This window comes from Lasioglossum baleicum, chromosome 20, assembly GCF_051020765.1.
Source record: "Lasioglossum baleicum chromosome 20, iyLasBale1, whole genome shotgun sequence".
NCBI lineage: Eukaryota > Metazoa > Arthropoda > Insecta > Hymenoptera > Halictidae > Lasioglossum > Lasioglossum baleicum.
In genome coordinates this window covers 2,337,823-3,366,588 of record NC_134948.1, presented here as the reverse complement: position 1 = coordinate 3,366,588, position 1,028,766 = coordinate 2,337,823, and the positions used below count along the sequence as shown (strand labels likewise).

At 42.9% G+C, this 1,028,766-nt stretch overlaps 50 protein-coding genes, 4 long non-coding RNA genes and 1 pseudogene across 131 annotated transcripts; 25 read left to right on the top strand and 30 right to left on the bottom strand.

Moving 5' to 3' along the window:
- The first annotated feature begins 927 nt into the window (after window positions 1-927).
- Window positions 928-10,010, top strand: LOC143218807 (GTP-binding protein Di-Ras2). Its single transcript, XM_076444266.1, has 3 exons — window positions 928-1,065; window positions 2,944-3,162; window positions 3,631-10,010. The coding sequence occupies exons 1-3, from the start codon at window positions 928-930 to the stop codon at window positions 3,862-3,864; spliced, it is 591 nt and encodes a 196-aa protein (XP_076300381.1). The 3' UTR covers window positions 3,865-10,010.
- Window positions 10,011-10,807: 797 nt separating this feature from the next.
- On the top strand, window positions 10,808-16,497 carry LOC143218799 (doublesex- and mab-3-related transcription factor A2). The gene is made up of 3 exons (XM_076444251.1): window positions 10,808-11,367; window positions 12,741-12,980; window positions 13,596-16,497. Exons 1-3 carry the CDS (start codon window positions 11,161-11,163, stop codon window positions 14,229-14,231), a joined length of 1,083 nt encoding a protein of 360 aa, XP_076300366.1. The 5' UTR covers window positions 10,808-11,160; the 3' UTR covers window positions 14,232-16,497.
- Window positions 16,480-20,426, bottom strand: Hyx (cell division cycle 73 hyrax). Its single transcript, XM_076444247.1, has 4 exons — window positions 19,688-20,426; window positions 17,983-19,247; window positions 17,755-17,896; window positions 16,480-16,906 (listed from the first exon to the last, which is right to left on the bottom strand). Exons 1-4 carry the CDS (start codon window positions 19,816-19,818, stop codon window positions 16,870-16,872), a joined length of 1,575 nt encoding a protein of 524 aa, XP_076300362.1. The 5' UTR covers window positions 19,819-20,426; the 3' UTR covers window positions 16,480-16,869.
- A 517-nt stretch (window positions 20,427-20,943) lies between these two features.
- Plap (phospholipase A2 activator protein) lies at window positions 20,944-24,425 on the top strand. Its single transcript, XM_076444062.1, has 6 exons — window positions 20,944-21,374; window positions 21,479-22,339; window positions 22,424-22,754; window positions 22,879-23,089; window positions 23,408-23,826; window positions 23,899-24,425. The coding sequence occupies exons 1-6, from the start codon at window positions 21,238-21,240 to the stop codon at window positions 24,214-24,216; spliced, it is 2,277 nt and encodes a 758-aa protein (XP_076300177.1). The 5' UTR covers window positions 20,944-21,237; the 3' UTR covers window positions 24,217-24,425.
- A 269-nt stretch (window positions 24,426-24,694) lies between these two features.
- Mkp3 (Mitogen-activated protein kinase phosphatase 3) lies at window positions 24,695-31,402 on the bottom strand. The gene is made up of 4 exons (XM_076444077.1): window positions 29,689-31,402; window positions 29,198-29,383; window positions 28,870-29,112; window positions 24,695-28,719 (listed from the first exon to the last, which is right to left on the bottom strand). Exons 1-4 carry the CDS (start codon window positions 30,080-30,082, stop codon window positions 28,343-28,345), a joined length of 1,200 nt encoding a protein of 399 aa, XP_076300192.1. The 5' UTR covers window positions 30,083-31,402; the 3' UTR covers window positions 24,695-28,342.
- Window positions 31,403-31,656: 254 nt separating this feature from the next.
- On the bottom strand, window positions 31,657-35,445 carry LOC143218712 (uncharacterized). Its single transcript, XM_076444083.1, has 3 exons — window positions 35,185-35,445; window positions 34,948-35,064; window positions 31,657-34,872 (listed from the first exon to the last, which is right to left on the bottom strand). Exons 1-3 carry the CDS (start codon window positions 35,397-35,399, stop codon window positions 34,773-34,775), a joined length of 432 nt encoding a protein of 143 aa, XP_076300198.1. The 5' UTR covers window positions 35,400-35,445; the 3' UTR covers window positions 31,657-34,772.
- Window positions 35,446-42,575: 7,130 nt separating this feature from the next.
- LOC143218699 (ATP-binding cassette sub-family G member 8) lies at window positions 42,576-52,400 on the bottom strand. The gene is made up of 7 exons (XM_076444061.1): window positions 51,289-52,400; window positions 46,578-46,703; window positions 45,938-46,434; window positions 45,573-45,855; window positions 44,997-45,502; window positions 44,463-44,929; window positions 42,576-44,238 (listed from the first exon to the last, which is right to left on the bottom strand). Exons 2-7 carry the CDS (start codon window positions 46,688-46,690, stop codon window positions 43,642-43,644), a joined length of 2,463 nt encoding a protein of 820 aa, XP_076300176.1. The 5' UTR covers window positions 46,691-46,703; window positions 51,289-52,400; the 3' UTR covers window positions 42,576-43,641.
- LOC143218701 (ATP-binding cassette sub-family G member 5) lies at window positions 51,526-55,055 on the top strand. Its single transcript, XM_076444064.1, has 5 exons — window positions 51,526-52,519; window positions 52,841-53,416; window positions 53,481-53,703; window positions 53,764-53,978; window positions 54,053-55,055. Exons 1-5 carry the CDS (start codon window positions 52,324-52,326, stop codon window positions 54,718-54,720), a joined length of 1,878 nt encoding a protein of 625 aa, XP_076300179.1. The 5' UTR covers window positions 51,526-52,323; the 3' UTR covers window positions 54,721-55,055.
- On the bottom strand, window positions 53,764-57,812 carry Scot (Succinyl-CoA:3-ketoacid CoA transferase). The gene is made up of 7 exons (XM_076444074.1): window positions 57,577-57,812; window positions 56,819-57,196; window positions 56,322-56,747; window positions 55,963-56,071; window positions 55,594-55,810; window positions 55,322-55,533; window positions 53,764-55,260 (listed from the first exon to the last, which is right to left on the bottom strand). Exons 1-7 carry the CDS (start codon window positions 57,652-57,654, stop codon window positions 55,070-55,072), a joined length of 1,611 nt encoding a protein of 536 aa, XP_076300189.1. The 5' UTR covers window positions 57,655-57,812; the 3' UTR covers window positions 53,764-55,069.
- A 98-nt stretch (window positions 57,813-57,910) lies between these two features.
- On the bottom strand, window positions 57,911-62,123 carry Kermit (PDZ domain-containing protein GIPC-like protein kermit). The gene is made up of 6 exons (XM_076444078.1): window positions 61,649-62,123; window positions 60,461-60,788; window positions 59,340-59,436; window positions 58,872-59,254; window positions 58,582-58,663; window positions 57,911-58,484 (listed from the first exon to the last, which is right to left on the bottom strand). Exons 2-6 carry the CDS (start codon window positions 60,782-60,784, stop codon window positions 58,327-58,329), a joined length of 1,044 nt encoding a protein of 347 aa, XP_076300193.1. The 5' UTR covers window positions 60,785-60,788; window positions 61,649-62,123; the 3' UTR covers window positions 57,911-58,326.
- Arp8 (Actin-related protein 8) lies at window positions 62,053-65,593 on the top strand. 2 transcript variants are annotated; one of them, XM_076444068.1, is made up of 6 exons: window positions 62,053-63,214; window positions 63,292-63,459; window positions 63,519-64,010; window positions 64,327-65,038; window positions 65,109-65,237; window positions 65,421-65,593. In XM_076444068.1, exons 1-6 carry the CDS (start codon window positions 63,185-63,187, stop codon window positions 65,591-65,593), a joined length of 1,704 nt encoding a protein of 567 aa, XP_076300183.1. In that variant the 5' UTR covers window positions 62,053-63,184. The 2 variants fall into 2 exon arrangements, with proteins under 2 accessions (XP_076300183.1, XP_076300184.1); XM_076444069.1 differs by lacking the exon at window positions 62,053-63,214 and having other exon boundaries at window positions 63,318-63,459; window positions 63,516-64,010.
- A 56-nt stretch (window positions 65,594-65,649) lies between these two features.
- On the bottom strand, window positions 65,650-67,439 carry LOC143218711 (uncharacterized). 2 transcript variants are annotated; one of them, XM_076444082.1, is made up of 4 exons: window positions 66,982-67,439; window positions 66,026-66,119; window positions 65,862-65,918; window positions 65,650-65,802 (listed from the first exon to the last, which is right to left on the bottom strand). In XM_076444082.1, the coding sequence occupies exons 1-4, from the start codon at window positions 67,317-67,319 to the stop codon at window positions 65,650-65,652; spliced, it is 642 nt and encodes a 213-aa protein (XP_076300197.1). In that variant the 5' UTR covers window positions 67,320-67,439. The 2 variants fall into 2 exon arrangements, with proteins under 2 accessions (XP_076300197.1, XP_076300196.1); XM_076444081.1 differs by having other exon boundaries at window positions 65,984-66,119; window positions 66,982-67,437.
- Window positions 67,440-69,355: 1,916 nt separating this feature from the next.
- Jumu (Forkhead box protein N4 jumeau) lies at window positions 69,356-102,748 on the bottom strand. Of its 3 annotated transcripts, none has more exons than XM_076444072.1 (4): window positions 102,620-102,748; window positions 77,332-77,635; window positions 76,120-76,812; window positions 69,356-74,782 (listed from the first exon to the last, which is right to left on the bottom strand). In XM_076444072.1, exons 2-4 carry the CDS (start codon window positions 77,625-77,627, stop codon window positions 74,113-74,115), a joined length of 1,659 nt encoding a protein of 552 aa, XP_076300187.1. In that variant the 5' UTR covers window positions 77,628-77,635; window positions 102,620-102,748; the 3' UTR covers window positions 69,356-74,112. The 3 variants fall into 3 exon arrangements, with proteins under 3 accessions (XP_076300187.1, XP_076300185.1, XP_076300186.1); XM_076444070.1 differs by lacking the exon at window positions 102,620-102,748 and adding an exon at window positions 101,812-102,566; XM_076444071.1 differs by lacking the exon at window positions 102,620-102,748 and adding an exon at window positions 77,738-78,665.
- Window positions 102,749-102,756: 8 nt separating this feature from the next.
- On the bottom strand, window positions 102,757-107,448 carry LOC143218707 (aminoacylase-1). The gene is made up of 5 exons (XM_076444076.1): window positions 107,287-107,448; window positions 105,913-106,082; window positions 104,339-104,842; window positions 103,632-103,922; window positions 102,757-103,490 (listed from the first exon to the last, which is right to left on the bottom strand). Exons 1-5 carry the CDS (start codon window positions 107,381-107,383, stop codon window positions 103,347-103,349), a joined length of 1,206 nt encoding a protein of 401 aa, XP_076300191.1. The 5' UTR covers window positions 107,384-107,448; the 3' UTR covers window positions 102,757-103,346.
- A 683-nt stretch (window positions 107,449-108,131) lies between these two features.
- Window positions 108,132-140,099, bottom strand: Upset (SET domain-containing protein upSET). 5 transcript variants are annotated; one of them, XM_076444053.1, is made up of 13 exons: window positions 139,839-140,099; window positions 121,952-124,494; window positions 121,773-121,872; window positions 121,544-121,697; window positions 121,038-121,182; window positions 120,915-120,962; window positions 119,390-120,056; window positions 118,819-119,297; window positions 117,189-118,668; window positions 115,623-117,122; window positions 115,281-115,536; window positions 115,071-115,208; window positions 108,132-114,698 (listed from the first exon to the last, which is right to left on the bottom strand). In XM_076444053.1, exons 2-13 carry the CDS (start codon window positions 124,174-124,176, stop codon window positions 114,241-114,243), a joined length of 7,650 nt encoding a protein of 2,549 aa, XP_076300168.1. In that variant the 5' UTR covers window positions 124,177-124,494; window positions 139,839-140,099; the 3' UTR covers window positions 108,132-114,240. The 5 variants fall into 5 exon arrangements, with proteins under 5 accessions (XP_076300168.1, XP_076300170.1, XP_076300171.1 ...); XM_076444055.1 differs by having other exon boundaries at window positions 115,287-115,536; XM_076444056.1 differs by having other exon boundaries at window positions 121,782-121,872.
- Window positions 140,100-140,488: 389 nt separating this feature from the next.
- Window positions 140,489-141,670, top strand: LOC143218713 (protein anon-73B1). The gene is made up of 2 exons (XM_076444084.1): window positions 140,489-141,260; window positions 141,328-141,670. The coding sequence occupies exons 1-2, from the start codon at window positions 141,090-141,092 to the stop codon at window positions 141,424-141,426; spliced, it is 270 nt and encodes an 89-aa protein (XP_076300199.1). The 5' UTR covers window positions 140,489-141,089; the 3' UTR covers window positions 141,427-141,670.
- A 109-nt stretch (window positions 141,671-141,779) lies between these two features.
- Omd (integrator complex subunit 5 omd) lies at window positions 141,780-146,390 on the top strand. Of its 2 annotated transcripts, XM_076444059.1 has the most exons (9): window positions 141,789-142,491; window positions 142,626-142,755; window positions 142,824-144,039; window positions 144,164-144,411; window positions 144,503-144,708; window positions 144,774-144,920; window positions 145,161-145,301; window positions 145,378-145,638; window positions 145,928-146,390. In XM_076444059.1, exons 1-9 carry the CDS (start codon window positions 142,270-142,272, stop codon window positions 146,147-146,149), a joined length of 2,793 nt encoding a protein of 930 aa, XP_076300174.1. In that variant the 5' UTR covers window positions 141,789-142,269; the 3' UTR covers window positions 146,150-146,390. The 2 variants fall into 2 exon arrangements, with proteins under 2 accessions (XP_076300175.1, XP_076300174.1); XM_076444060.1 differs by lacking the exon at window positions 145,928-146,390 and having other exon boundaries at window positions 141,780-142,491; window positions 145,172-145,301; window positions 145,378-145,519.
- Window positions 146,391-146,514: 124 nt separating this feature from the next.
- Window positions 146,515-150,795, bottom strand: Sec61alpha (SEC61 translocon subunit alpha). The gene is made up of 8 exons (XM_076444075.1): window positions 150,464-150,795; window positions 150,176-150,243; window positions 150,035-150,100; window positions 149,743-149,953; window positions 149,042-149,299; window positions 148,802-148,968; window positions 148,290-148,679; window positions 146,515-148,107 (listed from the first exon to the last, which is right to left on the bottom strand). The coding sequence occupies exons 1-8, from the start codon at window positions 150,468-150,470 to the stop codon at window positions 147,844-147,846; spliced, it is 1,431 nt and encodes a 476-aa protein (XP_076300190.1). The 5' UTR covers window positions 150,471-150,795; the 3' UTR covers window positions 146,515-147,843.
- Window positions 150,796-150,835: 40 nt separating this feature from the next.
- LOC143218710 (protein obstructor-E) lies at window positions 150,836-162,168 on the top strand. Its single transcript, XM_076444079.1, has 6 exons — window positions 150,836-150,950; window positions 156,526-156,886; window positions 159,973-160,233; window positions 161,124-161,318; window positions 161,564-161,759; window positions 161,830-162,168. The coding sequence occupies exons 2-6, from the start codon at window positions 156,826-156,828 to the stop codon at window positions 161,885-161,887; spliced, it is 771 nt and encodes a 256-aa protein (XP_076300194.1). The 5' UTR covers window positions 150,836-150,950; window positions 156,526-156,825; the 3' UTR covers window positions 161,888-162,168.
- Window positions 162,169-162,217: 49 nt separating this feature from the next.
- Window positions 162,218-206,171, bottom strand: LOC143218702 (parathyroid hormone/parathyroid hormone-related peptide receptor). Of its 3 annotated transcripts, XM_076444065.1 has the most exons (14): window positions 205,459-206,167; window positions 203,983-204,485; window positions 183,255-183,313; window positions 177,320-177,419; window positions 169,715-169,821; window positions 168,256-168,414; window positions 166,806-166,900; window positions 165,998-166,329; window positions 165,721-165,851; window positions 165,562-165,647; window positions 165,316-165,460; window positions 164,980-165,244; window positions 164,373-164,536; window positions 162,218-164,035 (listed from the first exon to the last, which is right to left on the bottom strand). In XM_076444065.1, the coding sequence occupies exons 3-14, from the start codon at window positions 183,264-183,266 to the stop codon at window positions 163,910-163,912; spliced, it is 1,722 nt and encodes a 573-aa protein (XP_076300180.1). In that variant the 5' UTR covers window positions 183,267-183,313; window positions 203,983-204,485; window positions 205,459-206,167; the 3' UTR covers window positions 162,218-163,909. The 3 variants fall into 3 exon arrangements, with proteins under 3 accessions (XP_076300180.1, XP_076300181.1, XP_076300182.1); XM_076444067.1 differs by lacking the exon at window positions 162,218-164,035 and having other exon boundaries at window positions 164,369-164,536; window positions 164,993-165,244; window positions 203,983-206,171; XM_076444066.1 differs by lacking the exons at window positions 177,320-177,419; window positions 183,255-183,313; window positions 203,983-204,485; window positions 205,459-206,167 and adding an exon at window positions 173,898-177,309.
- LOC143218714 (uncharacterized) lies at window positions 168,245-176,539 on the top strand. The gene is made up of 3 exons (XR_013011148.1): window positions 168,245-169,440; window positions 171,921-172,477; window positions 172,546-176,539. It is a non-coding gene; the product is annotated as an uncharacterized LOC143218714 (long non-coding RNA).
- Window positions 206,172-211,300: 5,129 nt separating the features above from the next.
- Window positions 211,301-223,652, bottom strand: LOC143218860 (uncharacterized). Of its 2 annotated transcripts, XM_076444387.1 has the most exons (6): window positions 223,516-223,652; window positions 220,200-220,265; window positions 216,460-216,525; window positions 216,206-216,368; window positions 215,071-215,422; window positions 211,301-214,155 (listed from the first exon to the last, which is right to left on the bottom strand). In XM_076444387.1, exons 1-6 carry the CDS (start codon window positions 223,649-223,651, stop codon window positions 213,973-213,975), a joined length of 966 nt encoding a protein of 321 aa, XP_076300502.1. In that variant the 5' UTR covers window position 223,652; the 3' UTR covers window positions 211,301-213,972. The 2 variants fall into 2 exon arrangements, with proteins under 2 accessions (XP_076300502.1, XP_076300504.1); XM_076444389.1 differs by lacking the exon at window positions 220,200-220,265 and having other exon boundaries at window positions 223,516-223,651.
- A 2,729-nt stretch (window positions 223,653-226,381) lies between these two features.
- LOC143218856 (adenylate cyclase type 6) lies at window positions 226,382-304,903 on the bottom strand. 2 transcript variants are annotated; one of them, XM_076444380.1, is made up of 27 exons: window positions 304,279-304,902; window positions 293,857-294,027; window positions 283,603-283,863; window positions 281,171-281,329; window positions 276,399-276,612; window positions 272,843-273,153; window positions 254,128-254,277; window positions 244,279-244,400; window positions 243,286-243,378; window positions 242,854-243,000; window positions 241,473-241,631; window positions 240,419-240,667; window positions 239,794-239,953; window positions 239,378-239,475; window positions 239,172-239,256; window positions 238,591-238,707; window positions 238,076-238,204; window positions 237,486-237,724; window positions 237,062-237,200; window positions 236,459-236,678; window positions 236,025-236,173; window positions 235,289-235,394; window positions 227,660-227,938; window positions 227,329-227,466; window positions 227,155-227,238; window positions 226,888-227,044; window positions 226,382-226,676 (listed from the first exon to the last, which is right to left on the bottom strand). In XM_076444380.1, exons 2-27 carry the CDS (start codon window positions 293,935-293,937, stop codon window positions 226,562-226,564), a joined length of 4,161 nt encoding a protein of 1,386 aa, XP_076300495.1. In that variant the 5' UTR covers window positions 293,938-294,027; window positions 304,279-304,902; the 3' UTR covers window positions 226,382-226,561. The 2 variants fall into 2 exon arrangements, with proteins under 2 accessions (XP_076300495.1, XP_076300494.1); XM_076444379.1 differs by lacking the exons at window positions 226,382-226,676; window positions 226,888-227,044; window positions 227,155-227,238; ... (1 more) ...; window positions 227,660-227,938; window positions 272,843-273,153 and having other exon boundaries at window positions 231,033-235,394; window positions 243,286-243,392; window positions 304,279-304,903.
- Window positions 235,215-253,513, top strand: LOC143218864 (uncharacterized). 3 transcript variants are annotated; one of them, XM_076444398.1, is made up of 8 exons: window positions 235,215-235,521; window positions 235,590-235,804; window positions 241,755-246,966; window positions 247,054-247,126; window positions 247,208-247,275; window positions 247,353-247,437; window positions 247,508-247,578; window positions 249,040-253,513. In XM_076444398.1, the coding sequence occupies exons 3-8, from the start codon at window positions 246,954-246,956 to the stop codon at window positions 249,072-249,074; spliced, it is 345 nt and encodes a 114-aa protein (XP_076300513.1). In that variant the 5' UTR covers window positions 235,215-235,521; window positions 235,590-235,804; window positions 241,755-246,953; the 3' UTR covers window positions 249,075-253,513. The 3 variants fall into 3 exon arrangements, 1 of the variants encoding a protein (XP_076300513.1); XR_013011183.1 differs by having other exon boundaries at window positions 247,041-247,275; window positions 247,353-247,578; window positions 249,040-249,054; XR_013011182.1 differs by lacking the exons at window positions 247,353-247,437; window positions 247,508-247,578; window positions 249,040-253,513 and having other exon boundaries at window positions 247,041-247,126; window positions 247,208-247,258.
- Window positions 260,799-322,753, top strand: LOC143218859 (uncharacterized). Of its 2 annotated transcripts, none has more exons than XM_076444386.1 (7): window positions 260,799-260,940; window positions 318,457-318,768; window positions 319,549-319,824; window positions 320,095-320,327; window positions 320,602-320,865; window positions 321,087-321,342; window positions 321,703-322,753. In XM_076444386.1, the coding sequence occupies exons 2-7, from the start codon at window positions 318,483-318,485 to the stop codon at window positions 321,873-321,875; spliced, it is 1,488 nt and encodes a 495-aa protein (XP_076300501.1). In that variant the 5' UTR covers window positions 260,799-260,940; window positions 318,457-318,482; the 3' UTR covers window positions 321,876-322,753. The 2 variants fall into 2 exon arrangements, with proteins under 2 accessions (XP_076300501.1, XP_076300500.1); XM_076444385.1 differs by lacking the exon at window positions 260,799-260,940 and adding an exon at window positions 310,392-310,661.
- LOC143218861 (uncharacterized) lies at window positions 321,187-330,051 on the bottom strand. Of its 4 annotated transcripts, XM_076444391.1 has the most exons (5): window positions 328,505-328,966; window positions 328,329-328,427; window positions 327,572-327,752; window positions 326,184-326,295; window positions 321,187-323,695 (listed from the first exon to the last, which is right to left on the bottom strand). In XM_076444391.1, the coding sequence occupies exons 1-5, from the start codon at window positions 328,964-328,966 to the stop codon at window positions 323,650-323,652; spliced, it is 900 nt and encodes a 299-aa protein (XP_076300506.1). In that variant the 3' UTR covers window positions 321,187-323,649. The 4 variants fall into 4 exon arrangements, with proteins under 4 accessions (XP_076300506.1, XP_076300507.1, XP_076300508.1 ...); XM_076444392.1 differs by lacking the exon at window positions 326,184-326,295; XM_076444393.1 differs by lacking the exons at window positions 321,187-323,695; window positions 326,184-326,295 and adding an exon at window positions 329,910-330,051 and having other exon boundaries at window positions 326,662-327,752; window positions 328,505-328,776.
- Window positions 330,052-331,037: 986 nt separating this feature from the next.
- LOC143218862 (arylalkylamine N-acetyltransferase 1) lies at window positions 331,038-334,564 on the bottom strand. 2 transcript variants are annotated; one of them, XM_076444395.1, is made up of 3 exons: window positions 334,152-334,564; window positions 331,615-331,900; window positions 331,038-331,536 (listed from the first exon to the last, which is right to left on the bottom strand). In XM_076444395.1, the coding sequence occupies exons 2-3, from the start codon at window positions 331,885-331,887 to the stop codon at window positions 331,048-331,050; spliced, it is 762 nt and encodes a 253-aa protein (XP_076300510.1). In that variant the 5' UTR covers window positions 331,888-331,900; window positions 334,152-334,564; the 3' UTR covers window positions 331,038-331,047. The 2 variants fall into 2 exon arrangements, with proteins under 2 accessions (XP_076300510.1, XP_076300509.1); XM_076444394.1 differs by lacking the exon at window positions 334,152-334,564 and adding an exon at window positions 332,655-332,839.
- Window positions 334,565-334,718: 154 nt separating this feature from the next.
- LOC143218863 (arylalkylamine N-acetyltransferase 1) lies at window positions 334,719-336,321 on the bottom strand. Its single transcript, XM_076444396.1, has 2 exons — window positions 336,058-336,321; window positions 334,719-335,794 (listed from the first exon to the last, which is right to left on the bottom strand). The coding sequence occupies exon 2, from the start codon at window positions 335,450-335,452 to the stop codon at window positions 334,760-334,762; it is 693 nt and encodes a 230-aa protein (XP_076300511.1). The 5' UTR covers window positions 335,453-335,794; window positions 336,058-336,321; the 3' UTR covers window positions 334,719-334,759.
- Window positions 336,322-337,043: 722 nt separating this feature from the next.
- Alh (coiled coil domain containing protein Alhambra) lies at window positions 337,044-349,067 on the top strand. 4 transcript variants are annotated; one of them, XM_076444384.1, is made up of 14 exons: window positions 337,044-337,676; window positions 338,183-338,262; window positions 338,426-338,590; window positions 338,661-338,858; window positions 338,942-339,059; window positions 339,231-339,598; window positions 339,725-340,056; window positions 341,108-341,590; window positions 341,663-341,846; window positions 342,050-342,257; window positions 342,410-342,562; window positions 342,790-343,054; window positions 343,132-343,260; window positions 343,869-349,067. In XM_076444384.1, the coding sequence occupies exons 1-14, from the start codon at window positions 337,568-337,570 to the stop codon at window positions 344,020-344,022; spliced, it is 2,946 nt and encodes a 981-aa protein (XP_076300499.1). In that variant the 5' UTR covers window positions 337,044-337,567; the 3' UTR covers window positions 344,023-349,067. The 4 variants fall into 4 exon arrangements, with proteins under 4 accessions (XP_076300499.1, XP_076300497.1, XP_076300498.1 ...); XM_076444382.1 differs by having other exon boundaries at window positions 338,942-339,598; window positions 342,053-342,257; XM_076444383.1 differs by having other exon boundaries at window positions 338,942-339,598; window positions 343,995-349,067.
- Window positions 349,068-354,401: 5,334 nt separating this feature from the next.
- Window positions 354,402-357,410, bottom strand: Fer1 (48 related 1). Of its 2 annotated transcripts, none has more exons than XM_076444200.1 (3): window positions 356,294-357,410; window positions 355,330-355,646; window positions 354,402-355,154 (listed from the first exon to the last, which is right to left on the bottom strand). In XM_076444200.1, the coding sequence occupies exons 1-3, from the start codon at window positions 356,563-356,565 to the stop codon at window positions 355,015-355,017; spliced, it is 729 nt and encodes a 242-aa protein (XP_076300315.1). In that variant the 5' UTR covers window positions 356,566-357,410; the 3' UTR covers window positions 354,402-355,014. The 2 variants fall into 2 exon arrangements, with proteins under 2 accessions (XP_076300315.1, XP_076300314.1); XM_076444199.1 differs by having other exon boundaries at window positions 354,406-355,154; window positions 355,327-355,646.
- A 4,075-nt stretch (window positions 357,411-361,485) lies between these two features.
- On the top strand, window positions 361,486-366,107 carry Rngo (DNA damage inducible 1 homolog rngo). The gene is made up of 6 exons (XM_076444187.1): window positions 361,486-362,012; window positions 363,011-363,184; window positions 363,253-363,507; window positions 364,127-364,432; window positions 364,578-364,685; window positions 364,960-366,107. Exons 1-6 carry the CDS (start codon window positions 361,751-361,753, stop codon window positions 365,184-365,186), a joined length of 1,332 nt encoding a protein of 443 aa, XP_076300302.1. The 5' UTR covers window positions 361,486-361,750; the 3' UTR covers window positions 365,187-366,107.
- A 106-nt stretch (window positions 366,108-366,213) lies between these two features.
- LOC143218759 (inositol 2-dehydrogenase) lies at window positions 366,214-367,989 on the bottom strand. Its single transcript, XM_076444189.1, has 4 exons — window positions 367,751-367,989; window positions 367,401-367,643; window positions 366,796-367,177; window positions 366,214-366,713 (listed from the first exon to the last, which is right to left on the bottom strand). Exons 1-4 carry the CDS (start codon window positions 367,831-367,833, stop codon window positions 366,258-366,260), a joined length of 1,164 nt encoding a protein of 387 aa, XP_076300304.1. The 5' UTR covers window positions 367,834-367,989; the 3' UTR covers window positions 366,214-366,257.
- A 315-nt stretch (window positions 367,990-368,304) lies between these two features.
- On the bottom strand, window positions 368,305-370,065 carry LOC143218769 (uncharacterized). Of its 2 annotated transcripts, none has more exons than XM_076444210.1 (4): window positions 369,924-370,065; window positions 369,072-369,319; window positions 368,846-368,991; window positions 368,305-368,778 (listed from the first exon to the last, which is right to left on the bottom strand). In XM_076444210.1, exons 1-4 carry the CDS (start codon window positions 369,985-369,987, stop codon window positions 368,640-368,642), a joined length of 597 nt encoding a protein of 198 aa, XP_076300325.1. In that variant the 5' UTR covers window positions 369,988-370,065; the 3' UTR covers window positions 368,305-368,639. The 2 variants fall into 2 exon arrangements, with proteins under 2 accessions (XP_076300325.1, XP_076300326.1); XM_076444211.1 differs by lacking the exon at window positions 369,924-370,065 and adding an exon at window positions 369,471-369,621.
- Window positions 370,066-370,489: 424 nt separating this feature from the next.
- On the top strand, window positions 370,490-377,571 carry Echs1 (Enoyl-CoA hydratase, short chain 1). Of its 2 annotated transcripts, none has more exons than XM_076444198.1 (7): window positions 370,490-370,629; window positions 375,752-375,958; window positions 376,535-376,659; window positions 376,744-376,948; window positions 377,022-377,141; window positions 377,211-377,278; window positions 377,352-377,571. In XM_076444198.1, exons 1-7 carry the CDS (start codon window positions 370,614-370,616, stop codon window positions 377,415-377,417), a joined length of 807 nt encoding a protein of 268 aa, XP_076300313.1. In that variant the 5' UTR covers window positions 370,490-370,613; the 3' UTR covers window positions 377,418-377,571. The 2 variants fall into 2 exon arrangements, with proteins under 2 accessions (XP_076300313.1, XP_076300312.1); XM_076444197.1 differs by lacking the exon at window positions 370,490-370,629 and adding an exon at window positions 370,670-371,127.
- A 3-nt stretch (window positions 377,572-377,574) lies between these two features.
- Window positions 377,575-413,517, bottom strand: LOC143218767 (uncharacterized). 2 transcript variants are annotated; one of them, XM_076444205.1, is made up of 3 exons: window positions 413,344-413,517; window positions 379,686-380,171; window positions 377,575-378,897 (listed from the first exon to the last, which is right to left on the bottom strand). In XM_076444205.1, exons 2-3 carry the CDS (start codon window positions 380,146-380,148, stop codon window positions 378,707-378,709), a joined length of 654 nt encoding a protein of 217 aa, XP_076300320.1. In that variant the 5' UTR covers window positions 380,149-380,171; window positions 413,344-413,517; the 3' UTR covers window positions 377,575-378,706. The 2 variants fall into 2 exon arrangements, with proteins under 2 accessions (XP_076300320.1, XP_076300321.1); XM_076444206.1 differs by lacking the exon at window positions 413,344-413,517 and adding an exon at window positions 389,267-393,346.
- Window positions 413,518-413,683: 166 nt separating this feature from the next.
- Window positions 413,684-419,760, bottom strand: LOC143218751 (uncharacterized). The gene is made up of 7 exons (XM_076444172.1): window positions 418,107-419,760; window positions 416,232-416,986; window positions 415,762-416,073; window positions 415,386-415,704; window positions 415,018-415,324; window positions 414,557-414,729; window positions 413,684-414,355 (listed from the first exon to the last, which is right to left on the bottom strand). Exons 1-7 carry the CDS (start codon window positions 418,332-418,334, stop codon window positions 414,314-414,316), a joined length of 2,136 nt encoding a protein of 711 aa, XP_076300287.1. The 5' UTR covers window positions 418,335-419,760; the 3' UTR covers window positions 413,684-414,313.
- On the top strand, window positions 419,754-425,023 carry Calr (calreticulin). The gene is made up of 8 exons (XM_076444188.1): window positions 419,754-419,916; window positions 421,108-421,212; window positions 421,287-421,490; window positions 421,890-422,041; window positions 422,657-422,923; window positions 423,089-423,325; window positions 423,824-423,964; window positions 424,103-425,023. Exons 1-8 carry the CDS (start codon window positions 419,832-419,834, stop codon window positions 424,118-424,120), a joined length of 1,209 nt encoding a protein of 402 aa, XP_076300303.1. The 5' UTR covers window positions 419,754-419,831; the 3' UTR covers window positions 424,121-425,023.
- Window positions 424,761-427,927, bottom strand: LOC143218768 (AN1-type zinc finger protein 2A). Of its 2 annotated transcripts, none has more exons than XM_076444209.1 (3): window positions 427,626-427,927; window positions 427,225-427,530; window positions 424,761-426,715 (listed from the first exon to the last, which is right to left on the bottom strand). In XM_076444209.1, the coding sequence occupies exons 2-3, from the start codon at window positions 427,512-427,514 to the stop codon at window positions 426,382-426,384; spliced, it is 624 nt and encodes a 207-aa protein (XP_076300324.1). In that variant the 5' UTR covers window positions 427,515-427,530; window positions 427,626-427,927; the 3' UTR covers window positions 424,761-426,381. The 2 variants fall into 2 exon arrangements, with proteins under 2 accessions (XP_076300324.1, XP_076300323.1); XM_076444208.1 differs by having other exon boundaries at window positions 427,622-427,924.
- A 3,330-nt stretch (window positions 427,928-431,257) lies between these two features.
- Window positions 431,258-435,843, top strand: LOC143218756 (protein RCC2 homolog). 2 transcript variants are annotated; one of them, XM_076444185.1, is made up of 5 exons: window positions 431,258-431,743; window positions 432,151-432,168; window positions 432,359-432,599; window positions 432,763-433,610; window positions 434,026-435,843. In XM_076444185.1, exons 1-5 carry the CDS (start codon window positions 431,543-431,545, stop codon window positions 434,194-434,196), a joined length of 1,479 nt encoding a protein of 492 aa, XP_076300300.1. In that variant the 5' UTR covers window positions 431,258-431,542; the 3' UTR covers window positions 434,197-435,843. The 2 variants fall into 2 exon arrangements, with proteins under 2 accessions (XP_076300300.1, XP_076300301.1); XM_076444186.1 differs by lacking the exon at window positions 432,151-432,168 and having other exon boundaries at window positions 431,259-431,743.
- On the bottom strand, window positions 434,361-438,138 carry LOC143218762 (uncharacterized). 4 transcript variants are annotated; one of them, XM_076444196.1, is made up of 4 exons: window positions 437,179-437,320; window positions 436,899-437,067; window positions 436,654-436,834; window positions 434,361-436,573 (listed from the first exon to the last, which is right to left on the bottom strand). In XM_076444196.1, the coding sequence occupies exons 2-4, from the start codon at window positions 436,979-436,981 to the stop codon at window positions 436,031-436,033; spliced, it is 807 nt and encodes a 268-aa protein (XP_076300311.1). In that variant the 5' UTR covers window positions 436,982-437,067; window positions 437,179-437,320; the 3' UTR covers window positions 434,361-436,030. The 4 variants fall into 4 exon arrangements, with proteins under 4 accessions (XP_076300311.1, XP_076300309.1, XP_076300310.1 ...); XM_076444194.1 differs by lacking the exons at window positions 434,361-436,573; window positions 436,654-436,834 and adding exons at window positions 437,687-437,949; window positions 438,017-438,138 and having other exon boundaries at window positions 436,899-437,630; XM_076444195.1 differs by lacking the exons at window positions 434,361-436,573; window positions 436,654-436,834 and adding an exon at window positions 437,687-438,081 and having other exon boundaries at window positions 437,179-437,630.
- A 19-nt stretch (window positions 438,139-438,157) lies between these two features.
- LOC143218765 (ras-related protein Rab-18-B) lies at window positions 438,158-441,708 on the bottom strand. 4 transcript variants are annotated; one of them, XM_076444202.1, is made up of 5 exons: window positions 441,570-441,708; window positions 440,316-440,491; window positions 440,129-440,246; window positions 439,616-439,933; window positions 438,158-439,559 (listed from the first exon to the last, which is right to left on the bottom strand). In XM_076444202.1, the coding sequence occupies exons 2-5, from the start codon at window positions 440,402-440,404 to the stop codon at window positions 439,389-439,391; spliced, it is 696 nt and encodes a 231-aa protein (XP_076300317.1). In that variant the 5' UTR covers window positions 440,405-440,491; window positions 441,570-441,708; the 3' UTR covers window positions 438,158-439,388. The 4 variants fall into 4 exon arrangements, with proteins under 4 accessions (XP_076300317.1, XP_076300319.1, XP_076300316.1 ...); XM_076444204.1 differs by lacking the exon at window positions 441,570-441,708 and adding an exon at window positions 441,053-441,202; XM_076444201.1 differs by lacking the exon at window positions 441,570-441,708 and adding an exon at window positions 440,843-441,036.
- A 70-nt stretch (window positions 441,709-441,778) lies between these two features.
- Rhogap93b (MyTH4 and RhoGAP_KIAA1688 domain-containing protein RhoGAP93B) lies at window positions 441,779-454,376 on the top strand. 12 transcript variants are annotated; one of them, XM_076444161.1, is made up of 13 exons: window positions 441,779-441,921; window positions 443,144-443,248; window positions 443,495-443,651; window positions 444,725-444,889; window positions 444,996-445,530; window positions 445,750-446,304; window positions 446,514-446,903; window positions 446,983-447,171; window positions 447,251-448,107; window positions 448,183-448,626; window positions 448,894-449,167; window positions 451,661-451,887; window positions 452,020-454,376. In XM_076444161.1, exons 1-11 carry the CDS (start codon window positions 441,908-441,910, stop codon window positions 449,086-449,088), a joined length of 3,606 nt encoding a protein of 1,201 aa, XP_076300276.1. In that variant the 5' UTR covers window positions 441,779-441,907; the 3' UTR covers window positions 449,089-449,167; window positions 451,661-451,887; window positions 452,020-454,376. The 12 variants fall into 12 exon arrangements, with proteins under 12 accessions (XP_076300276.1, XP_076300280.1, XP_076300277.1 ...); XM_076444165.1 differs by having other exon boundaries at window positions 443,147-443,248; window positions 443,513-443,651; window positions 448,894-451,887; XM_076444162.1 differs by having other exon boundaries at window positions 443,147-443,248; window positions 448,894-451,887.
- Window positions 448,895-489,561, bottom strand: LOC143218754 (pancreatic triacylglycerol lipase). Of its 3 annotated transcripts, none has more exons than XM_076444179.1 (10): window positions 486,638-489,561; window positions 457,602-457,756; window positions 456,833-456,987; window positions 456,516-456,635; window positions 456,000-456,146; window positions 455,615-455,843; window positions 453,952-454,383; window positions 453,152-453,278; window positions 452,709-452,924; window positions 448,895-451,828 (listed from the first exon to the last, which is right to left on the bottom strand). In XM_076444179.1, coding segments are annotated over exons 1-10 (1,686 nt in total). In that variant the 5' UTR covers window positions 486,640-489,561; the 3' UTR covers window positions 448,895-451,725. The 3 variants fall into 3 exon arrangements, with proteins under 3 accessions (XP_076300294.1, XP_076300297.1, XP_076300295.1); XM_076444182.1 differs by having other exon boundaries at window positions 453,952-454,374; XM_076444180.1 differs by lacking the exon at window positions 486,638-489,561 and adding an exon at window positions 457,997-466,741.
- On the top strand, window positions 469,582-475,880 carry LOC143218752 (uncharacterized). Of its 7 annotated transcripts, XM_076444174.1 has the most exons (13): window positions 469,849-470,053; window positions 470,139-470,264; window positions 470,349-470,492; window positions 470,578-470,721; window positions 470,807-470,950; window positions 471,036-471,179; window positions 471,265-471,408; window positions 471,494-471,637; window positions 471,723-471,866; window positions 474,256-474,399; window positions 474,485-474,628; window positions 474,714-474,875; window positions 475,667-475,880. In XM_076444174.1, exons 1-13 carry the CDS (start codon window positions 469,864-469,866, stop codon window positions 475,684-475,686), a joined length of 1,794 nt encoding a protein of 597 aa, XP_076300289.1. In that variant the 5' UTR covers window positions 469,849-469,863; the 3' UTR covers window positions 475,687-475,880. The 7 variants fall into 7 exon arrangements, 6 of the variants coding, with proteins under 6 accessions (XP_076300292.1, XP_076300291.1, XP_076300293.1 ...); XM_076444173.1 differs by having other exon boundaries at window positions 470,139-470,492; XM_076444175.1 differs by lacking the exon at window positions 470,807-470,950 and having other exon boundaries at window positions 470,139-470,492.
- LOC143218761 (uncharacterized) lies at window positions 476,266-478,810 on the top strand. Of its 2 annotated transcripts, XM_076444190.1 has the most exons (7): window positions 476,270-476,748; window positions 476,834-476,980; window positions 477,066-477,209; window positions 477,295-477,438; window positions 477,529-477,672; window positions 477,758-477,880; window positions 478,670-478,810. In XM_076444190.1, the coding sequence occupies exons 1-7, from the start codon at window positions 476,559-476,561 to the stop codon at window positions 478,687-478,689; spliced, it is 912 nt and encodes a 303-aa protein (XP_076300305.1). In that variant the 5' UTR covers window positions 476,270-476,558; the 3' UTR covers window positions 478,690-478,810. The 2 variants fall into 2 exon arrangements, with proteins under 2 accessions (XP_076300306.1, XP_076300305.1); XM_076444191.1 differs by lacking the exon at window positions 477,295-477,438 and having other exon boundaries at window positions 476,266-476,748.
- A 136-nt stretch (window positions 489,562-489,697) lies between the features above and the next one.
- Window positions 489,698-499,416, bottom strand: LOC143218755 (pancreatic lipase-related protein 2). 2 transcript variants are annotated; one of them, XM_076444183.1, is made up of 7 exons: window positions 499,000-499,416; window positions 497,138-497,403; window positions 496,380-496,650; window positions 492,309-492,548; window positions 491,854-492,087; window positions 491,128-491,455; window positions 489,698-490,847 (listed from the first exon to the last, which is right to left on the bottom strand). In XM_076444183.1, exons 1-7 carry the CDS (start codon window positions 499,166-499,168, stop codon window positions 490,688-490,690), a joined length of 1,668 nt encoding a protein of 555 aa, XP_076300298.1. In that variant the 5' UTR covers window positions 499,169-499,416; the 3' UTR covers window positions 489,698-490,687. The 2 variants fall into 2 exon arrangements, with proteins under 2 accessions (XP_076300298.1, XP_076300299.1); XM_076444184.1 differs by having other exon boundaries at window positions 497,144-497,403.
- A 26,235-nt stretch (window positions 499,417-525,651) lies between these two features.
- Heph (polypyrimidine tract-binding protein 1 heph) lies at window positions 525,652-1,004,097 on the top strand. 21 transcript variants are annotated; one of them, XM_076444546.1, is made up of 17 exons: window positions 525,652-526,538; window positions 722,652-722,806; window positions 746,424-746,477; window positions 829,874-829,927; window positions 863,992-864,096; window positions 897,369-897,518; window positions 922,646-922,795; window positions 946,190-946,330; window positions 960,246-960,297; window positions 964,805-964,863; window positions 973,341-973,569; window positions 977,703-977,920; window positions 981,142-981,175; window positions 982,391-982,483; window positions 982,602-982,818; window positions 982,894-983,035; window positions 985,083-1,004,097. In XM_076444546.1, the coding sequence occupies exons 2-17, from the start codon at window positions 722,726-722,728 to the stop codon at window positions 985,149-985,151; spliced, it is 1,848 nt and encodes a 615-aa protein (XP_076300661.1). In that variant the 5' UTR covers window positions 525,652-526,538; window positions 722,652-722,725; the 3' UTR covers window positions 985,152-1,004,097. The 21 variants fall into 21 exon arrangements, with proteins under 21 accessions (XP_076300661.1, XP_076300665.1, XP_076300672.1 ...); XM_076444550.1 differs by lacking the exon at window positions 722,652-722,806 and adding an exon at window positions 551,530-551,554; XM_076444547.1 differs by lacking the exon at window positions 525,652-526,538 and adding an exon at window positions 551,530-551,554.
- Window positions 592,917-602,399, bottom strand: LOC143218917 (esterase E4). The gene is made up of 9 exons (XM_076444538.1): window positions 602,022-602,399; window positions 598,913-599,050; window positions 597,507-597,669; window positions 595,217-595,695; window positions 594,332-594,500; window positions 594,106-594,272; window positions 593,895-594,042; window positions 593,421-593,553; window positions 592,917-593,239 (listed from the first exon to the last, which is right to left on the bottom strand). The coding sequence occupies exons 1-9, from the start codon at window positions 602,382-602,384 to the stop codon at window positions 592,954-592,956; spliced, it is 2,046 nt and encodes a 681-aa protein (XP_076300653.1). The 5' UTR covers window positions 602,385-602,399; the 3' UTR covers window positions 592,917-592,953.
- On the top strand, window positions 722,813-741,882 carry LOC143218939 (uncharacterized). Its single transcript, XR_013011189.1, has 2 exons — window positions 722,813-724,600; window positions 724,631-741,882. It is a non-coding gene; the product is annotated as an uncharacterized LOC143218939 (long non-coding RNA).
- On the top strand, window positions 864,104-894,922 carry LOC143218940 (uncharacterized). The gene is made up of 2 exons (XR_013011190.1): window positions 864,104-869,281; window positions 869,322-894,922. It is a non-coding gene; the product is annotated as an uncharacterized LOC143218940 (long non-coding RNA).
- A 3,986-nt stretch (window positions 1,004,098-1,008,083) lies between the features above and the next one.
- Window positions 1,008,084-1,010,582, bottom strand: LOC143218927 (uncharacterized). Its single transcript, XM_076444579.1, has 2 exons — window positions 1,009,775-1,010,582; window positions 1,008,084-1,009,037 (listed from the first exon to the last, which is right to left on the bottom strand). The coding sequence occupies exons 1-2, from the start codon at window positions 1,010,209-1,010,211 to the stop codon at window positions 1,008,698-1,008,700; spliced, it is 777 nt and encodes a 258-aa protein (XP_076300694.1). The 5' UTR covers window positions 1,010,212-1,010,582; the 3' UTR covers window positions 1,008,084-1,008,697.
- Window positions 1,010,583-1,012,593: 2,011 nt separating this feature from the next.
- LOC143218932 (uncharacterized) lies at window positions 1,012,594-1,013,802 on the top strand (annotated as a pseudogene). The gene is made up of 2 exons (XR_013011187.1): window positions 1,012,594-1,012,693; window positions 1,013,220-1,013,802. The product of XR_013011187.1 is annotated as an uncharacterized LOC143218932 (transcript).
- Window positions 1,013,803-1,015,772: 1,970 nt separating this feature from the next.
- LOC143218936 (uncharacterized) lies at window positions 1,015,773-1,017,585 on the bottom strand. Its single transcript, XR_013011188.1, has 4 exons — window positions 1,017,260-1,017,585; window positions 1,016,666-1,016,792; window positions 1,016,415-1,016,588; window positions 1,015,773-1,016,297 (listed from the first exon to the last, which is right to left on the bottom strand). It is a non-coding gene; the product is annotated as an uncharacterized LOC143218936 (long non-coding RNA).
- Window positions 1,017,586-1,017,730: 145 nt separating this feature from the next.
- Window positions 1,017,731-1,020,934, top strand: LOC143218926 (uncharacterized). Its single transcript, XM_076444578.1, has 4 exons — window positions 1,017,731-1,017,903; window positions 1,018,295-1,018,658; window positions 1,019,375-1,019,638; window positions 1,020,696-1,020,934. The coding sequence occupies exons 1-4, from the start codon at window positions 1,017,892-1,017,894 to the stop codon at window positions 1,020,857-1,020,859; spliced, it is 804 nt and encodes a 267-aa protein (XP_076300693.1). The 5' UTR covers window positions 1,017,731-1,017,891; the 3' UTR covers window positions 1,020,860-1,020,934.
- A 4,645-nt stretch (window positions 1,020,935-1,025,579) lies between these two features.
- Window positions 1,025,580-1,027,336, top strand: LOC143218930 (uncharacterized). Its single transcript, XM_076444583.1, has 3 exons — window positions 1,025,580-1,025,936; window positions 1,026,176-1,026,514; window positions 1,026,806-1,027,336. Exons 1-2 carry the CDS (start codon window positions 1,025,580-1,025,582, stop codon window positions 1,026,464-1,026,466), a joined length of 648 nt encoding a protein of 215 aa, XP_076300698.1. The 3' UTR covers window positions 1,026,467-1,026,514; window positions 1,026,806-1,027,336.
- Window positions 1,027,337-1,028,766: the final 1,430 nt, after the last annotated feature.

The window sequence follows — 1,028,766 nt, the reverse complement described above, 5'->3', positions numbered from 1 at the left end:
TTTGCACACTTCTACTACCTGGCACCCCTCTATATCCCACCCCCGGTCGCTTTTTCAGTCGAGTTTCCGATTATTTTCGCCTTTGCAGCGGCATAGGCTCGCGAGCGAGCGTGGGCGATCCGTTGTTCGACTATAACAAGGGCCACTCTTTCGAACATCACTTGTTGAATGCCAGAGTACCGGCTGTTTCACAATATTTACGCCGCTTGCAAATCTCTGCCAGAATTCTCGAGCCACCCTCTATAATCGTTCATTTTTTCAACTGGAATATATATCGTCGGAAAATAATCCGGGCAATATTTTTGTTTCGCACAAAATTGCAATTCTCCAGGCGACTTTAATCTTTTCTATTTATTGGGAGAAATGTATGCGTTCGTCGGGTCAGTTGCGAGCCTTCCCCATTTTTATCTCTTCGATTAAAAAGTCGAAGTCCAGTTAAGGGATGTTCTCCATTTCAGGATAAATAATGCAAGTTACGCCTCGTAAACGTAAAAGTAGAATTTTTGAGAGAGACAGCGGTCTAAATTGATCTTTCATTTAGCGCTTTTTACTTCTGAAAAAGCCCGTCTTTGCATTATCGATAAACGAGAAGGCGCATCCCGCACCCTTGCAATCCTGAAAAGGAGAATACCCCCTTAAGGGGTTGAAAATGATTTGATATTTTGGAGAGCTTGTGGTCGGGGTTAAGAAAATGTTGTCTTGCATAAACAAAATTCAATGAAGAAGGAAGAGCCACCTTTGGCACCTTTTAGTGGCAACCTTTCGCCTCGTGGCCGCCCACGAGCGATGCGTGTTATTTGCCCGCGTGGTCATTGTGAGATCGTGTGTGTATGTGCCGCAGGGGTGGTCCGGAGGATCGTCGCAGAGGGTGGCCTGAACGACGGGGGTGCGTTAGGGCTGTCGTTGGCGACGACGGCAGATGTCAGGATGCCGGAGCAGAGCAACGATTACCGCGTGGTGGTTTTCGGCGCGGGTGGCGTCGGCAAGAGCTCCCTCGTCCTCCGTTTCGTGAGAGGAACCTTTCGCGAGTCCTACATACCCACCATCGAGGACACTTACAGACAGGTGAGTCTCCCCTACCGGCAAACTCAAACGAGAAATAAAAAACAAGACCAGAAAACCGCTATCGAACTACCCTAAATCAGTGTCTCAACTTCGCGACTTTTTTCACCAAAGAACTGCGAAATCTCTCGCCTCAATACCACCTAAAATTCATTCTCCCGTGTTTCAAGATCATTCACAAATTTTTACATCATTGGGAAATTAAAATTGTGATATTTGGACTATTATGCTCCCGGAAGGCGTGAGTACAGTCTTCTGGATTTTATTACAGCACATTGGACGGATAGAAAAATGTCATATTTTTACTATGTTTCGAGCACAGTGTGGAGTACTTGTATAAAAAATTTCAGCACGATCGGACTTCTCTTTCAAAAGTTATCGACGATTTGGTGGGACCTATACTACCAGAACAGGTTCGGATAAGTTTCGCTCCACAGTACCTCCTCGAATCTGTAAACAACTTTCGAACGAAAGGTCCGTTCGAGCTGAAATTTTGTATACAACTACCCTACAGTATCCTACTAACATAGTAAAAATATGAAACTTTTCGGTGAACCTATTGCGGAGTAAAAAAATCCAGAAAAATGCGAAACCAAAGGCTTGAAACTGCACGGCAACGTAGAATCCGTTTCTATCCGATTATTCTTCGGTGCGTGATGGTGTCATATAAGCGTTGCCTTCTGAAGAAACGCAAAAACGATCTCGTCGAGACGAAACTGCAGCGTACCAATTTCCGCGTGGTGAGTTCGAGAAAATAAAATGTTCACATGTGTTCTGTAGCCGTTCGACGATTCCGCGAGGCCTGTGGAGGGGAGAGGGGATCGTGTTGGGCCGATAATTAACGGAACAAGTAGCTGGGAATTGGATCGGACAGGCGGTGCAAGTAGCACACGATACGTATACAACACCGGTAATAGATTCCGTGGATCAGATAAGCGAGGCCAGCGTGACGCAAACCGTTCTGACATTTCATCGATGATTCACGCATGATGCAAAATGATCGGAGAGACCCCCTCCCCCGTCCCTCCCGATCGTCCGCGTCGATTATATCTCGCGGAGTGGGGATGTACGGATCTCGACGAAACGATATTTCAGTTTCTTCGAATCACCCCGTCCCCCTGTTTGCGGTCGAGATGGTGTGTGCCGGTCCTCGATAAGGAGGGGTCGAACAGTCGATATCGGAGTCATTTAAATACATTTCGCTTGCAAATTGCCCCTCCCCCGCGGGTCTGCATCGATTAAGTCGAGAGCCGAGCGGAGATTCGAGTTCGTTGACGGAGAAGAATGTCGATACGTTTTGCAGCGGCTCGCTGAAATATTCTGACCTCGTCGTTTCATCCCTTACGGTCGCGAACTTGCAATTTGTTACGAAAGAAAATTCTGTTCAACGATGCTGGCCATTACAGCGTAACTGTACCGATTACTGCGGTATCGTGCTTCGATCGTACTTTATTTTAATGCTATTCCTAATTTATCATGAAATAAAAATGTGTGAGCATATATTTTAGAGTGGCTCACTGAAATATTCTGACCTGGTCGTTCCATCCCCTACGGTCGCGAACTTGCAATTTGTTGCGAAAGAAAATGTTGTGCAACGATGTTGGCCATTATAGGGTAACTGTACCGATTACTGCTTCGATCGTGCTTCATTGTAATATTATTCCTAATTTATCATTAAATAAATATATGTGTAAGCATATATTTTACAGTGGCTCGCTGAAATATTCTGACCTGCGGTCGTTTCATCCCCTACGGTGGCGAAATTGCAACTTGTTACGAAAGAAAATTCGGTGCAACGACGTCGGCCATTATTGTATTTCAGTATTTTAAGAGAAAATCGAGGAGGTACCGGCTAGGTTGACTTGGCTGCTGGTTTTTCAGGTGATCAGCTGCAACAAGAACATTTGCACTCTTCAAATTACGGATACGACCGGGTCGCACCAGTTCCCAGCGATGCAACGGCTCTCCATAAGCAAGGGTGACGCGTTCATCCTGGTGTATTCGGTCTGCTCGCGGCAAAGCCTCGAAGAGCTACGGCCGATCTGGGCCATCATCAGGGAGCTCAAGGGGCAGGATATATCGCAGATACCTATAATGCTGGTAAGACCACCAATATTTTTCCCCGATAGCCACCGCACTGGTTCAGAATCACCAAAACGTGGTCGAAAATCGAAGACGTACTTCAATGTTGTCGGTGGTCCGTGGATTTTCAGGTCGCTGATAAATAGACTGCGGATCTTTTTATGGAAAATAAAAAATGTTTGCAGGACACACAGGTGTCAAATAAACATTGTATTCTTCTTTAAATTATCCTACTAAGCTGAAACTAATGCATTGACGTCTTTAAATATTTTTAACACGTCCACTGTTTTAAATACGTACCCATTTTTGTCATAAATCCATAAAATCCGCAGTCCGCTGATAAAGAATCTGACCCGAAAATAAAGATTTTGATCCTCGACGATCGACGATGCGAAGACACAACGGTTCTAAAATCCACAATATTTTTTTAGACGTCAGATGATTTTTTCTGATGAATTGATCTTTTTTGCCTGGTTCTGTCGTCAGGTGGGGAACAAATGCGACGAGAGCCCGACGGTGCGTGAGGTGTCGATGAGCGAGGGTGCAGCGGAGGCCGCGAACTGGGGTTGCGGGTTCTTAGAGACCTCGGCGAAGACGAACCACAACGTGAACGCCCTGTTCCGGGACCTGCTGCTGCTCGAGAAGAACCGTGCGGTCTCGCTGCAACCGGTGCAGAGCAACAACGCGATCAGCCTCAAGGAGAAATGCACCGTGATGTAATCGAGCTCGAGGAGCATCCTCCTACCCCCCTTTCACCCTCTTCTGCTCGCCCGCGTCGCTCGTAATTCTCCTCGGGACGTGAACAAGCTTCCCCACTCGATCCGATCAGCTTTCAGTACGTTTCGAACAAACATTTTTAACGAAAGTGCATGGAGACATCGACCATTTACAAATGTTAACGCAATTTCCAACAATGTCGCAATAACCAGGAATTTTTTCGCATTTTCTACGCAGCACTATGTGCTCTTCCATCGTGAAATCCGGCTGGCGAACTTCTTTAAGCTATTATAAAATGAAGAAAAAAATTGCAAATATATTTTTGAGCCGCCATTGTAAAGGGGAGAGTTCATTTTGTAAGGTCACATCGGAACAAACTCGGGGAAGAAGTTTTTGAAATGCTAATGCATTTTTCTACGAAGCATTTATTTGTCGAACAACTAGAATTCGCGGACCACCAGGTACATTAGCTCAGCGTTTGAGACTTTTCCTTATTTCCCAGCCGGACTTCCCAAATTTTCTCTGCGCGACGGAAGTTCGACGCGGGAGAGCAGAAGAATCGATGACACACATACACACACACGCACCGACACACGTACACACCGAGAGACTTGCGCGCGTGCAAACGAGAAACGAGGAAAACTAGATAAAAGTTGTTACGAGATTGGTTTTTGTTGAATAGTTGTAAGGTTTTTGTAACGACGCTAATTAGAGTTTATTAATCGTGGGTTATACTGGCGCACACACGTACACACCGAAGGAGACGCATACAAGCATACACGCACACGCGAATACATACGTACATCCACGCACACGATTAATTCGCTATGCGCACGAGTTCATTAGGCACTCGCGTTGACCCAGATTTGTTAGTGCTTTCCTCTTTTTTTTCCTCCTGTTTCTTTTTTTCACCCCACTCTTGTACTACTCCGTGTGGTGTACACGTAGACCGCAAACGTGTTTCAGTGTTCACATGGAGACGCTAATTAGAGGGACTCTCTCGCAGGCTACTCCACGAGTTTTCCCAGCGCGCGGGAAAGATTTTCCATTCGCGTCTCGAGCGCGTCGAGATCGGCCCCGAACAAAGTACAAAAGATTCTGCGCGAACGATCACGATCCGAGCTGAGATTGACCCGCTCCGCACGCGCTCGAGACCGAGAAGAGTCCCCGCGGGTGGGAAATCCGTCGGAGCCGAGGGCAACGAAGCCACGCCCACCGCGGGCGCCCGCCCACAAAGCGCTGCCCATTAGACCGGATCGAAAAACATTTCTTTCGAAATCGGGAAAAGGTGTGATTGAACGCCCCAGTAACAAGATCAAAATCCCAATGTTGTGCGATCCTGTTTTTCGAAAAAAATGTTCTTTCGATCCGGTGCCCATGGCACTTGCGGACCACGTGTTCAAAGCAACGTTGGGTTTCGTTTCTCCAGAAATAAAATACGTAGAGTATCATTTCACAGTTTCGACGAATTAGTGAAATCGTGACCGAGATCTTGGAACTGCAGTAACTTCCGGGAAAAAAATGTCGTACGAACTTCTTTTTTTGACGGAGTTACACCGTTAGGAAGATGAATGATATTTTTCTCTGATTTTGTGGACTAGTATGGCGATGTATGAAATTCTATTTAGCACGATGATCGCAAGTGCACCCGCACGTGCCATTTGTTATGGTCGACCGTCAGCTTGAAGCTTTTCCCGCCGCGCCAGCAGAAGCACGTCGCGAGACAGGTTTCGCAATAGTAGTGGGAAGGTCGAGGCCGCAATTGGCCAGAAGTTGTGACGCTGATAGCGACCTCTGCGCAGCGGTTCTCAGCTGACTTTTAATCGGGAACCTGACCCCTTCCGGGTATTTTAGACGATTGATCGGTAGCGAGAGAAAGAGAGCTGATTTTAATCCGCGGTCAGGAGCGACTTTGACCCCTCGCGTTCCAATGGCTCCGTTGGTGCTCCACGGAGCTCCGAGTTGAGAACCCCTGTGCCCCGGCGGGCATTTTAACGGACACACGCCTCTATACACCCTCTCGATCCGCGACGATAGCATTTAAGGGACGAATTTCAATGTCGAACGCGCGTTCACCGATCAGCGAACACGCAAAAACTCGTGCCGTCGATATTACCGATTTCGCATTATAGGGATCGCCAGAACCGTGAACAAAATAAATACGCCACTGTTACTACGATTGTTAACCGTTGTTAACGAACCATCGGAATGCGCTGCGCAGCGCTGGTTCGGACAGAGAACACGGGACACACACGTGTGCTTGTTCCGCGCGACGTTGTTGATAACACGAGGGCAGATCGTTCATTATAGCGAATAGATTACGTGCGTGCGTGCGTCGCCGCCAAACTCGAGGGCCGGTTTCATTCTTTGGATCCCCACCAACTGTATTTCACTGGAAAGACGGAGAACCTTGATACATGTCCGTGATTGGGCCCGTGAGAGGACATGTAACGAGGCAATACTGTATTCGATGAAACACCAAAATATTGCTGAACTTGTACAGTAGTCCTTCGTTTCATGTATCAGTCCGGAAATGAAGGAAGTTAAGATGAAAGTATATTTTACTGGAAAGATCTCGATACATGTTCTCCGTCGCGCACGTGCGTGGACATGTAACGAGGGAACACTGTGCTCGTACGAACAGACGCGAAAATGCAGTGAGGTCGAAGAAGGCTTCACAGGGAATTGTATAGGACAGTGCAATGAATTAATTATGTAATTAATCGTTCGAACCGTTGGCCCAATTGTTGATCAACGATTCTGGAGAAGTTGTATACAGCGTTTTGTATGCTGGAAGAGAACAGAGATTAATCGAGACTTTAATTCGTTAATATAATATTCACTTTTTCTAAATTGCTTGTTTGTCTTTATTTTTTCGTAATTGAAATTGGTAGAAGAGCTCTCCCCTCGAACAATTCAATTCCCCGACAACCTGATGCATGCACACACACATATGTACACACACGCACACCTAGCACACGTGTATACCCGCTTATCTGTGTATGATTGTATGTACATATATGCATATACGGTACTCACTGTTACACGTATATTTAGACGCAAGGTTAAAAGGAGAGTCTAGTCAAAGGGACGCCGGAGATCCGACCTTATGAAATCGACCCTCGACAAGCGTGAAAAGATAGGCCGGCTGAGAGAGTACGAGACAAAGCGATGCGAAGCCACACACATACATACACAGAGAGACGCGCATAGCATCGATGGAACAAATAGAGACAACGTGACGCGACTAGAAACGCGATAAACAAATTGGACAAATTTCAATATCTCCAGTCGCGTCTCGACGGTAGCCAATCCGGTATATGTATTTGTTCCATCGATGACCGACACGCAGTGACACACGCACAGAGTGTGAGTGAGAGTGAGAGCGAGAGAGAGTAAGAGAAAAAGTATGAGAATGCGAGATTTACCGGTACACGCGTGAGTGAGAAAATTTACCAAAAGAAAAAACGACAAAAAAAAAGAAATGTATCCTCTGATTTTTTCGGGGCCAATCAGTGTGTGACCAAACACATAAATCGCGAGCTTCTTCTTCCGCGCGACGTTAGGTCGACTTCCGTTCCTTTCGCGTGTATCATGCGGGCCTCCGCAAATTGTTTCTTTTTAACCGACTCGATCCTCGACCAATCGCACGACACTCGACGCCCGCCTCCGCCCCCCCGTATTTTCGACGATTTTCTCTGTATTCGAGGGTACAATCCGACTTTCTAGCCCGACTTTGGTACGCACACCACTGACAGAAAGTTTGGATGCCAACGGTAGCCGCCAAAAATCATGTACCGCTATAAGTCGTTCATCCAACAGCCATTGACTCGCGCACAAAAACGATCCATTTCTTTTTTACTCTGACCAAAAATTTCAGCGAAATACGGATTCCCCTCTGTATGGGCGCGCTGTCCGGGACCAGTCGCGCGCTTCCAGAGCAGCGGAGGCGATTCCGAGACCGTTCCATTGGTCCTCCGCTTGCCCCACTCCCCGCCATTCGCTCGAGAACACGCCCACTTCGCCGTGGGTCGGGGATGGGCCCCTCAAACGCTATGGTGGCCCATCCCTGCCGTGGGTCTGGGACAACGTGTGTCTCGGGCTCGACCAGTAACCTAAATCCGGACTTTCTGTCGATAGCGTGTTTTTAGATGCGATTTTCGAGCGTCTCTCTCTCTCCGAAAGAGTGAAAATTAAGAGAGAGACCGCTTCGTTTCCCCTGTTCCGGGTGTTGCGATCCTCGAGTGGTCGATTCGTTCGCGCGAGAACACCGCCGATAACGAAGATTTCTGTTCCACAGCCGATCGAATGCGCGTGCGCGGTAGATCGGCGACCGGCAAGCGTAATTTACATCGAGAGCACAATTTTTTATCGCGTTGTGGATACAGCCACGGCACGCACGACCACCGCGATGGATCTTGATCGACATTAACGAACCACCCCTCTAAATCTCCGCGACCCTAATCTCTCATCCCCACCGCGGCGAACGAGGACACCGGACACGGTGTCCGCGTACTTTGATATTTCGGCGATCGATCGGAGCGAAACCGGTGCTCGAGGACGAAAACCGATTATCGGGAAAAAAAGAGGAAACGCTAAAATAGTCGACGCGGACAGGTCGAGAAATAATGATCGTAGTCATAGTCCTTCTAAAAGGACATTCATGTATCCGCTAATCTTCGAGTCGAGTGACTCTAGTGTCTTAAATAGCTGAGAGGTAATACACCAGATGTTACAGGTTCGGTGGCGTCGTTGCTAGATATATCCCGACTGCCACCATAATCGATCCAGGATCGAATCTCTTTCACCAAGTGCTATAGGATTTTTTCTCGAAATTGTACTTATCTGGCAAGTAGCATAGATCGAGTTCTAAGAGGCCCTCTCACTATATTAAATAATTAATTAACATGAAGCCCCCCCGTATATCGATTGAAATTTATTAGGGGAAAAAAAACTAGATTTGTCTCTCTGTATAGTTACACTCTCGAGGAAATGAGCGCTGTGTCTCTCTCCCGAGAGTGAAAAAAAACTGGAAAAAAGGTTTTACAATTGTGTGTATAATCCATCGAATTATTATAATGGTGCTCTCTCGTCCTCGAGCAAAACGCCGGGTGTTTCCGGTCGAAAAGTTTCGAAGAAGAGGTCGTCCGTGCCAAAAATTCCGTTGTCCGTTATATTTATGGAGTTTACTTAGGCTTAAGCTTGTTGTTAAATGATGATCGATTTTCGAAAACACCACCCACCACATTGACACGACTTAAAGTAATTCCTCTGGGTAATTATTCTCGAGAGGGAGAAAAGAAAAATGGGTTTGCAAAAAAAAAAGAACAATATGACGAGATAGAGAGAAAAAAAAACAGAAAGAAGAGAGAAAGAGAGCATGCTTTGTTGCCGCACCTCGCGCTTTCCGCGGAAAATCGATGTGTAAAGGGATCTTTTAAGGAACTTATAGGAAACTTTGAAATGCGATCGCGCCCAGAACCGGGAGAGAAGAGAAGCACAAGGAAAGAAGAAAGCCGAGAGAGAAGTCTTTCGAGGAAAATCGAGTTCGTGAAACGTAAACGTAGGGTCGGTAGGAAATTTGTAACGTATCTCGAACGTATCAACGAAAAGTACCATATCAATAATAATATCATATAACCACGCGCACACCACCATCCATTGACTCTCAGGTGTCTCTCGAAAAACTTAATCGACTACGAACTCGATCGAAGAAAGAGAACGTAATACAGTTGTTGTTTCTCTCTTGGTCTTCCTCTCTTGTTTCTGATCGCGATCGTCCACGTAGAGAAAAACGAGGGAGAGAAAGAGAGAGAGAGAGAGAGAGAGAGAGAGAGAGAGAGAGAGAGAGAGAGAGAGAGAGAAGGAATCACATATCATGGCTACTGGTTGGCGCGCGTTCCCGACGCGTGCGTGTATACAAGAAGACGGCACCGGAGGAGAACGCGCGCGCGTTGCTCGAGAATTCGAGAAATCGTGAGCGAAAGAAACACTAGCGGAATGGGAATGAGTACGAGAATCGAACGACGACCGGATTTATTGTTACGACGGCTCGTTCATTATTATCCACTCAGAACAAATCGTTAACCGGCTGCGAATCTGTACTCGTGAAAGATAAAACTGCGAAATTATACAATCTTGATTCTTGACCATGCGGGCTCGATTTACCACCTTCCACCTCCGCCCGACCTCCCACCGAGAATTCTTCAACGTAGGAAACTCAAAACTTTGTCAAACTTCGCGAACGTTTGGAAGAAATATTGGTAAATGTCCCACCTCACCGATTTTGATAAAATTGATCAAATTCAAACATGTTGTGGGACTCAACATTCTGAACAACTTTCTCTCTTTGCCAGCATGATGCGAATTGTTTCTACGGATATACAATAATTTTAAAACAAATGGTGATGAAGAATCAGTCGAATCAATTCTTCGGCCGAATAGCAGGAATTGAAGATGCAGTAAAATATTGTGAAATACATCGTAGCGAAGCATAGCCGCCCTAAGAACAAATTTGATAATTGCAAAACAACCTGACAACATATTAAAAAATCATCGGAACCGGTGAGGTGGCAGCTTTTATGCACGATTACCGAAATACTGGAGGGCAGCATGAATTTCGGATTCCGTTCGCAACAATATCGATCGGGTGCGGGGGAAGTGTCGACGCCGTGCGAGACCAGAATCCCTCAGCAGAAGAGGAGGCCTAGCCGGCGTCCTCCAGGAGGAGTGGCGGGAACCAAAGGCAAACATCGGCGAACCAATCGACGGGAAAGGGTGGTCCGGTGGATGTTTGTCTTGTTGCCAGTCCGGGGGGATGCTGGAGGCACGTAGCCCGATGCACGGAGCCAATCGTCGCGAAGAATGTCCGAATCACTGCCGGATGAAGTCCGCGGAGATTTCTTTCGGCGAGGAAAGACTGGTTGCCGCTCAGTCGGGCATCAAGAATCGCGAAAACGATAATCCCCCTTCTGAATCCTAACATCAGTAGCTGAACTTCTAAATCTTGTCGGTGAAGCCTGTGGAATAAATCTTGTCATTTTCGGCTACCTAGATCTTGCTACCTCTATAAGTACCTAACTTTTGTTATCTGTGGCTAGTGAGACTGGAAATTACCTAAAATTTAGTATCGGTGGTCACCGAGGTCTGAAATTGATTTCTGGTAGCGTAAATCTTGTCACCTGTGGTTGCTAACTCCGCTTAAAATTGCTAAAACAATTTCCATACCTGGAGAACCGAGGTGATGGCACCGGAAGTAGCATAAATCATACTCATTCGTCCTGGAGTGATTGGAAGAGGATGCTGCGAGGGAAAAGTAGAAGCAAGCCGGAGAACGAGGACGAAGAAGATGGCCAGACTAAGCAGAGGAGGCCGAAGTGTGCACGTTGCCGGAACCACGGGCTGATCTCGTGGCTTAGGGGTCACAAGAGGGAATGCCGGTACCGGGACTGTCTTTGCCCTAAGTGCTCTTTGATTGCGGAGAGGCAGAGAGTAATGGCGGCGCAGGTAAGTCGTCCTGTTCAACCCTTTCGTTCATTCTTCCAATTTGATCTTCTATCTCAATGATGTATTGACAATTATATTATTCAATGAAAATTTTGAGTACCATTTGCGAGTAAAAAGTGCCCTTCGATCATTCACAACGTCAGTGGGTTGTCAACAATGAATTGATACGCAGATATCAAATAACAAACAGTAAATTGACATCAGAAAAAAATCTCTGAGAGGATCGCCATGTAATGTCACAGGATTCAAGTATCAAGAAAAAGGTTAATCGACCAGGGTTCAGTTGATTTCTGCATCGAGTAACATTTGAAAAGGAGACAAAGCCGATTAAGTAGAAAGGTCAATCGATAAACTTACGATATTTAATCAGCCCGCGGTGTTATTCATTAGCCTGGTGGATATCGTCAATGATTTTTCCAACCCTCTACAGAGACATGGAGGAAGGGGGATGATCCGGTTTCATTCGACGCACTTGTGCCACTCGATCTTGTTCTCTTCCGTTTGCCGGCGCTCTTTGCCGTGACGGGGACAGGGGAATTAAATCCATTAACGCGCGGTATTGCGTTTCATTTCTGTTTGCGCGGGCATTATGACACCCGATACCCTGCCCGCAGCTTCCGACACGGTCGATGCAAACGCGGACGCTTGCTTGCGATGAGGAAACCCGTCGGGTGCAGTGGATCCTCGGCCGAAATATTTTTGAACGTGCATCGAGGGTCCTGGAAGAGTATTTAGCACACCTGCTTCAGTAGTTGATCATTATTTTCCACCTAGTCGAGCCAAACTCCAATGTTGTCTGTTGAGGAAATGTCTAGATTAGTAGATTCTCTTTTGAGATAGTCAAAGGATCTTAATTTTATAATTAGTGCAAGTTGAGATCCTTTAGCTAGGATCTGGAAGAGTATATTTAGCTATAGTTGCTGACGCTAGTATTGTCCCTTCATAAAGGAATCCTAAATAGCAGTTTCTCGAGCAACAGTATCAAGGTCCTCGCAAACGCCTATCAATGACAAACTTCATCTGACAGCATCATCGCAACAGGAGCTATTCTCTGAAACGTCTTTTGTGAGCGGTCGAAGCTCGATCGATCGTTCCTCCATCATTCGGTCGTAAAGTCTAAAAGTATCCGGACACACAGAGTCACGATCGATGATCACCCGAACAAAGTGAAACAATTCCGTGGGTGGTCCGGAGGGGGCCGGGAATAACGGTGCCAAATGGTCCCATATGTATCTCTCTATTGACGTTTCCCGCTGAGCGAACATATGCACGTCCACGGTGTCTAAATCGGAACCGAAACCACGACCGAGATCGATCCGTTCGTGAATCAAACGCTGAATGATGATCTCGTTATTTGTGTGGCGGGTGGCAAGGTGGCACTGAAGAGGCAACAGGCAGCCGAGGACGCGATCGCCCTGAAGATGGCCAAGGTAGCGACTGGACAGAAGATGAACCGGCTACCGCCAGGCAAGATCTTCGGCATGGCGATCACCGAGCCTAAGTCATCCACAGACAGCGAGAAACAGGGACAACCATTGCCTGAAGAGCGTCAGCCAGCGTCCGAGGACCAGAAGAAGGATGACTCCAAGGTCCAAGGTCAAGAACTCCCTACGGTAGGTGTTAGTACTAGATAAATCATCGTCATCAAGGTCATCATCAAGCTCCACAGGGTGGAGCAGCTAAATACCTCCCATTTTGCATGAAGACCCGTAATCTAATCATTATCATTTGAAGAGACATCGACGCTGGGTATGCAAAGTGTTCGTACACTTTTTAAAATTATTTACGCATTAATTCGTAAACTAATTATTGGATATACCGACCATTTCAAAATTGCCTCGACTTCCTAAATATCCTTCAAATAAATGAGAATAGTAGAAGGATCGCGGAAGGGTCTTGCCTGAAAAAACCGTCGACGTTCCAAGGCAATAAAATTAGAAAACGGCCCGTAGGTTTGCATAATTGGGTCCCGCTTTCCTTTTTCGAGTGTTCAGGTCAGTTTTACCTCGAGGAAAGTCATTTTAAAAGAAATAAAAATAAATAAAGTCATTTTAAAAGAATATAAACTGCTATATATCAACTTTCCGTTGATTTAAACTTCCCCATAAAAACTCGAGCGATCGGGTGCAATTTAGAAAAGGTTATTCTTTCTTAAAAGGTGTACGAATACTTTGTACACCCCCTGTGGGTGTTCTTTAGCTGAGACACTCTGTCCACTTTGTCGACAGGCCGGCGAGAATCTGGCGAAGCTGAAGAGCCTGGTGTTCAACGGCGGCAAGCAAGAGGAGTCGAAAGAGAGCAGCGTGTCTCAGACCTCGGTGGACACTCTGGCTCGTTTGTTTCCCAACACGAAGCTGTCGGTGCTGCAACTGGTGTTGCAGAGGTGCGGCCAGGACCTGTTGAAGGCGATCGAGTACTTCGCCAGCGACAGCCTTGGCATCGGTTCAACCGCCTACACGTCGGCCTTCCGGCCTCCCAGTCAAAGTATCAATGAAACCCGACCGAGCGACCAACTGACCGGCTCCATGTTAGCCCCCATCTATTCCAATCTCTCCAGAAGCCTCTACAGCGATAGTTATTGCGTGCTGAACATCATCCCCGACCAGTTCCCGAAAAGCATCGTGGCGGACGCTGCCACCTGTACAGCGTTGCCCAAACATGATCAAGACAGCGTCGCCTTGAACGTTCAGTACAACAGCTACTTCAACGCTGGCCTGCAACAACAGATAAGGGATCACGTGTACGCCCAGGTCACAGAACACCTTCCGTCCAGACCGGGATTCCTTCATCTACCACCTATCATGCCTGGGATGCCCGCTTGCGTACAGCCTAACTGCACTCAGTGCGCCTACAAGTTCCCTTAAAGCAAACAATTAAAATTAACAACATTATAGGGAGTTCAGTGTAGGTTATGTTAGCGCCATCTGCGGATCTTTGGAAATTCTGTTCGCGCCAATTTACAATGCGAAAGTAATTAGAACAGGGGTGGCCAACCTTTTATATTTTGCATACCATGAGTCAATTTTGTTCGCGTACGAGTTCAGATGCGCCATACAACTTACTCTACCTTCTTGCGTTCATTGTTGGGCTTGGAAAATCTACGATAGTGATCAACGATCTCTTGTACGACAGGGCGTTCGCGGTCGTGAACCCCGCAATTCACATCCTGCAATTGTAAACCATCAAAAAATTGAATTCAAGCGAGAGCACTCAGGTGTTGAAAATATAAAAATGGATTCACTTTTTGGCGTCTAATTCAAAAGAATAAGTAAGCGCACAAAAATACAATGCGCGTTTGGCGCATGCGTCTCGGGTTGGCCACCCCGATTGAATTAGAATGATCTCTTCCGCCCGGAACAGGACGAACTCTTTTTGTATTCAGTACTCATGGATAGTTAAGATTCGATATATTTTCTCTGCACAGCTGTCAAGAGGAACTTAAATGCCCGGTAGCGAAACCGGTCGGTAAAATTAGATTCGAACGTAAACAATGAGCTTACAAGAGGCAAGAAGTCAGCGTGCGGCTGAGTTCCCGGTTCACGACGGTGAAACGGCGCGGCAGCGCGGCGGATCGATTTGTTGTTATCGTGTGTGAAATTTTTCCACGTGTGCTTAACGAGCTTTCCCCGGTGATCGGAGCTGATATCAGCAAGGGGATTTCCGTGATCGGCAGACCTTAATCTTCAAAGTTCAGCGCGGCCGAGCGCTGGGACAAGCGGAGCGTGGCCCCTGACGCGCATCACTTGCTCCACTTGCGGCCTTCTACACTCTATCGATTGACCTTTGATCGTCGAGCGTGAAATAAAACCTGTTAGAATATCATTCCCAGTGACCGTCAAACTGCTGCTCGTTTTTATTCCTGCCGGCCGGTGCTCGAAGTTGCAGAGACCACCCACGGGATTTATCGATCGTTAAGACATATAGAAAAATCCATCGGTGTTAGGCTGCCAAAAGTATTCCAAGATAATTGTAAACGAAATCTTTCGTCAACACTTTTTCATTGCACAAAAGATTCAGTCGAATCGGAGAGCAATTATAGGGGTACCAATATGGCGGATCGAAGATGTAAATCGGTAATCGTTCGATATAATCGAATTGTCGATCTTTGAACTCCCGTTCCCTTATGTAAAATGTTCGCCGGCGTCTTACAGGGTTCTACGAAAGGAATTGTTTCTTGCTAATTGGTCACCCGGTGTATTAAAGCACAGTGGGTTGGTCTTGAACTTACAGCCCGAGGCCTCAGGCATAAATAGTATGGCTATATTTGTCCGTAGACAATTGTGCACCTCATATTTTTGCAGCCCAATTACCAAAAACGAAACGCGGTCACAAAGTTGTGCGAATATCACGCTCTATGGGCTAGAATTATATAAATAACGACTGGACTGCGAATTACACGCATTTATGGCAAAAATGAGCAGCTGTAATTTGATACAGTAAAAATATTAAAAGAATTTAAAAATACAGGAAGAATTCAGGAAGAAAATTTTTATTTCGCGTAAAGTCCAACAATGCCACGCACAAAATTAATATAACCTCTCGATTCTCCGTTGCAAAAAATAACGTGTAAACAACCGCAGTCTATTTATACGTTATTTACCGATAAATAACGCCCGGGCTCAAGGATGCAGTGCCCCTTTAACCCGTTGTTTTATTTCATTTCGGAATCGTGCACTTGTATACTCGACATAAATGACGAAATTGATTTTTTCGATGTTTTCATTAGCAAAAATAAAATGTCCACATTTCCAGGGTATGCTCGACACGATATCTCGGTTGTGCTTCGAAGAACAAAAAGTGCAAAGTTCCGCTATCGCAGTCGCTGAGCTAATAGGGCGAGAGTAATCGAGTTAGGAAGATTCAATTGTCTGTGTAAACAGCGAGAGATATCGCCGGGCAACTGTCGATGCCCGGAAGCGTTTTACCCTGGCCAGGGAAAACACGGTTTCCCATTGTTGCCCCGTGGGGCCGGCCTCCAATCTGTCGTGCCCCGAATCGCGAGGAACAGCGACGCCGTGACGGGAAATCTAATTCGCTCGAAACCGAAGAAATATTTATCTTCTCATCCTTTCGAAAGGGAGGGGGCTATAAAAGAACGAAACACCTCGGGGATTACATGAATTAGTCGTTTCACTTTATTTCTTCTTCCTCGAATAAAAATCATTGCAGGTCTCTCTTTCTCTCTCTACACGTTACGTTTGTCAACAACACAACTGATTCGCTGAACGATAGGCACGTGTCAGTTCCGCGCTAAATAACTATAACAATCAAGAGCTTCGCATCGATATGGTCGGGTAAGAACGATAATCTTCGCATAATCCAAAAAGTATTGCGCGTGGAAAAAAACAAAAGATTAATCCTTTCTTCCTGATGGAAAGCGCTCCGACAGACTTATGTACACAGGCGTTAGACTCTGATTGGTCGTATGTACAAACTTCGATTGATACGAAACGAAAATATTGCGCCCGGAAGTCCTCGTCATGCTCCACGACGTTGCTCCATTCAGAATCGAAGGTGCGGCTTGTTCTTGATCATATGCCTGTAACGATATCAATTAAAACAGTTAGAAGATGCTCAATGTGTAATAATTATTATGTCATTCGTAAAATCATTTCGTTCTCTCAAGGGAAAATGAAAGCCAATCTTTTACCATTTAGAATAAGTTCTAGAACATGTCTAGAACATGATTTCTTCACACAACTTATAGATCTCATGCTCGTAGAATTTAATTTAATTTTGCGATGCCATCAGATGCCATCTCTACATGAAGAACGAAGTTACTTTCCGAACGACCTAATAGCAGGGACTTAATATCGGTAAAATTTTCATGCCGGTATTATGCCAAGAAACTGTACCGAGACCGAAATAATACCAGTATTTTTTCGGTTTTTCCAATGCAAAGGATGCTCCAAATAAAAAGAAACTGCGTGCCACTTACCCCAGAACCCTCAAGTAGCGTAGTCACACAATATAAGTATACACAATATAAATACGTCCCATCTTAAAACCCTCCGTGCGAAGGAAGAACAAGCGCGGGACCGAATTCAGGTAAACTATCCACCGCCGACGTGTCTACCGTGACCGTCATAAAACATTAAGCCAAAGACCTTCCAGATGTAGCTCCCAAAATTAAGTGATTTTTGAACACACACATATTCATAACATATTATATATTTACTAAAATTTGTATCAACAAGAATTATTAATAAGTCATGTGAGACGCGGAATACCTCGTTTATGATCGTGAATCAGTTAATGTATCCTATACATTAGAAAAACCGAAATTATTACTGGTAAATGTATGCGAATATACCGGTATTATTATTATTTTCCATAAAATTCCACAGTCCAGTAATAATAATAATTAGTCTAGGTGTTTATACATACTTATCCAGGTGTTCCCAGAACACCATCAACGCAGCCCTGTCCAAATGCCTTTTCGTTCTGCTAAGTTCGATCACAGTCACAGCCCAGCGAGCCACGTTTGCGTCCAGCCTCATCTCATCGTACTTCAAATGGAACGCGCAAACTGTAAGAACACAGATTAGTATAGCATTAGACCAGGAACAGTTTTTATAAACTTTAGTGTTCATTATGGTATAAATGCATGCATACTTTTCGAGAAGATTTCAACAGGGTTGCCATCGAATGGCCAGCCCTTGAACTGCCAGGCTGGTCCCATGACGAACACGGCAACAACTCTCTCCCAGTCTGCATTGGTAAGTTTCTGGGGGTTGTCGACAACCCTGTATGGCACGGTTAGTCCTCCTTCCTTGCGCCGTTGCAGGAGAACCTCGTTCTCTCTCTTCGTGCCTTGCGCGCGTTTCTCCTCGTTGCTGAGGTACTTCAGGTCCTGGAGGATATCCTTGGAATTGTACATCGTGATCAGCGACGTATTCGCGCTGGGAATGATGATGATGGGTGTCCTGCTAGGCCGTTTATTCTGAGCCGCTTGCTGAGGAGTCAGTTTAGCAGCTGAGGTCGGCAACAAACCAGAACTGGGCGTGGCCGAAGGGTTTGGCTGTGGTTTCCTGACTGCTGGATTGGTACCCTCTGTCACAGACTTTAAGGTCATGCCGTGATACGTTCCCATAGTGTCGATTTTGAATCCTTCGGTCTCCTCCTTCTGCCTGAACCTTTCCTGATCGTAACGGTTGTAGACGGCTGGTTGAGGAAGAGGACGCATCGGCGTCGATCGAGGAGTAACCATAGGGGTGGGAACCGCAGGACCTTTCTGCCTGCCCTCCTCACGAGCCTTGATACTCTGGAGAATTGCAAATATATTCTTCGCGAATATTTTCCCGCTGCTCTGCAAGATGGTCGCGCGTGTCCTCCACTGTCTCTCCCTGGAAACGATGTCCTTCGTATCGTCAACATCCATCAGGATCACGCGCAGATCCGAGCCCATCCCGATGTCGTCGTTCTCCTTAATGGTTGTGCGCTTCTTGGCCAAACGTTTCGCCTTGATGGCTGCAATCTTCTCAACAGACATCGCCTCCGAGAGAGACTTAATGTTGTCCACCGTGACAGAGGCTTCCTTAGGAGCATCCAGCCGAGCGGCAAGTTGCTCCTTGACCTTCTGTACATGAGTCTCCTCGAAGCGTGGTTTCTTTGAGCAACCGCTTTCCAAGCCATCCTCCGCGGTTCTTTTCACTTGAGTGGGGATCTCCAAGGGAGCAGATTTGTCTATGGCGGCTGACGTTGCTGTTTCTCCATTTAGGTAGGCCAACAAGTCCTTTCTGTCAGGCCTACGCACCACAGGTATGTTCTCCGCAGCTGCCTGACGCACGTACACGGGATGAGTGAGCTGCACATGTTTCAGTAAAAATAGCAGGCACTCTAGTGTGTAGTATTCCTTCGGGGTCCCCTCTTTGCCAGACCTGTAAGAGAATGCATTGTCAGTTTGATTGGTTTTACATGAATATATTCATTTTTGTTGGTTCATAGACAGGTGCTGGGTCATGTTTTTGTTTCAAAGTAATTCTTGTTCACCTGTGAAACAATGTTCAGTGTCGTAAAAGAAAGAATTGCAACCGCGCAGGAATGTCACGTTGCAGTGTTGTTTCCTTTCTGTTCGCGTGACCAAAATATTGATGGCCGAAGCTATCGTCGGGGAAAGTCGATCGAAAATATTTCGTTTGATCGGGGAATATTTTTAATGCGTATCGTGCGCTATAAACGTTGACAACTTTCCCGTAGTTTGATTGTAATTTTTGGTGGTAGGGGACGTGTTCAGGCAGAAGACAGACCAATGGAAGAACCAAGCCAAGCTACATACAGCTGTCTAGATTGAGGCTAGGCTAGTTTAAAGATGACTTACCCGTATGTCAAGTAGTTGGTTTTCACATTTTTCGGCCAGGAGAACTCTCCGAAAATTATTTGATTCTCACGTTCGATAATCTCCTTCTTGTTCACGTTATATTGCCGCAGCAAGCTTAACGGGTCCGCCATGATTGCAAACTGTTACACTACCTCTCGGTTGGACTGGTAAACAGCAAATGACAGCAAATGCCAGCAAATTGGAGCAAATATCCCTATCACCACTGAACTGTGCTGAACTGTCATGTCATGTGCACTGATGTGCACTGAAGACACTGAAGACACGTTATTGACAGGTGACCGTAAATGGTTAAATATTTAATAAAATTGTTATTCAAGGGCTAAAAAAATTGGTGGGTGTATACTGGAGAATCCTTTTTGTCTGTATTATACAATAAAGATAATTTATTCATGCAAAATGAAAAATATTGGATATTCATTACAGCAGCAAATGATTCTAATTCCGGCACGAATTATTTTGCTCTTCCTAAACGTCCGTACAGCGCCATTTCATACAGCGGAAAAACGCTCAAACTGTTAGCAGACGCTAAACGTTCACACCGCACTACAGTGCCGCCAGAATTGGCCAGAATCGACCAAACCAAAACTGGTCGATTTTTCCTCTCCTCGTTTTTTCTCCTTATTTTATCAGACAGTATATTTATTATTGATTTATTATATTTTGTTATTATATACAGAGATATACTCTCTGACACTCTCTATTATATACATTTGTATCCTCACCAACCTGAGTGACCACTGGTGACCACCTGAGTCTGATCTGGTCTGATCCAATCCAATGAAACAGCTCAAATAAAATTTACTAGAGAAAACAGTCAACACAATTTATCTGAATTTATCCCACGAAAAATCAACAAAATTCAACAGACAATTTTCCCGCCATATAAGACAATCATAAAAATTATAGAAATTATGATTTCCTCTCCATTGCCAAGTTACTAACAATTAAAATCGACCAATGGCGGCACGTAAGCAATCTCTGCGTCTCTGTCTTTCAAACACTACCCCATTGTCTGCACCCCTTTAGATCTAACTTACGCTCGCTGGCATTGGCGGGTTAGGATAACTTTTAATCGCCGATTACTTGAAAACAAAGATGAAATTGCGATTCATTGATTCTTCAATAACCTTTTATATCATCCTAAAAAATCATCTCTCAGAATTTCCCTCTATCGCGAACACCCTGTAGCATGTACCTATTTATATAGAGGAAACTCGAGCGACTTTTCCCCGATTTTCCATAGAAAATCTCAGGGCAAATTCACTCGTCCTCGGCAGTCCGCGGTGAGCAAACGGGGTTCAACCGAATGGTTCCTGTTTAAATTTCTTTTGCTTGACACGGATAAGGATTCGTTCGAAATCCCATGAACACGGCCAACAAGTGTCACGCATGCTCGAACGCGTTTTAAATGTCAAAACCAATTGCCATTTGTCTCTCTGCGTTTCCGCATTCTGGCTGGAAAGATTATCACGGTGCATGATTCGCACGAATCCTGTATACACGCTTTTTGTTACGACACCGAAATACCGATGGCCCAGCAGAGTTACAAGTTAAGCACCTCGCTGTTCGGTCACACGTCTGACGTGAGGGCCGTGGCGACGTTCACGGATGGGACCATCGTTTCCACATCCCGAGACAAAACAGCCCGTGTATGGAAACCGTCTGGGTATTTAACCTCTCAATGCATTTCCGTTTACAATGATTCTATAAATACATAGGTGCCCGATAAACACGCAAACTAAATAAAACGTTCTACGATACATTTTATAGAAACGGCAGAGATTACGTGTACGCAGCGACGCTCAAGGGTCACACGAATTTCGTGAGCTCTGTGTGCGTGTTGAACCCGTCCGAGAAGAATCCTACGGGCTTCATAATAACCGGCGGCAACGACAAAACAATATGCATTTACGTGCCGGACAAAGACGAGCCCTTCAAGGTCCTGAAAGCGCACAAGGACACAGTATGTAAACTGAAAGCAGGAGTTAAAGAGGGAACGTTTCTATCCAGTTCCTGGGATTTAAGCGCCAAACTGTGGGACATCAATGACTTGAGCGAACCACAGTTGAACCTAACAGGCCACACCGCCTCTGTGTGGTGCGTGGCCGATTTGTCCAATGGAAACATCGTAACTGGTTCAGCGGATAAACTGATTATAGTATGGTCGAGCGACGGATTCGTACGCCACAAACTGTCTGGTCACACGGACTGTGTCAGGGATATCTCCGTAGTGAACGAGAATGAATTCCTATCTTGCAGCAATGACGCCACTGTGCGCCATTGGAACGCGTCGCTGGGAGTCGAAGTGGCGATGTATGAGGCGCACTCTAATTATATATATAGCATTATCTCCAGAGAGAACAGTGTGAAGATATTTACGTGTGCAGAGGATAGAACTATCAGGGTGTGGCAGAAAGATCAGACTATCACGTTGCCATGCCAATCGGTGTGGAGCATCGATCTATTGTCCAATGAAGACCTTGTTTGTGGAACCTCTGACGGCGTTGTTAGGATATTTACCTGCGATCCGGAGAGATTCGCAGACTCTGAGACTTTGCAGGAGTTCGAGCAGGAGGTGGCGAGTACACAGCTGAACGCTCAAACGGAGCTGGGAGGAATCAAGATTAAAGAGTAAGACATAATGTAGAAAGTAAGACAAATTATATGATAATACTGTGTAAGGTATAAGAAATAATTAGATTTCTATACTATCAGTTTGCCAGACGCAAAGGCGTTAGAGCAGCCTGGTCAGAAGGACGGTCAAACCAAACTAATAAAAGATGGGGCGGCAGTTAAGGCCTACAGTTGGTCCCAGAACGAACAGAGGTGGATCATGATCGGAGACGTTATGGGGGCAACTGGTGGCACTGCTGCCACATCGGGGAAGAAGCTTCACAACGGGATAGAGTACGATTATGTATTTTCTGTCGACATACAGGACGGGGTACCTCCGTTAAAATTGCCTTACAACCACGGCCAAGACCCGTGGCACGTTGCGCAAAAATTCCTTCACGATAATGATCTCAGTCAATCGTATTTAGATCAGGTAAATGGGTGAACGAAAATTCGTGTACCCCTGGCAGAATGTGTTGAATTATTGACGAGATACTTTTTGCTAGGAGTTGTACCTTTGTTTGGACTGTTTCATGGTGACTGACGTTTGTTTTCAGGTTGCCAATTTTATAATAAAAAATTCTCAATCTTCGCCCGGTTTGAATGCAAGTGGTCAGTTTGCTGACCCTTTCACAGGAGGCAACAGGTACATACCTAGCTCGACAGCGAGCGCCACAGAACCCTCGAAGACAGGGATGCCCAACTCCTCTTACATCCCTCACACGAAATACTTGAAGATAGAGCAGGCTAACTTGCAGACGATTTTAGGTAATTCCAACCCGCTCTATCCGCGGTGCACCTGCAGAACAGCTACGATGATTTTTCAATATATTATAAATAGACTGCAGATCTTTATGCATTTATAGCAAAATTGAGTGGATGAAATTCAAAATTGTTGGAAAATCTTTTTAATACGACATGTCAATATCTGATTTCTCCTATATTAAAATCATTAAGGGAAGAAATAAAGATCCGCAGTCTAGCTATAAATCAGAAATACCGATTTCAAGTAGGATAGCTGTTCTGCAGTTCCACCCTGTCTGTTCTCGCGAGGACCGTTGGAAGTTAATTACAGATCATTTGCAGACAAATTACGGGAGCTAAACTCCAAGCAAACCGAGGCCCTCAGAGCGTCCGATGATATGCTAGACACCTTGGTAAAGCTCGCTAAAGACCAATCTTCCGAACAATTACGAACAGACGGTTTGAACACGTTGAAAATACTGTTGAATTGGCCAGATGATGTGTTGTTCCCTGTCCTCGACATAACGAGACTCGCCGTCCTGTCCAAAGAGATCAACGACATACTATGCACGGACGAGATCCTCCAGATCACGAAGAAACACATGAAGCCTGACGCCTCCGCCTCGAATCAGATGCTCACGTTCCGATTGCTGGCGAACATGTTCGCTCACGAGAAAGGGGAGGAGCTCTGTTTGAGCAGCAAAGACGAGATCCTAAAGCTTATGTCGGATTTGAAGTCCCTTGGAAGCAAAAACAATCAAGTGAGATTCAACTTCAACAGAATTTATGTCTAAAGAACCAGGGAGGATATTAATACGTTAAATAATTTTCAGGTTGCTGTGTCAACTTACATACTGAACTTAACCGTGGCCTTGAGCAAACACAATGACAAATTCGGCAAGGCGCAGTGTTTGAACACGATGTTCCACATTTTGTCTCGGTTGAACGAACCCGAGGCAGTGTTCAGAACCCTTGTGGGATTAGGCACGCTTTTGTGTACGACCTCCAACTCGACGGACCGGGATAATCTAATCAAAGCGGTCAGACAGTCCGAGGTCACGTTGAACATACTGAAAACCATGTCCGAGACAGACGTTCCCACCGACAAGTTGGCCAATTGTTCGAAACAGATCATCAATCTGATCGTTTAAGCATAAGTTAATTATATAGAAAATGTTTAAAGGGGCTCGTACCACGAACACAAGACTCAAGTAATTGATATCGTAAATTAAACAAATGTATTCTCGTCGACTTGATCGCGCTGAAAACACAGGTTTCTTATATTTCTCCCTTTCTCTCAGTTTGACAATTGAATCCTTATAATTTTTCAATGCTAATAAAAGTACATTTTTGCCATAATCGAGACTGTCTTTTTATACAAGAACCAATACTGGAAGCGCGTCTGAGCGTTTCCTGTTTTTTATACATTAGCTGTACAAATGAATTTGTGGACGAATTAATTTACTTTACTGCTGAAACAGAACAAGAAAGATAGACAACAGATTTGAAAAAACGGCCACGAATCGATTTGTGCAACTGATATATACATTAAAGAATAGTTACACTCGGTTCAGGTAAGATAAGTTGTATTTCTAATGAAAATTAATTAAAATATATGTACAACGATGAATATAAAATAATAATTTATGTAATATACATAATATTTGATTAAATCTTTCGAGCATCACGCCCGATAAACATACAACAGACAACAGTGTAATAGTAGAATATTGTTATTACATTAACGTCAAATATATATTTCCTTAGTTGTATATCAATTTTCGCCCTCGCAAATAGTCAAGAGTTCGTTACCGCAACTTTTTTTTTTTAGTTAATTACATGAAAAATAACATTCACTGAGTGTGTTTGTGTGTATCATGGTATGTATGTTTTGTGTGTGTGTGTTTTTCACGTGTGGTACACTCATATTAACTTTTTTTCAATTATGCTCGATGAACAATACATATAGTACATGAAAGATAGTCGTTACAAGTATATCAGGTCAATGTGGCTCATTGTGGGAATGTGAATGCGATTAGCTTCTTCGTTTTTACAAAAATAATTTTAAATATATATCTGAGATCTGTAAGATAAATAGAAACAGTGCTGATTCGTACAATTCAAAAATTTAGTGTTCAAATTGCTGTACAGCATTCGTTTTAGTTGCATCCTTTTGTCGACGTACAGGATCGAGGATCGAGGTGCAACAACAACCCCTATGGAATTCCGTAAAATAGCACAGAACAGTTTTCTGGACACGATTCGTTCAAAAATCAGACCGGAAAGACAACAACACTTTTTACAATTTGTCCACTACACTTCCGAGCTCCTAGATTTTTCTTAACACTAGCCTTACGGAGCACTACAGGCGACTAACATTATTTTATAAAAGTAACAAAAGTGTCTACCTAATTTTCAACAATTTTTGTAATAATATATATATATGTGCCCGTAATTATGAAAGTGGTCCAAGTGAAAATTTCAAAAAGAGTTTATCAGGTATTTCACATCGCATTATTTTAAACTAAATTAATTCAATGTAATTTTTACAATATTGTGAAAAACGAACCGTTAGATAGTGCTTGTTATTTCAACATTTCATAATTATGGGCACATACACCCAAAGAAATAAATTTGTTGAATAATTCTTCGTGGATGAACCTTTACGATTTCAATAATCGTGAATGAAAGATATTAAAACGCGTCCCGTAAATCTAGTGTTAATTTTGTATGCGAACTTCTTCGACGAATAATTCCACCATTAGCGGATTGACCTTTTTGCACTGATGATTTGTAAAAAGAAGTAGATTATTTTTTAGTTACAGTTCTAATTTTTTCTCTTGGCTATGTTGATATAAAAATGGAAATTTTGCAGGAACATCTGCAGTCCAATTGTTTGTGCCCCCCATGATAAAATCAATAGATATTGTTTACGATTAAAGTACGAGATGGACAAAATAAAGAACGATTGTATTTGTGCACGACGACCCTGATTTTCGTTTTGGAAGTAGAAGAGATTCGGAATGCCCTATAGAAATGCACTGATCCGCATAAGATGTACTCCTTAAATTTATTTAACCGAGATGTTCGCTTGAGAAAACACGTGCATGCGACTCTTCGTGTATTTTTTTTCCCGGGAAAAGTCAGCGTGCACCGAGAAATACCCTTTTCTCAAGATAAGTCACTTTTGTGTATTGAAAAACTATGTCAAAAATTACGCTTGAGTTTCAAATTACTTTACATATGTGTACATATATATATATATATATATAGATTTACTTTATCATCTAACTGTTGAGTACGAGACATTCTCCAAATTTTTGTACCTCCGATAACTTAAAAATTAGTGTGTCAAGCAGTGATCTCTTTCTCTCTCGCTCGTTCTCTCTAATTTTCTTTTTTTCCATAGTTTTACACGTGATTGCCTGGGATCGACGATGTAATTAGAGAAATTACCTGTTCGCGACTTGATTGAATTCCGTTCACAGTAATCAGATCTGTGCACTTTTGAAATGACGTTATTCCAAATTTCAAATAATATGTTATTTTATTGTATAATTATTTTGGATCATTGTGAAATTGTTCTTCGAAATTATATTTCAGTGACCTGATCATCAGGTTTGGGTCTAATTTACAATTAGACAACGGGTCTTTATGCAAAATGAAACTTTTTCTATGTGAATTGCAACAAATTCGAGTGCAATAGAAATTTATTTTCTTTCTTAATGTTCACATCTTTCGGATAAATGCATAAAATCCGCTGTCTACTTATCATGACGCCCTTTGTTGAATATTATTCTGAAGATCATTCGACAAGTTTAAAACAAAAAGACACGAAAATAATAAATTATTTGAAATTTTGCTATTACTTCACATAACAGTATTGGAAATAACGGCGTGTAATAATTATATTTCTTATTTTCATTTCAGATAGAATTTGCCCAGGTCTGACGGCAATAAGCATCGTCTGCGATGATTTAAACAAACACAGCCTCGTTAATTGAAGGGTTCAGGGAGTAAGTATTAAAAATATAGATTTTCGTCTTTCGAGGAGTATAGTGTTACGTATAAAAGTGTATCCCTAGAAATGTATTGGGGTGGGGAGGACTGGAAGGGGTGTGGGGCAACGTAGCGCTGACCAACGAACTCAACACTTGTCTCGAACGCTATGACGATATCTGCACGGAAAAATCTCGAAACTTGGAAGCATAATCTCATAACGTACAATCACAACACAGCGCACCCCTCGGAATCGGCACGGCGCTCAATTATAAAATACTTTCAGTGATCAACGCTATCCGCGACCAACTCAGACAAAGAAATAGTCACAGAGAAACGCGCTAGTTCTCTTTCTCTCTCTCTCTCTCCCCCTAAGCTACGAACGCGACCTGCGTCGCATTAACCCTTTGAGGATTTTTCAAAATATCAAAAACACTTTTACACAAAGCCTCTTGGCTTAAAGTGTGCTACGATTTTTAACTTAAGGGGCTAGGCCACCCTGAAGCCTTACGAAAATAAAACCCAAAAGGGCACGAATGTAAATAAATATGTAGCTTCACAACTTACTAAAATTACTAGAAACAGGAAAAAAAGTTTTACTTGGTTCCTGTTTATTGGATCTATAACTTTAACGCGCTGTCTCGTGTGAACGGGTCAAAAAATCGATTTCTTTTCTGTTACGTTTCTTCAAAAGTGTGCAAGAAATGTTTGGTTTTGCAGTTAAAATAGATATACATATAAATCAACTACAAAAAAAGGTATATTATAAAGATCATCACTCTGAAAAAACTTGAAAATCGATCGAATCTTCAGCATTTACACGAGACAGTCCGCAGTCACTTTCCCCAGAGGAGCAGACCATACTATCAAAAAATAAGAGTACGAACTGTATCCAATGCTGATCCTCAAAGGGTTACAAAGTGAAAATCGGTACAGCTTTGGAAAAGAAAAAGCTCAGTAGCCACTCTCGCGGTGTGACAAGAAGAGGAATGGCTCGCGAGAAAGTATGTCTGGTAGAAAAATAGCGGAAAGGCTGAGCCGTTTAACAATTTCGCCGGCACACGCGACGAGCAACAATGGATCTATCTCTCTCTCTCCTTCTTTCTTTCTATATAGATCGTGTCCTAGATCGTGCGTGCACAGGTTCGCCGGAACCGATGTCGCAGAATGTAAAATTTTCGTTTCCCGTTAACCCTTCAATTTCGGGGTCTTCTACTATATGGCATAGGGCGTACTAGGAGGGACCTAAAATTTGTATTGGGTCCCCCCTGGCCCGTCTCATTCGGCCGGGGTGCTGGCCGCCCATCTATCGAACTCTATACCTGAATCAGGACTGAGGCCCAGATCGATCGGACTGAGGAAACTCGGCGCGGGACAGTTGCACGGGCCATCGGGCCTGCACGCGCCGATACACCTCTGTTCGTTGCCCCTGTTACGGTCCCCACGGTCCCTCAGCTCCTTCTCGAAGCTGTGCAGTTGCTCCATGAAATGGAAATTCGGCGCGACGTTCGACTTCCGACTACGGACTAAGTTAAAAGCATCGTTCAGACTCAGGCTGCACTTGTGCATCAGGTAGGCTACGGTGATCGTCACAGATCGAGACACGCCCGCCAAACAGTGCACCAACACGCCCTTGTGCGAGCTCCGTGCCTCCTCTGAAACCAACGCAAATCCCCATTAATGTACCGACGTATTCACCAGGGGGTTCTAGTCTAATCTTTGTCTAGGATGCCTATAGTTCGTAAGATGCTTACAGAATGTTCGGAGTGTCTAATCTAGCCATCCTTACGTTCATTCCAACTTACCGATGAATTGAATTGCTTGTGGAAAGAAACTAGCTAAGTTCTGGCTCCAGTGATCACTTATGGGTATTTGCATGTATTTTATCGAACCAGCGCTTTCAAATACATTTGGCAAATCTGGGGTTACGTTGAGAATGTACTGTATCCTGTGGCGGGCTAATGCGTCCCTGTCCAAGCTGTTGGCTGCATTCCCAAGATACAAATGAGGCAAAATTTCAACCGGAAAGTCTTTATCCTCCTCGGGTCCTGCAGAAAACGTCCACACACAACTTCATTACATTTCCCCATGGATTTTGGTATTTCTCAATTATGTATATACGACAATACTAACCGACAGAATCACATGTGCTATCACTATCGGAATCCGAGTAAGACCTTGTCGGCGGAGTAGATATCCGAAGGGACCTCAGACCCATCAATTCACCGTCGTTGGAATCCTGACCAGGAGGACATTCACCTCCGACTTGACTAACCTCACACCATTCAGGATACTTATCTCTGAATGCACTAAAACCACCTGTGAAAAAAGAAGAAAAATCTATTCCTTGTTTCATGGAAGCAGCTGTAGCTCAAGAATGCTCTGTGAACTATAGCATAGGCATAAGTGTGTTTCATTCAGTAGCTATACCCTTAGCACAAATCAATATTTCATTCACAACTGTTGTAAACTGTCTCAATTGATGGATACGAAGGACTTTACTCTGTACATTACATAATTCCAAACTCCCACAGTTATTTACAACTTTGTTTCCACTAAACAACGAAACAGTTTGTTTCTGATCCACCACATAAATTATGCTGCAAGTTTCCCATTATTCTTACCAATTAAAATAGCTACACATCCTCCACTGCTCCTAAGTCTCCGACTCAAGACCTGGATCGTTTCTCCCTGATGTCCCGCAGGGTCTGTAGAGTCACCGATCAACACGAATGTTCCTCTATTGTTTTGGTCTCCACACAGAAACACTTCGACCCTATTTCTTAGATCTAAGCACCGTATGGTGGACAGCAGGTCGACCTTGCCGGCCGCCAACCGTCTCAGCATGATACTAGGTATAGCTAAAGGAACCGAACCTCTAATATGGGTCTCGGAGAAATCGGAATGCGCCCTGCAATCGAGGATCAGTAGCTTGCCGGGGCCCTCCTGCGACCTGAGCTCCCTGAATAGCCACTCGGGCCCCACAAGATCCTCCTCCATAGCGTTTCCTCCTGGCATTGTTGCCTGTGCTTTAAACTCTTATTCCTGATGCTTCTTTGGTCTTCAATTCGTTGCGAGACACGTCTGGCCCTGGTTCCGTCCTCACAGAGGTGGTTTCCCGGTGCCTGCGACTTCGCGGTCTCCCATCATGCTTGGTAAGGCTACGTCAGCTCTCGTTATGTCAGGTATTCAGGCTTTGCTGTGTTCCACGGGTCTCGGTCACCCTATGGCACTGTCCGGCAGCATTTACACCGCTTGCTGCCACGAGACGGTCAGGGTGCTGGCGCATGGCTTCGCACCATAGACTGTGGACAGGGGTACGGCGTTGGGCCAGGAGTCATCGGCGAGCTGGGAATTCGTGGGAGACACAGTGAAATGGCACTTGTAGTTGCGTGGCGGAGCATGTGGGTGCAGAGCGAGTCCGTGTCCCTGTTTGTGCACGTTCTCACGTGTCAGGCCACCGCTTCCTGACGGCAGTGGTGTACGGGGCCGCGCACGCTCTACTCCATCATCTCCTCCTCTTCCTCCACCTTCTTCGTCGGCCTCCGCTTCCCCGCGGTAAGCAGCACCAGCAGCAGCCCGTCTCGATTATTGATCTTCTCGTAAATAAAGACGACAGGCTCAATTAACGCTGGAGCCGCGGACTGTGTGCCGTTCGGCAAACGCATGATCCACGCCGCCCGAGCCTCGGATCCGATCTGTCTATCTCGCGCGGGGCTCCGGGGAACCTCGCGTCTCTCCGCTCCACGGGATCCTCGGTGGCATCGCGTGCTTTGCCTGCGTGCGTGCGTGCGTTGTGTCCTGGTCTCTGCTCCGGAAGGCTAGCAAAGGCGTCGAACCTTCGCGGGGCAGACGACGTCGACGGCGCGGCTGGCACACACACGTTCTCCTCTCCCGATAAAAGGGATGCTGCTCGGGTCTCCGCGCACGCTGGACCGAAGCGAGAAACAAGGTACTCGGCCCGAGAGCAGACCGTCGCCCTCACCTCACGAATCCCTCCAGCATCGCTCGACGACGCGTCTTCCCTCGGCCGCCGTACCTCGACTTCCTGTTCCTTTTTTTCTCTTTTTTCCGCTCTCCGTCGTCGTCGTGCTTGCCGTCTCTTCTTCTTTTTTCTTCTCTCTACACACACCGTCGTCACCTCTCTTTCTCGCTCACCCCGCGCGCCTCTCACTCTTCCCACTCTATCTTCGCGCACCACCGACGACGGATTGTCTCTCCTAGGTCTCACTGTCTCGCTCTAACACACCGCACGACCCTGTACCGTTGTCTCCCTCGCTCTCCTTCGGGTCCTCTTGCAGCCAGCCCGCCGCAGGCCACACCTTAACTCGACCGTTCTCCCGTACAGAATGGGCAAATGGCGGTCGGGTTGCCGAGCGTAGGGGCGCCCGGACTCGCCACCCATTGGCCGAGGGTCACGTGGTCCGCGAGCAACGGCCAATCCCCGGCCAGACTGACGTCAGTTCATTGACAAAAGATGTTTTCATTAACAAGGCGTGGGTAGATGGGTCGGGGGGTCGGCGCTGACCGAGTCGTCCGACGATACGGGACGGAGAGGGGACCGGAGTAGGGACGGTAAGGGGGACACACCGAGCTGAAAGTGGGGGGATACACTACACGGTCTCGCACACCGTCTCACGCGTGCGTGGGCGCATATTATTACGAGAACCCCCACCACTATCGCCGTCGCTTGCTCGCTCGCTCGTCGTTGTCGTCGCTGCTCGTCCCTACTCGTCCCTCGTCGCCCCCTGTCGTCTACGAGAGTCTACGCCGCGTATCGACGTGCACGCATACTCGCCTGCACGTGCTCACGGCGTTGTCGCAGGCGCGGCACAACCAACCCCAGCGCCCCCTGCAACCCGATCACCACACTCGCCGTCTTCTGCAACCGTGTCTTTGACCGACCTCCTATTTACAATAACGCCCACCGCACACCGCTTTCGAAAGCCCTGTGTCCCTCCCCACCCCCGACGGATCTATGAACATGAAAACATGAATGAAACTGTGTGAATTGAACCACCTGGCCTGCAACACAGACCACTACCTGGCCCCTTCTACGAGGGGCCTCGATTCATTATGCTAACGGTGATTGTGATATCGCTCGAATTCTTATCGGACCGATCTATTCTCCCCTGGACATCCAGGGATGCTATTATTTCTGACACAAATCTAGCGCAAGACCCGATTGGATCGTGCAAAGGAGCCCCTACGATCTTTGTGGGACTTGATTTGATATAATCACCTTCCATTTCTATTTTCGAAAATGTTCTACTATGCTTTTTTTAGGTAATAATAACAGAAGTATACTCGGCGCTGTACATTCATCTGTGTTTGATATTTGTAGCAAGTTTTCTGGTGGTTGGGCTATTTTCAAAAATGTTCTACTGCGTTTTGCTAGGTAATAATAACAGAAGTATACTCGGCTATACAGCCAGGGGGTTGGAGGAGGCTTCAGGTTGCTGATACGATAGCGAGCAGTATTAAAAATTAAAAGCTGGAGTAGGTGAGTCGTTGGAGGTGTACAGAGGGTTGCAGATACTTCGCGACCCCGAGCCGTGCCGTTCGATAAATGAACGTTTACCAAGGAGCTGTGCCCATTAACGGAGTATTCTGGTATACAACTTTAAAAATCAATTTTCTTCAAGTGTACTCTTCAAGTGCAAATTTTATTGGAGCCTTGTTTCCTTATGTTGACACCGTTGCTCAAAATCTGGCAGTCTGAGAAACTTCAAACTATCGAGAGAATGTTCAGCAGATCTGCTGCTGTTACACGAACTAAAATTCTCGATAGCAATTTATTTACTTCTCACTGTTTACTACGTTCCAAACAATCAAAACTTGAACTTTTTAAAAAAATATGTTCCTGTTCAGTTTCGATCATTTTGAATATTTCAGCTTGGGAGAAATATGTATAGTTGAAATGGTAGCGAATGCATGCGCTAAAAATCAATACAGCGGGTTCGTTCTATTTGTTAGAAAAAAAATTGTTGAAGGTGGGGGTGTAAATCAGAACGCCCCCACGGACGTACGCCCCTGCCACCTTCGGCGTGGTGTGTACGTGAAGCCTCACCTCGGATCGAGCAGCCTATCAGGCGGCTCTCAGGCGTGGGCTGGCATTCCATTCATTTGGGCTGCTGTCGTTGAAGATTTTCACGTTCGATCACGCGAATAGCACAGAGCGCAGGGCCGCCTGATCGCGCGACCCCTAGAACCGTAGCGTCGCTCGGGGCGGGGGACAAGGATAGAGAAGGACGCCGTGACGAGAAGAGAAGACGGAAAGGGCTGTACCGGTGTCGGTGGCCTTCGCCGTGCCGCAGAGAGCACGTCCGTGCAACCAGACGAATTTCGATTCGATCGCGTGGGAGAGAGCCGCGTGATAAGACCACTCCGATACAACCTCCTTTAATCCGAGACCCGTGGCCACCAAATCCGAATATCGATTTTCCAAAAATATCCCCGTCCGATACTGTACAACCTCTGACAGTGACGCCGCGGTTATTATTTTTTAACAGTATTCATCAATCACTTTCACCTAGCGACTCTGCACTGAACCGTCGTACAGTTTTATTTTATTCTACAATGATTTTTATCTCGACAGCGAGTCGACGCTTCTCGTTTAAAAAATTTCAGTAATTACTTCAGTAGTACAGTAACGTTCGGTGAAAATTTCGGAAAGATCGGTCGTCCGGTTTCCGAGCAAAAAAATCCGACCGATCACCTGATTTGCAGCGCGTCACGTAGCGACGCGCGATCAATGGCCGTCTACAATTTACGTAAGGACCGTCCCCTTGGCCCCCCTTGGTTTCGTCAGTGTCTCGGAGCCAGTAGAGCGACACGATAGGTTTGCAGATCGCAGGTGAGTCACGTAGACACACGGTTGCTCCTTGTTTAGTCATTGACAAGAGAAAATATCGGATCTGGAACCTGTCTACCGTTTGCATAAACGCTGCGACGCGTAACTGCTACTACTCTCTGAATGGAGACACGTGTTCCCGCATGAATCCGCTCCCTGGGAGTCTTCCACGCTCCCAGCAGCGGCGCGGGTCTCTCGGATGCGAGGTTGAATGGAGGTTACGTGAATCGGCTTCTACCTGTAACGGCGAGGCGTTAATCAAAACGCTCGCATTGTATCGAGTCCCGCTGATAAGATTGCCGGTGTTTATGCACTCGGTTGTGTATTCGCAGTACGCGATAACGCAATTGATAACATTCTTACGCTGCCGGGATCTTTAACTATCCTTGGCTGCAAGCCAACAACTTTGATCTTTGTAAAACTCGATTAATTACACTTGAAAAATTGCTAGATATCTCGCAAGCTGTTGAAATAATTTCGAATAATTATTGTATTATTTAAATTCAATTTAATTATGCATTTATGGCTTCGGAAAAATTGAATTTTTATCTATTTCAGATCTACAAAGACCACTACGTGTTCAACTATGCGTTCAAATTAAATTCTCTGCTGAAAATCGAGTTCCATGGTCAGAGACGTTCGAGAGCAGCGAAGGAGATTCTCCTGGCGCTCTGATTGGCTAACGAATTGAAGACGACAGCGTGAGGGTGGTGGCGATAGAGCTGCTGCGTCGGCAGCGCCAGCGTAACGCGACGCAACAGAGGGAACGAGGCATCGCGATACAGGAAAACGGTCCTGCATTAAATTTGTATGATTGAACGACTGCAGCGTGTCGTTTGCATCGATCGTACGCCGTCAGCTGTCCGTGAGAAAAGCGTTGTGCAGTATGCAGCCCGGCATGATGCGCGCGCTATGTAGAATCGTGATTGAGTAACGCGCCGGCAGTGACTTCCGACTGCATCACGAAATACGTAATGTCAGTATTATTAAGTATGCGCACCTGTTAAGGTCATCAACAGGTATCACTTACGTCATCTTTAGCGTACGCATCGGCGGCGGTGTGACTGCCATAAAAATCGACGACCGGGGCGTGCTTCGACGAGGTCTACACACTTTGACGATCCCCGTGCCGAGCTTCCTCGTCCAACTAAAACAAGGGAATTTTTTTTCGTTAACTGGAAGATTGCTTTCGGCATGGAGAAATAAAAAATAAAATTTTCATGCACTTTGGAAATTTGAAAAAAATCAAAAGTGTACCATGACGTACCTTGGGCTATTGGGTACACTTTTCATTAAAATCGCGATAAAACTACAACGAAAAATCACAGCTGCAACTTTTCGGACTTTTCGGAAAGTGAATACTTCCGTCTTGAAATCGGGCAGTGGTTTTACTCCTGAAAAAGAAGCGTTAAAATTTGCACACAGTGCCATAAACAACAAAATGTATTTCGCCGGGCATTTTTTATTGCCTGGCGCTCCCATGGTTGAGGAGCTACGGAAATCGATTTTTGAAGATTTCTCCAGATTGGATTAGAGTCTTTCGAAACGGTATCCAGACACGCGCGCCCTTTATTTAGTTCGATCGAGTATAATTATATTACCTTTATCCTACTCGCTTCTAAATGCGTCGACGTCCCACGCCTCGCACGTGCTAATTGTAGTCGGGTACAGGTAGCCCCGCAGCGAGTCCTCTTTATTTTCCGGAAAAAGAGTGCCGTCGCGATACGTCAGCGGACCTTTGTTTTATTAGCATCTCGCGTGACTTGCTCTCGTGGCGATCGAATTCGATTCGTCATTCAGGGATTCGAACTCCGGGCTGCGTCATACTGTTAGCGTAGGCCGTGCCCCCTCGGAACTGTCGCTCTCTCTCTCTCTCTCTCTCTCTCTCTCTCTCTCTCTGACAGCTCGTTTCGTCACAGAAACGATTTGCTACTTTACACAGTCGTTCTAAACACTCCCACTCGCCTCCACAGTAACTTTCGCTGGAAAGCAATTATAACTTTCGGTGGCGAACAGCCTAGTCCTGAAAAAGAAGTAGCAAATAGTTTCTCATTATACATATAATACTCCACTCTCTATCATACAGTAATGCCAGTAACATTTTTAATGTAATCTATACATATAGTCTTTCAACATTTTCACAAATGTTTGGATTTGCAGCGGGGAGATCGCAGACTAAATGCAACGTGATCGAATCAGGAGTATTTTGATTGCAGGCAGAAAAATGTTTTCCATTCGCAGAGCGGATCGCGCCAGCAATACTGACCAGCCGCAACACAGGCTGCTCCCTTCCGTCGTGATACGCCGTACATTACAAATATCTCGCCTGGACCTCCCTCTCGGCTCGATCCGTTCGCCGAGTCGAAAGGAAACATCCGCAGGAAGTGTGTCGATCGTTTCGAGCCGCCTGGCCGGACGGTTTCCACGAATCGAAAACAAAACTCGCACGCCAAGCGTTTATTTGCGTCTGGGTCCTGCGGCCTCTCCGTAGAATTGATCCGGAGATCCACGCGAAATTCTTCGGGAAAATCAAATGATCGTCGAAGCCTCTATTCTTTCCATTGGAGAAACTACAGAGACGCGTTTACTACTCAAACATTCTACAACTTCAAACGGCCGTGAAAATGTTTGAACATTTTTTCCCTGACTGAATCCACCGTGAATTTATTAACTGAACCTTCCCCTTTACAACGACATTTAAAAAATTGTCGTACCATTTTTTTTTTCACGAAATGGCAACGGTTCAAACATCGTCGAACTTTTACAAAGTTTCGAATTTCCTCTTTCTGTATTGTTTATGATATTTTGCGACACTGCGATCGCTTGACCGGCAATAATTTCGTAAAAATTCAATGTACAGTTACGGTGCATCGTTGTGTAACTAAACAAAAATTTTACTTGTTTTTTTAAACAATTGTTCAGCTTACTGGAGAAATGCGATTAGAGTACAGTGGAAAGTCGTTGATTTCGAAGGGTTCCAGTCGACCAGAGCATCGACGGCGGTGTAAACGTCCCCTAACACGAAACAAGCAGACGCGCAACACGCACACGCACATTGTAGAGCGAATGTGCAACGCACCGGAAGCAATACTCCCCAACACTCGGTGCCGGGCATTAGTGCACACGCTCGGCTACGTGTCGGTGCACACCGCGGACGCGTGGGCGTGTGCGCGTGTGATTACCACGAAAAGCGGCCCCAGGTTGACAGGAAATGGTTCGAGATAAGATAATGATGTCCCTCGCCTCTCCTGCATCCGGCAGCTTTCTTCGCCGGGCGCGCTCCGCCGACACCGAGCATCGCTTGGCTCCTTTTCCGTGTCGTTCGAGAAGCCCACGGTGTCCCCCGAAACCCATCGGGGATCGGCCCTCCAAAACCACCATGATTATTTCACCAGAGACAACAAACGTCGTCGCGTTGTCAAAAATTAACCAAGCATCTCGACACTCTGACAATTTATTTATAAATAGTCGTCTTTGTGCTCCTCTAACGTCGCGTAGAAAAATCTTACGGAGTTCTAACTGTGCTCGTTTTAAAGGGTGAAGTTACATCCCCCTATTGTATTTTTTTTAGCACACTCCTCGTTCAAATCGCGGTAAAATGGAAGAAAAAAATCTTAGTTTTCGTGGACTTTTTCAAAAGCGATAACTCTAGCCTTGAGCATCACACGGTGGTTTCATTCCCGAGAAAAATTATTCCTACTCTGTACAGGCATCTAAATTCAAAAAAATTTTAAAATCGACTATTTTCGCTATAGTATGTGTATTCTAGAGTCAAGGAACTCTAGAAAAAAAAATAACTGGGGTACATCGAAAGCGTAGGCTTCACCCTTCGAAACGAGCACGGGCAGAACGCCGTACTATTATTTCCCGCGAAGTTACAGGGGGCTCGAACACGCGGACGATTTTTCATCGACGAGAGAACCAGAAACTTTCCTGGTCAGTCGTGTCATACTTAATCGTCCAGATCTCGCTGCGATTCGGCACAATTCCTGGCAAGGTCTCCGGGAATGCGTGTACGGGCAGGAAGAATAAAAACAGCATGGTCTAACGAGTTGGTGGGTCTCTACGCGTGGGCGCGATCGTATAAAGTTCTTTCGCTTTCTCCCTCCTGGTACCGTTCGCCTCTTCATTGATTATTTTACTCCGGCTCCGCTTTCCCACCTACCGCCATGTGCCCGTCATCCTGTATTAACGGGTAAAGTATACGTCCTGTGTACAACAAGCGCGCGTACACACGTACACACGTGGACACAACGACACCACCACGCATCGGTGTATTCTTAGATCCCCAACGGAAAAGGTATTCTCTAACGAGCTAATTAAACGGCCGATCCCCATTGTGTTGCCATCAAACAGGCGCCCATGGAATGCCGTTGTTTAGACAAACTTCAAACCCCTGCAAACCGATCAATCGTGACGCACTTCGCTGCGTACGTTCGCTATTCCTCCGTCGTTCCTCTCCGTTTTGTTTACGGTGTTGATGAATTGTTTATCCCGTCGGACGGAGTCTCATCCGGCTCTATCAATCGAGGCGTAAGCTGGTATACGTACGTTCTGTTGGAATTAGAAGCAGGAAATCTATAAATTCAGGTCATAAAAGTCAATTGAAAACGTGTTACGAGTCGTGCAATTTATATTCTCAATGAAAGAGTGGAACAATTTGGCAACAGTGTACGCTGCCAGTGGCGCTCAGCACTGAACGCAGTTGCTAGCGTGTCAGCCACACAGGTGTGGGGGCGACAGACCTCAGGCTAGCGTTGAGCACCGCTGCTGGCACGTGCTGTTGCCAAACTGTTCCTCGATTAAGGTTTTCATAGAGATTCGCTGTTTAATAAAATTGTACCTTTTTTCAATGTTTCCAAGCGTCGTCCATAGATTTGCCGAAACTGACAGAACGTTTTGCAGATCGAGTTTAAGGTCACGGCAGGGCGTGAATGGAGCTGGCCGAAAGTGGTTAATAAAATCAGGTGGAGGACTTTCTATATTATGCAGGCCTCTCGCCGCCGGTACAGTCAGGTATATGTATAATTTATTGAATTGCGTTCCCGGTGGTGGGCGACGGCGGTGGTGGGGCGGCGGCCTTGAGCAAGCCGCGCACTTTCATCCGCATCAATAGGCGTGTGGGGCGAGCAGGGACACGAAGGGAAACGGGATGAAATCCTATAGGCAGCCTCGCAGCCACCGTAGAGAGGCGTTACATGGCCGGTGGAATGTGGGGCCCACATGACACTGTCATCTACCACAGCGTCTCCACCTTACAATTAGACCGTATATAGAGGGTGTCCCGTAACTGGTGGCACAAGCGAGTAGGGGAGTGATTCTACGTGAAAAATTGAATAGAAAATATATGTAGAATAAAATGTTTTCATATGACGCTTCATTTACGACAAATTGTGGGCGCACCAGTTTCGAGAGTCATTCAGAGAAGCGGGCCGCCTTTATTCAGATTACTCTGTCGATCGGAGAAGCGCGGGAAACGACATGTCCGATCATCCCGACAATAAATACCATCGATCCGACCCGGTAATCGACGTCTCCAGCCGCCTCCGGAACTGGCGTTCGCTCGCTTTAGGCTCGGCTCACAGCCTCACAGAGTGTCTCTCGACTCCACACATTGCATCTAAAATTTTTTAAAAGCCCTTCAGGCTTTTCTCTGCCATTGAGCACCGGCAGTATTGCTAGCTGCGGATTATCAGCGCCCCACTGCTGAAATAGAGCTCTCTGTTTAATTTACACGACCGTTTCCGGCCCGGTTTGTATATTTTCCAAAATCCGCCAAGCTATTCCCAGCTCCGGACCCTGCTCACTATATCCGCCGGCTCTCAAGTATCAATGAACACTTTTTCCGGTTTTACAACTTTCAGTTTCGAACGGAACCGGAACAGCCTGCTGGGAAGACTATATTTTTTCAAACACAGTATCTACCCCCTACGGGCAGCTACACTCGAGTGTCTGTTCTTCCTCAGTGCTTTCGAAAAGAATTATTATCGCTCCTTTGACTTTCCAATAAATAAGGGTACGACCACGCAGTGGTTCTATAGGGTCGTACGTTATATGTATGTCCCTTTTTTCTATTGCGTGTATGTACGTGTCGCAATAATTTGTTGCTATTTTAACAGAGGCACCCTGGTTCAACGACTTCAAACATCCTGGTAGTCCCGATTACGCGGATGGCGTGAACTGCTACTTTTGGATCGCTCACGATTCGTTCATGTTCGTTCCCAAATGATTTTTTACGGTGAAATTTTCCCAGGAATCCTATATTCTTCTTGGTAGCTTCGAGCTTGAAATTAAGCCTAGATTCGTCGCCGTCCACGACTTTTTCTCATAAAGCTGTAAAAATTCAAACGTCAACGGAATTGAAGATTCATCGAGTCTCGATCAATTTTGAGTCGAATTTGAAATTGAAATTCAATTGAAATTTTGACTCAAATTTGAGTCGAAAATTTTTTCCAGGCATTCTGCTATATTTTTACCGTGCGATACTTTTGGATCGTTTTTAGGGGATTCAACGGTAGGATTCGTGGAGATATTTTCGTCTTGGACGCACTTTTTCTCATACTTTTCCCCGGGGACCGTTCCTCCGCGGCCGTTCGTTCACCGAATTAGTATAAATTGACGATGAGCAATCGTCGTAAACGCCGGCTTCCGCCGATGAGAGTAATTAACCCCGTCGCGTAGGCCGTGTGCGACTGGGCGCTCGGGATTCCAGGAAAAAGTACACAGCCTCTCGAATTCCCGTGGCGAGAGAGATTCCTCGGCGTTTCTGATTCTCTGCTAGGAAAAATAATCTCGACGAAAAGCCTTTCCACTCGACACCACGCTCCGCGGAGAAAATGAAATTTCAAAAATTTGTCCGGAGGCTAATTGGACGATTACAACAACGGAACAACGGTAAAAGTGTAAATAGCGCCGACGGTTTTCCGTTAACCTCGTTTTTAAAAAGGGAAAACGAATTTGAAAACTCGCCGAGCACCGTTCGCGCTCGAACACGATTGTATATGTAAACTTGACTTTTTTTCGAAAATGTACCGTCCGATAAAAAACAGACAGTTTTAAACTGGCTTTCTCTCGTATCATGATTTTTGCGAATAAAAAGTTTCTAACCTTGATGAGTGGCTTTTTCGTAAAATACTGGAAACTGTTCTGCTGATGAATTCTGCCGCAAAGAACTCTAAACTGATTGAAAAGTTTCATTTGTATTACTTAGTCAATTGACCACTGTTAATTGTCCGATTGATTTTTGACATGTCATTTATACTTACACGAGGCATGAAAGCCCGCCTGTTTCAGCAACCAACGCCTCGCGAATTATAGAACGGCGACTTCCGGTGGTTCGATCGATACAAAGCTGCGAGATCGTCGAATTTCATTATTGCATTTATATTTAGAATCCCGCGGACTGTCTTTACGGTAATTTAATTTTTCAAACGATTAAGAGAGCCTGTCTCAAGGAATTATAAAATTCTATTTCTTACTGACATTTAAATGTTTCTTGTAAATAGCGCCGAGAAAAAGTTCAAATGCAACCGAAATAGGACACAGTGCTGATCGATTACAACCGGAAATAAAATGCGACAGCTCGGCTCTACCTTATCGGACGTTTTCTATAGGATAAAGAAATCTATTATCATTCTTATTGTATCCCGTAACATTTTTCCGTGAACAAATAAAAATAGCCGTAAGGATAAAATCTCAAGATAATAGTCGCTCGTTCTATAGATTGTTCTTATCAATGACTTGTAATCGGTGACACGTCGTGTCCGATAAAAAAACGGGAAATGGACTCGACGATTGATTGATTATCGACGTCAGATAAATCCTGAAGTAGCAGTCCGATGAAATCGCCGGGCGAATTAGCTTGTCTTCTGTAAAATTACCTCGTATCTGCGTCTAATTAGCCAACACGGCTGGTCTATTTTCTTCGGCAATTATCTCTTAGAATATATACCGTGGCGATAACCGACAGATATATTTACCCGGCCAGTGTATCGATTCCAACAGTCCAAAAGACCACCGCTTTAATAAATAATGGAATCGTTTTTAACCGAGATTAGACACCGATTCGACCGAGGAAACGTTCTCCATCGATTTCCGCTTAATTTTTTCATCCGTCCGGCTCTTATAAATAGCGGAAGTCAATTAACAATAACGATCTCATTTCGTTGCATCTGCATGGGCATTTCCATTGCATCGTTCAATTTAAACGAATCACGATCGTTCTTACCGACTAAGAATCTGGTTGAAATTGTTTTATCGACGTAGTCAACATTGCAGATGGAGCTTGCGGCTAAACCGGAAGTCGGTCGAATCGGATTGAGCTGAAATTTTGCACATATTTAGGTTTACTTTGCATTACAAATATGCTTCACAAAGGCATTCTTGGCGACTAGAAAAAAAGTTTCTTATCATTTTATATCTCAGCGGTTTTACGTTTAATAAAAATTCCATATAATCATATCCAAATCTAGCCCAGAAACAACCCAAAAGTTTTTAACGCAAAATGAATTGACTTTCGGAAGTTCACCCGAGCTTGCGAACAATTTGCACGACTATACCGACAGAGTGTGTAGCTACATTGTGTTGCCGACGAAGAAATTCGATAAACTGATTAGCACTTTTCCCGCTGCAACATTTCGTTGAAAATAAGCGACGCAGTTTATTTAGGTAGATGTAGTTCTTGGCTTTTATTTCATAAGAACATTTCTCTTCGATTGTTTGATTACAACGTGATAAATGCGGATTACTCTACTAGGTTTCGTTATTTTTTTTTTTTTTCGTTGAAAGCGATACAATGGCCCGCCGGGTCTCGGAACATTATTGCACGAGTCTACTTTGCGAGTTCCTGAAGCCTGGTCGCTTTAGAAAGTCACAACAACGTAGACAACAAGGTCGAGAACAACGATCATATCACACACGATACGGAAAAATGTGTACTCTCGATACAAGTACCGTTCCCACCGAAACAATACCTATTATTGCACTCGTGAGATTGCGACTATATTCTATAGATCAGCTACAGAGACATATATCTATCGAGACTCGAGTTAAACCATACAGGGTGGTCCACCTAAATATCTCCTTCATTTTTTATTTTATGACATAAAGAAATCACGAGCTGAATACTTTGCAAATGTTATTTTTTCTCAAGGTCTTTCTTCCGGAGTGTTCAAGGTCATCGATATATTTTGTTTTCTTGTAAATGTATGTAATCTTTGCCTTGCATATTCTAGTTGACATTAACCTGTTCGCTACCACCGTCACAAATATGTGAAATCCATAATCTGACAGTTCACTTAAAAACAGTAAAATTAATTTTATGCACTCTTCGTTGTTTAAATTCATAGTAGAATGCATAATTTTCAGAGAATCTGTGACTTTCTTCTGCTAAACTGTTTTAATCATTCAAAATTGGGTACGTTGCATTTAATAAAACTATCGAACAAGGAAGGTAAGCAACGAAACAAATGCTGGTAGCGAACGTTATGTCATCACTAGACAATGGACCTTTATGCAAAATACAAATTTTCTACCTAAATAGCAACAAACTGGAGCGAAATCGAAATTTATTTTCTTTCTTAATATGTTTAATAGACATTTTTGTCATAAATGCATAAAATCCGCTGTCTAGTCATCGCAAATAAAGGAGACATTTAGGTGGGCGCATTTAGGTGAACCACCCTGTATAGACTCGGTAGATCCCTTCGTTGAACTCGTTGCACTTTTATGGCTTGTTTGGCGCGGTTCTGAGTCTCTTAGGAGTGGTATACCTAATGCACAAGAACACTATCATGATCAGTACGCTAACTATGGCTATTCCAATACCCAACCACAGCTCTCCTTGTACGTTCAACTTCTCGAGAGCGATCTCGTACAACGCTAGAGCACCGTCCGGTGGTTCGCATGCAGCCTGTACGATGATGTCTTGCCTTTGAATCTGTTTAGGTTTGCAGTTGGCCAGTTTGCTCATGACTTCTGGTTGATGAAGGGCAGGCAACAACATGGATAACGACCACTGCATGGGACTGATCTTTTGGTACCAGCCTGGCAGGTTCTCCAGATGAAGAGTCACTCCACCAGCTAGGCTCATCTCCCCTATCACAATCCCGGAAAACAGGCAAGCCAGGTAGATCCATTTGCAAGTGTGAGCGAAGAGGATGCAGATCAGATGCTGCAGAATGAGATACAGCAACCCGATGCTCAAATAGTTCCACAGGGAGGTCAGAGTCTCGTCAGGTACCAGGTGGAGTCCGGACATAGCGTAGCCAGGTGCCAGGTAGATCAGATAGACTATGCACCAGGACACAGCTCCACAAAGCAGCTGAAATAAAGAAACTGGCTTGGCAGCAGCGTCTATAACTGTACTGGATACCGAATAAGAAGGAACCTGGCGTAATTTGCATTATTCAGCAGCATGTAGCTGTCGTAGAAACGAGACTACGGCCTTAACTCAAACCGTAGGAGTGCCCGTAGGGGATTAGCCAATGAACGAGATCCATTCTTATTTGGTGACAAGTTTAGATACAGTCCCAGTTGATGACCAACCTCTGTCAGAATGTAGATGAATCTGCCGTAAAGGCCGTCCTTGATGTCCCTCTCGACGTTGGGCCTGCAGTCAGCCACCTCGCAGATGGCGATCATGCACAGCGGCCAGAAGAACACGCCCAGGCTGGCATAGTGGAAGCCTACCCTGTCCCTCAGATTGAGGTTAGAGTCCCCAGCTACGTCCCAGAATATTGCACCGAGCAGAATGCTGAGCGAAGCTGAGACCACGATCTTCCTGAGCAATCTGGTTAGAGTCCACGGCTGACTGTAGATCAATGTTCTCAGCAACAACGCGTAGATCTGCATGAAAATATTCGGGCTGGAGATAGAGGGCGGTAGTGCGCCGGGGGGTCCTGGATCAGTTAGTGGAGGCAGCCTGGTCCTGGCTAGCTCAGCTAGGTGGTCTATCCTCTGGGAGGACTCCAGCATCGCCTCGGCTGATAAATCATCCAAGGTCACCAGGTCCACTGAAAGAAAACATCAGCTTGGTCATTACCAATACTTATTTGCCTTACTTGTTTCTAGGATACGTACGATAATAGTCCGAAGGGTTCTTGAAAGGGGGGCAAGGGAATTCGGCGAGCGCAAAATATGGCAACATGTCTCGCCTGAAACCGGAGTACATGATCCTGCCACCGGATGTCAACGCCACCCTCGACACCATCGTCAGGATTTCGTAAGTGGGCGGGTGCAAGGTTAGGACGACAAGCCTCTGGCCTCTGTGAGCCCATTGTCTCAGATATTCGACGAGGAAGAAAGCGTCGAATATATCCAAACCGTGCGTGGGTCTATCCAGAGCTAAAATGTGAGAGTCCTGAAGCAGACGGCAGGCTAGTGCCAGTCTTCTAGCCTCCGAAGTCGTCAACGAGTTCACCAAACAGTGTTTCGTTGCTTCCAGACCCAGTTCCTGAAGAATAGCTTCAGCCTCAAGCTTGGACGTGTTGGGACCGCCTCTCAGCAGCATGTAGAAGCTGAGAGTCTGTTGAGCTGTTAGACCGGGACTTAGGCTGCTCTCTGTAGACAAGTAGGCGACACGGGACCTGCTGACAAAATTGTGTTGTATGAAAAGGGTAATTTTTCATGAGGAAGAGAGAGGTAGTAATTTTGTACCGTAAGGAACGCGAGGACACGGACTTCCCGTTTAGAAGAATGTCCCCCCTTTTGATTCGTTTCCGGCCAGCGATGGTCTCCACTATGTGCTTCCCCTCCTTCTCGGTGGTGGCCATGATGGCCAGCACCTCAGTGGCGCCGGCCTCCAGGGTGATTCCTCGGAGAAGCGGCAGACCATCGCTTCCGGAAGCTTCCACACCTCTTAGTTGAAGATGAGGATGTTGCAGACAAGGTACAGGCCTCAGTGGCAGGGTGTAGCCTTCCGGCCCAAGCATACCATGACCTAAATCATTCAAAAACTTCAGCAGTCAATTTACAAAGCAATACAGTAGACTCACTTTGTATCAAACCGTTCAGGAGCGTACCTCTAGGTTCGTGAACCCCATAGCCCGGATCAATAGGTGCTATACTGTGTCTTCTGTTGTTCCTAGGCCCTCCCTGAAGCAGATTAGCCTCGCTAGCACTTCTCAACCTCGGATTCTCTCTGGATACCGTCAGCTGAGAGTGCGCATGTTCTCTAGGCGCCGCGTGGACATGCCTAAAGTCAGGGTCGCTCCTGGCAGATCGCATGGCAGAGGTCCCATGACCCGAGGTACCCGCGTGCGACACTCTACGACCCTCCTCGCTGGAATCGTACCCACTGGACCCGTCTCGGTTCCGTGCACTAGGGGGCAGGACCCTTGGAAGACCAAACTTCAGGTAAGTGTAGGAGTTGCTAGCTAGGGGACTTTTGGGCCCGTATCTGGGGTGCCTGAGGATACTCTGCACCGTCGAGTCCCGCAGCTGGAAATTGCCGTAAGGCAGGGGCGACTTCTCCGCGGACCCCAGAGCGGAGTCCGTGAAATCCGAATTCAGGTTTTGTCTGCAAACCATTAATTGTTAGCAACTGTTGGTGATCCATTGTGTTGGTCAAACTGAGAATACTATAAATTAGTTTTTTGTTAATTTTTGCGCCTTCCAGGTTGGAAACCGTTAGATTGTAGTAATATCTGAGGGATGAATTACCTGTAAATGGACCAGGCATGCAGGTCTTCGCTAGCCGGCGGCTCCAATCCCCTAGTGTCCAAGGCCCCAGGCACCGAGTACCTCCGTTCCAGCTCCCACGCCTCTGAACCCATGGTTTTGCCGAGTCTGGACAGTATATTTCCATAGGTTGAGAACGACCGTGCGCCAACTATACTATTCGGGGCCTGAGACCCGGTGTTCCAGCCGGAACACGCGTGCACAACGAAACGCGGATAATCGGCGAGCCTGAGGAATCAGTGGCCCCGCTGCTGGAGGCTCGAAATTGTTCGCCAGTCGCTCTCACTCCCCCTCTAACCGGCGGCGGCAGCGTGAAAGGAAAATATCCGACTAGAATACCGGCCCGAAACGGGCCCAAAGAGAAAACTCGCGGGACTGAAGCTCGCAGAAAAACATACTCGCACCTCCACTAGGAAAATCTTGAAATTTCAAAGAAAACATATATTCTGTCCATATTGAGGGGGTGAAAACAGGCCCCAAAATCAGGAGTTCAAAAAGGGTTCACCATAAGGCAACCAGAGGGTGTAGAACAATAAATCTTTTTTTAAATGTGCGTTCTGGAATGTGGAATTTAATAGCACAATTAACTACACGTTTAAATCAAAAATAAATTGTTTTATACATGGTAAACTCTTCTTTTTCAGTCGCGAAGAATGAAGACTTCCGACATTGCGAACAATAACGCGGGGCCCAGCTAGTGCGAGAGGCTACTCTTTCCACGACCCATGCAAATACCTAAGCGTCCGATGGTACTTCGTTCTTTTACAACAGAGCCGAAGTTTCCCGTTAGGCCTGTTGACTCACGGCTAGTACTTCCCTACCCAGCGAGATAGCCAGCGTCCTTTGAGCAGCTTCTCGAAAAATAAACGACTCGCCGCGATGCGGGTTCCCCGAAACGATTCATTCAATTGCGACGGTACTGGACGTGTTCACACGTCGTTTGCATTCTCGACTTCCTTCTCGCGACGAGTCTCGCACGTTTTTCTCCGCGTTCGAGTCTTCATGGTAGACTTGTTAATAGGACCTGACTAAAGTCGTTTGTGTTTATTATTACGTTTTATTTTCTATTTATAATATCGATTACTTTATCCAGTAAATTATTGAACAGACAAGTTGATTTTTGCAGATGAACAGAAGCGCAAGACGTTTATTAATGTCACCGACGTTCACCCTGGTCGAGCCACCTGCTTCACCAGGTGAAACGCGAAGACACTGATGAAGACTCTGATGAATTGGACACAGTTAGGGTACGTAGACGGTCTGACGTCCACCATCAGCTGATATTTTTACCGATGATGGAGTGTAACGGTACAACCATTGATCGCCTGAAACGCTAGCCGAGATTCTACGTTATTTGCGCCGCTAATCACTGCTCTTGCAGCCGATACTGCCATTATGGTGGAACTCGGAGGAATTACGACCTGAACAGTTCATCATGTAACTGGAGAATTTTCTTTTAATCACCGCAACACCTGCTTAACGTTTTTCTCATTTTTTACGGTCACCTACTGGGTGATTATGAACCAAAACGATTCACTAAAAATACTTTTATTAGGTAAGCTGAACATTGTTCAAACTAAAAATATTTGCTTTAGGGAATTACGCATGCTAATCATTGAATACCATCATTTTCGGAGTTTCGAAACAAGATAGTCAACTTTACAAGTGCTTTTAGCGATAGTACGAGCCTGAACCCCCGCATCTAGGAAGCGTCTGCGGGTCGCCGCCATCTTGAATCCTCAAGTTACCGCCATTACGACCGAACCGCCTGCAACTATTACAATATTATAATTGCATTATACGCTGAATCGATTCACAGCTAGAGTGAGTATATAAAACTGTAAAAACGATTATACATTACATCCTCCTCGACCGAGACAAATGAAACAACTGAAATTTCTATTCCACTCCAGTTTCTTACGTCCCAGAAAAATATTCATCGAACCTCTAAATGAAATCAGTATTTCGCAAAGAAAACCGTGTCAGAAAATCTAGAATCACTCTGAAAATTTTGTAGATCACTACCTTTGGAATTTCACTAAAAATATTCATGTTGCACACTTTCTAACTCCTTTTTCTATTCCAGAATCGAGTACGAAATTACTCGAATCGTTCGGTAGGACTTTGATTGTGTCAACGACCGATCCACAACTCAGGTTAACGATATAAATTCGCATAATCTTTTAGTTTTCCGTGGTCCGGTGGCTATAGCGTTAATGGAAGCTCTTTTACGTAAGGTAAGGCGTCACGGTTCTTTCGGCCGGCCGATAACTATACTAGACCTATGCGAGTTAACTGTTCATTTGCATATCCCGTTTCTGCGACGGTTGCGTACCTGGAAGCAATTTCAAACTCGAAATTTTTCAGAAAACCAGCAAATCTTGCTTTTACTGTACAAGACCATCTGAAACGAGATCGTAGAACGTTTCGGAGGCGCTTATGGTCGCGTTCCGAGGAACGCGAGGACATAAGTCCCATGCTCAGTGGAGCATGCGTCAGCCTCCCAATGGTGGGAAAATGATATTTAATTGATATCTTTCGTTAACGACCGTCCACTCACGGTCCGCTGGCTTTCATCGCCGACCATTAGCTTGCTGACTCGTGCACATACAAACTCATCGACACGCATACCAACAGATTAGGTATGTACGTGCCTATGCAAATTCACTTTTCGACTCGTTCGAGTTCAGACTTTCGCGCTTCGAAAAGCGATAGTTATGGGCTACGAGGCCAACGATCGCGTCAGACGAAATTCCGCAAGGATTTTTGCGCTCTTTGTTCCTTTGTCGGCGATCAGACCCTGCAAGGACAATCCGGCGCTTGCTGAAGGCTCGGATGCCCTCCTTGTTTTTTAAAAACATGTCAATGTTTTGTTAATCATGCTGACAATTATTTACATCCTCTTTGGAAAAACATTGATGCTTGGAGAAGTAATACTTACGTACTTTCCGCCCTTTCAATTTTTTAAAATAATGTTCACAGTTGTTCCCCACTCTCCCATACTCTAGAAAACTGTGTTCATGCTTTTCTAAGCATGTTCACAATTAATTTTGTCTTTAGAAGAATGGTGTGTTCTTGTAGCACCTTGATAAAATGTATCAATGTAGCACATTGATAAAATGAGGGGATCGAACAAGGGGTCAAGGGGAGATATGTTTTTCGTTTTAATGACGATGTGTTCACCAGGTGACCACCATGATGGACGACGTGTTAATAATTCTCGTTAGCCAGCATGGAACTTGACATGACGGTCCTGAAGAGTGGGGGACGACACACACTCCGGTTTCGAAATCTCTTCCGGTGGCTGTGGGACTGTCCCACGCACCGATTTCTACGCTCGACTCTGGATCGTGCACTCGTGATCCACAGCCTGGATCTTAATCCAGGCGATGGCCTGGATCTATCGTGCGCATTCCAAGTTATCAAACTTATCCGGTCACTTCGCCACAAAGTGTACTTTGTAAACATAACACTTCCACAATTAGAAATGAGGTGAGATCACCGCTGGCAGGATTGTTGCGTTAAAATTTATATGAAAAATGAAGGTGGTTTTTAAATCAATGAGGTTTCTAGAATTTTTGATGATAAAGTGAGAAAAAAATTGCTATGGGTCACGTGGCGAGTGTTAGAGGAGAAGCAACGTCTTGTGCGCGCATCGAAGTCTCCGCGATCATTGTTCGGATGACTCAATGCGATGCCCTCGGGCGTTACAGCGTTTATAATCGGCCCGGTGAAAGTGACGACGGCGAAATTCAAATTGCCCGCGCGAAACGGCCCCGTAGAACGTGTCTCCTCTCATCCATTTAATATTTACCAAAAAAAGAGAACACTAAAAACCATGTCAACCCTCTAAGGGATGCAACAACGATTCATATTAATCAATTTAATAAGCTGAATTAATGTCGGGTCTCCGACGACCCCCAGCAGACTTCTCAATGTGTCAGCTTGCAAACCAGCAATTTACACATTTTATGCAAAACGTTCTTCCAGCTAATTATACAGTTTCCATAGTTTCGCAACTATCTTCCATCTGTTCCCATCGTTATTCCCACCATTTTCTACATTAATAGCGTTTTTTCCTTCTCCTTTATTTACCTGAATGCCCAGCGCGAAGTAGAGGTTCGTTTTTATTATCATTATACTTCTGCTACGGGTCACAGGCGACCCAGAGCTTTTTTCGGTCGATATAACCATGTAGAAAATTGTGAAAATTACTTGGGACCTATCTTCAATCCATACATGAACCAATCACAAGCTACACTATGGATCCCAAGTGACCCAGGTGGTTCTTCTCTAACCAGACCCCACTCAACCGTCTGAAACAAGATTCTCGATTGAAAATCGGCTATCAGGGTGTGCAGAAAATTCTAAAAATTTCGGGAATCCGTGGTTGCCTAATGTGTTGTCGCTTTCACCTGGCCCAGGGTTTTCTCGTTCCACGAAATCAGGTTCGCAGTCGTTGAACCGGGACGGTGCCGGTCGTTCCTATCATGCCCGCGTCTCTTTTTCTCCGATTTTCCCTCAAGTTTCGTGTACCCTCTCACGCAACACCCGGTGAAAATCCGCTCGCGTAATCTCTTCAGGAAGCCATCTAGCGTCTCTCTTTCTCTCTCACTCTCACTCTCTCTCTCTCTCTCTCTTCCGCGTGTTCGTCGGGAGGAATTCAGAGTCTTATTTCGCGACAATGACTCACCGGCGGCGTTCACGATGAGTTTTCAACCGAGGCTCGTCGAGTCAAGGTGACGATGCTGCTCCTCCATGATCCAGGGAGTTCGTCTCTTCAGCTTCCAGGTCTCTTCTAGTTCCCCGTAACGACGGAATCAACGCGTACCAAGCGAACCACTCGGTCGAACCGCACGGAAATCGTCTCTAGCGGACGCATCACTCGGCTCCGCGGCTACTGACACCGCGACAGACAACGGATCGGTATGTGCAACGCTTGCTGACTCGCATGGAGCCTTTTCTGAACGCTGCCCTCTCTGACAGACGTGCCTTCCGAGGGCCTGGACCCCCCTCTCGGGCCGGGCCCCTTCCTTAGACAACGCTACGTCTCTCAAGTTCGCAGTGGCGCACTCGCGCTCGTCTAGGGCCCCGCGCCTGGGCCTCTCCGGCCCCTAGATCAACGAAAACAGCATCAACTACTCATCTCAAAAATTCTCACGCGAAGGCTCCTCCTATTCTTCTTTATTTGTGCTAATTCGAGCTCTAATGTTGATTCAAGGGTGGTAAAGGATATTTGAAATACATCCATCGCTTTCCTATAACTCCATGTACTCTGTACCTCGAATAGAAGTTAGGGTACGGACTGCTCTCACGACTCCTGGCGAACCTTACTGAAAGAAGATAATTTATTTAATCATTTATAATTCCTTTTCAAGGATCTATAAAATTCTGTCACAAATGCTTAATCCAGGGGACCCCCGTCAGGTAGCTACGTGGCTGCGCTACTCGCCGATGGTGTGTACCTTCGACCTCCCACCAATCTCTCTTCAGAGAGGAGACATTCACCTCGCGAAGCCAACTCCCAAGTCCAGGTATCGCTGCCGAGTGTTACCTTCTAGCTGCAATGGCTGGCGAGCCGCTTCCACAGACACTTTGTTCGCGAGTTTGTCCTGCTTCGTCTCAACTACCCTCTGACTTCGGGAAGAAATATCATTTGAACAGTTCTCAGCTAGTGGAGTGAACCTACCAGTTGATCTTCCATGCGACGAACCGTGAATCAGAAAAGATGATCCCGTCGGACTGCACCTTGGACATATCGAATGTGTACCACTCGACAGCGGTCGTGATCGAAGGGAGCTGCGTGAGCAAGACAGAACCCACTGCTGTGCTCAGGGATGTGTCTGCTAGGGTCCATGGTGGAGAAGTCCTGGCCATCCTGGGTTCCAAAGGGTCGGGCAAGAGGGCTCTGCTGGACGTCATTGGTGAGTGCCCTAGGATTTTAACACATTTTAGCTACCGGCGATTGTTGAAAGTAATCAATTTTTGAAAGGCCGTGGTTCATAAAGAATTTTGGATGGATCCAGAAAAAAATACAAGATATCTTCGTCAATTGTAAGACACAAGAGCCACGTAGAAATTTCGTTCTTGCTTTAATAATTTTGCCAAGTTGAAAATAACACACAGAAGTCCTTTAATCTTTTTACTGTTTGAAATTTCACCCATTCATCTAATTATAATAAATAATAATAATAGTACTACTTGATTTGGAGCGTGAGACCTAATCAGCCTAATCTATGCTCTAGCTGGCAGAGCAGAGGGGGAGACAAGAGGCAGAGTCACCCTGAACAACAACCTGCTGACCCCAGAGCTGTTCAGACGTCATGGAGGATACGTGGCCCACAGATGCCATTTGCTGCCCTGCCTAACTGTCCGTCAGACTCTAACCTATGCCATCTGGCTGGCAAACTTGAGCAACAGGGAGGCCAGGGTGCGACAGACTCTGGCAGACCTGGCACTGTCCCAGGTAGCCAATAGGTCAGTGAATGACCTGACCAAACCAGAATACAGAAGGCTGATGCTGGGAGTTCAACTAGCCAAGGACCCCACACTACTGCTCCTCGATGAGCCAACTTGGGACACAGACCCTCTAAACACCTATCTGATCGTCTCCATGCTCTGGTCCTATGCTACCAGGAGGGGGTCCATAGTTGTCCTCACTATGGAGACACCTAGGTCCGATGTCCTTCCATTTGTGAGTCGAGTGACTCTGCTATGCCTGGGTGCTGTGGTGTATTCTGGACCCACTAGGAGCATGCTGGACTACTTCACGTACATTGGGTTTCCTTGTCCCGAGCTGGAGAACCCCCTGATGTATTATCGTAAGTATATCTCAGGAATTTGGGCCCTACGAGGAAGGAGCAATATGGGAAATTGAATGTTCAGTGTGCCTGTCCACGGTCGATCGTCGCTCCAGAGACCGTTTCCTGGAGTCTAATCAGCAGATATCGGTGCTGGTCGACAAGTTCAAAGCTGAGGGAGTGATCTATATGAAAGAGGCCCCGCAGGTCCCGCCCAACATGAAGGACACACCCCTCGGCATCATGCATAAGGGCCTGGGAAGAGGGATCAAGCCGGGATGCTTCTCCACACTCCTCGCTCTTTATTTGTAAGTGATTAATCCTTGGGATTTTGTAGCTGTACTAACTGCAGAGTTTACATATCCTAGGAGAGGTATGGCAGCGACATTCGCGTTCAACAAATCGGGATTGGGACACTTCGCGACTAGGCTTCTGTTGCTGCCGTTCTCCGTGGCGCTGATGAGCATCCTCTACTCTCACTCCACACCTGTTCAATCCAGGATTTTTCTGCAAACTGGCGGCCTGACTTTCAACGTGTTGACGTTGTTCTACGTTGCTGGGATTGCCTCCACAGCGCTACTTTGTGAGTAGATTCCCACTCATCCGATCACTTAATCGTACCACTTGAATTTACTCGTAAAACGTTCGTTTAATCAGTTCCAGGCTATCGTGCCAGATACTATCAAGAGAAGCGGGAGGGCCTCTACGGCGGCGCTATGTTCCTAACAGCGTACGCGTTATTGAGCCTGCCCCTCAGCTTCCTGTCCTCCATGATCACCATAGGCATCCTAACGCCTATCCTAGAGCTAGACCTATCATCCTGGGCCTACGCATCCGGAGTATTATGGGCCAGCTACGTGGCAGCCGAGCAAGTGACCGTGGCAGTGATGATGGTAGTCGGGAAACCTGTAACAGGCGCCATAACCGTCTTGTACATGACGCTGGCGTCTCTCGTAGTAGCGTCTGGAGCCATCAGGAGCTTGAAGGGCCTGCCATATTGGCTAGCAGCGGTCTCCACAGCGCTGCCAGCTAGGTACGCGTCTCTGGCACTCAACCAACTGGCCATTGACATGCCAATGTTCCTGAACCTTCCGTATAACGAGACCTTCGCCTGTCCCGGAGTACCTGAGCTCTGCAGGTACGCAGATGGAAGGACCTATCTAATAGAACGATTCACCAGAGAGGGCGAGAACATCTCCGAGGTCCTCAACGTTGATCTGAACCTGCTGATCTCTTTGGCGTTCGCTGTAGGACTCTGTATATTCAACAGCGTGCTCTATCTCCTACCTCTACCCGCTAGGGTCAAGGCAAAGTTTCGAGAATAAACACGTTTATTCGATTACAAAATTATGTTACATCGCCCGCCAAGACTTAGCCGCCGTTAACTTGTATTCGAGCCGTTCAATGCAATAACATTGCAAGTCGAAAACAGTGAATCATTGGGAAGAATTAAATACAATGCATTATGCGAGCCACGCTGAGATTATATTACTATTGTTTTATTTAATGACGATCGAACCAAACAGATAAATATTGTGTTACACCGCTTCTGCATTGAACGGCTCATTTCACTGCGTATTTATAGTAGACTTAAACTAAGTTATACAAAGAATGTATGTGTGTGTGTGTGTATAGTTCTGCAATTGTGTACTTAAGAGTATCAAGTCGCTGTTTTTATTCACAATCCTCTGCGTTCACTTGTCTCATCTCTTTGAGGTCGTCGGCTACCGTGAACTCGCACGCAGTCGAGCTAACTACGTCGCTCATTTCAACACCAGGTGCGATTTCGATCAGCTTCAGACCTTCTCCCTTCATCACCTCAAACACCGCCATGTCCGTGATGATCAGGTCCACGCATTGAAGCCCTGACAGGTCGAAAAACATCATTAGTCACCTGTTCAAGTTGGTATTTTTATTTTGTGTTACCTGTCAGCGGCATTGTGCAGTTCTTCATGATTTTCGGGCCACCATCCCGAGCCTTGTGCTCCATGGTGACGACCACTTTCGTTTCTGGCGCTACCACCAGATCCATGGCACCTCCCATACCCTTCACCGACTTTCCTGGGATCATCCAGTTTGCAAGATCTCCTTTTTCAGACACCTGCATCGCCCCGAGCATTGTTAAGTGGACATGGCCTCTGAAACGATTAAAACTAGCATCGATTCTTTAGTGGAATCGTAAAATATTGGATAGATACCCTCGAATCATAGCGAAACTCTCGTCGCTGCTGAAGTACGACGCGCCTGGCAACACTGTAACCGTCTCCTTTCCAGCATTGATCAGATCCGGATCGAGCTCGTCCGCGTCAGGGTAGGGACCGAGACCGAGAATACCATTTTCGGACTGCAGAGTCACCTTCACGTTCTTCGGCAGGTATTTGCACGCCAGGACCGGTATGCCAATCCCCAAATTAGCTGCAATTTACTTATTGTCACTAGACTGCGGATGTTTATGCAATTTGTAATTTTTGCAGGCAAATATCAAGAAAGTGGGAACAAATAATGTAATGTACATTATTCTAGTTATGGACTATTATCGAGAGAACACTGTAGTAAGTCGTCCTTACCGTACATTCCATCTTTGAACTCGAGAGCAGCACGTTTGATGATCCTGTCCCTAGCTTTACTAGCTGGTGTGACCTTCTTCGGCTTTTGATTTTCCTTTGTGTAGCGTTTCTGATTAAGAAAATAGGGAAAGTGTCCAATTATCTGTTAAGTGTCTCTGCTAACACGTTCCATGCCGAATCGTTTTCATTCGACAATTAAACAAACCCATGTGTTTTGTTCTATACTGAATTTTTTACAATGCCTCATTCTTTCGGTGGAAATATGTTCTACAGTGTTAAACACGTGTTCTAAAATATATGTACACGTGGCACGGAACGTATTAAATGTCCTACATCAATTTCATCGAATGTAGACAAACCTCAACGCGTTTCTCGTACGATGGCCCCTTCACTATTCTGTCCACGTAAATTCCAGGCAAATGCACATGATCAGGGTCCAGTTCCCCGACCTCAACGATCTCCTCGACCTCAGCAACAGCGATCTTAGCAGCCTTGCACATTACCGGGTTAAAATTCCTGGCCGACTTTCGAAAAACTAAATTTCCTGCTTTGTCTGCTTTCCAAGCTTTTATCAGAGCATAGTCTCCGGTGATCGCGGTCTCCATCACATAGTGTCTACCATCAAACTCTTCTATGCTTCTCGGTTTCCCAGATATTTCTGCGTTCCCTGCCGTATCGTACTTCACAACAACATTACCCTCTTCGATTAAAGTTCCACAGGCTGTAGGTGTGTAAAACGCTGGTATGCCAGCACCGCCAGCACGAATACGCTCAGCCAATGTGCCCTGTATTGCGAACAGTCAACTATTAAGTTTATCGTGTCGTTAGTTCAATTTTGATTATCTGTAATAGTCACCTGAGGAGTTAGTTCAACTTCTAGTTTTCCACTGAGATACTGTTTCTCGAATTCAGGATTCTCACCCACGTAGGAAGCTATCATTCTTTTTATCCTGTACTCTTTTAATAGTAAACCTAATCCAAAGTCCTCGACGCCTGCGTTGTTCGAGACAACGGTCAAATCTTTGACTCCCTTCTTTAAAACAGCTGCTATTAAATTCTCCGGGATTCCACACAGTCCGAAACCACCGACTAACAGTTTCGCACCGTCTGGCATGTCGCAAATTACTTCGTCCACACATTTGAATACTTTGCCATCCCCTATGGGCGCAACTTTTCGAGATTCTTCCTCTACTTCGGAAACCTCAGTCTTGACTGAAAATCTGACTGCACTTATCTGTCAATACAATTAGCATAAAATTGATTTACATTGTACTATTTACATTACATAATTCGACGAAAATGAATGGTAAAAATATTGATTAAATTACTGCGTTACGTAATTCAAGATAATAATTTATTGCTGACTAGCAATATATTGATAAGATTGGATTTCATGCAACATTTAAACAGTTTAAAGATACTGTATTGATTCCAACACTATAAAATGATTAAGAGAAGAAATTAATGATCATGTAGCTTATGTTGCTAATAATTAGGTAATTTTTATTTTGAATAGACATTCGCACACCGTGTGAAATAAAAGTACCGGGAGAAAGTATAGGTTAGGTCCACGGAATGATTCACTGCTTTTTTGGACGATCTTTACGTACTTACCCTCGAGAGCTTGAATTTTTTCGAACTTTCGCCAATGCGAAAGAGCAAGCAACTAGCCCTAGTTATGGCAAAAGCCATGATTGCCTATTTACGCCGTACTATGGACGGATGTCGAAACTTGTTTGCTAGATGTATCCCGTATCCCGTATAGATATCAATACCGACACCGAATGCGTAGATTAACTATTTATATATGCGTGATTTGCACTTAAATCAAACAGGTTCTTATTGGTTGGAACTAATCGACTGATAAAGAACGAAATTGCACAAAAACATATCTCAAGGACCGGGAACATGAGAAATCAATTGTCAGGAGGGAAGTGAAAGAGATTCAAACAGAGAGCTGTCCAGATTGTTTATTTCTTATCATTTGATCAATCCCGAGACTTGTGTGTCTCTATGCTGAGTTTGTTCTAATTGCACTTTAGGTCCACAATGAAATAATTTATATTACATATATATATATAATTACTCTGTTCATTATCTCTATGTGGGTCATAGTTTCCCAATTTCTTTTCTGGCTCGTAGCCCCATTTTTCGAAGTTTCTATTATTTGTTATTTAGAACCTTAAAAAGTGGGGTCGAGAATCAAAAATACAAAATAACCAAAAATTCGAAGTTGAACGCGTCGCCATTGAGAAACTACGACGAAGGCCACCGCGAATCACTTCGCAGGCGAGCATTTAACAAATGTACAAATCCATGGCGTTTAAAAATGATGTGTAGCCATAATTTAATTAGTCGTTTTCATCATCGATGTCTTCCAGCTCTGGCATCTGTAACTGCGCCCCATAATTCAATCACAAAGTCGTCTGTGAACCCAAAGGCCTCTAAATCGGAATTGTCTATGGCCTCGGCAAAATCGATGCTGTTGCCTTTGCCCTCCGACAGCTCCCAGATTTGTGTAGCTGTTTAAAAAACATATGCAACATTACAAAATGAAGAGACTTATTCAACGATATACTAGGACGAGTCATAAATCATTTCTGTTATAAAAACACATGCCTAATTCAGTGTCATATATCCCCATGAAGCTCTCTAAGATCACGTTGATCTTCTCGATCCCCACTGTCGCTGCATCGTCCACCTGCGAAATAGTCTTCAATTATTTGTGGCAGAAATGAGTAGAATAATTGATAGATAAGAATTGAAGAGCTACAGTTTACTAGTTCCAGCTTATCAAAATGATTAAAGTAAGAAAGAAATGTTTGTTTGGCTTCTGTTCATTGTAGCAGTTTCATCCAAACAATTCTTATTGATGGATTAATGGATTTTTTAATTGAAGAGATAGTTACTGTTTCCACAATCTGGGCACTGCCGTCGGCCTTGAACCTCAGAGTCTCCTTTCCAGAACCGTAACCCGCTTTCTTCCCCCTTTTAAGGTCTCCCCTTGGACCGATGCTGCCAAAACCATTCTTCAATGGCTCCACCAGCCTCAGAGTGAATGACGAGCCTTTAGGAATGTCTTTTAGCATCCTAGCTACCTCGAAGTGGCGTTTACCGATCAGGCTATTCGAATCAATCTTCTCTATGTGATCCCCGACCTCTATCACCTTTATCCTGTCGATTACAGAGCCTTCTTTGATGCGTTTGATAAACGCATAACCAGAGCCGTTGTCGGTTATCGTTAGCCCTAGAGCGTCGTCCGATTTCACCAGTTCGATTTCCTTGGGACGCCCTGAAGAGATTTAAAGATTCATAGAAGGTTCCTTTCGATCTGATGGATCCAAGATCTCAAGATGAACAGATTAATAGCAACTCACCTTTCCTATGAGCGAATATGAAGTCACCCACCCCTATCTGGCCGCCTAACAGCTCGGTCATCTCTATCTTGTGCGTGTTCAGCGTACAGAACAGTATCTGGAAGAGGAGGAAGTCGTTAGGACTAAAAAGTGAAGGTTCATGTTGGAGCATAATGATTAGCGAACGGGTGAACGCGTTACACGGAAAATTAAACGGACCAGCATCCAGCTTAATTGTCACGCTATATTTTTTTAATAAACGCTAACACGCATGGCCGGAACTAAGACACTCCATGCGATCCCTATGGTTGGGTCCATGAAAATCTTTATAGATTAATTTCCCCCAGCTTATTTCCCAATTTACTTATTTCCGATCAATTTGTGTCTGCATCCATTCTTTGCTCCAGTTAAGGCTTAATATTTTCAACATAATTCAAAGCTAATTTGATACAGCCAATACATTCGTCTCCGAGTGTGTATCGCTAATTGGGCCCGCTCTATTAAATGCACCAGGTTGCAAATAGAAAAGCATCTCGCTCGTTATCAAGCGGTTGTATCATTAGCGGTGCGTCAACTTTCACCGGCGACTATCGTAAGCAGGGCCGGTGAATTGAATTGATATTTTGTCTATACCTCTCTGTCTGGGATCGACAGCTATTTGCACAGGACCCCGCAAAATATAGCGGAGGCCCTGATCGCAAGCGAGGCAACAAGTGGTTCGATTCGGTCCTTATTTAAATGGCCGGTGGCTATCGGCATAGGAAACGTGTCCGCAACATTTACAACCAGTTATTACGTGTCTCTCTCTCGAAGAGGATGTGTGTGGTGACGTGAGGCCGCGGCCCGTAACCGATGTTTCCTGTATCCGGAACCAACGCACTACCCGTGGAGCACGTTGAAACGTTCAACTATGCGTGTCACGGATCTCAATCCGAAATAATGTGATCCAGGAATCCAGTGTAAACACACTCGAGTTGTTTACGTTGTACCCAATCTAGAGCTTTTATAAAACTATCGTATATTAGACGAGTAATCGTGAATAGAACGATATCGTGTTGGGTATCATTTTAATCAGGAATTAAGAAAGTCTCGTCGGTGTTTACTGTGATCGGGACCATTTTACCCGATTATTGGTCACTCACTTCTTCTACAGGTAGGTCGTAGCATTCTGCTATCTTCTGATAGAGCTCCCGAACATTGCTGAAGCCCGATATCAGTCCAGTGGGACTGCCATGCGCCAGTTGACAATGAAAGACCAGAGGGGGTCTGGAGACCCTGGACGAGCGACGTTGTTCCTGCGCGTCCGCATTATTTTTCTGGGCCGCACGTGTCCCAGCATCCAATGGCGTCTGCTCTCCTTCATTACCATTCTGCTGGCAGTGATTATTATTGCCATTATGGCTGCCACCATTTAATTTTTCCGAAGTCGGCGATCTCTGAGCGGCTCGCGCTTTGAATAGCGGCATGTCTCTGCGAAAGGTATTGTCCGTACGTGAATAATTTTGGAAATCGTATGACGAACCTGTATTTTATTACAGGTGAGAAACATGTTGGGCAAACGATAACCGAGAGTCTGTGTGCTCGGTGCGACGATAACGATAACGATAACGGAACGAATGCAACGGTCTCGTGACAGTACACGAAACCACAGACAGGTGATACCGGTTTAACAGATTGTCCGTATCGCATTGCAGTTTCTCACAGTTACAAATTTCATTGCGATCGGTCGCTCGATCGCTGGTTCAACGATCCTCGACCTCTCGGTTTACGTTTCTCCAATACATCGACTCGACGTTCGTAATCTATAAAATAACAGACATCGTTAAGAAATTGTTCCATGCGTTTCGAAAACAAAATTTTTAATAACGATTAAAGATCTTAATCCTTTGCACTCGAATATGGTGACTCTGGGACTCACGGCAAAATTGTCATATTATTATTTGAAACAGTTTTGAAATTATTCGATTCTTCTGCAGTCTAGAAATTGCTAAAAATCTGAAAATGTGGACAGTGTAAAAAAGATTATATGCAATCAAAATCCTCTAGATTGAAAGATATGATTCTGGAATTCAAATTGCTCCGAGTCCAAACGGGCTATGTAATAGATTTTGAAGTCTCGAATAACGTGGACTAATAATTTCTTTTGAGACTGACTAGTCTTCCCAACAATTTAGAAGCCCGAAATCAATTTTTCAGTGAACAAGAACGAAAGATAATATTCATTACAAGGCCGTCGGTCAGCCGTGCCCCCTCCCAGAAAATGCCGCCCACCGGTGACCGGCGGTCAACGCGTTAACACAACGTTGGGAAACGGTTGCGCTGTCTCTTACCTGGTCTAGGTTGTACTGCACGACGTCCGGTAACAAAAACAATGCTGCTAGTGGCGCGGACAGGCGAAAAAGTTACAGCGACACGTCATATCTGACCTACTGTTTTCGCAGAAAAAATTCCTTGGTCTGGACAATCTGCACTTATCGGTTTTATCGTTGGCCGTTATTATCGCGGAAAATGATTCAGTGGCCACGCGAGCATGTCTCCATCGCGTAGATCGTTGATCCTACCTCGGCCGCTGGTGCATACGAATCAACGAAAACTTCGTTTTCCGTCGTTCGCAACAAGTGGGTTAAACGATCGTTCAGCGACCGAGTCGTTTGTTGATCCGTTTAACGAGCGAGACAGTCGCTGATCTAATTCGGTGAATTCCCTCGGAACGAGTGATCCAGCAAAATTGGACTCCTCTCTCGATCATAACTCGCAGGAGCGTGTCGTTGCACTGCTGAACGGTTCCCTTTACCGTGGAACCCTTCAACACGACGGCCCCCCTCTCTATTCCGCATCAAATGTTGTTTACTGTTGCATTCGTACACCATTATGTACCTCGACACTTTCGTGTATCAGGAATCTATGTATTGAAATCATTATATCGTCGAGCATGCACGTAGAAAATTGGACTATCCGAATTTGAAGAAAATCTGCTTCTTCAGACAGTTTTTATCGAGTATGTAATGAGACATTATATTATTTGCTTATGGGGTAGTTGTTACAGATAGGGTTTCAGAGTGATAGCACGATTTTTGAAAGCTGAAATCATTGATCCTGCGGTTGGGACAGGTTGGGATCAGTTGGGATCCTCCGATTTCTTATCGATGAAAATTTTCGATTAGCTATTTTGCTGGAATTTGGTTTACAGGCTCTCTGGTGTTGAATGTGGGAAACTTGTGGATGAACTACTTTGTCTACTGAGTGGAGGCGCCATTTTTCTAGTTCCGATAATATATTGTGCGCTTTATCATTTTATTATATTTCTTCTTTTTTAAGTTTTCAGTCTTGTCAAATTAACACAAATACTTCGAGAAGCAATGCTAATGGATAGACTGCGGATCTTTATGCATATGGCTTCTGAAAATGTTCAAAAAATGCCAGAATATATTCTTCGACAGAATTTAGTCAAATTTTAATACATTTCAGATCTACAAAGTCTACTACCACCGAAAATAATATTTTATGTGGGTCCCCCTTCTTAAAAATCACACTACATCCTAAATTAAAATAAATAGACTTGTAATTATTAGGTTGATTTAATTTTCCCGCGCGCCTATACAACCAATTTAGTCCCTTCCCATTTACCCCCTAGGGTAAAAACGCACACGTACCCAACCAAAAAGTTTAGCGTTCCCCAACAAGATGGCGCCACGTGTCTATTCCATTATTTATCACAACCACAACCGTACTAAAAAACACGAATAACGTAGTCGTGAATTTCTGTAGTAATTCACCAATGTAGTAATTTCATAATTCGCGAATTTGTTCAATGAGACACGTACGTAATCCCTTAGCTACAGATCGAGGCATTCGCATAATTAATCATGCCGGTTTTCCAGGAGTCCTGTGCAGAGGTAATAAACTACATTCTTTCAATTTGTGTTTAAACTTGTGTTTGAACGTGTGATTAAACTCTTTATCGGTTTCCCAGCAAATACAAGCACAGACAATCGTTATAATTCACCCCGGCTCCATGTACCTCAGAATGGGTAGAGCCTCAGATCTGAATCCATGTACCATACTAAACGCTGTCGCTAGAAGAAGGCTACCAGCCGGTTTGGAGTTCAAGGACAGTCTACTGCCACCTGCAATCCCACGAGTAAGTTCCCCATAAAAGACTGATCAGAAAAATGTATTAACTCTTTACGCCTTTAGTAGACCAAAGAGTTGACCCAGGCGATGGAAGAGTCTCGTCTACAAGTCTCGCATACCCTGCAGTCTTGCCTTCAGTCCGACGGACGAAGGAGATACGCCACACCTCCGCAACAAATAGCTGCTTTCAACCGTAGATCCAACCCAGAAGTATCCTCCCCGTGCAGCGTGGAGTGGATTAAAACGAACAAAGACGTGGTGGTTGGAGACGATATACTATCCTTAAATCCTGAGGATAACTTCAACGTACATTTCCCATACAGAAGAGGAGAATTGAATGTTCATTCTGGCCCTGGCGGAAGTCTACGGGCTATTATGGCTGATCTGAAGACAATTTGGGAATACGTGCTCACCGATAAGATGGACATCCCTCTGAGAGACTTGAAACATTACAGAGCTGTTCTAATTATTCCAGATATCTATAACAGACAGTATCTGAAGGAGTTGACGACTTTAATGCTGTGTGAGATTGGATTCGGAGCGTGCTTTTTGCTACAGGTCTTCTTACAAATTCTTAAGGAGCTAGTCTCGTTTCCAGGATTGCAAGCATGCACCTTCTCATTTCTCAATAATGCAAAGATGGAGTTTTTCAGTAGTTACGTCTCGTAAACGTAAAAATAGGAAATTTGGGGGCGATTACAGGATTGATCTTTCATCTAGCGTTTTTGGCTACTGAAAACCCCCATCTTTGCATTATCGAGAACTGAGAAGGCGAATCCCGTACCCTCGCAATCCTGGAGAAACGAGTCTACCCCATAAAAAATCGTGCAAAAACCAGAATACCCTTGCTACAACCTAATTTCTTCCTTTCAAGGATCACGTAGCAGCCACATTCGGCGCGGGATTAGGCTACGCCTGTGTCGTGGACGTGGGTGACCAGAAGACTTCCGTCTCCTGCGTAGAAGATGGAATTTCCCATAGAAACACAAGAGTCCGCATGGACTACGGGGGCGGGGACATAACGCAAACATTCTTCTGGCTACTGCAGAAATGTGCGTTCCCTTACAAAACATGCGATCCTGCGAACAAACTAGACGCCCTGCTTCTAAACCAACTGAAAAAAGACTTCTGCCACGTTGACCTAAACGTGTGCGGCTCGCAAGAGAAGACGTTCGTCGTTCGAAAACCTAAAGAGCAGACGGAGAAGTATACTCTACAAGTAGGCGACGAGTGTCTGGTTGCACCTCTCAGTTTGTTCCAACCGGAATTGTTCAAAGTCACCGGAACGCACAACGTGCATATACAGAAGAGATCGATGGGCGATCCAGAGGATCCACACGATGAGAATTATTTAAGAGAGACTAGCAGGAGGGGTATCAAAGAGAATTTAGAACAAACTTCTGAGTTGCAAGAGGAAGCAACTGTTCCGACTGCTGTTGGCGAAGAAGAGGTGGTTGTGGACGCTGTGGACTCTGCTCCGATTACTTTGTCCAATCGCGATTTAGATGCTCCGAGAGATTTCGTGGTTGGACCGCAACAATTACTCGGTCTTGATCATGCTGTGCTGCAGAGCATCGATCGCTGTCGTATGTATTTTATTTTGCATAAAGATCCTCAGTCTACCGTTCGCTATACATTAATGTAACTTCTTCGCAGCTACCGAAGACTTGAAGAGGAAGATGTACAGTTGCGTGCTAGTTGTGGGATCGGGGATGAAGTTCCAGGGCATTGGGATGTGGCTCCATAATCGAATATCCCTTCAGATACCCTACATGTACAGAGCTGGTAGGTTCATTAAGAATTAAGAACGGAGAATTATTCAACAAATTTATTTCTTCGGATGCATATTATAAAAAAATGTTTATAAACCTGGATAGACATATTCTGGTTATTTTTGTAAAGTAAAATAGTCTATTAAGATTGTTGCTAGAGAGATGCATTAAAAAGTAATTCCCTAAATTGTTGCAGAGCAACTGGACATAATAACACAGCCGAAAGAAATGGACCCAGGCATGACAGCCTGGAAAGGTGCAGCGATCCTAAGCTGTTTAGAGTCTGCTCAAGAACTGTGGATCGGTCGACAAGAATGGGAGCACATAGGTGTTAGAGTGTTAAGAGAAAGAGCACCGTTCATGTGGTGAAACTTCAAAGTACAAAATGTCCACTTTTTTCTATTTTCTAAGGCTAATAGAAAGCCTTATATCATGTCCACCAGTCTGATCTTGTTCTTGTCGTTCCTGTGGTAAGCAGCAATGTCTGCTTCAATCAAAAAATTCGAGAAATCAACCGCCTCGGGTATGATGTCTACGTAGACGTCGTCCCCGCCTTTTACGAACGAACCGATCAGCGTCTGTAAAATTTATTTAAGTAAAATAGCTGCCCAGCGGTGAGACACGTTCGAATATTTACCGATAGGAAGTCCCTGATGTTTTGTTTTCCCGGAAACAATATTTCGACCACATCGTCCTGTAATATTAAATTAATAAAACCGTTGCGACGAATGTATTCTTAATAGAATTTGTTCAACTTACCAAGTCGATCTTCACTTCTTTGAATATACGCTTGGTTATTACCTTCTCCGTATTGTACGTTGTGTTCGCTATTAGCTCTTCGTGATCCAGGTAGGCTTGTTTCATCTTCTCCAGACCTGTTTTCTTGTTTTGCAAGCTGCAACAGAAATGTGGCAATTGTTGGTAACCGTTTTTGGAATACTCTGTAGACCCCCATATAACTCTTAAGCAATTTTAAGTATATCGAAAATTGGTTTTTAGGGAGTGGGAAAATTATGAATCCCCGCGTGTACAACCCTTGTCATATTTTCGAAATAATCGTAAATACCGAAGTTTTAGAATTATTTATACATTTTGATTTTCCACATGAGGATTAAGGTCATACAAATGAAGGATTAGGGGTACAAGGAAAGATTTACGAATTTATTATGGTTACATGGATGTAGACATTTTTATTCAAAAAAAAATTTTAATGCAAAATAAATATTTGCTAGTATGGTCGACACCTTTAGTTATGCTTGAAACGCTAAATTTCAAATTATGAGATTCTAAATACTATATGCGAGTAATTCAAAGGTAAGGTAAGGTAAGTCTTGTTTCCAGGATTGTAAGGGTGCGGGATGCGCGTTCTCATTTATCAATAATGCAAAGATGGGGTTTTTTAGTAGCGAAAAGCGATAAAAGATTACATGCTGCCGAATAATGCAAATTCGTAAACGTAAAAATAGGACTTTTGAGGGCGACTGTGGCTTAGATTAATCTTTTATCAAGCGCTTTAGACTATGGAAAAACTCCATCTTTGCATTGCACCCTTGCAATCTTAGAAACGAGTCCACCCACTTAAAAATCTTTTCATAATACAGTTGGGCATGATTCGACAGTACAAATAAATTTTGTGAATAATGCAGGGCGTAAATGTGTGGACTTTTAAAGAAATTTTTTAATCGCGTTGTATGGGGGTCAATAGCAACATTTCGGTCTTCTTATGGGGGCCTACTCCGCACAATCATCTTACTGACTACGAGATATCTTCTCGGATAGACGACAGACGTTTTTTCAGGCTTTCACGGAGGTTTTTTGAGCATCGCTGTTGCTCCTCCAACTCTCTCAAAACTTCCACTTGTAAATCTAGCGTCCTGGGGATGGGATAGTCCTCCGTCTTTTCTTCGACGATTGCCTTGAGCAAACTATTGCACATCTTGTACTGTTTTGTTCGTATTTCGTCAAAACCATCGCTCTGATTGAAATTTGACGGACTTATTTCAGACATTTCTTTCACTAACGAGTCTATCTGCTGAAGACGTTCCACCCGCGTTTCTTTCAGCATATCTACGGTATCCTCCAACGTGAATTCCATCCTTTCTTTATCAAGATATCTTGAAAAATGTATGTACACACAGTAGTTATCACTGATTCCCTTAAAAACGCGGGAAACAGCACAGTCGCCATAGCAAATAGAATTTGGAAAACAATACGTGGCGCCATCTATGGGAAAAGGTGGAACTAAAAATCGACGACAAGCTTGGGCGTTTTCTCACTACGTGCTTTGGCGCTGTACGGACCCTCTTCGCAGCTTCAAGAGTTTGCCGCAAATGGCGCCACTAACGCTTACAATATCCAATATATTTATTTATTTTTTGACATGATTTCGTATTTATTTATAAATGACAACACACGTACCGTGCAGTGCAGTCTTCCAGCTTCAATTTAAGCCGTCAGGAGCTCCAAAATTCCTACAGGAACACATTCTAATATCGACCCGAAGTTATCCCTTAAAATCGCTTCATTTCCTTCAATCTATCAGGCGGGATTTCAAATTTTTTATGTGTGAAAACAAATGTTCTTTTAAATCCAAGCGACCCTATCTCAGAATGCAGTCTTCCAGCTTTAATTTAAGCTCTGCAACGTTAAAAATTCCCATGGGAACGCATTCTAAAATTAACTCAGAAATCATGCACCTAAAAGTCGAGTTTTATGAATTGTTCAACCAAACCAAAGTGCCCTTATCCCAAAGAACCATTCTCCATCCTTAATTTAGCGCTCAAGAATTTCAAGATTTGTATACTATGTATGGTGCAAAATATCGTGCAAGAATAAAATCGCATTTCCCAACATTTTATTACTGAAACTTCTCATTGCACATATACATTATCATTACAAATTACCACTGCTGCATCTACACGAACATTACATACATTTATAATATCGTATAGAAATATTACAAACAGGTACAAAAACTACTCTACTTCCCTTATATCGTATCGTTTATCTTATTACTTAATCATGGATTACAAATTACCGTCGTTTCGTAAAGAGAGATTATCGATTAACAGGAAGCTGCTGTAATCTATCCAGCTCAAAGTGTATAATTAACCCTTTATTCGTAAATGACTTTCTATCCGTCGAAGAACAAACGTGAACATATTAGGTACATCAATAGAAAAATAAGAAGAAGATTTGTCCGGGACTATTTTCACTGATCGATCTCACTGAAAACGTCTGTTTTGTTATTGCCCTAATTCAATCTTCTAAATAAAGGGTTAATCCTCCGTTGGGCGGAATGCAGATCCAACAATATTGATCATTCGATTAATTAATTAATTAATTGGGTTGTTCATCACAATGGACACTATCTGCGGCTATGTACAGTGTTCGTCTCGTTCCTCGATCAATTAATCCCTCGGTTGTTTAATACAAAAGAAAAATTTATACATTTTCACGGTCCACAGCAGCCAGAGGGATTAGCATAATCAGCAGCTCATGCGACACGGAAGTCAATGAAAATATTCACTGAACTGAATTACTAATATAAATAAATTGTTTCAATTACAATTTCCACTTTGTAGTTTTAATGCATTCGTATCATTGCTGATTTTCTTTTTTAGTAATTACTAGACTGCGGATGCTCATGCAATTGCATCGTCAGAAAGAATATAAATAAATTGTTTGAATTACAATTTTCACTTTTACGTTTAATGCATTCGAATCATTGCGGATTTTCTTTTTTAGTAATTACTAGACTGATGTTCATGCAGTTTTCAGAAGCAGGAATCACAAATAAGATCTTGTTTTTGACATTAATAAAAATCGTAAACTCTGTCGAATTTTATATTCTACCATTTTTTGGACATTTTCAGCAGCCATAAATGTATAAAGATTCGCAGTCTAGTAATTTTGCGACGCACAAAGGTCCGCAGTCAGTTTAGTTTACCTAAGATTAACGTTAAGAGATCTTCGAAAAAAAAGTTGGCAGTGAAGTTTCCAAAAATGCATTGTCCCCTTCGTAAAGGCAGTGCAGCGCGAATTTTCGAAAATGCTTGTAGAAAAAGAAACGACATTATCACAACCCAAGGCACTCGATCACACGGTTCATAGTATGAGTACTGAGTCGTATAATGTTACATACTTTATTATTCAAATCCTAAGTCTTTACATGTCTGCTAGAGAGATCATCCGACCGAATAATAAATAAAAAATATACAATTTCCGAGATAATTAATACTTTGCTCACGCTATCACTTTTAACACAGAGAGACTCGCATATAATTTATTCACACGATTGTCAAACGAAAAATTGTTGTACCTACATATATTCATTTCTAATATATATGATCTTGGCTGTCCGAATTTTTAAAAAATAAATTTCATCATTTTACGTGAACAAATTCGCGAGTCACTGTGCATATTCTTATCAGCGATGCTACACAATCGTCGTATATCGTGTGTTCAATTTGGTCTTAACGGGGAACAATACCTGTTTTTATTTTAGGGATCGATCGATCATTTTAACCCTTCACAGGCTTCTGATCGCTATTGTTTAATTTATACAGGGCGTTTACGCGCATGTCAGACCATTTTCGGAGAATATGTTCTTTATCCTTAACTCGGAGCTATTCTAACTCGAAAAATAACATCTCTTCCGCCCTAGAATATCTCCATTCCCTACGATTTTCCCAATTTTATGGATACAAAATTGGTAGCAAGTAATTAATTATGTGAACAATTGTACAAGAATTTCAAAATAACAAATACTTCCTGATACTTGTCATTTGCGATTGCATGAACGCCCTGTATATTACATTTCGATAAATTACAATGTATGATCATTTTTATTACCAGACTTGTTTTCAGTAGCAAAATTGTAGAACTAGACTGCAGGTCTGTAAAAATAAAAATTCTGAGCAACAACTAAACAGCGTCCACAAAACAAGTCCATTTTCGAAGCAATGTTATTCTCAAATTCCTCCAATACATTTATACTATTTTACATTACAGTCGCATCAAATCTGCAGTCTACTCGCAACAATGTTTCGCACAGTCCTACAAAGGGTCAAGGGTCAAGTCGAGTCCCAATGTCCCCGCTCGTTTAGATTAAAAAAGAAACCCATCGGATTCCCGCTCGATTCCGAATCACGCGCAACCGGAAATGCTGCAACACTTCCGGAGACGCTCTCGTCGCCGAAGGGTACAGGGTTTTACAAAAAGAGAAACTCTAACGTACGCTATCAGAAAATCCTCGCAGCACCTGTTCGCTTAAAACGCGTTTAAAAAAATACGTTCGGTATCGTTTTTTTTTCCTTTTTGTTAACTATTATTATGGCATTGTTTTCAAGGTGTACAACGAGCAGCAGCCGCCGTTTAGGCGCGTCTAGCTTCAAGGAGCGTTCAAATAAAAAAATAAGCTATATCACGCTTCGCCGAACTGATTAAAGTCCGCGCGGATTAGTATAATATTGACAACTCTTTCTTTAAGAGAGGAAGGGGGGGGCTGAGGTACACGCGCACGCACTCCCACGAGATCAGACACAATACCAGGTATATTCAGTTCGTTTTTCTTTTCTTTTGTTTTTCTTCTTCTTTGAAAATCTAAAACGAGAAAGAAACTCTTAAACGTCTAAGTTTACTGGAGAGGGGGAAAAAAATAAAAATAAAAATAAAATGAGAAGCTAAATTGTATGTACAAAGGGACTATACAGGAAAATCATAGAACAGAGTGTCGTGTACGAAAAAAACTTACAGATTAAACTTATTTAGAACAGACTCTAAAAATACAGATTGGTCCCACGTGTCTAGATTTCTCTCTTTTTCAGTGTTTTTCCCCCGTTTTCTCTTGCCGTGTTGTTCGTTCTGCCTCTCGTTATCAAAGAAAAGAAAGGATAAGCTTCTGTACACCTTACAGCGACTCGCTGTGTCGCGGTTCTTGTATTTTTTTTTGTTTTTGTTTGAGACGAATCTACTGTACTTGTTTTGTAAAACTTGGTTTGTAAAAAAAAGACTATACTATATATTTATATATATAATTATGTATATGTATATCGCACACACCGGGTGGAACACGCAACCGGAAATACCTTAAGCAACCAGCGGAGAACGTCTTGAATAATAATTGTACGTGACTGGTCTTTTCCAGGAATGAAACCTCAGAGATCGCTTAGAGGTGAAATTTGTATTCTAAAGGAATTACATATTTTTCAATGAACCTGCAGAGATGGATGTTTTCAATTTATGTAGACAAGTTTTGAGGAAGTGGTGCCGAACAAAATCCTATTTTCATTGGTAATAAGTTATTATTAATTATTATCAATGTGTGTGTGTGTGATGATACAAATGCTATAGTACGTTCCTGTAGAGTATAAAATATATAATTCCCTTGAAAAATATAATTTGACCTCTAAATAACCTCGAGGAGAAAACTTGGAGGAAAGGACCAATCACGTTGAATTCAATTGGCATGAATATACGAGACGTTTTCCGCTAGAATTGTTGTATAATCAGGACGTTACGTGTTCCACCCGGTATATACAGCAAACTATGTACAGATCACGGAGACTACTTTCTCATCTACCCTTTAGAATATGTTCCTGCGTCGTTCTCGACGAAGACACAGAGAAATCATACGGAAAAAGTACATGAGAGCCGGTGAGAGGTGGCGCGAATCGTTCTTTTCCCACGGTTGGCCCGGCGACAGAGACTGCAGCACAGCGTGCCCGGAGCGGTTATTTACAAATTTTACAGTCTACGGAAAAAACAATAGAAACGCTGTAGAATTCTCTCAACCCCGAACGTCAGCGGATCACCCTCTAACACACGGCCCTGCACGATAACACAGTTTTCAAACTTTGCCGCCGTCAGCCCGTGCACCACTCGCCGCGCAACATTTCAATTCGCTCGTCGGAAGATCCTACTTGAACTCGCATAGAAATACTTAAGATATTTTGCAAATTTTACTTTTTTTTCTCGAGATCACTTTTTCCGGAGTCTCCAAGGTAATAGATACTTTCTTCTTGCGAATGTATATTCTTTTCCCCTTGCATTTAGGTGGATCACCGTGTACACTCATTTATTATAAACGCATAAAATCCGCTGTCGATTAATTACATACATATCTATGTAGTAGAACCTCTTCGAAATCTTGGTCGCGACTCGATGTTAAAGCGAAAGGGGTTAATCAGTGATGCAAGGGCTGAGAAGGGTTCAACTAAAATTAAGTTCCCCACTCGGGACGAATGACTAAAATTATATGTATATACACGTACATACGTTTGCGAATAAAAAAAGTTTCAGGGGGCGGGGGGGGACTAATTCAATTGTTCGATTGGCTCCACTGGCTTAACGCGAATAGAGGAACGAACTTGCTACGCTTAAATAAAAGCCTGCGTGAGCGAAGGAATAGTTAGAAGAACTACAAAAAAGGCGACGAGAATATCGTCGAACTATTTTCGAGAACGCGATCTTGTTAATTCTCCCGTTGAATCAGGTAATATGATTATTCCCAACCGCGCCCCTCCCCCCGCTATAATCATATATACTACAAAATTTTACAAATTCAAATCGTTTTCCTACAGCTGTCATCGTTCACATATTTTTCTTTTTTTGTACTCTATATACCTGTGTCCCGTTAATTAATATGCTTCGAAATTCTAAGTAACATCATCGTCGTCATTTCTCTCACTCTCACTCACTCATTCTATCTCTCTCTCGCTTATATCAGGTATACAAAAACGCGGGAAACATTTACAATTAATCGTTTGCCATCCAGCAATGTATAAAAAAGTATAATACATCAGTCTGGCCAATCCGCTGACCAAAATACTTATTCGACTTAAACCTCGTTATAACTCTAACACCTCTTCCGTCATACATGCTCTCTCGGTACACAATTTTTCTTTTTTCTATTCTTTTCTTTCTACGACCGTTTTTCCTTTTTTTGTTCGTTACTGCTAAACAATACATTTCCATACCTGGAAAAATCAGCTTGTCAATCGTATAAAAAGTTTCTCGAAGAACTAGATACGATACGGTCCTGTATCAATTTCGGTTAAAAGTGGGGGACAGAAAGAAAGTTTCGAACGGCGTACACTGCAGACGAGAGGAAAATAATTGCTACGATTTTTGCGCATAATTTTCGCACACTGTTTAAATCAAAAATCGCGTATTTAAATTGTCGTGTCAATTATAACGATCAAAGTACAGGTCTTTCCATAGCGTCGCGTCTCTAGCTCCGCCTACTCGTGACGCAACCGCTAGACAACCAATAGGAGCACCCTATTTCCCAGAGTTTCAGGCGCGACCTTACGGAGTCTATACTGTATAAACTCTTGTTTAAACTGAGGTCGGAGAAGACTGGCTCTCGTGTCACTGACTCGGAGACTCACGCAGAAGCTAGTGTAGAAATTGTACTGAACATCACACGATCGAACGTCAATAGAAAAATAGAAAAAATGTGCAGCCTCGTGGTAAAATAAATTCTATGAATTGAGGAGCTTCTGCATGGTCTCCTGGATTGTCGTTCGTTGGCCACTGGAGTCAGTCCTCTTTGTTAATCTATTTTGTCGCCTTTCGCGAATCGATAGAAGGGACTGTCACTCGATTTACAAGCATTCTTCATTCTTTCACAATGAATCCTAATTGAAATTGTCTAGCTTAAGTATGTTGCATCTCTGGAAACTTATAAAACTGTCCTACGTCATTCGATACCCTACAGCTACTTAGACTAACTTTAGTCTTCATTATAATCTTCGAGTACAAGTCCCCAATAATTATGAGAACCTGTCAACTAGTTTCCTCTCGGCGTTTCGTGTAAACGCGCGTCTCTAACTCTGCGAATACATAGAAAACTAGAAATTTTAGAGTAGTCCCAGTCGGGGGGTTCAATCTATCTTGAGAAAGGAGCCGTTCCCAGCACCGGCTCGCAGCAATAGTGGAGCTTTTCTCCTGGACGTTGTCACGGGTTGGTAGACATAGTTTCCCTGTATCGCCCCCGTTAGAGTCTTCTGCCTCTTCGTGCTGGGGCTGAGTTCGTACTCGAACGTCTCTTGCTTGGAGATGTTCAGTTGCATGTGCAGCGACTCCTTATTGTCCTCGATGTCGATCTCGTCGTAAAGGTGCTCCACAATGTCGACGTCGCAGTCCTGGCTGCTCTCGTCGTAGCTGTCCGTCACCGAGTTCGCCGCTATGTGACTGTGGATAGATTCGTCGTACGTTGTGCTCTCTTCGACAGCCTCGTCACCGGAACTTTCTGTCTCTTCGGACATGTCCCCGCTGCCTGCGTACTTCATCTCACCGCGTTCCAGTAGTTCAAGATGATCTGGGTAGATCATCGCTTTCTTGATCGCCAGAGGATCCTTCCTAGACCACTTCTGAACTTCTTCGTCCATCTTAGCGACCTTCGCTGGATTGATAGCCCACAGACAACCTTTCCGCTGGTTACCGTTGCCAGCTGGCTTCTCGATCTTCTCGAAACACTTGTTCAAGGACAGGTTGTGCCTCACAGAGTTCTTCCAGCCGTTCGGCGCGGTTTTGAAATAGGGGAAGTGCTCGCTGAAACGACATTTCCATTGGTTATGTTAATCAGTTTTGTTCGGTTTTGTTGAATGAAGAATCGCAAGCTATCTCCTATAATATACTGGGTGGTCTATCTAAATATCTCCTATATTTTTTCTCTCGGTGATGATGGAAATGGATATATCTAATTTCAATTTTAGAAGTCAGAGGGTACTTCAAAGTCACGCTATTAATATCCCTGAATGCGTTTTAATGTCAACCAGAATATACAAGGGAAAGAAATATACATTTTCAAGAAAGAAAATATCGATGACATTGAAAACTCCGAAAAATTGCATTAAAAACATTTGTTATGAAATCAAACATAAAGGAGATATTTAGGATAATAAGGAGCTATTTAATTTGGCACAGCCTGTACACGGGTAAATTTTCCGATAAAAATTGAAGCTTCGTAAGATCGGTAATATCAATGATAATTCTGCTACCTTGAATACGTGTATCCGGATTGATTAAATTAGCTCGGGAGTTTAAATTTGAATGAAATGCTGAAAAATTGGTTAGCGCGATACGAAAAGGGTAAAAGAAGGGCAGCTAGTCGGACAAAGGGCACGCGCGTCATTTTCTACAGGGACTGTACACTCTGCCATGCACCTGGTGCTCCACGAGCCCCACACAAAATGGCAGCTTCCCCCCTTGTAACCTGGGAATAAAGGAAGGGACGACAATACTTTCTCCCCTCGCGGGGCTAAACACCGGAGGGCTTCGACCAGCCCTTATCCTTCCGGCCAAATGGTCGAAAATAAACGAATAGGTCGGCAACACGTCGTTTGTCAAATAGGAACCGTTCGCCTCCATTGTTCGACGGCCGTATCAAGAAAATATTAATCACGCTTCAACCCTCTTACACCCGGATAGGATTTTTCCATTGCATTGTTTGTTCCCTTGTCGCCTTAAAAAAACTCGCTACTATCCGTCCGCCATTTTTTTCTCTCCGTTGTAACAACTATTACCTCGTCTTTGTACACATAAAAGTTTTACAAAATCAAACTCGAAAGCATGCGAAAGCTCTGCAAGTATTCGTCTATTGGCAATCTTTTCTAGCTATTTTGTTTTTCGTGCAGAGATGACATTGCTTCCATTTTTTTCCATTGTAACAACTTTAATATTACTTAATATAATATTACCAGATAGTAACCTAATTCAGACCTCTTCAGGGTCGCCGCGCGAGTTCCCAAGGTCACGTAAATATACAGGGGGTTAAGTGCTACCTGGGAATCTTTTGTGCGCTATTTTCCAATGAGGGTTGCGATTGCTGGCGCAGTAGACAAATGTTTAAATGACTCTTCGGGATGGGTAGACCACAGTGAACTTACCACATGAAGTTATAAATCTCCGAAACTGGGAGAGACCCTGTCTGGCTGTTCTTCAGCGCCATGGCAATCAGACAGGAATACGAGTAGGCTGGTTTAGGGTACGGCTTGTCATCGTAATCGGACAAATCGAAATCCTTCTCCCTCTTCATAGCAGCCACAGTGGTAGTTCCGGGACCAACGTGTACGTTATTATTGTATATCTGTTTGCGCACATATTGCTGCGCTTGGCTGGGACTCTGCAACACCTTGAAGTTCTGCATCCTGATGCTGGACACTCCGTTCATCTTTCGAGTGGCCTGTGTCCTCGCAAATTGAGGAGTGACGGTCTTCACGGTGGATATAGAGACAGTTTTCGACTTGGTGGGCGTCAACGGCTTCGTGATCTCTTGCTCATCTTCGGAGTCCTCTTCGGTCTCCGTGATGTCGTTCTCGTACTGTTCCGTCTCGGTGTCGTTCTCCATGTCGTTCTCCTGATCGTTGTCGTTCTCATTCTCCGTGCAGCTACCAGCCTCGTTGTCCATCTCCTCTTCCACGTCGATCTTCTCTTCCTTGATGTCCCGCTTCGGTGAGAAGGAGAAATGCCTCCTGGCGTTGCTCGGAGTCGGAGTCCTCACCGCCATGTGTGGCATCACCGAGTTAGGGTTCACCATTATGGAGGCTGCGTCCCCGCCGCTTAGGTCCAGATTGAAATTGCTGGAAGAGGATGGGCAAGGTGAATATTCAGGGTTTAATTTTTGCACTGTGTCAGGGTGCTATCTTTAACTTCTCGTGTTAAGATTATGCTGGCGTGGAAACTCTAAAACATACCTTCTACGATTATGTAGACAGAACATAGATTGACTTCAGTTCAACCAGTTCTCTTAGTTAGTCTAATTAGTTATTATACATTTTTCTGTGCGAAACCTTCTTTCGTTTTCTATGATTTCCACCATCATTTTATGTAAAGAATTATATAGTTCTCGAATTTTATACAACGACAGTTCTCAATTCATTTGTATTTGAAAATTGTCGGCCTTCCGCATACACTGCTTGCGAAGGCACATTGCCCGGCAATTTTCAATGATATTAAGATTAAAGATAGTACACGCGTGTTTTTTTGTGTCCTAGCTCAGGCCTGGGTTAGTTGCCGGGGGTCTACAATTATTCTTTCCCTGTCGCAACCACAACCGAAGCCCGATTATTCCGGCGATCGTTCAATCTCAAGATAAGCACCTGTTGGAACTATTGCTGTTGCCGTTCAGCAAACTGGTGGATCCAAACCAGCCGCTAAGGTCGTTCTGGCAGCCAATGGGATCGTCGTCCATCTCCAGGGTAGCCATGTCTGTGAAATTGAAACCCAGATCTGGGTGACCACCGATGACACCCTCGATCTCGCATTTAATGTCCACGTCCAGCATCTCCTGGAGCGAGAGACTGTCGGTGCCAAGGTAGTAGTCCATTGTGAGCCAAGGGTCCCTCGTCGGCCCCTGATCCAGCCCAGTGCTATGTCTGCTCTCCGTATCCAACATTCACCTGACTGAAATCAGACATCCAACCATTAGACTTTCGGAACAAACATTTCTTCCGGTTTGTCCGTTGTGCAAGGTGTCTATCATGCTGGACAAGTTCAAATGCTTACTGCAAGCCATGCGAAAGATTCCCGACAATATATTTATTCAGCTCCGCCAATAAAATTACTTTCGCCCTCCTACTTCCAAGTTGAAACTCTTATATGAGGGTACAGTAGGCCCCCTCGACTTACGCGGTTAATTCGTCCCTGCGCTTTCCGCGTAAGTCGAAAACCGAAAAGTCGAACAATGCCTGATCGCCACCGCTGATAGGTTTTTAACACTTTGCCTATCGAAAGCCTATTACAATAGGATTTTCAATAATCGTGCTGTACCAAAAGAAAGCATAGAAACTTTCTGTTACGTTACAATCTTAAATCAGCTGACTTTATTGAGGATGACTTGTTCACGATGAAAATTGCTGTAGCTATTGAAGGCTCCATTAGAAAGTGTTTAGCCATGTACCACAGATTTTCCAAAATTATGCAATAATCACCGGTCGGTAATGTGTTTATACTGTATGTATAAACTACGTATGTACATGGAAATTTCTCCCTCACAAGCAAACATTTATACCGACGAAGCTCCTGTTCGGGCAGTGAAAAAACGAATTTCACAGTTCGGAGTTGATTTTCCGATTCGCTCATAAGAATCCGCGTGAAACTCACTGTATTCGAAACATAAAATAATTTTCTGTCATGAGTTTCGTCGGGACAGGCTGGCCCGCGTGAATTTCGATGATTTTATTCGTCCGTAGGAGATGATCCTTACGATCTCCCGTGGCAAGGCCAATAGATTCTCGACCGTGTCCGTACGCGTGACCTCGTGAGCGAGCTCGTTCGCTCGCGCCCATGTATACGCGCGCGTGTGTAGGTGTACACGGAGCGGTGCACGAACGTGCAACGAGGGTCTTGAACCCACAACCGGCTTGTGGGTGTGACTGACTCATAGTACTATAGTCGATTTACTATAGGAGCGCGTGGACTCGTAGTATTTCCTCCCCTCCGTCCCCCCGTACCCCGTCCGACGCTTGTACCCCCCACCAACGTTCACTTAACTATTCCACTCGTTCCCTTCCTCCCCGTTCATCATTCCCCCTCTCTTCTAGCCGTTCTTCTCTCGCCTCCCACTATCTCCCTACTACTATATCCTACGATCTCTCTCCAACTATCGCGAACCTCCCACTCCCTCTCTCGCGCTACCGGTCCGTCTTGTCTCTGTTCCTCCCATACGAGCGCATAACCATGCGCAAGGGAAGAAGCACCGTTTTCTCTCTGTTGCGTTCTTTGATCCTCTATCTACCACCGACCGCCATCTTCCCGTCCCTTTCCCGCGCGTTTTTATACCCGAACCCCCTTTTTCCACGTCTGTTTCTTCGAACGTTTGATGTTCTGCCCCCCCCCCCTCCCACGGCTCCCCCGACTCCTCCCGCTCGATGATTCCGACCGGCTAATGACTACTCCTTCTGGCCGCGCTAGCTTTTGTTCCCTAAGGATTCCTCCCGAGGATGTTTATTTTGGACCCTGGGACCTTTCTGGGATCTTCCTACCCCCTCCACTTCTCACCCTGGAAATTCTCGAAACAATTTCGGACGAGTTGTAACTGTTGGTGTGGCCGCTCCGGTAAATTATGAAAGTGGCTCGAATGGAAATTACATTCTGAAATTCACATCACATTATTTTAAGCTCGATGAACTCAATATAATTTCTACGATATTGTCAAAAATGAACCGTTAGATAGTGCTTTAGTGCATTTAGTGTTAATACCCTTTCCCTTTAATTACTCGAAGCAAGAAACACATATATGACGGACCACTTTCATAATTATGGGCACAAATAGCATACGAATGATTCTGCGTGTATTTCAAACGTCTTTTTTGTTTTCAAAGCAGATCGTACTATACATTTTATTTCGCCGAAGAGTGTAACCCCTCTGTCCATTTAACCCTCCATCGACACCCTCGTGTGTGCCTCAACCCCATCACAATTTTCTGTACACCCTCGTTTGCATCTGTACAGCGAAAATAAAATTTCTCCGAGTTCTATCGAACACTTCAATTCCGTCCTCCACGGGTAAATAACGAAAAAGTGTCCGTGTAATTTTTCGGGGTAATTTTTCTGGGGATCCCCAGGGGTGTATATATAGAGTCGTGATCATTTTCCCCGGTCCCCCGACCCAAGTCATCGGGGGACACGTACCACCGAAGGACCTGTATCATTAAAGCCCTCGAATGCTTCTCCCCCGGCTCGCATCTTATTAACGATCCGGGGTATTATCAATTCCTTTTTTCTCTACGAGCAACCATCTTCTTTCCTACCTCTCCCCGCCCCCTCCGAGGCATTCTATACGTGTTTGTCCTTCGTGATTCTTCGTTCCCCTCGTTCTCCACCGGTATCCTTTCGCCCGTGGTTCTCTATCCGCTCCTATCCCCCGTGCGCCTCGATATTTTATTTCTCCGTCACGAAGAGAATCCCTCGTTCGCCCCGCCCCTTGCCCCGTTCCTCAAAGACCAGCCTTCCTCTCGTCTCCTCCGCCCCCGCAGCCCCCATAGAGGCGCGCTAGGCTCTCCCGCGTGTTTCTGTCTTTGGTGGTTTGACGACTCGGTGGGACGGGGAGCGACGGGGAACGGGGAGGGAACATGGACCGAGGCAGCCCGTGGCCTACCGAGAGCGCAGAAGACTCGGGCCTCGCGTGCACACAGTGCAATGAATGCACTACAATGTGCCATTACTGTCCACTGTTACCGGCCGAGAAGGGAAAACGCCGATTAATTATTCCTTTCCTCCTCATTAACTCTCGGGACTCCCTCACCCCTCCACGCAGAGAAATCGTCGGAAAATCGAAACGGAAAAAGAATGGCCAACGATTTTAATACCAAATCTGCCACCACCGGATGACTGGTTCCAGATTTGTTGGCTCGCAATTATTCAAATGATCAGGATGCTTTTGTGGTGAATTATTAAATAGATATATTTAGTAGCGCAGATGTTAACTAAACCACTAAAAATAGTGGCCAACGATTTTAATACCAAATCTGCCACCACCGGATGACTGGTTCCAGATTTGTTGGCTCGCAATTATTCAAATGATCAGGATGCTTTTGTGGTGAATTATTAAATAGATATATTTAGTAGCGCAGATGTTAACTAAACCACTAAAAATAGTGGCCAACGATTTTAATACCAAACCTGCCACCAGGGGTGGGCATTATTTAGCGAAACAAATATTTCGAATACTATTTATTATTTTAGATTTTATTTTGCTGAAAGAAAGTAGTACTTTAAATGAGATATACAATTTCGAAAATGAATTATTTCTATTTTAACAATTTGATTCACAAAATGAAATATTTCTATTTCAACAATTTGATTCACAAAATAAAATATTTTACTTTTTGCATTGTTATAATACTCTGAGAAACCGCATAAACATACAGTCAATCTTATCGTTAAAAAACGATTCACACTCATAAATGTACCGAATTCGAATCATGATTTTCAGCAATAATATTTGGAATTAAAATTCAAAATAAAGACAAAATATAAATATTTTCAATATTCTTGAAATAGAACACTATTTTCAAATAAATTACTGCATCAAAAAAATTATTTTATTTTCAAAAATTACTGCATCAAATAAAATATTTTATTTTCAAAGTTGTACACATACTTTAAAAAAAATAAATAGGATTATTTACTATTTACTATTTAAAATACTATTTTACCCAGCTCTGCCTGCCACCACCGGTCGAATGACCGGTTCCAGACTTGTTGTTTCGCAATTATTGAAATTATGAAGATGCTTTCGCGGTGAATTATTAAATAGATGTATTTAGTAGCGCAGATATTATAATATGAACCGCACAAAGTTGAAATCAATTTAGTCTGGTTATTTTTATAAGGCAACACGTACCGGCTGCTTTTAAAGCTCGGTGGGTTCAGTGTTAATGAGTTGACAACAAAATTTTTGGACATTTTAAATATCATTTGGCGAGGACCAGATTGGGAACTGAAATGACGGAAGAGGGGCAGAGAGAAGGAGCAGGGTAATAAAGAACTGACCCCGCTTCACACCGACCCTGTGAAGCAACCTTTACGCGCGCGGAGACATTCAAGTCCGCATGCCGGAACGATATTTTTAGGCGTGATGGATCTTCGCGGCTCCTCGCGGCGGTCGTCGAGCTATTCGATCGCACTTTTCCACGCCCACGCTCTTTTTCCGGTCGGTTACTTTTGCAAACAAAGCCTCTCTTCTTCGAGCCGACGGTTTGCTAGGGTCGGCGTAAGAGAAAGAGGAAAAAGAACGAGGCAATTAAGTTTTAGCATTTAATAAGGAGCGCGCAACGGTGGAAAGACCAGACGCAAGAACGTCGTGTAAATGCTGCCGTTGCCAGTAATGGACAAGGCACGTTTACACGGAGTACTCCGTGGAATCCGCGGTCAGATGCAATCGCGTATGCATCGCTCGGTGCAGCCACACGATGCATCGCGGTCTCCCGAGCTTTTCGAACCCCGGTTAACAAACTTTTCCAAGGTTTCTTTTTTGCGACGATTACCGGCGCACACCGGCGTGCCCCCCCGCTTTCCATCGCTCCGCGAGCTAACTATTGTGTATGTATGTACTCTGAAATGCCAGCGTCCCACGCACTAGATCAACTATAACGGAAATATCACTTGCTATACTAAGATGAAAATGTACCGCTATTATTATTTATGATATTCCTGGATCATCACTGTTCTTGAATTCTGTTAGAGTTATTTAGGGGAACTACTATGTTCACAACTATAACAAAATATATTTAACAATACTCAACTGTATCTTACAACTGTAGTAGCCTCATGTTTTTGGGGTTATACTGTAAATTATGATGCAAAAAATTTTTCGAACAACTAAATTTGTGTTAAACTTGTTTAGGGCAACTCCTATATTTACTGAGGATATTTACAACTATATCCAAATATATTGGACAATATTCAACTATGCATATCTTACAACTGTACTAGCCTCATGTTTTTGGGATTTATACTGTAAATTATGATGTAAAAGATTTTTCGAACAACTATATCAATTGTGTTTTATTTCTTTAGGGGAAGTGCTATATTCAGTGAGGATATTTACAACTACATACATCCAAATATATTGGACAATATTCAACTGTACTAGCATCATTTTTTGAGGGTTACACTGTAAATTATGAAGCAAAGAAAATTTTCGAACAACTATACCAATTGTGTTGTATTTATAGCATCATGTTTTTCGGGTTATACTGTAAATTATGATGCAAAAAATTTTTCGAACAACTATATCAATTGTCTTATATTTATTTAGGGGAACTCCTATATTCGCTGAGGATATTTACAACTATATCCAAACATATTGGACAATATTCAACTATGCATATCTTACAACTGTACTAGCCTCATGTTTTTGGGATTTATACTGTAAATTATGATGTAAAAGATTTTTCGAACAACTATATCAATTGTGTTGTATTTCTTTTGGGGAACTGCAATATTCACTGTGAGGATATTTACAACTATATCCAAATATATTGGACAATATTCAACTGTATCTTACAACTGTACTAGCATCATGTTCTTTCGGTTTATACTGCACATTATGATGCAAAAAATTTTTTGAACTAATATATCAATTGTGTTTTATTTCTTTAGGGGAAGTGCTATATTCAGTGAGGATATTTACAACTACATACATCCAAATATATTGGACAATATTCAACTGTATCTTACAACTGTACTAGCATCATTTTTTGAGGGTTACACTGTAAATTATGAAGCAAAGAAAATTTTCGAACAACTATACCAATTGTTTTGTATTTATAGCATCATGTTTTTCGGGTTATACTGTAAATTATGATGCAAAAAATTTTTGGAACAACTATATCAATTGTCTTATATTTATTTAGGGGAACTCCTATATTCGCTGAGGATATTTACAACTATATCCAAACATATTGGACAATATTCAACTGTATCTTACATGATGCTGTACTAGTATCATGATGCAAATTGTTTTTCGAAAACCTATGTCAATATACTTCAACTATACTGAATTTTCAGGTGTGCTCGAAGATATATTATAGTTGCAGCTACGAGGGATTTGTGAAAGTGCACAAACACCATGTATTAAAAAGTAACAAGGCTGTTACGACACGTTTCCCTATGTACAACTATACTCGGCAAACCACGGTTAATGGGACCAATGATCTTGAATCGCTGGTCGAAAGTCGCCGCATGAATCGCAACCCGCTGCAACCGAGTGCAATTTTCACGGACTGATAATTGCAATGGATACACGCCGCGATCGAAGCGTAACGACCGTCTCCAATTACCTCGTTCACGTCGTGAAAAGTCTACTGCTATACTTTACGCGGCGATTCCCACGATAATGAATATAATATCAAGCTCGGCCGATCAGCGACACATTTAACGTTTTTTATGCGACCAGTACTCGATGATGCTCGTGGCAACCAGGAAACTACAGTTTTCATCCTGTTAAAAAATGCGGAATAAACTATATCATAAACAAGATTGAGATCAACCTGACTGGACGGATGAATGAAAATTGCTATCAAATAATACATAACTCTGTATAAAATTAACTTGGATGAATGCATGGACTTAAATAGCAATATTTAAAAAATTCTGAAGTACCAAGGCTCGTGTGTGGTTACTTCCAAACAACACTATACTCTAAAACATTAAATACACCACACAGAAAAATTGTAAACCAATCGAATTAATAACTGGATCAATTCAAATACGAAAATTTAAAAAGTGACAATCGAGGCAGATGTACGGTCGCTCCGAAAGAATTACTATGCGACAAGTCTCATTGATTGGCATAACCAGAGCACTGAATGGCCACCATACGATTAGCCGGCATCTGCATCGGATTCCTCTTTAACCGAACGGAGTTCTCGCATCTGGCGTTTCTAATAATGGCGCCCGAAATCCTGCGCCTCCAGAGATAAATTACGCTCTGAATGGAAATTCTTGCTTCGTGGCAAAGGGGAAAAAAAACGAGAGGAGTGTGTGTGACAGAAGGAGAGAGAGCGAGCAGAAAAAAAAACTGAAAGAGCAGAAGGAAGCTCTCGTCGGTGGAGGCAGGAAGGAAAAACAGGCCAGACGTTTGATGCAACCAGACGTCGGGGGTCGTGGGCGCGGCAGACGAGTGTGCATCAAGCGTTTTAGAGGCGACCGCGACGCCAGACTCGAAAACAGACGAAAATAAAGCGGCCAAGGACCCAAGGTTGTTATTCGCCGAGGTCTCCGCGGGTGAAAGACCGATTAGCCAGTGAAACGGGACGGGCAAATACGCATGATCTTTTCATATTGTCGCGACGCTGCGCCAACAACATTAGCAAGCATTCCTCATCAATTACGACCTCCCATTCTCCAGAAAAAGTAACTCAAAATTTTGTTGGGACAGTGGAAATGCATTTACTACTCTTAGAAAGATTCTTGTTGTAAATTGAGATAGATGCAATGCGATAATGGTTGTTCTGATCAGCTACCACCTCCCATTCTCCAGAAAAAGTAACTCAAAATTTTGTTGGGACAGTGGAAATGCATTTACTACTCTTAGAAAGATTCTTGTTGTAAATTGAGATAGATGCAATGCAATAATGGTTGTTCTGATCAGCTACCACCTCCCATTCTCCAGAAAAAGTAACTCAAAATTTTGTTGGGACAGTGGAAATGCATTTACTACTCTTAGAAAGATTCTTGTTGTAAATTGAGATAGATGCAATGCAATAATGGTTGTTCTGATCAGCTACCACCTCCCATTCTCCAGAAAAAGTAACTCAAAATTTTGTTGGGACAGTGGAAATGCATTTACTACTCTTAGAAAGATTCTTGTTGTAAATTGAGATAGATGCAATGCGATAATGGTTGTTCTAACCAGCCACGACCTCCTATTCTCCAGCAAAAGTAACTCAAAAATTTTGTTAGGACACACACACACACACAGTGGAGATACATTTACTACTCTTAGAAAGATTCTTGTAAATTGAGATAGATGCAATGCAATCATGGTTCTTCTAATCAGCTACCACCTCCCATTCTCCAGAAAAAGTAACTCAAAATTTTGTTGGGACAGTGGAAATGCATTTAGTACTCCTAGAAAGATTCTTGTTATAAATGGAGATAGATGCAATGCAATAATGGTTGTTCTGATCAGCCACGACCTCCTATTCTCCAGCAAAAGTAACTCAAAAATTTTTTGGAGGACTGTATGGATTGTGGAACTCGCAGAAAATGTTAGAATTGTTTATGGGAAGCAGTGGTAGTATCATGAAGTACTTTTTACAAAAAAAATGAGTCGGAATCTTTTGAAAAATTATCAGTAATTTATAGAATCTAAAAACATTATTTCCACGTTGCAATTTTGTGCGCCACTGCTGTATAACGAGTAAAGGATGACGTGTGACTCGTTATGTGCTGGTTTCTATAACAGTTGTATTTTAATGAGGCGGCTAAATCAGATAGAAACTGGGTCAGCCTTCAAACCACAATAAACTGTGTCAAACTAGGGGTGAGATTAGGTTCGCAGAAGAATAAAACAGCTGGCCTATTCAAATCTATAATACTATTGTTTTTCCAGAAAAGTACCTTGTTTTCTTTCAATGAACAATGTTTAAGGAGAAAAACTGTGTTTGCGTCTGAGAAATTGCCGTCTATAAAAGGGTCGAAATTGTTCATCGGGATCGGTGAGTTTCTCGCGACGGCCCTGACCGTTCCTCAATGTCTTCGCGCGAAAACTTGACCGAGGGACACGACGAGCAGACCTTGAAAAAGAATGTCCGCCTGTGCCCGTAATAATATCGCAGAGTATCGAATGGTCGTTCCACTCGGCTGTTTTCTCTGAGAACGACTCTCGCCAACCGGTGGTCGTCCTGTCGCCCAAAAAACAATCTCAAAGTCCATGCTAATCCTCGCAGAAACTCCTAAACGAATGCAGACGGTCTGTACCACGTGACTACATCGCCAAAAGCGCGGGAAACTCTACATTAAGAAAAAAAATTTACAAACTTGTTTGGATCTTCTGAAAATATTGAAAAATAATTACAGGATGGTCAACCTCGCATCTAATTTGTGTTATATCCTAGAATTTCTAAATTTTTATGGGAGTTTAAAATTTTATTCAGAAAATTGCTAGTCGAGTTTCGTTGGATGTCACGGTCGAAAAGATAAATTCGTTGATCGCTTACATTAATCCTATCAACCCAGAAAAAAATTTAGGACAATTTTTGGATCTTCTGAAAATTGAAAAATAATTACAGGATGGTCAACCTCAAATCTAATTTATGTTATTATATATTCTAGAATTTGTAAATTTTCATGGAAGGAGTATAAAAGTGTATTCAGAAAATTGCCAGTCGAGTTTTGTTGGATGTCACGGTCGAAAAGACAAATTCGTTGATCGCTTACATTAATCCTATCAACCCAGAAAAAAATTTACGACAATTTTTGGATCTTCTGAAAACCGGAAAATAATTACAGGGTGGTCACCACCTCACAGCTAATTTGTGTTACATTCTGGAATTTTTAAATTTTCATGGGAGGTTAAAATTTTATTCAGAAAATTGCTAGTCGAGTTTCGTTGGATGTCACGGTCGAAAAGACAAATTCGTTGATCGCTTACATTAATCCTATCAACCCAGAAAAAAAATTTAGGACAATTTTTGGATCTTCTGAAAATTGAAAAATAATTACAGGATGGTCAACCTCAAATCTAATTTATGTTATTATATATTCTAGAATTTGTAAATTTTCATGGAAGGAGTATAAAAGTGTATTCAGAAAATTGCTAGTCGAGTTTTGTTGGATGTCACGGTCGAAAAGACAAATTCGTTGATCGCTTACATTAATCCTATCAACCCAGAAAAAAATTTACGACAATTTTTGGATCTTCTGAAAACCGGAAAATAATTACAGGGTGATCACCACCTCACAGCTAATTTGTGTTACATTCTGGAATTTTTAAATTTTCATGGGAGGTTAAAATTTGATTCAGAAAATTGCTAGTTGATTTTTGTCGGATGTCACGGTCGAAAAGATAAATTCGTTGATCGCTGCAGGTGGCCATTAGCAGGGAAAGGCAGGCCCCGAAAATTGTATCTGGTTCATGCAACAGGATAATCTTTCTCGTTGGTTGGCTCTTCAAGCTCGAGTTCCAAGAAGGGTCCTCGAGCGACAGACGATCCTTAGACCCCGAAGCTATTCAACCTGAAATCCTTCGCAGGTCATAAAAGGTTCCCCCTAGAGGCTACCTTCTCTATTCCTAGTCTAGAACCGTGACCGAAGATTTTTGATCCAGGTTTAACTTATCCAACCCGATCTTCATGACTTCTGACGAACCTGCTCCGCCCTCCTGCCATCATTATTTTGGCTACACCCTCCCTCCGGCAAAAATCATTTTTCACTTGCCTACAACACGATCCTGACGTCCCCATAACCTCCTGAACGTTCACATAACCTTTTCTTTTATTCCTCAACCATTCAGCTGCTTTGGTATCAAAAGACAAATCCAGAAGTGCAGTTTTTCTATGTTAATAATTTATTTATTTACGAGACTGTTGCTAGCATATTCCTGAGACTTTTCTGATTAAAATGATACCCAACACGATGCAATTTGGTTCTCGTTTACTCGTTTATTATTCGAATCGAGTACATAATTCGGATAGTAGAGGTTTTACCAAGTTGTGGATTACGCAGGCAAATACGTATAGAATTGTATCGTGTGTGGACTCGTTTCAATCAGAAAAATTTGTTTTAATTAAATAACAAAAAGGCAAAAGACTTCCTTGAAATGAACTTTAAACGTTCCTCAAAATATAGTGCTGTATGTATGGCAGTTTTGAGGGCAGAATGAATTCTGAAAACGATGAAGTGTGCAGGGTGATGGAAAGCATTTCTTCCTGTTTCGGTGTTGGCACACGTTTTATCAGCTCCCGATCGTCTCGCGGACGTTTCGTCAGGTGTTCACGAGGCTCACAGCTGCGCCCACCGCGCTCTCTCACAAACACATACAGACACAGTTACGAAAGCCACGGTGAAAGGGAAATCTCGTCGATTGTTGTAACAATACCGGAGTTATCGTGCTCGATTTCAGCGCGGCGTACGCGCCTCCTAACGTCCTTAAAACCACGCCGGTCTCCTCTCTTTAACCCTTTAACCGCGATGCACGATCACGCCCTGCTCGGGCTATCTATCCAAGCCTACGTTCTTCAATTTCACATTTTAATAACCACTCGACAACCCTAACCATTATTTTTCACCCTCTATTTCCAAGAAATTCCATATTTTCGTGACGCAACTATGAAAAATACGCGGAATTCACAAACCTTGAAAAAGAAAAATTACCATACCGAGGAGAGTTAGCAAAATAATTTTACCGAGAAATGGTCCATGTATTTTTCAGTAAATTTATTTTGCCAACTCCTCTGAGTATGTAAATTTTTCTTCTTTAAGGTTTGTGAATTCTTTTGCTGTAGGAAATTCGATTTGGATTATTTAAACAATTGTAGCTCCGTAAAAAACGATCGTACAGCAACAATTCAGGGCTCATTTTACAGCTTGAAACTTCTAGTTTCGCACCCCGTTGTTCCTATTTTTTCTGAGATTTTTATACGCGGTGTAAAAAGCGGAATTCTGGAGACACGTTTTTTATCGTCGAAGTATTTGTTTGATGCCATTTTAGTGTTTTCGTGTACGGGGATGGAAAGCGATTGTTTATGAAAACGCAGGGAACGACGAGGCCGGGGCAATCGCGGTTGTCTCGCGTGTGCGCTTAAAACGCAGGGTTTCTTTGTGATCGCAGCCGGAGAACCGGTTCTGTTGAATCGCACTGAACACGGCTTATGAAGTGAATCGAACGTGAATCGTGTTCGTCTAATAAATGGACTTTTGTTGGCCGTCCGCCGATAACGACGATCTACGAGAGAGTCCTGTGGCCCGTTCACGGACACCGGTTGACACGATTACGGATGCGTCCGGGCCAGTTCGGTTACGAAAACACGGTGACCGGACACGAAACACGTGTAAGTTTATCGTGGCCATTTCACCGCTGCCGACTTCCCTCGCTCCTTAGGAAACGAATTATTCTACGCTCTCACTTCCTCTATGCGGTACGTGCCCGCTCTGACTTTCCATTCAAAACAACATCGTCATCTTAGGTGAACCGTGGATAGAGTTGCCAGATCTTCTATATTTGATACGAGTCTTCTATGTACAGTGACTCCTATTAATATTCGGACGCTCTAAAAACCGCGATAATCTTTTTAATATTGGACTATACCAGGGGTCGGCAACCTGCGGCTCGCGAGCCACATGCGGCTCTTTGGATGTGAAGCTGCGGCTCTTTAGTTCCATACGCAAATATTATTTATTTTATAAAAAAAAAAACATTTAAAAATCGTTCTGAACTGATTAACGAGGATTAGACACCGATTCTATCTCTCAGCCACTTGTACTCGCGTTTCACCGCACCCCTCCCCCGTGACACGAGTCGTCACTGTCGTCAGTCAAAGAGTTAGAAGCGAATTATCTTCTCAAAGTTATGTATGTACATATATACAATATACATATATATTATCTAATTTGTTGTGATAAAACACTACTTATATGTATATGAATAAACAGATATTTTTTCTCATGAATAAATAGATTAGTTTTTTTTATCAAAAACCTTTATTTATGCGAGTACTATTTATTGTTGGCAAGAAAAAATTTTGTGGCTCTTTGAAAACTTTGAAATTTTGTAAATTGTAATTTTGGACTCTTCCGACTCAAAAGGTTGCCGACCCCTGGACTATACGATTCAAACTTTTTTCGGAAGCTAGACCACTTAGTTCACTACAGGATGTGAAAAGAAATTTTTTCGAAAATTGCAATTGGTCGGAATTGTAGAGAAAATACTAAAAGATCCATTTTACTACTTTTTTATGTGGGCCTATATTGAAAATTTACAAAATACGTTTTGTAGAACTGTTCCAATTAAACATATCCTGAAAATTTCGTCAAAATCGGTCGACGTTGCAACGAGCTACGAGCGTTTAAAGATGGTAAAAATGGCAGATTTTCACGATTTTCGAATTCTTACATCTTTCATTGACTATCATTTTTCCACGCATCAACCGATTTCGATGAAACTTTCACAATGCGTATAACCCACACAGATCTACAAAACATATTTTTCAAAATTTCAATATAGGCCCGCATAAAAAAAGTTGTAAAATGCAACATTTAGTATTTCTTCTACAATTCCGGTCAAATGCAATTTTTGATAAAATTTCTTTTCACATCCTGTAGTAAACTAATTGCTCTAGCTTTCCAAAAAAGTTCAAATCGCATAGTCCAATATTTCAAAAGTTACGGTGTTTTTAAGAGTGTCCGAATATTAGCGGGTGTCACTGTATATTTAAACTTGATCTCCTATATCATATTTGAATAGCATATAATTTTCAGAAATCTCTTTGTTTGAATAAAAAGGTTTAGAATGTGCTGCGTACCTCTTTTACTTGAACTCCTATAATTCGAGCCTATCTCATACATACATAATCGCAGTTTTCACTACTTCTTCTATATTTGGATAAAACATTTCTGGCAATCCTAACCGTGGATATTCAAATTGTTGTAACTTTGTTTAAAAACGTCGCAGAATTATGCACCTGAACTCATTGTGAAGGGTGAAGTCTCTAATTTCGACCTCTAGAAGGGTTTCTTCGAGAAAAAATTTTCCACTGATAGGCGAGCGGGATAGTGAAAATGTGGTACAGGGCCCGGGAAAGTTTTGTCTTCTGCGTACTTGTCGAGGCTAGACAGTGGACAAAAACGCGTGACAAAAATCCCATAAACTTGCCACGCGACCCGATAATCGACTGCCAAAAAGCCCCCTAAATTTGCTCCGCGAGCGAAAACTTCTCCGCATTATTATCCCCGTGTAACTTCTCGGCAGCCAGCTGCCAGGATCAGTCGATTTCATTGTGAGGAGGGTCCGTGCCGTTCCCGCACCCTTCTCGCCAATGGATAATGGAAATTCGACCTTCAACTCGGAACTTCCTAGTCGAGGAAACTTCAAGCCCCCTCTGCCAGACCGAAAAAACCTTTTCTAAAATTACTTTGGTATTATAACTAAAACCAGCGATCGCTAAATACACGTAATTTTACACACGTATTTTGTGACAGTAGAAAATTGAATTTGTATGAATTTGCAATGAATGGTACGGGATTTTTTTGGTAGTTGTACTTTTAAAATAAAATAATGGAAGAAATCTGCGAGCCTAAATGTGATTGAAATGAGCGATTGGGCTCACCGAGCAGTTTCTGTAGTTTGTAAAGGTCCTTGGGTTTTGAGGATATACCTGGAAAGGCGGGTTTAGCCAGCGGGGCTCCAAGAAAGTGGAAATTTTCCATCCGGAACGAATATATTCGTCCGGGGTCGGGTTTTTACCTCGGCCTCTACAGGTGTAAACCCGGCTGTCCCTTTCTTCAGAAAACTGGCATCACATTCAGGTAAGAAGCGCTCCGGCGGCGGAAGTCTTTCTCGACAGGTAGCTACGAAATTTTAACGACCGCTCAATTGCTCCGGGCCCAATACTTCCTGCCAATTTATGCCCCTTTACCCTAAAACTCTCCGCTCCATCTTGTCCCCGAACGTACAGACGAGACACGAAATTTGCAGAAATTATTGTAAACATCCTACAACAGGAAAAACTTAATAATTACCAAATTCTATTCTGGCTCAAGACAAAATTGTCGATCTTCGCACTGATATAACTTTGTGAAGAAAAATCGCACGATAACGTAACCTGGCTGATTTCGAAGTGCAAAGTTTCTAATTTCAGCCTCTCCAAGGATTTTCTTTAAAAGATTTTTTTCACTGAGGAAAGATCGATTGAAAGGAAGAGGTTTGCTCCGAGCCGTTTCAGTAAATTCATCGCCGGTGACCGTCGGCGAATCCCAAGTGTTAAACATCTGGGGGGATTAAGAATTCTCTGTTTGCGGAGTAGGTAGCGTTACGGTCACGGGCCTGTGATCGTTCCAGGAGACTTCACCGAAGGTTTCGGTGCAGCGAGGGACGTTGCGGCGTGTAAAACATGCATACGTCGAACTACGACGGTTTCACGGTCGTGAAAACACGAGGTGCATCGCGCGACGCATCTTTTCCCATGGTGCCTTACCGGCCACACTTCCTCTAGAGGGATACGCTTCCGCCGATAATGTTCGTTAACCTGGACTCCGGAGAGAAACAGAGCAAGAGACTCCTTCAACTTGGCAGAGAAAGAGAGAAAGAGAGAGAAATCGTATTTTTTCCTTGCCCGTTGTATGCAAATAGATTTCTGTATCTCTCTGACTGGAAAATAATCGGACAATGATGTGCCTGGACTCGTTTCGAAGCGCGAAATCTCTGCTTCCGACGACACCAAGCGGATTTATTTATTTTCGCAGGAAAGTGTGGGCAAAGATTCGAAAATTTCATCTTTTAAAAATTCTTCAAACTCAAATGCGTCCAGGGAGGGAGAAGAATTTTTTTCCGGGGCAAAAGTAGTTGGGATTTGAAGATTAAAGTCTCCTCTTTCGAACGAGTCCAAAAACTTTGATCTGCGATTTTTCCTTGCCATTTTGTCACGTATTAAACGAACAGTGTCAGAACAAATATCAATTAGTCAAAAATGGTTGATCTTTGAATTGTTATAAATTCGTGTAAAAAAATCGTACAACAATGTGACTAGGCTTATTTTGCAAGGTTAAATCTCATCTTTCGATATCCATAAAGTCATAGTCCCGGATAAAATTTGTTCCTGCTACAAAATTAGCGAGAAAGTGAATACGCAGAAGGTGAGATGCAAATCGGTTTACGTATGTATACGTCGAGCGTTTCGATCGAGTTTCCCTCGCTTTTCTACGAATCCCGGCAATTACAACCACCCACCACTACAACAACGAGAGACTATTCCCAAGCGAATCATAATTCCACTCTGCTGGCAACCTTTCAACCCGTCGTTATCCTAATTGATTGCTAGATGCTGCTGCGACAAGAAAAAACACTTGTTTCGTCCCCCAAGATATTGCAGTCTGCTAGACAGCTGAACTCATCATGGGACTTTATTTTTCCGAGAATGTTGTCCAGTCCATAACCCTTCCACAATAAACATTTTATGCAACAATTTACTAGAATCTTCAGTGAACCGTCTCACCCATAAATACATAAATCCCGTACTTACTTAACGCTAAACCTACCGAGCTTTAAAAGTAGCTGGTACATGTTGTCTTGTAAAAATAGCAAGATCGAATTTATTTGAACATTGTGTGGTTCAAACCATCTGTATAATTTCAATAATTGTGCAAGAACAAATCTGGAATCGTCAAACCGACTATCAAAGTAAATAAATAAAAATAATAAATCCCACACGTGTACTGACCAAGATATTCTAATGAATGAATAAAAAAATAAATCTTGTATATACAGGATGTCACCTAACGTTGCCGCCCCAATATCTTTGTTGTTTTTACCCAAAAAATTTTTTGTTTTTACGTAATTTTTTTTAGAGATATATGAAGGTCACCTTCATTTTTTAAAATGGAATGTCCTATATTTTATACCATGGATCGACAGAGTATCAAATTCTGAGTATAAAAGTGTTGACCTTCATATGTCCTAACCCTAATAGTTAACGAGATATCATCCAAAGAAGAAAGAAAATTGTTTCGATAATATCTCGTTAACTATTAGATTTAGGACATATGAACGTCAACACTTTTATACTCGGAATTGGATACTCTATCGATCTATGGTATAAAAAAATGGGCATTCCATTTAAAAACAATGAAGGTGACCTTCATATCTCTAAAAAAAATTACATAAAAACAAAAATCTTTTTGGTATCGTACGAGCCCCATTTTACCATTCAACTTTGTCCTTCAGACATTTGGCGTATATTTAAAAACAACAAAGATATTTGAGGTGGCAACGTTAGGTGACCCACCCTGTATATTACAGTGGGTGTACAAAGTATTCGTACACCGTTTAAAAACTAATAACTCTTTTGTAATTGTAACAAACGACCTGATGTTTTACAATCAATTAGAAGCATTAGTTTACGAACTGATATGCATAAAAGATTTTCGAGAAATTACAATTTACAAGGTTGCATGCAAAAATAAAAAAGGCATTTTTTAAAACCTTTTTATTTGGCCCCTTATTGAAAATTTAAAATATATATTTTCTAGATCTATGTTCTTTATACGCATATTGAACATTTCATCAAAATCGATTGACGCGGGTAAAAACAACAGGCATCGGAAAATGTACGATTCTGTGGATTTCAAGCAGAAACTGATCAAAAGTCGTGTAAAACTACGATTTTCACCATTTTTAACCGCTTGTAGCTCGTGTGTATGTTAATCGATTTCAATGAAACTTGCAGCACGTGTATAACTAACATAGATCTACAAAACATATATTTTAAATTTTCATTAAGGGCCCAAATTGAAAATTTGTTAAAAACTGCCTTTTTTATTTTTGCATTTAACCTTGTAAATTATGATTTTTTAACAATCTTTTTTGCATATCATTTCGTACACCAATGCTTCTAATTGATTATAAAAAATCAGGTCGTTTGGCACAATTATAAAAAGGTTATTAGTTATTAAAAAGTGTACGAATACTTTGTACACCCACTGTATATTGACTAAAATATCAATATGAATGAACAAAAAAATAAATGCTGTGCGTATGTACCAGCTAAACATCCCCAAACGCGTTCTCTAAATATTACGATCTCGTGAGAAAAGTTCCCGAGGGGTGAAGCAGTATTTCCGTCGACAAAAACAGACGTGTTCTTGAAGTGAACAGTCTCGGTCCGAATTTGTTTGGAAACCGAAAAAGACGTGTATGTATTTGGCCGGGCACAGGCTCAGATGTTTCCATTATTCCCGGGACAGACATTGGTTAAATAACGGCGGTATTATGCAAGTGAATCGGCCAGAGATTTCGTTGGGTGAACAAGCGGAGTCTGCACTCCGGATCTCGCGATGGACCAACCGTGTATAGCCGTGGCTCTCCTACCCCCTAGCTTTTCGCCGAGTATCGATCTGATATCCCAGCCGGCAGTCGACCAATGTTTGCTGCGAGTGCTGCGAGTGTGCACGAACCCTGTCGCCTCACCAACGAACACACACAACGTTGAAACGCGAATGGTGGGGGCACAACTCGACTCACGGCTGCCGCAAGACCGTTTGAAAATTCAACCGTGTTGTTCTTCCTTCCTGATCCGCTTTATAAGCTCGCCTCGATCGCTAAACACTGCGATATTACCCGACTGCCCCTTTGCATTCGCTTTCCCGAATATACATAAATGCCACGGTTGTTGAGACGTTTCGGATTTTTGTAGAGTTTTCGATCTTGAGGATTTTAGGGTGGCTGCACTACTTGAGGAATTATGGAATTGTATTTGGACGTCTTTGCCATTTTGTGTCCAGTTTTAAGGGCAGAAATAATTATTAAAAATTCCTTGTATTCTCTCGATACAATATTGGATAACGTAAACCGGACCGGTTTGAAAATTCAACCGTGTTGTTCTTCCTTCCTGATCCGCTTTATAAGTTCGCCTCGATCGCTAAACACTGCGATATTACCCGACTGCCCGTTTGCATTCGCTTTCCCGAATATACATAAATGCCACGGTTGTTGAGACGTTTCGGATTTTTGTAGAGTTTTCGATCTTGAGGATTTTAGGGTGGCTGCACTACTTGAGGAATTATGGCATTGTATTTGGACGTCTTTGCCATTTTGTGTCCAGTTTTAAGGGCAGAAATAATTATTAAAAATTCCTTGTATTCTCTCGATACAATATTGGATAACGTAATCCGGACCGGTTTGAAAATTCGACCATTTTCTTCCTTCCTGATCCGCTTTATAAGCTCGCCTCGATCGCTAAACACTGCGATATTACCCGACTGCCCCTTTGCATTCGCTTTCCCGAGTATACATAAATGCCACGGTTGTTGAGACGTTTCGGATTTTTCTAGAGTTTTCGATCTTGAGGATTTTAGGGTGGCTGCACTACTTGAGGAATTATGGAATTGTATTTGGACGTCTTTGCCATTTTGTGTCCAGTTTTAAGGGCAGAAATAATTATTAAAAATTCCTTGTATTCTCTCGATACAATATTGGATAACGTAATCCGGACCGGTTTGAAAATTCAACCGTGTTCTTCCTTCCTGATCCGCTTTATAAGCTCGCCTCGATCGCTAAACACTGCGATATTACCCGACTGCCCCTTTGCATTTGCTTTCCCGAATATACATAAATGCCACGGTTGTTGAGACGTTTCGGATTTTTGTAGAGTTTTCGATCTTGAGGATTTTAGGGTGGCTGCACTACTTGAGGAATTATGGAATTGTATTTGGACGTCTTTGCCATTTTGTGTCCAGTTTTAAGGGCAGAAATAATTATTAAAAATTCCTTGTATTCTCTCGATACAATATTGGATAACGTAATCCGGACCGGTTTGAAAATTCAACCGTGTTCTTCCTTCCTGATCCGCTTTATAAGCTCGCCTCGATCGCTAAACACTGCGATATTACTCGACTGCCACTTCGCATTACGCTTTCCCGGAGATAAATGCAATGTTGTTGGCGTTCTGAATTTTTGAAGATTTTTTTATGAACTTTTGTAGATTTTCTGACGAATTTTTGTAAGAGAGTTTTTAAGGATTTTAGGGTGGCTGTCCTTTAAAGGATTTTGGATGTCCTTGCAACTTTCCACCCGGTTCCAAGGGCAGAGATAATTATCAAAAATTCCTCGCACCTCTCGACACAATAAAGACTAATGCAGCGCGTGTGTACGCCATAGCACAGCGCATTAGGTGCATATTTCATGCGGTATCGTGTGTATAGAACACATGGTCGCAAACCGTAGAGTAGGAGAATCGAACGCGGGAACGTTGCGTACACGTGGACGCGAGTCGTTGGTAAATTGGCGCGAAAAAAATGTCTTCCCTTAACTATCGCAATTACCATTGTCCGAACGATTGATCAAAACGTTAATTCGATATACGAAGGTGAATTCATTAATGCAACGGTTTGTTTTGATTTATATTTTTGGATCTAACCGGATCAAAATTCCTATCAAGGTCACTCAAGGTCAAAAATGAGAGAACCATAGTAATTTTAAAAGAATGGTTTTTCAATGGGCGGGGGCTCGAAATGACGCGAGTCCGCGCGATCGAATTCAACCGGTCTCTCTATTCGCGCCATTTTGCTTTCACCCGGAGAATCGAGTCCGCTTCTTGCAAAAATTTCGCGTGTTCCCGACGCGCGGCACGCAATCCAACGTTCGACAAAGCCGCGTTTCTCCGCACGGCCAAGAGTTCCGCGAGAGCTACAAGTTGTTGCGTGTCGCACACGGGGAAACAAGATCGATCCTCGATCTCAATTAGATTCGTACCCGATTAAGGACACGCGGCACCCTGCGCGAACATTGAAACGCAAATGGCAGCGGGGTAATTGCAAGCGAAGGATACCGCACGGTGATTACGGTAAAAAAACAATCTGGCGATCAAGAGAAATTCAAGGCTTAGGTCTCGGTTAGGCTCGGCAACTCTGGACAATGTCGTAAACAAAAGGGGCCCCCAGGAACGTCCCCAATAAATTAAATAATAATTTCGAATGTCCTTCTTCTGGCAGGTTCGAAACATTTTTCAAATCAATTACGAAACAGCTGTTCGAATTTTTTTCATTTATCTGAATGGAGGAGAATGACGAAGAAAATTTTTCTTGAATTGAAAGGGGGTAATGGGAAAGGAGTTTTCCATTTCGTAACAATGTCAAACGGTCGCGTGTCGTTTGCGCAACGAAATTTCAATCGCCGCTGACAGAGGAGACGGTATGCTCTCGCGAGAGAACGAACTATAAGCGCCGCATGAGAGCGTAATTTACGAACTTTTTTTACGGCTCTCTTTCCACATCTTCCAAAGCGACTTTCTAACTCGTCCGAGAGAGACACACTTCTCTCGCCGGGGCATTCGTTACGGAACAATTGTGCGAATTAAATGCTCGCCTCTCGAACAATTCCTTGATAAACGAAAAAAGAGGAGGAGCGAACGACCGAGCTAAGATTCTACGGTTCAGCATCCATTGTTGCCGCAAGAACACTCCATTGTTCCACCACTTATTCCCGCAAGATAGAGAAATTTGTCAAAAATTCACCTACAAATCGTTGCAATAATATTTTGTTATAAAGCAAAATGTTGAATGAAACTTTTCAAGAATATGTATCTACACCCCGATGCAATAAAATCGTTCTGTAATTTCGATGAAATTTCGAGTTTGTCGACGAAGCGAAATGTTGCAAAAAAATTAATATTACGAGAAACCGCGTTTCCCACGGCGAGACCGGGTATCCGCTTGAGAAACGAGAACGGGCAACCTCAAAATGTACAATTATTGTGTTTCCTGGAACCCCGACAATCGCATCGCGAGAGAAAGAAGAAAAAAAATACACCACGAGCACAAAAGGGCCACTGGCCGAACACAGGATCGATTCACACTGAACAGCAATTTTTCTTCTCGCGAGAAAGAGAATGTGAGGAGAGAAAAAAAGAGATTTTGTAAACGGAGTTCAGGATCGTCGGTTCGTTCCAAGTGACAAGTAAATAATAATCCATGAATATCGATATTAACATAATTCACTTCCGGTTTCGTTTCGAAAATGACACCCTTTAGAATTTTTAACGATGTCTGAAAAATGTGTACACCCAGAGTATACAAGTTTCATTTACTTATTAAAAGGTGGGTGTTTTAAAAAATTTTTTTAAAGAGTGCAGTAACAATGAAACATCGTAACCGACTCGGGAAAAATATTTAAAAAATGCACCTCCAGTGTAAATAGAATATTCATTTAAATACTCTAGAATATACTAAAAACATAACGATAAAATTTCAATGAAAAAGATGTCAATTTCAAAAGGCGAAATGGTTGAACGAGGAAACAGGAAACACGAATATTTTCGTAGGCAGTAAAATTTGTCCGGCTTTGATTTTGCCGGAGCCCGTAAAATATTTCCTGCGGTGGGCATATGGCGAGGGGTAGAGTTCCCAGAAAGTTCCCACGGTCAATAGCTTTCATGGCGGTGATGCTTGAAAGTGCTCGAGGGTCCCCATGGCTCCCCCACCCTTACCGCTCGTTATTCGCAACATTTTCGAAAAACGTCCTTCTGGGAAGTGGCCGCCAGGAAAACCGATAAATCTTCCCTGCACAAGGTCTATCCGATGGCCATCGTAGGTACACGAAAATCCCAACTCGAATCGATTTCCCGTACCGGTCCTGAGAGGCGACAGTACGGTTTCCGTAGATCCTAATCCCCGTTGAAAATGGGCTCCTTTAATTATCTCCTCCTCCCCTTCTTCCTTCTCCTACCCCCTCTCTACGCTATCGATTACCTACGGCTATTTCGGCCCGGGTAATTTCAGACAAAATTCCACTGTAAAATGCAATAGGTCAATAGCTGCAATCCCATAAACCCGTGTCCCGTTGGGCCCTTCGAATGCCAGACAATTCGGAAGTTCCTTCATTTTAAATAATCCGTAGCTATTACTCGGGGGCTGTGGATCTTTATTGCGAACAAATAAATACTGTAGGAAACAGTTCAGAACTTGCTCCATTTTATTCTCAACATTTCGTAATTGCTGCTGGAGACCGCGAGTTCCTTCAATAAATTTTAAATATTCAATTAATTATGTATTTGTGCCTAACAATTTTTAAACTAAATTGATTGAATATAAGTTTTACGAAATCGTATAAAATGAACCGTTAGATAGAGCTTGTTATTTCAACATTGCACGGAATTCATTTAGCGTTAATATCCTTTTCCTTGAAATATCTCGAAACAAAAAACATATGACTAACAGATCACTTTCATAATTATAGACGCATTTATTCTCTCATCGTTGACAATTTTCCACGAGGCAACGAAAGTACATAGTCCAAGTAAAATCGTCAGTTGAAACGAACCCGAAGACTAATTAAAAATCGATAACAGGGAAATAGAATTTTATTTCAGTCGAATCTGCGTTGCTGTTATTATAAGATGAACGGGAGGAGCGAGGCAAACTAAATAATTTGATTAACATTCATTGGAGATTACTAGATTGTTAAACGAAATAAAAATAGTCTCCATATTTGCGTTCAACCGTAAAATATTTAAATGGGTTTAAACAAAACGAGCCACCTTGCCCGAGGATTTGAATACCGAAAACAATTCCTCGATGGCTCCCCTCGCGCGGTAATTACAGAAACAATTCATCAGACCCTGGTTGATTACCAGAAAATGCAGTGTCGTCTGCCGGAGGTATTAAACCGTGGAATTTCGATCCGGCGTGCAACCGGAAATCGATAGCTATTTATTCGGACCTAGCTCGAAAACCATCTCTCAGTGCAACATTAATTAATCCACCCAATCCAGCTCCAAAAAAAACTCTAATCCTCTGTAGTAACACCGAAAACCACAGACGTGCCTACGTAGCGCATTTCCCGCCGAAAGTCGTCGATGAATCACTCATTGAGCCTCATCGGATCCGTCTGTTTATTTTCGCGTACACGGCTAGCATAATCGCGCTCGCTGTGTGGCGCGGCAAAACGCGAAACGTGAGCCAATAAATCCGCACGTACAGACCGGTAACGCGCAGGGGCAGGCGAGTGAGAAGGAGTTAACTCTCTCGCGAACCCTAACGAAAAAGGATAAAAACTATAATCTGTCACAGACGTACACACACACAGAGAGAGAGAGAGAGCGAGACAGAAGGAGAGAGTGAACGGGATAGAGTAAATAAACAAACCGACGTAAGCCGTGTGTCGCGTACGACGACCGGCGCCTGGGTCGAAATCGTGAAGAGAAGAAAAAGCGCGTTCACACAACAAGACACACAGAGAACGAACGAAAACAAAAAAAAAGAAGCATTCGTCCGTCCCCTCTCTCTCTCACTGTGTGTACATCGTGACAGAGAGTTTCTGCAGGGACCGGCGAATCGCGGAATGTTTTTTCTCGGCGTAAGACACGCTCGGATTTTCGCGTACTCCGCGGAAACAAACCCGTGGGATTGTCTAGTAGACTTACCGTGTGTTCGACGATCCCCGGAGCACGTCGTCCTCGCTGCGAAACACCACTCTCACACATATATTCACTAAGGGAGTCGCGCGGATTTTTGGCAGCGACCATGCATGAAACGGACACCGACACGGGGCCCCCTTTACGGAACTGAGGCAACGTTGACACGGCCTGGCTCGTGAACAAAGACCACGCACGATTTCAAATCCCTCCTCGCCGATTGGACAACCGCGGTCACGTGGCTCGGCCGGGAGACACGCGATTGGATCACCGCGAGGACACTTCAAACGGATCCGCTAATGCACATGGCCGACCAAAGGGACGCTTTACTACCCGGTCTTTTTACAGAGATCGAAACGCATCCACGCTATTCCTAGCTCGATAATAGTCAACTGTAGATCGATTACGCCAGGAACGATCGGTAGAACGTGCACCGAGCTCGCTCGTCCGTGCACGATTGACAGAAACCGCCCCGTGTTTTCTCCTAACCTTCCCCACTACCAAAATGGCCGAACCCGAATTAACCGAAAGAATATTGCAAGATACGAGGTTACGCTAATTTGTTTTGTCTTGAAAGTTCCGTCGAAAAATAGAGCAGATTTTTCTCGATTGATTACGAGAAGAATTTGCTGTAAGTTTGATACAGGGTCGCCAGGATTCATTGTCGGAAAGGATCCTACGCCTTGGACGAGTCCATTGTGGAATAGAGGGGAGTCGGCCATTCTCGTTTAAGAATGAACCACTACGATAATGGCGGGAATGCACACACGCGATTTCGACGATTTGGCGCGAGAAAATGTACACAAGACGGTCTCACCTTCCGTTCAATGTTTCCCAGAAGCGATCGATCGGAAATTCGATCAGGATGACGATTTTTTTGCAGTTATTCGCACGGAACCGTGGACTTTCAACACCACCGAGGTCAATAGACGTGCTCCACTTGGCTACTTCCTCTTTTCTTTTTTCGAATTAATATGTATTTGGCGAACTTTGAATAAAAATATATATAGACCGTCAGGGGTATATTCCTGCGGTCGTTTTTATCATAAAATATATATATATACGATTTAAAAAACTAAACAATTACATGTTTAACGTAGATGTTACAATAATCTTGCGATTTTGCATGGCACTTGAATCTGGTTTGACCATTTCACCGAGATAATTGAAATCCGTTACTCTTTCTAATTGAACGAGTATTTCGAATGCTCCGAATACCTTTTCTTCGGATTTGGTCCCATCGATGCTTATGTCCTATCTATTATCCGTGATCATGTTATTGCACGTTTTCCGTTTGTATCTTCGTGAAAGACTGTTTTAAAAGCTGCGTACGTTTATAACGATTATAAACTGTGAAGTTTGTACAACATTTCTTAAACAATATCTGAAAATAGACAGTCTCTGCGACGTTCGCGTTCAACGTCGTTACTAATTCATTGCTCTCCACGGCGATACTTTCGCTCTGCATCCCTTATCTGTTATTTCATATATTTCTATATCGTTCTGGTAGCTTTGGTTCCTTGCCTTGACACCGTTCTTTTCGATTAAACGTTGCTTACCGCCGGTATTATTTTCATGTACATCTCGATCCCTTTCAGGAATATATCTTTGTTCAGATACTCGTCGTGATCGTGCAGCAGAATTTTCGTCTTGTTCATCGGCGAGAAACCGATGGCGGGGATTCCGACCTGTGGAACAAATAAAGAGCAATGTTATTTGGACGTTTTTTCTTTCATTTTACACGCAGAACAATTTTTCAAAGCACAGATTTGGATCGAAATAAAAGAACTCAGTAATGAGACAATAAACAAAATACTTTTTGACCGTACCTCTCGCACGTAGCGACTGTCAGTCCCACCCGGAAAGATTCCCGACTGCAAAGTAATTCCCAAATCATCGCACGTCTTCTTGAAAACAAGCCAATAAGGATTGCTATCGTCCAGCTTCGTGTTCTCGATTCTGGGATTCTTCTGCTCGAACGAGTACGTTACACCTTCCCCTGCTTCCTTGCACCATTTCTTGATCATGGCTTCGAATTCCTCGTGATCTACCGAAGGATCTAAGCGGATGTCGAATATCGCTGTCAATGAGGTCGGTACCACGTTCGTTTGCACTCCGCCCTGAAACAAAATGGTTTACAAACGTTAGCGACGATTTACGATTCCTCAATCGTGCGCGGAGACTTGAATAGAGAAGTACAATAATGTTTTGGTACGTGTAGAAACTTCAGGATTGAAATTTCATTCAGAATGTTTACATTATCGTACAGGCATATACAGGGTGTCCCACGGATAATAGCACAGTTCAGTGAAAAATGTTCCTTCCACATTTCAGACTCAGTTTTCAATGTAGATGTAAAATTACCACTCTAATCCATCGTCCTTGAAACACCCTGTAGATACATATATGTTTCAAGCTATCGACATACTTACTCTGCAGCGCACTCCTGATTGCATAGACATACAAAAAGAAAAACTATAATGTCGAGATGAAGTGACATGATTTTTCAACAAGCTTTAAGGAAACACGTACATACCTTCAGTTGCGTCAAGTTAATAGTCGTAACATCACCGAGCTGAAGTTTCGGGTTCGCAAGCTTCGCCTTCTCCTTAGCTCGCAGGTCCATGAAACGATCGATGATCTCTCTGACCTTCTCGCCCGCAGTGTTATCTAGCAAAATGGATCCATGACCAGGGGTACCATTGCATTCTATCGCGACGTGCCATATAGATCTCTCGCCGTAGAACATGTAGAAGAATTCTTCTGGACAAGCTACACCCTCGTCCAAAGCGAAGCCAACGTTCAATGACTTGAAGTCTTTCGTGTGTACGAAGTCTTTCATCCCGAGAACTCCACCGATCTCTTCATCGGGCACGAACGAGATGTGGACTGTACTTTGGAGGCGCTGGCCGTTTTGTTTCAAACGACGCACAGCTTCCAGGTATTGTATACCGACGCACTTCATGTCCTGGCTGCCGCGGGCGTAGATGTTGCCTTTGTCGTCCATGTGGGCGCTGAACGGCGGGTACGTCCATTTGTCCTGGAAATGTTGGTGAGTTAGGAAAGCATTCTGTACTATATTCTTTGAAATTGTTATGCTAATTTTGTTCTATGTTCTATGACTTTCTACGATTTATATTTCTTTTCTGAAACGAACGTAACGAACAAGTTTATTTTTAATCACACTATGTGAATTTATGAATAATGCCATGTTTATCATTGATACTAATCTTTTCCTTTTTCCACCTCTTATTCTTCTTATACAGGGTGTCCCACGCAGCTGGGACAGGCTGTACCTCCTAAACGGTCGGGAATAGAGGACAGACAATAGAGGAATAGACAACTAATTTTATGCACTTTTGTGCATCGGTGCATCAGAAAAATACAACTGCACTATTTTTTAAAATGAAAACCTACATTTTTAACTGCACCAATCGATGCAGTTTGTTGTGCTCTACATAAAAGTACTACATACTTATGCCCTAAACTTATTCGTTAGGAAGTTATCGAATCTAAAAGTTCTCTGAATTATTTCGGTCTCGGCAAGTGTTCCGGAGTACCTACGTTATGTTCCATTATAAATCGGAGAACTCTTAGCTTCGATAACTTCTTAACGAATAAGTTTAGGGCATAAGTATGTTAGTACTTTTATGTAGAGCACAACAAACTGCATCGATTGGTGCAGTCAAAAATGTAGGTTTCCATTTTAAAAAACAGTGCAGTTGCATTTTTCTGATGCACCGATGCACAAAAGTGCATAAAATTAGTTGCATAGTATGCACCGTCTGATGCCATTCAACTTTTTCTTATAACATTTTCCTCTATCCCCGACCGTTTAGGAGGTACAGCCTGTTCCAGTTGCGTGGGACACCCTGTATACAATGTACTTTGTAATTGTATTTCTCAATTGTAAAAACGAATTACATTGTGATTTAATTGAATGAGAGACTAGAATTACGAATTACATTGTAATTTCATCGAACAGAGAGACCGAATTTAGAATTACGAAATAATTGAATATAAAATGTAATTCAATTACTTTTTAATTACAATTCGTGAAGTAATTCAATTGTAACTGAACACAACTCTGCCTTGTCGTGATATATTTACCTCAAAAACTGGCACCACATCCATGTGACTGTTCAGTAGGATCGATGGCTTCGACGGATCGGTGCCTATCCATGTGAGAACCACAATTGGTTTATTAGGATGGGCGTAGTAGATCTTGAGAGGCAGGTCCAAGGATTTGGCCTGTTTTTGCAAGAAATTAACGCACTCATCTGTAAGGAAAGAAATACTAAATTAGTATATATATATATATATCTAATATAAATATACAATAGTTAGTCCAGATGGAAAATAATTAGTTCAGATGGACAGGGGGATATGCTATATTAAGACGAATGGTAGCAAATCATTTGATTATGCAAATCAGACATAAAATTGCAGTTGCTGTCATAAATATTGATAAGAGATAAGAAGGCTTTAACTGATCCCAAGACATTGGACATGTTGTTCTCCTGAGAAGCCATTTTATCTTATCATTGTCGGAATTTTGTGAAAACAAGCTTATCAACTGATAATTTTAGGTTTCATCCAAAGAAAAGTTATGTAGTCATTGGTAATCATGAAATCATATTAACCTTCGGTTACTTATAGTCCACTGTGCACGTAACTGGCTGCATGGAACTTTTCTGAACTCCAACATAAATAAATTTTTATCAAATAAAAATAAATAACTACCTTAATGCAAAAGAAATATTTGCTAAATTCCAAGTTTTGAGATCGTGCAATTGTACTAAAAATCCAACTGTACTACAAGTGTAACTGTACCAAAGCTACAATTACAACAATGCACTTGTACAGTACAACGTTAGACGAAAAATCCGATCACCCCACGACAGTGCAACTTAATTAAAGCCCAATCAACGCACCAGGAGGATACCTCAACAAATCGCGTCCGCGAGCGTCCGGACGGCAACGGTGACCCACTGTACCTGCAATTTAGGTCACCCACGAGTAGCCCGGAGTTCCCGTATCCAACCCATCGAAATCCCGAATTTTGAAACACCGTAGCTTGCATAACCGAGTAGACTCGTGTGGTCGCGACTCTCGTAATCGAAGACGGACAGAAAAAAGGGTTGGAAAAGAAAAATAGAAAACAAATTGGCACGCAGGGTGGGGCATGGCAATGGCTGGATAGCGTCGAAGACGCTGCGTATTCCTGACGCCTGCAGGCCCAAGTCCACAGTAATTAAGCGACGCTTCAAACTAGCATAATTCCCCGATAAACGAGCAGAGAAAATCTGGTTAAATCGGACGCGGTAATTTCATTAATGCGGAAACGAAGAGCGACCCCGTTTTCTGGGTACGCGTGCACACGGTGCGCGTGTTTCCAGCGGAGGAGGAATTTGTCACCCGGGTTCTAACTGTTTCGGGAATTATTGGATGGTTTCTTTGCAGAGAGGAATTATGGTTGCTCACCGTAGTTGATGTTCGGCTGGACCGATGGTATGCGAAGGTACTCGCGGAAATTTTCTACAGCTGTTGCGTCCAGCTGAGCCTGGGACAACGGAGACATTGCGTGACGGTAGCGTTGGACGCCGCTCGCTCGACTGTCACAGCAGACGCCCGGCGACCAACATGCCTCCGCCAATTGCCGGCGATTATCCCGGGTCACGTGGTACACGGAGGATCAATCGAACCGCCGCGAACGAAAGCGCGCGCTCCGTTCGAATTGAAACGCCGTGACGCACGAGGCTGCCACCCTTCGTACACCTAGACGCTCCGCACTAGGGTTGTTACTTTCCTTCGAAGCTTCAAACCTTCGAATTTCAGAGCTTCGATTTCAGAAACTTCGAAGGTGACGAGTAGACTGTGGATCATCATGCAAAATAAAAACTTCCTATCTGAATTGCAACAAGCTGGGATGAAATAAATATTTAATTTGTATACATACATCAACGTAAAAGAAATTGTCTGCGCTTTACGATAATCAATTTTTCTCTGTTCTAAATACTGAAATAAGGTATGGATAAGAAAATTGAATATTTTTCATTTTTATCATTAAATGAAGTCAGTTCACGTTATCTACAGAAAACGTAACGTAATTTTTTTAATTTTACGTTGCACGCAGATATTTTTATGCGAGCTAATTGATGTATTTAAAAAAAGAACTGATTCGATCGAGATGAAGAATTAGGATGACAGTGAGCAAAAAAATTCACTGTTCTAAACAGGTTCAAGAAACCGTTCTAATTTTTTCTTACACCACTAAATCGCGTCGTATTATTCTGTACCTCGAAGTATTTAAAATAAAAACTGGATCGTTCAGGTAAAAAACTGATAATATACATGAATATATTATACATATAAATACAAAAGATTAATTACATTTATCGGAGGAAATGTCGCCGCATTACTAAGACAGCTACTTTTATGTATATCTACATTTCTTTAATAGAGCCTAACACTTCCCCCTATAAGGTTAATTATTGCAAAACGGCGAAATAATTGCTAAAAAAACGAATTGAGTATTTAGAAAAACATTTGTAGTCACTCTGACCCATCACTACCATAATCTCCCGGGAGTCGATTATAATGTACACAATGGACAGACGTTGTTTGCATTGCGTCTCGACGTAATCAGAATTTGTTTTGGTGAGATAACGGCGCTACTTTCGATGAAAAATAAAATTATATCTCCTGTGTGCATGACTTTTGAAATATACAACAATATGAATAAACAGCATGAGGTACGATGACCTCTTTGAGACCTGCAGTCTCCTCTTTAACAAAATATAAACATAAACATGTATTCTATTCATTGGAGACGACGGAGATTGAACTGAATTTAGATTTATAAAACAAAACTGAATGCAGAGAATTGATTGGTGAATTAGCTACCCTATCGTACCGACCCACAGTATTAATTCCCATGGAGGTCGCACGTAGGCCATCGGCGGCCATATTGAGATTAATAAGCGCCCCCGATTTCAATAAATTGCCGAGATAAATGCGCATTTCTCCTTGAATCTTCAAACTCATCCCGAAGGAAATATTCCGGTTCTAATCTCCAACTTAATGACGGACTCTTAAGTAATTTCTGCGCCACAATTACGTAACAAAAGATCATGTCAGTTTGCACAAAGATGATAGACGAGAAAATAAGCCCGAGATAATAGACTATTAACGCGATGATGTTATCAACGAAGAGCGCGAACAGAGAACGTTGTAAGCGTTTAATTTACGAATCGTACGACCTAATATAAAAAACGTAAAAAAATCAGACGGAGTACTTAACGCATTCACTGTCATCATGAGTATCCTGACGAACAACCGCTGTTGTCATATTGTACAATTTTTTACCGTAAAGCAGCGGTTTCCAATTTTTATGTTACTACGACTCTGCGAAAAAAATCTTTTGTATTTTTAATAGATATAGTTAATATAGGCACGTTTTAAAAACTGTTAAGTTTCATTGGAAACCGCTGCAGTAAAGTACAAAGTACGACTTCCAATAATTTTGAGATTCGCTTCTACTCTGTCACGAATTATTCAAAATTCAAAATAATGATTGTCTGGAATGATTTTTCTATCGACGGTGAATGCGTCAGAGTGGGTATACAGAGACAGAGAGTAAGAGAAGATCAGGCACCAGTAAGAGAATCGCAATATGGAACTTAATTCGTAAAATGTATTCCGATTTATTAAATTTTCATGTATGCCTAAATATGAGCTCTTTACACGTTACGCGATAATATATATACATATAGTATAATACACATATCGTTACCGGACCACGTATACACGCACATTATATTATATATGTATATATTATCAATATATAGGAGAGTTTGATATCGAAGAACTTGTGTGTATGTATATTCCGTGTTTGCATCTCTGCATATGTATATATATATATATATGCTGCGTGTGTGTCGTCGGTGTGTCTGCGCGTGTGTCTGTGTGTGTGTTTTCGTGTATTTCTCACATACATTAATCGGTAGTACGAATTAAATTATCATACAATATGTAGGATAATGCAACGTGGCTATAACTAGGCACATACATGTTAACAGTGAATTGCAAATAAAAAAAATTATGTGTTTCTCGATTTCTTCCGATACTATTATAGAGACGAGCCTTTCATCTTATATATATATATATAATTATATACCTACATATAATTATATATATTTGTATATATATATATATGTATGTACATACAATAATATATCATCATCACTCACTATGATCTGTTTCCTTTATTTACAACATTGAAACTATTGTACTAACGAGCGGTTTTTCTTTGAACCTGTTTACGGTTCGTACGGTTCGGTTCCGTGGTTTACCACCTAGAGATTGTGGTACCTAGCTACTCCCCGCGGGTTTTCTGCCATTTCTCTCGCACATTTTTTAATCATTATAATATAACAGAACGCGTTTGTCGTCGCTTATTATCAGAATGTCATTATACAGATACGGTAGAATTGTACAACGAATAATTAATTGCAAGCTGAATGCAGGATTGTGTGAGTCTGTCTGTTATGTCTTTCTATTTTTGTCTCTGTGTGTACGCATATAATCCCTCTCTCTCTTTCTCTCACACATCACACACACTCTATCGTATTATCCTCTCATTCTACAATGTGTGTTTATATCTGTGTGTACGCATGTATCTGTATTATGTTGTAGCAGCAAAAAGCAATCGCACATTACCGCGTCTCTACAATATTTTTCATTTATCCACATCCAAAAGTAACGTCCTGTTTTCTCCGTTCTCTTGAAGATCTCGGAGAGGATCCACTGTGTCCAGACTTAAATTTATCTTACAAAAATATTTACAATGTTTTTCACAGGTCGACGCCCGTTTTGCGCGGCGGGACGGGAAAGCCTGTACACCGTTACCGAATAAACACGACCGCGCCTTGCGAACGGGCTCCTCGCACAGTAACTTACACTAGTATACACGGTTTATTACAAAATATCCGCTAAACTACCGGGTGCCACGCGCAAAATCACCATCAGAATGCGAAACGCAACCTCGAGATTAGGCTACCGGTGACTTAGACTGGATAAAAGTCGCGCGGGGACAATAAAACCGGCCGGGCGGATTGGTCAATCTCAAATCTCGACCTCCGCACGCTCCTCTACTATTCTTTGCTAGGCGTGGACGGTACCCGAAAATCTATGTCATTCGGTACCTGAAATTTTCGGGTATCCGCCCACCCATATTGTTCGCAACGAATGCACATTGCTGTTTCACAATTTAGATTCACCTATATCGTGCCTGCGATTTTGTATTTTAACATAAAACTAAACTCCTGCTTTCAGCAAAAGATCCAGACAAAATTTAGCATCTGAAACAGAAAATCGGTATATCTGCATCCGAGAAGCGTGCGGTAAAAATACTGTTCTCTTTTTCATCGTGACGCTGAACGTCGGCAAAGTTGCGTGTCGCGTTCGGGTACGGTTTTACGCGCGTCACCCGGTACATATAAACGAACGCCAAATACCAAACTATCCGTTGTATCGCGAGTGTCTCGTTTCCACGAACCTCAAAAACAAAACGTTCCGCCGGTATAATCGAAACGGTTAACATTGAATAAAAATTTCCGAGATAAATCGTGTGTTCAGAATGCCAAATTTCTATGTACACTGTCGCCCCTTCTCCTCACACCTTCCTCTTAAATCACAGATCACTAAACTTTTCGTGCATCCATACACTCAAAAGTTCCAGAATTATATATATAAAAAAAAACAGAGGAGCAAAGGAAACAGTTTTTTTTACCGATCTGTACAGGTTTTCTGGTGGTACATCGTGTCGAGAAAATCTAAGGGATAAAGTACGGAATACTTTTTGACTCTCGCTTAAACGGCGAACTAATTAAGATATTAACTTATCCCCTCGATGCTTGACACAGTTACACGCACAATATTTTACGAATGTTTCGGATTTTCAAGTTGACTTTGCGTTTCCTGTACATCGTGATACGTTAGGCTGTTGCCCTGATCGTAGAACGGAGTTCTATCGACGCAGACAAAGTTTGCTAAAAAGTTGATCGTTCAAAACGAGCGACCCGCGCAACAACGGACGGATTACGATTAACCAATGAACGCAGTTCTATATATACACACGAGGAGAATTCCGCATACGAAACTTTGTACACTAATCGTTTTAAATTACACCGCTGTGTACGCGCGCGCACATTTACATTCTCTTCGTTAAAACTTCGTGATCACCGGATCCAAGTAAAAAATATGAAAACAAAAAAGAAACCGGAGAAGAGAACGCGACGATAAAGCAAGAATCAAAGAAAAAAAAAGGAAAACGAATTTACAAATACACCACTACGGAACGCACAATAAATACTTAGAGAATAATTTTCCGAAACGAATAGAAAAAAAAACAGAAGAAGTAGATAGAAGAAGAAGAAGAAGTAGAAGCTATTACTCTCTCGCACTAGCATAACCGCTTCCTAAGTAACCCCTTAAACAGTTTTGTACTTGCGAATGAATGTTCAGTTTCAGGACTCGCGCGGATCGTCGAACGAATAACTAACAAAGAAATGTTGAACGAGGATCTGGACAATTTTATAACTGTTATCCCGTTTGTGGTTCGAGATTTTCTTTGTCAGTAGCTAGCTATTGGTGAACAGAAGAAGAAGCTAGGGGTTGGAAAGACGAGATAAACGAGCCTTCGAATGTTTCCGGACTTGTCGAGAACTTAGAGCCTCGATCGAGAAAAATAGAGACAAAGAGAGAGAGAGAGAGAGAGACAGAGGGAGAGAGAGAAAGAAAGAGAGAGAGAGAGAGAAGAAACGAAAGTCGCGCTGCATAATTTTTGTTTCGCCTAACTCCGGGCACTCAAGCACGGGATCGAGTATAATGTTAATCGCGAGCCCCCTTTGCTCTCCTCGAATTCTCGCGGCCTAAATCCCTGCGCGCATTGTGGCCGATCTCTTAATTATCTTCTCTCGGAGCCAGTCATCCGTATCGATGACGCTTTCGTTCCCGTTCACGGCGCTCGTGAATAACAATGAGAAAAAACAGCGAAACGACAAGCCTCATCGAGACGGTAACATACTAGTTCGAGCAACTATGATTAAATACACTACTCTTAATATCGTTACATTATGCGTATATGTACAAGTAGAATCGAATAACGCTTCTGTGCATGTTTTCTTTTTCTCTCTGTGTGTATGTTTGAGTGTTTCGCTCGGGCGTTTATGTATAACATATGTCTATATAAATATATACATATATATACGTATGTATATTCATTCATATATATATTTATATATTTACATAACGGTTCAGTAACCGAGACGAGGAAAAGGTCGCTCATCGCCTCGGATCACCAGTCCCGACTTTCTTTATAGTTCCATCAAAAAATTGAACTACAGCTATGTATAAACGTTTTCATTCGCGAAGAGAAAGTGGTCTTCACGCACGCACTTTTGGCCGTTTTTGTTTATATTCCTATATAGATTCGCTTAGAATGTCGAGAGACTGGCGAATGCTCGGGACAACCAGTTTTTGTTCAAATGCAAATGCCGGCGTAACCCCGTTCTAGAATTCGGTCTTCGCGGAAATACTTAAACTATCACTTGTGTTAGGCCATGCGAATCCCAATTTGAATCTCCCGCGTCCACCGCCCACCGGCGGACCGTTCTTAGCACCTGGGTGAATCGTCTAATTACACGTGAGTCGCTAATTCGTTTAATTTGCACGCCGCCCACCCTCGCGGAGGGCGGGAGAAATACGAGAAATTGTCGTCTAAGGGTTGTCTAGGCTCGAGCTATAGAAATAACTGTTGCGTACAGGTTTTCTCACTGAAACAGTCCTGAGGAACCTTTGAACAACTTATTCAACACACCCTTTAATAGGTCGTGGAGCTAAATTGCAATTTCGTTGCTTCCAACCGATTATTATCTGACAAGGAGAGGTCACAGTCATTGGATTCTTTGATAAAACTTTCTCCAGTCAATCTAGAGCAAAAATAAGCCGACCCATATTTTCTCAATGCTCATTATTTATGAAGATATTTTACATTGAATCTTAGCGAGTCTCACAAAGATTGGATTCATTGAAGCTTATTAAAAATTTTCTTCTTCTTTTTAAAAACCTGAAAATAATATGTCGACACCGATGAATTCTTTTATTCTCTCCACTGTTTTAAATGCACCTACTCGTTGCAAACATAAATGCATAAACTCCGCAGTCTGATTATTGACGAAAACGGGAAAATATGTGTCGATCTATTTTTGCTGTAGATTCACCGGATAATTTTTTATCAAGATCGCCAATCCAATGACTGTGACCTCTCCTAGTTAGCAAAGGGTCCTCAGGACTACTCGAAGAGCCAAGATGGTTTCGCAACAGGTTTCAAGCTCTAACGAGAACGTCCCTGCTAGCAATGCAATATTATGCGCGTTAAGACCTAGGCGCCGGATGGTTGTAAAACGGCTTCTGAGACTGACCGGCGACCGGGTACATCTGTGTTCCTGATGGAGGCGTGCCCGATGAGAATTTCGCGATGGAGACAGCAGTGGTCGTCGGTGGAATAAACTGAGGCGGGTACGGGTTTGATCCCGGCGGCGCCTGCGACGCCTGAGGCACCAGAAACTGTTGCTGAGGCTGTTGCTTGTTGCTGGACGTTTGTGCATTCGCGTACACTGGCTGCGGTGCGGTCTGAGGGACTGTGAAGTTAGGGTACTGAACTGGACAAGGTTTCGCTTGGAACTGGGCATAGTGGATTGATGCGGAGCCAGGAGGGGGGATGTACGGTTGAGGTGGAAGCTGCGGAACAGGATAGCCCGGTGGGGTGCTCGTCACTGTAGGATGTGGAGGTGAGGATTTCCGCGCCTTCAGTATAGCCTCTGCTGTCAGACCTGTGGAATGAATTGGCATTATGGAGATTTCACCGTGTGCTGACCCTGTCGGCCCTCTCGGGGCTCGAAACGATAGTCACTGTTTAAAACCGTCATACGGTTACTGTATAGCAGAGCTGTACCACGATGCTACGTTCATCTTTTTCTCTTTCCACCTCTTATCAAATTGTATTTATCAATTTTAAAAACGAATTACGAAATAATCGAATACAAATTAATTGAATTACTTTGTAATTATAATTCCTGAAGTAGTTCAATTGTAATTCAACACAACTCTGCTACGGGCAACGCTGCATGTATTGGTCACACGCATTACCGTTACTGGCTGAAGACTTCTGTTGTATATAAGGTCGTTCCACGTGAGACACTTACCCTGCTTGCGAGCTCTCTCCTCTTCGTCGTCGCTCAGGAACAGACCAAATTCTCGTTTTAATCTCTCGGTGAGGTTCTCCCGCTGGCGTTCGACTAGAGTTGGAGCTGCCGACCAACCCATGGTACCTTCCTCACCTCCTGAACAATCGAAATAGCGTTATCAAACGTGACAACCTTTGGTTTACACTGTGACCGAACCTTTGTACTAACCGTTACCTTTCTTCTCCTCCGTCTCAGCGTTGTTGAAAAGTGGTAACGCGGTGAGGCCTGGTAGATCGAGGGAGAGGGAGGGAATCTTGGACGCCTCTTCATCAGAACTAAGGGACGAGGTGCCACTACTTGCACTATCTGATCTGCCCCTCGCACTTCCCTTGTCCGTGAAGGTTGCGTCGTTGGAGGATGGCTCAGGATCCGGTGGAGTACCGGACGACTGTTGCTTACGTTTCCGATACTCTGATATGGACAACTGAAATCATGAAAACCTCAAGTTAGAATTCTACCAATTTTTAAATTTTGCACGCCAGTGTAAAAGCTATGTCTCAGCATACTAACCTTCCGCTTAACAGGCGGGTTCCCGTCGGGCTTAAATGCAGGCGCAGGCATACTGTTTGGAACGACGGTTCTGGGATCCTTCAATCTCTTCACTTCTTTCACCGGTGAGACCTCTTCCTCTTTAGCCGGAGGTTCCTCGACGGGAGCCTCCTGAGGAGCAGCTTTCGAAGCATCTGGCACGTCCACGCTGCTTTGCTCCGAAGTCTCAGATTTCGGCTCAGTGAAAGTGGTACTATTCTCATCGACGGTTTCCTCTTTGGCCTCTTCGGGCGCCAGGTCGTCCAGCTTGGCCTCCAACAGTTCCCTCAGTGCTGTGGACAACATGGACTTCTGCTCGCCGTTCTTAGACTCGTCAGAGGATATTATGTCGATGGTAGACTCGATGATGGCTGCCTCGAAGTTTAGCTGGCTCTTTGAAGTGCTAGCCTCCGTCTTCTTGCGAATCCTCTCGCTCAATGGTGGAATGGAATGAAATATTTTCGGTGGCTCGGCGATGGACTCCGTGTCCATGTTGGAGGACGTGGACTCGAAGATGGACTCCTCCGACGAGGCTACGAAAACGGACGACTGGTCTGCCTTCTGAGATTCTTCGGTCTGCTCCAGCTCCTTCGTATCGTGATCCACGACGTCCTCCTGCCCCGGCTTACTCTCGAACTCCTTGAACATTCTTTCTTCGTGATCTATACTAAAAGACTTGAACGATGTTTCATATTTGATGTCGTCGAGGTCTTTGTCCTCGGACTCAGAGTCCTCTTTCGAGCTCTCCATCAGACCCTCTATCCCATCCATGCTCTTATCCTTCTCGGAACTGGTGTCCACTTTCTCCTTGTAGTCGTCCCCGTCGTCCCCCGTGATCTTCTTCATCTGAGCCTCAACGTCGAACTCGTCGATCGACATGTTGTCGTCGGACTTGACGCTGTCCTGCTTTCTGTCGTCGTCCTCGGACTTGTCGTTCTCCATCTCTGTGATAGCGCCACCGAATTCTAACCTCATCTCGTCCACTCGCTGCTTCAAGATGGCGTCCGATTCGATCGCATCGATTGGCGAGCTCAGATCCTCCATTTCTGTGTCGCCTTCCTCGTTCCGATCCACTATTTCCACCGTGCCCTTCTCAATCTGCACGATCTCTTCTTTGATTACGTGCTCTTTCTTCACCCTGTCCCTCTGGTAATCTATCTCGCTCTTGATCAATCGAAACTCGTCCTTGACGGGCTTCGAGTCAAAATGTTCAGTAGACTCGCAGTCCATGTTCTCTTCTTTTGGTTCCACCTTTAACTCGATGCTATTTTCTTTGACTAATACGTCCATCGGAACGATCTCGAGACTCTCCTCGTCCTTTATACTCTTCGCGTGAAAATTTTGACCCGGTATCTCGATGCACAGTTTCTGACGAAGTTTGTCTTCCGAGGGTTCTTCTTGTTTCACTGATTCCGTGGGCTCGGGCTGTCTATCGTCCGTCGGCTCTGTTAGCGGGGACTGCGGATGCTCGATGTAATCGTCCTGGAAGAGAAAATTCATATAAAATCATTTTTAAAAGTGTCCACTCAATTTTATCCCCGCACATACCTCTGTCGGACACAGCGACCTAACGTGAGGAACGGCTTCAGGATGCAGCATGGTGGGCGTGGTAGGCGGAGTGTAGTTATCCGAGGACAAACTCTCCCTGGCTATCCTCCTTTTCTTCGGGGGAGCGACCAGCTCGCTAGCAGGAGGACTTTCCGGTCTGCTGTTAGGCGAGTCGCACTCCTCGGAGATAGCTTGCCTAAGCCATCTCTTTTTGGCGGATCCCGACGAAACAGGACAACCAGTGTTCCCGGCAGCTGTTTGCTTGCGTTGTGGCGGTGAATCACATATACCGGAAACAGAATTGGCGGCTTGGACAAGGGTGGCTAAGCTCTTAGCCGCGTAGCTCTGGCTAAGGAATTCCGCAGATGAATCTGCGGGCAGGGAGAAGTCTGAGGACCTGCATAGAGGGTTGATCGAATTGGAGAGCGGCGTCGAGGGCAAGGCTGGTAGCGGGGAGATTTGTGGCACGTTGGTCTGAGGCGGGTCAGGCGATTCCTTCAGCCACTCGTTCATCAGGACCTTCTTGGTTTTCGGGAATTTGAAGCCTGGTGCCAGCGGACCGACCGCTGCAGCCACTAATAAACACGCTGAAGACAATGGCGTAGGTGGAGTGGAGCTCTGGGAGCTGCTACTCGCTCCGCTGTCGCAGGTGGGACTTTTAACTGGCGTCGGTTGCTGAAGAGGTGGAGAACTAGGCCCAGGTGCGTTAGAGTTCGCCAGAGCCAACAGCAGACCAGCAGCTGTTGGTATCCCTTGATGGGCGGACACGGTGGTCGCATTGTCATTCGTATTTTTAGCTGGAGTGTGTAAATGAGCGGAGTAAGGTGCGTCCCGGGTTTGCGAATGGTTCTGACTCGACAATGGCGGCGATTGCATCGAAGTACTCTCTTCTCCCGATGATAGATCAGAGTCGGCAGAGTTTAGTCTGGACCTCCGACTACCGCTCTGCGATTGAGACGTGGTCCTGGTTCTACCTTTCCTCTTCTTTCGCCTCAGAGGCCTGTCGGAACCCTGCTGCTTCTGCTTCGGTGCTAACGTCATCGGTGCAACGTCCTCGTTGTCGCTGTGCGTGCTGCCGGATTCTTTTCTTTGCGCGTTCCTAGCTTGCACTTCTTGTTTCCTCTGCTCCGCTTTCTCCAGCCTCTCGAACGCCTTCATGATTGCTTCCATCTTCCGTTCTTCCCTCGTCATCTTCTTCTTGTCTTTCTTCGTCTCCGAAACTGTTACCGGAGTCGAGTTCGGGGATGTTTGAGGTTGTGGAACTGGCGGAGCCGGCGGCTCTTCTTTAGGCGTCTGTTGTCGGGTCACCGTCGCCACCGTGGTGGTAATTGTTCTTCTAGCTGGCGCTGGTGACACCGACGGCGCCGGTGTTACCGGGGGAGGCGTCGGTTGCGCGACGCTCGTGCTTGGCGCTGCTGTGGATGAGTCGCTGTCCTCGCAGACTGTGTTCCGTCTGCCCCTCCGTCTCCTTTCGCGGCCACTGAGGGTGTTACAAGTCATATTACGAATATAAATGATAATCTAATTGACACCATGCACACAAATCGTAATAAATTTTTAAAATATTGTCTAATTCTCTCTCTCCATTAAAGTCAACGTGTAAAGCGACGCAAAAAATTTTGGAACTCACTCGGCATTTTCGACTAGCGCCCCGTTGCTACCTCTTCTGGTCAGCTGGTTCACCGAGGTGATCTGACACTCCCTTGGGTTGTTGCACGCGCACACGATCGGCACCATCGGGCCGTTCGGGTTCGGCGACAGCAGCAGGTCATGCTGCTCGTGCCTGATCGTGATCTCGGCGTTCTTCTCGATCGCGGTGGTGGTCACGATATACAAATGCAACGTTCCTTTCTCTATACAGTGCTTCACTTCCGCGTTTGGCTTACAACTACGCCGCACGAACCGGGCGTCGTTCCCGTACGTTCTCGTGTCCACGCACACCTCCGTACCGTCACGTGGCAACCGGTAAAAGAACACGAAGGGGCCCGGCCTCTGTGTGTGCTGTCTACCTTGGGGATGTGACGGTCGGTGCTGCGTACTCAACATGTACTTGCCCCTTAGCTCCACCACCGGTGTGTTAGGCGGCAGGTACATCGTTGCTACCAAAAACTGAGAGGACAAACAAATCAATCAATCAATAAATAAATATTCTGTAATACAATGTTACTGTAGAAAAAATGCAGACAGCAAAAGTCTTTTACCCTAACGTTATTACTGTGGACGTTCAGTCGACACTTCCCGGACGCGATGACGTTCATGTTGCTCTGCCTGAGGTCGCTGTGCGTGCCGTTTACTTTGATGGAGGATATCCGAGCCCTAAGCTCGGGGCTATAATGATTCGTGACGGCCTCCTCGTATCGCTCGATCCATTGCCTTAACGGCGCCACGTTCGAGCTCCACGAGTCCTGAGTTTCCTCTTCCTTGTCTTCGACGCTCATCCGACGTTTCGGTTTACGTTTACCCGGTCCTCGTTTCGTTGCCTCTTTCTTACGCACGGCGCTCGACTGTCTCGGATGCGAATCCCTCCTCTGTCTTTTCGCCACGTTATTATTGTTATTGTTATTATTGTTCAGACGTCTTACTTGCGGCGGCGGATCGGACTTCCGCCTGGGTACCTGCTGCGGCTGCTGTTGCTGTTGTGGCAACGTACGTTTCTTCGGGATCGCGTTCACACCGACGTCGGTGTCCGCCGAGCTCGTCGACGACGTGTCCGAAGACGTGTCCGAGTTCAACAACTCCTCGCGCTTTCGCATCTGAAGGGCGCGGGCCCTTTGCCTATCTACGCGCCGCGGACGACAGATCTCGCAAAGATACTCGTCGGGAATGTTCGAGCGATCTATCCCCATGCAATCCACGTGTTGCCACACCCTGGAACAGCGTACGTACACCGTGAACCATCGAAACACCATTGCCACACAATTACGCAGGGCTTGAAAACTTTAAATGTACAGGGAGCGAAGGGGGTAGTTTCGTTTCCAGGATCGCAAGGGTTAGGGATGTGCCTTCTCATTTCTCGATAATGCAAAGATTGGGTTTCTCAGCAGCCACAAGCGCTCGATAAAAGATCAATCTAGGCCGCAGTAATTTGCATTATTCGGAAGCACAATGCTGCGACAGCTACGTGCTGCCAAATGATGCAAATTACGCATCTTTGCATTATAGAGAAGTGAGAAAGCGCATCCTGCACCCTTGCAGTCCTGGAAACGGGTCTACCCCCTTAACTGCACCACCTGAATTTACTCAGTTATTTTCGTAACCGTTTCAAGCGCTGCACCTTACACACCTCAGGCTTGGACACATTTCATTCGCGAAAACATAGACTCCAATTAATTGTAAACAGGTTGCGATGAGATTTTACTTTTATACTTGTGGAAATATTGAAACCCCACGAGTCTATTAGGGTCCATGAATTTTTCTAATACAACCACATTGCTCCTCGAAATTGTTCTTCTTCCGTCCACATTATGGTACACCTGCGATTGCAATTCTCCGCAGGAGTAAATGATGACAGTGTCGATTGTAGGAAAAGCTCCCGTTAGAGAGCGTTCGACGAACGGTTCAAGTAACAATTTATTCAGGTACACAAAATAATAAATAAATAAAAACTTATTCCATTGGTAACATCTAGCTAAATAAAACATCGTTCGAATCTTCGTTTGACGAATATACTACTCGAATAATGTCCAAGCCTGATCCAGACCTAATCGTAGGATGAGGAGTACTCACAGACAGCGGTCACAACAGATCATGTATCCATCGTCGTGTTCGAAGTCACTGAAAACGTGAGACAATTCCGTTGAACGATTTGTTCAATGATCACACTGGATTCTAGTGGCTAATCATACTTACCATATGCACCTAGTGACACTGTCTTCGTCGTCCCCTTCACCCTCAGGAGCAGTCTCTGTCTCTTCGCCTTCAGGCTCTACCTCTCTGCCAGCTTCACTGCTGATAGCGCTGGCTGCATCATCCTCCACGTTGCTACCGCTCACAACTGTAATCAATGAAATTATGAACACCTGTTCCACTATATTCTAGTGCAGCGTTTCTCAACCTTCTTCATTCTCACCGATCTATTAAAGCATCCGTGAGGTAGCACCCATCATTTCACGGCTTATTAAAAATTAGACAGTTGAAATTTAGTATTCTAAGCATAAACAAAGATGTTGACTATTCTAGCAAATATATATTTCGCATTAAAGTGTAAACTTTCGACTTTTTAACTGATTAAGCACGAAATGTTGATTTTTAAATTTCCACAATCGACTCGGACGTTTATTATTCTTTTGCATAAAGATCGGCAGTCCATCAAGAATTTACCGTAGCTTGAGAAACGCTGATCTAACGACAAGTACCTTGGCCAAACATGTAAGTGTGCTGAGAAGTTGCTGCAGAACTTCCAGCACCGTTGATGGCCTGTTGCTTCGGATGGGGTGGTGGTGTCGGAGGCGATGGTGACCTCGGCGGTGGAGCCACATAGTTGTGATCTTGCAATACAAACTGGAGACACTGTAACGAGAAATTCGACGTCTTACCGAATGCTCGGACCCGTTTCAGTGCCATGTTATTGGGACAGTACAGTACATAGGTTACCTCGTAGGGGTGGGGCATTCTTCTCACTGGAGACTTCGGCGCTGGCTCTTGATGGTCATCTTCTTCAGGTACTCGGGGCTCCGACTCGATTCTAAACATACAACAATTTCCGATTACTTGGCTGGTCTTTGTATATAAAATTATCATTGGAAATTCCACGAAATACTAACTTGTTCTCGACTTCCTTGCGAGGTTCCGTGCTGGTAACCGGCAGCAGGGTCTTAATCTGTCCAGACTGCTGTCGGACCTGCTGAGGAAACTGTGAGGTCATGATGAGCTGTTGTTTCTGCTGGATGGCTTGCTGTTGTATTTTGATCGGTTGGCTTTTGTGCACGAGCATGTTTTGCGTGACGGGTTGTTGGGGTAACAGAGTCTTGATGCTGGACTTTTGCGGGACCGCGGTGCTAGGTCCTTGGCCCTTCACTGCGGTCACGTTGGTGTTCAACGAGGTCTTGATACCGGTCACTTTCTGCTGATGATTCCTCTGCGCGGATTTCTGCGGGGGTATGGTCTTGATACAGCCTGGTTGTTTCTGGGTGTTCTGCGGGCCTATAACGTTCTGCTGTTGCTGAATGATTTTCACAGGCTGCGAGGTCGTGTTCCTGTGCAGAGGCTGTTGGACAGCGTTCTGCGAGGCGTTGGACGTCTTCACGGTGTTCGCGACCTTCTGAGGGATGCTTTTCAAGTTCCCTTGCTGCAGTGCCTGGCCCTGAGTCTTCTGTACGCCCACTCTCATCACCATCTGCTGTTGCTGCTGTGCCTTCGAGTTCGCCACCTGGGTACGTTGATTGTTTGGCATAGTTGCAATAGCGGTTACCTTTTGGTGCACGTTCGCCATGCTCTGGCTTCTCTGCACCGGCTGACCCGCGTTCCCCTGTTGTTTACCAGTAACTTGCTGTTGAGGCTGCGGGGTCTGCTGCAACAGTTGCTGCTGCAGCTGAGGCGAGGACGTCGCCTGCACGTGGATCTGCTGTTGCGGTTGTGAGATTACTTGCGGCTGTTTGCAGGTACCTGTCAGCAGGTTCGAATTCTGCTGCATCTTAGCGATGTTCGATACGCTGTTGCTTTTGCCGACGTTCGCCAGCCCCTGCACTCTATTAGAATTCGCCGTCGCGAGTGTCTGGGACTTTTGCTGTCCGGTGGACTGTTGCGGGATCCTCTGCGAGGATGACTGTACTTGTTGGACCTGCTGCACGTGCTTCGGAACCTGTACCGGCGGCAGCTGCTGACCCTGCACTTGTCCTAGCGCTTGCGCCTTCTGTATACCAGCTACAGAATTGCTAGATTTCTGTACATTGTTCATTGTGCTTGTCTGTTGCTGCCTGGTGACAGCCAGGTTCTTCTGCTGTTGGCCCTGCAGCTTCTGCAAACCCGCTTGCTGATTTCCTATCTGTTGATGCTGCGTTTTATGATTCGGATGACCGGTCAGTACCTGACCGGACACCTTCTGATTGTTGTACACCTGCTGCGCCATCTTTTGCGTCCCCTGCGCCTTCTGGAGATTCGTATTCCCAGCCTGCTGCTGGCCTCTCTGCACCGCCGTCGTGTTGTTCACCGTGTTCACCGTGAACTGGTTCGTCGAGGCTGGCGTCGGCACGGTCTGACCCTTCTGCACCGTCTGAATCCTCGGCAACGAATTCCTCTGAACGGCGACCGCCTGGTTAGCGTTCACGGTCTTCACCTTCTGTAGATTCACGGTCTGCGCCTGGCCAACGAGATTCTGCGTCTTTACGTGTATCCTCTGAATGTTCGGCACCGACGTGCTGATCGTTTTCACCGCGTTCCCGGTGACCAACTGCTGCGAAGTGACCTGTTGCTGCGTCGTCTTCTGGTGCACGTTACCCTGCAGACCTGCCACAACAGTCTGCTGTTGTTGTTGCGACTGCTGTTTACTACCCTCTATCACCTGGCCCCTATTGTGAAGCTGTTTGCTCTGCACCGACGCTGCATACTGCAACGGATACACGTGCGCCACTCCGTTCCCCGCTGATGATAACGTCTGCGAGTTCACCGGCACGTGGGTCACGTGGGGCCCGGCGTTCAGTGTCGGATGACCGGTAGATGGTAGCTTCTGCGAGATCACACGAGTCGTCAGCACCTGAGTGGTGTTCGTCTGAGACCCACCGATCCTCTGCATTTCTCTAGCTGATTTAGCGACCGGGTAAGTGAGATTCACCGATTTCATCGTGGCGAAGGATATCACGTGGCCAGATGGGATCTCCGGCGCCGCCGCCTCCAAACATTGAAGGATCTGAGACTTGCCGGCATCCTCAACCACCACGCTCGACCCATCCTGGCTCAGTAATGTAGAGGATGACGATGATGACTGGTGGCTGCTACCGTTCTTCTTCTCCACAGGTGTCTCGACCGTTCCCAACTGCAAAACGAAGCTCATGGTGGTCTCACCAGCCTGCGGGAAGCTGCTGTCGACGCATTTCGATGAAGCAACCGCATCGTTTTTCTTCTGTTCATCGGCACGCTCGGCTGGGGACACCGGGGGAGGTGGGCCAGGCCCTGGGGACAATTGCTCCCCACCCCCACCTGTTCCACCCCCCGATAACTTGATCACCGACGGGGTCGACGTTTTGGAGGCCTTTCGATCACGACAACTGGGAAACTGGAGCGAGTTTTGACCGAACGGTTATCCTCGGCCGGCAGCGTCGCCGTGTACCGCGCTCTTCGATTCCGCTATTTGAGGATCCTGAACCATAGGCTGCAACAAACGAACACATGTTGGTTAACTATCTTTTTATTGAGCTGTCCATTCAGAACATGAACATACACTTTCTTTGATGTCAAGAGAAACAGTTAACCTACAACAAGAAACCTCTAGCTAACCTTAGTTGCATTTATTTAGGTTATGTCTGTTTTATCTCCATAACGTCCCGCGACGCTACAGGAGAATATAAACATTCCCCACATTCAAGACATTATATGATTATTGGACTGCAGATCTTTATGCGTTATGGCTTCCGAAAATTTTCAAGAAAGGGTAGAATATAAAATTCTACCCTTAGTGGACCCTTACTAGTAGAATATTTATTTATTGCGGATCTGTGCCTACACAAAAAATGAAAATTGCAGGAACATCCGCAGTCTAGTGATTATTTCTACCACGTACAGGGTGTCTCAGAAGTACTGACTTAGGGTACAGAGTACAGACGAGGTGAACATCGCGGCAAAATCAAACCAATGTAATGTAACTGTAACTTTGCAACCACCCGGTACGTGAGACCAGATTTTCGCAGAGGCAGGGCATGACAAATGAAGTGAAAGGTCATTATAGGATTCATTGACACAGAATGAACGAGTTCGGTTCGACAGTGGGAATCATGCTGCCTACGTTGCTCAACCTGCAACAAGCATTAACTATTCAGCAGCCACGGCGTGGCAGTGCAACATATACACCGCTATTGATCCAGAAGAACTTCCTACCCGCTACAGAGGGATTGTTCGAGGATGATCGTCATATTTTTCGACCAAAGTATTTCGAGTTATTCGATCGCGCAACCTGAATAACCTGAGAACATGTTCTGCGGAGAATCTAATATTTCGGGGGTGTAATAACGACTTTTATATTCAAATAAAAAAGTTTTCTTGATAATAAATTCGACATTAAACGTTTCTGCAAAACGAAAGAATCGTCTAACGACGAGAAGCATCACGCGCGTCACGTAATAATAGTGATCGAGTAGTGTCAAGAGCGCACGTACAGCTGGACACGCGCCAAGTGTGCCTAAGCATCGGCCACCTCTTGGTGCCTCGAGCTACCCTGATCAATTAACTCGATCAATTTCCTCGAATAAGATGGATAATGCTGCGCCAATGTAAACAGCCAAACCTAATCCAGGAGCGTGCAACAGTGGCGTCCCCGGAGGGATGAGAACCACGTCTCGCGGTGACCGGGTCAATCTTGACCCGGCAGCGAACACAGTCTTGGAACTGTTTTAAAATATTTCTAGTTTTCAAATGGGCCTAAATATAATATCGCTGGCGTATAGATTGCATTCGTGCCCATAATTATGAAAGTGGTCTAAGTAAAAATTAAAAAGAAAAATGAGTTTATCAGTTAGTTCACGTCACATTATTTTAAATTAAATCAATTGTAATTTCCATTCATCAAGAATTCATTTGACGTTATACCCTTTTCCTTTGAACATCTCGAAACAGGAAATACAGCGTTCCCTCGCATAGTGTGACTTTCATAGTGGTCTAAGTAAAAATTAAAATGAAGAATGAGTTTATCAGTTATTTCACATCGTACTATTTTAATCTGAATCAATTGTAATTTCCATTCATCAAGAATTCATTTGGTGTGAATACCCTCGCATAGTGTGACTTTCGCATACGAGTTAGACCACTTTCATAATTATGGGCACATCTGCGGTTATGCCGAGGCTAATTCAATTTAGATAGCGGCCGAGCATCGATAAGCAATAGTCGCGAAAGTTGATTTCGCCCGCGTTATCACGCAACTGGATCGGAAAGCTTATTGTGTCTATTTATGCGTGTCATGCATCAATGTCAGAACGTGTCGATATTTATTGCCGATAAGCCCCCGCGGCTGTCCGACGATGCATCGTTTCCACAACGTCCCATGAATTATTTACTGTGACGCATCGAACGGACCAGATATTTGCTGCCGTTCTTCTTACATCATTAACGACTTGGTTCTTTTTCTATTGCCGCTGAATTCCCGGATTTTTGTCGGACATGCTCGTTTGCAATGTAAACGGGTCGCGGCTGAATTTTTATATAATTGTTGCAGAGATACGAATGCAAATCGGTAGGGATAACAATAAACCTCGGACCAAGGCTACGGTCTGTATAATGACTTTATTGTCTTGCCGATCGTGTCCCATGCTCCCGCGCGATAACTCCAAGTGCAATCAGGGCCGTATTGTTCCGGACGAATTTCTGGGTGCAATAGCACCCTCTAATATGTTGGACAATTGTCATATTTAATTGTGATATGTAATAGTTTAATATCATATTCCTAATTCTTTGGACTTGAAGACTTTCCCGGACGCATTTCGTTATTTATTACACGGGCAATTTATTGATCCAGAATTTGTACAATTATCAAGTTTTCTTTATCTAGAATACAATAATTTACGTGTAGAGGAAAAGTGTAAGAAATTAATAGTGGTATTTTAAATACATATTGAGTCGTATTAAATATCGGAGCCTGCAGAAAATGATACGGCCCTGAGGACAACCGCCGTTCATGTTTCGCAACCTCGACTGTAACATCTCTGTACCGAAGGAATCGAGATTATACCGCAGGCGCATAATTTAGAGGAGCATGACTCTCCCAGGCGATTTTATTCTGGAAATTTAAACACGATCATGTGGCCAGCACGTGCTCTTATGAGCGCCTTGCATTTCACTGCAAACATCGTATTCTATCCAATGGAAAATTTTAGGAAAACGTTATCTATCGTCGCTTGTCTCTCTCCTTCATTAAAATTGGTTTAAACGTACTTAAACATTTATAATAGTGTAAAAAATATATCATTCTATTTCGAAGAATCTGCAGAATTCGTCCCCATAACAATTTGTAATTTTTATTGTTTTTACAATGTTCTCTGTATTTTGTGTTAACAAGCACGCGTTAAGACGAACGTAAAAAGTCGATACGGATAAAGTATCGCCGAGAACATAGTGCTTCCGACGTGCACGTAATTTATTATCGAAAAGATAAGCCCGGATTATGTAGTTATTATATCCTTCGCAGCTATAGTGTCTATTTTAACGAGTAGTAACGTTCGTTATCAACGCCGTTCATCGGAACCGATTGTTCGGCGGCTATTCGCGATTTTATTTGCCTTAAAAAGATTGCAATAACTGCTGCCACGCGACAAGGGAGACCGTAGTGTTGTACAACATCCGGTGTGTGCGATGGTAACGGTAACTATGGCCTATACGTGACTTTCCATAATTGATACGGCCTTCCGGTGATAACCAACTAACGCTAGTTTCCGGAAAGTTCACCAGACAGTCCACTATTTGTTGTACTTCGTATACTGCATGACGGGCTAGACGGAAACATTCTTTAAAACAGTGTAAATGACAAAAATAATGAGCTCAATAGGGAAAGATTTTGCTGTTGGTCACTTATCGGCTAGCTGTTCCAGTCGATAACATAATCGCACCCCCTAGAAATCAGGATAGTCAGATGTACCTTACGTTGCTGTGGTCTCAATAAAACATTAACAACATTATAATTGCTGGAAGGTTTTTAGATGATCATGGATGCTTCTAACAAGAAGCAATTTTTCAAAGTTGCAATACATCCAGAGACTGATTAGTGCCGGAATTCGCCGCATGGGGTGCTCTAGTCGTTCTAGGGTATACAGGGTGAACCGCGAATCCTGATCGGTAGAGATTACTTAATGATTCTTTTTTTTATTAACAAAATGAGACCATGCAAAGTAATAAATCCTTTCTTTCGCTAAAGATATTTCTAGCATGTCTTAAATTGCACCCACCCATTTTCTGACATACATAGATGCACCAGATCCGTAGTCTAGTAATTACTCCAAGACTTAACAACACCCCTTTGGTTAATCAATGTCAATACACCACATCAGTTATCCCGCAACTAACGTTGCAATTTCATCTGCTAGATCCTGAGGTCTATATTGGAAACCTGTAATTAATTTCATCGCCACCATGTTATTTTCCCTGAAGGTATCGAGATTGTATAGGGGGACTCCCCTTTCCTCCAACTTTCTCCTTCAACGTTCTCTGCTGGAGGACATTCCCAAAGGATATGATTTCGGTCTGTATCTCGGCTGGCAATTTGTCGCGACTTGCGAGACCTGTCGGTATGTTGGCGAATCACGACTTGTGCCACGTGACCGGGCGCATCGTAACGACGTTATCGGCACTGTCAAAACGGCAGCGGCGGGTTCCCCGGCCGAATCAGAGGCCACACAGCCGTTCGTTAACCGAGGTTATGCACTCCCGATCTTTCAGCTCCGTTGCGACGCGATCTCGCGCTGAAAACTAACCGTACCTCGCCGAAACCAATTAATGCAACCTAATGAACTGATGGGCCATTCCCCCAACCCCCTATCTGACGCAGGACAACATAAAACCTCCAACTGTTAACCCCTCAGTCCTGGGGCTCTAACGTCCTGGGGCTGTAGTGTACTGGGGATTCTAGTGAGCCCGTAAAAATTTTTATATCACCCCTTCGAGTTTGCTTGGCTTGAACTATAGCACCTGACAGGATTTTTTAAACTTTTTATAAAACTTTTATGGAGCCCGTTCCCCTCGTTTATCCCTTTACTAGTTCCGGGGCTGTTCGAATATTTATATGAAAAATTCGGTTTATTTTCTCAGGAGGTTGAGAACCCCCGGGCAAGTGTATTATTTCAGATGGCGAGAAATCAGGAAAACTGCCAAACGCGAGCGTGGATCCCACGGCAGAAACAAAACTATACACATCCCGCGACTAAATATAACCTCGTTGCAACGGTTACGTATGGCATCGTTAACTGCCCGATAAACGCGCAACGATACGTTTTCGTGAAACGCGTGAATTTCGTCCGGTGCCGGTGACGCCATTGTATAACCGTACTTTCTAGACGTTGCGTCAATCCCCTTTTCCAAATCTGGGGAGAATAATTTACGACCCCCGTCATCCTTCAATTACGAATACGAATCGGTCGAGTAAACGCAGCCTCAAAAAAAAAAAATTGTTGAGAGACACTGCGTTTCGGGTCACTCTGTGCAATATAATCGAACAGAGTTGCATGGAGAAAGGTCAGAGGTCGATCTCGACGCAGGCGCGTTAGCATTTCGCGCGTTCTCGAAAAAAAGGGCACGGTGCGCCTCATCCTCATTAAAAAGAAAAACGCACCTGAGAAGTGTTGACCTACAACGAAGCGAATTATCTCGTAAATACATATTAAACAGTTAAACATTGTTCTGCTCCGAATGTGTAAATTGATTGATAGCAAAATTTGGAACTGTAACGTTCCTAATCGCCGAGCCAAAATTTTCCGATTCAAGGTCACGCGCGGGTCATAGTGTAGTGGATCATTGAATTCGACTTGGCATCGGCTACAACCCTATCGAGTCAAAAATACGTAGTGCCATTCACGAAGATCACGATGTCGTTGACTGTTCATTCAAAAGTTAAGCGGTCAACCAATTTTTTTGATTTCTTCATTAATTTTTGTTCAGGGTCGCAAAACTTATTTTTCTAGGAACACAGTCTGCACATTTCTGGGAGGCAGGATACATTTCTAATTTTTCTAACACGTCGAGCGAATGTCGTGTACTGTAAAGATTTCGATTGTGCGATTTTTAACTTGATTGATTGGATGAATTCTTTTCTAACGTAAAAGGCAGTTACGGAAGGAACGCAAGCAAAGCAGCTGTGGTGCGGTCGCGACGCAACGGAGAGTCTCTCGGCCGAAGTTTGCCTCACCCTCCCCCCCCGTATCGGCACGCTCACGCGAAAATGAACGAGCGGGCGAGCTGCTCGCCGCGTAGTAGAACGCGCGAGCGTGCAACGTTGCAGCCTGGTTTGTCGCGTTGGCAGCAATGGGATTTCTGACGACCTACTTGGCGTACCTCGACCCTCGCATTGATTCGACGCGAACCAAAATTATTCCCGAACGATTATCGTACAACCCTGTCCTCCCTGTCACCTCCCACACGAACCGTTTCATCCTCGTACAACGTCAACGCTATCGACAGCCGTTTGCCGGTCGATCGTCACCGATAAAAATTCAAATTTGCCGCCGGCCTGAATCTTACACCCCTCTCGTTCCCGCCAAAAAATAAATAAAAATGTAACCAAAGAAATTTGATGTTCAGGAACTCGGAGACTCTTTGGGGATCATTCAGAGACACCATTGTAGAATTTAGGGCAGTCTTCAAGGTGACCTAATATGGCGGAGGGGTCAATTGGAGGAATAGGTTTGTTTTGATGTTTCAGACTGCTGCGAGATTGTTTCGCAGTGCTGCCAGATGGGATCTTATAAAACGAATTAGCCGTGATAATGTTTTTCTTTATGAAAAAGTGACATTGTCAGTCTGCGTTTTGCGGCAGAAAATTAGGGTTTCGCCAAGCAAGCATGCACAGTTTGAAACGCTGCGTGCAAAGCTCTCGCTGTGACCCGTTCGCCGGAGCTACGTTACATGGAAACGGTGTCTCTTTCTAGCAGCTAGTGCGCTACGTTACATGGAAACGGTGTAGGTCTTTCACTACCAGCTAGTGCGCAGGCTAACCGCGCATTCTATTGCCATGCAGCCAACCCACTGGCAATAACCGCGCGGATGTAACCGATCTAATCTTTCGATATGATCGAAAAACACATCTGAACCGGTCAGAATCTATAGACAAAAGAAACAGTTTACAAGATCGCCTGGGTCATCGCTGATCTACAGTCTAGTTCAGCATCTACACGGAAAGAAATTCATCTACTCCGCCATATTGCGTCCTCACTCTGCGAACCCCTTTTTATAGTAGCAACTCTTTCGAGGAAGCAGTTGTAATTAACGCACCGTGGATTTTCATGCGGAATAAAAATTATTTGCTGATAAATACATAAATTGAGGAATGTAGAAACATCAATTTTCAACATACTGAAATTATTAACAGTTCGCTCGGCTCCTGTTCTGTACGATCGATGCACGAAACGTTCATTTTCTATCTAGTTATAATACTTCCCGCTAATAAGCTCAGCGAAACTAGCGAATATATCAATCGCGTTGGTCATCCTCTACCATTGGTAGACCTAAGCGTCGTACAACAGTCGCCGACGAGGACGGAAAGCGCGGCAACGTGGTGGGGAAAGTTAAATGGCGGTACGTGCACACAGAGACGCGGAAATTGCGCGTCAATCTAGGACGTTAGCAGACCCAATGCTATCCGGCATAAACATCATCGGAACGAGCCTAAAATCCCGCTCGCTAGAATGCGCATCTAACCGCGCGATCTTATCCGCGGGTTACGAACAATGAAATTCGAGCATAACGAACCGCGCACGCGATATCGATTTTTCGCATCGCATGCCTGCCCAACATTTCCGCGCCGCCCGCGAAAATCAATAACAAAAAGAACTAGCCGACTGGTCTAGGCCGGGGGACCGCCATTTCCATTCCAAGTATCCAAGCTGGAAATTCCCCCACTGTCTTTTCTCGACAATTTTACAAAACCTAGCAGAATATTGATTAAATCTGAGAAAAAATTACGTCGAGTCTGTGTGATACGATAAATTGTGTTGCAAGATCTGGTACCGCCGCAAGGGCCCGAATAAGTTGGACAACTGTTAAGAATTATCCTAGAAGGTCCCTACGCAATTTCCGAACCTGGAAGATTCTCGATTAATTCCGAATCCTTGAATCGGAGTATGTATCTAGAAAACTAATGCGAGGAGAGGGATAATTTGGCGCAGTCCGGTTCCCTGCAATATGGCCGCAATTGCGGAAATAAAGAAAAGAGCTATACCGGCATAGTACGGTGTCTCCTACCGTCGGGGAATACTAACCGTACCTGTGCGACTAGCCCTACGCCGTTGAATAACCGTTCGAACATCACCCCTCCCTCGCGGACTCTCCCCCCACCCTCATCACTCTCTTTTTCTCTGTCTCTCGGTGTAAAGTTTATCTTTTCGCTCGCTCCCTAAGACCGGCGAGGGAGAGCCACGAGAGCGTACATCATGCAGTAAGCCGTATATAAAGGCTTGATTGCCGGACACTCGGTGAAATATGCCAGTCCCCGCCAATAACCGGTATCAGGCTGTCCTTTATCCGCCAGCGAGCCGTCTTTTACTCGCCTGCTCCCGCTCGCGCGGAGGCTGCACGGCGGGGGCAACGGAGCAGGGGGGCGGGGCCGAATGAGAAGTGAACGAGAAACGTCGGTGGAAGTGAACCAAGATGCGAGACAATGCCGTGTGCACTCGGCAGAACCCGATGCCACCGTGCGAAAGCTTTTCCACCGAGAGATGGAATCTTTACGACCTCCCCGAGCATTTTAAAAATGTTTCCCCTTATCCTTTCAACTTGGCCGAGCCTGGAAAATTGATGGACATTCCGAGAAAAATGAATGAATCTTCAATTATTTGTTGTCTGTTCGATTATATTCGCAACGATCATTTTAGGAGAGAGATTTTTTCCGCGCGTCTCGGGAATCACAGTAAAAAGGCGAGCGGAGACGGTCGCCGAGAACAACCACTCGATTTCGCGGAGAGAGCGCTTGCGCCCCGCCCCTCCCCGCCCCGCGGGACACGATCGTGCATGTAAATGCATAGAGGAGCGTCGCGATAGTGAACCCGCGCCTTTTACAATCTGTTTTTCATGCTCTCGCGTCCCCGTACTCGGCAAATATTTAACAAACTGTATTTCAAATGTATTGTTGGACTAAATATTGATAAAGAATGGGATAGTGTGGAGTGGATCGTAGATGAGAGACGCGAATGCGTCCACGGTGTAGATAGAAGAGTAGACTCCACTGTCGGACAGGTTTTGTTCCTGTTCGTCGGCAGCTCCGCGCTGCGGTTCTGTGGATTAGTCACTCAGGAATGCGACCGCGGTTCGAGGGGAGGCTGCGACCATGCTTAGCCGGTCCGAAGACATTCCATTTTCCCAGATGTGGTGAAAATTTGCTGCTCGCATAACCGGCTTCGTTGCGCAAACAATTGTGCCCATAATTATGAAAGTGGTCCGAGTTAAAATTTAAAAAAAAAAAAATGGATCTTTCTTCTCGAAAAGTCCCAATTTTATGCAAAACGGACCAAGAAATTGCAAGTTGCTTTTTTGGAAATTTTACAGATCCTGCAGGCGACACTACGGGGTTGAAATAATATTTTTTCATGGATCCCGTCAAGGCGACCTTCAAAAGGGAAATTGTTTGATTGAATTATTTTTGTTTGGTTGGCAAGAGGTCGCAAAGTTTTGGTCAGTGAGAAAAGAAAAGGCACGCGACAGGTTTGAATAAATCGATATCGGGAGACGCTCGTTACCCGCAATATTGGAGCGGCGCGGCGCTGCGTTACGTGGGTGACTCGGAAGAACGGGGGGACAAGGGACCAAGATCCAGCATTGTGCACCTCCGCTATTACACCCAAGGTTACCAAGAAGCGCTCATTTCTTTCTCTCTCCCCGCCCCTTCCCTCGCGCCGGCAAATCTCACTCTCTCTCACTCGCTCTCTTGTCTCTCCCCCGACCAGACTAAATTTTATTACATTTCATTGCAACGCGGATCCGGTTCTTAACGAATTCTCCCCGGTTTTATGTTGAGGATATCCTTCCTTTTCCTCGGGCTAGAGTTACACAACCCGGCGTCGTAAAAAATTGGAAACCAGACATGAGAAACCGTTTTCGGTAACAAGATGACAGCACGGTAAAAATTCACCCGTGCCGGGTCTATTCCGACCCGTGTTTTAATCTAACTCCACGAGAGTCAAATATGTTTTACGTAGTAAAAATGAAAGACTTGTTAAAGTGTGATGCGGTCAATTTTGACTCACGTTTGGATTCAATATGATTCGTTTAAATTCTTGAAAATCCTGAACGGTTTGGCGAAGCATGGATTCTAAGCTTAGAAAGCAATAAATTTCTTGCGAAAATAAATAGTCTCGTGGACGCGCGCCATTTTAAGTTTCCGCGCTACGTCGGTTATGCAGTCGCGAAGAAGCGTGTGCATCGCAGATACATCGTTCCCATAGTAACCGCGGGCACCATTAATACAGACTGACGTCACCGTGAAGAAATGCATCGGCACATTGCACGGCACGGATCTTGCGAAATCGTTCGCGGATTCTCGCGGCCGTTTGATTTTCGATCGAAGCCGAGAGGCGAATTCCCGGCGAATTTCTCGTCGGAACGGTGGCTTCTATATTTAACCATTCATGACTATTCCGAACCCGCGGGAAAACGTTGTTCCCGAACAAGTATGTACTCGGACCACTATAGCGCTCCGAGTAAACGCACGGGCCACGAACGAACTGCGTTCACAATTTTTTACTGCGAGCCTGTTTACCATACGTAACACCCAGCTTCCTCCGTTTTGTTGATCAACAATCTTCTCGTTTCCTGCGAAATATTTACATCGTTCTAATTGCCTCTTCGAATTTTTCGAAGGAGGTTCATATTTTTTAATTTTGCTGAATGTGTGTGTTTGCGTTGTAAATTTTTCCGTTTACCGTACGTGACATCCAGCTTTGTCTGTTTGTTGATCAACAAGCTTCGGGCTCGTGTAAAATATTTACACGATTAAAACTGCCTCTTTCTAAAAATATTTGCGTTGTAAATTTTCGTTCGTTTCGAGGTGGCTCGTGTTTCTGCCTTTTTTCGTAGAAAATAGTCTTGCTTCTCTTATTTGGTCAGTTTCGACCGTCCCCAACCCCCCCCCCCCCTGAATCGATCAATGCACCGCTTTAGTTGCTCGTTGTCCTGCCCCCCGCCCCACAACGCTTTCAACCAACCGATGTAACTTAATACGAGGTTTTGCACTTGATAAAGGAATTATCAACTTCGATGTAAATCGATCATGCTGCCATGTAACCGACGATGTAAAATATTCCAAACAATACACTCCACTGTGCATTAACCTCTCCCACTTCGTCGCGCAGTTACCAAAACCCAGAAATTTTGATATCGAAAGATGAAACCTCTGAAATATCATAATTTCAATAAATTGCGTAATGAAAAATATAAAACCGGTCATTTGACCGACAGTGGTAGGTTCAGTATTAAAAATTTTGCGATTCGACAGCTTTTGCAAGAATTTTCAAAAATGTGAATAATTGGATTTCCGCCGATTTTTAAGCGATACCTGGTGCATTCAATTTCGCCCGGAGTCAGTGATCGCGAGATAATCAAGTTATCTCTCGATGACACAAATTCGAGGGCACAACAGGACATGCTTGTCGCCACTTCGCAAGCGAGTTGCAGCAGCAGCAGCTCGACCGTGCGTACGCACTGACATCGTTCTATTGGACCTTTCCCGATGACGTCAGTAGAGGTGGCCAATGGTAATGGATACCGCAGGGACTGGATCAGCAACCCGTATAAATCCCAGTGCCTCGGTCCTTTACCAGCGAGCTAATAAAACGGACAATGGCAGGGCGATTGCTCGGTTCGACCCAGTTTCATACGGAATCCACCGAAATCAAGCCCATCCCCCACCCCCGCCCCAAAAACCGCCCACTGGAGAGTCGAAAAATGAATCTGAGAGACGCAACGCGTCAATATTTTTTTACCCAGTTGCACCGGTAGCTAAATATCTGCACGCAACGCGAACAAGTCAAAATTACGGAAATATTAAGATCCCTCCTTTAAGCGAATTGTGAAATGGAGGGGATTGGTAAAAATCCATATGACCCCGGGGTTATATCTAGAAAGAATGATGACGGGACGATGGATGGTTGTAGATACAGCAATTTACAAGAAGTTTCGCGGCAATTCGGATTCGCGGATAGAGCGCAATAAAATTTCGCCAGGAATGCTGGTTTCACATCCTGGAAAAAACGGCATGCCTTTCGACCGTTTTCTTCTGGTTCCCCGTGGATCGGCTGCGCGTTTACTACGTGTGAGTGTGTGTGTGTGTCGCGCGTGCCCGTCACTCCGCGCAAACTTCCCTTGCGGTCGATACGATTTCACCTCGTGTCGACAAATGCTACCAACCAGAGGCGTACCCATCGACCACATTTCGAGTGTGTCAGCTCTTGACTCTCGAAACACCGTCTCGTACACCCGCACCTACCCCTGCACATTCCTCGAGAATCTGCTAAAAATTCGAAGTCCCCAATGCTAACCCGAGGGAAATACTTGTTGATCGGGTTGTATACGTTTCTTAGAAGAAAAATTGGGGTCGTAGAGGGTGAGATAGAAGCCTGGGTAAAAATTGAGCCAGGTAGCAGATTTGTAAAAATCGGTAACTTTCGAGATATTTTTTATCTTGAAAGGAAAATCTACAGGAGTGTTTTACAAAACTGCGGAGGATCGTTTCCGAGAGCTGTTTATTGAGTCGTTAGTTCCTCCGGTGGCTGCGTTTTTCTATGGAGCGATAGCGGCGGGATAATGGGAGGGAGGGGATCGATCGGTATTTGCGAAGAAAAAAAAAATTGGTTGCGGCGCCACTGGTTGCCGCCAACCACCCGCGAGCCCCATATCTGCACCCCCTTCCACGCTGCGCATGCAACCAGCCAGAGATTTGACTTTACAACAAGCACTTCGAGCAACTTTACATGGAAGTGGCTTGATCCGGCCAGAGGCGGAGAGAAACCGCTGGACCTCTGAAAGATTTATCGATGCCTGAGGATCGACGAGTGCTTATGAATTTCCGGAATCTAGTGCTAACATCGACCGCCTAACTCTAAAGAGCCAACATGGTGGATGAGCGTCACTGCGATTGATGTATTTACATGTATGACTAAGCCGACCTCTAGATGCAAAGATAATCGGCCGGATAAATTAAAACGAGACATCCTGTGCATACACGACTGTGCCACGAATTATTTAAATATTAAGAAGGATATCCTCGACGCTAAGCCCTGCGGCTGCTGGTGCATTGTTAAGGGGAGGGGGGAAGCAAGATTCGCCCGCGGGCTTGACGATCTAGTCGACGACTGATCCGTGGCTAACTTGCATGACACAGCGGATTAACGCGGATCGATACGATTCGATCCGATGGAACTCGAACGGCCGATAATTAATCCCTGATCCGGCGTGTACACCCGCAACATTATCGCCCCGGTGTAATTAGCGACACGATTTCTCATCGATTTCCCCCCTGACGCCGATAATCTGACATAACCAGGTTATCTCCTTATCTGGATCGGATTTCGAGTGGCCCAACTCCAGAGGCATTCTTCCGTTTCCGGATTGTCGGCACCGGAAGTTTGCGTGCCGCCAATAGGCCATGAAATTCTCCAATAATTCGAATACAATTCCCCTAAAATTACCTAGATATAGAACAGTAAAGAATACAAGTTCTGATAAACTACAAGACAGAGAATTGCGGAACTTAGCTCCCAGCACTCTTGCACTTCCGGGTAACCAAAACCGGAAGTTCGCGCTTTATTTAAAACTAAGCGTTCAAGGAAATAATTTAGTTAGATTCCCCAGAAATTCTCTAGAAATGGAGTACTAAAAAATACGAGACAAGAATTCTCGAGTAAGTTTAGAATTCGGAGTAACTACAAGATAGAGATGGAACTTGGCTCTGAGGATTCTTGTGTTTCCTGGTAATCAGGCCGGAAGTCTCCGTTTAATTAAAGCTTAACCTGTTCGTAGGTAATAATTTGAATAGATTCTCCAGAAATTCCCTAGGAATTTAAAGAAGAAAATAAGATTGGGGAATCGATAAATCGGGGATCTCGAGGATGCAGGCAAGCTGCTCTCTCTCGGCCAAGGTACATACAAAACATGCAGAGAAGGGAATTTAGCGTGACAGGAAAGAGGAACGCGCCGAGAGGTTTCGCGGAAGAGGGGGTGGAAAGAGAAAATAGGAGAGACACACGGTCTCTCTGTGAATGTTGTGTATGTCTGTGTTGGTAGGGATCGCGAAAAGATCAAGAAAAAGGAGAACGAGAGGGGCCGACGAAAGTAAATGCCGGGGAGGGGGCGACACGACACGGAGAGAAAAAGAGCGAGAGAGACAACAGGAGCAACAGAGCGAGCAACATGGCGGCACTCAAGAGCGAGAGACCAGCGCCGCCTAGCAGATTTTTCTATTCCCGCCCGTAAAATCAGTCTCGACGACTGTATCCAGAACTCTCTCTTTTCCGCCTTTTTTTCAAAGTTTCAGCAGATCGGGATGCAAGCCTCTGCGCTCACATCCGAGACAATGTCACTGTCGACGTTCTGAACCAACTTTTACAGATACCTTCCCCTATAAACAACACTTTCAGAACGTAATTCATAACTCGAGCTTTGAAATACTTATCTTAGAATGAAAGTAGTCGAATCCGAATGCAGACGTTTCGATCAATTTCAGTCTTCTCGAAAGAACAAGCATTCGGTTTTCCTTTTCGACAAGTTATCTAGTATGTATATTATATAGCCACTTTGCGGGCACATTAAAAATCTGTTTCGCCATCTCGCTCGGTTCTTATCGATATGCCCTCGTAGTCGGTGGACGAGATACCTTAACAGGCAGACACTGGTTGTAAAGATACTCAACGAACAAGGCAACCGTAAAACTTGGTTGTAGCCTTCCGCTGCTAAAGCTGGCTACGAGTGACATTGCGGTCGTGACCGTGTTCTTTCTCCTGGCAATTTTTCGTGAACCACTCCTGTCAAGTTTATCGACGTTGTAGCGAGCATGATTAGAGCACACAGGTGTGTGCGCAAAGAAAATGGAAAGTCACTTGCCTGGCTGAAACGAATATAAATAAAAGTGACACAAGCTGTTTCAGATCTGACACGTATGGAGGATAGTACTGTCACCAAAAGGGGTTAAACGAGAGGAGTTATGAGAAATATCGTGGGGAACTGGTCGTGCCTTGGATAAAGAACATTGAAAGGCTACGTAGACGTTAACAACTATGTAAATTCCCCGGGTAGAGTGGTATGTGTACGATGTGGTTGACCTGTAGTCACTCACCATTTTATCAGCCATTGTTGCCACCATTCGGACACGAAAATCGCACCAACAGATCTGTCTTTCAAACAATCGGTTTTCGTCTCGAGAATCGTCGCAACAACAACCACCATTAGCCGATCGAAAATGTCTAACAATCAAATCGCGACAGACGAAAGATCGATCCCGTTCGAAGTTCGGCGAACAAATTTTTTTTGGTTAAGTGAAATGCCCGACGAACTCTCGTCACAGTATATTAACCGTGAAAGAAATTACCGTAATCGCGGGAACACAGTAATCAACACTCGTCTACGATGACAACTTGCCGAGAAAAACACTGGCTAACAAGATCGTTTGAACGTCACAAACGATTCATAAATACGGACAGCGACGTATTGTTGCAACTATGTTTCCGATGACAGTTCGAGCGAATTCGATCGTTTGCCGCGTGAAACCGTCGTCCCCCAAGCGTTCCCGTACACGAAAACCCGTGAAAATGACTTGCTTACCTTAATATGACAGGAATACAGAGGCTGACTTTAAACTTGGATGTAAACACAAGCATTTTTCAACGGAACTGACACCAGGGCAGCTTCGATAACGAACGGCAGAACACTCTTTACATCGCGGACAACGTTATTTCACTGTTCGAGAGTTTCCTACGTGATTAAATATCGCGATAAATACGAGAATTCACGATCTCTTCGGAAAACATCCATCGAAAACTAAAGATGGCAGCCATTCTTCTGTACAAAACAAAGGTTCACATCCACGGACTCGCGAGCGATCAAGCCTCGAACCCAGATAGCTTCCGGCGCTGTGATCAACGCGCCAATTTCAAATCTTCCAAACTTCAATCGTCCATTACTCGCAAATTCCTTATCACAATTCCAATTTCGAAAATCAATTTCGATCTCTAGCTCCGTTCGAATTACTCTGAGCACTTACAGTCGTCTAGAACAACGGTGTACTTGTTAATTACGATTTTAATTTCAGACTTATTGGTGCTCGAATTAGTCGATAGTTGGCGCTCCGATAGATTTAATAATTTCCGACGCCACCTGACTGGAAATATACGAACGAGCTCTCCGTTGCCAACTTCAAGGCAGCCGAAACCAGCGCATAATGTTCGGCTGTTTCGCTAGAATTTGAAAAAAAGAATCGGAGAATGAAAAGATCTAGGATCGATCCTCGAGCAGCGCGTTTATCAATGAACCGAGTAACCTGGTCCGACTCGACTGGACGTTTGAAAATGTCGGTGGCTGGGTTGATAAGTTGATCGAAGCTGACTGACGTTTAAATAATTCTCGACACACCGGAACGTCGTCGAGAAAGTTGGCAGTATTTGTCGCTCTCGAACGGTGCGAAACTTCGATGATCACTGTTGCTCGGGTTATTGATTTCTAGCTGATATGCTCTCCGAGAAAACAAAAATGTTTTGATTAGTGATCTGTGACTGTTGAGCGATAGGTATACCGGTTTTACGGTCGGAGAATGCCGCATTTCGATCGGAATCGTCTACGCTAATCGCCTAACCAGTCGCCCGGTATAATGACTTTGAAAAAAACGGCAATGAAAGATGGAGAGACACTGTAGTGAAAATACTGTCGCGATTTGCCAGTTCGAATCTCCAAGTTCGTTGTTCGATTCTCTGTAACTACGTAAATCATTCGATTTTGTTTTGATGTTTCTCGATTGTTTCAAAGACCACACGTTTACGTATAAATACAGAACGTAGCCGCCTCTTCTCGTGTTTAGAAATGGCAGAGGCTGATCCACAATTGAAACGACTATTACTTCCGGCTGAAGAGACACTGTTCGAACAATTGATACGATTTGGTTTATGCGTCGGAGCAGTGTTTCAAATTATATGTTTACTGGCCATTGTTGTATATCAGGCTGGCCCTTCCGATGGCATTGCTGCACTGAAGGTAATTTTACTTGTTGATTGTTGTCGTCTACCATATGTCGAGATTGAATTGTTTTCGTTGTTTTCAGGATGATCCGAGCGATGTTGAATGCTCGGAGAACAGTCCCCAGGTTACACCTAGGAGACCGCATAGACCGAGAAAACAGGAGAAGAAGAAAAGACGTTGAATCGCTCCATAAAAACATCATGATTCTATTACTGCTTGTATAGATATTAGCTGAAGACTGCTTTTAGATATTATCGTATTTATTGATACTATTTATTCCACGAGGAACTGGGTGATCCGCATTTATACATTTTACAACTATTTCCAATGAGATAGATACTGTTTGAATACTACTACTGTTCCAGAAATATTTAAAGAGATGTTCTCCACAGTACAAATATTGAATAAAAATTGTTCTCGTAAAATTATTGCCCTTTTCGTCTCGTTCAAAAATATAAACGATTAATTGCGCAGTGTATCGTGAATAAGTGTAAGACTCGTCTATAAGTCGTAGATTTCTATATATATTTAGTCAATTCTCCTCTGTAACGTCGCTCAATATGTACCAGAATCCCAGCGTCTCCATCCTGACTGCCTAACAATTTGCAAAAAAACAATTGAAAGTCTCTTATCAACGACAAGATAAGGTTATAAACGCGACGTTATAGAGGTCCACGAACGCGTCGTAAAGGAGGTGACACATTCCCGCTTCGTTATGCTGCCACCTATTCAAAACAAGTGAGAAATCGCTTTGAAAAGAGTGTAAATAAACGTTGCATATTATTTATAAATATTTTGTTTACATCCTTCGAAGTCCCTCAGCCAATTTCGATCGCAACGAAATTGTATTTAACCAATTGTAACAGCGGTCGTAGGAAGTATGATAAAATGACGCATAATGTTGCATCGCAGTAAATAGAAAACGTGCGATGCTCGAGCCTAACCCCTAACCAGTCGACAGAAGATGTGACCGTGGTAAATAGCATGCGATTTTATTTGTTGACTGAGAGCAACGATTCACAGAATGTACAACTCAACGGGGACGCTTTCGCCGCAAGATATTTTGGCGGAGGTGAGAAAGTTCATTTCCGGTGCGGTTAGGCCAACTCATAGCACCAGCACCCTCGATGTCACTCGCACAGCATTATCTTTACTGCGAAATGTGCCTGCGGCTAGAGACGCAGTGCTCGAGTACTTCTGCAACGTGTTTTTCGTTGCGGTCACCAAACACGTGCGTCAGATCGAAGTAAGTTAACAAACGTTCGTTACTAGCGTTCATTTCGACAGTTTTCCCAGTCGTAACGTTTTAGTTGTAACTTTATAAACAAGAATCTTGTTAAACGACAAATCTAGCTTCATAAGTAATTCCCATTTCCTCAGACAAACCAAAACCTAGCGATATGCGAGGAGTCGATTATAGCAGAGATCCACACAGTTCTAAGTGGTTTCATCAATGGGAATCCAGAAGCCTGGGCTCCCATCATCTCAGCATGGTCCCTGGAGCTGTTAGGTACAACTTGGTGGAAGTATTTCAGCCTCCTCGATCTCAGAACACATAGTAATTAATTTACATCGCAGGTAAACTGTCGTCCGACTATGCGAAACGAGGCAACCTGCCAATCAATGCTGGAATCAATGACTTCCTGCAGCAATGGATGTCCTGTCGTGCCACTCGTACGCTCATCGACATCACAGCCCAGTGTCTACAGTGTCTGATGCACTCCGACACGGAGTCCTGTATCAAAGCGTTACTGGATACCAGTGTCCTGCACAGTCCCCACTTCGACTGGGTGGTTGCTCATGTTGGGAGTTGCTTCCCCAACACAGTGATCACCAGAGTGCTGTCCTGTGGATTGAAAGACTTTTGTTCGATGGGCTACGAGCATAACATAAAGAACCCTAAGCTGAATTCAGTGGTAGGGATCCTTGGCCATTTGGCTGGAAGTCATTTTCAAGATATTCGAACGGCGTTGTTGGATCTGTTTAAATGGAGCATGAGCGAGGAGGCGACCGTGGACGACGACATGAAGAAGCAGAAGCTAGCCACTGTCCCGTTCCTCTTAAATCTAGCGTCCTTGTCGCAGACTCTTCTGAAAGCTATAACCAGCGATGTATTGCAAACTCTGAAGCCAGAGATCATTCCGAGGCTAGCTTTGTTCGCTACGGACTGGTGCAAGTACTTCGACAACCAACCGGAAGCTCTGATAGACTTGACAGTGCATCTAGTCTTGGGATGCGAGCAGGGCGCGTCACAGATCATCAATTTGCTGTTGAACACTGCTCTGAACACCACCAGCGTTGGCTATCATAGCGTAAACGCTGCGCAGAATGTGAAGAGTGTATGTAGCGAGATTCTGGAGTTAGTGTTGCAGGAAATCGATCTTCTTTTGAGAACGCATGGGCCTCAGTCTGCGAACATTGTTTTGCTGGTTTCGATTAAGCAAGAGTTGCCTGTGATACTGCCGCTACTCTTAAACGAGAGTCCGCTCAGGGTTCAGACTGCTGTTAGATTGTTGTGCTTCCTAGGAAGCCAAAGTCCTAATATACTGATTTCCGCTGCCTCGTATATGCTAGCCAAGTCTGTGACCAATTTTCATCTTGCAGCTCTGATACGCCTGGTTTGTAATAATGTTGTACTCTTCCCCTCGAACAAGTCCGACACCGAAAACATGCTAGCTAGTCATGGATACTTCAGCCAGGTGATAGAGCAAGCACTGAGGGAGATTAATTATAAGAATGTGCTGGAGAAACAGGAAAGGAGGCAGCTCTTCCAAAATCTCACTACTATGTTGAAGTAAGTAAGGTCTTATAATTCGTTTCTTTCATATTTTCTTTGTATTATTTAAAATTACAAAATGACGACGTTATACAATTTTGTCTATTGTCATGTCTCTAATGAATTTTAACAATTTCCGCAGGTGGGAGAGGTCTAATAAAGCTTCGATCTTCCGGTCGAAGATGATCACGAATGCTATAAAGTCGAATCTGCATCAGATCTCCTCTCTGTTGACTAAGACGTACGATTTCGCATTAGCCAACGACATAGTGAGAATGTTGGACCTGTTCAGCGCACCCGAAGAAAATAATTTCCTGCCTAATGTGGAACTTACATTGAAGCTGACCAGAGCTGTGATCCAATATTTCTTCTTGTGCGTTGCCGAAGAAGGTAGGTCCCAAAGTATCACGACTAGACTGGATTTTATGCATTATAACAAAAATGAGTGTCTTGCAATTTCTAATGAAAATGTCTGCTTCAGATATAATAAATAAACAACAGGGGATGAAGATGGTGTGCCACCTGTTGAAGAATTTCACCTGCTATTCCCCCTGCGCCAGAGTTCTAGCGCTCAGGGAAATTCTAGGACACACCATCAGTGGCGATCCCGCGAAATATTTCGGCGCCAAAGAGAAATTTGAACCGAGATTCGAGGAGATGTTGCTTCTACACCAAAATCATAAACAGGTGTGAAGGGAGACGTCATGAAAATTTGTTAAAAAATTCAGCTAACGAATGGATTTGTTATTTAGGTTACCAGTACTATGCTAGCTCAGAAACACTCTTCAGTGTTCCACGCTGGGGTGATCGGCCACGGTCCACGGAAACCACCACCTGAAAACACGACCGATAAAGAAATCATTGCGTTGAACAAGATGCTGTTGATGGACGTGATAAAGGTACCAGGGTTTGGAGAAATAGTTGGACGAATTTTGTCTTGAAATGTTGACAAAGTGTGCCACCTTAAACTTAGGGTATCCGGTATACAGTCAGTCTCGCAATTGATGGTGTACACTTTAAATGGGAATAACTTTTCTATGTGCCATCAATTATGAGACTGACTGCAGATACACGACATGGAAGATTTGTAGAAAATCTTTTGACCCTGTCGAGTGCTTCTGAAAATCTGAATGTTGCAGGCTTGTTGCAGCACCAAGGACTCGGAGCGGTACCCTGTGAACCTGGACGCCCTGACTGTGGTCAGCCTACTGTTGGTCGAGTTGGTGTCACCTGATGTTATGTACAATGGACTACCGTGGCCAGATGAAGAGTTTACGAAAGTACATTTACAATTTTTAATGACATTAGTGCTAAACAAAATTGGTACGATTGATTGTGTCGTTTCGATGATTGCAGGTGACCATAGAGAGGGACTTGCAAATCCGGAGGACGTTCAGGGATGTGCCATTATTATGGACACTATTAAAATTGACGGCCTGGTACAGGCCAGCCCTGGCATACTGTTCAGTTTTATTAAGGGGGATTGCTGCAACTGTGATGGCTAATTGGAATACGAGTGAAGGTGTTTCGTTGGTCAGTGTAATGGCGCTGGGTCAATTGTTACCGCCGCCATTGGCTAGCATAAGGGACATCTTGCCCGTCTTGGAATCACATCAGGTTTGTCGTATTGTTAATTCCGTGGTTGTCAGGAAGAACGTCGTATGTCACATAATTTCACTTCCGAGACATTGCCGTTTAAAGTTTTGATCACTAATGCTTCGACATAGGACATCGGTTAAATTGCATTATTTTTTATAACTTTTTTCTGGTAAACACGTAAATCCTATACTATGAAGCTCAATTAATCAAATTGTGACATGCGGCGTTCTTCCTGACAACCACAGAATTATGTAGGTTGCCCAGTATAATTTTGAGTCGAAGTTGCTAACCAGATTGCTTCTCACAGATCAACACCATCATGAAGGAATGCGTCTGGGCCTACATGCGCGAGAATGTCCCATCCCCAGCGCTGTTCACTCGCAGCGAAGGAGCAAACATCGCTTGGAGAGACACAGATACGTCCATGCCGAACGTGCGGTTCACGGAAACGCTTCGTTTAGTTTTACTATGCAACATGCACACGATGGGCCCGCTCTACGCCACCCTGTTTTACAATGAGAATAAATAGTTCAACGATCTCACACACACGAACTCGTTTGTACATATAACCCTGTGAATAGACTGGTCGGGAGAATTTGTATCATACAATAGAAACGTTTGTCACGCAATGATGTATTAGGTCACCCCACGAGTACATAAAATGTTTTTTATCTTATTTTTAATTTAAAACTGCAATATTTTTCTCCAGGGAAAAAAATAGATACGAAACGACATTACTTGCGGGATGACCTAATAAAATTGTTAAAATATTTGTTTCATTCTTGTTCTAAGATCCCGACGGCCATTATACTTGCTTAAAAAATACGTTGCGTAAAAAAATGATTCAAGGATCTCGTTTTCTCAAAAAATTATTGCAAGCCCAAAAAATTTGTATAGGTCATTATATATTGTTTACAAAAAACAGTACCATTTTTCTTCGTTCGTTTTTCTTTCATCGAATGTTTATAATATTTACGAGCTAGTAAATGCTTCGAGACCCTGTATATCCAGACTCAAAATTCGGATAGTCGGGGGTAGCAAAAAGAGCTCTGCCTCGGAGTCACATTCGAACACCACTGGTTGGGACACATTGTTTTGTTTTTTAATAACAATACTAAATACAAAATAAACGGCCACCATTTCGTGTATGGTATATATATAAAATAAGAAATTCCATATTTTGTTTGTTTGTTTGTTATACAACTAAGTAATATACAATCGATAGGACGTCGTATAAATATTATGCGAGTATGCTTACAATTAGAAACCTTTCGCATGCTCGAATCGTACAGTTTTATTTCGACGAATCTTTTTGGAGCGCAGGAACAGATTAGCAGAGAGAACGGGAAACAAAAAAATAAACAATAATGAAGTCTTTTCAGAAGCACATCCCTCCTAAATACATATGAGAAAGCAATTAACGATGGATTGAACACCTGTTTTGAACATGTTCCACGAATATACCCTAGGTGGGTGTCTCGTCCTTGCGAAATGATTACATAGATAGATTATGTATGATGGATTTTTTAACCACTCGAATCTCGCCATTTTGGAAGAAGAAGAGATAGAAAGATGGAGATGGAGAAAGAGAGTGTATTCAGTGTGATACCGTTCGATCACTCGGAGTATAGAACACTATTAAAAATGTTGAAAATATTTAATTACTTTCTTCCTATGTACATCGCTCGTCGTGTAACAGATATTACATCCTCGCTTGGGAAAACTCGGACGTCAAAGCCCGGTATTTACATTCGAGCATTTCTTCATATATATGTTGTATGTATATATGTATTGTATGCGTGTTCTGTGTATGTACGTGTGTGTGTTGAACGTGTGTCCTCTTACTCTTCGTCAACATGCGTCTCGTTGATACTATCCGGTTAAAAGTTTCGATATATGAAAGAGCATGAAACGATAATTAAATATTCCTCGAGTATATGACGATCGTATATGCGACAGAAAAAAAAATTGTTTCAGGTAGAAGTCTAAACACATAAACACGTTCATATGTGTTTCTTCTCTCAGGTTTGTTTTTTTGCTGCTGTGCGGTTCGATACAAAAAATGAAGACCGGTTCCCCGTATTACAGTTCGCCGGTTGTTAGTGATCGAACAGACCGTCGACCGACGGTGGCGCTCGCGTTACAATAAATTATTATTATTTCAGTTCTTCGGAATTAAAAAAAGTTCACTTCGATATCAAGTGTCTATCGAGAGAATTCGAATTAAAAGAGCAGCGTGCTCATGCCACCCATTTCACTCTGCTCCTTGACGAAGATCTCGAAGTACTGGTAAATGATCGTCACGGCGAGAAGGATACCGGTGCCGGATCCGATCGCGCCCAGGAAATCAGCTAAAACGGATAACGCACCGATACACAAACCGCCGAACGCCGCCGCGGTTGGTATGTATCTGTTCAACTCGTGGATCATCGAGTTGTCTCTGTGCCCCCTCATCACCATCTGCTGGTCCTTCAGCTGCTTCGCAATCTGCAGAAAAGCAAATTTCAATCAATACATATCACTGAACAATTTTAATTAGTCCTCGTACGCTTCTTGTTTCATTGAATGAATTGATTCTGATAAAAGTCCAAGTCGAATATTTAAAAAAACGAAAGAAGTTGGTACAACTGATCGGTACGGTTGAATGAGTATCAATGAATAGTACGTACATCCTTGGCTGAACTGCCGGAGAAGTCGATCCACGTCTTCGAGAAGAAAGCGCAGGACCCCAGCATGAAGAAGATGTATAGCACAGCGTGTATAGGATCTTGAAGTATATGTCCTACGGATTCTGGTGGTGATAGATAGTAACATAATCCTCCTACAGGATAGGATCTAGCAGGCCCTCCGCCGCCAACGTCCGACCATACTCCCAGGAGATTCACGATGATGTTCCCTTCGAACTTGACCGCAAGCATTTGCGATATTACGTACAGATTCGATACCAACGCGGATTGAAGGATGATGGGTATGTTGCTGGTGTAGAACAGCTTGATCGGGTAGCTACTGTACTGGCCTCTGCACCTGGCAGATTTGATTGGCAAATCGACACGGAAGCCCTGGAATGCGATTATGCTTGTAGTCCAAGATATACATATAATAACAGAGTTCTAACTTTGGATTTTGGATCAAAGTCAAAGTTGGAATTTTACCAACAAAATGCAGAAACGTCTTGTTTTACCTGGAAGTATATCACTATAGCGAATACCAAGATGGTGGCGAGCAAGTTCATCAGGTTGGGAAGGTTCTGTCTGTAGAAGGCTTCGCGAAGAGCACGAACTTTGTCCTGTCTGGTAGCCAACAGGTGGAACAAAGCGATCACAGCTCCTTCGAACTCTGTGCCTCGTCCTATAAATGGGGTATCACATGAATTAGCGAATGCGATTTAATATTATTGATTGTTATCGATAGCGAGACGTACCAGTGTTGACAGTGGTAGGAGAGAACGCTTTCCATACGATCGTCTCGCAAATGTTGGTCGCAATGAACAAAGAAATTCCACTTCCCAATCCGTATCCTTTCTGGAGAAGCTCGTCCAACAACAATACGATCAATCCAGCAACAAACAACTGGATGATGATCAATAAACAAACTCCGGCTCCTATTACGGTCGGGTCACCGTACATTCCTGTCATTACGTACACTATGGCTTGACCTATGGTGATCACCATACCGAATACTGTGGAAATAAATCAGTATTAATATTGGAGATTTTGGTACTTCGGGGTTCAAAATGACATTTGAAGTACTTTGATATTCAAGCATATTCGAAAACTCGGACCTCACTCGAGTACATATTCGAGTGATCGAAATATTCGGATGCTTGGATCGAAATGCAATGAGTACCCGACTACCTGGGTACTTTATTGAGTATATGAGGATTTAACATCGAGGAGTTAGTACTGCAGTACTTCTGTACTCGGACCTGAGTACTTGGATACAGTAGAATTACGATTTATGATTTACTCTAGTATTTAGTATCGAGGACGGAGTATGCAAGTGAGTATTTGGATTAAAATTGAATAAGTATTCAAATACAATGTGTGCATTAAGGTTGATCGAGGATTGGAGTATACTCCCAGTAGTTCTATTTAAAATGCTCCTTAACTACTTGAAACTTACACTTTTGTGCCCCATTGAAAAGGGCTCTGTCCTTTATGGTGTCACCAACATCGATGATCTTGGCACCCCCCAAGATCTGCATGATCAGTCCAGAAGTAACAATGGGGGAGATACCCAGCTCCATGAGAGTACCTCTATTTGATGCGAGTATCACACGGATCCAATAGAATGGATCCGCGCTGTCCGAAGACATGATACCGAACAGGGGAATCTAGAAATCCAACAAAAGCCAAATATATAAAATTACAATGAAAATAAAAGAAACTTTAAGTATCCTAGAGTAGAGTCTCACCTGACAGCATACTAAGAAGATAAACAGCGTGATCGCAGTCCATAGCACCTTCTCCCTGAACTGGATCTAAGTAACAGATGGCAAATGTAGAATAAATCGCGTCCGATAACCGAAACGAAAGTGGATCAACCGTTAACTTACTTTTCGCCGCGGCTTCTCTATTTCCGGGAGTATGCTGCAGAACGGTTTGATCACCTCCAGAAATTTGACTGAAAAATAAAATTAGTAAGGTGGATTATGCGATTATTGGTGGACAACGACGAGTTTCGGACAGAAACCGATCGGGCTTCGACTTTCGACGACGCGTGCAATATGTGTTGGGAAAAAACGGGAAACCGAGAGGTTACGGTCACGGGCGACCACCGCGGCGTGTTAATCCTCACGGAAACAATTCTCTGTATTTTTGAATGGAAGATTACGTGTACTCACATCCCATTTTGAATCCGAGGTTCCGAGCGGACAATAAAGTCTAGGAAACAATCCTCACTGACGATGCCCGGGATCGACACAGACGCGAGGATACTCGACTCAATCTAAAACACGAGTAAACCTGGCCGCGTATGCCCGACTGGCAAATCGTAGTGAGTCGTGGCTCCGTTTGTCGGACACGTATCAATATGCTATTGTCACGTGACCTGATGATGTTGGCCGGCACGGGAACCCACTTCCAACCAGCGTCAGTAGATGACGCACACTTGCCCCGATCATCGTGACATCTGCTGATGTTTGTATGTAATAACGGTCGCACGTCGCTTACCGAGCGGTGCCGCTAGGTGCCTCGACAAGCACGGGCATTTCTAACTGTCAATTTTGAACCACTGACCGCTGAGGATTGTGAAGCGTAGATTTTTGGCATTTTCTCGCCAAAATCTACACGATTACATAAGAAAGAGGCAACAATTTCTGGTTTCCGGAGGTAAAGTTTAACCTTATCTAATTTTCATTGATTTAAATTTATTCTCGAGTCGTGTTGCCACCGACGATAGGTATAGGAATAGAATTTATTGAAAAATCAACATATTTATTAAATGTGCAGCTATTAGCTCGATATTATCCTTCATTCATAAGACACTAAAAGTTCTTACAAATAAAGGATAATACCGATTGCCCAGGTCTCACCACGAGGAGGTTGCTGCACAAGAGACCCGAAAGGGAGTCAGAACGAATGCAATATTCCTTCTGGCTCCCTTTCTTACAACGATGGACTTATACTAAATTACGCAAGTATGTCGAGTAATTATCGCGGGGCAAAAGGTGTGAATCGGAGAAGAAGTCTCCGATCCACGGGGGATTAAAGGCAAATCAGGCAGATGGCTCTGATTCTTTCAAAGTGAAAAACAAGAGCGAACCAGAGCAGAAGGCTCTGGTTCGAAGGTTACGCGGCGCGTACAATGCTTGCAGTGCAGCTCCGGTCAGAGCCGATACCCGACGTGTCCTCACCAAGAGGAATGGACAGTGAGAAGTGTTCAAACGTAACACCATCTCTCTGCCAACTACCTGCCACCAGGCAACGCAATGCATTGAGATGACGTGGGTAGGATGACGAACAGAGAATTTCTCTGCCAACTACCTGCCACCAGGCAACGCAAAGCGTTGAGGTGACGCGGGTAGGATTACGAACAGAGAGAATGGCAATACGAGTGAACAGGTCTCAATGAACCACCCCTCTCAATGTATCGACGCCGACTACCGGCTTCAACCGGTCTGGTACATGCAAGCAAGGTCCGACACAGCAGAGGGCTGTGTCGGAATCAAATATACGAGTCGAGTAAAGTGAAGTTACGGCAATAATTACTCGACATATTTACAACAAAGATATACGAGCTTAAAAATTACCGCACGCACGCACGCACGCAATTAATTATTGGCATTGGTATTATACTGATTCATTGTTATGATAATTCTATACTGATATACAGATATAGTGATATGCGATATACTGCTAAACTGATATGCTGATACCTTTGTATCCTGATATCCTGATAACTAGATATGCATATGTATATGGTATTACAGATTCAGAAATTAAACCAAAAACGTTAAATCGAGCAAATAATACCAATGCCAATAATTACTACAATATTATGGGTATATACAGATGGGCATAGTACAAGCTCTTAAAAATTAACGCACGCAAGCCGAGCAATTATTGTGGGCCAAAAGACTACACGCAAAAAGGGGAAGAATCAAAGCAGAAGGCTTTGATTCGCAAAGAAGAAACATGAACCTGAGCAGAAGGCTCAGGTTCGGAGGTGACGCTAAGACAATAATTGCTCGGGAAATAAAACTAACTTAAGAATATGATGAAGTCTTCTCGATGTATTCTTTTCTTGATATGTCCTCTTGTTGGGCAGTACTCTTCTTGGTTTGCCGTCATCTCCGTGTGTCCTCTTCTTCGTGTCTTCTCTTCTTGGTGTAATCTAACTAAAACAGACTAATAATGATTAGACATACATATCAATGCATAACTCCGCACACGAGTGCAAGCCTAATATCCGCTCACGAGAGCCAAACAAACCCCGCATACGAGTGCGAATCAAACAAGCTCACGAGAGCCAAACAAACCCCGCACACGAGTTCGAATCAAACAAGCTCACGAGAGCCAAACCTAAGACCAGCTCACGAGAGCCAAACTAACCCCGCACACGAGTGCGAATCTAACCAGCTCACGAGAGCCAACCTAACACCAGCTCACGAGAGCCAAACTAACCCCGCACACGGGTGCGGCCTATAGGCGATTCGGGTGCCCCGGGGACGCGACACCCCGTACTCACTCACGGCACCATCCGTGAGTGAGCCCCTGGGGGACCTCCGATCGGAGGAATGCCAATTTCAAACAAGATGAGAAAATTTGTAGGAAGAGGGACTTGTGAAACACGACATATTTACAATGATGATATACAATCTGAATATATAGATCCTATATAACACTTCAAAATGCACTGTAGTCTTCTTCCTCTTCGTTGATGTGTCCTCTTTGGTGTGTCGTCTTTGTTAGCAGCGGGCTGTTGTAATCTAGCTGAAACAGACTAATCGTATTTAGAAACAATGCAGTTGAATACGGAATTAAATAACGCACACGAATGCGAATGTAACCAGCTCACGAGAGCAAATATAACCCCGCACGTAAGCGCAAACCTAACCATGCACATGAGCGCGAATACAACCAAAGAACCAGCTCATGAGAGCAATTGTAACCCCGCACAGAAGTGCGAATACAACCAGCGAAACAGCTCGTGAGAATAACTATAACCCCGCACACGAGTGCGAAAACAACCAACGAAGCAGCTCACAAGAGCAATTATAAACCTGCACATGAGTGCGAATATAACCAGCGAACCAATTGACAAGAACAATTGTAATCCTGCACATGAGTGCGAATACAATCAGAGAACCAGTTCATGAGAGCAATTGTAATCCCGCACATGAGTGCGAATACACACACAACCAGCGAACCAATTCACAAGAACAATTGTAATCGTGCACATGAGTTCAAATACAACCAACGAAGCAGCTCACAAGAGCAATTATAAACCTGCACATGAGTGCGAATACAACCAGCGAACCAATTCACAAGAACAATTGTAATCCTGCACATGAGTGCGAATACAATCAGAGAACCAGCTCATGAGAGCAGTTGTAACCCCGCACAGAAGTGCGAATACAACCAACGAAGCAGTTCACAAGAGCAATTATAATCCTGCATACGAGTGGGACGCTCAAAATGTAATTTTTATAAAGAATAAAATTAATAAATTTGAAGAAGACTCAATAGTCTTCATTGAAAGTCTCGATGAAAATTTCAAAAGTATGAAGGACGAGTTTAAAAAGACAAAGGAAGTTTTGAAAAATATTAGTAATCAAACTTACCGTTGTTCCTTGAATTGACAGTTGAAGGTAGGCCAGGGTAACTGTAGATGACCTCTAGTCCACCTCTGGTCCACCTCTGGTCCCTCCGGTTCTCCTGCCGCTCCTGGTCCCGCTGCACGTCCGCTCACGCTGGTCCCCCCGCCCCGACTGACTGACTGACGGAGAGCTCTCGCCAAGTCGCCGAGCTCGAGCGGCGCCCCCCACTCCGCCGAATATCGATCGATGTCGATCGCCGTGGTGTTCACCTCTGGTCCACCTCTGGTCCACCTCTGGTCCCTCCGGTTCTCCGGGCGCTCCTGGTCCCGCAGCACGTCCGCTCACGCCGGTCCCCCCGCCCCAATTGACTGACTGACGGAGAGCTCGAGCGGCGCCACCCACTCCGCCGAGCTCAAGCGGCGTCCCCCACTCAGCCGAGCTCGAGCGGCGCCCCCCACTCTGCCGAATATCGATCGATGTCGATCGCCGTGACAATTATTGATAAATTTATTATTTCCAGCTGGTTAATGTTTATAACAATTCTATTTTACAGCGATGTCCACAAGCAATCCCTTGGCTATCTGACCACCTAATTTTTTAGTCAAAGTGGATAATAGTATTCGTGATACGGAATAACTTTTAAACCATAATATTCGCTCGCATTAATTTATTCGATACAATTCATAGATAAATTTATTATTTCTGGCTGTTTAATGTTTATAACAATTCCTTTTTCTAATGATGTTAACGAGCACTCCCTTGACCAACTTGCCATCTAATTTTTTCGTAAAAATAGACAATAAAACTCGAAATATAGAATAACTTTTAAACCATGAACATTCGCACGCATTCATTTATTCAATACAATTCACAGATAAATTTATTATTTCTGGCTGTTTAATATTTATAACAATTCCTTTTGCTAACAATGTTAACGAGCACTCCCTTGACCACCTTGCCATCTAAATTTTTCGTAAAAATAGACAATAAAACTCGAAATATAAAATAACTTTTAAACCATGAACATTCGCACGCATTAATTTACTCAAAATACTACTATGAGACATTTATTAATTCTAGCTAATTAATGTTTATAATAATTCCTTTTGCCAACGATGTGGACAAACACTCCCTTGAACACCTTGCCATCTAATTTTTTACAGTAAAGTCTTTTCAAAATATTTCTGTCCGGATCGATTCTTGGAACATTTATGTATAAAAAAGTGAAAGGTAATAATTCTCGTTTATGAAATGTTTTGAAATTAAAAACGTAGGTGTCTCGTATAAAATTTGAAATAGGAATTGTTGATTTTCCTAAAAAATTATGATTCAATAATATATTTCTAGGAATTCTTTATCCTTGAGTTTTGCTTTTAATATTGAAACCAACATTTGAAATATCTTCTCGGTACAGAATGGAACAATTCATGATGATCAATATGGTTCCGTGACGATTTGCCTTTTCACAGACGAGAGTCTCCTCAGTAGCCTTCTGCACCGACGAGATCATGTCGATTTTCTTCTGTTTTTTACTCCAGCCAGAATACATCCTAGAGGACGTAGAAAACACCGTAGTATTCGAGTGACACGATCTTCCATAAGGCTAGCAGTCTTTAATAGTATCTGGTCGGTGGGGTGGAACTTATAGCGATGTGGTATTTCAGATCACTGTAAGTTCCACGTTATCTCCGTGCCTACTTGTGGCCACTTTCCTATGTCGCTGAATAGATCTCTTATATGAGAAAAACGGCAAACATCATTTGTGGAGGAATGAAAATAATATTTTAGTATTGTTTTGAAGAATGTTGATTATGATAGGTTCATTGGAATTTAAAAATAATAACGACAATACACATACCTTGTACTAGAAATTGAAAGATATCCACAGGTTGCTTTACAGAACGAATGTTCAAATGATAGGGTTTCGAATAAAATAATTTTGAATGCTTTGATCTTTCTAGTAAATAATTAGATTGCAATTTGAATATAATGACGTTTGTAATTACTGGTCGAATTGTTTCGACCAACTGTTTCGCCAATTGAGACAAAAGCTGACGATTAATAAATTTCCAGGTACTATTGGTAATATCGCTGCTTTTCTCTTATGAGAATGATTCAACGTTTCGCTCAGCTCTGGTATTTAATCACAAAAACAACGGGGTCTTCCGCGAAGAAGGCAGGATTTGCGCAATATCGAACGAAAGTTCCGCGATTAGACGAGAAACAGGCCTGAGGCGGCATGGAACCAGAGCCTTGACATTTTCTTCGTTTCTTTTTCTGCGTGTCGGACGTTCACGGACCTTTCCTCCGCGACACTCTGGCCGCAGCAGTATTTATCTTTTATGGTAAACGAACAGAAATCGGGAAAACGCATCCATGCAACGTTATATATCTCCAAGTGGCTTGCACCCTTCCGACCATCTTGGAGAACGCGTTTGCCTCAACTTAAATTCCAATTCTGCCCCTGTGCATCAAAATAAAAATAATTTAGAAATTGCCTTTCTTCCGAAGATTAATGACATAGTCCTTTCTAAATTTCAACAATAAAAGATTCCATTAAGCTAAAAGAATTCCAGAGACTCCAATTCGAGTGCAGAGCCTGCACAAGTAAGAAAATAATTACAAAATTGATCGGGTTGTCAAAGGTGCAGGATGCGTCATCTATGCGAGCAGTTAGGGTCATTGTTGCAATCCTGAGGCCTCAGGCTCGGTAAAGGCAAACACACAGACGGAAATAGACTTGTGAAAGGGGGCCCGAAAAAAACGCAGCAGTCGAAGAGGACCGAGAGCAAGTCCATGGATGAGAGAATCGTGATGAGCATCGTTGTTCTCTCCTCTCCTCTCCTCTCTTCGCCGGGAAGACCGGCCTGAGATGATAAAAGCTCGCGAGGAAGAGTCGTTCGGACGTAGTGTCTGTTTCGGGAGCGGGACGACAGCAACTCGAGATGGCCTCGAAGACGATCGTTTATCTTGCGATTGCCTACGGCGTGTTTGTGGCCGCAACCCGTGAGTAGATCATCGAGAGTCCTCCGGAGATCTAGATCGTGGCAAACAGTGGCGGTTGTGTTCTGTGTTTTATGATCTTCTTGATCCGTTTTCAAGGGAGCCCATCAGAGAGTGTTAAGAGAGAGTTTATGGGACGGATATTTGGGGACGTTGGCTAGATTAGGGGATGGGAGTTGCTAGAGTTTTCACCCTTAGCAATCGAATGGCGACTCTGTGTCACCACTAAACATTGCTGTATCAGTAATGTAAAATAATTGTTACGTTAAGAAATTATTTCATATGAAATAAATTACTAAACATTCGTTACAGTCGTACAATTGTATAGAATGGAAATATTCTAGGCAAGAAGACATTTTTATTTTAGTTGATTTTAGCTTTCGTGTTAAAATAGTACAGGAACGTTGGGTAGTTTAGGAGATGAAGCGTTTGGGGCATTGAGCTGATATAATTGGGTCTTTGGATAGTTCAGAGGGTGGTCAATTCTGCTAGATTTTAAAAGTTATTCCAATTTTTTAATAAAGAAGAAGCTGGAAGGAGCTAGGGTCCATTTAGAAGTATGGCGTATCGCTTAATGGGTCGATGAAAATAATGTGAAGCGATTGAAATTCAACGTGCGACTCGTCACAGCTGCGCCATTGAAATATTCAACGCTATGGATGATCGTGCGTCATTCCAAAGAACTTGAGGAGGACGCGGTCGGGGTACTTCTTTCTCGAAAGTTCGGATGATTCGATGCTCGGGATCCCTGAGATTCGTGATATGCAAATGTCCCGCTTAGGAATTTGCTTCGGCCACATCCGGGGACAATTTCTATGTTCAATATCCTCTGTAAGTTGTTTTAGATACAATGAATAGTGCGCGTGGCAGCATAAAGTTCTAGCTATGTACACCAGAGTTGGGCAAAAATTTAATCAACGATTGACGACTAAATTTCTACTTCAATCGTTAATCGCAATTAACAATTAATCTCTTAGTTTAGTCGTTAGTTGCGGTTAACGATTAACCATTATTAATCGTCAATCGGATAATTGATTAATAATTAACTGTTAAAATTTCGAAATGAACTACGGAATCAAAACTGTATGACTACTGAAAAAAAATGTAAACTGAATTTAGGTGTATTGTCATTTGGTCTATACATAATACGAACTCTGTTTACGTGCTTTTATGTTTTTTTCGATGATTTCTGCTTGTAATCAACGATTGGCGGTTAACTTCGTCAATCGATTGAATCAATCGTCGATCTTTCGATGATTTCTTTTTTTAATTGTACACATTAATCAATCAATCATGATTAAAATTACAGTCGATTAATGCCCAACTCTGACGTACACCCCCAATTATTGTCGAACAGTGTAAATCGTTTGTTTGACCTGGAACATCTAATTCATTTGTTAGGGTACAGGTTGCTTCACGGATTTAAAGACTCCTGGGATCTGTTGTGTACTCTAAATAGGTTAAATGGTTAATCAAACGGATCAGTTCTCGAGGATCGAGTAGGAAAGGGAGAGATCGAGGAACTTAGAATTGCTACAGTAAAACACATAGAAAGTAACAATCCTAATTTAAAACAGCAAAACTATTAAAAAAATGTAGAGATGCTGTTATACTATTTTCAATCTATTAAACACATATTTCTGAAGGAAATGAATTTCTATTTCAGTGCAGTTTGTTACAATCCTGGTGGAAAATTTTCATTTTGCATAAACATCCGCTGTCTAATCACAACCTCATAAAGATAGACTTGGCAAATCCTTCAGAACCAGGACTCCGTACCCTAAAATTCTAGTAAAATCAATCAGCAATGAATTTCGAAGCTGATTAATTGAAGTGGAGGCTAATTCGAAGGATTCCGGAGATATAAAATGGTTCAGAGAGTTAGGGGAACCGAAGCTTCCGGAAACAGGTGGATCCCCGGCTCCAATCGGAGCAGAATCCTCGAGACTCGGTTTCGTAAGGCAACTATGCTAATGCCGGCCCGGCTTCGCAGAGGTCGAGTCGCATCGCCGAACTTTCTCCGTGGATTTCAGCGTGTGCACGTTCGCCGACCGGTTCTCCCGTCCTCAAGGTGTTCGCATTATGTAACCGGCCGGGAATTACGCAATCCATAGATACACCTGTATTTGATATTCGAGATCCTCCTCGGACCCGACCGGAGTCTTTTCTTAATTTTTTCATGAAATGTAATTCCGTCGCTCTTCAAGGTTGAGATTCACTCTCCGGACACTGGCGGACCTGTACTAACCCGACGCATTGCTAGACTATTCACAAAATTTGCATTGTTAATGAACGAAAATAAATATTTAATGAACGTGAAATTCGGGACCATATTTTGAATAATTAATTGTACATATTAAATCATTGTTGCATACGCGAGTGGTATTGAATTTCTCATTAACTGAATATATCATTATAGAATAATGCTCGAGAATATTAATTTTAAATTAAAATGTGGATATAGAATTGATTAAATATTATTTATTGAAGAATTGTAGAGAATTAGGTGTTTGTAGTTGGGAAAATGTTGTCAGCTCGAACCAGTAGCGTCGTTTATTGTTACCGATGCGACTTTTATCGGCAATTTCGCGTGCAGTAAAGTATAGTAGGATTTACGGTCGTAAACGCGAAAGGATCAGATTGGTTTCGTAAAACAGTTGGGAAACGATCGCGTGAAATATCGAAACAGATGGTTTAATGCTCTCCCATTTGGAATGAAGATCTGTGTGTAATAGCTTCATCTCCGTCGGTGCGTTTCCTTGAATTCGGACGGGAATAATATTGCATAAGAGGCTTACTATAATACGGTGGAACTATGAAATCTCTCCTAGCACCATCCTCGAGTTAGCGGAGCTTAATGATGCATACCTAGAAGATTCGTTTTCATTTCTTCACGTTTTTCTTCATTCACAGAAAAATTTGTGTCACTCTTAAAATGGTAGAATTGACGAAAAAAATGTCAGTGACACCAAGAAAAATTTGTCGTTTTCTCTTGATGGTCGGAGTCAGTTTTGAAAATAAAATTACAATTAATATTAAAATGATTTTATTGAAATAAAATATAAATTATTCACTGTTTTTGACTGCAGCGTTGACTAATTATCAGCGTTTCACGAGTACAAATAACCAACTGGCTCACAATGTCCCTGAGAGACAGTCATCAGGTTCTTGCGAGGAGAGAAATGGACGATTTCCGGTCCCTAATCAGTGCGACGCCTATATAGAATGTATCGATGGTGTACCCGAGCAAAAACTCTGTCCCGAGGGTCTCCTTTTCAACCCGGAAGCCAGATTCAATTATCCCTGCGGCTATCCTATCGACATCGACTGCGGAGCAAGGTCTAGCCGCCGTAAGTCCACCCACTGTTTAATGCATTCTCACTAGAAACAATTGAAAATGTTCGTATTCCACTTTTTATTTACACATTACAAAAATAATAGGGGTGCCTTAAAGGGATAGTTCCACATGTTTTACAGAATAGTCACATACTCAATTCTTTAATTCTTAACTAGTTTAGTCGGAAAAATGGTACACTCTGCAAATTATTATATAAAATATACACATAATCAATTCTTTATTTTTTAACTAGTTTAAAATCTTACACCTTGCAAATTATAAAATATAGGGGTGCCTTAGAGGGGTAGTTCCATGTTTTACAAAATATTCACATACTCAATTCTTTATTTTTTAACTAGTTTAGTCGGAAGAAAATGTCACACCTTGCAAATTATAAAATATACATAGGGGTGCCTTAAAGGGGTAGTTCAATGTTTTACAAAATATTCAAATGCTCAATTCTTTATTTTTTAACTGGTTTAGTCGGAAAAAATGGTACACCTTGCAAATCATAAAATATAGGGGTGCCTTAGAGGGGTAGTTCCATGTTTTACAAAATATTCACATACTCAATTCTTTATTTTTTAACTAGTTTAGTCGGAAGAAAATGTCACACCTTGCAAATTATAAAATATACATAGGGGTGCCTTAAAGGGGTAGTTCAATGTTTTACAAAATATTCAAATGCTCAATTCTTTATTTTTTAACTGGTTTAGTCGGAAAAAATGATACACCTTGCAAATCATAAAATATAGGGGTGCCTTAAAGGGGTAGTTCCATGGTTTACAATATATTCAAATGCTCAATTCTTTATTTTTTAACTGGTTTAGTCGGAAAACAATGGTACACCTTGCAAATCATAAAATATAGGGGTGCCTTAAAGGGGTGGTTTTACATTTGCAGAACCTCCCCAGCCAACGGACGACTGTCCCCATCAATATGGCTACTTTAAGGTTGGGGATCATCAAAACTGCGGTCAGTTTATGAACTGTGCAGATGGTAGAGGGTATGTTTTCGACTGTCCCGAGGGGTTGGCTTTCAACCCTGAAAGTTACCGTTGCGATTGGCCGGATCAAGTACCGGATTGTGATGCAGAGGGTAAGAGGATTTAACTTCTGTTAACTAAATCAGCCACAATATTTTTCTAAGCAGCTTAGCAGTCGAGGGGTGACTCTGAAACTGCTGTGCCATTATTCACAGTATTGTTTACATTGTTAAATACCTTGGTGTCTAAATTATTCTAGCTAGGGAGAAATGTTTAATTTTTAAAATAAATGCTTAATAATAGGACATTTTGGGGCGTTGCGATGAACTATTGTGTTATGTGTGAATAATGTTTACAGCGTTCCTCGGCTTCCGGTGCCCGGAAGTGAGGGACCAAGGGATCTTCGGCGGTCCTCAGTTCCATCGCAGCACGCATGATTGCCAACATTATTATGTTTGCGTGAACGGCCGTCCGAGATTGCATAATTGTGGGGAAGGAAACGCGTTCAACGAACTGTACAACACCTGCGACGCCGCGGAAAATGTTACCGGATGGTGAGAGGATTTTCCAACTAATTTTACTTCTGTTTTCATTATACTTCATCCACCGTTTTCTGTTTTCCAGCGAGCCACCGGAATCCTCGCTTTTGAACGAGCCGCTGCGCAGACCTCATCTGTTTTAAACAAATACAAGAAAAATACTGAGCTTCACTATAAAAGACTTGCAAAATTCTACTAGCATTATCTGGGAATTTTATTGAAAAATTTATACGATTTTTAAAATTCTAATTCACAGTAGATATTCGTATTTTTGCTACGACGTAAGAACAGTGGGGAAGTGAACGATGCCATAAATAATTGTGTAAATATTTATGTCTAAGTATATATAGACACACTGTAAAAAGCGTGCACTAATTGTTAGTACAAACTTTGTATTAGTTTCATAAAGAAATTGTTGAGAAGTGTTCGGGATTATTTATCTCACCACTGGAAATGATGAAAAATATTCACGGTTCCGAAAACATGGACATTTATTAATATTATACGTACATAATTTAAGAGATGAAAATTGACTGACGGTTTCACGACTCACGGATTTGTATTTATTGATTTTGTACACGTGACTTTGCATAATCGAGGTACACATCAAATGCTACGCGGCCACGGAATTAATTCTCGTGGACACGTTCCTTAATCACTATAGTTCTCGTTCTCACAACGATCAACCCGAAAATTCACGATCAAATGAATCTTTGAGCAGATATAATCTTCGACTTAACATAAATAAATTGAAATCACTTCCGAATATTTTGTTTCTTAATTAACGCTGTGGTTGATCCACCGTTTAACCACGGCGTGAGTATAAATTAAAATCTGATAGTAATTGCAAATTAGCGAGGCTCGCTTCGGCGATCGTGATATGCATAATTCATACGTTCTCTGATAATTAACGCGATTAAATGAAGCACACACGAAGTGCAAGACTCGCCGGAAATGAAATACTTGAGATTACTTTACACAGAGAAAAGTGAACGATTAATATTTAGAATAACTCCGATGAAGTAATTGACGACAACGTATTCGTGGATCGTGATCTATAGATCTTCGTGTGCGTTCGGCAACGCAGAGCTTACAAAAGTAAAAAATCTCTGTTAAAGAAAAATTATGCTATCAATTGTTCCTCGGCGAAATTATTTCTTTCTGAAAATAATTTTTGAGAGAAGCGTGTTCGATATTAAATGCACACGGAAGTTTTTTGAACTTTGCAGTATTATAATAGTCATATCCACATACATACACACACGCACGCTCACCTGTGCATTGGAAACACACACGTGTACACATATAGAAACATCCATTTGTTGAAATGTACAATACAGCACACGGTGCACGCTCCGTAATTAATTATTTTTACAAAGGGAAGGGATGCTGCACAACGGTGCCACGTTAATCCGGAACAATGGGAAGCTATCACAAAGCGAGCATGATTCAAATCGGATCTGAATTTACGTGGCGCCCTGCGGCTACACGGACATGTAAATACAGTAGTGTACAAAAATAAATAATGAATCCTTTCTTGCGATCTCTTTCGATTAAGTACCGGTTTTGGTTGGGCTTCGTTTGCGATTTACGTCGCTGAGCGAGAGAATGGATTGCAGACAAAGGTCTACACGGTTGCTCGTCGAACTTGCTACTATAGATCGTTTGCAATGCTCCAAGATATTTGAATGGGTTTGAATAAGCTGTCTGATATTGTAAACATTCCTGAAAACTGTTTAACATTGATTTACTGAAAGCTTGACGTTGGTCAAACCGTATCAAACATTTCGTAGAGAGAATGGATTTCAAGATTTACACGGTTGCTCGTCGAACTTGCTACTATAGATCGTTTGCAATGTTCCAAGATATTTGAATAGGTTTGAAGATGCTGTCTGGTCTTGTAAAAATTCCTGAACACTGTTTAACATTAATCTACTGAAAGCTTGATGTTGACCAAACCGTATCAAGCTTTTCAAGTTGGTTTGTCAGCGATTGCTGAAACAAGTCCAAACCTAGGAGGTTATTTTGAGCAACAGTGGCTGCAACGTATCTCTCAAACTCCGTCGAACGTCGTCAAACGAGTGAAAACAACGGTCCAGTAGCGTGCAACGACGGTATCAGCTGGTACGCCGAAGAAACCCGAGTTGGGGATAGTGTGAAGGGACTCAGGTCGGCCCGTGGTGCAGATTGTGCAGTTCGTAGGCTAGGTGACAGCATTCTGAGTCACTCCAGCGGTGCTGGTCCCGGACCCTGTCCGCGTTCGTGCCTGTGCAAGGTGTGGCTTCGGACACCTGGATCAAAAGATGGCGATAGATCAAATGTGACAAGGTCTGGGTTCAGGTTGGATCTCCTAAGCGCGTCTGGACGCAGCGTTTTGCGATCATGGAGCCTCCTACAGGTTCTGCACTCCTATATAATTCACTCTTTTGCAATTAAAGTATTTCTAAGCAAGTCTTTGATTTGAAATTGATTTGCACAAGGTTGAATTTGTCTCGCAAATGGGTGAATTTGGAGTGCAAAAACCTATTCCATTGATCAAACTTCAGAAGTGATCGCTTGTGTCTGGACGCGTACGTCTGCTTCTAGACGACGAATGGAGGATGACCTTCAGACGATGAAGAGACTCACGTTGGAACAGAAGGAAAGCAACGACTGGTCGGTGTATTTGCTGCAGAGGGGCGAGGTGTAACGGGATTGTTGGCTCTGTGCACCGGGGAGTGCAGCCTGACCATTTTCAGCGATCTCCAGGTATCCTCTGCTGCTGGCTAGACTACCTCCTCGCGTACCAATATCTAGAAACGTCCGGAGTCAATGTTCAACGGGCACTTCGCACCAACGAGAACTATAGGAAGCAAGAGAGCGAGTGCAGCGTGGAGAAGAGGCGAAGAAACGAGATGTGCTAGGCTGGCAGACTACATGGAAGATGATGAGGACGTGAATCGTTGCGGGGGTTGTCACAGAAACCACCCGAACCTCGTTTCTAATAGACAGCGGATCTTTACATATTCATGGCACACAGTAACTTTCAAACTACAAGAAAACGCGCACATAATTATCAATTCTTAATAAACTTGTTTAATTTCTAATTTCTTCTTCCAGTCTCTATAATATCGACTGAAAAAATGAATTGCATAAAGATTCGCAGTCTACTGAAGAGTCCTGTCGGGAGGGCTGTTTCTGCTTCGACTGCGTTAGCTAGAGGTAGACCAGAGGATTGTCTGGATAGAGAGGACACCTTGTGTACTCGCCATCGAGTGCGTGGAGCGTCGAGCGGTCTTATCGTGGAAGAAGCAGAGCCAGGGATCCTTCCACCAAGGTGGTCGTTTAGTCCTCCTGCCTAATTTAGCAGCGTTGCAACTGCAGGTGCTTCCAGAATGATTGGACGGTCTGGACATCCAGTTCGGCCGGAATCGGGACCATTTCTGACTCCTGATTGCTCTGGAAAGCTCCGTGCGCACCTCGCCGTTCAGGAAACAGTACAACACAGCCACGAAGAAACCCTAGATCGACAAATAATATATTAGCTACTGATGTTCAAGATGTTTCGATAGGCGACGAAGTTTATCGACACCTGGAAAGATGCGAAAAACTGGTCACAGAACAGCCACACCACTTCTACGGTCTCGTTCACGCCGATGCTGTAGGACATGCCCAGGAAGACAGTGTAGTGGACCCCGAAGAGTGGCACCAGGACTAGAGTGCTCTTCGCCCATCTCCTAAAAGGTGTCAGTGGTTAGCAGTTCTCAAGAATACGAAGTAAAAATACTTTATTCGCGAAAGGGTGAATTTGGAAAACCTGTGGAGGAACAGTTCCTACTTGTATCTTTGAGTCTCTTCCGAAACGGTGGACTTCAGCTTCAACAGGAGCACCCTGACTATGTTCACGAACAGGACGAAGTTGATCTGCAAGCGGAAACCCTCGTTACAAAGAGATGTTCGAGGTACCTGCTGCCTGTGATTAGTAGGGATGTCTCACCAAAATAGATAGCATGGTGGGCACTCGGATGAGTAGGAAGAGGTAGGGGTTCTCGTGAGTGGTCCAGCAGTACTTATTGTCCAGAGTGATTCTCACCACGATCCAACAGGTCACGAATATCGCCGGCAAACCTGAAGAAACCGGATTTTATGCATTTGTGACAAAAACGAATAGGTGCAATTTAAAACAGTAAAAGCATTGGAGCTTTATCTTGCATAAAGATCCGTCGTCCACTTATCATAGTCTTTCTATCAGAATAATTTTGCGGGTGCCTCACCCCATCCGAGACAAACGTAGCCAGCTATACTGGAGTTCACATCGGTGAACAGCGCCAGGAACACCAAGTTGTGGAGATAGAGGCCCTCCATAAGTATCCAGAAGTAGTTAGCGAGGATGAAGTACTGCCAGAAGCTGGTGAACGCTTTGCACAGCCAGCTGCTCTCCTTCTCATCAACCAGCCAGTAGGTCTTCCCATTCTTGATCATCACGTCGGAGGCTAACGCGATCCCGGACACGAACAGGATGTCCTTCATCAGGGCCATGAACGCTCGCAGCATGAACGACGCGAAGAGGTGCATGTGAAGCATGTTCCTCGGGCACCTTAATTTCCTACGTCCGATTCGGAATACAATTGGAGTAGTGATCCGAGGTGTCAGCGATCGGAGAACGTTTCGCAAGCTTGCCAATGTGGATCGACTGGATCTTGGATATTGGATTGGGACTGAACTTAGAGGGGGCTCATTCAATACCAGATATATTTTCCAAAATTTAAATCACTCTGCCTATCGTCGAAGAAAACGCAGAAAAAGAATTATAGAGCTAATTATCGAGGTTGAAAAAATTATTTATAACAGCCAATCCTTCCCGAATAAAACAAAAGAAAATAGAGCTCAATCGGCAAACAGTTTCCGAGATAAAAATTCGTGAGGCCAAAGAATTGTAAACTCCGAAGGCCTGTAGTTTTTAGAGAAATTCTAAACCGGCAAAATGGTGACTTAAACCCCCCCTAAGTTCACACGGGCTACAACATATTTCATTCAGAACAAAATCGTCTGATCTAGGGTCAATATTAAGCTAATGCTTACTTGATCAACGCCAGAATGAAGAAAGCAACGACCAGCGTGAAGAAGGACACGGTGTACCCGACCTTGGAAATGGTCTTCACTATGGGCACGCATTTCTGCAACAGAAATGATCCCAATTAAATTGTTTGCTATTCCTCGGCGTATAGTGATCGCGGAATTACAGCAACCATTAATTCATGAAGTACAGGCGCGCGACTGGGAGCGTGTAATGCAATCAATGAACAACGTCCATCATTAACGAGATATCGTTTAATGCTTTTCCAATAATGGCTGTCAGCCAAACGGCGTTGCTAATGGCCTTTCGACATTTTTCGGACCGATCGCTTTTGGCGACCTCTTCTGGAAAAGCGATCCTCTAGAACAACTCCAATGGGTAAACAACTTGGGAGAGAAAGGGAGACAATGGTGAAACGTATGATCGTTGCCAGAACCTGCTGTCTGTCTTCTACTTAAAACCGTTTGACGTCATTGACATAATCCCCATCGATTTCCAGTGACCGCAACAGCTCCAGTTTCCTCGGGGAGTCCCACTCCCGGACTTTCTTGTAATTTTCTCCGCGGAATATTTTCGTCGCTAACGAGTCCCTACCGATCCCCCGGCGAAAATACTTCGTGCGACCGCTGGGAATTCAAATTAGCACTTGGAGGGCCCTTAGGCGCCCTTGCGAGTGCTTCACTATGATCCCAAAATCGAAACTGTTCAGCAACGAACAACGTTGCCTCATCAATAGTGTACTTTGCTAACAAAGCACAAACATGTCCTGTTAAATGATGTACTACAGTGATGCAGAAACATGTCCTGTTAAATGATGTACATCGATGTGCAAACATGTCCTGTTAAATGACGTACATCGATGTACAAACATGTCCTGTTAAATGACGTACATGTATGTACGTACAAACATGTCCTATTGAAATTTTGCTACATTATGCGCGTCATGCACCTGTGAAAAACAATTTTTTGAAAACAGCCTGTCTATTACCAGTGACCCGTCAATAACAGTTTATTTCTCCCAGAGACCGCCACGAAAATTGTAACCTTCCCGTTAAAATTATCGCAGCAATTACGCAGACAGAAGAGTTACCATGGCCTTTGTAAATACCACCGGACATTGTTCTCGCAATTAGAAAGTTTTTCCATTGTGCAGCACGCTTCTGCTTAAATAATTGCAATAATTGTTCACCGGAGAATCTGGCGAAGCGTTTCTAAATATCATCGAGCATTCTGCGGAGCGAGAAAGTTCTCCAGCGAGTGGACAGTGTTGTGGACAAACGACGGACTGATTGAAATTTATGGAAATAAACCGTAGTCCGTGGAGCAACACCGATTTCGCGGATATAATCTTCTTGGTCTCTGGAGTCGAGGTTAATAGCATAAGCCCTTTGTGCCCTGTGGAACTGTACTAAACGGAGAGGCGGGCTGCACCTAATCGTTTGAGTGAACGCTCACCTTAATGAGCGTGTCGTTATTTTCCTGACCGCCGGGAAGCTCCATGAGAAGAGTTACTAATGGATGCTTGAAGCACTGGCTGTAGTTGGTCCAGGTGCCGCTGGTCCCATTATTCCAAAACCACTGGCCATCCGGCATACACTGTCTCGATGCATTAGCCTGTTGAATCATGCTCGAATTAGTACCAATACGGAGCCTGTTACTCGAATCTCAGAAGTATTTCATACAATTTATTTGTATTATACATATATTCAGTAGAGTTTCATGGGACTCTGCGGTCTGTTTGACGGTGAGCAATGGTTCTACGCAAATCTTAGGAACTTTGCCCTTTGAGGTGACGTCTTAGGGACGTTTAGCTGATTGCCTAAGTTCCCGGATGACCTTGCGGTTTCCGGGAGGGAAGTTATTGTTTGCTTCATTGCATCTTGGAAAATAATATAATTGATAACTGGAACTTTGTATGTTTGGGATTGTCTGTAATTTTCGATACAACAGATGCTTGGACAAGGACATTTATTGAACTTAATTTTGCACTTGTTTAGTAAGAAAAATGGTACACGTTGAAATGATAAAATACAGGGGTGGTTCCACATTTTAGCCACATTTTACCTTGTCAATAGAATTCAATTTAAAGATTTTTAACTTGTTCAGTCAGAAAAATGGCATACTTTGGTGACTGTAATTTATTCCATTATTTCCCTGTTCGCGATACCTTCGATTTTATCGGAACACTCTAAATATTTATTTTTGCCGGTTCAAGTGAGGAAGGAAGTACACCGCGGATTGGATTGAGAAACGGGAGAACACCGTATTAAATGAACTCTCCGCTAGTTTAACTTGATTTATTAAGTAATGGCTTGGAGCACGGGCTCCTACGCACTCCTCGATACTTCGTCTACTTTTCGTTCGCTCGGCGCGACGCTCTACTTTCGCTTATAATATGTGATCGATCCGATGTTCGGTGCAACGGTGACTTCGAGACGCTCGCATTGTGTGTGCACCTTCGCAAGACGTCTTCGTTAGCGCTAACGGTAGTCGCTAGGATATTTGAAATCAGCCTACCGTATACATTTAAACACGACGACGAGATCGAGCGCACCGGCTCAGCCGGAACATCCCATAAATGAATTTCTATAATTTCAATAATTGGGGAAAATATGAAACCGGTCACTTGACCGTGGCAAGGTTAGTGTTAAGGATAATAAAACGAACTTATTGTATCGCAAAGGGAAAAAATAATGGAATTAGGGTATCTCGTGAGAAGAGTAAAAAGTGTAGATAGAACGCAGTGGTGGAGTTAGCACAATTTAATCAAGGATCAGGATCAAGGAGTTTAAATTCGAGGCACGAGGGCAGAGTTCGCAAGAAAAGTGGTATTCCCGGATATTAGAATACTTAACGAGTGGTGGGATCATCCGAAAGTGAGACTTGAGGGTTTAATTTGAATTTTAAATATTACCTGGACGTCGAAACCAGCGATGTAAGATGGACACGCGGAGATGGCGAGGTCTCCAGGTGCGGTTGATGGCCAGCAGAGTATCTCGTCCCAGTATTGAGGACACCAGCCTGTTTCATAAAGGTTCCTCAGTTATTTTCACGCACGTGTAGGATACATTTAATAACCTCTTATATCGTACAATTTTTAATCAACCTTTTCCTATCCGAAACTCGCCGACAGGTATTTTAATATTTCAAACTAGTTTTCTTACCACGTGTACTTGGTCGGTGCTTTGTATAACATTTTTTTTAAATGTATTTTTACCTCGCGTACTTTGCGTTAGTATGGGGAACAGCGTTGAATAGCAATTCTTCAACGAAGTGACTGCTGAAACGATTAGATCAAGCCGTCGAACTGGGCATTCATTAATCCATCGCGCAACAATAGAACGTTCTAGCTACTCGGACAGGAGTTCAAAGAACTTTAACAACAGTACCCCCATTGTTACAGCTTTTGTATGCCGGGGAATTGGTTTTTCACACAACCCGGGACTTGTTGAATTTCTTTCACCTCTTTAGACTCGGCGATGCAGTTTTTAATGGCGTTGAAAGTATTAATCTGGAAACAGTTTTACCAGTTCACGATTTTACGAACAAAATCATGGATTAGAAAAAATCCTAAAAACATTCCAGATTGTTCTGCGTCCCAAATTAATTTTTACAAGCGCTCCATTAAAATTGCAAATTGAAAAAGTTCACGGAGACACTCTAGCTATAGTACGTTTTCTATAATTTCAAATATTAATTTACAAAAAGATAATTTTCTACGACTGTCGAGAAAGGCTGTGACTTGGCACGGGAACAACCGTTTCATGCCACTTCAATAAAATCGAGACCAGAAAATTAAACCGACTTCGAAAAAACGCACTGTGTATTCACATAAATTAAATGGAAATTATTTCACACTTTTTAGTGCAACGAGCGGAATTTGTAGAACACCGTTTTTCGGTCTTATTCGTTATTTGCAATAAAAACCGCAAAGAATGAAAAAATGCAAAATTTGTTTTCAAGGGACCAATCGGGAGACGTACCCTGCAAAATGTAGAAGGTTTCGTCCTGATTGGTTCATTCATCTCGGAGTAATCGGTGAACATACACAGAAAAGAAAAAGGCACATACAGATCGAATTGAGTAACCTCCTCCTTTTTCGAAGTCGGTTAAAAATAATCCACTGTGGCGGCAGATAGGGAGAAGGATCGCTTTAAAACTGAATGGTTGAAACGCGAGTCATGGCGGGGATTAATCTTGGAGAAGTAATTCACTTTTCCTCGTCCGGAAATCTGCACTCCGCGTTCGAGCACTATTGCGCGTCGGCGCTTAATGAAAATCAGTTTCCCGCGCCTTTCCGTGATTTCCCCGAAAGTAGACCTTCGATAACAGTTTCTCCGCGGGATGATGGGACGTCTGCGATCCTCCGAGTTCCCCCAGCTAGTTTATAGACGCGTTCGAATAAAGGAGTAAGGTCGAGGTAAAGGGCCGGTGAACCGTGGTGAATTCTGATTCGCGGAGGAACCGGAAGTGGAACGCACGTGCCCGAACGTCTGCAGCCCCACGGCGATCCCGACGAACCTAATATTGCTCTGTTTCCCTTGAAAAAAAGAGGAAAGCACCGAGGAACACGACGTGACCGTCGCCAAACTAGTTTCGGAACCGGAACCGGTTCGCGAGGAACGAAAATGCTCTCCGGGACGAATTTTTAACGAGACAGCCGGAAATTCCGCCCCGGAGATTCGCCAATCTTCCCAGGAAATGTTACAGAGAGAAATTCGCCACCACATCGCGATGGCGCATTTTTCTAAATCCCCCAGACTCTGTAGAAAATTATTTTAACCGATGCAAGTGGTTTTACGGGCCGTTTTCGAGAAATGTCTCCGACGGAAATTAAATTGGATGACCGTAGAAATCAATTTGAATGTAGGAAGCTTTGTGGGATTTGAACAAATTTGTTCTATCATGGTTTTTGTGCAAAGTATTGCCCTATTGTCTTCACTATTGTTCGACTCTCCGCAAGGTAATAGAATTACCGTGAAAAGTGGTTTGAAACAAAAAGACACAGTGCGCTTTTCCACAGGGATATTTTGAGTGCCGGATTTTTACGTAAAAATGTAAAAAATTCTTTCATCCGGTAAAGAGTGCTACTCGGAATTATGTTTCATTCTGTTTTTTAGGTCACCGGAAGCTGCGAAGCGTCATAACAATTTTCAACAAAAAAGTTGCTGTTCGCATGAACTTTCAAAACGCCGATTTGAGAAACTGTGCCAATTTGTACGGGAACAGCTCTGCGTAGTTCTCCTCTGTGCTGAAAAAATCTCGCTGGCGTTTAAGAGCTGTGAAAATTAATCTAGAAGTGCTTCCGAGGAGAAATAATGTTTCAGTGGTAATTTGCATAAATCGCTGGCTGAGAGAAATCCGTGTATACAATGATTAAGATTTGATCGCATTTGGAAAAATCTTCTCGAAGTTTAAACGAGGCCGAGAGCTTATCAACCATTTCTTCTTGTTTCAAATAAGCCGGAGAGCTCGTTAAAACGTTCCCCAACGTTCTGCGCATAAAAATTTGACGACTAGTATGAGCAGAATATGGAAATGAATTCGCAGGCGATCGAGTCGAATTCTTCGCGATTATGTGAGCGCATGAATTTCGCGGGTGGGCGAATTTCAGGGGAAAATTGAAGTTGCGGAAACGGGACGCGACGATGGAACGTCGAGGATAATAGTCCTAATGGTGAGTATAGATTGAATTTCATTAAGCGGAGTTAATATCCAGCAGGCATTAACCGTATTACTTTTCAGGAAGGTCGGCCCGATAGGTCACCTACGCCCCGGCAATCGATTTTTCATTAATCGATTAGTATCGAAATATATCACCGAACGCTTAATCATTTAATTGCCGCCGATCGACTTTTATTTTCCCTATTTTTCTTGTCAACTGTCTCGTTGCCGTCGATAAAATATCGATTCCTCTTCATTAGCCCTCCAATCGAACGATAAATAACAATCTTAACAATAAACAAATAATAACAGATCATCGTCCTCGTCCGTGGTAACGAACCGAATTAAATGCCATAATTATGCGGGTCATTGGAACAACTAATCGATTGACGACTCCCCTTTCCGGGGAGTAAATGTTACAAAAACAATTTAATCGCGAAAGCCGACGGCTTATTGTTCCGGTAATTGACTATAAACAATTCACTCTCGGCTGAGCCGGTGATAAAGCTGGTTAACGATAATGGATGTAATGAGGGAGGGAACCGTTGACGTTGACGCTTTGGAAATTAATGGTATAAAATTAAATACAAAAGTGATGAAAATGATAAAGAATTTAAGAATTTCGATACCGTTGTAGAATTGTTTGGAGCACGTTTATGGGGCTGTTATAGTGATATAACTCGCGGTCGAACACGACTGCTCGATGGCCCCAGCTTACAGGAATAGGAATCCATTAGGGTTCCCGTGCGTGAGCGGCGAAATCACGTTTAGGCATTTGCATATGCTACCCAGCAGTCACTCTGCCGATGCATTTCTCTTTTCTGCGAGCCATTACGCCTCGCGTGGCACGTCCGTCACATTTCCGTTCAAATAAAGCTCGTGGCACGGACCACGTTTCTCGGATCTGCCACGCCCCCTTGTGGGAGGGACCCTGACTCCGCCCATTTTCACAAAAAACGGTGCTATTGAAAATAATTTCTGGAAATATAGAGAAGCAATATGAAGATGGTGATGAACAATATGTTAACATGGATATCTGCAGGCTTTACCACGCCATTTTGTGAAAGGAGCTCTGGCTCCGCCCCTTCAAGGGAGGGGCCTTGGCTCCGCCCACTCTGATAATAATAAAATAATAAGCTCAGAAATAAATCAGAAAGTAAAAGAGCCAGAACAAAACTGTTACATTCACATGTCTTTATCCATAAAGATGGGAGGAGCTCTCAGCCCCGCCCACTTCAGCAGTAGTAATAGAGGGGAAAAGAATGATTGAATGAGCAGCTACATAAAAACCTGACCATCCGTTAACTATTGAAACGTGTGCAGACGAGCAGAGTAAACGACGGAACAGGAAAAAGTAATGGTAATAAGTTACAGCGGCGTGTTCGCGTGTTTGAGAGACATTTCAATCACCAGACACAACTTTATACTGTTACCTGTAGATCGAGGCAAGTTGCAGTTTCAATGACGTCCCGCTCAAATATTTGCTGTCGGAAGTTGAATTTCGAGAAAGGGAGGGATAGTGAGAGAGAGAGAAATGGTATTTGGAATCACAATTTCCATCTCCCTGTGATGAACCTTTGTCGCTGCAATTTTCCCCGCTTATTTCCCTCCTCTAATTTCGAAGCTCCAATATTATAATACATATACAATGTGCATGTAATATTATATTAGAGGCACAGATGAAAAAAATTATTTATACATTAGCTAGTAAATTAATCCTTCTAACGACTCAAAAACACTCGAGCTGGGTCCAATTTTGAGAAAGTTATTCGTTTTTGAAAGGTGTTTGAATACTTCGTACTTTTCCGAAAAATCCGATACCCTTGTGAAATGATTTCGCACTCAACGCGGACTAGATTCTTCCTCGTTAGATTTCCCGCTTCGTGCTCGAAAATACACAATGTACCTAAAATCCGCAAGATAGTCACGGCTTTTCGTATACTGTGCGACACACGTCGTTCCGCTTGACGTCAAAGGTATTACTGTCGCGCGATACGTATCAGAAGTTTCCCTGTTAACGGTGCCGGCGCGCCCGTGCAAGAGTGTGGTGGCACACACACTTATCGCTAGATCCGCATATACGTATATGAAATTACAAGGTTTACAAGAATACAAAATGACGCTTCAACATTGCAATGAGGAGCTCAGAAGCGGTCAATTGTGATTCCTAAAAGTCCAATCTATGTCTGTCCGGTGTCCAAAATGCATATTTTTACGTTATCGAGGAATAATTTGTAATATTCGGCAGATACCGCCTGTCACGTGGCATCCGTAGCAAGCATGATATTACAACATGGCCGCCACTGACAGATTTTCGTAAATATTGAGAGATTTATCGTTCGAATCGAAAAAATCGCTCTGCATCAACATAGCCAGGACATGCACAAAGGCGGTGGTGTGTGTTTTTAGTTGATTAATTAATTATTTAAACACGAAAAATGTTTCGGAAAATAATACAGCACCTCGAGGTTTCGAAATTTTGCACTAGTGACACCACTGTCTTTTTCCTAAACTGCTCGTTAAACTTCTGAACTCCTCATTGCAATGTTGAAGCGTCATTTTGTATTCTTGCAGCACCCTTAACAACTGCACTTCCGGTGGTGCCGCGACTTGCTCGCTCGCTTCTCGCCAAACACAGGCCAGGTTTCGAATCCCCACCAAACAAACAGCGCCCCGGAAAATCCTCTGATTAGCTTTTTGTCCCAGATATATTTGCACGTGTTTCTCCTCGTCCGAACGCAGCGACACCAGAGGATCATTAATCATCTTCCGGGAAACGGTGATCTGTATGTACAATTTTTGGCAAAAGAACCGTCATATTTTTCTGGCGATGTTTCCATTGAATAGCTAACCCGTCGTTCTGACGAGACCGGTATCCGATAGAAATGCTGAGTCGAGTTCAACGGTAATACCACGGGGGTAGATAAAGTCTCTGGGGGTGAGGAGGGGTGATATCATCGAAATCCTCGATTTGTAAGCTGCCAATAGACCGCGCTTTTGAGTTTAATTCCACGGAGTTCCGGCCGGCTATGTATCATGATTAATTGTGGACAGGTCGTCCGTTTGTTTGTCGCGGCTAGAAACCAGATATCGTTGTGAATAGCGTAGCGAGCCGGAACGTCGGAACGCATTTATGTATATCGTGTGCTTCCGTTGTCGTCGTATGAATCCACCGAACAAACACGGCGCAGTGCTGGTCAAGATAATATTTGAAATAGAAAACAGTAAATAGTTTATCTTATTTTTTAAGCATACCTACATTCATGCAAATAAATTATTTTATTCATAGGAAAAAGGTTTTAAAATAGTATTTTACAGACGCAAAATTTCTCTTGACAATGATCCACATTTGGATCGATACGTCGAGAACAATTTAAATTGCAACATTGCTTAGTGAGTAACATTTGATCGAACCTGTGGCGCCGGAATCATTAAATTGTTTATTTGCACTATTTACGATCGACATAAAGGAATTTGTTTAAAATAGTATTTGAAATATTTTTTCTTGAAATTCTGCTCAGATTTGTCACGAGGCGGTTTAGCGCGGGCGATGGACTGCGCGGTAAATATAAATCCATGGGAAATATATGTATACGTGACGAGTCGTGAGTAAAGGGTTCAAGAAAAATGCGAGAATGCACATGCATATTCCGGGAAGGAAATTCTCGAAATAAAGTTCACAGGTTAATATAAAAGCGTTGTTTCGCAAGCTAGGTGTTTCGAGGTGTGGTTTTATCTCTGGAGAGAGAGAGGAAATATTGAATTCAATGAACCAACGAGGAGTTTAAACGGAAAATCGATTGTGGTATTGCGTGAACGATGGCGAACCAAGAGAATTCGTGGAATTCATGTTACAAGGGAAAGGGTTATAGCTTTTCTAATTAAGGGAAGTAACATTAAAGCAAGGCTTTAAAGGAACCTCTAGAGCTAGAGTCAAGCTGTTCTCGAATTCGAACTTCACCGCGGCGTTGTTTGTTGCTAATTACTAGAACGGCTGCGTGGAATTTCTTGGAATTCCTCATCCTTTGTATAATCCGTTGGTATCGCGTTGCAGAGAGATTAGAACATACGGCGTTACCTCCGTGAAATTTTTCTTGAACCATTTTACTAGAGTTCTCTAGTAATTTTTAGGGGATTCTATAAAATCCCAATAATTTTTGGAAGATCCTAGATGGTCCTAATAATTTTCAGGGGATCTCGAGGAGTCCTAGAGAGTCCCAATAATTTGTAGAAGATTCCAAAGGGTCCTAGTAATTTTTAGGTAATTCTATAAAGTCCCAATAATTTTTGGAACATTCTAGATGGTCCTAATAATTTTCAGGGGATCTCGAGGAGTCCTAGAGAGTCCCAATAATTTGTAGAAGATTCCAAAGGGTCCTAGTAATTTTTAGGTAATTCTATAAAGTCCCAATAATTTTTGGAAGATCCTAGATGGTCCTAATAATTTTCAGGGGATCTCGAGGAGTCCTAGAGAGTCCCAATAATTTGTAGAAGATTCCCACCGAGCTCTAACAATTCTCAGAGGATTCCTAGAGGGTCCTAACTAATTTCCAGGTGATCCTACCGAGCTCTAATAACTCTCAGAGGATTCAAACCCGCCCCAAAGATCCCAGTACCCCAAAATTCCCATCACGTTCTAAAATAGTCCACTACCTTGAACAGATTTCCGGAAGGACCCTTCCTTATAAATACAAACTAAACTGCACGTCGCGGTGGCAATTCCAAATGCACAATGCGGAAAGTATTGCACAGCAGGGAATGTGCAACTTCACTGGAATACCAAGGGAATTCAATTTCCGGTCCGTTTTACCTCGACAACGCGGTCCAAATATTATTGTTTCCAAAAATTACTCACCCAACGTGGAAACGTTCTTTTGAAGGCATTGTATGGCCTTCCTCTTCAGGATGTCATTCTGGATGTCCACGCTGTTCGGATTGTTGAAATCGACATCCTCCTGGAACGAGACGAGGAAAAACGTTAATTCCTGCGTCGTTGGTATAGCGATTCGTTTCAATTTGCCAGTAACGAAGAAAACGCGAAGAACAAAAATCGAGACGACGATTCCCCATCGTGAAATGTACACTCCGCGACGAAACGATAAGACACCTCTAGATTTCTAATGTTTCTCAATATCCAATGATGTGTACAAAGATTTTGTATATAGATCTGTAGAGAGTATCCTCTGTTCAGTAACATACGAAGTAACTGCTATTATTTACGTCGTGTCTGAGGATTTATATCAATTTTGCATGAAAAATCGGAGCGTCAAAACGATAAGACATGGTGAAGAAGAATAGTGATTTAATTACACTGTCCAACACCAAATGTGTTCCACAATTACTGCTGGCTGGTTCTTATAGAGTTTTTTGCTCTGATTCCGACTCTCGAGAGGTGTCTTATCGTTTTGTCGCGGAGTGTAGCTCAGGTCGTCGTTGGCAATAATTAAAGTAGCATTTTCCGCGAGAAGCATGACCGCTCTGCCGCGTCCGGTCGAGGGTCGTCTTTAATCCTGGCGTGTTGAAGTTTTTTGCAGAGAGTTTACGACTGATGAGCTCACGCGGATTACTCTTTTTAATTAAGAGTAACGCGTATAACCGGGCATCGCGGTAAATATTCATTGAAAATAGACATAAGAGAGAAGGAGGAAGGGAGGAAGGGTGGAAGTTCGAGGCAGTTTTCACCGGCGAATAAATTGGCACGATTTGCACTCTTCGTCAGTTTTTTCTCTCGCTCTCTCTTTGACGGGGGCCAACGTAAATGAGGCAGAAGAATTCCATGGGAATCCTACTTAAATCAGTTCGCCGCCGCTTCGAGAAACTGAAAATTGTTACCGAGAATCCTTCCCTTGGCTACGCTGAAATCCAATGGAATCTCTCGCATTCGGCCGTTCTTCGATACCGGAGAGGAAAGCTGCTTGCTGAGAGACAGCAGTCACCGCGATAGATACGCTTCGAACAGCTTTTATGTATTCCTCTTGTTGCATTCTCGCGTGCGCCATCTGTGTACGTGCACTTTTAATGCATACGCTAGTGGGGCAAAAATACTGGAGCCTGGAGATCTTGAGAATCTTTATCGGCTCCTGACAGTTCTCAACAGATGCCAGAAAATTCGACAGAGTTCCAACAATTTCCAAAAAATTCTGGAACGTCTTCAAATGTTTTACAGAAATCCAAGAAGGTCCTGCTAGGTCCTAGAAAGTCTCACAGAGTCCAAGAGAGTTCTAGAAAATTTTAAGAAGATCCGGAGAATGCTATAAAGTTCTGGAAGGTCCAAGAAAATTCCGGAGGATCCTAGAGAAGGTCCTAGAGAGACCACCAGAGTTCTGAGAAAAAATTGTAGAACGTCGTAAAGTTTGGTACAGAAATCCAAGAAAGTCCTGCTAGGTCCTAGAAAGTCACAGAGAGTCCAAGAGAGTCCTAGAAAATTTCAAGAAGATCCGGAGAATGCTATAAAGTTCAGGAAGGTCCAAGAAAATTCCGGAGGATCCTAGAGAAGATCCTAGAGAGACCACCAGAGTTCTGAGAAAAAATTCTAGAACGTCGTAAAGTTTTGTACAGAAATCCAAGAAAGTCCTGCTAGGTCCTAGAAAGTCACAGAGAGTCCAAGAGAGTCCTAGAAAATTTTAAGAAGATCCGGAGAATGCTATAAAGTTCAGGAAGGTCCAAGAAAATTCCGGAGGATCCTAGAGAAGGTCTTAGAGAGACCACCAGAGTTCTGAGAAAAAATTCTAGAACGTCGTAAAGTTTTGTACAGAAATCCAAGAAAGTCCTGCTAGGTCCTAGAAAGTCTCACAGAGTCCAAGAGAGTTCTAGAAAATTTCAAGAAGATCCGGAGAATGCTATAAAGTTCAGGAAGGTCCAAGAAAATTCCGGAGGATCCTAGAGAAGGTCGTAGAGAGACCACCAGAGTTCTGAGAAAAAATTCTAGAACGTCGTAAAGTTTTGTACAGAAATCCAAGAATGTCCTGCTAGGTGCTAGAAAGTCTCAGGGAGTCCAAGAGTCCCGCAAAGGACTTTAATCGAATCCTCAGCTTTTCCGCTATAAAGTTGTCTCAGCGGTTTCAGCGAACTCTTATCGTCTCGCTTTCGCACACCGTTTCTCGATAGCCCACAATATTTACATCTGACTCTTGCGTCGACCACCCCGAGTCCTAATCTCCTTTCCTCGAAGAACAATCTCACTGATCCGACGATAAATTCGTCGCTCGATTGAAGGCAGACCTAACCCGTCTGCTATACGGGAAAACGACAGAATTACAGCTGGGTGGAGTTACGGCTCCGGCGAACTACCAAATGAATTCGCGAACAGTCGCTGATCGACTCAATCATGTCGGACAGGGATTGATGGAGAGAGAGAGTGACGTGCATTAGCAACGAGGCACTTACAGCCCGACGTCTGTTCCCGAGCTTGGTGTCGTAAAGATGAAAACACACACCAGTCTCTCTCTTGTTGATCCATTTGCTCGGGGATCGACTCTTTAACTTCCGCTGCACTTGGCCTATTTCCAGTTTCTGATTGGATGATGTTAGGCTCATAAAGCCTCATGTCATCAGTACAGATCGGTGAGAGTCTCGATAGTCTTCGGAAAATCCAAGAGGTTCCTAATGATTTTTAGCGGATTACAGAGAGAGTCCTACTGTTTTTCAGAAGATGGTAGAGGGTTCTAGCAATTTTTAAGGGATTCTAGAGAGTTCTACTAATGTTGTTTGAAATATCGATCGCAAGATAATGAAATGTATAATATTCAAATGTTCTCGGCGCAACGGTTCGATCAGTTTATAGGAAAAAAGCAAAATTTGCACGTTAGTTTGGAACTTTCAACGTTTCTATAAACTGATCGAACCGTTGCGCCGAGAACATTTGAATATTATACAGTTCTACTAATTTTCAAAAGATCTTACAAGGGAAGGACCCCAAGTGTCCGACTTCGATTTTGATAATTTTTTGTGAGATGATTTGATCGCTTGTTAGTCCTTAAATCTTAGAGGGTCCTAATAATTTTCAGGGGATCTTAGGGAGATCCAATCATTTTCAGAAGGTCCTACAGGGTCTTAGTCATTTTTAGGGGGTCTTAGAGAGCTTTTGAATAGGGCACCATAAGGGAACCTGGGCGGTGGGGTTTTTAGTGGGTAGTGCGCAAGCGAGCCCCACACTTCCCCCCGACCGTTAGGGGGATCTAGTGTGTAAATGCATTTTCCCCACCGCCCTAAAAAAACAAAAAAAAAATGGGGGTCTTAGAGAGAGCTCTAATAATTCTCAGGGCGTCCGAGAGAGTTCCAATAATTTTCGGAAGGTCCCAGAGGGTCCTAGTAATTTTCAGGGGATCTTAGAGAATCCCAATAATTTTCAGAAGATCCTAGAGTGTCCTAGTTATTTATTTTTGCGGGATTCCAGAGAGTCCAACTGTCTTTCAGAAGATGGTAGAGGGTCCTAGTAATTTTCAGGGGATCTTAGAGAGTTTCAATAATTTTCAGAATATCCTTCAGAATGTCCCAGTAATTTATAGGCGATCTTGGAGAGTCCTTGTAATTTTGGCAAGATGGTAGAGGGTCCTGGCAATCTTTAGGGGATTCCAGAAACTTCTAGTAACTTTCAGAAGATCGTAGACAGCCTTACGATCCTAAGATCCGGAACGTGTCAAAATGGGCTTCCATGGAATTACGAGACTGGAATGCTGCCAAAACACGCGTATCAGTGAGCGGCATCAAATTTGCGAACACTTGCACTCAAGTTGGAAGCGGAATCCGTATCAGCCAACCGTTTCTAAATTTATATGGACAGAAACTGTGTTGGGAAGCTTCGTGCGCTTTTGTAATACGAAGAGACCGCGGACTCCGAAGGAAGAACGAGAAGCCTCCGGATATCGTGGTATTAGAAATCCTCGTGTTCCGCATAGTTCCACCGCTGGATCCTTTAAATCCTTTCCAGGGTCGCTTTCAATTGCTAACCGTGCCGCGAACTTCTGCGGAGCTTGCCGAAAAGGTACAGCGAATTGAAAAGCAGAAAAGTTCACACCATGGAAAGACGAGAAAAATACAATCTTGACTTATTCAAAATAAAACAACGTCGAATGAACATTTGTAGCCTGTTGTTCCATAAAGGAGAGTGTTTATAGATCCCTGGTTTCGGAAGACAGATGCAAAACGGAGTGGCTCGAGTAAACTTTAATTACGCGTCTGCTCGGAGCGATTGTAATTGCTCTTTCTGTCTTTGACAGCAGCGGTTTTGAGGGACGAAATTGGGACAATGAGGGCCCTTGGTAAATTTATCGTATGATAATTCTTTGTTTGAAACATACCTCGTTTGATCGGGAAATTACTGTTGTTGCAACGCTACGTAAATTACACGTGCAATAGCATTTGGCGCACCGTGGGATCCTAAATTTAGCGGATAAAATGATTAATCGGCCCCGGGAAGCAACACGTCGATGGTTTTCATTGGCGCGGACCGTGGCAAATGCCTACCGACCGAGTTTTCCGAGTTTTCCGGCTCGTGGAGAACGAAATTAGCTTCGTCGGCCGACCGAGAAAAGTCTCATGGCTAGGTCTTGATCAGCTTTTCCACATTTTCGCTCTCTTGAGCTGCGGAAACGAAGTTCTTGAAACATTTTTCCGTTTATCTCGGGCATTTCGTCGTGGAAATTGAGTTTCTGTACTTGATCGAGTTTGATCTTTGCGTACTCTTCCACCACGGGGACCAATACGACGGCCATTTTCTTTTGTCAGGTTTAATTGGGCTAACATGGCGGCCGAATGACGCTAGACTCCACCTCATGATTTTAACTTGAAATAGAAATGAATCTACACTATTTTTGGGATTGAAAATAATGAAATAACAAATTTGAGCAGTGAATTTAGATATATGTATATCAGTTTTTATTCATCAGTGTGTAATAAATGAAGCTCCGTGTTGAGTCGAGTGTTTTTTTGACATTTTCCATTAAACAATTTGCTGAAGCACACACGTTCTTTTGCAAATATTCTAATGGTAAATGGCGTGCTTTTGATCAAAATGTTTAATGGAAAATGTCGAAGGGAATGGGATTTTTACGAAAAATCTGGGAAATCGACGTAGGACGACGTTTTCAGTATCGAATCGACGCGAAGAAAATAATTGCACCTCGCGCCGACGGCATTAGCAACTCCATTACGTGAAAGCGTTTATGCAAAAACGCTAGCTATCCGGGGAACTGCGTGGAGAGGTTTTACCGAGATTTCTGACCATCGCTGTAGAACGGAGTTGAACAAAGAGTATTTGCTGTCGCCACGTATCGGAGCCGAAGAGGCACTCGACGAGTGGCCAAAGTGCTTGTTCCCTCCTCGAATCTCGGGTTTCCCTTCTCTCCTCTTATTATAGCGAGCGCATAGTCCAAAAGGAATGCCCGGCGACACGGAACGCAGTCGTTGACCTTTTCTCCTGTATCACTTTTCTTCCAAAATTCTCATAAAAATCCATCAAATCAGACATAACCAACGAACAACCATCCTCTCGAATTTAACATTAGATTGTGTACTAATTGGTGGCGAACCTGATATTTTTCAGTGGTAAAACAAAAGCGAGAGAGAAAGGGTCGTCGTTTAATTTACACCGGCAAAAATATGAAATCCTTTTTGCAGAATTTAATAAACGTCGAACTCGAGGCCGAACTCGACTGGATAAAAATTCACGTGGCGATCAAGATTTTAATTAAAGGTTCGTCGTATTGTCACGAAAGTCCTAAAAAAAGCATGGCATTTTTTCTGTCCTAGTTCTTCCGTCTATTTGTTTTACAAAGATCCATGGTACTTACGTAAGTGTCCATTTCGTTATTCTGTGTTGAGCGCGATGTTGAAACGATCCTCCGGTTGCCTGGAACAGATTAAATTTCATTAATTAGCATTTACAAATCGAGCTGGATTCCAGGTTAATTACTTTCTCTTGGAATCGTAGGCGAGAGTACTAAAAAGTTTCTCAAGCAGATAATGTTGATTTAATTAAAACAGCCCTTGAAAATTAATTTTTGTAATATTGTAGTGAATGTTTTCTCCTGGATTTTTGTGCAACCCCTCGGAAATATAGTTTAATCCAAATAAGTAAATAATTAAAAGTGTTCTTAATGGGTAAAATTGATTTGCATAAGGTTGAATTTGGAGTGTAAAAGTTATAACTGCAGGGGTAGTTCGAAACAATTTAAGGGATGACACCTGACCAAAATCGAGCAACACGTCAACCGAAGCGCGCTTCCATAGCGCGTATCGATTGTCAGAGATCAGTCACCGTGCAAATGTCGATTGAACCGGGAGATGGGGTTGCAGGTGGCGTAAAAATGGGGATTGAAAGAGAGCGTAATTAATTCATATCGAAACAGGTTGGAGTTTGGTTACTGATTGAATGGAACAAACGCGATCCCAGTGAGCCAATACCGTGAAAGTGATGTACGAAGGGGTTGGCACTGAAGGGTTGGGCAACCCTGTGACCGCTAATATGGGGTAATGAAATGACAAACAAGGGCGTGGCGCAGGTGGCACACGCCGTTTTTCCCGCAGTCAATTTGCGAATTCGTGATTCCGTTACCGACTCGACGTAATATCCCGGGAAATACTAATTTTGACCGTAGCCCACGGGCTACAACTCTCTAGATAGCTGTACAACTGTTCTCAGTAACAAACTTTGCCCTTCAAATTAGGCGCACACTAAAAGGGTTCAAACAGCTCGTTCAAATTAATTAGCGTTCCAATTACACACTTTCGGAGTATCCTAATTTAAAACCTATTCGATCATTTGTGCACGTTAATATTCCCGAACATTCCTGGAATACAATTAAAACCCCCACGTGCCAAACACACCCCCACACACCCTTAAAATCGATAATAATCTAATTATTTTAGTTAATAAGAAAACATTCGTACAGTGCTCGTCCTTCGAACGATAACAAAGTCTCCTTGATCATCCCCAATCCCCAGGGGGTGGAAGGGTCGGCAAGAAATCGCACAAAGACACGTTTCAATATCGAAGCCCCGGTTTCTTTGTCGCAGGCTACAATCTTTGCCTCGGATTGTAATCGGAGCGTGTCGCCGTGGCTCGTTAGGGGTGGAATTTCTCAAAGGGGTGGGTTTTCACAATCGGTGCGTGAACTGGATTCGTCGAGTCGCCGAATCGAGGACGTGCACCTGAGAATCAGCTACGAATCGGGGTTAGAAATTACTCGAAACCTGTGCCCGCTACCCTTTCTATAAGGGTTGAAACCCCCGGCCACTTGATTCTGCCGTCGAATCACCGTTGCCTCGGCTATTGTCGGCCTCAAGAATATTTTCTGCTTGTTTCGCGCGCTCTTTGTCCCTGGGAATGAGAGTGATTTGCCGCGGAATTAATTAGGGGTTGATTTTCCCCACGTATACTGAGTCCAAACAATGAGAGGAAATTTCTTCACCGAGTTGAATGGCGTTTTACATTATTCCGGGCTGCTGTTCGTTGTTTCTTTGCGCCAGCAGGGAGTCTGTTTTACATTCGAGATAATTAGGGGATGATTTCTGGAATTGTTTAACATTATTGTACGTATGCTACCATCGAAATATTTTCTTTATCTTCATCATCTGATGCGTCAGCGCTCATCCAAGATATAAAAATTGCAATTAACCGTCCTCTAGGCTTAAGAGCCACCCTCTAATTACTTACCTAACTATGTATTAATATCCTGGAGCCCTCGGCCCTACCCAGTAAATCAATATTGAAAAAACCCACCATCATAAACAGCCCCTAGCCCCAAAAGTAATATGTACCTCGATCGTCAACATTGCGAAATTATGAAATTGTATATGTATCTTTCTTAAAATACTATTTTCCCTCAGAAAAACAAAATCTACAATATTAAATAGTTTTGCAGTCAAATTCAACCTGTATTTGAAATATTTGTTTCGCCAGATATTGTCCACCCGTGCCCACAGCCCTTGTCGGACATGTAATTCCAAACTAATCATCCTCCATTAATATCCGCAAACCCTTCGCCTCACGGTCCAATTCATCCAAGATGATAACACCATGAGCTGCCCCTAATCTCTGCACTGTCATCCAAAAGACCAGCCTCGTAATCAAGGATCCTGATCCTAGTTTAGTATGACTCAATCAAATATAATCTTACGAATAGAGACCCAGTTCCGGTGTATACGACTCCATGAAAATTTTCAGAGCTGCTCCAGCTGGTTTATGGAAATGGCTCACAGTGTAGGGGTTTGGTTGGCAGGCGGGGGTTGCAGGGGGTGTCGACCAAGTGTGCAACCTTGCAAGCACGCGTGCCCATAACCCATTTCGCTTGCGGACACGCGACGAAAGCCCTCAAGTGTCACCGCGGCTTCGGGAATCCGGCGCTCGAGAATCCCCGGATCAACCGAGATTTATTTGTGATTCATTGCCGTTTGCCTCGGTCCCGGATTTACAGTCGAAATTTACGAGGGCTCGAAGCACAGGGCTGTGGCCCATTCCTGCGAGTATGCATCGCGTGCTCGCAGAGATGGAAAAATCTTTTTTCCTCGGCGACGCTCCTCCCAGGAGATGCTGGGGCAATGCACGCGGAAATAGAGTGTCTGTTCCGCTCTTCCAATGGAAAAGACGAGGCCGGAGTGTGTGCTATCGGTAGCTCCTCTTCGTCTTCTTGGCTACTCTTTTGCTAACTTCTCTTGTGACAACGGGTCCATCCTGAAAGCTCCGTGGCTGTTTCTTTTTTAATAGTGGCACATTTTACCACCGTCCGAGACTCTTCTGTCTCCCTAAGGGCGCTATTTTCATCCCCTAAATGCATATGTGTCGTCGAACATCCGCTATTAATTGTTTCACGTTCGTGTAAAATTTCGACGTTATTTTTAAACATTTCTAAATTGCGTCTGGCCACCGAAGATTATTCTACTTACTAGAAACACTACTCCAAATCATTTTTGCCTTTGAACCGACGATCAATCATTAAGTTTTATAAACTAGAAAGACGGAACTGCGAACATGAAAAATAGCTTCTCTAATTAGCAACACTCGGAATGAATCTCCACGTTGTTTTCTTGTAATCGGAGAAGTGCCGGGTGATCGATTAATCACGAGAACCATAATTAATTTTCCGCATCAGAGTCGTCGAACGGCTGATCAGCGAACGTGTAATTGCCGATAATGAGTCCCAACGAAATTAATTATTGCTAATTGTTGAATCGCGGATTTTTGATAATGAGTTTTGTAGTTGCAGGGGAACAAGTGTATTCGCCGATACACCGAAATACTTCGTTATGTAAGTTACTAACAACGTTCTGTCGCAAAAATAGCAGCGTGCAGACACGTTGATAATTTGCCCAGGATCCCGTGGAAGATAATTAATTCTCCAATTAACGCTGAGCTCAGCTGCCGAACTCGATCCGGGTTAAATTAAAAGCGAGGCTGGTTGAACTTACAAGAACTTGTTCCGCTTAAGTTTCGATCGTTCCAAGTCCCATGGTATTCGGACGATAATTATCCGACAAATTCACTCTGTCTAATTACTGTCTCCGACACACATTCTAGAAAGATGAACTGTAGGTCGATTTTTGTTATTGAAAATTATCTCTGATTTCTAAACGTAAGAGCAATGTAATAGAATGATTAATTTTGTGATGAAAGCGTTTCGATTGAAAATTTGAATAATACATTTGAGCGTCAGTGTACCATGTGAACGTAACATCTAGATTCGCTGTATTATCGATTATTTATCTGTCCGTTTCATAAATGTTTAGCCCGAGGTAAAATAATTAAATCGAAGAAGACATTTTCCATCGTCGATCGAAGAATATTCCTGCGTTTTCAGCCTTTGTTTCTGTCCCTGCGTGAGCCAATTTCTGTTTTTGTCTTTCCTTTTACTGGCCTGGCCGCGTATAACAAAGCGTATTAATATTCTTTTATTGTGCGTGTTATTCGCTCGGGCTCGGCATTGTTTCGTACTTCTTGTAAACAATTCGATGAAATTTAACGAAGTTCCTATTCACGTGGCAGTTCTATTATTGAAGTTGCTCTATTCTGCTCGTAAAGTATTTGCACAGAGTTTGTTTGGCAAAATTCAATTGCAAACTCGCCGGGAATAATATATCTGTTTGGTAAATTTGTTCAAGCGTCCTCTGGAAATTTTTTAGCACGGAAATGGTGGACAGAAACATTTTAAACTTCTCGGGTTGCGTCGTCGATTCTCCAAACTCGATTCGAAAGAATTATTTAATACCTACTGTAATGTTTATGAATTTTTTTTAAAGGGAAAATAACAAATGTAAAAATTTGGAACTTTGTGTATCGGTTAATCGATCTACGAAAGATATAAAAACAAATTTTTGCTAATTGATAGAACCATGAAATGAAAAGTTTCAATTTTATCAAAACATCAATGTTGAAAGGCACTTTTGCAAGAGATGTAAATGGGATTAAAGGTTTACGCGTGATACAGACCGACGTAACAAAATTTCGTGGCCACGATCGACTGCGAGGCAGCCGCCACAACAAGGAAACCATACATCAAGCCGGATCTCACATTCAGCCAACGTAACAACGATGAGCGAACGCAAAACTTTGTTCGCCAACGAGTTCACGAAAAAGTATCAGCGGAAACTTCGTTTCCAGGCGATTGCACTTTTGTTCTCGCTTGCAAAAAGTGTCGCAACCCACCCCCATCGGCGCACTGTTTGCAGCTTAACGTCAATTTAGAAAATCAATCGGTTTTACCAACTTCCTGCCCTCTAAACCCTTCCGGAGCCTTCCTGACGGCCGTCGAAACACGTCCACACGTTTTCAAACGAAATCCCTTTGGTTACTCGCATTGTTTATAACAAATTCACTCTTCCGAAGGGTCCATCTGCACAAACAAAAACTTTCGACGAAACTATACAACATGGGAACGAAAACGTTTTCACTGGAGTCGCTCGGGAAGATACACTACGTTCATGCATGGGCTTGCATTTTTATCCGTCGTTGCAGCGTCCAATTTAAAAAAATGTAGCTCGGAAAGGGGCGATTTTTTTGAAAAAATTTATTCTTCTGAATTTGTGTGGTTTGAACTGATCTGTAAGGGGGTGATTTTAGTTTTGGGCAATTTTGCGTTTTTAGCGAGAATATCTTAATTTTAGTTTTGTTGGATTTTGAATTTCATCTTTCGATGCAGCGTCCGATTTAAAAAAATGTAGCTCGGGAAGGTGTGACTTTTTTGGAAAAATTTATTCTTCCGAATTTGTGTGGTTTGAACTAGTCTATAAGGGGGTGATTTTAGTTTTGGGCAATTTTGCGTTTTTAGCGAGAATATCTTAATTTTAGTTTTGTTGGATTTTGAATTTCATCTTTCGATGCAGCGTCCGATTTAAAAAAATGTAGCTCGGAAAGGGGCGATTTTTTTGAAAAAATTTATTCTTCTGAATTTGTGTGGCTTGAACTGATCTGTAAGGGGGTGATTTTAGTTTTGGGCAATTTTGCGTTTTTAGCGAGAATATCTTAATTTTAGTTTTGTTGGATTTTGAATTTCATCTTTCGATGCAGCGTCCGATTTAAAAAAATGTAGCTCGGGAAGGTGTGACTTTTTTGGAAAAATTTATTCTTCCGAATTTGTGTGGTTTGAACTAGTCTATAAGGGGGTGATTTTAGTTTTGGGCAATTTTGCTTTTTTAGCGAGAATATCTTAATTTTAGTTTTGTTGGATTTTGAATTTCATCTTTCGATGCAGCGTCCGATTTAAAAAAATGTAGCTCGGAAAGGGGCGATTTTTTTGAAAAAATTTATTCTTCTGAATTTGTGTGGTTTGAACTGATCTGTAAGGGGGTGATTTTAGTTTTGGGCAATTTTGCGTTTTTAGCGAGAATATCTTAATTTTAGTTTTGTTGGATTTTGAATTTCATCTTTCGATGCAGCGTCCGATTTAAAAAAATGTAGCTCGGGAAGGTGTGACTTTCTTGGAAAAATTTATTCTTCCGAATTTGTGTGCTTTGAACTAGTCTATAAGGGGGTGATGGTAGTTTCTCCGAATGTTTGGAGGTGGTGGGAGCAACCTCTTTATACCTTTCAGCCCCTTATTATCCGGGGACGAGAGAGAAATATCTCGTTACGAGACATCTACGTGCACCGATATCATATCCGCAGTTAAGGCACACGAATGAATCCCGGGGAGAGCGATATCGCGTGCGACACCTCGCATTTTCGTAGATATTATCGGGGAAAACAACCCCCGACTGGGTTCGGCGACCGTTCGTACTCATGGATGGATTCTGCTATTTTGTCAGTTTTCACGGATAAAGCCTTATATTTACGACGTTGCCAATCTTTCTGCAACAATAATTTTTATATAGTTAGTCGATGGGACAACAGATCGATTTTTGAATAAAACAATATTCGTAATTAATGAGGTGAACAAAAATTGAGGGTCAAAATCAAGTTCAAAATTACGTTCAAAATTGAGGTTCGAAGGGTCGATGTCACCCCCGAAAATTCCAACAATCCAGAAAATAATTAAATAAAGAAGTGTACGATTCGTCAATGGAAACTAAAGATTGTTAACTTTTTCCCTTGAGCATAGGGTCGCAACCTTGGATGTTGGGGTTGATCCAGCCCTTGCGACTTCCAATAGGGCAAATATAAATATTAGCGATACAACTAATACAGGTTCCGATAAAATAGCGTTGAAAATTAATAGTTTAAGGGTTGATTTCACCCTCGAAGATTCCAACAGCCCAGAAAATAGCCAAACGACAGCCTGTCCGCTTCAGGAATGGCAACTACAGGCTGATCATTTTTTCTCCTTAGTGTTGGGGTTGCAATCTTGTGTGCAGGGATTGATTTAACGGCTGCTCTGTTTTTCAGGCGGGATTTCCGCTGGGGAGCTGTCCGCGAACTAAGATTTATCACTTGTAATCCATAAAAATGACCTGATAGAAAGTTTCGAAGCTGTCCGCCGGTTACAAATTGTTGTCCGTAGACACGTGCACGTAGCCTCGTGTCTCGTTGTCGCAATTACTCTTTGGTTCGAGGCATCCAGGCAACTCGGTAAATAACGACCGAAGGCACTGCTTTATTTTTTGATCTACCAAGTGAACCACGACTACGACAGGATCACAGATCCATGATCAACGACACGGGTCTCGTGCCGAGACACTTTATCACCTGTATAATCCTCAAAGCGTGTACACAGCTCGTATGTTTAACCAAAACTAATTACCACGAGCGCCGCTCATCGGAAAATGTCACAAAGCAAAAATATTTTCCAAACCCATTATTTTTATGGTTCGCGTTCGTTTCTGTCGTAAACGCAGAAAATCCGCAGTTTGGTGATAAATATAAAATCTAATTTCTCCTCTGGACATTTAAAATATGAATGTATAGGTTTTGCAAATCAATTTCACTCATTCAGAATATTTAAATTCATTATTTATTTGTTTAGACTCAAGTACTCAATACGCAAGTACTTTCATTTTAAAAATTGATTAATCAGGAAACGCGGCTACAATGAATATACAGATCTACGTACAGTTTTCGTTCATTATAAAGTTAATGAATTGGTGATTACTTTTAAACAAGTATTTGAAGTACATCCTCGCAATAAATAAAGTTTTGAAATTCTTAACAATCCATTTTTGTGAAAGGTTGAAATTGATTTGCAGAAGGGTGTATTCGAAACCTGTAAAGATACGTATAAAATGAAAACAATTCGAGATATAGAAAAACGCATACGAGTTCCTAAATATTTATCGGAGTGAGTTCGAGGCAGACCCTTGTTACGCTGCGTTTGTCCGAAACAACCACCCCTTCTGCGGGCTACTCTCGTTCAGACCGGTGCGCGTTTATTTCTGGAGGCACGGGGGTTGCTGAACTTTAATCCAGACCGCAATTACGCGTTCTTTTGACCGGGAAACCGAGCGGCGGCGTTAACGCCAGCAATTTTCTGCAGTGTGTACCCTCGCGAAATTGGGAAAATTCTTTCGAACCCCTTCTCCGGATTCCTTGCTACATCCTGGGGTATAAAAATGTTTTTTTAAAGTATCTTGAACGAGGGAACTAAGGCATTCCGCTTGACCTGCGATATTGCAGTCGGTTCACAATACTTCACCCTTCAATTTAAAATAAAGTAATAAAAATAAAGTACTCTGTAGCACTGCTGTCTGTGCGTGTTCGGTTTTACAAAATAATGGAAAACTGGTGGTAGTCTGTGAAAATATTTGACGGAACCAAATTGTCTTCTATATTTGAACTTGATCTTTACGTACCTAAAGAAATTTTCAAAAATCTTGCAGTGCACGATAGAAAAAATTGTGGAGAGGATGTACCATCGGATTACCATTTTTTTTTTCGCTTTTTTCAACATTCTTTATGCCGGGCAAATTTCATTTAAAATGAAATCGTAAAAAGTCGTATAACTCGATGTTTTCCTAATAAGAGACAGAAAATGTAAGTTGTTTGATGAAATCGCAACAGATCATAGAACAAAATGTCGTGAAAGTTATTTTAAATGGTGTAAAAAATTCGCTTCCATTTTTTAAAACCGAGCGCTGTCCAAATATTTTCAGATCTCGTCAGGCGAACCATAAAAATACATAAAACCGCGCGGTCATATAAAATTCAATGGTACCATGTTATACTGCGTTCGCGAAATCTACAAAGAAGATAAAATTTCATTCGGATGTTTTCTCTGCGCCCGGCGCACAGTGGGCTCGATTGAAGAAGCACGCGACATTTTGCGAAAAAATCAACTTTCTAATTTTGATATTTGTTCAATTGATATCGATTTCGAAATGTCCACCGACCACGAAAATGATAAAATTAATCAAATACAATAGCAGTTCTAGTGGTGATACACAAGTTCCAGTTGTGGTAGAACAATTCAATTAAAGAAATTAATAAAAACGGTTAAACAAATGTGAAATATATTAAGTTACAAATCATTGAGAAGGAATTATTTTTTTATATATGTTCAGTTGAAATTTCATTGCAATATCTTCAGTGGTTTAATAGTTATTCAAACGTGTCGCGTGCTTCTTCATCGACGTCGAACGGGTTAGCTTAGCATTAAAGCGTCGAAGAGTTTACATAACTTTTGTCGTGATTTTATTACACATGTAATTTGACCGAGTTGTAATATCGTTCGAGGGTGATTTTCATTTGTCGATTTTAATTGAAATGATTTTAACGGGCGGTCGCCATTGGAATTTCATCGAAATGGTTTTATAGGTTGGTTCCAGTCTTTTCCAATTTTACGCAGCGTACGTCATAGAAGATATTTGAAACGCGAGAGAGGGATTATGAAACGAAGCGACGTTATTTAATTATTGCGATCCCCATCAAATTCTCTCGCGGCAGAATTTTCCACTGATCCTCTCTCTCTCTCTTCGTTTCCGATCGAGCGCAAATAATTCTGAAAGGAGATCGTCGCATTATCAGCTGTTTATCGGAATTTGTTGTAACGCGGGAAATGCTTAGCTATTAACATAAAAGTCTAGCGACCAATTCAACAATGCAAAAGCAGCTGTAACAGTAAACATGCCTGATAAAACAGAGCAGCTAACGACCCGTGCAATTGTCGTAAATCTACAGAAAATGGCAACCCAGTTTCTCTCAATGACTCGTACTACTTCAACGCAATTATTCATTTCAGTCAATTTTTATGGTCCTATCTATTTCGATTTTTATTCGTTTCTCTCCTGTGTAATAAAAATTGCCCCACTGGTCTGGTACTTCGAAACTCATTTTAAAAAGTGAAAAACGTGTTTTCCATACCACGGAGCAATTGTTAAAACAATCTAGTGCTTCGATGAAATTCTAACAATATTTTTGTTCCTTCATCGATCTCTGATTTCACTAGTAGTAAATTAAATGAACAATGTTTAATAAGAATTGCTGAATCCTTTCAGAAAATGAACAATATATCCACAGAGTAATTATTTCAACAACACAACGAACTGATTGCATCAGTATTTTTGTTCCTGTCTCCCTCATCGTTTTTGCAGCAGAATTTCCACGGCGCGACAAACAATCTTGCTGATTAAAAATGGTAAAAACAGTCCTTCCGACAAGCGATTACGAAACGTCGTTATCCCGTTTTCACTCTGTTCAGCATTGATTAAACTTGATTACGAGTATTGCAAATAATTACACGGGTATCTGGAGACCTTCGAGATTATCCGCTGTTCTCCAGGCAGAAAGTTATTCAAACGAGAGATCCGGTACAGTGTCCGGGACACGATTAGACGTACAACCTTTTTATAGTAAAGCGAAATGGAACGAAATCGTAAAATCGATCATCTGCGGCTCCTATCACTTTTTCTTTCACTTCGCCGCGCGCGTCACCACCGTGGACCCCCCTCCTCTTCGTTTTATTTTTTCCGCGGCGAAATTTTTTTCTCCGAGGATTTTTAATTCCATTATTGTGTCCGGTTTTCCGATATCGTGCGACCTTTTGCACTTTAATGGAACGCAGTGCGATTCTTTTGACAAATTCCGCTGGATCTTTTCAGCTTCGAAAAGCATTCGATATTTTCTAAAAGGGTGCAACGTTAATTTGATTATTTCCACAGTTGTCTCAAGTTGCAAATAAATGCATGGCACCGAGGGAGAGTTGAATGCATTTCTTATCAGTTTCTTTTTCGCGGAATGAATCGACCGTTTCATTTGAAGAATAATTCCGCGAAGAGCACGCGTACGCAGATATTAATTCATGTGATATGTATTTGCAAAATATTGAAGTAGTGATATTATTTGAATACTCGTTAAGGGGTTGTTCTGCATATATATTTCAAACGTACTCGTAACGCAGTATTAATACTGACTTAAATCGAATGAAATGACCACAGTTAAGTGGAGAACAACTGTTATTTTTATGATGTTTAATAGGGGTTGGTTCGATGAAACCACCGCTGCTACCAAGAGATATTTATAGGAAAAACATATTTGCATTCCAGTTCGATATTAATCCAACTGCATTCAAGCGTACGATGGTGCGTACCACCCTTATTACAAATATATTAATTTAAAGAAAATATGTTTATTTAACGTCTGGGTATTTAGCTGTAATATAGTGAAGTGAAATTTTCCTAAAGTGTTGACGATTCCACCCCTATTCGTGTATACAATGTATTCTGACTCGACCTTGATACTGAATTAATTACGAAAGGACTGAAGCGAATAATATTGTTCTGTTCATTTTTTTTTAATTAGAGGATGCTTTTACAAACCCACCCCCATGCCCGTCCCCCATTCGGATACATCGATTTTTCCCGCACTGAAACCGACTATGTATAGCGGTCGCGATGTTTGCGTCTACTTTAATTCAATTAACCGGACTGATGGAAAGTCAGGGTTGAGTGGGGCTGATCGAATGTATAATGAGACGTCCCATGGTGGACAGGGGGTATCAATTAAGGGGTTCGATTAATATTGACCTGGTATAGGTACAGCAGTGGCTTCTCTCGTAACGAAATCAGAATCGGAAATGAAACGATCGCTCGTGGACTGTCTAACAGCCTGTTAGACGTTACCATCCCTCGACATACTTAAAAAATAAACAAAATTTTTTAGTCTTCCGGTGTTTATAATATCTAGTTCAAAAATGCACAATTGCATATAGATTTATAATATACTGATTTCATTTCCGATAGAAAACAATGTTTTAGTCTTTAGTCTTCATAATATCGAGACAAAAGCTATTTTAACTCGAAAATTAAACATTTCTTCTGACCTACATAGAATAATTCCATTGTAAAATTGACAAAATACCTCATACGATATTTAACACTAGGTCTAATATCCTAAATTTGCGATTATTAATATTGTAAAGATGCTTCCCAGAAGAATTCTTACCAAATTTATCTTTTTGGGTATGGTAAGGTGCCCAAATATGGTATGGTCGCCTATTATGGCACTCCCTTATATCTTGTAAAGGAGAAGTCGCATTATAGTGAGAAAATCCTCAAACAATAGTTTACAATCGCACGATTCTATAGATTTTAGTATCGATCCTCCGCCAGTTGTGTCTCCACGTGTTGAATATTTTTGTGGTTAGATTTTCGATTGTTTCTTTTTCGGGGAAGGTAAGTGATTTTCAAATGTTTGAACATATCTGTAGTTTCCTTTATTTATATTAATGTTTGCAACTGTTGCTTTGGGCTGAAATTCATTTTCACTTTGGCAGTAGCTGGTATTATCAATCCACGTGGAGTTCCCAATATGGCACTATTAAGGGTTCCCTAATATGGGTATAGCTATCGATATTCTTGGTGTGGATTGTGGCTGTCGAATATATTGCACTAGGTGTCATATTAGGGACTCGAGGTGTACCATACTAAGAGCCCCTTTCGCAGGAACCTGCAAATAATACACCACAAAAAAAATATTTTTCCAAGCTGTATTAATTTTTGAATGACCCCAGAATCTTATTGAGAGGAAATGCATCTAGTACTGGTAATTTTTTGGACGAAAAAGAGCATTCTAAAATAATGAAAAAATGACATCAACAAAAAGTGGTTCATATTTGGGCACTTTACCCTATATAATTATTGGAAAAATGGCCAACAACTTGATAGACACATTCTTGTTATGTTTATAAAATGATGTGGAGTAATTATTTCAGAGCTCTGTAAACCTATCGTTAAATGTGCAGCAACAGTAATTAAATAGTAATTAAAATAAAAATTTTATACCTGAATTACAACAAACTGGAGCGAAATAGAAATTAATTTTCTTTCTTAATACATTTAATAGGCTGAAAATACTGAAACAGTATTTTTAAATTCCTCAAATGTTTTACTGTTTCAAATTACACCTACTCAGTTTTGTCGTAAATGTATAAAATCCGCTGTCTATTGAATGTAAATCCGACAGGTTTCATAAAACAAACAAGTGCAGAACGGGAAAGTGCATTGAGGGTTCAATAAATATGTACCTGAACAGACTACTTTTCCGAGTACGAGGGAAATAAACTGCAGTAATTCGTGGGCCGACGAGGAGAAAATGTCAGGTACTCGTCATCGCCCACGAGAATCCTTTAAGGTCAGCGTACCTGAACCAGGCGAGGGATTTGTTTTACAGATAATTGAACGAGCCCTGCGGCAGCGAAGTGCCATTCCGATGAGAATCGATATCCCTCGCGAGAAGGGAGAAAAGCAACAAGACGAGATCGAAGGCGTTGATGCGACGCACCGGCATCGTGCGGCTATTAATTGGTTTACCCGGCAATGTGTCATCCCTTAATTAATTCCCTCGAGGACCAACAAAGGCGCGTTTGTTGCCGACTTAATACGATGAGTCACGTGCGGACAGTCTTATGACCGGCCGACGAATATACGTACAGGACTTCGCAACTTTTCTCCTCGGAACATCACCCCCGTTCGATCCAATTATCCTTTTTTTCCCTGGCAAACCCTAAAACCACGTTCTTCCCACCGAGAAGAATTTCATGGCTTCAAGTTTAATCATCACAGGCTCTTCCGGTGACTTACAATATTTTTCTTTCTTGAATTATGGCTTTGCAGAGCTTGGCCGATGAACGTTGACTATGGTGAGCTGGGGGTCTTGACTTTGTGGAGGTTTATGAGGCGATTACTCTTTTTACGGTGAATGGTGGTGCTGAAAATGTCTCTGAACGAGAATTCTGTTTTTTAGGTGTTGGAATTGTTCAGAGAAAATTATTAATAAATTAGGAGCATGATATACTGTGTGCCTGGACTTGGAGAGTAACTATAATGAGCTGGGAGTCCTGACTTTATGGAGACTTTTAAGGGGAGCACTCTTTTTATGGTGAATGGTGATGCAGAAAATATTTCTAAACGAGAATTTTGCTTTTTAGGTCTTCGAATTGTTAAAAAAAATTATAAATAAATTAGGAGGATAATCCTGGCTACCTCGACTTGGAGAGTTACTATAATTAGCTGGGGATCTTGACTTTATGAAGGCTTTTGAGGGGAGCGATGCCAAACATATCTTTGCACGAAAATTGTATTTTTTCAGGTCTTCAGATTGCTGAGAAAAAATTATAAATAAATTAGCAGGATGATATACTGTGTGCCTGGACTTGGAGAGTAACTATAATCAGAGTTGGGCAAAAATTGTATTCAAATAAAAATTGCGAATAAAGTGAGTTTTTTTTCAAGTGGGTTTTAAACCCACTTTATTTGAAATTTTTATTTGAGTAAAATGTGTGCCCAACTCTGACTATAATGAGCCAGGGTCGCGACTTTCAAAGCGACAGCGAAAAGCTCGAGGAAGTTCCCTAAGCAAAGAAACCATTTCATTAATCGTAGGGCTCCTGTTTCAAATTAATGGCACGAAGCCGGAAGACCACTCGAACGAAAATTATGACAAGAAAGCTCGACTGGAGTTTGAAAGCCCGGCAGCTCGTTCGTTTACGACCCGCAAAAAATAACACGATAAACTAGTGCGATTTCAACGGTGCCGATGGAAGACACTGGCAAACTTCCCTGAGAGTTAATCAGGATAATGTGTCGGGCTATGGCCGGTTCGTTCTACTGTGGAGTCAGGTCGAGCACTATGCGATGCCGGTGGTAGTATGGGTCTCTGCACAAATATGTATCTCTCCGAGTTATTATACAGTGTGGATGACGTGGCTCTAATAATTCATTCAGTTTTATAAATAAAAATGAAATCGTGAATTGAATTCTTGCCTTCTCCAATAAAAATTGTTACGTACGCCTTAAACTATGCAGTTTCATCTGCATAAGGGGTTCGCATAGTTTCTAATTCTAGAATAAAATTATATTCTTTTCAAGGTACAGTTTAAAACAATTTGTAAGCGAACATTTAAACGAAATATTTGATTCTATGTGATGGTTAGTGGATTCGCGCCCGAAGGGACGGTTATAAAACGGCGTGAACAATTAATTGGTTCGTTACCGCCGACTTTAATGTATTAAATTAACGCCTCGACGGCGAAGAAATGGCTTTGTGCTCACAAAGTTGCTTCCCATTTCAACCATCGTCTTTTTCGTTATTAAACGAGCGTTTCAACGAAAGTTAAGTAATTTACCATTTTTGGGTCTTCCGAGGAATCGAGCAAACCCTATAACCGCATTGTAACTAGTTCCCCTTTGTTCAAGAGAAGAACTTAATTAAAGGCAATTTCTAGGATTTCCTTTGAAACGATTCAGACCGCAATGCTTCTCTTCGCCATGCTCCTCTCAATCGAAACTTTTCAGAAATCTTGGAAGTGTGGTTTTTGTATCGCATACAGGAAGCACTTTGATAACTGTTCATAATTAATAAAAACTCTGACGGACACCCAATGAGTTAATGCTGCAATTTTTCTTGGAATCCTTTTTATAGAACTACATCTTCGTGATCTTAATAAAAAGAGTAGAGGAAAGAAGCGGAAACATCATACTGCCACCTCTGTCGCGAGAGGAACTGAGTAAGATTTTAAGATTTCCATAAAGCAAACGCAGTTTTTCTACTTTCTTGAAAAGGATCCACACATGGATCGAAACGTCGAAAGTTTAAGTTAACGTGCAAAATTTGCTTTTTCGTAATTAGTTGATCGAACCGTTGCGCCGAGAACACTGACATATTATTCATTGAACTGAGTAAGAATTCATCCGAACTGATGGCACGACTAAAAAGAATTCTACAAAGACTGATTATATCGGTGCCTCTTTCTCGCTGGGAACAGTCTGTGCTAAGTTCCACAGTACTTATTCTTAATTAGCATGTCGCTTTCTCCATTTTAGCTATTCTTCAGCGGAACTCCTAGAATGTATGGACAAAAGTAGAGTCCAATCTGAACAGTTGGAAGAAAGAAATTAACGATGTGTCATTTTACCAAGCTCCATCCTTTAAGAACGGTTCTACTAATTTTATTATTGCTCCCTTAATTATATTCTTCAAGAATATTAAAAATATTCTTATCAACACTAAACCTACCGCTGCCGGTCAAATGACCAATTTTATATTTCTCATCTTACAAACATTGAAATTATGAAATTGCTCTCATGGAAACTGATTCGACAAATTTCTGTGTCCAAGCACACATTGTTCTAAAAATTCCACAAAATTTAAATAAATAGAGCCTTGTCATTTCTATAAGCTAAAACATTTTAATTGCTTCCAGTGCTCGGTAGGTTCAGTGTGAAAAGAATATTGTCAGAATGTTTAAGAAAAACTGTCGAGAAATTAATATGAAAAATGTCTAATATTATTTGGGGGAGTAATATTATTTATAGAAATTTTATATAGAATTTAGAAATATTATTAAATTAATATGAAATTTTATGTATCTAATATTATTTGAGGGAGTAATATTATTTATAGAAATTTTATATAGAATTTAGAAATATTATTAAATTAATATGAAATTTTATGTATCTAATATTATTTGAGGGAGTAATATTATTTATAGAAATTTTATATAGAATTTAGAAATATTATTAAATTAATATGAAATTTTATGTATCTAATATTATTTGAGGAGGGATAATATTATTCATAGAAATTTTATATAGGATTTAAAATATTATTAAATTAACATGAAAATTTATATATCTAATATTATTTGAGGGAGTAATATTTTATATATATATTTATAGAAATTTTATATTATTAACTTAATATGAAATTTTATGTATCTAATATTATTTGAGGAGGGATAATATTATTTATAGAAATTTTACATCGAATTTAGAAATGTCATTAAATTAATATGAAAATTTATATATTTATCGATCCCTTTCCACGAGGTATAATAATTTATAATAATTCTGAGGAGTGCGCTCCTTCGAAGAACAAGTCTCCCAAAGAGTCGCTGCAGTAACCAGAGTCCCGATATCATGCTCGAGTTGCAATTTCGCGATCCGGCAAGTGGTTGTTTATTTAAAGATACATCCCGCCGATGTATTAGAGTCTGCTTAGCGTTTAGTTAGATTCCGTCAACGATGTTCCTGGCGAGGCCATTAGACGAAAGGCCTCTCTCACGCCACTGCCAGTCGGTGTGTGTTTATTTATAAAAGTATTAGCCTCGCGGCACGCGATCCCAAGAGCTGCCGGTTATGATAGCGTTTTATCTTGTCCGGCCGCGGACCAATTCAAGAGGAGGCATTAAATCCGCTCGAACCGTTTTCAGCCGGATTTCCAACGCTGACCTTAATAAACGCTACCGCGACGCCCACCTAACTGGCATTTTCACGAATTTATTTACATTTCGCTGGACCCTACTTGTTTCTTTTTTTTTTATCTTTTCCGCCGACGCGCGCATCACGCTGCACGTTCCCGCAAGTCGCCTTGAGACTTTTCGCGAAGCATAAAACGCTGCATCTTCGCCGAACCGAGTGACCAAATTGTTGCCGGGCATCTGGCCGCAGTGTTTCTCCACGGAAATCTTATTTTTTTCATCAAGCTCTCTCGGTTAATTATCACCGTGCCGAGGAAATCTCTGCACTCGTGGATAATAGGCTGCAGCAAAATTTATGAAGCTTGCGATTGCGAGAGGAACTGCATTAACTCGGCAATTCGGAAGATTAATCGTCGTTGCGCATTTTTATGCGAAATGGAAATTTTCCGCGTCCTCTGCGAGACACAGGAACTGCATGGACATTTATTTCTTGTTGATTTAATCAGTTTACTATACGTTTTTATTAACTTGCTTTCTTGTCTGTCTGTTTGTTCGGTACAAATTTCGCAATTGATTTTAAACTAACTTCCCCATGAGCTAGAGACTGGAAATATTAAACATAGCTCAGATCAGGATGACAATGCAATATTTAAAAAAAATTCAAGAAAGCCTATGCGTTTAGGAGATATAAGCTATTAATAAATTTAACCGTTACACCTCCCCGCGCGACGCTCGGCAGTACCCACTCGGTTCCCACTCTGACTCATCCCCACTCCACTGACCCGTTTCGCAGCGAAACCAAATCACTAACAATTTTATTTTACTGCAAATGATACGTGAACTGTTGTGCGACTTTTCTCAACGGCAGCTACCCCCTCTACACTCCTTACTATGTATTATCTTGCGCCCCACGTTTTTCGTTTTAAATCTTACAAGTATTTTCATAGCTATTCAAAATTTTCGGGACTATCTGTACGGGGTTAGGAATCTGTATGGGGCTAGGAAAAATTGTTTTATACTCTTTAGTCCGTTTTAAAAACGTGGTACTCTTAAAAATTTTATTTTTATTTAATTAATTTTAGTAAATAGAAAATAATCGATTGTCTTTCGAAATAATTCGATTGAATTCTATGAAAAAATTCGAGGTCAGGACAAATTTTAATGTCAATAGAAAATGTAGGGAGCTTTGGTGAAGTGCTGATAAAAATGTATGTATATGGAAAAGCGATAAATTTTCTGAACAGCCAGATATAAATTGCGTTTGCATAAAGAGCCGCAGTGACCTAACAATATCGCCCCAGCAATAGTTACCGACCACTTTCCAGAAGAAGCTGCGTTGTTTTCGAGTTCCGAAAATTTATAACAGCGTTATCTGCTCTCTATTCCTGCCGAGTAACGTCCATCGCGCTTCACCCGTTATCTCGCGATAATAAATCATAAGAACAAGACCAGGTCAGGTCTGAGAGACTGCGTCCGAGTCAGAGGAGCTAACCATGGGTTTCGCACGCTGAGAAAAATAAGGTGTCTCCAGGTCTTTTATCTCGTTGGCTATTCAAATCTCTAAATCGACCCTCGTGCTCTTCAGATTGTCTGCCACAGGCGTCAGTAACGAATCCCTAAAATGAGAGTCGGTGTATAAATTGGAAGGTATCCGGGCTTCGTTGGCCTCTGATGAGGGAGTCGGTATCTACCCTTAAATACTAGGGCTAGCCTAACCTAGATTCTCTCTGTCTACCGAATTACCTGCTGAATTTACCCCCTGGCAATTTTAATGGGAACTCTTACTTCTTCGGGAAGATGAATCTCTCTTTGGTTTTTGAAGTCGAACGAACCACTGGGGTTCTGTGATGGATAGCTTGGACAATCAACATGTTTTATACATTATTCTCTACGCTGGCAATTTTTTAAATAATTCTCCTGGGTACTACTAGAGCCAATTAATTTTTTTAAAAACATGTCTGTGCAAAATGACTGTATAAAATGTGAGCTCTTACTTCTTCGGAAAGATGAATCTCTCTCTGGTTTTTAAATTCGAATGAACTGTTGCGGTTCAGTCATTATTTAAATAATTCTCCTGGGTCCTACTAGAGCTAATTAATTTTTTAAAAAACATGTCTGTGCAAAATGACTGTATAAAATGTGAGCTCTTACTTCTTCGGGAAGATGAATCTCTCTCTGGTTTTTAAATTCAAATGAACTGTTGCGGTTCAGTCATTATGTAAATAATTTTCCTGGGTCCTACTAGAGCTAATTAATTTTTTAAAAAACGTCTGTGCAAAATGACTGTATAAAATGTGAGCTCTTACTTCTTCGGGAAGATGAATCTCTCTCTGGTTTTTAAATTCGAATGAACTGTTGCGGTTCCGTCATTATTTAAATAATTTTACTAGGTCCTACTAGAGCTAATTAATTTTTTAAAAAAGTCTGTGCAAAATAACTGTATAAAATGTGAGCTCTTACTTCTTCGGGAAGATGAATCTCTCTCTGGATTTTAAATTTGAATGAACTGTTGCGGTTCCGTCATTATTTAAATAATTTTCCTAGGTCCTACTAGAGCTAATTAATTTTTTAAAAAACGTCTGTGTAAAATGACTGTATAAAATGTGAGCTCTTACTTCTTCGGGAAGATGAATCTCTCTCTGGTTTTTAAATTCGAATGAACTGTTGCGGTTCAGTCATTATTTAAATAATTTTCCTAGGTCCTACTAGAGCTAATTAATTTTTTTTTAAACATGTCTGCGCAAAATGACTGTATAAAATGTCTTCCGGTAGCTGTCTCGAGCCCCATAACTGCGGAAGAGAAAAACATCCCCAGCCCCGAGCGATTATGTAAATTTTTCACCAGCTTTTTTCCTCGTAACCGCTTACTTCACCTCATGTCACCAGTTACTAGACAATCGGCTGTCCGAGGAAAGTTTCAATTGCCTGTGTGTCTACAGTTTCTATCTGATAATAGATATGACTGCCTACTTATCTTATGGCTTTCTTCCGAGCCTGATAATGATAGTGTATAGACATGTAACGTTCTTCGGAACTGTTTCTAATAATTGAAGAACTCAACGTGAATTACGTTCATGCAGTCAATGGAATTATCAATATTTATATAAAGGATTCGCTTCAACAAAACATAGTACATAGATGTAACACAAACGATGTTCATACTCATTTATTTCGTTCAAGCAAATTCACTTCATACATTTTGCCTCTCACTGATAATGTTTCTTCCTCATTCTCACCAAACAAATTATGTATTAGGTTGTCCCAAAAGTTTCTTTCGGAATGTGTTCCTTTAATGTTGCTAAATAAATACAAACAACGGGACAATCTCGACGTTAATGTTTTACCTGGCATGAATTTGCAACCTAATACATAAATAGACATGGAACTCCCGTAATTTGCATTATGTATGCCATCAAAAATTAATACATGTGTTTCGTCCAAAAAAGGAGAATCGAGTACTCACCAAAGGTCAGCAGCTCAGTAGATCCTCATGAATAAGGACCCCTCGAAGAATCCCCAAGGTCTGTCAATCGTGAAGTCGTCGCAAGGTTTCCATCAGCCTAATTTCGTCAACGTGTCACCTATCACCTCGAAGCTTTCAAGCGGTTGTTCGCAGTTCCAAAGAGCAGTTCGCACCGGAAGAGTGTCTATGACACCTGTTTACATGGTTCGCACAGAGAGAGCGAGAGAGAGAGAGAGAGAGTGACAGCCAGAAATCGACGCACGTCTCGTTCAGCAAAGTGCAGCTTTCGCTTTTGCTTGTCGCCGACTGTTTTGCACCGAGTCGTAAACGGCCACCTTCTGCGAAAACAGTGACGACTCTAGACTTGGATCACTGTCACCTCCGGGAAAAGCGCAGCAGCTATTTACGCGACGATCTTCTTTGAACGATTCACCAGTTGCTTTGGTAGACGATCAGATGGTTGATTATATTTCAAATCTGATCGGGGAGGTCGCGCGCCTTATCTGGAGGATTAGAGTCACGTTACTTCGTTGCCCCAGGTGTTCCGATGGTCCGAGGTTGTGTTCGAGAGACAATAATGAACTGGTTGCCTCTGGTAGCTAATATTTGCGTCTACAAAGATTTCCTTTCAAGATTTAACAGGTAATAATGGCTTCTACCAGCTCTTCTTTGAAGGTCCAAGAAGATTTCAGAAAGAAACTCCACGGCTAACAGTAAGGTCTACCAATTCCTCTTTGGAGATCCAAGAAGATTTCAGAAAGAAACTCCACAGCTAACAGTAAGGTCTACCAATTCCTCTTTGAAGGTCCAAGAAGATTTCAGCAAGTAACTCCACAGCTAATAGTAGGATCTACCAATTCCTCTTTGGAGATCCAAGAAGATTTCAGCAAGTAACTCCACAGCTAATACTAGGATCTACCAATTCCTCTTTGAAGATCCAAGAAGATTTCAGGAAGTAACTCCAAATCTAAATGGTAGCTTCTACTAATTCTTCTTTAAAGATCCAAAAAGACTTGAGGAAGTAACTTCAACAGTGGCTTCTTCCAATTCTTCTTTCAAGATTCAAGAACATTTCAGGAAGTAGCTTCACAGGTAATAGTGCCTTCTACGAATTCCTCTTTGAAGATCCAAGAAGAATTCAGGAAGTAACTCCACATCTAATAGTAGGATCAACCAATTCTTTTTTGACGATACAAAAAGGTTTCGGGAAGTAACTCCACAGCTAATAGTAGAATCTACCAATTCCTCTTTAAAGATCCAAGAAGATTTCAGGAAGTAACTTGAAAGACAATAGTGGCTTTTCTACCAATGCTTCTCTGAAGGTCCAAGGAGAATTCAGGAAGTAACTTAGACATCCAAGAAGATTTGAATCGGTAGCCTCTAGCAATCGCCTCCAGGTCTCCTATTCAAACTAATTTGCGGTTCTCCAACTGAATTACTGCTAAGGACGACGACTGACGCAGCGGTCTCGCGTACCTTGTATCCCCGGCGTAAGCAACGTTGATCAGGGTTGTTCTTCGCGTCATCCGAGATGCTCAAAGCTCATCGAACTCCCCACTTTGTCCCCACGCTGACCTTCGTCAGATTCTCACGCGCCGGTTCCAGCACTTCAACACGACACTCGAGTACTACGAACAGGTGACAGCGAAGACTCACACTCCTGCTTCGAAAGCATCCGTCTTGACTTGCTGACGTTCACTGAAGGATTAAATGAGACCACCCTAGATCCCTAGTGAAGTCTATCTGAAGTAAAAACTTCTTGATCCCTGGATTCCCACGACGGAATTAGATCGATCCTCTCAGATACCGGCTGGATCACAGTGTTAATTAAGATTGTAATTTGTGGATAAGGCAGAGGCTGGTCTTTAGACGTCCTTCAGCCATAATCTGGTCCAGGTGAGACTGTCAGATGAGACGAGACCCGAGAAGAAACGAGTCGTCTACACGTCCAACGCCGGGCGCCGTTTAAGCGCGACTGACTTCCTGCGGTGCTCTATATCGCATGATCTCACGCATGTCCGATTTCCGAGTTCACCTGCCCCTCTCTAGCGTCGCGGCGCCGCGCGTCCCGTCCTCCTTCTGCGACGCCTCTCGCTCGCCAACTGTTGCTCTCCGCGGATGATCAAGCCCGATGAAAAATACCCGGCAACGACACTGCATTAACCGAGGCACCTGCAATACGCACACTTTAAGCCTCTCTGCAAACTCTCTGCGGCGAAATTCACTTTTCATGCGGACTGTTGTCGATGAGCAAATACCGGCTGCTTGCTTTCAATAGGAAACCTACGCCGATAAAATCGTTACAGCAATATTAGACAGCGGATTTTATGCATTTATCACGGAAATGAGTAAGTATAATTCAAAACAGTAGTTCATCTCACATTTATTGAAATTGTGGAGTTGCTTACGTGGAAATTGATTCCATAAATTTGTTTATCCAAGCGTATATTGTGATAAGAGTTGCACAAAATCGAAATAAACAGAGCCTTGTCATTTTTTCTAAGCTGGCACAATTTTGATCGATTTAAAATCGTGTTAAACGTATATTCTTATATTATTTTCAATCTATTAAACGTATTAAGAATGCAAATCATTTTCTACTCCACTGCAGTTTGTTGCAATTCAAGTAGACAATTTTTATTTTGCATACAGATCAAATTGAATGGGAGCTCAATTCTAAATGATAGAAAGTTTATCCTCCGGTTTTGAACGGCTCAGCCAATTTTTTTTTATGGCTACTATTTTAATAATGTTATCGACGGGTCTCCAAGACTTAATTTCGCAATGAGCAAATTGTATGGGTGCCCAATTCTAAATAATAGATTTATCCTCGGGTTTTGAACGGCTCAGTCAATTTTTTATGATTACTATTATAATAATGTTATCGACGGGTCTCCAGTAATTAATTTTGCAATGATCGAATTGGACGGAAGCTCAATTTTAAATAATAGATTTATCCTCGGGTTTTGAACGGCTCAGCCAATTGTTTATGATTACTATTTTAATAATGTTATCGACGAGTCTCCAGTAATTAATTTTGCAATGATCAAATTGAACGGGAATTCAATTCTAAATGATAGAAAATTTGTACTCCGGTTTCGGATGGTTCAGCCAATTTTTTACGGTCCAGAGCTTTGCGTGGCATGCTTCCAAAGCCATAAGTCCCTAGAATAGATTAATTACTATGACTGGAGCGAGAGCAGATCAATGCCGCGAGACACAAAGCGCCGTTCGCCGATACGCACAGGCCACTTCGAAATTCATGATGCAGTGAATCGAGAACAGACGAATGGTTCATGCAGCAATGTAACAAAATATATGAACCTAATTTTGCCGGCGCGCGTAGCTCCGCAGTTTCCACCGACGATGAAGTCAGTTGATAGTCCCTGAAATGCTATGTCACTCAATGATCCACGAGCCTGGTGAATGGATGCATTTACTTCGAATGCGACCAATCAGAATTTCCAACCGCACCCCTCGGAGTTACATGTGAAAAAATGAAATGATGTTGCACACGTGGAGGTTACAGGAAAAATAATGTAATAGGCGACACGAGGTTGGAATTGAGCTGTTTTCCGAGTTCCAAGAAGGAAACATTCCATACAGAGACACAATTCTCATCTGGTGAATGAATCCTTGGCAGAAAAAGTGACTGATAATAAATAGCTATTCTGATTGAATATACAGTTAGGAGCAAAAGTGATCACACACACTTTAAATCAGAATAACTTTTTCATGAATGGACAAAACGATTACAATTTCTCAGTGAGGCTAAAAGAATTAGTTTAGTAAATGGCGTCTAAAAAATATGTTGAAAAAATGCATTTGCTCGGAATTGTGAATAACAATAGTAAAATTTGATTTTCTCGACTTTTTTAGCTGGGCCAATAACGAAAATTGAAAGGATGCGTTTGGTCAACTTGTATAAATTATATACGCTCCGAAAATTTCACTGAAATTGGTTAATTGGTTTACGAGTTATAAACGATCAAAAGTGGTAGAGACCGGAACTTTTGAAAAATTGCAATTTTTACCACTTTTGATCGTTTATAACTCGTAAACCACTTAACCAATTTCAATGAAATTTTCAGAGCGTATATAATTTATGCAAGTTGACCGAACACATCTTTCAAAATCATATATATAATAGTAAAAATATTATATAATAATAAGAATCAATTTTTACTATTGTTTTTCACAATTCCGACCAAATGCATTTTTTCAACATATTTCTTAGACGTCATTTACTAAACTAATTCTTCTAGCCTTACAGAGAAATTCAGGTCGTTTGGTCCATTCATAAAAAGGTTGTACCGATTTAAAGTGTGAGTGATCAGTTTTGCTCCCAACCGTATGTGTCATCAATTATGTGACCGATTGTGGCTGATTCCACAGCTTTTAGATCCCCTATAATTAGGTATCGAATGTAGATAAGCAGAGAAGATGATGATTGCCGATTCTAATGGATAAAAGCTGAAAGGATACATTAGAGAAATTTACTTTGAACAGATTCGGCGCTCTCGAAACACGTAAGAGCACGTGCAAGTATTTAGTGATCAATGATAACGATATTAACGAGGATCGACGATAACGGTGATAATGGACTCGCGGGATTTGATTGCTCTCTTTATCGGCTGTGTCACTCCGGGAAGGTCGAGTCCTTCCTGTACTCCACCCTCCGTAAATTTCGATTCTCATTCGCTCGTTTCATAACTCACCATTAAATTAACTCTTCGCAGTCGGAGCTGTTTTTACTCGATAATTAAACATCTCTTCCTATTAATCTTCGTCGTGAAATAATTAAATGTGGAGTCATCGATTAATAGACAGCGGATTTTATGCGAAATTTAAATTCTCTTGCATAGTATGTTTAACAAACTGAAAATAATACAGCGGTATTTATAAGTTCCTCTAATGTTTTTACTGTTTTAAATCGCACCTGTTCATTTCTGTTATAAATGCATGAAATCCGCTGTTCAATCATGACCTGTGCAGTAGCTCGGCGTTTCTACGCAAATTGTGTAGTTCGCGTAAGGTGTCACGCACTTTTAAAACAGCAATTTTCCCGTGTTAGTGCCTCAATCACGCGCGTGCATTGTTTGCTCGCGCCATGCGGCGAAAAAGAGAGAAAGACGAGGCCGGCCGAGAGATGTTGCGTCGAATAACAAATTCCATTCGCTCGTAACGTGCTAAGTGGAAGATCAAACGGGTTGGATTCGAGTATGTAGCCTGTTTCATACGTCAATGAATTTTTATCCGGCAGAAGCATGCCTCGGCTTGTAGTAACCGGATCCCCGCGGCTTCTCGAATTTGCACAGCTAATTCCCATTGGACAAACGATGGGTAAACATTTGGCCGAAGAGATGGCACGCTTTTCGTACTGCTACCGTAACCATTTGATATTCTTCCTCAAATATTACTCGCTGGCGATCGGATGCAAATTTTAGAAACGTAAATCTTCATGCAGAATATTGTGAACAAAAATGTATAAATTTAATTAACCGTGCTCTTACCCTAGAACTACCCTTGCGGCAGGGGTGGCGAGTTGAAACTGGCCATAGAGGGTTTCCTTTGACAGCTGTGAAGACGCCATTAAATTAGAAAGCAATTATCCATCGAAGGATCAAGTTCCTAGGTAAGAGCAGCATGTATACAGGGTGTCTCAAAATTCCTTCAACATCCGGGAATGGGAGGTCCCTGAGATCATTTGAAGCAACTGTTTCCTTTGCAAAAATGGCGTCCGCGGCTTTGTTAAGGAGTTATTAACGAAAAACAAGACTGTGCCAACACGCGTCTAGGTCGCGCTCTAATTGGTCCGTGTTTGTCGTTAATAACTCCTTAACAAAGCCGCGGACGCCATTTTAGAAAATGAAAAAGGTTGCTTTAGATCAGTGCTCCTCTACCTTTCTATCGCCGCGGACCGGACAACGTTTGATAATTTTACCGCGGCCCGCTGAGGGGGGAGGGACCTTGATCGTTTATATTTTGGAATGTTTTGATTTAATAATTTTAATTTAATTGTATTTAATGTTCCTTGGGCGGACCGGGGGTTGGGGACCACTGCTTTAGATGATCTCAGGGACCTCCCATTTTCGGATGTGGCAGGAATTTTGAGACACCTTGTATGTTTGTGGCTTGAAGCTATCGTCGCACCCTTAGATTGTATACATACGAGACCGGCCGATTGATCTCGTAATTGAACTACGCATAAGTATATCAGTTCGCTGGTAACCATCCACGTAATCCAGTTACCTTATACTACATCTCTATCTGTAATCTGTAGCAACATTATCATCCGCATCGATTGTTATCAATTTATTTCGCTGATAATCGTCGGACCGCGTCGAACTGCGCAATTCCGAGCACCTATCGCTGCACAGTGCTCTGGAAACTCGAATTTCATGGCTGGAATTACGGACACCTCCGCGGGTCAATTAATACGATCAGAACTATCGCGGTTGACATTGATTTGAAATTATCTAATCGCGATTAATGAAATACATACTTTGACATTCCTGCTCGTCTTCGTCGGATTACTCGAGTCGAGTTGAGTTTCCTGCAGACTCGAAATTGCAGAAGAAGGTACCTAAAATTTGTATTATACGGGGTGTCCCAGCTAACTTGACCACCTTGAATAACTTTGTTGTTTTTAAGGATACGTCAAATGTCTGAAGGACGAAGTTGAATGGTAAAATGGGGCTCATACGATACCAAAAAAATTGTAGTTTTTATGTAATTTTTTTTAGAGATATGAAGGTCACCTTCATTTTTTTTTTTAATGGAATGAGTATCTTTAAGAACAATAAAGGTATTCAAGGTGGTCAAGTTAGCTGGGACACCCTGTATTGTTCTAATAGTTGCTGAAACTTGTGTGTGCACATGTTTTTCTCGAGTTTCAGATCGATTTTCTCACACGTGTAGAAATATAATAATTATTACACCTTTATTACACCGATTACAGCTTCGGCAACTATAAAAATCGGACTTTGCCCTCGAAACACCGCTTTCCAGATCACCATGCGCTGATAAAAGGCTATCGGAGATGACATGGACTGCTTTTGTCTGGTACTCTTGCACTCGATGATCTGTTTCCTGGTAAACAATTTGTTTTTATCATCACTGAAGTGCCGATCAGCGTGGTAAAAAGAATAAAGCAAATGATAATTAATAGCCAGGGTATGAATCAAAATACGAAGACAATCGAAACCTCAGTTTAGCCAAAACTGCGAATTGTGCTCTGATTATCTTGATAAAAATAATTGTTATGAATGGTTTTTAATTCGTGTTGATAAAATGAAAAAATAATGAACGGCCCCAGCACGCTTATAAAACGGTATTTAATTCAAGGCCTGGACACTTTCGCTCTCCACTATGAATTATACATGGTGCGTGACACCTAGTCCCCTTACGGGGGACCATTCAATTGGTCCGACAGACAATAATGGACTCGTCCGAACGAAATCCGATCGCACGTTCCATTGTTAAACCTACCGCAGTCTCAGCACCATTCAATTATTCCAAAACACGCATTCTCCGCCGAATATTTCACCATACATTGCTGTCTCCTTATTCCTGACGCCTCTAAAACTAATACCACAGAATACAAGATGCAGCAAGCATAACGAATGTTAAACAATTTATAATAGTTCATGTATTTCCAACATACACATTAGAAACTATTTTAGCTATGAGGTCGAGTCAGGAGAGTTCAAGCTTCGCGGAGCTGTTTTAAAATAAAATGTTTCTTAATGTTTCTAATAATTACAGTCGGTGTACAAATTTTCATTACATAACAATTACAAAAAATTATTTGCACATTAGCTAGTAAACTAATCCTTCTCACGTCTCAAACAAAAAGCTGTTGGTTCCAATTTTGAAAAAAGTTATTCGTTTTTAAATAATACTTTGTACACCCACTGTAAATACACGCGTTTAATAATTACGTCAATCTTCCTGGCATTCTTCATCATACAATACGAAACTATAAAATATATTTTTACAATTTGAAAGGCAAGACTGTACAGCTATTGGCCTACCTATGGCTTCTTTTGTCGATTAACCCTTAGCACTCGAGTGGTGTCTCTGAGGCGCCGCTAAAAATTGCTGTACCATTATTTAAACTATTATTTACATTATTGGATATGCCGGTATCTAATCAATTACTAAACATTTAAATATTGTAAGAGGTATTGTATCAATTTCATATCCATAAAATGAAAAAAAATATATACAATAGAATTATTGTAGGTCGGAAGAAATGTTTAATTTTCGAGTTAAAATAGCTCCGAGTGCAAAGGGTTAAAGGGGTCTTCTGGTTTGGAGCATACTCCATAAAGAAATATACAACTCCCGTCATTTCGATTAGTTTTCCATGACAAAAATCATACGTGTACTTCAGATGCTAATGAATACGTGTACAAAATAATTTTTCTCCGAGAAGAATTCCTAAAGCCAGAATTCCCTTTAATTAATTCAAGATATTTGTCCGATCGGGAACAATGGTATCATCAGCAGTTTAGCTATTCTTCAAAGAAGCCACTCTAACTCCGTTCGCCGCTGATGCGAGACATTCAGAAGTTGGTGCTCTCACCTCGCTACACGACTTCTCCTGTCCACAAAGTAGCTCTCAGCGGAAACTTGAATACCCCTCTGGCAACGGCAAACTTTTTACAGTGCACGCGCTGTCTCCCACCCGTCACATTATTTTAACAACATTTGTCAAAACTCGTTGCAAACGCCAATTCTCGCTTCGACGTGCCCTTCTACGTACCAATATCATTAATTAGAGTACCTGACACATTCTCCCATACCTTCTCTCGCACGCGCACGCGAACACAGCTCTGTCGACGATGTTCCAGAATTGTAATAGGATTTTTTGTGAGGGAATTCGCTATCTCGGGGTAGCATTCGATTTTTAGATAATGCTGGATCAATAGAAATACAGAGCTATTTGCTTAGAGGGTAGCCGCCCTATCTTCCCTATTGACAAAGTAAATTAAATCACTATATATTCCTTTTATCTTCCCATTTGTCGATTTGTCAATCTGGTTAAACAAGTGAACCAGATACCGCTATTAGTCCTTAAAAATAGAACGGGACATTCGTGCTGGCTTTCCGAATACTTTAGTCACGTTCTATTTCGTTAACACTAAACCTACCGACCACATCGTAACTTACGATTCATGAGTGACTGATGTGTATTTTATTATAAGAATAACGAGATTAATATCCAGTAATATACAGGGTGTCTCAGCTGAAGGGGGCCACCTAAATATCTCCTTCATTTTGAATGGCACAAAAAATATTTATGGCATAATTTAAATGATGTCGAAGGAGGAATATCATAGAAGAACAATTTTCTGTCTGGTTCAAATGTACTCCTAATATTATCCTACAATTTTATCACATTTTTTGGTACTCAATGTGTTTTTGTAAATGTATTTTTTCAGCCGCTACAAGATGGAACAAGGAGGAATATCATAGAAGAACAATTTTCTGTCTGGTTCAAATGTACTCCTAATATTATCCTACAATTTTATCACATTTTTTGGTACTCAATGTGTTTTTGTAAATGTATTTTTTCAGCCGCTACAAGATGGAATAGAAAAAGAAAGTTTTCCCGATAAAGAATAAAGATTACCTTGAAAAAACTATGAAAAAATAACCGGACAAAAAGAATTGTTCTTCTATATACCATTTAAATTATGCCATAAATATTTTGTGTGCCATTCAAAATAAACGAGATATTTAGGTGGCTTCCTTCAGCTGAGACACACTGTATACTCGAATAAAAAAATGTATTCAATAAGCTTCACTGAAAACGCCTTTATAATTTGAATAATTGTAAAATTACCGGCGGTGGTAGGTTCAACGTTAACCAGGGAGTCTATAAATTAAGAAAATAATTATTATACAGATCTATATCGAGGTGTTCGTCTTTAAAAATAATTGCGAAGCAGCGTTCAGGGATCTACAGACGGATTAATATTTCTAGGGCACCAATAAGTCCGCGAAATCTCGAATTTCATTCTGCCCCACGAGTACGCTGAACACGTCCCGCATGGTGAGATGATGAATCGTCTCATTAACTCTTCCCGCTATGTAATCCCGGATTCCCGGAAGTACATCTGGCTTAATAATGTCCACCACCTTCGGCGTCAGCTCCTGGAAGACCTGCGGACAAGGAGCACAAAGTTAATTTACCCGAGCAATATTATATTGAATAAAATAAATGAGAAGATTCCCTAAAGTTTTACAGCCCTTCCAGTGGCTCCAGAAATGTGGCTCCAAATTTTAAAGTAGTCCCATTGCTACATTTTTACGAGACTACCATCTCGAAAACTTTAACGAGATATTCTTTTAAAGTTATTTGCCTGATCCAAAGAATTTGGTAAGAAATACACATTTTTTGTACTGCCCTATGAAAAATGTATAAAAAACTTCTTAAAGACCACGCTTATATTAAAATGCACTAAAAAGGGGAGAATAATTTTTGTTCCTGGTTCTCCATAAAATATTTTTCCCCAAAATTTTAAGCAATTCAATATTTCTTCTGTTTTAAAATTAGTGTCGGAATAGATAGAAAGATTTAATATAAATTTAAATAATATCAGGACATCTTAGAGTGACTATAAAAATAAAAGCGAGGAACGCCTTTAAACTATATTGACGTAATCTTCGTGGGCGCTCCACGCTTTTATTTTTATAGTCACTGTTATGATTTTATTTAAATTTATATTAAATTTTCCTTTCTATTTCGACACTAATTTTATAATAGAAGACATTTTAAACCAATTGCTTAAAATTTTCGGTGAAAATAATCATTTAACTGTTGAACTGAGAAAAATTATTTTCTCCTTCTTAGTACATTTTAATATAAACGTGGTTTTTAAAAAGTTGTTTTTGTATGTTTTATTTTCTACTGTTATTGTCATCGGAAGCAAGTGTGTATACAAAATGTCAGCAAGATTGGACTATGGGAAGAGGTTTAAAATTCGATTACAAGATTTGACGCATACAACAACACGGCAAGTTAATATTTTAATATAAGCGTGGTAAAAATCAATTTGATTTAGATCAGCAACGCACCTTGCTCATGATCCTGGAGAGATCCTCATCCCCCATGAAGTTCTCCAATCGTACGTCCAGGGATCTAAGGTTGAAATCCAGGTCGAAGGTCTTCAGGTACACTCCTCTGGAATAACCAAGCACGGTGTTCACGTAGATCTGGAAGTCGTAGATGTCGGCCTTGAATGGACCATCTCCGAACAGTTTCACCATGTTCCCAAGGACGCCGGATATGTTGTAGAGGCCCTCGGCGTAGAGATGTGGAACGGTTACGTTCGCGGTGATTGTAGGGCCGATTAGGGACAGCTTCGCTTTGTTGGTCACGAATGTGGAGAGATTGTGCAGCACCAGGTTCTCGATCACCAGAGTCACGCTGAGGAATTCAACGATCAACTAACAATACCGAAAAAATTTCTAAAAATTCCTACAGAGAAAACTAGAACATCCCTTAACCTTCTCTCTGGGTATGGGATGCAAATGCATTGCCATGAATTTAAAAATCAATAAAATTTCACAAATACCTATGCAGACAAATTTTTTTGGCGAAGTTTGGATGAATTTTGGGAATAGGTTAGAATATTTAATATCGTTAATTCATTGCAAAAAAATGGATCATCACCAGCTTTGTTGACCTCATAGCGCCATAAAAATTCACACATGTGATCTATAATTGAATCATTCTTAACGCCACCCCTACTTAGACTCTAGAGTGACAGTAAAATAGTAAAAAAATTTGTCGGTAAGGTAGGGACTGACATTGAAATGACGAAAAATTTTTTCGAGTCGCCAAAAATCCTTCTGACAATCATCATTGTGGTCAAAGGAGAACCTATTCCCAAAATTTCATCCAATTCTGAGCACGGACGTAAACGGAAACACAGCCATTTGTTTTTACAGTTTGCTCGAAGAATGGGGTGTTAAAAATTCTTAATTTTTGTACACTGGTCGTTTAGAAATCAATAGAATTTCATTTAATGTATAGGGTGTTTCCAGACAAAGTTTTCCTGTACACGGTTAACTTTAGAATAGCAATGCGCAGGGAGATGGTTAAACAACCCCATGAATATTTATCCGCACGGCTAGAAGGGCTGAAAGCCAATTGCGAGAAGAGGTGAGCGACCTTTTCCATTGAGGGGTGGAAAGGTTCGGTACTTACTTCCCTATCTCCGGATTATCAATGACTACATCAATCTCGTCGAGCTGCAGCGGCTCCAATGGTGGAATTCCTAGCTCCGGTATACCGTAGCGCATTCTGCCGCGAAATTTCTCGAGGAATCTCCGCAGCTTGAACTCGAGCCCCTTGGATGCTGCACTGTCGACTGTCCTCTCACGCTCCCATTAGCAGAAGTTACAATAGAAAAGACGGGGGGACGCATAGTATTTTGTCACCCCTGCAAGAAGGTTACTTACTGATGCCGGTGGTCGCTCTCGTGGCGTTGATCAATAGGTTCCTCGGCTTCTCCACTGCGCTGTTGACTGAAAAAACAAGAGACACACTGTCAGCCAGCTATATTTGCTCCGGCGTTTCCTTAGTCACGTTCGTAATTGCCTCTAGGTAAAGCGGACCGGCAAACAATCCTCTAGCGACAGGACTGACATGCGAATCGAACGTCTCCGGGACTCGCAAAGACGCTTTGGTGCACCAATAAGTCCGAAACACTATAAAGTATCGGCAAATGTTAGCTGCGCAAACATTTCTTTATTAAGTCTTTACCTTTTTCTTTAAACTATACTTTCTCCTCGCTCTCGGTGGCGTTTTACAGTGCCGATCTTTAACACTAGATCTATCGGATGAGTCGAGATGACTTGCTCCTGGTTTCTTCTTTTAGAAGTATTAAAATTATGAGATACAGCCAGTCTCGTAAGTATTCGTACGCCCTTCGAAATATATAGAATAACTTTTTAATAATTGTACCGAACGACCTGATGTTTTGTAAGCAATTGGAAGCATTGGTTTACTAAATGATGTGCGAAAAAGATCTTCCAGAAATTACAATTGACCAGAATAAAACTTTTTATTTGAGTTCTTAATAAAAATTTAAACTGACTGTATGCCAATTAGTCCTAGTGTTAAAAATGGCTCTTCGCCGTAGAAAGTTAGGCAAAATTCGATAGCTTGGTCGGTAGGTCCACCATGAATTGAACGAAGAAATAAAAAATACGCAGAATTGATGGTCTCTATGTTTCCCTTACAAATAAAAGCGAAATACGATGAAGCCTTGATCTAAGAAAATGTAATACCCCCTCCACTGCGACTAAGAAGATCGAGGTGCCTCGATCGCCGAGCAGTGTAAAATGTAAACATGCCGCGGAATCTGATATGGGGTCGGGTATATCGGTGTGAACCACTACTAGTGCGCCTTCGGTCCATGTTACACGCGCTGTCCATTTCTACGTTCGGCGTGGTCGCAAACTAAATAGTAGAACTGTGCGATTCTAAGATTATAGGGGTTTTTCTTGGATCAAGGCTTTACTTTATCGTCATGTTCCTTTAACGCAGAAGGCGGTTATGTGTGTGGAAATTGTTTGATACGCTCGCGCAGCACGTACTCCGCTGAACAACTTTTGCCTGGAACATTTTTCTAAATTCTGCACGCATCAGAAGTTATAATGGTTTGAATGGGTCGTACCAAGAATGCTTGTCCGGCGGCATGCTTACGCACCTGACGTGCATTACAATGAGTTACTACAGCCACTTCGAACCATTACAATTTTTTATCCGTGCACGGTGTTCGAAAAATGCGCGAAAGCCCAGTTCGGCGAAAAAATCGGATTGACCTTGAAATGTGCGATCCTGAATACAAAATACATCATCTACAGTGAGGAGTTCATTGGTGCACCTAATAGCATTTCAAGTTCACTTAAAAACTACTATTCTAATTTTTGAACATTCACTGCCACCATTTCATAGACACGAAAAATCGTCCTATATAAAAAATAGTTTAAAAAGCGCATTAATAAGCAGTCGGTGAGAGAGAATCGAAATGAATCACGCCAGTCAAGAAATGTCTTCGACTGAGCCGAGCTTGGTGGTTAAAAATTGCGGAAAACTATGTTTTCTACGAAATGGCGATATTTCTCCTGGATCAAAAAATCAGAGAAAAATGTTAGAATCGTTACGGATCTAAAAATTCACGAGTCATTAGTTTCGGTCTCGAAAACGAGCCTGGGGCGTCATTACGGAGGAATCATAACTCATGGTTGCGGAGGATCCAAGGACGATCAATTTTACCACCAAGCCGAGCCCTCTAGCCATCGGTTACATGAGAGCGTGTATTTACGTGTGGTTAGGCGAATGTCCGTCGGCGAAACCCGTTTTTTGTGGCCGAAATTGTTTTGGCGTTGCTTTTACATTTAACGATATATCTAGTATAATACGTCGTTGAATTCGTCTCGACGTCGGCTATAGAACATTGTGAAATCAAGCACTTCTGTTCACAATTTAAAAATCCAGGTTACTTTTAATCTTTACAAAAATTTTTTACACTGAAATTTCTATAAAAGTAAATTTCTATAGAAGTGATAAAAATTCATCCATAATTGTTGGAATGAAAAGCTTTCGAGGATTATCAAGTGACGTACATCTACAAAAATTTTCCGAGGATATGAAACAGTAAAAATTGAATTATGGTTGTGAAAAACGGGTTTCCAGCCCACTGTACGACGCAGAAAAAGGGAAATGACGAGACTGTCCGTCGGTTTCGTCATCGTCCGGCCGACTTGGGAAACATGGTTATCCCATCCGTGGCAGAAAGGCCTGTACGAATGCAGCGTCCGAATGTCGGCGATTAGAAGCGATGCCGCAAGCCTGTAAGAGGTCTAAAAGCTCTCGCGTGTACCTGGGCCCCCGCGAACATGATTCCGTCGAACTATCTCGTTGCATCAGGCCTCATTGTAATTCGGTTTAATGGATTCTGGGCCAAGGGAACCGCGCGGCACAGACTTGGACAGACGTACTCTCTGGGTCATCCCATAACCAGCCGGCATAACTACACACTACACACCCCTGTTTCGCCGTGGTTTGGTTATCGCCTGCCCAACGATTCTAATTAATCTTACGTAATTACATCTCATGTTTGCTGTACAGTCACGCATTTCGGGGCAACTAATATGCAGCCTCGGGAATATTGATACTTCAATATACATATATATATTGTAGTACATACTGTTTGTTCATCTAACAGGACATTTTTTAATTCACTTTGAATGTTGGGCATTATTTGGCGAAATAAATGTTTCAAACACTATTTAATATTTCCGATTTCACTTTGCTTGAACGAAATAGTGTTTTATATATGATGTACAATGACGAAAATTAAATATTTCTATTTCGCTAATCTGAAACACGAAATAAAATATTTTACTTTAAGTTTGAAATTGAAAATAAAAAGAAATATCTTCAAAATATTCTTAAATAGAATTTTCAAGAATTACTGCATCGAATAAAATATTTTACTTTAAGATTGAAATTGAAAATATACACAAATATCTTCGAAATATTCTTAAATAAAATTTTCAAGAATTACTGCATCAAATAAAATATATTACTTCAAGATTGAAATTGAGAAAATAAAAAGAAATATCTTCAAAATATTCTTAAATAAAATTTTAAAAAATTACTTGCATCAAATAAAATATTTTATTTTTAAAGTTGCACGATACTTTGAAATACGTACGATTATTTACTATCTAAAATACCATTTCAGCCAGCTCTGTAGGAAACTATTTACACTCATAAATTTACACTCATATCGAACTCGAACTGAAAAATTGTATATCTAATTGTATATCTATTTTCGAACATTACTTACTGCATGGCATAAAGTATTTGATTTTCAAAGTTGCGCGCATACTTGAAAACGAACGTTTACGCAGAGTACGACGTCACACAGAAAGACCAGGGAAGAATTCACAGATGAGAAAATAGCCTGAATGAGCAAGCCTGCCGCAGAGACTCGAGCCAAAGCGTTACCGAGACGGTTCTTGTTTTTCCCGGCATTTATTTTCACCGGAAATTGGAGAACATTAATGCAAAGACGCGCGACAATGCGGTTTACCAAGCCACTGATGCTTGAACAGAGATTGTTCGCAACGGAACCAGTTTGAAAGCCCTCGGTTTGTAGGCTTGGCTCGATCAAACTCTCACATACTGAAATCCGAGGCAGTGTCCGTTGCACGGTGTATTAGTTCTTTCTGCCGTTGCATGATTCCAGTCACTGTAACAGACGATTAGGCGTACAATTTCCTCTGGAATCACGACCACAACAGGCTGTGCTACGATGATGGATCTATGTATAGGAACCATCGAAATCCAATCGAGTCTTTCGCCGGAAGTTGGGACCATCCGTTGTATGAATTCGATTAATTCTTTGCGGCAGACGATCATTAATGCAACAAGATAAATTATAAAAATTCGAGAAACATTTTGATATCGCTCGACGAAGCGGATCGTGTCACGCTACGGTGACATAACGATTTTCCTAAATTCTTTCCGAGAAAATTGTGCTTCTCTTTACGGTTGCGGTCTGCTAAAAAATTCATGAAAACCAAGTTTGCGTGCTTCGAACAGTCCGACAAGTCACCGCTTTCATTAAATGTTTAATGTTTCCCGGTTTTTGCAATAATCGAGTCGCCGGAGCGTGTAAATAAATCAAAGCTGTCAAGATAAACAGCTCAGAAAACAATCCAAGTGATCCGCCGATTGCCGCAATTATCTCGAGAACGATTAATTAGTCGGATAGAAATAATTCGATTAAAATAAATCGACCGCTTAGAGCGCAACGGCGAAGAGTCAGATGACACGGTTCATTGAATAGTGGAATAATTGAACGGAGGCTTGTCTGTTAATAAAGAGTTAGATTGCTTCTGGACCGGAAAATGTTCTTCGCGAGCTACTGGAGCAAACAATTTCAATTGCCATTTTCGTCACGCGCTTTCGCCGAGCAACCACATTAATTGCCGGCCGCTGACAGTGACCGCGCGAGCAATGCGGAATTGCTCGCATGATGCAGCGATACCTTCCAAGGAACGCGAACAACAATTTCCTCAAAAAGTACACGGCGCTCGTGTACACATCCAGACTACAGTCCTCGACAAAATAATAAAACACCTAGCATATTTTTAAATTTCTTATATTTAAAGGTAGAAAATGTACACTCCGTTGTGTATCCTGTATATTACATACTATTTCCAAAGCAAACATGTAAAATCTTAGGATTGTATCGCGCACCATAGCAAAATTAGAGAAAAGTATAAGACACTAACGGAAAAATGTTTGATTAAGTAAATAAAAATACAAAATTAATACTTTGTGATACCTCGTTTGAATTGAATTACGTCTAGTAATCGCTTCCGGATAGTTTTATAGAACTTTTTGATTCGTTTTTGTTCTAAATGTGTCCAATTGTGATTTATACTTTCTTTTAGTTCATTTACGTTATTATATTGTCTCCCATTCGCGTAGAACCGTCTTGACAAATCTGCCCACACATTTTCTATAATATTTAAATCGGGAGAACGAGCGGGCCATTCCAAAATATTAATATTTTTGAAGAGAAGAATTGTTTCGCAGATTTTGCAGTATGGATTACTGCATTATCCTGTTGAAAAATATAGTCACAGCGCATGATACGAGCTGCAGGCTTGTTTAACTGATCAGCCATTAGTTCAATATATTTATTAGTATTCATCCGACCTGATAAAAAGTTTATTTCTGTTTTTCCATAGTAACTAATAACCACCACCCATTTGACGGCAACGTAAATGGAGTTCTTCCTTTCTGCAATCATGAAAGTAGTAGGCCCAGCCGTCAGGGCCATCTAGATTGAATTTTTTCTCGACACTACAAATGACTTTTCTCCAGTTTTTCATTCAGTGGACTTGTTCATAAGCGAACTTTAGTCGTGCTGCTTTGTGTTTCTCCATTAAGGGTGGCCATTGTTTTAATTTCTTCCGTTTAATGTGTTTGCTTCTTTGTAAAATGCGATGTACATTTCTTAAATTTGTTTTCACACCTGCTTCTTCGGCTATTTGTCTTGTTGCGTCCTTAAAATTCGACGCAACGCGCACAATTGCACGTTTCTCACGTTCGGAAGTAACGCTAGGTCTTCCACTTCCTTTCGTTTCTCCATAAGCACTTGGATTTTTTAACACATTATATCTCGCGCACCTACTTCTGTTTAATAATTTCGCAATTTTATTATTACTGTACTTTTCCGAGCGCAACAGAACGATTCGATCGACCTCACTTCTATGTAACTGCTTTCCTCGACCCATTATTTATTTTTCATTGTAATAAATGTTCTTATAATGTAAGAAAATCACAAGATTCAACGTCTGAATACGTTCGCAGTAGAACACTTAATGGTAGAAGTCGCATGATTGGAAAATAAGCCAAATGTCTTATACTTTTGTCGAAGCACAATGTCAGTCCGTGTTCCTAAGATTCTCAATCCTAAGATTTTTCGTGTTTACTTTGGAGATAGTATGTAGTATTCAGGATACAACGGAGTGTACACTTTCCACCTTTAAATACAAGAAATTTAAAAATACGCTAGGTGTCTTATTTTGTCGAGGACTGTACACACATTTTACAGATTCGCGTAACATATTCAAAAGGCGCAACAATGCGAGCATAATGAAGCAATTCCTGTTGCGCTTCCGACGACCGAGCACAGACACGCGCACGATGTACTCGGCGAAACAATGGCGTGGGCGAGCAACAAAAAAGAAGATTAGCCTGTGTACCCGAACTTTTTGTATCTCCGCGTGAATCACGATCCTGTCGATAACGGAACGCAATTATGTAATTTGTCTCTGACGATCGTGTTTTTTCAACGATTCCCGTTTCGTCTCGAGACGCGACGTAATTGGCTGACGTTTCCGAGAAAGGTTTTTTCCGTCACGGAACATTTGCATTATGTGCATAAAGAATGGCCAGGTGGGACGTTTAATTTCATCTCGGGGAGAAAAAAGGTGAACCTTGACTTTGCCGCATTGGGAGCCTGCATGGTTCGCAACATGATTGCATTGTATATCCAGTGCGAAAAATCCTATTTCCTGTTATTAGTTCTCAGATTAAGATGCAAATTCTCAAGGTTCTACCGAGCGATCAACCAGTTCGACTTTGTAGAATCGTCAACACTCGCTCGAACTGCAAGTTTACTGAAATTTCGTGTCGTCGATTAAGGTTAGAGGTTCGTTAATGGGGTGGAAGAATTTTCTACGGGGTGTAGCCATTACTGTCACCATTAACACTAAACCTACCGACCGCTAAAAGCGACTGAAATCTTTTAGCTCGCAAAAATGACAAGGCTCAAATGCCTCCGTAATCTCAATAATTGTAAAAATTTAAGTAGGTTTAGCGTTAATATAAAGTGAAACAAATCGTAGCACAACAAAGCGGCTCAGATCTACGTGACAGTGACCCAAATCGAAATGACGAGAGAATTACGCTGAGAAACTCACGAAAATTGGTCGCGCTCGTCGCAACATTTCCAATGCCACCCAGGATCGCGGGTAGTGGTTCCTCCGGTTGTGTTCGCGCATGATGAAGGGTCAGAAGGACCAGCGCGAAGATGAGGAGTCGCGACGCGAGGAACATTTTGAAGGACGCACCACTTGGAGAACGTTTGTTATTCGGTTACAGCAAGATGTTGGCGCGACGAGTCTGCCATTCATTCGTTCCGCTTACGAAGAGGCAGAGAAACTGACTGACTGACTGACTGACTGACTGACTGACTGACTGGCAAGATGAAAGAGCAATACCGCACGCGATGCCGTCACGCACGTGTTGAGACTGTGTTGGTTTCGGCCTCGTACACGGACATGGTTGTTCAGCGAAAGCGAATGTTACGAGCTGGCCCAAGAACGGTACCCCCCACCACTGCTACTGTAGTCGATCGCTGGATCGTAGATCATCCTGTGACATTGCCGAATGTCGCGCTCGAAGGATCACAGGTGACCCGAAGCCGCGATATTGACTCTCGTTCTTACCTTCCGGGGTCCTATTGTCGTTGTCTGATGGCTGAAGGGCTGAAAATATTTCAATGAAAATGATTTTTCAATGATAATGTTAAGATTTCTCAATTTACTCATTTCTAGAGAAAGAATTTTGATCAAAATTTTAATTTTTTCTGAGAATGAAGTAATTGATGCCTAATGTGACGGTTTGCAATGTTTATTAGAGAATTAATGAATTGTCACTTTGTAGATTGGAATGAGTGGGTGGATGCTGCAATGGCGTCACAAGAGAAACCATCTTCATACTGTCTTCATTTCCCTGAAGACGCCATGATGGATTCACCGGCATCTTCCAACGCCCACTTTATAACGCTGAACAGCAGCTGCGACATTTCTCAAATCTTTGCATAACAAACAAATTCTGCCATCCGATTACAATTGAAAATGAAGGTATGTATTAATGTTATGGAGATCTCTATTAATTTGTGCAAGGTTCAGTCATTTCAATCGTTTTTTATCCAATGTTTTCTGGAATTCTCGCAATTCTCTTTGAACAAAGTTGCTTCATTTATTGCATGCGCGCATTACAGGGTATTTCATTAAGAAACCATTTCTCCGGAAGGTATGAATAAATTTACCGGAGATAGAAATTGCGAAATACTTAAATTTATGATACGTGAAATGCGTCACTTTTATGTCGTATTAATATCGAAATCAATAATTTAGTGCAGCAAAAGATATTTTAAATTCAATTCATTTAATACCTAGCACATTTTCCTACTTTGTTCTCGAAGAAGGAAATAAATCGCACGAATCCAGTTGTGCATAGTTGCAGATGCATTCGAATGTCGATCAGGTTTTTTAGTATTGAAATTAATATTTATCACGCGTTGAGAATCAAGTTCCCAGAAGTCAAAGTACTCGTGATTCTTTGTGAATCATTTTAGTAGAAGCATCAATTAACTGCTTGCAAATGAATACTAATTAATTTCAGAATAACAGCTGTTATTCTATTTTTCCATGTAGGGAGATATATATCGAAGGAAAATTATTCCATATAAATTTTCACATAATAATAAAACAATATTCCAATTGTACATTATAAATGAACTGGTGCTGCAGCAAATGAGACAAAACTACGGGGGACAGATTCGTAAACATTAGTCCGCGTTTGTTTAACTTAGAATTGTTAATTAATTCCTCTGACTCAGAGAGCACACCTGTTGCCATAGCACGAGCTGGCACAGTATAATAGTTTAGCTAATTTTTATCAAAGAACGCCTGTTTGATTTTCCTTTCTATTTCGATATTTACTAGTACGCTTAGATCAGAATTTAGGATACTTCTAAGCGATCGGTGTTGATTATTTAGTATTTAGAGTAGGCTAATCACCCCTCCACGAGGTTGATACGATGACCTTTGTGGTGCCGAACAGACAGTTAGTTATTGCTCCTGAAGGAGCGGCAGTCGGCCGCACATCACTATGATCGCGACGGCAACACTCAGAATCCTCCTCAGCGTAATCTGCAACTAATTGGAGTTATCCGAGATAATCTGAATTTTTAACATGACATGTAGCAATATCAGAAATTCTACGATCTATACATGGAAGAAAGGAGAATAACTTTGTCAAATTAAATTTTTACTTTAATAAATAAATAAAAATCGTATTCAATTCTGTTGAATGTATAACTCCAGCATTTTTTATAAGCCATAAATGCATAGCGATCCGCAGTCTAGTGACGACAGAGCGAGAAATCCGCGTTCCTCCGTTTATCGAATTCGAAGGCAAATAATCTGCCTGCCGTTCGCTGTCGTTTAATGTTGGCTCGATCAAATACAGTATATTCGAAATTGAGATAAAATCTCGTATTCGTAATTCAACTGCAGCATCGAATCGTATAATCGTATCAAGGAATATGTTCGAAATACCGTGAATTTTGATGGTTGTTATGGTGGAATATTTTACTGTCAATTTTCCCAGCGGTCCTTGACCCGCTTGTCAGCGACCTGCTTTGAATAGCGATCGGTTCGTCGAAAGTTGATAGCTCGGGCACACGTGGTTTCTTCTACGTGTCTTCTTTTGATAGTAAACAGCTTGTTCAAAGATCAAAGTGGTTCTTACTGTGCAATCGACAATACGGATAGATTGATTGCTCTGCAATGAATCATCGTGATTGTCGAGAGGTCGCGTGTTTACTAAGTATTACTAAGATTCCTCGAATGATTCATTTTTAATAAATTCCATTTGCATTTAAGTTTCTGTTTGACGCGCGAACCAGCTAATACACCTTGAAGCGTTTCTTGTGATCAGCGTGGCAAATCAAGCAGTCGCTAGTCGGCTGCAGTTAGGGAAAAATGGTACTAGGTCTTGTAACAGTTGTATAATACTGTATATGTATTTCGTTCAACATACAATTTTAATAATATCCTGTACAAGTAAAAATGCTTCAGTGTATGCAATTCTCGAGGTATACGATATATAAAAGGTAACAATATATAAAATTTCACGGAATGTAACATTCAGTAACTGGAGTTCATTCTATAAATGTTACGTTATGATATGGTTTTGCGTCGTGGAAGACTGAGACGAATGGCTATCCTCATTTTCGATATACACGTCGTCGTGGCTCTGCTGCTCGTTTCTCATTGTAAAGTGAATCACTCTGTAAAGAAAAGTGTGTTGTTACACGAATCTTCAATTCGTAGAAATTCTATAACGAGCTAGTCTAGAAAAGACGCCTCGAAAAATTGTAAATTGCATGAACTTCCGCGGTCTAGTAATGACATAGAATTGTAATTTAAGAATTTAGTATGGCGTGTCTATTGGGATTGTACAATAATAAGCTAATCGATTAATGCGGAAATAATACTCACAATGTTAGCATGAATACTGATGCTTGAGTTGAGAATGTTAGCCAATAAATGGAAGCCGGCTCACTGTGAATAGTAGCATTGTACAATTGAGAGTACAATACGCCGCTGAACAAAGGAACAGCGTTGTCACAAACGGAAAGCATTGCAAACACCTTTCCTGTAAGCGATCATTGCATAATTATAATACGCATTAGAGCTGGTTAAAGTTAACTTAAAATTACAGTAGCTCCAGTTATGATTTATCTGGAATTTTGAGAATTCATTCACCTCTCTCCTCCTCGGGAACTAATTTCGAAGTCATCGATCTCAAAACCGGCGCCACTATTGGGCCCAACGCAGCCACGCCAGCGCCTGCAATAATTTTCAGAAAATTGTAAAGTCATCTCTCTGGTGTCGGCAATCTTATCGTTTCAGTAATTTAATCTCAATGAGTTCAATTACCAACGTAGAAAAATTCCGGAATCTTGGCAAAGACGAACACAATTCTGCCAGCGGCGTGCGAGATTGCGCCAATCGCGACGATGATGGTGTCCTTTATTTTCAACAATTTACTCATCAACGGCACGCCAATCAGCATCGCTGAAAACGAAAGTATTCCCTAACCGTAAATGGAGATTGTTTTCCTCGGCTACGCGGCGTTAACTTGTCAGAGTGAGATCTCATTACGAGTGAAAGTCTCCCGGGATTTCACCTTTCACTCGGATTATTCGATAGCGATTGACGAATGGACTGCGGATCTTTAAAATCTCGGTAGAATCATATTCGCACTGACCCAGTACAAACGTAGTCGATTGGAAGGTCCTGAAGTTGCTGAATTTCACCACGTCCCACTTGAACTTTAGTTGCGTGTACAAATAGCTCATTGGCTTCTCGTCCCTCTGAAATGTGTAAAGCATCATGATCGTCAGCAGCAACCATAAGTGCAGCTTCCCGTGATTCCCTCTGCGCTTGGTCAATGTCTTCGTGATCGCGAGAACGTGTTCCTTGTCGAAGAAGTCGGTGAATAAATTTGTACCTAGAAGCGACTGTTGTTGGGGCAGCGTCTGCCATTTTAGCACGATCAGCGAGTACACGATAGATAAGATCAACAGGCTCGCGTTTATTATAAACATGTTCGTGTACGACGCTTTGACGACGTGCGTGTACAGATAGGATCCCAGAGCCACTCCTGCAATTAATTCAATGATCGCGAATGAAAAACATTCGAAGTACATTATAGTCGCCATCTAAGCGCTAAAGAGGTGAACGTTCTAAGTCACTTCCCCTTCCCCTTGAAAACTTGTTTATTTTTCATTATTTGGATCAGCTTAGATGGCGACTTTACTGTAAATAAGATATAATGTAAGGACTAGAGTTAATTGTTCAAAAGTGGTACCAGTTGGCATAGTGCTGAGGTACACAACGTCCAGTAACATGATCCTCATAGTCCTCTGCTTTACGGACGAGATGTCGGATAGGTAGGCGAAGCAGCTGCCAAAGATGGCAACGTCACCCCCTAGCATCCCCATTGGTAAGCTCGCGGACCACACCACGGTGTTTAGGTTCCACGTGTCCATCAACGAATTGATAACAATCATGAACGAGTAGATGAACTTCCCAACGAGTCCCATGATCAATAATAATTTACGGCCTCGTCTGTCGCTCCAGTTGCCAAAGAACATCGCTAGGATTATCGGCACCACATGCCCCGCAATATTGTTCCATTGATGGAACTCGGAAACGGTCACCTGAAATAAATTCAGCGAATTCGGATCTTGTTAGTTTCCCATAGAAGATCGATCGTGAAATATTTCCGAATGGAAAATTCAGTTACAGGTGGAGGCATACTTGGTCTTCTAATCTTCCTTGCTAGCTTACTGTCTCGACTACTCCCGTTTCGCTTATCTTAAGCAAACATCGTCTTGCTATTATTTGCTAATTATTATCCCCTTCGTTAACTCTGTCCGATCATTTTCGAAAGTTTCTATGAGAGACGCCCATAAGAACGGGAGAGCGGTTAGTATAGGATTTGTTGGGTGCGATAGTGTGTACCTGCACCGCGGATTTTATGGTCTCGTTGTCGTTCAGATTCGAGCAGACCTCCTCCGAGTATCCGTGATCGACGCGGCAGGATTTGTGCACGAAAAACGCCTGCTCCACCACCGAGGTGATCATGTACGCCATCATGAACAGCCACATGGTTGGCTCGACCGAAATCTCGCGGACCCATTTGAAATACTTCTTCCATATTCTTCGAGTCGGGCTCGTGTTTGCGTGCTCGTTGCATGGGAGATAAGGCGAGCTGTGTTCCATGATTGCGTCAAACGGTCTTGCATAGATGTAATTCCACTTTCAGATCAGCTGCAACTGTAGATAAAACGATGTTATTACATACTTGCCGCCGCCTTGCCACGTTCGTTATCGCGTCTTTAACCCTTGTGCCAATAATCGAAATTTTCAACGACATTTTTATGCCTCGAATCTGAATTAATTTGTTATGGATTTTGCACTCCAAATTTACCCTTTTGTAAATCAATTTCATGCCTTTGTAATAAATAAAATTTTGAATTTCTTAACAATTCATTTACATCCGATTTGATCTTTTTTACGAAAACTTGCTTAAGAATACTTTATTTGCAAAAGGATGAAAATTGCAAAATTGCATTGACACAATTATGCAATTATTAAATGTTTGCGAGGCTGACAGAGCCAAAAAGTTTACCTGTTTAAAAAACTAATTACCTGTCATGCCAAACGCGAGTAGCGCAGCTAGGATAAGGCCGAACGGTGCACACGTGAATGGAACGACATGGCATCGTCTAAATCCCCGTTCTTCTCTGTAATATAATATTATCTTGAATTACTATATTTTAGCGTGCCTCAGCAAGCCTGAGCACGTCTTTCTCAATGTAGAGTGTGGCGCAAACACGTGACGGCCGCGCGACAATTGTATAGTATTATACAATAATACCCGCGTGATTGTTACATTTCTTTCATTTCTACAGTGCAATAATTGTATCCGCGATTAATATCAAGCTGTTTGCGGTGCAACCGCAGTCGTCTTTTTTTTATTATCAATATTTTCGGGTTTCTAGATATGTCCGAAATTTAGTGTAGAGTTCATATTTCCGCGTAATTATTTTCGATAAGAGATACTGAACTCTGAAAATATTTTCGGGTAGATTATCCAACGGGAGGGTGGGGGGTGTTGCGACATTTGCAACGGGAACGAAAGACAATTACATACGCGCAAATAATTATTAATTCTGATTAGTACTTTTTAAAATTGTTTTTGACGTAGTCACGAGATAGAGTCTGCGATAGACTGCGGATTTACTTCTTTTGCATCACAGGTCTCTAATCGTTCTGACGCAATCACGAGACACGCTTGTGTTAACGTAGCAGTTATCAATAAAAAGATTGACAGATCACGGGTGCTTTGAGTTATTTAATTATTGTATAAATTTTTGAGTAGTATTCATTCATGCTAGGCAAAGAATAATAATCTTTAATTCATAAAGTCTATTACTAAAATACTAGTTGCCGAACGAGGCTGACCGAGACTGGTCCAGTGTTTTAGTAAATAAGTGACGCGAGAGAGGTCACGATTTTTAAATGCTCCAATTGATAACCGAAGAACCAGTTTCAGATAGTTGCAACACGACAATTGAAACATGTATGTAATAAAGTGGTATTACCGCTTTCCCGGCGTTTCTTGTGCCGTTGACCCACGTTCAGGTGAATCGTGTCTGATGAATATTCTCAGATCAAAGTTCCAGTAAGCGAAGACACACGGTCGCGTCGTGGATCACCTCTTCAACGAGTAATCAGCATTGGATCTGAAGAATTGCGCCAAAACACTCTCCGGAAGGGACAGCGAGTAAACCACGTGTTTACTCGAGTGATACAGTTATCGACTATTCGCTATTGCCAGTGGTGCCAACCACAGACTTAAGATTTTACTGTGCGCCAACACTGCCAACCTAGCCGACCTGAAGACCGGGTTTAGGTTCATGGCAGCGACCTCTTGGTAGGTTGCGTTTGAATTTGCGCGCGAGGGTGGAAATTGATGTTCCATTGTTTTGCATTTAAAAGAATTTGTGCTTGCGGCAATACACTGTCGTCTAAAAAGAAAAAGGACGAGGAAAGAGAAAATGGAAGAACAGTCTTTCGATAGAAATTTATTTTGTATTCTTGATAAATCACATTGCGCAGACATAACTGTCGATACAGATGACCGTGGTTTCAGTGCAATCGAATATTCGTTAGGCCATCGAAATTGCACGAGAAATGATCGTTTGTGAGACCTGTCGTCCACGAATTGACGAGATTTGTAAATTCCCGCGCTGATATAGACAGCCATTTGCATGACAACATCTATATCGGTCGGAATTCATTTAAATAATTATCGCTAGGAAGCTAACACTTGTTTAGGCTTATACATTGCACGATTATTTTGATATGACATTTTTTCTCCATTCGGGACGATCGAGTAGTTTTTCAATTATCACAGATGCTTCGATGCATTCTATATATATTCTCAAAATTAAAATAGTTCCACTGTTTTCAATGTGAAAATAGTTCGTCAAGTTAAATATATATCATTGAAAATAATACAACTTGTAGTAATCGTAACATTAATATGCGTATAGAAAAATTGACGTAAATCATGTAAAGCAGCGCAGTCGATTATTCCACTGACAGGTGTTCAGTCGAATAAATAAATGAATAATTAGCATATTCAACTGGATTAGTATATTTTGATTTGATGAAACTGTTCATTAATCGGTGTATCGAAGCAGCCACGATATTACATGATCGACTCGCCCTAATTAAATGGCCCGTTTTTATATCACGTCGAATGTAACACATCTACATGTCTGGACCTGCCAGTAACATCAAAATACTTTTGTAACAGTATTATTTTTTTGGTTTATTTCCATTCGTCGCGAGAGATAACATTTAATTCGATCCGCGGTATCGATTAGACAGGACAATTGACTGGTTGACTAATTGCAATTCATTGAATAGTGATTGGTCACAGTATTGTACAATTATATACATATGTATATAGATTCGTAACTCTGTAATGCGTGTAGGTCGCTCGAAACTCGTTCCCGGAGCCCGGTAAAACAGTCTTGTATTTCATTTTCAAGTTAGAGTTACGTTTCGCGTTCGTAATTCAGTAAAAATATTCAATTCTCCCTTTGGCCATCGATATTTCGTATTTTTGAATAAACAGAGACCGCATCGTTGATTTATTTGGCTAACTTGTATCGATCCAACTACGTATGTATGAAAAAACGTTTCCGTGTTGGCGCAGAATTATTTATATTTGTGCACGCCAAACATTTGCCTTGATATTTCTATGTGCATATTTATATCGTCGTGTTATTTTGATTTTATTGCTGAATTATTTCCCGTTGCGACTGAATTTTTCTGATGCGTCACCCAACCTGTTACGGAGTAATCATTTGGTTTTCACCTTCGCGGTGTCGTGTGAATATTGTTGATGTTCATGCGAACGTGTTTACTGTGCTTATTTGTGGATATACCGGCTGATCTCTGTCAGTATAAAGAGAGAGACAGAGCAGGTTTAGCATGGAACAGAACCTGTAAATGTGGCTGTCGGTTCTGTTCCATGTTAAACCTGCTCTGTTATGATTTGACTGTGAAAAATTAATGTATAACACGTGTATTTGTGTATATTCTGTAACTCGTAGGACACGTCCAGGAGTCTGTTTGTCCGGAACAGATTGTTTTGGTACATTCCCGCCAATATAACTGCCTCAGTGCTCCGCTACCTCATCATTGTTATGTGATAGATACATACATTGGTCACGCATACGCGTGAAATCTTGCACAATATCTCAGCATAGTGTTCAGGCTGTAAATACGCTGTACTGTACGTAGCTTTGGGGACTATATGGCGGTGTTTGTTGCGTTCGGCGTGCGTGTAGGATTTATTGCGATGGTTTCTATTAAATATTGTTTGCTATCGTGCGTGTGTTCGAGTGTTTCATTGGTTTCATCTTCTTCTTTGTTCAATTAATTGTGATTTGTTTTACCGTGCTCCGACACACGATGGTTTTCTCGCGTAAGTCTCGCTCTTGTTTGGACTATATCAGACATTGATGTTATATGTACATAGATTTGTTAGTTGAGATAAAACGCTTACATATAGAAATATTTACAGTATGCACGCGCGCATGCTGGCGATAATATGTATTTAAGTGTATCGCTTCGTGCTTCGGTAACATGATTCCTGATACGGGCCCGCAGATCCCGTTCACTATACACACCAAGTATACAGATACCCGCTGCATAATTGCATATATGTATATATCCATCGTCGGATACATATTATAGCGACTCTCGGATATTCAAATTTGCTTCCACCGTCAGAGAGGTCTTCCGAGCTGACTCTACATCTCAAACTCAATACGAAATTTAATATTCCATCGGAGAACTGCGATTTCAATTTAACCGGTACCGTGTAGTTTTGCAAATTCTTGTATTTATTCGATAGACCGGCATGAAACCTTCAAGTATCTTGCAGGAAAATTTCAAATTAAATAGGTTGATAGAAAGCATGAGAAATGAAGTCGACAGAATTAGTTTCCTATTTCCTATTAAATTGATAGCAGAATTATAGTTAGCTTGTGCTCAGTCAGACTTAATATTCAAACGCGAATTCAGTAATCGAGGATTCAGAATCATTTTTGCTGTAAGTTCATTGCGAATCTTCACTGTACTTTGAAAAATTCTTGTGCTTCCACTATTTGTTTGTGACCTACCCCCACTACTAAGTGTCTCCAGTCTCAGAAGTCCTCCATTTTTCAGGGAATTATTTTCTACTTTAGATAGTAGGCGAAGAGAATGCAATGTTAGATCTTCGTAAGACAATCTTTGGACAATCAACGAAGGAGGTTATGTTTAAGAATTATACATATATTCGCTAGACTTTCGTTTCATTCTCTCTTCTAATTACAAGTTTGCTTATATTGCCGTGGTCCCGTTCGATCAATTTATTTAGCGGGATATAAGTAACTGAACAGAGAACGAAAATTGTGAATCTTGTTTCGTTGTGTCGAGCTTCTCTCGCTATAGTGATTCTCGTTACTGACTAGAAATAGTACTTGCCACGCTGACTATGTCTGAATGGAAATGAACAGAAATTTTCATTTAAGTACAACGTAGAGTTTCGTTTTTCTCGCGCGGAGTTTCATGTTAATTCTCAGGAAATGATTTTTCTACCGGTTTAGTCTTGTTCACGTTTATGGAATCGCACGTTTCGAGATCGACTGAATCATTCGCAGGGACGGCACACTGTGATTGTATTCCAGGAATTCGATTCGAGATGCGAGAAATATCGCTCGTTCTTCCGCGCGCGCTCCAATATTTTCTCCTTTCGTCGATTCAGCTTTCTTATCAGCCTTTCCAGATATTTCACAACTATCCGAGAAACTTCCTTTCAGACGCATGCATCCGGAATTGATCGGAAATAATCTCTGCTTGGGGGGGTTTCGAATTTTAATTAAATTGTCCCACATGAAGGTACATACCATTATTCTTGGTGTGGTGAAACTCACTCAATGAGAAAACAACAGCGAAGAATTTCGTAAAAATTGTTATTGATCGTGCATATTGATATAATTTACAGCTTCATGTGCAACAACTTAACACGTTTATATAGACTTTAGATTCGATAGTAACGAGGAACATTGATTCATAAAATTCTCAAGTTTCTTTTCATATCGTTAACTACTTTCTCGTAATTGTTAATATTAAAATCTGTATGAGAGTCGAATCGTCTAGGTTTTACGTGCGTGACCCCGTCGAACATGGAATATTCTTGCTGTATAATAAATATAGTTCTCTTAGGCTCGTAATTGTTCGCTAAAAGAAATCCTTGAGAAAATATTACTCGCTCGGTAGCAGTATTATTTTTAAACTCTAACATCCATTTGATTTTATACTTCGAAAAGCAGATAGAACGTCCTGCTCCCAGGTTCTTCAATATTTCCTCTCAAAAATATGACCAGTCATATTCGAAAATTCCATTCTGCATTGTCAAAAACACCCTATACTTTCAGAATTATTAAAACATCCCTCCTGAACATTTCTTTTCAGCGCCTCTCGGGCAATTTGATAATTTCCGCCGCTTATGGCAAAATATCTAGGACTCCAACCATTCCCAATAAAATTCCTCAAACATCCACGCTGTTGGATGCTGTCACAGCTTCAATGTTGCTGTTGTTGTTCACCTTGTGATCAAGGTTCTCGCCTGGTTTGCTGGTTTGTCGCGGACCGTCGAGGAAGTATGTGACCATGCTGCCCTTGCCTTTGACCTGAATGGTGCCACGACAGGTCAGCGGATATCCTTTCGCCATTAGGATGTCTCGGACCTCCTGGGTGACCTGAATCCCGTCCAGGATGCCTGTAGATTCCATTCTCGAGGCCACGTTCACTGCGTTACCCCAAATGTCGTACTGCGGCTTTCTGGCGCCTATCACACCTGCCACCACCTGCGTCAAACAATTGGAAGTTCAATTTTTCCTTGGACACAAAAACTTCCTAGGAGCTTCCTCTTTGGGAGATTGGGCATTCAAATCACTGCAGGATTCGTTTCTACATTTTTAATCGTGAACCGATGTTGGTAAAAAAGTTTCTGCATATTTATATATTTTGTATATGTTTTAATAAGTCTTAAATTGTTTCAGAACTGAGAGATCTCATTCTCACACAAAATGGGCGTGCACTCCGCGTCTCGAGTTCAGCCAATGAATCACCAGCTAAGCAGGCTATAGTGATCGAGCAAACACCTGGCGGCTGCACACCTGTCGAGGGCGTACCGTTTACCTGTCACCTGATTGGGTCTCAAAGTTATTGGGTGCTTAGGTCCCGATTGGCTGGAGCGTTTCTGATCTATTCTACCGTGAGCTTGTTTTCGACACCGTCGTTCGTTACCTGTCCCACCTGGTGGCCCCTAAAATGGCGTTCTAAGTCCTAAACTGCGAATGCTTTTTGTTGAAATGTTTTGGAAATGGCGAGAACGTTATTTATCTAATTCAGCGGTGGTGTAGCGTAGACAAATACGGGTTCACTGGGGGTTCGCTTAGACTATAGCCGGTCAGAATGGGTGTGATTGACGTTACCGGTCCAATATTGATGCCCACGCGCAACCGGAAGTTGTTGAAGCTCTCTTTATTAACATAGGCCAGCTGTTCGCGTATCCTGAGCGCGTAGTCTGCCATCGCGGTCACGTGCTTGTAATCTTTCATGTCGCAGGTGCTCCTCGTCAGACCTGTGGAAAAGGAGGAACACACTCGCGTGAAAATTCCTAGCCGCCATAAATACACTTCAAGCGTTCGTTCCTCCACTTCTCGCTAGATACCGATTGCCACCATCACAAACACTGCTCCGAAACTAGGGATTTGTCGGAAAACAAACTTCTGTACTGTCTCTAGACATTTTTCATCTGATACAGTCTCATTTTTATCAAGCATGGTCTTCAGGTGGAAAAAGGAAAGTAGGAAAAATTCGTGGTTCCGAAGGGTAGCTCAGAAATGTAGAGGAAAATTTCGCTCACCGGATGCTGCCATGTAGGTGGCACCAGTACTCTTGATCTTCTCGATGTACTTGTACTCTTCCTCGGCCAGAAGCTCGTCGAAATCAGCGATGATCTCGTTCAGAAGCCGGAGACACTCGACGCCCTCGTTGTTCGCCTCAAGCTCCACGTAAAACTCGCAGAAGTTAGGTATCGAGGCGAACATTATGCAGACGAAGTCACACTGCTCGTGGTACAGCTCCTGCAACAGAATTTTCAACCCGAAACGTTTACTCTTCGCTTGAAAACTTTTTCCGATCAACCTCTAATTTGTACAACTTTTAAAAATACTGTACGCCATTTTTTATAATTTTAATCGTGAGGTATATTTAATTATATTTGCTGGAAGCTATACGGTAAAAGTATTGCAATTTTTATGTTGTAGTAATAGTGTCGAACAATTTTTACAGTGAGCTATAAATGAAGGTGACGTTTCGACATCGGGTTGGGAAGTTTCGCGAGCTCTCCAGAGGAGTGAAAAATTATTCTGGCTCGCGGGATTGAATTAACTCAAACAGAAGGCACCAGCACAACCTCGGATTCAATTGGTGTGTTTGGAGTAGTTGAAAGTTTTTTGGCACTCACGTCTGAATTGACAGTGGACATGAAGTGAGCGGCCACGTGCTCGGGAAGTATGTTTGCCAAGAGCTTCTGGTTGTAGGCCTTGAGGTGTTCCATTTCTTCTTTCTCCTCCGTGGCCTGCAGCTTCCACAGAAAATCCAGTCTGCGCTCAATCAGAAAAATTTCCTTCGTATCCATTACTCGAAAAATTCCGGGATAATCAACACGTTCAGGTAATTTAAAACGTACCCCCGCAGTTATTTAATTCATTGTACAGTTACTTTAAATAATGTAAAATCATCGGAATCATTTTGTAATTGATCTTATTTTTTGTTTCATGTTGTGCTGTGCTTTATTATTTTGCATCTACATTTTGCAGGGGTTTATCGGTTTCGCAAATTGAATAGCGGTTCCGAGACATATTAGCCGAAGCTCCCGTATATTTCACCTGTACGTAGCCTCGGTGTGCTGCGAGTGAGCTACCAGACAGGCCATAAAGAAAACCACTAGAACGCCTGCGAGCCATCTCCCAGTCAGTTCGACGTCTTGCTCGTGCAGAGCCTCGTATATACTGATACCCAGATAGCAGACGACCACTAGGCTCAGTATCGCCACTTTGAACACCGACGTGAGGATTTGGTAGACTGCGCAGGTTATCATCACCAGCATCACTAGCACCGGGAAAAGCTGGAAAATTCGTTTACCCTTTGTACGTCTTCTCCCCTTCGCTTCCCCTTTCAAGTTCCACGGGAAATGCTTAATCCTATTTCTCGTTGCTCGAGGAGCTCTCAATTTTCGGGATTTCTCGGGTTACCCACTGATCTTCCCCGGGGAAGATCAATTTCATGCTTTGCTGGGCATTTTTAAGATTCACGGTAGCTTTTATCTCGACGTAATTTTTTAGAGAATGGCCACCAAATTGGAAAATGTATTTTTATACTTTTGTATGGTGTCTGTTAAGGGACATTTTAGGAATAAGTTCAGGGTGATTTTCAAAATGGGGTCCGAAATTGGTACAGAACGTTTCAGCCCACTTACGTCAGCGAAGACAGTATAGTAGCATACGTCATTGGGGTTTTCGATGCTGCGGAACGTCACGCTGGAATTCTCTGGCCATTCCATGTAGGAAGTGCCATTGCTGCACACTCGCACTCCCTCCAATGTCAGCTAGATAAGAGAGAACATATAGATAGAGGGATAGATCAATCAAGTTTGTATTTCCACCGAAGTGCGATCTATCGTAGCTAGTATCAAGCGATCGTCACTCTTGGGATTTCATTAATCAGGAAGAGGCTCTCTTCTATTCTGCGGATTTTATCGATAGTAGTGATTGATTGTGCCCACGATGTTACCAGGTGATTTTACGCTATTAATGTCGCTATCTCAATAGCTGTTGTGTCTAATTGATTGGGAATACCTTTTTGATTCTTTGGAACGCAACAGATACTGTGCGATTAATGTTGCAGTTTTATCGGAGGTGCACTGTGCACTTGTACATTTTTTGTGGACGTGCCAAGAAATTAATTAAGTAGGAATTTTTCTTGTTCACTTACCAATGGACTTAAGGAAGTAAAGAAAGTTAGGAACACGACGCAGGTGGCCAGGGCCTGTGAAACCCCTCTGTTTTCAAAAATGTGCACTGCTAAGTTTCTCAGGCGTTTTGGTACTCTCTGGAAAATATTTTTGAAAAAATTGTACAGTCTGCAAATAATTATTCACCGCCTACAGTTTATTCTTCTCATTCAAGAATAATTTTTGCAAATATAATTTGAAACAATTTAAGAGAATATTTATGATTCGAGGTTTGTTAAATCAATTTTGTGGTAGAGTTTCATCGAAAGGATTTGTTGAAATGGTTGGATCAAGTTCTGGGATCAATGATCCGCGATTCCTGTTACACAAAGGGGCAGACTCGTACTGCTCATTGTATAATAGCCGAATCGATGACTTCACCACTGACCTGGAATCTAGCCACGTATTCAAGGTTAAGAGGAAATGGCAAGATTCCAAAGAGTGTTGGCCATCGATCCAGTCTACTTGGAAATTGTTCAAACGAGGTTGTATCGGCGTACAACTTGTCCTTATCAGTCCCTCATGTTATCTGGATTGAGAATGAACTAACGCGACGACTTACCTGGTTTTTCTCCGCCAATAGGATCCCATTGATCAGGGCAATCAGCATAGTACTCACTCCTATACACGTGTAGAAATATACGCTCCTGAAAAAATCATCAGACACTATCCATTAGCGTATATGATTTAAAAAATGGTTGAACTTTGCCAGTATGAATTTCTCAATTTCTATGGCTTCATTTTAATTGGTTTAATTTGATTGTTTACCCGTTCAGAGTGATTGCTATGGCGATCACCACCACCAAGAAGACAAAACCAGAGCAGACAAAGTAGGCTGATAGCATTCTGTCCCGTTCACGAGAATACTGGAACACAAATCATGAAAGTGTCACTGCAAATTATTTATTGCAACTGGTAGAATCTGTTCTATAAAATAACGATATCTGTTTGACGATAGTTGACCAAATAAGTTTCTGTATTGAAAATGATTTCAGAAGATAAAGAACCGGGATGAAAGTTCGACAAGTTGCAAGACGTAGCGAGCAATTATTATGCATGAACATTTATCGGAAAGTTCTCGCTCCATCGTGAAAGTGAGACTAACAGGGGAACTTTTTAACGAGGCACCGTCGGAATTCTTGGTATTTGTCGCTGGGGGATGATTGGGGGATGATTTAGGGTACCTTTTCCTCAACTTCCGGCCGTCGGAACGTTAGAATAAATGGGGTGCAGTATTCCGCCCTTAGTTGATCTATGCTCCTGGCGTCTATCGCCCTCATCAGGTACTCGTTCACCTCGTCTTCAGGGTCCTTCTTCGGCTCGTTAGTCTCTCCGAAGCCTAGCCTGTCGGGTAATCGAGAATCGATATCGGGAACTGGTCGAAAATGATACTGGAAATCTCATCAATCATCGAAAACCACCCTCACGCCCTCAACTAATTTTTTTACGCCTCTGCAACAATTTATAATCCCTAGAATTGTTCATAACGTTATTCTACAAGAGCCTCCGTATTTGCCAATAATTATGTACCTCCCCATTAATTGCTGAAAAAAAAAATAGAATTTCCAATAACATAGTTTTTAATTGATCGGAGAATTAATTGGGATTTTTTTAACATTATTTTTCGAAGGCTCTGGTTTCCAATCAGCTTAGGAAATATTTTTAATTGCTTCTATCCAACCCATCGGGGATATTTTTTAAAATTTTTTGGCGGCTGCACCGGTTAATGGAACGCGATCGGCTCTCACGATAAAATCGATTTCCTTCGAGTACAAAAGGTTTTCTTTTCTCTCCTTCTCTCTCCCTTACTTCGTTTGTTTGCCGTGCTGCGATCCGTGTCCCATCATTCTCATCTCCTTGGACACGTTCCCGTTCGCGGGCAAGCCCTTTCGCAGCCCTGTGGAGGGTACGTTGCCCTTAAACGAGTCCCCCGGGACGATTAGGTACGTTTTGATATTGTTCTCTTTGAGGTAAGCATTCCTCTCGCCGCCGTGGCCCTCCTCCACCTCGTAATAACCGCCGAGACAGTCGAGTGTCTCTTTCGTGATGTGCACACGCCTGGAACAATTAATTGGGGACCAGGAGTGTTCCTTAATTACCACTTTAATTACTCCTTCAATTCATCAGGGGATTAAACTGTTGCGCTTATCTCGTTTCAAACTGGGTATTTATTTTCATGGGCTCGGATTACGCTGTTTTCTATTTTCCACATCTCAGAATTATTTTATCAGTTTTACCTCATTTTTAATTCGCTTATTATTAGACAGCGGATTTAAAAATGCTATTGTATTATTTTTAATCTATTGAGCATACTAAGAAAGAAAATAAATTTCTATTTCACCCCAGTTTGTTGCAATTCAGGTAGAAAATTTTCAGTCATGAATTTCTCAATCATTTAATCAATTTATTCTCACACAACTTTGTCGATAGAACAAAATGCAACCTGACAGAAAATAACTGTAATAGAAAATATGAAACAGTAGTGGAATTATTTCCATATCCACTGCTAGTAATTTCCATCGAATTTTGCTCAGCTTACTGGCTACAGGTACCTTGGGAAAGCAAAGGAAAGCGAAATTCTCAGACTCCGGGATCCATTCGAAATTCAAGTGGGAATAATATCATCTCTTCCTCGCTCCCGTGCTAGAATATGTATACGCTTGCAATGTTGCACCGTTGGTGCCATTTTGTAACGTGCTTTTGTTTCCCCAGGAGCGATACGGTAATTCAATATTTATGCATGATTAACGCGCCACTGTGTTCCCAAGGGTTGTTAGGTGATTAACGAAGGCAAAGAAAAATCATGTTACCTGTTAGGTGATACAGAATATCGTTCGTGACGAGCAAATATCGAATTACTCACCCAGGTACTCCGCCGCTCTCCATATAGTTCGCGAGAGTGACGTCGTTGCTCCAGACGTCGAACTGCCATTTTCGCAAGCCGAGCACACCACAATGAACCCTGCCGGTGTGAATGCCGACCCTCATGTTCACGTTCACGGCCCCCACCTCTCGGTACAGCCTGCGAACATGTTGCAAATTACCTTAAAACTTTCTAGAAACAATTCTGAATCGTTTAATAATTTTAACATATATGCTCCAATTGTGTGTCAGAGATTAATGTTATATATATTTCTGGTTTCAGAAAGAGCATGAACAACTACACAACGATTTATTTACGACCTCCATCAATTTTTGGAATCAAGGTTTATCTTTCGTTGCAACGACGAACATTATCGGAATTTTTCAACGGAGGATGGCTCGAAAAAAATGAGGGTGTAATTCCTGTGATAACGGTGATTCATGCTGCTGTAACCAGGGCTATTATTGCAACCGACGTGAAAGGCCAAGGCACGGAAAGGCGAAACAAAGAAACAGCCCCAGCATCATCGTTAGCAATCACTGTCGACTTTCCTTTTTAGTTTGTTTCCGCCGCCGGAGTCGCCAGATTAAGACTTGTGTCCCCACTCTACCGTTCCCCCTCTACGACGTTATTCCCCCACGTTTCGGAGCCGGTCACGTGACGCGTTCCGTCTCTGTCGTACTGGCAGAGAGAGGGTAACTTCTTCCCTTCATCTGGCGACTCTGCTCGCTGCTAATAGATCGAGGCGTGAGAGGGGGATGCTATGCTATAGTGGGTCGAAGCAACTGTCCTAAGAGCCGGAAACAAAGTAAACCAGTCAAAGTAAACTGCGGACTCTTGAGACAACTGTTCTCTTAGCCTTCTCGTTGCGGCCTGCGACGCTAAAAAAACGAGTCGCTTAGGTCAAACGGATGATTTCCTCGGAGAGTAAAAACATTGTCGAAGTAGGTGTCGAGTATGTCCCTAGGGAACCGCGCGATCTCTATTCGCATGAATGATAAATTAGGTGACACCTGCTTCTATTTGAAGATTCCTGGATCATTTATTCTTCGCCTTTCAATTTTTTGCAAATGCAGTTAACGTTGTCAGAGCTTCTCGGAGCAACTGGACATTGTATATGTTTTGTAACTTTTGCAACAAATGATAAATTGAACAATAACATTTTTCGGTGAATGTAATATTGTCTGGAGCGTATGTTTTTAATGGTGCAGGTTTCTTGGTTGTTCTTTTTCGGCGGTATCAAAGAGCTTGCAGAGTTCATTAGTTCCAGTTCTTCGAGATTGACCCGAATACAGGTTGTCGATAAGCATAGGGGCATGAGGGTCACGGAAAGTCGTGAAAGCTGAGGGTATAACGTTAAGTCAGCTCGACAGAAACTCACGTGATTGCGCTAATCATGTCCAAACCCATTTCCACACAACACCGAGCGTGATCAGGTCTCGGTTCCGGAAGTCCTGAAACGCAGTAGTAGCAGTCCCCTAGCAATTTGATTCGTAGGCAGTGGTGCTCGGCCGCCAGCGTGTCGAACCTGCATTATCAAAATCACCACAATTTTAATCTATCAATTCCCCATCTCATCAATCATTTTATTTCTCTTCGCTGCGCTCTTGTACATTTTCCAGAATTTTTTCGATGCTTGATCTTCAACGTAGAATTTTTTTTAAAATCTCATCGCAACAGTGAACGAATAGAAGTTCTACAATGCACCACTTTATTTAATTGCTGAAAGAATGGCCAAAGCTTGCCAGGCAGCAGTAATTACATATGCTCGGATTCAGTCGGTGATTGTTTGCTATGGAATAGTGTAACTCACCACACGAACAGTTTGTTCAACAGTCTGACGACCTCCTCGGCGGTGCATTGGTCGGACAGAGACGTGAATCCGCAGATGTCCGCGAACAGGATGCTGTAAAACAGATTCTACGCTGGAATCTTCCGAGTCCGGCGGGTTTTAATTAAGTGACACGGTGTTAATTGGAATTCGTTAGCTGGTGTCGGGTGCCTTAACGAGGCGCGAGTGGCAGAACGGGTGTTACTTCAACGGATGATGGACGCGTTCATCGCGTCGGATGCATTATGCAGTCCCATATGTCTCCTACATAGGATCCTTGCTGTTTCTCGTAATTATTCCGACCTCCCTTTAATCACCGTTCGTCGCCACTCGATCCTCATCTTGCATAATTTGTCCCGTAAAAGATGTTTGCTCGATTAATTCTACATCGGTTCCATGAGATCCCTTAATCTTCTTCCCACCCCTGGGTAATATTCGATTTCATTCACCCCTTAATATGTCTATCTCCGATCACCCCTTTGCAATATTCATTTTTAATCAACCCTGTATTATGTATGGACAGGAAATATTTTCTATAACATCAGGAATTTATTTTTCATGGGGTCGTAGACCTTTTTTCAAAATCGAAAATCAATTCTAATATTTTTTATTTAATGTCACAATGCTTGGACTACTTTTCTTGTAATAATTTTTATTTTGCACAGCATTGATATACTATTTATTACGGACTAAGAATCTTGTTAGATGTTTTCTAATATTTCCTATTTCCTGTTCGCAACGCCTGAAACGAATGATACGAATTTGTATCCGCTAGGGGAGGATTTTCCATCCGCTATTTATCCAGTAAAAAATGGTGTGCAACGTGGGAAAAATTAGTGGAATGTTCTTTGGTTCACGGTACGCTTCAACCGAGTCTCCGGTGTGACTGCTTTGTCTTCCGACACCTTTTTTCCGAAATGGGAGATGTGTGTGCTATCAGCACCGTGTTGTATTTTTCATTCGGCAAATGCTCACCTGACGTTCTCGTGCCTTTGAATGTAAATTTTGTAAAACATGGTATCCTTCGGCTTGCCGGCGATGTCGGCTTTCATCTCCATGGCTACGTGCCTCGGCAACACGCTCAATAGAAGCCGTTCCTGAAAAAAATCAGAGAAAATTCTTTGGTACACGCCACGGGGAACAGAGAACGCAATTTCCCCGTATAGTATAGCATGGGAATTTCGTGTCGTGTGCTTCAGACGTATGATTTTCGTCGTCGCGACGCCGACGCCGCGCCGCTGAGAAAAATGCATTTCGCCACGTTAACCCGGCCTCTATTCTATCAATTCAGCGGATATTCAAATTGCAAACACGCTGGGACCCTTTGGGGAAAGCTTTTTAATCTCGAACATCGTTTACTCTATATCTTCCACATGGAGACTTCATTGCAGAAATTCCGCAATTTAAATTCGCTATTGCAAGGGTTGAAGCAAATTATTTGTTTCTCTGGAAATTAGAAGACAATCCCAATGATTTAATATCTAATAAATTGCAATGCATCCGACGGTAGTGAAATTTAAATGAAACTATTGAGCAGTGAGATAATGCAAATTATTTTAAATATAAATCTATATAATATACATTATATATAATATATTTATATTTAATATTATTAAGTATCGATCCTTTAGGGCGAGGTTACAGTACATTATTGATCAAAAACATTTTTGACGGTCACTCTAAGTTTTTTTGTGAAACTAATTGTGTCAGGTGCAATTTTTGGGAAATTCGCCTTTGTTCGGGAATTTTCCAGACAAAGAGCAGACTCGCGATTTGGTATGTCGGTTGGCAAAAATGTTGTCCACGACCCCCCACGGTACAATTCGGCAACTTTTCGAGCAGACGTGCGCGGAATTCTCGAATTTCCAATCCCCGTGACTATTTCGAGCTCCGGTGGCGTAATTCAACGCGAAAGTCCTTCAAGAGTATCCTTTGACAGCTCAATTCGGAACGTTTCCTACGTTTGCTCCTCTGCCTGTCTCTCCGTGTGGCGTCGATTCCACTCGATTAATTTACACTGTGTAATTAGTCAATCAATTGCGATTTCGAGTGCTCCGTTGCGAGGGCTCACCAGCGGAAACACTGGCTTCGTGATTGAGTTAATCGCGATAGCATTAGTCGATTTTCTGGGTTTAGTTCTTTCACAGAGTGGCAGAATTCCCTTGCGAGTATTCAGAACTTCTCTATTGAATAATGCTTGGAATTGCGTTTTTATTTTACGACCACTTGCGAATTACCCTCGCATGATTACCAGCCGTGATTGTTAATGTTTCGCCGTGAATTTATGTCCGTGGTCGGTATTTTTATTGCTGGGGATTGTTCATAGTCATTTGGTTTTATTGCTGGTTTTATTCTCTGTTTCGTCGCTCGAAGTGCTCGGTAATGAATTCTCAATTTTTGTGCATTATGCACCTGTATATTTTTGTGGACGCGCCAAAAAATTAATTTAAAAAAATTGTAGACTTGCAGACTTTTTCATAATGTCTGTTGATACACAGGAATTAACTGTGGAATTTTTAGACCCTCAGAAATTACTGTAAAAATTTGTTGGTCCTAAGAAATTCGTTTGAGATTGTGGGCGTATGAACATTAATTTCAAGAGTTGTTCAGCTGCGTAGGACTTTTTCTTATTCACTTACCAATGAGCTTAAGCAAGTAGAGTGCCTCCAGTGCCGAGTTATAAGCCTCTAAAAAACGGCTAAGTTGTTTCGTGTGAAAGGAGGTAATGCGAGAACTTGGAACCTAGATCAGTTTTTAATTAATCCTGACACTGCATGTCTTTAGTGCTCACAGTGTCTGCGATATTCAATCTCTCTGGCATCTGATCTGTTTGCTACTCAATCCCTCTGCGATTCAATTTCCTGATTCGATTATTTAGGCCCTGCAGTTTTAGAATATTCCCAAACACAACTGCAGGCAATGTCTGATCGGCAGGCCACTCATTAATTCTGCGGTACCAATACAGTGGTTCGATCGATCCTAAAGCGACAGGCACGTGTTCTGGTACCCGAGCCCGGTACATTAGCCAATCTCGCGAATGATACGAACTAACGTGTCTCGCCTAGGTGTGCAACTGTTGTCGCAGTCGATCAATTTATCTCGCGTCAAATTAACTCGGCAAAGGGAGAGCTCTGTGTATTGTAATTCCCCGGGTCGTCCGGTTCGCGAATACCCCTCCTGTCCAACGTCGCTTGTCAATGTACAACGCGGCCTAACCAAACACCGTTATTGAATATTTAATATATTTACTACTCGCCAGCTGGATCCGTCTAACCGGGATTTCGCGGTTTCAATCCGGACCACCGTTATTGTTCCAGTCAAACGATTCCCCGAGGGAATTCCGCTGTGAAATATTTCTATGCGGTACACAGCCCCGTATCATCTTCCCTCTGCAGATCTTTTGATCCTCCACTTTATTGAGAAATTCTCTCGTTTCTTCGCGCCTTTAAATTTTATTAATGGATAAATACCTCCGGTTCATCGCCTAACCTTCCGCCCATCCTTCTCCATTTTATTTAATCCACTGGTCACCGTATCTTTCACACCAATTTCATTTGTCGGGGTATATATTGCGCGTGACCTCCGCAAGTGGACGGGACTTGGATTTAGGATTTTTTCTGCAAATTGCAATCTTCTCGACGGTGTACAGGATGGATTACGTTGGTGAGAAAAAATTTGTAATTAATTTAATAGCGTCGTGGATTAAATTATGTTTGACGGAATTGTATTTTATTTAGTTCCAAGTTCCAGGTGGCTTAGCCTCTTCTTGGGTTCTTTCTGCAAATTGCAATTTTTTGGTCGGTGAACGGAATGGATTACGTTGGTGAGAAAATATGTAATTAACTTGTAGCGTCGTGGATTAAATTATACTTGATGGAATTGTATTTTTATAATTTGTTTCGAGGTGTCTCAGCCTTGGATTCTTTCTGCAAATTGCAATCTTCTGGACGGTGTACAGGATGGATTACGTTGGTGAGAAAATTTGTAATTAATTAATAGCGTCGTGGATAAAATTATGTTTGATGGAATCGTATTTTGTTTACTTCCAGGTGGCTTAGCCTCTTCTTGGACTCTTTCTGCAAATTGCAATTTTCTGGACGGTGAACGGGATGAATTACGTTGGGGAGAAAATTTGTAATTAATTTAATAGCGTCGTGGATTAAATTATATTTGATGGAATTGTATTTTTATAATTGGTTTCGAGGTATCTCAGCCTTCTCGGGTTCTTTCTGCAAATTGCAATTTTCTGGACAGTGAACGGAATGGATTACGTTGGTGAGAAAATTTGTAATTAATTTCGTAGCGATAAAATTGTATTTTATCATTTACTACCAGGTGTCACTGATGTCTCAGCACCATTCTGAAAGGTTGTTTATCCGCTCCCTCCGCCCAGAAAATGATGTTCTGAGAAGAGGCGAGCATTCGACTGATTTGATTATTCCTCAGTCCTCAGTCTGACTGAACGCTTGCCAAGGACTGGTAGCGTAGACACAGGGATTTAATTCTCCAGCAAATTCCATTAGACGAAATTTCATTTGGCCAAGGAGCTCGTAATTCAGCCATGTTTCTCTGAAGATTCCAATTTTCTGGGCCTCGTATTTCCCTTATATCCTTGTTCCCTTTGAACACAAGCTGTTCTCATGTTCATTCTGTTCACCAGTATGTTGCGATCCGAGGAGATCAAGAGTGCCTTTTCATCATCACTAGAAGATCATCGGCCTTATCAGCCAATACATTATAGACAGCTTTGACTGAGAGCCTGGGCGAACGTTGCATCCTGCGAGAGGATCTTGTGTCGGGGAAGACGTGATCCCGACGTGAATTATTAATCCCGTCAGCTAAGGAAATTGCTGCCGCCCTGGAGACGTCGGCTGACTTTCAATTTTGTTGAAACCCTAAGACGTACGCAGACACGATTTCGCGAGGGCGTCTGTCTTCGGGAAATTGAGGGAAATCGAGGGAAATTACCGGCGGCGAGTTATATTTAAATTGCGCGTGGCTGGGGAGACAGTATCTTTTTACTGTCAGGAGATTGCGACCCGAACAGATGGAGCTGTAGAATTTATTTGGGAGCCTTTTTTTTAGCATATGTATCTACATTTCTGCGAGACAGTGTACTGAAACTAAGACGAATTAGAATTTTTATTACCGCGTTGATAAAATGAGGATTCTCATTGTTTTTGGGCTCCTCGTGAGCTGATAACTTTCATTTTCATCCCCAAGTTTGTAGAGTTACAGCAGTTGTCCGTCTCGATTATTCGTTAATGGTTTTTGCAAGCAGAATGCATTTGGAAATTTAGCAGACCATTGGTCAGGATTTACGAGTCGGCGTAAATAGGAGTTTACACAGAGGAGGGTGTAAATTAATGTGCGATCACCTGATTGCGTTGTAATGTTCATACGGTGAAATTGAGTTATGTTAATGGGGTGTGAGAGTAAGTGTTGTTCACTGGAATTCACATTCCGAACGAACATATACGTAAGGGAATGCAGATCGACGTAATTCTTCGGTCGAGATGTGTAGCACGACTAGAATGACAATGAGGCGTTTCTATTGTCAAGGTACTTCAGTGAAATACTGCTTGTTCGAGCCATTTTCTTCCTCTCCACTATTTCATTCATAGTGAGCCATGCTCACGATTTCATTCATTAATATTTGTCTTCTATTACTGTACTTTTTTACTTCTTAGTTTGTTCTTTCCGTTATAAATTATGATAATTTTGGTTCTATTGCAGAGATTGCTTGGATAAAAAATTGCACCACCACGTGAGGTCCTCCGACGGTCGTTGCACCATAGAGAAATAGCAACGGTGAAGCAGTGATCACAGTGGAAAAAATACATGAGCGGTCGAGGTAGTAGTACGATGTAAATGTTAAACACGTGCAACGAGAAGCGTGCATTTTTTCACGGGAAAAAAGCCAATTAGCAACTAAGTGTGTAATTAAATGGGAATGAAATACGTCGCAGGGGCGGCATATCATTAGGAGCGGCAATATCGCAGCTTTCAGCGGTGCAGTGCAAACAGTGATACCTTGTTAATCAAAACCGCGGCGACAGGAAATTCCGCCGTAGGCTATCTCGCCTGCCGGAGGAGAGAGAAAGGGAGATAGAGAGTGCATAGGTAGGAGGGGAAAGGAAAGTGCATTCGCGCGAGTGCATGCACACGCGATTATATCGCGGCGCGACGTCAGGGAAACGTGGGCCGTATTCGCTTGCAGTTCCGTGGCTTATCTTCGGGGCTCCCAATGCACACGCATCACTTGGTGCATGTGCATCCATAAACTCCTCCGTTGAAAATGCTCGTGTATGTGTCGTCCGGGCTTCTCTACCAAAACTCTCTCTTTTACCCTCTCCCTCTCTCTCTCACGTTCCTGCGAGATTACGTTCCGTGCCTGTGCGGCTGTTGAATGCACGCCAAGATGCATTCTAATGCAAATAAGATGACCCCGGGATGGAGTCGTTTTCGCGGCTGAATTTTTGCCAGATTGCCGGTGGGATCGCGAAAACCTTGTGGAACCGACACGCAGTCGTGTTTCTATTTCCTTTGGTACTTTGCATCGCATTTACGTGCATTTTTATTCTACACGCTGCATGCAATTCTGATAAAGACGACCTTTCGAGGTGATCATATTTTTCTCTCGTCCTGCGAACTGTTTCCACGTGACCAGACCATGGAATTTGTTCCATTTCTCATGTGATCAGACTGGAGTTTGTTCGTGGCGATTTTTCTTCGCTCTGTATTTCGGTTTTATGTTTTTTTTTTTAAATTGTGATCCATTCTTGATTCAACGGACCATTCATAATTAAAAATTAGTCAATATTAGACCACGAACTAGTAGCACAACAGAGATAATGGAATACGTGACTCTATGGTCAGACAAAGGAGCTAGTGATTCAAGCAGCGCTATAGTCAGACGTAGCGATGAAACTTCTATCCAATTAAATTTTAATTTCTTCTTACACTCTCTTATCGTTCAATAATTTTTTAAAATATCCTCTCCAGTGCACTATAACTTTCAATATCTTTTGTCTATCGCTGTGATTGAAAATGGATGTCGACTTCATCCAAACCATTGACTGCAGTGTCTCTTTCTTTTAAATCGAGGAGATTGGGCCAACGCCAACTCAGGGCGATTTAGTTACTTCTTCCGATGCGCTATTCTACAAATTATTGCCGCTGAAGTCAACTACCAAATGCAATCCATGAAATCCATTCAATTTATCGGTCCTGCATATTCAGGAAAATGGGTCAATCTACAAAAACAACACCATTTAGTTTATCACTATTTCTTATCCTCTTGTACATTGCGATCGCTGTTATAAACATCCATTTTAATCTTCTCTGATTTACACCGCTGTCCATAATGAAATCGTAAAACCAGCACTGGTACCATGCTTCCTGCATTTAATTAATTGATGTCGATTAACATATGTCGCTTCCTCAGTTCACTGTTAAATCTATTTTATTGTATTTAGTAAACATTCTGAGAATATGATAATCGTATTAGTCCCTTGCTGCAGGACAGACGCCTAATGAACTTCAAGCGATGAATCCCATTGGCAAGACGTTGTCAGGGGTGACGGGACCATGAGCTAAGGGGGTAGTTTCGGGGTTGATGAACAAGCCGAGCCTGGACAGTGGCCGATCGCAATCGCGTCGAGTCACGGATTCTCGATTAAACCGCACAATGGACCTGGTCACGGGCTAGAACGTTGGAATTATAAGCGATCAATGATAACACGCTATCTTTAATAGGCTTCCGGCGCAGCGCCGGTACCCCAACAATTATTTCGCATGCTCACGGCGAGAATAACGCGACTCAACTCCGCAACCGCTTATACGAAAATTCCACGTCGATTGAAACTAAATATTAGCATTTATTTCTCAGACCTCTCGCTCTTTACACTCTGCTCGCCAGACGGACCGTTAAACTTCGAGTTCCCGTTTCAATCCGACCACTTGAAAATTTCATTTCAATCTAAAAGTTGGAATTCTCGCTCGCCGTCGATCTACTTGCTGTTTTTATTTCGAATCCGAAGTTGGAATTCTCGTTTCCGAAATGCCTGCGATTTTTATCTCGATTTCGAATTCGACAATCCAGTCGTTTTTGCCTCGGTGTTTATCCCTGGTCAATCCGGTTTTAATTCTGCGATTTTATTTTCATTGTTCGAGGTTCTGTGATCGTTCGAAAATATTAAGTCACTTGTTGCTTAATAATTTGATTTTCGCTCAGCGGGGTTTTTCATTTTAATTTTTCGAGGTTCACGAAGTCACTTGTTGCTGAATAATTTAATTTTTCAGCCAGGTACACACACGACGATAATAGTTATGATACCGTTTCGCGTTAGGGGTGTTTGTCCACGAATTCTGCAGAACATAGTCATTAACGTGAGCATGCTACAGTTTCGTATCTGCAAAGTTTACGCGAACAACAACAGCTTTATGGCTCCTAAACTTTCCAAGCTGAATTTCGTAGCCGAAGGTGTGTGCTCAATCTACTAAATTGATGAACGAGAACGAACAAAAATGCTCTTCTCCTGCGTGCACAAATATTCTGCATATTTCACACACATCGTGCCTTTTTGCGCAATTTGTCCTAGAGCTTGTTGATCGTCGGGATTAATAATAATTCCCAGCGTTCGAGGCTACTTTATCGTCTGGCAAACCGGTGACATTTCAAGTTTCCATCTTTTTCCCATAAATGCCGGGGAGTCAAGGATTTCCGCGTACTTTTGAATAAACGCTTGCGAACTTTCGCGGAGAGTTCTCGATCTGTTTGCGAGCGGACCAGTTTGCTCAACTTCAATGAGAACTACGCGCGGCGTCGTCGCTGCTGTCGGCCGCGGCCGTTTGATGTTTTCGCAATCGTAAAAATTCCGGCGAAATTATTTCGACGTTGCCCAAGGCCTGCACTAGGTTCACTGTTTCGCCTCCGCTAGATGCCATAAGTCCACGCCACTTAATTTACCATTTATCAAAGTGTCGCTGACCTTCGTTAAGTTGTCATCGCTCTAAAGTCGCTAAACATTCTTTCGTGGATGAAATATTCACACGTTCGAGCCACGGACACTCTATTGCAAGCTAACACGATTTTACAAGCCACTCCAAATTATCTTCTTTAATTACAGGCTGGTTTAAATAAATTCAGGTACGAAGTGATCGATTTTCCGATGATCTGGCGTAGATGGGAATCGTGGCCACGTGGTAGCGGCAGGTTATACCATAAATAATAATCAGAGGCTAATTAATTAACCAGAAGCCAGGGCAAAGTGAAAGCCTCTCCCCGCGAACTATAATGACGGAAATTTGGTTAGGTCGTTTCGTCTACGTCGACCATAACTTCCCGGCTAAACGTGTTACGTGTTTCCGCTTGTCGATCTATCAAATTGAAAATTCTCGATGCCTCCCCGTAAGAGAGTGTGCCTTGCGCGATACATTTAATTTTCATCGCGTAAACTTCCGAATAACGCGATGCTTTCTCTTCGAGTTTTATTTCCCGTGTAAACTGCCGCGCGCCGAGTTTACGCAGACATTCGGATCAACTGTATTTTGCATCGACGCGGCGGAAGCTCTGCAACCGGAAGTAATCCGTTATGCTACACAACGAGACCGTGCTTGAAATATTTACAAACCCTCTGTTATTCACCTGGTACGTAACACTATAAACAGTGTTTTGATGTTTCATTTCGATACACGAAGGAATGTGTATGTGGCATTGTTCTGTCAATCATGAAGTTGTTCACGGGAATAATAAGTAACGGTATCTGAATTAAAATTGTTCACGGGGAAATTCACATTGAAATCCTTCTGACGAGACTTGTAACTAGAATTCTTTAATTGAAATTTAAAATTGTATCTTTTTAGCCGAATATTGAAATTATTCATTTAAGAATTTTATATAATTCGTAGTATTCTTTGTTTGTTGCATATGAAATGGCCGATTTTCAACAGTAACGTTAACGAACCGCAACTATTTCTTATTGATCAAAGAATCACACGTTTCTTGCTTGTATTCTGGTAGAAATTGAATTTTTTGATCATTCACAGGCTGCGTTTACAAGATTGTCATCTCTATTTTGTAGTTCTTTTTACAATCAATGAATAGTCCGCTGATTAGTAGACTTAGTAGACTGATTAGTAGATTTTAACAAGCTGAGAAAAATAGATAAGGTGTAAACTTTAATTTACCGGACTCAAAATTAGTACCTTTCTCCTACGAATTATGATGTATTTGGTATGTAATCCAGTAGATTCGTACCCGGCGCGGATGCAGATCCAAGTTTCGATCTTCTAGAATCAATAATTGAGGAGTTATGGTTGCTTAAAGTTGAGCATTTTTACCTGTCTAGAAACTGGAAATATGCTCAACTTTAAGCGACCATAACTTCTCAACTATTGATCCTAGAGGTTCGAAACTTCGATCTGCATCCGCGCCAGGTACAAATCTACTGGATTACATACCAAATACATCGTAATTCGTAGGAGAAAGGCACAAATTTTGAGTCCGGTAAAGTAAAGAGCAGCCTAGATTAGCACTCTTGAATCACTGTAACCTCTCTCCTGTTTTAAATTGCTCCCGCTCATTTTTGCCATAAATGCACAAAATATCATCAATGTGTTGTTTTTCCACACATACAAGAAGAGCACGCGATAATCACTTACGATAGGATCGTAATCTTTGTACTTCTCAAAGTGACGTACAATGAAATAGTAGTAAAGCATGAAAGGAAATCATAGCAGCGTTTTATTATTCGAGCGGAGGGAGACCGGAGTACTTTCCCCAGTTATCAAGGATTTATGACATTCAAGGTATACGCGTACCTGTTGCTGGTTCTCCCTTTGTGTTGTCAGCCGCGCCTCGACGCATTGTCTCGTTTCGAGGAACGCTTGCCTTTGAGCGAGTTCCCGAGGGTGGTGGGTCAGAACACCTGCCATATTCGTTCCGCCAACCACCACAATAGAACTCAGCAACTGAAACAGAAAAATTTATTTCGCTTATGAAACTGTCGGACCTTGCAAATTGTATCTCGCGAAGCCTCGGATATATTTCATTCTTTATTCATCGGCCGAGAAATGGACATGGTAATCTCTGGGGTGATTTCTGATTCTGTCAGATTACGGCTCTGGAACATTAAACGTGGCTTTGGGCTCATTAAGGGAAAGTGACGTGGCTTATGAAAATTAAGGGTGACTCTAGCCGTACATGAAATTAGGGGTGGTCCTAGGCTTCCACAAAATTGAGACTGCAGGTTTATACAAAGCTAAGGGCGACTCTAGGCTTCAGTAAATTAGGGGTGGTTCTAGGCTTCCACAAAATTAAGGGTGACTCGAGGCGTACATCAAATTAGGATCGACCCTAGATTCTATACAATTGAGGGTGATGTCAGGTTTCATCAAATTAGGGGTGGTCCTAGGTTCCAGAAACTTATTGGTTAACCTAGGTTCCACAAAATTAGGTACAGTCCTAGATTCATCTAGCTTAAGGCCGTTCTTTTCTTTTTTTTAATTATTTATTTATACAGGTCGCATCAAAATCAAGGTCATTAGCGACTTTCAATGATTATAACTAGACCGCGGACCTTTATGCAATTATGGCTTTTGAAAATTGTCGATAAATGCTAGGATATAAAGTACGACAGAATTTAGAACGGTTTAAATTGAATTCAGATCTAAAAAGGCTACTACCACGGAAAATAAGATTCTGTTTTATTCCATTTTCTTAGAATTAATCTACAAAAATGGTGAAAAACAATAGTAAAAATTGATTTTTACAACTTTTCTAGCTTGGCCAATAACGAAAATTTAAAAGATGTGTTTGATCAACTTGTATAAATTATATGCTCTCCGAAAATTTCATTGTAATTGGTTAATTGGTTTGCGAATTATAACCGATCAAAAGTGGTAATTTATAGTGTACCATAAAGTGGCAAGTTTTACCATTTTTAATCGTTCATAACTCGTAAACCAATTAACCAAATTCAATGAAATTTTCAGAGCGTATATAATTTATACCAGTTGACAAAACACATTTTTTAAATTTTCGTTATTGGGCCAGCTAAAAAGGTAGTAAAAATCAATTTTTACTATTGTTTTTCACAATTCCGACCAAATGCATTTTTTTTAACTTATTTATTAGACCTCATTTACTGAACTAATTCTTCTAGCCTTACAGAGAAATTGAAATCGTTTGATCCATTCATATAAAAGCTATTCTGATTTAAAGTGTGTGGAATCAGTTATGCTCCACTGTACATGATTACAGGGTGTGGTAAATATTGGTGGATTTTAAAAATAGTATGACTCGGATAATGTTCTTATTAATATTGAGGCATTCACTTAATTTGCACTAGGGTTGAGGCCGTTCTATTTCGCAAAAACAAGGGTGGTCGCACGTTTCGCAAAACAGGGCAACTTTCAGTGGCTACAATAACAGAAACTGCGCGTCGAAGTTCGTCATCAGTCGAAGGCACAGCATCGATGGTGCGCGATGAGGTTGTAAACAGAGAAGTTTTATCAGGGTCAGTCCTCAGGTTAAATGGATCAGGGATCAGACTCGGGAAACTATAACAGAGGATTATCAGAGTGGTAGTCGGTGTGGAGGGATCGTGGGAACGGGACGGAGTTACAGAGGGTAGATATCTGCCGCGGCAACACATGGTTGCTAAGCTCCGGCTTTGGTAATTGCACCTAATTCAATCCTACACTTTCCAGTCGTTCCCTGTTCGTTTCGATATTCGCGCAACACGTGCAATCTCGCATTAATTATAATTATTCATCAGGCGCCTATTTGGCGAAAATTTACAGCAAATGTCGCAAACATTATTATAAATGTCCCCACTGATTTTAACATAAATAAACACAATTATTTAGGAAATTATTTTGACTGAATAAAACCAAAAATGAGAAATCGCTCGAATAAGGTACATTCGTTTACAGAAATGTATCGGACCAATAAACTCCGCGAGCACAAATCGATATCGATAAAATGCGATAAAATGGCAGTTCAGTAAATTGCAGTTAACCAACGTGTAACTGAAAAATGATTTTTATATCGACAATTTGAACAATGTTTCCCCGATACTTGTTGTTTGGTGAAGATATTTAATCGTTGTGTACGAGGTACAGGGCCTCGGTTAGGATAGTTAGCCAACAAATTTCGTTAATTAAAAGTGACATGATTGGTTCCCGTGGGATCGCACAATAGGCAGTTCGGAATTCCGGGACAGAAAAGTAGCCGAGCAGGTCAAAGGACCGAGTTTATTGGGTTTGCGAAGTCCGTTGGATGCCGAAGCGCGAGTATACTAATTGTGGAGCCCTGGTCTAATTAAACTGACGTCGCCGGTGAATAGGAATCACTTAGTACGCGCGTAACGCGGCTCTTTGATCTAACTTGAAGGTGGTCCTGCTAGAACCGATGCTGGTGGCCACTCCCCTGGCTCATTTCTGTGTACCGTGATTTATTAATCATGCTGCCACCAGGATGTACATGACCCGCGTGCTACTCATCGATTATTCATACTAATATTGGTTCGAGCATGTTAATAGTCCGGTATTAATTATTTACCGATTAATGAGCGGCATAATGGCTGTGACTGAGTTTGCCCATTGTCTATCAGTGCATCGTAGAATTATGTATTTTACTTTAGACTATTTGATTGGACTTTATATCGGGTTGTTTTATTTGATTTCATATGGGATTATTTTATTTGTATGCTTGCATTTTCATCGATAATTTTATTTTAGACTGTTTATTATTTTCTGCAGTGATCGTGGTCGATTAACTTGATAGGCATATGCGATTTGATAATGCAGTTTCATCGAGTACGTTGTCTTACGGCGTTACCTAATTAATTTATTTGTTATTGGCAATTTATGGACCAGAGACTTTATCAGCAACCACCTGTAGGATCGTTCGAATCCTTCAGGAGCCACTAAGGAATTTTATTCAGGAAGTCAGGCGACTCGATCAGGATTTTTCTTTTTCTTCACATTGGTCTTCGATCTTCCTGATTTCTTTTTTGTAAATTGCACCAACAAGTTCCTCCTTGAGACTAAATTGTCTCGCTGTATTTCATGGCGTTATTCCTTGTTTAATGTTCTCGAATAAATTATTCGACCTTGGTCCTTTGAATTATGGTCAAGGTGTAATTGTCTCAGCGCCTCCGAGAATTAATTTTTCTCTGGACGCGGGAGAATGGCGCAGGAAAAATTCATTTCTACGGTCCCAGTTCGCATAATATCCGTGGAATAAGATATCGGAACCGATTAGCCAGGTAATCGCAGAGAAAGCTGCCCGTGAATGATTAAAACCGGCGGGAATTAGCCAGGTAATTATTCAGGAATTCTACGAGATTATTCGTTGCATTATGCACACCGGGGCCACTTGGTACCGCCGAGTACGTTTTCCCGTCTCCTAGCCAAATTGCAATTTCACCTACCTGTGCCTACCACTCCATCAATTCATTATTTAGGCTCGTGGCTCGGATCATTTGATGACCTCCATTCCACGTAAATCCTCACACACATTCTCCAAAATTAATCCACGAGACTTCGCAATTTATATTACCCTCGCTCTCTCACCTTGTGCCCTCATTTGTTGCAAAAGTCCTCCATTTTTACTCCTGTCTCCTTCAATTTTAATTTCGAAGGGGAATTTTCCCCCTGCAAATTTAATTACCTACTCCACTCTTTTTTATCTTTATGCAAAATAAAAATATTCTGCATTGATTGCGGCAAGCAGGAATGAAATAAAAATTGATTTTACTAATTATTGTCTAATTATAAGTTTTTTGTATTAACACGAACTCTTATTTTTTCCAAGTATTCATTTTTATCATTATTTCAACCTTTTCGTGATCGTAATTATTTTTGTATTAATATATGCCCATCAGGAATTTCTACGATTTTATATATATATATATAATCCAGTGGAATTTTACAATTATTTCTTCGGAGATGGAAATTGTCAACTATTTTTCCAAATATTAATTTTTATCATTGTTTCAATCCTTTTGTAATTGTAATGATTTTTGTATTAATATATGCCCATCAGGAATTCCTACGATTTTATATATAATTCAGTGGAATTTTACAATTATTTCTTCGGAGATGGAAATTGTCAACTATTTTTCCAAATATTAATTTTTATCAATGTTTCAATCCTTTTGTAATTGTAATTATTTTTGTATTAATATATGCCCATCAGGAATTCGTACGATTTTATAATTCAGTGGAATTTTACAATTATTTCTTTGGGGATGGAAATTGTTAACGATGCTCTCCCCTGTGATATCATAATGATTACAGTGTTCGCCATGTTGGAGGATTTATTGGCTGAAGGTGATGGGATTGGTTTATCGTTTACAGTGCTCGCAAGAGTGAAGATCGACATTTGGCTTCCATTTGGCAGAGTGGTTTAATCCGACGTAAGTTCGGGAGAAGATTCAATAAACGATCCCATGAAATTCATGGTTTCTTGATCTTCAACAGGATGTTACTTAAACCGGGACAACTTGACGAGTTGTCTGCTTGTACATCCTGCCGGCTGTTACCGGAAGTTTCTAGCTTTTACGTTGGATCGTGCTTCCACGCGATGTCGTGATGTATTCAGCCGATATTTCCTAGGAAGTTGGGTTATCTTCGAGTGAGCTGGTTGAGTGCCTCTTTAATCGCGAGTGTTGCGCATGGAACTTTTACCGGCATGCTGTCTTGTTCTTCTTACTCGGATTCACTTGAACAAATGACTAACTTTTATTCGATCACTAGGGAAAGACATTCAACATTGACTTTCTGATTGTATTTTATTTTATAGTTTTTCTTCCGATCTTCTGTGATGTCGGAACGAATTTTTAGTACGGTCTTCAAGTGATCGATCAAATTATCATTCGAGGCATTTCATCGGTGGATCAGAACTCGAATAAAGGCGATCTCGCTGTATGTCATTTGCATTATCGAGTACCAGCTTGCTAATTGCTTCTGGAAGTTTTAACCAATTCCAACGGTGGAATCCTGCGAGTTTCAAATGAATTCTGTTCTTTTTTAAAAATCGGAAAGAATTAATTATTATTCCTCCCCATTGGTGAGGGTCCGAATACTCCAACAGTATGCAAAATAAAAATTTTGTACCTGAATTGCAACATACTGAAGCGAGGCAGAATTTTATTTTCTTCGTTAATACGTATTTGTAAATTCTTCTAATGTTCTCACTGTTTTAAATGACCCTCCAAGTTTTCTCGTAAATGCATAAAATCCGCTGTCTATTTATGAAGACATTCCTATGGCCGAATATAATTTTGCAGATACCCGTACGTCGAAAATGTCAGTGAGAATATTCTCGTCATATCCCACTCGTTACGAAATAATTTTGTAACACATTGTTTCGCGCACAACGATATGATTTCGTGGGAAAATAGGTAGATGGGGCATCAGTTTACATTATTCGGAATTTGGTTCACGTGTCAGTGTTTGTCCGCACGAAAACAATGCTAATGCCGGAACCAGGGGACACGTCGATGTTCATCCGCATATCCGGCATTCCCAGCATTCGTTGCTGTTTCTCTGATCGCGTATATCCGATCATGCTCGGGCAACGTAGATTCTTCGCTTCAAACGCCAATTGAATCTTCCGGTTCAATGGTCGCAAAATGTTTCGATCTTTCCTCCCGTGTGCATCCATCTGTGCGTCAAACATAAGCCTCCAGTTTTATCGCCTCTCGTCGCTGTTTCGCGGAGAGCTGGCCTCGTAAACAGGTGCTCGAAATCACGCCTCCAGAAACAGAAACAATTTCCAAAATTTCCTTCGTAGGACTTTAACAACTAGACAGCGGGTTTTATGCAAATTTAATTTAGAAATTTAAGACAGTAAAAACATTAGCGGAATGCAAAAATACTGCTGCATTATTTTCAGCCTATTAAATATATTAAGAATGAAAATAAATTTCTATTTCGCTCTAGTTGCAATTCAGGTAGAAAATTTTTATTTTGCATGTTTAGCTTATAAGAATGACAAGGCTCTATTTGTTTTTAGATTATGAGAAATTTTCAGGTGCAATTTGAAACAGTAAAATCATGAAAGGAATTTACAAATACTGCTGCATTATTTTCAGCCTATTAAATATATTAAAAAAGAAAATAAATTTCTATTTCGCTCCAGTTTGTTGTAATTCAGGTATAAAATTTTTATTTTGCATGTTTTAGCTTATAAGAATGACAAGGCTTTATTTGTTTAGATTTTCAGAAATGTTTAGGTGCAATTTGAAACAGTAAAATCATTAAAGGAATTTAAAAATACTGCTGCATTATTTTCAACCTATTAAATATATTAAGAAGGAAAATAAATTTCTATTTCGCTCCAGCTTGTTGTAATTCAGGTAGTAAATTTTTATTTTGCATAGACATCCGCTGTCTATTAATGATAAACAAGAAATCTAAACTAACGAAACTATGAATTTACAGCGACGCAACCGGTCCCAAACGGTCCGCCACGTTTCCGAAGTTCGCCGGAGAAGCCCGAACAGCTCGATCACAGACGCACGCAGTCCCAAACAGTCCGCAACCTGTCCGAAGTTCGCCGGAGACACCCGAACAGCTCGATCGCAGTCGCCGGCTCCCGACTAACCTATCCCTCACGTACAGGTATTTATCGAATATTTTGCCAATTCGGTATTTCGTCATTCAGTTTTCGCCTCGCAGACTTCGCCCGTTACAATAACATATTATTTTACACAACAGGACGCACAACATCCTTGTCACGCGCGTTGTCGCAAAATCCCGATATTAATTGCATTCTTGCGATCGGTTCCCATAATTCCAGCAATTCCATTTCCGCCGTTAAACGCGTTAGATTTAATTAAATTTCAGGGACTCGGAATTTAAGTGATCCGCGTCAACCATTAATCCGGCCGTCCTTTATCGATGGATTCCATTAATTTTATCGGGTTTTCCACAAATTTTATTACAGCTGCAGACGATCGTGTTGCGAAATATGTATTTACAATTCCATATTGTTTCTTGTGCGTTAGATTTCATCGGGAATTAATATATCGCCGAGGTAGTTAAACGGATTTGTGAACGTGTTCGTGGGAATCTTTGTTTTTAAAATGTTTGTTCAATTAACTGGGTCTTGGCAGACTCAATTACCAGCGACATGTTAGTTTTCCATTTGTAACGCAATTTAGAATGCTCGAGAAGAGAGAGGCGCGCGGCCCGGCGTGTTCCACGTTTTTCTCGATTGTTCTCGTTCGTGCTATTTATTTATTTATTTTTCATAACGCTGTGAAATGTTCAGCGTTCTGTCGATTTACGCGGAACGAAGGCAAACTGCACTCCCCTGGAGTCTAGGAAAAAATTGAATCAGTCGTACGGCAGGATGGAAACTCGCCATCGATCGTGGTACCGTTCAAACTTCGACTTCTCCTCCATTAATCACCTTTTTTACGGTGCTTTGCCGCGCTGCGAAAAAACATTCTCTCGCAAATGGAATTCTGTATTGCGAATACTCGATTATCAATTTTTATCTCGATCTTCATCGAGGCTTTATAATCAGCAACAAATTTTATTCTCGACAGTACAACTCGGAACCTGTTTTTTCGGAGCAAAAAACCAGGAATACAATGCGAATTTCGAAATTTTTTTGGCCCTGCTTGAAATATAAATCCACCGTCTTTTTTTTGGTATCATTGTTGCAACACAATCGTGCCCGGAATTTCGAGAATACTGGCGGAGTTTTGCAGAATAATCAGATCCGCATCATATTCGTGCTTATAATTCCAAATAAACGCATAGGCTTTTTAAAAAAAAATTTTTTTAAATATCGCATTGTCATCCAGTTCTGAGCTATGTTTAAAATTTAGTTTAAAATCAATTGCAGAATTTGTACCGAACAAACAAACAGACAGACAAGAAAGCGAGCTAATAAAAACGTGGTAAAAAGAGAGAGAGAGAGTCCAGAATTGCAGAATATAGAACAGAGAAATTAGTCGAAAATAAAGATCCTTAATAAACCCTCGATAATGGATGTTCGACCCATCTGTAAACGCATTATCTCGCCGAAGAAAAATGTACAAACGTGTCCCGCAATTCCCGAAGCTATTATTTCCCCTTAGGGTCGATCCCCGAGGGTTTCGGGAATACATCGTGCCGGATCCAGCTTTGTGTACGTCTCGTAGTAATTTTGTTCCTCCTTTTTTTATTGAAATCGACGAATATATGAATAGTCAATGCTTCGGCTGCTGGGATTCCGACGTCACGAGCTCTCGGGGCACTGTTCCTGTTGAATTCTCCGAGGACGAGATTTGCAAATTTCTCTTGTCTTCCTCAAGATAAAGCTCTCGCCGTTCGGAGCTTTTGATGAATGGGTTTCTTCGCGAGAACAAACCATGATGAATGTGGCTTCCGTGAATGAATCCGCTGATGAGATAGTTCTTTATTTGCAACATAATTTATTGTGGGTTTTTAATATTTTGCGATGACGTCAAAGTCTTTACGAAGCCGTCGAGGTCTTTGCGGAGAGGCCAGAGTGTTTCTGATAGGTTCATCGCCTGTCTTCAGGGTTCGTTCTTTATTTTCAAGTTTCCAAAGCTGCAGTCTCTCCGCCAAGGACCCGTACAAAAAAATCTGCTCCCGAAATATATTTCGAAGTACGCATCAAATTTGCATAATCGAATTCTATTTGCGAGAGTTAATTGCCGATCGGATTCGCGCACTAGCTGCTGGGTATCATGTAAAATATTGACCGAGCAAATTGGCCCATTATTTTCTGTGTTTCTAGCAGCCACCAGTCAAACTCTGGTTAATTGATTCCGTTTAATTTGCATTCTGATTCTCTTTGCCTCGCCTCCGCGTCTCCCACGGATTTTCATAATGGAAAATTCGCTGCACAAGATCTTTCTACGCGAAATCCTGTTTACGAAGCGACTCCCACATGACGCATAAATCCTCAGCTGTCGTCTTATGTCAGAATAAAACTGTATCAGTGAAATATCGGCGCGAAGAGGAGAATCATCGCGAGAAAGAGCATTCTCTCGACGAATCGATTTTGCATGGAATCGATGCTCGCACGTTTTCCGAACCGGAAGCGGGCTGCGAACGATGAAGGACGTCGCGTTACACCGGAGCCAAGTACGCCTAGCATGCTGATGGAAAAGTTAATCGAGTTTCGTGAATCACTGTCAGACCGTCTTCCCCTGGCATTCCGTTCCAGTTCCCTTCTTCAGCTTCTGTTTCTGAAAATCTGACTGACATTCGCTCGGTCCTTCCGCGTGCATTCCGCGTTTCTGTGGTCTTTGATCCTGCCGGGCGGACGTTTAATCGATGGCTCTCGGTATTTCTCGGCTATTTCGGAATTTCACGTCCACTTGCGATTTATCACGCAATTTTCCATCACCGCGCGTTATTTCTTATTAAATCTAACGTTTACTTTAGCGATGCTCGACGAACATCCTCGCCTGATCATTCACCGGCTAATTTGGCCATCGGAATCGATCATCTTTAGTTTCATTTTTTGATATCGATCATTTTTACCATTCAGAATGAGTTTCGTGACATCTTGTTCTTTTGTCAGGCAACTTAAAAAATGGCAGACAATGATCGCAAAGGTGGCTCTGTTGTAGTAGCTGGTGCGACGACGGGATTTGCTTGTTGGTAAAAATAGCGGTTGTTAATTGATCGAGGCTTTGAAACAGATGGCTGATAAATGCCTCCGCCTGATGTTCCCGGGGAAGATTGTTGAGAGCAGATCTCGAATCCCAAGCGTCCCTTGAACGCTCGTTAACCGAGCAATTTCGCAAATGGTTGCCAACTCCCTTTCGCGTTTCTGCGCGGTTAAGTTTCCTGGGAACAGACATATTTCCTCGATTTAACCGCGGCGTCTGATTCTGCGGCTCGTCTGGATTTGTCATTATCAAATCGGCTTTATGACTTCCCACTTTCTTGCCAGACGACCCAACGACTTTCCTTTCTCACAACACCCGTCTGGGAATCAAAGCTGCATTTTCTCCTAATCAAGATCCGGATTTATTTCGACCATGAAACTGCAGTATTCTTAAAGAATCTTTTTAAATAGAAGCAGAGCTGCTGAAAGATCGATTATCCGCTAGATTCAGTCGCCGGAGAATTTAATCTGCTCAGGAGTTGAAGTTCTCGAAGATTTCGTTCCCGACATCCACGAAGACTTGTACAACCTCCTGTAGGACATAATTTTAGGAGCCAATTAACATTTAAAGCACTCGATTTCCGTGGCAGCCCATTCTACGGATTGTAAATCTCCATTTCGAAATTGAAAATCTAATTATCCGTCGGAGAATCGTCGAATAAAACTGCGAGCAACAAATCCCGGTGTCCAATAATTGGGGATTTATCGTCGTCTACGTGTCGAGCAACTAAGATCGGGAGGAGACGCGAGCGCAATTTCTTTTCTAAATATATTTTTAATGGTCTCCCGTCTCCGCGAGCAGCACAAAAGCGATCACAATTTCATGATCGTAGTATCCCGCTCGGCTGAATCATTTCCGCGTTCGAAATGCACGATTCACCTGAACGTGTCTCTCTGTTCAGTACTCTCTTTGTAGCCGGACAGCAATTTCACAAATTGTCGAGCCAGCAGCGCCGCCGCCGTCGTGCAACTTCTTTTTTTTTTCTTGCTGCCCAGAGACCAAACAGATACGTTTATTTCCTGGCAGAGGTGGCCGCCGAATGACTTTCCAATTCGTTTCTCGATCCTACTCCTCCTCTCGATCTCCGAACGATTTCCTTTTACTTGGCAACTCTTTCCTCACTATGAACTCACCACTCTTCTAAACATTTCCATTCTTTTGCTGCGCGCCTTCGCCGTTGATCTTTTGACTTCTATTAAGTCCGAACATATTGGAAATTCGATTCCACAGAGAAATGAAGTTTCGTCCCTTTCAATCCCATTCTTTTCGCTCCGCAATTCATTTATTACGATCAGATTGCTGTTTCTTCGTGTTTCAATTACATCTATTCAATTTGTCGATCATTCTGGATTTATTGCATTGTGATGCAGGGTTTTCTGAACTGAATATATTTCCTATCTTGATCATCCTGGATGTTTCGATTGAGTATGTGGACTGTTTAAATCATCCTGGACTGTTGGATCGAGTATATGGGCTGTTTAAATCATTCTGAATTTTTTGAATAGGGTATATGGTCTGTTTTAATCATCCTGAATCTTTTGGATCGAGTATATGGGCTGTTTAAATCATTCTGAATTTTTTGAATAGGGTATATGGTCTGTTTTAATCATCCTGAATTTTTGGATCGAGTATATGGATTGTTTTAATCACCCTGAATTTTTTGGATCGAGTATATGCACTGTTTAAATCATCCTGGATTTTTTGGATTGAGTATATGGACTGTTTTAATCACCCTGAATTTTTTGGATCGAGTATATGGACTGTTTAAATCACCCTGAATTTTTTGGATCGAGTATATGCACTGTTTAAATCATCCTGGATTTTTTGGATTGAGTATATGGACTGTTTAAATCAGCCTGAATTTTTTGGATCGAGTATATGGACTGTTTAAATCATTCTAAATTTTTTGAATAGGGTATATGGTCTGTTTTAATCATCCTGAATCTTTTGGATCGAGTATATGGGCTGTTTAAATCATTCTGAATTTTTTGAATAGGGTATATGGTCTGTTTTAATCATCCTGAATTTTTGGATCGAGTATATGGATTGTTTTAATCACCCTGAATTTTTTGGATCGAGTATATGCACTGTTTAAATCATCCTGGATTTTTTGGATTGAGTATATGGACTGTTTTAATCACCCTGAATTTTTTGGATCGAGTATATGGACTGTTTAAATCAGCCTAAATTTTTTGGATCGAGTATATGCACTGTTTAAATCATCCTGGATTTTTTGGATTGAGTATATGGACTGTTTAAATCACCCTGAATTTTTGGATCGAGTATATGGACTGTTTAAATCATCCTGGATTTTTCGGATCACATATACTACGTATTTTGATCATCCTAGATTGTTTTGGATCAAGTACATGGACTGTTTTAATCCTTCTAGATTTTGTGGATCAAGTACACGGATTGTTTTGATCATCCTGGCTTTTTTCGCGGCCCATTCGAGAGGCTGAAAAATTGTTCCAAAATTGAAACGGCGCGTTCCGAATCGTTAAAAATGGCGAAATTGTTTCGCGGCCGCGTTCCCGGTCGTATCAAGTATTCAGACCGCTCTACTATAACAGATTCCTTTTGCAGTAGGTAGGCAACTCGAGGCCTCTCAGCATGCAGTCGACGCTTTGACAGCTTGTATAAGCTTGTCGGGGATTGAACAGTCTTGTTCAAAGGGTGTTGGACACCCGGTAGACGCGTCGAGCAAGCAGATGCTTCTAATAGAGGTGGACGTCACGTCCTAACCGCGGTGTGATTGCAACCCCTGTCTTGACTTCAGATTCTCGCAGCACCCTTTCAATGAAGCGTGTGTACGTGTGTGTGCGTCTGCGCTCGCGTGGTTCGAGACATAAGGCTGGAGTCACGTCCAGCCGAGAGTAATTTGTCGTTCCGTGAACAGTTATGAGGAACGGACCTCTCCACCCCGTCGTCCACGGTCCCCTGTCTTCCCCAAGCTACGTGACTATGTTCGACAGACACTTTTATACGGCTTTTCAACTCCAAACGAACCGTTTTTCATAGGAATTGCTGTCTGGGGGGATGCAGGCAGGACACCGCGATAATTTAGTATGATCACCTGCGGGAATTGATTGCACTCGGTCACGTCTTTATTTTATTTCTCTGACGAATATATTGCCGCATTACATCCAGCATGTTTTACATTTATAGCCTCTTTATACATGCAATTTTTAATATGATTTTCCACGGCGTGGTACTCGAAATACTTCCTGTAATTTATTAGGGGATGCTCGCTTTAATTGGGGCTGCAGTGTTGTTGGCAATTTCTTATCTCTTCGAATTGTACATTCTAATTTTCTATCTTTCAATGTTCATTTTTAATTGTCCTTTTTTGACTGTCCATATTTATTGTATTTGGATTGACCAATTTTTATTGTTCATTTTCAATGGCTCATTTGGCGAGTCAAATGTAATTCCCCTGTATCATTGTCTATTTTTAATTGTTCATTTCTAGTTGGTTTTTTTTTTGACTGTGCATATTTAAATGGTTTTCATTCGCCCATTTTTTAATGTCCATTTTGAGTGGTTCATTTGACAGATCAAATGAAATTCCTGTGTATCGTGGTCTTTTTTTAATTGTCCTTTCTTGAGTGTCAATATTCAATGTACATATTTAATTTGTTTTTGAATCGCGTCCATTTATAATGGTTCATTTGACTCATCAAATGAAATTCCTCTGCATAATTGTCTACTTATAATTGTTCATTTTTAATTGTCCTGTTTTGACTGTCCATATTTAATGGTTCATTTGACTCATCAAATGAAATTCCTCTGCATCATTGTCTACTTATAATTGTTCATTTTTAATTGTCCTGTTTTGACTGTCCATATTTAATGGTTCATTTGACTCGTCGAATGAAATTCCTCTGCATCATTGTCTACTTATAATTGTTCATTTTTAATTGTCCTGTTTTGACTGTCCATATGCAATGTCCACTTTTAATGGTTCATTTGACTCGTCAAATGAAATTCCTCTGCACCATTGTCTACTTATAATTGTTCATTTTTAATTGTCCTGTTTTGACTGTCCATTTGCAATGGTTCATTTGACTCGTAGAATGAAATTCTTCTGCATCATTGTCTACTTATAATTGTTCATTTTTAATTGTCCTGTTTTGACTGTCCATATGCAATGTCCACTTTTAATGGTTCATTTGACTCGTAGAATGAAATTCTTCTGCATCATTGTCTACTTATAATTGTTCATTTTTAATTGTCCTGTTTTGACTGTCCATATGCAATGTCCACTTTTAATGGTTCATTTGACCCGTAAAATGAAATTGCTGTGTATCACTGTCATCTGACCCGGCGTATAAAATATCGAGGTGAAATCAATGAGGAAGCAAGGTACAATAATTATTTTAAACGACCAAGTGAAATATAATGCTGACCGCGTAGGAGTAAAGCTATCACGTATTCAGAGACAGGGTTTCCGTGCATCAATAAACGTCGAACGGGTATCGACTATCTTTCCCGCGAGGCTTTCAGCATAATAATACTTAAATAAATTGGTCCGCGATGCTCGTGTGCACGGTTGCTTGATGGATGAAGACACAAAGCTGCCAGGAAAATCCAATAAGGACGAACTGTTTCCGTGAGATTTGAGACTCGACCCTGTCAGCTTTATGCTCCCCCTGCATCGATCTGTTTCCTTATCTCTTATCGTTCAACGCATATGTCCCGCGACCAACCTACAATATCTCTTTGTATACTCGTGACGTATCTCTTTTGAAAAACTACACCCGTGTTCGCCTGTATCATTTTATTCTAGAAAATTCATTTCCACGTTTCACGCGCCACCCAGCGCGAAAACAGCGAATCAAGTTTCTGAACAAAATAATCACCAATTTATTTGATCGACAGCATCCTGCTGGTTCACAAAATTCAAACATGATCCGTCCGTGTATCCTGCTTTTTATTAAAAATAATCTGTCGGGCTACAGATTATTTTTAACGTCGAAATTGCGATGGAAGCGAGCAGAAATATTGTCGGAGCATTTCCATTCGACATTGTGCACGGGATAAATTATTTTTATTCGGTGATATTATCCTTACCATTTTTATGAGAAATCCTGTCATCTCTTCATGGCAGAAATCAAGCAAAAATGCTCAAAATTGAATACTTGGGCTTGAAAAATTCAATTAAACGCTAATCTGTCTTCGAACATTTTTCTCACGAGATAGAAGCACTGAGGGGTTTACCGGAATTGGTGTGGCGGGTATATGCGGTCGTTTCGGTGCGATTACGTCGCCGGTTTGGCGTTGTTCTGTCGCGGACAGTCATTGAATAATTCAGGGGAGCTCCGGCGGCGAGATGAATTGAAATTTTCGCAGCTGTTCTCGTGGGTGGCGGCGTCGCGCGTCGCGTCCGCTTGAAAAATGGCGTTTGACGGGCCTGGGGCTTGTCGAGTCCTCGCAGTTTCTCATTTGTTGGGGGTGTGCAGGAGAACGCAGCGTGAATGCCGAGCAATTTTACCCTTTGATACGGTTAAACCTTCCCGGGGACAAAGGTCCCGGATTAATCGAACAAAACACGATCAGCGCGCGCCCGCCGCCCGAGTAATGCAACTCGCGCTAATTAGACGTCAATTTCAATATCCGGTAATTTCCGAGCGCGGCTGGCGCGCCAGGAGGCCTCCGTTTCGACTGCAAGGAGCTTGATTAAACGGGCAAATTAATTTTTCCGTTTGCTGCCACTGTCGAGCCGTGCCCTGTCTCTGTTCTAATCCTTCCAAGTGTTCCCAATGAAATTCCCTCACGCGTTCATTACGCGCCGTTTGTTTCACTTTGCGGATACGGTATTCAATTGTTCCTCCACCCTTCTGCCCAATAACCAAAAGAATTTTGTTACTGCAACTTTACACCGCTCCAACATAAATAAATTTCTATATCCAATGAAGTAACTGTACTTTAAATTTTATGTTTTCAGATTTTACATAAATACTGTAGGCGAGTTAAATTGAAAGGGACGCGATCTCTCGTTCGACTATCATTTTTCAATAAAACCTATATTTTATGCTGCAGGAGAAAATTAAATTCCTGATTAATTCTACTGTTTGCCAATTAACATTTACCGTCGCGATTTTCGCCGAGGGTCTCCCGCATTAATACCAGGTTCGTTTGTTTCCACGTGGCCTTTGTACATTCGATATTTTGTCCCTCGTCAGCTTTTTGCGCAAGATATCCATTATTTATAAGAGGACAGTCGGACGTGCTGTGCAGATTTTTAAAATTTCGTCAGATTCAATAAAATTATTTTAATCACGCGGAGGAATATGAAATTCCGGAACAATTCTGCTGTCCGCAGATTTATTATGCATTTTTGTAAATTCTTCCCGGGGACCCTGTAATTTTTCCATTGCTCGAATAAAATTATATTTTAACCGGTCGCGAATTACCGTATTGCATTTCTGCAAATTTTCCTGAGGACCAGAGTCTGTATTCATCTGGTAGGGACGATGATTTTTGAACGGATAAAGGGCAAGGGATCAGCAATTTCCATTCAGGTTGCGTGTCGTCGTCGGTTTGGAGCGTTCCATTGGCAAATAATTGGTCAGCCATTTACCGTCATTACGGTGTTGACTGTCGAATTAATCCGAAATAGTTTCGCCGGTGACGTGGCTGTACATGTGCGTACGCCATTTTCCGAGAGCCATTACGCCACAGTCAAAATCTTCTATTCACAGACCTCGGCATATTCGTACGTTCTGTATCGATCATAGGGTTTTAGCTAATCCTATGTGGCATTGCGTCAGGTATCCGGTGCGCTTTGTACCTCGTTAACCGGCTCGTTCGTCTATTGTTGCTCGTTAGCATTCGGCCCTCGAAGATTTAGCCGCTGCCGCTCTCGGCGATTTAATGAGACACGGGAACACGATTGTTTTCTGTCGTCGAATCATCCCTCGGTAATTCTCGCAAATCTCCATTGTCTGTCCTATCATAGCATTGCCGTTTCACAACAACGTCAGAATTTTCAAATAATAAAATCTTCCTCCATTCACCACCACTGCATCCCCCGTGCATTTCTGAGCATCCTGAAGTCATTGTTCTATTCGTTGTTCCACGCTATTGTCATTCAACAATTCATTAAATTTTCCGATCTGTTAAATTAATAATAATTCAATCGATTTACAAAACTTCATCTTAGAGTGCATCTAAAAGTGCATCTGTGCAATTCTTCAAAAATCTTTCTTATCGTCTCTCTGGCCACACCCATTGTAATTCTACAGAGAATTGAATTTTCAAACCACAGAGTAATAAAATCAAAACTGATTTATTTCAATAAAAAAAAGTGCATCGCGAATGCATTTGTAATTCTCCAAAACCCTTTCTCATTGTCACGCCGACCATATCGATTGTCATGCTACAGAAAATTAAATTTTCAAACCACAAAACAAGAAGAAAATTGATCTATTTCAATAAAAAAAGAAAGAAAGATTGAATTACAAAAAAGTGCATCGCGAATGCATTTCTAATTCTCCAAAACCCTTTCTCATTGTCACTCCGACCATATCGATGGTCATTCTATAGAAAATGAGATTTTCAAACCACAAAACAAGAAGAAAATTGACTTATATTTCAATAAAAAAGAAAGAAAAATTGAATTACAAAGAAGTGCATCGCGAATGCATTTCTAATTCACCAAAAATCTTTCTCATTGTCACTCCGACCATATTGTTATTCTACAGAAAATTAAACTTTCAAGCCACAGAGTAATAAAATCAAAATTAATTTATTCCAATAAGAAAGAAACATTGAATTACAAAAAGTGCATCGTGAGTGCATTTTGGAGATCCTGCAATTTGATCGGCACGGTTACCGCCCTCACCGCAGGGTGAACGCTCCCTGCAAGTATTCTCCGGTGCATCTTAGTTGCACCTCTTGATCCACCTGCAGTCTATTATTAACACGTGCAGTCGGGCGTGTTGCACCGATGCATTCGCGTGGCGTGCATCGCCGCGGTATCGTGATCCAACGACGCGTCGATTGCACCGTTTCGGATAATAATCGGCGTCGTTAACGACGCCCACAACTGCATATGCATTCTGCATCCTCTCCTCTCTCGCTCGGCCATTGAAGTTTCCGTCGGTGCCAGCGGCATTCAAATTCCTCGACGACGACGGTTTTCTTCGTGGTCCCGGTGCAACGTTGACAGCCAGCACGCGACTGCTCGCTTCCGTTTCCCTGGACTATTATTATCCGCGTTGAGTAACGGTCGGCTGCGATATTTATAGTCCCCTGTAATTGGGACTGTCGTATGGCTCATTAGAGTCACTATGAATAGTTCCTTTCTTGCACCGCTGTAATCGATGGGCTGGAGAACTATTTTATTGTTGCTTTAGCGCTTGTACTCAGCAATTCTCGAGCTGCGTGAGTTATAGTCGCTGTGCTGTTGATACTACAAGACCCTTTGGTCTTTGATTGCCTCAGAACTTGTAGTCGTCCCTGTTTTCCTTTTTATTTATAGTCGCTATGGATTTATTTTCAATTAGTTCCCTCACAATTCCTACATTTGGATCGTCCTTTTATAGTCTCATGTTCGTTCACATTCGGTATGTGCAGACAGATGACAAATATAATGTTTTCAAAATTTATTTTACAGTTACTTTATTCAATTCTTAGCTTCGTAGTCGCCTCTATTAACATTCTATTACAGTTCTGGCACAACTCGCCTGGAACAGAGCCGAGAAATCACCTTCCCAACAATTTTCATAAATCGTACAAATAATCCCTATTGTTTCTCGAGCCTACAGAGTACTGTTCGATGCGCAGCCTTTTCAGGCGAGCGAGATCGCCCTAAGTAATGATACTTTAAATCACTGCATCACGCAAACCAGCGATCAGTGGGCGTTAGTAATGGCACTTACGTGTTCCATCATGGCTGGGTAATGGGATGGGTAGAGGGCGAATGCACCGATCAAGTGAGCCACCGAGAAAACGAACCCGGCGACGCATGCATATCGCAGTCGGATTGGTAGCAAAGCGTAGGCCATGTAGATGAAGAAGCAAACAGCCCAGGCTGCTGCCAGGGGTCCTCCACTTCGATGTTCTTTCGAGCCTAGGGCTAGGTGGATGTTCAACGACACCTGCATAGCCAGCAGGGTCACTAGAATTATCACGCTGACCCCTGCCAACCATACCTCGTTCATTCCCGGTCGGGATATCGCTGCCACCAGCGCTGGAACATTAAATTCCCTCGTTAAAACATTTTACGAGCTCCATTAGAATTAAATAACGAAGTTGCAGTCGGCTATGCAAGTGTAGGCCATAAAACGTTTAATGGAATCTGCCTTAAAACAGAGTTGAATGATGATCGAAAACATTTTTTAAAGTGATGATCATCAGAAATTTAGGAAAATCGTTTATTGTCGGCCATAAAAATGGTGTAGCCCATAAAACAATTAATGAAATCTTCCTTAAAACAGAGATGAATGATGATCAACTTATTTGAAAAAATTTCTTAAAGTGATGATCATCAGAAATTTAGGAAAATGGTTTATTGTCGACCATGAATGTGGCGTAGTCCATAAAACGATTAATGAAATCTTCCTTAAAACAGATATGAATGATGATCGACTTATTTGAAAAAATATTTTAAAGTGATGATCATCAGAAATTTAGGAAAATGGTTTATTGTCGACCATGAATGTGGCGTAGTCCATAAAACAATTAATGAAATCTTCCTTAAAACAGAGATGAATGATGATCAACTTATTTGAAAAAATTTTTTAAAGTGATGATCATCAGAAATTTAGGAAAATGGTTTATTGTCGACCATGAATGTGGCGTAGTCCATAAAACAATTAATGAAATCTTCCTTAAAACAGAGATGAATGATGATCGACTTATTTGAAAAAATTTTTTCAAGTGATGATCATCAGAAATTTAGGAAAATGGTTTATTGTCGACCATGAATGTGGCGTAGTCCATAAAACGATTAATGAAATCTTCCTTAAAACACAGATGAATGATGATCGACTTATTTGAAAAAATTTTTTAAAGTGATGATCATCAGAAATTTAGGAAAATGGTTTATTGTCGACCATGAATGTGGCGTAGTCCATAAAACAATTAATGAAATCTTCCTTAAAACACAGATGAATGATGATCGACTTTATTGAAAAAATATTTTAAAGTGATGATCATCAGAAATTTAGGAAAATGGTTTATTGTCGACCATGAATGTGGCGTAGTCCATAAAACAATTAATGAAATCTTCCTTAAAACACAGATGAATGATGATCGACTTTATTGAAAAAATATTTTAAAGTGATGATCATCAGAAATTTAGGAAAATGGTTTATTGTCGACCATGAATGTGGCGTAGTCCATAAAACAATTAATGAAATCTTCCTTAAAACACAGATGAATGATGATCGACTTTATTGAAAAAATATTTTAAAGTGATGATCATCAGAAATTTAGGAAAATGGTTTATTGTCGACCATGAATGTGGCGTAGTCCATAAAACAATTAATGAAATCTTCCTTAAAACACAGATGAATGATGATCGACTTTATTGAAAAAATATTTTAAAGTGATGATCATCAGAAATTTAGGAAAATGGTTTATTGTCGACCATGAATGTGGCGTAGTCCATAAAACAATTAATGAAATCTTCCTTAAAACAGAGATGAATGATGATCGACTTATTTGAAAAAATTTTTTAAAGTGATGATCATCAGAAATTTAGGAAAATGGTTTATTGTCGACCATGAATGTGGCGTAGTCCATAAAACGATTAATGAAATCTTCCTTAAAACAGATATGAATGATGATCGACTTATTTGAAAAAATTTTTTAACGTGATGATCATCAGAAATTTAGGAAAATCGTTTATTGTCAGCAATGCAAGTCCATAAAACATTTAATGAAATCTTCCTTAAAACAGGGCAGAATGATGATGGATTAAAAAAAAATTTTTTTAATTGTGGGTCATCAGAAAATTTATAGTCACGTTTTTTAGTGTTACATAATGGTACGTCACAGTGGACTAAATCTTGAACAATATAGTCTTTCGAATCAACTGCTTTAAAGAATGATAAAATCAGCAATTAATCAGAACTGAATTTCTTCTGTAGTTACTTGGATTTTTAAATTGTGAGTAATGTGGTCACTGAAAATATGCATTGAATAATCAATCAAATCAGTCGTGAGGTCCTTGATAGAAATTGACAAGTATCGCAAAAATCAATCACTGTATATAAGATGGATTTGCATCCGATGTTATTTATTTAGCAATATGTCACGGGGAGTCCGATCAGGATCGACGGAGAGCGCAGAAATAACAAATAACAGTGGGAGCCCTGGTTTTATTTACTCCGGTGGAATATTTCAGGAACGGTATTCCTGCGCGAGCAGAAAACCATGTTTGACCGTCAGAGGCGGCCGCGAGTGGGAATTCCGTTAACGCAGTTTTATCCATTATTGTCCGGTTTGATCTTCCTCGTTACTCCCACGGGGAAAGCAGAGATAACAGGGTCGTTTTTATGAGGCTGTCGTGCGACGCGTGGTTTTACACTGTCGGCAAATGGACCGAGGGCTTTGTCACCGTTGTCGTCGTTGCGACACAGACGACAGAAAAAGGCTTACGGGATTCCACCCCATGGGATTATCTTCCTTCTGACTATTTCGAAACATTCGTCGCGGTGATTGTTCCGCGATTCAGTTTCCTCTCTATCCCGAGGAGACAGAGAGAGAGAGAGAAATTGCAGAGGAATACCCATCGGAGAAATAATTTGTTCGTAATTGATATTACTGTGACTTTGTCGGAGGATTATAGTCGCAGTGACGTGGGAGGTCGTAGGTTGGCGAGACAAATTGCGTTCGCATTTTGATGGAATTCATGTTTTTAAATGAACACCGATATTTTGACCGAGCTCGTGGGAACAGTCTTATTTAAATTAAATGCTTGCGGTTGTCTGACCATGCATTGACTCGTTCTACTTTGCTTGATCAGTTCTGTTACGAAATAGGCTTCTTCTGCTTGAAATTCAACGATGTTCTCTGAATTGCACTTTGGGTATTGCCAGACTACGTTCTCGAGGAGAAATAAAAATTTAACTGATATGTTTGACCTATTATCGATTCGTTCTACTTGGACCGATCTAATACAATAGTTAATGTTCTACTATGAAAATGGTTTCTATATATGTAATTGTGATATTTTCAATCTATTTAATTTATCTGCCGGTTAGGATCTGCTGCAATACCAAAAATGATTGTTCTACTATGTCTGACCCCGTATTGACTTGTTCTACTTGCTCATATGAAATTCAAGAGTATTTGCTTATCTTATGGAATTAAATCAGTTCCTTCGTGAAATTCTTCATGCTACATATGGTTGAGAGTATTGTAGATCGTCACAGAATGAATATTGACAATAATAAAATTGTTGTTTAGGGCAATGACTGCCCCCATTACCAGAATAAACTGCGATGCAGAAAACCAGTGTGACAGCCAGTGAAAGGTTCTCAGGTCTCTCCAGCATGACTAGAAATTCTTGGTTACCGTCCATAAACAGTCGCATAATTAATAGAAGTCCCAGAGTAATTGCCAGTCCCGCCAGCAGGCCCAGCACGTGCGTCATGTTGCTCTGGTTCATTCGTAGGAAGTATCTTTGGTACAACATCTCCACCTGGAAGGAACATTATAAATATATATGAAACAGTTCATCCTTCCTCATAATCTTCCCTTAACTTCGACTTCAATCTTCAATCCTTTTAAGTCTGTTCAAAAGAACTTCATTTGGTACGAAGATGTACAGTCTACTTATTAATTAAAACTTTTCTGAGACGCTTCAAGTAAAAGATAGCGAAATCTTCCCGAGGAAGTCTATTCAATTATTTTGCAGAAAGATCTGCAATTTAATAAGCGACTGGCATTTTCTGGGGAGCTTTATGACGTTATCAAGTAACATTTTCTGAGGAGCTTTAGATATTATTAAAACATTACAAACGGTACTTTCGAGGAATTTCATCTAGTTGAAAATTATATGTTTCACGGTGTCCTGCATGTTCGAAAAATCCTAAATAATTTTTGGAGTGTTCTGGGTGCTTTCGCAAATCAATTGCACGATCGTAATTTATCACACTGTCACAGCCGGCTCGATTTGATCGTCTACAGTCAGCCAAAGCCTCCCCAGCCCGTAATCCGGACTCGCGTATCGGGCATTGTCAGAACCATTCCGACGAAACGCCTCTATTCGAGGCTTGATAAGACCGGTCCGGCAATCGCGTGATATAGACGAGGTGTTTTATCACCTGTAACATTCCTGGAGGCTCGTCAAAAAAACGAGATTTACCGCGGAACGGATACGAAGGACCTCGGCGCATGTTGCAGCCTGGTGGTTGCTCTCACTCCGGCGAGCGCGCGAGAGTAAATTAATTAAAATTAATTAAAATCTCCTGGCTTCATCCTTCCGTTCGCTCCTACATTTACCGCCTTGCTCGAAAGTGTTACAGAAAAAAAACGGCTGAATCGCCCGCAGGTAATTTTAATTGCTTCCCATAATAAATTCTATTTTTGTGCCTGGGCTTCCCTCCTTCAAACAATTCAACAATTTTTCCGAAGTTGCTCCGAAAGAAGAAATAAATGCCGTTTGAATTGTATAAAATTATTATTGTCTCGTGAGGACTTCATTTGGTTTTAGATGTCTGCATGAAAAATATAATAGCCAAATAAAAATAATTAGACCAGTATCGTTTTAATAAGATTGAATTTTTTAATATTTCTCTGCATCTAAATTTTGAGGACACGAAGTCCTGAAAGTTTTAGGAGGGTCATGCTAGTATTTCTAAGGTGTTGGAGGTGTTTAGGTATTGTTGAGGGCCGGTGCAGTTATTATAGCGATCGTGGCCGCATTCAGGACGAAAGGGTGAAGCACTATGTTGCAATCTAGACAGAGCTCGGTCGGAACAAGCGGTGCGAAACGTTCCCTAGAATATATTCTTGTATCTCGAAGAGCGTGGGAATGGAGCCATCCTGGCTTAGCCGAGATTTGCGTTACGGGATTCGCCGGGAATCGCGATTATGGGGCTGAAGATCAACGATACAAGGTTCAGCCGCTGCATGAGTGGCATGCATCCCTCGCGGAAACTCCGCGAATCTTATTGACGAACGTTCCAACTTCACCGAAAAATTTTCTTCATCATCCTCGGCGAGCTCGCAATTTTTTTAATAAAGAATATTACGAGGGAAAATTTCAGTAGCCGTTGTACACGATATTGAACTACGAGTTTGTACAATGTAATTTATGTTACGAATTTTGATGCGCCGTTTTTGATACTGTGAGCTCAAAATTGAGTTTGTTTTTTAATAGCCGGGAAAGTTGAAAACGGAGAGGATTTTTATTAAAACTTTAGATTTGTTATTTGCGAAGTTTGCCAGGGATTCTGGTTAGGTCGACTAATTCAAATTAATTGCAGACAGTTCAATTTGTTGCTGTCGCTGTAAGTGAATAGGAATTTGGACAATTCATACAACAATTGACAGACAGCTTCTGTTCCATCTGCAATTTTTTTAGGGAAATGATAATAGTCAAATGTGTTGTTTGAGGTATGAAGTAATTTCGAGGAAAATGTTATTTAATATAAAATGTGCTCTTGGCAAGCCCGTGGCTTCTGCAGTGTCCCATTTCTGCGAGCACTGCCTCTGGTGATGGAAAATTTTCGCAGTTTTTTGAGCCACTCTTATTTCCATTATTATGAACATTCATTTGGATTATTGTAGCTACAATGAAAAAATGTTTTATGCAGAGTGCAAAGAGATTGGTTCGAAATTCACCGGCCATTGTGAGAGAGTTTGAAAAATCTTATGCAACTCCAGAATAATTTTAGGGGACGGTCAAAAAGTGGAATTTTCAAAAAATTCTAGACACAATATTTAAATGGTTCTAGGCATGATTTTTAACTAATTTATGCTTTTTAATTTTTATGTAATCCTACTAGAAATACAGAATATTCTTTTATCCTACTGGAAATATAAAATAGTTTAAATTGGAATCTGGCCCAATTCCAGTAACCTTATAAAATAGACGTAAATTTCAAACGGTGTTCACTAAAAAATGGTCTCGCAGCAGAAATCTCCTTTTTCCAGGAGTTCAGAATAGCGGTATTGGAACAGGATAAACACCCTTTGATGACTTTCCTCCTTTCAGTAACGAATTAATTAAGAATAGTCCAAGTCGTTTCTGAGCTCCGCCGTTCTTTTCACATTAGCCGAGTTTCTTTCATAAAATCGAACAAAAGGGGGATATCAGGAACGAGAATTGGATGGCCCGATTAATTCATCGCAGCGATTCCATTTGCATCGGTTTTAAAAAACCGATTCGACGCCCGTGGTTCCATCCCGATCCATCCGCAACTTTTCTAATTTTCCCGGGCGTCACGTGCGGCTGGACCAGTCCCGAACCAGTCCGCAGTTGTTTCCGGTTCGAGGATTAATTTAGCCGCGGCCTCCAGAAACAGAAAAACAGTTCAGAGTTTAATTTTACTTGGTCGATGGTCCGAGAACACACCGGCCGGAGTATCCTAAAATTAAAGGAACCACGAAAATACACGGACAGGCTGATTGAAAGGCTGGCTTCGTGCTGTTTGAGAGGATCGCGACTGTGACGATGGATCCGATTTCTCGGGGGGAAAAAAAACCACTTGGCATTGGGCATTCGTTGACACACTATAATTCATTGGAATCTGGAATTTTCGGTTGCATAAGACGAGCTGCGTGTCTCACAATAAATCCCAAAACTATGCACTATTTTTTTCTAAAAAAAAAATTAGGACACGTCTGTCGCTAGAAAAACATCTACATTTCAACACACGATTGTTTTAAAGGCAAGAGTTCATCAATAAATAATTTTTTGACGCACTGTTTAATATTGTTCGAAAATTTTCTGGAGTTTTATCTCATTATTCTACACTTGCACAAATACATTTTCTATTTTTTCCGAGAAGTTGCATCAGATACTTTAATGAATTGTTACGGGGGGACGATGATGGGGTTGCCGAGGGTTGTCAAGGGGTTCGGAAAATGACTTGTTGACTCGAATGACTTGGTTAGAAAACGGGTAAGCTGATTGGCCGGTCTAATGAGCGGTAACTCGATTTTCCCGTTAGTTAGGTGAGCAAATCCGAGCCCACAGAGTTTTGCTTTCAATCAGAGAGTGTAGTTTCCGGTCAGATCAATGCACTCAGGATTATCGGATACTCTGAAGATTGGACGGGTGATTAGGAAGCCAGCCTGTCGAATCGAAGCTCCTCGACGACGATCAAACGTCCTCCAAGTCGGGCTACCGGAGGCCCGGATTAGGCGAACGCAGTTTGCAATGGTTCACGCGATAGGATGTTAAGGATACACTGTCTCGGGCATGGTAACCAGTTTTGTACAGAGTATGTTCATTAGCTCTTCTACTTGAATAATATAATAATTTCTAGCAGCGTGACTGAAATAATTATTCGGAATTTACTGTTTTTGTGAATGTAGCGCACGTATCGGGTATTGAAATTTCGACGTTGCCAGTTAATGGATTTCCTTCTCAGCATTTCAAACTTCTGACAAGCAAAATTGAATCGAAAATCTGCGGTCGGTTCGATCGAAGATAGAGATTGACCAGAGTTTCCAAGTCAGTTTCAGACAGATCCCATCCGCGTGTCCGTTTCGCCGCGAACTTGTTGCACAATTTTCTATTTCCCACATTTAAGCTGGCGAAACTGGAATTACTTCTCAGCTGTCAGTATGTTCGCCGGAAACAGCTTTCCATTTCCGGTTTGACGGCTTCACAACATTAATTGGGAAAGTACGAGCGCGGTCTGTGGTGTGGCTATCGTATTTAATCCGCGAAATCCCCTAAATTAACGTTAAAGCTTCTCAGAAAATTTGACACGATCGTCTCCGACTAATTAAACAATTAATCCTGAATATTAAACCAAATTCTACTAGAAGAAAGTATCTTCGTGACAATATTTTTACTCAATTTTTTTATTCATGCCAGAGGAGTTACAGTGCGGATATATATTTTTTAAACAAATATTGCAGTCATTTTTCACAGCTATGGCGAAGGAACAGTTTGCAGAAACTGTTCTCCAGCGGTTTGAGCAGTGTATATTTTTTTCGAATTACTGGAGATCGAGTTTGCGATAGAATGTTTTAAAATAAAATCGCCGGAGAGAGGTAGAAACGTTTTAACACGAGTTTACCTGCAAGTTTTTGAAGCGATGCGAAGCGCAGAGCGAGTTCAAAAACCGACACAGCGAGCATTTCCTCGGTGGTCGTGTTATCGACGTGTTTACGGTGGTTTCCTGCGTTGTTTCCCTTCCGTTCGTGAGTCCAACCCCAACTTCCGAGCCTCTGCCCATCTGTGGACACATTGAGGGTTCGTCCATTTAACACAGTTTCCCCTTTCACTTGCAAAAACAGTATTACTGTATCTACGAACGGGGATATTCGTTTTTCCCTATCGCAGATTGCTCCGCTCCTAATCTTTCCCTGGTACTACTTTCTTCATTATATCTCTGTACAATCACTGCTATATTGCTGTAGTAAATGGCACATTCGCCGTATCATTTCGGCCAATTTTCTTATCTATTCCAGCAAATATAATTTCCATTTTATTCTGGATTTATGTTACGATTTAATCAATGTAGTTGTGAATTGTGTTGGTAAATGCTGACCATGTGGTTCGATACGATATACAATACAATCTTTCTAAACATATTTTACCAAAAAATGTTCTCACAGTGTCTTTTAGATTATATATTTTCCAACCAGATCCTCCTTAATAGAAAATCAAATATGAAAAACGTCTTTCCCACTGGCTCGTGAAAATACTAAACTCCAAAAAAATTCTAAAGTACATCTGGTACACAATTTATAACAAATTCATATTATATATACAATCTTAAACATCTTTAGTGTCTTTTACATTATATATTTTCCAACCAGAGCCTCCTTAATAAAAAAGCAAATATGAAAAACGTCTTTCCCACTGGCTCGTGAAAATACTAAACTCTAAAAAAATTCTAAAGTACATCTGGTACACAATTTATAACAAATTCATATTATATATACAATCTTAAAACATCTTTAGTGTCTCTCACATTAGATATTTTCCAACCAGATCCTCCTTAATAGAAAATCAAATATGAAAAACGTCTTTCCCACTGGCTCGTGAAAATACTAAACTCTAAAAAAATTCTAAAGTACATCTGGTACACAATTTATAACAAATTCATATTATATATACAATCTTAAAACATCTTTATTGTCTCTCACATTAGATATTTTCCAACCAGATCCTCCTTAATAGAAAATCAAATATGAAAAACGTCTTTCCCACTGGCTCGTGAAAATACTAAACTCTAAAAAAATTCTAAAGTACATCTGGTACACAATTTATAACAAATTCATATTATATATACAATCTTAAACATCTTTAGTGTCTTTTACATTATATATTTTCCAACCAGATCCTCCTTAATAGAAAATCAAATATGAAAAACGTCTTTCCCACTGGCTCGTGAAAATACTAAACTCTAAAAACATTCTAAAGTACATCTGGTACACAATTTATAACAAATTCATATTATATATACAATCTTAAACATCTGTAGTGTCTTTTACATTATATATTTTCCAACCAGATCCTCCTTAATAGAAAATCAAATATGAAAAACGTCTTTCCCACTGGCTCGTGAAAATACTAAACTTTAAAAAAATTCTAAAGTACATCTGGTACACAATTTATAACAAATTCATATTATATATACAATCTTAAACATCTTTAGTGTCTTTTACATTATATATTTTCCAACCAGAGCCTCCTTAATAAAAAAGCAAATATAAAAATCGTCTTTCCCACTGGCTCGTGAAAATACTAAACTCTAAAAAAATTCTAAAGTACATCTGGTACACAATTTATAACAAATTCATATTATATATACAATCTTAAACATCTTTAGTGTCTTTTACATTAGATATTTTCCAACCAGAGCCTCCTTAATAAAAAAGCAAATATAAAAATCGTCTTTCCCACTGGCTCGTGAAAATACTAAATTTAAAAAAAATTCTAACGTATATATCTAGTACACAATTTACAATAAATTCATATTATATATGCAATCTTAAACATCTTTAGTGTCTTTTACATTATATATTTTCCAACCAGAGCCTCCTTAATAAAAAAGCAAATATAAAAATCGTCTTTCCCACTGGCTCGTGAAAATACTAAATTTAAAAAAAATTCTAACGTATATATCTAGTACACAATTTACAATAAATTCATATTATATATGCAATCTTAAACATCTTTAGTGTCTTTCACATTACATATTTTCCAGTCGAGCGTCTCCGATAGAACGGAAAATATCAAAATCGTCTTTCCACGATCTCATAAAAATGGAAAGTGGTGTGGAGGGGTGTTAGGCAAATTCCAGGCGCATACATCAGAAAATCCGTGATCTCCAAGGATGATCCCCAACGTGTGCTCCCGGGATCATCTCCCAGGGAACAGATTCGTTCAATTCCATGTCCTCCGTGTCGACGTCCATTCTCCCGTCAAAAATGGCTATGGTAAAGGTACACGGGGGAACGGGTGTTGGATCGTTCGATTGTATCTCTGTCGGTAACTCACCGTGATAATGGAGGGCCTTGGTGCACCGGTTAGATGTTCGATCACTTCCCAGTTGGATTTCTTGAGGGGTGTGTGCGGTGTGCGCGGCGTGTTAGGCGTGTGTGGCTGCGAGGATGGTGTCGAGGACTTCGATCCCGGAGGATTAAGGAGGAGCTCGACTCGGGGTTTCCCTGACTCGTTGTGGCTCACGTGCTGCCTCAAACTGGCCCATCGACGGGTACTCCGAACTGATCCTGTTGCTGGTCGACTCGGCACCTCCCCCTGTCAATCAGAAAATCATAGTCCTTCGATAATCCTGTTGATAAATTTTTAGACAATTTTTAGTGGGTCAGCATAGGGGTTCATTTGGAATTACTGCGTCTTTTGTACAATTTTATTATTATTTTTGAGTGGAGGATTTTCTACGAATTTTAAGGTGCAGGATTTTCTACGAATTTTTCATGAGGAACTCTGTCAATCCAATTTTCGAAGATTTTCACTGGATCCACCCTTGGAGTCCATTTAGAATTTTCTGAGATTTTGTTGCACTAGTTTGTATCAATTTTTAAGTGGAGAGTTTTGTACGAATTATTTATAAAGAAGTCTGCCAATCCAATTTTCGAAGATTTTCGCTGGATCCACCCTTGGAGTACATTTAGAACTTTCTGAGATTTTGTTGCACTATTTTTTATCAATTTTTAAGTGGAGAGTTTTGTACGAATTATTTATAAAGAATCCTGCCAATCCAATTTTCGAAGATTTTTACTGGATCCACCCTTGCAGTCCATTTAGAATTTTTTGAAACTCTGCACTAATTTGTATCAATTTTTACGTGAATTTTCTGAGATTTTGTTGCACTATTTTGTATCAATTTTTAAGTGGAGAATTTTGTACGAATTATTTATAAAGAATCCTGCCAATCCAATTTTCGAAGATTTTCGCTGGATCCACCCTTGGAGTACATTTAGAACTTTCTGAGATTTTGTTGCACTATTTTTTATCAATTTTTAAGTGGAGAGTTTTGTACGAATTATTTATAAAGAATCCTGCCAATCCAATTTTCGAAGATTTTTACTGGATCCACCCTTGCAGTCCATTTAGAATTTTTTGAAACTCTGCACTAATTTGTATCAATTTTTACGTGAATTTTCTGAAACGCTTTGCACTATCGTGTATCAATTTTTAAGTGAATTTTCTGAAACTCTGCATTTTTGTGTGGATGATTTTCTATGAATTTTTAAGGGATGATTTGCTATCAATTGTTGTCTGGAGGATTTTGTATAAATCGTTGATTATTTGTAGCCAGAGATGCAGACGAAGTGGTCGAGCTAATTGAACGGTAAATTAAATGTTTGGCTAATTAAGTAGAGTGTAATCTGGTCGATCAGAAGAAAGGAGAGTGGTAGTATGTAATTAGGGAGTATTTCGCAATCTTATACGCAAGGAGCCACTCTGAAAGAAACCCGAGCGAGACTCCAATGAAGCGGAGGAGAAGAACTGATTAGATTTCTATTTCCTAATCAGTCGGAGAAACCTTGTCTGGTGTCCTTTCAGTCCGGCTCCTTTCAACGACTCATCCTGAGGGAGCCGTTCAAGGATGTTTTATTAATCCTGACCGGGGTTCGACCATATTGGAAAAATTTCGACTGGCAAATGTAAAAATACTTCACCAGCAATCTATCTACATATCTATCTATTCAACATTGACCTATTTCCAGTGCATGTGAAAATTCATGTCAAATTCTGTGGACAAAAATGGACGTGCAGTCTTCACTCCAAACATTCACATAAAATTGTCCACGCGGAAAGTCATATAAAAAAAATGTGAAAGGGACCGCAGGATATATTGATAAAAGTTTTCATAGTTTTATTATACTGGTCGGAAAAATCCTGGATGGCTCGTTTTAACAATTTTACGAGTTCTCTTTTCTGTCGCGACGGTGCCTCGGTGAAGTCTCGGCAGTAGATGTAACAGATTTGAGAATTTTATCAGCCATCGTCGTCGCCGAATGGCAAACTGAACGAACTTCCTGAGACCCATATGGCCTCCATTGACGTCGTTCCCCATTTTCCTTTCCTCTTAAATGTTGCAGAGTCTCGGTCTTCGAGAATCAGATTTTCCAGAGCTGCAGAGAGAATAGGTGAACGACGTTGTTCGCGGGTCGTATATTTGTCAGTGGTGATTTTCAAATATTTATAGACCTACACCTCTTTGAGTCTACTCGCCCTGAGCTACTTATCGTTTCCATTTTCTGACTGCTGAAAGTAGTCCTGAATTCTTCATTTCCATTTTGATTCGTTGACGGCAGCTTCGAGAAAATTTTTAATTGTTCGGTCAAGGTTGATTCAGAACACCTTCCGACAAATTCTGAATCATTCTAGGTGGCATCGAGCGTCGTTAAAAAATTGTATTTTAGTCTGGATGGCTTCTGGATATTTTCCAAAAATTCAGGAGCAGTCTGGATGGCATGGGACTACTTTAGAAAATTATATTGTTGTACAGAATTATTTTTAGATGTCTTGATTAAATAAATTCGTGACTAGTGTTGGAGTGTTCACAGTGTTCCCAAGATGATGTAGTCATCAACCATAAGCTGCCTCGATTTCTACGCTGACAATTCCCCAGAGCCTCGAATCGCAGAAGCTCAATCTACATCGGTTCCCTTTCCGATATTTTTTCCCTTCCTGCCACGTAACAACCATCCCCGTTGATGGAATGTAAATATCTTCCGAGGCTTCTTGGTGCGATCAGGGAAAACACAAATTTCTCGGTCGCCTCCTTAGACACGAAGCAATTACGTGGGACAGGAGCGAGAGGATCTCATTAATCTTCTCTTGGTTGATCAATAAAGTTTCATAAAGTGTGTTATTTCCGTTTATCCGCTCGGCGAGTCGCAGCTCTACGACACCAGCCATTGTTCACTCTGGACCGTGAAAATGTCTTAATCCTGTCGGCCCACACTACCGTGTGAATCCTTTGTATCCTTTGTGTCCCGTTGTCTCGCTTTTGTTTCACTTACCAGGTCCAATTTTTCATGGTGAAACTCGCTGCCCTGTCGCTGCGCTGCTGCTCAGCCAATTGCTTGCTTTCTCTTTTGGGTTCGGTACAGACGCAAGGATGTGCATTCTCCTTCCTTTGAGATGTGTCCTGACCCTTTTCGTCTGATCAGAGGAATTGCAATACGAACGAATCATGTCTCGTATGCTAATATTATATTTCCTGCGCCAGATATGCTGGTCCTCCTAGCTGGAATTAAGTGGGAGTGCTCCTTTGTTCTCTATCAGTTTCAATACTGTCTGCTTTAAAAATGAAGTTTTGTACGAAATTGAGGTCTCTGCAAAATTGGGAACTCTGCACATATTGGAATCTTTGCAAAAGGAACTCTGCAAAGGGGACTTTGGAACATTGAAGACTGCAAAATTGGAATCTGCAAATTTGGGGACTCTGCAGGGACTTTGGAAAATTGGGGACTCTACAAAATTCGAATCTTTTTGCAAATTTGGGGACTGCAAATTTAGGAACTTTGGAAAATTAGGGACTGCAAAATTGAAAACTTTGCTGATGATGCTACAAAATTGGGATCTTTGCAAAGGGAATCTGCAAATTTAGGGATTCTGCAAAATTAGTATCTTTGCAAATTTGGGGACTCTGGAAAATTGGGGACCTTGCCAATTTTTGGTCTCCGTAAAGGGACTTTATTAATTTTGCGCCTGTCCGAAAATCGGGACGTGCCAATTTTGGGCCCGTGCAAAAATCAGGACCGTGCCTATTTAAAATCTCAGCAAAAATCAGCCCTCGGAAAACTGGGGACGCTTGCAAATATTAAACTCCTTGCAAAGTCTACTTCTGCATGAAATTGAACCCTGTAACATCGTGTTGGTTACAAGTTTGATACAAATTGATTACGGTCAAAATAATTAGTTGATCAGCAGACCGTTGACTAATTAGATAGATTTCGACCCCCTTCCTGTATACTCACACTTCTAGGGAATTACAGGTAGCAGGAGTTTTGATTAACTCGTTAGTAGTTCGCGCGAGATTCCTAGCCCTTGAATTGAACACTTTGCTACATAGTTCGGGAACTTGATAATGATTCGACGATGTTAGTTAATTAGTATAGACCTTGTTAACGAAACCAACATAGAATTTTATCTTCCTGCGTAAAGTTATACACTCTGACGTGCCTATTAAAATAAATATGTGGTGAATCTACACCTCTGGATCGGTGGACATTTGTAAGAGAAACTTGCCGCAAAACTGTTTATAACTAAGAAAATTGTTGTTAAAATTGTTTTTTCACAATTGTAGTAAATACGGCAATCCTATACTACGAAGCACAATGAATGCATAAACTCGAATTTTTTGAGATTGTGACATGCGGTTTTTTTCTTGCAACCACGGTATTATGAAATGCTACCGTACCTCACCGTTCTTCCAGCGGATTAGGCGATATATCTGTAGTTGAAGGGAAAAACGCCGCATGTAACAATTTCAAAAAATTTTAGTTTATGCATTCATTGAGCTTCGTAGTATAGGATTGACGTATTTACCAGAAAAAAAGTCATGAAAACAAATTCGAAAGTCTCGAAAAAAATCATTCAATTTAATCGATGTCCTATGTCGAAGCAAAATTTCTAAGTACCTATACTCGACATTAGTATTTTATAATGTAGGATTAATACTCTTATGTGTAACAATGGATATAAGGTATTCTTTCACATTTTGCAACTTCAAATTTATGATTCGAATAGGCAGGGAGACGATCACTTGGTACGGGCCTAGCGGCGAATGTCCTTTTAAATTTCGTTTGTTTCGAGGCACGCGCACAATCAAATTTTGCAAGAACTTCAACAGCTTGTATCTCGATAACTATCTGTTTGCGACACATGTGGCTCCTCTCAAACTATTTTTCTTCTCGGCGAGTAGAAGGTTGTCGATGTAAGAACAAACTTTAGCAATTTTCTTTGTTATAAATGATTTTGCGGCAAGTTTCTCTTGCAACTGTCCACCGATCCAGAGGTGTAGATTCACAAACAACTGTGTATAAAAATTGCAAACGCATCCTCAGATGTGTAATTTAAATTCTCGCACATTGTCAAATTATAGAGCCATGTATATGCAACTCGAATTATGTAAACAAATTGGACTGTTCAACCAATTGTACAGAACAATCTTACTATGTATTCATAATTCCAGTAGCGTCGAGCAAATTCGATATATTGCACATCGTATTAATTATCCCAATCCGGTCTACCATAATGGGAACACCGATAGGAATGAATTACAAACAAGGGGTCGTTTACACTGCCGGATGATTTTGCAAACTGATATGTTGTGAGAGCGAAGCAACGTGTGTTAATTACCATCGGCTAGGGATCATTAAATATCAATTATCAATACGAGAAACCCTGAATTATTGTGTATTCGCGCATTCCGGGAATTGTTTGTGGCTTTAGAGTTAGATCAGAATTTCTTATCTCAACATTTTTACGATCCTTCGCATTCAATTTTCATTGGGCAGATTTTGTAACTTTTGAAAATTCTTCGCACGATATCCTGCATTGATTTTTCGGCATGTTTTATAATTTTTAAAAATTCTTTATAGTAATTTTTTCCCCGATTATAATTTAGTTTGTATTTGATCAAAGTCATTCTTTGGACCGCGATATCTTTAATTAATTTATAGTCCAGCATGGAGCCCATTGTTGTGATGTAACTGTGCCGTGAGTTGCCTCTGATGCTGTTCGGATTATGCAAATTATTATGCAAACAGGGGCTCTGCGCGTCTAAGTTTTTAATTGAAAAAAGAATTAATTTTAATCTGAAACTGTTTGGACACCGTAAATATTTGTCGGAGTGGAAATAAAATCTTGCAGAAATTTAAACAGTTGCCAGTGTTAGCACTCCCGTTGCATCGAGTTCTCCACCCTCTAATGATCCTTATCGACTGGCACGGTATAATGATAGCATGACGTTACGGAAATAATTGCTATGTCACCAGATACGTCCAAAAATACCAGTGAATCGCGCAAGCATCGGTGAGATCGGTAATTCAAAGCACTCGCGCGCCATTCCTGCGGTCGGCGAATTCTTTGTCAATGTGTGTTCACAATGCACTCACAGTCTGCGTGGAAGCTTGATAACGTATCACCTGGCACAAATTTCGAAACTGACTCTCGCTATCTGTATTCGAACACCTTTCACAGCTTTGCATACCAAAAACTCTGTAGGCGGAACTTTTCATTCTACTCTGTTACAATTACACCTACGATTGCTTTCACGCCCAACAATTCGCAATTTCCAATACAGTTTCAATTTCCGAATTTTTATTCACGTCATATGCAGCTGTGAAAATTCGAAAACCATTGCAGAAACGTACAAAAGTTATTCAGCCATTCGTACTTTTAGTAAATGAAATTGATAAAAATAATGCTTTTGTTGTAATCAATGAATTCTTAATAATTAACGGTGTATTGAAATGTCGAGTCGAATTACATTGTTATTAATACTTCAATGTGGTGACCACAGATTTTTTATTATTTTCATTAGAATGTACAGTATTGATTACGTTTTACAAAATTGATAAAAATATACCTGTAATCAATGAATCCTTAATGATGAATTGTGTATTTTTTGCTGTGTCGAGTCGAATTTTTATCTTCTTTAAAATCTACGGTATTAATGATGCTTTAAAAAATTGATCACAGATAATTAAATATTGAGCGATACATACATCTTAATGCATTATTTATGGTTAGTATGTTCTAATCATGTTTTACAGTAGCTTCTAAATCATTAAATCCTCAGTGGTAATTAGAGGTATTCCTTACATTTTTTTTTAAATAAATTCAGCAATAATAACTTTCTCAAAGAGACACACATATGAAGATTGAACATGTACAATTTATTATTCAGACTAATATAACATACAAGAAAGAATGAAATATATGTACTACAAAAGTGAATACAATGATAAAAAAAAAAATGAATAATACACAGCAATAAATAATGTGTGACGAAGAATGCTTGAACAGCGAAAGAATTACAAACGTAGTCGAAGTATTTGTCAGAGACGCGAGCGCAGCCATAATTCGCACAGTCGCAGCTTCACAATAGGTTTTCCCGTACAATCGCCGGCAGAACTTGGTGGTTATTAAATTCTATATTAAACGCATTCGCGGAGTCACAGAACGCTCTGCTCAAACTTCACCGCAGATTACGGCGGTCGCACTCTGCGTTTGATTAAACCAACAATAATTGCTCGTTGGGAACACAGGGAAAGAGAGACAGAGAGAAAGAGCTCGATGAAAGCACGGATACGATTCGCCTCTCTTCCACGGGATTTCTACTGTAACTATCCACCTGCATAAAATATGACAAAACCAGCGTTTGTGCACCGGTCTGGTCTCTGTTTCCCGCTTGACCGATCAATCGTTTCGTAATCGCTGATACATTTTTCTGTTTTCCCTCGAAACGTTTATGCCCCCGAACGATTCCGCGGAACGACTGGAAAATTCGCCGAGCTCTCTGCTTGAAATTCGCTCCGCGACTGTGAACTCGATTTTCTGATTAATTGAAGAATAATCGGAATAGTTCGATTGAATTTCGATTCACCGGCGAGCGGAGACATTTAAAGTAATTCCTACTCTATATTCACTGAAACAATTAAAAGTTGCAGTTTCTTCAATTGTGAAAACGTTGAATAATTCACCGTAACTAGTCCGTAATTTGTTTACGAAGCTGGCATTTTTATATACCTTCAGTAAAACGACCAGCGAAAACTTCATCAATCGAAATTCTCTGATAGAATGCGTTCGTTAATTGAATCGATATGCTCTTTGGAATTAATTAAATTATTTTTCGTTTTACACGAAATCAATTTGCGACTGACCGGAGGGATTAATTTATTCGTCAAATTAATTGAAGCTGAATATGTGCGTCTAAGTTCGAGAAAAAATTTCGAATAATTCTCCGACACAAAAATCAATGTTCCTACCGCACGGAGATTATGCTAGTAATTGGAATCGATGATTCCGCGAGAGTGGAAAAACGCAGGACTCTGTGATCGGCCTCGGAGCGAGAGTTACGTTGATCAATTAATTCTCCCGGCTGAAGCCAGGCCGTGTTTATGCCTGGTTCAGGGGATTCGATTTTAATTTCACCTAACGAGATTATTGCTTCTTCCCCTCGGTCCCCGTAATTCGTGGACACGATGTAATAACGTGTGACTCTGTCTCTCTCTCTCTCTCTCTCTCTCTCTCTCTCTCTCTCTCTCTGTCCCTCTCCCCCTCTCTCTCTCTCACTCTTGATCACCACTGGCGAGAATAAACTTGTGAATAATGGATGAGCCGGGCTTAGCTCTTTTGAATAAAAAGGCGACTTTGTCACGAGACAACAGCCTGGTATCATCCCACCCCTTCTGCATAGTGGTCGTTGCTAATTGTGGGAAAAAATTGGTGAATGCTAGCTCGCAAAATTAGGCGATCACGATAAACCGAGATTTTCCACGCTCTTTGTCTGTCGTGAATAAATTGAGATAAGCTTAATATTGTTTAGTGTCCCGTGGACTCCTTTCGAGAACTTTAATTGTTTTCTGTCCGCTGCAGAAATTACTGTTACCCTTGTACATATTTTCATTGGTTTTAATGTGCTTCTGAAACCCTAGAAATTTGGGAATGTTTGTTATTCTTTTGTGTGCAGCGTAAATTATTATTACCTCTGTCTATATTAATTGCAATGGTTTTTTAATGTGCTTTTGACTCGCAGGGAATTTTGAAATTTTTATTATTTTTCATTTAATATGGATTTTGTTATGTAGTCAGATTTCGTTAACAAAAATTTATTTTTGTATTTTTGTCAGCTCCCTCAATATTCAGTACTCGTTTAATATTCGCCCGTTTTCCATACATATTTTTATTGACGTCACAGCCTATTCTTTAATTAACGAGTAATGAATAATGTATAAACTCTTAGCATGCACTGTATCTTATTGCATTTCATTTCACGTCACTTGCTTAAAACAGTGATGCAACGGGCGCACGTTATCCGAAAATTGTTGGCAAACAGAGAGCAATATTCTGCAAATATCAATACACGACAAAAATTTCATTTACATCTATAAATATCTCCGTGTCGTCAAACGTGGACACAGCTGCAGACTCAATTCTCCAATTTCGAAAAATGTTACATTCTCAAATAGAAGAAAAATTCAAAAAAGCTCCATTCAAAAAATATATCGGGTATTACAGGTATGAAATGATCACATACTTTTGTTATTTACATTTTAAAAATTTGTATCACTTCGATCAAACTGTAAACAACTAAACCGAATTTTTTCGGTCGAGTTGGAGTAGATTCGAGCGAATCGTCAAAGAGGAGAATCGAGCAAATCGTCAAAGGGGAGAAACGAGCAACCCTCAACATTAGGAAACGTCGGAGAAAATAATCGAATATTTAAAAAATAAGAAGTTGTTTTTTGTTTTATCACTCCGATGAAACTGTAAACAATTAAGCCGAATTTTTTTCGGTCGAGTTGGAGTAGATTCGAGCGAATCGTCAAAGGGGAGAATCGAGCAACCCCTAACTTTAGGAAACGTCGGAGAAAATAATCGAATATTTAGAAAATAAAAATTTGTTTCTTATTCTATCACTCCGATGAAACTGTAAACAACTAAGCCGAATTTTTTTCGGTCGAGTTGGAGTAGATTCGAGCGAATCGTCAAAGGGGAGAAACGAGCAACCCTCAACATTAGGAAACCTCGGAGAAAATAATCGAATATTTAGAAAATAAGAAGTTGTTTTTTGTTTTATCACTCCGATGAAACTGTAAACAATTAAGCCGAATTTTTTTCGGTCGAGTTGGAGTAGATTCGAGCGAATCGTCAAAGGGGAGAATCGAGCAACCCCTAACTTTAGGAAACCTCGGAGAAAATAATCGAATATTTAGAAAATAAAAACTTGCTTTTTATTCTATCACTCCGATGAAACTGTAAACAACTAAGCCGAATTTTTTCGGTCGAGTTGGAGTAGATTCGAGCGAATCGTCAAAGGGGAGAATCCAGCAACCCCTAACTTTAGGACACCTCGGAGGAATCCGGTGTCTCTATCAATGTCAGCGAAGTTATCCGGAAAAAGGATCCCAGGGATAGTCAGGCAAGAGTCCTCCATTACTCACTCGTAGAGTTGGGAGGGTGTTAACATGATAAGGGTGTAAAAATCGAAGGGTTCTATACAAGGATAACATTGTCGGTGTGACTGTCGGTGTATTCTCTCACCTGATGGCTCCTTCTGCTGGCACGGAGGCTGAGACGGTGTCTCCACTCGTGCTTCGGGAATTCCGCTGTGCATTTCTCCATGTCGGCCTCTGTTCTTCAAGATGTCGTCGGTGAAAAGCCCTTCGGGGCAATGGAACACCGTTGTCTTCTCCCAGCTACTTCATGCTACCCCTACAACACCAGAAATATATTTTTCAGACTTCACGTTTTTCACAGCACCTCGCATCACTACCCTTAAATCTTTTGTCTCCGACGCTTTTTTTCCGAAATTCTCTCTGCGAGCCTGCAAACTACAATCGCAAATCCCGTTCGCTAGGAAAAGCTTTCTGATGCTTTTTCTTATACCGGGTGATCCTGAGAACTGGGGTAAGTCGCTGCTATTTTTTAAGCAGAAATAGAAAGAAAATGATAGACGACAAAATCATGTATCATAATACGTCCTAGCATTAATAAGTAAAGTGCAATTGCACCTGACGTCATTTTTTCCTGCATCATTTTTTTCTATTTTTACTTAAAAAAGAACAATAACTCGTCCCAGTTCCCAGAATGCTTTTTGACGATCTTTCTTTTTTTTGGAACGTTGCAAAAATTTTTGTAACGGTTTCCATTCAGAATTTGTGGGTATTGTTGAATTTCTGGAGCACCGTTCCTTTATTTTCTTTCTAATTGTTCATTGATAATTTGGTGGGAAAAGTTAACAGATATATTGATAAGATGAGAAATAATTTCATTTTGATTTTCTGTCTGAATTCAGTAGTGCGAGTCAGTCATAGGTCAGACAATCAGTATTTCTTATGTGCATGATATATTGTTTATAGAATGTACGTGCTAGGTTCGAATCACATCAGAGTGTTTCTCTTTAAGTTTATCTTGTAAAGGGTGTCAATGATAATTATAAACAACGAACACATATCTTCCAGGGATCGTATAAAAAAGAACAAAAATATTAATAGATATTCTCATGCGGTATTTTTATAACAATGTGAGGAGCAGGTCATTACAAATTGGTTATCCGTAACAATTGCTTTCGTAAATTTTTTTACCTACAGGAAACCTAATAAAAAATTACATATAGTCAGCCACATATAATTAAAAAAAAAATTGCACAGTTGTTAATTCGTTAATTATATAGCGGGTGTGTAGAACAAACATTTTTGCAAGGAAATTTGGAATGTTGCAATGGACAGGTTTTTCTCTTATGGAATTTTTATAACATTGTGAGGAGCATAAAGGATAAACATGTTAAAAAATTGCACAGATGTTAATTCATTGATTATATAGAGGGTGTGTAGAATAAACATGTTTTCCGTGGCGGCATACAGTCAAATATTTGTCGCAGAATTGAATCAGCTCCACGGGGCTCGGGGTCGAGGACTCCGAGTGATCTACGAGAATAGATAGATCCTCGGAGCCGTCCTTTCCCACGGCTTCCTCGCGCTGTCGTGAAACGCGCAGGCGACGAAGGACGAATTGGAATCTTTAGATAGCCCTCGAGAACTCTCGACGGCGACTGGCCGGTGCCACTCAATATCGAAAATCCTTTTTTTCCCCGAATATTGCACGCGGTTGATCGAGTCCGTGGACCGAGCACAATTCTCCGCTGGGTCTTTCCCCCCCCCCCCCTGCTTCTCTAAAATATTTATACTAGCTAACACCCCTTCGTGTGAACTCTGATTTATTATTAATGGCGTCACGTTCAAACCCTCCCTTAGGTTTAAATTCTCCCCGTTGTGGCTATATATAACAATTTTTTTAGACTGAACTAAATAATGCAGAATTCTGAAACTTTACAGACTCGTTTATAGAGGTTTGAACTATGGTCAGGAATTTTTTGTGCCAGTCGGGCGAAGATTCTAATATTTATACATCCTAAAGTTCACTATGAATTAATGAAACCCTCCCTCAGGTTCAAATTCTCCTCGTTGTGGCTATATTTAAGAATTTTTTTAGACTGCACCAAATAATGTAGAATTCTGAAATTTTACAGACTCGTTTATACAGGTTTAAACTATGTTCAGGAATTTTTTTATGCCAGTCGGGCGAAGATTATAATATTTATATGTTCTTAAAGTTCACTATGAATTAATGAAACCCTCCCTCACAGGTTCAAATTCTCCTCGTTGTGGCTATATTTAAGAATTTTTTTATACTGAACCAAATAATGTAGAATTCTGAAATTTTACAGAATCGTTTATAGAGGTTTAAACTATGTCCAGGAATTTTTTTGTGCCACACGGGCGAAGATTCTAATATTTATACATCTTAAAGTTCACTATGAATTAATGAAACCCTCCCTCAGGTTCAAATTCTCCTCGTTGTGGCTATATTTAAGAATTTTTTTAGACTGCACCAAATAATGTAGAATTCTGAAATTTTACAGACTCGTTTATACAGGTTTAAACTATGGTCAGGAATTTTTTGTGCCAGTCGGGCGAAGATTCTAATATTTATACATCCTATTGTTCACTATGAATTAATGAAACCCTCCCTCAGGTTCAAATTCTCCCCGTTGTGGCTATATATAACAATTTTTTTATACTGAACTAAATAATGTAGAATTCTGAAATTTTACAGACTCGTTTATACAGGTTTAAACTATGTTCAGGAATTTTTTTGTGCCACACGGGCGAAGATTCTAATATTTATACATCTTAAAGTTCACTATGAATTAATGAAACCCTCCCTCAGGTTCAAATTCTCCTCGTTGTGGCTATATATAACAATTTTTTTAGACTGAACTAAATAATGTAGAATTCTGAAACTTTACAGACTCGTTTATAGAGGTTTGAACTATGGTCAGGAATTTTTTTATGCCAGTCGGGCGAAGATTATAATATTTCTACGTTCTTAAAGTTCACTAGGAATTAATGAAACTGAATTCGTACTAAAAAAATTATTTATTTAAAGTTCGTGGAATGCTGTCCATAGGCGAACACTTGATGGATTACTATGTATGAATATACTATACTGGAAATAAGTTTTCTTTCCGTATGATGATAGGCAATTTCTAAAGCCTGTTCGATTTCAGCTGTTATCTCTTTGACTGTATCGAGGTGGTCGACCCAAACGCTATGAATAGCGACGGGAAAAATAGGAGCGCTTTAAAAATTGATAGCTGTCACCAGCTGTGCAATCGATTCTCACAGTTAATGTTCCAATTTTCTAGTACAGCTGTTACTTTCACCGTTTCCCTCGATTTCTCTCACCTAAACCTCACAGATCGACCATTAAAAATAAAATTAAAAATCGTAATGCCTTTGAAATTAATTATTTAAATCAACACGTCATTCAAAATCTCCCGATAACATTTCCCAGCTGATTACCATTTCAAATCAACTCTGGCATCAGCCCCCTCGTTACACAATTTTTATCGCAACCGTTATCTCCGACAAGCCCAGTGTTTCGCAACTTTCTTTATTTATTTATCTATTATTGCTTTAAACAATATCGTTACGTGTAGCGCACATTACATAGGTGTTACATTGTTTCCAGATCCTTACGGAACACTGTTCAAAAAAGTTCTAAATTATTTTCAGGATAGAACTTTCCCAAGCTTTTGTTTTCTCCCGAACGAAACCCCTGCTGAATAAAAAATCCAACATCTTCGAGATATACAACTATAGTAAGTATTCAGCAAGAATAATTCTCGGGAAGTTCCCAGACTTCCATTTTTATTAAAAATTGATAACGCAATGCTGCCTGGAAGAAGAGAGAGAGAGAGAGAGAGAGAGAGAAATCTTATCAAATATACATTGTTCGATGTTTCTCGAGAATATAGTCCAGTGGTATTGGGATCGTCGAATGCATTCGAGGGTGAAGACGAATCAATACTATCATTTATAAGGAATTATGTAAAACGTGGGCCGGCCTGGCCGTAATTGGAGCCTAAAGTCTGTCGTTTGGCCCAATTAGCGGTAGTAAAGCTTCGAAAGTAACGATAACGATTCACGCAGACCCCTCGCGGCCATTGGGAACAAAAAGGGGGTCGTCGATGGCCACCCTCGACCACTGAACTTTCTCGAAATTTTCCATGCAAATTTCCCTCACCTCGGGCTGCTAAATATTTTCAGATACTCTTATCTCCATTACTGTCACCGGGGGGGTCCGGCAATTTCCTTTGCTTTCACATCTTGAAATAACTTTGACCTGGTCCTGCAGCCATTTCTACAGAGTGGTGCAAAATTGGTTTTCTATATTCCATGTTATCTCTGACAAAGGAAAATTGTCACAAGTCTATTTTGCTAGTATATGGATACTTGGCAATTTTGAGAGCTAACGAATCAGGTTAGGAAAAAATGTGTACATATATTTTGGGACACTGTGTATGTGTACCTCAGAAATAACAAAATGTGCTTCAATAGATTCAGTCAGCCATAAACGTCGCTTCAAATTGACGACACAGCCTGATGACATGAGATTGCTTTTCCCCTCTTTGGTCCCATTCTGTCATATACAGGGTGGTCCAGAAACACATATCTCATTGTTTGACCTGTTATAATGCTAGAAGTATTTTTAACTAGGGAGTCTAATTTTTATTTTAAGTATTGGGAACCTTCCATAATTGTGTGTACCCTCCCAATAATTAATTGCATCCCCACCAGCAGCAGTGAGTTCTTCCCAAACATTTTTTTGGCTTCTCACCCTAATTAATCTGGTCCTCCCCACTATTTTAATATACAGGCTGGTCCATATACAGAGGCTTACTAAACGCAGTGATCTACATAATTTACAATATTATAAATATTTTCCATTCAGGGGGGATTTAATTTTAATTTTAACCACCAGAACCCTCCCCTAATTAATTACATCTCACCAACAGCAGTGAGTCATCCCAAAAATTATTGTGGCCCTGCAACAATAAATCTGGTGCCCCCCACAATTAATTGCACCCTTCTCCCAATAAATTAGACAATTGTCTCGCCATAATTAATCGCTCACTACAACTCAAAGCACGTTTCATTTCCAGCATTCGCGCGGATTCAAAAATTGCAATCTACTTCCCCCCTTTTTAATTTCCCATCCAGATATTCTCCACTCAGAAATCAGCATTTATCGAGTGCATCGTTCGGGAACCATTGGGAACATACTTGGCCGTGTAATCGACGGTGGTATTCGTCGACGTTGATCACGAACGAGATCATTATCGCTCAGGGGAAAAATTACGCGGCTTGCACGCGTCCCGAGGTTTTCATTCGCGGCAATCGCCCGTGAAATTGGCCCTCGAATTTGTTTTTCTCTGGTCGCGGAAAGGGATTTCCCTGGACCACGGTCTCTCTCTCTCTCTACGCGACGACCCATTTCCGGCTGGAACGATGCGAATTTCCGGCGGCCGGCTACGAAATCGTTTTCGCCATCGTTGACCGCGCTTGCGATTTTTCCGCAAGCATTCTCGCCGCGCTAGCTGCGCCAGCAGAGCCTTGCGAAACTCACTGCAAAAAGTTACTGCACGGTTTTCGCAGAGGCGAACTTCCGATGAAAAATTCAGACGAAACTTCGACGAGGTTCTTGGATAGGAAAACTGTCTGCATTTGGCATACTTTTTTATTTACCTCCTCGCAATCGTCTTTTCTTTCTTCTTCTCTTATTACTTCCTGCTTTCCTCTTTCCTCTGCTGATTTAGGGAAATGTGTTTGGCTGTGTTGTTCCAATGTTTTATGAGGTTTTATTCTGTGTATCATTGTTTAGAAAATACTGTTGAACCTCTCTGTGCGATAGAAATATTTTTCACAGCAAAAATAAAAGATTAGAAATCTGTATTTTTTGTTTTAATATTTTAAGAGGTTCTATCATGTGTATTGCTGTTTAGAAAATACTGTAGAACCTCTTCGTGTGATAAAAATATTGTTGCAGCAAATATAAAAGTTTATAGATAATTTCTATTTGTATTTAGGGAAGTATTAGAAGTCTGTATTTTTTGTTTTAATATTTTACCTGGTTGTATCATGTGTATTGCTGTTTAGAAAATACTGTAGAACCTCTTCGTGTGATAAAAATATTGTTGCAGCAAATATAAAAGTTTATAGATAATTTCTGTTTGTATTTAGGGAAGCATTAGAAGTCTGTATTTTTTGTTTTAATATTTTACCTGGTTGTATCATGTGTATTGCTGTTTAGAAAATACTGTAGAACCTCTTTGTGCGATAGAAATATTTTTCACAGCAAAAATAAAAGTCGATAGATCATTTCTATTTGTATTTAGGGAAGCATTAGAAGTCTGTATTTTTTGTTTTAATATTTTACCTGGTTGTATCATGTGTATTGCTGTTTAGAAAATACTGTAGAACCTCTTTGTGTGATAAAAAATATTTTTCACAACAAAAATAAAAGTCGATAGATCATTTCTATTTGTATTTAGGGAAGTATTAGAAGTCTGTATTTTTTGTTTTAATATTTTACCAGGTTGTATCATGTGTATTGCTGTTTAGAAAATACTGTAGAACCTGTGTCGACATTTTTTAATTCTTTTGGTTTGAATTTCTATTATTACCAGGTCAAAAATTACGTTTTGAAACTACTAGTACAATAAATCTACGAACGGTTCCATTGTATTCGAACGAGTGTGGTTGGCATATGTGGAAGTGTCTCGAGGAAAAATTTAATTAGGCGGATTTATGATTATTGCCGAGCAACAAGTGTGTCCACACAATCAACCAATCAGAACCGCATCCATCTCTGTCGATTATATAATGGAGACTGTAGGGCGTGCTGACTCACCCATGTACAGTTCTTATTCACCTTGTCGGGGTTCAATGAAAAAATTATAGAGAATTGAGCTAATTATAGTATCGGATTGGACACGGTTTCCTGTACAGGATGTACACAAATAAGAGACACTCTGTATATTCTTTATTTGAGGAGCACCCTGTATAGCTGACATTAATTATTGTTTATTGATGTTATAATTATTAGAAGTCCGAGTACGTACGTGTTCGGGGAAGTTGCGGCTTCGATTGTGGTTAGTGGTAATCGATAGACTATAGTCGAGTCTGACCGATCGTTTTCCTGTGTGTGACCACACGGTCTCTGCTGTTCGTCGTAATTTATTTAAAGGTTTTGTCGGTATTAATGAAAAGTCAGTGGGAATTCTGACATTTTGCTCGGCGATTTCGAAAGCTCCACTTGCATTCTGATATTTACGGAGGCATTCGGTTCTTCATAGAAATGAGGAAAATCGTTAAAGGAAAACCGTAGCAGATGTGACGATATTGTCGCAGTTTAGTTATTCATGTTCACGTAGCGTTCTTCCTACGGGAATTGCAATTAAAGTCAATAACGATCGGAACGAACGAAAGTGCAGGTACCCTCATGGTCGCTCAGGTGTTGCCCGAGTAAAGGTCTCTCATTCTCATCGATAGAAAATATTATGCTGCCTGCAAACTCTTCATTTTTAATATTTAACGCTAAACCTACCGAGCCTTAAAAGTACATGTTCCCTTGTAAAAATGACAAGATTGATTTTATTTGGACTTTGTGCAGATCCTATTGTAATATGTGCTCCACTAAAGATATCTATACAATCATTTCTTAGGAAATTATTTTTATTATATCAATAATCGTAATTCCTCCGACCTGAGATGCTATTTTATACAGCTCGGGAAATTATTGAACCTTTCAATTATTCACCCCTTGTAAATAATTATACAGAAACATTGTTCACACATATTTTTAATTTTTGCACCACGCTTATATTAAAATGCACTGAAAAGGGGAGAATAATTTTTCCCTGGTCTCCATGAAATATACCGAATCCAGTTAAATGATTAATAATATTTTTCCCCAAAAATCATCTGTTATAAAATTAGTGTCGGAGTAGATAGAAAAATTGAATATGAATTTAAGTAAAATCATGACATCAGTGACTATAAATAAAAGCGTGGAGCGCTAATCTATACTGACGTAATTTTCGTGGGCACTCCACGCTTTTATTTATAATCATTGATATCATGATTTTATTTAAATTTATATTAATTTTTTCTATCTATTCCGACACTAATTTTACAACAGAAGAAATTTTGAACTAATTGATTAAAATTTTGAGGAAGAATATTATTGATCATTTAACTGGAGAACCAGGAAAAAATTATTTTCTCCTTTTTAGTGCATTTTAATTATTATTGAAATCCAGAAAAATGAGCATCGCAAATATGTTTGAGGTGCCGCAATAATTTTTAGTTGAGCGGTGTTAGTATAATTATCTGAGTGAATCAGAAAGTCGATAATTTTAAAAAAATTGAAACGCATAAGCATTATTAGTGTTATTTTATACTTTATGAGTAAACTGCTGGTGAGATTACTATTTTATAATTGCTGTGTATTATTGTATACATTTTCTGCATAGTGTTAACCGAATATTGTTCTATTGTTCTCGAGTATATAACTGTTTCAAGCGCCCAATTACTATAATTGGCCATGTTATCTTGTCTATTTGTTCAGGTGTGTTATTATTAATATCCGATATCAATCGTGCCGTGATTATCGTTACAGAATTATTGTCATTATCTTTTATGTGACAATTGCTCGGCTTTGTTAATAAACCAACAGGGCAACAACAGTGGAATTGCTGGCGAGAAGCGTCACGAATCTAATTAACAGCCGCTTTCTTTGAGGACTGTGTCCGTAAGACATAGCTCAAGTTCGTGGACTGCCTAAGGCGAGGCTAATTAAGAAACCGAGTTCATGGTTACGCGGCAGCTAGAATAATACGATGATTGTCAGTAGACTGCGGATTTGATCCATTTACTCAACTATAAACTCTGTTGCAAACTGTGTAACCCCGATTACAACTAAAATAATTATTTACATACTCGTCTTTTATATCTGATATTAGTACAATATCAAATTAGGCGTATCTCATTTTAATATTGTACAATTCAGAAAATTGCAATATATTAATTTGTCATTAAAAAAAGAAATTGTCTGTCGTAAGAAATGTTGGAAAAATCAACAATTTGGCACTAGCGATACGAAGAACACGTGCTCTGCAGCACGGTACGATTGTCAATCATCGACCCAGGTCATTCTCATTGTTCCAGTAAGAAAAAGAATGGCAATTAAAACGGGCTTTCGATTATTTTCCAATAACAGAAAGTCGCTGCCAATCCGAGCGCATTTGTAATCGCGGGATTTGTGTAACCGGCTGCCAATTGCAGCGAAAGCTTCGCTGTCGTGAGTGACGTTGCGAGACCGAATTGATTTCACTAGCATTCACAATATCACGCGGAAAAACTAGGTTCCGCATTTTACCTGCAGCCTCCTATCAAAACTGCATAATTTACCCCGAATAGAATTAGCCGAGACTTCAACAATCGAAACACACATTTCTATATTAATTACTTAAATACTTGTAGCTTCATTTCTGTTTGCACAATCATCTAGAACCTAGATTCTAGGTGCTTGCAATATTTGCTAAGTGCATGGCATTTGATATCAAATTCCTCCAACCCCATTAAATATTTGTCCCTTTTATTTGTTTTCAAATTTTAACAAAAATCGCACGTGAACGATAATTTATCATCGGACTGCGGATCTTTAGGCAAAATAAACATTTTCTGCATCAATTGCAATCTTTATTTCTTTCCTTAATGATTTTAATAGAGGATAAATCATGAATTGACATCTTCAATTTTTTAAATTTTGCTATAAATGCTATAAAATATTAAAATGGCATTTATGACATTTATGGCTCCTGAAAATGTTCAAAAAGGCTAGAATATAAAATTCGATAGAATTTTAGAAAGAAAATAAACATTTTCTGCATCAATTGCAATCTTTATTTCCTTCCATAATGATTTTAATAGAGGATAAATCATGAATTGACATCTTCAATTTTTTAAATTTTGCTATAAATGCTATAAAATATTAAAATGGCATTGATGACATTTAATGGCTCCTGAAAATGTTCAAAAAGGCTAGAATATAAAATTCGATAGAATTTTAGAAAGAAAATAAACATTTTCTGCATCAATTGCAATCTTTATTTCTTTCCTTAATGATTTTAATAGAGGATAAATCATGAATTGACATCTTCAATTTTTTAAATTTTGCTATAAATGCTATAAAATATTAAAATGGCATTGATGACATTTAATGGCTCCTGAAAATGTTCAAAAAGGCTAGAATATAAAATGCGACAGAATTTTGTACAATTTTTATTTGTTTTAGATGTACAAAGGCTGTCCCATTAAAAACAGGATTTCATTTCATTCCACTTTCTTAAAATTTGTCTACAAAACTTGGAAAATGCATAAACATCCGCAGTCTAGCCATGACATTTTGAATGAAATATTTGGATGTGAAATTACTGATTATCTGTTGAATTATAATATTTTGCAGTGACTCAAAGAGCACGAGGACAAGACCAGTCCCCTTGCAGTTAATTATCGATCCGTCCCGCTAATCGACGATAAGTCCCGTCGATCTTACCTCGCAGTGCTCTCGATCCCATCTCGATTTCCATTCTCATAACACTCCTCAGGTCTTCACGGCCATTTTCCCGGCGTCGTTGATCAATTTCCTCCTGCGATGCACATGATCTCACCTGTGCTCTCTCACCTGCACCGAAACTGCCCCTCTGTTCACTCGACAAAGATCGCATCACGATCTACAACTACATGTTTCATCATATCTTGGAGTCACTGACAATTTATCGAATATTTTCACCAGTTCGAAGTCTATGGTGTTCTCAAAATCCCATCAAGTGACAGTTCAACCTCCACAAAAATTCACAGCACTGCCCTAAGTGCACATGAGCTGCCACACTCGATTTTATAATACTCTTTTCGCCAGTCTGATTAAAACTGTCTGTTTCTACTTGCTGATCGAAAATCCAGTCTATAAAACAATGACTCTTCTCGACTTTTTAAGGGCTGTTTCAAAGGTTAGGGGAGGGTCTTTTTACGACGAGGTAGGTCGAGGGTTCATTATCGGTCGGGATTTTTTTATTTTGCGAAACCGCGAGATTAGGGGAGCACACACTTGTTTGAATGTCGGAACGCGACGCGTCTCGGACAAGTGTCGCGCGCAGACTGGAGCCTCCGCTCGCGTTTCCAAAGCGAGTTCCCGCTCGCGTGTATTGCGCAGGCCTCTTAGGGATCATGCGAGCCCTTATTATACTTCAACACCTCGAGTTCCTCTCTCGGAAAAAATCCTGGAATCGCCGGAATCGTAAAACAAGTTGTTCCGACTTCTGGCTAATTTCATGGAGCCATGTAACTCCGCTAAAAAGAATTTTACAATCTCCTGTACGAAGATATCGTAATCAGCGAATTCGTTACAAACGTCTGCCACAAAGAATTTTACGCCATTCATTAATTTTTGGCAGAGAGAGAACCTAAATTCGATATAAATGTCCAGTAGAAAAAATTGTACAGCCTTCGTTATTTCCTGGTGTAGAGAGCTGATTACATAATTGGCTAATTTAGTATGAAAGTCTGCTGAGACGAATTTAACTCCATTCCTTATTTTTCGTCGCGAAAAGTGGAGTGTGTAGTAATTAAATTCAATGTGTTCTTCTTTTTGGAAAGACATTTTGCCTCTCTCGTTGTATTTTGCAGATAACTAGTCATTAAATAATTTCATTCGCTCCGACGAAGGGCAATTATTTTGTTTACGAAGATATTTACGATTTTTCGTACGAGATTAATTTTAATATTCGTTGGAAATTATTTCCAACATAACTCAACTTAATAATTATGAGCACAATTGAATTTAGAAAAAAATTTAATTCGAGGAGGGTGGAGGTGTCGATGCGATAGGTTCTCTGGAGGTTTATTTTTCCGCGATTGATAGTGGGCGATACAGTGAGACAAAGTGTCTTAGGGCTGTTCACTCTAGCATCCGCATTCTAAATATAATGTCTGGACGATAGGCTGAAGAAGTCTGCTGCCTTGGCTGATCATATTAACCCAGTTCTTATCGATCCCCCCCTCAGAGCTTCCGTTCACCTATTCACTCTATTGTGCTCCCTGTTGCAGTAGGCACTGTCTACCTGAATGAAGAAAAATTCACTGTTGCACCTGACCTAGAAATACTCTCGCCAGCTACCACCATATTGTGCAATATTATTATCATATTCGATGAAATATTCATATCTCGTATTCAGATTCGTTTGGATATTCCATTTTTTTATTCGCAACTTCCACAGTATGAATATTTACATCCGATATTGTGTGTGTCAATAAAATCGCCGAACATCGCCGTTCAATATGTATGGCGCGATGTTGATTATTATTTATTGTATCAGATCAGCATTATATTACTGTAGAAAATGTCTGTATGCTGTTAGGGTGAATGACACGATTATTATGGCTGCTTCGGGCGCCTTATTGTGATGATCATTATTATTATTCCCAATGACACATCAATTATTATGACGGCTTGACGCCTCGTTATTATAATCATTCCGGAAGGATATTTTTAGTAATATTCTGCCTGTTTCACGCGTCCCATTATTATTAATTTCATAAATTCCCTGACGGCTGCTTCACGCGCCATATTATTTTTATTTTTTACATTTCTGATGGATGCTTCTGTTTTTTTCACAATTCCCTCGTGTGACTGCTCCATACGCCGCTTTTTTATTACGTATTGTTACGACGGCTGCTCCACGCGCCCCACAATTATTTTTATTTATGAAGAAATTGGTTGGACGAAATAATAAAACAGTGAAAGATTTAAAAAATTCTAGAATGTTGTAATGTTGCTTTTAATGCAACAAAGTCGTTAAGGGATGAAATCAATTTTTCTGTTATTCCCGCTTCCCACAATCTATGCGAAACATTTCTATTTTGCATAAAGATCCGCAGTCTAATCATCATCATCCACAATCACAGTAAGGAGCATAACTGATTCCACACACTTTAAATCAGAACAACTTTTTTATGAATAGACCAAACGACTTCAATTTCTCTGTAAGGCTAGAGGAATTAGTTTAGTAAATGATGTGTAAAAAATATGTTGAAAAAATGCGTTTGAACGGAATTGAGAAAAACAATAGTAAAAATTGCTTTTTACTACATTTTAGCTGGGCCAATAACGAAAATTCAAAAGATGTGTCTGGTCAACTGGTATAAATTATAATATATACGCTCTGAAAATTTCATTGAAATTAGTTAATTGGTTTGCGAATTATAAACGATCAAAAGTGGTAGTTTCTAGTGTACCATAAAGTGGCAAGTTTTACCATTTTTTATCGTTTATAATTCGTAAACCGATTAACCAATTTCCATGAAATTTTCAGAGCGTATATAATTTATACCAGTCGACAAAACACATTTTGAAAATTTTCGTTATTGAGCCAGCTAAAAAAGTTGTAAAAACCAATTTTCAGTATTGTTTTTCACAATTCCGACCAAATGCATTTTTTCAACTTATTTATTAGACGTCATTTACTAAACTAATTCTTATAGCCTTACAGAGAAATTGAAGTCGTTTGGTCCATTCATATAAAAGTTGTTCTGATTTAAAGTGTGTGGAATCAGTTATGCTGCTTACTGTAATATCGTTTTTAAAGTCCATATCAACAATTCGAATTTCTTCTCTCAACTCGATTTAAATGAGATGATTCGTTCAATTTCAATGACATTATTGATTCAATTTAAATTTACATGGAATTATGCATACAATAAAATTATGTAGCACGAGATCATTTAATTCCCTTTATTTACCATTTAATTTCATACCAATATTCATTACGTTCAAGCATGTTCTCTCCAAATTTCTTGAACGTGCCACATGTTATGCCCGTGTCGAGCAAAACCAGATCGCCATTGTTTACAATACCCTCCCCCCTTCCGCAAGAAGATCGTTCTGGCATTGTCTGCGGGGTCACGGTCTGAGGAACCAGCACGTGTTGCCGAACTTCCCCGAGAATGGCAATCGCGAATGCACCAGGTCCTTTGATCATCCCAGAAATCCTGGATCTTAGCTGCAACTTCGGGGCGTTAAGTTTCCTCGTACACGGAACCGCCATTCAGAACTTTAATAATGGAAACTCCGGAACGATTGCACCCTCGATCTATCGGCTTCTCGCATTGTTAATGAACTGCCGTTTTGCACCAAGGTTCCGAGAAGTGAAAAATTAATTAGCGTGCTTCAGATTCCATGTAAATTCTATTCCACTACTGTTCAGTCGTAAAATTCATTTTTACGGAGGTGTTAACGTTCGGAAAATATTTTCAAATTTTTTGCGGGATACTTTGACATTCTTTTTGCAACTGGGAGGGTGAATTTTCCTGTGAATATAATAGCCTTCGCAATTTTTTGTCGTCAGTGAATTTTTCACGATGAGAGATATTTTTAAATTTCACTGCAAGGGGTGGTCTTCATTTTTTATTGATTGCAGGATCCTTTGACACTTCCTTGTTAGATAAAGGACGCTGGAGTTCACTTTCCTGCGAAATTGTTGAAAAGGGTGCTCACAATATTTTTGTTATGAGCTGGCAGTCAGAGTTAATCATTAATCAATTAAAAAGTTTAATCAAGATTACTTGATTAATGTGTACGATTGAAACAGGTAATCGTTGAAAAATCGACGATTGATTCAATCGATTGATGGAAATTAATCGTCAATCGTTGCTTAAAAAGAGAAATCATCGAAAAATCGAAGACTAATTTAATCAATTGTTGAAATTAATTGCCACACGGTCTATCAATAAATTGTAATACGGAGGGAGAGAGAGAGAGAGCGGAGATGAAGAATTGACAGAAATATATCTCGACAGAAACTCAGTTTACACTTTTTTCAGTACGCATACAGTTTTGACTACAGTTTAATCAATTATCCGATTGATGATTACAATTGTAAAGAATGTAATCGTTAACCTCAATTAACGACTAAAGTAGGAGTTTATAATTATTAATTGTTAATTGTGATTAACGATTGAAGTAGAAATTTATTCGGCAATCGTTGATTTTTTTGCCCAACTCTGCTAGTAGTACACACTGGATTTAATAACTTTGTAGAATTCATTGATGTCTGTTTTCTGAATTGGAAGTGTTTTTTATAAACACGAGTTTTCAAAGTGTTTTTATCGCCAGCACGATTCGGAATAAAATTTTTAAATAGCGTTTACCGCGTTTCTCGTACATATTCACGTAACACAGTTCACAATTGGTTGATTCTGTAAATCAAAATTCGGATTCTCGCCATGCCGACAGGCAATAGAAAATCGAACGGTTATTGTGTCCACAGTTCCGAATCGCGGCGAAAAAAAAAGCTGAAAACAATCGAACTAATCAAAGTTCGATTGAACGCGTGCCGGCACAACTTCTCCGCCGAGTAATAGATTTTTCCCGCTGACACTCTGCCGGCAATCATTGATTTTTCATTTTTTCCTATCGCTCGCACACGATGTTGTCTCTATTTTCTACCGCTGGAGATAAAGAAATAATGTCACAATTCGATACCGGTATGGCGAAGTTTCAAATACGTCGTGGATAATTGAGATATTACGTTGCTAATTGGAATGAGAATGAGGGGAAACGCTTCGTGCGAGACGGAGCGATGCTTGGTTCTACGCATGTGCAGTCGTCAGACGCGTACCTGTACCCACGAAACCCTGCACAATTTTCCTGGAACTACAAAATATATTTTTTGAACTTCAGAAATCCAAGTTTTAAGAGTGTGACAATTTTTCAAGAGAATTAGACAATTAATTTTAAGTCGCTGTGGATTTCAATTTTTAGTGTTGTTATGTGATGACTAGACTGCGGATGTTTATGCAAAATAAAAAATGCCTGCGTCGATTCCAAGACACAGAAGCTAAATAAAAATTTCTTTCTTCTTTTAATTATTTTATTAAGCTGGAATTAATACGTTGATGTTCTTAAATTTTCGAAATATGTCTACTGCTTTAAATTGTACATATCAATTTTGCTAATAAGTGCATGATCATATAGGACTGCGATTTTTATTCATATTTGTAGTTACATTATTCTAAAATTTAATAAACCTCCTGAAAGTTGTTTCATTTAATTTTTCAGTAATTGTTCTGATAACATGGAGCTGTAATTTTTACAAAACAATATACTTCATTTATTAACAGGTTTTTTTTTAGATACTTTATTGCTTTTTAAAAATTTGATGAAGTCAGCTAGTTATTATTTCCTGTTTTTAAAATTCCACATTGATGTAAATTATTTTAGGAATTAATCTCCACAACCTAATATAAATAAATGATTAGAAATAGCATTAGAATGATTCTACAATAGAAGAGCCTTTGTTTAATTTCTCGCAGCACGATCAAAATATTAAAAAAAAATTCTTGCCTACTTCAGAGTTAAACTGCGGCGGTTTATGCAATCGTCAATATTTGTAGACTAATCTGGAGAAAATGGAATAAAATACCATCTTATTTCCAGTGGTAGTAGCCTTTGCAGATCTTAAACAAATAAAAATTGTACTAAATTCTATTTTATGTTGTAGTCTTTTTTGAAAATTTTCAGAACCCATAAACGCATGAAGATCCGCAGTCTATTCAGGGTTGTTATCAAGTGGTATTCGAAAAATGTTCGGGCAAGTGCTGCCAGATTTAGCCGCCCACGCGACACGGCCCTGGCCAGAAGTCGGGTATCCCGCATCGAAGGCAGTGCTCGTCCCACGATGGTAGAACGTCGCAGTTTTTACGCGGTTTTCGAGGTCTTCGACAACGAAGAAGGGTTCCCCGACCTGACACACCCGATGTGAATCTTCGTGTCATCGTGGTGTCCTGCGACAGAGGACATCGACGTGTCCTCTTCGAGCCGTGGCAGAGAGAGAGAGCATCATCTCCTGTGACAGTGGGCGGTGTCAGGTTAGGTTTTCGAGGGTAAGACGCAGTGTTGAGTTCATTGACAGACCCCGATAAACGTTTTTATTTGCCCTCTTTGTTGACCCCTATCGATCCGTCTCCTGGGGCTGAATGTTAATTCTATTTTTAATGGACATTTCGCTGTACACCTAAACCGCCCTTCAATATCCCCGCGGCGATTCACACCCCGTTCACTATGGTCCATAGTGGGCGATGTGTGCTGGCATTTGTTTGTTTATTTTCGGGCGGCTGCAACTTCTGCTCCAGTGTTGCTTGCTTTTGTTCGACACTCGCTATCATCAAGCAACTGCTCCGATCAGACAGGTCTGTTTTATCTTCGAGCAAATTGTAAAACGTTCTATGTATTCGGGATTATGTTACAGTGAATTCTTCTGGTGCGTTTTATATGTTTTAGTTTGTGGTAGAGTCACGAATTTTTTGGTTTGGAGATATGGACTTTTTATGTTTGTTGTGCTGAAATTTGTCTTTCGGTGTCTTCCCTTTTTTTTTTGGTCGGGAATTGTTCGATATCGTTCAGCGGCGATTTGGTCAATTTTATTCGAGAGCTAATTGTTCAATTTTATTTTGGAGCATGATGTTCTATTTTATTTTGGAGCGAATTGTTCAATTTTATTCAGGAGCGAATTGATCGATTTTATTCTGGAGGGAATTGTTCGATTTTATTCTGGAGGGAATTGTTCGATTTTATTCTGGAGGGAATTGTTCGATTTTATTTTGGAGCGAATTGTTCAATTTTATTCAGCGGCGAATTGTTGAATTTTATTCAAGAACGAATTATTTAATTTTATTATGGTGTGAATTGTTGAATTTTATTCAGCAACGAATCGTAGAATTTTATTCAGGTGCGAATCGTAGAATTTTATTCAGGTGCGAATTGTTGAATATTATTCAGGAGCGAATTGTTGAATATTATTCAGGAGCGAATTGTTGAATATTATTCAGGATCGAATTGTTCTACTGTTATTCAGGAGCGAATTATTCATAACAATGCACATTGCACCACAATCAGCAACGGTCTTTTCCGCGACACTTATCCAGTTCCTCAAATTATTCGTATGTCGGAAAAGTGTCGGTCAGTCGCGGTACTTAATTAGCCCGGTTCTATAAAAGGGAAAAGTTTGTTTTCATGTCCGAGGAATTATGCACTGTAGAGATTCAAAGAGGGCGGAGTTGTAATTAAGTTGTTCAGGCTGGTTGGTTTTCCCCGGCGTGCTAGTGGATACAGGAAGTTTATGAGTGGTGTTAGGTCCGGTGCGTAGGCGGCTCTTTACGACGGGCAAATAATGAATATATTAAATAGTATTTACGGTTGACATTACGTCCCCTAAAAGTGTAGATTACAGCACGTTCTATGACTCGGTTGTGGCATTCAAATTGTTGTCTCCCTCTGTTGTTTGTTTGTTTTTTTTTTCAAAGATTATCTAACAACAAGTTGCGTGACATTTTGTTTAGAATAATTGTTCGAGGCTGATGGCTCCAGACTTTATGAATAAAGGGGGCTCGAAGTTATTAATAATCGAAGCCCATTGACTATATAAAAAAAATAAACCGTCGCCGGTATAAATAAATTAGTGCTATTGATTCTAGTACGTCCGGGACAGTGTATTATTTTTATTGAACTGTCTGCATTGATATTTCATGTGCTTCTATATTATTTCCATAAATGTATAGTCTACTGCACGTGTAAATAGAATGTATACATTTATTCAAATCGGTTTAGAAATATCTCTCGGAGATTTTGAATGTGTCTGGCAGTATCTTGCCATTGTTTTCCATGCAAATATTTAAAGATACATATTTATGTTGTCGACTGTGAATGTCCGAGTTTAGTAAGTCACGTCATTCTTTTTAGATAATTATAATCAGCCTTCTAGACACATTCAGTGGCTACTTAAAAATATTTTTCGAGATTTTTAACGTTCTCTTTTACCAATTCTTTATGAATACGTCTGGCAGTATTTTGTCGTTGTTTTCCATGGAAATATTTAAAGATACATATTTATGTTGTCGACTGTGAATGTCCGAGTTTAGTAAGTCACGTCATTCTTTTTAGATAATTATAATCAGCCTTCTAGACACATTCAGTGGCTACTTAAAAATATTTTTCGAGATTTTTAACGTTCTCTTTTACCAATTCTTTATGAATACGTCTGGCAGTATTTTGTCGTTGTTTTCCATGGAAATATTTAAAGATACATATTTATGTTGTCGACTGTGAATGTCCGAGTTTAGTAAGTCACGTCATTCTTTTTAGACAATTATAATCAGCCTTCTAGACACATTCAGTGGCTACTTAAAAATATTTTTCGAGATTTTTAACGTTCTCTTTTACCAATTCTTTATGAATACGTCTGGCAGTATTCTGTCGTTGTTTTCCATGCATATTTGAAGATACATATCTATGTTGTCGATTGTCAATGTCCGAGTTAATTAAGTCACGTCGTTCTTTTTAGATAATCTGCCTTCTAGACACAGTCAGTGGCTTGTTAGTAAACGTCGAGCGTCGAAAAATCAATGGGGAAGTTTCTTCGGCAGTTTTGAAGTTGCGTGAATTCTGATAAATCCGGGACTAAAGTTCTGTTGGATATTGTTGCGAAGTTTCTTCCGTCCCCTTACTGCCTCTCCAACCCTCATTGCAGCTGGACAGGGATGCCTCGAGTTATAATCCCTGGAGCGCACTCGATGCTGAAGCGTCTTGTTGCCGAGTTCTCTGAACTAACATTTGTTAATGTCGTGGTTAGAAATTTCTAACATGCTCGCCTGTTGTTCGCGAAATTCTTCTAGCTTGTACAAGCTTCGCTCACCTCCTCGAAATTAATTTTCTACCCTTCGAAAGAAATTAATTAACAAACTAACCACTTGTTTAATTCTTCCACAACAAACAAACATGGAAATTTCGACCTCGATTAAATTGTACAAAAATGTTTCCTATTGTATAATTTTTTATCGACAAAAGTAAGAATTGCGATTAGAATATAAATTTTCTGCAATAGCATCCACAATGTTAATTTAAATTAAGAAATCTGTCGCGCATTCTGGTAAATATTTTAAATTGCGTTTCATTCTTCCACGAACAAATATAATTAGAACAAAGTAAGAATTGCAATTAGAATATAAATTCTCTGCAATAGCATCCACAATGTTAATTTAAATTAAAAAAATCTGTTGCGCACTCTGGTAAATATTTTAAAATGCTTCAGAGTAGATATAAACAACAAATTTTAATTTATTCTATCGTGTTAGTCAACTTAAAATGCTTCGAAAGCGTTGCTAGAAAATGTTTTAAATGCTTTGTTGCATCAAATTTCACTTGAAAATTGCCCTAAGTGCTTACAGTCCCTCGGCCCGCTAAAAAATTAAACAGCCGTGAAAGGAGGTGTAAAATCCCTCTACCGTTTTACGGTGAGAATTTGCAAGGTGTTGTAAAGGGTTGAGCCATTAAACATTTCCGTGGAGAACCATTTCCCATGGACCTAGGATAAATCCTAGAGGGATGTTCTAGTGATCAATGGGGTACAGTTCGACGATGATCGCATGTGGACCAGCAACGTTCCCCAGGGTCGAACCAACAATGAAAAATGCAAGAAATAGGTTAAACTGCGGAAGAAAGTTCAATCCGGTGCGCTTTGGGTCGCGCTTTATCCCATTGTTTTCCGAGTGTCGAGTTACCCTCTGTCTCGGGCCACTTGCGCCGAGTAAAGTTGCCGGTAATTAGATTCTTTTGTTCCGCCCTTAAAACCGTGACTTCCTCCCTCTCCATTTCTCTCGCTGTTTTAAGCATTCAGTGCTGCGGCCTCCACTACTTCTGGCAAGAAACTGTGTGGCCAGACTCTACGGTTTTTCAGGCTGTCCTCCTGGCGAAATGGTGTCGTCTTTTGAGGATCGTTCGCTCGGAATAGTGCAGGATATTATTTATTTAAAAATTCTGATTGCTTGCCTGCTGCTCTTGACATCTAGCACTGACGTTTCTCTTCAGAGGTACCTTCACAGTAGATTGCAATATTTACGCTGAAACCCGTAGTCGGAAAATTAGTTTCCTTTTTCTTATTTTGAAAAACATTACAATTTTTCGTGGGGCCTATGTAAAATACTTCGGAATGGTCCAGAATATTTTTAACAACCATTTGTCCGTAAGGCTCCAGACAGTTTTGAGAGTATCTAGAATTTTGTCAGAAGGCTTCAGAATTTTTTTTTATTTTTAAATCCACAGTAAAATACAATTAGAATAGCTTCCTTAATTTTTAGAATATTGTTAAGGCTCCAGACAGTTTTGAAAGTATCTAGAATTTTGTCAGAAGGTTCCAGGATTCTTTTTTCTTTTGAAATCCACAATAAAATGCAATCCTTAATGTTTAGAATATTGTGACTCAATACATGGCACAGTATCAAAAAATTTGTCAAGAAAAGGACCCTGTAAAATATAATTTGAAATGGTCTAGAATTTTTTTAACAGCTGTAGCATTTTTTCATAAGGCTCCAGACAGTTTCGAGAGTATCTAGAATTTTGTCAGAAGGCTCCAGAATTTTTTTTATTTTGCAATCCATAGTAAAATACAATTAGAATAGCTTCCTTAATTTTTAAAATATTGTGACGCGGTACATGGCACACAGTGTCGGCGAAGTAAAATTAATCTGAAATTACATATGGTCATTTTCTCTGAAGCTCCGCGCCTCGAGCTCATTATCCCCATGCCAATAAAACAGGCTGCTCTTTAATTTCGGAATATTGCGGGCCAGAATTTGCGGAGCTAAAATTATTATTGCCAGTGTGACCGTGGCAAGTGTAAAATCAGAAACAATTTCGGGCTGGTGCAGGGGCCATTAAACGCGTTGTTCCTGGCACGGTGGGGTAACATTAACCACGATACGCAGCAGCGCTAATACACATATATTAATGAATCGTGGAATTTCAGTATGAACAATTAATTCAGAAGAACTCATTAGACCGGCCATTAAATGGCCAGCTAATCGCGCGTCCACAGAGCCCGGGCTCTTCGTTGAATAGGTTCATTTCCAGATCAAAGATTCGTTAAATGGCTCTCCAGCGGAATACATAAGGGCTCGCTGGAAAAACCACTTTATAGTCGGACCGTGTAAAGCAGCGGGTGATTTAAATGCCGGCGGAAAAAACGAGTTCGTTTTAATTCTGTCACGTTTCCCGATCGTCTCGCCGGCCTGCATACAATGTAATATAATGTATACTATTACTTGTGCCGTGGAGGAAATATAATAGCACTGAAAGTTAATCGATCAGCCAGCCAAAGAGAGACAGAGAGAGAGCCTATACTCTTTGTGAGCGTACACACACACACAGACGATGAAAAATTGGGGACAGAGCAGAAGAGAGACAGAGAGAGGGAAAGCACGAAAAACAGAGGTTTTTTATCGATCCAAAGACGAACGAATTTTCAGAGATATTGCTGCAGGGATGGAACTGAATTAATCTCGTAACTTCCATCACGAAATTCGTAGATGTATCCCTACAATTCTTTTTAAAAGCCTGTCTATTTTTGTGAGCTTCTTCTGCTATGTTTTATGACGCTGCTGGATGCTTTTGTGGACTCCAAAGTGTTTTTACTAGTCCGAGCATTTCCCAGAAGCACTCTCGTTCGTCCTGGAGCGCTCCAGAATTTTTTGATCGCGCAGGACATTTTTCTATCGGCTCTCCAATTTTGAGAAAGACTCCGGAATTTTTTGAGAGGCATCAGAACTTTTTAGAAGGCTCTAGAATTTTTCGGAAGAGCCGACATTGCTCGAGAATTTTTTGGGGCACTTCAACGTTTTTCAGGAGACTCCAGAATTTTTTCGGAAGGATCGCCATTGTACCGGAAGGCTCTAGAAATATTTGATAAACTTCAGAACATTTTAGAACGCTCCAGAATTTTCTCGAAGATCCCCAAACTGTTCTGGAGGGTAGCTGAACGTTTTAGAATGCTCCTCAATTTTCTGGGAGGTTCTAGAATATTTTTTGGAACCACAATAATACTGAAAACCGAATGAAACTCTATTAAATAATTTAGCAGCAGAAAGTTTCGATAGGCGATCAATTATGTTCTCGGTATCAGATAAGTTTCTATTTCTTATTACGCGAATTTATCAGTGACACAGTATTCACTGATAAATACCCACACCACCACATTCCCGTGATATTTATCTTCAATATATCACTATCTACCAGCAGTTCAAGCTAAAGCAGAAACAATTTAAACGGTGCTTTAATTCGCAGCGAGAAGGGAATAAAAGTGAGCAGACACAATTGCCGGTTCTATCGTTGTGCTAGTGGGGATTTCCGTGTAAACTCTCACGAAATTCCCCGGCTCCGGACTGATAAGGGAGTTATCTAATCTGGAAGTTGGAGGGGTGGGACTGCAAAAAAAGGAATCCATGGCTGAGCGTGTGCATGCAAAACGCTCGTTAATCGTCGTCGTCTGCAAGGTCGGAAAAAACGGGGCGGAATGGAAAAACAAATCCCTCTGCCTCGGCTAAACTTGTTTCACGTTTCTGCGAGCCTTTTTGCAGGCCTTCGAGTAGTTACTGTACCGGATTATATCGTGTTTCTGCATTAACACTTCGAATTAGCTGACCGTTGTTTCCCTCGCGAGCTTCGAATTAATATCTGTGATCAGACTTCGTGAAAATAAAAACAAATTATAGCTGCGCTTTGTATAGCCCTAGGGGATGAATTATATCTTAGCACAATTTTCATTAGTGGAATTGTTCTACCACGTGACGAGAAAGTTATGCTGAAGTTTTCGCTTGGCGATTATACCGTTTGACCTGGATAGCAAAACTCGAGACAAAAATTCTGTGGGAGACGGACGTTTATTAAAATTACATTGGAAATTTGTTAATTGTTGGAAATTGATGGAGTTTTCGAATCTCCGGGTAATTTCTTTGCTTGGAGCTGTATAAAGACAGAACGGTGGAATCACCTTTTAATTAGTCGGAGTCCGCTGGACCTAACGATGGTTAATGAGTTCAATTAAGCGGAGTTGCACTTGCCAATGATAAATCTTCCTTTGCATCTAAACGTCTCAAGTATGATTAAATTACCATTGAAATGGATAGCCCGTTGACTAGAGTCTCCGGGAGAGGAGAACGATAAAGAAGCGTTTCTGGAAAATTGCTTTTCTTAAGCCTTCCCGAAGGCCGATTCATTATTGATGGGAATTAATAATATCAGGAAACATTTTAATCGATAATATATTAGTTGTTGCATCTCGCCAGTTATTATCCGCGCTTCTCGTCACTCTAATTAACTTATTGTACCGTTATCGACGATGATCGATGATCATTCCGATTAATTATTATTTAATGTAATACTCCGGTGTTCTCCTTTATATATTTTATTTCATTGATATTTAGTAATCCCCCCCGCTGGGATAATATATTCCAATTAATTTCTGCGTTTGCAAAATTAGCTTAGGAAGATCCGCGTGCATAAATTGCACGCGTACTAGCTGGTAATAAATTATTTGTTCTGCTCGTCAAACTGATGCGCCATTAAATAATTGAATTAAATTAAATGCAGGGGCCTGGTTGCCAATCAATTAATTTATTATGCTGAAAATAGAGAGTGGAGAGTGATTTCAGCTATATACTATAATCACTAATAATGTAACGTAATTATACAGTATAGTATAGCATATGAAATACCATGTATAATGTGTACAAATTCTGTCTCTAAACTATTGATCAGAAGTTTAACGAGATAATAAATGGCAAGGGGTTAATTTCCTAATGAATGGTCTCAGGTAACAGATTGCTAATTGTTTGATGTTTTGAATTGCAGGCTAGGGCAAGACAGAACGGAGAAAAATGGCGAGCCTAGGGGGTTGCGTTTCAACAATGGTGGACGACGAGGAACAGGAAGAGCTGCGTTGTACGGGGAGCGACGTCGAGATCGAAGAGTACACGGACACAGAGGAGTCGCCATATGTCGCTTATCAGACCAGTGATAAGCTGTTCGATACGGACCGAGCTGGATGGCAAAAATTCAGCTTCATCGCCACCCTCCTCGCCGTGGTCGTGTCCATTACCTTTCTGATTATCACGTATCCCCTTTATCTGGAGAGCGTCAGCGCCGCTTCCAACGCGTACACAGGTTTCCGGCTCTTTGAACATTCTAGATCATGTTAATTGTAGTCCTTCAATCCTGCTCCATTCATTACCGCCCTGTTCTGCACCTGCTTCTGTCCCTAGATTTATCTCCAATCTGATTTATGTACACTTCTGTCTCGTTCACGGTTCCAAACAACAGTATATCTGCCAAATTGCATTTAATCCTAACAATAATCCTAATAATAAATAGACAGCGGATTTTATGCATCTATGACAAAAACGAGTAAGTGTAATTTAAGACAGCAAATAAATTAGATGAATTCAAACATACAGAGAAGAAATAAATTTCTATTTCACTCCAGTTTGTTGCAATTCAGGTAGAAAAATTTTGATTTCACGTAAAAATCCGCTGTCTGATAACACTGTCCAACAGCCAAAAAGTATTTCGATTCTCACTATACGATTCTTATAGAGTTTTTCGCGCTGATTCCAAATCTGTCCTTAATTTTTCTCCTAGACGTACAGTTTTTGAGAAAATTGAGTTTTAAGAAAGACATGTTTTTGATGAAAACAAAAGAAAAACAAAGAAAATACATATGTACTTTTTCATTAGTATGTGTCGAAATGTTGTCACGAATGTTGGTTTCTTCTTTAGCTCCACTATAAATCCACCCTAAGAATCGCATAGCGGCAATCGAAATACAATAAAAGAGTTGAAATTTGTTGGACCGTCTAATGAATTAGTTTAATCAGTGGAGTACAATTACATGTCGAACGGTGCAGTCCCTCCAGAAATGTAATCCGATGATCGTCTTTATTTCAGGGCTCCTCTTCACGGCCCTAAGCTCCACCTGCATCCTCGGCATGGTGTGGTTCATCGCTGGAAGAGTTTCACCGCCGCCGGCACTGATTCCCAACAGCATGAAGATCAGGATACCCCGCTGTGCTCTGCTCAAAATAAGTTTTGTCTACGCTCTCTCCGGCATCCTGATCACGCTTTGCTTGGACGAGAGTCGGGTGCTTTGTCACCTGCAGGATCCCATCAAAGGGATCACCCTTGTCTTCTCTCTGGTCTACTACTTCTTCTTCTGTCGAAAAAGTAAATACCGTCGTTCAATTTGATCTACCAACTCGCTGCGATTAATCTCTTAAAGATTCTTCCTACCTGCTGTAAATTTTTCCGAGACTCTGTAAGGGGTTGAGGAACACAGTCGAAAAGTTCCGGAGAGTTCCGAGAGTGTCCATTAGCATCGCTCCAAAAAATTCGCGAACGCTTCCCCCAGCGTTTGGGGTGGTCCATTAACGCGGTTCTAATGATTCGCTTTCGAGATCCAGGACAAGTGGGTGTAATAGGGAACGGCTGTTTCAGTGATGAGCTTGCAACGGATCTTCTCGAGCACCACAATCATTGTCGGGCTGTTCATAAGCGTCGACTACGGGCTGTGCGATGAGTTTCGGTGTAGGGGCAGAGAGGTTTCCGCCCACACGGCCAGCTTGAGAGGATCCTGGGGAGTTAGGGCCATTTGGACCTTCGTCTACGTGGGTTCACTGGCTGCCTTTGCTATGTTCTTCACCTTACTGGAGGGACATTACACTACCGAGGTGGGCAATCGAAATATCAATCAAGTGTCAGCTGTAGAAATTAATTTCTTCATCGATCATATTAACCCCTCGCTGTATAGCAAATGTAATCTGCTAAATATGAATGTTATGTCTTTCTTTTGAGACGAAAAGAAATTCAATCATTTTGCAACGAATATTTGTCAGTGAAATTATAAAAGACGAAGTTATAATTATTGTAACCATGAAGAGATTTGTACAGCTACCGATTTGTTTCTACACTCGGCCGTGCTAAAAGTATTATTTTTGATTTCAGCAACAGAACATGTGCCAGATAGCAAGCCAGCAAAATTCCTTCCTGTACACTGTCTCCCGTCTGGTGTCATCAAGAGACATCAGACGTCGCGGGTCCGAAGAGGAAGGCGGAAGGTTGCTTCACGTGACAGATCCTGACCCCACCGTCAAGCCAAAACACATTCCAAAGCCTCCGATTTTGGAGACACTTTTCTACATCCATTTAATTGCATTCTTCGCCATCCTGTCAATGTGCTGGCTGGACACGTTGCCGGGGATTGGCAGGGTACGCCATCGATTTTTATACACGCAGTGACTAGCATTAACATTCGGACGCTCTCAACAAGACGCTTTCTTCTAGAAGTGGTAAAACACTACTTTGTAAAACTGTAAAAGTTGTCGTCTTTTCAAGAGTGTCCGAATATTAGCGGGGATCACTGTACCTACTCTGCTGACCATACTAGCCTCCAGTATACCTCATCGTCAGTAAACGTCATCTTATTTCAGGGTCTATCACCGGTGGAGTTGTACCGTGCGATGGAGCACGGAATCACCTGTCACTTCAGGAACCCGGAGTCCTGCGCCAGTATTGCTAGTCATGGTTGGACCTTCCTGATCGCGTACACTGTCTTCACGATCTCAGCTCTCAACTTCCTGTCAATGAACGAGAGCGCTGTCTTCACTGTTGCCACGGCTACAGTCTCACTTCCACTCTCTGGGATCTGGTGGAGCATTTACAAGATGCAAGTCGGCGCTGACGGTGGTAAGCCACCCTCTTGCCAACCAGGAAAAATAACCATCTTACGATCTCTAATACTTCCAATGAATTGACTCTTTCAAATCAGACACCTATTCATTTTTGTCACAAATGCATCAAATCCGCTGTTTAAATGTAAAAGTATATTCTAATAATCTTATTCTTTCAATGAATTGACTCTCCCAAATCAGACACCTATTCATTTTTGTCATCAATGCGTCAAATCCGCTGTTTAAATGTAAGAGTATATTCTAATAATCTTATTCTTTCAATGAATTGACTCTTCCAAATCACATCTATTCATTTCTTCCTTAAATCCATCAAATCAGCTGTCTATACTAATAATTAAAATATCCTTTCGCCCAGGATTCATCGTCTGGTCACCAGGAGTGACCGGTGAGCTGATCTGCGCGCTCCTGGGCCTTCCAGTAGTCCTTCTGGGCCTGGGACTCCTAGTTAGATCGCACTTGAGGGACACGCAGCCTTGCTACCTAACGATGCAGCCGCCGGACGTGCAGTACGAGCCTTCCCAGAGATGAACGTCCCACTCGAGGCCATCATCTTGAAGAGGTCATCATCGCGGGAGTCTCGTCAGACCCACCGGATCAATCCTGGAGCCTCGAGTCCTCGAATTTCGCCGCGTTTCTTTGATGTCGATGTTTTATAGAACGTAAAAACCGCTGAAAAGGCCGAAGCTCCGGGATTAGACTCCGGCGAGAGAAACGCCGCGGCGTATTTCAGAGAGACGATCCGACTCGACCGGGAGAGCTGACCTAATTAGCTCTGAATGCGACCACTGGCGTAGACAGAAACGAAAAAATGGGAGCAGCATCTTTTTCTCTCACTCTCTTTGATCGAATCGATCGCGCTAGTTTTCCTGGTTGATTCTCCCTGTCGACGAAGTTTCGTTTCTCGGAAAGAGAAAGAAGGAAAATAAAAGAAAGACGAAGAGAGAAGAGAAACTTTCCTGTGAAGTTGTGATAGGGGTTATTACGTATAGAGTTATAGCAGGTCGGTGCACGTGTGTGTTCCACGTTGGTAGGGGAAACGATAATATTGATTATCTTCTTGCTTGCATACACGCGCGCACACGTGCACAACGGGACCGAATAAAATGGGGCGGAGAAGGAAGGAGGAACGCGATCGATGTTTCCTATGTATTTGCCGACGCGCAAACGTCACATCCGTCGTCTAGCCGGCGGAACAACGTTATTGCCAATTTATATTTTATTTTGATAACGAGATATATTTCATATTTTCGAGACCGTTCGGGATTACCACAGTTGTTGTACACTTTGAGACAGATAAATGGGGGAGAGAAACACGTGAAAATGCGAGTGCGTGTGAAAGAGAGAGAAACAATAAATACAGAATATTTTGTAAACACGCTGCCAGCGCATGCAATTCACGGAGACAATTATTCGTACTCCGGTCTATTCTCTCGGGAACGGTGTAACACGTTCGCTATCACCTGGCAGAGGCGTATTGTGCGATTGTAAAATTCGAATTCTCTTTACACTTTGAAGACAGACGAGACAAATTATAAATTTGCCTCCTCTGGATCTCTTTACTGGCACAAAACCCTGTTGTCAGGCCTCGACAGTCCTCAGTAGACTGCGGATTTGATGAAAAATATGTGAAACATAAAACTATCCAACTTCCTGTTGTTACAAACGATGCAGAAATATTTTCTTTCGCGTCAAAATCCGCAGTCTAGTCCTCAGTCCTACAGTCTGTAGCTTTCTTCTTCCGCGAAGGCGTGTGCAATCTTGTTTTCGATTTTATTTCGTACCGGTTGTACTTCTACGGAGCATTTATTGTTTGAATAGTGAGTTTATTGTATATATTACGGTAGCTTGTGTAAGTCGGAGACGTTCCCGAGGCGATAATGCTACTGTTGGGCGCACAGTCCTGTTCCGCATGATCCCTGCTGCATTTTTATATTTTTCTGACTGAATCACCCTTGATTCCTTTGTGTTTTGGGATTGCACGATTTCTCCCAGTGATCTTTGCTTCCGCTGTGTGATCTCGTAGACTGCTCGATCTAGATCAGGGGCCCCTGCCATATTTTTTACATCCCATCTTTCACGGAATACCAGTCCAATAGTAGCGGACACGTTTCAGGGACGATCTCCCGTTTAATGTACTTTGGCGACTTTGTTATTAGTACTTTGTAACTGCTAGATACCGACCAGTATTTAATCCACACACGTCTTAGTCACTGAGCTGTTAAGACTTTCCTCGGTTAGCTCCGCGATCATTGATTCACCGTAGATCACTCGATGATACATTTTTGTATCGTTTCTCGACTTCTCAGATATCTGCTCCTCCTTCTCCCCGGACTGGCACTCTCAGTCTACTAGAATCAGTATAGACGGAATTCTACTTCGAAAAGTTCTGTTTAACCAAAGAGTTTAAGCAAAAATATTTAATAAAACATACGAACAGTATTAATATTTTCTAAGTCGGTGGTGCCAAGCAGACAATGCGTAAAAATAAAGTTTTTCTTTTAACAATGGCAACGAGTCTAAAATAGTCCGATATTCTTAACACTGGGTCTACGGAGCACTCTAACTATTTTACATTATAAGAATAAGAATGTGTCTATTCTTTTCAGCTATTTTTTAAATAATATATACCGGAAGAAATACACTTGCTGACTAATTCCTCACCGATGCATCTTTACAATCTCAGTAATCGTACATTAAAAATATTAGAACGCGTCCCGTGAACCTAGTGTTAAATTCTTGTAATTTTATTGAAAGTACTTGAGTAGAATTTCGTCTGTCGCTGGAGAGAAAAAAAACAATCAGCTGAAGCTGACTAAAAAAAAAAAGAAATCAAAAGTTCAAAGAAACGACTCAGAGCAATGAACGAACGAAACGTAAACTCGTGCCAAACGACTCGGGTTGTCGGAAAACTCGACCGTAGAATTAAGCGTAAGTAAAAGAACAACCCAGCTCTTGTACTAACTAATAAAATGAATGTTATTCGTGTCGACGCGACGTAGAATTGTTTGTTAAGGAATAATCGTAGTGAAAGTGTGCGAGACGCTCGCCAAAAACAAAGCCAAACGAAAAAAAATAAGAGTATTCGAAGCACGTCAATCATGTTCTATATATTAATATATATTCGGAAAGCTATACGTCCAACACACAGTTTTTTGTACGCGAATTGTAAACATTCCATTCGACTAAACTATAGAGGCTACAATAACGACGATAAAACAATAAAACAAAATGTACCACCGCTCTGTTGTGAAACGGTATAGTCTCCGCATATTAATCGTATTAATGAAACAAACTATATTATATATATATATATTATGTATACACGTAAACTGTAAACTGTTTCAAACTCGTAGACGAGAATTTTTTCGGAGCGGAAAAAATTCGAAAAGTTTTATATATTTAACACGGGGAAAACGAGAGAGAGAGACGAAAGCGGGAAACCGGTTTAAAGCTCTGAGTTGCGCGCTCAACTAGCCGTAGCGATTAGGTTGTGGAAATGGATTTAATGTCTTCGAGGAGTTAGGTGTGCAAATTAAAACGTAACCGTCAAAATCAAGGGGGTGGACTCGTTTTTCCAGGATTGCAAGGGTCCGGGATGTGCCTTCTCATTTCTCAATAATACAAAGATGGGAGATGGAAGACTTTCAGTAATCAAAAGTGCTAGATAAACAATCAATCTAGGCCTCAATCCCCTCAAAAGTCCTATTTTTAAAGCTGAGACAAATTAACGTAAACGTAAAACTAGGACGTTTGAGAGCGATCGCGAATTGATCTTTTATCTAGCGGTTTTGGCTACTGAAAAGCCCCATCTTTGCATTATTGAGAAATTGAGAACGCGCATCCGGCATCCTTGCAGTCCTGGAAATGAGTCTACCCCCTTAATCATTCGATCTGTGTTCCAAGTAATGTAAACGAACGATTTTGCTTGATTGTAATTGTTAAGCAACACGACATTGAGTGTTAGCAGCACGTCGAATCTAGGGAATTCATTCGCACACTCAAATCGTGCACACTTTGAGAACTAGAAAAACTGACGAATTAATTTGTACACCTGTCACGTGAATTAGGGAAATTGCAACCGAAGGCATTCGAGTCGTTTCCACGTGCAATATTTATTTATTCAAGCGAGAGCCGCAGTTTTACCGCGCGTTGCGTAGCTGGTCAATCGGTCGAGGCCCGTTCGACATTGTTTCACAGAAATGTTGTTCAATCGCTTGTTGTTATTGCCAAAAACCGGACGCCTGACGACGCTGCTTCGTGCACGGTGCGATTAAAAAATCATTGAACGTTTCGAGCAGTGTTGTATCGACAAGGAACGATCTCGAGCTAGAAATTCAAGAAATTATTAAACTTTCTGGACATGTAGTACACAGTTAAAAAAAATGTTCAATGGACTTGAACATTGTTTCAATTTCATCGAACAAGTTAAATGAAGTTGGCCAGCAAAATAAAACGCCAATATATCCTGAAATTTTAATAATATCTTTCGCTTTCGAGGATCGGGTTCGGGATCGTTGCTTGTGGATCGTTCGATCGTTTTTTTAGGAGGATCGTGCGCCACAGGACCACCGCGGGTTCAACCGCCGCTTATGGCAATTTATTTTTTTAGTGGAGGGCCTCGGCGGGTTGATAGTGTCGACAGGACCGGCCGGGTTCGATTTTTCTTGTGTTTCGCATGCCGCTGCCGACCGGCCGGCCGGTTATGGTCGAATATTTTTATAATGGGACCGTAGCGCGGTTTCACCGGTTATTCCGTACGCTAGGGCGATACGCAGACGCGGAAACGGTCCGCGGACCTTTCAGATAGACGCTTTACAACACTTGAATACTATTTACCAGCGATAAGCAGTGCCGTGCATCGTATCGGGCGATTTCTGTAACTGTAGGGCTCGGCTGATGACTATACCACCGTCAAACGGTACAGATTTTTCCGTTGATTCGTTACCTCCTGAAATAGATCGTTGGTAGAGTCTTGCGTCGCACATGTAGCGTATAACTAATTTCTGGTCGTTGTACTTGTTTATTGACTTGTTGATTTGCTATTATTCAGACTGTACCTTGTGTGATATTAACCCCTTGCCGTAACGTTTTCTTCACAGTTACAGAAGTGTTAACGGAAATGTCGAACAGAAAATTTATATTCTCGTATGGCTACATTTATTTGAATGCTTAAGCACTCATTACAAACGAATCAAATTTGATCTCATCTAAAAAGAAAAGCGTAACATTCATATTTGTTGGACTTTGTTCGAAATCTTCACGACGATCGAGTCTGACTCGTTAAAATACGGCAAGGAATTAAGTTAGCCATGTATTTAGATTGTTGTAGAATATGTATTGTTACGTAGGTTCTCAAGAGATGTTACAATATTTTTAATGTTCGGAATAACGTTCTTTGATTTCAGATTTGCCAGTTTCGTACGTCAAATAAGATTCCACTGTTCGGTGACAATGCCACTGGTTTCGAGAATGATTGATTTATTTGCTCGCGATTAAGGGAATATTAAGGTTGTTATATATGTGTGAGTGATTAATCATAGCTCAATATGTAAGTCGTCCAAGAGTAAAGAGAGTACCTCATCGTAGAGCGACAGTGGAAAGAAGTATGTAGAACGAGCGCGTTGCCGTCGCCGGTATTTGGATTCGTTATTACGCTCAATATACCTACTATATTCAACTATTATGTACCGGATTATAAATGTGTTAATACGTACATATATATACTTATATAAAAAAGAAAAAGAAACCAACACGCGTCTTAATTAGCGCCTATACAGCTCCCTGCCGCGCCCTCGTGGAATAACAAGATTCATTAAGCCACTAATTTCGAGTCGAGTTAATCATGCACCCCTGAAGAACACTTTCAGGAACGCGACTCATTAGCCTAACAAATTTTTGATTTCACAAAATTCCTTATTCTACAATCTGTAAATAAATTATTATTAATATTGCTATAAACGCTTCCCATCCAGTCTATTATTTCTATCTGTCTTTTTCAAATGGCAAATTGCTTTTTCTATGTACTCAGAGCTTCAACACTTGCATCCTAGCAGACTTATGCGTGTCCCCTATCCTCTCAGACAATTTCGAGCCCCCAACAACGACATCCTCGTACCTAACCTCCCGAACAATTTCGAAATTCAATTTGTCAGCTATACGCTGACTGTAATTGGAAGCAAACACGCCGAAGATTAACTTCGGCACCACTTCAGCGTTGACAATACCATTGTCGATCGAGCATCTCTTCATAGTGCCGTTCAGGAGTCCTCTAGCGAACTCTATGCACTTCTTCACCATCTCGCTACCGATTCCTCTGCCCTGGAATTTTGGGTTTGTTCCTATGTAGAATAATTCCATCGCACCGTCCGCATCGTATTTTTCGAAAATGTCCACGCTTGTTTCCACCTGCAAAATGATTTACCAATTAGTTGGAACAATCGGGATGATAAATATCTGTGCAATGAGAATTAATTTCTTCTCAATTTTGAATCATTAATATTTGCAGGTGTTAGAAATTTAATTTAGAAAATCTCAGAATTCATTTCTGAAGATTAAAGGACTGTCCATTATTTTCTCACTAACAAAAATCACAATATCGAATATACGTGTGTGTCTCAGACGTCTATCATTGTTTCGATAATGTCGAGTAAACAATTTCGGTAGCTCCCGAAGTGTCGGAAAATTTCCAGAGTTTGGCAACCTAGCGTAACTGTGTTTGCTCATCGTTATCACTCGTATCACATTAGATACGACCTTCTCGAACTCGTTCACGAATTACATGGTAATTGATCAATCTTATCATCAATCGAAAAATAAACAATTCTACAGTTCATTCACTACAAAAATAACTCCCATCTAGCACACCAAACACAAATACGTAAATATTCCAACAACCGTGAATATTAAACTCGATCTGCAGCGTGTAATAATTAGCAGAGAGAATGACAATTAGGCTCAATCGAGCCAATTACGAGTACTCACATCGCCGAGAAACTTGACCAGCTCCTGGCAAGACGTCTTCTTCAGGTTCTCCTCGATGAAGACTTCCAGCTCGTCCTTCACGTCTTCTCTGGGTCTGGCCTTGAACCGCACAGAAACGTTTTCGTCAGAACTCTCGCAGAGAAAATGGTATTCCTGATTAGGTATTAGGGACTTGCATGGATCTTGTTGAAAGCGACTGCGGCGAGCTCGTCGGTGTCTTTGTCAACGGCGATGATCGTTGCCCCGTCCTTTAGGATCTCCTTGAAGAGCAGCTGGATCTCTTCGGGCGCACCTGGCTCCTCGAACATGCCCAGACCAATCGCCAGACACTCCTGCTTCATTGTCTCTGCTTGGAGCTGCATGGCCTCCTGGATTTTGTCCTTTGTCAGCAGTTTGTACTCTAATTGACTCTTCATTTCAGTCATGATCGCTGATGATCGCTTCGGAGCTGGAAGATTTCCAATGTGCTGGAAGATTGAACAAGAATTTGTTGGAATTGTCGAGGATTTCGTTGGGAATTTATTTATTGCGTTGAGATTAGACATCGACGAAGAAGATTGTACACAAACAATTTGTTCCAGGGTACCAGCAGCCTTTACAAACCAGTATCTGCACCGGCTGGAGCGAGTGCAGAACATTCTTCCTGGTTTCCAACAAATTGCATAACTCTAGCAAAGGCGTTAGACTATGTACGTATTATTTCAGTGTGCCAAGAGCAGAGCTGGGTAAAATAGTGTTTTAAATAGTAAATAATACTATTCATTTTAAAGTATGCGTACAACTTTGAAAATAAAATTTTTTATTCGATGCAGTAATTTTCGAAAATAGTATTCTATTCTAAGAATATTGAGAATATTTGTATTTTGTCTTTAGTTTCAATCTTAAATATCACTGCTGAAAATAATGGTTCAAATAGAATTTTTAAAATGGTTATATTGTATTTCGTGTTCCAAATTGTTAAAATATACTCCGCGACAAAACGATAAGACACCTCTAGATTTCTAATGTTTCTCAATGCCAATGATGTGTACAAAGATTTTGTATATGTATAGATCTGTATAGAGTAACCTCTGTTTAGTAACATACGAAGTAACTGCTATTATTTACATTGTGTCTTGGGAGTTATATCAGTTTACATGAAAAGCCGGTGCGTCAAAACGATAAGATGTGGTGAAGCAGAATAGTGATTTAATTACACTGTCCAACACTTTGTTCCATAATTACTGTTGCGCTGTTCTTATAGAGTTTTCTGCGCTGATTCCGAATCTGCCCTTAATTTTTCTCCTAGACGCACAGTTTTTGAGAAACATGACTTTTAAAAAAAACGTATTTTTCAACTTTAAACAAATATCGCGATGTCATTATAAAAGATATTGAATTGTTCTTTGCAGCAAAAGATTCTGTAGACTTTCCCGAATACAGTGATATAGTGTCTTATCCATTTGTCGCGGAGTGTAGTCGTTCAGATTGTTGAAGTAAGATATTTTATTTTCGCAAATGTGTATCTTATTTGAAACGCTATTTTCTTCGAGCAAAATAAAATCTAAAATATTGAATAGTGTTTCGCCAAATAATGCCCACCTCTGGCCAAGAGCGACTTGCAGTGTGCGGCAGGAAGGACGCCCAGCAACCCGGAAACCACGTGCTCCTAGCAGGATCGTCGAGCTACTGTCGCGAATCGTCGCGTGATCTATTTGCGCGGCCGTTTCGCGGCACAATGAGACTAGATTCGACTCGTTTAACGAAGTCAGGCGTTTCTCGCACACGAACACTATTTCGGGCCGTGTCGTGTCGCGTTGCAGCCGCTTTGATAACAAGATCCTCGGTGCATCCAGCGCATATTAGGAAGCCGTCTTCGCGTTATTTGTTGAAACGCGATTACGGAGCACGGGTCTCTCGTATCTCTCCGTGTTGCCGCCACACGGTGTTCTTTCTATTTAATTTTAGTTCAGACGGTCTGTGCCCGAGGAGATATCGATCGACCGGTTCCAGGGGTGGGAAGCTAAATTTGCATCGGCTTTGAAAACACTCTTGTTTATTTACAGTCGTACGCGCCACGAGAACTGGAGAAGACGATACACGCAACACCGTGCAATTGTACAAACTATAAACTCGTCGTTCTTATCCGCCAACGGGTGTCCTCGCTGATAATGCAAGGTCTATGATTGTTCCGACTAACGAGTAGGAAGTCAAATCCGTTACGTAACTACGGTAGAACTTCGAACGTGTCTGACTTGCTTAGTGCTCGAATACTTTCCTTCGAGAAATAGTTCGATTCCAATCAATCAGAATTTAATTGGATCTACAGTAGGGTGGCCCTTAGCTAAGGGCGTCGAAAATATTTTCGAGACTTTTCTGGTCTTACCCTCCAAATTGTCCGAATACTTTCTTTTGTTGCACGATTCATACAATGATTCAATTCTACTGCATCGGTCGCATTTAGACCTCGTCGTGGCCGAAATCGTTATAAATAAGAACAATTTCTTAATCATTCGATTGGAGGGAAAGTTCTGTCGTATTTTAAGGAAAACATTTAAATGAATTCATAAAAATATACGTTTAATATTATTCAATCATATAATTTCCATTATTCGTAACAACTCGATGCCGTCTTTCAGGCAACCTGTCAATATCTGCTTATTTAAAATACGACAGAAGTGTTCTTGTCCAAGTGTCACAATCTAGAGGGTGAGACCAGAAAAATAAGGACCACCTTAATCTACAGTCGCTTCGCGACTAGAATGCAGTCGGGATGCTCCTCCCCTATCCTCTCGCTGAAGGATTTCCCATCGAAATCGAAGTCCTTGTAACTGATCCTAGTTAGAGTCTCGAATCCACATTTGGTAGCTATTTTCTGCGAGTAGTTGGACGTCATAATAGCCGACGCTATACTGGGCACAGCTGGCAGATTCTGTATAGTGTTGTCCCCATTAATGGTCACCGGTGTCTTCACCAATTTGTCTCTCTTCAGCTCCTTGGCTAACTCTATCGACGAGGATACCAACGATTCCCCTATTCTTCGTTTCTGCATCTCTGGCAAGGTCGCTAGGAACATGCATTCGAATATACACTCGATGTTATAGTGCTTGAATAGATTGATCCTCGAGTCCACATTGATCATGAAGTCCACCAACGCTTTGGAGGATTTGTGCTTGCAATTCTCGCTGAATACCTCGAAAGCTCCCTTCTCCGAAGGCTTCTGAAGAACCTAAAGAATTTTTCGAATTATTTTAGCAATTTCTTTACCAATTGATTCTGGTTTTTAAAGATTGATTCGTTTTGCTACCTGGATCTTGTTGAACGCCACGCCGACGACTTCGCCGGTGGTCACGTCGATTGCCACCACGCTCACACCGTCCCTGGCAGCGTCTATACAAAGTTCCTCGAGTTCTTTAGATGCCCCAGGCTCTGATGTTAGGGCTACGCCTATGCAGACGTTCTCGTAGACGAAGAAGCTCTTCCGTATCACTTCTAGAGCTCCGTCCAAGGTCTCCTCTGTCAGGGACTCGAACTCTATGGCTCCGTCCTCTATAGAGCCCCAGGGCCTGTAGGATGGCATTCTAGTTCGGGTCCTGGGAAAAATGAATTAGAGTGTCTGCAGATTCGATTCGCTGCAATTGGAATCTGTGTGCTGCTCTTGTTAGCACCTGTCTCATCGTATTGAACACACTTAGGAAAAGTACATGATGGTCGTAAATTTCCGAAGAAAGTGTTTAGCATGTTTTTAAATGGTTCGTTCACACCGCGAATTAAATTGCATTTTAATTTCTCTGTTTTGAAATTGCATCGAAATCCGCAGTTTAGAAGAACATTCTACTTTTCCAATTATTGTACCAAGAATTAAATTGCATTTCGATTGCAATGTATTATTTTTATTCTGCATACAAATCCAAAGAACGTTCTGCTGTTTCGTGTACTGAGAATTAAATTGCATCTCGATTGAAATGTATTATTTTTATTTCGCATACAAATCCAAAGAACGTTCTACAAATTCATTATTTTTATTTCGCGTAAAAATCCGCAGTTCCACAACAAAAGAGTGTTCCACTTTCTCGATTCGTACAGCACCACACTGGAATCGTGTACTAAAAATATCTACACTACCAGGAATATATTGCTTAACATGCACAATTGCATACAGCGAGCAGCATTACGCAAACATGTTTCGATTAGGGTCATTAACTCAGAGAGCCACTTCCCTCCACTTGGACCGAGTAAAAAAATATGCCGAGCACTATATCGTATTAAAATCGCGTTAGAATGGCCAAGTGCCATATGTTTGTTTCTCCGCGCTACTTTACACGCGAGACAGTGTCCAGCGTTTACCTCATCGTTCCAGCGAGATCCTCAGATGCTGACAGCTGCCTCTGTACTGACGTACTGACCTTTATCGAGAAGTTAGCTCGGACTATAGCTGTGGCGTGTCTCGACAGCAATTTCCTCGAGTATGTGTGCGCGCTATCGCCGCGGAGTAATATGCCCGCAAACGTAAACAAAATGATGTTGCATCAACATACGTGAATCATATGATATAATCTACATATAGGGATATGTTGAATCATTGAATCTCTTCAAGGTCTGTCAGCATCTTCGCTGAACTTCTTCTTCTTGAACGGGGCTTCGTTATTTTCAAATGGAATGTTTCGAAAAGTATGTTGAAAAATGACGGGTATACGTCAGATAGCAGTAAATACGTGTGCGAAATTTTTTTTGCGTGGGTGGGGGGTGAAAGGGAATGCATTCCTCGGGATCGAATGAACCTATTGTAGCGGCTAACAATCGGCGACGGTAGTGGAACAGGCGAATAAAGAGCCATAAATAAGAAACGCGATACACGACCAGGATAGCACGAGTCACTGAACCACGTGGCTTTCTGCAAGGCCACGGGAGCATGGAAACGCTGCACAGATAAATATAGTGAGTTCAAGGGGCCACCAGGTCCGCGGTACGCTAATTCCACTCTAACGAAATGACCTCTCTATTCAGATCTGTCCATTAACGCGCCCTGCATATGGCAATCCATCTCGTGTCACATCGAACACTTTTTTAAACATTTTAGCAGATGGCTCTTCGAACTATGAAATTCGTCAAATCATTTGTTTACAATTTTTAACATTTTCGGAAAAATTCTTACCAGCTCGAACTGTTATTTAATTAATTTCTGTTACCGTAACGAATGCTATAAACATTTTAATTTACATAATGATTCCACAATCGTCTTCAGCACCCATTGTTCTAAGACCTGTTTGCCTTCTGTCTCAGATAAAACGTGACTGAAAAACTTTATTGGTGCTACAAAGGATTTTGCATGCGGACAAATGGCAATTAGTCACTGCTCGATAACGCGCGAATGGCAATAATGTTACTTTTCTTCACTGCAGACGATAACAATGTGAACGTAATTATAGTAGACTGCGGATCTCTGTGCATTTACTGCGAAAACAAATTGGTGCAACTTAAAATTACAACCATTTCAAATCATTAAAGGAAAAAAGAAATTCTGCCTTCGGCTTGTTGCAATTTTAAAACATGTTTGTTTCAAATTATATCCGCAGCTATTTTCTAAACACACTGCTCGTATAGTAATTTTAAAATTGGTATATGTTATTAAGATTACAGACCTAGTTCCTAGAAATAGATAGCGTCACTCTATCATAATGATAAATATAATACAGAAAAAATTATCGTTGATAATCGATAGCCAATACGATCTGACACCTGTCAAACCAGTAAATCCGAATCAATTTTTACAATTCAATGAAAAAAACACCCTATCAACGTTATCCGAAAAGAAATGAATAAATTTCTGAGAGTGTTACTTACAGTAATAATATTTATTTAAACCGGAATCTTTAGCCAGCACCAGTCACATCGAAAGACGACTGTACTCTAAAGAACAATCCAACGATCTGCAACGCGAAACCGTCTTGCTATTGTCTTTCGTCACTGGGAATCTCTTTTCAATTGTACGGGGACTTACAGGTGTTCTTGCGAGGGTACTTCCCATCAGAACACCAAAAACTATGATCTACCACTCTGAGCAACAATATTTATCGCAAATGTTCCTATGATCACCATCAAGCCATTGGCGTAGATCAATAGATCAGGCTGCGCAACGAGATAGTCATTGGGACTGTACTATTTTCAATCTGTGACATAATGCACTAGATTGACGCGCCTACCATTGGCGGATGTCCAAGATTATTATTTACAATTTTAACATTTGCGAGAGATTCGAAAGCAATTTATTTTGGCCCGGAATATTATTTAAAAAATTTTCTGTGCTATTTGCACGGTCTGACATAATTTGCAAATTCTTAGTAGATCAGTCTCGTTCAGTTCTAGCTTAATTTTCTTTCCAGGATAATAAACAAAGCTCCCAGTGAACAATTTAAACCCGCCTCCCGCCGTAAACAATTTTATTCAACGCTCTACAACTCCAACACGAGTACAGAGACAATATTATGAGGCGGAGTGTCCTGGAAAACAGGATTCCCTCTCTCGTCCTTCTCCAAAAGGAGATCAACCTGCATGACACTCCTGAGTCCCAGCTTCTCGGCAGCCTTGCTCGAGAAAACAGACGTGTACAGTCCAAAAATAAATCCCGCGTCAATGCTTCTCGCGAAGGATATGCCCTCCGCCATCAGAATCCTCGCCAATCCTTTTCTACGATGATCCTTATCCACTGCCACAGCATAATATTCCACAGCTGCCTTGGCATCTGGGTACCTTTCATACATATTAGCTGCTTCGCTGATTCCTGACAGATAATTCATATACTTCTTCATCAATCTTGTCTTCGGAGGATTGTTCACGAACACAGCTGTGACTCCATCACCAGTGTCATCGAATTTTGGATTTTTGCTGACTATCATCTGATTCACGGCGATGATTTTCTTCGACGATTTATCTTTAACGATTAGGCAAGGCGATGAGGAAAAAATAGCCTTGATTATCTTCTCGTGATCGAGCCACATGGCCTCTTCATCTTCCGATCGATCATTTCTCTTCATGCTTTGCAGGACAATCTCTTCTTTATCGAAATTTTCGCGCAGGAACTGTAAGATTTCATTTAAATGGGACGCGTCTGCCCATTCTATAGTGTAAGGTGCATTCGACTCCATTTCAAGGTCACTGCTTCCGGTTTTCTGTTTATAGTAAAACAGTACCCTGTTTTGCCGACCCTTATACCTCTCACTAACTTTTTAATGATCGCCTCTATCTATACAGTTGATTTATTCGCGCTGCACTGCACTCATTGGTGAATCAACTGCACAGGTTTTATGGAGGTAGGATATGTTATGTACAACGTTCGTGTAGCTTCAATAGTTGTTGCAGCACTGATGCTTACGTGCTTAGTGGTGGAGAAGTACTATATCGAGGTACTATCGATGATTGTCGATCATCTCCGATCTCTCCATCGAGAAGTATCGACTTTTACTATCGATAGTTGTTGGTAGCGAAATCTGGAAAGTTGTAACCCTTTTTACTCGAAAAATATTGCTAAAATCCAATGAAACTAATAACAGATCGAACTTGAACAATGTTTTTTATCCTAGAGTAACCAACAATGTCAAAATTCATTAGATAAGCATCAATCATATCGATCTTTATATGGATGACGAAAACATCGATATATCATTGTCATCTCCAATTCAAATTCAAACTTCATTGTAGATGTTTAAAATTCAAAACTCCAAATTGTTTTGTATCTTAATTATACACTTACCAAATCATGTAAAGAAGACAATGTTGAATTTTACATTTTTTTTCGCCTTTCGTTACAAAAATAAAAACAGCATCGGAAAATTAATTTGTAATGGTACCACCAATTATTTTAGATAAATTGTTTTTTACATATTTGACGAGTATATTTCATTACTATTAAATACGTTCCTTCCAAATGTATATGAAAATAGATTAAAAGATATAGAAAGCAAGAAGGAATGATTTACGTAATTAGAAAATTATTGCGCACCATCACTATCGATAGTTCTCCACCACTACTTGCGCTCTCTCCTTCGAGTCATAGTTCTTACTCATAGATTCTTGGAATCTGGCCTAAGTTGTGAAGCTTACGCTCCAGCTCTGATTGGCCGAGCGGCCTACGCGACTGTCGATCGTCCATTCATGGCCGATGCGATTAAGGATCTCGGCGAACACAATCAAAACATTCCCTATCCTGCGCGCGCAGCCGCGAAGGATGAAATTCAAATTTCATGAAATAACATTCAATTCAGTTTCTATTTCTTGGAATCGATACAGACAATTTTTATTTTGCATGAAGATCCGCAGTTTGGTTAAAACAGGCTATTTTTTAGAACATCCCTGTATAATCCCACATTGGAATAAACATGCAGAATCGTTAGAATTCGCAAAAGACTTACATACCTAAAACGTCCATATCCGCTTTTCGTACAAAAGCACCTATTCAATGAACCATAACAAGCATCCACAAGTTCAAGTATATATAAACGATAAACAAAAAATATCAAGTAAATGATAGAAAATATCTTTACTGGATCCAAACGATCTCGATACAAGAGGACAGCGACTCGCAAATGGCCGATCTGGACCAGAAGACGCGGTAAAAATTTGATTCGCCGGGGTGATTAAATCGGGGAAGGTGTTTGATTGGGGATCCTGGCGAGAAGTTCGAAGGAACCAGGTGCCTGATTTTGGAACACGCTTTCCCATGTTCGCGGCAGAGCGCGCGGCAGCGCGTGCGTAGGCCCGCCGCGACACCAAAATAAGATGGCCGGTCAGCGAAACAAATAGAGCGCCGTTGTAAATAACAAACCATCCGAGCACGTTCCTTACTGGTATCCGAAGAGCCGTAGATCGGTGTCTGCGAGGGACCGCCTCGGTGTGCCGTTTGGTTCTCGTGACCGGTCACAAGGGACCCGGTGATCGCACGCGACAAAGAGAGAGAGAGAGTAAGATCGCTCTTGGTTCTCTTCTCTACGTTTTGCACGGTGGACCGCCGTGTGCGTGTTTGTTCCGCTCGCGGTGGTGCGTGTTGCCTTGTTTATCCTTTTCACGTGTTCACCGCCACACGATAAACGATCCGCTTCGAATGCGCGACGCGGCAACATTTCAGCCAGCGTGCCACCAGCCGAGGACCATCATCGCCGCCAGGATGCAACTCCCTGACAGAAACAGTCCCGCGCCACGTCCTCGCCCACGGCTCGCCTAGCTCCTCATGCTAGTCTCGTCTTCCGAATTGCTTGGAGCACAGCATGAAGGAGATGCTTGGAGGGTGCTGCGTGTGTTCTGACGAGAGGGGTTGGACTGAGAATCCGCTGGTCTACTGCGATGGCCAGGGCTGCACCGTTGCTGTTCACCAAGGTTCTTGTCATAAGCAACACTGTGTCCTTCGCCAAGCCTCTGTACCATTGGTTCGCAAGCTATCGGAACAGAACCAATCATATCTTCGTTGTAACACACGCTGGGAACTGTTTGATATATTGTCATTGCGTGACAACGTTTTATCCCTTCGACGGGCTTGATTATGTTAGATCGGACATAGTCTTTACTAGCTTTCGAAGCAGTACCAATTGTGTGTTTATTGTAAGACACGCTGGGAGCTATTTGGTATATTGTTATTGCTGACAACGTTTTATCCCTTCTTCGGGCTTGATTATGTTAGATCGGGTGCAGTCTTGTCGTACTGTAGTAATTGTGTCTTTATTGTAAAAGGCACTACGGGCTGTTTCACTGATTGTCATCGCTTCTGACAATGTTTTTATGACGCTGTTGGAGGCTCAAATATCGGACACAGTCTTGTTGTACATGTAGTGATACTTATTTATATATGTTTGTGAGCAGGTAGTAACGCCATATTTGTTTTGCAGCCTGTTACGGTATCGTCACGGTACCTACTGGGCCATGGTACTGCAGAAAGTGTGAATCGCAAGAGAGAAGTGCACGTGTGGTGAGTTGCTAGTTTGATAGATATATTTATTGTATATTACTGTACAATGTCATTGGAGTTAACAAATGCAAATGACATGTATAGAGCACACAGTTCTTTCAAGTCATAAATGAAGTTTATTATGGATTTAGATCATCCGTTTATGTAATTCTATGTTTAACAGCGTTGTGAATTGTGTCCGAGCCGCGATGGGGCTCTTAAGAGAACGGATCAGGCAGGATGGGCACACGTGGTTTGCGCGCTGTACATACCGGAAGTACGGTTTGGTAATGTGACAACAATGGAGCCTATTATTCTGCAGTTGATACCATCCGAAAGGTTCAGCAAGGTAGGATCGTTCTTAGGCTAGAAGAATTGTACCTTCTGGAGTAGTATGTTGACGTTGGTGTATGTTCCAGTCATGTTATATCTGCGAGGAACAAGGAAGAGGTAGTAGAGCGAATGTGGGAGCCTGTATGCAGTGCAACAAGACAGGCTGCAGGCAGCAATTTCATGTGACATGTGCTCAGGCTCTTGGCTTGCTCTGCGAGGAGGCTGGCAACTACCTCGACAACGTCAAGTACTGCGGATACTGTCAGCACCACTACTCTAAGCTGGTAAGGGGACGGACCATCTCGTAGAAAGTAACGCTAACCTCGTCGAATTTTTCTTAACAAGAAAACTGTGATTGTAATTTCAGAAAAAGGGTGGTAACGTAAAGACGATACCACCTTACAAGCCAATACCAGCAGATAATGGCTCGTCAGACTCATCTCCTGAAAAGGAAGCCGAGACCCCGATAAAGTCTTCGTCAAGTGGTAAACGAAAGAGTTCAAGTTCCAAATCCACTACCAATTCTAAAAACAAATCCAATACTAGTCCAAGCCTAGAAATAAATGGCGTTGCTGATGACAAAACCAGCAGCGGCCGTAACACACCCAAAGAGAACACCACAAATACCAGTAAATTCACCACTTCAAACTTCGTAGAGACAATCGTCACCCAATCGGAGAGCGTGTTCGGGCATGACGGCACTGCCTCCACGACCGCCGTCCAGGCGATCAAGCCGGGAACGAACCCGAGTACCGGCCACAAAAACAGTGGACCGACGAAATCGAACTCGTCGACGTCCAACAAGACGTCCAGCCACAGTAAAAAGAGAAAGACCGGGGCCCGTACGCCGACCGTGATCGGCAACGAGAACTCGAACCAATCGGTCAGCTCCGAGGCAAGCGGCTCTGTCGTGGTCGCTGTCACATCTGTCGTGCAGCAGGCTGTATCCAGCAACAACGTGCAGACCACCATTACAGAGGCAACGAGCCTGAGCACGACCACCGAGCCCGAGAAGTCCAAGAAGGTACTTCCACTAAAACCAGAACTTGAAAACAACTATTTTGGCCCCCAAAATGGTCCCCAAAAGAACCTCTGTTCTGTATAACTTGAAAACAGGCTCTAAATACTCCTTTTTTGGATGATTTTCTAGTTGAAGGTCGAGAGTCCAATTCAGTCGTCGTCAAGTACCCCAGTCAGCACGGAAGCAACCACCACGCCTGTGATTATGGCTGTGACACAGTCACAATCCTCGATCGTCACTCATTCTCCGACGACCACATCCAACAGCATAGTTGTCTCCGTGCCACTGACTGCCACTTCGTTGCCTAGCACTGTCCAAAGCGTGGTAACCAGTGCTCCAACGTTGTACCAACAATTACAGCAGAGCATAATCACCACTGCGGCTGCTATAGAGCCTAGGACGAGCGCTGTGCCCAATTCTGAGAGATTTAATACGGAGGAAGCTCCTGTTAAGAGATCTCGGTAGGTCTTGCATTTTTAATCATGTGTTTTATCAATGACGTCCTTACACAACTCTACAGATAAACATTCTAGAACAATCACTAGCATACAAGGAATATTTAAACTGTAATCTAGTAGGATTATAAGTAGGATTATATTTTAATTCCGTTTTGGTTCAATTACTACGAGGAACAATTCTAACAGAAGCCCATTTAAAACGTTCAAATTGTTCTCAAAGTGGATGTAGCACAAATTGAACAAAATTTGAAAGATTCGATCGCTATTCTACGGAATATTTTGATTTCTTGTTTTCTTTTTTTGCTCCCAACAATAAATGATACAGCAACGATCAGTTCGTCTTCCAAAAACCGTAACCTTGAGAACGGTACACCTCGAGTTCTATTTGCTATTCCAAACGCGCGCCAAAACGGAAGGCATCAAAATGGCTGTCCCATTGGATAAACAAGCCAGTCCGCTCCTAACCTCGTCGCGAGTATAGTAAAAATTCCTTGGGCAGAAAATTTTTACGGTCTTCGGGCTGATAATATCATCGGAAAATTTCGTTTCACCATGCCCACACGATTCTCGCGGACCACGTCGTGAACCGATGGTGATGATCGTATGGTGTTCGCGACAACATTGTGCTGCGGGATTAGGCAAAATGATATGAGACTATATTTTCCGTTGGCCCGTGTTTGCAAGGGCGTTTGTTTGCAAAACCATCGCGGCACGTTCGATCGTGTGAAAAACTGGTGGTTTCCTCGTGACTTCGTAGCTCGTTGGTATCATTAATATCAGTTTGAGGTTATGTTTGTTTCTTCTGCCTCAAGGGGCCTCAAGGGCAACGAACGAAGAAAAGGAGTAACGTGATGTTCTAAATCAGAATAGGTCCGTTTACCCGACTTGAACATTTTAAATTCCTAAAAATTTCGATCTATGTATTCCTAACTCCATAATCAATTCGATCAGGTGACCTCTTTAACACAGTTTACTCCAACTCTACTCGGATTTTTATCGATTCTCTATCCAAGGAATTTCGCGTGAGAGAATTCAAATCTTTTTCCTTTCGCAGCTCTCAGTCATCGGACAAGCAGGAGAAAGCACGCAAGCCTAAGCGTGGTTCCTCGAACAGCCAGCCGGCACTGCAGCAGTCGCAGCAACAGACCCAACTGCAGCAGCAACAGGCTCAATCTGCGGCTCCCTCTGTGGTAACATCGGTGTCCAGCAGCGCAGTAGTAACAACATCTAAACGAGGAGGCAGGAATAATCATCAGACTCCGCCTCCTGCCGTAACTGTGGCACCTGTGCCATCCATCATACAAGGGCCAACATTGACTGCTGGTCATTTTAGCAGTGTTAGTGCTGGGGCTACAAATACGATGGGTCCCACTGTGAAGGAGTCTCCTCCAAGCAGTCCTGGTTCCGAGAGCATGAGCAGCAATGGGCCTGGAAGACGGAAAAGGAAGAGTGCTAGCGCTGCCTCTACAACACCTATACCTTCTGCCTCTAGCACTCCGACGTTGACAAATCCTAAGGAGGAGAAGGATGTCAAGCTGTAAGCTTTAATCTTGTACTCTTCTTGGTACTATAATTAATTGTTCAGGTATTCATTTGTAAATCCTTGCAGGTTTCAGAATGGTGTTAGTGCACCGCACATGTTAGGCAATCAGCTGAATCCAACGTCTACGATGGCCCAGAAGATGTCCGATACACTGTCGCAGGAGCTGGAGGCTCATTCTATTTTTACGGAAGCGAGCAATTCCACGACGAACCTGGTTGGCCCGCAGCTTCACAGTCGAGTCATCGCATCTGTATGTATTTTGCGAGAAGTGCATTGTAAAATGCGAACGCAGTAATGTCTACATATATATGAAAACAGAGCAAAGAAAATATGTTATACATTGTCTGACCATCAAATGAGTACACAGCTTTCTCACATGCATTGAGACATTATTGTATGATAGGGGCTCGTTGCTAACAGTATGTATTTTAACATACATCTATCCTTAACAAGCAGATACGATCGAGCCAAGCAGGTGCACCGCCCACGTCGTTCTCCTCGGTCTTCAACACCAACGCAAACACCAACACCAACATGGCCAGCACCGCTGGCAATGCTGCGTTAGGTGGTGGAGCGATACCTCAGACCTTGGACCAGCTTCTCGAAAGGCAGTGGGAGCAGGGGAGCCAGTTTCTGATGGAGCAAGCCCAGCACTTTGACAGTGAGTGTACGGCAAGGAAAAATATGGTTACTGTCGCATGGGTTTGGTGAAATTGGGGATACGTTTATCAATTGAATATAATCTTCGCTGAATTTGTTATCGACTCGACATTTATGGGAAGGAATGTGTTAATTTTGTGAACTTGTTCACAGTCGCTTCCTTGCTGTCGTGTCTTCACCAGTTGAGGGCAGAGAACCTTAGGCTAGAGGAACATGTAAATAGTCTTTTACAAAGGAGAGACCACCTATTGGCTGTGAACGCGAGACTTGCTATTCCACTGACCAGTCAGCCCAGCACTCACCCAGGTAACTCCTCTTTTCTGTTGAATCAGATACGAGTATATAATAAATAGACTGCGGATTTTATGCATTTATGACAAAAATGGTCACGTACAATTTAAAGCAGTGGACATGTTAAAAATATTTAAGGACATCAATGTATTCAATGCGAACATTTTTTATTCTGCATATAAAGATCTGCAGTCTAATAATAAATATGAACTTCAATCATCAACCAATCAAATCAATTTCAGCGAACAACATCCACCCGACAGTGAACCCGTCGCATCCAAACATCCCCCACCCGGACGTCCCACCAGGTGCCGCGGCTCCAGTTCCGAGAGTAAACCGTGAGCCCCGAGTGAACAACACGTACATGCCTCATTCCAGTTCCAGTAATCATTCGACGACGTTGGAGAACGGCCTGCCACCTGACCCATCCCCACCTGCAGCAGCCTCGCTGTCTCAGTACCAGCATAGGACATCGTTGGTCGCGCCTCAACCCAGTCCAACGATCAGGTAACGTCCCTTTCCTACGGTTGACGGTTTTGAAACAGATGTTTCAACGTATAATTTTTCGCTTTGATCACGGGCAGGCATAGCCCAGCGGGAAGTGCGTACCACCAAGGTCAGCCCAGCAATATTGTGTCACCTGTACCTACCAGCAACACGGGTGTGGTCAGGAACTCGTCGGTCACACCTGACCCGCTGCGTGGAGTTCCAAGGTGAACACAGTGGACCCCTGTATTCAAATTCTCCTTGATCCTTCCGAAGACCGTTCAACCTGAGACCTCCCGTCAAAATTGGAGTCGAAAGAGTATAGCCGGATGAGATGGTCAATTGCGCCCCCAAAGAAAACTCTCTCTCTGTGGCAGGTCTCAAGATTCCCTTGCCACAAGGAAAGAAATATTACCCCTTATCCGGCCATATCCTTTGAGGGGGTAGACTCGGTTCCGGGATTGCAAGGGTGCGGGATGCGCCTTCTCATTTTTTTCAGTCGGGGGGGGGGGGGTTGTAGTAGTGAAAAGGGCTAAATAAAAAATCAATCTAGGCCGCAGTCGCCCTCAAAAGTCCTATTGTTAAGTTTACCAGGCGTAATTTGCATTATTCTGCAGCTGTCGCAGCTTTATGCTTCCGAATAATGCAAGTTGCGCGTAGATTACGGCCTAGATTGATCTTTTATCTAGCGCTTTTGACTACTGAAAACCCTCATGTTCGCATTATCGAGAAATGAGAATCCTGCAATCCTGGAAACGAGGCTATTCTCTCAGTTTCAATAGAAACATTTCTGGCGACGGTAAACCGAGGCCAATAACGCCGTCTTTTCTTCCAGGTCAGTGGCACAGTCGTCAAGCAATTATATGTCGTCAATGTACCAACCCATCACTATGTCGAGTCTTACAAGTAACCAAGTAGGTAATGTTCATAACCTTCATTCACATGGACCTTCTCCGCCCAGCCTCGGCCCACCGGGCAAACCCAGCTGAAGATAGATGGACACATCGGGGAAAGAGAAGAAGCGTGCTGTACTCGTTGAGAGACGCGGTCAATGATCATCCGAGGCAAGATCAGGGCCGTGAGAGCGTGCGAATAGAATATCACGCCTGATCAACATCAATCGTCATTCAAGAATCAGGCGGATCGTGTCACCGAGGGGGACGTACCATTTCTAGGGCCAAGAAGAAAGTGATGTAACACACCCACAAAGAACGAGAACCATCCGTTGCATTTACAATATGAACCGATGACATTTTTCTAAACGGTGTCGTTTTTTCCGAACACAATTTCATAGCAACGTTTTTTCTACGAAGATTGGCCGGGCACACACGGTGACTAGAGTTAGTTCCCAACGAAGATGACAGTCATGTTTTTTTCCGTTTTTCCTTTCTTCTTTTTATTTTTTGGTTTTCTTTTTTTTTTAGTATATTTCGTGTTTTTTCTTCACTCTCTCGTTCGTTATACAATATCCCTTGGTTCGCGCGTCGTCGAAAGCACGTTCGAGACAATCTCTTCCTCGTCGATGAGCATGAGCAGAGTTACGGCAAGAACGCAGATGTACAAATCTTAGTCTGTAAGTTAATCTATCGCGACGAGAATAGCAATAATATTTACCGAGTAGGTGTACATTTTAATTGGAAGTAATCAATTTGTAAGTCCGATGGTGCGATGTCTCTCAACCATCGTGTTTTATATAGAGGCGTTTGTTGCTGTCGATTCTACAACCGACTTTGTTTTATTCGAGCGAGTGATCTGCGGGAAATCGGGTGGGAAACGTGCACACTGATCGAAGAGAAAAAATGCTTAGAACATGCAGGAATTAGTAGCAGACTTATCCGAACGTTTCTGTAAATTGTGACGAACATATGTACCTCGTTTATTTATTTTTAAAATTTCTGACATAGTGTGTACCTCCCGAGTCCCTGATCACGATGCTCCTTAGTATCGAATGCTAGACTGTTAATTTCGTTTCGCAACGTCATCGTACTGTCCAAGAAATATCGTGTAATTCTGTTAAGCTAAAAATTTCGAAAAAATGTATGCAGTTACAGACTGCATAGAGTATTCCTGATTCGATAGTTGCGAGATTTCTTGGACAGTGTGAGGAAGTGGTTTCGACCTGTCCCACAGTCGACAACTGTATATTCTAATCTTATACATAAAACATACTACGTAGATGTACAACACGAGCACTGCCTTCCACCAATCGAGTGTCGGTGTGGGCTAGGTCGACCGTAAAAAAAAATGAAATAGAAGAGGACAATAATCACAGTCCTCTTGATAGCGAGCCCGTGATTGTTTTCACGTCAACTTCCACATGGATTAGCGACGGCGGTAAGAAAAAAAGGAGCTTAACTTCTCTGATACTGGTTTCGCGAGATGATTGTACCATATAGGTTCGTGTTCAACGTGTTTTCATTTCCGGTTCGCGTTTCCCGTGTCGATGGCGACCGCACACTTTTTACTCGACGACTGCGACCATCGTCGATCGCTGCAACGATAAAACTGTACGCTAGACATTAATCAAAACTCGTTAGAGGTGTACCCGGGGACCTGTCCGAATAGGTCCTCGCCGGATAGTACTTTCGCTCAAGGAACTAGAACTCTTTATACTACGGTTCGAACCGCTAGCATGATTTTTAATCTCGAAACTGAGCGCTATAACTCTGAACTAATTTCTCCTCAAGTGTATTTTAATCTTCTTACCTAGAAATCATGAACGAGAACGCACTCTCTTCACCATTTTTTAAATAATCGGCTCAGTTTAGAGCGACAACAATCATCTGGCGAGTTCAACTATGAGGAAAAACGTGGTTTGTCTCTTTTATAACGAAACACAATTGGTATAGAATGGAGTGGAACCTTAGAGGGACAAAATAATCGGAAGTCCGTCTTTCCGTCGCGAAGTTGAATTTCAACGATGATTTTCTTTTCTGTCAACGTCACTGCCTTGTTAGACTAGTATTTAAATAATTTTGCTTTCGTTGCGTCGAACGAAGCTGCGTATGTAAAACAAAAAAAGAAATGGTAATTCCATTTTACCAGTTGTTGTGTTCCTTATTTTAATTGATAGTTTTGCGGAAAGACGATTCGAGATTGCGCACTCTGGTGGGTCCGGGATTTTTTAGAAAATCGATTCGTCACTCTCCCGGCATGAAATCGAGGAGATGATTCTTCATTAGGCTAACGAGGACGATAGTGGTAGATCACGAGGACGTCGAACCTTCAAAGAGATAGCTCGTCACCACTCAGGGAAAATCGATTTACTATTACACGGAATTCGGTCGAGTTCTCTTCGTGCGCGTCTCGCTGCTATTTTGTAATATTAAAATCGATGGCCGTCGGTTACTGTACTCAGGGTCTTGGAGAAATCGTCGGACTGGTTCAAACCACTCGGAATCAATCAATAAAAATTGTACATAGAAAATTATAAAACGTTAATTTGATAATTTTCTGGCCAGCCACAAAAATCCATAAAAATCTGTTCGAGTCTAGGCATTTTAAAAAAGAAACGACACTATTCTTATTTGCAAAAATATACAAATTTGTACCTAGATTTCTTAATTTCTGATGCACGGTGGATTCATGTGGATTTCCGTGACTGTCCGTTGACTATATCGTTGTCAAATTAATATTTGCCGTACGTGCAAAACGAAATCGGACTCAATTTGATATTTTACTACAAGAAGACGATTGGTAGCGTGAACTATGACTCGCTGAGGATCCCTAATCGACGAGCTTGGGTGTTCGGAGGGATTTCGGAGGAAAATGGAGAAAATTGCGAGAGAAAAAAAATGATAAAATAATAATAATTAGTGTTCGTCGAGTAAGAGAGCGCGTTTATACCGATGCAGAAGAGTATTTTATGCATTTTCATTGTAGTGTCACTGTACGTTAAGGTAAACTATGCGGTGCGTGCGAGGGATGCGACAGTGAACAAAGAGAACCGACGACAAAAAACCGTAGGAATAAAAATTTAAAAAAAAATGCTAGAGAAAGAAAGCAATGCGAATAATATTTTTCCACAGCAGACCGTGCCAAATTTTTGCGATCGAACCATTGAGGATCTCTCTTGATTGAGATTACGGGCCAGGCCTTTTCAAACAAATTACAAACTCGAATCCCATCATTCTGTATTTAATTAACTCACGCTGCAGTGGCAATTATTTTCCGATTGCTGTGTTAAATGAATTTATTCTGTTCGATCATTCGAAAATTGTTTCTTCGTTAATTATTATTTCTCGAAGGATCCTGTCGATGTTAGACAAATTTCGTTACGTACAGCTTTTCATGGGAGTAATTGTTAACTTTATATAAACTCGAAAATGTCAATCGAATTGTTCCGTAGGTTCGTTAGAGTTGTAGGCGTTTCTGTAAAACGAATCGTAGAATGGAGTTCTTTCAGTTTCGATCTAACAATAAGAAGAAATGTTTTAGAATAGGCAGTGCTTTCGTCAGGCCTCGGCAATGCTTTGATTGACCGAAATCTTGGCACATTACCGTGAAATTTTGATACTCGAGAGCGCGACACGTCGCTGTCGAACCAGTGTAATAACTGGGCTGTGGATCTTCACGCGATCTATGCAGTCGCATAATTTTTAAACCGCTCGAAACAAATCGATAACAGATTTCTTTTCCGATTGACTTAAACATTGTTTTAATGGACGTAAAGATTATATTATTAATTCGATTTCTGAGTGACTGAGTCTTGTAAAATTTCTGTAGCCGGTCAATCGTTCTTAAAAAAATTGTGTGAAGACCTACAGTGTAGTTTTAAGTGTGCGCGAGCGTGTTTTCATTTTTCTACGAGGAAGCGAAGCGTTAGTGGACCTCCAGAAACAATTCCGAACAGAGAACATTGTAAGATAATTGCACTAGCTGGAGAACGTTCGCCATAGTGCGCTTGCAGGTTTTCCCAAGTGATTCGCGTGATCGGAGAAATTGTAAAAAATCGGAAAGACTCGAATCGAGATGCGTACGGACGCTTGGGACAGGCTGCAATCATGTAAAGGGCGCTAGGTATTCGTGTAAAAAAAAGAAGGGTGTTTCACTTCGAGTATCGGGACGGTTCAAAGATGTTCTACTCAATCGTGGTCTTTTGTATATTTTTCAGAAAAATGAAGAAAAATAGGAAAACGATGCAGGCAGCTAAGCGATCGTGTTCGCTGTCTTTGAATCGTCCCTCGGACCGTATGTCTGTGTCGTAACCCTTTATGTATGAAGAGGAAAACCGTGCGGACCGAAATGCCATATGTATTTCCACAGGGGACAATTTTCTATCGACAACAAAAAGTCTGATTGTTTTTTAACGAGCGTATCCGAGTCATTGGACGCCTCGTTCGCCCCTGACATTATTGATCTTGTCGTTGGATCGGTGGGGATCTGGTATTTTCCGAAATACGATTTTTTAAAAAATCGAAACATTCTCTCTTGGAAGAATTCCACTGATTTTTTGTTTTCAAAGTTACTAAAAGTACATTTCTAATAGTGTAATCCTAATGAAAAATAACTATAGTCCTTCCTCGACATTCACTGTTAAAGCAAATACAAAGGTATTTATGTTTGTAGATTAGATTACAAATTACTGAGAGAACAATTATGGTGTGAGTGAAGGAGGTTTAATATTGTTTCCGATAAAATGTACACTTACAGTGTTATCATTTCTTTGGTTTTTTAGATTATAATTTTCGTTGTCAGAAGTTGCACCGATTCAAAAATGAGTATCTAAAGAAGCCACAGGATGCCTAGAACGTTTCATTTTTATACCGACATCTTGATAAGAGTTTTACACCGTAAAATTAAGGAACAGGGTGGTTTCGATCGTCCCAGGGGCGAACGGGGATGGAAATTCACCCCTGAAGAGGGACGATGCTTTCTGATCACGTATCGGAGGAGATCTCCTCCGAGCTGTCAGAAACGTTGTCCTGGAGTCGCGTGGATCGGTTCCGGATCCAGGGATGTAAATCATTGTGCGATACCGTTTTGTAATGTATCTGTGCATACGGAAGCATGTAATAAAAGAAGACTAAACGACTACTCATGTATTTATCGCGAGACAGCGGATTTTATGAATTTATGACAAAAAATGAGTAGGTGTAATTTAAAACAGTAAAAACATTAGCAGAATTTTGAAATACTGTTTCACTCCAGTTTCTTGCAATTCAGGTAAACATTTTTTATTTTGCATAGAGATCCGCTGTCTATCACCGACCCAACCGTCCCCATTTTTTTCCTCGTTTAATCTACCTCCAAAAATTTGTGTAAAGTTACCCAATTATTAACGCCACGTTTAACTTACTTTTACAATTATGTTGTTTAATATCATATACGTATATTTTATTTTCTAAATATAATGTCATCTGCACTGAACAATTATTTTATCCATCATATTTTTAAAGATTTCAAGGACCTCGATGGATCTTTGCATCGATCTATATTGTTTTCTCAAACCATCAATTTAATTATGTAGTAATTAGACGTTCCTTACAATTTTTTACAAATTAATATAAAATTGCACCCGGAGAATTTTCAGTGCAGATCATTATAATCTTAGAATAAACAAAGTCTGAGCATAGTACGCATTATATGTTATTTATAGAGATTGCGTTGTTTATTTTCTCTATTATCTCTTGCAGTTCAAGCTCAAGCTCGCTGTTTTCATTTGTTTATACCTAGAGATTATTTGTTCGAGTGTTAATTACGAAGTTGTATCCGATTATTTTTTGCAGATTCTTCGAAGTGTTGATACAATGTGCCTAATTGTAACAATGCAGACAAATCCGTGGCGTTTGCCTCGGTGCCGGCCAACCATCGTGGGAAGTCTCACCTGCGACCTCGTCTGCTGCGAATCAATATTACACGAGTGTACGAATACACTATGGTTCGTGGATAACGCTACGAACTACTCTGCTATCAGGACACTGTTGTTCCTTATCAATCTACTGACCTCGAGCAATAAGAAACTCCATTGTACATAATTCAGATCGACCAAGGTATTTCCCATACAATTTCTCATTTACGATCTCTTCGAAACAATATGTTCCACCAGTATTCCAAAATCACTTATACTTATTCATTTCATTCGGAAAAAAACTGTCCCAATGATTTGCTGGTTGTATTTTGTCTCATCAGTATGATCGGAGAAATAATGACAACGTATGGTACACGAATTTTTCACAGTTTCCTTATATTTATTTTTATAAAATCAATATAAGAAATTGTTCACGCTCGTTTCACCCTAATGTATCTTTAATATCATTTTGAACAGTGGTCCAAGTCGACCATGGTCCCCACAAATTGTTCTGAATGGTCCCATATTAAAAATTGCGCGTCACAATGCGCGAAGAGGAGAGCTATGGGCCACCATTGTCCAGGGAAAGATACGTCGGTTATGGGGTAGGCGCGAAAGTTCAATACCTGAGGTTGAACCTAATCGGCTCGAACGTCACGGGACCGTGGCACCGTGAAAATTAGCAAACCATAGAATCTATGGTTGCCGGCGTAGAGAGCCCCTTCCTCGTATTGGAGCCGCATTAAGAGCACCCTCTTGTCACGAGGGTGGCACTTGCGTGGATCCACGCAGCTGGAGTGACACACAAATAAAGTATTAATTCTCCGTTCGTCTCGTAATGGTGGCAGTGCTCTCAATACTCTGTATACAGTATACTAAAACCTAAAACTCGTCTTCGTGCCATGTCCATTCATTGGGTAAGCTGCGAATCCATGGGGGGTGAAAAACTCGAAACTTTAAAAACTCGTCCTCTGTACCGTAAAGCAATTTCATCTTTTCCATCTTTCACTCGCGCTTTATTTATTTGACATTAAAATTTGTACCATACAGGGTGTACTGTTCAAGTAAGATCAGCAGGATATCTCGGAAGACGTTGTCGTTATCGAAAAAGTGTTCCTACAAAAGTTGTTTGGTATGACGGGCTACTTTACGTGGTATTAATTATTTTCTTGTGGGTGGAGTGGTGGAGGACATTTCGAGGTCACCTTGATTTTCTTAAATGGAATGTCCCATTTTTTATAACACAGATCGATAGAGTATCAAATTCTGAGTATAAAAGTGTTGACCTTCATATGTCCTATATCTAATAGTTAACGAGATATTATCCAAAGAAGAAAGAAACTTGTTTCGATAATATCTCATTAACTATTAGGTTTAGGACGTATGAAGGTCAACACTTTTATATTCAGAATTTGATACTCTATCGATATGTGGTATAAAAAATAGGGCATTCCTTTGAAAAAATCAAGGTGACCTTGATATGTCGTCCACCACTCCACACATGAGAAAACAATTAATACCACGTAATGTAGCCCGTCATACCAAACAACTTTTGTAGGAACACTTTTTCAACAACGACAACGTCTTCCGAGATATCCTGCTGATCTCACTTAAACAGGACACCCTTTACGTCGAGGGCGCACTTTTTAATATTTGTCATGGATATTCATTTCATGAATATAATGTCCAGAATGTAATTAAATTGTTGCCATACTTTTTGAGGACAATTTGTTTCACCACGGGGTAACGACAATCAAATCAAGTGTTGCATTGTCCCCCGTAAAAACGAGTTCGGGCATTTTAGGGGGGTGAATACAAGCGTGGAAGTGATCCAGGAGGGTCCAGTGGTCGATGATTTTGCTGGAACTTCGGAAAACACCCCCCGGGTGCAGCTGCCCAGGTATTTGCGTGCCCCAATTTTCAGGATGGGTCGTGGGGAGGAGATCCTGAGGAAGGGTGGTCGGTTGCTCTCTTTTACTGTCCGCACCCTTTTGAATGTGTTCTGGTGGGGTGTAATGGAACCCCATGGTTTCACCTTTAGGTGTAACACCCTTAATTCTATCTACCTTGGCGGCTCTCCTATAATATTCTTTGTTGTGTCAGTTCAATTAATATTGAATGTTTCGAAGTGATACTTGGATCGACGAGCCAACGTTTCCTAGAAGACAAATGGCAAACATTGGCCGAGATATGTAGTCGCGACAGAATATTGCCACTCAACCCGATATTTATGGGACACAAGTGGCGCGTAGACGCGGATGATAAAAGCAGGTGTATGAACACACCTGCGTCAATCGTAGATAATATTCGAACCACTTTCGATGAACCGATAAAATCAACCCCATCCCTCTAATCGTACACTAATCTTCTGTATTATTTAGTTCCTGTAAATGTCCTCTATTGGTTTTCACGGGGAAGCTATAATCCACTGCTATCACTCTATTATAACCAGATTCAGGTATAGCGGTTCATTTTACAGGATTTTTCCGAGTGGAACTCGACTATTTTGGAGACTTAAAAGTTTACACATTTTTTGCCAACTCAAACTGTGGGCACTCAAACTTTGCACAGTTTTTTTTAAATTATTTGAAACAACTCTGGGGGATGACGTGAAAGAAATGATGACAAAAGTAAACAAGGGCCGCCCTAATCTGCACCGGTCCCATGGAAATCACCGACACAAATTTCACCGACTCCAGATTTGACCGACAATGACTTTTGCCGACAACGCCTTTAATCGAAAACGAATTTGATCCACAACATCTTAAGACGACCACAGTATGTATTATCATACAGTATTATCACACATACTGTAGTCGTCTCAAGTCGTTGTCGATCAAATTCGTTGTCGGTCAAATCCGAAGTCGGTGAAAACCGTGTGGGGGAAATTAGTGTCGGTGATTTCCATGGGACCCAATCTGTACACACGAAATGGAATTTTGTTAGAGGACGTTAGAAGATCTTGGAAGATTTCGAAGAATATTGGAAGATGTTAGAGGCTGTTGAAAGATGTTGAAGATGTTGGAGGCGGTTGGAGGATCCTAGAAGAGCGGAGTGACGAGCCAGCAAAGATGTCGACAGGAGGAGAAGGGCTCGATTGGTTCTAAGGGCCAAGCGTATCGTCCCTAATTGTCCACAAATCGACGGCCACCCTCGATTTCCGAACCGTTAAGTACAACCACCCCTGCGAGGGGGCCAGGGGCGTTCCGCTAGCTCTGTCGAGGGGGTCTCGATACAACAGAGCAGAATATGGATTCAATTACATCTCATTGTGTCGCGGTGTCTATAAACAATGCTGTTTTCACAGCTGATAGTGGCCCACGTTTGTCTGCGGGTTGACGATCTCGATGGCTCACCCGGTGGACGTCTCTTTCCTGAATGAACTCCCACTAATACATTCTAGATTGAACATTGTCAAAAAGAATTCTGCAAACACTATCGACAATCTTCAGCAGTACACCAGTTCAATTTGTTCATCATTATTATTGTAAAATGACTGTAAACGTAAAACTCTGTCCAGTAAAATGGGATTAATGAAGAACTTTTGAAGAAGTATATTTGAAGAATGATTGAGAAATAAACATTCTTTTTGTTGACAGTAATAATCGACCACTTTGCAGTTTTTAAAAGTTGCTCAGGTGAACGAATTAAATAAATAAAAATGGTATCATCTAATCGAGTTGAATTGAACGCAATATCTCCTCAGAAACAATATAAAAGTGGATACGAATTGTGTGCTATAGTGCTGGCTGGAAGTATCGACGTGGTTCGATTAACTGGAAAATTGGATATCGGTTGAATGTGATATTGTGGTCAACGCTCGGACAAATATTATTAGCAATCATGTGCTGCAATTTTATAGGGATAAAGTGTCTGCGAAAGTACTCCTTATTAACTGCGGAGGCTAGGGCCAAAGGAAACTCAGGTAATTCATGTTGGAAAAGAACGAAGAGGGAACTGGAGAATGCCGTGGGAAGATCCGCACCCGGCGACGCCATTATTCCAGCGACGCAGGACGTCGCGACGCCGCGTTATCGACGTACCGCCCACCATTCTCTCTCTTGCTTTCTCTTATTCTCTCCTTCCCTCTCGCATCTCTCTTTGGCAAATTGCGACGGAGAATTTGGCGGAGCTTCTGCCCCCTTGTCATGGCCACCATTTCGCGTTTACACGGACGATATTCTTGTTGGAGTTTGCCGAATTTCGGAGGGAGGCGCAATTTTAAGAAATCAGGCGACTAGGAAAATTTCGAAACTCTTGGAAATTGGGGAATAGGAAAATTTTGAAGCTTCTAGGAATTGGGGGATAGCAAACTATGGGAGGTCCTGATAAATTGGGGAATAGGAAAATTTGGAAACTCCTGGAAATTAGGGGATAGGAAGCTATGAAAACTCCTGAAAATTGGGGAATAGGAAAATTTTGAAGCTCCTAGAAATTGGGGGATAGGAAACTATGAAAACTCCCGAAAATTGGGGAATAGAAAAATTTGGAAGCTCCTGAAAATTGGGGAATAGGAAACTATGGAGAGTCCTGAAAATTAGAGAATAGGAAAATTTGGAAGCTCCTAGAAATTAGGGGATAGGAAACTATGAAAAGTCCTGAAAGTTGGGGAACAGGAAAATTTCGAAAATCCCGGAAATTGGGGTATTTGTAGAATAAAACTCGTAAGTCTTTTTAAACATGCGGAACCTACTTTATTGACTCCATTGGCAAGAATGATGACGCCATCTTTGCTCTTCACGTACAAACGATCCTTAAATTACTTAATCCTAGCAGTGCCCTATTTACAATCGTAACATGTGTTCACGCGAATTCTGTCGGCTTCATTATACTTCGCTAGATTATGTTATTGCCAGAGAGAAAGACGAAAATCCCGACAGAATTTTCGTAAGATTTTTGCTCTTGTTCGCCAAGAATTCTCTGTAATTTACAATAATTAGAAACTCAATATTCTTAATGATAATAATACTGTGGACCATGATCCGACTAGATGCGCAAAACTTACGTAAAAAAAAAAAATTGCACGCCGAGAATAATTTAAGAATCGACAAATTAATTTCTAAGTTATTTCTTCATCGAATTCAATTATTTATTGGATGAACTTAGGGTTAAATAGTTGAAGGATGACTAGGCCTTATCTTCACTTAAATACTAAATAACACTGGGACTCAACAATTAAGTTCTGAACAGGTTACTCGAACGTCGAGCTGCTCTTCGATGTCCTCGGGTCTTCTGGTGTCCACACCTTGGCATACATCGTCCCATTAGGCGAGATATCTGACTTCCTGGACCAGGAGAGCGAGTGGAAAATGAAGGGGTTTCCCTCACTGCCTGAAATTTCATTGTTGTCATTTATAACAAACCATCGATCCCCCGAAACAATATTCCGAACTGTTCATTCAAAGTGAAACACTCTAATGTATTTACTACACTGTGAATTCTGAGCATTTAGATATAATTGTTAACAAAATAGGAAAGTGAGTGCGATTGGTATTTGCCTCACCACGAACTATGACCTTCTTTGAGTCGTCCCGACCGGAACACGTTGACAGTCCTCCGTTTCCTGTTAGGTTGTCGTTGCCAGTGTCAGCTCTGATCAATTCATTGAGGAACTTGATGTAGCCAATCGCTATCTTTAGGGTATCGACCTTGGACAGTCTTTTCTCATATGGCAGGGTTGGTATGTGGGCCCTAAGGCCCTCGAAGGCATCGTTTATGTTTTGCATACGCCTCCTCTCTCTCATATTTGCTGCCTGCCTTTGTTGCACTGCTTGTCTCGGACTTTTCCCTGAACCCCCATTGCGTCTGCTGCTTTGACTTCTTCTGTAACAATTGTTCGTTGGCTCCTGTTAATTTCCCCGAAGATTGGATTCGAAATTGGGAATAGGAAAATGTGCGATGCGCTGGAAATTGAGGAATAGGAAAATCCTGGAAATTAGGGAAGAGAAAACTTTGAAAACTCATGGAAATTGGGTGATAGAAAAATTTGGAAAACCCTGGAAATTGGGGGATAGAAAAATTTGAAAACTACTAGAAACTGAGGAAAAGAAAAATTTGAAAACTCTTGGAAATTGGGGGATAGAAAAATTTGAAAAATCCATGAAATTGGGGGACAGAAAAATTTGAAAACTCATGGAAATTGGGGAAGAGAAAAATTTGAAAACTCCATGAAATTGGGAGACAGAAAAATTTGAAAACTCCTGGAAACTGGGGGATAGAAAAATTTGGAAAACCCTGGAAATTGGGGAAGAGAAGAATTTGAAAACTGTATGAAATTGGGGGACAGAAAAATTTGAAAACTCTTGGAAATTGGGGAAGAGAAGAATTTGAAAACTGTATGAAATTGGGGGACAGAAAAATTTGAAAACTCCTGGAAATTAGGGGATAGTAAAATTTGGAAAATCCTGGAAGTTTGGAATAGGAAAACCCTGGAAATTAATAGAAAAATTTGGAAAATCCTGAATACTTACTCCCTAGCGTGATTCTCCTGATCGCTGCTGTAAGCACTCTCGTTGTCACTGCTGTTCTCATCGTAGAGATAAATCTCGCTGCCACTGGAGCTGCCAGTGCTACCAGGAGGATGCGAGGCCAGTTGCGACGGTATGGAAGGCAGAGTAGCAGTAGTCGGTGCTCCGCAATGAGGCGGTAAAGCTGGAATAGCAGGATTTCCCAGGAAACTGTGCGCCTCGTACATATACTGACGATTCATCATGTCCAGCTCAATATTATCCATAGAATACATCTTCAATTTAATTATTCCTCTTCAACTACTATAAAAACGCACTGTCAGCCGACGATTTAGACTAGAATGACTAGATGGAATGATCAGACAACAAGTCTGTTACATCGTTATAATTTGATCCTGGTCGTTCACTACATTTTCTGACAAGCTACCAAAGTTTTTTTATATACATATACGTTTCGTACATAAATCTCGCGTTGTTTGTACAAGGTACAAATTCGAGTTCCTACACTGTCGCACTGGGATTAGCCGATCATCTCCACTGGAATTCCACTGTACACACCCTCGATCACGTCCGGAGGATCTAACGATCCTATCAGGGACACGTGTCCCAGCCGCGTGCTAGCAAATACTTCTAAACAGCGGCACGTGCCACTCTGGGACCAAGACACGTGGCCAGATTTGTTGGATCTGTTATCAGAACCCTTCCACAGGTTCTCCAGGTCCCTAGATCTCCAAAATATTCGGTATCAATCCTCTTCATCCTCCGATCCAACTCACATAAGACTACCAACATCGTCAAAGTCCATCATCCTGTAGTATAACACTTCTTCTTCAGGATTCTTCAGGGTTGATCAGGTTTCTTCAGCTTTAGCTACCTCGATCCAGGTTAGAACTATTTTTTCTTCGCGACCACTATGTTTCACTGCTAATTTTGTTACAAATATTTGTTTCCAGAGCACCCTGATAAGGGCGACGATCTTCTTGGTCAGAGATATTGAAGTTGCTGGTGCAGTGTGTTGCCGAGATTGAAGTATAGTGTTCGACAAGGTAGTAGGCTCATGTCCAGGGACCGGGGACGAACATTTTGCCACGATTGATACACTATGACTGAAAAGGAACAGCGGGAGGAAGGCGGAATCCGTGAGCAGGGGTTGAAGGTTCAAACGCTACCCTATTCGTCGAGGTGAAACCTGGTGGAGCCTGCCACCCCGGTTGCCACGGTGCTAGGACCGCCTCTTCATCGATCTGATAAAGAGTAGAGAGACTCACGGTGGTGGATAACTGGCAAAAAAGTCGGCTATGACAATCTGGGTCCTATCTCCTCGTGAATTCCTATTTTTAAAGTTAGGGGTGGTTCTAGGCTTCAGAAGTGCACCGACAGATTTCGATATCTGTTATGACACCTCCGGACGGCTGGACTTTCCCTAATTCTTCCAAGCCTGGTAATTGTTCAACAAAAGAGTGAAACCTTCAATAAATATCTTGTGGTCTGCAGAAATACATCCCCCTGGATTTTTCCAATTTTGTCCAGCTCGGTGATTGTTCAACAAAATCGTGAAACCTTCAATAAACATTTTTTGGTCTGGAGAAATTATCGTTCCAGTCAATTTTATATTTTCCACGGATTGGCTCAAAGCTCTGCGTGCTCGTTAAAATTAAGTAAAACAATATTTGAGCATTCAAATAAATGTAGCCATACAAAAATCTAAATTTTCTTTTCTCTTCTATGACATTTTTCGTGGAACATTTTTACTTTGCTAAAAATGTTCTCGAATGCATCTTGATATACGTTTTATTTTCTTTATGTTTTTCAGGGTTCAAGCTTCCGGAGAACTGTCCGAGTGAAAATTCGTTTTGCATCGATGATTTATGGAGGATGTCCCAGGAGCGGAAACACGGTGAAACTCGAGGCTAATACAATTTCACGGGACCGAGCGAAGAGAGCATCAATGAATCAAAGGTGCAACAGCGAAAGAAATGGCCGGCACGTGTCGTTGCACGTGCGCCAGAAGCGCAAAGGGTTTCGATCGAGGGTTAACCGGGTATGTACTGCGACATTTGGCCCTGGCCGCAACGTGTAATTATCAGGCCTGTAACAGGTCAATCTGATTTTTTGCTCGGTTATTACGTCCCGCAGAATTTCTATTATTTAATAGGCTCGGCTGTCGCAACAATATGTTCTCGCCGGAACTTGCGTTTCCTACAAAATGAAATTGCACGGTCGCAATATACTGAAACTAAAAGTTTATCAAATCGCAATTGCCACTTTCTCATACAAAATGGCAACCCGGCTTACTCGAGTATTCTCAGAATCTTCGGCTTGGGTTAAACGTGTAGTTAGATAACTTTTCGAACCTGTGTATTTATTGTTGTATTTTTGTGGGGGCTGTGTGTGGAATTATATTTGTGCTTTGTTAGAATCGCCGACATAAAGTATTTCCCATTATCTCGGGACCCTAAGAGATATATTTTAAACGTCCATTCAGGGATAGTAATTAACACAGTGGTAATTAGGAGGGCTGAGGGGGTGAATTATTCGCTCCATCTGGTGTTGTATTCCGTTGAAAATCGTGATGGAGATTTGTTTCCCACGGATGCAATTTGGGGAGACAGCGGCCGAATGATCATGCCATGAGAAAAATTTATTACACTCCACATGGACTACAATATACTTTCTTAGTTTTCTTTATTTATTAACGTCCGAACAGATGAGAATCATATTTTCCGGTTATCAGATGCTCGAATTTGCAGGTGCAGAAAATTGCGAAAAATCGATTCGCAGATCCGAAACCGCAGTCCATTCGGATTTAATCCGAAACGAAAATAGAGGCTCGAGGGGACAGGTCCATTGTGCGGAGCCGAATTTTTGATCCTCGAGATCTAGAGATAACTGAAGGGGATCGGATTTAAATGGCAAATCCTTGCACACGTGTGCGAGCTTCCATCCCAAGTGTTATCACTCAGACGAACAAGAAAATAACAATTAATTCCTCTCTCGAACTGCTTGCAAAACGACTCCAACAATTGCTCAACGTAACAGTAATAATTTTCTCGGTTTTGCATAGCTAATTTTTATTTATTTTTTGCAGTACAGTAGAGACGTTTCTAATCGAAGATTTTATAGGAGAATCTTTAGGAATATTGAGAAGGCTGTCGATTAAGTTTCTCTTCGTTTGAAAAAATCTACAGAAGCCACGGCAATGACTAACACAGCTCATCCCTCCTCAAAGGAACACTCGCCCCATGTAAAACCGATTTTCCATGGCACATCCTTGCACCCATGGTCCCATGTCTAACACCTGGTAGCCGGGACAACCCCGTGAACATCCTGGTACCCACTCGAACCGCGTAGCTCAGTCCCTAAGTGTCTATTAATTTATACTCAGCAGGAGTGTGAAATCGATTTATATACTCGGGTCTCTCGATTCATTTATTTGGGGCTGTGCACTCCATCATCTCCCCCCGGATCATGTAAAACATTGTGTCACTGTGCCTCTGGAAATTTCACAGAAATTAAATGTTAGGACCAGGGATGAATTTCAAAATTAAATCGTTTGCAACACTCAACTTCGATTTTCAAGGTGTCGTTGCAAAGAGGAGAGCTTTTGGAGAAAAATGTAAACATATCTTGGGCGAAATTGAACACTGCTCTGCGAAAGCAGAGGCTTCGAGCTTTAAAATGAATCTTGGCTTATGGTTGTACTACTTATTTTCACGAGGTGATCGCAATTTCAATATCGCCAATTTTTTCGAGAATGGAATCGTCACTAAAAATTGCTATACTATTGTTCAAAATATTGTTTACATTATTAAAAATGATAGGATCTAATCAATTATTAATCGTTTAAGTATTGTACGAGGTATTATACCAATTTCATATCCATAAAATGAAAAGAAATCATGTAGAATAGAATTATTGTAGGTCCGAAGAAATATTTAATTTTGAAGTTAAAATTGCTCCGAGAGTGCAAAGGGTTAAATAATTCCTGCTTCTTGCAGTGTATGTAGAAATAGTTAGTTAATCGACAGCTTTCCATGACTCAGTTGATTCAACGTGAAGTGTTCAAACTGGCAGAATGAGAAAGCAGAAATTTTTCTAACGTTGTTGAGGCACACCTTACGCAATATTTGGCCGAAAACATCCGGTAGACAATTCAGGGTGTAATCAAGCAAGCCATATCGTGGGCGGCTAATTTAACCATCAGCCTGTCCCGGCGAATTCCTAGCCACCTGTCTAATATTCACTCTTGCATCCGTTTCCGGTATGCTAGGGGATGTTACCCCCTGCGGTGTCCTCGTGGCAGGGGTACGCGACCCCTTGAACGTTCTACGGTTCGGTGCCGTAGCACCTTCAACCCCTCAATACCACATCAAATCGATTCCCTTATCATTCGATAGGTCCGAGCTACCTGGAGTTTTTAGGACAGATGGATGTTGGGGCGGATAATAGTTGGCATACTTTCCCCCCACTGGGAATCCGAATGATTTTCGACGAGATGTATTCGCGGATATTCGGATAAGACGATCAAGATATCCGATCTATGCAGAATGAATGGAACGTTTAATTCTCCTGAGTTGTGAATGCTGATCAGCTATCTTGAGATCTATAAATCCTCCCCTCAATGCTCGTAATCCAATCATGCTGTCTTATTCTCTTTTTGCACGATGGCTATGACCATGTTGATTTTTCAACAGCTGTCCAACATGTTTTCCTGTTGACCTGAAAATCATTTTTCTCCATCGCTCGTGATTTTCGAAAAATTTAATCTTGAAGCAGGCTGCTTTCCAACTTTATGAATTTCCAAATGAGGGATTTTTATCGATCGCAATTTTTGTTTGAAACAAACTTTAGTAATGGTTTTCGGCGTTCAGGTTCGATCAAATTCTACACTAAATATAGCTATGTTGTAGGGCATAAAACGTTTCGATTCGGATCTGAATCAGTTAACGTTTTCGTTTCAAGGTTTGAATACGTCAAAATGCCAAGTGCTATTCTATTGGAGTGCTTTATGAATTTCCGTAGACTCTCCCGAATATAATAGTACATCTCTTTAATAACATTTCACGACAGCTAGACGCTACTAATGAAGAAATTATGTTCGACATTTTTTGGACGTCGTTCTAGGTCTTTAAAAATTGTCGCGGTTTGCGGACGTCGAAATGGCTACCGAGTTCTGCCGTTAGATGGCGTTCGGTTCACTGTTCGCGGCCGGTCAGCAGTTATTTTTGCTGAGCTGGATTGTTGTTTACATCTTACATCCCGGAGAGAGCCGCTGTTTCATGTTTCCAACGATCCAGCGCGAGCGGAGAGCCTAAGATCGTTCAGATAGAAAATTCCCCGTGCTTTGCCCCCTTGGACCTGGATCCTCGATCCACGGATCATTGCATCAGTGATTCCTCATCCTCGAAGGAGAACGGAGCACTAAAGAAATAATTGTAGCAGTGGGATCGTCGAGTCACGATGAAGGTAACCGTGACCACGCTCAGCGACGACATCTTCGTCCTGGACGTCAGCGAGGAGTTGGAGTTGGAGAATTTCAAGGCGTTCTGCGAGATCGAGATCGGTGTACCGGCCCACGAGATCGTGATCGCTTTCAACGGCCTGCCACTGATGGACGACAAAAAATCCCTGAGGGATCACGGGATTCGGGACGGGGACGCCGTGATCCTGCAGCACATGCACCAGAGCGGCACCGACTTGGACCTTCACCCCTTGAACGGAGGTCAGCTTCCATACAGCACCATTATTTAACGTGGCGATCGAGGCGGATCGTGAGGTTAGCTTTTCGGCTTCGATTTACGTTCTCAGTCTCTCTGTAATTGTACACCGGCTCCCCAAAGCCTTCTCACATGCACACCCTCACCATTCCGTGGTCCTCGCTTGCTACGTTACCCTCCGACACCTTCTGTGCACCTCCATGCGCCTGCTTTCGCTCCCTCGTCTAAGCTATGCAGGCTTCTTTAAAACGTACAGATTCTGGTTGCTTATATGTGGAGCTATTGCTTTATCGATGAGCTGTCTTCTCTCAAAGCTACAGATTCTGATTGCTTATACGTGTTGCTCGTCCTTTATTAACGAACTGTCCGCAAGCTGCGTTTCTCTAATCTTTATCTCTTGTGTAGTCAACCAAAATGTACAGATTACTTAAAACCTTTCTGTATTTAACATGTTCGCACAAAAATTCTCTTTACAAGTCTATAAATTAATATATTAGCGAGTAAAGAATGGACATTCAGAGAAGTTTTGTAATATTTTTTAAAGGAACATTAACAAATTGTTGGTAGGAACCCTTCGTGGATGAAATGGTTCGCAGCTCGGCATTCTATAGAGCCCAACTCAACAGCTGGAAAGCGCGTGTGAGCTTGTGCTAGATCTTTCCATACATCTGAGCTCGGTCTCAGCTCACAAGGTGCTCTTTTAGCAACGAGTTGGGCATGCCTGCTATCGAGTCTAGTCACTCCACGCCTCTCAGCTATCTATCCACATTCGCAGTTCACATTTCTACAGAAATTCATAATGTCCACAGTCTCTTGCAGCCAGAATCCTCGTACAATCATTGAACCGTGCATGCTGTCCCTGTTCCGACGACTGATAGAACAAGCTTTGCACAGCTGTTGATTTGATTGTACACTGCGATGCGCTTCTCCCATGAGCTATTTATGAACGCATACTGCATAGTACAAAAGAGAATATATTAAATTCAAATATACGTCACTCTAGCTATTCCCATGTTGGACTGCAGTTCCATCAGAGTACCAGGAGCTTCGAATAGCGCCGCCAGAGATAATGATCCAGCAAGGATCAGAAACATGTTTCTAGCTAATCCGGATCAGCTAGCATTGCTCAAACAAAATAATCCTGTGCTGGCAGATGCATTGCTGTCTGGGAACTTGGGTGAGTAATGCTTGTATCTATTGTTTTAGAAATTGGATTGTTGGTGACATGTTTATCTATTTTTGCAGACAAGTTTGCGATAGTACTCAGGGAGCAAATTAAGACCAGGGAAGAGCGTCAGGCTCGGAGAGTGAGGATGATGAACGCGGACCCGTTTGATACGGAAGCTCAAAGACTCATTGCGGACGAGATCAGACAGACAAATATTGAGGCGAACATGCAGGCAGCGATGGAGTACAATCCCGAAACGTTCGGCATTGTTGTTATGTTGTACATTAATTGTAAAGTCAATGGATTCCCGGTTAAAGCGTTTATCGACTCAGGTGCGTTGCGATCTGAACTTTATGTGTGGAGTAACTTTCTTGAAACGAGTTGGATTTCTTCAGGGGTTTAGGAGGAGTAGTTTACGATTTTTCAAAATTTCCTTTAGACAGTACTTAGCACATTAATCTTTCTAACATCTTGGAACAGCTCGAGCCTCTTTGAAATCGAATAGTCTTTTTAGAGGAAGTTCAAGCGACTTTTTCAAGTGATTAATGTGCTAAGTATCATGTAAAGAAATTTTGAAAAATTGTAGACCAGTTGAAAAGCTGAAGTCGTTTGAATGTCCTCTGAAGAAGCTGCTCTGTTTCGAAGAGACATTTTTGGCAGCCAGTACGGGCCTTAATAAAACTTGCGAATTCATGTCGGATGGTAGCGTTGGACTGGAGACAAGATTATTTTTAAAAATACCTTCAGCCGACCATGCACACAAGCGTGGGAGTCTATTTTTAAATTCTTGCAGTTCGAAAGTCATTCTTCGCGGCGTGCGATGATTCTTTAAATCTAATTTTGGACATCCTCGCGCGGGTTCGAGCCGATCGTATTTTTAAATGATCTTGATGCTCGTTTCCAGTCCACAGTGCCGTAAAACCCGCACGGTAACACGTAGTTATGAATCAGGTGCGCAGGCAACCATAATGTCCGCTGCTTGCGCTGAAAGGTGCCACATCATGCGACTCGTGGACACCAGGTGGGATGGGGTAGCTAAAGGTGTTGGTGTCCAACGCATTATCGGTCGCATACACATGGTACAAATTCAGATTGGCAATGACCATCTGACTACCTCGTTCAGCGTCCTCGAGCACCAGCCTATGGACATGCTGCTGGGCCTGGACATGCTGAAAAGGCACCAGTGCTGTATAGATTTGAAGAAGAACGTGCTGAAGATCGGAACTACTGGCACCGAGACGCCTTTCCTAGCTGAAGGTAGAAATTGATGTTTTCGCGCATCTTGCGATCTTTAAAGACAATCTACAACCAAATAGAAACATTTTTAAAATATCGATTTTTTCACTCATCAAGTATATAGCCCCTTAACTCATCAAGTTTATATACCTTCTTGGAATTTTAGGTGATTTGCCAGAGTGTGCGAGGCTAAGTGGCAATAATGATGACAGGGAGTTGCAAAGGGCACTCGAAGACAGCTCCAGGGATGCTGCAAAACTGCGTCAGCAGAATGGTAAATTTCAAACATATAATCTTTTAAGAGGGTATTCTTATTTTCGAGAAACTATTAAAGCTATTGCATAATTTAAATTGATAAGGACACATAAACATAATCACACAAGTTAAAACAAATCCTATTACATTTGTCCACAGACTTTCCTCCATCTTAAGACGATCCCAATCCTCAAAAATCCAGGAAATCACCTGAACCCCGCTGTACCCTACGATCAGAATAAATTAATTTTCGAATTCGATTGATAAATGGAGTCTCTATTATTTTTATTTAGCTCTAGATGGCCAAGGCAGCAGTACCGCTAGCGAATCAGCAGTGTCCTCAAGCAAATTCTCCTCGTTGGAGACTATATTACCAACCGACCCCTTCACGGAGGAGACAGTAAAAGAGATAGTGGCTCTAGGATTCACAAGGGCACAGGTGATCGCCGAGTTACGCAGACTCGGTGGAGACAAAGATCAAGCCACCGCCGCGTTGTTCGCGAAATCCTTGAAGTTTTAAAATGATGAGTCACGGGACTATTTTGAACTCGGGCCAGCGAACCTGAGGGGCGGGAGGATTTGTACTTGATCTTTTTTCGTTGTGATTTTTATCATCGAGGACCGTGCATGCGCTCGACGCATCCGACGACCAACGATGCTCAGAAAGGTTCGATTAGGCTGCGAAAACGAAGCTGTGCCTCCTGTATATACACCTCTTTCTTTTACAAAAAGAAATACTGGGTGTCCCGCAACACCGGAATTTTTTAAACACCTCAAACATGAAAGTTAGCCCCTCGGTTTATCCTGAACGGATTAAAAATGAAGAGAGCGTACATATTTTGGAACGGACTGTATAATCCCGCTTAGACAATGAAGCTGCCTCGAATTTCTTATCTTTGTAAGAAACTGTTTGTACGAACTTTCTACGAACTTTTCTGTTAGATCAATCGTGTTCGTTAATTGGAACACCCTGTATATGCAATACACGTACGTTTACGGGGGGGCTGTCAGAGAAAATAAAGAAAAGCGAGTCTGAGTGTTCGATTAGCGGAAAAGTGTGGATTGTCGAAAAAGTCACCAGGAAAATTTTCTACTAGATCCATTCCGGAAATGGCAAGGTAGGGGCGGTGTTCGTTCTGTGAATGTTCGCGGACCGAAGATTTAGTTCCTCCATTTTATTTATCGAGTTAGAAAATTCGCCGGACCAATGCCAGAGTCCGGGACGGCCGTTTTCTTTGTTATGCCGCGAGATCAGAGAAGAACTTTTAGGAGTGGGAATTTTTGTTATCATTTTTTGTCTCTCTTCTTTTTTTGTAAGGTGATTGTACTGTCATTGAACACGTGTTTTGTACTGTTAAATACCTGCCCGAGGTATGTGGTAATTTTTCTGTATTTTCTTTATTGCATATTAAAAGACGAAAAACTGGAACGTCTATAACTACGAGCAAGTTCTGTCGATATCATCAACCCTCAACTATCATCAAAATCCTACAACGGTCAGTCTCTGAAATTACGACGATGAGGAGGGGTAAAATGACTAATCAATCTTTCGAATAAAAATTTATTATACATCAAGGTTCTCGATCCCAATTCAAAATTCAGGCATCTCGTCGCTAGACCATTTAATTTCCACGGGCTTGCCAGTCTTGGCAGATTCTTCGCAAGCACTGGCAATCTTGGAGACTGCCAAAGTCTGTTTGGACGTCACGGACATGTCAGTCATGCCAAGGGCAACATCCACGAAGTGGTCCATCTCTCTTTGGTAGGCTTCCATGTACCTGCTGGGGAAAGAGTAATACATGGGAGCTTGCATGGTACCCTGAACACCGCGTTGCACTGTCAGACCGGGAGTGGGACGTTGGTTGTCAACGGTGATCAGTCCCTTGGGGCCGTAAACCTCCAATCGCTGATCATAACCGACGTTGCAGAGGCGGGACACGTCTATCATTGCCTGAGTGCCAGAGGGGAAGTAGAGCATGACCGTCACTGTGTCGTAATCTCCTAAAGCCGCGATCTCTGGGACATGTGCGTGGCCTTGGGCGGTGACCTAACATTTCAGTGTCAATATTAATGTGCGTGCGTAGATGGAAAAGACCGGTAAAATTATTTTATCAGATACCGCTAGTTACCTTGATGGGCAGCTCTCCAAGCATCCAAATCGTCATATCAAAGTCGTGGACCATACAGTCTTGGAAGATGCCGCCAGAGTTCTTCAGGTACTCGATCGGAGGAAGAGGAGAGTCCCTGGAGACTACCTTCATAACGTGAACGTGTCCAACCTCGCCATTCTTCACTCTTTCGTGGGCTGCCGCAAAGCTGGGATCGAAGCGTCTGTTGAAGGCAGCGAACAGAGGTTTGCCAACTTTGTTGGTCAACTCGTAACACTTCAACATGTTCGCACGGTTCTCAGCTACTGGTTTCTCGCAGAAGACAGCCTTCTTGCTTTCCAGAGACCGTTTCGCGATCGTCTCGTGGGTGAACGTGGGGCTGGCGACTATGACTGCGTCCACGCTGGATTCAAAATCATTTTATTACTTGTTTGACAAGTCTGTAACAAGACTTTGCAGAGGTTCATTATTAATTATTGTAATTTCTGAAGAGCTTGCTAAGCTACTGGATCATCAAGACGGCTGAACATAATTTTAATGGACCACAGTGGATGTTTGTAAGTACTACTTCTGTTTCCGACATAAAGTACTATCGAAATAAAATTGTGAACGTCTTAAATACTCACTTAGGGTCCTGGTAGACTTTGTTGGCCTGTTTGCTGTTGAGGAACGTGACATCGTCCAAGTGCCAGTAGTCCCTGAGCTTGGACCACTTGCTCTCATTGTCTTCGACGATGTACATCAGCTTCATACGAGGATTGGACATGATGCTGTTCAGGTGAATGGTTCCGGCACGACCTATCCCGAAGATGGCGACTCGTAATTGTGGTTGACGAGCATCTTTCTTCAGCATGACGCTCTCTATGTACCTATGTTGACAGAATCATTTCAGGATTTTGGAAACGAACGCGAAGCTACATGACGAAGAATCAATGAGAAGACGATCCCAGAGTATGAGAATTGAAGTTATACTCACTTGTTGTACATGTAGTCTTCTGTGGGTGGTGTCGGATTCATTCTGGTGTATGGAGAAGCTTCCCTGAATTTTGCGGTTGCCATGTTGCTGGAGTAACTACTATAAACAAACAATACGGTCCAGCTCCTATGCAAATCGGGATTGAGTTTGCCAATTCCTTGAGAAAATGATCTTATATACCAATTAGTCGGTCAGCTAGGTGGGGATGGATCTCTGATAATCAACGGTGACGTAAATTTTACATATTTTGTAGGGTTTAGTAGCTGAGACCATTTCTGATTTGTCGAAGCGGCGTCTTCCGTTGACTCTTCGTCTCTCTGCCAGTACTACACACTTGTTTATCGATTTGTTGTCTTCTTGACTTGTTGTCAACAAAGGCTAATTAGGGTCATGTCGAATGGAAAGTTTCCACATTGTAATCTCAATTAAAATACGCTAGAGATAACATTGTCGTTATTGAAACAGGATTAGTTAATCTACCTGGGTCTATCTCGAGCTGTGAATGATTCTACATTCACGTTGCTTAAAACTACTATAACTCTACAAGTCCACATTGATTTCATTCGCTTAAAAAATTTGTTAAGTTTCCAAATTCGCATAATTTGAAAAATAAGTGCATATTGTCGGCGTTCGTGGATTTTTCTTTCATCTTCGGAATGATACAGGGATGCGATACCTCCATATCTTCCACAGTACGAGCATATTATAAACATAAACAGTATCAACACATTTATATAATTACTGCAGCGCGAGCCTGGAATATTACCATGTGCGATGTTGTTATCGGTTTACACTTTACACTGTGTCGCAAACCACGAGCTCCCTTAGTCGTTCTCAGTAATTGTTCAATAAAATTGAAACCATTTCGACGATCAAGCAAACTTTATTGTCATAATTCATCATTGATTTTGGGAATTGAGTTGGGCATGTAGAACACTCGATCGCTGTTGCTCTCCACGTAGGCTGCCCTCTTACTCTCATCTCTGCCTGGATCTGGATCCACCAGTGATATACTCGATCTCACTTCCCTGAAAAATAATCTTTATAATTCCCATTCGTAAAATCCTGATTAATCTTGTATGAAAAATTATTTGCCTCTCGTCAGATTCTTTCAACTCGGCAGACACGATTATGTTCCTGGGCTTGGAGAAATCGCATTCCAGAATGAACGCTGCGTCACCTGGAGTAATTAGCTCGTCGTCGTGCTGCATCACCAGGATGTTCTTGTACCTATTGTCTTCCTGGATTGACAGGATTGTTTAAAATCACTTCCAGATAGTCTAATTTCATTCCCAGTTATAGTTGAATATTTACTACTTACATTTTCTGTATGGCACTCGTTGAACGGGATATTTATGGTGAAATTACCGCCACGAGCTGGGTCCAGGAAGCAAGGAGGTTTCTTAGAATAGAAGCTGCCTTGAGTATATATCACTCCCTCGAAATCTTCAGCTGTTTTAAGGCTCACTACCATCTTCTCAGCCCCGCAACGCAGGTTCACCTGGTCGAAACCACCCGTGGACGCTCCGATTTGCATATCCTTGGACAGATCCTGCTGCCATATCTCCTCTACGGTTTTCGAACATTTTTATCATAAATTATTTTATGCATTTATCGCAACGACGAACAGGTGTAATTTAAAACAGTAAAACCATTAGAGGAATTTAAAAATATTATTTTCAGCCTATTAAATATATTAAGGAAGAAAATAAATTTTTACATTTCGCTCGAGTTTGTTGCAATTCTGGTAAAAACATTTTATTCTGCATAAAGATCCGCTACCGATATTTTGCTACATCTTTGATTATTATTTGTACGGAGTACACGTTGCTTTGTTGGGGGTCGCGAACTCTGATAAAACTGAAAAGGTTGTTATTCTAAGTCGTCCAAATGATAACTGGCAACCGGTGACCAGCCAGTCGATTGTATTTAAACATTCTGCGTTTGCAAGCAGCGTTTCCGTTATTTTTGTTCGAGAAATTCTAGGCGAGAGAGTTAACACAATTTGCGGGGGAGTTTGAAGTGTATAATTATTGAAAATTTGAGTCGGAGAATATATTTTTAATCTTGAAAAGATGTGTTTCATTCAATTAGTGGGATTGGTTCAGTGGTGTATCGTAGTTTACCAGGATTCAGGATATCTTGTTGGTGTCGTGTTTTATTTTTTATTTACCAGCCACAGGTTGCTCGATCATGAGCGCTGAAAGGATCAGGATGAAGCACAGCGACGACATCATCACGTAAAACGATTCAGACGAACGACCATGAACTGACAGTGACCATACATGACATTGGGAGCCGCCCCCCTATTACCTGTTCCATTTTGGATCCCACTTTCTCGTTCCTAATTCTCCAGCATTCACCTAATTTGCATTTCTCGACCGTTATCCTTAGTGGAATAAAATATACATCAAAGAACTTCATCTATTTATTCTCCATTTTATGAACTGTTCATTTTGTTAGTGCTCTTAAAAATCCGTAATTAATTAGTAGCCTAAAGAGTACCGGTATTGTACATCTCAGGACGAGGTCATTGACCCCGAACGTGTAAAAATGTTACGGCTTACGAAATCTGCATCATTGCATTTTTCAGACATTTTTCACACATCTGTTTACTCCTTCGGTTTTCTGCAAGTTTATTTGTTGTGCGTCGCTATGCGGATTGTTTTTAAACGCCAAATTACGAGTTACGCAACTGCGAATAATTTTGTTGGGGCGCAGGGTTTCTGGAAATTTAGACACACCACTGACTTCAGTTGACTGGTGGAAACTGGAGACCATGAATTCATGGTGGAGAAGTGGAGACGTTCCTACTTTATTACATTTACATCAATGCTGAGATGTTGTGCAAAATTTCACGCGCATGCGCGGCCAAAACGGTGGCGTATCTAAATTTATTACGATTATGAGGTAGCAGAGCCCTGAGTAGTTTATATATTGGCGGGAATGTACCGAAACAATCTGTTCCGGACAAGAAGACTCCAGGACGTGTCCTACGAGTTACAAATTATTTACAAATACACATGTTATACATTCATTTTTCACGATCAAATCATAACAATTTTTAAAAATTTTACGGGGTGATCGAGGTACCCAATTTTATCGAGAATTTTACTTTACTGACGCTAGAAATCGTCGCGCATGCGCGTGAAAACCATGCAAAATCCCATCTCTGATTGGTAGGCGATGGCGATTAGGCTATCATTCTTTGCTGTTCTTCGCCGAACTCGTTCAACGTTACTAGCGATTGCCGGTACTACCACGGTCCAACCATAAAGGAATCATGGCAACTCGTGTCGGTCAATTTCTGTTCGCCAAAACTCTGCAGGCTGGAAGAAATCCGCAACAATTCGCTACCAATGTTAGATACTATTGTTGTGAGTACTGATTGTCACGTGTTTATTAGACAAGTGCTTATTTACTATGTATTTAAAATTATGGTTGATCTGAATCTGTGAGAAATGATATGCCAGTTTTTGTCTCTGGATCAACATGTTCGCTGCTTGTACAGTTTCTAATTGGGTCTTATGAAAGTCAAATTGATTTTGTGCATGCCCACGTTATTTATTATTATACATTATTTGAAAATGTACGATGTTCGGAGAATTTTTTCGTGACTGCGTAATTTTACATATTGTAATTATTGATCACTGTCGTTAACGTAAATGCAGGTAGCGAACGTGTTAAAAATTTTACGCTTTGCACAATTTCAAAATCCTCGACTTTCAACTAATTTTTGTTTTTTATCTATTGGGAGTGTACGTGAAAAAATTGCAAGACAAGTGTAAGACAAGTGTATGTAAACAATATTTTATTAGGACCTTTCGATAGGCTATTCGACAGAAGAATGGCGTTGCCTTTGCCTACGAAGCTTTGGCCGATTGTCTTTTTACAAATTCGCGATATTCTTCTTGTCATACATTCATTTGGCGAGTTTGTGATCGTCATTTCGCCAAAGGACATTCGCGGGAGCCAATGGTCACTCACGTATACACACACACACACACACCCAGATACAGTTAACCACGGTATGTAATATTCGGACACTTTTAAAAGAACGATAACTTCTTTAATATCAGATCATACGATTTGGATTTTTTTGAGAAGCTGGAACAATTAATTTTGAAAAAATGGGAATTGATCGGAATTACAAAGAAAATAATAAAAACTGTTGTTTACAACTTTTTTATGTAGGCCAATATTGAAAATTTAAAAACTACATTTTGTAAACTTTTTGTCAATTATACATATTCTGAAAATTTCATAAAAATTGGTAGATGCTAAAATCCTTAGATTTATTTCAATTATAAGCTGAAAATCGTGATTGCAATTTTCTCCGTCTTTAAAAGTTTGTAGCTTATTGCAAAGTTGACCGATTTTTATGAAATTTTCAGAATATGAGTGACACAGATCTATAGAATGTATTTTTAAAATTTCCAATATAGTTGTAACAAAAACTTTTAGTATTTTCCACTAGTATTACCAGCTGCAATTTCTTAAAAAAAATTTTCAATACATAGTAAGCTAATTGCTCTACTTCTTAAAAAATAAGTCGTATAATCAGCCATTCAAAATGTTATCGTCCTTTTAAAGTACATCCTTATCAAATACATGCCTCCGGGTCTCTATCCTACACTTTATTTTCGTCTAGAATACATTTAACTTTACTGTAATATTATATATTCATGGTTACCCCAATCACCTGATAACGATCTAAAAAGGTGTGCTACTTCATTCCTTATAGTGGTTATCAATTTTTGCATAGATTATGTAATCGCTGTTCAAAGTACAGTAACGATAGCTTATGGTGAAGATAACAAAATACAACCGTTTTTAAAGAAATATATTTTTCCACAGGTCATATGTTAAGAATTACGAACTGATCAAGGTAGAAACAACAAGCGAGAAGAAGAATGTGTTGGTTTGATTACTCTCTGGATAGGCCGAAAGTACTGAATGCTCTGCGATAATTTTTTTTTTTTTTTAGTTTTAGGGCGGTGGGGAAATGCGATTACGCACACCCCCCTAAGGTGGAAGTGGAAGTCGGGAGGTAGTGTGGGGCTCGACACGGTTTCCGAGAAAAGGACCGTGCCATACCCACTAAAACCCCACCGCCCAGGGGTTCAGCCCGCCTCCTCTTTGCCTGACATCCCTATTTTTCGCATTGCGCCCGTGATGTTGTGGTTGACGTCTCCCATTCGGGTTTCCCCTGGTCCCTATGGACTTATCCTCTTCCGTAATCGGCCATTCCTGACCTAGCTCCGACCTTGGAACAGTGATGCCCAGAATCGTGGGACTTGGGACGTTCCCCTTCGCAGGCTCAGTCGGCTGGGCCCCCCACTCTGACGTACAATCAGTTCCTTACGTTGCTTCTACTACGAACAAGCTACACAGAAGAGTACCTCTAGCCTGTCCGTGTGAGCTGCCTATTCGACTCGATGCATTCCCTCGAAATTCACATTTTACCGGAGTTCCGAATGCGTGAGTCGCAATCTGCAGGAACTTTTGATCTAGAAAAGATATCGCAGCTAAATTTGGACTAAATTTTTTTCTAAAAACCCGAGTTTAATGATCTATCCTGAAATATGTTTTGTATTTTTTAAATAATTTGTTTTGTCGCCGGAAATCAAACGCGCTACAGAAATCTGGAGTCCAGATTCCAACTCACGCATTCGAAAATTCGGTAAATCGTGAATTTCGAAGGAACGCATCGAGTCGAAGAGGCAACTCACTCGGATAGACTAGAGATACGCTTGTGTGTAGTGCGTGCACAGTAGAAGCAACGTATGAAGCTGATGGTACGTCAGAGTGGGGGGAACGAGTCGCTTGAACCAGCGGAGGGGAACGTCCCACGTCCCACGATTCTGGCATCGCTGATCCTACACTCGGCCATTCCTGACCTAGCTCCGAAGCATTCGCAGCATCATCCACGTTACAAATTCGCATTGTTCGCGTCATTCTCGTTCATTTCATTCTCGGACATTTCATTTTCGTCATACATCGAGTCTTCTATCGCGATGTTCAACATTTCCGGAACCGCTTCGCTTTCGATCGACGATCTCAACGACAATTTAAATTTTCCCATCAGTACGTCTCGCCCTAATAATGCCGATACTTTGAACGTGTCTTCCTTCACTACAAGTATCGGAACGTTTTCCTCAACTTTGTCGTACAGACTAACCCGAGCTTCAATCATCCCTACAATTTGAATCGGCGCTTTATTAACTCCCATATAACTTACTTTACTCGCGTCAACCGGAAGAACTTCTTCCTCACCTACAAATCTTTCCTTGATCATGCTAACCGGACTTCCTGTATCTAACTGCGTGTCTAAATTTAGTACCCGCCGTATTTTCGCATTATCTAATTCAAAAATGACAATCTCACGACATTCCTCCTTCTTCGCTGGTTCCTCGTAGACGTACGTCACCTCTGGTTGTATCGTCTCGTTCTCCACCTTCGGCTTCCTGTTCCGCTGGTTCTCTGGACAATCTCTCGCCTGATGCCCCATTTTGAAGTAGTAGAAGCAGACTTCTTTCTCGCTGTCTCTCAATATGTGTCCGTAACCATTACAATTATAACACCTTACTGGTTCTCTTTCGTCCCTTCTCTCGGTTTTCACGTCCATCTTTCGTACTTTATTCTCCTGCCTAAAACTCGCTCTCACATCACCTCTTCCTTCTGTCTCCAGAGTGATTCCTTTGAACACCTCCAACAATTCCGCTTTCCTCTTAATTTGCAGCATCTTCGCCTGATTCCTCAAACTTCGTTGTGGGATGCCCTCGATGACGAACTCCAAAACCTCCTCCTCGTTGTCCAGGGGTACACGATTTGCCAGGATCGTCTTGTCGTAGAAATAGTTTTCGAAAGTCTCGGTGTGTTGCCACGTCCGACTCTCGAATTCTTTCTTCCGTACGAGTTTCGTTGGGCGGTGATCGCAAAATTTTCTCATTTCTTCCAGCAATTCGTCTAGGCTTACATCGCGGTATTCTGCCCGCGAATGAAACCACGCTGCCGCTTTGCCTTTCAGCTTCGTCGTCATTAATAGTTGGCCCATGTGGTCGCTCAAGTCGAATACTCTCACTACATGTCTGATTTGTCTCTCCCATTCAACGGAATCGGCTCCTTCACTGAACTCGGCGGGTGAGTCGCCGATCGTCTTGAAGCTGACGTTTTCCATGGACAATTCTCTTTCTCGTTCTAAAATGTCGATTCTCGCGGCCAATAATTCGTGTTCCTTCCGTACGAGTTCCAACTCCTGCCGTGCAATTTTGTAATTCTGACTGATGTTGCTCGTCGTTCGCCTTATCGTTTGGCACGACGATTCCCTCTTCTTCCATCCATCGTCCGTCAGGATCTGCTTCCATATTCTTCGTTCTGAAAATTTCCTTCTCCTTTGAACATTTCCGCACTTCGTTACTTTACTTCGCTTACAAAATATTAACCGAATCACGCCTGTTGGACGTATTCGTCAGTTGTTACGGTAAAAATTTGATTTCCAATATTTGAACTTTACTTTACTTGCGCCGACTCGATCCCAATTCTGATTTGTGAGAGAGGAAAATGCCCGAGGAGGATTAGACAATATTTTATTAGGACCTTTCGATAGGCTGCTCGACAGAAGAATGAGCCCTCTCCGTACGGCATTGCCTACGAAGCCTCGGCCGATCGTCTTTTTACAAACCCGCGATATTCTTCTTGTTAACGGACATTCACACACGATCGTCATTTCGCCACACGCACCCACATCCCCGTCTCTGTACTACACAAGTTTATTTTCGTCTGGAATACATTTAAAACTTTACTGTAATATTATATATTTATGGCTTCCTTTATTGCCTGATAAAGATCTGCAAAGGGTCGTTACCTCATTTCTTATACTGGTTATCAATTTTTGCATACGTTATGTAATTGCTGTGCAAAGTACAATAACGATAGTTTGTGGCTTATGGCGAAGATAACAAGATACAACCGTCTTTAAAGAAATATATTTTTCCACAGGTCATATTAAGAATTACGAGCTGATCAAGGTGGAAACAACAGGCGAGAAGAAGAATGTTGGTTTGATTACTCTGAATAGACCGAAAGCATTGAATGCTCTCTGCGATGACTTGATGATGGAGATAAACCAAGCTGTGTCTAAGTTCGACGGAGATGACAGCGTCGGTGCTATTGTTATTACTGGAAGCGAGAAGGCTTTCGCTGCTGGTGGGTTTTACTAAACGCAAAGCTCTTCTTTGAATTATTATAGGGTAAATGTACCTGTTACTGCTGAACAATTAATATTTTGTGTATTTCAAATTCTAATCTGCAGTAATGGGTACGCAGTAATTGGTACAAGGCTCTTCTTCGTCCAGAGTAACACGTACAAAATGTTATCAATTTTATTTTTCAATATCTTCTTCCAATGTAGTAGGCTTGAGGGTCACCAATTTTATTTTGTATTCAGAACACATCGTTTTTCCATAAACTGCTTTACTGCTTACACATATTATTGTTTCATGATAAATTAGGAAATTTCGATTTGGAAATTAGTATAATTTTGAAAAATCTATGCTACATGGTTAAACACTTTTTAATGGAACCTTCAATAGCAATAGCAATTTTCATTGTGCACTAACAAGTCACCCTCAATAACGTCATCTAACAGTTTCATTTAAGATTGTAAAATTTCTGTGCTTTCTTTTGGTACAGCACATTTTGAAAATCCTATCAATAGGCTTTTGGTAGGTAAAGTGTTAAAATAACAGTACAGTTACCCTAACATTCATTTGAATCGTTCAGGTGCTGATATCAAGGAGATGCAGAACAATACCTACCCCCAAACGATGAAGGGAAATTTCCTGAGCACCTGGGATGCAGTTAGCAGGGTTACGAAGCCTGTGATTGCTGCTGTGAATGGTTACGCTGTATGTTTAATATCGATTAATTGAAACATTTGGGAACTGTTTTGTATAAATGCTGAAAACTTGATCGATGTTTTTATTATGCAGTTAGGTGGTGGCTGTGAATTAGCAATGATGTGTGACATCATCTATGCTGGTGACAAAGCCAAATTTGGACAACCAGAAATCGCTATTGGCACGATCCCTGGAGCTGGTGGCACTCAGAGATTGACTAGAGCGATCGGCAAGAGCAAAGCCATGGAATTAGTACTTTCAGGGGTCCAGATAACTGCAGAGGAGGCTGAGAAGAGCGGTCAGTATGTTACCATAATTAAAAAGTATCTTTAGAAGTATATATATAATTAAAAAGAACTATTTAATTCCAGGACTTGTCAGCAAAGTTGTTCCTGCTGACAAGTTAGTTGCTGAGGCAGTCAAATTGGGTGAAAAAATTGCCTCTCATTCTCAATTAATCGTTGCCATGGCTAAGGAGTCTGTCAATACTGGTAAATGATTTATTTCACCATTGATGCGATTTTTGAATCATTTTCTAACATTCTAATGTTTTTATCCAGCCTACGAAACTACCTTGAGAGAGGGTCTTCACTTCGAGAAGAGAATGTTCCACGGTACTTTTGCTACGGTAAGAACTAATTCGTGATATGCCCCATGAAGCAATTTACGTATTCGTTAATTAACATTGTAAATTTCTTTAGGGTGATCGGAAAGAGGGCATGACTGCATTCATCGAGAAAAGACCACCGAACTTCAAGAACCAATAAATTGTTAACTCTCGTTGGAGTATGATGAATTAATCCTATTTTTTTACTGCTTTTTATATCTACGATTATATACACTTGTTATCGAGAAAAATATTTTATGTAAATAATAAAACGTCAATTAATTACAGAATCTTTTCCACGGAAAGAACGAGAACAGTTTTTCGAGATGAACTTTTATTCAACTATCTTTACATTGATGTGGTTTACGTATGATACATTTACAGTTAGCATTGCAGTTGATACACCAGGTGAATGATTATTGTTAACAGTTATAGTTACGGTGATCCTGTTGAAGCGTTCTGGAGTGAACAGTAGGAACAATGGAATTTATGACAACATGTACAATAATAAATATCAACTTTTACAATGCACGATAAACTTGTAGAATCGCCATAGCATTCTCAGACGAACATTATTTCTTTTTCTTCGTTACAACTTGGGAGTATAAAAAAGCTGTTCTCGATCCATCGAGAACAGGATTTTCTTGGTCGAATAAATCATTCGAAACTCTGTATACAAATGATCAAAATCGAATAATTCACAGATATCTGGGCAGTATCAAATTTGCTTTGTTCTTCGATCGTTTGTAAAATCTGCTGACTAGCTAACACTAACAATGTACAGGTATGACGAAAGGGTTGTGTGCACATTCAACGTTTTCGTAAAATTACTCCCCTCGAATTTCCTCGTCCTTAGAATTACGAAAAGAAAAGAAGACTCGAACTAACTATATGTATACTTACAGACTAAATATATTGTATACTAGGTATGTATTCGCTGCTTCTCTTAAGGGAATGTTCTGGTCCAGATTTTCCTTGAAACCAATATTTCTCAAATATTGTATTCATGTTCTAGCCCAAAAATCAAAATAGCTCCAGACTAGGACAACCCCTTAATTATTGATTAAGTACACACATACGAAAAGTCCTTGGGAAGCTTCCGGGTGTCGTTGTATTTACAAAAAAATCCGTCTAAAAATTCGTAGAAATCGCTTGCTAAAAAACGCCGTCCGAAAGAATTCGAAAAATATGATATGCTTCTGATTTTTGATTATCTTTTGTTGTGCGATGTTGAATCGATGTTTGGTCCTTCTGAATATATATAGACTAAACCGGAAGTTCCTCGGGACCAACGAAAGAATACGGGAAGTGCGCTGTTCACACGGTACAACTCGGTTTCCTCTTCTTTTATGTATATCACAGTTGCAAGCTCTGCTCGAATAACGAAGTTGGTACAGTTATGGAAACGGGAATAGAAAGTGTTGGTTAGCCGTCTCTTCAGAGGACGATTTACCGCTTGTTGCGGTTCTTCATCGTGAAACGTCTCCAGAAGTTGCCGCTCTTCTTTGACGGTGTTGCCACTGGTGTGTCGTAGGGGTAGCTTGACTCTTCATCGGTGTCTTGTGCGCTAGGCGTCTCCCTCGTTGGCGAACCACCGTGTCCTGAATCCCTGTCACCGTCTGCCACGTTCTTCTCTAAACCTGCAATCGTTAATTTGTGTTAAACCTTCGGCATTCGTCGTTTTACTCATTTTGAGTCTCTGTGGACCCCTCATCTCTTTCTTCCTTCTCTTTTAAACATCTCGTACAAAACTACCCCGAAAACTTTGCTCTCATTAATGTACATTATTACATTATCTTTAATGAACATTAATATATGTAATGTATAATATTCATTAATATATGTCTAACGTGCTGAAACCACCCAGAAAATTAAATCAGACACGACTGAAGCTACCAATGGCATCTTGCCAGCTATGAGAGTGTGATTCCCACCCCTCTCATTTTTCCCTCTCTTTTATTCAACACCCCCACGTCTTCACCCACCCTCAAGCAAAATTAGCTACCCTGAAAACTTTGCTCTCTTCAAAATACATTATTGATATAGTCTCCACAACATTTCGACAGTTCCTAAATGTATCCTAGACCCCAGACACCACATCTAACGTGCTGAAACCACCCAGAAACTGAAATCTCGAAGTTATTACTGGCATCTTGCCAGCTATCAGAGTGTGGTTTAATTTAAACCCCCTCTCCTCTCTTTCTTCCCTCTCTTTTCAACACCCTACGACATCACCCACCCTCATGCAAAATTAACTAGCTTGAAGACTTTCCTCTCTTCAGCATACATTAATTTATACATGTATAATAGACCCCAGACACCATGTCTAATGTAGTGAAACCACCCAAAAACTCAAATCAGACGCGATTGAGGCTACCTAGTGGCATCTTGCCAGGTACCAGAGTGTGATTCACTGTGATTTGCCCACCTCCAGCACGTAGCATGTCCAGGAAAGTGTTTTCCGCGTTGCCACGCGTGCGTCCCTGCTTCTGCGAGGGTGTACCGAAGCTCAGGCTCTGAATATTGATCTCGGCCTTGAGCTGTTCCGGCGGTATGTCGTCCACGCGGAACTCGTTCGGGTCTTCGACGAACGCCTGCTGAAGATCGCGCATGATCTTCTTACGGATCGTCTTCTTCATGGACAGGTGTCTCTCCAGGTGTTTCACGTCGCTCTCCGTCAAGGTTTTGCTGTTGTCACGGCGACGGGACTTCTTCTTCTTGCTGTTCTTCGGGCTCTCTTCTTCACCAGACGTAGAACCGACCGACACCGCGCTGTCGTGACCGGCTGCTTTCTCTTCAGCTTGCAAACGGGTGTTTTCCCATTTGCTGCCGAACCCGAAGATATCCCTCAGGTGAGGGATGTTCCGGTCCGCTGTCTGTTGCCTCGCCATTTTCTTGATCGATGCTCGAGTCCCTGCAACCAAAAGATTTACAATTTCAACATTTTCATCGCTGTGGAAAATGTTAACCGATTGATCTGAGCGATAATATTTTATGAAAAGAGCAAACCTATGCGAAAATCGTTGGCATGTATATGAAAAATGTAAAAGAAATTATTGTGTCACCTCGCAAATATTTCTAACAATGATCTAACTCTGTTTTACTTGCAGACAGCTAGCGCAATTCTAAATGGACACCGATCTGTGCCAATGTGTGTGAACGAGGCAGTCTCACTCCATCGGTGAGCAGCAGATAAAGCAACTGATAACGTTGCTGATTACCATCCACGCTATAAAACCCCAGATAAAAAAATGCTATTTTATATACATTTTTTGTATACACTAGATAAGTATGACAGCAGAAAGGTTAATAATACTTCAGATAATATTTCATAAACCGACGGACACTTTTGTCCTTTTAATAAAATTGAACACTGTTTGTCGTAACGCTGCCACAGCCTCTCCTTTTCCAGAGACGAGATCTGAGGATGTAAAAGAAAAACAAACGCGTTCACCGGTCCCGAGTGTCGTCGACTGGTTACGACATTACAGTCTAACGGTTTCATCGTCGATGGTGAATGTTTTACTTTTTTCCGTTTTGTTTTCTTACGGCTTCACGGGATCCGGTCGGGCCACTCGATTTCTTCCCGACCGATTAAAAGGTCCGCTGGAAAAGGAAACGTGCACGGTGAATGCATTACGTCGCGATTTGTATTTACGGACAGGGACGCGACTTGCCCATTGCGGGCCCTATGCAATTTTCTCGCTCCTCTTTTGGGCCCCATAAACATCACAGACAATCCTCTTCCTGTCGTCTATTCTGTACATTTGTTGCTCTGCCCGCCGGACTCGAATACTTTCTGGGCCGCAAAACATCTGTTCGTGGACCCCGAATATTCGATACGTGGGTCCTACAAGTAGTTCAAAGTTCCAATATTTTTCGGTGAATTCCAAAAGAAATTCTAGGTCCCAATTTATTTTTAGTGGGCCTTGGAACCTGGTGGAAGGCCCCAATATTTTTTGCGGGCTGTACAAGTAGTCAAAGTCCCAATATTTGTAATGCGTCTTGAAAAGCGGTGAAAGGATCCAATATTTTTGATGATCCCCAAGAGCAATTGAAGATCCCAATATTTTTAGTGGGCCTTGAAACCTGGTGGAAAGCCCCAATATTTTTCTTGTGGCGCCCAAAAGCAATCCAAGGTGCAAATGTATATTTGATTCAACTCTAAAACAGTGTGAAGTTCCTAATATTTATTTGTGGGCCCGAGGACTTGTTCAGTCCCCTAATCGGAGTTCCTGAGGCCCATATAGTGGTCCGTGCGATGACTATTGCGCATGTCGGCACTGTTTACAGTAACGGGAACGTGTTTCGCGTTAAGGTAGCCGCGCTCCTCACAGTCGTGCAATTTAACGGCGCCTGGGAAACCGCACACGCACACACCATCTAATTATTAGGTGCAACAGGTTACCCGTTTCAACGATATGCACTTTTATTTTTTCTTTTCTCGGCAATTTACTCGCACACGTTCTACCGATGGCTCGAGATAATACACTTACCCACGTGGCACTGCCTAAATAGATAAATCTGCCTACTAATAAATTCGACCCATATATGGAGTAGTTATAAATTACACGATGATGGCACGCATCTGGTTTTAAGCACAACTAGCATAATTAATTATCCCGGCGGGCTTTCCGTAAAATAATACTTCCTGCGAGTCAGGTATGCGGAAGTGGAAAGTTTAGTAGCGTTATCAATTATTTTAACGCAGCGCCGTTATGCTGTGCGTTATATTAATTGTACGATGAGGTAAATTTTTACACTTTCCTCGTTTCTATATTCTTATGCGAACATTATTTATTTTATTCCATATATTGTTGAATATCATGACTGTATACAACCAATTTTATTATCAGATGTTTTGAAAAACCATTAGTCCTGGAATTTTGAGTATTTCGACTCGAAAAAATTCCATCGCCTGGTCCAAACGACAGAAAACAAGTGTGCAAAATTCCAACACAAAGCAACCGTCCGATTTCTTGAAAAAAATTCCCAAAATGAAGCTCTAAATTGGAAGAGAAAATATTCATTGCAAACTTTTTCTATTAAAACTCCATGAAGAGGTCAGACACACTCGACTAACAAATACCGTGTGTTTTTTTTCAGCGGCTAGGAAGACGGACAGGATGCAGAGAATGGCAAAGGCAGTTAGTCTCCGGGGTGCAGCGCGCCTACGCTTGCATATTAAAATGCACCGGTGCACAGTCGCGCGCGCGCGAGCGTGCACGCCGTGTTCCATCGTGGGCCGCGCGCGTTCGATGGAAAAAGAACACTTCCAGAGTATAAATAAAGCGGTTTCTCACGGGACGCAGATGGAAAGTGCGCCGAGGGAAACGTGGGCGAGATTTCGCGTTATCGATCGACGGATCATGCTCCGCAGGCCCACGCCGGATCGCGTAACTGCCGCTGTGCTTTTATCGGCGTACAATAACCCGCTCCCCGCCGTTTTTATTAATGCTCCAATAACGATCCGGCCGCCTCAGTCTAGTTGTTCTTCGGGCAGAACCATAATCTCCTGTTCTCCGTGCCTTGCCTCTGATCCCTAGTGGATCCTGAGCCGAACCTATTGATCCTTCGTGCTCGTCATTTTCTTCACTGCCGGTGTTAACTGTACATCCATCGGACCGGATGACCCACTTTGCGTTTTATTGTTAAAAACATCATTTCAGTGAGGTGATTGGCCTTTGATGAATTTATTTTATTAATAGGCGACCGTCATCAGAAGGCGTTATTGCATTAGAATGTCGATTTTTATGCAGAATCGTATGCATTAATTGTAAGAGGAAAAAGAGAAAATTAATTACAATGCAGCGGCTGTTCATTGCAATCGATGCGCAAGGTTTTTATTCCTCATAAAGATTCGCAGACCATTTGTGAAATAAAAATAACACAAATGGTTCAGTAAAATCAGAATTGTATATATCGTATTAATTGCAAGAATGAGGAGCCACATGTAAAAACAGGAAAATTAATAACAATGCAGCTCCTGTTCCTTGCAATCAAAATGCACAAGGTTTTTATTCTTCATAAAGATTCGCAGACCATTTGTGAAATAAAAATATCGCAAATGGTTCAATAAAATCAGAATTGTACATATTGTAGTAATTGCAAGAATGAGGAGCCACATGTAAAAACAAGAAAATTAATAACAACGCAGCTCCTGTTCCTTGCAATCGATGCACACGATTTGTATTCTTCATAAAAATTCGCAGACCATTTGTGAAATAGAAATAACCAAAATGGTTCGATAAAATCAATTCCGAATAACACAGTTCAATGGAATGTAAATTGTGGCTAGTTTGAAATAAGTCAGGACCTCAGTCAGGACCTCGGAGGTCTATTTGCGAGATAGCATCAGTGGAGAACACGTTTATTCGGAATAAAATCAGAGAGGACAGTGCTGATAGGATAGGGAAACAATGGAGCCGGAGAATGAAATACACAGTGGATAATATAAAAGGGCCTGGCATAGAAGGACGAAGATGTATGCTGTTCTATCGAGTCAGCACAAAGTGGAGCACCGATTGGGTCCATCACACGAGTCCATCGGCTCTCCATTAGCGGGTTGCTCGGACAATAGCAAACGCGACAGAGTCTAGCTCGAGTACACTTTCATGGGCCTATTGAGGCATCGAGGACTTTGGTATCCGATCGAAAGTACACATGGAGAGCGAGATAGAGGGAGAGAGGTGTACCGAGGCCGGCGTACCGAATCGATAAAGTGATTTCCATAGCTTTTGCAACGAACGAACGAACGAACAGTGTATAACGTTGGGTGCATAGCTCTCTCGGCCGGTGGCGAGTTGGTTGCCAGGCAGCCAGTTTCGCCCAGGTAAAACCGCTTCTCTCTCTCTCTCTCTTGTTTCCTTCTCTTCTCTCTCTTCTCTCTCTCTTTCTCTTTAGTATCGCGTCCCGGTCCCGATACAAACGCTATATTACGCTTCTATTGACGTTTGATATCGCAGAGCGGTGAGGAGCGGTGCGGAGCGGCGGCGCACCGGCACGCTAACTCTTTTCACAGAGGCTGGGGAACCAGTTCCCATACTGACACAGAAAACCCTGTTTAAACGAGACCGGCCAATTACTTATTCACGGACCGATATTGCGACGTTCTCCGTCTCTCTTTCGCGCTCTCTTCTTTCGAGCTGTTTCGTTACTGTTCGGAACCAATGGTCGCTGAACTGGCGAGCATAATGAGCACTGCTGTCAGCAAGAATTTACTTCTGATCTGCTCAGAGATGCAATAGAAATATTTCGAAGCCCGGCGAGAATGTCGGAATGTATTTTTGGGGAGTTTGTGGGACAGATTGCTCTTTGGAGAATGGTTTTCTTTTTATTGGCTGGAGTCGCGGAAAGAGCCCTCAAAGATAGGGTTGGAAACACTAGATTTGTGTCTGCTGTTATCCTCAATAAAAATGTTCGCCATTCTTAAAAGGGTGTTCGGATTTTAACACAATTTACAGGGTAGATAGTTCATAAAAAAATAGCGAATACCTGTTTTTTTTTATTGTCCAAAGTTCACGTTTAAGGGTCGAAAACAACCCTCAAAGATAGGGGTTGGAAACACTGCATTCGTATCTGTGCATAGTTGCATTGGCATAGGGTTTTTATTTCTAACTAAAAATACATCTCAGTCATCCCAATATTTTAGAAAAATAATGTTCGAACATTTTTTTCGCGGATGCAAAACATTTCTGCCAGCAGTATTGCATTTATTAGAGCAAACATGTAACTCAGTCAGGCAGCTATCAATTTTGACCTTGAGATAACAAAAGTAAAACCATATATGTTCAGGAGATTAACGTAATCTCGAGAAGCTAGTGTAACAAGAATTAACGAGAATTTGAAGTATTCATGAATTTTTACGAGTTGAAAAGATGACTGAACTTAGGCTCTGATTCATAGGCACTAATGAGAGCATGTGATTGCATACTTAGTAATTTATTGATTGCAAGAATGAACAACTTTTATTCATTGATACCAGTTCAGTGTTAGCTAATAACTTCCAGGAAGGTATAATATAACGGAGTTTCCTTTTACGTGTTTCATAGAAACTGAGGAAAAAGCGTTTTATAATCTGCTGTAATATTATACATTGAGCAACGATTATGAAACGCCGCGAGTACGAGGGAAATTTCTCTTTCCAAAATACAGTGCAATTTTTCTTAAAGCTAGTTGCAAGCTATAGAGCAGCTCGTTCTACGATTATGTGGTCCAAAATAAGATTGGATTCCGGTTCGATGACGGTACTATGACGCGATTAATAACCGTGATCATAAATTATTGGGTGGCCTGATACGCTCTGCTGCCTTGGCAGATGAGCCTAACCGCTAAAATAATTATAGCAAAAATTCTGATTGCCTCTCGCTACATTCTTGACAGTTCAGTTACATATTTTATCTTCTGACGAGTGCTCCGAATATTTTGTGCATTTGAAATTACTGTTAAAATTAACAGTGCCTTGAAAATTAAAAGAATTGAAACTGAGAGATCCCTCACTACGTTTTTGACACTAGAGTTCCATATTTTATCTTCTGATTGCTCTAAATATTTTGTGCATTTGAAATTAATATGATAATTAACAGTGCCTTGAAAATTAAAAGAATTGAAACTGAAAGATCTCTCACTACGTTTTTGATACTCAAGTTTCATATTTCATTTTGTAATTGCTCTAAATATTTTGTGCATTTGAAATTAATATAAAAATTAACAGTGCCTTGAAAATTAAAAGAATTGAAACTGAGAGATCTCTTACTACATTTTTGACACTCGAGTTCCATATTTTATCTTCTGATTGCTCCGAATATTTTATACGTTTGAAATTAATGTTAAAATTAGCAGTGCCTTGAAAATTAAAAAATTGAAACTGAAAGATCTCTCACTACGTTTTTGACACTCGAGTTCCATATTTTATCTTCTGATTGCTCCGAATATTTTATGCATTTGAAATTAATGTTAAAATTAACAGTGCCTTAAAAATTGAAACTCAAAGATTCACAGTTTATTAATGACATACAGATGCTACACAATCATTAATTAAATATATTGTAATGAAATATCTATTGACGACACTTGCAACAGCCTCCCCAAGGAGGACGTCTCTCATTTTAATAATTGCCCTAAGTCATGCAGTTTCAATGATCCCGGCGATAACGAAATAAAACAAGGACTCGTTGAAGCAACATCCTCGGTGGATTACACGATCCTTATTCATGATCCCGCGGTTAGGTGCTCGCCCCGGCATTTTTAATTAACGGACGCGCAGAGTAACACTATCAATTAGACGGATTAAAGCAGGCGAATTTATTCCTGCCGAGGACCACACAAAAACGATCATTAATTAACTCTAGAGGGAACGAGAAGGAAAATTACCGAACAATATTACGAATGAGAAATAAAGAAAAACGTGCCGAGTAGCGGACGGCCTCGAAAATATACAGCGCATGATGAAGCAACGTGTAAATGAAGAAAGGTGGAAACGTCGAAAGATTCGAGCGATTACTATAACTGTAGAGGGGAGTACACACATATACATGTAAGTACATGCTGCTCGAGTCATTAGCAGGCAATCACACCCAAATTGGTGATTATCTTCGGCACGTGATTACACTGATTAATCACAATTACTAGACCTTCGTGGCCAGGCTTATCGTCGAGCTACTCTCGTTAGGCTGCGCCGCGTATTTATCAAAGTTACACGGTGATATCATCAATTATTATTCTCGTTAAATTCACCTTACATACTGACCTGGAACCAGAGTTGCGCTAGTTCGAACACATTCTAATTGAATGATGTAATTGAATTACTTTGTAATGTGCGGATGTTTATGCATTTTCCAATTTTTGTAGACGAACTTTAAGAAAGTGGAATGAAATAAAATTCTATTTTTCATGGGAACAGCCAGTGTAGATCTAAAAGAAATCAAAATTCTACGAAATTCTATCGAATTTTATATTGTAGCCTTTTTTGAACATTGTCGTAAGTCATAGATGCATCAAGATCCGCAATCTAGTAATTATAATTCGTGAAGTAATTCAATTGTAATTCAACACAACTCTGCCGGGAATTTATTCTGCGAATCTCGGGAGAAATGATACACTGCACTGACCCTCGATAATTAAGCCATCGTGATAATTGAGAAGATTTAATTCAACACTTGCACTCGACTCGAAAAATATTTTTTCACCTCCATTAATTCGTACGTATTAAATTTCTTTATTCAAGCGACGATTAATATATTGATTACGTTCTCACCGATTAATACATTGATTAATAGTATTAATCCAAGCAAATGAACTTTAATGAATAAGATATTTTCCCTTTTGTTCGATGATCTTTTGCCGAAAAGAATAAATAAGAAAATATTTTATCGATTAAAGTTCATCGCTTAAACAAAGAAAATCGGTTTTATGTCACCTTAAAATAGCGAAATGACTTTCTTGCCAACCAAATACATTAATTGACTACGGCTATTATGCATTTCTGACAAAAATGAGTAGATGCAATTTAGAATAGTGCAAATATTAGAAGAATTTCAGAATAATGTTCTATTATCTTCACTTATTAAATATATATTTCATTCCAGTTTGTTGCAGTTCAGGTAAAACATTTTTATTTTGTATAAAGATCCGTTGTCTAATTATTAGTGATGTTTCCAGTGTTACTAATTATATTTTTATTGCAGATTGACGAATGGATTGATATTCACGTGTCCAGCGGTGATGATTGTACTTTTTGGAATTCCCGCTTGATAAGTGGAGTGTGAAAGGTTTTTTCGGACTTGAGGAATGGTCGGTTATCAGCGAAAATAACGCCGCAATGTACCGTAAGCCGACAGAGGAGCGAGCCTCTTCACGCATGGTGAATCGAAGTGAACAGGACACGGGGAACAGGCACGATCGATTCCGTGGCTCGTTACGGCGTCTAGTCTGGTCGAAAGTTCGAGCGCGAGCTACGTGCATTAATATTTCCGTTATTGCAAGCACGACCACCGAGGTTATACCTTTCACACATGGGAGTAATAATAATACCGATCTACCAACACACATAACCAAGTCCCTCCTCTCTGATCCATCGTTTTCCACGCTCTCCTGCCCAGTCATCGGCGTCGATGATGATTTAATTAACCCGTTCGACGCCGTGATTGAGTTATTTCACTCTGCTCGATCGAACTGCCTAACACTGATGAGTAGACTGCGAATGTTTATGCAATTTCCAATTTTTGTAGAGGAATTTTAAGAAACTCGACACAAAGAGAATCTTATTTTTCGCGGCAGTAGACTTTTTAGATTTAAAGGAAATTAAAATGGTACTAAATTCTGTCGTATTTCATATCCTGGCATTTTTGAAAATTTTGGAAAGCCATAATCGCATAAAGATCCGCTGTCTGCTGATAAGACTAGCTTAGAAATTTATTTAATTCCACTCCTTGATTGCGTTCTAGTTTTCCGAAAGTTTATTCACTTTTCATTTTTCCGTGGAAAATATATATTTTATTTAATCCGATTGTATGATTTATAGAATGTGATATTAATTTAGACATTTAATGCAATTTTAATGCCAGGTCATTGACCCACAATCAAGAATTATTGATTCTACCTGCTGATATATTTTATAAATTGATTTCTTCAACAGGTATTGTAGAAATAAATTCTACTTCCGTTTTATTTCTTTTTTTACACTGCAGAAAAATTTTTGGGATATTGAAACTGTCCAAATAGGCACTTTAGAACAATCGAGTAAACGTGAATATTTTCCACGATGACAAAGTGAATTTTTGTAATTAATTTGTCTGCTATAAATAATTTTTTACACTGCAGAAAAATTTTTGGGATATTAAAAATGTCCAAATAAACATTTTAGAACCATCGAGTAAACGTGAATAAATTGCACGATGACAAAGTGAATTTTTGTAATTAATTTGTCTACTATAAATCATTTTTTGCAGCGCAGAAAATTTGTTGGGGGCTCAAAAGTGATGGGATAAAATGTTTCAAAGCACAAGATACCTTATATGACTTCACTGGACGGACGCTCGGACGAAAACTGCAATGACCAGAAGATTTCTCTCGCGCGCAGACCGAAAGTTCTTTGAAAACAATGCTTTACTGCCTCTCCACTATGTCCGCAACCCTATCCGCCTATCTCGTACGCTCATTATCCTCCATCTTGGAGATCTCGTCGACCGAAAATTCAAGTAACAATTAATAAGATTGCCGAGATTGCAGAGATAATCGGGCAATTAGCCTCAATTAAGTCACTAAAGGAGTCTTGTGTAACTTGTAATTGAGAGCCAGCTTGATTCCCTCGATCCCCAAGGGTGCGATCGACGCGACGTGTCCAATAGATCCTTTCTCACAAACCGAAATTTAGCAACAAGTTTAGATCACTGTTCTAGATCCTCTTTCGAATTCCCACAACGAAATATCCTTATCGAGAACTGTTGCGTATGAGATCACCGTGTCTTAATCCAGTACGATCACTGTTCACTGCACCAGAATTTATTCGTATGTTCAATTAACTTTATAGTCGTGATGTGGAGAATGATTTCTGTGTTGTTCGGGATCGAAGGATCGAGAGTTGGAGCGATCGAAACCGCTCGGGACCGTGGTCGCGGCGCGACTAAACGCCGATTCAGGACTTTCACTTCGAGATCCATGGCCCTCCGTCCCTTCTCGATCAGATTATCCACCGCACGCCCACGCTCTCCACTCTGAATCATGATCGAATTGTTCTTACGCGAATAATACCGTTCGCCGTTGCGGATAGAACGGCCTGGAATTGTAGGAGAGGCTGTGGCTGTTCCTATTTCTTAAATGACAGACGCTGAATCTACTCCCGGCTGACTACGCTGTTGGAACTGATCTGAAAGAGCATCATGCTGTTCCCGACACCTTGGTTTACCGATAGATCGAAGATCTTTCTTGGAAATCAATTTTGTTTGCTTCGGTCGCAAGGAACTGGAGCCAGGAACGATTATCTGTCGATAATTCAAATTTATTTACTATTTATACTTTATTATCATTATTTATATTTTAGATTTATTCTGGCACCGATGGAGGACCCCTAGAATTTTTATACGTCGCCTCGGACAAAAAGACAAATTGCCGTTCCTTAAGAATATATATTTTTTAAATAAAGGTAAAATCATTTTATGTATTCTAATAAAAGCAAATTTTCTATTAATTGGGTATTTAACACATCAATATTTTTCTCACAGTTACAGCCAAAATGGCGCCCCTAAGTTTTCGCGCCCCGGACAAATGTCCCCCCCTAGAGCGGGCCCTGTACCATTGCAACAGGACTCCCCAAAAATAAATAATGTTTTCTATCCTCAGCATGCACGCAATTTTTAAAAAGCAATCATGGCGAAATATTGGACCTGCAACTTTTAATATTTTCTCTACAATTCCGAGCAATTGCAATTTTTTAAAAGATTTATTTCCACATCCTGTAGTAAAATAATTGCTCTAGCTTCCCGAAAAAGTTCAGATCGTATAGTCCCATATTTAACAAGTCATCATTTTTTAGAGCGTCGGATTTCAATGGGAGTCACTGTATCTACTAAAGGATTTCAAAAATGAGAATTAAGGATTTTCCAGAAGTGCTTTCCAGGATCTTCCCTTGCAGTTTGAATGATCTATCGAGTACAGGATGCAGACTATATCTGAATCGTCTTGATCAAGGATTCATTCTCGAAGGCAGAGCAGAACGAGGCAAAAGGCTCGATGGTGTAATCACCTTTGACGAGAGAACAGCCGCGGATCCTCCTCCTTTGGATCTATGGTGGATCAATGCGGGGGTGGGGGAGAGAGGCAGACGTGTTCACCTTTCACCCTGGAGTAACTGTACAACGAGGAAAGTCAGGGAATGGATTATGGCGACTGAGGTGAACAGCTGTGACTCGATATAACCTGCCTCGATTACGTTTCTCATGCCGACTCGCCTTCGAGTATTCATTTCCATTTGCCTGAGTGCGGTGATTCCCGGCGTTTAGGCTCGCAAGATTCCCCTAACCAACTGCCACCACCGTACACAGTTCGCTGATAACATGTACTTACGTTTGGCAATGCCATATAAGTAGACTCAGAATTTGATGCATTTATAACAAACATGAGCGGGTGCAATTTAAAACAGTGAAAATGTTAAAAGACCAAGAGTATTAATATATAATTTTCACCACGTTAAAATTATTAGTGAAGAATATAAGTTTATGTTATGATGCACAAACTTTTTATTTTGCATAAACATCCGGAGTCTAGCCATAAGATTTTCTCCGAGACAAAAATGAAATTCTGTAGGACAAGAAATACTTATACAATGAGTATTATCGGTGAATGATTATTTTTGCGAATTTTTTTGAAGAAAGGATGGAATTCTTTTCATTTTTTAACATCCCGATTTTACAGGGAAGTTATTGTAAATATTCTTTTAATTTTTCTTTTTAATTTTAATTTATTCTTTTAATTTTAATCTTTTAATTTTTATTCTCTAGGACAGAGAATAATTTTTTAGCTCAAGGATGATAAAATTAACTATGTCTTCACCGCAGAAATCATTTTTGTAAAATAAATTTTTGCTCAGAAATAGAGGGAGAATTTCGAAGGATTTCTGGAAAGGAGAAATTTTTAAAAAATTTGTTTGTGACTGATAAATCGAATAAGAATTTTTCTAGGAATAGAATGAAGTTGTACATCGGGCAAATAATTCCTCCATAAATTTTGTATGAATGTCAGGATAAAAATGGCGACTCCGTCCATTGAAAAGAGTGACACTCCAGTGAAATATTAGTATTGCGAACGAGTAGCAAAGTTGAACAAGGATACCTTGACCGACGTGTACACAAAAGTGAATGAACTCCGGCGAGGTTGTTATCAAAGTTCGTCGAACGGTGAACGGCGCACACCGGCGAACGAAAAGGAGTCGTTCTTGCGTAATCGCTTTCGTTTGTTTTTCAAATATGCACGGTCCGGTCCCGATTCACCACGGAAGAGTACAAAACGCTTCCACGAAGCTCGATGCGATCCCGCGGCTGATAATATCAGCCTGTAGAAACCACCATTTGTAGAAAGGAAAATGATTTGTTCAACCGTTTCCATGACTCCACAGTCTGAGCACATCGGTAACACATACTCGACTTTCACGGAACCGAAAACGAAACCTGCAATCTTTTTCTCGATCGCACAATACGCTTTTTGCCATTTTCGGCATGAATTTTGCACATTTTTAGCATTTTTCAAACGTGAATTTTCACGGAATTAACAGTTGTAATTGGGACAAGAACTTTCAATTATCGCGGACATAATATATGGATATTCTTATAACAATTGTTATAATATTAATCCTGTATTATAAAATGTTACCGTACCTCACCGTTCCTCCAGCGGATTAGGCGATATACCTGTAAAGGACATTATAGCAAGCAAAAAACGGCAACACGTGACGTACTACCCTTATAAAAAAACCCATTGATGACCGTAAACAAAATGCCAGAAGTAATTTCTTTGTCAGTTTTCCCACTTTTCAACCGAAGGTCCTTCACACCCCCATCCAATTAACAAACGCAACATTTCCCCACCCAAATCTACCCTTAACCCTTCATGAAAAACCAAGGTGACAACCGCAGTACTATTTTGACCGTGGTCGGAGTAACTTCTTCCCGTTTGCTGTCACGATTTCGAAAAGTGTGTTGTGTAGTGTCCAGTGATCGTGTAGAAGTATGTGTTTTGTGCTTCGTCGTTAATAAGACGTGTTCGCGAAAATGGCAGTGTCCACTTGATCCGATGGAGGAACAGGAGATTCCGAAAAATTTGTAAGTACCTATGCTTGACATGTATTTTATAATTAGACTGCGGATTTTATGCAGTTGTAACAAAATTGAGTAGATGAAATTGAAAATTGTAGGAAAATTTAAAAAATTGAAGATGTCAGTATACGATTTCTCATCTATTAAAATTATTGAGGGAAGAAATAACGTTATGTTTGGTTTCTATTCTTTGCAATCGATACAAACAATTTTTGCATGGTGTTCAAATTAAGAAATGGTGAATTGGACTCGATGGTATTTAAAAATAAATTAAGAAATGGTAAATTGGACTCGATGGTATTTAAAAATAAATTAAGAAATGGTAAATTGGACTCAAGGGTATTTAAAAATAAATTACGAAATGGTAAATGGTATTTAAAAATAAATTACGAAATGATAAATGACAAACGGTATTTAAAAATAAATTACGAAATGGTAAATGGTATTTAAAAATAAATTACGAGAGAAGAGATTATTGAGAGAAGAAATAACATTCTGTTTGGTTTCTATTCCTTGCAATCGATACAAACAATTTTTATTTTGCATAAAGATCCGCGGTCTATTTACAATGTAGCATTAATATTCTTATGCGTAACAATGAATATAAGGTATTCTTTCACATTTTGCAATTTCAAAATGATCCGAATGGGCGGGGTGACGATCACTGGGTAAAATGGCAAATTACGCTGCCGAAGAATGCAAACGCCTCCTAAATATAAAAATAGGACTTTTGAGGGTGAGTGCGATCTAGAGTGATCTTTTATCTATCACTTTCGTTGCACTTAATTAACTACTTTCCGAGTTCTGTTACTCGAATGATTCCATTTGCATTTGAAAAATTGATTGTTAAGTGAGTTATTTCGTTCGTATAATTTTTGGGGAGGGTTCAGGTGAATTAGTCTGTGTGCCCACGTGTCTCTGAACCCGTGGTAAGGTTACGACCTCACCTGGCGGGCGTTTCATGTCCGCCGCGAAGTCTCCGCCGAAGGGAACCGGTATTAAAGTCAATGAGAACTGGTTCGTGAAGAGAATATGATGTCACTTTCGTGTCGCGAGGCTCGAGTCTCGAGGGCACCAGAAAATAATAAACAGGGATACGCACTGGGAATGATAATTGAGGATTAGATACGATTTCAGTGTACGATTCCTCCCGCCAAATCGTTTCGTTCCCCCATTTTTCTGCTATAGAGCGTCTCGCATTTTCCTTGGCCTTATTCCCGGGCGATCACGAAACGTGTTCTTTTTACGGACGTATGGGGACTATCGCAAGGTTCCGACATGTTTTCTTTACGTCTGACCACTTCATCTTCGCAGAAGTAGTCGTACCAAGTACCATTTACAATTTTAGTGGCAGTGTCTCGCAAGGTTGAGAGTTAAAACTAGAGAAAATTGATGTAATCGTGCGCACGTTCACTTTTAAAGTTCGATTTTTGTCTCGGTGGTTTTGCAACGAGTGGTGTTCAAATTGGGAATGGTGAATTGGACTCGATGGTATTTAAAAATAAATTAAGAAATGGTAAATTGGACTCGATTGTATTTAAAAATAAATTAAGAAATGGTAAATCGGACTCGAAGGTATTTAAAAATAAATTACGAAATGGTAAATGGTATTTTAAAAATAAATTACGAAATGGTAAATGGCAAATGGTATTTAAAAGCAAATTACGAAGTCGTGAATGGTATTCAAAAATAAATTACAAAATGGTAAATGGTATTTAAAAATAAATTACGAAATGGTAAAATAAATTGAAGAATAGTAAATGGTATTTAAAAATAAATTACGAAATAGTAAATGATAAAATAAATTGGAGAATAGTAACTGGCACGCAAAGCTAAATTACGAAATAGTAAATGGTGTAATGGCTTAATTCATAAACGGCTGAAATAAATGAATGGTAAAATGGTAAAATAATGAGGTTAGAATTCCTTTCGCGGAACACTGTCTACAGCAAGGAAAGTTCCGTTGAAATCCAATTTTGAGTCGGCCATATATTTCGTCCTGAAGCACAATGGGTCATTCGAGGATTTGACGTTGCGAGTTTATTGTATCTAATTACAATATAATTACAGAAACTAATAAAAATCCGGCGCGAACGATCGTCGTGAATCATCGTCGGCGCGGATCTCCTAAACACAGTGGCAGCATTCGCAGCATTGTTCTCCCTTCAAATCGAGGACGCGGTTCAATCTATGGCGTTAGAAAATATCGTACGAGCCTCTCGAGTTTCTCCTTTAGGCGGTTGCTCGCGTTCGTCGCTTTCGTGTATCATAAATAATCCACTTTTACTGGTAGAGCTGTAATTGTTATAGCTCTCCGGGTTCACTGTTACCAATTATTCTCGGCTCGCCTGCGGAATATTCATACGCCTTCGAAATGTACACAATGATCGCGCGCGAGAAAGTGCTTCTTCGATGACAGTGTGGATCGCGTGCTGTTTCCTTGTAAAAATCGAACTGCTTTCGATTTTGCAACACCTCGCGAACCTCGTTAGCTTCTCCGATATTCCGCCTAGATTATATTAAATGTGTAGCATGATGGAAAGTTCGAAAAAACAACAAAATGCTTCACACCGATGGTCCTGGCTATGATTCATTGTTATCTTGTCGGTTCGATCGTTTCGACGGTGGGTTACGTCAGGGAACAAATTTCATTGGAAACGGCGCAGTTTTTCAATCTTTCTCCTCACTGAGGCAAGATCGCGATCAGCAGGAAGTCGTCGCGAAATACTTCGAAAGAGGCGACATGCAGGCACCTCCCGATACCATCTATCGCTTTTCGAGATGCCTAATTAGTATAGTTTTCTAAAATCATTTTGCATTTTTGCATCCTGCGCTGCACCCTCCAACTCAAACCCTCGTAGAACCGCCAAAAAAAATCGTACATCGGATTTTAAACATTCATTGCAAAGGGGAAGCTCCATTCTTCGAACCTGGGGTAGTTTTGTTACCGTGAAAAATTTTTCCGGGTTTCTACACGCGTTTCAATTCACGGAACTTTTTACATAAAACCTGCCTCGACGTTGGTTCAGCTTTCTATCTGCCATTCCGTGCAAAAATTTTTTAGACGAGAATGAACAATGCACGGTCGAACTAGAAGCTTCGAGCTTTAAAACGAGTCTGGGTTTATCGCTCTACCATTTTTTTTTGACCGAGCTATAACAATTCGAGTGTACCGAATTTTTGAAAAATCACAGAATCTATTTTTGCAACTTATTCCACCAAGGTGTAACAACGTCGCGGAGCGTTGCAAAATTGTTGTCGGCGGGTATTGTGGTGCTAATTATTTCGCAACAGGTCTGCCGGACACACAAGCCCCGGAAGTCGAACGAAACCAGTCGGGTCACGGCGTTTATCGATTACGTTTTTGCACGCGCCGCGTCAAGAGCTTGTCTGTCGGCTCTAATTGCGATCGATGGCTGGGGGCTGGATTATTTTTCGGCGTTCGATGTCCGCGGGTTTCTTTTTACGCGTTAGATAACCGTCGCCGACTGATGTGCAACGTTACCAGCGTGTTACAACGTTTATAGAAAGCTGCCACCCACGACTGAAAACCTGGAAAGCCATAAATGCTAACGGGGTCTCTGCGGATGGCTAGTGGTGTCTCTACTCTGTAATTTCACGTGCAATCGCGTTCGAGACTCTTCCTCGTGATGTGATCACTGGGTCCAGCTTGGTTAGAAACTATCCTATCCCTTGGGAGATCTTCTTTTACTGACCTCGGATATTATTTTCAGATTGCTCGAGGTGGATATTACTCTCTACTGGGACTTCTGGATGTTTGACGTCAGCATTCTGGATGTTCACGTTCGTCGGAATCGAAGGTCTTGTGGTATTTTAGCTTTCTGATTAATCGACGAGCTTCTGAAAGCGCTGCTGCAGTTGGTTTTTATTTAACACTAAACCTACCGAGCATTAAAAGCAACTGGTACTTGTTTTCTTATAAAAATGACAAGATTGATTTTATTTAATACCATTCCTTATGAAATCATTTGTATCATTTCAATAATTGTAAAATAAAATGTCTGGAACAGTGATGGTAGGTTTAGTGGTAAAAGGTGTCGACAATGATAGAATTGATGGTTGGGGTTGCGCTATTTTGTTTGTGCAATCGCAGAAAAAATTTTTAGGAGAATTTCTATTTTTGGCAAAGTTAGAGCACACTTTTGCGAAGAGATTGACATATTTTCTGAATTTTTCAGTTCCGTATTTTGGTCTTGAAAAATCGACGGATATGTGTAAGAGAATTGCAACAAACCGGAGTGACATTTTCTTCCTTAATATGCTCAAAAGGTTGAAAATAATATAAAAGTATGTACCCATTTCTGTCATGAATGCATAAAATCAAAGTCTGTTTGACAATTTATTACAGATTAGATATCATACTAAAAATTTTGAAAAAATTCTCCGATTAGAAGGATTGTGTCTGCCATGTCTGAGAATTTTTGCAGATTTTTCACGGTTTCCAAAATCAATGAAAAACGGTCAAAACTGAAGAGAACGAGGAGCGTGCGAATGGATGGTTCACAGCCCCGCGCCGATGAAAAAGAATGACGGGGTCAGACGTTGAAAAAGATGGGGATTAATCGAATCCGTCTAGACGCGTATAAGGTGATTCAACTTTGATGGACAAGAGAGGCAAAGCGGAGGCGACGGGCTGGCTTTTCTCTTATGTAACGCGGACTGAAGTTTCTGCTCGGTGTAGCGTGTACATAAGCCGCCTCGCAACATACAGCCAAGGCGGAGGAGGCATTGTCTCACGTGCCCGGCCGAGTTATTCTCTTTGTGACCCCGGAGGCGAGCGAAGTTTTCAGACTGGAGCCTCCATTGAGTCCAAACTTTGCGCCCTGATGTGTCTCGCTTCGGTGCTGGAGTCACAATAGAGCACAGGTCCTCGATTGTCGCTCCCCTGGCAGCGATACGCTTTGTTTGATCATTTCTCCCCACTACAGTCGAATAATGAACAATTTTGTTACACCCATTGATTTAAAAAATATAATAGACCCCTGTTAATCCTCTGATTTCTGCTCCGAAGTACAATGACGATTTTTGACATTTTTCTCAATTTTTTAACAATGGAATGAATCGTAGAAAATTTTTATCTTTTTACTGCAACCGAATAATGAACAATTTCGCTATATCCATTGATTTAAAACAATAATAGACCCCCGTTAATCCTCTGATTTCTGCTCCGAAGTACAATGACGATTTTAGACATTTTTGACATTTTTCTGAATTTTTTAACAATGGAATGGACCGGTAGAAAATTTTATTTTTTTTACTCAGTGTGCGCAACGGTCTGGAGTGCTCGTGTAAAAAGTTTGAGCTCGACAGGATTTTTTTTTCAGTAGTTACGTACACATTTGTCGAGCTACAGTGTTGGTTTGCAGGAGTTATTGTAGACAGATGTATTTTTAGAGAATGACTGTATGATTCCTTGTAGAAGTTAATTAGTTTTGATGATTATTGGAAGTGGATGCAGAGATGTTTACTACAGAGTGATTTTTCGAAGACGCTTAAAAATCACAGTGGATCGTTAACTCGGCTGAAGGAATGACGAGTATCATCAGGACTGCGAGTCATTCCGTTCTTTATGTTTACTTTGCCTCGGTCGTCCCTTCCGTGCCGGACTGTTTGGAACCCGTTTTTTGAATCGTGCCGAGCCAGCCAGTCTCGTTTGACCTCCACTGGTAAACTGTTGTCCCGAGCGAAGCACCTGAGCATCTTATTTTATTTTACAGTTCCTCTCTATCGGGCCTGCAATCTTTATAAAAATAATAAACCTTCAGCATGCCTTCCAGCTCTTGAAAATAATTTTATCTACGTTCCCTATCCTCATTTTCACCTCTGTAAGAAATGCTAATATACTATTATATTATTTCCTCACTAAAGTTATTTAAATGCGAATTGCAGACGATTTTATATTTTATTAAAAATAATAAACCTTCAGCATACCTTCCAGCTATTAAAATCATTTTGACTTCCGTAAGAAATGCTAATATACTATGTATTATATTATTTCCTCGCTAAAATTATTTAAAAGCGAATTTGCAGACAATTTTATATTTTGCAATATCATTTTTTGAATTGTACCTCACTTTCGAAGTAACTAAAGAGTGTTGAAGAGAATTGTGGGGGATTGAGGAGGACTGTAATTTAGCAGAGAACACCTAATTTGCCTACAGGAAGTCCAAAAGTGTTTGCACTGTTGGAACCGACTGGTTCCCGTGGAAAGTGAACGGATCTTCTTGATCATCGATCCGAGTCCTGGCGAGAAGGAGGAAGAAACCTCTGGTGAAGGAAGTCGTTTGCGGTCGACTGAATCGGACCTTGGACAGAGAGACCGCCTCTCCTGACAAACCTGACAACAGGTCTCAGACTCCTCAGCCTAAGAAACAACTGTGAGCACAGTCTGAGAGAAGTCTCCTTTATGGGACAGAGTGTTCGACCATCGACTAAGAACGAGATCTCGCTTCTGGGAATCGATCTTAACGATCCTGCCCTTCTGGATTGAGCTCCATTCACCGAACTTCAACTATTGCCTTTGTAAAATCAACCATCCTCATCAACTATTCTCAAAAATCCCCAAAAATGCAGAAAGCCACCCCTGACGCTGAGAAATCAGTATGAAAAATTTCAGTGGCCTACGATAATTTAGAAGTCGATTGTTGAGTCTTTAAAACTACTTTGTTTTAATTTGAACTTGTACTTGTACGTTTTAATTCGAACTTGTACTTGTACGTTTTAATTCGAGCTTTTACTTGTACGTTTTAATTTGAACTTGTACTTGTACGTTTTAATTTGAAAGTTCAATTGTTTATATCTTTAAAACTATTGAGTAACTACACCTAATATTTTGCAGACATCATCAGGGATCCATATACCATCGTCTCACGAAAGATTATCAAATTGAAGTCGGAGTTGAACTTGGAGTCCCTCCCTTGTAAGTATGTAATTTCAATAATTGTAAAATGAAAAATATAAAACCATATAAAAGTTAAGACTGATAAGAAATTAAGATTATTTTACCACGTTTTTATTAGCTCGCTTTCTTGTCTGTCTGTTTGCCTGTCTGTCTGTTTGTTCGGTACAAATTTTGCAACACATTTTAAACTAACTTCCCAATGAGCTAGAGACTTGAAATTTTAAACATAGCTCAGAACTGGATGACAATGCAATATTTAAAAAATATTTTTAAAGTAGAAATCGCATATCAGTGGTCTAGAGGTCCTTCGGGACCCACGAATAGTTTCGAACATTCTGTCAGTGCAAAATGTAGTTCCCTAGATAGACCAGTCGAACCAAGTGGAACCGTGTCCGAGCAGGACCAATCCGCATTTTTCCATCCACCAATCCGGTGCTTCCGGTTCTCCAGTCGCAAAAACCGCCCGTGAGCCGATACGCCGTCGGAGTCTGGCTCGCTTTCTGAATTCGATGCTGTAACCAGGTCTGGAAGAAAGGCACTTGATCTCACGAATTCGACCCGGCTGTGTGCCGTGCTACAATGATTCTTGCCGGCGATGCCCGGCACAGCTTGCCTCTGCACCGGCAGCAATCATTCGACAACCGCGGTTAGCTAAATGAACGTTCACTTTGTGGCTGAAATCTCGCCATTCCGGTTACCACTGAGACGAAGCCTGCCGTCATTAGGAAACTACGTTGCTAATAAACGACAGATCTATTAATTTTTTGAGGACTTTGCCCTCTTATCCAAGATCCACGGACATTTTAGCTCTACAATTTTCACCGCCGGTGCTGGCCAAATATTCCCAATATTTCTACTATGATTAAATTGTCTAAAATTCATTTACCGCTTCACGCAACCTCAAATTTCGCTTATGGAGCGACAAATAATTCTTTGAGAACTTTTTGCTGGTAGAAGAACAGTTATCCAAGGATTTTTCGTGCCTAAAATGGATTCACCGCTTCATACAACCTCAAATCTCGCTTATGGAGTGATAAATAATTATCTGGACATTTTTTTCCGCTGGAAGAACAGTTGTTCGAGGTTTTTTCGTGCCCCGGTTCAATGAACTTCCGATCATTAAAATATTTCCATTTGTTCGTGCAAAATTCTCTTTTCATGGCCAATTATAAATGGACATAAAAATTTTCTAGCTGATTTACAACAAACTGAAGTGAAACAAAAATATATTCTCCTTCTTAATATGTTTAGCAGGTTGAAAATATTGTAACAGTGTTTTCAAATTCGTCGAATATCTTACTGTCTCCGATTACAGCTACTCATTTTTGTTATAAATGCATAAAATCCGCTGTCGAAAATTTATGCATCGCTTCGTACAACCTGAGATTTCGCTTGAGCAGCGATAAATAATTTTTTGCCTGTAGAAGAACAGTTGTTGTTCAAGGTTTTTTCATGGCCGCGGTTCAATGAACTTCGACTGATCAAAGTTCTACGTAGAACCGACCATTAAAAACATCTACTCCGGTTGGATGATTCAAAAGCGTTGACGATTCCCTCGGAGAAGGATGCAAATGATTACATTGCGAAATCCACCGCACGGTGATTCAACCTGTTTTCGATGTTGCGCAACCGATGCATCTCTCTCTCGCCGGTTATTACCGGTGCATATATGAGTTAGGCGCAGAGTGTTACACCGATCAATTCATCACGGATCCAGGATCCAACCACGTGGAACGTCCTGACAGTTCGTTAACGTGAGAAACGAGGGAGAAACAGCGCCACGGATTCCTCGATTGTGTCGTTTCTTCTGGTTCGCCAGCCTCCACCGCCGTTTCCTAACATTTACATAACGGGACAATTAATTCGGATCACTTGCTCCAGTCAATGTAAATTAGTGGCTACTAATCATGTTACAGATCGAACGGCTTCAAAACTGTTTTTGCTCTCGGTATTATTCGTAATATCGTTTTTATTATTCATATTCCACACGAATTTCAGTGCTGTTTGCAGATACCTGTCACACGAAACAATTTTTTTCCACTCTTAAAATTTGAGTTGCGTTTTCGGGAAAAATATGCGATATACAGTTGAAACGTAGCTATCTTTTCCATTTTTTTCATTTAAATATATTCACCAGTAGTCGAGAAAAAAAATGGTGAAGTAACCAACCAAGTAACCAATTTCAATGAAATTTTCGGAGCGTATATAATTTATACGAGTTGACCAAACACATCTTTTAAATTATTGGCCCCCAGCTAAAGAAGTAGTAAATATCAATTTTTAATATTGTTTTTCGTAATTCCGACCAAATGCATTTTTTCAACATATTTTTTAGACGTCATTTACTCAACTAATTCTTCTAGCATCTTTTAAAAAAGTCTGATTTAAAGTGTGTTGAATCAGTTATGCTCCTAACTGTACACCGAATTGATTCAATAAATTTCCTTATCCAGCACGTATCGTGCTAGAAAAATCTAAATAAATGGAGCTCTGTAATTTTTCTAAGCTAAAACATTGAATACAACGCTGTCAGCTCTACTCTTGGTGGCAAAAAGAATTATGAACAATATTGTGCGGAGTTACGATGGAAAGGCGGTCTGTATTGAAGTGTCAGGCTGTTGTACGATTTTTTAGGGCACCGTATTGGATCAGATATGGAAGGGGTCAAGCGTTCGCGCGTGTCCAAGCGTCTGGCAACGAATTCGCGGAGTTTTTCTGAGCAGGCAGACATTGGATACTGTACGGTGTTGATGCTGGATGAAACCGTTATGCAACCTGCAGCGTGTAAAAGCGGTCTTTGCTCGCCCGGATTCCCGTTGCCCTGTCCCCGTGTCGCTCCTGGCAGCAGGAGGAACGACTATGGGAAATAATAGGCCTGACCGATCAGGTTATAGATCTCCTATGAAAAAATTAATTGAAAGATTGCCAACCTGGCCAGCTCAAAATAAAAAACAGCAGCGCAACCAGTAATTGTCACTTCCACGCGAGAACACTGACTGACAAGTGGTTTATCCCTCTGGAATCCTATTTTCACTCGCGTCTGCTTACCTGGGTCTTTTTAAGTGCCTGCAATATTTCTTTTTTTTTCAAGAAAAAATTCTTGAACGCTTTCGCATGTTTCTAGATTATTTTTAAGACACGCCGCGAAACATGCGGGTCTTTCCAAAATTGATTACAAGAAGAAGATCGTCCTTCGGGAGAACCGCTGTCGAATTCGAAAGGTTGCGCAAGCGTTCGACAACCGAAGAACTACTTTTCACCGCGAGCTTAGCCTTCACTTCTCTCCATACCTGTTTCCGACGCCCACGCAATCGAAACGACTGTGTTTTGCCCGAAAACTTCGTGTAAAACCTTGTCGGACAACGCGCAAGGTTTTCTGATTCATGGCCCTTGAACCATCGATCTTTTGTTTTCGGCAGTTCGACCTATCTCTTCGGACATAAAACTGCTTTTGCTCGGGACTTTTATCGATTGTTACTTGTCAGAGCGGTCTTTTGTGTCGGGGAGTCGTCGACCACCATAATGGTCGTTCTCTGATTGGCTCACGTTCTCCCCCACACAATTTTCCCCCTCGCTTGATCCTTCGTTCTCTTTTTTTAAGTTTTAAACGTGCTCTACCTATCAGATATGATCTTCAGGACCCAGAAAAAATTTTGGAGCTTACACGAAGTGTCCAGAAGGCGTGACAAAATTTTTTGGAATTAATTACAAAAATATGTGGAGAAGCTGTAGAAAAATTATTTAGTGGACGATGTTGACTTAACAGCCAGTTCTTCCTTGTTCCCTGGTCGATCCCTTGTCTTGATGTATTTACGTTTGCAGCTTCCATTTCCTTTCCCCCGCCACCGTCCTTTATTCCCTATCCGAAGTTCTTCCTCTCCTAATCTATTTATACCTTCCTGTTCCCGGTCGTTCACGAGGGCTGGTGTCCCTTTCGTCTCACCAACCCTTTCCCCATGAACAACAGACAGGGGGAGGCACGGAAAGCTGCAGGGCGATTTATGATTGGATTTAAAGCTTGTGGGTGAAACCTTTCTTCGCACTTTGGCGAGGAAGTTGCTATTATTGGGAGCTCCGCAGCACCCGGAGGAAACTTTCTTCCAGGCTTTTCACAGAGCACAAAACCAGAACTTTGAATATCTCACGAGAAACAGAATTATTCGACCACCCTGCGTATCCCCAATTATTCTAACCCCGTTCCAAACAATCAGAAGTCGATCCTCCGATGAAAATATCAATCCGAATTTTACTCCTTTGTAAGAGAAACAAAAAATAGTAAAATTGAAGGTAAATTCTAAGTATCTATTTAAAATTTTCAAATTAGATTCTATTAGGTGGGAAAGAAAGTTCTTACGGTTTTAGTTATTTTTATTATAAAATCAAAATAACAAAAACCGTAAGGACTTTCTTTCTGACCTGATAGAAATTCATTTTCTTTCTTAACCTCTTGCCCCCTGCAATATCGTGTCAAACTAGTGATGAAGATTCTGAACAGAGTCTAATAAACGTGTGTTATTAATAGACTGCGGATTTTATGCATTTATGACAAAAATGGATACGTACAATTTAAAACAGTGAAGGTATTAAAAAGATTTAAGGCCACCAGTGTATTAGTTTCACCTTAATAAGATAATTAAAAGAAGAATGAAATTGTTATTTGGCTCCTGTGGCTTGCAATCAATGCAAGCATTTTTTATTTAGCATAAAGATCCGCAGTCTAGTTATTGATCTATTTTAAAGCGAGATGAAATTCTATTTTGGAAATGAAGTTTCTCCTTTTTTGGGAAACTAGGAACTACAATAAAAGGGGTTAACCCCTTGCCCTATTTATTTTACGGTTTCAGTGATTAGAACTTTCTTCGTAGTTCGTAATTCCCCAAAGTAGGAGAAGATTTATATCTATTTTATGCTGACATGTTCTTTTAGGAAACTACGAACTACAATAAAAGGGGTTGACCTCTTGCCCTACTATTTATTTTACGGTTTCAGTGATTAGAACTTTCTTCGTAGTTCGTAATTCCCCAAAATAGGAGAAGATTTATATCTATTGTATGCCTACATGTTCTTCAATAACTATGCATTAACAAAACTAAAATAGAATTTCATCTTGATTTAAAGGAGATTAATAACCTACATATTTATCCGACTGTTTATTAGACTGACACGATATTGTAGGGCAAGGGGTTAATAGATTTAACAGGTTGAAAATAATGTTTCTATTGTTTCAAATTGCACCTATCCATTCTCGTCGTATATTAAGTGCATCAAATCCGCTGTCTACGAATCAGCTATCCCGAAAACATTGCGCAGAATATGCGAGTCCTTCCAACAATCCTCGCAGGACTGAGCGAAAAATTGGGGTCACAAGATAGCAGCAGGCGCATCAACAAAGCTGCGCTTATTATCCTTTGTGGGAGAATGATGTGGGCAGCAGTTAAGGTGAAGTCACACGGCGCCGAGGTTCCACGAAGCAAGGTAATCCAGTTGGAGAGGCTGACACTGGGCGAGAAGGATCAGCGAATGACTCTGATGATCAGGAAAGATGAGGACCCAAGAACACACAATGACTCAGGTCAGTTCTCGATCTAGGGATAACATATCATTGTAATTCAACCAGCAAACCAGGACGAGAAGTAATAAAGAGAATGGTTGTCCGCGGAAGAGTGTGTGTTGTCTTCAGCAGAAAAATTGTGTCGGCAGTTTTTACCCACGTAGCATTGAACTGATGATCGTCAGCAGATGTTTTCGCGAGCAGTTTTTGTTGGCGTCTGATACTCGATGCTAGGCCGTTCACCCTCGCTGCGCATTAATTCCGGGTGATGATATTATGTGCACCCTGCCGCCCCTCGAAAACAGGCTGACTCATCACCGATGACTTTTCTGACAGTTTCTCGCCTGCCACGATGATCGTGAGTCAGAGGTCGCTGTCAAATGTGCCCTCGGGAGAACTGCGGCCAGCTCTCAGACTCCTTTTAACTGGGAAAAGCCGATCCTAGCTGCGTGCAAGCTTGCAGAAATATTCCATAGCCCTCGGAACCCTTTCGAATCACTGTTGCCATCCGGGAAAAATTTCTGCTTGGTCAGGCGAGGTATATTTCAATTAAAAAATGTTTATCTTTATTTATATTTCACTCCGGTTTGTTGGAATACAGGTAGAACATTTTTATTCTGCATGAAGATCCGCTGTCTAGGATGCAGGGAAAATATTGGTTCCTTGGTTCCTTTCGGCGGCCTCAAGGCTACAATTTCCCCCAGACGGTGTATTTTTAGAAGCTCCGAAGTGCAAAAGGAGGAGAACGGGCGGGAGAGAGAGTCGGTCTCCATACAAAACGATTCGATTTTCTGCTTGTTTTATCCGTCTCGGTTTCATGCCGGTCTTTCTTCCGTCCAAAGCTTCCTTTATGTTTCCTCCAGCCCGCAGAACTATTTTCGTGGCCGGCTCGGCGTCTCGACGGCTGTAGCTCTTCCTCGGAGCCATAGGGAAATCGTTTAACCCTTGTGTGTGTGTGTAGGCCATCCATTCTCTACGCTCCTCATTCTCTCAACGAGATTAAATCGCCCCGCTACAAAATTTCGGGCGTAGATCTCCAAACTTGTACCAAGCGTCTGGAAAAGACACCTCAAATCTTTCTAGGTAACCATTGGACAGTGGATTTTATGACAAAAATTAATATAGATATGTAATTCAGAACAGTAATCTAATTTAAACAATTTAATGATTTCGGTGCCACAGGTTCGATCAAATGTTACTCACTAAGCAATTTTGCAATTTAAATTGTTCTCGACGTTCGGATCCAAATGTGGACCATTTTCAAAAGAGATTTTGTAAAATACTGCAAGTTATAGTAATTGTTCAACAAAACCGGGTAATACCAATAAAACATTGACATACTTGCTAAGTGCAAACGAATTATATAACTTTAATGCTGGAACTCTTGGAAAGAATATCGAGAAAAGAAAATACCTTTTTATTTTACTCCAACTTATCGCAATTCAGGTAGAGCATTTTTCTTTTCCATAAAGATCCGCTGTCTAATAGATCTACTACAGCAACGTTATTTGTGGACTTGTATGACCAGAAAAATTTGCACGATTCGTTCAATAATACCGTAAAATGGTCCCACAATTTCAAAAACATCCGTCCAACAGATTGTTTAAAATAAATTGCCAGAGTTTTCAAAAATTTACATGCGACTCCCTCTGGCATCGTGGGCAGTCATCCGATGGTTTCGTATGACCTTCCAGCCCACCCGGGGCACATTTGGAAAGTCCATTCAACCGGAATCGAAAATACAACACATCCAGGGACGCATCGCTGTACTTCCATGCCCTGGGCACACCGGTACCTAACAACATTGTTGCATAATGCGGCCCTGATCAAACCTCCTCTCACGTGATACAGTTTGCAGCACGACGGTGAATTACGAAATCCTCTGTTGCCCAAGATATCCTATGTGTCCGGTAGTTTCTCTTTGTTCCACTGGCTGCCTCCCGGATAGCCGGCTATCTCCGGCTCTGTGTACATACATTCTCACTTCGCGCCGTAATTGCACGCTTCTCGCTGTTGTTCTCGACTCGCTGATCCATTTATAAGCCCGTTAGGGGGGCCGAATTACTTTTTCCATTATTAATTTTATGTAATCACCGCTCGGTACTCGTAATTGCCCCACTGGAGAACGGCCAGTGCACTCCTTACGACTTTAAACACCGTTTCTGCATGTGAAAAACCGGGGGAGGGGTTGCACTTCGCTTTTTCAATTTTCTAAGGGATTTTCGATTACTGTTTTCTGTATTTTATCGAATCTTCGTGTTTGGAGACTTCTCTAGCCAGCAAATTAATTTTATTTGTCCTCTTGGAACGGTAAAAACGTTAGAAAAGTTCAAAAATACTGTATTTCTATTTCCCCCGAGTTTGTCTTACAATGTAAAAAGATTTTCTTTTGCATAAAGATCCGCTGTCTAGATAAAACCTGAGAACGCACAAAGGCTTGTCAATTTAAACGATTCAAACCATATTCTAAACTTTACATTTTTAAGATAATCTTCCTGAATTTAATATAAATCGGTTGAAATAAATATCAAATTATGTTGAGTAACACGTGCGACTTAACCTCGGGAAGTTCGATTTTTACTCGGAATAAAATGTGAAATGAATAATTTAATCAATCCGTTCTCGCTACGCAGAACGACAGCGTTATGTCGAGAATTCGTTAGAAGAACACCGCGCGGTGTCTCTTCCGGAAGAAAAAGTGAAGGTGGTCGTCCGAAGGATGCCACCTTGAGCAGACTTCGTAAAAACGGAGAAATACATTTTCTTCGTCTTGTTGTTTTTTCCTCCTATGATTTCTTACAATTGATCGAGGCGATTGTTCTTCCACGTTGTAAATCATCGATTGCTCAACGAGCGAGGAATTGATTCCGCGGTGCTGCAATGACTCGGTTGCACGGAACTCCCGACGATTTCTCCTCTGGATGTCTTCGACTAATTAATGTCGTCGCCTCGCTCGCTCATTATACTCGACCTGGTACTGCGATCGTGTAAAAACTTTCAATAAATATAGAAAGATGCTCCAACGACAACTGTAAATCACGTTGAACGACATTGGGAATTTTTGTGACAGTTATCCAAAATGCCTGGAAAATCATTATCATTTCTTTGATCCCGTGACACACGAAGAATTAAAATAGCATCCCAGCCATAGAGTGTGTCCCAGAGAAGTATGAATGCGCCCACGTCCCGGTTCACTCATTCACTATTCCCGATGATCCAGAACGCGGCTCCAGCCAGAGCGATAGTAATCAGCCCATGGTAAATATAGCCGTCGGAGGAGGGTCGTGGACTGAAGTTCACAGGCGATCGATCGGAAGTTCTTAATGGCAAGTGGACGCGCGGCGGTTGGTCAGTAAACAGTCGGATACGCTTAATGTCACCGGGACCATGATAACGGGACCATCGATCGTAGAGCCGGCTAAATGTGGCGCGTGATAATCGTGCTGGATATGAACCTGATCCTTGAATTAACCGTGACCTTCGTAGGAAAAGGTCTGACCGGTAGCTACGCGTTTACTCTTTGGCTGGTCAGGTACACGTCCGGAGATAAAGTGGTTCTTTGAGAAGGATGCGCACGTGGACACTACGTTTGTCGGGTGATAGAAAGTGAACCGTCAACGATTGGGTCGGGCGATATAAAATATACCCAACAAAAACATCCTGTGAATAGGAGCCAAGTTCCTATATGGCCGTAAAAAGTTGTGAGATCAAACAAAATACGGCCAAGTTCGTTAGCTTAGAAAATACCTCTTGCGATACTGAAAAAAGCGTCTGTAAAAATTAGTTTAACACGTTCCGTGCCACTTGTACCACCGGTGGTACACGTTAAACGTGATCTTCAAGCCACAAAAAAAAAGGGCTTGGCACGGAACGTGTTAAAAGAACGCTAAAGAGTTACATAGAGGGCTAAATTATACCTCCAGAACATCCTTAACTGATCCATTATCGTGCCTGGGGAATTTTGAATGCAGAAGTAATCGCACAATTGTTTTCATAGGTCGATATTTATCCAGCCAGGAGTCTACCCCCTTAAACTAAAAAAGAAGACTTGGGCTTCCCAGATCGAGTGAATTGTTTTTGCATTGTCTAAACTAGACTTTTGACTGCAGGTTTAAGTCCAGGGTTAAGAGAGTACTCGATTTTGTAGTCGTTTAGGACCCATGGAAAAGTTAGAGCGATTCGTTAACTGAACCATTATCGTGCCTAGGGAATTTTGAATGCAGAAGTAATCGCCCAATTGTCTTCAGAGCTCGATATTTATCTAACGAGGAATCTAGGGAGTACCTAACTGCAAAAACAGGTTTTCCAGACCGAGCGACGCGAAGATAAAGGCCTGCACAGTCAGTTGAACGGTCTGGTCCTCTGATTTTATGCTTCCCGGAGGAAAATTAGCCCGGAACAATGGGTCGGTTTGAAGCCGGCAAAGTGTGCGTGCTCTTCCAGGTCAGAGTTCACGCTCGGTTGATCCTGGCGGCTAGAGAACAGTGTGTCATCTGTGTGTCTGCTGGTTCACACATGGCACACGTGGCAATCGAAAATATGTGTCATTCCCCTTATCATCTACTACAATGAATTAATTCCATTCTTCATTGTGAAAAGCTTCCCTGAATTTCGTGGTCGATTTTCAACATTTAACTAGAGCTGAATGAAACTGCGAACGTAGAGCTGAATAATCGTTCGAACTTCATTTCTAATCTTCTTTCAAACACTTTCAGGTTCAACGTACCGCAGGCCGAGCAGAACCACGGCTGTGGCATCCTCGGAGTGAAACAAAGACCCATAGACCGAGTCTCATTAATCTGAAAACCGCGGGGATTAGCGGCTCGCGCATCCCACAATCTCTCATTCCCTTTATTAATTACCGTCCCCGGTGGATTCCTCGATGAACGAGGAAGTTTCTTGCTTTGTCTGGCCTCAGCCCTCCACGAGGAAACCCGGCTAACCCCCCGCATGTGGGTCCCTGGGACTTCTGTGCCGTTTCACACGGTCGGCGTCATCGGCTGTCGCGATTAGGGTCGGAGGAGACGTATTAGAGCCCGGTCTTACGTTATAGAAAAGTAGACAATGTCTACTCTTCGTTAAAAAAACTTGTCGCCCGGTAAAACATCCAGAGAACCACAGGAAAAAAGTTTAGGGTCCCGAGAAGCAATGTCTAGAGTGCTAACAAAAATTGTAGGGCCTCCAAGAAGTTCTAGAACCTCACGAAAAAAAATTGCAGCGCGTGCGAAGATGCTGTAGAGCTTACAAAAAAATTCGCAAGGGCAAACAATTTATAGAACCTCAATGGAAAAATTGTAGAACCCAAGGGAACGTTGTAGGACCTTTGAATCGTGATGGAGACTTTGTACAATAGTTCTGCGAACGTTGAAACGTCCTGGTTTAGAGAACTCGGACAGTATTTTCCAGCGACGACCTCGGTCTGACGGATCGTCGCCGACGTCATAGTCGTCTCAACCTCGATCCCCACTCCCCCTCCCAAGGATAAGGTCTCTCCCGCGAGTGGTCTCGATTACTTTCGCCGTTCGAATTTCTAAGGAGACCGCCGCACTCTCGCGCTCTTTTTTCCTGCCTCCAAATAAATGCGATCGACGAGAGAAATTCGTGAGAATCTGTCCCGGCTTACGCTTTATTCAGTGAACACCGTCTTGCCGATTCAAGGTCATTCGGCGAACCACAGCGGCTCGGAGAACATTTCGGAACTTTGGGAATAATTATTCTCTCAGGAATTATTCCAACCCAGATCGATCCTGTGAACTCTCCTGAACAGTATAGTTTTTATTGCGACTATCAACATCTAACAAGGGAAGGACCCCAAGTGTTCGATTTCGATTTTGATAATTTTTTGTGAGTGGATGGTATATGGATTCCTAATTATGTATGCAAAATATTAGGTCCAGTTTCTCAATAGTTTTAAAGATATAAACAATTCAAGTTTCATATCTTACACGGCTAACGAAAACTACTATGAGTATGAAACTTGAATTGTTTATATCTTTAAAACTATTGAGTAACTACACCTAATATTTTGCATACATAATTAGGGATCCATGTACCATCGTCTCACAAAAAATTATCAAAATTGGAGTTGAATACTTGGGGTCCTTCCCTTGTAAGTCTGTTTGATAAATTTTTAAACACACCCTTAGTCGACTGAGTTTTTAGTGTTTGAATTAATTGGTACAATTATTGTGTTGGGAATGGAAGGGTGCAACGACTTGGCCATCGCTGCCCCCGGTTCCCAAGTAGATATTTGTTTAGCGGAGATTGTTAAGCGTTCGGTATCGGATTGCATGCTCTCATTTTCATGACATACAGCGCGACACTCGATCTTCTAATTAGTCCGGCCAGTACTCTTTAAACTGTGGTGTAGGGTTGCATTGATATCTGAAAAATATGACGGGCCTTCCCCGACGGACACACGTAGAAAACAACCATCGCCGGCTGTTGAACTTTCGTTCGAACTACGACGGATTAATTAATTGGCTGGCGTCTCGACGGCAACGGATCTAAGGTTGCACAATTTCAATTGATCCGATGAACCTTGACACAGTATATGCGGCTCTCTGCGTTCCAGGTGTGACAAGGTGCATGTATATTTAATCGTCGAGGGATCGTAAACCGGCTGCCCCGACTATCTGATGTCATCTATTCGAATATCAACTCTCGGTTAACAATTAACTATTGTCTGATCCGCGTGGAACTCGATTCTCTCCACTGATCCCTGTTTAATTCTAAACTCCTTTGTTTAAAGCTTTCTAATATTTTTATTGTCAGCTCCGGAAAATATCTTTCTTCTCTAGTTCCTGATTGTACTGACTTCAGCCGCACTGTACTACCGAAGCTCGCTAAATTTATTTCAGTGCCGACTCAGGAGCTGACACACTATTTCCACCTGAAACTAACTGGACTCGACGTAAAATAGGAGACGCGACCGTTCCTGGAGGCTGACACTCGAGTCGGGACTGTCTACCGGAATCTCCGGCACATTTTCTCATTTCCACGGACGTATTTTTAATTATTAGACTGCGCATGTTATTTGTGCAATTTTTTCCAGGCAAATTTCGGGGAAGTGGGAACAAATAAAATTTTATTTTCAGTAGTACTAGCCTTTATAGATTGAAAATAATTAGAAATTGAATCAAATTCTGTGGAATTTTGCATTCTAGCATTTTTTGAACATTGTTAGAAGCCATAAATGCATGGAAGCTAGTGCTTAATTCTTGTTCACGTGGAGATCGAATTAAAAATCTACAAGAAAAATTGTAGGGCCTGCGAAAACATAGTAGAAAGCGCACAAAAATTTTTGGGAGCTCTAAATGATTTTAGGGTTGACCAAAAAAATATTTTAGGGCCACTAAAAATTTGTAGAGCCTAACAAACGAATTGTAGAGCTTACAAAAACATAGTAGAACGTGTACAAACATTTTTAGGAGCTCTAAATGATTTTAGAGTTAGCCAAAAAAATATTTTAAAGCCACTAAAAATTTGTAGAGCCTAACAAAAAAATTGTAGGGCCCGCGAAGACATAGTAGAACGTGTGCAAAAATTTTGAGGGGCTCTAAATAATTTTAGTTACCCCAAAAAATATTTTAAGGCCACTAAAAATTTATAGAGCCTCACAAAAAATTGTAGGTCTTACGAAGACATTTTAGAACCGACAAAAAAATATTGCGGAACCTATGAACACATTGTAAGACCGACGAAAAAAGATTGTGTGGTCCAGAAACATGATACTAGCTGTCAAGTAATGTCTAGCTAAAAATGTGATGGGGGTGAATAATAAAAGAATAAATTTTTCGAGACTCACCGGAGTTGTCTGACCCCAACCGGGCCAATCTCCTTAAAATTTTCGAATGAACGTCGTCGGTGAAGCACTGATGAACTTCGAGGGAAACGTGTGGTAATTCGTAACCGACCAAGACGACGTGGAGCCGAGGGTTCACAGAGCACAGTTGGTTCGAACGCGATCGTGCAGAGGTTCGCCGAGAACTGGGGAACAGGACGAGCAACAGCACGTCAATGAAAGAACGCGCCGGCGATCGGCGTCGCTCATTCGAGCGTCTCCTGCACGTGCGCGCGTGCAACACGCACGCGTGCACACGCTGCAACGGGGACCGGTCTCTCTATCTGCCCCTTTTTTCGGGGATAATATTAAATATCGATTCGCCAGCCAACGCCGACAGACATTTTATTCCCTATAAATACGGATCGGTCTCAACTCTGACTTTTTAAATTCGCACGGCGTACCTGCGTGACCTTAAGGGGTCTTACGGTCGATAGCACCCTTCTCTAGACCTGGTTTCGAAATTTTTGCAAAGACACCAGGTGGCTATTAATTTTGAACAATATAAAAATACTCGTGCATAGTTGAAAAAAAATTTGTAGTAGTTTTATTTCAATATCAGTTCATAAAAGAAAGTCTCCTCTTTGAAATGAGCCCTCAAATATTAATCTACTATTCTTTCACTCGGCTTTGTTGCACCCCAAAGAAAAAGTGTCATTTCCTATTCTGTAGTCTTCTATTATATCTTAATAAAATCGTTTTTATTCACGGACGAAGTACAGACACTCTAAAACGCCAGAAGATCGTTCGCAGCGAACAACTTCTGTGATTTTCATAATTCACAAAATTGTTACGATACAAAGGTGTAGAGAGACAGCAAGTCGAACGCTCGAGCAGGATCGTGTTCAGCAAGCACACAATGGGAGCAACGCCGTTCACCTAATTATACAGGAACAATGTTGATTTTTCGAGAGCCGTGCCGACGAGCCTCCGATCACCTCGACTTCATTGTCGCCTTCTGCAGCTGGCGAATCGCCTGTAACGAAACAGGATAATCTCATTAGGAACTTTCGAGCGACGAAAAACTTGGTCTTTCCGAAGGAGAACAATTTGTTGTCTTATCCGCGGTGTCATTGTCTTCGCGTTGCTACGCGCCGGTTCACACTTTCTACCGGTTGATAGTGCCACTTTTGCTGCAGCGACAACTGGGACAGTGTTTACAAACAGTAACGCGTACCCTCTTAGCATCCTCGAGAGTAGCAGGCACGTATTTAGCGTTCACGGTCTTGGCCAGACTGCTGTAATCTCGGTAAAGCGTGTACTGGTCCTTCATCCACTGTCTTATCGTAGATATCCTCTCTTGGAGAGCAGCCGATTCATCGGTGGACTTCAAACTCTCATCGGTCGGATCTGCGCAAAGTTGCAAGAAGAGGTTATTGAACTCTAGGAAGGAGCTTGAGGACTTCCTACGTAAAATATCGTAGATCAATATTTATAGGTTCATCAAAGATTCATAGAAGAATTTTATCAGATTTCTTTACACGAAATTGTGTAATAGTTTCTAATCTACGGCTGTTGTCAAGACATTCAAGACGAGGAATGCTAACAGAGACAGAAGACGGCAAACCGAGCAACACGCGCGTGTAATAAACAGCTGTTATAAAAAGCCCGCAATTGGAAGAATTGAAAAATTGATACCCGGTTTTTCGAAGGCGGCGATCTTCGGGAACTCGAGGGGCTTGAAGCCAGCGAGCTTAGAGGTCCCAGCGGGATCCCCTATTCCGTATTCCAGCCTGGTGTGCTCCAGTTCCAGCAAATAATTCCTGATATCCTCGCGTTCCTGTTGCTGCCTGATGACGGCAGCCTGCTTCCGCAATTTGCGCGCGTGCCTGCAATCAAACCGTGACTGTTTTTCCTCCGGTTTCGCGCGATTCGACGTCTTCCTGGTTTTCGGTCTCTTCGAGGTGCCTTTCCTCTTCTTCTGATCGAGATTGGCATCCCTGAGCTGTGGGAAAAATTCTATTCAGCTGCCAATTCCAGGACAATTAGTATAAAAGTGTACTGACATTGTCCAGTGAGCCTGTCCTGCTGTCTGGGGCTTCGCACTTGGCTGAAGGTAGTTTCACAACAGTCCCACACTTCTTGGTGTCCTTGGCGAGCCTGTGTCTCCTAGCAATGGCGTCTATGGCGTCTCTATTCAAGTTCCTCAGGGTCCAAGTGACGTCTGAGGTCTTCGGTATCTCCCTCAGTAATTTCTCGCTCGATGTGCTGGCTGTATCCCTGTCTTCAGCATGCTCAGCTTCTTGTTCTTCGCGTGCAGCATCTTCGTTCTTCGAGGATTCTTCTTCCAGGTTTTCCTTCTGCTTCTCCAGGTTGGGTGTCTCTCTGAAATAATTGCTAAGTTAATCACTGCAAGATTGAAGGTTTATCTTCGAGTCTTACGTAATAGCTGAAGAGAAGCTTTTCTCGCTTTGTCTAGCGGGCCGCTCTTGATCAGACGCTTCAGGAGATTCACTCTTCTCAGTGTTTTCATTCTTCCTCGGCTTCCTGCCTCTTCGAGGATGCTTCCTAGGAGTTGTTTGCTTTGACATCTTGAGCAAGCTGATAGGTATTAGCTCCTCCACGTTCTCCGTCGTCCTCACGTAATTCGATAGCTCCTCGTCAAGGCCAATCTCACACTCGCTGGTGCTCTGCACTATTTTCGGAGGGACCAGCTCTATGATTTTCTTCTCCTTCGATGTGGTCTCTTCAGGGCTGCAAAGGGAGTATTTATTAAACACGAGTTTCAATCTCCTAGACTTCAGACGTTACGAGGACGAATAAAATCTAATTTTCATTATCGTTTACAACGTCCAAGCTAGAACAGACCCAGACATCGCCATCTGACGGCCCAAACCAGAATTCCAACGCACCTTTCGTCGACCGCAGCCTTCTTGGCGCTCGCTGACTGCATGTGGACCGTGATCATGATCTGCTTCACTCCAGACCTAGCCGAATCATCCCTAATCGCTTCCTTTGAACCATCACCCACGAAACTTGAAGAACCCGCCGAAGAGGAGGCCTGCTCGAAAGTGTCGCTCTCGTACTCTACCTTCTGCTCTTCTTTCAATGAAGCAGAGACATCGTCATTCTCCTTCGGTGTGCGAGACAGTTCAGAAGCTACTTCACTCCTCTCTTCACTTATCCTAATCGCCTCCTCAATTGTATCCTCTTCAACATCTTCTTTCAATGACCTAACACTGGCCTCGGTCAGCCTTTCTTCAGCATCAGCCACTTTACCATCGCTCTTCCCTGCCGAGGAATCCTGTCCCGATCTAACCACCTCTGAAATCATCTCGGAAATCTCTGATGGCTTGGACAGGATCGTTGCTACCGAGGATTCATCGCTGCTCTTCGGCTGATCCATGGAGCCTGCGGATTTGCGTTGATTCTTGCTCTTGGATTCAGAGCTGATGCTTTTTAGGGACGGTATTAGGTCTGTCGGGCTTCTGAGGGACTCCTTGATTATCGAGGGAGCCTCTTCTCGTAGGTTCAGTAGTGGGTCGTCCTCTGGAACTAGGTCCTCCATGGCGTCCCTTGGAGATTTCTTCGTAGGGCTACTTTTGGCACTTGAAACGTAGTTCGAAACGGAGCTGGGGGCCTTGGGCTTCAGGGAGGCCCGGAGGACCTTCGAAACATCTCAAGGTTATTAAGAAGTTGGTAATCAATTTTTCAGTGTCTTCGAAGACGTCTCAAGGTCATTGAAAAATTGGTGATACATTTTTCAGTGTCCTCGAAGACGTCTCAAGGTTATTGAAAAATTGGTGATACATTTCCAGTGTCCTCGAAGACGTCTCAAGGTCATTGAAAAATTGGTGACAAATAGACTGCGGATCTTTATGCAAAATAAAAATTGTCTGGTGTCGCTTGCAAGAAACAGAATCCAAATTTAATGTTATTTCCTCCCTCAATAATTTTAATAGGTGAGAAATCATACAGGGTGTTTCGTCTGGAACAGGACACCTAAATATCTCTTCAGGTTATTGCAATGCAAAAAATATTTGCTACGTAATGCGCATGGTGTCAATGGACCAAATATCTGGCACGAATATTGTTTTCCAGAGGTCATTTTTTTCGGAGTTATCAAGGTCATCGATGTTTTTTGATACATAACTACATTTTTATTTTATTGCACCGTGTAACTGATCGAAAAATACATTCAGATATGTATAATAACATGACCTTGGGCTTGATCTGAAGGTAAAACTTCAATTTTCGAAGATTACCCCCGATGCAATAAAATAAAAATGTAGTTATGTATCAAAAAACATCGACGACCTTGATAACTCCGAAAAAAATGACCTTCCGAAAAAATATTCGTGCCAGATATTTGGTCCATTGACATTACGTAACAAATATTTTTTGCATCACAATAACCTGAAGAGATATTTAGGTGTTCTGTTTTAGACGAAAAACCCTGTGTACATTGACATCTTTATTGTGAATTTCATCTACTTAATTTTGCTATACGTATAAATGCATAAAGATCCGCAGTCTAGTGATAAATTTATCAGTGTCCTTGAAGACGTCTTGAGATCGTTAAAAAATTGGTGAAAAATTTATCAGTGTCCTCGGAGACGTCTTGAGATCGTTAAAAAATTGGTGAAAAATTTATCAGTGTCCTCGGAGACGTCTTGAGATCGTTAAAAAATTGGTGAAAAATTTTTCAGTGTCCCCGAAGACATCTCAAGGTCATTGAAAATTTTGTCAGCGTTGCTCGGACCCTTAGTGAGCAAGCAAGTATGTACCTTGGAGCCCGGATCATCATCAGTGTCCCCGATGTCGAGGGTGTTGGCGACCGCAAGTACATCGGGCGATTTCCTAGAGTCAGCACGAGGCTCCCTAGGCGTGACTTCAAGGGACGTGTCAGTGCTGACGTTGCTCTGGGCCCTTGTGGCCTCGTTACGCTTAATGTTGTACTTCCTGTCCATCTCCTTGAGCCGCATCAGCGCGGCAGCCGTCCTCGAGCGCATCATCTTATGCCTTTCTGTCAACCACGGAAGCAGCTACGACACCTGGATCGACAGCTTCACTGGATTCACTTGCGGATTTTCATTCAGCCCCGACCGGAACGGGCTTGTTGGAGAAGCCGTTGCCACGGGAACAGTTCGTACACAATGCGATTCGAAAGCCAATCCGCTGTTTAGGCTCCTTTGAACATGTCTCAGTAATATGCAGACCCATTGTTGCACCAGAGTCAACTCTTCGAGAGATTCTCGCAATTTATTGAATAGAAAATGTCTTCGACTGCTTGCTCTAGTAGACGAACCGTGTCTGACGAACCCAGTTGTTTGATTGCTATGTCTGCATCATGAGAAGTCAGTAGAATTTCGGAAAGGCTGAAGCGAGTCGATGTTGGATGCAAAATGATTGACTGCCGGCGTGATATTGTTGATGTAACGAGAATTGTAATATTTCATTTTTTCTAGAGTTGTGTACTAACTGACGCTCTTATCGAGAGATAGTGCGCCGCGTGTGATTACACAAGTGTGTGCGGAAGGACGTGCGCGACCTGACAGGCCACGGAATCAGAGGAAATGGAAAAATGACTGGTTTCAATGTCGACTACATATAATTAAGAAAATTGTAACTCATGGATGTGTTCATTCGGCGTTGGGAAGAATTCAATATTTTTTAGGAACACACGTAGTCGGAACGTTGCTTTTACTCTCTCCAAAATATAGAAAACCTATAATTATAACTTCTACGTTTAGAATGTCATTTACTCTTTATCTCATTTTGGGATCTACTATATCGATCAATTTTGATTCCTAGCCCCTAATGTGGTGAGAGGATATCTGAACACATTTTTTAACTATAGTAAAATCGAACGTTGTCCGCGACCACGACAAAACATTCGGAAGAACTCAATATTATAGAACCCAAAACTATAGGAAACCTATAATTATAACTCCTACGTTTAGAATAACAATTTTTAGAATGTCATTTATCTCATTTTGGGACCAAGTTTGGGGATCTCTAAACCTAGATCCTAGACTACTATATCGATCAGTTTTTTGATTCCCAGCTCCTAAAGCGAGGAAAGAATTTGCCAACAAAATTTTAACTAGCAAAATCTAACAAAATAAATCAAACGTTGTCGGAAACCGCGACGAAACATTCGAAAGTAGCGGGAAATCGCTGGAGCCAATCAGAACGGCGTACCGCGTGGCTACCAGGTACATTGGTACATATCTCCTTCCCTATCGACAACAGATAAAATAAGGACAATCGGTGACGTGAGGTTATGTGCGTCGCGGCATGTCTGCGTCTGCCACGGCGCGGCGGCTGGTTGGTCAAGCGTGGTCGGCGTTGATTGGCCGTTGTTCTTGAACCAATCAGGGCCCTCCATCTGTCTACCCCGACGGCTGCTAACTCGCCAACCACGTCCACGGCTCGGGCATTATCGGCTGGTTCATCGTGGAAAGAGGATCATCGTCGTGTGCGGACTCTCGTCGTCCCGGCGTCTCAAAATGCAGTCCTTCTGCTCGTTTCTGCTTCTGCTTGCGTGCACTTTCGTTACCGCGGAGGTCTACTTCGAGGAGAAGTTTCTCGATGGTGAGTAAAACAACCATAAAAATCCCATAATCTCCTGTTCGAAACCCTAATCCATTCGATCTACCCATACCCTAACACACCGGGCTCCAGAAAATTGAACGAGTCCCACGGTTTCCGCGAACCACACCCCACGCACAATTTTCCCTGGATTTTCCCGTAAAATATTTCCCATTCAATCGCCACTTCTCCCATGGGGTCCCCCTCTTTCTGTATTATACCGCTAGCCACACGCTGTATATTTCTCCTTGGTAACCACACGCCCTACCACCGATGTTCAGTTTAAGTTTTCTTCATTCGAAAACCGATCTATGCATCGCCTATCGGTTTGTTTTGTTTTTTTCCGGGTTCGAAGATGTTCGTAACGGGTTTGTAGGGTGGCTTCAGGTTCGAAACTGTTTCGGACGTGGCCACGGAAAAATGTCTCGTGGCACTGGCGTTCCTTACGCCGACATGACGCGCGATCGATCGGTTGATCCGTGTTGTACAGGCAAAGCTTACCGAACACCTCGTGGCTCGAAATTCGGCGAGATGTTATTTTCCGAGCTTGCTTTAGCGAATTCTTTCTTCTCCATTGATGATTCATATTAATCTAAAGGCGGATTTTTGTATTTCATTCAATGCGCCACGGTAGTAAGTTTTCCCCGGTCCAGAGGAAGCGGAATATTTTCGAGTACGTTTGGAACTTGATTTGAGGGCTATTTTTGCTTCCTTATCTAGAGAAATTATGTAGCAATTTTTAATTTTGATCGACTATTTTTAAATTTTATTTATGCGCACTTGTGACTGGAACGATATTTTTTGGTTAATTTCGGACTGCGTTTGGATTCTCTTTCTACGTGTATTTTTAGATTTTATTTATTCCCATTCATGACTGGAGAGGGTACGAAATTTTTATTTTGAATTGGTTCTAAATTGAAACAATATTTAATAATAAATGGGTTTCAATAACTTATATTTTTCCTTTCATAATAATTTCGGAATTATTAAATTTCCTTTCATAGGAATTTTGAACCCTCAACCTCCTAAAACAGTTGAATTAAAAATCCCAGGACAGTTTTTGAAATTACAAAAATGCTTTTGAAAAATATATTTTTCAACGCAAACCACAAAAACTCAGGCTTCGTGAACCCCACAAAAGAAAAAATTGAAGAAAAATTTATAAACACTCACAACGACGAATTCTTCTTTCAGATTCATGGGAGAAGAATTGGGTGTACTCCGAGCACCCAGGAAAGGAGTTCGGGAAGTTCGTTTTGAGTCACGGAAAGTTCTGGAACGAACCAGAGAATGATAAAGGTAAAAATACATCTAACAGCTCAGTATCGCCAAACGTTCTTTACCGCTCAACTTACCCATGTTTTTTTAATTAGGTATTCAGACATCCCAGGATGCCAGATTTTATGCCATCAGCACAAAGTTCGAACCATTCAGCAACAAGGACAAGCCTCTCGTAATTCAGTTCAGTGTTAAGCATGAACAGAACATCGATTGCGGTGGTGGCTACGTCAAAGTTTTCGACTGCTCGTTGAACCAGAAGGACATGCACGGAGAGAGTCCCTACCAGATTATGTTCGGTGAGAATTGGTAACAATTAACGACTATAGCCGAGCCTAGAGTCACTGGTCGCATCCGATGGTGCATTGGTGCTAATGGTCCTCGGAGAGTAAACGTCTTGCATATGCCCTGAATATAGTTCTCATAAATAGTTCAGGCACCTGTTAAGAGACACTATAATTTTATCTAACTCCTAATATCTGCTGTTATTTCATTAATATTTTTTGAAATCTTCATCACAAGTCTGCGTTGATGTTGTACGTAATGGGTTAAGAACATTATTCGTAAAAACTCGTTCTCCGAGATTTGGGGAATGATCCACTTTGGTACAAAAGAAATGCATGATCTCACGTTTGGCAGGAGGCCAACGACCTCACACGCCGCAACATAGTTGCTTGAACTTACTCGCCTCGTTTTAGGACCTGATATTTGCGGTCCCGGAACAAAGAAGGTTCACGTGATCTTCAGCTACAAAGGCAAGAACTTGTTGATCAATAAGGATATCCGTTGCAAGGACGACGTCTACACTCATCTTTACACTCTGATCGTCAATCCTAATAACACATACAAGGTGAGAAAACCGAGAAATAGGTACAGAGATTGTTAATTTATCGAGCCTAGAGTCACATATTCTCATTGATCATTTGTGGGGAATACGTGCTGAAAGACCTCGAAGAGCAAAGATTATCTTGCTTAGTTTCGAGTTGCGATCTGATTTTCTGCTCGTTAAGCAAAGACCGACATATACAGTAATTCCTTCGTACGATCGCGTTGTTCTGGGCGAAATAGGGATTCCGGTGGAAGCCATTTTGTGTCCTTGTTGGTAATTAGCTCCTTGGGGTAGCAATTAGGTCTGTTACTTATTCAAAGGAACAAAGGGAACTTCGAAGTCTTTGAATCGCATGAAGTTGTAACTTACGAGTTTCATGTTATGTCATAATTTTTGACAGAATTTTCACAGAATATGAAATATAAAAAAAAAGCTTTAATTCGAGGCTTCGAAACTTCGATTCTCGTCACCTTCGAAGTTTCTGAATCAAAGCTTTAAAATCATCAACCTTCGAAGGAAAGTAGCAGCCCTAGTAGCAACGCGATGAGATACTGCAATGGAAATACTGTATTACTCAAAAGATATTGATGTTCGTCGATTAGCAACGTCGTGATTAGATGATGGTCGTTTCTTCAGGTTCTCATCGACAACGTGGAGGTCGAGTCTGGCGATCTGGAGGCAGACTGGGACTTCCTGCCACCGAAGAAGATCAAGGATCCGTCGAAGAGCAAGCCCGCTGACTGGGACGACAAGCCCACCATCCCTGACCCTGATGATCAGAAGCCTGATGACTGGGATCAGCCAGAACACATTCCTGACCCCGAGGCTACCAAGCCAGAGGACTGGGACGATGAAATGGACGGTGAATGGGAAGCTTCCATGATCAACAACCCTGAGTACAAAGTACGTGTACACAGAAACTTTTGAAAAACCGATTTTGCAACGAAAACATTTGATCTATCGAATGGTATAAAGAAAAATCAATTTTATCCACCTTATCCGGCTATATCTTCCGTGATGGCGCGTTGCGAGATCTTCGAACTGATGGAGCGTTTGTTTTGCTCGCAGGGCGCATGGAAACCAAAGCAGATCGATAATCCTAACTACAAGGGACCATGGATTCACCCAGAAATGGACAACCCCGAGTACACTCCGGACCCAGATCTGTACAAGAGGGACGAGATCTGCGCTCTCGGCTTCGACCTGTGGCAAGTGAGGTCTGGAACCATCTTCGACAATGTGCTGATCACGGACGACCCTGAAACCGCTCGCAAGTTCGGCGAAGAAGTCTGGGCGCCAACCATTGTAAGTCTGGTCAAAGTTCTACGACGACGAGACAGCGGATTTTTATACATTTATCGAAGTATCGAAAGAATTGAACAGTATTCTTATTTTCAATTTATTGCAGCCATTAACTCTTTGCACTCGGAATTATTCGAACTCCGAGAGCAAACATTTTATCCGACCTAGAATATTTCTATTCTATATGATTGATGTATCTGTATGATAAAGGTACAGCAATTTTTAGTGACGCCTCCGTCATTCGAGTACACGAAAAGTTAAAAAAAGATGTCAATTTTTATTGGAGTCCTGTTTCTCGTAGTTGATACAGAAAGTTTGTATTTTGCATAAATATCCGCGGTCTGTTTAATGTAACAAGGCGGAATCAATGATGAGAAAAGCATTGCTGATTCGAATGAGCGATAAAAAAGCTGGAATTCCTCGTTACTGATCGATCAGAGTCCAATTAGACGCTGCGAGATGATTACGGGATGTTAGGCTTTATGTTTGTTGAACTTCCAGGACGGCGAGAAGAAGATGAAGGAGGCTCAGGACGCAGAAGATCTGAAACAGAGACAAGAGGTGAAGGAAAGCGAGGATAACAAGGACGAAGACGAGGATGAGGACGCGGACGAGGAGGACAATAGCGTCCCAGACGTGGAAGTAAGTGACGCTGGATAGCATTAGAATGTCAAATTTTTAGCCAGAAGAGAAAGTTTAGCAAAGATACAAATTTGTTGAATAACTCCTCGTGAATGCATCTTTACAATCGGGACTTAAACGGATTTGTTTTTGTTCCAGGAACACGACGAATTGTAAAGAGATTTGTCGTGATCGACACGAACACAGACTGTATTCCAGGAGCTGTGTGGCTGCGACACGCACCAACATTTTCCAAACGTAAACGTCACAATAACAAAAAAGAAAGAAACAAAAAGACCTTTACTACGAACCAAACTTGGGAGGAATAAACGACGCTGGCTCATTGCGCGGTGTTCGCGAAACAAATCTTCGAACAGTGAAAACAAATTTGCCCCCCGCCCCACCCGTCACCACCCCCGCAAGGATTTCTTTTTTTAGTCTAACACCATGGCCTTGTCTTTGCAGCCTAAACGAAAGAAACATTTTTAATAACCCTAGTCTTGAATTCTTCGTATAGTGTACTACGAAGCGTGCTTTTTATCAGTCAAGAGAAAGGATGATGAATCGCCACTAAAGAGTGTGTGCTACCGATGGTACGCTGCAATCGAGAATATTCGTACACCCCTTCCCCCCCACATTATATATATATAAATTATATTTACATACATATATGATATATATGTATTATGTAAAGAAAAGAATAGAGTCATCTTGCCCCATCGTGTCCCCCCATGGCACAGCTCCACAAAAGACTCTAAGTTGTTCCGTTTTTGTTTGTCAAGTGTTTTTATATACAATTAAAAGAATAATTGAGATGTAATTTAAACGACGCTGTATTATATATATATATTATATATTACTTCAATTTCCGTACAGTGTACGCGTATTAAGAAGAAAAAAAAGCTCGCTCCAGTTTAAAGGATTAAACAAAAAAAAATGAAACAAATGATATGTGGTAAAAAAGAGTGTGACTGAGAGAGAGATGTGTGCGGATTGAGTGATTCAGAAAAGTAATTGGTATGATTCATGTATCGAAGACAACCAATAAACAATGTAATAAATAAGACTTTTCTAGACGTGCTCGAGGCGTTCATTTCTTTGTTGCCCGGTTCCGAACAAATAATAACAAATTAATTTTTGTATTAAAAGATTGTAGAAGGTTGGAAACCGCTGATTTAATGGAAATAGAAATATTTTTGGACGGAAATAATGACAACGTGAGTTCGATAAATATATAAATTTTATTTTCCTTTTAACAATTAAAATTGTCATTGCGATTAGAGTTACATTTCGAAAGATTCAAGGTGGAAAATTAGGAAGTGAAATGCATCGATTATAACTTAAAGCTGGTAATAGTACAAATAGTGCGATTAGGACCCCCCAGATCAAGTATGTCTGGAGATTAGAAGTCCGAGGGTTCCGTGATTTGTGGCTGGCAATTCCCTCGTCTTTCCCACAAAATTCTACAATATTTCGTAAAATTGTCTAGAAATCGATTGTATCGTACAATGAATCGTACATTTTCAATAAAAACTAAGCTCTATCTACTAAGGCACTCATTATCGAGGTTGCCCTTTTGATAATTTTCGAAATCTCCATGGGGATTCGGCAGGTGACGTAGATATATAATTATTTGTTAAACTCGCTAGGGGAATAAGATAGTCCTTTTGCAATGTTTTACGAATAAGTTTGAAGTACATTTCGGTCGACAATCGTCGTCGCAACTAGACTGCGGATGTTTGTGCACAATTCTCAATTTTTAAATTCCGTTACATTCTACCATTTTTTGAACATTTTCAGAAGCCATAAATGCATAAACATCCGCAGTCTTGTCGTAACTTACATACACATACGAGGCTTATTATAGAATATCACTGAAGACTGACGATAAATCATCCGTTAAATAATAGAAGCGAAGAAACACTGTCGTTCGTGTACGTGATAGTATAAAAAATACAAAACTGCCAAAATTTCGTGTACATAGTACGTGTTGACCGGGGGAAACTTTCGAAGCTCCCGCAAATAAATATATTCCGAGTGACAGAATGTAATCTACGTGAATCTCTGTACATTTAAAATTGCTCACGACTCTTACAAAGACAATAAGTTTGAACGAGAAAACTGTTATCGAGGTATAGTTATGCGAGAAGTAAAACGCGTTCACCGTTTCTTGATATTCAATGAAACGACCTTCCAATTCATCGTTAAATATGCTCTATGAAAAAATGTTACAAATAGATAATAAAGATTCAGAATGCGCCCTCCTCAAAATTGTAAAATGGAAAGCTTGAAGGTACTCTGATTTCTTTTAAATATAGCATGAACTAGAACAACCTCGCCTTACCACGAGTCTTTTCAAGCAAAGATTCGTAGTAACGAGTTTTCTCTACGTTTGTGCGATCGAAGAAGAAGATTAATGTGGAATGGAAAGATTTGTTTTAAGATAATCTACATCTGTCTCTGCTCCCAGAAGACCCGACCTCGACTGTTCGTCGTCTGGCAGCATCTTCGTCCTGCATCGAAGCTTGCAGAGCTCTGGCAAGAGCCTCGTCCTCGCTGATGCTTCCTTGATAGTTCTTCATGATCTCCCCGTTTCTCCTATTTACACTAACGTTATTTTCTAATTTGTCCAGTCTTCTTCTTCTGGTGGCCTCCTCCTGACCTACGCACGCATGGTCTGTTGGATGTCTGTGCTTCAGGCAGAAGTTCTGGCTGCAGTCGGAACACCGGACTTGCACTATCTCTTTGATCTTGCAGCCCTTGGAGGAACATCTGAAATAGGATGTTCGATGAGGCTCGTTTCTAGGATTGCAACGATGTGGGATACAAAGATGGGGTTTTTCAGTAGTCAAAAGCGCTAGATAAAAGATCAATCTGGGCCGCTGTCGTCCTCACAAGTCCTATTTTTACGTTTACGAGGCATAATTTGCATTTAGGTCTCATAATTTCATTGCATAATTTGCAATTACGCCTCATAAATGTAAAAATAGAACTTTTGAGGGGGATCACGGCCAGATCGATCTTTTATCTAGCACTTTTGACTATTGAAAAACCCCATCTTTGCATTATTGAAAAATGAGAACATCCAATCCCATCCATCCCAGACCCTTGTGTCCATCTGAGAGGACTCTCAATTTGTGTGTCCATTTGAGAGTGCTTCAGAAATTTGTTACTCTTGGAGATTGACGTGAGTGTGAACTCTTGGAAAGTCCTCTCAGTAATTCGCCATAGTTTTACTCTCAGATGGACGTGTGTCTTTGGAGTTGGTTTAAGCAGCTTACTTATTAGAAAAGATTTTTGCCCTAGGTTTCTTCGACTGGCACTCATTGTCCATATGTTGGCCTACAGCAATGTCAGGAGGGTCTCCTCGTTTGGTCGGCACCGGCTCGTTACACAGCGGGCACACAGGGACCTGAACATCTTTCTTGTAAGCACTAGGGCAGCTGTGGTTGGTGTATGATATGTGCTTGGTACAAAAGATCGCAGAGCATGCATCGCATTTTAAAGGTAGAAAGTCTAAACGGTTGCAGCTGTTTTCCGAACAATGTTCTCCCAGGTTTGGGAACTCCATTATTTATGATATTAGTCTGAAAAAACGAAAAATTGAATAAGACACGATATTTTACTCAATTAAACCCGAGATGACGTTTCAAGGATATTTTTCCAATCGACACATACTCACGATTACGAAGAATGAATTTTTCCAAATTCCTCCTGACAGTTCGAGCATGCCACTCTGCATATCACAGGTACATCATGTGGGATAATTTCCACGGATTTCCAAAATTTCTCGACGCACAGTCTCTCGCGGTAAATGCGTCTTAATTTTCAGTGAAACAAGTAGAACAAACGACTGGTTGACAGCAATTCAAGTGACTAATCCGTTCAAAACTCAGGCCAAATATATACTGAAACACGTCTTGCGAAATTGACGGTACACTCACTCACGACATTCAACGAATAAGCATGACGTTGCTTTCGATGGTTCGCGAACTTTCCAGTAGAAGGCGAGCTCCTCGAGTTTAGGGAATTATCAGGAATTATCTACAGTGCAGAGGTTCCCAACCTTTTCCCTGGATCAACCCCTTTTGAAAGAATGATTTTCTTCGTCGACCCCTTACATTTTTCTGATGATCATGATCACTGATGATCATCTAAGTAATCTAATACAATCATTGTCCATACCTCCCTGTACTGCAGTATTACACTAACTAGAAGACTGACGGTGTGCCGAATATCTCCGAACTAGTCAACATATTCGTGTTATAAATATATATTTAGTGTTATAAATAAATATATATTATTATAAATTTATATATATGTTTAGAATAGACAATAAGTTATGTACAATATACAAACACTTTATGTATGAATTTACAATGAATAAATAAAGACTATGTATTAAAAAGAATATCTGCGTATTATATTTATTGAACCACCAATTTTTCCCGAACGTCCGACTTGTCGTAGAGTTGTACATATTACTACTGATTTCCGCAAAAATGTACTTGTCCTTCGGTTACTGTACTGATTTGCAATTGCAAAAATAGCGAAACTTTGAAAAACAAAAATATTCCAGCGTCTGGCTTGTGGTTGACTTGTACTACTGAATTTCGTGCCACCTCCTTCGATATCATGTTCTCCTAATACAAAACTCAATTTTCGAGATTTTCGCCAATTTTCGGCCCTCTGACTTGTCGTTGACTTGTACTACTGAATTTCGTGCCACCTCCTTCGATATCATGTTCTCCTAATACAAAACTCAATTTTCGAGATTTTCGCCAATTTTTGGCCGTCTGACTTGTCGTTGACTTGTACTACTGATTTTCGAATACCTCCTTCGACATCATGTTCTCCTAATACAAAACTCAATTTTCGAGATTTTCGAAAATTTTCGCAAATTTTCGGCCGTCTGACTTGTCGTTGACTTGTACTACTGAATTTCGTGCCACCTCCTTCGATATTATGTTCTCCTAATACAAAACTCAATTTTCGAGATTTTCGGAAATTTTCGGCCGTCTGACTTGTCGTTGACTTGTACTACTGAATTTCGAATACCTCCTTCGACATCATGTTCTCCTAATACAAAACTCAATTTTCGAGATTTTCGAAAATTTTCGCAAATTTTCGGCCGTCTGACTTGTCGTTGACTTGTACTACTGATTTTCGAATACCTCCTTCGATATCATGTTCTCCTAATACAAAACTCAATTTTCGAGATTTTCGGAAATTTTCGGCCGTCTGACTTGTCGTTGACTTGTACTACTGAATTTCGAATACCTCCTTCGACATCATGTTCTCCTAATACAAAACTCAATTTTCGAGATTTTCGAAAATTTTCGCAAATTTTCGGCCGTCTGACTTGTCGTTGACTTGTACTACTGATTTTCGAATACCTCCTTCGACATCATGTTCTCCTAATACAAAACTCAATTTTCGAGATTTTCGCCAATTTTCGGCCGTCTGACTTGTCGTTGACTTGTACTACTGAATTTCGAATACCTCCTTCGACATCATGTTCTCCTAATACAAAACTCATTTTTCGAGATTTTCGAAAATTTTCGCCAATTTTCGGACGTCTGACTTGTGGTTGAGTTGCACTACTGAATTTCGTGCCACCTCCTTCGATATTATGTTCTCCTAATACAAAACTCAATTTTCGAGATTTTCGGAAATTTTCGGCCGTCTGACTTGTCGTTGACTTGTACTACTGAATTTCGAATACCTCCTTCGACATCATGTTCTCCTAATACAAAACTCATTTTTCGAGATTTTCGAAAATTTTCGCCAATTTTCGGACGTCTGACTTGTGGTTGAGTTGCACTACTGAATTTCGTGCCACCTCCTTCGATATTATGTTCTCCTAATACAAAACTCAATTTTCGAGATTTTCGGAAATTTTCGGCCGTCTGACTTGTCGTTGACTTGTACTACTGAATTTCGAATACCTCCTTCGACATCATGTTCTCCTAATACAAAACTCAATTTTCGAGATTTTCGAAAATTTTCGCAAATTTTCGGCCGTCTGACTTGTCGTTGACTTGTACTACTGATTTTCGAATACCTCCTTCGACATCATGTTCTCCTAATACAAAACTCAATTTTCGAGATTTTCGAAAATTTTCGCAAATTTTCGGCCGTCTGACTTGTCGTTGACTTGTACTACTGAATTTCGTGCCACCTCCTTCGATATTATGTTCTCCTAATACAAAACTCAATTTTCGAGATTTTCGCAAATTTTCGGCCGTCTAACTTGTCGTTGACTTGTACTACTGAATTTCGAATACCTCCTTCGACATCATGTTCTCCTAATACAAAACTCAATTTTCGAAAATTTTTCGAAAAATCGAACTTAGTATTAGGAGAACATGATATTGAAAGAGGTATCCGAAATTCAGTAGTACAAGTCAAGGACAAGTCAGACGCCCGAAAATTGGCGAAAATCTCGAAAAATCAGCTTTGTATTAGGAGAACATGATGTCCAAGGAGGTATTCGAAATTCAGTAGTACAACTTAACGACAAGTCAGACCCTCGAAAATTGACGAAAATCTCGAAAATCGACTTTTGTATTAGGAGAACATGATACCGAAGGAGGTGGCACGAAATTCAGCAGTACAAGTCAACGACAAAGCAGAGAGTCGGAAATTTTTCGAAAATCGATTCTTGCTTTGTGTATCCAAATCGCTGGAAATACGTTCGCGGTGCAGAATGTAACAATTCATATAATCAATATGATTCCGTGACGATTTGCCTTCTCACTTATTCGAGTTTGAATTATTCGAGTGGCACGATCTCCCATAAGGCTGGCTGTCTTCTCGTCTCTCTCTCTCTCGGTGTGCATAAAACAGTAAAGTGGGTTCTGTTCCATGCTAAAGATGATGTAGGAGCTGTTCCAGGCTAAACATGATACGCAGACAAAAGTGGCACCGTGTTAAGTATTATCTAATAATTACATTCCTTAAAAATTTAATGAAATTTTAAAACACCCCTGGAATAATATAGATTCATATAGATTCTATCTCCATCGACCCCCAAACGACCCACCCGGACCTGCCCGGACCCCGTTGAGAACCCCTAATCTAGTGCGTTTAGTGAGATTCGCTTGTTCCGTCCAATAAAGTATAAGAATTTATTTCAGGGTACTGTTTGCTGCGCAGGATCTCCAGGATAATCCGAGGACATTTCGGACGAACTTTGACGTATATTTTTAGGCCAAGGTCACGAGAATTTTTCGAGATAGCATTGCGATAATAGAGTCCATTGCGCAGCGGATTGAACTTTCCCGCAATCTTGGAAAATCGCGTCTCGATTCCCTCGTTCCCGCGCAGTCGAACACGAGGAACACGGGGGGGCGCGCTCTCGGCGATTTACAATCATAAACTCGCGTTTGCTTTGTACTTATCACCGGAGCATGGTTTTATTATGATTTTTGAGCGCCAGGTGGCCGCGTTTTTGTTGTCCATTTGTCGAACAGAGTACAGGTCCTCAGCGCCATTACATCGATAAATGTCATTGTGCCCGCGTCTCCCGCGTACCAGAGTTTTTTCAAATCCGATTATTCATTTCAAATAGACGCAGCTTAGTCGTTCGCGGAAACAATGTCGACCAAACGGAAAAACACCGCGGCGAAGAAGGGCCGGGCCAAGCAGAAAAAGGTCGAGTACGACGACGAGGACATTTCCAGCGAGCACGAGTCCGTTGTCGATGACGCCGAGACCGGTTCGAACGCTGACGTTGAGGACGCTACCGAGGATGACCTTACCGATGTCTCCAGTTTCCCGGAATTGCCGCCACCTGAGGTGAGGATCCCTTTCATCTTTCTCCTATCGCTTGTTTATCCCGGGTACAACACCGATTATCTTTTAATCGACCTCGTCGAGGTTGCACCGTTAATCCTATTGACCTCTGCGCAGAGGCCCCGAAAAAATCGACACCGTCTTTTCTCTTCCTTTCATTTCCGAGGTCACTGTTGATTTTTCACTGATTTTTATTCCGTTATTCCGTCCTCGAGGTTTATCCAGGTGAAAATTCCCGACCAATTTCGGATTAAGATAGTAACACGGTCCTTTGGTAGTAATAAAATTACTTGTTGGCTCGTATTGATTTATTGTTCGGTATATTTCTCTAGTAAATTTGTTCTCGAACATGTAAGCTACCGAAGACTGCATATATTGTGTTCTAAGAATCAACATTCTTCTCGATTCAGATGCAAGAAGGATGTTTGGTGAGTTGCTTACTGGTCACATCGTACACAACAGCATCTTCTGGACAGTACTAGTCCTCGATTTAAATTCGAGCAACAATTGGTTAACTGCGAGGCCTGAGAATTAATTTTCCAGGCGTTTATTATAGGAAGTACTCTTGGATTGCGCACAGAGAAATTGTTGATATTATTAGTTGTGTTGTTTTTGCAGGGAGGATGGGGAAAGCCAGGAACATTGCTCATGTGTGGTCTCACGAATTGGGACATGGCAGGTCGCAAGGCCCCACCAAAAGGGGTCAAGGCTAACGTGGGCCGGAGTTTATGGACCCCACATACTTTCAAGAATCTGAACGGTGCACGGATCAGACTGGTTGCTTCTGGTCCTGCTGCCTCTCACAGTATTATCGTCACCGAGGATAATAGATGCCTAGCCTTTGGTAGAAACAATAAAGGTAACTGTAGCGATCGCTAAACACGGAGACTCTGTTGCAAAAATGAATACAACTAGTAGAAATATCCTTATGGACTTCCCAAAATTGTTAAGAAAGAGAATACGGCGGAGAACCTGTTGTTATCCTGTTGAAAAACAAGGTCAAACAACTCTGTCTGTTCCAGGTCAGCTAGGTGTCGGCGACTCGAAGCGCAAGGACGAGCCGACCGAGGTGACAGCGCTGAAAGGTCACACGGTGATAGCAGCGTCCTGCGGCCGCAACCACACGCTGTTCCTAACGAGCCGTGGAATAGTGTTCGCGGCTGGAGACAATAAGTTAGGCCAATGCGGCGTCGGGAAAAACGACGCTTGCATCCTGTCCGCGACCAAAGTAAAGTACACCGGCCCTCCTATAGTGAAAGTCGGCTGCGGCGCCGAGTTTTCGATGATCCTAGACGTTAAGGGTGGGCTACACTCGTTCGGCAGCCCGGAGTACGGCGCCCTCGGCCACAACACCGACGGCAAATATTTTATAACGAACACGAAGATGGCATTCCATTTCGAGAAAGTGCCTAAGAGAATCGTTCTTTACGTCGAGAGAGCGAAAGACGGTCACGTGACGCCGCTCGACCGTGTCGAGATCACGGATTTCAGTTGCGGCCATTATCACACTGTGGCGATCGACAGCGAGACCCGTGCATTCTCATGGGGATTCGGTGGCATAGGTCGTTTAGGCCACAACGAGCAGAGAGACGAGTTAGTGCCTCGCCTGATCAAGCTATTGGAACCACCTTGCCGAGGTGTTCGAGCTGTCCATTGTGGCAGCACTTACAGTATCGTTATCAACGCTCACGGAACTGCCTTGATGTTTGGCCAGACCAAACGCACCGGAGAGGCGAACATGTATCCCAAACCGATCCAGGACCTGTCCGGATGGGTGATCCGCTGCGTTGGATGCTCGCAGACTAGCGTGGTTGTCGCCGCTGACGAGTCCGTCATCGCCTGGGGCGCCAGTCCGACGTTCGGAGAATTGGTAAACTCCTTTTCAATGCTAATTCTTGTCTTACCAATTGCTAGATCAGGGAGTTCCAATGTTTTAACACGTAGCTCGTGAGTTGCACACGGCTCCTTGCCCGCTTAGGTACTTCCCCCATTCTTAGACTCCATCGTTGCCGTAGAATTTCGTCCCTGTTCCGGTGCTGCTCCACTAGCTCTACGGATGTACGTAGTAGTGGGAAGAGATTGACTAATGGTGGGGACCTTGCAGTTCTCGGAGAGAAACAAGTTGGACCTCCCTGTGGCCTAGATATTTAATTATAAACTAAATTTTTATAAATCGATGTTAGTTATTTACGGTTTTCTGACGCGGAAGATATACTTTCGACTGTGTTGCTTAAATGTTTAGAGGGCGTGAATTGCGTCTAAAATTGCCAATGGATTTTGTTTAGGGTATTGGTGAATTGCGCAAGTCGTCGACCACACCGATAGAGGTGACGGCATTAGAAGGTTTATACATTACTGCTGTTACCTGCGGCATCTCTCATACGCTTATGATCTGCCGGGACGGGTCCGAAGAGGAGAAGGCCAAGATCAACAAACTTCAAGTGTATTCCGTTTAGATGATAACGATTCGCAAAGTAGAGGTAAAACAAAAACGAACGAAAAAGAAGAAAAAAAAGAGTACGAGAAAACGCAAGATTACTCTTTCAGCGTGCTAAGAAATTCTTTCTGTGTTCATCGCAAAACCCACTCTTTAACCACGAACGGATTCACAAAACCGGAAATCGCCACATTGTTCCGATAAAAAAAAAGAAACACAAACAGAGAGAGAGAAATATATACAATATATTCCTCTTTGAATAGACTGCGAGAAACGTCCATATTGAATACAGACTTAAAGTAATTAATTACTTTATTACAAACATATATAATAATGTACTTCCACCCTTTACTTAACGTACGAAGGAATGTTTACCGTAATAGGGAACCCCGTTTTGTTAGTAGCTCAGGATATAGACCAAACAAATAGATGCGAAAAAGAATATATTTTGATACGTTGCTATTTTATTGAAATACTCTGCATCTTCGATCAGAAATGAAACATAGTTGACACGTATGAGGAAGAGTGCTGGATAACCGAAGCAGGAACCGTATTATTCGACCTCGCGATTCATAGTTATTTTGATGTTTCCATAAACACCGAGCGAACGATAAGCAAACGGACAGACATTGATTCATTGCAGTAGTACCTGAATCATTAACACCTTGCGGTCCGCTCTCTCTCTCTCTCTCTCTCTCTCTCTCTCTCTCTCGTTCTCGCATTCTAATTGATTGAGATTCTGTTTTATTTTGAAAAAAATCCAAGATCTAATCAACGTTTTATTTATTTATTTTTTTTTGTATCGTGTGACAGACCGCAAGTGTTAAATCTGCAAAAATCAGTTTTATTATTTGTATATAAAAACGAGGTTGAATCGTAGCTAGACTGCGGACGTTTATACGAGTTTATACGTTTTCGAATAGATTATTTATCGATGTGGAACTTCCAACAGAAATTAACAGTTCCTGTGAAAAATGTTTGTTTCGGTGATCATTTTTTAAATGCGTTAGATCGACAGTCTAGCAGCGACGCCCGTTTTGAATGGTTTATACCTTCTCTTTTTTTATAACGAGTCTTCAGAGATTTACAACATTGACATGTATTGCAAACATTTTTGTTATTCTGTTCTATCGCGATGCTTCCTCGAGCGCCAGCATTGTTGGTCATACTTATGAACTAAGGATTGCTTTCCAGTTACACAAACAACAAAGAAAGTCTTAGCAAGGGATATACATTGTTGATAAACGAGTGTGGTTCAATACACACAGTGTACACACACACACACACACACACACGTATCGTACACCGTCGAAAATTCACGTATACGCGTTCGTATTTTACTGTTCGTGTATTTCCCTCCCCCTAGTGAATGTAATCGAAATTTTTATATTGTCACTTTATTTGATAGCTGCGTCAGTCGAGCGCCCTGAGGAGAACGAGAATGATTGTTCGGGTACCATAAGTTGTTCATACTTTTTTACGAAACGCGACTGAAAACACGTCACTGCCACGACTACATACTCCGAGCGTGTCTCGTGATGTCAAGCATCCATTCCTTTTCAGTTTCACCGATTGTTCTTATGCGGATACAAGCCACGCACGCCGTTCTACTATACCGGAGACGAGTGTACAAGGCAAATTACGAATAAACGAATTTTACTCTCTATTTACTTCTCGCTTTTTCATTATTATAGTAATTTTACAGGAACTACAAACTTGAGGAAATTCCCGTGCTTCCAAATCCTTTGATTCTATGTCGTTAACTTTGCAAGAACTACAAACTCGCGGAAGTTGGCATTCGGATTTGTTCGGTGATCAATTTCACGGGAACTTTGGAAGCATGCCAACATGTTTTACGGCTTGGTAATTTTACAGGAACTACAAACTTCGGGAAATTCACATGCTTCCAAATTCTTTGATTCTATGTCGTCAACTTTGCAAGAACTACAGACTTGCGGAAATTGGCACTCTTCGAATCTTTCCGACTGAGGCAGTGGAGAACTGTCAGCAAGTTTGTCGGAGCTACAAATTTGAGGTGATAGATCAACTCTACATTTCTTGAGCTGACTGTCAACGTGTTTGCAGAAGTCGCAGCAATTAGGAGGTCCGTAGCCCTTCGACTTGTTTAAAGGATTGTTAGCAATGTTGCAGGAGCTGCAAAGCTCCGAGAATTGGCAAGCTTCAAGCTTGCGTGACGGTTCTATTTTGCACGCGCTGCAAATCTCTGGAAACTCGCAATCACCGGATTTTCTTCGTGGCTTTTTCATACATTTCAAGCAAGCTTGTTTAGTAACATGTAACTCCTGATGCTGCTTGCATCTCAGGCAAGGAATATTTGCCAGGGCTTCCTCGTTTTTAGATTTGATCAACTCCTCCTTTTCTATGTTCTGTTGCATCTGTTTAAAAATGATTTTTCATTAATCGATACTTTCAATTAGGATTTTTCACGAAGTAGAAATCAAAGGATCGTGCTAACAAGAAGTTTATGGTCCATTTCCACGTTAGCTTGTGCGATCGCGTTTTGAATACGCTCCTTCTTTTCAGGATTAATATTTTTCCACCGCATCAATTCGTACGTCATGTAGTATAGAGAATCCGATGGTTTGTATTTCAATGTTCTAGCCAATGCCCATGCTATTGGCACCATAACATTTTTTCTACGATGTCAATAAAGTTTCCTAATAAAAATTAAATAACGAAGCGTGCATTGATCGCTCTCACCTTAAATAATCATTCCTTTGAGCAGTAAATTCATCCACCGTATTTTTTTCCGTAGTACGACCACATTGGCAATCATATTGCATATATTCTACTTTATCGTAGACAGTAGAATTGCTGTCCGATTCGCTTACTTTGTTTATACTTTGGGTTATCCCCGAGTTGCAGGTATCTGGTTCCAAAACAGTTAAGCTACATTTGCATATTATTTCCTATGTATTTCATTCAATATTATAAACAAGCAGATACAGCAAACAAATTGAAAAGAAATCGTAGACCCTACATGGGAAGATTCTTTTTCCATTTGTTCCAGTCCAAGATCGGTCAAGATTTGCTCAGTTTCCTCGTCGATTCCATATTTCTCCGCTAATTCTATTACTTCCTGTTCTATTCCAATGTGTTTCAAGAACAAAATTACTTTTTCCGATGATCGATTGACCGGGGACTGCCAATTTAGAATCCCAGGAATGTCGATGCCACTTAGCAGTAAATAACGAAGTATACAGGCACTCTGAAATCCTACTCCGTATATAATAATGCGCCAGCAGTCTGGTTCTGTTATGCCAATAGCTCTCAAATTTGATATCAACTCGGGATTATATTTGGAAGTCCACATGTCCTCGAATTCCAGCATGTATGGATAAATGTTGAAACACCTGAAGTAAGAAAGCTCGCAGGAGTTCAAGCTAACGAGGCCCAGTTTCATTGCTTTTATTATAGCGTGTATGGACATGCCTAAAATCAGTTTCTAATTAATTACCAGTCCGTGTAAAATCAGTGTAGATCATTACCTTTGTTTAGTAACATGTTCAAGACAATTGTACTGTACAATCCACTGTGGATAGTGACCCACAATCGTCTTTCATTTGTGGTCTCATTAAAACATGTTTTTCTACTCGATTGGGTTTCCGCGAATTGTTTAAATTTACTTGTAATTAACTCTAGCAATCTTGCTTTACTCCATGTACCATATCTTTGAAGCCCTCTGTTCGTTAAAATTATGTTCGCTTTATTTAATTCTTCGGATGGACGTGGCGACGTAGAGGATATTCCCCTGGAATCATTTGAAGAATTTTGCGTATAACCGTAATCAATCTTTAATTGTAACAATTGCTGACTACCTTGCATCCTTTGCACATCCGCTTTCTTCATCGACATGAATCTTCTGTTGATTCATGTCTCGCAGATGGTGGTAAAACTTCGATAGAAATAAAGCCCATGTCAAATGGTTGATTAAATGAATTTGCAAACAGCAGGCGATTGTTTCAGTGACGTATATTAACGTACAGTATCGACTTTATAAAATCTGTAGACTAGAAATTCCGCAGAACATTTCGGTATGTCGTCGGAGATAAATAAAGCGAGGAAAACGTTTCGACGTTCGCGGGAATTTTGCATAGTTAAAATATTTGAAAGTCAGAGGTCCGAAGGATTCGACAAATACGGAAAGTACTTTATTTACAAGTACATTACAGTAGCTCTATAGGACACTTATTATACGCCCGACCGTGGCCCGACCATCAAGAAAAGAAAGCATATATGGTAAAATCAAAAGTATAAGCAAGTTGCCACGTAAACACTCTTACGCCGATATGCATTGCATTCATAGTTTGTGCAAATGGTAACTTGTACATGATACAACAAATAGATAACTCATAAGATGAAGGTCTGAATCATGATGATGCTAAAGTTTCGCCAATTTTTTCTATCAATTTAACCCTACGTATTATATGTATGCAAGACATATTTACACGAATACAAATTCATTATTACAAATAGCTATATAAAATTTAACTATTTAACAAAGAGTTACACGTTACAAGCAAACTCATGTATATCTTTGATACATACGAGGTTTGATAAAAAAAATACCAACAATTTTATTCCCTTCAGAACACTGGGCGCAGACACGACTTAGCTCGACATTCCGGAAAAAATCTAACCCAACAAACTTCCCAAATCATCATTTCCGAATTTTTTCCGATAGATATAAATCTGCGGCGCAATGAAATTGAATCTGATTAATTTTATTCGCAAGTGGCAGCAATGTTGGACAAAGTGTACAAAATCCCACAGCACAAAGAGTCCCGCCCATTTGTTCAAGTCCACGCCCCACCACTTGTTTTAGCCAGTCGTGCGTTCCGCTTCCTTCAATTCCATCCCCACCACGACAACTAATCCGCCCACTCGCCTAAGCCGTACCTCCCACCAATCAACAGATTATCATCGAATGCATGTGCTCTCTGGTTTTTAGAACCTCGTCATCGGTTCCACTCTAGACGGAACTGCATAGTACTCTTTTTATCACCCATCGTACAGAAAACGTTCCCTCCCGCGGCATACACAAAACAATTAACATGCTGCGTTACTCGTGTTTGTTCGTTAAATTCTCACACGTCGGCATCTAAATTCCGAAATCGAGGTTAGACCATATTCTTAGGGTGTAGCTGTCGCTGTAATTCGTCATCGGTCGAATTGGTAGACTGCGGTCAGTTAAAGCAAACTGCAGTAACAGTTCGAGTAGTTATTGGTCGGCTGCGGCGAATCCGCCAACTGTATCCCCCTGTGCGAGCTTCTGTTTCTTGCTCCTCCCATCGCGGAGGAGTACATCCCGTTCACGGTCAATCGATCCCGTCGATCCCAGAGACCGGGTGTTTGTATTATCTGCAGATTAACTTGTTTGAGAGGGAGCCTATCAATTTGAAAACGAGGAATCGTACCTTCTGCACAAGCTCCTCGAACGAGCACCTGATTCCGTCGGCTGTTTTGGCACTGCTCTCGATGTAGAGCGTTTGGTGTCTCCTCGCAAACTGTAGACCCTCCTCAGTGCTGACTTCCCGGTTCGGCAGGTCCACTTTGTTGCCTACCACCATCTTCACGATGTCTGTTTTGTTGCAGTAGGTCGTGAGCTCGTTCAACCACGTCTCCAGCTTCAGGAATGTCACCTTGTCCGTGACGTCGTACACTAAAATCGCACCTTGACCGTCCCTGTAGTAGCTGGGTGTTAGTGTGCGAAAACGCTCCTGTCCTGCGGTGTCCTGGAACGTTAACATTTCTATGTTAATATAATATGTTCAAGGTGTCCATAACTCTGTCTTCTATGCAAATCGCAGAAGAACAAATTATTTGGTTCACAATGAAACGATGCAGTGAAACAGTTCATCATAATTAAGTTATGGATTTCATGCATTCCTTAGTCGAACAAAAATTATTCAACGTAATAACTGACTGACCCAGATGGCAAGTTTTACAGTGTTGCCGTCAACTGTGATCTGTTTGGTCTTATAGTCCATGCCGACAGTGCTCTGCATGTTCTCATAGAACTCGCCCTCCGTGAATCTGAGGATGATGCTGGTGGGAAAGAGTTCTCAGAGATTATTTACATCCTGCCTCTTGTTCGGAACGAATGAGAACACATACCTTGACTTCCCAACATTGGATTCTCCTATTATCAACAGTTTCAGCACTGTCAGCACGTCCTGCTCTGAATCCATGCTCGACTCCATCATCAGAGTCTCTCCTCTGCTCAGACTTAGCAGTTAGAACAGCCTGTGACTCAAGGTTCCTTTCTAAATGCAGGGTACAGTCGAGTTACTCTGTACAGAAAAATAAATAAACGATAAGACAGTGTAACAAAGTTCAAGTTCAAGCACTTGTAAGTTTGAAAACAGGCGTGACGAAGGTGTGATTATTTAAGGTTAAGTATTCCAAACCAGCTACCTTGTTCAAAAATCACAAAAACGACAAACTGATGCTTTAGAGCATCCCGAACAATAAACAACCACAGAGGTGCAATACTTCCAACAACAAGAAGAACGTAACTACAGTAGGATCTAAATTATGAAAGCTTGGAACTATCTGACCGATAGTTCAAGCATTTGTAAATTTGAAAACAGGTGTGATGAAGGTGTGATTATTTCAGGTTCAATATATTCCAAACCAGCTACCTTGTTCAAAAATCACAAAAACGACAAACTGAATGCTCGAGAAAGTCCCGAACAATAAACAACCACAAAGGCGCAATACTTCCAACAACAAGAAGAACGTAACGATAGCAGGATCTAAATCATCGCGGAAATAAGGGAATCACAATTCACAATACACAGTCATCGTCAGCGTGACCTAGACGATAACAGGCGAAACGTCAAAACAATTACGCCAGCTATGCGGTAAATAATACAGATGTCGCTTCAATTTGTTTCCAACAATTGTCGAACGCAGTTGGAGTGTTTGTTGCTCGCGGAAACGGGTCCTCAGAAACGTTGGAAACAGAACTAAAACGAACCGGTCAGTATTTAAAAAAGATGGCCTGTGGTATTTCAGGAGAAATAATCAAATTCACCAGTCTAACCGAACATTGAGAGAGACGATTCTCAAAGTACGAGCGGTGAGACTGACCCTCGGAATTCCGTCTAAAATTACATGCTGCGAAATGGAAAAAGATATGGCCGTCGGAATTCCTAACCTGAGCGTGTCTCGCTCGTTATCACTGGCGGCGCCGTCGGCTAGATAACAAATTTAATGAAACGAGGAACAGGTGTTGGAAGGAAAATGTGAGTTCATGAGGTTTGACACAAACTCGTACTGGACATGGAGGACGTCTCCATGGACGCTCCGGGCCGTTGTTGGGCCATTCACGATCCTAATCAGTGTTCGCCTAAATCGTATACTCACCCGGCAGAGTAGGAACGTTCTATCAGCTATAAGATATCGGTGTCGTCGTACACCATCCCCGGAATTAAAGTCCGTGGTTTTCCCGTCTCGCTATAGCGGCTTCGGGGAAAAAAAAGATGGCCGCCGGTGGGCTGCCATGAAGGGGCTGCGTCGCTCGTGCTCGTGGAAATGGGACGTTGCGACATCAAAGTGTCACCGTGCTCGTGCCCGTGAAGTGTCACAAAAGTGTTCCCGAGGTGACGTGAAGCGCTACGAGAAAACCGGCTGTCCCTTTTCTTTCCGTTAATTAAATAAATAAAGACCATCGTCTTCGTCGTCGGGTTGTTCCTCCGTTGATCATGGCATCGGACGGGTAAGTAAGCATTTATTTTCGCCCTGGTTTTCAGATCGGCTCTCCTAGGGGAATGGACGATCCGAGAGACACACGGTCCTATGCCTTTCGCAGATCGATAGTGAATTTTTATTCCCAGTGACCCGTCCCAGTTTCGTTCCGAGTCCTTGAGCTTAGGATAAGCCCTTCTCCTTGGTCGTGAATCGGTGCCATCAGGGTGGGTCTCTTCATTCCGGGTTCTTCGAGGAAAAAAGATTTTTCTTTTCGGAATTTACTCTATGCGATTATTTGCTCCTGTCCTCCTTTCCGTCTCTATCTCTAACTCTTGTCTTTCTCTCTCTTTCTCTTGTTCTCTCTCTCCCCCCTCTCTCTCTCCCTCTCTTTCTCTCTCTCTCTCTTTCTCTATGGCGCACACATATACACTCTCGCTCATTGCTCTCGCTCTTGTCACTTTCAGTTTTTTTTCTTTTCGCTCGTGCTCTCCGTGTATACAACTATGCGTCGACGAAATTCTGCTGCCTATTTCAGTCAATTAAACGGATAGCATGACATCAGACAAGTTGCTCTTATATCGAGAACGTAGCATTCCTTTTAATTTGCGGTTATCGGGTGGGGGTGAACACCCTTTTGTCACGGGCGAGAGAGGCGAGGTTTTTGAATTGTTACACCCTGTGTCTCTCCGTGTATGTGTCTTCTCTCTCTCTCTCTCTCTCTCTCTCTCTCTCTCTCTCTCTCTCTTTCTTATTGAATTTTGTTGACAGTGTTGACGGCGATTCCGATCGTTTGACTTAGGGGCGAAGGTAATCGCCGATAAAACTTGCATCCCTCAGTGCTGCTCTCCGTTTCGCCGCGGATTCCGCCGAATTGAGATATCGATTAATTATTTATAACTTACGGTGGATCCGATTTTTTTTTTACTGTCTCACACGGCCCGGTGTACGAGTGTGTTCTCGGCACGCATGTTTTACCACACGGCGTGTGATCGTCGTTCCGTTCGATTTTTGTATGGGTGTCCACGCAATTTTTTTATTCCACCGGATTTATTTTTAGAGTTTTTAATTATAGCGCGAACCGGAGTAAAACTAATTGTATTCACCCCGCACGCCTTGATGGGTTTATCCGCGTTTATACCAGCTTCTAAATGTCAGGGTTTTCTTAGACGAGTCCTCGGTGTCGTGTGTCCGTTCCTCTGAGAGGGATTCTTCTCTATTTGCCAGTTTATTGACGATCTATTTGATTACAGTAGAATGGAATGGGTGGAAATCATAGAGCCCCGCACCCAGGAGCATATGTACGCCAATCTGACCACAGGAGAGTGTGTATGGGATCCTCCGCCTGGCGTGCCAGTGTAAGTATCGCTACAGTAATATTTAACAACTTTCTCGGAAAGATAAGTCTTAAGATCGAGTTGTCTTTCCGATTTAATTAGCCCGGTGAAAGTTTGAATCGTATAAGGTTCTCCATTATAACATAGGAAGCATTTATAATTGGGCCGGTGATTTCTACTACGGTGTCGCGGTCTGAATTTATAAATGCTTTGTACGATCCGCATTTTTTTTTTATACTGTGTGCCGTCTCTGGTTCTGTTTGACAGCCGGTCCTCTGGTTGCAGGAAAAAGACAGACAACAATCAATGGTGGGAACTGTTCGATCAGAACACTTCACGGTTTTACTACTACAATGCAACCTCACAGAAAACTGTCTGGCACCGTCCGAGCGATTGTGACATCATACCGTTAGCAAAGCTCCAGGTGGGTGATTCACCGTCACTGATAATAGATATCGAATGGCTGGTGGCATTGATAACATCAATGATACTGTCAAAAACTAGGTGGGTCATGTAAATACAGGGAATGATAACTGGCGAGCTTTGTCGCTTGCAGGGGATCTAAAGCAATGGAGGGTAGGAATATCAGATAAAAAGTAACATTATTTTTTAACGAATAATACAAAGAAACAGTGTGTCACAGTTTCTTAGCATTTTCTATAATCGGAAACGAAAAATTGTGTTGTCTCGGGAAATAAGGTTTTGTAACTAATGTTTTCTATATCTTAAACGCAAATTATTGTAATACTTTCGATTTATATACAACGGGTAATATCAATTTTATTTTTAGAAATAAAATAATACTAGGTTACACATGTTATTTTTATTAATTTCTGAGAAGCTTGTTTTGTGTCCGATAAACGGGTGGGCCACGGTAATTGGTACTTTTACGAATACAGAAACAGACCCGGGCACAGCCGTCGCACGATCAATCGAAGGCGAATAGTATTTCCAATAAACTATTTATAGAAATTTTCGTATCGATGTTTATTGATTATACGAATTTTTCGCAAGATATTTAAAATCAAGGATAGCCTTGAACACGTTGGAATCGCTGCAGGAAAAATTTAATTGAACGGGAATCGATCCGAGGATTTCCGGGTGACGTCCTCCTCTCGCGGAGCATGTTAGGGGATACGCGACTTAAATTATTTATATCTCGGAAACCATCGAGCAATTACGACTGATATTTTTATGCACATAATTAACGATTCGTATGCTTCGATCGTACAAAAGCTCATTAAAATCGAAGCCGGACAGTTCGAGTTCTTCCCTTGTAAGTGTGCAAGCTGTCTGCTCTCCTCTCAGCTATAAATAGACGTTTGTAGTAGCTGAGAGAAAAAAAGTACCGTGAGATAAACCTGAGAATCTCTGGAACCGTATTACACGATATTGAACGAATTCAATAATAACACCATCTCAATAACATGTCCTCTTTTTTCGTGAGTTTCCGCGAAATGAACGTTCGTTGAATAATTATACCGAATTTGTTGGTAGACGTTGAAGCAGAACACAGAGCCAGCGAGCAGCAGCGGAGCTGATAACCAGAAGTCAACCGAGCCAAGAAAGAAAGAATCTGTATCCACCCAGACGCAAACTCCTTCAGTTAGCAGATCGACGAGGTTCAGTCACCAAGAGAGTTCCAATTTGTCTTCTTCGTTGGTAGGTCCCTCTAGCTATAAACATTTCCGTACAAAATATTGACGTTTCTGAAGTCCAAGATAGAAATCCTGCAGCTTAGTTCATTTTGAAACTGGTAACTTTGCAGCAAAGCGGCAGCGCGAATAAAACACGGATATCCGGCGTCGGTGTGGACCTGCAGACGTCTCCGCCGTCTCCATCGCCGTCGACGAGGCGTCATCATCATCATCACCACCACCACCACAACAACAAGCATCATAGGCACCATGAAGTGCCCACGGCTCGCCGCCAGCACAATCATTCACAGGATTCCGGTCGTTCCAGCGACAGTTCGGTCTCTCACAGTCGAACGTCCTTGGAATCGACAGGCTACCGGCTGTTGGATTCTCCTCATCGTCATCAACATCATCGTCCTCCTCCGCAGACCGCACCCAACCAAGCACAATCCTCGCCGAGACAGCACAGCGGTACTCTGGAAGCCAGGGGCCACAAAAGTGGAACTCTGGAGAGCGTGAAGAACCAGAAATCCGTGCCACTGGGCGAGCCACCGCCATTAGGTTTATCGCTTTCCACTAGCACCCCTCTGTTTAAGAAGAAGACGTTCGTCGACTCGCAACGCGAGGGTAGGGCAGGGAACTTAGAATTGGAAAAGAATAAAAATGGTAAGAATGTGAGTCATGTTTTTGTAATTCCTGAGATCCGTGCACGAGATACCTTGCTCTTCGTGGCCGTTCACCCTCGCACGATCCTTGACGATCGAAAATTGTAGATGAACAGGATGTTAAGAATATTCGAAGCACGAGGAACGTGCGAGGGTTAAGACTTAGGTGTTAGACTGAACGCAGACTCTTCAGGGCGTTGATTTGTCGTTCGAATTTCAGGTAGAGAAAGTAGTAGAGGCTCTTACGGTCCCGAACCGAGCACCTCACCATATCGCGACTCGTTGATGGAGTCTAGACTATTTAGGCAGGAGATGCCTCCATACCGTCCGCCAGAAGTTCAATTGAGTCATAGTTATAAATCGCAGGGTGAGAAGTATGGCTCCCTGGTGGAAAGTAGTAATCGTTATCATAGAGATAGGGACAGAGAGATTCACCATAGAGAGAGAGTGAATAGTTTGGACAAGACGAACCCTTCAGCCTTTTATCCAAGTTCCATGCATTCGCGTAATATGAATAAGCAAGATAATACTGGTAGTATAGGAAGAAGGCACCACGGGTGCTCGGTGTCGCTTTCCGAGGCGAATGTCAGGGATATGTACGGCGCCATGCTGACGGAGAGGAACGAGCCCACTAAGAGCCTTGTCAGGGGTACCGGTGGCCTTGGCGGTGCCTCCAAGCAGAGAAGCCTCGAGGTCTCCGAGAGAGAACGGGAACGGGAGCGCGACAGAGAGAAAGAGTACAGAAGGAACACGGCGTGCAATAATTCCATGGATTGTAAGCTGTCTTGTAGATCTACCGACTGCGCAAATTAATTGGTGGCCCCTGAGATAAATCGGTTGTAAATTTAGTTCGAACCCTTCTTCACAAATGAATAAAGTTGACCGTCTTCAAGGCCAGAGGGGCCCACGAATTAATTCGCGCAGCCATTATTTTTCCAAAGTCCGCCCGGTTCGGTGTTCCTCTCACGGTAACTGTTCTTCAAGGTGTGCAGCAGCAGCCTCTGGCCCGAAGTTACAGCTTTGTACAGCAGCAGAAGCAACAGCAGAAGATGCAGCAGATGCACCAGCAGCAATCTCGTAGGAGAGACCGCGACGATGACTCGATGCACGAGCGTTACCTGATCAGCCAGAGCCACGAGCAGCCCAGGCAGAGGCTCAGCAGCAACACTAGCAGTAGCAATAGCAGTAACAGTAGCAGCAACAGCGCCGTAGGCGAAGAGACTGAGGGGCTTACGGAGGTGGACGACAGCAAGAAGAAGAGGAGCAACGGCAACCCGAGTCCGCCTCCGTCTTCGTTCTACAGGATCCCGTTGTCCGATGCAGATTACTTGTTGCCGCTTCAGCATTATATCCTTCAACAAGCGAAACTCTCAGGTTGGTAGATGTTTGTTACCTTTGGAACACCCTGTTAATCCACGATCACATGTCTCCAATCGCATTCTTCGTACCGTAGGTTGTTATAAGTTCGGAGATCCTTTGTTAGTAGAGGAAGGTGACGATTCCTTGGACGAAGAGGGCGGAAGGGGTGAGGATATTGGCGGGAGGGCTGAAGACGATTCCGACGACCAGTTCGCGGATGACGAGGCTGCCAGCAATCAGGGCGATTCTTCCAGCCAGGAGTACCTTGAGGATCATTACGCAGGTCAGTGATTTTGAATGGAGACATTCCTTCAGCTAAGATAGGGCTACTTATTCAGCTTCCACTGTCTTTCCTTCCACAGATTTAGGCAACTATGATACGGCAGGCTTAGCAACCTACTACAATACAGCGGACACGCTGACAAGGCCACAGGTGCGGCCTCCATCTCCGCCAAACACCACAGCACAAACAGACCCGAGGGACAGCGTGACGACCACTCGCCAGGTGACGGTTCCCACCTGCACTATAAGCACCCTGCCGACCATTGGGACCACTGTGGATAATTTGGACACGGAGGAGGCGAGGAGGAACGACAGCGCCGGTGGCGGTGACATTGAGAAATACGCGCAGGATAATCTGAACTTGAACTGCGGCCGGCCGAAGGGTCTGAGACTGTTGTTTCGGAAGAAGTTCAGCGTGCGGGACATCCTCAGCTGGTCGAAAGACCCCATACCCCAGCCGATGCTCGTGGTGGTGGACGGTGAAAAGTTACTGAAGCGGGAGGCCTGCAACCTGTTCAGGCTGGTGCAAGTGTACATGGGTGATCGGAAGACGAACGTAGGCATGACCTTGGACAGTGTAGCGATGGACATTGTAAATACCGCGTTCTCGAAGCCGCCGTTGAGAGACGAGCTCTACGTACAGATCTGCAGACAGACCACCGAGAACCCGCGGAAAGAAAGCCTGCGCAGGGGCTGGGAACTTATGGCAGTTTGTCTGGCATTTGTACCACCCAGCGCCACCTTCGAGCCTTATCTCGAAGGATATATGAACAGACACCGGGACCCTAACTTCCAGTTTCCGGAGGTAGCCAAGTGGCCGATCCACGTGCAGGTCAGCCATTATGCTACCGTTGCTTGTCGACGTCTACAGCGGATCGGCGCTCATGGGAAGCGACAGCCCCGGAAGGCCACCATCGAGGACATCGACCAGGCCAGGGTATGTTCTTCAAGGGATTGTCCTCAGAAAAAATATTTAATTCTTTTTTCTTTGCTGACCTTGACGACGTTCCAGATTCAGATCTTCAGAGCGTCGATGTTCGGCGCGACATTGTCGGAGGTGATGGCGCTGCAGAGAGATAGATACCCTAACCGAGAGTTACCATGGATACAAACCACCCTGACACGGCAGGTTTTGGCTCGTGGCGGGATTCTGACCGAGGGCATTTTCAGGGTGTCCGCTGATGCGGACGAGGTTAGTGCTTTGAAGGCTTGCCTGGACAGGTTCGAGGACGGCACGATCCTCGCAGCTTCCCAGGACGCACACGCACCAGCCTCGCTATTAAAATTATGGGTTCGCGAGCTGTACGAACCGCTGATACCTGATTCGTTCTATGCTGAGTGCGTGTCGATGAGACACGACGACGCCGAGGTCTCGGCAGGGAACGTTGCCGCGTTGGTGGAGCGATTGCCTGACCTGAATCGTCGAGTTCTGTGTCATTTGATACGGTTTCTACAGGTGATCATTGTCCTCTTAATCGTTTACAGAGAGGACCTTGCACTCGGGTGACCTTGGAGTATGTTGCGATGGTCAATATACCGAAAAATTCTTCTGTTGAAGAATTCAGTCGAATAACCAAGGCCTAGAGATTGAATACTGACTTTGAGGATGTATTTTGAGGTCACCGGAATTTTTGGCGCCTCTTTGTGAATAATTGCCAGGGTTTTTGGGTCTGTTGGTTTTTTCTTCGTAACCTGGAGTGATATAGAATTTTTTTGCGGGCAGATTTTCGCGAGACCGGAAGTGGTGATCCGCACCAAGATGGACGCCAACAACCTGGCGATGGTGATGGCGCCGAACATACTGCGCTGCACCTCGCAGGATCCCCGCGTGATCCTGGAGAACGCACGGAAAGAGATGGCTTTTGTTCGTACTCTAATCGAGTCATTAGAAACCGCTTGGGTCGATGATCTTCACTGACCTTATTCTATTGCGCTAGAAGAAAAGAACGCTCTAGACTACTATGCCAAATGAAATCAGCTGTATATTCATAAGTATTGTTAGTTATTTCACTATTCTCTATTATCTTTCACACCTTCGTTTGGTCTCTTCAAACTTCTTCGATCACCAAGCCGCCACCAATCTCGTCACGAAAAAAAAAGAAACTCTATCACCAACCACCAATCGCCTATCCCCACTCTCTATACCCCCATAGCTCCTCCCACCAAAAACCCGTTTCAATGTTCTTAAATGGTAATTTTAGTGCTACGAGTCTTACCAAGCTAATCACTCATATACACATACACAACTTCACACACACGTACAAACACACACCGACTCTCCCGAAACCTCCTTACGACTCCTCGTTCCCTATTTATTAATTTATATTGCAAATTATATGTTATACAGAATAGAGATTATTATTATATTATGTATATCACTATATATCATATTATATATTTTACCAACCCCCTTGTTACCGCGTTGACCGTAACGCGGACGGCTTTTTTACTCGATTATTGTTGAATCTCGTGTAAGATAAACAGGAATCATGTGTTACCGTGTATAGCTCTGCACTCCGCGATGATCTTTTTGTATAAGCGACGAAACATTGGCGTGTACAACCGTTTATCGAGGAGTAAACATTGCAAAAGATTAGCAAGCTGTACCCAACTGTGTTTCTATTTCCTCCGACGCAGCCTTCTTCGACTATACTTACCCTCGCTTTGACGAAACATAGTCATATGTACAGGGTGACTCGCCAGAAACAGAACATCCAAATGTTCTCCATTCTCATTAAAACATTGGGGTCATTCCAAGCCAAATCGATCACTTTTCGCAGGCATCATCGTCGATTTTGTTCTAAATGGAATATGTTGTAGTCCATGTGAAATTAGGGGGGGATTGAAGTCATCATTTAGCCGGTTTCGATTTTTTTTTAGAAATGGCAGGCCTTCGAAGTTTTCAATTTTTGCCCATTTCGGCGAAAACGGGCCTCGCTTACGAATTTTTATCTCAGGAACTTGTTTAAATTTTTAAACATTATAAAGTTGATTTTCGAGGTTGAAAAAATTATTTTGTAACAGCCCAATCCTTTCCGAATAAAACAAAAAAAAATGTAGCTCAATCGAGGCCCGTTTTCGTCGAAATGGGCAAAAATTGAAAACTTTGAAGGCCTGCCATTTCTAAAAAAAATTCGAAACCGGCAAAATGATGACTTAAACCCCTCTAATTTCACATGGATTACAACATATTTCATTTAGAACAAAATAGACGGTGGTGCCTGCAAAAAGTGATCGATTTGGCATGGAATGACGCATTCAACAACTTCCCTAGCTCTATTTAATTTTGATTTCAAGGTCGCTTGAAGGTCACCAGAATTTTTTCAAACCAGTCAGGTCCCTGGACATGAAAGAGAAAATGTTCGATGATCTTCGAACGACCTTGAATTCCATTTTCGATCTTTACTATTTTTTACCGAGACGTTCAGGTGCAGCTGTTTGCGACGACTCCTCCTGTATACAGGGTGTCTCATTAAATTCGGCGTCCCGTATGTTTTCTGTATGGCATAACAAATTTTATATTTTACATTGGACGGTGTTTATAAAAATAATCTCTAACATTCGAGACGATCTTAAAACAACGCTACGCAAGTTAATCGTTTTACAGTTGCTCCCTTATTCTCTGGTTTGTACGATTCCTACCGAACGAGAGTTACCAGTAAATTATGTATTAAATATATTGTATATATACATAACAGTTAAATTATACAGACAAAATATCACAAACGATGGTCGCCGTTGTGCCGCGAGCCGGCACTGCCTTCTATTATTATTATTATTTTTTTTTTCTGTTTCTTTGTTTATGTGTAAATACCGTAGAGAGAATTAGTAATAGCAATCGTTGTTGGAAATAATAGCATAACCACTCGCAAAAAAACATATCTGCTTTCTACACTACACTAGCATTATCTAGTTTACACCTATTCGAATTTTATATACAAGATGTACAAAGTTCGTTGATTATTATACTTAATACTGCTGCAGACGCGTGCCAATTCCATTAGGTTTCTTTTTTCTCTTCGATCAGTGTTAAATTGTTTACCAGCGTGCTTTGACAATACCAGAAGATCGCGGCGCGTTCTTCCGGGTGGAAGTGAGCAATTTTTGTTTTTGTAAAGAGAGTAGATATAAATGTATGTATACGTAGAGTTTATAAACATGATTTTTCTATGAAATGCTCCCGTGACATTTCAGCGTTTCAAGATAAGTATTACCATTTACCATTTTGTTTAGAGATCGCTGTAAGAGCTTTTCTTTCTTGTTTTTCTTTGTCGGAAATAAACCTCTGTTCGATTGTACGTTATATCGTTTCAGTATTTAAAAAAAGGCACCGCTTGGTTTCCAGAATAATTACCATTCGCATAAGTTCTATATGTATATGCATCGGTCGAACTCGCTCGAATAGAGTCCGATCGTTGAATAATTTCGAATTATCATAATTGACGGAGTCGATGTGTATCTTAGTAACCGAATTACCATGTTTTTCGCAGGAACAACACGAAGTCTCTTGAGCCAATCACAATAACAGAGAGCACTTTTCAGGACGCTGACACTGTCAGCAATTGTCAACGAAAGATGCTGTGGATCCGCTAGCAATCTCCGCGTATTCCTGCCTGCTTGCTGAACAGAGTTTGCTGGTGTAGTCTGTTTCCCTTTTTCTGCGCATAATTCAACAAAGGCATCGACCACTTAACAATGTAAAAACAGAACGAGTGACGTAAGTAATCCGCAAGAGAAAAATACTTCGATTTTTCCATACTGTAATGGCTGACGTAGCGTACTGTAGACAGAACAAATTCATGTTCGTAACCGATTATTAACACTTTTTTTCTCTTATGGATTGTTACAGGGCTTGCGTGACACTTCTAATTATATTTGTATGTACTACGACCAAAACAATCCTGTTAAATAATCGACTGTGTTAAGTGGACTGTCGAAATAAGTGTTCGTGGCGTGCGAAAAAATTGTAGAAAAAATATAGTGCACGGCTCGCAAACAATTGTAGGATGGTCCAAAAAATTCATGGAGCTTCTAGGGAGATATTAAAATTGCTCTGGACCTGCAGAAAATTATGGAGTGCTCCAAAAAATTCATGGAGCTTCTGGGGAGATATTAAAATTGTTCAGGGTCTGCAGAAAATTATAGAGTGTTGGGAAAAAGTCATGGTGCATCCGAGAAGATTGTAGAGATTACAGAAAAATTATTGGATGCTCCAAAAAATTCATGGAGTTTGTAGGGAGATATTAAAATTGTCCAGGGTCTGCAGAAAATTATAGAGTACTTGAAAAAAATCATGGAACTTCTGAGAAGATTGTAGAGATTACAGAAAAATTATTGGATGCTCCAAAAAATTCACAGGGCTTTTAGAGAGGTATTAAAAATCAGAGAACAGCAGTGGGATTTCTGTACAAATTTTAGAAGCCAGGAAATAAAATTGTTCAGCAAAAAATTATAGATTGCTTGGAAAAGATCAGAAAAGTTCTGGGGCTTTTGTGGATGCAACTCTCTTATTGGGTCGTAAGATAATATTGAACTTACCCTCTCCCCGGGAGCTCCATGACGTCGACAGTGACGCTGTTGACATAGAGGCGATCGTTGCACCAGAAAAAACATAGCGATCGCGGCTGTAGCACGTCCATGTCGTAAGTCCATGAAAGTTCGACTCGCCTGATTTTTCCAATTTCACCGGTCGCCCCCGCTGGATGCGCGACCACCATTCGCACTGTCGATCCGTGTTCCAATTTCATGTAACCGCTGCAAGCGTTCGGCGAAAGAAGCAAGACTGTATTATTTATCTCCGCGAAAGTATCGTGTACGGCGAGCGGTTATTCAGAATTGGGTCTTGGAATTTTGAAACGAATCTCTCAGATTATAACAAAAATAGCACATTGTAAATAGATGAAAAGATGAATGTGTTCCGCGAAGCTGGAGACTATTTTTGTAGAAAATAGGGAAAGTCTGTAAGATTTGCAGAGTCCAACCTGGGAGTTAGGTCGACGTCACGTATGATGCCATTTTCGGCGTGAAGAGTAACTTTCATAAATCCTTGGACCCAGCTCTCTGCGGTCGGTGGTCGTGCAAGGTTGATAGTAAGTCGATAATGTCTTCCTACAAAAAAAAAAGAGAAAGTCGAAAATGTTTCGCGAAATGTACATTTGTCAATGGAATAAATCAAGGAACGTGTGGGTGACGAGAAATCGAATCTTGATCGATAAGCGAAATTGCGGTTGCCAGTTTTCTAATCGATATCTAGGGCAGGCTCGCGGCAATTTTCCTTGTTACGATAAGGAAGAGAAAGCAGCCGCCTTCCATAATTTATAGTAACAATTGCATCGAATCCTAAAATACTCGGATTCATTTAATTCGTTCGAATAAAGGTTTTGAAAGCGGCAATTATATATTTCGTAACCGCTGCCTTAGCGATCGATACTTTCCCAGGTAGCTATGCAATTCTAACGCAGAGTGACATAACAGCGTATGCAAAATAAAAATGTTCTACCTGGACTGCAACAATTATTTTTAAATTCTTCTAGTGTTTTCACTGTTTTAAATGACACCCACTCATTTTAAATGCATAAAATCCGCTGTCTAGACATAACACAGGACAAAATATATTATTCATGTGTTCCACTTATTCCTAAATCCGTTGCTATCAACATTTAAAATTGTATGAACCGACGTCGTCTGGTTTCAACTAGTTGTTCACAGATGGGGCAGTGTTCCTAAGTGATAACACAGATTACTCCACCATACAGAGATAAGAAATACTCGGAACACTCACTGCAATAGGGGTCCTCCTTGCCAGTGGTGAAAAAGAATTTCGACCCCAGCAGCGACAGGACATCTTGACCCATGGCCTGTCTTCTAACAAGCGCGGGACTGTTGTCCGCATGGTATCCCATAACACCGCAACTGAGGCTGTTGTTGCTCTTGCAGGAGAAACACTCGCCCCTCAAGAAGCTGTTATAACTGGAGCACTCGTGGGCCACGTATTGGCACTTGGAGTTGATGCTCTCAATGAACAATTTTATGGCACGCACATGATTGCAGGCCACAAGCACCCTTGACGCTTCCTCCAACCCTTCCCTGATCAATGTCAGGGGCAGGGATGGGGTTGTTTCGCTGAGATCTGTGCACCCTGGCTGCTCCTTGCCGTTGTTAGGGTAAAAGTCCAAGTGGCCACATGGCTGACTCATTCCGTATCCTGGAAGCCCTTATCGTGTGCTAAGTTAGATTAGGCATGCTTTCTTTCTGAAGGGTCTGGGCTAGGGTCTACAATCCCGAGGGATAGATGTGCGATTTATTTCTGAGGATTTAGTTCTTTAATCTAATCTATGTTTAATAAAGAAACAAACTTTACTTGGTGAGATAATCACCTTTAGTCTTAAATCAAAATTAATTCTTTCGGGAAAGAAACTAGGCGCGGTCCGCACCCTTAAAATCCTGGAAAGGAGAGCAACCCCTTGATAAATGAGGGACCAAAAAATATATAAAAAAAACTTTTTAAAAACCACGCTTACATTAACATATTACCGACCGGTGATTATTGCATAATTTTGAAAAATCTATGGTATATGGCTAAACACTTTTTAATGGAACCTTTTTAATGTAAAAGAAAATTTCTATATACTCTCCTTTGGCACAGCACAATTATTAAAAATCCTATTAATAGGCTTCCGGTAGGTAAAGTGTTAAAATGCACTAAAACGGAGAAGATAATTTTTTTAGACATTAGTGACTATAAATAGAAGCGTGGAGCACTAAACTATATTGACGTAATCTTCGTGGGCACTCCACGCTTTTATTTATAGTCACTAATGTCTAAAAAAATTATTTTCTCCTTTTTAGTCCTTTTTAAATGGAACGCAAGATATAGTAATACTGATATGAAATAGTAAGATATGGAAATACATACGCGAGACAGAATGAGGGGATGACTCCGAGAGACGACGCGACGTCTCTTGGTGGGGTCCGAAATTGTGCGAAATGGAACTGAATGAACGGAACACCACATTGACCGAGCTCTATCGGTGCGAAATAGGTCAGTGGAGTGGGGATGAGTCGGAGTGGGAACGCGTAGTGGAGTAGGGAGCGCTGGCGCGCGGAGTGGGGATCGCTGAACGCGATGACGTACTACCGAGCGTCGCGCGACGAGGTGTGACGGTTAATATTACATTTTTTTTCTCCTGAACGCACAGTTTTTAAAAAAATTTGTTTTTTAATATTGCACTGTCATCCGGTTCTGAGCTATGTTTAAAGTTTCAAGTCTGTAGCTCATCGGGAAGTGGTTTAAAATTCGATTACAAGATTTGACGCATACAACAACTCGGCAAGCTAATATAAGCGTGGTAAAAATGACGCGGATCCTGCGGGATTGCAAGCCCTAATCTATTCGTGGCGAGTAGATTTTTGCACGGTCTTGTATCCTTGAAGGTTTTCCTTACCTAAGAAAAAGATGCTTTTACCATCAGTGTGAATGACGTCGACTAGCTTCGCGTCAGTATAATCCAGTCTCAGGTGACTAGGCATTCCTTGGAAGTATGGCTCCGCAGGGTCTAAGCCCGTGATGCGACCTATGTTCCCGTTCAATTTCTCCCCTGCGTATCCGGCCGTGTGAGCGCCCAGACTGTGCCCGATTAGGTGAACGTCGTTAGGGTCCAGTCTATAGTTCGTCTACAACAATATCCCATGTTCATCTCTAAATATTGCGAGTTAACAATCAGCTGAAGAGATTTATAGCGATCCTAAAATGGTTCGAGACTTGTCAGCGGTTCTCGCGTTTCAATTAGGTTAATGCGAATCGACGTTTGCAAAAAAAATTCGCGTTACCTGCAAGTGTTTGATCAGATGAGCTATTTCAAGGCCAACGAGTCTAGTGTTGGCCGTGGCCTGAGTGTAGAGTGGCAGACTACCGCCAGCCCAGTCGACAATGATGACATTGTAGTCGTCGTGCTTGAGTAACTCGTTCCTCATCTCCTACGGTTAATGAACATTTAGGTTAAAACAAATGACCGTCCCCCCGACTGTTCAATTGGTCTTTTTACACAAACAACAATCAAATCAACGATTCTTGCGCACAGTGGATTCGTCTAACTCGACGGCATTACATTGCTCTCGAGCTGCTTGGTCTGCGAAAAAATATTGGCGATACTTGTAATTGTAAAATGACGATTGAAAAACGTGAACGTCGAATGTCAGAGCTTAGTGTCACTTCTCAAGGTCACTCCTTTTGGCGTGAGTGCATTGTATATCGTAAGTTATGGGGTGACTTTTTTTCATTCCATTCGATTTCGATTCCAGTCAAGGAATTAAGTGATTTTAATTCGTAATACTTGTCAGGCTTACCTTCACCCAATTACTAAGGGGCGTGTCTATAAAACCATGAATGATGAATCTTGTCTTTCGTTTCGGATTGAAGTAGGATCGTTTGATGGACTTATCTTTCGCGACTATTAGCACCTGGCCCTGGAACAGCGTGAGAAAATTCAATCCAATCATTCGAGCGATAATTACATTATTAATCTGCAATTAATATAATTGAACGCGATTCTCGTTAAATAATTTAATTCGTCATTTATTGACTCGTGTTCTCCATGTTCCACCCAGACCTCTAGTTCAAGAATACCGCACCATTACTTCCGGATACTTCTAATTATACTCACTTCCAGTGGATTTTCTTTCGTGTACAGGATGAACCTCGTGTTGATAACCTCCCGCGGCAGAGGGAAGACGTTCAGAGGCCTGTGGATGAGGTGGTACCAGCTCCTGGTTATGTTCAAGCAGCCTAGCTCGTCGTAGCATCGTGTCTCGTTCTCGACTATTCACAGGACACCCGGATTATTGCGAACAGGGTGAAAATATTTTAATTAATTACCGCCATGAACCACGACGACGAGCTATTTTATTTAAATTCTCAACTAAAATTCGTTTCCGAGGCTATTTCTCGTTTTTGTAGGCGTGGCATTCCCCACCACGATATACTTTGGGGCGTGGCCTTGTCATTACATTACAATTTACAGGCGTGGTCCCCCACCAAACTCTGCTTTAATATTTCAACTGTGAAAGAGTTTGTTTTCCCCACTATCCTACACTAGATTATTAGAGGTGTGGCCTCCCCACTACACTATACTTTGGGGCGTCGCCTGTCATTATATTACAATTTACAGGCGTGGGCTCCCCACCAAACTCTGCTTTAATATTCCAGCTGTGTAAGAGTTTGTTCTCCGCACTATTCTATACTAGATTATTAGAGGCGTGGCCTCCCCACTACACTATTCTTGGAATCTGGGGGCGTGCTCCCCCCACTACGCTTTGTAGGATGATTGGGGGCGTGGCTCGATTCCACAGCAGCCTTTGCTATCGGTTTTACAGGTAGTTAACTACGCTACACAGTGTTTCTGAGTGGAAAATAATAAATTTGGTAATAATTACATGGCAACCATGGTATGTTGACCTCGATTCGATCGCTACGCGCCCACTGCCAAGGGTCCAGGATTCCGGCGGAGCAGATGACAGGAGCCAATGCGACGAGCAGCAGAATCGACGCTCCTTCGCCCTCCGTGACTCCTTGCTTCTTCCTCCTCATCCTGCAATCAGAATGAACGACGAACCTCTCATTATCATTCGAAAATAATTAGCTGGTTTATGCAATGTACAATCAGATCTAGATTGATCGTATGCCGCATGCTCATTTCCTCAGAAATTGGGTAACCGACGGCCGCCTTAATGAATGGGGCCTCAAGCAATCCGTTTCACAAACGGAACAGAACAACGGTTACTCGATCAAAACGCTCGATAATATCGCACTTTTGTTAATTGTTACGTACTGTTTGATTCACCGATTTTCTTCACTGTGCAGAATGAGTTTAGAACCTCTCGCAGAACCGTGCGACCGTCGAGCTGTGAATTTTCTTGCGAACTAATTCGCAGTACACGGCAGAGATCCGCACTAATGGAAGATGTGAAAAAGGTTACTATTTCATTTGGGAGGGGAGGGTGGATGGCCTTGGAGAACAAGAAAACCTTGTCCCGTCCGCTTAATTCCTAGAATATTCATGGCCATCGAGATGTCCATTCGTTTATGTCCAACGTTTTATCACCTCATTGCCAGATCGACGATACTCTCCCATTTCTCGAGCACTATCCGTGAATAATTGAATAATTATCGTGTTTTCGGTTCCCCCGAGACATGTCGGACGTTGCTCAATATCTCAGACATCGAAATTCGCTTTGAGAAAATGATCGTCGTGGAAATATACTTTCTACCCCATAACGCGAGACATTAAGGCGCTATCATTGCGCGGATTCCGTACTGTTTACGGTCTGAAAAATGCGGAATACGGAGGAATGCGTACAAAAAGGTAACGGTCACATGGGTAACCTGTATTCTGGTGACGTATAAGGTCGGTGTTCGCGTGGAATGTCGCACGGCACCCTGTTCGTCTGCATTTCTCATCAGCAGCTGCGCCGAAGACTCGCCGGTACATCATATTAACGGAGCCTGTGAGCTGGTTGCAACTGGTTCGGTCAATTTGATTTTATTCCGTTTACTTATGCTCCGATCATCAGTTTCTTCGGCTTCTCTTCTGTTAATCCTAACACAGCTACTCGAAATACGAGGTGACAATACGACACACAATTGGAGCAACTTAATACGACTCAATCAGATGGGACACAACTTGGAGAAACTCAATTCACTGTAATCAAATGGGACACAACTTGGGGCAACTTAATACGACTCAATCAGATGGGGCACAACTTGGAGAAACTCAATTCACTGTAATCAAATGGGACACAACTTGGAGCAACTTAATACGACTCAATCAGATGGGGCACAACTTGGAGAAACTCAATTCACTGTAATCAAATGGGACACAACTTGGAGCAACTTAATACGACTCAATCAGATGGGGCACAACTTGGAGCAACTTAATACGACTCAATCAGATGGGGCACAACTTGGAGAAACTCAATTCACTGTAATCAAATGGGACACAACTTGGAGCAACTTAATACGACTCAATCAGATGGGGCACAACTTGGAGAAACTAAATACAACCTTCCCAGTTTCGTCATCCATTTCCAAACAAGTAGCGTCCACGTAACAGGCCGGACCGTTGTATTGCGTAATTCTAGATCGGTGTCACCTAAAAACGCAGATAACCCGCTAACTCACACCCAACGGTATGTTTACCTGGCCCGGACGGAGACACCCCGTTACGTAAAACAACCGGGCCCAGGTTGTTGTTCACCGGCGCCTGGAGATCGGCTTTTCGAAAATGCTTTCATTACCGCTGGAAAGCGTATCCTCCGATGGAGAAAGAAAGAGAAAGAGTGAGAAAGGGAGGGGGGGGAGAGACTGGATGATGGAAGAGGCCGCAGGATGGGCCGGGGGGCCCGAAAAGGCCCCGGTGCCCATTCCCGCTCGCATTTCACCCGTGGCTGCGGGTATTAAATAATTATTTCGAAAGCGAGAGTGTAACCACGGCGCCAGCATTGCTGCGTCGCTCTCGTCCAAGTGATTCGCAAATCCGTCTTCGAACGGCGCCGGATACAATCGAATTTATTGCAAAATGGAAATCAACATATTTTTCTTTTCCAAGTAGAATTCAGTAGTAGAAGTAACAATAGAGTCAGCCTACGGAAGCGAAAATATTGTTCTTTTGTAAATAGAATTCAGTAGTAGAACTAAGTAGAATCAGTCTATGGAAGCAAAAATATTTTTCTTTTCTAAATAGAATCGTCAGCTCGGAAAAATTTTGTAAATTTACCAGCCTGTGTTCAGGAGGTTTGAGCAAGATCCTGGCAAGGATGCAGCGAGATTTCTGATCTTAGATTAACTCTCTCATTGGCCTAAATGATTACCATAGCCTGTCTTCATTTTTGCAAATGGCACACAGTGCTATCTGCCATCAAGTGGAAGTTCATTATATCCAAGTTTCTTTCTCTTTTTTAATTAAAATTATAATGAGTCCTCTTCGTGCGAGACGATCAGATTATTATCCTTTTCCCTTTCTTGAGCAATCGCGAATAAAACTGCTTTTCATTATCCGATTGATTTATTCACCGTGTTTCCTGCAATGAAATTCTAGTTTATCAGCCGAGTCACAGTTTTTGTTCGTATTTCGATTCTTTCGAGTCGCGTATCTCATTCCCGGGATTCCAATCCGACATTAGATAGTTGCCTCGCGAGAATTTCGCCGAGCAACTCGTTCTTATCATTGCTGGAACACACCCACGGCTCGATAATCTCCCCCGAAAACTCTCTCTCTAATCGAAGCGGCATTTCCAGACACCGCAGAAAGCAAAAGCCTCCGGGGGGTACATACTTGCGCGACGACCCAATTCGGTGGGAAAAAAATCGTGCGTGGAAAATCTCGGTGAAAACCGTCCGGACAGTCCTACTTGCAATTCGAATGGCGGAGCGTTTCCCCTGCTCGACTTCATTGTTTTTAATCCTGAGAACCAAAGAGCTGGCTATTTAGAGAAATAAGATATATACATATATTAGAATTAGAAGGAAAGCCAGTAAACACAGTCGGCGATAATAACAGTGATTAATTAATTAATTCCGGACATATCGGAGTTTTAATGCTTAGAAAGCTGTGCCAGTTGGCTCCTCGTAGGCGAGTCTCTTTCTAATTACCGGCGTTATAAAAATCTCTGGACATGCTGTTCGAGCCACGTAAGGCATTTATCGGCGGATATTGGTCCAGTTACCTGCATGTCAATTAAGGTCACGGCGAGAATTAACATTCCATAGAAAAGTGAAATTCGCTTCCTCTACAGCTGTTCGATCCTTCGATCAATAATTCAGCGTAACAAGTCGCTCGAACAATTTTCCCGTGGACTGTAATACGTGTGTTTACAAACGGGGCCAGGAGGAACGGCGGGAGATTTGAATTGGAGATTGCGCGGAATAGAAACTCTGTGCAAACGATAGATCTGTCATGAGCGTCGTCTGAAAGGCTGTCTGGGCTGTCTGGTTTCTTTTCCGGGACAGTTTTCCCGGCGTGCAGAGCACCGATGTCGAACGTTGTTTGAGAGCTACTGGCATACCTACATATCCACGGAGACACGAAGAGAGGGACACAACGATTGTGGCCTAGATTCGACGTCCTTCCCTCCGGCAATGCTGTACCACTTCCTGCACACGCCTCTCTCTTCCTCCAAATCGACTGGGTCGTTTTTTTTCCCCTCTGCCTGACTTCCTCTCCCTTTGCCGGCTGCTTTCCTCTTTCTTGTTTCCACCGGCAGGGAATGCGTCGACGCGGGAAGAAAGCCGTCTAAACGGGACACGAGGGGAAAGTAGACGACGCTCAGGGTGGAGAGCTTCGAGACGATTTGTTTGTTATTCCATTCTCGGCTATTTCATTTCAAACTCGATGCAACTCGGTTCGACGCGACGCAACTCGATGATTAAACCCTTCACAACGTAGTGCAACCCTGCTCTACACAATTCAACACAGCTCAGCTTTACTAAACACAGCTCAGTCAAACTCAGTACAACACAATTCTTCACATCACGATGTAATCCTACTCAACGTAATGCAACCCTACTCGATACAACTCAATATAACTCAGCTTTACCAAACACAGTTCAGTCAAACTCAATACAACGCAGTCTTAAACTATTATATATTTTTTTTCTGCCCTAACTTCTAGCCCTAATTCATTTCAAACTCGATACAACTCGGTTCGACTCAACAATGCAACTTTTCACAACGTAATGCAACCCTACTCGATACAACTCGATATATCTCAGCTTTACCAAACACAGTTCAGTCAAACTCAATACAACGCAGTCTTAAACTATTATATATTTTTTTTCTGCCCTAACTTCTAGCCCTAATTCATTTCAAACTCGATACAACTGGGTTCAACTCAACAATGCAACCCTTCACAACATAATGCAACCCTACTCGATACAACTCAATATAACTCAGCTTTACCAAACACAGCTCAGTCAAACTTAATACAACGCAGTCTTAAACTATTATATATTTTTTTCTGCCCTAACTTCTAGCCCTAATTCATTTCAAACTCGATACAACTCGGTTCAACTCAACAATGCAACCCTTCACAACATAATGCAACCCTACTCGATACAACTCGATATATCTCAGCTTTACCAAACACAGTTCAGTCAAACTCAATACAACGCAGTCTTAAACTATTATATATTTTTTTTCTGCCCTAACTTCTAGCCCTAATTCATTTCAAACTCGATACAACTGGGTTCAACTCAACAATGCAACTTTTCACAACGTAATGCAACCCTACTCGATACAACTCGATATATCTCAGCTTTACCAAACACAGTTCAGTCAAACTCAATACAACGCAGTCTTAAACTATTATATATTTTTTTTCTGCCCTAACTTCTAGCCCTAATTCATTTCAAACTCGATACAACTGGGTTCAACTCAACAATGCAACCCTTCCCAACGTAATGCAACCCTACTCAACAGAATGTAGTGGGGATGTGGCCTAATTTGTCCCAGCCCCTAGATTGAAGGCCTCCATATACAGAATTGCTCAGAAAATCATTTAAAATTCGAATTTGTTTATAAAGGAATTTTTGGAAAATAAAGGGGCTATTGAAGGAGGTTCAAGAAGCTGCAGCCTCTCCAGGAGGATGAGCCAAACAGAGGACGACAGGGTGAAATCGTAATTCTCCAGTTACCTAACTCCACGTCTCCCCAGACTCTCGATCATTCGGAGTCTTCTAGATCGTTCGAGGCACCAGGTAGTTTCTCTGCTCAGTTTCTTCATACGTGCCACAAACCCAGTGGTCTGTGCTGTTATGATGTACTACTTGAAGGATGCCTCTACTAATTCTCTAGAATTACTAAACACTCATACCTGGACGCTCCGAAGATGAGTGTCAGCTAATTTGTTCGGACTAAGGATCCTTTGTGAAGGAAATTTTATGGTTGGCTTTATAGCCGACAGCTAATTGGAGAAATTATAGGGAGGGGCAGTTTATTAGAAAATTAAATGGGTTCTACGACTACTAACACAGTAACTACAAGAATTTTCTAGGAGAATATTAATCATGGCCTTCGAAAGCAGAGGCTTCAAGCTTCAAAATGAATGCAGATTTTTTCACGAAAATACAACAGCTTTTCTTCGAAAAATTCAGTTCGGTGATTCACATAAACGCGGTGTGTTTGTAGTAGAACAGCGTGACCGGTAGCTGGATAACAAACCGGTGTTCGTCACCTCTCTCAAGTTCATGTGCACCGAGACGACATACTAATAACAGTAATCACATTCCGATACGTTTATTAGAATAATCAACCGGTGTGACAGACGCAGGTAGAAGGAAAAAAGAGAAGGCTCGCGAGACAGACGGCGTGCGCTGCGAGACAGGAAGTGGAGAGTGGGGCTTAGGCTAGTCTAACTTCGGCTCGTTTAAGAACTTTCTCAAGAATTTCACGTCCGCTTAATCAGCGATCATTGTACGTGCATTGCTACAGAGCCGAGACCCAGGGGATCGGCCTTCCAGTTGGAGAACAGTCTCTGGTTTCTGCTAAACTTGCACAAGCCTTCGGAAGATGTCGACGTTCTTGCGGAAGGCCACGGAACCTTCCTGTAAATGTCAAGGTGACCAGCGGATCCTTTTTCTCCTGTTGGGTCAGTGCTTCTCGACAAACTGTTTTATTCATTATATCGTAAAAAAACATTGGAAAAAGCTGTTTTCGACTTATCACCTCGAATGAATGTATAATTAGCTGAATATAAGTAGGTTCATTAATCGTCAAAGTCCTGTTTGGTTCAGCTCGGTTGGATCGGGGCGGTTAGGCTCGACTTCGTCCACGTTTCTGCATTTATAGCAAAATTGACTAGATGGAATTCAACATTTTTAAATCATTAAGAGAAGAAATAACATTCAATTTAGTTTCCATTTCTTGCAATCTATGCAGTCAATTTTTATTTCGCATGCAGATTCGCAGTCTACCGATCACAAAACGGCTGAGAAAAATCGTACGTCAGATTTTAAGGACTGATTCTAAAGAGGAAGCTTCGATCTTCAAATCCGTGGTGGATTTACTCAAGAGAAAAATTTTTCAAAGATTTCACAGACATTTGAAGTTCACGTCTGCAAGCAACCTTCATTTTGCATAATGATCCGCAGTCTGCCGATCACAAAACAGCTGAGAAAAATCGTACGTCAATTTTTAAGGACTCATTGTAAAGAGGAAGCTTCGATCTTCAAATCCGTGGAGGATTTACCTCATAGAAAAATTTTTGAAAGATCTCACAGACATTTGAAGTTCACCTTTTCAAGCAACCTGCAAGAACCTTGACGGTCCACGAAATTATTGATGCGAGCATCTGCTCGACGCGTAGGAGAAATTATTCCGTGGCCCGGCGAATTTTCGGTGAGTTAGCATTGCGTAACCGTTTGCGTGTGACACGGGTGCGAAGAAGAAGGACGGAGAAAGGTGTATGCGTAAGTGTTCGTGTCTCTGAGTGATTACGTTACACGTAAATACAAATCGAAAGCATTTCTCTGGACGCGGATAGTGGATTAGGTCATCGGGAGAGCTCGATGGCTCTTCGGTTTCTCCTCTCCTCTAGGCGATCACGTTCGTTTTCGAAGCGCAACAAAATAAAGAGCTCACGGTGTCCGTAGCCTGGATCGCAGGTGGTAAATATTCGACTAAACGCTTCCTAATTGTCCACCCGTACGTATGTAGGAGAAGAGGACATGTTAGCTTGCTAATCATTTTTTTTATTAATTGTTATTAGCACCAAGAAAATTGTTTGTGGCGTTCGTTTGGATTTGAGGCGACGATAAAGTGAATTTTTATTAATCCGGGTCATTTGCGAGCTATTCTTGCTAGGATTATGTCCTTGATTATAGTTTTGTGTATAACTTGACTTTGAGTCGACCTCGGATTGCTTTGACCTTGGGGAACACGAACAGCGTGGGTCAGAAGCGACCCAGTACGTGACGAGGTACACACTCTCTCTCATAAGTCTTAGAACAGTGATCGTTAGGCTTATGAAAATTTTCAAAAAAGGCTAGAATATAAAATTTGATAGAATTTTGTACAATTTTTATTTGTTTTTGATCTACGAAGGATGTTCCCATTAAAAATAGGACTTTATTTCATTCCACTTTCTTAAAATTTGTCTACAAAAATTGGATAATGCATAAACATTCAGTCTAGTGATCATATTTGTATTGAACTCTGTAAAAATGAAATATTCGTTGAAGGATGCGAGTAAATTATTCCTTATTTCAAGGTTTACATGTGAAGGAAAGGATGCTACACTCATATATATAAAAAATCTTACCAAGAAGTAAAAAAATATTTTTAAAAAAGTATTAATATATTATTTTCACTGTATTAAAAGTATTAATGAAAAATATAAATTGATATACAGCTCGAGTGCCTTGCAATTGATGCACAAATCTTTTATTTTGCATCAAAATCCGGAGTCTAATCACTATATTTGTATAAAATAATTTCAGTTATCGATCGTAAATGTTGAATATCAAATTTCTAAATGCTTTCGGCGCTACCGTTCCGATCAATTACTAATATAGCAATTTTGCAAAATTTTACTTCTTTCCTGACGTTTCGGGTCCGTTTTAAACCTTTATCAAAGGTGGAAATTTGCTTCTAAACAAAAATATATTTATAATGTAAATTTCAATGATAAGAAAAATGAAAATGATCATACTTGGTCTTGATACGTACCTGCTATAATCACTTTATAATGTAAAAATGAACATTGAAAAATGATGTGTATCAGTTGCTGGTTTGAAACATGCTACAGTCAATTGTAGTCAGTAATTGATCGAAACGGCAGCGCCGAAAGCATTTAGAAATTTGATATTATATTTCTATAATGTAGTTAATACAGTTAGAGGTTCATAATCTATACGAAATAGCAGAGTTTTACTAAAAACCAGAGGTGTCCCAAAACTTATAAGCTGGAGTGTAATTCGTGATCCTCGAGGCCCGTCGTATTATATAAATAGAAAACACAAGGCGCGATCATTATGATTACAGAAAAAGAGCACGCTGACGCGTAAGTCGTACTTAATTACCAGCCGTTTGTTTACCTGTACAGAACGAAAACACGGAATCCACTACAGCGGCGCGCGGCGTGGCCGCGTACTTTCACCGGGTTTCAAAACTATCCAGAAACTCCGATTTATGCAGACGCTGCCGCGAGAAATTACACCATCCGAGAATTCCAATTACTTTCCGCTGCTTTAACATTGTTAATCGGCCCTCATCGAGCGGCATAATTGATTGCCTCGGTGTTGGTACACCCGCGAACACCGACGAATTATTTAAATTCATTAGTGCGCGTCGGAGATCTATCTTCCCGCGCGATTTCCTGGAAGATATCCGCTAAACGCTCGCAGTCACGTGTGCGTGACCTTCAACGATGCAAAAGATCATCGAATGATCGCTAACCCTTGCTGGTTTATATACAATGTTCCTAGATAATCTTCAGTAAACGTAACAATTATAAATAATAGCAGTGCGCGGCCCACACCACGAAAGAAATTTGTATTAGAAAGTGCTGCACTTTGCATGGTAATTGGTCGAGATAATAGTGCGTGTAAACTGCGAGAAATACCTGCATAAATGTTACAGACGCTTGCAAAATTAACTGTTCAATTTTGTTGATTTTTTAAACCTGATTCGGTAGATAGCAGGTAAATTTCTTGTATTTTTATTTATAACTTCGGACAACATTGTTACATCTCCGTGAAAAAATTACGAAGTACTCTGTAAACATTAGTAAAGAAACCAAAAAAATTTCAAATCGATAGCTCTCTTAATTTCGTTAAGAAAAATTCTAGAAAATACCCTTTATTTTGATACTACTAGAACAGACAATTCAATTTCTAATTTTGGAAACAATCGAGATATTTCTATGAAAAAATTACGGAACACTCTTCAAACATTGCTAAATAATCCCACAAAATTTCAAGTCGATACCTCTTTCCGTTTCATTTAAAGAAATTCCGGACGATCGCTATAGTTTCGCGGCACCGAAGCAGAAAGATGCTCGATAAAAATTTGTTAACAATTCAGCGATGATATAGCAGGTGCATCCGTTCCACAGAGATTGGGACAGGAGGCGAGCACGCGTTGAAGAACGTAGAACCGCCGGCACTTCCGGTGCCGTGTGCTCGACGTTCCAGCCAGAAACACTTCCTATGCAATTAGTCACGGCAGCTCGTTCGAATTAATTCGCGTTAGAGGCCGATGGAAATTCGCAAAAACCGAGAATGAATGGCAGCGGTCGCCGTCGTTGTGCGTGCGAGACGCGAAAAAACGCGTCTTCTGGTTGGAAGCGTGCCACTTTCGAGGTATAGCAGCTAGCTCGCAGTAAAACTTTTCCTGCCGTGAGAAACGTCCGTGGCAATTGGTCGATCGTTATTTACGAGGAGCAGTAAAGCGTCTCCTCCTATTGCACGATGCCAACAAAAATTGCGAACGCGCCTCTATAATGGTCCTCTGTGATGGTGTACAATTTCGTTGGCCAGAATGGCCATCGTAGGTCCAATTCGCAACTCGACGATTTCACAGACACGTTTCCCCAGCGAAACTTTACTGGTTTCCACGCTGATTCAACAAATTACCTAGTCGATGGTTAAAATCGAACACGTGCGATGCTTATACTTCATAGGCACATTTTTTCTGGTGATATTTTAAGGTGGACATATTTTTGTGGGTGCAATCTTGTGGGACCACTTTTAGACAATGATTTTTCTGGAAGCTGCTCAGTAAGTTTGATGTTGTGGGATCATTTCTGTGGGATTATTTCTGTGAGCTATTCTTGTGGGCCAAATTGTGGACCATTTTTAGACAATGATTTTTCTGGGAGCAGCTCGGTAAGTTTGATATTGTAGGACTATTTCTGTGGGCTATTTTTGTGGGCCAAATTCTGGACCATTTTTAGACAATCTTTTGTCTGGGAGCAGCTCGGTAATTGTGATATTGTGGGATCATTTATGTGGGCTATTTTTGCGGGCCAAATTTGTGGACCATTTTTAGACAATGATTTTTCTGGGAGGAGCTCGGTAAGTTTGGCATTGCGGAATCATTTCTGTGGGCCAATTTGTGGACCATTTTTAGACAATCATTTTTCTCGGAGCAGCTCGGTAAGTTTGGCATTGTGGGATCATTTATGTGGGATATTTTTGTGGGCTATTTCTGTGGGCCAATTGGTGGGCTACGGTTGTAGACTCGTCGCTTGTCTCATTGTGATGAAACCACATTGGCAGTACCATTATCGTGGGACATTTTGTGGGACATTTTGTGGGACCATTTCGATTCGGCAGCATGGGCCTCGTGCACTCATCTCGAACAGAATATTTACGAGAACGTTCGGTCCCAGCTTTCAGAAGCAATTAACTGGAAGTGTGACAATACTGTTGAGCAATTAATCCGGTGAATTGGTTCGCGTGTTCCGCCGCATTTGCCGGACGCTAAACGTCTCTTCACGAGCGGTTGTATAGGTAGCAGTTATCCAAGATAAGGAAAGAAAGTTTTTCGACTTTGTAGGACGTTTTTTCATCCTGTGTAATGGCTTTACGTCTCTCGGTGGTAATGCAGCGATCGGTGAACGTGTAACAGCAACAGCCGAAACCGCACGGCTGCGTGTTCCTGCCGGGCGCACATCTCCGGATGAAAGAAAGCCAGAAAGGGGAAATGAAGCAGCTGGGCGAATTCGATTTTATGGGACCGTAAATTTCACCGGTTAATGTACTTCGACAATAAACGTTCTTCTTATTCACCCTCGCTTGTCCCTCTTACCACCGCGCGGAACGTCAGCCTGATCAGAGCTGGGTAAATTAGTGTTTTAAATAGTAGACACGCGTTCAACTTGAAAAATAAAATATTTCATTCGATGCAGTGATTTTTGAAAATTGTATATTTGTATTTATTTTAAACTTTTAATATTACTGCCGAAAATAATGGTTCGGATTCAATACATTTGTGAGCATGAATAGTTTCCTAACGAAAAAGTAAAATGTTTGATTTCGTGTTTCAGGTTGTTAAGATAGAAATATTCTATTTTGTGGTTCAGATTGTAAAAAAGAAATATTTTTCGGAGCCGTAATATCTTATCTCAAATACTATTTTCTTCAAGCAAAACGAAATCTAAAAGCTTAAATAGTATTTGAAATATTATACACTTAACTTCTCGATGCTTTATCGATCCTTAATCTCCGGTGACTATCAACAGTTTTCCATAATATTATAGAAGAACATCTCCGCAACAATGATCGTCAAAAGACCTTCGCGTATCCGCTTATGACTCACACGTCCGAGGTGTGCAAACCGGTTTGCTGCCAGAAAATATGGAAAAAGCACTTTGACATTACAACCATTTAAAGGAGGATTTTCAAGGAGGTGTTTTCAGTTGGAGACATTGTAAGGTCCAGTGTTTTTTCTCGAATGAGTCGTTCTATCTGTTTCCTGGCGATTGTTTAACTAGTTTTGATCGCGACCGTCTGTTCGATACCAACTGTTGGACAGAACCCTGAAGATGGAGATATTATTCACCCTTCCACCGCACCTACGTCTAACATAGACTTCCCTATTCGACAGTGTCAATCTGGACAGAGGCTAGATCACAATAACAAGTGCAGACCTATCGTGTAAAGCTCTTGTGAAAACTTTTTTTCACAAGATTCTGCAAGAAGATGAAACGATTGATATGTTTGACAGCCGCTCTTTTCATATTTCGGATCGTTTTTTCCTTGCCATTAAACGGAGAGTCAGAAGTGAAAAATATTGCATCTTCCACGATTAACTCTCCTGGTCGTGGTTGTCCAGAGGGACAGATGATGGATGCTGGAAAGTGTCGAGATGTTCTGGATAACCCAGATGAAGGTAACCATCTTTATGAAAATTGTTATCTTGTCTTTTATTTTCCGCGAGGTGGTATTTTCAATCACTATTTCCATATTTCGGATAGTGTTTTCGGCGCCATTAAACGAACGGTTAGAACGGGCAGTAGTCGAAGCAGTTCGTGATTGTCCAGAGGGACTGATGAGGGATGATGGTGGAAAGTGTCGAGAGGTTCTGCATATCCCAGATGAAGGTAACCATCTTTATGAAAATTGTTATCTTATCTTTTATTTTCCGCGAGGTGGTATTTCCATCACTACTTTCATATTTCGAATAGTGTTTCCGACGCCATTAAACGAAGGGTTCAAAGGGAGAACACCCAGATCAAATGGTATGATTAGAGCTCCTGTACGTAGTTGTCCAGATGAACAGGGGTGGTATGCTGAAAAGTGTCGGAATGGTCTGAATAACCCATATCAAGGTAACCATCTTTATGAAAATTGTTATCTTATCTTTTATTTTCCGCGAGGTGGTATTTTCTATCACTATTTTCATATTTCGAATAGTGTTTCCGACGCCATTAAACGAAGGGTTCAATGGGATAACATCCAGATTAAATGGTATGATTAGACCTCCTGTACGTAGTTGTCCAGATGAACAGGGGTGGTATGCTGAAAAGTGTCGAAATGGTCTGAATAACCCATATAAAGGTAACCATCTTTATGAAAATTGTTATCTTATCTTTTATTTTCCGCGAGGTGGTATTTTCAATCACTATTTTCATATTTCCAATAGTGTTTCCGACACCATTAAACGAAGGGTTCAATGGGATAACATCCAGATTAAATGGTATGATTAGAGCTCCTGTACGTAGTTGTCCAGATGAACAGGGGTGGTATGCTGAAAAGTGTCGGAATGGTCTGAATAACCCATATCAAGGTAACCATCTTTATGAAAATTGTTATCTTATCTTTTATTTTCCGCGAGGTGCTATGTTCAATCACTATTTTCATATTTCGAATAGTGTTTCCGACGCCATTAAACGAAGGGTTCAATGGGATAACATCCAGATCAAATGGTATGATTAGAGCTCCTGTACGTAGTTGTCCAGATGAACAGGGGTGGTATGCTGAAAAGTGTCGAAATGGTCTGAATAACCCATATAAAGGTAACCATCTTTATGAAAATTGTTATCTTATCTTTTATTTTCCGCGAGGTGGTATTTTCTATCACTATTTTCATATTTCGAATAGTGTTTCCGACGCCATTAAACGAAGGGTTCAATGGGATAACATCCAGATTAAATGGTATGATTAGACCTCCTGTACGTAGTTGTCCAGATGAACAGGGGTGGTATGCTGAAAAGTGTCGAAATGGTCTGAATAACCCATATAAAGGTAACCATCTTTATGAAAATTGTTATCTTATCTTTTATTTTCCGCGAGGTGGTATTTTCAATCACTATTTTCATATTTCGAATAGTGTTTCCGACGCCATTAAACGAAGGGTTCAATGGGATAACATCCAGATTAAATGGTATGATTAGACCTCCTGTACGTAGTTGTCCGGATGAACAGGGGTGGTATGCTGAAAAGTGTCGAAATGGTCTGAATAACCCATATCAAGGTAACCATCTTTATGAAAATTGTTATCTTATCTTTTATTTTCCGCGAGGTGGTATTTTCTATCACTATTTTCATATTTCGAATAGTGTTTCCCACGCCATTAAACGAAGGGTTCAATGGGATAACATCCAGATTAAATGGTATGATTAGACCTCCTGTACGTAGTTGTCCAGATGAACAGGGGTGGTATGCTGAAAAGTGTCGAAATGGTCTGAATAACCCATATGAAGGTAACCATCTTTATGAAAATTATTATCTTATCTTTTATTTTCCGCGAGGTGGTATTTTCAATCACTATTTTCATAGAATGGTAATTATTTTTCTCGTCGCACTATTTTCATATTTCGAATAGTGTTTCCGACGCCATTAAACGGAGCGTCCGCAGGGTATAGTGGTATCGTTATTGTTCCTGATCGTGATTGTCAGGAGGGACTGAAGAGGGATGCTGGAAAGTGTCGAGAGGTTCTGGATATCCCATTTGAAAGTAACCATTTTTATGAAAATTGTTATCTTATCTTTTATCTTCCGTGAAGTGGTATTTTTAATCGCAGTGTCTCAGGAATCATTTTATGTCAATGTCGAGCTTTTCACGGTAATATATGTAGAAGCTGGCTCCTCATCAATGGTTTTCATGACCTTGAAATATATCTGCCCAAACTGCTGGGTCCTCTACAGCGAACTCCGCCATTCTAATCTGTAATCATTACGTTTTTTGAGAGAATTCGTTGTAGAGGGTGGTGTCCACTAAAGCTGCTCAGAGTGATAACCTTGACAACATACCTCAAAGTGATTAAAATCAGCGATGAAGATCAACTTCTATAATTACCTTTTTATCTTTGCCTGGGGTGTATCAATATGTTCTTTTAAACTGATCTTACTATCTTACTTAACGAAACTGTCTTCAACTTCGGCTCGGGTTGAAGACCGAGAGAGTTCTGCATACGTGAGAGGATTGTGTAAATTTTACACCCACGAGAACCTGTTATTGTTCGTGATCATCTGGTGGTAATTATAGCGAAGCTGTATCGCGTTCGCAGCTATGGAGATCAAATCAGAAAAGTACCGATTTCAGAGACTGTTGCGTTGCTAGACATTAGGTTGAGTCAGGTCTAATCGATTTAGATCAGCCAATGACCCGGCTAAATGTTAACTCTACGGTAGCCAAATAAAATCGTGATTTTTTCATTAATATAATTGCAACACAATTACCTTAATACAGGTTAATGATATCTAACGAGACGTTTCAAGCGCCGCCCGAATCTTACTAGCATCTCTCCAGAACCTCGCAAGGATATTCTTCAGGACGACGTAAAATAATGAAATTCTGTATCCGGGCTGTTTTAACCCGGCGTTAGTTAGGTGGGGTCTCACAGACCTCATTGATTTTAGATTTATTGTAACATTGTAACAATGCGTGACAGTTGTCAAGTATTTTTGAATAATAAAAATTTAATTTCGTCGATCTGCGATTTTACTTTGATCAGGTTGTTAAGATAGAAATATTCTATTTTGTGGTTCAGATTGTAAAAAGGAAATATTTTTCGGAGCCGTATATCTTATCTCAAATACTATTCTCTTCAAGCAAAACGAAATCTAAAAGATTAAATGCTATTTGAAATATTATACACTTAACTTCTCGATGCTTTATCGATCCTTAATCTGCGGCGATTATCAACAATTTTCCATAATATTATAGAAGAACATCTCCGCAACAATGATCGACAAAAGACCTTCGCGTATGCACTTATGACTCACACGTCCGAGGTGCGCAAACCGGTTTGCTTCCAGAAAATATGGAAAAAAACACTGACAATACGACTATTTAAAGGAGGATTAAGGAGGTGTCTTCAGTTGGAGACATTGTAACTTCCAGTGTTGTTTCTCGAAGATGCGTCGTTCTATCTGTTTCCTGGCGATTGTTTCACTGGTTTTGATCGCGACCGTCTGTTCGATACCAACTGTTGTACAGAACCCTGAAGACGGAGATATTATTCGTCCTTCCATCGCACCTACGTCTATCATAGACTTCCCTATTCGACAGTGTCAAGCTGGACAAAGGCTGGACCACAATAACAAGTGCAAAACTATCGTGTAAAGCTCTTGTGAAAACTTTTTTTCACAAGATTCTGCAAGAAGATGAAACGATTGATATGTTTGACAGCCACTCTTTTCATATTTCGGATCGTTTCTTCCATGCCATTAAACGGAGAGTCAGAAGTGATAAATATTACATCTTCCACAATTAACTCTTCTGATCATGGTTGTCCAGAGGGACAGAGGAGGGATGCTGGAAAGTGTCGAGATGTTTTGGATAACCCAGATGAAGGTAACCATCTTTATGAAAATTGTTATCTTATCTTTTATTTTCCGCGAGGTGGTATTTTCAATCACTATTTTCATATTTCGGATAGTGTTTTCGGCGCCATTAAACGAACGGTTAGAACGGGGAGTAATCGCAGCAGTTCGTCGTTGTCCAGAGGGACTGATGATGCATGGTGAAAAGTGTCGAGAGGTTCTGCATATCCCAGATGAAGGTAACCATCTTTATGAAAATTGTTATCTTATCTTTTATTTTCCGCAAGGTGGTATTTTCAATCACTATTTTCATATTTCGAATAGTGTTTCCGACGCCATTAAACGAAGGGTTCAAAGGGAGAACACCCAGATCAAATGGTATGATTAGAGCTCCTGTACGTAGTTGTCCAGATGAACAGGGGTGGTATGCTGAAAAGTGTCGAAATGGTCTGAATAACCCATATCAAGGTAACCATCTTTATGAAAATTGTTATCTTATCTTTTATTTTCCGCGAGGTGGTATTTTCAATCACTATTTTCATATTTCGAATAGTGTTTCCGACGCCATTAAACGAAGGGGTCAAAGGGATAACACCCAGATCAAATGGTATGATTAGACCTCCTGTACGTAGTTGTCCAGATGATCAGGGGTGGTATACTGAAAAGTGTTGGAATGGTCTGAATAACCCATATGAAGGTAACCATCTTTATGAAAATTATTATCTTATCTTTTATTTTCCGCGAGGTGGTATTTTCAATCACTATTTTCATATTTCGAATAGTGTTTCCGACGCCATTAAACGAAGGGTTGCGGTTCCAAGGGAAACCAGCCGGTTTTCGTGGTTATGGTGGTGCTGTGGTTGGTGGTCCTGATCGTGTTTGTGAGAAGGGACTGATGAGGGAAGCTGGAAAGTGTCGAGAGGTTCTGGATATCCCACTTGAAGGTAACCATCTTTATGAAAATTGTTATCTTATCTTTTATCTTCCGTGAAGTGGTATTTTTAATCGCAGTGTCTCAGGAATCATTTTATGTCAATGTCGAGCTTTTCACGGTAATATATGTATGTAGAAGCTGGCTCCTCATCAATGGTTTTCATGACCTTGAAATGTACATATCTGTCCAAACTGCTGGGTCCTCTACAGCGAATTCCGCCATTCTAATCTCCATCATTACGTTTTTTGAGAGAATTCGTCGCAGTGAGTGATGTCCACTAAAGCTGCTCAGAATTATGACCTTGGCAACATACTTCAAAGTGATCAAAATCAGTGATGAAGATCAACTTCTGTATAATTACCTTTTTATCTCTCCCTGGGGAGTATCAATATGTTCTTTTTACACTGATCTTACTATCTTACTTAACGAAACTGTCTTCAACTTCGGCTCGGGTTGAAGACCGAGAGAGTTCTGCATACGTGAGACGATTGTGTAAATTTTACACCCACGAGAACCTGTTATTGTTCGTGATCATCTGGTGGTAATTATAGCGAAGCTGTATCGCGTTCGCAGCTATGGAGATCAAATCAGAAAAGTACCGATTTCAGAGACTGTTGCGTTGCTAGACATTAGGTTGAGTCAGGTCTAATCGATTTAAATCAGCCAATGACTCGCCTAAATGTTAACTCCATAAACTGCGGTAGCCAAATAAAATCGTGATTTTTTCATTAATATAATTGCAACACAATTACCTTAATACAGGTTAATGATATCTAACGAGACGTTTATTTTTGTTCCAAGTGCCGTCCGAATCTAACTAGCATCTCTTCAGAACCTCGCTAGGATATTCTTCAGGACGACGTAAAATAATGAAATTCTGTATCCGGGCTGTTTTAACCCGGCGTTAGTTAGGTGGGGTCTCACAGACCTCATTGATCTTAGATTTATTGTAACATTGTAACAATTCGTGACAGTTGTCAAGTATTTTTGAATAATAAAAATTTAATTTTGTCGATCTGCGATTTTACTTTGATCAGGTTGTTAAGATAGAAATATTCTATTTTGTGGTTCAGATTGTAAAAAGGAAATATTTTTCGGAGCCGTATATCTTATCTCAAATACTATTTTCTTCAAGCAAAACGAAATCTAAAAGATTAAATGCTATTTTAAATATTATACACTTAACTTCTCGATGCTTTATCGATCCTTAATCTGCGGTGACTATCAACAGTTTTCCATAATATTATAGAAGAACATCTCCGCAACAACGATCGACAAAAGACCTTCGCGTATCCACGTATGACTCACACGTCCGAGGTGCGCAAACCGGTTTGCATCCAGAAAATATGGAAAAAAAACACTGACACTACGACTATTTAAAGGAGGATATTTAAGGAGGTGTCTTCAGTTGGAGACATTGTAACTTCCAGTGTTGTTTCTCGAAGATGCGCCGTTCTATCTGTTTCCTGGCGATTGTTTCACTGGTTTTGATCGCGACAGTCTGTTCGATACCAACTGTTGTACAGAACCCTGAAGACGGAGATATTATTCGTCCTTCCATCGCACCTACTTCTATCATAGACTTCCCTATTCGACAGTGTCAAGCTGGACAAAGGCTGGACCACAATAACAAGTGCAGAACTATCGTGTGAAGCTCTTGTGAAAACTTTTTTTCACAAGATTCTGCAAGAAGATGAAACGATTGATATGTTTGACCGCCACTCTTTTCATATTTCGGATGGTTTCTTCCATGCCATTAAACGGAGAGTCAGAAGTGATAAATATTACATCTTCCACAATTAACTCTTCTGATCGTGGTTGTCCAGAGGGACAGAGGAGGGATGCTGGAAAGTGTCGAGATGTTCCGGATAACCCAGATGAAGGTAACCATCTTTATGAAAATTGTTATCTTGTCTTTTATTTTCCGCGAGGTGGTATTTTCAATCACTATTTTCATATTTCGGATAGTGTCTTCGGCGCCATTAAACGAAGAGTTCAAATTAGGGATAACACCCAGATCAAATAGTATGATTAGAGTTCCTTTACGTGGTTGTCCAGAGGGACAGAGGAGGGTTGGTGTAAAGTGTCGAGATATTCTGCATATCCCAGATGAAGGTAACCATATTTACGAAAATTGTTATCTTATCTTTTATTTTCCGCGATGTGGTATTTTCAATCACTATTTTCATATTTCGGATAGTGTTTTCGGCGCCATTAAACGAACGGTTAGAACGGGCACTATCCGTACCAGTTTCCGTGATTAACCCTTCTGATCGTGGTTGTCCAGAGGGACACAGGAGGATTGCTGGAAGGTGTCTAGATGTTCTGCATATCCCAGCTGACGGTAACCATCTTTATGAAAATTGTTGTCTTATCTTTTATTTTCCGCGAGGTGGTATTTTCAATCATTATTTTCATATTTCGGATAGTGTCTTCGGCGCCATTAAACGAAGGCTTCGAACGGATATCAGCCGTACCAGTTTATTCGATTAGTTCTTCTGATCGTGATTGTCCAGATGAACAGGGGTGGTTTGCTGAAAAGTGTCGAGATGTTCTGGATATCCCAGATGAAGGTATCCATCTTCATTAAAATTGTTATGTTATCTTATCTTTTATTTTCCGCGAGGTGGTATTTTCAATTACTATTTTCATATTTCGGACAGTGTTTCCGGCGCCATTAAACGAAGGGTCCGAATTGATATCAGCCGTACCAATTTCTGTGATTAACCCTCCTGATCGTGGTTGTCCAGAGGGACAGAGGACGGTTGCTGGAAGCTGTCGAAATGTTCTGGATAACCCAGCTGACGGTAACTATCTTTATGAAAATTGTTATCTTATCTTTTATTTTCCGCGAGGTGGTATTTTCAATCACTATTTTCATATTTCGGATAGTGTCTTCGGCGTCAGAAATGAAAGTTCCATCCTACTTGTTTAACCCTCCTGATCGTGATTGTCAGGAGGGACTGAAGAGGGATGCTGGAAAGTGTCGAGAGGTTCTGGATATCCCACTTGAAGGTAACCATCTTTATGAAAATTGTTATCTTATCTTTTATCTTCCGTGAAGTGGTATTTTTAATCGCAGTGTCTCAGGAATCATTTTATGTCAATGTCGAGCTTTTCACGGTAATATATGTATGTAGAAGCTGGCTCCTCATCAATGGTTTTCATGACCTTGAAATGTACATATCTGTCCAAACTGCTGGGTCCTCTACAGCGAATTCCGCCATTCTAATCTCCATCATTACGTTTTTTGAGAGAATTCGTCGCAGTGAGTGATGTCCACTAAAGCTGCTCAGAATTATGACCTTGGCAACATACTTCAAAGTGATCAAAATCAGTGATGAAGATCAACTTCTGTATAATTACCTTTTTATCTCTCCCTGGAGAGTATCAATATGTTCTTTTTACACTGATCTTACTATCTTACGTAACGAAACTGTCTTCAACTTCGGCTCGGGTTGGAGACCGAGAGAGTTCTGCATACGTGGGACGATTGTGTAAATTTTACACCCACGAGAACCTGTTATTGTTCATGGTCATCTGGTGGTAATTATAGCGAAGCTGTATCGCGTTCGCAGCTATGGAGATCAAATCAGAAGTAAAAGTACCGATTCCAGAGACTGTTGCGTTGCTAGACATTAGGTTGAGTCAGGTCTAATCGATTTAAATCAGCCAATGACTCGCCTAAATGTTAACTCTACGGTAGCCAAATAAAATCGTGATTTTTTCATTAATATAATTGCAACACAATTACCTTAATACAGGTTAATGATATCTAAACGGGACGTTTATTTTTGTTCCAAGTGCCGTCCGAATCTAACTAGCATCTCTCGAGAACCTCGCAAGGATATTCTTCAGCACGACGTAAAATAATGAAATTCTGTATCCGGGCTGTTTTAAATCCCAAAGTGATCATTAATAAAAATTCCAGTATGTCCACAGCGACGCACATTTGTCCCACTTTCTAGTCCCGTCAGAAACATCATTCTCAAACAAGTGTCTCTATCGCTACGAGTCCTTTACATAATTCGAGTCGTTTTGCAGGATGTTGCACAAGCCGCCCGGTCACGTGGACATTTCGCGGACATTTCTTTGATCGCGAATCTTCCGATCGCGTCGCCGAAGAAGTGTCTCTCTCAGCCTGGGTCATCCTGCTGTGCAATGTAAAGCGCGCGCGTAACGCGAGTGAAAGCGCAAGGCCTGCGCTTTGAGTGCGCCATTAATTGCGATTAGCGAGTTTCTTCGATCTATAAATAATCGCTCGAGCTCGAATAACTTAACGTTTCAGTTGGCGCGGGAGATTCGAACCAGTCGCGATCGTAACTGGATCAGGGACACATGCTGCGCGTTCGAACGGCTGTGCGAGCATTGCAAATTCGTTTTCTAAAAACGTACCTTCACTGTTCCACTTGCTGCGTCGTGCGAACGAATTTTAGAGGAAAGTGGAATCCTCAAGCTTTAAAATGAGTCCAAATTCATTAGCGTGCGACTATTTTTTACGAAGTTATTCGAACTTTATCGTCCAAATAATTTTGGAACTCTGTATACGGTCCAGTCGGAATTTTTGGAATATTTGAAAAAGAGAAGCGGAAAGAAGTTTCCATCGTCCAGCAATAAATCGCGAGCGACGGAGGGAACGTGCTCGGCGGCGATTTTTTCCGAAGCGGCGGAGATCGACCCCCGCGAGATATCTCGATGATCCCTTGAACTAGAAAGTAATCAAACGGTTCGAGAAAGAGAGAGGGAGAGAGTGGGCGAGAGCAAGAAAGATAGACGGGGAAAGAGAGAAAAATCCACGCTCACGAGCCGAGCTAGCAGAGCACGCCATACTCGACGCCGAGTTATTATCGCGTGGAAAATGTCAAAGACGGAAGACGCCTTCTAATAAACCAGCCTGGCGTCTTTCACTCGGCTTTTCTTGCTCCCGCGGATTTTTCTGGCGTTTAGCAATCCAATTAGCCGAGAAACGAACAACAGCAATGCTTTTTGCTGGAACCAACACCTTCGGGCCCTCGTAAACAATCCGCTAGACTAAAAAACGATTTACAATCGCTGTGCTAGTTTACCTGGAGAAAACCGACGAGCAGATCATTTTATCTTTACCCGGTTTGTAGTCTGATAAAACGTTCTAATGGTGAATATTTTTCAAACAAACTTGGATGATTAAATTCCCCGTTTGAAGACCCGCAATTTAAAAAAAAGTTTATTATCCTGTGCCTTTTGGTTCCTGAGATATCTCAAAATAGGTTTCCCACCCCTATTTTCGGGGTTGTGGTCTCACCCCCCAGCTAAGAATCACTGTAGACGATGGAATTAATTTTTAGTTTTAGTTCCATATCATTTTCTACGGAGCTGATTCTATTTCCACGGAAATTCCGCTAAAATTGGCCTGCTACACTAAAGTGTCGTCCTCCAAGAACGTTCTCGAGTCTCCGTGTCTCTCCCTCACGTTTTGTCAAATAATTTCTACGGTTATAATCGAGCTTCGTGTCAGCGGGTTTGCGCAAATCTACAGCACAGAAACGGACAAGCTGCTCCCCCGCTGTGTCTAATCGTCGCCCGGAGCCCGGAGAAAAATTACAGACGCGGAATACATGGTAGCCCAGCTGATGCGAAAGTGGCTGTTACAGACGGAGTTTCTATGTAATGGCTCGTCCACACGAGCACGCGACTGCGACGCCGCTATTACCCGACATTTTTGTCCGTTTTCAGCGATGAGCTGATCTCTGCCTCCGGCCACGACTATGTATTACACGTTCCTTTCCTTTGTCCTTGCTCACGAACTCGGCATTTCTCTCACGTCCCAGTAATTCATGCTACGAGGAAGCTCGGCCGCATTTGGCCGAATATTAAAGGCGCAACGAGCTCTGCCACCGGGCGAAATCATTTGCCAATTTTCAGTTAAATTGCTCCCGCTGTTGCCCAACGCGTCTGAGAAATGCGATGACTCAAGCAGTCGCAAATTTTTACACGAAACTGTTACCAACGCCTTTCTGCCGTTTTTCCGATTAAAATGAGTCCAAACACGACACCATTCGGAGCACAATTGCTCCCGCTGTTGCCCAACGCGTCTGAGAAATGCGATGGCTCAAACAGTCGCAAATTTTTACGTGAAACTGTTACCAGCGCCTTTCTGCCGTTTTTCTGATTCAAATGAGTCCAAACACGATACCATTCGGAGCACAATTGCTCCCGCAATCCACAATTTTGTAAAACCTAATTGATAGTTCGCCTACTCGAGGTTCTACTGAATCGTGTATTACTCGGGTAAATATGATCCGAATTGTGCCGTGTTTGGACTCGTTTTAATCGGAAAAATGTCAGGAATATGTTGGTGAATGTATATTTGACACAGGTTCCAGAAAATTTCATTCGATCGACATGCGAAGCGAAGAAATTGCGGGTAGAGGAAAACAGTAATTAGGCAGATTCCGCGGCATCGGTCGCGTTTCCCGGAAGCCGTAGATCGTCGTAACGTGATCGTGATTGTACCGGTGGTTCTCGGCGGCACGTGAGAAGTGGATCCGCCGCTGGCATAACGTTTTCACGGTTTTCGAGCAATCATCCGTGTCACTCAGTCACGCAGCCTGCACTTTTGCGCGATTAAAGTGGAAACCGTGTTTCCTCGCGGAAGTGAAGGAAAGTCGCGGAAAGTGGACAGTTTTGTCTCCTCTGCGCTAGCGGTGCTCCGACTGGTACAAATTCACCGTACGAACCGCTGCTAATTACTTATGAACGTTAGAATTGCGTAAACCATTCAACTTTCCAATAAAACATTTTTCTAACGAACCGAATGGGACGATGATTCTCTAAAAGAATTTTAGAAGAAAATGTTTGCACAACGCTGTTCAAACACTGTGCACTGCGAACATTTGAAACGAATTTTCACGGAGAACAGACTCGTTCCAGACGTGCCAAATTCGTTTCGCAAACGACTAGCCACGCATGACGGAACTCTCAGCAAAACGGGATTCGTTTTGCTCGAACGGCTGCTGCTGCCGTGTTTCGCGGTAATCTGCCGGGATCGAATAATCTCTCGCGGAGGAGCGCTCGCGTGATATTTGCCGGAGCGTGCGGACACGGCCGAAGCGCGGTGAACTTCCTGCATCCGAGGTATCTCGCACGCGAAGGTCTACCGCTCGCTAGCGATGGCTATACGTGTCTTCTGGGTCCGACAGTTCAAGGCCAGAAACATCCTGCTGGCCATATTTCATCACACTTTAACATCAAACAACTGGACCACTTTCAATGCATCTCGACTCGTACAAGATTACTTGGACATGGCTCCAAGCGATTAACATTTGCATAATTTTTGCGAAACTACTTGCTAATTAGTAAAAAAGAACATGATTGTTCGGATAATACAACAATCACATAGTTTCAGTGCTGAACTTAATCCTTATTAAAGTGCGCAGTATATCGTGTAGCGTATACGTTTAACGCAAGCTAATTCTTCCTCGAAAGTATTCAGACGATGAAGAATTCGAACATCAGAGGCTCGGATAATCGAGGTTCTACTGTATATGTCAATCGGTCGAGTTAGTCTCCTTCTCAACGTCTAAATAAACGGTCGTCAAGTTATCGGTGTGTTTTCCTTTTCGTTAACCTCGAGTAATAACTAGAATGGACTACGAGATTAAAAATTAACCAGAAATTTGTTCGTGCTCGCGAGCTACCAGTACCCATCGCTACTTGACCGCTCGGATGACCGTGCAAGAAGCGTTGAAACGCGCGGTACGATTGGAATAAAATTGAAGACGCGGTTCGTGATCATTTGTCACGATCGTTAGAAATCGTCGCCAGCGTTCGCGACGTTCGCGAAGTAGAAAATTGCGATTTAGCACTGCCCGAGAGCACGGAAGAGAAGAGAATTTGCGAATTTGTTCCTGCTGCGAACAGGCTCGGGAACATCTGCGAGGAAAGTTACCGCGTCTTGCAACGGCGCGCTGGTTTATGCGCGGATTAATTTATCTGTGTAAATCGTAAATTCAATTACGACCGCCCGCTGGTTGCTCGAACTAACTTTTCATCTCCCACAAGACTGTTTAACAAGAAACCAATTTTTTGCATATTGTGAATTTTTGTTCGATACATTAAGGAGCATAGCTGATTCCACACATTAATTTTTATAGAAATGGACCAAACGACTTCAATTTCTCTGTAAGGTTGTTCTGATTTAAAGTGTGTGGAATCAGTTATGCTCCTTACTGTATCTCAGTACGTACGTATTAAAAATGTAGATTTGCAACATAATATTTAGAAAGCACGGCTGCCGGTACCGCATAGAATTTTCTACCACGGAAATAATTAATCTTTTTCGAATTTTCGCAGTATCGGATCGCCTCGAAATCAGTTCCCTCTCGATTCGAAAGGAAACGGCGGGAAACAAGCATGATTTTGAAAGTTTCGAGCGGCGACGGCAGAACCGCATTCCATTCTAATCTTCGCGGCCAACTTTGCTCATCCAACGTTATCGGTAATAAATCTGAAATCTAATGATTTGTTAATGAGCTCTTGGCCGTGCTTTTTTATCCCTGCTCTTGCCCGGGGATCGGACTATAATCCAGCCAATAATCGAATGAAAGGAACCCGGATCGAGAACGGGTTTGCAACATTCGCGCGGAAAGTACGATCGCACTTAATTAATCCGGCTTCCTTTTCTGCGAGCGAATTCTGCTGAGACTGTGATCGAAAAGTCTCTGCTCGAAAGTACATTAAAATTTGTGTCCTCCCAATTTTTGAAGATTTACGAAAATTGAACAATTTAAATGATTTGTTAAAAAGAAACTGCGACTTCGACCAGCCGCAATTTTTGGAAAATTTCTTTATACACCGCCTAGTGAACTAATCCTTGTCTTTTCAGAAAAATTTGAGGGGTTTTTGGAGAATTCCAAATATTGTACAATTTAGAATATTTGTTAAAAAGCTACTGCGACTTCGACCAGTTGCAATTTTTGAAAAATTTCTTTTTACAGCATCTAGTGAACTAATTCTTGTCTATTCGGAAAAATTTGAGGGGTTTTTCGAAAAGTCATAGTGCTTGAAATACTAACGCGGCGAGGAAAGGGTTGGAGTTTGCGAGGATCGGCTCGGGTTTTGCAACGCATACTTCGCGAGACGTTCGCGTGGCAAGGAAAAAGCGACTGTAGGCATAGTTCGAGGCAAGTGCACGGACTTTCTCCGGGGACAAGCCTCTATCTACGTAGGCGTGCACACAACACAGTTCCAGACGGTGGTAGACTCATCGTACGACCAGCAGAAATCATCGGATCCGATCGATCGATCGATCGTTACGCCGCGTGCCGCGATCCATCACTGGATTTCGCAAGTTCGAGGTCGTTCACGGTCTCGCGACTGCGTTAATGGTGCTGTCAAGAAAATTGTCGAAGGAATGCATTCATGTGTGTGGTAAAACACTCTCTCAAACATTATATTCAAACGTGCTCAAACATATCCAAATAAACCTCTGTGAATGTCAATAAATTGATAAGGGTCCACTAATTTCATGTTAAAGCATGATCAATCTACAAGCAATATCGTACGAACATCCACAAACACTTTCAAGCATGCAAAAATATTATACCACCGTCCAGAATTGATCCAGAGTCTTTCCGGTTGCTCGCCTAATTAATATGGAATTGCGTTAGACGCAAGCCTACCGTCGCAGAGAAAGCAAAACGCGAATTAGCATTTAATCTATTTGTTCGAACCCCCCGTTCGAAAGCGAGTTTCCTGTTCCTGTTGGCCAACCTGCCGAAAACATTGACAGCATTGTGCCATTAGCGGCCACGTGTCTCGAATCTCAATTACGATCTTCTAACAACTGGAAATTTTAATGGCAACCTGACAGGTCGCTTTCGCCCATTTTTGTTATCGGTACAACACGGATTCGGTCCGTAGAAAAATCGTCAGAGTTATGACCGGAATTAAACTCGAAGGCCTCGCTAATTTCCGGTTTCGCGGTGTTACTCGATTTATCTCGATCGCGGCTTTCATCGATCCGGCGATCATTGTCGAGGGACCGCGGAGTCGTCAAATTATGTTACACGGCATCGCTGATGCTATCGTTGTCTTCGGGAAATAGGAACAATGCCTTTTGTTGGACAGTTATGCAACTCGAAATGTGTGCGAACCTGGTGAAAAATCACAGGATGGTGGACAAAATTGGAGGACGAAGATGAGAAACGATTGTTGAATAACTTCAACAATCCTGGCCAACAATATAATTAACCAAGGAGCTGGCCTGAAGGAGCGAGAAGGAAGACAGTGTTAGAAGTTCGAAATTAATGCATTTCCTGGCAGCCGTCACGGCAATCAGTTGAACGCACTTGCATTACTGTAACCTGGTGCTGAAAGTGACTGTCATAGTCAGTCAGATTGCTATGGCAATCACAGCGAACACTGTCCCTGACACTGGCAGTGTCAGATGCATTACGCAAGCAAGGAAATTTCCCTGAATCTTTCCATTTCAATCATATCTGATCTCTATTCCATAACAACAATCGAATCGATTCTATTAATTAATGTTGACGTAGTCCGAGACCTTAGCAAACATATCGAATGACGTCGTTCGGAATTATCGAATCTTCGAATCCTCGGCAATTTAGCTAATGACAGCCCCTGGTCCAGTAGTTGTAATATTTTTTTTATACTATGTGCATTAGCGCGAATCCTTGTTTATGTAATTTCACTTGCAATTGACTGAGAGACCTGTTCCACTGCTGATTACTTCTGAACGCCTAGCCTAGTCCTAGACCTTTCCCTACTCCTTAACTGTGACCCCTATCAACCATGAATTCCTGGCGTTCCTGAATGCTTGCCTGTCTAGACACTGACTAGACCAGGTGTCCCAACGCTCTTTGCAGCTGCTAGCAACACTGTAATCAGTGCTTTCCTAATATCCATCCTCGTTTACCGAAGATTAAGTACACCGTCGCCGTCTGGAGGATGTTTGCTTACTCATTCCATCGTATACTGGCGAACGTTCATTTGATGTTTGATATCGTGAAAAATGCCTGCCGGAGCAACGGTGCAATTTTTCAACAGACACAGCCACGATCGAGCTGCAGATTTGTTGTTGAAACACTGGGCAGCTGACAGTATAGCTATTTTAAATTAATTGTCCAGTTGGGATTGTCACGCGAAGAAAAATCCGGTGGAAGACGAATTCTGGTAATAAACGTTTTACAAATGTGACTATACACTCGCGTCCTGTTTGTCTTCAATAATAATTCAAATTTAGAAAATGTGACGTACATGTTCCCTACATCAGGAAAGATTAGCAAGTACCATTTTTATTCCACAATATAGGTCCTGATTGTCACGAAGAAAAATCCGTCCTATCCATAAAATTCGCCGAACACTTACTCGTCTTCAATAATAATCAAAATTTGGAAAATATAGGATATACATATTTTAGTCAGATTGGATTCACATGTTCTCTACGTTAGAAAAATTTGCAAGTACCATTTTTGTTCCTCTAATAACAAAAATCGTCTACATCGAAATTTGATTTGTCCGGTGACTTATGGATCGCAAGTTCAGAACAAAGAAACCGATCGAGCTCGAATTTTTTACACAAGTGGCCCACACTACCCCGCAGTCGTGGTAAAAAAATGAAATTTTTCTACCAGCCCGTTTCGCTGTAAAAAAAAAAAACGAGAATACCGTTCGTGGGATACGTGTGAAAGATGATCGGAGGTTTTTCATTGTCGCTTGTCATTTAATTATTATTTTGTAATCGCTTAATGGATGAGACACGGCGGAACTCACATTTTCGCAGTCTCTCTTTCATGTCACAGCGTCACGTCGCCCTGGTGCGGTCTCTCATGTCCGCAAAACACAGTGTCAGAGGTTCGTGTGTCCACGTGGTCCCCAGAAATCACAGGAGACGCGGGGGTTCCTCGAGATCGACTCACATCACACGTTGGCTCGATCACTGACCCCGCACGACAGTTTCTGCGAAGAAACTCTTCGAGCGCGACAAAATCGGGGAACCGCAAGCCGTGTGTGTAGGTGCTCTGACGGAAAGAGGACAAGACGTGTCACGGTGAGAGGCCGAGGCTCGACTGAACGCTGCCACGACGTGCATTCCGCTTGGTCCGAAATGTTTCGCCCACCACCAGGTGTGTTGTTGCTCCCCCTCCCCCGGACTGGACTCTCTTCGCTACCTGTCCTGGCACAATGCGAATGGTTCTGTCCAGGTCGGCTTTTCTTTGACCCTTACGGGGACCGATTTCGTAAGCGGTGTGTGTTTTCACTCGGATGGAATGTGGCCGGGGTGTTCTACCGGCGTCCTAACATTCGCTTGTCATCCATTAGTGACCGTCTCATAACCGATATCAACAGCAAATTGCACTTCGGACGCTCGTTGCGACAGGCTTTCTATAATTGCCCGCGACTTTCTTCATCGGGACGCTCGTTCGCCGAGACCATTAACTCCGAAATATTAAGCATGCTGAAAATTCCCTCGATTCCTGTCGTTCTCGAGAAACACGTAAGTCCGTTTATCCAAGGATTTATTTCATGTGGATGCAAGAAAGCTGGGAAGAATGACAACCTTGGAAACGTATCTCAAGGTCGTAGGAATCTGCGAGTCTGATTCGCCAGTCCCCCACTCCGGCTGCTATTCAGAATTTTAAAGCTGATGGATCTTGAAGTTGACGAATTTTGAAATTGACGAATTTTAAAGTTCATGAATTTTGAAGTTCATGAATTTGACTTGCAAAAGGGTGAATTGATGAATTTCGAAGTTGATGGATTTTGAAGTTTATGAATTTTAAAGTTGATGAATTTGACTTGCAAAAGGGTGAATTTGGAGCGCAAAACCTGCAAAACTGTGACTGCAGAATTTACTCAAACAATTTTACGCAACCCGCAACATTCTGCAAATCGGAAAGAATGTTCCGAGCAAATTTGTCCATGTCTCACTTAACTTTTTAGACGAAACCAGTTTAGCAACGTCAACATTGTCTCGAATTATACTATTCATATTTTTACTGCAGCCATCAATTTTTCTTGCAACATTCTCTTGCGAGGGGACCAACTTTCGAAGAACACTTTTGCAGATTCTTTCGCAAATAGAGCAAAGAAACGCCAATCAACATGGCGGCGTTTTCGCAACTGATTTTCCCAATAGCCGAGGTTTTTCCTTCTCGAACACAATCAGGAAATTCTTTCGAAGTTGTTCGAACTGTAAAACTTTGTTTCGCGACTCCGCTTTTACGACCGCAGTCGGTGTTTCTTTCGCCGTGGAATTGCCCAGGCCGGAGGAACCGAGTCATAGCCGCGCAGCACGAACCATCATCGTAAAGCTGGAATTATGCAGTATGAATAATTGAATTGTATAAAATCGAGTAGAATGGTCACTTTCTCCCAGCTTGTTCGCGTAATAAGACCGAAATATTATCTCGGGAATCGCGGGTCGGTTATGTCACCGCAACAGCGTTTTCCGCCCACATTTCGAGGCTAGGCCTCGCTTTCGCGACGATGGTCCACAAAATAAAAAGACTCGTCTTAATTTCTAAAGCAAACACTGCGTGGCCTTGGGTTGCGACATGGTCCGCGCCTCGACCTAATTTTATGCACATGTGTTACCGTTGTTAATATTAATGAGTTTCGAAAATTTGGAGGCGATGTTCAAGATTAACCGTGAGTAATGTGTAGATAAAGTATTTCGCAAGAGCCATATTTTATATTATTTTATGTCTCGCTTGTGTGCGACTATTTTTGGTTAAAAAAATTCTGACAGTTCCTGTAATACCGTGGTAAGATTGCCCAAAAATTTCAAGAATATCGGTCCAGCCAATCAGCTAGAATAAATTCGCAAGTGTTCGTTTTTGAACGTAACCATCAGGCTACCTCCTGAGCAGTTTATGAAAGTGTTCTTACAACTTCTATTTCTAACTTTAGTTGAGGGCCCCAACATTTTTACCGTTTGGAGCCTCCACTCGACTTGAGCCGCCACTGCTCTTGAAGGATTAAACCATTCCGGCGTTGTTAATTACAGAGCCGTCGGCTTTCAGTCCGGCAGGAAGTAAAAATGCGACAGTCCTCGCCGTCACGGGTTCCCATTATGTGTCCGCGTCTCCCGTTCCCACGTGGCGCTACGTCAGAACGTGGAAATGTTCACTTTCATTCCGAAGGCATCGACCAGGGGGATCCGTACGGAATCCGTTCTCGCCGGTGATTCAGTTATTATACATCGAAAGCGAGCAGTAAGGTACGGCATTTCGGTTGGCAATTACGCGAAGAAGTTGGACGGGCCAACAGTGGCAATTTCCGCGGGCCGGAAAAACGCGACCTCTCCCGTCGCGCGCCTGTATCGGAGAATCAGACATTTTCCGCGGTCTGTCTCTGTCGCGCGCGTTGGTTTCGCTCGCGCGACGACCGATAGCGAAGCCACCTTCCCTTTCACTGTCATTATGCACGCGTGCTTCTTTCACCTTGGCGGCCGCTTTCATACGTCGCCGGTAAATCACTGCGCAAGGATCGACAGTCCCGTAATTTATGCTCGTGTAGGATCCACCGGGAGAAGACAGCGAGCCTCCACGATGAAGCACAGACAGCCAGCCGTCTATTGTATACGGAGCAGATCCGCTGTTCCGTTCTCTATGCCATTTTTACCTCGTGGGCGAGTCGGAAGTGAAATCTGTGACTTGGTGGGGGATTTGTTAAGGTGCGTCATTGTTAGCTTAATTTTTATCGTCTGGGGAGGCTTGGCTGGGATCTGGATAGAGCGTAGAGCCTGAGAGGATCTAACCCCACCTCGATTGGATCCAGTCTACTTAAACCTATCGTAATAGAATAAATCATTTCCACACAGGGATCACATAATAGAAAAAGCACGGTATATTTTCTTACAGTCATATAAAAATAACAACGAGGAAATTGTGACGGTATTTTGTTACAGCAAAATGATTTGACTGGCCAAGGTCACTCCCACCTTCGGTATTCTTGTTGGCACAAACCTGAGTATATTACAGATTCACGTACGACTCGTTAGGCAAGTGAAGGTTGGGTGTACAGTGAAAGCAGTGGGGGATGTGTCTGTCAGACTACAATTTCTTAACTTATACCCTGCGCTATACTTCCAACGACTATCGTTGATCCTAGTGGGTTACCCTGGGTTGGTCGACAGCTCATTTCACCGACACTGTTTTCATTGACGATTGGACCGACAGTAACTTTCGTCGACACTATGTTTTCATCTACACCCAGGCGTGGGCACGGGTGGAGCCCCTCAAACGCCTGCTTCCCCCACCAAGCTCTCTTTCGGTGGCGCTCCTCGTGGCTCCGATGCGCGAGGCCTGCGCACTGCTTGCGACAAGCGAAACGCGTCCTTCCTACATTGTAACGACGGATGCTGGTGGGGGACAGTGGGCGCTACGGTGGGGACAGTTTTGCCTCAATCGAGGCAAAAGTGCCCACGCCTGAATTCTACACGGTCAAATCGTCGACAAATGTCTTCATCGACACGGTTTGGCCGACGCTAACACGGACAAATCGTCCATGAAAACAGTGCCGGTGAAATGAGTTGTCGACCAACCCAGGGTAACCCGATCCTAGTTGGTCTTTATTGTCCTCAGCGGTGCCTGTCTCTTTCGTTTAATACCTGATCGGGGATCCGTTGATTCGGAACCCAGGGTACATCTCTGATCAGTGAATCGTGGACTTGATGCAAAAAGCAATTGATACGAGTGGAACAATCAATTTAAAAAATTGACATATCGTTAATGAATTCTATTTTTAAAGAAATTAACTTTTATCTCACACAAACGTCCACAGCCCACCGACCAGTGTCATATTCAAGGTCACCAGCCTCTACTTCGAGCAGGTGCGAATGAAATTCGAGCAGTCCGAGCTGAGTTTCGCAGCCTCCGAGCCGACGCCGTTGGTGTTATCGCGCCTGCAGTTCTGCGTCGTCAGGATCCTCGGCTCGTTCGCCATCAGAGTGTTGTTCACGCCCGGGCACACCGTCACGCTGAAACAACACCGTGTCGTTAAACTCCGGGGCGCGTTAGTTAGGCGAGTTTGCATCTCGTCGGTGCAGGAATTCGGCTCGAACGTCGTCGAGAAGCGGGACACGTACGGATTAAATTATATGGCGACCCGCTGGTACATCACAAGTACCATTATTGTTTACACGTGGCCCGGAAGTGGCGTTCAAATTCACCTTGTACTAACGGGCCTCAATACGGGGCCCGATTGCTTTATCGACCCGGAAGGACTGCGCCGCAATTTTTCCGCGTAGAATTTGTTACCTGTGAGAGGACTCCAGACTGTCCACGGTCAGAGAGTCGATGTAGACGCGCGGGGTGTGCAGTAGCCTCCAGGTGAGCGGGTTGAACATCGAGGTCTGATACTTCCAGGAGATCTCGACGGCTTTCGGCTTGCCGACCACCTCACCTGGCAACACCACCGTGTGAGTGGTAGCTGGCTCGTAATACTTCGAGTACGGACTCAGCTCCATCTTCTCCGTGATCTTGCCGTTCTCGCCGATCACGCGGAACACGAACGTGCCGACCTCTCCGCCGTGGTCCAGACTCTCGTTCGTCTTCGATATGTTGATCGTCACCTTATAGTGGCCCCCTACAAACGTTCCAACAATGATCAAACTTATCTGTGGATTAATCTGGTTGCTTCGTTACACTCGATTGTCACGAAAAGTCTGGATCAGTTCAGAATGAGGATTCCGTAGAAGGATAAGATCGGAGAACATGATGACGTCGGTATTCTTCATTCTGGATATTTTTGTAATCACTCAGGGAAGTGATAGTTCTTCCTAGACGCTTCGTGATCAATCAGGTGTAATGAAAGCCCCCACATAATCAGCTGTAGCAATCCACTATCTTCTCGATAAGGTAGCAATAGAGTTTAAGAGGATCGCGTTCTCTCGTCGTAATTCGCGTAGAATGTTGGACGACTGTTAAGGAATATTCAATTTGCGAGAAGATAGTGTATTACTCACCGGTACACCTGATACTAACTGCAAAACGGCTTGTCGGTCCCTGTCATTAGGTAAACGGAGGCATGATAGTTTCCTGGTTGAGCGTCCAATCCGAACCTAGGACAGTATTGGTTGACGCAATCGAAGCAGCCACCTTCTTGGAACCTCTCCCAGGAGGTGCAAGGGACTGCCAGGAATGGACAGGCTGTGTTGATGCTTTCTATGAAGTACTCGTAGCTGCGGATGTGGTTGCAGCCGAGGAATCGCTTTATTCCTGAAAGGAGAAGTCGAGATCAAGTCTGGAGATTCTATGTATATCGATCATCGCTGGGGTCTTGGCTCGATGGGACCTACCGTTGGACCTGATGCAAGTGGACCTGATCCGGTCAGACCTAATTGATTTGGATTTACTTTGGATCTATCAGTTTTGGACTTGATCCAATTGGATCCATCGCTATGCGACGTAAAAGTTAGAGGATGGGAAAGCAGTCTCACCTCGAATGAAGCTCCCACGTTCCAAGCTGATGGAATTGAGAACACCCTCGTTGCAACCTGGCTGATTGCGGCCGCCGTTCGGATAGAAATCGATATGCGCGACGGGTTGGGTGATCCCGAGGCCGCCGCTGATAAACGGATTGCAATCGGTATGGATGGCCGTGACGAATGTGGCGTCGGTCGGGTCGAGCCGCACCATAGTCGACGTGTTGCTGAAATGCGGCTCCGCCGGATCGAGGCCTTTTGACAGGAAAACGAAACGAGACGTGAGATGCTTCGCTTAACCTGTTGCTGCAACGCGGCTCATTCATTCTTTTCCTTCGGACAATGTTCCAGTCTTTTTTCTCCATCACAATTATTTGGTATAAGAGGGGAGTTGTTGCTCGCTCGCTTCGCGAGTAGATAATGCAAACGGACGTCGATAATGTAAATTTCTATTGAAATATTGATTAAAAGTTGCGACGTTCTATTGAAATATTGATTAAAAGCTGCGACGTTCGTTTCTTTGTTGTATTGAAATATGATTCTAAAAGCACTTTTAGTTTTTCCCTTATTTTCCATTTTTCCGTGATACTTTTCCAATTTTTCTTATCCTATAACCTAGTTCGGACTAATACGAACATTTTAAAAAAAGAATTAGCCAAATCGGTCCAGCCGTTCTCAAGTGATGCGCCTACCAACGAACAGCATTTGATTTTTATTTATTGTATAGATAGATAGATAAGAGAGAATCAAAAGGTCCACAAACAAATGGAAAATTATTTTCGCTTATACCACATTAATATTTGATTTGAAATAATTTTAGTCACCATTCGACTGCGAATCTGTATGCAATATAAAAATTGTTTGCAACTCGAAACGACGGGTATTAAATTCTAAGATAATCCCGTAAAGTTGGTCTTATCTTTTGACAAAACTTTCTGAAGAAAGTCGCGTTTATTTTTACGGCCGACTCGAGCTGGAATAGTTGTGGCTGCCCAGATGTTCGTTGCCCCTTGAAACCAGTTGAATCCCGGCTCTCCTGATCGAGTTACTCATATCACACAATCGTCACGTAACAATTACCACATGTCCCTGTGCGCAACCTGCACGAAGCGCAGCAATTGCATCGGCATTGCGCAAAAGCGGAAACGATTTTTCGGTCTGGTAAAACAATAAATTAAAAGCCGGCGAGAGGAAAGCGATCGTTAACGCACGCGTGACAGGAGTTTTTACATTTTTCCTGCGTATACAATAGAATCGGATCAAAGCTTCTGTTCCTGGTGCATCAGGAAATAATGAAACGTTAGCCTACTTAATAACTCCGGGATAGATCGCATAACCGGGCTTTGGTTTGGCTTCGCTGATCATTCGTAGTACATATGTATACTTATTCTATTCAGGCTTCATTTCTCATTCCAGACTTATATTACGCAACTCGACCAGCAGGTTAACATTCTCCTGCGATTATGTTAAGTCATTTCACCAAGCAATTTTTGCACCTTCTCCGAGCAATACACAACGAGTTTACAAAATCATTTTTTGTCGTCTAGCAGAAAGGTGAAATGCTTTTATTCAGAGATCGTTCAATCTTCACTGCAACTTGTTCTCCAATAAATAATACATTTTAATGCTCTCTTATTCGGACACATTGTTCAATTTTCACTGAAACTTGTTCTCGAATAAATAAATTTAATGCTCTCTTATTCAGACACATTGTTTAATTTTCAGTGCAAGTTGTCCTCGAATAAATAAATTTAATGCTATCTTATTCAGACATTGTTCAATTTTCACTGCAATTTGTTCTCGAATAAATAAAAATGCTCTCTCTCTCTCTTATTCAGACACATTGTTTAATTTTCACTGCAACTTGTTCTCGAGTAAATACAATTTATTCCTCAATTTATTCAAAAATGTCTCTAAAAATTCGTAACATACCTAAAACAATTAGTAGTGAAGAATATCTGCAGGAGCTACAAGATAAGTTTGAACTTTACAGCTGTGGGACTTGCTGAGAAAAATTCCTGGAGCCGAATTTAGGGGCGTAGCCTAACCGCTGGTGGTGTACCGCGATCAGAAGAGTAGCTGGTGAACATTAGGGTTGATGGTTATCCGCGCCAGGACCTATCATGGCGCCGGCATGGGCCCTGTTGCCACTTCTTGGCACTTCGTGTTCGCTTATTCCAGTTGTTTACTGGATCTTGTCTTCGGGCGGGTTTAAGGGCGTCGTCAGAGGGCTCCTTTTCTCCTCCGTCGATAAACGTCCCACCCAGCAGCCAGGGATCGACCATTCTGCAGTCTGGTACATCGAGTCGACGACCAGGCAAGCCCATAAGGAGGTCTCTAATCATCCTGGTCGCTCACCCTGCCTCGCCGCCACCATTTTTCCGTTACGGGGACTAGCTTTCGTGGCCTTCTAGTATCCTGGTAATTCCCGATGGGATCGATAGCTTACGTAACACCGACTCGGCCAATCCGATCGGCCCGAGCACAGGAGCATCGATGGGAATTGATCAGAAATGGGAAAGGGTTCTCATCGTTAGAGTCTTCGCAATTTACCACCACCGATCCACAGCAAAATCCAAATTTTTCATTCTGAATGCAACAGCAATCGTATTTCTATCTGGGAAATTGTATGCTGGACTTCTATTTAATTGCTGTCTGTAATTAGTCCCCGAAAATGGTAATTTGTATCTGTAGTTTAATTATTTTTGAATTAACGCTGGTTTTTTGAAAGATTGTTCTTATTTCGGGGGTTGAAGTTTTGTGTACGGTGGAAGGTGTTAATAATTTTTGTTTTTCGTCGTCCTGTGGATTTTCAGAAGGATTTCGGAGCTTGTTTGATAAGCATACATATCGCCTTGCCTTACATGTCCCCGAGTAAAATGGCGCTCGCTGTTTTTCGGCGGTGCTTCTCCTCCTTTAACTGTTCCCCTGATCTTTTCTGATTCGATCGGCTGTCTTCGTACGTTTCCGGACGATTCTGGCTGCTGCCGGGACTACTTTTATTCGGAGAGGCTCGCGGTTTCAAGGTTCAATGGAATTTGTCTTCAATTCTACTGTCTACCGCTTGGTACAGGCCGTTGCAAAGTGTGTGGTCGAACTGGACCCAATTAGGATGAACCTCCGAGAGCCAAGATTTTTCATCTGACGTATCGTTCGTTGCGAAACTACCTTCGAAAATTTTTATGTCCCCCGTTTCTGATTTTGAAGACCCTATACAATTTTTATAAATTCCATTTGCAATCCCCAGTCGAAGCTGGTAATAGTAAAATTATTATTATTGTGATTGAGGGCAAAATTTTATTTAAAAAATGATGTTTTTGGAAAAATTGTCAGCAATCTCAGAACAAAAATGTGTGGCTAACAATAAGTTTCATTAAAAATCGTCTATTTTTATAAATTCCATTAGCAATCCCCAGTCGAAGCTAGTAATAGTAAAATTATTATTATTGTGATTAAGGGCAAGGCTTCATTTAAACAATGATGTTTCTGGAAAAATTGTCAGCAATCTCAGAACAAAAACGTGTGGCTAACAATAAGTTTCATTAAAAATCGTCTATTTTTATAAATTCCATTTGCAATCCCCAGTCGAAGCTGGTAATAGTAAAATAATTATTATTGTAATTGAGGGCAAAATTTCATTTAAAAAATGATGTTTCTGGAAAAACTGTCAGCAATCTCAGAACAAAAATGTGTGGCTAACAATAAGTTTCATTAAAAATCGTCTATTTTTATAAATTCCATTAGCAATCCCCAGTCGAAGGTGGAAATAGTAAAATGATTATTATTGTGATTGAGGGCAAGGCTTCATTTAAACAATGATGTTTCTGGAAAAATTGTCAGCAATCTCAGAACAAAAATGTGTGGCTAACAATAAGTTTCATTAAAAATCGTCTATTTTTATAAATTCCATTTGCAATCCCCAGTCGAAGCTGGTAATAGTAAAATTATTATTATTGTGATTGAGGGCAAAATTTCATTTAAAAAATGATGTTTCTGGGAAAACTGTCAGCAATCTCAAAACAAAAATGTGTGGCCAAGTTTCATTAAAAATTGTCTTACACAGAAAGATGATTATTTTCAACTCACCAGTGATTCTGCCGAGAACAATATTGTAATTGTGCTTCATTGTGTACCCTACGTATCCACAAGTGTGTGCGCCAAGGCTGTGCCCAATGCAGTGTATCCTCGCTGGATCCACTCCCCCAATTTTGACCAACTGGGATGCTAATCGGGCTGTCATCGCCCCAACCAGTCTCGTATTGGCAACAGCCTGTGTGTAGGGAGGTCCTGCCCCAGCAATCCAATTAACGATCACCACGTTGCAGTCCTCCCTCAAGTGCAGCTCCTTCATTGTCCTCTGTAAACAAATAACGAATGGATATGAGGTAAATGTTTGCAGATGTGGACACTAAACGTTTTTCTGTGTTGTTCATCCCCTCCTCATGGACGCTTTTCATTGATTTAGTTGTGATACCCATTGTCAAAATTTTGTTAGAAGTAAATATTAAAATTAATGTAACATAAACTAGACACTACATTTTGAATTTAATTCTGTTGATTTTGTTGTGAAACCACTTGTCAAAATTTTGTAACAAGTAAACATTAAAATTAGTATAACATAAACTAGACACTACATTTTGAATTTAATTCTGTTGATTTTGTTGTGAAACCAATTGTCAAAATTTCGTAAGAAGTAAATAGTAAAATTAATGTAACATAAAGGAGACACCACATTTTGAATTTAATTTTATTTCTGGGGCATTATGTGGGTCTGTCTTTGAAATTAGAGTGAAAATTTTGGAATTCTCGTTCGACAGCAGTGTCCAGCTCAATAAATTAACTACCAGGACCCATGATTTATCGCCGTTATCCAGGAACCCATGAATGATGAGGTAGAAGTTCGCGTTCTTCCTGATGGCTGCTTGCCGAATCGTCTCGTTTTTGTCGATCTTCAGCTCGTGCAACTGATCGTCTCGAGTGTAGAACAGGTAACGAGGGTTGATGCTGTCCGGTCTGCCTGGGAATGTGGACACCGGTCGGTTCTCGCCAGACCATGGTGAACCGATGTAGAAACACCCGTAAGGCTCGAAGCATCTCCACATGTACCAATCTGCACAAAATACCAATTAATTTCAACACGGTCCCAAAGCAACACCAAAAAATCATAAGAGTTTCTATTGTACCGAAGAATTAAATCTCAAAAATTTTTGGAAGCTGCAAATCCAACCAAAATCAATCAGGACTACGATAATATTATAATCCCTTGCCTTAATAATTTCCTTTAAACCGAAGTAAAATTCCATTTTGATTTTGTTAATGTACAGCTATTGGAGAAAATATAGGCATACAATTTATATAAATTTTCTCCTGTTTTAGGAAAATTAGGCAAGGGGTTAAAAATGGATTGCTACTCGGATTCTTGTATTTTTCTCTTTGTAGAATTTTTCGATTCTGTCCATCCTTAACCCAGGCCAATTATGTTCATTCATGTAATTGATTGGGGGTATGAATGTATTGATATATCTCTCTCGTGTAGGATAAAGGTAGAACGTGTACCGAATTGACAGTCACGTGCGTTCAACAACCGTAAATCATAATCTCAACACGAAGACTAAACACTGCACGCGGTGTTCGAGGAACTGATAGAATGCAGTCTCCAGAGATAACACTAACACAACAGATAACCCTTGGACGAACATGGCAATTCGTTGCGCGTTGTTGAATCGCTGATCTACTGTAAATAATGATACATTCGTGGTGTCCTGTCGAGATAGATTGTACGTCACAGCCTCGGAGTACTTCGATTTCCCTCATAAATCAACACTGTTTTCCTCGCAGAAAAATCAAAACACTGCCTCCGTAAAAACAGCATTACCTCATTCTTATCACGGTATAGTCTTCTACAAAACTTCGGAATTCTCAGTTAATGTAAATTGGTGTCTGTCCTCGATGGGCCAGTATCAGATTTTATTTACTGGAGACTGTATAGTGTCTCTCTTAAAAAATAAGAGTGTAAAGAATAAAAGTGTCTGTCCTCGATGGGGCAGTATCAGATTTTATTTACTGGAGACTGTATAGTGTCTCTCTTAAAAAATAAGAGTGTAAAGAATAAAAGTGTCTGTCCTCGATGGGGCAGTATCAGATTTTATTTACTGGAGACTGTATAGTGTCTCTCTTAAAAAATAAGAGTGTAAAGAATAAAAGTGTCTGTCCTCGATGGGGCAGTATCAGATTTTATTTACTGGAGACTGTATAGTGTCTCTCTTCAAAAATAAAACAGTTGGAGGGCTACAAACATTAAAATCGATTCGCTATCTCGTCACTGTTTAATTTTAGGAAATATTGGTGAAAAATTTTAAGCGAACTTTAAGATTTAAGTATTAAATACATTTTTTTCCTAGGTATTACAAAAAATAACGGAATAGAAAAATATATAAAAATTTAATGGAAAATAATAGAATGGAAACATAATATGTAGAACAGTTTAATAAAAATAACAGAATAGAAATATATGTATAGAAAAATTTAACGAAAAATAATGGAATAGAAAAATACATATAGAACAGTTTAATCAAAAATAATAGAATAGAAAAATATAGAAAAATTTAATGAATAATTATAGAATAAAAATATAGAAAAATTTAACGAGAAATGATTTAATAAAAATATCTAAAAGACAGTCGACAGTAGTTTGAAAATTACTCACCGTCCTCCAAGCCGAGCTTATTCTCCTCCTCTTCAGGTGACAAGGTGGTAGTAACCACATCCTGTTTCTTGAAACCACCACTATCAGTCTGCAAACTGGAGTTCTTCGGCAAAGTAGCTATCATATTCGCAGTGAACGCGATCATCATCATAGTGTGGTTGACAAACATTTTGACCGGTAACGATTGCACCCTTAAAACTTATGAACCTCTCGAAGAGCACACACCCTTTTAAGCAACAGTCAGTCACAGTCACTTAACCTAGACCTGGCAGGTCTGAGTAGTCATCAGGTTTCACATGAGCTCCTCAGCTAGCATGACAATTTTCGAGGACGCTTTCTTCCTCTTCATGATCTCTTCGGAACTAGAATGAGCCTGCTCGAAGCTTCTCGTGCAACGGACCATGGCTCCTCGGTATTTGTTATTTGACTCTCGATCCCTGGTATGCGGGAGTCGGCAAAAATGTTAGGAAAAAGTCGATTGACGTAGACGCCGATAGCCGGGATGTTGCAAAATAAACGAGAGTCTCAGACGCGTCGTCGGTATCGCTGTCCGGCGGTCAAGAGTCGAAACGCGGAATAACTTGTCGGTCTACGAACGTAATCCCTCTTTTTTAAAACGTGTATCGTCTTTTTTAATGTACCCGCGACCTTGATCTTGTTAAACGGACCTGCTCACGAGGTCAGCAGTCTCAGCCTCTGAGTCATCCAGCGATCCTCGGCGATCCTCTCTGGTTAAATCTGTGGTTGTGTCAGGAAAAACGTCGCATGTGACAATTTCAAAAAGTTCGAGTTTACGCATTCATTGAACTTCGTAGTATAGGATTTACGTATTCACCAGAAAAAAATAAATAGACTGAAAAACATCGAAACTTTAAACGGCAGTATCTCGAAAGTGAAGTTATGTGACGTGCGGCGGTCTTCCTGATAACCACAGAAATTCCGCGGCCACTATTTTGTTCTTCTGTTGTTTGCGAACTTGGTGACCCTGTGGAGGGGGTTGTTTCACAACATCTGCTTTCCGGGAACCCCCTGTTTTCTTGCTGAGCGCAATCTTCTGTTAACAACACTTTCAGCACCAACAGATCCAAACAAACACGTTTTGTATCCAACTTCAGTTACTCTTCAAGGCCCTGTTGCGACCGGAGTCAGCTTCTTCGAAGTGTCAAACCGATTCCCAACTATTTTTAACAGAAGTCAAGATTTGTCGACGGAATAATATTTGCAGCAAGAGTTCGAGGGTTCAAAGTTACGGACTACTGATCGCGGGTTCACCGATCGGTTAACCACCGCATACTAATCACCGAAGAGCCACTGCTGCTCCCGTCTGGACAGCTTTATCAGGCGTTTAGCCCCACTTCGATTCCACGATTCCCGTTGTTCTCGCCAGTTTGCGGCGACAAAGTTACGGGAAGCCGGACCAGTCCTGAATAAAGAGCGCCTCTTCGGGGAACCGGATGGACCGAATGCTCTTCGCGTTCTGAAAAGGCCCTTTTTTCCACTAGCCTGTCCCTCGACTGGTTCACGGAATCCCGTCCGGCCCCCTTTTTCACAAACGATCCGGAACGTACGCGGCCGTACCACTCGCCGCCCTAATTTGCGGCTAATTAAGACCGATCAAAGGCAAGCCGACTCTGCGGGGTCGTCTAATCGACTGCCGAGTCGCCAGTGTATGCGCGCGTGTGTGTGCTCCGCGAGGTTGAAGAGATTTCAAGCACTTTGTAATCTTCCAGAAGTATTTTATTTTATAAAATTTTTAATGCTGCTTTTCATTCGGCGTAATCAATTTCAATGTCTCCGATGATTATTTTAGGGGAGTTCCGACGACCTCGACCTTCCAATGCGTCGTCCAGGACACAGTTGAACGACCTCGATCGTGTCAGAGTCGTTTCAAGTTTTGGGTGGCGCGTTTCCACAATTTTAACAGTAAACCTACCACCACCAGACAAAATGACCGGTTCCAGATGTTTTATTTTACAATTATTCAACTTATGAAAGTGATTCCATGGTTGCTATTACAATAGGAGCTGCGCAAAGTCTAAATAAAATCAATCTTGTAATTTTTACAAGGGAAGATGTACCAGTTGCTTTCAAGGCTCGGTAGGCTCAGCGTTAAAAATTGCGAGAAGGGGTAGTAGCGATCAGGGTAGAAGCATGAGTTCCCAGAGGTGTGCCAAGCATAACGAGTGTGCGTGAGAGAACACCAGAGGGTCTATCGATCGGCATGCGTGTGGCTCGAGTGTCCTGGATCAATAGAAGGCACAATGGGGGTTCGTTCCAGCACAGTTACCCTCGTAAGCCGAGAACAGTGTACCCCCAGCATCCCCCATCGCCGTTTCAACCCCGTGAAAAATTCGCCTCCTTCGTCAACATACATTCCTGATTGCGAACACCCCTAAGATGTGTCTCGTGTTTACTCAGGGGATGTTGCAAAATCACCCTAAACGTGTTCGAACAGCTCCTTGTACATCCTGCGTCCTTGCTAGTTGAACCGTACGAGTGTTGCATCGTGATTACCGTGAAAAGTATGAATGACACCCCCTGTCACGTGGTGTCAAAACGTCACGTGACCGTCACACCACGCCTGTGCCAGGGGTAGACTTTTTGTGGACGGTTTCGTGGACACACCGGAATCATTCTATTCTTATCTTACCAAAACCATATCGGTGTTAATTGAGTTGGTAATATTAATTTTGTTAATTATTTTGTAAATATTTATTTTGTAAATATTTGAAGATTCATTTAATGGTAGTAATATTATAAATAATAGACTTTTCTGTAGTCAATGACTCTGAGCAGTTCACCTTGAACTTGCAGAAAAATTGTTTAAAAATATTTTACTAGTGATAAATAATTTTGGAGGATGATTGGCGAGATCTTGATTTGGAGAAATTGCATGCCTGTGTAGAATTGATAAATTTTGAACGAGTTTTAAGAAACGTGATGGATTCGACACGCGACGGTTCGTCGAGTTAACAATTGTTTTTGCACAAATAGTATGTCCAGTTGAGGTGAAGCCGATGATGGGGAGGTGTTCTCGCGTGTGTTAGGTTCGCGGGAAGATGGCGGCCAAGCTGATCCCGCTTCGTTCGATGCCGAAGGGGCCTTCAGGACCCTTGAGACACTCCTTCTAACCCCTGCTACCCTGTTACATTGCCCTATCGAATCCCCATTCACTTACGCGCGTATTCGTGCCCACGGTATCCTGCGGGTGTCCCTGCGGATTCAAAATGGCGGAGCCATCCCGCAAGGAACACCTTCCTTCTGCTCGAATAACTTTCGACCGTCCACTTTCTAAATTTTCTTCGTCGTCGATAACGAAGCTCCGAGACACCACTTTCACGAAATGCCAACATTAACTTTTATTGGTACTTCTGTGCTTTCCAGATTTCTTTTATCGCCCGCACGTACCAATCGAATTTATTCATTTCAGTTTACAGTGGTTACGGTCTTTTATCGGTTTGATTTGTAATGGTAACGTTGAAAATGATTGATTGTTGTGATTATCCTGAATTTTTTGTGCTGGATTGCATCTTAATTTTATTTCGTGGATTAAATCGTTCGAAAATGTTTCTGTTTGGAAATATTCTTGAAAATATGAGGCTAGTTAATGAATCACATATCGTCGAAATATTTCACACGAGTTTTCAAGCCCCTTATCAGTCCCCTCCATTACAATTCTTATCAGTTTTCACACGTACTCGATAACCGAGTTTCAGATATCGCCTTGACCTACGACTTTTATTCCAAAGTTTCTACTTTGCCCCTAATCTGTAATAGCGAGCGTTTGCACTAACGTATACATATTCGTACTTCGGACTTCTTTCGTCCAGTGAAAGACGTAGTTCGGAATCCTATTACGAAACGAAGCTACAAAAATATAAATTAACGATACAACAGCGTACATTAAATTATTATCTCGACGATATGTATGTATATGTATTTCTGTTTGACTGAAAAGTCATTCCACGAAGTTCCATTCCACTAGAATTCAGATAAATTGAAGATTCTTAAACGTATTCTAAATGGTAAAAAATTGCCTTCCACTTTTTCCCGTGAGAAAACGAAATGGCTTTCGGAAGGACCTGTTCAAATTACAGGTTGTACATTTTTTGGAGGCTTAATTAATTACGGATCTTGGTCTTCAGAAGCTGCGCCTCCCTCAGAACAGTCGTCCTTCTTCCTTCAGCTTCTGCAATCCTGTTCCTGGTACCGACACGTGTCCGTCTGATGTCGCGAACCGCATTTTACAGGTGTCGCTGGTCACACTTAATTATTAAACCACGAATATTCACGAAATTCCCTCTATACCCCACACCAATTCTTCATTCAATCAAACACAATCTCACCTCGCATTCTAATTGCACTCTCAAACGTCGAAGCAACTAAAAAGTGCATTCAATTTGACTGAACTTTGCATTCACTGATCTGATAAATATTTTACACAGTCGCACGAAGTTCCACAGTCCGTTTAACGATTGCTTTAAAAATGAGTTAATTGCTCGGTAATCTGTTTTCCTGATGCGTCGAGTCATACACTTTTTTTTTTCTAATTATAATTAATGCCGTTCGGTGATTATCAGGACAGCGAGCGTGACGTCGTGTGTGTTGTTTGCATGGAGACAGCAACGGAAGAAAAAAGAAGAGTAGTTCAAAGTGAACACGATTTTTCAGCAGGGAAACATGAACACGATGAAGCCACTGCGCAGGTGTTCCGTCTCTGGCTTGAGGAACTTCCGGTTGTTGATTTTCAGCGATTGCAAACTTGATTGAAAATATAAAATAATGCGATCTGTCCAAAGACTCGTGAACATGAAGAATCCCAGCATGTCCAGCTTAAATACTCATAAAAATATGGATAAAAAATTGCTGGAGCCATTTTCGGTAACAGTGTTTCTTCTAATTTTTTTATTTTAATTCCACAGAGGATGGAATCGTAAGTTGCAGCATAAAATTGTTCATAGACTCGCTTAAAGTGTGATATGCATGTTTGTTCTGAAGATTTATTTGTAGTTTTGTGATATTGAGAATGTTGGCCCAGCAGAACGCCATATTTTGGCAACGGCCATTGCTCCATGGCCCTACCGGTAGGGACCAGCATGCACTGACCACACGTGCCTGTCCCTAATATACTTACGATGCTCTTCTAACATCCTGTGAACTCGGCCCTTTGTGAAATGTCTCCAGAGGGTAAAGGAACCGCCATAGGTACACCGCACGCGTTCCGTTCCCTTAATTGGAATTGTTAGGCAATACTAAAGGGGAAGTATGCTGGTGACACAGACTAGGAGAGCATGCCAATGCGATTGGTTTTTTCTGGTACGAAGACACGCCCAGGAGACAGCGGTGACAGTGACACCTGACACAAAAGAAAATTCGTCGCTCCTGGTAGTTTTTCAAAGTCTCCTACAAACCATTCAGACCAACCACAACATCGATACGGGCTTCCACGAGCAGATTCACAAAATGTTGTAGACAATAGACAATAGACAAAAATTATTTAGAATTTTTTAAGGTCACTTCGTTTTCTCAAGGGAGAAAATGAAAGCCCATTTTTACTATTTGGAATAAGTTTTATAACAGAGTTATGACAGAGTTGGGCAAAAATTTAATGTAAATGAAAATTTTGAATAAGGTGGGAAAAACCCACCTCAATAAAATTTTTGCCCAACTCTGTCCACGAGCATAGGGTTTTTAAATTGCCTGAGAAATCGCAGGAAATCATAGAACAAAATGTTACAAAAATTATTCTAAATAGTAAAAAATTGGCTCAAAATTAAAATTAAAAATGACTAAAAAATTAAAATGAAAAATTAAAATTGAAAATGACTTTTAAAATTATAAATAGAATGTTTGGGATTGTATGTATGTGGTAAAATGGTGGCAGGTCGGTGACAGAGCGGCTAGAAGCGAAAATGGGGGTGAGATTGTTGGGATGATCGTTTTTGCTGGTTTTGATGTACAGAAGGGAATGCTGTGTATGAAATCCTTTGGGAGGATTCTCAAAGGGCTGCCACAAGATACAACCAGTCGATTCCTCATGGTTTCCTAGTAAAAGTGCGTAGGCGTATGCCCTTTAGGGACCAACAATCCTCGTTCTTCCATAAAAGGGTTCTCTTGTTCCTCAAGGACGTTCCATTCAATTTTCGGCGGATCTGCCCCTCGGTTTCATGGGATCCTGTTGGCAAAGTTTGTGCTCAGCTCAGCGTGTCATGTTTACAACACCACGCTGTTCTTGGAGGTGTCTTTAAGTCACTATCAAGCACTCGAAACCAACCTTATCGATTCCTCAACAATTACCCTCCCAGTTTGTACAAAGCAAAACAAAACACATTCACTTCACGTACTGTCTAATAAAAATCCAACTGTCATCAATAATCGATATTAAGAGCCATACTTAATTTTACATAAATATACATGTATTATGTTCGTTAGATTTACATTTACAAATATTTTAAATTAGAAATAAAATTGTGAGAATATCTTTCAGAGTATACGTAGACCAAGTTTGAGGAAGTGTAGTTAAGTAGACGCGTTTTGTAAATAAATATTGTTAATTATAATGGCGTAATCATAATCTGACGAGGTAGATTGCCAGTGTGGGGCGACCGGAGAATTTTCAATGGCGCCGATTATACGCCGGAAGGAAGGAAAGAGGAAAGTCGTGCTTTAATGGAGGGGATAATTAGCAGGCTGCGCGAAGGGAGGATTCAGCCACAGCAAATGTCAATGTACCCTCGACCCATACCACCCAGAATTTTTTTCCGTCGACTTCCGGAAGATGCGACCAGGAAACCATGAGCACGTGGCTCATAACCGCGCGTTTGACAATGTGGGTGATCACACGCATTAACATACCGCGCGGATAATCAATACCATTAACGGAATATTATTTTCAGCATTAATAATCCTCGCTTCCTCGTCGAGTCATTGCTTGAATAACAAGACACACCATCTCGGTAATTCAGGAAATAATTATACCAGTGCTTATGGAATAATTCAAAATAAATTAGATAAATTATCAAATTTCACAGAGAATATTAATCTCTCTTATTTAAATCAGTCCTGCAGACAATGGAGGCCATTTTCCCGTCTGCTTCGCCGTCTGATGGATCGATCGTATAAATATACTCGTGGAATAAATGATGCGTACATACTTTCTATGCATGCATTATGATCATGAATACGAAGAGGACTCTCGCCTGTGTGCGCGGTAAAAATCGAGAAATTACCGAGCACTTTTTTTCCGAGAGTTTGGAATATTGTGGCATCAGGATACCATGGCAGCGACGAAGTTCGAGGAACGTGGCGGTGGTTCCCCGGGATGGGGACATTCAAGAGGAAATAGGCGGGCTCGCCATTGGCCGAGGACACATAAAACATGCCATAAAATGCGTTTGCCTGGTGGGGAAACAAGACAAATCGCCTGGATGTCAACAGTATTAGGAAACCATGGGCTTGGAAGGGCCTCGTAGTTCTGCTTGGGTGCATGCCTGCACCAGAACAACCTCTCCATGGGTCTCCAAAAACTGGAACAGCCATCTACTCAAATCTAAATATCGCGGAACTTCAAACTCAAATGACACTAGCATGAAAAATAACTGTACACACGTTGCATTTCGCTTTTTCAGGTATTAGCTTCTTTTTTGTCGACTCTACATTGTCTTTTGTTGACTCTACAATTTTTTGGAGCGACCTATGACTTTATTCTAGGTACTATTGCATCTCCCGAGGCCCCATAATATTTTTTGTTGGCCCTACAATTTTTGTGTAGGTAGTATTACCCTCCCTTTGGCCCCATAATATTTTTTATTAACCCCAAAATCTTTTTAAAGCACTAAAATAGCTACATTCTGTATACACTCGGTCGAAACACAATCTTGATCAATTGTTGGACCAACATCATTAAAAATGAATGAACAAGCGGTCGACTGGACAGTAGGGATGGGATCAAGTTCAATATGTACTCACGAATCCGAGTCAAGCTCAATAACCAAGTTTCATTTCATGGGTTTCGATTACTACTCAAGGATGTTCTGGAGGTACAATGGGAGACAAAAGTACAAGAAATTCGAAATGCATCAATATATTGGCAATAAAAGCCATTCATGAGTATATTTTTGGGTGTATTTGTTTTGGAATATCTAGTTGCGTTTTTTCAAAGTTTCAATAGGGTTTGAAGTGAAATTTTATGAATTCTCCATAAGCAGACGTGTTAAAATGTGCAAACTTTAAGTTGCTATAATTCTTAAACGGTGCAGTGAATCGAACCCAAACTTTGGTAATTGCATTAATTTAGTGAGAATTATATCTTGTCAAATTTTCAAAAATTTTGTTACGTTTTTATATACCTTCAGAACATCCTTAAAAGCAATAAAAGTGTCAATGATTATACTTGACAAGTATTCATTGTATACAACTAGTTCTCGAACCTCGGAATGAGTACTTACAAGTTTCGAAAAGTACTTCGATTGTTGAATGTAATCGAAACTTTCACAAGTAGTACTCGAATCTTTTTTTTCGAAGTACTTATAGAGAAAGAATGGTAATTATTTTTCTCGGCGCACAGGTTCGATCAATTTCTACACTAAATGAATATAGCTTGAGGGGCATGAAACGTTATAGTCCGAGTTCGAACCATATAACGCTTCCGATTCGGGTTTGACTCGGACTATAACGTTTCATGCCCCTCAAGCTATATTCATTTAGTGTAGAAATTGATCGAACCTGTGCGCCGAGAAAAATAATTACCATTCTTTCAAAATAGTGCGATTGCGAAAAATACCTCCTTTACTTATAGAGAGTTCGAATTCCATCGATCAAGATTCGAACCTGTTTTGCGAGGTACTTGATCCCATCCCTACCGGACAGTATCCGAAAAACTCCGATCCGAGAGCGAGTACTACAGTGTTCGTCCACGGGAGCATGCCCGCTTCGCCGATCGTTCCTTCCATTTTACAGTCGCATTCCTCGCTTTAGTTCCTCATTCCCGAATACCAGGGCGGCAGCCGCGGGAGGTTCAGAAACCTCGTAAATTATGCTCGCTTGTCGTGCGGAAAGAGACGAGTAGACACGAGCTGTACCAGGGTAGCATGAGTCGGAGACATGTCTAGAATGTCACGAAGACCTTCTGGTCTCCTGGAGACAACCGGCAACCATGGACATCGATGGCGCTGCGAATCAATACGCCAGCGTTGTTCGAACCTCTCAGGTAGTCTTCACGGAGCGCGTTGGTCTAATCTGCAATTCTCAGCAAAATTTCCCTTGTTCCATGCTTGGTCAAATACAATCCTAAACACTGTAGCCGTGTCCGATATTCCGCATAATTTGATATCATTATACTGTATGCATTTGCTAGATTTATTTATTGGCACCAGTATCAGAAAGAAATTGTTCCGAGTGTCCCCGGCAGGGGAATTTAATTTTTCAATATTCTCCGAGCCAGAACACTGCATTTCAAGCAGTGTGTCGCTTTCACCGTTTCCAATAGTCGCGCCATTACGCACGCGTGCGTTCCCCTCGTCGCCGAGGAGGGGCGAACCTGAAAAGTCCATGTGGACATACCGTGTCTCGTACACGGAGTCTTACACAGTGGTCTCCTCGGCACCTGTCCTCTGCGTGTGCACGCACAGTACCCTGTTCCACTTGTCCAAGCGATTTTGTTTTTATAGTGCGAGCACACGCACCATCAGGAGACCATGGCGTGGCCATGGTTGCCCTCTCCCGCTAGACAGACCAGAGGATGGCAGGCAGGGCGGACAGGCCCCTCCGTGCGCCGAGCAAATTCAATTTGTCCTGGCTGAAGAAAGATAAATCGCGCAGATGTCAACGGTAACAGGGCAGCATGGTTGCGCAGTAGGCCGACTCGTGCGCCGCCTTTTAATTCCGCTCGACGGGAGCCTGCTGCCATTTTTCTGCACCAGATTCCGCGAACTTATAAAACACAACACAATGGGAGCGATTACGAATCTTGCGAGATCCGTTCACAATCTCTAAAACTGCTGATCCACGGGATCCATTATCCTCGGGGTCTACAAATCAATTGCTGGAAACACTGTCACCTAATTTTGTAGATTCTAGACCACTCTGCTATGAAATAGCGACTAGCGACCCTAATTCATTAGATTAATTCAGGAAGGAAGGAGAGAACAATTCTTCAGCGTTTCAAGTTCCAAGCGAGTAGATTACCTTTGCTCAACGTACCCTACAGCAGACTATAGCTACACATAGGGTGTGTAGGGTCTACATATACAAGGGGTGGCCAAACTGTGGCTCATTGACAGTTTGCAATTATAGGATTTAACAGTTTACAATTGGCCCTCTCGTCAAAGGGATCATTTCTCGCTATTGTAGATCGCTCCAGTAGACTTGTGTCTTTTGCAGTGGCGCACCCAGGGGGGGGGGGGGGGACCAGGGGACCAAGTCCCCCGAGAAGAAAATGTTTAGCTTCCAAAATTAAAATTGCGGAATAGCCCTGGGTACCGTTGACAGATATTTTGGTTAAAACAAAAGGTCATCACGCAAAACCTAGGGCTGGCTTCAACTCGGTCAACCCCCAAAATTACATCCTGGGTGCGCCAATGGTCTTTTGAACTGGTGTAAATTAATTAACCTAATTACTACCTCCCCTAAGTGAAGCACTACCCCTATCCCTATGTTCAAACCCCAACAACGAGCGTAGGAAGATAGAAAACCTGCTTCAGTCGTCTGAACTCGTATGCGAAAAAAATTGACTCGTGATATAGAAGGTTGGCCACCCCTGACCTATACCGTCTATAGGCCTAGCAAATCAATTACCGATGACAGGAGGCGGCCGTTAAGTATCAGGACGTCAGAGGCGAAGAGTAATTTGCAGAAACCCAGTGCAAGGAGTGAATGATCGCGGTGGAGTTAGCATTTAGAAAGAACCGTCTGAGAACTGGACTATGTATGCTATGTAAGACGATTCGTGGGGCAATGTGGCCCCTGTTTCAAACCCAGGCGGGAACTGCTGATAGCCTCCACGATAAGAGACACCCAAGCGAGGAGAAAACGCGAGACGGTGGGTAGACAGGATCGAAGAGAAACGTCGCGTTGTCGCGTCGATATCGTCCGGGATTGCTGACTTGAGGCAGACCAAGAAAGCTGAGGACAATGGAGCGCCTCCTCTACGTTACAGGATAATATGAGGCTGCAGCTATGTCATCGGATGGACACAGTCATGGACAAAGGGGGCCGGATTCGCTGCAATTGGCAGAGAACAAAAGAATCTTGGGGTGCCGTAACAGGGCAGCATACACGGGATCGCTTGTCACGATCGATCACATCGGTGTCGCTAGGGCAGCCATCGCCGAACGCCGATGAACCTCCTCGAGGACCTAGGACACCTGTTGGCCGAGATTTCCCTGGATCGAATAATGTTTCTCTGGACTTAACAATATCTCTCGGCAACGATACAGCGTTTTCATAGATCCTACAATTTTTTTATAGTCGTTGCTACCTTTTCCCTGACCTTACAGTACCATTCGTCAACCCTTCAATTTTGTAGAACCCCCACAATTTTGTTGCAGGTCCTGGTACCTTTTCTCTGACCTTGTAGTACCCTTCGTCAACCCTAAAATATGTTTTATAAAGCCCACAATTTTTCTGAGTGCCCTATTATTTTATTATGCTTTCTCGAACCCTGTCTATTGTGTTTCGCAAGCCCTCCAATTCAGTTTTCCGGGCTCTAACATTTTTTCAAGCCATTACTATTGATTGCATTACCTCGTGGAAGGACCTGATGTAATTGTCCAATTTTTCTGAATTTTATTTTCGCGCTCAGTATTGTAAATGATCGTCACTGACGAGTCTCACGGTCTAATTGCGGCGCGAGAGGACGCCTAATCGGTCGATGCAGACGGCGCAGACGATGCTGTATCGAACGAAATCTAATTCCTTCGTTACGCTCGAGTGACTCTGCATAAAAGGAATGCGGTGACAGCGACCAGGAAGTTATAACGTCGGAGAATCTCGGGCTTCGAGGTCGTCGTTCCTCTCCTCGTCCGTTCGCCCCTCTGTCTATCTTCGTCGGTGTTGCGTCCGCGCGCGGAAATTCCTGTCCGACAGTCCGACGGCGATCATCATCGAACACCGACACAAACCATGTGTATCCCTTGACCACGATTGTTCCACGCATTCGCCGGGAATTCGTAGGAGACGGACGCCGAGAAACGAGAAAGGGTTGTGGGCGGCGACGGAACATTCATAGAAACTCTACCCGGAGGACAGACCGACGAGGAGGTCAATCGGCATTTGCTCACCCTTTATGACTACCGACCGCTCTGCTAATTCTGGCTGACTTTCGCCACCTCCTACGCTGCCACCCTGCTGACAGTCCCCTCTCCTCGAACGAACACTACCAGAAATACGGAGCAACGTGTTTGGCAGCGGGTGTCACTTTTAATATTGCTAAATTCTTTCATAGTTTGATCAACGTTTCATCAGATCAACAGTCGTACGCCTAACGCACTGAGCCAACTGAACTGTTGGAAACGTGATTGATATTTCCAGATGTAATGTTTATACTGTAGAAATATTAATTAAGTTGATTTCATTTTTTAATTACTTCTGTAGAATGCTCAAGGTTTATCAGAGCCTGATAGACTTACAGAATAAATAGAACGTAACAATTTTAAGGTTAGCTTAGTTCTTCGCGGAAAAAACGTCGAAAAAATCGGTTTTTATATTTTTTAACAACGGCGCACCAAACCGAAAAATCTGAAAAAAATTCATGAACAATACTTATAACAGTATACTGCTACTGTAAAAATATAAATGTGGACACTCTAGAACTTCCATGTGAAATCTGCATTTTTTCGATTTTTTTGAGGTTTTTGATTTTTTACAAGCAGGATTTCCATTTTAAAAATCTGAAACTAATTGCAAAGTATGTATTTGGGTTCTTGACATGTGTCAGATTTTTTTCAGAATTTCTAAACGTCATTAACTAGGGAAAATAGGCCAAAAACTGATCTTTCGATTTTACCCCATAACTACCCTCCCGATCGAGATACAGGGTTGAAATTTTGCACAGTATGTTTTTTCTTGGTGCTCTATCGAATGGCACATCGTCGATAAAATTCGGTTCAAGGGCATTTTTGACTATCTTATCCGGCTATACCCTTTCGCAAACACTTTAACAGCTTATATCTCAATAATTATTTGTTTGTGACATGTGGCTTATTTCAAACTTTCTCTCTTCTGTATGAGTGGATGATGTAAAAATCAACTTTACCAACAATTTTCTTTGTTGTAAACAATTTTGCGGCAAGTTTCTCTTACAAATGTCCACGGATCCAGAGGTGTAGATTCACCCCTACGACGGATGACCATTTCTTTTTATACATCCTTACAATTTCCCACCCAATAAAACTCTAACTTCTGTGGTTAGTATACATTGTCTGTCTGAGTTCGTTCACGACTGAACAGAACAGAGACAGGCCTGAATCCGTCCTCGTCCCTCCCACGACACAAAGGGGAAACAGCGTGACCACCTAGCAACCTATGTCTCCCTAGGAATTTTCTCGACTTCTCTTTGTTCGCGAGAAATCGTTATAACTGATTATGCAGTTTGATCGAGTAACTTCCACAGCGTTTGAAGCCTCCTCTGAACTGCGTAACAAGTTTATACACTCAAAAATAGCTCAACAATTCACCCGATCGAGCACCAACAATAACTTCCCACCTCTAAACATTAACTACCCCTAACAATTTTCCAACAAACCATAAAACAAATGATATTGTTCACGCGCTTCAATCCACCAGTTATTCCCTGCCTGTCCACGCGCTCATCCCACCGAGCACAATCTCTCCGGGGAACGTGTCTCCGGGATGAAAAAAAAAGCTCGAAAACTTTTTTTGACACCAGGACGACATAGGCAGGTTGTGGTCGTCGAACGATCAGGTGGAATCCTGTGTGGGGTTTCCAATCAATCGGCGCCTTCCGGTGTTACCAGAGCAGCATGAGCCCGCCGGGAAAACCGAACTTTCCTATCGTTCCCGGCGAGAAAAACGTGCGTGTCCCCGATGCGTCGCTCCTGATAGACGCCGACGCAGTCAAGACTTTTACGAGCGGCGAAAGAAACCGTGGTAAGAAGTCGTCGAACGAAATATACCTGGGACTTGTTCGCGAGAGTCGAACCAGTTCGACGGTTGCTTACACATATGAGAACGTCCGCGAGACTCGGCCCGTAGGAAAGGGTTAGTCGTTCAAGTGCTTCGAGTCACACATCGTGAGAGGGCTAGCATAACGCGGCAAGAGGTGTCCTAATATTCGTCGGTCGTTGACTCGAAAATCCCAGGGGGGTGGGGGGGCGAAACATAATCGCGTCGAATATTTTTCGGGGCTTTCGAGAAAATTCGAAAATCCCTGTTAAAACTAATTAGAGTCGAAAGGAAGACGGGTTAGAGCGTTGGAGAAAAATTTTAGCGATGCAAATTGCGGGTGATTAAGCGTGTTAAACGGGATGCTTGCTGGTAGAAGTTGTAGGAGCTGGTGCTGAGAGAACGGCGCGCTGGTCTTGAGGGTAATCGCAGCGTGTCAAAACTGTCCATTAGCGCGTCAGATCGATAGCGTCATAACTCGACCGAGGAACAGGCGAGGATCCGCCTAAAAGAGCTGGAGGAGCCTGGCGGCTAAGTCTCGCTAAGAACTCAAACGGCATATTTGGAGGAGGTAGCGGACGGGTTCCGATCGTTCCAATAACCGAAGGGGCTATCGGCAGTCTATTGGTTTGATCCCCTGATCCCAGGCTAGCAGGAGCCATCCGGTGGTCGCACCAAATTCCTGCGCGATCCCCGCACCACCGACTGCCGTATTTTCGAAAGCCTGGAACCGTGGTGGTGGAGAATACTCTTCTCTCCACGTTGGAACGTTGGACGCTTCGCTGTTGGTCGAGTTGCGGGCAGCTAGGCTGCCAAGAGGCGTCGGCTACCGGCTCGACACAATGGGATAGGGACCGTCCGCAACCCCGCGCGACAGAAATAATTTAATCCCGTGCCCGAGGGAAAGGGTTGAATAAAATATATTCACATATTCGCAGCAGGCGAGCATCCGAGCAGAGAAGGTATACACCGGGGTGTCGGGATCGGTGGACACCGAGAGTCCTTAGGGACTCATGTTACTCTGTTCCGTCGTCCCGTTCTTCGGAAACTGTCGTTTCGCGGCGGCAGCCCTTCGGGATGAAGAAAGCCGGACTCGGGAGGAAAACGGAACGCCAGGAAAATTTATGCGCCGAGAGACTCTCTGTTCCTCTCTCTCTCTCTTTCAACCGATTTCTCTCCTCCCGCTCTTCGCTCCACGCTATCGACCCAAGGCCGAGCCAGGAATGCGCCGAGAACGGAGTTGGCGAGAAAGGGTTCGCCTCGTCGGGATTCCACCCACGCTTTTTTCACAGGATAACATCCTGCCGAGGAACGCGACGGGGTTCGCAACGCTTCGATCGAAAACGCTGAAGTCGTACACACAGTCTTCGGAGACACTTTGATTTCTTCTGGAGCGTCGTACAATTTTGTTTACGGATTCGGTAATTCATAAACAATTTAATGATTTCGGCGCCGCAAATCACTAAATTGTTTATTTGCACTATCTACGGTCGACATAAAATAAAGGAACATTCTTCCAGTAATTTATATTCGAGAATCTTACAATTTATTTCAATGTTTTCCTTTTTTCTTAGGTCCTACAACATGTGTTCTCGGCCTGTGAATTTTTCCTGGGCCCTAAAACATTCTCCGCGAGATCCACAATTTTTATACCGCTCCTACGATGTTTCTCGCAAGCTGTATTTTAAAAAATCCCTGGGTATTGCTCCTGGTGAATACGCCAGCCGTGATCGGAGGGAGGCTGGGATTTCCGAAGGGTTTTCAGTCCCTTTTATTCGGCCTACCAGGGCACACCTCCTGCCGGATGATGGCCGCCTGTACAGTGTCACCCACGGTGTAATTAATATTCATATCTACCCCTCTCGTAATCCTACCGAGAATTGTTCCGTTGCTTTCTCTATTCCTCGTGTATACTAAACAATACACACAGCTTGACTCCAGTTTTGTGACAAGCTATATGTATACAACCCCCAGGATTTATCTGGAAGCAGATTGCTTCGCTATTGGTAACCTACCGGTATCAGGACGCCATGAGCCTCGAGGTGATTATTGGATGACACACAAAAGTGTTAGGGTAACATAAATTCGGAGCCGCGGAGAATGTATTCGCGTGTTGCCGAATGGAAGCCAGGGAGGAATTAGACTAATCGTCGAATCGGGAGAATAACAAATGAGCCAAACGACAATTCTGGATAATACAACGGTAAACAAGGTGATCAGGAGAGAATCGGAGGTGAGGAGATCGACCGACTACCGAATTGGGGTGCGACAACCCTAGGGGTGGCACAAACCGGTTTCATTCTCCACCAGGAGGCGGTTCGGAGGGTGAATGGATCGCCGTGTTGTGGGGAACGAGGGACGACCTTACCCCATCAGAATATCCGCCACCACAAATGGTTATCAAACATCAAATTCACATCTCAATGAAATCGTCTTTGCAGTGTGTGTGTGGGTCTTTTACTACCCTCGAGCCACTCCGAAATAAATAGTCTAAGCTCACCCCATTAAACTATCCCGTGCCACAAATGATTATCAATTATCAAGTCATCGAAATTCAGTGTCATCTCAATCATTTCATAATTGCAATGTCTGTGTATCGTTTGCTACCCTCGAGCCACTCCAACATGAATGACGTAATCTTATCCAATTAGACTTTCCACCATCATAAATGATTATCAAGTATCAAGTTTCAGCAATATCCCAATCGTTTCATCGTTACAGTGTGTGTGGATTTTTTACTATCGTGGAACTACTCCAAAATAAATAGTCTAATCTCACCCCATTAAACTATTCCGTGCCACAAATGATTATCAATTATCAAGTCATCTCAATCATTTCATAATTGCAATGTCTGTGTATCGTTTGCTACCCTCGAGCCACTCCAACATGAATGACGTAATCTTATCCAATTAGACTTTCCACCATCATAAATGATTATCAAGTATCAAGTTTCAGCAATATCCCAATCGTTTCATCGTTACAGTGTGTGTGGATTTTTTACTATCGTGGAACTACTCCAAAATAAATAGTCTAATCTCACCCCATTAAACTATTCCGTGCCACAAATGATTATCAATTATCAAGTCATCGAAATTCCGTGTCATCTCAATCATTTCATAATTGCAATGTCTGTGTATCGTTTGCTACCCTCGAGCCACTCCAACATGAATGACGTAATCTTATCCAATTAGACTTTCCACCATCATAAATGATTATCAAGTATCAAGTTTCAGCAATATCCCAATCGTTTCATCGTTACAGTGTGTGTGGATTTTTTTACTATCGTGGAACTACTCCAAAATAAATAGTCTAATCTCACCTCAACTGACTATCCACCGTCACAAATAATGATCGAATATCAAGTTTCAGTATCATCCCGATTATTTCATTTTTACAGTGTCTATGGATTTTTATATTAAATAGTATAATAATATACATAGAATAAAACGCAACACTGCTGTTACGATATTTAGACCACCTTTCTATTATAATAAATAATGAGTCGTTCTCTGTCATCCATATCGACCCTCAAGCGACTCAATTCATAGATCAGACTATCAGACGTCACCCTTCGATGAAATGCTACGTTAATCTTCTTAATTATTAGTGATCTCTTTCTTCGTGCGTCTTACTTCATTCCCTGTTATTGCCATCGACCCTCAAAGTATCCAAGTCGCCTGAATGCTTCACAGAGCAAGTCCATCAATTTCGTCAACGACAGACACGCTTCTGGACACTTGGTGGAGGTGATCTGAGGTTAAGAAGAGCACCTACCCGTCTCCTGGGCGTACATCAGCAACGCCACGCAGATACACCTAACGTCTGGGCGTTTCCGCCTTAGAACAACCTTCTGGCAGAACGAGGCTCTCTCGTCCCGTGAACAGGCTCGACCCGTCCGCGAAGCTAGCTGGTCGAAGAGAGACGGCGGGAGAGCCAGCCTGATCCGGGGCCAGGATCAGTTCAATTTAGATCAGGATGTTCGTCAACGCGAGCTTGCGATTCCGCACCGCCTCTTTATGTCATGGTTCCGCCCCGCATGTTTGACGGCCTGCCCTCCGCGGGAGCCGCCCCCGCTCTTTGAACAGGAACACAGGAAGTCCAAGGAACGTAACGGGCCGATGGGAACGTGGACGCCGTGAACTTGGCCGTGGAATCCGCGCATAGACGACCGTGTTCTATACTCTATCCAACGAGAGAGCAGTACCGCGTAAAGACCAGTTTTCGTTTGTCGCTGCGCATCTTCGCCCTAATTGGTTCAAGAAAGTGGGGAGGGGATAGTGAAGTGAGAGATGATAGGCTCGCTGCGCCCCCACCATCTTCCAAGCTGCGCGCAACGGTACTGTTCTATCGTTGGATATAGTGTAGCTGTTCTGTACCATGTGTACTGCACCTCGAAAAAAATCGTTGCGGCTCGGGAAAAAACATGGAGACACAGGACGAGACACATTCCAACTCTCTGGAAAAAATCGTGGGGCCTGAAAAAATTTGCAAGCTTCACAGAAAATGTCCTAGGTCCCTGGAGAAAATTGTAGGCTCCATAGAGAATGTCCTAGGTCCTTGAAAAAATTGTAGGGTTCATAGAAAACATTCTAGGTCCCTGGTAAAAGTAGGCTATATCGAAAATATTCTTAATCCTTTGAAAGAATTGTAAGCTCCACAGAAAATATCCTAGGTCCCTGGAGAAAATTGTAGGCTCCATAGAGAATGTCCTAGGTCCTTAGAAAAATTGTAGGGTTCATAGAAAACATTCTAGCTCCCTGGAAAAAATTGTTGGCTCCATAGAAGACATCCTAACTCTCTGGAAAAAATTTTAGGCTCCATAGAAAACATCCTAGGCCCTGGTAAAATTGTAGGCTCCATAGAGAATGTCCTAGGTCCTTAGAAAAATTGTAGGGTTCATAGAAAACATCCTAGCCTCCTGGAAAAAATTGTTGGCTCCGTAGCAAACATCCTAACTCCGTGGAAAAAATTGTAGGCTACATAGAAAATATCCTAGCTCCCTGGTAAAATTTGTAGGCTATACATATACATAGAAGATATCCTAGATCCCTTGAAAAAATTTTAGGCTACACAGAAAATATCCTAGCTCCCTGGAAAAAATAGTAGGCTCGATAGAAAATATCCTAGGTCCCTGACAAAAATTGTAGACTCCATAGAAAACATCCTAAGTCGCTGGAAAAAATTCTAGGCTCCATAGAAAACATCGTACTTCCCTGGAGAAACATCGAAGGACCCCCCTGGCAAAACTGTACGACATCCAAGAACAATCAATGAAAAAAAAGAATTGATATGCGACGTCGAATGTGGGACAAGGGGTCAGACGAACAGTTTCCCGGTGTCCTCTTGACACCCTGTCTCCGGAATTTTTCCGGGATCCGACAGTTTGCTGGTGCAATGTGCGTGGGTGTATCAGGCAGGCGCACACACGGAGGCGTCGGTAGCACCATGGCAACGGTCGTAGAGGTGGTAGGAGTCCCTGCCACGGTTGCCAGAAGCGTCAGACGAGACAGGACTGATCCGAATGAAGCCTCCGCTAATAAACCGCCTCCCCCCTGCCACGCTTTGCTTGGTGCGCCGGGCTCTGTTGATCGGCGCGTGCGCCGGAAATCCCTTCGGGGAAACGGGTCGTTTCCAAAGGATCTTGCAACGGAGGAAGACGGGGAGAGTTCGGGGGGACAACGGTCGAGCATTGCTCCAGCCCCGGGTTTTGGTAGGGGACAGATGGTCGGGCGAGAGGTTGGACGAAAGGGCTAGACACACGCCAGCCGAAAAAGGGTGCGACCTTCGTTGGCCTCGGCCAGCCCTCGGGGAAACCGCGCCCACGCATTTTCAGCAGGAACGCAGCAGGTGGATGGAGCTCGTTTGGCCTTGGGAATCTCTTCCCTGCGCGGCTTCCCGCGCTCCTCTGCGTCTGCCCACCGGTTCCCGAAAGGGCAGACCACCAACCGAACAACCTCGTCCCACCAACGTCTTCCGACAGTGGGAGGAACGGGTTTTTGCTAGGGATCAACCGTGGTCTTGGACGTCTGCTGACGTAGCGATTGCTGTAGCCTTCGCGTGGCTTTCGTCGTGGTCCACAGCGGAACCTTTAGCCCTTTTATCCAAGGATACTATCCAGTATCTAAGAATCTAAGAATCTAACCCAGGATTCGAGGAAAAAGTAGGATCTCTGGGGAAATGTCTCAGGACCTAGCAAAATTGAATCGAACCTAGTGATAGGTACTCAATGACGTTGTCCCGGTTAAAAGTGTAAGAAAATAATTCTTGCTTAAAGTAAATAAATAAAAAATTCTTCCTTGTATAAAGGACATCTTTAATAAATAAATTTGGGTCGCTTGGCAAAATTTTCGGGCTACGGAAACAGGCTGAAACCTAACAATAAGTATCCAGGACGAGTGGAGTGGTGCTACAATAATTAAAATGATTTATGCCTGCGTCCGAAACTCGGGGGTATCATTCTGCGATTCACATGGTCGCTCACGCCTCTCCCTCAACAAGATGTACCTACGCATTTTGAACAGGATTTCATCCGCAGTTGCGAGGTGAATATTAGATTCCCCGATGTGTATCCTTCAAGGTAAATACGAGAAACAGAACACTGTAAATAGAAAAACAGAAATGACTATTTTATATTTGACTGTACTAACAATAAGTATGATCACGATTGATATGATCGATTGCAATTAATTCCGGACAGATTTGAATGATCGATATTTAAAATTTTTTTTCGGTCATTTGTTTCCTTCACATTCATCTCGCAATGTGATTCGCTTTACGTGACTTTATCTGCGAATTACACGGTGTAGATCATAATGGCGGCTAGGGTGTTGCCATGGTGAGATGCTGCACTCCATGGAAATATGTATGCTTCGCCATAACTCGATGCTCCTGAACGTTCTACTTCCCTATCTTACGATATATGAGAGATATGAATTCCTCTATCTGGCCGCCTCCGCGAAACACCCCAACCGCCTCCAGCACCGTACCATCGAAAATGATTAAACGAAAATGATTATTGTTCCAAACACATCAGAAGTTTGTTATCTCGTCCAAAGCTGGAAAATTGCGTGACAAATCATAAATCACGACACACGAGGTCACTAAATAATTCATTTAAAAGAAAGAAGAACATTCAACCGCACACGTTCCTATTTTATTTTTTCTACAGAGAAACCTTCGAGAAATTAGAAGAATTTCATTTTATATTGGAGCGAAACTCTGACTCGATTTTGACAATAGATAACCAGCGAGCAATTTCCTTATATGTAGCTTCAAAAATACGATGAATATATTTCGAAAATGAAAATAACGTGTTCCGAGTGATAGAGTTCAACAGCGAAGCGCGGGGATCTCGAAATAATATTTTTCGACGAAACAATTGCACGTGGGAGGTTTCGCAATCGATGAATAAGAATGATGCACTGCTTCGCGCCAATATGTGCCTCTGGTTGGTCACGTTTCCCGCCATGTTCACCTCCTCGCTTGCTTTATTCTCCTGCTCCACCGATGTAACGGAGTTGTTTACACTGCGCATGTAATATGGCACCAAATGCGCTTCTGTTCACGCTGTACCCCTCTCGAGGCTTTCGCTGTCACGTTCCATTAAACATTTTACACTTCCCCGTTAGAAAATCCGGCTGGGAGCAGCGTTATTTAACATTCCACCGCAAAAAACGATCCTGTAATTTTCCACCTTACGAATCTATTCGTGCGATCTATCTGTTTATGTAATTTATTATACACATACATAGCCCCTTTCGACTCGTTACGTATTATTCATTAGACACGCGAAGACCGCCGATTATTTCATCGGAACTGATTTTTATATAATTGGGAATTCGGTGTTACAGCATCGAGGTGTAATTCTGATGTTTGCATGCAGATTGTTTAGAAATTGTTGACGAGGGGGCTTGTCCGTAGAGGTTTTTCGTCGAGTGAATGGCGAATTCTCCGAGTGAATAATTTCACGGTGTTGGAGAGTAGGGGCGTTACAACGTGCTAGAGAGAAGACATCGGTAAGTTTACAGGCATCAAAATGGAGAAGGTCGAATCGTTCTCGATACATCTGGAACCAGGGTCCCATGTTCGCGAGCTATTGTCTCGTGTACCGTGCACCCCGAGAGCTGTTTCGCGTAACAAGCTCACGGACGAGGAAAAGAAAGGGAGAAAAGCCAGTGCCAAGAGTAAATCACGATACGTTCGGTACCAGGAACGCAGCATTCCGCAAAGGATCGTTCGTTTACCCCAGGGGTGGCCAATCTGTGGCGCGTTCGATCTTTGCACGTACTTATTCTTTTCAAGTAGACGCCATAACTGAACCCATCTTCATATTTTCAACACTCTAGCGCTCTCGGTAAAAATCTTACAGCCTTTTTACTCATCAGTTTGTCGCGATTTTTTGCAGTTTTCAAATTGAATTGAAGCATCCTACTCCTATTCGTATTTTCCAACCCCACAGTGAGCGTAAGAAGCTAGAAAGTTTACCCGGTCGGATAATGAAACAAACAAAAACACGAATAAAATATTCTTAAACATTTCGTGAACGACTGCCACGTTTCATTGTCTAAATACATAGAAAATTGAATATAAGAAGAATCCAAATTATTACGATCACATTAAAAAATGATCCACTGTCGATGTCAATGGTAATTGATCATTTTCGACTGAAATCTTTCGAAGACACATCAGCGATATTTTTCCTTGGACATTTCTTTGAAGAAAATAAAAGGGGATGAATTTGATGAAGATGATGGTTAGTTGTATTGTTTGTGGGGTTGTTCGTAGGTTTGCCTTCGGGGAGTTCATTGTTTATTGGAAGAGCAGGAGGTGGAGAAGTATTCGGGACAGATACGTGACCCAGAAACGCCGAAAATCGACGTCGAGATATGAAAAAAATGAAAAGTGATATCCCTGCGAACAGGAGACTATGGTGGGTCTGGAGTTCAGCGCCGAAATCAAGTTGGAGGCTGGTTTCCTTTCGCGCGAAGGGATTTTTCTTTTTCTCCGATTGTGTTCCTCCAGCGTGACAAAACTGTCTATTATCATATTCGGAAAATGAAGTGTGTCTATTCTAATAATTACGGAACATCGCAGATCTGAATGCTGGATTTTATATTGAGAATATACGACGGTGCCAGTCTTGTATAACTTTCGAAAATATAATGCTTTCTATATTTTTCAAAACCAGAGCAATTTTCTATATTAGACGGTACTGTAAAATTGCTGCATAATAAATAACATTTTTGAAAGGTTCTATAAAATTATTCTGTATAATTAGAAAAAGATTTTTCTTCGAGGGCAACATGTATGAGAAAATAAATGTTTGAGGGTGGTTTCGTGTTCTAGTGCCTCGTGATAGATTATTTGCACTTTTGTTATCCCTTCAACTTTTGCTCGAACGATAGTGCTGCGTCAAGCGGACCAGAACTCAATTTAATCTTTATAGTATCTCGTCGGTGGTATCGTTGTGTCTGCGTTCGTATCATTAGCAGATATTTCAGGCGACGCGACGTTTAGTTCCACGTTATCCCCGCGATCTCCCTAGATGACGCCACAATGTCTTTCACGAGCTAACTGTACATTTCAGAAATGAACTAATTAGCCGTGAATACAAAGAATGATTCTTCACGGCCAATATTGACGCATAGTCATTCACGTAAACCGATAGATTTATCAAAGAATATATGATCACATTTCGCAGGGTGGTTCTATCTTGAAAAATGATCGGTCTCGTGCAATGGTCATTGTACTTACACATCGTTCGAGGGGGTTCAGGCCGGGCATTATCGTAATAACTGCAATTAGATTCGCTCCATTGAGTTCTAAATGCGGAGACTCGGTGATTAGGGTCGCAGCAGAACCGAGGAGCAAGGGAAGGATCCTTCAAAGTGGGAGGAGGAGCAGAGGATCCTCCTGCGAGTTCATCCTGCTATCCTAACCGCTGTCGCCGTCTTTCTTATTAATATGCTAATTTTACATGAGCACAGCATAAAATTATGAACGAGGGGGCCCGTTCCCGTGCATTTCCCCGAAACAGAGGCTCCCCTTGTTGCCGCCGGCTCGATGTTATCCAGGGTGGTTCTCTGGCTTACAGCCACGTGTAATACGAAACATCTTTGACCAGGGTAACATGGAGACGGGCGCAGTCGACTCATCCCTTCGCGTTCGTTCTTTCGACTTTCCTCGAAAATCACCTGGCCCTCGAATTTTTAACTTTTAACTACTCGCGTGTAGTATTTACAACCTCAAAACTTTCAATTTAGTGTTTCAAGCGTAAGCAAAGGTGTCGACTACACTATTAAACATCTATTTTGCATTAAAGTAGTTATTCAATTGAATAAACATTTATTTATGTTGGTGAAAGTAGAGTTCGAGTAACTGAAGAATAAATAAGGAACTAACCTCACACCGCAGACCTTCCCGCCAAATAAACATTGTCTCCATCCGTTGCAAGGAACAGAACTTTCAAGCTGCTTCCTTTCGTCGAGTACAAGAGTTAATCGTAGCACAAAGAAATAGTGGAACATTAAATATCACAGTGATACTAAATATAAAACAGTGACTTAAAAAAGTGCAAATGACTTTGTGACTTCACCACATAACAGCTACATAAACAAGACCATCATAGATCATCACTAGACAGCGGATCGTTATCCAAAATAAAAATGTTGTACCTAGATTCGAACAAACCGGGGTGAAATGAAAATCGATTTCCATCGAACAGAATTTTTAAATTCTTTTTTAATGTTCTCACTGTTTTAAATTACACGTATTCAATTTTGTTATGAATGCAGAAAATCCGCTGTCTTTTACAATCCCAGATTTTCGAGAAGTGTATCTTACAATTTCTGGAAAAGAAACGGAGAGGAACAAATTTTACAGTATCTAAAATATGATGGTGATTGATCTGTATTTTAAAAAAGAAATTGATTTTCATTGAACAGAATTTTTAAATTCTGCTAATGTTCTCGCTGTTTTATATTACACGTATGTATTGAGTTTTGTTATAAACGCAGAAAATCCGCTGTCCAATCGTTTCCGTATTATGTATACAAATTTTAGAAACGTGTATCTTAGAATTTCTGGAAGAGGAACGGAGAGGAACAAATACAGTATCTAAAATATGATGGTGGTTGAGCTGTATTTTATTGATTCGCATGAAATGTTCGAGAAATGGTTCTCGAGTTAGCCGCTGAAGACGGTTCCAGGAGGATTAGGAACGCAGCAAAGGACCCGCCAATGGCTTCTATAATTCGCCTGGTTTCCAGGGGAAGGAAGATTTGCCGCTTCAGTGGCTCTGAAAGAAACAGAAACGTTCAACGGACTAGGAGTATATGAGAAAGCAGAGGTTCAAGGATCTCATCTTCCATTTCACTGTTTGGCTAATGAAACCAGTCCCAAACAAAACCTCTTGAAACTCCTGGAATAAAAATTCATCCAGTTCCTCCTTCAAATATCAATTCTGTCAATTTTATTATTTTCTAGGATTGTCTTATACCATGAAACATATTCTTAAAAGTCGGATAAGTGAATACACAAACATCAAGTTGAACTGAAGTGTAAAATGTAAATGGATAAATGTTAATGTGTGCAAGTTACACCAGTTGAATTTTCCAGGCTTAATCGTTGAGTGAATATATTGTTATCTCCTCCGTTTCATTTATTATGGTACTCCGTGGCTAATAGCGAACTCCTGGCATTGCCAATTAATCACACAGAACGTGCAACGCGGATCAAGAAGTGTTTCCATGTCTCTGGTCGGTGCTCTCGGTACTCAACTATATTGTTGTCGTGATCAACTGTACCAACGACTGCTTACTCCCGCGATAATGCAGACACCTGCACACATGCAGACCCTCATAGTGACCATCCCCCATCTCGCATATGGTCGCGAATCAATTAATTTGTAGCAAGCAAAGAATCCCTCCCACAAAATCCATAAAAACAGTCTTACACGATCAATATTTGTATCCTACATATATTTATTTTTATATACAGTTCATTCTGAAACATACTTATTTATAATAACAAATTTTAGATCACAAGCCCGCTAATAACCCCTTGCACTATAACATCGAGTCAGACTTGCGACGAAGTTCGAGCAGAGTCTAATAAATACGCATGTTAGTAATCGACTGGATTTTTATGGAAAATAAAATTTGCACGAATTTGACTCTGCAGGAGTGAAGTAACAATTTCTTTTAAATTCAAGAATTTAAAATCTCGAGTATCGACGTTCTCGAATTCTTTCAATCGTTTCACTGTTTCGAATTACACCTGTTAATGCGAATACAGCAATCGGAGACTGTACGGGCACACGACAGACATACAAGTTCTTCAAATAAATGACGAACCCCGAGTAATTTAAAGAATCGGAAAGGAAATAGTTTGACAAAGAAGTAAAAAAACTCGGCGAAGAGTTTTAAGTAGATTGAATCTGGAGTACCGAGACGGGGATTCGTATCGCGGCTGCGAGATGTCGCCAGGCAGGCAGGCCGAGCACGGCGTGTGGGACGGTGCAATATCTATCTCGCGAAATTCCACGGGCCAAAAGTGGCAGCGCGTGTCTTCTGTCGCTGGTGACGACGATACGGCGTGCGTGCGTGCTAGAGAGATAGATATCGGTGTGCATGAACCCGTGATTCGGAGGCGTGCATTGTTTCTCTGTCCTGCGGGATTTCTGGGTACGGTGATCACGGGTTCAGTGGGATCATCGTTGATCAGCGTACGTGTCGGGTTAGCTCGAGAGGGTAGGATCGCGTGTGTGACCGCCCGCAGTCCGCATCGTTTCGAACGTTTACGTCGATCGAGGCGGTGACGGCACTGAGAGAGTGCAGTCCTCGGGTGCGGCGGCCTCCTCGAACAGCGTACGGGTTCGTCTTGGGATCGAACCTGCGAGAGAAAAACCGGAAAGAGCAGCGGCAGGAGGTTGGCTGCCAGTCACGGTGACAGAGAGCGAGACACAGAGCGAGTCAGAGTGAGCCAGAGCGAGACAGCGTTAGCGGGAGGGACATTGGAAACAGAGACTGAGTGAGAAGGTGTTCCCCCTGTGCAGTGGGACAAAGACAGGGTCGAGGGAAGCGAGAGTAGCCGGCTAAGTGGGGACAGGCTGGTTCTCGGTAATCCGGGGCGTTTGGACCATCCGCGGGCTCTCTCGGTCGGTCGCCGGGTCTTTAGTCGTCTCGATTTTTCCGGCCGCCATATTTGTGCCGCCGCTGTGTCACATGCAACCTGTTGTTTTCGGTGCGTCCTCGTGTCGTCGCTGAGATCGCGGTATATACGGTGGCCTCTCTCAGGGCCGTGGAACGTGAAACGCGCGGGAGTTCGCGTACCGGGGACCGTGGAACGCGGGAGAGTTCGCTTATCCGAACTGCTAGGGGACAGCCGTCAACGTGGAGATCTACCATCAGGATGAACGGGTGAGTAACCCTCTCCGCGGCACATGCTGTGCGCTCCGATCGCCTCGCTCGGTTTATTGTGTGCGTGTGGTACGTATGTGTGTGCAGTGTTAGCTGTTCCGAAGAAAGGGAAAGGCTGCGAGAGAGTATGTGTTTCTCTCTTTCTATGGTGTACGTGTGTTTGGGAGGTTGGTGGGGGAATGAGTAAGAGAGGGGATGGCGAGCGAGGAAGAGGGGAATCGATCTGCCGCGTCGAGCCGAGAAAGAGCACGATGCGGTTCGTTTTAATAAGATAGAGAAGGACGGTTTGATTCGGCTCCCTTTCTTTTTTCAATACATTAGCCCCGCTGTCGGACCTCTTCTTCTATTTAGCCTCTCTCGTACTCTGATATATTGTATATATATGCGTTACTTACTCGCACACGAACCTGACACGTGCGCGCTCGCGTACCGTCCACGATTGACGACCAGGCTCTCTCTCTGTCTCTGCTTCTGCGTGACGCGCTAGCCACGTGACGAGAACGTCGAACCGGCGCACAGTGGTTTAACGCGCGACTTTGGATATCGTCGATATTGTTTCTCGTTCTTCTTTCTGGTTTTTCCGGATTTGAGCAAGTGGACTTTTACTTTCTGCTCAATTAGCCTAACTTTGAGAATTTTCGATGTATCTTTGGTCATTGTTTTAGCTGTGTCAAACCGATTCAGATGATCTTAACACTTGTGTAGGGAACCCGATACTCGTTTACTGTATTTCTTTCGACAATTTGTTAATGTCCCTCTGAAAAATATTACAAAATTCCTCTGAATGTCCGTTCTTTACTCGCTAATATAATTAAACCTTTGCACTCGGAGCTATTTCAACTCGAAAATTAAACATTTCTTCCGACCTAAAATATTTCCATTCCCCGATGATTTTTGAAATTTTATGGATACGAAATTGGTAGAACATCTCATGCAATACCTGAATGTTTAGTAATTGATTAGATACCGACACATTTGATAATGTAAGCAATAATTTGGATAATGGTGCAGTAATTTCTCGCCTCGGAGTCACCATTCGAGTGCTCTAAGGGTTAATTGATTAATTAATTATTAATATATAATTTATAATGAATTTATATCTTATAATGAGAATTCACGTAAATATGTTAAATACAGAAAGGTTTTCAATAATCTGTACATTTTGGTTGACTACGCAAGGGTTGAAGTATAATCTGAATTTTTTCTTTATATACGGCTTGTTTTCCGAGATATCCATAAATTAGGTAGAATCCACACTCGGACCTTCACGTTATCATCCATTGCTAATCCTGAGCTACTCTGGGACTGATCTGGGTTAGATAGAGCACGACAATCATATGTCTTACTGTAGATGCTTTATAGCATGGTAATTTAGTTTTAGATGTAGTGCCAGCATATTTTTCTAGAGGGACAATGTGATCAATGGGCTTGTATTATCTCTCCCTCTCTGCTGACTACTGGACGGACAGGCTATAATTGTGCATTTCATATTTATTGTTTATTTTAAAATAATGAAATACAATTACAATTGTAATTGGGTATTTTATACTTATTGTTTATTTCAAAATAATGAAATAAAATTGGACCACTGTGTGCCGCTGCGTTTTACGACATTTTCTATGGTACTGGCTTTCAGAATTATTCTCTCAACCTCACTACCACGATTTACTTCTTTGACTGTCTCTGCTGGTTTCTGTAGTCAAAGTCTGAATGCTGTCTAGTTAAAATGACACTTTGATGACTGTATAATTAACGAACTAGATTTAGATAGAACATTTACGAGTACCTCGGGTATACGTCTGTATTTTGGGGATTGTAAAATGACTTGGCAATGTTCTCGACTAGGTGATGACTTTCATATTATGCAAACGATAATCATTGTTTTCCTTGGAATGCTCTATTCTTGTAAATCTCCGAATATCTACGAACACCGATAACACAATCCGAATATCTATTAACATTCTGTTCCACTTGACCGCTATCTCAAGTGTAATTACTTTATCGTTCACTAATCTTATCTGTGAAGTGTTTTATCGTTGCACGACGCTAATGTTAGAATCTGTACTGCAACTGCGAACAACAATTTTTATTGTCTGGTATAAGAGAGGTCAGTGATGTATTTGAATCTTTTCAAAGACGAACCATCGCAGCCCTGTGCCTGGAATAATGCCGGCCCGGAAGGATGAGGATTAAGGATCAGCGGAAGACAGCACAATGCTACTTTCCGTACGCGATATTGTTACTTGCAGCGACAGTACACAGTGGAGTTGACGACATTTATCTTGCGGGTACTTGCCAGAGGATTTTCCCAACAGAATAGCCCCGGCGAAGTTTGATTCTTGCCAAGGATCGTCGTCGCACAGCCGAGATGAGGTTGTTTAAATTAAATTGGAAAAATGGCGCGGGTGATTCGCAAAGTATTTCGAGCACGACCCGATCGACGGAAGTTCAAGCGTGTTCGAAGGGCCGCCGTTTCACGTGGGTTTGACTTTCCGGTCGGTATTTTGACGCATGCGGTAACTACTCCGCCCGGAACAGGTGTTCTTTATCAACCCACGGTCACGTCAAAACAGCGAATTCGATAACGGCACACCGTACAGCTATCGTTCGTGGATAATTTCGTTCCACTTACGCGCCACGTCCACCAGCAAAGAAAAAAAAAATCGTTTCTTGGAAAAGATAGCTGCACAGTCATTCATCTCTAACCGCCTAAATCACAGACCACACAGTTGTAGAAAGAGAATTCATTTTTCTACCGTGTGATCTTATCTTGGGTCCACTGTGACCCGAATTCTTGTACAGTAATATTTCTCGAATTCACAAATTGTATTTGTACTCTACTGTGGGACAATTGCTGGCCTAATTCCGTTCAGTCCACAAATATCTACCGAACACTTTTCCTCAATGATCGCACGTGGTATAGGCTCTGGCTTGTACAGTGGCTCGCAAAAGTGTGCGTACACCCCAACAAAATTCATTCAAGTACAATACAAAAATTTGTAATCCTGGTGGATCCACTGTTCCGACTATATCCGGGTCCACAGTGACACAGGTCGTAAAAAAATCCCAAAATTCGAGTTGTGCCCAAATAAATCGAATTTCAATGTGTTGGGAAGGCTAAGGCTGGGCTGTAGCTGGCGACGCTCGGGTCTATCGTGACCCCAGCCGCCCGTAGATCCCTTTCGAACGCCATTACCGATATAATCAGCTTCGTTGGTATTCACGATGGAAGTGCAGGATCACTTTCGCGGGCTACTGTACGATGGGCCCCATAAATCCTGGCGAATAACCCAGAAAACAAGATAGTTGGCTCCCGGTGCCCACCCTATTTCCATGTTCATTTCACAATTATTCCCGAGACGAGGCATCCATAACTCTATCCGTGGATGTCTATATTCGCGGCATCGGAGGGCGATCCCAGAACGAAATTAGATTTCGCCACTTCATCGGTCCGGCAGATATGCAATAAGGCGAGCGTGTGGAACCGGCGCTAGCCCGTGTACCCGACACTGCCGTAGGGAAGATTTATTGGCGGGCCGCGTGCAGCTACTTAATGCGACGCCACACTGTGATAGTTACGCGCGTCGCTGTACTTCCAATAGATCTCGGGCTCTCTCTCTGCCTGAAACCATCCCCCCTTTCCCTGACATTCGACCAGTCGAATCCACCCTGTAAGGAACGATAATAGGACAATTAGGAGACATCGTTCCGAACGCTGTAACACGGACCAGCGTTTAAGACGCCGACACGTGCGATCAAGACGAAATCTTGCCGCCAGGTGATGCTCCGAGACGTCAGGCTGATCGATACGCCGTCAAACTCGAGACCTGCATGTCATTTTCATACCCTCTCCTCTAAGCTGACCCCTCTCGTCGACCTGGACAATCTTTCGAATGTAGGAAGACTGCAAAGAATGCGGAACCTCCCCTATAACTGTGCGTCCGCAGACCCGAAGCTTTCACAGTTACGGGGAGGAGCGTGTCTATCTATTAGGTTGTTCCAAAAGTTCGTTTCGTTCTCGATTAATGTGCTAAGTGGAAATTCAGAGTAGTTTTTAAGCAAACCAATGGTATGATTAAGAAAGGGGAAGCTTGAGGAATGATGAAACATAATAACGAACAGAAGATTGTGTTGTTTGCGTATGCTGATGTTATTTAACAATATGGAACGTGCGCGTAGTGAAAGAAGCTTTTAGGATAACCTAATATAACACGGCACTCGCAGAACAGGGTTTCGGTACGGAAGACTGCAAAGAATGTAGTATCTTTATAACTGTGCGTCCGCAGACCCGAAGCTTTCACAGTTACGGGGAGAACGCACGCCGCGTTAATTACCGGCGAAAAATCGACGTGGTTCGTGCGACTCCATAAAAATTGGCTGGGTCCGGTGGTTACGGCGCTTTCGGCGCTTGTCGAAATCACATTCAGCGGGCTGGCATGGCAGTCGCAGACGCCGTGGCGCGCCTAACTTCGTTGAATACGCGCGGTGGGTAATGATGCCGGCCGGTTGATAAATGCGCCGGGTGAATGCAGACGGCAGCGGGCCGCCTATCTTCGTGCTCGATATTGCGTTTGAATGGCCGCGGCATCGATCGCGACGCGAGCCCCGAGCAGCCGCTGAAAGGGACGATTCTCGGAAATGACCAGATTCGCGCGACCCGATTCGCGCGGCGCGCGTGATTCCGCGTCTTTCAACGTGATAACGGGTCGCATTGTCGGCGTACCTTGGAACACAGCGTCTCGCCCCTGTACCAGAGTCCACAATCCAGAAATTGCGACAACGATGGTTGTCTTTCGAGGACACGGTGTTCCGGAGCGATAATCCGCGCGGGTGTGTGACAATTTTTTACTGGCCGCCATTGTCGAGAGAAGAGGTGCCATTTCGCGCGAGCGCTTAAAGCGATCGACGTTTTCGGCTTTTTATTATCCGAGGGAATAAAAGAAACGGCCTCCTAGCCCGAAAAATTGCGCCGGTCATCGGGTCCGCCGGAAAAAAGGGCCACCGGTACGCGAGGGAGCGCGGCGGGGCCGGGGCGGGGGTGGGAAAGATCAATGCAACGCGATTGACACGAGTCAGTGCACGTTGGCGCACGGGGCAGAGCATCGTATTCATCGATATAAATGCTGAACGACGATGGGGGACGTGGCTGGTTTCGAGGCTGCATCAAAAAGTTCAATCGACGGATGCGCAGCGATGCATTGGTAATGCACCCATCCGGAGCTTCGGGGCCAATTTTGTCGATGAGAAAGGGAGAGAGAGACAGTGACGCACACCGCGACAGGAATACGGGAACAAGGTGGGGCACAACACACCGGCGGGAGCAGAGAGCGGGGTGCCGGAGAGAGGAGAGGATGCCGGGGGACAGAGGATGAAGAGATGCAGGGATTCCCTGGCATGAAGCACGATGTCCCTCTAGTAGCAATTACCAAGCATTCATGCCATGGAAACGTCGCGTCCTCTCTCTCTCCCCCCCTTTCGCCCGGGCTATTGTCACCGGCTACCCTTTCTCCCCACGTTCCTGTAATCAAAAATCAAGTGTCCAGCTTGAACCGGAATGTTACTTCAACACTTTTGATTAAGAGCTGATGAGGGCTACGCACGCACAAAGAACACCCCGATACCGAACCGGTTATTCGACGCTGCTGATCGGTAATCGACGACACACTGCGCCATTTTCATACAATTTACGAACCCAATTCTCTCGCATTTTTCAGGTTAATCAAACGAAAAATATAAAATTCTCCATTCTAGCCATTCTAACGAAATTCACCGTTTCGTTATTCCGGCCTTTTTAAACGGAAATTGTCCCACGGCAACGCATTTCATCCGCGTGGGTCTCCCCGGACCCAGGCATCGGCGGGACCACCTCCGCAGATTTTCCCGAGCGATTCGAACCAGTTTCCGCGTAGGTTTCCACGAAGAATAACTCCTGTAGGTTCAGGCACAGGGCGACTGTTCTCTCTAGGCCGTTTCGGAGCCAAATCCGCTGCAGTCCGGAGTGTGCTTCATTTATATCCCGTCCCTGCATTCGTATAAATGTCGATTGGCGCATGGACCTCGACCGCATACGCTCGCCCGAGCGGGAGCGAGAGAGAAAGACAGACAGAGGGAGATTTCGCCTTGATTCCATCACGCGCAGGCGAACGTTCACAAACATCAGGAATGACGTACCCGAAATTATAATCGCGTGATTCGCCGTATTCGCGGGTGCATACCGAATTTCGTTGCCGATTATCTCGCGGCCGCCTCGAAAGCGCGGAGTCCCAGTCGCGATTTCGCGAGATCTCGAAATGGCCGGCCGAATTGTTCGGTATCGATTTTTTCGTTTTCCCTTCCCCCCCGGGCTGTGAACGATGAATTGTCGTCGTAAAATGCTTTCGAGTCCTGTCTGGCTGGGCTTTGTAATCGAATTATTCCGATGATTCCGTAACCCCAGCTCGAAGTTACGACTGGCATCCGTTACCTGCGGACCTGCGCGCGAATCGCCGAACAAATGCGAAATTGGAAAATTGTTGGCTGACTATCCGAACATGGTCCGCGGCGTTTTAAAACCGTTCGACCGGCCCCGGTGTCCCGGCAAAGTGACGTTATTTGTTTTGGTTTTTTTTTTTTTTCGTACAGCCTCCATAAAAGCGGACCGATTGATGCAGCTTCGCACGCGCACGGGACAACGATTTTTAATATACAAAAACGTGTCGCGCAGTTCGGACGTCGTTCCGGTTAGAAATTAGAACGAGCGGCTTATCGGCCGCTGCATCGAAAAGATTACTTGGCGATGATGCGCTCGGGTTAAAGCGGCGGAGGTTAGGCCGGTCGCCTCGTTTGCAAGTCAGGCTTTTATTTGCGCAGCGTTCCGAGAGTCTTTCAAAGAGCTAGATCAAAATTCACGCATAGTTTGAGCGATCGAAATGGAACGTTGTGTGCGCGACCCGCATGCGGCCGCAGCCCATATCGCTTCGTTATCGATGCGTGGCGTTCTAACGTATGCGAAAGTTCGCGTCGGAGCCGCCCTTATCGGCTTTTTACGTGACGATGGTCCGTGGACGTTCAGGAAATTGATTACCGCTCCTGGCCGCCGCTTCGCTGTTGATATCAGCCCACCGGAATTTTCAGTAGCACCTTGTGCGCATTCGGTTCGGGAATCGCGAAATTCGAAGCTGGATGTCGTTCGCGAATCAGCGATTATGTTCCAGTCCGCGTAAATCCCGTGGAACGCGGGTGGGAGGATTTTAACATTGCGCCTAGTTCTCGAGTAATCTAAGATTGAACGTGAATAATGCGCCGGCCTGACGCGACGGTTGTACCGGGGTTTTACGTCTGAGCAAATGGTCGATGCCGGTGGCTAGTGGAATTTTATTAACGACCGCAACGTGCCAGTGGCCCGTGTTTGATGGCTTCCTGACATCGATGCCGGTGGGCACTAATTAAAACTGACACACGGTGTCCCATGACACATATCCGTGGCTCTCTGGCTCGTGATGCAGTATGCCTCTGTCTAACCGGCTCCGCTAAACCCTCCATTGTCGGCCTCTTCATTCACTTTCCTGCGCGGCTCCATCAAGATTTCACGAGTCACATGATTTGTTGCGCTCGCTTCACTTGAGCCCGATCCACGCGGTACACCGAGGTCCCAGAAATTCGGGACTCCATTTTTGTTCTATTCGTAATCTTCATTGTGGCCCTTTGGGCCTTATATTTTCGCATTGCGAGGGCAACGCGAACGGAATCTCTGAACTCCTCAAATTGAGGAATCTTGGAGCCACGATTTCGTAGCTCGGCACTGACCAAGTACGCAAGTATGTCAGCTTCCGCCGCTCTCTTAGTTGTCAAGGAAACGGTGACGTACAGCGGTAAGCCATTAGCAGCCATCTGTGTTGAACGCTGGAATGCGTGAGCTCTGTCTTTTACCAGTAAGGTTGTCCTAGGCGTGTCGGAGGTTCCAGTCGCGAGAGCACAGCGTAGCTATTGACTAGACGTACAACATCTTGAACTGTTATGACATCACTGTGGCGACTAATGTAATAATAGAAACGAGAAGGGGCTGCCAAACTATTTCGCGCAGGTTCGAATTGTTCCGTAAACATTTATCCCGTAGACAGTTTAGCTGTTCTCTGGGAATAAAATCGCCGGTTCCCGATGCACGTTTCCATCCGCTTGGAATTCAAGCGTGTATCGCGAGAAATTCGTTCTCGCTCTCCGCCGAGAGAGAACGTTTTTGCTTCTCGATGAAAGCAATACCTCGAACACACACCGGGTTCGAGGCGAGGCGTCGATATCTCGATCCTAAAAGCACACAAAGGACCACTCGAAGGCGACGCGCAAATGACAAATCGTCCGCAAATAATAAATCTGCCGATCGGTCGTCCCACACATGCCGATGTCTGATTCTTTGGCCCCCGGTGAGTGGCTGAGCGCGATCTGCGGGGGCTGAGAGGATGAATTCAGCCGGTTGCCAGGGACCCGGAGAGAGGAGGGGGCCGTGTTTGTACAAAATACGGGCGGGATGGGGTATTGAATTTTTCTTATATTTCCTTCTTCTTTCGGCAGCCAGTCAAACCCCGGGATCCGAAAGCGAATTTCTTCGCGATGGAGTTGATCCCACAATTTATTTCTGTGTACCTCCATCCTGTCCCCCGTTATTCCTCGGCTTCTAATGTCTCCAGCGTGTTCCCTGTATATACCTCTATTTTTTCTTTTTGGAAAATCACCAGACAACTCGAATTCTAGAAATCCCTCTTCTGCGATGGCATACTAAAACACCTCGGCAATCGAATAATCAGAATCGAATCTTAGCTCGTCCCGACGGAAACGAGATGGGACAGGGGAAAGGGCTACACGCTCTCGCAAATCGGTCTGATTCGCCGACCCGCGCCGTCTTCTTGGCTCGATTTTGATTTCCTTCGGTTGATTTCTCATCAAACCAACTAATGGGAAAGCGCCGCTGAATTTTCCCAGCTCCCCTCCTACGTACGCCCACCTCGCACCGACAGCCCCGCGACTCTTACCCGCCTTCTTTTCTTGGTCGACGCGAGAACCCTCGATTCGCCGTTGATGAGAATTAATGAGATCCGTGGCGCTCGACGAGCACGCCTGATCGAGTAAGCCGGGTGCTACAGTTTTTCAATTATTCGGACACGTAGTCTACATTTTTAGCCGACCCTGTACAAGCGCAGATACGTGGAATCTGGCTCTGTGGACCCTGTTCATTTTCATTCCTGGCTTGGGACTCCCGACCCCTCTTAGACTCCTGAAGTTGAACTGTGTCAATTCATTCTTGGACTCTGTGGATCCCATTCATTTTCATTCCTGGCTTGGGATTCCGGACCCTACTTAGATTTCTGAGGTTGGACTGTGTGCATTCGTTCTTGGACTCTGCGGATCCCATTCATTTTCATTCCTGGCTTGGGACTCTGAACCTCATTTAGACTCCTGAGGTTGGACTGTGTGCATTCGTTCTTGGACTTTGTAGATCCCATTCATTTTCATTCCTGGCTTGGGATTCCGGACCCCACTAAGATTTCTGAGGTTGGACTGTGTGCATTCGTTCTTGGACTCTGCGGATCCCATTCCTTTTCATTCCTGGCTTGGGACTCTGAACCTCATTTAAACTCCGGAGGTTGGACTGTGTGCATTCGTTCTTGGACTCTGCGGATCCCATTCATTTTCATTCCTGGCTTGGGACTCTGAACCTCATTTAGACTCCTGAGGTTGGACTGTGTGCATTCGTTCTTGGACTTTGTAGATCCCATTCATTTTCATTCCTGGCTTGGGATTCCGGACCCCACTAAGATTTCTGAGGTTGGACTGTGTGCATTCGTTCTTGGACTCTGCGGATCCCATTCCTTTTCATTCCTGGCTTGGGACTCTGAACCTCATTTAGACTCCTGAGGTTGGACTGTGTGCATTCGTTCTTGGACTTTGTAGATCCCATTCATTTTCATTCCTGGCTTGGGATTCCGGACCCTACTTAGATTTCTGAGGTTGAACTGTGTGCATTCGTTCTTGGACTCTGCGGATCCCATTCATTTTCATTCTTGGCTTGGGACTCTGAACCTCATTTAGACTTCTGAGGTTGGACTGTGTGAATTCGTTCTTGGACTCTGCGGATCCCATTCCTTTTCATTCCTGGCTTGGGACTCTGAACCTCATTTAGACTCCCGAGGTTGGACTGTGTGAATTCGTTCTTGGACTCTGCGGATCCCATTCATTTTCATTCCTGGCTTGGGACTCCGGACCCCATTTAGACTCCTAACTTAGACATCCGTCTTTCAATTGATGACCCCGCGGAGGGTGGGATAGGATTCAAGCATCACCGCGCTCTGAACACCCAAGGGCGTGGAGCGAAAAACTTTTCAAATTAGCCGCGGAGTCCGGGCGTTTTCGCCGGAATTTCGCGGTCTCCCTCCTTTGACGCTTCCGGTGTATTAACTTCGTCGAAGTTCCCGTCCGGACAGAAGAGTTTCTAACTCATCTGACCGACGGTGGTAACGCCGTGTAGAACAAGGTGATTACACGGTGCACGCGCGCGAGCCCTAGGCCGGGCTGAATTAAAAACAAGGAGGGAACGAATGAGTATGCAAACGAGGAGCGGAGCCTCGTTAGACTGTCTCCGGCATTGCTCGAGACGATGATAGCGGGAGAGGGAGATTCTGAAGAAGTGTGGAGGGGGTGCGACCAGCTAATATCGACTTTGTCATCGCGCTCCGAAGACATTCACGGCTCGTACGCATTTAGGCGACGACGACGGCCCGTGAACGCGCAGCCACTGGACCGTCGAACAACCCGCCTCGTCACTCGCTGGATAAGCGATTAAAATGCTAATTCTCTCTCGCTCGACCCGTATCACGCTCACACAGACACACACACACACGCGCGCGCGCACGCTATTTCACATCCCGGTTTTTTCTTTTCCATTTTTTTTCCCTCACTAGGATGTCTTCTTTCGACGCTATAACGGCGTTTAAGCAAATACGTGGATTCTGGAGCCGTTAAAAAATCGACTGCGAAAATACTCCTTTCGATCCTGTATTTTCGGAGCACGCGTTCGAGCGGTTTCCTCGGATTCTAATAAAACGGTGGGACAGGAGAGTGGGGGTCCCGGGTGTTTTTCTTTGTATTCGGTATTTATATTTCTTGGTGTTTTGTGGAAATTGGTAGTTTCCTCTGTGTGTATTTGGTCTTGATAGTCGCAGTACTGAAATGTTCGGTGAGATATTAAATATTTCATCGCGCGGGTAGTTGGAATATTAGCGAGTCTAATCGATAGCCTTATCCTCCTGTCGCTTCGTGACCCGGAGCCTCGCATTTGCGTCATTTATTAACAATGCTCGTGTTTCCTCATCGAGATTTGGTTAAACTTTGGCAATTTTCGAAATTAGATGCGATACGAAGTCAAATATGTGGACCCCTCTTTGTTTAATCGCCTGTGGCAGCTCAATTTTGATTCTTCCTGTACCAAAAAATTTGCGCACCTCGCCAATACTTGAAGAAGAATGTATATCGAAGCCTGATCTCAAAATATTTTCTAAAAGAATGGAACACTGTACCCTAAGCCAGATAAGTCCAGCCCCTTCAATTACAGCAGTCGAGACGAAGTATTAAGAATGAACGGCCATCTTTGCCGTAGATGTTTCCGCTGCATTACGGAACTGTGGACCTCGATTAAGCAAACTAACTTACAGGACCGCGGTTCTTAATGAGTGAAACTCATTGTTTTTTCAAACGAGCATAGCTCGAAAGGCAACGGTGCAAGAAAAACGGAGAGGAAGAGAGAAAGGGAACCACAGAGTGAAAGAACGAAAGGTTCTTTTTATAATTTCGTTTATCCTTATCGTGTTCCCATCATTCCTTGCTCGAGGGTTCCCCTTTGTCTCGATATTTTTAATTCCGACGAATTGTTTTGAAACCGCGTTACCGCGTTCCAGTTGGATTGTTAAAAGTTCCGAGAAATACCGGCGGAAACGTGGGAAAACGTGCAGGAAAAGTGAAGCGTTCGATGGAAATTGGACACTGTTCGTTTAATAATAATCGCGATCAATGTTCTTCCGGCGGGGCGCGACGCCCGAGAGAGCGATAAACGCGCGATTGGAAGATGTCGACTCGAAACAAAATACACTTGCCTCTCGGACGATTCATATGCGCGAGGATATATGAAATTCCAACGGTGGTGGCACAAAGCTTGCGGAAGCGCTAATTAATCAATGCGAAACGAGCCTGGAGCTGGGAATTTTTTCTTCCCGAGGTACCTGGGGAGACCAACCAGATCTTCCGCATCAGTTTCACTTTAATTTTAGCCGGTGCTCGGGAATTATGTGCTGTTGGGATTAGGAACATATGAAAGTTTATCGGTGACGCAAGTCCCGGATTTTCGCGTGGAGGCTCGCATTCGTTTTTTTTTTCTTTTTTTCACCAACGGGCTTAAACAATGCCGTTCCGCGTTTTCTAACGGACCAACAACTTACAATCGGCGATTATTATTCGTTACACGCTAAGCCAGATTTCAACTGTGATTCCGATTTGTGTTCGGGCTCCGACCGCCAACGTTTGCGAGTGTTTGAGCGCGGTTTTAGCAGAACTCGAAACGCCGCCTTTCTTCAACAGTTTATATCGAGTGGATTTTGCGCTGCACGCTCCGCAGGCACCGCCATGTCCGCAGGTTTGTCGATTTTGTCACTGGGAAGCTTAGATCGCTGACAAATATCCCGGGTGTTCGCGTTCCAGCGATTTTTGCGTTTTCATTCGCAACGGGCGTCTTTGCGAATTTTTTTCGAGGGAACGGGAAGAGATTTTTTAATGAAATTTGCTGCGTTCAATTGCGTAATGTTCAAGGATGGAGCTGATATTTTTTTCATCCAGAAGGTATCGAAATCTCCGAAGATATGCGACTTTGAATTCGACGTATTCTGAAACGTGAACTTTCGGACTAAAAGAATTTGCTGGTTAATTTGTATGATTATCAATGCCGCAATTGAAAGTGTGCTGTCATGACAATAGCGCTTAGGGTTAGGCGTGTTCCAGAAAAGAGAGTTCACAGGCGTCGAAAGTTTGAATGGCGGGCAGGCAGCGGTTCAATCCGGAGCATGCAAAACCGTAAGACTGCATTAGACGGTACAAAGCGACATATAATGTCCGCGTATTGTTCCGTGTACAATAGGAGTCGCGTACGGAAACCGCGATCTTGATAAAACTCGTGAGGGGGGCGCGGAAAATCGTTGCCCGATGCGGTGCTCATGAATTTTTCGGCCCGATTTGCGTGACAAAGCGGCGGTGCGAAAGTAAAGCAAACGCGTGCGGAAAAAGAAGGAGGCAGAAGAGAGAAGGAATATGATATTCCGCGAGAGAGCAATGAAGTTATCATCGTGACCCCTCTCTCCCGGGCTTCTCCGTCGAGAAACTTGTGAATTATGCGGCCTCGTGTCGGTTCTCTCGCGCATAACGGATCGCCCTGCAAATTGTTTGCACGATTCGTCCGCGCGCGGATCCCTCTCCGCGAGATCGCCGGATTTTTTACGCGTCGAAAACTCGAGCCGTTATCGCGCGTTTTAAGCATCCCGCAAAACAAAAAAAAAAGAAATAATAAAATGAACGTATGGTAAACAGAGCATACATTAAAATATATTATTAGCAGGCCGCAAATGAAACGCAAGACTGATAGAGCATCAAATCCGAGATGGGAACGCGAACAATCGGGGACGAGAGTCATGAATGTATGATGCTTGTATAATAATTCTATGTATGGAAACCCGCCGCCCCGAAATGAATAAAAAAATATTCTTCATTCGACGTAATACCGAACAAAAATACCTGCGGCGTCATTTGGTATTTAGATGGCCGGCGCACAGGTGTTGGGAATATTTTTTTATTTCGCTTTCGGGGTGGACGGTTATGGTGGTACGAAAAATAATATTATTCGACGTGGCACTGGTTCACACCGGGACCTAATATGAACGGTACTTAATCGATTGGGACCTAGACATTTGGGGTAGGTTCTCCAAAACATTGTGAGAATAAATTCCGATTTAGTTCCCACTGTGGTGATTAGGTTTGTGATCAAGTTCAATATGTACTCACGAATCCGAGTCAATAACCAAGTTTCATTTCATGGGCAAACGTGAAACCAATAGAAAGAACCAATCAGATCCTCGATCAACACATAACCAATCGATATTTGGCGGTTATTTCAAACCGTGAAAAGTCGAATCACAACTTTTAACTGCATGTATACCAAGATTATATTTAAGTGTTATTGTAAGTGGTGAGAGGCCACAGGATAATATTCTTGTTTGGAATGATCCACATAGTGATCCACCTCAAGGAAAATTGCTTTTGATGTAAAATCAGATCGAACCAGTGCGCCGAGAGCATTAATACATCTGTTACTTATAGAGAGTTCGAATTCCATCAATCAAGGTTCGAACCTGTTTGCGAGGTACTTGATCCCATTCCTGGTGGTGACCTCGATGAAAAGAGTTTATCTAATGGTCCGAGGAAGATTTCCAAGGGTTAGCGCGCAGTGCTAACAAAGAAGCGATCCCAGGGGTTGGAGTCCTCGTTGAGCGGCGCCCTCCTCGGATTAGCGTCACAGTCGGTCAAGCCGGACGTGCTCGGTCCACGGAATTGGCTCATTTTCGTGGTAGCCAGCAGATTAAAGAGTATGTCGGCCGAGCGGACGGTAATTCTTTTCGCGCTCGGCGAGGGAACGTTTCCGGGGACGAAAGAATAGAGTGATTAGGCGCAGATCAGTTGAAACCCAACGTCAAAAGAAAGTCGAGCCCGTGCGGCGTGTGGGTGTAGCATAAAAAGGAGTAAGTCGAACGGGTGGCGGAGGGGTGTGGGTGGTCGTGTACGAGCATTCATGTGGTAATACCGTAATCCCGTAATCCTTTGCGCTATTCCTGCGGGGGAACTCTGGCCCCGGAAATTCCTGCTTTTGCGAGACAAACAGAATTAAAACCAACCTGGCCGCTCGACGCTTGCGTTAAACGCGATTAAATATCAAAGCCAGTCGTCTCCGCAGCGAGCCTCTTTCCCTCCTCCACCGCTGGCCCTTGCGTGCACCTCTCACGCTCCATTATGCGGGGGTTAATTAGGACCAGCGGGCTCGCGCGGGGGTCAACAGTACAGAGACCGGCAATCTATTGTCCCCGACGGCCAGCTTGATTTTTCCTAGGCCCGGGCCGACAGAAGAACCGTCGCGCCAGCTCGACCCGGTGTCGCCGCGAATTAACGCAATGTTTCCGAACTTTGAAACGAGAGCACGACCGCCTTTCCGACGGTGATAATTAAGGATCCCTTTGTCGGGATCGGTAGGCTCGTTATCTATTGATGAACCCGCGAATTTTCCGCACGATCATGCTACTGCTCGCATTTTTCATCCAGTCGTTCCTTAAACGTGTCCCAGAGACTCGAAGAATACTCTTCGGTATTCGATGAATCGTTACTGAAAAATTGGGCATTTACTTCGCGTAGAAAAATTGTAGAATCTTCCACCTGCGCTCATCTTGAAAGGTGAAGTCTCCACTTTCCAACCCTAAAGTCAATTTTTTCAATTCTCGCAGACCTCTCTGCCCCCAAAAAAATTACACCAAAGTGGCAAAAAGGGTTGTGGTACTACCCTAACTCAATTTGCACAGGGGCACGGTTATGTTCTAACTGGTTACAAATGCTATAGGCGATATCGAGGCGCTCCCTGGTTCCCAGTGTTATCAGCGATGTGTTATTTACGAAGCGCAGCCCGAGAAAAGTTGTGATTAACCGTCGGACCCGTAGTTGGTCAGATTTTCCGTGGGAGCTTCGATTCACCGGGGATTATTAATTGACCTAATTTCCAGGTTGCGGTCGCGTACACCTGGCTCCTCCGCGTACGCGAATTGACCGGCCCTCCGGTCGATAATTGTTATTTGACGATTTTGACTGATCAAATCACGAGCTGCGTATCGACCGCAGGCGGTTTTGTTTGTCCGTCGGATTCCCATAGAGAGACGCCCAGGAATTGGATGATCATAGATGGGAGAGCGTTCCGCCGGGAGACAATCCGGGTCCTAATGGGTCCGTAAACATTTGCGTGCGAAGATCAAACGGAATACCACACCGATGTCACTGTGTGGCGCGCCGCAGTGTCATCGAATTCGTATGCTAATGACGATCGCCGAGCTGGAACCGAACAGTTTCATCGGCTCCCGTCGCTGCCTTTCTCCGGGTCCTCCAATTCGGACTTTCCCGGTCGGCAAAAACCGCAGTCTACGGAGATTTTTCACGAGGCAACCTCAATGGGTATCAATGAAATCTCATTTCGGATACGCTGTCTTCAAATGTCCGAAAATATGGCCGTGAACAGCTGAATGCGTCAGCGAGACGTTCGCAATTAATCTTGGCAACTTTCCGAAATTAACTCCGCCACCTAACACAGGATAATCCTTCACTCACCGGATGGTTCGGCTCCTTTCATCCCCGGACCAGTTGTAATACTTTTTAATAATGAAAATCCCTGCCGGACGCCCCTATAAGACGAGAACAAAACGGGGCGGCACACGCCTGCCGGCGGAACTTTTTAATGAACGAAAATGTAGCCTACACGGCAGCGTCCTCTGCCGTGCTCCCGAAAAAAAGTTAATATCAAACTTCTGTCTTATAGCCCTGACAATCTCCGATTCACCCGTTCAAATAGTCTTCGGAATTCTTCGAAGAAGTATGCGGTAGTGTTTCGATACGTGTGAAACAGATGTACACGTTTTCGGTATTTCTCCTTTTCGCCAACAGATGGCTCCCGAGGCCAGATCTTTCATTCTCTCGTGAAAATTGACGCTGTATACAGCTGGGTTCCAACTAGAACAATCATGGAAACAATTGTGTTGCTGTTTAGCAGCATTCTGACCGGACTTCTCGAGGCTTCGGTGTTCTAGAGGCAGCCTATCTAGGCTTCTGTCATCGGCCACGCTGGTTTCTGTCTCACGACACCGTTTCACCTACAAGTCTGCCTCTGTACGTACGTGTGTGTATGTGTGTGTGTGGCAAACCTGATGCCAGATTGAAATTCGAAGTAGCTACTTCGACCGGGCTGCGTTTGACATATCCGTAGCGACTTGGAACCACACTGTCCCCGCTTTCGTCGGAAGATGTCTTTGTCTCGAACTTCCCCCTCCGCCCATCGTTCATTCTTCGTGTCAATTTGAAAGTCGATATCCTGTTGCGGATGGCTGTGCTTCGATTTTTCGATCCGAACCGGCGAATCGAAACTGTCTCTGTTGGAATTCTTTCATCTGTGGACGGCTCGTTTTCGCAATCGAACGAGGTAACACTCCGCGCTTATCGAATCCCCTATCTCTCCTTCTCTCTGCCTCATTTGCAGAGACAGCAGGAAAGTTCAGCTGCGGCTCATTAGCGGCGCTAATGTCCGAAATGTTCTTCACATCTGTCCCGGACAAACTGCCGATACTGGGACAAAGTGAATCGCTCTCGCGAACTCACTAATGGGTTTTGCGGAAACTTTGTTCCGCGGGGTTTCGGAAGTAAGAATTTCGACACTGCACGTTATCCCGGGCGCGATCGGATCATAACCTGCATCATCCATATCAGACTTATGTCTGGGGGAATAATTAAACTAATAAAAACATCCTGTAAACAGAAGCCAAGTTCCTATGGCCGTAAAAAGTTGTGAGATCAAACGAAATACGGCCAAGTTCGTTAGCTTAGAAATACACCTCTTGCAATACTGAAAAAAGCGTTTGTAAAAATTAGTTTAAAAGAACGCTATTTAATTTTTAAAGAGTTACGTGGACGGCTAAATTATTCAAACTTGGCCGCTACCTAACACCTTTTATGGCCATTGGTTTAAAAAGTAGCGGCCAATAATTTAGCCCTCCACGTAACTCTTTAAAAATTAGATAGCGTTCTTTTAAACTAATTTTTACGAACGCTTTTTTCACTATTGCAAGAGGTATTTCTAAGCTAACGAACTTGGCCGTATTTCGTTTGATCTCACAACTTTTTACGGCCATAGGAACTTGGCTCCTGTTTACAGGATGTTTTTGTTGGGATCTAATATAAGTGTAGCATGTACTTAGTATTAACCTAAACAAATCCTGATATTTCAAGAACCCGATCCTAACATCCGAAGAGCCAACTTCTGAAATAAAATTTCGTGCCTAACGCAGACCTAACAGCGTAACAATTAGCCTAATCCTGAAATTTCAGAAGATCGTGTTTGTTGAAAATCGACGTGACTAACCGAGAAACCCTCCAAGCCTCTAACAGCGTCCTGTAAACGAAGCATCGTGCCCAGATTTCGTTAGCTGGGACTTAATCGACCAACAAAGGATTTAGTCATTATAAAATTCGTCGGTTCGAATGAATAACCCGGCGTCGGTTCTTTGTTCTCTCGAAATTGGAATCGTTTCCGCGACGCATTTATTGTGTGGTCAGGCCGCGGCGAAAAAAAGAGGAATAAGTTTCGTTTCAATTAACGTGCATCGGCCGGCATCACTCACCGGAACGGCAATCGTTACTGTAGCGGGCGGACGCAACCGATTCAATTAAAAGAAAACAAAGTGGAAAACAAGTTTCGATCTTGGCTTGCGGCAGCGTCCGCGTCCGATCCGGGGCCTCCAAATGAAATATTCCGCTGAAGAAAATCCTGCGTGATGACGCGCACTCGTCCGACAGATGCTTTAACTTCTCCTCAATGGCTTGTATCATCCGATTGCTTTTGATATCGTCACAGATTTTCTCCCCGGCGAATCTCGTCCACCCGATGTTTTAATCACGCTGCGTATCGAAACGTTTGTCAAAGTCCTAGTGATTAAAAAGTCTGTACTTTTTACGGCTAATTTTTCATCCTGAAAAGGTTGCTGGCTGTTTTCAACCCTTTCAGCAATTTTTGTAAAAATGTCTCGCAGACATTGTTTAAATTCCTGGTCGTTCAAACAGTCTGTATTTTGTACGGCTACTTTTTTATCCTGAAGAGGCTGCTGGCTGTCTTCAACCCTTTCTCAGCAATTTTTATAAAAATGTCACGAAGACATTGCTTAAATTCCTGGTCGTTCAAAAAGTCTGTATTTTGTACGGCTAATTTTTTATCCTGACGGGGTTGCTGGCTGTCTTCAACCCTTTCAGCAATTTTTATAAAAATGTCATGAAGACATTGCTTAAATTCCTGGTCGTTCAAAAAGTCTGTATTTTGTACGGCTAATTTTTTATCCTGAAGGGGTTGCTGGCTGTCTTCAACCCTTTCAGCAATTTATGTAAAAATGTCTCGCAGACATTGTTTAAATTCCTGGTCGTTCAAACAGTCTGTATTTTGTACGGCTACTTTTTTATCCTGAAGAGGTTGCTGGCTGCCTTCAACCCTTTCAGCAATTTTTATAAAAATGTCATGAAGACACTGCTTAAATTCCTGGTCGTTCAAAAAGTCTGTATTTTGTACGGCTAATTTTTTATCCTGACGGGGTTGCTGGCTGTCTTCAACCCTTTCAGCAATTTTTATAAAAATGTCACGAAGACATTGCTTAAATTCCTGGTCGTTCAAAAAGTCTGTATTTTGTACGGCTAATTTTTTATCCTGACGGGGTTGCTGGCTGTCTTCAACCCTTTCAGCAATTTATGTAAAAATGTTACGAAGACATTGCTTAAATTCCTGGTCGTTCAAACAGTCTGTATTTTGTACGGCTAATTTTTTATCCTGAAGGGGTTGCTGGCTGTCTTCAACCCTTTCAGCAATTTATGTAAAAATGTTACGAAGACATTGCTTAAATTCCTGGTCGTTCAAAAGGTCTGTATATTTATAGGCTTCTTTTTTATCCTGAAGGGGTTGCTGGCTGTCTTCAACCCCTTTACCAATTTTTCTAAAAATGCCACGAAGATATTGCTGGTTGTCTTCAACCCTTAGAAATTTCTGTGTCCTACAAAAAATAATGTCAGTAGGACATTGCTGGTTGTCTCGAACCCCTTCAAACAATTTTTGCAAATACTGAAGCTTTAAATTTGTCTCTGGAACTTTGACTGTCCGATGGAGAGCCAAATTTGTCAGCTGTCTATCGAAGGATGTGGTGCAACATTGCTGGTTGTCTTCAACCCTTAGAAATTTCTGTGTCCTACAAAAAATAATGTCAGTAGGACATTGCTGGTTGTCTCGAATCCCTTCAAACAATTTTTGCCAATTCTGAAGCATTAAATTTATCTCTGCAACTTTGACTGTCCAATGGAGAGCCAAATTTGTCAGCTGTCTATCGAAGGATGTGTTGCAACATTGCTGGTTGTCTTCCACCCTCAGAAATTTCTGTGTCCTACAAAAAATAATGTCAGTAGGACATTGCTGGTTGTCTCGAACCCCTTCAAACAATTTTTGCCAATTCTGAAGCTTTTTTATCTCTGCAACATTGACTGCCCGCCTAGGGAATTGGTTGTTTTCGATCCACGTGACCGGCTTTGTCAGTGGAGAATCACAACTGTTCCGCTCAGAAGCTTTTACGTCGGCCAAGTATCCGGCGGCCGGAAGAGGGCTATCGGCTCGGGCAATTAGACAGGCCCGTGCTTACCATTCGATCAATCCCTAATTACATTTGCCTGTAGCTGCTGCATCATCCTGCTCCAACTTGGACCTAACCAAGGTCCGTTGCTACATGTGTGATCACGTGGTCGTTGAACCGTACGTGAGCGAAAGCACATATCGGGTGTTTCTGGAATCGACGACCAAGTCGCTGCTCTCATTCATCATGCGTTTCAAGACAACACTGCAGTGCTCGGTGTCTCATCAGTATGTACGGAATCCACTGGCAACGATTGGTCGAACTGTTTTGGAATACCTTATGCCCTCCACTGTTTATGTATACGTCTATTTCCGTATGTGTACATCTATTTGTGTACGTCTGTTTAGGTATGTGTGCGTCCGGTTACCGACGTTTGTTTGTGTACGGTGTATGTCCGTCTGTTTGTCAGCGTACGATTTAGTGATTCAATGAAAATTCCGTTGACAAAGAAAATAATTGTCCGATTAATCAGATTCGTATTTGACGAATACAGAAATTGCACAATTTGATACGGCACTGTTGCCAGGTACAGTGCGCTCGTGTAGCGCGCCATTTTGAGAACCGCCGGCGCAATGATTTACAACACTCGTCGGATCGTTAGGCCAGTTTGCGTGCACAACTTCACAGTCGAGTTCATCAGGATCGTGTATCTTTCGAGCACTCGTGGTTGATTTTTTCCCCCGGCGCATTCATCGCGTCCCGATTCCCTGCAGTTCTATGCAAGCCTTTCGAGCGACAATTCTGAATTTTCTCTTTCAAGTGGCGCGTACTAGTAAAAAAGTTAATACAGCATCCGTGTTTCCTCTCAATTTTATTTTCCAGCAATTTCTATTTCGTTTTTATTTGACACAGATTTATTCCAGGGTTACTTTCTCGTGAATCGGCTGAAATATATTGTTTAAAAAATGACTGTCGATACGGAGACACAACGAGCAGGCAATATCCAGTTCCGACTGCTCGCCGAGGCGTTCCAAAATTAATTTGTTGTTTTACATAGTTTCCAGCTGAGAGTGTCCGCCAGACACTGAGGGATTCCGGCGACTGAGATGGAGCGATGGCGGGGCAAACTTTTTTCAATAAATGCCTTCGTTTTCTGATTATTTGAAACTGGCTTTAGACGCTTTGTGCTCGGGAATGATGCGACTCGTGTCCAACGAGTTATCCATTGAAAAGTTCCTCCTTCTGTATAGAGACCAAACTGGAATCGATGTGAAACAGAATACGGGATAACTAATTAAAATCATGCTCGCCAAAGCTACGGGAGGTCAAGTGGGCTAGGTCGCGTTGAGATTAGGCCACGCTTTGATTACGTCGAGCTAGATTAGGCCACGCTAGGATCAGGTCACAGCAAGATTAGGTCACATTACAGCTAGGCCAATTTAGGTCACGTTAGGACGAGGCCACGCTAGGATTTGGTCACACTAAGATTAAGTCACACCAGAGTTGGGTCACTCGAGAGCTAGATCACACCAGAGTTGGGCAGAAATCAACTAATAATTAAAAATGACTAATAGTCGGATCGATTGTTAGTCAAAACTTAAGACAAAGTCAGTTAAAACTTTTTGATTAGTTAGTCATAACTATAATACATGGCACAACTCTAAGTGATCGTTAGTTATTGTTTATTAGTTATGATTAATCATTAGCTAGTTTGAATGATCGGTCATCATCTTTAGTTATCAGTCACTATTGTGCGATTAACATACCGGACGGTGCGATTAACTATATCGGAATTTGCAGTGACCAAACGTGTCATAATCTGTATTTTATATGTTTATAAACTAACAGGATATTTTTTTGTTATTATTATGTCTTATTTTAACTTATAACCATTTTTAGTCATTAGTAGACTGTGGATTTTATGCATTTATGACAAAAATGGGTACGTACAATTTAAAAACAGTGGAGGTATTAAAAAGATTTAAGGCCACCAGTGTATTAGTTTCATCTTAATAAGATCATTAAAAGAAGAATGAAATTGTTACTTGGCTCCTGCGTCTTGCAATCAATGCGAACACTTTTTTATTTTGCATAAAGATCCGCAGTCTAGTCATTAGTCATAGACAAATTCTGATTGAGTATTTAGTCATTAGTTATGACATTGTAGTCAGTATTCAATATTCATCCTTAATAAAAATTTAGTCACTATTCATTAGTCATTACTAGACTGCGGATCTTTATGCAAAATAAAAAATGCTTGCATTGATTGCAGGAAATAGGAGCCGAATGAAAATTGTATTCTTCTTTTAATCATTCTATTAAACTGAAAATGATACTATGATGTCCTCAAATATTTTTAGCATGTCTACTGCTTTAAATTGTACGTGGCCATTTTTGTTATAAATGCATAAAAATCCGCAGTCTAGTCATTACGCTCAAATACTTATTTACTTTAGTCATTAATTATTAGCCACGTTTGCAGAGCTTATGAAGTTATTAGTCAATAATCATAATTGTGACTAGCGTTCGTCCAATGGTGTGGATCACACCATGGTTAGGCCACCGCTATGGTCACACCAGGGTCCTGTTTTTGAGAAATTAGGTCACCACTTTACAATGAATTAAACTTAACTATCGAGCTGAAACTGAATCTAATGTGACGTAATGAAATGATACAAATGTTTAACTTTCCACCCATTAGTTTCGAGCCGGTTTTGGCGTGAGCATAAAGGAAACGTGCCTCTTGAATTGTATCAGAACGTTTGGCCGATTCGCAGTCTCATTGAAGCGAAGCTTTAGAAGTTGGCAAGCACAACTGTCGCTGGTTCGTTTCATCGAACTCCGCCGGTTATTGATTGTGTCTAGAATCACGCGGGATTATTTGTAACGTTATGCAGCTCTCAAATTGCAAGTGCAAACATGGCAGACCATTCCGAAGCCTGTAATGGACGTGCAATATTACCTCGGATCGGGGCGCAGCCCCGAGCATATGAACACGAATTTAGCGGCTATTTGTGATCAACAGACTCGCGAAATTATTTAGGAAAAAATACCGGCGAACGTCAATACCAAATCATTCCCATTCTTTACGGCAACTTCTGGCAAATCGATATACTTTCGAATTAATTATTTGCTCTTCGACGTTCCACTTCGAACGTTCATGTATTTTTATTCTCTAAAATGCAAAATTGAGAGACCAGCGAGATGTGTATCCATCAATAATTTACTATTCGATATCGTTTCTCTCGAGTGCTCAGATATTTATGCTACAATACAAAATTGAAGGCAAATAAAGCTCTCGAAGATCGTACCTATGAAAATATAAATTTGCGACACGTCATACTGGATTATTTATATTTATTTCTGGTTAATTATTTATGGTACTAATGGCGCAACTGAAAAATACACGAAAAACACGAGACCTTTGCAAGCGCTATGGGGAACGATTTCCCGCGATGGTTCCCCAGCCAAAAATTTTGCACGGTAGGCACACCTATCCGCGCGTTCACTGTCACTCTAAGTCGGGACTCCCATAAGCGTCTTGTGGTCGCCTCACGAGGGGAAGCCCGGCTCGCGTTATCGTGAGGCAACAGGCAGCCGTTCGCAAAGGGTTGATAATGCGCCAGTCTGCTGACTAATTAGAATTCGTTCCCGGCGATACGTAATCTCGTTAAGAAAATTCAGCAAGGCAACGCTGTTGGTTTCCTATTGCGAATCGGCCCCGAAAAATCCGCCATTTTCAGCCAATGCGGTCCCTAATCTGCGCTGACGTGGCGATCAAACTTGGTGGAGTATTCAATAAGTGATTACGTCTACATTGGGTCAAAATTTGTCTGATAATGGTTTCAGTCTGACCTAACTCGGACTGAACTACTTAAGAATTTTCTGACATGGACATAGATCGTTGAGTTCGTAGAATAGCTGCTTAATTCTAGTAATTAGAGTGTGGTTTCTATGCAACGGGTGATTTGTATATTTTATTCGGCAATTTTTCAGCCCAGAATCAAACATTTATTCGGTCGTGTGGAGTACGGTTGCATGAAAGCTGCGGTCTACAGGTATTACATACAATGGATTCAGCGAAGCCCGATAATTTCGAATAAAGAACATTGAGAACAGAATCACGTTGGTCTGGCTTATTCTTTGTACCTCTCCATTGGTTGTTTAAACAGTAGCACGTTTTTTTTTCAGCGGCGAATTAAAGGAGGGAACGAGATCGCGACGCAACAGAGGAACATTTTCTATCCATCCAACATTCGATCACTTCATTTTTCTAAATACTCTGTTTCAACCCCTCTTTCACCCGCTTTGTATGTCTGCCACCCACTTTCTGTCTCTCTTTCTATTTCTCTCTCTCTCTCTCTCTCTCTCTCTCTCTCTCAAGCATTTATATACCCGATATTATTGTTTGTAGTGCGTATAACCACCAATTCTTTACCGACTTTCTCTCACCTGCTTCTCACCTTATATCTATCTGTATTTATGTGTACGTTTTTTCTAACTCTTCTCTTTTCTGTTTTACTTTACAGAGATACTCTGCACAGCGGGCAAAAGGTACGAGCTCCCCTACATTTACAGATTTTGTGTTAGTTCGACTATAGTTCTTTCAACTCTGCCCTGTCTGCCTCTCTCTCTCTCTCTCTCTCTTTCTCTTTCTATCTCTTTCTCTGTCTGTTCCTTTGTCTCTTCGTCTGTCTTTCTACTACCCCTCTACGCCTCTCGTTCATCCGATTCTCATTCGGTCCGATCACACTTTCAAACATCTTTACAAGAACACTCTCGAGTATCATGATACAGACATTTTTCTTTCGAGGAGAGACAGGATACACGGAAATCGTGCTGATAATGTTCACACGAAAAGTACACTCTGTCTGAACAGTGCACTGAATAATTACAGCCTCGGATGCTCGGGGAATTTAGTATAGTCTCATGGCCAAGCCACGATGGTGCTCAACCTTATCGTAAGAATTGTACTAGGTGATTCAATTGTATTTATAAATATCTGTGACACTGTAGGCAGAGGGGAAATTCGATTTTGTTGTTATAATCGTCTCGGATAATTCTCTCTTGCCTGACGTCCACCGAACCCGTTAATGACGATACGAACCTGCACCCCCAAAAAAGTCACTCTCGTCTGCCTTCAGCCTTCTCCGATCCACGTAAGTAGATTCTTTTTAATTTCTTTTATTTACTGCACTTCTTATGTCACTCGGCTTTCGCTTCTCGACGAACAAACCGATCTTTTTGGAGAAAAATCTGCCGACAACTCGGTTTATTCATCGATTCAATTGAAATTTATTTTAAAATGTACGTGGAGGACTATTTGTTGATGACGTGCTGCGCGAAAATCGTTAACTGTCACAATCAAGAATCTACAAAGCCCAATAACTCCGATACTTCATCCGCCCATACCATTTTGCATGTCCCAGCTGAGTTGCCGACACTTCTTAACCCTAAACCCTAAACTGCAAAATTTTAAACTGCAAATCTGGCCCTGAGAATTACCAATTGAATAGAATTACGTTCGGCACTTATGAGACTTGCCATTAATTTATTGATCCAACAGCAGCGTTTTCGCTTCTTGAGAAAGAACTTCCTTGTGCTTGCTATCCTTTATTTTTAGAGAGCTTATAAGTGGATCGGATGATAATAACATATGCCGCATAATATCTACAGTCAACGGCAATAATACGTGGACACCCTTAAAAATCGCATAACTTTTTAGAAATTGGTCCAAAGGACTTGAATTCTTTTAAGATGTTAGACCGGCTAGTTCGCTAGAGAATAAGTAAACAAAAATTTATTACGATTGCAATTGGTCGGAATTATACAAAATTTTAAAGAATGATGTTTTGCCAACTTTTTTATCTGGGCCTGTAACGATAATTTGAAAAATGCGTTTTATAGATTTCGGTAACTTATACGCATACTGGAAATTTCATCGAAATCGGTCAACATTGCAATGAGCTACAAACGTTTAAAGATGAGAGCTTAAGGGTGAAAGTCGCAGATTTTCATTGCAATGCTTACATCTTTAAAAAATTGAAGTCCTTTGGACCAGTTTCTAAAAAGTTATGCGATTTTTAAGGGTGTCAACTTATTATTGCCGGTGACTGTACATTTGTCTTTTCGCGGCAACACATTCGGGAGTTTTCTGCTCGTGATTTCCTGAAGACTTTATCATTTGCCCCTTGTGGCTCTTGTGAATACAAACCAATTGGTAGTTCAAATGTAGCAAGTACCTCACTTCCATGTTGCAGTACCTTATGAACTGATCGAGGTAGTTTGTACCATGGATAAATTTTAATGCACAATTTAGCCGTCTCCGAACAATATTCTTTGAATTTCACAGAATCAGCTTTCTTGTCACGTGTAATTACCTGAAGAATGTTATGCAATGATGTGATATTAATCCAGTCACTGCAGCAACTGATTCGGCTTCAATTCAATTGGTAATTCTCAGGACCAGATTTACAGTTTAAAATTTTGCGTTTTAGGGTTAAGAAGTGTCGGCAACTCAGCTGGGACATGCAAATTTTATTCGGCTTTGTAGATAAAGATTCTTGATCAAAGTGTAGTCCTTCACGAACATTTAAAAAAAAATTCCAATTGAATCGATGGAAAACTGGGTTGTCGGCAGATTTTTCTCCAAAAAGATCGGTTTCTGGCTCACTGTGCGGCACCTCGGAAATCTATGCTGAATTCTCTGTACACGAATGTCTTTTTCTAGAAAAAAAAAAAAACGGGCAATTCGAGCAACTTTTACAGCGGTTCAGCAATTTCCAGGGGTTCGGCAATTTTTCCGACGGTGTCCCGATTTTCTCCAGCACCACTATCCTCGAAAACTAAGGTCTCGGAAAATTGATTCCCGATTCCCGACGCGCCTCGATAAGATTCGCTGCACCATCGACACGTTGCAAACCGACGAGGTTGTGTCGAGGGTGTATGTGGGGCGTGTGCAGAGGGGAGAGGAGTTGCGAGGGGGTGGTTTTCTCGGATCGATTCTCGAGTCGTTGAGCCCGGCGTAAAAAGGGTTGAACGCCGGTACGTGGGATGTTCGAAATGTAAAACGGTCCGAGAGAATACAGTTTATTTCTAGTTGCTTTCCAGCTGGTTACCCGAGTAAATCGGTATCCGCGTACAGCGAACGTAATACCCAGCTTTCCCGGGAACGTCCGGATATCCGATTATATCCGGCCATGGTGGTTTCTCAAGGGGCATTTGAAATTTAAATACGATTCCACCGTCTTCTGCTGTTCGATCCGACGGCCCCCGCTTTTCCTTCTGGGCTTCCACTCTCTTTCACGGATACCGGGGAACCTCTGACGTGCTCTAGACCCATTGTTAAGTGATTCGTTCGTTTTTCCGCGGGTCTCTGTGAAATTGCGAACAGCGCCGGAAACTTTTCCCGCATGGTGTCCCTCTATGATGTACTCGCCCCGCTTGGATCATATATTCATTCCTGAATAAAAAAAACGAAACGAAACAAACGAGAAAGAATTGTTCCCGACCTCGATGAAACTCTAATCCTCTCACCGCGACAGTCGGAAGATGTTTAAATGATCTAATTCCCTTTGCGGGCTGCTTGTGCTCCGCGTGATTTAAGGGCTAGGTCTGGTTTGTTAATCGGCAGAAACTGTAGCCTGGCCAAAGAGGACATGCGGCTTAAACCGGGCAAAGGAAGAGCCAAAGGGCAGGTGGTTACCACCGCTGTAATTCGAGGAATATTCGCATAAGTCGCGGCTTTCGCTACGCAACTACGTGAAACGAGGATTCGAATACTCTTGCCACGCGAGGATACGAGATATTTGCGAAATTCTGCTTGGTGCTTAATGTGGATTTAGGGAATACGCTAAGTTCTCTATCATGCTTAGTGCCATTAGGATCTTCCAGAATCTTTCGACAGGTGAAATTAGAGAATCGCAGTGATATAAAATGTTTGAAAAAACGGTGTTCAAAAATTCTGAAAAAAATTCACAGGCGTGCACACCACCTTGTGGAACATCTCTGATTTTTTTCATAATTTTCCATCATGCGGAGCGAAAATGGCAGGGTTGAATGTTGAATCTACGCGTACAGGGTCAAAGCTAGCTCCCCGGTCGGACGCCTCCATTGGTCTTGTAATTCCAAGAGTCGCAGCCAGAGGGCAACTAAGACTAATTATCCGAGCGGATCGACAGATGCGAACGATTTGTTGTAGCCAGGGTCGCGGTTCATTTGAACGGTGTGTGCCAGCGCACCAACGGTATCGTCACGGTTCATCAGAACGCATTGACACATCTCGTCGATATTTCACGGGCGCGTAGCGCGCTGCCGTGTTTCGCGCAGTCCTCGAGTGTATGCGACGAAACACACTGGGACCTGTCCCACCTGATTACCGATCGTTCGTTGCGCTATAATCTTCGGTCCCTTTGCCACGATCACTTAGTATAGCCAGCAATAACCGTCGCCGTGTTTCCCGCAGCTCACCCCGGGCCTCGGTCTTTGTCCCCTTTTAGAGAGAGCCTCGCCACTCTCGACCCGGAACCGCTGTATCGAATCCTCGAAGCCCACGATTAATCTCCTCCAGTTGTTAATTAACTGTTTGATGTTGGACCGCGTCCACTTGAACCGCCCCTTGGCGCGGACGTCGACGCGCGCGATGTTTATACTCGATCGACAATCACTATTAAGGGGGTGGTCTCGATTTTCGCCTTCTCGTTTCTCGATAATGCGAAGATGGGGGTTTTCAGCAGTCAACAGCGGTAGATAGAAGATCAATCTAGACCGCGGTCGCCCTCAAAAGTCCTATTTTTACGTTTACGAGGCGTAATTTGCGTATTCGGAAGTACACAGCTGCGCATCTAGCTATTTTCATAAAGCTGCGACATCCACATTATGCCGAGTAATGCAAATTACGCCTCGTAGACATAATAATAGGACTTCTAGCGCTTTTAATTATTGAAAAACCCATCTTGCACTCGTAAAAACGAGTCTGCCACGCCAAGAAATAAATTTGATGATTCTTGTGATAGAGGCCGCTGAGAAAAGCATCAGCTGATCCTCGAGAGGTCTGCATTTTTTCTGAAAATGTTTCAGTCCTCAAATTGAGGACCTAGTTGAAGCTCTGAAGAGTAGCTAAAGCTACTAGATAGAATTGCTTAAATTTTTACCACGAATTTGGTCCCAAGCTGGTGACGGTCCCTCGCACGGATTCCTATTCGGCGTCTCCGCCATGCCGCGCAAATGTCAGTGGCGTAGGTGGAGCCAAAACGATCGAGGAAATTTCGTGTTCATTAAAGGCGAGGGGAGGACCCGATGCATTCAGTTTGCTCATCGATCGTCGAAAGCCGATCTCCTCTTCGCAAGCAAGTGAAACAGACCAAGCAAGGAGACCAGCGGGGAACACGAGAAGCTTAACGGACATACGTCCACCTTCGCACAGGAGAGAGCTGTGTATGGCCAGATAATTTAGGTCAGCTTAGGTTGGCCTGTCGGGGTCACGTCCGTGCTCGGGGATGATCCTTCCCCTTGATACACAACAATAGTCATTAGCGCGTCAGACATGACGACGACACCTCGCCAGGCTTTCGAAGAAGATGACGGCCGGGATGACAGCCCGATGATGGAGCTTTATACAAAGGACAACGGACTAACAGTGCGAATACGACTTGTCCCGCCTGATACGTCTGACATAATCGTTGCGCGGACAAAGGGCCGATACACTTCTCCGAGCAAACTTCTGCTGTTTCGAGCCACCACTCTCACCACTAACCTCCGTTTCTACCATTCTGCTTTATGGAAGATCATGAAAAAATTCGGGGATGTTCTACACGGTGGTGTGAACGTCTATGAATTTTTTCAGAATTTTTGAACGCTGCGTCGATCTTGAAAAAATTCGACAATTTTCGATACTGTTGTTCTAACACAATGTATGAACTAAGCCCTGCCATTTCCGTTCTGCATGATGGAAAATTACGAAAAATATCAGAGACGTTCTACTGAGTGGTATACAGGTCTACGAATTTTTTCAGAATTTTTGGACGCTGCGTCGATCTTGAAAAAATTCGACAATTTTCGATACTGTTGTTCTAACACAATGTATGAACTAAGCCCTGCCATTTCCGTTCTGCATGATGGAAAATTATGAAAAAAATCAGAGACGTTCTATTGGGTGGTATGCAGGTCTACGAATTTTTTCAGAATTTTTGAATGGACATTTATCTTGCGAGGTGAGACCGAATAGAGGCATCTAGTAGGCTAGCTCTATCCGTGCTCTGAGGACCGCAGGGGAAATATTTATTTCATTTGTTGTCGAACGAGGTTCAGTTGGAGCGTAGCAGCCCTTCGTGGCCGCAGCCGTCGAAATGTGATTAAGCGGTTAATTAGCAGTCAAAGACAGTCGTAGATCCGGGGCTGTTTTGCATGGTCCGTGGTCAAGGTAAGATTTGCGTATGCGCATTTCCGTGGCGGGACTGAATCTTTCATGAAGTCGTCCGGCTCCTTTTAACGTCTGTAGCTCGGTGCATAGAGCGTTGATGTGATCTATGGTGACCCTATGCATAATGTGCATACGTGAGCGCGGCTAAGTAAAAACCCTTACGGAATGCCGTATCTTCAAACATGAGATGCGATATCTCTCTCTGTATATTGTAGCAGAGGGCTTGGGTCCAGAGGGATCGAACATCGGGGAGGATATCTGGAAAAACCAGGTCGATGTATTGTTACTGGTCTGCAATAGTCGGGAACGGAGCCAAGGCGATCAATTACGATTATTTTCTAACGGGGGGAACAACCGATCCAGCTCGTCAGTATCGGATCTATCCATTAACAATGACGCGAATCTTCTTAGGACGGCATTACTCGTCCCTCGAAGGACCGCCTCCTCCTCGAACACGTTCCATTAAGCGAAAGGAGACCCCCCCTCTTTATATACAATTATAATATCCTGCATTATTAAGCCACTTTCGTCTTGTTCGCGTTCCTCAAAGTCGTGTCGCATATTTGCCCGCCTAACGAGGGCGCATGTCCTCCAGACAAATAACGTCCGACGACGATATCTCGACTTTTCATGGGAAGACACTCGAGGCGAACCTGCCCCTATTTCCTCCAACCCTTCACCCTAACTTCGACACAACCGTTGCGTTTGCTCGACCTGCACGAAGGGGTCGCTCAGCTCGGTTAACTCAACTTACTCAATCTCGAAGAAACTGTTCGGTGAAACATTTTGCAGTTAGTAGGGTTAGGGTTTCTACCATTCTGCTTTATGGAAGATCATGATAAAATTCGGGGATGTTCTACACGGTGGTGTGAACGTCTCTGAATTTCTTCAGAAGTTTTGGACGCAGCATCGATGTTAAAAAAATTCGACAATTTTCGAGACTGTTGTTCTAATGCAATGTATAAACTAAGACCTGCCATTTCCGTCCTGCATGATGGAAAATTATGAAAATAGTCAGAGACGTTCTACTGGGTGGTATACAGGTCCATGAATTTTTTCAGAATTTTTGGACGCAGCGTCGATGTTGAAAAATTTCAACTATTTTCAAAACAGTTTCTCGGTGAAACATTTTGCAGTTAGCAGCGTTAGCAGACCTAACTGAGAGTCAGGATAATTTTTGATAATTTTCTGCGGGGATTAATGGATCGGAATTTGATCGGCAGTGCGTCAGCCGCGCGTTAGTCGGTCCCAGGAGCGTAAAATTGGGGCACAAACGAGTCGCCGGGCTCCGGGAGCCTGCTCGGGGCTTAGATAAGCTTACGGGTCACAAAACTCCAACGACTAATTCTGTCGTCTTTCACGGCCGCGTCGCCGTTGTCTCTCAACGCCACTTTCAGCAGTGTACAAACAATCTTGGCGCAAAATTACTCCTCGCCGTCTTTACTACGGCTACGCTGGCATCGTTATTTGTCGAGGAGGATCGAGAGGGCGAGCTCGCTGGCGCGGAAAATGAAAGGCGTCTTCTGGAGCAGCCACCCCCCGGAAACTGTTCGCGTGCGTATGCTCGCCTGTGCGTCCTCTCGACGAACCTGGTAATCCGTGATGCTTGATTTCGTTCCGAAATCGGACGTCTACCCACTTAACAGTCTCATTTCGTCGGACCCGCCCTCTTGAGAGAACTCACCTTGACGTGGCGCTCTAGGACACTGGGCAGCAGACGTTGGCTCGTGTCCCAAATTTCAAAGCGATCTCTAGCTTGGCCTTCGATCCTAGGCCTGATGCGCAGACGATCACCAATTCCTTGGCAGTGGCTTGGATCCTGGTCTGAGAAGGCAGCCTTGGTCTTGGACCTTCGCCGAAGTCGCAAATGTTCGTCTCAGACCTGGATTCGAGTCGCAATCCCTGCCCCGTGGCAGAATTCTTGACACAAATCTTAGACCCTGCTGAAAGACTCAATTCTCAGCAGGGTCTCAGACATAGGTCTAAGTCTCAGGCCTAGATTGAAGTCTTACTTCTAGATTGAAGATCTGAAAGACTCAATTCTTAGCAGGGTCTCAGACATAGGTCCAAGTCTCAGGCCTAGATTGAAGTCTTACTTCTAAATTGTAGATCTGAATGACTCGATTCTCAACAGGGTCTCAGAGGTACGTCCACGTCTCAGGCCTAGATTGAAGTCTTATTTTTAGATTGAAGATCTGAAAGACTCAATTCTTAGCAGGGTCTCAGACATAGGTCTAAGTCTCAGGCCTAGATTGAAGTCTTATTTCTAGATTGAAGATGTGAAACACTCAATTCTCAGCAGGGTGTCTAAAGTAGGTCTAAGTCTCAGGCCTAGATCGAAGTCTTATTTCTAGATTGAAGATCTGAAAGACTCAATTCTCAGCAGGGTGTCTAAAGTAGGTCTAAGTCTCAGGCCTAGATTGAAGTCTTATTTTTAGATTGAAGATCTGAAAGACTCAATTCTCAGCAGGGTGTCTAAAGTAGGTCTAAGTCTCAGGCCTAGATTGAAGTCTTAATTCTAGATTGAATCCTCCACTGATGTATCAGGGCCTGTTGAATACGCAATTCCCAACAGAGGATTTTAATATCGATCAGGTCTCTAAAATTGATTTATATGCCCATCGACGAGATATTTCCAGAAGATGATCAACCCCGTCGAAGTCGCGAATATTTATAAGGACTTTGCCAGCTCAAAGAGTCGGCCTCTTCGTTAACGTATTAATTAACGCCTGCCACTGCGACATGCTAGCTATAGGCACTTCGTTAGGCCCTGCCTTCCCTCTGACGTCGCGTTTTATGTTATACCCCGTATCTACCGTCAAACTGCTCTTTTTCTTGACAGCGCCGCAGACGCATTAGCACCGACAACTTCAGAGGACGATGAAGTCAATTCTGCCGCCGGCAATAATTTCTGTAACAATTCTAAAAAATTGTCATCAGGGATGCATACATTTAGAAATTCATCGATGATAATATCAGTGACGAATCGATGAATTAAACGGGTTTTACAACGAACAGCCACTCTCCTCCGGTGATTTATTAGACACGCTCGTTCCCCTTTCGGCGGAGCAAGAGGTTCGACTATGGGTTCCTTGGGAATTTGTCATTCCCTCTAATAAACGTCAAACAGTTAAACCCTCGGTGACCCGAGCGCTTTCATCCGAAGCCATCGAAATCGCAATAAAATTATTCGTGCTCGTGCGCGGGTCGGACAAAGAAGCCAACTCTGTTATGAAGTTACAGTCGCGCGGTGCTTGGAGGCAGTAAAATCGGAACATCAGAAATTTGCCTGGAATCCTCCGGTCGTAAATTTAATGCGATTGTAGTAAAATTGCCGCGAGTACCGATGCTCGAAATACATCTCTCTCTCTCGCTCTCTATTTGCGTGCACATACGCAGACGGAAGCCTCGGTACGTTTTCTCTCTTTGTGACGCGGGATCGCGCAAATTGAACTGTCGAGTTCGCGGGGTCGTGAGATTCGATGCTATTAATGGACGAAATCCTGAACCTCATCTGTGCGCGAGTGTATGCGTGCCCGTATTACAATTAGGCACTCGAGCGGGCCACGCACATATTCGACAACGTTACCCCCCCCCCCCTGTCCCGTCTCGCGCGTTTCATGCTCGTCAGAAACTTTGGCCAATGCTCGTTCATCAATAGTTCGACCCGGAATCCTCGACGTCGGATTCGCCGGGCGATTACCAAAAAGGTCCGATAAAATAATGGAGAAACTTCACACCGGATATTATTTAATTACCCCGCTCTCGCATCTCCGAAGACTAATTTCGGGTATAAGCTGCCGGGGCTAATGCGCGTTTCATTCAACCTCTAACAGCGCACGTTCCATGATGGTGGCGCGCGCGCGCGCGCGAGCACACACGTGCGACGAGATGTTACGATGATTAATACCTGGTCTTGGAGGCATTAAGAAGCGTTATTGTTGTCACCAGCCTGTAATAGATACAAATGTACGCGCGCCGTACAACGACGTAATTAGCCGGCGAGGCGCACGCCTCCTGATGAAGAACAAAACCCAACTCTTGTCGGCGGGGGGTCCGACGTTCCCATAACTCATTGCATCGTGGCCCTCAAGGTGGTAGACTCGTTTCCAGGATTGCAAGGATGCGGGATGCGCCTTCGCGTTTCTCGATTATGCAAACGGGTTTTTCGGTAGTTGAGAGCGCTGATGAGAGATCAATCTAGGCCGCGGTATCCCTCGAAAGTCCTATTTTGCCTTTATTCGGCAGCGTGTGGCTATCGTAGCTTTATGAGAATAGGTACATGCACAGCTTTATGCTCTCGAATAACGCAAATTACGCTTCGTAAACGTAAAAATAGGGTTTTCGAGGGCGATTGCGGCCTAGATTGATCTTTTTTCTAGCACTTTTGAGAAAAACCGCATAACTACCCCCTTAATTACACACTCCTGGTCGCTGCATGGCCACCATTGCTCTACAAACTGGACGCAGGATGACTTCAGCGACAATCTACCGACGTGGTTCCAGCAAATTAAATGTTAGATCGTTCGGAAAGTCATTTAGTTTTTCGTGTAGAGGAAAACTCCTTCCATTTTCCTAATACTTTGAATTTCATCATCTCAGTTTTCCTATAAATGCACAAAGATCCGCAGTCTACCGATCAGACTTGAATTAAGTCTCGCCCTGGCAGAGCTACGGGTGTTTCTGGGTGTGGGGTAACAATGCAATTCTCAGTCCACCGATCTCTGATTCGTCCGCACCCCCCAAAAAATAGTATGCTGTCCGTCATCGCATAATTATTGACCACACACAGCGGTCGACGCAAGCGTGCGTGCGCCTGGCGTCAGTAGTACGCGCGTGTCACTGGTCAGACCCGCAGCGACGACGATAATGAAACCGAAACTCGAAGCCAAAACACAGTCTAGAGTTACTCTCGTCCGTTTCCCCAAAAAGGGAACGAAGTGGATGGGAGCGGGAAGCACGATCGCGGGTGTGCGTTTCACGCGACAGTGGTTTGTCAATAAAATATGTAAATCGACAAACACCGATCGCACGCGCTGTTAAAGGCAGGCATGTATTCTTTCGCATAATTAACAGGGCTGGGAAAACGCGCGCGGCCCATGTATTTTCCGCGACGGAAACAATCGGACGCCGGCCGCGCCTGGCAAACAAAACATACACACACACACACATACACATATCGATGGGGATGGAGAGAGGGAGATGAAAGGAGGCGGAAGGGAAAATTTGAACAGGATGCAAAATGGCCGCGCAACGGCCAGCTCGAATGCCCGCTAATGCAACCGACACACGGACTTATGACTTCCCGTCGAAGCGTGAGGGCTTTCTAAGTCCCTACCGAATTTCTGATAGCCAGTATTCCTGTGCATTACTCCGTACGACTAATGCAGTTTAGGTTCGGCTGGGTTTCCATGGTGCCCCACTCTACGAGCCGGCCATACGTGGCTCGATGAATGAGCACGCACACGCCCACGCAGCCGTACAGCTCGCATGCATAGTTCCGACTTCGATTTAGATTAAAGCCGGGCCCCTCGTGATGCATCCTTTGCCGCGTCGCTTACGCTCACGCCCACGTGACACAGTTTTATGGAAACTGCGTGCGGATGTTCATGCAATTTTCCATTTTTTTGGACGAATTTTTAAGAAAGTGGCATGAGAAATGGAATCTTACTTTCCGTGGTACAGTAGCCTTTTTAGGTCTGAAATCAATTAGAATCGTACTGAATTCTGTCATATTTCATATCCTAGCAGTTTTTGAAATTTTTGCAGGAGCCGTATTGCGGTTTGACAAGCTTAGGTTCGTTCAAGTTTAAGTCTGATAGAGTTGGGTCGTTACTATGAGTACTAATGTAGTCAGACAGGTCCGACAAGTCTGGTGCATTTTGCGAAAACATTTTATCGAAAGAATAACACGCATTCCGAGTGATTCGGTGCATCGACGGCGATCGGTTATCAAAAGCGTCTAATGGAAAGGACAGAGCGCGTTCCTTGTTCGTTTTGGCTGGGGCTTTAAAGGGGAATTTCACAACGGCGCTCGGCAGCTTGTTCGCGGAACAGAAGCCGCGTAATAATCTGAAAAAATATTCGACCATCCGGGGCTGAATGCCGTAACTTCATTCAAATTTTACACGGTCCGTCGGAACTTTTATTCCGCTAACACACGAATTACATGACCAGCCGGAACGAGCAGTCGGTTGTTTCATTTCCTTCTGCCGCTCTCCATTTTTATACCGTTCTGTTATTCATCAAACCATAGCAGCCGGATGTTACGCTTTGCCCCATATAACACGAAACGAACACATAACACCGCTTCCCTATCCTACCCTACACGCCCACCACCACTTTTTACATTTTAGTTAAACCATTTTTCTGACTCGCTTTCTGTATTCGGTAATGGAACTACTCTCATTTTTTCGATTTCACCGTGTTACTCTCGCAGCTTCCAGTCGTTTTCGAAACACCCGCCAACTATTTTAACCGTAACGAGTGCTCGACGATTTCATTACGCAAACTGCACGCACAAAACCGGAAGTTGTTGCAAGGTTTCTCTTGTTCGCTATTTTAGGTTCTTCAACTACGTAGAAGCTTCGGCTAGTAGAAGCGTAGAAGCATCAGGATAGTATTTCAGTAATGGAGACTTTTTCGAGCATTAAGAGGTACGAGCAGCTAATAGATTATCCCAGTAATCTGTAGAACATTCTGCGAGATTCAAAGATCATCCTGAATGTATCAATCGGGTCTCAGGTAGGACTAGGCTATCTAGGTGCACGGCAAGTTCTTGCACTACCTCCTTTTACACGAAACAACTTAGCCGTTTTTTAGAGGCTTATAACTCGACACTGGAGGCAGATGGAGAGATGTAATTTCGTACACTTGTTAAATGCTATCATGTCTCAATATTGACAAAACATTAATCTTCCAACATTAGTAGGTTCCGAGATACAGGACCTCAAAAATCGCTAAATTTGTCACTGACTGACTGACAGATCATCAAAACCTTTTGGGTACTTCCCATTGACCTACAAGCTTGAAATTTGGTGCATAGGTCCACCATAGAAAACACTCAAAGGAATAATTATCAAAGTTTGAAATTTTACACCTTAAAGGGGTTGTATTAAAAAAAAAAAACGAAATAGGTTATGTATGGAGAAAATGAAATATGCCGCTTTTCCCATAAGGAACCGTGTAAATTCCGGAAAGAATCATCTGCTCTCTTCAAACGTTCGTATAGCGCCATTCGAGGTAGTGGCAAAAAGCTGAAACTGGTGGATTACAATAAGGTAGAAAATGACACTAAAATTATAACAAAAAAATAATCTAGGTAACGTTGGGTTCTAATTCGCCGGCAGAGTGTTAATCTTTGATACCTACTTGATAACTGATGAAATTTCAACAAAACATTCTGTAAACAGGAGCCAAGTTCTTATGGCCGTAAAAAGTTGTGAGATCAAACAAAATACGGCCAAGTTCGTTAGCTTAGAAATACCTCTTGCAATACTGAAAAAAGCGTTTGGAAAAATTAGTTAAAAAGAACGCTATTTAATTTTTGAAGAGTCACATCGAGGGCTAAATTATTCAAACTTGGCCGCTACCTAACACGTTTTAGGGCCGTTGGTTTAAAAAGTAACGGCCAAGTTTGAATAACTTAGCCCTCCATGTGACTCTTTAAGAATTAAATAGCGTTCTTTTTAACTAATTTTTACAAACGCTTTTTTCAGTATTGCAAGAGGTATTTCTAAGCTAACGAACTTGGCCGTATTTTGTTTGATCTCACAACTTTTTACGGCCATAAGAACTTGGCTCCTGTTTACAGAATGTTGTTGTTGGGTTCAGAATGACACGACGAAGAATAACGAGGCCACGCCCGTTGGATGGATAGATTTAGGTTAGTTTTGTGCGAACCGTGACAGAGCGAGACGGGGTCAACTTGTTGAAGCCTGCCCGGTGAATATTTTCGCGACTCTTGTCGATTCGCTAAGAGCAAAAACAGAACGCACAGGAGCGTTTAAGCACCGAGAAAAATTCAGTTTGGAAAAACGATCCGGGCTCGTGTATCTCGGCTTCAATTTACCAGTCTCGAAAGGATCATGCTGCTGTTATGGATACTGCGGATTCGACGTGAACTCCATATCGCGTTGCCAATAGAAACCGGAAACCGTATCAACCCTTGGGGCTTATACAACACATCGCTTTACCATAACAGCAACCAGTTTATTTCCGAATGCTCGCTCCTCAATGTAGAGCCGACCTGGTTTCGGGATCGTAGCCGCTAATAGTGCTACCATTTTAACTTCCTTATTCCCTCGCTGTAAACCGGGGTTACCATGGGTTCGTCGACAACTCATTTGACCGACACTGTTTTGATCGGCACGATTTGACCGACAATAACTTTCGTCGACACCGTGCTTTCCTCGACATTGTGAAACGGTCGACAAATAACACTGTCCAACAGCCAAAAAGTATTTCGATTCCCACTATGCGGTTCTTATAGAGTGTTCCGCGCTGATTCCGAATCTGTTTTTCATTTTTTCCCTGTACGTCCAGTTTTTGAGAAAATGGAGTTTTAAAAAAAGACATTTTTTAACTTTTGTGATGTTATTATGAAAGATATTGAATTGTTCTTTACAGCAAAAGATTCTGTAGACTTTCCCGAATACAATGATATCCAATATTAATACATTACGATTGTTTAAACATGTTTAAACAATGATTAAAGACGGAGAGACACCAATTTTTGCGGATATTTTCGAATTTATCTCAACTCTCTACTTTTATCTCTCTACTCTTTATCTTTACTCTACTTTGGGCCCTCATATTATTAGATATAAACATAATCTCGTTAACCTCATGACCAGAGCACCAAGCGGTGAACCTTCCTCTTTCGAATGAGCCCTCACCCAGCCCAAAATTTGCTCAAATAAGGACACTAAGTGAAAACTACGAAATCCATGTTTCGACCCATTTCTCTAGTAAGATTCTAGTTCCTTTCTAGTTACAAATCGAGCCTATACTAGCCCCATCAGGGTTTCAAATTCATTTACCAATCCTCTTCCTCTTTCCACTCTCACCATCGCCTTTTCAGCGGGAACTACTGTTTATGGTGGGTTCCGAACCACTTTTTGCCAACAACACGTGAAAAACACCCCGGGTGGCGTCACTTTCCGGTTTTTTTTACCAGACGGTCACCCATCCTAGTGCCGTTCATGTTCCACATTGTTTAACTTCGGTGATCTAACGCGAACCGGTGCTTTCAACGGGACTACGGTTGTTGGCTTTCTCGGCTCTCTAGTATTTTTCTGATACGTCGACGAAAACATAGTGTCGGTCAAATTATTTGTCGACCATTTCACAATCTCGAGGAAAACATAGTGTCGACGAAAGTTATTGTCGGACAAACAGTGTCGGTCAAATGAGTTGTCGACGAACCCATGGTAACCCGTAAACCGTGTCGTTGATCACAGTTTTTCGGCTCCGATCATCCGCGAACCCCGGGCTGAGCAATCTCGATTCCGCTGAAACTGTAAAGTATAGAATTTTTCACGTCCGTTCGCTCGCAATAGCGAATCAAACGATAGATTATCCGTTTATCAACGTCGGTATTGACTCTGCGAATTACATTCGAGTCAATCCCTCTGCCAGCAAACCCGCGGTCGAAGGTCGTGCCTCGACATCGAAATGTTTAATTTTGATTAAAATTGTTCACCCCTTTGATGTCGCGTGTTCGGCAAACAAACAACATTTGCGCACGTCCGCGATGACCCTGTTCGATACCGACCGAAAACAAACAAAAAATCGAAATCCAAGCCGTATTTACAAAGGGTCCATGCGCGCGCGCGCGTTTTTTTTTTTGGCGATGTTTTTATTTTTTCGTTTCTATCGACGACGACGTTATGCTGCGAGGAAAATTCGCGGTTTTTCCGCCGCGGTTCGCATACGGAAAAAAATTAAATTCTATGGGAGGATGCGGGACAAGATGAAACAAAACCCGGCAAAATCGACAAGGGCCTGAGCTCTCGTTTCATCGTACAGGATGTTAATACCCGGACCAGGAACATTTCCAACGGTTTCCCTCATTGTTCGATTTTACACGGAGCCGCGCATTGTTACCCCAGCAATTATCCATTCACGAGAAATTGTATATTCGGAAACACAGTATCAGTTTTCACCCGTAATCAATGCCTCGAACAAACGTTAACAACGCCCCTCCCCCGAACCGAACTTGTACTTACCGGGTAAAGGAAAAATTCACCAACGGTCCTGGGAAGGGGGGTAGGGGGGTGGGAGAGGAGTTACGTAAATCCGGAGCTATTTACTTATCCATCTTTTGTATTCCTCCGGCGGGCTGGGCTATTCATCCTTTGTCAGAAATTCCCGTCTTCGATTAACGATATCGACGGCTTACCAGACGGCTCTCTTTCCTCTCGCATAAAAGAGTCCCTCCATAATACAACATTGTTCGAACAGTCCCCAGCTTTTACATAATTCTCGTTAAATGAAATTATTGAACGGTTCCGACGGCAACACCTAATCGACCCTTCTAATGTACCGTTTCCAATGGTTTACAGTTTTCAATAAATCTTTCGACCCGCTGCGCCGGGTATTACGTGATCGACAGGGCAATGCTATCAGCGATAACAATTACTGTTGGGTGGTTCTTATAGAGTTTTTGCGCTGATTCCGAGTCTGTCCTTCATTTTTTTTTCCTAGACGCACAGTTTTTGAGAAACATGACTTCGAAGAAAAAACATATTTTTCAACTTTAGACGAATATTGTGGTGTTATTATAAAAGATATATTTAATTGTTCTTTACAGCAAAAGATTCTGTAGACTTTCTCGAATACAGTGATATCCAATATTAATACATTATGATTGTTTAAACATGTTCAAACAATCACTAAAGGCGGAGAGGCTTAGTTTCTGAGATAAATTCAAAAATATCACAAAAATTGGTGTCCCTCCGTCTTTAATGCTTGTTTAAACACGTTTAAACAATCATAATGTATTAATATTGGATAACACTGAATTCGGGAAAGTCTGTAGAATCTTTTGCTGTAAAGAACAAGTCAATATCTTTTATAATAACATGACAATATCTGTTTAAGGGGGCCGTCTCCTAGCAGATGACGGTCGCGCGTGAACACTCACACACCGCTAGAATACACTCACACACCGCTAGACCACGTATACATACGCGAGAATTGCTAGGATCAGGGAAATGCGTTCTGATTTCTCGATAATGCAAAGACGGGGGGTTTTATTAGTCAAAATCGCTAGATAAAAGATCAATCTAGCGCGCTGTTTGCTTCAAAAGTCGTTCTTTTACGTTTCCGAGCAATGATTTTGCAATATTCGGCTGCATGTTGCCCGTCGCATGTTGCCCGTCAGATGGCGCTGCAGTCACGCCCCGGCGTACTAGCCTCTCCGACGATTGCAAAATCATTGCTCGGAAACGGAAAAGAACGACTTTTGAAGCAAACAGCGCGCTAGATTGATCTTTTATCTAGCGATTTTGACTAATAAAAACCCCCGTCTTTGCATTATCGAGAAATCAGAACGCATTTCCCTGATCCTAGCAATTCTCGTGTACGTATACGTGGTCTAGCGGTGTGTGAGTGTACTCTAGCGGTGTGTGAGTGTTCACGCGCGACCGTCATCTGCTAGGAGACGGCCCCCTTAAACTTGAAAAGTACGTTTTTATTTCAGTCATGTTTCTCTCAAAAAGGGCAGATGCGGAATCAGCGCGAAAAACTCTATAAGATCCATCCAACAGTATATTGGAGACATAAGAAAAGTTGAAATTTGTTGGACAGTGTAATTGGTAGTTCACTGATTCGACGTTTTTATGTGCAAAAGACTAGCACTGGATATACAGTGGCCCACAAAAGTGTTCGTACGCCCTTTAAAACAGAATAACTTTTTTACAATTGTACCAAACGACCTGATGTTTTGTAACCAATTAGAAGCATTGGTTTACTGAACGATCTGCAAAGAAGATTTTGCAAAAGTTATAACTTATAACTTTTTATTTGGGCCCTCAATGGAAATTTAAAATATATATGTTTTGTAGATCTATGTTAGTGATACACGTACTGAAAATTACATCGAAATCGATTGACGCAGGAAAAAAACGACACGCATCGAAAGATGTAAGCAGAAACTGATCAAAAGTCGTGAAAAACTACGATTTTCACCATTTTTAACCGCTTGAAACTTTTCAGTATGTGTATAACTAACATAGATCTGCAGAACATATATTTTAAATTTCCATTAAGCGCCCAAATAATTATTTTTGCATGTAACCTTGTAAATTATAATTTCGGGAAAATTTTCATTTACACATTTAGTAAACCAATGCTTGTAATTGCTGACAAAACATCAGGTCGTTTGGTACAATCATGAAAAAGGTTGTTCTGTTTTAAAAGGCGTACGAAAACTTTTGTGGGCCACTGTACCAATGTAACTGAGACCTAGAAAATTGTTCATTGAATAACAGCAGGAAATAGAGCACTGCTAATAAATCAAATGAAAAGGTGAAACAGAAACCAAAAACTGTTATTTCACACAAAAATGCGTAGGTACACCTGACCGAATGACCCAGAAAATTGTTCATTGAATAGCAGCAGGAAATAGGGCACCGCAAATAAAATGAGAAGGTGCAACAGAAAACAGTGGACACAATAAGAATGACTTCATCTCAACAGATTTTATTCCACACAAAAATCCAGCAATTTTCTACACAGTTCATCAGCTGCACACGTGATTGCATACTGCAGCTTGCATTTCACGAATTCGCTGATCCCCGGAGAACCACGGCGACACTCGAATTAGAGTTCCCATAAAAACGTCGCCGTGGCTGACCAATCCAATCCGGTTCTTTGAGTGGTCCGCGATTGTTCCGTGGCATCGAGCTCCGGCTAAGTCGCCTCGCATTCAGTCAGACGCTTGCAATCAAACTGTCAACCGGAATCGTCTGCAAAGCAAATCCGATATTGTGTGCGCGGCGCATCTGCAAGTATGAACAATCAACGCGCGGGCGTTGCTAGCGCTAAGTCACAAAGGGAATCGCAAAGTGCGTTAGTATTGCGTCCAGATTGTCATCCGGCTGTCCGGATCGCAATATAATTCGGGGGATGTAGCGTTGTATCTGAGGGCTGAATTACTCCCGGCTATCTCAGAGGCTTCTCCGCTGTTGCCGAGAGTGTGGCTGGGATATTCCGCTAATAATTTCCGTTTGATTCGCAGTGCACTGGAGCGTGTGCCCCCAAAACCCATAACATGCAGATAACTCTCGCTTCTTATTTTTCAAACAATAAAACGTCCAGACGCCTCGCTGAAAAAGGTTCTTCTGGAAGGCAGTGGTGGAGAGGTTCGCTCTGTGGCGCGGGGTGAAAGTCGAGGTTGAGGGCTCGCCTGGAATTAAAACGTGGAGTCGAGTGAATCTTGAAAATGAACTGCTAATAAACGGGATTTCGTTGGACGGACTTCCGGGCGAAAACCGCGGGGGTTCAAGGGTACGTTAATCAATTATAGTGTCCTGGGATGGTTAACAGTAACGAATTAGAGTCCCGAGGACCTCATCACTGAATCAGCGAATCGATATCACAGTGTCTGGCCCCCTCTATGGTTGTCCACTATACTTGACGTCATCTAAAACGGAATAATTAATCCTCATCGGCAGCCGGCAGCTGTTGATCGGCGCATTACTAGTCTTAATGCAAATGCCGTAGTCCTTAAATTAACATTTCGCCGAGATTTGCATAAACATTCCCGGGAAAATTTAATGCCCCCCCTCCTCGGTCTGTCTAAGGAACGGTAATTTGTAGGCGTTTCATTACAGGCGGAGGGATCTATGACTTCGGTGAAACAGATGACTGTATTTATCGTTTGTTTTTTGAAAGCGTGAAACGCTGGGGTAAGTTGGAATTTCAAGCGGGCATTGTATCGACGCTCATCGTTGCGCGCTAATAATAATCAAGCACGGCGGAAAGCGGCCCCGTTTGAAGTGGCTGCATTATTAATGAGTCGCGTAATTAGGTCTGCAACGAAAGCCGTCGAATTCGGAGTTTGGCGCCCGGTCGAACGAGCCACCAGGGCGAGCAGGGTCGATGCGAAATTCAAGCCGGTCGGTCCGACGTTAAATTTACGCCCCGCGTTTTGTTGCGCTTTGTCCACGGTTAGTAATACTCGCGGCCTCAGATCCCCGACAAAGCCGAAGCGTGTTCCAGGCACTCGTTAAATACGTAATGCCCCGACCCCTGACCTCTTCCGGTCGCGCCCTTCCGCGCGTGTTGCCCTCGGCTCACGTTTTCGCCGGGAATCCGGAGTTCCGGTATTACTCGAAAATCCTTCATGTCATTCGTAATGCATTGATCGCTGCGGAGGCACGTACGCGCAAGGAGGAAGCGATTAAAGTTTCACAAGTAATTCCGCGGACGGCTACCCTTGCCCCCCCCTCTCTCTCTCTCTCTGCGCCATCCTTCGCCACCGAAACCCCCTACCTCTCGCTTTATGCAAAGGTCCGTCAGCAACAAAACGCCGTCTCGAATTCAGCTGCTGGCTTTAATATGTTCAACCTATCTGCCTGCTACTCCGATACACAGTTGTTTTCCGCGAATTTTAAAGGTAGTCATTCGTGCGTTAGACTCATCTTGGTTTCCCATCCATGTCCTGAACCCTCTAAAATAGCCTATACTTGCCCTGAACCCTCTAAAATAGCCTATACTTGCCCTGAACCCTCTGCAGAAGCTTATAACTGCCCTGAGCTATCTGAGGTAGCCCATTCTTATCTTGAACCGTTCTGAGGCCGCCCATTTATATCTTAAACCCTATAAGGTAGCCCATTCTTACCTTGAGATCTTTGAGGTAGCCCATCCTTACCTTGAGATCTTTGAGGTAGCCCATTTTTATCTTGAACCCTCTGAGAAAGCCTATACCAGACCTGAGCTCTCTGAGGTAGCCCATTCTTACCTTGAGATCTTTGAGGTTGCCCATCCTTACCTTGAGACCTTTGAAGTAGCCCATTTTTATCTTGAACCCTCTGAGGTAGCCCATTCTTACCTTGAACCCTCTGAGATAGCCCATTCTTACCTTAAACCCTCTGAGAAAGCCTATACCTGACCTGAGCTCTCTGAGGTACCCCATTCTTACCTTGAGATCTTTGAGGTAGCCCATCCTTACCTTGAGACCTTTGAGATAGCCTATTTTTATCTTCAACCCTCTGAGAAAGCCTATACCTGCCCTGAGCTCTCTGATATAGCCCATTCTTACCTTAAACCCTCAGAGAAAGCCCATTCTTACCTTGAAATCTTTGAGATAGCCCAGTTTTATCTTGAACCCTCTGAGCTAGCCAATTCCTACCTCGAACCCCCCGAGGTAGTCCAGTTTTAGCTTGAACCCTCTGAGGTAGTCCATTCTTACCTTGAGATCTCTGAGGTAGCCCATTCTTACCCCGAACCCTCTGAGGCAACACATGCCCTCTTCAATCTGTCTGTAATGATCCATCCCAGCTTCTAGACCTCCAAAGTAGCTAATGTCCCATCTGATCAGCATGTGCCCGTCCACATTTGCCCCAAGCTCTTCGAGGTAGCCCACCCCACCTCCAATCTACCCGTGCCTATCACGAACCCCCTTTTAAATCAAAATCCTCCACAGTCCCCGCTACAAGCAGCTATTAATATTATTAGATAGACGAAATGTTTTAACCGCACCAGTACCCACACATTCCTCCATTTGCATCGTCCTCGTCACACGTGTTTACCTTGTGCCAGGTGAATTACACGCCCCAAAATGAAAGGCAATATACCGCCGACGCGACGCTCCTGAAACTTTTCATTTTCCGTAAGTGTACCGTGCCAGGGGGGTAGTGAATTTTTCTGCCCCCGCCCCTCCCGTTCATCTCGACGCTCAACCATAAAAGACACGAAGATCCAAACTGTGCCGGAAGATTATGGGGAACTTGAAGAAACTCGGCCACTCCCCGTGATTGCGGGGCCCGCGATGTCCTTTTTTCACGACTTCCGCGTATTATTTACGTTCGCGAAGTTTTTTTTCGGGCCTTCGGGCGGGCCACTTATCATTTCCCTATTCGTCGACACCGGGGGCTCAGGTGAAAAACTCGTCGGAAGTTTTTCCGACCACGATCCACGAGCTCTATGCTGCCCGGCCATTGGGAATGACCTAAATAGAAGATTGTTATGACGTCAGTCCGGTTTCTATCGCGATTAAAAATTCACCCGTAACCATAGACCGGGCGCGCATGGAGTCCATAAATAATGGATCGATAAACCCTCTCGAACAAACCGACCGGTGCGTTGTTAATCATAATATTGTGCAGCGTTTAAGAAGCTTATGAGCCTGTTCACCGCTGAAAAATAAATGTTAATCACGCCGGCCTGAAATCGTTGGCCAAACCGTCCATTATTCATAACCGCGGGTATGGCACACGAGAGCTTCGCCCCCTCCAGTATTTCTATAACTAATCACGGTCAACAGCCCACCGATGCGTATCATCGACTTTACGCTATTCCTCGCCATTGTTTAAGAGCGCAAACATGTTGCCATAATTATGCATTTACTCCGTTAGAATCGCAGTGCGCCGCTACGGTCAACAATCGTCTCCACCGCTCTGCGCCTCTGTAAACCGATTGCAACATCCCCGAGCGTGTACGCGGTTCTCCTGACGAGAGAAAAACGATAGTCTTCCCACGAAACCCGCTACTCGACCTCTAATTAACTAATTGACCGGACATGTTGCGTTCGTGATTTTACCCTGACTCAGTATATGGACACACCCTTTAACCGGGGCTACGACATGATCCACTTCTCGGTATGAACCCCACCTGCTGTTTGGTCATCATCTAATTAATAACTAGGACTGTTGCTGTACTCGAGAGCTGAATGTATGCATTCAGGGTCTCGACTGTGCTTGAACGTGTCTTGACAATGGCTGCGTCACAGTCGACGTTTTGACCTGAGAGCTAGCTTCCTGTGATCTTGGACATGTAGGTCAACCTGGCGATTAGGATGATGAAGGGATTCAACGACCCTTTCGGTCGTTTTTCGTGATCAGTAGACTGCGGATCTTCTCATGCAACATAAAAATTGTCTGCGTCGATTGCAAGAAATAGAAACCATACAGAGTGCTATTTCTTCCCTTAATAATTTCTTCCCCTTGCCCTACGATTTATTACCACGTTTTTGTTAGCTCGCTTTCTTGTTTGTCTGTTCCGTACAAATTTTGCAATTGATTTTCAGCTAACTTCCCGATGAGCTGGAGACTTGAAATTTTAAACATAGCTCAGAATTGGATGACAATATTTAAAAGAAAAATTTTAAGAAAGCCTATGCGTTTACGAGATATAAACTATTAAATTTAACCGTTACACCTCCCCGCGCGACGCTCGGTAGTAAATACGTGATCGCGTTCAGCGATCCCCACTCCGCGCGACAGTGCTCCCTACTCCGCTACGCCCGAAGGAATTTTACAAGTATTTTCGTAGCTATTCAAAATTCACAATCACAAATTTTCAGGACTATCAGTACGGGGTTAGGAATCTGTATGTGGGGCTAGGAAAAATTATTTTATACTTCTTAGTCCGTTTTAAAAACGTGGTATTTTTTATAAATTTATGTTTATTTTACGGTTTCAGTGATTAGGACGTCTTTTGTGGTTCGTGATTTGCTAGGAAGGGAGAAAATTTATATCTATCGTATGCCTACATGTTCTGCAATAACTATAACATTTATAAAGAAATTGGCTGGGCGAAATATAAAACAAGATTTGAAAAATTTGAGAATATTGTAATGGTGTTTTTAAAGTAAAACAATCATATTAAGGGGTGAAATGAATTTCTATTTTATTCCTGCTTCCCACAATTAATGCAGATATTTTTTATTTTGCATAAAGATCCGCAGTCTACTTATAACTATAACTATACGTCCTGAGATGGACGATTTTGAATTGATTTTGAATATTTATTTTTTGGATAAAACGCAGTTTCGAACCTACCTGCATTCACCGGCTTGGGTTCGGGCGATTGAGGATTATTCGAGACTTACTCGGCTTCTGGTGGTGGATTGTTGGTATCGCAGAGATCAAAGTTGAGTGTTTATAAATGATCCGAGAGTTTATTCGATAATATTTGTTAGACTCGGTTCAGAAACTTCATTACGAGTCTGACACGATAGGGCAAGGGGTTAATAGATGAGAAATCATACATTGACATCATAATTTTCAAAATTCTCCTACAACTTTCAATTTCATCTGCTAAAGTTTGCTATAAATGCATAAAGAGCCGCAGTCTAGTGATTACTAGATACGTACAATTTAAAACACTGGACATATTAAAAAGATTGAAGGCCATCAATGTATTAGTTTCATCTTAACAAGATAATTAAAAGGAGAAAGCAATTTATATTTGGCTCCTTCGTCTTGCAATAAATGCAGATATTTTTTATTTTGCATAAAGAGCCGCAGTCTGGTGATTACTAGATACGTACAATTTAAAACACTGGACATATTAAAAAGATTGAAGGCCATCAATGTATTAGTTTCATCTTAATAAGATAATTAAAAGGAGAAAGCAATTTATATTTGGCTCCTTCGTCTTGCAATAAATGCAGATATTTTTTATTTTGCATAAAGAGCCGCAGTCTGGTGATCACACTCCAGGATGGAGTGATCAGCTCATGTTGAAGATTAAAGTACGCCAGCCTCTCTCCGAGTCCTAGACACTCGAAGACCAGAAACAGGACTACTCTGGAATTGGCCAAGGTGGAACTTGGTCGAGCAGTCTTGCACGTTCGCGACGCGTGGGAGGACACATCGGGTCGGTCGGAACTCGGAGGATTCGGGTTAGTTTGCGGCGAGGGTGCAGCAGCGAAACAAAGCCGACAAAGCTAGGGATGAGTCGAAATCTGTAGCGAAAGCGATGCGGTCCACGGGTGTAGCTTTTTGTTGCGTGGAATCGACAGGCACGACCGCAGGCCGAACTGCCAAGAAAGTGGTACAATACCGCAGGCTCCGAAACCATCGTATCGGTTGGCACACAGTCCCCTCGGTCTAGTCTCCTTTTCCGTCGTTCGAGCGTCGAATCTTCGGTCCTGCGGTCGATAAACAGTTTTCACACCGCTACCACTGTCTTTCCAATGGTTGTCCAACGACACAAGACCCCTCTGGCTAGAGGGGATCCATGCTAGGAGAGTTTTCGACGGAGAATGTTGTAGGTCTCCGAGTTTTGTGGTGGACTTGTTTGAAGCTCGCCGCGAGCGCAGGTCTGCCGAGTGTTTTTTTCCGATCAAGTTAGTTCATAGTGGGCTTAATGAGGGTCTGTAAGCTTTCGGGCGCGGCGGTCCGCAGTTCGCCGATTTTGTTTTGCTTCCGGTGGATCGGATCGGCGGAGGAACACGTTTTCACCCGGGAAACGACTTGCCCGCACGATTAGAAGCCGTTCAACGTCACAACTTGTTTCACGACGACATCAAACGGTTCCCCCGGTGCTCTCTCTCTCTCTCTCTCTCTCTCTCGCGTGCTCGCTCTACCTGTACCAGGAATTTCTCTGTGGAAACATGTCGCTGCCGGCGCGCGGGGATATTCTTCTTTTTGTTCGCGACACGCCTGCGAGCGTGTCAAAGGCAGAATACCCTTTTCCGAACGGGCTAATTAGAACCCGGTCCGTGATGATCGCCTCTTCATCGTTCGAATTAAACCATCGAAATCGGAACGGAAGTCTGCCGCGTTGCTGACGCCAGAGAAAAAAAAAGCTGCGCGCTGCATAGAGGATTAAGCTTCTAGTTAAAGGCGGTCGAAAACTTGCGAACGACAATGTGGTTCCACTTTGTAGAGGACGAGGTGTTTGGCCGGGGTCCAATTCAAGCCGGCTCTCTCTCACCGTCGTTTAACTTTCGCAAAACTGCGTGTGTGTGTGTGTGTGTGTGCCATCCCCCGCGGTGAGAGACAGAGAGGAAAGCAAGAACGATTGAAGGCGCACCTCTCCGCGATCCTTCTGGCATCTACTCCCCTTGCACGCGACAAGAAATACGGGCGCCGCTAATTGTTAGAATAATGAAGAAAGTTCCCGGGCCTTTCCGCCGTACGACCCCAGCCCCGCTGTTCAGTTATTCCATCGATGTGTACAGAAGCGCACCTGTTCGCCTCGTTATTCCATTGGCTTTCGTTGTCGTCGTTATCGCTGCCGTAATCCTTTGGAACTCTGTTTTGCGCTGCGCCAAGAATTTTCGTCCTTTGCGATAAATCCGGCCGCCACGTGTTTTGTGCGAACCGTGGGTGCCTCGCCCGCCAAACCGAGTTTGCATTAACGAGCCTCTGCCAGCCGAGATGCTAATCACGTCGAACTGAACGAAAGGATTGTAGTTCGTTTGATCGACTTTGCTCCTTGCAGCGTCGTCGTCGTTCCATTCATTTGTTAGTACCCGCCGCGGAAGTTGCCCAATTACCTCGCGGAACTGCTCGTGTAATGTCTATTCATTCGCGGCTGCTGTTTACTGCCATAACTCGTAACTCGGGAACGAAACGGGATCGACACGGGATTTTCGGTTCTGATCAACCTGGTGGCATTATAGGACGTTTATTATTAATGCGAGGAGATAGACGGAGGTTCTTTTTGCAAAATAAGAAGATTCTGCATTGATTGTGGGAAGCAGGTGTAAAATAGAAATTGATTTCATCCCTCTATATTCTTCAATTTTTCTAATCATTTACTGTTTCATATTTCAACCAGTCGATTTGTTTATTCATAACTGATTGAAGTGAAACTTCTTTGCTAAGGGGGCTGCAATTTTCTAGCGTTACGCGGAAGTAACCTCGAATAGTTCGACAAGTAACAGTTTCATAATTAATTTACTAACTTTAAAGACTTCATTGGTGAACTTTTAAGATTTGTAGAATGTAAAATGAAGCCTTGGCTACATTCCCGTTTCAGTTTTATGCAGGTTCGATGCTTAAATTGTTAGTTATTAACAAATTTTGGAGAAGTGGTATGTTATGTATTACGCATTATGGGAACTTCCGAAATAATCAGCCCGCGCAACAGTTGTTAATAACTAATTAACCAAAGTTGATTTGTGAACATTTGCAATTGGATAACATAGAATCAACCTTCAGCTACTTTCACATGCAGTTTCTCATCGGATTTTGTTCCGACTGAAAGATTTATGAACAATTATCCAAACCCTTGTTCTAAACCAACCTGAAAAATTTTGACAGGTGTCAGGTAAGTTAGAAGTGAAACTTCTTGCAGTCTAGTAATGTTTAAAAGTAAATTAAGATTGGAAAGGGTAAATAATCCTAATGAAGCGACAGCAAGATCAGGAACGACTCTCGTTGCAGTATTTGCATGACATTTGGACAAAATTGAATCAAGAATATTTATATTATAGTTTAGCTATCACAAGCCAATTGTTTCAATGATAGAATCATAGAAAATCATAGAACATAGAAATAAATAATGAATGCGACGCAAAGAACTTATGGGAAGAAAGAAAGAGCGTATGGGAAATGCTATGAACTATGTCTCTTTGTTTCCCATATGCTCTCCTTCTTTGCGTCGCAAATTTTGATCGTTCATTATTTATTTCTATGTTCTATGATTTTCTATGATTCTATCATAGAAACAATTGGCTTGTGATAGCTAAAATATGATATAAATATTCTTGATTCAATTTTGCCTAAATGTCTTGCAAATACTGCATCGAGAGTTGTTCCTGATCTTGCTTATTCATTACTGGACTGCGGATCTTTATGCAAAATGAAAAATGTTTGCATTGATTGCTAGACACAGGAGCCAAATAACAATTTAATTCTTCTTTCAATTATCTTATCACGGTGAAACTAATACACTGCTGGCCTCAAATCTTTTTAATACCTCCATTGTTTTAAATTGTACGTACGCATTTTTATCGTAAATGCATCAAAAATTCGCGCAGTCTATTAATTACTTATTATTCATACAGCCGGTGCACAAAGTATTCGTACACATTAAAAAAACGGATTGCTTTTTCAAAATTGGACCCAGCAGCTTGAGTTTCTTTTCAGACGATAGAAGGACTAGTTTACTAGCTAATGTGTAAATAATATATTTTCTTAAAATTGTTATTGGTCGCAATTGCGAAGGAAATAGTAAAGGTTACGATTTTTTAATTTTTTATCTGTACATGAAAATTTAGAAGGCGCCGTTGGTAGGTCTAAGTAACTTTATATACTTGTACAAAGTTTCATCGAAATCGATCAACGATGTTACGAAATATATAATTGATTGAAAATAGCAAAAATCGTAAGAATCTGCGATTCAAATGAATCGGAAACCGTAAATTCAAAGATTTTTACATCTTACAATGCCCATAGCTTTTTTATCCGTCAACCAATTTCAATGAGAAACTTTGTTCACATATATATAACTTACTTAGATTTACAAAATACACGTTTTAAATTTTCATTACTGTTACAGATAAACAATTTATAAATCGTGGTCTTCACTGTTCCCTTCGTAATTGCGACCGATAACAATTACCAAAAAAAATTATTTACACATTAGCTAGTACACTAACCCTTCCAACGTCTCAAAAATACTCAAGCTGCCGAGTCCAATTTTGACAAATTTATTAACGATTAAAAGTTTGTACGAATACTTTGTATACCGACTGTAGTTATGGTATACAGGACCTTTTCATCTCACAATGACCTGGACGGCATGCAGTGGGATCGCTCAGCCGTTGGATTCGGGTTAGATCTCGAACCCATCTTTCCGAAACAGCCTCTTATTCCAGGACAGAGGCGACGTAAATGGTCGAAGCTACGACTCCGGCTTTCGTATAGTGTTTTCTGGAGGGCAGGGCGGAGGAGGCTGGGAGAGAATTCAAGTCACGGCCGAAAAGTCCGCGTAACGAGCGAATTTATCATTACGCGGCGTCCCGGCGGCGCATCACATTCCCGGTGCCATATTTCAAGCCGTGTCTTCAAGTCCATATTCGAGCCATTGTTCACGGGGGTTTCGCGGACCGCAACACTCGTAAAAGTTAAGGGCGAGACGGGGACGCGGAAATGGCGGTTCGCGAAGATCATGGCGCGCGGCGGGCTGTCGTAAAACGACGCACGGTTGGTAACCGGGGGGCGGACGAGAGGCACCACCCACAAATACATCATATTTCTGGCTCTGTAATCCCTCAAACGGGAAATACACCGGTCCCCACTCCCCTCCCCGGCCACGCGGGCGCGGCACGTAGATTGCGAGATACGTTTTGCAGCTGAAAGAGGTTTTCCTATGAAACATTTCGCGGTCTGAATGTGCCCAACGAATTCAACCAGCGCATTTTTAAGAAGCAGCAAGACTTTGCGAGACTGCATAAGGCTCTCCAACTCCCACGCCCTGGCGGGGAGGGAAAGGAGTGGACGGGGAGGGATACGATTTAGGAGCTAAGACGTATTCGTTCGCAAGAAAACGGGAATAGCCGGGTCGAGATTTTAATTTATGGACTTTTCAAGAAAAAAGAAAAAGGGGATGGAGAGAGAGAGAGAGAGAGAGACCATTCTGTTCCCTGGCAAGCATCCATTCGCTTTGAACGTCTTTAACGTCGCTCAGCCTCCGGGTTTGTTAACTCTTTTAAGTTGTAATTGAAGTCGTTTATGGCCGAGCCCCGGATCATTTCCGGCCGTGAGTTTGTTTCTCTTTTTCTTCGTTTTTAATTAAAAACTGCGACTGGCGCACCCGCCGCAACGTCGTCTCGATTCCTCTCGAAGGTTTTCAATGGCGAATCCAGTTTAATTCTTGGATATTGAGGCGGCCGGGGATTTGCTCTGACGTTTTTTTTCCCCCTCGATTGTAAACGAGAGTGTGTTATCGCTGCATCTATCCTAGATGGAAGCGAACAGGCAAGCCTGCTCGGGCCCCCTCGGGACTTCCCATGGAAATGTTCGATTTTCACCGGACCACGCTTAGCTCGAACCCCCGGCGTCTATGAATACAGCTCATAATCCCTTAGCTAGCCGATTAAATCCATGGGATTCGAATTTGTCGTCTGAAAGGGAGCGCTGCTTTGCCTTCGTAATTTACCACGTGAACGGGATTCAACCTCGTCGCTGCCAATACGACTCGAACGAATTATCATTCGGGACCTTAAATATTCCCAGGTATTATCGAGCAAACGTGGCTTTTAACTCATGGATGAACAATGTTTAATTTGGAGAGACTGTCTGTCGACAAAGAATTCTGATTTTCTTTCCAGCGCGCAACAAATCCGAAATGACAAGTGATTCTAGCCTGGCTACGGGGCAGAACAGTGCGTGCAACCATTTTTCCTCATCATTCGCCGTTTCGCCTTCTTCTGCATCCGACTTTTTCCCTCGTTTCTGATACGTAAGCAAGCCCCCAGCTCCTGTCACTATCATGACGTGCCCTGCAGTACGTATACTCGTCCGAGACAGTTCCGTATTACGCACAACAGCGATTCTCAACCCATTTTCCCATAGCTGCGCGTCGCGAGTGTATGTCTAGAAAAATCGGGAGCTCCTCGGCTGGATGTAACGTGTTATAGACGATATAGAATTGGGACTTGGGGTGTTCGTGGAGTGTCAGAAATACCCATGGTTAGGGGTGCCCAGAATTAATGGAGCCTAGATTTTGGGGTATTCAGATCATGAGGCGTCCAGAGTTAGGGGGCGCCAGAATTGGGGAGCATCCAGTTTCAGAAATACCCAGAGTTTGGGATGCCCAGATTTAGGGGAGCCTAGATTTTGAGGTATTCAGATCGTGGGGCGTTCAGAATTTGGGGTCCGGAGTTAGGGGAGTCTAGAGTTAAGGGGCGCCAGAATTAGGGGGTCCCCAGTGTCACAAATACCCATGGTTAAGGGTGCCCAGAATTAGGGAAGCCTAGATTTTGGGGTATTCGGATCATGGGGCGTTCAGAATTGGGGGCGCCGGAATTGGGGGTCCCCACTGTCAGAAATACCGAGAGTTAGGGGAGCCTAGAGTTTGGAGTATTCAGATCATGAGGCGTCCAGAATTGGGGGTCCAGAGTTAGGAAAATACAGGGTTAGGTGATTCCAGAATTGAGGGTCCTCGGAGTTAGGAATGCCCAGAGTTAGAGGTGTCTAGAGTTGGGGAGTCTAGATTTTTAGGGTGCTCAGGACATTGGGAATACCCAGAGTTGGGGAGCTTAGATTTTGGGGTATTGAGATCATAGAGCGTCCAGAGTTAGGGGGCACCAGATTTAGGGACCCTAGATTTTGGAGTATTCAGATCATGGGGCGTCCAGAATTGGGGGAATACTGAGTTAGGAGACTCCAGAATTGGGTGTCCCCGGAGTTAGGAGTGCCCAGAGCTAGGAAGTGTTGATTTTAGGGTGCTCAGATCATAAGAAAATTAGGAAATTGAGAATACCCAGTATTGGGGAAGCCTAGATTTTGGGGTATTGAGATCGTAGAGCGTCCAGAGTGAGGGGAGACCAGACTTAGGGGATCCCAGAATTGGCGTTGTCCAGATCTAGAAGTGTATTGGCGAAGCTCGGATTTTGCTACGTCCAGAGTCAGGTGCCTCGCAGCAACTCACCTGAGAACCAGCCCACCTGGAGGCTAAAGTTACAGCAACAGGCAACCTTTTGACAGCTACCGTTGACATCCGTTTCTCATATTCCGTTGACAGGGTGAGAGCCGCTGGCGTACGCAGGCAAGACGGTTGAATGATGAAAGCTCGAGGCCAGCATTTTGCGTTACATTCCTCCGGCCGCCCATATCATTGTTCGTGACAGTGACAAATGGTTATTACACCGATTACGGTAGCATAAGTTACCGATCCGTGTTACGACACCGCGAAGAGTCCAGACGGTAGTCTACGACGACAGTCGGTTCTAGGTGAGAGCCACGGTGAAATTCTAGCTCGAACAGAGGCGACTTTGTTCGAACGGTCCGGGTAACGAGAACTAAAAGACAATCTCGATGGGGGCGTTGTTATTTTTTCCTTTTAAATTAATTATTTTTTCTGTTGACCGCAGCCGGTCCACATACTCTCTCCCTCTCCTCCACTTGTACTCGTTTCGAAGGAGGGTGGTGGGGAAAGGGTGAACTCTATGCCTGAGTTTTCGCGCTCGTAAAGGTCGCAACGCGCGCGAGAGGGCCTTGGTCAAAGGGGCGAAAAGTTCGGGGCGACGCCACAGGGGGGTTCGCCGGTGTGTTCACGTACGATTCGTGACATGCAAATTTTACAGTGGTGGAGCTGTTGTTCCCGTGTGTTTTTTTATTTATTCGCCACTTGCGCTCCTCGTCCCTTTTCGTTCACCCTTTATGGCCTTTTACACAATCCGGCAGGGGCTACGATTGCGTCGTTTTCATTTCGCGCGCCGTTCATCATGAATAATCGAACCTAACTTCGCTGCACTAAATTCGCCAGCTTGACGTTGCCGAGTTCGGTTAATCGAGACACGACAGATAACTAAGCCGCTCACGTTCACCGAACTGAACATATTGAAGTTCTACCATAATTATTCTAGCGATCTTCCGTGTAAAAAAGTTGTTTACAAGATCATACCCCCACCACAGTCTCTGTTCATTTCAGAAATGAAGTGGAGGGAGGGGTTATCTGAAGATAGAAGATCTACTAAATTAGACTAGTGGTCTTCCATGTAAAAGAAATTTTTGCAAGACCATACAAAGGATCATAGCTGGGGCTTGTGAAGGTCTACAATAATTAGGCTAGTGCTCTTTCATATAAAAAAATGTTGCCACACCCCCACCACAATCTTTGTTCATTTTAAAAATAAAGTGGAGGGGGGAGCATAGCTGAAGATTTTGAGGTTCTAGTATAATGAGGCTGGGTCGTCCACGTAGAAAAATTATTCACTTTAGAAATAAAATAGAGTGAGGGGCATAGCATAAGATTGAGGTTCCACGCAGCCTTTATTCATTTGAAAAATGGCGGGAGGGGATTTAACGTGCACAGTTCAATTTGCTGGCCACCCCAGGAGCGTCTGATGACAGAATCGAGGGGTAGTTTTCGCCGAGACTCGAAATGGGGCCATCAGACGTCGGTTCATTCCTCCGTATTTTGAAATATTCATTTTCTCATAGCCAGACAGCCATTGCGTCGACTAGTAGCCGGCTCATCGGGGGACGCAGCGGGTTACGTGGTAATGACATAATCTCTGGTGCCTCCCACGAGCGTACTAGACTTAAGACGGCGTCGTCTCTGCGACTTGATCCGATTAATCGAGTTTCACCGGATCGATCATCGATACCCAGCGTTCGGAATAGATGGATTGCGTGATCGCATTTGCCGAGTATTTTTAAATAGTGTCCCCTTTCGGAGTATTGATTGAGGATTCTGTGGTATGTCGGGCTAAGTGTTACACCGAGGAAAGGTCGAGCCACTACACCGCGGCTACAGTTGTCTTTTTAACTAATGGATTTCCGATTTAACAAATTTATCAGCGTTCCATCTTTTTTATTTTTAATTACAAGGGTGTGTCTTTCTTAACAATGAAACTGGTGGCTGACTTATTGGCACACTCGGTGTATTATGTCAAGGCTGACATTAACTCTTTACGAGATGTAAACGAATAGAAGTGTCTTGAATAATAAGCCTCTAATTATAGGCTGCATGATTCGTACCGGTGGATAGGCACTCAGGAACGCGGCTAGGTCCAGGAAAACTTCAAATGACTATTTCGAGCATACTTGTTGTTGACGCATAGCTAGCCACCAGTGCGTCGACATTGAAATATCATTGGAATTTCCACTAATTTGCGAATTAACCGACGAACACTGACGTGGAAACACTATTACGAAACACAGTCGGGTTTTGTAATCACCGGGAGATGCCTTTACAGATGAAATTTTCACGAGTGCATGAACACCAGAGTTAAATAGGATGCTGTAGACAATGGATAATTTCATACCTATTGTTAGAGCATTTATTGTGCGGGTAGAGTCGAATGTGCTGATGACTGTCGACGATGTTTATGCGGCCTTGAATGTCTAGAGGTCACCTCCAGTGGAATTAAAATGACGGTGAGTGGGAATGTCGGTCTGTGATGTAAACAGAATGGCTAGAGGTCACCTTGGGAGTAATTAGAAAATAACAGTTGGTAATATATCGCTCTGTGATGCAAAAACAGTGGTGTTCGATTGATATGATGACCGATGTTGAGATGATGGTTCCCCGAGTGTCATCTTCACAGGGATTAAAGTGATGGTGCGTGGAAATTCGGTCTGCGATGTAAACAGAATGCCTAGAGGTCACCTTGCGAGGAATTTAAAAAATACTAGCTCGTGATGCAGAAACAGTAGTCTTTAATCTAGTGACCGATGCTGAGATTGATGGTATCCTCAGTGTCTAGTAGTCACCATTACAGGAATTAAAATGATTTCGACTGGAAATGTCAGTCTGTAATATAAACAGAAGACCTAGAGGTCACCTTGGGATTAATTAAATAAATGCTGGCTAATGATGCAGAAACAGTGGTCTTGAATCTAGTGACCAACGTTGAGATTGCTGATGCCCTGAGTGTCTAGAAGTCATCTTTACAGGAATTAAAGTGATGGTGAGTGGAAATTCGGTCTGCGATGTAAACAGAATGCCTAGAGGTCACCTTGGGAGTAATTAGAAAATAGCAGTTGGTAATATATCGCTCTGTGATGCAAAAACAGTGGTGTTGGATTGATCTGATGACCGATGTTGAGATGATGGTGCCCTGAGTGTCTAGAAGTCATCTTTACAGGAATTAAAATAATGGTGAGTGGAAATTTCGGTCTGTGATGTAAACAGAATGCCTAGAGGTCACCTTGCGAGGAATTTAAAAAATACTAGCTCGTGATGCAGAAACAGTAGTCTTTAATCTAGTGACCGATGCTGAGATTGATGGTATCCTCAGTGTCTAGTAGTCACCATTACAGGAATTAAAATGATTTCGACTGGAAATGTCAGTCTGTAATATAAACAGAAGACCTAGAGGTCACCTTGGGATTAATTAAATAAATGCTGGCTAATGATGCAGAAACAGTGGTCTTGAATCTAGTGACCAACGTTGAGATTGCTGATGCCCTGAGTGTCTAGAAGTCATCTTTACAGGAATTAAAGTGATGGTGAGTGGAAATTCGGTCTGCGATGTAAACAGAATGCCTAGAGGTCACCTTGGGAGTAATTAGAAAATAGCAGTTGGTAATATATCGCTCTGTGATGCAAAAACAGTGGTGTTGGATTGATCTGATGACCGATGTTGAGATGATGGTGCCCTGAGTGTCTAGAAGTCATCTTTACAGGAATTAAAATAATGGTGAGTGGAAATTTCGGTCTGTGATGTAAACAGAATGCCTAGAGGTCACCTTGCGAGGAATTTAAAAAATACTAGCTCGTGATGCAGAAACAGTAGTCTTTAATCTAGTGACCGATGCTGAGATTGATGGTATCCTCAGTGTCTAGTAGTCACCATTACAGGAATTAAAATGATTTCGACTGGAAATGTCAGTCTGTAATATAAACAGAAGACCTAGAGGTCACCTTGGGATTAATTAAATAAATGCTAGCTAGTGATGCAGAAACAGTGGTCTTGAATCTAGTGACCGACTGTTATTAAAGTTATCGATCGTAATGATGTTTAAAAACAGACAAGAATTATAATCTCGGCGCAACGGTTCGATCAATGTGAACCAGTAATGTTCTATGATGAGTCATTTTCTAACTTAATTTTATCCTATGTTTATCAACTACAAAACAACTCTGTATGACTTGGTCAAAAAATTGTTTGTTTCCTTTATATACTCTAATGAGTGTAGAAATTCTGTTAGAGGGCAGTTAGTGTGGATTCTCATCATTTGAATATCCCGCCAGATATCGATTGGCTAGGTGATCTATTGATCACTGATAGGTTTATGGTTCTTGGGCCTCGTGTGTCTGTGCCTTAGTAACCTGTGAAACAACATATGAGTAACACGTGTCACCAAATTAAATATCAATGTTAAAATTTCCATAAAGCAAGTGAGTCAATCTTTCAATGTTTTTTTTTTCCAACATCAAAACTGTTTTTATTTCAATTGGTATATTTCCAGACGCAGTTTTTCCGCTTTTCTTGAGGATGATCCAAATTAGGATCGAAACGTAGAAAGTGTAAAATTAATTTGTAAAATTGCTTTAGTTGTTTAATTGATCGAACCGTTGCGCCGAGATTATAATTCTTGTCTAGTGACCGACGTTGAGATTGCTGATGCCCTGAGTGTCTAGAAGTCATCTTTACAGGAATTAAAGTGATGGTGAGTGGAAATTCGGTCTGCGATGTAAACAGAATGCTCAGAGGTCACCTTGGGAGTAATTAGAAAATAGCAGTTGGTAATATATCGCTCTGTGATGCAAAAACAATGGTGTTGGATTGATCTGATGACCGATGTTGAGATGATGGTGCCCCGAGTGTTATCTTCACAGGGATTAAAGTGATAGTGAGTGGAAATTCGGTCTGCGATGTAAACAGAATGCTCAGAGGTCACCTTGGGAGTAATTTAAAAATTACTACCTAGTAATACAGCTCCGGTCTAGTGATCGATGCTGAGATTGATGTACCCTGAGTGTCCAGAGATCATCTTGCAAAGTCTTTTTGAAAAATACCAAATATAAAATATCGCAACGCAGAAATAATGCAGCTGCTCCCGTTGTCCAGAGAAGTGAGCAAGATATCTTTTAAAATTCTCGGCAGGTGCATGATTAGGTACCGCCGCGGTGTCTCTGTTAAATATTCATGATTGAAAATGAACGGTGGCCGGGTTCGTCTTAGAATCGTGACAGCAGGTGTATGTTGCCCATGTCGCTCGACGCTGAACCTTTCATCTATCTCTCGAGCAACGGGATGTAACAGCACACGACCAGCAGCAGCAGCAACAGAAACGACAGCAGCAGTGGTCCGAATGGCTCCTATAATTTTCACGGTGACTATGGAAGCTCACGGGACGGTGGTTCGTCCAGCGCTCGTCGGGCATTGTCGAGCGTGTAACGAGGGACAATTTTTGCGGGGCTGAACAATATGTCGCATTAGCGTATTGTGCTCCGGGTGGCGGAGCCGCCGCGCGGTCGTTCTGTCATGCGACACGACGATATCGTAATCGATGCTGGCCCGATTTCCATTCCCGCGGAAAGGGGGGAAATGCAGACGGGCTGCGCCGGAGGATATGCCCCCGGTGCACTTTTGCCGCGCGGCCCGGCGAATCATTATCGTGGCAAGTCGACCGACAATGTGACCGAGACGCGTGAACGTGTCCGGAATTTCGTGGGCTTCGCGCTCTCGCATACACGCCGTGGTTACCATTCCTGCCGCCACGCCGCTCGCTTCCACGATTCCAACACTGTCGGTCGTCAAATAAATATTTTCTGCTGTTGGCCCGCCTGCCTGTCTCCTTTACACGATCAACTCGAAGCTAGCAATCGTTCAACGCAGCGTGCTGCCTCTGGCCAGACCTGATCTTAGGGGATCTGCTGAATCGAAGCCTGGACTGCAATTAGGAATTATTGGGATAAGCTCGACCATGATCTTAGGGGATCAGCTGAACTGAGTCCAGGCCTGAATTGCAATTAGGAATTATTGGGATAAGCTAGTACTGCTGGGGACAGGAGAGACTGGAACCAAGCCAGGACTGCTGGGGCTGAACCTACTAAGAATTCGTCTCCTGAGGATAGCTCTGCTGGGGATAGGAGAGACTAAAACCAAGCCAGGGCTGCTGGGAATGAACTTACTAGGAATTGGTCTACTGAGGATAGTTCTGCTGGGGATACGAGAGACTAGACCCAAGCCAGGACTGCTGGGGATGAACCTACTAGGAATTGGTCAACTGGGGATAGCTCTGCTGGGGATAGGAGAGACTAAAACCAAGCCAGGGCTGCTGGGAATGAACTTACTAGGAATTGGTCTACTGAGGATAGTTCTGCTGGGGATACGAGAGACTAGACCCAAGCCAGGACTGCTGGGGATGAACCTACTAGGAATTGGTCAACTGGGGATAGCTCTGCTGGGGACAGGAGAGACTAGAACCAAGGCAGTGCTGTTGGGGATGAACCTACTAGGAATTGGTCTACTGAGGACAGTTCTGCTGGGGATACGGGAGACTAGAACCAAGCCAGGACTGCTGGGGATGCACCTACTAAGAATTCGTCTCCTGAGGATAGCTCTGCTGGGGACAGGAGAGACTAGAACCAAGCCAGGGCTGCTGGGGATGAACCTACTAGGAATTGGTCAACTGGGGATAGCTCTGCTGGGGATACGGGAGACTAGAACCAAGCCAGAACTGCTGAGCCTATTTCTACCTTGTAGTCCTAACCTTGAAATGCCCAACCCCCTATTTCCTCCTCCACCGTTATAATCGAATTCACTTTTGTCACACAGAAGGCCACATTTTCCGACTTCCACAGATCAAGAAGTTCATTCATCACGCCTCAGGCCTCGTCTAGGGTCAAAGATACCTCCCCACACATCTCGGCCAAGATCCGGGGAACATACTACCGATCCGGATGATAGTCGACGGAATAAATTGCCCTCTACGCAGTCCATAATTAAACGTCGGGCAGATATAACCGCTCGACAAAGGCGCCATCACTCCGTTCCGAAACGTTCCCGCGCTATTACGTTTCCGATGGAAAGAAGAACAACTTATCCCCGCCGCACCTCTAACAATCCCGGCCCTATTGTTTCGCAAGACTTTTCGTCGAACGCTTCCGACGCCGTGAAAATAATTAATAACGAGACAAAGGCGGAATTCGCGGGGGCGTTCGATCTGCCAGTCAGGCTGCTGTCAAGAAAGCGTTATTTGTTGAACACAGAATTTTGACTCTCGTTCCTGGTCCAATTAATGGCAGCTTACGTCAGACGAGCCGCGCGCGTCTTGGTCGTTGCATCTGCCGTGTGCCGCGATAATGAGATATTAGCTGTGCAAATAAGCTGTTTCCCCCAATTTTATGTAATAAAATCTTGTCTGGTGACTCCCATTCGTTTTCTGTCAATTTTTCGTGCGTTTGGGTTGGATTTACTATTGTATATGAGATGTAATATGTTCGTGGACCCGTGGAACTTCGGAAGGCGGAGGACAACTCGTGTAATTGGCGAGAGACATCGAGAAATCGAGTCTTGCGCGCGACAAACGCCAGTTACTTGCTTCGATGATCATTGCGCAACTTGGCGCTAACCTGGCCCAGATAAGACCGTAATTAGCACGATCACTCTAGTCGATTACACTCATCTACGTCAAATCACCGGACGAATTCTCTCAGAACGAAACGCGCTGTACCAGAAAAACTAGCCGATGGAGATCAAAGGTGTGCGAGACAAAGGGAACATACCGTTTTTTAAACCTAAAGGACAAAGCTCTCTCTCTCTCTCTCTCTTGCAAAACAGATGATGGCCGGGCCCGAGCAAAAACAACGTGGCGCACACTTGAAACGAAACAACGACGGCGGGTGGACAGGTTTCACAGAGAACCGCGGCGGCACCCGGTTGATTGACGATTTGCATAGACAAATAAGTTCGGGTCCTGATGAGCCGCGTCCCCGGTATTTATCTAGCAGTCGAATAATCGTTTTCGGAGCGATTTCGAACTACGTGTTGAAATGTGCAAGTGCAAACACGCCACACCGGGACCCAAGTGCCTTTCGAATTCATTTACGCTCAATTCGCGACGAGTGTCGATTTCCAACGGCGGCGTCGGGCTTTAGACGGTAGACTACTCTCTCTGGCCACACTGGAATTCGATGTCCACACAGAGAATACTGCTGTAACGTGAAAGTTGCCGGTGGAGTTTTCGTGCGAACACGTTTACCTGAGAAATGGCCCGGCGGGAGACGTTCCGACATGTGTCCCCCATTAATTAAATTTCTGTCGTCGCGCGGCGAACAATAAAATTTGCAAACACGTGTAACCATTTTGTGTCGTCTCGCTCTGCTGCTTGAAACGAGGCTGCGGTAAATCAAGTTCATAATGCGGCTGCAACAATGCGGGTGGTAACGGGACAAGAATATTGTTGACTTCATCGTTCATCCGGGATGTGGGTTGGACGTGGACCAACTTCTATCGGAGTCGATTGTGTCATCCGCAGTGTTAGATGTTCGGTTAGAGGTACGGGTCTGCAAGGTTCAGCTCTGCAGGATTCAGGTCTACAGGATTCAAATCTGCAAGATTCAGGGATCAGATTTGCAATGTTCATGTCTGCAAGATTCAGGGTTCAGATTTGCAATGTTTATGTCTGCAGGATTCAAATTTGCAATGTTCACGTCTGCAGGATTCGAATCTATCAGGGTTCAGATCTGCAAGTTTCAGTGTTCAGGTCTGGGTTAAGTCTGCAATATTCATGTCTGCAGGATTCAAATCTGCAAAATTTAGGGTTCAGATTTACAATGTTCAGATCTGCAAGGTTCAGTGTTTAAGTCTGGGTTAAGTCTGCAATGTTCACGTTTGCAGGATTCAAATCTGCAAGATTCAAGGTTCAAATTTGCAATGTTCATGTCTGCAGGATACTTGTCTGCAGAATTCAAATCTGCAAGATTCAGGGTTCAGATTTACAATGTTCAGATCTGCACGGTTCAGTGTTCAAGTCTGGGTTAAGTCTGCAATGTTCATGTCTGGGTTAATTCAAATTTGCAAGATTCAAGGTTCAAATTTGCAATGTTCATGTCTGCAGGATACTGGTCTGCAGGATTCAAATGTGTCAGTGTTCTGATCTGCAAGTTTCAGTGTTCAGGTCTGGGTTAAGTCTGCAATGTTCATGTCTGCAGGATTCAGATCTGAAGGTGCAAGGTTCAAGGTTCAGATCAGCAATGTTCATGTCTGCAAGGCCAGACCTACAGCCTCGGCGACATCGTCGTATTGCCGCAAAGAGAATCGCAACGTGTCCCGGCGTCTTTATTCCCAGGGAAGAGGCTCGGCTTGTTCCGTGAGTCGGCTGGAAAATAAGGACAAGTCTTCAAGTATTGAACGAGTGTCTGGTATCCCGGTTCTTTGATCAGCGGTGCGCGTCGCGCGGGTCCCCCTTTAAACGGGTTCAGTGGAGAAAGGGGCAGCGTTTGTCTTCAATTTGTCCTCGTTGCATAGTCATCGCTTCCGACCGAGATTTCTCCGTGGCAACTTCTTCTTTCCGCGCGGCGCGATACACGCTGCTCCCGGAAACGGAAAGAAGACAAACACTGGTTACCCAGACTGGATGATTAATTTCCCCGGGCGCGGGCCGCCACGGCCCGAAGGAGCCCATCTGGAAGCCGGCTTGCTGCATATTTCATGCACGCGTTAACTCTCCCACACGGTGAACTTAATTTCCAGCGGATTCCATTATGCTTTTCGTTTATTAGCCCCGTCTTATTAGTCCCGGGGTCGGCCCTTTGGGAGATCTCGCCGTTGATAATCTAGCCGGCGTTCACTTATTCATCCGTGTGTCTCTTTCGGTGCTTCGTCTTGTCCTCTCTCTTTCTCTCTCTCTCTCTCTCTCTCTCTCTCTCTCTCTCTCTCTCTGCGCGTGCGTCCGATGCTAGAGGTGTCTGGCAGCGAATTTATTGAAAGTGATTGTACATTTTAGAATAGCGCGATTAATAGAATTGGCAGAAAAATTAACAAGTGGTTGTAGTCCTGAGCTGAGCTACAGCCAGGTGTGTCCTCAGGAGATAACAATGCTTCAGGTTCTGCCTCTTCGTCTTCGATCTCCACCGTGTCGTTCGTCACTTTGATCCAGAATGCCATTCTTGCTGGAAGGAAACTGTCTTCCACAGTGACCTCTGGTTGCTCTCCGTTACCCAGTAACAGGTACTCGTGTGAATGCTTGTAGTCTGGCCAGGGAATCGTTCCCGAAGCCTCTGGCACACTGTGAACATCAACAAACATATTATTAACAAGTTCCCCAGGAAACTAATCGGTAGTCAAGATCAAAAGTTTGTGCATCAATTGCAAGACACAGCAGCTAAATATAAACTTCTATTTTTCACTCATAATATTTTAATTTAATGAGTTTTAAATTGCTCCCACCAACAGAAATTAACTTTTACCCTGTGGCAGCAAAACTAGCCCACATCGCGGTCATAATGTTCGTCATGGTGACGTCGGCTTCGGTTCTTTTCAGCATCTTGTTCTTGTTCGAGCTCGGCATCAAGTACTTCAATTCGTCGCCGTGCGAAATCCCTGAAAAATATGGAGATAATATTGAATCCACAATAAAAAAAGAAAAAGTGATCAAGATAACCGATGGGCCCATAAATTATTATCAGAAATTGAACTTCACCGCGGTCGACACGCTGACAGTTCAATTAAAACGAAGACAATATTTACACGATTTTCCGGGAGCTAATTGAAACGCGTCGGTGGAGGGGAGGGAGGAGCGTCATCGAAATACAGTGGGCGAAAATCAATCTATTAAGTCTTAATTAATTATACTCTATCCGAGCGGAATCCGTCCGAATTCAACGGGATGATGGACGAGCCCGAATCTCGAAGTATAATGGCGCGCAATCAATTTTACTCACCGCGGTGTATCGGCGTGCCATAAGAGAACTTATTGCTGAGCGTGCCCTCGTACGTGAAGAAATAAAAGAAGTGGTTGGATTTCATGACGGGAGACTGGTGTTTCGCTACTTGGTACACTGGCCATATCATTAAGGCATCACTCGTTGCCTACAGGACACGGATAGTCGTATTCATTTATTTTTTAACATTGAATTTAAAAGAACAACGCACCTGGGTAAGATCGTCGAAAGAAAGTCCAGAGACGTTCGACGAGAAGTAGAACTCTTCTACAGCTTTGACGAATTCGTCCCTGCCTGATACTTGACGATGCTGTTCCGTCAAAAGCAGTATGTACTCTTTGAAATTATCCTTGAGCTCATCCAGAGAATCCTTGATGTCTGTGGAATTCGTAAAGTTCAAAAATGTGAGCGTACAAAAGATGTTTTGTGCGATTTACCCAACGTTATCACCAAGCCCTCGTCTCTGACTACTCCGAAGATGCATGGTAGATCCCTGAACTCCCTGTTCTTGATAGTTATCAATGGATCAGCGGTTAGCACTGCCTCTTCCGACTCCTCTTCTATGACTGGTCCAAAGGGGCAGCAGGGGCTGCCCTTCCAAATATCCTGTTACGAAAAAATTGCCGTGTTGATTTTCGAGGTTGAAAAAATTATTTTGTAATAGCCCAATCCTTCCCGAATAAAACAAAACAAAATGTAGCTCAATCGGACAAACAGTTCCCGAGATAAAAATTCGTAAACGAGGCCCGTCTTCGCCGAAATGGGCAAAAATTGAAAACTTTGAAGGCCTGCCCCTTCTAAAAAAAAATTCGAAACAAGCAAAACGATGACTTAAACCCCCCCTAATTTCTCATGGACTACAACATATTTCATTTAGAACAAAATCGACGATGACCCTTACGTAACATGCACCGTCTGATGCCATTCAACTTTTTCCTATAACATTTTCCTCTATTCCCGACCGTTTAGGATCGCTTAATTACAGTTTGTAATACGAATATTATATGTAATTAAGTTACTGTAATTATAATTTTTAAAGAAAGTAATCATATTAAAGTCATTTTCTTATATTCACAGACTTCATCTTCTATAAGTCAGAAATATACATAGAAATATAAGAAAAATATCCGTTTATTATAATTTTTATGTTCGATTCCTCTATAACAACAAACGAAATATCATAATAGTAATTATCAAGAGAGTATCAAGACGTTATAAATTATTCGAAAATAATTTTGTCCACCTAAAATCGAAACATTTACCACTATGGATGGAAGCTAGATCGCGACTTTACTGTATATGAAAGTATTTGAGGCTCTCACAAAATGATCCAAGGCACCGCCAATGGTCTTCGCGTCAAGGGACCTCATACACCTCAGCATCTCTTCGTCCAGCTCGCTCAAATGCATGTCCATGGTCGGACCATATCGTTCACAAAACTGATCCTCGAAATCTGTAGGACATTTTTCTCCCACAGTGCTGTTCTCTGTTCCTTGTGGTAAACAACCCAAGACTTCAGCTATCTCCAACGAAGTTCGTCGCATCCAGTCCTTCGGATTCACGTTCCACGTTGCAAATATGGCACTACTCATGAGAATGTACCTGTGGAAAAGTCCCTCGGTATTTTTGCTGAAGGCCAAAGTATGAGTTGCAGCGGCCCCAGCGCTGTGGCCCCATAGAGTCACGGAGTTAGGATCGCCGTGGAACACCTCGATGTTCTCCTGCACCCATCGCAGCGCCATCACTATGTCCTTCAGGCCGTAGTTGCCTGGAGCTAGTTTGCTCTCTGTACTGAAGAAGCCTGGGGACACCGAAATGCAAAAATTAAATCTCGGGAGATTTGTTGCAATTCCAGACCGCTTGTTGTTATTTTCGTCTTAATAATCAGTTAGCTGGCAATTTCTAGAATGTAGATTTTATTTCGAATGTACAGTGGCTCAAAGAAATTCTGATTTTGCTTAATTATACTAGGAGATCTATATCTTTGTGTTTTTATGTTACTTCAGAATTGTTTCCTAAAAATTCTAGACCACTGGTTGTTATTTTCGCCTTAATAATCAGTTAGCTGGCAATTTATAGAATGTAGATTTTATTTCGATTTTACAGCGGATCAAATAAATTCCGATTTTGTTTAATTATACTGGGAGATCTATATTTTTGTGTTTTTATGTTACTTCAGAATTGTTTCCTGAAAATTCTAGACCACTGGTTGTTATTTTCATCTTAATAATCAGTTAGCTGGCAATTTATAGCATGTATATTTTTATATTTTATTTCGAATGTACAGTGCTCAAATAAATTCTGATTTTGCTTAATTATACTGGGAGATCTATATTTTTGTGTTTTTATGTTACTCCAGAATTGTTTCCTAAAAATTCCAGACCGCTGTTGTTATTTTCGTCTTAATAATCAGTTAGCTGGCAATTTCCAGAATGTAGATTTTATTTCGACTTTACAGCGGATCAAATAAATTCTGATTTTGCTTAATTATACTGGGAGATCTATATTTTTGTGTTTTTATGTTACTTCAGAATTGTTTCCTAAAAATTCTAGACCACTGGTTGTTATTTTCGTCTTAATAATCAGTTAGCTGGCAATTTCTAGAATGTAGATTTTATTTCGAATGTACAGTGGCTCAAAGAAATTCTGATTTTGCTTAATTATACTGGGAGATCTATATTTTTGTGTTTTTATGTTACTTCAGAATTGTTTCCTAAAAATTCTAGACCACTGGTTGTTATTTTCGCCTTAATAATCAGTTAGCTGGCAATTTATAGAATGTAGATTTTATTTCGATTTTACAGCGGATCAAATAAATTCCGATTTTGTTTAATTATACTGGGAGATCTATATTTTTGTGTTTTTATGTTACTTCAGAATTGTTTCCTAAAAATTCTAGACCACTGGTTGTTATTTTCGCCTTAATAATCAGTTAGCTGGCAATTTATAGAATGTAGATTTTATTTCGATTTTACAGCGGATCAAATAAATTCCGATTTTGTTTAATTATACTGGGAGATCTATATTTTTGTGTTTTTATGTTACTTCAGAACTGTTTCCTAAAAATTCCAGACCGCTGTTGTTATTTTCGTCTTAATAATCAGTTAGCTGGCAATTTCTAGAATGTAGATTTTATTTCGAATGTACAGTGGCTCAAATAAATTCTGATTTTGCTTAATTATACTGGGAGATCTATATTTTTGTGTTTTTATGTTACTTCAGAATTGTTTCCTGAAAATTCTAAACCACTGGTTGTTATTTTCATCTTAATAATCAGTTAGCTGGCAATTTCTAGAATGTAGATTTTATTTCGAATTTACAGTGCTCAAATATAAATTCTGATTTTGCTTAATTATACTGGGAGATCTATATTATTGTGTTTTTATGTTACTCCAGAATTGTTTCCTAAAAATTGTTTCAGGAACTGGCAGACACTGTTGTATATTATTTGATGCCGGTTTCCCATTTCTGTTCAATTACATCTGTTATTTTTGAGTCCACAAGAGCTCGCGTTTCCATTAATGTTTATTTTTGACTTATTCGTTTTGGAAACGAATGATAAAATGTTCTTTTTTTCCGGGAACAGTGTGTATTCATCGTGAAAAACGTTACCCATGATATTTAGACGATAATTGATCGTGACCAAAACGACATTCTGGTCCATCATGTGTTCGGGAGACCAAGTTTGGCTGTCGCCGCTGCCAAACATGTATTTTCCACCGTGCACGAACACCAGAACAGGCAGTTTTTCCGTTCTTTCCTGTTTTTCTGAAAGCTAACGACACCGTCGCTGCAATTAGTCTGTCAACTGTCAAATATAAATGCGAGGAAAAAATTCATTTGTGTAAAAATAGAACGGCTGAATTTAACACGTTGGTTGCCATGTCAGGCATATCTGGGTACCGACGCACAGTGCGATACCCTGTGGACAAAAATCTAAAAATTCATTGTCTAATATCCACTGGATTCTATGCTGAATCTATGTCTTAACATCTAAATTATCACGTTTATCAATAGGAAATTCAAATAATTCAGTAGGGGTTTAGTTAGAAGCGTTTTTTTCTTAAGAAAATGCTGTATCAAGCAGTTCATTGATCAAAACGTAACTTACTTTCATGGCACATATCAGGAAAAAGAATTTGATGAAATATGTCCTATGGGATATGATAGCTTAAAGTACAGCTAATGTGACTGAAATTTCAAATTTGTAAGTCTCTTATATGCATTATAGTAGTAAATAATACTGTAGAAATAGGTTTTCTCACCTTTAGATAGAGATATTTCAAGCAGGGTTCAAAACATCCTGTACTGTTTGTTTTTTCGTAATTAGTAGACATTGTACTTCAATTTCTCACAAGTTTTTCCTGCTACAAACTGCTACACACTCAAAGTTATTTAACGTTAATCCTCGGCGAATGCGACATCCGGCACCGTGTGTCTAATCTAATTATCCAATAAAATCATCAGCCGGTAAATCAGGAACGCGTATGTAAAAATTAGTATTCAAGAAAATTAATAGAGGGTCAATAGCAGCCATAGCTGGCTTTTGTCTTAGGCTGGTTTTTGTTTTAAATGGTTTATCAGAAATTAAGTATGGAGAATTCGACCAGAGGTATGTCTAATTTTAACTGGCAATTTAGAAATTGTGTTTTTTCCTTTTGGTGCATTTAAAACAATTCCGAACAAAGAAATATAAGTTATTACTACGCCAAACGTATCTTTTTATTTTTGTCCCAAATTCCTACCAAAGTACCGCACTGTGCGACGGTCGGATTTGAGCCCCGCGGGAAACTCAGCCGAATTACGCCGGGCGATCAACGTGTTAATCTTAATTTTATCGAGTGCCGTGCAACCTTGCGATCTAATCGAGCACGTATTCCTTGTACGAAACTTTTTTGCAAGTGAAACTTTTATTGCCAATTTGCCAGACTACCATATTAACAAATTGCCGAATTATTGCTACTAATTCGTCAAGTTTAAATTTCTGAACGGAATTACCTTGAACAATTGATACTTACTACGGGTAGAAAAATATTTAGGTATAAACAATCTTCTGATCCCACAATTTGTCCGTGATGGGCAGATTGGAGACACTTGTTGCCATCTGCCACGGCATCGTAAGTGACATTCCACGTGCCAGTCCATGACTGTGGACTCTGGAAACGAAGTCATATATGTACAAAACAGTATTCTATTAGTTGGTTTTGCCGCTTTATCAGATAATTACGTATTCTTATCGAGCATTGTGCATATTCTACTTATCGCTTGCACTTGTATGCGATCTACTATATTTACATACAACGCAGTCAATACAATACAATTGCGGACCGCAATTACAATTAAAGTAATTGTGAAAGGAGTAATTGCAATTACTTAACACGATTACAGTAATTGTAATTGAGTCTAACAATTACTCCCGTGTAATTGTTTTTTCAAACCACTAATTTTTATGTTTTCAACCATTTAACCGTTTTGTTATTGTAATTATAGTCCACTTTTGCACATGTTATTGTATTATACATGTTATTAATTACTCACGTAATTAATTACTGCCCAACTCTGCTACGTACCTATTTCGTAATGTTTTGTTTTTCACAACACAACCCCTTTAATATAAATTAGTTTATGCTATCGGCGCACTGGTTCGATCCAAAATCAAAGCAAAGCAATTTTGCAATTTACAAGATTTTTCTCAACGTTTCGGCCCAAGTATGGATCATCTTCAAGAGAATTTTGCGTCTGGAAAATACTGAATATTGTGCTGACTGTTTCACAAGATCAATAATAACCACAGAATAATGTTAACCGTACTTGCTATGCCGTAATTGCTTTGTTTTGATTTTGGACCGAACCAGTGCGCCGATAGCATAAACTAATTTATATTAATTCGCTACAATTCGTAACGTGTAAAATTTCAAACTTTGATAATTATTCCTTTGAGTGTTTGTTATGGTGGACCTATGTACCAAATTTCAAGCGTGTAGGTCAATGGGAAGTACCCAAAAGGTTTTGATGATCTGTCAGTCAGTCAGTCGGTGACAAATTTAGCAATTTTTCAGGTCCTATATCTCGGAACCTACTAATGTCGGAAGATTAATGTTTCGTCAATATTGAGACATGATAGCATTTAACACGTATACGAAATTACATCTCTCTATCTGCCTCCAGTGCCGAGTTGTAAGCCTCTAAAAAACGGCTAAGTTGTTTTGTCTAATTGTAAGAGAACTTGGCTGGTGCACCGGCGTGCACCTAGATTTTGAAGTATAGGATTTAAGCATTTCCCAGGAGAAAAGTCAAGGAAATAAATTCGAGAGGCTCAAAGGAATAATGCGATTTAACCGATGTTACGTGTAACCACAGATTTACACGCGTTAGTATGTATTGGTACTGAGATCATCAACCATTCCAGAATAGCAATGATAAACGGAATCTAATAGATTGCACGCTGGTAGAATTCCGTGTATGTTAACAGTTCGTGTTCCACGAATGCATCAATCACCGCGAAAAAAAAAACGACCGCGAATGTCGGGCCCTTATCAGAACACAAAAAACCGCCAATCACCGGTTCAATTGCTAGACATATATCAGCCGTCCTGATCGAAATTCTCGTTTCACACCATTAATATTCATTCGCTGTCCGTCATTTGTTCACTTCAATAAATTACGGAGCCAGAAAAAATATAAGCTTAAAAAGAATTACTCAATATTATCGATTCCGGCGGCACTCTTTCCTCTTTTTTTGCCGTAAATTGCCGTAATTGCCATAAAGTGGGAACAAAAAACATCGTAGATCGAATTTCGAGCCGCTCATTTCAAAGCGGAGACTTCGATCTTCCGGCGCACGACGATTGAATTCGAAAAATCCTCCAAAAACGACAATCTATCTATATAAATAAAAATGTGAATGTCCGTTTGTTTGTAATCGAACATCTCCGTAACGGCTGAATTTAGAAAGCTGGGGTTTCAGCCATTAGACGCAGCGTTTCTTCGGGAAGGTTTCAGGACAATCCGCATTCGAAAAAGTCCATTCGTTCAAGAGTTTTGACGACTTTTTCCACCGGCTACAACGCTCTAACTGCTTACTTCGAGTTATGTGAATGTGGCGCGTTTGCGAAAACATTGATGTAGAATAATCGATATGGTTTCGTGTTGATTCGCGTTATAACCAATACGTCACGACGAGAATCTTCTCAGTGGCATTCTGCTACAAATTATGTCGTGAAATATACATAAATAGAAAGATTTACCTATTCAGAGCGATTTGTATTGTAAGTTTCTCATTGCATTGGAATTCGGCTGAGTAGATTGATCTGCGTTCGAATTGAAATATTTCGTTAGTATTTTTAAATTATTAAGTTTTTTCTTTGTTTTTTTTTTTAGTTCGTGCTTTTTCCCGATTTAATGTTTAGCAATTTTAGATGTTATCGATATAACTTTTTCTTTCTACTGTAGTACATAAAAAAAGAATGACTCGCAGAAAAGCGAACTTAGGTCGTCGTACTCGCGGAACGGAAGCAGTGTGACGATTAAGATCAAATCAAATTGAGGAAGTACTTGAGGAAGACTTTGAGGATGCACGGTTGCGAGCATGGCGATCGGGTCCTGCAGCTTCAGATCTGCATCGAGCTCGACAGAATGAACGTGACAGGCTGAAAGACGACAAAGAGAAACAGCAGATCAGCGTGATCAGCAATCACGTGATTAAAATGTCATATCCGTGACCGGTAAAAACATGTTCCTAAAAAATACTGAGCCACAGTAACGCGTGGCGGGGGAAAGCTAATTTTTACATATCTATCCACATCTTGAGGTAAACATTTTCCCAGAAGAAACGACTTCGGCGCCTCGAAAGAGCAGGTTTCAAGTTCCAACAACTTAAACATCCGCATTTGCAAAATGAGGAGATCATCGCAACAGGAAAATAAATCGTATTGCAAGGGGTTAAACAAATCGAGGAAGGTTCGCGGAGGGGTGGCATCCCCTAGGTCATAAGGGTGTTAATCTGGCAGGAAACGAGCCAGACTCACCCCGAGGCATCCCCGCGCGAAGAGAGTGTCAGGACTCGTCCCTTGACGCTATCCATGTGGGCAGAATGCTAAAACACGAATTAGTGTTTCGAAAAGTTACCCTGAACCTGAGGTCTCCGATTGGTGGTTCGGCATAGGGCACGCCCAAGTAGCATGCAGTCAGTCTGCCCTTGGTGCTTCTGCTCCAGAAACCACGGATGGGGCCGAACTTTGTTTGCACTATCGTCGAGTGGCCAGCAACCACCATAAACACGATGATCAGCACAAGTGTCCTCCTCCAATCGGCGGATCCGCCAAACCGAGAACCCTGATCCATTTCGAAGCAGCCGCGGCGAAAGTCTGATTGCACTGAGACCTCTTCTGAAACTGATAACACAGCTGCTAATTGTATAACGTCGACGACTTGAGCTGCATCCGGATCGACGCGCGATTCTTCGACCGGCCGCGCTCGAACTGCTGGCATAGTCGAAGACTTTTTACCTTTTTGCATTCCCGCTGACCAATTCGAAAGCACCGCGAGCAGCGCCGTGATCGTCTTCAAGGAAAACGAACCCGCGCGTCTTGTACATACAGTCCTCGACAAAATAATAAGACAACCAGCATATTATTAAATTTCTTGTATCTAAAGGTGGAAAGTGTACACTCCGTTATATCGTGAATAGTACATACTATCTCCAAAGTAAACACGCGAAATCTTAGGATTGTATCGCATACCAAAATTAGAGAAAGATATGTGAACACGGACTGACATTGCTTCGACAAAGGTATATGACATTTTAATCCAGTCAACGAAAAGTTGTAGAGGGAAATGGAAGGAACACAAACTTTAACTTTTAACTTTGGGTCTTTGTTTCGACTAGTTAGGAGGCAAACATACTAGAAGTCCCTACTCCTAGGTGAAGGTCCCCTTTTTCTGTTTTCCGCTTATATCTCGGGAACTATGTGTCCTAACGATAAGACCATTCTACACAAAATTAAAGCTGACAATATGTGCCATAAGATTGTCTCTATTCAATTTTTCGCTACCTCGCACAGTTTCCGAGATATCCGCGCTCAAAGTTCACTAATTGTGCTGAAAAGTTCTTTTTCACAAGTAGTGAACTTTGAGCGCGGATATCTCGGAAACTATGCGTCCTAGCGATAAGACCATTCTATAGAAAATTAAAGCTGACAATATGTGCCATAAGATTGACTCTATTCAATTTTTCGCTACCTCGCATAGTTTCCGAGATATCCGCGCTCAAAGTTCACTAATTGTGCTGAAGAGTTCTTTTTCACAAGTAGTGAACTTTGAACGCGGATATCTCGGAAACTATGCGTCCTAGCGATAAGACCATTCTATAGAAAATTAAAGCTGACAAAATGCGCCACAAGATTGATTTGATTCAGCTTTTCGCTCTCTCGCATAGTTTCCGAGATATCCGCGTTCAAAGTTCACTAATTGTGCTGAAGAGTTCTTTTTCACAAGTAGTGAACTTTGAACGCGGATATCTCGGAAACTATGCGTCCTAGCGATAAGACCATTCTATAGAAAATTAAAGCTGCCAATATGTGCCATAAGATTGATTCTATTCAATTTTTCGCTACCTCGCACAGTTTCCGAGATATCCGCGTTCAAAGTTCACTAATTGTGCTGAAGAGTTCTTTTTCACAATTAGTGAACTTTGAGCGCGGGTATCTCGGAAACTATGCGTCCTAGCGATAAGACCATTCTATAGAAAATTAAAGCTGACAAAATGCGCCACAAGATTGATTCGATTCAGTTTTTCGCTATCTCGCACAGTTTCCGAGATATCCGCGCTCAAAGTTCACTAATTGTGCTGAAGAGTTCTTTTTCACAAGTAGTGAACTTTGAGCGCGGGTATCTCGGAACCTATGCGTCCTAGCGATAAGACCATTCTATAGAAAATTAAAGCTGACAAAATGCGCCACAAGATTGATTCGATTCAGTTTTTCGCTATCTCGCATAGTTTCCGAGATATCCGCGCTCAAAGTTCACTAATTGTACTGAAGAGTTAGCTAGTCACAATTAGTGAACTTTGAGCGCGGGTATCTCGGAAACTATGCGTCCTAGCGATAAGACCATTCTATAGAAAATTAAAGCTGACAATATGTGCCATAAGATTGACTCTATTCAATTTTTCGCTACCTCGCACAGTTTCCGAGATATCCGCGCTCAAAGTTCACTAATTGTGCTGAAGAGATCTTTTTCACAAGTAGTGAACTTTGAGCGCGGGTATCTCGGAAACTATGCGTCCTAGCGATAAGACCATTCTATAGAAAATTAAAGCTGACAAAATGCGCCACAAGATTGATTCGATTCAGTTTTTCGCTATCTCGCACAGTTTCCGAGACATCCGCGTTCAAAGTTCACTAATTGTGCTGAAGAGTTCTTTTTCACAATTAGTGAACTTTGAGCGCGGGTATCTCGGAACCTATGCGTCCTAACGATAAGACCATTCTATACAAATTTAAAGCTGACAAAATGTGCCACAAGATTGATTCGATTCAGTTTTTCGCTATCTCGCATAGTTTCCGAGATATCCGCGCTCAAAGTTCACTAATTGTGCTGAAGAGTTAGCTCGTCACAATTAGTGAACTTTTAGCGCGGATATCTCGGAAACTATGAGAGATAGCAAAAAACTGAATGTAATCAATCTTGTGGCACATTTTGTCAGCTTTAAATTTGTATAGAATGGTCTTATCGTTAGGACACATAGTTTCCGAGATATACGAGTCTATCTCACCACCGGGTCGCCTCGTGTGTGGAATATGGAAGAGTGGACCAGCCGATGCCTGTTTCACCAGCGGGTCGTCACTGTATAGGATAGGGTCGTGGTTTCGCTGTCTCGTAACTTAATGATTTGAATAGATACACCTCGAGCGGCAAAGGTGTATCGTTATAGGATACTAGCTACTGGAAAATCGAAAAGGAATATGCCTAATGGAAATGAACTCCGAATGGATTAATACAAATAATATATTGTTGATAATAAATGGTGGATACAAATGTTTAGAGTAATGTGTAGACTGCGGATCTTCGTGCAAAATAAAAAATGTTTCCATTGATTGCAAGACACAGGAGCCAAATAAAAATGTCAATCTTGTTAAGGTGAAACTAATACACTGATGGCCTTCAATCTTTTTAATACCTGCACTGTTTTAAATTGTAGGTATCCATTTTTGTCATATGTGCATAAAATCCGCAGTCTTTAACACCCGATCTTACTCGAAGTGACTTTCGTCGTGGAACGATACGTACTGCGCGTGTTCACTTGAATCAACCTAACTAACAGGAAGGATCCATGCCCTTATATAGTACATAAAATCGGACCTAAGCGATGGTGGGGGGCACGTGCTACTTCCGATTAGAACTGAATTCTTAGAAATTATATATCTCGCTGCATCGCTTGCAAGAGCCCCACTATGCTGCGATTTTGAGTGAGCCATTTGTTCTTAAATAGGCCCTCTGTTTCGACACATATCTACGGAAGGGTCAAAAGTCACCAAGCGTCTGCATACGTAATAAGCACGACTGAAGTTCGCTTGTGAATACTGGATGAAAAAAAATTATTTTTAGTATCGAGAAAAAAATTCAATCTACATAGATGGCTCTGATGGCTGGGCCTACTACTTTCATGATTGCAGAAAAGAAGAACTCCATTTACGTTGCCGTCACATGTGGTGGTGGCAGTGTTATGATATAGGCCGCTATTGGTTACTATGGAAAAACGGAAATAAACTTTTTATCAGGTCGGATGAATAGTAATAAATATATTGAACTAATAGCAGATCAGTTAAACAAGCCTGCAGCTCGTATCACGCGCTGTAACTATATTTTTCAACAGGATAATGCAGCAATCCGTACTGCAAAATCTGTGAAACAATCCTTTTCTTCAAAAAATATGAATATTTCGGATTTAAATATTATAGGAAATGTGTGGGGAGATTTGTCAAGACGATTCTACGCGAATGGGAGACAATCTTAGGTTGGGGAGAAAGAAATCCATCATTTCTCCGCTTGCGATAACGTAAAAATAATGGATTTCTTTTTTCCCCAACCTAATATAATAACGTAAATGAACTAAAAGAAAGTATAAATCGCAATCGGACACATTTAGAACGAAAACGAATGAAAAAGTTCTATAAAACTATCCGAAAGCGGTTACTAGAAGTAATTCAATTCAAAGAAGGCATCGCAAAGTATTAATTTTCTATTTTTATTTGCTCAATCAAACATTTTTCTATTAGTGTCTTATACTTCTGTCGAATTAATGTAAATATTTAATGTAATATTTTGTCGAATTAATACAATCCTTACATTTTACATGCATATACTTTGCAAATTAGTATGTAATATACAGGATACAACGGAGTGTGCATTTTCTACCTTTAATTATAAGCAACTTTAAAATATGCTAAGTGTCTTATTATTCTGTCGAGGACTGTACGTATCGTTATTGTTGTCGCACGATGCTCGCAGCCAAGGACTCGCACGTTACACACTGGCTCGTGTTTATGTACATATATTTTGTGACGCGGGAAGAGAGAGGTGTTTCAAGATAAGTCGTTCCACCAGGAAACTTCTTCGGGCTTTTTGCACAGGTTATTTCGTATTGGAATGTAGATCTGCGGATAACGATCCCCAACCACGCGAACGGAGTCGAGCGAGGATCGTGTTCGAAAGTATCCCGGGGAATCGTAGCGCCGGTAATTGAATTAACCGGAAAGTTAAGCCGCCGGTACTTAGCGAGCGGCGAATTTGTTAAGTTAAACTGCTAATCCTCCGACTTAATTCCCCGTTATCAAACTCGTATCCGAAGGGGTAAGGGTGAAGGGTGCTTGCTGGCTTGGTCGTGTCCAATGAAGCTCGCGCTGATAAACATGAAAACTACTTAAGCCGCCGAATGTGTTGCCAGCTAGCTGGCGAATTAACGAATCTGCTGTGAGAACTAGATCGCACATCAAGGGTCTTAAACGTTCCCGAGGAATACAAAGTAATTCATTGGAAAAATTGTTCGAATTAGCATTAGAAAATGGTGATGTCGCTGATAGAATTAGCCGGATCAGGAGAGACTCTCAAGCAAGGTGGAAGGAAACGTAGACTGGCTCTAGTCGTCTCCTTCTTCGGCGTTTTCCGTGGGTGATCGCGGCGAATCAGGTTCCGCCGGTCGTGCATTCCAACGATTTCCTGACAAGGAGCACCCCCTGGGAATTTCCGGCCCGTTTCCACGCGGAATCTCCACGCCACCTTATGCCCGTTACGCGTCGTTTGCTCGGCCGTTTATCTCCTCGTCATTAGTTATGCCGTGTTGCCCAGCCCCGAACCCCTCCACCCACACCCCAGCCAACAAACTGCCTTATGAAAATAGGCTGCGGTCTTAATTGCAGGTAACCGCTCCGGTGTTTCGCGCCTGTTCGCAGACCTGCACCCTAAGGTCCTGCGGGATGGCGGAGGAGAGATAAGAGGTTACTATACTTTCCAGAGTGCGTAACAGTGACCCTGAAGTCCCCACTTTTCTCCTGAGTCCTCTACTTTAGATCAAGTAGGCTAGGATGGGGCTGAGAGTGTCATTTTGAATGTGTAAACCTATGGGAATGTAGATATACCTTTCTTTTGAAAATTGTATTCTTGTAAATTGCCTGTAACAGTGACCTTCAAGTCCCCACTCTTCTCCTGAGTCCTCTACTTTAGATCAAGTAGGCTAGGATGAGGCTGAGAGTGTCATTTTGAATGTGAACCTATGGGAATGTAAATATACCTTTCTTTTGAAAATTGTATTTTTGAAAATTGTCTGCAACAGTGATCTTGAAGTCCCACGAATCTTGCCCTGAGCCCCCTACTTTAGATCAAGTAGGCTAGGATGGGGCTGAGAGTGTCATTTTGAATGTGAACCTATAGGAATGTAAATATACCTTTCTTATAAAAATTGTATTTTTGTAAATTGCCTGTAACAGTGACCTTCAAGTCCCCACTCTTCTCCTGAGACCCCTACTTTAGATCAAGTAGGCTAGGATGAGGCTGAGAGTGTCATTTTGAATGTGAACCTATGGGAATGTAAATATACCTTTCTTATAAAAATTGTATTTTTGTAAATTGTCTGCAACAGTGATCTTGAAGTCCCACGAATCTTGCCCTGAGCCCCCTACTTTAGATCAAGTAGGCTAGGATGGGGCTGAGAGTGTCATTTTGAATGTGAACCTATGGGAATGTAAATATACCTTTCTTATAAAAATTGTATTTTTGTAAATTGTCTGCAACAGTGATCTTGAAGTCCCACGAATCTTGCCCTGAGCCCCTACTTTAGATCAAGTAGGCTAGGATGGGGCTGAGAGTGTCATTTTTAATGTGAACCTATGGGAATGTAAATATACCTTTCTTATAAAAATTGTATTTTTGTAAATTGCCTGTAACAGTGACCTTCAAGTCCCCACTCTTCTCCTGAGCCCCCTACTTTACATCAAGTAGGCTAGGATGGGGCTGAGAGTGTCATTTTTAATGTGAACCTATGGGAATGTAAATATACCTTTCTTATAAAAATTGTATTTTTGTAAATTGCCTGTAACAGTGACCTTCAAGTCCCCACTCTTCTCCTGAGCCCCCTACTTTAGATCAAGTAGGCTAGGATGGGGCTGAGATTATCATTTTGAATGTGTAAACCTATGGGAATGTAGATATACCTTTCTTTTGAAAATTGTATTTTTGTAAATTGCCTGTAACAGTGACCTTCAAGTCCCCATTCTTCTCCTGAGCCCCCTACTTTAGATCAAGTAGGCTAGGATGGGGCTGAGATTATCATTTTGAATGTGTAAACGTATGGGAATGTAGATATACCTTTCTTTTGAAAATTGTATTTTTGTAAATTGCCTGTAACAGTGACCTTCAAGTCCCCACTCTTCTCCTGAGCCCCCTACTTTAGATCAAGTAGGTTAGGATGGGGCTGAGAGTATCATTTTGAATGTGTAAACCTATGGGAATGTAGATATACCTTTCTTTTGAAAATTGTATTTTTGTAAATTGCCTGTAACAGTGACCTTCAAGTCCCCACTCTTCTCCTGAGCCCCCTACTTTAGATCAAGTAGGCTAAGATGGGGCTGAGAGTGTCATTTTGAATGTGAACCTATGGGAATGTAAGTATACCTTTCTTATAAAAATTGTATTTTTGTAAATTGTCTGCAACAGTGATCTTGAAGTCCCACGAATCTTGCCCTGAGCCCCCTACTTTAGATCAAGTAGGCTAGGGTGGGGCTGAGAGTATCATTTTGAATGTAAACCTATGGAAATGTAAATACACCTTTTTTTTAAAAAGTGTATTGTTGTAAATTGTCTGCAACAGTGACCTTGAAGTCCCCACTCTTCTCCTGAGTCCTCTACTTTAGATCAAGTAGTCTAGGATGGGGCTGAGAGTGTAAATTTTAATGTGTGTGTTTTTTAAACTCAATTATTTTAAGTTGCTGCAACAGTGATCTTGAAGTCCCCACCCCATTGATCAGTTACGCTACATTGGGGCTACAGTCAATCAGAGCCTCCAAGCGGAGAACGAGCGAAACCTGATGCCATTTAGGGTCATAGAGTCTCCTGTCCTGAGGTATAGAATCTCAGAATCGCACCCCCGCTATACTTCCACGGGATTACCATGCGTCAGGGGACACAGAGGGTTGCGCTAGACCTATCCGAAGACGCTCGGTGCCTTGATAGTCGAGGGTTCTTTGTATTTTACTGTAATAGCTAGCAGGGACCCAGTTGTTCAGGGTGGGGTCCGAGCACGTCGAAAACCGCCCGCGTTCCACATAGACCGTCGCGAAATTTAAACCGTTGTGCGTCATACTACTTTAACTGTTGCTTGGGAATTCGGTATGATTAGGGGAGGGACAGAGAAGTAGGGCTCTCCTACTCGGCCGAGGAAATTTTGAAGACCGGGACTGTTTCATGGTTGACGTGTAACGTCGCCCGACTATGAACGGCTGCGCCTCTGCTTCTTACCAGCCGCGGAAGAAAGTAATTATAGCGTACTGGTGTTCGGTCGTTAACTTGGAATGCGGTTTTGCACCGGGTTCTTGCTGTTCCGTGCTTATTAGCGCCCGAATTGGCAAACTTCGCGGATAAAGGGCGAGAGCGGCTGTGATCGTTTCGGGATAGAACGCATCCCCGTCCGCCTTTTTAACGCTGCTTAGCCTCGCCAGGTGCCACGGCAAACCCCTAAAGACTCGCTAATACCACCTGCATCCACCAACAAAATTTATTTTACACTTTACATCATCACGTTCAAGCCCGGATTACTCTACTTGGCAACCGTTCAATGTAGATATTTATTTGACACCTTTTTCTGCCTGCGACCTTCGATGACCTTGGCGAAATATAATGTCTGACATCGCTATTTACAATGTATGCACGATAAAATTGCATTTCACTAATTGATTTCGGTCCATGACCTTGAATGGCCTTCACGAAATAATGTCAACGACATCGCTATTTACAATTTATATCGTTTTCGTTTGCGCTTGTGATCTATGCTCAATAAAATTGTATTTCGCTCCACGATCTTGAACGACCTTGAACAATTAATACGACGCCTCCAGTGCCCCGGGAATATTTTTCAAAGAATTATTATATGAGTAAATGGAGTATAAATTTTCGAGTTGAAGTTGATGAGGCTCGTCCGTTGAGAGGCTGTAGATTCGGCGAGCGAATAAAAGTGAAGTCCCCGCGAGTATGAATGTCTCCTCGCGGGTACTAAAGGCGAACTCTCTGCTGCATCGGATTACGGGTCTATTTGTCGCGGGGAACTAATTGCAGCACGGTCGCAGCCATGCATCACCGCGACAACAGCCGTCCAGAAGCGCAGCCGAGATCGCGTGAATTACTGGCAGAAGGATTGCTTTATCACTTTTAACGACACCGCTTTCGTTCGCCGAAAGTTACCGGCCTCCTTGGTCCCTTCAGTTCCAGATGAAGTCACACCCTTAATGTCTCCGCGTCTTATGAACTTCCCTATAATTACCTCCGCCGATAGTGGTTACCGTCTTTGCCAAATTTGTTTAATTCTTCAGTATAAAATAATCCCCACAATTATATTCACTGGCAGTGAGTAATGGTTACCGCCCTTATTAAATTTATTTAATTCTTCAATATAATATAATCCCAACAATTATCCCAACTGACAGTGGTTACCACCCTTACCAAATTTGTTTGATTCTTCAGTATAAAATAATTCCAACAATTGTCTCCACAGATAGTGGTGACCACCCTTATTGAATTTATTTATTTCTTCAGTATATATAATATAATATAATCCCAACAATTATATCCACTGGTGGTGGTTACCACCCTTGCCAAATTTGTTTAATTCTTCAGTATAAAATAATCCCCACAATTATATTCACTGGCAGTGAGTAATGGTTACCGCCCTTATTAAATTTATTTAATTCTTCAATATAAAATAATCCCAACAATTATCTTAACTGACAGTGGTTACCACCCTTACCAAATTTGTTTAATTCTTCAGTATAAAATAATTCCAACAATTGTCTCCACTGATAGTGGTTACCACCCTTATTGAATTTATTTATTTCTTCAGTATATATAATATAATATAATCCCAACAATTATATCCACTGGTGGTGGTTACCACCCTTGCCAAATTTGTTTAATTCTTCAGTATAAAATAATCCCCACAATTATATTCACTGGCAGTGAGTAATGGTTACCGCCCTTATTAAATTTATTTAATTCTTCAATATAAAATAATCCCAACAATTATCTTAACTGACAGTGGCTACCACCCTTACCAAATTTGTTTAATTCTTCAGTATAAAATAATCCCCACAATTATATTCACTGGCAGTGAGTAATGGTTACCGCCCTTATTAAATTTATTTAATTCTTCAATATAAAATAATCCCAACAATTATCTTAACTGACAGTGGTTACCACCCTTACCAAATTTGTTTAATTCTTCAGTATAAAATAATTCCAACAATTGTCTCCACTGATAGTGGTTACCACCCTTATTGAATTTATTTATTTCTTCAGTATATATAATATAATATAATCCCAACAATTATATCCACTGGTGGTGGTTACCACCCTTGCCAAATTTGTTTAATTCTTCAGTATAAAATAATCCCCACAATTATATTCACTGGCAGTGAGTAATGGTTACCGCCCTTATTAAATTTATTTAATTCTTCAATATAAAATAATCCCAACAATTATCTTAACTGACAGTGGTTACCACCCTTACCAAATTTGTTTAATTCTTCAGTATAAAATAATTCCAACAATTGTCTCCACTGATAGTGGTTACCACCCTTATTGAATTTATTTATTTCTTCAGTATATATAATATAATATAATCCCAACAATTATATCCACTGGTGGTGGTTACCACCCTTGCCAAATTTGTTTAATTCTTCAGTATAAAATAATCCCCACAATTATATTCACTGGCAGTGAGTAATGGTTACCGCCCTTATTAAATTTATTTAATTCTTCAATATAAAATAATCCCAACAATTATCTTAACTGACAGTGGTTACCACCCTTACCAAATTTGTTTAATTCTTCAGTATAAAATAATCCCCACAATTATATTCACTGGCAGTGAGTAATGGTTACCGCCCTTATTAAATTTATTTAATTCTTCAATATAAAATAATCCCAACAATTATCCCAACTGACAGTGGTTACCACCCTTACCAAATTTGTTTGATTCTTCAGTATAAAATAATTCCAACAATTGTCTCCACTGATAGTGGTTACCACCCTTATTGAATTTATTTATTTCTTCAGTATATATAATATAATATAATCCCAACAATTATATCCACTGGTGGTGGTTACCACCCTTGCCAAATGTCTTTAATTCTTCAGTATAAAATAATCTCGACAATTATTTTAGCTGGTAGTGGTTACCACCCTTATTAAATTTATTTATTTCTTCAGTATATATAAAATAATCCCAACAATTATACTCACTGGTAATGGTTCCCTCCCTTGCCAAATTTCTTTAATTCTTCAGTATAAAATAATCTCAACAATTATCTCCAATGATAGTGGTTACCACCCTTATTAAATTTATTTATTTCTTCAGTATAAAATAATCCCAATAATTATCTCACCTGACAGTGGTTACCACCCTTATTAAATTTTTTTAATTCTTCTATATAGGATAAATTTTTTCAATATAAAATACAATAGAGGATATAAGCTAGATGATACTGCAACTTCGATGTCTACAAATAATTCGCATTTTACCGAGCACTGTTTTCCGTTTTGTTGCAGGTGAGCATTACACGGCGGGCGTTGCGATTGGCGGATTTGTTTGCGGACACGGGCTGATTATACAGTATCACGGTAGGAAAATCAAAATTGCCCTCCTCTTGGCGGGATTACCGATGTCGAACGTTATCCACGAGGATCGGGGGCTCCACCCTCTAACCTGACCGGCCCCGCGTTCTCTGGACGCATTAGAGCATTCAGGGGTGAAATATCAGAGACGCAACGGTGAATAATACATAGGAAGCTCCGTCGAGGAAAAATAGGTTCCGTGTCCCCGATTCACCTCACGCTTATCGCAGTCGAAACTTTCAGAGTAAATATACATGTAACACGACGGTATACATATATACGTATGCGCCACCCTCTATACGTGCCCTGTGTGTGTTCAAGATTTCAAGCAATTTTCCCTCCCGCCTCGTTGGTCTGGTTAATATTGAAGTAAATTCCTTATCGCGGAGCCCTCTGTAAATTGTTATTTCACCGGTGATTGTTGTTTATACGCTGCGGCTAACATTTCTCTATACTCGAGGAACAGGACTATTCGATTTCCACGGATTTTTGCCTCGAGAGATACATATTCGTTTGAGCCTTGAAATTTTGGCTCCGCTTTAGCTCCGCCCACTGTAACCCCACTCTCACATATCCAGCACAGATCAATACAAATACATCAGAAAGCATCAGGATATCAGATGCTGTAGGAAAACCTTAGCGACCTTGAGAATATATTTCAAGGTCGTTCAAGTCGACGTGGAATTGCAAACTACCCCAATTTTTCCTTTATTCGGACAATTCGTCGATTTACAATTCGATGATTTTCGAGAGAAATGAAGTTTGTTTCTGAACAGATCAGGAAATAATGAGTCACCCGGTGTATACGGTCCGGGCTCGTCGAGAACGAGCGTAAAAAGAGGAAACGCGCGATCCGGTATCGAGATATCCGGCTCCGTCGCGGCGAGCTGACAACGTTTGATCAGAATCTAATGGGGTAGTTAAGTCTGCGACTATCTCGTCGGATCGTAGAGGACTCCGCGCCGATGATAATCAGCGAGGAAACGCGAGCAGGAAAACACCGGTGTGCAGAGCGTTGCCGAGGCACATAGATCGAGAGGAAGGGGGGCCCGGCCAGTAATAGAATAGCAAATACTTCATTAGAGCTGGTTACTACACCCTTGCGGCCAGTCGGTCATAGAGAAATCGCGGCCCGAGTTAAATGAACCGGGCAGTCGTGCCCCTGCCCACCTTTCTTTCCGCGCTGACTATTATGGCTGCTCCTACACCCCCACGCGTTTTCTTTCTAATTGCAATTAGTTGCGCTCACGGGTGAATAATAAACGAACCGCACAGCACAACAAATTTCTCGGCTTTCTGCCAGTTAGCGAGCATAGTCTGGTTGGTTTATGTGAGGTACCTGGGAGTGGGCGTGTGGTGGGCGGAGCCTCGCCCTCCTCCTCCTATAAGCTTACTTCATAACACAAAATTTTAACTTGCGAAGTTGAATTAGATTTACAACTTCATACGGATCGAGAAATTAATTCATTCCTACTGTCATTAAGTTCAGGGTAGGTTATATTGTGGGAGTGGGCGTGTGTGGTGGGCGGAGCCTTGGCCCTCCTCCTCCTATAAGCTTACTTCATAACACAAAATTTTAGCTTTTGAAGTTGAATTAGATTTGCAACTTGACCTCTAACCTAATTCATCTTGTAATTAAATTCAGGATGAGTTATATTGTGGGAGTGGGCGTGAAGTGGGTGGAGCTAAGGCATTCTCCTCCTACAAGCTTACTTCATAACACAAAATTGTTACTTGTGAAGTTGAATTAGATTTACAACTTGACCTCTAACCTAATTCATCTTGTAATTAAATTCAGGATGAGTTATATTGTGGGAGTGGGCGTGAAGTGGGTGGAGCTAAGGCATTCTCCTCCGACAAGCTTACTTCATAACACAAAATTGTTACTTGTGAAGTTGAATTAGATTTACAACTTCATCCAAATCGAGAAACTAATTCATACTGTCATTAAGTTCAAGGTAGGTTATATTGTGGGAGTGGGCGTGTGTGGTGGGCGGAGCCTTGGCCCTCCTCCTCCTACAAGCTTACTTCATAACACAAAATTTTAGCTTGTGAAGTTGAATTAGATTTACAAATTGACCCAGATCGAACCTAAGTCATCTTATAATTAAATTCAGGATGAGAGTTATATTGTGGGAGTGGGCGTGAAGAAGGCGGAGCCGAGACATTCTCCTCCTACACAATTTTGACTCATGAAGTTAAACTAGATTTACAACTTGACCCAGACCGAATCTATATAATTAATCCTATAATTAAATTCAGGATGAGTTATATTACGGGAGTGGGGGTAAAGTGGGAGGCTCCAAGACCTTTTCCCCGCTTTGGACAACCGAAGAGTTATTTATTATACATTCTGATAGGCGCGCAGAAAACCGGTTTGCATTTATGACAACCGGGTGAACAGGATCGCAGGGCCCTTCCCTTCAAATCAATCAAACCGGGGCGGGGGCCCGCGATCGAGACCGGAAGCGGTAACCACGAAAACACGAAACTTTCGCGGACAGTTTAATGGCAATATCATTATTGCAGCCCGGTCGTTATTCACTCTAACAAACTGTGCGCCGCGATACATTAATCTCTCGGGGCAATGCATCACCGGAGTGCACTGCTTTCTCGGCGCCGAGCCCCGCGCTCCCTGTATCGGGTGTATGCTAAATGATGCATTCCCTATACATAAGGATATCCAGGACCGACTTGGCAATAAGGTGATTCTCTCTGGGAGACCTGTCCTCGATCTATCGACAGATCCTCCGCCAGGAATTCCACGCTCGGGGAATACTCTCGGATTTTTTGACCGACTTCGTCCACGGATTCGCAACTCTTTGCCTGAGCAACCGATAAAGTTACGGTGTCGGGGCTCTGCGTATACAGGGTGGCCTTGAAGCGATCTCTGACTTCCATCGAACGATTATTACTAGACTGCGGATCTTTATGCAATTATTGGAAAATTGAGTAGATGAAATTCAAGATTTTTGGAAAATTTGACAAAATTGAAGATGTCAATGTATTTCTCCTCTATTAAAATCGTCAAGGGAAGAAATAACATTCAGCTTGGCTTCTATTTTCTGCAATCGATGCAGACAACTTTTTACGATCGATCGTTTTAGAAATGCATATCCGTGGAAGTACATAATTTTGGACACTTGAGGATAACTTGCAAAGTAACTGACTGGTGTCTTTCAGTTGTCGCTACTGATGTCAGCGATATCGATGGAAATGAATATCACATCTAATTTCTATTTTAGAAGTCAGAGGCTACTTCGAGGTCACGTTATCAACATGTCCAAATGCGTTTTAATATCAGCTACAATATGCAAGGAAAAAAATATACATTTACTGGAACAAAAAATATCGACGTGCTTGGAAACTCCGAAAAAATTACCTTTAGAGGAAAGTGACATTTCCGAAGCATTCGCCTTGCGATGCCACCTACATTGCGTTAAAAACATTTGTTTATGTCATCACTAGTAATAATACACAATAACAAAATAAAATATGTTTGCATTGATTGCAAGATACAGGAGCCAAATGTGAAAATTTCTTTCTTCTTTTAATTATCTTATTAAGGTGTAGAACAGCATAGGATGGTTTTTCGGCCTTACTGGTTATTTGCAATAAAAACCGCAAAGAATGAAAAAATGCAAAATTTGTTTTCAAGGGACCAATCGGGAGACACCCTACAAAATGCAGAAGGTTTCGTCCTGATTGGTCCATGCATCTCGGAGTAATCGGTGAAATAATTCATTTTTCGCAAATAAAATCGTAAGGAATAAAAAAAAATGCAAAATTTGTTTTCAAGGGACCAATCGGGAGACACACCCTACAAAATGCAGAAGGTTTCGTCCTGATTGGTCCATCCATCTCGGCGTAATCGTTGAACATGCATAGAAAAAAAAGGAAAAGCGAATAAAAAAGATCGAGTTGAATAACTCCTCCTTTTTCGAAGTCGGTTAAAAAAGAAAACACATGGACAGTGTGAATTTTTTGTTTCGGGTATCCGTTCAGGCGAAACCTGTTCAGTATTCGGAAATCTTGTCAGCCGGCGACAGCACGACGGCAAAGTAGAATTCGTACATCGCGATACAGTCGTCCGATTGACACACGGTTCTCGGCGAGCATATTCAAAAGGGAGCGACGTCGAGGCTCGGGCGCGAGACCGTATCGAAAACCGAAGTGATTTACAAAAGAAACTGCTGCCGGGGGTTTTGTTCTCGGCTCTGACCTCGAATACGTAACAACGTCAGGGAAAACCCGTTGTCCTCCGTAACAACGTCGTCGCATCGACGGGCAACGATCGAACATGTGCGCCTGCCATGCATGCAACCCGTTGCACGCGTTCGCCCGCAACGCTATCTACGCCGCGGCGCTCAACTCCTCATCCCTTGCATTCATACACAAACACAAACACACACGCACACAACACAACGGTGTACATTCGCCGCGAATCACACTCTACGTGTAATTTTACTTTCCGCTCACGAATCCCCGGCTGGCCGTTCCCTGTGTATTTTCCCCTGAAGGGCCAAATAAAACGTGACACGTCAGGACTCGGAATGCCCTCCATGCATCTTGCTGCACCCGACGAAAAAAAATAAACAGCATTTCAATCGGCAACCCTCGAACCACCCATTCCGAGAATTCGGTGTTCGTTAGTCCCGGTTTTGTGGAAAAAATTCTACAATTTCTCACCGTCACATAATAGCTGTCCATCTCGCTTTTCGAGTCGGGTGGACAACTACTGCGACTGCGCGAGCCATCATATTAATCAGAAGAGCAACGAAGCTTACATACATAAACAATTTCATGATTTCGACGATTTCTCGACGTTTCGATCCAAATGTGGACCATTTTCAAGAGAAATTTTGCGTCTGTAAAATACCGTAAGCTATAGTAATTGTTCAACAAAGCTTACATATATATTTTCCATTGTTTTTAAAAAATTCACAATGATGCGCCATTACTTTTATTGACATCAAAGCGCGGCAAGTTAATTAAAAGGTTTCCCGTAGCAAATGAATGGACGATGTCGATTGATTTAAAAAAATTGCACAATCAAATTCGCCGGGCTCCAATAACAGGGAACAGAATTTTCATGGAAGTTATTAATATCGCCGTTTTATTAAAAAAGTGATTCGACGAGCGGGGTGCGCGCGTTACGTTGTAGCAAATTATTAATTTCGGAGACGCCACGTGTCTCCGCGCGGAGAATGCAGTCGAACAAATTAGAAACTGGAGCGTCGAATATATTCCCCCATAAAATACGTGATCGTTGTTGGCTCCTGTGCGTATGGCGAGCGTGACAACGGTAGACTGGACCTTCTAATATTAATCGTGGAATGGGAACCATAAATTAGTCGTAAAATGGTCATTTCAATCGGTACGCCGTGCATAATTTTCCACACGGCCCGCCTATTTATACGCGTGCAAACCTGTATAACGTGTGTGCGTTTCGCGTATACGCACAGAGAGACACGCATACAGGTGGATGTACACATCCACAACGCTTCTCAGCAGGCGTTCAGCCGTGTTGGCGTATCTGCGTCGTTCAATGCAAATTTCGCTGTGCAAAACCCGGTCAACCGCGGCCACCCTCTATGCATACCTATTCGTACCTGGGTGCAATCTTCCGCATACACTTCGGTCTCGCCGTAGGCATGATTGATTCTTCCGGGCGGGATGAATTCTCCTCGAGGATTGTCTCGCCGGAGACAAAAGTATTTCGAAGCGGCGGGATGAGATGCTTGAATCGAGGCTGCTGGCGGTTGCCATTAACGCTGCAGAAAATAAATAAAAGAAACTTCTTTAAATGGATCTGCATACATTGGTTTACCTTGCTCTCGGGGTTGATGAAGGTCTGAGATCAGGAATGGAGCAGCTAACCCAGACCTGGAACTGGTACTGGCCCGATCTAACACACCTGAGAGTCTCAGATGAACGACCTCAGCTGATTAAGGATGTTCTGGAGGTACAATGCGAGACAAAAGTACAAGAAATTCGAAATCCATTAATATATTGGCAATGAAAGCCATTCGTGAGTATATTTTTGTTTTTGAGTGTATTTTCTTTTTGGAGTTTTTCTAGTTGCGTTTTTTCAAGGTTTGAATAGGGTTCGAAGTGGAATTTTATGAATTCTCCATAAGAAGACGTGTTAAAATGTTCGAACTTCAAGTTGCTATAATTCTTAAACGGTGCAGTGAATCGAACCCAAACTTTGGTAATTGCATTAATTTAGTAAGAATTATATCTTGTCAAATATTCAAAAATTTTGTTGCGTTTTTGTATAACTCGGGAACATCGTTAATAGACTGCGGATCTTTATGGAAAATGAAAATTTTCTTCATCAATCACAAGATTCTGGTGCAGCTAAGAATCTCAGATGAAAATACAAATTGTCTTCGTCGATTACAAGATTTTGGAGCCAAATAAAAATTGTGTGTGTGATTACTTCCTTCAATACTGTTTTCTGCACAAAAGTGGAGCAGCTAATCCTAGGTCAGATGAAAATAAAAATTGTCTTCGTCGATTACAAGATTTTGGAGCTAAATAAAAATTGGTTACTTCCTTCATTACTGTTTTCTGCACAAAAGTGGAGCAGCTAATGCTAGGTCAGATGAAAATAAAAATTGTCTTCGTCGATTACAAGATTTTGGAGCTAAATAAAAATTGGTTACTTCCTTCATTACTGTTTTCTGCACAAAAGTGGAGCAGGTCAGATGAAAATAAAAATTGTCTTCGTCAATTACAAGATTCTGCAGCCAGATAAAAATTGTCTTCGTCAATTACAAGATTCTGCAGCCAAATAAAAATTGTCTTCGTCAATTACAAGATTCTGGAGCCAGATAAAAATTGTCTTCGTCAATTACAAGATTTTGGAGCCAAATAAAAATTCGTTACTTCCTTCAATACTGTTAGCAGGGCAAAAGTAAGTGTCGATACTCCTAGATTCTTGAAATGTTTCTATTATTTAAAAAATTGCGTCTGCTCATTTTAACAAATGCCTAAAATCCGGAGTCTACTGATTAATTATAACAGTCCCACAAAAATCATCGGACGTCGTCCAGGCTCGTGCAACAACCCGCCACAACTGACACAGAAATCGCACAATTGCACCACAACTCGACCTACAATTAAGTAAGACCTAGAGCCACTCCATTCTTTTCATTCCTGGAGCCAACGATCAGACGATTGGCACGTAAGGCGAGCCTGACTCAAGGCGACCGTTCCGATCTTTGGCACGCCGAGTCCCCATTCGGCGTCATATTGGAATCAAATCGGGCGGTCTCTGTCCATTGTCGAAATGTTCATCAATCTCTATTATCCGGGCAGGGACGAATGGTAGGTAAGACCATAACAGATGCTTCACTTGAGATCAAAGTTACTGCTAAGTGGACTGCCAAACGTTGCCATGGAAATTATTAGCTCTCTCTCTCTGATGGATAACGGATCCCGTTAAACGACGGTTTATTACGCAAATCTCTCTCTATCTATTAATACCAAATCCGAATAACATTTCCAACAGAAATTTAATGAAAATTTCTTCGAATCGATGGGCATATCACGCAAATCTTTCTCTCTATCACTGGCAAGTCCGAATAACATATTTTCAACAAAAAATTAATGAAAATTTCTTGGAATCGTATCGATCGAAGTGGCGATCGATGACGGTGGAAAGCCGCACGGATTCCCGCATTTCATTTCCGAGAAACGAGAACAATGCGCGCAACACAGGCCTCGGGGCTGGTTCGGCCCTAACGATTTCGAGCTGCAGCAATTATCATACCTGGAAAAATGTATGCGAAGGACGTCAAACAACGGCGTTGCTGTCGACGACGATGTCGGTTGCTCTGCACACGCGAGGAGAGAGAGAGAGAGAGACAGAGAGAGAGAGTGACTCGCACGGCATCGCAGCAGCGGGTAATACAAGAGCCCGCATATCAAATGGTGCGTATCGCGGGATACAAGCAATTCCCATCAACCAATATTGTCATGTGGGTAATGAACGGTCGTGCGTTGAATAAACATGCGGCCGGCGGACACTTGGACTCGTACAGAGGATGCCACTGGCGCCTCTATGGAAACGAGCAGCTCGCGGAAATCGTTTCTCGGCGATGCGCTCTGCCTGGGACACCTGCAGCACACCCCTTTTTTGGGGCTGAGAGTCCTCTTACCAACGGATATCGAAGCTGACTGACTGTTTGCTCCCGTCGGCTGCAACCGACTCTGCGCGACCACTGTCCGCCAACATCATTGAAACCTCCACTTTGATCTATTTTAGGAATAATTACTGCCCTGGACACAGTCGATTTGCTCGCACCAGCGCTGCGCCTCTGCGTTTTGCATGAATAAACATCACTGCCAGAGAAAACACTTCAAATTCTGTTCAGACCGTTTAGTTTTATCATTTTCCGGTCGGACGTCCTTCAGGGAAGTTCTCCTTGACCTTGCGATGAAGTTAGCCTGCCGACAGATGTCGCCACCGTCCTGTTCACAAGTTCAGAAGCGTAGAATTGTGTTTTAGAAATTTCTGAATGCACCCAGAAAATTTTCTTCACTGTGAATAAGTGGCGCAGACAATTTTCTCTAAACTTCTGAATGGACAGATTGAAGGATGAGTTGGGCTCCTAGAGTGTGCGATGTATTCACAGGAATCCAGATTAGACTGGGCGCTGGAGTGTTAATAGAATGACATTTTTCAGGACAGGGTACATACAATAAGAGTTGCGTCTGGTGCGCTGCCAAGTAGAACAGAGAGGAGATTAGCCAAGCCATCCCATAGAGCAGTGTTCCATGGTCGTATGACGTTTATGACGCCTCGTACAATGGCGGTACGACCGGCGATTACTGTCCGCAGTCGCAGATCGTTGCAATAAAACATATCATAGCTGTATAAACCAACCTAGCGAGGCCAATTTGTTGTGTCGACTATTTGCGGTGCTGGTTATATAATACCGACGCTGGGGCCACAACGATTTCTGATAGAATAGAAGATTCCTCGGAGGCATTCAAATTATAGTTGGTCCGAAATATTAGATGAGATTCAGGTGAAAGCATCGGGAAGAGGAACTGCGTGAAGAAAGCAAAAGGGGAAGCGCGTGAAATTTCCAGCAGGACAATTGTCTGTCAAAGGTGGCAGCTGGCTGTCATCTTCCGTTGCGTATATTAGACGGCTCTTGCCGGCCCCATGGCAAAGATTTGACAAGCCTACAAAGAGGGAGGCGGAGATTCCTCGGTAGCAACCACTCGGACGTCCTGGAATGGAACCCGGAGTCTGACGTTCGCTGTCAGGAGTTTGACAACGAGATAAGCACTGGCATCCGTGGGGTTGCTAAACCGATATCCCACAGACATTCGTTATGCAGGATCCGAGGGGATGATGGAACGCAGGACACCCTGTTTATCAACAGTTTTCGTTACCTACAGCCACCGCTAATCCCTAGAGATCTCGTCAGGAATATCAGTTGCAACATTCGCGCTGAAAAATTTGGATCCTGCAGGCTTGAACAACTCAAGAGTCGCAGGACTAGGCTATCCTAGGGTTAGAATCTTCCAGGTTAGGTGACTTGAAAAATCGGGAACCTGCCGGTTTGAACAACGTCAAGAGTCGCAGGACTACACTATCCTAGGGTTAGAATCTTCTATACTTGGGCCCAAATAAGAAGGTACTTGTTCTGTGCATGTTGTTGCGCGTCAGCCATGAAATTCATGGCGTCAGCCAATGATCGCGTGGTCGACGAAGTACGAGTAGGGGGATTAGCCAATGAACGAATTCCGTTAGAGTCATATGCGCAGTAGAGTCTTAAATTCGTCAGCTAGTAAGTACCTTCTTATTTGGGCTCAAGCACAGGTGATTTGAAAAATCGGGAACCTCTGCAGGCTTGACCAATGTCAAGAGTCGCAGGACTAGTCTACCCTAGGGTTAGGATCTTCTAGGTTAGGTGACTATAGATTGATCTAAACTCGAGGTCCATAATCGTTAGGTTCATAAATTTCTTCGGCGCTTCCTCGGACTGACCAATGCAAAAGTACCGAGCCAGGGCTACTTAGCGATCCTGCTTTCATTCGAGCAGCGCGTGAAGTTTCGTTCCAGTGTTCAGATGGAAAAGCCAAACCCGACACGGATTACCGGGAACGCAATTTTGGCCCTGTCTCGAGCGTCTTCGTTCTCGAGGATTTCCATAGCCATTAGAGAAAACTTTGGACACGTAGCACCTCGGCGAATCTATCGAATCGTCGGGCACCGGTTGTCCGTCCCGCGAAACTTTCATTGTTAACAGCGACAAACTCGAGCACGCCCGTGGGGCAGTTCGAGAGCGGTGTTTCATAAATTTTCCCTTGTCGATTAGCGAGTGTTGGTGAGGTGGTCTCTCTCTCTCTCTCTCTCTCTAGGTGTTCCTTTTCTCCATCTTTTATCACGTCGACGTTACTTTCTCGACTGTCGGAGAGAACAACCCTCTCCTTCTTCCCGTGGATAACCAAGTTTGAACGCGGCTCTTTATTGAGAAATCTCCTGATGGGTAGAGCACGCCAACGATAGAAATTGTTCGGTCCCCCATTGTTATCCCCGGGTACGAAAGAAACGCGATGTATACTTTAATCTCGACGAAAAATGTCCCCTTTCTCTTCCTTCCTTCCTTCCTTCACTTTTACCCGGCACTCTTCCGCTCGTCGTACTTCCGCAGATTCGAATCGGAAGTCTTATTGTTGCTAAACGGGCGGACCCGGTTCGATGAATGGGACGAGACGGCTTTGAGTGCTGCATTTCCTGAATTATTGCTGTCTCCGTGATTCGAGGCGTGCGGTTAAGCTGTCGAAGATGTTTCCCTTAATTCGAGAATCGAGTGCGACGGCAACAACCGTCAACGACGTCATCAAGAACCGCAACAATCGCGATTGATCGCGACAATCGCCATACGCGAGGCACCGGTTAGATCCCAAATCTCCTATACCGTTTAATCGGCTGGTGAGCTAAGCTAAAGGAAGTTAGCTACCACAGATGATGGACACCCGGATTAAATAAACAAGTCGACGAAGATCCAAGCAAAAGATACCAAGGATTTGCTACCATAAATCCCGAGGACCCTAAATCACCGAACGAAGCTTGTAGTCCAGTGCCAGAAGTTATCCACCAGAGATGATAAACACCTGGATTCCTGAGAACCAGTGCTCAATCATCCAGCTCGCGTACAAATTCAAAAGATCCAAGATGAGGACATCAAGGATCCGTCATAAGACCCTAGGAACGCGATCGAGGAAGCCAGCTACTGGAAGCTATCCACGACGGACACCCGCAATTAGGCTCATAAATCGCGTCGAGCTAGCATCCGGTGAATATATTCTGGAAACGAGTGCACGTTAATTGCATAGGACAAGACTTGATCACGAGAGGTCCGGCGTGATAGGGAGTTAATTAACCACGGTGTCAAACGCTGACACGCCACCCGGGACTTGTTGCGATCCAGGCTTTTCATTCTTCCCGGCATCGTTGGTCTTCTCGTTTCCTCTTCCAGGCTGTTGTCCGTCTCTGCAGCCAACGCCGCCGGTGCACCGGCTGGGCTCGGGGCCAACTTTTCCTCTCGGGCCACCGGTACCCCGGTGTGGAGATGTTTGACTTCTCAATAACAGTTCCGCCAAAACTTCGCGACGTTTAAGCAGCCATCATGCGGTCGCCTGCCCCCTTTCACCCTGCCGGAACTTGCCGACTCTTTTGGCACGACCTGGCCAACCGGCAACTTTTTGTTTCTGATCGCTGCGGAACCCGGAGCGCACGGTCTTCCCTCCCTGGGTTGCGGCAAGGTTCCATCATTTAGAATTATCGGGAGTACGTAGCTGTTTCAGGGGTGCAGCTTGTGGAGATTGCATTGCTGGTCGTCTGCTGGTCCCATTCCGTGACTAAAAAGATATTCTGGATCTTGAATTAACGTCTGCTGGTCCCATTAGGTGACCAGAGTTGGACAAAAATTTTATTTAAATAAAAATTTCAAGTAAAGTGCGTTTTTTCCAAGTGGGCCTTAAACCCACTTTATTCGAAATTTTTATTTACATAAAATTTTTACCCAACTCTGTAGGTGACTAAAAAACGATTCTGGATCTTTAATTAACGCTGACATAAATAGTCCTCAATCATCGTTTAATTAATCAGTACGCAGTCACAGAAAGCTTGGACCGAAGACATCAAGGATTAGCTACCATAAATCCCTGAATTTGATCAAGTGTCTATCATGATTGGTAGCTAACTTCCGGGGAACTATGGAGAACCTACGAAACTAACGAGATATAGCGAAAAAGTGATTCTGCATCTTCAACTATCACTAACAAAAACAATCCTCAATCATCATTTAAATTAATCAGTATGCAGTCACAGAAGGCTTGGACTGAAAACATCAAGGATTTGCTACCATAAATCCCTGGATTTGATCATGTCTCTATCATGCTCGGTAGCTAACTTCCGGGGAACTATGGAGAACCTACGAAACTAACGAGATATAGCGAAAAAGTGATTCTGCATCTTCAACTATCACTGACAAAAACAATCCTCAATCATCATTTAAATTAATCAGTACGCAGTCACAGAAGGCTTGGACTGAAGACATGAAGTATTAGCTACCATAAATCCCTGAATTTCATCAAGTGTCTATCATGATTGGTAGCTAACTTCCAGGGAACTATGGAGAACCTACGAAACTAACGAGATATAGCGAAAAAGTGATTCTGCATCTTCAACTATCACTGACAAAAACAATCCTCAATCATCATTTAAATTAATCAGTACGCAGTCACAGAAGGCTTGGACTGAAGACATCAAGTATTAGCTACCATAAATCCCTGAATTTCATCAAGTGTCTATCATGATTGGTAGCTAACTTCCAGGGAACTATGGAGAACCTACGAAACTAACGAGATATAGCGAAAAAGTGATTCTGCATCTTCAACTATCACTGACAAAAACAATCCTCAATCATCATTTAAATTAATCAGTATGCAGTCACAGAAGGCTTGGACTGAAAACATCAAGGATTTGCTACCATAAATCCCTGGATTTGATCAAGTGTCTATCATGCTCGGTAGCTAACTTCCAGGGATCTATTCAATCACAATTGAAGATCCTAAAGTGATTCTGGATCTTCAACTATCACTGACGAAAACAATCCTCAATCGTCATTTAAATTAATCAGAACGCAGTCACAGAAAACAAGGACTAAAGATATCAAGGATTTCCTACCATAATAGATCCCTGGATTTGATCAAGTGTCTATCATGCTCGGTAGCTACCTTCCAGGGACCTATTCGATCACAATTGAAGATCGTATCTCACTTTTTAGTCAGCGCAGTCAGCCTCTTCGGTTCCCACGATGCAAGACCGACACGTAACCGCGACAGTGCTCGGCATGAAGTGTAATGCTTCCAGCGGATCCAGCGTTTATGGTCGTTACACTTTGGTCGGTTGAAAAATGGACTCGCATTCGTCGAGGAACGGGGCTGGTTATGACACAGGTCGAATCCGAAGTGGCAGCTAATTTTCCATCGGCTGGATGGGGACGGATACATCATTTTGGCGAGTGGACACGCGGTGCTGGCATAATTAATGGGTGATCATAGAAGATCGATGCAGGCGCGTCTAGCCACCGGCAAAGACCGTTTCGCCACTGTGAATTTATTATTATCGCAATGCCGACCGACGACGACGAGGCGCGGTGTAGAAGAAGAGCGAAATGTAAGTGAAGGGAAGGACAAGCCGGTCAATTAATTAACCAGCAGACGGATAGCAGATGGCGCATACCGTACGAACGGACCGCCAAGCCGAGAGAGTGAGCTAAAGGGGACTCTCTCCCTCTCTCTCTCTCTCTCTCTCTCTCTTTCAGTATTCAGAATGGAAAGGAGAAGAGGAATGGGACGATTATGGGCGACGCCGAGCCTTCTTCGTCTCGTTTAGGCATCGACCTTCTTAGCCAACCAGGGGGAGAGGCGATTACTTAATTTAGATTAATTTTACTTCCCCCGTTTCTTGCGCGTCTCCTACACGGTCCAGTTGCTGGGAAGATTCCGAACGAGCTGCCGTCGAACACTTTCCCTTCGAGTCCTCCGGCGATGTCCTTGGAAATTAGCTCTCTCTGTCCTTTTCCGTACATACCCTCTCTAACTAGATCAATCGATATATTCAAGCTATTGTTACATCGCGAAAATAAATCGTAGAACAACGAACCTACAATCGTTTTATAGCCTGAACTTTCCACTTTCGACCCGTCCGAGTTACCTTCGCCAAAAAAATTCTTCCGCTTCGCGATAACTGGCGGAGTGAATTATGGACATTTTGGGGGATTCTGCGAATTCAAGCATCTCCGCAGACTCCAGAAAATTTTTCTCGCAACTCGCGCAGCACTGAGAACGAAGATTGAAGTTTCCCCTTCAAAATGAACCCTCAAAATTTGACCTGCCAATTTTTGTTCCCGAGTTACGGTAGTTTCAGTGAAAAGTGTACTGGGAATGTCCACTTTCTGGGAAGATTCCGAGTGCAGTTTTTACAGGAAAAAGCAACGCTTATGGGGAGTGAAAGTAGAGGGTTTCTGTACGATTTTGTTTTAAGTAGTTGTGGTAGTTTGAAGATCGCCAGTTTCTAACCGAGGCTGTTGCGTTTTTGATCGTCGCTGTGCTGAAATGCAGGGCAAATATTTCGGCGAGGCGCCGAAGAGGTCGCGTACAGCTGATAAGGCAGTGAAAATACATAGACGCGGCGCAGCAACCTTCGGTCTGTTGGTAGTTAAAACTCATAAGTCTTCGCCGTGACTTTACGGAGCCGCGCGGGAAGGCTTCTCGGTCAAACGGCGCGCGCGATAAATCTTAATTCGCACGTTGAAAGCGGCGTTTAGCGTTTCACCGGGTGAGATATGGGCTCCAGACTTGTCTCCCACCTTGCGTGGAAAAGCGAAGAAAGTGGAATGACCTACAGAAGACCCCTTCATTAAACATATTCGTACATAGAATCATTCTCATCTCGCTCAACCGCCCAAATCCCTTCGCCACACCACGCATCGCAATCTTCTTTTCACAATTTTATTATCGTTTTTGTTATATCCCTCGAGCTTACAGTGTTACAGGAAGCTTTCATTAAACATATTCCTGCATGCTTTTCATCTCGCTAATCTTCTTAACAACGATGGCAGCATTTTTAAAAGCTTGCAAATCCGCTGTTTTTAAAATGCTTTAACATTATTAAGACGACACTCGAATTCATCCTTTTTATAGCGGCTTCCGTGATATTCCGTTTACTGTGCTGCAGTGATACCGTTCGTGTAGATTTTTATATTTTGTAATTTTGTTGTATACCAACGATAAGATTCTCTCTAGCATTAGTAATCACTCATGTAATCTAAACGTTTCAGTTCGTCTCTCTATCTTCAGTTCGACATTCCATCTACCATTACTCATCTTTGAACCTCATCCCCATGATTCATCCCTTACTGATCATTAGACCTAAACAACCCCCACTTTACAGAACCCAAAACCTATATCTCCTGCTGATTTCTTCCTCTCGCGAGCATTCCTTTCTCAGTCTTCATTCGCTTCCGATCAGTCTCTTACCGAGTCTTGTCTAGACTACTAAGATCTTTTGTATTACGTCCGTAGTTTGTATTTCGTTTAGAAATTGTACTTAATAAATATACTTATATTGAGTATCCGGAATACAACAATTTTCGTGTCCCGTCGACGAGGAAAAATTCGAAAAGAAAAACATTTTCAAGAAATTAAACGTGGAGATCGACGTTTCGCTCCAGTTTGTTGCGACAGGGAATTTTAATTCCGCGCGAAGATGCGCAGTAAATCGTCTATTTACGTCCCGGAAACGACACTTGGGTTGAATTTTCTTCGACGATCGATTCCCCCGGCGGCGGTGTAATGGTTCTGGAAGGCGGTTCATCATGCTGAACGAGGCGTTATCATAGTTATTACACGGCGCAGAGTGGGTAACGTGTATTTTCGGACTTGTCCAGCGTGAAATGATCATTTAAAGATCCCCCTGCGCGTCTTCATTCCCGTCGATGCACAGTATATATATAGTCCCGGTTTTTTCTCCTCTGATCCGCGATAAGTGAATTATCGGACGGCCAAGCCGCGGCCGTGTACGAACCCGCGGAGGTTTGAAAAATGAAGTTTCGATATCGTCGAACCCGCTAACATCGTAATAATGTTACCAATTTATCGGTAATTAATGCCCGGGCACGAGGCACGCGGCGTTCCCCCGGTTTAATTAAACTTTTCTGTATCACGCGCATCGATCCGATTTGATGTAACGGGACGCCCTGTTGTTATGCGAAATTCTGAGCCTGTGTCTCTGGCCACCTTGTGTCGCCGCGTAAGATAGACCATAGACTCGGATATTTATGCGAACGCCCGCTTTCACGAGCTCACCTCATGAAACTCAAATAGTCTCCGAATTTGCCAGATAAAAGACTGTTCCACCTCGCGTTCACCGGCGAGAATGAAATTTACTCTACAGTCGACGTTTTTCGACTTCTGCGTCCCCTTTTTACTTGTTTCAGTCCACGTGGCTTTTATGTTCATGCATATGCAACATTTTTCAATCCTTTTTCTCGTCCCCGAGAATCCCGACAGCTGATCTCGTCCAAGCGGAGAAAAGCGGGACCCCGAAAAATTTTGTAACTCCGCGGAAAATCGTTGTTTTTAAATTCAAAATTTTCCGTACACTCCCGAGATATCCACGAACAAGCACGCCAAATTTTAAACTTGTACGTGCATTAGTCTTGTTCAAAAAAATTCACGAACATGGCCAACTTTTCGACTTCTGACCAGGTCTTTAAGTCCACGTCAGAGAAGAAGATTTATATCTTCGGCAGAAGTTGTTATTTCTGAGTGAAAAAATTAGCGAGTACTTCCAAGATATTGCTGAACAACGCTGCTTTTCTTTAAATGAATTTGTAAAGTCACCTCCCCGAGAGTCTGCGTCTTGGGAAAGAGTTTTTCTTTTCAAATTTTCAGTTACCTGCACACTTTGATGAACTGGTAAACCTCCCTCTAGGACTGTTGGTCGTAATCAAGTGACATTGTTTCTGGGAATCACGAATTCACCGTGTCTCGAGGAACGCTGGGCCGGGATGCGACCGGGAATCCAGGTAGAAATAACTCACTCGGTTCTCGGAAGGAAAGTAACGACCGAACAGCGTCCTGCCGGAGTACTACGATACCTGTGTCGCAGTCCCTCGTATATTTTTCGAAAAATATACCTGTGGAACCTTTCTTGCGATTTGTAATTCCGTCGCAGGTATGGCTGCGCATTTCAATTAGGATTGGACTATTCGAATGTTTAATAGTGCCGCTTTGAATATTCAAATTCAAACAGTGGTGATTCCTCAAATATTTGAGCGCGCATACATTTCAGTATAATATCTTATCGCTGTTGGTCCTTTGCCAAGTTCCGATTTATTTCCGAGTTGTTTGCGACTTTATTTAGGTGGTATATGTTTCTGAAATTTTATAAAATAATCGCACGCGCGTGGCACCCCCTTAGGGATAATTATTTAAATTTATTCTCCCTTTTGGAAATTTTCGGGGACGGATTTTGTAGCGACTATAAATGCGAAGCAAATTTAATTAGACAGGATTGGGAGTGGGGAAAGTAGAACCTAATTTGGCAGAGTTCGAGGACGATCATACCGAGCGCTATAGCGCGTCACTAGTGCAGGAGGGAACATCCAGAAACCTGTTTGATGGTGTGCGCACGCGAATACGACCCGGCCGGCACGGGTTTACGCGTAAAAGGTGGCTCGTCCTTTGTGTATGCGGTGAGCAGGATCCTGTGGGTATGTTCCCATGCAGGCGCGTCCCAGGGCCGTACTATTCGCCTGTGCACCCACACGGGACTGTTCCTTTGTTCCCTCACTTCGATCATTACATCGATACTCCATCACCAATCTTCGCAAACCACCACTTATATATCTCCCCAATTAAAATTCATTTTTATATCTCCGTCCCTAACATAAACCGACTTCAGATCTTCATATAAACAAATGTAAAATCCTCCAGAAGATATCAACCAATTTTCTGTTATTATTTTAATTGTTTTTAATTCAGGAATTAGTACCCTGTTGAGAGTTTACAAGTTTTTCGAAAAATAAATATGTTCTCCTACGAGTGCGTTGTTTGAACGCCATTTTGCGACGGGAGTTGCGCAACACCGATATCCGCGCAGTTTTATGTAACCGCCGCGCAAACCTAACAAATGAGTTTTCAGGCATAATCGCCCGATACGAGCCGGCGTTTAAGGCACATCGACGATGTGACCGTGAATTCCGAGAAACCCGGGACACTGGTTTCGCCTTTTATATATTTCCGTCCGATTCAGTTTTCTTACTGCATGGCGCGTAACGTGGCGTTCCATCCATTTTCTTTTTGCTTTCTTCGGGTTTGGTCTCGCATTAAGAGCCATCCACGTTGCACGACCACTAGCATTTTGCTGAAATTTGTACAATTCTCGTCCTTTCTGTTTCTCTTCTGTGCTGCAGCTATTCAATTTCTAAACAGCGATCGATACCGGAAAATCTTAGAATGACCCCGTTGGGGTCCAGGGAGCGAGAGTTACATCTGTTGAATCTGTTACATCTGTGAATTAACCTTTTACGTCCTGACGATGCTCACAGTACCGATGTAGTCAAAATGCTGCACGCCCCTACTTATTTCAGTTCTAACTTCTAAACTATTGGGTCGTAACATAAGTTCGTAGAGGTTTCATTTTCGCTTTTGTTCTGAATCAATTTACCTACTTTTTTTTAAAATTTTGTACACCATTCTGAAGTGCTTTTTCCGGTCTACAAGCGTGTTCCAATCGTTATCTTGAATAACGTAGTTCTGAGTAACATAACATAACCTAAAATGGAATTTCCGGGCGGCAAAAATCACCATTTTCGACATATATTGTTTTTCGCTTTTCATCAAGGCCAGAACGCCACCGAAGCAGCTAGAAATATCTGCGCCGTGTATGGAGAGGGCGTCATAGGAGAATCTACTGCACAGAAATGGTTCACCAATTTCAAAAATGGCAATTTTTGTGCCTGGAAGACACACTACGCTCCGGTCGGCCTCCCCCAAGTGCGACGAGGACCGTCTTAAGATACTTTTGAAGGAGGACGGCCGTCAAACGTGCAGGGAGCTGGCCAAGAAAATGGCCCCAGTACTGCTATGAAACTTGCTCAAAAACTTGGAGCATGGGTGAACTCAAAATATTCAATAAAAACGATTAATAAAAAAACCCTACGAGCTTGTGTTACAACCCAATATATTCCAAAGATTTAAAAAAATGTTAGCACATCGATAACTACTATTTTACCAAATTGCACAAAATTGTAGTTCCAAAAAACTCGTCCTTAAACATAAAAAAGTAGCAAGTCCAAGTCTTCCGGCGAGCGATAAAAACGTATTAAAAATTGAAAGCTGCTGGCAGCAGAGAGGCACGAAGGGTTAGGCGTGCATTTTCGTGTCCCGTTCCAATTTCTCGAGCTCGGCTCGTAGGGGATGCTCGTGTCTGGCTGGGTTGGCTTCGGAATGGTGGTGGGAGACCTGGAACAGGAAAGCTGTGGAAAAATATCGGGCATTCCGTTTCTCGGTTGGCCGGCATCGGGTTGTCTTCCAGGGAGAGTCGTGTGAAAAGACCTTTAGGTGCGCGAATCGCCAGGAGCAGCAGCAAGCAAGCAAGCAGTAAGCAGCGGGAGAAGCGGAGACGCACGAGGGCCTTCTTTTCCTTCAGACCTGTACTTCCTCTCTTATGCCGGGTACCCCGACACAAAGCGGCGTTTTCTACGCGGGCTCCGAGCCACGCTGTGCAAGGTCTTCCGTTCGTTCCCCTCTCCCGCCCTTCCCCTTTCTCTCCGCCGCTCCCCTCTCGATCTTTTTCATCGCGGCCCCTCTCTCACTCTCCATACCCTTATACCTCTCTCTCTCTCTTTCTCTTGTTCGTCCATTCTTTCTCAGGCCCTCATCGTGCCCTCTCGTTTGCTCTCACCTTGCTCGCCTCCTATATTCTTTTCGCCTATGCGACCATGTGCACGACCATACAACGGGTGTCGTGAAACCGAGACTCGACCAGACAATACCCACATTACCCACCAGCCCCGGCGATGTTTGTGCTGAGATCACCGAGAATTATGGGCCACTGCGCAAACGGAATGTATACTGCGCCCCTTTGTCCCCGGGAGCGAAATGAACTTTCGTACGGAAGCCACCCGTTTTCGATGCCGGCGACCAGAGAGAATAAGAAAAAGAGATCTATATCGCCGCCTGAATGTAAGAACTAGGTAACTTGAAATTTGGACATTTTGAGTTGTCTACTTCGCATTAGAGAAGAAATCAAGTAGAATTTAATGTAAACACTGGGTAACCTGTCAAAGTAATCTACGACATCTAGTGAGCAGTGTTCAAAGTAGATAAAAAATAAATAAATATAACAGATTTCTATTTATGTGTTATAAATGGGCAACTCGACTTTTTTCTCATTTTTTTTAATCCAAAATGATGTTTTTTCATGTATTGTTCCGCCTAAAATAAAGAAATGTAAGCAGATATTGGCATTATGTTTAAAATAACGGTCTCCCTAACCTTAAAATACTGTTTCATCAATTTCTCTAAAATAACGAATCGTAAGTTACTTACCTAGTTCTTACATTCAGGTGGCGATATAATAACAAAATAGAATAGTATGTACATAGTATGTACATACCTTGGAAAGAAATTCTGGGCATGGAAAGTTCCTACAGCGCACTTGAAAGATTTGAAGACACCTGGAAGGCAAGAAAAGATTTGGTCACGAACGATTTACCATGTAATACAGTTATCAAATCGTACAAGATTAAAGATGACAATATTACTACAATGTTGCTATATTCTGATGTACAACATATAAAACTGAAAGAAATATGATTTTGTAAAATTACAAATCTATTCCTAATAATACCAAAATGACAGAACAACTCGTATTATAGAAAACACGTATCGCACACCATCGCTATCGATAATTATCGATGACTATCGGAAACTATCGATAGTTCTCGACCACGAGCGGCGAATGATCGCCGTCCGTAAGTCAAAAGACACCCCGTATAGAGTTCGGCGCGTCACACAGCGTGGTCTATCGTGTGCCGATACACGAACACAACGTTGGTCGACGAGTGACGGAGCGACGTCTTCGGTGGGGGGAGAGAGAGCGAGCGAGAGCAGGTGGAGGGAGAACGCGGTGAGCGAGCGAGAGAGAGAGTGAGAGAACTCGTGGATGACTGAGGGGAGCGGGTAGAGAGCGTAGTCGGCTGTTGCCGGCTGCGTGTCACCCCTCCCTCGGTTCCCAGTTTCCCTTCGGCCGTCGCGGTCCCCTCGCCCATCGAGTCGCTTCAATCACCCCACGTCCCTGCGGCGGGTCGCCATATTTCCCCCTCTGACCTCTCCGCACCCTCTCTGGCAGCCGTGAGTCGAGTGGTCGGCTTCCCCTCCCCTCCAGCCCCGCACGCCAGTCCCCTCGTTCCCCTTCCCGTCTACTCGGCGGTCTCGCTCGGCTCCCTCCGCGTCCCCTCGGCCCTCCTCGCCTCTCCTCTCCCTCTCGGTGGCGTGCCACGACTCGTGGCGAAGTTTTAGCGTCGCCTACCTCTACTCGTGGCGTGCCTACAACTCTTAGCCGGATCTATTACGCGCAGTTTTCGTGTTCGCGCGACGTTTCATCTTCGTGCTCCGTGTGTCCCCGAGTTTTTGTCGCGCGCGCGCCCGCGTCTCTCCTTTGTTTCCCTCGGCAATCGTGTGTTCTCTCTATCCCCGTTCACTTTCTCTCTCTCTCTCACTCTTACCCTCGGTTCATCGTCGGTTGTTTTGTTTCCCTTCGTGTTTCGCCTGTTCTCTCCACCGCCGCTCTCTCGCCGACCGAAACACAGCAGCGAAACCTTTCCCGCGAGTGGAGAGCAACGACAACAACGATCACGGCGACGAAGAAGAAGAAGAATCAGTTCCGAGGCAACACGCAACGCGTCCGTGCGTACACAGTGTGCCGACCCCGACTGACGCGCAAGAGAGTCCACTCCGTGTCAGCTCCACGCGGCTTCCCACGAGGAGACACCCGGTCCGAACAACAGGAAAACCAAGTGCCGTCGTTCGTCTCGTGATCTGTAACCCTGCGGAGAGACCGGTTCGACGAAACCTAACCTCCAAACCGGCCATCGCCCGCCCCGTGTCAGCCGGCGACTGCGTCCTGCTTCGTTCGCGTTCCCCGAGAGTCGAGATTATCCTCTCCGGTCTGTTCCTTTGGCATCATCGCTGCTGCTGCTGCTGCTTAAACCGCGTATAGTGCGTGCGCGGAAATCATCGATCCCACGCGCCGGAAATCTCCAGTGCCTTCTCTTTCTCTATTTCTCTCTCTCGTTGCCGAGAGAGATCTGTGTTCTTCCTCGTTGTGCAAGTGTGGAGAATACGCGAGTGTGTGAGATACAGCCAGAGAGCTCCATTTTGGATACCTTCTCCGTCTCCAGCCATCTCCAGCCGTCCTACCGTTCCACGGTAAGTACAAGCACCACCACCAACCATTCCAGGGAACCGGTTGCCTCCGCCGGAGACCATCTCCGCGCGAATCCTCTCGAGAGATCGCCCCGCGGCGCTCTTGGCCCGCTCGGGCACGCGCACGGAGCACAAGCCGGCTCCGAGAGCTCCTCTCGTATCCCCGCGCCAGTTTCAAGGGCGCATGTCCACTATACTAACCTCCATTCAAAACCCTGACCCCCATCCTCGTTCGACCCTTTTGTTCTTTTATTTTTCGAAAATTCCATACAATTTTCTCGACCCTCTTTTTCCTCATGTTTCCACGTTTTAAAAAGAGCCGAGACTGTTTGCTAGACCTCGCCTCTAGGTCACGATTACCCGGCGTCTCGAAATCATAATATTTGCGCCCCGACGTGTTTACGTTTGCGCGCCAGAATCCGCGGCAACGACGCGCGCGCCGATTTCTCCGCCCGCCAAAATTCCTCTTCAACCGTCTCGTCGGACGGTTGGACGTTTCTTTTTCTTTTCTCTACGCGTTGTTTGATACCTTTCGTGTTTGTGTTTCCACCCGGGAATTATGAACAGTGAAAGTTGCCGGCAACGTTGCATCATGGACGACCGTAGCTTTTAGTCACGCGGCTGGCTCGCGCGATTTTTGCGCCTTTTCTGGGATTGGGCAACCATGATGGCTCGCACGGGCTTCCTTGGGAAAGGGCTCTCGTTTATGGCAATCTGCAAACACAACGAACATTTGTCTTGGACGGATGAAATGTTTTTCATCAAACTCTCTCAAACACTTCAGCGATTCGAGCAAATTGACTCTGCAATTAAAGAAATTTTCTGATTTCCTTCTGAATACATTTATTTACACTGTACCTACCGATCATGGTGATTGGTATGCTCTATAAAAATATTAAAAATGACAAGAATTAATTTATTTAGTTTCAGCGCGGGTTTTCATTGTAATATTTACAATTCCAAAAAATCTAGAACCGGTCGTGGTAGGTTAGTGTTAATTATGATTTACGTAAAATAAACATTTTCCTGAATCGCAACAAACCGGAATGACACAGACATTCATTTCGCCGCCTGAATGTAAGAACTACGTATGTAACTTACAATTCCTTATTTTAGAGAAATTGATGAAACAGTATTTTAAGGTTATGGTAGGAAGACCGTTATTTTATAAACATAATGCCAATGTCTGCTTACATTTCTTTATTTTAAGTGGAACAATACATGGAAAAACATCATTTTAGATTAAAAAATATTTTTAAAAAGTCGAGTTGCCCATATATATAATATAACATAAATAGAAATCTGTACATATTTATTTTTTTATCTATTTTGAACACTGCTCACTAGATGTCGTAGATTACTTTGATAGGTTTTATCCAGTTTTTTACATTAAATTCTACTTGATTTCTTCTTTAATACGAAGTTGGTGACTCAAAATGTCCAAATTTCTCGTTATGTACCTAGTTCTTACATTCAGGCGGCGATATAGATCTCTTAATATGTTCAATAGGTTGTAAATAATATAAAAGTATTTTTAAGTTCGTCTAATGCTTTCAATGTTTCAAATAGCACCTACCCATGTTTATCATAAACTCGTAAAATCCGCTATCCAGTAATCAATTATAAAACATGGAATATTTTGTTGAAAACGATGCGCAAAATTATATAACGAGCCGATATCGCGTGATTACGAGTATAAAAGGTGCCCACCGCGATTTCTCGAGGGGAAATATATATATATTTTTTCCTCGGGATCTCGTGTAACCGTGTGCGAGCACCCGTCGCACAATTAACGTGTTTAATTACGTCGGAACACGTCGGAGCGTACACTCTTACTCACCTTCGCGTTCCTAGAAACTCTGTAAAATGTGTGGAAATGTAAGCGCGCCCGCGGAAATCGCATTCAATGGAACCGCGTGTATCAGTTCCGTGACTCGGACTTAATTACTTCTTCGTCTCTCGGTGCCCCCCTGGTGTATATCAAGTGAAATTGTAATCTCGAGAGCAGGCCCTATTCAGACATTTCTCCGAGCCCATTAGTCATCTTATTAAGGGGTATCAACTATGTTTATTAATTAGCCTCGATCGTCTCGGTATGATCCGAGGTGGTGACCCACTAAATTGTTCCTGGTTGAGTATCTACGATCCAGGCTGGTGTCTGACAAATTAAGAAATTGCTATTCTTCAAGGAAATTCGAACCGATCCAACTACCTCGAACACGTGTTCACGACAGGGTAGGAAAAATTCAAATATTCGAGAAGGAGGTTCAAAATATTTAATGTTCACGCTGGTATGTAAAAACTAGGTGCTGAAAGAGTTAGTAAAATATTGATTCAAATGTTTAAAGATTCAAACTGGTATTGTTCAAATGTTCGAGAAGGAGGTTCAAAATATTTAATGTTCACGCTGGTATGTAAAAACTAAGTGCTGAAAGAGTTAGTAAAATATTGATTCAAATGTTCAAAGATTCAAACTGGTATTGTTCAAATGTTCGAGAAGGAGGTTCAAAATATTTAATGTTCACTCTGGTATGTAAAAACTAAGTGCTGAAAGAGTTAGTAAAATATTGATTCAAATGTTCAAAGATTCAAACTGGTATTGTTCAAATGTTCGAGAAGGAGGTTGAAAATATTTAATGTTCACGCTGGTATGTAAAAAGTAAGTGCTGAAAGAGTTAGTAAAATATTGATTCAAATGTTCAAAGATTCAAACTGGTATTGTTCAAATGTTCGAGAAGGAGGTTGAAAATATTTAATGTTCACTCTGGTATGTAAAAACTAAGTGCTGAAACAGTTAGTAAAATATTCAAATGTTCAAAGATTCAAACTGGTATTGTTCAAATGTTCGAGAAGGAGGTTCAAAATATTTAATGTTCACTCTGGTATGTAAAAACGAAGTGCTGAAAAGAGTTACTAAAATATTTATTCAAATGTTCAAAGATTCAAACTGGTATTGTTCAAATGTTCGAGAAGGAGGTTGAAAATATTTAATGTTCACGCTGGTATGTAAAAAGTAAGTGCTGAAAGAGTTAGTAAAATATTGATTCAAATGTTCAAAGATTCAAACTGGTATTGTTCAAATGTTCGAGAAGGAGGTTGAAAATATTTAATGTTCACTCTGGTATGTAAAAACTAAGTGCTGAAACAGTTAGTAAAATATTCAAATGTTCAAAGATTCAAACTGGTATTGTTCAAATGTTCGAGAAGGAGGTTCAAAATATTTAATGTTCACTCTGGTATGTAAAAACGAAGTGCTGAAAAGAGTTACTAAAATATTTATTCAAATGTTCAAAGATTCAAACTGGTATTGTTCAAATGTTCGAGAAGGAGGTTGAAAATATTTAATGTTCACGCTGGTATGTAAAAACTAAGTGCTGAAACAGTTAGTAAAATATTCAAATGTTCAAAGATTCAAACTACATAGTATTTAAGAGTTCAAAGGTTCGATGGGTGAAGAGTTCAAGCTAGTATCTCAAAGTTCAGGGGCTCAATGGTTCCAGCAAGCATGTAAAAGTTCAGAAGTTGAAGCTAGCATGTGAAAGTTCAAAGGTTCAAGCTGTTGTTTAAAAATGCAACGATTCGAGCCAGCACTCAAAAGTTCAGAGGTTCAATCTAGCATCTGGAAATTCAATTGTTCAAACCAGTGAAAGTGTTCAACCAAGATCGAACAATTCGACTAAATCCTACGGTTCAACCATGAACACATTCTCGACCCAATCCGTAATTAGTACAGCAGCGACACGCGCGTGTTTCGATAAGGTTATCGACCAGTTTCCCCGAATTACTTGATAAAAGAAATATTGGCGTATTTCGGGCTGATTTTATGTCCGAGCGGTGGTTCATGCTGTTCGAGGGTAGCGGGTGGGGGACAGTCGGAGGTTTATTTGCAGCGTTAATAGCGACGTGTTTGTACAAAGGAACTTTGTTGGTCGAGCTCACGATAGCCGGGCACTCGGTGGGCGTAAAAATGCCGGCCGTTCTATGAACGTATAGTTTACACGGCTTTATCGTAATACGGCCGACCGAGAAATGACTGCTCGTCTGGTTCCTCGAACCCGACGAGGCTCGCGTGTGTACAGCGAGAGAGAACACAGTCGCGAATGGGTCCAATACCCTCGCACGTGGTGCTGCCGATACGTGGGTGAAAAGTATCGATCAGACATAGGCCGAACCAAGATATTTTTGTACCGGTGAACGTACTGGGTGATCGGAAAGCATTCGATGACACCGTCCCGCTAATTATTAGCCGGGTAATCGGCTCCGGACTTCGATCGCCTCGCGCCAAAATTCTCACCGGTCCACAAAGCATGCCAAACATTCTGGAAGACCTTTCCTGCTCCTAAAATTAGAAAAGAATTACTTTAAAAAAATTTTACAATATAATCCCGCGTTTTTACCACGATATTTATATGAAAATTATTGACCGTCGCGTACAAGTAGGGTTGCCAGATCTTCTATATTTGTTACGAGTCTTCTATATTTGAACTTGATCTCCTATATCATATGTGAATTTTCAAATATCATTGTTTGAATAAAATAGTTTAAAATGTGCCTCTTTTATTTGAACTCCTATATTTTGAGCCTATCTCATTAATTGCAGTTTTCACTACTGCTTCTATATTTGGATAAAACATTTCTGGCAACCCCTATTCATAATAATTATTTACCGTCTTATACACTCTATATAAATTCTTGAAATTTCACGGAAATTCCTACCGGCACTAAAAAATGTCCCACTCGACAGTTGTTCGATTTTTTAGTGACTAAACATGTACTATTTTGTGACTTACGTATTTAGTATCTTCATTGTATACCACTGTGTACAATGAGTCACCAAAAATGGCACCTGATCGCTGCCCAAACAAACCAGGACAAATAAAGATAAAAGCATCGTCGATCCCATTGCGGTATCTCGACAGTCGATTTTCTTTGTTTCTTTCTGCTCAAACAACAGAAGATTACATCACGTCTGACATTGTTCAAATTTCCCCTCTCCGGGCACCGGGATCAACAAATATTGGATCAGTACCATCGCTGGCTGCAACACCTGTTAGCGGCTGCGCTCATTAACTTCCCCGAGATCGTGAGAATCGGTTCTTGTGTGGGCACGCCTGCCTGCCTGCCTGCCTGCTTGTGCTGTTCCCCTCGATCCCCGAGCATGAATCATAGTCTTCCCGCGATCGGAGAACGTGTGCGTGATCGAGCAGGATCGACACGTACGGCCTTCTTTATTTTGTTAACATCGCCCGGCATGCCGACTCTCGACTCGGTACCTAACTATATTTAGAGCATTACACGTGGACCTGATTTTTTCGTGACATCATATTCCCCACTTTGGATCTTCACGGTTGTCCAAATAGTGGGGACTCGGTTCGTGAGAATTGTTTGTGTCCGTAATTCATTTGTAAATGTCTTTGTCCACGAAAAAGTCGTCAAACATCGTCATACGATGTGCCACAGTGGGAAACATTCTAAAACGTGATTAAGTCTTTTTTAACAATATGTATGTGATTCTCCTAAATGATTATTAACAGAACTACTGAGGTTAAGACGAAGCTGGTTCTACGAAAACCAGTCAGAATGATTGATCTTGATTTTGATTAATTTATTACTATCATATAAAAGGAATATGGGGCCGAATATGTCTTTGAAAATATTATGTATTATTTTGTGGTAATCTTCAAGCTTTTTTTATTATTGTTTTTCGCAATTCCGTCCAAATGCATCTTTTTAACATATTTTTTACACATCATTTACTAAACTAATTCTTCTAGCCTTACAGAGAAATTGAAGTCGTTTGGTCCGTTCATGAAAAAGTTGTTCCGATTTAAAGTGTGTGGAATCAGTTATGCTCCTTACTGTATGTTACGTTACATCGCAGCTACGTTTATGTTTACGTTGTGACGCCAAAATAATGAACGATTTCGGGTTCGGTAAACAAATTATTGAATACTTTTCCACTTAGGGAAGTATGTACTTGTCAAAATGACTGGTATTGGCATAAGTAGCCATGATACAAAATTATTTCGATTCTGAATAAATGAAACAAAAATAAAATTCATTATATTACTCCTTCAGTTATCGCTGTAAAAGTCATTACGTACATCATCCCGGGAAAAGAACTGCAACATGAAGTAGGAATTTTAAAATGAAATTGTAAAACCAGTCATTTTGACTGGTCTGGTAATTCTAGTCTTAAACAATGTAGCTCGTCTTCAAAGCAAGTGCTACAGTAACAAACACGATCAAACCAGAGTTGGGCAGGAATTAATTACATGAGTAATTAATCACATCTTCAATTACAATTACATGTAATTGTAATTGTATTTCTGCAATTCCAATTCCAATGACATGTAATTGTAACTGTAATTGTTAGTAGCAGTTACAAGTAATTGCAGCTACCAGCTACAATTACTTGTAAGTCTTGTAACTGCTACTAACAATTACAGTTACAATTACATGTAATTGGAATTGGAATTGCAATTACTTTCGCTCAACCAGTAATTGTAATTGCGGACCACAATTACAATTACAGTGATTCGTCAAGTAATTGCAATTCCAATTACAATTACATGTAATTGTAATTGTATTTCTGCAATTCCAATTCCAATGACATGTAATTGTAACTGTAATTGTTAGTAGCAGTTACAAGTAATTGTAGCTACCAGCTACAATTACTTGTAAGTCTTGTAACTGCTACTAACAATTACAGTTACAATTACAGTGATTCGTCAAGTAATTGCAATTCCAATTACAATTACATGTAATTGTAATTGTAATTGTATTTCTGCAATTCCAAATTACAGTAATTGGCAAGTAATTGTAACTGTAATTGAAATTACATTTTGCCCAACTCTGGATCAAACTATATACATATGTTGAAAAAATGAATGATCGAACTCTCGCGAACTGAATGTTCCATCCATGCTCAAGCTTTCGCGGCGATCAGGCCAGCCAATAAATTTTCGATTGTAATCGAACAGCGGGACGGTGTTGTTTCTTTCTGTTTTGATTGAAAATGAAAGCGTCGGCTGTGTTGCGGGCCCCTGCAATCTCGCCGCGAGAGAAGATGTGCGAGAAGTCGGTCTCGCCGGCAAGAACGACGCCATTGTCAATAGAAACTGGCTTTGAACCGGCAATCAGAGCGTACCTTCCTGTAAACTAAACATGCTATGTACTCCGAGTCTGTTGTGCTTCGCGGCACCAACAGTATACCAGCCGCAGCAACGTTACTCTGTACGTAACATTTTCCTCGAGCATTAGATGCCTCGCCATTTTCACGTCCTTCGAGCTGCTTCGAAAAATCCTACTCGTCAATTAAAATTGTTGCACACAATGTACGTTCCCTCGTACACACTTTCCATTTCGTATATCAATTTCTCTTTTGCTGGCCTGTTTGGCAATCTTTTTACACGAACGATGATCAATTAAGTTTCGAATTATTCCTTTAGGAAACGTTCAGCATCGTATTCGTGGCATTTATCTGATTCAAACGAGTCCAAACACGATGCGGCTTGGATCACGTTGACCTGTTCAAATCGTGTACGTCTATTATCCGAACTATCTGTTCGGACACGATTTGCACAAGCGCTCGTGCTTCACAGTGTGCCATGCTTGTACTGATTTCAATCAGAAAAACATCACGATTATGATACAGGACAAATTTCTAAATCCCCCATGAAAAGTCCCGAGAAGTATTTTTCTATTTCTCACACAGGCAATTTATTACAGTGCCGGTCGATGGACGGGTGTCATCGGCTCGTCCACAGCTATTTACAACGAGCGTGCAGGAATAATTACCACGTTTTTATTTTTTAATGATTTCACAAGAGCCTGAAAACGCGTTTAAGCGACACCTAACCGGTTTTCAGGGGGGTTTTCAATGATTTACGATCGAGTGTTTGCGAACGTTTGGTGCAATTGAGCTAAAGAGGGCAGAACTGTATAAGCCGTTTCATAAGTGGCCGTCAATCTATTAACTCGGCGGTGTCACCAGTGGGAAGAGTAACGACCGGTCCGATGAAATATTAGACGCAGAATATTCCGCTGGCGGTCGCGAGTGGCTAGGCTGGTTGCTCGTCTTCTTTGTGGGCAGAGTTCCCGGGTGTGTGTAGACCCGTTCGGAACCGGTTTCCGAGACGGTTTTGCGAGCCGTACAAACAGTCTCGCAAAAAAAAAAAGGAGGCGGCGTGGTCGCGCGAGCTCGCGGAGCGACATCGGAACAGGTGGCCCCTTGCGTCACCGGTGAAAATAACTTTCCATTTCACGAAAGTATTCGAGCAAGTATTCCCGGCTTGGCGGGGGGGAAACAACGTGCCCTCGGGGGAGCTGCCGCGGTATCATCGTTATTCGTATCACGAGTCAAATTACAGAGATATCGGGCCGGGGATATGGCGTGCCGCCGCAAAACGCAACGGGAATCCGCGGAGATATGGAGTCGCGGACGGAACGGGACGATTAGAATGCCGAGGAGAGAGACCAGCCGTTGATGAAAGTTGAGGTGGACTGCCGGGATAGGGTAAACCGTGGATCAGGGGCAGATTATATTCCGGGGGATGTCTTCAAAATCCCAGGGGTACATTTTTGACTCGACGTCGTCCATCAGATAAAAATTACTGGAAACAGACATTATCTGAGAGACAGTTCTCTACAGGTCACTTAAAAAATCGTGGTACTCTGGACGAACGTAACTGGGGTCCAGGGTTGGGCAATAATTAATTACATGAGTATTTGATTACATCTTCAATTACATGTGCAAAAGTGGACTATAATTACAATAAGAAAACGGTTAAATGGTCCGAAACATAAAAATTAGTGGTTTAAAAGAATAATTACACTGAAGTAATCGTTAGACTCGATTACAATTACTGTAATCGTGTTAAGTAATTGCAATTACTCCTTACACAATTACTGGTTGAGCCGAAGTAATTGCAATTACCAATTACAATTACATTTTATTTCTGCAATTCCAAGTACATGATTTTAATGCAATTACAAGTAATTGTAATTGGCAGTTGTAATTACTTAACGCCAAAATGGCACTAAAACTGACAAACAAACAAACAAGAAAGCGAGCTAATAAAAACGTGGTAAAAAAGATTAGATACCTACTCAATGGAAATGTCTAAAAAGATGAAAGAAAAAGCATATTATATTATGCGACTCCAACTTTGAAATGAGGGTCATTTTGAAAAGTAATGGTAATCGTTTTCGCGAAAAATCAAATAGTTAGCTACAAATAAATATTTCCTAACATATGCTTTTTGTTTGTTCTTTCTAGACATTTCCATCGAGTAGGTATCTAATTAATGTTGTAATTGCAACTACCAATTGCAACTACTTGTAATTGTAAGTGAAATTACATTTTGCCCAACTCTGCTGGGGTCTTAGAAAATTGTTGGCTGCTGAAAGAAATTGCAGAGAAGTATCATGAAAGCTAAAACAAGTTGTATAGACTTCAACAAAAGCTGCGTAACGCAGTACGAAAATTGCGGAGCCCTGTAAAAATTGTAGGATCTAGAAAAAATACGGAATCCAAAAAAAAAAAAGAATCAACTATCGTAGAGATTGGAAATATTGTAGTCTGGGAAACAATATAAAAAAAAATGTATACCTTGGGTAAATGTTGGGTATAGAAAGAATTGCAGAAGCTCTGGAAAAACTAGATAGACTAAACAAAAAAAAGAATAATTGCTGTATCTCCCAAAGTTTGTAGCTGCAGCAAAAAAATGGTACAGCTTCCAACATGAATCGTAGGATCTAGAAAACAAATGGTAAAGCTTTCAACACGAATTAACAGGTGTAGAAAAAAATTGTACAGTTCAGAAGAAGACTATACAGCTTGAGTAACAAATCGTGTACGCATTTTAATTTGCAGAACGTTAGGGAAAAGAATCGCAGCGACCGTGTTGGTACACTTTAATCGGCAAACAGAAGCAGAGTGGTGGGGAGCGGCGGCGGCGGGGGGCGTGGTAATTAAATAAACTATCAGTTTATTCAGCGGTTGCGGTTTTCGATAATACAACACCGATCCCCGTTGCCCGGGATTAATTTATTTTCCCCTCCATCTTTGTTCCATTTAATCACATTGGGTCGTTGACGTTTATTCGTAGGAAAAAAGGGGGAAGGGAATTTTCGATACGGCTCTCTCCGATAAATTGGATCCCGTTGATGATTGAAACGCGGGTTCAAATATTTATTGCGCGTACACGCGCGTTTGCTATTTCGCCTCTCGATCCTGTCGATATTCGGCACAGGCAACAAGCAGCGTTGTAAACTCACGGTCCATCGAGTTTCGATCTCTGCGTTACGCCGTGTTTTACATTAATTTGCATGACGGACCTGTTTGTATATTTTCTATTATTCCCCTCCCCCCTATTTACGTATTCCTGATATTGATCAAATTAATTTGCGATTGTCGCGTCGTTGATCCGAAAATGGATTTTCAGTGATGAACAGACTGCAGAGATTTGGTTAATTCTGTTGCGGAAAGTGGTGGAGGAAGTTTTTAAAAATATTTATCTTGTTTAGTAGAGACGTAGAAGGTTTTCGACGGGGATTCATAGTTCACTAATGGCGATTTCAAAACGTCGTCGGTCGTTTATGCTGCAAATAAATTACACGTTCACGGCGGGTAAGTGGTTCTGATTCTCCTTGCGGTTTGCGCAGCAGAAGAACCGCGTACGACACTAGTTGCTTCTTCCGTCATGGTCGCGGAACTTCCACAATATAATCTGTCACGACCTTTCTCTCTTCCCACATGGGAGGTTTCTCTCGGTTTTCACTTTATCCGCCTCGTATGACGTATCGAAGCTCGCAGAACTTCTACTCGAAATTGCGTCGATTGCTCACTGACAATTTTTTTCCTGCTTGCTACTCTCCAATTAATTGTCTTACTTCGCTTTGGAATCAGAGTCGGCTTCTCCCACTCGTACCATCAAAAATTAAACAATTGCGCAGAACCCTTACGACCAATTTTTGAACACCATTTTTTATCCATCGAGACCAATAAATAAATAATCTCGAGAAGGGGTTGAAAAGATTATAAATACCAGGAAAACATTCTGCAGCCATAGACACTACCATCTTCTTTAATATTTTCGATCTTCTATATTTTCAATTTACAGAAGCCATGAAACAAAATAAACTCCAGTACTTTGTCACCGGTTCAATTAACTGTCTTACTTCGCTTTGGAGAATCAGAGTCGGCTTCTCCCACTCGTACCATCAAAAATTAAACAATTGCGCAGAACCCAGTTGACCAATTTTTGAACATAATTGTTTATCCATCGAGACCAATAAACAAAAATTTTGAGGAGGGGTTGAAGAGAATTATAAATACCAGGAAAACATTCTGCAGCCATAGACACTACCATCTTCTTTAATATTTTCGATCTTCTATATTTTTAATTTTACAGAAGCCATAAAACAAAATAAACTCCAGTACTTTGTCACCGGTTCAATTAACTGTCTTACTTCGCTTTGGAGAATCAGAGTCGGCTTCTCCCACTTGTACCGTCAAAAATTAAACAATTGCGCAGAACCCAGTTGACCAATTTTTGAACACCATTTTTTATCCATCGAGACCAATAAATAAATAATCTCGAGAAGGGGTTGAAAAGATTATAAATACCAGGAAAACATTCTGCAGCCATAGACACTACCATCTTCTTTAATATTTTCGATCTTCTATATTTTTAATTTTACAGAAGCCATAAAACAAAATAAACTCCAGTACTTTGTCACCGGTTCAATTAACTGTCTTACTTCGCTTTGGAGAATCAGAGTCGGCTTCTCCCACTCGTACCATCAAAAATTAAACAATTGCGCAGAACCCAGTTGACCAATTTTTGAACATAATGTTTTATCCATCGAGACCAATAAACAAAAATTTTGAGGAGGGGTTGAAGAGAATTATAAAGACCAGGAAAACATTTTGCAGCCATGGACACTACCATCTTCTTTAATATTTTTGATCTTCTATATTTTTAATTTTACAGAAGCCCCCCATAAAACAAAATAAACTCCAGTGCTTTGTCACCGGTTGTCAATATATCGCGCCACGGTCCAAGCAATTTGCTTTTTAATAGCCGGCTCGATTTTAATTCCTTCCGCTCGAAAACGTGAGATATGGGTTCTAATGATGATTATTACTGTTTCTTTCCCGCGTCGAAAACGGTCCAGCAGATGAGTCCATTATTCACCGGAAGTAATTGCACCTATTGGAATAATCGTTCCGGAGCCATTTGGAATTTCTTGAAAATTGATACCGGCTACTGATAAGGCTTCCCCCCCCCCCCTCGCGACAAGCGGGAGAGAGACCGTTTCCCGCAACATTAAATATTTATAGCGGACCCGCACGCTTGTGTAATTCACCGCCCACGTGGTGGAAAAAAAAATTTCACAACTCGACGCATATTTATATTCCGCGATCTGGATCCCTTCCAGCTTATGTTCCACTGATATTGCGTTGGTTATCGCGTGTGGGAAGGAACGCCCAAAATTTTTCTCTCCTTCCGATGTGGATTCCAAAGTGTGTCGAGTCACACTGACATATATCCAAAAATAATTTTCTTTTATTAGTCGATAATTTTAAATATAGACAGTTTCAACAAGTTTTATCAATTCTTTTATCAATTCTACTCTACAATAATCTTTATTTCCTTCCTTAATTGCTGGTTGTAGAAATAATATAATAGTTTCAACAACGTTTATCAATTCTTTTATTAGTTCTATTCTACAGTAATCTTTATTTCCTTCCTTAATTACTGATTGTAGCAATAATGTAATTAATTGTCTAAATGGAAAATGAAATAAAGCTGAGTGAGAGATCCGTGTCCACAATATTGGAAATTATTTAACCGAGACTCGCGTTTGGAAAAATGTACAAGTCGTCCCCGGGGTTCGTTTATTTTCATCGTTATTAATGCCATGGCGGTTTCCGGTGTCTCGTCGGGTTATTACGAAAACAACGAGCGCGATCATGGTTACGTACCTTTAGCTGGAGAGCTAAGATTCCTTGGACGCGGTTCTTGTTTTCAGGAACGCTTCGGTTTATTGGAAACCGAAGGCAAAACAAACAATGCCGCACGGCGAAATGTGTCGCCGGAGAGCACTGTTTCTCCCGATAGATAACGACACCGATAAGATACTGTCGGCGATTTTTCTGTATTTTTAGCGACCGAGCCGGAGCGAAAGTCTCGTTAAGAATGTTTGCCCGCGGTTTACCTTTGCCACCGCGACGTTACCTTGTCAATTAGCGGAGAAAAATTACTTTCAATGGAGAAAAATACGATAGCCCGCTCGTACGCTACTTCTTCTCCCGATTTGTTCACCTTGCCCCTCTCTCTTATCCGAATTGGTGGCGTCGACTGTCCACTGTCGACTTTTTCTTAAAAAATGGGGAAGATAATGATTTGAAACAAGAATTATCAAGAAAACTACTACCACAAATCGTTGATTAGTACAGCTAGTAAATTGCAACCTAATTAATGGTTCGGCAAGTTTGCTTGAATTTTGTGACCAGCCCCTAGAAGCACAAAACATCGTACAGCCATTCATTTGGTATTAAAAGGAGATCCAATCTGTTTTTAATATTCAAATGTACGTACAATATTTACTTTTCATTAAGTAAGAAATATTTTTATTCAAATATGCAGGAAATATGTATATTAGGAGAAAAATATTTGTTTCCAAATGTGAAATGAATTTTTATTTAATATTGGGAATATATATATCGAATATTTTGACTGATGAATTTTCCGATGAGGGAGAATTGGGGCCAAGTTGGGAAAGTTGTTTCCGCGGGAAATGTTTCTGGAAGACGCGGCGGCTGCACGCTGTCATATCGAGGCACATAATTTTCAGTATCGATCAGCCGGCTCCGAACGAAGCTGATGTAATTAATTAATTTCCCGCGACGTGAATTACGAGCTCTCTATTCAGCGTTCGATCGCCGAGAAAATAGAGCTGGCGCGGCTCGAACGCGAGCTGGCTTCTAAGCCTCCAATTTTAAGTCCTCTACCTGCCGAGGACTTTCGAACTGACACTCGTCTGCCTCCGGTTTCCCATTAACTTCAAAAAAATTCCCGGGAACATGAAAATCTTCGAAAATTCGAAAATAACAAGTTTACAACATTTTCATTTATCTCTATGTGGGAGATTTCTAATATAATATCGTTGTAGAAGATCTTAAACCGGTGCAACTCAAAGAGCATTGAACAAACAAAATTTTGACGCTCGCCTAATACAATAAATCAATATTCGTGTTGCAAAGGAACGATTCGCTTTTTCTTTTATAAACAACTTGAATGTTAAGGTTTTGTTTCTGCATACTGGGTTTTTTAAATGTAAATGGAGCAAATCAATCAACACTCGATACAACTTTGAAAACTATTTTCATCCACAAGCTTCCGTTCTTGTGATACTCCATTTTTTCACTCCAAGTTTTCATCTTAATCACATTTTTGCGGATTTATCGCAAAAGCTATGCAAATGTGCTTCGCGGGAAATGATCCTGCAGACTCGCCAGAGCAAAATGATATCCATTTCTGCGGCATTGTGAATGTATAAACATAGTTAAAACTCAGCTGAATAATTTCGCGGACGCTGATGCGCGCCGAAAAATGTAAAAATTTCTTGTACCGTGTAATTAATATAAAATATGAATATATTGACTTCGTTGGAAGTCGACCGTATACGTGATCACCGGTAAACGAATGAGCCGCACGAATTATAATAAAATTTCTGCATGCCGCAACAGATGAACAAGTTCGATATTATTAAATAAATACATGGCCAACGTATTATTGGAACGGACAGCCGTAACCAGAATCGGTGTCCTCGTTAATTTTGCTTTCTTGTAACTGTAATGTAAAACAACTGTTCATTAATTATATATGATACAATATTTTATTATGCAAGTGCAAATAATACGACACAATGCAATTCAACTCGTGGGTTCTGCTGTCGACATTTCCTTCGCGTGCCCGTTTATGTATTTATTGCAGTCACATTATCATAAATAAATGCATAAATGTAACCAGAGGAAAAATCCAGTTTTTCACATTTTACCAAGTTTTTTCAAAATCGTGTAAGGAATTTTTGCGAGGGTTGCGAAATTTGATAAAACGGTGGAGTCCTTGACTTTCCTCCGGCCGAACACTTTCCCTCGTTCGAGGTTTCGCGCGGACGAACGAGGCGGCTTAAAACGTAATTAATACCGCGGAGGCTGAGATAGCACGCGGCTATAGTATCCCACATAATTTTCGAAGGCCCAGCCGGAAACAATGTTGCGCCGATTTCATTAACGAGCGCTATTAACAAACGTCGATGCGGTTCGCGCTTCGCCGGGATTAAAATCGGTTGCCACGGCGCCAGAATCCACCCCCCTGCCCGTAAATAAATCCATAGTCGAATTCTCAACGCGAACATTATTCCCGGCGTTTAACCCCAAATTCATCCCTCGACATTGCCTAAAAAATTTTTCTTTGACATTTTTTCCCATTTTACCACGAGACAACATAGAGCGTGTACGTTTACTATTTCCATATATTGTTTAACATATTTTTGTTTTTCTTAATCTCTTAACAATATTTCTGTTTTTTTCCAAAATTACAATAACATATTTAATTTACAGACGCGATTAAAATAAATCTTGAAAAAGATCCAAACTGGCATCGAAACGTTGATTTTGTTTGACAATTAGCAAAGTTGCTTTATAATTCGTAATAAACGATCGAACCGTTGCACAGTGCGGACAAATGGCCTAATATTCGGCACTTCTCTAAATTTGGTTATTAATGTATATATAGGTAATTTTTTTACAGAAAATGATATTTACCAATATAATTAATAAATTTATTAAGAAATTAACAATTTTTATTTAAACAAAAATATATTTTTAAAAACTAACATATTTAAAACGAAATTAATAATAAATGAACCATATATAATATTAATAATAATAAACTTAGACAAATTATAATAGTATAAACAAAACTAACAAACTTAACAAAACGCTATTCGCTATCCGAGTCATCCTCGGTACTTTGAATGTGATCCAAAATGAATCATTCAATCCCGTGATCTTGCACATTTCTGATTAAATATTGATGAATTTCAGTAAAATCGCAAGATTTGCTTTTTGTTGTCGTTTCTCGAGATATTTCAATCTCTTCAGATAAATCGTCCACCCTGTATAATTATTGCAAAATTGTATTATGCATAAAAATGATTATTATATGATTATTAATAACAATTTCCACCCTAATACGCATTTTTTGCTAAAGAAATGTATTTCATATCGTGATATACACGAATATTCAATTTTTCTGTGGCGGACAAATGGCAAAATTTTGTACAAAAATCCAAATTTGTTTACGAATGTATATGTATTGTGGTAATTATTCGCAGAAAATGAAATTTAACGATATAACTAATAAATTTAAAAAGAAATTAACGAATTTTCCACAATACAACATAAAGGCAAGGTACGGGCACTTATTAAAAAGTTTATAAAATTAAGAGTAGCAGTTAGTTGCAGGCTAAACTATGAAATTCTTAAACTACAACAAGTGATATATCCGAATATGTCAAAATCTCAGGATATTTTTTGCCTTTCTCGAGATATGTTAATTTGAAGTTTTATATGCAAGTAATAAATAAAACCACCGTTGAAAATTTATACAAAAAATAAATCTACTTTATTAAATGTAAAAAGAATGCATATACCTTGGTGAGCATTTTCCATTGTACAGAATTATTATTGCAACACTGATTTACAATTAATGTAATATTATTTGATTTTTTGGACTCTAGAGAGTGCGACACATGGTAAAATTTTTTATAAAAATCTAAATTTGGTTACTAATGTCAATGCAATAGTAATTATTCACAAAAAAAAATGTAACAATAAAATTAATAAATTAAAAAAAAAAATTAACAATATTTATGCATAAAAATTATTGTTATATGATTAATAATATCAATTACCACCTAATAAAACGTTTTGCCAAAGGAATTTATCGTACATCGTGATATAAACGTGTAGTGAGATATGCCACGTTTGTCCGCACTGTGCGTTGCGCCGAAAACATTAAAAAATTTATTATTTAACATCGTTCGCAGACCAATCTTGAGGACATAATCCTATAAAATTATTTTAAATGAGTGGAATAATTTCTTTTTATACTTTCGGCTTCTCTCTCACCAAGGTGGTTGTAGGTTTAAGTGAATGTAACGCAGGGTGCGCTCGAAAGATTGTTGTGCTCCAGAGTATGTATATTTATTTACCAGCCAGCCTCGGAAACAATTTTCCTGGGTGGCAATCGATCCGAGTGACCAGCTAACTATACAAACTTTTCGATAATCCGATCACGCCCATCCGTTAATTAGATCGGGTTACCGTGATTTCGCCATGCTGTATTCATTAACATCTTTCCTGCCGATTGTCGACAATCGCCTGAGGCTCGTAAAAACGGTCAAAGAGCGTACGTAACAATTTATTCAACCCTTTCATGATTCTCCTTTGTATCTAAAAACACTCCAATAATTATTGTGTCCCATTTATTCTGTTGTTGACACAGTTTTTTTGAAAAAACAAGTTGATCCGAATATTGGGTATGTGAACATTAAACAGCGGGTATTTTTTATGCAAAATAAAAACTGGAGAGAAACAGAAATTTATTTTCTTTGTCAATATGGAGATAAAAGGTTGAAAATAATATAACAGAATTCTGAAATTCTTTTTTAATGTTTTCACTGTTTTAAATTACGCCTACTCATGTTTCTTATAGATGTCTAGTGATCAAGAACAGTTATGAGAATGGCTCCAGTGATATTCGTTCATTTGATTTATGATTTTTGCGACCGATCGAATAAAAGCGTTAAAAGTTTTTCGCTCGTAACCTTTGCATCGGGCCGAAAAGGTCGTACTCGTGAAGCGATCCACGGAGAACAATTCTCGAGGAACACCGACGCTATGATCGAAGATAAGTGGTGCAACAGGGAGCATAATAATGGAGCCGCATTCCGCCTGCACTTTGCATTACTCGCGAAATAACGATGATAGGCCACGCAACTTAATACGTAACAAAAGCGAACCGGGTTACGAAATATCACGCCTGGATATTCTCCCTCTTAAAATTGTCATTGATAATAGTCCTCCCACCCCAAGATGTCGACCAAAAAGTAAAAATGGTCAATTTTCGGTAATTTTACAAATTCGATCTCCTGTACGAAACTCAAACAATTTTTTTCACAACTAAGACCAATGTTTTCTTGAAGATTGAAGTCTCCGCTTTAAAACGAGCCCTCAAAATTTCATCTACGATTTTTTGGTCCCATTTCATAGCATTCTGAGTGAAAAGTGTTTCGCTGGAAGTAGGCTAAACCAAAAATCTCTTGAGTCTCATGAAATCGTCCATATTCAAATAGTTGTAACTTTGTGAAAAAAAATCGCAAGGCAGCTTTCTTGAGCTTATTTTAAAGGGCGAAACCTGCTCTTTCCAGACCCTGAAGTGGTTTCGTCTGAAAAAATTTGTCCCCCGAGAAATGGATGAAAACGTAAAAATTGTCATTTTCGGAGGATTTTTCAAATTCGATCATCGGCACACAAGTCAAAACATTTTTTCCGCAAATCGGATCACATTCCGTCTGAAGAATGAAGTTTCAGCTTTCCAACGAGTCCAAAAAATTTGATTTACGATTTTTTGTTCGCGTTTTATCGCGCCTTGAATGAGTAGAGTGTCGGAAAAGTGTGGCTGACAAGGGGAAACAGGTGTTGGCCCGGCGACTCTTGACAGTGAGACGTCGATAACGGTGTCACCGGTGCAGCGGAACGTAGGAAAAGGGACAGCTGCATCGGGCCAACTGCAGCAAACGTTCAACTTCTTCCCTTCTTGCTTTTGACAAGGGGTCGCAAAATGCTGGCCGGTTGCGCGAGCCCTGACGTGGAAACCGTGTTGCTTCTGCCACAAAATTGCACGATTTCTATTTCCATCAAGCAGTGCCGGGCTCCGACACCTATTACTTGGCCCGGACGGAGGTTCTTCAACCAGGAAGCAAGCAATTTTGCTATCTCGACGGCCGACTCGTTAAACAGACAGATATTCAATTACGCAGACCACCGGCGAACAATAATATTTTTTCATCAAACCACTTTAGAAGTTTAAATCCGAGTGCCGTTCCCGCCATTCCGATCGCGCAACATGGCGGCCCTGGCTCGCTAACTGTCTGCCATACTGTCACTCATTCTTGGAAAACAGGATGATTAGGACCAAGAGCGACATGATTGGATTTGAAAAATCCTCCGAGAATTACAATTTTTACGTTTTCATCTACTTCTTGGGGGAGGAATTTTTTCAGACGAAACCACTTCAGGGTCTGGAAAGAGCAGGTTTCAGCCTTTATAATGAGCACAGTAAAATGATCGTACGATTTTATTTCACGAAGTTACAATTTTTTAAATATTGACAGTCACCAAGATTCAGTTGATTCAATTCCTATGATCACCGAAAAAATTACCATTTCGAGAAAAAAAACTAATTAAAGGGTTGTAAAACTGTAAATTTACACTGTAGAACGCGCGAGGGTGGGTGAAACACAATTTGTTGAGGTCCGATGTTTGAAAAATATAAAATGCAAAATCTAATATTCTTTCGAATAAATTGAATATGAGGCTGAATGAACATTTTTCGTACAGCTCGATTCTTTTAACGGGAAAAGCAAATTATAAATTTAATATGAAATACGGCTTTGTTTCGTCGCCGCGTTCAATTCAAAAATACAAAATGGGGCTTAATGTAAATTACAAAACAGAAATATAAAATAAATTTCCCATCGAATATAAAACCGACTTCTTTGTATGGATTCTTTTAATACAACCGGCGAAATAAATTTCACAAGGAGAATAGCACTCGCTCCAAACGAACGGGTCGGTTCTTTTTGATGAAAACCTGAAAAATACATTTATATGAATCGTAAATACATTTTCCCCGGGCGGAGGTCCCTTATTCTTTCCCTGTAAACAATATGCGACACAGCAATGGAAGCGGCGCGAGGGCTTTTGTCCTTAAAACTGCATTATTCGATGCGCCACGAAATCGTTTCGGTACGAGCGGCCACGCTCGCGATCTTCGAAACAATATCACGTTGCATTCAGCTGAACACGTTCGGATTATTGGAAGATTGAATAATTCAGCTCGTTGATGAAACCCAATGGGTTATGTTTTCCATTGAATGATCGCGCGTTCCGCGAGCTTTGCATCCACGATGCTACGAGATTGCGTGCTCGAACCGTTGACGTTGTTGGAAATGGATTTCGTGTAACCTGGCCCCCGCCGTCAAGGATATCGATTTATCGCGATACACTTCGGCTGACGTGCCGCTCCGCAAAAAATATCCAAGAAGTGTCCACTTTTATCCAAAAAATTCACATCGTCTCCGAAAACATAGAGCAAACTTTTATGTGGATAATTTTAACGCATTGTCGACCGGTGATTATTGCATAATTTTGAAAAATTTTTGGTTCAAGGCTAAACACTTTTTAATGGAACCTTTAATAGCAACAGTTATTTTCATTGTGAACTAAAAAGTCACCCTCAATAACGTCATCTAATAGTTTCATTTAAGATTGCAATGTATTAGGTCGGAAAGAAAGTTCTCACAAAGAGTTCTTGGCAAGAACTTTCTTTCCAACCTAATGAAAGAAAATTTCTATGCTTTCTTTTGGTACAGCACAATTATTGAAAATCGTAAAGTGTTTTTAAGTAATTTTTGCAAAAAAAAATGTTTGGTCAGATACGAAAACTCCTTTCAAATGACGCAGCTGTTATTTTTAGAAGCGATTCTTTTTTTTGACCGAAGCACTATCAAAAATTCTCTGTTATCTTCAAGATCGGCAGACTACGAAAGCAAACAGCTGGCTCGTAATCTTACGAGTCGCGCGTTTAACTATTCCCGAGAAAACATGATTTACAGTTCACGATACAATGGATCGACCGATTCGTTTTTTCGTCTCGAACAGGCAGCAGCCCCACTTGGGCCGGAGTAACGCGATGAAATTTTGATATCGGTTCTGGCAAAGCAGCATCCATTATCCGTCGTTTCGGGTGGCAGGTTGTTTCTTTGTTAAAACGTCGGTCGCACGCGTGCAACGACGCGTCTTAGTCTCAAAGATAGAGCAGGAGAAAAGAACTGGCGGAGGAGTAAAAAGGGCCCGGCAGAAGACTTAATAATTCAAATGTTTACCGTCGCTTTCAAAGATAAGCTGATAAAAGCATGCACTCACCCCGAGCTAATATAAGAGGACTTAAGAGGCCGTGCGTGTGGCTGTCGTCTTAGCCGTGTGTGCCGACATGCGTCAACGTCCACGCACACTTCCGCACCCTGTAACCGTCGACGGATTAACGTTCGATCTCTCTGTGTGCAGCTGCACCAGGGACGTCAATCGATATTACATCGCTGGGTAACGATGACGATTCTTACCGCCGTTTACTGCCGCGGTTGACTGTCGTCTAAACCAATCACTGTTTCCACCGTTTCCATTCTACTACAGTCATCATCACATTGCTATCAAGTGATTCTCGTGAATTTTTTAAGAAGTGTAGTCACGAAGTGTCACTAACAAATTTTTGCCTTGTGTTAGACACTCATTAAAGTGTTAACAGCAATTTTTGTATCAGGAGAACAGTTTTTCCTCTCAGCTAAATTATTTATTGAATAAGTAATTCTCGTGAATTTTTTTAAGATCTGTAGTCGCGAAGTACCGCCAACAAATTCTTTGCCTTGTGTTAGTACACTCATTAAAGTGTTAACAGCAATTTTTGTATCAGGAGAAAGAAGTTTTCCTCTCAGCTAAATTATTTATTGAATAAGTAATTCTCGTGAATTTTTTTAAGATCTGTAGTCGCGAAGTACCGCCAACAAATTTTTTGCCTTGTGTTAGTACACTCATTAAAGTGTTAACAGCAATTTTTGTATCAGGAGAACAGTTTTTCCTCTCAGCTAAATTATTTATTGAATAAGTAATTCTCGTGAATTTTTTAAGATGTGTAGTCAGAAAGTACCGCCAACAAATTTTTTGCCTTGTGTTAGTACACTCATTAAAGTGTTAACAGCAATTTTTGTATCAGGAGGAAAAAGTTTTCCTCTCAGCTAAACTATTTATTGAATAAGTAATCCTCGTGAATTTTTTAAGGTGTGTAGTCGCGAAGTACCGCCAACAAATTTTTTGCCTTGTGTTAGTACACTCATTAAAGTGTTAACAGCAATTTTTGTATCAGGAGAAAAGTTTTTCCTCTCAGCTAAATTATTTATTGAATAAGTAATTCTCGTGAATTTTTTTAAGATCTGTAGTCGCGAAGTACCGCCAACAAATTTTTTGCCTTGTGTTAGTACACTCATTAAAGTGTTAACAGCAATTTTTGTATCAGGAGAACAGTTTTTCCTCTCAGCTAAATTATTTATTGAATAAGTAATTCTCGTGAATTTTTTAAGATGTGTAGTCAGAAAGTACCGCCAACAAATTTTTTGCCTTGTGTTAGTACACTCATTAAAGTGTTAACAGCAATTTTTGTATCAGGAGGAAAAAGTTTTCCTCTCAGCTAAACTATTTATTGAATAAGTAATCCTCGTGAATTTTTTAAGGTGTGTAGTCGCGAAGTACCGCCAACAAATTTTTTGCCTTGTGTTAGTACACTCATTAAAGTGTTAACAGCAATTTTTGTATCAGGAGAAAAGTTTTTCCTCTCGGCTAAAATATTTCGTGAATAAGTGATTCTCGAGAATTTTTTAAAAATTGTAGTCGCAAAGTGTCGCCAACAAATTTTTGTTCCCTGTTAGCACACTCTGTGAAGCATTCAAAGCAACTTTCGTGTCAGCCGAAGAATTTGTTTCCAGAAATGGCGGTACTATTCAAAAGAACCTCGCAATCAAAAGATACGGAATTAGTGATACATTTCCAGCAGTGTATTCATAACGTACCGTCAAAAACCTTTTCGCCTTTCATTCGGACACTCTTTCGAGCATCAAAAACAATTTTTCTCTTCAGATTTTCATTGTCCAATTTCGTCAGGAGAAATATTTTTCAAATTTCGTATCTCTGTCATTAGTCCTCAACGTTAAAACTGTGTAACTTTGAGAATTGCCAAGATATTTTAAAAATCGTTTCACGGAAATATTGTAGAAGAATCGTAGAATATGTGTGTAGAGAATCAATTTTTCAGCTGGAGGACTTCGATTATTGTGGTGTGAATTTTCGACGTCGAGTCCCACCAGTGAATTTCGGTCTTCTCCCGAGGATTTCCCCAATAGAGAAATAAAATTGTATTTGCTATCCCGGCGTTGTAAACGTCCGAGCGGTGGAATCGCGCAAATATACAGTGGAGAACTTAACGATCGTTCCCCGTAGATTGTGTACGCTCGTCATTTTCAAGGTTAGCCCGCAGCTTTTGGAAATTACCGAGCCCAGCCTGCGGGAACGAGCAGTGGAACAATGAGCAGTTACAGGCTGTGCAGCTCAGACCACTCGAGCGAGTCGGTCCGTGGCAGGCCCTTGGGTCCCTGAACAAAGGAGAGTCTGCCTTTCCCTTTCCCTTTCTGTTTCGCCCAGCGAAAGCAAAACTCGCTTGAAAAGCGCTGCTCGACAGCGGCAACCAGGATGAGCCGTGGGTCGAGTCGTTCTTTCTTTATCGACCGATTGAAAGTAGACAAAGAAATACTTGCGAGATCATCGGGGCGACCCGGCCAAGACCCTGCAGCGTTCAAATTTTCAAAATAAACGCCTCGCTCTTCACACGCGCCCTCAAACAACTCAAACTCGACAGAAATCGACCAACTCTCAAAGCAAAATCAACGAGGAATTTATCTGCACTCAGTAAAATAAGTCTCCGTACACCCTTTAAAACAGAATAACAAACGATCTGATTATTTATAAGCAATTAGAAGCATTGGTTTACTAGATAATGTGCAAAAAAGATTTTCCAGAAATTACAATTGATCAGGTTACATGCAAAAATAAAAAAAAACATTTCTTAAAACTTTGGGTTCCTAATGGAAATTTAAAATATATGTTTTGTAGAACTATGTTAGTTATACACGTGCTGAAAATTTCATCGAAATCAGTTGACGCGGGAAAAAACAACACGCATCGAAAGATGTACGATTCTGTGGATTTTAAAAACTATGATTTTCACCATTTTCAACCGCTTGTAGCTCGTGTGTGTGTCAATCGATTTCGATGAAATTTTCAACAGGTGTGTTACCACTATAGATCTACAAAACATATATTTTAAATTTTTATTAAGGGCCCAAATAAAAAAGTTTTAAACGGTGCCTTTTTTATTTTTGCATGCAACCTTGTAAATTGTTATTTTCAGAAAACATTTTTCGCACGCCATTCAGTAAACCAATGCTTCTAATTGCTTACAAAACATCAGGTCATCCGTTTGACCCCTGAAAATTGTTTTGAATGAAACAATTTTCGAGCCCCTTGTGTTACGATTAAACAATTAAATTCGTGCATTTTTCAAAACAGAGAATATAATACAATGTTTTGCAACCGAAAAATACCGACTGCTTCCATTAAAAAGAATTCGAACACTTGAAACGGCCAGAGTGGTGCTAAATATAGGAAAGAGCCTCTTTAATTTACGATTCAGCGCGATTGCGAGTGCGATGAAGAAGACGAGATGGCATAATTAGAGTAGGATCCCGAGAAGCCGGTGGAACCCGGACAAAATTCCAATGGCGACTTTCTTCGACGAAGTTTCGCCTTTGACCCGAAAGTTTCGCCTTCGTGTCTCGATTCTCGGAGCGATGTCTGGCCCCACGGTCTCGGTTCACTGGCTTTGTCGATCACTCGGCCACAGGAAGGAAACAGACAGTGAGTCTGCTGTTCTCTCTGCGAATGGAAAAGTGAAAGTATGTTGGTGGGTCAAGTGTGCCGAAGCATTCTTACGTAATGTCTCCTCGGCAACCTTATTCCACCAATAGCTCCCACCGTGTCCTCGATTTCTAACGCCGTTCGCGCTCCTGGCTTCAAACGAGAACCTGTGACAACGAAAATTCCACTGGAGCCTAATGCAATCAACTTTCGAAACGAGATGGCGAACATTTTTCGGCTTGTTAAGCACTTATCCTGGCTTGTCAAACCATGCCAGTAGTTTATTTATTGTATTCAGCAAAGGAAATAGACAATTTAATGATTTCGGCGCCAAAGGTTCGATCAAATGTTACTCAGCAATTTTGCAATTATCGTTGTTCTCGACGTTTCGATCAAAGTTTACAGTATTTTACAGAAGCAAAATTTCTCTTGAAGATGATCCACATTTGGATCGAAACGTCGAGAACAATTTAAATTGCAAAATTGCCAGCTGTGGCGCCGAAATCATTAAATTGTTTATTTGTGCACTATCTACGATCGACATAAAGGAATATTCATTTTGAACGAACAGTTTGAAGCATCTGAAATTTTTCAAAAAAATTTTCTCTTTAATGGAATAGTCGTAAAGATATGGAGGAATATTGCCAGTTAAAAACGCAGGTAAATCAAATTGAATTGGTCGAGGGCAAGCAAAAATCCCCAACGCAAGATCTACCATATTCTTTCCATTAATTTCGCCGAAGGACGGAAAGGCTGAGGCAAGCATTTCGTTAGAACATATCTTGAAATCACATACAGATCCCCGAGAGCTGCATTCGTGTGGACGCATGCGCCGGTAACGCGAAAATAAATAAGCGCACGGTTTTATGCTCGCTGATGGTGTTTTAGGTATGAAATCGAAAATTCTCTGTGACTCGAATCTGGGTCGTATATTTTACGTCACAGCCTGTTTCCAACGCGCGGTGTAATACACACACACACACACCAAATAAAATCGCTGGAATATTCGGAAGTTCGTTAAAAGGAGAAAAAAAATTCCAATTCGCTGATTGAGAATTGCGTAATTCATTCCCCGGGCGAAAAAAACCATACCTATGAGATTGTCCTAGCAGTAATTTCGAACCAGTATGCACCGCAGAAAAATTCCCAAAAGATTAACAAGACCGATTTTTGGAAAGACAAAAATATTTGTGCACTCCTAAATGTCCACACAATACAGTGCCAGTACAAATTTTCTGATTCGACCACCGAATTCTTCGTAAAAAATTCGAGATACAAATTTTTCATTCACTTACTAATTCGCGAATAGGGACCATAACAAGTATTTCGTCGACTAAAATCGTATCGGTTACAAATAAGGATTACAAGTAACCGATAATTTGTTCTCTTGTTGTTACAAATAACAGTTAGTTTCCAAAAAATTGGATTCTCCTCGATAACTGTTATCGATGAAGAAAAACTGTTTCGATTGCTCGAAGCAGTTATCGATGAGAGAAGTTCATTTCGATCACTTATAACAGTTATTCATGAAGGAAATTTGTAACAGTTATTATTAAATAGTACAACTTTCAAATGGTAGACGATCAATTATTTCATAAAATTTTTATTCGTAAAATTAATTGCTGCAATCAAAATTTAATGTGACAAACAAACAGATTTTGTGTCGTTCTTATGGTCTGTTGATTGGTCTTGTTGTAAGAAACCTTCTCAATGGATTTCACAGGCTTGTTCTATCCGGAAGAGAGTAGTCAATTCAATAATTAAATAAGCAACCAAAATGAATTTTCTCATCAATAATTATAATAAGGATAAGTGTCATGAGCGATCGAAATAAATTTCTCTCATCGATAACTGCTTTGTGCAATCGAAACAGTTTTTCTTCATCGATAACAGTTATCGAGGAGGATCCAATTTTTGGACACTACTAACCAGACTGCGGATCTTGCAAAATAAAAAATGCATTTGCATTGATTGCCAGGCACAGGAGCCATATAAAAATTTCATTCTTCTTTTAATTATCTTATTAAGGTGAAACTAATACACTGGTGACCTGAAATCTTTTTAATACCTCCACTGTTTTAAATTGTACGTGCCCATTTTTGTCATAAATGCATAAAATCCGCAGTCCTCCTAACTATCATTTTGTTCTTCGAATGGTTTTCTTTATATTTCATGTACATTATCTTAAATTTCCATAATAATAAACTTTTCATTCATGATTTTTATCGTAGAAAATTTTACGACAACCGTTATTTTTGGTCGCTGTTTGCGAATGATTAGCGAGGCATCGTTGAGTGGCGATTGACAAGAGCGGGAAGACACATTATCGCGAGCGCATGCGACTCTATTAGTCCGTGCTCGTTAATAGCGACGGTGTGCATGGTCGTTTACGTTTTCGCGTCTCGCGGTATTAGTAAAAACAAGTTCACGGCGTGGTCGACAATGGGCGTCCCATTGTCGCGGCGGAGACAGAGCCGACGTCCGTTAATTATGACTATCTGGTTGCGATAAGTGCCGGTTTACATAACGCGGACGGAGAATAAGTTTCGTTCGAGCGGCAGACTGGAGGTTGGGGGAGGACAGCCCTGGGAATGCCTTTGGGAAGGCGGAGGAGAACGATTGAAATTGTTGGTTTAACTTTGATAAAGTCCCAGCGGCGCGAACGAGAACGTTGTTTCGCGTGTGCTATCTGTCGTCGTCATTTCGGTCCGCTCGCGTCACGCTGCGGGGAAGTTTCCGGGCGCAGTTTGAATCGAGTCGGAGACCCACATTTCAGTGAGATTGAAACGCGGTAAATTTAATTGCGATCGATTCGCGCGTCGTTTCGAGACCGCCCCCCACCCCGCCGATAAACATTAAATCCCGTTCTCGTTGGTTTTCCTTCTCTTTTTTTAATCGTTCGTTTACAAGAATAGCAGTCGAAGGAATGCGGGAAAACCGCGAGACTGGTAATAGAATTGCATATCGACCAGGAATAAGGAAGAAGATGGTTATCGCTAATGATTGCGAACACGTAACGCCGTATTCGATCGGTGATTACATTTTACAATAGCGAGACCGTGCGTCGAGCGCCGGAGAACGATCGCACGAAGGTCGTCCAGAGAGGCTGCATCAAAAACAGAACGAAGGTCGAGTGAATATTTAGATGCAGCGATTCAATCTCGCTGGAAAGCTGGGAGAAAGGGGCTGCTCGGATGTGAAAGTCGTGCCGTTTAATTCGGACACACGTGTGATCAAATTGGCCTCATGAAAATGCATGGGGAAAACCACGTGAAATCTTCGCGCTTTCCTTCGAGCCCCTTAGCTGCAGGCAGTTGGGCGATCTCAGCACTGAACAAAGTGATTGATTCCAGTCCCGACGGTTTCTTGTTTCTGAAAAAATTCAATCTTTCTGCGCGAGGCGCGCAGAAACGTCGAAGAGTTCGCAAGCTTCGATAGCAATTTCGCGAACTCCCGAATTCCGTGGATTCCTAACTCCAATTTCCGGCGTTCTTGGCCCCCTCTCGCTTCAGACGCTCCTGATTTGACTTGCCGATCGAGAAGAAGGTCCGCAATTTTGTGAAAATAATTTTTCTGACACCAGGAGTCGATTTCTCATCTGAAATTACATCGAAGTCGTTCCTTACATTTTTCTTCTACGACGCTTCCTCATCGAGTAAATGAACTTTAAGTGGAATATACAGAAAGGGGCGTGGCGTTCGAGCGCCGGCAGCTAGAGTGGGGGCAGCAGGGCGGTACCTCGCCGTAATAGGCCCAAACTTTGATCTCCATTTGCCAGAAAACGGTGCATTGGAGATCAGTGGTTCCTTTTGATTTTTTCATCGTCTCGTCGAGTACTTTCCGATGGGATTAAAATAATTTCCAAGTATCTCTTTTTCATCAAGCTTCCGGTCTCGCGTTTCTCCGGCTAGGATTTTTATATTTTGAAAAATCCCCCATGACGGTAGGAGGATTGACAACGGCCGGACTCTCTCATTGTGCCGTTGTTCATTTCGGTCTACCTTCTGTCGGGCTTTGTGCGTGCTGCTTAACAGCTGAATGCGCCTTGTGTAGCGTGGCCCAGACAAAACGACGAACAGATGATCTCCGAATGTCGAGAGACACCCGATGAAGAATCAGACCGAGGTGCCGGCCTCCCATTGTCCTTTTTTTCGGATTTCACTATTCACTTGCCGCGTTCGGATTTCATTCTCTCTTTCTCTCTCCTCTCTCATAATGTTTCTCGTCCCGCCCTGCTGCCCGTGCAACGTGGTACACACAGTCCCCCTTTCATTCCGCCAGGAAATTATTTGTTTCCTTTTTCGGTTCAGGTAGAACGAACGATTTTTCAGCGGAACGACAACCTCCAGCCACTGTTCCGTTTCTACAGAGTCGTGTTTTGGTTGAACACCATTCGACAATTACGTGTCGCGCAGTGCGGAACGAGACTTCATCTCCCGCAGGTGGAAAAAAAAGTTTGCTTGTTTGTTCACGTTGCCCACTTATTTTTGAACAGCGCAGCAGCGCCCCGGTGTATTCTACTCGCCTCGAGTACCATCGTCCACGAGGAACTTATTTTTTTCCAGCCTCCAGCCTCTCGCTCTCCTCGACCTTAACCTTGATTGCCGTGGGTTTCGGGACGTGTCGAGGAATTCTTCTCTCTTCACCTACTCGCGGAGCTTCTGTTAGCTACCGAGGGGACCGCGACAGGCTCGTGCGATCGCCAGGTGCGTGGCTCGTCGAGCACAGTCGCTCCTTTTTCCCAAGAAATTCGCATGCAAGACGGTCGGGCCGGGTCTGTGGCCCGTTCACTGTCGTTTCACTTCATCCACGTGGCTATCTCGACGACCTTGTCCGACATTCTGCCCAGCGAGCCGAATGGTTTACGGATAATAGCGATGGGTTTCGAGCACCCGAAGGTGGACTGAGATTGAGTCAGGCCAATTAGTGTTTTGAGTTCCCTATCATTTCAGTGGTCTACCTATTCGAGTGCAATATTAATTAATTAAGTTTGTCCCCAGTATTTCGAATGGTTTTTTATGATCCCTACTTAACAAATGAATAATGACGAGCAAGGATCCAGGAGCTCTACATATTATTTTAAGTGCCCTACCATTCGAGTGCCACATCAATTAAATAAGTATGTCCCCGCTATTTAGAATGGTTTTTCATGATTCCTACTTAACAAGTTAATAATGACGAGCAAGAATCTCAGGAGCGTTATCATTTGAGTGCCCTACCATTCGAGTGCTTCATTATTTGAGCGCCATATCAATTAAATAAGTATGTCCCCGATATTTCGAATAGTTTTTCATGATCCCTACTTAACAAATGAATAATGACGAGCAAGGATCCAGGAGCTCTACATATTATTTTAAGTGCCCTACCATTCGAGTGTCCTACCATTCGAGTGCCACATCAATTAAATAAGTATGTCCCCGATATTTAGAATGGTTTTTCATGACTCCTACTTAACAAGTTAATAATGACGAGCAAGAATCTCAGGAGCGTTATGATTTGAGTGCCCTACCATTCGAGTGCTTCATTATTTGAGCGCCATATCAATTAAATAAGTATGTCCCCGATATTTAGAATGGTTTTACATGATTCCTACGTAACAAGTTAATAATGACGAGCAAGGATCTCAGGAGCGTTATCATTTGCGTGCCCCACCATTCGAGTGCCTTATTATTCGAGTGCTTTACTATTCGCGAGTGCCATATTAATTAAATAAGTACGTCCCGGGTATTTCGAATGGTTTCTCATGATTCTCACTTAAAAAATGAATAATGACCAGCAAGGACCTCAGGAGCGTTATCATTTGAGTGACCTACCATTCGAGTGTCTTACCATTCAAGTGCCATATCAATTAAACAAGTACCTCCCCGGTATTTCGAACGGTTTTTCACGATCCCTACTTAAAAAATGAATAGCGACGAGCAAGGATCTAGGAGTAGGTTGTCAGTCGCGTAGCAACCGAGGTCAGAGTACCCCGCTGAACCGTGGAAGATAGTATCGCAGGATGTCGTTGCCGTCTAACGTTTCAACGACGGTTCTCGACGTAATCGCGCGTACGAGCATACAAACAATAATCCGTGCTCGTACACGGCGTGAGAGGCCTGAGCCGGCCCTGACCGACCGTGTATAGCAACAAACAAAGCGTCGAACCGTCCAAGTAAAGCGAAGTGTTCGTGCAACACGAGCAACCGAAGACTGTGGGGCGGTCTGCCCCCGGTCTCTGTTTCACGGTGGCGAAGGTAGATGAAGAGGGGAAGATAGGCAACCGAAGGGCGCGCAGGCAGATACACGAATTTACATGCAGCTGCGTTGACTCGGCTTTAATAATTCAGAGGGCTGACTGACCAGCGCCGACACCGTGTCTGCGGTTACCGGCCACGATATGAAGCGGACCTGACGGGCTCGACGGAGCTGAAAACTCACGCGGAAAGTCGCCGCCGCCGCCGCCGCACTTTTTCTTGTTTCGCTGTCCTGCCCGGCCGCACCCCGACGATTCTATTAGAATGAAACACGAAGACATACGTATCGATTCGCCCCCACGAAACGCCTTAAGCTTTAAACCATCCCTTCGCCCGCGTCGTAATTCTTTTGAGAATTCCTACCATCCTAGTCTCACTAGCACACGGTCCACTCGAGAATTTTTATCTCGGGAACTAGACGTCGTATCGGTTTGAACTCTTTTTCATTTTAATCTAGAGGGTTTGGGCTATCATCACAATTTTTTGCAGTGTCGCTACATTAATTTTATACTATTTTTAAAAAATTTTCGAATGTCTTACTGGTAATGGAAATGATGATTATTGGCTGAAAGTAGCGATGGGTTTGAGTCCCTCTCGAACATTCGCGTGAAAATGTACCCAGCCACTGCTGAGGGAAGATTACAAAGAACAGGGGAGGATTTCGTTCGGTACTTTGCGTGGAGCCCTAGCCGAGGGTTTTGTGAGTCCACGAAGGGACAGGAATCGATTTTCGGGGTGTCGAACGTTGAATAGCCTTTTTACAGGCGACGCAATCACGCAAAGAATCGTGCCGGCCGAAATCGAGCTATTTGCCGAGGCACAGGCGACCGGATATGACTGCTTGATGACCGGAAACGCGCGAATGGTCTCACCTGCGTCCGAAAACAGTGTGTCACTCGGTTATCGTGCGTGCTTGTTACACGCCACCAACACAGGCTCGCGGCTCGATTTACGAGCGGAACGTTTATTTTTGGTTATGCCCTCTCGCTCGCTCTCTCTTTCCCTATCCTCATCTCTCTGTTCCCCTTCTGCGAATCGATTGCTCGTGAAATACTTCGCTTGAAAAGGCGCTGTCGACTGTTTAATTGCGCGACGCCGGGCTTCACGTTGAATCCTTATTACGAGCGCGATCAACATTTCGGAAATCACCGACCGTTCGAGTGCCGGACCGATTCGATTGCGCACTCGAACGCGACGCATTAAATTCGTTAATCGCAAATTGATTCGCACTTCGCCCGCGAATTTCGCGAACAGCCTCGTTAATTCGCGAGGGTGCTGCAACAACTACCAGTAAAAAGTTCCGGAAAATGTCGCCAAGGTCACTGCCATTCTTCGCCGAATGTACCGGGTGCTCAACGCTTTTGCGTCGTTTATACAGTACGTTCAAGAATTAATCGTCTCAAATATTCCACTCTAAAAAATCGTCGGGAATTCCAATAATCCTAAAATAATTAGTAAAATGTCCGTTGTCGTGTCGCGATCGATTAAATCATCTCGCGTGTTCGATCAAACGGTATTCGCAGAGATTCCGGTAGATCGTAGGAGCATTTTTGCTATCGATCGGCGGTGGTGGCCAGCGTGCAATCTTTCTGCGCTGGCGTGTTTGCGGCGTGCCGGCGCGAAAAATGCACGCGATAAGCCGTCCATCTAATTCCGTTGGCCTGGAACGTTTTAGGATTTAATCAAATTAATGCCAGCGAGTCGACGCGAAACAAAGCCACGATTAATTTGCCTGAAACGCGGCCGGGCCGCGCCTATGGCTAGGACTCTGCCCGCAAACCTGGCAACACACGGGGCACAAAGCCGCATAATATACTGAATAGTGTGCGAGCGTCTTTCTTGGAATAGAGAAGTGGTGAACACAGAGGTCGGTCCATTAAGCTTGCGTTTATACGCGTCCCTGTATGTTTGTTCTCCGCTTTGGCTTCTCTTCCTGCGGGAATCCTTGAACCCTCCTACTACACTCATTGGTCGAGGCCGACGCCATTTCCACTACCGGAGAAATGACTTCTCGTTCCCCTTCCCTAGCCTCCCCCCTACCCTCCAAACCAGAATTCTTTATTCCACGACGAGGATAAGTTTGCGTGCACCGCCGCTAATCTTATGGCGACCCGGCGGCCCTAGAATCTCAAAATGTCCGATCAATATCTCAATTTTTAATCCACTCCGCGAGGATTCCCAGGAAAAACGTGACCAACGGTTTACAGAAAAAGTTTTCTCTTCGTACTGTGTTGCGCGAGCCCGTGCGATTATTTCTTGCCAGTAATCATTTTTATAATCACGTAAGAAATAGATTTGGACTTTTTTTAAAATTTAATATCTACAGGAATTTAACCATCGTCCATTCCTCATTCCCCCATTTCCTAGATCCCCTCCATTTCCATTCCTTTCTCTACATTCCCCATTCCCTAGATCCCCTCCCTTTCCATTTCTTTCTCTACATTCCCCATTTCCTAGATCTCCTCCCTTTCCATTCCTTTCTCTACATTCCCTATTACCTAGATCCCCTCCCTTTCCATTCCTTTCTCTACATTCCCCATTTCCTAGATCTCCTCGTCCCTTTCCATTCCTTTCTCTACATTCCCCATTCCCTACATCCTCCTCCCTTTCCATTCCTTTTTCTATATCCCTCCGTGTCAATTTGACGCAGTTTTCCTGAAATAAGTTATATCGTTCTGTTATTTGTAGGTAAAGATTACGGGTAAAGAATTGTAACATTTCAGTGTGATCCATATTTAAATTCGCCGCCACCTTTCGCCGATAAAGACCGCGAAATTTGAAACAAGAATACAGATTTCGAATTGCCGAAGCTATTTCCGTACTTGGAAGATTGTTGTTAATTTGACACAGCTAGGAACAGTTTCTAAACTGTCTGGTAACAACGTACTCCCACATAGGAAGCCAGTTAGGTCTCCCCGCGCGAAGAAACGAGGCGATCTGATGCGTTGATATTCGGTTGATGCAACATCCGCGGCGTACACTGGATGAATCATCCTTTCCTAACTCAGTTCCCCTAGTTTCTGCAATGTCCGCCTTGCCACACGTGCTCGTTCACTCGCCCGCTGTCTTGATGAACGAAGACTACGGTGAATAAAGCTAATTATTCCATCGCCAGCAATTGTTTTAATCAGTGGGGGTTGTTGATGAGTCTCGAGGACTCTCAGCCAGCAAATGAGTCTTTCCAGAAGACGAGCAAAATAATCCTTGACGTACACCGTGCCATTAAATGCATTATGTCAGCCGTTCAACTCGCTGAGGTCATTGAACTCTGGGTGTTCACGCAAGTATTCAATTCTTGCAATAAAATGCGACACAGTGACGTGATTGAATCCATTAAAAACGGTTCAGCAGTTCGTAAAAAAAATTTTAATAACAAATTGGAGGTTATGAATCGTTACCCAACTATTTAAATATCCACACAGGGATTAATAACGTTTAATCGAGTTAACAGAATGCATTACATCAGCTGTTCAATTCGCTGAGGTCATTGAACTCTGGGTGTTCACGCAACTATTCAATTCTCGCGATAAAATGCAACACAGTAACGTGATTGAATTATCTAAAAACGTTTTAGTTGCTTGCCACAAAAATTTTAATAGCAAATTGGAGGTCGTTACCCAACTATTTAAATATCGACACAGGGGTCAATAATGTTTAATCGAGTTAACAGAATGCATTATGTCAGCTGTTCAATTCGCTGAGGTCATTGAACTCTGGGTGTTCACGCAACTATTCAATTCTCGCGATAAAATGCAACACAGTGACGTGATTGAATTATTTAAAAACGTTTTAGTTGCTTGCCACAAAAATTTTAATAGCAAATTGGTGGTCGTTACCCAACTATTTAAATATCGACACAGGGGTCAATAATGTTTAATCGAGTTAACAGAATGCATTACATCAGCTGTTCAATTCGCTGAGGTCATTGAACTCTGGGTGTTCACGCAACTATTCAATTGTCGCGATAAAATGCAACACAGTGACGTGATTGAATTATTTAAAAACGTTTTAGTTGCTTGCCACAAAAATTTTAATAGCAAATTGGAGGTCGTTACCTAACTATTTAAATATCGACACAGGGGTCAATAATGTTTCATCGAGTTAACAGAATGCATTATGTCAGCCGTTCAATTCGCTGAGGTCATTGAACTCTGGGTGTTCACGCAACTATTCAATTCTCGCGATAAAATGCAACACAGTGACGTGATTGAATTATCTAAAAACGTTTTAGTTGCTTGCCACAAAAATTTTAATAGCAAATTGGAGGTCGTTACCCAACTATTTAAATATCGACACAGGGGTCAATAATGTTTAATCGAGTTAACAAAATTCCGAGTACCGTTCCGACCGAAATTCGCCAGTCATGGTATCAGCATAGCGCGATAGTTACGTCAATGATAGAGTCCCCTATTTAATAGGATGGTTATCCAATGATATATTTCGGTCAGTTCCTTCGAGCGAAGGAAGTGACTGATTAGGACTTCGGGTCAGGCTTCGTTGTTCATCGTACGTAGTGTGAAGTCATTTGACGCGGTTGGAAAAGTCTAACGGCACACGTCGCGCCGGGAAACCATTGACAGTCATCGGTATCGATGAATATTGAAGAGTTTAGCTATAGAGCCGGTTTACCCGAACGGAAAGTGACTCTCTACACCCGTACAAATTATTTAAAAATACCCCGTTCACGCGAAACCGTTCTGTGTTTGGACAGCAGATTACGAAACACGAACCTTGGCCATTGAAAGTCACGTGCTCGCCACGTCCCACTCATTTCTCGTCGACGATGCCGGGAATCACAATGAAATCGGCAAAATAGAAAGGCTCCCCCTGTCGTTGAAGCAACAAGTGACTTCCTGTTCGCTGATATATATTTTCTAATTCGATTTGTCACTTCTTCACGAATTTTATTAATTGCCCATTCATTTTATTTCCCTCGAGGATCAAATTTTATCTAAATTGGCACAATAAGATGAGCATCAACCGATAAAAATTAGAAAATTGTGCAGGCCGTATTTCGGACTTTATTTACAAAAATTCTCAGCATAAAAATTACCCTCGAGGATCAAATTTTATCTAAATTGGCAAAATGAGGTGGGCATCGACTAATAAAAATTAGAAAATTGAGCATGCTATATTTCCGACTTTATTTATCAAAATTCTCTGCATAAAAATTATCCTCGAGGATCAAATTGTATCTAAATTGGCAAAATAAGATGAGCATCAACCGATAAAAATTAGAAAATTGTGCAGGCCGTATTTCGGACTTTATTTACAAAAATTCTCAGCATAAAAATTACCCTCGAGGATCAAATTTTATCTAAATTGGCAAAATGAGGTGGGCATCAACTAATAAAAATTAGAAAATTGTGCATGCTATATTTCCGACTTTATTTATCAAAATTCTCTGCATAAAAATTATCCTCGAGGATCAAATTTTATCTAAATTGGCAAAATGAGGTGGGGATCAACTGAAAAAAATTGGAAAATTGTGATGGCCATATATCTGACATTATTTATCAAAATTCTCGGCATAAAAATTACCCTCGACGATCAAATTTTATTTAAATTGGCAAAATGAGATGAGCATCAACTGAAAAAAATTAGCCTCGAGGATCAAAAACGAAATTGGCAAGATGAGGTGGGGAACAAGTGAAGAAAAGTTAGAAAATTCTACAGGCTATATTTCTGACTTTATTCACAAAAATTCTCAGCGTAAAAATTCCTGAAAAAATTTTATTCTACAGCAGCAAATCATCGATATCGTAGTTAGCAGTCGATTCCACCGGATTACTCCACCGGACAGCTGTAATAGACAATGTTGATAGTCAAAGGAAGCCTCGCGGATTCAGTGTTTGAATTGTGGACGGTGTTGATAGCATCCACACCAAGAATAGTTTTAGACCCGTCGTTGTAGGAGAGAGTAGCGAGTCGTGTATCCAAAGAGCGGCATCGAATTATTTACTTCTTGCCAGGAATAGCCCGACAGGAAATTTATTTATCCACTGTCCCTGTGGCCGGCACCCGACGAAAATATAATTTCCTACGGACAACCGATTGTGTTCGGCTCCTTGATTCTGTTCATGCTCGTGAGGACCCATTCTCGAAATTCTTGGCTGGTCGGGATTGTGTTCTGTCGCATCGCTGACAGGATTTACCGTGTTTACAAAGCGATCACCTACTGAACCAAATAATAAATATAAGAGTCTCCTCTCGACGAGAATAAAAGTTGCATAACATTGCAAAACTGTTTTTCAGCTCTCGAGTTCCTCGAAAAAAAAAAAATGTAGAGAATACATGTATGTATCTGTTGTATAAAAATATTTCCAGACTTTGTAAAGTCATGCGTAGAGAACATTGTAGCGACAGTCGTGGGGAAGGTCAACGACACCGCATCATAAATAGACACGCATACAGGAGTACCATTCTGACGTAATTTTGTACATTCCAGTATTAAAATGTCACCCATCTGCCTCGAAATTCTCGCATCTCCCTTTCGACGTTGCACAAGTTTACTCTTTCCTCATCCTTGCAACATGTACTCACGTTAGGGCCGCCATAAATGGTGATCACGTATGCGGAGTCTGAAACGTTCGGTGGTCACGTTCCGGATACTGAAATGTGTTCAACTTGTGTATCTTCACTTGATAGTCGAACGTAATTAAGATTGGACGAGCTTGTTGCAAGGATGGAAAACGACTCTGAAGATCGGGCCCGAGGACTGGGCCCATGAAGAATAGTTACTTATTCCGTTAGGTCTCAATTGAGTTTAGAATCCTCAGGACTACTAGACCTAAATTGAAACTGGATCGGGCCCGAGGACTGTGCCCATAAAAATTAGTTACCGATTCCGTTAGATCTCCATTGAGTTTAGAATCCTGAGGACTACTAGACCTAAATTGGGACTGGATCGGGCCGGAGGACAAAAATTAGTTACTGATTCCGTTAGGTCTCAATTGAGTTTAGAATCCTCAGGACTACTAGACCTAAATTGGGACTGGATCGAACCCGAGGACTATGCCCATAAAAATTAGTTACTTATTCCGATAGATCTCGATTGAGTTTAGGATCCTCAGGACTACTAAATTGAGGCTGGATCGGGCCCGAGGACTGTGAATCTCTCTATATGAAGATTAGTTACTGATTGCGTTAGGTCTCAATTGAGTTTAGGATCCTCAGGACTGCTATGTAGACCTGAATTAGGACTGGATCGCGCCCGAGGACTGTGTCCATAAAAATTAGTTACTGATTCCGCTATGCCTCAATTTAGTTTAGGTCCTCGGTACCACTAGACCTGAATTGGGACTGGATCGGGCCCGAGGACTCTGTGCCCATAAAAATTAGTTACTGATTCCGTTAGGTCTCAATTTACTTTAGAATCCTCAGAACTACTGGACCTAAATTGGGCCCGGCGTAGCTAGGTGGGGGAAGAAAATAGTCGCTGGAAAGACCTAGTCGTCGCCAGAGGCTGTTAGGCGAACGATATAGATAGGTGTCAGGCAAATTCTCGACGTGACGACAGAATGAACGGTAGCGTCGGCTCGACAATTGGCAATTAGCCGGTTCGGGTCGCTGGGTCAATTGGACCCACGCTTCCAACTAGGATTCGCAAGTCCGGTCACGTCTTCCCGTAAAATTACTCGTTGGTACACGCACTGCCGGTGCTCTCCTGAACGGGCAACTTCAATTGCAACGACCTGCTATATCGGGGGCTACATCCTCCTTCGCGTTAGATACGTTCGACCTCCATACCGCCGGTTACTCTCTCGTCATTCTCGCTCCTACTGTGGATCCTAAATTTTTCAACACCTTCGCGCCTCTCTAGCACGTAACTAATTCGTTCTGGCTTTTGTGTTTCAGGTAAGTCGTCACTGTGGAATATGACACGCAACCCAGTTGGTAACGTATGCTTCAAAGAATTTTCTACAGTCGATCAGCTATTCTCGGAGTATGATGTCCTGCTACTTTCATGGTAGTGATTATATGCGTGCCAGGGTCGCTCGTCAAGCTCTGGCGTGGTGACACCCCTGATGTTTATTTACTAGACTACACGCTGAAGTTTTTGTACCTTGACAAATGTATCTGTGGCTACAAGGAGCTTCATTGTATAGGATTTACGTATCTACCAGGAAAAAAGTCACGAATACAATGTCGCTGTCCTGTGTCAAAGCATTAGTGACGAAAACATTAAACGGCTACATCGCGAAAGTGAAAGTATACCTGACAACCACAGATATCTGGTCTGATTCGTCCAAGTCTTCAAGATCAGACTAATCCACAACAGTTTCCTGATCCATCTGGTGACTACACTAATTCAGCGAAGAGCTGCGATTGGTCTAGCTCATCCTCATAATCCCAGGACCACGATGTCAAACCAATCGTGCGAAATGTCATCTAGACTATGGTGCATCTCCGGTAGCAGTCCTGAAAGTTGGCTGGGGTAGAGTGTTAGCGACCTTGGGCGTGAGATTGCGAGCCTGATCGAAGCTAGCAGGCTGCCAAGAATAATCGTGCGTGGTTCCCATCAGGTTCTCTCGCGGCCGCCATTGAAATTAGCGCAGTGGGGTGCGAGAGAAGGAGAGAGCGCGATATCCCCCATTGATTCCGAACTATTACGGTCCTATTAATGAACTGTGTCCACGCGACACGGGGTTTCGTGTTGGTCCGCAAGAACGAGGCATGCGAAGGGCAACGCCGTGCGAAGCACGCGTTTGAACAATGGCCGCAATTTTCGGGGAGGAAAAACGATGACGCGCAGGCAAGAAGTATAAATGTCACGCGTCAGTCCAGACAATGGACGGCGTACACGCGGCCATAAGGTCCGTGCACGTTCTTACTGCCACTTGTTGGAGCACTGCCATATGTCGTTTCGCGGGCGTGCACGTAGGGTTTCTCTCTCTCTCTCTCTCGGTCTCTCGTGGGCGTTCGCCTGTGTACACCGTCTGGGGGCTCGGCTCCTCTGTGTCAGTGTACAGTTTCGAACAAAAACCATCGTGGTCGAAGCCGATTGCTGCGAGCAATGATTAACTGTTGCGGTGTAAATGGCTCGGCGGTCGGACGGCGCAGTCGATGGCGCACAATCGATTCGAAATGTCGCTTCTCCATCACACTCATCACCGCTGAACAAGACCTGGCCAGTTAATCGCCCCGATCAAATGTCACTTCGGGCTTTTTCGAACGGCTCGAGTGCCTGACTTTGCTGACCACCTGACTCGCCGCGTTCCAATGCTAACGGATCCCCCTTGATAGCACCATGGTGTTATCGGCACCAGCAGCCTATATCGATGCTAGTTTCAGTGTAGGTCTCTCGTGAGCTTCACACATCAGAGCCTAACGCAACTAGTAGCCTGCAGTTTAGGCCCCCCCGATGTTTGAGGTTCCTAACGTTGAGGCTTCTATCATCGAGTGCCAATCATTTGAGTGTCCAATCATTTCAGTATCCTATCACTTGAGCATCCTATCATTTGACTATCCCATCACTCGAGTATCCTACCAATGGGGTACCCTACCATTTGAGTACCCTACTATTTGAGTGTCCAATCATTTTAGTATCTTATTACTTGAGTATCCTACCATTTAAGTATCCTACTATCTGAGTATCTTACCATTTGAGTGTCCAATCTTTCAGTATCCTATCACTTGAGCATTCTATCATTTGACTATCCCATCACTCGAGTATCCTACCAATGGGGTACCCTACCATTTGAGTACCCTACCATCTGAGTATCTTACCATTTGAGTAGCCTACTATTTGAGTATCCGATCATTTCAGTATCCTATCACTTGAGTATCCTACCATTTAAGTATCCTACCATTTAAGTATCCTACCACTTGAGTATCCTACCAATGGGGTACCCTACCATTTGAGTACCCTACCATCTGAGTATCTTACCATTTGAGTAGCCTACTATTTGAGTATCCGATCATTTCAGTATCCTATCACTTGAGTATCCTACCATTTAAGTATCCTACCATTTAAGTATCCTACCACTTGAGTATCCTACCAATGGGGTACCCTACCATTTGAGTACCCTACCATCTGAGTATCTTACCATTTGAGTAGCCTACTATTTGAGTATCCGATCATTTCAGTATCCTATCACTTGAGTATCCTACCATTTAAGTATCCTACCATTTAAGTATCCTACCACTTGAGTATCCTACCACTTGAGCATCCTACCACTTGAGTATCCCACCATTTGAGCGAGTGCCCTATAGTCCTAATACGGCCAGTCGACCACAGTTGAATCCTAGCACCACAATCAGGATCTAACACCGGGATAGGCAAGCAGAATAAGAGCTGACCTCTGCAGCATGGCGTCGTCCGAAAATATTTGATCGCCTGGCGTCAATTTTCGAGGGACGATGCAGGAAAGACGACACGGTTTCGCGAGAACGCACGCGGTTCCCCGAAGCGTTCGGACCGCCGGAGTATTCCTCGCACGCTCTATCAATATCCGTTGCGTTCCCGGTAGAGGGGGCCGCAGCAAGATATACGGTTACGAGTGAAACGTGAGCGCCGCGAAGGTCAAGGTGAATTCCCCACGACACGCCGAGAAATTCGCCGGTTCCTTTCGGAGCCCATTGTTCGCGGTAAACCGCCGGATCCGCTGATTATCTCTGATCTGGAGCTATCTCGAGCACCCATCAAGCGTCACGGGTCCCCGGCCAGTGTCTACCTGCGGATACACGCTTTGTTCCCGAGCTGGAACACCGTGGCGAAGTCGTAGATGGCGTTGCTCACGACGGGATAGGGGAGAATCGTTTCTGTGGAAAAAACGCGACTCCCTTTTATGGAGTAAAATACGCTGTAATTAGAAACACTTCAATTAGATGCACCTTTTTCATTGAAAACGCGGTAGAACGGTGAAAAAAAAATCGTAGGCCAATGTTCTTGCTCTCTTTGGAAAGCCAAGGCTCCGATCTTTAATCGCAGTGTGGTCTCATTCGCGAAAAAAATTTTTTCACTTTCGTACAGGAGATTGAATTCGAGACATCCTCTAAAAACAGCAATTTCTTCATTTTCGTCCACATCTCGGGGGAAATTGTTTTTTGGAAGAAACGATTTCAAGGTCTGGAAAGAGCAGATTTCACCCGTTGCAATGAGCCCCGGTAGACTGTTCTACGATTTTTTTTCACGGAGTTACAATAATTTGAATATCGGCGATCTACTAAGATCCAGTTTGCATCGTGTGATTCTGATATCAGTGACAGTCTGCTGATTCTAAATTTGATAAAATGCTAAGGAAATGTCGTAGATCATTATTTTTAGTCTCGTCGCAAAGCTGATACTTCAGTCTTCAAATCCCTGCTAGTTTCACTGCTGGAGAAAATTTTTTCACTTTCGTACAATCACTTTAATTCGGAAAATGGTCAAATAAGTACCATTTTCACTGTACATGCTTTTGTACAAGTTTTAGATGGAATTACACACTGGGAGGGCTCTGTAGGGTTGAGACACCATTATAGAAAGATGAGGAACAGGTATAAATATTTGAAGAGATACAGGTAAATTGTTGTGGGAGCTGATTCGTTTAAAACCGGGCAAACTCGCTTATGTTTTCGGTTCGTGCTGAATATTCGCGTGGGACGTTGAACGAAAACGAGGCGCGAGGGTCTTAGAACATGAAAAAGTGAAAAAGATGAGCGGGTTTCGTGGGAAAAAGGGTTGATGGACGGGGATTCGAGGGAGTGTTGGGCATACGGTGGCGGAAATTTAGCATAAAATTACATAAGAATGGCGGGTGGTTAACGAGACGCGAACCGGCTGGACGGGATGGCGGGATGCGCCGATTGTAATTCAAATCGCGACTTGGTATGTGGCTAGGTACACTCCGCGGCAAAACTCTCGCCCGTTCGTTGTTCGGGGAAATGGCCTGACTCACTGGCCTTTCTTCGTGACGCAATCTTGTGCGTCTTATTCCCTCCCACCACACTTTTACTGTCCTATACACATTCCTGCTCGTATCGAATAATTTTCACTTTGTGCTTTGACCATATTCAATGATAAAATTCGTTCTAAATTTGATCAAACTCTGCGTTGCAATTCAAAGAAAGAAAGATCCGCTTTTTAGCGGGACGTATTGATTGAACCGTTACCCAGTTCGTTTCTGAGAAAAGAAAAACTTGAATTTCAGAGTCACTTTATAAAAATGGTGTAGAATTGCCTTCCGAGCCATTTGGAATATTGGTTGAACCTGCGTTAACCGTGAATCTTTAACAAATTAAGCGATGGGGACCAGAAGTAATTGAAAGTTGTTCTGGAATAGTACAGATGTACAAATGTCGGTGAACATTGCAAGGCTAGCTCAACGATTTTTGTGTACAGGTGAAAATTGATTCGATAGAGAATGTACAGGTTGCCCGTGGTAGGGAAATCGAGGAAGGACTTTTCCGAAGGGGTGTGTTCACAGCGTAAAAAAGTTCCTCGAGTCGGTACAGGTTTCTCCTTTCCCGTGTCTTCGCACGCTTCCTTACCGCCAGCAGATGGGCAGGCATTCTACTTTATCCTCTTGTGGCCAGTCAAGACGCCAGACTTTTCGAAGGAAATCATCTCTGCAGCGAGATCGATCAGTTGGCGAACAATATTCGGCTGAACAGCCATTAACGTTTATAGATTTTATACTACTGGACTCTTACAAAAGCTTAAAAAAAAGTGAAATATTACCGAGAACATCATCCACTCGTTATTAGATAAATGGATAAAAGTACAACTTGGAAGCTTTTGTGAAAAATGTTTACGCGTCTTCTGGATTGATATTAAATTGCAGGACTCTTCGAGGAGAGCATTGGATTAACGTACTCAGATAAGACGGCTCAGCCGTGAAGTCTTTCGAGGATTAAGAGTGTTCAGTGAAACGGAGCAATTTCTTCTTACACGTTAGATTAAAAGGAACTTGTTTGCCTTTGAGGAGTGCATGTTGCGAATAATCTTGAGGATGTAATGATGTTAATACGTTTCGGTTCTGAGAAGATGAGTTTCTGTCATGTAGTCGTTTAATCGGTGGTGACACCTACCAGTCCAGAGCTAACCTAGGCCTATACGATGAAGAAGATGATGACGGTAGAGAGCTTCCAAGAAGTTATGACTTCAGAAAAGAAAATCGATGGCTTTATTTAATTTCTATATTAGAATATAAAATATTATAAAAAATAAAAATCACAGTTATCGATAGACGTAGACCCCGGTTCAGATAACAGTCAAGAGAATCGCTGTCGAAGCTGCTGACACGTAGCGAGTCGACTGAAATGAACCGGTGTCGGATGGGAGGCTCTGACGGACGTTCAACACAAGATCCCGGGGAAATAAAGAGCAGCCTAGCAAGAAGACCGGGAAGTTTACTCGGAGGGGCCAGGCAAGGAAGACGGCTGCCCTTGGAAAATTTGCATGCTAATGAGCCGACGGTCACGCTTTTCGCAGCTTCTGCCTGCCCGATGAAGTTTCAATTTATTCATGACCGCCACCGTTCCCGCGTCCTCGGGATCCATTATTAATTGTACCACACTCGCACCCTTGTCAGGGCAGCGGAGAAAAATCGATCGCGACTAACTGATAAATCATCCGGGGCTACGATTATTTTCGGTAGCTGGTGGGACGTTCACGGAATCACAAACAGTCGACTAATTTCCCGGGTAAATCAATGCCGCGCGCATTTAACAGCTGTCACAAAGACAAAGAAGTAAGCCGCAGCGGTTAACGGTTAAAGAATACAGTGCGCGATCAGCAGCTTTTGAGAATCTGCGAAACTGTTGTTCCTTAGTAAATGATGATAATCTTGTTCCCCGTCGCGGTCTGGCTTTCTATTCGCTTTCGCGGCCGTGCTGCTGCGCGGTGTATAGAAATTTGAATTATTACTCACCACGGTCTCGTGTTTCGCGAATAAAAGCCGACTTCCTGGGTCGGGAGCGGGAGGAGCGGTAACCTGGGGGATGGATAGGCGCGATTATAAGTTCGCGAGATAATAGCGGCACGGTACTTTTAATTAAAAAGCTTCCCGCCACCGCGAATTACGTTAATGTGGCCGGAACTTCTGCTGGGATACCGACCGCTGTAAAATCCGCCTTTTCACGTTTTCAAGGTGTCCAGCCATTTTTCCCGGGTTCCTTGTTCAATCATTTGTTATCGACTGGGAGCGTTCCCAAGGAGGGTCCAAGCTGGATCATGCTGGGCCCAGTAGGAGTCCCCGAGAGCATGATTTTAGGCCCAATGAGTCACACTGGACTACTGGAAGAAGATTAACAACTTCATGAATTTCATTATGCCTGAAAAAGAAGACCACGAAAGACATCTGGCACAAGAGAATAGAGAAAAATAAATAGTATGAATGAATACCTGTTCACCTAACCTGAAGAAGTTGAGCGATGAACCTGTAACAATGGGGAAGAACTTGATTACCGTCTGACAAGATATCTGTACGAGGACTTGAAAAGAAAAATTTTAAACAATAATAATTAAATTTAATGCATAGTTCTGGTTTGTAGAGTACTTGCCTGAGTTTGAAAACCGATGAAACTACCATTCCTGGAACGCCAAACCTAGAATAAAGAAAAACATATTAGTTAAGCCAAGAACACGTTGTGACCTACCTCGAGCAAGATATTGACAAGTCAGAGTTGTGCAGAATTACAATTGAATTACTCCAGAATTATAATTACAAAGTAATTGAATTATATATATATTGTAATTTATAATTCAGATCTTCATTCAATTAAATTACAACGTAATTCGTAATTGCAATGGAGTACGATCATAAAATACTTCGTAATTAAATTACTTCAAATATCGTTACGTACTACGAACGAGGACGGGGAATAGAAACTACGCTGCACAGACAGCAAACAAGTATATGAAAGAAAAACATAGAAATATATCGCAGTTCTTCAAAGTTCTGGGCTATAATTTGGAGAGCTGTATTTTAATTATATTGTACTAGTTTTCCCCCGCCACGCGTTGCTGTGGCTCAGTGTTTTTTAAAAGTATGCGTTTACCTGACAGATGTAAAATTGCTAAACATTAAATAAGCAAAAAACACGAACTAAAAAACAAAGGAATAACTTAATAATTTAGAAATACTAACCAAATATTTCAATTCAAACGCAGATCAATCTGCTCAGCTGAATTCCAATGCAATGAGAAACTTACAGAACAAATCACTCCGAATAGGTCAATTTTTCTATTTTTATATATTTCACGATATAATTTGAAGCAGAATACTACTGAGATGATTCTCGTCGTGACGTATTGGTGATAATGCAAATCAACACGAAACCGTATCGGTTATTATACATCAGTGTTTTTGCAAACGCGCCACATTCACATAACTTGAAGTAAGCAGTTAGCGTTGTAACCGGTGCAAAAAGTCGTCAAAACTCTTGAACGAATGGACTTTTTCGCATGCTGATTTCGCATAAACCTTCCCGAAGAAACGCGGCGTCTAATGGCTCAAGCCCCAGCTTTCTACGTTCAGTCGTTACGGAGATGACCGATTACAAACAAACGGACAATTACATTTTTATTGGTATAGATAATTATTCTGTTTTGTCGTCAATATGATAACGAGTTACAACAAAGTGGATAGCGCGAAAAAAATTCCTCGTGCTCAAATACCTATGCATACCAATTTTCATAGCGGTAGGTTCAACGGTATAGAAGTTGATGTATTGCAGCGCCATCTACAGCGATGAGTTACAACAAATTGAACAGCGTAAAAACCTTCTATATGAAAAAATACATATATGTGCCAAGTTTCATGTTGATCGGTCAAACAGTTTCGAAGTCTATTAATCATATATATACAAACATCCATTTTTATATATTAAGAAGATTTCAATTGTATTGTATTTCAATTATATTGCATTTCAATTACACATCTGATTAAAATACTTAGTAATTGGATTACAATGTAATCGAATTAGCACAACTCTGTGACAAGTGAATTGATGAAACGGGGCGTTGTCGACGTCCCGAGTTGCGATAGGAAGGAAGAAAATCCCTTAGGGAAGGAAAAAGAAAAAGGCCCAATGAGTCAACGATGGATCCACGCTAGGATCGATAGGAATGGAGCAGGGATCCAGGGGTTTGTTTCCAGGTCACGTGTGCGTCGAGCAACAGATCAATGGTATCTACCACTGAAACGCGATGGCGGCATCTGGTGTTACGCGAGACGCAGCCCGCGTAACACACGTAACAGGTGCCCGTCGCCGAAATTTCTATCCTGGCACGTGTTTTATGAACGAGCCACCGCACTCCTCCCATTTTGTCAACGGCTGTGGCGAACGTGACGCGGCGGCAAGAGGTTATCACACGCTCCCGCTCCGGTATCGAAACACCGTTAAACGAAACGCTGAAAACTCCCGCTGGAAACTGAAAACATTAAATAAGCTGGCTCTACGTGCTCGCCGACGGAAACTACTCGGGGTCGAGGGTAATTCATTACCCGAGTTATTGCAAATCGTTTCCGAAGTTTGCTCATGCCTCAAAAGACGAGGTCCGGTGTTTTTCTTCATTCGAAAATTGTCTGAATTTCATTTCTTGGAGTGTGTTAACATTTCTGCGATGCGTCGCGTTCCCCGCGGTTTCGAAAATTCGAGTGGCAGCTGTGGATCTGAGGAAGCCGGCGCGTTTTCATGGGGAAAAAAAGACGGCGTCGATTCGGTCGATTACGGTAATGGTCGGCGCGAAGAAAAATCGTCCCTCCGATCTGAAAAACGGCCTGGTGCAAAGGGCGCGAAGGGCGGCGGCGGGGGGTGACAAACAAACGGAGACAGCTCGCCAGGCATTTTCAAGCCCACTTTCCAACGACGGAGGCCCCGTCGCCGGAAGCGGTTCCTTTGTCCTGTCGTCTTCCAACGCACAATTCCAGGACAATTCGCCTCGTTTCCCAACGTCGGGCGATGGCTACGGGGGACAGATTCAAAACGTGCGCTGCCTCTGAGGCAAGACGAAAGTCGACGATAGCTCGAAGAGACGGCGACGAGAGAACGTTCCGAGGGGCAACTTTGCCGATCCAACTTGTCGCAGGCAAAGCTGCAACTTCAACGATCCAAGTTTATACGTGGGGCACGACAGAGAGAAAGGCGTAGAGAGGACGAGGTGTGTATGTGTGTGTGTGTGTGTGCTGGCTAAAGTGTAAGGGGTGGGGAAACGACGAGAGAGCGTGGAGAAGGGAGAAGTGGGGGACGGACGGGCCACGTCTGTTCGAGTTTTGCATACACGTGGCTCGGGATGGCTGAATTTACCCGTGCTTAACAGTTTAAACTGTTTTAACTGACTTCTTCCAACCAATTAATTCGTCGGCAAACAGCCGTCGGATCGCCCGTAACGCTTTCTCGCTCGTTTCCGCCCGCTAAACGTTCGCTTGTCTCCGGCGAACTAGTTGGGAACACCTGATTATCAACAAACGTTTCAGCTGCGCGCAGATTTCTGCCTCGCAAGCTCTGATTTCCGTTATTTTTGACATTGTTCGGATTGCTGCGGATTATTCGCTGCAGCTACAGAAACTACGACCTGATTCTGGCTGAATCTGATTGGGTTGTAGCTTGGCGAAGTCCAGACCCTAACAGGGTCCTAGTCTGATAGGATTCTAGACTGACAGGGTCTCATTTTGACAGTGTTCTATTCTGATGTGGTCCTATTCTCGCAGGGGTCCTATTCTGATATGATCCTGTTGTGATATGATCCTATTCTATCCGGATCCCATTCTGACAGGGTCTTATTCTGGAAGGGTCCTATTCTGAAAGGGTCTTATTCTGGTATGATCTTATTGTGATATGATCCTATTCTATCCGGATCCCATTGTGACAGGGTCTTATTCTGGAAGGATTCTATTCTGAAAGGGTCTTATTCTGGTATGATCTTATTGTGATATGATCCTATTCTATCCGGATCCCATTCTGACAGGGTCTTATTCTGGAAGGGTCCTATTCTGAAAGGATTCTATTCTGAAAGGGTCTTATTCTGGTATGATCTTATTGTGATATGATCCTATTCTATCCGGATCCCATTGTGACAGGGTCTTATTCTGGAAGGATTCTATTCTGAAAGGGTTTTATTCTGAAAGGGTCTTATTCTGGTATGATCTTATTGTGATATGATCCTATTCTATCCGGATCCCATTCTGACAGGGTCTTATTCTGGAAGGGTCCTATTCTGAAAGGATTCTATTCTGAAAGGGTCTTATTCTAGTATGATCTTATTGTGATATGGTCCTATTCTATCCGGATCCCATTCTGACAGGGTCTTATTCTGGAAGGATTCTATTCTGAAAGGGTTTTATTCTGATGTGATCCTATTGTGATATGGCCCTATTCTGTCCGGATCCCATTCTGACAGTGTTCTATTCTGACGTGGTCCTCTTCTCACAGGGGTCCCATTCTGACCAAGTCCTATTCTGATATGGTCTCATTCTGACAGTGTTCTACTCTGATGTGGTCCTATTCTCGCAGGGGTCCTATTCTGATATGATCCTGTTGTTATATGGTCCTATTCTATCCGGATCCCGTTCTGAAAGGGTCCTTTTCTGACCAGGTCCTGTTCTGAAAGGATCCGAGACTAGGTCTAGGGGAATAATTCTGATTCATCTGCTCCTCTGCTGCATACATTTACATATTATTTCCACATTTACTTTCAGCGTTGAATAATTACTATAACGAGCGTCGGTTATTCCCAGAGCACCATGTTCCCTCTTGCTAGAATTTTTGGAGAACCATAATAGAGGCAGCCTGATCGCGTATAAAGCGTTGACAAAATCCTCTGGCAGTACATCGCCGGCAATAATGATCAACCAGGTCGTAATAATAACAAACTTAATTTGGATAGGGCAGGTGCTTCGACGATCCGGATCATTAATGCTAACTAAATTAATTAACGGCCACATGCGAACCCGGCATGACGTAACGGATGAAGATAATTAATACCGCAATAATTGTAACATTAGTATATTGAAATAAGGGCGGATTTGTAACAGTATACATAGTATTTTATATTGGTATCGGTTTCTCCCATTTGTTAAGCACGGCCATCAAATTAATTAACCACGAGGAATCGTAGTGTACGCGGCAGCGAGGATGTTACATTTGTTTTTGTTAGCCGGCGAACCTAAACGCCGGAGACCCAGATGTGTCACGTCGGTATGGTTAACGTGTTTCGGAGACGAGGGGAGAGAGGGGGTACACGCCGCGTTGCTTTCGGGAAAGAGACACACCGGGAATTAATTATTGTAACCGACGGTAAATTGTCCAAGAGATTTTCATTCGACACGATGGGGAAGTTATTGCGTGCGCACTCTCTCTCTCTCTCTCTCTCTCTCTCTCTCTCTCTCGCTGTTGCTCTTTCTTTCTCTTTCTCTCGTCGGTAATCGCCGACAGTGGGCGATAATAATTCATTCGGCAGCAGCTAAGCTCGCTTTAAATTGTCGCGAATCAACGTTTGCTTAATTCTCTTGCATAACTTCTGTCCGTGCGCGCGGAAGAAAATTAATTACCGTCCCTCGTTCGACCGTGACTAAACGATAATACGGCTAGTAAATAAGTATTGTTTCCGGCGCGTATCCACCTCTACTCCCCTCCCCCGCGATTAAATTGCAAAACCATTAACGATCGACCGTCCTATCAAGTTAATTATCGTAATAATTAAAATAATCGTACCCCCCCTGTTTCGCTGAATCGACTCTCTTGCCCAGCACAATTATCGACCAGGATATAAACATTAATCTAATTTGTTCGAAGTATAGTTTCATTTTTAAATACATGCTTGATCTTCAAGATTGATTTCGTTCTTATTTTACGGTAACGAAATGATACATTCCTGAATGATTAAGAGGTTGTCAGGTTTACAAGACAAGCCGGCGCGAAATTCATTCACTTTCCGATGTTTTCGCCGATCGATCTTGACTCCCCCGTTCTCTTTGTTCCAGGTGAGTTTTCTTCCCCGTTTCCTGAGGGACCGAAAGACTTTTCGCGGCAAGTCGGTGAGTTAAGGTCGAAAGTTTCGTCGGAATCCCTCCCGTCGGGGTTCAACGACGGCTCTATTCGAGCATTTTGACATCGATGCCGAGAGTCTAACTCGGTGTTCCACAATTCCAGAGAAGCCGCTGTAAAATCGTGCGACTGACCGCCAGTGTCAAACACGTTTAAACAATACCTCAACACACAGCCCCTCACCTGTCGATGTTTAAACTTCTTCGTGTACGAAAGCAACGGAACGTCGTAGAGCAATTTTTTTGGTCTTGTTGTAAAGCCAAGACTTTAATCTTTAATTCCAGTGTAGTTTCATTCGCGAAACAAAATTTTTCAACTTCGTGGGGACAATTGAATTTAAGAAACCGATCAAAAGTTACTATTTTTACGTTTTCGACCACGTCTTGAGATATAAACTTTTTCTGAAGAAACGACTTCAGGGTCTGGAAAGAGCAGGTTCTACCCTTTAAACTGAACCTAGGTAGACTAGCCTACGATTTTTTCCCACAAAGTTACAATTGTTTAAACATCGACTATCTCGTAAGATTCAGCGATGCTTGTGTTTTCTAAGTGCCAGTGCTACGCTTTTCATTTAAGTCGCCATAACTAGGCAACAAAAAATCGAAGATCAATGTGTTTGGTCTCGGAGTAAAGCCAAGACTTCAATCTTTAATTTCAGTGTAGTCTCATCCGCGAGAAAAAATTTTTCAACTTCTTCGAGACAATTGAATTTGTAAAACCGTTCGAAAACGACTATTTTTATGCTTTCGTACACGTCTTGAGATATAAATTTTTTATGAAGAAACGACTTCAGGGTCTGGAAAGAGCAGGTTTCCGCCTTTAAACTGAGCCTAGGTAGACTAGCCTACGATTTTTTCCCACAAAGTTACAATTGTTTAAACATCGACCATCTCGTAAGATTCAGCGATGCTTGTGTTTTCCAAGTGCCAGTGCTACACTCTTCATTTAAGTCGCGATAACTCGGCAACAAAAAATCGTAAAGCAATTTTTGTGGTCTCGTTGTAAAGCGAAGACTTCAATCTTTAATTCCAGTGTAGTTTCATTTACGGAGAAAATTTGTTGATTTTTGTACAATCACGTTAACCCGGAAAATGACCAAAAAAGTACCATTTTTACTATTTTGCTCGTATGTTAGGATAGACGCATTCTAAAAAGAAAGTACCAAAGGGGTGTGAAAGTAGAGAATCCGCCCTTTAAAATGAGCGCAGCCACAACTCCGTACGATAGTTCTACAGAAAACGGCGATGGTTCGAACATAGCGAAGTTAAAATTCGAAAGTAATTTCACGATGATGAGCAATGCTTGTGTTTTCCAAGTGCCAGTGCTACACTCTTCATTTAAGTCGCGATAACTCGGCAACAAAAAATCGTAGATCAATGTGTTTGGTCTCGTTGCAAAGCTGAGACTTCAATCTTCAAATTCCTGGTGGTTTTATCTACAGAGAAATTTTTTTTATTTTTGTACAATCATGTTAACCCGGAAAATTACCAAAAAAGTACCATTTTCACTATTTTGGTCGTATGTTACGACAGACGCATTCTAAAAAGAAAGTACCAAAGGGGTGTGAAAGTAGAGAATTTTTATTCAAATGAGCGCAGCCACAACTATGTACGATAGTTTTACAGAAAATGGCGATGGTTCGAACGTAGCGAAGTTAAAATTCGAAAGTAATTTCACGATGATGAGCAATGCTTGTGTTTTTCAAGTTAGGATAGAGGCATTCTAAAAAAAAATTACTAATTTCACGATGATGAAACGACAGAGCTACTTGTACAGGGACATTCGCCGCGATTGAGTACAAGTAACCGCATAAACGCGGGTGAATTGCTTACGGTATCACGAGGTCGTTGCGAGAGATCAATGAAGGCTTTACGGTGTTGGTGATAGGGGCAGCGAATGCCGGGTGCCATATTAATCCGAGCCCGCAGGAAAATGGAGTTAAATCGCGTAAAGAAAGAAATATATCAATGGATCCGGAAAAGTTCAGCGGCAACGAGCTCCGTTCTGCAGGCGCGTCCCGGGTCCCCTAAAAGGTTCGGTCGGTGGATATTTTTTTCCCAATTCGACCGCACTCGGTTAATTAATTGTCGTTAATTAGCGCGTTCCCGTGCTTCCTTTCCCTTTCTCGCGTTACGTTAATAATGCCCATGGTAATGCCGTTTTTAATTACGCTCTATTACGTCGCTCTTTTATTACGCTTTTACCCCGCCGCGTTTGGAAACATTTAATTAGTGCCGGCGAACGGCGAACGTCCACGGCAGTCGAGTTCCAGGCGAAATTGCTCCGCGAAATAGTTAAAGAAGCGACGAAAAGCGCGTTCGCATCGAACAGACGTGTTCGGTCTGCTTGTGTTCGACACTGTTTACACGCGTGAGCGTGCGAGTTCGATAGAGTATGCGAACAGGCAGTCGTCTGACATCGGGCTGATATTTTTAGCGCGTGACAGCCGCTGACAGCCTCCTGTTGATGGTGGCGATAAGACGTTTCAGTGTTTGACGCGCCCCTTGTCTTCTTTGTCAATCTTCGCAGACGATGTTCCCCGGTCTTTATCCGGAGTCCTCGAGTCTTATACCGGGTGTCTGCGTCGGGAATCTGTCCAATTTGCGCCGACACTTCGCCGCAGACCATGTTGCAATTACAGCGAACATTTCTACATATTAATTTTCTTGTTTGCGGAGATTTCACGCGGAGATCAATTTGTTCGACAAGAAATTTCAGCGTGGCAAACCGTGCTGCGTTTACAGCGACAATTTCTACATATTCTCCTCTTTGCGGTAGTTTGACGTCGAGATCAATTTGTTCGGCAAGAAATTTCAGTGTGGCAAACCGTGCTGCAATTATAGTAAAAATTTTGACATATTAATTTTCCTGTTTGCGGAAATTTCACGCGGAGATCAATTGGTTCGACAAGAAACTGCAGCGTGGCATCGAAATGTAACACAGCTAAAATTATTGTAAGAATTTTTTGGTATGGGTTCGAAACGATTTGATACGTGTCTGTGTGTCAGAAACGGTCAGGATGTCGGAATTAGCCGCGCGTGTTCGTCACAATGAGGAAAAAGTATTTGGCACAATGTGCGGCGAGGAGAAAGAGGACCCGCGCCGCGGCGCGATTGGAAAATCGATGGGGCCATGTCGAGAGTGCTCACGAAATTCTAAATAACTGATCGCACCCCGGAGAATCGGTTACGAGCGGCCCGTTCTCGTTTCGCAGCCCCTTTCGCCCGCTGAACAAAGAGGAAACGGCCGAGTTGCGCCGGCATTACGCATTTACAAAACGAAATTGCGTTCCTCGTATTGCGTGGTCGGGCCCAAGTCTTCTTACTTCTTCATGAGCTACTCGTGTTCGTTTGCCCGACACGCAGCATAGTGGGACAAAGTGATGAATTTTGTGTTGTGAAATCGAAGAACTTTCGATTGACACGAGACAGAACGATGATTTCTATTGAGAATTGACCAGTTAACTGCGTTCGACGTGTATATGCGTCAATCAAAACTCCCTTTTCAAGAATGGATTGCTAATTTTTTATCAAATAAAAATGTAATGCTACCTCGTTTTTGGTGAAATTTATAATAGGATTTTTGGCCTGCGTTCGGCGTATATACTCGTCATTGCTTGATTTGAATTCCACACTCACCGCGGGATTTTTAAAACTAAATTCCGCAGTTAAAAGGAAAATGATGAATTTTTTGTTCTGAAATCGAAGAACTGTCGATAGACACGAGACAGAACGACGATTTCTATTGAGAATTAACCAGTTAACTGCGTTCGACGTGTATACACGTCAATCCTTTCATTTTCAAGAATGAATTGCTAATTTTTGATCAAATAAAGATATAATCCTTCCTCGTTTTTGGTAAAATTTATAATAGGACCATTTGCCGTTCGACGTATATATTCGTCATTGCTTGATTTGAATTCCGCACTCACTGCGGGATTTTTAAAACTAAATTCCGCAGTTAAGAGGAAAATGATGAATTTTTTGTTCTGAAATCGAAGAACTGTCGATTGACACGAGACAGAACGATGATTTCTATTGAGAATTGACCAGTTAACTGCGTTCGACGTGTATATGCGTCAATCAAAACTCCTTTTTCAAGAATGGATTGCTAATTTTTTATCAAATAAAAATGTAATGCTACCTCGTTTTTGGTGAAATTTATAATAGGACCATTTGTCCTACGTTCGACGTATATACTCGTCATTGCTTGATTTGAATTCCACACTCACCGCGGGATTTTTAAAACTAAATTCCGCAGTTAAGAGGAAAGTGATGAATTTTTTGTTCTGAAATCGAAGAACTGTCGATAGACACGAGACAGAACGTCGATTTGTATTGAAAATTAACCAGTTAACTGCGTTCGACGTGTATATACGTCAATCAAAACTCCTTTTTCAAGAATGAATTGCTAATTTTTTTAAAAAATGAGAATTTAACCCTTCCTCGTTTTTGGTAAAATTTATAATAGGACCATTTGCCGTTCGACGTATATATTCGTCATTGCTTGATTTGAATTCCGCACTCACTGCGGGATTTTTAAAATTAAATTCCGCAGTGAAGAGGAAAGTGATGAATTTTGTGTTCTGAAATCGAAAAACTGTCGATAGATACGAGACAGAACGATGATTTCTATTGAGAATTAACCAGTTTACCAGCGTTCGACGTGTATACACGTCAATCCTTTCATTTTCAAGAATGAATTGCTAATTTTTGATCAAATAAAGATATAATCCTTCCTCGTTTTTGGTAAAATTTATAATAGGACCATTTGCCCTACGTTCGACGTATATACTCGTCATTGCTTGATTTGAATTCCACACTCACCGCGGGATTTTTAAAACTAAATTCCGCAGTTAAGAGGAAAGTGATGAATTTTTTGTTCTGAAATCGAAGAACTGTCGACAGACACGAGACAGAACGACGATTTCTATTGAAAATTAACCAGTTAACTGCGTTCGACGTGTATATACGTCAATCAAAACTCCTTTTTCAAGAATGAATTGCTAATTTTTTTTTTAAATGAGAATGTAACCCTTCCTCGTTTTTGGTAAAATTTATAATAGGACCATTTGTCCTACGTTCGACGTATATACTCGTCATTGCTTGATTTGAATTCCACACTCACCGCGGGATTTTTAAAACTAAATTCCGCAGTTAAGAGGAAAGTGATGAATTTTTTGTTCTGAAATCGAAGAACTGTCGATAGACACGAGACAGAACGACGATTTCTATTGAAAATTAACCAGTTAACTGCGTTCGACGTGTATATACGTCAATCAAAATTCCTTTTTCAAGAATGAATTGCTAATTTTTTATCAAATAAAACTGTAATCCTTCCTCATTTTTCGTAAAATTTATAATAGGGCCATTTGCCCTACGTTCGACGTGTATACTCGTCATTGCTCGATTTTAATTCCGCACTCGGTGCGGGGTTTTTAAAACTAATTTACGCAGTTAAGAGGTTAATGCTGAAATATTGCAGAACATAAGAAAAACAGAGAGATTGCCGGACGAACGTTTTTAAACCTAGAAAATCTGTGTCAAACTTGCAGAATTTATCGATTACGACTTTAGACCTCGCTTGACACTAAACCTACCGAGCCTTAAAAAAATTACAAGATTGATTTTATTTAGACTTTGTGCAGCTCCTATTTTAATATTTGCTCCACTAAAGATATCTATAGAATCATTCCTCATGAAATTATTTTCGTTATATCGATAACCCTAAAATAAAAAATCTGGAACCGGTCATTTTGACCGGTGATGTGTTAAATATCATCTAGTCGTATGTAGAACGATTGAAAAAACTGCAGCCACGGTGTTCAGAGGAATTGGTCGGGTAGCCCGCGTTAAAGTTCCTAAAATTATGATTAAAGTTGATGAAACGACAAACGAGGGGCTGGCCGGGCGGCCTGTGTGTGGAGATTTTCCCCACCTGTTGCCGAACAATTCCCATGGAAACGAAGTTATGGCCACGGTTTCCGCCAGATAAATACCGCGTACACGCGCGCGCGTGTTCCCGGTAACGAGCACAGGACACGGAACAGCATGTTCTGCGCGACGACTCTGCTCACAGTGTCTCTGAAACGCGTTTTTACTACTCCTGAAAGAGTCTGCATGTTCTAGCATTTTTTTCATCATTTCCCTAGAACCAACTTCGTGTTTCGGACTCAACCCAGCCAGCCGAGGAGCACTTCTAATTTCATTTGGTGTCCAAATTCATTTGCTTTGGGACCGTCCCGCGATTTTATTCGTCTCCGCTCGGACTTCTGTGTGTATCGAGAGGCTGTTGTCAGTATTAGAGACTCCGTCATACATATGGATCACGCAGTCAGCACTGAATCCGATTAAACTCTGTTTTACTCCCGCACACGTATCCCCCCGTGACCGGTGTTAATTGCTTTCGCCAAGGGCGGATGAACGACTTCAATTATTTCTTCCCCTCCCGATCGTACCCCCACCTCTCTCTCTCTCTTTCCTTCTCCGCTGAACAACGTCTGGTGTTCTCACATCCCCTTGCTCGCCGGGGTGGAAATGTGTCGGGATAAAAAATCCGGAGATTTTAATTAGAAGCCTCTCTCTGTCGTCAACGCGCCGAAGATCAGAGTCATAACATAAGGGCCGTCGTCGACGTCGAGCTCTGTGGGGGTGCAATATAGTAGAAGCGGCTTGGGATTCGTCATCCGTGCAACGTCGAAGAGGTAGAATATGTGCTCGATGTAGACTATTCCGCGTCATTCATCATTCGCGTAGACTCTCGTCAATGTTCATCGTACTGTGATTTCTATTCCGTATCGTTCGGTTGAAAATTTTTGTGGAGAAGTAAAAACTTACAAGTTCTGCTTCCTTCTGCATATCTTCAATTTTTTGGGACCAGAAGAAATTTGAACGGTTCTATGGTGAACCGTGCATCTCGCATCAGTCCATCCAAGGACGAAGGACCTGGGACGACAATATAAAGCAAGGATCGCCGGGTAAACTAGTGGAACCATAGAAGGGATACTTTATGGGCCAATAACGGGGGCGTGTGTCTTGTGGTTGTAAATTATTAAGGCGCCCCCCACCGTCTACGCTGCGGCCGATAAAGCGCGCGGAGCTGATATCTGTAGGTCGCACGAGCTCCAGAACCATCGTCCTCGCGTCTTCCACGAGCGAGGAGACGTGGACAGGAAATAGCGTTTAACTCGATGTTTTCAGAGTGTGTACGGTAAATCATCGACGCGATCCACGCGAGCTCTGCTGAGAGCTTGTAATGGATGTACGGGGCAAAAAGTCACCGTGAACCATCTCCTCCAGGTATATTTCAGATTTAAAGGGTACTCCTTCTGCCTGATGTAGTGTGGACATCATAATATTCTCTGTGAAGAGTGGATACGGGTTTTGAGCTGTGGAGGGGATGCAGGGGTGTCTAGGTTTACAGGGGGTTGTTCTTGGGACATTGGGCCAACTAGAATTAGGAGTAGCTAGCTTAGACTCTCCCAACTTTGGATCACCTCAAGCTTGGATCTCCTCAAGCTTGGATCTCCTCAAGCTTGGATCTCTAACTTTGGACTCGTCTAACTTTGGACGCCCCGAAATTTGGATTCCCTCAACTTTGGATTTTACACACTTTGAATTCCCTCAACTTTGAATTCCTTCAACTTTGAATGCCCTCAACTTTGAATTCCCTCAACTTTGAATTCCCCCAACTTTGGGCGCCCTTAACTTTGGTCTCTTCTAACTTTGGACTCTTCTAACTTTGGACTCCCCCAACTTTGAACTCCTATAACTTTAGACTCACCTAACTTTGAACGCCCCGAAATTTGGATTCCCCCAACTTTGGATTTTCCACACCTTGAATTCCCCCAACTTTGGATTTTCCACACGTTGAATTCCCCCAACTTTGGATTTTCCACACGTTGAATTCCCCCAACTTTGAATTCCCTTAATTTTGAATTAACTTTGGACCCCCAAATTTGGACTCCCCCAACTTTGAACTCCACTAACTTTGGACCCCCAAATCTGGACTCCCCAACTTTGAACTCGACTAACTTTGGACTCCTCTAAACTTAGGGAAGCTATATTTTGGGTATTCTATCCACCCAGTATGTATCATAATGCATTAACTCACCATTCCCAATGGTGTGTTCCACGGTTCAGTTGCCAGGTATCTCCGCGTTACGACTGATCCTGAAAAAGGTAGGAAACCAGATGTATGCAAAGGTTCCGCTCGGGGTCCTCCGCTTAATTCTAATGCAAACATCAGCGTGCCGAGTCCTTGGTCGCGCGTGCACACGAAAAGCGGCACGACAGAACATAAATTAATGATCTTTGCCTAAGTACCGGAGATAATTTAACGGGTATTAACTAACCCCGGGTCTGGCGTAGCCGTTAAAGCTACTCCGGGCGGGCGAGCGAGTGGTTTATGAACGTTATTAATTAATTTGTATTTGTCGCGCGCCACATGATCGTTACGGTCGGGCATCGTTAATAGCCGACCAATCAGGATCACGACCGGCCTCCGGCGAACTTTGAGTCTCATTAGCTGAAATATAATATCGGTAGCCAGAGGAAAGGATGCCGGGCGGGCCTTTGCCAAGCGAACGGTGTAACATGCATTGACACGGGCTCGAATTATTCAATATCATTTGTCGAACTAAACGGCCGTGTAATTATATCTATATTAACTAACAGTCGACTGTAATCGAGTGAAAAGTTGCTCGTCCACGACGACCTTCGTGGAAAGTGACAATCGTTCGTTAAACGCGTTCGATCATAGACTGGACCGATGGTATTTAGAACTCTCTCCCTGATCGTCGAATTATTCAAGGTGCTGGAATTAAATATTCAACGGAACCGGTATGACACGTTCCCGAAACAGAAACAAATCACAACAGCTTAAACTACGTCGGATCGGGAGCCGGGGCATTAATTTCCTTGATATCATTTACCCCTTGGCAAGTTGCCGGGTTGCAGTCTCGATATGCAAAATATTTCAGCCCGCTCGATTAACCCCCTGTAAGCCATAGGGCGCGGGAACGCAGGTGCGTGAGCAAGTTTTAAAATTTATAACCGCCTACAAATTTCCGCGACGCGCACGCCGTAACCCGATTAATGCGGAGGGATGCCAATAAAGGCTGCCACCACTCTACTTAATATTAAAAGGCACTTAAGACGACCTCCTAAGTCGAAACATCGTCACCCACTGACGCCCGCGATAACGTCGAACTGTCGTCAACAGTTTGCCCATGCGTACTTCACTGGAAAAGTGTGGGACACGCGGTGAAATAAGATGTTACCTGGTCTACTGCGATCGGTGCAGTTTGTCTAGAACGGTATGCTCAAGGTCTGCTAGAAATGGAAGGCTGGTGCAATGTTAGGTGAGTCCAACATTGGGGGATTCAGAATTGCGATATTTAAAATTGGGAGACCTGAAATTGGGAGTTCCAAAATTGGGAGACTTAAAGTTGTGAGATCCTAAACCGGGAGATCTGAAATTGGGAGATCCAAAACTGGAAGATCTAAAATTGGGAGATCCAAAACTGGAAGATCTAAAATTGGGAGATGCAAAACTGGGAGATGCAAAACTGGGAGATGCAAAACTGGGAGATGCAAAACTGGGAGATGCAAAACTGGGAGATGCAAAACTGGGAGATGCAAAACTGGGAGATGCAAAACTGGGAGATGCAAAACTGGGAGATCCAAAACTGGAAGATCTAAAATTGGGAGATGCAAAACTGGGAGATGCAAAACGGGGAGATGCAAAACTGGGAGATCCAAAATTGAGAGATCCAAAGAGGATACTCCCCCAATTATGCTAGCCTCGAGACCAGGGTTGCCATATTTTGCGGGAACAGGGAACCCAGCCCCTTACCGCTGCGCCCCTCGCCCAGCTGCGCGGCGGAGCTCGTCTTTGCACTCTTCCCATTAATGGTGACGCGTCAGATTGGGAAGAGTGCAAAGACGGGCGCCGCCGCGCAGCTGAGCGAGGGGCGCAGCGGTAAGGGGACTGGTTCCCTGTTCCCGCAAAATATGGCAACCCTGCTCGGGACTAAATGGACACTATTATCGAAACACGCCAGTGCTCCATCAGTGTAGTGACACTTGTGCTAATGGTTTTTTGAAAATAGCATGTAATTTGATAGCTAGGTTGTTGGCCTCATTGTTAGGCCGCTAATGAGAGGTACCTCTCTGCCAGAGCTAGCCCTAGACTACTATCGGAGCAGGTGTGTGCTTCGTCAATGACCCCAGTGATTTATGTACTCGTTCCGGGATTGATGGATCGTCCAGGCGACATCTAAAGGGTTTGGCGGAAATACAACTTCACAGGCCGGTTATTAGCCAACTCATTATGATAATTGGTAACAAATCTCCCACCGTGGGCCAGAAATACATCAGAACAGTTAGCGAATAGGTTCAGCTGATAATGGATTGTCCAGTGCCTCTGTCGAGCGAAATTACAACACTCCAAGATGGTGGGCGATTATAGCTGAACTGTCACGGTCCCCAGGGCACCCGTAGGCCATTTTCAGTCGCTTTAATCCCATCCGCCTCATTTTTGAAGTGGTAGTTCCAGCTGATTGACTCCCGCAGCTCGGGATGCATAGCACGAAGAAGCATCCACTTAAGGTTTGGCTGGATCGTCCAAGACTCCGGTTCCCAGCCCGACGTGACATTTCTCCCGGTTTAGCATTTGTAATTACTCCGGGTGTTTCTCCCATCCAGCGAGAAGTAACGTTTCCATCAGTCGCGCCGCGCACTGTGTCCCGATCCTGCGATTAAGTGATTGCAAACTGGAGGACAAACCGTCCCTTTGTTCCGGCTAGGCGCGGGGATAGCAATTACTCTTAATTAACGCAAGGGGGCATCGTTACCGATGGTTTAGAGCGGTTCAGATTCTGTTTAGGACCTTCCGGGGATCTAGACCGAAGATGGGTGGCCTTAGCTTTTTGCCGATAATGTCTGACGGTGTCTTTGAGCTCTACAGCGCAGTCTAGATTGTGGCAAAGGATTCTAGAATCTGAGTAGAGTCTAGATCATGACTTGGTAAAGTCCAATCTTTTTTCAACGACGACCAAGGTTGACTTTGAGGACGTAAGCCCAGGCTAGGTCAAAGACTGATTCAATGCTTAGGAACTGTTAGGGTCTAGCAACCGTGGTAGAAATTAAGGAAGCATCACGGAGCAATTATCAGGGGCATGATAAGTGAATCCACATCACGAGCTCATCCGGCCCCCGATGGAGATCCGGAGGGGGAAAACGAAGATCAATCGAGGGATCTCGTGTAAGTATACTCGAGGGGGGTGGCGAAAAATAGTGGATACTTAAGTGGCACCTAAGAAATTGCGGCGGGCGGACCTCGATATCCGGAAACGAAATTGCACTCGGAGCCGGCAATCGTCTGGTAATGGCCGACGTGCAGAGGCTGCCTTTCGCGGAGTGAGAAGCCGCGGGTAACTTGCTAGCTAAATCCAGGGAGATGCAATCTCCAGGAACTAACGAACCACATCTAAGTGCCACCGACACTCGACCAGAAGTTCGAACGACGCCTACGACTCTCCCTTTTCTCTCTCCTGTCTTCCTTTTCGAGTCTGTGGCTGCTGCTGTACGGAGAAAGAGTGTCCTCTTCGAGAGACACTCTCCGCTAGGATATCTTCGTGCAGGGAAACGAAACAGCGGAGATTTTATGCGGATTTTTAAACCGGTAGAAGAGGGATCATTAAAAACCGAAGAGTGTCCCGTTCGGTGCCGATCATTAATCAATGCATCGATTTCCCGGGCATTTTTACTGCCTCTCGGTCCAATAATGCCGGCCATCATTTTTCACGGGTACACGCATTAAATGGAGTATTAAATCCCCCGCACTAAAATCGAATCGCGGCCGTCGCAGCTGAGAGGTCCATCCGCGCCGATGTGACACCTCGCGGTTCCTGAACGATCGTTAAACCGACCCCCTCAAAATGACTGCTCGTAAATCAGAAAATACTCGTTCGAACATTCGTCACGTGAGTAGCGTGGCCACCCGCCATCCGTTGCCGGTCTCAATGAAGCCGAAAGAGGATCTCGCAACATTCCACCAGTTCTCCGCCGGAAAAATCCTCGCATACTCTTCATTATGTCGTTGCTGTTAACTGGATCATCGTTGCGTTTAGTATCCCGCGGCTTTCAACTGGTTTCCGGATCGCGCCTGAACCTAGGAGATGGGTATTGAACTAGACTACCCTCTAGGAACTTCAAGACATCACCTAGCAATTATCTAGCTCTTCAGCAATCTCCAATCGCCATCAGAAAAATTACAAGTGCATCCATTCAGGACCTAGACTCCTAGCTGGTCCTAAACATTGGAAGACAGCTTTTCACCTAACTAGGCTAGGTCCTCAAAAGCATCCTCGGCCATAATAAGACTTGTATACCCTGGAAGATAGCCTCCAGGACTGCTCATCTGTCTGCAGTCACACAGCCTGTATTTTTCCGCCGGTAAGTCCTCAACTGTTTTCCGGATCGCACAGGAATCTAGGAGATGGGTACTGAGCTAGACTACCCTCTAGGCACTTCAAGACATCACCTAGCAATTATCTAGCCCTTCAGCAATCTCTAATCATCATCAGAAAAATGACAAGTGCATCCATTCAGGACCTAGACCCCTAGCTGGTCCTAAACATTGGAAGACAGCTTTTCACCTAACTAGGCTAGGTCCTCCAAAGGCATCCTTGTCAGTTATTCGAACAGGAATTCGATAGTTCAAGTTAGTTGAGCGAGAATTCCATCGTAAGAATTTGATAGTTGAGTCATATTCAAATAGGAATTCCATGTCTGAGTTATTCGAACAGGAATTCAATAGTTGAGTTAGTTGAGCGAGAATTCCATTGTAAGAATTTGACAGTTGAGTCTTTCAAACAGGAATTTTATGTGTGAGTTATTCGAACAGGAATTCTATCCATAATAAAATTTATCCATAATAAAGCTTGCAGACCTTGAAAGACAGTCTCCAGGACTGCTCTTCTGTCTGCAGTCACACATTCAGTCACCCGTGTTTCTTCGCCAGCAAATCCTCGGCATAATCGGAGAGGATCGTACGACGCAAGACTCTATTGCACGCTGATGGGTTTTCGAATGCGCGCCACGTGCGCGGAACTGCTCCGTCTTCGGGACGGATTGCAGTTTTCCTCGCGCTCTCTTGTACCAGCTGATGCTCGAGTTATTTTGTTGCGCTCCTTATGGATTGCCCCTGCATCCCGGAACACCTCCCGGATCCTCTAATTTATCATTTTTAAACCGGACCCAACGTGTTTCGTAGAGGATATCAATTCGAAATGTCATTCAGTGAGCTGGCAAACTCGTCCCTGTCGATTACTCCTTGTCTCGGTCCGTCCTGAGGGACTCTCTTCGACTTCTGGAGAAAGCGGCAAGATGTCCGGGAACCTTGGCTGAATGTGATTCCCCCGGGTCGCTTCAGCGACATCTATTTTCGATTTTTCCTATTTTTCAACGACGACGTCGTCGCCGGTGCCTCTGTTACAACCGGACGTCTTTCTCTTGATTCTAGGACGGTCAAAGGGAATTATTTTTGCCTGATAACGAATTCCATTAAGCTGAAAGTATGCCTTTTATCATTCGTTAAAAAAGCTTCTTTCCGTTTCCCCCTTTTCCGGCTTTCCATCAATTATTTGATTAACGGGTCCGTGAATGAATTATAAGAGCCGAGGTAATGGAGGGTTTGCAAGCCATGGTATATAATGTGGTTGTGTCAGCAACGAGCCGGCAAACAGCTTTCGGTGCAGTCTTCGAACGCGTGTCTTAACCTGGAAATTTCTGGGACGTTGAAATTCTGTTGTACCCGACGGTGAAAATCGATCGCCTTCGCTTACGACGCTACGAAACGCTCAGCGCTGCGTGCTCCAGTGAAAACTACCACTAATTGGTCCAACGAACAACCCGTAGTCGATTTACTCGAACCAGAATCTTCCGGTTGAACTATATTCCGACGAGAATTCCACCGTCTAGTTCCAGAATTCAATAGTTGAGTTAGTTATGCGAGATGTCCACCGTCTAGTGTCTCACACAAGGATTCGAGAATTGAGTTAGCGAAGCGAGAATTCTAGAGTAAAATTTTATAGTAGAGTCATTCAAACAGGAGATCCATGTGTGATTAATTCGAACAAGAATTCGATAGTTGAGTTAGTTGAGCGAGAATTCCAGTGTAAGAATTTGATAGTAGATCATTCAAACAGGAATTCCATGCGTGAATTATACGAACAAACATTCAATAGTCGAGAAAGTTGAGCGAGAATTCCATTGTATCATAAGAATTTCATAGTTGAGTCATTCAAACAGGAATTCCATGTGCGAATTATACGAACAAACATTCAATAGTCGAGAAAGTTGAGCGAGAATTCCATTGTATCATAAGAATTTCATAGTTGAGTCATTCAAACAGGAATTCCATGTGCGAATTATACGAACAAACATTCAATAGTCGAGAAAGTTGAGCGAGAATTCCAGTGTAAGAATTTGATAGTAGATCATTCAAACAGGAATTCCATGTCTGAGTTACTCGAACAAGAATTCAATAGTCGAGAAAGTTGAGCGAGAATTCCATTGTAAGCATTTTATAGTTGAGTCATTCAAACAGGAATTCCATGCGTGAATTATACGAACAAACATTCAATAGTCGAGAAAGTTGAGCGAGAATTCCATTGTATCATAAGAATTTCATAGTTGAGTCATTCAAACAGTAATTCCATGTGCGAATTATACGAACAAACATTCAATAGTCGAGAAATTTGAGCGAGAATTCCATTGTATCATAAGAATTTCATAGTTGAGTCATTCAAACAGGAATTCCATGTGCGAATTATACGAACAAACATTCAATAGTCGAGAAAGTTGAGCGAGAATTCCATTGTAAGCATTTTATAGTTGAGTCATTCAAACAGGAATTCCATGCGTAAATTATACGAACAAACATTCAATAGTCGAGAAAGTTGAGCGAGAATTCCATTGTATCATAAGAATTTCATAGTTGAGTCATTCAAACAGGAATTCCATGTGCGAATTATACGAACAAACATTCAATAGTCGAGAAAGTTGAGCGAGAATTCCATTGTAAGCATTTTATGGTTGAGTCATTCAAACAGGAATTCCATGCGTAAATTATACGAACAAACATTCAATAGTCGAGAAAGTTGAGCGAGAATTCCATTGTATCATAAGAATTTCATAGTTGAGTCATTCAAACAGGAATTCCATGTGCGAATTATACGAACAAACATTCAATAGTCGAGAAAGTTGAGCGAGAATTCCATTGTAAGCATTTCATAGTTGAGTCATTCAAACAGGAATTCCATGCGTAAATTATACGAACAAACATTCAATAGTCGAGAAAGTTGAGCGAGAATTCCATTGTATCATAAGAATTTCATAGTTGAGTCATTCAAACAGGAATTCCATGTGCGAATTATACGAACAAACATTCAATAGTCGAGAAAGTTGAGCGAGAATTCCATTGTAAGCATTTTATAGTTGAGTCATTCAAACAGGAATTCCATGCGTAAATTATACGAACAAACATTCAATAGTCGAGAAAGTTGAGCGAGAATTCCATTGTATCATAAGAATTTCATAGTTGAGTCATTCAAACAGGAATTCCATGTGCGAATTATACGAACAAACATTCAATAGTCGAGAAAGTTGAGCGAGAATTCCATTGTAAGCATTTTATAGTTGAGTCATTCAAACAGGAATTCCATGCGTAAATTATACGAACAAACATTCAATAGTCGAGAAAGTTGAGCGAGAATTCCATTGTATCATAAGAATTTCATAGTTGAGTCATTCAAACAGGAATTCCATGTGCGAATTATACGAACAAACATTCAATAGTCGAGAAAGTTGAGCGAGAATTCCATTGTAAGCATTTTATAGTTGAGTCATTCAAACAGGAATTCCATGCGTAAATTATACGAACAAACATTCAATAGTCGAGAAAGTTGAGCGAGAATTCCATTGTATCATAAGAATTTCATAGTTGAGTCATTCAAACAGGAATTCCATGTGCGAATTATACGAACAAACATTCAATAGTCGAGAAAGTTGAGCGAGAATTCCATTGTAAGCATTTTATAGTTGAGTCATTCAAACAGGAATTCCATGCGTAAATTATACGAACAAACATTCAATAGTCGAGAAAGTTGAGCGAGAATTCCATTGTATCATAAGAATTTCATAGTTGAGTCATTCAAACAGGAATTCCATGCGTGAATTATACGAACAAACATTCAATAGTCGAGAAAGTTGAGCGAGAATTCCATTGTAAGCATTTTATAGTTGAGTCATTCAAACAGGAATTCCATGCGTGAATTATACGAACAAACATTCAATAGTCGAGAAAGTTGAGCGAGAATTCCATTGTAAGCATTTTATAGTTGAGTCATTCAAACAGGAATTCCATGCGTGAATTATACGAACAAACATTCAATAGTCAGAAAGTTGAGCGAGAATTCCATTGTATCATAAGAATTTCATAGTTGAGTCATTCAAACAGGAATTCCATGTGCGAATTATTCGAACAAGGATTCAATAGTTGAGTTAATTAAGCAAGAATTCCACCGTCCAGTGATTCAAACAAGGATTCAATAATTGAGTCATTCGAAGAAGGGTTTCAAAAATTGGAGCTGCCTGAATATAAATTTTTACTTTAAACCAGCGTGAAGTACGTCGAATGTTTGAAACTTCCCGAGCACAGTGGCGCTAGAAAGATTGGAAAGCTATCAGCGTTGTCTGTCTGGCGCCAGCAGCACGAGAGCCATCGACAGAAAGCATCGCGTCTGCAATGTAGTCTGTACAAGTCTGGAAGAACAGAAGCTCTCGTTGAAACGGACTCTTCCAGCTGTTGGGCAGAAATTGGCAGAATTGAGCCACCGAATGCTTGAACACTCCGCCGTATTAATTAACCGTTCAAACGGCGCGGAGCGGAGCCGATACAGAGCCGAGGTGTCAGGAGACTTTCGATCGGAAAAAAGCTAGAAAAGTAATCCGAGTAATGGCACTCGAGAACCGCGAAGCAACCGCGCGCCAACGTTAATTGAAAGCCTACGGAATTATCGCCGTATCCGCCGGGAGTTTCCATTCAACCGGAAGCGTATACTGGCTCCTGCCCCTCGACTACCCGGCTAACACAATGGCCGACAGTGGACTATGAAATTGCCATCGACTGATCCCGCGAAAATGTTTACACGAGGTTGACGAACACAACATTTTTCACTATGTTCCTGACTAAAATGGAAATTTTTTATTGGCCCGAATGATGAATAACGGTGAACCGGTTCGAATGTTTTTCTTCCCAGCGGATTTTTATATGTTATTATCAACGTCGACAGTTTTCATTGGAAATAAAATCGGCCAGCTACTGGGAATTATTCTGCTTTAAATAAAATTGGAAGGTGACGTTGACAGGTAGCATTGTGATCCGTTTGGAGGGAATGCTTTTTCACCGTATGCAGGCTCTAATTGCGTATATCTTTTTTCTTCTTTTTCTATTCCGCGACGATTTATTTGTATCCGATTTCGAAGTGCAACAAAGTAGTTTCAATAAACGAGAATAAAAGAAGAACATTCATTTTCAATATCTATCTCCGCGAGGCAACAACAAACGACGCAGGATTGAAATAATTGTATCCAATCGACGATAAAATCGATTTTGAGCACGATAAAAACGCATCAAGTGATTCGTAAGAGAATACCCCGGGCCGAGCCCGTAACTTCGATAATGTCCCTTGAATACAAACTATCCGGCAAAGTACATCGAGCTCGTAAAATAATTACCGATCAATCGAATTCGCGTTAATCGGGTAATTAGCTGTTAATCGAACCGTACGGTCCCGATCGTCTGTAACGTGTCCATACAGAAAATAAACCCTGCGGGATATCCAGGCACCGTTCATTTTAATCTCTGACCCTATCGCGGTACATTCACGGTAATGTTTGTCTATTTACCGTCATCCCGACTATTTGAAGTCCATGCAAAAAACTACACACGCAATCATAGGGGTGCGGAAATTGGAAAATTTAAAAATCGACTTTTGGATATCTTTTTTTTAGAAAACTGGGGGCGATATTTCTAAATGCTTTGTTATTTTAATAAATAACATATCAATATATATATATATATATAATATATATAATATATACAATATATAATAACAATAAAAAGTCTAATGACTTTTGCTATTATTAGGCGGATCTTTATGCAACATAAAAATTGTCTGCATCGATTGCAAGCAATAGAAACTAAATTGAATGTTATTTCATTCCTTAATAACTTTAATAGAGAAGAAATCATGTATTGATATCTCCAATTTAAAAAGTTCTTAACAATTTTGGATTCCGACTACTCAATTTTGGTATAAATGCATACAGATCCCCACAGTCTAGTTGACATTCAAAGAGACAGAAAGATTTTTTTCAACTTGCCACGTCATAAAAAAATTATCGAATACAATACTTTGCAAGAGTAAGGGACGTTTAAAAATTTGTTCCGAGGAACAGGAATTCGATAGTTGAGTTGGTTGAACGAGAATTCTCCAGTGTAAAAATTTGATAGTCGAGTCATTCAAACAGGAATTCCATGTGTGAGTTATTCGAACAGGAATTCAATAGTTGAGTTAGTTGAGCGAGAATTCCATTGTAAGAGTTTGATGGTTGAGCAGGAATTCCATTCATTCAAGCAGGAATTCCACGTGTGAGTTATTTGAACTGAAGAAATCATGTATTGATATCTTCAATTTTTCAAAATTTTCAACAATTTTGCATTTCTTCTACTCAATTTTGCTAAAGATCCGCAGTCTAGTTGTCATTCAAGGGGCAGAAAAATTTTTTTCAACTTGCCACGTTATACAAAAATCATTGAATGGAATACTTCGCAAGAGTAGGGAATGTTTAAAAATTCGTTCCGAGGAAACTAATGAAGATATTGGAAGAAACTTTGCTGTCGTTTAAGGGCACGTTCTTGAATCGTCAGAAAAAAATTTGTTCCGTCAGAAAACCGATAGGAAAGTATTTAGGGGATGAAAGCGTCATCTGTGTACAGACGCAGCGCCACGTGTTATCTTCGAGAAGGGTTTAGGTTCCGCGCGAACGCGTCTCACACTACGGTGTCGAGCTGCCGGGATCGAAACTACCGAACTACTCTGGGCAATTAGTAATAACTAATTAGCCATCAAGGACAGGGGTGGTCGTCGAACTGGGGAAGTAGCAGGAACTTGCCGGCACGAGACTGTATCAGCGACTGAAGCTGCCAGAAATCGTAACCTGCCGTTGGAATAGCGTCGGGTCCGACTCGGCTAGACGCCTTCGCTGAAGTAGTTATTCTTAATTGGCTGCTTACGAGTTCGGAACATCCAGTTTGCCAGTACTACGCGCTCGGGAACCTTAATAGCGGTACTTCCGGACAGGATCCCGGTCCGCCATTGACGGACCGTTTTCTTGAAGCTGTTGCTCTTCGCCGGTAACGCGAACCAGCTTCACACGCCCACTTTTCGCCATGTTAGTTTTTAAGAAATTCGATTTCACACGATAAATCTTACTGTCGACTTTGGGACAATTTTGCGAGGAAACGGTGATAGCTACGGGGATGATTTTGACGTAGAAAGATTCCTTAGACCCTCGCCAATAAAATGACATATCTTTTTGTAACATTATGAACGTTGAAATATTTTTAAACAATTTTTAAAGGGACCACTGCCGGTCAAATGGCCGGTTTTATATTTTTCATCTTGCGATTATTGGAATTATCAAGTTGCTTACATGGAAACTAATTTTCCGCGTCGTTTGTCGGCGGTTTCACGGTTGATTCGTCTTGGCATCGATGGGAAAACAAAACGCGGGGGTGGGTTTTTCCGGGACGCGGATGGAAAGTGTCCGTTAAACGACATCGACACCGCTAATGGTTACGTTAAAAATATCCAATCAACGCGCCCGGTCATATTTCCCGGACTCAATTAGCTTTGACTGACTGTCCAGTCTGAATTGAAAAGTTTAACGCGGCGCAGAGCGGGAGAGAAAGAGAGAAAAGAGAGCAGCAGCGCGCCAGTGGTACGGCGGGCTGTGCGCTCGATCCCGAATTAATTTCTGCAATTAATAAAATCGAGAACGTGCGCGCCCGGCCACGTGCTTATCGGCGCGTCTCGCCGGAACGGACGCGCGTCCCATTTCTATGTAAACGTTCGATCCGGACGGTGAGATCGACGATATAACGGGCTGGATAATGGTTATTGGCCAGTTTTCACACGGCGCCGCGCCGCATTCCGACGGGCATCCGCGAAAATCGAATTGTTCTGCCGTGAATAACGAACGTTGTTGTTTCATTAAATTATGTTTACCCTATTGATTGTTGTTTCATTGAAACGTTCCGGACCGCGCTCCTTTCAACGGACCGGCCATCCGCGACGGTGTCGTTCCCATTTTTAAGAGCCATTCTGGTTTTCCAGGCCTTTGTTGCACTCGTTTACGAATATTCTTCAGAAATACTGTTCATCCTTTCACATTGAAATTTTGTACACGTGTTTAGTGGTACTTGAGGTACGCTTGTGATTTTTTTCGAGTCGAAATTACCAAGATTACATGAGTTATATATTTTATAGAGCAGGGGCTGAACTTCACAATTGTCCCCAAACTTCTGCACTTTCAGGAATTTTCACAGAAAAACTGTTGGACCTTTTGCATTGGGAATTTGCACACGTATTTACTGGTGTTTGAAGTACATGTGTGATTTTTCTCGAGTCAAAATTAGCAAGATTACATGAGTTATATATTTTATAGAGCAGGGGCTGAACTTCACAATTGTCCCCGAACCTTTTGCACTTTCAGGAATTTTCACAGAAAAACTGTTGGACCTTTTGCATTGGGAATTTGCACACTTATTTACTGGTGTTTGAAGTACATGTGTGATTTTTTTCGAGTCAAAATTAGCAAGATTACATGAGTTATATATTTTATAGAGCAGGGGCTGAACTTCACAATTGTCCCCGAACCTTTTGCACTTTCAGGAATTTTCACAGAAAAACTGTTGGACCTTTTGCATTGGGAATTTGCACACGTATTTACTGGTGTTTGAAATACATGTGTGATTTTTTTCGAGTCGAAATTACCAAGAGTACATGAGTTATATATTTTATAGAGCAGGGGCTGAACTTCACAATTGTCCCCAAACTTCTGCACTTTCAGGAATTTTCACAGAAAAACTGTTGGACCTTTTGCATTGGGAATTTGCACACGTATTTACTGGTGTTTGAAGTACATGTGTGATTGTTTTCCAGTCAAAATTAGCAAGATTACATGAGTTATATATTTTATAGACCAGGGGATGAACTTCTCAATTGTCCCCGAAACTTCTGCACTTTCAGGAATTTTCACAGAAAAACTGTTGGACCTTTTGCATTGGGAATTTGCACACGTATTTACTGGTGTTTGAAGTACATGTGTGATTGTTTTCCAGTCAAAATTAGCAAGATTACATGAGTTATATATTTTATAGACCAGGGGATGAACTTCTCAATTGTCCCCGAAACTTCTGCACTTTCAGGAATTTTCACAGAAAAACTGTTGGACCTTTTGCATTGGGAATTTGCACACGTATTTACTGGTGTTTGAAGTACATGTGTGATTTTTCTCGAGTCAAAATTAGCAAGATTACATGAGTTATATATTTTATAGAGCAGGGGCTGAACTTCACAATTGTCCCCGAACCTTTTGCACTTTCAGGAATTTTCACAGAAAAACTGTTGGACCTTTTGCATTGGGAATTTGCACACATGTTTACTGGTGTTTGAAGTACATGTGTGATTTTTATCAAGTCAAAATCAGCAAAATTACATGAGTTATATATTTTTTTTATAAAGCTAATTTTTGGAAATGGGAACTGTGAGAGGAAGGAAGTCCGTCCGGGATTAGATTGCCGAGAGGACAATTAGCTATTGACGCGGCTAGCCGCCAGGAGCAGGATCCTTTCATAAGGATCGATGGATCCTTGGTTGGGGGTGGTGTCGTTTGTCGCAGGAGCGTGTAACCGAACGGGACGAGGGGTAGCTCGGGCGTGTCGCGACTTAACAAAAGACGCGACCGACGATTATTTTATTTATAGACACGCTAATGACCCTCCGGTAGAACGAAAAAAAGTCTCGGCCAAGTCCGCTCGTTATTTCCTTCTTCCCTGCAGCCTTTGCTCGCCGAGGCTCCTGCGCGTGTCACTCTTTTCGTTCCTTTAATCGGCGCAGTCGACGTCGTCGACGATTTGGCCGTCGTTCAAAACTCGACGACCGGACCCCCATTGTTTACCCCCGCTCTATTATTTAAACTGAAACCGAGACCGGTTTTGAGCACCACCGTACTTCGGACGTTTGATAGTGAATTATCGTGGCATTTAAGAAATATCGGCGCAATCTGTGTTCCCTAAAATGAATTGCCGCTCTAATTGATCGACGAGGATGCCTCTCCAATTTTATCCATCGATTAACAATTAGTTCACCAGTTTTTAAAAAATTCATTTGATGCCTAGAATTACGTTTAATTATGTATTGCACTAGCTTGTGCAAGTGCAGGGGAGAATGAAGCACGTTCGGTCAAGAAGTGGGGATGGCAGGCCGGGATTTCCGACCGGAAACGGAGGCCGCACTCATTGCTTTCAATCGGCTTTCAATTAATGACGGACTCCCATTTTCCGCGAAAGAGAGGGTAAAAATGGAGTGATAACGAAACGAAGCTATTCGCGTGGCAAATCGCTCTTACTCGTTCTCGATGCGATCTTCAGTCGTGATCGTGTGAATCACGCATACGATCAGAGCGGTATATCCCGCCTTTCTGTTTTCTAATTGGACCATCAATGTTTATTCAGATCGTCAATGGATCAATAAAATCCCGGCCCCCGAAGAAACGGGTTTATTTTCACCGGTCCTTACAATCTGATTAAATTCGTCAAAATTCCGATTAAAACTATCTAGAGACTCGGCAGCTATTTCATTATACGTAGAAAAATAGAAAACTTGTCGAATTTGGTCTCTCGATAGATTGTGTAAAAATCAAAGAACTTTCGATAGAAATGAGATAGAGCGATGAATTTTTTTTTAAATGAAAGCTGAAACTTTGCAGAATATGGGATAATTATGGAGATTGTGGTACGAACGTTTTTTAATCCTGAAAGAATTCGTTAAACTTGCACAATTTCAAGAAAATTGTGGTTTTTCCAATACCACGCGCGGAAAATTTTTTTTTAACATGCGACACATCATTTCCCGTAGATTTTTTCACGCAGATTTTAAGTAAACGTTCAAATACTTTATTATGATTATTTTGAATGTGTTTTATATATGAGAATACAATATTCCTTCAAAGTAGTGGGTTACCAAATCATTTCAACCAAAAATATGATTTCATAAGTTGTGTTCACAAAAATCGATTTCTTGTAAAATCCTGAGGTCATAGATAAATTTTGAAACCACAAATTTGAAATCGGCGTGAATAAATCAACGGGAAGTGATGTGTCGCACGTTAAAAAAAAATTTTTTCCGCGCGTGGTATTGGAAAGACCACGATTTTCTTAAAATCGTGCAAGTTTAACGAATTCGTTCAAGGTTCAAAAACGTTCGTACCACAATCTCCATAATTATCCCATATTCTGCAAAGTTTCAGCTTTCATTTAAAAGAAATTTCATTGCTCTATCTCATTTCTATCGAAAGTTCTTTGATTTTGACACAGATTTCGTCGATCTGCCGCACTGTGCGCCGCTGAAAGCGTCGATAATAAGAAGATTATTATATCCCGCGAATGTTTTCCCAGCGATACGTGGAACGCAGCTCGAGCTATTCCTGCTTGATCTGCGATTAACGATCTGACTGGGACGACGACTTAATCGGAATAACCGAGATTCCTGGCTCCAGGACCTGCAGCAGCCTCTGGAGTACCCAATTCCAGGTTAACCTCGTTCGTCCTGGTAACTAAGTGCCACAATCCTGTCGTGGATTCTCGTTTCGAAACTTAATCGCCCCTACCAGACCGTATCGAGATATCGCGTGTCGAAGAACGATCATCCGAAGAACGAGCCTGCCTCTCGAATCTAACAAATTGCATACTGGGCCTCGCAACGGGAACATCACTTTCCGCGTTGGGCTTCCGCGCGCAATAACGTCGCGGAATAACGCAATATTTTTTCCGCCCCTCGTAACTCGCTCGATAGCGCGAATTAGAACGAAGGGAGAGAACCCACGGATGATGAATAGAGCGGCGTAGACATCGCATTCATCGTCAGAAATCATTTCGTTCGAGATCCCATACAACTTTTATCGAATTATTTGCCCGGGATCCGAAAGGGTCCTTCGTTTCATCGATTTCCTCGGAGTTCTCATCGTCAACTGCGATCTTTCACCTTCAATTCGAACCCTCGGAAGCCCCCGAAAATCAAAATTCTCCTCTGAAAATCAAAATTGTGCAATGAACGCAGCAGCTGGTGCTATCTGCAGCGAGTACGTCATCCTTCAGGGGAGATAGCAAAGGATACTTTGAGGATCGCGGAGCCTGCAGAGGCGGGCATTCGTTAATTCAGTAAACAGAGGAGAGGGGTGCATCAGGGGAGCTGCGATATTAAACGGGAATGATATAGGGAAGGAGAAAGGCGGCGGCCGGGGGGGGGGGGGGGTAGAAGAGATAGGAAAGCAAGATGGGGTTGCATCGTGACAGCAAAGCCTCCTCTTTCGCGGGATAGAGGAGTTCCTTATCGAAATTCTTAATTAGAAAATTTTAATTATGTTTTGAGTCACTATGGTGGGGAAAGAAGGAGGCCAGCAGCCCCGGAACACGTTGGCGGAGGGCGAGAGGCAGAGGCCAGTTGAAAAGGGGGTGAGAGGCTAGCGAAAGAGAGCGAAACAGAAACCGGTGGGGGTTCCGCGAACTTCCCTGCGCCGCGACGATAGTGAATTTCTGCGAAGGGTCTCGCCGAGGTGAGGGCTGGGATGCCGAAGGTAATTAAGCTTGCGCCTCATAAAGATCGTCCTCCTCTCCGGCGACGTTGTCCCTCCGAGCCGATATTAAATTTCACCTGTGGCCCTAAGAAATTGCGAGGCCTCTCACAACGGCCAGCAGATGGCGTTAAACTGTCCTTTCTCACCCCGCCGCGCCGGTGTGATGATCGGCGATTGCCCTCGGTAGTTGTTCCTTTAGTCCTATTTGCCCGTCTGACACTTCTCGTAGTCGGCTGATCCCGGCGCATACTATGTCGCGTAGTCAGCGAGATTAAGACAATCCACCAGCAGCGGGCGGGTTACAGCCAGCCATCACCCTCGGTCGATCGTTGCCGATGTAAATCCTCGCGCGCTTATCCCGTCACGTATTTACCAGACTCCGAGGCAGAGACAATGGCAGTTGATTCCCCCGATTGGCGCGTCCCATTTCGATGGCTGCTCGAATGTCATAACACGACACGTGCCGCGACTGCAATTACATATTCGCAATCTGTTCGAATTCAATTTCGAGGCTGCCTGGGCGCTTTCGCCTCGCCGAAACGCGGAACCTGTTGCCGGCGAATTTAACGAGACTTCGGGGACAATCGTCGAACAAACGTCCGCCCCCAGTCTCTCTCCCGGCGGCGGCGGCGTCGTCTGTTGAATGGAAGATCAAACCGATCGTCGAAGCTGATAGATAGAAAGAATTGCCTCGGGGTCAGGAAGCTATCGGGCGTGTACGATTTATTCGAGGACGAACTACAAGTTGTACCGTGTCATCGGCAATCTCGAAGTCCACTTAATAAACCAGTGGTATTTACAAACAGAGACACTCGACAGAGAGAGAGAGAGAGAGAGAGAGAGAGAGAGAGAGAGAGAGAGAGAGAGAGAGAGAGAGCGAGAGCGAGAGTCTAGTACGAGCTAGCCACCAGGAAGGTAGCTAGTCGACTCCTACTCCTGCTGGGCATATTCATACCGGAATTAACGACCCGTGCCTAACTTCGCTTCCTACCACTCCTTCCGCGGCCGAGAAGCCGCTGCTAAGAGGTGCCCGGAGGATACTCCCACGCAAGCACCGGCCCGTGTAGCCTAACACCGGAGGTATCTCCTGTAAGGCTAGCTGGAGGGGCTAGGTTACTTCATATTTATGGAGCTGGCACGTGACTGCATAGTGATAGGCTCTGCGAGCAGGTAACTAAAACTTGCTCCCCAGACGTCTAGGCATAGCTACTTAGCTCTGGCTTTCTAGAGCTAGGTGCTTAGACCTAACTGCGCCTACCCCTTGGCTATCTAAGGCTGCCTAACACATCACTGGTTTCCTGGGTCTGGTTTTAACGGTTCAGACGTCGCACTGCGGGGTATTTGATCAATCTAGCTGGTCAAAATTAGTTTTTTTTGCTTAACGCGTTTAAAATGTACCTACTACAGTGGCTAAAAAACATTACCGTGCAAGTACAGAACCCGGACCCGGAAGTACAACTAATTCCTTCCGATTGTACGTACTTTGAGATTAAACCTGCCTTCAAATTGACTATTTTCACTCGCCGTTAATTTATTTAAACGAGCACATATCTGATTAAAATTGTGTGAAATACACACGCTTACCTGGTACAACACTATTCATCATCGGCTTTCTTAAAATAACACTTTCGTGATTAAAAATATTTCATTTCAAACGTTGCTAATGCCGACGACACGGCGAAAGGCACACAAGCACTGTACCGAATGACTAAACTTCAAGTGATCATACCTCCGTACGGAAATGCCAAATCGGTAAAAAAAACCGACGGTTTATTGACCCTCCAAAGGTTTTTTTACCCGGGATAAGTTTGACGAAATCGACTTTCGGCCAGCTAGGTCGGCCAAATACCCGACAGTGCGTCGCGGAGGGCGCCACCAATAAGGAATCAACGGAGCCCATCAGCTGACAGTTGAACGATTGTTCACGGCCTTGTCGGAAGTCGAGGAAGCAGTAGGCAGAGTCAGCCAGTACCGGACGCCATACAGCGGGACCCCTCTACCATCGTTACCGGAGATGACGCGTGTTTTCAATTACTTCACAGCCGTTGGGCAGAGCGCGCTCGAACGAACGAACAAACTAAACGATGAACGGGGTTGCACGCTATTGGGACAATTTACATTTTTAGCCAATACGCGCGAGCCTCGCCATCTGCTCGGTCGACCATGAATCGCGTCTCTCTCTCTCTCCCCATCCTTCCCTCTGCCCCGTCCCCGTCACTCTCCAATTTTCCCCTGTTCATCTGGCCTACGCTAACTTGTCGCCGCCGCGTGAATCACCAATTCCACATTGTTACCCCGGGCTTCGCGTACCTGTTGCCGGATTAGCAGACCGTGATATCACCCGACTTGCCCGTAGTTTTCGGCAAATGGTCTTTCGGGGCCTGGAAAGCCCGATGAATCATGCACACCGTGTCCGTAGTCGATCGGAATCGTTAAATCTGATTAATTGTCGCTGTCCAGCCGAAGAAGTTTGAATAACAATCCCGTGTCCAGTGGATAAAAGGATAAAAGCTACCCGAGCTGATCCAATCAGGACTCGCGGCGATATTAGCTCGGTAATTGTCGGCTCATCCTCGAAAGCGCGAACTCCTTTACTGCAAAACGTGAGTGGAAACTGTGTGTTCTGGATTCTTCGGGATTATTGAAGATTACTCCACAATCACGGACACCCTCATCTTGTTAGCCTCTCGCTACTGCGACCCAATTCTATGTCTATAATTTGGTGCTTTTTGCAGACGCGATTTATATCAAACAGGAGAATATGATGCGGTAGCTTGACCTTCGACGACCAAATTCCAGAGCCCAGTTGACTCATCACGGCCGACATTTCTATTTGCACGCCCCCGACACCTTTTTTCCTCTCTTTTCCCAGCTCGCCGTCCCAGGCTTCGGCGATGTCCCCGCGTTTCCCTCTCAGCTGCGCGGTTAATCGCCGTCGAATTAGCCATGGTTGGATACAGAATTAATCAAACGCGGACGGTCGAGGAAAAGAGGTCGACGAGCACCGCGCGGACGGTAGAAACACCGTGGAAAATAGAGAAAGAGACCGGAACCGGTGAAAATAAAAGGCTCGAGGATATTCCGGGCCGGGGACACCAGAGATGGACGCGTCATCGTTCTTTTATCCCGCTGTATTAACGCGGAACAACGTGAGCAATTATCGCTCTGTGTGGATGACGTTCTCTGCCACGTCGATCACCTGTTTAGCTCTCTTCAGCAGCCTAACCTCTGATCTTGATCCGAAACAAGTTTTCAGGTCTTGATATTATTTTTTATCGAATGTAATAGTCCCACCACCGCGACTAAAAAAATGTCTTGCTGCAGTTCAAGGTCGCCTCTACACATTCCAAAAGAGTTTATTTCCAGATCGTTGATAGTTCCTTCGAAAAAAATTTGTTAGCAATTATCGCTCTGTGTGGATGACGTTCTCTGCTAACCTCTGATCTGAAACAGGTTGTCAGGTCTTGATATTATTTTTTATCGGACGTAATAGTCCCACCACCGCGACTAACAAAATGTCTTGCTGCAGTTCAAGGTCGTCTATACACGCCCCAACAAAGTTTATTCCCAGATCGTTGATAGTTTCTTCGAAAAAAATTTGTTAGCAATTATCGCTCTGTGTGGATGACGTTCTCTGCTAACCTTTGATCTGAAACAGGTTGTCAGGTCTTGATATTATTTTTTATCGAATGTAATAGTCCCACCACCGCGACTAAAAAAATGTCTTGCTGCAGTTCAAGGTCGTCTCTACACGTCCCAACAAAGTTTATTCCCAGATCGTTGATAGTTCCTTCGAAAAAAATTTGTTAGCAATTATCGCTCTGTGTGGATGACGTTCTCTGCTAACCTCTGATCCGAAACAAGTTTTCAGGTCTTGATATTATTTTTTATCGGACGTAATAGTCCCACCACCGCGACAAAAAAAATATTTTGCTGTAGTTCAAGGTCGCCTCTACACATTCCAAAAGAGTTTATTTCCAGATCGTTGATAGTTTCTTCGGAAAAAATTTGTTAGCAATTATCGCTCTGTGTGGATGACGTTCTCTGCTAACCTCTGATCTGAAACAGGTTGTCAGGTTTTGATATTATTTTTTATCGGACGTAATAGTCCCACCACCGCGACTAAAAAAATGTCTTGCTGTAGTTCAAGGTCGCCTCTACACATTCCAACAAAGTTTATTCCCAGATCGTTGATAGTTCCTTCGAAAAAAATTTGTTAGCAATTATCGCTCTGTGTGGATGACGTTCTGTGCTAACCTCTGATCTGAAACAGGTTGTCAGGTCTTGATATTATTTTTTATCGGACGTAATAGTCCCACCACCGCGACAAAAAAAATATTTTGCTGTAGTTCAAGGTCGTCTATACACGCCCCAACAAAGTTTATTCCCAGATCGTTGATAGTTTCCTCGAAAAAAATTTGTTAGCAATTATCGCTCTGTGTGGATGACGTTCTCTGCTAACCTCTGATCCGAAACAAGTTTTCAGGTCTTGATATTATTTTTTATCGAATGTAATAGTCTCACCACCGCGACTAAAAAAATGTCTTGCTGTAGTTCAAGGTCGTCTCTACACGTCCCAACAAAGTTTATTCCCAGACCGTTGATAGTTTCTTCGAGAAAAATATCTGAAGGTCAGAGTGTTAATCCTGTTGATTCGAAGGTAATCGGAGGGAGGCAGCGATTACGGCGACACAGACACAGGACCCTAGGTTGAATCCTGGAGGATGAAGCACACCGTGATCTCGGATGAAGAGCGATTTCCTTGTCCGTATCAAAATGAGAAATCCAGGTCGCATTAATGAGTGCAATCGGTCGGCTCTGTGCCGCCAGCTCTCGATCGATCGATACACGTTCCGTGCTACTAATTGGCAATCAGTGTACGTGCATTAGAAGCATTGACAGTGACGCGTGAATGATGATGTGCTGCGGACGTTTAGTGTGATTTTCTGCTAATGATAGAAGATAATAGCCGACGGTCGGGCCGACGGTTACCGAGGCAAACGAGTCTCGTTCTTCCCCCACGATTTATGTAACTGGCGGGTTCGCGCAGCTGTCAAGTTGCAAAAATTGTCTGAAATAAACGATAGGCTAGATCCAGCTACTCTAAGCTAGGTCCGCTGCAGCCGCTAACGATGGGAATCACCTATTCCATCCGAGTTCATCGAATTATCTGGGCATCCCGTGTCCCAGTATGATAATCCAAGTACTCTATCTGGCTCGCAGCATTACACAGCATCGAAAAGGGGACATGTAGCTGCTCTCCCTCATCAGAACGTGTCATATTTAATCCCAGCGCGGGGATGAATTCTTTTTCGCGAACTTATTTCTGGTACAGCCCGCGGAATAACGCGCTCCTGGCCGCGCCGGCCGTTTCTGATCGTCTTTCCGAGCCGTCAACTCCGGCTCGAGAAACGCTGGCCCCGTGTTTTATGCAAGCCCCGGGTTTTATGCAATGAGACTGCAATATCAAACGCCGCGAGAGGCGAGCGAGCAGAGTGCCGCTGAATAAAATATCCAGTCCTGTAAAAAAAAGAAAAAAGAAGAAGGTGCCGGAGAGAGTGAGAAAGCGTGCGCGAGCGGAAGGGAGAGACGGTACAAGAGGCAGTGGGGCGAAAAAACGTGGAGCGGTGATCGAGCACTACGTTCCCGGGGCCCAGACGTACCTCGATCCTCGTATTCCGGTTGTTGTTACACGTTACACGTGCTCCAGGATGTTTCCCCTGTCACACAAGCAACGTTGCGGAATTTTCCGGACTAACCGAACTACGCGATACCGCGAGATGTTCACCGGTTTTACGACACGTTCACGCGCACGACTTTGCCACGATTTTTTGGAGTCTCAGAATTCTCATTCGCTGTACAGTCGACCCGGAGTAATGGCGCCGACTGAAACACAAGAGTTTGGAACCGCTCCGATCGCTTTTATTCGCGGGAAACTCGTGTTTCTCGCTCGGCAAACATCTTGCTCCCCCTGCCGTTGAACTTTTTACGCGTCAGAATGTGTCGTTCCACGGCTGATTAACTCCCCTCGGTTTCACGTTACCCGGCGATGGCGCGTGGCTTCCAAGTTTTCCCGCAGCTCTGCCTAAATCGAGTTAGCTGCCTGCCGAGTCGCACTGATTCGCTGCAGTCGCAGTTCCTCCCGCCGCCTCGTGATTCCTCCTCGAGAAACTAAAAACCCTACACTTCGCTGCGGCCGTTTTCTTGATCCTTGATCCTGAAAAGTAATTGTTTCGGCGGGACCGAAATTGTCCACGTTGAAAAAATCGGCGAACTTCAACGCAGTGAAAACCACTGTGTACAACCTAGCCGAAACCCTGGACAATAAAATGCAGTTAACTAATCTGTGTTCGTCACTGCGACTAATTTGGAGTAGTCGGTCGCGTGCATTAACGGGTTAATCGATACGCATAGGATTCCCACAAGAATTCCGGCGCAGCGGAGATCTCCCGCCGTGGGAAAAAGAAAGAGGGGAAGGTTGAAGGATGGTTTCGAAACTTAGATTGGTGTCACGTGGCCGTCGTTGGTCTGCGAGCTGCGTGGGCGTGGGGGAATAGAAGTGTGTTGGGCGAGGGGTGGAGAGGAGAGGGTGGGGCTCAGGGTTTTCGCAGAGGGAGCTGCAGAAGGAAACGTTGTAACAGCACGATCCGAGGCGGCTTAACCGGCAAATCCGACGTAAGACCTTCCGCGAAATCTCTATTTCCGTGAACGCGGTGTTTCCACGCTGTTCCCGTGCTCGACCGAGCTATCCACTTCTTCCTCTCTCTCCCTCTCCCTCTCTCTCTCTTTCCTCTCCTCCCACACCGCTGTTTAATGTTAAGAAAAATTCGCAGTAACTTTGGGGGCACTTCACTTTTCCGATGTTCTCTTTCGCGCCACTTTGTTATCTCGCTTGGGCACAATTTCAAGATCGCAGTTCTCCTCTCTTGGATGTGTTCCACGGCTCTTCGACTTCTTCCTCGGATTCGAGACTTCTTTCCTCTCCTAGACCGTGAAGTTTCCCCGAGGTTGCTGTGCTGTCCTCTGATTGAACAACACCGCGATCGATCTCCCGAAATTCGGTACAAATTCCTTTGGCACGGGTCCACCGTCGATCATCCGAAGAAATGATTCATTAAAGGGACGGATATTTCAGTCTGTACCGACTCCCACGGTTTTCACGTAAATCGGTGGGCTCACTGGTCCGTCCTGTTTGCTCTGCGGCTAATTAAAGTGTACTTAGACCGGTTTAATTCGTGCGGGACAGACGCCGACGGGTCGTAACAGAGAACCGTGGACGGCTACTCGTTCCGACTGCCTTTAAGCGAATGTTGGATTTTGTGGTGTCGCACAGTCGGTTCGATTGAACAAGCACGCGACATTTTGCGGGGATATCAACTTTCGAATTTTCACATATTTTTTCAATTGATATCATCGATTTATAAATGTCCGCGCATGAAGTTAGACAGTTTCGGAATATCGATCTTCCTTACATAATTTGGCTGTTCATTCTTAAAGTGTCCTGATAACTGGCATCAACTTCCTGCTCTGAATATTTTTCCACATCAAAATGCACAGTTTATTGATAAGAAATCATACTTTTCGTTGACAATTTTGATCCATAACATATTTTAAGAAAATACTGAGCGAAATGAAAATAATCGTTAGACATTTTGTCTGTTTGACATGCGCTATCTTTCAGGTCCCAGGAGGGCCCACTTTTTAACAAGTAAAGATCTTTTCAGTGAACCTTCCTCCATGTAATGTGACAAAAATTATTTTTCACAAAGTCATTTTTCAAGATACATATTATTGTCTGAAGACGCGCGCTACGCGCTGAATTCGTCTTGTACGCACCCTCTGAAAGTCCGATAGAACTGTGTGGAATAGATTTTCGGCACTTGAAATGTTTATATTTTGCAGTAAATAAGTCAGTCTTTCATCTCTGATATTTTGACTAAGTTGAGTTTGACGAATTCTTTTCGACAGTGCATAAGTTACATTATTTTCTTATATATAATAACTTAACTGAATATTCTACTTTTTATTTCTGTTTATATTTTTCGATTCCGAGACAATTTCCACTAGTAACAAATTTTTCTCAATAATGTAAAACTCGAACATTTGATCTATTTGCATTAAATACATTATGGAATAAATAATTTATAAAACTGTTTTTAGAACAATTCAATTAAAGAAATGAGTTAAAACGGTTAAACAAATGTGAAATATATTAGATTACAGATCATTGAGAAGGAATTATTTTTTTATATATTCAGTTCATATTTCATTGCAATATCTTTAGTCGTTTAAGGATGTTCTGGAGGTACAATGGGAGACAAAAGTACAAGAAATTCGAAATCCATCAATACATGGCAATGAAAGCCCCATTCATGAGTATATTTTGCATTAAACTTTTGCGAATACTGTACCCTCTGTAGCTATATTCAGTGGTCTACGCTTGTCGCGTTTCCATGCTAATGAGAGACAACACGATAAATTTGACGCGTTTTGTAGCAGTTTATAACCTTTTTAATCTGTAACTGTTTAGTGAATCCTAATAAATTTTGAACATAATTAATTACATAATTTTTACTACATATACAAAAAAACTGGAGTTTCTAGTCGCGTTTTTTCAAGGTTTATAAATAGGGTTTGAAGTGGAATTTTATGAATTCTCCATAAGAAGACGTGTGAAAATGTGCAAACTTTAAGTTGCTATAATTCTTAAACGGTGCAGTGAATCGAACCCAAACTTCGGTAATTGCATTAATTTAGTAAGAATTATACCTTGTGAAATTTTCAAAAATTTTGTTGCGTTTTTATATACCTCCAGAACATCCTTAAGAGATATTCATTAATTATTCAAACGTGTCGCATGCTTCTTCAATCGGGCGCACTGTGTGTCGCGCCGAACGCGATGCACAATACCACTTTCTCGTGCTGCCGTTAATCCAGCCTGGTTCCCAATTTGGGTCCTAAATTATTTGATAAGAATTCTCTCGAGGGCCCAACCGAGATCTAGCTTGATCCAAACTTGGAGTTAGCTCGATTCCAGCTTGCTCCCACCTCGGAGCAAGTTTGTCCGAGTAAAACAGATACGAATCTTCATTGAAGTGTCTAAAAAGCATACGGGTCAAGTGTCCGTGTCGCGGCTTTCGTTCCAGCGAGTTAAACGCGTTCTGAATGACCAGCAATCTTACCCGAAGTGTATGTTGGTCTTCAGCGGAGCGATCACGTTGACTCTGCGCCCAGGTTTTGGTCGATCCCCGGACGTGTGTAATCCCGTCTACACGAGTTCCTCCGCGGTTCACGTTAATCTTAATGGATTAATTTCTTAATTGGTTGCCGAGGTATAATTGAAATGTACCTGGAGGAGAAAGAGAGAGAGAGAGATTGAGGGAGGGAGAGCGGAGGGGTCTGTGATGAAACTCGGCAACTGTGGAACTCCTCGCCGAGAGTCCTCCGTCCTCAACCCCTCGCTCGGTTACCTGGGTTTGGATCGGAACGAGTTCGGAACAATGTTTGTGTGTGTGTGCGCGCGAAGCGTGTCGCATCCACGCGCGCGCGCGGGAAAAGTTCATCGGCAGATACCAGGAGCCGTAGTTTCGCGCAGCCTTTGTTACACTTTCTGCATTCCGCGAGGATTTAAGATAAGGAAAACGCGGCCCCCGCCGCTTTGTACCGCGAAAGCGGCATCAAGTTTGTAGATTGCGCGGCTAGGCTCGCGCGGGGGAACAACGCGACTTGGATTTTCTTCGGTTTCCGCGTGACACGGAGACACGTTGCACCTTTGCCAGGCCGTCTAGAGCTTTGTATCGTTCACTTCGTCGGAATACGTGTTTCAAAGCTCTCTCGCCGGTCCCTCGGATGGGATCTGTTGGCGTATTCAGTTAAGCTACCCCCTCCCTTCGACAAGACAGCCGTATGAACTGATTAAATGGAGGCTGTGTACTCGCCTTGTCCACCTTTGATACTATTCCCACCAATCATTTTAATTAATTTCACCCCTGGACTCCGGGACTTTATTAATTCCGATAATTACGAAAAGGACCCCGCACTAAACCACGTGAAATGGGTCCTCGGCGAAAATGGCTGTATTTGAAATAGATTGTACCTTTTGGGTCAATGTGAACAAATGTATGTCAGGCGAAATGTCGAAAAATGGACGATTTCGTTGTTTCAACCCTTCAAAAGGTCAGACCAGCAAAGATATCACTTTTGGATCAATGCGGTTACCATTATAAGGGAGCAATATGAATTGTTTATGATTAAAACAATTATTATTGTTTATTATTTATTTATTTATTTTTTTGCTAATACGTTATGATTTTTCCCACTTTAAATCATGAATCAGTTCTTGAAAATAAAGATTTTCAAATTGTTTGATTAATACTGTCATAAACAATTATTCTTTAACTATTCTGTTCACTACAAATTCATATTGTTCCCTTGAAATGGTAACCGCATTGATCCGAAAGTGATATCTTTGCTGGTTTGACCCTTTCAAGGGTTGAAACAACGAAACTGCCCATTTTTTGACATTGTGCAACATATTTCAAATTCAGCCATTTTCGCCGAGGACCCGTTTCACGTGGTTTTGTGCGGGGTCCTTTGAGGAGACGGGATCTAACCCTGTCGATCCTTTTGTCGATCGTTTTGAACGTGTGGCTGATGTGTATGTTCATAACCGCATTTCGTACATTGTGTTTTTTTTTTTATTAAATATGCTTGTTCGCGAGACGTACAGTCGCCTAATGTGTGTGTACCTTTTGCTGTGTTTCAGGTAGGTCTAGTAAGCAATAAATTGATTTGTGTTCTGTGCACGAAGGAAAAGTACGTGCGAAGATTCTAGACAGTATGATGATGGCAAACCTACCCCCCGTTATGCTGCAACCCCTAACCGACTATGGAATGCTGACTCCTACCCTCGGAATAAAGGTGAGTCGCGATCATTCAGTTTCCGATTGGCATATTCAGACCATTGATCAAAAAAATCTGTTCTCACGTTTCTTTCTTTTTTCTCTTTTCATTCGTAAAACAAACAAACAAAAAAAAAGCATATATAATCGCCGGTCGAATGCGTTCTCGTCATCGGTAACGTAACAGTCGAAATCCGCGCTAGTCAGTCGGTGTCCTCTGGGGTAAGTGAAACAACGTCGTAACCAATATTCACCAACAAGTTTTGTCTCCTTTTTCTTTCTGCCCAAGTGCAGAAAGTGTTTTTTTTTGCAGCGCAGTGTTGTAATTAGTTGTCAACTATCATTTTCCTTTTTTTTTCATTATATCTGACTGTGTAGTGCTTATTGATGTCACGGCAGCAAAGTACCGATTGGACGTATCCGTGCGTGATATTCAATGTTCTATTGTCTTGCGATGTTTCTTTTCTACTGGCAGAGGCATGCTTTCGCTGTGTCGGAACACGTTTCTCGTGTGTGTATTACGTGTTTGTTGCCCCTCCCCCTTCTGCTCTCCCTTCAACGGGGGTGTTCTGGTTTTGAATGGCCCTGATCAATTTTTGGGAATTTTTCCGCTTGGAGAAAGTAATTTAGGCATTATTTTTTCCAAGTAAAAACAGCCAAAATTACACGAGTTATCAATTTTTTTTATTGGATCCCGATTTAGCTTGGAACTGGCTCCTAAATTAGGCTTGGTCCTCTGTCCTAAATTAGCCTGTACTACTTCCAAAATTAATTTCGGGCCTGGATTGGACCTTGGACCTAAATTAACTTCTGTGAGGCTGAACTTAACTTCGGTCTTAAATTATCTTGGACCCAATTAAATTAATCTTATGAACTCAAACAGATCCTTCTGTGCACATGTTCAATAACTCTAATGGTTTAAATGAAATGGTAAACCAGAATGCCCCTTGACAGCACACCTCCACCATTTTCCGAGGTCACTATCGCGAAAAGCGCAAACCGAAGCGTCTCCGGGCGCGATATTCATTAGCGTCGCTCTTCAACAAGTGTCCCTCCATTCACTATTCCGGGTGTCTCTCGATCGTTGAATTTTCTAGACGGTGACCATAGGACAGGGGCGTTGGGCGGGGATATAGGTAGCAGTTTAATCACTAAATTAAGTGTAAACAAGCCTGTCCGGTGCAAGGATTCGCACCCGTCACGCCGTGCTTTAATTCCACTGAAGATGAAACGATCCCGAGAAGGCGGTGTGCCACTTCCCCCGGGAGATTTCATGCAGTTATTATGTTCCCGGGCGTGTTCCGCGATAATCCTGCAAATTTAAAGACTTAATTTAGTTTTGAAGTTGACGCGATGTTTGAGCCACAAACGCGGAAAAGAGAATTCGTTTCCCCCGGTGTCTGTCTGGGAGATCGTGACGTGCCGCGCGCGTGTTCCTTCTTCCCTCTGCATTTCCGTTGCCGCCGGTATAAAGGCGGCAGAGACGCGTCTTTTCAAACGTATCCGGCACTTTGCCCGCGCCAGAGAAAAAAGAGCCGAACCTCGGTTGCAGAAAATTGGGACGGGGACGAGTTAGCTTTCAGCTGGTTATTATTTCAGGTCCACTACTGCACCCCTTAATCCATTAGTTACTGTTCAGAACGAGTAGCGTCACTCATGTTAGGGCAAAGCGAGGTCCAATTTGGATACTAGACCAAGTCCAATTTCTATCCTAGACTAAGACTAATTTGGACCCAGGCTAGAGCTAATTTAGGTGCAAAGCTGGGTCCAATTTAGGGGCCCAAGTAGAGGTACAATTTGGATCCCAGACTGAGTAGAATTTCTAATTCAGGTCCAAAGCTAGGGCCAATTTCTACCCTAGACTAAGACCAATTTGGACCCAGGCTAGAGCTAATTTAGGTCCAAAGCTGGGTCCAATTTAGGGGCCTAAGTAGAGGTACAATTTGGATAGTAGTCTAAGTTCAATTTGGATCCAGGCTAGAGCTAATTTAGGTCCAAAGCTGGGTCCAATTTAGGGGCCCAAGTAAAGGTACAATTTGGATAGTTGACTAAGTTCAATTTGAATCCAGGCTAGAGCTAATTTAGGTCCAAAGCTGGGTCCAATTTAGGGGCCCAAGTAGAGGTACAATTTGAATCCCAGACTGAGTCGAATTTCTACCCTAAACTAAGACCAATTTGGACCCAGGCTAGAACTAATTTAGGTCCAAAGCTAGGGCCAATTTCTACCCTAGACTAAGACTAATTTAGACCCAGGCTAGAGCTAATTTAGGTCCAAAGCTAGGTCCAATTTAGGGGCCCAAGTAGAGGTACAATTTGGATAGTAGACTAAGTTCAATTTAGATCCAGGCTAGAGCTAATTTAGGTCCAAAGCTGGGTCCAATTTAGGGGCCCAAGTAGAGGTACAATTTGAATCCCAGACTGAGTCGAATTTCTACCCTAAACTAAGACCAATTTGGACCCACGCTAGAACTAATTCAGGTCCAAAGCTAGGGCCAATTTCTACCCTAGACTAAGACCAATTTGAGCCCAGGCTAGAGCTAATTTTGGTCCAAAGCTAGGTCCAATTTAGGGGCCCAAGTAGAGGTACAATTTTGATCCCAGACTGAGTCGAATTTCTACTCTAAGCTAAGACCAATTTGGACCCAGGCTAGAACTAATTTAGGTCCAAAGCTAGGGCCAATTTCTATTCTAGACAAAGACCAATTTGGACCCAGGCTAGAGCTAATTTAGGTCCAAAGCTAGGTCCAATTTAGGGGCCCAAGTAGAGGTACAATTTGGATCCCAGACTGAGTCCAATTTGGATCCAGGCTAGAGCTAATTTAGGTCCAAAGCTGGGTCCAATTTAGGGGCCCAAGTAGAGGTACAATTTGAATCCGAGACTGAGTCGAATTTCTACCCTAAACTAAGACCAATTTGGACCCAGGCTAGAACTAATTTAGGTCCAAAGCTAGGGCCAATTTCTACCCTAGACTAAGACCAATTTGGACCCAGGCTAGAGCTAATTTAGGTCCAAAGCTAGGTCCAATTTAGGGGCCCAAGTAGAGGTACAATTTGGATCCCAGACTGAGTCCAATTTCTATCGTAGACAAAGACCAATTTGGACTCCAAGCCAGAGCTAATCCGTGTCCAATCTGGACAACAGGATAGACCTAAATCTTGCAATTTTTCTATGGGGTATTTCCAGGGGTGATATCGTGAAATGCTGCGGGGGTGTGACATATCAGAACACGGAGGGGTCGGGGTGTCAGTTAATGGCAGCAATTTGCTGTGCCTGCCATCACCATTTCCGGAGTCAGTGTGGCCCCAGGTTTTGTTTCCGCCGTCTCGTTGCCACCTTTTGCGCACCCTGTGCTCACCCTTGAAAAGATGTTGGGGCATTTCGTCGTCGATAAAAAAACTCTCCACCCTCCCCAGGCGGCGGGTCCTGGGGTATCGCCTTTTATCTGAAGGCTTTGTATCCCTCTGACGCCCGTTCGACCGGCGTTTTGGCCACCTCCGCTCAAACCGCAGGATATTAATTAAAATTCCTCGGGAAATACTTCCGTGACAGGATGCTGCCACTGGCAGAGGGCGTGAGTGCAGCCTCCGGGTCTGGCGATGATGCGTTCAGTCGACTAATTTGCTCGGATAATCCTGTGTGTGAAGCGGTACCGACAGCGCGTGGATCAAACAGACTGGATTGTTAGCTTAGGGGGCAAAAAAAAAGAAAGCAATGGCTGCTCTTTTCACGAAGCCACGGTTGTTGCGCTGCCATTATTTTAACTGCTCGGAGACCTTAAACAATTAAAGGGATCCACGCGGTGCTTCATTCTGCCTGCGTCTTACGAGGAACACGATATCGTAGCAGTCTGGGGAACGGTGATTGCCTTCCGGATGCGATAACCGTTGTCGTTACCGGACTTTGGAAAAGTGAAATGCAAAGGAGCTTCTCCTTGCTTGCATCGGGAGGCCTGCCTTCGTGCCGGAGAGTTTACGTCAGGGGAAATTAGAACGCCCAGCGTGTTCTCCAAAAATATTTCGAAACGTCCCGCCACATTAAACCCCGCTATCATTCGCCAATGTAATGCTGTGTTTCGTGAAAATCAGTTGAAACCCAGTGACTCAATTGTCTCCTTCGTCTCTGGCGTTCCGTCGGACCAGCCCCATGGGAGGAATATTGTTTAAACGAGATTTGGGATAGCGAATTTCTAAGGAACTGGTTGATCACGCTCTCAATATTTGATTCCCACCGACATTATTTATGAGCGTTCGAAGTTTGACGCCTTCGAGGGATATCCAGCGTCCTAGCCTTGCATAAATCGCAGCTACTTCGTGTCTACAGAGATTACGTCGCAGACGGAGCATCTAGCCGAATCCATACTGCTCAACAACTTCGATTGTCTCGGTAGAAATAGTTCGCCTGTCGAGCGTTTTCAAACATGTACGGTCTTTCCTCCCGGAATTTCTGGAATGACGCACACGCTGGCCCGCGGATCGCCGGCCGGGCCGCCGCCGCACGCGTGCGTGAAATTCGAAATTCATTACCGCAAAGCAGGGAATTAATTTCCATTTCGCCGGGGAAACAAGGCCGGGGCAAATTTCGAAACCGTTCTTGTCCGTCCGCCGCGACAGTTCCATTCCGAGCGGCGCGGTTGCCTTTATTAAACATCTCGCTCCCAGCGATTTTCCCGATCTCTGTGCAGCTAGAGCGCGTTTCGAAGGCCGATCCCACGGGGGCCGAGTTAATACAGATTTTCAGTAACCGCGTCACCCGCCGATGAACCGAGCGAGAGAGTTGCGAATTAGTCTCGGGTGCCGGTGAAAATCATGCTGCCTCCTGGTCTAGCCGACGCGATAACGAGCCTGGAACAGCCAGCCTGTCCGGATATATTTTTAATAAAATGCAAATACACCGCGATCAATGCTGAAACGTTTCTTTGATGAAAGAATTCTCGGTGGGTAGAAGAACGGCGCGGTTTTATTGTGTTTCCAGGGCATTGCGGCTTTCAACTGGCTCCTGAACCCGTACCGCGCACAGCTATTACTACAGGTGCGTTTACGAGTTTGTGCGCGACACACAAACGGGACAATCTAAACACGAATGTCCAGCCGGCCCTCGGCCGACCTCGTCTCTTCGTTTGCATACGCAAACAGAGGAATTAGGACCGGACACGACGTCCCCCCACGCTCGATCGGCAGTTCCTTTGCCTCCGAGAACACGTTATTGTCGTCTCGGACCGGCATTATTGTCGGCGAAACGCGCCTCGACAATCGACTGTATTACACGAAACGCGCGACGACTCCTCGGGGCTTCCGCTGCTGCTTCTAACGATCGCCACTCCTCGGTCTTGGCGACTCGAAGCGCTCTGTTCGGTTCCGTTGATTTTTCGGACTTCGATTTGGCCGGAATTGATCCAGCATTGGCTTGGACCGGGTCCTAAATTAGCTGCAAAGGGTCCCAAATATCAGCCTTGGACCGAGGTCCTAAATTAACTCAGACCTGAGCCCCAAATTAGGCACAGCTTAGTTCTAAATTAGGCTTCAAACTGTTCCCTACATTAGCTGTAAAGTGTACCAAATATCAGCCTTGAACCAAGGTCCTAAATTAACTCATTGTCAGACCTGAGCCCCAAATTGGGCCCACCTTAGTTCTAAATTAGACTTCAAACTGTTCCCTAAATTAGCAGTAAAGGGTCCCAAATATCAGCCTTGGACTAAGGTTCTAAATTAACTCACACCTGAGCCCCAAATTAGGCCCTCCTTAGTTCTAAATTAGACTTCAAACTGTTCCCTAAATTAGCAGTAAAGGGTACCAAATATCAGCCTTGGACCAAGGTTCTAAATTAACTCGGACCTGAGCCCCAAATTGGGCCCACCTTAGTTCTAAATTAGACTTCAAACTGTTCCCTAAATTAGCTGCAAAGGGTACCAAATATCAACCTTGAACCAAGGTCCTAAATTAACTCAGACCTGAGCCCCAAATTAGGCACAGCTTAGTTCTAAATTAGGCTTCAAACTGTTCCCTACATTAGCTGTAAAGTGTACCAAATATCAGCCTTGAACCAAGGTCCTAAATTAACTCAGACCTGAGCCCCAAATTGGGCCCACCTTAGTTCTAAATTAGACTTCAAACTGTTCCCTAAATTAGCTGTAAAGGGTACCAAATATCAGCCTTGGACTAAGGTTCTAAATTAACTCACACCTGAGCTCCAAATTAGGCCCAGGTTGGTTCTAAATTAGGCTTCAAACTGTTCCCTAAATTAGCTTTGACCTAGCTCGCACTATCTCCCAACTAGCCCATTGTTATATTTTGTAGCGTATCATACCATCGATCACTCTGAATGCCTGCACGGTAAAACATTATCGTCTCTCCATGTGAAATAGGCGGCTTTGCGGCAGCATAAACAGTTGCAGAGGCGGCTCCTCGTGCACGCGAGGAGGAACGCGGAGAGCGATTCCGTGGCAATCGATCGGCAAGATAGATCCCCGTCGAAAAAGTGGGAAAAGGGAGAAAAGCAGGGGTTCGTCAGCCGCGTAATAAGAGAGCCATTCAAACTTTATAAACTGAATATTATTGAGATACTAGGCGGCCGGGGCGGGTGTTGGAGCAAGCACACCGCGTGACAGTGAGCGATGAGGTGGGCGTGAGAGTTCCCCGATTTTCTATTAAACGCCGATTTATTTATGGAATATTCAATGCGACGTGTCCCGGGGAGAAGAGCCGGAGGTATTGAGCCACCAAGAAAAATTCAAATCAGCCTTGTCGCGACGGTGTATCCGACGTCGGTTTTCCACCCGCCGGCGGATTTACCGCGGAAAACGTGTAATCCGTTGGCCCAGGCAACCCTTGACTTCGAGACATTCGGGAATTTTCTCACTCCTGTCTTCACGTTCACCCTAGAATTCCCCGGCTCTAGTCTACGTGTGGTTCAGGCTCCAACCTAGGGATAATTTGGGACCCCAAGCTTGGGATAATTTGGAACCCCGAGGTAGGGAAAATTTAGGACTTTAAAATAGCGATAATTTGGGACGTCAAGGACGGGGAAATTTAGAACGCCGGCTCGTAGCTAATTTACGGCCCTAAGTTGGGGCTAATTCAGGACCTCAAGCTTGGGATAATTTGGAACCCCGAGGTAGGGACAATTTAGGACCCTAAACTAGGGATAATTTGGGACGTCAAGATCAGGGGAATTTAGTACTCCGGCTCATAGCTAATTTGGGGTCCTAAGTTGGGGCTAATTCAGGACACCGGCAACTTTTTCCAATTTTCCCGATACACACGCAGCTGCAACCGAGTGTTTCGGTTCTCGAAAAAAGTGGCCGTGTATCTTTATCAAAATGTAACGAACCCGAATAACCAAGGATCTGAAACGCAATACGACCAATATCCGTCCGTACATCTCTCTATACAGATGTGCACCCCCGAACAAGTCTGGCCAATAACGTGTTGCATTTCATATCACGCGTTCCGCGCATCAGACCGACCGGGGCTATCACATCCAGTTACTGATTGGAAAAATAATATTCCTGAATATCATGTTCGCGCTCTGAAAAACATCGAACAATTATTCTCCCCGAGAACCTCCTCCTCCTCCTCCTCGCCGTATACTGAAATAATTTTTACACGACCACGCATTACTCTGTTCCGAACACTGGAAATGTAATTAATCGGTAACAAAGCTCACCGTGGCGATAAGATTTTCAAAACAGTTCTGTTATTCGACGAACCGGTCGGATAACCATAATCTTGTTTCTGCTGGCGAACGGTTCGGTGATGCTCTATCCAATACATTTTTCATCTCGGCTCCGATTGGACAGGGCGAAGTAAAAATATGATACGCCGATCTTCTTTTTGATGCTTTAGAATTTCTCTGGAGATCGCGTGGGAAAAACGAAGGAACACAGAGTGGTCGTGTTCGATATTGAACGAGGCCGCTAGAAAACAGCGGCGGGTCTAACGGGGCACGATAAAATTATCAAACGGCTCTATCGAGGGAACGGGATCGGCCGATTAAACACTTTCGCAGTTTTCTCTGAAACACGGGGGCCATCGTTTCGGCCATTAGGCTGATTCCCCATGGCTGGCGCCATTCGAAGAAGACCGGCCCCGTATAAAACATCAGAAAGTGCATTCGAAACGATAACGAGCCATAGGCACAGTTTTAAGCTCTCTCTCTCTCTCTTCCTCTCTGTCTCTCTACCCCTTCCCCTTCGCTCTCTGTGTTTCTCTCTAGCCTCGAACTTCTCGTTATCGTTATATCCGGCAGCGAGGCAGCAGCCGATTTTTCCGCGGCCGGCTTTTTTCACCCATTCCCAGCACGGGCTTCCGCTATTTTATTAGGCCAGTTACAGAGCCGGCCCGAAACAATAACCATTGTTAAAGTTTCGCGGCACTTGCAGCAACACCGGGCCGACGCTGTTTGTACGCCGAAGCTTTCCGCTTTGTTCGTCCGCTCGCTGCCGAGAACTGGCTCCGTGCTGCTACTGGTCCTGGCCGAGGCGGTGGATTTCAGGCGGTCGCCTAGAGTCTGCTCGCTACCACAGCGATCGCCCATTAACAGCGCCGCCGCCGCCGCCATACCCTGCTGCTACTGCTGCATCGCTCTTCTCTCCTCCATTCCACTTTGTCGGCTACCGCCTCACAATGCCGCTGTTCGTTTTAAATGCACACCGCTCTTTTAATTACATCGCTGACCAGGAGACCGATTTACCGGCCACCGGGAGTGGCACTGCCCGAGACACTCGAGCTGGTGTGTCAGGATCCTCATACCTACCCCTGCACAGCTCTCAGCTTTCGCTTTTAGCCTAGCTTCTTCGCTGGAGGAAACACAGCGAGCTGGGATTATGAGTTTTTAGTCTGAGACCCTAGCTCTTCAGCTTGATGCCCCAAATTGTTAGCCTGATGCCCTGAACTGGTAGGCTGATACACTCAATTTTTAGTTCGCCACTCTAGACCCAGGACACCTTCCTGTCTTGATAATCTAATGTTAGCCTGGTGTCCTGAACTGCTAGGCTGATACCCTAAATTTTTAGTTCGCTACTCTAGGCCTGCAGGACACCCTAAGTTTTCAACAGTATCCTGACTATGAAGAATGTCTCACAGTAGTTTAGCCTGGTACCCTAAACTGCTGGGGTACCCTAAATTTTTAGTTCGCCACTCTAGATCCAATATACCCTAAGTTTTCAACAGTATCCTGACTACACAAGGAATCTCTCATAGAAGTTTAGCTTAATACTCTAAACTGCTGGGGTACCCTAAATTTTTAGTTTACCACTCGAGACCCAGGACACTCTAAATTTCCGTCTTGATAACCTAAACGTGTCATAGTCTGTAATTTTTACGTGCTGAGTGGGCGACGAGAAAATCCATTCAGGGTATGAGAATGTAACACACACGAATACTTAAGACAAGGTTCGCTGATGTCCCCGTGATTGTTATACATGAACACACATACACACGAAGCACCCAGGAGCTAGGATAGGAACGCGGAGCCTCGACAAAGAGCTGATGGTAGATAACTGGGGCTGGAACGCACTTGCTGGAAATCGAGAGCGCGTTTGCGTGGAAGTTGTCATGCATTTTGCAAGATCTCCGAACGTTCATTCGACTGGTGTTCCCTGCAGCGTCGTGTATACGTTTCTGGGTAGCTGTTGGGCACAAAGGAATGCTGTTAGGCTTGTGGTCAGTCGAACACAATGTGTTTTCATCTTTCATTCACTGTGCTTGAAAACTTCATAAAGTAATGAAATTTTGTGTTGTTTTTGATTTATTTGAAAGTAGCCACCTGTTAATTAGGATCATCGTTTTACAGAAAGTCCGATACGAATTCTATCAGTGTTCAGAGAACAAATTTTCACGGTTCGCTGATGTCTCGCAAGGTTTGATCTACCTTTTCTACGGAATTAACTCCCGCTGGCTCCTGCTTCAAAACTACCCACACCTGCAACGATGTTCTACCACCGACGACGACCTTGTCTGTAATTAAACTAATGGAAACCCAGCCGGGGCTTTTATGCGATTCGAGGGTGCACGATATACAGAGTGTACATAGGGGGAGAGGGTAAACATTGGGACGCAATCCATTGAAATTCGCAGTGCGACGAACCCCGGCGAAAAGCTTGCGGAACTTCCCCTCGGCGAGCATCCAGAAAAATGATAAAATTCTATGTCACCGTTCTCGTTTTCTCGCCGTGATGTTTGACGGGCGCAACAAAAGCTTGTCCGACCGTAAACTGTCAGGCTCGCCTAAGAATTTCCCGAAGCACACAGGCTAATTTCTTTTGCGTCAATCAAATGATTGACTCTCGCCGACGGGGAACGCTTTGCCATTTTTTTTCGCACTGACAGCTGGCTTCTTCTAAGACCCGGTTTAATCCCTCTGATGTCCAGATCATCAAATGCTCGCGAAACATTCTTTTCTCGTTGCATTGTGCAGTACACTCTTTGGGGACGCGTTGACCCATTTGGGACCCTGTTAGTTTTGGATCTTGTTAATCTGGGCCCTGCTAGTTTTGGATCTTGTTAATTTTTGATTCTGCCAGTTTTGATTCTTGTTAATTTTTGATTCTGCTAGTTTTGATTCTTGTTAATTTGGTACCCTGCTAGTTTTAGACCCTGTTAATTTTGGATCTTGTTAATCTGGGACCCTGTTAATATTGGACCCTACTAGTTTTGGATCTTGTTAATTTGGGACCCCGCTAGTTTTGGATCTTGTTAATCTGGGACCCTGTTAATATTGGACCATGCTAGTTTTGGATCTTGTTAATTTGGGACCCCGCTAGTTTTGGATCTTGTTAATCTGGGACCCTGTTAATATTGGACCATGCTAGTTTTGGATCTTGTTAATTTTTGATTCTGCTAGTTTTGATTCTTGTTAATTTTTGATTCTGCTAGTTTTGATTCTTGTTAATTTGGTACCCTGCTAGTTTTAGACCCTGTTAATTTTGGATCTTGTTAATCTGGGACCCTGTTAATATTGGACCCTACTAGTTTTGGATCTTGTTAATTTGGGACCCCGCTAGTTTTGGATCTTGTTAATCTGGGACCCTGTTAATATTGGACCATGCTAGTTTTGGATCTTGTTAATTTGGGACCCCGCTAGTTTTGGATCTTGTTAATCTGGGACCCTGTTAATATTGGACCATGCTAGTTTTGGATCTTGTTAATTTTTGATTCTGCTAGTTTTGATTCTTGTTAATTTTTGATTCTGCTAGTTTTGATTCTTGTTAATTTGGTACCCTGCTAGTTTTAGACCTTGTTAATTTTGGATCTTGTTAATCTGGGACCCTGTTAATATTGGACCCTACTAGTTTTGGATCTTGTTAATTTGGGACCCCGCTAGTTTTGGATCTTGTTAATCTGGGACCCTGTTAATATTGGACCATGCTAGTTTTGGATCTTGTTAATTTGGGACCCCGCTAGTTTTGGATCTTGTTAATCTGGGACCCTGTTAATATTGGACCATGCTAGTTTTGGATCTTGTTAATTTTTGATTCTGCTAGTTTTGATTCTTGTTAATTTTTGATTCTGCTAGTTTTGATTCTTGTTAATTTGGTACCCTGCTAGTTTTAGACCTTGTTAATTTTGGATCTTGTTAATCTGGGACCCTGTTAATATTGGACCCTACTAGTTTTGGATCTTGTTAATTTGGGACCCCGCTAGTTTTGGATCTTGTTAATCTGGGACCCTGTTAATATTGGACTCTACTAGTTCTGGATCTTGTTAATTTGGGAACCTGCTAGTTTTGCATCTCGGCAATTTGGAACCCTGCTTGTTTTGGACCTTGTTAATTTGGTACCCTGCTAATCTTGGATCCCTGCTATTTTGGAACCCTGTTAAGTATGGCCACATGCAATTTTGACTTTTTCCGAAATGAGCGCGTAAGTATTCACTGCTCGCCCGCTTCGGTGCGGCATATTTACTTAAAAATTGAACCGGTTCCATCCTCCGAATGTAAAGCAATAGTTTGGCCGCAGACCAAACGAATGAAAAATTAATGAATATGTTCATGGAAAATTTCTGGCAAACATGACCACTCGATAAGGAAGCGTTCGATCACTCGGGAGGGGATGAAAAAAGAACCCTCCCAGACTTCACGGATCGAAAGTTGATGCTTTCATGTACGCGGCCCAGAGAACAGGCTGCATACCGGGTGTCCCCATTGGTACTGACACTTCACGCTGGGGCGGCTCTAATGACGCGTCCCTTTTCAAATAACGAGCCCTTCTTTCTTTGACACGTCCTGCTGGGGCGTGACAGGTCTTTGCACGGTTAATTTGGCAGTTTTTATGGCGTTCCTGTGATAATGAAACACGCAGCCCCCCATTAAGGTATCCATAATGTTACAACGTGGTTCATGAATGGAGAAACTGTTTCAGACATTGGTTGTTTTATGATCTGCTTTTTTCGCACACTACACGTAACCTTCGATTGTGTTCCAGTTCGTTTAATTAAAAAGATTCTACCGGGGGGAATGGCCGTGGTTGTTGTATGTAAAATAATTCAAACAAGTTTTGTTATTCAAACCGTAAACCTAAAAATTGTATTCAACGCAGCCGCAAGGCCAAATATGGAAACGTTTCGGCGGAACGCGGCGGAAGTCGTTTATTTATCAAATTTTTAATTTTTAACGATCTCCGCACACTCCCCATGCTCACACCCCCTCCATTTGTCAGATGTCTGGTTCCCAATTTTCCTACGGTCGATGTTTCCCAATTTTCCGGCCGTGTACTGATGGTGATTTTTCTATTTCCAGTTTCGGAATAAAATATGCACGACGCGCGGCTCACCGTTTTCGTCTGCTTCGCCTCGAGAGCCGTTCGAAACAAAATAATCCAGAACAAATTTAAGAGAACCTTCAGCAGAAGTTTTATCTTCTGCTTCGAACAAGGTGTTAATGACTGCACCGACCGGGGAGGCATTAATTATTATTTTCCAGGAAGTCCGTTCGAGTGTAAAAGCACGGTTCTTTTGAAAAAGCAGATTTTATGAACTGGAAACTTTTCTCCCGGGAACGAAACGGTGCCGTTGACCAAAATAGCGTGGAAATAAACGAACAAAACAGTTCGCAAAAAAAAAAAAGAAGAGAAAAGAATGGCGGCGCAGGGCCTTCGATAGAAAAGCACTTTCTCGTGTTACATCGTATTTCTGTTAAACGATAATAAGAGGACTACCGGGTGAAACTCGATACGGTATCGTTCAGCAGACATTACGGGTACGATCTTGGAAAATGGTAAAATCGCGGTGTCCCGGGAGTGGCAAATGGAAAATGGATCCCTCGTACGATTTTAGTGCACCACGTGCTGGATTCGGGAAGCTCGTGTATTGCCTCGTTGCATCGCCGCGTTACTATCCTCTGCTATATCGTATAAAAGCCCTCTCGAATTCGCATTTCTGATAATGGTGAATCCTGGTAAATTCGGAAAGATCCCACCGCTACGGCCACGCACCTACGAAACAACGCGATTCACTTTACAAGCTGTTCAGCTGCCTTTTTAAACTGTACCATTATTCTTTGGCAGCGTGCCAGAATTATCAAAATTCTCTACTCAGATGTATTTCACAATTCTCCAAACCTCTTGCTCCTCATTTACTTCTGGAGTGGGACCTGGGAGGATCACTGGACTGGTTGGGTCCGATTAAAATTACACCAGGATTAAATCCTGCCTCAATGAAAACTTTTGATGATCCAGGCCTGAATCGTCCCTTTAAATGGTACAACAAATAGTACAACTTACAAATAGAATAACAAGTATTTCATCGACTAAAATCGTGTATTGGTTACAAATAAGGATTATAAGTAACCAAGGATATTATAAGTAAATAAGGATCTTGACAGTTATTAATGGGAGAAGTTTATTTCGATCGTTCATAACAGTTATCGATAAGAGAAATTTATTTCGATCGCTCATAACTCGACTGCGGATTTTATGCATTTATGACAAAACTGGGTACGTACAATTTAAAACAGTGGGGGTATTAAAAAGTTTTAAGGCCACCAAGTGTACATATTAGTTTCCCTTTATTTGGCACCTGAGTCTTCCAAACAAATGCAAACATTTTTTATTTTACATAAAGATCCCCTTCTATGAACGATTTTTATCGTAGAAAATTTTAGAATAACTGTTATTTTAGGTCCCTGGTACCAATTGCTTTCAATATCGTATTGTGACAAAGATTCGAACGAGCGATTTCTAGGATTGGCATAACGGATGCCAAACAATTGGGTCTGCTTCCTAATAATTGTTGGTAATTCGATCCCCTAACGCTGGCCGAACGCAAAAATTGGTCGCGCTCGGTGCGCAGTCTGTTGTACGGGCTCGGTGCGCGTGCTTAATTGAGTGCGCTAATTAAGGGTGCGATTGAACGGCGCAAACCCCTTCCCTCACAGCCCGGCTTGTCCGCAGCCCTGGACACTCTTCCACCCTCGTATTCGTTCTGTGGTCACGAACCTGTGAGCCTGTGTGCGTTCTACTACGACCGGTGTGTGTGTGTGTGTGTGTTGTATCCTCCCGCGTCGAAGGGTAGCGAAATGAACAGTTTAATAACTGTTTAACCCCTTATTGTTCGATCGGTTGAATTTCCAATGAGTCGCGAGATAATGAGTCGCTGTATCGATTCTTGTGAAATGTCTTGTTATGAAACTGGGGCTGCCGCATTTAATATTTCACCGTTGTTCATTAACCACCGCGGAGCCACGTCATCGATACGGATGCACCACCGCCGCGAAATACCGCGTTCCAGTTGATCCGAAAAATCTTCTCCACCCCTATCGTGTTCACGGGTTGGTTCGAAATATGATATCAATCTTAGATAATTTTTTACACTCATCCGCGAGTAAAAATTCTGAAAATAATCTGGCACAACGAAGCTCTATTAATACACATTTTACAAAATTATTTCAAATTTTTTCGTCGAAAATCCTGGCCACAAAAATTCGAAATACAAAAAATCGAAAAAAAATACAATTTCTTGGCGAGTCTTACAGCGAGCCGATTTATATTTTAATAGTAGATGTATAGTGTCATAGTCGTCGCCCAAGAATTTTTTCAGATTTTTCCGTCAGCTTCAACACGGTGAAAAAAATTCTGAAACACTTATCGTCGAAAATCCTGGCCACAAAAATTCGAAATACAAAAAATCGAAAAAAATACAATTTCTTGGCGAGTCTTACAGCGAGCCGATTTATATTTTAATGGTAGATGTATAGTGTCATAGTCGTCGCCCAAGAATTTTTTCAGATTTTTCCGTCAGCTCCAACACGGTGAAAAAAATTCTGAAACACTTATCGTCGAAAATCCTGGCCACAAAAATTCGAAATACAAAAAATCGAAAAAAATACAATTTCTTGGCGAGTCTTACAGCGAGCCGATTTATATTTTAATAGTAGATGTATAGTGTCATAGTCGTCGCCCAAGAATTTTTTCAGATTTTTTCGTCAGCTTCAACACGGTGAAAAAAATTCTGAAACACTTATCGTCGAAAATCCTGGCCACAAAAATTCGAAATACAAAAAATCGAAAAAAATACAATTTCTTGGCGAGTCTTACAGCGAGCCGATTTATATTTTAATAGTAGCTGTATAGTGTCATAGTCGTCGCCCAAGAATTTTTTCAGATTTTTCCGTAAGGTTTAACAGGGTGAAAAAATTTTGAAACAATTTTTGGCGATTCCGTACTGGAAATTGGCGTTTGTCTGAGCGACAATCATCGGATGAAACGTTGCCGAAATATTTATGGCAGTCGTCACACGGTCGAAGCGGTTCGTTTCCGTCGTCCGGGCAAGGGGCTGATGAAATTTTCGGCGAAGTTGATGGGCAACATGGCCAACTAAGTTTGCGCACCGGTTCGCGCGGCGCGGATTAATTTGGTTTGCCGGTGTTTTTCCGGGCGGGGGTCGAAAGACGTCCCGGGGCTATATTACTTTCGCCGCTGTTGTAGACACTGATACGCGAAATTTCAACGAAGGCCGAATTACCGGCGCGCAAAAAGTGCACGCGCATAATTTTATCCTGGAGCGGCCGCCGCCGCCGGTGGCCCCCGCAGAAATTGAAAACCCGGCCAGGTCAATGTGGAGTTTAATATGAATTTTATAATCAACGTGCTTTAGTCCCGCGGGTCTCCGTATATTATTTGCGAGTGAAATTGCGAAAAGTACTCGGGCTTTTAATAACATGCCCGCGTTTAATCATTCCCGTATCTCGAATCCGTTGATACGTCCTCCTGCATTTAATCATATCAATCGCGTTTCCATCGGTCTCTCTACAATTTTGCAATCCTTGCACATCTCTTCTGGCTGTACTTCGTCTTGCACATCGTGTACAAAAAAAAACTCGCCGCAATTTTTACGGTCGCAATCTCGGTCAGAAAAGTAGACCACCATGTGGACATTTTGAAACTTTGATAATTTTCCATTGGAATACCGTACCAGGAAGGAAACTCTTGTAGTTAGCCGTCTTATTGCAGCAGTCGCGGGATTGCCGCGTCGAATTAAATAAATAAAAATTATGAATGACGACGTAAAAAATATACTGTGACGTTGCTTGTTTGACTTACATTATAGCAGAGGGACTAAGTGTGCCTCTGGTTTTTCGGCGACTGTAATTCTTCGAAAACAGAGCCGGATCCCGGTACGAAATTCGCCAGACGACAAAGGGGTTGGTTGGTCGGGGCTCTCTCGCTCTTCCTCGCCCCATAAATTTAATCGGCTTCCGGTTTATCGGCTTCAGTCTTCGATCAAGCCTCCAATCTCTTTCTCTCTCAATTTCTCCCTTGTCTCGAGCCGCATCCAGGGGCGAGGAGGAGGAGAGAAAGGCTGTTTTCCTTCGATATATTCTGCATTCCACGGTCCCCGGGCATCGAAGCACGAATTTCATTTTTTGTCACGCGAAATCGCAATAAAAAAATTGGAGAACCCTCGTGTATCAGCAGGGAGGGGTCAGAAGTCGTAAACGTGTCTCTCGTAAAATCGATTATCTCTCTCCGGGAGCGCGCATTCCCTTTCCGAAATCACTGGCTCGTGTCTTCGGAGCTGCGAGTTAGGGGACTTCATTACCAGCTGCGAATTCTGCGCGTTCCGCCACCCGAGTGATATTTCCTCGAAGCAAAAGAAGAATGCGACGCGATGCTAAATCACGACGACGAAGAATTCGGTGTATTTAATACCGTAACGGCGACGCGCTCGCGACGCCGACGCCCGCCGTCGGGAAACTGTAGTTGACAAAAGGCAGCGCCGGAAGAATTAAGCTCTGCCGGTCTTACCTATCGAAATAGCTCGAACACTGGTCGTTTTCTTCTGCGGCAGTCGCGAATGCCTCGTTCCTTCTTGGACCGGCGTCGATTCTTCATCGAGACGCCGCTTTTTGCTTTCAAATATGCGCAGACCTGGCGAGGATCCTCGTGGGGTTATAATTATGATGCTCTTTTAGATTGTACTTTAGTTGGGAAGTTAAATGGGGCAAGTAGATAGTAATGGGACTTAACTTGACTGAGGTTCGACAGCTAGACGTTGAGTCAGACCTCGGTGAAGTTAGAAGTCCTATGAAATCCTATTCAGTTAGACCTCCTTCAAGTTAGGTCCCATTTATTCAGACCTCATTCAAGTTGGGCTCCATTAATCCTTCGCCATACGATTTCTTTCAAGATTTCAATGATTAAAAGTTTTTTTTGTGATTTTTAATTTCGTAAAAGAGGAGGAATTTTATATCTATTGTAGGCCCCTATATGTTCTCCAATAGATGTAAATTAACGAAACCAAAATAGAATTTTATTTCGATTCAAAGAAAATCAATAGCACCTACATTTATTAGGGTCTGTTTCTTTCATTGAGGTTCGACCTCATTGATTTGAGGCCCATCGAACTAGTCCTCATTGAAGTGAGATCCAATCGAGCCAGACCTCATTAAGGCTAGGCCCGATTGAGCTAGTCCTCATTGATTTCAGGCCCTTCGAGCTAGTCCTCATTAATTTCAGGCCCATCAAACTAGTTCTCTTTGAAATAAGATCCAATCGAGTCAGACCTCATTAAAGCTAGGCTCGATTGAGTTAGACCTCATTGATTTCAGGTCCATCGAGCTAGTCCTTATTGATTTGAGGCCCATTGAGCTAGTCCTCATTGATTTCATTCACATAGAGCTTAGTCCTTATTGATTTCAGGCTCGTCGAGCTAGTCCTCATTGAAGTTAGATCCAATCGAGCCAAACCTCATTGAGGCTAGGCCCGATTGAGTCAGACCTCATTGATTTCAGGCCCATCGAGCTAGTCCTAATAGAAGTCGGGCCCTCATCGTAGTTAGTCCTCGAGTCGCTAAGAAATCGGCAAGAAAGCATTCAGGAACCAGAGAGGTAATCCACTGCGTAAGAGTTACCGGTCTTCGGAGCATCCATAACAAGAAAGAAAATTCATGGCCGCGTCTCGAAGCGGGAATCCGTTTCCTGGACATGCGCCTCGGGCAAGTCCCAAGGATTAGTGAGGATCGAAAACTGGTGATTTGTAGCCGGCGAGAGCAAATAGATTCCGGCTGTTCCGGAAGCCGGTCGCCTCGGAAGAAGATTGTTTGCCGGGTTAAACGCCGAAAACGGTTGCCGGTGGCTTCGCTCCTTGCTCGCGGCCATAATTCTTGGTAGTAACAATATTTTCCCGAAGGGGGTGGGTTTGTTTCCTGGAGAAAGACGAAGGTAAATGCATCCCGAAACTGCAGGAGCTTGTCGAGCTTGTCGTAACGCAGAGTGCAACTCGTACCGGCAACAAAAACGGAAAAATTAAACGATACTCCGTTTTGAGAGAAGGGATCGTTAAATTTATCCGCACTCCGAGAAGCGACTTAAGAATGCGTCTCTGGATTCGTGGATGACGGTGTATCATTCTTGGCTCTGACAATCGCGCGTCAGTCTTTGAAGAGGTAACGAGGATCGTCGGCCATCAGGCATCCCGAGGCAACGAGCGCTTAAGGAACTCGTAAACAGTGACCAAATAAACGTGAGCGAACACCGACTAAGATTAATGGAGGACGGGGAAACGCGCGCGCGGGCGGCAGTTTGCTTAATTTTCGCGAGGTTAAGGAACGCGTCAGCGGCGAAATTGATTCGTCGCCTGGAGGACCGCTCGATACCCCGACCGGGAAAAGAATCAATTACTAGGCGGAATGAAGCGTTCGCTCGCGCAATTATCGAGTCCACGAATTTCTTGGTGTCGGTGTTCCTTAACATTTTATTGGGACCGACTTCAGACGCAAATTCTGTTAGAAAAATCTTTCTGGTACATGCTAGTTAGGTTATCGAGCCAGACCTCATTGAGGCTAGGCCCGATGGAGTCAGACGTCATTGATTTCAGACCCGATTGAGTCAGACCTCATTGATTTCAGGCCCATTGAGATAGTCCTCATTGAAGTGAGACCCAATCGAGCCAGACCTCATTGATTTCATTCCCATCAAGCTTGTCCTCAATGATTTCGGGCCCATCGAGCTAGTCCTCATTGATTTCAGGCCCATTGAGCTAGTCTTCATTGAAGTGAGACCCAATCGAGCCAGACCTCATTGATTTCATTCCCATCAAGCTTGTCCTCAATGATTTCGGGCCCATCGAGCTAGTCCTCATTGATTTCAGGCCCATCAAGCTAGTCCTCATTGAAGTTAGATCCAATCGAGTCAGACCTCATTGAGGCTAGACCTGATTGAGTCAGACCTCATTGATTTCAGGCCCATTGAGCTAGTCCTCGTTGATTTCGGGCCCATCAAGCTAGTCCTCATTGAAGAGAGATCCAATCGAGCCAGACCGACTTCAGACGCAAATTGTATTAGAAAAATCTCTCTGGTACATACTGGTTAGGGGATGAACGTGCGGCAGAATAAACATGTTCCGAGCTTTCTCGATCGCCGTGCAGTCTCGTTCGTGAAACAAAAGTGCAGCTTTTACTTTCTCGAAGGATTTCGCAGTCCGGTCAAGTGGGTTCTGCGGGGGTTGGGGGTGGGAATAGTTGGGGAGAAGAGAGCGTAGGTGTAATCGGTCTGCTGGGAGTCCGGTTGACGATGGAAATCGCGCGAGCCGTAGGAAACGCCGGCCAACCGTTCGGAAAACGAGGAGTCGGTCAGGCCAATCGAGCATTCGATACGGCCGCGCGCACACCCCCGCGCCCGTGAGAACACGTACGAACGCCGTCGCGTGCACACACATAGGACAAGCGGTGTGTTTCCGAACAGAGCCGATTCCCATCGGGGATACCGCGCCACCGGCCGCAGCCAACCCGGTGACGGGCTTTAAATAAATAAAGACCGAGTCCGAGGAAGGGAGTTCGGGAAAGACGGAGGGGTTGCTTTTGCCGGAGGACGAATGGCAAATCGAGGGGTGAGAGTACGAAGAAGAGGGAGGCGCATCCTGGGAGCCATGCATCAAGCCCTATTACCCACGGCAACCTAACTGCCGCTTGCTAGACGTAACTGAAATCCAGGGGAATCTGCTCACCTTGTCCTTCGAGGGGTTCACGGGTCGATGATTTTCGGGGTAGAGTCGCCTCTCTCTCCCTCTCACTATGTACTTGGAAACTGAACCGGGTATCCAGTTTTCTCGACGCGTGCGGGTCCTTTATTTATCATTGAAACATTTCGCACAAACGCACATTCTGGCCCAAGTCGCCGTTCCAAATCAGAGCAGCGGTGCCACACGAAGGTAAGAACAATCAGCTGCTGGGACAGGTTGCTGTAATATTTTCTTTACAGTTACCGGTGATCCAAACGTCTTGCAAACGTTTGGCTACATTGTCCTCATTGATTTGAGGTCCATCGTGCTAGTCCTCATTGAAGTGAGATCCAATCGAGCCAGACCTCATTGATTTCATTCACATCGAGCTTACTCCTCATTGATTTCAGGCCCATCAAGCTAGTCCTCATTGATTTCAGGCCCATCAAGCTAGTCCTCATTGATTTCAGGCCCATCGAGTCAGTCCTCATCGATTTCAGGCCCATCGAGCTAGTCCTCATTGATTTCAGGCCCATCGAGCTAGTCTTCATTGATTTCAGGCCCATCAAGCTAGTCCTCATTGATATCAGACCCATCGAGCTAGTCCTCATCGATTTCAGGCTCGTCGAGCTAGTCCTCGTCGATTTCAGGCCCATCAAGCTACTCCTCATTGAAGTAAGATCGTTTGGCTACATTTATTTTAATGCTTGAATATGTCGATTACAAAATTGTATTTCATCCGAAAAGGAACGCGTAACGTTCATGTTTGTCTGACTGGTTGAAACACGGCAAGCGGGGTTCAGTCCAATGTCCGTTGTTCGAAGAAACGGGCGAGGGCACACGTCCCTAATTATTTCCTCGGACGGTTAATCACTTCGGTCCGTTCGGTTTGACAAATCACCAGACATCGGAGCCGCGAAACGGTTTATCGTGGCCGCGTTAGGAATTAACAATGCCAAACGAGGGCTCAATCCCGTCGCGTGGCGATCCCATCCATCATATCGCGACGGAATTGCCGGCTCGGTTTTTATCGTGTTTCCGTGAAACTTTTTTCCCCTCCCTATCGTCACGGTTCCCGCGGCGGCGGTGTGGTTGGTGATTTTTCGTCGGCCAGGTAGCCGCGAATCAGGATTTCTGAGTTCTACGGATCGCGTGACCGTCGGCGATACGAATCGCGGCAGGAATCGCTAAGAAATCTTCGCGAGAACGAAGGGCGACAACCTGAAACACGTCGCGTGATGACAGGCGACGGACGACGGGCTCAACTAATCTTTCTCTCTGGCCGACAGACTTCTCGAACAATGTAAAAGATATATTAATTAATCTCGTTGTTCGCGCGCAAACGCATCGCTGTTGATCGACTTTTCAATTGGCGAAATTTCTTGGTGATTCCAACGTTTTATTTCGGCTTATCTTTCGCCGGCGCGGCGCGCGGGTCGTGGCTCGACATCAATCATCCCCCGTAATTTAGCGCGTGGAACAATCGACAGCTGGACTGTAAATGGATTTACCGGCACGTATATATGGATGACCGCAATAATGATTCGTTCAAACAGAATTATGCACGGCCGATGCCGCGATAACGACGCCGCTAAACGCGGACAAATCGCTGTTACACAATTCCACGCCGATGACTGGCATTCACGAAACCGACGACAAAATCGATCATGCCGGAGCTGTTGCATTCTTACTGGAGGACACCGTTTTGGGGCCTGATGTCCCCCTTGGAAGTGAGTAGGTTCGAGGAGATCCGATATTCGTCGATCTTCGACGATTCTAATTCCGGAGGACGTAATTCTAGAGGCCAAACCTGAGGCTCTTAATTATAGAGGACCTAATAACCACACAGGTCCTAATTCTGGAGGGTCATCTATTTAATTTTCCTAATCTTTTCGATCATATTCCTAGCAGCCTTTCCCAAAATACAGGATGGTTCATTTATTTGGAGACAGTCAATTATTAGGGAAACCAGCAGGAATATGGAAAAATGTTTTATATAAAATATTCTTCATATGAAGGGGCGCATTTAGTGGCGCTATGCACATTTTTCCATAATCACGTAAGGGCGAAATGCCCTGGCAAGGCTGAAAATCTGCGACTTTCACCCTTAAGCTCTCATCTTTAAACGTAGTATGTAGCTCATTGCAATGTTGACCGATTTCGATGAAATTTTCAGTATGCATATAAGTTACCGAAATCTATAAAACGGATTTTTTAAATTATCGTTACAGGCCCAGATAAAAAAGTTGACAAAACATAATTTTTAAAAATTTTGTATAATTCCTACCAATCGCAATCGTATTAAATTTTTGTTTACTTATTCTCTAGCGAACTAGCCGGTCTAACATCTTTAAAAAATTCAAGTCCTCCGGGCCAATTTCTAAAAAGTTATGCGATTTTTAAGGGTGTCCACTTTAAATTGTCCCTGACTGTAAATCCAGAGATCCGATGTAAACGAACGTGGCGCGGTCAGAGTGACAATTTCGGAGGGATCATGGCAATTATAAAAATTAGAGTGGTGCACGGGGAGCGGAGGTTCCTGCGGCATTCCGATCCCCGATTTCATAGCTCCTATTTAGCCGCGGCAGTTCGCCGCCCGCTGCCAACTCGAAGTTAATCCTTAACGTATGTCGCGATTTCGCGATCTGCATACTGCTTACCCCGGAGTAATTTCTCCGGGACTTAGGGTCGATTCTCAGGAGCAATGCGGGGGTGAGCGTTCTGAGAGCGAAGGGAGCAGGAGGAGGAGGGGACGAGCGGTTGGATGATGCTACAGCCCCCCGTACGAAATGGTTTGCCCAACGTATTAAGTCGTCGGCAAGACGGGATTAACGATCCCTGGTAGCGTCTCGCGATTTCGTTTGCGTTTCGCCTCGGCGCTAATTCGACCGTGTGCCCGCTTTATTAGCTACTTACCGAGTCCGTCGAAATTCGTTCCGACCTGCGCGTATACTGTTTGTTTACCGCGCGACCATTCATTCCGGATTGTTAAAACCAGCGCGGAAATGATTTTGTCGCAGCGAGGACACCGGATCGTGTCCTTCCGGCTTCGAAAACGAATTCTGCGTTGTCGTTGTGGACGGTACTCTCATTCGCCTCTCTTTCAGACCCCGAGCTCATTCATATTTCTCTTCAACGCGCCAGCGCGCGTTTCTGCTGCATTGTTTGTCGCTGTATTTAGAATCGTCTATTAATTTCTGTTTCAGGTAAGATTTCCGGTCTCTTTGACTCCGTTTCCTTTTGGGCACGCGACCGTCCCGGTAAGTTAATTAAATTCCCCTTGAAGCTGTCGCTTTCGCCCCGGCGCCATAATTAAAAAAAACAAACGAAATCTGGTCGTCTTGTTCATCTCCGGGAGATGGACGACGCAGCAGTTTCGTTAAATCTGCTGCGAATAATCGAAACTGTCTGCATTCATTATGGGAACGTGCAGACCGGTGTTGCGAACGATAGCATGATCTTTCCGGCACTCGTACACTTTCGGTTTCGTCGCCGAGAACGCCAGACACACGGCAAAAAGTCGCATGCAAGTTGAGCATCCTCGTAGTTTTCTATTTCGCTGTAATTAGAGACCAGTATAATCTCGAGGAGAGCCGCGACGCTTGTAATTATTTCATTTCCCACTCCCGCATTTTACAGTAATTAACGGACGCGCTCCACCGATCAAGACGTGCCGCGCGATAATGTTCAAACGTTACTTCGCCTCACTTTCGCTTCTGCTTTCCAAAACTGACTTTGAACCCCGCCTTCGCCGAACGGGGAGAGAAAATTTGATGCAGCGCGAGGCAATTATCGTCGAGGGTCGTTCGAGATCTCTACAACGTTAATACGTCTACATTGTTGGCATTGTGCTCAACCTAGGGACCTGGCAAGATTAGAGTACCTCGGATCCTTTAATCGCCATTTAAGGGGGTAGTATAGGCTCGTTTTGTAACTAGAAAATACCTAGAATCTTACTAGAAAAATCGCTCGAAACATGGGTTTGCGCGCTGTCGGTTTTTGTCCTTATTCCAGCAAATTTTGGGCTGAGTGAGGGCTTATTCTAAAGAGGAAGGTTAGACGCACTGCGCTCTGGTCACGAGGTTAACGAGATTATGTTTATAACTAATAATATGATGGCCCAAAGTAGATTAAAAATCTAGGAAAAAAACCTGCAGATTTCAATGCATTTTTCTGTCTCCAAAAGACTTTTTGACTGCTACGATGACCAGGGCGCAGTGCGTTGAATCTTCCTCTTTGGAAGAGGAAAAAAAAATTTGCTCAAATAAGGACAAAAACCGACAGCGCGTAGACCCACTTTTTCGATCGAAAATCTGGTAAAATTTGCTAGATATTTGCTATTTACTAGAATCTTACTAGATTTTCGACCCCTTTTTCTAGTAAGATTCTAGATATTTTCTAGTTCCAAATCGAGCCTATACTACCCCCTTAAGTGCGTTAAGAACATCGCTGCACCGTTTGTATCCTCGCGCAACGAAGAAACGGTCTCCTCTTTTCTACAAAAAACTACTATACACGCCCTGTACCTCGTTATTCATTCATCCAATCATCGACTCTTCGGGTAATCAGGTTACCACTTTCGAGGGAGCCGGTTGTTCGAGCGTCCTCGACTCCGTCGAGGGTGAATCGGTTCATTGTGCAATCGATCCTGATCAACGACGACCGTTTCTGAACAATCAGTCCTGAAGAACCCATCGAAGGTCCTTCTGCTGCGCGAGAGTTTTCCGTCGTTTTTGTTCCCGCTTCGAGATCGACGTGATCACGCTCGAATCTCCGTCGCTCCCTCTCGTTCTCACTGGCACGTTGCGGATCGGACACACGTTGCGCGCGTTCTTCTCGTCGTTCTCCCGATTGCTCGATTAGGACTTGCTCGTACGGTAGTATCGACGTGATTGTCGAGTCGGATGAAATCTAATGTCGTCCTAGGTTCGACCGAGGTGGACACTGCCGGGCCATGGGCTTCTTTTTCGGGAAAGAATTCTTCGCTATTTCAAATGCTTGCGGGTATTTCAAATTTGCGAGGCTTCGGGGAAGCTGGGATCAATTTCAAGGGATATCGAATCTTCTGAACACACTTGGACTCCTTTGGACCCTTTTGGTTCTACTCTGCCTAAATTCGTCCCACTCGAAGCCTCAGTCTTCTCTCGACCCGGAACCTAGTCAAAAAATTCAAGCAGTCCGAAGAACTCCGCAATCCAAAATATAACCGGGGGATCACCGAAATCAAGGCCGGAATGGCGGTCGCTCGTTAATGAGATAAAGCTTCTTTTTCGGGAAAGAATTCTAAGCTTTGCTATATGCAGTTCTGGATTTCAAATTTGCGAGGCTTGGGGGAAGCTGGGATCAATTTCAAGGGATATCGAATCTTCTGAACACACTTGGACTCCTTTGGACCCTTTTGGTTCTACTCTGCCTAAATTCGTCCCACTCGAGAAGTCTCAGTCTTCTCTAGACCTGGAACCTAGTCAAAAAAATGCAAGCAGTCTGGAGAACTCCGCAATCCAAAATATAACCGGAGGATCACCGAAATCAAGGCCGGAATGGCGGTCGCTCGTTAATGAGAGAAAGCTTCTTTTTCGGGAAAGAATTCTAAGCTTTGCTATATGCAGTTCTGGATTTCAAATTTGTGAGGCTTGGAGGAAGCTCGGATCAATTTCAAGGGATATCGAATCTTCTGAACACACTTGGACTCCTTTGGACCCTTTTGGTTCTACTCTGCCTAAATTCGTCCCACTCGAGAAGTCTCAGTCTTCTCTCGACCCGGAACCTAGTCAAAAAATTCAAGCAGTCTGGAGAACTCCGCAATCCAAAATATAACCGGGGGATCACCGAAATCAAGGCCAGAATGGCGGTCGCTCGTTAATGAGAGAAAGCTTCTTTTTCGGGAAAGAATTCTAAGCTTTGCTATATGCAGTTCTGGATTTCAAATTTGTGAGGCTTGGAGGAAGCTGGGCTCAATTTCAAGGGATATCGAATCTTCTGAACACACTTGGACTCCTTTGGACCCTTTTGGTTCTACTCTGCCTAAATTCGTCCCACTCGAGAAGTCTCAGTCTTCTCTAGACCTGGAACCTAGTCAAAAAAATGCAATCAGTCTGTCCGCAATCAAAAATATAACCGGGGGATCACCGAAATCAAGACCAGAGTAGCGGTCGCTCGTTAAAGACAGAAAGCTTCGCGGGGAAGCGCGAATAAGATTCGCGAAAGAGGTGAAGCCGAACGAAACAGGGTTAGTAAAGACACGATCCCCCAACACGGTCGCGAGTGGTTGGGGTGGTTGGGCGACTGAGGGAGAAGGGATGGGGGTTGGCGAGCGAGAAAGAGAGAGAGGGAGAGAGGGTATCGCGAGGCAGTAGCAGCATCAACAGCAGCAGCAGCACCAGCAGCGTAGCGCCGCGTTTCGCGGTGTCCCTGGAGCGCGCAGACTCGACGGGGCTCGTGCAGATTCGCGAGTCGTCGGGTTGAGTCTCGCTCCGGATTGGCGATGTACAGTACGCCGGGGTGTGAGGAGCAGGGGGTAGCGTTTGAAAGCCGCGTATACGCCGCGACACGACCCGGCTGCGGCGACGACGGTGGCGGTGGAGGCCTACGCGGGCGCCGCGAGAGAGACGCTCCTCAGTTGTGTCAAGCTGGGCGATCGAGTAGGACGCTCTTTAATCGTTCCCACCTCCGAGTTACTCTCTCACGTACACACACACACACTCTCTCTCTCTCCGCCTTTCTCTCTCTCTCCCGCACATCCACACAAACACGTACACACACACTCACACATACACACACTCCTTCTCTGTTTCCAGTCCTGTCTTGGGGGTCCTCCGCGAGCCACTTCACACACAGTACCGGCACACACGTGCACACAGACAGACCATACTCTCTCTCTCTCTCTCTTTTCTCTCTTTCTCTTCTCTCTTTTATCTGTTTTGCTTCTCTCTGTCGTTCCTCCCCCTCTCTCTAATCTCTATCTATCTCTGCTCGACACCCCCGTTTTCTTTATTCTTTTGTCCCTGTGTGTCTCGCCGGTCTACGGACACACCAGAGAGCCGTCGATCGCCCGTAGTCCAATTCCGCCGGACTCTCTGTTTACCTGTACCCGTTCTCTGTCTGTGGTGGGCCCCACGCGCGCGTGCTGTACCCGCTCTACCCGCCTCTCGCCTGTCATCGTCGCCGTCGTCGTCGTCGTCGTCTTCGTTGTCGTCCAACCCTAACAGACTTCACGGGGCGACACACAATCCGCTGCAAGAGGAGACAGTCTAAATAGTTCTCCGACGAAGGTGTGAACACACACACGCACACACGTTCTCGCTAAACCGTGTCGAACACCGAGACCGAACCCACGTGATATTCGAAACATACATACAGAAGATACACACGTACACGCGCGCGTTCTCTCTCGTGTGTTAACACCCGTGTGCGGCACACCGTGACACACGCGTCTCTTTTCTTTACCGGAAGTCCGCGCCGGCAACTCGACGAACCTAACATCGGAGGCAACGATAACTAGTTTCCTTTTCGATATCTCTTTCAGACTGATACAGTGCCATGCACGCGCGGTATCGTCCGAGATAGATCTTTGTCGGATCATCGCGCGCGCGGTCTCTTATCGTAGTCATCCTCCCAATGCCCGTGTGCGTGTCTGTGTGTGTTACGAGCCACTGTCCTCGCAGAGAGCAGTGAGAGAGGAACCAGCTTGCCACCCTGAACTCGTCACGGGTTCAAGGTCACCGTCGTTATCGTCGTCGTCGTCGTCGTCGTCGTCGACGTTGTGCTACGATAAAGTTGTATCATCGGAGAGAGAAAGAAAGAGAGGGGCATCGAGAGAGAACGCAGGAGGATCTTAAAGCCGAAGAACCGGAAGTACAGTCTCTCGTCGAGTGAAGACGCGAGGCCGATCCGAGAGTCCCAGAGATTTATATTATATTTTTGTCGCGCGGCTGGCCGCGCTCTCCTCAGGGCCCGCGAGAGAGAGAGAGAGAGAGAACCTGTCGTTCGGACGAAGAGAGAAATAAAGAGAGACAGGAGATCCTAGATAAAAAAAAGACTCGCTCGAAAAAAAAACCCCCGATGTATTTAGATAATTATTAACTAAGTATCATAGGCTCGTTCGTAAGTATAGTAAGCGAAAAAAAGAGAAGGTCGTGAAATATCATGAGCGACTGATCGCAATTAAAGAGAATCGCGTCAAGACAATCAAGCACAGTAGTAGGGTCGGTCGTGATCGGGAAAACGAGAGAACGAGAGAGAGAGAGAGAATAAGAGAGCTAGTCAGAGTAAAAAAGAGAGAGAGTGAAAGGATTTTACTGTAGAAGAAAGATTTTTTCCTCCACACCTAAGCCCCTCCTGAGGTAAAAATAATAATATATAAATATAATAATAAATAAAAAAATAAAATAAAAGTCAAAGGAAAAAATCCGCAGTTTCGTGTGTGTCTTTATTGTGATCTACAGCCGCCTCTCTGTACCGAAACGTCTACGTGTGTGTTTACACGGTCTATATACCTACGTCATAGATTATTATTATATATGTATATATACCTCTACATAAATATATATATAAATAATATATATATTTACATACGACATATTATATATATATTTACACTTCTATACATACGTTTATATGTATACACACCCTCGCACATATCCGATCGACCGGGCGCCACTCTGAACGAGATCCGGTGAACAATTCTCATACACTGAGATTATAGTCGCGGGGGGGCCCCGGGATCGTTTCTTCCCCGTTCCGCCCCTGACCCTCGGGGGCGTTCTCTTGTCAATCTTCGTGACAATCATTTTCAAAAGCTAGGCTCTCGGTATAGCGGTATTTCGTAATTTTTCTCTCCCTGATCGCGGCGCAATTTTCGAAAATTGTCTCGATCCAAGGGTAAACCAGTGAGTGAGAGAGAGAGAGAGAGAGGAAGAGAGGTGGAGAGAGAGTGGAGAGAATTATTAGAAACAAACGAAAAAAAAAAGTCAAGTTTAATATCTCAACGTACCTACGACGTTTCAATTAACGTACGAGCGAGCGAGCGAGCGTCTTCGCTAGACTCCAACCCTTTCCCGCAGTGTCCCATAAAGCAAAGATAAAAAAACAGAAAACCACACAAACACTTCTGCGTGTTGCACACTGTCCCTCTTCTCGCACTTTGCACCTTGCGTGGTCGTAACGCGCGCAAAACACACGTACCACCACCACCACCCCTATACTATTCGCTCACGTACTGACAATCATCACTTTGTACCGGCTCGGCGTGCACCAACGCTCGTTTAGGATTAACCACACACCGTCTTCAGTCTCTTCTGCGTGTGCGTGCGTGCGTGCGTGGGTCTGCGTGTGTCTGAAAGAGTGTAGTAACGTTATAAGGTATAGTCGATAGAACTCCGTATGTGTATCTCGTAAGCAAGTAAATTATTATAGTAAGGTTTTGAAAGAAAGAGAAAGAAAATAAGGTTCCTCTTCTCGTCCGAACGACGTTTCGGAGAGGATTCTACGAGGTTAGGGAAAGAAAGAGAGAGCCTGTGAAGCGGTTCGAGGCTGTTAGGATCGGCCGAGCGTTCGATCTCGTTGGGATCGACGAAAAAGAAGGAGACGAAGAAGAATCGTTTGCTGACGAGAGAAACGGTGGGGCGACAATCAGTCAAACTGTGGTGGCCGTCGTGCGAGTTAAGCCGACCGAGCAAGACGGAAGCACGCTATCAGGCGTCCTTGGAACGTGCTTGGAGCGCGCAGGAACGCGCCAGGCTCTTCTGGAGCGTGCAATCGGTGCAGACGACCGGTAGCCATCATCATCATCATCGCGGGTTTTTCCTTCAACCAACGGCGACGGGCAAGTCTTGGCTAGCGGATACGATCGGCACCGAAGGGCCACGCTCCTCCATCACCACGTATTTTCATTCGTACCCGTTCGTCCCGGGTGGTGCGGTGTCCCTGCCTCCGCCCCTGCTGAACAGTATTAACAACGCGGCGGCAGCAGCGATCACACCCGCCGGCCTCGTTGGACACCTATTCGGCGGTCAGCAGGCCTGCAATCTCGCCTGCAGCTGCAACTGCACATCCAACGTCGCCAACTGCAACCCGCACCACCACCAACACCACCACCATCAGCACCAGCAGCAACAACAGCAACACCACCATCATCACCATCAACAGCAACAGCACCATCATCGGCCTATCGGCGCCACGGTCCTCCTGCAACCGGTCGAGCACATCAAAGACACCATGGTGAGTCGAGATGATCGTCACTCTCTGTCTATGTGTTTGCCTGTCACTGTCAGTTTCGAACCAATTCTCCCTGCGTCATCTTCTGGGCCAGGTCTCTCGATAAACTCGATCCAGGAATTCACCAGGTGCCACAATCACAGCCCCTGACACTGTCATCTTCAAGAAAACCCTCAAAGTTTACGTTCTTGGCTAGTAGACACAGGTATACAAGAAAGTTTGCTAGGTAGCTCGTGTACTCTGTCAATATTTCTACAACAATTATCCCTCCAGCCTCGAAAAAGACCCTGAAAGCTAATTCAGACCTTCTCCACCGGTAGCCCTCGTCGCGAGTCACACAATTTAATCAATTACACACTAATCAGTCTTTCTGGGCCAGGTCTCTTGATAAACTCGATCCAGGAATTCACCAGGACCCATAATCACAGCCCCTGACACTGTCATCTCCAAGAAAACCTTCAAAGTTTACGTTCTTCGCTAGTAGACTCAGGTATACAAGAAAGTTTGCTAGGTAGCTCGTGTACTCTGTCAATATTTCTACAACAATTATCCCTCCAACCTCGAAAAAGACCCTGAAAGCTAATTCAGACCTTCTCCACCGGTAGCCCTCGTCGCGAGTCACACAATTTAATCAATTACACACTAATCAATCTTTCTGGGCCAGGTCTCTTGATAAACTCGATCCAGGAATTCACCAGGACCCATAATCACAGCCCCTGACACTGTCATCTCCAAGAAAACCCTCAAAGTTTACGTTCTTGGCTAGTAGACTCAGGTATACAAGAAAGTTTGCTAGGTAGCTCGTGTACTCTGTCAATACTTCTACAACAATTATCCCTCCAGCCTCGAAAAAGACCCTGAAAGCTAATTCAGACCTTCTCCACCTCTAGCCCTCGTCGCGAGTCACACAATTTAATCAATTACACACTAATCAGTCTTTCTGGGCCAGGTCTCTTGATAAACTCGATCCAGGAATTCACCAGGACCCATAATCACAGCCCCTGACACTGTCATCTCCAAGAAAATCCTCAAAGTTTACGTTCTTGGCTAGTAGACTCAGGTATACAAGAAAGTTTGCTAGGTAGCTCGTATACTCTGTCAATATTTCTACAACAATTATCCCTCCAGCCTCGAAAAAGACCCTGAAAGCTAATTCAGACCTTCTCCACCTCTAGCCCTCGTCGCGAGTCACACAATTTAATCAATTACACACTAATCAGTCTTTCTGGGCCAGGTCTCTTGATAAACTCGATCCAGGAATTCACCAGGAGCCATAATCACAGCCCCTGACACTGTCATCTCCAAGAAAACCCTCAAAGTTTACGTTCTTGGCTAGTAGACTCAGGTATACAAGAAAGTTTGCTAGGTAGCTCGTGTACTCTGTCAATATTTCTACAACAATTATCCCTCCAGCCTCGAAAAAGACCCTGAAAGCTAATTCAGACCTGCTCCACCGGTAGCCCTGGTCACGAGTCACACAATTTAATCAATTACACACTAATCAGTCTACTCGACGACACCCCCCGAAACGATCCAAGGAAAACCCTCTTAGATCCCACTTCTGATAAATCCTCAGATACAAATCTGAGGTAGCCCAGCCAATCGTGTAGTATTTCCAAAGCAGCACCCTTCAACATGAAAAGATCACGCTACCAATAAATACCACGCTAATCTCTGTTGTCAACAAGTTGGCCAACTTCTTATCTCAGCGAACGATTGTCTCGCGAAGAGTGTCGCGTGCGGATTCCGCACGCAATAATCGGTATCGATGCAGGCCGTTGGAAGTTTCTGCACGGAATACACGTAATTGTTCGTGTTCTATCGCAACGGTGTTACAAGATCGAACAATATTTCCCGAGTTCCCGCGAATATCGGCTCGGCCGCCTGTCGCATAAATTAGCGAGCGCAATTCCCCTCGCCATTTGTCGGGAGCCTCTAAGTACGCTAGCCTTTACGTTGTAATTGTCTGACTGGTCGTGGCAGCAGGTGGTGGTGTGGGTGTCGGTTGATTTAATATTCCATTTGACGATTGCTTACGGTCTCTCCTATTAACCCGAGGGGGTGCGAGACTTCAGCGACTACGGTTCGACGAAGAGAGCGTCGTTGGTCGACGCGTCCGCGGATCGATTTGTCCGAAATAGCGCTTGGATCCGTCGTTCCGACGACATTTCCACGACGGTGGACGAGGGGTTGGTGCGCGGGGGCACGAGACAGGTATACGTTAACCGGGCACGTTCCGGCGTCTCGGGCGTTTTGCTCGAACCGACGGAAGAAGCGGGCGAGGACAAAGCTTTCGCGGAGATTCCCTGAGGTAACGACCTGTCTCGTAACGAGAGTTCTCGGGGAATGCGCGAGCAAGCGAGCCGAGCCGAGCCGAGCCGGTTTCCCGTTGGATGGATGCGCCTCGCTGTGAATCAGGAACAGATTTAGCTGCAACGAGCCACGATGAATCACTTCCAACGTTTGCCATGTAAACAGGAGGGAGTTTCCTACCGAAACCGCCCGACCTTGGGGTGTGAACCTTTCCCTACCCCTGCGTCCCTATTTCCCTTCTTCCATCTTCACCTCTCTCTCTCTCTCTCTCTCTCTCTCTCTCTCTCTCTCACCCTCTCCTCCGCTGTCAGTGGCTTGTTTGCAAAGGTTTGCGGGCGAGCTAAGATGCTTTAAATCCTGCCGCGCGTCTATCTCCGCGTTCTCTTTAATCCCCAACGATCGACAGGTGTCGAGAGACAGAGAAAACCAGAGAGAGAGAGAGAGATATATGTATATATATCTCTCGTTCACGGAGACGCGCGTCTGCCGATCGAGAGAATCCTGAACAAACTCAGGCTTTCCGCTCGATCGCGCGATCTCTCCCCCAGACCATCCGAGAGCTTCGAACATCATTTTCTGCCCTTCTGCTGCGCCGCCGGTATCCCGTTGAACCGGGAATTGCGTTAGGCACACCTGTCTTGCCACCCCGGTGTGTCGAGCTGCTCCATTGCGTTATGGTAAATCCCTGACATCGTGCCCCCCCTCTCTGCCTTCCTGCGAGGCGTGCTCCAATCCGTTCAACCTGTTTTCTCGTGTGCCTTTCGTTCATTCGATTCCCCTGACTACATATTTAGATATAACAGAGACCCGCCTCTTTGGGAAGGATCCTTGGCGCGAGGCCTGTTGCATTTCAATCCTGACCTGATGGTGCTGAACCTGATCGTGGGAGGTTCATATTTTAGTTCGCGATAGGTCCAACTTGCTAGCCTTAGTTGGAGACTGTGATCATCTTGCTAGCCCTAGTGAATGGCTCATTTTGCTAGCCCCCAGTGGAACGCAAGGCCCACACTGTTAGCCCTACCTATAGAAATAAAGACACAATTTGCTATCCCCAGTTAAAGACGGGACCTAACTTGCTAGCCTTATCGGACGTCAATCCTAATTTGCTAGCCCTAGCCAAGGTGACTAACTCTAACCGTTAGCCCTACCTAGAAATGTAAACACAGTTTGCTAGCTCCAGTCAAAGACGGGACCTTATCGAACGTCTGGTCCTAATTTGCTAGCCCTAGCCAAGGTGGCTAACTCTAACCGCTAGCCCTATCTGAAGTGATTAGCCCTAACTGCTAACCCAGCTAAGGTGGCTAGTTCTAATTTGCTAGCCTTAGCTCAAAAAATACCCTAACCTTATCATCCCCGACCGAGGAACATCTTTTTATGGAGCCGAGAGTTCGATCAGCTCGTTCGCGAAAAGCAAGTCCCCGCCGTTGTGGAGCGTTCAATAAAATTCTTCGGGGTAGCCTGAGGCCGCCATTAGCCTAATCGACCCGGCGGACGAGGTAGTATTTACAATCTACGTGTCCGATGATTCGCCGCGTCTTTTCACGACAAATAGTGCCTCGCGTCACGCTCGCGGAGTTGGGGGAACGGTCGTTGGTTCTCAACAGTCTGCTTCGAGATGCACCGTTGCTGGAAAGATTTATGCCGGCGATGAATTTAGGTGTTTCGGGGCTTGATGTCGCTTTAATCGGCGAAGTTTGTGTCGATTGGATTTGCGTGTCAATTATTTATAGGCGTCTGTGTCGGTGTCGAGTCGTTTCCGAGTGGGTAGAGAAGAGAAGTCGTTGGCGGCGCGTCGCGAAAGGGATAATGTTTTTTCTGCGTCTTGTTGCTAAGTGCATCGCTAATTAGAGCACACGCGCAAGAAACGAGCATATAAAGATCGGCGAGGGGCGTTTTTCCACAGCGTTTGCCGACGATCTGTTTGCGTTTCTTCCGCGGATGAAGGGTTGAATACGATATTCCCACGGCTGATGAGGGAAATAACGAGATAGTTGCGCAAGAAGCCGTTTAATGCAGTTAACTTCTGTTCATCGTAAATTACGATCGATCCCCCAACAGAAGCGTGATTCATGGGCACTGTTGCACGGTATTGTTGAACAGTCATTCCCGAGGAAAAACCCGTTTCCTTTCATTCAGATTCAAAAGACTCTCCCTCATCGTTCTAGAATTTAACATGCCGCGTCATTGTGAACCTCGACAAGTTCCTCTCGAGACCGATCAGCAAGATCCTAATGACCATTCGATTACTCCACGCTGTCCCATAGACTGCGAAGTTCCATTAAAAACGAGGAGTACGTCTCGCTCGATCAAGTTCTCGTTGTAGCGATTTTTTAAATTGTTCCTAACAACGTCCCTGTTACAGCGACATATTTCTAAGTGCTGTGTTTATAGTCCACGGGAAAATGTTTAAGAATTGACCTGACTGGCGATGATTTAGAAGGAGTGATAATGCTTCTTGGTAAATTACTTAACAACCCAGAGGCTGGAGTTATCTTGCTGCGATAAATCATAAGCATCCCGCTGTAACTTACAGATTTAAGTCGGTTACTGTGGAACATGTCCCTGGGCAGCTATTGTGGAACCCTGGTTGCCAGCTAGCCTAATACTGGCGATTTATTAGGCTATTGATCGGGTCCAGCGAATCCTTAAAACTGCAGACGGTAACCGAACCCTGTGGAAATCTAACAGTTTGACCACGAGCAATCTTGCAATGGAAACTGTGTGGCCGCACAACAACCTAGCCATCTAACTGCATGATCGTCCAACAATCTAGCCACGCAATGATTTAACCACATACACTGCCGCTCATGGAACTATGGACACTTCGTTAACAAGTGCATACATAAAACATCCTCATATTGTCATCCTTCATTTACCAAATAATAAGTCACTATTATTTTACTTTCTTAAGTAACACACATAATCATAGTAATGTACAGTAAAGTGCATAACTGATTCCACACACTTTAAATCAGAACAACTTTTGTATGAATCGACCAAACGACTTCAATTTCTCTGTAAGGCTAGAAGAATTAGTTTAGTAAATGATGTGTAAAGAACATGTTGGAAAAATGCATTTGAACGGAATTGTGAAAAACAATAGTAAAAATTGATTTTTACAACTTTTTTGGTTGGCCCAGTAACGAAAATTTAAAAAATGTACGTTAATATACGCTCTGAAAATTTCATGGAAATTGGTTGATTGGTTTACGAGTTATAAACGATCGAAAATGGTAAAACTTGCCACTTTATGGTAAACTAGAAATTACCACTTTTGATCGTTTATAATTCGCAAACCAATTAACCAATTTCAATGAAATTTTCAGAGCGTATATAATTTATACTAGTTGACCAGACACATCTTCTGAATTTTCGTTATTGGCCCAGCTAGAAAAGTTGTAAAAATCAATTTTTACTATTGTTTTTCACAATTCGGTCCAAATGCATATCTTTTCAACATATTTTTTTACACATCATTTACTAAACTAATTCTTCTAGCATTACAGAGAAATTGAAGTCGTTTGGTCCATTGATAAAAAAGTTGTTCTGATTTAAAGTGTGTAGAATTAGTTATGCTCCTTACTGTACATAAATTTTTGTACGCGTTTAGAAAAACGTGCCCCAATTCTAAAAGCCAGGTCCGGACAATGTTATAAGAGGTCTCATGAAAATCACCGATACAGTTTTCATCGACTCCAGATTTCACCGACAATAACTTTGAAATGGCTTTAGTCGGCGACGATCCGATATAAACAACGTTTGACAACAACGCCAACCAACTGCATCTAACGTCTTACAGTGTAATAATTACATTTTTATACACAAGTGAAAGTGTCGGTGCAGAATAGTTACAGGAAAAATGTCAGCACCGTCTTTAGAGAGACGATTTTACTGTAATTTCTGTACCAATTTCTCTGTTCTTATTTTTTCTCTTAATTTCCAAGTGTCCTTACTATCATGAACAGTAGCGTGTACGAGTCCAAACGCGCCTAACAGCCTAACACTGATTGAAAAAAAAAAACCCGCCACGCGGTCTGAATGCACCGGGACGAGTTCCTGCGCGGTTTTATCGAAAGTTCAAGTGGCAACGTCGATACAGGAGCCGCAGTTGTTTCCATATATTACAGGGAGTGCAGCCTGTGCACACGGGCGTATCAATTTCGGTTGCCACGATACATTAAGGGTTGTCGTAATTTGCCCACATTTAGGAACAGTAATAGTCTGTTTATCGGTTTCGCCGCCTATAACAAGGTCGCCCTAATTCACCGACGAATATTTCCGTTCCGGTTTTCCGATACTCCTTCACCGTCGTGCTCCAAGTTTACGAGCACTCTCCGTCCCCCCCTCTCTCTCTCTCTCTCTCTCTCTCTCTCTCTCTTTTCGGTTTTATCGTCGCGGAATTTGATTAGACAACCATGCCGGGGCCCGAGATCGGTGGACTTTGAATTTTTACAGCGACGATACTTTCGTAATCACTTTGATGATTTGCTCCCGCGGATATCGATCGGGAATATTGTTTCTTTCGTTTCGCTGTCGTGGTACATCAGTTTTTTTTAGAGGACTCTGCCTGGTAAAACAGTGTCCGACAAATCCCCGATAGAACCGTGCCGAACAAAGAATTACAAGGGTCCGATTCAATTAAGTAATTGTTACTCCTCTTCTTTGTATTTTACCCCTCAAAGGCTATTCGTCTCGAGTTAGCAACACCTCGGATAAAGTAATTGATAACATCGTTGCTCGACTGTCCTGATTGCTCGTCCGGGATTCGATTGAGAATTAATCGAGTGCACCGGGAGAGTACGGCTTTAGCTGGGGAACGTGACGCTAAAAATCGTAAGAATCGGGACGAATCTCTCGCGCGATGATCGGAGCCGAAAGGGTGTGGAATAAAATTGCAGGGTTTCACGAGGATAAAAGAAATTTAAGTCGATTTAAGACCGGCCGTGTAGTTTTACCAAGCCTTCACTTAAATCATTAGCCACGGCGAATTAGCACAGCCGGACGAAACTGTGCAGCACGCTGGGGAAAAACACTCCTTTTGTTTAGACTTAGAACAAAGCGTGGAAAAATCTTCCGACAGTCTTTTGAAAAAAAACCTGACCACCTAGCCCGGGTCTGACAGATGAAAGAATTTCTCCACAGCCTTGTTCGTCGAGCCATGAATTGCGAGACATACTTACACTTCGCGACAAAACGATAAGACACCTCTAGATTTCTAATGTTTCTCAATGCCAATGATATGTGTACAAAGATTTTTAATATATAATAGATCAGTATAGAGTATCCTCTGTTTAGTAACATACGAAGTAACTGCTATTATTTATATGAAAAACCGGTGCGTCAAAACGATAAGACATGGCGAGGAAGAATAGTGATTTAATTACACTGTCCAACACCAAATTTCTTACACAATTACTGTTGCGTGGTTCTTATGAAGTTTTTTGCGCTGATCCCGAATCTGTCCTTAATTCTTCAACTAGATGCACAGTTTTTGGAACAAATTTCGTGTTGGACAGTGCAATTAAATCACTATTCTTCTTCACCATGTCGTATCGTTTCGACGCACCGGTTTTTCATGTAAACTGATATACAGTGACTCCCACTAATATTCGGATACTCTTAAAAACACCGTAACTTTTCAAATATTGGACTATGCGATTTGACCTTTTTTTTGGAAAGCTGGAGCAATTAGTTTACTACAGGATGTGAAAAGAAATTTTTTCAAAAATTGCATTTGACCAGAATTGTAGAGGAAATACTAAATGTTGCATTTTACAACTTTTTTATGCGGGCCTATATCGAAATTTTGAAAAATGTGTTTTGCAGATCTGTGTGGGTTGTATGCATTGTGAAAGTTTCATCGAAATCGGTTGACGCGGGGAAAAATGACAGTCATTGAAAGATGTAAGAACTCTTAAATTTACTGCTGTTATAGGCCGAGAAAATCGTGAAAATCTGCAATTTTTACCATCTTTAAACTCTTTTAGCTCGTTGCAACGTCGACCGATTTTGACGAAATTCTCAGGATATGTTTAATTGAAACAGATCTACAAAACGTATTTTTAAAATTTTCGATATTAGGCCCACATAAGAAAAGTTGTAAAATGGATCTTTTAGTATGTTCTCTACGATTCTCCGACTAATTGCAATTTTCGAAAAAATTTCTTTTCACATCCTGTAGTGAACTAAGTGCTCTAACTTTCGAAAAAAGTTTGAATCGTATAGTCCAATATTAAGAAGATTATCACGTTTTTTAGACCGTCCGAATATTAATGGGAGTAAATAACGTAAATAATAGCAGGTACTTCGTATGTTACTAAACAGAGGATACTCTGTACAGATCTATACACAAAATCGTTGTACGCATCATTGGTATTGAGAAACATTAGAAATTCTAGAGGTGTCTCATCGTTTTGTCGCGTCGGAAATATTTCGTAAACCTTGTGCATTTGATTGCACACTTACGAGAAATGGAGGACAAAAATGTGCGGAGATGGGTTCCGCGCGCGCTAAAAAGACGCTGGTAGAGGCACGATTGCGGAATTAAAACGGTCATTAAAATAAATCTTTGGAACGTGGGCGCATCGAGGAGTCGGTCAGTCTCGAATCCTCCGCGATATTCTGTAAATCCGTGGTATCATTTAAGAATCGTAGTGAGAGAGAGAGAAAGAGTGAGGGACGAGCGGCTAGCAGAGCGAGGGATGAAGGAGACGCATCAATTTCAGTTTGCTCGAGGAGAGAGAGAGAGAGCCTCACGACGATCGCAATTTCAATCCCCGCGAGTATCCGAGGGGTTAAAACAGGAGAGAAAAGAATCACGCGACCTAAATTCCCGGTGTAACAGCATTCCGACGAAAGGAACTCGTCGCGTTACTTCCCAGTTTTCCATTCCTTTTGTTTCGACGGGGGTAGACGCAGACGAAAAAAAACCGGGAGAGGAGAGGACCAGCATAGAGAGAAAAGAAGAGAGAAAGAGAGAGAGGGAGAAGGTAGAACGCGCGTGTGCGAATCCTGTTTCTCTCCTCTCCTTTTATTCGCGTCGCGGGCCTACTTTCGATCTCATTTTTGAGGATCGCCTTCCATCTTGCGTCTCGCCTCGAACCTTCAACAGCAATTCCCCTGGCTAGAGGCTGGTTGCCGAGACAGAACGGGGGGGAACGCGAAAGAAAAGGAAGGGGTGTAAATGGGGTGGTATAGTAATGCAGTATTGTGAAGACGTGCCTGGAGGCTCTCCCAGGGCTGAGATGTAGCTACGATATGCAGTTATGCGCGCGAAAGGAGGCGAAAGAAAAGGGTGGTGTTCGACAGCGATGGCGACAAACGAGCATAGAGTCTCTCTTGTCCTAGCACGCCAACACTCCGGCCTACGTACGTGCACGCATGAGTAGTAATGTTTTTTTGTTGACTCCCACGGTCGAGCGAAATTCCAGATAAAAGCTTTCTGTTTGTGCTCGCCGTTTCTTTTTATATACCGGATTAAAAATGTTTTCGGATCATCGGAGATTTAAATGTATTTTATTTCATAATGCCCCACTTTCCCGGAGCTTCGAATGGAACGTGCATTTTTATAACGCTCGTGTTCTACTTATTTTAAAATGAGTACAACGAAATTTCCTCCAACTTACATCGCACTGCATGGGCTAGTGTTGCAGAAAGCTCGAGTCTTCGAAGCTCCAGAGCTCAGTCTTAAAGAGTTCTTCTATAGAAACTTAGTCTTTAAGAGACTGAGCTCTGGAGCTTCGAAGACTCGAGCTTTATACAACACCAGCATGGGCCCAATGTGAGCGAGAAAAGTGTACTATCATGTGCCGAAGGTCAGGGCTGGGAAAACGTGCTGCACCGGCCCCCGTTCCTTGCGAAACGCGCCCGAAGGTAAACAATTAGTCGTAACAACGTAGAGGGGGACCGAGAGGGTCAAACGAGACGCACGCATTCGACCGGCTGTTCGACCTTCTCGGTTCTTAGTCCCGGCTCGACCGTGATGAAACTCAGCCGCCCCTCGCTCTCTGTCCTCGAATTTTTCTACCCGAATCACACCGTCTTCGCGTGAGTGTTTCTTGTTCCGTTGCACGTGAGCCTGTCCGCTGCTGTGCTTTAATAACAGTGTTGTGCGTCCTGAGTGATCCCGGCGTCATGATTTTCTACGATCGCGTGGCTCCTCCTCCGATACAGCTGTACCCCGTTCCGTGCTTCAGCAACAAGGTATAGTCAGAGAATTCTTAACCCGTTCATTTACAGTGCGTGTACCGCAGACCTGAGGAAAACAGTATTTTAAATAGTAAACAGTGAATATAATCCTACTTATTTGAAAGTATGTGTACAGCTTTGCAAATAAAATATGTTATTTGATTCAGTGATTTTTGAAAATAAAATATTTTGTTTGATGCAGCGTGATTTGTGAAATTAAAATAATTTATTTGAGGCAGTAATTTGTTTTGAGAATAGTATTTTATTTGAAGAATATATTGATAAATATTTGTATTTTGTCTTTATTTTCAATTTCAAATATTATTGCTGGAAATAACGGTTCGAATTCGATACATTTATGGGTGTGAATCGTTTCGTAACGATAACATAGACACAAACCGGATATGTTTATATAAAATATTTTATTTCGTGTTTCTGATTGTTAAAATAGAAATATTTTATTTTGGGGGTCAAACTGTTGAAATGGAAATATTTTATTTTGCGAGGTTCAGATGGTTAGAATAGAAATATTTCATTTTCGAAATTGTGTATCTTATTTAAAATACTATTTTCTTTAAGCAAAATAAAATCTGAAATATTAAACAGTATTTGAAATATTTGTTTCAATTTCACAATTGAGACTTTAGCAGAATTAGTTAGCTAGTTAATATGTGTAGACATTGTTGAAAAATTATTATTGCTCGCAATTTTGAAGGAAAATCTTCAACGAAGTGGTAATTAAAGAATACAAGCTTCCAGCTTGATTTTGTTGTTTTATTTGGATGCAATTTTGAAAAAGTTATTCGTCGTTCAAAGCTGTAGGAACACATATTGTATGTCCGAATCGTGGCTGAATTTCGTGCGGCGAAGCTTTCGGAGAAAATTTTCCGAGAGCGTTCCCGAAGAATTCTGTGAAATTTTTCGGACAAGCCCTGCTCAGGTAGACGCAGTGTCAGGTGCAGCGCTAATTAGAGGCTCTCCTAGGAAAATGCACGCTGTCCAGGTAGAGAGACGTATCCCAGCTACCTGCCAGGTATTCCGCAAACGGTAAAAGTCGTTGGAAACAGAGACTGCGGGGTGGGGATGGTAGGGGATGAGGGATATTTGCGGGACTGGCAGCACAGCGACTCGAGACCATCACCGGCGTTGTTTTCGGCCGGAAAGTGTACTCCAGCCATCCCCTTATGTGCCACGCAGGCAAGGTAATGTCTCTGGTATCTATCGCAGGCATAGTAAATGCTGAAAGAGAGACTCGGCCCCGTTCTACGTGTGCTTGGTTACTTATCTGGCAGTTGGTCGTGAGGGGTGAGGGTAGTATTTGTAGCGGGGGTAAGTGGTCGTGGCAGAAGTCGCGAGAAAGAGTCCCTTAGCACAGTGGTTGTCACTGCTAAGGGTGAGCGTGGCTCCCGTTGACATGATTCCATGATTCTAGCTGCCGCGTGTTAGGTTAGGAAGGATTACGCCACAGTCCAACGTGAGGTCTGGGCACGGTGTATTATACAGGTGTTCGGACTACTCTCGGGAAGGTGAGATATTTAGAGGTTGGTTCTCTGGTCGCTGCCAGATGGAATCCTAGTCATTTTCACAGTTTTCAGCTTAGACCATATATACTTATAGACACGGTGCAGATACTTTTGACTGTGCCAAAGATCATTCAGATCATGGTAGCACGTGACGTCACAGTTTCGAAAGATGTACAAGCTATGCTCATCGACAGCGCCTACCAGCTTGGCCTATGAGGGTGAGGGGGGTACACCCGGAAAGAGAATGGACAGGATAATTTCAAAGAATTTGGCATTTTATCATGAAATAATCATTATATAACGTATATTTGAGATACAAATGTTTATTCTATATGTTTTATTAAGGCATCACAATGAAGTATGAATTAATAATAGTATTATATATTAACTATTTTAGGAATCTCTCGATATTTGATTCTGAAGATTAACAACTTTCGCATATTATGCAGGTTGCAGAATGTTTTTAGCACGGGTTACATGGACACGCTGGCACACACAGGGTGCGTTCCGTTTCACGCTTCAAGCGCATACACTGTATAGTGTATGCATAGAGACTCTTATACTACACTATACAGTGTATGCGCATTATGCGTGAAACGGAACGCACCCACAATCTCATTCGCACACGTACATGAAAACTGTGAAAATGACTAGGATTCCATCTGGCGGCGACCAGAGATCAACCGCTATCTTCCTCAAAACTTCAGCCTTACAGAGGTGCTTAGTCGTATAACATGTCTATGTATAATACACCGTGGGTCTGGGTTAGGCGTTAGCTATCCATCTTGTTTTGGTCAGTGAAGCATCATTCGGTATCGGGTCTTTAAGATGGCGTCAATTGTGACTATAACGGTAGATTACACAGTGTTGCGCTACTTCGGCGACCTAATGGCACCGCTTTTCCTACGGAACATTAAACGAACAACGATTCTATCTATGTAAAACATGAATGTCCGGACTGATGAGGATTGAACGGGTTTTTATGGGGTTAAGCTGGGAATGGGTTCTTGGGATTACCTTAAATTTTATCGATGGCCTTGCGACAATATCCCGTTGCACGTGACGCCATTATTTATAGGCGGTAAGTTTTAATGTTCCGGATAATGGCGTGCCGTTACTGTCATAAAAATGCACATTCCAAATTTTGCTGCTCTTCAAAGATATTTGGTTCATATTTTATATTGACATTTTTTAAACGATCGTAGGAGATAGGGATAGGGCTGAAATATAGATATCTGGGGGTGCAAGGAGGTACGGGGTTGGTACACGTTTCAAATGATTGATAATTTTTACAGAATTGTAGAAAATCAGAATAGGGCTGGAATAAAAATTCTATTTACTAGTTTGATACCTGGGGGTGCGAGGGAGTACGGAGTGGGTACACGTTTCAAATTATTGACAATTTTTAAATAATTGTAGAAGATCTCAGAATAGGGCTGGAATCGAAATTGTATTTACTAGTTTCATACTTTGGGATGCAAGGGGGTACGGGTTGCTCCACATTTCAAATGATTGACAATTTTCAAACAATAGTAGAGGATCAGAATAGGGCTGGAATAAAGATGGTTTTTACTAGTTTGATACCTAGGGGTGCAAGGGAGTACGGAGTGGGTGTACAATTAAAGTTGTGGACAATTTTTAAACAATTTTAGGAGATCAAACTAGGGCTGGAATAAATATCTTGGGGTACGGGTTGCTCCACATATTAAATGATTGACAATTTTCAAACAATTGTAGAAGATCAGAATAGGGCTGGAATAAAAATTGTATTTACTAGTTTGATACCTAGGGGTGCAAGGGAGTACGGAGTGGGTTTACAATTAAAGTTGTGGACAATTTTTAAACAATTTTAGGAGATCAAACTAGGGCTGGAATAAATATCTTGGGGTACGGGTTGCTCCACATTTCAAATGATTGACAATTTTCAAACAATTGTAGAGGATCAGATTAGGGCTGGAATAAAGATGGTTTTTACTAGTTTGATACCTAGGGGTGCAAGGGAGTACGGAGTGGGTGTACAATTAAAGTTGTGGACAATTTTTAAACAATTTTAGGAGATCAAACTAGGGCTGGAATAAATATCTTGGGGTACGGGTTGCTCCACATTTCAAATGATTGACAATTTTCAAACAATTGTAGAGGATCAGATTAGGGCTGGAATAAAGATGGTTTTTACTAGTTTGATACCTAGGGGTGCAAGGGAGTACGGAGTGGGTGTACAATTAAAGTTGTGGACAATTTTTAAACAATTTTAGGAGATCAAACTAGGGCTGGAATAAATATCTTGGGGTACGGGTTGCTCCACATATTAAATGATTGACAATTTTCAAACAATTGTAGAAGATCAGAATAGGGCTGGAATAAAAATTGTATTTACTAGTTTGATACCTGGGGGTGCAAGGGGATACAGGATGGGTCCACATTTCTAATGATTGACAATTTTCAAACAATTGTAGAGGATCAGAATAGGGCTGGAATAAAAATTGTATTTACTAGTTTGATACCTGGGGGTGCAAGGGCGTACGGGGTGGATCCACGTTTCAAATGATTGATCATTTTCAAACAATTGTAGAAGATCAGACTAGAGCTGGAGTAAATATTTGAGGGTGCAAGGGAGTACGGGGTGGGTCCACGTTTCAAATGATTGACAATTTTTAAACAATTGTAGAAGATCAGAATTGGGCTGGAATAAAAATTGTATTTATTAGTTTGATTCCTGGGATACAAGGGGGTACGGGGTGTGGGCCCACGTTTCAAATGAATTACAATTTTTAATCGATTGTAGAAGATCAGAATAGGGCTCAAATAAAAATTGTATTTACTATTGGGTTGGCGTTCGGTTTTTTACATTGGAATAAATCACAAAAACCGAACGAACTTATTTGCCAACCCAATAGTTTGATACCGGCGGGGGGCGCAAGGGGGTGTGGGGTGGATGAAGATGAACTCCGTGTGCCTAGTGAATAATTCCCAACAAGACCGCTCAATTCCGTTGTTGTTCCACCCTAACCTAGAGTTTAATATCCCATCAAGGAAATGATTCCGTGACGAATATCATGCCGCTCTCATCGATGGGCTCGCTTGTCGGTGCTCGTCGATGAGAAATACGGTGATTTAGGGGAATTCGTCAGATGCGCAAGCCTGTCTGGATCTATTATTGGCGTCGGGGCGTAAGTTAGTGGCCGCGCGGGGCGAGGGCTGCGAAAGGCTGACTTGTCGAGAGGGGTAGGGGGCTGGTTTGCACCGATGGTGTCTGGGGATAACGTAGCGGACGTATTAGGTAATTGTGGGGGCGAGTTCTGAGCCTCGAGGAGGAACGGGTGATTTATATTGCCGGCACGTGACGCCCGGCTACGAATTATCGTTAGCCACCTTGCCCCGTTAGATCGTTGCAACCATTACGTACGCTTCCTTTCCCGAGCACGTCACCGTCACTGCATTTAGCGATGCAGAATTTTTCCACCATTCCCCTGATCACGATCGATTCACTTCTCATTTCTGTGCTCGACACTCGCTGAATAAACTTCTGGAACATTGCTACGGGTTACAACAGAACCTTTTTAAACAACCAATTTTTACAGATGTCGATGTAATCTTTGGTGAAAAAAATTTCTTTAGAATTTCTGGAATTTCTCTGGAACATGTCTGAGACGCAGATGTGTCATTTAAAACAGCAAAATTCTGAACCAACCGCCCGGAAAGAATGTCATCTCTTTTCCACCCCCACGAAAGCGTGTACCATTTTAAATCCCTCGGTCTCATCGATATAAAAATTCGTATAATTTAGAACAGCAAAATTCTCGACGTAACTGCCCAGAAAAAATGTTAACCTGGGCAGAAGCACGGAGCTGGAACAGCTCTGTTTCCAGAAAGAATGCGTGGACATCGCGTGTGGGCAGGATGAAACTCTCCCAGCAAGAAAGTTACATCCCCAAAAGGGCGGCGGGGCGTACGTAAGACGTAATTCCGAGGAGACAAGTAACTTTCCATTTGTTCGGTCTCTCGGTTTCCCTCCGGTTCCGCCATCAACGTTCAAGAAAAAGCGAAAGAAAGACTTTTCCATGGTCCGGGGAAAATTTGTCATTGTGTCATTTTGTATCCGAGCCGGTGTCACGAATTCCCCCGAAATTACTCAGATTGAATCTCACAGCTAGACTGTCGGGCCGTAGCGAAAGGGTTTCTCCTCTCCAGGGCCGGGAATTTAAAAGCTTCCCACGGCCGAAAATTCTCATCTGAATGGCCGACATCTTGACGAGGCATTCAGCGTGTTCGAGATTCGTATTTTACGGGATCCTCGTGCCTTCGCCCCCGCGAAAGACCGGGGAGAAACCACCCTCACTGATCCGTTCTTTGACAGACAACCCCTCCGGATATCTTCACCCTTGATTTGTCGTTCTCCGCGCCGGCGGACGCGCCAGGAAAAAATGGAATTAGACGGCTTAAGTGTGAAATACGACGATGCAGCCGGTGATTTATTCTCCCGCGCTGAGTTGACGCCGCGGAAACAGCGTAAGGGTTGGAAATAGAAATTGTCGGAATATTAGCTCTTACGGGAGATTTATGCCGACTGGCCTAGACCGCGGATTTTATCACGACCACGGTCTATCGCGCCGCGGAATATTATTAGAAAGAATGCTCCTTGGAATTGGCCCTACTCATTGTCAGAATTTCTAACGCGGCTCTCGTAAAACCAGAAATATTCACTCCGTCTCTTTTTGTTGCAGGTAAGCTGATACTTTCTTTCAAAAGCCACGCGCTACTCCGCGAACTCGCTTTTAATTGGTAAGTTTCCTACAATTTCTTGGTCTCTCAGGCTGTCCAGAATTCGTTCAAACACTGTGTAAACTCTTTTACACGGTTGTTTTCGACTCTGGAATTTTTTCAAACTATGTACATACCATGTATTTTTATACATTCGTTTCTGACTCTGGGATTGCGTAGAATTTTGTAAACTACCACCCTGAATACACATCTGGTTTTGACTGCGAGGTTCTATACAATTTTGCAAACCCACGTTATGATTTTTTACACATTTTGTTTTGTTCCTGACAGAGTGTGCATTTTTTTAATTCCCCAGTCTACATTTCTACAAAATTTGTATAGTTTACAATAGGTTTTTTGGAAATATCAATTTTCGAAATTCCATAGAGTAATAAAACACCGAGGCTCTTATAGAAATAAAGTTCAAAGTAACTTCGTTTATTTCGGCATATTGTGTGCGCAGCATAGTTCGCTTGTAATTGTTTAAATCTCCATGAAACATTTTTTATAAATTGAGAGTCGGACCAACAACGTTTCATATAGAAGTCAATTTTTTAGTTTCTGACAATTTCACCTGAATATTTGATGCATACAATTTGATACCAATACTGGTTGTACTTTTTACCATTAGTTTCCTTAAATTATTCAACGCCAATCAAAGATTAGTCAGATCGATAAGCAATTTAAAATGGTTAAAAAAATTCAGCGATTGGTTACAGGCGTAACTTTGAACGTACGGGAGGCGGGAGCGAACGGTTGAATAAAATTTTGTAATAATCCATCGGGAAGGACAAGAGTGGATCACAAAAATTGACGACTGGGGATCGAGAATTGGCAAATTCCGGGGGGATGCTCACTGGTCTGGATCACTGTTTCTCAAGATTACTTTTCTTGGGAATTCTTATTGCTTTCCGTGTGCCTCGTCTCCGTTTTCTTGAGTCTTGTCTAACTCACTGCAAGGTGGCAGCGTGATAATCATCGACCTTATCCATTCAGTTGTACATGAGATTATTCATTGGGGATGATTTTGGAGCATCACAAGAATGTTTCGTGTCATTTATAAAATGCTGTACCCTAAAAGAAACACAGCAGGTGTCAGCTAGGGCCTTTTCTTTTCTTGTCTAACTTGCTGCCACCTTGCATCACGATAATCATCTGCCTTATCCATTGAGTTGGACATGAAATGAGTTGTTTAAAAATGGGGATGATTTTGGAGCTTCAGAAAAATGTTTCGTGTCATTTATAAAATGCTGTACCCTAGAAGGAACACAGCAGGTGTCAGCTAGAGAGAGGGCCCTTTCTTTTCTTGAGCCTTTTCTTTTCTCGAGCCTTGTCTAACTCGCTGCCACCTTGCAGCGTAATCATGATCATTAATCGATAACCTTCGCCCTTATCCATTAAGTTAGACTTGAAAACATTCATTTAAAAACGGGGATGATTTTGGAGCATGACAAAAATTTTTCTTGTTATTTATAAAATGCTATCCGCTAAAAGAAGAACTGTTGTACCCTAAAAGAAACACAGCAGTTGTCAGCTAGGGCCTTTTCTTTTCTCCAGTCTTGTCTAACTTGCTGCCACCTTGCATCACGATAATCATCTGCCTTATCCATTGAGTTGGACGTGAAATGAGTCGTTTAAAAATGGGGCTGATTTTGGAGCTTCAGAAAAATGTTTCGTGTCATTTATAAAATGCTGTACCCTAAAAGGAACACAGCAGGTGTCAGCTAGAGAGAGGGCCCTTTCTTTTCTTGAGCCTTTTCTTTTCTCGAGCCTTGTCTAACTCGCTGCCCCCTTGCAGCGTAATCATGATCATTAATCGATAACCTTCGCCCTTATCCATTAAGTTAGATTTGAAAACATTCATTTAAAAACGGGGATGATTTTGGAGCATGACAAAAATTTTTCTTGTTATTTATAAAATGCTATCCGCTAAAAGAAGAACTGTTGTACCCTAAAAGAAACACAGCAGTTGTCAGCTAGGGCCTTTTCTTTTCTCCAGTCTTGTCTAACTTGCTGCCACCTTGCATCACGATAATCATCTGCCTTATCCATTGAGTTGGACGTGAAATGAGTCGTTTAAAAATGGGGCTGATTTTGGAGCTTCAGAAAAATGTTTCGTGTCATTTATAAAATGCTGTACCCTAAAAGGAACACAGCAGGTGTCAGCTAGAGAGAGGGCCCTTTCTTTTCTTGAGCCTTTTCTTTTCTCGAGCCTTGTCTAACTCGCTGCCACCTTGCAGCGTAATCATAACCATTAATCGATAACCTTCGCCCTTATCCATTAAGTTAGACTTGAAAACATTCATTTAAAGACGGGGATGATTTTGGAGCATGACAAAAATTTTTCTTGTTATTTATAAAATGCTATCCGCTAAAAGAAGAACTGTTGTACCCTAAAAGAAACACAGCAGGTGTCAGCTAGGGCCTTTTCTTTTCTTGAGCCATGTCTAACTCGCTGTCAACTTGCAACATGATAATCATCTGCCTTATCCATTGAGTTGGACGTGAAATGAGTCGTTTAAAAATGGGGATGATTTTGGAGCTTCAGAAAAATGTTTCGTGTCATTTATAAAATGTTGTACCCTAAAAGAAACACAACAGGTGTCAGCTAGGGCCCTTTCTTTTCTCGAGTCTTGTCTAACTTGCTGCCACCTTGCATCACGATAATCATCTGCCTTATCCATTGAGTTGGACGTGAAATGAGTCGTTTAAAAATGGGGATGATTTTGGAGCTTCAGAAAAATGTTTCGTGTCATTTATAAAATGTTGTACCCTAAAAGAAACACAACAGGTGTCAGCTAGGGCCTTTTCTCTTCTCGAGTCTTGTCTAACTCGCTGCAAGGTGGCAGCGTGATAGTCATCGACCTTATCCATTGAGTTGGACATGAGATTATTCATTGGGGATGATTTTAGAGCCTGACAAAAATTTTTCTTGTTGTTTATAAAATGTTATCCCCTAAAATAGCAACAGCAGGTGTCTCGCTGCAAGGTGGCAGCGTGATGATCATTGACCTAAACCATTGAGTTAGGTTAGACTCGAAAACATTCATCTAAAAATGGGGATAATTTTGGAGCCTTACAAAAATGTTTCGTCTTATTTATAAAATGCTGTGGCAGCATTGATAATCGTCGACCTTATCCATTGAGTTAGACTCGAAAACATTCACTTAAAAATGGGGATGATTTTTGAGCCTCACAAAAATGTTTCTTGTTATTTATAAAATGCTGTGGCAGCGTGATTATCATCGATCTTCCTCATTTAGTTAGACTGGAAAACGTTCATTTAAAAATGGGGATAATTTTGGAGCCTTACAAAAATGTTTCGTCTTATTTATAAAATGCTGTGGCAGCATTGATAATCGTCGACCTTATCCATTGAGTTAGACTCGAAAACATTCATTTAAAAATGGGGATGATTTGTGAGCCTCACAAAAATGTTTCTTGTTATTTATAAAATACTGTGGCAGCGTGATTATCATCGATCTTCCTCATTTAGTTAGACTGGAAAACGTTCATTTAAAAATGGGGATGATTTTTGAGCCTCACAAAACTGTTTCGTGTCATTTATACAATGTTGTACCGTAAAAGAACAACAGCAGGTCCTTGGCTGTGGTCCTTGGAGCCTGACCCAGTGCAGGGCTCACTAGAGCATTGATCGTCGAGGTTTTTTGCTGGCAGATCGGACAGCGAAGTATGAAATCAGTGAGGGGGATCAGCAGTCGATCCGTGAAGTTTTTTCCGGCCGGGAAAACCTTGGGCTAACGAGTCTTGGCTCGCGGATCCCCGTGGTCTGATGCGGCCGAAGTGCATAATCGGGTAGATAATGAGGGGGGTGTGAGAGTGGCGGGTGAGAAGAGCCCAGCAGGGCAACAGATAGGAACGAAGCAAGCGGCGGCGGCGGCGTCGTTGGGGCACCTGCGGTTTGTCGGTACGTTACTGTGGTACACGATGCGGTGCCGAGCCGTCAAGTTCATATTGCTGGTTTCCTGTCATTAACGTGCCGCATCGAGCCTCCAGCCCGTGTAGACCGTTCTCTGCACACGGCGCGGCGATACGTGCCGTGTTCCACCCGACGAAATATCGAATCTCGCGTGACGTGAGCGCGTGATCGTTACTCGGCTACCGCCGATTCGCTGCCTCATTCTAAATATCCGATGGACTACATCTTTTTCACTGCTTCAGAGACCCGCCATCCGATAAAAATGTCGCATCGTTACTATGTATTAAACATGCGAAATCAGAGTTGGGCAGGAATTAATTACATGAGTAATTAATTACATCTTCAATTACAATTACATGTAACTGTAATTGTAATTGCAATTACTTTCGCTCAACCAGTAATTGTAATTGAGGACCACAATTACAATTACTGGTTCAGCGAAAGTAATTGCAATTCCAATTACAATTACATGTAATTGTAATTGAAGATGTAATTAATTACTCATGTAATTAATTCCTGCCCAACTCTGATTTCGCATGTTTAATACATAGTAACGATGCGACATTTTTATCGGATGGCGGGTCTCTTACATGTAATTGTAATTGTATTTCTGCAATTCCAATTCCAATGACATGTAATTGTAACTGTAATTGTTAGTAGCAGTTACAAGTAATTGTGGCTGGTAGCTGCAATTCCTTTCCAAACTCCAAACAGACGACGCTCGCGCGTCGCGCGTGAACGTGAACATTCACACGCGACGCGCGAGCGTCGTCTGTTTGGAGTTTGGAAAGGAATTGCAGCTACCAGCTACAATTACTTGTAAGTCTTGTAACTGCTACTAACAATTACAGTTACAATTACATGTAATTGGAATTGGAATTGCAATTACTTTCGCTGAACCAGTAATTGTAATTGCGGACCACAATTACAATTACAGTGATTCGTCAAGTAATTGCAATTCCAATTACAATTACATGTAATTGTAATTGTATTTCTGCAATTCCAATTACAATTACATGTAATTGTAATTGTATTTCTGCAATTCCAAATTACAGTAATTGGCAAGTAATTGTAACTGTAATTGAAATTACATTTTGCCCAACTCTGTGCGAAATTCACCATTCTTGAACTCGTGTGAATTTGATCGAAAAGATTTGCAGATTTACGTCGTGTGGGTGTTCCAACGCCGGCGGCTCACTTTTCACAAAAAGTGCAGTAAAAAGACAACCAAATATCGTGTAGCGATATTTTCGGTCTCGTTCGATAGTGGAAGGATCAGTCTTCAAATCTGTTGTGGTTTCAGTAGCGGGAATCATTTTTTGGCGACCGTACGTGAGTCTGAATTCGCACAAATTCCGAAAACGTCCATATTTCACTTCACCAGTTGTTGTCAAACGGAAACATTTTTTACGTAGAAATCGTTCGGAGATGTCGAAAGTGGAGAGTTTATCCTTTAAAATGAGCGTAGGTACGTCGTCCTGCGATGTTTTTTGACGAAGATACAATCATTCAAAAATCGACTATTTGGCACCCAAGATTGAGTGACCCTTTCGTCTCAACCAGGCGGCACACTTTTCACTAAAAGTGCTGCAGATTGGAAATAAAAAATCGCAGATCAGTCTTTTTAGTCTCGTTGGAAAGCGGATACTTTAACCTTTCAATCTGTTATGGTCTAATTCGCGAGAGAAATTTTTTGGGGTCCCCACAGAAGTCTGAAGTCATCAAATTGCCAGTAACGTTCATATTTGCGAATTCTGTTTATTGCGATGCGGAAAAATGTTTTCGTCAAAAGTGACTTGGAGGGATCGAAAGTGGAGAGTTCACCCTTTAAATTGAGCGTAGGTACGTCGTCCTGCGATTTTTTTTCGCGGAGCTACAAGGACTTGAATATCGAGACTTTTTCATTTGCGATGAAAGTGGTCCTCCACTCCTGTGGAGTCCTGTAGAAATTAAATTTTGATATGAAACTCGCCTAATCCAAAGACAATATCCGTGCTATTACTGAATGGTTCATCAGCGGCTGAATTTGAATGGCCGGGTCGAGCCCATATCTGGGTCAAGGTACAGCGAACATGTTAATCTTCGGTTATCTTGATCCCCTTCCATTCGGGGGCTGGTTTTTCCAATATCAATCTCTTGATCCGTGACGTAGCGAGTCCGGTTACAAAATTGAAAGACAAATAGTTCGATTGCCGAGCAGATTTTGATCGATTTTCGACGCGACCATGTTGTTTTTTTTTATAGCCAGCAATAAATTTCTTCGACAGGAGATGGATGGTTTATTAAACTAAAATTCCCGTCGGTGTTCGTTGTTGGGATGCCCAGCGTGGTATCCGAAACGATTCAATCACATTCCGCCGATCACGAAATTTTATTTCCTCGGCTCTCCTGCCACGTTGCTTTAAACGCAAAGATTAATCCTGGCTGATAACCTTTTTGTCTATCTGCCGGTGAAACGAAACAGGGCGACCAGCCTGACAGACGTTGACAAGTGTACACTCGATCCCGATGAGCAGTATAATCCCGAGCGAGAAGGATGGAGAATGAGAATCGCGCGTCGCGTCGCCCCCGAAAACGTGTCGCTCCATTTCCGGGCGAATTTATCCGGAAGTCGTGGAATTAGGCAAGCTGCCACGCTTTGACTCCCGCAAGCTGGATTGAATCTGGAACGCTTATCAGGCACTTCCACTATTCCGTGATCTAAAGACTCCGGCAATTAGTGACAGCGGATTCTGAGCGAGAAACAGACAGAAGGGGGGGGGAGGGGGATGAAACGATGCACACCCGGATCGGGCACGAGAGAGACCCGAAATTCAAATGTCTCGTTGGCGCTTGGCGACACGCCGGAGTTATCAGGATTTCAGACGCGCCACCTGTTTTTCTCCGATGCCAGTTCTGCTCCTGTTTCAATGAGATCTGCTCGCCACGCGATGTTTATCCTCTCGATGGACTCATTAAAAAATGCAAGACCTTATCTGGATTCTACGTTGAAAACTACGTGAAAATGGAACAGAAATGGACAGAAAATGAAATCTACATACAGTGAGGAGCATAACTGATCACTAGACAGCGGATTTTATGCATTCGTGACAAAAATGAATAAGTGTAATTTGAAACGGTAAAAACATTCGAAGAATTTAAAAATATTGTAATATTATTTTCAACCTATTACATGTATTAAGAAAGAAAATAAATTTCTATTTCACTCCAGTTTGTTGCAATTCAGGTAGAAAATTTTTATTTTGCATGAAGATCCTCTGTCTACTGATCATACACACTTTAAATCAGAACAACTTTTTCATGAATGGACCGAACGACTTAAATTTCTCTGTAAGACTAGAGGAACTAGTTTAGTAAATGATGTGTAAAAAATATGTTGAAAAGATGCATTTGGACGGAATTGTGAAGAATAATAGTAAAAATTGATTTTTACAGCTTTTGTAGCTGGGCCAATAACGAAAATTCGAAAGATGTGTCTGGTCAACTGGTATAAATTATATACCCTCTGAAAATTTCATTGAAATTGGTTGATTGGTTTGCGAATTATAAACGATCAAAAGTGGTAGTTTCTAGTGTACCATAAAGTGGCAAATTTTACCATGTTTAATCGTTTATAATTCGTGAACCAATTAAGCAATTTCAATGAAATTTTCAGAGCGCATATAATTTATACCAGTTGACAAAACACATTTTTTAAATTTTCGTTATTGGGTCAGCTGAAAAAGTTGTAAAAATCAATTTTTACTATTGTTCTTCACAATTCCGTCCAAATGCATCTTTTCAACATATTTCTTACACATCATTTACTAAACTAATTCTTCTAGCCTTACAGAGAGATTGAAGTCGTTACGTCCATCCATATAAAAATTATTCTGATTTAAAGTATGTGGAACAGTTATGCCTCTCACTGTATGTTGAACATCACCACGCTACCACGTCTGACTACGACTGACCTGTTCCACTTACATTACGATATATGAGCGTCGACAGCGATGTAGCATTGTTTATCATACATTGTAGTAACGCCATAATAGTTGGATCGAAGCCTAGCAAGCTCCAATTCGATTCTAATCCATTTCCCTGCCAAGTAGAATTATCTAGTCATGCTCGGACACTAAACTACCCCTCGCAACTTTCAATCTATTTCTCCTCGCAAATCGAGCGTTCTATAAAAAAAATGTTATTCCATATTATCGCTTCCATTTTTCACGTAGAATCGCTTACCGTTTAAATTATTTATTTCCCTGCAGTTTTTCAACCGTCCACAATAGTCGAAATCAGTGTAGAATGAACTCGATTGAATTCGGAAGTGGGTAAATCATTTTACTGCTGGTACCGAGAGGAATGAAAGGGGTCTATCCGGGTATCTGGCAATCTCGAAAAGGGAATTTGCTCCCGCGGATTAAAGGGCCAGAGCAAGGGTCTAGCCCCGCAAGAAGAAGCTCGCTCTCTCTCCTGGCGCGAATCCGCAATATGACGTGGCTGGAAAAGCGACCGGCAACCGCTTTCATCCCTTTCAACGCGCTTCTTCCCCGTGTTCCTCGGGAATCTTGCAAAGATTATTAAGACGTGTAAGGGAAGGGCAAAGTAACCTCTAAGTCTACTTAATGCTCGAGTTCTCCGTCTGGCATTTAATTATTCCGCGACATGATACTCGCTTAGTCAAACGTGGACTCGGGCCGACGACGCTTTATTGCGCGCGCGGGAAAAACCGACCGCCGCGCGCGCGCTTCTACGTACGTCTGTGCTCTCCGGTGGGGATTATTTTCAATTTCGTCGAGGCGGAGCCCGCGCCCGAAGAAATTGTTGAGCTTGTTTGATCTCTCGGGGAGATTAGCCTCGCCTACCTACCCCCGGTCCAACTGTTTTAACTCCCGCGGATCAAATATTTTCGATTCCGAAATTCCCGCGACGATTCATCGACTGCACTCCTACCGATTCGCGGGAGGCTATGAGTGCGATAAAACGGTGAGGAACATTCGTAGGTCATTTTTCTCGGACTCTTTGGAAAGCGGAGACTTCGGACTTCAAATCTGCTGTGGTCTAACTCGCGAGGGAAATTTTTCGGCGTTTCCACTGAAGCCTGAATCCACCAAATTGTCAAAAATGTTCATATTTGTTAATTCTGACTATTGCAAAGCGGAATAATTTTTTCGGCGAGAACCACTTGGAGCAGTCGAAAGTGGAGAGTTTATCCTTTGAAATGAGCCTAGGTATTACGTTATCCTGCGATTTTTTTCTCCGAAGTTACAATAATTTGAGAATCGACAATTTCGTGTACAAGATTGAATGATCCTCAGTCCGTAGCTGGCAGCTGACTTTTCATTCAGTGTGCGATAAAATTGAAACTAAAAATCGCGGATCAATTTTCTTCATCTTGTTGGAAAGCGAAGACTTCAAGCTTCAATCTCCGTTGGTTTCAGTCGCGAGAAAAATTTTTCGGCGTCTCCACAGAAGCCTGAATTCATCAAATAGCTAAAAATGTTCATATTTGCTAATTTTTATTATTCCGAAGCAGAAAAATTTTTTCGACAAAAGTGACTTAGAGGAGTCGACAGTGGAGAGTTTACCCTTTGAAATGAGCCTAGGTACGTCAATCTACGATTTTTTTTCGCTGAGTTACAATTATTCAAAAATCGGCAATTTCGTGTCCAAGATTGAGTGACCCTTTCGTCTGTCTGAACCTGACGACACACTTTTCACTAAAAGTGTTGTAAAATCGCAGATCACTTTTTGTTGGTCTCTTTGGAAAGAGGAAGGTTCAATCTTCAAATCAGTCGTAGTTTGGTTCGACGAAAAAAATTTTTGCAAGTTTGTAGAGACATTTGAACTCGGCTTTGTTCGCCAGGTTTAATATCCGGCAGGTGTTTCTCGGGGATTATGTGCCGGGTCGTTGATCGAGCAGCTGTTTATTAATTTCTGGGTGGATTCGCTGAAAATCTTGTTCCCGCGTCCCGTTTTATCGTGTGCTTTAAACGCTTTGAGACGATTATTTCCCTAGCAAAGGGGGATCCGCTTTGCACGGTCCCTATTCAAACTCCGACAGAAATTCTTCCAAAGACGTCGCTCACAATGGCATAAAATATTTTCCCTTCAATAAATCCGACGCGTTCCTTCAGCGTCGCAAGAGCTACGACATGCACAACAACCCCCCATATGCAGATCCTCCTTTTCCCTGCGTACTCGCCAGGAACTCTGTGCGACGCGACGGTGAACGACTGCGTTCGATTCCGTTTTGAAATCGGCTGACAATATTAACGATTCATCATTTTCTCCCCAGGCGTCATTATTCACCAACGACAAAATGGCCACACGCGCGTGTTCCGCGGGGCTTTGCGAAGGATAATTATTTAATTTATCCCGGTAAAAGCCGACGTGTGTAAGGAACAAAATATCCAATATCGTACTCGCATGAATGGACCGGGCGCGCAACATCGCATCGCGTTTCATAAATATTCGATCCCCTTCGTTAGTAATTCTCGCTATATAATTACTCGCGTGATTGCGACGAAGCATAACAAACGTAAAGAGAGACCTTTCTACATTCGAGTAATTCAAAAGAGCAGCTCGCACGTGCGCCCAGGCTAATTAACTTTCCTCGCTTTGGCAATCCGTCAGCCGAAAAAATTGAGCGAGCTACAGCCATCATTTCATTATAAATCCTTTTATGACGAATTCCACCGGTTTTAATCATTTTTATGCGACATTTTGCAACTCGCAAAAAATTTAATGGCACAGCTTCCGAATGATAAAAAAAAACAAAAATTACATTTTTGTGTCGAGGGTGACTATCGCCGGACTCGAAACCGTCGCGTCCAATCCTATCGAACATTTTATCGGCGAATACTTGCAACAGGGAGTATGTAAATAAGCTGACTGAGATATTCATGTTGCGCCCGGTGCGTCTACATTCCTTGCACCCCCGCTCAAACGGAGCCCACCGGTTTCCGCATTCTAAATCTCGCGAATGATAAGCATGTTTATACGTTTTGCCCCGTCTGCCCCTTAACTTCTCCCAACTAGAGTCGAAAAAATCTCCATCGCAGAGGCGGAACATTTTTTGAACGGTTCCCACATTTTCCAAATGCTTGATGCTGGGACGAAAATTTTGAGAAAACATTCTTATTCATCTCAGAATTTTTCCTGTAGCAACACCCCTGGGGGAGCTAGGGGGATGGAACTTGACTGAAACGTTTCTCGGTTCGTCAGTGATCGAGCCATTCATAATTTGTTGCTTTAGTTCTTTTTGTTCTTTTTTGTATCACCAGAAAATAGCCACCTGTTTTCATCTCTTCGAGGTTCTTGTTCCTGAAAGGGCTCATTTGGAACCATCCACAATTTCTTGCTTTAGTTCTATTCAGTTTTTCTAGTATCACTAGAAAATAATCACCTGTTTTAACCTCATCGAGGTTCTTGTTTTTGAAAGGTCTCATCTGGAAGAGGCTAACTAGCTAAATGGGAAGTTCTTGTTTCTTTGTGTCACTAGAAAATAGTCGCCAGTTTTCACCTCTTCGAGGTTCTTGTTTTTGAAGTGTCTCATTTGGAAGAAGCCAACTAACTAAATTGTTAGTTCTTGTTTCTTTGTATCACTAGAAAATGGTCGCCAGTTTTCACCTCTTGGAGATTTTTGTTTGTGAAATTTCTCATCTCATTTGGTAGAAGCCAACTAGGTAAATAAATGGGACGTTCTTGTTTTTTGTACGACTAGAAAATGGTCATTCATAATTTGTTGCTTTAGTTCTTTTTGTTCTTTTTTGTATCACTAGAAAATAGCCACATGTTTTCATCTCTTCGAGGTTCTTGTTCCTGAAAGGGCTCATTTGGAACCATCCACAATTTCTTGCTTTAGTTCTATTCAGTTTTTTTAGTATCACTAGAAAATAATCACCTGTTTTAACCTCATCGAGGTTCTTGTTTTTGAAAGGTCTCATTCTGGAAGAGGCTAACTAGCTAAATGGAAAGTTCTTGTTTCTTTGTGTCACTAGAAAATAGTCGCCAGTTTTCATCTCCTCGAGATTCTTGTTTGTGACATTTCTCATTTGGAAGAGGCCAACTAACTAAATTGTTAGTTCTTGTTTCTTTGTATCACTAGAAAATGGTCGCCAGTTTTCACCTCTTGGAGGTTTTTGTTTGTGAAATTTCTCATCTCATTTGGTAGAAGCCAACTAGGTACATGGGAAGTTCTTGTTTTTTGTATGACTAGAAAATGGTCGCCAGTTTTCACCACTTCGAGGTTCTTGTTTTTGAAACGTTTCATTTGGAAGAAGCCAACTAGCTAAATGGAAAGTTACTATTTGTTTGTATCGCTAGAAAATAGTCGCCAGTTTTCACCTCTTCGAGGTTCTTGTTTTTGAAGTGTCTCATTCGGAAGAAGCCAACTAACTAAATTGTTAGTTCTTGTTTCTTTGTATCACTAGAAAATGGTCGCCAGTTTTCACCTCTTGGAGATTTTTGTTTGTGAAATTTCTCATCTCATTTGGTAGAAGCCAACTAGGTAAATGGGAAGTTGTTGTTTTTTGTATGACTAGAAAATAGTCGCCAGTTTTCAGCTCTTCCAGATTCTTGTTTTTGAAGGGTCTCATTTGGTAGAAACCAACTAGCTAAATGGGAAGTTGTTGTTTTTTGTATGACTAGAAAATAGTCGCCAGTTTTCAGCTCTTCCAGATTCTTGTTTTTGAAGGGTCTCATTTGGGAGAAACCAACTAGGTAAATAGGAAGTTGTTGTTTTTTGTATGACTAGAAAATAGTCGCCAGTTATCAGCTCTTCCAGATTCTTGTTTTTGAAGGGTCTCATTTGGTAGAAACCAACTAGGTAAATGGGAAGTTGTTGTTTTTTGTATGACTAGAAAATAGTCGCCAGTTTTCAGTTCTTCCAGATTCTTGTTTTTGAAGGGTCTCATTTGGGAGAAACCAACTAGGTAAATGGGAAGTTGTTGTTTTTTGTATGACTAGAAAATAGTCGCCAGTTTTCAGTTCTTCCAGATTCTTGTTTTTGAAGGGTCTCATTTGGTAGAAGCCAACTAGCTAAATGGGAAGTTGTTGTTTTTTGTATGACTAGAAAATAGTCGCCAGTTTTCAGCTCTTCCAGATTCTTGTTTTTGAAGGGTCTCATTTGGTAGAAACCAACTAGCTAAATGGGAAGTTCAGGTCCGAGGGTAGCGCATCGGAATCGATCGAGAAGTAACTGGCTGTGTCCGAGGATACCCGGACTCTGCCCGGATCGAACAGCTGTGTAGGAGGTGTCGGGGCTGCTCGGTTCGATCTCGGAGCGTGTCCCGGTTCCGCCTCGATATCCTTTCGCCCTCGCAAGTTTTATTCGTCGTGAAACCGTTCGACCGAATAAAGAGAACCGTTCCACGGTTCTCGGGGCGGTGAACGCGACGAAAAGAACGACGCGTCGGTGCTAAGGGCTTTCGCCTGTTCCTCCGCTGTCACATTACTTTGACAGTGCGCGCTGCGAGGTGTCGCCGCAGACACCGTGGCTCACGAAAATCCCTTTGTTTTTTGCCGTTCGCGTGTTTATACTCTGACGAGTTTCTTTTCCCCAGCTAATATTTCATTTGAAAGCGTTCAGCCGATTTTTATTGTCATTCCCTCTCGCGCCCTGTCGTTTTTTCACCGGTCACAGCCACGTCTCGGTCTATTTCGCGTTTCAACCTGCGATAACATGACAATGAAATATCGCAGATCGATTTTTTTAGTCTCGTTGGAAAGCGGAAACTTCAATCTTCAAACCTGTCGTGGTTTAATTTGCGAGAAAAATTTTTCTGGGTCCCCACAGAAGCCTGAAGTAATTAAATCGCCAAAATGTTCATATTTGCCGATTCTATGTATTGCTAAGCGGAAAAATTTTTTCGACAAAAGTGACTTAGAGGAGTCGAAAGTAGAGAGTTCACCCTTTGAAATGAGCCCAGATACGTTGCCCTCCGACTTTTTTTCGCGGAGTTGGAATAATTTAAATGTTAACAATTTTGTATCCAAGATTGAGTGACCTTATTGCCTGAACCTGGTGTGGCACGCTTCTCATTAGAAGTGCTACAGAATGGCAACTAAAAATCCCAGATCAATTTTTTTAGTCTCGTTGGAAAGAGGAAGATTCAATCTTCAAGTCTCCTGCGGTCAAATTCGCGACAAAAATTTTTCTGGATCTCCGTAGAAGCCTAAAACCGTAGAAGAATGGAATTCATCAAGTAGCCAAAAGTGTTCATATTTGTTAATTCTGTTTACTGCGAAGCGGAATAATTTTTTCGACAAAAGTGACTGGGAGGATTGGAAAGTGTAGAGTTCGCGCTTTGAAATGAGCGAAGGCACGTCAACCTGCGATTTTTTCTCACGGAGTTACCTCTTTCGAGAATTGATGGAGTACCTCGCTCCTCCCACACGTCATCGCGCGCGTCAGTCAAGAGGAATTTCTGAATAAATGATCCGTTCGAATCCCGGGCAAGGAGGGATTATGAATTTTCAATTATCTCGCTGTGTGTACTTTCGGGAATTTCGGCCCTTCCGCTTCGCAATTTATGCATGGAAATTCTGTGGGTTCTGGGAAGTTAATCAAAAAGGTCTCGAAAGTCCTCATTTTTGGCCGGGAGCTATTGTTTCGTGGTCGAGGCTCTATTCATCTCTCGAAATCTACCGTCGTGTATTTAACAGAATAACAATGGTTGGGTCTAGAAAATGTACACGCAACAAAATTGATGAAACAGTGCTTGTCCGAATGTAGAACTAAATTTCTGTAGATTTTCGAAGGACCATTGTTGCCGAAATTTCGAATTTTTCAGGTGGGATTCGAGCGTACCTGGGGAACTTTTTAAAAGGGTGAACTTGAAGTGAACGTTCAAGTCTTTGCTCGTTCGATAAAAGTCCATTTTCATTCCTCCGGCATTATCCAGGATTTAAATGGAACAACAAACGACGACGAATTTGACGCGAGCGTTCAGAGACCATAATGGAACGGCGGTGTTTCGCTGGTTTATAGAAAGTAAACGGTCGCATGACGGCGGAAATGTGAACGCCACGTGTGTGGAACAGAACGACGGCTAAGGGGTTTCGCCTGTTCCTTGCGCTGCACAGTGTGTCCAAACGGCGAAATCGTGGTCAAAACCTCATAACTCACTTCAATCTGGACAAATTTGGACAAAAATTGGTATATAGGGGTTTTTGGGGTCGCTGATTACGAATCTAAACTTAAAAGTTTAAAAAACAAAATGGCGGATCCAATATGGCGGACATGTATAGCAAAAAGATTGTTTCTTCCTCTAAAAAATTTGTACAGTAATGCTCTTAGATCGCTAATTATTAGTTGAAATTCATTTCTTAATATAGAATTTAAAAAATTGCATTATTTAAAAGAGAGAGGGCGAAAGAGAGACTATTTTTGAACTACTGAGTTTGTCGTATGAACAGTTAAATATTTTCTTAGAAAACTATGATTAATTGTTAAAAAAAAGCAATCTGGACTTTTAGATATTATTTATGTGGAAATGAAAACAGCGCAGTCTGGACAAATTTGGACAAAAATTGGACACCTTGCAAATCATGAGTTTATTTATTTACGGATATTACACTACAAAAAACCTATAGAAAGTTGCGTAAACTTTGCCACAACCCCCAATCAAAGCAGAAGAATATCGCTTATAAGAGACCTTATGTTTATATTAAATACGCTAAAAGGAAATAAATATAAGAAAATAAAAAATAACAAAATAACTGTAATAATCATCATCATCTTCAATATCTTAGGTTTCTTTTGAGTGTTTCTCACTAGAAAGAAAAGTTGTCTTACAAAAAATGTTCTTACAAAAAACGGGTTCTATTCGGGCAGCTAATTTTTGCAAATACTGAAAGACGACAGTGTTGACTGCAAGGTCCAGCAAAAATTTTATCCCAATATTGACCAATCCGCAACTTGAGCTCTACATGTTCAAAATTTGTCCTTAAAACTTTTCTGTTCATGTCTTCTAATAAGGTTTATAATTATACAACGTAACCATTAAGTATTTCAGATGTACTAGTAGTCAGAGACATTCTACTTACTTCCAGGAACAGCATCCAATTTTACCGAATTGAAATTAAATAAACCGTTTTCTCAAATTATGCACTTTTCACTTTTCGCTTACGCACAGTTTCTCACAGCAGGCTTACTGTACGACTAGGGATTGCAATCCCGCGTCATTAGTCCAGTCAACGAAAAATCGTAGAGGAAAATGGAAGGAACACAATTTTTAATTTTGGGACTTTGTTTGGACTAGTTAGGAGGTAAACATACTAAAAGTCCCCACTCCTAGGAGGTGAGCGGGGTGCAGGGGGCACATAGTTTCCGAAATATAAGCGGAAAACCAAAAAAGGGATCTTCTACGTGCCCCCTGCACCCGCTCACCTCCTAGGAGTGGGGACTTTTAGTATGTTTACCTCCTAACTAGTCCAAACAAAGTCCCAAAGTTGAAAATTGTGTTCCTTCCATTTTCCTTTACGATTTTTCGTTGACTGGACTAATGACGCGGGATCCCGCATCGCGGGATTGCAATCCCTATGTACGACTGATGAACGAAAACTTTGAGCTCCCGCCAATTTTCATAAGTAATAAAACCTTCGCACCTCGGTTTTTCCATAGGCACACTATTAAAGAATCTAAAATAGTACTTACCGTATCCCCCACCGAAAAGTTCATTTTCGAGGTTTTGACCACGATTTCGCCGTTTGGACACACTGTGCGCTGGTCGCATTATCCTGGCCGCGGAGAGAGTGACCCACAAAAATTCTCCCGGAATTCCTGTCGCTGGCAGGGCCCCGGCGGTCATTAACTGCTTAATTATTCAGCTCTCATTGCGCCGCGAGCAAGTCCCTTTGGAAAAACCAGCCAAACGGTCCGCTAGCATTGTAAACGTTGCATCCACCTTCGAACGACACACCTAATCCGTGTCCTTTTAGGAGAATTCCACCGGTCCGCTTTATCAATGTCATTTGACTCGCATTTGCTGCAGCGTGTTGCCAGAATTTTCCAAAAGAACGCAGATAGACAAAATGCAAATTTGCTGAAGCAAATCGTTCTGGAAGATTTGAGAAAGGTACCCTTTTAAAATTTTCCCAATTTGCCCAAATTTCGACAGAACATTTATTCGCAACAATGATGTAATTGGTTGCAGCGATTGTTCTTCAACTGTAATGAATACCGTTGCAACGCAGTGAATTAATTGAAACTCGGAAGTACCCTTTATTTTTTACACAACATCCAATTTTGTTGATAGCGTCCGTTGCTAAAAATTATTGAACGAAACTTTGCGACAAATTGAAAAACGGTTCGGTTTAGGTAATTGAAATGCGTTTCGTAAAATTGGTACACACAAAATTGAACGAACTCGTGTTTGTATCGTAAAACAATTTGACAATTTCGAGAAGAAATCCTGAATGATTCCACCTAGGAATTTCTTCATATTCGTTAACGTAATCTTCTTCTTCATGTGTTCCTGTAATTTAATTCGCTCGCCGAGTGTTCCCCTAATTGAATTGAAGTAGTTTTTAATGAACATATAGTCAGGGTGTCCTGGTATTTTTCGAATAAAATTCTAAATCCCCCTCTGGACGAAATTATTCGGGATTTTCAATTTACGAATGCCCGGGGAATTGTATTATTTAAAAAGTGCCTCTCCGCCGGGAGCAACAAAGTAACAATGGTTGTAAGTGTTCGTACGGTTTGTTGGGCTGGTAAATAAAGCGGTTAAAATATTTGGAGCGTGAAGTCGAACAGCGCGTGGTCCACAAACGCGGAACTTTCGTCGGTGAAGTTGCCGGAACGAAAATGCATTTTCCAATTTGAGTTAAGCAGCACTCGAATTGCAGTTTCGAGTGCCGAACGCCTTACACCGAAAATTGCGAGCTCGCAGTTCGCGGACGCGGAAGTTTATTCGGCCCCCCTGGAAATATCCAAGCAGCCGGGGATGAACAATCGTTGCTCCCGCGGGACCGTCCTTTCTCTCTGATAAACTGTTCGGGAATTTTCCCGCGGTCTCCTAAAATTACATTTTTCCTTTAATCATGGACCCCGAAGTTCCGCCATAAAACAGCGAACGAAAGTTCGACCGACATCGCGCGGTGACCCCGTGTGCTTGGAATTCTGTAAATAGTTACATCTCTCATTGCCGATATTTTCTGATTTTTCTGTGGCGGTGCTCAGCACAGCTTTTTCCGTGGCAATTATTGCAATATAATTTATGAGAATTACCGCGGAAGTAGCTAAACCAATTTCGAGAAATTTAAGGATTCATGAAGCATGTGCTCGACCGCGACGAGAGCGCGGAGGTAAAACATTTTTCGAGCTATAAAAATTAATTCATTGAAATCACAGTGGATGATTAATATGCGTGCAAATAATTGCTCCGATGATCACGTTAATAATTTTGATTGAACGCTTTCCGCCGCCGGTTGTAATTAAATGAATGCAAGGACGCCGTACGCCCACGGTTCCCGCAGCTCGCAACGCGTTTTAACAGTTGTAAAGCTAACATTGCCCGCGCCACCGTGGAATTGTGAAGGACCGTGCAACCCAGTCTTATTTCGTAATATACACGGTTGGTGCTCGCTTTGAGAAATTAATACAGCGCGAGTGGCTCGCGAATGTGTTGCAGAAGTGATGTTTGGATTGAACTTTGATTAACAAGTTTCGCATATTTACGCGGGACAAACTGCACGCTGGGCCTGCTATGAAATCTTGGTTGCGCGAATATATTCCGCGGGTTGTTTAGGCGCGCGTAGGCTATTTGTCTTGTTAGCCGCGACAAGCATTTCTTTATTAAACATGTTAGTCGCGTTGGAAGCTTACACGATTCTCGAAAACCCATCAAAAATTAACAACACCATTGTCGTGCCTTCATTCAAAACCCGATAAAGCGGCAATAAAAAGTCGCAGATCAATGTTTTTGGTCTCGTTGGAAAGGGGAGACTTCAATCTTTAAACCTGTTGTGGCTTGATTTGCGAGAAAAATTTTTCTTGGTCCCCACAGAAGCCTGAAGTCATCAAATTGCCAAAAATGTTCATATTTGCTAATTCTGATTATTGCCAAGCGGAAAAATTTTTTCGACAAAAACGACTTAGAGGAGTCGAAAGTGGAGACTTCACCCTTTCAAATCAGCCTAGGTACGTCACCCTACGGTCTTTTCTGACGGAGTTACAATAATTCGAATATTAACAATCTTGTATCCATGAGTGAGTGACCCTTTCGTCTGAGCCTGGCGGCACACTTTTCACTAAAAGTGCTGCAGATTGGAAACAAAAAATCGCAGATCGATTTTTTTAGTCTCGTTGGAAAGCGGAGACTTCAATCTTCAAATCTGTGTTGGTCTAGTTCGCGGGAAAAATTTTTCTGGGTCTCCGTAGAAGCCTGAAGTCATCAAATTGCCAATAATGCTAATATTTTCTGATTTTATGTATCGCGAAGCGGAAAAATTTTTTCGACAAAAGTGACTTAGAGGAATCGAAAGTGGAGACTTCACCCTTTCAAATCAGCCTAGGTGCGTCACCCTGCGATTTTTCTTCATGGAGTTACAATAATTCGAATATTAACAATCTTGTATCCAAGAGTGAGTGACCCTTTCGTCTGAGCCTGGCGGCACACTTTTCACTAAAAGTGCTGCAGATTGGAAACAAAAAATCGCAGATCGATTTTTTTGGTCTCGTTGGAAAGCGGAGACTTCAATCTTCAAATCTGTTTTGGTATAGTTCGCGGGAAAAATTTTTCTGGGTCTCCGTAGAAGCTTGAATGCAACAAATAGTCAAAAGTGTTCATATTCGTTAATCCTGATTATTGCGAGTCGCAAAAATAGTTTCGACAAAGACGACTAACATGATTGGAAAGTGGAGGTTCCGCCCTGTACATTGAGCCTAGGTACGTTGTCCTCCCATTTGTTTTCACGAAGTTACAGTAGGTTAAACATTGGCAAAACTTTCAACCAGTATGCTCCAGGTCAACATAGTCTAAAATCTAGCGGGGTGTAATAGTGGCCACTCTTGACACAGCCCTGGAAAGGTCGAATTCGAGCGTATCGTTCTGAGACGCGACACGGCCGTGCCAAATTCGGATAAGATGTCCCTTTGGCGTCTCAATTCGGCATTCATTAAACCGTAGAATAGTGTGCACACTGAGATAATTTATTAGCAGTAGATTGTGGTCGCAGACTTCACTCAGTCGTCCCGGGAGGGCCGAAGAAGTGACTCACGCCATTCCGCGCGCGTGCGAGCGAGCGAGCTTTCACAGCGGATTCAGGGCTCGTAATTTCTTGACACTAAAAGGTTATACGGCCTGGCACGCTGCCCCGACACACGTAACTCCCCCTTGCCTTTGATTTAAATTATTTCTCCCTTTGCCTTCGCACCTACGCGACGTCATCTTTTACTACCCTCTGCCTTAGGCTTTTATTATTCTTTCTACTTTCTTCCAGCGACCCGTCTGGCTGGGATATCCCCCCCCCCTACATTTGCTGAGAGTCTTTCGTTTCACTGTCACCAAGCGAGAATTCCCTTTTTTCTTTCTTGTTCATGGAAAGAGATCATTCTCTTCGGATACGCTAAAGGGATGCTTCACACCGAATCGCAAAATTAGGACAGAGTTCGTTATTCTCGCAATAATAAATCATCTTACCACGTTTCAGTATCTCCACCGGTTTTATGTAAAACGTCGGAAGCTTCTGTGGAACGAAATTCAATTTTGCTCGGTTTGTTTTCCGGCGAGTCTTTCTGTTTGATATCACCGGTGATCCGTTGAGTTAGTGTTGAGGACCGCGCCGTCGAAACCGCCTCGGAATTAATAAGCATAGTTCTCCCTCGGTGAACTGTAACGGCGGAGTTTAAGCCCCGTAGAAATTCGTGGAGTGGTATTTTCTGGCCGACGAGGAGGAGAGGGTCCTCCTTATACCTCGAATGGATTCGGGGCGGGCCATTCGAGAACAGTGAACGTCGTCGTCGTCGTCGACGTCGTGAGAAATCAAGTTATTTCGGCTGAGTGAAAGCCCTTTCCCACGGCGAAAGAAATGCTGGAGAAGTTCTGCGGCGGATTCGATTTATGTCCCTTCCCATTTTAAATCGATTCGCTCGCCACGGTTTGCGACAATTCTTGCCAGATTTTTGTTTGGCACTCCTCGTCTCTTCTGCTACGGCGACGGGCATTCGATTAATAGCTGTACAAATTAAATCGTGGCTGTTTCTTTGGTGGTCGGACATGGAGAAATAACTCGTACAATTTATTCAATTTTTCGAGAATTCGCGAAATGCAGAGAGGATTTGCATCATCTTACACGAGAAAGCCAAGAAATTTCAATTGAGGGCTAGGTTCAAATGGCTCTTTGTGCCGGCCACGAATTACAGTCACTGACAATTTAAAGTGGACACCCTTAAAAATCGCATAACTTTTTAGAAATTGGACCAAAGGACGTGAATTTTTTTAAGCTGTTAGACCGGCTAGTTCGCTAGAGAATAAGTAAACGAAAATTTAATACGATTGCAATTGGTAGGACTTATACAAAATTTTTAAAAATGTTGTTTTGTCAACTTTTTTATCTGGGCCTGTAACGATAATTTAAAATATGCGTTTTATAGATTTCGGTAACTTATATGCATACTGAATACGTTTAAAGATGATCACGTAAGGGCGAAATGCCCTGGCAAGGTTGAAAATCTGCGACTTTCACCCTTAAGCTCTCATCTTTAAACGTATGTAGCTCATTGCAATGTTGACCGATTTCGATGAAATTTTTAGTATGCATATAAGTTACCGAAATCTATAAAACGCATTTTTTAAATGATCGTTACAGGCCCAGATAAAAAAGTTGACAAAACATCATTTTTAAAAATTTGGTATAATTCCCACCAATTGCAATCGTATTAAATTTTTGTTTACTTATTGTCTAGCGAACTAGCCGGTCTAACATCTTAAAAAAATTCACGTCCTTTGGTCCAATTTCTAAAAAGTTATGCGATTTTTAAGGGTGTCCACTTCAAATTGTCAGTGACTGTAATTTGAGCGATTTATTTAATTTTTGTAGAATTCACGGAATGGCGAGGATTTGCATCATCGTAGAATTCTCCTCCTCCCATTTGTCTCGCCTAAGATTCCCTCCGTTTTACGAGACGTCGCGTCGCGCTGTAAATTTTCGTTTCGCCGATGATATGCAGCTTTTTCTAAGCGAAGGCGAAATTAACTTTTCCCGCGGATAACTCTCCCACGGCGACACGTCGTTTCTGCATTGGCTGGCTGCGGTTGCCACTTGCCGATAATCCGCCGTCTCCGTAGAACACGGCAATAAAGAGGCGGTAGTAAATCCCGCGACGTCGATTCGACGCGTATCTGGTCGATTTGGAATTGCGTGCGCCCCTCCGCTCTGCCTCGGTCTGCCTCGACGACTGTCGCGAGAGACGTTCGCCGTCCTGTCTATTTCATTGGATCTTACATTCCCCGCCGTAAAATTCATTCGGCGCATCGTGAATCTCAATCTCATTTTCGCATTCAAGATTCAGGAAGACGCGGAGTGCTTCGCGCCATTTCTCCAGTAGATGGAAAATCAAGTTCGGGAATCATTTTTTACGGGTTGAGGCAAGACTGGGTGCAAAGTGGATCCAAGATAGTCCTAGTTACGTCTTAGGTAGATCCATAATAGGCCCGAAGTAGATCCCAAGCCTAGGTCAGCAAAGGATCCATGGAGATCCAGGTCAGGTTAGAACAATGGAACGTTCTACCTGCGATAACATGGCAATGAAATATCGCAGATCAATTTTTTTGGTCTCGTTGGAAAGCGTAGACTTCAATCTTCAAACCTGTTGTGGTTTAATTTGCGAGAAAAATTTTTCTGGGTCTCCGAAGAAGCCCGAAGTCATCAAATCGCCAAAAATGTTCATATTTGCTGATTCTATGTATTGCCAAGCGGAAAAATTTTTTCGACAAAAGTGACTTAGAGGAATCGAAAGTAGAGACTTCACCCTTTCAAATCAGCCTAGGCACGTCACCCTGCGATTTTTCTTCATGGAGTTACAATAATTCGAATATTAACAATTTTGTACCCAAGATTGAGTGACCGTATCGCCTGAACCCGGTGGCACGCTTCTCATTAAAGCTGCTACAGAATGGCAACTAAAAATCGCAGATCAATTTTTTTGGTCTCGTTGGAAAGTGGAGACTTCAATCTTCAAAACTGTGTTGGTCTAGTTCGCGGGAAATATGCACGCTAAAATTTGTGGATTTTCGGGCCATCCATCCGTTCCCGAGCAGAATGCATTCAGCAATCATCACCGCGTAAGACGAGTAGCTCCAGCATCCCCATTCCCGTAGAAGGTAAAAAGCAGTGCGGCAATAACTTGTCGAATTCCTAGACAGAGAATGGATAGTTAGGTGTGCCTTGACCTCAACCTTGAAGCGGAGGAATGCACAGAGATTCACCCCACCGTGACGTTCGAGGTCTGTGTGCACCGTAGCAGAGAGCGGTGTCTGCAGTTGGTCGTTGCCCTCTCCGTGTCTCTCTCTCTCTCTATCTCTGGTTGGTCTGCCAGCTCAACGGCTTGCTACCTTTTGCAGAGAGGAGTCCCTTGCCTTTCTCTTCTATTTTAAATCGCGTGTACTCGGCGACGTCGACGCGTGGCACTTCGCTGTCATTCCGAAGGTTTCCTCCTCGGCGGAATGATGCGCCAGGCATTCCTCATCGAACTTTTATCTCGAAGATTCCTCGGCCCCCCCCCTCGACTTCGTCATTTTGTCTTTCCCCCGGTAAAATTGTTGCCCGGCGAATTTATCTCCGCGCTGCTTATCCTCGCGGGACATCTCGTGGAAGTTTTCCGGGGCACGCATCGACGTGTTTCCGTGACCTCGCGCAATGAACGGCCCCTCTACCCAGCACCCGGCGAGCATTTGTTCGCCCAAGTTCCGTCCGACAGTTAAAAAGATAAACGGCCGCGATCGGGCCGCATGCAACCGCCGCCGAACTTTTTCGCCACGCCCACTTTTTATCGCATTCCTTTGTCGGGAATCACGCCTCGCACGCCTTCCGAAATGCGTACCATAAACCTGCAACTTTTTACGTTGCTCTCTACTCTCGTTACACCTTCGGGCGCCTTTGCTTATCCTGATGGTCGCACGCATTTTTACTATCGTCCCCCACCGCCGTTAATTTGAACCTTAAAGAAGTAGTAACTCCTTCTCTCCTCCAGCCCCTGATAAGTCACGTCAGGTGAATTTCTTGCGTCCGGTGATCGATGACGAGCTCTGTCAGCCTGCAGAAATAAAATCGCGAGGGGAACTGGTCTCCCTGCCGCAAGAAACAAACTGGCTGCCCTTGTCCTCGCTTTCGAACCAGCCTCTGCTCCGGTCCTGTCATTCTTGTCTCGGAGTCCGTTTACAAATCATTTACCAGCCTGAAAAAATCAATTCCTCGTTCAATCAATAGATACAGAAATTATCTCCCCGAACCGTATTTCGAACCAGCCTCTGCTCCGGGCCTGTCATTCTTGTCTCGGAATCCGTTTACAAATCATTTACCAGCCTGAAAACATCAATTTCTCGTTCAATCAATAGATACAGAAATTATCTACCCAAACTGTATTTTTGAATGAATTTAGCTGAAACTATTTTAGCAGTCGGCTGAAAGTCCGACGCATGCACACGCAAAATTTCAGATTAATCACCGTATCCGTTTTTTCGTAAAAAAATTCTGAAAGATTGCTTTGCTTTTCTTTTGTGGAATCGATTTTTCCCGATTTCCCGGACGGAATCCGAGCGGTGCGCAACAGCGTGCAGAATTTCGGGCGCGACAAAAATTGTCGGCGATTCGCGGGACAGGTCCGGAATTTTCGAAGTTATCGGGCATACCCGCGGCCCGTGATTTCCCATCTCTTGGTTGGCTCGGATTCAACAGGTTGCAGCCAGTGGCCATCAGACGAAAAAAGACTTGTCGTCCTTCTTTCGATTTCCTTCTCTTCTCTTCCCTTCTCTCGTTCGTTTCTTTCTTTCCGTCTTTCTTCGTTAGCTTTTTATTAGCTCCTCTCTCGTTTCAATTAAACGTCCCCCGACACTCCTGCTCCAGCAGTGCGTAATTCCTTTCTGTCCCGGCGACGCAGCTCGCCGTTTACCTGCCGCTGAACTGACATAATGGAAATTACGACTGCGGGGAGGTGACGCAATATTTAATCTGCGGATAACGAAAATTTCGTACTGTTACCTCCTTCGCTATCATATTCTTCTAACACAAAATTCAATTTTCGGGATTTTTGAAACTCTCCGGAAATTTCTGCGATTCAAATAGAAGACCACGTGGGAACAACATGTATTAAGACATTTCAATTCCGTTTTTAAGATTTCCATAAAGCAAGTAATTTAATACAGTATTTTGATACAGAATTGCAATCCGATTTCACAGAAATTCGAAAGTTTCTGTTTATTACATTATAAAGTCTTTTTTACAGACGCAGTTTTTCTACTTTCTTGGAAAGGATCCACACACATGGATCGAAACGTTGAAAGTTTAAGTTAACGTGCAAAATTTGCCAATTAGTTGTTCAAACCGTTGCGCCGAGAACACTAACATATTATTCATTTAACAACCATACGATCGATAATTCAAACAATATTTCAAATAGAAGAATATGATAGTAAAAGGGGTGGTATGATTATTTTATTACCTCAATTTTACTTTTGATAAAAAGCACACAGCAACTGTTGTAACAAATATTCTTTATTATTCACCAAAAATATATAATCTTCGAAAAGAAACAAGAATTTGCTGTCGTTTGGCTTGTCGTTGAGTTGTACTACTGAATTTTCGTGCCACCTGCTTCGCTATCTCTAACACAAACCTCAATTTTCGAGAGTTTCGGAAAATGTTCGACTTTCTGCTATGTACATTAGGTTGTTGCAATTGAAACACCGTTTTTCACATTTGAAACTTCCCGCCTTTGTAGTTCAGTTTTTCCACGACAGATGGGGTCGAAGTTGTACAATTTGAAAAGTACATATCGCTGCTCCGGAAGTATAATGATGCATTTTCCGAAGAACAATGACGTATTTGCATGGTACTGGTTACTGTGAGGCTGGTATTGATTATTTTATAAATTAAAATAACTTAAAAATTGCGATAATAACCCTCGATGTCTATAAACTACTCTCATAGAAGAATTAAACCGAATCTATAGGCCATTCTATTAACCCTTTGCACTCGGTTGTACCGTCTGAGGCACCACTAAAAATTGCTGTACCATTATTCAAAATATTGTTTCCATTATTAAATACATCGGTATCTAATCAATTACTAAACATTTATAGGTATTACATGAGGTATTATACCAATTTCATATCCATAAAATTTCAAAAATCATAACGAATGGAAATATTCTAGTTCGGCAGAAATGTTTTATTTTCCAGTTAAAATACCTCCGAGTGCAAAGGGTTAAGACAAAATTGGAATTATTTTTCTTTCGCTTGTCCTGTAAAATTTCCATTTTTGCAGTTGTGCCATTATACTTCCGGAGCAGCGATATCTCGCACATGAATTTGCGTGTATACGATTATTAATATTGTGTACTATACACCAGAATTGGGCATTAATCGATTAAAATTTTAATCATGATTGATTGATGTATACGATTAAAAAAAGAAATCGTCGAAAAATGGAATATTTCAACGTCACCCAACGCGACTGTTCTCTCTATTCCTTTTATATGTCTGGAAGAATAACTTTTATGTGATTTTTTGGTCAAAATGTGGTGATTAATTAACTTGCTAGTCATTGATGGTAAAAAAATGTACAAAATCAAGATAACAATCTTGTAAATGAAAAACGTGAATGATATCTTATTTTTAGCGTAATACAATCAAAAAGCTTGAAATTTGTAAATAGAATACGTTGGAGGCTTGTGAAATAAAAGTTCATGTTGAAGATTCGAAACGGCCATTTCGTTTGCGACAACCTGATAGATAGAGAAAAAGTGGTGGCACTAAATCTAAGGATTGCTCGAGGATTAGCGTAACGATGGTGGGACGATTTAAAAGCCGCTGTTAGCGTAAAAGATCCGTTCGGATCGAAGGTGAATTTCAATTATCCGCAACAACGGTGGCCGAAGATTTCCCGCGGTGTCGTCCAATCATCCCTGTTGGAAAGAGGTCTGCGGCTGCGGGGCGGAAAGCAAGTTCGTGAGATGATCTGAGGGAAACGAGACGTCAGGCTTCGTCGGACGTCATCGGCGCCATGGGCAGCAGCAGTTCCGTGGTGTCCCGTAGCCCGTAGCCCATTATCGTGGCTGGCCAAAGCCGCAACGCCTATAACACATTGTGCCGTAAACTCGTTTCGGCGAGAGTGGCTGCTACGTTGCTCAGGATCCGGCCGGGTCGACATGCCGGACATGAATGTCGCCGGCATTGTCGTCGACGGCCACCGTTGACGGCCGGAACCTGCTGCTTTAATGATTTACATCGGTGACATGGTGACGCGTGTTTTACCCTAACTGGATTTTCGTGTTCGCAGTTTGGCTCCGGACACGGAGGCCGGGCTCCCTCGAATCGATGTAAAAAGACTCCCAGCCAAAAATCAACCGAAATTCAACCTCGGATTAAAACAGAGTAATGGCCCCACGGAGTTGTAATAACGTGAAATTGTGCTACCTCGAGGAGGGTTCAAGTTCGCAGCGCGGCACGGTTGACGGTTTCAAGCACATGCGGCAGCACGATAAAATAAATGTCGTAACGCGGCAATAAACCGGCCACATAGCCGAACGGAAACGCGTAACCGCGCGACATTTATTTCGTCGACGGTATCGATTTGCATAACACGTCTTGAGATTTAGGGACTGGGCCTTCGATGCTGAATCAAATCTCTGGTCTTAGTCCTTCCTTGGATTTGGACCTGGGTATGATAGCATAGTCTAGGCCTATCTTAGGATAGTGTACCTTTTTTTTTGTTGTTAAGGGGGAGGCTAAAACCGGGGAAAAACCCCGTAAACACCCATCCCTTTTACCAAGCATTTGATGCCCGGGCTTAGATGAACTAAGGGTCTCCACTTCTCGTATTGCTCCTCAGTTCTTCGTCCTTCGAGGTCCACTTCCACGCCTGGTCGTGTCTTTCTGAGTCTAGCGTACTAGGTCTGCCTTAGACTTAGCCCTAACTCTATTCTCCAACGAGCAACCCATCCCAATTTTATATCTCGGTCGGACCTGTAGATCGTCCCTTGCTTTCAAGAAAGCGGCACCGAAGCCGTCAAGGAACCAATCCCGTTAACAAATCAGACGTTCGATTGAAACGTGACAGGACGATCCTATCGCGAATAAGGAGGATCCGTCGAGATAGTCGGCTCCAAACGAAGGCAACGGAGCGAAAGAGGAACGGCTGCGAGAGGATCGACGAACAATCGCCAATGGATACAGCGAATCCGTGGATCGAAGGTCGTCGTTGCAATTTAAATGGATTTATGGTGCCCCTGGTACCCTTAACTCACACTCGTTCCCTCAGGCTTCGAATATTCGAAGTCGGGGCTAGCTAGTCGAGCCTCTCGGCGAGACCGGAAAAGTTCCCTGTCGTGCTTGATCGTGTTGCTTCACGGTTTGCTAGCTCTCTTTCTCTCTCTCCTCCCTCATCCCCTCCGGGGAATTGGCGAAAATTTCGGGCTTGTAGATCACTAACAGAGAGAGGCCACCGGAGTTTTCCTAGACCAACCGCCAACGTTGGAAACGGCTCGCGTAAGAAGCCGCCGTAATTCCCCCGAACAAACGAACGTCTCTCCTCCCTTTTCTCCCTTATCGTTTGTAATTTTTCCCTCTTTTGCCCCTAATTACATTCCTTACTTTCCTTCAGGAACAGTTTCCCGTTATAATCCGTTGCGACTTTTCTCCATCTCCTCACCTCGGGGCACATTTTTAACAATACTTTCCGCTCTCCGAGCTACATTTTTCTTACGAACTTTCCGCTCTGTTATATTTTCCCCCGGACTCTCCTTTTACATCTTTCTTCTCCGTTCCACCTTCTTTCATTTTTTTTTCTTCAATCATGATCCAACATCTCCGCTTCCCCGTTGCGGGTTTTCCTTCGGAGAGTCGCCTCCATATATTTCCTTCCTCGGGCGCTTCAATTTTCCATCGCGGATGGAGAATCATCTCTCTCTCTTCCATCTCTCGCAATTAAAATCTCGAAATTCTATTTTTCTGTTTACGATCCACTGAAAATCAACCGACCATTGTCGTCATCGCCGCCTGGTCGTCGCGTCGTTCGAGTTTCCGAGCGCCCGGGAAATCATAATGAATTTCCCCGCTCTACGCCATAGCGTTCTTCGAATTTTCCTTCAACCCTCCTCCTCCTCTTCTTCTCCACCTCGTCCCTCGCGACCTCTCTCGCAGCCGTAAGTTTCCGCGAAAGGAAGGCAACTTGCACACGTAAAATGGAACGACGGTGACGATCTCGAGGCGCAAACAGTTTCCACTTTTCCGCGAGAAATTCGCGGCATTATCATGAGCAAATTTGACTTTCTGCCTCCTCCTTCTCCTCCTCCTCCTTCTACTCATCCCACTCCTTCGTACTCACAGAGCTCGTGACCGTCAACGGTAGTAGCTCTCTCCGCGGTCCTACGCGCGAAGTAACTTCGCGGTATAACCAACGGCTGCTCCACTCCCAGGGGAGGGCAGAAGCCACGTGCATCATCCGCCTTTTCAGCATCCGCTTCCAAACCACTTCGGGATTGACTATGCATCAGTCGAATTCCGCCGGGTCGCCTTTTTCCACCTACGCCGAACAAGCCCGCAGACGCATCCGGCCGGAACACGCGGAGCCGAGCCTGCTGCGAACTGTCTTTACCTTATTCTTTCACTTTCCACGCGACCCTCCAGTACCGGAGTCTTTCAGGACCTGCCGGGAACCACCGTATACGTGGGAGCCTGAAACCTTGCCCGCGAGTCCTCGAATACGTTAGGGTATGGCTGATCAACGAGTACTTGGTGGTTTAGGGTATGGCTGATCAACGAGTACTTGGTGGTTTAGGGTATGGCTGATCATCTCAACTATCAGTTGCTTCTTTTCTTTATCCTTTTTGGACCCAGTGCTGGCTAGAGGCTCCACTGATGCAGTTCCTAAGCCTGTAGGTTCAGGTTACGGTATCGTTGATCATCTAGACTAGCAAGGACTTCTTTCCCAAGGGTCATTCCATTTTTTCAACCACGAAAATCAACTTTATAATGTCGAAAAATTTAAACAAATTCTTCCTTTACGTTTTTTTCGATGAGCGACCGGAGTGATTTAAATTTTGAAAAAAATATGGCTATATTCCTTGAAGTTTCCTCTTTCAAATGAGCCCTTGAGAAAGATGGTGTCATTAAAATTGGCGTCACAATGAGCTGGTAAAGGACGCCGTGTACCCCCGTTTCAGGTAGAGGCGAATCGAGCGCACTGCCATTCTGATGAATTTGTTTCAATTTTGTCGACATTATAAAGTTGATTTTCGAGGTTGAAAAAATTATTTTGTAATAGCCCAATCCTTGCCGAATAAAACAAAAGAAAGTGTAGCTCAATCGGACAAACAGTTGCCGAGATAAAAATTCGTAAGCGAGGCCCGTTTCCGCCGAAATGGGCAACAATTGAAAACTTCGAGAAGGCCTGCCATTTCTAAAACAATTCGAAACCGGCAAAATGATGACTTAAACCCTCCCTAATTTCACATGGGGACTACAATATATTTCATTTAGAACAAAATCGACGATGCTGCCTGTAAAAAGTGGTCGATTTGGCATGGAATGACCGCCAAGCCTTCTAGAACCTAGAAGAGTTCCTAGTTTCTCCTCTTCAAAGAAATTCGAGAAAAAGTTAATACCCGAAGTTCGCTCATCTCCAACCTCCCTGAACGTAATCATCATTTTCTCCTGAAACATCCAAAACGGGTTGAAGCCTGGCTAGTCGAATCCATCGGTGGCAGGAATCAAAGAACGAACCACGGCACGCGTGTGTCGCAGCTAAAACGAATTGGTGTCCAACCGAGTCAGCGTGTCGATGGAAATTGAAACGGCGGCCGAACGCCAATTAAACGAGTAGCAGGCGTGCAATTCGTAGCCGGCCGGCCGGCGGACATCATTGACACTTCAATTTCACTAATTTTGTTATGGTTCGCCAATCGTGAATGTTTATTAATTGCGGCCCTGTTACGCGAAACGTTTCACCATCCTCGCAGTGCAAGCGACTTGTAATTGAGACGGTTGTTCCAGCCGACTCGTTCCCGCAATAACTATTTTTTAGTTGCCGCGAGGCAAGCTCGCCCGTTCTACAATGCAAACAATATCTATTTTTCGGGCTGTAAATAATAATTTACGGACTCGAGCTTTTTTATTTGAAAGTGACCAATGCGAAATGGTATTATAAACATGACAAGATTAAATTTATTATTCAATCAGTTCCCATGAAAACACCTTTACAATCTCGATGATTGTCCAATAAAAAATCTAAAATGGCTCAATATCAATATCTATTTTTCGGGCTGTAAATTATTTCACACTGGAGCTTTTTATTCGCTCGGTGATCCGGTAATGAGACTTTAACACTAAACCTAATCATCGAAAGTGACCAATGCGTATGGTATTATAAACATGACAAGATTAAATTTATTATTCAATCAGTTCCCATGAAAACACCTTTACAATCTCGATGATTGTCCAATAAAAAATCTAAAATGGCTCAATATCTATTTTTCGGGCTGTAAATTATTTCGCACTCAAGCTTTTTATTTGCTCGGTGATCCGGTAATGAGACTTTAACGCTAAACCTAATCATCGAAAGTGACCAAAGCGTATGGTATTATAAACATGACAAGATTAAATTTATTATTCAATCAGTTCCCATGAAAACACCTTTACAATCTCGATGATTGTCCAATAAAAAATCTAAAATGGCTCAATATCTATTTTTCGGGCTGTAAATTATTTCACACTGGAGCTTTTTATTCGCTCGGTGATCCGGTAATGAGACTTTAACGCTAAACCTAATCATCGAAAGTGACCAAAGCGTATGGTATTATAAACATGACAAGATTAAATTTATTATTCAATCAGTTCCCATGAAAACACCTTTACAATCTCGATGATTGTCCAATAAAAAATCTAAAATGGCTCAATATCAATATCTATTTTTCGGGCTGTAAATTATTTCACACTGGAGCTTTTTATTCGCTCGGTGATCCGGTAATGAGACTTTAACACTAAACCTAATCATCGAAAGTGACCAATGCGTATGGTATTATAAACATGACAAGATTAAATTTATTATTCAATCAGTTCCCATGAAAACACCTTTACAATCTCGATGATTGTCCAATAAAAAATCTAAAATGGCTCAATATCTATTTTTCGGGCTGTAAATTATTTCGCACTCAAGCTTTTTATTTGCTCGGTGATCCGGTAATGAGACTTTAACGCTAAACCTAATCATCGAAAGTGACCAAAGCGTATGGTATTATAAACATGACAAGATTAAATTTATTATTCAACCAGTTCCCATGAAAACACCTTTACAATCTCGATGATTGTCCAATAAAAAATCTAAAATGGCTCAATATCTATTTTTCGGGCTGTAAATTATTTCACACTGGAGCTTTTTATTTGCTCGGTGATCCGGTAATGAGACTTTAACACTAAACCTAATCATCGAAAGTGACCAATGCGTATGGTATTATAAACATGACAAGATTAAATTTATTATTCAATCAGTTCCCATGAAAACACCTTTACAATCTCGATGATTGTCCAATAAAAAATCTAAAATGGCTCAATATCTATTTTTCGGGCTGTAAATTATTTCGCACTCAAGCTTTTTATTCGCTCGGTGATCCGGTAATGAGACTTTAACACTAAACCTAATCATCGAAAGTGACCAAAGCGTATGGTATTATAAACATGACAAGATTAAATTTATTATTCAATCAGTTCCCATGAAAACACCTTTACAATCTCGATAATTGTCCAATAAAAAATCTAAAATGGCTCAATATCAATATCTATTTTTCGGGCTGTAAATTATTTCACACTGGAGCTTTTTATTTGCTCGGTGATCAGGTAATGAGACTTTAACGCTAAACCTAATCATCGAAAGTGACCAATGCGTATGGTATTATAAACATGACAAGATCAAATTTATTATTCAATCAGTTCCCATGAAAACACCTTTACAATCTCGATGATTGTCCAATAAAAAATCTAAGATGGCTCAATATCTATTTTTCGGGCTGTAAATTATTTCACACTGGAGCTTTTTATTTGCTCGGTGATCAGGTAATGAGACTTTAACGCTAAACCTAATCATCGAAAGTGACCAATGCGTATGGTATTATAAACATGACAAGATTAAATTTATTATTGAATCAGTTCCCATGAAAACACCTTTACAATCTCAATAATTGACAAATAAAAAATCTAAAATGGGTCATTTTGTGGGAAATTGTAGATATACTTTAATCAAACAACCCAAAGATCATTTAACGAATAAAATTTATTACGAACACAATTGTAATAGAAGAAATATAATACAAAAGTACGTCTGAACAGAACTGTGTTAAATAGAAGAGTGGGAATACGCTTGATTGATAAATCGATATTTGTGTCGCAAAGGAACGATTCTCTATCATTTTTATAAACAACTTGAATCTACATACCGAGTGATTAAACCCAAATGGAGTGTTAAATTCAGTGTTAAACACTTAGATCTGCAGATTGATGGTACCGTGAGAACGTCTGCAGTCCGAGACGATTATAAAAATAATAATTGAGGGGTTCAAGGATATTTTGAGGGAGTAAAGAGGGAGGACACGATTATCGCGGAGAAGCCAGAGGAGAAAAATACGCTTCCGCTCGGTCTGAGCCTCGGGATCAGGTATCTAATCGAGATATCTCGATTCGCACGCTCCAGGGACCTTCGACTTCCGTAGGACCGGGGGTTGTGCGCGCAAACGAGCAGCGGAATCCGTCGCGCGTAAATTTTCAAACCCCATCCTTCGTTCCGCCACTTTTGTAGGGATAAGCGGATATTCCCGGTCGAGGAGACATTTCCGCGAGCGTGAATTTCTAGGATCTCTCTCCTTCGCTCGACCGTCGTCGTCGCTGAAAAGAGAATAAGAGTATCCGTCATCGAAGATGGAATAAGGAAATAAGAAGGAGAGAGAGAGAGAGCTGCCAACAAATTCCATTCGAAAGGAATCGATTCGCGTCGCCGGGTTTCCCCTCGCACAGGAGGGTTTCGCTCGGTTCGGCTAAGTTACCCGGGGGTTCATACTAACGCGCGGCAGTAAATTATAATAGCTTAGAGTTTGACCCAGTCGCGTGGCTGCGCCGTTAAAGAACACAACCTGTTCAGGGGTTGCGTTACACTGTATAACAGTACTATGACGATTAATGTTATGGGAACCGTAACCATTCAAGCCACAACCGAAGCTGAACTACAGCATAACCGTAATTCACATTATTACTTTGCTCGTCGCGATACACCGAAGGTCCTCGTCCACTTTCTTAGAGCCTGGCCGAGGAGCTGCCTCGATTACTGGGAATTACTGCCGAGTCTAACGAGCGAAGTCCCCTAACTCGGGGACGAGCAATATGGTCCGGCATCGTGCTGTATCCTCGGCTCAACCCGGACCCAACGGGGACCAGGTCATGACCAGACGAAGACTCTGTTAGCATCGTTAAATGTACCCCGTTTTTAATCATCCCCTATATCTTATGAAGTAATTGCACCTAATTTTTCGGAGCAGAGGCAACTGGATCGCGCAAAAGTGCATTAAGAGCAGAGAGAGGTAGTTCGCCTGTCCGTAGCAGGAGATGTAGATGGCTGTGATCGATTACGTTCGCCGTTCCAGATGGAGCTTGATTAGTAAACTGTGTTCCCATTAGTATTATTGGGATCCTTCGTTATCCCCATTGTTTCCACTACTTCCCGGGAAATTATCCGTTTCTCCTACTTTTCACGTGATCACTGCTAACCGTCATGCTCCATTCCCAACCCCTGCCGATCCAGTTACAGCATCCCCTTCAATAGCCTTGCCCAACCCTCAACATTTTCCGAAAAACGAGCTCCCACTCGAGTCTCAATCACAAGAAAATTTAAAAAAAAATGTTTTACAAAGAGTCGTCCGAGTGAAAATCCAGGCCTCGCTGTTGCCAGGGGCAATGGCGAAGATTTTCGTTAGACGTCGGAGGATTTCTAGCGTTCGGGGAGTATCGAAAGGATTAATATGGCGGGTATGCGCACCCCGGCGGTTAAGACGCCATGAAAGCGGACTAATCTCGTTGAAGCTGCTCAGGGTCGCGGAGAAAAGATTCCGCTCGTCTTCACGGGGTCGTGCGCGGTCTAGGAGTAATTTCGAGAATGGAGCGGCCGCGCCTTTTTAAACATTAATCGCAGGACGCGATTGCATTTTTTCGCCCGCTGGATGAGAGAGAGAGAGAGACAGGCCGCGTTTCTCTTCGACGATCCGAGAGGGACCAGAATTGGCCGCGGTAACGCGATTAGACTGCCTCCAGGTCCTTCGCCCTAGCCCCCAGAAGTGATTCTCAGCCAAATGGCACCGAGAAATGCTACCTCCCCAGGGATCCAGCAACCCCTCCCGACACGGATTCTCTGTCTTCAATTCCGTGCGTGATGCGCTAAGGGTTTTCCGGGCATACGTGCGTCGGATATTCGACCACCCTCATCATCTCTTCGTCTCATCAAAATTTTAGCTACACCCTGTCGTGGGACAAGCCTTATTCCAGCTGAGCGATCGTCCACCGCCCTCCCGGCAACACAATTTTTCGCCTGATCACGCGGTTCCACGAAATTTACATCAACACTGAACCTGGCGAGCTCTACAGATGGCTGGCATGTGTTTTGCGTTATAAAATACACACATTATAGAATTTATATAGATTTTCTGAGATTTTCAGTCATATGGCAGCAGTACAATTTCAATAATTGTAAAATAAAAAACCAGGCACCGGACAAAATTCAAAATCGCCTATTTTTCTATATTCATCAATTAACATTTACAGTTGTATAAAATATGAATAATTGTTAACTTTTTACAACATTCAGTTGGTCTTTGTTAATTAAACAATATATTTTAAGTGATTTATAATTAAATATAAAATACGACAAAGTTAGTCATGGATCTATGTAACACAGAATGATTTAACAAGGGGTAGATATTATGGAAGGAGATGTGTCATTTTTAATTATGGACAAAAAGAATGTAAATATAATTTACTAATTTACCTTTTGGAGATTCAGACATATTCGAACGGGAAAGAGTTATTCTTTGGTTTATTATAAGGTTTCAATTTATAAATAACAACTCTGCTTCATATTATTGTTTATTATTTTAATAAAAATATAAATAAAACAAAAGAGATAACACAGAGATCAAAATCAAAGTGTTTAATAGGAACGTTCGGTTGCATGTATGAACATTTTCCAATTATAAGAATTTGTTTATGACTTATTACTAATTAATACACAATGTCTGCGATAAATAAGAAGCCCCTTCTGGTCAATTTAAATGCAACACTATGATTTCACTGTTTTATAAAACTAATAACTTTAAAAAAATGTAAATAGAATACATCTAAACGTATTTGTGTTACGACCTAATATTTTACTTTGGGTTTACAGCAAAATAAAAATAAAATTAATAACAGGCAGTAAATATTGGAAGATTTTGTTAAAACGTTTTCACGTTGAAAGTGATAACGTAACAAATAAAACACTAACGACAATCACAGTAATAATAACAATAGCAAATAATAATAACAACGAAACGACGTAATTATAATAATAATAAAACGACGCAACTTCATTGTAATAATTAGTATAGTTTTGCAACGTTTTGCAAGTCAATTTTGGTATTAAAGTAAACTAGGGAATCTGTACTTTATTATATGTAAAAATCATCACGTGGGGCATATACTAATTCATTAACGAAGAGGAGTAACATGGACGCGTTTCTGTGGAAAAATAAGTAACATCTTTGACACTTAATTTAGAAAAATAGAGAAAAGTTATCGATAATTTTGAATTACTAAAATGAAAATACATGTTTAAATACTCCTTGGTACATTTTAACATATTTCTAGTGCGTATGGAAATGTGCCCATTCATTTATAGGTTAGGCGTCCGTCTTTTAGGTGAAGTTCACACGCTCTGTAAACATACAACAAAAGCATTTTAAGTTTTAATCTTCAAGGGTTTTAATACATGGTTATTTTAGATTATATTGCCATTATATTGTTAGTGTTTGTTTATTTGAAAGTTAATTTTGTCCATCTAAAAAGGCCATTCGTCACACTGTGCGGCGATATGGTAGGTTTAGCGTTAACTCTTACACCAGCCTAGAATTGTTAACCCTTTGAGCGTTATCTTTTAATTGAGATGATGAGACTTGTAAGATCCCCGGGACTTTGGATTTGCGCCGCGAACAGAGTCAAAGGCTCGCCCCGGCGTAATGAGTTAGAAGGACAGGAACCATTTTGTTTTCCCCGGGCCCTCCGTTGAATCTATAAACACAGCCTCGTCGTCGTTTCATCCCGTTCCTCAGACTCCTCGACGTCACTCCGCGATTCCTCTAATAGACTTTCATGGAATTAGACCATGCGTCATGTAAAACGCGGGTATTAAATATCATCCCTCTGAGTTCTCATCTCTGTGCCTCTCGAGCGAGAAGGAGAGAGAGAGAGAGAGAGCGAGATGGTATTCCGGAGGAGACGCGTGACGACATCGAGAGAAAATTACGTCGTTCGCCTTAAACTTTTCCCGGGCAAAAGTCATAGGTAATCTTACTTTGCCCGTGATCCTCGGCGCGCCACGCGACCCGACCGGCCTGCAATAACGACCAGTTCCTTTTTCAACGTTCCGCCGAGTAATTCTCATTTATTAGCGACTACGTTTTCGAATACGATTACGCAGTTATTTACTAGGCTAATTGGCAAAGAGGACGCCAGCGAATCCGATGGTTCCGGGAAAGTTCTCCGCGGGACCGCGTCGAGAAGTAATTCTCGGAGCCCTCTGAACGTCGGACCCAACGCAATATTATACTATTAAACCAATTTTACGAAATGATTAACTGAAATACCGACTTGCAGAGACACTAGAAGAATTCACAAATTATTAAACGACGAAATACAGCTTCGTTTAATCTCCGTTTCTTACAATCGATCAAGAAAATTTCCATTTCGTCGAGTATTCTTCAATTCGTCCACGTAAAATACAAGTTTCCCGTTTGAAAGAACGTATAGCAAAACATTCAGGCATTCCCGCAAACCGCGAATTCCATCGCGCAAGTTTCACCAACTGAAGACCGAGCAAGGCGATACAAATTGGCACGCAGAAATGCCGTGACCGAGCATTTCCATTGTTTCAGGGCTTAGTTATTAACCGCCCTGAAACTTTGTGTGGAAACACCGCGTCCATTGAGACTGTTGTCGCTATCAGTTACTCCGTGTTCTCTGGTCTCAATGAACAACATCATAGCGATAAGAAAGCTACTCTCCTTTAAACAACATAGTGACAATTCTAATCTATTTTTCCTTTGTTGCAGGTAAGCCAATTACTCGTTGCTTCGATCGACGAACTTTCTGGGGCCCGTAGGCAAGTACTTAAAAATATTGTAAAACACTATGGCACGAGATGGTTGCCACCCAATGTTAGATAGATGTCCAGAAACACCCTAGTCCCCGATATATTCGCCCCAAATAAATCTAGATCGGATCCTTTCCGCTGATCAGCGACGAAGTGGCTCTAATGAGCGCAATTTGCGGCGGAAATCGCGAGGCAAGGAGTTAACAAGGGAAACAGGCGTGTGTTATAGTACGGGGACGGTTTCGCGAACTTTTCCCCGAAGAACTGTCGCGCGCGCGCGGTCCGGGGGCTGCTGGGAAAAACCGGGCGTGACGAGGGTACGCCGCAAATTACAAGCCGCTTAATCCGGAGCGGTGCGGTGGTGTCCGGCGCAATGTAACACGGTTTAACCTTCGGCAGAAATCTGATTTTCGGCGATTGACGGATTCGGCGGACGCTGTACGGTTGTGTCGGTGTTCTCTTATTTCCCGCGTGCACGCGCACGTTTGTGCAAGATCGTGTAAATTTGTGTATCTGTACGGTTGGGTGCGTGTGTGTTGGTCTGCCGCGTGCCTCGAGGAGCGCGCACACAGGGGTCGGTTTTAATTAGAGAGGCTGCAGAGCGTCGGATCCGCCGCTGCAGGACCGAAACAGGCTCTTCGATTAAATTATTAATTAACGTTCTCTTGGAAATACCACATCACACACGCAGCGGCGGCGTTCACACGCGATTCCGGCCGGGCGACCCACAGAGATAGATGACAGACAGGAAAAAGAGAGGAGGGCTCTCTGCAGAGCTGGAAAGAGACGATCACCGTGGTATACACCACCACCCCCCTCGAACGAGAACCCTAGGCTTGCTGGAGAGAGGGAGATAGAGGGCGTGGGGGTGGCACACAAAGAGACAGGGCACGATCCAGGGGATGAGACGAAGGGATTTTACGTGCGTGCATGGTGGATGCACATAATCTGTACCCACCGTCGTCGTATATTCACTGCGCGGCCCCCGGGCTTGCTATGACGATGGAAAGTGTATTATGGCAGACCCGTGCACGCCGCTTTCAGCTATTCACCGATTTCGATGCGGACAGCCCCCATGGTGCATCGATCACGAAAGAGGCCGCCGCACGATCGACACCCGCGAATTTCCTATTTTCGCTTCGCTGTCCTCCCCGAACACCAAGGCGAGCATCGTTTTTCCCGGGCTCTAAAATACCGTCGGCTTCGTCCGCTCGTGCCGAGGATGTCTTCGTTTTTCGCTGCAGCGTCCATCGGAAGTCGCGGTGCAAATATCCCTTTGCACTCGAACAATTTGAATTCCAGAATCAAGATATTTGGGGTTTCAATCCAGATCAGTTTTGTTCTGTATAATCTTTTTTAGATTGCCCCCCCCCCCCCACGTTTTTCATTTTAAATCTTACAAGTATTTGCGTAGCTGTTAAAAATTCACAATCACAAATTTTCAGGATTATCTGTACGTGGTTAGGAGTCTGTACGGGGCTAGGAAAAATTATTTTATACTTTTTAGTCCATTTTAAAAACGTGGTATTTTTAAAAAATTTATTTTTATTTAAATAATTTCTTATGTATATATAGCAGTTGAGCTTTTTACAATTTATAGAATACAGACAAATTAAATAATGTTGAAACTGTTTTGAATAATGGTATGGCTATTTTTCATGGCGCCTCAGACTCGCCATTCGAGTGCAAAGGGATATTCTCAGTTGAATTCGGGATTTATGCTATAAGATTTTTATTCTAAGCGGTGCAAATGACTTTCCGAACGACCTAATAGGTGCTCGTTTAGGGCCTGGATCTTGAACCGGACGCTTAACCGAAGCGTTCCGGAGACAGCCGAGTGGCTTGGAAAAAAATGAGAGAATAAGAAAAGAGATAGACGGGGAAGAGGAGGCTGTCGCGGCGCGGTTTCGAGAGGAAAATGAAAACGGTCGGAGGATCCAATAAACGAAAACAAACAGAGGATATAGCGATCACGGGGGCGCCGCACAGCGAGCGACATACATCACCGAATCTCGGGATTTCGTTGAATCCCCGGGGCACGCGGAACGCAGAAGCCGGGATAAATGGAAAGTGAAAAAAATGAGGCAGGGGCTGGTGATCCGTGTCGAGGGAGAGGGCGAACGGACAACGAAACGCTCGCGCGGCAGATGTCGTCACGTCGTCCGGGAAATATATTTCCCATTTCGCGACGCGGACGCGTGGATGGCATCCGTGAAACGCTCCGCGCGCATTTTCTTATTGCAATCCGGATACGCTGCTCGAAACACGATTCCCGAACTTCTCGAAACTATGCTGGCCGAGTAACACGTACAACATTTAAAAAAAAAAAATTCTTTCTTCTTCCGAATCCTTGTGTGATTCATTTTCATTTCGTGGTTCGCTGAGAGAAATGATTATTTATTGTACGATGCGAAACTAGGTCTCGCTCTATTTTTCAATAATTGGCCGGGTTCGCAAGCAACAAAATTTCGCGATGGTCGGCGGCACAGTCAACAACCGGCAACGATAAATGCTAATTAACGTCTGTAATCGGCGTTCACGACTCGCTGCCATAAATGTCCAATCAAGAGGCAAAGTTTACCAGGGTTGCAACCCCCTCCTGGTCGGTTCTCCTTAAACTGTCGAGCTAGTTTCCAGGGGTAGTTTCCCAGCATTCGTTCTTTCCCCTCTTTCCCCGGGCCGCGTCCCTTTCCGGCGCTCTCTCGCGTTCGTTCGTTCCCCTGTCGACCCTTCTCACCGGCTCTCCGTTTCTCTCGTCATATTTCTAAGTAAATTTCGTTGTATAATTAACGTTTAATATCCAGCGAAACGCTCTTAACCCTCCCGCTTTCTGCATGCCTTTCGCGGTTTGCATAAGAAGGAAGCCCGGATCACCACCGGAGCGAACCAGACTGGCCCCGGCGCGCTTCCTCGCCTCGAATTAACTGGAACGACATAAGGTAATCCGAACGGACCCGGGAACGATCCTTGTTGCGTTTAACGGATTGTAATGGACCCTGGCGAGGAGCGTTGCTCGCGCAGTCCCTTTGCGGATTACAGCCACTTTGTTGGAATCGTACGACGGTGACCGTGATGGAAACATTTGAAAACTTCTGCCGGGAATCCATGATTTATTATGGTGACCAGCGAGTGTTTTTAACACCAAACCTGACATGTGTTCCCTTAAAGATTGTTCGTATTAGGTGTGCAAACAAGTTCTTTCCCTTTCTTTTCAAAATTCAAGATTTTATTACATAAAATTGCATAAAATCTTGTCTGACGACTCCCAATCTTTCTGCCAATTCTTCGGTCGGATTGTCGTTGAGCAATTCGTCCCAGTCCACCTGAACGATCGTCGTCTTCCAAATTAAAATTTCCGGTTCTAAATCTTTAGTACCATTTTTTTTGCATGTTCTGAAAGACACAGCATTCTCTTCCAGTGCCGCACAAACAATTTCAGCAGCTTCAACAGCTGATTTCCTAAGCTGGGATCAGAGCTGGGGAAAATAGTACTTTAAATAGTAAATAGTAAATAATCCTATTTATTTTTTTAGAGTATGTGTACAACGTTGAAAATAAAATATTTTATTTGATACACAGTAATTTTTGAAAATGTGACGCAAATGATGTTTCTCGCACGCTGGTAGAAACACGAAATCACGAAACTACCCCCTTAAATTGATTCTGAATCTCTCAGAAGTTGGGTGTCCCGTTGAATTAGTGGACTTCTTGACGAATCTGGAGTGTGTTTGCACCGCCCTGTGGCCGGGTCAGAGAAGACCCACGACCAGTTTCGCAAAACAAGTCAGAAAATTGAACGGGAGACCGAACCACAGGATCAGAGAACCATTTGCCCTTCGACCACCTTGAAGAAACCGTGAGATCGTGGGGATCGAAGCTGCCAGAACGTCGTTTCGAGCGAACAGGCCGGATCACCGATTGACAGTAAACCTATTAGAATCGGCAGCTCGCTCGCTAGGATAGGATCAACCGTTATCCGTTACACGGCGCGTCAACTTTGGGGCTTTCTTACGCATGAACTGCTGCTAAAAAGAATTCCCACCGTCCCGACGCGACGGTGCGACGGGCTAGCTGTCGGTTTATATTTTTAATAAATGGTCCCGAGGATGGGTGTTCATCCCCTAGCAAATTGATAGGATCAACGAGGAGACTAATCGCGAGGAGATTCTTCCGTGGCCACAGATTGCGGCACCTCTCGTTTATCCCAGAGATCCCCGGGACGTTTCACGATTCTGGACGATCGCTATTCTTTATCTCCATCCCCAGGGTTCTCCCCCGCCTTATTTCGTCGGTGCGTTATCGCGGGCAAAGCCAACTCTAATTACATCCGGAATACCGGATCCCCTACGTACACACGCTCGGCTGGCCAATTGAAAAATAATAGCAACCCCTCGGATCCTACGCCATCCCTTCGGCTCCTCTCCATCTCTGTCGGAGATGAACGCACTCCGAGAGCAGCCCACCTATCCTTCGGGAATACCACCGCGGAAATACGTCGAGATGCCACGGCGAAACACGGCGGACCCACTCGATTTCGGAATGATCGGCATACGTTTTTCCACAGCGGGAAACGAAAGGCAGAAATTAGAAGTGAAACAGGATTAATCCGAGTTGCTCGCGAAGCCCTGGAAGAGGTGGGGGGGGGGGGCGGGCGGGTTTGGCGAACCACGCCTCAGGCTGCCGGGAAAGGCAGGGTCACTACATGAAAGTGCCCGGAGCGGCTGTCAAACCAATTAAGCCCGTCGCATTGTGGAGGCTGCTTTTAGGGGCTTTGTTGCAAACCGTCGGTTATGGCCCGGCCCGTAGCAGTGTCGTTGCGTCTGTAATGGATCAGTTTTATGGGTGAGCGTGGATGATGTCGACGCGCCCCGCGGACCCCCGCAAAAGCGACCACAAAGTTCCCGATGCATTAGATGCGCCACGGAGAGGACGTTACGCGTTCGATTGTTCCCGCCGTGGAGGACCTGGTCAGTTTGCACGACGAAAAATTTGGTGGCTGGAGTTCCGTCCGACACGATGTTGCAAACAATCTTTAACTGTTCGGGGTAAGCGGCTGATGTAGGTTCATCTCATAAATCACGGTAGAATTTTCCTGATATCTGATATTGTTAGGTGTGCGAATGGGTTCCTTCCCCTTTATTTTCTACGATCATAACTTCTGACTGATTCGTGTTTCTCGCACGCTAGTAGATTCGTTTTTTCTTTCAGGATTGCAAGGGTGCGGGATGCAGCTTCTCCTTCCTCGATAATGCAAAGATGGGGTTTTACAGTAATCAAAAGCGCTAGACAAAAGATCAATCTAGGCCTACTGCCTATTCGGCAGCGTAATTTGCATTATTCGGAAGCATAAAGCTATTTCCATAAAGCTGCGACAGCTACATGCTGTCGAAGAAAGCGAATTTCACCTCGTAAACGTAAAAGTAGGACTTTCGAGGGCGATCGCGGCCTAGATTGATCTTTTATCTAGCGCGTTTGACTACTGAAAAATCATCGCATCTTTGCATTACCGAGAAATGAGAAGGCGCACCCCGCACCCTTGCAATCCTGGAAACGAGTCTACCCCCTTATTTCAATTTGATTTCAATGTACTCGAACGGGGGGGAGAGCGGGGGAACACTGGAAGTTCGAAAAGGCAGTCCGAGGAAAGAGGGCGGCAGCGTGGACCGCCGCCAATTATCACGCGGCCCGGCCGCAAATCGCATTATTCAACGTCCGCGGGTGCACATGGTCACACGTGTCTCCATCAATCAACACACGCATTGGCACTTAGCTGTTGTGCCGGCCGGCGCGGTGGAGGCTCAGACAATGGGGCGTCGTATCTGGGCCGTATCGTTAACGAGGGAGAGGGAGTCGCGTCGACAACCGAGTGAAATAGAGACACGCTGCCTTTAGGAGTCAATACCGGCAGAACGGAGAGATAAAGGGGAAGAATGAACAGCCGCCGAACGAGACGCGCTCCGTGGCCGGGGGAACGTACGAACAGGGGGAAAAGAGAGGAGGGAAGGAGAAAAAGGAAGATAGTAGGGCGAAGGCGGCAGGAAATCGACTTCTCTCTCTTTCTCCGTTTCCTCCGTTTCTATATCGTTGTGTGTGTGTGTGTGTGTGTGCCCGATATATACACTGATGGCCTGCGAATCGCGGGCGTTGCGTATCGCGGAATGTAGATGGTCGAGTCCGAACAACGGTTTAATTAAACTCAAGGAAACTCGGTCGTCCGTTTTATTCGGTACACGGCACTCTTTCGCCCCGGTTCTCTTGTTTGCCGAAGAACCTGACTTCTCGGAGCCGCCAGCCTACAATCATTGTTGTCCCATTCATTTCAAAGGTGTCCGTCGCCGGAGGAGACTGAGTTAAAATTTTACAGGTCTTTGAGGGATGATAGGAACCCTCTATACTTGCCTAGAGCCCCACCGGGATGGTTTAAAGTCGTCGTTATCTAGATCATAGCGTAGTTCGACTGTATAAAGTGTCTGGGTGGGCGGGGCTTAGTTGCCCTCGCTCTCGGAGGCGTGGCTTAGTGGCACCCTGATCGCAGTTTACCGATTCTACTCACAAGGGAAGGACCCCAAGTGTCCGACTTCAATTTTGATAATTTTTTGTGAGATGATGGTACATGGATTCCTTATTCATGTATGCAAAATATTAGCTGTAGTTACTCGGTAGTTTTAAAGATATAGACACAATTAAAGTTTCACACTTCGGAGCTACTTCGAAAACTGCTATGAGTATGAAACTTTAATGGTTCATATCTTTAAAACTATTGAGTACCTACACCTAATATTTTACATACATAATTAGGGATCCATATACCATCGTCTCACAAAAAATTATCGAAGTCGGACACTTGGGGTACTTCCCTTGTTAGTGTAATCGCTGGACTGAAAATCTGCACGAAATAGAAACTGAATTCTTTAGAGAATGTTTTAAATTTTCGTGAGCGATCCACGGAAATTTTTGTACATTAATTTTCTCTTAAAAATCGAACAGATTTCGTTTTAATTTTTCGAGGGCAATCCGAGCTGCGGGTCTCCATGATTTTCCATTGCCACGTGAAGTGCGCGACGCCAGAGCCAGTTGTATTGAGATGGATGGCGTATCGCCTTCGCTGAAACGTAGTCATTAAAACAGACGAGGTGAGAGAACGCCTGACTTGTGCCCCCTCCATCCGCGCGTCCATGATTCCTTGCAACCAGCCGTGTTTCACACGACCACGAGCCATGCCCATTATGCTCCGCTATTAGCCCTCTTCTGCTTAGCTCGAGACAATTCCGATAACGAGCTTTTACCCAGTTTCGATTAGAACCGGCTAATGCCGAGGCTGTGTCTTCCACCTCATCGTGATTATGCGAGTCACAAACTCGCCCTCGAGGGAGACAAAAAAAAAAACATGTACGAACGCTGGGACACGATTGTTTAAACAATCCCTGTCGACACGCCTCTCTAGAATTGTGATTTTCGGTATTTACATATTTACCTGGAAATTATTGCAAAATTTCATGGCTTTCGCGTTTTCCCGTTGGAAAACTTGTTTTTCCGCCGACGTTCGCATCCGACGCGTAATCGAAGCTTATTTCGAACGGGGGTGAATCGAAATGATATTCGCGGAGGGGCGTGCCGGGTGAGGTGAGGGCCCAGGGGGTGGGGGATTATGCGTTTCACGATAACGTCATTAATCATTCTGTTTCGAATGTTCAGTGTGTAAATAGAGGATCATTTTGAAGCACACACGGTTTCCGTACGGATTATCTACCGAAAAGCTACGGTCACAGTTTGTAAGCGTGCATGAAATACTGGGGCTATTAGCCGGGGGCGACTGTGTATATAACATTTGGAAATTGTTGAAATTTTCCGACGTTTTTTTCCAACATATTTTACCATCTTTTGACCGAGACATGGCGCATTCCCTCTATCGCGTCGCCCTTGAAATAATCTCGTCGTTGTCCCCGCCTTCTTCCCCCTCCACAAGCTCGCCAGCTCGTGTGGGAGGAGCAACTGGCGTGGAGGGGACTGGCAAACCAATAGGAAACTAAAATACTTTGTACAAAATATTTTTAACATGATAATCCATCATTCTATCACTCCGCAAAAATATTCTTATGCATTTATAGCAAAGTTGAGTAGATGAAATTGAAAATTATAGAATAATTTTAAAAATTGAAGGTGTCAATATATGATTTCTCATCTGTTAAGATCATTGAGGGAAGAAATAACATTCTGTTTGGTTTCTATTCCTTGCAATCGATACAGACAATTTTTATTTTGCATAAAGATCCGCAGTCTAGCGATAACTGACTGTGTTTCTTAATTTTGTTACAAAGGTGAGATTACGTGATTATTCACAGTGTACGGGGCACTTGGCCTTGCGTAAGTTGCGATTCGATTGTGTATCGGATAACGGAGTGACGTGCGTCAAGAATCGTCAGGTTTGCATAGCTGTGGCCGATCATGCGTCGACTCGATTCCCTTTAATGCAGGTGGCCGCGACGGTTCGAGCATTGAGGTTTCCACTTGAGACTTTGATCTTCCTCCTTCCGCATGAAATTCCAAGCCGATAGAACTCCCGGGGCAGCGCCCCGCCGCTCTGTCGACGTGAAACGGAATATTGATGGATGTAAATTAATCGGCAGTCGGCCAAAGATATTACGCGAATATGAAACAAAGCATTTCAAATTAATTAAAGCGATAATGTCCGGCTATTATTGATCAAATCGTTAATTGTATTCGGAGGAAGTCGCTCCTGTTCCAGCCCTTCTTGTGTGCCTTCGAATCGATATACATATTACCGATAATGAACGGCTCATTATTATTAGCCTGCGACGGATTGACAAGATCAATCAATAATGCGACTTATGCTTCCGGACTATCTCCGGCATTATTGTCCACGGAACACACAATGGCAATATTAATAGCTTTAAAAATTCAAGTAGAATTTTGCATTCACTCTGGCTTGTCTATTAAAAGTGCGATGAACACGTCTGACCAATGACGGCGTCTACCACTGGCCGCGTCGTCACCGTTATCAACGCCATTTATCTAAAGCGTCCTCATTATTCTAATTCCTTTTTACGGTCGGGAACCGTTCATCGAAGTTCCCCGTAGATTACCTCCGAGTCGATCGCATGCTCCGCGTGATTGAACGATCACAGTCGCCCGAAGGAGTCACGGAAACCGGAAGCGTGTCAGGATTGATACTTTCGGCGCGAGAAGTGCCAGGATATCAAGCCGATATGAACCCACTGAATTCGACTTCCCTTTAAATTTCTTTCTCCCGTCGATTTCCCATTGGCCGAGAACGAAAGTCATTCCCATTCCGCAAGACACGTCTATTTCCACGTCGAGATACAAAAAGAAGTGTCCCCGAACGATAGAAATAGTGATTAGAATCGTCAGGTTTTTAAAGTGGGTTAGGTGAAAGGATTTTTGGGTTTCTGTCGAACTGTTCTGAAAATTCAGTGTGTCACTATTACAATTTTTAGTCAATGTGTCTGACCATTTTGGGTCAGTACTACTGTGCGACCATCGTCGCTTCGTTCCACTGAGAATACGCGCCAGTCTGAGCATGGTTAACTCGTTCTACTTAGAATACGAACCTGTCTGACTAATATTGACTAGTTTCGCTTGGAACACGAACCTGTCTGATCATTTTGAGTCAGCACTACTGTGCGACCATCGTCGCTTCGTTCTACTTAGAATACGAACCTGCCTGACTAGTATTGACTAGATTTACTTGGAACACGAACCTGTCTGACTAATATTGACTAGTTTCACTTGGAACACGAACCTGTCTGATCATTTTGAGTCAGCACTACTGTGCGACCATCGTCGCTTCGTTCCACTTAGAATCCGTGCCCGTCTGAGCATGGTGGACTCGTTCTACTTAGAATACGAACCTGTCTGACTAATATTGACTAGTTTCACTTGGAACACGAACCTGTCTGATCATTTTGAGTCAGCACTACTGTGTGACCATCATCGCTTCGTTCTACTTAGAATACGAACCTGCCTGACTAGTATTGACTAGATTTACTTGGAACACGAATCTGTCTGACCATTTTGGGTCAGCACTACTGTGTGGCCATCGTCGCTTCGTTCTACTTAGAATACGAACCTGCCTGACTAGTATTGACTAGATTTACTTGGAACACGAATCTGTCTGACCATTTTGGGTCAGCACTACTGTGTGGCCATCGTCGCTTCGTTCCACTTAGAATACGAACCTGTCTGACCATAGTTGGTTCATTCTACTAGCAGGAGTCGAACCAGCGACTATCACTATTGCAATTTTGTCACCATTACAATTTTTAGTCGGTGTCTGACCATTTTGGGCCAGCACTACTGTGTGATCATCGTCGCTTCGTTCCACTGAGAATACGCGCCTGTCTGAGCATGGTTAACTCGTTCTACTTGCAATATGAAGCTGTTGCATCATTCTACTTAGAATACGAACCTGCCTGACCATAGTTGGTTCATTCTACTCGCAGGAGGCGAACCAGCGACGCGGATCGATCGGAACTCGATTTTCTCGAGAACGATTAGAGATGGAAGCTTTATGCCGCAGGTTTTATTCATTTTTCGAAGTGGAATCGTTCCGTTCGTCGTAACCAAAATCGCGCTCGATCCCAGCACTTTCTCAACGTTTCTCCCAGGAGCGGAAGGGGAACCAGCCCAATGTCGGCCGCCGGTTTTTCCTCGGGGCTCCGTTGATCGGAATACCGGCAACTTGTCCCTTTTACGACGTGATATACTCGCGGAAACGGTCGTCCGACAGAGTTGCGCCGTAAACCCGCGAAAGGCTTCGGAGCCGAACGAAGCTATTCCTCGAGCAACTTAGCCGGAACGCTCGAACCTACGACCCCCCATCCCCTCTTCCATCGTCGTTGCGCCACCAGTGCCTCGTTTCCTCGCGGATGAGTAATAAAATTCACGGAGATGCCAATCGAGGCCGTTCCGACGGGAAAAGAATTGATTTCACGTCGCAGGACACCTTTATCGTTCCGCCGATCCTGCTTACGTTGTCTCCCATCCCGACTGGTCAACTGTCATCAGTCGCTGCCATTCGGCTCCTGCAATTTTTATGCTCTCCTCCAATCACGATCCTCTTCACGGCCCGCAAACACACGCGATCACGAAAGAACCCGTTCATCAAGAATGGAAATAAACACACGGTCGAAATTTATTTGCAAATTCATCGGCCGGAGCAAATCGTTGAAGAACTCTTCGCCGATTTCGAAATAATTCGTGTTTACGGTAATCACGTTAGAATAATCCGACTCGAGTGATACGGAGAGCGAATAAAATGAATTGTTGAACGTCCGTCACCCGGACCAAACCGATGCGAGAGGAATTATGGTTGCCCGGCCGTACCTCCGACCGTGTTTCACTGCCATTATCGCGGCGAGATTTCACCCCGGCCAGAGCGGCTGCGGAGCGAGACCGACCAGAGAGGCCCCGAACAAAAGAACAGAAAGGCGCGTGTCGTTTTTCTCGGCCGCGTTTTTGCATCCCCCTCTCGCGCAGACGTCCATTCCGCTTAATACCCGAACACGCGCCACCCTTTTACATGAAATCCAACCCTTTTTTCCGGGCAACCGTCGCCCATATACGCCACCGTGTTCCCGTTTTGTCGGCTGTTTTCCGTTCACCTTTTTCCAACCGTTCAACCTCCTTCTCCCTTTCTCTGTCTCTCTTCTTGAAGACGCTCCCAGGCAGCGTCCAGCTGCTTACACGATTCTTCGTGTATTTTTGCCGGCTGTCCTACCGAGAATTCTATTATTCGACCGATTCCTTTTCACTCCGGCGCGCCGCTCTCTTTACCGTTCTCGTTTTTCGAGCCTTTGTTTACGTTCCCCCAATGTTGTTTTTCGCTCGCTGTTTGCTAAAAGCATCCGCGGAATTTGATGTCCTGCTAGCACGGCAAAGGGTTGTTTTTCGAACGAGAATTTTTCAATTGTTTTTCAATGCATTGAGAATTCTTGCCGGACTGCGGAAATCTGGTTATACACGGGGTGTATAAAAAGTAAGGGTCGTCCGTGCTAGGGGTGAATCTACGCCGCTGGATCGCTGGACATTTGTACGAGAAACTTGCCGCAAAATTGTTTATGGCAAAGAAAATTGTTGGTAAAGTTGTTTTTTTACACAAACACCTTCGAGAAGAGAAAACGTTTGAAAGAAGCCACATATCGAAAACAAATACAGTCGGTCACGAAAATATTAGGACAAAATTGCAATAGATCGGAATTATAGAGAAAATACTAAAAGTTGATTATCGAACATTTGAAAGATACGTTTTGTAGATCTGTGTCAATTAAACGTATGTATTCTGAAAATTTCGTCAAAATCGGTCGACGTTGCAATGAGCTACAAACGTTTGAAGATGGTGAAAATTGCAATTTTTCACGATTTTCGATCTGTAACTGCAATAAATCTAAGGATTCTTACATCTTTAATGCCTGTCATTTTTTGCCCGCATCAAACGACCTGCGGACTACGCTTATAAATCTTGTTATTGACGACCTGAGACAATAGCAAAAGGAATTTCTGTGACAATTTCCCCACTTCTCAACCTAATGTCCTTCCGACACACCACAGTCGAATTAACAAACGCAACATTTCCCCGCCACAATGAAAAACCAATTTTGCGGCAAGTTTCTCTTAGGATGGATTTATAGTGGAGCTGCGAGCATCGATGATAGCGGCGCGGGGTGAAAAGGAACGAACATTCGTGACAACATTTCGACACATACTAATGAAAAACTACACATGTATTTTCTTTGTTTTTCTTTTTTTTCATCGCACAGCTCACCTCGCTGCTCCACTATAAATCCACCCTCAAAAATGTCCACCGACCCAGAGGTGTACATTCACCCCTAGGACGGATGACCATTACTTTCTATCCACCCTGTACATTAAAATAAACTTAACCTAGTCGGGACCGAACGCGGACACTTAAGTGCGGATCGGCGCAACGTGATTCCGAGGAAGGGGTTGTACGTTTGGTAGATTTTCCTAGGGGATACGGCGGTGGCAAGTGCTGACTTGAATTTTGAGAAAGGTTTAATATATTCGGCCCGCCTGGCGGTAGCACTTTTTGCCCCCGGCCCGCGTCTTCGCTTATTTTCATTTTTTTCAATTACCGGTCTCTCCACACCCGGAGAACCGGAAACAGCTCGGTCAGCCTTTGCTTTAATTTCGTTGTATCTCGTTTTCCCATCGACCACTGCTATCGCGCATTAATAGCCGCTACGTGTCCCTGAATATACGCCGGATTATCCGTAAGGTTTTCTGCCGGTTCACAGATAACGCTGATAAACAGCGGGATTTAGATGAATCAAAACGTCACGCGCTCTCGTCGCCGGCGGCGTTGTTGTCGCAACAAACGGTGCTCCCGACGGTGTAACAATTTATTACAAAGTTGTTTTTTCTCCCCCGCCCAGCGGCGAAGAGGAAAAAGAAAATTATTAATTTAACTAGTAAGTGATTTATCGAAGACACGAGAGATAGAGAGAGAGGAGTGTCTGGAAAATAGAGGTTCGGGGCGTTCTCCACTCTCGGCGAGTCGAGTTCTCCGGGCGAAAGAAAAATAAAATCGAGTTAAGGGAAAGTTTTAATGGAAAACAGTCGCCGGGTGGAATAATCGTCGTGATTCTGTTTTTCAATTTGCCTTCGAATATCGTCCGAAACAGAAGCTGTGGCCCGACGGATTCATGTTTATTTAATTAGGAGACGCGAACAATAACGATCCCGGACAAGCGCGCGCGCGGGACACTTGGCCTAGCCCACGGTGAAATCAATTTCACAGCCATTACGAAAATCCAGTCGGTCCGCACCCCGCTGGACGAACTCACCCGAAGAATTTCGACATCGCGAAAAATTGACAGGTACCCTCATGAATATTTCAAAGCCGTGCCTCGTTACTCCTTTCTTGGAACTTCGACTTCGCCGCCGTCGTTATGGAGAGAGAAGTACTTCCGAACCGTCCAAGAAACTCAAGAAACTGAGACAAATTAGGAACTCTTGCCTCGCTTGGATTTGCGGGAGGATGGGCTGCTGGAAAAAGTGCCGTAGCACTGAAAAATAAAAGCCTGGTTCCTCTACAAAGATGTTTCGTTTTAAGATAAGGTTGTACTAATTTTGAGGTCCTCATTCTAGTTGCGTGCAATCGAGTTGCGCCTAGATTCACACGCGCTCTATTCCGGCAGCTGAAGAGGCTGGAGCGTGGCTGGCTAGGTCCGGTTGAACGCGGGCGAAGCCAATTTTGCGACAATCTTATCGGATCCGTCGGAACAGGCCATCAGGAGTCATCGGTTGGATGGCCTGGCTGTTGAAACCAGCGATCCCATCATTACCGGGGCACAATGCATGATAATCCGATCTCCGCGGAGGAAACGCGATATCCTCGGTTCCCGGGGAACAAATCCCCGTCGATAAGATTGAAAAACGGATTACTCGAAGGTCATTGGAGCAGCCTCCGGTACAGGGGCGAGGAGGCGAACCCCGTAGCTGACTTTGAAAGGGATCGACAGCCGTCGCGTCAGTGTACCGCGGAGCGGAGCCCATTCAAGTGGCATACCTTTTGTGATTTTCTCATTACGGGAGTGGAGGCTCGGTTCTGGGAAGTCCGACTGGCACCCCCCCCCTCTCTCTCTCTATCTGTCGCTCATCCTCCCTCCCTCTCCCCCCTTCGGGTTCCGCCCACGCCGGCTGCAGGAACTCCTTTTCAGGCTCCGTCGATGCTCCTCTTATTTCTTCCTTCCACGTCAGCTTTCCCACCCCTTTTACACGTGAGCCCCGTAATACCGTGTAGATTAGTTGGCCGACACCGGCGTACCTACGTACAAGGAATTACGCCTTTCAGCGGAGGATATGACGTATTTCCTTCGGCAGGATCCGACCCGGCTGACTCGTGATCACCGGCTGCGCATCGGGAAATTATATTTCCTCGCGACGGGCCAATCGCCTTACGTCGCGCCAGCCCCTCTGTTCCTCTGTTACTCTTCTTCTACTTCTTCTTCTCCTCGCCATCTGTGCACATCGCAGAGTCATCCTGGTGATCCACAACGACCTTCACCAGCCCCCCCCCCCCTAAATCCAGGATCGACGGACTCGACGATCTGTATGTAATGGCCACGGGGATCCATCAGCATCCTCGACGCGTCGGATTTCCAGTAGCCACGGCAAAGTGGATAATTGCCCCCGCGGATCACCTAGCTCGAGATTCGGTGTATTCGAAGCTCGCGAAGCATGAGTTATGATGATTGTATTATAGCGCTAATGTATATTCGCTGCCGCGATAGAATCCGCCGGATGACTAATGGGAGACGTGTCAGGATTCATTAGATTTCTAATTAAGCAAACCCATCGCGCTAACGATGATTTATTTTTCCGCGAAGTAGACGCACTCCGTCATTCCCATTGTCATGTGTTTTCTTATATTCGTTTGCATTACCGGTCTTCGTCGGAGCAGGAGGAAATTCATTAGACCTCTGGCTAGGTTAGGGACCCTAGTTTAGCTACTCCACATGCTTTAAATCTTGATGTAGACTCCTGGATGTCCTGGATCGGACAGGTACCTCGAGCCTCTAGCTAGGCTAGGGGACCTAATTTAGCAATCTCACGTTCCCTAAATCAATCCGCATACCCTAAACCTGCACCAGGCTTCTGGAACTGCCTTTCCAGTTAACCTACCTTGCTTCCAAGGGTCACACCACGTCTGGTCCAGTTTCTGGTCAGCACTGCTGACGACAAGAGTAATTCTACAAGGGCCTAAGGCTACAAAGGTCTAAGTTTACAAGGTCCGAAGCCTGCAAGTTCCAACTTTGGAAGATCCCAACTTTGAAAGGTCCTAATCCTGCAAGGGGCTAAGTCTACAAAGGTCTAAGTTTACAAGATCCGAAGCCTGCAAGTCCCAACTTCAAAAGATCCTAATTCTGCAAGGGCCTGAGTCTACAAAGATCTAAGTTTACAAGGTCCTAAGCCTGCAAAGCTCTGAGTTTACAAGGTCCAAATCCTGCAAATCCCAACTTTAGACGTTCCTAATTCTGCAAGGGCCTAAGTCTACAAAGGTCTAAGTTTACAAGGTCCGAAGCCTGCAAGTCCCAACTTTGGAGGGTCCCACCTCTGAAAGGTCAGCATAGCTGACGACAAGACAACTTTTTCAACTTGCTGCATAATCGGTGCAAGTTGAACAGTCCGCGTTCAGCGTGAATCGCCAGGTTCGTCTAGCTAAAGCGGGCGCCGCCAATTTGCCAGGTCCGTGAGTCGTTAGGTGGCCTTGTTGGCGCATTGTTGCCGGAACCGAGGGTGTTCATCCCCATTGTTAGTCGAGCAAAGTAGACTAGCCCGGTGTAGAGGAGAAGAAAAGTCGGCGGCCTTTGTGGAAGCGCAAAAGGGGGCCAGACCTCCTATCTATCTCTCTCTCCCTCCCTCTCTCTCTCTTGCCGGATGCTTCCGCGGTTGTTTACAAACCTGTCCGTCAACCGGCACCAATTAGTATTGTAACAGAGCAGCTGTGTTGCCATGACGTCGAAACAATGGCGGATGACAGGAGAGGCTACAGGGTCTCGTGAGAAACTGCACGAATGTTCGAAACACGCTGATAGATGGGGAAATTCGAGAATACGTGATTTGCGATTTTTCCGCGATAGAAAGATAACTGCCGTGTAATCTGACGTTCATTTTCCGTGAGTTGTGTGTGTGTCTCCTCTTTCAGAGGACTCCCCGCGCGTTCGCCTAAGTCTTCTTAGCATTTTCCCCCGAACGTAATGGCATCGAGAGAGTTCGTTTTCCTTCGCGAGACGCCAAGGTACCAGGCCGCCTAAATAGAACCCGCATTACGTTTCTTGTCCCTGGTTTTAGGGGGGCTGTGTATATCGATACACAACGCCCAACCCTCGGAAAACTGTCACGAATATACACCGGCGGCAGCGACGCCGGCTACATGCTTAAGAAGCTGGCACACTAATGCACCGACACTTAAGTTGGTAACTACGGCTGCTTACAGAGAAGCTTCCGACACTTTCTGCCCGAGCCATCCTCCTCCCTCAACCTACCCCCCCCATCTCTTTCTCTCTCTCACGGCATCATTATCATCCATTTGCTAATACAACAAGATAAATTGCCCTTCCTTGTTGCACACCCTTACTCTACCTGGCAAGTTTTCTGGCCATCGTGTTCGGAAACGCCCTCTCACCCCTCGCGCGCCCCGAGGGATGAAACACGGTTTCTTTGGGCGCCCCCATGCACTCTTCCTTTCCGTTTTCTCTTTTTCTTTATGCCGCGAACGGCCGCCGGCCTAAGTGCGTTACCCGAAGTTACGGGTTGCAGATAATTTTCCGGGCACCTCTCGCCGCCTTTCCGCAACGGGGAAAATTAGTTTCTCGTTGATACCTGCCGCCCGAAGTTCGCAATAATTATTACTGCGCCTTTATGCAACATAAAAAGCAGCTTCGCTCTTCTTTTTTACAATTTTAAGAACCTAATTCCAGTACGTTGATGTGTCCGAAATGATTCGTAATAAATGTATGTTTACAGTATAATTATGACCACATCCTTGTTGCGCGATGACGCACACAGATCATCGACAGATAATCGGCAAACTGACTGGTATATTTATCGCAAATATGTGGAAAGGGCGTGATTCCGGTTTGTTATGAAATGTTTGGATTAACTTGTACAGATGAACGGGCGGTTTCTGTTTTAAAGGTTGTGTAAATATTTCACCGTTTTCGAATTGGCCCGCGAGTTTGTTGTTGGCAAATTCGGCTTGCGATTTTTCGTGGAATCGTTGAAAAGTTGATTGTCGCGCACGCTGTTCTCGAACTTAATCCGGAGTACTTAAGAATTCATCGGGTCGATATTACGCAACCGTTCGCGAATTCGCCCCGACGCCAGGGGTAATTGTTTCCGTGGCGTGGACAACGAGTATGCTAATCTCGCAGCTCGCTAACTGCATAATGCAGTCCCAGCACGCTTCCATTCTTGTTAATCATTAACGGTTTCTTATCCCCCGCGATGAACCGTTTGTGGCTCGGTCGTTGTAACAATTACGGAGTGGTGACAGTTAGCAAGCGGATTTCTACTACGCTCCGCGACAAAACTGTAAGACAGCTGCGATTTTAGCTAATATTTTATTAATACCAATTTTTTCGTTATTAATTCAAAGAATCAACTAAAGCACATACATTTCCATAGCGGCAATGTTGTAGAATTAGATTGAAAAAAGTTTCATTAAAATTTCTAATTTTTGATCAAATAAGGTGCGACAAATCTATAAGACAATGTATATTTTACTTAAGAAAAGGTCGGTGGAAGTTGATGAAAAATATTTTTTTCTATTTAGTCGTAACGTGTTGTGCCACCTTTATTTTATGTTCATCGAATTTCGCACATGTCTTATAGTTTTGTCGCGGAGTATAGTTCGAACGTGTCCAAACATCTTCAAACCTGTTCGAACCCGGTCTTGCAAACTGTGTACTGAATTATTTTCTGGTGTTTCTGAAAGGCTTCTGTAAATTGTCTCGACGGTATCCTTTCAGTCAGGAAAATCTTGGAGAATTTATGCTGCCGTATCCGCCGTTAATGAGAGGAGGACTTAATCAGTGGAAAATTCGTGTGGCCAGGTTTCCCGCCGTGTCACCGAGCAGCGGGACACGGAACCTCGTTATCAATCATCCGCAGCTGTCAGTCGGCACGCAATTGATAACAGTTGTTCCGCTCTCATGGCGCGCGAGCCGTTTACGGTGTCTTGAATACGCATGCGTTCATTTTCATTTATATTTTTCTGTCCGGGAATCGTAGAGCGTACAGTCCACGTGGAAAATCTCGCGGAATCTCTAATTTCCAGAGGATTCTAGTTGGAATGTGCGGGAATCCTGTTCGATTTACGTTAGGAGCAGAAACACACGGTGGCGCACGTGTGTCTTCCAGCTTTAAGTAAGGCGCGCGCTGGTAAACAACGGTCTATTGATTCTCTGGCTGGGCACGCGAGCAACAAAAAAGAGCAGCGCGCACCGTTCGATTTACAATTTTGCCGGCGATGAAAAGAGAACAGAGGGGGCACCGGGGGCCGATAAAAATCGAGGAAAAGAAAAGTGCGCACGATGTTTGATAGCGGATCCGAGCAATTTCCGTTTCAGCTTGCGTATTTCTGTTGCAACAAAGGTCCACTGTGTGTAATCAGTGAAAATACCGGCGGCGCGGATCGATACGCGTGTTTCTAGTCCGGTGTTTTTCCAAAGTAGATGTTTCACGAAATGAAGAGTGTCGATTCGCGGGCAGAACCGTGGAGGAACGTCGATTCCCGGTCGAAAGGCTTGTTCGAAGATTTACGATACGATTTGCACGGCATCCCCATGGTAATCCTCCCTTCGTTCGAAGGGGCGAAGCCACGGAAACTGAGCTCGACACGCCACGTCCGATTTATGCGTGCGTTTCGAAGAGCTGTCACGCGCGACCTGCTTTCCGCGAAAATTTGCTTATTAACGTCTCGTCTGGCGAACGAGGAATCTTAATGTTTCACTTGGAACGCCCCCGCCGATTATAAACGACACGATTCCGCGCTGATTTTATTCGGACCACGCGGAAAAACAAAGTTGCAGGTTAAAAGCGAATCCAAGCGGCGCGGGGGAGATGCGTACACGTGGGAGGAGAACGGGGAAGAATGTGGGGCGAAATTACTAAACATGAATTCTATCGATGTAAGCGGTACGGGCTCGGCGTGCGCAAAACCACGTTGAAACTGGCAACGTTGTTTGCGCCGCCGGAAGGCATTTTGAAACGACTAAAGGGACACGCTGCCCCGGGGACACGAAATCGCACGTACATACAATGTCGGATACGCCATTATGGACATGCGTTTACCTTCCAATTAATTCGTTCCTTGCCCCTGTTCAAACGAACTTGTCCCGGGGGAAGCCGCCAAGAATACCTCGTAAACGGTTCGACTCCATTTTCAGGGGTATTCTCTTCTGTCCGCGTCGCTTCAGAAACCGGCACGACTTATAACCGCATTCCCCATTCACTGTACTCCCGCGAACTCGAACTCTTCCTCTTATCGACAATTCGGTAATAATTGAAAACATTTTTGGAACAGTCCGTTCCAAGTTTCTTCCGATTCGCTGGAAGTTTCCCTCGACGCTCGTAACCACATGCTTCGAACGTTCCTTGCAGACGGGAAAATTCTCGCTCGCTTATAAGTAGCAGCAGCGAACCTATAGCCAGCCGCCGGAAATTAATCCAAGGGAACGCATTTACATCGACGGAACACTCATCCTGAAACTGAATGCAGGCCCGCGGCGACAGTCAATAAATTTCACAAACGTATTCTCGGTCTATTTTAGCGCCTCGATCACAGAAAAAGAGGACGCGACGGCTGCGAACGCTGGCGGCACGTATTTAATCAGAGAATTACATATTTGCTGCAAGTTATAGCCGCGAACATTCTCCGGAGGCGGTCCCCTGGCACTTTTTAGCTCCACCCACTTCTGCTTGTACATTTTTTCCGACCCATCGTTCTTGGTTATAGCCAATTTATGAATTTATGAACTCGTTGACTGCGGAACTCGCTCTCCTTGGGCCCTAATGAATAATAGTCCCTCCTTCGCAAACTCGTTGGCTGACAAGGGCCCTTTCTCCGAGTCCAAGCTCCGCCCACTATCCTGAACTCCTCCTTCGAACTTTGACTCTGCTCACTGCTTAAATTTTTTCCGTTTTCTATATGTTTTGCCCGATCTTTAATGTGTAATGGTCCCTCCTTCGCAAACTCGTTGGCCTACAAGGGCCCTCTCCCCGGGTCCAAGCTCCGCCCACTTTCCTGAACTCCTCCTCCTCCGAACTTTGATTCCGTCTACTGCTTAAATTTTTCCGTTTTCTATATGTTTTGCCCGATCTTTAATGTGTAATGGTCCCTCCTTCGCAAACTCGTTGGCCTACAAGGGCCCTCTCCCCGGGTCCAAGCTCCGCCCACTTTCCTGGACTCCTCCTCCTAAGTTTGCCCGACCTTCACCCTGACCGAAGGTGCGAATCTGACGCGTACAAAATGACCTTGTGGTGGATCGAGCGCAATTGTGCACCGGTATCTTTGAATGCCACGTTCATTACCAGAGACGTTCTAACAGTGTTCTTTCTCTGCTTTCAGGTGAGTGTCCCGGAATTCCAGTACGCTCGAGGGACGGCCGCGTCCCTGACGATGGTAAGCCATAAAGCAATGTACTCCCGTTTCACCCGCGGCGTGCACGAGCCGCCGTGTTCTCTCCACCCACACCACGACGGCTCTGATTTCGCTGGTGGTTGCGTCACGCGCCGGAGCCACCCTCGTCTCTCTCGTCGCCTCGGATGAACGAGTGGGAGGGTGCGGAGGAGGGGATGTAGGCTTCGGCTAATACCCCGAGACATCCTTCTTAATTAACGTCGCGATATATACCGGTTCTTTTGCACGATTAACCGACTTCCAACGCGGGCGGCGCGTTCGGATCCGCCGCGGCCGTTGCTGCAGACACATCCGTCGGGAGCCGGAGAGGAACCTCGGCTCAAGTGGGTCATTATAATTGGCAGCGCACAGCACGTGCCGCTGTTGTGCAGGGAATACTTTCTATACGCGTCCGTTTGCCCCCGCGTACGTGCCGGAAATTTTTCTTTCCCCGTTGGATACGCCCGGTGGGCTGTTAACCCGCCGGGGGTGTAAGTTGGCTTTGATGAATGCCGAGTAAGATCTTCGCAGTAATGTTTAATAGCCTCTGAAAAATAGGTGACTATTCGAAGGTAGATAGATGTGTCCCAGGTAAATATCGACTTTAGGGATTTTAATTCTTGAATTATCTGAATTTTTTTCCGGTTTTAATGGTGGCGATTTCTGTGCTTCATCTGTGGTATGAAATAGCGACTAGGGTTGTCGCGTTCTCGTAGCCCCACCATTCTTCCACCCTCGTCGTTAAAGTAAGGCGTGTCCCCCGGGAATTAGATACGAACCTATTTGTATATCATCAGGGCGGTCGCGAAGGGTTGCAAACGTAGGGGTATGTAACAAGTGAGGAATCGTTTCTACGCAATAGCGTGAATATTGAATCTCCGGCTGAATCTTTCGAAAGTTCCTGTGAGTCTATTACTAGCAGTCGTTATCAGTCCGCAAGATATTTCTCGTGTCGATGTACTCTCGTGGCTGCTCCTCGTTGCCTAGTTATTTTTATTTTCCGCATAAACGGGGATAGGCCTTATCAACCAGGGAGTAAACCCCCGGCTATCGTCGAAGTTAAACATGTTTCTGACGTGGTCGACCGTGGTACGAGTCAGCCATTACCACTTACACGTATTTTCGCTCCCCTTTTCCGCCTCATTATCGGCATTTTTCTTTTTCGTGTTCCTGACCCCGTCGGCCGATACATAAACGAGCCTTCTTTACGGCGTAATAAAAGGGGCGGCTCTAGATTACACGGTTTAGATTGAATTTCGGTCGGTTCATTACCATTTGCTTCGGCGAATATTGTTTTCGCTCAGTATCAACGGCGGGAGAACTTCGGGAGGCGAGGGAAGACACGAAACTGCCATTTCTATGAAAATGTTATTCTGAGAACCCTGCTCTTAGGATCCAGGCTTAAAAGACCCCCCCCCCACTTTTTAGAACCCTAACTGCATACGTTTGCGAGGCTGTAACTAGAATAGTGGGACTCCAAGCTCTCAGTTCATAAAGTTGTAGAAAATCCTAGGACTCCAATGTCCCAAGCTTGCAAGGGCCTAACTCGACAAGGTCCTAATTCTGCAAGTCCCAACTTTGGAAGGTCCTAAGCTTGCAAAGCTCTAAGTTTACAAGGTCCGAAGCCTGCAAAGCTCTAAGTTTACAAGGTCCTAATCCTGCAAGTCCCAACTTTAGAAGATCCCAACTCTGAAAGGTCCTGATCCTGCAAGGGGCTAAGTTTACAAGGTCCGAAGTGTGGAAGTCCCAACTTTGGAAGGTCCTAAGCCTGCAAAGCTCTAAGTTTACAAGGTCCAAATCCTGCAAGTCTCTACTTTAGAATATCCTAATCCTGCGAGGGCCCAAGTCTGCAAAGGTCTATGTTTACAAGGTCCGAAGCCTGCAAGTACCAACTTTGGAGGGTTTCAATTCTGAAAGGTCTTAATCTGCAAGGCCCTGGCTCTTCAGAAGTCTTCGTACTCCAACTTTTGGCAGTGCAACTACCGAATCGTATCTACGGAAGGAATATAAGAGGATTGGCACATCTCTGAAGCGAAAGGCGGGAGAATAAACGTTGACGGTTTCAAAATTTCAATTTTCGCGTCGCTTCAACGAAATTTCTTTCACCCCCGTGGGCGTACGAGGGAGTGGGAGAGGGTGTAGACCGCGATCAACTTCGCGGAAATTACTACGGACTTTCTATCGAGCGAACAGAGGAGGAAAATTTCGATGGGCTTTCTTGCACGGCGAGAAAATTCCCGGGGAAAGCGTCTCGACGCACGCTTTGATGTTCCTGGCTCGGGCACCGGCCTCGGCCTCGGCGCGAACACGAGCTTTCGCCTTTGAAAGCCTCCGCCGTGAACGAAAGAAAGGCAGATGGGCGAGCGAAAGAAGCTCACGGGGAAACATTCGCTCAGAGGGAGAGTAAATCGCGCCTCCGAAACGAGGGGAATTTTCGTGTCGAGTGTCGTTCCGTTCGACGAAATGGGACGCGTGCCAATCGTTTGTTCGCGATAAATATCGTGTTTGCGATAAGAATTCCGGGTATACCTGAGATACGCACCCTCTAATCGATCGGCTCGCTTTTCACCCGAAATTCCAAAAATCGAATCTAACCCTCTAACTTTGCAAAAACTCATCGTGAATGCTTGAAAAAATTTGTCTGCACTCCTCAAATCATTCTTAACAAGTGTGTAAAATTTGAAATTTTTGCACTCGATATTTCTCTTAAAAAAAATTCACTTGACTACAATATTGAATGTTTCTCTTTAAAGGAAAGGGGTTGTGGAATTGTTTTACGGTTAGAAGTTGAATTTGGGACGGTCCTTGAGCAATTTCCTGTAAATTTTAAGCCCCCACCGTGTCTCGATCCACTCCGAAAGTAATTGGCAGAGTAAGTGTTTTCATTTTTCACCCCTTCGGCGCAGCCCTTCGGTAATTGACCTTTGGGCGTAGGTAGATCGAGTCCCGATCAAGTAGAACTGCACCGGATTCCCTTATTCGGAATCCCCGGAGCACATTTTCCACCCCTATAGCCATTTCCGTCTAGTAGAGGCGGTTCAGCCTCGACGAATGGAATTTCCGTGCCACGAATCGCGCGGAATCTATTTTCGCGGCGGAGTGACGTATTCGCGGCTCAGCATCGCGCAAGTGAAAGTAATCTATCATACGACCTATAACGCGATATCCCGCCACTCGGAACGGGAGATCCTCTTCTTGGCTCGATCCCTCGCCCGCGCCAAGAAATTCCCGAGCCCACGGTATCTTGACATTTCCCCTTCGAGGCTTCTCCCGGGGAGGCGAGCGCTCGTCAGTGACTGCCAAATTCAATTATGTTCCATTCCCCGTGAAAAACTGCGTCGATTATTTCTCCTGGAGCTTCTCTCCGTTACGGATCGTTCCTCGGATAATCGCGCGTCAAGATACAGGAACCTGTTCGTTTTCCACTATCACTGAAAATAACGTCTGAAACGGAAATTGTACAAAATAATGACTCAGGTAAAATTTGTAGCATTTTCCACGCGCAATCAGATGAGTCATGAATCTTATTTTTGTCTCTATTTTTCTTCGAGATATTTCGAATATTGCTGTTTCAAGATACAGGAAGCTGTTCGTTTTTCATCATCGCTGTCTATGAAAATAACAAATGAACTGTAACTCGTACAAAATAATGACTCAGGGAAAATTTGCAGCATTTTCCACGCGGAATCAGATGAGCCATGAATCTTATTTTTATCTCTATTCTTTTTCAAGATTTTTGAGAAGATACGTTGTTGTTTCAAGATATATACAGGAAACTGTTCGCTTTTCATGATCGCTGTCTATGAAAATAACAAATTAACTATAACTCGTACAAAATATTGACTCAGGGAAAATTTGCAGCATTTTCCACGCGGAATCAGATGAGCCATGAATTTTACTTTTGTTTGTATTTTTTATCGAGATATATCGTGCTGAATGTCGCTTTTGAGAAGATACGTTGTTGCGTCAGGTCTTTTCCGTTCTAAATTCAGTTCCCTTGTTCTAGTCCGTGGCAGACGTGTCGCCACGGTTCGAGACCCTCCGAAAAGGCGAAAGAAAATTCCTCCTCTCTCTCCCTCTCTCTCGCGAGGAGGGGTTTTGCAGAGGTTTCATGCCGCCCCGAGCGACTCTGTCCCCTTTCATTCCCCTTCGAAGGAACTTTCATCCGTCCTCGCGTGAAAAATGCCGCGATACTGTATCAAGCGAGATCGAAGGTATTCAGGGAACACGGAAATGAGTGTGCACTTTCGCGAGTTCGGGCTCTCGAAAGGAGCCTTTTCACCTTTTCTTCGCCGCGCAACCCGGGACAGTGAAAACTTTCGACTCGGAGAGACATCGGCATTTTTCACTCGGCGTGCGCGCCGCGAAAAAGGAAAACACACAAAAGTTTGCCACCGGCGGGGGGAGAAGGGAGTGGAAAGTTCGTGTCGTCCGGTGTGTTGTCGGGAAATTAATCATCTCGGGATGGTATCAGGCCGACGATGGGGGACCGTAATTAATCGTGCTCCGATCGCCGTTTCATAAACCGACGAAAGGACCGAGCTTGTAATCCTCATTTTGTTCGTGATCGGTAATAGGAGGGCCCGGACTCGATTCTTCCTCATTCTCGTGCGGTCTTTCGACTGTCTCTTCATCAATCAATTCGTCAGCTATTTTTTTTTTTTCAAAAAGTTTGCTCCTGAATGAATCTACAGTTGGCCTCCGACAGCTCATAAAATCAGCGTCACGAGGGTTACTATAAAACAGCCGGGGCTGGTTCTTCGCATAAAGTCCACTCTCTCCATGCTGCCGCCATAAAACCTCGCCGATGAAATGTTCCCACTCGGAAACATGCATAAGTCATTTTAGGATGTCTGGCCGTTTTTCTTGTGTCTGCTGCTATCGGATTTCCTGTATTTATTCAAAGCACATCTCGCGAAGTATAAAAATTTTCGTCGGACACGTTCGAGCACGTAATTCACCGGTTGTTTCTACGAAATTATCGAAATCTGATAAACCGGAGGATTTCGGGAGGCACGGAGGCAAAGAGTTACGCACTTCCGGCAGCGAGGCGAATTCGGAAGTTCGCCTCGAGACCGGATTCCCAGCTTGATTCCCGCAGCTGTTAGTCGATCGGCCCGATAAAGTGGATTCCAGGGGTTAGGGACAAGGGATGGCACCGATCGAACCACGAACACGTAACCACCGTGCTATCTATTAGCTCGCCGCGTGATAAACGATTCGCTTCCTTCCACCGTGAACTTCGCACGTAAATCGCCTGGAAAAGGATAAGCCAGCGGGCGAGGGATTCGACTGTTTCCTTTCTTTCCGTGGTTGGGGACTGGGAACGGAGTGTGTTTAGCCTCTGATAGGAAAATAAGAGTCGAAGTCGGCGAGGCTGTTGGATTTTTAGCTGGGAATCTGTTTAGCACTTAGGCTAGAAGTGAAGCTACTTTTCGTTTGGTGATCGTTCTTTCTGGACGAAATACCAGTGACTAGGTTTATCTAGAGACGCGGTAGCGTCTCGACGCCACAAGTACATGAAAAATTACCAAACACCCTGTACCGGTACTTGCCTGGCCACGCCAAGTATTTGACTTCCAGGCCGCGGACATCTAGGCAAATGTCTAAATGTTACATTTTATCTTCACCGAATCTTACATTGTGTTACACAGTGTCGCCTTTGCACGTTACTGGAAAGCACCTTTATGTACTTGCAGCTCATTTCGAGATTTCACATATTTTTTTATATTATTTTTGTTTATTATCTTCTATCTTTTTTTCCCACTTTCATGTACTTGGCGTAATTGGTTTACTTTTTTGAAGTTTTGATTGGGATACCGCATTGTCTCGTAGCGTAAACCTTTTCTGGACCCTGTGGAATAATGCACGCGTCGAGCAGACAGACGGCGGCCGCCGAATTTCAGTGGAATCCAACGGGGACAGATTTAACCATTCAGCCAGCAGTTTTAGCTACGCGGGCTAAAACTAATTACCGTGGCAACTTTATTCGCGCGGCTCAATGCCGGTTAAAGCCGGCTATTTTCACCGGCCGGGAAAGTGACGTCTGGGGTAAATGCGCGCGAAAGCTTCTCGACATTTCCCGAAGTGCCTGAAAAAGATTGCCCGTGCCAGTTTCTACGACCGAACGAACGAGCCACCCCTCTGCTTTTGCTCGCAGTTCGTTCTCGCTTGCTCCCACTCTCTCTCTCTCTCATTCTCGTTGAAGGAGAGCAGTACGAGAAACGGCTACAATAATACCGGCTGGCCTCGTTTGCGTGCCGCTCGACGGCGTCTATAGACCGAGAAACCGGAAACGAGGTGTCCGCGGTTATCTTTTTGGAGCGCGAGCAACAGGGACAACACAGAGAGACAGCCGAGCGGGATTCGAAGGGGCGCGCTGAATGCACAGAGACGCTCCGCTTGTAACGCGCTCAAACGATGACAGGATTGTGGCCGACTGGAATTTCTGTCGACGAGAGAAAAAAAAGACCTCTGTACACTGGCGAATTTCGACGAAATCACGGATAAACATGCATAAAACGAAGAGGGTCGAGAACGACCCGAGATATGGTACGGTTCCTCTTTAGTTCGTTTCGTTTCGCGTTCGCGAGAATTATGGATTCCGCTCTTCCCTTCACTGAGTCTTCGGGTTAGCTCGTGGTTAATGATCCGTTCCGTGGAGCCTCCGAGTTCGAAAAGTTCGTTGGAAAATGCGAACAGGGTAAATCGCGGGAATCGAACTTCTCTCCGCCATAAATCAGGGGAAGAGTAATCGAGAGATTCTCCCGCTGGTCCACCCCTCCCCCCCCGCCCGCCGCGCGGTGCCTGGGTCCCGTTTGACACGAGTCTTCGACAGCTTTGGATCCCAACTTTTATCTCGGCTAACTTCGGCTGACAGTCTCTTTTCTACGGGATGATAAGAGCGGGAAAAAAGAGCAACACCACAGAGAGCCTAAAGAGCGTTCGGATCTAAAACGATTTTTCAAAGAGTCTTCAAAAGCTTCATCGAAATTCATTTTAATCGCCGGTTTGGAGGACTGTTTTCAACCAGAGTCGATGAAAATAAATTTCGATCGCAGCCTCAGGCATTTAGCAGGAGTGTAGTAGCGACTATAGCGCTGTGATAGGATCGCTATACATTGTCTAGTCGGACAAACAGTTTCAACAGGTGCATGACTGAAGGACTCGAGAGCCGGAGTGAAAGAGCGAAGCCATTGAAAAACCTCTGAGGGCTGTGTTAATAACATGATTCGAAGTGGGCTCCTTTAATTAAACTGCGTCATCTCGGGAGAAACACGAAACTGAGTTTCCCCGTGGGAAGAGAGAGAGAGAGAGAGAGTTCTTATCATTGAGAGGCCGACTCGATTGGTAACCGAGGGAAAAATCCTTTGAAATCCTACTTCAAAGGTAGAAAGTTTGACGGTGATGTCACAGGCAATCCACTTCCGGCCTTATTTAGTAAATCGACTCCACAGGCCGAGGGAACGAGTCTCAGAAGTATCTCCGGCAATAAATATATCGGCTTATAGTCGTCTCGAGGAGTTTCACGAGTCATCAGAAGCTCGCGGAACCAAACTCTCATCGGAACCCGATGAAATAGGACTCGGCCCGTGTCCCTTTGGACCCTTTCGTTCCGATCGCCGCTGTTCTTATCGATGGAACGCCCCGCGATGCTATTGGCTGGCCGACGAAGTCGCTGAACCAACCTCCATCATGTTTTTGGAAAATTCGAGACCACGGTTTCGACGTGGATTTTGTATTTAATTGGAAAATATTTATTCAAACTTTTGTATGCAGACGACTTTTCGTTATTAAAGGTCCTGTATTATGAATCCCGACAAAAACATCCTGTAAATAGGAGCTAAGTTCGTTAGCTTAGAAATACTTCTTGCAATACCGAAAAAAGCGTTTGTAAAAATTAGTTTAAAACAACGCTATTTAATTTTTACGGAGTTACATGGAGGGCTAAACTATTCAAACTTGGCCGCTACCCAACACCTTTTATGTCCATTGGTCTAAAAAGTAACGGACAAGTTTGAATAATTTAGCCCTCCATGTAACTCCTTAAGAATTAAATAGCGTTCTTTTAAACTAATTTGTACAAACGCTTTTCTTCAGTATTGCAGGAGGTATTTCTAAGCTAACGAACTTGGCCGTATTTCGTTTCATCTCACAACTTTTTACGGCCATAGGAACTTGGCTCCTGTTTACAGGATGTTTTCGTTGGGATTTCATCAATTTTTGTTGTAATTTCATCAATTATCAAGTAGGTATCAAAGAAAAAAATCCTATTCTAATCTGCAAGACAAAATCCGAATTCAATGTATCGAAGATTAACTCCAATGCCGAGTTATAAGCCTCTGAAAAACGGCTAAGTTGTTTCGTCTGAAAGGAGGTAGTGCGAGAACTTGCACTGCCGTGCACCTAAACTAGAAATGGTACTTACTAATTGTTCCTAATGTAGAGAATGACGTAAGTTTCCCAGGATTTTTGATTTTTGACAGGACGCGGGCCTCGCTGGCCGGTTTCGAGTGCGAAGTCATCGAAATCCAGCCTCGTCGATTATCATTAACCGGTAATCCGCGATCTGGGCGCGATCTCCTCGCTCGGCCACCGGCAATCGTTACATAATAAACGATGAGTTTTCATAGCATGAATATGAAGCCCGGCTAATGAGCGCATTAATATTTACTAGCTCGGGATGTTTTGCGCCCTCGTGCCCGTCGACGAACCGTGCATAAATTCCCTTTTGCGCGGACACGCTCGAGCAAGCGAGTCACTCGCGCGTGCAGACTATCAGGAGAGAGAGAGAGAAAGAGAGAGAGAGAACGTTCCATGTGTGGGCGCGCGCGTTGTTCCTGTTTGACTCTTCATCGTTTTAGCCCCTTAGGGACCCGGCGGCCATGCCCGCTGAAAAGCGGCCACGGATCATCAAGCGTATCTAATCAAGATCATCTCGCCGCGGTCTGCATTCTTCCCTTTATTCCGCGTCCCTTCGTACGCTATTCCCGATGATCGAGACACGTCGCGTTCTGTACCAAACGCGTGGAGTATTTGTGACTTTCACGCCGCTCCAGCAAATTTCAAAGTACTATTATATCGTACTCGACCTATTGAACATGTTAAGAAGGAAAATCAATTTCTATTAGGCTGTTGGAAATAGTTGGAGGGGAATGCGACTCTTATGGAACGTTTCGATCAAGAAATGCTATTACAGTCTATAGGTTTATTATATGTATAAAACTTTAAGGTACAAAGGTAATCCTTAATGTCCTACGAGCAATTTTAATTTAGATGTATAAGTTTACTTTTAGATGAAGTTTATATTTCAACGTCAACCAACGCGACTGTCCTGTATTCCTTTTATATGTCCGGAGGAATATCTTTCATGTGATTTTTGGTCAAAACGTGGTGATTAATTAACTTGCTAGTCGTTGATGGCAAAAAAAAAAAAAGAACTACAATATCAAGATAACAATCTTGTAAATGAAAAACGAGAATGATATCTTATTTTTAGCGTAATACAATCAAAAAGCTTGAAATTTGTAGATAGAATACGTTGGGTACACAAAATCGCGTTTGTTTAATGTCATTGCTGAAAATTGGACATTTCATATGCAACAACCTAATATTTCCCTCCAGTTTGTTGGAACTTAGGTAGCAAGTAACATACTGAACACGATTTATGCCAGAATAATCAGATAAGCGTCACCGAAATGCCCCATCAAAATTTTTCGCGAATAACCTCGCCGCTTGTCTCCATTTTTGCAAATCCTTTCGTTCCTCGGCTATATTTTTTACAGTGATTTCCCCTGGCCCAATTTCGGGCCTAATCGGGTGTCATCTGGGCCCCGAGCCTATTTTCAATGATTGCAGAAGCGTAATAAACGCGTCGGCCGCTGGTAGGGAGCAAAGACCGTAGAAAAAAAATTAACACCAAGAGCGCGGCAGTCGGATTCGTTGTTCCTTTTCCCCTGCTCCCTTTTTGTTTCTTCCATCCATTCACATTAATCACTCCGGCACCGCGAGAAAGAGGAGAGAGAGTGAGAGAGAGAGAGAGAGGATTGGCGTGGCACGGCAGAGAGGAGAGAGAGAGAGAGGGGAGGGTCTTTTCCTTCCTCTCGCTCATTCTCGTTTTGTTCCCGCGGTGCGCGCCGCGTCCGTGTTGCAACTGCTACCTTAATGGGTTTCCAGCTTGGAAACGAACCGGTGGATTATGGGGCCGTGGCGTCAGAACCGGCGCGATAAACTTCGATAAGGTCTACTTAAATTACACCGCGCCCGCGATTACCTAGCCGTTCGTTGCGTACCTTCTTCCGCGGGGTTTTATCCGTCCTCGAGCATCTGGCCACTTGACTCCTTCCCGAGGAACGATAGCGTGGCGCCTTTAGTCTCGGGACGTGTCGAAACATCGGTCCCGGTTTCGTCATATCATTAATCTTCGCGCCGAGGTGTACAGCCGACGTGTCTGTGCTCCAGTCGACTGCGTGGTAGAGTTGGACACGCCGGGTACCGTGGAACAGGTGATCGGTTAATCAGCTGATCGCTAGAATCAACTTTCGGCATCGTTTTTGTCGAGGAGGTGCGGTGTTTGTAAATCGGGGTCATCATCAGTAGAGATTAGAGAATGATGAAACCTGTAACCAGTTAGCTACCTGTTAACTAGGCTAATATTGGGGTGTTAGTTTCGAAGAGGACATACCAAATAGACGAAATCAAACAAAGAATGATGAAGTGGGTGATCGTTTAGCTACCTGTCGGCTAGAACACTTTGTGGACGTCACCCTCAAAGAGGACATATCACAGCCCTGATGATAGCCCAAGCTAGAGCCAAATAGAAGAAAGACAGATGATCATTTAGCTTCCTCCCAACTAGAATACTTTGGGAACATCGTTTTCGGAGAGGACAGACCTCGTTCTCAGTTAGAAAACAGAGCGTTCTATAGACAGCTAATAAAGAATAATAAAGTGCTACTAGAAACCCGAGATAGAGCAGCAAATATGCTAGGATCCAGGCTCGCAGACAGCCCAAGTTTCAAGCAGGATATATCGCGGTCCTGGTAGGTACTAGCTAGCAGTAAATAGGGGTCATCATCAGTAGAGATTAGAGAATGATGAAACGTGTAACCAGTTAGCTACCTGTTAACTAGGCTAATATTGGGGTGTTAGTTTCAGAGAGGACATACCAAATCGACGCCATCAGCGGAATCAAACAAAGAATGATGGAGTGGGTGATCGTTTAGCTACCTGTCGGCTAGGACACTTTGTGGACGTCGCCGTCAAAGAGGACATAGCCTAAGCTAGAGCCAAATAGAAGAAAGGCAGATCATTTAGCTACCTCCCAACTAGAATACTTTGGGAACATGGTTCTCAAAGAGGACAGACCTTGTTCTCAGTTAGAAAACAGAGCCTTCTATGAACAGCTAAGAAAGAATAATAAAGTGCTACTAGAAACCGGAGATAGAGCAGCAAATATGCTAGGATCCAGGCTCGCAGACAGCCCAAGGAGCACTGTTAAGTGATCCCAGGGAAACAATAGAAACTTCCGCGTGTTCTCGAAAGGATTCTATTTCGAGGATGGTATAATTTCGCACCGTCCAGTATCCTAGGTTCCTTATCTCGGCCACGCTACGTGGCTGCACGTAGCGGCCGCAGATAAATTTTCGGATGACAGTAAGATGGATGAAGGACAGGGGAGAGGGCGAGCGAGAGACCGCCGCGGCAATTTAAGACCCGGGGAAGACGGACAATTTAAATTTTTCGCTGGGCACGGTTTCGCGCCTCTCCTGGGCGCAATTACTCTCCCCTGCGGGAGCAGAGTGGGAGAGAGAGAAGGGGGAAAAAAGAGGTGCGAAAGGAGACGCTTCTCACCGCGGGTAATTGCGGCCGGCATAATTGCTTTGCTTCGATACCGTCTTCCGGTGGCTCGCCGGCGACGTCCGGAACTCTGCCTGGAATTCTCTTTGACGGAAAAATGACGGTCAAACTCGCCCCTCCTCGACGATGCTCGTTTCCTCGCTCTTCTTAACAGGCGAGACACTGACACCTTCGCGAATTTTTTTCTTCTTGAATGAAAATTTATTGAAGACTGCACACAAAAACATTCAGGGCGATCTCTCAGCTGGATCGAGCAATCCGTTTCTTGCAACCCCCCTCGTAAACCCGATGTTTAATGCACGCGTGCAAATTCGTCGCGGGGGCGCAATAGAATGATTTAAAAATATTTCCGGACGTCGCGGCCAACCGGGACAAAGAAACGACGTCGTCCTGACGTTCGAGTGAGTAAGTCGAACCGTTTTTCACCGTGTCCGGGGAAAAAGGGGAGACATAGGTGCCGCGGCGGGGAAAAAGCGGACAGTGATTGCGCGAAAAAACGCAAGGCGAACACAGAGAGACGAGAAGATCCGTAATAATCCGGAAACGTTTCTTCCAAATTATTTCTGCCATCCTTTTTCCTACTTTTGCCGTGTCTCTCACAGGTGAACGCGAACACCGGGGGGCGGCGGGGGCGGTGCTGGTTGCAACCGAGATTTATTTCGTGAGTTTTTCCCGGTCGCACCTGTGTGCAAGCTTGCTGTGCGCAACCCTTTTTCCACCCACCTCCGAAGCTCCGTCAAGCTCTCTCTCACTCTCGCTCACGTTCTCTTATTTATTTACTTAGGTATCGCCGCACGTACCACCGGATAATGGGATTTCTTCTTTGATAAGATAAATCTCCGATTAATTTCTTTCCCTCGTTGGCCGCGTCGGGGATGTGATCGAGACGATTCTCTACTTGGGGAAAACTGTAAGTTTCCCTTGGTATACGCGCGCGGTTGCTGGTGCGCGGGGGGCGTGTGTGTACGCGTGGGCGGATAGGAAAAGGTGTACGCTCCCAGGAGAGCTCCGAGGACGACGCACGGCCCTAAAATAATGAGTAATTTCTCCGGCGAGACCGGCTCCACGACGAAATTCCCCGGGAAAGTAATTATTTCCCACCCCCGGCGCCTACGCCACTCTGTTCCGTTCTATTTGCCGTGTACTCAACATCGAAAAAATTTTGCCGTGAAAATAGTTTACTCGGCGGAGTATATACCGTCCTCGAGGAAGTCGATTCGAGGATATAGGTTTTCGCCAGGCCGAACTTCCCTGAACGCATTATAACCTTGTTTGCACGGCACACTGATAACAACATCCCGTATCGAGCAGCACGTGAATCTCATCACGTGAGTTTTCTTATCTCCGTGCCCCCCTCCCCCCACTCTGCCCCTCGGCCTCTTGTAACACTGCGCGAAATATGGCAAAAAGTTTTGTAGAACGTAGTGGGGGCCGAAAGGTGGGGGTAAAGAGAGAAAGGAAGGGGAAGCGTAATTGTAACTGCACCGTTCCCAGGTTTCGTCGTTTCTTTCCTAAATTAATATCCCGACCGCGCAACAATGGGTCCATTGTGTTACCGGGATAATTAATTTCATAGGAAATCTATCCCGCCTTTATTAAATCTGGATCAGTGGCTTTCCGATATATCGCCTATTACATGTTCGGTCTCTGATTTAATTAAAATTCGATTCGTCTTTCGCTGTTCCCGCCGGTCGAATAATAAAATTCGTTACACGTTTTATTCATCAAGCTTTTCCGTCTGCCGGCGGGGGTGCGGGCTGAGGTGAGGGGTTCTATTAGATTTTTTGTTTTCGTTTACACGTTGTAGGAAAATTGTTTCCAGCGAATATTTTCTACGTTGGGCGTCGAGCTACCCCGAATCGGACGTTTCTCGAACTGATCGATCTTCGATAGGCATTTCTGATTAAACCCTGGTTGAGATTAAACCCGGGGCACCTGTCCGCGTCGGTGTACTCGTTTTCACTGGAAAAACGAGCGTCTTCCCTTTTTATCCGGCTCGTTCTTCCAAGAAAATTGCGTTAGTCCCCCCTCGACCCCCCTCCTCTCTTTCTCTCTTTTTCCAGGGCACCAGGAATCGCTAATAACGAGACGAGATTAGTTTCAGGAAAACTGGCCTAACCAACCGGAGCAATAGAGATCCATCCCCTTCGATTGATCGATTCTCATTCGCCAGTCGTCGTCCCTACGTCACGCAATTTCACGAACGTTATTATTAAATCCCGATGAATTAGGTCCGGTGACATTCTCGATTCTTAGAGCGGTCTCTGAACCAACCCTCCTCCCCCTGCTCTTTGACCTTTCTGTTTCCTGTTACTCCATTGATTCCCGCAGTTTGCCGCGTTAATATTCACCTGTATAAATATCCGGGCTGCGTGACGTTCACCTGACACTTAACGGTTCAGTGATTTAATTAGCGCGGTCGTGCTGAAAGGCGCGGTTCGGATGCGTCACGGGAAAGAATTAGAAAAGTCAACAGATTTTCTTGCAATTACAAACTCGGCAGTGGGTGGGGACGATGCGTGAAGGGTGGTGCTAGGGTTCAGAGGGCGGGGCTAAGCGGTGTAGTGGTGGAGATGGGCGGTGTAATGCTAAGAACTTCGAGGAATACTCTGATTGTCAAATTTTCTGCGGTTTCTTGACTTGCTCTACAATTTCTAAACTTGTACGAACTTCAGGGTGGGCGGGTCAAGCTCTAAGAAGGCGGAGCAAAACAGCATGTCAATGGGGATACGAACTAGTTAAAATTTTAATTGCACAAGTCAGAGAATATAAAAATTCGACGGAGCAGTCGGCAGGAGGCGGAGCAATGTGTAAGGGGCGGAGCTAAGTCATTTTTCTAATTGATTACCTTCCTATCTTGTATAGTAACCTGGTTATTAACGTCGGTAAATGCGTTTTCCTCGGTTCACATAAAATCTATTTCGACACGTAATGCGGCAGTACGCTAGGCGCTAACGCGTTCAAGAAGAATATCTCGCAAGATCGACTTTCGCCTCCATTGACGCCGCATCTGCACCATCGAGCTTCGTTTTTGGTTGGCTTAGCAAGTCTGCCGGTATCCTGTAAAATATTAATACGAATGCTCTCGGATGGGGTGAAAATTCGATACTCGCAACCCTCTTCGAACAGCCGTTCTATGCCACCCCGTGCCCGCACCCTCCGCTATTTCTCATGGTCTTCGGTCCGCCTTCCCTCTGTGCGTATATCGGGTGTCTCGCGAGTTTCACGCTACGAATGCAACGAAAATGTAGATAACAATTTTGAAATGCATCTTCGTGATCCTCTGTAACTGATCCCTTTGCTGTTTCCACTGCATTGGGACGGCACGTTAAAATTCAATGTAAATTCTTCACTGCATCGGTGATACAACCCTAAAATTTTCTGTGCAATTTCTCTCAATATTAAAAATATTGGAGAGACATGTCGGAAGAATACTATAATAATTTTTGATTCTTCGAGCATTTGTGCTCCGTACTTGATTGGAAGTTGCGTGCATTTCGGGGACACCCAGTACGTGTTGCACCTGGTAGCAGCACGACGACTCGCATTACACCTTGCTCGAAATCTATTGCCAGCGGGGAATATTCAATGCGCTGGTCAGCTAAATATTCGATGAACCTGCGCGACGAAGAGGCGAACGTCTCTTGGCTGCATTTCGACGGCTCTTGCTGGACACACTTTCTGCCTCCATATTTTTCCCTGCGAAATTAGGAGAGGGGGATGGAAGATTCGCTACACAGCCGCGTAACAGATGGGATGCTACTATTTCACAGGGGGGCTTGCTTCTGATCCCAATCATTAATTAGCCGGCTGCTCTTTCATCGATTTTAACGATGTAAATCAGAGTGCCGGCGAACGTAAGAGCGCTTCCTCTACAGCTTGCTCGTAGACTCGCGAAAATTACATCCACCGAATACATTCGACTGTTCGGCGCGTTAATTTTTCCTGCAAATTTACCTCGAAGACCGATGGTCGTTTTCAAGGTTTCCCCGCGGTTACACGTGAACACCAGCAGCTTACCACGGCGCTTGAACTAATATTTAAGCAGAAGCTTAAATCGGCAAATGTAGTTCTGCCGGTTAAGCTGCCGTCGCTGTAAACCCACGAGCCACGGATTACGCTAATACCATTTCGGAAATGAACTCCTTATAATCCGAACTTTCTTCGTTGTCCCCGAAAACGGATCGATAAAGCAGCAGCCAGTGACAGGCCAAGAGAAGCGTGTGACAGGAAACTTTATTCCGGAGACCGCGTTTCCCATTCTTTTATTAATAACGCAATCCTCCTTTCCACATAGCTGCTCATCATCGTTAACTACTCCACTATTCATGTGGCCAATCTGTCGTTGTCACAGAACCTCACAGTGCTCGCAGCTCCGAGCGAGACGGTGGGAGTGGCTACCAGGCTCCTCCTACTGGCTCTCGCCCCGCCTTCCGCCGGCCTCTGACGGATGTCGGGGCCACGTAGACGGGGATAAATCAACCACAGTAGAAATAATTATTTTTTTACAAATCCCTGGCGGGTCAAGTCAACCTCGACTTATCAATATTTATCGATAACGCTGTCCCCAGAGCCGTCAATTAGTTTCCCGATCGAGTTTTTGCCAGAGCACCACCACTCGCGTTTAAATTAATTATGGGTCGAGTGAAGGCTTCCTCTCGAACTGTTTTTCTAATCCTCCGACGCTTTTAACCCGCGAAAGGGTTTGCGCGTGGGGCGTGGCGAGCGGAGGGAGGGAGGGACATATAGTGTGCATTCCGGATGGATGGACGGAGCGGTGGCCCCCCGTATAAATATGGAAATTTCGTAAATCAAGTTAGCCGGCGAAGTGTCGCCGAGTTTTTCAAGGCAACGTTATTTCCGTCGATTCTCCGGCGGACGCGGAACTTTCCCGCGGCGCAATTAACCGTCCGCTCGGTTCATTCTGTCGATTATACGATCGACAATGTAGATTCGGTGTGTGCCCGCGCGAATTTTCGCCAGACATTGTTTTGCGAATCAACGGTCGTAGAGCGTCGCGAACACGTTCGATTGATTTTCCTCTTTCCTTCTGCCGCTGGCCTAACTCAACACCGGTCGCTGAAAAGTTGCTATCATTTTCAAACAATAATAACAAATGATTTTTAAGACCTCCGGCCACTTCGATCATTTTTTTCCTCCGGAACGGCTGAAAGTTGAGAGGTGAAACTTTGCGGAGGTGTTATCCACATATGTCTGCATAACTCTGAAAATTTTGTTCGCGATCCCGTAACTGCAACAGTATTCTATAAATAATTTAGTTTATAAGGCGACACAGGAAATTTAAAGTAGTTTCGACATGTTGGTGACCCCTACAGGGGAAGCCTGTACTTTCGAAAACTAATCGATCTCGGTCGTCCAGATGCTGCGAATCGAATTAAAATCCAATGGTCGTCGCGGAACGACGCGAATCGCGCGCGCGCGCGTGCACACACATCGGGGCGTTGATTCAATTTAGACGAGAAAGAGTGGCTGACAGGCCGGACCATTGGAAATGGCACCCGCGGGACCGGACGTAGCGAAAAACTCCGGCAACGCGGTGCCATTCTTTGCGATATTTTATTTCGCGTATTTATATCGGGCCGGTACGTATTTTCATGTTTGTGTTGTCGCGCGCAACGAGGCACCGCGGACGCACCGAGGGACTCAGAAATTTGATTTACGCGCCACTCGACGCTCGTACGTCTTCCGACCGATGGTACTGCGCTTCTCGAGACTGCAAATAATGCCGATAGACAGATATTTTTGCCGGGCGAACATTCTATTTTGTCGCACTGTCTGGCTCGAAGGTCTGGGTCCCGACACGCCATCATTTAGTTATTGAGTTGGAGGGAAAGTTCTCTGTCGTACTTTTAATGAAAACATTCTAATCGATTTATAAAAGCATATTTTTAATATTTTTCAATGATATAGTTTCCATTGTTTGTAACAACTTGTTGCCATCTGTCTGATAACCTGTCAGTTGCTCTTTTCTGTCTGTGCGAATTCCTGTTTTATGAAAATGTGGCTCTTGGCTTTTCTGGAACAACATCCTAAAAATCGAAGATATTTCGCTGATCTACCTGTTGAAATAATTCAAGGGAGCCCCCGTGAGTGCGTTGAAGTCTGTTGAAGATACGTCTACCGATACGGAAGGAGTTTATTTTCTCGTTTCCGTCGGGACGCAGCAGAAACATCGAAGTCCGAGCGTTAACACATCGCCGGTGTTTCGAGTGTTTCGAGGGCTTTGTCCCCGGGAAAAAGAAATATTTTAATTGTCCCTTTAATTGTCTTCTACAGTCGTCGAGGGTAGATAGTAGCTTAACTGGACCGCGAATTTCCTTTTTTACACCGGCGGAGAATTCTTTTGCTGGGGAACGGCGACACAAGAGGACAATGACGTTCCTCGGGCTGATCAGAGGCTTTAATTATTCGTCTGGGGAGCCGAACGATCCCGGTTGTTGCACGCTTGGACACAGAGGCAGCCTGGTTGCCTCGTGTCCGTTGACCCGGATACCTATCCCGCGAACGGCGAAAGAAAGCCTGCATTGTCCAGAATTTACCGATCCCCTTCTAAACAATGATTTTCGATTCTACGCTGTCTAACGGCCGCTGAACCAGAACGGACTTTGTCAGTCATTCTTAGCCTCCAATCTTGTGAACCGATACGTGAAAAGAGTATCGAGTCGTGATAAACGCGGCTGGCTTGTAGACAACGTGTTACACGTGCGCCATTGTTTGCTGATGTTGCTAGGGTACTTGAAGAAGCGAGGCTGATCGAGAATTTTCCTAATTCTTCGGAATTTATTCTGGACGTTCTACTGGACCTATCTTCCTGAAATTTTGCGAACATTTCACTGCACTATTGAACTAAGTGTACAAATTTTTTCATTTGGAAGAGTCCATAAATAATGTTGCTGTAGTGACCTATGTTCAACTGCGAAGAACTAATTTTTAGAAATTTATTCAGGACGTTTTACTGGACCTATCTTCCTGAAATTTTGCGAACATTTCACTGCACTATTAAACTACCTATACAAATTTCTTCATTTGGAAGAATCCATAAATAATGTTGCTGTAGTGACCTATGTCCAACCGCGAAGAACTAAATTTTAGCAATTTATTCAGGACGTTCTACTGGACCTATCTTCCTGAAATTTGGCGAACATTTCACTGCACTATTGAACTAAGTGTACAAATTTTTTCATTTGGAAGAATCCATAAATAATGTTGCTATAGTGACCTATGTCCAACCGCGAAGAACTAAATTTTAGCAATTTATTCTGGACGTTCTACCGAACCTATCTCCCTCAAATTTTGCGAACATTTCACTCCACTATTGAACTAGCTACACAAATTTTTCTGGCCCCAAATATCCACAAGTAATGTCCCTGTAGTGACCTACGTCCAGCTATGAAGAATTAATGACGATCTAAAAGGGCTGCTGTTTAGACGGTTCATTAGCCGGCAAGCAAAGATTGCCAGAGAAAAATCGAGTATCGGGAGAGGGATGAGGAAGACGAAGGTAGGAATTCGATTGATAAAAGGACGGGGAGGGAGGTAACGCGTGGCAAATGGATAGCGAAGGAAAGAAATCGGGCTGTTTTCCTTGCGAATCTTCGAATGGAATTACTTAGCTCGTCGACCCCTCCAGGGACATCAAGATCGGGTGGTGATGGTCTTGTTGCGGGGAAAGGAATTGAGTAACTCTCGTTGGTTCTGCGATGTTTCGGGGTCTAACAAGTCTGTGGCTTAGTTGATGTCTCTACGACGAGGCACGCCTGTGTGAGATTGCTTTCTATTTGAACACCGTTGTCAATAGTAGGACACCCTGGGATTACATATCTATGTACTAATAAAAATTTTATAATCCGATAAAGTTGAAACCAAGTAATCCACGTTTCATATTTTCCTAGCTCTCGAAGAAAACACATATGGATCTTCCATAACAACAAACACATTTCATATTGGAGCACCAGGGTGTTTGCTCTGTTGGTGAACCGGGGACAATTCGCTTTATTAATTATGATACTTTCCCTCGTCGACGTTCGCCGAGAAGTTGGTCCAAGGTCAGAGGAAGGTTATATCCAGATGGCGGCAGGTGTGATAAGCGCGGTTAGGGTCGATTGTATATTATTTTCGCAATTTCCACGGTCCCTACAAGTTCGAAAGTGGGAATTCGCGAATCTCTGGCCCCCGGTTCTTCCAATTTTCGCTCCCCCAGGGGCAGAAACAGCGCGCGGCCGTTTTATTAAGCCGTCGCATTACAGCCTCTCGCGCCGGAATTAATGGACGCGTGACATTTCGCTCCTTCCTCCACGCAAATTTCACGCACATTACTTGAGTGTCACTTGGAGCAACGGCGCCCTTCATAAATTCCTCCTATAATTCGTGTACACGAATATCGTCTCGCGACTGACGCGACGCCATGAATTAATTAAACTTTCGGTCGTCTAGTCACCGCGCCGCGTGACAGTCGACGCGCGGCCCGATTCGAAGAAAGTCGTGCCTCGCGATACCTAACTACCTGATCGGACAAACGACTAATTAGGATAACGGACAGCGCCGGTGATTTTTTTGGGAGTACACCGGTTTTCCTACGTCGGCCACCGACTCTTTTAACCGAGTTACATTATTCACCGTTCTTAGTCGCGGGAAACCGGAGGAGCACTCGCGCGCTCCTCGTATTTCGAGTTCCACCCCTGGATTTCGGTGCATTTTTCAAACTGCATGCTCGACGTTTCTGACCGGATTGCAGAGACCCTCGCCTCGTTATCTCTTTCTCCGGGCGTCCGCTCAATTACGAATCGCAGGAAAGCTTCCGGTCTGCACTAAAGATTGCATTCTCAGCGGGAGCGGCATGACTTCCTTACAAAACGACCGCCGAGCAACCACTGAAATTTTTGCCCGGCTTTGATCTCGTCCAGGAACCACGGAGATATTTTTTCAGATACGAACCGCGCTTCGAAGGTATTCGGGGACCGATCGATTCCCCTATTTTGTCGACGGTACAAATTCGATTTCCACTCCTTAATATCCCGGTGACATCCGGTAGCAGCACATCAACCGGACCGCCACAAATTTTCCTCCTCTCGTCTGAGAACAATTTCGCGGGAGCTGGACCGGCCGCAAACGGCCGAGTTCCGCGGCCACGATATCCCGGAGTCGATCGACGGTAAAATCGAGCTATTGAAGGACGGCCAGAAACCATTTTTCCCCACCACATAATAGCAATTATATTGGCAGCGAGCGATCGAGAGTATTCCGGAAGCGGAAGGGACGTTCGCCCGATTGTCCGGAAGCCGGTAAAGATTGCGCGTTTCTGCCGGTTCTCGTGTCCACGTCCCTGCAGAGGAAACTACCCCCTGAACCACGCACCCCCTTTTCCTGGACCCACCGTGCCGTAAAATATTTCTCCGGAGCAAACAACAATTTTTTCTCTGATCGTTTCAGATGTAGAGAATGTACTTTTGTATTTCGGGCTAAAATGTTATTGAACAATTCAATGATTTCGGCGCCGCAGGTTCGATCAATCATTCCTGGAGAACCTTCATGGTTTCAATCCTGAATAATCTTGACGTTGACGCATAAAAAACTCTTTCGTTGTGTATGAATTTTTCGCCATTCGTGATGAACTTTACTTTATGTCGATCTCGTAGATAGTGCAATTAAACAATTTGTTGATTTCAGCGCCACAGGTTCGATCAATGCTGATATCATTAAATTGTTTAATTGCACTATCGAGGATCGACAGAAAAGGAAAATTTAGAATGTTATTCATCGGCCAAACAGGTCAATGAATTTTTTGGAGAGAGTTTCAGGTCAATTTTTTTTTTTTAATATTTTTTAAAATCATTTTTGTGGATTATGTTTTACGTAGATTGTTTTGAAGTGTCGCAGCAGTGTCAAGGAGAGCTGCATAAAAGACTGCAATTGTCAATACACTCGCTTTTTATTTTTTCGGCGTTCCACCCTTTCGGATGCGTCCCGGCAGCCTCAGCGAACCACCGCGACAGCCTTGAAATTGGATTGTTATTCTATTTTGAAAAGCAATTTTCAAGTGTTATCAAAAAGTTTTCTCGCGCCATGCCTCGGCTCCTCCCTCTTCATCCGCGCCGCCACTTTCAACCCCTCGCAGTGTTTAGCTGTCCGTAGGGTGTCTTTGATGTCTCCAGCCAGCGATTAGGCAAATATTTCCTTTCCGTTTCCATTACGATAGGCGTGTCTTCCAACACGGAAACGTAAATAAAATATTACGAGAAGGATCTTTTATTTTACAGAAATATTAGAAGAGAATTTCAGGGAACGTGTCCTGACCAATTACTTCTTGAATTTTTATTTTCTGCTATCTAGCGATAATAATATTAATTATTATTATTTTGTTACGTTTCTTTTTGTTTTTATCAGTTCTTCTACTGTAAACAACTGTAGACATTTGTATAAAAGGACCTTGGTCCGTATAGAATAATAATAATAATAAATAATAATAATAATAAAGTACCGAGGTCCTTTTATACGAATGTTTACAGTTCTTTACAGTAGAACTGACAAAAAAACAAAAAGATACATAACAAAAAATAGTCTTAACCTAAAATTTACATGAAAAGGGACAAACGCGAAACTAAACAAATACAGGTACGATATTAACAAATAATCTTGCGTAATTTTCTTTTGAATTCCTGTAACGTGCCATTAAAAATATCAATATTACTATACAGTATATTTGAGCTTGAAATAATGCGATTTAAAGGGTTTATTAACTCCATATGTAGATTTGGATTTCATTGTTTGAAATCCTGCTCTCGTTCTCAAAACACGTTCAGGTACGTAGAAATTGATTTGCCTCAAGAGTGCGGGACAATCTATATTATTATTTATCAAATTAAAAATAAAGCCCTGGTCGGATACTATTCTTCGATCAGATAGAATGAACCGGTGTCGGTATCGAACAGCCGGTGGCCCGGGCGCGAAGCGGGAATATTCGCGTGTTTAGCAACGAGGAAATAGTAGCGGAAGATAAAGATCGTGGGTTCCGAGGAAACGATCCGCGAGACAGGCCTCAGTGTTCCCCGGGGGATCACTTGGATTACCGTCTAGACGTAGCCTGCACACGTACACAAACGTGCGTGTTACGCACGGTTGCATCAATACGGGAATGATGCAGATGCCGAGAAAGAGGGAGAGAGAGAGAGGAATTATGAACGAGCATGAAGTTGATCTGTACTTAGGAGTGCCGGCGCTATTCCTCCTGGCGTTCGATCTTCAGTGGGCCCTGGGGAATCTGTCCGATGGATTTGGCGAGATGGTAACGGGCTGTCCGCGGAATATAGAATAGTTTCGATTGAAAATTGCATGGCCCCGTAGGAGAAGCGACCGGGGGGGGGGGGAGTTCCGCGAAACGTTGCTGGGACGTTTAAAAAATAAAACAGGACGATGCACCGAAACTCTGCGGAGAGGTTAGGATCGCAGTACCGAAAATACACGAGCGAAATATATTTTTCTTTTATTTATTTGCTGGCCGACGAAGAGAAGCGGCCTTCGCGGCGAACGTGCTGAATTGCCGCGTTAAAAATCGACAGGTTTCCCTCTCTTCCTCTCTCTTTCTCTACGCCCCATCGCAGAACGTTGTACAGCTCTGGCGATCTCAAAGGGATTGCCCCGGGAACACGATACTTTAAATTTCATCTGCGCCAGGTCCAACCTTAATCGCATCCGGCTGACTAAATTTCCCATTCAACCTCTCCGCCGGGACCGTTTTCATCGGAATAATAACCCGGATGGTCCGCGGATAGCGAAATCGAAATTGTATCGATACAGAGAGACGGCATAATAGAACCGTAACCGATCCTCTCCTGGTCATCAGAAGCAATCTTCGACGTCGGCACCCGCTCTCCGGGGCAGAGGGCGGCCCCTCCACACCCTTTTTGTTAGCCGTCTGACTGCCCCCTCAGCATCCCCGTTCTCTTTGTCTTCAATTTTCCAGAGAACTTCGGGCTCTCCTGCACCCCCGACGAACCGTTTCTTCTCCTGCCGGCCGTATTTAGCCCGGACACGCGGGAATTTTATAATTGCTTCCGCTCCTTTCTCTCTTAGCTTTCTTTCGAAAGAAAAATGAAATCCGTTTGCCGACGCTTCCGACGAATTTCTGTTTTCCGAAGTGCTCCGCTATGATTCCCGATTTTTTTCCCGCCAACCTGGAGAACGATTTTCGAACGCGGTCCCCTGCGTTTTATTAGCTAACGTTTGTGCTTTAATGTAGTGACAATTTAGAGATAATAAATTATCGGTGCTAATTCTTCCGGAACAATTTTCCCGTCGCCGTTAATGGAAGTCTCGCAGCAATTATCGTAGATGGTAGAGTCGCGGGCTGGTTCGAGTGCGCAGACCCTTCGGGAAACTTCCCTCCCCGGTTCTTTCCTTTGGTAACAAAGGAAGTTTGCATAAAAACATCTCTCGCAGGAATAAAAAGCAACCGGTGGTGATTTTTGAATCTTTATTGCGCCATTAATGGCCTTTCTCTCTCCATGCAGGAAGTCGTTTAATATTCGCCGGCTAATAACTCGCTGAACTTTCCATAATTGAGAAACTGCTTTAGGCTGTTTCCTTGTCGAGTTCTCGCGGCGAAGAAAACTCAAAGTTGAACCACTTGTTTTTCGAACCGGTGGTTTATCTGAATAACCGACGAACTTGCCGGCAATGATTCTCGTAAAACTCTTCGGATCTCCAACGTTAGTCTTCCGGAGTTCCAACTATTATTAGCATTTATTTTTCCGGGAATATTCGATGCGTCGTAACGGGCCGAGAAACAACGTCGCGGAACGAAGGTATCTGTCGCCGTGCACCCACCGCATCATATTTAGATAAAAGAGAAATCAAAACTCTGCGGAGGAGAGAGTCTCCGCGAGCATAAAGATGGATCTTTTCCCTCGAGAAGTTAACAAAGGCGGAAGCTGGAACCGGAGCAATGAAAGGGAAGAAAGTGGAAACACGATGAAAGCCTGTGCACTTCAAAGCGAACGATAAAACTGCTGAAAGGAGCCGATTGGCTGGCCGTGTCGTGCCGTGTCGTGTCTTGTTGTGGATCCTGCGAGGACGAACGCTGCTGCGAAATAATGCCTTTACTGTCGGACGTACCCCGGCACGATCCTAAAGGATGGCACACTGTCTCGTCTGCCGCTCAACTGGGAATAAAACGTGCAACCATGACAGGAGAGAGAGAGCGAGAGAAGCCGGGGGCATAGGTGATATTAATTTCCCTTTGACACCGGCAAAAGGGTCTCCGAGTCGGAGAAAACGACCTGCCTTAGCCCTTCGCTCTGGCTCAATTAGTCTACACACCTTCCTGGATCCCTAACTGCTTCATGGTTGATCCTCAGCCATTCATACGCATTTCTCTTCATTGGACTTCGCCTGGCACAGGCCCGTAAATATTTGCCAATTCGTTACTTGGTCGGTGATTCATCCACAAGCATTCTCATTCACCATTTGGGCAGGGCCGTCCTAAGATATTCGGCGCCCGTGGGCTACTAAAAATAATGCGCCCCTCTTCATAAGGGCGGTGAAGTTATACAAAAGTGTCAGAACTAGAAGAAGTCAATTCATTACCATTACAATAAAGAAAAACATAAAATTCATACAAAATTTAGGGGGGAAAACCTATATGAACAAACTTTATAGTAAACAAAAAGCAAAAGTTTTATTTTAAATAATGTTAGCACTCTCAGCACACGAGTGCTTAAATCGTGTGGTTCCTCTCTGTTGGGGCGAGGAGGGTGGCTCGAGGGGCAGTGAATATTTCGGCGCGAAAGTCGCGGGGTTATTCTTCGGCGGGGAACTCGTCGAGCGAGTATCTTCAGGGAGTCGCGACGTCACTTTGAAATTCATGAAGCCGAATGGCTTAACCGCGTAAGAAAAGAAGTTGCTCGGGCGGCGAAAGGGGCAGAGGGAGGGCGCAAGTTTACCGCGGGAGCCCGACTGCGTCGCGTCTGGAAAAAAGGTCCGTGAAGGCCGAGCAAACACATTGTTTATTTGCGTGTGACGGCGTCGAGTACTTTCTCGATATTTGAATATCCGCTTTTCGCGAAATTAAATGCAATTGCTCTCGCTACCCGAGACGGAGGCCAGACTCGAGATTGCGAGTGTATGGGTTCCTGTATGTATCTCCCCCTCCATCCGGTTACATCGCTTTCCCCTCACGACGATACTGCTGGAGGAAAATGTTGCGACTTTGGTTCAGTTTCGAATCGAATTTACGGCGGATCTGTTTGGCCGGCAGATAAGTTTGAAAGAAACGTGTGCCGACTCCGACTCGACATCTCCGGATACTGTTAAATAAACAAACTAGCCCCGCGTATTTTCGACTGCGTCGTGCCGTCGACTTCTTTGAAGCTGTTTCCCCTTTCGTCTTCTTCCGAGAAGCATTCTTTTTGCGTAGAAGTTGCAGCAAGGAAAATGTTTAATTACGATCAGCTTGTTTTCCCTTTGAGAAGATACTTCATTCTTCGGAAGACCGAATTGCGCCAGAGAACAGGAAACATTGCAGCCGAACGATGGTATTCAATTACTATTTTTCATCGTGGTCGAGATCTACCCCGGTGAATCACACGGTCCAAGGAACCTCAATAAGTCCCGGCTACGTCCACGGAACTCGGTCTCGACCGTCAGCTCGGTACTCAAACGCAAAGTCCGCTCGACGAGACCGTAGAATCCACGCTAATTAATTCACTTATGATCAACGTTGTCCGCTTCAATGGATCCAGGTCGCATCCCCCCCTCCCCTCACCGAACGACCCCAGATTTTCTTCCGATTGTCCCGATGAGCGTTGCTCGGAGGATTTCCCAGGTTTAAAGACGCCCCTCCGCTCGCGTTTGCGTCATTGTTGTCAGCGGTCTGCCGCCCCCCCCTACCCCGTAAACTGCTCGCGGTGCTGTCAAGTTCGGGCCAAACCTGAATTATAATTACTTTACATCGCGTTACATCCGGCAACTCGAGATTTCCGGCGCCCGCGGTCGGAGAACTTCCTTAGACGTTATGGTTGGCTCCCATTGACAAACGTCGCCGAGACATTCTCTCGCGCGCTGCTTATGCTCAATTTCATACGCTTTTGTCGCTTCGACCCTCCACGTTGCAAATTTATCGTGCAGGTCGGCGTTGCCTTTGTGGCCGACACTTCCGGGGAACCGGACTTCAGGCATGAGTCGATGATGACTCATGACCGGTTTGGTTTCCTGGCTAGGTTTAGTTATGACGATTGCGGAACTTTATGCAAAATAAAAAATTGCCTGCATCGATTGCAAGAAACAGAAACTAAATTGAATGTTATTTCTTCCCTTGATGATTTTAATAGAGGAGAAATCATACATTGACGTATTTTTTCAAATTTTCCAACAATTTCGAGTTTCATCTACTCGATTTTGCTACAAATGCATAAAGATCCGGAGTCTAGTTATGACTAGGCTGCGGATTTTATGCATTTATAACAAAAATGGGTAGGTACAATTTAAAACAGTGGACATGTTGAAAAGATTTCAGGCCACCAGTCTATTAGTTTCACCTTAATAAGATAATTAAAAGAAGAAAGAAATTTATAAAGGAGGGACTCTTGTCGATCGTAAATTGTTTGAATAAACTTGGAATAATATTTTCGGCGCAACGCACAGTGATCGATTCCTCGATTCTAGGTGGACAAAATTCAAATTTTTGTATTCTCTTGTAGTAATAACGCTTTATTTCTCAGAAATCATGACAAGTGTATAAAAACTACATGAATTTAAACGAATTATATCGTTTATTTAAAATGGACAAATATAACAATTAATTGTAACGTTTGTGAAAATAACATAAATTAAATATTTTATAGTTTTTGTTTAAATACGTGAATAAACAATACACAAAATGGAAAGAATGAATCTTAACTCATATTTAAAAATTAGCTAAAGTTCTACAAAAATATAATACAAAATTATAAAATTATAATAAGGAATGTGCATGACACACACACACAAAGCTGGATATTCTAAATTATTCTAAATTATAATTGTCATATGTAATTCTCGCAGTCTGAAGTGCATATTCTGTAAACTTTCTATCGTCAATTTCAATACCACATGAAATAGTGGCATACTCCATGTCTTTTCTAAAAAACGACATAAATGACAAACGGGGCAAAACGGGTCAACGATATTTAGTATCATTGTTTTGAAATAAGTATTCTTCAAAACTATGAAAGAACCAAATCCGACCGAGTCCGGCAAAAGAAGTTATACAATTTGACCTTTTCTTAAATAATATTATTAGTTAACCTGTTGTATATGATTTACACGGAAAAATAAAATTATACCGATATGTGAAAATGAAATACTTACCTTCGCTTACACGCTCCATTTTTTAGATAATAATTTAAACAACAAACGAACAAGTTATACGATGAAGAAGAATTAGCTTATTTACAGTATTTCGCACAGTCAAAACTTTAGCACCGTATTATCGTCGTAATCACCACGTGCAATGGAAATATTACGTTATATATCGAATAAATTAATGTTCGTGAACAAAATAGAACGGCAGCGAAGATATCTGAAGTTGATCAAATTTACCATTTTGTCCACCTAGAATCGAGGAATCGATCACTGTGCAACGGTTCGATCAAATTCTACATTATACATATAGCTAAAGAAATTTATATTTCATTTATATTTTTCACTACGGTGTCCAGCAATCAATGCTTATATTTTTTATTTTACATAAAGATCCGCAGTCTAGTTATGACTTATGACTAACTCTTGACCGATGCCTGGCCTCGTTAGGTTTTGCCATGATTGAATCATGCTTAGGGTAGATTCTAGTTATGATCGAATCATGACTATGTTGGGTTCAAGTCACTACAGAATCATGACTGTGTTGGGTTCAAGTCACTACAGAATCATGACCATGCTGAATTCAAGTCACTACGCAACCATGACCAGGTCGGTCGCACTGACGACCTACTCACGACGCAGAACGCGAATCAGAAATGGCCCCTAGCTTGTTCCTTTAATTCATTATACTTCGGCGCAATTTTGCCGCTCGTTACCACTGTGGCGTTCGCATTAAAATAAGGGTAGGCGGTGTGTGGGGCCGTATCTAGGCGCTTCATTTACGGTCCGATTTTTCTGTGATTCAGTTTCAGCAACAAAGCTAGCGGGCGACGCGTTGCACCGGACAAAGTGAGCTTGTCAGTTTTTTCCTCTTCCGGGCGAAGAGTGGGTGTCGAAGAGAGGCACACAGGAGGACTAAAATACCGGTTGGTACGTGGGGGGCAAAAAAAAAAAAGAAAAAAGGAGCTGAAACAAACTCTTTTTCCCCCGGTTACGCGAGTAGAGACACACGGGCTCTCGGCCAAGTGCGTTCCCGAGAATACCCGGCCAGATCTGTGTCCGTGTGTCGAATTAGTGTACGAGTTGCGTCGGCGTCTAGAGGTGCGTGCGTGGGTCGGGGTTGTCCGCGGAAGTTTGTCAGGAACAATATTCCGTGTAATAATAACGGCGAATACAAAGGAGATATATTTACAAAATTCCATTTTAACATCGCGCAGCGTTGCTCGAATCTAATAAAAAAATCATAATTGCCGGCCGCCCTGCGGCCAACGGGAAATACGCGAGCGCGTGCGCGGCGGGGATTTTTTGTGAGAGATGAATATTGAATCGGGGTAATTGGGTACATTGGAAATTGCGGGGGCGCCATTGTTGGTGCGACATGTTGAACCGCCCAAATGGAAGCATGATGTTGTCGAATAAAAATTAGGTGGGGTGTACTGCTACAACGATGTGGCGGGGAGGGGAGCCGCGGGAATAAACTTTTCATTTATTCGGGCGCAGGGTCCGTTGTTTCCGGCAACATAGTTTGAAACGAGGATTGGCAAAGGGAACAATAGTTCCTGACGATGGCGTGGTAAACGAGAATTGTGTTCCGACTTTTGGAATACACCGGCCATTATTGTATTAACCCCGGTATAATGGGCATAGAATCGTAATGGCCGGTTGTTCGAAAATGTTCCGACCGCGTACAATATTTTCGGAGTTTACCCCGGGAATGAAAATATTCGTTGAATTCCTTCTCGGTGATATGTATCTCGATTGTTTCGCAGCGCGCGATTCTAATCAATCGTGAGACGCGTTACCGAAAACCCGAAGAACTTCTTTTCGCCGACTTTGTTCCGCGGAATGAATCGTCTCGAAATCGTTCCGAGAAGAAAAACGGGTGAAAAATGTGCGGCGCGCGGTCTGCTGCTCGTTCTCAACTTCATCCAATTTAATATGGCCAGCAGGAATCACGAGCGGCAGACACGATCCACTTTCTTCGGTCTTTGTGTCTCGAATATCGAATCTCGCTCGCCGTCCGTTCGCGGCTGAATGGCTCCGAACCCCGGTCTCGACGATCGGTCGAACCGTTTCACCCTAACGAGCGCTTTAATTTCTGCCCTCTTTCCACGCCATTTGCCACGGAGAAGGGGCTCGATGAAAATCACGACAGCGTGACACAAATCTTTCGGCCTGGTTCGATTATCCAACTCGCTCGCTCGTTCAGGAATTTTTCGAGCCAGCCCGAGTTCTCGCTCCGCCGTTCTCCGGGTTTGCTTTTTCGTTTTCTCGATCGAAATAATCGTGAAAATCAAGAGCGAACAACCGAGTTTATTTCTTCTCTTCAGATTTTGAGCACCGCCTGCACAGCCTCGTAGTTAGGCTTCGAGACTGTCGTCAGCTCCCTTCCGACATTTTATGGAACTCGATTAAAAGACCGGATACAAGTATCGTATAAACTAAATGAACACTTGCCGATGCTCCGGCGGCAGTAAAATTTTTCGTCCAGGCGGAACACGGGCTGAATCTCGAGGACGCCATCTTGCACGGGCTAACGGAAAATGATTCTCCTTTGATCCCTGCTGACTCAAGCCGGCGTATATTGCGATACGGTGGATCCACCAGCCGTAAAAAGTAACTGGAACCCTCCCGTACCCTTCCGATCCCCTGATTGGCAGGGTTACACAGAGTTGTTTCGGATCAGTCAATCGTAAAGTGTTCATCGATACGATTTATCGCCGGGCGAAACGACTCGAAAACGTCGACTTTTATTCCTCCAGCCCCACTACACCCACTTTGCCAGAGACAGTTTCCACAGAAATCCGGTGACAATAATTACAACGCGCGCGCGCGCGGTAAAGTAAAAATCTCGCCACCTTCGAATCGCCCGGAGAAAAACCCGAATTTTTCGTTTTTCGGTCGAGCACAGTATTCTCATCTGAAAAAATCGGAAAAAATTCTCCAGCGTGCGCCTCGCCCGCAGCAATGTTTCATATTTTTTTTTCCCAGAATTTTCGCCCCGAAATTAAATAGGGGAAACAGGCTAAAAAACCGATATTCGAATTTTTCCCCTGCAACTACCCCTCCGGTCGAGGTAGGGGGTTGCAACTTGGCCGAAAATATTTCTCGTTGAATTACGTACCGGCGATTCCATTCTGTTTATTGGAGGGTGTACGTTTCGGACCGTTCCAATTTTCAGCGGTTTCAATTTCCGACTAGCTGCAATTTTTTTCGAACCACCAGCATATACGGGTTTCGGTTTACCAGGGACGACGGTATGCATCTTGTCGCATCATCGTCAGGCCATCCATCTTGAAAGACGATAACCAGCGCCCCTCCTCCGGACGAGATGCACCCTCTCCTCGTCTTATCACAATATTATTTCAACGGATGCTCCGAGAGATTCTGCAAATTTTGAGGAACTGCGACAATGGACAGATTTCGAGATTCCATTTCACTGTGGAAACTGAAGTTTCGTTCGGCGCTCACGACAGAAAAATTGGAAGATTTTTCGAGCGGAGGCCCAAAATGATTTTTGTCCAGCCAGATTGGCGATCCGTCACGGCTACGTCTCGTCGATCCATCATCTTGTCTCGATCCCTCCGAGACGGGATTTCCATGGAATCGATCAGCGGCATCCTTTTGTATGCGAGTGCGCGCGAACTCTAAGCTAACCTAGCCCCGGCCTGATACCGTTGTAATTGAATATTCTTCGTCGTAAAACGAATCGTAAGTTCTCCCCGTGGCACGTTGCTGCTCGTTGCATGTTCAAAGATCGCTCGGTAGTTTCGTGGATAGTGGTTTTAGTCTACTCGTACACGACCTACGAATCCTCCCGGTTGGTCCGAGCAACTTGTCAGGCAAGCCAGGCGAATTGTCGTCAAGAGCATTCCGTGTGTTTACCTTGCAATTAATGCGAGTCGCGCGAATCCTTGAGCAAATAGCAGCCGGCCCCTTAGGGCTCTGCCGTGCCGGCCAGCTAGACGGAAACTCATCGGATCGCCTTGCAGTTCGGACGTGAAATTGGTTTGTCAACCGAGTGAACCCTTCGTGTGTGATCCTCGGGATTCCCGACATCTGGCCAGACGATCGTGAGACAATTCCGTGCGGGTCGTCGAGCACGTAAAACGCTCCGTAAGATTCCAAAGGAAGGGCCGGAAAAATGAGAGACAGCTTCTCCAGCTGGACGCGACCCTTCGTCCTATGAGAATCACCTTTCCAGCCTGCAATTAGTCACGTAAAGTCAGTCGATCTTCGCTCAGTCTCAATCGTGAATTGGCCAGATGATGATCCACGGCTAGGCCCTTGTTGAAACGTCGGATCATTTCAAGTGGGCGATAAAATGTCCTAAAACAATCGTCCAGGAAGCTGCATTAAAGACCCCCCAAGTCTGAATCTACCGAGGACTCGTCTGGTCCACCCTGCGAGCCACTCAGCCGCGCTTCACTGCTCCAAGATGAACCCACCAGCCCAAGGATGTGTGTGGAGCATTGAAAGATAAGAGCACGGTCGAAGAAGTGCTCCAGGGAGTGAGCAAGAAGTCTATATAATCCATTCATGCGCGGCAAGTAAATAATGCACGACCTCCGAGGGTTCCGAAGGTTGACCGGATGTTAGGAGGATGTTGCTGCCTCTATGTTCGCGGTGAATGTACGAAACCCCTCACCCGTCTCTTCGCGCTGGTGTACATAGTTTCAGATTTTTACGGAATTCGTGTTCCCTGGACGGTGCGTAGGTATTTTGTGAGACACTTCTGTTGAAAGGACACTTGTTGAAGTGCACGGAGTAGCTCGGGAACACCGTGTCTTATTATGCAGGTGTATATTCGGTGTGTTGCTGTTCTTCAGGGTATTTCGAGGTCAATTGAGATGGGACCTTTCTTACACATCTCCTAAATTGCACCCCTCGAGATAAAAAACTTTTATGTAGGATCAGGCTGAGTCTGCCGGAGCTAAGAAGGTCTTCTCCTTCGTCTGAGACGATCGTTCGCCATCAAATCCTCGCTGAGAGCTCACTTAAACCGCCCGAGCACAGCAGGTATCGTTTCCCTGAGCGTTGGCGGTCCGTTCAAAAATTGATAAATTCAAAATACCAGCGAGATAAGAATAGCTTTAAGGACGTGCTCGTCAGTGAGGCAAATACTGGCGCAGAATTTTGACCCGGCGTAAACACGCTTCAAAGGGATCGTGCATCCCCATTCTAGCTCCTCCTCCTCCTTCCGTTGATCCACATGGCTTTCTTTTCTTACGTAAACGCAGGGAGATCGGGACATGATCCTGCGGGACTCTTTGATCTGCCATTCTGTCTCTCCGGTGGATGACGTTGCTACCATTTTCCCCCGTGTGCCGGGGGTTATGAATTATCCTCCCTCTCGTATTTTCTTCGCTGAAAGGTCGAACGAGCGAGCACCGCCGTTCAGACAGATTGAACGACGCGACGGGATAATATGCAACCAGCGCCGGGGGAAGGATGTTTCTGTTAAATTGTGCCGGTTTCGCTAGATAAATTGAGAGGCACCGTCTCTCTCTCTCTCCACTGGAGAGAACGTCTCTGGTATTTTTCTCGTTCGTTTCTCGCCCAGGAGAGATTGAATTCGGACTATGAATCGAACCGCGATTTCTTTCCGGTCGTGTTTCACCTGTCCTCTTTGAAAGACACCCGAGCTCCCGAGCAAACTGGAGAATTAAATTTTACGCTCGTGATTTTCACAATCCCGGCCCAACAATTAAATGTATTAGAATTTAATGCACTGGGGTATACCCCGCCCTCTGTTAGCTCCGCCCCCTGTTAGTCCCGCCCAGTGTTTACCGAATAAAACGTACATTGTTTTTTCATTACAAATGCTAACTTTTCTTCTTGTTTTTTTGTTGCAGAGGGGTAGCGACGAGCTTCTGTCGCAGAGCGGAGCAGTTAGCAATGGTGCTGCAATGAGTCCTCAACCACATCACGCGGCCGACAACAACAATGACGCCAAGAAGGTAAGCCGAACATTGTTCAATCGAAAATAAAAGCTTGTCTGACAAAATGAAAACGTTCTTCGACGTTCCCCGTTTTTCGGACCTCGCCGTTTGTTAAAGGAAAGCGATATTCCCACAATTTTTCAAATGGAATCCGGCGAGCTGAGGTTCTTTCTGCTACCTCGAGATTATTTTTTATGATAGCACCGTTCCGAAAATTCTGCCCGGGTCTCGAGTTTCGAAAAGTCTTTCGTCGATAATCCGCGCGACCGATAACGCAGTTAGCTTTATTGAAATCGGAGCGCTGGGTCCTTTTGTCCGTGGCGTGTCATATTATTTTCCGGCGGGGCTGTTCGTTGTCGGGGACTCGTCCTTTTGCCGGTGGCCGGTCATTTTTCATGACGATGAACAGTCGACAACGAAAACCCGTGGCCGAACAATAAGCCAACGGAGATCCGGATGTGTTGACCCGGCCTGAAGTGCGTCCATTGAAACCGGACCGGTCTGTTTTTCGCCGGGCACAATCCTCTCTCTCTCTCTCTCCGAGAGACAGAGCAGCCGAGCTGTACACGTCCTCTGACCTACTCGATCTTCCGCGATCGTCGAACAAAAAAAATAACCGGCCAAACGGACGAGCAGGAGCCACGACACGATCAAAGCGTTATCCGGGCACGTCTGAAAAGTGATTCGATCGGCGCGCACACCGTTCCTCTCCGCGCTTCCTGTTAATTGGCCGCTTCGTACGACTGTGCCGCGAATAATCGATCCTCCTCCCCCCGCCCCTCGTACTCAAGCTTTCACCTGTTCGCCTACTGGCTTTGCGCGAATAAAACCGATCCGCAGGGATCGAATTTTCCTTCCGAAATCATTTCCTTTGGTTCCGCGAATTTTTTAGCCACCGCCTTCCACGAGAAAATCATCCCCTGTCGTTTTTATCGATTCAGGATCGGAGTTTAAGGGGCGGAGCAACAGTATTTATCAGCGTTTATCATTCGATCAAAATCGAGGAGGTCCGTTAAAAATGTCTGACAGCGGTGTCGTCTATTTTTGAACCGGCGCGGCGTCGTCGTCTCCGAGCGCACGATATTTTTGTCCCCACGGTCCGCAGTAATTAATGACAGTCTGCCGCAGCCGCTGGGCGAGATTAATCTTTTAAACACCTGTTGTTCATCAGGAATAAAGAGTCCTGACAGGAATATGGTAAAAGGTTGAACCCCCGCGCCGCGAGGAATATTAATTAGGCGCGCGGTACCTGTCGGCGTGTCGCGTCGAGCCACGTGGTGTGGCCGGCAGCAAAAAAAAAAAATCGGCAGGTATCGTCGATTCGAGGGGCTCGACCCAGATTTTTTGCGGATACTCCTTTCGGCGGGGCTCGTTCCGAAGACAAATGCGTCGTCCGGCAAAACGGAATTCGTCGTCGTCAGTCAGCCGTCCGGGTATTTTTTCGCGGCAGAAATATTTATTGTTGTCAGTCACGCGTGTGACGTAGGCCCCCGCTCGCCGATGGAAGGGAACGATTACGGAAAAAATGTCGGAAGTTTCGGCGGGCCGGCGATAGATGCAGCTGTGCGATCGTAAGCCGCGTATATGATGCACACGCCTCCGGTTGCACCGGGTGCATCAAAACTCTCGTAGCCGGGCCTCGTTAATCATTCCCAGTGCTAGATGGAAAAAAGAATGGGACTCGTAAGTCGCCCGGCACGATTTTTCCTCGCAACGCGTCTCTTTTGTTATGTTTGCCTTCAACATTTCGTTAGTAACAAGCCACAATTATTTTTCATTCGATCGCTGCGCCGTTCACGTCTCTGGACAAATGCTTGCAAGATTTATTTGGAAAAAACAGGCGTTAACCCGCTCAAAATTGTTAAATTTGTAACAGACCCAGCCCACTACCAGCTCCGCCCACTAATAACTCCGCCCACTTCAGCCCCGCCCACGGAAGAATCGAGATAGATAAATAATTCTACACCTTCTATTTCTCACAACCGTTTAAAAAATCCGTTAATGGACTCTACAATTTTGTTACTGTTGTTTTCCATAAAAACCTTCAGCGCCCGCGGTCCGAAAACGCATTACAAAGGGTCGAAAATATCACGGGCAAGACAGTATCGCGCGAAAAAGGGATTCCAGTCGCCGGGGCGAAATTTCGAAGTTTCTCGGCAACGAAACTAACGATTTTCGTCGGATTCACGGCGACCTAATGTCGCGGTAGGCGGAGTAGGTGGGCCGGGAGGCCGAACTGAACGCCTCTCGAATTTCAAACCCGCGAGGCCGCTAACGATATTGCGCTTTTTTTTCCCGCGGTCCGTCGGAAAGTGGAGCGTGTACGTTTTCAAAGTAAAAGCTGAGAACGCCGGGAGACGGCTTTGTCACCGAATCCTCCGGCTGTCTGTCCGTCGTTCTCCGGACGCGTGCGCGTGCGCTGCCCTCTCGCACGGCTCTGCGTTAACGAGTCCGCGACGATTCCGCGCATTATGGGACACTTTGTTTCGCGTCAAAGTCCCTCGGGACACCGGCAACGAGTGCGCGCGTGTGTATGTTTTTTTTGTGACTCGCAGCATTAATTGCGCACGGGGTTCCGGAAACAAATTTCTGGCTCGACGAAGTCGCCTGAAATTTTTAGATTCGTTTATTCCGATGAACGGGATGTACCAATGCTTTGAGAATTTTCGGTAGTACAAGAAAAGCGTCGGGCGATCTCGCGAGATGAAACGAAGCGAGGGAAAGTGTTTCGCTCTCGACACCTTTTCATCGGGCCGGTAAAACCGAGCCGCGGAGCGGAAGAAGCCTATCGAGAATCGCAGCTCCGGCGAACTCCGATGAAATCCCGGGGAAACCCTGAAAAATAGGATTTACCAAACTCGGTGGAAGAGAAAGAGCGGTAGAGGAGGGGAGGGGAGGCGGGGCGAGGGGCAAATGGAATAAGTGGAAAGTTTCTGATCCCCGCGGAAGAAATTGCTCGAACGAACGAGATTATTTTCGTGCTCGTTGAGGGATCTGGTTGCTCCTTTGACGAGTATCGTGCTCTCATCGTTTGCGAGACTTGTCGTTGGTCCGTCGTCGTCGATCGGAGGAGAAAACTTTTCCCTCTGTCGTTTCCCGCTTTCTCCTCTTGCTCCTCCTCCTCCTCCTCCTCGTCCTGCTCCTTCTCTCGCCCACGGAATGTTATTGTTTCTCGGCGGAGAATTTTTCGAACGAGACGTCACGAGTCCAGAAACGTGTATCTTGTTCCACGGAATCCCCCTGTTCCCAGAAACGTAATCGGTGGATATTCCCGAGGACGTCGGAATGAAGAGAAAGAAAGGGGAAGAGAGACACTTCCGAGCCGTGTCGTCGTCGTTCCTCGCTCGGAGCTTTCCGACGAGGGACGCCGAAGGGACATAAGGGGAGAGGGAACACGATGTGTCCTATGGATGTTACTGTAAAGGAACATTTCAGCTCGCAGAAGCGCGTCCATTCGTCGCATCTTCCAGGTTGAATAAAGCTTCCAGAGGGTGGGTAAGATCCACCAGCCCGCCGTCGTATTTCCGTTGGCCGTGCCTTCGGGGCCTCTCCTCTCGATATCAGCCGGTCTGGATTCGCTTGAAGGTTTGTTCTCCTCCTTGGAAAATCTCTGAGGACCAACCACCCTCTTCCGCTCGGAATATCCTATGAATTGACGACGACTTCAGTCCCTTGGCTGCCTTTCGGTCTTCCCAAACGTCAGAACGATATGAGAACCGTCGACCGATCCCGCCAACTGAGACGATTGTTCGCGAATAAGTACCGCGTTTTACCCTGAAAATATCCAGCCGAGTCTTTGTCTTAATTTTTCCACTCGTCTATATAATCTCTCTTCGCCTCCGAAAACATATTCACCTCCACTCCGGATCATTTCAAAAGCAGTTCTGTCAATTACCGGTGGCACATGTATTTTATTCATTACCGCAAGTCATTAAAATAACGTTTGTATTAATTTACAAGTAGCACGGTGTTCCGATCGATCATTCGAACAGTTGTTTATACAATTCAATTGTCATTTTAATGGCCACGCGATCGGTCTTCGCTTAAATAACATTTAAACTAGCCACGCCCATTAAACCCGCCCACTGTTCGATCCTCTGATTGTTAATTCTGACATAGTGAAGAGATAATGAGATGTCATAACGAGTCGAAGAAATTATTCATCGAATATTTTAGTTTGTGATTAACCAAGTTTTAGGTGACTCCGCCCACCGTTATCACCTCCTCCCCTGTCGGCTCCGCCCACATCAACGGTAATAACAATTTGACACGGTCTGTCTCGCAAATTACCTAATTTCTTCGTTCCCGTTGACACTTTCCGAAAATTCAGTTAGATAATTACACTCTTTAGAGCGAAATGATATTCGGACTAGGGATTTAATAATACGGCCGCAACGGCGTTTACATATTTTGCTGGATTTAATTAGAGAGGATCATGGTAACGAGCGGCGAAACGTGCGCGCGTGTAAAACGTATATTGTTTTAATAAAATGGGCGTGTGCTGGTGGTGGTAGTGTTACGCTGAAACCGAATTCCGTCCATTGATAACAGCTCTCGCACCCACGCGAATTTTTTCCGCGTTCCGTAAATAATGCCAGGAATGAACGTGTATCCGTGAAACGAGCTTGTTGGAAATTATTTATTCGTCAAAAAATATTCCGGCCCATTTCTCGGTATTGTTCGACTGTTCGTCCTCATTGTTCCGGGGAAACAGAATATCGTATGGCTACGGAAAACAAGAGAGCGGCGGTGTGTTTCGCGTCGGGACGATTTCGCGCGAGAGTTACAGGAACCAAAGCTGAGAGGAAATCAGAGTGCTCACGCCCGGGTTTCGGCAATGTCCATTATAGTGCTGCCCTCTACTCAAGTGCTCAGCATGGATCAGATTCTACATCATCTGTAGCCTGGATCAGATGCTACATCATCTTTAGCCTGGATCAGATGCTACATCATCTTTAGCCTGGATCAGATCCTACATCATCTTTAGCCTGGATCAGATTCTACATCATCTTTAGCCTGGACACCGACGAGATACTATTAAATACTGCCAGCGCCTGTGCTATTCAACGACATAGGCAAGTGGGCACAGGTGTGAGCATGGACACCGACGAAATACTATTATTTCGACCGAATACTATTATTTCCACCGAATAAATATTATTCAGACAATTTTTATTATGCAGGCGCAGTCTACTTTATGGAGGCGCAGTCTACTTTATGGAGACGCAGTCTACTTTATGGAGACGCAGTCTACTTTATGGAGACGCAGTCTACTGATTATCAATACAGCGACTCGACCATTTCCGGCAAGAGGAACTAGCGGGTTTATCCATCGGCTGCCGCAGCACAAGCGAAGTATAGCAGCATAGCAGTGGACTGATGATGATCTGATATAATCGTCCGTACCTCCCAGTACTGCAGTATTATACTAGAAGTCTGACGGTGTGCCGAGTCTCTCCGAGCTAGTCAACATTCGTGTTTATAAATGTTTAGAATGTAATATACATAAGTTATGTACATGTACAATATACAAACACTTTATGTATGGGGATTTACGATGGGTAAATAAAGACAATGTATTAAAAAGAATATCTGCGTATTGTATTTATTGAACCAACTATTTTTCCCGAATGTCCCACTTGTCATTGACTCGTACTACTGAATTTCGAATACCTCCTTCCACATCATGTTCTCCTAATACAAAACTCAATTCTCGAGATTTTCGAAAATTTTCGCCAATTTTCGAGCGTCTGACTTGTCGTTGAGTTATACTACTGAATTTCGTGCCACCTCCTCCGATATCATGTGCTCCTGATACTTTCTCAATTTCCGAGATTTTCAAAAATTTTCGACTGTCTGGCTTGTCGTTGACTCGTACTACTGAATTTCGAATACCTCCTTCGACATCATGTTCTCCTAATACAAAACTCAATTTTCGAGATTTTCGAAAATTTTCGCCAATTTTCGAGCGTCTGACTTGTCGTTGAGTTATACTACTGAATTTCGTGCCACCTCCTCCGATATCATGTGCTCCTGATACTTTCTCAATTTCCGAGATTTTCAAAAATTTTCGACTGTCTGGCTTGTCGTTGACTCGTACTACTGAATTTCGAATACCTCCTTCGACATCATGTTCTCCTAATACAAAACTCAATTTTCGAGATTTTCGAAAATTTTCGCCAATTTTCGAGCGTCTGACTTGTCGTTGAGTTATACTACTGAATTTCGTGCCACCTCCTCCGATATCATGTGCTCCTGATACTTTCTCAATTTCCGAGATTTTCAAAAATTTTCGACCGTCTGGCTTGTCGTTGACTTATACTACTGAATTTCGAATACCTCCTTCGACATCATGTTCTCCTAATACAAAACTCAATTTTCGAGATTTTCGAAAATTTTCGCCAATTTTCGAGCGTCTGACTTGTCGTTGAGTTATACTACTGAATTTCGTGCCACCTCCTCCGATATCATGTGCTCCTGATACTTTCTCAATTTCCGAGATTTTCAAAAATTTTCGACTGTCTGGCTTGTCGTTGACTCGTACTACTGAATTTCGAATACCTCCTTCGACATCATGTTCTCCTAATACAAAACTCAATTTTCGAGATTTTCGAAAATTTTCGCCAATTTTCGAGCGTCTGACTTGTCGTTGAGTTATACTACTGAATTTCGTGCCACCTCCTCCGATATCATGTGCTCCTGATACTTTCTCAATTTCCGAGATTTTCAAAAATTTTCGACCGTCTGGCTTGTCGTTGACTTATACTACTGAATTTCGAATACCTCCTTCGACATCATGTTCTCCTAATACAAAACTCAATTTTCGAGATTTTCGAAAATTTTCGCCAATTTTCGAGCGTCTGACTTGTCGTTGAGTTATACTACTGAATTTCGTGCCACCTCCTCCGATATCATGTGCTCCTGATACTTTCTCAATTTCCGAGATTTTCAAAAATTTTCGACCGTCTGGCTTGTCGTTGACTCGTACTACTGAATTTCGAATACCTCCTTCGACATCATGTTCTCCTAATACAAAACTCAATTCTCGAGATTTTCGAAAATTTTCGCCAATTTTCGAGCGTCTGACTTGTCGTTGACTCGTACTACTGAATTTCGAATACCTCCTTCGACATCATGTTCTCCTAATACAAAACTCAATTCTCGAGATTTTCGAAAATTTTCAAGAATTTTCGGCCGTCTGACTTGTCGTTGACTCGTACTACTGAATTTCGAATACCTCCTTCCACATCATGTTCTCCTAATACAAAACTCAATTCTCGAGATTTTCGAAAATTTTCGCCAATTTTCGAGCGTCTGACTTGTCGTTGACTCGTACTACTGAATTTCGAATACCTCCTTCGACATCATGTTCTCCTAATACAAAACTCAATTCTCGAGATTTTCGAAAATTTTCGCCAATTTTCGAGCGTCTGACTTGTCGTTGACTCGTACTACTGAATTTCGAATACCTCCTTCGACATCATGTTCTCCTAATACAAAACTCAATTCTCGAGATTTTCGAAAATTTTCAAGAATTTTCGGCTGTCTGACTTGTCGTTGACTCGTACTACTGAATTTCGAATACCTCCTTCCACATCATGTTCTCCTAATACAAAACTCAATTCTCGAGATTTTCGAAAATTTTCGCCAATTTTCGAGCGTCTGACTTGTCGTTGACTTGTACTACTGAATTTCGTGCCACCTCCTTCGATATCATGTTCTCCTAATACAAAACTCAATTTTCGAGATTTTCGAAAATTTTTGGCCGTCTGACTTGTCGTTGACTTGTACTACTGAATTTCGTGCCACCTCCTTCGATATCATGTTCTCCTAATACAAAACTCAATTTTCGAGATTTTCGAAAATGATGTTGAAGGAGGTATTCGAAATTCAGTAGTGCAACTCAACGACAAGTCAGACGGTCGAAAATCTCGAAAATTCAGTTTTATATAAGAAGTAGAACTATTATAAGAAGGCAGATCGAAACGAGCACCCGCGACGAACACGTCTGTCAACGATTATCCGCGCGTCTTACGGTTTTACAAATAAATACGGCTTATTCCTTACAAGATGATTATCGCGGTACGATGAGAAGAAGGTACCTGGCAGGAATCCGATGAAGTAGGTACGAATGCGTAGGCTAAAGCTACTTCGAGATCCAGGAACGTCACGGGGAGCTAGATATGCATCCGGGCCGAGGGGGTGTAGCCTTCGAAAATTATCCTATAGGGCATAAGAAAACACCGAATTATTCGAGTGACACGATCTCCCATAAGACTGGCATTTAATACACATCTCTTCGGATGCTGCAACCACCGATAAGATCGTCGGTGTCCATGTCACAGATTTAATAACAGTGTAGTGGGTTATGTTTCCTGCTAAAGACGATGTAGGCTCTGTTCCCTGCTAAAGATGATGTAGGAGAGCTGTTCCAAACGGGACGGCCAAAAGCATGGCCTCTCTGCCGAAAGATAATATTTGCCGTGGCGCAGCAACGTCTCCGAACGAGGTCCGAAAGATGGAAACTCGGCGGAAAAGTACCGTGTCAAACATCTTGATTGTCTGAAACGAGCCTGGGACCCTTTGCCACGTACGGGCGCAGGGCGGGGAGAGATCAAAAGAGGAAAAGAATGGCTCGAGGAAACTGGTGTCCAATAATTGACTCGCTCGTGGCACTTTTAAGGGTACCTTAACGTTCCATCCGGGCTTCCCGTTTGCTAGAGCGCGGAGCGTGCGCGCGCGATCGGCCGGCCACACACGCGGATAAGTGACGCAACACGGTCCGGTCCGTGCCGTGGATAATGGGACGGAACGAAGCAGAAAATGGCACATCAAAAAGAAACTTGGACAAAGGAGAGAAACACGGTTGTCCATTTAATGAAACAAAGTGCCAAACAGCACTCAGGGTATTAGATACCGCAGCGGTGGCGTCTCAATGTTCATCGATCTACCGCCATTCGCCGCCGAAGACACCTGTCACACATCGTCTAATTACTATAATTGCGCTTAAATGGATTTCCGAGGGAGCGAGCTTTGTATCTTGTATTTTCTGCTTGAACAGCGGCTTACGTTCATTACATTACCGGTAATTCGATACCCGAGTTTCTGTGTCCGGGGTACAAAACCCCGGGATGAGGAAATCGGACCCTGATCGTCTCCCCTAATTTGTATCACGCGATAAACACTTTTTCTCCTGTCCGCCATCCGACGGGGATTATTGAAGTTCGCAAACTGCAGCGTCTGATCAGTTCACAATGCACAGGTTTTAATTCCCGGCTTTAAAGTGTGACCGTTAATCAGTTTAAAGTAAAAGGGGGCGGCAGCGCGGGGATTGAATTAAAAGTCCCGATTAAAAGGGAGCGCCTCGAGCTAGTCCGGAAATATTAAGCTTGCGTAACTCGATTCACTTTCGGCCCCGGAGTTTCCTCCCACGAATTATTTCGCGAATAAATACGAGACCCGGCCGCGCGGCGACGTTGAACAAACCGGCGGCCTGCAGCTTCGACGTCCACGCGGCTCTCCTCTCTCTAATTAATTTAAACATATTTTTCATTCAATTTCCAATGGGCCAGTCCCGTCGCGCGCACTGATTTCCCTCCATTCCTAGTTATTAAATGTTTCATCCTTCGCACGTTTCTGCTGCATATAATACTTCCGTGGGGTGTCTGTGGCACTTTCTGAGATGGCCACGCCCATACAGTCGCGTAGTAGGGGTAAACCACGCCCATCGGGACGGTTGGTGGGAGGATGCCACGCCCATTATTTCCTGGCGATACGCTATAGCGAATGGTGAGAAGTTTTGCGGCGTCCGTTTTATAAAATGAATCGAAATACGAATGTTTGTGGGTCAATCTCGTCCCGGCCTTGTAATTTCTGGCCAACTGAAAGGTTTAAATCCCCGGACGAGATGTTGCAGTAATTTTGTTCCTTGGGACACGACGTAAGTAGATTATACACGGCTCGATCCCGGGGATTTAAGTCGATCAGAGCCCATGAATGGTCTTTTGGAGGGCTTCTGATTGGGAAAGATCAGAGAGACGCCCATCCGTTCTCAAAGGCGCGGCGTGGTTAACCCATTTTCTCGGTTACGGCTGACGGAAGGCCGACGGCAACAACAAGCGCGACGAAAGTGCCTCTTTCTTACCCGAAAGAGGAAAAGCCGCTTTCGTTTCGGACTCCCCTTTCCGACAAAACCCAATATTGAAAAACGCTCCGTCGCGACGAACATTATTCGTCGCGTGATTTTTCGAAACGGGTTCCCCGAATGCCACGATCACGAAAATTTCCGAGCGATTGTTTTCGCGTCCGCCGGATGGAATTTCTATATTAGAAAATACGCGGCAGCGACCAATCACCTACGAAGACTTCTAAAACCTGACCGAAACTTCTGCCCGGGGGCGTGTCTGACATATTTCGCGCTGGAATGTTTCTCTCTGAATACGCTGAAATGCGCGGCACGATTTTCGGATGCCAGCCCCGTCTCTCATATGGGTGATCCCCTGATTTCTCGATTTCCCGAGGTTCCCGGACCTCTTTTCAGCGCGGTCACCGCACCGTACAGCCGCGCCGTACCGGCTCGTTGAATTCCTTGTCCGCTTTTTAATTACTTAATTAACTGTCAGTGAATTATTCACCGTTCAACATTAGCTGAAACTGAATTAAGAAATAATCCCCCGGGAGGCCGTCAGCTTCATCGTTCCTCCACCACTGGCATATCCACCGGTTAGATTTTCCTACCGGGTCGAATCGGTTGCCAGTTGATCTGAAAAATTCAGTGAAATAGATAATAAATTGTCTGTCTGTTAATAAATTGGAAATTGCTGTGCGCCGGGGTTAGAAAGACATTTTTGCCTGGATAATCTGATTCCAGAGTGACTGAGAGGTACGAGAATCTCAGTATTGTTCGGAGATGTTCCTTTCATTTCTCAAAGAGATTCTCGAGCAACGGCCGGCCATCGCGGTGCATCGACGGGTCGAGTCCGCTCCGTGGAAACGGCTTTTATTGACAATTAAGGTACTTCGAGCAGAAGAATTCATTCCTTTTCGAAAAAAGGGACCGGGAATTTCCGTTCCCGATGATCGGGACGGACGTGTTTCCACGGGATAGTCCCCGTAAGTACTCCGGAACAGCTCTTCCGGTGTTCTTCTTTTCATTTTTCTCGTGGCCCCTGGTTCAATATAGAGCTCTCGCGAGCACGCCCACACAATCGTGCGCTCTCTCGCAGGAAAGGGTTGAAATTTGGTCGGTGCGGCTGGCCACGCACAAAAGAATCAAAGCGTAGAAAGGTAATGGTACTGGCCGGGCCAGCGCGGCCAGTAATATTCCAGGGTGGACTCTGCTTTCGGTTCGAGTGGCCCTCACAAAGCTGCCGTTTAGATAAATTGCTCCCACCTGTGCCACAACGGGGCCGGTCTCTTCGAAAATCCGCCTGGACACACGCTCTCGTCCCTTCGGTTAATCTCTTCCTTTGTTTCTCCCGCTTTTTCCCCTCCGAATCGTCGTTTATCGAGTTATTGTTTGCGGAACGGGCGGATATGGAATCTGCTAAAATCGTCAGAAGTTAAGCCGGGTACACGGACAATCATCGTTCGAGGATAAACGGTGGATCGTTCGGGATTCCGTGGAAATTTGAACCCGAACGAATTGGGGATAATAAAACTGCAGTATTCACCGAGGCTAGCGAGCTTAGAGAAAGTCAGGGGTCCAGGGATTTAGGTACGGGGAAAGTTTCCCGATTGCGAAGTCTTAAGAAATTTGGGGATTTCATAATTTAGGGGATTAAGAGGCCGGAGCCGGATGCTCTTAAATTTCTAGAGCGCTAGAGGCGCGAGAATGTGGAGCTGTAGGCGGCTAAATTGGGTATGGAGGAATCTAGGGAAATAGGCGGCTAGGGATTCGAGAGTTTATGGGTTGACAAGTTGCGGGACTTCAGAAATGGGATGGTCGGGGACGTGTGGATCTATCAACACTGGAGAAGTTTCGTATCTAGAGAAAGATTCAATAGGAACTAGGAAATTTGGCGACTTAGGGGATGGGAGTCTTGGGACCGTGGCCTAGCAATTTGGGGATGTGGAATTTGGGGGATTACTGATTTAGGAGGCTAGCAATTTGAGGGTCTGGAAATTTGGGGGTTTAGAAATTTGGGGGCCAAGTAATTTAGGGGTTTAGTAATTTCAGAGCTTAGTGATTTGGAGACCTTAGAATTTGGGGGCCTGGGAATTTGGGGATCTATGAGTTTGGAAGTCTAGCAATTTGGGGATCTATGAATTTCGAGGTCTTGCAATTTGGGGATCTTGTAATTAGGGAGATTACTAATTTAGGGGGCTAGCAATTTGGGGGTTTAGTAATTTCAGAGCTTGGCGATTTGGAGACCTTAGAATTTGGGGGCCTAGTAATTTAGAGACCTAGGGATTTGGGAGCCTAGGTATTTGGGGGTTTAGTAATTTCAGAGCTTAGTGATTCGGAGACCTTAGAATTTGGGGGCCTAGGAGTTTGGGGATCTACGAGTTTGGAGGCCTAGCAATTCGGAAGCCTAAGAATTTGGGGATGTAGTAATTTGGAGACCTAGGGATTTGGTAGCCTAAGTATTTGGGGATCTAGTAATTTGGGGGATTAGTAATCTGGAGTTCTGTAGACTTATGGTGCTAGTAATTTACAGTTCCCAGAGACTTAGTGACCTAGATCCCTGGCAACTCAGAAGAGGGGGGTCTGCGGACCTAGTGATTTATCCCAGAACATCAAGGATTGAGGTCTGACGCCGTTCCCACTGATCAGACCGTCGATTGCTCGACAACAAAATAGGAAATTCATTCAATTAGCAGGATGTCGGGTATCAATCCACTTAACTCGCATCCCATCGCGAAAACGGCATCGAATAAACGGCCGCTTCAATTGTGTTTCCTCTTAAGGAAACCATTGACTTGCGCGAGGGGGTGGGGTAGGGTTCCAGAGCGAAATCAGTTACGATTGAAAGTGCGCGTTCTCGGGAACGCGTTTAATTCGCAAGATCTAGGATCGGGGGAATAAGGAGGCGCGCAAAGGAAACGGAATTAGTGGAAAGGGGATAGCTCACTGTCTGCTCGCGTATGCAGCCAACGGAGGGAAATTAACGCGGGGCCGAAATACTTCACCTGTCAGCGTGGAAGCAGGCGGGATTAGACAAATGCCGATCGATTTTTTCATTCGGTGCATGGTTAAATGAAAATCTCCTCGCTCAAAACTTCCTGGAATACCGATGGACGCCCCGTTTCCTGTCTATTAATTCTTATCGGATTTTCTTGGACGGCTGGCTGGCTGTCAGTCTTCGTTCTCGATCAAAGACACACGAATTTTGGCTTGCCTCGCTGCTTTATTTTTAACCCAGCGAGAAGTTCCACGTCGATTTCACCGGTGTGCATTTTCCTCGACGACGCTCGACGATGTTTCACCATGTTCGGTCGCGTTTCGTAATTTACTCGTACCGTGCAGTTTCTGATTATTCGGGGGATTATTCTTCGAAGAAATTCACTGGGGTTTGATGATGATAAATCAAACGGATGTGAGATTAGGGCAGGGGGTGGCCGACTGCTACAAAGTAGCACGAGACAGGTAACATGATTCCCATTGAGATTCGGAGCTGCTGGCACCGAGCCAGACCAGCCTCTTTCTCTCTGCACTTCCTCTCCTCGTCCCTCCCGCAGCACGTTACCTCTTGTAATCTGACCATAACTTACCCTCTTCCCTCGCCTTTTTGTTTTTCTTTGGATTTCATTACATTTGTTGCCGGCCCGCAAGCACTTGTTACCGACTATTAAGAATCAAGAGAGAACCGCGTTACGGACCAAGCTGGAATAATGCGGCCAGCTACAGCTAGCTCAAAAAATTTACGTGCATACTTCAGGTACTTGTGACGGAGATTTCTTGACGTTTTGCGCGAGTTAATTTATTTATCGGTCGGGGTTAAAGAAACTCTAAACTGAAATACTTCGTAGAAAATGGTCCTCCAGTAATTTATTTATCAGTCAGGATTGAAGGTATTTTTATGTGAAAAGTCAAAGAGAACATCGATTTTACCATTCTGCGCGCATTAATGTATTGATTAATCAAGCTCCGAGAGATTCCGGGAATAAAAATCGAACGGGTTTTTACCGTTCTGTGTACACGAATTTATTTATACATCGTGGAATTTAAAATCCGGCAGGAAATGGTTTTTGCTATTCTGCAAACATTATTGAATGTATTAACGAAGCTCGCGGAGAGTCTGGAATTAAAAATGGAACAGAAAATTATTTTCACCGTACCGTACCTAGTGATTTATTTATCAGTCGACATTAAAGGAATTTTCGAGTTTAACATCGAAGTGATATATTCAGAAGCTGTTCGCATTTAATTAGCCGGCTAATCAAGCTTCATAAAATGTACGAGATATTTTTGAAATTTGCGGAGTGTGCGATATGGTTTGCGAGTGTATGACAAGCCATGGTGTTTAGTGTCCTTCTGCGGTTATTAAGCGTTAATTAGTTGGCCGCATGTGTGACTTGTACCGCAGTTGGCGTCGATGTTGATTCGAGCTGCGTCTAAGTTACACTGCCGCGGGCTAGTTAATTAATATTAAATTACACTTTAATTAATTTCCGTAGGTAACCGACGCCGAAACGATTCGCTGTCCCCCGGAATCGATACGCCGAAATGTTCTGCGTTACAGTAAACCCTCCGAGCGAAATTTTATAGAATATAATCGTGACGTGGTACAATATTAATAAACGGCAGGGGTTGGAAGAGAGAGAGAGAGACGGGAGAGTTTGCGAGGAATGACGTAATCTGTATTAATAAACAGAAACGCAACCATAACAACGAATACGAAATTATTAATCACCGTTCCCGGCAAACATTTCTGCTATTATTACCGGCCATTAATTAATTATTGTTATGATTATTTTTACCTAGCAGATAGAGAGATCGAGTGACATTCGAAACACACAGCAAATGAGACTTCTTACAGGAATTGGTAGTGATTGCAACGTTATTTCCAGCGGAATTAATTATGGAGTCATTCGATATTAACATAAATAGAGCCGGAATTGTTATTTGATTTCGCAAAAGTGTAATTAACAAGCAACTGCGAAAGGTAACAAGATTTCGGATAAAGGAAAATTGGATCAAATATTATCATCGTGTTGTTATTATTAGAGATATTGCCGAGAAGGGATTGTGACATTGTTCCTGGTGAAGTCGCCGCGAGTGAATTAATTACAACGAATAGCATTTAACATTAACACAAATGGAACTGGGAAATGTCGCTCATTTTAATAAAAATATTATTGTTAATATTTGGGCAATGTGATTACAGGGGTTGCAATATTTGAGCTGCGACAGAGAATGGTGAATTTTATGTTATTGTGCGGAGCTCTTTTGTAACCAACGAAATTCTCTGATTTGGTATTAACGCAAATTGGGTCTGCAATGTTGTTCGTACGAGTAAAAATATTGTGTTTCATATTATAGTTCGGCGATATTACTGCAGCGGAAAATTGCAAATATTCCAAGTACCCGGGACTTTTAAAGAATGCATTAATTTCATATTCACGGAAATGGTACCGAAGGAGTTAAATTTTTTAATGAATGTGTTATATTTAATGGGGTAAAAAGATTTACATTCTGTTCAATCGTGACCATACACTTTTGCCAACCCCGTCAGAATCGATTAATTCAATAATTCCACAAATGGCACCGAAGGTATTGTCCATTTTAATCGAAATACAATATTCAACGGAACGTTCAACGGAAGTTACTTTAAAATCAATCGCAAAATTTTGTACCGAACAAACAAACAAACAAACAGACAGACAGACAATAAACACTAATAAACACTAATAAAAACGTATTAAAATGCCCGTGTAGAAAACAATAAATTCTCGTCCACCACTCTCAGAAGAAAATCATCGATTGATCAGGGTCTGATGGAGGTCTGGCAAATTAGAAACGGTAACTCGAGCGCGTCGAGTGGTGCGGCGTTGGTTCTCAGTCGTCGTCGTAGCGAAATGTCAAAAGCACCCGTGGGTTTACATCGATCCGTTGGTCGCCCGGTTAATGCAGGCTTATATTTGCCGGCGAATCCAAACATACAACCGGAAGTTTCGTCGGTCTCTCGTCGGTCGATCGAAATATCTTCGCGGGTGTTCACGCGCGCGCGGTGTGTGCCGGCGAAACTCGATCTTCGAGTTTCGGGGTGCCAATACTCGGCTCTCACCGGCTTGTGGAAATATTTGACGTTAAGAAACCTGGCGGACGTAGTGGGGAGGAAGATTAACGCGCTCTCGCCCCAGAGTTTCCGGGGACGGATGGCCAATTAATACACGAGCGAAAACGGGGGTGGGAAACAATGGGGGCGCTAGAAACGAGGCGGAACCGAAACTTGTTCTCGCGTTTATTTTGCTGGCGGCCCGGAACTTATTGCGGACCGTTCTGAATCTGTTACGTTACGGTCCACAAGTTGAATTCTCGAGCGATTAAGATTTAATGGTGTTGGCGCCTTGAAAAAGTCGATTGTTCTTTTCTTCAAGGTTCTTCAAGTACTCTAGATTTCGGGATTTATCCTGGGACCTGGATGTTGAAGAATCTATGAATGTTACGGTGAATACCTTGACTTCTGGAGCGATTAAGACTGGAGCGGACCTGGGGAGAAATTCCGCGAGAAACCGAAATTCGGGAGCACGCAACTGGGAACCGCGACGATAAAAAGCTATTGGCGGTTGTAAAGTGGCCGGAACTGTGGGCCGCTTGTAAAAAGATTGGACGGCGTGTGTATACGCCGCGCAGCCGGAACTTTCCGCCGGGGTATCGCCGCTGCCGCGATGTAAAAATAAGGAAAACGACTGCCCGTTAAAAAGCGGCCACCGGGAATAAATAAAGTCCGGAAACTTCAGCGTGGTTCCGTGCTCGGGTGCAAACAGACGGGAAGTCGGGGAAACGGAGACCTCGTATCCGGAGAATTGCGGAGGCGTGGGTGTAGCGAGGCAGGATCTAGGGATCTCGTTACTTGGGGACCTAGGGACTTTGGAATTTAAATGTTAGGACCTAGGAACTTGGTGATCCGGGGATTTCGAGGACCTGTGAATTTAGGTATTTAGGTCCAGGGACTTAGGACCTGAAGCAGCTGGGGATATAAAACCTACAGGATCCTTAGGACCTATCGGAAGATAGTATTATAATTTCCGAAATGAAACGTCTAGGGAGTAGAATCTCCGAGAAGCCCTGAATATACAGAAGTCCAGAAACTGAAGAATCGAGGGACCCAGAAGCCCGGATACAATGGGAAGTTCCGAACTTCCGAATATAGGGACTCCAGGGACGGGGAAGCCCAAGATCATAACCTCTAAGTGCTTGAGAAATTCATGGGGATTCGGTGGGTAGGTTGCTGCAGCGTTTCACGGAGGATCGTGGAATCGGCGAAACAAACGATCGCGCCGGAAATACAATTTATGAAAATGCACGCGGTGGGAGATGTAACATCGGAAGTTGGACGGTATTACACGGACGAAGGATTATGCTGGTTTATACGGGTTTCGGTCTAGTCATTCGCGTAGACGCGCGCGCCCGCGCGCTGTTTAAGTGTCGTAGATCGCGCGCGCGGGGGAGGGCAGGCGGTTCGTGTAATCCCCGCAACACGAATAACGCAGTCGAGATTAATTAGGAGTCTGCCACCGGCCCGGGATTTTAATAGTAGACGCGGGTGGGTAGAACGTTGTTTACAGTAAATAGTATCGCTATGTTTTGCGTTGCTCCGCGGCACGTATCGGGTAACAGGTACACGGGGGCGTGAATGCTCCGGCCGATGGGAACTGCTAAGTGTTAGATATTACGGAGGGGGACCGGCGCTGAACTCTCCGGCTCCCGGAAAATAGTAAATCCATTACCGGGCGGCAAGTTTCACCCTCTTTAGAATCCATGAAATAATTAAATGACGCGAAAAACGGGTTCCATGGAAATCACCGACACAAATTTCCCTGACACGGTTTTCACCGACTCCAGATTTGACCGACAATAACGATTTTTACCGGCAACGAATTTGATCGGCAACGCATTTGACCGGCAACGAATTTGTTCGGCAACGAATTTGATCCATAACGACTTCAGACGACCACAGTATGTGATAATACTGTATGATAATGAGACTGCGGATTTTATGCATTTATGACAAAAATGGGTAAGCACAATTTAAAGCAGTGGACATATTAAAAAGATTTAAAGACATCAGTGTATTGGTTTCAGCTTGATCAGATAATTAAAAGAGGAAAGAAATTTTTATTTCACTCCTGTGTCTTGCAATCAATGCAAACATTTTTTATTTTGCATAAAGATCCGCAGTCTAATGATGTTATACATACTGTGATCGTCTCAAGTCGTTGTGGATCAAATTCGTTGCAAGTCAAACTCGTTGTCGGCCAAAGTTATTGTCGGTAAAATCTGGAGTCGGGGAAATTTGTGTCGGTGATTTCCATGGGACACGCAAAAAATATCCTCATTGTATCTCTAGCGGCCCAGTTATTCGAATGATTTATTTCGCGCGTGCAATTCTGTGAACTGAGATCATTGTCCCCTCCGCCATGTCTGGTTGTCATCGAGTTACATATTGGCGAATCGTAACAGGCTTGACCGTGTACCATTGTACATCGACGGGGGATGAGCGGTCCGGTGGGCGGTGTAGTCGCGGTCGATGGAAGTCATATTAAACGTATTAAATGCCGTGAATAAATATCAATTTGATTGATCACTATCGGGATCGTTTTGAAATCGTTCCGTTTCCCTCCGTCGTTACCTTTTCTCCCTCGACGAACCCGCGTTCTCGTTCCTGCTCGTGTCTGTATAGCCGAGGCCGGGCGTTAACGTTTCCTGGCGTTGATTTATGGGTGTTGCTCCGAGCCATTCCCCGTGTCATCGACGCGTCGAACGGCGTCGTCGAGGGAACGAGCCCCGGCGTCGTCGTCTATGCTTGACCGTTCGGTGTTTTCGATCGTATTAGCAGCGCGCGGCACAATCGCCGAAGAAAAATTATCTTCGTGGGAGATCTTGTAAATCGCGGACCGGCCGCCATCAATCTTGCCTCGGCTCGATCGTAATTTGGTTCCGCAAGTAAATCTATGGGCATTCCAAGAGAGAGAGAGAGAGAGAGAGCCTGGTTCTCGTTGCAGCCGTGAAACCAGCCCCGGAAAAACACGGTGCACGCCTCGAAGCCGTTGAGAGATCGAACGGAAAACGAAAACAAGAACCCCCCCCTCTCGGTCGTCCCCGGGGTCGTTCTGAAAAGCTTCCGAAGTAAATTCCCAGCCGTCCCGGCCAAGGGAACTCTCCTCTTTTCCACTGGTTTTCGGAGGTCGCTGTCGTTCGTCGGAGATAACAGCGACGCAATTAATCATGCCTCGGGCTCTGCAACCTGGCCCCCACCGTGTCCAAATACGTTATGAACGTAGCGTATACGCCATTGTATCGCGCGGCATACACACGCGCCTACCAGACGCTACTGGACACAACACGGCTACCGAACGTGGAAGGGGAAGCTCGGGCTAGGGGTGCACGGTTCATCAATAACCGGTATTTCCACCCCTTCCTGTCCGCCCTGCGATTCTACATCCTTTCCATAAAACTAGCAAGACTGCATTCGGCCTCCCCCCCCGTACACGCTTGCCAGGCAATTTATTAACCCAGAACCGATCTCGCCTTTTCCGACTGGCACCCTTTCGTTAACTGCTCCGCCGGCGGATTTATTATGCCCCTGTCAACGCGTTTCGCTCGCTGACGATGCACACAGTCAGGGGAATGACTCGACTCCTCCGCGTTTCTGGATTCTCCGCCTAACTGCGCGGTACGCCTAACAGGATCTACCTAACTTTTGGATCTCCCTAACTTGGACTTAGACCCCCTATCGTAGACTCTCCATATCTTGGACTATTTTTTTTTTTGTTAAGGGAAAGGCTAAAACCGGGGGAAAACCCAGTAAACACCCATCGCCGGGATGTTCCATGGACCGCCCCTCTACCAAGCATTTGATGCCCGGGCATATGATGAAGTTCATCATCAGATGAACTAAGGGCCTCCACATTTCGTATTGCTCCTCAGTTCTTCGTCCCTGGAGGCCTACTTCCAAGATTCAATAGGAACTAGGAAATTTGGGGATTTAGGGGATGGGAATCTTGGGACCGTGGCCTAGCAATTGGGCGATGTGGAATTTGGAGGATTACTAATTTAGGGGGCTAGCAATTTGGGGATCTAGAAATTTGGGGACCTAGGAATTTGGGGGTTTAGTAATGTCAGAGCTTAGTGATTTAGAGACCTTAGAATTTGGGGATCTATGAGCCCTGGAGGCCTACTTCCACGCCTGTTCTTGTTTTTCTCCGTATCTTGGACTCGACTAATCCAGCTGTATGATGGTCTTGCGTAGCCTGAAAATAGGAATATTTATGGTTGCAATACAGAAACGTGGACGTTACACGTCGCTTTGGCGGTAGGATAGCGCGGTAATTGAGTTCGGCAAAAATATTATACTTCGTTAGCGAGCCTGGTGACATAGTCAGGGCCAGCCGGCAACAGCAAAGAGTTTTTCGTTGAATTTTTCACCGCCTCTTTGTGCGCAAAATAAAAGTTGCCGATGCCGTATTGTCCGGAGTTTTTCCGTTGTTATCGAACGAATTGTTTTCGCCTTTTCATGTTCGTTCACCATATTGGTTTTTTTTCGGGAACAATGAAACGATACGAAAAATGAGACTCGGTTAAAGGAGGACGGTGTTCGAGCCTCATTGATTCGAGATTCTAAATGGATTCGACGTTTCGCGAGGCATATGAGGAATCGCGTCCATATTTGTAAATTGGAAGTGAAATTTATAATCAATTTCAATCAGTGTCGCTAATTTGAAACTAATTCCATCGGGAGAGCTAAACCCGCAGATGATTTCGACTAGAGAAACTGACGAGAGCCACGCGCTCGCTTATTTCGCCGAGATGATCACAGACAGTCGAGAGATCGACGTGCATAAATCTGTTGGTGCCTTCGACGCGAAAATCCGCGGCTGATAAGCGCGCGCGTCAAGGATTTGACAGTGACAGAAGCTGCATGCGCGCTGCATCAGGTCCAAATTTCATGACTGGCTCGAACTCTCGCCGCGTTTTCCCCATTCGGAGGGAATGTTGCCTGTCTCTCAATTAAGCTCGGAATTTGCACAAGGAAAATTGCGCCAGGATGCTTCGGAACTTCTCCTTGTTTATTGAACCTGCTAAAAATAGCTCCTTTCTCTAGGCATTTTATTGACGGGAATTTTTGCAATTCTATAAGCAAAGTTCTACTGATCCTGACTAGGCTCTGTCGACTTTAGACTGAGCTTGCAATATTTGCAATAACAAATCTACTGCAACTAACGTCAAGAGTATTTACCCGGAATCTTGCTACGTAGAAACTCACCTGATCCCAATCAAAATACTCCCACACACCGTCAGCAGCGATCAGGTTAGCAAAGACAGCCGAGGCAAGCAGCAGTATCCTCGACAAGTAAAATCAATATTCACCAATGAAGATCAACCAATAAACACCGGTGAATTCTGCAAGCTGGCACACGTCAAGACCCCGGAACAGCTCTTCCTATTATCGGAATTGCATTGGTTGCGGCCGCGATCGTCGGAATAATAACGAAACCGACGATAAACAGGCGAGAGAGAAATAAGACGAACGAAAGGAAGACGGCAGAGTTGGGCAAAAATTTAATCAGCGATTGGCGATTGACGAATTTAATCAGCAATTAACAATTAATCTCCTAGTTTAGTCGTCAATTGCGGTTAACGGTTATTAATCGTCAATCGGATGATCGATTAATGATTAACTGCTGAAATTTCGTCTATATATGTGTAATACAATATGGTCTAGAATATATTGGTCTATACATATATAATACTTTTATGTTTTTTTTCGATGATATTTTTTTTAATCAACGATTGCCGATTAACTTCATCAATCGATTGAATCAATCGTCGATTTTTCGATGATTTCTTTTTTTAATCGTACACATTAATCAATCAATCATGATTAAAATTTTAATCGATTAATGCCCAAGCCTGGAACACGGAATGCCATGACAGGTGGGGAAAGGGGTCGCTTAAAGCCGAGCAGCCTTTACAGATGCATCCGTGCAACGGAGAGCACCGCGTCGCTTTTTCCGTCCCCGATTTGTCTATAAGCTCCGCGAACCGGACCATGAGCTTGCACGCTTGCTACGCGCGAGCTGGGTTCCCTCAACTCCCCAGCACCCCGCCACGCCACCGGAATTATCGGCGAAACGTCAATATGCATTACCTTGACGTTCGTCTGACCGGTTAGGCATTGCTCCCTTGATCGCAAAGGTCTTGTCGAACCTTTGGTTGGTTTGCCTCCTCGGCTTTGCATTCGGTGAAACGCCGCTTTCTTAGAAACCGTTGCATTTCCTCGCACATTTTTGGTTTCCTCCTGTTGGAGGTCCGACTTGGACTCCCCTAGCTTTGGATTCCCTTAACTTGGACTCACCATAACTTGCACCCACACTGAACAGACTCAACTGTTCAACGAAAAGCTCCTCCCCTCTTAAAACTAGGACATCTGGAATTCTGTATGCTTAATGAAATCTCAGTGGTAGAGATACTGTTTTTTATTATTTTCTCCACTTGAGCAAATTTGAGCAGATTAAAACAATCACAGCAAAAACATTCACGTTGACACCTCGTGATACTTTCTTAAAACTCGCATCAAAGTTGATAAATGTTAAACATAAAAAATTGGGAAAAATTGCGATTATTTCAAAAAGAAATTTTTGGGAGATCGAAGGTCTCACAATACTAAACACACCCTGTAAAAATCAAATTAAAAAACCAAATAGCTTGCGGGGCACGCATGTTTAAAAAAGTGCACGGAATTTGATAAAGTTGATAAATGTTGAACATAAAAAACTGGGAAAATTTCGATTATTTCAAAAAGAAATTGTTTGGAGATTGAAGGTCTCGCAATACTAAACACACCCTGTAAAAATAAAATTAAAAAACCAAATAGCTTGCGAGGGACGCATGTTTAAAGAAATGCACGGAGTTAGACAGTAAAGTTTCAGCCTCGATTTTAATAACAAATTGATTTATTCAGTTCAAATTGCAGGTAGTTTTGGAAACTACGTTTTGTTACGAACATTTTAGGATACATAAATTTGCCTATCTTACACTTCGATGTTCGGGATTTTTTCCGTTGCACGACACACCGTGCGTTCGCCTAAATTCCCGAGGGCAGGGAGGGTAGCCAGTGCTGGTATCGTTTTGAGAGACGCGGTGAAAAATCAATCGCGCGTTACCTTGTCAATGGCCCCGCGTCTCGAATTAATCAACCCGTGATTCCTTCCGTGACGCGGTGTCCATTCCGGTGTGTGTTCCCGAACGCTAATTCGCCGGCGGCGGCCGTGGAAAAATTTGTTGATATTAAAAGAGGCGCAATGACGGCCGCTGGGGGTGGTATTGAAAATGTTGCCGCGCCGGAGATCATTGAGAGGCCGTCGAGTGAAAGGGGTGGCGAGGGAAACACGTGAAAAGGACAAGTGACCTATCGAAATCGATATCCCGGCGTGTATTCATCGAAATCGAAACCCGAGCAACGTTGGGAGTAGGGGGGCAGCTCGAACGGCAAGGGTAACGAGTTTCTGTAGCGGAGGAATGAAAAATGGTGGCAACTCGTTTTTACACGGGGCCCACCCACACGCACGCACACCGATGAAACGCTCCTTTCTGTTTGTACTGGTATTTTATTAGGAAGCCGAAAATTCAGATAGAAGTAAAATATCGCGTATTTAATGTGTCACTTCGCCCGGGAAATATTTACCGCCGCCCAGTTATCGGCCGAATTTATTTGCTCGTGCTCTCCCTATCTCTCTCTCTCTTCCCTTTTCCTTTTTAATTGCGGCTCTGTATTTCCACGGTTCCTTTGACCGACTACCGTCATCGATCTCTTTTTTTTCTCCCTCGATGCGCCAACTCGTTCCGCCCGACCGGGCCCCGCCATGATTAATTAAACGAACACGCGGCTCCTTTATTTGTTCCTTAACGTGTCGTCAGTCTTCATCGATTGTCGCCGATTCAAACGGCTGAAATACGAGCCGCGCGAAACTGTCGCCGTTGAATTTTTATGGTTTGTGCAAACCCGACCCGAACACAACAATTTCCATCACTGGAAACGACGTCACAATTTTCCTGTCGTTTCATTGCCCGGGACATTATAGTCTGCGCGAACTATTTCCGAAGTCATGGGAGCTATAGAAATAGCGGCCGAATTTTTCTCCATTGTATGTTCTAGTTTGCGCAAAAAAATTCGCCGAATAATTTCCTCCACGTCCCCGTATTTCTTCTCGCTCCGAAATAAATAAACGGCACCGTTCCCCCTGATAACTAATTTCCAGTGTTCAAAGTTCTTTTTTTTTTTGCATCGGTGGAACGAGGTGCTTGAAGCGAATCTGACGAAATAAAGCGACCTCGCGGAAAAAGCGAGGAAAAACGCGCACGACAACGCTGACCGACGCCGGCAAATATTTTTCCGAAAGAACAACGCAGCTGGGTGAACGATGCTTTCACCCTCGATATCGCGGCAAAAACACGGCATCAAGCGAATATCGACTGCCGCAAAAACAATGGTTTTTCTTTTGACGGACAAAAAAAAACGAGAACAGCGGTTCTTCCTCTAGCAATGAACGTTCCCGGCTAACGGGGGCGAGCTTGATCCCTTCCGGGGTGCATCTAAAATTATTTCCCATCGCCGAACGAGTCCTGCACGATTTTATAAAAAATATATACCCGAAAACAAACCTAGTAAAATAACGTCGGACGTTCCTGGAAAGTTTTGATCGACACGGTGATCCACAAAAAATTCTTTTGATGTGTTTGTGTTACGGGGAATGTGTATGAAATGGTATTTCACAAATTGCCCGGACATTTTATACAATAATATCCACGGTTCGTTGAGCAATGTTTTAAATTCGGACGCTCTCTAAATTAAAGACGACAACTTTTTTAATATTGTACTGGAGCTATTAGTTTACTACAGGATGTGAAAAGAAATTTTTTCAAAAATTGCAATTGATCAGTATTGTAGCAAAAATACTGAAATTTCATTTTACAACTTTTTTATGTGGGCCTATATGTATTGAAAATTTAAGAAATATGTTTTGTAGATCTGTGTTAATTATATGCACTTTGAAAGTTGCATCGAAATCGGTTGATGCAGGAAAAAACGACAGGCATTGAGAGATGTAATAATTCTTAAAATTAGACCGAAGATTTGGAATTTTTACCATCTTTAAACATTTGTAGCTAATTGCAACGTCGACCGATTTTGACGAAATTTTTATAATATGTTTAATTGACACAGATCTACAAAACGTACTTTTTAAATTTTCAACATAGGCCCACACAAAAGAGTTGTAAATTTTTTCTACAATTCCGATCAATTGCAATTTTTGAAAAAATTTCTTTTCAGATCCTGTAGTAAACTAATTGCTCCAGCTTCCCAAGAAAGTTCAAATCGTATAGTACAATATTAAAAAAGTTATCGTTTTTTTTAGACCGTCCGAATATTAATTCGAGTAACTGTATACAATCATATTATCTTCTTTTGGCTGTCGCACGTTCGCAGCCGACCAAAATTAATTTTTTCCTCCGTAACGAGCCCGGTCGGACTGCCAGCGTCGCTGGTATTTCGATGTGCGAGTCCAAGGCAGCCGTCTAAATGCTTTATTCAAAGTTCGGCGGCACAATGGCGTCCCGGCAATCAGATATGCGGTCTCGTTCCTCGGTGGATGAAAGAACTGAGGCGCGAGAAAAATATTTCCCGTTTCTCGCCCAGAGAGACACTCTCCGAACTTTTCTTCTTCTCCGCACTCGAGCGTATTCCGTCCCGGAAGCAACATGCTCCCCGCTTATCTGAAAACTCGTCCGCGAACGTTGGGACGCTTTCGTCTGCACTCACCAAAGAAAGGAATCTGGGTTTCCTGTCGGCGGTCGGGGAAACGTGCCCGAAGGGCAAAAGTTACGCCACCGGAGGGCAACAGGAGAAAAAGAACGCCTGGAGGATAGAGCGGGAGAGGGTTGGTTGGAAAGGAGGGGGTCGGAGGAAACGTTATGTAAGTCAGAGCCGTGAACAGCGAACCTACTTGGAATTCTAATGGGGATAAAGACCATCGCGCAGCCTGTTGCGTCGCAGCACGTGCTCCTATTAAAGTGTAGCTGCGATCTTGCCCCCGCTCCATAATTGTCACGAAATCAATTACGCTCGCCGTCTGACCGCCTCCTATTTTCATGAAGCTCGCCTGGAATGTTAAGATCGATTAAGTAGACGTTTTGTTTTTCGGGGAATTTGTAAATGGTCGAATTTTAAGTTTTTTCGAAATTACAACCCCGAACAATGTTCTACCTCGATGCTAGTCCAAGTGGAATAGAGTTAACAGTATTCGGTCTTTCTAATTGAATTCGTATTTCCCGCGTAAACGCAGCCTGTGGGAATGCCCCCCACCACGGTGACTCGGTGACTGTCGATCGGAGCCGAGCGGTGTCGGAGACACGCGAGCATCCCGTCGTGACATCGATCAGTTTCTGCGCGCGTGCAGTTTTATTTTGAACTCGATTTCAAGAGTTCCGCACCGTCAATAATTTTTAATTGTCCCGCGGAAGTGCCCGTGCCGAAAAACAATTCTTCTCCCCTTGTGTGTGTGTGTGTTTTGTTAAATTTGTTGTTCCCCGATTGTTTATTTACACACGGCGAACCTATGGGCATGCGCAACAATTTGAAACGGCATGCGTGTGGCAACAGGAGGTTCAAGCTTTGGCTGGATATCTTGCCAAACGTAAGCATTTCGAGTTTGTTTATGATTGTTTATTCTTCTGCTGCTGTTCTTTTTATTTATATTTTTTGATTATTGTCTCGCGTGAAGAAGTTAGAGGGGCACGGTATCAGACAGATCATGTTCTGGGATAAAATACAGACTGTACAAGACAGGATGAAACAGGATAAACAGGACAAACAGGACAATAAATGGGCTCCCTTTTCTCCACAGTCTGTGTCGGGTCTGGTTCTTCTCGAATAATGTGACAGCTGATTTTTATCCTGCAGACTGGCCCGAAATTTATTTAACAACTACTTAAAAATAAATAACTCGCTGTTCTTATTAAAAAATTTACCTAACATCAGACTGAATATAATGAAGAACTTTCCAGAAGGAGGAGGATCCCAAGTAAATTCACTTTAAAAATCATCTCCAGACCTCTGGAGCGCGGTGAATGTTCAGTGGGCGGAGCAACCGGCTTCGTCTCCGCCCACTGGCTCCATTTTTTAATGAAAGTATGTCCGAATTTTTGCTCATTTTTCTAAGGCACAGTCCTTACATCTTAAAGGGACGGTTCACCAAATTTGTAACCGGGAGAGAATCTGAGGAAGGGTGGCAATGAAACCGAGCAAGGGTGGTTGGTTAAATAATCGTCACATGTTTATCACGAGGAATACTTCAACGTGGTTTCGGGGCTCGTAATGGCGAATCCCCGAGGCTGATATCTCCTTTAACGAGCAAGTATGACCACATAATGGATCCCCACCATTGCCCAGGGTTTTCCTCATTTACAGCCTCTCTAAGACCCCTCGGGCTCGTTTACCAGCAATGATATAAAGATTATCTGTGTGATAAAGCGTTCTAGAGACCTCCTGGACAAAAGCCACGAATTACACCGGATGCATTTAGCACCAGAAATATCATTGCACAGTTTATCCACAATTCATCTCGAAACTAATGTATTAGAAAATTTTCCAAAGTCAGTACCATTCGAGAATGGTAAAAATTAAAATTTTCGCTTACAGAAAAAAAAAATGGAATTGTTTATAATAATTTATAGATTTTGTTGGAAAATCTGAGTCGCGGTAGATATTCCAGGGCAATGGGTTAATGGGGAATTTTTCCGTGGAGTATATTCAGTCTAAAACTATTCCCGACGGGGTTCGTTCGTTGTTTCCCACGATCGAGCAAACCGGAGCGTTTTCTAACGGAATTGGAATGTTGACTTCCGGTTGGCGGAGCGCATCCTCCCTCGTTATCAGGCTGTGGGAGGAGGTCACGGTGCCCATTTCCTACGAGCGATTTTCCGCGAATTGCCTCCATTATGTCCAATTATCGGCTCGGATGAAGGAAGACATATTCTCGTTGGGGGGCGGCTGAGAGCAGAAGATGGGCCAGAGCCAGAGGGGCGAGCAAGAAGGAGGAGGGAAGAGAATTTTTATTACACCGCGGGGGAGGGTTGTGGCGAGACCCTCTTGCACGGAAGGGTTGCGCTTTCATCGTCGAAAAGGACGACCAAACTGACGCATTCTATCGACAGACGTGTCATGGAAACGAAAGGAATACTGAATCAAAAAGCTCTGACGTATCAACAATTTCCACAATGTATGGGAATGTTCTCTAAAGTTTAACGAAGTTTGAAGACGAGGTTCATACTTGATAGGACGCAACGGAGGGTCCTGATGAATGTGTGATTTTATTTTTAGTGCAAGGATTTGTTGATTGGTTTTCGAATTGATATTCTGTAGAAAACAGTTCAAAACAATGTATGGGAATTTTTTCCAAAGTTTAACAAAGTTTGAAGACGAGGTTCATACTGGATAGGATGCAACGGAGGGTCCTGATGAATGTGTAATTTAATTTTTACTGCAAGGATTTGTTGATTGGTTTTCGTATTGCTATTCTGTAGAAAACAGTTCTAAAAAATTCAAACAGTTCAAAACAATGTATGGGAATGTTTTCCAAAGTTTAACAAAGTTTGGAGACGAGGTTCATACTTGATAGGATCCAACGGAGGGTCCTGCTGAATGTGTAATTTAATTTTTACTGCAAGGATTTGTTGATTGGTTTTCGAATTGATATTCTGTAGAAAACAGTTCAAAACAATGTATGGGAATTTTTGCAAAGTTTAACAAAGTTTGAAGACGAGGTTCATACTGGATAGGATGCAACGGAGGGTCCTGATGAATGTGTAATTGAATTTTTACTGCAAGGATTTGTTGATTGGTTTTCGAATTGCTATTCTGTAGAAAACAGTTCTAAAAAATTCAAACAGTTCAAAACAATGTATGGGAATGTTTTCCAAAGTTTAACAAAGTTTGGAGACGAGGTTCATACTTGATAGGATCCAACGGAGGGTCCTGCTGAATGTGTAATTTAATTTTTACTGCAAGGATTTGTTGATTGGTTTTCGAATTGATATTCTGTAGAAAACAGTTCAAAACAATGTATGGGAATTTTTGCAAAGTTTAACAAAGTTTGAAGACGAGGTTCATACTGGATAGGATGCAACGGAGGGTCCTGATGAATGTGTAATTGAATTTTTACTGCAAGGATTTGTTGATTGGTTTTCGTATTGCTATTCTGTAGAAAACAGTTGAATGCAGAGAAGAGAGAGATAGAGAGGAAGGGAGAGGGAGACGAAGCGCGGTGCTGGGAAAGTGGAGATGTTGGAACACGTTGTCCAGGCACGAAGAGGTCCTCGAGGTCGTTGCCGAGAGAGGTTGAACGGTGCTCGAAGTCAACCTTATTTGCACCATGAGCGCGTTCCTCGTGGCTTGCATCAGGCCACCTAACCTGCCTTTGCCGGGAAGGGAAACGCCGGGCAATTAAGCCTCTTCTTCTGCGATCGACAGCCACTCGCGTGGCGCGTCGTTTCGCCCTCGACATCTCGAGTGTCTCATTTGATAGCCTCTTCCTCGAAATTGCTCGGCCTGGACGTGGCTCCCGAATTGGACACTTCCAGACACTTTTCTCGACCCCCAGCACGAACAGCGATGCAACTGCCATAGCGCAGTCTACCTGTTAAACGGCGACGAGGACGATGTTGTTGCTGATCGCAAAAAAGAAAATGATCGTAGGGGACACTGATCTCTTTACTCATTCTTAGGGACGCAAGTCCGACGACTTCGGGCAGGCCTATTGAAGAATTTACAGGGGAGAGTTGTTCTATTATTGTTGAGCGATGTTCGTGTACCTTTTCAGTCGATCTGAACGATCAGCCTCCATGAATGTTTGAGAGGGGAGGGGTCTGGGGAAGTTAGGGGAACATTGTGTTTAAATCTCGAACAAGCACCCCGCGGCTGGGGTGAATCCCGATAAAAGTGAGATCGTTTCGGGTTCTAGTTTACGAGGTTTTCCGGCACTCTCTCTCTCTCACCTGTCTTTGAAATTTACTCGTATTTATCGTCACTTCTTATCGTTACTCGAGCTTTACAGAACCGAAGCACGTATAAGCAGCAGCTTTACGAGGTTTCCAAGCCTGAGCCATATTCCACCGACTGTCTCTACGATTCTTTTCCACGGTTTCCCTATTTCGTTGCTCTCTTTCTCTCTCTCTCTCTCTCTCTCTCTCTCTCTCTCTCTCTCTCTCTCTCTCCCGTTCTGGTTGGTCCACCAAGCTGGAGCCCTCCATGTCCTTTTCGCGGAGTCTTGTGAAGATGAGTTTCGAGTCTTCTGAAGTGGCTCCAGGTGGATTCGAGTAGCGGGAAACCTCGAAAGAAGGCCCCTGGGCAGCAGCAAACCTTTGAAATTAAACCCTCGACTCCTTTTGATCCTAGTGGTAATTCTTCTACCCCTTAACCCCGCTCGGCAGAAAGCAGAGACGGGGGAAAAACGTTGCTCGGACAGGGTATTCAACCGGCGCGTGTGGATTCGGGAACTGGCCCGCTTCAATTCGCCCGGCATTGTCGGGATTACTATTCCGACGGAGATTTTCAGTTTTCGAATGTCCGCGAACCTACTCTGTGCTGAGGGGACGCCATCAAATTACCCTCGATAGCCTCCTAAAAATAATTTACCATTTATTTCGTTCATCCCAATCAAGAATCCTTCCTGTTTTGAATTTCTTAAATTGAAGCTGAATGTGTTCGGAGAGTTTAGAAATCGCCAGCAGGTCGATTTGTTAATAAGTACTCGAGTAAGAATTTTAGTCCGACGTCCCAGTAATGTTTGAATAGCCCTCGGTAAGTAGCGAACGATTTCGAATGAAATTTTACTTCAACGAGAGAATATTCAGAGAGCGCGGCGAATTAAATGGTATCGAGAACTGAATAATTCCATGAATTACATAGTCGATGGTACAGGATACATAATAGTATATCGTAATGCAATTAAAAAGTAACGAACCATGTACGATAAATTTTCTACCGTGCATTGAATTATTGTCAAGCATGTCTTTATTATGCATTATACGCGCGCGCAGCCGATTATCGAGTCATATACGATAATACGCCATTATACGAAGTCGGTAAGGAAACTGCAGCGGAGTCTGAAAGTAGAGTGGAACTGGGACAGAGTTCTATTGGACCCTGTGCCTTCAATTTTTCCGAATATAATTAAGTAACCGATTAGGTCGATAAACAGCCACGTTCGAGACGAATAAAATGAGGTATCAATCGTTTCAAGTTAGACAGCATTTTTACGGCCTATATTAATTATTGATAAAAGATGTGATGATGCTCTTGGCGCACTGATTCGATCCAATTTTTATGTGATATACATTTTAATAAGAATAATTTACGATTGCTTATCTTCGCAATTGACAACCTTGTGTTTGACCAGTCCTTTGGCACTTTCATTTTATGTGATCTACATTTTAACAAGAACAATTTACGATTGCTTATCTTCGCAATTGACAACCTTGTGTTTGACCAGTCCTTTAACACTTTTATTTGATGAGATCTACATTTTAATAAGAATAATTTAGGATTATTTATCTTCGCAATTGACAACCTTGTGTTCGACCAGTCCTTTAACACTTTTATTTGATGAGATCTACATATTTTAATAAGAATAATTTAGAATTATTTATCTTCGCAATTGACAACCTTGTGTTTGACCAGTCCTTTAACACTTTTATTTGATGAGATCTACATTTTAATAAGAATAATTTAGGATTATTTATCTTCGCAATTGACAACCTTGTGTTTGACCAGCCCTTTAATACTTTTATTTGATGAGATCTACATATATTTTAATAAGAATAATTTAGAATTATTTATCTTCGCAATTGACAACCTTGTTTTTGACCAGTCCTTTAACACTTTTATTTGATGAGATCTACATTTTAATAAGAATAATTTAGGATTATTTATCTTCGCAATTGACAACCTTGTGTTTGACCAGCCCTTTAACACTTTTATTTGATGAGATCTACATATATTTTAATAAGAATAATTTAGAATTATTTATCTTCGCAATTGACAACCTTGTTTTTGACCAGCCCTTTAACACTTTTATTTGATGAGATCTACATATATTTTAATAAGAATAATTTAGAATTATTTATCTTCGCAATTGACAACCTTGTGTTTGACCAGTCCTTTAACACTTTTATTTGATGAGATCTACATATTTTAATAAGAATAATTTAGAATTATTTATCTTCGCAATTGACAACCTTGTGTTTGACCAGTCCTTTAGCACTTTCACAATTGAATCGAACCAGAGCGCCGAGAGCATCATTACATTTTTTATCAACAATTATATGATCGATATAAAAAGGAACATTTATATTAATTATTAATGAATCCCGCAACTTTTAAGAAATCACGTTATAAAAAATTGTGCATACAGTTCGAATATTTCTGAATTTACGTGCAAAATTTTATCTTTCTAGCTGGGTTCGTCCTCTTCAACTTAATTGCCAAATATGGTAACACCGTTTTTCGATCAGTTTGACTGCGGCGAACCCCAACAACTCCTGTTGTCGGTGGTAAAGGAGGTTATGTAAAGAAGAAAAAGAATGAGTTCGAGGTTACAGGGAGAGAGTTCGAGGGAAGAGAGCGAGACACGGGGTGGCAGGAGAGGAGAGGAGAGGTTGACTGCGAGCAGAGAGTCGATTAGATTGAGCCGTGATTGAAAATTCTGCCTGCGGCAACAACGGTTTCGATTTAAATGTATCCGCGAGCGAAAAGTTTCGTTACTTTTACACGCGGTAACCAATGGGGTCTCTCTCCCGGAGTTCTTTTGAGGGTTATTTGGAAGCCCGTGTATGCGTCCGTGTACGTACGTATGGCGTGGCTTTCGTGCGCGGCGGACAGTTTAACGAGAACTAATGGAATTTTAAAAGCGCATTGCTAGAAGCAAATAGCAGAGTTCCGATCGGGGAAATGCACGTCCGATAACGGAGACGTCGAAGTTTGTCATTGTTTGTGTTTGTTTGATGTCCGACCGCCACCATCGTGCAGTTCATTTTTCACCGCGTGGAATCTTCTTCTTTGTTACAGGTTAAACTCGACAAGAGCCACAATACCAAACCTTCGAAAGTCATTCATATCAGAAACATCCCGAACGAGGTGTCGGACGCCGAGGTCGTCCATCTTGGTGCACCGTTCGGTCGCGTTACTAACGTCCTCGTTCTCAAAGGCAAGAATCAGGTGAGTGATCGTTCATGATTTTTACAGAACAGCGAACTAATTTCTCCCGACTGAAATCGTCGGTGTTGCTCCGTGCAAACATTTTTTAGAGCGAATTTTCCTTTGTTTCGATCGCAGACAGTGCAAATAAACAATTTAATGATTTCGGCGCCACAGGTTCGATCAGACGTTACTCACTAAGCAATTTTGCAATTTAAATTGTTCTCGACGTTTCGATCCAAATGTTCGAACCATTTCCAAGAGAAATTTTGCGTCTGTAAAATACTGTAAGCTATAGTAATTGTTCAACAAAACCGCGCGGGTAATACCAATAAAACTTTGACATACTTGCTAAGTGTAAACGAATTATATAAATTCAGAACTTTTGAGAAATCTAATTCTTTAGAGCACAGGAACTTAAACAAAGTGTCGATTGCCCACCGTTAAAAAGGTTGTAAAATATTGGAATGATTCGCGGAAAGAGTGCGGAAACGCCCAGTTCGAGGTTTGACGGTGTTTGCGGCAAACACGACGCGTCCCCAGGTCGACCAGCAGCTCGTTGGCCGAAATTAACGGCGGAATCCTTGCTCAAACAATATTTACGTACTCTCGGTACACTCGTTTCGCAAAAACACGTTTGATCCGGCGCTGGAATTCGAGTTTGTGCCGCACGAGCGGCCCTCTTCGCGACCCGGACGCGGATGGCCAGGCGCGCAACAACAGAAACAATCGAATCATCGATTCACGGGATCCGAGTCGATGATCGGCCATTTAGGTATTATTATCCATTATTAACTGTGCGTTCGGCGTGCCGCACAGAGGCGGCCTGCACAAAGGCTCTCCTCCCTCCTCCTCCCCCGTTTTCCATCGGGTCGCCTCCCTCCGCCCCTCTTCCACCACTCTCCCACGCGTCCCTTATTCGCTGCCAGCTTTATTCACCCCTCGTCGGTGGCGTTCCATGCATCGTAGCGTTATTATTCCGGATAGGACGCGATTTACCCCTGGTCGCGGTTTGTTGAGTACTCTTTCACGGTGATCAAGCCGCGTTCTGTGTCCTTTGATTGGTAGGCGTTATCTCTTTCGGTTCGGCTGCGCTGCCGAACCACTCGAACCGTGCAGCAAACCGGTCGCGAGGTGCTGGCATTGTCACTGAAAAAATAAGTCCGCCATTCTCGAGATATGTTTAATCACACGACGGGTCTGTTGAAACTATCAGATTCTAACAACAAGCTGATGTTCGTGAATTTTTCCTCGGTGAACCACAAAATTGATCTGTTCTTGAAATTTCTACCAGAATGTCTCTCATAGCGAAGGAAAGCATACTAATTTTTTCGTTGCAAAAGAATTTCCACAAACTGTCGTACATAAACGTTTTATATGGGCTTTAATCTTCGCCAACTACTTTCGTGACTACTTCGGCTAGCTGCCGTCAAATGGCGGTGAACCACTTCCTCGCAACTACCTGTCCATGATTGCAGTCATCGGACCGCCAGATGTCGATCCGAAGTTGGACCTTGTTTAATTAATTATTAGAAGACCGGGGCAGTTGTGCCTCTCTCGTAACTGAAACATTATTTCCGTCTAGCAGATGGCACGAGATGATGCATTCTCTCCGGAATAATTTATCACTTATGTGCGGCGCGCGTACATGTGCGACCGTTACAAGCAACCCGGCATAAATTAATATTAACCGTCGTTACACACGTATTTATCGTTGATTACGGATTCAGTCGGTGAATATTTCAATCTCCGATATTAACAATCGGTCGGCGCGAGTTTTTACCGTTCGTCGTTGTAATTATGTAGCGACAGGGAACAGGGCTGTAATAATGTAACGTCGACGATTCGAACACGGTTACACGGCGGCTGAACGCGATACGAAATTGCTTTCACGAGACGACGCGATTCGTTCAAGTGAACGAGAAGTTGACGACAAATTAGCAATGAGAGAATTGTTATTCGATGCCTGCGAAACTCCGGAGAGAATCTATCGAGTCGCGACTACTCTATCCCCCCCCCCCTTTTCTTTTGTGTAGCATGATTAATAGGAGACCGGTCGTGGGGCGGCTAGGTTCGCCTAAACGTTCTCGGCGCACAGTGCATTTCCTCGGCTAATGCGCGTGTAATTTGCCCGGCAACTAAATCTCTTCATCTGGTTCAATGCGGTGGGGTCTGTGCGTCGATGCATTATTTTAATCCCCACCGGTATAAACAAACCAAGTTCGCATTATCGTACCTGTTGTACTCACGCCTCTATACACATGTTCCAACCTGTGTATGCTCGCGTTTCCGTTAGCCGGCATTAAATATCCCCAATTAAACCGAGGGTAACACAGCCCGGGGTTTAACAAGGTTCTGTCCTGCGTGCGCCCCATTCTGAATCACAGTTTCTTATTTCTAGCATGAGTAGAAAAGAACGTCCAAGTCTCTTCTAAAAGATTCATCTTGGACCCATCACCTAGCTTGGATCCCCAGTTCTGATTCAAGCCTAACATCCATTTGGACCTAACTACCCTCGTCAGCTGGCATGGCTTCATAATCAACACGAATACAATCTTCAGCTTGGACCCTTCACCTCATTCTGAATCACAGTTTCATATTTCTAGCATGAGTAGAAAAGAACGTCCAGGTTTCTCCTAAAAGGTTCATCTTGGACCCATCATGTAGCTTGGATCCCCAGTTCTGATTCAAGCCTAACGTCCATTTGGACCTAACTACCCTCGTCAGTTGGCCTGGCTTCACAATCAACACGAATACAATCTTTATCTTGGACTCTTCACCTCAATCTGAATCACAGTTTCATATTTCTAGCATGATTAGAAAGAACGTCCAAGTCTCTTCTAAAAGATTCATCTTGGACCCATCACCTAGCTTGGATCCCCAGTTCTGATTCAAGCCTAACGTCCATTTGGACCTAACTACCCTCGTCAGTTGGGATGGCTTCATAATCAACACGAATACAATCTTCAGCTTGGACCCTTCACCTCATTCTGAATCACAGTTTCATATTTCTAGCATGAGTAGAAAAGAACGTCCAGGTTTCTCCTAAAAGGTTCATCTCGGACCCATCATGTAGCTTGTATCCCCAGTTCTAATTCAAGCCTAACATCCATTTGGACCTAACTATCCTCGTCAGTTGGCCTGGCTTCACAATCAACACGAATACAATCTTTATCTTGGACTCTTCACCTCAATCTGAATCACAGTTTCATATTTCTAGCGTGGTCAGGAAAGAACGTCCAAGTCTCTTCTAAAAGATTCATCTTGGACCCATCACCTAGCTTGGATCCCCAGTTCTGATTCAAGCCTAACATCCATTTGGACCTAACTACCCTCGTCAGCTGGCATGGCTTCATAATCAACACGAATACAATCTTCAGCTTGGACCCTTCACCTCATTCTGAATCACAGTTTCATATTTCTAGCATGAGTAGAAAAGAACGTCCAGGTTTCTCCTAAAAGGTTCATCTTGGACCCATCACCTAGCTTGGATCCCCAGTTCTAATTCAAGCCTAACATCCATTTGGACCTAACTATCCTCGTCAGTTGGCCTGGCTTCACAATCAACACGAATACAATCTTTATCTTGGACTCTTCACCTCATTCTGAATCACAGTTTCATATTTCTAGCATGATTAGAAAGAACGTCCAAGTCTCTTCTAAAAGATTCATCTTGGACCCATCACCTAGCTTGGATCCCCAGTTCTAATTCAAGCCTAACATCCATTTGGACCTAACTACCCTCGTCAGTTGGCCTGGCTTCATAATCAACACGAATACAATCTTCAGCTTGGACCCTTCACCCAGCTTGGATCCCTAACCGCTCACATCATTAAACCTAGCCTTCACCATGGAAGCAAACAGTCTGCGAGACAAGTCCCCATTAGTAGATTGCACCGTCGCTGGTCAGACCAGGTCGAAGCGTATTTCGAGTAGACGGATTTATGGCTGACTGGAATTATTTACGTTTGATCGTGCCAGAGACGGGTTACTTGGACCCATTAGGGGTTAGTTGTGGAGTCATGCCGGATTCAAGGAAACCGAGAGTCACTCTTCCGGTAACAGCATCTCCTCGAAGACAATTGAAGTAACTCGATCAGCCTAAGGGTTTCGGGGGTGGTAAGCTCGCGTTATTATCGTGGAACGCGTGCGCGTGTGTGCTCGCCCACGGCCAAGCTTCCCAATTACACGCAAACAGACAGTGCGCATTGTTGCAACACGACAATAGAGCGTGCTGCTGCGGTGCCTCCAGTACGCGCATCACCAAAGTACATCAGCAGGTGGGAGAGGGAGAGAGAGAGAGAGGGGGGAGAGGATGATGGGACCTGGGTGGTGGTAGTAAATCGAGTTTCACGATGAACCGCCGAGTTGACCCCTGCGGGCACTTTCGCTGTGTTTGCTTTGATTCGAAGTTTCCGGTTAAGTTGGTTACCGGAACGGGCGGACAGGCTCTTTGTTTGATCCTGCAAACCCAAGCCAGGCCTCCCGGATTTTCGATACCGTTCGCACTCGAGTCGTTCCACGCCGTGCCACGGGAGATCGTAGCCTCTTGCTGCAGGCGATTCGACCTGAAATTCGTCCGTGAAGCTGCTGCCTCTTTTGATACTCCACAGAGGAGGTTCGCGGCTCTTTCGGTTCATTGTTATTGGATTTGTTGGGTCGCGTGTGACCAGACATCTCCTCCAGCCCCTCCGTTCCCCCTCACAGACACGAAAGACGTTGTTATGTCTCTCCTGTACTATATTAAATATTTTTATTTCAATCAAGGATGAGCATTCTTTGTTCCGCGAGAGCATAATTTTTTAAAAATTTTTCTGAAGTCTGTATTTGAAATACTGTACACAGTGAAACGGGATTGTGTTGTTTGAACAACCGTTTCGGAATTCTTGCCACTCCCACCGCTTTCAGGAGCGGCTGCCGACCGCCCAGCGTGCACCGCGTTCTATGCGGATAAAAATGGACTGTTTTTTGACTTGCACGAAACATTTCGTTCAATTAACGAGCGAGTGGCTCTGAAAGGATCGTCGATCCTGTTGCCCCTTTCGTGTCAGTAAAAGCGAATCTGTTCGGTGCAACAGTAAAGCGATAGGATATTGCATATCGGGGAACGTTCCCGAAAAATTTTCGCCGAACAACCACTCGCATAGTTCGCGGATTCTACCTGTGCGCAGTTTTATTTCCGATCGATCGAAGAGAGAGAGAGAGGTAGAGAGAGAGAGAAAGAGAGTTCCGTTGAAGTTCAAGCATACTTAATTATACGGTGAACTTCTGTAATCACCGTGCGACGATGTTGAACGCTCCTGCCGCGGGAACCTGCCGACGGTTCCGTGCGTTGTATCGCCGACGAATCTCCTGCTCTATTTACATGGTTTAATATTAACTCGCGCTGCCAAGTTTAACGCGGACAATCTGACACGAAGTAATCGCGCCGTTCTCGTCGGGCCTTCCCCCCTAGCGCGATTAAACGGCTGCGTGCTTTTCCCTTGGTGCATTCTTGCCGGCCGTCTAAGTTTAGCTCCACGAAAAGATCACTGTTACGCGAAAATCCCTCGGAACGCCCGCTCCAGTCTTTCGGGGTGCCGGTGAACAAGTAGCGAGGCAGGTGGCTTAAGCCTCATCCGTCCCAATAAAAAATTATTCTTTCATGTGTAGATTATAACTCGGAAAACAGTTTTTGACGCAGTTTTCTAAGTTTTGAGGTGGGGGCAGCAGCGAGCAAGTATCGAAGCAGCCAGGTGAACAAATATCGAGGCAGCCAGGTGAACAAGTACCGAGGCAAGTCAGGTGTGGAACTTGAAAAATCGGCTAGAAACAATTAAAAAAATTTTAAATGCTATTAGCACGACTGACCCGTGAATAAGAACAATTTGCATACGACATAAAATTAATTTGTCAATCCAACCAGTCCGCTTTCAATTGAACCGAGTCTCGACGGAGAAAACAGAGATTCTTTTGACAGCGAAGATTAAGCGCGGCCCGCGGAGAAACGCGCAACGCCGTCGCCGCTTTATAATTCGCGGGGCCACGTGGTTGTTAATGAAGGGAAGTCGGTCACGGCTGACGAGTGTTTAGTGTGCGATTTTAATTTCCAGCTAATTAACTTACTCGTCCGGCTACGCTCAAAGGAATCACCGCCAGGATGCGCCCACTCACAAAAGAAGAAGTAAAATATAAAATAGGACAAAAGGAGAATGTAGAGAGCCGAGAGGGGGGCGGGTGAAGTGCGGGGCGGCGGAGGGGAGAGAGGAACGGGTAAATATGGAAACGTAGCAGTCGAGGAATTTTTTTGAGTGGAGCCGGCCTCGGGGAAAAAAGGAACGCCATGAATATGATAAAACGCGGCCGCGGTAACCGAGCTTCTTTTCTATATTAACATTTTAAATTCAATTTAAATTCAATTAAAGTTAGCCACGCCGCTTAAACGATTGCTCCGATGCTCTGCCGGTTTGCGGCCGAGCCTGATGGGCTGAGGGGGGTGTGCTGGTTTGGTCGAATTGGCAAGCGCGACTTTGAACGGCTGAATTCGTCCGCAATCGTTGCGTTTTGCTGCCGCGCGATTCATTATTCTCGCGGTCGAAATCCGTTCGAGCATCGATTCCGATCATTTTTTTTTCAATGTTTCGTGATCATTGTTTTGTGATCAGTGGACAGCGAATTTTACGCAGTTATGAATTCTGCAATACTATTATATTGTTCTCAGCGTGTTAAACGTGTTAAGAAAGAGAATAAGTTCCATGAAACAACGAAAAAGTGATTTTTCGGCTGATCTTTCGTCGATTCGCCGGGGCGAGGGGTCACGCGATTTGCCTGAAATATCGGTGGAGGGAAGGATCGGAAAGATATTCATTGGCTGATCGACGTTGCCGGGCTTGCCGCATTAAATTAAGATTAAATTTCCATTATGCAAATCGCGCGAGCGCAAAAAATGCGTGGAGGGGTTGGGTGGGTGCGTGCGGAGGGTTTATTTATCGATTTGCCGGGTGCATCGCATGTAACAAGCTCGTTTACCTAAATATGGACTCGCTATGCCGTTGATTCACGACCTAGTTTTTCGAATTCTTCAGCCGCAACGAGTCTCTTTGTTCTTCTAAGCAAATATTTGCCGAGCGGGGACTACGCGTATCGTCCCCTACACGTTTACTCTTTTACGCAATTAAGATGGAGCGAGGCCGAGAGAGAAATACCCTCCGAATTTCTCCTTCATTTTTTTAATACACTCGCTGCAATTACATCTTTTCGCGGAATTAAATTTCCCGGAATTTTTCCGGGATTAACAGATCGTCCTGGATTTTAATCTGTTCGTCGCCTTCGCGACGTCGACGGGATTAAAAAATTTTGATTCCCGACCTCTTGAATTTCCGTATCCATTTATTTCTTCCTCTCGCGATCTGCCTCGGTCGAAAGCTTCGCGCGCGCATATGCAGCTAGCCGACGTAATTCGCCGCGCGAAACCCTTTGTCTCTCGGTTCGGTTTCTTCAATTTTTCCGAGGCTGAGTCTCGTCTCGGTTCCGTGACTTCCAAAAGAACTGTGTTCGGTATTTCGGGCGCCGGCTAGCACCAGCACCAGCCAGCTTCACTGTCTAGATGACTGAATTCACGCGAATCGTCTTCGTCCGTGATACGTGTGCACTCGAAATGTTAAAGGGTTAGGTGAAAATCTGAAGTGGCACGGCGAAAATAGGGGTCCGGGGCAAGAGGCCGGAAGGAACGATGGCTGGGGCTTAACGAGCGTCGGAATCCCACGGCTGGAACGGATCTATTCGTTTCTCTGTATTCCGGGGTCGCCGTGTCTTTCCTCGCTTTTTACCTCCCTCGTTTCCCTTCTTATTTACGTTTAGAAACGCCGGCTGGCCTGCGAGAATCTGCGTCTGCCGAAAATATTTCCCAAAATCTCTGCTCCAATTTTTCAATGTTTCTAGCCTTTAAAGCCGGAGTTCACAGCTTCACGGTTCTATACACTCTAATGTGGAAGACCTGGATTCGCAGACTCAACTTGGCAACTCTTTCCACGGTCATCTCAATAATGCAACTAGTTTTGTTGCACGCGAATTAGAAGATAATCCGGGCCCAGCTACTTGTATTATTTGAGACCCAACTCTGACCCAGTCAGTTACATTGTTACGGCGTTAAGCCATTGCAGGCAAGTAGACCGGTAATTCAGTTCGCCTGCGTGTGCAGCATCCCTTAAGTTTTACGAGCGGTCCGACACGTGCTGGCAACTTCTCCGTTCATTTCATGGGCTTCGTTCTTGCGATCAAGAGCGCGAGATAATCGAGGGAATTTCTCTTTGTGCACCTTTTCCTTTTTACATTACCGGAAGCGGTGGTTTACGGCGCGTAACCGTAAGCTGTTGTCGTTGCGCCCACGTTTTCTTCTAATTGCGTTGAAGCACAAATGAAATTGAGTTACCGTGACTGTGGCATTTCTACGGCACCGTTCCCCGTTTCTTTCAGTTTACAGACGTTTTACAGCCGGTTACTGTGAATTTATTACATTTTCCTTTTCTGTCGCTGCTATTCTCGTCGGGAAACGCCGTGCTTCACGGCCGATTCTAATAATAATGAGATCGAGACCGAATCTTCTCCTATTTTCGAATTGAAGAAAGGCCCCCCCGGAGGTCTCGAATGTTGTCATTAGCGAACGGTGAAACCGCTGAACTTTCAAGCCGCTCGCGAAATCTACCGACGAACAGGCAAGATTCACGTTGCCGACGCAATGGAAACCTCTTCAGAGCTCTTGAACCACGCGTCGGTACGTTTAATACCGTTTTCAGTCGCTGTCGGACCACGATTGTACGAGATCCCCCGGAGAAATGAAAAATTTTACCGATTCCTGGTCCGCCGCGGTACGCTCTCCCGATCCTCGCCCGAAATTGAACGTTCCTCTATTTTTTTTTTCTTCTTTTCCACGTTTCGTTTGTACACCCGTCCTCTCTCTCTCTGTCTCTCTCTCTCTCCCCGTCGACGCAAGATACGCGAAATAATCTCGAACCCGCGATGATTTCGACCTAGACAGCGAAATGAAACGGTCCCCGCGAAATTTATGATTATCACCTCCGCCGAGGCGACCCACTGAAATTTCTCAGAACCGGAAGTACTCGAAACCGACTCCCTCGGGACCGCGATAGTAAATTCTTTCAATCCTCCGCTCGTACCCAAATTGGTCTTTCGCTTTTCTGCATCTTTTTCATAAAATTAACTTCTGCTTTCCTGACTATGAGCTAGCTGAAACGATGTTCAATTAACGACAATTTTTCCAAGCAAAACGCTTGTCTCATTTAACCACATTCACTTTATACATTTCGCCTCTCGCTCATTATGTTTCTATCTCGCTCTCACCACACGTATCAACGCGCTAGCTTACTGTTCCAATTTTTTCTTTAAAAGTGACGCGTTACAAAAAAAAAAAAAAAAAATCCGGCAGCTTTTTCATGGAAAACCGCGATTCAGCGTGTCACGCACAGTTCGAATGCTCAAGTAGAACAGAGCCGGCGCATCGAAAAGGCCGATCCGCAGTGTCACTCGCAGCGGTCAAGTGGGAACAGGCACGTATCGTTGGTCGAAAGTATTGAAATACTTTTCGGCGACGCTGGCTCGATTAACCGCGAAAACTTGTCCCCGTTAATGCGACGGTTCCCTTTAATTGTGGTGATCGTGACCTATGGCTGACAGGTAATCGCGCGCGCGCTCGAATAAATTCGACGGCCACCCCCGGCCTCTCTCGCCCGTAATGAAAAGGCTAAATATATAAGCTGGCTCCGGCGCGATAATATTGAAAATTTCGATTCATTAGCGGCGGCCGACACACGCGGTCGCGTATCGCCTGACGGGCAACTGATGAAGAGAAAATAATGAGTTCGGGCCCCTGCTGGCTGCAACTACGTTCGCTTACCTGCTCGATCCGCCATTAAATTCGATACATTGCACGCGCGGCCTGGACCGGATACGCCTTGCGGGACTCTCTGAATACGCGGACTCTCTAATTATCGTTCAAGTTCAGAGTGCACGCGAACGAAGTCGAATGTTTTCTACCCACGGACGTTTGTTTTCTACCCCTAAAAAATCTGGGAAAATTCTGTGATATGCATCTATGTAGCAGGCATGTTCCAGAATTTTTTCAAAAATTTCCAGTCGACAACGTGGGAGTAATCGACGGAAGTTCGAAAATCGATATTTTCGCTGTAACTACCGTCCTGGTCGATGTACGCGGTTGAAACTTTGCTTAAAATGTTCCTGCATGTTCACTACATAGCCCATGATTTATGCAATTTAGTTGAAGCGTCGCATTTTAAAGAAAAAATTGGAGAGGCGTGCTATTGGCCAACTAGAGGCAAATTTTTAATAATGCGTCCTGGTCGATGTACGCGGTTGAAACTTTGCTTAACACTTTCAATAATCGTGCTGTGCCAAAAGAAAGCATAGAAATTTTCTTTTACATTGCAATCTTAAATGAAACTATTAGATGACGTTATTGAGGGTGACTTGTTAGTTCACAATGAAAATTGCTGTTGCTATTGGAGGTTCCATTAAAAAAGCGTTTAGCCATGTACCATAGATTTTTCAAAATGATGCAATAATCGCCGGTCGGTAATGTGTTAAAATGTTCGTGCATGTTCACTACATAGCCCATGATTTATGCAATTTAGTTGAAGACTCGCATTTTAAAGAAAAAATTGGAGAGGCTCGTTATTGGCCAACTAGAGGCAAATTTTTAATGAAACGAATGGCAAAAAATATTCGCAATTCGTCCCTGCAGGGCAGTGCTCGAAACCGGCGTGGCCTGGTCGAAATTTCGCAATCAGGGAAGAAAATTCTGATGTCTGGGCGCAACAACGTTTGCTGAATAATTGCGATGCTTCGAATCCTGGTCGCAGAGCTCGTTTGCCGGCGAAACGTCGCCGAATCCAATTTACCGTATTTTTGCGCGTGCTACAATGGATTTGTTCATTGTGCGCCGGGGAAAAAAATGTTCTGCACCAGTGGAGCTGTCACAGTTTCCCCGGCAGACCGTGCGTTTAGCAGCGAATGTTTTTCTATTCCGGATCGCGGCCGGTTGTGTGCTCGTCGTTTTCATTATTTCTTCCGTTCTTCCTTCCCCCTGTCGTATTCTCCGTCCGAAATATTTGGAAATTATAATTCTATGAAAAATGCAAATCGCCATTCCCCGCATATTAATATCCCGGACGATATTTGTAATTTCCCGGGGAAAAAAATGCCGCGGCAAACAAACGCGTGCGTTTGTCCGCCGTTCATTTCGCATTCCGTTTCATTGAGACAGCGGGGCTTTTCGATAAACGCGACACGTGACATGCCGCGACATTTCGCCCCGCGGATAAAAATATCCCGGGAATCTATTCCGGCCGGCAAACAACGGGAATGAATCGATTGCCCGGCAATTTTCACCCCCGAGCAGCCCTAATGCACGGGATCAATCATCAACAATTCAAACGCGTTAGGTTTCGATGAAGGGGTGGGCTGGGTTTGACGGTTTGTAAAAACTCTGTTACATTCTCTGACGCGTTGAGCCTCTATCGACATTATATTGTAAAAGGGGCTGTCACTCGGGATCTTTCTGTAAAAAATTCATATACACTTTCAAGTAGCGCCCTCGATTAAAAAAGAGGCCCACTGATTCTCTCTTAAGGGAGTGCAATCTTATTAGGATCCTGCTGACTCGGATCGCTCAAAATATTTGTGTACATTCTCCAAATACTACTTAACAAATGTACCAATTTTTTAATTATTACGCTCGCTACTTTTCTTTGAAAAAATTCGTGAAGATCGCCTTGTAATCTGTGGGGATTCCCGAAGTTCCGAGGACGAAACGTGCTCGATAACGAGCGGAGGGATGATAAGGTAGACCGGCTAAGGGATGAAAATATTTGTGTACATTCTCCAAATACTGCTTAACAAATGTACCAATTTTTTAATTATGACGCTCGCTACTTTTCTTTGAAAAAATTCGTGAAGATCGCCTTGTAATCTGTGGGGATTCCCGAAGTTCCGAGGACGAAACGTGCTCGATAACGAGCGGAGGGATGATAAGGTAGACCGGCTAAGGGATGAAAATATTTGTGTACATTCTCCAAATACTACTTAACAAATGTACCAATTTTTTAATTATTACGCTCGCTACTTTTCTTTAAAAAAATTCGTGAAGATCGCCTTGTAATCTGTGAGGATTCCCGAAGTTCCGAGGACGAAACGTGCTCGATAACGAGCGGAGGGATGATAAGGCAGACTGGCTAAGGGATGAAACAGCAGTGCGTCGAACGGAACAGAACCGCGGAAGATTGGAACGAGCTTGGTGTACAGGTTGGTGCGTTGGGATCGCTGGAAATAGCCTAGCTAACACGGGTTAATCGGATCTCATCCCGTTTGAGATTGGATTAAAGTAACTCGCTTAAGACCAGGTCGGTCTAACCTCGGCATTGATCCTGTCGCTTAACTCGGTTGCCTGCCACGACGTCGAATTCTCGTCCGGTCAACCGAATAACCTCGTCGACCGAGACAGGTCCCTCGAACGTTTAACGACGATTGAGAAATTCATCCGCGATCGTGCATTTATTAAATTTCCATCGCTCTTCGAGGTTGCACCGCAACCCGGCGGAATCGAGGTAGAAGTAGACATAAACCGGGGATTCCGGATTCGAGGAAATATCAAACGGCGGATGCCTGGATTCCCGGTGGTTTGGTCCCTTAACCTGGAAAACGTGTGGTCCCTCGGCCCGGGAGCAACACAGACCCGGTGTATCATAAATCTCGGCGATTCCGTGGAAGCAGGGGCGTAACAAAAGCGGGCCAAAAGGAACGTTTCTCTCTGTCGAATCGAAATTAGGCCGGGACCTATTTTCGGGTTCCCGAACCAGCCCGGGGGCTCTACGATGCCGGAATAAAAGAATCGCCGTCTGTGTTCGGCGGCGTATAATCGATCTCGGGGCGCAAGGCCGATTAATAAATTGCTTCCGTTCAATTATAGACCGTGATAAATCGATCCGTCTACAGGTAGTCGGACCCGGCTCGTCGCTGAGGAAATTGAGCAACACTTTCACATGCATAAACACACGGTGTATGTTTGTGCCTGTGTGTGTGTGGCGCGCGCATCTCTTCTAATGCAACGTGTGAGCATGTACCGCATGCACATCGAGTTGGACGACAGAAAATTGAAAAGTTAGCCCGAACCGGGATTGATCCGCTGACACGATGTCGCTCGTATTGCGGCTAGCCTGTTTCTGGACCACGTCAAACTCCGGCAAACTCGGTGGACAAACGTTCAGAGTCGTCTTCCAAGATTTGTTTTGCTGCGCAAAGTCAGCATAACTATCAATCATATTTTAACGTAGAATCATCTGCTCAATCTTGGTACAATGGGTTGTCAGGGTCACTGCCAAATTGCAATCTGACACATTTAGGATTTGCTAGGCTACTGTGAGAGTCTCCCTGAGCAGCCTAGTTGACTGAGGGCTCAATCTACTCCTGACAGGGCTGCCCTAAGCTTATCAATAGGTCTATTCATCAATAGACTACATAGCATCGGTCTACCTGTGCATATAGTATTACTTCGGGGAGAGCTAACTTCCGGAAATTAATTTAACCATAACTCGCACAATTTTCAATGCAATTCTATACAAAAGTTTCTGCTATTCAAATCGAAATCTTCTCATCTGGTGCAGGTTGGCCATTGAAACTTGGCTTGAAATGTTCTTATTGTAGGATCCGGTCGTCAACGCGGATGGATTTGCGTTGACTAAGGATGAGACAAATTAACTCGGATAATCAAGGGACAATTTATTACGATTAACAGCAAGGGACGTTGACACACAATTTTACTGCTCGGTACTCTCTCTTCTACTCTATACAACTCTCTATAATCGATTGATGTCGGTTTTCGAATTGTCGGCGACGACTCCTTCGCGATGTTTGGTGACAACCTTGTCGTTTGTTGTCGCTCGTACATACACGCACACATTCATAAGTCACGCAACGCACAATATAGAGACTGGGGGTCGTCACAGCTGCCATAGGTAAGATAATTTTTTCGCTTTCAGGAGCCGGTTAAAGTTAAAAAGCCAATATTTACTTCAATGTTGAATAACTCGAATGAAAAAAAATCGCACAATATTCAACAACCACACCTTTTACACAGGAAAGATAGCCCTTCCAAATGATATCAACGCGATTTATCAAAAAAATTTGTTTCTCCCGGGGTGAGGTTACAAAGTTGCACAAAACTTTTGTTAACCGTCAATGCTGTCTTTATCTCGCTATAACTTTGTAAAAAACCAACATAGCAACCATTTGAAACAGAGCATGCGAAACTAGAGGTTTCACGCTTTCAAACCATTGTTTAACGATATCGATACAGCAATTCTGGCCGGAGTTATGATCGTGTAAACTGGTAGCAATTTTTCGGGTTCGCAGAGGTGATCCGTTAATTCTTTCGAGGAGTGCTCCAGCAAGTGATTACAGTGTTGAATTCGTTGCACCTAATGTATTCGTTGGCAGGGGACATCGAGAATGGACGCGCGGACAGGGATTTGACAGAGGATTCCAATCTAAGTAGCACGGGCAAAGAAGCCCGGTCGAGGAGAGGTGAAAAGGAAGCAAAAGTCGGGATGAAAAAGTTTCGTTGAAAGTTCCGCGGATAGATCGGCGCCCCGGCGAAACCGGACCGGGCGAAAGAGAGAGAGAAAGTGAAAAACGCAACGAATAAGACACGACGCGAAAGAGCCTCCCCCCCTCCCGGGGAAAAGGGAAAATGCTGTCTCACAGTTGGCCAATGGGAATCGAAGCCACAGAAAAGCCCTTGGTGAAAACTCTCCCGGGCTGACCTTACCGCCTTTCCCTCCAATTTCCTCGTTCTTTCTCTTTTTATTCCCGCCTCCACTTCGCGTGCCTCCGGCCGCACTCCATCATCCGTCAAAAAAAAAAAAGAAAAGGGGGAAAAAAGAGTCATGGGAAGTCGAAAAGCCGATCATGCACTACTCCCCGGATCACGGTTCTGTCCCCTCTCGACGGCGACACTTCCCTTTAGACTGCTTTTCGCCCCGGCTTCCAGCAGACACCCTAACAATTCATCGTCGACCATTGTTTTCTTATCAAAGTACCGAAAACTCGTCGTTTTCTACGAGGTTCAACAATATTGTCATCGTTAGACTTTTGTATTAACGTAATCGTGACATTTTTCTGATTGAAACGAGTCCAAACACGGCACAGTTGGCAGCATACTTATTCGAGTAAATCACGGTTCGGATATTCGAGGTCCTACTGCATCCTGAATATAAACAGAAAATATTCATGCAAACAGGGTCGTGTTTGGGCTCATTTTAATCGGAGAAACGCCACGAATACGATACCGACGGTTTCAAAAAAGGAAAATTCAAAAATTATCTTTTACAATACAATCAGAAACAGAAAAGGTCCATCATTCGATCGAGTTAACGAATGAATTCGCGATTATCATGGCGTAATCTTATACGGGTTCATCGGTATAAATTATGCGCGGATATTTAGCCTGTTAAAATGATTTTCCGCGGCGCCGGAAGCAAGTTCCGGGGGTTAAGCTCTGATATCCCGGGTTCCCGAGGGACACATGGGTGGCTCCATTGGTTCGATTAATTAATTAGCACCCATTATCGAGTTTCGAGACCAAGTCGAGTCGCGTGGAACGGAAGCGAGTGTGTTTTCCGCAACCCCCGAGGAACCAGGCTAGTGAGAAAGGGAAGGAGCGAGTCAGAGTGTGGCCGGAAACGAGGGAGAGGGCGTGGGGAACACATAATTTAATTCCCCGAGTGGCATCTCTCGGAACAGGCTCTTTCTTTCCCCCACCCTTTTCCTGCACCGTATTCTTCGAGGTCCTGAATCCTGGGCCACGGGTAAACAATAAACTGGCCGCGTACCATTAAGTTTTTCGCTTCGTCGCACCGGCCACGATCATTGGAAAAGTTTTCAACCCCTTTCGATAAGCAAATGCACTGTTTGCTGCGCTTTATTTATCGAGTTATTACACGTCATTAGAACAAATGTAGTTTACGTTAATGCAGGCTGTCGATTTTTCTGCACAATGAAAATTATCCGCGTTATTTACAAGATACGCGAGCTACATAAATGATTTGTTTCTTCGTTGAAAGGGGGTGCGGAATAATTTTTTTTACAAACCCCTGATTTAAACATTATTCCGTGCACGGTGAGAGGATAGCTGGAACAACACAGACGATTCTACCCGTCGGAATTTTTCGAATGCGCTGGTCCGCATTTGCGGAAACATTTTGTGAAATAAACATCAACGATCCTCTGAAACGCTTTGTTATAAGCAGCTTCGTTCGCCGGGAACCATAATGCGGGGATCGAGTTTTGTACGCATGGGAACAGCCGTGTGCACACGGTATTTTAGACTCGTGGAAACACGAGCTTTAACTGGAACTGAGGTAATCCTCTTAGCCTTTGGGGTGTTTATTAATTTTTAGGTAAAATTTGATCCGTGATGGGACATGGGAAATGAAAACCACGCCGGATCGCGACAAAGGGAGAGAGGGAGATAGAGGACGATCTATGGTCTGGGGGTTAACTCATACCTCGATGTCTCAATCGATTATATTTTTCTATTTTAAATCCCTCGCTGTTCAAAATATTTTTTCGTGAATGCAGCTACGCAAATTTTCCAAATAAATCAAAATATATCCACAAAACCGGACGAGAATAGCGTTTGATCCTGCGCGAGAGTGTGAATACGTGTGTGCAAGTGTGAAAATGTTCGACAGAGGCTCAATTTTTCCATTTCACTCTTACCTGAAATATTTTTCCACGAAACTACCACCCTCGGCATTTCCAAGCAAATCGAAAGCTGCGCGAAGACAGACGACAATGGGCGTGTTCGACCGGCGATGTCGTAGGGGTGGTGCACGCACCTCTGCATTCTTCACTTAGCCTCATAAACCATGAATGAACGAACCTATAAGTCGTAAACAATGGTTACCGCCCGGTACATAAGCCGCGTCAAATTATCAAGATATATTTTCCTAAGGTTCTGCCAGAGCTCTCTCTCTCTCCTTGGCTGGCTGTGGTTGTAGTGGTGAAGAAGAGGGGTGAGTCGGTGGTGCCACGGGGGTTGAGAAACTCCACGCAGACACTCCTCGGCCCCATTGCACCCTGGGGTCTGTATTAATGATATAATATTTCTTTGATTCACCGGAGCTTCTACGTTAACAACCCCGTCGCCTCTCCAACCCCCATCCACCCCCTCTTTGGTAGCGTTTCTCGTTTAAACGGACTTGCAGACAAAAAACGAGTGAGAGGGAGCGAGGGAAATAGAGTCAGAGAAAGTGAGAGAGAGAGAGAGAGAGAAAAGAAGATGGTGGAAGGGAGGGTGAGGGAGAGAGAGAGAGAGAAAATTGAAGGGGGACAGGGTGGACGAGTTCAAACGTAGTTCCAGGAAACCCGTTTCGCATCCCTTATAGCTCGGATAAATTACATTCATGCTCCCCAGTCCACCCACTACCCCCTCCCCTCTCGTCACCCCGTCATCCTCGAGCAAACAACCCCCGGTCCTCGTTCGGATCGTCGACTGGAAGACGAGATCTTGAGAGTTTATTTAAATCAGAAATAACTCCTCCTTACCCCCGGCATTAATTCACCGGCCTTGCTCCGAGACGCCACCGGACGCTTACGTTTTCCATCAATCGTGAAAATGCAGGGCCGCCGGATTATTACCACCACCCACGTCTCACAAACCGACGCGATTCCGCGATGCTGTTTATCCAGACTGTTTGCGACGACGTTCGTTTCCTCGAGAACGTTCGACATTTTCGGCGATTTACCACCGTAAAGATCGAGACTCGATATTTTTTTTTAATTTACTATTCCATTGCTTACACCTTCGGAATGAACGTATTAAAATTGTGTACAAAAATATCTCGAATTAGCGAAGTTTCGATTAAAAGTGTAGAACCAGTCGCGCCAGCTTGACTTCCGAGCTGCGAATGTTGCCACGGTAATCTTAATTGGTATTTAGATTGAAAAATAAATTGAGGATCCGGTCGGGTCTCGATTTTCGATGAATTTCCCAGACACGTAAATAGTTACAGTACATCGAGTCGGAGAGTCTCTCCGACGAGTCTCGTTTAATGTAATCCGGGACGTCAAAGTGCACGATCTTCCTCGAGACTCGGAAAATAATTTCAGAAACAAACTGAGTATCGCCGTGCGCTAGGATTAATTAAAAATCAACGCCGCGCCGGCGGATCGTATTTTAGAGCGCATCTCTCTTCGAAGGGTAGTAGCTACACGGGGAGAGGTGGGGAGAAAAATAAAAATGTTCCGCGGACGAACTTCCGGCAAGTGTACCAAAGAAATATTGCTGCTTTCGAAACAGTTTCCCTGCGCCACGGTTGGAAGTCCGCGGAGAATTTCACCGCGCGTGAATAAATTTTGATCGAGCGTCCAGAAAGGAGCTGCGAACAAGGAGGAAAACACAGAGACACGCCAGTCCTGAAGTAGGGACGTTCCAGGTAAGAGGAGGAAAAGAGAGATCCTCTTCTACGTCCTCGAGGACAGGAGCGGCTTTCCCTCCTTGATCCTTTGGGACGAGCTGTCCTACGAAACTTCCATTGCATTTGTATATACGTTGGCCACGCGTTTGCATACACGTGTCTTATATTTGCTTATCTTCCCATTGTACGGTTTTCGCTGCTACGAAGATCAAACGTTTACTGCCGGCAACGACAACTTTCATTTGAAGCTATTTTTATTATTGAAAATTTCATCCAAACACTGCCCGGACTGAAAACATTTATTTGCAACTAGAGGGGAGTTGTTGCTCGCGAGCTTCGCGAGTAGGGTTGTTGCAGCTCGCGAGAGGGTTAGAAATTAACTAACTGGCGAATGTTTATAATGTTGATAATGCAAACAGACGTCGATAATGTAAATTTCTATTGGAATATTTATTAAATGCTACGACGTTCGTTTTTTTGTTCTACTGAAATATGATTCTAAAAGCACTTTTAGTTTTTCCCGAATTTTCCATTTTTCCGTGATACTTTTCAAATATTTCTTATCCTATAACCTAGTTCGGACTAATACGAACATTTAAAAAAAAGAATTAGCCAAATCGGTCCAGCCGTTCTCAAGTGATGCGCTTTCCAACGAACAGCATTTGATTTTTATTTATATAGCTGAGGGTTGGAAACACTCGATATTTATTTAATCAGAATTTTCGTAGTCTACAACACTCCAATCAGTTGCAGAAATTAGCACCTTTTTCATACTGCTTAATACCTGGACAAATTTTCTAGTAAATCTTAAAGGGCTTCGCGTCGTTTTCAAACCATTTTTTTGTATTGTACCCTCACGGGGACTTTGATCGATTTCGGCACATTTTCGTTGGGGATGATTGAGATCCATATTAGTGGACGAATGCGCTGCTTAATCATCCGCGAACCGTTCCACCGGAGGGACAACTGTTCCCCTGGAGTGGAGGGTTGCGGGGTTCGAATCGACTCACCCCTCTCGCACGAAGGGAAGTGTAGATACGTGTGTGTGTGGGGGGGGGGGTGATCGGCGTGTGGTCGCGTGTAAAAAGCCGTTTCCTCGATCTTAAGGTCCCGTCGCGTCCAGACGGTATTCCCACCCGAATCGTGATCCCGGATTACCACACGTAGTCCCCTTCTACACTTTTGCCCTTGCCCCACCGCAATCTTCTCATCCTGGCAGCGGCGGAGCTACCGCATTCACCTTACGACGGCCATAAAGACGTTATTGGATCGAATTCCCGTGCCACGCCGTAAACAACCCCCACGGCCGCTGCCTCCGCGCGTCATCCACCCCCCGTGGGCGGGCACACACGATGTTTACTGACACACAACCGCGCGCCATCGATAACGCGAACTTAATCATTTTTTAGAGACACTTGCCCCGCGATACCGCCACTTTTAAACAACGATCTTGGGTCCACTCCCCCTTTTCATACTCCTCTGGATTTCGGTTCGTTAAAAATTCTCTGTTAAATTTACGTTTGTAAGGAGAGACCTGTCGTACCTCCATTTCACATTTGTGCCCGTGATTACGAAAGTGGTCTAAGTGGAAATTTAGAAAGAATGAGTTTATCAGTTGTGTTTCATTTCTCCTTTAAATATCTCGAATCAAGAATTATGTATTTAATTATGGGCACATTTCCTTGAATTTTCTTTTATCGAGGATTGTCTCATGTCGCCAGGTGTTTGAATTTTGGGAATGGGATTGCTGGCACAAGTGGCTCCGTAATTTCTGACGTCATAGTTTCCTCAGAGCAATGATTTTTGTCTTACGTGCCGCGCCGGGGAAATATGAGACTGAGAACGCCTATAAATTATTCCTCGGAACACCTTGTACCTATACACGTAACCGTATCCACAAAATAATAATCGCCCCAATGCTACCCCCTTGTGGTGATTTACGAGACCATAAACGCGGCCCACACCCTTGTAATGGGGTTGGTTACCGCGAGGGATATCCACGCCTCTACGATTATCGTCATGCCACCCATTCTTTCGGTGATTGTACATTCTCAAGATGCACGTCATTGTCTTCGATACTTTCTTGCCTGGGGGGGAGCAATATTAATGGCGGCGTCGATGCGATTCTTACCGAGGCGAACGAGGGCTATCTAATGCAGGTATCTTGCAAAGTTTTAAATAAATAGGACGATTGCTTTTTGAGATGAGACTGCGCATGTTTATGTAATTTTTGCACAATCTTATTTCCAATGATAGCACCACCCTTTTTTGAAAACTTTCAGCAGCCATAAATGCATAAAGATTCCATAAAGTTTAATTAGGGATGGGATCAAGTACCTCGCAAACATTTTCGAACTTGGATTGAAAAACTGGACTTCGAAAAACAGAAATAGTACTCGAACCTATGCCAGACAGTTTCGAACCTTTTACAAGTAGATAAACATTTTAATGATTTCGGCGCAACAGGTTCGATCAAATGTTACTCACCAAGCAATTTTGCAATTTAAATTGTTCTCGACGTTTCGATCCAAATGTGGACCATTTTCACGAAATCATTAAATTGTTTATCTGTAGTATCTACGATCGACATAGAGGACTTTTACAAGTTCTTTGGTAAACAGAAATGATAGTTGCAAGTATATTCGAATCTTGGTCGAACAGATTCGAAACTTTCATGAATATCGTACCGGAACTTCCCTGATTTTTCTGATCATTATTTTTTTTACCTTTCACATCAATTATGTTGTCCTCTAATGCATAATTTAGTTCGACATGTGTAACTATAATTTCATAATCTATCGCAAAATTTAATTATTCTTAAATAGTTACGAATTTAATCAAGAAAGTATTTAAAACCTACTGTGCAGTTCTGATTTCCAATATTCGAGTACTATAATACTTGTGAAAGATTCGATTCCTTTCAACATCGAATTATTGTAATTATAAGTATCTTTTCGAAACTTGAAAGTACTCATCCCGAGGTTCAATATCAGTTTGTATAAAATGAAAACTTTTCAAATATAATCATTGGAACATTATTGCTTTTACTTGGTTATTGAAATCGACTCGGATTCGTGAGTATACAATATTGAACTTGATCCTTGAAAGTTGAAAGTACTCATCCCGAGGTTCGATATCAGTTCGTATAAAATGAATACTTTTCATATATAACCATTGGAACATTATTGCTTTTACTTGGTTATTGAAATCGACTCGGGGATTCGTGAGTATATATTAAATTTGTTCCCATCCCTAATCATCAGATTTATTCCGAAAGGGTTGGAGACCATCCCACAGATTTCTCTAAATTCCGTAGTGGAAGGGGTAGGACGCGTCTCATTTCGCCTCGTTTCACTAGCGATTCCGGACGTGAATAGATCATTTCCACGGCTATCACAGTATGAGTTTAATCGGCAAACAATAGCACGGTCATTCGTCGATTCGCGTACGCCCCCCCCCCCCTTCGTGCCGTCCCGTAGCGCGGCACGCGTGGAGTTGACATAAGGACATCGTATCCTCGGCAGAAATCCACGCAGAGAATTTCCCTCCATTCGGACGAAAACCCAATTGCGCGGTTCTATGCGTCATTAGCGCTGGAAACGGAGTTAACGCCGTTAAATTCAGGACGGTCGGTCCGGCCGCGACATTATTCCCGCTTCTGTATGCGTTTTCGCGATTTCCCCCCCACGCCTACGCTCGAATTTTCCATCCTGCACGGATTTCCGTCAACGTATGTATGCGCTTGTCCGTCCTGATGTGCGAGAGACCCTGTGTACACGCGCGTGTCCGCGTTGGCGTTGTGCGCGCAAGGTGGCGCAACCCGGTCCCTGCAGAATGATCACCCCCCATGGAAATGCGAATGAATGATCGTTCGTCCCGTCAAACTCGATTTCCGCAAACAAACTGCACGTTTTTCGGCGGCCGTTCCCGCCCCCCGACGAAATTTCGATCCCGAACTAATGAAGCCCCTTCTGATCCGCGTTTTTACGCGACCCGCAGAATGATTTTTCTTCCGAGTGTCCACCGTTTTCACGAACCGACCAAATTCGCTGAAACGGTCATTTCGTTACACCGGTTTTTACGCCGAACCGTTGCGCTCACTTTTCCGGAGATTAACGCGATCACCGTGACCCCTGACTGGTTAATTTGAAATAAACAACTAATAAACAGTTAATTTAGAAGATTCGGAGCAATTAATTTACTATGCTGATCACATTAAAATATGTAGAATCAGAAACAATGCTGTTCACACGCACGAATTCTTCCAACAAAGAAATAAACGATCCAGTATATTTTTTTAAAAAATGGCGGACGCTATCGCAGCCGAAACCGGAGCATGATCGTCTACCCACGACCCCGCCCACCGCCCGTTTACGTAGTCGCAGGAGTTCCGAGACGTTTAATAGTTCGATGTCGTTATTTCCAGTTGTTCTCCAAGTTCCAAGGGGTTCGCGAGACTTCTTTGATCGGATTCCGCGATTCGTTTAATGGAAATCGCGCGTTTAGGCTGGCGTCTGTCTGCGACTGGTTAGGAACAGTGGATTCTCAGTCTTCTCCCAACAACTTCGGAACATAATTAAAGCAAGTTCACATTTGGAAAACGGAAGAATATCTATAAAGCAAAAAATATGCCTGAACATTTTAGACGCATAAAGATCCGCGGTTTAATAATCATAAAACAATTCCGACACTGAGCGGTGCAGTTTCGCGGAGTTGATCTTTTGTCGAAACTCCGCGGAGAAGCAAATGTTCTTTATTAAATTCCTTTTCGACCGCCTTAAGTGTTCAACCCCTTCAGACTCTGTCGTTCTTTGTAAACACGAGCAGCCACCCCCAATATTTTGGAATCTTTTGTCCCAGCTCCAACCCCCCCAACCTTCGTTCCGTTTCTATTTCTTGTTTCTTCAAAGGGCGAGAGGAGTGGGAGAGGGTGGTGGCCAAATAATAAGCTATTGAATCTGTAAATATGAGACGCGAGAAATTGCCCTAGCGCCAGTCACCGCGCGCGACGTTCTACCCTTAAAGCAATATTGATTCGAACTGAAAAAAGAAATATGGCGGGGAGCATGGCGGTCGGGAGAGGGGGAGGAAGTGGATCAGAGGCACGATGCAGATGCAACGTTGCCTCTCCGACCGCCGTCGATTGGAATGGATCGAGGAGAAAAGAGCTACATCGAGAAAGAGTTGTGGGGTGGGGGTGAGACAGATGTCGCTAGGTGATCGAGTGGAATCGAATTCCCCTTTTCGACTTCGCGAAATTATAATCCCCCACTCTGTCTAGATTATTCTAGATCATCGTTCCTCTATTTTTATCTAGGTGCACGGCAGTGCACCAGCCAAGTTCTCGCACTACCTCCTTTTACACGAAACAGCTTAAGCTTTTTTTTTTCGTAGGCTTATAACTCGGCACTGGAGGCAGATGGAGAGATGTAATTTCGTACACTTGTTAAATGCTATCATGTCTCAATGTTGACGAAACATTAATCTTCCAACATCAGTAGGTTCCGAGATATAGGACCTCAAAAATCGCTAAATTTGTCACTGACTTACTGATCATCAAAACCTTTTGGGTACTTCCCATTGACCTGGAAATTAGTTTAAAAGAACGTTATTTAATCTATAAAGAGCTACATGGATGGCTAAATTATTCAAACTTGTTACTTTTTAAACCAATGGCCATAAAAGGTATTAGGTAGCGGCCAAGTTTGAATAATTTAGCCCTCCATACAACTCTGTAAAAATTGAATAGCGTTCTTTTAAACTAATTTTTACAAACGCTTTTTTCGGTATTGCAAGAGGTATTTCTAAGCTAACGAACTTGGCCGTATTTCGTTTGATCTCGCAACTTTTTACGGCCATAGGAACTTGGCTCCTGTTTACAGGATGTTTTTCTTGGGTAACTGTTAACCTCGGAAACTATCTGCGTTGGGGATTTCTTTCGAGAAATCCAAGTGACGTATCTTCATGAAATTTTGCAGACTTATTCGGGCATATTTAATTTACGAGTGTTAATTTTGCCGTAAAGGTGGGTGGCGCAGTTTTCTCAAAAAAAATTCCCAAAGTTGACCGACAACAGGGAGGGGCATGAAAATGCACAGTGTTCGGAGTCTTTTTGAAGTTCGTCAAGCACTCGATGAATATTTTCGCAGGGAATATCGCGCGCAAGATTTGCACATTACGCGCTGAAAATATTGCGAGAGGTCGGCCGTAGGTATACCCGGGAACGCAGAAACTCAATTACAGAGATAATTCTGTATTAATATTTGGATTTCGTGATAGCTGGGAAGAAACTCGCGCGGGGCACGGCGTCGTTTGGATTTCAAAAAGTCCCTCGACCGTTTCGAAAGTTGAAACGATTCCAGTTACAGCCGTCCCGATTTGATTGGATTTATTTCGGCTGAAACCGTGACGCAACACTGCGCCGGATATATTCAATTAGACGACAGTTGCCAGTTCCGTATTAAAAAGTTCCTTCACCGAGAATTGGTCGACGACCACGTTTCCGAGAGCCAGGAGAATTTCCGGAAATTTCGTATCCACTTTCCCGCGAATGATTTCGGCAAACATTTCTTTTTCACGAGCAGCACGATACTTGTCCGCGCGCGCGAACTCCGTTTTATTGATATCCAACTAACTGAAATGACCGGCTTTTTGTTTCAGGCGTTTTTGGAACTGGCGGATGAGAATTCTGCAGCAACGATGGTGGGTTACTACGGCACCTGCATCGCTCAGCTCCGTGGCAGAATAGTCTACGTCCAATTCAGCAACCACCGGGAGCTCAAGACGGATCAAACGCACGCCAACAATGCGGTAAGTCCTCCATCATATCATTTCTACTAGGAAAAAGCTTCAAACGCGAATTCAAATCTCGCAGAAAAAGTATGAGCAGATTGCGCGACGGGTTTGTGCAAACTTTCGCAGACGAATTCAAACAAACGCACGCGAACAATGCGGTCAGTCCTCGATCATCATATCATTTCTTCTAGGAAAGCTTTCAAACGAGAATTCAAAGTTCGCAAAAAAAGTATGAGCAGATTACGCGACGGGTTTGTGCAAACTTGTGCAGGCGAATTGAAACAAACGGACCCAACAATGCGGTCAGTCCTCGATCATCATATCATTTCTACTAGCAAAAAGCTTCAAACGCGAATTCAAAGTTCGCAAAAAAAGTATGAGCAGATTACGCGACGGGTTTGTGCAAACTTGTGCAGGCGAATTGAAACAAACGGACCCAACAATGCGGTCAGTCCTCGATCATCATATCATTTCCACGAGGAAAGCTTCAAACGTGAATTCAAATCTCGCAGAAAAAGTATGAGCAGACTGTGCGACGGGTTTGTGCAAACTTCTGCAGACGAATTCAAACAAACCTTTTATCAATTTTCTGTTTGATAATGTCTACAGATTGTGTGTGCGCGTTCCGTTGAACAACGTTAAAACGCGGCACAGAAAGTATGCTGCTCAGTTTGAGGATGTTTGAAGATCAGAAAATAATTCTACCTCTCATCAGCGCTTTTATAAAACGAACCGAACTGTACTCGCGCCAGCTTTGTGGAATTCCTCGAAGCTAGTCTCCCAAAAAATTGGACAACTCAAAAGCGGAAAAAGCAGCCTGTCGGTGTCAGGTGAAAACGATCGTGGTGGGATCGGAAATTCCCGGTAGAAGTTTTTCGCAGGCTGGGTAACAGGATACGAGTATTAGAGAGGGAGGGGCTGAGAAGGGGAGTTTCAGTTCTGCAATTATGCGAGCGCAGCGTCCGAAAAAAGTAGAGAGGAGTATTCTGTTCGTAACTGAATACCATGTTAACATCAAAGAAAGGGAGCCCTGTCGGACGTGCGTTCCTTGGGTTACGTTTCCAGCGATATACTCTTTTTTTACGCTTCCGCGCTGAAATTAGTATTAAAACAAAAAAGGTAGGGGAGGGGTTTCGTAGTGGGGATATGGCTGGAAGGGAAAATGGCGGGCCGTAGTTCCTTGTAACTAAGGGAGAGCCGAGGTTTCTACGTCTACTCGGGGCGGCCTGAATATATGAAAACCAAGCGGCGCGGTAATTTTCAGTCGCGGCGCTCGACGCGGCGGCGGCGTCCAAAGAAAGCAGCGCCGCGGCTCTTTGGATCCGCGCGTGAATCCCGGAGTTCGCTCTTCCATATTCAGTTATTGCGGAGCAGTTCGCGCAATTACTTTTTAACGAGTGGCTCGCCCGTACCCCTTAATATTTTCATAATTTCGCTCCGCGGGGACCAGCCCGCCGGTATTTTCTTTTTTCCAAGCACAAAAGCGCCACGAACTTTTACCCGCCCCGTCCACACACACGTACGCACACCGTGCTCCTTGCGTCTGCCGGTCCCAACAAATTCTAAACGATATTTTATAGGCTCACTTTGCTCCCATGATCGCTGCCATACTTCCTTCCCACGCAACACCTGTGCTTTCATTTTTTAGCCAAATTTTCCTTCGCGAAATCAATTTGTTTCAACCAGAGCTGGGGAAAATAGTATTTTAAATAGTAAATAGTAAATAATCCCATTTATTTTACAGTATCTGCACAACTTTGAAAATAAAATATTTTATTTGATGCAATAAATTTGAAAATAGTATTTTATTTTAAGAATATTGAAAATATTTGGACTTTGTCTTTATTTTAAATTTCAATTTTAAATATTATAATATAGCAGCAGTCAAACAAAAGAATAAAACGAAAATGGGGCAAATGATATAGTTCTTATATGAAGTACCATTTCTTCTTTAAATTATTGCTAAAATAATAAATAGTAAATAAGAAATATTTTATTTTGTGGATGAAATTGTTAAAATAGAAATATTTTTTTATTTTGAGGTTCAGATTGTTCAAATAGAAGTATTTTACTTCGAGGTTCAAATTGTTCAAATAAAATACTATTTTCTTGAAGCAAAATAAAATCTGAAATATTGAATAGTATTTCAAATATTTTTTCCGCCAAGTAATAACCCACCTCTGGTTTCAACTCGGACCAAGTTTTTTTTACAGTTCGAAACGCTTTGATCTGCATTTTCAAAAATGTTTAGGAAGATAGTGGCACGTTGTGAACGTAATTGTTTTTCCAACTGCGGGACGTTTCGGCAAATTGGAAACAAAATTGATGGGAACCACTGTCACATCAATTTTTCTCTGCGGATCATTCCTACTAGTGTACGAATTTCATTAACAAAGTACATCGTGACAGAATTTTCCATTATCTCGTGAAGGGATTAAGATCCGAAATTTTCTGAAAATGAAAATGAACAGAACAGGGAATTCGCATTGAGAGAGGGTGCAGGGGATGGTGAACCCTTTTAGGTGTCCAGGTCAAGTCAATAAACAGTGGGACGTGAATTCTCCATTATAATTAATGCGTCCATAACTTATGAACAACCCCCGGGGAGAGAGAGTCCATCTTCTCGGTGATCCTGTCTCCGCTGTGCTTCCCCGCACAGGTGACACTGTCCGTCATACGAGTTGTCTTTGTAGGTGTTTAGGTGTCTCTCGCACGTGTCCCTGTGCTTGTCATTTACCCCGCTACTTGACACGTCTTAGTCGGGGATGCCGCATCTCTGATACACTATGCAATAGCAATTTTCGTCCAACAAAACACCTTCCAACCCCTGATTAAATTTATATTAATTATATTGGGTTGGCAAATAAGTTCGTTCGGTTTTTTAGAGTGGAATAAATCACAAAAACCGAACGAACTTATTTGCCAACACAATATAATTAATATAAATTAGAGTGAATTTATTTAGAGTGGAATAAATCACAAAAACCGAACGAACTTATTTGCCAACCGAATAATACTGAAGTAAAAGTCCATTAACACTAAATTAACATGTGCCTGCTACTTTTACAGCTCGGTTTGTTTGGTGTGAATGATGTGATTATTGCAAATTTCTGATAAATCGAATTGGTTATTCTGCGACATTTAAACAATTTTTCAGCACCGCGGAAAAATGGGGCTAACCGATTCGCGGGGTCGAAATAAATTTCGGTCAATTGTCGGCTGTTTTCCAACACGTTTGCGGTTCCCACCTTTCTCCGATAGCAGCGATTTGTTAACAAAATTCCGCCCTCGAAAGTCGCTTTAACTCTTCGGTTCAAACGTTCCCGGCGCAAATTGCACTACTGTGCACTCGATTTACGCACAAGTTTGTCGCGCAACAATTCCACCCCGGCCACGTGTAAACGTTCTCCTCGTTGACTTCATGTTTCACCTGTTTTCCATTTGCTCCACGGTTTTTGTTCCGGCGAGCACATTCTAACGCTCGTCGCAAATATTAACGAATAATCGGGCATTCGCGAACTGTTTGCGTTCGCGGACAGGCAACTAGTAGTATGAGCCAGCCATTAGTCGGACAGACAGCCGGACGATCTGTAGATCCCAACTTCTTCGAACCGCGTCAGAAAATGTCGAGAACGCGAGAGACTGAAATGTTTTTAGGGGGTGAAAATTAATTAATGGTTGTCGGAATAATCAATTTGTAAAGAATATCAGTCTGAACGGCGAAAGAATGGCGGAATTGTCGAAGCGTCGAGTATCAAAGGAGGGGGTATTCGAAAATACGGTCTTTGTGCCGGGAGAATTATAGTTAAACTGGGGGAGGATTTTAATTGGCGAACGGGGCCCGATAATAGTAATCGATAGCGTATCGCGCGGCAGCTTAAAAATGTAACGCCGAGCTCGCCGGGACACGGAGGACAGGGGAATTAGTTCGCGATGAAATACGCCCGGCGATTTCCGCGACGATACCTTCGATATTTATTTGTATTGTTTTTCATCGCGCGGCGGATCGAAGCGAAAGAAACGGGCGTCGAAACTTTTTATGACAGTTTCTCCTCTCCGCTATAAAGTGCAGAGAAATTACTTATTAATTGCGAAACTTCCCGGGGCCGCGCGCGGTTCTCTCGCTGGAACGGAACGGAACGGAGAAATACGAGTTTCCGGTATCCTCCTTCTTCCTCCATCTTTTCTTTCGCCCCGCCCCCCCTCTCCGCCTCTTTTTTTCCCCCAGAAAAACAATGAAAATAGTTTTAATCCACTTTACGGCGGAAACTCTGGCAACAATGGTTTTGTTTACCGAGGTCGGATAAACCGCGGGGAGCGTTAACTTTCGTAAAAAGGATAGAAATTGCGGAGATAATATCGTTCCCATCGCGGTCCAGCTGGAGAACTCCGTCGACAAAATATTATTTGTTTTTATGGAAATGTCCTAGAAGAATGATTAGGTTTCACAGATTTTGTCGAGGCTGATCCATTCGGCTCGAGGACTTTTGCAGAAGATTTGTCCGGTTCGAACACGTCTGAAACTGCAGTAAGTTTTGCAGCGGCGAACAGTGGGCCAGATAGGAACCTCTAACCCCTCGACGACACGTGCACTAGGTCACCGAAGTAACTAGAATCCCTAACGAGATCTCCATACAATATCAAAACTCCCCAGAATAGGGGTGCGTGCCCCAACGCTCATAAACAGAGTGACGCATTCTAATTTTTTTTAAACAAACTACTCAGCGGATTTTGTTGAAACTTCTAGGACGACTGAACAGATGTGTAAGGCACATCTACAAATTTTTTCTTTGAAAAATATCTGGCAGGAACGGAGCACAGTGGGCCAGATCGACGCGCTAGCTGTTCACGCCCATTTCACCATTATTTCAAAACATAAAGACAGAAATTAAATAGGTTTGATCTTCGGACGCTTATTGTAACGAGAGTCTTTTCTATTGGGTTGGCAAGAAAGTAATTTCGGTATTTTAAGGTGAAATGTGAAAAGCCCAATTTTGTTATTCAATATGTACAAGTCGCAGCTTTACGAAAATAGCCAATAACTTTATTAAGCTGCCAGAAAGATGGCAAAAGATCATCGAACAAAATGGAAAATATTTGATCGATTATAAAGTTCATTGCTTAAAGAAATTTTTATTTCACCTTAAAATACCGAAATTACTTTCTTGCCAACCCAATAACTTCAATTAATATTATCGTCTTCGAATGTAATGGACATTTAAGGAACATTGTACATTCGTTAAAAATCGATACGAGGACTTTGATATTTCAGCTCGTGAACAGCTAGCGCGTCGATCTTTCGTCGAATTTTCTCAAGGTTAAAAAACGTTCGTCCCATAATCTCCCTATTTTTCCCATATTCTGCAAAGTTTGAGCTTTAATTTTAAAAAAATTTCATCGCTCTGTCTCATTGCTATCGAAAGTTCTTTGATTTTGACACAGATTTCGTCGATTTGGCCCACTGTGCGGCGTATTTCCGAGACCGATCAACTCGATCGGAATGAACGCCGTGAAAAATTCGACTTTCCGGCGGATGGTTCAGCGTGAGAATACATATATTCGCGGCAAGTCAGACCAGCTGGAAAACATAGCCTGACCATTTGCATGAAAGTTGCAGAAGTCGTGGATGTATCGATCGGAAACGTCGTTATCATTAATAAACGGGATCCAGCTCGGCGGAGTCACGGGTTTCCCGATGGCCCGTCGGTCTCCAGAGGAGACTCGGGAGTTGTCAAACTGCTCTTTCCTGCCGGGTGATCCGGCAACTTCCCGGAAACGGACACCGATTCCGTGGGGAGTCTCAAAGTTTCGCGGTCACGAGACAGGGAGAGAGGGAAAATATAAATAACGGACAGAGTGAATGGCCGGACGTTCCTTCTACCACATGACAAAGGAATTTCGACGCACGGAACATTTTTATCCCGATTCGCAGTATATATTTCACTTGTTGAATTCACCGCGAAATCTTGATAACGTATTTTTAGATCGTGAAACGGTGGATACCGCGAACTTAGCTCTGTGCCGGTTAACTTGGCCGCGCTGTGTCGGCCAGCGATTTCGGATCACGAACTTCCGCGAACGAAACCCCAGTCCTCGGAATTAAACGCAGTCACGCGTGGATAAACCCTGAAGAATTCCCCAGAAACACTTTTCCCTCCGTCGAATATCGTTCGCGCGGAAATTTCCGCGAACACCGAGCATTTCACCGACGTAAAGTGCAACCGGAGAATAAAAGCGGACTCGGCCAAGTGTGCCCCACCGTCTTTCGAAAATTCCGGGTGATCAGTGGAACGTTCCGAACATCCGGCAGTCCATAATCCTCGCTCGAGAAATACATATCCTCGGCGTTGCGCTTGGCCCACTTTGACAATCCCGCAAAATCCAGTCGTAATAGTTCTTGTTTGTCGCAACGCAGCCGTGATTTCCGAACAGGAGACATGAAAAAATTCTCGAGCATGTATCTGAACGCCAGCAATGTTCGAGATTTTTTTCCGAATTTTTATCGCACGGACAGTGGGGGGAAATCGAGGAAAAACCGATAATCCAATTTTTTTTCGGATGTCTACCCTCCGATAGTTTAGCATCGCTTTCTTTCGAATCGATCGGTTCTCGGAAGATTTGCTCGCGAGAAGCGGCGGCGGGTACAGTTCTCCCTCGATGCAAGAGCATTTTAACGGGGCGGATAAAGATGGTTTGGTTCTCGGCAGCGTGAAACCACCCCTCGGAGAGGTCGAATGATTTCTCGCTGAACATCCCGGCTGACAAACGACGCCGAAAAAGCAATCGCCGTGAAAGCTTCGGCGATACTTGCATGCACGTGCGCCGCTCTGCTTTGCGTCTTCCGAGCGTGGCACGTGTTGGGGAATTCTTGCAACACTGGGCGTGCTCTCGACACCGGAGGAGAGGGAGAGGAAATCCTGGTGCCATAGCTCCGGGTCTAATGACAACAATTTCGTAGGGGCGTGCATACGTACCGGCAGACTGAGTTCTTGGAGAACCGTGATTGAACCATCGACACGCTCTCGCTGTTCTCTATTATCAAAAATTACGTGGAAACCAGCCGGGGGGCTTTGCAGCCGCGATGGAGATTCGTCTGTGCTCAATCCTGATGGGATTAGGTTCGTTCGTAGCACTGTCGGTTCTTCGAACGTAAAGTTTCCGGTGGATTATTTTCAAAGTGATTCCCTCTAAATGCAGGCGTCTGGAACTTTGTAATTTCAATTACATAAACGTACAAATAAGAGCAGTCCCGGGACGATGAACTTCATCCTTGGATTACCATTTATATTCGACGCACAAGACACCCGAAATTCCGCGGGGCTCCGTGAAGTTAGAATCTGATCAAACTTCGATGAAACGAAAACGGGGTGGGAGGATCCTCGGGAACGTCAGCGAAACCTGTCCCCGCCCCTCTTGCCCCCTCGCCGGTGTCTCGCGACAAAATTCCGAGGCATTAAAACACGCCCGGTGGCTGATTTCAATCCCTGATTCATGTTTCATTAAGGAACACCACTAATTCAACCGTTAAATCTTCGCCCGGCGAGGCTCCAGCGCGTAATCTCCGCAATATCTGCCGCGGTGGCTCCTCGTTGCATAAACAAAAGGATGCAACAAGGGGATTTCGCGTTCCGGAGGATGAAAAAAATTACTTGGGACAGGTCCGCCACCGGCGGCGTACGGGACACAGTTAATACATCGCTCGCCCCTGGGGGTAATATGTCGGTTAAGTGAAAGGCGGAGCCAGGGCCGGGCTTGTTTAATAAAGACGCCGCGCGACAAAGCGTCCCCGCATTGTATAGTAATTAATTTAGAAGTGAGTTCGCCGCTCGACCTGCCCCCCTTCGCCCTGGCTTCGTTATCCTCCTTCGACAGTCTGTGTCTTTTATCCCCCAGCTCTCATATTTTCCTCTCCGCTTTTCCTCGCGTTCTCTCTGATCCCCAGACGGTTGCTCTACACGTTAGAGCCGCCCTAGACGGCTAGAGACTTCCCCCACCATTAACTCGTCCGACTCCACCCACAATTTCTGATTTACTCCTCCCTTCAACTTTCATTGGATTCGTTGTCTCCACCCACCAGTTCAAAATTGAATTTTCAACTTATAATTGATTCGCTCCGCCCACTAATTCTATTTACTCCGCCCTTCAATTTTCATTGGATTCGTTGTCTCCACCCACCAGTTCTCTCTGATCTTCAGACGGTTTTACTCTACACGGTTAGAGCCGTCCGAGACTGCTAGAAACTTCTGATTGATTTCAATCAGTCAATTTCTGATTGACTCCTCCCTTCCATTTTCATTGGATTCGTTGTCTCCACCCACCAGTTCAAAAATGAATTTTTCAACTCATAATTGATTCGCCCCGCCCACTTAATTCTATTAACTCCGCCCATTTTTGGCTCCACTTTGCAGTGCCATGTCTTCTTGGTAGAAGTATAATTTTGCGAATTAAGTAATACCTGTTTTCAGCAAGACATGAGAAAAACAGGGTCGGGATCGACCCAGCCATTATTCCGCAAGGGCCGAGCTCCACTTTCTGGCTCTTATTCCTTTCGCGGCGTGTATTTTCCTTTCTTCCCGGGCAGTTCTGGTCGTGCTCATGGTAATTTCCGTCTTCTTGCCATTCTTTCGGCTCCCTCGTTTCCCGGGCGAATTTCGGCGGTCATAAAAAGTTCCGGCCGCAATCTAGAGACCTTGCTCAAGATTAAGAAGCATTTTTACGCGGCTTACCATCGTCTAAACCCCGGCCGTGTACAGCGTTAGTTGGCAGTTTCGAATAATTTAGGTACTCGCCGGCCGGCTACGAGGCTACAGTCTTTTCCCGGCTTACGCCCGGCTTTATTTGTATCGCCGAATTGGTCGTTGGCGTTTCAATTCGATTACATACCTCTCGCGCCTTTTAGCTCCTCGCGAACACCAGTCTTCCTTATCGAATATTTTTATTACCCTCGGCGATTTTTTTCCATGAAAAATCGAATCGCCCCGACTCGCGAAGGTTTTTCTTCGGAAATTTCCTCTCTCGGTTCCGGGCGTGTAATCAGGCGATAAGAGCGGACGTGTAACGTTAATTCTTAAACAGTTTGAAATTTGTTAAAGTAGTTTTTTGATTCCGTTCCTCCGGATAGGGGCGAGGGCAGGGCGGAATGTAGTTCATCAGAAATTTTTATGATTCCCTTCTGGGCAGAAGAGAAAGAGAAAGAGAGCCGAGGGACGACGTAAGAATGTTCTCCGGTGGAAACGTGGCGGCAATATACGCGCGGGGAAATATTAATATTACCCTCCCTTAACCAAGTTTCGCCCTTAGCCGGCGTTGCTCGTTTTATTTCGGTCCGTGCGGGAACTTTCTTTTTTTTTCCCCGGGAATTCCTTTTCATTACCGGCAATTATTAAGAACGATGACCGCCCTAAGTGAAAAGAAACTTCGGAAACGTAACAGGAATCCATCTGCCGGACTGTTAATGAAATATAAATCTTATCGTAGCGCTTTGTTAAATATTTCTTTTCAGCGGGAGCGCGGCAGCCGGGCCGGCCGGCGAAAAATCCCCGAGGGATACTTAACGGGGTATCCATCCCGGTGCTTACTTTTGCCAATCAAGTTACGCGATGTAAAGCGCCTCACCCCCCCTCGATATTTCGATTCCGGAATACGTAAAAACCCACCCGGGGCTGTAAAAATTTTACTCCAGCGCCGGCGTTTTGGATTTTTACGACGTTACGTTCGTTTTCTTTCGTCCGCCGTTCGCGTTTCCCTGCCGTGCCACGATCGCACGCGCGTTTCCGTCGAGCACACTGGATCAAAAATGTATCGACACACACGATCTTCCCGCAGCGACACGGTCGAAGAAGTGGCGCGGTGATGCAACCCGCATTTCTGCGAATTTTCACGGCACGATCTTCCAGGCATTTTTAATAGCGGAATATTTTTACAGAATTTTCCAAGTGGACGCGGAGTTGCCCGTACTCAGACTGTCGGTGCCGATATTTTTTGCGCCGACTATAAATTCCCACAAAGGAGGGAACATTCTTTGGCGTGTAGAACGTCCACGTCAGATTTTCAAGGGTTTAATCTAAGGCGGGAGGAATGACACTTTGTTGATGCACCGCCGCCCCATGGCTAGGGGATTTCTTTTTCAGAGGCTGGCCACACGGTCTCCTCCGACACCTGTTCCCGGTGTGTACCGGATTTTAGGGCGGGCCGAGGGGGCAGAAAGTGCGCGCCTTTGTACGAGAATATACGGGGAAGCTAATGGTTTTAGCGGGAAGGAAAGTTTTGGTAGCCTTTAGAGGCGGCCGTGGCTGCGCGAAGCCCCATAAAAAGTATCCGTCGGTAAAGCCGTGACATAATTCTACTTTACACCGACGGGCGACTGTTGGTTCAGAACGGCTACACCCCTCTCTCTCTCTCTCTCCCCCCACTCTGTCTCCCTTTGCTTCGAGAAAGGGGTGATTTTTCAAGAGCGACAGCTTTTTCAAGTTTTTAATCTGAGACGTTCCCGGGAAAAATATGTAAAGTTCGAGATAAAGCCACACTGGCGCGGCAGGACTCGTGTCAATGGACACCGTAAAACGTTCTCTGGGAGTCTCCCTTTTAATCACTACTGCTGGTTGGAAAATTAATTTTGAAATGAACGCTGTTTTGGGGGGGAGGGGTGAAGAATTTGGTAATTATTTAGAAGGTTGCCCCTTACAATTGGGTCATTCCACGCGAAGACGGACACTTTTTGAAGTGAAATTTCGGATTTTGTTCAAATTTAAATATGTCTTTGGTGACCTATGAACGAATCTCGAAGAATTTATCGATATCTTCAAAATTGTTGATTTTACAGAGGTGTAGAAAAACGTGACTACTTTTTCCATTAAATTTGTAAGACTAGAACTGACAAACCGATAGAAATGAGTCACTAAAATTCATTTAAAAATTATTCCTACCTACTGATAATTATCGTAATAAATCTATTTTTTGTGATCATTTTTTAATTAATTCTTTAAATAAATATTAAATATTAAATAAATTTCTCCGTATTGCTTGAAACATACATAATATGAAGAACAAATGTTTAGTAGAAATGAAGAAATTTTTTGAGTAGATACTCTTATGTATTCACTATAAGCTCCTAGAAACTTTGACTCGAAACCTCGACAATATATGTATATCAAGATCATCAAAACCGGTGAGGAGGGCAAACTTGCAAATAATTATCAAGAATTTTTATTGAGTATTTTCTGGCTTGAATTTTCGAGGGGCTCGCGCGACTGCAGAGAAAAATCGCTCCTCTTAGGCGGAGAGTCACGAGAGTCAGTCAAGCGGTGGTAAAATTGGCGCGGATAGTCGTCTGTCGTATAATTTTCGGGGAACCGTCGCCGGAAGGTCTTAAGTACGACCTAAGGAGCGCAAAGAGCACGAAAGATGATAAAAGAGCAAGAGGCGAGGAGAGAAAGGTGTAGAGCGGGAAAGCAATATACGGAGGCGTCGCACAGAAACAATGCAGCGTGCCGTAGATCACCCAAGCCACCCTCCATTAAAAATATTACGCCATCTTGGCCGCGTAACCACTCTCGAATCTACGACCTCTCTATCCTCTCACGACCAACCCCATATCCTTCACCCCTTCCGACTGTTCCGAATAACAATATCCCATTGTCGGGTCTGTCTCCAGGCCTGAAATGTTCGACTCTCTCTGCTAAATCGTAGTTTTCATTTTTTTTTTCAACGATCACGCGCCTTGCCGAAAAATTAGAAAAAATCTGAGAACACTAGCCACGACACTGTGTAGCTACTGCAAAAATTTACATCTTGAACCCCTTTTGAATTTTCTATCTTTGGTTCCTGTGGCTAAAATTCTGGATAAAAAAATTTGCAAAAATTCTGGAACGCGTATCTCGATAGTAGCAAGGTTGCCGATTTTTTTTCAGAATTTTAGCACGATGTTTGATAGAGGGACTCCGGACCGAAGACTGCTAATTCGATTTTTGCCTGTGCCTACCCCTATGATTGAGCTAGGGGTTGGAAACTTTGCACAGCATGTTCTTTTTCTAGACATACGGCTATTGACTCATCAGACTGATTCAACTGCCGGGTATTTTTTCACTCTCGACGTTGGACGTCCCTAGGTGTTTAAACATTCGAATCGTCGTCCAGCGTCCATTTTTTTTCGGTTAACGCGGTGTCCCGTATCGCGGCGGCAGAGAGAGCAATACTCGGATCGCGGTTTCTGCCGGATTTTAATTGGCGTGCGCGATGTATCATCATCGCGTGTCTCGTCCCATTTCGGTTGAACGTGCGAAATCCAAACACCACCCTGCCCCGTTCACCGTTGTCGCCCTCTTGCTTCTCATCGTGTTCCATTTTCCGGTCGCGACTCGCCCGTTATCCATTTTACTCATATTTCATTTCGCAGAGCAGCATGCGAAACAGGGAAATGGAGACCGAGAGGGGCGCGCGGCTGAAAGAAAAATCGAACGTTCCCGTTGCTGCGGGGTTGCAAAGGCTTGGCGGCGTCCCTTCGTTTCACCGGGTGGCTCGAAAGTCTCCTCTGTTTCCTTTCCCCGAAGTTACACGCGTCGCGTCTTCGTTAGAGCAAGGCCTGGAGCGCGCGAAAACGCGATAGGGTCGTTAGTATAGCAGGGTCGAACCTGGAAAGACGATTCGTTTTCCCGGGGAAAGCCTATCGGCGAACCATCGATTTCAATCATACGCGACTACCAGAGCCTGTTTTTCCCGGGCCACGCACAGAATTCCTGGATTCCATTACGGCTGTGTTTTTCGGGACAGGGAGAGGGGGGAGCTCCAGCCAAACCTCTCCCTTTCTGCCTGATGCTTTTAATGCTCGTACCTCATTCGTTCAGAATAAAGGAGCGCGTTCATTGGACAATATTACGAGAGGGATTCGCGCCCGTCAAAATGATGGAGTGGCCCACCAGCCAGACGAACTCTTCTGCAGTCAGAATAATCAGTCTTCCTGGCTGCTTCCGCTTCCAGCCATCCCCTTTCTCGGTTTCGCCTCCAACACGTCTCCTCCTCGTCTACACCCTCGCTCGCCGTCGGTCGCTCCTTCTCCTTCCGTGCTATTTCCGCGACGCTCTGCTGCTAAGAGTGTGCTCCTCGGTTCGATGTAAAATGCAAAGTTAGATGTTTTTTTGATCGAGAGGGATTCCTGCGGCTCTTGCCCCCATTTGTACGGCGCGGTGCTCTTGACCTCCCGAGTCCTTGCTTCGGCTAGCCGGATCTGGACCTGGAGTCTTCAACTTTTAATTACTCGCATACGGTGCTTAAAATCTCGAAACATTAAACTTTTCAAGCGTGAACAAAGGTGGCAAGTGTCCATTTTGCATTGAAATATCGGATTGGCAAGAAAGTAATTTCGGTATTTTAAGGTGAAGTAACACACCCAATTACTTATTTTTTTGGCAAAAGATCATTGAACAAAATGGAAAATGTCTTGTTCGTTAAAGTTTATTGCTTGAATAAAAAGATGGGCTCTGTTTCACCTGAAAATGAAGGCTAACAGCCCAGGACTCCACGTTCCCCGCACAATCTGGACACACAATTACGATTTTCAATATTTTTCTCTACAGAGAATTTCTGTCTGGAGAACCCGCGAGGCTGATTCTCGCTTCGACTCGTCTCTCCATATTTCCGGGGCCGCGTTTTTCCCGTCAGCATCGCAACCCTCTCGAGTATTCTAACGGATACAAGATGCTCGCTCGTTTGGCAAACAAATCGCTGGACCGTTCTCCTCGCGGCGGTTCGAACAGCCGCAATTTTCCACGGTATCCCCCCGGTCTTGGGATGAACGTTAATTCTTAATTTCTTCATTTTCTTTGGTACTGCCTTGCATTAGGAAAACATATCTCCTCCAGGCTGTTCTTTGCGCAACGAAACAATTGCCGGAACATTGCGAGCCAGCTGAATAAACGAGCTGCTGCCGAGCATTCGCGAGTTTACAGTTGGCTCTGAGAGGAATATCATGGTGCATTGATTAATATTACATCCAATTCACCTGCTCAATACCACCGTTTTCTGTGCCAGTCGTTTCCACCCTTCAACACCTATTCTGATGACTCTCGTAAGAAAATTTAATCTGATTCTTTCTAAAGCCCAAGCAATTCTAATTGAGCAACCCCCCAGGGTTAAAATTCACTCTTCTATTGTTTCCGTCTGATTTTTTCCTGTTTGCGTTAAAAGATGAATCTTTTAAAATTATAAAATTCTGATTTGGCCACAATTTGTTTGCTTAGAATGTTCCGAAATATAGATCAAGCCCAAGCAATTTTAATAGACTCTCATCAACCCCCCAGGGTTAAAATTCACTCTTCTATTGTTTCCGTCTCATTTTTTCCTGTTTGCGTTAAAAGATGAATCTTTTAAAATTATAAAATTCTGATTTGGCCACAATTTGTTTGCTTAGAATGTTCGGAAATATAGATGAAGCCCAAGCTATTTTTATTAACCCTCACCAACCCCCCAGGGTTAAAATTCACTCTTCTATTGTTTCCGTCTGATTTTTTCCTGTTTGCGTTAAAAGATGAACTTTTTAAAAATTGCAAAATTGTAAATGGACCGAAGAATGGATAATTTATCCGAGGAAATGTTTCGGGCAGTGATGTTTCTCCGTCGTTTCCAATATATTTGCGTTGTTTTCAGAGTGGAAGCTTAATACGCGCCACTGGCACTGTTATTTATTGTCGCTGGTTTTATTATTCGTGCGGCCTCCGTCCCCGCTTCCACTTCGAAAGAACCACATCCCGGGGGTGTCTAAAGTCGCTCGGTTTCCGGCAATGTATATTTAACTCGACGGGAAAGGGTTCATCTCCACTGTTTACCGGCAGCTGATGCACCGGCGAAATGAGTTACGCAAATGTGAATCAGCAGGTCACTAAAAATTCTTCCCACAATTTTCTTTACGCTGCCGCGGCGGTTCCACGCGAAAAATTCCGACGGTTACATTTTACGTAATTCCAGTTTCACTGCTAGAAAAAAAAGGATTAATGGGCTTATGTTGTAAAGTACGCCGGGCGTAATGAGGTATGCAAGGAATAATTTTTCGTTTCATCGCGAAATAACTAGCAGAAGTTACGGCCGCGCGCGTTCTTTCCTTTCGCGAATTTAATTTTCTAACGGGATAAGCTTTCGGGTTTCCTCGGTGAATACTCGTTCAACTTCGGTGGAAGTCGAACTTCCGGAATTCCGGTTGTACCACGGCACTGGGTCATGGAAAACCGACTAGAAGCTCTATATCCGCGAGCACATTTCTGGAAAATTGATTTCTTTGGGAAATATGTTGACAAATGAATTTTTCAATTGGCGTGGATCATTCTCCAGACTTCCTCAAATCCCGAAACTACCGTAATCCCGATGTTTTCCACGTCCGAGAGGACAGAGAGCATTAAAGGCACGGAATATACATTGGCTACAGATGAACCCTGGGTGGACAAGATTGCTTCTGCGAAAGACTGAGTCCGGGGTCGTTACTTTGACTATGCACTTGCCCAAAGCGGCTTTCAAGAGGCGAAATAACTGCTCCAAGGGGTAGTTTCTATCCCCTTTTGATGGCTAGCCCTCGAACAAACCGTAAGTGCTGGGACTGAGAACATTACCATAACCTTCCGCTACTTGTTGCCACTGATAGGAACCTCTAACCCCTCTACGACTCGAGCACTAGGTCACCGAAGTAACTAGAATCCCTAACGAGATCGACAAATCTCCGTACAATATCAAAACTCCCCAGAATAGGGGTGCGTGTCCCAACGCTCAAAAACAGAGCGACGCATTCTAATTTTTCTTAAACAAACTACCCAGCGGATTTTGTTGAAACTTCTACGACAACAGAACAGATATGTAAGGCACATCTACAAATTTTTTCTTTGAAAAATATCCGGCAGGAACGGAGCACAGTGGGCCAGATCGACGCGCTAGCTGTTCACGCCCATTTCACCATTATTTCAAAACATAAAGACCACGTTAAATAGGTCGTTGGATTCGTCTTAGCGTCAGTTATAACATTATTGAATAAAAAATAATAGTTATAAATGAAAATAATCAAGGTGACCACAATTATTTATTGAAAAAAGAGAATTCTTGAAATTTTTTGTATTGAGATTTGTAGGAGACTGTGTACCGATTACTTTTCGACGATTTTCCTTAGTTGACTAAGTATTTTTCTTTATAACAAATGATGAACAATAATGTTTAGTTCCTGGTGCGTTCTCAACATAGATGTATGTACATTCTTCATATAAAAAAGAAGTGGGCACTTAGTTTTCAGTAGATTTTCCAGGATATCGTTATGAAGAAAAGGAATTTTTTCGGCGATAAATCGTATCTGAAAAAGTTTGATCTTCGGACGCTTATTGTAACGAGAGTTTCTAATAACTTTAATTGATATTATCGTTCTCGAATGTAATGGACATTTAAGGAACATTGTACATTCGTTAAAAATCGATACTAGGATTTTTTAGCTCATGAACAGCTAGCGCGTCGATCTGGCCCGCTGTGCGGAGGTACGCGCGAAGTAAAAAATTGAAATAGAGCAGTGCCTCGACGCTAGTTGTGTACATTGCGAGGACAGGGATGCCGACAGCGATTAGGCATCGATTAATCTCGGTTAATCGCCCTCGTTCGCCATTTAAATCGTTCCCTTTGCGACACAGCAGACAGCGGGGCGCAACAATTCTCCGCGAAATTGCAGTTGACAATTACACGGTCATTACACGCAATTCCCGGTGGCTCCCCCTTGTAAGAATCACGGGGAAGGTTGCGTTACAACTTCTGCTGCGCCTTTATAACACAATGCATCGGCGGAGTTTACAGTTTCTGCAATCCATCCGGCGCTGCTTACCCGTTGAACACGTTCAAGTTTTACTCCGCTGCAAGTTCCCGGCTAATAGATTCGAGCATACGTGCCCCGAAAGTAGTTCGAGCAAGTTTCCGCGCCGGGCATTGCAATGAAACAACAGCTGCTACGTTCTGTCTCGCCCCCGCCCCGCCCCTCCCCCCGTTCGCGTCGTTATTAAATTAAACAATAGCTAGGTGTTTTTAGCATATTTTCACCGGGAGCTCGTTATCCTCGTTGCAAACCTGAGAACTCGCGTGAAGTAATAACGTCGCGTCGGTGCATTAACGAACACGGTTTCATCAATTTTACAGCAGCTACAGATTATCGGGTAAGGGAAAAAATTCAATCTGTCGAAGTTTCGCGCCTTTTTCTTTTCCGAGTCCTTTTCTCCGTTCGAAAGTTTCCTGTTAATGCTCGTTTATTTATTTAACGGTTGCCCCACCTTCCTCCTCCGTCTTACAATTTCTTTCGTGTCGTGATTCTCTCTTCTTATCCGCCCGGATTCCCGAGACCTCCGAGAAATTAAGGTACAACTTTAATTGAGCCTTTCCACGGCTGTTCGCAGCTGGCGACCTTATTATCGGCATACAGTATAATTAAACCATCTGCATCCTTTTAAGTGGCGAGGAAGAGAGTGTGTTCCCGTCATTTTACGCCCTCGTTGCTAGAACTTCGAGGGAGAGACCTGTTCCCCCCCCCCCCCCAACCTGCTCAAACTTTTCAATTAAAAACGATACGGAACTTCGGCGCTCGAGCTCGAATCAAAGCTACTACGCCGGGCGAAAGAAATATTTCGCTGATACTTGAAAAACAAACTGTGGATTCACCGATCGCGAGTATCTTAAGGGGAAGACGTACGAGGCTGGATCTTTTCAAAAAAACCTGGGGAAACGGGTAGACAAGCACAAATTTACGACCTGCACCGTCGAAAATTTATCGCCCGGTAATTGGCAAGCTGGAATCGGAATAAGAACCCAGAAGGAACCCATTCGGTCGGCCAGAGTCGGTCTAAAACGCGAGAAGAGTTCGGGCTGTCACTGGCGTAATGTAGGATTCCGAGATGCCGGACTCTCCGGAGGCTTTCAGTTGGCGTCAGCGATTTATTCGGAGACACTGAAATTATTGTCCCGCGCGATCAAACAGCGTACAACATCAGACCTAACTCAACAACACCGCCAGCTACAAGTACAAGAACTCGTAACGTGACGATCTCAAATAACTTACCAGCTCTTACTAACCCCAAACATTGTCCCACGGAAGTCAACAACGGCGAACCCAACGGAAACCTGGGCGATCGTCAAATTTGCATAAGAACTTGGCGAAACGAGACAAGCAGCCACGGCCGAAGAATTTCCTCTGGCCACTCGAAAGTGTAACTTCCCGTCCTCGAACTTCTCCGTGACTTCATCGTTCGAAACTCGAGCCTCGGTTACTTCTTGGCGAGAGCGACGAGGCTCGTTAAGGATGCTCTAATTGCCGCGTAACGCGCGGGATTAGAGTGTCGTCGCGATAATAATTTTACGGTCCGTTTCCTCCTGCCAATATCTCCGCCCGCGTGTATGTATGTGCGAGACACTATGCGCGCGCGAGCGACCCGTTTCCGTTCGGGTATTGCTGCCAGGCCAGTTTTTATGGGATCCCACGGTATCGCGAAATATTCAGCCCCGGGCACACGCACCCGTAAACTCGCGCTCCAAGTTGCCCCGGGTAACGGCGCCCTAAAAAGCTTCTGCTGTTTTGTAAAAGCGGACTGAAAGTTGTATTGGCCGACGGCCTGCGATGCCGGGGAGATGTTCGTTTATTCTTCCGCGCGTCACTTCGGCCCCGCTTTACTGCGACATGAAAGCAGCCGGCGCAGCTCGGCGACGATCATGGCACAGAGGGATCTAATTCTAATGGGACTTCAACAATGAAATCTTAAACTGCCGCGACGCCTAAAACTATTACGCTCTTCTTAATTTCTTGTCTGTGCTCCAACTCCTTGCTCGGTGAACCGATTCCCCCACTTGTTGTTTCATAGTTTCACTTCCTCGCGGAATATGTACGAACGATTTTGTGAATCAGGATTGTAAGAACTCCACTTCAGAGAAGAACGTCGTGAGCCTTCCTTATTCTGCTCTTCGAGACCTGCCGACTCGTGATGATATTAAATCCATAATTAATATACGCTTTACGGATGTGTGTAAATGTTTATCTTTGACGAGGATCGCATAGGAACGGATCAAAGGTTAGGAAGACGGAGAAGAACGTCCCCGGGACGTCCGGGTAATACGATGCGGAATCACGGTGGCGTAACTGCGGAATCGTAAACGCAGATAACTGGAAATTACTTTGGAGACACGTATCCACGGGTACGCGGACACACGACGCCATCAAATGCTCGTGCATCGGCTGCCATGTCCTACGAGTACGTCTGCTGGCTCGCACAGGATTTCGTTCCGGCTCCGAGCAATCGCAGTGTCCACGAACCCGTGGCTTACCCTTTGGCTCCAGCATCTTGCATCCCTCTCGTTTTATTCCCCGTGTATCCCGTGCTCCCATCGCTGCGGTTACGCTGATGACGCCACACACACACACACAGCGGATCATCCTACACGTTATCGTCCTGCCTCCTGTCAGCTTATCGTGGGCCCCGCTTTATATCTCTCGCGTTTAATTCGTACGCACCGCCTCGTCCAAAAATTGATATTAATTTAGATTTAATGCTTGTAATTGAAATCTATATCGCCCGGCTTGTCACGGGAACGCCATTTTCACAGAGATAATGCACACGTTCGATCAAACGCGGCCGTGTCCCCCATTCAGCCCCGTCCAATAAAGTAACAGCACGTTATTACATCGATCGTTTCGCCCTGCCGTTTGAACACCGACGTCCTTGCAAAAGCCCCATTTTCGTCGATCGACCGACCCTACTGCGTTAAGTAAGAGAAAATTAAATATCTTCTCGTTCTCTCCCGGAATTCCCCCGGAGAAATTCCTCCAGGCCCATCGCTAGTCCCTTTGTTAACTTCTCCTTCTTCTACAGGACCTCCTTCCCTTGCCACGCCCCCAACTCCTCTATTCTATTATCTAGTCCCAACCAGAGATCCCCCTCCAGTACCCCCTTCTTTGACCACGCCCCTATTTCTTACTCCAGCCGTTTCCTCATCTATTTCCTTTCCTAGATCCTTCTTAAGTCCCTATGACTCCTCCTACAGCACCTCCTTTCCTTGTCACGCCCCCAACTCTTTATTTTCTTATCTAGCCCCTCCCCGAGATCCCCCTCCAGTACCTCCTTCTTGGGCCACGCCCCTAAACTTCTCCCCTATTTCTTACTCTAGCCGTTTCCTTATCCATTTCCTTCCCTAGATTCTTCTTAAGTCCCTCCTCTGACTCCTCCCACAGTTCTTCCCCACCAATAATTTCCTTGGCCCCGCTCACGCCTCCAGCCCCTCCTGTTTTCAGATGCCACTTCTCTCGACGAAACCCTTAAGCTTCATCCCGATTTCCGTAACCGTTTATCGACTGACTGGTTAGACACTGATGTAATCGAAAATGATTGAACGGAACAACCGACAAAGATTGGATCTCGGCCAAGTCGACTGGAAATTATGAATCGAGTGTTGCCGCGGAAAAATAAACTTTAGTTCTCGATCGAGCACGCTGATTATGTCCTCTTCAGTATATTTTCTAGTAACCGACAACGTTCCCCATCGAAAACGGATAGACGCGAGTTAGGCAACGCCGATGCGGCGGGGCTGAGGGTGGGCGGGGGCGTGCGGCAGCGGCGCCGGCTAATGGCATTGTTTTCTCTGGCATGGCCAATTTTGGCCTGTTGCATTTTTAATAGGCCGAATGAGCGTTCACGTCGGAACGGCACCCGCTAACTGTTCGATTAATATTGAAATTCAATCGGCCACTTTGCGCCGGCGGCGCGATCACGAGGTGATCGATTGGGGTCCCCCGTTTAATAGATCGAGACCTTTTGTTGCTTCGCGCGCGCCCGGCTCTACGGCCTCAATTTTCCGAAAATTTCTACGCGCGCGCGTCCTCGCCTCCGCAACCGCCTCGTTTTCACGTTCCTTTAATAATGTAACACCCATCCTGGAAACGTCCTGGCTAATTCGACCCCGGTTACACAATAACTATTAACACCGGCGGACATTTTCCAGATCTCGCAATGCTTTTATTACGCGAACGCCCCGCGTTCCCCCCCGTGGCGCCCGGGAATTTCGTTCAATTTCGAAGTTAGTTAGGCCCGTGAAGCATTTATGACCGGGCGCTGCAGTCACGTCGGCCATTCGAGTAAAATTAGAATGACCGGGCCAGGTACACGAGAGTCCCGTGACGTGTGCGCAAGTATTTTTATGTCGGAAGTGGTATGGAATTACGAGGAATTCGCCACAGGTCCGGATATAAAACGGATAAAATAAAATTAAATAATAAAACACGCACATCCGGCGGCTACGCCTCTCCGTGTCACCTAAAGTATAAATCTCGCGGTCCCCGACCATTGTACCGCGTGGTGGCATAATTATTATATCTTTGACTTCCGTTTAAAGATGTTCCAGTTGTTTTTAGATGTTCGAAGGTGTGGAGTATTATAGATAGCCGCGTATATTGTTTCGCAATGCACGCCAGGAAATATTGTGCAGGGTATTCGGAATCGGACGGACAGGCGAACGACGTTTATCGTCCCGTACTTCATTTTCCAATGTAAATAACATATTTACTTTTATTCCGTTGCAATGAGATGAGTGGATGAGTAATAGCTGCTCGTAAATCGCGCGCACCGGCCTGTTTATCTTTTGCCCGCGCGGCGCGTCGAAGTCGAAGTTGCCTGTCGACGGATAATTTCAGACATTTTTTGAACGTTTCACGCAAATGTTATAGCCCTCCCCCTCTCCCGCGTTATCCGTAGCTCGAACGTCGAACGGTAACTGTTTTCGCTGCGGAGGGGGGCACGCGAATTCCGCAAATACTCGGCTCTGGCTGTAAAAAGAGAGAGAGAGAGAGAGAGAAAAAAAAAAGATGTATCGAATTGCTCTCTCCGACCATTTTTCAACTTTTCAATGCCTTTGCTTATTCACAAAAGCGTACGCTGCAAGCGCTCGTTCGGTCCTGTTTTTCGATTGCCAGTCGACCATCGAATCGCGCGCGCGCGCGTATTTATTTAATCCTGAACCACTCTGTATAATCCATTCAGCCCCGGGAACTTTGCAAATATTTTTCACATCACGTAACGCGCGCACTCGCGAAATCTCTCCTCGCGTGCAGCCTCTCCGCGGCACCGGCACCGACACCGCACCGCCGGGTTTCTCCTCGTACGACATTACTTAAAACGCTTCCCAAGGCACTCGATCGATTTCCCTTCACGTAGAAATATCGTTCCGCCGGCTAACTCGGTAACAAGTTCCCCTTTCACGGGACTTCCGGTGCCACTGCGCGCGGTTCCAGAGACCCGAGTTTCCGGGAACCGACGCGACGGTTCGAGCTGCGTTTTAATCTCCATCGAAAATTCTAATGCGCCCGGGGTTTCTTTAGCATTTTATGGAAATCGAGTCTGTGCGAGGATACTTGGCCAGCAACGGAGCTGTTCTACTTCTTCTACTCGCTCCGAAACTCCTAGGACAGATTCAATGATTTCGCGTGATGTGGCAGTCTGATCCAAATTCGAATCGTAGATCTAGCCTCTGCGAGATGCCTGATCTAGCCTTCAGAATGTCCTAGAATTTTAATTCGGATCAAGCTGCGACTATGCCAGTCCGACGGATGTCCGTCCGGATGTCGTTTTTAATCGATTATTTAAAAAATCGATTCTTCAATATATCCGATTATTACAAATAATCCATTTTTATGGCAAATTGTATGACTGTACGTGGAGACTGTGGAGTGTTTACTGTGGAGACTGTATAAAGAGATCCAACTAGCATCAAAAGTAACTGTATAAATGTTCTTAAAACGCGACAATTCTACTGCGCATAATAATCCTAACGGAACACGTTCATTGGCTAATTCCCAACTCGTGCTCGACGCGCAACGACATGCGCGAAACAACTACGTAATAAATGTTCAACTTCTTCGATTTTCATATACTCAATTTTGCTATAAATGCATAAAGATCCGCAGTCTAATAATTATTATCACTTTGTTTCTTTAATAAAAGAGTCCAACAAAATTTTGATCTTCGTTTTTCTATCATTTTTAGACATCCCTAAAAGAAAAATCGATTATTCAAAACATCAATTATTTTCGAAACGATTTTTTTAGTGGATCGATTCGTGAAGCTTCGATTGTAATCGATTCAGGAAAAATCGGCTATTATTATTAAATCTAGCAACTGAATATGGAATTTAAGTAATACCGACAACGGGTCGAAATAGACCCACCCATCGCGAGAATCATCCAGTTCTGAAAGGTTTGAAAGCATCGCCGGAGAGTTCCATTAAATCTACTACTGTTTTGATCAAATAATAAACAGAGACGATACATTCTACACGGAATGGACAAAGTAGACCGAAGAATAGAATTTATTCTGCACATGGGGACTGGATCTCGAGCTCCTGACTAACTTTCGCCATTTTTCTACATTGTTGCAGAACTCGAACAACCAAGTTGCAATTCCTGGACAGAATCAGGTGGCCCAGGCGCAAGCAGAGACTCAAGGGGGACCCAACACGGTTCTCAGAGTTATCGTCGAGCAGATGATTTATCCCGTTTCCCTGGACGTGCTATATCAGGTGAGTTATGGTCAACGACAACGATGTCAATAATTTTTCTGATGCATACACGGTGCTCCAGACGTCACTAGACTATTTTAAGATGAAACAATGGAGATTTAAATGGTCCAGTGAATGTGGACCACCTTTTATACACATAGGAACTAATTAGTAACTTGTATGGTGATTGTGAACCATGCGAAAGGTTAAATGGTGCCAAAGGGGTGGGGTTAGGCGTACTTGTGAGGGGTTGGGCTTAAACTAAAAAACCGGTCGAAATCGTTCGGGAATAATGCAGGATATGCAAAATTAATCCGATTTCGCGGCAATACTCCCGAATTCGATTCTCGATTAATCGGATATTTCTCCCGGTATACTTCGGCCGCCGTCCGTGAATTACGATGGGGAAGAGTAGCAGCATATTTCGCGCGGTAAATATTCGCGGCTTCGGCAGAGATGTTTTTTTTTTTATCCCGTCGCGTTTCCGTTAATGGAATATTAAATAATCCGCGAGCGCCGGCGATATGTTTACCGGTTCACCACATAAACGCTCGCATCTAGCCCCCCTGCCGGTATCGATGCATCTACCCGAGCACTGAATAATGAAACAACGAACGCTTCCGGAACGATCCGAAGCTCTAGGAACTTAATTGCACCTGCGAGGAATTTTCACCGGTTTTTCCCTCGCGCGGAAACTACTCGGCCCTTATTAATACAATATTTATGATATTCCAGCTAGGCTGGATTAGTCGGTTCTTATCTTTACATTCAATAATAAATATAAGTAAAATTTTTAAAAATACCACGTTTTCAAAACGGTCTAAAAAAAAGTATAAAATAATTCTTCCTAGCCTCATACAGATTCCTAACCCCGTACAGATAGTCCTGAAAATTTGTGATTGTGAATTTTGAGCGTCCGCCTGATTAAATAAGCAAATAAAAACACGGAGTGTCGCGCGGGGAGGTGTAACGGTTAAATTTAATAGTTTATATCTCCTAAACCGCGTAGGCTTTTTAATAATTTGTTTTGTAAATACTGACAGACAGAGAGACAGACAAGAAAGCAGGCTAATAAAAATGTAGTGAAAAGGTTTTTGTATCGATTCTTCTGACATGACTGATTCGTAGACTGACAATTAACACAACGAACGTCCATTAGCTTTCCATAAAGCAGAAGCGAAGCTACAGATGTTTTTATCCGGATAGTTCTGGAACTAGCGTAATTCTGCCGGCGTGGCGGGGAGGAGACGAAAACGAGCCGGGAAGATTTAATAAAAGTTGCAGATTTCGCCGGTGACTTGGTTGCATAATAGAGAAACGCGGTGGAAACATGCAATTTTGTTCTGTAATCGTATCACGCGGTTCACCGGGCGCGATCGCGAATTCCGAGCAGAGTTTTGCATTACAAATTCATAATAAGGAAACATCACCGTTCGCGAGTCGACAGAGGGGGGAATTACATATTTTCCGAATTACAAATTACAATTACAACGGGAGAATTATGTAACCGAGCGAGCGTTGTTAGTGAATTAATTCCACGTGACACGGTGCACGGATCATGAGCGCGATTCCGCCCGCGATTAATTACGACGCAACGGTCGATTAACGAATCGATTAAAATCGCGAAGCTGCCCGATTATGGTCCCAATTATCGTAACTCGAACTGCGCTGCTGAACTTTCGCTGTTCCCGTGCTGTTCGACGGGTTAATGACTCGGACCTAATCAACGGTGAAAATATTCATTCTGAACCAGACCTAATCAGACTTTAATATAGTCCGAACTCGATTAAAAATCGATTGAGAATTAAACCTGGTTAAAATCAACGAGGTTCGACAGTAACTGAAAATTAGGATTACGTTTCGACTCGTTTCATCACCGAATCGAAATGGTACCGCTTTCGGAAATTTTTTATACACTGCCCGAAATTACCATAAAGCGCCTGATTTTTTGGTGAAATGTTATAATTATGTCTTAGCAATGAGAAGCTGCTGCACGATAGCATTTTAGGATTAATAGAAGAAACCATTTACACGATTACATTCATAGATATATTACTTATTTACAGAAAAACATGGTTTAACAAAAAACGAACTGCGAAATTTCCATGAAGCCCCACGTTTTCTAAGTAGATGACATCAAGATTATCGAAAAAATTTCTTCTATATTTACAAATTAATACTTTCAATGTTCAATTTACCGATGGTAAATAGTCGGTACTAGTTATTCCGTTTAACAATTCACAGACGCAGTTATTATTTTGCTTGAAAATGATCTAACCATAGATCGAAACGTCGAAAATTGAATTCCAGTGCGCCGAGAGCATCATTACATCTTTTATGTATAAAACTACGTTTTTTCTGTAAATAAATAATATGTAATCATGTAAATTGTTCCTTTTATTAATTCTTAGATGCTATCGTGCATCAGCTTCTCATTACTACGACACAATTAAATATTTCACCAAAAAATCAGGTGGCTTAGTGGGAATTTCGGGCAGTGTATAAAAAATTCTTGCGTACAAATTGAACAGATATTTATTGTGGTTTATTGAGGCGAGCTCAGCTTCGAGACGGATGTCAGGATAACCGGTGTGCTGCCGGTCCGAGTTGAGTGGTGAATAAATTTTTAAGCGCGACCACTATGTCGTCGAATAATATAACAGGTCGTGGCAAGCCCCCGAAAAACCCAGCCTTTCTTTCCGCCTGAATGTAGTGTGTTTTCATAGGTGACGCACGCTAAACGTCTCCCTTTCTGTCACTCTGAATATGTGCAAAGTAGCATCGCCTTTTCTTCGGGAAGAAACGTGCTGCGCACGCGATCTGAATAGAGACACGCGGGTTCACAAAACTGTCTAACTCAAAACCTTCTCGTCCACTTTTCTCTTGAAGAGGAGCTGCTTATTTTATATCGACGGACAAAAAGAGAAGCTGGATCCACGTCGGGAATGACTCAGGGTCGTTGCTTATAAAGAGGCAAGCCCGGGGAAATAACATGCCGGATGTTTCGTCATCGGTTCTTCGACAAACAAATATGAAAGAACACCAGGCAAGTTCTGGATCAAGAATGAAGACTACACAGTGGCGTACATCGATGTTCTCGAAGAAACAAAACACTCTAACCTCGGCAGGATGAGTTTGGCGATGGCTGGTCGAGGGCAGGTTTGACTTATCGATTATATTCGCACCCTTAATGAAATACTGGCGCGCGCGGTCCAGCTTTAATTCACTTGAGGCGGAAACGTCGGCCGTTTCATCTTCCGCGAGAACAACCAACAGTAATCCGGCCGCGCATCAACGGGGAACAGGTTTCGGTCGTTCGTCGGATTGAAATTCCCAAAGATAACAGTCGTTTCGTTGTCCGGCACGCTGTTGGCCGCGGCACGACGTATGCAACGCGTGCTAGCGGCCCGCGTTACTCCTCACGCATGCTTGCTTTTTCGATAAGCAGAGGCGCGGGCGCGAGCGCTCCCAGGATTTCTGTCGACGAATCGGACTCGAGGCCTGGGTCCCTAAGCCGGTAATGGACCAGCTAGAAAACATTTCCGGATTACATGCCGGTGATTGCCTGCTGTTTGGCTGCGTAAGTAGGCTTACGCGGCGATTCTGCCATACGCCAGGATTTACACGCAACTACGATCGTTTCGAAAGATTAGCCGATGCCCCGCCATCCTGCTAAGTCGATTTCCCACTGGCCCACGGAAAAGCTGGCCGATCACGCTGCCAGAAGCCTCCCGGTTGCTCATTCCGAACAGGCTAAAAATCTTGGCTGGGTTCTGATCGAAGAATCATGGCCGCCGACTGGTAATCCTGGCGAGGATAACGGATCAATTTTTCGAAACGAATAACTTGTTCAACATTCAGACTTTTTTCTAACGTCTCAATAAAAACTGGAGATGTTACAGGTTCAATCTTGAGAAAGTTATTCGTTCTTAAAAGGTGTACGAATACTCTGTACACCCACTGTAGTAAAGTTCAGCTGTGGTGTTCGATTTTATGGCTTCCTGAATCTATAAAACGGTATAACGAGGTCGCTATGACCCATTCTTTTTAGCATTTTATGGGAATTCAATATAGTTGCACACTTAGCACCCCAAGATTTACAGTCCTCGACAAAATAAGACACCTAGCATATTTTTAAATTTTTTATATTTAAACGTGGAACGTGTACATTCTGTTATATATCCGGAATACTACATACTACATATCTCCAAAGTAAACACGCAAAATCTTAGGATTGCATCGCATACCACAGCAAAATTAGAGAAAGATATGTGAACACGGACTGACATTGCTTCGACTATAGTATAAAACATTTGGCTTATTTTCCAATCATGTGCCTTCTACCATTAAGTGTTCTACTGCGAACGTATTCAGACGTTGAATCTTGTGATTTTCTTACATTACAAGTACATTTGTTACAATGAAAAATAAATAACGGGTCGAGGAAAGCAGTTGGATAAAAGTGAGGTCGATCGAATCGTTCTGTTGCCCTCGGAAAAGTACAGTGTTAATAAAATTGCGAAATTATTAAACAGAAGTAGATGCGTGATAAATAATGTGTTAAAAAGTCCAAGTGCTGGATTTAAGTCACACGTCAATGAAAAGCCTAATCGAACTCAGCATCATCAAATTGAAGCCTATCCATTCTTACCAATTAATGAAGACACCTAGCTCGGCCATTCTGCGTCCGTGTTTAACGTCATGATTCCCCGGGCCAATGGAATGCCATAAAGTGTTCGCTGCAGCTGGCGATGTACCGTCGTCCTACCCAGTCCGGAGCGTCCTGCGCTTCTGAAAGCGAAAGAAGAAAGGGTGCAGTAAAGAGGAAGGTGTTCAGGTGCGCGCAGGGTTCTCAAACGGCCGCTATGAAAACTTGGTAATCCGGGAGAGGTGCTATTAGTCAGTGTCGGAGGCCGCTTTAAAATTTCTAATGATCCGTGAACTTAACGAAATGTATCCGTTGAAGGGGTCATTGATCGCGGAAACTTTTAATGGCGGCTTCTTTCTCGTCCCGTGGCCGCTTTTTTCCTGCCACGGGGAACACTGTATAGTCCCGCGTAGCTCCGCGTAACCGGCAGTTATTAAGCGACGGAGATTAATGCGCCCCGATGGATTCATTCGGCGTTTCCACAATTTTTTTAGGGGGGCCACTACCTTACGCCGATGACAGTTGGTCAACAAAACGCCGCCATTGGTCTGTCTACGGTGTGTACTGGTGTCGCAACAAGGGTTCCAAGTTCAGGGTCACGATTCGCGGTTAAGAGGAGCGAGACACAGTTGTCCCGGTTAAAGTTCGGGACACAAAGTCCCGAAGAAGAGAGAGAGAGAGAGAGGAAGCAGAGGAAAATTGCCCGGACTCCCATTCGACTCCGCGTTCATTCATCTCTTGAAAGGAACGATCGGCTTTCGAAACGACCAGTTATCTGCTATGAAAAACCAGGCCTTGGATTACGAGCGATGTAACAACGTACCAACGAAAAAATACAACACACAGAGAGAGAGAAAACAAGAGAGATAGCGATCGATGGAGAAACGGAAGAGACAGGTGCACGAGAGCATTATTCCGTACATGGCAATTCGTGCTCGGTACGAGTTCGTTCCGTAAATCGGATTATACAGTCGGTGGATGGAGGGTCGTAAAACTATCCGACCCTCGAAACCAGTCGTTTCGCCGGTGTAATTTCTCTCTGTACACATCTTCTTCTCCGTTTTCTTCCTTCCGGGCTCCTTGGGCCATTCGACGCGTTCAGGATGGGCGCCGGCACACCTTCACGGGACGGACCCGGGGTCAGGAATGTAAAACCGGTCGTAACGTTCCGTCAAAGAACGTAAACGTAGACGGGAGGAGGCCGGGCACCCTTAACGTTTACGTCTTTGGTCAAATCGAGGAATTCTTGTTAGGGCTACGCTCTCGCGTAAACGCATCGACCTGTCTGCCGACGCTCTTTTACCACCTGGCTCGAGCCCTAAGCCTCCCCTTATTAAACACCCGTACCCTACAACCTTTTAGAGGTCTCCTAGGCTGAATGCTGTCGTTCCGACTTCTCATTTCCTTTAATTCCGCTCCGGAGTTACTGCGATACTCGAAAATGCTCGATTGGCTGCCGTGCGTCCGCGTAACGTCGTCGGATTTCCTTCAAATTTGGCGGACACAGGCTGGAATTCAATATTCGCACAATTAAATTTTTGGGAACCTTATGCGAAAATGAACGTTCGGTTTAACCTGTGTAACTTTGGATAGAATCGCAATTTCGGCATGGAAAAAATTTGGTTGGACTTCTTAGAGATCGACGAATACAGACGCGAAATTTGAGATCGATGCGTCGTCTGGTTCCACCGTAATAAATTCGCGAATATCGCCGCGGGGAACTCGAAGTCGAGCAAGGCCGCGAAGCATTGGAATGTTATGGAATTATTGATAATTTCTCAATCACCGGGAAGACGAAATTGTTATCGTGCCCCCGTAGTTTGTGTTATTCGATTCGGAGGACCATTCAGGGCTGCAAGCCACCCTCGAACGTCATCCTGTCCGCTCACGCCACCACCCCTTTTCATGGTCACCGTTGTACAGCGGCGACGCGGACGCTGTTGTACATATTGATTGATGTAACAGTTATTAATTCGCGTTCTCGATTATCGACGCGCGGTATCTACAACGCCGGTGCCTCCGTAATGCAATAACGTGCAATAATAGTAACGTAATTTCGCCCGTGTCGACGTCGACGATCCGCCATTATTCATGATGTACACGCGGCAAACGACACGGGGAATACGACATTATGGTTTCGGCTAATCCTCTATCGACGCGCTCCCGCGACCGAGTTTTCCCTCCACCGGATCCTCGAAATCCCAAAATATTAATAAATTCACGGACTTGCCTCGAGAGCATATTGTTTCTGTCCATTATCCAATTTCTGAAATAATTTACGATTTAAAGTTCGATGACCTTCGGTGAAAAATAATTTAAATTGCTTCTGATCCTCAAATTTAATTTTATTAATCTTTACGAAGTTTTATCGAACTCAACCCTCATACTGTGTCGAGTGAAAAGTTATTTCTGCACCTGTAGAAGATTTTATTGAAAATTTTGGAACCAGGTGAAGGGATTTACGTCCATGTTTGCGGGTTAGTTTTTTCCCGGGATTCCTCTGTGATTATTCCGACTGAAATCGCATGAATTAGGTCGAAAGATCGTTCGGGAAAATATTCGGTAAAAATTACACCGTTGTCGCTCGAACATTTCTCGACTACGCGCGCGCTCCCTCTCTCTCTCTCTCTCTCTCTCTCTCTCTCTCTCTCTCCTGAACACACGAGCCTTTGAGGCCTTGATTTCCCACGGGACTTTTCGCGGTGGCGCTGCCGCTGTGTCCGTTGAAAAGTCGCTGGGCGATAAAAAAAAACCGCGAAGGGAAGCGTCGTGGACCGCATATCGACGCGGAAATTATGGTGATCCAATTCGAGAGCCGCGTGTAACTTATTTTTAATGGATCTCCGCGCGGGAACTCTAATTTTTCGAGCTTCCGCGTGCGAAAAAGCATCCGAGCGGAATTGAAACCGAAACTGGCAAATAATACCGTATGATTTTTTAAGTTTCATGGCTCAGCGTTCTTGTATTTCTTGTCAAATATCCGGAAACAAAAGCTGTGGCTCTAGCTTGCCAACGCCCACCGCCCATCGCTCCAAAAAGCGATATCAAATAGCCTGTCACCGATAGCAAACTGTTCCGAGCAGACGAAATAACCGTCGACAATAATTAAACAAAACCACGCGCACGCATATAGGCGAGCTCGCGCGAGCCGCTGGCGAAAGAAACGTCATCGATTTTCTGCAATTCATAAATATAATCCGTCGGCCGGTCAGGAAATTCGTCGGATTTCCAGGAGCCGATTGTGCTAACACTGTAATTAATTGTCGATATGATTAATTATGTCGAATGTTCTATCGCGGACCGTTCAAGCTCGAAGTTATAATTATTTCGAGTGCCTATTGTCGCGAGTATTCTGAATCGTTAACATAAACGACTCCGAGTCTCGGAGCTAATTCAATTCAGTTTCGTTTCAATTCTAAAATCCAGAATAAACGAGAACAGCTGAGAGAAGAAATGCACTTTAAAATGCATTTCGTTCCAAGTCCGCGCTGTGGACTCTTAGGTCTTTAGATGTAGCGTGCCCCACTATTAGTGATAGCAAGCGCACGTCCCTCGCCAGCACGCTAACTATCGCGAGGTGGAGGGGGGTAAGCGTGAGTGCGCAAACGAGACAGCGAGAGTGCGAAACTGAAAATCACGGTTCTCTTTACCCAACGATATCTCGGGAACGGGAAGTGGTATCGACGCGAAACAAAATGCATTTTAAAGAGGAAGCTTCGCCGATCCCAACGCTTTTTACCGTACAGCTCTACCCGTTGTAGTTTTTAAACTGTCGCTGTTCAAAGTTTTAACACATTCTCCGCTCGTACTTTACAGAATATTACGACAATGGCGTAACTGTTCCAGATAATATATTTTGCAGTACTTCTCCCGTTTAATTACTTGCTGATGATTCGTAAAGATCAGGGTACTTTCTCAGCAGAGTTTTCTCATAATTGAGTGGTCCGTGACAATTTGATACACCGCTTTCGCAGTGAATATTTCCGTCCGCGATTAACACTCGGAATTCAGCGGGTCGGCGAACGGCGACGAAGAAGGGTCCCGTGATTTTCGTTCGAGCGGCCGCACGCATACATAGCGCGGAAATGCGACCGACAAAAATTCAAATGGCAAAATCGAAGCGTTGTCACCGTATCAATGGCCCCGCAGAAACACGTTTCGCTGCTCTCCGTTTTTCACGTTTCACGGGTGGAAATCATGCGAACTGTTATCGCGCGTTTTCGGGGGGGGGGGCGAGAATCGACGAGAGGATCGCGACAATGGCGAGTACCCGCGCGTGTTTCGATGAAATCGGTGTGTGACCGCCAACCGTTTGAATATTTTTTAATCGACGAGGGGAGACTGCAGTAACGTGACTCTGGGGGACCATCGTTTAACGCAAAAAAAAAAAAGAAAGAAAGAATGGGATGTAACGCCTAGCCTGGAACTGTCAGATTAGCGTGCAAGTTTAGTTAGATTGTGAATTGGGAACAATCAGATTCAAGCTCAGTAATTAAACTGATAATTAAATTTATATCGAGCTATTTTCTTGGGAACGAGCTGATAATCATCCATTTTTGGCAACGATGTTTTCGTCCGAGGATTCCCGACACGATTATCGAAAGATCGTCGAGGCACGTCGATTTTTCATTCGCGAACGATGCCGCTGCAACTTCCACGGAATTTACAACTTCGCGCGGCAACGCGATCGTCGTAAAAAAAAAAACGAAGGGCGGTGTACTTTCCCGGCGAAACGCTTCGGGAAAAACAAACAAACAACCTGGGCACAGAAACCGAAGGATTTTCCGGCGTTCGCGGGGTGGTAGAGAGCGAGAGAGAGAAAGGAAGGAGAGGAGTAAAGCGCGGGCGTAAATAGAGGCTCGGTTGAATAGCACACGGCCCGGTCTCGGGGGCGAAACCAAAAAAAGGTGATGTAAAAAAATACTGAAATTTGTCAGGCGAACGCGAAACGCCGACCGGTATTTGCGTTAATAACGAGCAATAACGGTAATGATCGTGCCGGGTCGTTAAAAAAACAAAAGATAAAGAAAATTCTAGAGTTTTCTCCGGTATCTGAACTTCACAATACGTCTCGGAAACACCAATGCGACGCACAGTGCGGCCGATCGCCGGTCTAGCTGTTCAAAAGTCCCAAAATGAAAATTGGGCTTTGCGAAACAACGTTTGTGTAACGTTTAATTATATGTTTGAGAGCTCGAAACATAACAAATATTTGGCTGAAGGGACCTTGAGCTGGTTTTAAGTAAGCAATGAAGCGCCTGCTAATCCTTCCGGTCATTATCAGAGGATTAGTTTAGATTATAGAGGATCTTTACTTTTAGTAGTGTTCTCTTAAACGTTGAGTAATAAAACCTTTCTCACGAGCTTTGGAGTACATAAAGGAACGCTAGTATTACATATTATATTATATTACCATCCATTATTTCATTTGGTGGAGTAATTTCTTTGATAATTGCAGTCCTTTTCAAACTTTAGAAATATGTGTATTCTTGCTTCAAACCTAACCTAGCCTCAAAAACATGGTTGCTCATCCTTTGTGGATTATTTCGTTATTACAATTTATTAATACGTCCATATATTAATATATATTAATACGTCCATAATTTGACAATAAGGAATTTTTCGATTTCTACGTCAAAGAACACGTAATGACCGTAATGTCTGGTTTTTCTCTTTTTGTGATTATATTTTCTTTTATAATAGTAAAGTTATATTAAATTTTTGTTGTTAAATAAAGAGTTATGGGGTGTGGGGAGGGTTGAAAGACCGTACTTGTTCTGTCGCGTGAACAGTATCGTGGTCGCGCCGGTTTTCTGAATTTTGAACAGCCAGATCGGCGATCGGCCGCACTGTGCGACGTTTACGATCGAATAATGACGAATCTCCGACAAAATGGTGACCGTTCGACTAATTACCACGACGCGGTTTAAAAATCGATGGGTCCAGAGTGTGTCGCGCGTTTCCCGCGAGCAAATAAAGCCTTATAAAAATGCATGCCGCGGAGCGAGGCGAGAAATATCTGGAAATGTGAATGGAATCGCGGGGCGCGTAAGAGGACGGATTTGCGGGGGTTGGAAGGGGGATCGCTAATGCAGCCAGTGTCACGCATTTTAGCTTCCATCGAATATTCAATATCGCGCTTCGCGGATCAAATGAAGAATTTATTTTCGCGTAACGATCAATTGGCGCGTCGGCGGGATGAAAACCGAAGGAAAACGATGGGGAAAAAAGCCCGAACGAAAGGCTTCCGGATCGTTAATAATCTTTATCCGCCGTCCCGAGGCTCTCCATATTGGATCTTCGCCGCATCGTTACCGTTTTCATTTCGTTCGACAATTATTTATTCCCCGGGTCGGATATTTCTTTGTAATTTTCTTGGAATCCCAATCCCGATACCGGTAAACTTTAATTCGCGTCGGACCCCTGTAAACTTCTCTCTTTGAAGTTGGAATAATATTCTTTCTGTAGAGTGGAGTGGGGCTGTCTTCTTCTCACCGCGCCAAGTTTCGCATAATCGCGATAATTCCGCCCCGCACAGTTGCCTGCGGTTAATGTTTCCCTCCGTTGTCGCGAATTCGTTTAGCCCGATGAAAATTGAACGGCGCAGTCGATTAGGGGATATCGACATCGCGCGCACGTTTGTTCCGTTAACGGATTTACTTGAACGCAAGTTGCGAGGCTCGCCGAAGAGATTTGAACTAATGACGTTCATTAGGTATTCACGGTGATTTTGACACGACAGGGAGGGGGTACCCGAGCACTCGGCGAACCAATTAATTCGAATAATTCTCGTAATTGCACGAGGATTATAGAATTTTAAGAAGCTTTGTGGAGATACCGAGCGCCGCGCGCGCGCTGCTTTGTTGCACGCGGAGTTTTGAAAACTCTCGCCGTGGATAATTACGAGGACGCACACTCGACTAATTCAATCAATTATCGCGGCGGGCGACCGTTAAATAAACTTGCTGCGCTATTAAACAAACGTTTCAGTCCTTCCCAACGAGCTTTATCAATGAACGTTAATTGTAATTTTATGAGCACGCCGCCGCTTACATAATTACGCTTTCTTCACTCCGCCGCACATACCTAAACGATCTAACATTTTGTTAAAATAAATTTTTTTTAAAATACCACGTTTTTACAACGGACTAAAAAGTATAAAATAATTTTTCCTAGCCCCATAAAGATTTCCAACCCGGTACAGAAAAAGTCCTGAAAATTTGTGATTGTTAATTTGTATAATAGCTATAAAAATACTTGGAAGATTTAAAACGCGAAAAACGTGGGGCACAAAAGATAATATGTACATAGTACATAGTAAGGAGTGTAGAGAGTAGCTGCCGTTGAGAAAACTCATTAATCTATTCATGCATCGATTATCTGTTGCATGCGCCGCACGTTTTTCGTTTTAAATCTCACGAGTATTTTCGTATCTATTCAAAATTCACAATCACAAATTTTCAGGACTATCTGTACGGGGTTAGAAAACTGTATGGGGCTAGGAAAAATTATTTCTGTACCGAACAGACAGACAGGCAAGAAAGCAAGCTAATAGAAACGTAGTAAAAGTAAGTGGGTCTCGAAACTGTGTAATCAAATTCTCGGAAGATTTCTGCTATTTTTCCTAGCTGCGCTTTGACCGTTCTTGGATAAATAGATAGTTAAAAATCGGCGTGTGTAGTTCGCGAAAGGATCGATAGCGAATCACCCAAAGCGTCGGGGGGCCCCGGACGAAATTTCGGCTGGTATCGTCGAACATTCGCAGTCATGTTCAGCATCGAGCCTCGGGCTAATAATCGCGCATGGTCTCCGCCGAACACCGACGTCATTGTCATGAATTTTGCCGGGCGGAGTGGTCGAACGATTGCATTAATAATACCAGGCCCTGTATTTGTGCTGGTTAGCAGTTTCGTCATCACCTGCGTGAATTCCCATTGAGCGACTGTGTTGGGGGCCATCCTGATATTTCTTGCTGATGAGGGGTTGTTCAGTTGTCCCCCTGTCCCTACACTCCGATGACTATTTTCATTAATTCAGTCCGTGGGGTGAGAGGCCGGTTAACCTCGAGGAACCTCTCGAAAAACATCACCGAGAAACCTAAGATGTAAATGTTAACTCATCGATTTCACGAAGAAAACACTGTGTCAATTCGACACCGGCGGGGCAGATTCATTTCGCGAAACGAGGGATGAATGGGGGTTAATGTTCTCGGCCCCCGCGCTAATTTCGCGCCGTTAGCCGACCAAATCGCGACGCGAGAAACACCGGAAGCGTCGCGAAATAGAATGGCAATCGGCGTGACTGCGGCTGCGTAATTTTTTAATTACTCCGGAGATAGAAAGGGAATAGAGTTAATTAACGGAATTTGTGTATGCCGGTTACCGGGAAAAATTTTCACCGAGCAATGTAAATTATTCCGCGATCTTGAGAGCTTTTAATTGCGCTAATGTAAATGGAAACCTCTCGGAAATAAATTAACGATATTAACAGCGGTGGCTGCTATTTAAATAATTCGCAGTCGGGAATCACAAAAAAATTGGTCTCCTGTACGGTGTTCAGGAATGTCTACCTGCGTGTTTGCCTAGGAGCGCTTCATGAAAATAAATTCGCGTGGACAAATATGCTAAGCTTGTTCAAATCTTCCGGGACTGAACAAATTATAAAAATGTAATAAAAGAGTCAAATTACCTTCTAGTACTGTTCCATAATTAAATGATTATAGTATGATAAATAAAATAAAAATAATTATTAGACGTTACATTTCCAAATGCTTCGCTAGAAGCACGACCGATTACCGTTGCACAATTAAACGATTATTGTGAATAAAATAAAAATAATTATTAGTCGTTACATTTCCAAATGCTTCGCTGTATAAATATGTTTCTTCTATCGATCGTATTTGCTGATAATAAATTTTTAAATGTTTTCGGCGCAACGATTCGATCGTTTATTACGAATTATAAAGCAACGTTGCTAATTGTCAAACGAAATCAACTTTTCGATCCCAGTTTGGATCTATTTCAAGATTTATTTGGATCGCGTCTGTAAATTAAATATGTTGTTGTAATTTTGGAATGAACAGAAATATTAAATGATTGAATGTTAGAAAAATTGTTCATAAAGACTTGCTTTGGGGAAAATTGATTTATGTTAAATGTGTGACACGCGTGTTGCGTGCGTCGTACATGCTTCGCTATATGCTCGTCCCTGGTCCCGAAGAAAAGCCTTGCGTCGGAGCACGACCGATTTATTATATCTAACACGAGCGTCGCCTGTTTTCTGTTGCAGATATTCACACGAATCGGCAAAGTCCTGAAAATCGTCACCTTCACCAAGAACAGTAAGTACACACGTCTCCGCTCTTCGTACCTTTCTAATACATGGACAGTAGTCATGGAACCACCCTGTATAGATGCCACTCTCGCGGGCAGACATGCCACGGCACTTTAGTACTTCAGTGTGCTTGACGTGTACATTCCAGCCTGGCGACGTCGACGCCGCTCTGCGCGCATTTTCGTGCCGTCAGTACTTTCGGTATTGCGCTCGAGTGTTGCAAAGGGTGTCTCGAGAAAGCACCTGTTCTTACGTTTCTATTTCCAAGCCGGGCCAGAGGGAGTCGGGACTCGAAATCCGGGCTGCGCAAATTTTTTCTGCGAATTGCTGTCCTCGAAGATTCGATTACTTCGTCCGACACGTTTGGATATCGTATCGAGCTCCGGAAAAAAGAACACAAGTGTGCGAATAAAATTTTTTGTGATATAGAATGTGGTAGAACGATTGGTGTCGAGCGGGCAATGTACACTGGCGGCAATTGTTTCGGGAAGTTCAAAGAAAGACGTTCAATTAAACGACAGCTCGCCGAACAAAAGGAGCAGCAGATTTTCAAAGAACAGTCGGACAAATAGTCGTTGATTGGCGAAATCAGAGAGGCATAGGTCCCAAATTGAAGCCAAGGCACACTCGCAGTGTCCAATTAAAGTTTCATTCGGTCAAGTGGCTGCTCGCCCATTCGATCTTCATATCCTTTTTCGCCCCTTTTCACCCCTGTCCGGCCAGTTGCCGATTCGATTCCGAGCAATCTTGGCTTTTATTTTCGACACCGTCCGCGAGGCCTGCAGCCAGTTTCGATTCGGAACTGTCGCCGCCATTTTCTACTATCTTGTCCTACAAATCGTTTCTCCGTGCACGTTTCTACAGTCAGTCGAGTCTACAATTGTTAATTTAACTTGTTGGTCATCCGTCGTAGGGGTGAATCTACACCTCCGGATAGGTGGGCATTTGTAAGAGAAACTTGCCGCAAAATTGTTTACAACAAAGAGAATCGTTGTTAAAATTGCCTTTTTACATCAACACTTCCACTCATTTAGAAAAGAAACAGTTTGAAAGAAGCCACGTGTCGCAAACAAATAGTTATTGAGATACAAGCTGTTAAAATTCTTGCAAAATTTGATCGAACGTGATCGTGTGCGTGCCTCGAGCCAAACGAAATTTAAAGGGACCTTCGTCGCTAGGCCCGTACCAAAAAAGTGATCGTCTCCCTGCCCATTCTAATCATAAATTTGAAGTTGCAAAATGTGAAAGAGATTACCTTATATGAATTATATTAATCCTACATTATAAAATATGAATGTCAAGTATAGGTACTTACAAATGTTAATCTTCGTAATCTTCGTGTAATCTCAAAAACTATTTGTTTGCGACTTTGTGGCTCCTTTGAAACTGTTCCTCTTCTCGATGAGAAGAAGGTAAAAACAAACTTCAACAACCATTTTCTTTGTTATAAAAAATGTTGCGGCAAGTTTCCTTTACAAATGTCCTCCGATCTCCACCACTCTGTACAAGACGATAATAGTTTCTTCGCAAAAGATGCTTGAAGTTTCGACCAATCGTACGACTAGGGGCGTGGTGGACGGGGCCAAACGCTCCGCCCACTCCAGCCCTCGTGACACACGGCGTATGTTTTACAGTTGATTGGTCTTCTGCGCGTATTTCATCTTCTTTTCGAGTTAACAAGATAATAAATGAAAAAATTAGACTCTTTGTGCGACAGAATAAATTTCGTTGCACAACTGTTGTTGCACAAATTTCGTCTCCCTTTGAATGATCAGCAGATGAAATTGTCGATATTTCTAACATTGACAGGATAGAGGAACGTCCGCGATCCGCCGCGGGCATTTTTCATTGTGTTTTTCAAAGAAATCTCGGGGAAGAATTTCAATTTAAGAGGCACTCCTGCATCTCGGTGTTGTACGGCCGCGCTTCAAATTAAAAACACACGCACAACTCTCAGAGCCCGGCTCTGTTTTTTTTCCCCCACGTTCCGCGCTTTCTGTACGTGAACTGCCGTGGCCCCGGGGCCACCGGAGATTTGTATTTTTCATTTCATTTCATTTCATTCCGTTCCATTTGAAACACGCTACTGAAGCGGATTCAACGCCGTGAAACGTACGGGGTATGCACTACGCCATCTTCGTCTCTGTCTTTGACTCGAAAATTCGTAGAACGCACGATCCGGTTTGTTCGACCCTTTGCCGTCATTTATTCCGACGAAAACGCGCCCGGCTGTCAGCCGGTCTTTTCATTCACTTGCCTTTTTAGAATTCGTTTCGAGCATTGTTCCCGGAATGTTTCAGCTCTCCGAAAATAGACTCTGCTTATCGAAATTATGAAGTTGCTTACATGAAATTGCTATATAATCGTTTAGTGTTAATTTGTAACCTCGCGAAGAAATATAATATCGCTACCTGTTCGCCAAACATTGAGAGATCGGTCCTCCAATTTTCCTATCCGCAGATAATGGTGAAAAACGGTCGACAGCGGTCGCGAACCATGCGAGCGAATAATAATTCACGGAAACCCGAATTACCGGCGTATTTTCGCGGTGATCGGATATAAATGCGTTCGGTCTTCTCTGTTATAATAATAAAAAAAGCGCGACCAACCATCTGGCGTTCGGGGTAAAAAAAAAAAGAATGAAGAGAGTTTAATGGAATCGTCGCCGACTGGTCGACCGATTTTCGTTTCGTCGGCGGCGTTGGCGGACGAGCAGGCGAGAGAGCGTGCCGCGTCCCCACCGGGGAATATTTATGACGTTAATGTTGAATTTCATCTGCATAAAAACACCGGGCGACATTTTATTGCCGATATAATGCGACAACGGGTTATATATAGAGTTTTTCGTTCGGCTGGCAGCAACGTTATTCAATTTCCATCGTTATTCGATCGTGCACGCAGCCGGCGGATGGATATACCAGGGACCGGTGATAAAAATTCTTCGCGGACGAAAGAGTGGCCGGTGCCACAACATATTACCGTAAATCGTGCGCCCCTTTAATCCCATTTAATTTCTGCTGTATTTAATATCCACCGTCGATAGGGTGCACGCAAACACACTGTTGCGAAACTGCGCTCGGTTTTCGAAATGGAACGCCCCCCTAGAGCCATTACACGTTATTCCGGGCCGAAATTATTCTGATTGTTTGCTGATTGCTCTCGCGATCAAATTTTTTCGACCCCAGTTACTCTTTTTAGGTTGACACTATTAGACCCCGAAGTCACAGGCACGAAACGCGCCACGTGACTGGGGCGGAAGCGTGGGGAAATGGCGTCGCGGTAGGGGAAGGTATAACGAGGCCCAACCAGAGCTGGGGAAAATAGTAGTTTGAATAGTAAATAGTAACTAACCCCATTTATTTTACAACTGTCTGTACAACTCTGAAAATAAAATACTTTATTTGTTGCACTAATTTTTGAAAATAGTATTTGAAAATAGTACTTTATTTTAAGAATATTGAAAATATTTGGACTTTGTCTTTATTTTCAATTTTAGATATTATTTGCTCAAAATAATGGTCCGCATTCAATAGATTTCTGAGCTTAAATAGTTTCCTGGTGATAAGATACACTGTATGTTTATCAACAAACCTCAGAAAGCACTTCCTGTGAACTGAAGTGGATATACGCAGTAATAACAGCAATCAAACAAAAAAATAAAAAGAAAATGTGACAAATGATATAGTTAAAATAAGAAATATTAAATAAGTAATGCTATTCCAGAAAGTATTAGGTATAACGATGCAAAAAATAAAATATTCTATTTTATGTTTCAGATTATTAAAATAGAAATATTTTATTTTGAGGTTCAGAGTGTTCAAATAGAAGTATTTTATTTCGAGGTTCAGATTGTTCAAATAGAAGTATTTATTTCGAGGTTCAGATTGTTCAAATAAAATACTATTTTCTTCAAGCAAAATAAAAAATCTAAAATATGAACCCTTAACACTCGAATGGCGAGTCTGAGGCGTCACTCAAAATTGCTGCACCTTCATTGAAAATATTGTTTACATTATTAAAAATGTAGGTATCTAATCAATAACTAAACATTTAGGTATTGCATGAGGAATCATACCAATTTCATATCCATAAAATTTAAAAAATCGTGGGGAATGGAAAAACCGTGGACGGAAGAAATGTTTAATTTTCGAGTTAAAATATCTCCGAGTGCAAAGGGTTAAATAGTATTTCAAATATTTTTTCCGCCAAATAATGCCCACCTCTGGGCCCAGCACTGCCAGAAGCAAACCTAGCCTAACGTGGCTATGCATCGTTTGACCCGAAACTTCGAAAATCAATATTTTACCGCAATCGGAGCTCCACGACTCATTTCTCAAAATATCCGCGTTAGAAATTATTGAAACGTAATTATTCATTTGGAAATGCCGCGTTTGAACGTTCCATGACTGTCTGCGGTTTAAAGTTCTTCGAATCAGACATTAGAAAACGTCGCGATTAATTAAACGCGAGTCTTAACGTGGCGCGATGAAAATGTAAATTCTCTTCTGTTCCAGATACTTTCCAGGCGCTAATACAATACGCGGACATGCTGTCGGCGCAAACTGCTAAACTCGTAAGTATCCCACTCGGGGCATTTTCCCGGACGTTTCCATTTTTCCCCCTTTTCTCTCTGTCGCCAATTCCTTCGGCAGCCGTGTTCCCGAGGACGCTGTTGTTCCCGAGCGACGTGTTCCCCCGGAACGGTCCCCGATCGAAATTTTTCGTGGAATATTTTCAGAAAACACCGTGCCATCCATTAAAAGCTCCAGCTGTTACGGTGGGAATAATGCAAATTTTAATTCGTGCCCGGTATATTTCACCGCGACTACCTCTCCTCCTCCCCACACCGTCGGAATTGCCCTGTTTTTATTAACGGCGAAGGATACTTCGTGTACTCGACTGGCCGGCCGCTTATTTGCGTCGGCGAATTAGTTTTTCATCCCTGCTCGATGAATTAGTGGTGCGCCGCTGGCTCAGTTAGTGGCTCCCCTGGAACCGTGGGCGAAGGGTTATTTTTAAAAAATTACCAGAACCAATTATAAAACAGTTCTGAATTGATAAACGGTTCCGAGGTGGTTCAACGGAGGTCGGACGATCCTGTGGATCGCATAGGTCTTGGAATGAGATTCGCATTAATCTTTAAAGAATTCTTTTTTAATTTCCCGGACATAATCAAGTCAAATGTTTCCCGAATATTATTCTACGGTTTGTACACAGTTAGGATCGCTGTGACGCAAAGTCTACAGTGATGCAGGCGTCCGCAAACAGTGTCAAACAAGCTCAAACACACGAGAATGCATGTGTGAGCGGTAGCATCGAAACGAAGCCGCGCGCAATCAAATGAATTTCTACAGCGGCGCGAGTCAGTCGGTTTGTGAAGTCACTGGGGAAACCTAACTGAAAAGGGTGCGGGGGCACGCGGCATGATTGGCAACGCATCGGAACACGATTTTCCGTGGACGGCTCGAAAACGGCGGATGCTTTCGGCATTCAGATCGATCTGTAATGCGTTTTACAGGGGTACCGCTGTCAATGCCACAGAAAAAGCGCCGCGATGAGCCGCAAGTAGCCGCGCGGATTTGCTGCACGCCCTGTCCAATCTGGCTGACGACGAATAACTCGCGTCCGGGAAGGTGAAAAAATAAAATGGGTCCTGCTGTGTAGAACGTATACCATAAATCAACTTATTTTAATCTGGCCCGTAAGCCCACTTCGTTAAAACTTTTTCCCCCACTCCTGCGGCGAAACTTTGTCAGACGTGTATCGGGGGTGTTCGTGGAAAACCGGTGGCTTCGCGCGACCTCGTTAATTACCCGAAATTGTGATCGCGGGAATAAAACTTCGGCCTAATGATCAAAATAAAACCGATGACGCAAGTCTCCAGGTCCTCGCGTGTTTTGCAATTTTTCGGGAAATAAAAATACATGGTCGAACACAAGCGCGTTCCGACCCCGCCTTGCCCCCCGGACCGAGTCTATTTCAACCCCCTCTTTGATGTTGCAAAGCCCGGGGTTTGCGGTTCTCGGCTTACGGGAACACTACAACTTTCGACGCCTGCACCCGCGGCCCTCGGAACAACGCAGCGCCGGCCACCGCCCGCAAATAAGCTGTTGCAGTTAATTTGGGCTGCAAGGAACTGTTCATTACACGAAACAGCCTGCAACGAGAAGCTAGTAGCTGGTGCCTAGACGATTTAACAGGGAAAGGGTAGTTAAACAGGTTGTTCGCAACAGCACGGTCCATAGAACCGCTCTATGCTCTGCTCTCGTTATAATGCTACTTGATTGAGTCAGCCGAGTAGCGTTACTACGAGGACGCACCAAGTTTCACCGCCTCAAATCTCCTGGACAGCCATGCATTTTTTCGATTGACTGCTACACGCTCTTCTGATCACGGGAAATTTTTATTTCGGATATACAGTAAGGAGCGTAACTGATTCCACACGCTTTAAATCGGAATAACTTTTCTATGAATCGATCAAACCACTTCGATTTCTGTGTAACGAGGGTGGACAAAATTTCTGCTTCAACAATCCTTTTCTATCTTTCCACTCACAGAATTACTCTTACATACATATAAGCAATTCCATTCAGCCGTCCAACTGACAAATAACGCAGCTGCGTAAAATTCCCACTTTTATTCCCGCACACATCAAAGCTTTGACTTTTCGATCGACCAAACAATTTTTCTTCGGAATATTTCTTGTCGACTGTTCCACCGAGGCGCGCAGTTGGACTCCGTCGAATTTTGTTTTGTTGACTCTCGCACAAAGCTTTTTGCGAGGAAAAAAATAGGTTATAATTTGTATAGATTCAGCGAGCTGCGAATTATTGCAGCGAAACACCGGGACGAGAAGTCAGTCGAACGCGATATTGGTCCTAAATTGCGACTACGTCGAAAATCATGCCGATTAAATGTCAATATCGAGCAATCACGGGTACAAAAGCCGTCCCTGATCAACAGTATTGGCGGAATTATAGCAGCGCACACCAAAACCCGATAAAATCAAGCCCTCTCGCGATACTAATCATCCGTGAGAAAAATTCATGTGACAGGTGAGCGTTGGAAGATTAAAAATTAATCCACGAATAAAGAACAGTGAATGTTATTGCTAGTTTGGCGAGAAAACACAATTTTTGAAGTCTATGATGTAGTTTTCGATGTAGTTCGATGCTATTTATCGCGTTTCCGTCGCGATTGAAAAGTGCTTTGATATTTTCCACCTGCCACGTGATTTCTCGATCAAAAGCGAGCAGGAAACGTAGAATAAAGTTTTCCCGTAGAACGCGTCTTATACCTTGGAAAACACGCTTCGAATCGTTTCTGTGCATGCACGGTTCTCAGCGTCGGCATAATGCGTTCGCCCTCATTCCCTCGTGGATCTTCGCCCGTAAAAACTTCATTTTACAATGTTGACTCGGCCCGGTCGCGAAGAAAGTTCTCTTAATAGCTCGGCAATGCTCTCTCGCTAATTTAATTAAAAACATTGTCGCTAAGAGTGTTTATCCAGGGCAGTTTCTTAAACGGATTATATTTTACACCGGTTGAAACGGGTTTTGTAAAATCGAGCTCGCCTGCCGGAAAAAGACTGGATTTTTCGCATATTTTTTGGATTTGCTTTCCCGTGGCGCCGGTGATCCTCTTAGATGGAACGACGTGGCTCTATCCGCGAGCACGATCGATCAAAGTTTATCGAGTCCCACAGTCAATCGAAGAAAAACGTTCTTCTGTATTATTCTGCGTTTCAGATAAGCTCCGGCTTTGTTCCCGCACGCTTTCGGTCACGCGGAACGAATCGTCAGGACCACCGTTTCGAGTACGATCATTTTATTTAACGTCCACCGGAAGCTGGCTAAATAATTTGACCAGAGATAAATATCTAGTTCCACTGAATTGTAAATTGTGTCGTAGAGCAGTTTGTCCGGTGACAAAATTATTAGCGAATTATTCTACGTTGAAAAAGAAATATGGAACAATGAGGGTTTTTGTGTCCCGGCCTCGGTTTCCAAGTTAGGCGAGGGCCCGTGGGATTCACGGCACAGCAGATTTTACAAGCCGTCCGATTATTTACACTCCCCTTTGTGAAGCCTCTATCCAGTTCGTTTACATTATTATTCCTCGATGTAAATGCCACCCCCTCGGATCGTACCGCCGCGCATTAAATTAATATTTACGCCGGGCGCGTAAAAAAAGCACGGGCAAACTCAAACAACTGCAATTACAGCGTGATCGCCGGAAGACTGTGTTCACTACGAATGGCCAGCGGATTTTTTATTCTTACGGCGGCTGTTTTACAACTTCGGGTAAGGAAGTTTCTCGGTTCCCTAAATTTCTAAGTTTAAGAAGCTGGTTTATCACCCCGCGGCTCGTTAACTTTACTCGCGGAGATTTCGTTCCGCTGCAGCCGGCAAATGAGCCGCTAATCCTGACGCGATGATGCTGCTAGAATTGGGTCCACTTTTTTTCCGGAAGAGGTCAAAAAATGGGTTTATGCACACGCTGAAGGGGGTAGTGTGGGACTGAGGGAAACAGGTGGTCGGTTCCCCCACTGCCCACCAAAAATCAATCCTCTCCAGGGACGGCGATTAAAATTTAGACAACAATTCGCATTAAATGTGTTTTGACTGGTTGACAGGTAAAAATGTATAAATGACAAACAAAATTGCACTTTGTATATCAAGAATTAGTATAATCGTAAATTATGTACATAAGATTTAATCATCCTAATCGTTTTTCATTACTAGACTGCGGATTTTTATGCATTTATGAAGAAATTGACCGGATGAAATGTAAAACAGTGAAAGATTAGAAAAATCCAAGAATATTGTTATGATCTTTTCAATGTAAAAAATCTATTAAGGGATGAAGTGAATTTTTATTTGACTCCTGCTGCCCAAAATATTTTTATTTTGCATAAAGATCCGCAGTCTATTCATTACTAGAAGTTGTAAAATCGCATTTTCAAAATCCGTACAAAAGAAACAAAGTTTACCCTCGTATGAGCAAACAGGCGTCCCTATTGGAAGTTGGGTTTCATAAATTTATAAAGATAAATGTATCAGCAACACGTCAGAAAAGGAATTTTGGTGGCACGACGTGGAACTTTTAACTTATGTCTACGTTTCTGTAATACGAGCATCAAGTTTTATCTCAAGTTTCATTTATTATCCAACCCTACAATTACAAACTCCTAGGAGGAAGTTCATTTCTGAGGTTTCGGCCGTGTTTTCGGGATTTGGTACCACTGTGCACCGGCACAAAGTTCCTAACCTTACGTACGGCCGCTATAACGCGAAAGGTTCGGGCAACAACCGGGTTTTCCACGCAGCCGGTAAAAGAGAGCGCGCCAACGGATGATATGAAATAATGCGGACGTTTTGCGGGTCGGATTCGCAAAAACGTTCGGCCGGTTCTTGCTGGCCGGTGAGAAACGGTTCCGTCGGGTCGCTTTGTGGTCGTGTTCCCGTGACTTCCGTTAAATTGCGAAATCGCATTCGCGAGTCCGCCGGCAGAAACGAACCGACAAAGGCTTTTTTCTGGCCGGAGGATGGGTGCGCCGAGTCGCGAATCGGCCTCCGGGTTCGGCGAGGAGGGGCGGAAGAGTGGCGAGAGGGGTTTGAGCCCGCGAAAAGGAAAAAAAACGGATTTTCGCTCGATTTGAGGGCAACAGGAGGAGAATAAGGGGTCGGCGGGGGAGGGCGGTTGGATGCGTGGTAAACAATCGATGCAGGAAGGGTAGAAACTCGGCCGCGGTAATCGAATTTCTTCGGTCGTTCGAGAGCGGACGAACGAGTTATCTGCGCTGCCGGCGAATTCGATTACAGCAGGAAAATTCGAATCCGCGCCGCGTTTTATTAGCCGGCGTGCTCCGCGCCGCTAGACGGCTGCGAAAATTCGCGAAATTTCTCGGTAGCCGGAAATCACGTTTCGCGCGGGAGGGGGGGGGAGGTGGGACCAACACGGTGTCTCGGTGTTCAGCTGGAACTTTTGATTCGATATCCTCTACACGAGCTCGCTGACGAAACCGATTTCCATAAAGATCAGCGAAATCTCGGACTCGACCACCGGTAACTCGGGAGTCATACCCTAACCGAATCTACTTGACAATAATCGAGATTTTTCATTTAGAGATTTTTCTCGTGCAAGTTTGAACGAGACTGTAAAGCAAGCATGTCAAACACCGCGGCCTGGCGACAAGTAGTGTGCGGCCCGACCAAACACTCCAAATTCACCCTTTTGCAAATCGAATGTAACCTTTTGCAAATCAATTTCACCCATTAAGAATACTTAAAATTAATTATTTATTTATTTCGATCAAATTATATATTTATTTAGCCACACGTGACTAGTGTCATTACTGCGAGGAAAGACTCAATACTAAATACGCTTCAATAAATATGTACTTTCATTTCTAAACTTTATTAATCAGAAAATGGCTACAATGAAGGTACATATCTACACACAGTTTTCGCACATTACAAAGCTAATGAATTCGTAATTACTTTTAAATAAGTATTTGGTGTATATATTATATTTGCAGTAAATAAAATTTTGAATTTCTTAACAATTAATTTATATTTGATCTGATTTTTTTTTACAAAAACTTACTTAAAAATATTTTATTTGTAGAAGGTTGAATTTGGATTTGCAAAAGGGTGAAATTAATTTGCAGAAGGGTGAAATTTAGTTGAAAAAGGGTGAAATTGAATTACAGAAAGGTGAAATTGACTTGCAGGGGGGTGAATTTGTAGTGCATACCTGTACAACTAGAATTAATCGAAATGCAGTGTGATTCCGTATTGAAACAAAAATATATAGATGTTGTAATTCCACATTTTTACAATTATTTATTTGTCGACAGATTTCCCGATATGTTATGTGTAATTAGACGTATTTTAGTTATGTTCGGTAGCACATATATGTGCGAACTACTATTTTCAACATTAAAAATTAATAACACTGCGGTAAAGTCAAGACGATCAGATCAGCGTGTGCAATCAATTCCAAAAATAATTACAGTTCAACAAATTCAACCAAATTTTTTGAAAATTCGATTACTGCAAAACATTGCCAGGTTTCTTAGTTTTATTTCTTTCTAAACTAGAAGAAAAAACAATTTTTGTACATATGTTATTTTGTATATAATAAAAAAATGTGTTTCCGTTTTATTTCGAGTCTGTTTTTTTCTATTGCGGCGCTCGAATCAATCTATAATATTTAACGAGGCCCCCGGCGGTAAAAGAGTTTGACATGCCTGCTATGAAGGATGAATATTTCCGAAAGATTGATTATTATCTATAGTGAAAAATCGATTAACGCCAGTTAACAGTTAAGTGGCGGTAGTATCAGAATTTGTAACTTTCGCACAGGGTAAATTGAAATTGTTAATGAAATTGGGGAGATTGTTGGAACGGGAAGTTTTTGAGGAAAATTTCCGGGCATAGAGGATAGGGAAACGCTGTGTCCAGCAACTTGGAGCGTTCCGCGAAGTTCCTTTATTCGATTTCGAATTTAATCCCGGCTGACTTTCCCCCCGAACTTTCATCCGAGTCGGTATCCCGGCCAGGGCGAACTGTTTATTAATTCCCGTTAATTTCGGGGCCGAAAGAATTCCCCGGGAAACGTAATTATTAACGTTCGCTTTGCAGAAAGCGTCCGGTTGACTAATTGGTTACGCGGGGACTAGGGAACCGCTGAGACCGAAATAATTTTAAACTGATTACGCGCGGCCGTAAGAGAATTCGGGCTTGAAAATTCATTTAAAAAATCCGTTGTAAACGCGGCCGGACCGCCCGGAACGCAATATCCTTCCACGGTCTTTTTCTCTTCTGTTCTATTTTTTCATCTATTTCTGTCATTTTTCCTGTCGTTCTCATCAGTCCGGTGAAACGACACGCGATTAAATTATTGAAATTAAATTATTTTAATAACGCGGCCAGGCGGCTTGGACGAACCGCGACCAGCTAAATAGTTTGCAGTGTTCGGCGAGATTAAATCTAACAAACAGCTTCGCGGTTATTTTTCATTCTGCTCGTACGCTTGCTTTCGGAGTTTGTTAAAATGTATGATCGAAGGTGTGGGATATTCCGTATTACGGCGGGCTCGCCTTATTTTCATCGTACCGCCAACACCGGTAACCTGATCCCTCATCTCCTGATGCCAGGAAGGGTAACGCAGAGGCAACGTAGGGTAGTCTTAACCCTCGAGTTACGCCACGGGCCACCTGTACGCAACCGGTCCGGTAATTATGTATGAAATTCATTAGCCCGTGTAAATGGCCGGCAGAGAGATACAGCGAAACGTGTAGTCCGGTCGCAGGCGCACGTGCATGCTTCAACAATGCACGGTCAGCGGTGCATACGCAGGTCAAACACATGGCTAGGTTTGCTTGGACATGCTCCAGGCTATGTGTACATGTACCTATTCATACGCAGTCTTGAACCTGCATACACAATTAGACCGCCTCTTTCCAGCCTAACTGCCTCGTTGCGACTGCGTCACGCGTGCTGCGACTCTTTCACAACAATTTGTCTTTTCGATTGCCACATTACACCCCTCGCCTTACAATATCTGCAATATCTGACTCGTGATGAAGATTCCGAACAGATTCTAATAAAAATGTATTTGCGAATAAAATTTCCTATAACCGAAATAAAATTCTATTTTCGTTTCGTTTTTCTCCTTCTTTAAGAAATTACGATCTCCAAAAATGTTTTAATCGTTGAAACTAAGTAAAATAAATCGTAGGGTAAGAGGTTCACTTTTAATCACTTCAAATTTTAATTTCGATAATTTCGAGCATAAACAAAGGTGTGGAGTAATTTCATTGAACAGAGGTTTGTTTACGTTGGAGTCGTATAAAGTTCCATGTAAAGCGAAGGTTCGTTCTGACGTTCAGTACGGCGACCCAGAGGATCGCGAACCCAATTCCTTTTCAATTTTCTTCCACAGCTACCGGATGCAGGAAAATTGCATTGCGCAAGTGCCAACTGGTTTGATGTGTTATTGAAAATTTGCGAATTAACGTCGTTTGGTGCTTGTCCTTTACAGTCGCTGGAGGGCCAGAACATCTACAATTCCTGCTGCACGCTGCGCATCGACTACAGCAAGATGCAGAACCTGAATGTGAAATACAATAACGACAAGTCGAGGGACTACACCAACCCCACGCTGCCGACCGGTGACGCGAATTTGGACGCTGCATCGCTTGCACTTGGAGGTGAGCTTCTTTCACAGTTGCTGATGGCTGCTGGGTCACAGCCACGCGCTAGAATACCCGGTGAGTAGCTATGATTCGCACAGATCGATTAAATTTCATTCTGATTCAATGAAAAGTCAGTCTTGCTGCAACACTATCTCTCTCTCTCTCTCTTTCTCTCTCTCTCTTCCGCCAACAGAAAACGTTTCAGAGTTATTGTTACTTTTGACCAATCCTCGGAGAGGTATACAATTAAATTGACGGATGGAGTTCGAGGCTCGAAGATAGGATGTCTTTTGGAATTTTTTTTCACGAACGTAGTGAGCCTAGAAGTTTAAACTTTTAAGGGTTTAATTATCGATATACGAGGGCCACATGCAGAATATTTTCGAAAACGTTTCAGAGTTATAATCATTTCTGAGCATCCCCTAAAGAGGATCCCCTCCGAGATTCAAAGATAGAGAGTGTCTTTTGGAATTTTTTTTTCACGAACGTAGTGAGCCTAGAAGTTTGAAGTTTCAAGGGTTTAATTATCGATACATGAGGGCCATGCAGAATATTTATAATGGAAAAATAACGATCGCGTCGCCGGTGGAAAATTTTTCTATGAAACTCTCCGGAGAACGGCCAACTAATTTGACAATTCCCGCAGAATCTCGGCCTTTGTGCAGCAACTTCCGGCGTCTTTGTAACTCCTCCCCGCCATTCATCGGCCGGACGACGGGCGTCGTTAAGATAAAATTTAATTAACACCTGAACTAGGTGGACCCCGACAATAATAGCGCGCGGTGTACAATAACGAAGAAGCAACTGTCTCGAACGAGGCGAAGTATCTATGAAATTAAATTCCCCCGGACAAGTTAGTAACCGGGCCGGCGAGTTTAGCAGGAACTTTCCAGAACGTGGCTGTTTTTTTCATTATGAAAATTGAATTCCGTCGGATTTTCATCATCCGTGCGCCGTTATCCCGCGCGTTTCCATTACTCCGCTCGCATCAGCCCGCGGGGCTGCTCGGTTCGCTTTTTAAAACATTCCCCCTTTTATTTTGCTTATCTTTTTCTCTGCCGTCTCCACCCACGCTCGTCGTCGTCGAAGAAGAAAAGCGGGAATGTGTTTTTCGTTAGCGCGGCGTGTGTCTACTTTTAATCACAGCCACGGTCGCGATCTAAGAACGGTTCCTCGTTTGATCTTCCGTTTGATCTTGGACTCGCGGCAAACTAGGCCTTTGTCGCTCGTGAGATTCAAGAGAGAGAGAGTCGAATTTAATAAACCAACAAAAATCTCGACTATCCCACGCGAAAAACACCTTCGCAATTTTTTTTCTCAGAACCTACTGCAGCTATCGATCGGAAATTTTGAATAGAGACATTTCTACAGCCCTGTCTACATGTGAACGTTTCCGCACTCGAACCCTCGACATAAATGTCATAAATGATGCTGCCGATACGGCTGTGGGACGAATTCCCAAAAAGCCTTTCACCGAAATATGCGTCGACCTTAACGGTACACGCACACCAAATTTCAACTCGATCGGTCCATCGGTTATTGACAAAAAAATACATATGTGACCGAAAACCTGATTTCACAGGAAACGATCTCTGTGTGATCGTCGGTCCCGGATCGATTGCTTTTGCCGGAGCGGTTTGTTAAAATTTAATAAACGGCGCGTCTTTCGTTCGCGGAAATGTTAACTATTCGACCGCCGATAATGGATTTTCTATTTCGACGGAAAAATAAGCGGCGGGCGTGGGGGGGGGGGGTGGTGCGGTGAACGAACGGGAACGCGTGTAGGAAAATTTACAAACAATTCCGGGCGCAGCGGACGGGAACGGATTACGGAATCGAGTAAAATGCACCATTAAATTTTACATGGTGCCTCGGCATTCCGCGCGATGTTTTCACGAAGTCAGTGACCACCGGTGCGAATCGATGGGGGCGCCCCTCTCGCCCCCAGGCCGGGCGAATCGATCGATCAATTAGCCGTGCGATTTCCCAGCGTTCAGTCCATTAGAATTAATTATATTAATAGCAATACCCGACCCGTTTCTGTCATTCGAACGTTATGATAAATTGTTATTTCGTGACTGCGCCGAGAGAGTGAAAGAGAGAGAGAGAGAGAGAGAGAGAGAGAGAGAGAGAGAGAGAGAGAGAGATCTCCGGCCTCGCCGCCATGTCTCCCTGCTTCCAATTTGCCGGTCGTTTTCAGCTCCATTTTCGAGCGGGATCGAATTGCGTGCGGTCAGACGGTATTATTTCCTCGGGTAAATTAATTAATTGCGCTGCAACGGGAGAACACGGATACAACGCCGATCGATGCGACCGAATGTTTCGACTTTCCCGCCGTGGACCGCCTTCCACCACCCGCGAGTCCTTATTTACCAACGTTTTATATTTATCTTGACCCCCGGGAGCTGATCGTTCGTCTCCGTCCCTGTCTCGTTACACCGTGTGTAATTGTTTCGCGAATTGTTACCATTGCCCTCTGCGGTCGAACTGGTTTTCTGCGAAGCAACCGTTCGTCGTTCGAACATCATGTTGCTCAATTAGCTGTCCACTAACTCTGAAATGTTGTGCTCCTTTCATTATCTGACCTATTGAATCAGTGAATTGATCGATGTAGATACAGTCTGATCGGAAACGGGAAATTCGTCGAGAAATAGCGGTGGCCTATATCGGGCTCGAGGCTGCGAAAGCCCATGCCGAATGGCCTTGAAGTTTCAACTCCACGAAATACAGCTTCACAGTACTGTCTCGACTCGATCGATTAGCTTGATCTCTTCGATTCGTTCTGATGTTGAATACCTCGATTCTAGAACGGAAGTTCGGAATGCGAAATTCTCTGCTCGAGGCTGCGAAAGCCCACAGTGGACGACCTTGACATGAAAATGTACGAATCATAGCTACTCAAAATTTTTATAGCTTCTTTGCGACTAATGACAGCATGGCAAGCCCATGGACTACAAATTTTGTGTCCCACGGTGGTTCTGAAATGTGCTCTCTCACCGTGGGACAGATTGATTTATGTGATTTTTGTGCTGTAGTAGATGAATAGGACAGTTCGTGGCCTATAGTCTGTGTCTTGTCTGTGATATGTCCTGTATATTTTGCTATAAAATCACGCTTGCTAGATCAGAGCGCAGGAGTTCTCAGTACCATGGGCTTTCGCCACGATACAAATTGATTTCCTCGATTTATCGCTACATTAGCTAATTAAAGTAATTCAGCTTTATAATTCAGCCCATATTGCGTGTATATTTTGCAACCGTGCTTAGTAGAGTAATGTGCAGTGGTTATCGATACCATGGGCTTTCGCCAACGAAAAAGATTATATAATTTTGTCGACGCAACCCGCCTTGTATATTGTCCTGGCGATTGTCACAGAGGTGGGCATTATTTGACGAAGAAAATATTTGAAATACTATTTAATGTTTTAGATTTTATTTTGCTTCAAGAAAATAGTATTTTAAATGGGATATTGAATTTCGGAAATGAAATATTTTTATTTTAACAAACTGAACCTCAATATAAAATATTTCTATTTGAACAATTTGATCCACGTAATAAAATATTTCTATTTTAACACAATCTGAAACACGAAATCAAATTTTTCACTTTTTGCATTGTTATAATACTCTGAGAAACCGCATAAATGCATAAAAGTATTGAATTCGGACTATTATTTTCAGCAATAATATTTAAAATTGAAATTGAAAATAGACAAAACACAAATATTTTTAAAATATTATTTTCAAAAAAATTATTGCCTCAAATAAATTATGTTATTCTAAAAAATTACTGCATCAAAAATACTGCATTTAATGCATTTAAAATACAATTTTCCCCAGCTCTGGATTGCCATTTGTTAAAAACAAAATGTACAGGCGTTCCCGACGAAAAAATTATATAATTTTTGCTGTGTTACCTGAGTAAAATGATTGAGCCTACAGGCTGCGTGTATTTTGCTGTCAATTGTGATTTGCAGAAAAATGTACAGGTGTGTTCACAACGAAACAAAGCCGCAGTTTGTGTTTTTGCTGCAGTAGCTAAAAGATAATTCAACCCGTAGAATTTTCTGTACATTTTGCTGCAAGCTGCGCTCGGTAGGCCAGTGTAAACAAAATTACCAGGCCAGACTGTACATGTTAAGATAGTATTCACCTCACTGAACAAAGGCTGACAAACGATTCTAACGACATCTTGTAAATTTCCTGAAGTAGAGTCCATTGCAGGGGCACCGGGTGTGCTGCCCACGCCCTTTGCAGCCATGCACGGTCTACCCTCGCCCTTGGCGGGTCCCTACAATGGGGTTCCACCCGCTGGAGGCCTGGCTGGACTCGGTGGTTTTCCTCTCGGCGCCGCAGGTCTTGGAGTGCGTGTGCCAACCAATGCACAAACCTCCGCCGTGCTGCTCGTCAGTAACCTGAACGAAGAGGTAAGTGCTGCCCGACGGACATTCGCCTGATTCGCTACGAAATTAGTGCCTCGATTACACGGGCGTCCGAGATCGAAGCACGAAGAGAGTACTCGTGTTATATGCGAGACTACGTTGCCCGGCAATCAAGAAAATTCCTGTTTCCGAGGATGGTCAACTTCTGGCCAGAGTTGGACAGTAATTAATTACATCTTCAATTACATGTGCAAAAGTGGACTATAATTACAATAAGAAAACGGTTAAATCGTCCAAAATATAAAAATTAGTGGTTTAAAAGAACAATTACACTGAAGTAATTGTTAGACTCGATTACAATTACTGTAATCGTGTTAAGTAATTGCAATTGCCAATTACAATTACATGTAATTGTAATTTTATTTCTGCTGTTTCAAGTAATTTTAATGCGATTACAAGTAATTGTAACTGGCAGTTGAGTAAAAAAAAACGTAATTAGATACCTACTCAATGGAAATGTCTGAAAAGAACAAAGAAAAAGCATATGTTACATATTATCCGACTCCAAGTTTGAAATGAGGGTCATTTTGAAAAGTAATGGTAATCGTTTTTGTGAAATATCAAATAATTAGCTACAAATAAATATTTAATGAATAATAAATATTACCTAACATATGCTTTTTGTTCGTTCTTTGTAGACATTCCAATTGAGTAGGTATCCAATTAATGTTGTAATTGCAACTACCAATTACAATTACTTGTAATTGCAGAAATAAAATTATAATTACAGTGATTCATCAAGTAATTGCAATTACAATCAAGTAATTGTATTTCTGCAATTTCAAATTACAGTAATTGGTAAGTAATTGTAATTGTAATTTTTTTATTTTGGAAATCTCTTATGAGATTTATTACAAATTTGTAATTGTAATTGAGATTACATTTTGCCCAACTCTGCTCCTGACACGATCATTAAATTTTCAAAAATGTCTACACGATTGCATAATACAATTATTTTTCAAAAGTTAGCTACGTCACACAATGTACGAAGGTCAAACAGAATTTTTCTGACTAGTTGTTGACTAGTTGTCAACTATCGGTGGTTTCACCTTGTTCAATTTTGATTTTCGAATTGTCGAGAGAAAATCTCGTCGAGTCTCGCATAGCGAAAGGCTTCCTTCGTGGCTTTCTATTCATCCACCGGAGGGTGCAGGACGTCGATGTGGATCGATATACTCGAGATCGACGAACCGTGCATCCTCCAGGCTAATTTTCATTCAACGCCGAGAGAAATGGTTCGGCGAGATCATTTTACAGAAAACAGTCTGCAGCGGTAAGTTCCAAGTGTCCCAGGTGTACCGTCATGTTTGAATCATCGTCACAACCCTCGATTAATAAAAATTGATCGTGGTGCGACGTTTATTTAAGCATTCGGCCATTTCTCTCGGCGTCTGCCTATGTACACGATACTGGCTTAGGTACGTACGTATGCAACGAAAGTCGCACAACTACTACGATACGTTTACAACGTAGTGCTACGTAGGCAACCCTTGCAGTCTCTCTCCATCCCGCGACTCGAGCTTCCTTTGCCGCACAGTCCTCGATACTCTGGTCGTATATTTTCAACACTGTCTGATAGACAGTAATCTGTAATCACCTTAGGAACAATCGTAAAGACTATCAATTTGTTCGTTTTCTAGTGTCGGAACCAATGGTATCGAGCGAATGTTGTCTTTGGCAATCAGGGATCTCGTAGTCTCGATGCGTATGCCACCCTTCTTACGTCACGAGCCCTTTATATCTTATCAACGACCCTCTAAACCACTCATTCTCGAAACACACATATAGAAATCGTTCCGAACGTCACCATTCTCTGTCCTGAACGAGCTGTAGCGTTGTTGGCTACGGTTCCACTTCCCAAGAGGTGTCTTTCGTTCACGAAAACAGCAATGTTCCTTACAGATCATTTGTTCGAGATGGATAAATTTTTCTGATTGCATTTAGCTTCGTTAGAAAGCCCGAACCTAGCCTTGAACCTGAATCTACTCGTACCTAACAAAACCCTGTGTCTACTCAGGTCTAGGTTAGGTAAGGTTATCTACTCACGCGTAACGAAGATCAAAATCTAGTTAAACCTTGCGGTCGGACAGCTGAAGACGAAAGGCACCTCCTAAGAAAACTGTGTGTCGACGCAGTGTCACCAGATCAGGGGAATCGACCCGAATCGAGGGGAAAGAGTTTCCCCCTCTCTGCCAATACGTGTTAGTCACGTGACCGGGCAATAGTCACGTGGGGAACAGTGTCGTGGAGGGGGAAGGGCAGAGTGGGAGACAGGTGTTGATCTGGCGACTCTGCGTCGACGTCACACTTCGCAGCTGCAACTATTGTCACTACTGTACTATAACTATGTGTACTACTATCGTTGCGCCGCGCGCACAAGCTTCCGACCAGTGTCTTCTTTCCTCTGGCGAACAGACCGACTATACCTATATATATATATACAATATTGTATATCTACATGTACTTTTCCCTTCTTTTTTACTTTGTACCTTTTTTCTCTCCTAGTTTTTTTTTAACCTTTCGCGAAATCATTCCCGCGTTACGAGGAACGACAAAACCACGAGGGATTCATATTGACGAGAAGGTCCCAGCTGTTTCTCTGCTTCTCTCCGTTTCTCTATCTCTCTTCTCTGTCTCTCTGTCTCTCTGTACATGTTTCCTTCTCTCACGATCGCGGAGGGCTGACAGCCGAAGGAAAATTGACCGGAAAACTGAGTTCCAGCTCTTTCGCTGCCGCTGACGTATATATCGTGTGTTCTGTCGGTGCATTTGCGAGTTGCGTCTCGTGTATACTCATTTCCCTTCAACAGTTACTGACGTCAACAAATACTCAGTTTTTATTCGCTCGTAACGATATCATCAGCGTAGCTCGTTAGCCTCCGCAACATTAAACGTCCTAGACATTCATCCGAGACTGATAATTAACTCTAAAATCATTCTGGACACGCTTCCCCCACTTGATTGGTGGGGGAATGTCCTCGAACGATCATCTTCTTGTTCGTAGAGATTTTTTTAGAATTTTTTGCTAAGTTGATCGTCGAGACGCGACTTGAGAGATGGAGTTTTTGTTGATCAGCGAAAGGTCTGGATAGCCCCCTAAAAACGAAGGCATGAGAACCGTGAAACTTGTGCGCGTGCCAACACTGTACATTGAATCCTATTTTACTCGCTGACTACTGACTGGACTCTGTCTGTTCTCTGTGTAGATGGTCACGCCTGACGCTCTCTTTACCCTGTTTGGTACGTCTCTACATTTATATTATTAATTATATTACATTATTAATTATTATATTTACATGCGTGGACACACACACACACTGACACCAACGCACACACACACATACATTCACGCACACGAAAACATTTACACGTACACCGAGAAAAGACTGACACGGTTTTTCCACGTGTTTCCGCGTGTTTGGAAGCGTTTCCCGGAGAGTGAAGAGAAAGAACAATCGAGTTTGCAAATTATCTTTTTTTTTTTCAATTTTTTTCTTTTTGTTACGCCTCTTGTTTTTCATTCGCGTGGAATGAATGATTCACACACGGTTACATATCGAAAAAATATATAGAAAACACACGAACAGGAAAATATAGTATCGCTATCACGACCGTCACTGTCGACGTTGTGTCATGTCGCAGAAAATGTTTTTTCTTCTATTCTGATAGTAGAATTTTTCGTTGGATGTGTTTTTCATTTCTCTCTCTCTCTCTTTCACACTTTATTTTATTTTTTATTAATACAGATATCTCGATCATTGTCACTCTCCTGTTCACGTGTACATGAGTATAGAGAAGGTTTTTCTGTTTTTTTTTTTTTATTTATGTTTTCATCCGTTCTCTGACATTTTCTCGTTTAACGTTTTATATTTTTTCCCCCCCGATATATTTTCGTCACTTCAACTTATTTTATTACTACAGCTATTTCATTCCATCACATAATATTCCAACCCATGTCATGCTCATCGATAATCATCGTCCGCCTGAGCGACACATTATTATTATTATTATTATTATCGTTATTATTGTTATTTTATTTCATGTTCTTCACTTCCAAGCATCTACTTCTGAATTCGTTCCGTTAATATTTTTATTAATATCAGTTCCAGACACCTTAATATTACAGAAAGCTTTCGCTTATTTTACGTAATTCCATAGGAGCTCACTTCTCACTTCTAGGCGATCGGCTCAACTGTGATCTTTTTCCAACGAGAACGTACAATCTTTTTATACGAAGTAAAAAATCATGTTTGACATCGTTTGACCGAATAGCAGTCGAGCCGATCGTCTCGTTGCATGCCCCAGATCTTAGTCCGATCGTACCCCAGTCTCGGTCGACTGAATCTATTTGTCCCGATCATCTTCGACGATCCTTAGACACCACCATAAGATATCTAGCTTCTGGTTAGCCCAGTTGAATTGACTAAAGGTGATGTTTGCGTGTTGTGCATGTAGGCGTTTACGGGGATGTACAGCGTGTGAAGATTCTCTATAACAAGAAGGACTCGGCACTGATTCAGATGGCCGAACCCCATCAGGCACACTTAGGTAATTACAACGAACACCAACGTGTACAAACGCCTCTCGTTCACAAATTCATCTTTGAGAACCAAGTTTGAATATCCGTCTTTCAACCGTATTTCTCACGATCCCTTCTTTGCGACAGCATTGACACACATGGACAAGCTGAGAGTGTTTGGGAAGCAGATCAAAGTGATGCTCAGCAAGCATCAAACTGTTCAGTTGCCGAAGGAGGGTCAGCCGGACGCTGGTTTGACGAAGGACTACACCAACAGTCCCCTTCACCGATTCAAGAAACCTGGCTCAAAGAATTATCAAAATATCTACCCACCGAGCGCGACTTTGCATTTATCGAATATTCCGTAAGTGACGTTCCCAATCCCCCCGGCAAATCGGGATTGTCGTCGCAGTTTCGCCAATTACTATGATGATTTTAGTAACACCGTAACCGAAGAGGAAATCAGGGATGCTTTCACTAAGAACGGCTTCACCGTGAAGGCTTTCAAGTTCTTCCCGAAAGACAGGAAAATGGCGCTCATACAGATGCCTAGCATGGACGACGCTGTTACTGCTCTGATCGTGAGTATCTTGATAATTTTATAATACTAGCAGATTAGTTTTATTGTGCCTAGGTAGCTACCAGTGCAACTGGGGGACCCAGTAAGTTCACAGTCTAGGCCAGTGCTGTCCTCGGATAGCTACCTGTGGTGATATCATTTCCACGTTTCTAGAACCCATGAATGCATACAGAGTGAGTCTCGTAACGTGACGATCTCAAATAACTTGTAAGTTATTTGTTGTACAAAAAGAATGTTCAAACAAATGTTGCATGGTTCCTAGGAGGACATACAGTGCTGCAATCAGATTTTTGTTACTTCGATTTTTTATCAAGATCTAGAGATCACCTTCAGTTTATTAAATAGAATGCCTAATATTTTTGATTGAACTCGGATGAAGCACAAAATTCTGCGTAAAAAAGTATTGACCTTCATATATCATAAATCTAATAGTTAACGTGATATGATCGATATAATTTCCCATATGTATAATAGCTATGTATTACCTGGAAGCTAGTAGGTGCTGGAACTGATATCCTCAATTTGAATAAGTACATATGGAAAATTATTTCGTCAATACTTTATTACGCAGGATTTTGTGCTTCATCCGAGTTCGACCAAAAATATTGGGCATTCTATTTAATAAACTAAAGGTGACCTCCATATCTTGATAAAAAATTGCCGATTGCAGCACTGTATATTCCCTAGAAACCATGCAGCATTTCTTTGAACATTTCTTTTGAGTTATTTGAGTTCGTCACGTTACGAGACTCACCCTGTATGTGTAGATCCGTCTAATAATAATATAAATATATGTATTAGGTTGTCCTAAAAGTTTCTTTCACCACGTGCACATTCCATATTGTTAGATAACATCAGCATACACAAACAACACAATCTTCTGCTCGTTAATGTTTTATTATTCCATAAGCTTCCCCTTTCTTAATCATGTCGTTGGTTTTTTTTAAAAAACTACTCTGAATTTGCACTGAGCACATTAATCGAGAACGAAAGGAACTTTTGGGACAACCTAATACACATACAGTAATTGATTCCACACACTAAATCAGAACAACTTTTTTATGAGTGGACCAAACGACTTCAATTCCTCTGTAAGGCTAGAAGAATTAGTTTAGTGAATGATGCGTAAAAAATATGTTGAAAAAACGCATTTGGACGGAATTGTGAAAAACAATAGTAAAAATTGATTTTCGCAACTTTTTTAGCTGTGCCAATAACGAGAATTCAAAAGATGTGTCTGGTCAACTGGTATAAATTATATACGCTCTGAAAATTTCATTGAAATTGGTTAATTAGTTTGCGAATTATAAACGATCAAAAGTGGTAATTTATTAATTGCCACATAAAGTGGCAAGTTTTACCATTTGTGATCGTGTATAATTCGTAAACCAATTTCGATGAAATTTTCAGAGCGTATCTAATTTATACCAGTTGACAAAACACATTTTCAAAAATTTTCGTTATTGGGTCAGCTGAAAAATCTGTAAAAACCAATTTTTAGTTATCAAAATTTCAATTGTTATTTAAACACTATTTGCAAATTATCACAATATCTTTTTTCGTCGTTTCGATCTTACTTTAGATCATTTTCAAGAAAATTATAAGAATTGCGTCTGTTTGCCTCCTGGTGCGCCAAAATCATCTAAATTTTGTTAGCAACAATCTACGATCGACATAAGGAAACATTTATCAATTTTTAGTATTGTTGTTCACAATTCCGACCAAATGCATTTTCTCAACTTATTTATTAGACGTCATTTACTAAACTAATTCTTCTAGCCTTACAGAGAAATTGGAGTCGTTTGGTCCATTAATATAAAAGTTATTCTGATTTAAAGTGTGTGGAATCAGTTATGCTCCTTACTGCATAATGTAATTTTGCCAAAGTTTGTCGATCCTCACCGAATGTGCCTTTAAATTGATTGATTTCTGAGTGTCGCCTCTTGTTGCATCCCTAATCATTGGTCCCGTAGCTCGAAACTCAATGCAGCACGGACCTAGACCCATCTTATCAGACGAGTGCTCGACTAACATCCGCTTTGTTCCAGAAAATGCACAACTACCAGCTGAGCGAATCCAACCACCTGAGAGTATCATTCTCGAAGAGCAACATCTAACAAGAATCACAACCAAACGACCGGCAGTGGTACCAGCCCTACGCCCTAGTCCCCTTTTGGTCACCCGGCGCAGTGTATGACTGATGATTCGCGGGATGGGTCCAGTCCGTTGCTCATCCGTTCCTACAAAGGCTGCAACCCCATTGACTGGCCACCAATTGTATCGTGCTTTTGGCTGGGATAGAGAGCGAGAGGAACCGAGAAGTCGAAGCGCGCAGCATGACAAAAAAAAAGCAAAATATAAGGAAGCGGGAGAAGAACCCGCCTTCCGTGGACGGTAGCCACGATAACGCCGAGCTTCTTGGTGTCCCCCGAAACACACAATTTTCGGGGGCCCGAACGCGAACACGACTAAAAAGGTTGCTCCTCCCTCTGGGGGGGAGTTGCCCGACGTAAACTGTGTACATCCGTTTCTATGTTTTTTCTCATTCGATCCGATTAGACGCTAAATAAGGGGGTTCCACAACTCACGAACACACGAACACACCGTGGCCCGCGTGGCACGCTCTGGAACACAAAAAAGGATTAGGGCTGCGAAAACGGAGGAGCCGCGAATGGGACAAGGGGGTTTAGGGGATTCGCAAAAGGGTGGGGGGAAGGGTTTTCAAGCGAAAAAAAAGAAGTGAAAAGCGGCCTCTGTATTCGGGAACGCCGGTGCTGGTTTTCCAGGCAGCGAATATGAACGATTTAATTGAAAGCCAGAACCGTTCAGAGAGAAAGAGAGAGGGGAGAACCCACGTGTCTCCCGCGTCTAACGAAAGAGAGACACATAATTATATATATATATATATACACACATGCGAGAGGCGTACACACGAGTATTCTGAAGGGAGGAGGGAGAGACTAGGATTATAAACAACACAAAAAAAAGAAAAAACAAAATAAGAAAAGGATAAGAAATGGGTACGAAGAGGGACTCGGTGAAGAGCCCCGCGTCGGCTCTTTGTACAGAGTTAATCTTTAAAGTATAAGGTATATTATATATATACATATATATATATATAAATATATATTATATATTTTACAAGCGTGACGCGCTAAGCCGGTCGCGGCCGAGCGAACTACCTTCAAACTGAGTAACGTGTTAAGGATTTTTAAAGTTAAACGGAAAGAAAAAAATATGGAAAAACAAGAAAACGGATCTGGGAAAGAAGGAGGGGGAAGGGAGACGACGACCGTAGTGTCTCCCTTGTTCGATCGAATCGAAGATATTCGAGCAGCGTCTTTGTTTAGCGTGTAAGAGAAAGATATGATTGTCGGCGATTTTTCGCAGTCGGCACGTGAGCGACGTGCACACGGTTTAGTACGAACAAGAGAAAGAAAGCGAGAGGTATAGCGGACGGAAGCAAGAATGAAAGTAAGGGGGGTACCCGATGATGAGTGAAGACGACGACGATGATAATGATGATGATGATGACGGTGATGATAGTAGCAGCGGGGATATTTGTCGCGGTTCCATTGAACGGCTTAATTGTCGGGTACTAAAGAATTAATTGTTAGGGCTGATTGTGAATGGGACCCTTAAGCAGTTTTCGCGAGAGAGGCGGCTGCTCGCGCTTACTCTCTCTCCCTGCAGCCAATCGGCTGCGCTCCACGCGGTCGACTGGTGGGGAGAAGGGCGCGAGCAGTTATCGAGGTATTCCCACGCCACGCGTCGCAGCCGGTGCTTCTTCGTGGGCCACCCGATTCTTCTTTCGATTCTTTTCTCCGTCGATAGACTTGAATTCTGTTTTCTCTCCTCCACGTCTCCGAAAAGTGTACCTTCAGTATTCTCGACGGCTGTATCCTAACTAAGATATCGGCGTCGACATTTATCGGGTTCGATCGTGTATTTTAGCTCGACTGGCCACGTGGCGGGATCGTTAACGCTGTCGTACGTCGTTGCGGGTGGTATTTTTATAATTTGTATGTTCGATGATAAGTATTAATCACACAAACCATACACGAACACGTGCACACAATTCTCGAACACACTCCGACACATCGACACACACATGCTCGAACATTAAGCATGCAGAAACTCGATAGGCGAACACACAAACACACACAAACATATACAGACACGACGTCAAACACGCGAAAAACATAGACACACTGAGACGCAGGTTTCTTAGCTGATAGGTGCTTAGGATTGTGTAGAATCTTTAATCGTAATTAAATAAGGGTGAAAACCACACACGTATATTGACAAGGAGGAAGGAGTGAACCGTTAAACATATCGCTAATTAAACAAAAAAAAAGAGATAGAACAAGTTTGTACATGCGTAGAGTGAGAGAAAAAGAGAGAGAGGGAGGGGAAAGGGGGACTGTATCAGTGGTGGTGGGGAATTCTGGAACGCCTGGATGACGACGGTTCGACCTCGTTTGTTTCGATCCGGTTTGACGAATTAGTTCCTGATCTCCAAGCATTCCTGTCGACAGGCGGCGCGATTAGGGTCGCCCACCCCCGCTATAGGTGACGTTTAGCCAGTGAATCCGGTCAGAGGGCGAGCTAGGTAGAGATATGAAGGTCTGTTGTGTTTTTTCGAATGATATTGAACTCGCTGGTGTCGTAATAATGATAATAAGGTAACGAGAGAAATCGATGAGAACTCTATGATACACGTAGCCGTTACACCGCAGAGCGTAAATATATTATATATATGAATATATACTATATTAATGGAAAACCGAGGGGACGATTGTTTTTTTTTTTGCTGGCCGATGAACGAAGAGGGACGAGTTTTCTACTCGCGCGCGCGAGACGCACCTCCCACGGACACTTAAACAGTACACCTTACTCAAGATGAGACATATACCACGTGCGAGCCAAGAGCATAGTCCTCTGACGCCATCACGCGAACAAATTTATCAGTAGTGTCGTAGCGTCGTGATGAACTGGCCCTCTGTCGAGACGTCGCGACGGGACCGTGGGACCGCCCACTTATCCGAGAACCATCGTGACGCGCAACGGGTCCCAAACTGTCGTCGCGACGTGACAACGGACGCCCGGAAGTTTTTGTCTACTCGACGTTCTGTTGGAGTCAATTAAATCTTATTAATATATACGTATCGACTGTAGAAAGGTAGCGGTGGGAAAGCGCGTGAAAGTGAACGTGGATGCACGGGGTTATGGCTGTGTATGCGTGAGAGGATCGAGAGAGAATGATCGAGGATGGGAGAGCGAGTGCTGTTGCGTGAGCCAGAGAAAAAGAGACTAATTGCGACGAGGTATGAGAAACAAATAAACAGAAAACTACAAAAAAATATATTTAACAAAAGCGAGTGCCGGCCCGGGCAGTGTTGTTTGTGCCAAAGTAGGCTAGCCGTTAATTCTAGGAGGGGGTCTCCCCGTCAGTTGTTCAGGATTCGGCTTGTCGCCGTCGTTTTTCGATCAGAGATCGCTGGAAGAGTTCTTCTACCAGCTACGCAGACCCTGATTAAAGTCCTACCGACCATCCAGCTTCGGATAAGTGTCCAATAACCATCCAGAGGGCGCCTAGTTCGCCTCGAGACGAATCCTGAGCGGCCGAGGGGGGAGTGAGAATCGACCAATCAGTAGAGACGTAGCGAATAGCCGGCATGAGCGAAGGGGCCAGTCTTTGCATCTATGATCTGTCTTTCGAATCTCCGATATATTTACATTATTTAATCTGACGACTGCATTTATAGATTCTACCGAGACAAGGAGGGGAAGCGTCCGTCGTGCGAGACGCTGATTCGTCACACACGTTCACACCGGATACACACGAACACACACGTTCCTGTTTTTCGGTTCGTTGGGTTCGAGGACACATTTTTCTGTGAGTTACTTGGGGGACAGCGATCTTTCATATCGACGATGTCCACGAGGACGGCCGGGGAGCTTTTCTCAGCATTTTTCATTGTTGACGAACATGTTATCTTCGTTCAACCTGGTGCGAAATAATGGTTCGTTTCAAGGAGAAAAGACAACCGTCGCGTCCACATGGACATCATCGTCGTTGTGATCGATTGCCTCGCAGTGAATCGTGTTTGTCTTCTACGTTAAGGTTCTTCTTTTTAAGTATTAAAACAGGCTCTTTCAATTGTTCCGCGCTGATCGCCACGAATAGCACAAAACGAACGAACATCGTTGACGACAACTGTGTGGCCCCTGATCTTCATCGACCTCTTCGGCGCGAAGGAATCAGTTGAAGGCCTCCCGCACAATAGTATTTCCGGCACAATGTCTCGTAAGCGTACCTGAAATGCCTGTAAACGTCGCCGGACCCGTGGAACCGTAGAATGTCCGGCGTTTACCACTCTGCGTTGATTTTACCGACGTTCTCTAGGAGTTTCTCGACACATTCCCGTTCACGCCTGATCGAACACGGACACATACACACGAACACGCGCGCACACACCCGTTATTTCGTACAATTGTTTCGCGTCGAGGTTGATCTAAGCGGGATCGAACAATAGATTAATTTATCGGAAAAGTAATCTTGCCGTTTCGTGAAAGATCTTCAGCGTTTATTGCGATGACAATGATTTCCACTTAGTTTCGCCTAATTTGTAAGAGGACCGCCTCTCCGCGGTTCTCCCCGTTTGCAAAAAGAGAGATGACGCTTTTAATCGATTCTCTAGACGAGGGACAGTAGTGAAAGCTTTAGAAAAAGATAATCAATTCGGTGAATCAAACGGGCCAGCCGTACCGGGTTGTAGATTATCCACAGGGTGTCCGGATTTCGAGTTGAATCGTTTCGAACGTCCCCTATTTCTTCCGTGATATCTCAGACAAATTAATCACATCATTTCTGGACAGTAGAACATGTCAGCAAAATTTTTATGAATTGTTTATTGTGGATGTTTGCGAAGGTTGGATGATGTTTTCGGTGGTTTGGACTGTGTTGAGGTTTGCGGAGACACCCTGTGGACGATTTAGATTGAGTATATCATTAGCTGGGTTGAGGGGGGCCGAGGTGAGGGTTGGGATAGCCAGCACTCGCTACATGGTGTCGCGGATACTCAGGCTCCGAAATTTCTCCAGACCAACGTAAACTCCTTGCGAAATTCTAGAAGAGTTGTTCTAATATATCTATATATATATATGTATACATATTCAACGTAACTTCCTCATATAGACGACGTATTTTTATATACTATAGAGACCAAACGGCGAGGCGACTCTCGATTGCTCTGATCGTCGTTCGAAGCGGCCGCGAGTGTTACGTTTATTCGAATAGATCCCGGCGAACGCGCACCGCGAACACTCTCTTTCCATTCCACCCTTTGCGGACGATCGATCATTTGGTAGATCGCACTCGGCTATACTTGGAACGATCCACAGCTCCTTCGATCTTGTAACAACGGGAGATCGAGGATACCACAATCTGCCGGCCTGGCCGTTTGCCAAACATCATCAAACTTGACAATGATCGAATCCCTGTTCAGACCAAGCTACATAGTTCGTTGAGGAAGCATGAAACTGTGACAATCAAGCAATCAGATCTCATCAAAAAACCGCGTCGAACCTCGTTAAACAAGACCGCGACGATGCTTCAAGTACAAAGTATTCCCCGAGTAACAATCTACCAGTTGTGAACAGTGATGTCCGGAGTCCCAAAGGGTCAGACGCTGAACATGATCAATGAACGATCCCATTCTTTTCCCGAATCGATGCTCCACGGATCCCTGGAGTTCAAAGTAGGACGACAAAGTTGAACACCGCGATAAATCGAGTCGAATCCAAGCGCAAAACCTGAGCAAAATGAATAACAAAAAGAAAACAAACTGTTCGGACCAAGGAAATTCGGGGTCTGGTTCGAGCCACGCAGTAGACGAAGCTTAGCCTACAGAGGTTATTAGTGACTATAGTAAAATGTTAAATAAACAGACAGACACACACACAGACACGGCATGTATGTAAAGATAAAACAGATTCGAACACATTCAAACACGAACACGTAGGAAAATCAGGTTAATGGAAACGCAAAACATACACGAACAAACACCGGACACTGACACGCTACGTATATCTCATACATAATATACATATACATATATACATACATATATATATTTGATATATCGCATTGTAACAGGTGTGTCCAAAAAGTGCGCGGCGACTGCATCCCAATAATCTATATTTTATTAATAACTGATAAGCCTAGGGTTACCGACGTTACGGATTATGTAATGAACTAGATGAAAAGATTAATCTATTAATGAATATATTGTATATGCGGTAGAGGAGTACGAGTGAAAGGAAGAGCGAAAGAAAGTGAGCGAGAGAGAGAGAAAGTGCATTGGAGTAAGTAGTCTGGAGAGAGTGAGAATGAACGGATGAAAGTGTACGAGTGTCGATGAGAGAGCGAGGACCGCGTGTATAGTCAGGAGTTGAAATTAATTGTCGGTATAATTGTGTAAAATATATCGTTGAAGTTCAGGACTGTCTGCTTGCCTAATCGGGGCCTTAGGCGTTGTTCGAACCGGGATTAACAATCCGGGCCAGCCGTGAACCGTCTGATCGAACGGGTCTTATACTTATCGATAAGCCTCTGTCTTATCAGACGACGATTCAGGGTCGAGCCCGATCACCGTCTTTTCTTCTGGATCGGTAGGAGCGAGTGAACGGAGCCCTTTTCGAAACAGGCTGGCGACGACGAGGAACAGAAATAGAGAAGATACGTTTAACGAGCACCCGAAGCCTCGGTCGGGCATCGATGGGTGCCGGTTGTTGACTTAAGCGAGTATTTAATTTTTCCTACGAGGCGAAAGCGTTTAAAAGACACACAGGGTCAAGCAGAGTGGAGAGAGGCAAACTCCGAGAGAGAATATCTCGTCGGCCAGGATACCTATGGCGTTCGTAGGCTAGGGTGGAGCTAGAGGAGCCAACGAACCGGTTCCAGGATGTCCCTAGGATTGTAGAAGAACACAATCATCCGTAGAAGCACGTGGTCCAGGTTTTGGCCTGGCGCCTATCTCTGGTACTCGACATATCAGCAAAAGGAGCTATTTTATAACATTTTGGGACCCGGTTCGAGGCTCCTCTGCCCAGGATCTCCGACTTGGTGGGTGTTCGCTGGTGTGCCCGTTGACCGAGTGATTCCACGATCTTCTTGCCTGCTTTCCTCTTCCATGGAAGCCACGTTAGAACTGTAGATCACGGCCCCGCGTTGGTCTCGGACCTTCTTCGCGTAGACAAGAACCTCCCGGAGGAGGTGCGCGTCCAGCAACCGGGCCAAAGTAGGTCTCGATCGCTCTATTATCCGTTAGATGATCGTTAGAATCGCTGTCGCTGTTGTAACATCGATGTATCGCCAAACAGAGCGGAGGAAAGCCGAGGAAGAGGCGTACCTTTCGAGGCCCGACGCGAAACGACACCTACTGACAGACCCCGATAGGACCCCGCGTGGTTCAGCTAGGATCAAATGAAACTCTGGAGGTTGTCCTCGAACCAGGACAGCCAACCAGCCGCGAAACAATCCGATTCGAACGGGAGAGGGGGGGGGCGATCACAGTCGAGACCTGAAGATATAACCCGGTTCGATGTTGGTCCCAGTTGCGACGAATCTTCAGGGTGGTTGTCTTCAGGGTCGCGTCTGACGATCGAGTTAATTAAATGAACGTTTTCGTGTACATAGGGTCGCGCGGATGATACGGTACTCCCGTTTGTTCTGTTTTGTTTTAAGAAGACTACGGCCACCAGCCCCAGAATAGTTAGCGTCGGATCACCGGTAGAGATTTATCTAAGTAGTTGTTAAGTCGACCAGGTTGGAATCGGAGACACACGAAGAACACGGTCGAGACAGTTCGAGAGACAGACGACTATGACACACGAGCCGCGCGACAGTAGTAGCGAGAAGCCGATGATGATTGATGATGATGATGACGACGACGATGATAAGAAACAAACAAACAAACAAAAAAAAAACAATGTAGCGTGTTAGAGATCTCGTGTAGCGAATCCTTTCTAATTAAGCCTCCAGAATTTAAAACGAGTACTATGTATAGTTAAACGACAATCACTCGACTCTCTGTATATCGATATCATTCTCTCACAAGGGAAGAACAGGAAAGCGAATCCTTGAGCCATCGGAGAAAAAAGCTGTCGATTATCCTTCCTCGCGTCACATCTCGTTTCACACACAAGGACCTGTTTCGGTTTGACGCGTCTCTGTTCGTATTCTTGCCTGCCCCCCAAAAAAAAGCACACAGTGGCTTCCTTGACAGTTCGTTTCTAGCGCTACGAGTCCGACAATCCTTCGTCCAGGACGTCCTCTGGTCGTCGATAGGTCGTTTCCAGTATTTCCTTCTCGATTAGGCCCTTTCCCATAGCGGTCCTTCACGGCGGGGACCGTTCTTCATGCTGATCGCTAAAGACAGCTTCACCTGGTCGCGTGGAGAACCGTCTCTGATCCAAGTTCTCAGTATTCCACGAGATACAAATAGCTACCTGTCTTCGGGACTTCCAGTTGGCGGTGTGGACATTGTTAGAAATTGTTCCAACAGGTTGCTAACGCTACAGCTGGCTTCGTCTATGGTAGGCTACAATTCTATCGAAATTCGATCAAGACTTACAACTTATGGCGCCTAAGAAAGAGACTACCTAGCCTAAATTCAGCCAGTACCCATCAAAGACCTAACAGAGGCCTAACTATGAAATCCAAGATCTATCCGAGCTGAAGCCAGCTATGATATCAGCAAAGAAATCCACCGTTTCCACTGGGAATCTCGAGGAATAGTATTCTAACCTTTGTTCCAAGGGAAATCGAAGTTCAAGCCAGACATGAGGGGGACAATTAACGGGGATGCAATTGTGGGCCAGGAATTGCGTTGCAAGTCACAATCAGCTCGCCTCCGGCAAGACAAATCAATTTTTTCATTTTGTACGAGGAACAAGCGAACCATTTTACTGTGCGAGAATCAATTGTCAGGGCGGGCGTTTTTATGGTTAAGCTCTTTCTAGTTGGTTCGATTAGGAAATTAGTTCTCGTCGCGATGAGATTAGGTAGCTAAAACGACAGCGGGGGGGAGTTGCAAACTTTTTCCCAGCACAAAAGAGAAAAAAAAGAAGAAGAATAAAAAGCGGAGGAGACAGACGCGCTAGAAAGAATCGGTTCTCACCGCACCGATCGCTCGCTATTGAATTGTACGCTGTTCCGGACCCTGTCCGACTCACACGAGCACACGTAGACACGAACACACACGCGCACACAGTCCACGTACACCTTTACAGTGCCAACGTTTCGCGTTTCTCCCCAGTTCTGTTCATGGATTCGCTGAATTTCGCGGTACTCTCGAGAAAGCGAGCAGTTCCGTAGACGAGTTAGGCTTAGACCCCAAGGCCTAAGATCTCAAGGTCCGGATATTTCTAGGTAGATAGTTTCAGTTGACACGAAGGAAATCCTCGCGTAACAGGAGTTTAGACAGACAGTTTCCTCAAGCACCGGTCTATCGTCAGCGAGCAGCCTGACGATCCTAGATCTTGTATAGATAGAGGATCCCAGAGATCGCAGCTGATGATCGATCGAAACAGGACTCAACTGTGTTCGATCAATGTATAGTTCAATGTCGACCGATGATTCCTACGAAGCATTTACACCGACGCTCACCTATTTCACCGGTTTGCATTTATACACACAAAAACACACACCGAGCAGCCACAAACACACACAGGCCTACACACTCGCGCACACACACACCGTGACACAGAGAGCCACAGGCGCACATATTCGGCAGAAGTATGGGCACATACCGATCGCTCTTCCACGTGTCTTCTTTCGGCACGACGCGATTTATTATACACGATTTACTACTGCGATTTTTATACCTCAATTACAGAGCCTCCCTGCAGAAAGTATTTTCCGAGTTATGCGAGTTTACGCGCATCAGGCGGCCCCGGAAGTGACCCTAACGCGTTTTCCGTTCTCGTTTCTGCTCCCCGAAGCTCGCCAATGTGATATCAGTACGAAAAAGAAAGAGAAAACGCGCGGTACAGGGCTGCCTCTCTACTTGTATCGAGGCCCTCCTGTATCGAAACTTGCTAAAAAAAATTGTCAATCATTTTTCACGGAAGTAGCATAGGAAATACCACGACCAGACCGCGAATTTTATGCATCTACACGGGAGAGAAAGGCATTTTTCTTTTTTTTTTTTTAAAAATGCAGTGAAAGTTTTTCGTACTAATGTTTTCATCGCTCTTGCATGTAGCTGATGATCGTTTGCATAAATTCTCCCGGTCCAGCCGTGGGTGGGGATAGGTTTAATCTCGAGCGGAAGGGGCAGCGGGGATTCTCTCGGTTCGAAACGCATTGTGATCATGTCTGTAGTTGTCCTTGAACCTTTGTTCGCGTATAGATAGTGCTACGGCCGCTTCCGGGGCGGGTCTTTCGACGACGTCTTTCATTGCGTCTTGCGATGCGGACGCGCCACACACACACACCTTCTTCGAACGAGCATTTTCTCATCGACGTTCTACAAACAAACCCCGTACGTTGACTTCCGTAACGTTAATTTTTTTAGCGTCGTTCTACTTTTTTGTTTTTTAATTATTATTTGTTCCGCGTTTGCGTCGCCCTACTTTCTCAACTCTCCGGCGTTTCTTTCTTTCTGTATTTGTTTTTTTTTTTATCACTCACGATTATTACTCTATCTACTACTACTATACTATTACTATTACTATTTACTACTACTATTTACTACTACTACTACTTACTACTACTATTTACTACTACTACTACTACTATTTACTACTACTACTACTACTACTTACTACTACTACTACTACCACTACTACTACTCCTACTACCACTACTACTACTATTATTATAATTATCGCTATTTTTTAATCGTCATCGTTCGTTACTATTAATACTAGCGTCTAATTAATGATTATTACTCATTTATACTTTACTCTACATCATTATTCCCTAGTTCGTACCCTCTATTTACTATTTCGTTACTCTGTTTTATTTTATTTTACTTTTTTTTTAACGAATTCTCCAACTCTGGACCTTTACTTGCGTAATTAGTTCGAAAGCAGAGCACGAGCTTAGTTTTTATGAGAAACGAAAAAATGAGATATAAGAGATATACGAGAACACAAAAATGCGAGAACTCGCGACGAAGCGGAGCGACGTAAGAAAAAAAAAAAGAAAATGGAAAACAGAGAAAGATGACACGACGAAAGGAAACGAGGAAAACACACGTAACACGCGACACCTTTTTTTGTAAGATGAGCGTTTTAATTTTAGTTGGATCTTAGTTTAGGCTCGTTAACGTTTTTTAACTGATCAGCGCTACTCTATCGTCTCTAATCTCTGTCCCATTCTCTCTGTCACTTCAGATTCTCTCTATTCTATCATGCTTATAGTGATTCTATCCTGTTTCTATTTCTCTCTGTCTCTCTGTATCTATCTCTCCCTCTATCTCTATTCTTTCTCTCTCTTTCTTTCTCTCTCTCTCTCTCTCTCACTCACTCTCTCAATACGTACATCGTATACCTTTGTATGACTTCTTACTCTTATCACCGGACTGCTGACAATTATGCACGCAACGAATCGAAGGAAAAACATTTTGCAAAATTTTTTTAGAGAACCTTTAGCGAACGATTAATTGCCCTTTCACGTGCATAATCGTCGGCGGTTCGTTTATTACTATTACTCTTACTATATCTACTACTGTATCGTCTACTTACTACTATTTACTACTAGTAGCGCTACTATCTCCGCCTGTAGACCTAAGTTGCCTCGTCTCGTTGACGCAAACTTGGAATACGAATATTATTGTTTTTGTTGTATTTCTTTTTACAGACCGATTACGCTTTCGTGACCACTTTTAATCACTGTTTTAACATTTAACGATTCAAGATGGCGACTGTGATCGATGCGTAACCGTACGTGGTCTCGAGAATGTATTCAAGCCACGAGAAGAAAAAAAATTTATACTGTGTATCCAACACCCTCTGCAAACCAGTATTTGAATAAAAATTGTCTCGAATAAAATGATTAACGGTGGAACCTCGATCATCCGAGTCGGATAATATTCATAAAGTTGCAACATCTGTCCGGGGCTCGGGTAATGGTGGTTCCATCGTGATTGAAGTAATTACTGCTGTTGTTCATGGAATTGTTTAATTAATTCGATTGTAAGTGATTGTAGAATTGGAAGCAGAGGGTGGAGAGCCAAGTTTGCGACCAAGGGGGCGGAGCGATTGGATTTTTTTACCACTCACTGTACGCCATCGATTTTTGCGACAGAACGTGAGCCTGTTCTTTAGTTTCTCGCCTTATGCTCGCCGAAGTTTTTTCACCCCCGCATACCCTTTCTCCAATCCCGCATCGCAAATATACAATCCCGGATATTATGCGAAATCGATGAAATATCTTTTTTGTACACACATATTACACCACTTATATCGATCTATGTATATATATATCTATTTTTTTTTGTTTTCCTCCTCACCCCCGCGTTTCGAGCGTGCTCTCTATCCGACGAAACGCATTTCTTTTCTCCGCTCTCACCTGTATCCGAGTGACTTCATTTTTCATTTGTTTTTTTCTCTCTCTGTCCTAACTGGTAAACACTGAGTGTCGAAGGAAGGGAAGGAAACAAAAAAGATATACAATATATATATATTACAGAACACGAGACGTGATCATCATTCGCTAGCGAGCGGGCAAAGAACTATACATATATGCATATAGCCGATTTGTCAAGAAAACGCAAAAATGAATGGAAAGATAAATAAACCTGTCCGTTTTTTGTGTTCTTTCTGTGTGTCCAACTGCACTCTCCCCTGACACCCCCCACTTTGTTCTTTTCTGAGTCGACAGGGACGCAACAAATTCTCCGTGGAAGTACAATTGGGTTGGCAAATAAGTTCGTTCGGTTTTTTATCATACATTGGAATAAATCACAAAAACCGAACGAACTTAGTTGTCAACCCAATATCAATGTTAATGGCGTTACTGAATTTTCTCGCATGTTCTCAATTTGTACAAACTCTCACGTACTCAACATTTTTTTCAATTGTGTATACAGACATTCCTCGAGCATGCACATTAATTATTTTTAGTTTGTTTGACGTTGTCTAAAATGATGTAGATTTATTGAAAAATAATTTCTTGCGTCCCCAATCCTCATACCTTTCACACCGCTGATAGTCCGAGCTGATTCTTTTGTTTTTAAACAAACATCCGCCACGACAATCGATTATCCTCGACGTTTCGAAGGAACAGATCGAGTCCGCATCGATGTAATCACAGAACAATCAGCGTCAGGGTCTCTTCCCAAATATGTTATTTTAATACACCTTTTCAGAGTTTCATCGACGCGCTATTTCTACCCCACGGGCTGCCATAATTCGCGATTGGACGACACAAAAATTATCAACGAACCTTCGACATTGTTCGTTTCACGTCTATCGAACGACTTTCGAGTATTCGGTGTTTTTTTGTCGGTGTCCAATCTCGAAATTCGAGCAGCCCGACTACTCTCAACTGAGAAAACTTTCCGACACACCATTTCTCTTCCCCGTAGCGTTTCGGGATCGTGCGAGTCTCGAGACCGCAGATTTTCTAGGTCTCGGCGAGGCGAATTTTCCAGGATCGATTTTCCCGGGGCTTGCAAAATTTTTCTGAACGAAATCGACCAGCGTTTTGCCTGGAGAACGTTTTCCATGAATCGCAGCAGCGGCGCGACGGTGAACGTCCTCGTTGTCCTCGAAAAAAGACGTTAAACAGAATTTCACAATGAATGGCAGCGAGGAAACCGTTTAATTAATTCGAGTGGCTGCGAACGTTCTGATTTATTTTTTTACAGGCAGATATATCCAGGTGTAGGAAATTCGCGACGTTGAAAAAGATCGACGTCGAAAAAAAAAAAGAAACAGGAGTAGTTTTACCGGCTGGGAAAAAGAAATTTTTCGAAAATTCGTCGATCTTCGAGGACACGTTTGAGAGTCTCTCGAGGGATCTAGAAGACCGAGGATCGATGTTCCAATGTCCCGGAGACGAGAACGAGGAAAGAAAGACTTTCTTGCGCACAAGCTTGCCCAGAACAATCGTTAGGAATCGTGCCTAGATATTTAAAACGCGTATTCTATGGGATCAACGTGATTACCTTTTTAGAATCTGATGAGGATGAGAGAGAGAGAGTATGTGTGCATGCGTATTCGCGCGAATGAAAGAGGGAGAGAGCGAAAGAGTGTAGAGTGGATCGACGATTAAGGAAATCTGCGCTCGACAATGAAGCAAGTCGATCCATCGAGCTGCGATCGACGGTAGATCGCGGCCGATGGATCCGTTGGAGAATCGACGGGTCTGACAAGCAAAAGTGAACCGGAAACCACGTGTCCAATCTTTGCATTCAAGAAAATATCGCAGAGAATTTGCTGGAATTATTTTTAGAAATTCCCCCTTCTATTTTGTTCGATGTAATTCCATGTACTGCGATGTTTTGCCAGTACATTGTCACGTGTTTCCGAGGCGTCAACGGTCATCGACAGTGCCCATTAATTCTATCTTGATTTTTATTAAAAAATAAAAGCAGAAAGAATGATACGGAAGAGTTATCGTTACGTTCGTATTGATGAGCGCTGTCTTTGCACCCGAACAGCTTGACCATCAACCGCGTTTTCATTTTGCATTGTCAACCACGGTAGCATAAATGAAATCTACTCACTTGATGGCACACCCTATAATTTTCATACTTCATATATTCTGTTCTACTCGTATCTATACCTATATGTAGCCCTACATCTGTCTGTATACTATTTACAAACTGTATATCTATATATATATACGCATATCTCGATGTATATACATATAATGTGCCCTTCTCCCTTTTCTACCTGCATCTCCAGCACGAATTCTATAGTGAAATATCACTGGAAGGAAATCGCGCAACGACCATCGCCTACCAGAACATCATTCTGTTAGCTGATTTTGCTCCGTGAGAACGGTACGATGGACAAATATCGATGCATTTCCTTCCAACTTCTCTTCCAGCTCGAAACCGACCACAATCTCGCTATTCTACTGCCTATCATGGTCTTCCTCCTCTTCGACAACTTACGAACGGCCTACCACTGCGTTATGGCAGTACTTTTTACAATTTATTCTTGCAAAAAGTCTCGAAAAATACATTTCTACAACTCCCGAACAGCGGAGTCTCTTTTCCACGAAAGAGTTACGCGTCAGCCGAAAAATTGATCGATTAGACCGGAATGAAACTTTTTGCAGGAATCGCTCTATTTCACTGTCGCTGTCAGTGTCACTCGAAGCTTCGACCTTCTCAGACCTTCGCTAGAGCGATTGCCTGCCACTGTCGCTTTCGTAGAAACATTTTCCATCGTCAATCTAACGAATTATTCCTCCTAAATTGGACTTGATATTCCGAAATCGAACATAGCTCAAAGACACAGCGGAATGTACTCTTTAAGATGCATTTTGTACCATGTCGATAGCTGAACTGGTTCCCGAGATACGAGACTTCAAAGATTGCGCTGTGGACTAGCGATAACACGCTAAGTAGCGTGAGCGTGGTGGGGGTTAGCGTGAGCACCACGCCCACCACGGGAGTTAGCGTGAGAGCGCGGAACTGGAAATCACCGTTCCCTTCAAACAGCGATATCTCTGAAATCAGAAGAGATATCGACGCCGAACAAAATGCATTTTCAAGAGGAACCTACGCCGCTTCTAACAGCGGTTGTCTCGTTAACGTAGCTCCAGTAGTTTCGGAATGAAAAATCTTTGAACTTTCCTAAATTCCAATCAGCTTTCCCCGTGAAACAGACTGCGAACCAACAGTGGCAGGTAGCTCCCTTTTTCAATCATTAATGGCAATCTGTTGCATGATGCTGTTAGAGAACCGAACACGTGTAGGATGTGCATTAGGGACGCCTGTCTCGATTTTACCAAGTAGACTGTGGATCTCGGGGTCTGAACAAAAATTTCTCTCAGCCGTCACAAATTAAACTAATTCGATGTCGCTGGAGAATTTCTGTTCAGAGGATGCACAGAGATCGCGGTCTATCGGTTACGTAGCGTTAGTGAGAACGAAAATGGGAAGAACATTCAGATTATGCGCTTTACGAACACGGGATAGAAGATGGTGGAAATTGGGAAATTAGACATTCAGATTGTATTTACTGTTAGATTCCGCCGCGTCATTCGTCTTTCTGTGATTGATCGGGCTATCTCGATGGCGGAGAGACACTCGTCCGGTGTTGTATTGTTTGACGGAGGAAAGGGGAAACAAGAAGAGAACGGTTTTGGTCTCTCTTCTCGACGTCTGGCATCTCCAGACGATGTCGGAACGTGGAAGTGTCCTCGTGGGCTGAACACAGAAACAAGGACTTGTAAAACGAAAAACCCCCCGAGGAGACCGAATCCTCCGAGCGTGTGAATGGTGGCGAGCGAGGAAAGAATGAAATGTACTTTTATTCCGTTTCTACTCGGAACCCGAGTCTCTTCGGGAACGCGTGCTGAACACTTCGGTATAGAAGTATAAAGTCAATTGCCCGTAAATTAATCGTGTAACAAAATGTCGCGGACGTGTCCGCCCGGCGACGATAATTAGTCGAGGTAAGGTAATCGATACTCGCAACAGTATTGTAGATAATATACGTTTAAAACGAGGAGGGTCAATGCTGGCGGTTTTGCTCGAGGAACTGTTTTTTTAAATAATATTGCTCACACGGAGAAAACTATTCCGAACGATTGTCCACGACGCGGCGGCGTTCCAACCAAAAATCGTTCACACGTTGATTTCTTCACAATTCGAACACACATTAAATTTGATTCGACACTCGCCGCGGCGCGAACAATCCTCCGGAATGCAAAAAACAGAACGTGAACCAGTATTGACGGGCACACAGATATCACACACACAGGCCACACGCGTACATGTATGTAACGACACGGGAGGATAAATGAAGAAAACAAACACAAGTCGATAAGGAACGTTGTATAATGTTTTATTGTCGCTCGGATAAGTCGACGTAGCTTCGCGAATTATTAGCAGTTAATTAACGATTAAAGAGAGAGAGAGAGCGATATGAGTAAACACTTGCCGAGCCACTTTTTACGAGCGGAGAACCGTTCTGTTCCGTTTTCCACGGTGTCCCGTGCGCAAAAGAGAGAGAGAGAATCGTCGAGCATTTTGTCCGAAAAGCGAAGAGAAAGCTAGAGAGGTTATCCCGTTCTATTTTTGCAACTGTACCGGGAGGTTCCTTTGTGTTCCCGAACTACAAAAAAAGAAAGAAAGAAAGAAAGAAAAAGAACAGAAGATATGTTCATTTCGAATTCCATTAAGCTCTCCGGCTTTTGTAATCAAAGAACTGCGGACTGGACCGGAAAAAGTGGCTCCATTCTTTCGTTGACGTACAGAGACGGAATACCGCCCAACGTTAATTAAAAAAAAAAAGAAAAAAGCACGAGGGGAATGAGGGGGGACGAAGCTCATCCGAACGAAGGGAGGGAGATTGTTGGTCGAAGCATCGGTCTATATCATAGCGAAATTGAATTAACGAAACAGTGGAGAAACACGAGAAATCGTCGAAACTGTACGTTCCTCGACGGAGGAGGCCTTCCTTTCTTCCTCGGTGTTCACTCGATTCTCTCCTTGGAACAAATACATTCCGGTCCGTCGGAGGGGGAAACTTCCTTCGAAAAGTCTCCGAGAGATTCGAGAAATTCGACAGAATTTTTGCAAATTTTTGTTGACCATCGAAAATTCGGTGGAAAACACTGTTCTCGTACTCATCCATCTTCGCTTTACGCTTTGAAGAATTTTAATTCGAAGTACATACAATGATCGTAGGGAGATGGGTGAATTTTTTAAATTTAGCAAAAGTAAATTTGATAATGCTTATAAATTGAATAAATTACATTTTAGCCCTCCGACGGACTCGAATGGTTAAAGATTAAAAACGGAGGAGCGCTGTGACGAAAGAAGGAGAAAGGGAGGGGGTGGAGAGCGAGAGAGGGGGAGAGCATGAGCAAATTTGACTTACTAATCAGATTTGGCCGCGCGGTCGCGAGACTCGCGCGTGTTTAGAACGAATATGTTATATATAAATATGAATATTATAAATATATATTAATATTTAGATTTATATTAATATGTATAAGGGAATGTTACTGTATTTGCGGATATAAAACAGACACGGTGGGGTTAGAGACGAGCGACCTAGATACGACGTTCGCGTCTTTTATATTTTTCATTATCGGTATGTGCATTATTATCAAATACAAAAACCGTGAAAAAAGATAACAAAAGAAGAAGGAATGAAGCATTTCGTTGACGTGATTGTTCTCTCGTGTTAGTGTAATTAAAGCAAGATATAGAAAGAAAGAAAGAACGTTTGTCCTCGTTATTATCCTGGATCGAAAACAGAGAGAGAGAGAGAGAGATAGAGAAGAAAATTATGAAAAATTCGAGCGTTGTTGACGGAGACGAAAAAACAAGTAATGTTCAGTATTAATCGACAAGTGGAAAACTGTGAGCGAAGAGGAGGCAGCGTAGCCGGGTTTTCGATAACGATCACATTTTGTTAAGCCAAGTTTCTCGCCTCGTATGCTGAGGGATCAATTATTAACGTTAACGTACGAGGAAAACAAGTATCTCGAGAATATCAGCAAAATATATTACAACAAAAGTATACATAAATATAATGAAAAATTTCGTCTTCCTTCCCGATATCTCTTCGTTTCCGTGTGTTTCCCGACGATGGCTGCGCTGGCTTCTTTCGAACAAACGGACATTATACGCGTGTCACTTCTACATTCCAATTTTTTTTAAACAAAACAAAAGCGTGTTTTCTCGACCTTAGATAACAAGAAAGAAACACAATTCCATTCCTTCCCCCATTTCACTGTCTGCGTGATCGTCGAACGATAAATTTAAACAAGCCAAAACAAAAAAAGAGAAAAAAATGTATAGACGCTAAGAAGTTAAAAAGAATTACAATAGATCGTAACTGAACAAAAAAAATAAATAAATAAATAAATAAATAAAAAAGGAAAGAAGAAGAAGATGATGATGATGAGATATGAGAAAAAAATCGTATTGTTTCGCGATTCCGTTCGGGCCGATGAATTATTGTGTAATCTTCATTCGCCGCCGTTTTACAAAATCGTTCGTTTCCACGATGTAAATACGTTCGTAAGCTTCCTTGCAGCATAAGAGGATAAACGCCTAGCTAATGTTAATGAAATTACTAAGAATAAGTTCGCTGTTGGACTGTTTTTTATAACGCAGAGTTTTGTGGCGATACACACAAACATACACGAGTATACACACGGTACATATACATACATTATACAAGACACATACCGTGAACGACGATGAAGACTTAGCATTAATTTGTCCGCAATTGCCGCTGAACATTGATTATGGATCGTGTGTAACCTTCGTTTCTTTGTCTAATGGCAGCCGATATTATTTTGTAAAGATAAAGAGAAATAAATCGACAAATGTATAACAATGAGGTTGTGACGACCCTTCATTACGTTGACTACGAGGAAAATAAACTTCTTGATGCAAAAGCACCCGAGACTACCAATTCTTCAGCGTTTTATTATTTCTTACGATCGCAGGTCTTGAACGAATTCTTTTGTGAAAATAAAATTAATTTGGATCGTGAATAAATTCGTCAAGACTGCGAATCACTTAATAAAATAGTCCCGTATTTAATTTCTGGAGATTTATTCGGATTTGTGAAAAAGAATTAATTTGGATCATGAATAAATTCGTCAAGACTGCGAATCACTTAATAAAATAGTCCCGTATTTAATTTCTCGAGATTTATTCGGATTTGTGGATCAGAATACAATTAATAAAAATGTAGATTACAGTCGTATTTGACGAGAGTCGGTTAATCCTTCTGCGATGTCGAAAGTCGAAATTTTCGCCAATTTTCGACTTTGTATTAGAAGAACATGATGTCGAAAGAGGTATTCGATATTCAGTAGTGCAAGTCAACGACAAGTCAGACGATCGAAAATTTTTCGAAAATCGATTCTTGTTCTCTGTATTCGAAATTTCCGAAGATATTAATTTAATTCTATTATCGCATATTCATGTGCAGGGTTGAGAAAAAAGAACACATTAATTGTTGTAACTAAAATTCTTTATTTTTCACTAAACATAACATTACAATATACAATACAATATTACAGGTGGTTATCGAATATTCATGTGTGCAAGGTTGAGTAAAATGAACATATTAATTGTAACTAAAATTCTTTATTTTTCACTAAACATAGCATTGCAATATACAATACAATATTAAAGGTGATTATCGTGGCGAGATGAGAAGTAGGTCCCTAAAAAGTTTGTAGGAACGTATAAGAATTAGATGTTAGATACGTTGGTGTTGATGCCGATCGATCGTCGGCGACCAGCTGAGTCGATTTGACGATCGTCTGCTCATCTCGCTGGTCGTAGTTATGAGCCGACGATCGATTTGTTATTAACGACCGACGTTCGTTTGAATTTGTATTTGGAATCAGTTTGGAATAAACTACGAGACGATAAAGATCCGTTGAAATAAAGCTCCTATAAGTTCAAATCGTGTAGTACAATATTAAATAAGTGAATATCTTTTTTAAAGCGTCCGAATGTTAATTCGGTTCACTGTATATAGAATAAGCAAGTCCTTATCGTCACTCAACATTCTCGTAACGATGCAAAACTTGCTGTACGTTTCGTGAATAAAAGAAGTACATGTACGCGTCTCTGACGCGACGCATCGTGGACAGAGGGCCTTACCGATACTGATTTTTACATCGATGAGGGAAACTGGAGGATCAAACGACCAAAGAAACTATCGGCAGACTGGTCACGCATGTCTCTTCAAGGTCTCCGGGGCTAGAATCCGGCTCGGAAAGCATTTCTACCGAAGCTTTTTTACCAAAGGCCAAACCTGAAACACGGTCGATGCCCTAATATGACGCAGTTCAGGGTCGTCCAGGAAGATCCGTGTACCGGCGTAATAATCCATTACTCAAGAGATTCCTACGGGAGACATCCGGATCGAGGATACGGGCGGCTATTATCATCGATCTGACTCGTATTTTCCATTTATGTGGGGATTATGGGGCTGGGTATAGGGGACAGTGAGTCGCCATAGTCGTTCGAGCTTTCATTGCCGTAGTCCTGGAAATTGGAGGAACGATCGCGCGTGGACAAGATATTTTAAAAATTTATTATAGAAACGAAGGTGATCTGCAAGCGAACATCTAGGGATCTTCGGGAATTTTTCCTACAGAACAGGTAAGCTTGATTGATCTGAAACTTTTTACATATGTTTATCACACTTTCGCAGTGTTGCTGAAATTTTCTCAGCTCCATTCGATGAAAAAATACTACTTTTAAAAAATCAACTTTCGCGAGCTAATAATCCGGATTTCCTTCTCGAAGTGATTTCAAAGTTGAAACAAGAAATTCATAACTTGGACCAGTTTCATGATTCGCGACACGTGTCGTAAAAATCAAGTCGCAATTATCGGCACCGCTACAACTCTTAATGATGCAAGTAATAGATAGACTGCGGATTTTTATGCATTTATAGAAAAATTGAGAAGATGAAATTCAAAATTGAGGATGTCAATATATATAATTTGTCCTGTATTAAAATCATTCAGGGCAGAAATAACATTCAAGTTAGTTTCTATTTCTTGCAATCGATGCAGGCAATGTTTATTTTGCATAAAGATCCGCAGTCTAGTAATAAATTAAACCGTACACAATTAATGCAATATTGTGTTAAAAGTGTAGAAATATTTGAAAGGGCAACCCAATGAATTAACCCAGAAACAACCAAATAATTTACCAAAAGGATTAAGACGCTTCGGTGCGAGGGAAATGCACTAGAAAAATCACCGGAATTATGGTTGCTAAGCTAGAGGCTAACAAGCACCGTAAAGTGATGTTCTCAAGCGACTCGTTTCCCTTCCATTCATTTTCCTGTTTCTTCTGTCGGAGATCATTGTCGTTCGGCGATTACACCTGCACGCGGCAGCGCCATACTTAATTTGCATACTATCCTCGACCCGAATCGGATGCAATTAATCTTGACACACTAATAAGCTCTCCTAGAAAATCGTCGACATTAATATGTATCGGTTTCGCGCCTGCCGTGTCAGAATACACCGTCGCTGGGCCGGGTCGACTGGTTTCGCGAATTTTTCGCGACTCGACCGCAAACCGTAGCCAAAACTATCGATCAAGGCACTCGATGTCTCAAAGACGACTTCTCGAAACGCTCCATCTCGCACAGCCTCAATTAAACCTTTCATTAAGGCGGTAGACTCGATTCCAGGATTGCAATAAATATAATATGCATTAATAAATATATTCTATCGATCGTATTTGCTAATAATATTGGGTTGGCAAATAAGTTCGTTCGGTTTTTTACATTGGAATAAATCACAAAAACCGAACGAACTTATTTGCCAACCCAATAAATTTTTAAATGTTATCGCGGCGCAACGGTTCGATCGTTTATTACGAATTATAAAGCAACTTTGCTAATTGTCAAACAAAATCAACGTTTCGATCCTAGTTTGGATCTTTTTCAAGATTTATTTGAATCGCGTCTGTAAATTAAATATGATATAGTAATTTTGTAAAAACAGAAAAATATTGAATGATTGAATGTAAGAAATATTGTTCATGAAGACACACTCACTTGCTTTGGGGAATATAGATTTATGATAAATGTGCGACACGTGTGTTGCGTGCGTCGTACATGCTTGTTGTCAAGATACTGATGCACGAACGTATTTGAAACCGATCTAGGTTATATCAATCGATGTAAGGCGGTGAATTTGAAAAGTCATAATATGATCTTAAATCCACTCTTACGAATATACCTTGTTGGTAAATCGATATTAACTTTCCACTTTTATTGGAATCAATTGAATACATTTAATTGTATGTGAGAGAACAGTTGATGACAAAAGTAAAGTTTATTGGAAAATTCATCATAGAGCATTACTGGTTCAGTAATGTTGCCTCTTTATGAACAACATTTCTTACATTCAATCATTCAATATTTCTGTTTTTTTCAAAATTACTGTAACATATTTAATTTACAGACGCGATTCAAATAAATCTTGAAAAAGATCCAAACTAGGATCGAAACGTTGATCTTGTTTGACAATTAGCAAAGTTGCTTTATAATTCGTAATAAACGATCGAACCGTTGCGCCGAAAACATTTAAAAATTTATAATATGCATCATTCGGAAGCATAAAGCTGCGCAAGTTGCTATTTTCATAAAACTGCGAGTCGCAGCCTGCGACAGTTACATGCTGCCGAACGATGCAAATTATTTCTTCTTTTTCTCGAGGAGAAGATATGAAAATATGAAAAAAAAAAGGAAGAGGGAGACAGACGAGGAGCTTGCACTAAAAATTAAATAACAGGCGAAGATCAGGAAAGGTTGATTGCCCATCTTAGCTAGGAGAGTTCCCACAGACCAAGAAAGAACATCTCGACAACGGTTCGAGACAGTTTCTTTATTCCAACTAAAGACAACTAATCATTGGTTATAATCTATAGTAATTCCCGCGTGAGTTGGGCCCTCAATCTCAATAAACAAGCCTTCCGTAGGACAGACCGGGTGTGGCAACGGCGAGAACGTCCGCGGATCTGGCCGCCTCGTTGGCGAGGTTCAGTTTCTCGTTGATATGAGCGGCCGCGTGGGCAGCTTTTGCCACCGCGACTTCCACCGTGTCCTGGACTCTTCCATCGGGACCAATCTGTGCTCCTGGTACCAGGACAGTGCCGCCAGCCACCAGGGGTACGGAGAGTCCAGCCGCGTGGGTCTTGGCTACCACTGTCGGAGTGCCTAGCACTCTACCGTCGAGACCCACCGTGGCTGCTGGAACTCCTGCTGTTAACAATCCGCCGGCTACCAGAGACGCGGGTCTGTAACACAGTTATTTCGGTTAGGTTAATGGGTTACGATCTGATTGGATGATTATAAGCAGCCGCTGTAACTGAATCCATCTTTATATTTTCAATACTTGAGTGCCCTCAGTTCTCAGGTAAGAATTATCTTTCGAAGTAATAATAATAACTTGTTTGGCGCATTAAAAACACTAAATAATAAAAATATGAGGCAGCTTTTTGTGGTTAAAAAATTATGAAAAATTAATTTTGTATAAAAATTTTATTAAAAGTGAGTAATTTGGGGGTTATTAATTAATTTGATATAAAATTTAATATTATTTAATTATTTATATGAAAATTTATGTATCTAGTATTATTTGAGGGGGTAATATTATAATATATAATATAATAATATATTAATATTATTTAAGGCCTTCTTACTCATCAGAGTTTGTCTCAATTTTTTGACTATTTTCAATTGTAGGATGTGAATTAAGAATCATTTCCCACTATTGTAAATTGGTACTTCAATAAACTTGTATATCTTTCAAAGCAATGAATTTATAATAAGCGTAGCAGTTCCTACCCCTATCCCCCTATTTTCTAATCCGAACAATGAACGTAAGAAGGTAGAAAATTGCTCGAGTTGCATCTACATGATCGGTAGCCCACCGAAGAGGGTTCCACCAAGTACCTCTAGCTTTCCTAACCGAGAACATCTAGATTAAATTATAAGTAATTAAATTATATAAGTCGATTAAATTGTAAGTCACCTGTTTAAGTCTGCCGCGATGGATCTAGCAGCTTCGTTGGCCAGGTTGACTCTCTCGTTGATCTGAGCAGCAGCATGAGCAGCCTTGGCAACAGCGACCTCTGCTGTGTCTACAACTCTGCCATCCGGTCCAACTGGTGCTCCAGGTACTAGTATAGCGGGTCCAGCACCCACCAATGTAGAAACAGGATTGATGACGGCGGTTTGCACAGCTAGGGAGGATCTAGCAGCCTCGTTAGCAAGGTTGATCCTCTCGTTGACCTGAGCAGCTGCGTGTGCAGCCTTGGCGACAGCAACCTCTGCTGTGTCTACAACCCTGCCATCCGGTCCAACTGGTGCTCCAGGTGTTAGGGTAGCGATCAACGGGCTGGACAATATGCCTGGCTTCGCCAGGGCGACAGAGATCAATCCGACGAACGCCAAGCCAACTGGTGACATGATCGGCGAACTTTTAGCCTGGGTGATTCGATGGCTGGAGAGAACGTTGTGATCGAGGAGGAGGATCGTTCGACACGGTCGACTTTGAGCCGGCTAGTCGTAGAACAGCTTTTATAGGCCGACACCGCGTGACGCGTAACACGGCTATCGAAGCTGTTTAGAAAAATGATCGCGGATGATGGAGAACCATAAAACAAGACCGACAGCAGTCAGCCTGTGTTTCCGCTACTCGGGGGCAAGGTAAGCGTGTTGTAAAACGAGTATGAGTCTGCGGGTGGCGGCGCCCGGGAAAAATCTAAAGGAGGGCTCAATTTTCGTGTCTCTTACGAGGCCGGGAAGACACCCGATCCCGTTCGTCATTTCTCCGACTACTAGGGTTTCGCCCCCCGGTCGCCAAGGTCAATCGCGACGAAGGACGACGCTCGCGTAACTGAAGCGTCCAGCCCTGTTTGTTGTTCGATCGCCGACTGCGTTTTTACACGCAGCAAACGCCTCCTCGCTTTCCCACAAACTGTCTTCCAGCATCGGGATCGGCTCTTCAGGTCTGCTGTTTTGTGTCAACGAGTTTTCAATTTTCAGAATTTGTTGCAGTTTCGAAATGCTGGTCGGACGTCTGGAGATTTCTCAATTTTCAGAACTTGTTGCAATTCGATTTTAAAAAACAACATTTTAAAAAATCACACGACTAAAAACCTCAGCTCGTTTTATAGCTTGCAGCCTCTGCTTTCACACTCCATTGTTTAGTTTTGCGTAAAATATTCTTTTACGAAATGCTGGTCGGACACCTGGAGATTTTTCAATTTCCAGAACTTGTAATTTGATTTTAAAAAACAACATTTTAAAAAATCACACGACTAAAAACCTCAGCTCGTTTTATAGCTTGCAGCCTCTGCTTTCACTCTCCATTGTTTAGTTTTGTTTAAAATATTCTTTTACGAAATGCTGGTCGGACGCCTGGAGATTTCTCAATTTTCAGAACTTGTTGCAATTCGATTTTAAAAAACAACATTTTAAAAGATCACACGACTAAAAACCTCAGCTCGTTTTATAGCTTGCAGCCTCTGCTTTCACACTCCATTGTTTAGTTTTGCTTAAAATATTCTTTTACGAAATGTTGGTCGGACACCTGGAGATTTCTCAATTTTCAGAACTTGTAATTTGATTTTAAAAAGTAACATTTTAAAAAATCACACGACTAAAAACCTCAGCTCGTTTTAAAGCTTGCAGCCTCTGCTTTCACACTCCATTGTTTAGTTTTGTTTAAAATATTCTTTTACGAAATGCTGGTCGGAAACCTGGAGATCCACCACTTATTTTATGAAATTCTTTTCGAGTTATTCCTACGCTGGACTTTTGGAGCAGTCATGTTGATTGGGCCATCAGAGACTCCAGAGTTACAATGCCCAGTCATTCCAGTTAATTTTCTAAGGGCGTCAGCGAAGGTTCACATGACTATGAAATTTTTCTATAATTCAATCAATTTGGCAATCGAAAGCAAACGCTAGGTAAAGGGCTAGTTGCAACAGAGGCAAGGCATCAACACTTCTTGCAGTCGTATAAAACACGATTCGTTGCATCATGCAGTCTCTTGTTACAGCTGACATCTAGTCACACACACACGCCTTCCATTCGAATCGTTACAAACATGCTACATCACACAAGAAATTGGGTCGTCTAGAGAACGAGTTTATCAAAAAACTATGGTAATAGACTCGGGTGACATGAATCGTTATTATATAGCTGTGTGAATCCAATCGGTGGACCACTGTCTGCGATTGTTAATAATTAGCTCTGTGCTTGGAAAAGTATTGCTGGAAATTATGCATATCGTTTCCTGATGTGCTCGTCCTTAAAAAGTCGACAGACAAATTATAATTAACAAGCTCTTAATGCATATTACTTTAAAAATCGATTTCAATGGAATAAATCGGTCGGAGATTTCAATAAAATAAATTAATTCTGTTGAATGTTAGTTTACAAACGGAATTTTTGGGGCTCCCAAAAACCGATTGCACTCGCAGTCAGCGAAGCGTTAAGGTGTCCCGAAGGTCGTCGGAGAAGGAAATGAACGATCACGCAACGGTTCGGTAAGAAATTCGATTGCTCGGAGAAAAGAAAACAGAACGTTCCGAGTGAATCGGTTGTAATCGACATTTACGACAGATTCGATTTGGTGCCCTTCCCCCCACTCTGTATTTCCATTGTTCCCACCGATGACGGGGGGGCGAAAAAAACGGTTCCTGAACGCCGTGATTGGACCAAATGTCAATGTCAGGTGTATCGGGCCTGTATTGGACAGGGCGTATCCCAGTCGTGCGTTCTCCCGATGGGAGAAACCATGAAGCGAAACCTTTTTGCTCAGGTGCTATATAAAGACCATGTGGCGAGGAGGATACCATGAGACCTGTCCAAGGCACCTTAGCGAGTACTGAGATTCAGCTAGCGCTCAAGGAGCCCACGTAACCACACCATGAACACCTTGGTGAGTACTCGTCGAAACCATCACACAGTTGTCACAGACAAATTTCATTTCTAGCGTTAGTCTTCGAGAACGTTATTTCATTAATTGGTGGGCTCGAAATGTACGAGACAATTTATCTTTATGCTGAGATGGTGTTTTGTGAAAATTTTCAATTTTTCAACCGAATCAGACGCGAGTATTTTTGTGAAAATTTTGGGCCCAGAGTGGTCCCTCATTGATAAATATTATTTACATAATTTTAAACTTAAAATTTACTTAATTTTACTTAAACTTAACTTACTGAATTTTATTTATCTAATTTTAGTAAACCGAAAGTACCCTTCAGTACCCTAATTTTGGTCCTTTATATTGTTTTAACCACAAGCACCTTAATTTTTGTCTTTTACATTTTTTAAGACCTAGAGCTTGATCATCTTTCGGCTGAAACTCAATTTTAAATGTTGATACATTTTTTGAAGAATTTTGCCACCAATATTTTCGTGCGTTAGAGATGTTTAACAATGTTCGTCGACTCTTTCTGCTGCAGATCATTTTGTCCAGCCTGTTGGCGGTAGCAGTGGCCAGGCCAGGGCTGCTGTTGAGTCCTCAAATAGCTACCCTTTCGAGCCCAATTCTAACGAAACTGGTCCCGGGAGCACCGATCGGTTTAGACGGCCGTGTAATTGATACACCGGAAGTGGCCCTGGCTAAGGCAGAGCACACAGCTGCCCACATCAACGAGAGGATCACATTGGCCAACGAGGCAGTCAGATCTGCTGACCTGATCGCCTACACATCGCCTGTTTTGACCACCGGCGACCTGAACACTGTAGCTATCGCTAAACTCGTCCCCCCAGCGCCCATTGGACTCGATGGTCGCGTCGTCGACACACCGGAAGTTGCTCTTGCCAAGGCGGAACACGCTGCTGCCCACATCAACGAGAAACTCGGTCTGGCTGCCGAAGCCAGCAAAAATGTCGAACTGCCTTTGGTGGTCTCCACGTACTCCGCTCCACTGGTCCAGAAGTACTTGATCGCTTAGGCGACTCGGCCCAACGTCGGCTACGCTAATCGTCTCGTTTTTGTACATATGACTTCGGCTGATTTAATAAAGTGACCTTTCACCTGTACACTTTCGATCTACTGCGATCCTCAACATCATTTGGGGACATTGCGAGAAGCTTCGCAAGCGAGGTTCCGAGCTACGGACATTTTAGAAAATATATTTCAAATTTTTATTATAGAAGACTTGGAGCTTTTCAGGATGGATCGTTTTAGCAAGAGCTTTTGCATCCAGCTTTTGAGTTACTGGTGTAGGCTTGACGAAATTCGTGCAAACAAAAATTGCCAACTTTTGAGCTTCAGACGTTTTAAAAAATATATTTAAAATTTTTATTACCGAGGGCTTAGAGCTTTTGAGGATGGATCATTTTAATAAGAGCTTTTGCATCCAGCTTGTAAGTTACAGGTGTAGGTTTGACAAAATTCGTGCAAACAGAAATTGTCAACTTTTGAGCTTCACACGTTTTAAAATATATATTTCAAGTTTTTATTATGGAGAGCTTAGAGCTTTTGAGGATGGATTATTTTAGTGAGATCTTTTGCATCCAGCTTTTGAGTTACTGGTGTAGGTTTGACGAAATTCGTGCAAACAGAAATTGTCAACTTTTGAGCTTCACACGTTTTAAAATATATATTTCAAATTTTTATTATGGAGGGCTTAGAGCTTTTGAGGATGGACCATTTTAAGCTTTTGAGTTACTGGTGTAGGCTTGACGAAATTCGTGCAAACAAAAAATGCCAACTTTCGAGCTTCACACATTCTAAAAAATATATTTCATATTTTTATTATGGAGGGCTTAGAGCTTTTGAGGATGGATCATTTTAGTAAGAGCTTTTGCATCCAAGCTTCTGAGTTACTAGTGTAGGCTTGACGAAATTTGTGCTAACAAAAATGATCAACTTTTGAGCTCCAATATTTCGAGAAATGTTTCTTCAAAACTTGCAAATCCTGTTTCAAGAATTTCGAGAACATACGCAACTGATTCTGCCCGTTTCACAAACGAACTTTTGATGTATGAGCGCAATGCAAATGGATTGTATATTCGCAGAAATCTTTCTTGTCGCTGTTTCATAATCAAACTCTCTTAATCCATCCCAAATAACAAGAAATAAATTCTTTGCTGTAGCAACATGCTCACATAACAGCCGACGCAAAACATTCGATCTGCTCCGAATATTCCGGCCACGACATTTTGTAAATGTTTCATCAGGAAAAACGCAGAAAATAAAAATGCAGCTTCTTTTACAGATTTTTCCTACGATTAAATGTTTTCCGATTTATTTATCGTTTCGCTCCGTATCGATGACAAGTACTTACTTTCGACAAGCTCGACGAGCGAAACGCGGACATCTGGTTCCACGGACGACCTTCAATGATGAACGCAGTTGGAGCTGACGAAATTCACGGCCAACTACTTCGTTCCTGATTCGTAGGGCGTGACTCGAGGAAAAAATCTTACAACACCGAAATGCGAGTTTCTTTATAGTTGAATGGGTTTAATCAAGCCAGACCCGATGGAAATTATTTTGTCAATATAAAGAGACTGTCAATAAAGTAATTCTGCGAACGTTTTTTAAGAAATATATACAATATAATACCGCAAGAAATAATTCTTGTTCATTGACGAAATCGAACTGTTTCTCTCGGTTGAAAAAAATATCGTCGACTTTCTAGTGTAGCTCGTACGCAGTTGCCAAATCGTTTTGCAAATATTCTGCCGCAGATTGACAATTCTTGACGCCGATTGGGACACGGTGTCTGGCGTTGCTTAATTTTGCGTGCAACACGGTCGCAAAAAATTCCCACAGCTCGCACTGTGCCTCGGGAACATTGTTGCATGCTATATTATTTTTCAATTCGGAGGAAAATTATTCTCGACGATTTTTTATTTCGATAGAAACGTGTAGAGGAAAATATGGACTGAGAATATTCACAGTTGGTTTATCGGTGTGGATAATAGCGTCACGTGAACCTGGCTTCTATCAGCGATCGAACGTTGGGTACAATAAATTGCAGGCGCGGAAAAATATTGTGGGAATGCATTCTGAGTGGAGACTGTCCTTCGGCCTCGAGTCCTTCGTTCGTTCAGGGTTGCTAAGTCATTCGACACTCGCACGTGCCTTTGTTTAAACGCCGGGAATTTCGAACGCACGATTCCGTCGAAATTCAACCGACAATTCCTCTCCAGAAATTTGCAAAACCCAGCTGATAAAATTATAAATCGCCAGTTTAAAGGATCTGTTTTTATTCCATACATTTTATACAAAGTTTTGCATTGCAAATTCACCCTTTTGCAAATCAGTTTCACAAAAGAAATGAATATTTGTGTAAACATCCGCTGTCTGGCAACGAGATACAGATAACCAAGACAGAAATTGCAGTAAATGCATCTTCTCACCGTGATTAGGACCCTTTCCCAGATCCAATTGCGCAGAAATATGTCTCGTGTGTAACTTCCTCGGCAATGATGAAACGTGCTTCTCACGTGTTGCACGAAGTCGCCGTGTAATTTCTCATATTAGTGACAGCGAGAAATATAATTAACTCCTCTATTGCATCTCGCTGTGAAGTGGAAAGGTGTTACGAGTTCAAGAAACAATGATGATACAGAATGATACATTTTTATGTGGGTTACAACGTGGAACAGAACAACTAGTTTATCGTAATAGTGCTAGTTACCATTTCGATCCACTGACATTGTTGGTCGGTAATAAGATACACTGTAAGACAGTTTCCTTGTGCTCCAATCTGTTGAAACATGAGCAACGTCCATTCGTTTCCTTTGTAAATAACAATCAAATGAAGCTCGACTTAAATTCTTCAAATTCAATTTGGAGGTCGACCAAGGTCATCCTGAAATTTTTTAAGAAACGTATCACAAGAATATTTCAACATTTCAACCTTTCACAGGTTTTGTACTGCAAACTCACCTTTTTGCACATCAATTTCAACGTTTTGCTGGTTTTGTACTCCAAATTCATTCTTTTGCAAATCAATTTCACCCTTTTACAAATCAATTTCAATGTTTTACAGGTTTTGTACTCCACATTCACCTTTCTACAAATCAATTTCAACGTGTTACAGGTTTTGTACTCCAAATTCACCCTTCTTCAAATCAAATTCAACCTTTTGCAAATCAAATTAAACCTTTTGCAAATCAATTTCAACCTTTTGCAAATCAATTTCAACTTTACGCAAATTAAATTTAGCCTTTTGCAAATCAATTTCAACCTTTTGCAAATAAAATTTTATCTTTTGCAAATCTATTTCAACATTTCAACCTTTTACAGGTTTTATACTGCAAATTCACATTTTTGCAAATCAATTTCAACATTTCAACCTTTTACAGGTTTTATACTGCAAATCCACATTTTTGCAAATCAAATTCAACCTTTTGCAAATCAATTTCAACCTTCAGCAAATCACCTTAAGCAAATCAAATTTAATCTTTTGCAATACAACAGTTGAATTTCATATTTTACTATTAGATACAACATAGTATCGTCAATATACGATGCCCATACGAATTATCAATTTTCTTCGAACAAATCATGGTCCCAGTCTCCGGAAAGTGCATCCTATTTCCACAGAAGGATTTGAACGACCATTCAGCGCGTTATCACAACGACAAAAGACAGTAATTTAAAAAAATCTGGCCTAATGTGAACGAGCGGCACGTGGGCGAGTTTCCCCATGCCACCGGTGGTGACCACAAGTGTCGAATTTCCCATGCACGGTTGCAGGAGAGGCCTGGAGGCCCCGATCGATATCCTTCCGGTCCTGGAGTGCAGGGACCTCGCTCAAATGCCAAGGTCCTGGCGACAGAACGCCGAAAGGAGGGAGTATCCTTTTTCCTGGGCGAGCTTCCCAGGCGACGTGGTTTAGCCGATCACCTCCTAGGACCCCTCCAGGTCGCGGGGCCTACAACAACAGTGGTAGGGGGCGGATGATCACCACTATAAATGGTACCAACTCCGTTCTCCAGGAACACAAAACGCGAGACCGAGCCCAGACGCGGGTAGCAGACGCCAGCGGAAAACCGTCGTCACCGTTTATCCGTCAGAGCCGGGAGAACCAAGGGGAGTAGAGAGACCCGCCGCCAGCAGTTAGAGGACCGATAGAGAAAGGGACCGATTCACGGCTTTTCCAGGGCGTCATGAGAGGCTTGGTGAGTCCCCCGGCTCTTAAGGCCCCCCCACTCTGTTCCTCCCTCGCAGAACACGATCGATTCGATCAGAATTCCCCCGGCGAACAAAGGAAAGTGAAAGGTTAGGGTAGATCGGGTCACTCGGCCAGGTCAGAGAAACGGCCCACGCAGCGACGGCCAATCAGACCACCTAACGCAACCGGCCATTCATCGATTCATTCGGTTCTCCTTTTCGAAAAATTCTCCTCCTCCTCCGCTAGCATTTTTTCCGTTGTAATTTCGTTTCGGAGAGATGTGAAATGTTTTGATTGAGGCGTCGATGGTGTAGAACACTGGTACACTATTTAAAAAAAATAAACGGTATTCTAAATAGATACATTTAGTTTAAGGATTGTGTATTTTATAATTGCAGATCATTTTGTTCGCCGTGGTAGCGAGCTGCAGGGCCGGTTACGTGAGTCCCCCGAGCTACGGCGAGCCCCATGTTCATGCCCAGCCTCTGCCTCAAAGGTTCGCGCCCCCTGCTCCGGTTGGTCAAGACGGAAACGTAATCGACACGCCGGAAGTGGCTCAAGCCAAAGCTGCTCACTTCGCAGAGTTTGCTCGAGCAGCTGCCAGAGCTGCGGAGGAAGCCAAGAATCAACCTCAAACTGCTGAATACAGTCCTCAGATTCCATCGCAAGCTTACAACTATGCCTCCGCGCAGCCTACTGCTCCGACCTATCTGAGGCAACCGAGCTATCAGTCTCAGGCTCCTGTTTACCAGTCTGCTCCAGGTAAATTGATTGGGGGTATAGTGATAGTATAGTGAGGACACAGGGGAATAGTGGGAATAGTGAACGTTATTAGGACTCGATGAGGCCTAGGCTAGCTATGGTGGGGGTTGCCAAATTTCTACAAAGCCTGATCTAGGCCTAGGCTAGCTATGATGGGGGTTGCTAAATTTCTACAAAGCCTGGTCTAGTTTTAGACTAGCTATTATAAGGGTTGCCTAAATTTTTACAAAGCCTCGGCTACGTCTAGGCTAGCTATGATGGGGATTGCTAAATCTTGGCAAAGCCTGGTCTAGGCCTAGGCTAGCTATGATGGGGGTTGCTAAATTTCTATAAAGCCTGGTTTAGGTCTAGGCTAGCTATGATGGGGGTTGCTAAGTTTTTACAAAGCCTTGGCTACGTCTAGGCTAGCTATGATGGGGACTGCTAAATTTCTGCAAAGTCTGATCGAGGTCTAGGCTTCCCATTATGAAGGTTGGCTAAATTTCTACAAAGCCTGGTCTAGGTCTAGGCTACCCATTATGAGGGTTGCTGAATTTCTGCAAAGCCTCGGCTACGTCTAGGCTAGCTATCGTGGATGGCTGCTAAGTCTTGTCTAAATTAGCTACATCTCCAACCCGCCGTGGTCTTCTGGGATTTTAGGACCTGGTCCACGATAATTGGTAAATAGAAAAAGGATTGGCTGCTCGAAGTCGCATAATTTTTTATCAAAATTGCAGTCCAGGCTCCATCGTACAGCCAGCCTAGCCCGGTAGCCTACCAGCCCCAGTATAGCAACAACGCCAACTATGTTGGTCCACAAAACTATGCTGCTACCGCGAAGCCTACTCCCTTCGTTCCCGCTCCTCTCGCTGAAGATGGCACGGTAATTGACACGCCGGAAGTGGCTGCCCTGAAGGCCGCCAGGTTGGCGGAGTTGGCCGAGGCCGAAGCCAGGGCGTTCAAGTATGCCCAGGAGTTTAAACCGGAAGTCGGAGGCCAAGGTAAGTTCACGCCTCCGGGTACTCCTTGAACAATTTTTCAAAGCCAATGTTCGGGTCGACGGAACCTGGGAAATATTTCTATTCGGAATCTCCAGCAATCCGTGATCGCCATAAGCATTTTTTAAAAATAAGTAGGTAAAATTTATAATTCATAATTTATTAAAATTGTTGTAGAAGAACAAAATTTTTAATTGGTTCCTTTATGTTTATTTTGTGCGAAGATTTTAAATAAGCAGGTGAAATATATTATTCATAATTTATTAAAATTATTGTAGACGATCAAAATTTTTATTTGGTTACTTTATGTTTATTTCGTGGGAAGATTGACAGCCTAGACAAATATTTAAACGATACTCGTGCGACAATAGCATCGGTTTTTACAGACGGTAACATTTAACCATTGGCTAGATATGGATACATTTGTGACAGCGTAATGCGATGCAACAGTCAGACTGTTGCTCAACAGCTTAATCGTTCGATTGTTCTTGTGGGAATGGCCTGCAGAGACACTAATCGTTGAGACTATAATCGAGAATTAGCCATTCTTCGTCACGAATATTAAACGGGGTCGCCGTGGGTCAAACGGGGACTTCTGTGAACGACCTCGAGGACTTTCAGCGATTTGTTAATTAAATCTCTGCGGCAATTAAAATTTTATTTTGCTGTCGGTGAACAGAAACGATCAATTATAAGTCTTCAATTTTCTTAGTATTTCAACTTCTGAAATCGATGGCAATTTTTTTAAATCGTAATTGAAGGATTAAACGATAGTCGGAGGAAGTGACGGAGAAGAACCGGTTCCTTTTGTTCCGCTTTAACTCGAGTCCCGCTCCCAAAAGCGGCTTAAGCATTTCGACACCTTCCTCGGCACCGTGAAGATCGAGTGTCGGATTTAAACCGATAGGATTTCTCGCGCGAATAACACTTTTAATTGACGTTTCAATTATCCAACCATTCCTTGCAAAATATTCGTACTCAGCATTTCAGACCAGCTTTATATATTTATTTTTTGGCAGACATTCTTTTTAATTTTTGTGGACACGACTTTCTGTTGCAGCCTACGCTGGACCGACCGGCCAAATCCCGTACAATGTGGGACAATACAATTCTCCCGCATCTCAAGTGCTGCCTGGCCCAGGACTGCCTTATCAAGCGCCGCAATCCGCATTCGCAAAATCTGCGTTCCCACCACAGAGCTATCAAAGAGTCAGCAACTATTGATCCTGGAAATTGAAGAAAATTCGGAACATCTGTACATAATTTAGGCCAATAAATTGTTCACATTTTTACAAAAAATACCGGCGTCGCCCTTCATCATTATTTAAACGATCCTACCCATTCTGCAACAATATATTCCTCCTACTATTAAAACTATTGAAACTATTAAAAGTTCTGTTACAATTTTCGATAATTTTAATTTCGATTATTTTTAACAATGTTACTGAGGACTGATGGACAATTGTAACCTCTGAGTATCCTTTTAAATGATTATTGCAAATAATTGACCATAATCTCCTATAATCACATAAATGTAATATTTTGTTAACATCTCAGACTATTCTGCTAATTTTTGTATCTCTTCCCCTTTCTTGAGCACTCTCATCTTTATCTCGTTTCTGCAGTCTAGTAAAGACCACAAATTATTATTACTAGACTGCGGATGTTTGTGCAATTTGCAATGTTTGTACACAAATTTTAAGAGGAACTCGAATCAAATAAAATCTTATTGTCTGTGGTAGTAGCCTTTTTAGATCTGATATAAATTAAAATCGTCCTGAATTCTATCATATTTGATATCCTAGCATTATTTGAACATTTTCAAAAGCGATAATTGCATAAAGATCCGCAGTCTAATTATTACGTACAACAAGATCAGAGATTCAGATCAAAAATTCTGAATAAAAAGAATTTTTTTAAAAAATCAAAAAACAGAATCGAAGATTTCCCGCGATGAAGGCTTTGATAAGGGAAGGGAGGCTCGTTGAGACATTTCGATTGCGTTAGATTTGCATCTGGCATATTTATCAGCATCAAGTAGGTCGATCAAACGCGCAGTTCGAGGAGTCACGGAATCTATGCACCACACGCATAAATCGCGAACGCGTTTCGGTCGTGCGAGACCGCAGGTTAACCCACATTCGATTTCGCTATGCACTGCGGTTAACGTAATCCAAGAATTAGAAAGAAATCTCTGGCTGGACCGAGTCAGCGAGAACACTTCTTCATGGCCACTCGGTGCTCGCTTCTTTCGACAACTGTCGCAGCACGTTGCTACACATTTTTTTTTTAACGAATATAAAAATCATTTCAGATGCGTATACGAAATTGTGGCGGAGGTTTGCGTAAGATTTATGACAGAACCGAAATAAAAATCGAGGTGGTATGGGACGGATCACACGATCTATCGATCGGATTAGAAACTGCGTCGTTCATCGTAACTATTGCCTCGTACTGCGGTTTCCAGAAAAAAAGAAAGTATTTGGCAAACTCTTGGCGAGAAATGTTCGTTCGAACCGGACAGAAAAAACATTATTGAAGCACCTGGTTTGAATCTCGTTAGTAGACTGATAAAACATGTTTGCATTGATTGCAAGACACAGGAGCCAAACAAAAATTTCTTTCTTCTTTTAATTGTCTCAGTAACGTGGAACTTATAAACTGGTGTCCATAAAAATGTACATAAAAATATTAAAAATGCAACTTTCAGTATTTTTCCAACAATTCCGATCGATTACAATTTTTGGAAAAATTTCTGATCACATCCTGTAGTAAACTAATTGCTCTAGCTTCCCAAAGAAGTTCAAATCGTATAGCACAATATTAAAATAGTTATCGTCTTTTTTAGAGCGTCCTTAAACTTTTGTCCACTATTGTACCCATTTTTGTCATAAATGCTTAAAATCCATAGTCTACTCATTAGGATCGAAACGTGGAGCTGATTATGTTAGATCTGGATTGAACAGTACCCGACTCAAACTTGACTTCAGACTAATTTGACTCTGTCTAACCAAGTCCACTCCACTAGTGATCCCAGCCAAAGCCTCCTGACCTAACCAGGGACTATCCCAGCGCCAGTCTGGCTCAGAAATTTTTAGCGGCAAGATTCTTCATCTTTTTTGGGGTGAAGCACAGATTTTATTGAAAGGGAATTACCTTGTAGCTGCAGGCTGCCGCCAGACTGAATGTTACGACATAGGTCACCGGTGTACGAAAGACGTGAGAAGAAACGATCCGGGGAACGGAGATTCGTTCCTCCTGAACGAACTCGAACATCGTGATTCGCCGTTTTTACGAGCAGAAAGGTTGAGAATTGTAACTTATTCGGACTGGCATTCCCGAAGCAGTCGACGTGGCGATATTAAGATACCAATCAGCAGATTTTCGATTTTCGAATTTCTAGAAAAAATTAAAAATATTTGTACTTTTACCACAACGATAGAAAACGAGGGATAGCGTTTCTGGGATTTTTTAATGATCGACTAGACTCAAGAGAAAAATCGCAAACGCCTGGAAAGGTTAAGTGTCTGTTTCTCAGCCTCGTTTCCCAAATGTGGCAACTTTAACAATCAACTTGGACCCAATATGCTATAATCATGTTGCAGGCAACGCGGATTATATACTGTAGGACCAGGCTTTGCGTAAAACTTTTGCGCAACTGTTTCCTCACGAAAGTCATCGACCCGATCGTGTCATGTTACGTCGTAAACAGGGAATCTGTATCTATGCTAATTAACCGAAGCCGCTCGACACGCCTGTTTCGCTAATCGTCTGGCGTCTGATTAATTTCTAGACGTGGGACTACCGTCAGTAGAATCAGTCGTTGATCAGACAAGAAATAAAAAATTGTATCACGTCGTTCGTCGCCTCGTTTTAAAAGTTTCAAAACAGTCAATCTGTTTTTTTAGACATTTCCTACTTAATAATATACAGCAAGGAGCATAACTGATTCGACACACTTTAAATCAGAATAACTTTTTTATGAATGGACCACTTCAATTTCTCTGTAAGGCTAGAAGAATTAGTTTAGTAAATGAAATAAATAGTTTAGTGAATATTAAATAATAGTTTAGTGAAATTAGTTTAGTGAATTAGTAAATTAGTTTAGTGAATGGCGAAAAAAAATAGTAAAAATGGATTTTTACTACTTTTTTAGCTGGACCAATAGCGAAAATTTAAAAGATGTGTTTGGTTCAATTTCATTGAAATAGGTTAATTGGTTTGCGAATTATAAACGATCAAAAGTGGTAATTTTTAATGCACCATAAAGTGGCAAGTTTTACCATTTTTAATCGTTCATAACTCGTGAACCAATTAACCAATTTCAATGAAATTTTCAGAGCGAATATAATTTATACCAGTTGACAAAACACATTTTTTAAATTTTCGTTATTGGCCCAGCCAAAAAAGTAGTAAAAATCAATTTTTACTATTTCCTTTCGCAATTCCGACCAAATGCATTTTTTCAACATATTTTTTACACATCATTTACTAAACTAATTCTTCTAGCCTTACAGAGAAATTGAAGTCGTTTGGTCCATTCATAAAAAAGTTATTCTGATTTAAAGTGTGTTGAATCAGTTATGCTCCTTCCTGTATATACATAATTTGCAATGCAAATATTTTTATGTTACTACTCATGTGACCAGGATAAAAAGAAACGATTTTTTAAAATTGATGAGGATACGTTGATGATGACCTAGAAAAATGTGTCACATTTTACTGCTGATGGAAAATGATGCGATGTGGGTGGAGACAATAAAATGGCAGAAATTCGAAGTGGAATCGAATGGTAATTGGCTGGACTGTATCTGGGGCTGTGTTTATAAGGGGACTAATTCTCATCGTGGAAAGAGGACTGCCTTGAAGGGATCACCGGAGGATCTATGATCCCGTCTAGTCGTCCGTGAATCAAGGCGTGTTTTGAAACCGCAGAAAAGTTCTACCCAAGTTGCATGGCCGAGGGGTGGTGTGATGTTGCACTACACTGAAAACTGACCTCGAAAAGCCGAGTAGAAACGTCAGGGACGTTCTGTAGCACTGCTGCAACATAAAACTATATTTACGTATCATAAATAATATTTACAACATACGTTAAATAAATGTACAATTTTTTAATTCATACTAAAAATTCTTGTAACCATACATAAGAACAACAGTCTCCTTTTTAGCCATAATTTTACCAATTTGTTTCTTCTTCCTTTCTCGTAGAATTTGAATGAATATATTTATTGTCAGTACTGCTATGTCCACTTTCAAATTTTTTAAAAAATCTTGAGCTTGTCGAAGAAAGTTCACTGAAACTGGGAAAATTGTCGTTGCTTAAAACTTCGATGAATTCTCGTTAATTAGAGTTCGCTGATAAAAATATGATCGATTATTTATTGAAGGATCAACACAATGTTCCGTTACGAATTTTCAACCCCCCATTTCTTTGAGAAGCTCTTTTTTGCTAGGCTAATAAAATCACGGCGAACATTCGCGAGAGAAACGGAACAATTAAGGTATCGATTATCGTCTCAGGTGTGATCATCGTAACGTGGTTGTTCGTGGTGACACCGCGACACTATAAAAGCAAGATCGATCGATCGAACGTGATACACTCGCAATCGAGACGTCCGTTTCGTGGTCGGTGGTATCTCGCCAGCATGAGATTACTTGTAAGTGCGATCGAAAGCAATGAATTCGCTTGAATGTTCCACAATATCTTCACAAATTCTCCCGAGTCTGTTTCTTGTCACCGTAAAATTCGCAAATCAATTAAAGAAGAACTAAAAAAAACCAGCGTAATATAATTCCAATTTCCTTTATCTCAATTTCAAACATATTACAATTTTTAACCACGGTCTAAAATCAATTTCATACATTCCAGCTTGGTTTAAAATCGATTGAAACTCTTTTGCTGATTTCGATGGAAGAATTTACGCGGTTCCACTAATTTCCCATGGTTTTCCAGATAGTTCTGGCTGCATTGGTCGCGTCCACCATTGCTGGAACGTACGAGAACGAATATTATCAGTACAGGGGTCCACCAGCGCCGCTCTCGAATGATGGAATGGTTATGGACACGCCGGAAGTGGCCCGCGCGAGGGCCATCCACTTGGCGATGCACGCTGAGGCCCTGACTAAGTTGAGGAAGGCCCGGAAGGACTACGACATGTACGACAACAGCGACACGACGATGATGATGCCTAAAAGAATGCTCGAGATGACGGAGGCGCCGGTGGCTCCCAAAAGACAGCGTCAACGACCTATAATTGCGCCACTGGCACCCGATGGTCGGGTCATGGACACTCCTGAGGTGAGCAAAACAAATCATAATCATCCCAGCTATGTAAAAATGACTACAGAAAATGTCGGAGAAAGATTACAAATTATAGGACAGAATAAAAGTCTTCCATCATGACGGAGAAAGATTATAGAGCCAGAATAAGTTGTAGATCAAGTTAAAAAACGTAATAAAACTTGTATTAAACTTGTTGTAGTAAAACTCAAATGAAAAAATGTTGTAATAAAAAGTTTGCCGGGTTTTGCCCGAAGGTGGCCGCTGCCAAAAGCGCCCATATGGCAGCGCACGCCCGCGCAGCGTCGAAGGCATCGGAATTTTACGAACTGGACGTGTTCGACGGGAGGAAAAATTTGGTCTACTTGGCCCCGCTACGAGTGACGTACAACCAAGCCACGCCCATCGTTTATCGAGGACCATTCGCGCCGCTGGGCGCCGATGGGCGTGTCATCGACACGCCGGAAGTGATAAAGGCACGCGAGGCACACATGAAGGCTCATGCACGCGCTCGAGCCATGTCCATGAAGAATGATCTGTACTACTGAAGAGGAACGCATTTTTTCTGGAGCCGATGTGATGCCGAGGATGACTGAGTACGTAACTTATAAATAGACAGCGGATCTTTATGCATTTATAGTAAAATTGAGAAGATGAAATTGAAAATAGGTGAAGAATTTTTTAAAAATTGAAGATGTTAATATACGATTTCTCCTCGATTAAAATAATTAAAGGAAGAGATAACATTCTATTTGGTTTCTATCTCTTGCGATAGATGTAGGCAATTTTTATTTTGCATAATGATCCGCTGTATACTTATATAAGAAAATAAAATTCACGAAAAATCATGCATATATTTCTCGCTTTGGTGTGTTTTTCTCTGTCAGGAAGCATAGTTTGTATCGTACCTGATTTTCCGAACGGCCCTGGGGATTTCGGTCAGCTGACAATTCGACGAAAATAATTACAGAGAGCTGCGGGTGTTTTTGTAAATAATTGTACCGATCGTTTTGTATAGACGAGTTAACCGTAGGTGCGACTTCATATTGCCGAGCGTCGCAATTTGAATTGCCATATTGTAATTGTTAAAGAGTAAGGTAGCGAGCGTTTAATGAATTTACGTTTATCGTAGCGTTTAAGCGATAGTTGATTGTTTGACTGTAGAGCTTCGTAGCGAGGGGCGGTCGAATTAGCAAACTTCTGTTTATTGCCACCGATATGTATTCTGTACACGGTATTACGTTTTCGTGAAATACAAATGTGGTTCTCTTGTTCCTCTTCTTCTTAATTCTCCATTTCATCCAATTGTTCCTTGATGTCTCTATCGATTTTCTTAGAAAATGCGCTATTGTTTTATCGGCAATTGCACTATTCTTTACTCCTACACTGATAATTATACATAGTTATTTGCCTGAAGCTTCCCAATAATTTGAGTATCAGTTTGTAATTGGTACTCCGTCAATATTCCCACCTAATGTCAACCAACTGGTAACCCACCACGGTTTGCAACGAATGCAATATCATTTCAGACGTGACTGGGACCACGTGGGCTCACCGTGCACTTATTCTGTCATCCCACACCGTGCCAGATTACTCACGCTCGAATGTAGGCAAAATAAGCGAGCAGGTACAGTGGGCGTCGTCCAATGAGAAATCGAAAGGAAGAGCACTCCCAGCTTGGCCTAGGTCTTGTGCAACCCGGATTCCACCGTATCAGAATTCCCTGACACTTACCAGAATTCACAGCTCGATCCTGTTGACATTTGATCGATGTAATTTAGGAACACACCCAGCTAGCAATTAATACTCGAACACAAATAGGATTGCAGCTATCTCGCTAACTTATTGAACTTAGACCAGAACTTCAATAAAACGACGCGAAAAAATCGCAGAGCAAATTTTAAGGTCTCGATGTAAAGAAGGAGCTTCGATCTTTAATTTCCCGGTGGATTCAGTCTCGAGAAAATTTTTTTAACCAATCTGCAAACATTTGAATCCGTAGAATTGTCAGAAAATGACTATTCTTACTTTTTGATTCGTCTTTCACGGTAAAATTTTTTTACGAAATTGTACCCGAGACATATTAAAAGCGGGGATTTCGTTTTTTAAAATGAGATAAGAAACATCGCTCTATGATTTTTTTTGACAAAGCTACGATAATTTAAAAGTCGACAGATTTTTATCCAGAATGCAGTGACCCATCCAATCTAGTATTCCAACACTGGAGCCACACGTTTCACTAAAAGTGACATAAAATGCGAACAAAAAATCGTAGACTAATTTTTCTGGACTCGTTGGAAAGCGGAAACTTCGTTCTTCAAACACAGCCTAATTCCACTCGGTAAAAAAATTTTTTCGACTTCCCAGAAGTATCTAAATTTGAAAAACGTTCCGAAACACACTCCTTCCACACCGAAGTGTGTCGAAACCGGAGGATTCAAGCTTGAAAATAACTCCCGGTTTATTACGGTACGATTATTTTCGATGAAGTTATAAAAATTTAAATACACCTCTTCCCACCGAGGACCAATTCCAAGAACCAGCTGTTGAGCCATCTGAAAATCGAAGTGTTGAAAAGCTGACGTAAAAATTGATCCGGATAAAAAATGTATCTGGGACAGGCAGGTGACCCTTGACCCGGTCCGGTCAAGCGGCAAGAAGAAATTCAGGGGTGGGTCGTTAGGCCCGCTAACCTCTGCACGTTCACTTTCCGAGCGGAGACAAGCGCTAATTTCAATATCCGCGGTTAAACAGTCAATTACGGTCGATCGACGAGATAAGGATCACGAGAAACGGCTCGTGATCCCGGTTCCGTCCGAGCAAATGATCCGTGAGTCGTGTCTGCTAC

What these genes read in the sequence shown, in the direction of transcription:
- LOC143218807 (XM_076444266.1), top strand. Translation starts at nt 928, where the DNA reads ATGCCGGAGCAGAGCAACGATTACCGCGTGGTGGTTTTCGGCGCGGGT. An exon ending in TCGAGGACACTTACAGACAG is followed by an intron (nt 1,066 to 2,943) that starts GTGAGTCTCCCC and finishes CTGGTTTTTCAG; the next exon opens with GTGATCAGCTGCAACAAGAA. An exon ending in CGCAGATACCTATAATGCTG is followed by an intron (nt 3,163 to 3,630) that starts GTAAGACCACCA and finishes TTCTGTCGTCAG; the next exon opens with GTGGGGAACAAATGCGACGA.
- LOC143218799 (XM_076444251.1), top strand. Translation starts at nt 11,161, where the DNA reads ATGCTGCGAGGGAAAAGTAGAAGCAAGCCGGAGAACGAGGACGAAGAA. An exon ending in AGAGAGTAATGGCGGCGCAG is followed by an intron (nt 11,368 to 12,740) that starts GTAAGTCGTCCT and finishes GCGGGTGGCAAG; the next exon opens with GTGGCACTGAAGAGGCAACA. An exon ending in AAGGTCAAGAACTCCCTACG is followed by an intron (nt 12,981 to 13,595) that starts GTAGGTGTTAGT and finishes CTTTGTCGACAG; the next exon opens with GCCGGCGAGAATCTGGCGAA.
- Hyx (XM_076444247.1), bottom strand. Translation starts at nt 19,818, where the DNA reads ATGGCGGACCCGTTAAGCTTGCTGCGGCAATATAACGTGAACAAGAAG. An exon ending in TGTTGAAATCTTCTCGAAAA is followed by an intron (nt 17,897 to 17,982) that starts GTATGCATGCAT and finishes GTGTTCTTACAG; the next exon opens with TTTGCGCGTTCCATTTGAAG. An exon ending in TTCTGGGAACACCTGGATAA is followed by an intron (nt 16,907 to 17,754) that starts GTATGTATAAAC and finishes ATATCGTTACAG; the next exon opens with GCATATGATCAAGAACAAGC.
- Plap (XM_076444062.1), top strand. Translation starts at nt 21,238, where the DNA reads ATGGCCCAGCAGAGTTACAAGTTAAGCACCTCGCTGTTCGGTCACACG. An exon ending in GGAGGAATCAAGATTAAAGA is followed by an intron (nt 22,340 to 22,423) that starts GTAAGACATAAT and finishes CTATACTATCAG; the next exon opens with TTTGCCAGACGCAAAGGCGT. An exon ending in TAACTTGCAGACGATTTTAG is followed by an intron (nt 23,090 to 23,407) that starts GTAATTCCAACC and finishes GATCATTTGCAG; the next exon opens with ACAAATTACGGGAGCTAAAC.
- Mkp3 (XM_076444077.1), bottom strand. Translation starts at nt 30,082, where the DNA reads ATGCCAGGAGGAAACGCTATGGAGGAGGATCTTGTGGGGCCCGAGTGG. An exon ending in ATGTGTAGCTATTTTAATTG is followed by an intron (nt 29,384 to 29,688) that starts GTAAGAATAATG and finishes CTTTTTTCACAG; the next exon opens with GTGGTTTTAGTGCATTCAGA. An exon ending in ACAAGCAATTCAATTCATCG is followed by an intron (nt 28,720 to 28,869) that starts GTAAGTTGGAAT and finishes CGTTGGTTTCAG; the next exon opens with AGGAGGCACGGAGCTCGCAC.
- LOC143218712 (XM_076444083.1), bottom strand. Translation starts at nt 35,399, where the DNA reads ATGGGAGCGCCAGGCAATAAAAAATGCCCGGCGAAATACATTTTGTTG. An exon ending in AGTGTACCCAATAGCCCAAG is followed by an intron (nt 35,065 to 35,184) that starts GTACGTCATGGT and finishes CCCTTGTTTTAG; the next exon opens with TTGGACGAGGAAGCTCGGCA. An exon ending in ATGCGTACGCTAAAGATGAC is followed by an intron (nt 34,873 to 34,947) that starts GTAAGTGATACC and finishes TTCGTGATGCAG; the next exon opens with TCGGAAGTCACTGCCGGCGC.
- LOC143218699 (XM_076444061.1), bottom strand. Translation starts at nt 46,690, where the DNA reads ATGGGTTCAGAGGCGTGGGAGCTGGAACGGAGGTACTCGGTGCCTGGG. An exon ending in GTGTCCTCGCGTTCCTTACG is followed by an intron (nt 45,503 to 45,572) that starts GTACAAAATTAC and finishes TTTTGTCAGCAG; the next exon opens with GTCCCGTGTCGCCTACTTGT. An exon ending in GAACCCTTCGGACTATTATC is followed by an intron (nt 44,930 to 44,996) that starts GTACGTATCCTA and finishes GTTTTCTTTCAG; the next exon opens with TGGACCTGGTGACCTTGGAT.
- LOC143218701 (XM_076444064.1), top strand. Translation starts at nt 52,324, where the DNA reads ATGATCCCGTCGGACTGCACCTTGGACATATCGAATGTGTACCACTCG. An exon ending in GGCTCTGCTGGACGTCATTG is followed by an intron (nt 52,520 to 52,840) that starts GTGAGTGCCCTA and finishes TCTATGCTCTAG; the next exon opens with CTGGCAGAGCAGAGGGGGAG. An exon ending in GAACCCCCTGATGTATTATC is followed by an intron (nt 53,417 to 53,480) that starts GTAAGTATATCT and finishes TTGAATGTTCAG; the next exon opens with TGTGCCTGTCCACGGTCGAT.
- Scot (XM_076444074.1), bottom strand. Translation starts at nt 57,654, where the DNA reads ATGGCTTTTGCCATAACTAGGGCTAGTTGCTTGCTCTTTCGCATTGGC. An exon ending in AAGTTGAACTAACTCCTCAG is followed by an intron (nt 56,748 to 56,818) that starts GTGACTATTACA and finishes TTCGCAATACAG; the next exon opens with GGCACATTGGCTGAGCGTAT. An exon ending in AGTTTCGCTATGATTCGAGG is followed by an intron (nt 55,534 to 55,593) that starts GTATCTATCCAA and finishes TAATCGTTTCAG; the next exon opens with AGGCCATGTCCACTTAACAA.
- Kermit (XM_076444078.1), bottom strand. Translation starts at nt 60,784, where the DNA reads ATGCCGCTATTCAAAGCGCGAGCCGCTCAGAGATCGCCGACTTCGGAA. An exon ending in ACGACCTACCTGTAGAAGAA is followed by an intron (nt 59,437 to 60,460) that starts GTGAGTGACCAA and finishes CTCCTCTTCCAG; the next exon opens with ATACTGTTCTGTACGCTGAA. An exon ending in GATATATGACACTGAATTAG is followed by an intron (nt 58,485 to 58,581) that starts GCATGTGTTTTT and finishes TTTTTTAAACAG; the next exon opens with CTACACAAATCTGGGAGCTG.
- Arp8 (XM_076444068.1), top strand. Translation starts at nt 63,185, where the DNA reads ATGCCGGTTTTCCAGGAGTCCTGTGCAGAG. An exon ending in TCCAGGAGTCCTGTGCAGAG is followed by an intron (nt 63,215 to 63,291) that starts GTAATAAACTAC and finishes TCGGTTTCCCAG; the next exon opens with CAAATACAAGCACAGACAAT. An exon ending in TGCCACCTGCAATCCCACGA is followed by an intron (nt 63,460 to 63,518) that starts GTAAGTTCCCCA and finishes CGCCTTTAGTAG; the next exon opens with ACCAAAGAGTTGACCCAGGC.
- LOC143218711 (XM_076444081.1), bottom strand. Translation starts at nt 67,319, where the DNA reads ATGGAATTCACGTTGGAGGATACCGTAGATATGCTGAAAGAAACGCGG. An exon ending in AAGAAGTGAAGATCGACTTG is followed by an intron (nt 65,919 to 65,983) that starts GTAAGTTGAACA and finishes TTAATATTACAG; the next exon opens with GACGATGTGGTCGAAATATT. An exon ending in ACATCAGGGACTTCCTATCG is followed by an intron (nt 65,803 to 65,861) that starts GTAAATATTCGA and finishes TAAATTTTACAG; the next exon opens with ACGCTGATCGGTTCGTTCGT.
- Jumu (XM_076444072.1), bottom strand. Translation starts at nt 77,627, where the DNA reads ATGTTGGATACGGAGAGCAGACATAGCACTGGGCTGGATCAGGGGCCG. An exon ending in AACAGCAATAGTTCCAACAG is followed by an intron (nt 76,813 to 77,331) that starts GTGCTTATCTTG and finishes ATCCTCTTCCAG; the next exon opens with CAATTTCAATCTGGACCTAA. An exon ending in GAGATTTATAACTTCATGTG is followed by an intron (nt 74,783 to 76,119) that starts GTAAGTTCACTG and finishes ATGTCGTTTCAG; the next exon opens with CGAGCACTTCCCCTATTTCA.
- LOC143218707 (XM_076444076.1), bottom strand. Translation starts at nt 107,383, where the DNA reads ATGTCTCCGTTGTCCCAGGCTCAGCTGGACGCAACAGCTGTAGAAAAT. An exon ending in CCAGCCGAACATCAACTACG is followed by an intron (nt 106,083 to 107,286) that starts GTGAGCAACCAT and finishes CTTTCCTTACAG; the next exon opens with ATGAGTGCGTTAATTTCTTG. An exon ending in ATGTGGTGCCAGTTTTTGAG is followed by an intron (nt 104,843 to 105,912) that starts GTAAATATATCA and finishes CAACATTTCCAG; the next exon opens with GACAAATGGACGTACCCGCC.
- Upset (XM_076444053.1), bottom strand. Translation starts at nt 124,176, where the DNA reads ATGAGCTTCGTTTTGCAGTTGGGAACGGTCGAGACACCTGTGGAGAAG. An exon ending in CACTTACATGTTTGGCCAAG is followed by an intron (nt 121,183 to 121,543) that starts GTACTTGTCGTT and finishes CATTGATTACAG; the next exon opens with TTGTGAGCGGTAGCAACGTG. An exon ending in GCGCTAGTCGAAAATGCCGA is followed by an intron (nt 118,669 to 118,818) that starts GTGAGTTCCAAA and finishes TAACACCCTCAG; the next exon opens with TGGCCGCGAAAGGAGACGGA.
- LOC143218713 (XM_076444084.1), top strand. Translation starts at nt 141,090, where the DNA reads ATGGCAGAGGCTGATCCACAATTGAAACGACTATTACTTCCGGCTGAA. An exon ending in ATGGCATTGCTGCACTGAAG is followed by an intron (nt 141,261 to 141,327) that starts GTAATTTTACTT and finishes CGTTGTTTTCAG; the next exon opens with GATGATCCGAGCGATGTTGA.
- Omd (XM_076444059.1), top strand. Translation starts at nt 142,270, where the DNA reads ATGTACAACTCAACGGGGACGCTTTCGCCGCAAGATATTTTGGCGGAG. An exon ending in TACACCAAAATCATAAACAG is followed by an intron (nt 144,709 to 144,773) that starts GTGTGAAGGGAG and finishes TTTGTTATTTAG; the next exon opens with GTTACCAGTACTATGCTAGC. An exon ending in CCGTCTTGGAATCACATCAG is followed by an intron (nt 145,639 to 145,927) that starts GTTTGTCGTATT and finishes TGCTTCTCACAG; the next exon opens with ATCAACACCATCATGAAGGA.
- Sec61alpha (XM_076444075.1), bottom strand. An exon ending in TAGAGAAGCCGCGGCGAAAA is followed by an intron (nt 150,101 to 150,175) that starts GTAAGTTAACGG and finishes TCTGTTACTTAG; the next exon opens with ATCCAGTTCAGGGAGAAGGT. An exon ending in CTATAGTGATATACTTCCAG is followed by an intron (nt 148,680 to 148,801) that starts GTAAAACAAGAC and finishes ATCGCATTCCAG; the next exon opens with GGCTTCCGTGTCGATTTGCC.
- LOC143218710 (XM_076444079.1), top strand. Translation starts at nt 156,826, where the DNA reads ATGGCCTCGAAGACGATCGTTTATCTTGCGATTGCCTACGGCGTGTTT. An exon ending in CGTGTTTGTGGCCGCAACCC is followed by an intron (nt 156,887 to 159,972) that starts GTGAGTAGATCA and finishes TTTTGACTGCAG; the next exon opens with CGTTGACTAATTATCAGCGT. An exon ending in ACCGGATTGTGATGCAGAGG is followed by an intron (nt 161,319 to 161,563) that starts GTAAGAGGATTT and finishes TAATGTTTACAG; the next exon opens with CGTTCCTCGGCTTCCGGTGC.
- LOC143218702 (XM_076444065.1), bottom strand. An exon ending in AAAGAACGTTTCCACGTTGG is followed by an intron (nt 169,822 to 177,319) that starts GTGAGTAATTTT and finishes TTTATGAAACAG; the next exon opens with GCTGGTGTCCTCAATACTGG. An exon ending in TTCATTCTGGCGTTGATCAA is followed by an intron (nt 166,330 to 166,805) that starts GTAAGCATTAGC and finishes AATCGGACGTAG; the next exon opens with GAAATTAAGGTGCCCGAGGA.
- LOC143218860 (XM_076444387.1), bottom strand. Translation starts at nt 223,651, where the DNA reads ATGTTCCTCGCGTCGCGACTCCTCATCTTCGCGCTGGTCCTTCTGACC. An exon ending in GGACACTGCCTCGGATTTCA is followed by an intron (nt 216,526 to 220,199) that starts GTATGTGAGAGT and finishes TTGTTTTTTCAG; the next exon opens with TCAACAGCGCAGTGGAGAAG. An exon ending in GAGAGCGACCACCGGCATCA is followed by an intron (nt 216,369 to 216,459) that starts GTAAGTAACCTT and finishes GTGAGAGGACAG; the next exon opens with TCGACAGTGCAGCATCCAAG.
- LOC143218864 (XM_076444398.1), top strand. An exon ending in GTACAGGATGGATTACGTTG is followed by an intron (nt 247,276 to 247,352) that starts GTGAGAAAATTT and finishes GTTTACTTCCAG; the next exon opens with GTGGCTTAGCCTCTTCTTGG. An exon ending in TTACGTTGGGGAGAAAATTT is followed by an intron (nt 247,438 to 247,507) that starts GTAATTAATTTA and finishes ATTGGTTTCGAG; the next exon opens with GTATCTCAGCCTTCTCGGGT.
- LOC143218856 (XM_076444380.1), bottom strand. Translation starts at nt 293,937, where the DNA reads ATGGAGAAATGCACAGCGGAATTCCCGAAGCACGAGTGGAGACACCGT. An exon ending in GAGAGCGGCGGAGTACCTGG is followed by an intron (nt 240,668 to 241,472) that starts GTGAGTAATTCG and finishes TAATTGTTCCAG; the next exon opens with GCGTGTGCACATCACGAAAG. An exon ending in ACTATACTGTCTTCGCTGAC is followed by an intron (nt 237,725 to 238,075) that starts GTAAGTGGGCTG and finishes CGAATTTTCCAG; the next exon opens with CTTTTCCCGGTGCTAGTGAT.
- LOC143218859 (XM_076444386.1), top strand. Translation starts at nt 318,483, where the DNA reads ATGGCGAGCCTAGGGGGTTGCGTTTCAACAATGGTGGACGACGAGGAA. An exon ending in CGCTTCCAACGCGTACACAG is followed by an intron (nt 318,769 to 319,548) that starts GTTTCCGGCTCT and finishes TCTTTATTTCAG; the next exon opens with GGCTCCTCTTCACGGCCCTA. An exon ending in AGGGACATTACACTACCGAG is followed by an intron (nt 320,328 to 320,601) that starts GTGGGCAATCGA and finishes TTTTGATTTCAG; the next exon opens with CAACAGAACATGTGCCAGAT.
- LOC143218861 (XM_076444390.1), bottom strand. Translation starts at nt 328,966, where the DNA reads ATGTTCTGCACTCGCTCCAGCCGGTGCAGATACTGGTTTGTAAAGGCT. An exon ending in TCGCTTTCAACAAGATCCAT is followed by an intron (nt 328,428 to 328,504) that starts GCAAGTCCCTAA and finishes GTGCGGTTCAAG; the next exon opens with GCCAGACCCAGAGAAGACGT. An exon ending in TGGTCAAGTTTCTCGGCGAT is followed by an intron (nt 327,753 to 328,328) that starts GTGAGTACTCGT and finishes ATCATTTTGCAG; the next exon opens with GTGGAAACAAGCGTGGACAT.
- LOC143218862 (XM_076444394.1), bottom strand. An exon ending in TGGCGTTCAACAAGATCCAG is followed by an intron (nt 331,537 to 331,614) that starts GTAGCAAAACGA and finishes AAAATTCTTTAG; the next exon opens with GTTCTTCAGAAGCCTTCGGA.
- LOC143218863 (XM_076444396.1), bottom strand. Translation starts at nt 335,452, where the DNA reads ATGGAGTCGAATGCACCTTACACTATAGAATGGGCAGACGCGTCCCAT.
- Alh (XM_076444381.1), top strand. Translation starts at nt 337,568, where the DNA reads ATGAAGGAGATGCTTGGAGGGTGCTGCGTGTGTTCTGACGAGAGGGGT. An exon ending in CATCCGAAAGGTTCAGCAAG is followed by an intron (nt 338,591 to 338,660) that starts GTAGGATCGTTC and finishes TGTATGTTCCAG; the next exon opens with TCATGTTATATCTGCGAGGA. An exon ending in TCAGCCCAGCACTCACCCAG is followed by an intron (nt 342,563 to 342,789) that starts GTAACTCCTCTT and finishes AATCAATTTCAG; the next exon opens with CGAACAACATCCACCCGACA.
- Fer1 (XM_076444199.1), bottom strand. Translation starts at nt 356,565, where the DNA reads ATGTATTCTATGGATAATATTGAGCTGGACATGATGAATCGTCAGTAT. An exon ending in CAGGAGAATCACGCTAGGGA is followed by an intron (nt 355,647 to 356,293) that starts GTAAGTATTCAG and finishes CAATTGTTACAG; the next exon opens with AAGAAGTCAAAGCAGCAGAC. An exon ending in AAAGAAGGTCATAGTTCGTG is followed by an intron (nt 355,155 to 355,326) that starts GTGAGGCAAATA and finishes ATGAAATTTCAG; the next exon opens with GCAGTGAGGGAAACCCCTTC.
- Rngo (XM_076444187.1), top strand. Translation starts at nt 361,751, where the DNA reads ATGAAGGTAACCGTGACCACGCTCAGCGACGACATCTTCGTCCTGGAC. An exon ending in TAAAGCGTTTATCGACTCAG is followed by an intron (nt 363,508 to 364,126) that starts GTGCGTTGCGAT and finishes GTTATGAATCAG; the next exon opens with GTGCGCAGGCAACCATAATG. An exon ending in AAAACTGCGTCAGCAGAATG is followed by an intron (nt 364,686 to 364,959) that starts GTAAATTTCAAA and finishes ATTTTTATTTAG; the next exon opens with CTCTAGATGGCCAAGGCAGC.
- LOC143218759 (XM_076444189.1), bottom strand. Translation starts at nt 367,833, where the DNA reads ATGGCAACCGCAAAATTCAGGGAAGCTTCTCCATACACCAGAATGAAT. An exon ending in GAAGACTACATGTACAACAA is followed by an intron (nt 367,644 to 367,750) that starts GTGAGTATAACT and finishes CTGTCAACATAG; the next exon opens with GTACATAGAGAGCGTCATGC. An exon ending in AAAGTCTACCAGGACCCTAA is followed by an intron (nt 367,178 to 367,400) that starts GTGAGTATTTAA and finishes TTTTGAATCCAG; the next exon opens with CGTGGACGCAGTCATAGTCG.
- LOC143218769 (XM_076444210.1), bottom strand. Translation starts at nt 369,987, where the DNA reads ATGATGTCGTCGCTGTGCTTCATCCTGATCCTTTCAGCGCTCATGATC. An exon ending in GATCGAGCAACCTGTGGCTG is followed by an intron (nt 369,320 to 369,923) that starts GTAAATAAAAAA and finishes CGAAAACCGTAG; the next exon opens with AGGAGATATGGCAGCAGGAT. An exon ending in ACGAGTGCCATACAGAAAAT is followed by an intron (nt 368,992 to 369,071) that starts GTAAGTAGTAAA and finishes CTGTCAATCCAG; the next exon opens with GAAGACAATAGGTACAAGAA.
- Echs1 (XM_076444197.1), top strand. Translation starts at nt 371,034, where the DNA reads ATGGCAACTCGTGTCGGTCAATTTCTGTTCGCCAAAACTCTGCAGGCT. An exon ending in CTGCTGTGAATGGTTACGCT is followed by an intron (nt 376,660 to 376,743) that starts GTATGTTTAATA and finishes TTTATTATGCAG; the next exon opens with TTAGGTGGTGGCTGTGAATT. An exon ending in AGAGGAGGCTGAGAAGAGCG is followed by an intron (nt 376,949 to 377,021) that starts GTCAGTATGTTA and finishes ATTTAATTCCAG; the next exon opens with GACTTGTCAGCAAAGTTGTT.
- LOC143218767 (XM_076444205.1), bottom strand. Translation starts at nt 380,148, where the DNA reads ATGGCGAGGCAACAGACAGCGGACCGGAACATCCCTCACCTGAGGGAT. An exon ending in GGACATGCTACGTGCTGGAG is followed by an intron (nt 378,898 to 379,685) that starts GTGGGCAAATCA and finishes TAACGATTGCAG; the next exon opens with GTTTAGAGAAGAACGTGGCA.
- LOC143218751 (XM_076444172.1), bottom strand. Translation starts at nt 418,334, where the DNA reads ATGATGCGCTCGAGGACGGCTGCCGCGCTGATGCGGCTCAAGGAGATG. An exon ending in ATGATGATCCGGGCTCCAAG is followed by an intron (nt 416,987 to 418,106) that starts GTACATACTTGC and finishes GATGTTTCGAAG; the next exon opens with GTCCTCCGGGCCTCCCTGAA. An exon ending in AGCTTCTCTTCAGCTATTAC is followed by an intron (nt 415,705 to 415,761) that starts GTAAGACTCGAA and finishes CAATTATTTCAG; the next exon opens with AGAGACACCCAACCTGGAGA.
- Calr (XM_076444188.1), top strand. Translation starts at nt 419,832, where the DNA reads ATGCAGTCCTTCTGCTCGTTTCTGCTTCTGCTTGCGTGCACTTTCGTT. An exon ending in TCAACAACCCTGAGTACAAA is followed by an intron (nt 422,924 to 423,088) that starts GTACGTGTACAC and finishes TTTTGCTCGCAG; the next exon opens with GGCGCATGGAAACCAAAGCA. An exon ending in AAGTCTGGGCGCCAACCATT is followed by an intron (nt 423,326 to 423,823) that starts GTAAGTCTGGTC and finishes TTGAACTTCCAG; the next exon opens with GACGGCGAGAAGAAGATGAA.
- LOC143218768 (XM_076444209.1), bottom strand. Translation starts at nt 427,514, where the DNA reads ATGGAGTTCCCAAACCTGGGAGAACATTGTTCGGAAAACAGCTGCAAC. An exon ending in GCAAAAATCTTTTCTAATAA is followed by an intron (nt 426,716 to 427,224) that starts GTAAGCTGCTTA and finishes ATCCTATTTCAG; the next exon opens with ATGTTCCTCCAAGGGCTGCA.
- LOC143218756 (XM_076444185.1), top strand. Translation starts at nt 431,543, where the DNA reads ATGTCGACCAAACGGAAAAACACCGCGGCGAAGAAGGGCCGGGCCAAG. An exon ending in CTTTGGTAGAAACAATAAAG is followed by an intron (nt 432,600 to 432,762) that starts GTAACTGTAGCG and finishes TGTCTGTTCCAG; the next exon opens with GTCAGCTAGGTGTCGGCGAC. An exon ending in GTCCGACGTTCGGAGAATTG is followed by an intron (nt 433,611 to 434,025) that starts GTAAACTCCTTT and finishes GATTTTGTTTAG; the next exon opens with GGTATTGGTGAATTGCGCAA.
- LOC143218762 (XM_076444192.1), bottom strand. Translation starts at nt 438,053, where the DNA reads ATGTCGATGAAGAAAGCGGATGTGCAAAGGATGCAAGGTAGTCAGCAA. An exon ending in GAACATGTTACTAAACAAAG is followed by an intron (nt 437,631 to 437,686) that starts GTAATGATCTAC and finishes AACTGATTTTAG; the next exon opens with GCATGTCCATACACGCTATA.
- LOC143218765 (XM_076444202.1), bottom strand. Translation starts at nt 440,404, where the DNA reads ATGATGGAGTCGAGCATGGATTCAGAGCAGGACGTGCTGACAGTGCTG. An exon ending in TCCAATGTTGGGAAGTCAAG is followed by an intron (nt 440,247 to 440,315) that starts GTATGTGTTCTC and finishes CTTTCCCACCAG; the next exon opens with CATCATCCTCAGATTCACGG. An exon ending in CTGTAAAACTTGCCATCTGG is followed by an intron (nt 439,934 to 440,128) that starts GTCAGTCAGTTA and finishes TTAACGTTCCAG; the next exon opens with GACACCGCAGGACAGGAGCG.
- Rhogap93b (XM_076444161.1), top strand. An exon ending in CCAATTTGTCTTCTTCGTTG is followed by an intron (nt 444,890 to 444,995) that starts GTAGGTCCCTCT and finishes GTAACTTTGCAG; the next exon opens with CAAAGCGGCAGCGCGAATAA. An exon ending in AGGACATCGACCAGGCCAGG is followed by an intron (nt 448,108 to 448,182) that starts GTATGTTCTTCA and finishes ACGACGTTCCAG; the next exon opens with ATTCAGATCTTCAGAGCGTC.
- LOC143218752 (XM_076444173.1), top strand. Translation starts at nt 469,864, where the DNA reads ATGAAACGATTGATATGTTTGACAGCCGCTCTTTTCATATTTCGGATC. An exon ending in TCTGAATAACCCATATAAAG is followed by an intron (nt 471,409 to 471,493) that starts GTAACCATCTTT and finishes TATTTCGAATAG; the next exon opens with TGTTTCCGACGCCATTAAAC. An exon ending in TCTGGATATCCCACTTGAAG is followed by an intron (nt 474,876 to 475,666) that starts GTAACCATCTTT and finishes TTTTGTTCCAAG; the next exon opens with TGCCGTCCGAATCTAACTAG.
- LOC143218761 (XM_076444190.1), top strand. Translation starts at nt 476,559, where the DNA reads ATGAAACGATTGATATGTTTGACCGCCACTCTTTTCATATTTCGGATG. An exon ending in TCCGGATAACCCAGATGAAG is followed by an intron (nt 476,749 to 476,833) that starts GTAACCATCTTT and finishes TATTTCGGATAG; the next exon opens with TGTCTTCGGCGCCATTAAAC. An exon ending in TCTGGATATCCCAGATGAAG is followed by an intron (nt 477,439 to 477,528) that starts GTATCCATCTTC and finishes TATTTCGGACAG; the next exon opens with TGTTTCCGGCGCCATTAAAC.
- LOC143218754 (XM_076444179.1), bottom strand. An exon ending in CCCTTAGTAATTGGGTGAAG is followed by an intron (nt 456,147 to 456,515) that starts GTAAGCCTGACA and finishes CATTAACCGTAG; the next exon opens with GAGATGAGGAACGAGTTACT. An exon ending in ATCTGATCAAACACTTGCAG is followed by an intron (nt 455,844 to 455,999) that starts GTAACGCGAATT and finishes ATATTGTTGTAG; the next exon opens with ACGAACTATAGACTGGACCC.
- LOC143218755 (XM_076444183.1), bottom strand. Translation starts at nt 499,168, where the DNA reads ATGTTTGTCAACCACACTATGATGATGATCGCGTTCACTGCGAATATG. An exon ending in TAAGCTCGGCTTGGAGGACG is followed by an intron (nt 497,404 to 498,999) that starts GTGAGTAATTTT and finishes TATTTTGTGCAG; the next exon opens with ATTGGTACATGTGGAGATGC. An exon ending in AGTCTGGAGTCCTCTCACAG is followed by an intron (nt 490,848 to 491,127) that starts GTAACAAATTCT and finishes GTGTTGTTTCAG; the next exon opens with CGTGACGGTGTGCCCGGGCG.
- LOC143218917 (XM_076444538.1), bottom strand. Translation starts at nt 602,384, where the DNA reads ATGCCAGCAGTTCGAGCGCGGCCGGTCGAAGAATCGCGCGTCGATCCG. An exon ending in TAAATATTTTTCTACCCGTA is followed by an intron (nt 597,670 to 598,912) that starts GTAAGTATCAAT and finishes CGGTGTCGTTAG; the next exon opens with CTTTCAGAAAAACAGGAAAG. An exon ending in GGGCTTGGTGATAACGTTGG is followed by an intron (nt 594,273 to 594,331) that starts GTAAATCGCACA and finishes CGAATTCCACAG; the next exon opens with ACATCAAGGATTCTCTGGAT.
- Heph (XM_076444546.1), top strand. Translation starts at nt 722,726, where the DNA reads ATGATGATGGCAAACCTACCCCCCGTTATGCTGCAACCCCTAACCGAC. An exon ending in TTCTCAAAGGCAAGAATCAG is followed by an intron (nt 897,519 to 922,645) that starts GTGAGTGATCGT and finishes TTTTTGTTTCAG; the next exon opens with GCGTTTTTGGAACTGGCGGA. An exon ending in GCCACGCGCTAGAATACCCG is followed by an intron (nt 973,570 to 977,702) that starts GTGAGTAGCTAT and finishes AATTTCCTGAAG; the next exon opens with TAGAGTCCATTGCAGGGGCA.
- LOC143218927 (XM_076444579.1), bottom strand. Translation starts at nt 1,010,211, where the DNA reads ATGTCACCAGTTGGCTTGGCGTTCGTCGGATTGATCTCTGTCGCCCTG. An exon ending in ATCGCGGCAGACTTAAACAG is followed by an intron (nt 1,009,038 to 1,009,774) that starts GTGACTTACAAT and finishes ACTGTGTTACAG; the next exon opens with ACCCGCGTCTCTGGTAGCCG.
- LOC143218926 (XM_076444578.1), top strand. An exon ending in TGTTTACCAGTCTGCTCCAG is followed by an intron (nt 1,018,659 to 1,019,374) that starts GTAAATTGATTG and finishes TCAAAATTGCAG; the next exon opens with TCCAGGCTCCATCGTACAGC. An exon ending in ACCGGAAGTCGGAGGCCAAG is followed by an intron (nt 1,019,639 to 1,020,695) that starts GTAAGTTCACGC and finishes TTTCTGTTGCAG; the next exon opens with CCTACGCTGGACCGACCGGC.
- LOC143218930 (XM_076444583.1), top strand. Translation starts at nt 1,025,580, where the DNA reads ATGGTTTTCCAGATAGTTCTGGCTGCATTGGTCGCGTCCACCATTGCT. An exon ending in GGGTCATGGACACTCCTGAG is followed by an intron (nt 1,025,937 to 1,026,175) that starts GTGAGCAAAACA and finishes TTTTGCCCGAAG; the next exon opens with GTGGCCGCTGCCAAAAGCGC.